Here is a 1,153,433-nt window from a genome sequence, read left to right as displayed (position 1 = left end):
AATGGAAATTCATTCTCCAGAAGATTCTGAAACTTTGAGAGAAAAAGTTCATCCCAGATTTTCTTTTCTCCAGAATGAAACATTCTTTATATACTGCAACTTAATCAGAAGTTTATTATAGTATATCCTGCAATGAGATAACAGCAAAACAAAAACTTTGCTTCATTCTAGTAGGAAATTTTGACTACTTCGATGAATTCCCACAGAGAATTGTAATATATTCAAGAAAAGATGTCAGATGTAAAAATTGCCATCAGCAAATCTTTGACCAATCTTACCACAACATGGTTTTTGGCTAGTTACTCAAAGCTGTGTATTATATATAGCAATTGTCCAAACCATACTTTTTCTTTCCTTTTTTTCCTGAGTTTTGCATATGTAATTCTGATGTAATTCAGTTCACTTCAGTTAAGTTATTCCCCACTAGATTAACCCACATACTCAAATTATATTTCTCAGTTTCCAATATAAACACGCCGCTTTGCAGCCCATACATTTCTGGGTAGTATTTAGCTGAACAAGGAATCCCACTGATGCCAATACAAGTAAAACCTACTGAAAAGGTATATGGATGGCAGAATCAAGACCTCATAAAGTTAAAGACAACTGTAGAGTTAACTAATCCCTATGCTTGCTCTCTACAGAGGTTTAGAATCCTCTTGAGCAATCCCTCTGTATTGTAATATGCAATTCATTATAAAGACTCAAAGTGGGATTATTTTCAAGCGTTTTTTTTCTTTAGCCCTAACAGGATTTGAATCTGCATTTCATTTCTCACTCATATCTTTCCTGCTTGCTTTCAGATTTCCCCATTTGTTCTCCTTCACAAATGGATCTTTGGACAAACATTTTGTATGTGGGATGGGTCGCCATGTTAAAAAGATTATCTCACCATGGAGTCCATTGGCATTTAGCAACAGCAGAACTTATATTTTTCTCAGGTTGCCTTTATCTCTTAATCATTATTAGCTGACTGAGATTTATGACATCTTCTTCATCCAGAGATAAAATCAATTAGTTGAAAAATCTTTAGCTTGTTAGCTACAGTCAAAAAACTAACTGCGAGCTTGGATGTGTATAATTGTATTTTCCAGTTCAGCGAGCATGTGCGCAGGAAAACAGCCACAATCCCCAGCAGGGAATGGTCAGCTGGTCCCAGCCTATTCAGGGCTCTTGGTGCCAGCCAGCTTTCAAAGAGGGAGGGGTGGGCCCTAAGGAGCCCAAAGGATTTTCCCGACCCTCTTGGGTAATTTACACCAATCTTAAACATGTATGTTTGTCTGAAGTCTCTTTTATCAGCATGGTAATCCCATTACTGACAAATGAAGATGTAATCACAGTTTATTCAAATCGTTTGAAAGCTTTATCCCCTTTTGAGAGAAAGGAGAAGGTACAATTGGCTGCAACTGACTTCTTAAACTCCTACTGGGACACTAGCAAAGCAAAAATGATTTCTAAAAAGCATCAGCACTTGGATATACGATGAAAAGTATAGTCTACAGGGTCCCTGAAGAAAGGAACCTTCTCTTGCTTACAGAATTTACATCATACTCAGCACTGTTGCTACTAATTTAAATCAGGGAAAGTGAGAGAATAGTGTTCTCTCCTTGGTTTGTCCTACAGCGATATTTCCTACTAATGCCATCTCTGCTTAACTCCATCAGTAGTCGTGAGGGTAGGGATGCTGGTTGAACTGTGTCTCCATCACCAGGGTAACTATCTGCTAATATGCAGTGACTCTCCCTTTTGTGAAATGCACACCAATAGCCAGAAAAGTGTGGAGAAAAAGCTAGAATAGATAACCTTGTGCATTTTCAAGGGGAAAATTAACTATCACACTCTTTCTCCATCAATCAATCAGCCTTGTTTGTAGCAAAGGGAAAGAGAAATACAGACCCAGGGAAAAGTCTTTGTGCAGAAGCAAAGCCTCGAGCACTAATGACCCCAATGAAGTCTCTAAGGTGATGAGGTGCCAGAGAGGATCCACAGGAGGACCTAGGAACCCCTTGTTAAAACTTCTTCATGTGTGGAACAACTTCCTTGTCTCGGGTATAATCCATTCATATGCTCTGATATGCTGATATAAAGGTCATAAAAATAATCTGAAAATTATATGTCCCTCTTCCTACCCCCAGATCACACCAAAGAACAGTTTTAGCAATTTTATTACTAAATGTATGCCCAGATAGCCTAAAAAGTTAAAATGGAGATAAAAATGTTTAGATGATTTTGCCTTCTGAACAAGATAACAAATCTGTAGCATTTCAAATGCCAAATATAACGCTAATTTTAAAGAGATTGTATATGATGCAAATTCCTTTATTAGGCAGATGTCTTTCACGTGGGTTTCTTGACTTCATGATGAAATTTGATCTCACTGATAAACAGAATATCACATTCTGCAGTTTTCGGTATAGGGCAGTACTGCATGAGGTGATGATTGCTTTGCATTTCCATTAGCTAATATGAATCCCTCAGGGAAACTGCTTTTGCCCTCAGAAATCATTCTTTTTATTACCACAGTTCCCCAACCTAGACTAGAATTAATTACATGAGTACATAAAAAGCAAAACATTTTTGCTTTGAAGAACATATAGTCTAAATAGACTGAAATTGGGAAGAGAGACTTGGAGCAACTTGCCATGCACTGTAGAGCAAGTTAGTTGTGTAGCTGGGAGTAGGCTTTACTTCTACAGCTCCATGGGATCATTTTCAGTTAATAAAATCCAGCACTTCCAGTGTCGTGGTACTTGTTTTGTTCTTTTTGCTGAGACTTTCCTTTTGCTGGAACAAGTTTTCTTGTGGCCACACAGTGAACCAGAATTGAGACAGAGTAGAAGTAACACAGCCAGAAAAAAGGGGGGAAAAAAAAAAAAAGGAAAAAAAAAAAGAAAAAATTATTAATTTTCAGTTGGATCAGTTCCCCACTCTGAGTCATTGTTCAGCTGTACAAACTCTCGTGCTGGCACAATGGAAGGAATGACAAAAGCATGGAACGGCCTGCCAGGGCAAGGGAAGGGCGATGCTCCACCGCGAGAACAGCAGTGTTAGCAGCAGTGCTGCCTTTCACCAGCTTCCTGCAGCCAAAATGGCGGCCTGTGTTTCCTCATGAGTTTCACCTTAGTTTCACATTGTAGTAGGGCTGCTTTTGTATCGGTAATGGCATCATCTCCTTTTGGCTCTGTGCTGCACGTGCATGAGTTCAGAAGAAAGCGTTCACCTCTGTGAGCAACATCCTCTGCTGAAGGACCTGCATCCTGCGGCTTGGAAATCCTGGCTGTAATAGAAGACTTGCAGAATCTAGGAGTAAGAAGCCTCCACAGGGAAGGTTCAGAAAAGCAACAGATATTATTCTGTTTGTAGGTAGTATCCAGAGTTGAGAGGTACCAGGAATCATTGTTCAGCTTCTGTTTTGTTTTGCTTTGTTTTGGTTGTGTTCTCTGTTTCTTTTGAGGGTGTGTGAAGTGATAAATTTCAACATGTATTTGGAATACCAAACAATGTAGATTGATTATCATATGATGAAAATACAAAGTCATTAAAACCAGCCACTTGTGCTGAAGAGATGACTTTAATCATTAATGAACTTGTTCTCTGAGAAAACTTCAGTTCATACTATCACAATGCTGCCTGTTGCTGATCATTTAGTAACGTGTCCAAGAATACTGGTAGAAATGATCTGGTAAGGAAATTTTTGTGAGTCACTAGCTACAATTTACATTATTATATTTCATGATGCACCTGAAAGAGTGATTTTTAATTTTTTTATTTTTATGTTAGAAGAATAACCTATGCTAGATGTTTCCAATTAAACACAAACATGAGCACTTCCTATCCATTTTCTGCTGGATGCATCATGTCAGACCATGTTTGGGCCCTGTGTACATTTTCCTGCTCTCAGAGCAAAAAAGGATATTTCCAAATTCTCTTTTTCAACTGGGAGTACCTTTCCAAAGCTATTGAACTCGTGGGTTGAGACACAAAGCAGAGATCTAGCAGCGAGAGGTACAGAAGAACACAGACTATGAAGAAGAAGCCGTGCCATATCACAGGAGATCCCATCACAAGCAAGTCAGACCTTTTGTGAAAGCTCTGAGAATTTTGCTGAGCTCCATTGCAGCCTTTGCAGCTGTCAAACACGAGCCTTGTGCAATATTAAGCAGCACAAATGGAAGACAGTGCACAACCGATCAGTGCATTGAGCTGTCAAACTGAATGTGAGGACATGTGCAAGAAGTAAGCAACTTGGGCTCCATTTGAGTTTTGGAGGTGGGTTCCAAAGCCCACTGCATTCTTTCAGCGGCCTTTGGGTTTACTGTGCTTGTACTTCAGCATCAGCATCATTTCTCATACTTTCAGTAGACAACTTCTTTAAGCTTTTTAGCTTGAGGAATGGTTATGTGTCCTGATCTTATAAATAGTATGGTCCATGTTACCAATCACATCATGAGCAGCTGACGCCATTGCAGGTTTATGTTGATCTAATGTGAGTGTTACAGATCCTTTCTTTTTTGTGGTGAGGCCCGTTTGACTTTGTAGTATGATGGTACTCCCCCATAAATGAATTATAGTGAGATCTAAACACCAGGAAAATCCAACCTAGAGGCAGAGTATTGACTTTGTAATATTTGTGCATTATGCTGCTAGAAAATAATAACAGATATCCACTCTTTCACTCTGCGAATCTAATGTTGGCTCCCTGATGTCTAATAATCAGCTGGTGAGTTAATACTCTCCCCAAAATACATTTTAGGAATTCAAAGTAAAGCCTTACATCTGAGTCTGTCCTTTTATCATGCACACACAAAAAATCAATACCATTCATATTCTTTAATGTTGTGCTGATCCATAATGTGGTAATCTATCATAAAGCATTTTTTATTTTTGTTTTCAAGCAGAAGATGTCTTTTCCACCACATAAAATTTTTCATTAAAATGTATGGTTTGGGAAAATATTTTGTGTGTTTTGGGCTCAAACATATATATTTTTGAAAGAGGTTCACTTTGGTGGAGAAAAGGTTCATTAAAGAGATCTATCTATTTTTTTTTTTTGCATTGATGAATGGGAAAAGGTAAGAAAAAAATTATATCCAGTATGAAAGGGTTTCCACTAAAAAAAAAGGTATATTGAAAAAAAATCCTTTTTGGTTGAAAGCACTTACTAATTTTTAAATGAAAAAATTCGTATTTGTATGCAATATATTTTCCAAAGTTAAACTCTTACAAAATTGTGTTTATTTAATATTTGTTTTGAGAAAAAAAATATGGAAGTCTGAAAATACTGAAAAGTGCCATTTCAACAGCTGTTGAGCAAAGATATGAAATGTTTTGATCATAAAAATACTTTATTTCTTTTCTAGTTAATACTATGTAATTTATATCTGAAAAGTCAAAATTAAAAAGAACAAAATTACTTATTTTTAAATTAAAGTTTTGACCTACATAAAAAACTCCTGCATTTTCTTTTATGCATTTTGTTTTAATTTGGAGGACTTTCTGGCCAGTCATGAAATGAATGTACTGAAAACCTTACGAAATAGAAATTCTAGCTTCTCCTCAATTCTAAGATTTGTCTTTTCCTGCTAACACAAAGCTCAGAGGTCTGCCAAAGCCTGCATGCCCAATCAGGCTGGGGCGGTTGTGGCATTTCAGTTTTGTAGCTGATAACATACAGGCTACAACAGCTATCGATATATCCCCATTCACTCCGCCTGTAATGACTGTATTTAGGGACCCAGACATATGGAAATTCCCTAATGCAAAAGCTCATTAATATAAGAAGTTACATGAAAGTTCAATGTTCTTCCTTTTATAAGTAATTAGCTTATCATGGCTTTAGAGAAAAAGCATATTTTTAGCTGTTGGGCCAGGCTTGAGGATAATCTCTACTGCTCTGTACAGTTATGGTTGTTATCGGGTTTATCATTGCTTAAAAAGTTCATGATGGGCATCTGATTAGATATAAAATGGTAAAGCTTATCGTAAGTGTTGAGACACATGCTGACCCTTAGGCTATGGGATAATGTGCTCTAGCTGTATATAGTAGAGTTTAGATTAATCAGATTTTGCAATTTTGGATTATCGTTCCCCCTATGATCTATGCCACAGAATAAGAAAGTGTCGTTAATGCAATGCCAATTTCCTAAGTTGATATTTTCAGTTTCTTATAATTTGTTACTTTTAAATATTTACTAGAAAACTAGAGAATCTGTAATAATCTCCAGGGTTTGTAGTAAATCTAACAGTCATACTGAGTGAAGTCCAGCATGTATCTAAATGCTTGCTTGTTCAAAACTAGAATGCAAAGGAGCCGTGTGTGCCCCATCCCCAAACCTGCAAAGCAGGGAAGAGCTCAGTTACAACTTGCTGGTTGTTTCTGTATACAAGCATCTTTTGGTTTAAGGCTCCTTGAAAGTTTTCCTTAGTCCTTTGTCTTATACCCTCCCTTGAAAATAACAGCGCATTTGCTTCTGCAATCTAGGCAGCAGAGCTAAACTAATCTAAATACGTACAAAAGCTAATAATACAGCTGTCGCTTTGCAGAAGTTTTCCAAAAGGACGTGAAACAGACTACCTGACGTGTGCTGGGGAATCAGGAATCTGCAGAGAGTGTGGGATCATTGCTGACAGTCTGACATTCCTTATTCGAGTGGGAAAACGCCAAGTCCAGTTTTTCCTTCCTGTTTCTTATGAAAGGACACATATGGCTGCTGCCGTACTACTTTTGGCCATGAGGTCCTCAAATGTTTTATAGTATTCACAACTGTGTTTGGTCGTTAGAATAAGTACTGGGATAAAAATAGGTAAAAACACATTGTTGACTGGTTGCTTTGGTGAACACACTGGGTAGTTCTCATTCTTCTGAGCAATGAATTCTACAGCAATGCTGTATTCCTAAAGACGTCTACAAAGAAAATTGTGTAGTGGTGTTTGTAAGAATATGAGTCTGTTCCAATATTCTAGCTATATTTCACTTCCTGTGTTTTATGAAACAGAGAAGAAGGGGACAGTGAAAGAATCCAGAGTGAAGTCAAAGTAACAGCTAGGGAAATGGTCTGTACAGAAGCGTTTTCAATATTATGTGTAGGATAGACCTTTTTCTAGTCAAGAGGAAAGGATGTAACTGTTGAACTATTGGAGATAAAACTATGCTATGGAATGGTATAGTCATGTCACATGCTTTGTAAGGAAAAAGAGAAAAATTTATATGATTATACTTCAGCAAGAAATCTGGAAGCTATCACGATTTAATAATGTAAAAGAAAAACTTGACACTGTGACCCAAAGGCCGGGAGTTTACATTGACCTAAGGAAAAAAATCACCCTTTCTTTCCCCGCTCCTGCAAATGCAGACATACTGATTCTCCTGGGATAAAGCCAATGGCTCCATCTTCACCTCCCTCTCTTCCCCATCTAGGCCCGTGTCATGCATTCACAGGGCAGCACCACAGCCTCTTCACTACCCCACCACTTCTTATACAAGATAAGGTTGGCTGGCCACATCTGCCAGCCAGCTGTGTCTGCCGCGTGAGATCACTGAGCAGGAGAGAAGCCACAGCATCATGTTCAAAACAGAATCCCATCCCAAAGCATTCCTCACTGCAGCACATCGCTGAGCCCTCTGCTACGTCCTTGCATCGGCTGTGACAGGTATGTCTCCTGGTACATCATCCGGTACCTCATTGGCTCATGTACCAAGATAGAAAAAATGTCAACTCTGAGTAAAATTATTAATTTTGCTAGGCTGAGGCACTAAATTCAGGACTTGGAAAGAACTGCCCAGCTTCTGGTGGACTGCAGCTTACAGTGAAGATGCTGCAGCATCTATCTTGAATAGTAGGTTGAGGAGTAGTTTGAAAAGTATAGGAGATTTTACTGGCATTTAGTGTCACGTAAACCTAATGAAGTCTTTGTAGCCTCTAAATTTTAGGTGTTTGGTGCCCAGGATGAAGTCCAGATTTCATGTACTCAGCCTGTAAGCTGCCTGTAAAGCCTCTGGGGAGAGTTAGGCAGCTCCTACTTTAGTCACCAGACTGAAGACTTGTTCCCTCTGCCATTAGTTGGCTCTGGCTGATACCTGTCACTTCGATCCAGGAGCTGCACAGCCACATCAGCATGGCACAGTGCTTGAACTATTATAGCTTCTAGACAGCATCTGGCTCAACTCCAGCCATCTCGCAGAACAGGTAAGGCAAGATCACATCTGCCTACAGCCGGTTGTGTAGCTCAACCTCCAAATGGATGGTACACTAAAGGAAAATTATGAGCTGAGGGAGAAGGGAGAAGAGGGAGATGTTATTTTCACCATTCTCTGAAGTGTAAATACTATGCCAAGTATATTAATTTTACTAAACCTAAAATTCTATGCTTGCATCGATAGAGAGGTGATTAAAGGTCCACATTTCAAAAATCAGTTCTGACATAAGAGCTTGGTTTGATTCAGAAGGCCCAGGATTCTGTTTTAGAATGTGACCAAATAAAGAAACACAAGTACCCCTCTGTTGATCTCAGCTGCAGTCAGCAAAGGATGCAAGATTAATGGGGCTGGAAATCAAGCACAAAAGGAATCCTCACCCTGGAATAATGGTTTGGGCACTCAGCAGAGATTAGGGTCCTACCTTCAGTGTCTGATGTTGTATAGCACTTGTATTCCTGGCTGAGTACTCGTACTACTAGGCTGCTATACAAGGAGAGGAGAGGAGAGCTGGGAGCGGAAACCACCTGTCCTCATCTCATTTTGTTTTAAAATGAAATGATTCTGTTGATGTCTGGTTCATCTGCTGTGAGAATATCTAAGAGATCAGGCCCTGTGTTTGCACAGAACCAGAATTTATAAATCTGGCAATCAGTGAATTTAGCAGGATGTCAAAATGAAGCAATAATTTTTTTGCATTACCACTTTATTGTTAGGCACCTCAGTCCTGATTTAGGTACCTAAGTCTTTTATCAGGCCTTTTATTTTTTTTTTTTGTTATTGTTCCAAATTAGTCAAGTGGCAGAAATTAAGTTTTTGACCAATTCATTTGGAAGACTGTGTTCATTGAAGCATTGGTGAAATTTCAAATACTGTATCCCATAAAAAGCAACAGAATCTTTTAGGCAGTGAATATTAGAAGGAAAAAGTTACTTTTATTTTTAGCTGCTTTAGGAATCATCTAATGAATAATTTCTTTCAGAGTCTTGAAAGAAGGTAAGAAGGAGGTTTGGGGTTTTGCATTTGTTACACACTATGGGTTGAATTCCTTCTTGATACTAACTGGTGTAAATCAGGAGCTGTTTCAATGAAATCGATAGTTACACAATTGTAAAATTGGTTAGTGATCACAGTCCGGCTTAGTAGACCTGTGGCATTAATCAGTTTTAAAGATCTGGTCCCTAAGTACTTAATTTCTAGGAAACAGCACAATGTGACATTACAAGGATCCTATTTAGAGACACACACTCTGCAGATCAAAGCCGGAACTACTGGAAATGCTTTCTGAAGGTATGTGTAACTATAAAATGTTTTGAGTGGCTGCCAGTATTTTGTAATCAGCGTTGTAAAGTTTTGTGATACTCTTGATGTCTGCAGATGTTATGTGGCCCGTGGCACAGAGCTGATGTTCTGAATTACCAATTATATACCTAATGGAGCCCTGAGAACTAACTCCTGCCCTCCTTTGGGTACTGGGGCAGTCTTTAAATGCTAGCAAAGAACTGATACTATAAATAAAACTCTCTCTCCATAGCGACAGGCAGTTCAGTGCTCAGCTTTCAACACTTTAAAAAGGTAATTACTGTCTTTTTTCTTTATACTTTTCTATTCTTGGTTTATAACAGCAGTAATAACCTCCTGAGTTGGGCATTTCCTGGCAATTAATGACTGACAGTGTTAAGAACACTTGGCTTTACCTCAAGCCCTCAAATCCTCCAGCCCGTCATTAACTGCCAGGAAATGCCCTTCCCCATAGTCATTATTGCTTAATTATGTAAACCTGGATTAGAAATTTAATTAGAAGACTTTAACTTTCTCTTATTCTCTCCCCCCTTTCTTCCCCCATGTCCCAAGCATCAATATTTGCCATAGTTAGTTGGCATGGCTGATGTTTACTCCAAAATAGTGCCAGTATAGCAAATGCTACAGACTCTCTGTGGAACAAGACTGATTCCCTTTTTAGCCCTTGGTTGACAGAATTTATCTGCGTACCTCCTTGTAAAGAATACATTAGATGAGGTTGAAAAGAACCTCCAGGTTCTCCAAGCGCTTTTATGTGGTGACCAAGAAGAGTTCCCATTGAGAAATGGATGACTCTCCAGTCTGATGACTGAAGGAAAGCTTGTGATGGAGGGCTCTGAATCGCTTAGCTTCCTCACTCCAACTGTACCTGCTTGAAGCAAGAGTGTTCCAGATATCACTACATTTTGTCCCATTTCTCTTAAAAGCCCAAGCGTAGAACTGCTGTAGGCAAATGCTTAAAAATAGTGGCTCTGGCCCATTTCTAACCAGACAATCCTTGAAGCTGCTATCACAGAACTGTTTCGTTTATCTGGATATGGGGCCAAGGTTTATCTAAATAATAGCTAATGCAGCATCCAAAGAAAGGTGCCAAATAAAGCTGTTTCTGCCTATTTAACATGCCATTTTGTTTATTCATTGTTCTTAAAGAAAATCTCCTGCATAGCACAGTTACTGGAATAATGAGCTCATCAAGCTACAGTCAAACAAGTTGGCTTCCAGGAAAGCGTTACCTCCGTAGCCTCTGCGCCATTGACCCGTGTGGATACTCGCAGCACATTATTATCACCATCATAAGTTTTTTATCAGTACATTAATAAAATCACCTCTCTATGCCTTCAGATTTTAGTCTTGGAAGCTTTATTTGGTCACTAAACAAAAACAACAACTAACATTTACCATTCCCTTATCTTTGAATGAACTAGTAGCCAACCCTTAAAATTCCAACTTGTGATTCTGGGAGATCTCCTGAATTATTAATTTGCTTCTGACTTCTGTGCAGGCTGTATGGCACCAGTTAATGACTTAGCGTCTCTGACACTCCATACAACTATAACTTCTCACATGCTTCATGAAGTACTTCAGTGTTAATTGTTTTAATGTACAAAGGGCATATAATTTGGATCAAAGGGCACTTTCTATGAAGTCTTATGCATTGTAGCACTGGTACAAAATATTGCTTCTTGACATATAGGTCATGTTCTAATAAACAGAGAAGCAGCAATAATGTGGACATGAAAAGTAATTATTGTGTTACTGAATCATCTCTTTAATTTGAAGTCCTTTTAAAAAAAGCACAGTATGCCTGACTGCAGTCTCCATCAATCCCCAATAAAAACAAAAGCACAAGTGTCTTTTGAAAGGTCTTCAGTTTTAAGCATTCCATTCATTTCTACTGTGTATATTGAAAGAAACAAAACCAGAATTGACACACAAATGAAAAGCTCCTAAAACCAATGCAAAATAATATTTTTTTTTAAAACCCTTTCCTCTTTTTTAAGAGTTTACAATTTTGAAATCCATATCCATTAGAAAGGTAAACTATGGATGGTAGAGCCAAAATATTAACATATGACTTTAACTGAGCTATTAAAGTATAGTATTTCTTTTTGTGTAACATATACTAACTGAGGTATGTACATTTGTCTCATAACTTTTTTTGGTGGTAATTAACTAACTAACTAAAGCTGAGGCTAGCCTGTTGTGCAGGTGGAGGAGACTTTTTCCTCTGATAAAAGAGGTAGACAAGGTAACTGGTTTCCACCTGCCTTTTTAAATGCACACTAAAAGTGAAAAAGGCAGCACAGGGTGGAGTTCCAGTCCTTTACTCACAGTGGACAAAAATGGGACAGGTACACAAAGCTGAACACGTGCTGTTTGTGATGGTCTTGGTTTTTCTTTCTCTTTGCACGCTCCCGCTTTTCTGTGTGCCTGCTCTGCACAGGTGTCAGGCTGCGCTCAAGAGGAACCCCGTGCCTTTCCACAGCATCGCGGGTGCACAAAGCCAGGGGCTCCCAACCCAGCCACTTCTGGGAAAGTAATACAGAAAAGAAAAGTGGCCTTAAGGCAGCTTTTAAGGAATTCACCTATGATCATAGTGAATTGGTTCAAGCTATATTATTATATAGAATATAATAACAGAATTAAAGAAGCATTCCCTCCTTGGCGAAGACAGGGTGAACCAGAGGGTGGAGCCAAAATTTGGAGCATGATAGACCCTCGTTCACATCTTGGCTCTGCTATTGACCTGAGGCTTCAGTTCTGTGCCTCAGTTTCCCAAATATATAATTACACTTCCTTCCTATGTGACAGTGATGTGGATATATACTGACAAAAAGCATTAAATAAACGTTGGGGTTTATCATATGAGCCTTCAAGGGAGTCAGTCCAATCTGTAGCACAGTACGGACAGTCAGTTAGTTTGATGATTCACATCAAGGATTTGAATTTAATTGCAGAAATCTCATCGACTCAGTGGAGGGAATGAGAAGGCAGAAAAAAACCCACTTGGTTTACACACTGAAAAAGTAGATCCTCCTCTGTTGAAAAGCTTCATAATCTGTAACAGCTGAAGAGCTGACACCTCAGAAATACAAGTTTAAAAAACCCCAACTGTTAACTTCATTGCAACAGTGCACATTTTGCAATTTGATAGTTTGCTAAAGCATCAACATAAAAATGTGAAGTAACACTTCCTGATATTTGCCTTCTGTATACTTTATTTTAGTTATTAAGGAAAACATAAACCCATGTACTTTAAATAGTGTATTGTGTGAAGGTTGAGTGGCTGAAAGTATTCAGTAAACAGAAGGAGACTTAACAGTTGATACTAACAGGTCATTGCCAAGCATATCAGAGTAGACAGACAAATGCAATTGCTAATGAGATTGCTGGTCTAATTTGCCACTTCAGAATGTAGAGTGAATAGTAAAGATTAGGAAAAAAAGAAAACGCTCTGAAATGTATGACAGAAAATGAAGATTTCTTGATGAATAACATTTACAGAAAAAATTAATAAATATTTAGAAATAGTTTTGTTTTCTATCGTGAAAGACTGCTTTTCTTCCTGTTCTCCCAGGACAGGTTTTGAGCTCAATGGGAGCGAAGAACTGTTGATTTAGCAAGGATTACAAGACTGATCCTCACATTATACCACAGAATTTATCCACCTCAGGAATCACTTCAGACTCTCTCTTTTTGTGAGACTCAGCGATGAATCAAAAGGCTATTAACTGCTGTAATTTATATAATCTTCTGCCTCTCTTGTGTTGCAAAAAAATGCATTCAGCTAAGACTATTTAAGCATTTCTTTGCACAGAGAAGTATTGTCAGCATAACTTATATTGCGTTAGCTGAGCCAATATTGCTCCAATTAAGTGCATTCAGGCTGTTGTGTCGATGTCCACACAGCATTACACTATGATCATTGCAGACAAGGTGTCTGAGCCTTGCTGGCATTGTTTGGACTTCATTGTGTGGTGCATAGTTTTTGTGATATCCTGTGGGATACCTCTCGGCGTCTGAAGGAGCAGTGGTTGCGGTGGCCACTTTCTGATCTGAACCCACTCGGAATGTTACTCCAAGACGTTCTTCACTTGCACGGTTGAAACACAGAGGGACACGAAATTTGTCCTTTATCTAACAGGAAAACAAGCTATTTCATCAGAAGCCCGCAGTGTTCGTGAATAGCTTTATTTCTCAATCGGTCTTTAGATTCTGATAGTTTTAGGGAGAAGATTTACAGCTGGATAAAATGAAGTAATCCATGATACGAGACTGCCTTTATGTTGTAATCTAGCTGAAAAATCAGAGGAGGAGTTTTCCTGTACAAAGCCCCTAGTATACTTTAAGGGGTAGTGCTGTCACATTTTAAATTTTTGTGCAGCCTTCATTTCTTTGATGTTTGAAGTCCTCCACTGATGGGCCCAGATGCAGCCACGATGTATGTGCAGGAGCTGGAAAGCCAGGTTTCGTAGCCTCTGCATCAAGTAACCCAGGGTACGTGTTGCCCATATGTGGAGCTAACTAGGGAGCAGTGGGGCATCTGGGACAGCTTTTTTAGCTTTACTGATAAATCGCTGCCTTGTATACCACAGAAGAAAACTGGAAAAATATTTTATGGGGTCTTATTTTAATTTTTTTAATTAAATAACACTTTGAGAAAGTTTTTCTTTGCTCTTTTTTTCACTAGATAAGACTGGAAATATTTCTGTAGTGCTTTCTGTGTGGTTTTTCATCACATTTTCATGGAAATGTTATTTGGTTTGTAGTTTTAGGTTGTTGGTTTTTTTAAAAACACCTGTGATTCTTGAAAAGCAGGTAACAGAGACATGGACTTCACAGTTTAAGCATCACCTTAAACTGCCACAAAAGATTCAGGAATAATATTGACCTCTGTGTCTCTGAAATAAAAGAAAGCTTCCTATTCATTGCCCTCCCTTTCAGCATGGAGGAAGTTTTCCGTAAAATGCGAGTGACGTAGAGAATGACCGGTACGTTGCACAAGGCCCACGCATAGGAGCCAAACTCGATGTGAGGGAGCAGCGTGCAAGCAGGGCTGCGTGTTCCGAAAGGCAGGCGGTGAGGGGTACGAGTAATGTCATGAATGGGGAAGGAGCAGGAATGAGCCAGCTGATTAAACTGATAGGAGCCAAACAGTGCCGTGGAGCCTTTGATGAGTGTCAGAGGTCATCTCCATACAGTTCCCCGAGTCCCCAGGACACACAACCTTGCTGACCTAGTCACTAGATCAGACAAGAGCGTTGAGACTTCATCAGCAAACAACAACCTAACAGATTTAGATAACTGATAGACTACTAAGCAAATGCTGTAAAAAGGAGTGAGGGAGAAGCAGCTTGTCAAGAAGGCAAAACTGGAGGAGAGAAGGAAAGAAATTGTTCAGAAAATGTCTACTTCTGTGTCTAAACAGCAGTACCGGGTTGTACGAGAAACTCAGGGTAAACATCATTGACATAAAAGTACCAAAACTCCTGCAAATTGGTGAGGTCTGTATTCATGCTAATTCTTCATCTACTAAAGAATTTATGGAATTTTAGGTATTTCTTTAGCTGTCTAGGGGGTTTCAGTATTTACATACCATTTTAAAATGAACGAGGTATCAACCTAAAATTATAGTCAGCTGCACTGTAGGCATTCTTCCACCCTTTTATCCTTATTTTGGAGGGCTGGTTTGCTTTGCGTTTCGCAGCATGGTGCAAAAGAGACAAAGTCTGCCTCCGAGCAGATGTTATGCGGAGATGCTAGCGCAGATTGCTGAAGCAGCATAACCGTATTAGGATAGCACTGTGCCAAGCTACTAAGCTCCATCTGTCATAATGGTTAGTTATTTTGAACCCAAAATAACACTGATGTGGCTACACTGTTTTTGGCATGACGCCTATGCATAGCAAAAACACTCCTTGAGACTTCAGTAACTTTGGAGTCTGTGCCTTCCCACGTGTTTGTGCAACAATCCATGAAATGTTCACCTGCTTGGACTGGTTTTGATATGACCACAATAATAAATACATCTGATCTCAAAAGCTCACTTCAGTCAAAAAGTGATAGAAAAGCAAGGACAACTTCTTATTTGTGTTTTAGGAGCCCTCTGATATATTTCACTGAAGTGTACTGTGTATAAATAAAGGTGTCAAGGGCTATGTAAGACGTCCTAGGATACTTGAGACATTCACATGAGGCTGGCAAATGACACAGGACCTGTGTGAGACCCACATCCTTCTGGAAGGGTGACCGAAGGCCAGAAAAGATGCCCTGTGTCATCCCAGATGCTATTAGGAGCCTATTTTGAGTAACCTAATCACTGGAGCAGGAAGGTTGTCTGTGTCTTCTCTTCGGTATTGTATTGCCAGCACATCTGAGAGTAGAAAATCCACTCAGGTGGCACAAGCTACTTCCCTCTCCCCTGTGAGCCGACATGCTGCAAACCAGATGTGAGCTGGAAGCCATTTAGACAGGTTTGGGTCTTGCTGAAAAGTAACGTAATGTTGAGAAGCAGGACTTATTTGCTTGGGCACAGGACTGAGCTAACACATCTAAATGGCTTCCAGAGTACAGCTGGCTCACCGGCAAGTCTAGCTGGCAATTGTTTGCACATGGCAATGTGGTCAGACCCTAAGAAGAAAAGATCGGTCCAGGCTCTGCCACACCTCGTGCGTTGCCATCAGAACCGTTCACTGAGTTCACGCGGCAGATTGTGATCACGAGCGAGCCAGGAGGAACCGGACTTGTGAAAGCTCGGCTGGAGTTCATAAGGTTCAGTAGCAGGAAAGTAGAAATTCTCATATATAAGCTGAGAATGGCTAAAACAGGCATGTGGAAAGAAAACGAATGAGATCCCTTTTACATTTGCTTTTTATAATATAAGACACTGTGTAAGAGGAGAATTTGAAAAGTGTTATAAGCGAAATTAAATCGTACAGATGAGATACAGAAGTTACTCTGCACAGTCCTTCCATTCACCACCACAGATAAAGTAATTTTTCAGAAGCTTATGTGCTATGTTTAGTTAAACAAATTTCCTTAGAGACATGATTGACTATTTTTAAGCTGAACACTCACAGTAACAATTACCTGCGTTCTCAATGTCCATGAGCCTCAATAAACAGCCCATGGATTTATGTCTTAGTGAGAACCAACCTATTAGTTTCAGCCATAAATCTCATGTGCCTTGTGTGCAAAGTGAATTTTAATAAAAATCATATAAGGAGCCAGACTTGCTAGGCAGGGTTTCACATGGCTGCCAACATTTGAAAACAATTAATAGAGACCTTTTGGGGGAGGGTAAGTAGAACCATGTCTTTAGCTCCTGTTGAAATACAGTGGATTCAGTGAACTTGCCTGAAGGACAGAATAAAGAGGGTTTTTTCTATTAGAAAAAATAAAGAAAAGAAATGGAGGCCATCACTTCTAAATAAGGGCAGAAGGAATGGAAAGGGTCATTCCTTTGAGTTTGCAATCTCATCCTCTCTGACACCCTGCTGCCAGGGAAATGGCAATAAGTATCTTAAAATTAAGCAGCAAAATAAAATAAATATACATCTGCGCTCCCTGGTCTGAAAGTAGATTCTGGCCCCTAATGAACAGAGGTAGCATATGTGTTCAGTTTGAAAACCCTCGCCTTCAGAGCTCCTTGCGCACTCCCTGTCTGAGCATACAGAACGTGTCGTGTCAAACAGAGTCCAAAAGACAAAGCTAGGAGCCACTGCTCATTTTTATTCTGCTGGCCATGTTAGTTTTATAAGCAAATAGTTCAGGCATAGAAAAATAAATATGAAAAGTTCAAAGAGAAAAGGTTAGGTCCCGAGCTTCAGATGCTTTGTACTGTCTCCACGGTGCTGCGGGTGGAAAGGTTGCTCTAAAGGGGAGGCCAGGGATTTCTGTAACACGCAAGGAGCCTCCCAGGGTCTTGGTGTTGTGTCTGGCCAGTCCATATAGGACTAGTTCAGCTGGTGTAAATTAACCCAGCTCACAGGCTATAATAGACTGCTATAATATACTGAGGAACGGATGTCTTATCACCAGGCTGGTAAAGGACCTCGGGATTGAAAGGTACCATTTATACAAAGTTTAACCAAATACAGCTGAGGGCAGGTCCGCTTCATGTCTAATACCAATAAATATGTGGGCTTGGTCCAGGGAGGGAACTCTGACAGTGATAAGGAGATAGCTACACTCTACCTGACTGCTTTTAAGAAACACGACACATGTTTTGAGTTACTGAACTGGCATATACCAGTACGCATGTATCTGTGCTGCTGCGCACATACGTTTAAATCAAGGTTGGGGTGGTTATAATAAAATTAATATTGTAATTGCAGATGGAGTCAGTCTCTTCCCTTTGGAAGAGTCTCTTCCCTTGATGGAAGAAAGTGATTGGCACTGGGTTTATGGCCAGTTTTCTTAAGCAGTCAAGGTGTGGATCTCATAATCCACTGCTGTGCACGTGTACATATTATGCTGAAAACACTGAAGCTTGAGTAAATGATTCAGGAGTAAAAAGCTTGAATCTAAACAGATTGAATTTGAGCCAGCTATACAACGTCCAAGCATGAAGAGTTAAGTCCAGCCAGCATGTCACTGCAGCTGCAGGTTTGTTCATTAGTCAGAAAGAGCCTCGAGTTTGGGTAGTCCCACTCGGAATACAGGAAGAAGGACCGAGGTGTTTTCCTCCCCGGTGAACTCTTCTGCCATACTTTCCTATTCTTTCTGGAGTGTGATGGGGTATTTGGTTAACTCTGATATTTGCAAATAGTTGCAATGAAGATGTCTTCACATCTTAAAGCAGCCTGAGGATTAATTTGACATTTATAGAAAACCAGTAGTCCTCCTTGGTGAGACAATACTAAATACTAGTTTCTGCCTTCAGGTATGGGTACAATGACCTGACTTTAGTTACTGCCAGCCTGGTATATGTAATTAAGCTCAAACTGGGCTGCAGTACTGCATATTGGTGGACATGAGGAAGACAGTGGGAGCAGAATGGTCAAAAGCACCAAGAAAGCTTGAGGAACAGAGATGAGAACTGAATCCTATTCATGTCCAGTCCAGGGTTTGCTTAGTATTGTAGCATATACTTTAAGACTACTAAAAGATTGATCAAAAAAAACAGGAGTTGTCTTTCCATCTACTTCTGTGGTCTTTTGGACTTGGGAGTCTTTCACTATCTTGCAGCAAGGCTCAGGTATAAGCTGTAGTTTCAACCTTCCTTTTCTTGTCTCTGGAGATCCTATGGAGACTGCTCAAATTACCCAAGAGGGTTGTGATAGTATATTGTTTTCTTGGACTTAACTTTGTGTAATTACACACAGGTAATCCTGGTTTCTTTCTGTTATCCCTTAATTGAGTTCTAAGATTTTTTTTCAGCTTAAAAAAATGCCACAGGCTTTTTAAGAGCTCTGAATAAAAATGCTACAAACAAAAAAAGAACCCTCCCTAGTTAATGCTATTGACTGATAATCTACCACATTTAATTGTAAAAGAAGTGTGGGGTTTTTAATTACAAAATCTCAAAGAGATCCTTCAAAACAACTATATGGATTTTCTTTTCTTTTCTTTTCTTTTCTTTTCTTTTCTTTTCTTTTCTTTTCTTTTCTTTTCTTTTCTTTTCTTTTCTTTTCTTTTCTTTTCTTTTCTTTTCTTTTCTTTTCTTTTCTTTTCTTTTCTTTTCTTTTCTTTTCTTTTCTTTTCTTTTCTTTTTTTAAATTTATTTTAAACTACCCTGGAATGCTGTATCTCTATTTTCTCACTCTCAGTCTGAGGTATGCTTTTATGACTAAAATATCAAAGCCCTAAAACAGAGGTTCATAACAGAAATTGTGATAGATCTTTAGCTGCATGGGTGGGCGCAGCTCTAGCAATTGCATCTTTAAAAGTCTTATTGACCCTATCACTGCTGTAGCAGAGGCACCTGTTAGCAGTGCCGCTGCAGTCTCTCACTGTTTCCATTATAAACCTCTCTTTTCATGAGTTCATTTCTTGGCTAATAAAAGTTTCCTCACAGCTGAAACTTGGCTGAAAGTGACTTTGCCTGGGAACAATTATTATTAATATTTTTTTAATATAAATTTCCTTTTAAAAATCTTTCTGTTATTTTTAAATTAAAAGAGAGAGAGGTTTACAGGGTTCAGATGCCTACTCCGTGCATATACAGAGGTCTGGTGGCCCTATTTACAGTGAGATGCCAGCTAGAAATTAAGGGATCTGATTGTCCTGTGAGTGACACGGCACGAAACGAGCTGAACCGCTGCCAGTCGAAGAAAGGGGTGATGACAAAGTGCAAACTGCCTGGAAGGTCTGTTGCTCCTCTCTACTTGGATGACACCGGTTCCTAGCAAGAGTGCAGAGCTTAGGCCTGGGTTTTTGGAAATAGCTATATCCAGGGACTTAAGGTTAAGTGCAGGAAGAGCACAACGGCAATAGGTTCTACCTCTCAGAAGTGAGCCATGCACACTAAAAGTCGCTAGAGGAGAGTAGCTGAAAGCAGCCTACAGAGTGAACCCTTTGCATGGGGTGCCCAGCAGGCGCACCCCTGCTTTCACTGGACGGGTAATATCAAGTAGGGCCAAGGACAAAGTGCGTCCTGCATTCTTATCACACATTACTCAGGGTTTGCTGATCTGTTTTTCCCCTGCTGTTCCCACGTATCCTTATCAGACGCTGAGTTTCCCTCTTCTCCCACCAGCACACTGATTTCCTCTCCTCCCCCGGCCGCTCAGAACTGGGTGAACGCAGCCCAGCTCCCCGGCTCCCCGGCTCCCCAGCTCCCCAGCTCCTCCGCTCCCCGGCTGTGCGTGCCGGTGACAAAGCTCTTGCACCCGGCATTTCTCATACCCTTGTTGAAGGAAGATGTGCTCTCTTCCCTTTTCAAAAAGCTGGGCAGGAGGAGGTTGTCATATTCAATTGATGACCGATGTAGAGTGTGTATTTGGGAAAACAGTATCTCCTCCCTCTCTCCCAAATAATTCTGAGCTAGAGCATATAGATGGTGCTGAAATATTTAGCAATATTGACGAGCTCTTCGTTCCAGACAGGAAGCGGTACGTAAATTAGAAGATTCATACAAATCCACAAGGGCAGGACCCCCACCAAGGAATTTTGGACAATCATACTTTGCTGAAATTAGAAAATAATCCAAATTTGAACTGAGATATGTGAAGAAAATCACTGACATTGCCTTCTCATTCTATACAGGATTTGGGTAGTAAACAGGCCTTGTGAGGACGTGAGTCAGTTTTATACTCTTCGAACAACACAAGCAAAATCTATTTTTTCTAATTAAAAGGAAAGCAAATATCAAGTGACTGAAGATCAAAGCAGCAGCCTTGCACTTTTGCAGTGGTGGGTGTAACCATTTTGTGTCTAGTATTTCAGGTTATACATTTTCTGGTACACAACTACCGGGCATGCCTTCGGCTCTGCCCCATCCTTCCGTGACGCCGGTGCATCATCAGGCGCAGCAGGAGCTCTCGCTGGGCAGGGGCCGGGGTGGGCACTTGGTTCCTCGGGTGGGAGGCGCGGAGCAGCTCACACACGGACCGTGTGCACGCTGTGGCCAGGGGTCCCTGGAGTGCCAGCGGGCATCCTGACCACTGGCCGGAGAGCTGCTCTCCATTTCTGTCTGAGGTCGGTTTGTACCACATGGAGTAGGTGGGGCTAAACTGCTCGAGTGACGGGGGAGTGCTGATTTCGGATCCCTTCCAGCCCTCGTTAAGGGTGGATATTTGAAACGAGGTCTCGGACCCAAAGCACATGTCCTCTCCTTGCCCAGCGGGAGTTATCCTACTTGCTGTTTAAGAAATAGAGAGTGAATAGCTCTCTTACAAGGCAATGAGGATGCTTTTCCAGGAACTAGGCTACCCAGCTTCCCGTCTCTCCTCAAACGTCAGGTTAAATACGTAATCTAACGCAGCGTAGCTTCCTGCGCATCTGGGCAAGGAGAGGTCTTAGAGCATGCAAGAAATCAAATTCCCCCAGCATCCCCTCACATCCGAGCTACTGACCAACAGCACTCCGACTTTCCCCTCGGTGGTGTGAAACTCGCTCGTCATTCCTTTGCTTTTCTTGCTCAGCCCTGAAATGCTGCACCTTGAGCGCAGCCATTTAGCAAAGAAGGAAACTCAGTTTTCCTGTTTTTCATCTTGGCAAGGAAGAAGGTAGGTGCCACCTGAATTTTTCATCCCATCTTCTTTCCCATCCTCCTTCTCCCTCCCCGTTCACTGTAAAATGAAAAAAAAAAAAAGAAAACCCAAGCAAACCTGGCTCCAGCACTCTGACCTCAGCTCCGATGTGCCCTCCCTAATAAGCTGCGTTTCTGCCTTGGTTTTCCCATTGCTAAAATCAAGATTATCTGTATCATAGGAGAAACTGTAGTCTACATCCAGAGGGATTTGCTGATTTTTGCTAGCTAGTGTCCTGGTCCCCATGTGTGTAAAATGTAAATCGTGTATTGTGGTTTTCTTGGAGGAAAGGGGCTGGATTCTACAGTGCTGCCTAGAAGAAGAATCAGCGTTTTATAAACTCTTTACCAAATGGGGCCTTCTTCCTCTTACCCAGACACCTCTCTGTTCCAGCGTTATGGACATGGACTTCCTCAGACGTGCCTTTGATTTACAGCCCAGTCTGTGGAAGAAGGGGAACCAGGCCCAGAGACCTCAGATTACGCTATTTTTAACCACCAACAATTAGATGTTATGCAGTTAACTAACAACGGGGTGGAAAAAAACTAAGAGGAATTGTAAATATATCCTAATAATTGTATTGCAGCATAGGATTTATAATTACTAAATGTGTGATAACTGCTTCCTAAATGCCCATGCTCTTTAAACAACCTAATTTATAATTTAAAAAGCTGACAACTCTTAAAGTGTTTTATTTTATCTTGTCTGAAATAATTGAAGAGTAAGTTATTGAAAACCTTTATTTTTCATTAGCCTTAAATTCAGCTACAATTAATGTGCCCAATTTGATTATAAACTGCACAAATTAAACAATAAAGAGCTGTCTAATGAGAAATTAATTATGAGGAACAGAAGAGGAGCTGGGCTGGATAAAAGCAATAAGTTATGGCCTATGGCAGGATGTGTCAGGTTTTAAAGGAGACAAAGGGCTTTTTCCTCAATGTGTGCCAGTGCTGATAGGGCTCATCACAGATCAGTAGATCCAGAAGCCATAACAGCACGGTAATTGAAACTGCCAAAATCAATAGTGCTGACAACCTTAATTAAATTAAATATGTCTCTGATGAGCTCAAACAGCATGGCAGCGGACCACTTGACCCTTTCTCGGAGCCCCGCTTGATAGAGTGCAGCATGCAGCATGATGGATTTCACCCCCGAGGACCGCTGGAGCCCTCGCGCTACTGTAGAAAATTGCTCCAGGAGCGATGGTCTCCCCAGCGCAACGGTGGCTTTGACTCCAAAGTGCAGCCCGGAGTTCGGCTTTTGCTTTGCCAGGAAGGCGCAGGGGCTACTTTGCTGAGCGCAGCCCGGGGAACTTTGTCATTGTGTCAGCTTTCCACCCTCCTCCCAGCAAAAATAACAGTTTTGTTTGCTAAACAGGCAAACGACTTCCATCACTGCTGGCTGGCCGGCTGGGAAGCAGTTCTGACTCTTTTTATTGCAAGCAGTGTAGCCAGGAGATCCACTTGGAATTGGGTCTGATTCAGGCTGGGGTTTAGATCCTGGTTTTTTAAAATAAAAATAGATTGGGTCGAAACACCCTAGAATTATCTGAAAGATTGTCATGGGATTATAAGAGGGAAAAAATGAGCTATAAATGGACAGGAGACAAAGAAAAATTCTTGTCGCTTAAACCACAGGGCTGGAATCTCAGTTCAGCTGTACAGTCAGCAGTTGTTTTTCTCGCTAGGAAATTGGATGAGTAAACATTTTTGCAGAATGCTGTTCTCTTGACCATGTAGTGCTGACTTCCTAAACAACATGAAATAATTGCACCTCTAAGTTTTCAAAATGTTTATGTCAGCATTAACAAACTGTTCCTTCATTATAAGCCTGTCAAAGATCAGAGGCTTAGATTATTGAAGTAGATTCCTTTCAAACGCTGAAGTTGTTGCTGTGACAACTGGGGGAGAGAAGAGATTGTTGGAGGTGGACAAACTGTGGGTTTTCCATACCAAAAGGGTTTAAATAATCCACCTCCCTGTTTAGAAAAATACCTCAATCACAGTAAACACCCTCCAGCTAAGCACAGAGGTCTCAGAAAGGTAAAACGTAACGTTGCATCGAAAACCTATGGGTTTAAATCATGCTGTTGAGCTTCGTATGTATAAATTAGGCTAATCTTAAAGAAATGTGATACAGATACTCTAATTCTGTTCCATGTATAACATTTTATGAAAGACACCCATTCAATATATTTTGGAGCATTGCTATTCTGCTAGGAGCTTGGGTAGAAATTTATGATACTGGAAAAATTATACAAAAGACGATGTCCTTGAATCACGAGCAGGCCCTCCCTCGCAGTGCGGTTTATGGCATTGCTAATTTAAATATGGTTCTGTGTCAGGCAAACTGTTTTATAGCAGCCTCTGATCCAGCCTTGAAAACTTTGTAATCCAGTGCATAGGAAAGCAGTTTACAGGGGGCGGGAGGAGAGGTTGCGTTTGGATTTCGGAAATGTCTCAGCCCAACTTTTCCTTTTTTTCCTTTTCCTTTTTTGCCTTCTCCTTCCCCTTCCCCTTCCCCTTCTGCTTCCCATTCCCCCTTCCCTTCCCCTTCCCCTTCCTTTCGCCTTTCCTTTTTTTCCTTTGAGTTAAACTAAAAATAAAAATAACCTTTTTACGCTCCAAGTGCTGCGTATTGTTTTCATTATTATTAGTGGAGAGTTATAACACTGCAGGGGTCAGGTAGATGCCAAACTCCCCATAGAGATCTATAGGGGCTGGGGCAACCTCTGTCTTTGAAAACTACCCACCTTTTAGTGACAGCACCAAATAACAACAGATTATTAGTAACAGTGTCAGCAGTAACCAATGCCTTTACCCTCACTTCTCCTCAAAGGCTTTTTTGCCTGTGATGGTGCCGTTAACGTTGCTGGGTTATGAAAGGAGAAAAGAGCTCCTAGAGCAAAAGGGACTTCCCAGAGGGTGAAATGGAGCAGAAACTTCTCACGTACAGTGCGAGAGCTGTGGCTGCAGCTCTAGAACAGCAGAGAGGAAAACAGATTTTTTCCAGTGGCTTGACAGCCGAGGGAACTGCTCACCCTCGGCAGAGAGCCAGCGTTAGGCCCAAAAGCCATTGAAGCACAAATCCTGCTTGGGTGTCTCCTTCACCTTCCATGGCAGTGTTGGTTTTTTGGCCGGCTGACTGGTTATCCGCTTGCTGCCTGAAGCACATACTGCCGGCGTCATCCAAGCCCTTAGGGCTCTCACCCTTTTCTGTCTTCTCCTTGTTTAATTTCCTTTCAGCCACCCTCTTCTCATTGCACCTGTGCCCCAGCAGATGCTTTTGCCCCACCATACTGCGTGTGAGAGCTGACCCCTTTGCTAAAGAGGGTGCAGGTGGGATGCACGCAGGCGGTGGAGTGAGGGGAAGCAAATGCAGCCAGTACAACCCCTCGTCGCCCAGCGTTGCTGCTGCTAGAAGCCCGTAGAGTTTCGCTGCCTGAAGAACAATTTACCAGGGCAGGACACTTGGATTACGCCACTTTTGGCACACCGAGATAACGCATGGGAGGAGGGAGACGAGCTGCGGTCCCGGTGGCTTTTACCTGAGTCCCTCTGCAAGGGGACAGGTTCCTGAGGCTTGGTGGAAAGAGCTGAAGGAGCATGTCCCGTGGCCCAACGCGATGTGTTCCCATTGCACTGGACACCCCATGTCGCTGAGTGATTTCAAGCACCCCTTCCCTTGGACGCGGTGAGAATCCCGGTCCTTTGGACACAGTGAGAGTATTTTAAGAGGGGAGAGCAGGCTGCTGGACATTTCTGGAAGGACTTGTGAAGTTAATTGAAAGTGTCAATGCTCAGATCAGAGAACAGTGACAATTTTGCTTTTTTCTGGAAGGTCTGAGGTGACAAAACAGGAATTTAAAAGCTTCATCCTTGAGGTTTTGTGCTTTTCATTTCTCCTTACCAGTACATCTGTAGCAAACCAAGCATTCAAAGCTCACTCTTGTTGGGAAAACAGTTTAGAATAAGTGATTCTTAATCTGCTTATTCAAGATAGAGATATGCTCTGGAGCCAAACTTTTCTGAATGTTCTGTTATTTTTGGCCACCCATACTATATCTCCCTAATCTTAAAGAACCTAAAGTATTTACTTGTTGCCAAAGAAACACTTTATGTTTAGGAGAGATCTGATTAGCTACAGGCACCTTCATCATTCAGTTTTCAACCCTCCGTTCTGTCCCGTGGCTGCTGACCTCCAAGCAACCACAGAGCATGGCCCTTGCCACCAAGGTCGGAATACATGAACCACCTACTTGAAAGCAAAAAAGTGGAGCAGCATAAAGGTTTTTAATTGAATCTCAGTTTGCTTGGTTTGCGTATTCTACTAATAATTTGGCCTTTATCTCCTGTATTGTTCTCTGTACTCTGAAGATTCTGATTAATCTCGAGTGATGTGTCTGAGCTAGTCTTGTGTCACCAGCCTTTGGAATGGGAGAGAAAACTATGATAGCAAGACAGATAGCTTGGAAGGAGCAATTTGTATAAGGAGGAGAGCCACATTGATCATGTCATAGCATTACTACCAGTAACAAGTAGAAAAGATTCTCATTTTCATAAAAAAGCCGTGGCTTGAATAGCTGTAGAGAGTAAAAGCCATGCAAAGTAGTTTCTGAGAAGTACAGTTTCAAGAAAAAAAGAAAGAAGAAAATCTCTCTAAAGGGGTGCATGGAAGATCTTTTCCATAACATATATAGGGATGGGTTTTCTGGCTGATTAAAAGAGAAGACACTGTGAGGACTGTAGATCCAGGTCATGGCACTAAAGTGAGTGAAGGTATATTGCTGCACATCCCCTTTCATAAACATCCTGGCTGCAGCTGGCCTTGCCAAAGTCACGTCATGGTCCCAAAACACTTCTCTGCCTTGACACCAGCAAAACCTGAGCAATGGCTGGCAGCCGGCGTTTCAGCTGCTGTTTACTGTGCTGATTGCCCTCACCCCATGGTGGCTGTTGCATTTCTCTTACCCATGAGCCTGCAACCTGAGTATACATGTTTTATGTCCTACTTGTGCAGGACCAAGTTCCTGAATTATTGACCTTCAAATCAGAGCTTTCTGTTTTCAGTGTTTGAACGTATTCAAGTTTTGGGTACAGCTGCATGGAAAGTGAAAACATTTGTATTGGGCCCAATCATCAAATATAATGAACCATTAACATTCCACTCCAAGCAAAATTTGGCTTGAAATACAGTTTTAGGTGCTGATGGAAAATCGTGTAGTTGGAAGGGTGATCTTGCAGTCTCACACAGCTGAAAAAGGTGCTTACCCATTGCACACATTTTATGTCATTGTAATGACATAAAATGAATCCATTTTAAATAGTCACAACTCCTTTGGACATTTCTAATATTTTGCATTTTTCTTGTGTTCCAACATTATTAAAAATTAATACCACTGGACCAGAAACCTTCAAACAATTCTAAGATTGTTGAGTGCAATACTAGGGATTGTTCATCTGAGAAGATAGTCTCTACTTAACACCTTCCTAGCTACAAATGGAGGGAGAAGTCCCTCATCATCCAAGCCACGTATGACACATACACTCCAGGGAATTTGGTGATTTTCAGATTTGGTGGGTTTTATAAAATTTCTTTCACAAACCACAGCTTTGTTACCAGCTTAATAAAGCTGGTGTCACCTTAAAGCTGTTAGCACCTCGAAATGTTTTTCAGTGCTTTCCATTTCCCACCAGAGTATGGGAGACTCTGCTTGGCTTCCTGAAAGCTTGAAAATTGCAGTAGGACAGAAAAGGTAGGATTCTGGAGTGAATTATAAAGTGAACCACTGCAAATAGTCCCCGGCCAAGGACTGGCTGCCTGCTCATCCGTAGCTTTCTGGGGAGAGGTGCGAAGAGCTGCCGAGGTTTTCAGCTTTGTGCCGGCCGCTGCAGCACCCGCTGAGCTCTGCTGAGGCAGGAGGCGAGCTGGGAGCGTTGGTCTTCTCTTATCACAACTTTGGTGTCAAACAGATGAGGGCTGCAAGAGTGGCTGTGTGCCCTGCTGGGGGTCACTGAGTCAGGACTACGATTGGACTCCTGCACTGATTCTCTAGTGAGGTAACAAAACCAACGCTGCAAAATTAAATATTTCATTAATTACATCAACAAGAATAGAATGCTCCAGTATATCATTTTGCCAGAGTGGTTTTGTTGGTTTTTTCCTGAAAAAAATCACAGTTGCTATATTTTGCTGCAGAATACCATATTTACCATATTCGTTGGTTTGTTGCATAACAATGGAACACGCTATTTTCTTTTTTTTAAAGGCAGAACTGATTTTTTTTTATATATATTTCTTACTTTCATGCTTTGAAATTGCTAAATAGAAATGGCAGGATTATTAATAGTCTTCTGTTATTGCTAAGATATCCTTTTGTTTTACTATCCCTAATTAAAGCTTATTATTGTATTTAGTTTTGTCTGCATATAGACATAGTTAAATAATGTCACTTTTGTGCTTTCATTCATCTTGATTTAAATTCTAGAAACTTTTGATGCCCTGATAGTATCTTTTGACAACACAGGAACGTAATGAACTGTGAATGCCCTGAAGCACAGACTTTCAAAATTTAGAATAACAAGAGTTCATGCTGAAGGACATTTTATTGCCTTATTATTATATTATTACGGGAAATAGTCTTAGGAGGAATGGGAATATTAAGAAATTATTGTTCATTTGAGTCATAGGTCAGATCAGAGACCTTATTGCAAATGTATAGAAATTATCTTTACAGCTCCTAGAAGGTTAGATGGAGTTCAAGGCCAAGCATTCATACAACTGAGAAAGGTCAAATTATACATATGATAATACTTGGTGACAACAAAACCAAAGGTCAAGTCTGAGGCATTATTGTGGCACATACAGAGAAAATTACCATTCAGATATCATATGGCATTCCTGCTGGCTCCGGGGCCAGATTCTCATCTTGGTTCTGCTGCTGTAAAATGAATGATCCCAGTTATGCACCTGTGCATTTAAAAGACTGATTTTTATTCTTGAATCTTTAGCTATAGTTCAATGAAGTTTCCAGTAGAGAAAGTAAACAAGTTCCCCTTGATACTCTGCCATTTCCATATTTTAAGATGTGTAGACTTCTTTTCAATAGATAAATCGGCCCCAAGAATTTCCTTTTTGTTACTGCAATATTTATGCATCCTGAATTCCTAGACAAAAAATAACCAAAGCACACCCTTGTAAAGTCTACATAATTACTGAGAAAATTATGCATTGTAAGTTACAGAAAAAATACAGATATGCTTATATACTTTTTGTTGTGCATTTTAGACAACTGATATTTTTTATATGCTGCAAACTGGTTTCTGTCTGCTATCAGAGTGAAACTTTTAAGTACACTTATTTTGAAAATATTTTAATTTAAAATTTGGTGCCTTGGATAAATGGAAGAATAAGGAAATGTTTTTTTAAAAGCATTTCTTCTTCTAAGTTGTTTGAGATCCTCTGAAAATAGCCCGCTTGGCTAACTAGTTGGAGACTTCAAGGAAGAAGTTCAGCTTTTAGACCAAACTTCCTTTTGCTGTTGTAAAAACGTAGAGTGTCAGCATAGATCAAATGAAATGGTCCTCCCCGAGCGAACAGGAGAAAAATGTTAGTGATTCAGAGTTATGCATAAAAGAAATGACCATTTGGGAGCATATTTAAACAGCAGGATAACTTGTATATTTAATACACTGTTCTTAGCAATTGGAAGTAATATAGTGATATTTCTACTGAAACAGTTAATAAAGGCCCAGAACTGCAATGCAGGAAAAAAAAATATCTGGGTATGCTGCTTCTTTTTCATCATGTTCTGTACCACAAGGTAAATGTTTAATAATAATACAATGCAAAGAAATGTTTCTGTTAAACAGAAACTGATTCCGTATTAATTATCTTGTCATTTATTCAAATGTATTTCTCATTAGACTGGGGAGAGTCTCAAGGAGACAGCTAAAGACGGAAAAATTCCATTGCAAGAAAAATGTGACATTTAACTTGGTGCCTGGTTGAATGCATACTCTTACAGTGATAATATTCTTTAAAATTGCTGCACAAAGCTATATATTCAGAATTACTTTTAAAAATAGTGTCTGCTATATACTGCATGTGAAAATGATATGGATACAGAAAAAAATGAAGCTACTGGTTTTGTTATATGTATATCTACACATATGCACATATGCAATTGATGTAAAAATCTATATGAGTCACTTGTTTTATTTTTAGTCATTGTATTAATAGTAAAATACTCTTGATCAGAAGTAGGAAGACATTTTCTAATAAGGAAAAAAATTTACAGCATTAACAAAGTTGAATTCAATATTGTGGATTGTGAGTGAACGAAAAGGTGTATCCCAGCAAATGCTATTGGATGTCATACACTAATTTCAGCCCTTGCTGTGGCTTCAGCAGGACCCATCACATAGTATGCCAGCAGACCAGTCCATCTTATTTAATATTTAGCTACAGTATCTGTTGAATTATATTACCTTCTGTTCCTTCCTCTCTGAATATTTTTCCAATCCACTACAAAGCATCGGCTGGTCCCTGTATTCTTGTGACGCTGTATAGTTATATAGAGACAATGACCATACAGACCCACTCAGCAATTCTGGCACAGGGTGCCATCAGAAACCTTACTGACGGTATTTAAATCACGAGGGATGTGTCATTCTTGGAGTAGGAGTGTGGCTTTTAAATACGATACCTTAGTGTGTCTTTGGTGAGGAAATTTGTATTATTTGAGTAAAAATAGTAAATATCACTCTGTGGAGATTCTACTCCTTAGACATGTGAAGAAAGTTTAATAAAAAAAAAAAAGAAATTGTCACAAAGTTCAAATATTTGACACCTGAAAACAGAAAATGAAATTATTTTTTCTTTCCCTATCTGACAGACTTGACAGACTTGTGTTTGTACCTTGAGTCTTTTTTAAACCCAGCTGTTGCTATCAGTAGATGGTATGGGAATCTCAGCTTTTGGCTTTTTTGAGTCCTCCTAAGAAATGAGGGAATATGATGCAAGTGCAACTTAAAGCTTCAGAGGCAGTATGTCATGATCTTTACATGAAGGAATCCTCACTGGCTGGTCTCCCTGTGCTTCAGATGGGCAACACTATGTCAGTCTGCCAATAGTTACTGTGGTCTAAATTATACCTCCAGCTTTGATTTGGTTTAGTCCAGTTTCAAATGCTGAGTCAACCTAGTGATGAGGTAATCGAGCAACTGCTCTGCATTCGTAGCGTAGTGGTACGAATGACTCAGTGCTTGACCGTCTTCTCCACCAGTCGTTGCTGAAGAAAGAGCCCAGCCAGCAGCCAGCAGCCCTGGTGCTGGTGGTGACACCGCACTTTGGTGGGCGCAAATGTCACATTCAGTTGGGTTGTGAAAGTTATTAAAGATCCCAAGGATTTTTATTTTTCCTACAGGAGCAAACCTTGAGTATGGTTATCTATTTGAATTCCCCAAATGCTCCTCAAGTTTCAACTGGATCTTTCAGCCAACTTCTCCCTCAATTCCAGGCCAAAGCAGTGCACATTGCCCCTGACTGTTACCCAATATCAGCATCCCCCTCTCTCTTAGCCTGTCTTCCAGGACAGCCCAGGAACAGGGAGCGAGGAGAACAGGGGAGCCACCCAGCGCAAAGGACGCTGCCTCCCCCCGGGGCAGAGCAGCCATTCCCTCCTAGCCACAGCCAGGCTGGCAAGTGTGATGGCACCAAGGAGCCCTTGCAGGAGACCTTTGCCTGGTGGGGCTCAGGCAGGGGTTTCCCTTTCATCGGTGGTGCTGCCTGCACCGGCCCATGCAGCCCTCGCTCCCGGTCGGCCCCGCCGCCGTGCTGGCGCAGCTGTTTGTGCAGCTGTGCGGCCGGCCAGATGGAAGAAGTGATTCTGGTTGGAAAGAAAAACATGTTGCTTTTTTGCAGTGTTTTAACTTTTTTTTTTTTTCCTCAGCCAGATCCATTCCCTGATCCGGTTGGTTAGGCAGGCAGAGAGCGCTGTGCTTGGGCGGCTGCAGGACAGGAGAGCCAACAGCCTCTGCCCTAAGCGCTTCGTACCACTGGAGATACACCTGTAGGACTGACGCTGCCATTTGATAAGCATTTATATCGACACTCAGGAAAGCAATCTGCCTCCTGGCTTCTCTTTCTTCCCCACCTGAACATTTCCAGCTCCCGCTGTTGCCCATGCATGGAGGTGCTCATCCAGCCCAGCAAGGCGAGGGGAGAAGCAGGCTGGCTAACACGTGGGGATGAAAAATACCCCTTATCCCAGGGGATCTTCCTCTGCTGGGTCAGGTTTCCTAATCCTCTTCCTGGCAGAGCTGCACAAACCCTTTCCCTGACAGCAAGGTGAGCAGCACAGGGAAGGAGAGGAAGCATTAGGTCTAAACCTAAAGTCACCAGTTTCAGAAGCAATATTGTCAGGCATCAGTTGTAAAGAATATCCTCTCCCAAATCAGCCTAGCTACTTACTTCATGGCCAGCCCAGGGTTTTTTTGTGACTGATTACACTAATCTGAAAGCCCAGGGAGCAAACTAGGCTCTGTTTGACCTTGCCCATGGCCAGGAAGCTGTGGGTGAAGTCCGTAGTTCGTTGGCAGGGAAATCAGCTGAAATCAGCTAAAATTAGTGCAGGCTTTGAAACACACTTAGATGAAATCCAAATCAAACACAGAAAGAGCCTTCCTGCTCTTCTCATATCCCAGGGAGAGCATACAAAGCTGATAGTTACAAAATCATCACGTGATACCAGACCTTACCCAATATTTAGCATTTTCTTTGTCTTTCTTAGTCTTTGAAGCCAGTGACCCAAAACCACATTTATTCCCGGGTAGGGCTGGGATGCTGGCCTGAGACGGGTAGTGATTCGGACTTTCTGGCACACTTTATGGCTAGGTATTGAAATGCCTTACAGAAACCTCGATACTCAGGAGGTATTAAGCACCTGCTACCTGAATTTTTTTTCTCTTTGGTATGGCTCAAGTCAGGTTCCCAAAATCAAAGTACCCTTGAAATCACCTCTAGATTAAGGAAAAGAAAAGGTTGGTTTTGAACAGCAAACAGCAAATCTTATATAAAAGCCCCAGAGAGAAAAAAAAAAATGAAGATTTAATGTTCTGCTCATCCTTTACCTCTGATTTACCTGTTTTTGAGACTAATACAGATCTAGTAAAGATATCTGAAAGGTCTCTCTGTCTTGCCTTAAATGAGTATTTTGAAAGGGGCTTATCCTATATCTAGCAAATTCTAATCCCTATGAGCTAAACTTTGGAAGCAAGCAAGGAATGTAGGTAGAAAGCTTTTCTCTTTCAAAGTCGAAGGGTAATAGCACGTCCTTTCTATTCCAAAGTCAGAGTGAAGACAAGTTCCTCTTGATGAAAGCACCACAGTTAATCCGTCTCAGGATTGGTGTCTCCATGTAGCACCCTGGGGAACTAGAATAAAAAGAAGTGTTTTTTGCCTGGTGAGCTGTAGAGTTACAGTGCAGGAAAATCCTTGTTGTACAGTATGCTATATTGTTTCGCTAATGTATTTTTTCTGTGCTCTGAATGAAGCGCTTATATGCAGGGAAATTGGCTTTGAGGCAGCGAATGAAATTGTAATGGTGTCAATGATCTGCCTTGCAGCAGAACAAGCGATCAGCTGATGGATCATGTTAAACCGCAGAACACTGGATCGTGCAACTGTTTCTCATGGTAGCAAACTCGTAAACATCAGGAGCTGTTATGTTAACGTCTGCGAGCCTGCTCCCAGAAAGGCAGATAATTCCAGCATATTTATTAAGGAGTCAGGCTCTGTGCCTGTTGATTAATTGTGATCATTTACTGAAGAGAGTGAGATTTTATTTTCCTCCTGATCTAGTTACATTGAAAAATGCTCCCTAACTCCCCATATTTAAGTTCATTGGATTTTTTAAAATGTTCAGGGTGGAAAAAGACAAGGTTGACTTCTTTGGTGGAAGTTGTCTGATAGTGATTTTTCTCCCTTTTTGCTGATGCGTTCTTCAAACAAGCTGCTTTTGAGGATGGGACCTGATTTATTTCTATAGTTCTGAACATGAAAACTATTTATCATAGAATCATAGAATGGTTTGGGTTGCAAGGGACCTCAGAGCTCATCTAGTTCCAACCCCCCTGCCATGGGCAGGGACACCCTCCACTAGACCAGGTTGCCCAAAGCCCCATCCAACCTGGCCTTGAACACTTCCAGGGATGGGGCATCCACAACCTCTCCGGGCACCCTGTTCCAGTGCCTCACCACCCTCACAGTGAAGAATTTCTCCCTAATATGTAATCTAAATCTACCCTCTTTTAGCTTAAACTCATTACCCCTTGTCCTATCACTACATTCTCTGAATGGTTTGGGTTGGAAGGGACCTTTAAAGATCATCTAGTCCAAACCCCCTGCCATGGGCAGGGATGTGCTACAGAGTTTTGGCTGCAGCGCCGTGAAAGGTCCTTGGTGCAAGCAGCTTGCACTGACACGCACGACAAGAGAGTTCCCGTTTCACTGATCTTATCGCTTTATTGCTCAATGTTATAATTCCTCTCAACTTCAAATGAAAGCTGACATTCTGTTGTGAGTTTTTGTTGTTTGTTACTTGTTATTGCAGAGCTGTTCAGATGTAAAGAGTGAGAGAGAGATAGTTTTAAAAGACATAACTACCACAAGATATTTGTGTGGTCAGAGGATAAACAATAGCCAGGCTGTTTCTTCCAACTTCAGAAAAACATTTTCTTTGAATACTCTTTTGCTTTCTGAAGAGTCAGCATTATACCTAAACCCAGACCGTATACAAAAAGCTCAGCACTACACAATGAACAATTTTCAGGATGAAGTTCTCGGGGACTAATGGGAGAGTACTTCATCAGTGTTCACTGTTAATCAGTTTAATCTGGCCTTGCAGCTGGTGCGATAGGGTTTCCAGTCAGCTGATGCCATGTATAATCAAACTTCATGTGAGGCTCGGACTGACGATACAAACTGATTCCTTCCAAAGCACGTGTGGCACATGAAATCCCAAATTAACGATCACCCAACTTCAACTAACCATCCTTAAATCAGTTGCCATTAAAAAGTGTTTGTCAGAGCATCAGCCCAGTATAAGCAACCCCCTGCTTTTGCACGCTGACGGCTTGTGGAAAGGCTGCTCTCTGCCTTACCACTTGATGCTTCTGGCCAGTCTTTTCTACCTTTCCTTTCTCTCTAAGAATCCCATTTGTCCAGTTCAGCTTTTCCATCAAATTGTTAGACTAGCATTCATTCTGATGGCAGGGAAAGATAAGTGGCTTAATTTGTTCTTAAAAATGGGGAATTTCCTCATGTTCTGGGCCTGTCCTAGTCAACCTGGCTCCGTCTCAGAAAAACGTGTGTTCTCTATTTTGCAAACCTCATCACATTCACCATTCAAAAGAACAGTCTGTGTGATGGCTGGTGAAATCAGCTACTCTTACGCTTTATTACTGTAATACAGCTGTTAAAGCAATTCTTTTTTTTTTTTTTCAAACCTTTCTCTATTCTCTACAGCAGAAATTTGTCTGGAAAAAAAATTTTGCTACAGCTCCATTTATAGATGCCAATGAGCTGCTGTAATATTTGATACATTTATTTTAATCACATACATTATCCTGAAGACATGTCTGTTCTTACTCTCACCTGACAATCACTTCCTATACATTTATTGTTTTAGTAACACAGTCCTTTTCATCTTCTTATGATTGTTATTCCAGACTAATTCTCAGATGGTGCAAATACATTTAGGGTGAACAGTTAATAATGTTTTAGGGTCAAGCCCCTAGTGCTTCTAATCTGAGGATCTCAAAGTGCTGGAAAAAAAGTGCACTGGTTTTGCTGAAGAAATATTCCAACTTGTTCTGTGATACTCAAGTCCAAGTATATTTGATCATCCCCCTTTTTTACTCACACAGCTTACTGAGCTTGGCAAATCATTCACAGATATGTTAGGTGAATAATTTAACTAATTGTTTAAATATTGTCAATAGTGTATCTGAAGGGAGACAATCATTTGGTTTTTATTATTTGCCTAACATTTAATACTCCCTGAAATAGGAAAATATGACTATCAGACCTTTTGAGGTCAAGTCTTTATACTTCTAGGCTCAAGTCTACTAATTTCCTTCTTTTCTCCAAGTGGGAACTGCTATGAGAACAAAAATTTGGCTTGAACTGACTTCTATATTCTGGCGTGTGTTATGAAAGCACTGTCATATTCTATTTTTATCAACTATTTTTGGTTAAAATGCAACTATTTGACTGGTAATTAGCATGCCTGTGTCTTTATAGAGTCTGAGTCTTGAAGCAATATATGAAATGTCAAGGAGGTAAAGGCAAAGGTTAAAGATGCTTGGTGTCTTTCGGTTAGAACAGGGCCAGAATAAGTTTTGTATCTTTCTGAAGAGGAGGTTGCTATTTCTTTCAGAGCAGCTGCATGATTATTTTTTTTTTCATCACAACTCTGCATGCATTAGTCTCCTACAGGGCAAATTGCTTTATTTAACATGCCACAGAAAGCTACTGCTGTTGCATCAGGGAGATGGAATGCTTCTCTTAAACTGTAATGCCAATAATTGCCTTTGGACTTCCACACAAAGAAAGTTTTGGTCTTCAAACTGTCTGCAAGGGTTTGTCTGTAATTGCTGTAATGTACAATCACTCCTAGAATGAAAAGGAAAATGACATATATTTAGAAAGTTCAGTAAGAACAGTGCAAACAAGCAACGCTATTATCCAAGCCGGTGAATGAGCCCCATGTTTCGAGGCTGAGCCTCAGAAATTGTTTTATTACACATGGTGAGCAGACACACTGTTAATATAAAAGTATAATGAAAGCAGTTGGAGTAACCACAAGAACACCCTCTGAAGCATCCATGTTTGGTTAAACATATTTGTCTGAATTCATACCAGGCAACTGGGCTGACAGATTATTTACGTCTGGATTCTTCCCCTCCCCACTGATTCGCAGCAGAATAGGTATATCCCATTTACACATGGAAAAGTTCATTGCCTTTGACCTTCAGGGCAAATAAAAGGCAAAATAGTGCTTATCTTCTAAGCCTCACCACTGCTGAAACTCTGATACCCTTTCAGGCAGATACTTTGGCCAAATCTCTTAATGTTTGTTAAGCCGCTTCATGAGTTTGACCCACTTCCCAGCACAGCCAGTCCTGGCCCTGCATTGACCCGCAAACCTGAAAACCGGCAGGTCTTCAGCTGTCTGCGTGGTCAGAACACAAAAAGCAGAGAAAGAAGTTGCTGTTCTGGATGTAAGACAATGGCGACCTAAAATACTCACTACTGCTTAACAGGATTTAATATAATTTCCTCCGAGCAGTGGGAAGTTGGCTTACTGGTCCAGCTACAGCATAAGTAGCTCCTAGCGGGTTCAACCTATGGGAGTTAAAAGCTGGGGAGGATGGAGACTTCTCTCCTGATGTTGTGTAGATGCAAGAATAAATGGAAACTCCAAAAGGACGAAGGAACAATTCACCCTTTTTTACCAAAAAACTTCACAGAGCACGAAGAGTTTTTAAAACTCTCTGCAAAATAATCTTTTGGACAGGGAAGAAAATTCTAGATGAGATGTTTACATACGACTGCTACTATTCCCTTGTCTTTTACTCACACACAAAATAATGATTTTCTTGTCATCCTATTCATTGCTAAGAAAAAAATAGCTGTGTTGTCATAAATGACAAGCTATCTTTAAATATGGAATAATTGAGTGAAGCATGTGAATTCCAAGACAGAGATCTATCATGTCTTTTCAAGAAAAAAGTGTTCTTACTATTAAAACTAAAGAAAGAGATTTAAAAAAAAAGAAGTATGTCAACATATTTCTCACAGTGTCAGGATACTTACGAGTTTTTCTGTCATGCTCCCTTCCAAACATGACTTTTTAAAATAAAATGTTTGTTTAAAAAATGGCTAACATTGCCTCAATGTATGTGTCACTCAGACTAGCTAATGAATAATTCTCCTGCTAACTGAAGTTTCATTTCTGTGTATTTTCTGGTTATGCTAAATCAAAGCACTAAAAGCAAAATATAGTCCTTAGGGATATCTAGATATAAATCCTTCTACACTGCACTTGCATCTATGAAACAATATCTTTTACTGATCCTTCTGCGGGTGTGTGATAGGGCTTTGTGTCGTAAAAAAGATTCTCAAAACTGCAATATACCATATATCTGCACCTTCATTTGGATTATTAAAGACATTACAATAATCTGTGTAAAAGAAATTCACTCTCAGTTTGAGGAGGTGCTGCCCCAGTACTTTACATAGACAAGTTACAACTTGAAATACATTTATGGAAATGCTGTAGTTCATATCTACATGCATTCTTCAAGTCGCGACATAGCTAGATCGGAAACTGCAAATCATTTTTCTGTCTTCGCTTTTTTATTTGCTTGGATTAAGCTTGCACCACTACACAGCTGTTCTACAAAAGGAAATGGAGAAAGTAATAACGATTTTGGTAGTTCAGCTCTCCCTGCTTCCCACTCTGCCATCGCCTGGTCCCCTCTCACAGCCACATCTCAGCATCCTCGTGCCCCACAGCCAGAGGAGGTCCTCATCCTCTGCCGGTGGCTACTGATAACAAGCTTGAGTGTTTGGGCAGCTGATAAGGCACGTTGTGGCTTTTGTAAATTATACCATAGGTAGCTCTGCTTGTGGTTTTGTCTTTCTAAGAGCCCGTGAGGTATGGGGTCAGATCGCAAATTGTGAAACATGTTTTCTGTTCCAGCGACCGAAAATAGCAGTATCTGTGTGATCTCTGGTAGAGGGACAGTCCTAGCCGCGTGTGTTCGGGGTTTGCTATAGAAATGACAGCACCGAAATCCAAACATGTCGTGTTCCTCAGTGGTTTGAATGGTGAAAGATGCACACAGAAATGGAAGTTATGCTGCAGGAGGAAGGGTCTAGGGTGTTGCAAAAATAATTTATGTCTTGCTCGCAAAAATTCAGAGGAGATGGAGGAATTTTAATTCAAAATTTCTCTTGGCATACAAAAAAAGATTAAAATCTGCAATTTGTTCAAACTTAAAGTTGAGTTTAGCTATTTAATTTCTCTTATATTAAAAAAGAGTGACAAGCATTAAAATAAAAAATAGTTTTGAATAGAAAAAATATTCTGATATCTTCTGAATTAGAAAGAGAAGATTTTGACTGAAAAAAAATGCAAATTTGATAGCATTTGATTTTGACTGATCCAAGTGTACATTTTTCAGTGAAAAATTCTTTCAGACAGCAGCTAGATATACTCAGAGGACTATTACCATATGTGCAGTTATTTCCAGCTCAGTTTCTTTATTAAAAAAATCCCTACAATTTACAGTTCCCTTTTCCTCTTCTCCCACGAAAGCAAACCTACAGTGCATCCATATTCATCTCCTCATTTTTTCTTTCCAAAGTTCTGCTCAGTCCATCCTAGTCCTGTCACAAACTCTCTTTGTACCTGTGTCCTCCCTTCATTCCCTCAAACCCTGCACCCCAGTTTTCTCCAAACACTTCATCCCTCCTCCTAACCACCCTGCTTCTCTGTTCAAACAGGACATTTGGGAGAGCAGAAGAACCAAAAACAGCGAGGCAGGCTTGGAAAACTTGAAATGACGTACACATACAAGCTGTTCCAAAAAGGCCAAATTTTCATTTGGTTTAAAATGAGGTAATTCTGCTGACACAATAAAATTAGCACTAATATCGAAGTTTTCCTATCACAATTCAAGCCAGCTCACACTTGAGATGTGGACTGCATGTGCATGTGTGAGAGAGAAAAAGATCATCTGGAGCAGTGAAGATTGTTGGTCTTTCTCTCTGAAATGTAGGAAAGTCTAACATTACCCGCGTGGAACACTGGCTTTAAGTTTTATCTGAAAAAAGTCACCACTCTCTCTACTGCACAAAAGTCCTACCCCCAAAAAAATAATTGTATTTTCCACGGAAGGACACTATATCAAAGCAGAACGGAAATTTCCAGGCCTCATATGTATAGCTTTAGTCCACCCTTAAAAGCAAATCTTGTTGCATCCCGACTTACAGTGCTGTGACATGAAATCAGCTGCTGGGTATAGTTATATCCATCTGCTATTTCTGCAAAACCTCTGTATCTCACATCAATTGCAATTGCCTGTATAGCTGTTTTTACTGCATCCAGTGGAAGGAAGAGACGACTTGCTCTAGACTTGGCAGCCAGAATGAGTCATGCTATAGACCTAAAAACACTTAACTAGAGCTGATACAGTGATGTAGAAAATAATTTCTTCAACTCGTGTGTTCCAAAAATACACATTTTCACTCCTGTTTGTTTGCCTCTCTTGATTTGCTAAAAATTCTTAAGTCCCTTCTTTCCTAGGATTATGCCACGAAACGTTCAGCATTTTGCAAAACTGCACCCATATTTGAAAACTGTCTTCCCATCACCCCCCCCCCCCAAATTTACACAGATCAAAGCTGATGAAAGGGTAGCAGTGGTAGTTCCACTGCTTGGTTAGGCACTCTGATCTGCTAAAATCTAGATGTGGAGCAAAGGAATCTAAAAAAAATATCCTAAAGAGTGGTTCTCAGGCAGCTCTTTTGTGTGGGGATCATATACTTGACACCATGCCTTATGTGGAATGCACATCAAATCACCTGGAGACTCCACATCAATGGTAGTTATGTGCATGCATGTACCACAAAGAGAATAGACCCTTAAACCAGTTGGGTGCATGAGACAAAAAAAAAAAAAGTCTAAAGAGTGTAAATCTAGAGGGATACATCAACTTTTTCCTTTTGATTTACCTCTCTGCTCTGCCTTATGCATTTTTTGTTGTTTTTTTAGTGTTTCAATGGATGGATTTTAAAAAAAGGACTTTCCCAGTGCAGCCAGTGCTTTATTTTATAGGGTTCTATCCTTAATCTAACACATCTGTGTTATCTCATCCAAGACTGCCCACAGGATAGAGGGACAGATTCTTAGCTCCTATGCACTCATCTCGTAGACTTCAAGGGGGTTACACTAACTGCAACAAGTCGATGACTTGCTCTTGTTTGTTGCTGAACTCTTAAGTGTTACCATATTTTTCCTCTAACTGTTACTGAAGCCCATACCAAGTGCCATTCAGATAAAATGATTTCCTCTGTGCTGAGCTGATTTTTGCTCCAGGCTGGCATTTACTGATTTCAGGGAGGTTTTTCTATCACAGTGAACAGGACAAAACCAAGCATTTTGTAGGAGTCAATGGACTCCAGTATTTAGAAAAAAGGATTTTTATACCTCAGAACTGAGTCCCAGGTTAAGGGCCATTTGCCCTTTTCAATCTAGGAATGGCAGAGATGTTACAACAGAAAATGAAATTAAATAAAACAAACAAACAAAATAGGAAACTGCCTTTTTGTATTCCAGGATGAAGTGGGTAAACTCTGAGTTTACCTTCCACTACACGCTCCAGCATGAAAGGCGCTGCCTTTCCCTGATCCTGGCTATTCTTTCAGCGATGTGAATAAGCCCAGTAGAGCTGCCCACTAAACTGAGTAAAACCTCAGTGAGGCCAAGCATGTGCTCGTGGGCTCCATGCCTTTCCTGCCGCCTTTCCACCAGCTACTATGAGACCATTCCTGGGTTTTTGCCCTCCCTGCTGCCAGGCAGCCTGGCTGTTGTGGCAGTCCATCTTAAATAGAGATTTCTGACCACATCAAGGAGCAAAATTTAACAGGACTTTCCCTGTGATGTTGGAAACCAGACTCTGCTGAGTACAGCCATCCTCTCCCCTCTGGAGGTCCCCAACTTTTCCTCCTGATCCTCCCTCCTCAGATTGGTCTCTGAGATGCAAAGACATAAGGACCACAAGCAAGGACAACCAATTCCAGATTTCACGCACCAAACCCCAGCTTTGTTTCCATCCCACACACTTGCCCTGATGCCGGGGGACAGCAGCCCATGTGTTTGCAGCACGCCACGATGGCTTTGTGCCTGGCTGGGACCAAACACCCAGCAAGGGAGGCTGTGGAGACAGAGCAAGGACATGGTTCTCTGCTGCCACAGGACATACCCCTCCAAACAAGCCGCTGGTCTCAAATGCTGGAAGAAGAGAAGCAAAAGGAAGATATGAGGCCTGCAGTAAGTGTATGTTTCCACAGAAGTGGATAAAACATGCATTGCGTGTTGCCTGGGTTTTAATCAGAATCTCTGGTGTTGCAACGTATTTAACGAGTACTGTCAACCCAGCTGGCAGGTACACTAAGCACACAGACTGCACAGACATGTTAAAGGAAGGAGGAAAAGTGATGGATAACGCAGTGCAGGTTGTGAAATAGAGCGTAATAGATTAGCTATTGATGTTAGCTTAGAGATCTACAAAGAAGAAGTCCTGTCACATATCTGCAAGCTATGGTGCATCCCATGATTTTTTTTTAGACATGCATGAGGAACAGAAGTGACTCCATATCCAAATGTGACCAACAGTTGCTTCAGGGTTCTCTCCTTCACGGCTGGTGTCAAGGGCAGAGGGAAGATCCATCCGCAGAGAACTGGAGTGCCTCTTCACCTCTCAAGCCCTGTGGAGGACTGCAGGAAGCCCTGCAAGCCTAGCTCCTTGAGTAAATCATGAGAGCACCTAAATAATTAATAAGTGCCATCTGCATGGATGCTTCTAGGAGGGTGCTCTTGTTTTGGGCAGTAGGATGACTGCTCAGTGATAGACCTGAAGTCTACTGATGTTGAGACATGGGGAGCATAAGCATGGGCTAGCAACAGGCTCAAACAGCATCACTGTATACCTTCCAAGTGAAGTTCACACTGTAAGAGCAGACCAGGTATCATGTCTGTACTTTAAGAAAGATACAATGATGTTGGAGTGAGTGTCAACAAGACCTACACAGATGGGTCTAGAGACTGAGGACAAGGGCAGACAGCTGGAGAAACAGCTCCAGGTAGTTACATGTACTCAAAGGAAGCATGAGAGAAGGTTTCATCTCCTTACAGGAGGAAAGATCATGAATCACTTAATTTAGCGGGAATAGTCACAGGGAACAACATTCAAAAGCTGAGGATGGAGAGTTACGCTGGAACTAAAACAAGCTTCTTACTGCATGAGTAACTAACTACTGAAACAATCTCTGAATTTCAATGGTGACTTCTTCATGTTTTAGTATTTCCAGCTTAAGAACAGCTACCTTTTTGGAAGCTGTCTTTTAGCCAAGCACACACTTTTTTGAACTCAATACTGTTGTAACTGGATGAAATGAAATGGCCTGTAATGTATATAGGAAGTCATATTAAGCAATCTGATGTTCCCATCAGACCTTAGATGTTATAAATGAACCCAGAAACTTCTCAAGGTGATGATAGATGTGGAGACTGCAACTCCCACAGAGAAATCCTCCATTTCAAGCAACACAACCAGAACGCTGTGATCAAGCCTGACCATTGCATGGTTTCACTGCCTTCTGCAAGATAGCATCGTCTGCAAACTGGCCTCTTATATGCAAATTAACAGCAGCCCTTGGGCCCTGGCGCTTTGCCAGCTCAACCCTCCTTTAAGCAAAATCGGGCTCCGGGTTGGAATAAGCACTTGGCTCCATATCGAAGCACTCTGTGTTTAAGGATTGCATCCTGCAGAAGGGGTTTGGTTTTGGTTTATACTGTGTTTTGCTTCAGTAATTGTATTGAGTAATTTCACCAACTCCCATAAAGATACCTAAAAAATGTCATTACAAGCTAATCTTTAAATAACACGCTGCACTTACAGTGTTGAGCCAGGGAATGTATCTCAGCTGGTTCCTACATCCTTGTGTCCGGAGAAGCCTCTGACTGATTCTACTGTTAGTTTCTTTGCTTCTCCAGTCTGCTTCAACATGTTCACAAGTTTCTTCCTCTCTCTGTAAGTGATTCATTTTAATTGAGGAAAAAGTAGGTTTTATTGCATCTTTACAATTGAGGGGGAAAAAAGGGTTAAATGGGGTAAAAAGAAGGAAATTAGTAGAAAATAGAGTCTTTCAAAAGCAGTCACTGTTTATTGTACTTAATTTGATTTTCTCAATGTCTTACCAGTTCTGCGTACAGTTTAGCAGATAATGAATTTTGTCAAGTCACTAAAGATAAGATTATTGCAGATTCTTAGAAAGGGAAAGCATAAGAATGCTTAAAATCCCCAAGGCCTATTTTATATACTCCACTCTAAGTGTTGCCGTGGATTTCAATGAGATTTACTCCCATGAAATTATCAGAAAGTTGGAAAAAGTCCTTTACAGGCATTGAGGGACAAGTCTGAAACCTGAGAGAGGGAAGGGACGGGACGGGACGGGAAGGGAAGGGAAGGGAAGAGTTTGGATCACTGCATTTTGAGCAAACAATTGGAGTAGTCTGTTGTTTTGATAGATCTCTTCTTCCACTGATTTCTATAGCTAGTCCAGATTCTTTATCTCACCTCAAGATGGCAAATGGCTTTGCTGTTGCTCTTTGAGGTCTGCACAGTTGTTTCAGCAAAAATGAATGCAGCTTCCACTGATTCTGCTGTCCTTCATCAGGTATTCCCTTGGGAAGCAGTGTGGGAAGGAGAAGCCAAGCCTGTTACCTTGTAGGTTCAAGCTGGCCCATGCAAGGACAGTGGGGAGATGTGGTACCTTTTGCTCTGTCTGGGAGAAGCAGAGCGTATGGGTTCAGACAGCTCCTTTGTGCTGGGATGTAGTTGACTCTCTGAGTCTGTCACGGCTGTTCATGAACAAAAGCAAGGGAGCTGTGGAGTAAGACCCCAAATCAACCTTCTTCTCCCTGGAAATGTTTGGCCTTGCAGTGGAGGACGCAACAAGGAAAACTGGGATTGCAGGTCTCCAGAACAGCTTTTACTGGCAGCTCCAGCATGTTGTAAACATGGGCTGGATGATGAGTATCTGGGGACTGACTGCTTTAACAAAATCCCTCTCTAGTGGATACCACCTCCAAGGTGGCCAGGGCTAACAGAGTTGAGCAGGGTTGAGAAGATGAATGCAGTGGGGCCAGGACAAGAAGGGGAATGAAGCAGAGCCAGGTCAAGAAGGGGGATGCAGCAGGGCTGAGCCAGGAATGGGGGATGCTGCAGGGCCAGGTGATGGGTAAGGATGCAGCAGAGTTGGGCCAGGAAGGGGGATCGTAGAATCATAGCATCATAGAATATCTCACATTGGAAAGGATCCATAAGTATCAAGTCCAAATCCCTTCTCCTTGCGGGACTACCTAATACTAAACTGTATGATTAAGAGCAGTGTCCAGACGCTCCTTGAACTCTGACAGCCTTGGTGCCCCAACCACTTCCCTGGGGAGCCTGTTCCAGTGGCCAACCACCCTCTCAGTGAAGAAGCTTTTCCTAATGTCCAATCTGAACTTCCCTCGATGCAGCTTCATTCCATTTCCTCGTGTCCTATGGCAGGTCACCAGAGAGAGGAGATCAGCACCTCCCCTGTGCTGCTCATCTTGAAGGAGGTGTAGACTGTGATGGGGTCACCCCTCAGCCTTCTCTTCTCCAAGCTGAACAAACCAAGTGTCCTCAGCTGCTCTTCCTAAGTCTTGTCCTCGAGGCCTTTCACCATCCTGGTCACCCTCTCTGGACACTCTAATAGTTCGAGGTCCCTTCCAACATGGTATTCTATGATTCTATGATTGATGTCCTTATGTTGAGGTGCCCAAAACTGCACACAGTACTTGAGGTGGGGCTGAAACAGCGTAGGGTGGGACAATCACCTCCCTTGACCGGCTAGCTAAGCTGTGCTTGATGCGCCCCAGGACATGGCTGGCCCTTTTGGCTGCCAGGGCACACTGTTGACTCATATTCAACTTGCCGTCAACCCAGACCCCCAGATCTCTTTCCATGGGGTTGCTTTCCAGTGTCTTGCCCCCAAATTTGTGTATAACCAGGATTACCCTGTCCCAGGGGAGAATCTGGCACTTGCTCTTGTTAAATTTCACACAGTTGGTGATTGCCCAGCTCTCTAGTCTATCCAGATCTCTTTGTAAGTCCTCTCTACCCTTAAAGGAGTCCACAGCTCCTCCTAGTTTAATATCATCAGCGAACTTACTTAATGTACATTCGATTCCTGCCTCCAGATCATTTATAAAACCATTAAAGAGCACTGGCCCTAAAATTGAGCCCTAAGGAACTCCACTGGTGACTGACCACCAGCCTGATGTAGCCCCGTTTACTAAAACTTTTTGAGCCTGACTCATCAGCCAGTTGCTCACCCAACGTATTATGGACTTGTGTAGCTGTGTGCTGGACATTTTGTCCAGAGGGATGCTATGAGAGACAGTATCAAAGACTTTGCTAAAAAAACCCCACCACATCTACTGGTTTCCTTTGGTCAACTAGTTGGGGATGCAGCAGGGCTGGCACAGTAAGAAGGTTGCTGTGGGGTTGGACCAGAAAGGGGGATTCAGTGAGCCCAGGCTGGGAAAGGGACTTCTGTGGGGCCAGGTGGGTACCAGCTCAGCAGCAGGGTCAATCTGGGTGGGCAGAGCTGGAGGAGGATGCTGCAGGGGGGATACCTGGTCGCAGGTGCATTTCATGGCCAGCTGGCAGAGAGCTCAGCTTCAGGGGACATCCTCCTGCCCCCCCACCGCCCACCCCTTCCCCACCTCGGCCAGCTGGGAGTGGGCTGGGGGCAGCTGCCGTCACCCAGCTCGGGGCTTTCAAGGCAAAAATGCTTTTTTAACTCCTCCAAGTACGATTACAGAAAAGTCTCACGGTGCCTGTTTAAACAAGTGTGTCTGAACAGGAAAATCAAACAGACAGGGAGCGACTTCAGTTTCTCCGCTTATACGATGTTTGAAATGATAAGCAAGGATATATTTTCACATAATTGGGCTGTGTCAAGGTACCGGCCGTTTGATCAGATAGGCGCGCTCTATGTAGTCTCACATCAGAGGGCTAGTAAACTACAAATTAAGGCAGGCTTTAGATTTTGTCTGCGAAGTAGACAAATAAATTGAATTTTATCCCTAAAGGTCATAATGGGAGGTGAGGATGAATACACAAAAAGGGCAGAATAATCTACCAGGATACCTGAATAAGAAAGAGTAAGGAAGCAAAATCATTGGAAAGGGCTCAATCACTGATGAAAACCCATAAGTATTGGAAAGATGCCGATTAGCATCTTTGGATCCTACAGGGAGCTTTAAGAGCCCACACTTTCATCACCCTCAGAGAGGTCTGCAGGAAGGCAGGGCTAGAGGTGCAGGGGAAATATAATGCGCCATGGGTCCATTGAAGGCTTTTGGTTTGCTTTTGTTCTGTTTGTTGTTAATTTTTCATTTTATTTGGCATTTGCCTTTGCAACAAGCTGGGTGAGGGCCAGAGAGCATTGCTCAAACCCCTCCATCCCTCCATCCCACCCCATTTGCTCTGGCATCTTGGACCTGGGGACAGTCAGCTCGCCCTTCCTCCTGCTCCCTTGTCCCCTCACCTCCCCCCCAGCCTGCCCCCAGCTGCCCCCAAAGCAGGGGGAAGCTGCCTGCCCACCCATGCCCCTGGGGAATGTCTCCCAAAGGCCTGAGGGCTGCAAACTCCCTTTCTTCTATAGGGCCACTGCCTAAGCCTATCCCTCCTGCAAACCAAAGTCTGGTCCCCCCAGCCTTGTGCTCCAGACACATTCCCAGGCTCCAGACAAAAGGGCCAGGGGGGCTCCAGGGGACCCGGCTGGCTCCCAGCCAGCCCTGCTGAAAGGGGATCACAAGAAGCCAGATTTACTCCTAAGAACAAAGTTTCCGGTGACTTTCCACGATGCTCATCGTACCCCTTGCTCCTTTTTTTCTTCTGCTTCCCTCCCGTTATTTTTCAAAATCTCAGCTGGAACAGAGGTGCTCCCTGTCACTGCCAGTGAACTTACTGCTCCCCTCGTCAGCTCTGTGTACGGTCCCGTGGCATTTCTTTTTCCATCCCTGGTTTTATACATCATCGTTATTTAGCTACTTGTGTGGGCAAGTGAGGAGGACCTGAATTTGCCTGTGAGGCTGCTGAACATGATATTTTCCCTGTAAATAAATACCGCTGGGTCAAGCAGGTGGTGATTTGGCCCCACATCCCAGCCCCAGTGATCACAATGTGGGAGTCAGGATGTGAAGTGCGCATGTGTGTGTGTGCACACGCGTGTGCAAATGTCACCTACTGCCGGGCCTTGCAGGTGCACTAGTAACTAGTGAAGGGTGGACCTCATGGGAGACCTCAGTGTGAAAGAGGTGAAATGATTTGCAAAAGGCTACCAGCAAATCTAAGGGAGATAATTCCATATGCTGCATGCACCCCTGCTCTGCCTGTTGTTGGAGCATCCTCTTTGTGTCTCTGTGTTATTAATGTGGCACCATTAGCTCATTATCTGTCCTGTTATTTTATAGAAAAAGAAACAAGTTGCTATCCTTTAGGTTGTCTCAGAAGTAAAAATCAAATCCATCCCAAGTGGGATGGACCGTTAACAGCAGGGGACAGACTGAATCTGGTGCCACCCCGAACCAGTAGACTTTGGACCTGATGGCAGGACCACATCCCGCTCTGCAGCATGGTCCACACTGCTGGCGTGGGAGGGAGGGAGGGAGGTGGGCAGCAGCCTGTGCAGCTGGTCGGGGCACCCCACACGGGCCAGCCTGGGCTCGCCCCTGCGAGGGATGCTCGGCTGCATGGAGAGTGTTGTACCTTCAAGTCAAGGATTGCAAGAAGTCTGATGCTGTTTGAAAGGCTGAAATAAGTTCTGCTTTGAGTGACAGAAAAAAGCCCAGCTGTTGAAAAGCAAAGTGACCCAACACCAATAGAGAGCCCACACTTGCTACATAAATAATGTCAAAACCACATATGCAGGGAATAACATGAAGGCAGTGCAAGGCAGACCAATGTCTAGAAATGTTATCTTTTCTGTTCCAAAAGCTAATCAGTCCAGCAGCAGGCAAGCCAGGAACATTTTAGATTATGTCTATGCTTGCGGTTGATGGAAAGTCTGAGAGGAACATAAGCTTTCTAAAAGACAAATTCAGTTCCCCTACAAAATATTTGGGATTTTTTTTCCCTCCTCCTCTGGCAGTGAAATTGTTTGGTTACATTGATTTATTAGAATGACGTAACTCCCAGTATCATATCTAGCCATCGGCTGCCACTCAGCAAAAGGATGTGGTGAGATCACATCACCAAAATAATAAGGCACTGGAGTTCCTTAGGAGGAGGTTACATATCATCAGGACAGTTTCAAATACTTGTGGATGGCTTTGATAGTTGCAGGAGTGTGATGTTGTTTTGTTTTTCTATAGACAGAGTCTGGAAGATACATGACACCAGTTTCTCTGCTGTTCTACTGCAGTTTTCTTTGCACAGGGAAATTAAAATCCTTCTATATGTATATGCATGAATATATGTTTTCCTAACTGGCAGGTTTTTGCTTAAGGCAATTGCTTTCAAACCATCTTAGCCGAGGAAGAAAAGACATATTTGCCCCAATCCTGTTCCTCATGAGTTTAGGGAGATATTTTTTAGGCCTCGGGTTTTACAGATGCAAATTAAAGGTGTGAGGAGGCAGTCTTGCCTTGGGAAGCTGTGTGATACCAGCAGAAAGGCCCAAAAAGGGGTGCTGGAAAGAGAAGACCTGCCAAGTTCAACTCCAGTGCCCGCAGGTTGAGCCGCTGTCTGCCAGCAGGGCCACGGCGCTCGGCCCTCCTCCAGCTGTGCAGCTGTAGGCAGCAGCTGGAGGAGAAACTCTTCTGCACAGACACTGCCCTGCCGCACATAGGCGTTTGCTTTCCCTTGATTTTTCCTTCCATGAACTTTTAATTTTTTTTTTCCTCAGGAGCAGATTATTATCTAGCTGAAACATATTTCCTTCTGAAAAGTGGGTTTGTTTTGTGTTTGGTGTCGTGTCCCCCCCCCGGTTTGCACAGACCTCTCTATTGGGAACAGACTTAGAACTGGACTTTTGCAGTTTGCAGAGTGTTTTCAAAATGTAGTGCCATGCGTTTCTTCTGCTCTATATGTTTTCTTACCGTCCTTTCCGTCACATATTTTCCAGCAATTTAGAGAGATGTAAGGAATAGCTTTTACACAATAGGCAAAGAAGCGGGGGGATTATTCCAATGGTCTTGCAAGTTTGGAGTATTTCATCTTCTTCAAAAGGCGAGGAAAAAAAACTGTGTCCTTGTGAGCAAATGATTAGAAGAAGACTGGGAATACAATAATTACCCCAAATGGAAACCCAGACCGCAGTCAAACAATACAGCTTTTGTAAACCGGCTCCGCCTGTAAAAAATCTAGGAAATCTCATAACTAGAGCTGGCGAAATCCTTTTCTTATGCAACGATATGTAAAAGGCTCCTGAGAAATGAGGAGTAAACATGGAAACGCTGTAAAATAGCATGATAATGAACTTGCTCTGAGCATCGGAGATCGCCTTGGCGGTACCAGCATGGATTCCTTCAACCACAAAGTATTTTCTCATGTTAAAGAATTTGGGACAAATTACATTTCGTGACATTTCACCAATAAACAAGAACGTGAAGACAAATAAACCGGGACTCGCCATAATCTACCTTGATCGTTGTGGAATTCAAGGGGACCAAAGGAATTGGGAGCGAGACAGAGTGCGGCTTTGAATGTGTGTCCTTTATGAGAGAGCGGAGTGAAGATCATTTATATCCTTCATATTTTATAGTTTTGCCTCTAGGAAAGAAAAGACCAGTGGAGTCCCGACTATCATTTACTCATAATGATCGCATTCAAACTAGTGATTCACAGTGAATCATATAATAAGGTTTCCATTTTGCGCATGGGAAGAAGAAGGAGGGGTCGTTAAACTTTGTTTAGTCCGCATTCATGCCCCCGGCCTCCTGTTTCCCTTGAACTGTCCAGTTCAAATGACTCACCCGTGGGGCGATGCTTTTTTTTTGTTTTATTTTTTCTTGTTTTATTTTTTTCTTTATTTTTCCCCACCTTCGGTTACCCCCAAGCAATAAAAATCCCTAGAAGGAAAGCTGACAGGTTAATTGTACAGTTATTCATTTTCCTACGGCAGCGTTTCATCCGAGCACGGCTCTACTTTCACGGCCTCTCGGGGCCGTGCCGTGCCGTGCCGTGCCGCTCCGGCGGTGGCTCCCGGCCCGGCGCAGCCCGGCCCGGCGCGGCTGCGGGCGGGAGAAGCAGCCCTGGACGCCGGCTTGCAGCGGCATCGGGAAAGGGGGAAAAGTTGCTTTTCGGCATTTTGGCCTAAACCCGTACCCACACCCACTGCCACTGGACACGGGGGAACAGCCAGCTCTGCGCACCCCTCCTGCGGGTTTGGGTCAGGACTAGGGGATTTCGGCACCTGAGACCCTGCTCTCCCTCTAGATGTTATTGCAGGGACCCCTCCACAAGCGGGTAGGCACATACACAAATCCGCCGGCTCGCTGGTAATGCAACCGGCAGTCGGGTGCTCTCTTTGCTCTCGGGACCTTTGCCATCTGCAAGCGTTTCGGGTAAAATCCGAAGCGAGGGCAGGGTAAAGCTTTCGGCGTTGGGAGGAGGCGGCTGGCTCGGCAGGGAGGTCTGCGCCGGGGCTGGGAGCCGCGCATCGGCCAGTGCGCCCCATCAACGACTGCTCCTGCAGACCCCCGCGAGGAATAGCCGGAATCACCCCAAAAAGCCAACGAAAGAGAGGCACCGAGCGGGCCGAGCAGAGCAAGGGTTCGGGGAGCGCAAGCATCCAGGAACTAGCAGGCGAGGAGAGGCAGGTCGGTGCTGGCGGGCAGGGGCAGAGGTGATGCCACACGGATACCGGCCCCAAATGCGCCTGGAGGAGCGGTGCTCTTCTCCAGGAGAGCCGGCACCTTTGCAAGAGCTTTAAAAAAAATACATAAAATGAAATAGGCGTGTTGTCACTGAAGGGAAACACTGCCTTAGCCATGGGGCTTTCACCAAGACAGCCAAGTTCCCTTTTGAGCAGAGCAGAGAGTCTCGAAGTCTGCTTGACATCTTGAAGCTTAAATAACCGTAAGGCATTGTTACTCCCTGGCAGCAAAGTGCCTCGTTACGCCTGATTGAGCTAATTGCTTTGAAATAGGATATATTATCTATAATTATAGAGATCTTGGAGGAGACGGTCAGCCTTTTCTTTCATCTTTTCCAAGTGCATCATAATGTCGCGATCAAATTAATTTGGACCACTTGAAATAGTGCCCTCCTTTCAGCCCGGCTCCTCCGACCCTCAAAGAGCTGGGGACGCCTCGGCGGCTGGGGTTTGGCCATCCAAATCACCACTCCTGGTAACCTCCCGAGGACCAGCCCAGGTGCCTGAAGCCTTAAAAGTAGTTTAGGTTATGTTTAATCTGGGCAGAAAGGGAAACGGGAAAATGGAGGGAGGGGGAGAAAAGAACTGAGGTCTTTTCGCATTATCCGACGCTCAGCGGAGAAGGAGCAGCGACGGGAGCAGGGAGTGTTGAGGCTTTGAGGGCTCGTAAAGCCCGCGGGACATTTTTCGCATTTGCGATAGATTTGGCTCTTTGCCCCCAGGGCTGAGCCGCTCAGAGCTAGAACAAGACTGGCTGAAGGGCGCGCAGGGAACGCGGAGGGGGCGCGGAGGGAGCGCGCAGGCGGTGCCCGGCACGGCAGAGCTGCCCCGGAGCCGCAAGTCCCCAAAGCCTCCTCCTGTCCTGCGGGGCTGACTGGTCTCCTAAGAGCTGCTGTCTCGGGGGAAATAAAATAGAAACAAGGGAAACAACACCCCTCTCCTTTCTGAGTTCTGCCTTTAAGTCAAAGATAACGTTTACAAAAGGCAGACAATGCCCTGAATTGGCTGAGCGCTGCCTCCTGTCCTCCCTCCCCATCCCCCACGCACTCCTCCCAGCCCTTGTTGTATTCCCACCGAAATAAAATGCTATGGGTAATGGCTTTGCCTAGCACATTCATTATATTGAAACGGGACTGTTTAGGATGCTAATTGCCCAATATTGTTATCTAGCACAAGTGCCTTCAGGGAAGCGCCACGGTTCCCAATAAAAACACTGGACTGGAACAAGCACCAATAAAGTCACCTATTCCCCACCGCCCTTACACTTCGGTTTTCCTTACAGCCCAAGGAGGAAAATAAGAGAGAGGCATCTAAAAACAAGTCGGAGTATCAACACGAGGGAACGGGTAGGAAAAAAAGTTCCTAAAATCCAATGATGTTTTGGTCACCCAGAGCGCAGCGAGCAAGGCGAGAAGAGTTTGGATACTAAAAATTTCCCGCTAAACAAAGAAATACATCTCGGGGCAGATTTCGTTTCGTAAATTTGGTTTCTCCATTCCTAACGAAGAACCTGTAGATTTCCTTTAGAAAGAAAGGAAAGGAAGGAGCAAGAAACGAAACAAACTTTACTGGCTTCCCGTTTTCAGCCCAAGAGCTTGCCAGCATGTGAATTAGAATCAAGTCCTTGCTATGGTACAGTGATTAAAATACCACCGAGTATGACAGAAACGTAAACACAAAGCGTTCATTGCTGGGAGATAAATAAAGAGCTAATTATCTCATTCTGTCAGCTCTCAATGAGAGCGGGATCTCGCTCTCAGTATGGGACGCACACTCATCTTCTCAAACCTCAGCGACATCCCAATGTTCAAACCGTTCTGCAAAAGAAAAGTGGGGCGAAAAAACCCAGCAGTTCTATTTTTCCTTTCATATTTCCATCAAAACAATGAGATCGAAAGCAGCCTAGGGGCTGCCTGGAGGTCTAATAAACACATCACTTTTTCTTTTGCGCGGTTGCGTTTGGAATCAGGAGAAGAAAAAAAAAAAAAAAGATCCTACCTGTAGGATCGGATGGAGGGGACACCGTGAAACACGATGCATCGATATTTGTGCGTGTTTTCTTAGTCGGGGGTGGGGTGGGGGTGCATCTTCGCGTCAGGCACCGGGCTTTGGGAAAATGTCGTGTGATTGGTAGAGCAAACTAATTTTGTCAGGCTGAATGTGCCGATGTCCCAGGGCTAAGGCGCCTTGCTCCCTTGATGCGGGTTAACGTCCTCAATAGTCCCCCTCCAGCTGAAGCCTTTGATCAGACCGCCGCTGGCGCCTAAAAACAACATCACTTGTCTGCCTATTAGAGGCACTGACTAATCGTGACAGATTGTTTATTCTCGCAATTAGCAATGCAGCCGCTTCTCCGAGCACCCCTCCACACCCCCGCCCGGCGCGGCCCGGCCCGGCCCCCCGGCCCGACGGGGCGCGGGGGAGGCTGCGGGCAGCGCGGGGGAGGCTGCGGGCAGCGCGGGGGAAGCTGCGGGCAGCGGCACCGGCAGGGCGCGGAGCCGGGCTGGGCTGGGCGGCGGCACCGGTGCTCCCCGCCTCGCAGGAGCGCTCACCAGGGCGGCACGAATCGGGAGGGGAATTGAACGTATCTATGCGAGCTATATGTCCGCGAAGAGGTCTGTGCGATGTGCGTTCACCCTAATCTATAGGAGCGCGCGGGGGTACCCTGCAAGTCGCCTACAAATCGCCTTCACCTAGAAGGGATCGTATACGAGCACGGCACACCGTGTGCCGGTAAGGTATGTACGGGTACATGCAGGACAGTACCTGCAGTAAGCACACCGCCAGCGTTCATGCTCACGCGTAAGATACGTGTGTGTGTAGCTGCGTGCAGGACAATTCATTTCAATCAGGTTCTGTTGCTTATCAGTTAATAAAATGTCTATTATATCAATTCATTTCATAATCTATACGCTCCTAATCTACCATCTTTACTGGGTCCAGTTAAAAGGAAAGGGAATTCGCTGTCCCTCCCCGTTTAGATAATTACCCTTAAATGACTGCAAGAGCCTCTTGTGTTTCGAGGAGATTAGAGCCCTGCAGCTATCAATAAACTTTTCTCAGCGAGCGGCCAATCACGTTATTAGAGAGCGGCTCCGTTTTACTGCACATCCGTCCTGGGCGCAGGGATAAGGGATCGTAAAACAAATTTACAAAACAAAATAGCCGGGACTTTAATGGTCTGGGGCTTAGAAGTTCCTTTTAACGCGAATGAACATTTCATTATCTGGAGCCACGCACACATCTATGCCATGAAACGTAGCACAATTTATGTGTGTGTATATATGTATATACGCGCAGATCTCCGCAGACACGTCGAACACACCGCAGGGCCGGCCTTCATTTAAAAAACGCAACAAAAAAACCCCCACACCAAACCCAAAACCCAAACCCACTTTTTTCATGGCGCGGCCAGGCTGTGGGAGAGGCAGGGGCTTCCTCCGAGAGGTCACACTCAGGACAGCCCCGTATTTGTTGGTTTTCCAGAAGAACACGGCTCGGGCCCGCTCCCTCGCGCCTCGCAAACAGGAACGCCGGCTTTTTTCCGACGTTAATACATTTTTTTCCACGATTTTTGAGCACCACCCCCACCCCCGACCCGTCCCCACAGCACGGCGCGGCGCAGCGCTGCGCCGGCAGCCCCGGCCTTCCTCACTCCCGCCTGCGATGCGCGCCGGGGCGCGGAGAAGGGCCGGGGGCAGGGGGGGCGCAGAGCGGGGCGCCCCGACGGCGAGCCCAGCCCAGCCCGGCCCGGTCCGGCCCGGCCCGGCCCATCCCGGCCCGCCTCCCCCCGCCCGCTCCCGGTGCCGCCGCGCCGCAGCCAATGGGGCGCCGCCGCCCCGCCCCCCGCGCGCTGGTTGGGCGGTGCCTTCCCTCGCGCCGCTTTATCAGGCGGTGCCGCCCGCCGCGGGGACTGAGCGCGCCGACGGCTGCACGCGCCCACCCCCCCGCACCGCCCCGGCCCCATGAGCCGCGGTGCCCGCTCCCGCCCGGCGCTGCGGTGGCGACGGCGGGCCGCCTCTGCATGGCCCCGGCTGTGGATATGACCACCGCGCCCACCGGGGTCCGCAGCGACGAGCCGCCCGCATCCGCCTTCAGCAAGCCCGGCGGCGGCCTCCCCGTCGCGGCGGCGATGGGCGGGGAGGAGGAGAGCGACAAGCCCAAGGTCTCCCCTTCCCTCCTGCCGTTCAGCGTGGAGGCGCTCATGGCCGATCACAGGAAGCCGGGCGGCAGGGAGGGCTCCGAGGGCGCCGTGCCCCCGCCGGGCCCCGGGGCGGCCGCCCGCGCCAGCCTCAGCCCCCGCCTGGGCGCCCTGACGGCGGAGGCGCCGGCCTCCCCGCTGCCCCTCGGCGGCCACTTCTCCGTCGGGGGGCTGGTCAAGCTGCCCGAAGACGCCCTCGTCAAGGCGGAAAGCCCCGAGAAGCAGGAGCGGAGCCCCTGGATGCAAAGCCCACGGTTCTCGCCGCCTCCCCCGAGTAAGTAGGATCTGGGAGCGGGCGGGCTGGGCCCCCCCGCCTCGCCCCTCGCAGTCTGCGCCCTTCCCGCGGGGCCGGCAGTGCGGGGGCGGCCGGGGATTTCCTCTCGCTTTCACTGAGCCCGGCCCCTCCTGGCATGTTTTTCCCTGCGGTTCGCGCTCTATGCCGAGCCACTTCGGCCTGTTGAAAATACCGCACCGGTTTAAGCGTGTGCGGAGCCGGGGCAGCGCCGGAGGATGGATGCGACGGCGAAGGAAGAGCGGCCGCGCCAGGGCGAGATCTTGTGCCAAATGTTAACCAGGGCGGGAGGGGGGGGAAAGCAACCGGGCCTGCTTGTTATCTTAACCTGGGGCTCGAAGTGGCCACGCAAAGCCTGACTCAGCCTCAGCAGTGTTTTTTTTCCGAAAGTGGCTCAATTTCGTAAGGACCCGCACAGACCGGGCTCCCAGGCGAGGCGCCTTCGGGCTTTGCGGGCTTCGGCCGCTATCTCAAGTGTTGCATCTCCAAAGTCCGAAGAGCCGCAATTACTGATGTTTTCCTGCTTTACTACGGAGAGATCTGAAATAATAAAAATAGCACCGGGAGGGCCGAGGTCGGAAAAGCCCGTTAATGCTCTCCAGTGGCTGCGCTGAGCCCGAGGCCGGACAGCTCGGGCCGCCTGCCCTCGGCCGGATCCTGGTCCCTCCCCGCCCGGGCTCCCGTGGAAAGCGGCGAGCTTGGGCTGAGGCTCTCGGGAGCTTTTGAGGTGGTCTTAGGAGACCTGAGAACAGCGCTGCTTTCTCTTTCCCTTGGAGAAAGGCAGGTTTCCCGAAAGGACTTTTGTAGAGCATCGCAGTGGTTTAATTTATTTAAATTGCAAAGTAAAAGTTGTTGTTGCGAAGTAAACCCGGGGCAGATTGAGGTTGAGGACCCTCAGAAATGTTAAGTAAGAGGAGCAGATCGGTGAAGAGCGCTAGTTTGAGGCTGAGTGTGAATTCAGAGCTCGTAATTAATTACATGCTTAATCCGGTTCCCAGGGGCCTAATGAAGAGGGTGCGAGTCTGAGAAGCCAGTCCGTTTTGTTTATTTTTTTTCCTTAATCCAATAAAAAGGACAGGACATAGATTTTTTTTTTTTTTTGGAGGGTCATTCCTTTCATTAAGTCTCTTCTGTATGAGCCGGGAGTTGTGAAGGCAGGAGGTGGAGGGTACGTGGGTATCTGACTCCAGATGCCTGCCCTTTGCTGAGTTTGTCCATGGAGTCGGAGAGGTTCTTGCTACAAAGCACTGCGAGTAACTTCGGTCCTGGGAGTCTTGAAAAACCTAATTCCTTCAGAAACCACCCACTTTATTTATTGGAACAGGAGACATCAAATTGAAGTGTATCCTGGGCAGCCATGGAGGGTTTTGGGCCACTTTACTTCGAGCAGGATCGTATTTTCCCCTTTCTCTCCACCCCAGCTGCTGTAGGGTGGGGGCTCTGCGGTGTGTGCGGGTTCGGGCACTGCTAACCGAGCTGTCTCTCTCCTTCCCCCTCTCCTCTGGCTGCTCCTCGGTGCAGGGCGGCTGAGCCCCCCAGCTTGCACCCTGCGCAAGCACAAGACGAACAGGAAGCCCCGGACACCCTTCACCACGGCACAGCTGCTGGCCCTCGAGAGGAAGTTTCGGCAGAAGCAGTACCTGTCCATCGCTGAGCGCGCAGAGTTCTCCAGCTCGCTCAGCCTCACCGAGACCCAGGTGAAGATCTGGTTCCAGAACCGCCGTGCCAAGGCCAAGCGGCTCCAGGAGGCCGAGCTGGAGAAGCTGAAGATGGCAGCCAAGCCCATGCTCCCGCCTGCTGCTTTCGGCATCTCCTTCCCGCTGGGCGGCCCGGCTGTGGCTAGCGCCTCTCTGTATGGTGCCTCCAGCCCTTTCCAGCGGGCAGGGCTGCCCGTGGCTCCTGTGGGACTGTACACAGCGCACGTGGGATACAGCATGTACCACCTCACATAGAGCTGAGCCCAGCCGAACCCAGCCTGCCGGCCAGCCGTTCCCACCAGCCCCGCACACACTCCTTCCCTGCTCCTCTGGCTCCTCACTGCGGACTTCCCCATGGGCCCTGTGGCAGAGACTTCTCCAGTCTGGTTCTGCACGGCCTCTGTGCTTCTCCCTGTGAGGCTGGCCCCCCAGTCCAGCCCCATTACACTCTCCTCAGCAGTCCAGGGAGCTGCTCTGTTCTCTGGGCAGAAACCTGAGGCATCACCCCAGCTCCTCCCTGGCACAGGGTGGTGATGGGCCAGCCCTGCCCCACTTCCCCGGGTCCGGCTGGCAGCCTGGGGAGAGCCCCCCACCGTGGGGGAAGGAACTGTGGAAGAGAAACGGCATAAAGGGGGCCAAAAGACAGGACGTTTCTCTTACTTTCTGCAAGGTGAGGTCAAGAGGCAGAAGTGTAGAGCAGCCTCTCCTGTCCCTGTGTAACAGCACCGTCTGTTACTTGTGTTTGTTCCTCCACCAGCTCCTTTGGAAGGGGCTCTGTGTACTATGTAATATACTGTATATTTGAAATTTTATTATCATTTATATTATAGCTATATTTGTTAAATAAATTAATTTTAAGCTACTGTTTGATGTGGTTTGTTTGTTCCTTGCCCTGCCAGGGGTGACAGAAGAAGAGACTAAATTTGTGTGTCAGGGGGACAGGAGAGAGGGACCAGCTGTACCAGCCGTTTTTCTTCTTCCCCAGGAGATTTCAGCCTCAGACAGCGAGGCCTCGGCTGAGTTTTCAGCTTGCTGTGTGTCCTGGAGCTGCCCCGTCCCCACGGCTGTCTGAGGTTTCTTCCTTTTTTTCCCCACCGCCCCTCGGTGGCAGCTCCCATCGCGTCCCCAGCAGCCCCGGGCTCGGCACAGCCCCGGCCAGGCTTTCCCAGCCCTAGGCAGGAGTCAAGCTGCTCCTCTCCCTGCCAGCGGCCTTTTGCCGGGAAGCTGCCGGCCGCAGCTCTCGACAGCTGCTAGAGGCTTTGGGAATGGGGTCACTTGTCCCCCCACCTCGGTGCTAAGCCTAGAAGGAGACCCAGGGCTTCGCCGCAGCTCCCTTCGGCAGCCCGCATTGCTCAGGGGAGGAGAGGAACGGGGGTTTTGGGGTGGTGGGGAGGAGAGGGGGCTGTCGCGGTTGAGGTGGTGCAGGAGAAGGGGAAAAAGCGCGCTAAATAGCGGGGCAGAGGCAGCGCTGGGGATGGAGGTGTTAGGGTACGGGGTGGTAGGGATGGAGCGTGGGGGACGGTTATGTTTGGGGACGGGTGTGGAGCCGCGGTAGGCAGCCGGCGGGACCCGCGGGACTGACGGTCGGGACCGCTCGGCGCCGTCTCCTGCCCATCCCCGTGGCTCCGGACGCCCCGCAGCCCTCAGCGGCCGGCTCCGCTGGAAACCCGTCCCGGTCGCCACGGCCCCGTGGAAACTGCCCGCGACGGCCGAAGACCCCGCGGAGGAGTGCGGCGCGCCGTCCCGCTCCGCGCAGCGCCGCGCAGCCCCGGCCGCGCCGCTCCGCCAGCACCGGCGCCGCCGCCTCGCCGCGTCCCCCCACCGGCTGCGGCCCCGAGCCCCTTCAGTGCGCCGCTCCACTCGATTTCGTTTTGCGGATCGCTCGGGTAAAGGAGAGTTTGATTTCCCCTTTATTTATTTATTTTATTTTGTGCTTTATCTTTGTGCTCAAGGAATGGGCGCTGAGAAATTGGGACTCTCTATATTTTTCTGTCTTTTTTTTTTCCCCCGCTGCTTTCATTTCCAGCAATTTAAAACGTTAAGGTTGAAGCAAAGTTAGAAGGAAAATAATTGCTGTAATGAGGCTAGGCAATCTTCTGCAGGCACTGTGGCTCCAGCGAGACTGTAGCTGGGGGCGAGGCGGGACTTTTATCATCTCCTAAATATCAATGATGCATTCAATAACGAAACAACATACCTGAACCCAGTCACTTTCTCCAGAGCTCGCTGCTTTAATCCCCCTCATCTCTCGCTCCGCTCTGGCCGCCCAGTCCTTTCTAGGCTGGGGTGCGTTTTGGGGTTTTGTGGTTGGTTTTTTTCTTTCCTTTTTTTTCCTTTTATTTTTTTTTCTTTTTGGTCTGGCTTTCTTTTCCGATCATTTCTTTTCTCTGTGCAAATGACAGTGTCTGTGATCCTGACCCCAGCGCCCAACGCCGCGCCGGACTGGGAGTGCGCGGTGCCGGCTTTTTTCCCACGTAGTGTCTGGCAGAAAAAGGCTGGAGATAAACTCAGCCTCTGCGCGATTAGACCGCGGGTTTGGGGAGAAGATCTAATCGCGCAGGAGGCCAGGTTTATCCTGTAAAGAAACCCTTAAAAAAACCGAGAGAGATTTTAAACAGCGAGAACCGCATTGGTTCCCCGTAAACCCCGCTCCCCTCCGCCGGCACCTTTGGGCGCTGCGGCGCTGGGCTCCGGGCAAGCCGGGACCCTTTCATCTCTCCGCTTTGTCTGTATTTTTTACTTTTTTTTTTTTACTTTTTTTTTTTTTTACATTATGCCAACTGGGGATGGATATTCGAAGCGCAGGATTCCTATTGAACATGTCTTTGCTTTAAGTTTTCCCCCTGACCCTTGGGCTAAAGTCCTTGGTTGCTCAATTAAACCCAGATGAGAACAATTAATAACTAAGTAATGACAATAAGTTGGGAATCACACGGATGAACGCTCCATGTGAATAGGAAAAGCTCACACAAAAGAGCAAAAAGGATTTGTCGGCTCTTTTTAAGGGGGAATTGGCTTTTCTTTTTTCTTGCCTCTGGCTTACCAGCAAATAAAACTCACTTTTGTGTCTTTGTCGCCTTAAGGATCTCAGTGGGCAGTTGGAAGTGAGAATGGCTGTTTTCCTTTCAACTTGAGGGTGCTGGCGCCACGCAGCCCCAAGGATAGAGAGTAGCCAAAGCAAAGTTTCCTAATAACTCTCCTCTCCCCCGCCACCCCTCCCCAGTCACTCCAGTACCCCCCCCCCGCCCCATGCATATCTCTACACACGCTCCTAGAGTGCCTAGGCAGACAGACGAGAGAAAGCAGAGGGGCCCCGAGCACATCCATGTACCACCACGGACTCACAGACGAGGCAACCCTCTGCCGTGGGAAAGCGATAGCGCCTTGATGCGACGCTTTCCACGGAGGGTAGAAAATAAAGCACAGGCAGTAGCCAGAGCACGGAGAAGGAGCAAACACCCGCAGAACCACTCACAAAATAAAAGGGAAGCCATTTTTCTGCTCTTATTCCAACAAACGAGGGGAACGAGCCCGTTATCCGCACAAGAAAGCAGCCTCCCCGGGCGCCTTTGCCCGGCACCAGCTCCGTGCGGGCTCGGAAACGCCGCGGCATCGCGCCCAGCTCCGGCTTCAGCCCATCCCAGCTTCGGGCTGGGGCAGAGGGGTAGGCAGCCGGTGTCTTAGCAGTTAAAGAGTAAGGAAAGGCTCTCCTTCAGTTTTAGCTCCAGAGAAGAAGGCTAACGGGAAAATCTGCTGAGTAAATCTTTGGTTAAACCGTGGATTTGTTTTATGCTCTGAATTTCTGGTGTTTTCAGAATTTCTTCCTGAATTCGCTGTTTAACTTGAAACACGAATCGGTGCCCTGTTGAATGCTTTATCTAACGTTTTCCTTAGTGCTCAAGTGAGTTAGGAGCTAAAAGCCTGTTTTCAAAAGCGAAGGCAGGCTAAATTCAGCAAGTGAGTTAGGCACAGCAGCAGCAGCCTCCTGCTGCTCAGGATTGTGCCTGAGAACACAGCCTTCAGAAATCAGAGGCAGAGCAGGGAAGCTGCCTAACTTACCCATTGTAAAGGCCAGGCGGAGGGGAGGGGGTGAGCCTGCTTCTCAGTAGTACTCGTATGCTTAAATCCAGGCTCATCATCTTGTGTGAGTCTCCTGAGTCACATCAGATCTTCTTCGTAAAGATCTGGGAAGTGAAAGGTCGGTTGAACAAACTGGCTGGACACCTTCATGGAGAAACGGGATACTACTAACTCCTGGTACTGCCTGATTTCAGGTAAATAGCTGAACTCGAGTATTTTGTATGCAAAGTGAAAATCACCAACTTATTAGGGAATCAGAGATAATTGCTCTTCATCTCTCCTAATGATACATTTGATTTTATATTAGACACAGAGGTGGCCAGAGAGTGCAAGAAAAAGCAGCTGCTTAAACAGCCTTATGGCCAGGACACTCCTCAGAGCCGTCGGGCCATTCGAATTAAATCCAGCGGAGTGGTGACTGGCAAGCAAGTTTCCCACTGCTTGGGATATAATATACTGTACCCAGTGAGCTGTTGGATGCAACGAGGTGGTTCTCTCCCTCCCTAGTTTTCCACAAAAGCAGACTGATGTGACTGAGGCACTTAACTGCAAGAGAGTTTGTGGCAGAAAGAGACACCTTCCTCCTGCCTATCACAGTGCTGGGTCCCACTATATATATATAGAATATATATATATATTCTATCCCAAGAAGTGTGTGGATTCCCGAAGTTTCCTTTCATTAGCTTTTAACTCTCTCCACACCTTGTGTGAAGCACAGTGATGTCTGTCCCTGGCCTGAGCAATCTGTTCCACAGCAGGGAGCCTAAAAATGAGGCATTGCGATAATGGGCATTGCAACACACGGCTCCTTGGGGCTGGCCCGAGGCCCCTCTGCAACACGGACCCATTGTCTGTCTAGCTCTGCGGCAGGAGAAGCTGGAAGCAGAACCAGAAGCAACAGCTCTGACTCATTTAACTATGAGAAGTAAATTGTAACATGCTGCACAAAGAGATTTGGTAGTGATTTGCTTACAACAGTAAATCGGTGGACATTAACTCCACTCCATTGTACTTCTTCATCTCGGAGATCTTTTATCCCTCCAGGCTGGATCGGGTTCCACCCTGCAGTGATTAAAGGGAGAGCAAGAGAACGAGCTACCTGGACACGGTCTCCGTTGTGTGACCAGGAATGTGCAATAAATCCACCGTGCAAAGCTGTCCTTTTCATCTCAGGAAGTTGCTACAGCTGAGGACCCCACTGCAGCACGGAGTAAAACTCCTACCTGGAGGTGGGAGGTGAGTGCCTGCAACCGGCTCACCTTAGTGCTGCTGCCTGGTGTGGTACGGAGTCCCCTCAGGCAACAACTGATTCTCATGATGGTGTGAACAACACTCTTAGCATTTCTTCTTCTGTGGAAGAGAAACAAATCTCTTTCAAAGGGTCACACAACAATCAAAGCTACTCAGTTAAACAGTACAGACTCAGGCCATGCTAGTGAGCTTTACAGCTTTTCAGAGGGACAAACCTTGGGAGAGAGTTTCGTAGGAGCAATGTTCAAAATTTTGACTGATTTTGTGTCTATGGCCCACTCCCGTTGAAGCTGGGGCAGACAACGGGGCAGTAGGGTCAGGGTGATCTGCATCAGGCAGGACTGGGATCCAGGAAGCCAGGCATAAAAAGATGCAGCCCAAACTAAATGTTCTTTCAGCCTAATTGAGCAATACTTTTGTCATTGGTGTTTTGTATCCAACACACAGCAACAGGCAGGGCGGGATGTGCACTTGATGTATGTTGGAGAAAGAGCTACTGTACAGTGACAAATACATTCAAGACCCTCTGACCACCGCTGTCGCTGCCCTGATGTAGGGGTAGAAAGAGAAAGAGCACACAGGGGAGGCAGTATTTAGAGGTTTCTTTATGACTCAGACTCCCTTCGCATGCCAGAGAGAAAGGAAGTGGCAGTGGGAAGGAAAGAGGTCTGGTAGCAAAGGATGACAAAATTATGTTAACTGGAAGACTGCAAATGGTGCAGGGAAGCTCTTGAGAACGGAGGAAAAGAGAATTATTTCCTAAAGACAAGCCGGAGGGAAAGAACAACTTTCTTTTGATGCAATGTTTTGTGTGCATTGGGCATTATTATGCAAATACCAGCTAACACAAATACAGAAGTAAGGATGGGATGCTTTAAAACTCAAGGGGTGATTGTCTTACACTGTAAATGCATTTAGACCTAAGCCAATGGACCTGTTCCCATTTAGGTCGGCAAAGGACCGTAAGACATTTTTCTGGGGCTCTGAGACCTGCCCTCACATTACACCAAGCTTGTGTGCATTAGTCCTGGGGAGCATCTGCTCCTCACACCCTATTCACTAAAAGCCATAAATGCTTTTCAAAATCTCGTAACGAGCTTTGGACTTACTGTGAAAGCCCCATCCGTGGTATACCACAAGAAGAGACAGTGGGATGTCATAGATGTTGTCAGTCTGACCAAAGATTTTTCTTCCTGTGACATTGTCAATCCTCATTTTGGGTAGGAGACTACATAAACAACGCACACTGAATATTTATAAAACATAAAACAGGGTTGCAAAATACAATACATGTGGTGTGGGACTGGAACAGACGCAGAGAGAAACAGGAGTCTGTCGTTTTCGAAACACTTTAACATTTTAAAAGAGCATTGATTGCCTTGAATGAATTGCCGCCTCTGGAGGCATCTACCTGACTATGCAGAGACTGCAGGCTACGGCACAGAGATGTTCCTGGCTGCCTCTGAGCCAGGAACCCGAACTGGAGTACCCTGTGAGACCCCCAGCAGCTGAGAGCCTGAAGCGCCAGAAGGCAGCATGATGTCTCCACAACGACGACTGTATCAGATAACAACTGTATCGATATAAATAGTAATTCAAATGCAAACTTTCTTTAGTGTTTATCACAGCTAAAAAGCTTCAGCCACATCCTTTTTATAGACAGCCTAAGTATTAACTGCGTATCCAATATCTACATTCAGAAAGCTTAGATGAGCTTTTAACTCAGTATTTTAATTTAGACATTATTCAAAGGAGGACTGGCAGCATCTTTAGTCAAAAGACTCTTCAAGAGTAATTTCTTTAAAATGTCATTATGTCTTAAATGCAGTCTTTAGCTGCATTTCTGTCAACTATAATACCTGAATTAGGATGAACTTAACAGCCGCCTTAGCTCAGAGTTCAAATGCGGATCTTTTGACAGCTCTCCATTTAATTCAAGAAGCTCAGTGCATGCATGCTAATTTTCCCTCTAAATAATTGCATCTTTCAAGTGCATATTCAAAATCAATCCAAGTCAAAAAACCTGGAAAGAAAATAGAAAGTTGTACAGGGCATATAATAAAATGAGAAAGCCAAGATGGACATGTAATCCTAAACTATTCTTACTTTCTAAAACACCAGGCTGAATTTCTTCAAATGTGAATTGTTTTCCCTTCCTCAAAGATGGCTTTAATACCATCCAAGTTTGAAGTTTCTAATGACATTTATTTCTGAGCTATGTATGTATGAGAATTTCACTTTGGATAGTTGGAGACTGTGATCTTTTTCAAGCTTGCATAATGTTTAACATGACTGAATTGATTTTCAAAACAAAGAAATGAGAAAGCATTGAAAAATGCCCAGAACAAGAATGGGCATTTCCATTCCATAAGGAATTTGTTTGGAAAAAATTATAGAGAGTTATTGGAATTAGAATCTAAGTTTATCTTCAGTTTGCTGGAAGGGAAAGTTGTATTATATGAGACAATTAACCATTGGCTTTGGGTCTGGTCTAAAGCCCAATAAAGTCAGTGGCGTCTTTCAACAGGCTAACTAACAGGCTTTGGGTCTGACTCATAAACTGTAGAGCCTCACAGAAGATAATAGTTCTACACTGCTTATGTGAGAGTTAAATATAGTCCCATGTTTGTAAGTGTGTGTATGTATTATGATAAAATTAAACCCCTGGTTAAGATTGGGTTACAGTTTCCATTTAATTCATACGCATGTGTTTGTATTTGTATGCATGTACATGTAAAGACAGACATCTGTGAATGTGTAAGCACACATACAGCTAATGTCATAGAGATGATTGAATCAAGTATATACACATGATGGTAAATATCAGCGTTTACTACAGTAGATATCACTGCTGCAATATATACACTCTGACAGATCTGAACATATACTTTCAAACCCAGCAGCATCTGTTTACATTGAACTGCAATAAAAACTGAAGGAGGCATCAGTTAGTATTAGAATTTTATCTTTTCAATGTCCAGAAACAGTTTCTGTGCCTTTGATGTAGGCTGTCAAGCCTTAGTGGAAAATTGCATCTCTCTAATTACCGCATTCAGAGCAGAGGAAAGGGTATGACTGCCTGGCAGCATTTGTCAGTGGGGACCCTGCAGGGACTTGCTTTTTGGGTACTGATAAGCAAAGTTAGCTCACATTCAAAAAACAGTAAAGCAATCCTTGCACAAAGCGGGGAAAAAAACAGAAGGGGCACTATTTTGGATGATCTAGTAGAAAGCAATACAGCTCTTCCCTGTTCCAGCTATGATTAACCCTTATTGCTACTGGCTGCTCCCTTCAGAGGGAGCTCCCTGCATCCTCCACGAGAGTTTAGCCTGAATATAAACTCAGTGGCAGCAGCACCACCGCTTACACAGGTAGGTGGATGTTCAGGCAGGTAATGAGCACTCGATGAGCCTGTGAAATAGTTGTATCATGGCTTCACATTTTGAGGCATTTAGAGGTGGTACTGCCTTATCTACTCCTCATTATCCCCGTTCCTCATTTCTCCCCTTATATGACAGAGGCCCCTCTTGGCTAAGTATCACAAAACCATTTACGGCATTTTTAAACCTGCATCAGTTGTCTGATGAGATTTAGAGCTAGACCTTGCTAACTGTTGCAGTGGCAACATGGAGGTTGCAAGGGAGGGCCAGTTAGAAAACTGGAGCAGACAGCTCTGTAAGGTGACAATGCCACCAAGAAAGGAGTGGCACTTGCCCTTTCACAAAACTTTGTTGATATGAATAGGATCTTTTATTTTAAAGTCTAATTCAAGTGCAAAATAAGGGATTGCTAAAGCTTGTTCATGTTCTTCTCCTCCTGTGTAAACAGAAAGGAAGCATTTGTATACTTTACATATTATGTATATGAACAAAAGACCCAGTCAGCAGCAGTGTGCATCCCAAACATACACGAGGAAGAAAGGTCTGTCAAAATAATTGTGTCTTTTGTAATATTCCTACCATACTGCAGTAGCATCCAGAGTAGAAGTACTTGCAGAAGATGAGCAGGATCTATGACAGCCACGCACAGCCAGAGGGGAGAGCGATCTCCAAGAATTTACTCTGGAAAAAAAATGCAAAGGAAAAATAGCCAGGTGGCATGCAGCGGAGCTGAAGGGAATGTCTTGTGGGCGATCACATCTTCCATGTAGAGACTGGCAAAGCACAGGTGGGGGGCAGGGAGATGAAGAGATAGAAACTCACCCCTAAAGATGCAGTTTAGAGTGAACAGCAGCCAGAACACTGCCAAAGACACTGGGTGCATTGTATTGTGCCTGGCAGCAGCATTTATTTCACAGGGGCAAAATAAGTGCAGGAACATAAACATTTGCAAACTGTCTACTTTACTGGCAATTCCTAAGGAGAACTTGCAGAGTGCTTAATGCTTCCACAGCCAGGCCCAGGGGCACTGAGGTATTCACACATATTTTAATAAGGAGGACAGGCCAAAATGGGAATTATCCAGATTCTCCCAGCTGCAGGGTTTCAGCATTGCGGGAGAGTAGTTGGCCACTTGGACTCTGCTTGTCCTGGAGCACAGGTAAACTACAGGTGTCTAAATCTCAGAGAACAATTCTGCACGCTCGCTGCCACCTGGAACCAGTTCGTGGTCTTGTGTTGGACTGTGCAGTTTCCTAGAGGCATAACACCACCTCCTGAAAGCCAGAAACTCAGAAACTAGGCAAGTGCGTAACTCAGTCTCAAGGAAGTGTGGAGGCGCTCAGCCTGCACTCAGTTGCTGGGAAGTGCTGAATTCAGCATCAGACAGGTCAGTCGGCAACACTCTTAAACAAATGCAGCTGGAACAGGACATAGCAGCCTAGCTCAGAGATAACAGGGTTCCCCTCCATGCTCTCCTGAAGAGTTCAAAGGCAGCGTACCCACCTCCCAGGGCAGTGTCCTCTTTCCCTGCTGAAGTCCCAAGCATTGCCCTTCTCCCCGCGGGACCCATGTCCCTCTGCAGCACATGGTACACACACAGGGGATCACAGAGAGAATAAGTGACAGCGGAAACCTGGCTCTATTTTAATGTCATGGCTAGTGGTTATCTGATACATAATGTATAAGTAATTTCAGGGTCCTGAGTATGGTACAAGAGTTTTTTTTTTAATTTAGTCTTTAGAGGTGCCTACTTGTCACTTACTGATCAGACTGAGCATCTAAGCATCTGCCTTAGATGCTCTAAAGCAGTTTGAGAGACCAAAGCAAGTGCTCTTTGGACAGCATAATGCCTACATTCAGTGTCCAAAGGTGGTAGTTCAGTGCAATCCCTCTTTTTTTTGTTTGCATATTTCCTGTGTATACTTATTGCATCTAAGAAAAAACTCAGTTAAAGAGAAACTCAGACATGAGGAGAGTTACACTGTGTTCACTTCACCTTTCCATTTCATTCTGCCTCTCCATTAATTAGCCGTGCATCTTTGAACCCATATTTGTGTTCATGCACCTATTATTGAATATACAGGTGTTAGAACATTCAGTAAGGTGTAATTGCTTTTTACTATGTATTCATTTGCCTTTTCTTCTAGATGGGAATTTGTATATGTGTTATATTTGGCTCTGGTCCTGCAAACAGTTGTGCCCATGAATAACTTTACCCACATTAGGAGCTCCACGGATCACAGCTTCTCTCTCACCCACTGAACTCTATGAAGTTACTCATGCAGTTAAATTACTCATAAGCGTATGTATTCGCTAGATCAAGGCCTCTCCAGGTAAATTTGATCTTTATAATTAATTTAAGACACCAATACATTTTTTAAATAAAGGAAGTAAATCCTTGGAAAGCGGTAATAAATTTTTTAGAGCTGCACTTATTAGTGCAATAAAATGCACCTTGGTTTATTAATTAATAACTGTTTTTTAATTTGACACTCTAAAATGAAAACAACATGGACATACTACTAAACAGTTTTATAAAATAATATATTTAATATTTAATAACTTGATAAACTGATAGGGTTTCTTTAAACAGCATAAGACCAAATTTTTAAATGCTATGTCAGCAGAAGCTGCCATTTTATGCTAGCCTGTTAGCCAACACATAAATACCTCAGGCTTTGATCCTAAAACCTTTACCAACTGGGCATAGCAGTGCCCCACAAGCCCACTAAATGTCCTGGAATGTAACAAGTGGTTGGATCAGGGCCTTAGATCTGAAGATCCACTATGCTTATAAGTGCTGGTTTAAAGTAACTTTCTATTTTCCTTTCCACTAGAATCTCCTGCACCTCTCTTTGGACAAGATAGCAGTTCAAGCACCCATAATAACCTGTGACTGATACATGATTTGTTTTCTGGAAGGTTATCCTCTCAAAAGAGGCCTGAGATTATTTTGTTCTAACTTTTACATCGTCTTCATTTTGGGCATGAAAATACAAGCCAAACATTTCTACACATCTCTAGCTATAAGAAGGAGCAGGACTGGCAAGATTCGAGCTGTGAAGCTCTTCCCTGCAGTAGGTCAAACAGTTTAGCATCCTCACAGAGGCAGATGGCGGTTTTACTGCGAACACAGCCCATCTCCAGGAGGATGGTTCCTGGTGATCGAGCCGCTCTTGACCTGAACATTTGCTCACATCTCTCCTCACTTGATCTTTGTATCTGACCCATGCCCTGTCCCGCTCCTCTCCACTTTCTTCTGTCTTGGGCATCGCACTTGGCTTGGTGGATGTGCTGGTTTGCTTTGGTTCTCCCTGGGGGATTTTACTGTCACTAGTGGCCACGGGCACTGCCTCTAAGTGCGTGTCCCCGTCTGCAGCCCAGCCATGGTGGGGTCTCCAGGGGACTCTGGCCATGGCACTTCTGCCACCCCCTCCCTGCTCAAGGTTTCTGGGTGTTTCTCTGCCTATCTGCCCTGTCTCACCATGTCCCCGTGCTGTGTCATGGGCACTAACCAAGGCTGCAGCCTTCACTGGGCTGGACCTCCTGTCCCTGGTTCGTTCCCCAGTCTTTCTCTCCAGATCTTCCTCTTCTCACAACTTTGCTCCTCTGCTGTCTGAACATGTCCCCAAGCAGGTGGCATTTACCTCTGTCAGTGGGTGCAAGGGCTGCAGTCACGCTGCAGTGCCATGAGTGCTGAAGCACCAGACTTGGCTTTCTGTCTTCTCCACCTGCTTGCCTTCAGCTTGGGGACCACGCAGTTTTACAGCATCCCTTGCTATGCCATGCCAGACCAGACGTCCCTTAGCCATTTCAGCCCCAGTAATGCCTGCTCCCACCTCAGCTCCATTTCCACTCCTGAATCCTTACAAGTACACTTCTGTCCCCAAAACACACATTCCTAGGACTAGTTTCTCTTTGCTCAGCTACGGAACTGGTTCTCCTTTGCCTCCAGTTCACTTGTGACACCGGCGTCCAACACTCTCTAACACCTGACATGGATTTCACTGGGGTCTTTTGTGAATGAAGTGGGCTCAGAAACCCTGCAGGAAAATCAGATGAAAACAAATGTTCACAGCTCTCTAGAAATTGGTGTCAGCTCCCTGATACAGAGAGTTTTACAGCTCTATAAATCAGGCTGAAAATGTAACCAGAAGCCCTGTTAGCTTTCTGTTTCTTTTAGCACATCCGTTTCTTGTAAAATTCCGATTAGAGGGACTGGTCTCTGTAGAAATCATTCACTCTGAACCCAACAGGGCTATAAATCAAAGCACTACAAATCACCACAATTTGCAGATTCTGGGTTTCATCATTTTATTGTTTTTGGAGAGGTTATGTAAATGTTTTTGGAGAATACTGATCACTGCATCCTCTGTCATATCTGGGAGGATGAAGAAAATAAAAACATTTTCTGATAATCAGGTATCTTCATTCATACAACTACTACTACTACTACTACTATGCTTTTCCTTTATGGGATGAGATCAAGAGTGCTTTCTCACATGAAGAATCTCACCAAAATCAGTGGGACTACTCCCATTGCCTGGGGCTAGAGGAACAATTATTTTCTTATGAAAGCAGCAGAAAAAGAGTAGAATTTTACAAGGGTCTCCATGAAAAAGGAAATATGTGATTCAGTGACGATTGTGCGAATACCAACATTTATGACTGTTCTGCCCCCCCCCCCCCCCAGGTTTGGCTATACAAGATGATGGTTATCTGCTCTAGCAGGCAAAGATTTCATCACCTCCCGGTATGAATGACAAGACTTTTCCCAACAAATTTTGCCCTCCCAGTGACAGTAAATTCAATCTAGGCTTGCAAACTCCAGATAACCCTGAGCTGAGTCACACCGGCCTGCTCAGCAACGCATCAGACCCTGCAGTGGCCACAGCTGTGATTCGGTAAGTGATGTGAAAGGGGAATCGCTGGAGGAGTGTTTTTAGACCAGGCTTAGTCATGCGTCAGGTTCTGTGCAACACTTTGACAGGCTCCAAACCTGTAAAGATCTGTCACTTTTACCTACCTACTTCCTGAAGTCCAGTGTCATCAGCAGACTCGTAGCTTCTTAATATAACAGATTTCTGTTCACCATCCAGTCCACCTCATTAGTCACAAAGTGCTGGGAGCTTGTGCAGATCCCAAAGATCAGGGAAAAAACAACCATACAAGGAAAAATGGCTTTGGGAGCAGACTGAAAGCATTAAATTATTTCCTTTAGATTTAGTATCACAGCCACAGTACGTTGTTTAGCAGGGAAAAATTTAATACCTATGGATTTTTAATTGTAGTAAGTTGGTATTTGAGAGCTCCAACAGGGACCAGATGCTCACTGCACAAGATGTTATACCACACAGAAGAAAAATAATGGTCCTTTCCCATGTGAGCTCATAAGTCTTTGCATTGCCTTTACCAGAACAACTGTATGTTTAAATTTCTCATTATTATATGCGGATAACATATACTGTAAGGAGAAAATTTTCAAAGGCACAGTTAAGTGTGAAGCTTCTGACTCCCCTGACCCTTAGGGAGATTCTTAATACTTATTTGCCCATGGTGCCTTTGAAAAGGACCACTCAGGCACCTATGTGGTAAGATCATATTTTTCAAAAGTTCCTTTAAATACTGGAAAATACTCTCAGAAATGGGACCTATGTTTCAAAGTCACTGGTTTTGACACACTAAACGTTTCAATCCAGCCTCGTGTTTAAACAGACCCATCTTTTTTTATTCTGTAGTCTATAAAGCCAATTAAACTAATTAGATGGAAATTGGGGAGTATTTTAAAGGCTGGTTTAAGCTCCCTCTTTGAGCAGTGTAGCTTAGTGTTACAGTAGCACACCATCTGCTGTCCAAGCAGAGTCCGACTGCAGCTAGCTCAACAGCAGAATGCAGTATCCTAGCTATAAAACCAATGTGACTTGTATTATCTTGGTAATGCTTTTACAAACCAAATTCCCTGTCAGATTTGTGAGTCTGTGTTGTATTTTCTTTAGGACAGCTGATTGAATTTGGTCTTTTTTGCCCTTATGTGGTGGGAATACATAAAATGAGGATTTCTTCATGAAGCTGATATTTTCCTTTTTCGGTAAAAATGCCGTGCAGGTACTCAGGATGTTGACAAATAAATGCTGTAAATGGAAATAAACAGTAATACTTCAAATTTTGCATTTGCAAACAAATTGTGCGGACATTACTGGTTAGTCTACTAAGACCAGCATGGCACAGCCAGCCAGGTTCAAGCTATCTATCTGCAACTACCCATTGTGGGTGATCTTCCCATCCCTGTCTAGCTCTCAGGGAGGCATCTGAGGCCTCGCTGGTGTAGCTGCCAATTACTGTTAATTATAATGAAGATTTCCCCACTGTGGTCACCTTACAATTGGAAACTGAGCTGAGACCACCCACTTATTTTGCACAGGTTCCTGAACTGATTGCCAGGTGGTAATGACTTTGGGTTACTGTCAACGTGGAGCACTTCTGAGGTGACCTCACTGTGAGAAACTCCATATTCCCTTACAGATCTCCTGCTTGTACTAAATTAGTCTCAGGCTTTGAAAGTAGATTTTCAGGCCCAGTCATACCTGTTGACAACCTATACAAAATGGTTTTTTGCTTACATTAATTCCTCTACTCCACTCTTGTGAGGCCCCACCTGGGGTACTGTGTCCAGTTCTGGGGTCCCCAGTACAAGACAGACACGGACCTTTTGGAGTGAGTCTAGAGGAGGGCCATGAAGATGATCAGCAGGCTGGAGCACCTCTCCCATGAAGAGAGGCTGAGAGAGTTGGGGCTGTTCAGCGTGGAGAAGAGAAGGCTCCAGGGAGACCTTATAGCAGTCTTCCAGTACCTAAAGGGGCCTACAGGAAAGCTGGAGAGGGACTGTTTACAGGGGCATGGAGTGATAGGACAAGGGGTAATGGGTTTAAGCTGAAGGAGGGTGGATTTAGATTACATATTAGGAAGAAATTCTTCCCTGTGAGGATGGTGAGGCACTGAAACAGGTTGCCCAGAGAAGCTGTGGATGCCCCCTCCCTGGAAGTGTTCAAGGCCAGGTTGGATGAGGCTTCGGGCAACGTGGTCTAGTGGAGGGTGTCCCTGCCCATGGCGGGGGGGGGGGTGGAACTGGATGGTCTTTGAGGTCCCTTCCAACTCAAACCATTCTATGATTCTATGATAATTGGTATGTCTGCATTTTTTCTCTCCATTACTTTCTAAAAAGAGGGAAAATACCTTTTAAATGATTTCCGTTTTCCTTTGTTTCAGAATTGTTTTTCTGCTCATGCTGCTCAAAATGCCAACACTACTGTAGAAGAAAAGTGTTGGATTATCATACTGTATCAGAAATACATTGTAGTAGAGATAACAATGCAACTGGTAAAATGCAGTTTGAGTCAGTATTGAAAAGCTACGTCCAGTAATTGAAAGAAGATATGCAGGAAAAGATTGTTGGTATCACTCTATGTAGACTAATAGGCCTCAATGGTGTCTGCAGGAGATCATATTACTTAAATTCTTCTCTTAGGGCTACATGATTAGAGCTTTGGGTTAGCTGAAGTGACAAAGTTAGGAATAAAATTGCCTTTAATTCCTCTATTAAGCCAATGAGCAATTAGTGAGTGATTTTCATGCTACTGTCTGGAGGGTCCTATATTCCTCTACTGCCTGCATAGGAAACCTGAGTTTGATGATTCAGGTGGCGGAGATGAATCTTGGTCTCAGTGTGCAGTGCACATAGCCACATCTGAGCTCCTAAGAAGCTACAGCAAATTAATATTTTGCCTGCTTTTGAGAATCATCTAGACATCTTCTATCGGTAAAACACTCTTATGGGACAAAAGGCTTGGCCAATGTCCTAACCACCTCTTCCATCTTCATGCCTGACTCTAGCAAGAGTGACACATACAATACTGGACATGGAGCAATAGTTTATCAGCACTAAGCATTGCCATTCCTAGTCTCTTCAGCTGTTCATCTGGGCAAATACATACAGGACAAATATTTTAGGCTTTCCCGTGTAATTTCTTCATATATTTAGAGCATTTATAAGAAGAGTTCAGTTAAAGAGAAAGTTGAAATTGCTCAGGAATGAAGTATACTAAAGCATGAATAAAAAGTTTAGAGGCAAGGGAGAATGGAAAACGCTGTAGACGTTTTGCTATATTTTTCTTTACAAGGACCTATTCATAAATTTGGTGTAATTAATGTCACTGAGCAATTTCCATAGTGTTTGGGGATGAGTTGAGTTAGATGAGTAATGATTGTAATGCCCAGGTATGCTTTTCAGACTGAAACAGATCCTCTTCATTCACTGCTTACTGCTGTTGAAGATGAAATTGATAAATATATTTGCCGTAAAATATGCCTTACTACTTGGGTTAAGAAGTTACAGATCATAAACCACTATTCTACTAATGACAAACAGAGCAATTCTATAAAGTAGATTAAGGTCAATTCTGTAGCACAGAGTTCAATAAAATGATTGAATTCTCATTTTTACCGTTTGCTCAATTTCACCATTAAAACCATTCTTCCCAGTACTGAAGTATGAGTAGATGGCTTTCTGCCTGATGGATTATCCTGATGTTATATCTGTGTTATATTTACAGACTTGGATGCAATGGAGCAACGCATAAGCCTTCTGTGTAAGTCATTTGCCATCTGCCTGCTGTTCCCGATCTTGAATAGAGGAGGCTTCTAGAAGATGTCCTAGAGGCTTCAAACATATCAAATGTTCCTCATCGGAGAAGAGGAAAAGTGCTTCTCTGTCTACTGTGGGTAATATGAGAAATGATGACCTTAGATTGCCCAATTTAGGTGGGATATTGGAAAAAACATGTCTAACTGTAAAAACTGAAGACAGACAGAAATAAATGACTAAGGAAACTGTACTGTCCATAATTAGAAATTCCTTAAGGATAGGCAGGCAAGCATCTATCATGAGTAGATTTTAATTTGATCCTACCTTTGAAAGGTGAGAGGAGGGTGAACTAAATGACTTTTTAAGCTCCTTTTCATTTTTGATGGTTCTGTGATTTCTGCCCCCACTCCCCCTGTAGCTGTACAGCACCCCACCCCTGCTCTGGACACGCTGCAACTGAAGGTGTGATTGCAGCTGGCAGTTCCAGGGGATCGCCATCCTCTTGCCTCCATTGCACAGCAAGAGCCATAATGGTGTGGGGGCAGCTGGAGCCCATCCCTGGTCACCTACCAACCCCCTGTGGTGTCAGACAGCCTCAACAGGCCCCAGCCACTACAGCCACATTGCTTGAAATGAGTGGAAGGAGATGGAGGACATGGTGCAGAGGCTGCCCCTTGCTCCTGCCTTTCCATGGGTCTTCCCTCCCCTGGCTCTCCCTGCCCCTCCAGGCATGAGTGTTCCAGAGGAGCATCAAGATGAAGGCTTGTCATCAAGGGAAGGCTTTACCAGTTATTTCTGTGTCATGGCTCCAACGTAGCTGTATCGCTACCATGCTAACAGTTGGTTTCTTTTGGCTTACTTTAAATGCATTTAGTTTTAGTTTTCAAAGTGACGTCAAGGCCCAATGTCAGTGTGAACATTGCCAGGGGTTTGCACGGGTTGAACTACTGCTATGGGATTTGACTCCTGTCACATCTTGTGGCCAATGGCATTTTGCAGCTATTTGCCTTTTTACTCTTGGGTCAATGGCAGCTTTGAGCACAGGGCCCTGCATTCACTGCTCAGTTCACAGAGTGTAAAACGACAGAGTCAACCCCAGAAAAAAGACCCTTCTACAACAAAATGAAATAATACAGTAAAAGATGACGTCAGATAATGGCTTAGGTTTGAGCTCCTTCCTCAGCTCCCGCTGCGTTGATCTCCCCAGCAGCAAGCCCTTGTGTCAGGTCATCATTGCCCTCCCTCTGCGCGCCCAGTCCATCGCAGGGGCTCTACCAGGGCTTGGCCAAAAGCCCCTCAGACACCTCCAGGCTCTTCTCTCCAACTCCTGGGGAGCACAAGCAGGGATAACATCCTCAGGGGTTCGCACAGGACGACTGCCTGCCTGGCATGCCTTCACCTTGCCCTGCTCTCTGCTTCCTCTCACCTCTATCCCCATGGCTTCGCTATCACATTCCCCAACCTGCAGCTTACGTTGAAGATTTAACTGGAACTTACGCAGTACATTCACTTCATATTAAGCCTCTACACAGGGATGAATTTTCTCCAGCTCAGGCGGTGAATTCAAGTGAATTCTGTCTTTCCAGTGCCAGACAGCAAGTGACTTCAATGCCATCCATCTGACCTTGGTGGTAAATCCTGCAGATGAGAGATATTAATAATATACAAAGCAGGAGTGTTCGTGGAGTTAGAGTTCAGAAGGGTGATTTTTCCTCGGTTGTCAGCATGCACACATGACCACACAGTGCCTGAGCACACAGCTAAGGCCTCCCACCTGGATTTGTTACGATCACCAAGCATATGCAAAGCTCTGAACCAACGTACTCGTTTTCTGCAGCATCCAGTATAGATTATGCGAAATATTAAAATATGTAATTTTAAATGCATGCCCTTTATTGCTTTATAACTAAGAAACCAGATTTTTTCCCACTGACTTTCCATGCAACTTTTCCCTGTTCTCATATCCCATGTGGCTCTTAAGTGCGCAAAGGCACCAGTATTAAAGTTTATAAGATATTTATATAAATCAGATGGTTGGTGGGTATTAAATTTGATTTTTCTCAATAACCCGAGGGGGAATATTAAAATATTAAAATTGTTTGAATTTTTAAAACACAAATGGGCTTTTGAATAGTTTAGGCCAAAGCCTCAACCCTTGTACGCAAATATATACTGGCTGAGGATAGAGTCCTTGAAGTTTTAATCTTGTTATTCACATCTAGCGAGACAAATGGCAGGCTTAGCAGAAAGCCTGTTTTCAAAAATCACAAACAGACTAATATGGAAAAACGAATTTGACCTTCTGTTTTCATCGTATGGTTTACTTCTTGAGAAGGGCATATATATTGTTGTAAATAACTGATGTCATAATGCAAAAATTACCGTCAAAATTGCCTCATGGGATTACCAGCTTAGGAACCATCTTCACTTTCATATTTAAATAACTTCAATGTAATTGTGAACTCTTTGAAACCTTACATGAATTTCCCATTTCAAAAAACTTTCTTCTCAGTCCCTTGATATAGTATTTTCCAGGATCATCATTTTCTCTCTTTGCCTGATCGTGTCGTGAACACAACACTTACAGTTGTGGGTTGGTACAGCTGTAGTCTCCCAGTTTTTTTTTTCATACATGAATAGCATTTGCCTTCGGGAGGACGTGTTACTGCTTCTGAGTTGTGCAAGGGTGTGTGTAGGATAGCTGGAGGAGAGGGCGCCGTGTAGGCAAAAGGAATGTTTGCTCTTTGCTTTAGGCTCTCATTAGGTCAATTCTTGTGACAGAGCTATTCCCGCAAACCCACAATTACTGCTAGGCTGAGTTTTCTGGAAAAAGGGATTTCTTTGCATACCGTTTGACCATCTTATTGCAGGACTGGTGGGTATAGGTATATGTAGGTAAGTCAAGCAAATTGCAGCAGGAATGTGCTCAGACTCTGTATCGCTATTTTTTCCATAGACGTGAAATCAACCTCTGGCCTAGATGTCTGTGCATAGAAACAGAGGTACTGCTGTGAGAAAGGAATACGGGGATCAGAAGAAACAGGAAACGATATATTGAGAAAGGTGACATTTTTGTTATAGTTGGATGTTTTAATCTTTGTGCTTCGGGCTTCATTTCATACTTCATATCACAAAATGAAAACCAAACATATTTTGAATGAAGGAAGAGAATTGAGTTCTTTGCCTTTTGAGCTGCTACTTAAATGAGTTCCTATTGTAGTTTTTAAGAACTGTATTTTAGGGAATGTAACGAATCCTTACAAGTAAACAAACACACTTTAATGATTGCAGTGTTATTCCTGATATTTATAACATCTTGGCTTTTAAGTTTTCTGCTAGAACAGCTGCAGGGCTTTTGGGGGTGATGGGTAGTTTTTAACTGAATGGCTGAAAAACTCCCAAGAAGTGATTTGTCTTTTAGACAACAGATTTTTAAAAATAACCCCAGAGCACATGAAATAAGGCTTATTGCTGTTATGATAAAAGCCACTTAAGCTACTGATAATCATTCTATGTGTATTTGCACTCCACACGTTTACATGAGAGACAGATCTAGACATGCTTCAATTACCTTTTCAGCATATTTCTGAGTACTGTTAATGCTATGAAAAATGTTATATATGTAAATTAAAAAATCCCCAACCTGTAAGTGAAAAGGGTATGTCCGTCATCATTATTGTTGGCCCTTGTCAAAAAAAGCATCTTGTTAAAGTAGATAATTGACTTTTTAAAATTAGAGGTGAAAGAAGCCTATTAGATAGTTTTGTTCACCATGACAAGCTGGGCATGCTGCCATTATATTTTATCTAGAAGGAAATGCTAATTCACTGATTCATAACAGATACCCTTTTTCAGCCTCAAATGGTGCTCTTTTCTCTTCAGTAATGCTGATGAGTTCTCATCATACGTCTACCTAGAGTACCTTTTAATCAAGATTCTGGTCTTCATGCTGATGAAAAAGGAAGATCTTGTACAGAAGTCATTTGGCTCCCAGAAGTCTGGATTTAATTTTAGGTTTAGCGACAAGCTCTCAATGTAACTCTGAAGCACTCATTGAATTTTCCTGTTCTCTATTGTCATTAATAAATATTTACTGACCTTCACTGAAGAGTCAATGGGATTAATTCAGGTATAGAGAATCTCCATGGAAGCCTTCAGAGACCTCTCTCCATTGGCTATATGGAGACTGTAAGTCTTTACTATATAAAAGCTGGTAAAACCTGCTTCTTCATCCCAAGAGGAAGATACCTACAATTTAAACCTATCTGAACATAAATAGACTCCTTTCCAACCTTATCATACTTGAATATGCTTTACCAAATAAGAAACAAAAGAATGATTTTAACCCACTTATGTCCTAAAAATTTCATTATATAAAAGTCAGCATATACTTTAGACCCAGGCAGCCAGGTTTTGATTTTGTTCACAGCGCTGTAAATCTAGATCATCTTCCCAAAGGAAGCAGAAGAGTTTGGTGACTCACAGTGTTTTTAGACACTCATATCTAGTGCCTTTAAAATATCAAAGTAGTGGGATCCGAACTGCAGTCAGAGGATGGGAGTAGTCAAGGTGGTTGTAGTTTACTTAAACATTCCTTAATGGTCAGGCATATTTAGATTATAATACTCCATGCAAGATCAGATATTTCATTTTGTAGTGAAAGAAATACTGACTTTTTTCAGTTCACAGTGCCTGAAATCATGTGCCATTAGCGAAGTACTTCTGTAGCATGAAGCTGAGGATATGTGTTGCATGCCCACAGAGTGGCTTGAAGAGTGCTTAGGAGGCAAAGTCTGCTGGGATAGCCTTGGGGAGTATGAGAGATGGAGGGAACCTGCTGTATTTTGTCCGCAATACCTACTAGGAAGAGTCCTGTCTATCGCTCACACTGTGCCTGAGAAGGCTGGTTGGCACAGCCATACCAGGGAGCATGTTAACAATTAAGTGGCATGGACAACCTGTGGTCTAGTGCTTGAGTTTACTCCCTGGCCCTGTTTTATTTAGCAGCATAGAAGCAGCTTTTCAAACAACGCTTTAGTGATGTGTCCATCTGATGAAGACAATTGTTGTGTTCTCCTGTCCTTCGCATTTATTTGTAGGCAAATTTGTAGAGTATCTCTGGTTTGGACAAGAAATAGTATGTGGAGTCCTAGAGTTCTAAGAGAGGAAATGAAGTGATCAAAATTACATCGGGTAGGATACAGCTAATATTTTGTCTCTAAAAACCTAGAAAAAGGTATTATGAAACAATGGTGTGTCTTGTGCTCACAAAGATTTCTAACTGTCATTTGTCAGAGGAGGAAATCTTATCAATAACTTCTTTACATTTGTAAAGAAACCAATATGTGGGCACCTTCTGTGACACTCTTCAGTCTGTGAAGGACATCAGACTGGTCATGACGGTTCATTCACCATCTCTCTGACAAAGAGCGTCTAATTTCAGCTGAAATTGTTCTATCTGTGTGCGCTAAAGAGCATCAGTGGATTAAGAAGTCAGTTGTACACCCATTAGGCTTCTTCAAAAACCTTATTCCTATACCAGAAAACATTAACTCAGCTTAATTCATTGTGTATTATCAAACATTAACTTATTGCCAGCTTTCCAAGATAGACAATATACTTTCATTATGAGCACTAATATAGACACAAACTATATGGACATTAATAAATATGGGGATAATTAAAGCTGTATTGATTTTTTTAATCATTTTTACTGGTGCTACCAGAATCTGCAGAGACTAATTCTGAATAAAAAAGATTCTGAATAATTTTAGGCTTTTCTGCAATTTGGGTTGTGTTAATTTTCATTTATGTCAATGTGGCTCTTGGCTGCTCTTGATTATTATATATTCAAGCTTGTCATCATCATCAGAATAAACAAGTGACCCAATTCAGCTTGGTCTTCACCTTTCACCCACGTAAAATTTCAAAAGGAGACTCATTGTTTTTGCATGTGTCGTAACCCTGTAATTATGAAGAAATTCAGTAGCAAATTACTTCCATGGCTTTTCCCCTCCATTCTCAGCAGTTGAAAGCATTCCTTCAAGAGACATTAAATAGTCTCAATTTCCCTGTTCTTCTGAGAATACCATACTAATGAAAATATACACTAAATATTTTCCTGAGAGAGGAAAACTGTTAAAGTCAGTGGAAGTAAATCATTGTCCATTATCAGTTACAATTTGACATGCATTCCTTATTGCTCCATATCTCATTAATGTTGGAAAGGTACACACTACAGAACATCTCACAACTTTGAAGAAGGTCCTGCATGCACAAAATGTGTCTAACCATCTATTGCAATAATTTTTCTAGGTTCCTTGAGCTGTCTTAGACTGCTGTCACTGTTGAAGCATGGGGAAATTGTGGGAAAAAATAATGGAAGAAATTACAGAACGTGTCAAAACAGGTCCTGTGAAATAAGTGATGTGATAAAAAGCTAGCAGCTTGCTGCCAGCCTTTATCATATTTTATCAACCTCCAGAAGAAATTAACATAAACCTAAATTTGTAGGCTAGGAAATATTGTCACTGTGTATGTCTTTTGCAATATGGCTGTTTCTGCAATATGTGTAGAAAAGGCTGTTGTCCAGCCTCTCAAACCACAACAGCTAAACCATGTAGTGGACTTATTAGCTGAGCCTCGAGTAGCTGACTTGTGAATGCATAATCAGTATGACATTTTGGAAGGCTGCTTTTATTCGCAACATATTTTCCTATGCTTGCCAGCTCTGAAGATGAAAGACAACCTGACAGTATTTTAAATGATGAGATCTTTGATCTGAAAATATATAAACCAACCTTTTTTTCCCCAACACATTTTTGGTGAATTTGTCTGAATACCATAAATTGTGTATCTAAGAAACAGGCTACAAGCAATTCCTTTGAGTTCTTGCTCTGTTAATAACAACCTATTTTTACTGACAGGATAGAAGAGAGTTAGCCAAATGCTGGAAAGCTGGGATGACAGCTGATGTTCCTCTTTTCATAAATCCATGATTTCAAGCCATTTTATTGTGGGACAGTCAGAATAATCGAGAGTCTGACATTGTCAGTCAGTTGGTTAGACCTAGAAATACTGGGCTAGAGACTTTGCATAATAAGAGAAATTGTGTAAACAATGTATTTTGCACCTTATTGAATAGAGTGTGTATCATATTTTGCTAAATGTTAGTATCACTCTATTTTCTTATTTCAGACTTTGCATACCTACAGTTTTTAGCAAAGCTAGGCTTTGTCTTAGCTAACACAGCCGAGGTTTAAGATTCTTGTTCTACTGCTGCCAAAAAGGACTGGTTTAGAGCAAGATATATTTTAAGTAATTGCTTTGTTATGAGATATAAGAATGGGATTATGGAATACAAATAACTTGGATTCATGCTGAGTTTATGTGTTACAGCCTTTTGAAAACAGCCTAATTAAACTCTCTAAAAAAAAATAACAGCAGAATTATGCGGGTTAATCTATGTTCTCGTTTCTTTCATTTCTTTGCAATTGGTTGTATTGTCTTCACATGCTCATGGGGGAAAAAGACTGTATGTTCAAGAATTCCAGCTGACCCAGTGGCATATTAAAGGCAGGTATTCTCCAGCTTCCCAAAGGTGACAATGTGTTCTTGTTGTACCACTGACTGCAGAGAGGTGCTCTGTCAGAAGGTGTGCTGTTTTGGAAAGTTGTGAGGAAAAAGAGGATGCAAGGCACCTTTCCTTCCTGAGAAATGCTGTGCATAATGCTGATGAATGAGAAAGAAACAAGTGGGAAATGGACATAAGAACCACCCCAAGGGTTTAGCATCCAGAGCTGTCTTGCTCTGTAGATCTTTCCTTGTACTTCCTGACTTTGGCTCCTGATCTTCACCATGACTCCTGATTCAATGACCACGACCCTACTTACAGTGAGGGATTTTCAATGCCTCTGTCCATGACATCTTTTTATGCAGTTTAGAACTATCATATAGATGACCATCTTTATTATATTGAAACATCATGCAGTTGTGCTCAATCCCTATGTGACCTGGAGCTCTAGAAACTGGTCCCAGCCTGCTGCAGGGAGCACTGCTGATTTGAGCTACTCCTGCATCAGCATTTTAGTAGTGAGAGAGACAGCAGCAAACCTGCACCCAGCTGGATCGTTTTCCTTCCATGTCAGGTGTCCTCACTCTTCCCCATTGAGTTGGTTTGGCTGAGCTCAGATGCATCAAATTCAAATCAGTCACGTGTAGCATTTTAGTATTATGAAGTTGCCTAATTTACTTAAGAGAAATGCTAGAATCCAAAAATACATATTTTGGCAAGGGTTAAACCTTAATCTCAAAAGCTACATGCCAATTCAAAGTGTATTTTGTGTGCAGATTTATCTGAGAGTGTCTTGGCACTGCAGGATTTTCCACTGGCGCTAAAAGAGCCACTGCATGCCAAGAAAGTAAATATCAAACAGAAATGTGCCAGTATTTCCTGCCAGTCTCACATTTTTGAAACTTTTTCCATCCTCCATGCCATTGATTTCTGATATGCTCCCAGGCTTCCTAGGGAAAAGCTTTTGAGTCTCACCCCAGGATGCTGAAAGTCTTCTAATTTGAATACTAAAAATGTTAAATGAAAAAGGACCCTTCCCCCCCTCCAACACCCCCAAGGAAAATCCCAGAATCTTCCTGTGAAACGCTGGAAGACTTCAAGGGGTTTTCAACCATCCAGAATACACAACAGATGGAAAGTGACACTGGCTCAGGATGGCAGACGTTTCTTCCAACTTTTGCACAAACAAGTTGGTAAAGCCTCTCTGCCTCTTTTCGGACTCTCTCATGCCATACACTTCTGATCGTACTTCGTTGTTGATTCCTGTGTCTCACTTTCCCACAATTGGCTTTCTATTTTTTCCTTACTCATTCCTACTCTTGGAGCTTTCTCCCTGCTCCTGCCTGCCAAGTTCGACACTTAAACTCTGTTCCTTGAAGGCTCTTTCTTTCACAAGTGGTCCCTACTCCATTGACCACTCAGTCCCATGCTTGGGCTGCATTTCTTTGTGCCTCTATTGCATTCTTTGGGGCTCAGACCAGGAGTTCTCCAGTCCTGAAAGCAGATGGCATTGATCAACCTCACTGTAACTAGATTTCTTGCAGGGCGCACCTCAGTCACAGTGGGATCTTGTTTAACAATATGCCACGTACCGGAACAGCAGTAATACAAGTATCCAGATTATACTTTTTAGCCAATTCATTGGAGGAAAACAGGAAATGGCATAACCCACAATTTACCATATTTTATAAAGTATAGACTATTTAATTTCTGTTTCTAGTTTGTTTGCTCAGCATAATAACATTTTTCACTATTGCTTATAATACTGTGTACAAAATGGCATTTCTCAGTAACCTACTTGGCTTGCCGAACCTCAGCGTTCAAATATCTGTGAGGTGGATCCAGTATCTCCTTGATTTTGGACAGGGTATAATATGGAAAAATGCAGTGAAAAATCAAAAATACTTTTGCCTTACTAATAAGTTTTTTTTTAAAAAAAGCACGTTGCTTGAGTTTGATGCTAGTATCCAATGGTTTTGCCTCTTAAAAATTATTTTGCCCGTTACAATTTTTTATGCTCTCTTGTAACCAGCAAAGGCTAAAGATGGGGCACCATGAGTTTCTGAGAGCGGCTGTGTGATGGAGGTAGTAGTAATGACTGCCACCATCGTCCCTGAAGTCCCTTCTCATCTGACATTCCTAATGCTGCAGGGAACATAATCAGAAATAACTCAGTTCTGACATGATGGAGGAAATCTCATTTAGAAGTAACTTTCATGTAAATAGAGAAGAGTTCCAGCTCCTGAGATCCTGGAGCTGGGCAATAGGAAATGTACAGCCTCCGAACCTCAGTGCAACACAGTGAGGTTGAATGGAGGCTCTGTGTGTGCGCACGTGTGTCACACAACCATGTGCACACACATTTGAATTTACTAACAGAAGGAAAGAGACAGGAAGGGTGTTGTTGAATAGGAGCTGAAGAGAATTTTTAAAATGAAAAAACCTCAACCCAAACCAAATGAAATTATATGCATAAGCCTATGTTGATACTAGGAAAATATAGTATATGCACAAACAATAAAAATCAGATTTAGGATTCCTTTTGTGTTTATGCTTTATAAATTAAAGACAACATTCTGCTCCTGGATCTGAACTGCAGATCTTGATTACACATTCTTTGCTGGGGTGAGCTCCCACCATGCCAGAGTGTTGCACACAAGGGGGGTAGTGGTGATGGTGGTGGTGGGGAAATGCCCTGCTACACGTGGGAGCAAAATGTTGCCATAAATCCAGGGCATTGCAGAGTTCTTCTCAGGTCATGACACTGCATGGTCTCAAGATGGGGTCAAGCATGGTCTGTGCATTCTTGGCGCTGAAGGCTTTGCTCACATCAGGTCTTGCTGCTTAGAGGGGTACATGGCCAGATGTCGTACTTTGGGGCTATTTGGAGATGCCAAAGTGCATCACTGGGACTCCTAAAGGGCCACAGTTCTTGGCCTCTTTGAGTGATGGCATACTGCTGGAACACTTGAAGGCTCCGTGCTCAGCAAAGTCTGTGAAAATAAGGCAATAAATAAAATGAAATGAAATGAAATGAAATGAAATAAAATAAAATAAAATAAAATAAAATAAACCCTAGTCCACTATTTTTACAAGCTGCTGGAGTGAGAAATGTGGGAAGTCTTTCCACTACAACAGTCATATCCTTTTAACCCATGCCCCTGGAAGAGGGCAAACTGAAAGAGTCCTTTTACCCCTGTGTTCCTTGATGAATTTTATTTACAATTTCACCCCAAGTGTTACCCAAGTACAAATTAGTGCTGGTGAATTCATTTTTCTTCCCTGACTGTCTCTGCTGGGGACCTCCATCATTAGAAATCAGGCATCATAAAGCTGCTCTGGTTCAAATCCTTACTGTAAAAAGTCAAAACTGCTGTAAGCTATGTTTTATATACAGCGATTGCTTAGCCTTGCCCAGAGCTGGGGCGGAGAGCCTCAGTAAAAGGCCAGGTCTCGATCATGAATATTACTTTTTTTTTAAGCTATGTAGTATGGATTAACAGCATGGAAAAAAAAAACCAACCTCCAACCATAAAAAAAAAGAACCTATATGCACTCATTGAATGAGCTGTGCAGCAAAATCCGTGGTGCAGAGAGAGAGTGTTGACATTGCAGCTTACCCACGTGAGCAAGCTCTGGAGCTGTGCTGTCAGGAAGCCCTTTTTTCTCCTGTGATGTGCTGTGTTACCACTATAGGTTTTAGAATGTAGATGAGCCCAAAAATCACAGCTAGTCTGAGCTACCTCAGCTCAGGGTTTGTAGGAACCTACCCACACTGAAAGTTAGTGCTGCTGTGTCCATGAGAAAGCCCTCGTGCAAGTCTCTTTCCTAAAGGTAGGTCAGAGGAGAAAACAAAGACAGCTTAATCCATCTCCAAGCACTGTGTGCTTTTTCCAGTGTGTGCAACAAACTGATCAGGCACAGAGCAAACTTCTCCTCAACAGGAGACTATGGTAAAGGAAAGAAGAAATGTGTTTTTAAAAACAAGTGATATTTGATATAAAAATTGCAGGAAAACAATTATGCTGGTTTATGTTCTGTTGGAATAATTCACTTGTTGCTACCCAGCCTGTTAGTATAATTGGGCACACTGCAACTTATGGAAGGTCTCTGCTGCCAACCTCTGTTCTGTAATTCATTAGCATCAAGTTGCTGCCACAACATATAACTCATTAAAATTAGAGATCTTCATAATTTTAACAGAGAAAAAAAGTCTGCATGCTTATGAACAGTAAAAGCTTTGGAAGCCTTTATTCAATGGACTGAGATGAAGGGAAGGAAGGAGATGGAAGAGCAAGGGATGGAGATGGAAAGCAAAACCCCATCTTGCCTTGTTAATGGACGTGGCTGCTGTGTGTGCACCGGTATTTTGGTCCCAGGCAGTATCTGGGTTCCAGCAATAGTGAATTCAGGCTTTGGCACTTAGAGCCTCAAATAGTCATTTACCACAGTGCCCTTGTAAATGTTTTTCACATCAGAATGGTCTCAGTGATGCAAACCGCTATAGGTAGCCCCTGCCATGGTTTTCAACATGTATCTAAGACTCAGATAGGTTAATCCTCTATTTCCAGTCAAACGATGAGGGGCAGTATCTGTCTGGGGCACTAGGTTGTGTGTTAGGATGAACCTACGAATAGCGTCATGGAAAGGGATTTTATTCGGGCAGGTGCTGAGGAAAGGATATAGTGCATGGCTGGAGCTGAGGAACGTGTCTCGTCCATGGCTCCTTTGAACATGGGGCCCCTGGCAGCCACGCTGGCCCCAGCCTTCTCACTCCATCACCCTGTGCCAATTACTGCTCATTAGCAGATTTTGGCTATGCTCTGTTCAATGCATCTGAGAAGGGAAATAGGGGGGACAGTGCACAGGGGAACCTCAGAGAGAAGCCAGTGGGGTAAGTCCCATGCTCAGCATAGGAGACTTCACAGCTCTGCTTATAGACTCTGTCTACAAGAGAGACTGACCTGGTTAAATGCAGATTTTCCCTTATTGCAGGCTTGATTTTTCTCCTTTGGGGTCTTGTAAACCTGGAAGTGCTGTTTCTGTTAAGAAATATTGAAGTCAGACACCTTCTTACCAGCACTGACTTGCTGGGAAAATTGTAGCTTGAGCTAGAAGGAAAGACCTTTTGTCAAAACCTGGAAGAAAATGAGAGGGATGCTGGCAGAATGGAGCTGCTACCTAGCAAAAAAAAAAAAAAAAAAAAAGCCATAAACTGTCAGAGTCTGGGGCCACGGGCAAACATTCTCTGCTAACACTTTCTAGCTATGTTCTTGCTATGGAATTCAAAGGGGTGATTTTAAATGGTTCCTCAACAGTTTCTAGTTAAGTATGAGCTAAGGCACTTTGCTCTCCTACTCATTAGGTTACAGTGGAAGGGTTATGAACTTGGGTGTTTGACTCCGTATTAATTGGCACTGTGAACTCTCACAGCTCTGTCCCTGGTGAGTTAGCTTCCGAATCACAGACCAGGAGGGAAAAAGACTCAGTTCAGCCACTGCTCACACTGCAAGGCTTAAATGAGCACGTCAGGAAGAAGGACCCTGTGTCTGCTGTGTGTTTTTCCTGCAGTGGTATTTTGGAGGGCTATGGGAAGTCCTGGGCATCTGAAATGCTGCTCAGCACAAAGCTCTGCAATAGGACTTCAAAAGGAGTTATTGGTACCGTAGAAGAAGCACAAATCCACTCACAAATTCACTCCAGCACAAAGCCTAGCAACCATGGAAGTGGTTTATCCTACCGGATTTGCCCTACAATGCCCATAGGTACCTCTATGTATTATTCTTTGACTCTGCTATGGTGGTGGTAAGAAACAGCTGGGATGATGGCAATATGTCAATCTGCCTGGTTTTGCTCCAGTATTTTCATGAGTAAGTAGGGAAAGATTCAGGTCTCTACTAATTTGCTCGTATATGACATTTTATGGGAGCAGCTGCTAAAGTGAGATTCTTTAGAAATCAGAAACCTCAGAAGCCTGAGAGATCAGAGGGATAATTCATATGTAATCAAGCAGCTATGGAGCCAGAAATCCATATGCAAAGCACTTTCCCTATACTGTAGCCAATGAAGAGGAGCACAAGCAGAAGGAAGATGAATGTGAGATCATGCTTATGCTAAGCCAGGTGCTGATAGGAAACAGTAAATTGCCCCTCAAATTTCCGTAGCAAAAATATAGTTTTATACTATAAATCAATTCTGTATTAAATGACACCAACTTGTGTGGTCATATGGATTATTATTAGTGTGCTTATTATCTTGTGAGTTTGTTTCTGTTTAGGTATAGTTGTATTGTGGTAGGGATAAGAGATCTAGCTTGGGATTAGGGTCCCACTGAGTAAGATGATGCATCAACAGGCAAAAAATCTGTTGTGGCTGGATACATCTGGTTAGCTGAAACAGTACTTGGCACATTATGTGCTAACAACATTGCAATTGTGTTATCTAGTCCTACTTTAAGTCCCTCAATGAGGTCAGAACATGTTGAAGTCTGTGGACACAGAGTCACAATTCCGTATGATTGAATAAAAATGGATTAAGAAATGGAACTTCATCCCAGGAGCTGCTGTAACTCAGTGGTGTTTGGTCATGTGCTGTACCCTAATGCATGTTGTCTACATTTTTTCTTTGGTTGTGTTAGTTAACACCTTCCTACAGCACGTGTTTAAATTCAAGACGATCCAAGACAAATGTATCCCATTATGCTTGAAGAGGTGAAGCAAGGCCAGTATAAATGCATAGTGTGCTATGAATTATGCTTACTCAGTAACGTGCCAATATCTGGATTTGGCTGCTATATTTGTGGCATGTTTGTAAGCCCATACTCTAACTTAAGAGACGTTGATACCTAAAACCAAATCATCATTATAATTCAATACAAAAAGGAGAAATCTAAACATCTTTAGCTGAATGGGCCCAATACGTGGAGCTACAGTGACTTGGACTCCTATGAGAAAGAAAAAAAAATGATATATCTGGTTAATTCAGCAGAAAAAAGAAACAATCTGGCACTTTGTATCACATTACACACAAAAACTAAGTCACAAAACTTCAAATAACTTTAAAATATGTGAAATGTTTTATTGTGGAAAAGACAGAACCTATTTAGATGTTTCAGGAACTTTGTGTTTGGTCTTTTTTTCAGTAAAACTTTGTTAGCCTTACCCTGTAGAAACTTGGAACCCTGTCTCTGCATAATGATCTGTTATAGAGGGCTGCAGAATGCCAGAGTGCTTCTATTTTAGTATTTAATGTAAAGACTTCTCTTCCCAGCTAGAAAAGACCTTTGATTTCCTAATGAATGTGTCAGATGATCTGAGAACTAGTGGGTGTGTTTGTAATCACTGGAGTTTACAAGTGGAACAATTCTGTTAGCCAAACTGGATGAAGGGGAGGTGAAAGACCTTCTTAATCCCCTCACACCTATTCCCACCAAGGAAAGGGAGTGAAAAACTAATTTCCTCATCTCCCCCCTGCCCAGTCCCGTGAAAAAAGATGGGGATAAAAAGGAAGAGAAAGATCAAAAGTCTCTGGAAAAGTATTAAGCACTGATGCTGAAAGCTTTTAAATACCTGGTTCTACGAGTCACACCAGAAATGCGTGACCAGGTAGGTAAGTGACCACTGAATCTAGGGTACCCTCATGAGTCATAGCTCATTTTTTCTATTCCTCATCTCATGGTATGGGGCAAACCTTCTCCCTTGGCATTTCCCTTCTGGCTTTTCCTTCCACATGTCCCATCGGTCTGCATGTCTTTTTGGTTTAAGAACTCAAAACAACAGGAAAATCTGCTCACTGTCCCTGACCACTTCCCTTTGTTCCTGTTTTGCCCTAAAATGAAGCAAATCAGTATGTTGGATTAGCTCAAATTCAGCAATATTCCAGTGAAACCTCAGCTCTGTGAGGTATCAGGTTTGCCTTTTTTTTTTTTTTTTTTTTTTTTTACATGAATTCTTCACCCTGATCTTCACTGGGTTGAAAGAGTAATAATGCCTTGTGCTGTGTCAGAGTTGGGACAACTATCTGCATCTTCCTTTTGATATTCTTGGGTATTTTTGCCTAGGTTTTCAGAAACACACAAGTACTGCTATGAAAACAGAAGTTTCTCTGCTGAGAATTTTAACAAAAATGGAACTCTCCCCACATTTTACACATAGAAGTGTATTTTTTCAACAAGCAGTGAAAAAAAGAAGTATCTTAGATGAAAATGGGAGTACTTCAGGCCACCTAGGAATAGCAATTTATTTCTTCCCTCTTACTCTCCTCTCTATGGAGGAATCCTTCTCCTTCATCATCCACCATGCACCTCAGGGCAAGCGAATGCAGTTTTGTTGTAGTGACCCCTTCTCACAGAGCATCATGATACACAAAGAGCAGAGGTTTCTTCCTGACCTGCAGAGGAGGACAGGCACAGCTTGAGACCCGATGGCAGCTCTGGGGAAGCACCGTGCCTGTCTCAGACTGAAGTCTTAGTGTTTCTGTGTATTTGGTTCTTCAATAAAAAAAGTAATTCTTTGAAAAATAGAAACCTCATTTAAAATTTTTAAATCTAAATCCTAACATTCCATCAAAAAGGTTTTGGGACAGAATATTTTTTCTGCCCTATACATTTTTGCATATGCTTGTGACTGCAAACCAGCTTTCTGCAGTGATGAACACTGAATCTGCCCTCCACCAGGATACCCACTTGAACATTTGATTTTTTTTTTTTTTCTGACAAATTAGGCCATGATAAAACTAAATGCTCTGTTTTATGCCATCTGGGATGATAAGTAACAGCTCGCTGGTATAAAGTACACCTTCCCCTTTAGAGTCAATCTAAGGCTTCTGTGCTCCTGGATGGGAAATCCTGCCTTCCTTCCAGCCATTTATTCCTGCTCTTTCCTTCGCTTTGTTTTATCAGGGGATCAGCTGGTGATTCAACTGCAGTCATCCTGGAAAGAAGGGTTCCTTTTTGATCAGAGCAGTGACTCTCCAACACAAAAACCTGTGGCATAAGGGTGAAACTTCTGCTTTGACAGTAGCACTGTCTTAGGTGAGCATTAGCAGACTGCAGTGCTGCGTGGTTAGGGTAATACAGGCAGATGATGCCTGATTGTCCTGTATGACATCAGCACTCCAGTGTTTTGCACCAGTGTGTAGTTGTAATATTGTTGAACTCCTCATTCAAACTTTCTTCCGTTGTTGAGACTCTCTCTTTCCAACCCATGTGTATTGTTTTAATAGGATGAAATAGGATTTAAGGGATTTGGATTGGTCTTCTGTGCTCACCTGACATATTTCCTGACATGTTTCCAAGCTCAGTTTTACATTACTCACTGCAGGAAAGTCTGTACACCAAGAAGTTTTAGTGTAAAACAGAGGCTTGTAAGGGGTTGTCATGAGAGAGTTCTGCAGGAACTACTGTCATTATCTGCAGCAAGGTTGAAGACCCAAGGCAGACTTTCTGTAGCAAACAAGAGATTTGTAAAAAATTCTACATTTGAAAATGGTGTGCTATGTCTGGAAATGGTGAGATGTGGCTGCTACAAAAGCTTGAAAATTGAGACACTGCTTTAAATACACTTTCAAGATTAGAAGTTCAAGGAGAGTGCACACAAGATTAGAGAACAGTGAAATACAAATCTAATTTTTACTTTTCAGATTCTGAAAGTGGTTGTAAAATATTATTTCACAAGGAAAGAAAAATCATTATAGAGCTAGAGTCTCCAGCACAACTCTGGAAAAAACAGAGGTTATGTTAAACCTGGCGGTGAGAGGAGGACTGTTTGGGTAAGGCTGATGCTCAGATACTGGGGTCAGTTCAGGAGCTTCCAGTGGAGTGGAGTTGATTACAAATCAGTGAAGATCAGAAAAGACATACCTATCCAAAGTAATTATTTCCTAGCTATGCAAAGTAATTATAATTACACCAGAGGAAAGGTCTCTGTCAAAGCAATAATAACTGGCGCTCTGTTCTGCTGCTGCCCAGCTCCACAAACCAGAGCAGAAAGTACAAATACTGTTGTCCAGTTCACTTCTCTTTGTGGGGAAAGCAGGACAGCAAGATACAGGTCCTCAATGAGAAGGGGACAGAAAACAAAACATGTGTGATGTCGTAGAATCTTAGAATAGTTTGGGTTGGAAGGGACCTTAAAGACCATCTAGTTCTAACCCCCCTGCCATGGGCAGGGACACCCTCCACTAGACCAGGTTGCCCAAAGCCCCATCCAACCTGGCCTTGAACACTTCCAGGGAGGGGGCATCCACAACCTCTCTGGGCAACCTGTTCCAGTACCTCACCACTCTAACAGTAAAGAATTTCTTTCTAACATCTAATCTAAATCGACCCTCCTTCAGCTTAAACCCATTACCCCTTGTCCTGTCACTACACTCCCTGATAAACAGTCCCTCACCATCTTTCCTGTAGGCCCCTTCAGGTAATGGAAGGCTGCAATTAGATCTCCCTGGAGCCTTCTTTTCTCCAGGCTGAACAACCCCAACTCTCTCAGCCTGTCCTCATAGGAGAGGTGCTCCAGCCCTCTGATCAGCTTCGTGGCCCTCCTCTGGACTCTCTCCAACAGCTACATGTTCACCTGGAGCAAAGTTTTAGAGCATTATAACAACAGATTTCAAGGCTGCAGAGTCGAGACTCAGGAGCACTCATATTGCTTAGATGCTTTCAAGCTTTTCTTCTGTCATGAAGAGTAGTCATACACTTTTTTTAAGGAAGGAAAGCTGAAACTCAAGAGCACATTTTTGCATCAAGGAATGATTGCGTGTCAAATCCCCAGGCCCTCAGAGCACAGGCCTGTGCGTTTTTATACATCCCCAAGGTGGCTCTGGTGTAATGTGTCCTCTGTAAGACATAGACAGATCTTCCAGGAAGCCTGGCTGAACCATCCCTGTGATGCTGCAGGAATTCCTGGCACTCTCCTGCATGCCACAAACATCTCTCTACAAAGTGGGCCTTCAGCTTAGTGGTCTTCTGAAAGCTGGAATTCTTCTTTTCTGAACTTACAAGGTCAACTGCCCTTCTGCCTTGTGCTACTTTACAGCCATTAAACAGGACATCACTGGCTAAAAGTAAATAAATACATTATAACTTAGAGAAAACACAGGTCTTAGCGGCTGCTCTGAAGTTGACTTGTTTTTTCTCCCAAGGGCCGGCTCCACCCTGGGAGCCCTCCTCTGCATCTTCCCTGCAGAAGTCTGGTGTGGGGTGTGCCCTAAAACTATATAATAAAAACATGGATTATTGCGGGCAAATTCCCTGTGAACAAACAATAATAACGGTGGAGAATTTTAACTATGCATTAGCAAAGGGAGCTATTAGCAGAATTCAGTATCTGCTAAACTATTCAAGCTGCTTCTCTGTGCTGACCTGAATACATTTCTTTCTAAGCAATTAAAATTCTGCTGTAGAAACGCTGGCTTTCAAGTACCTCACTTTACCATGATTTTTATTTGACTCACCTATGTATGTAATGTACAAATGAAACTAGAAATGAAGTCTTCATATAGCAGCCTTTGTAAAAACATTGAAAAGAAATACTACATAACATAAGTGTTAGGCATTTTCAGTTGAGGAATACTATCAGATCCATAGCTGAATGAATCTTGCAGAGAAGTTGTAATTATTTGGATTCATAATACCAGATTTGAATTTGGTTAGCCTGTTCTGCTGTTTCTTGTTGTTTGTTTTCCACTCATGTTAAGAATTTTGGTTTCCAGCAATATTGGCAGAGGTAAAAAAATCTTGAAAATTCCCATATGAATGGATGTTGCTAAGAAGATCTGCAGCAGACACATTTCCGTGGCCATGGTGAAACCTCTCTGAAGTCTCTGCTCCTGCCTACGGTATTTTAGACATCTGATCTATGAGGGGCAATTTTGCCATATGACTTGAGCAGTGTTTCTTATGCTGATGGTATTGGGTTTTTTTCCTAAGTTACTAAAAACTGACAAAGTGATACAGCAGCATTGCACCTTGTAGTTCAGCATTCCAAGCTAAGTGGTTAAGTCCCAGTGCTGTTGTTCACCAAGGTAAACCTAAAAATATGTTTTTTGAAGTTACAGAAGTCCAAAGACCAGCTAAAACCTCCCAATATTTATTGTAAAATCACAGATTAATCCTATTTTTGCTTGACTGATGAATATTGGAGTGCTTGAGGTTGACAATAGAGCCAAAGTGCTCTTTTGACCATTTTCTCTGAGAGGGATTGAAGAGGGAGTAGCTGGGGGCGCAAACTAAGCTAATAATAGTTTCGAAACGAACCATGATGTGAGCTACAATTGCATCAAAGGTTCTGCATATAGCGGCTGCTGAGGTTGGGAAACAGTTTTTTTTCTCCCTGAGGAGGAATGTTTCCCAGGGTTTCCCTGGGGCAATGTGGTTCTGTAAACCCTTGCAGATTAGGGTGGAGAGCTGGGGACAGCAGCACTGACTACCTGTCTGTCCTGTGTGGTTTGAACTTGGTCAGTGTCTGGAGCATTTCTTAGTGCTCTGTAACAACAATCACAGCAATGACAGAAATTGCTTCCTTGGTAATTCCTGAAGAATGAAAGACATTTCTGTCCTTTTCTTATGCACAGTGATATATTTTTTTTTAAATTTCTGAAGATATTCCCCTTTGTATTATTTTGATTAATGAGTGACAAATGGTGAAAACACAGTACTATGGAGATTAATAACATCGTTAATAGTTTTTAGAACCATGACACTTTTGCATTCAAAATAGTTTATTATGTTAATGTGCCATGTTATGTTTCTTTCACTGTTGCATTCAACCTTTCTTTCCTTTTATCTCTCAGTGTTTTCACAACCTGTGAATTGCCCTAAGTAAGGCTTTGATCTCGCAAAATGTGTGCAGACTATTTACCTACCATGAGGCATCCTCTTACCAGCAATAAGGCTATTATTGCATGCAGAAATACTTGCCTAAGTATTTGCTGATTAATGTTTTAGATTTGCCTTGGGGAAAGGACAGCGTCTCACTACATGTTTACAAGGTGGCCAGTGCAGTTGGATCCAGCTCCTGATTCTGTGTACTAGCGATGTATGCACAAGGTTGAACTAATAATAGTATACTGATGATAAAATATCATCACTACCCATCCACTTGGTAGATAGATATTCTGAAGTACAATTTATGAAAGGTTTTATGTAATCTTGGAATATGTGTGGTGTTTACGTGAACAATATTAAGCATTAGCATATGTCAAAAAAATAGTCAAATTTGCCATTAAAATCCAACATATAGGTTCTTCTGAGGGACGTTAGATAGGTCTAATTCATTGTGAATAAGCACCCACAGAAGGTTTTTACCACAGTTTTGCTTTCCTGGCAAATGTACAAGGTTTTCTTGGCCTCTTTTTCTAAGGTTCACCATTTCCAATGTTGATTGCTCACCTCTGACATACTGTCCCTGAACTCTAGTTCACAAGTTCCCTTATCTTTCTTTTCTCTTTCCATTGCAACTGGTGACACCCGCAGGGGAAGACCATTAGCAGCTAGAAGTCTGAGAAAGATGTGTATTTGCTTGGTGCATTTATGCTAGCTCACAGAGGAACTGATATGATATATGATGCATGTCCTTTGATAAATTATCTTTCCCACAGCTCTGAAGGAAAAAAGGTGCTCCTTCTGTTACTTCAAGCTGTGTAAGATGTATCATGTACTTTGAAGGAGGAACTATCTCTGCACATCTATGTTCTCCCCATGCATGCCATGTATGCTACAGCTTTGCTTTAGTGTAGGTAGGTTGGCGGAACAGTCAATGCAGCACATGCCAAGTGAGGATGTTATCTGTCAGCTCAGTTATAGCACACCTCTGAGAATATAAAATCAACTGGCAATAAACTTTTTCTGCATGTGGACTTCTATATTTCCACATGGGAAGTCTGTGTACATGTACTGTGTGTTACATGCATGCTGGCCACGTTGTCCTACACAGAACTACTGCGCATCTGCTACGTGGCCGATCTGCCCACGGTCGGTGGTCACCTATCCAAACAGCAAGCAACCCGATTAAAGCTACTGCTTCGACAGGGCTCGTTAACATCCAGAAATCGTGGGTGTGTAGTCAAATTCCTTCTTCTCAATCTATGCAAACATCCCCTGCTGAGTAAGGGGACACGTCAGGACATAAGGCTGTCCTGTTTCTTTGTACCCACATTAGAGATTTTGTAGGCACAGCAAAAGCAGATAATGGGGACACAACTAGTCCATATTTGGAACCAATATAAGTAATAGCAACAGCACTTTGTTGCACAGATATGCCTTCAGTTCTGTAATTAAATGGAAACCAATCAATAAATCAACCAAACATGGAGGTGCCTATGAATATGTCTAAATTTCCTAAGACACAATTTTTTTTCAGTGTTGCTGCCCTGTGAAGCGGGTTGCAGGAGGGAGGGCTAAGAATGATCCAAGACATATTTCCCTCGTGTTTATTTTGGGTGGGTGTGACTCAGAGGGCGAGCACAGGTGATGCAGCTAGTGTCTGCTCTGTCAGATCTGGATATAACCATTGTTATTTGCTTGAAAGATGGCAGTGCCTGGTCCTCCCTGTCATCAATTAGCACTCCAGTGTGCTGGCTGCTACACCAATACCAAAGAAACATTCCTTGCCTCAAGAGCTTCTCCTGCAAATAATAGCAGATAGGTGTCAGTTATCTCTCTTATGAATGAAAGCAATTCCACCCTTTGCCAGCTTCTCCCCTCGCATGTTTGCTGGAGCCGCCATGGAACTACATACACTAGATATTTTAAAAATGCTCTAAGCATGCAAAGTGGCTAAATAAATGAATTTCTTTGCAGCCAACTGATCTCAACTGCAAAAAGCCTTTTGAAAACTTTCACCAAGGCTGCAGATCAAGTGCCGCACACAGATACAGGCACCCAGTTCATCTTCTCTGGGAGCTGTGGGTGTAAGCAGCAGTTCATGGCACTTCCTGAAGAATTTCAAGGGGGAATATAACAAACAGTCCAAGTATTCATACCAAGAGCTTTGTTTTCAGTTTCACTGCAATAACAATTAGCAGCCAGTTGGCTTTTGGCCATTGAAAATTATATAGCCAACTGGCAAAAAGTATCATTTTTTCCTGGCTTTATGCTTGCAAGCTGGGTGGCATAGGAGGATTTTGTGAGTGTATATAACACTAACCTCTGCAGAATAATGCCCTAACTAGTCAAAAGTCCTTTCTTCACACAGCCAAAGGCTAATTGCCAACCAGCTTCATTGACCTTCATCAACACTGATCTTTGTTAAGCAGTGACATTTGCCAGTGCTTAGTCTTTGTCTACTTCTTTTTGTCTGTTTCCATCATGTTTACTTACTTTCTCTCTTCTAACATTTTTTGTGCCTAACACACATATGCACAAAATTCTTCCTGGCTTGAGAAAAAGGTTTCAGATAGCTACAAACCTCCAGCACCATGGCACATTGTATCAGCTGAGCGGGATCTGTTCATGCTACTCGTTGATGGGTGCTCCAGGTGATACACAGATACTCACTGGACCCCACAGGAGCCCTATGCTGACTACCTAGAGCTGAAAAGTGCCCACAGCTGGGTATTTCCACTCCCACGAATACCAGGTCCCTAGAGAAGAGGCTTCAGTTCCAGCTACCTCCTTTTGCAGTTGTACCTGTTTGCCCAGATTTCTCCACTCCTCAAGGCGAAGCTGCCTCATTAGCAAGTTGGCAGGTTTCAATCCATCGTCCTCAGTTTCAGCCTGAAAGCTGAAAACATATAACAAGCAAATAGTGGTTTACGGCATTATAATTGCAAATATTTCTGCTTTGTTTTCATCTCAAGGAGGAGAAGTTTGGAATGAAAGGAGAGCAGAGGCTTGCCAAGGCGTGAAGTTTTATGGGCTTATGTCCCAAAATTATAGGATCTAAGTCAGTCAGTTAGGAGCTACATCAGTGCTTTCAATGCTGCTTAAAACCAAATGATTTTTTAAATAGAAAATAATTGGTTTCTTTAGTAAATAACTAGCACTAGAATAGATAATATAAAAAATGCTGTAATTAACATCCCTGTAAAATGAAGAAATGACAGAAACGAAAATGGTGGGATATCCGTACCTTGGTAGAAGTGTGATCATTTGTATATGAGTCTAAAAGTGCAGTCAAAGATTTTTTAAGTCAAACACTTCAAAATGAAGAAAGTCAGGTTGCCCATGACCCTGTAATGTATTCTCAACTTTTTCTGTTTACTGAAGTATAAAGATAATAGCTCAGAACTAGTTTCAGCAGTCCCTGAGGCAGATTCAGTTGTCAGCTCCCCTGCTTTTGTCCCAATATTCTTTTTCCCTTTGAATTCCCCGGCTCACGTATTCAAGCACCGTGGGAGAATTTCAGCTGTCCCATTTTCCCCTTCTATTGAATATGGACAAAATTTTTGGAGTTTGAACCCAAAAGTATTAAGAAAAACTTTAAAATGTCCAAGTTCATTATTTCAAACCATCTTCTTATTTATAAGGTGGATTTTTGAGGCACAGCTTATGCCTTTTTAAGATGAATATCACCTTAAGCACTAGGAAAATTAGGTACTAAATCCAGAGGGTACTATGTAGGAATCAAAATAAAAGTGCTGATTTTTCACACTGATTTTTCAGTGGGGTGAGAATTTGTAACTTCCATTAACTCAGTAAGCTTATGAAGGAAGCCTGAAGTGATGTTTTCATTTTAATGCAGTACAGGTTAGTATCTTGATATAGCAAGGCGCATTAAATCTATTTAATACCGAGACTTTTTTAATACTGAGATATCAAGATAGTTAACTGGGGAGCAGTAACTTTGTGAAAATAGACCCAACATTTGCAGCAAGGGCATATACGGTAAGGTCAAGATGGGAACTCAAATCCCCTGAGGCACTAAACAAGGCTGCTTGCCGTCAATTTAAGCCAAAAATTCTCTGCTTTTGTCACCAGCCCATGAGATCAAGCTTTGCAAACTGTCAAGTCAAATCTTTCCAAACAAGCAACAGGTTAAGTTCAGAGGAACAGAAATTATCTTTATTTTAAATATCTGATAGCTTTAATAACCTCAGATTACAAGCTTGCATTCTGGGATCACTTTTCTGCAAGGGGGCAAAGTTGCAAACAATATAAATTAGAAGTGGTAAAAATATTTATTGGCAACCTAAGTTTTTAGGAGCACAATTTTATATGTCTCTGTTTGCATAGCTTCAGCATAAATGGGGTAATATTAATACCACAAGAAGGTCTGTTTACATGCTGCTCCAAGAATTTTCTTCCAGAGGAAAAAAAACCCTTGCCTTTGCCATTATTCTTTATGACCACAAATCCTGGTTAGCTTAAAATATTGTCTCTTCTTATATTTATATGATTCTATTTTTTTGATCATGGAAAGAAAAGATAATTAATTGGAACATCTGATAAAGCTGTTTATTAGGATAATTGCATTACTGTTTGTTGTCTGTAAGGGACATCCTACCTGAGCTTGCTTCGCTGTGGAGGAACAGCACTCACCACATGCTGCTGTGCTCACAGTGCACTTGTAGTGCTCCTCTCAGCAGAAAAGAGAGGGAGATGTCTCCTGTTTGGACACAAACATTTGTGTCCAGAAGCATTTGTCCCTGACTAGCTAGAAACAGCCCATGCTGCCACAAAAGAAGCTCTAAGACGAATAAAGTAATTTCTTTGGGTTTCCAGCAGCCCCAGTTCCTTCACTTACACTAAAAGTTGTATTACAACAGCAGTTGTATTCCTGTACAAGCCTTTCCATCTGCAACGGCCACCCATCCGGTGATACTTGTTCCACCACAGACACTCCCTTGCATCTTTGTCCCAGCATCCAGTTTTCTCCAGTGGAGTTCACGTCCCACGGCCTGGCAGAGCGCAGCTCTCACCGTGCCACTGCCACCTCTTACCAAATCTAACACGCAGGGGTTTCTTGCACTCAAGGCAGTTTCCAATTCCGCCTCTTCAGCAACTTCTAAGTTCAAACTAATATCGAAGCAAGGTAGAGTCATCTGCAAAACTTTTAGCGAGAGCTCTCCTTTCTGTGCAGGACCGGTATACAAAAATGTATAACAAAGCAGGGCTCCTGGGTCAGGAAACAAGGTTTTCTTCCCCGTTTCAGCGTCTGTTCAGAAGTTGAAAGGGCGGAAGAAGACAACGTAGTCGTTCTTCTATTAGGCATGACATGATCGCCTCCACGAATCTGCTACCCAGATTCCTCACATAAGGCGCTCTCTACTTAGAAAATAAAAACTCAGCAAAGTGCTGAGAACCCACTTCTCTCACTGATGCATCTGAGCAAGTTTATTGCAGAGCTAATAATTGCACACAGGCCTGCTACACTGACTTTCAAACTTCTTCCTTGCCCATTTCACAGACACTAGAAAACAAATCTTTCTTCACCATACACAATCACGCAGCCTGAAAATAAAAATGTTGAACTAAAAGAGGTTAGTACACGTTCAGGATCAAAGGTTGTGACAGACCTAGGAGAGAGACAACAGAACAACCAAGGACAGGAAGAAAAAAGTGAGGTGAATGCAGAAAGGAAGAACAGAAGCTTATGTAGCTGGAGAAAATCTGGAGTGGAGAGAATACAGTAGCAGTGCCTGACAAAAGTCATCTGAGAAAGTCTTTGGAGGAAATGTTTTTGAGATACAGAGTATATACGGTGGAGTTATATAGCTTCGCCTAGATTGCAGTATTGCACTTGTGCAGACAGAAGCAGAGAAGGAAAAGATGGGAAACCGGGGACTGCATTCTCAGAGTAGATCTGCCATGAAGTCCCAGCGAACCCCAGATCCACCACTCCTTGTCCTTAATGTCTCATGGTGAGCCAGGGAAGAAACACAAATGGCCTAGATACTTTCTTGGCTTTTAGAGTCTCTGTGTTATTGAAATAAGGAGAGGGAAAGGGACATTAGTTAAGAAACCAAAAAACTTCATCTGGCTGGAAGCTTGTAAGCGATGCTGCTTTTTGAGGAGATGAGATTTATAAATTGCCGAGGTTTCTGAGGATCTTGGGAGTAATTCAGCCTGTGGGTGGAGGGCTGATGCTTTGCTTATAGTCCTCCTTGGCTGTGTCATGGCCAAGAAGCGGGATGCTTGATTTTTCTGAGCAGTGAGGCCTGCACTGCCCAGGGTTGGGCTGATGGAAACAGGGCAACGGCACTCTCCTCCCACGTGCGGATGTCTGGGAGGGGAGGTGGTAGGAGGCTGAAGCCTCTGAACCACAGGATGATGAAAAGCCTTAAGCTACGTCTGACCCGGCTGCCCGGACCTTTGCTGGTGAGAATAGAGCCCAGATGTTCACAAAATCACGTTCTACATCTATCCTGCCATTTCTGTGTTATAATAGCCATTTAATTCACTTCAGGTTTAAGTTTTTTAGTTGTGAGATTGCACAACAAAGGGTGGCATAGGAAGGATTATATTTTTGACCAGTGAAGTTAACCTGTCATTACTCATACCTATATAAACCATGGTGTTTTCTATTGGTCACAAAAAGAGATGTATCTATGATACAGTTAATTTAGGCTTGTCTTAATGTGATCTGCATGGATTTTTCTTAGCATTTAGGAAGAAAAAGTAACCATGTTTTGCTTTGGTCAAGATAAATCAATGGCCTTGAAATTTGGAAACAATATATATTCGACCACACAAACTAATAAGGCACCAGTGTTTTAGCAGACATTATAAAACATAAAATTAGATGGAAAATTGCCTTAAGCCCCTGTAAATTAAAATTGCTCTTTTTATAGCAAAAATGAGCCTTATATAGCAACAAACAATTTTGTGATCTTCATTTAACTAGCCAATTTCATATGGCAAACAGTATTTATTCATCCTGCTCCAGTGACCTAACCAGCAATTTACAATGTGATGCCTTGCATATTTTCACAGCATTGTAAAAAAATGAGGTTCTGTAGATTTATTTGATCCCTGTTGAAAAATTATTTTTTTACCTCCTCCTAACCAGTGTAAACTGGAAATTGTTCTTAATGTAATTCTCTTGCTTACCATCCACTCATTAATCAGGAAACTAATTAGAGCCAGTTTGCTTACTCTAATTTGAAAAAGTGAAAGTAACATATGTTGACAGTTAATTTGGATTTTTTTTTGTTAACAAGCACACAAGTTTTATAATGAAATAATATTTGATACTGATACAGAAGAACATGGACTAATAAATTGCAACAGGCTGGGAAAATGCAGTATGTTAATCACTATGGGAATAATAACATAGATCATTTAGTTCTCTAGTTTTTCTGTTGATGATTTTCCATTTTAGCTATTTTTATACAGTATTACAGTGACTTGATTTGGAACTTCTCAAACACACGTCAATACAAGTTTTCAGCATTTTGCGAGTTTGTACAGGCCCAGTGCAATTTCTGAGACCGAGTTACAAGAAAAATATTATGCATCTAGGCTCCATTTCAAAAACTTCTGTTGTCTTGGCTTTTTAAAAACGTCAATACGCATAAAAGGGTGCCAGTTGACAGCCTGCAAGGCTCTCGGTTAAAGCTCGGTCTGAAGCCCACCCACATCATTTGCAGTCTTTGCTCTGAGCTGCTTCATCACGGGGGCAGATGAGTGGCAGCGGCAGCATGAGCATCCCCGGCTGAGCCACCTGTGAGCTAGAGACTGACCTTTACCCAGCTGGGTGGGAGTTTGGTTGTGGTACAGGTGTTCCAAGATGTGCAGTCTTCAGTCTAGTAAATGCAAGTGACAACACCAGCGGTGACTTCACCCAGAGAAAGCAACAATCCCTCTGGAGATCGCAAGATCTGAATTATGCACAGCGCCCTGCCGATGCCCACGTGGTTTAATTGCACCCAGGCAGAAAACATAAACCAATACAGCAGGGAAAGAAACATTTAGCTCTTCAGATTGCCTTTTAGCACAAATTCTGTGTTCCTCATAGCTCTGTTTTGAATCACTATGTTACAATGCCAAGTGGTAGAGAAAAAGCAGAGACACTCTTGAGTGCACCAGCTTCTCAGCTGCTCTAATAGTAGTTATTACCTTACCCTAAAAGGCATTGCTTATATCCTCAGACCATCATAACCGCACCACCGTGCTGTTTGTTGGTATGATTTGTTTTGAGGAAAAAAGGGTTAAAATACAAAATCTCTAAGGTCAACCCTCTATTTGGAGGAAACATTAAATTGTCTTTTCATCTTAGAAGACTATTTTTTCAATGCAGAGGTTGTTCCAGTTATTTGCACTGAAGTTACTGCTCCCTGTTGACTTTATGTGAGGAGAGATGTCCCACCCCAGATGTGGACACTGAGCTGAGCTATTGCCCTCTGTTACAACTGCTCTGTGCTCACTGCGGTGCGAGAGTAGGGTGAATGGAGGCAGGTCCTGTGGTTTGAAGTATTTCTCCAAGCTGAGCTGGCCTTTGGACTCCTGCCCATGACATGCAGGTCATGTGGAGGGGATCTCCATGGCCAGACTCACTCCTTTCTTGTGCCTAGTACTCACGCTCTCCACTCTGACACACTGCAGAAGTGATGTTAGCCATGGGCCCCACAGAAGACAGACAGACAGATGGAACAAAAGTTCACCACCTAAGTATTTTCCAAGGAACAAGGGAAGTTTTTATGAAGAAAACCATCCCATCTCCAAGAAGAATGCAAGTGCTTTAAGGTTTTGTTGTTAAATGAATGGCTGAACAGAGACATCTCAGACACTTCCACATCAGATGTGGGATGGCTAACGTATTTGTGGCAGACTCTTCTGCCTGGATTTGATGTGCAGAGTAAGAGGAATAAGGCTGTAGAGGAGTGACCTCAGGGGCTCCAGCACTGTGGGCATCACACCCAATGCTGCCTAGCAGGCAGATGGAGGGGAGTGAGAAAGCAGGAGGTACAAGAGCCACTTTTGGACTGACTTAAGCAAGAGACTGAGCTGTTCCCAAGGTAATAAGGCCATTGGGGCTCCTCCTTGAACAAAGCAGCTGAGTTGCTGCTCACATCAAGCCCTTTCAGCCCTACCCAGGAGGCCTGTGGTGAGTAACAGGCTGGGAATTGGGACAGCTCCTTAAAAATACATAACCCCATCTCATTGTGTGTTAAAAAAATGGGGCTGTACCCACCCGATGGACTAGGACCAGGCTAACACATGAGGTGGAGGTATCAATGCATTACCAAGTTAATTATGGGGTTAATTATTCAGCACAGGTACTGAATAGTGCCAGTGCATTACCACATTAAATTAGAAAGTTTACACGTCCAGCTTTCAGAAAACGCTCCTTCAACAGCAGACCTGGCAAGGTGATGTCCTGCTACGTGAGTGGTCTTGCTGTCACTACAGGTTAGGCAGGGTATCTACCAGGAGGAGAGTGAGCCAGGCACCAAGGGTCTGTTGAGAACAGTTCATGAAAATCTTTGAGGATACCTGGATTTCTTGCCACATGGTCTTGGCTAGATGATACAGGGCTTTCCCCAGCTTTCAAGATTTGGGGAAGAGAGGAAATACTATAACACAAACATTTGTATATATATGTATATATATTTTTTCACTTTCACTGATATACATAAAATTTTCCAAGTTTTAATGGAAAAATATTACAGCCTCCTTATAAAAACCTCTCAGACAAACATATAATATTATCTCTAGAATCAATAATTTTGGGTTTTATTGAAAACTACTTTATGACTAGCCAATTTTATGCAATACTTGGTGAGCTAAAACTATGCGAGACAAATTTTTATTGAAAATCCAAACTGTTTTGAGTAAAATGGAAGTTATATTTTAAAAATATGTTTTGCAAAAACTGGAAACTTGCACTTAAAATTTGTTTTAAAACAACTGAAACATTTGAGTTTATCTTTTTTATCTTTGTTGTAAAACTCTTGGATGCTATCTGGAGAAGGCCTGGAATTGGCAGAGAAATGTGGGAGGAAAAGGAAAAGACACACTTCCTAGAGAAAGGGAGGAGAAAAAAAATCTCTGAATCCAGACTGAAGACTTCATCAGATTTTTTTTTGTTTTCCCCCCTCATGGACTATTTGAACAACTTTAAATTTGACAAGCAGCCACTAGAGGTCAGCTGTGTTTTTTAATTTAACAAAATTATTGCTATGTTCCATTCCATTTTATCCTATTTTTGTGTCTTTCTAATTTTTTGAATCAAAATTAAACTCACAAATAAAATAATTGCTGGACTTTGCTTTTGAAAATAAATCCAAGAACCTACATATAATGGAAATGATAGTTAGCAGGAAAATATGGTAGTCAAATGAGGTACTTCTACAGAGGTAGTTTTCAACATTACAGTTGAAAATCTTCCTGGTGCACTGATGTAACTATGTGATCAGCTGGCAGATATTAGCATAGATCCATTCACTTCAAATAAATGACAGTAGTTCAAACTATAATATGCAATGCTAGTTTACTCACTACCAAAGACTTAAGTCTATTTGAAAGTGGTCTGAATATCTGATAAATTTTAAAATTTCACATATTTACATTCTTACTTTAATTTTGTTTTATTTCAGATTTGCTGTTTTGAATGGCCAGGGCACGTCTGAGTGTTTTAGGTCCTTCAGTTCAAATGAGATAAACTAATCCCCTTTCCTGCATTTCAAAGTCCAAGTGACTTAACTGTTCCATGTGAATCCACAAACTGCCTACAATCTCCCCCCCCTGCAAAGTCTCCCTTGCATTCAAAAAGCCTTGCGATTCTTCTCTTCCTGAGCAGGGAAATCAGGTCAGTATTGGGATGCTGGAGTGCTATCTAGGTGGTTTTCTCCATTATTGCTTCTAAAGATTTATCCTTTTAACTGTGCACTCTAAAATAATTTTGGAGTGTGTGTATGTCAGGGAAGAGGTTAGGAGTTTCTAATGAGCTAGCAGTCTTTTTAAAGAGTGGATTCACTGTCTCCTCTCTAGCTTTAAAATTTGGATTTTTACTTCAGTGCAGTACCAGATTGACCACACACTGCACAATGTAGCACTACTGTAGCTGACAGTAGATTTGTGTCAAACCCTGTAAAATAATTGTTTAATATAATGTACTTCAATCCTGAATTGTTTAGTCTTAACCACAGCAAGACAATGACTCAGCGAGGATTTAATGGCTGGCCCCCCTGGGAAAGGCATGCTAGCAGATACTGATTCATTTATATTGGACACTGCTGTGAAACATCTTGCAGACAAAACTCAGATGAATTACTGTACTTAATATGGTTTATGTCATTTATTCATTGCTCAGATGCATTACTCTGAATCTGCTCCCTGGCAGTGTTCCCGGTTAACTGGCACGGCAGTTATTAGGGTACTGAGAAACACGTGCTTTCCTGCCTGCTCCGGCCAGAGGATTACCTGCGCTTGCTGCCTTCATCCTCTGCTTTCCTACGCCGGGTGACGGATCCGTGTTTTATGATGTACCCGCTTCATTTAATGGCTCGGAGGGATAAGTGTTCAGCGGGACGAATATCTGTAACAGCACAGCAAATGAAGCAACAGCACCGTATGATCTTTCCATTTTGCATGATTCAAGCGTGGAGTGCTGTGAAGGTGGTTTTGGTCCTCTCAGCTTGACCTAGTCAGTATTTGACCGATGCCGATTTTCATTCCCTTCTGCTGTGCCAGTACGCCAGTAGCATTTGCAATTTTGCTTCAGCCTCTCTCTAACGTTTTACCACCTTTTCTACTTTCAGTTCCCATCCCTTGGCTGGGCTGGAAACCCAAATGCATGCACCATGCATGTACGCAGGCAAAGCTTGTGGCTGCCTTCAAAAGCACCCACCTGAAGAGGGCTTTCCTGAGCTGGGAATGGCGAGGAGGGTGGGAGAGCATGAGAGCGTGCTCCTGCCCTGCTCTCACCAGCTGTGCTTGGTGGCAGGGCTGGCCGGCCGATGGCCCGAGCCAGCTCCCCAGAAGAAGTGGGGCCACAGCCACTGACATGACGTTTTGGAGCAAAGCAGGCTCTCACCTGCCTTCATTCAGTGAAGCAGGACTCCGCACATTTCTTTTAACTGAAATGCCTCCAATAACCCACTTGATTTATAGTCCCTTATTTCTTACCCTGATTGAAACTACTTTATGAGGCCTCAAATGCTGTCTCAGTGACTGGGAGAGGGGAAACACCAAGAAAACAATAATGATCATGAAATGAAAAGTTCATCAGTAGGAACAATCCTGCACCACTGTTTTGAGCAAAACGTTCAATCTAAGAAGTGCAATTAAATGCATAATTGATTTTATGTCTCGAAATCATGAAGGCAGAACAAAAAGAAAAGGCGGGGGAAAGAAGGGAAAAGAAAATTAATCATTCGAGTTCCTGCCTCCTCTGTGCTCTTGTGTACAATGCTGCACCCAAAGGTGAGACACCAGACTAGATCCAAGATCCTTTAACTCTTTTATGATATTCTTTTTGTGACAAAAATTCAGGCCTGAGACTGTGGTGGTGCTTCAAGTATGTATGTAACACGCTTTCCAGCCACATCCCTGGGATTCGTACTGAGTCTTAAGAAGAAATGGGACTCTGTTCACTCCAGACATATCATAAATGGTATGGTAAAATCATATGATAAGTAGTGTGTCATTGCTATATCATCAGCAGCAGCATCACCTGATAAAAACTCATGGTCTAGGTTGTCTCTAGCCTTAGTTAGAGCATCTGATTAAAGGGATCCCAGCACAATCACGCCAGGACCACTGCAGTAAGGGTTGGAAAAGTGCATGTTGGAGGAAAAAGTAAGATATGGCTGGTCTTTTACCTGATAAATTTGCTGGGTCCTACAGCATGATCCATTGTAGCAAAAGCTTTTTCATCAACTCCTGTCTGACCTTTTCTGCAGCTTTTTTTCAAGCTTCAAGGAGCTGAGCTTTCCCATGCCAGAACTGCTTTCCACTCATACCGTCCCCTCCAGTCTCTGCTCTGACCTGCTTTCCCATTTCCATGTGACACGGCTGGGATGCAAAGTGAAGGGTATGTTGATTTACTTGCCTCCAGAACAATCACCCTGATGCTCTTCATCAAAACAGATGTTCATCCTAGACCTGCAATGTCTTTCTTCAGCTTAACTATATCTCATGGCAGAGCCAGTATTACGTAGCAGCTCATCTTTAGATGCACATTTTCAGCAGACTGATTAAGACACACTACATCTTCAAACTATTTTCCTACCCAAGTGTTGAAGCAATGCAAAGAAAAGCAGCTTGTTTCATTTCCCAGTGACCATACCAATGGCAGCTTGGATTTCTCTCAGTTCGCAGCTCTCCCTTCTTCATTCACTCATTCATTCATTCATTCTTCATTTTTGCATTTTGTTTTGTTTTGAAGAGATGGTGAGGGAAGCGTTACAAATACCTGGCACACAGAGTGTGGAGTGAGTTTTGTGGAAAAGTTCAGAGAAATTGAGGACATTGAGACAGCAGCAGTTAATAGAACAGGATCAGGCTCCACAAATTCAGTTGTTTCATAGAACTGTTTCCAAACAAAAATTACATCCTCATCATGTATTGGTACACAGTGGGAGAAAGAAGAACTTGTACCGAACAATGGCTCATGCAGTATATTTAATGGCCAAGAAAAAAGCAGGAGTCTGTATTACGACAGGTTGCAGGATAATGTCTCACTGATGATTAGTGGCTGTTACAGTAGTACAGATCAAGAGTCTGAACTCAGGTTTGAGAAATGACAGTGATCCAATTTTCTGACAGATAATTCAATTTAAGATGTCTTCATTTTTAAGTCCTGACTACTAACTTAGTTCAGTTAACATCTGGTGCTTTTCAGATTATGTATGTGGGATGAGTTGTCCAGAGGCAGCTTTATTATTCTTTTCAGTGGAATAAAGATGAGGACCTGCAACTGAATGGCTCCCTGATTACAAGCCATTTTTCTCTCTCTCTCTGAACTAGAGCACGGAAGGGCTGTTCAGACACTCTTGCTGTTGGTAACAGTCAGGCCATGCAGTCACAGAGCAGAAACCATCTCACCTGACATTAACTTTTTTACTGTGAAGGTGACCGAGCACTGGCACAGGTTGCCCAGAGAGGTTGTGGAGTCCTCAACCTTGGAGGTATTTGAAAGTCAAGGCACAGTCCTGGGCAACTGACTCTAGATGGCATTGCTTGAGCAGGGGGATTAAACACGGTGATCTCCAGAGGTTCCTTCTAATGTCAATCACTCTTTGATTCCTATCGTGTGACACAGGTGACCCACAGCAGCTCCAGTTTAATAGGAGGCCAGTGCTCCTTCAAGGAGCAGTACCCAAAGGAAGATAGTTCTGTATCCTCTCTTCTACCAGGTAACCTTCTCCACTCTTCCTAAGGAAGTTCATTTATCTCTGCAAATCAGCCTCTCATTTCATCTTCCCTAATCATATGGGGCTAGATTCATACATTGGTCCAAAGGAAAATACTTTCTTCATTAATAGTAAAAGGTACAGTATATGAAGTACACTTTAAAATGGATCTATTTTACTAAGTACTTGCTTTAGCAGGGGGGGTTGGACTAGATGATCTCCAGAGGTCCCTTCCAACCCCTACCATTCTGTGATTCTGTGATTCTTTTTACTTGTGCTGGCTATTTAAGGGGAATGATATTTAAGTGGAATGAATATTTAAGGAGAATGAATAGGGTCACAGAGTCTATTGCTACAGCAGAGATGTTTTGTATATAAACCCAGTTGCATCTGGGAGGGTATTTGGCAACCCTTCACTCCCACCACCAAACATCTGCAGTTTTACCACTAGATAGCAGCATGTAGCAATGAATGCTGCCTCCAAACATGGCTGGAAATAGCTGGGTAACTAAACGCATCGCACTCACCCAGACTCAGGGACCAGATAGGGGAGAAATGGCAGAAGGAGAAAGCAAGGAAAATAATTCCTTATTCTTTTTAAATCTCAGCTGCTTTTCTCCTGTCACAATTTTTGATTCATAAATGTTGAATTACCTGCACTTGCCGAAAAACCAAGTGCTCTCACAATCAATCCAGAAGATGAAGGTAAAACAAGGAGTCCTTTGTGCATGAGTGTGCACAGAGGTGTAGAAAGACTTTTCAGGGTACCTCGGGGCTTGCTCCAAAGGGCACAGAAGAGTTAACACTAGATACTCTTTCCTACAGCAGCTTAGTGAAGGAAAGGGTTGATGCTGGTGGTGGGAGAAATTGCAAAGGCTGCTGGTGATGGTGTTGACCCTGCAGGCTGTGGCCATTGCCACTGTCTTACACCATCACGACCTTAACAACTGCTGTGTCCCTGCTGTGTCCCTTCTCACTGTAAGGTGCCAGAGTGAATAACCCTGCTCGCTTAGGGCACACATGAGCGCACCGAGGGTATTTTTTCCCTTGCCACAATGAGATCATGATGTCTATCATACTGAGACTGCATGGATACTATAGTCCTTTACTAACAAGTATATTACTCCATTCTTTTTAATAAGATTTTAAAATACAGCTATAAGAAACATTTTCTTTTTATATCCCCTCACTTTCACGTGAAAAAGCTTTGGTGGAAAAGATGCATTTTCTATCACTTCTAGCAGGTACCGCAGGATACTCATTAGGTTTTTGGGTTCCAACTGTCTTGCCAATGTAGATTATATTGTTAATTTCTCTAAGTGTCTGAAAACTTGGCAGTGAATTTAACATTTATCTCAATGAAGACTTTGCAGACTTTTTGAAGGAGTGGACCATTGGGCTGTTCTGAGCCTGGACTTAGAATGACATCACAGCTTAACGGTCTGTATCTCTGCAAGAACGTGTCAAAGCTGTTGCTAGATGCTGTCTTAAAAGATGGCATTCACTGCCCTGACCCTGGCAAGATTTTGGCCACTCATCATGTAAAAGTCTTCCTTGTTGTTGCTTGCTGTTTGCAGGGCAAGGGAGGACAAACAAGCTGCTTCCCAAACGGCACAGGAAGGGTGCCTGGTGAGGACTCCAGGTTGCAGTAGGTGTTGCTCAGGAGTGGGCAGCAATAGATCCTCCTTGCCTGAGGGCCAGCAAAACATATGCTCTGCAAAAGGCGCCTTCTGTTCAAAGGAGGAAGGTGACAGGAGTTGGAGGGAGACGATGTAAATCTCCATAGATAGGCCAGGCTTGCTCTCTTTGTGCCACGGATAGAATCCCCCATGGTAGGGAAGCCCTGATTAACCCTCCTTTGCTTGCACAGCTCTGAGCTTACTGTCAGAGGGAGGCAGGGACAGTTCACAGTTCTTAAAGATGTCATCCCACGTTATCTGCAAACTCAAGGAGACATCTTGGTACTGCTTAGACTTCTACATTTTTACTGGGTATCAGGACCTGGGACTTGGCACCCACGTCTGTGTTGCTTATGCTTTAACCTTCATGTGAGTTGTTGTATTACTGTGTTTTCAGCCTGGTCATAGCCATTTGATCTATTTCTAGCTAAGCAAGGATGAAGCTGGGTCATCTTCTACTATTTGAAATTAGATTCAGGGGAAAAATAAATAGGAACACTTCAAATTCCTGCAGTGCCCTCAGATCTGTGCCCCTTTGACACCTCGGTCTTGCTGTGGCTTGTTGGAAGTGCTGGCTAGCATGAGGAAAAGGTAGTGGCTCACGACAGGCAAAGCAGAAGTCAGATGAGGGCTGATACTGTGACACTGGTGTATTTTTAAAAAACAGGGAATTTCATCTCTGTGTATGCAGGAAACTTGAATCATTATGGAAAAAAGATTTTGTTCTCAAAGGGAACACTATAAGAACGCCTTTCTGTTTTCTACACTAAAGTATGACTTGTAAAACAGAGGTACATCTCACCGGTGGGACTGGTGTGAATCAAAGTGGTTGCAAACTCTCTTCTGTCAGTTCGTTTCTGTAAAAGGCAGGAGAGGGATTGCAGGTCTGACGAAAAGGCGTTAAGAAGGAATGTTACTCATAGATTTTTCTATGAGGTAGATTGCCCTCCTACACCACGGAGAAAGGCCACCTGGTTGCTGCAGGCTGCGCTAACTGCGCTGACTGAGCTGTGTTCAAAATTGGGGATAAAGTGCAGGGAGAGAGACTCACCCAGTCACTCCCAGTGGTCACGCTCCTGCCTGCGGGAGAGATTAATGACAGAACTTCTGCTTAGCACGGCCAAGTTCTTGGTAACAGGAACTTATTTATTTCGCTTTATGTCCCCACATGAGATACCTCTTAGCCTCATGTAGTTCATGCCTCTCAGTTGTTGTCAATTTGGATAAATCTGAAGTGCTGTTCCAAAGGTCATTTAATATCAAAGACATAAAATATATTTGCATTCGGAGAGAGTGGGACAACTTTGTGAATTCAGGTTGCCTCTTCTCAGGAGCATCTGTCTTAGATTGCAGCTGCTACAGTGCCTCAAGGAAGAGGAATTTCCTTAATAACTGAAGCAAAACTGTTTCACTGCTTTCTGGAGAACATTCACTGCTCTCAGCCCTGTTATGGGAACACGCTAGCTCTGGGGGCAAGGATGTGTGCAGTTAGACTTTCCCCTAAACTCCTGTGCTTGAAAGCAGCAGCAAAATCCTGCAGTTTTTAATTTCTGTCTTGTTTCATGTTTCTTTCTCCTTCTCATTCCTGAATCATCCCTACGGATTACAAGGGATTTGCTGTAGCACTGCTCCTAGAGCTTGACAGAAGTACATGGTATTGATGATCCTTGCTACCTCTCCGGACAAGGCCAGGTTATCCAGCCTCCCCAGCCATGTTCTGGGGTGCAGGCAGGCTTGTAAATGCTTCTGGGCATGGTAAGAAGCGGGGAGAACTGTGCTGCAATAACTTAACCTTCATGCAGTTTGCTTCCCTTGTCCTTGTGTAGACAGCTGTGATGTTCAAACCGAGCTTTGAATATTTGGGTGGGTTTGTAGAGGGAAAGGCCTCTTGAGCCAGACTTTTTCTTCTATAGGCAAAAAGATGGACTTGGTCCCCAGCTGCCTTTGTGATCCCTGATCTTTTGGTATATAAGATAAGGCCTGAATCTACATAGTCCCAAGATGGGAGCAGTTTGTATTATCGAACGCAATGCCGTATTAACGCCTAAGGAAATCAGGGCTTGTAGGCACTGGCTCTAAAGCAACAAAAGCCGTTTTATGTCGAAGCATCTGCCACACTGAAATCAACAGGCTTTTAAGTGTCAATAGGAGCAACATCAGAGTGTTTGAGCATAAATTGATTGCTTTTGGGTCTCAAATCTCTGGAGGTCCCATCTCCTTACAACACCGTGGATGCCAATTCCTCTGAAGCAGAGGGTAAGAATTATTACCAAACATGAGAGGCTGGGTCAGATAGACTGAAAGTTAAATCCAGTATTTTAAACATTTTGTTTGAGATTTTCTAGGATTGCTAATAAACAGTAGCTATAACAGTGGCTGTTTCTTAAGAGCCGGACATTGGTGTTTAATTTGGGCCTCAAATATGTATCTGCTTTTCCAGTGACATATTATCCTCAAGCAAATTTCTAGACTTTGTTTGATGAGGTGAATTCCAGTTTTCATTACTGACAGTCTGCAGGTAGTAGACATGGTAGCAAAGCCTGCAATACTACTTTAAGCAGTTCTGTGGATTTTTTCTCTTGCTTCATTTGATGAATGAAGCTATTGAGAAGGGAAGTGAAAAACTTGGGTACACAAAACAGCAATTTGTTTGCCTGTTTACTAGTTTTCAGCTAGAATATTAATGTGAGTTCATCATAGTTCAAGTGATATGGAAGGGAGGAAATCCTTGAGAAAAATATAGTCATTGTTATTGGGGATTTGGGTGGGCTTTATGCAGGTGTGATCCCATCCACATCTCCCGCCTACTTTCAGGGACTGCATAGCTGCAAAGGTATCAAAATTCATACCTGTCCTGGCCTGGTTACTTTAGCCACTCTCTGGAAAGCATCTTTCATGGAGAAAACCATCCTCAAAACAAACAAACAAAACCACTAATGGAAGAGAAGACCAAGACTAAGAATTTCTCCTAAACAAGAGGGGTTAGATACATACAATGTTGAGGAGGCAATGCCTCAGCTACTTCAATTACAGATACTATTTCCTAGCCATTGGGACCGTTTCAAATAAGGAGTAATGGGGTTCCAAATGCAGAATTGCTGGACATTCCTATGGGGGAGGACATTTCAAAATTACAGTCACAAAAAGATTGGTTGGTTTGTTTTTTAAGAGATCTTTTCCAGTTATTATCAAAAGCTTTTAAGTCTTCTAGGCTGTACTCAACATAAAGCTCTGAAAAGCTGAACTGTGGACTGTCTGCTTCATGTAGCAGAGAGAGTAACCCTTACCCTCTCGGATGATGTTTTCTGTTCCTGTAGAGACAGGAGGGAGATGAATGGTTGGTTACTTATTCCTTGGTCTAATGGGTTTCTCACTACAACCCTGATAGGGTCAGTCTTCAGGTCTTGTTTTACTCAGAGGTCCTGTAGCCCTCAGGATCGGTCAGGGCAGGATGAAGAAGTGATAATACCTTGTCTGCCAGACTGACCTGCTGAGTGGGTGTAGCTTGAACATGTAGGGCTGGGGCATGAGAGTGCTTGAAGAGCACAAGATGTGCTGCAGAAAGAAGTTACACTATGGTTATGTCTACACCAGCTTTAGCAAACAGGCTGAGAGAGGATACATTTGCCCTAACTGCATGTAAGTAATGCATCCCCATTAGCTCGACCTCAGTCACGCCCCAATCTATTCTACCTCTCATCGAGGCTTGCTGCTTCCTCCTAAGTGCACCTTCACATCTTCTGGGCTGAAGCAGCTTGTAGCAGAGACAAGAACATGATTCCCCAGCAGCTGATGCCAATCTAAGCTGGACTCTCCTCTCCCCACCAGCTGTGTGATTTTGCCTCCTGCCCTCCCGCTACCATACAGGCAATTGTGGGGTGAGGTAGTGTGGGAAAGGAGTTGTCTGAGAATGAGCATCTTTCTGCAAAGGATGGGGTGGGTATGTCTGCCCAGGTGGAATGCAGGAGTGCAGCAGCCCCACTAGATCAGGTGAGACTGCTTTGAAAGCTCTCATTTACCTGAAATAGATGGAGGTGGTGGCTACAGAGTAGTGCTGCCTGCTTTGGCATGGAAGGAGAAGGAGTAGGATAGGAGTTGTGCATACCAATGTGTCTGTCACCTCTGGGCTGAGGAAGGTAAGGATTGTGTCTGCAGGACAGATATGTCAGGTGAGCCAGATGACTTATCTGAGAGCCTGCTCTTTCAAAGCTTAACTTACTGCATCAGTCTATAAAGCACATGATGGGGAAGGGGAAATGGCTTAAGGAGCCTGGGAGCTGGCTGCTAGCCAGGAGGAGAGCCCTTGAATGAATAAAATATGATTACATTATAGCGTCAGCTTCTTGTTAAACACTGACCAGATGGTTCTAAGTGCTGGCCTATAAACCCCTTCCCACAACAAAATCCAGTGCACATGGGATTACTTGCTTGTGAAAGGGGGGAATTTACAAGTCCTGTGGTGCTCAACTCCTGAGCTGATGGGAAACGTCGGAGGTGGGGTATTAAATCTCGGCTGTGACAGAATTTCACCTGCAGTGCTGCTACCACTAAACCACAAGTGAAACGGTGTGCTCCACCTGGTACCAGCAAGTAACCATCCACTAGTCATATTCACCTCATATACACTTCTATTTTAATTGCCCAGCATCTGCGCTATCGCCTTATTCCCCGTAGCCTGACAAGGAGTTAAATCACCTCACATTGTAAAATGAGGCAAGGCATCATGTCTGAAGTTAATATGGTATTCTTGCTTTAAGGTCTTGAGGTGGACTCACATTCCTAGGGGGGACGTACTCCATAAATGCGTCTGGAAAGCTTTTCTCAGCTGAAAGGCTGTGGATCAAACTCAGTCTGTGCTTCCTCTGGTTAAATCAGCAGCAACTGTTGGAGGGTTGCATCTGTACTGATGTTTTTAGGAGCACAATTTGCCATACTTCACAAAGTGGGGCAGTGTGGACTTGTAGCAGTGCCTCCCTCCATCTCACCTAGGAAATCCTCATTCCTGAGTCACTTATCCAACAGAACAGATACCTGAGCTTCGCAAACTAAAAAGCCAGCTGCCCATGTGAGCATCAGAGATGATGAAATGCCAAGATGATGAGAGTCTTCTACCTGAACTGATGTATCCATCCTTTCTGACAGCATTCAATCTCCCTTTGTCTCCCACAAAAAGAGGAATAAAGAAATTTTCAGTTGCTAAAGCTTCAACAAGCAGGTCTAGTGAGAAAAGAGGAAGATTCCAGAGTCGCCGCACAAGCACCTCCATTGCACACCTGTAATTTGCTTGCTGGGCACAACTCAGCAAAGATCCTTGAGGGGTGGAAAGCAAAATAATAGCTGCTTCACCTGTGTCTGCCCGCACTGCAACAAGATCAATGAGTCATTGGATTTGAAGGGAAATGAAAGGGTGGTGATTTTGTTTAAGAATGTCAGGTTTTCAGTGGTCTATGCTAATGGATAATGTGAAGGGCTGAAATCCTAATTCCAAGGGAGCAGGAGTAAGTGACCTCTTTTACTTCACTAAGGCCTAACTGTCACCCCGACATTCAAGAAAACTGGAGAATTACTTTATTGTGAAGACACTGCCTTCTTTGGATACATTTCAGATAGAGCAGCTGTGGGGTTTTCCTTGACGTTAAAGGTCTGTAATAGCACTGCTCTTCCTTGAATACTTTGCCAAACAAAGAAGCTAATGGAAAGTTTAAATCCTTCAAATTTCAAAGAATTTGCTTCATCGATTTCAAAAATAAGCTTTAAGAGGGGTGGGAGAAGTAGAAGAAGTAGTGAGAACAGAGAACTCTGGGCACCTCTGAAGATCAATTCCATAGGATGTATTCATTGAAAAGAAAAAATAAACAATCTTATGACTGAGAATGAAATAGAATTTGCCTTTTTTTTTTTTTTAATAATCTGAAGACATCTTATGAATTTGATAATGCAGAAAGGACTGGATGTTCTTTGCAAGAGCTAAGTTAAACCTCAAAACCAGGCTGGCTTGTGAATACAACTAAAACACCCTATTTCAGGTTTAATAGGATTCATTGCTTGTTTCCACATTTCTTACTGGCCTGAATCCATTTTGAGAAAATGCAGTCTGAACCTGGTGATAACAGGAGGATACAAATCTATTTTAATTAAAAATAGAATCACAATCTCCTAAAGCAAGACAATAAACTATTCTCTTGCACTGAAAACAAGCTGACCAGATTTCTGGGTGACAAATCTAGGGTATTGTGGAGCAGGTGCTGTGATGTCTTATCAGAGATTGGAGGAAGAATGTTACACTGACAAGAGAAAAAGGTTTATTATGGCTTTACATACAAGCATGCAGTAATATCTGAACACAGCATGGCTGTATGTTAAATAATTACATGTCTCTCAGATTCTAAAATCCAAGGGGGAATACTAAGAAATTCCAGTTTCCACAGACATCTATCTGAACAGTATTAGAGACATAGCTCATTTAGAAATCTACTAATATTAAGATACTTGATAAATACACCAGATAAAAATGACTATGAAAGCCACCCATGGTGTTAGGTAGTTTGGTGTGCTAGGATCGTTTTGACAATGTCTCTCAAGCCAGAATCTCTCTGGTCTTAAAACTGTGTTAACACATGTGGCCATTGCCAAGTGTGACCGTGCCCAGACCTGATTTATTAACATTGCTTTTGTATGAATTATCCTTCTTGTAACTTGAAAATGTATGTGTCTGCACAGTGAGGATGTTTCTGTGGGGAATACTCCTTTCACAAATGTACGTGGGGGGAAATAACAGGGAAAACTTGCCAATTCACGTGTTGAATGGGGGTATGTGTGTAACTGTTCATCATCCTTCCTGCCTACTTACTGCTTTCCTTCCTGATGCTGCCACAACAGAACAAGGCCGCCATGTGGTTTTGTTCTCTCCACGCTCAAAATCTGCCAACTTGCAGCCGTTCCTTGGCTATCTTCAGCAGCTGGTGGGAGTGGGAGTTCGGCTGTATCAGGGTCGTGTCTGTGTTCGCTCTGGATGCAGCGGGCATTTGCGCGTGTGCTGAAGTGCAGCTGGTGAGAAATCCCACTGAAGTCAGTCGGATGCGTGTGCTGAAAGTCCATCACACTCACAAATGCTCTTCCTTGGGACTGACCCCTGCTGATAAATGAAATATGTATTAATCCTGTTACTGCTCAATATCGGCATACAGAAGTCCTCCTTATGCCATTCCTGGAGAACTGGATGACTTCTCTGGATGACATTGTCATCATCTCTTAAACGTGGTTTCTCCTGCAGCAGTCTGTGTGAGTTGTGCTGCCCAGGGTGCTGGTGCAAAGAAGAGAAGCATGGGGGGGTGGCATGGCGAGGCATGGGAGAGCTTGCTGGTAGCTCACCAGTCTGTAGAGCGCTCTTCCCACCATCGTTGCAAGGAGGTGGAAAAAGGGGTCTGGCAAAGGAAGAGCTGGAGCCTGAAATAAACATCAGGGAAAGAGATCTAGCTTTGGAAAGAAGGGATAGTGGGAGGGAAGGTAAGGAAAAAAGAGCTGAAGAAAATGGTGACAAAGAGATGTAGAGGAAAGAACCACTGATGTGGGCTGGAAGATCATCTGGCAAGAGAGAGCGTGATAGGAATGAGACTGAAGGGAGGGTGAGACAGAAATGAAGGAGGTCTGTGTAAGATTTTTGAAGAGGGCTTCAGTTTGATGCTGCCTGAGGTGTGCTCCTTGGTGCAGGAGAAAAGAGCAGACCTTTGCCTTGAGGGACAAGTCGCAGAGAGACAGGGACTGGGTGGGACAGCAAAGCAAAATAACTTAATTCAGGGCATACAAGGAGCTGAATGACAGCTGAATATCCTGAATGCTTATGAACATGCATGTCTTACCTCTCCTCTCTGTAGGGGCAGTGGGGGATTTTAGTTCTATCAATAACACTTTGTTTTCTTGGCAGAAAAAGGATGACTAGAAAGTCAGGGAGCAGATGGAGGCTATTTTCCCCCTTGATGGTTCTGAGCTAGTAGGAGTTTGTAGCTGGATCTAAAATTAGCTCCAAGGAAGCCTGGAAGGAAAATACTGTTGTCGTGAGTTGTGTTTTCTGTGTGATTTTTTTTTTTTTTTAAGATTTCATTTATAAAACATGAGGGAAAAGACGATGCTTTATGGTACCGTGAACTGGAGTCATCACATTCTAAGAGACTAAAGAACAGAAATTTTTGCATCTGTTACTGTGAAACATTTGTTTTTGCCTACATCCATGCCAGGTGCTTGAGATAAGGAAGAAGTACCATATGGGTCTTCACAGCAACAGGGAACAGAGCTGATATATTGTGTGTGTGAGGGAGTGAAGAGGTATGGGAGGGGCGCGGGGGCGCGTTTGGAGGCAGGAGGACTGCACAGACGCATTTGCCTGGTCCAGGCAGGAGTGGATCCTCAAAGGTTCTTCAGGATCCGGCTGAGGTCCATAAGAAAGTTTCTCCACAGATCTTGCTCGCCTGAGTCTCTGTCAGGCACATGAGGAGGGCAGTGTTGGTTCCATACATGGAAGTGTCAGTAAGGGCATCTTCTCCTCTCTCCATAAACCAGGCAGAAAAGGGTTGCAGACCTGCTGCCACCAGAGCCTGGCATTTTTCTGTGCTTAATCCTGTCTTTTTGAACAGATGATTGTTGGAACTGATTTCCTTCTTTCCTAAACTTCATTTTTAGGTAAGTTCCCCCTTCCCAATCTCAGAGTTTATCCCTATTGTCCATTGCTTAGCACAAGGATACAGCTAACATAACCTGCTCTTCTTTGCTTTGTCCAGCATTTGGCACTCTGAGCTAGCCAAAAATTATGTGTATTCTCCTTTTTCTGTCAGATCAATGCATAGGCCTGCAAGTCCTGAGACATTTCCTCAAAATTGTTAAAGCAATCATTTCACAAATCAAGATGTGCAGCAAGTGAAGTCCTTAGTAATGTGTGTGATTTCATGAATTCAGTAATCAGAATAGGACTGTTTCAAGTCACTCTTTTGGAGAAGAAAAAGAAAAAAGGAAGCTTTAAGTGGCAGAACTACAGTCATTCAATAACCATCCTCTTTCCTGGAATAACATTCTCCATCTTGCCACTAGGGTGATCTCTGCAAAGCAGAATTAATCTCTTCGCAAAATCCTTATCACAAGTCAAAACCAATTAGTGGAGACAAGAGTAATAGTTTATCAGAAGACTGTTGTGGTACACAGGAATCTGTGAACTGTCCTCACTTCAGCTGTTGCAACTTAAACTTTGTCAAGTTTATCTTTAATAATTAGATTTGAAGGAACTTCAAGTTGCTCAGTTTTACATGGATCAGTTTGCTGGATTACAGGTCAGGGTTTTTTTGCAAAAAACAGCTTTTCATTGGATCTATCTAAATCAGGCTATTGCCAGGCTCATTCAGATTTCGACCAGGTCTTACTTTGGAGCTTTGAACATTGACTACACTCAAAGGAAAGAGTAACACCCCAGGCTATGTGAGGATAAGCATGATGCCCACAAAACAGCAGCTCTGAAAAGGACTGAAGCAAGAAGGTGGAGTGATGTCCTGGCTGTGACTTTTCATAGTTTGGGCTGGGCTGCTCTAGCCTCCTGTGATGCTGAATAAAGCACAGTTTGTTTTTTGTTTTCTCTGCTGTGATATGGCTTTATTTTTTCTCTGTGGTCTCTACCTCTTGGATGCCTGACTCATCGAGGTGACTGGATGTCGTGTTTATGGTTGCAGTAACACACTGTAAGTTTTGGGGGAAAATAATAATAATAAAAATATATACACATATGTATGCATGTACATATGTTCCTTCCAAAAGTTGGGCATTTATCAGCCCAATTTATCAGTAGACTGAGAAGAGTGTCTGGTGTGGGGGAGAGTAGAAGAGGGAGGGAAAGCTGTTGCACTATGTTGTACAGCATGGAGTTATCCTGTTCTTCTGGATGTGACCATTCAGATCTAGAATTTCTAATTTTCAGAAATCAAACCTGTCTCAGAAAGCTTTAAAATGGAAGTCAATCCATCCATTAGTTTTTTATTAAATATGCTGTTTAGACCACAAGTTAATTTGATAGGCACAGTGGGACTCTCATCTCTGTTGGTGATTTAGAAACTATCTGACAGAGTAACAGTTGTGGAAATGCCCTATTTCTTGCCTCACATATTTTTTAATGCTAGAACACAAAATATTCTCAAAATCTTTTTAAGCTATTTCCATTCTATTACAGTGAGTATCAATTTTATTAATGCTTTCCTTATAGTTTCTATTACTTCGACCAAATTTTTGAAACACTTATGGCCAATCTTCTTCAAGATATTTGAGTGTTTAACCTTTGGAGAGTTTGGTGCTTAGGCATACTAGACAACTTTTCTGTTCAGAATAATCTCTTGAATTCAAAGGGACTAATCAAATTATGTTGTTCATGCCTTCATATCTGCAAGGTATAGTTCAGTTGCATGATTCCTCTAATGTATTGGTCTACAAGGTACTGCTAGTACTCATAAAGGTTAATTTATGACTATGTCCTTACAAGATTTCAGTTAGTATTTATGCACTTGGAGAAATGAGACTTTTATTTCCCTAGATATAAAGAGATTCATATCCTTCAGGAGAATACCCTATGTAAGCTTGCTGTTGTTGTCATCTTACTGGAACAGCATGAACCATTGGTTTTAATACAAGGATTAAGTAAAATAAGCACAATTTACTTGGTTACATTGCCTGGGAACACATTTCCATACAAAACTGTTCTGGAAGATACAGTTAGGAGCTCACTCTGTAGTGTGCGTTTAAATTCATTCCTACTCAGCATACCATTTAAATATAGATTTAGTGATTGCCTATCTATCTGATTTGTTGAACTCAGCCCACAGTCATTAAACAAGGTGGTAACAGGTGACAACAGTTTGGTGAGCCATCAAGCCCTTGTATTCCCTATGGAGCCAGGGAATACTTCCTCATGAAAAACCTGTTCCTCTCAGTGAGGAACAAGATACAAAGTGGGCTTCAGGAGCATCAGAAGGCTTTTCGCATCTCTTCACATCATCCCACACTGTCAAGAGGTGTTGATAGTTCTACTTTTGATAAATCTCTTCTTTGCAGAGATTCAATTAGGAATTTAGTTTAAAAAGGAGACAAAAGGAAATAGCGTGTCTTCCCTAGAGGAATATTCCTATCATTGAGTGTGTGGTCACAGAACAGAAGGGAAAGGAAGCAATCAACCACGGGAAGGCAGCAAGTTCTGGAATGACTGCCAGGGTACGGCCTGTTCCATACTATCAAGTGCTACTCAGCTCTGTGCCCTTGCACAATACCTGGGTGGTTTTTGTTTGTTTTTCCTTTCTCAAGGAAGATGACTTTCCTCCAAATAAAGATATTATTCAGGTTTTCTCCCATCCCCCCTTCTATGACAGAACCAACTATTTCTGCTGTTGGAAGCTGGACTTAACAGAAAACAATTTGGAAGTGTAAAAATTAGCAAAGACCTCTTGTAAATGGAAAATCCCAGAGGACTTGTTTAAAAAGATTGTCCCTCCTTACTACTGAAACTATTCTTCTGACCAAGACTGTATTTAATCCTTCTGCCAGAGAAACTAATAATTTGGGGGGAAAAGCTGCAGGAAGGAAAACTGCACCAGTGGAGTCTGTTATATAGACTGTCTCGTAATAGAGACCTTTCCCTGCTGAGAACCAAATAAACCTTTCAGATATGTTTGGTAGAGCTGCGCTAAAAACACATCAGTGTAGCTGCAGAATCACAGAAAGGTTCAGATTTGGAGAAAGTCTAGTCCACCCCACATACTCAAAGCAGAATCAGCTAGAGCAGGTTCCTCAGGACCTCGTCCAGTTGCATTTCAAGTATCTACAAAGACAGAGACTCCTCAACCTCTCTGGGCAACCTGTTCCAGTGTCTGACCCCCTCACAGTGAGTGGGGTAAGCAGAGGGGAAGGATTGCTTCCCTTGACCTGCTGGCAGCACTCTTCCTAATGCAGCCCATGGTTACATTTTGCCACAAGAGCACGTTGCCGATTCATGTTAAATTTGGTGTCCACTAGGATCTCCAGGTCCTTTTCTGAAAAGCTGCTTTCCAGCCTCTTAGTGTATACTGGTGCCTGGGGTTACTCCTCTCTAGGTGCAGGACTTGTACAACAGGCCAAAACTGTTGGCCCCAGTATCAACCCTTGAGGTATATGACTAGTGACTGGTGTCCAACTGGACTTCATGCTGCTGATCACAATCTTTTGAACCTAGCATTTCATCCAGTTTTTGATCCATCTCTCTGTTCACTTCTCTAGCCTTTACTTCAGTTTGGGTTTGATGGTATTATGGGAAACAGTGTTGAAAGTGTTTCTGAAGTTACGATAAACAACATCCACTACTCTCCACTCATGCACCATGCTCATCATCTGGTTGTAGAAGTCTATCAGGTTAGTTAAGCATGATTCTCCCCTTCATAAGTCCATACCAACCACACCCAATCTCCTTCTTGTCCGTCATATATTTGGAAATGGATTTCAGGAGGACTTGCTCAGGGATGGAGGTGAGGTTGACCAGCCTGCAGTTTCCCAAAACCTTTTTACCCTACTCAAAGATAGGAGTGACCTTTGCGTTCTTCCAGTCCTTGGGAACCTCCCACAATCACCATGACCTTCCAAAGATAATTAAGAGTGGCCTCACAATGATATCAACCCTCAGCACTTGTGAGTGAAACCTGTCAGGCCCCATGGACTTGTGTATATCCAGATTGTTTAAATGTTCCTTACATGATCCTTGTCCACTCAGGGTAAATTTTCTTTGCTCCAGACTTTGCTACTGGTCTTTGGAGCCTGGGATTTCTGAAGGCTGATCTTATCATTAAAGATGGAAGTGAAAAAGGCAGTGAGTACCTTTGCTATGCCCTTTGTCACCAGCTTGCCCTCCCCTTTCAGCAGTGGGTCCATGCTGCTGTGGAATGCATGTCCATGTACCCGCCCTTACAGCCCCTTTCCAGATTCAACTCCAGGTGGGCTTTGGCTTGCCTAACCCTGTCCCTGCATGCTCAGACAGTGTCTCTATATTTTTCCTGTGTCTTCTGACCCCAATTCCACCTCATGGGACCTTTCTTTTTATATTTGAGTTTTGTCAGGAGCTCATTGGTCACCTATGCAGGCCTTTCGGTGCTCTTGTCTTAGCGTTGGTAAAGACATCCTCTTTGAAAAGCACAGAGCACAGGCAATGTAATTTCAGGGGGAATAGATTTACTATCTGCAACTTCCATAATATAATAGGATATTTATAAATTGCGTTTTGGGGGGTTGATTTATGGGAATTGACTGAAAGGATAAATGAACACCGTTTTTATGAGGTGCACTGTTTTCTGCACATTTGGGACGAATTTATCTCTTAGAGTTCATGCGCCTTCCAGCAAAGATAAATTAAACCTGGCAATAAACTTTTCATACTCCAGACTTACAGAGGCAAAGCTGATCCTCTTGCCTTCTTGTATTACAGCAATCTTCCTCCAATTTATCCAAAACTATCTTCAGCATCAAGTAGCATCAAAATGTGTCTGGCTATTGTTAATAATAAACCCTGAATCAGCTGTAGAGAGGCAGATTTCAAAATCAATGAAGCTAAGTGGAGTGGAGAAGAGAAAAATAGTCCATGCAGCAGCTTTCTAACTTCGCAATCTGACTTGGTGAGTAGAAGTCATAAATTTGTGAACAGATGAAAAGCAAAAATGGTGAAATGCCAAAAGTTTGATTGTGAAGCTTCTTTGAACCTATCAGCACATAATCCTTTAAGGAGGAGCCTAAGTTTACCAAAAACCCTGAGACAAACACTGTGCGTTACTGTTGCCAACTTCACTGTTTTCGCTGTAAATGTGCTGTTAAAACTTATGTAGTAGTCACACAGCTTCAAAAGTTGGTAGCTATGTTTCTGCTGGGTTTTTTTTAGTCCATCTCAATGACTCAGATGCTGAGACACAGTGTCTCTTTTCCAGATTGAAGTAGTGAACGAGGGTTACTTATTGCTTAACAGATCAACTTGCTTCAAATAGCAATAAGAAAAGGTTTTTTTATAATCTATGATCCATGCAGACTCCTTGTGTAAGTTTTGGCATGGTGCTAACTCATGTGAGAGTGTGAGTGATGGGGAAGGTGGAGGATGTTTGTGGGAGTATCTCCTGCTGCGGGTTTCCTTTTGAGTGCGGAGCCCTGTGAGAAGGTGGTCCCCACCGCAGCATCCTGCCGTGGCTGTTCAGCTGCTCTGAGACCGAGCAATAGATCTGTAGCCAGATGTCTGTGACCACGGGAGTCAGGGAAATGGCAAGTTGTAGCACAGGGTCTGGTCACTACCTGTGAGGCAGGGCCGTTGCAGTTTGGCCCGAATGAATGCAGTTGATGATTTAAGGAATCTTCTGCATTCTGACACAGTGCAGAAAGGCTGGAACTGAACCTTTGCTTTGGGGGAATGAAGAGGAATATTGTCCCTGCTCACATCGGGTAGGTTTTACAACAGATAGTAGCAGAACAAAAGCATCAGGAATGCCCAGTAAGAACAAGCAATGTAAACTGCATGGCATAAAGGTATTTTACAGCACATGACTAGGTGTGGAGCCTGGACCTAGGCTTTGAGTAATCTTTCAGCATAGCTGACATGTGGATAGTTCTGTGGGTTTTTGATTTCTTTTTCCTTTCATAGTTTTCTGTATGAGGGTTCCCCACTGAATGCATCCCACAATGCATCCAGTCCCACAGCAGTTGTACCAGGGCAGAACGTACCATTAACTGTGCTGCATATTTGTGTAATATCCTCGTATTGACTGTTCTGCATAGTTGGATAAAAGGAAATATCACTGCCTGTTAGAGCCTCCCGTTTACTAGCATCATTTGTTTGATCTGATCTGTACCCTGGGCTCTTGATAACATATCCTGACAGTCAGTAGAAATCCCACTTAAAATACTAGTGTTTGTAACACTACAGTTCACACTTTGAAAATGCAGGTTCCTTTCCCTCGTTTTTTAAGTAGAATAGTGGATGCTGATCCTGACAGGCCTCTTGTCTTTCAGTAGCTGTTCAGTGGTGTTATTGTATGAAATTTCATTTGACTGCCCAGGTAAAAGAGAGAAGAGGCGTGGGGCCTTATCATATAGTCTAGCGTGATGTCTGACTCTAAACGTGCAAAGTGTATGGACACCCTTGCATCGTACAGTCTCGGTGGTGGCTGCAGAATTGGCTTTTGAAGACATTAATAACACATCACTGTACTTTTAGGGATCCAGGTTAAACAGTTTGTTAATGTTCTGCAGGATTTCAACACTTTTTAGGAATCCACAACTGTTCTGAAATTATTGTTTGCTGCTGAATTTTGGATGATATTTCCAAAATGCAATTTGTCAAGTACATTTTGCTGTGACCATCAGGTCTTTACTTTTCAATATCATGTGTCCCATATAAGCCACTGGGAGATACATATCACAGAAAATAGACTGGCCTTTCATTGGCTTGACAAGAGCTTTACCAGGGAGGAAATATTTCTTCAAACCAGTTCTGGCATATGTAATAAGAATCCATTTTAAATTTGGACCACAAATCTAGCTTTGGTCAAAAGCTTGCCAGGCACAATGGAATAGTAATCCATTTGATTGCTGTGTAAAATGCTGGCTGACAGAAAGTACAAGAGCCACTCCTAGACTATGTGAGGACATGTGGCTAAAGGCAATGCTCAGAGTGCTGGAGAAGGAGGCTCAAAAGGCGTATGCTTATTTTTTGACACTGTCATAAATTTGCTGTCTGATCCTAGGCAAGCTGTTTATGCTACAGTGTTCATATGTAGATCCTCAAAACTGCATTTAAATAACTAAATAAGCAGTCTGATTTAGAGGCATCAATGCCTAAATTTAATAATCTCTTTCTGAGTTGTCAGAGGTATTATGAGGTGTAATTAATGTACATAAAGCACTTCATGATCTTTTCTTTACCTGTCTACATTTTTATCCAGATTTTTATGCCACACTGACGAATGATTCTAAGTTGAAAGTAATTACTGTATGTATGAAGAGATGACTGAGAAAGCCTAATAGCATAATTACCCTTATCAATAGATTTTCTTGAGAGCAACTCTTTGTTGTCCTCCTTTGAAGACAGTGATGATTAGAAATGATTTTATTTGCATAATTTCTCCTCTGAATAAGACTGTTTTGTGAGGATGTAAGTGATAAAATGCCATTACATGATACCAGAGCAAGTCTGATGCATTTGCAGTTGAAAACAGTTTTGCAGAAACTGAACCATTGTTGTTTGAACAAACAAAGGTGCAGGATGGTTTTGCTTGGCTCTTCTTCCTTTCCATCCACATTCTTTTCCCTCTGTTCAGCCAAAGTGACTGAGGGACCTTTAGGATCAGTTAAAAACTTTTGACACTGAAGATCATGGCAAAAAGGCAAGGCTTATGTCAGGTTTATCTTAAGTGGCTGGATAAGCCCATTTGTTCTCAAAAGTGCTGAGCAGTGTGTTATGGGGTGGGAGAGGGGGAAGACGTGGCTCTGACCTTCTGCCTGCTCTTTGTGGCCATGGTGGAAGTTCGCCCAGCCTGCCCCTCCTGCAGACTGTCATGCTGTGTCATTCTTCCTTTTTCCTGTATCACTTCATGACATTTTTTACCTTTGATCCAGAGGATTTCAGGGGTGGCATAGGTACCCCAGGCTGCAAGTAATTTGGCTGTGGACTTTCTTCTGGTGTCCATACAAGGCTTCTCAAAGCTCAGGCTGCAGGCTCCTAGGACTTCTCCAGCATTACACATTCAGATCCTTAATAAAAATGAGACAGCAATATTTGAAGGGAATAAAAGTGCTGAGTGAAGAAAGGTGCTACATAAATGCAACTGTCTGCTGTACCCCCAGAAATGGCTGTGGCTGAGCCCAGCTCCAAACTGCAGCAGTTGGTTGCAGGCCAGGCCCAGGCTCTACAGCCTGAATGAAAGATACTCATGACATGCTTTAGTCTAGAACTGAGTTCCTAGGTCTACTTAAAAAAAAATAATTAAAAATTATGGCTTGTTATTAAAATTTTAGAGGAGGACACTAATGCAAGCAACACACTTAACAGCAATTAAAAGACAAAACTGTTTGGGTGCATACAATGCAAATCATTCCCAGATGTATGGCTAGTGACTGCAGTTATAAACCCAGAGACAATTCCTATTCACTAGAAAAGGGAGGCTATAGGATAGCCTGAGTGTATTTGCTTCCTTGACCTGGCCTCTGTGTCCTGATCAAGGAAATTTTTTTGATAAACAGCCTGCTTTCCAAGCTCCCGTCTTCTGACTGTCAAGCTGTCATAAGAAGGCAGCAACAGCCAAGCATTTATTGGACCTCTGAGAACTCAGAGTGGAGAGAAATAACTTAAATTCTGCAACTGCAGAAAAAGCTTCCTCTGTATTAAACAGTGGAAAGCAAACAAACAAACAAAAGTTGTGATCGCCTAAGAACATTTTTTCCTCTTCCTAGGTGACTAGAAGTGCTTCTATCTGACCCTGGTTTACTAAAAGTTACATTCTTGCTTCCCTTTCTCTTTCAACAGGAATAGCACCTTTACCAGGTACTTATGGGAAAGTCATATGGAAACTCGGCAGGTTTGGGGTCTGTTCCCTGGACTGCTTCAGGGTTTGTGTTTTAATTCAATAATAATATGAAATGCATTAACAATCTGGAAAGCACAGCTCTCCTCCCAGGAGAACAACTGAACTGCTGTGCTCCAAAATCAGTCAGTTATTTGCTCAGTGTTAGGAACATTTCCAGGTACCAAAACCCGCCTGGCTGTACTTGGAAATTGTTATAACAGTTCTGTGCACAGTTTTGACCTGGGGCAGATGCCACTTTTCCAAACAAGTTTTGGATGTGTTCTGGGAGATAGTATGGACAAGAGACCATTGCCAAAAGGCATCTTGGCTGCAACCACCCTGGTTAGGAAGGCAAGTGTTCAGTAGTTAGGACATGAACTGTTTCATGTCAGAGAGTGCCAGAGAAAGGCACAAAGACATTTAATGCAGGGGTCTAAAAGGAACCTCGCATCCTCAGTTGTGCCCTGGCTCAGTTCTGGCAGGATTCGACAGCCTGGGAGCCGGGACAGTGTCCTGGGAAGGAGGAGTTGTGGATGACTTTGTAGAGTCCATATGAATTTAAAAAACATGATTCCTCATTGCATAGTCTATTTGAAACTGGCATTGAGTCCAGTAGACTTTATGTCTACCTGTACAGTAAATGAAGCAGCCATCAGTATCTGTTGCTTTTTTGTTTGTTTGTTTGTTTTCCCCCAAATGTTTTCTTCATTACAGAGTAGTGAGGCCAACTTATACTCTAACTTTCTACATTAATCTTAGAATTTAAATAAAAAAGTGTAACAATGTCTCCAGATTCTTGGAGATGATTTTTTATTTGTAATCTACTGTTGTCAGAACATTACTGATAAATCTTTCTTTCTACACTACTTCACATTGATAAAGCCTCAGCTGGATATCTATATTTAACTTTGAGCAACGTGCTTCAAAAAGGATGGGAACCAAGTGGATAGAGCTAGAAGAAATGCAACAAGAAGGGTCATGTTTTCTAGACCTCTGATCAATGAAGAAAGATTGAAAGAATTGGATTTGTTGAGTAGGGAGAGAGAAAGAGATAGAAGTCTTCAAATGTACTAATGTCTGCTGCAAAGGCAAAAAAAGAACAATCCAATCCCCATTTCTGTGCTGAACAAAGCAGGAGGCAATGGGCTTAAGTTCTGAGAGGGCAAACTGAGTACCAGGTAAAGCTTTGTAACAAAAGTGGGGTCTGGAATGGATTTATTTGAACTGCTGTGGCTTTCTAGATCAACTTTTTCTTAAATTTTTTCAGGCAAACTGCTATCAGGAATGACCTGGGATATCCAGGCTAGTCTTGGTCTCAAGGGATGCATTAGGAGGTCTTGAGCTTCTTTCTTATTCTATGACTTTGGCTTTTTTTGTTCTGTAAGGTTTGAATATTAATGAAGTAATGTCAATATATTTCAATCCATTGCAAAACATCTTTGGATAGGTCCCCCCTCCATGTCTGTTTGGCTTCAAAATACTCTTGTCTGTCTGAAGACAGACCCTGTGAACATGAAACAGGATTTCAGGGTATATATGTATTTATCTATCAAAAGATAGATATTTTAATTGGTTTTCTGTTCATTGCTATATTATTTATCTGAGGATACGCATTTACTCTACAGTGAGGAAACATAGACTATGAAAAACCTTTTGATAATGAGATCATGGCCTTTCCCTGGACATTGCTCCTGAATTTTGACTTAGCTACCAACGGCTCCCTTGCAGACTGGTTTTTTTTTTAACTCTGGCAGGCTAACAGTAAAATCGTCGGTGTCACAGGGTTCCTGGCCATACTAAGCCTAAAAGAAAAGTGTGAATCCAAAAAATTGCACAAACAAAGTTAGTGGAACTTGTCCATTATAATTTTCACTTGCATTGCCATACACTCCAAAAATGACAAGATTTTAATGTGGAAAAAAGTACTAGTTAAAGTACGGTGGTTAAATGTTTGTAGGCTAACATTATTTACAAGACCTTAGCATTGTAGCAAATTTTTGGAAAATCTCAGTCAGCACCACATTAGCTCAACCCACAGATGCCACATACATAGGGAAATGTGCAATGGAGAAATCGGCACTCATGAATCTGGTGTTCGGACAAACTAACACTCCACTCCCAAAAGTTCAGATTCCTCCCCAATGCTACTTTACTGTTTTTTCTTTGCCTTTTTTTTTTTTTTAAAAGAATTTGATAAGACCACATTTAATTTGTACCTTATTAATTAGTAGCAAGTCACATGATATCCATGGAGCATCAGTGGAACCCCATCACCTTGGATGATCTAATTATCTGCTCAAAGGCTGCCATCTTTCCTGACTTGGGGCAGTGGCCAGGGATTAGACATTTGCTAGCCCTCACCCCTAGCCTGGTTTCACCTAAAAACAGTGTAGGAGGAATTAAGTGACTAGAATGCCTACTTAAGGAAAGCCCATGTACTGATACTTGAACAAAAGAGATGGGAAAGGAGCTGGTTCTAGTAAAATCCATAATACAAAATTTGAAATTAATGTATTTGAATAATTTTGCAGAGACGGGCCCCAAGAGCTACCATTTTGACTGCCTTGGGATTCCATATGATAAAATGAGGGAGAGGCTAGCAGTCCTAGGACTGCTCTTTAGTGAGGCTTGCTGCAGACAGAGAAAAGTCTGCAAAAGGAAACCTAATCCTAGGATTGACCGCTCTTTCCAACAAACCTCCATCAACAGGCAAGAAAACAGAATGGATGCTTTGTTTTTCTACAATTCTTCCCTAATGATCGTATGAACTGAGTGCAGTTTCTTAATGATGGCTTTTAGTAATATTCTGCAATAACTAGGCAAGATGCCAATTGACAAATTACAACAAATATGTCTTTCTCAATCCCTTCACGATCTCCCTCTTGACCGGGGCCCTAATGAGCACAGGCTACTGTGTTGCAGGAATAAATACTCAGCTGCATGAATGGCTCCATGGCTCCTTATATACCTGGTATAATGGTGTGTTGGGTTTGCGTGGCAGGATTTTGGTGGCGGGGGGGCTACAGGGGTGGCTTCTGTGAGAAGCTGCTAGAAGCTCCCCCTGTGTCTGATAGAGCCAATGCCAGCCGGCTCCAAGACGGACCCGCCGCTGGCCAAGGCCAAGCCAATCAGCGCCTCTGTGATAACATATTTAAGAAGAAGAAAAACAGTTAGAGAGAGAGAGCTTTTGCAGCCAGAGAGAGGAGTGAGAAGATGTAAGAAACTCTGCAGACACCAAGGTCAGTGCAGATGGAGGGGGAGGAGGAGCTCCAGGCGCCGGAGCAGAGATCCCCCTGCAGCCCATGGTGAAGGCCATGGTGAAGCAGGCTGTCCCCCTGCAGCCCATGGAGGAAGGATAAGGGGGTGTAGAGATTCCACCTGCAGCCCGTGGAGGACCCCATGCCGGAGCAGGTGGAGGCACCTGAAGGAGGCTGCGGCCCGTGGGAAGCCCACGCTGGAGCAAGTTCCTGGCCGGACCGGTGGACCCGTGAAGAGGGGAGCCCACGCCAGGACAGGTTTGCTGGCAGGACTTGTGACCCCGTGGGGGACCCACGCTGGAGCAGTTTGCTCCTGAAGGTCTGCACCCCATGAGAGGGACTCCATGCTGGAGCAGGGGAATGATGAGAGGAGTCCTCCCCCTGAGGATGAAGAAGCGGCAGAAACACCGTGAGATGAACTGACCGTAACCCCCATTCCCCGTCCCCCTGTGCCGCTGACGGGGGGGAAGGTTGAAGCTGGGAGTGAAGTTGAGCCCGGGAAGATGGGAGGGGTGGGGGGAAGTGTTTTAAGAGTTGATTTTATTTTCTCATTCCTCTACTCTGTTTTGCCTAGTAATAAATTAGATGAATTCCCTCTCTCAGTTCAGTCTGTTTTGCTCGTGCCGATAATTAGTGAGTGATCTCTCCCTGTCCTTATCTCGACCTACAAGCATTTCGTTATACCTTTTCTCCCCTGTTTAGTGAATAAGGGGAGTGAGAGAGTGGCTCTGGTGGGTACCTGGCCTCCAGCCAGGCTCAACCCACCACAAATGGCAAATTAAAAAGTTGGTAAACTTACTGTCTTACTTAAAGGGAGAAGCGGATGATTTCTTGGCAAATTACAAGTGGATTAGATCTCTTTATCAGTGATTTTTTTCCCCTGGACAGTGACAACCTGGAAAAAGATGCTGTTCATAAAAAGGGTTCATATAATCACAAATCTCATTAAGACAGTCTGAGTGACAGCAGGTTACTGTGAACTGAAAGAGCATAACTTTGCTTTCAGCACACTTTCCATTAAAAATGACATATGAGATGTGAAGAGAGTGACAGCATAAACCACAGGGAATATACTCAGTGTAAAAGCACACCAACAACCAGACAAATCTGATTCTGGGAATAAAATATACAGCACCTGCAAATGGACGATAGGCTTTTAAAGTCCATTCAAGTATGTACAGTCCCCAAAGCATCTAGTTGCTTTTCTCAGCTTCTGCAGAAGATGTAAGAGTACAGAACTGAGCTGTTGGTAAGTAACCATGCTAAGAGTGCATTGCAGACAGCGTGTGTCCTAGATGACGGGAAGCCCATGGGAAGCCCACGCTGGAGCAAGCTCCTGGCAGGACCTGTGGACCCGTGGAGAGAGGAGCCCACACCAGAGCAGGTTTGCTGGCAGGACTTGTGACCCTGTGGGGGACCCACGCTGGAGCAGTCTGCTCCTGAAGGTCTGCACCCCGTGGGAGAGACTCACGTTGGACAAGTTCGTGAAGGACTGTCTCCTGTGGGAGAGACTCCATGCTGGAGCAGGGGAACGATGAGAGGAGTCCTCCCCCTGAGGATGAAGAAGCGGCAGAAACACCGTGTGATGAACTGACCGTAACCCCCATTCCCCGTCCCCCTGTGCCGCTGAGGGGGGAGGAGGTTGAAGCCGGGAGTGAAGTTGAGCCCGGGAAGATGGGAGGGGTGGGGGGAGGTGTTTTAAGAGTTGATTTTATTTCTCATTCCTCTACTCTGTTTGGCTTGGTAATAAATTAGATGAATTCCCTCTCTCAGTTCAGTCTGGTTTGCTCGTGATGATAATTAGTGAGTGATCTCTCCCTGTCCTTATCTCAACCCACAAGCTTTTCATTATACCTTTTCTCCCCTGTTTAGTGAATGAGGGGAGTGATAGAGCGGCTCTGGTGGGCATCTGGCCTCCAGCCAGGGTCAACCCACCACAGTCTTTTCCTTGGCCAGCGGCGGGTCCGTCTTGGAGCCGGCTGGCATTGGCTCTATCAGAAACAGGGGAAGCTTCTAGCAGCTTCTCACAGAAGTGACCCCTGTAGACCCCACCGCTACCAAAACCTTGCCATGCAAACCCAACACAGTCAGTCATGAAAAGGCTAAAGTTACTAGCTAGAGAAATACAAATAAAGTAATGATTTCTATTCTGTTTCCAATTCCAAAGACTTCTTGCAAGATATTTTGTCCTAAAGAAATTAGGCTACATTTTCCTCACAAATGTAATCAGCCTAAAGCAGGAAAAAATATATTTGGAAGGTGGTTGAAACAACGGGAACATTACAGAAGAAAACTACTGTTACGTTCATGAGTTCCTTCAAAATGGACTAGGGAAGGCTTATTTACTTCAATAAAGCAGGATAAAGAGGAGTTATGAGAAGATCCATCAGAAAACCCTCATCAAATACTCCATTTCAGAAAATATGTGTCCATGCAACAGCAAAGAAGCAGGGGCAGAAGTGCCTCAGTCACTTGCACAGACTTTACCCAAGGTCCAGTTCGAGGGACAGAGTTGCGTGAGCTTCTGCGGGAAAGGAAACGTGTCTTGCTCTGCAGTTTGCTTGCCAAGTCACAACACAAGCTTAACAACAGGCCTGTGTTTAAAACCTGTGACATCTGGAGATGGAAAAAACAGCCAAAATTTAATGACTTCTGCTGCCAGCTTCCAGGCACACGTACCGCCCAGTGCCCGGGTTAGCTCTGCAAACACCATGGCCTGTGGTGACCATACCGTGCTTTCTTGCAACGTACATCCATGGCTGGTTTTGCATAAAGGTATGAAAAGCAGGAGCTGTGATGTGGTTTTGGTACTTGTATGGAAGTGTATAGGCCTTGATGTTATCCCAGCACTACGTGCTTCTCCAGGTGGTGGCTGAGCCCCTGGTTAGAGGGAGGAAAAACTTAAATGTGGAGTCTGACAGCAAACAGATCAACTCCACTTGCATTTCTCCTTAGGTGCTCTTATTCCAGGGTATGCTTGCTGCTAGAGGAGTCTATCACCTATGTCTAGGTGATGTAGAAAAAATGGTATTGGTATCTTTGGAGTGTGTAGGATCTTGTACAGAGGTTGCTGGCTTGGAGAGGAGAATAATCCTAAAATGAAAGCTTAGCAATGATTTTTCTGATAGTAGGACTATCTGAGCTGTTGCACTTTTTTGAGTTCAGCCTGGTGCTAGATCATATTGCTGAGCATGCTACTGTCTCTACAAGATGCCCGTAGAGACACCTGAGTGGGAACCCCTGTGAGCTGCCTGTGGTAGTGCTAGCACATGAGGATTTCATCTTCAGGAGAGAAGTACCAAGTCTGACAGGTACATTCCTTGAATCTACACTTAGATTTGAAAAAATTGAAAAGAAAACCACTTGTTTGCTTTCATTCCTCTGTATCTCTCCTGAGTTCACACTTTTGTACCCTTATTCTGTGGGTCAACGGAATAGTCAAATTTTCTACAGCTATAATCAGATTAATAGTTTCTACAGAACAGGATAATTCAAAAATAAAGAACACCTCCCCTCTCCCCCCCACCCCGACACACTTTTTTCCTTTGAATTACTGTTATGCTTCACTTGTTTCCATAAGAGTTGTTACTTTGGTTTATACCTTCAGATATTCACTGGGATGACAGGATGATAGAGGAGCTGAGATTGTCACATAATCCCATGATTACAGAAGATGTGTTTTTTATAAAACATGGTGAGACCACTGACCAAGTCACCAGAGTTGGCTGTGCTGCAGATGAACAACCAGTAAATGTTGTACAGGAGAGAGAGGAACTTGCACGGAGGGAAGGAAGGGACTCTCTGGGGTAATAGCAACTACTTCCAAGAATGCAGGGAAGATTCTTTCTTTCTTGGTACCAAAGAGCTGCCAGGTGTGAAGGTCTCATGTCCTGCAGATACTGAAGGGACTTACAACTATGGAACTATTATTTGGAAATTTTATTAATCTCAGTAGCTCACTATATGGGCTGTGTCTTAGAAACACAATGATCTGTTCAAACATTTAATAGAGCCACTGCCTCACAACCTACATTCTCACAACAGAGAAGCAGTATTTTTAAAAATTCCACTAATTTCATCAAGGAAATTATTTTCAGTAAGGAAAAAAAAATCTCTCAGTAGAAACCTCCATATTGTCAAATCATGCAGACACAGCAAAGCTTGCATTGCTATGGAAACAAAGCTAAAGATGGCTTATGCTGTGAAAAACAACTTGCAAGTGACTGTGAAAAGTAAGTTTGTAAGAATGACACCTTTCGGGTTGATCTTGAAAGACATGATGTAACACAAACATCTTGAGTTAGAAGGCTATTTTTATTTAGTTTTCCACAGAGACAGGTTACTTTCACCTCTATTCTTACAAGTCTGACATCAAAAACTATCATCATACACATATAAGCTATGTAGAGAGACAACTGCCAGTACATAGTTACACTTTTCCTATCAAACACTTTAAGAAAAAAAAAATGTGGTCCCTTCCAAGCCCATCGAATAAAAAAAGAACTGCTAAGTCATGATAGAGAGTATTGATCGTAATGGATTTTCTTTATATGAGTCTAGTTATTCATAAAAGAGTAAAAAAAAAATCTAGTATCTAATGTTTAAACAAAACATACTTTATACATTTGGCTAAGCTGAAATATCATACCTTGCCAAATGAAAAAATACTTTCTAACCGTAGTTTTCCTAGCAGCTCAGTAGGTATGCAAGGCATGCAGCTCATTTCCTGCCAAGGCTGAGAAAAATGGGTAGGTCGGAGATAATATTGCTAGTGTGCTTGAAAAAGATGTTAGCTGTTAACGTTGTAGTTGACCACGTATGCATATTTTGACTCTTTGTCTTGAAAACTTCCCAGGTACAACTTTTGGGTTGACTTCATTTTAGCTCTCAGTGATGGAGGGCTCAATGGGAGGAAGAATAGGATTTTCCAGAGCGCTACAGTCATCAGTGAGGAACACCAAGTCCTGGAGAAACAAAAGAGAAGGCTAACATTTATAAGGAGGAAGGCGGAAGATAGCACAATGTTGAGAAGCTCGGGCCCTGCTCCAGTTTTGCTGAAGTCAGGGGACCAGGTGGAGACAGAGGGGGCTAAGGGCAGAGTATGGCCCTGTTGGTGCATCTTGACCTACCCTTCTGCAGTAGGAGATCATGATGGTGTACAGGCTCCGGGCCTTTTCCTTCAGCTCGCTCACTTCAAGCACTCTCTCACATCTGGGGTAGGCCACAAAATCACGGAGTTTTGCCAACACACAGTAATTCTGCAAAGCACGCAAAAGAGGTATGTGTAACCCTGCACAAACACAGATTTATGTTTCTCATCCACCACTTACAAAATTCTTACTGCCTCTGTGGGACCCTTGAATTCCTACCTCTATGTAAGTGTAATCTATGTAACCTTTAGTTAGGAAAATTCACCATCAATATTTCATAACAAAGATGTTCAGTCCAAATAAGTGCTTGGAAAAGTGCATGGACACAGTTTTGGTCTGCCAGCTTATTTCTCACATGCTTTAGGAGGCAGCAGTGCCAATACAATCAGATCTGCTCCTGTAGTAGGCGGAGTTACCTACAGAGTAGGTGCATGCTCTCACTTTTAAGAGAGCACCTGATTTAGCTGGTGAACAGATTATCAAGATCTCACAGACATGATTCCTCTGTTCCCGTACGACAGGCAATACTGTGAGCACCAGGAAATTTTTTTTTCAGAGTAATTGTTACCGCAGACTTTGCGTTATCAAAATAAAGCACAGCCAACATGAATTTCATGATGTCCTTGTGAAGCAGGTAAAGCTTTAAAGCAAGGGAAACTGAGGCACTGGCCTCACATTGCTTGGCCTGTGCCATGCAGTGAGGCACCGGCAACTCTGGAACTGGGATCTAGAGGGTCCTGACTTGCAAGAGCTGACGGTGTAGTTGCCTCTGGCAAAATGTGTCAGACATCTCTTGCTTTGTCTGATATTGTCTACCTTTTAGGTACTCAGTGGAGCACTGGGAAAAGAAACAAAATATGTCAAATATCCCAGGGCAGAACACTATGACATAAACTCTGTGTGCAGGAGGCTATTTTGTCTTTGCTGGGAGATGACTACTGCTGTCTTTTCTCAGTATCACACTTCCATATCCTCAGGCGTACTTTTTCTTTCTGGATTCAACGAGTGGCTATTTAAAATGGGAAAAGCCAGCAAGGTATTCCTGCACTTCTCTTTATTAAAGCCGCAGTGCCAGAAGCCACTCGTAATATAAAATGAAGTAGATTTATTAAGTGAGGAAAGTTTATTCTGCATTTCTTCTTTTAAATTATTATTCAAAGTTTTGTTGCACATATTTAACTTCTGAAAAGGCTCTGTCACAATCCATCAATAATGTACAAATGGTAATCACTTTGAAATATTGATTTCCTCATTTGTTAATTTTTAAAGAAATAAAATCTCAGAAGGTCCATAGGGATTTTAATAAGGATCAAAATGAGATTTTTTTTTTCTCACTCATCTCTCTAGTTAATTAAACCTCTAAAAATTCATTTCAAACCACTCTTCTGGACTACAACCTTAAGAGTTATTCTCTTTTTTCATTAGCTGCTTTTACTGCATAGCAGTAAGAAAGAAGTGTGAAAACTTACATGTATGTCCAAGTACAGCCTGGGCAGCATCTCCACACACGAGTCCTGCAGGAAAGAAGAAAAACCCGTTGCAATTTTGTTTTGAGAGAAACTTGTGTCAGAAGCAAGCAACCCACAGCGTCTTTGCAGGAGCAGTTTTTAGGTAGACTCACCACAGCTTTGGAAGTCTGTAACTCCTTAAAGGACTCCGTGATTTCTTTGCTCAGAGACAACACCCTCGAGTAGCAAGTTGGAGGGGCTGTGTTGACTAACAGGGCAGCAGAGAGCAGAGCAAACAGGCTCAGCAGCATCTTCATCATGGGGAGCTTGTCCGAAGGAGGAGGAAGGGAGGAAAAAAATCACTGTTAGCGATTAGGCAGCTACTGGTAAGCGTCAAGGAGTAACTTTGACAAGTCAGCCCCCAATTAAATAGTCTCCTGCATCAATGGAAAAAAAAAAAAAAAAAAGTCTGGGGGTGGTCCGAGCAGCAGCTTGCTGCCGTTTTAAATTTCCTGCCAACCTATGAGGCAGAGCTGCTAGTGCTTTCCTGCCCGGAGCAGGGAAAGGAGGGAATGAGGATAACAAAAACAAACACTACTGGCACTTTTCATTCCAGAAAGAAGACAATCTAGTGAGCATCTCGAGCAACAGAAATATGTGTAAGAAACAGCACGGGGTTATCAAAGGGTTGTAGGCCCTGATCCTGTATGTGCTTTGGCACATACACCTCTTTCCTGAGAACATAATGTATAGCTGAGGGACTACACAGGCTGCAGGTAGAGAGGTATCCTTCCAGGACTGGTGTCTTATGTTAGCAGTATCAATCAGACTTGCTTATCATCCTTAGCAGGTCTGAAAGGTTACTGCTATAAAGGAAGCCTCCCACGTCCAGTATCGTTTTCTCTTTTCAACCTATGCAGATGCTCACAATTTCTTAATCAAAACAATAGTGGTTGTTATGGCTGCTTCGGGAGACCTGTGTATTTACACATTTGTGGTCTCAAACAGAATGAATACCTCTCTATATGGCTGTCATAAATGTATAAAAACCATTTTGCTTTCTGAGGCTGTGTTCTTTTATTAGATGCCAGATGGAGCTGAGAAATCCAGATGCTGGGATGCAGTCGTGAGGCTGAACATATGTTGTTCTTACATGTTAATCATGCTATAAAATGGAGGGACCCTTAAATGAAGAACTGGTTATTTCACAAGTTATCCCCCCCACACACACCAACCCCGCCCCCTTCAAATTAAAATTATATTAACCAAAATAGTAAAGTATCTGATGAAGTAGTGCAATGCCCTGGCATTGCAGTAGACCAGGAGGGTTCATCTGAAGGTGGGAGAAGGGGAAATGGCTGAACACCTGTAAAAGAAAGGGGCTTCCCACCAGCCATTTTAGAGAGAAAATCAAAGTCTTGAAAACTACTTTTGGGAGAAAGGAGTATTCTATATGTTGCAGAGGACTCTGACTTAAATCCACCAAAGCGCCTGGAGGAAACAGGGAAAGACAGCTGCATACTACTGTCTTGTTATACATTTATTCACTTTCACAAAGAACGATTGGCATAAACATAAAGTTGAAGAGGAAAGGAGAGGAAAGAAAAGTTGGGAGTCCTGGTGGTGGGGAATTTAGGACTTGCCTTGGCGAATGGGCTGCTGGGTCTTATTTTCAGGAAAGAGAGTTGCCAAGGCAAGTGAAAGAAGAGGCCAGAGGAAGACAGGAAACCTGAGATGGCCCCAGGCAGCTGGACCATAGATCTAAACACAGCTGCCTAGAGCATGTCCAGGGAAAGGTTGCTACTTACTGTCAGCCTTGCCGGTAAAGAAACAGACTCTTAACCACCATCTCATTACTGTAAAGAGTAGCTGAGGGTAGGAGTGAAATATTACCCTTCTATCCCATTCTCATTTTGCAAGCTACTAAAAAGTAGTTGCTCTGCCAGAAGAGTTGCTCTGCTGTCTTCTGAACAGCATAAATGCTCTCCCAGTACAAGAAGTCAGCAATCCATCTGCTGCTAAGAATGTCTTCAAAATGAAGCATTTGGGTTTTTCTATGTTTTGGGTTTTGTTTCGTTGTTTTTTTTTTTTTTTTTTTTTAAGTGCAAGCAATATTATTTTTCTTGGTATTTTACCTATATTAAACCTACAGCGATGACTTTCAAACTGCAATTAAATCTGTGCATCATGTTCCAAAAGACAGTTAGATGTGGAAGTGCTTGTGACAAATGTGGCCTCATGGCTACTCTTTGTCTGGCATAAAACACCAGCAAAACAGATCTCCAAGTCCTGTGTCCTGGCCATGGTCAGGCAGCTGAAAGCTATTTAAAAATCTCTCTCTTTAGGATGAGATAATGTTAAAGGTGTCAACACTGATTTGGAATTACGTTATGAACAGAGCTGTACATTGGTTGCCCAGGGCCAGAGAGGCAAGCATGCAGCTTCCTATAGCCTAACACAACACCCTGACTCCCAGGTTGGGGTGCCAGCCCAGAAGCCTCACCCAGTGGTCATGTCTGAGGGAGCCTGGCATAAGCACTGAATGCCACCTGTTACAGTCACAGCCCTCAACTCCAAGAAGACATCCAGTGGAGGAAATTCCCAACACTTGCATAGCACTGAGGGCTTACGATTTTTGACCAAAAAGTGGTAGACTTGGAATTCATTTCTTCCTCAGTTTCTGAAGATGCAGTGTTGGGTTGGATGGCTGTGTTCTGAGGTAGTGACGAAGGGAACGGGAGGAAAGGACTGCCACCCGCCATTCATGCCTTTGCACTTGAAGTCTGTCTGGGTCCACACCTGCAGCCAGCATACCCATGACTCTTGTCCTGAGAGGTGAGATTTGCTTAGCCCCACACACTTATAGGGATGCTTTGCATCTGACAGGCAGGGAAATGATCCACCCATTGAGTTTCTTCTGCAGGCGACCAAGCTCTTCTTGGCCAAGACAGCAAAGCAAAGGCTGGATCCAGGCCTCACGAAAACATTTAACCAAATAAACTCTCTGCTTTGTGAAGGGGCAAAATTACTGAAGTAATTTGCTCTGAAGTTTTTGCTCAGCTGCAGTATTCCTGCTTTGTGGTTTCTCACTTTGAGTTTCCTAACTCAAGGAAAGCCACCTGTGATGGATGTCTACTCAAATAGTTAAAGAAATGAGCTGCTCTCAGAAATACTAGCAAAAAAGGATTTATTTTTTTTGGAAAAAAAAAGGAAGGACCAGAGTTTAATTTCCTCACCTAAATCTTCTCCTCCCTGGACCAGATTACATGCATAGTTGACTCTGACCCAGATGGATATTTTCCAGCATCTACTAGCTCATCAGCACTTCCGCACATCTCAGCATGCAGAATATGCAACTCAGTTCAAAAAAGACAGTCTCAGTTATTTTCTATTTGTAGCTCATCAGCAAGTTTATCCTTGAGCTGTGAATGCATTCAATTTGTGGTCCAGATATGAGGAAATAACTTCTTTTTGTCTAAGAAGCTTGCTGGTGACTTCAAGGAACTTGCTAGTGACACCAGGCACTGGGAGTCCTTTCAGTCTAAGGCACAGCTCTGAACCAGATACGCAGTTACCAAAGCCCTTGAAACTCCAGACTCTCCTTTCAGTGACTGGTTTTATCCAGTCACTTATGCAAAGCCACTTATTAATTCTGGTGTATACCCTGCCTTGGGCAGAGAAGGTCTTTAACAGGGAGACACAAGCTGTTCTTCACAAAGACTAATAGCATCTTAGAGGCAATATTAAAAACGGACATGGAAATAGTCTTTAGAGCTACAGGAGGGGAAGGGGCAAAGATCAAAATATGTCAGAGTCAAAACTCGCCTCAGGATTGCCTCTACGGAGAAGCTGCTATTTACAGCCCTTCCAGTCTGTGGGGCAATGCTCAGGCTGGCATTAGAAGGGAGCACAGCAGGAGTCAATCAGTACCACCATATCTGTGAAGCTCAGGACATGGACATCTCCACCACAGACACATCTTTACCATACTCCTCAATTCAGTGAGCATATGAGGGCTCCGAGGGCTCAGGACACACACTCTCTGAGTTTTGCATCAACTCTTGAGGCTGATGATGTCACTACAGCCCTGAGTGCTATTTATAGTGCATATATTTACCCTTTTTTAAGGAATATTCCATAGCAAAAGCAGGCACATGGGCTGAGAGAAAAATTAGAAGCCTATCATGACATAATTGTGTACATTTTTTTTTTTTTAAAATTGAGCTATGTTGTCCTTTTGCTACCAAGTTACTGAAAACTCAAACAATAATATTTTTCTAAAAGTCAAAGGACTCACTATGCAGGCAGAAATTCCTCCAATATTTGAACAGTCTACCAGGGCCTCCACCAACTTTTGACAAAAGCTCTTTCAAGTTGCTGACTTCCTAATACCAAAATCCACTTGTTTACTGAAAATGTTTATTTTAAAATAGTCAGGGGCTGCCATGAGACACCTCATGAAATGAGTTTCTGATTATATTGAAAAATAGGAAAGGAAAAGTAAAACGGCACTTTACAGAGAAAGCCCTGTGTATTGAAGACGCGATCCAAAGCCCTGTGACTCAGCTGGCTGTTGTGGCAAAGGTGCCACTTCTTGCTTCAGAGCAGAGCTAAACTGCCCTGCAAACTTCAATCTCAGCACAAAAGAGGTGTTCGCAGGCTTTTTGGAAACCCTGGCTTTTTGGTTAAGCTCTTGTCTGGTTGTCCTGTTTTTCCTCACTGTGCAACAGTGCACTTTGTTGAGCCTTTTTGTAGACACCAGCACTGAATTTTGGGATGGGGGTTGTGCAGCCTCGCACATTGCCCTTGGTCTCAGGGGTGCTGGTACAGAAGGGAAGCTGGGTACAGCAGCAATGTGCCTGCATTTGAAGCTGGGATAATCCAACGTGTCTCCTTTTCTCTGTCACGCTAGTCATAAATCTCTGCTGGTGATCTGCGTGGCTTGGCCAAGCTGTGGGCAATGCACAAGGCAGGCAGGCAGGACCTGTTGTTGTGTTGGTATCACAACACTGTGTCCCCGTGAGATATAGCAAAAGTACTCTTTGCTTGCTCAGTGGTATGGGATTCTTTTTTCTACGCTGCTGTTGTTATTTTTAAAAATTTACATATATATTGAGGAAACAGATGTTACTGCTCAAAAGCCTGTTCTTAGATAAAATGGTTATAGAAGCAGCTAAGCCATCTGAGTCAGAAAAAGCAACAAGATGTTCTGAATCTGGAGGTCTTGCCAGCATGAACCTGGCACTGGGCACTTTCCCTGCAGGAAGACATATGGAAATGGGGAGTCCTGTGGTCCAGGACAGAGACAGGACAGCCCAGCAGGGCTGGGGAACAGGAATAATTGCCTTGTGCTGCCTCGGACCAGTGACTGAATCATTGACGCTGGCTGTGCGTACCAGCCCTCTCCGTGGGCGGTGTGTCCAACCTGCCTTTGCAGTGGGGCAGGGGCTTGGGCAGCAGACTCCCGAGTCCCCTGGGGTATATGGGGCTCAGCACGATGGCAGAGCCTGGGACGGCTCAGAGATGGCCGCGCGAGCGTCTGTCGCTGCAGTGCAGACGTAGCCCGGCTTGTCTGTGTCTTGGCTGCCGTCTGTGTAATGAGGATAATGGTATTTCCCACGGACGCTGTGGGAACGCAGCCATCAACACCAGGGAGACGGGAGATTACGCGGTTTTAGCCCTGTCAGTGATACTCTTTTCAGTGACTGCAAGGCTTATTGATTCAAGTAATGCAGGATTTAGAGTCTTAAGCCTTCACTGCCTTGCTAAGAAAAAGGCAATTTTTATCTCGGAGTAACTCACAGACCTCTCTGGTGAAATAACAGCAGCGCTTTCAGTCCGGCTCCCTGGCTGGGTGTGAGCTCGGGCAGAGCTGCCTCCTTCCCTCCCGGCAGCACACAAGTGCCTTGTCTGCGCTCCGTCTGGGCTTCAAGACCACTCACGTGTGTGAGTTATCTTAAGGTAATACCATGTTTTATTAACACTGAAGTCAGGGCCTCAATAACAGTGTTTTGGAGAGAAAGCCTCATTCAGGTTTAGACCAGTGCTCAGCAGTAAAATCAAGTTATTCATGCTTTCCTGCCCTCCCCTTGCCCTCGTTCCCCCTCTCTCTCCACATACACATGCAAATGTGGCAGATACCTCCAGGTCTTATCGTTGCTGGTCAGCTTCCCACCCTTCCTAATTACACTCATGATGAAAAATGGTGTCAGCCAGCAAGGAATGTATCAGAGGTGATACAAATAAATGTATTCATCTACCAAATTTGCCCCTGATGCAAGCCCACTGGGGAATTCAAGGGCTGAGAAAACGCAAGATCTGAGCTATCCACTCTCAGAGGTTGTCCCTCCAAGGAGATGTTGTCTGTGCTGTGGTTAATCTGCAAGGAGATGAGGAAGTTAATTTTCTAGGACTGGTATTCCTGCACCTTTCAGAACCATTATGCCACTAAAAGAAAATAAATGGATGAGACTGGAAGTGCAGCTCTGGATAACAACACAGTCCAAGCCAAGCAAGAATCCAAAGAGACTTTTCTGCTGAACTACAGACCGCACAGGAGCTTTTTAGTAGCTGCTTAGCATGCTAGCAGGCTCAGTTCTCTATTTATTCTTGCCTAGAAACCTGCAAACGTCAAAGCTTATGTTGCTGTGTATATTTCTAGATACAAACACCAGTTCTTCCAGCAGGCTAGCACAACCACAAGGTGAAATAAATTCTCATCTCACCTGGCTGAGAAGGTAAAGTATGGGTCCATATAATACATTGTGTCTCCATAGTTCTACTTTCTTTTCTACACACTGCTTTTCATGTTTTATATTTAAGTGTAATGGAAGAAATCCTGCCATCGCTGAAATCAATGACACAAGTCACAGACTCCTGTGGATCCGCATTCTCACTCTAGATTAAAACTTGCATTCAGTTCATTGGCCTCAGTAGGACAAAAGCCCCGAAGGCAAAGCAAGAGTAAACCAGATGCATTATTTCTTGTTTCTCACAGAGAGCATTACCTTTCCGAGTCCTGTCTGTTGGAGACAAAACACAGGTTCAAAGCCATCTTTACCAGTGCCCTGAAACCAAACGATGTGGCAAGTATCTTGTACAGGTGTAAATACTCGTCTACGGAACAAAATTGTACAAAATAGGGTGGAATAGTTGATGACCTGCTCTACTTGGTAAAATCCAGAAATGATGAAAATAAGTGGAGTTTCATTCTGTTTAAGAAAATCAATAAACTTAATCATTGTATTTTTTTTTCTGTCAACTTACCTTGAAACAAACTGAAAATAAATATCTGAGCATCTCAGAAACTGGTGTCAATACCAGACTGTGTTTCAGATGTAATTGTCAGTTAAATCTGAATTTCGTTCTTCATTGCAACTTTTCTGTTTTAAATCCTTTTGATAAAAATAAAAAAGGAAAAAAGAATCTCCTTCTGCTTCTGAACCACATGTAATGATTTCCCAGATGACTAAGTGTCCCTACAAGTCTGGTTTTAGTTTGTATTAGTTTAAGTCAGGTGACTAAGAAAAGAATTATTTGAAGATATGTGAAATGTAGTCTGATATAGTTGATAACTCTCTATGGTGATAAGACCGTAGCTTGCAGCAGGGTCCTGTCTACACCAGGAGGTCGCGCAGCCATCCCGGCAGAGGCAGAGCAGTGGTACCCCACCTCCACCTGGCTAGCCGCAGGCAGCATTCAACAGGTAATTTTGAGAACACGTACAAGGATGAGGTGCCAAACGGGCCCCCTCCTGCCAGCATGGCTGTTCTCAGGCAGCTTCCCAGAGAGCGCCTGGCGTGCGCCGACCCGGCCCACCTTGGCATGGGGTGCCCAAGGCGGCCGGTGCCAGGGGAAGGATGGGTGTTTGTGGTCACTAGCTGGATGAAAGGCGAGTCAGATCCAAGGGTGGCCTGGGGGACTTTCTCAGCAACACCGTGTCTACTTACTCTCATGGTTTTAGACAGTTTAGTTTTACCCTTATAGTTATTCCCGAAAGGAAAGAGAAATAATGATACAAGGCAGAGACAACATTATAGCTGGGTAATGTACTGAGGAAAGCACCAAGGGATGGCACAAAGAGGAATATTTTGAGCAAAGAATCACCCCAGTTGCAGCGTTATGCCTTTCACGTGTAGAACAAGCCAAGGTCTTTAACGTCTATACTTTCAACTTTGGACCATTAAGCTAATTTCCATTAGAAGAGTAATCAAATGAACATTTATTTTCCTCTTTTCTATTTGGCTGCAACTTTTCTTGTTTTGTTTTGGTTTGTTTGTTTGTTTGCTTGATGTTTTAGAAGGGTTGTGGCTGGGGAAGTGAGAGCTTGGCTTAATTTAAAATGTAAATGCAATTCTATCAATCTTCCCTTCGGCTAATAGGCTGCCTGGGCATTTTAAGGGCATATAGTGAAAAGGAAACTGTGACTGCTAAAGAAAAGCCAGCCCCCTGCTGTTCCTGTTCATATTTATTTCACAATCAGCCCATTGAAATGGTGTGATTCACACTCTGATGCTGTCGTTGTCTAGCTGGCAAAGTCACTGGTGAATTTAAAGAAGTTTCCCAAGCTGAAAACCAGGCAAACTGCATTTGGGGCAAAAAGCAATCTTATCGGCAATGAGAGTTAGTGAGTCACTGCAGTGATCTCTCTTGGTGAGAGCTGAGGCTACCCTTGCAAATGAGAAGCTCTCTTGAAATAAGAAGCCGTCTTCAAAAAACTGTGAGAAGCGTGTTGCTTTTGAAATGTAAAGTGTCCTTCTGATATACATATACATAGAGTATACAAGAGTAAAGTCATGCTACAGTTTGCAGAGACAAATTTAAATGTTCTTTGTTAAAACATTGTTCCTCAAATAAATAGCTCCAAAAGGGTAAAAGCATGTGTGAGTGCACAAGAGGGAAAGAGGCTGCCCATTTCCCCAGTCATCGTGGGTAAATACTAAAGGAAAACCCTGTCTGTTTACCTTAAATTATCCAGAGTTAATATATTCACCGTCTACGTTATAATCAAGCAGTTTGTATGAAATAATTACTTCCTGGTAACACAAAGACACACATGGCCAAAGCATTATCTTTACTATATTAATCCCAATCTATCTTTGTGACAAGTATTACCATATACCCTTCCACTGACATAACTTAATAAACAAAAGTTTAGGAGCCAGTATCAACATAAAAGAAGATCAGAATAACCTAAAGAAATAAAGAGAGACTGGATTAATGGAAATAATTAAATCCAATAGTATTATGTGTTTGGCTACAAGTTTTTGCATAGAATTTCTACTGTAATGCGAGACCTCATTATATGGCAATGATAGAGGATGCAAAAAAATGTGCTAAGTTTATTACTACATATTTTCTCACTAATCATGGGACATTAGCCACTAGTCAGAATTGCCATGAAAAAGGCAAGTGTAATCTTAGGAAGTGTCAGAGGAGTTATAGCCAGCAGGGACAAGGAGATACTGACACTGGTGTACAAGCAGAGATCTGCTCATCTGGCATATTACATACAGTTTTGGTCACCCGTGGTCAAGGCGGATGAATTCAGGCTGCATGAGGTGCAGAAAAAACAGCGAGAATATTCAGTGAATGGGAGAGATGGGACAATGTGGGCATTTTTCCCTACTACCTCCCTTTCCTTGTCGCTTCAGTTACTTTTCCAACAGCTGGGTCCTGCTCTCCTGGCAAAGCCGGCTGCTGGCTCTGAGGCTTAGGACACTCCAGCCCCGTCGCAGCCTCCCTTATTCACAGCCTCTTTTTCCATAGCTGTCACCGGGAAGTTCTGTAATAGGGGTGGAATGGGAGGTAGTCCTGTAGACGACCTCTCTACGTATGCACATCCCAGTCACTCGAAAAGTTAGAAATCCAGGCACACAAGGACTGCAGAGCCCAGGCAAGATGGAAACTCTGCTTCTGTGCTGCCCTTTGGATCGGGCACTGCCTTAATTGCTGACCAGCAGCCATCTCTTTGACTGAGAACTGAAGCTGCAGAGGCATAGGGCAATGGTCCATGGCTTTCTAGGAGAGAGCCCACAGCTGCCTGAAATACAGGCTGAAGGCCTCGGCGTCCAGCCCAGAGAAGGATGTGGTAATGCACTGGCCAGAAAAGTACAGTAGTCCCAATAGAGCATTAAAACTGCTGCGCAAGCAGTACTACGCAGCTACGCGGCGCTCTCAGAGAGGCTGGGCTTGCTCCCGGGGAATGTGAAAGCACATGTACAGGCAGCACAGCAGCTGCCACGCTACAAAACGCGCTCAGAACATCAACCCATTTTATTCATTAATTGTACACAAACAAAAAGGTTGGCATCAACTTTGTTCATGTCAAAAAGACACAGTTTCAATTCTTCCTATTGCATAATTTAGGTACATGAGCTTCTGTAATAAAACAATGCGCCGAGCGGAGAATGATAGCATTGTCCACACCATTTTCCCTCTGACACCAAAGAGAAATGGAGCGAATAGAGTCAAAGAAACCGAACAACATTCAGGAAAGTATCAAAGTGATCAAAGCAGACTCTTTGATTCTGCTTTACACATACTTTTCAAAGAAGGGTTACGTTTCCCAACACAGTGCATCGGTTCTTGATGCCAATAAACGGGCTCTGTTTAGCTTTATACTTTGATAGGAGTAGGAACAACAAAAAAATCTTTAGTGAGATGCATTTTCTAAGCCTTGCTATCAAGGGTTGAACTTGCTAGGAAAAGGCTAAATGTATTTGTTGCTCTCTGAGGATGCTGAGTCCTCATTGAGAGAGACCCGGTGTCAGGCCCGAGTAGTGCTGCAGAGGAATTGGCATTTGCAAGCACAAGGCAAAGCTCTGAGCCGATCTTTTTGTTCATCTGTATTTAATACACCTCTTTGTTAACAGACCAGGCCTCAGGGGAAAAGAGCGACTTACAAAGCATGTGGAACATGTTTAAAGAGCGGTTTGGAAAAGGTGCCTGGTCGTGGTCCTTTTATAGCTAGAAAATATTGATTATTTTCATGAATTTATCTCCCATTCTTTTCCCAAAGAGATAGGCAAGGTTTCAAGGCTACTCATCTAAATACACTAGAATAAAATACTAGGTTTTGATGTTATAATTTGACCATTAATGATGTCAAGCATGAAGCTTTTCTTATACCCTGGCTGGATGTCCTCCATTTCTGTCTTTGTAAAATCTGATTTTCTCTCTGTGCTGCAGCAACTGTAGAGCACAAGCTGCCTCCAGGGAGGTATTTTGTTTAGCTGTGTGGACACATTCCTCCAGGAAATATTGAAGCCAAACCACACACACACATACGTACACACAGGAACTACATTAGAAGAATTCAAACCTTGAACAGAAAACAAACTAGTGCTGGGTCTGGAGTCTGAACTTCAGTGCATGTTGAATTGTGTTTTTCACGTTTTTCTTTGTTTTTACTGGCTGAGGCAGTGGACCAATATAGGCACTTTCCAAACAGAGAGCACTGCCCAAGGACAGCCCTATATCCTCTGGCCATGTCAGAGCTAAAAAAAAAAGGAAAAAAAATTGCATATCTGACACTTATTTGTTTTGCTCATGTGTGAGACAGACATGGGCAGTGGTAATTGCTATCAATAGTCGGAATTTGCTGCAATGTGAACATTCAGCATGTGACAATGGAGGAAAAACCGTGCAAGACAGGAGATGAGAGAAGACATAGATGTATGTTTACTTTTTTATGCATTCTTTTCTTTTTGCTCACTGAAGGTAAAGCTAAGGGAAAAGTCAAGCTCTATTTTCTTCTGAGATGGAACCAAGTTCTGGCACTCCCCTTGGCAGACAGTGTCCGGAATAGGACAACAGATACATTATTGTTGTATATAACAGATTAAAGCTATCGGAGTCCGACCCTTACTTAGGACCTGGCTTATGCTGTGAAATGGAACTACTAAAAGGCCAGAGCCGCTCTTAAACTGAATGACATTCTACTGCTTTCCTTTTTTTAGCTTTATTTTTTATCACATTTATTTATTTACCTATCTTCTTTATATATTGAACTTTTATTTATCGAGCTTTTATTTATTTAACTTTATTTATTTTGTGGGTTCTGACTACAGGAAGGAAAGACAACAAGGAATGGATACGGACAGCAAAGATGAGCAAAGGTGAGGCCAAACCGTGAGAGATGCCTCTGCAACCAGCCTCAGTGACAGGCTTCCCACCTCTGCTGCCCAAGCAAAGTCCATGAGGATCACAGACCCCCACGCCAGCGAGCCCAAGGACTGTCTGTCTCGGTGCTCCCTCCATTACCAACTGCCCCAAGGGGCAGCAGAGCAGAGGAAGAGCCAGAAGGTGGATGGTCCTGTCTTAACTGGACAAAGAGGCCAAGAGGTGCCAGTGTTTGATGCTGGAGTGATACAGAAAAACGGCTGCGCTCACAGATAAAAACAGCACAGGCCTTGCAATGGATTTTGCAGCTTGTTTTGCTCAAAGGCACTGGTGGGTGGGGACTAAGTTTTCATAAGTGTTTTGGGCAGTGTTGAACATACCATCATTTCTTAGCAAATGATTCTAGTAATTAGAAAGCAGATACTTAAACAAGTAGGGTAAGACTAATGTAAATGAGAGTGTTTCTTTCCCCCTCAGATTGTTCTGCTGCTTAAGCTGACATTAAACAGTAGGTGTGACAATTATATTCTTGGAAGAAATACAAGCTAATTTTGGATTAGACTGCTGATGCTTCATATAGAACTGGTGTATAAATTGCTTGAGTTTCCAGTGCAATACATGAAGGAATTTCAGCTGTGTCAGAGATCAGCATCTGATGCTGACCTCTTTTTCAAAGAAAGCACTAGTTAAAAGGAGAAGATAGTGTTCTTCTTGGGAGTAAACCCAAGGTTCACATCCAGCAAAACTCTTAAGAACATGTCAATTTAGGTATACTATTGAATTCGCAAGGAGCACTCTTCTACTTGAAACTGTGTGCACATGTGTGCCTCCCGCATACATGGTAAGAAGAAATGCCCAGAAAAAGTTGTGGACAAATACTTGCGTGCAACTGCCTAGTCAAGCAAGCTATGCTTTTGTTGACTCTATATTGTAATTTTTATTGCATAATTCAGAATCATCTTTAATAAACCATGTGGCCATTGGTCCTTCTGAAGCATAGATGCCTTAGGGAATGTAATGATTTTTTGATTTTTTTGTTTATGCATGCTTTATTTTGTTAATTCCTTTCGTCTTTTGGCTCACAGCCTCCAGCAAGGGAACGAAGCCTACTGTTAATGTAACTTACTGGACGATGTTGAAGCACAGCGTAAGAAGATACTGCATGTGATTATCTAGTATGCTGCTGAGACCTGGAGACCAATTTCCAGATGACATATGTTGTTAGCACTGCTATATGGATTACAGCTTAGGGGCCAAAGTCATAGATCAAGAATCCCACTGAGCTGGAAGCTGTGCAAACATGTGGTGAAAAGATGATCTCTGTGTCACAGGACTTTTGCTCTGCACACTTCTCTGTTTAACCTACTGCCATTTTTCTCCCAAGATTGTTTCCTTACGTCCATTAATAACAATGTATTTTCCTTGTCTGGCAATTGCGTGCCTTGCTTAGTATTTGTTTTATGCAATCAATAAATGAAAAATGTTTGTGTTAATACGGTGTATTCCTCGCTGTTGTGTCTACTGGCATCAATGAATCATTCCCATTTGAGACAGCAGATTTAGAAGGTAATCAAATTTCTCTCCTTTCCGAGACACAGTGTGTTCCTGAGCACTCTACCATTTCTGGTGTTAACCAGTCACACAGGCAGAGCACATACATCAAAAAAGTCTATATCTGGTTTGGGTGCTGCTGCTGACAGCTTCGAGGTTTTGCATACATGGGATGCTCGGGCTGGCCAGCTCTTTCTCCAACAGTTCTCATTAGAAGCACAAAAGCTACTTATGGAGCAGCATTTTATCTGGCAACACTTAGGATGAATAGCACATTCCCTGTGTCAGTCTTTCTGAACGATTTCTCCTGTTCGAGTCTAAACCTGAAAAGAAATTGTTCATTGTTATCACCCCTTTGGTACCCAGTCCAGAGAAGAGAGAGCTCTAATGGAGACTCATTTGGCATTGGACCAACAAGTCCAATGCTAGCCACTTGACATGCTTGAGAGATGTTATCTTCTCTGTGGTGGCTTCCATCTTGACAACACTGAGGACTGAAAATGAAATATTGTGAGCTGGTGCCTTGCTGAGAGTTAAGCTGCAAAGCCTGACAGCACGGGGAAGCAGGAGAGCACAGAATGAACTGAGGGTGAGCAAAGACGCTGGTAAATGACCAGCAAGTTCTGCACTGACATGAATAAAGCAAGCAAGCACTAGCTGTATGTTAAGGAAAATACATTGTCTTTTTGGCAAGGGAGTAAATGATTGCATGAAATAATACAGGAAGAAAACACAGATTCAGATGTGTTTCGAGCACGCACAACTCCACTGCTTTAGAATTTATCTATTCAGTAACTGAGCACACCACAGCTCTTTTGGTTCGGGTAGCATGTAAAGCGAAAATAAGAAAAAATGGGTTGCTCGTTTCACCATATTTTACTCTGATGTTTATGATTCTGGCCATTTTTCTTTCCTGTCTAATATTCGGTTTCAAAGGCAGCTTTTAAAGTACCTTTAGTAATTGGGTTATATTCAATGCTTCAGTAACTACACAGAGGTATCTTGGTCAATAGAGTCTACATGCCAGGATGGATATTGCTGGAGATTCAGTTTTCACTTGATCTGGGAGGTGTATTCTGACTCCTCCGGACATATTACCTTCCAAACAGCCCCTGTCATACCCTTCTTAAGAAAACCAGAAGCTTTCTGGTCTATTAATTTTCAGTGATCAACTGAAATTGCTTTGAAACAAATTAAGAAGCCTGATTACCCAGCTTTTTGAAAAAGGGGAGATTTTGAATGCTTTTGTGCTGGATTTCAAGAGGTGACGTTTTGTAGCATAACCACTAGTATGGCTGTTGTTAGTGCTCATGTAAGACCAGTATCTAAGGACCCCAGTGAAGGAGGCACTGTGTAGTTAGTGATCTGAAGAGATCAGAAGCGATAGCAAAAGAAGAGGAACAGGAAACGTGATGTGGACTGTCAGTGAGAGAGCAGGGAGCATTTATTTGCCCCCGAATTACTGCCGTGCCCATGGGCTGTGTGGATCATCAGGAGTTGGGATGGTTTGTCCCCTTGCACCTTCACTGCTGCCCCACTCTTGGGAGGTCACTCAGCTGGAAACCATCAGGACTTCTGCAAAATCCTCATTTGTGAGCACACTCGCAAATACTTTCCTTGCCTGGAATGAGCTCTCCACCAGTGAGGAAAGGTCACTGTTGGGCTCGTAGCAGGAACAGTTTATATAAACAACAAGCTTCACCACCAACATAATTTTACCTTAACATTTTCCCTTCTGTGTTTCTTATCCCCCTCTGAGGGCTGTCGGTCACTGTATTGAAGATTCCCGTAATTTCAGCAGTAAGCCACAGCAGGCTCCTTTCAATCAACAGCAGCAGCGTCACAGCAAGCAACACCAGTAACACATTTCCCTTCAAGCAAGCACACTCTGACTTCATTCAGACACACAAATGTGCTCCAAATCCCACATCACCATCTCCCAGCCCAGCAAGACAAAGGCTGCAAACTGAGTTGAAACAAAACAGATAAGCAAGTTGAAACATTTTCTTCCTGCAGAAAAATAACTCAAATATTTGCACTTTGCCTACCTGCAGGAATCTCTGTTCCTTCCCATGGTCCTGCTGCAGTGTTTCTCCTCCCCAGGCCGAGGGCCCAATCCCTTTGGTGGGAAACAACCCTCCTTTGACCTGCAGTTGAAAATTTCTCACATTTCTCGGGAGATGTGAAGGGACTCTGACTTTCGGGAGCCTCGGTACCAAATTAAACAGTTTTGAAAAGCTGTCTTCAGTGATGTTAATCAGATTTCAGCTTCAGAGCTATCAAAGCAGGAACCACGTTTTCTTCAGCTTTCTTTCTTTAATTTCCAGTTCACCATTTGCATCGCTACTTCAGCCTCGTTTTCCAGCTTGAAGGCACAATGGGGATTTTGTTATAGAAAATTTACACATAGACAGAAGAAGAGATGCCGCGGGTGGTCGTCACCACTGAACGTTGGTGTTTGCTGAGCAATGAGACCATTTGTAACTCCCTACTCGTAAATGTTTGCTGAGAAGCAGAAGAGACAACCATCTTTATGTGCACCCAAGAAAGGGTCCTATTATAAGCTGGTGCCATTTCTAGGGTTCTATTGTGATTTATAATTGTCCATCAATGTCATCATTTTCACAAATGCAGTCTAAAGCTATTTCAGTCTAAAGCTATTTTAAAACATTATCCTTAAGGGGAGATAAAAATCACAAAATTCACGTAAAAACCACACATTACATTATGTCACCAGCGGTAGAAAATACTTTCAAATATAGGGCTGCACTACTTTCTCTCCTCCATTTTTGTTTATGGAAGAGTACAGAAAGATAAAAAAGAAAGTCAGGAAAGATATGAAATAAATAGTCTTAAAGGCTGATCAGGACAACTCTGAAGGTTACAGTAGATGTGAAAAATGTTAAAATCCAGACCAAGTTGTCATCCATCTCATTTCTGTATCAGAGCAGGAGAATTGGGCACAAGTCCATTCTGTGTTGGGTGCTTTTTTCCTCCTCTGTCCTGGCTGATTCTCTTCTGAAGAATCAGAAGAATATCAGATATACAAAATGACACTTTAATAGATTTATGTTTATTTAAAAGTTTAATTACTTTTAAACTCTAAAAATAATTTTAAATGCATTTAAAATGTTAAAATTAAGATTTTTTTTAAACAAAAGCATAATTTAAATGTGAATTTAAACCTTGACAGTAGTTTTCTTCCTGAATTAAAATATGTCATCACACAGATTTCTCAAGGGAAAATAACGTTATAATATTTGAATGAAGGAGACATGGCCGAATGATGGAGAACTGCTTCCCATAATAAGAACTTATGACAGCGTCAAATCAACAGCATCTACAGGGCTGAAAATACTAGCGATGCTAGAAAACCACAGATGTGATGAGCATAACTGATTTTCCACTTCTGCACTGACTAGTCTGTGTGCAAAGAGTTCCTTCCCCTTCCTAACCAAGCATGACTATTCCAAACTGGGTGTCCAATTGTACTCTAACAAGAAAAAAATTGCTGTTGTGAATGTATGTTATCCTGCAGGTTTACCTCCGGGAGTCAGGCGCATGTCTCACAGCTGACTGGCTGCTAAGGACAGCTGACGTACACGGCTATCATCTGCTCATTGCCTGCACGTATGCACTGTGTTGAGGACTTTTAATAGGGTACCTCTCCTGCTACCTTTATACATTTTTCTGTTTGAATCGTTGCTTGAATGTACATTGAGATAAGCTGCAGTGTAATATGGAACGAAATGCTGAGGTGTCTGTACATAACAGAGACTTTTCTTCACTAACTTGCTGTTCCATAAGTTGCATTTTTTTATTATTTTGGGGTTTTTAAGAAGGAAGAAAGAAAGAACAGGTAAATTCTCCAATAAGCCTAATGATATGCTGCTCCATGTCCACGATATAATGACAGAAATTTCAGCAGGGGGCAAAAAAAGCACGAAACAGGCGCTATAGCCTCTTTAGGGGCCAGGCAGTCAGAAGCCTGCAGACGTCTTCTCTACCTATATTAGCAATTAGTTGAGTGCTGTGGGAGCGATCTGGCAATGCTGAGGTTGTCACGTCCACACTGTATGTGTTTTGGGGGGTCCACTTCAGACTAGCTCGAGTCCAATCCCGTGGTCCGACTGCCCAGTACCAGTCGGTACCTTCTAGTTTTGATTCATCCCAAAGGAATCCAGATTATGTTCTGAGACTGCTCTGTGATGCAAAGCAAAGCACAATAAATTGACTTAACTGTGAGATTTTCTTTAAAAGCTCACTGCTGTGTCAAACCAAACTAGTAATGTAGATGTAGCCAGTTCTGGGGACAAAAAAAAAAAAAAAAAAAAGCAAGCATCTGGTCACACTCCTAGGGGACATGTTTTCTCAGGGCATCTTTGTAGTAGTTTCACTCTAGGGAGATCCTAGAGCTGAAAAGATAAACATACCTTCATGGAAAGCTTTATCAATCTCATTTTTTCCTTGAACTAATGCATGATCTGGGGGCAAAGGAGCTTAATTGGTTCATGAAAATACAATTTATAGAGATTGGTGATGACTTTGGCTGTATAACAAGGTTCTGTCAGATAACTGGGCTCTTGCTTTAATTGCATATGATTCCAGTAAATGCAATAGCAATGAGCAGCAGAATGCTTTCCCATGCTTATGCGTCACCAAAGGTAAGTTACAAAGTGCCAGATACATAACTCCGGCTATTTTTCAGAAGGTGCAATTACATATCTTTAACTTTCCACAGCCATGTGGCTCTCAAGCACTATTAGGCCTCACTCACAAAGCGCATTTGAACCTATTCCTCCCACTTTGTCTCTTCTACCATCCTATTGCACTGATTATGCTCCAGTGTGCATATATTAAATGTAAGTGCAGCAAATCTCTTTATGAGATAAGGGCAAAGAGAGATGTGATTAAATCTGAAGAACAGCAAAACAAACAAAACAGAGGAAAATATACAGCTATTAGTCATCTTTCCTTGGGCTGCAGTCTTATTCTGGTATCTTTTTTCTGAAAATTATCAGAGTGTTTATTTTCTACTCTCTAAGCAATTAAGGTAGTGGAAAAAAGATAAAATTACTGATTTCAAGAACACTTACAAAAGTTTGGATTCTCATCCAATTTGTTCAGCAGACACATGGCAAGCTTCAAACTCAGTCTATTGGTTCTGTAAATAGGAACACGAATTTTGCCCCTTAGACTGCAAACTTGAACAATTCATGGACACATCTATCAAGGCTTTACTCTGGCAGGTTTTAGCAATCAGATTGAATGGCATATTCAGCAAATAATATTTTTCCTTATTTTACAGATCCAATTCATTTTGATAACCGTTCCTTCAGGTGCCACTTCTGTGAACAATTGATTTTTCTTTCTTTCATTGCTCAGCTACCTGTGTACGAAATCATCATGGCTCCTTGTACAAAGCTCAACTCTCATGGGCTTATCTTGTGACCTTCAGCAGACGATTTCAGTTTTCAAACCATGACCTTATATTTTCTTATCTCTGAGATGAGAATACATGTCTTGAGTGGTTTAGTGTTTTATGTCCAAATAAAAAAATAAAAAAGAGAAAGAGAAAGTGTAGCTATACTCCTCAGAAGACAAGAAACGAGAGCAGTAAGTCACCCTGGCACCGCTATTTAGTGTTTTGCCTTAATAGCCCAAATGTAATAGCTCTAAAAGAGCAGCCTCTTAACTATTCTGCTAAGTAGGGCTCTTCGTCACTTGAGCTACTTTATGACTTCTTGAAAGACACTCTGCAGGCTAGGAAAGATTGGGAAGTCTATAATTTTACATCAATCAATACTACTGATAAATTACCAGTCACAAGAAAGGACGTGACAAAACACAATAGGCCAAGCTATTAACAGAGAGTCCCCAGAGCTCCAGATACAGCTATATTACATGAAGAGGGGAAGAAAAAAAATCATTACGCAGTAAAGCTTATTAAACAGCTAAGATCGAGAGGAACATAAACCACACAAGGCCAATACAGGCTGCGAAAGGGAACAGCGGGACAGTTACACTCCAGGGTAATGGCTGCACCTCCGAGCAGCAAAGCACCCAGAGCAAGCTGCTCCAGGAAGCACAGATCTGGACTGACCTCCTTTGGAATATTTACTGTGGGGAGAGACAGGAGGTATGTCAGGTCACCAGCAGGACTTTTTTTGCTGGAAAAAAGCCAGTGCAGCTGCTCAGAAGACATTCTGCATTCTGGGGTTGTACATCCCTTGCCTGCTCTTGCTTGGCCCTGTTCTTCTCCAGCAGCACCTAATCCTACAGTCCTGGTGCTGGAACCAGTTTGTCTCTCTAAGGAAAGGGAAGATACTTAGATGCTTTTATTTGCCCCTTCCTTAAGTTGCAAGAACTCTACTCTGAAAAAAGTACTTTGGACACGAAAACACCTGATGGAAAGATGAAGAAGTGTGCAGTGGTCACAGATCACAAGCAGCAGGAGTGGAACATGGGAATCCCTGGTCTCAGTTTCATGCCCAAGATGAACATCGCCATGCTCAAGCACATGGTGTTGTGGTAAGTTGACCACAACGAAGTCCCACGGTCTCTGAAGCCTTTTACCATTTTGATGCCCTCGAACGGTTTAGAGAGATTCCTGTCCAACATCCCAAATCTAAGACTAAAGGCTGTGACCAAAACCTGTACAGACAGAAGACATTTTGCACATGCTTCCTATCAATGCAGCGAAGATCAATCCTTTTACCTTTTTTTTTTTTTTTCTTTTTTCCCTGGCCTCACACAGCTAATGGTTTGACTCTGCTTCCATCACAGCCATTTCACTCCAAAGTGCTGCCATTGGCCTTGACAGGACAGACATGCATAATCTTTTGGGGGCTGACACCAGGTTTCTCAAATTCCAACTGTAACCATTGGTTTTTGCTTTCTTACACGTTGGACTTCAAAACTTCAGTCACACCGCAGAAGGAACTTACAAAAAGACTTTCACAAGTTTTCCATGTTATTTGTGTGCTGAGGGAAATGCATAATGCATGCCACGTTGAATTTCACAGAAACAGGTAAAAGCTACAAAGGAACAAAATGCTCTGTATTTTGAAGTGATTTCTGCTACATACTGCAGTGAAAATTGCTAGGGTTTATCAGTCTGAGATTTACTGTAACAGTGTCAAATCACAAGATAGGCGTAATGGACCTGATCAGGCTGTGACTGAAGCCAATTGCAATAACATGACTCAGTAGTAATACGTCCAAACTGGGGCCAGCAATTCTGGAGTTGTAATCATTCCTGACCTTGGATTCCCATAACATCAGTTTCTTTTTGCTCCTTGAATACACATTGGAAGCTGATTTCCTTTCTATAGACAGTCACATTTTCTGAGGTGCTCCAGTGAGTTGGGGACTGTTTCTAGAGCCAATGCCATCGGGAATGGTGTTTGCTGTGCATATAGGCAATTTAATCTGTCTTGATTACTTGGCTGAATTCACAGTATTGTGCAGAAAAAGTATATATGAGATGTAAGACTAAAACTTAGCTAGAAGCCCAGACCCGAAGCTACTGTAATTTGGACACCGATACATTCAATGTAGTGCAGAACCGACTCTCCCCTTTTCATCAGTTTAGGGTTCTGTTCAAATAAATAGTTCTAGTTTCTCTCTAATATATTACTTACACAGGCATTGTTGTTCTTCTTGCCCTTTATGTTCAAGACCTTTTAAAAATGTTGTAGTAAAGGCTTTCTATGGTTTCCCAAGCTTAGCTGGGATGGAGCACTTTCTTTGTCTCCTGAAACAAGGCTGAGCATACAGCAGGTCTTTGAGTAAATGCCCATAGTTATGTTGCGTTCACATTGATGCAACGCAAATGAAGCAGCTGGCTGGCAGCCTTTTAAAAACATTATTGAATGCTCTGGGTCTCCCTGTAAAATGGAGGATGGGAAGACACACACTCCCAGTCTGACTGTGAGATTTGATTCTGCACAACTTGCCTATGAGTCTATTCCAGACTCCATTAACTTTTCTGATGTGAAGGCTAGAAGCCCTTTCGTCCTCACATAAATCCATGCCTGGATGACCCATACTGGGATTAGTTCAAAATCTGTTCAAAACTGCATTATGCTTTAAATTTGTGCCTTGGGGGTTGGACATAGGGCTGCTGGGGAAGGAGCAGTTGGGAGAGCACGTTGGGAAGCCAAACTAATCCACTGCCTTCCAGCAAGGTCATAACACAGGCAAAGTAAAGGAAACTTTGATCTACGTTTGTACCAAGTCTTGCACCCTGTCACTTGCATGAGTGTGCCAATTAGACCCACTGTTGCTTGTGGTAAATCTCAATAAAACTTCAGCTTTTTAACACTATCTTGATAGAACTTGAGGAGAAACAGTTTTCTTCAAATTCATGCAGGGCTGAAATAGGAGTCAGTCAATTTGCACAGGCTCTGACCTTTATTGGGAACAGCAAGTACTTATGCCTGAAGAGTGACTAGAAAACTGTCAGTGTGCGTTTCAGGTTCTTGCCTCTTGCTGCCTTCTTTAGCAAGTGCTCCCAATGCATAAGTTCCCCAAAATACAAACAAAAAAGGGCAAAGAGCATGTTCCAACAGTGAACTATGGAAAGAACAAAGTTCTTTTGTGATTTCAGCATCTTCTGCCTTTTAGCACATCTTAGTGATTTGAAGGGGATGAGGGGGAGCAGATGTGGTTTGGAAAGAAAACTTGAGCAGATTTACCACTGCCCCAACTGAAACATGGTAAATAGCCATAGTGAGCTTACTGCGGTCTGGTGCAAAGTAAAAAAATAGAAGAGGAGAGGAGAGGAGAGAGTATTTCAGTTGTAAGGTACCTACAACAATCACCTAGTCCAACTGCCTAATTGGAAATGAGTTGGTTAAAACCATGGAGCCCGTTCTCATGCCTGAACTGAGAACTTGACTCCAACTGAAGGTTTCTAACTCCTTACCCTGCTTGAACTTTCTCCTGAGAACAAGTCTGACCACACCACCAGCGAGCACCTCTTGGTGAGTTGGAAAAGCAGTAAGAATTGTGCTCTTCTCTCACTGATACTTGCTTTAAAAATGTCACTGCCTCTTGATGAACATGGTGTGCCCTACCCTTGTCTCCACAGTGGCAGGAAGAACACACAGCAGTGAACATGACTCTTCTCAGGAAAGAAGCAAATGGAAATAACCACCTCTGTGTGGGGACCCTATCAGTTTCCAAGGAGGGGACTATTTCTAACCCATCATCTTTCCTTTTAAAGTAGTCATAATCATAAAGATAAGAGATATCATTTTAATATCTTGTTTGTAACTCCTGGATAGTATTCAAACACGAACAAGTCAGTGTAAACACTCTGCAATTTACAAATATTAGCATATCAACAGGGTATGCTTTGAAATCGAGTACTGTAAGGTCACCCTGTAAGTCTCATCAGAAGCATTTTAATACAAAAGCTGTAATCACAGAATTACTGGCTTTAAACTACTGGATTCCCTAAGGGAAGTTTTATAATGCAAAGGAGTGTAATCATGTTTGATTTTCTTTATTGCTAACTCTGCATGGAAATCTGAAAAAAAATCACTATTAATCTAAGCCAGACAACATCGGCCTTAAATGAAAATGTAAAACAATGTCTTAAAATGATGTTCATGCTGATTGCAGCTTCTATTTACAGGGGGAAAAAAGCTCTATTAGATTGTCCTTTTTCCCTGCCATGTTTTCTGCATAGGCTATGCATTGTTTACCCGCTAAAAATAAAACATGTTTTTAAGGTTAGAACTTGGTTTATCTCAAGCAAAACCTGATCAGCTTTTAGGAGAACAGATAAGCATGAGAAGTTGGATTTGGTTCTGGTCTTGCAAGACTTACAAACTCTGACTACTTGTACCTTACGAATCTGTCTCACAAGAGTATTTAATTGTTCTGAAAATGCTCAGGCTTCCGAGAGCTTCGTTGATATGCGTGATGTTATGATATAGAATTTCAGACTTGTTTCTGATTTACAAAAGCAATTGGAAAAGCACAATTCCTGAAGAGTTGTTGCTAAATTTGGAGCAGATGCGGTGGAATTCAGGTTGTTCTGGGTAGCATTAAAAAAAAGATAGTGACAGAGTTTAGCATGTATTCAGGGTTGCAAAGCACAAAGGGGAGTCCAGGACCATGTGAATAAGCAGCCTATATGTTCAAAGCTCCATATTCCTCATATCTAAGACACTGGAAAACTGCCATTGGTTTCCTTGAGTCTTTGCTGGGCCTTGGGCACACATCTAGAACCTTGATGCATCCTGTTCCATTGGTCATCGTTATGAAAACAGCATTTGATTTAGCCACAGAAATGCTGATGCTGCCAGGAAGCTGGTGACTGTGGTACAAACAAATCTTTGTTCAAAGCAAAGGCACTGTAGCAATGAATACATTGTATTGTCTTCAGAACAGCAAACCCCAAAATTCTTGTCAAAGGATTTTTTTTTTGTGTATTTATATAGAAAATGGCTTTGAATGATAATGTCTGTCACTATTCAAGTGCAAGAGTTATAGAGGAATATAATGTTATCAATTAATAAATCATGAATGAATGGCTCATCAATACTTTATTAATATATATTAATTTTTCACTTCTCACATTAACACAGCATGCAGTTTGTCTTAACCTCCTAGCTATGGTGATGTTTAAACATAAGCCAGAGGTTTTCATAAACCAAGGACAAATGAATTGAAAAGCTGTGATAATCCATATAGGAGTGAGAAAGACACATCAGTCTAGTTGGACTGACTAATGAATAGAGATAACTCATTGCTCTGTACAGTCTTAGAACTGTTTTGGTTCATGGCTGGCCTTGTCATATGAAATCATGAAAGACATCTCCGAAGACTTGTTAGACTTTAGGTCTATATGGAGGGAGTCAGATGTAAAAAAGAAATAGAATAGCTCTTGGAGACAGCTTTGAGTAATTTTTTATGAATTTGTATTTTCTGCATGCAAAGCAATCCCAAACTGCTCCTGCTCATCCCATGTCTGTAATCTATGGATGTGTTTCTTGTGCATAAAATGATCAGTCTGGGAGTTTACTGGCAAATTAGTTCTTCCCATTACTTGGAAGGTCACTTTAAAATACTTTCACATGAATTAAAGCAATGACATTAACATGATGTAAGCCCTTAGCTCAGGTAGAAGCTAACTCTTATCAGCTGAAATGTGTTAAACTGTAAATGCAGTCCTCTGCTAATGGAAAAGAAATGGATTAACATAAAGCACCTTGTTGGCCAGTTAACCCAAAAGAGAACAGAAAGGCAATGATTTCTATATGTTACTGCTGTCTTCTGACTGAAGGAACATCACCTCAGCAACGTGATATTGTTTCTGCTTTTGACTGGATGACTAAATCTTTGAATGGGTGACTAATAAACAAAAGAATAACAAAGAACAAGTGATGCTTTCCAAACTAGATTTTAGATGAATAGTCATGGGTCAACATCTTGAAAGCTTCCCTATTTTGCAAATGCTTTCAGATGTAAATAGTGACAAACCAAATAATTTAAGTAAGGGATATCAGTGGGTCATACAATCTGTCCATGTCTACTTATGGAAAAATATCGCTATGTCTGAATTTATCAGCTTTCTAGGTCTGTGGGTGCTGCAAGCTCTGAGCTCTCAGCCACACAGCACAGGGTTTTACCCACTGCATTCTATTCTAATCAACCTTTCTCTGAAAGGTTAGAGCAGGATTATATTGGGTTCAAAGACAGGTGATGTAATTAAGGCAGGTAAAAATCATAGGCAAAGAGACTGAAAGTTCTCCTACTTCATGTAGAATTTGTTCTTGGGCTTTTCTAAACAGTTATACTGAAGTGGTAGATATTACAGTAGAACATTAGAGTCTTTCTGCCTGTATATATGAAAATATGTATACCCTGGCTTCAGGCTCCTATTCCTTCTACCTCTTCCCCCCTTGTAACAGTGGAGAACCCAAAAATGCAACTTCTATCTGATTTTTTTGTCTGTGTGTTCCCCTACAGGAACTGTACAGACTTTGAATTAGATACAAGAATAATGTAGAATTTTTTTTAACCTGTTTCCCTTTGGAGGAAGTTTCACAAGTGATTGTTTCTACTTCACCTTAAAAGTTGCTAACGGTAGCATTTTTGGAAGGGAGTGAGACAGCTATTTCTGTGTATAAATAGCAATAACAACTCTAGAACTCGCTACTCACTATATAGCGGGTGATTCACGTTATACCTTAACGTTTCTGGTAGTTTTCCCTAATGCACTTTTACCGTGGACTCATTTCAAGATACAGAGGCTGATATATATAGTTATATTCATCTAAATGCACACACACACACACATATATTTACTGCACATGCAGAAAGACAACCCCCAAGCTCCCCCCTCCTTCCGCCAGGGCCCCGTCCCGCCGGCAGGTGGCGGTATGGTGCCGGGCCGGCGCCCCGCCCCAGCGGCTCCGCGGGCCCAGGGCAGGCGCAGCGGGGCCCCGCTCCCAGCGCCCGGGGGGGGCGGCGGGCGGAAAAACGGGAGGCAATGTCTCTCTTTTCCTTCCTTTCTCCCTTCGTAAACTCAGTGAAGTTCGGTCAAGTGGCCGCGTCCCTCCGCGCTGCCGGAGATGAACCCCTAGTTGGGAGGCAAAAAATTAATCATCTCGACCCAAGGCAGCGCTTACCCCTCCCAGCCTCTCACCCGCCTCGGGTCCCGGGAGCCCTCAGGTGCCGGTGCCGGCCAGCTCCGCCGGGGGCCGGTCAGCTCCTCCGGGCGGCAGGAGCAGCTCCGTCACCCCCCACCAGACAGCGCCGCCGGGGCGGCGGGCAGCGCAGGGCGCGGGTGCTGGCTCCTCTACCGGGGCAGGAGCGGGGGCTCCGCGCTCCCCAGCGGAGGTCTGGGAGGAGGAAAAGCGGAGGGAGGATCCGCGAGGATCCAGGTAGATCCAGCTTTTACCGCTTACCAAAAGCCACCAGCAGCAGGACCTCCGCCTCCTCCCTCCCTCCCTCCCTCGTCCCCTCCCTCCCTTCCTCCTCCCCTAACTCCCTCCCTCCGCTGCCCCTCCGCGATTAGAGACGGGCCAAGTCCGTGCGCGCCAGCCAGCAGCGCTCTCTGCCAGGGGCAGACGGATCGCTTTCATGTCGCAGGGTGACTGCTAGCCCTGCGGAGGCTCCCCCGGCCGCGCCGGGCTGGGGTTGGGTAGGCGGCGGCGGGCGGGCGGGCAGGCAGCTGCCCCGGCGCCGGGGTGCCTGCCGGCGCGCCCCGCGGGATGCTGGCGGCGGGGGATGCGGAGCCGGCCGCGGAGTAACATGGGGGGCAGCCACTCCCACAGGGCGCCCGTCTTCGACGAGAACGAGGACGGTGAGTGCGGAGCTGTCCGAGGTACCGCGCCCGCGCGTCCCGCCCGTCGCCGTCGTGTTGCACCTCGGGGCACCCGGGGTCCCCTGCACCGGGCAGGGCTCGGCGGCGCCTGCCTCCCCTCGCTCCCTCCGGGGAGCGGTTTGGAATCGGTCCTGCAGCGGGCTGTCTGCTGTGGGGTGAGCTCCCCGGGGAAGGAGGAGGAAAAGCCCGCCTTTGTTCACACCGATTGCGTGGGTCTTTGGTGTTAGCTGAGCTCATCTGAAGTCTAGCGTACCTTCGCTTGGGGTTTAAGCACATGGCAGGTAACTTCATACACGCGTTTGTGAACGGGCATCGTTTTGAAGAAGGATGCTCGCTTTTTTGGTTTTGTTCGTAGTTGACTCTTTGCCCACTTGCCCATTTTAAATGGCGTTGTCTCTCAGTCAGTGTACTTCTTCCATCACCTTTACTTTCTGAAACTTTTTTTAGCTTGTTATATTACTCTGAGATTTTTCTCTCTGCCTAGATAAAATGTCATAAGAACGTGTATTTTGTAAAGTTTTTGGAAGGCAATGGAAAAGTTTGCTTAAAATACAGTGTTTCTTCACTATTTATGCATTTCCATGTAATTTTTACCTGTAGACCATATTTAACTGGAATTATGAGACTGCATTTCAATTGCAATCACTTTGACTTTTGAAACAAAGAGAACACTGCACTCTTCGGGAACAGATATTTCTATATTATCACTAGCAGTGGTTTTAACCTTACTTACGGGACAGATGTTGTTGCCTATCTGGACAATTGATGCTTAATTTTGAATGTATTCCTTTCCCAGTAGTTCCCAATATATTTCATTAGGAGGCGATTGTGTCTTAATAGACTATCATATTGTTTTGGCTTTCTGAGGCTCATAACAAATCAAAAACATGTATGCTCTTCCCTTTATGTTCAGGACGCATGGCGATACTTGTTTTGTTTTGGTAATAGGGAGGAAATATCTTAAATGCATGTAAGGTACTTGAAAGGGTGAATACACATTTGCTTCTATTTAAGTCACAATTATCATTCCCCATTCCTTGAGAAAGCTTGAAGAGGTATTTGATGAGGTTTGGTTTACAAGACTCCATTGTTTGTGTGGGGAATGGGACGGATTATTTACTATTTGTGTATTGTGGTTCAGTAGCTGTGATTTTCCTGTACTGATATAAAATTTCAGTCATTTGCCATAGGTCATGCTATGTAACCAAGTGAGAGAAAAAGAACACTCCCCCCACTTCCCACACCTCTCCCTCTGGTAAAATTTTGATCGTGAGCAATTAGTCTTATAACCCTTGAGGTAACTCACCAAGAAATAACCAAGAGTGAAAGCAGGGTGTTAATCTTGTCTAGACACCCTAATATAAAAAAAATAGCCATGCCTTTGCCTTTCTAAGACTTTTGATTGGGCTCTCTTGAGTTAGCAGTTTCCATGAATTATTACCACTTTTTTTTTTTTTTTTTTTTTTTTTAACCCCACGAGACAATGCTGTGGTCAGTTTTTGAACAAAATGAACAAAGTTCAATAGTAAATTACTGCAGAGAAGACTTCATGCCACTTAGCTCTTTTTCGCTCAGAAAAACATTTCTGTAATGCAGCCATTATTAATACCTAATAAAAAAATCCACACAAAGTATTTATGGATTTCTGTTAGGTAATTATTTATTCTTTGTCTGGTTTTGGTTTTTTCTGGGTTTTCCCCATTATGAATGTTCCTAACATCATCTCTTTTCTTCCTCTTACAATATTATACTTAGCACAACCATCTAGTTCAGAAGAGTCCATTGCTTTTGAAATAATAACCTATTTCCTATGCTACTTACAAATTATTATTCAGGATGGCATTTTCCAAACTTCCTAAATAATACAGGAAAATATCTCCTATTTGAAAATGTATTTTACGAGGTTTAATCCAAAATCAAGCTGTATTTCATATTCCCACTAGTAGCTACAAGAGTCACTGTTTCACTATTTTCCACAATATTGGACTCAATATGAAATTAAAAAAAAAAAAAGGCAAAAGAGAAAGTATAGCAAGAGAAAGTAGATTTGTTTCTTGAGATGGTATAATTTTGCTCAAGAAAGACAATGCTTATCAGTTCAAAGAGAACTGGAATAATAAATGAGTTGCGTATGAATATGTAGGCATAGTAGAAACTAAGCTATTTAGCGTATTGTGTGTAAAGTCACAGCTGCCTCTTACAATCAGAAAAACGAGCAGGAAAAAATATTGTCATTTTGTGTTCATACGTGTAACAAATTTTGGAAGAAGAGGTTTAAAACCATTTATTGTCACTTTGTAAATCATGGGAAAAGTTACTTATTCAGTGTACCACTTAACAAAGAAATATATGGAAACAATATGTAAAGACCACCCAGGTGCTGTCTGAGAAGCCTATAGGGTATCTGCTCTAGAGATACGACTCATACTTTCTGTCTCATGAGAATAGGTGTTGATCCATTGAGTAGACCTAAAATCTACGAGTTGTACGTAGACTCCCCATAATGCTTAGGATAATAAAGAATGATCCAGCCAGAAGGCTGGACTGCATGCTGTAAATCCCCGGTTATCACAGACAGCATAACACATCATTATCAGACACTGATCTTTTTAAAGGCCATAACACATACCATTTTAAAACTAGCTGTATTTCTTCTCTACATTCTATTTTTGTCAGAAGGATCTTCCAGAACTTCACTCTTTGAAGGGTTAGAAACATCTGTTTTCCTGATTAAATGATTCTTAACCTATTTATGAGATTTATGTTTATTTCAACTTTTTTGTTCACTTAAACAGCTCTCCACCCTGCATGATTACTCCAGTGCATTGATAGACAGCAAAAATGTGCCCTCCCTTTGTTTCGTAAGAAAACCTCTTCTAGTTTTCTCTTACTTCCACCATTTTTTCATGTCCTGTGCCCCCCGCTGGCATGCCTTTGAACTTGTCTTGGTTGCACACAGATAACCAAAATTACACACAGAATTGCAGGAGAGTTTTCACCAGGACCTTGTGCTGAAAACAGCATCTCTACTGGAAATAACTTCCCTGATACAGCCTATAACTACATACGGCCTTTTCATGGATGTATCGTGGATAGTTCAGTCACCCTGTGATGTTAGCCCACCAGTGCCCTGTTCAGTAATTTCCACTGATGAGCTCCAATCTACAGCAGAAATTTTGGTGTTCCTATGTGCATGACCTTGTGTTAGTGTGACTGAATTTTGGTCCATTTCTATTATTCATATTCTCAGAGATGGTTACTTCTTTCCTTGTGATGCTCTGATTCTCCATTTCTTTACCAATCTTTTGTATTATCATCACCCTCATCATCTCCATACCACTTATCAAGTCCACTGAATATTTTGTGTACATATTCAGCTGGATCATTTCCAGACTTTATCTTCTTTGCTGTTAACCCCCGTCAGCCTTATAATTCCTATTTCAAAGTAACATTTTTTCCTGTGTTACCCACCTTGCCTTTTGCCAGTTAATCCTTACCTTGTTCAGCTTTGCTTATACTTTCATATATATCACTTCACTGAAATTGAGAAAAAAATGAAATCTAAGCCAACTCTACTATCTACAAAATAAGTTTCACATCAAGCAAAAGTATCTAGTTACTCTTGTGCAGAAAGCTTCTGGTGAACCCATGCTGTATTTATCTCATTTTTTCTTCTTAGCCTAGGTTACAGCACAACAACAGCTAGGAAAATCCAGTGAACAGAGTTCTTTGTTTGCCCAGAGTTTATATTCTGGCTAAAGGGGCTCAATGGAAAAATATGTTTCATTTCTTGATTTTTATTGTTCTATAGGTTGGATAGACAACTAAGTCTGGTGTAGCAGCATTGCTACCTCTAATCAAAGCTAGATATTTTAATGGCATGGAACTATAATATTTTTTCAGACATTTAGAAAGCGTTTTCAAGCTAAATACTACACCGATTGTGTAGTCAATTCAGCACTCAGGTAAAAGGAAAACAGGTTAATTTTCATTAACACTGCTGAAGCAAAAGAGTGTTGACTCGCTTTACCTTGAATATTTCCTGTTCTCATAACAACTTCCTCTCCTTAATATGTGTATCCAGTACTAATATCAGGAGAGCAAAGCAGGACTTCTTTCTTTATGTTCTACTCTTCAGAAACAACAATAAGTTCACAAGAATGAAAATAGAAGGGTGATGGGAATATTCACCGTTGGTAAATGTTATCTGCAAATTCTCAGTAAATATCATAAGTGACAAATATGTTAGCGATAGCCTGGTGACTGTAAAGAGTATCTTTCATCCTGGATTTGCTTGACTGTGTTCTGTTAAAACTTCAACAATATTTAACAGATGAAAGTGAAATAGTAGAAAAGAGTCATTTAGAAGAGAGCTGACTCAGGAGGGATATTACTGCTACCAAATAGTAATAACATATTTGCCTATATTGTGGTGGAAGATACAGAGGAAAGGATAAGAAACAGAAGTTTTAGAGGCTAGAAGCTGGTCCTGTGAAGTGATATGGCCATTGAAGTTGATTATTTGGGGCTTGAAAAGTCAGTTTTGCTACAGTTACTTTTAGAAACAAGTGCACTGAACTTGTAATGATCCTTTTTTTTATTTTTTATAGTATGTGACTTTACATTTAAAGCAAATACGTATTTCCAAAGAGCCTTTCACTGAACATCCTGAAGCTGTAGAGCTTGAACACTCCTTTGCGGAGGTCAGTGTGACATGCTGTGCCTCAGTACTGTTGTCTTGTATGAGGGAAATGAGGCGTAGCAACATGCCTTGGCTTATTTCTACATGGCTGGTCCCTGATTCACCGTAGTGCTTATGGATCTACTTAACTTCACGCAAGTGCTGAAGTCCCATTGCTTTGCCTGAGTCATAAGGCTTCATTCTGCTCTAGTGTCATAACTACAGAGCTCAATAGAAACCTTATGTACTAGAGAATATAGCATCCATCCTCTGGCATTAAACTTTAAATTCTAAGTTGTAATTTAAATTGATTTCTACCCCTCTTTATTTAAGCCTTCAACTTAAATGAAGAATTTTAAGCTGGTGATTTGCAGAAAAAGTCATTATTAAATGACCAGCCGTTGAAAAGACCGTCTTGTACTAACAGCATAAAAAATAGATACAGATCCTAACAAAAAAGCCTGCAATTTATATGGTTCAGGTAGCTAAATTCAGCTAAATGGCTGAGTTTTTATATAAAGTGCAGTGGAAGCTGAAGATCTATAAAAGTGACATAGGGAAAAATGACACACAAGGGTTTCACCTGGCACCAGTTTAAAGCAATGGTTAAATGTCAAAATGAGTCAGATTCAAAATAGAGTACGCAGTGCCCAGTTATTGTCAGAGATACGATAGTGCTCATCAGCCCTCCGCCACACAGCTGTAATGGATAATGTCTGAGGCAGTCGTATAACAACTGCAAAGAGCTCGAATCACGAGTCTAATTTAAACATACTCTTTTCAAACTAATTGTTTCATGAAATATAACCCTACAGAACAATTAAATAAAGGATTTAGAATCTAAATGCCTTTTGTTAGTGAAAGTAAGAAATATAGGGTGGCAGTAGTATTTCTGCTGGATATCTGGTTTGTTCATGCAATTTCTGTGGTGGGTTATGTAGCATTTTACACTGCAAAGATGAATATTCCAATTCTCTTTTAGAACTGGATTGGGTAAGAATACCACATTGTGACTTAAAAATGCTCTAAGGCAGTTCTGTGTCAAAAAAATGGATAAAACACAGCTGTTGAAGGCATTGTTTTATGCTGGACACCAAGGTTTTATATAAATCAGATCCTGACTATTGTATATTTTTTTTTTTTGTTTTATGACCATGTAGAATTATATACAATTTTATTTTCCATTTATTGAACTTTAGACATGAAGCCATCATTATGTGTAGTGCAATACATTTCAGAAACCCTAATGCTAGTGTCTGTACAAACAGAGAATAAAATAGTGATTAGTGTTGAGCTTGCAGTTACAACATAGTATGAGACAATAGGAGAATATGGACAGAAAGAAAAGCACAGAAGAACAATACGACAATTCCAGGCAGCCACAGAGGTACCAAATGCCAAACTGCTGTCAAGAGTTTGCATGGTCTGTGGCATCAGAGGTTCAGAAGGAATGTCATGCTGTCAAGAGTTTGCATGGTCTGTGGCAAAGGAGGTTCAGAAGGAACGTCATGGCATTGCAACCACCATCAGCCATTATCTTCCTGACTCAGACCTAAAGCTTTGGTACAACATACACAAATAACGTGGACCTCTTCAGACACTGAATGATAGTTATAGGTGAAGTTTAATGTTGATCACAGATTTCCCTTTTCTGCAGGGAACTCTGAAGAAAGACAGGATGAATTTGGCACTTCCGTCTTAGATTCTTGCTCCCTGACATGAGCTGCATCTCTGTTCCCCCATTTGACTGTCCTAAAAATGTTGTGCAATATCAGATTTACCCCATGCTGTCAGGATTAGAACCAAGACTCTTTCAAGGAAGACCTAAAATGTATACCAATTTTATTATATTTTACTATCATCCACATTCAACAAAATGTCTGCCAGCAGTGGCTTAGAGATGGACCCGATGAATTTTCAAGATCCTTCCTAAATATATTTTCTACAATTCCAAGATTTAATATTCTGCTTTGGTGGAAGTATCCTTGTCAGGACCTCTGTCTTAAACAAAGGCATCATGTAAGTCTCTGCTGCTGCTTTTGTGATCTTCCAGAATTTACACAAGTGGTTGACATGACACCTACCTCTAAGAGTGTTAAGGAATTTCTTGTTATCTAGGAACTGTAGGTGCTCAGGAGAGGTAACATTTTACCCATGTTGCTATGTGTGTTATATAGTGTGCCTAGATGTCAAGATAGGCTTTTTGGGTAATTAAGTATAAATAATTCATGGATAACCAAGCATCAAGCAAGATAACCTTAGAGACTCCTATCCAACATCAGGGAAAACTCTGAATGTGAACTAAACTGTGAGAAAACAAGATTGTTGTCTAAACCTCAACACCTTTGCTTTTGCAATCACTCCTTTACAAATTGTCTCCCATCCCTGCCCGTAGCTGGCTCTCGCAGTGAAAAGGTAAGGCTCTGCTCCTTCAGCTGTGCTGCTGTGGTTTTCTGTGCCAAGAGCAGGCTTTCAGGGAGGTGGGTTCTGCAGGACTGTAGAAGCTGAATGGTGGAAGAAGCGGCACACTGGAAAAGTAAATACTTGGTTTTCCCATGGTATTCAAATGTACAGAGATATTAAACTGACTCTACTCCACAATATTGGCTGTACTTCCATTAGATTTCAAAAGATCTGTATTTCACTTCTGCTAGGGAGACCATCAGGCTGGCTGCACTCACCCCTCCCCAACCCTTTCCCATAGAACAAGGAGGAACAGCTCTATCTCCTCTCATTGGGCTCCACCGTGACATCCAACGGGTCATTGGTTGCATCTGGCATGAAAGTCCAAGAATTCCTTGGTGTGGATGTGGGTTACAAAGTCAGAAGTAATGTGGGAATATGTTTTTTTGTGAACTTTGAGTAACTTGCTGTCCAGTGAATGGAGGAAGTTCAGCCTGGAATGAAATGCTGCACCTAACTGAATTAGAAGATGACTGAGAAAATCTTTGGAAGAAAAAATAATGAGGAATTATGATCTTGCTCATAGATACTCAAAGAAAGTAGGTCCTATCCCATCAGGACTGTCTTTATACAATCTCTTCTGAATGTGAGCTTAAGAACGAAGAAGGCAGGGTTTTCTTGGCCAAGAACAAGACTCTTTTCTGGCTTCCTCATTAAACAGTAAAGCTGGGAAAGCAGAAGTAGAAACCTTCCCGATGCTAAGCCTAGTGGGTAGTGACACTTGGGACCAAGAATTGAAGGGTGGAAAAGAGGATAAGATTTTCAAATTAATTTTCAGGGTTTCACAGTATTTCAACTTAGCTGGAGTGAGCTAATGCTGAGGTGGTGGGAAAGGTGTGGAGAATAAAAAGTTGCTACTGAGATCAATCAATACAAAGCAAAATTTTCTGAGAGGGTATTCAAAATTAAAGGACAACTTCAAGCTGAGACTGGTAGTGGAGCTGCACAGTATCCTATCGTGGTAAAACACGTGAGGGGAAGGGACGAAGAGCAGGGGAATTACCCCCCAATCTTAGCAGGAGAGGCAAGGACTTTCTGGAGGGGGACGAGCAGCAGTAGTAAGCAGTGTGCACATCAGGGGACCTGATCTCTCTTGAGCACAGTTCTGCTTAATTTCATGAACTAGTGAAATCGATTGCTTTAAACTACATTACTTACTGCCTAATGTCAGCCTATGTTGAGCTGTTGCTGAATTTGCTGGTGTAGTTGTGAACATTGTATACGCGTGTATATGTAACCTTCCCTACAACAAGAAAAAGTACAAGATTATTGTTCTGCAAAGATCAAAAACTTGCACTAGCAATAAATGTTGTTTTCTTAACTAAACTGTATTCTGAATTTCCTTGGACTCAATCACAATATCGCATGAATAACAAATACATAGTGTTTACAGAAACCGAACAGGCTAATGTCTGGACTTTTTGGTTCTTCTTTGGTTAAAGAACAAAGCTGTTTTACTCTCTGGGGTTCAGTCTCTAATACATTAACCATTCTGAAGAATAACACTGGCTTTTATTTGTCTGCATTTGATCCCAGGAGACTACTTTCTGTATCACAAATGCCTGTTCATATCACACAGTATCTGCAGATGAGCGCTGATGGGACCCAAGATGCCTACGCCACCTCAGTACATGAGGAGGTTGTTAATATATTTATCAGGACCTGGAAATGATTCTCCTAATACAGTATCTCATGGAACATCCTTTGACTTTCTTTTAAACTTTTAGAAATTAACATTATACTGTATAAAATATACATCATGTGTATACAATATAACATGATACTGTACACTTCAAGTTTTTACTCTTTGTCTAATGTAGTAGATGGGCTTTTACTGTACTTCCTCTTTGCAAAGATTTTTTTTTGATACATACTGGTATTGTACCTTTATAAAACACAAATTTTGGGAGAAAAGAGGAGAGAACAAAGGCATCTGTTGCTTCACTGGTGAGTACTACCAGGCTTTCCCTTTCAGATTCCTCGCTTACCAGAATCTGACAAATGTAATAAAAGTGCAACATCTGACCTGTTTTCAGGTTGTCTTCAGGAAAATCTTACTGTTATATATTGGTCTGTTCCCTTAGGCAGTCAGCATTCATCTGAAGTGACAAAGGACTCGAAGAATAGGGATTTACTTTTGTATCACAGAAATGAGAATTTTCTTCCTTTCATTCCCAATCAAGTTATTTTCCACCCCAATAACCGGAAGACTTGTTTACACTGTAATCATCTCTCACCTCATCAGTTTGACCTCATATTTAGCTTCCTTAATATCCACATTGACTCTTATAAACTCATGTATTTTCATAAGTAAACGAAACAGTCTGGATGGAGAGGCTAGGATTTGTGAGGCAATTGGCCAGTTTTCTTTTTAACCACTGCGAATTTGAATTCTGTAAAAAATATTCCTAAAAATCTGGTGTCTCTTCTAAAATCACCACCTTGGTTCTAGAGGCTGTCAACTTGCTATGTTTTCCAGTCTGACACTATTTGTCAGGAAACCCAGCGGTACGCAACCAAGGAAAGCTTACTGGAGACGTGGCGCTTAGGGACATGGTTTAGTGGTGGCCTTGGCAGTGTTAGGTTAATGATTGGACTTGATAATCTTAAAGGTCTTTTCCAACCTTAATGATTCTATGATTTCAGTTTATTTCACTTGTATTCAGTCCATCAGGGTTCTTGCAGTTTTGCATATGATTAGTTTCTGTTATAACTAATGGCAGATTCTTTCAATCTATAATCAGTTTTTCTCATACACCCCTTTTCTATGATCTCAGGTCTTGACACAAGAGTATCAAACTCTATATTTTTATGTTTGGAAATGTTGTACCCTATTTTCTGACATGGTTATTAAGTGCAATATAGCCACATAAGTTATTTTCATTCATTCCATAATTAAGACAAAGGCATTTTCCTTTTAAATTGAAGGAACCCTTAGAAAGCATTACTAGAGTTGGTGGCAGCCTATTATACAGGTTTTTAATGCTTTAATGATAACTAAACATAGTTGATGAATCTGAAATTTATTTCTCAAATTTTATATCCCCATAAATATTTTCTTCAAAATACCATTATATAGAAGTCTGTATTTTATATTTCATTAATCCTTTTCTACCTTTTCCTATTCTGAAAATGTTTGGTTTGGATATATTAATCAAATCTAGCCTACAGTTTGTTTATCTGACTCAAATTGAAATATGAATTAGATCTGAGCTTTTTAGCCTCCTACTTCTATCTGGCAATATTTTCTTACTTTTGAGTTTATTTCCACTTTCTTTCTCATTTTCTCTCCCTCCTTCCTTCCTTCCTTCCAAAATTATTTTAATTCCAGTTCTTTGAAGTTTGGAAACTTTTAGATAAGTTCTACAGCTGATGTACTTTTCTGCCCTGTCATTTTTAGCTTGTTTTGATAGTGAATGAAATAGAGCACTGGCTTTGTCATTACATTTCTGACACTGTTCTGTGTAAGAAAGACTGTTATATTAAGTAAGATAACATACTAAGAGGCAATATAATGCAACAGACAAAAAATATTTTCCTACTTTTTCCTACTTTTGCAGTGATAAGGAAACACCTGCTGTTCCTTATTTAAGATCTAAAAATGAAAACTGAATTAATCCTTCCAGTAATTATTTCCTTATGATATTGTTCTGCCTCCCCTGCTGAGCAATGAAAACTGTTCTTAGCCACCCTGTTGAAACAGAGACGTAATATAATCACAAAATCACCATTAGCCTCCAGAGTGTCCTTCACACATTTTTGAAACTATCTTCTGCTTCCCCCTGAATTGTTTTCACGTTATGTTATGAAGGATTTTTTTAATGTCTTTGGGGGTTAGGTTTAAATAAATCTTTGTCCAAGCTGTAAAGCCTGCAAAATCTTTTGGGGCAACACCGCATCTTAGGCACTGTGATCTGCTACACAGAGCTTGAAGTCAAAGAACAAAAGCTAATCAAAAGATCCTTTCTGAGGTGTAGGACAAAGTTATTATTTTAAGTTCAGCATCACATTTGACTGTTTCAGCATATGAAAACTACAGAGATAGCTACACAATCTTTGTGCAAGGCATTGCTATAAAACAAAGTTAGCCTTTGCTGACATTGGTTTGAATATAATGGGAGGAAAAGACTGGCCAGGAGTCTTCTGCAGCTTCATGAGATTCTTCTCTGCCCAGCCTTGGCTTCTGATTTTTCAGCAACTGTATGCCAATTAGGCCATTATTTCCAACTCTTTTCCAGCCCAGTGACATATCTTTGAGGTCTTTTGCTTAAGATTTTAAGCTAAATTATTAAACTAGATTGTTTTATGGTGCAAGTAATAATAGCAGATAAAAATACCTTAGAAAGAGAAATAAATTTTTAGTGTGAAATTCTCAGCAAGAATCTCAATATTGGAAGACTTTCTTGCAAGATTTATCGACCTTCTGTTAAACAAAAATGTCACCACTAAGTGCTGTGAGATTTTGCTGGAAAAGAGCCATAGAGTAGAGAACTTTTTCCGGTGATCCAAACTTTCAGCAAGGCAATCCTTGTTCTTTTGGAGTTAGGGAGCTCTCTACTGATGAGCGGGAGAAGAGAGCAGCTAGAGAGTGGCTGCCCGGGCAGTTGCGAATGCTGGCTGGAGGCAGGACCTGCAAGTGGAGCCTGTCTGGTGGCTCGGCAAATTCCAGCTGTTCCAGGGACAGCATTTTCTCTCTGAATGGCTTTTCACAAGGCTTTTCTGAGAGTAATTAGAGGTTATGTCTGCTGTTTAGAAAAGATTAAGTAATATGTGGCAGTGAAGAAATGCCATGTTTTCAGTGGTTTCAAGCACTTACATTGAGCGCTGCTCTGACTTCAGACCTTTGGTTCTCCTAAGCCAGCAGCCATCAGACCATCTCCCAGGTGCTGGAGGTAGCATAGGCACAGATTTTAAATGCCTTAATAGAAAGTGCACCTTTCAGTGCAGTTGCTGTCCCTTACAGAGAAGATACTGCTTGTAACATTCAGTTTTCTGACTGTTTCTAGCAGGATGCAGAGAATTTTGAATGCTTCCCTGGGCATACAAGTGCTAATGAGTAACCACAGGCTCAGCTCTGAGCCTCCTAACCTTCCTCTGCTAGGTAGACCATACACATCTTTTGATCCACAGACACGCGTGAATCAATGACATCCTGGTGTTTTGAGTGATGGGATATCCTGGATGTTGCAAAGAACCTCCTGCAATGCTACATTCTAATTTGGAAAAGAAAAATACAGCCCAGCAGACCACCTGGGAAAGACTGCTGGCTACTCTCATATGCAGTATGTTTCTTCTAATCTTTAGTGATATTAAGCTGATTTCCAGTCCTTTTTCCACCTGTCTTTATTGATTAACATAACATAACATAACATAACATAACATAACATAACATAACATAACATAACATAACATAGATAGACTTGGTGGTGGGAAATAATTTTTTTTTGCTATTTTGAAGGTTTTCCATTCTGTACCGTGAAGCAACAAAGGCTGTTTAATATTATTTCATAAACAGACAGAGGAAGCTCTGATGTACCAATTTACCATTTTACTCTAGTTAAGAAAATATAATCCATATATTTTTAGAGAGCAGTTCTCTCTCCCTTTCTTTCTTTCTATATATACATAGATATTTTTATATGTACTTTACTCTCGTCAAAACAAACCCAGTGTATGTGGAACTCTAGAACTGAGTCACCGATATTCATTATTTTCATCTAACATCTATAATTAAACTTATTTGAGATTCTATTTCTGTGATTATACAGAATTGGTATAAGCACATTTAATACCACTGAATGTTTCAAGCATTAAGACTAACAAACCTTCTGCTACATGGAGCAATTTTATCCTCTGCAGTTCACTATTTGTTTGTGCTTTGCAGCTAATAACTTCTGTCATGAAGATTAGAAGTTATGTTCTTTCCATTAATATCTGTCAGCTACCGACCCTCTACATCAAATTAATCTTTTTATTATTCTTGTTGTGTGGTGATATAAGGTAAACTTTTATGAGTTAAGTTGTGGCTCAGAGTCTACTGACCTTCCGCTGCTGATGCCAACCCCCAGCCACAACCTGGGAACTGTGGCTGGTCTGAAGTCCTCCTTCTCTCCTCCGTCACCTCTGTGCCAGCTGACATGAAAGCCTAGGAATGGAGATGAGGCAGATTCAATTTGTTTTGTGAGTGCGTCTATGTTTGCTTTGCTTTAAATCTTTTATATTTCACTACTAATCTTATCAGCGGATAGATAAGGCAAAGGTCCTGATTTCTTTATTCATATTTACTGTTTTCAGCAATGCATGGTCCTATCGGCTTTGGTATAATTGCTTGTGGTGTGTAAATAAGCATACTTTTATCAGGCTGAAACTATCTTTACTTCTTCACTGGAAGGATTTCCCAGAGGTAAGTAGTGCAATGATCAGAGAATAAGTCATCAGCTCCAAGTAAAAACATTTCTACAGTTAGGTGGCCGTTGTATGTGCAAAAGTCAACCCATCTTTTTCAGTCTCAGTACCAAAACTACCAATTCCATCTTTAAATATTTATCTGTAAACCTTGAGATGAAGAAATTTGAGTTGCACTAAATTCCATAAGTTCTTTATGAACTACATATAGCTGTTACTATCAGGTCTTTTTTCTACCTTTTCTATACACCCTGAAGGAAAACAGTTACAAAAAGTGAAGTATCAAAATAGAAAGGTGTTTTAACGTTAACTAATAACTCAGGATATTGCTTTCACTGAAGTTGGAAAAAATTGATCATGTTTGATCAACAAAAATTTGGTCTTGAACACCTAGGTTAAAAAGCCTTTGGGAGACCTGCTTTTACTCCAAAATGGTAGACAAAGTGAAGTCTTTCTTATGAAATGAAATGATTCACACAGTGGAATCCTATCTAGAATAAAAAATCAGCCCCTTTTTGGCTCCAAATAACTCAAAACACCAAGCTAGGTTCAGGTCAGTCCCTCTGGAACCTCAGAGGTTTGGATTTGAGGTTCCATCCCTAAAAGAGATTTTATTTTTTTTAGGAGTATAACTTAGTTTTAAAAATTTATGAGACCTATGAGTAAGACACAACTTGAGTGCTGAAGTACATAGTGAAAGTCATCTAATTGCAGAGGATGGAAAACTATGGGTGGGCTAAAGGATGGTGTTAATGGAGGTCAGCTCTCTTAAAAGTAAGTTGTTTCTTTTATTTAAACAGTCGATGGAAATCTGGCTAGTATGAGGCATCTAGCTTCTACTGGAGTCTGATGTGCTTCTTTGTGACCAGGCAGTAAAGAAATACTTGAAATTTTCTTTTACTTGTCCGTACCGGGGCGCTGGCACTTAAATGTACTCACTATATGTGCTGCTAACTTAATTAAACTCTGCCTTTTCCCGTAATGAGAGGCAGTTTTCCTGTTTCCAGTCCCTATACTACCCTGAGCTACAGCTGTGCAACCTCACTACGTGCACTTGGAGCCCTTTGCTGTAAAGCCCTGGCTGTAACACTGTCCCCAAGCCAGGCGAGCAGAGCAGGTCAGTGACAGTAAGTGGGGTCAGCCAAGGGTCCAGAGGGTATTTGAGGGGCATAGATGTACCTACAATCTAGCTTGGCTGAGAACTGATTTGAAGTGCAGCTCAGCAAAGCATGACAGGTCCCCACCAGGCTCCTCATGGCTCTTTCTTGTTTCATATTGGCTTGAGGCAGGCCTGAGCTGCAACTGGGCTCCTGAACCCATGGGCAGCGTGGTGGTGGCGGTGGGGCAGGGGAAGCTGGTCATGGCCAGCAAGGCCAGTTAGTACCCTCAGAGCTCCGATAGATACAGGTTGCTTTTCGAGTTGATAGTTGTGACTTTTTTGATGAGGAAGAGCCATGAGACACAAATGCCTGGACATCTTCAGAAACGATGCTCAAATGTTCTTGAAATTCTTGCATTTTCAGCACTATTTTCAAATCCCAAAAGATAAACCTGGACAGACACATTTATAACCCGCAGGTTTGCCTGCTTCTTTTGAAAGTTTTTTTCCTGAGGGAACATTGCTGCTATCAGACTGATGAGCTTTAATCTCACAATGACAAATGAAAAATAAGTCTACTGCTCTGCACTTCAGGCGCACTTTTGCTGCAAGTTAGAACTGGCATCACTCATTTGAAGCCTATGGGGTTGGTTAGGTTTAAAAAGGCTAAATGTGAGGAAATCCCAGTTGAAATGCGAATCTTTCTGACCCTTTAGTGTCCTTATTTGCCTCCAGTGTTTCATTTGTAATTGTGGTTAAAAATAGAAAATATAATTCTTCCAGATCCAGTTTTGGAGACAGACGCCTCATCTCTTGGGATCTGAATTTAGAAGAAAAAGAAGAGAACAATTCCTACTTTGTCTAGGTGTTTGGGTAAAATCCTATTCACATGGCTCCCTAATGTCCCATTAACATAGCACCAAGACTCATTTTCTGAAATCCTGCTCTGCAAGAACCGTGGTCTCTGAGCCACCACTCAAGCCTAAAGCAAAGAGGTTTCTTAGCTTCCACCTGGCCTGTTTGGCATTATAGAGGCGTCCACATGGATAATATTGACTGATGCCTCACTGAGGTTTTTGTTGGTAACATCACTTAAAGAATTTTTCCTTCACCTGAGGATCACTCTGGTAAATTTTATTGTAGGAGAAAACAGTTTGGTCCACTGAAATTTGACATTTTATTCCCATAGCAACTTCCCTCAGAGTGCCTTCCAGTTCAGTTATTAATGAGGTTATTCTCATAGTAACTCAGGGAAGTGAATATTCCCACTTTTGAGCTGAAAAAGATGCTTCAGAATCTATTATGTGTTTCCTGATCTCACAGGGAAGTCTATTACAGTTGAAGTGGAATTTAAACTTTCTGTATTTTAGTAATACATTTTTTCAAGGAGTATCTTTTCTGGTGGACATACCTGTCCACCTATTTCTCCTTGCAATAGATTTCAGAGATTCTTTTTGTCAGCTCATTCATAAGTAAGCAACATCATCAATTAGAAACCCTCTTTTCTTAACAAAAGGCAGTTATGTTTTATCACTTACAAAAGGTCTTAAAGACACTTTACATTTGAGCGGGTCCTGAAAGTTTTTCTCCTTAGTTTCAATGTCAAGTTTACCCTTTGAAAGAGCCATGGGCAGGATGGAGACTCACAAAGGCTTCCCTGCTATTCACTGACTGTGATAAAGTCTAGTACATCAGTTCAATTGTTCCTTGAAGACTTTCGATGTTTCCAGTGTTGACACTAAGTTAATAGCTTTTCTGAACCAAATCTCTGTCTTGTCACAAAACAAAACTGTTTTCATAGTAACAAAAAAGGGCTCTTTAATTAAAACTTTCACTGATCTTAAAAAAAAAAAAAATTAAAAAAATTTGCTGACTTGTGAGTTTATAATAGTAAAATTTTATCAATTACTGGTTTATAATAGGATACATGGATGAGTGATTAAGATGATATCAGAAGTTCAAATTACTTTCCACTGAAATAAGTTAGTCTATGCAAAAGAAACCTTTCTACTAGAAAATAGGTCACCTGAATGCTATACGCTGACAGAATGTAGATGCAGGTAAATCCATTGCAAAGACCTTCTGTTATGGTAAACTAACCTGAAGGTTTGACACTGCCTAACTAAATCCTAATGATTTTGATGTGGCAATGAGATCAGGGTTACGGACTTAAGTCAGTCGCACGTTTATCCAATGCACCATACCTAAAAATAACCTAATAATTTCAGTTCTTCCTGTTGCATAGCTTCAGTGCCAGCCTAACTGGACAGAGAATCATGTACTTTCGTGGGGCCAGTCACAATGAATCCTGTGCACAAGAAGTGAACATCTCTACAACACTAATGTAGACCTGTTTCCAACTACCATCAAATCTTTTCGGGCCTTTAGGCTTGTGTGGTTACCCAGGCCCTGGCCATTGATGGACAGCAATGATGGCTATGTAGCAAATGTGAGATTTTTTTACAACTTATCAGTTCATCCCAAGGAATGTCTGACTTCTGATTATATTTTTGATAGCACTGAGTTATACACCAATATGTGAAATCCCTGATCGGTCATTACAGATCTTTCACAACAATCTGTGGCTCTTTGCTGCCTCTTGAAAAATAGTAGTAGATTTAACAGTGCAAATTCCTTTCACTTTTCTGTTAAACTTAAAAGGGAAAGCCCCTGTATTTTAAGTCCAATTATTTTTTTAGCTTAATGTACGGATGATTAACCAGTCATCATAACAGACTAGTGAGGTGTTGAGAAGGGTTGCTTCAAAATAATGCTGCTGAAGGATTACACTAAACTGACCGACATGATCAAGAACATCTTCGCTCATGGCCCAGCATCAGCACTCAAGTTCTTGCTCTCAGTCTATGGTACCCCATTACTATTTTCAGACTGATCAGATCAGAGCACCTCCACCTCCACGGGCATGGAAGTGGCATTAGAAGAATGTCTTGTTTGTGGTTGTCCTGCAAGGGGTCGACTCACAACAGATCTCTCTTCGTAGTCACAGTGTGAATCTCTTCCCCATTTAGAGTGTGCACTATGCTGTAGTTCTACCCCTTTCTGAACTTGTTGATGCCTTTTGGTTTAGGTGATATCCTGGGGCAGGAATTATTATAAATCAAATTGCCTTTTTGCAGTATTAGCCTCCATTCATGCCTGCCACTATAGTATTTTGTCTCTTTTTTTCTTTTTAAGTTGTCTCAGCCACTGCTATTTTAAATCTTAGGTATCTGTCAAGGGAGCTTCACCCTGGTTATTGCCTGTACCATTAGTCATTATCAGGATTTTGAAGACCTTGCATTAGCCCAAAAAAAGACAAGTAGAACATATCATCCTCTGTGCTAATTTTTGAGCTCACATCATTAATGGTGACATTAAACAGATAGTCATTCTCTCCTGTTTTATACTACACAGCCCATGAGGACATATCATCAACTTGGGCTTGTTCTCTACTAGATTGTCCAGCTGACTTTTAGCAAAGACAACACATTCCACATTCCTTGTATTTTCTGCCAAGCTCTGTCAGCTTTATTTGACCTTTTTTTTGTTTGTTTATTAATGAGAAACAATTTAAAATTCCTTAGTTTAAATTAGTAACTTTTCCTTCAAATAATAGCAGTTGTACTTTAGACTGTATTAGCTTAAATCTTTCTGGCATAGGATGTTTATTATTATTCCTACTTATTTTCAGTAGGCTGATTGGTTGCCTTCCTTAGATTGCCATCTAAGGCAAAAGACCATCTTAGCAGATAATTTTAAATTTGTCTTTACTTTTATTTACGTGCTCACTTATATTTGAGGAGAAAATGCAAGTATTAGAGTCAGTATATTTTAATGGGACAGGGATCAGAGTTTGATCTCTACTTTGGTATAAAACAAACAATTTCTGTAAAAGTAAAATACATAAACTCTGTATTAAAAAGTACTATAACTCACCTGTGAGGGTGACTATCTCATTCTACTGCCTTTGCAACTAGACTTTTAACAAAACTAACCTTGCAGGTTATCATAATGTGTCATGGTTAGCTTGATCCAATCTAAAGGTCCATATGGTTACCAAAAGGGGTGCTCCTGCTGTCCTCCTTGTTCCTGCTGTCAGCAGTGTGTCAGAGATGGTGTCCATGTGATTGCCTCATTTTCTTGTCAGGTTTTCAAAGAGAAAGTCTTTTACCTGGATCATCATGTGCTCTTGTCATTGCATCAGATGACAGGGATCATAAAGAAGGGCTAAAACTGTGTCAGTGAGGTGGTCTTAGAGATAAGTTGGTTGTGTGTGTAAGCCCTAAAGCATATAAGTTATGCTCCTGATGTTGGAAAATATCAGAATTTTCTACTTCCTCTCAGTATAAGACTATCCAAAAATAGAAATCTCTCCTGTGAAAAGCTAAAAGCAAAAAGAAAAGAAATATTTCTTGAAACATTCTGATTTCAGGAAAAAAAAAAAACAATCAGAAATGCACACACACTCTACTTGGACACAGACAAGAATACAAAAACTGTCATGAATCAATATTGAGGAATTTTTAATTTCACCTGAGATCAGTAAAGACCTTTTGATTTTGTAATTCTTTCACTTAGTTCTCTAGTGGAAGAAAGGTAAAATGGAAAGCAGGCACAAAGGAAAAATGAGAAAGACCTGAAATCTAGATAATTTACTGTTTGCTTTCATTGGAGTTGAAATCAAATTCTTAATCAAAAGATCAGAATTATCATATTGCTTTTGTATCCTTCAGACTGGCATTATTTATTTAAAAGAATATTTTTTTTTTCTCTCATCTCTTCCTATATTTGGTCAAGCAAACCATGGCAGGCAAAAACTTGCTTTTCAATTACTCCCTTTTTTCCAGCCACCTCAGAGTTTCTGTGTGTGCCTCTGAAACGGGGTAACCTGTCTGAAGATCACAGAGGCAGCACACTAAACACTCTGATTGTGAATTTTTACGGTTACATTTTGGACTATTTTTAAAGAGGCATAAAGGCAAGAAAATTGACTTTATTTTTCAATCTAATGCTCCCAAGAAGGACTGTGGGAGAGATATGCAGCCACAAGAGCTCTTCTGGTCAGTGCAGTTAACCTATGCCAGTAAACACCCATTTGTGCTCAATCCTTCAGAAAGGAATGGCTAATCTCATCAAATCAGTGTTAAAATTCTTTCAGAGCAAAGCAAGAGCCAAAACACTCCCACACCTTCCTCAGAGCAATAAACTTTAGTTTTTCCCTCGGATAACAATCACAACCACCCCTGCAGTCCCGTGAGCTTCTGGTGAAGCCCTTACTAAGGCTACCACAAGGGCAACCTTTCAGTAGACTTTCAGCAAAAACTAATGACGATGTTCTCAGATCAAAATCCTACTGCAGTTTACAGCTATAGGACTTTTTGTGCTGACTTCAATGGCTTGTTGACAAGTCTCTGCTACCTGTAAATCCCTCCCAGTGGCTCACAGAAGATGGCACACCACATCCCTCAAAGCGTCAGGATGACTTTTCTGAGTATTGTTTTCGTGATGTATCTCAAATTTCTCAGAAGTCTTGAGATCGTAGGATAGCACTCAGTAGTTTCAGTTTAAACTCTCAAAGAAAAGCTGTAATGGTTTGCCGCTTGTTCTCTTGCCCAAAGAGCAAACTTTGTTTTACAGGTTTCAGGTAGCTGCATGCTTTTTCAGACTAGATGTGTTTAATGGCAGCATGATTTTATTTTGCCTTATTAGAAATGTAAACAGCTCTGGAGAGAAAATTTCATTTAATCTTTGGTTCAAACAGATTCTTGTTTACCAAGGAGTCACAGTTTCCTTCTGAATGCAAGATGGCATCTTCATTTCTTTTACAGCTTTTACAGAATAGCATTACAAAAGGAATAATGTTCTTTTATAGAATTAAAAAGGAAGCAAAGTTTTGAGGATCAGTCCTAGCATATTTTTCTTTAGCAGCTTGGTTGTTTTCAAACTTTAGTTTTCTTTGAGATTTCAGATTTATTTCTGGTTGTGGCAACACGTGCCTGTTTCTCTAACAGTGTAAATCATTAGCTGATTCACCAAAGTCTTCTAGTTTGTTTTTAGAGGATTTTGGAAAACATTAGATTGTTGTGGTTCTTTCCAGTATTCTTTTTAACTAAGGTATTCAGAAAATTTGCCATCCATTTAGGAAAAAACCCACACTTTTAACGATACAATGTGAGGTGGATTTCACCGAATACAGTGTAGAACCCCATGATATTGGCACTGCTTTTGATGAACAAACCGTGCGTCATCTAAATATTCTGTGAATTTGATGTGTAGCCACATTGCATATGAAGCACTACCTTGTAGGAGGATTAACATAAGGAAGTAAGAATTCCTGTGATGCATCACAGCAGATGTTATTTAGCCCACTCTTTTATCTATGGTATCAGATATGTATTGATAGAATATAGAAATGAGAGGTATAAAATTATACTTTCCCAACACCGTAGTACTGAGGTTTTCTCCCCATTTCTGGCAATCCAGGGAAGAGGTTGCCTCCACTTTATCGTATTTGAAAGGTGACATAGATGGGAGATAACAAGGAACTCTTTCAATCTGGGGGTTTTTTTGTTTGGTTGGGTGGTTGAGTTTTTTGGGGTTTTGTTTGCTTGTTTTCATAACATTGTTAATTTCAATAAGATTTCATTGATTTTTGGAACAGACTTTTCCTCTGAATAACTTTTTAATGGGTAATTAGAATTTTTGCCAAATAAAATTACCATTATTTTCCTTTTAAGAAGTAAGCCTTATACTGGGAAAACAAAGCTGGTTTGGAAATTTTGAATGGAATTGAAGTTTACCTTTTCAAATTGATTTTGGGTCAGTTGAAAGCTAGACTACATTTCTGTGATATGACACTAAGGTGTTGGAATCTGATACTTGTAGTCCCTTCTGTAGATCCAAATCTTGTACCTGTTTACAACACACCAACACCTTGGAGTGAACAAGGTGTGTATCATGCAGGTGCTATGTGTCTACCTACATAATGGGAGATAGAGTCCAGCCAATGACCTCATCTCGTAGATGGACATAGTCATCATCACAAGGAAGCACAGTGTAGTACTGAACTACTGTGAAAAAACCCTCTTTGGATCGATCAAGAAGTCTGAAATGAAAGTCTTTTGATAATATATAAATGTTTCACTTTGAGGAAATTGAAGGATATCTTTCCTTTTGTAAGATGGACATTATTCTGAACTTCTTCTGGAGCTGCAGCAGGGTGGAAGATGGTTATTGTTGTAATCTGCTTATGACACTTTAAAATGGAAAAAATGGTATCAGTTCAAAATGAAATAATTCAATTGATAAAGTAGGAAAATTGCATTTTCAAATCAATAGTCATAATCTTTTTTTTTTTTTTTTTTTTTTAGCATATACTAATGTTCAAGTATCAGAACTTCCTGAGAGACAGGAATTATATTTTCCATACATTCAGTCTGAAAACATGATCAGAACAAAATGCATTTTAAAGTTCAAAGCAAAATTAACTGAATTTTAAATAAAATTTTTTTGACATACAAAGATCTTTAGTTCTTTCTAATTGTAAATAAACTCTGGATAGTTATAAAATTATTAACATAATAATTAGAAACAGTTTATATTGAAACTAAAACACTCATTAAGACTGAGACATTGTAATGCAATTTAAATGAAAAACTCCTGAATACAATGATAGCAAACACCATGCTCCATCACTAATGAGATAAAATCAGCTCTGAAACTGCTTTTTTTCTTGCCCTTCAGTTATGTAATCTTTCCAATTAGTAGGTTCCCCAATCAATTAATGTATAGGGATGGCCCATTCCACTCAGAAACCTAATGAAGCTGTACAGATTTTGTATTCTTTGCTCACCTCAAAGATATGCCTGGCTTTATCACTCCGTCAACAAAAATTCATTTCATAGTTAATTTAAACAGCATCTTTCTTCACTAGTGCACTTCCCATGAACAGAGCATGATGGAATGTGACTCCTTATGACTACCCAAACCATTTTATGCCCCTTAATCTGATTTTTAAGCACTGTTCATTTTTGTCCTGTCTATGTCCATTCCAGCTGGTGACTTTGTCATGAGTACTGAATACACATGACTGGATCTACTTGGTTACTGATGTGTTTCTGTGTGGAAGTACAGTAGCAATTTTAACAAGCTTTGAAGGCGGCTGAGACCTACTGAGGTTCTGTCAGTGCAGCCTCGTGACTTCCTCTGGAAAGGGCTGGAGAATCTGAAAAGCAGACACACATATAAACACAACTGCAGAACTAGTTGGAAAAATAGCAATGCTGGCCAGTGGGTCTCAGGTTAAACCATACAGGCCAAATCTAGAAGGCAAATTTGATTTAGTTATTACTCTGTTTTTCTGATTCACATAGAAGCAGGAAGGATTAAAACACTCTGAAACAGACCTGCAACACGTAGACAGTGCTCAGACTTAAATAAAAATCTATTTTCTTGGCTGATGGCCACATTTCCTTGTTTCTGTTTTCTGTTCAGATCAGTGAGACTGAAGCTAGATGTCTTGAAATGCTCGTTGTGTTGCAAATATGGTTTTACTGTATACCTCCTAATGTCTTAGTAGTCATGTTCTGGTTTTGGCTACAGCCAGACAGTCCAAATAAATCAGTGAGAATCTGCCAGAGAAGGACAATGTCTGGATTTTGCTCTGGATGCTTACCAAGTTCTTCCAGTTTTTTTTGAACCAAATGGCTTCTAATTTCTTTTCTATGATACAAAGCAGGTATATGCCTGTGCTTTAACCATGTTGGACTGGATCTTTGTTCTTGGAGATACAAAGCTCTTTCAGGGAATTGTTATTGAGTGTATTTGGACTAATCACATAAACATGCCATAAATATTCCTCAGGTGCAGTAAGAACAACAGATGTCAGCTCTGTGTAGAATCCACCCAATATATGTATTGCCTCTTGAGTTAGATGTAATTTACACTTGAACAAATGATGGGTTACGTGAGAATATTTTAGATTAGCACACTACAAACGAAAGGATAGAAATTTTGTGGGTTTGTGTGATGTCATAATTCAAACTTGTAATGAACTGCATCGATGTAACAGTTAATTTGGGGTTTTTTGGTTCAAATCACTGTACCACTCAAGAATGATGCGGCAGTGGTGAATGCATATAGAAGACCTCATTGTTTTAACATACATCATTATGGACATAATGCTGGTTAGTTTGTGCAAAAAAAGAATAATAGGCATTTCCACTAAAACTATCCAGCATTTTTGCAGTATTGTTGTAGAAACCCAACAGTCTGTGCTGTGCATATTTTCCCCAAAGTGTACTTTATCCTTGGGAAGCAGTGGAGCAAGAAATATTTATTTTATCTTTCACTAGAAAGTTTTATATCAAATGTTTGCTCTGTCAGTGCTCATGCAGTTGGAAAGATATGCTTGAGAAATGGTGTGGTGTGAGGTGGGAGCCAGGTTCTGCTCTCAGCTCTGTGGCAACTTGATGTGTGGGATTGGAGTCAATTTTCTGCTGATTTCTGTACCTCCACTTCCACAACGGTGTACACTTTTCAAGCTTTGAAAATTGCTTTCAGTCTTTATAGTGGTTTTATAAAGCACTATTATTTGAATTGGCTGTCACTACTCTCCGGATTACTTTTGTACATGAGCACTGAACTACTTCCCATACCTAATTTTACAGCTGCTTAGAGGCGTAGTGGTTCATGTTTCTACAGAAAGGGGCAGAAGATATTGAAGTGCTTGCCTAAGATCACCTGAGAAGGCTGGGGCAGAAGAGGGACTCCTGTGCCCAATTTGGTCACAAAACACTGTGCCATCCTTCTAGATATTCCTGATATTTTTTGAGTATTCTAATATATTTGATCAAGTACTTGGAATGGCTAGGACCACATTTTTTGACTTTTCGAGGCAAGCAGGGTGCAACCTTTCATTCAGTTTGTGAATCCCATTACCATCATCCAAGCTTTTATTAGTTCAAGATCAAACTACTGGAAAATGCTCTACATGGTGCTACTTCAAAGCCATGAAAATAATCGAAGCGAGGTATACTTGCACTTAAAGTTATTAATAGAGACTTGAAGCTGTGCAATGGAATTCATTTAAGATTTATTTGTGTGTGACTAAACTGAAAGAAACAAAATAATTTATATGCATCTATAGCTCATTACTGAAATTAACAGGCATCGGTCACTCTGATACCTAACACTCGTGGAACAGACGCCATAAATGCTGATCTATTTTCTCCCTTAGTTAGCCAAATATCCATTTTATTCCATAATCCTTCTCAGTTTTGAATTAATGGTGACTTTTTTAGGGATGAAGGTGGGAGACTATAATACTTCTTGATTTTTCCAACTTGATGAAAATCAATGAAACTGAAAGGAAACTCCCTCATACTGTTGTTAATGCTCACAGTTTCAGTCTGTGAATTTGCCTGTATGAAAAATTTGCTGAAGACAATATAAACTAATTTTGATTCTTGAAAAATGTCCATACTCTAAGACTCAAATTCAGAGCTGATATCTAAGATTTCCAAAGCATGGTGTGGTAGTAAAATGACAGAAGTACTCAAAAAGTTGAAATTTTTTTTTTTCCCCTCTTGAGTAAAGGATACCAAGAAAACTATTTTCAAAAGAGTAATAGTCATATTACTGTTACTGAAGAAAGTGTCCTTCTGCCAGCCACACCATTATCTCAGCGGGGCTTTGCGCTGGAAAAATGTTATTAGCTACAACACCAGGCTCCACAAGAGTTAGACATGTCATGTTTTAGAGGACAAGAATACAATACTTGTGATATCCTTGTTGCACAGAGGAAATGGCAGTGTCTGATCTTGATGATATTTTAAACATTGGAAATGCCAGAGGTCGTGGTGAGCTGTAATTCTTCTCAGAATAAGTGGTGAACATGTGGTGTTGAATTTTCACCGAAAGGGAGAAAAAGCACATACAGAACCTAAAAAAAAGTGTGATGAACAAAATAAGCCAAAAATTTTGAGAGTGTGAGATTAAAAACACCTGAGGAAAACACCTAAGGGGAATGACTAGACTAGTGTAGTAATAAGGTGGCAGTGAACTGAGCTTGACCGTTCACTGTTTATCAGGGCTGTGATGCTAACGGCACTTCTGCATGGCTGATCTGCTGTTGATGGGACTGTTGCTTAAAGCATCTTAGTTTGACTCAGCTAAATTTCATATTGGTCTCAACTGCAAAGATATCCCTTTTCGTATCCTTTCCTAACATACCAAGGGAGGAACTTCCCCACTTTTTAACTCTACAATGTTGTCAGTATGTTTGAATGATCAAAAGAGACCAAGTTGTCTCACCTTAGTGAATTAAGCCTTTTCGGAAGACTACAGTGGCTGCAGGCCTAGCTCATTTTAAATGTAGACTCAAGTGTGTTTACATACTTCCACAATCACTTCAAATTATCTTTCTTTTCTCCTGCACAAAACGTGTTGCAATCATTGTACCTTGATTTGCGAAAAGGCTTATGGGACAGTGAACTATAGAAAGAAAATACTCTTTTTTCTTAATGAAGATCTGAAAGTGTAACAACCCACTTTCTATTCATGTTAAACATAAAAATTGAAAAAATTTGATCAATTGACGTGGCTGTGGTTTTTAACCATTTATTTGACTTACTGATAATCCATCTTAAATTCCATAGTCTAATGTCCAATTTACAATTAAATCCAATTTTAAAAAAAAAGTTGTTCTAGTTATTCAGAGCAATAAGCACCATTAAAAGGAAGTACAGAGAAATAGAATAGAAATCATACGGACAATAAAAGATGTCCTTCTCATAGCTAAAAATAAATGCCTAATCTTAGTTTTACAAAAACAAAATAATTCGTCAAACTGTTGTATTTCAAAACCAGACAGGCTTCAGAACAGTAACATAGTCAAGTCTTATTGAAATGTGGCTTGACTGAAATTTAGATAATTACAGACTGTTTCAAGAGTTTTCCAGTTGTTTTGGGGAGCTGGTCTCAGCTGAATGACTGCAAGGTAAAGAACAAACTCAAACTAAACTTTCTTGAAGGAACATGTTTGTTAAAATGTGGTAAAATAAACAGGAAACATCAGAAGGTTTGAAAGCAGGGGAGTGACACAGACAACAGCAGCATGCTGGAGGGAAAAATTGCTGAATTTTCCTTATCAAAGAAATGAATGAGATTAACATATTGTTTTGAACCTTTTCAATGCTTTGTTGAATTCCCACTTAAACCTAAGGATCAGCTCAAAGATCCCAGTCATTAAGCTCTCAAATCCTCAGGGGCATGCGCTTGGAGGAGATGACTCGTGGGAACAAGATTTAAGTTGATGTAAGTCTGTGCGGAAGGTGGTTTTGCTACACTGACCGTCTTGTCCATGACACTAGTATTGACCAGCAGGAACTACAAGACAGTGCCCCACGGGTAAAATCTGTGGGCAGAGGCCCCAGCTACAGGTCGTTGATGGACAATCTTGTTTCTCAAACATCTGGGTAACCCTAACTCTTACATGATTCAGCACAAAATTTGTTTTCCGATTTCCAGTGTCCAAGTAGTTTATAAATCCTTTGCAAGTTTATGCATTTTCGGTTTAGTATCTGAATCCTAAACCTGCTATATTCCGACTTACCATCTTTGTTTGCTAAACACTAGACCTGCTGCTTTCAGCTCTCTCAGCTCTGGATTTGATTTGGTCTCCAGCAATTACCAGGAAGGTGGTTGCTATAGCTGCACTAATGAAAGGAGTAACCATGTTTCCTTGAAGACAATGTAAGCAACATAAATAAACAAATGCTTAAATATAAGTGGCATTAATAGTGTAAATGAGATATTACTGCAACAGGGAAAATAAGATTTTAGCCCTTTTCAGTGGCTTGCTATATATCAACCTTGCAACTTCCTACTCAATACTTAGCTTGAGCTGACACAACTTTTTTGTGAGATATTTAAAGTGTTATTAACTTTATAGGATTTTCTTCTTCATCATGATGTGAGTCACATTTTTGTTGTATTTGTTCGTGTTACCACATTTTTCCAGTGACAGTCTGTCTCCATAATTTTGCCTATTCCTGTTACGGCAATAACAGGCGCATACATGGAGGTACATGCCCAAAGCCAGGAACATAAGAAAGTTTTAATTTAAAAAAAAAATGCAGTTAAGTTGCGCTGAACTTTGTCAACTCTGGTTCACTGAGTTTAACTTTAAGCGTGATTCTTTTCTGACAAGTGACTGTAAAAACTGTATCACACATTGTCATGTTTGTGTTTCAGTGGCTCTGTATCAATTTTGTTCAGGATGTTGTTGGATTTTTTTTAAACTGCCAGACCTACCAATGAACCAGAGATTTGAAGGTCATGCTGTGTTCAGTCTCATGCAACACCAACAATAATGACATTTCTGAGAAATGAAATCTCTCACTCACCTTCAAAGCAAACCGCTTCAGTGTCTAGGGCAGACTGTGCTGTCAGATTTTCATGAAGCGGGAGTAAATCCATTCCACTGCCAAGCTAAAATGAAATCTCTCAAAACAAACTTATGCTACATCTATGAAATAGTCTTACAATATTAGCATTATGTATTGTATTAAGGTGGCAAAGTTCAGAGGGGCTGATCCTGGTAGCTCATCGTGGGACAAGCTTCCATCACTGTAACAGAATATGGGAATTATCCTGCAGAGTGATTACTGTAACAATACCATCCTTGTATTACTACATATCCGTAAGCAGATGGTGTTACTTACCTGAATTATTCAGTACTCTTTTAATAGATTTTAACCTTTCTGGAAAATACTGAGCAGTTTTTGCTAATGGCTGCATAATGCTAACTTACTCTCTTGTTACTTGGTTAGGACAGAGATGTGCTTCTCTTTGGAGATACTGGGCACCGAAGGCATTGGACCAAGATGGGTTGGTGAATAAAATTAACAGAGCATATTTTAAAGCAAACCTCCTCTTTGCTAGATATTAAATATGTTTGGTGTTTTAAGAGAAGAAGTAAATACCACATGGTAAAATGACATTAGCTGGAAACACTGTCATTGCTTTTCTTATCTGATTTCTGATTCTGATTTAGCAGTCTACAAACCGTTTTCCTTTTCTCCTCTCTTTTATTTTACAGTCAACTTTGACCACTTTCAAATATTGCGGGCTATTGGGAAAGGGAGTTTTGGAAAGGTAAGAATCAATTTATTTTTAGCAGTTGAAAGTCTAACAGAGAATTCCTTTGTGTATGTCTGGTGTGACCTGACTAGGGTAAAGGAACATAGGTTTTGTAGACTTTTTCTTCTTAAAACATCTGATCATCAGTGTGAATTGACTCTAACTATTCATTAAGTTATTTCTATTACAATACATTCAATAAAATTAATTGAGTAAAAATGATTGTAATAATTAAGTCTCCTCAGTGGGGATTAGCAGAATTTAAAAATCAGTACCCAAACCAAAAACAAACAAAAAAGTAGGAACAGACTACTTTTATAGGCAGTCGACTAGAGTGATCTTGTTCTTATATCTCCGGACTTATTTGTGTCTTCAAAATAATTGCAGTATTTTAAAGGCACTTTACATAGATTCAATACGCTTGGGACTATATAAACTGACATACACTGTAATTATGATCATTGAGTAAATGTTTGTTCAATTCAACAGGCTTTTGCTGAAACAGAGAAGATTAATGGTTTGTTTACACATGAGCAGACGACCTGTCTTTCCTATAATAAAGACTATAACAAGGTTTTAAATTTTAGTATGGGTAAATACAAGGCCACACAGTCAGAGAAAATCATATTATAAAAATATTAGAAACCGTTACTCTCAGGAATACGTTTGAAGGGGAAATATAACTTCAGTAACTGATCAAGCAATAGCTATCTAGATCTTGATTTCAATGATTCTTGAGTATATGCCAGCTGAGTGCCAGTGAGCTACTTCTGTACTTAGACATTAACAACACACGCGGGACTTTGCTGGCTTTTGGCCTTCCATGTAGAAAAATGACTTTCATTTTACAGAGGCCTGAAATACTTCTTGCAGAACAGCACGGTCCTTCACAGCATGGTCCTTATTTGGTTCAGTAGTTTCCAAGAGAAACCCTCTTTGAGGTCAATGGGAGAATATGCTGCTAGTGCAAAACAGTATTCAAGAATCCCTTAAAAATCAGGGCAGCTGGAGATCTATAATTGTTTATTATCACAATGCGCTGATGGAATATCATGTCAAACTACACAGAGGTCCAGGAGTGCAAGTTAGGTGCAGGATAAGCAGTTAAAGATATATCCAAATTATGCTGGCCATGATATCACCTGCAAATTTCACAAATATCACCTGCACCCCTCTTTCTTCAAAGCTTCCCCATTTACACCTCTACTGCCTCTGCCCTTTCAAAGGGACCCTCACCCTTCCACCTCAGGCAGGAAAATAAAACAAGCATATGTGCCTTTTGAAGGCTTGTTGGTTGATGTTTGATTCACTCTTATTCACGGCATCCACCAGGAAACTGGTGAATGTTTCTATAATACTTCTAGAAACATCTGATTTTCTTACAGATTCATATGGCTGCAGTGTTCTTGTGAACCTGCTTTGGGGATATGTGCGGGTGAGAATAGAGTTTCACAGCCCTGAGAGAACATGTTTAATGCAAGAAAGGACTCATGCATAAGTCCCCTCTAAACTTAAATCCTTATTTTGCAGCTGTCAAATGCAATAGAAGAGTCCCTGGCGTAACAGGCTTATTTTTCCCAAATGAATACAAGCTTCTGACCAATCACCTTGTGTCTCCTTCCACAGACCAGCAAAGAAAGAAACCCATTTTAAAATGACCTATTATACCACAGCCAAAAGCACAACACAGTAAATCAGTCGCCGTTTCAAGTGTCTTTCTCTGTGAGTCAGTCTTGCCTTTATCGTTCATTTCGAAGCCTTGTTGCTGGCAACTTTTCCTATTACTGACCTTCTGGAAGTACCTGGCAGCAGAAAACATCAACAAATGATGCAAAACCTCTAATCTCTATTGACTTGCTGTTTACTGCTTGGAGTCTATTGTGCTCCAGCATCCTGCAACATGTAACACCGTGTTCGGTATCACGCCTTCCTTAAACTGCCTTCTTCCTTTATGGCTGTTCTGTGGCCGTTTCTGTTTTCTGAGAGCAGTAGGATGTTTTAAGACATGCTCTACTTTTTTATTTTATTGCTGTTGCTACAATCACTCTCTTTCCCAATATTTCTTAAATTACTGTAGTTGCTACAGCAACCTCAGGCCGCTGCAGGGTACTGCTGCAGGAGGTATCTGATATGGCAGAGATTCCACGCAGCGCGGCTCGCTCTTGTGCACAGAGCTTAAGGTGATCCTCAGCACCTCACCTCCTCCATCGGTGCCGACTGCTTCAGCAGCAACACTCTGTCCCTCCCAGCTGGCTTCAGAAAGCCGCTCCCTGCCTTTTCCTTTGGCATTTTCAATTCACAGTAGCAACATTTGCTGTTGCAGGAATTCCTAGGCCATTTGGTATCAAATGCTTTGTAAGTCAAGAGCTTGTCTTTTCTGAGAAGTGGCCACCTGTTTTAAGTGACTGCCTCAGTACATGCTGTTTCTTAGGGACAATGTTAAGAGCAGGTGCAGTCTTGTACGCACTGTAGCATCTTCCCCAGAAAAAGTGAAGATGCATCGCAGCAGTTGCAAGGAGTGTAGGATGTGGGTGTGGAGAGAAGAGAAACAAGGAGCATGTTCCTGTTTCCAGAAACAACCAGGCTTGCTTCTCTCTGCTTGGAAAGGTGTCTTTTTGGAGCTCAGGTTGCTCCCTGGTCAGGACAGATGAAGATGAGCTCTGAGCCTGCGTAGGAGGGCTGCAGCCACAGCTTCTGTGTAAGTCAGTGGTTCTTTTGTTCAAGCCAAGTGACGTGTGAGCTAAGGCAGACTGGTGTGTGACCACTCACTGAATACTTGTCCCCGCTCCTGGGCACATGTATACATACCCGGTGTATGTATCTGTACATGCAGACACTGGTACAGACCTGTGAGCTGCTGCAATGGTGGCAGTGGTACCCAAGTGAGGTATGTGGCCTTGCTGGCTTCAGTGACCTTGCTTTGCTAGGTAGATGAAGGTAGCTCTTTGCTTTGGTGTCCTCACATGTAACAGGAAACATTTTATTATTTTTTAAAAGACCTTTAAGCTAGTTATGCTTGGCACGCTCCAGCTATTAGTATTTCCAAATACATTTGAAATGGGCCATGTCAGAAATTTTGTCCAAACAAGTTTTATTCATATACTAAATGTTTGCCTTCTATGTCAGTTCAGAAGTAGAAAATTTAAAATACTCAAACCCAAAATGCTGAACACTGGTCTAAGTAGTTATTTCTTTAAGCCATGTGATACCTTAGAAGTGCTCTCTCATGTTAAATCTGGCTAAATTTTTCCATTTTGTTATATGTAGAGCCATCATTCTTATTGCAAAAAATTACATATTTGAAGATCATCCAATAAGTACAAAACTGACTAGGAGTGAGAGGAAGAATTATCATTGTTCTTTACTGCAACAGTAACCATATAATTGCAAGTTTACTGCCGCAAAATAATTTGTATTCAGGTACAACAACTAGTTTTCAGGGATATTATAGTACCAATTTTCTTCAAGTTCTCTGTTCATGGGAGCAGGTATATTGAACAATCTGACCTCCTTAAATTAAATTCAAATTATGATATGAATGTACAGACTCTTTCTCCTATTTGTCTAAGATGCTGAGACACAGGACTTAGTTCTGATTAATTTGCTTGCATGAAACAGTGACTTCCTCTGCTGAAGTAATTGAAATTACACTGGTGTGAAACAGATGGGGGCCCAGAATCACGTCTGCACCGATCGAGGGTACTTTACTAAATAATATGCAAAGTATTTCAGAAAAAATATGCTGCTATCCTAAAAGCAACCGCACAACTGCAGAATATTAATATTGTTTGACAGTATAAACACCTATTTTTTAAGCTTGAGTTAATATGAAAGGAGACGAAGCAGATGCTTGAGCCCTGCTGCAGCTGTCGTGTTTGCTCAGGGGAATCTGGGAATGAATCCCCCTATTTCAAGGAAATTCCCTGGCAGTGTAAAGCCAAACTTATGACATCTATTCTCCAGCCTCTTTGTGTAAATCTTTCCAACTCTGCTTGTAGGCTGAGACTATGAGCATTAATTTTTCAGAGTAAGTGGGTGAGAACAGACAAGGTAGCAGTATTTCAGGCACGTGCTTCACAGCAGATTTGTCAATTCCCACACTGAGTGTGAAACACATAGCTGATTTCTGTCCTGTAGTCCCCTACGTCTAGGTGAGTGTCTTGTGCCTGTGCAGTGCCACAGCCCCTCCGCTGGGCTGTGATTACTCATGGCAGCTATAGCTGTCCCATCTGATCTACTCACCTGACGTAAGATGCATAAGATTATGATACAGGAGCACGGATGAAGTGTGCGCTCCAGCTGCCAGCTCTCCACCTAACAGTGACCTTGCACAGAGGAGCTTTCTCTGACTGCGGTTTGGCATCTCTCCTTTTTTATGACCTGTCATGAAACCATATCCTGTGGTAGTTTCAGACGTCTAAGTACTCATATACCAGATTCAGACCAAAATGGCTTTACTAAGAGCGCCTGCTCCCTGATGTTCTTTCCGGGCCAAACACCATGTATCCAAAGAAAATGACTGGGGATTCATATTGCCTACCTTTAAACATGCACAACACAGATGCCTGCATTCAAGCTAGTCATCTACGGTCTCTTTAGAGGGACTTTGGAAGAGAAACCACCCCCCTACAGATGGTGCCCTGGGCCTATTTAGACCCATCCCTTAGGTGGAGATGGATGTGCCTGTCCCTGTCTGCTGACTATGAAGCTGGATAGCTGTTGAGTTTGTGATAGTTATGTTTGGTTTGAAGCATCACCTATAGAGACTGCTGAAGCAGTGATATCAGTTTGAGCAGCGCACTGTCTGGGCTTTGGTAAATTATATTCACATAAAAATTGAAAGAGGATGTTTTAGTAATGTGAGCGTGACAGGCTTCCATATTGATATGTGTAAATAAGGCAATTCTGCACAGACTTCCACAATAATGAGTCATCACGGAATTTGTTTGTTGAGGTGCCAGAGCACCTGTTTGTCCCTATTTTAAAATGACTCCTTCAGAAAGAATTTAGACCATAAACAAAAAACCCCTCAAAAAACCACAATTTAAACATTTCCCATTAGGACTGCACAGATGAGGAGAGCTTGAGGGCTTTTCCTTTCTTTCCTGCAGTAGTGGAAAAGTGTCAGCCCATTCCCATCCTGCTCCAAAGAAGAGCTAACAGCCAGCAGGTAGAAATGTCAGGGAGGATCTCCACTACTATTCAGCACTGTCATAGCAATGTCAGGCGTTTTTCACAATAACGTCCATATGGATGCAGCTTGGTTTTCCTGATGTTTAGCAGGAAGTAGCTTTAATATATTCATTAAAAGCCTATTGATTTTGAAACCATGTTAAAAGATGTGCGTAGGTACACATTACTAGAAAATGTTTACTATCATTCTGCTTTAAAAGCTGTATGTGAGGCAAGCTTCTACCAACAACAGAAGGTCTGTTTCAGCTGTGCTGAACGCCCTTGCCTTTACTGGCAGGTAAGAGAACTGGGTGCCTTCTGGAGTCACAGCAGTGTTTCAAACCTGTTTACATTACATATGTAGGTGCTGTATACGATCCTAGTTCGCTGCATTGAACAAACCTGTAACTCTCAGCTGAGTAAAACCCCATTCTCTTAGCAGTCTCACTAGTCAATGGTTCAATAGGGAGGCTTTTTATGTAATGGAACAGGAGGCATCTGCGAACACCTCAGTCTTGGCCAAGTTTCAGATGAAAATCATGCTGCAGATTCATGTAAGTGAATGAACTTCTGGACAGGTTCTGAGCCAAAATCCATAAACGTTGTGCTTTATAATGTGATTCACTAAATTGGAGTGTCCACATAATCTTATACAGGATGTCAGGAATTGCCCCTGAAAATTCTGCTTATACTTTTGAAGAACCTGTGGAAGCTTGAACAATTCATTTCCATCCCTCCATTTCAGTTCAACCCCACCTGCTACCTCTTCTTCCCCCAAAAGGCCAACCCCAATTCCCCAGTATTCCACAGCCTGGGTTCTTTCCATATAACTGTGAACCTTTAGTTATCTTAAGGGCATCACCAGCATTCACACTTTCCATAACAGCCCAAAGAGGAAAATGAAACAAAACTTCGGTACTCACCATTGTGCAACATTGATGGGCTCAAGACAAAACATTACCATCCATGTTTTACTTAATTAGCAGAACATGTCCTGTTATTAGGAAAGGTAATTAGAAACTCTGCTTAATCACACCTTATCATTATAGGTTGAAAGTACTCTATTAACTCCTCTCTTTGGAGTAGATTTGAGCTCAAGGACACACTTCATGGAAATAGAGCTGCAGAGAAATAAATGTGGTTTGGTTTCACTGGCCCAGCTCCTCTTGGAGGGACTGGAAAAAGGTAGAGGAAGTAAAATATCCCGATGGCACGCTCCTGGAGCCTTCCCCCTGCATTTAAGAAATATGTGATCACACAGTAGGTCTCTCTAGGGTCCTCATCCTGGCACTGGTGGTTCATCACCAGGTCCAGAATCCAGATGACACCTTGTTAAAGTCAGAAGTTTGAGCTGTGGGAAGTTGTCTTAGTTTCTCCAGACCATTTCTGAATTTGGAGCACGCAAGTTCCTTAAAATACAACTCAGAACCACAGGATTTATTTTTGATTGCCACCATGTTGTAATCTGATCCCTGAACATTAATTTTATGTGTGTATACTATAATTTTATGTGTGTATAATATGGGAGTGTGTATGTGTGCATGTGTGCATGTGTGCATGTATATAAATAGACATATAAAATAATAGGGCCCACACCAAGTGAATCCAGAATATCTTTGAATTTAGACACTACAGAGTTGTGATATCTAAACCAGACACTTCCAGTACATAGTCTATACACATCCTGATGATGAAAAATTCTGATTGGAGCCTATTGCTGTATCAGTAATATAAATGTTACACCAAAATAATATTTTTGACTAATATTCTCTTGGCTGTGAAGACACACCAGGAGTGTCACTTACAAAGGTCCTGATCAATTAACAGGAAAAACCTTTCAGAACAGAAGTCTGTTGAGGATATAGTTATGCTCTATGTGTGTATGTAGGGCTGTTATGAAGATGAGATTTACACCAGCTTTGGGGATGAGACACAGAACAATCTTACATTTCTGTGTAGCCAGAAATCATATTTAAAATTCTGGTTCTTGGATGTGGTGCTGGTGACACTCTCCAGCTTCATTCACAAGGTACACTACCATGACGAAAAATGATCTAGGCCTTACATGGGAGTTCTCTGGACTAATATTTTCTTCTTGCATTTACAAAATTATTTGACTTTTGTCAAAAAAAGAAAACCAAATTAAAGCAAAGCAATTTACTGCCATTACAAATCATTGTAATGGTCTCTTGTGACTTCAAAAATGTGATGAATCTCTGTACGAATTCTTTTTTTCTTTTCAACAATAATTAAGAGAGCATAATTCTGATATTTAGATGAAATATTGAGCCTTGTGAACACAGGCTATGTTTATGATGCACTAATCAAGATGTGTGTATTGGCTTGCGGGAATGAGGACAACGTGCATTTTTCTAGGCAGGAGGCATTAATTTCTGTGACTAATGAAACAGCCTGCGTTCGAGCAATTGGAGTGTATTCCTCCCAGCTTTACCATGTAACTTCTGAAAGTTTCTTCTTATGCAGGAGTGGGTTGTTCTTTTGTTAGTTTGTTAATTACAATCTAGTACAAAGAATCCTGCTGTGATGCGGACTTTCTGAAGGTGTTCCTAGGTTATACTATCCAGATCTGGATTATTGAAATATCATAAAAGGTTCCTTTTTTTTCCAAAGTCACAGCTGAGTTTCCTGTCTGTAGGTGTCAAACTTTTTTTTTTTCACTTTGCTTTCAATTAGGTGTGCATTGTACAGAAGAGAGACACCAAGAAAATGTATGCCATGAAATATATGAATAAACAGAAATGCATTGAGAGAGATGAAGTTCGAAATGTTTTTCGAGAGCTGCAGATAATGCAAGGCCTGGAGCATCCCTTCCTAGTCAATCTATGGTAAGTAAACCTTTAAAATTCTATCAAGGATCTCTTGTTTTCTGCTTATTGCTGGAAGGCTGGAAAGTTGAAAAGTGGGAAAAATTTTTGCTCACCTCTTTTTTTTAAGGTATTTAGGTTTTGCAGAGGGCTTTATTTTTCATTAATATTTTAAAGATGCCATTTTGCATTGGAATATCTAAACATCACAGTCACCTTTTCACTTCTGGTTTGGTTTCTCTCCAGATTGGTACAGCAGTATGTGGAAATGTGTTGTTCTGTCCAGCTTCATCATTTCTTTTTGACAATACCTGGACTAAATGTCTGTTATAAGGCTGTGGAATATCAAACGCAGCCATTCAATTGAATTTTTTTTTAGTTGATTCAGAGAAAATTCAGAACTCAATTACATTTAAAAAGTGACTGACATGGAACAACAGAAAAGCATCTTTTTGTCACCTGGAATTCCTCTTATCTTCCCTGTGCTAGCCACTGAATTCCTTGGCCACATATGAGCGTGAGAAAATGTTGGTCAAGTAATGACTAGCTTCAGCTACACCACCAACTTAAAATATTTGCTGGCTTTTATGTAGTGATAGTAGTAATAGGATGCAGACTTCCCTGTTATCTAAAAACTACCTATATCATTTAAAAAAAAAGAGGGGACACATAAACCATTATGATGTGAAAGTTGTTCAGTTCATGAATAGCTTGATTGGCTGCAGATGGTCACAGTGCAAACAGACCTTCTGATTTGTGAGTTTTAGCTGTCTTACTAGAGGTCAATGCCTAACCTACAGTCTCACGTCCATCCTTTAGCTCACTCTTGGCCTGTAGAGGTGAAAAATTTCCTGTTGCCCACTTAGGACCTTTTATGAATTAAAAGCCAAATTATGTTCTGGCTTGAGTGAACACAGCTTTAAGATAATTGCACTCATTTATACCAGCAAAGGATGTGATCTCAAAATTCATTCAAAAAGGACCTAATCATATATATATATATATATATATATGTATATATGTCTCAAGTGCTCTCCACTTAGAATGAATGATCATACTTGAGCTAACCTAATATCCTGTTGGAGGCTTAGAGAAATATGCAAACATTGTGACTGTAAAACAAAACTTTCCCAGTATATTTTCCAAGGTTCCAGCAACCTGTACTCTGGGGATTTCTTCACCAAAGATGTGGTATCTCTGTGCTTAAGAGCCTGTGGATTTTTCTGTCATGCATTTGTCTAATCTCTTTTGAACTCATACAAACTTTTGTTCTTTAACAAAAGGTGGCAAAGATTTCACCTATGTAACTAGACACTATGCAGAAACAGTCATAGGTTAACATGATCTACAAGGTACTTCAGTAAACATAACAATGCTGAAGGACTAAAGATCAAATATTTATTGTGAAACAAAAAGTATGCTAGATTTCAATGACTGTATTATAATCAGCTAATAATTATTCTTTCTTGTTCTCTTTTTTTCATGCTAAAGATTAAACCTGAAATAAGCAATACCTTAAAATGTGTTGGGTGTGATGAGGATTTTTATTGCAAAGAATGAATTTATTCTTCTTGTGCTTCTGAGATACTGTCACAAGACCTCAAGACTAAAATGTTATACAGTATGTGTGTATGAGAAATGCAGAAAATGAAAGATGTAGTACTCTAGAATTAACGAAACATTTCACGCAAAAAGGACACCATTCAAGATGTGCCAGTGCACTAACGATGTTCTATATTCAATATCTCTAGCAATCCTTATAGCTGACCAGTCTATCTAGGATGCTTATTAGGTAGAATTACAAGATTTTTCTTTGAAGGGAAGGCACGGGGGAGCTGCCCACCCATCATATCACATAATAAATGGCAGGTCACCTCCCATGGATGGGGCCTGAAATTTATCACTGGCATTAAATCTTGTGAATCAGCTCAGCAGCCAACAGTCCTGCCTCCCTGTCACCAAGCTTAGTTTTCATGTCTATGGTATGAGACAGAAGAACATGGAATAGTCTGAAGACTTACATCCAGATCTAAAATCAGTGCCCACGTTCAGGGATAGGCTTGAGAAGACATGCAATTTGCTTGTACAACCATTCAACCCCTGCTGCCTTAGCATCTCAGTGCTTCACAGCCTGAAATGCCCATGTAGACAGCATACTTTGGTTCTCCTTAGGGCCAAAACATGAATGTGTGAAGGTATAGCTAACCTAATAGGTGAAACAGCATCCAGGAACATTCCCAGGTGCTGCTTGATGCAGCCGGACTTGCCCTTGGCACATGCCTGTGCCATCTGAGCCAGTCCCTTCCCAAACAGCTCCTGGGATAGTTCCAGAGTCACAGTGTCCTAGTGTCAATGCGGTGTGGCCACGGCCCTTCAGCAGCAAGGACTTCCTAGCAGAGGCATGAGCTGCTCCCTGCCAGCTGGCCTGAGTGCTTGGAAATGCTCCCCAGCATGTTTCATCTATGATACCCAGAGCAGCTGAGAGTAGGACCTCCTACTCTAGGGACCTCCATCCTTCCTGTTGAAGGTGGACAGCTGTGTAGTCAAACCCTGGATATATGAGACTCTACTGAGATTCAGGGACTTGGACACACACAGTTAGAACTGTAGAAAATTTTCCAAAAATAATTTCACTGACACTTAGTATTTTCACCTGAAGTATTCACCTCAAACATTACACATTCAAATATCTACTGATTCAAAGCCCTGACTCCAGAGTGAGCTACTGAACTACTAGAGTTCACCCTGGGCTAGCACAACAAAGGAAAGTCTTGGACACAAACCTCCCCAAAATTAATCTATCCTACCCCAAATAACTCATTGTTTGTACCCGGTCCATAATATGTTTCTATAATTAGCTTTGCACAATCCTAAATTATTTTGAAAGACATTCTGATATATTTCTGGAGCGTCTACAGTTGCAGACTGCAGTTGCATGTTCTAGACCTCTGAATCTTCTGTCTCAACTTTTGCCTGAATTTCAAGATGTTCTACAAGTAGTCTTCAAAAAAATGACTTCTGTTATTGAACAACAAGGGTAAAACACAAAAATCACAAGTGACCCATGAATAGTGTTCACCCGTTCTATTAACACTAAGCCATATGAAGCTCTTAAACCTATCAATTATATTTTATTTATTTAATAATTGAAACTAAGTTTTATTTTTTATTTACTACTATGAAAAAAGGAACACTGCAAGTACAAATGGAATATTCCTTAAACATATTTTATGTGTTCCCAGCAACAATCTCTTAAAATAACAGCATTTTCATTGATTGCTGGTGAATTAGCAACCTGTTTAATGTATTTTTACTTGTAGTTTAGATGCAATAATAATTTGCATCAAATACATTTACATTGTATAACTTACATTAGATGATTAGCAGGAATCCATGAGATTTCCTCTTATGAGTCAATTCCTGGCATACTAATGGAAGGAAACAGTTGAGGCTGCATTTCTTCTATAGCAATTGCAGCTAGATTTGTGTTTCATTTTTCAGAGTTAGATTTTTTTCTATTAATTTTGTTAATTGCATTGTAAATGTACAAATGGGCTGCAACAGGAGCTACTAACTCTATCTTGTTTCACAAAGTGGAATATTAATTTAACAGGGAACAGTTATGTCATGGTGTATGGGCAATAACACAGCTGCAGCTTGTGTAAATGTTGAGTTTCTTTTGAACGGGCTGTTTTGGACTAGTCTGTCTTTCTAGGCTCTATCACACTTTCTAAGGGCACATATCAGTTTTCAGAAATCCTGCCTAAGGTAAGATTTTGGTGACTAAAGCTCAGAAATCCCATCCCTAAATTTAATTGGCATCTCCCTACTTAGCTGGGGTATCAAACTTTGATTTCCCAAGGATATTCAGAAGTAATTATTCTGAGAAGGTAAGTACCAATCTGCCATCTAGAGCTCTGCTGCAGTCTCCACATCAGTAGACAGGTACTGACACTGTTCACTTAACTAAAAAAGCACTAACCCTCCTGGACAAAGTCAGAAATCCAGTTATAGGTAAGACCGAGACTAAGATGAGTAGTGGTTCACAGGTTTTCCAAAATGGTTTGTGGTGTATGTGCATTTTACATTAGATTGTCTTGGATAAAAACTGAAAACAGACTTTGGATTAGGAACTGTACTAAAGTGTGTTTGCACAAAACACTTTGTGGGCTTGTGGTTAAGCAGTCATGCAGTCTGTGATGAACTGGAGATCCATCTGCCCGTGCTAAGGGGAGCATAGAGATCATGTCTCCTGCTTTCCGGATGAGCTGACTACTTTTTTACTACACAAAACATAATGATAGTGCCAACAGCTGTGTTGATAGAAATTAACCTGTCTTATTTGCCCTTTGCAATCTCAGTGAAAAGCAATTAGTTGGCAGGACCAGTCTGGATGACACTTCAAAAGTCTTCAGAAAAAACTACATTTTCCATTGATTTGAAAGGGAAATTAAGGACTTATTTTGGTTGCATTGTCCCTTCCCCTTGATTCCCTTCCCCTCTAATCCTCAGTTATAGGAAGCAAGATTTAAGCTTAGGTAGGTAGCCTGGACCTGATCTGCTGTTCTTTTGTCTGGAAGGGATATGCACGATGAAAAAATTAAGAAATTTTATTACTAAAATACTTGCAGTTTTTTACAAAGTATCATTTTCTGTAAGAACAACTTCAGTGTTATCAGAATTTATTCTTTTGCTTTTGGACACATTAAAATCCAAAATCCATATTGAAAAGTATATTTGGAAGCAACTCCACTCATGACGACCTTTTCATTAGCTTGTGGGACTACCCCTGGCCAGAACTGCTGATTTTCAAATGTTAATCATCTGGACTATCAAGATATATAATAAAATTAATATAGTGTTAAATGTCCCAACAATTCCTTGAACCAAAAGGAATACTAACCGAGCACATTAATCTTTCCTTGAGGAATTACATCATCAAAGAGAAAAGTTGGCAACTCAAGAAAGAAACATGAAGACTGGAAAGCTCTTCAGTTATACGTGATAACTGCACAAAGACGTAATGAGATATAGGTTAGCAATCTGTCATCAGTTAAATTCTTGTAGAGAGAAAGAGAAGAGGAAAGTAGGTAAACCTTCTATAGTGGCTAATTCTGCTGGCATCCATCAGTAACCCCAGCATACGCAAGAATACAGAACAGCTGGTATAAAACAAGGGTAGCATCTCAACTCCGAAAGATCCGTATTAAAAAGCTATTTGATGCTCATGCATCTTCTCTGAGCTTTATTAAATTTAGCTTCACAATCTCATCTTATAAATCATATTATTTGAAGTATGAACTGTCTTTCATAACATCTGACACAGAAAAGAATCATTCTTCTGTAAATGCTCGTAATAGCTTGGAGGATAACAGTGTTTTTCAGGAAGGGCTTGGGGTTGATTTATAACCTTCATTTTAGAAATGAAATTGAATAAATGCTTAAAGATATGTGAGCCTTGTAGCCAGTTTTATCACCGTTAGAGGCATTTCTGATAATAGAGATTCCTTCTTAAAATGAAAAGCAGTCCTGGTTTTTATCAGACCTTTTGTACATCGTGTATTTCAAGCATAGATGAATGAGCTGTAGAAATGTCAGCTCCTAACACGGTCCCACCTTAGGACTACAACATGCCCCTCTAAGATCCAGCATTTTATCCATGTTTATCCTTCCCCAAATATCTGAGTGTCCCTTGGGCAAGATGAGTAGCGTTCCTGAAAGGATCCATATTTTAAATAGCTTTCTCACAACATGCATTAGGACTGAGCCAAGAGCCAGGTTACTCCCTATCTACCAATGTGGCTAGACTTGTCATTACATGACTTGTCTTCAAACATGAGTAGATCTGCTAGCTGCTCTGAAAATAATACAGCTTACCACAAAAGACAGAGGGGTTTTTTGCGAAAAAATAATGTATCAAAATGGTGGAACAGAAAATTATGGAAAAAATTTTGGACCATTCCTCAAAACTTTTTGAACATTGAAGTCATCTTATTTTTAATAGCCTTGCTTAAAACTGTTATATCCTTTTTAAATTGTCAGAACAATTTCAAAGGCAGCAGAGGGAGAAGGATGAAGATTTACTTTTGTCAGCTTATAGGTCATTTTCCTTGTATAGACAGAACAATATGTTTGATATATTTAACAATCCATAGAGAAGTGTTACCTGCATTCTCAGAGTGGCTCTATATTTTGATGTATTTTTCTTTCTACTCATCAGTCCTTGGAAACCGTATGTATTTCATAAGACAGATCTACAAAAGTACATTACTGCTACCACCTAGAGTAAGACTAAGTTTTAAATCCAGTGAAAACTGGAACAAGTGAAGAACGCACATTGCAGCAAAAATGCTCATGCATTTCTGAATTTACCTAAAATCCCAATCTGTCTTCAAAAGAAATGGCAGGTAAAAAAAAAAAAAAAAAAAAAGGAGAGAGAGAGAAAAGAATGCTGGAGAGAATAAATTATTTGTTCAGTCTCAAGTGTTGGATGGGTTGTTTAATGTGCACACATGCATAACTGGAAATTATCACTTCTCTGAGAAGGTGCCCTTTCTAGAATAGGCTGGGACAAACATCGCCTCGGGCTGCCCCATAGCACAGCTCTGCTTCTCAGACTGGCATCAGAAGTGTGCATGAACTAACAAACTCAGGGAAGCAAGAACACCTGGCCAAGTGTTTTACTGCTGGGTGGAGCTGAAAATAACCGGTCAAGGAGCATCAATTACCTATCAGAGGCCCAAGCACCAAGAGGAGGCAGTTCAGGTTGGTTTTAGGTGAGTTTGTTTAGTGGCTGCAGTGTTGTGTAACTTGCCTTAATATAGTAGACCTAATCTGACCTGAAAATATTTCATAGGGGGTGGAAAATTTCTTTTCTGGTATCTAATCTGACCAGCTTTCTGAGCTTTGTGAGACTCCATACTAAAGGCTGTGAGTAAAGTCCATGATCTAACAGAAAAATTACATGATATTTTTGGAAGGGAGCAGGGGAGTTGTGATGTTTCCTTTTGGGACACATGTTGGGTGTTTCCAACTAGCCTGGCTGCCTCTTCAGCACTCAGTCCTGCTGCAAAGGAAAGTCAAACTGTAATGATGTCTATTTTAATAGTATGTGGTGGATCCCCAAAAGGTCATGAAACAACAGATTCTGACAAGCATTCAGTTTTCGTGGAGAGTAACAAAGGTGCTCAATGCTCTTAGCTCCCTTTGGTTATACCTGGCTGCTAGTTTCTGGGAAGAAAGGCTATGATGTTGCCCTCTTTGGCTACCGCTATGCTAGTAAATTAAATCTAGTTATTCTTACTGGACTCTTGAACCCAATCTTCCATACTGCTAAATATTTTAGACCCATTCCTAGCCTAGCTGGGGCATGAGCACTATCCCAGAGAAGCCCCAGGCACTGCCAGATTACTCCCAGAAGGCAGCTTGCATGCCACTACCCTGGTTTTTTGATGCTGACAGTTTAATAGTCCAGGCACAGACTTTTCTGTGCCATTTGGTCTTGGAGCTGGAGAAACAGCCACTGACATGTTTATTGATACAATATATGTTTCTTAATTCTTTTGTGAATTTAGCTGAGGTCATGAACACCAGGCCATGTAATCCTGGGCCATTATAGATGTCTGTTGGGCTCTAGGATTCCTTTCCAGGCAAGAAGAGATTGTAAATCAAGGGAGCAAGATATATATAGTGTCTCACACAGAGTTTAGATGGGTGAACTCTTTTTACTATAGAGGGAGCAAAGGGTGAGTACTTTCCTCAAATAGCTAGATCAATTCATCACTGCATTAATGTAAATCTGGAATAGGTAAAAATATAGAAGTCTTATATCTAAGATTGAAAAAAAATGTCTGTTCTCCAGAGCCTTAGAAGACATAATGATGGAGGAAAGAGGGCAGGAAAAGGTGATGAGGCAGCAGGAAGGGTAGGATAATTGGAAGAAGAGAATATAGGAAAGATTTGTCTCGAGTTGTAAATATTCAGGATATTATTTCTGGCTGTGGAAATTACATTGGACTCAATACTGCCACTTGGTAACCTCTGGATGCTTGTGCTAAATGAGTGTTAGCTGTAACATCTTCACTGACTGATGAATGCATGATCCAACAGTTATTTATTTTTGTGCCGACTTCAATACCCCATAGTACTAATTGCCAGTATTGGAACACTGTCTCAAGTCTGCCTACATTGAAATTTGTTCTGGTGACTAATTGTTTCCTGTGAGAAACTGCTGTCACCTTGGAATATATATCTTTGGACTTTAATACGTTCCTCATAAAAGCAGGAATTGGCCTTTGGCATAGAATAAGTTTTGATCTTTTCTGCATTAAAAACTGCTGCAATAGATATTTCATCTCATGTATGTCTCGCAGCCTGGGACCTTTCTTAGGAGCCTGTCTTCTGCATCATTCTTACTGAGACAGAGACTTTATTTGCTGACCCATAATATACTTTTCTCACACAAAGCTTTCACTGCAAGAGGAATTTTTTTTATAAACATGAATAAATATCAAACTGCTGGGAAAAATAATCCCTTTTGTTTTAAGAATGTTCAGTTTTGGTCAAGTTCCTCTTACGAACTCACCACTATAGCCTCTTTCTGCCTTCACAGGGGGATAACTGCTACCCAGAGTAGACCCTCATGAGCCTGGGGTTAGCCTTAGCCATGTGTATTGGGTTTGTGTGGCAAGGTTTTGGTAGCAGGGGGCTACAGGGGTGGCTGCTGTGAGAAGCTGCTAGAAGCTTCCCCTGTGTCTGATAGAGCCAATGCCAGCCGGCTCCAAGATGGACCCGCCGCTGGCCAAGGCCAAGCCCATCAGTGACGGTGGTAGCCCCTCTGGGGTAACGTATTTAAGGAGGGGGACAAGTTGCTGCGCAACAGCAACTGGAGCTGGAGAGAGGAGTGAGAAGATGTGAGAGGAACAACTCTGCAGACACCAAGATCAGTGAAGAAGGAGGGGCAGGAGGTGCTCCAGGCGCCGGAGCAGAGATCCCCCTGCAGCCCGTGGAGAAGACCATGGTGAAGCAGGCTGTCCCCCTGCAGCCCATGGAGGAAGGATGAGGGGGTGTAGAGATTCCACCTGCAGCCCATGGAGGACCCCATGCCAGAGCAGGTGGATGCACCTGAAGGAGGCTGTGACCCCGTGGGAAGCCCACGCTGGAGCAAGCTCCTGGCAGGACCTGTGGTTGAGCCTGGGAAGAAGGGTAGGGATAAGGTGTTTTAAGGTTTACATTTTAAGGTTTAAGGTTACATTATTTTCTCATTATTGTACTCTGATTTGATTGGTAATAAATTAAAATAATTAAATTAATTTCCCCAAGTTGAGTCTGTTTTGCCCCTGACAGTAACTGGTGCGTGATCTCTCCCTGTCCTTATCTCGACCCAGGAGCCTTTCGTTATATTTTCTCTCCCCTGTCCAGCTGAGGAGGGCAGTGATAGAGTGGCTTTCGGGGGCACCTGGCCTCCAGCCAGGGTCAACCCACCACACCGTGTCTCAGGTCTGTGGTGTAGATAGTCACAATAAATCCTCTGCACATTTGTGGCAGGGATGAGTGTTGTTCCTTTTTGGCCAGAAACAGAGCTCCAGTGCTGTGGCAGGGGTATTCTCAGGAGAGCTTGCAGGGAAGCAGGGTATCAGTGCTCTCAGCCTAATAAGATGGGAAAGAAGAAAAGCCCTTAGACATTGCTTCAGACTCCTCAATTGCCAATTTAGGCAAGCAGTGCTTTTTTTTTTTTTCCCTTTTTTTCCTTTTTTTTTTTTTTCATTCTCTGCTTTAAAGGTTATGAATGCCAAACATGATAGCTAGAGTGTGTAATTAAACTGATAACCAAGGTCCTATAGGTAAAGTGGTTCTCATAATCAGTGACAGAGTAATGAGTTCATCATGCAAATCTACTGTTTTCAGGCAGGCATGAGCGATTCTTACCTATGCTATGGAATCTGGGACTGCAATTAGCCTGTTCTAAAAGCTCTGCTAAAGGTAGACTATAGAAGATGAAGCTCAGCACTGCATTAACAAAGCCCTACAACTGTGGCACAGCCATCAGACTGCAAAACTGTCTTGGATGTACTTGTAAAATTGTCCACAGACATCCAGGGAGTGAACGCACGGTAGGTGATCATTACAGAAGAAAAATAAGTGCTTAACACTTTCACTGCAAAACTTTGATACTGAACAGATCCTACAAATCTACACCTACTCCAATAATGTTAAAGTTATTCTTGGAGAATATTGGTGGTGTAATATGGCTTGGAAATTATTCCTAGTAGTTTACTTTAGAATATATTTGAGGTTTTAGCAATGATACTTTTAGTTGAAAACAGAGATGAAACACATAGGTGAAATCCTTTTTATTTACAGCAGGTTGATGTAATAGTCAGGGCACCAATAGTCAAAACAAAAAAACCCACCACCATGGAACAAGCAAGGAGTGTCAAAATAGTGATAATTGAAGTCTGGGTGCTTCAGGTAATATGTTAGCTCTTCAAGTCAGATCTTTCCTTTTTACTTCTGGTAGAATGCCAAGACTATTCTGCATGTTGCCATATACTGGAAGTTGGAGACTTTTTTGACCAAATGTCCAAAAGGACTGAACAGAAACCAGAAGTCTGACTATATAGATATGAGGTGTAAATAAATAAATAATAATAAAAAAATCCTAAGTGCAAAGTGATTTAAATCTTCTATTGTAACAATTCTACCAAACAGAGTGGATTTAAAATGGCAAATAGTGGGATTGAACCAAAGCAGGAAGTTCTGTAACGCATTATTGTTTTAATATGGCCTGCTTAGGGGACTCTTTGCCTTGGTTCATTAAAATTTATCAAAGCTTTTATTACTTTAAAAGTAGTCTACAGATTTTTACAACATAAATGTGCACTTAATTCCATTTTATTGAACTAAAATGATATTTATTCTACTAGTAAAGTGCAGTGAGAAGCTGATACTAAGACTTCAGAAAATGATTAATGGTATCCTGTTTCTAAATTAATGACGGTTTTGCAGTGTAAAGTTCTCATTAGAAGCAACTAACTCTCATGTTTCATAAGTACATGCCACATAAAGGAGGATTTAAGGTTCCTTTTCTACTGATGTACTTTTTACAAACTATGTCCTGACTGAGGAGAGGTCATGGGCTATGAAGATGACGATTTAAATTCCTCTGCAAAACAGTTGTGGTCAGGAGGAAAGTTACTTCTGCCTGTCAAATCCTCTGTATGTACCTAAACTAGAATTTATCCAGGATGCAGAAGGTAAATTCTTTCTTGCAAAAAGCCAGGGTGGTGGGATTGGGTCTTGATGGCAAATCAATAAGCAAAATGAACTAACAGAAGTAACTCTCCTTGACCATCTGTGGTGGGTTGACCCTGGCTGGAGGCCAGGTACCCACCAGAGCCACTCTCTCACTCCCCTCATTCACTAAACAGGGGAGAAAAGGCATAACGAAAAGCTTGCGGGTCGAGATAAGGACAGGGAGAGATCACTCACTAATTATCGTCACGAGCAAAACAGACCGAACTTAGAGAGGGAATTCATCTAATTTATTACTAGGCAAAACAGAGTAGAGGAATGAGAAAAAAACCCAAATCTTAAAACACTTCCCCCCACCCCTCCCATCTTCCCGGGCTCAACTTCACTCCTGGCTTCAACCTCCTCCCCCCTCAGCGGCACAGGGGGACGGGGAATGGGGGTTACGGTCAGTTCATCACACGGTGTTTCTGCTGCTCCTTCATCCTCAGGGGGAGGACTCCTCTCATCGTTCCCCAGCTCCAGCATGGAGTCCCTCTCACAGGGTGCAGACCTTCAGGAGCAGACTGCTCCAGCGTGGGTCCCCCACGGGGTCACAAGTCCTGCCAGCAAACCTGCCCTGGCGTGGGCTCCCCTCTTCACGGGTCCACCGGTCCGGCCAGGAACTTCCTCCAGCGTGGGCTTCCCACAGGCCACAGCCTCCTTCAGGTGCCTCCACCTGCTCCGGCGTGGGGTCCTCCACGGGCTGCAGGTGGAATCTCTACACCCCCTCATCCTTCCTCCATGGGCTGCAGGGGGACAGCCTGCTTCACCATGGTCTTCACCAGGGGCTGCAGGGGGATCTCTGCTCCGGTGCCTGGAGCACCTCCTGCCCCTCCTTCTGCACTGACCTTGGTGTCTGCAGAGTTTCTTACATCTTCTCACTCCTCTCTCTGGCTGCAAAAGCTCTCTCTCTGTTTTTTTTCTTCTTAAATATGTTATCACAGAGGCGCTGATCGGCTTGGCCTTGGCCAGTGGCGGATCCATCTTGGAGCCGGCTGGCATTGGCTCTATCAGACACAGGGGAAGCTTCTAGCAGCTTCTCACAGAAGCCACCCCTGTAGCCCCCCTGCTACCAAAACCTTGCCACACAAACCCAACACACCATCGCTTTCACAGGCTCACCAACAGGTGGGCTAGGAGAAGGATGAGAGAGAATAAGAATGCAAACAGAAGTGATAATGAGCCTGATGAGGGATGTGAACCGTGGGATGAAAGAAGGCAGCATTTTTCACTTTCAGTGGGTACAAAAACTAACCTAATCAGAAAATGTAACCAATATTGGTGCATAAGTCAGATTCTTCAAGGTCTGAACTTCCTTCACTGATATTTGAAAATAAAGAAAGCAGAAGAGGAATTCAGGTTTTGTTTCTCAGGTCTCTCCAAAGAAGAGGAGAGATGAACTATAGGCTTCTGTGCATGCTGTTCTTTCTGTAGAAGCTGAAAACTCTGCAATAATTTTAAAAAAATAACCAAAATATTTTGTTCACCTTGAACTAGAAGACTTGAAATACTCCCTTGAGCAAAATATCCTTTTTTTGAAGATAATATTTAAAATCAAAATATTCCTTCATAGAGAAAATAATTTGGTAAATGCTAAATAATCAAGTGATATGATAAAATTGGAACAGCATGTTCTAAGCTATATACATTTGAAAGGAATTTTAGGAGTTAAGCTTCATAAGGCACTAGAAAAATACGGAAATATAATTTACAAGTTAAGATATAAACATCCAAGAGGGATAAAATATGTTATGCTGGTCTCAAGTATTATCCTTATTATTATTGTTCATCACTTAGTCAATGGTGACATCTGTAGTTTTGATAGTACAGTACTTAATTCCTTAGGGAAGGGTAAGCATTGCTTCTTTCCAGTCAGGATGACCAGCTCTATATGAATGACAGGTAGTACAATTTACACCTCTTGAAACAGCTTTACTGGATGATCCAGCATTCATATGTGAACATCTGCATATTTTTACTAGACCTGGGAAGTCTGGCATAATGTCTTCCATTTGTCTTCAGCCATGGTCTGGCTGCCTGCATTTGAGTAGTCTAGCGAACTATGGGCTTAGACATGCTACCTACAGTTCTGCTATCGCTATTCTAAAAGCCTGGTGGCTTATGATGTCTAACAATCCTATGAAATAATAAAGACAAAAATCTGATTCTGATCTATATTTGGAATCATTAAATTACAGAATGAAACCAGTGAAGCATAGGGTTTTCCAGCATTTGTTCAAACAGAAAGAAGAATTTTAGCTCTACTGAAAAACTAGCACTAGTCATTAGGATACAAAGATATAGAAAGATTGATAAGGAAGTCTTTTAAAAAGTAGTGAAACATTGAAAATGACATTGTGAGCATCTAGAGTCACAGAGAGCAGCACATCTTTGGGACTAGCTGTGAGGTGGATGCCTCACGCACGTGTGTTATCAAGAAATGAGTAGCTCTTCCTCCACATCCCAAGTAAAAGGCTCTGAGATGAGCAGTTTGCCAGAGAAGCTCTGTGACCAAAAGCTATCTTGGCAGCCTGGGGCAGCTGAACAGCACAACATGATTCACTCAGGGGGAAAAAATACTACTTTTATGACTCTTTGACCCAGCTCAATGCTGAAGAAGAAATTGAACTTTTGTTGGCACTGGTCTGCCAGTGAGCTTGTATTTAATTTTCCTTTGAGCCCTTAAACAACTCCATACTGCATCTGTCTCTGTTCCTAATCAGTCATGTTAGGCTTTTTTCTGTTCAGTAGGGCCTATCACTCACTTGTGACACACAGAGAAACGCTTCCTCAGATGCAGTCTCCTGGGTTTCCTCTTCTGTTCCTCTCAGTCCCACTCTTCTCTGCCGTCGACTGGCTGGCAGTCCATTTTGTTGTATGAAGGCTGCTGATGTCTCTGGTGGACTCTTTAAAATGGTTTCTTTTATTTCCTGAATTGTGGCTGGGTAAACGAAATATTTTTTAATTAATCTCTCTTTTTTTTATTTCTATAAATAATTCAAGAGTATCTTACAACCTTTTTAATAGTGTTTTGATACACCAGCTTCAGGACGCTCCATCAATAAATATTGAGTTGCCTGTGGTTCCGTCTTTTCCTGTATATTTAGTACAACTGATGCCACATGCACATTAACTGCGTAACTAGTGGCAATGGCTGATACTCCAATTCAGATGAAATAATATCTTTAATTAGTGTTATCACAACCTTTGACAAGTATAGCCTGCTTTAATGACATCCTATATTCATTATTCTGTAACTGTTCTAATGAACAGTTTCATTTCACACTCTAGAAAGTCTTTTTTTCTTTGCTTTTATCTCTCTCACTCAGGAGACATCTGAACACTTAGCATGTCACCAAGGCTCTTGTGCTCTCCTGAGTTGTCTCTGCTCTTTCCCAGTGACAAGAGAACAATGGGACCCTTCAAATTGCTGTCCAGACTCTGCTCAGGCAGGGAACCCTGGCTGTACAACACCTTCTGCATCCTCGCAGGCACGACTGGGTTGTAAACTGTAGGACACAAGAAACTAAGGGTGTTGTCCGTAGCTTCAGAGTAGTGGAGCTGTCGAACACAACTGGGTTGGGGAGCAGGGCTGTGCACAGAAAGGGGCAGGAGTCACGGCGAGGCTCCCAGCCGGGCTGGCAGCACGGGGCAGCTGGCACTGGGGTCCCCTCGCTGCCGCGGCCAGCCGGTTCGGTGGCACATCAGCAGAAATTCATATGCTCCCTGCTTAAACACTTTTTTCCCCTGTTTAATCAATCACGTGTGAAGTGATTCAGTTTAACCTTGGGAAGATGCTTTGTTTTATTCATTCATAACTCTCAGAAGGGGAGGATGTATAGTTATACTGAAATTAAATGATAGCATCCAACAAGCATCTCCTTCACTGAGGCATGGTGTGGTTTTTTGCAGTCTAGAATCAGCGGCACAAAATCCTATAACCATCCATTGATTAACCTGGGGAAAAAAGTATTACTTTTAACCTGCTGTCTTTCCTACTTGGAGAACTTGATTAAATAATAAAAAAGAAAAGTCCCAATTAAGGTTACAGGACTTTCACCCGTGCTATCCTCTACCCTTTTCCACATTCTCCATGAATACTGAATTTTTAACTTGCAGCAGGAGCATAAAAGCATCATGCATACCATCACGCCTGCAGAGCCTTCTTCTAAGGACCAGTCTAGAAAAGTAAGATGTGGTGATTCTTACTTCTTCAAACACTGAATTTTGAGGAAAAATCAGGTCTGGAAGTAAAGTACAGAGATATCACAGTACACAGATGAATGAATGAAGGCAGGTGACAAAACAGTGTTTAATGAAGAGAGATCCTTCTTTCTCAACTATTTATTTAACATCCTCTCATCACCATCTTGATGCTTCCTCCCTCTACCAGTGCCCATACCCTGACACCTCCTCTTAAGGCAACCTGACAGGCTCTTGTGTCCAGCCCAGGTTGGTTCTTGCTCTTATGGAGAAACTGCCGGGCTGCAGAGACTAAATGAAAGGACAGTTCAAAATGGCCTTTTCTCTTTTAAAGCTACCCCTCAAAATATGTGAGCTGGGGAAAGGGAGGAGGGAGAGAGTCTCTTCTATCTATCTTGTGCTTCTGGCTTCTTTCTCTTTATAAGTTTTTATATTTTTATATGTTTGGAGGGGTTTTGTTTGGTTGGTTTTTTGTTTTTGTTGAGCAGCAATCCTTTAACGGTGCATTTGAAAAGCATGTTGAATGTGCTGCCATAATGTTACAAATAACTGCCCAATACCTCTGCTGTACAGAAGATGCATGGGACATCAATTAGGTTCCATTGTTTCTTTGGCTTTAATTTAATGTAGGTTTCCATGACAGCAAAGAGAGACAAATCAGTCAAAGCCAATAGTTAAAACTGACAATTTGCATTCTGGTCACTAGCCTTAAAAATGTGATGTAAATTTAAATAATTAGATTGTCTGAGTGTTTGGTCACATGTTATACTGCTGTCTCTTCATTTACAGCAATCTTCTGTAAAAATGTAAATTATTATGGGATGCTGATCTGCAATTCTGAACTCTTTGCTATGTACACAGTAGTCTATTCAAATCCAATAAGGTTTTTTTTCCTAACTAATGCAATAATAGTAGTAATAAAAGCAGGGTGGGAGCTGTTATGCTGTAGCCTAACTACATATTTATATGAAAGTTGTATATAGAGATGGCTGAAAGTAGTTTTAACAGAACATTTAACAGAAAATGGCGTATTTGACTAAAATCTAATTTTTCTCTTTCTTCTAAATGTCTTCTGCTAGAAAAAATCAGAATATCCAGAAACATCTTGTTTCTCTAATGTTGGCCTCAACTCTCCTGCAAATTGTAGTCTGATGCCTCTTGAATGAAACAGGGAGCAAATGCAAAGACAAGAGGAGTTTAGGCACACCTGACAATCTAGTTTACATATTTACATACATTTTTTTAGAGAAAGCTTGTTTCTTAATGTAAGAAGTGTTTAGAAAAAAACTTCTTTAAACATATGATTTATATTACTGTCCTTAATCATTAATGCTAGCCTAGGCATTTAAGATAGTTGTAGGCTTCCCCATGTAGTACTGTGAAGAGGGGAAACATGAAGTCATTGCAAATTTTCCTAAGTGCTGCCACAGGAGAAATTTGGTTTGAATACTCTCTTGCTGTCAAATGGATAGGATTTAGGTCTACAAAACATGGAACTCTTCTCCAAAATGATCAGCTGACTTTGTATGAACAGTGTCTCCCACTTTAAAATGCTATTTCTATTTTGTGTGATGAAAAGCACTAACTTTTTTTTGAAACATACACATGCAGAATATCTCCTATTTTCAGCTGTCTTTCTGGAGCATCAGGGTCTCTGAGTATATCTCCTAAAATAGCTCCAAAGGTAATTAAACACAAGGTGTTGCATCTGTGTCTTGTTAGCACAAGGCAGAGAAGTAGCTGCTTTTTCTCAGACAAATCTGAAGCAACAGAACCTTCAAAATACAAAAGTTGGGGTCAGACACCTGCAGGGCAGTTGTCATGTTTTAAGACAAACTGGGCAAAAGTGCCCAATTCAATTCTTCGGCATGTTCAGTTGAAAAATATGTAGCAGCAACTGGGGAGAGATGGCTGAACATCTCTGACTTCATAAGATGCCATTCTTGGTGGTATGCAGAAGTTGATCAGATAGTGAAAGTTGTGTGCTACACCCCTTCCCCAAACACCCCCAGCCTCACCCTGAGTCTTTCTAGAGGTAGTCTTATGGGTGTCTATGAAGGCTCAAGCAAGTTACTGCACTATGTCTGACAGAAAGCAAAACCCTCCTGCTCCTCCGAACTGGTGATGTGCTATGCATAAGAAATGGGATTTTGTATGTTATACCCCTTTCTGCATATAGGAAAGATAATGTTGCAAATGGTAGAAAACTGCATAACTTAAAACCCAAAACCACTAAACAGCACAAGGATGTATAGTCTGGAGGGGGGTTGAAGTGGCAGAAGGAGAACTTGCTTGTTTCCTTTGGGGTTTTTAAGGAAACCAAACACTGGAAACAACAGCAGTGGAAGAGAAGACAAGCTTATGAGACAAATGGTCTCACTGAAAGGTTTGATTGGGATGCACATCATAATCTTCCATTGAATAAGTAACTGGACTGGAGCGAGTGGTTGCTGTTATTACTTTCCTTTAAGGAAAAATGCTAGGCAAAAATTGATTTATTAAAATTCTGCCTTTGACAATTAAAAGGTCCACTTTGTACAAGAAAGGTTTGCTTTGGCAAACCTGTTACTTCTGTTAACGTTTTAGGAAAGCAAATCATTGGCTGCTGAAGAAAACAAGGCACTTGTAAAGCCTGGAGATGGATGTATGGATGAGGTAGCTATGTGAAAAAGAAAACTCTGAAAGTGGGTTTGATGTGTAAAGATGTGATGAGAGTAAAAAGAACCACAAATGAAAGCCCAAACTGAACCTCCTGATACAGGATGTATCGGAAAATTAGGTCATTACAAAAATGGCTGGGTTGAATAGGAGTCTGATTACAGTGGTGACAGCCTGCATTCAAAGAGAAGGAATTACAGGAGTGTTAGAGACTGGTTCATTATTTGTGGGGATACTCAAACCCCTCCCCTTTGGCTCAGTTTATTTTACAGTAATTCTGCTTCACCCTCTCTGTACTGCTGACATAATCTGAGTAAAAGGCATATTGAAAGCAAAAGTAATGACAGTGAGAATGGTAATAGGGCTTTCTGGAAATAAATAAGTCTTGGAGATGAAGGATGGATTAACTTTTTGTCTGTAAAGGGGCATGGAAAGAGTATCTGGAACCCTGTTCTGCTGGATCCAGGAAACTGATCTGACAGCAAATATGTGTAGAGGCTCTAAAAGATGTGGTAGTGTGGTGCATCTATGAAACTACTGCAGAGAGCACAAGCCCCTCTGGTCCAACCACTAACCTTCCAAAGGAGAAGAAAAGAAAAAAAAAAAAGCATGCAAAGAGGCAGAAGCTTTTGTGAAAAAGTAAATACAATTCTAGCAACTTTCAAGTCAGACAAGGTATAGCAGAGACCAGTGCTACAGGGGCCAGGGAAATGGGAGTGCCTCAAATCGCTTCAGAAGTATGCTTCTCATCTAAACTAAAGTGTTAATTTAGATACTTTTTGTGATATCTCCTGAGTACCAGTAGCTCTCAATATAAGTATTGCGCTTCAGGCTTATGCCACTTACTTAGGAGGCATTCGCAAGCACAACTGTAACACCTTGCCTAGACACTGAAATCAAGAACCTATCGTAACAAACGGAAATAGCAATGCCCTTCCAGAGAACACTCTGGTATCCAAAGGAACACCAATATGTTGCACAAAAAGTTGATACAGACTTGCATGCACAAAGCTTTACTAGCAGGGTCCGTAACTGATGCCCTACACTGATGTGTTGGGTTTGTGTGGCAAGGTTTTGGTAGCAGGGGGGCTACAGGGGTGGCTGCTGTGAGAAGCTGCCAGAAGCTTCCCCTGTGTCTGATAGAGCCAATGCCAGCCGGCTCCAAGACGGGCCCGCCGCTGGCCAAGGCCAAGCCAATCAGCGCCTCTGTGATAACATATTTAAGAAGAAGAAAAAACACTTAGAGAGAGAGCTTTTGCAGCCGGAGAGAGGAGTGGGAAGATGTAAGAAGCTCTGCAGACACCAAGGTCAGTGCAGATGGAGGGGGAGGAGGAGCTCCAGGTGCCGGAGCAGAGATCCCCCTGCAGCCCGTGGTGAAGGCCATGGTGAAGCAGGCTGTCCCCTGCAGCCCATGGAGGAAGGATGAGGGGGTGTAGCGATTCCACCTGCAGCCCGTGGAGGACCCCACGCCAGAGCAGGTGGAGGCACCTGAAGGAGGCTGCGGCCCGTGGGAAGCCCACGCTGGAGGAAGTTCCTGGCCGGACCGGTGGACCCGTGAAGAGGGGAGCCCACGCCAGGGCAGGTTTGCTGGCAGGACTTGTGACCCCGTGGGGGACCCCACGCTGGAGCGGTCTGCTCCTGAAGGTCTGCACCCCATGAGAGGGACTCCATGCTGGAGCAGGGGAACGATGAGAGGAGTCCTCCCCCTGAGGACGAAGGAGCAGCAGAAACACTGTGTGATGAACTGACCGTAACCCCCATTCCCCGTCCCCCTGTGCCGCTGAGGGGGGAGGAGGTTGAAGCCAGGAGTGAAGTCGAGCCCGGGAAGATGGGAGGGGTGGGGGGAGGTGTTTTAAGAGTTGATTTCATTTCTCATTCCTCTACTCTGTTTTGCCTAGTAATAAATTAGATGAATTCCCTCTCTAAGTTCGGTCTGGTTTGCTCGTGACGATAATTAGTGAGTGATCTCTCCCTGTCCTTATCTCGACCCACAAGTGTTTCGTTATACCTTTTCTCCCCTGTCTAGTGAATGAGGGGAGTGAGAGAGTGGCTCTGGTGGGCACCTGGCCTCCAGCCAGGGTCAACCCACCACAGTCCTTTTTTCAAAGTCATAGGAGAGAGTGGGGGTGTGGGGGTGGGAGGGGGGATGAGGAGAGTGTGAGAAGGGAAAGGATAGGAAAAATACAGAAGGGGGAAAAAAACTCAGTAGTGGCCAGCTGGGAGAAGTGGTAGGGCCCCAAACGGGAAACGTCTCTGCTCTGGTAAAGGTGCTCAACACTGTTCTCTGGGAGTTTCATAGCTTTCATCAGGACTCCCTCAAAGTCCCTGTCAGTTGTTCTTGCTTAGGACGGCGTGAGCGCCCATTGCAGCACGCTTCTTCAGGTGTGTGTGTTGTATGCTGACTGGCTGCTAAGCTCTGTACATCCATACTCTTAGTTAATATTTTGGGGTATGTAAATGACTATGGACTATGTTATCTATGGGGCTGTAAAGTTACGAACTAGAAGCTGCAAGAGCAACGTGAAGCATATGGGGTTACAGACTAAAAGCTATAGGGGCAATCCACAAACACAATGCCGCAGAATCCGGCAATGCAGCTCCGTGAAGGCAAAGGCACTTGGGTTGCTTTCCCTGGGGGTGAAGGCACTGCCACCGTGCCTTGGGGCTGTGCGAGTGAAAGGGTACAGGTGAAGAGTGGGCAACATAATTGGAAAGGAAAGGTCCTTCCTCAGTATTACAGTAGTTAAAGCACCTAAGGCACACTGTAACAAATATTATTTTGGAATCAGTCTCCAAGGACCTGGTTCAGAGCAGTGAAAAGCTTTAACTCTCATTAAGCAGTAAGCACCCTACAGTTCATACCGTAGATAACTATATCTTTGTCCTTTCAGACATCCACTACTGATTTAAATGCCATTGTGTTCAGAAAAGTCTCCTGCTAATTGCTAGTCTTAAATATCTGCATTACACTGCTTCCAACCGCTGTGTGTAAAATTATTTGATCAATATTTTATGGTGGTGGCTTCTTTAGAGGCAGAACCATTGATTCTAATAGTTTAAATCAAAGATAGAGGACTGTCATCATTCAACAACAGTAATTACCTCATCGTAATTAGAGTTAGGTACTTAGTAATAAGTAATAATGGTAGAATACAAAAATGATAACTGGAGGCTTTTATAATTAAAATTGCTAATGGTGAGTCATAAACAGCAGCTGAAAGAGAGGAAATGAAAGATGCATCTGTGTGGCACTTTCAGCAGCCAGATCTGTTTCTGCTTAAACAGGAAGCACTCAGGTTATCAGAACAATGTTTATGTTTCAGAGAAATAAATAGCCAGCTGTAGAAGGAACTGGTTACCTGTCCTTCCTCCAGTGAAGCATGTGTCTCTCTGATGAAGCTGGCTATACTTTCCTTTCAGCTGAAGGAAAAGAGAAGGATATATCTGTAATGCCAAAATTATTTATCCCTGGTGTAGATAAAAGATCGGGAGCTGGCTGTGGAGAGAATGATTTCTTACCCTTCATCTAGACTTTCCCCTGCCCTTGAATTTCCTGAGTTTCAGGAGTCCATAGGCGAGTGCTATCACATCCACTGTCAGTGCATCAGTGGCATTTGCCTTTCCTCTAGGTGTATGCTCTTTGTTGGGAACATCATATTTTTCCCCAACCTTTTGAAGAGTATTGCAGGGAAAACATACCCTAACAGTTATTTAGCCTCAGTTTCCACAACAGTACATCAAAAGTTACATATATATGCAACAAAGGTGAAAATTTCTTCCACTTCAGGAAGAGGTTCTTGAGACCCAGTGAATTTACTACTAGCAGTTTAGCAACTGTAATTTTTGTCTTGCACTTAAAGTTGTGAACAGCACAGAATTAATTTAAACATGACAGACTTTTTTTGGCTGAAGTCTCTGCTGTTTCAAGTTCTGTATAAATTTCCATAGAGAATGGGTGTGAAATGCTTTCATTCAGTTGTGACAGCACTTTTACAGCAATTAGCAACATTCATGCCTTCTTTGCGCAGAAGGAAAGGATTACAGAAGGTTAAAGGCAAGCAAATACCAGACATAGCTACTATATATTTTGGGTTTTGTTTTGTGTTCTTATTGTATGGATGAGAAGATTTTCATTAAGTCTGAGCTGTATCACCGGATTTATACCAGTGTAATTTTCTGAGTTAATAAGGCTACTCTAATTTTGCTCTTAGCTCAGAATATTCTTTCTAATCTCTTTTCGTCAAGATCAAAATCTGCAAGCATAGCTTCTCCCAGAGACAGATTTTCTACGTGTTTAAAAGCCCACTCTTTCCTTATACTTGCATTTTTCCTCCTTTTCTTTTTGGTCTCCTGGGTGTTGATTACAAAGCAATTAAAACTTCTTGCCGTGGTGGCTAAGGTTTGGCTCAGAATGACATCGGTAGCTGCCACCACCCAGCCCTTCTCTGTCTTCAGTAGGTCTTAGTTTTCAACAGACTTTTTGGCTAGGAATTAAAATTTAAAGTCATGAAAAGTACAAACCTCTCTTGTGTGCCATTACCTGGAGCAGTCTTCAGAGGAGCCTCAGGTCATCCAAGCGTGACTAGTTTGTGCTCTGGGACTGACAACTTTCTGCCTTCCTTCTTATCATCCCTTTTCTGTCCTCTCCCTGCCTCCTCATTTCTTTCCTGATCTTTATTTGTTTCTCTTTCAGCTGTTTGCTCATAGTATTCTTCCTTTTTAATAAAACATTTTTTTTTCTGCTTGTTGACATCAACTGGTCAATGAGCCTTTTGAGGTAAATGAAAGCAACACCCTCCATAATGCCCTCCATTCTTGCATCTATTTGTAATTATTAATGAAATATTTTCTAGAATACAGGAAATACGACCTCCCTTTCTCAATGTTGCAAATGTCTTGCCACCCACATATCAGCCTGTCATGCACACTTCCTAAATAATCTGACTAAAAATGTTGTATGTGGTCAATAATCAGTTCTATCACTAGCAAAGAATCTATTGAATGTAGGTACGAGGAAAAACATTTGAATATCTGAGAGATCATTATATCTATTTTTAAGGATCCATCACTGTTCTTCTGTCCTACTGGTTGTTTCAGCCTGGTAGTGTTATGGTTGACTCCAAGGTACTGTGCAGGTGCATGGACCGTTGTTTCTGACTGTCCTTGCCTTGTAGTCAACGCCCAGTCTCTGATAGCTATGTATCTCTGTGGGGTTTTTTCTGTTTGAAGCTGATTTACAGCCTCAGAGGCCTTATCCATAGAAATATTCAGTTCTAAAGCAAAGATCAGTACTATAAACAAAGCTTCACAGAAATTGATTTCTCTAATGTGGACAGGTTTTATAATGGCTGAAACTTTCTGTAGAATTTTTGCATGTAGGCCAGTGCTGTGGCTCTCTCAGGAATACTTAAATGATCATAATAGATATAAACAGGAGGGAAATAGTTTATTCTGTCACAAATGTAAGAGGAATTGTGGCCTCTAAGAGCAAAATGTAAGGATTCTTTGCTATTTAAATAGAGAACAATATCTGAAAGACCTGGTTGAGTAAAATAACCAATAAACTGACCAAATTAACTTTCTCAGATTTCCACTTTACTGATATTCCACTGTATGCATGAAGGCTTTAAGGTTGTACAAGTGTTTCTGGGAATAAAATTTGGTCCTTTGGATTATGCTGTCTGTAACACAGATTATGATAAATGCATGCAAGTTATCCAAATGTCTAAATGCTTTGCCTTTAGCAGATTCTACACAGACTTGGATTTTAAAGCTGATGCATCTTTGTCATTACATATATTTAATTCTATAGTGGGATAGGATTAAAATGTCCTCTAAAATCTTCGGGTTGGTGACTAGTTAGCAGTGAAGCCTTAGGTAATCTTTTTATGAGAAGAATTCTTTGACAAACCTTCCAATAATAAAGTGTTAGGTCAAAGTTAATTTGAATGTTGCACACTGAGATGTCATTCTTTCCTTGCATTAACACTGCACAGAGAACACAGTACTGCGTTAGAGCAGCCTAATAATACTGAGTTGCGTCCAAAGTGACAATGGTGTTCTCTGGTGATTTATTAAATTTCTGTCTCCTGAGGGCTACTGCAATGATACTCTTCATTTTCTTCTAGTAAGACCATGCTGGTTGTGGGACACTGTCATTTCTTCTCGTACGCTCAAATCAATCCCTGATTCTGAAGACTACTTTGATATGCAACTGTTTTGTTTTTTTTTTTAATGTTTATTTAGTAATTATTTCTCTAGATCTCTTGAACTCCATTGGAAATTGTAAACCACTATCACTTTAAAAAACTTGCTACAAATGTTATTACTACTGTATAATGGAACATATAACACAGTATGTAGTATTGTATATCATACAATTCTATATAATAGCATATATAGTATTCTGAAATATTATATATATTCAGAGAAGAAAACGTTTCTATTTTGAAAAGTTGTTTGATATAAGAACAAATATCTGGGTAGAACTGGATGGGTCAGGCTAATTTCTGAATGACCCTGTAAATATATAAGGACAACAAGAAGAGGAATGGGGCTATATGATTTCTTTACACTGCCTGAGTGTTATGCTTGGTTCAGGAATCCCACAGGAAAGCTTTTGTCATCAGTACTTGTGCTATACTTGTAGAGTCTGCCCTCAAAGTTTTTGTGCTGCAGATGGATATCCATAGCACGGGCAAAGTTAATTGTGTTACGCCTTTCTGAAATGTGCATTCTGGAGTAACTGGTCAAAAGATTTTTGGGATTGAGTTGTTTGCGTTCATGGTATTATGGTTATGTCAGTAGCAAGGTGTGTGGTCTATCTATGAGCTGGAATCTTGCTGGTATTCAGTCATCGAGTACTGGCCACATGGTATGTGGGTCCTTGATCTTAGAGGGGGAGTTGTTCTTCGGGTTAGCTCATTTTCTGTTTCTTCTCAGGAAAGGGCCACTATTCTGTTGAAATCTTTTAACTTTAAGAAACTGGTAGTCAAATGCCTTTTTTCTAGTGCAACAGATCTTTTTTTAGTAACGATAAAAGAACAGTATTTATGTCTCTCCATGAAATAAATTACTGATATGAATCCACTTATTTTATTTTGGCTGTAATTTTGGATCTTGAAAAAGGGATAAACTATCATTAGAAACTGTTTGTTAAACCTTCATCGAAAAACACCCACAACCCAACAAAAAATATTCTTATAAAAAACAACCCATACTCTGCTGGGAAGAGAAAGTATAGGGTACCATGTGAATGACAAAATGTGGCAGAAAAGCAAGCAGTGCATTAGCAATGCTCATGGTAGCCATTTTATATAAAAATATAATTTATTTTTACCAGATAGTGTCCGAATTTTCTCATCTTCTTTTTCCTTGAACTTATATATATTTAGTATATATTTAGTTGTCTTTGTACCAAAAAAAAAAATCAATGAGAAATAATGAAAATGAAATACAGATGTTTCATCAGTTTTTTGCTAGTTTATAATATATACAGGTTGTAAAGAACTTCAATGATTTTAAAATGTTGTACTACCAGTCATTTTAGTTGCTTCTCAAAGCACTTCACAGAATTCAGAAATGTCAACATTTTCTTCAAATTCTCAAACAAGAAAAGACTTTAACTTCTTAAGATTGCATATTAGATGAAAAGCCCATTTTTCAGAAGTGATCCTGCTCAGTTGTTCCTCAGAGCACATTTATTTCTTCTATATTTAAAATTGTATCCTGGCACCATTGATTTTAAGATTTACTTTCATCCAAGAAAACCCCAGCTTGTGTCCAAGACTGTTATGATGCAAGACGTGGTCCTGAACCAAACTAAAATGATAATGTAATCACACCCTCTACTAGGAGCTTGTTGTTCATTTGCCAGTCATTCAAATACAAAAATAAAGGACATGGGAGCGAAAGTTCCTTTATATGTATTTTAATTATAATTCTAGTTAAATGCTGTGACAGGTTTGCTTTTTGAAAATGAAAAGCTAATGACCCATATAATGAATAAATTAAATGGTTTTATTCACTTCACACATGTTTTCTTACAAAATGAATCAGAAATGGAGAAGCTTGTTTAATTGTGGAATGTCTTGTTGAAGCGGATGTTTATAAGTCTCCCAAATGTAATATTTGCTGTCAAAGATTCCACGCAAAACGTGTGCGTATTTGGCTTTCAATGGAATGAGTTGTAACTAAGCAGCCCCTTAATTAGTATTTTGTCCCATCTCTCCTCAGGCAATGTTTGTCTGGAGCTGTGTTACTGCTATGCAGGGTATGAGGGTGTCACAGTTCATTTTTTAAAGAAAGACTGAGAATGTCATATTTTCATTGGGGAGGTATGTGCCCCACAGACCACCGCTGTCCTGTAGGAGAGAGTGGTGCTTTGAAAGATGTCTGCCACTGATATTTCCTTTGTTTGACAACTGCTTTGGTAAGAGTTGAGACATTTTACTCTGATGCCAGCTTTAAAACACAGTTGGACAGTGTTACTAACTCCTACTGTTACTGTCATTTCAATTTTTTCACCTTAACTTCAGTTTTCCCAAGATTTGTGTCCTTTGGATCAGCAGCAAGAAGAGAAGGGCAAAGTGAAACCTTACAGATAACTCCATCAATGTCTGTTTAGGCTTGAAAAGTTGAGGGGTCGATCACATTGTCTCATCTTGGACCTTTAACATACGAAGACTATATAGTTACATTGTCTGATGCAATGCAGTCTGATGCACGCACTTTTTATTGCAGTGAAAGTTGGTGGGTTTCTGACTGTTGCTTGTTCATTACTCAGTTAAAGACTTAGTACATCTGATTTCAGAACTTAACATTGGTCAGATTGGTCTAAATTTCCTGAAGAAAAGCAGTCTCTGTAGTGAATTTGGAAAGTGAATTTAACTTCAGCCAGAATAACTCTCTACTGATGTTGTTTGCTGTACATGCCTAACTTCAGGGAAGAACAATTTGGCTGAAACGATCTTTACTTTTTATCTTCTCTTTATAAAATACATATTGATGTCAAAGTATCACATAATATAAACTATGGTTTCATTCCATACCTATTGAGCAGGAGGTTTTTTTGAAGTCTTCAAATCTATTAATCTTGGGTGGATAGAGAATAATGTATTAAAAATTATCTATTCTTGTTTTTTATGGCAGCCAGAAAGCAAGAATAAAGGTTTGCTCCTTTTTTGCTCTTGGTTATCTTGATCAGGTTTTTCTTTCTTTATAATAGGTCTGTATTTTTGTAAAAAAGGGTATGAACATTTTCAGGGGAGGATGATCTCCATGGTGTTCAGTTTTCACATCCTGTAGCAGAGATCTGATATCACTGATTTTGTAAGAGAGAGGGTGCTTTATAAGAAACAAAACAGAACAGGATGCTTCTAATGATTAAGGAAGTACCATAAACTTCTTGAAAGAACTTCCATTTTAATTATTTTAAACTTGTTTGTACACACTGGAGAACTTTCTGGATTCTTTCATGAATACCATCTAACAGGTGAGCCCTGTTTGTTTAAATGCTTGGAAGCTAGTAAGGTATTTCTGGCTTGTGTTGTGCAGTAGGCTAGGGGAGATAGCCCTCTGGTTATTTCTAAATCTAAGATATATGCATAGACCAAAAAGAAAATAGGGCATACATAATGAATTATGGCAACAGTATTGGAGAAAGTAAGAAGCTGGGCATCTAGGATGTTCTGTTTTCCTCTTGCACAGCTCTTTAAATAGCAATGAATCTGGGAAGTGATTGCTTATGATCAGAATTAATTGAATTCTGAGATTTAATCCCCAAGACATTGTGAGAATGCATTTGTATAGGAAGCCTGACCATTTTTATTGACTGAGGGCTTTAGGATGTAGAGAAATATTTTGTCTTGGAGACAAACTGAAATGCTTTAATGTCTTGCCCACAAAATTAAAAAATACTCTCATAAACATTATGTGGCAAGCAGGAGTACCACAAAGAGTTATTGTGTTGTGTTTTCCTGTTTGAATCTGGCCTGCAAATGTGAAAAAGTAGAATTTCAATCCTGCTTTAAATGCAGATCACAGCACAGCAATAGAGAGCAATCGCTACTGACTCTGCCTCATTTGATACACGTGTGTGTTACAGAAGGGAATAGCAATAGCAAAAGAGCAACTTTGTGCCCTGAGCAGTTGTGGGCATAAGATGCAGTCAGGGGTGGCTGTAGGTGCAGTACATATCTGCTACTGGTAACGAAGATTTAGCTCATCTAAGCCTTTCAGTCAGGAAGCCCTGGATTTTTTTCACTCTTGCATTCTTTAGGAACTTCAGAATTTCTGGTAAATTGCTAGCAGCTCTGGTTGTGTCTCAGCCTGTGTCTTTGGGGCTTCACAGAGAAATGGGGTAAGGACCAGTAAATCTATCACTGGTGAAGCCCTTGGTTGTACTGGTGTTGTCTATTCTTCTGTTGGAGACTCAAGGCTGGGGCTTCTGGAGGTCCTGGGACAGACTGGCTCTTGCTTTGGCCAAGCAGATTGCCTGGGGCTGGTGTCCCAAGGGCTGGCTGAGCCCTCCTGAGCACACAGCAGCCACTGAAAAGCAGCTCAGGTATGCAGCAGTCCTGGTGTGCCTGGCTTGGGAAAGTCCTGGTGGAGCTGGGGACTTGGCCATCTATTTAGTGAAATCAGAATGGCTCATTTCAGCACAATTTCTGACTTGGCAGCAATTGAGAAAGTGCATGGCTTTGCATGATTAGGATTTAAATAAAATGTGCAAATGACAAGCCTAGTCATGAACAGAAAACTGAGGGTTTTATCTGCCCCCTACTAATGATCCCACCTTGGTACAAACCAGGCTGCAATCTTATGTACAGCTCACACATATAGTAAAGCATGGTCTTTGTGCCAAACAGGTCAGACAAAACAGTCTCTTCAACTAGAGGCCAAGACAAGTAAAATGTTTTGCCAGTTGTATCACATGTTCTGATGGAGAAATAAAACCAAGTTTTCAAATTCCCCATCAAGCACTTGACAACTCACGTTGACAGCTTAGTTTCCATCCCTCATTTTCCTTGATCTGCCCCAAGCACCCAGAGTGTTGTCAACGCATTTGTAAGATCACCAGCCAGGACTTCGCTTTCATATTAATGCAATGTGAAGACTGCTCACATCAGTTCCAACTATATACACTGCCAGTTTTCAGCTGGTGGTGATAATAATGTTTCTTCTGTTTTCACAAAACAGATCTCTTGCTTGTAACAAGTTTATGACTAACATTATATTAACTGCTACCTTAGTATCTGTCTGTGGCTGCCCTGTTTATAGTTTCTCATTGGTCCACCTTAGTAGTCAATTTAGCCTCAGGGACTTTCCATGATGAGAGTGAAAAGCAAAGGGGATGGGCTATTTAAGAAAAAAGAAAAAATAAAAAATAAAAAATAAAAAATAAAAAATAAAAAATAAAAAATAAAAAAGAAAAAATAAAAAAAGAAAAAAAAAAAAAAAAAAAAAAAAAAAAGGAAGGGGAGGGAAAATCACTACCGCCATCTATTGACTAATGCAGTTCCAGTTCTTCATGTTCAGTTTGTTGGCTCAACGATGAGGTCTGTTACTGGCTTTCCTGAGATGCAGCCTAGTAAGGTCTTTCATAATTAGGAATCTCTGTTAGTTCAGGGGTATTCTGGTTAATCTTTGTACAGCTCAACAGATGCTAGAGTAATTGAGAGCACATGGTGTGTCTGATGGAAAGAAGGGGTCGTTTGTTCATCTTCCCAGCACTTTGTGAAGGGAATAACAGAAGTGTCCTCTGCAGAATTAAAGGGAAAAGAAATCAGTATTTTTTTTTTTTTCCTTCTAGTCGAAGGGTGTTTTGCATGCCCGCTGGACCAGGTTATCTTCTTTTCTGACTCTGAGCAAATGAGTGTTGTGGAGTCCAATCCTCTAATTCAACTTTGCACAAGCTTTTGCAGTTTTTGTTCAGAATGTCTTTGATTCAAGGGAAGACTCTCATGAGAATCCATCATTACCAGCTAAATACTGTCAGACATAGATTTGCTGGCAGCAGGGAGAGGAGGAGAAATGAGCAGCCTTAGCCCCAAGGGAGAGCTCTCCCTCCTACGAGAAGTGCTTTGGCAAAAATTCTGCTACCTCCTTATGGAGGCCATGTGCACCCCGAGCTAGAAGGGTACAATAACCCAGTTTCAGACTTGGATCTTTTCTTCCAGCATCTACTGCGGTGCTAAGGAAGAATCCTGTTTAGGGATCATTAGCAGTGTTCACCAATTACTCCGAAAACATAACACTTCATCCAGTCAACAATGAAAAAATGCAATGAACGAGAGCAAAATGTATTTGCAAATTATTTATTGAAAGCAAAGGCTCAACATTAATAAAATGGGATACTCACATGGTACCACCCCTGTCAGCAGAACATCTGTAAGCACGTTAATATGTGCTGAAGTCTGGAAAGTAACAGTTGAATGATGTCTTTTCTTATCCAGATTTTGCCACTGAAATAACATCAGCAAATGGGTTTGGTAAAAACAGACCTGTAAAATGCAGATAACTAAGGTTTTAGAAGTGTCCATGTTTCACTATATAAATTTAAAAGAAGGCTGTTGCAAAATCTTACTGTCACTGGTGTAATTTCTCTGCTGTAAAGGTAAAATATCACTGTTTCTTTTATGGGTTGCCAAATCTGGTAGTCCAATAAAGCTCAAGTCTAGATGAGTACAGCTTGAATTGTGCTTCAAGCATGGGCCAGCAGCAATGTTGCAGCCCCAGGTGCATTTAAAAGGGTGTCATTTTGTATTAACCAGACTTAAAAGAATGGCTGGGCATGGAGGGTCTTCCAGGATGATCCTGCATGCCGGGGGGATTGATGGAAAGTCGTTTGTACATGGGTGGAATATGTATGAAGCTTACAACTGTATAAGGCACCAGTACAGAAAAGGCCTTTCGGCACGGTAGTGTGGGCCTATTTCTCTTCTACAGGAAGAGCCAGCACCTGGTCTCCTAACCATTAATGTAAAACTGCTGCTGTCTGCCAGCTGCACACATGAGCCTGCATTTTGAAATGCTCCTTGTACTCAATGGACAAGAACTTCCTATCTTGCCCTTTGTTTGTATGTTAGCTCTCATAGGAAGGTCAAATATCAGAGTAACACCATGAGCAGGCAGGGCATGGTGTAGCTTTTTTGGGATTGGGTTTTTTGGTGTTTGGTGGATTTTTTTTATTTGGGTTTTGTTGGGGGTTTTTGTTTGGGTTTTGTTTTTTTTTTTTTTTGGTTGGTTGGTTTTGGGGTTTTATTTGTTTGTTTGGTTGTTTGGTTGGTTGGTTTTTTTAGAGAGAGAGGGCGATTGTTGAGCATTCATCTTTTACTCCCATATTCAGGAACAAAATCCTGTTTAAAATTTTCCACCTGTGGCTCCATGTTGGCCAAGTTGTCCTGGACCTGCTTGAAACACCAGAAGGTTGAGAGCAGACTTTGAGTAAACCTTGAGTGTCATCTTCCTCTTTTAAGCACTTAGTAGCTTACTAGGAGGATAGTCTTTTTCAAGAGATGAATCTTCTTCATCTCTCATCTTCAAGAGAACCTATAAGAGTTTTGGCATATAGAGCGTGTCTGAAAGCAGTAAAGAAAAGAACAGAAACAATTTTTTCTGAATTGAGGAGGAAATACTAGTGAGTACTTGCAGTGTGAGACCCACAGCCTCACTGCTTAAGATGTGGGATGGAAGTGCCATTTGCTGAAGATCAGCTCAAACGTGCCCTGTGTCTACCAGAGGCTTCTCAAGCTGTTTTGTGTCTTATTTATAAACTGAGATATTTGAAGTTCATTTAAACAGATAGAAAATGTCTGGTACAACAAGCTTGTGGTATTGTTCTCCCAAAAACATTTTCCTTGGGCTTCATTCTTTGTTTGGGTACATCAACCAATTGTTAGGAAATAGTTGACTTGTTTTGTGTGGCACTATCTGACTAGTTTTGACAAATAACTGAAGAATTCCCTGCTGAGATATTGTTCTCCCTCATTGCTCTCCCCTTATGTATTTTCATGTGTTGTTTTCCTCTTCAAAGTACTCTTCTAACAGATAAATTAAAGTAATCTTGCTTGCTAGGTTTTGTTTTCCAATCTTCCATAAAATTTGAAAAGCTTGTAAATTAACTTCTCTTTTCTTCTGTACTTCGATTCTGTTGCAGATTATTAGCTGCTACTTTGCCTTTCTCTTCGTGCAAAGATAACACAGCCATCCATAATTCAAAACCCAGAGTTGAGTTTGAATCACATTCCACCTCCTGCTATAATTCTCTTTCATTCCATTAAGCACATAGTCAAGTAGAAAAGTTCAGAAATAATAGTGCAACTGTCACTCTGCTACTCTAAAGTTAAGTATGAAACTCTGGGGTATATCCTTGCTTTGATTCATGTGTATATGTCCACCAAATTAAGGGCTTAGATGTTCAGATCAAAGTCAGAATACGCAGTACTTCATCATGCATTTTCCATGTCAAGTGGAAGCTGAGTTTCAGGAATTGGTGGCTAGCAAATTTGATATCTTGACTGCAAAAACTGCAATCATAAAATCAGCAACCACTTCTGTCAACAACAGTTCAGGAACATTTCTGATGCTCTTTAAGTAAAACAATAGTGCTTAGGGACATTTATTGGCTAAAATGTTTTTTGGACAAAACATTTTTTCACCAAAGGGAATAGATAGTTGAGTAGCATGAGTCTTTCAGAAGCCATTCCAAATGATCAGAGAGTTCACAGGAGAGGAAATTAAATACTGTGGAGTAAACAAGACTGAACCCTGCTGAAGTATTTGAGAAAATATGAAAGATGGTGTTTATTTTTTCCATGTGTTGTTTTTATTTATTTATCAGTTCCTGGAGCTGAGGAACTGCTGAAAATGAATTTCACATCTGGAGCACATCACTTCGTGTGTGACTATCATGTAGCTGCAAAGAGCTCAAGTATCTTAATTGAAAGTTTAAACAAAACAGAAGAAAAATAAAAGCCTGAAAAGCATGTTTGTTTATTTTTAAATGACAATATTTTTATTCAAATATCATGGCTCGGGAGCGTGTCTCTCGTTTATCAATATTGTCAGTACTCCCTGCTGCCCAAATCCTACTGTATCCACTGTAGGCTTAAGGGACAAAAATGCTGTTGATTAATTAATAAAATGAACCTCGAAAGCCTTTTAACTAAACTTTATTCCAAGAGTTAAATTCCCTGAGTAAACAGCTTACCTCTGAGAGAGTATGGGGTGAACGTGGCACCATCAGCTATCCCTTCCTAAATGTGAAAATGGGATCTTGCAATCACTTCTACCGAGGGAAAGTTCAGTTAACTGATTGCTCTCAATCTCCCCTTGCTCCCCTCCAAAAGTATGCAAAATACCTACTGGAGAGATTAGACATTTGTGTACACAATGGGTGTTTTAGATAACTGGAAATGTTTGTTCTTTCAGTTAATGGTCTACAGCTGAGCTGACTGATGGTTTGTTTCTTCGACAGACACACGGACACTCATACACCTCACCCAAAAGTTTTACATTTTGTAAAACTTTCAGATACTCTCTGTAAATCAATCATGTGAAACATGATGTATGTGCTGTCATCATGCCAAGTACTCATCTTAATTGCTTATTTGTGCTGGCTTTGGTTAATATTCCTGAGTAAACTCCTCTTTTTTGACAACACTCACTGTGTTTTCTGTGCTATGAAATCACTTACACATGGGTTGAGCGGTAAGGAATAGCACAAAGTGTTTATTCAACTAAAGGCATGTGCGAATCTTAGTTAGCCACTCAGGATTCAAAATCAACATCCCAACACCAGCACAGAATTATATCTGTAGATGCAGTAGCCCAGAAACCATTCTGGCAGAACAGCACTCACATTCCTATGAGCAGTAGCTGACAATTATCAATTCTACTGATTAAAATGTCTTGTAATTCAGTTAAAGCAGCAGCACATTGTTTCTATTATTAAGTCTAACAAATCTCCATTAGGCTTTCAAACTAATTTGTTTCCCATATCACTTTTTTCATGGGTGAATTCCAAGCATCCTGACTCTTATGTGTTGTCATTCTATTAGAAATTTGCTGTAATACGCACATGGCATTACACCACAGATTCAGATAGTCTTTCTTCAATAAGTATTAAAGCTGACGTTTTGATAATGAAATTTTCCTCCTTTTTTTTTTGAATGACCTGAAATTTCAATATCCCAATTTTCTACCAGAGTATTGAAGGAAGAACTGCACCTATGACACACTAACAAGCTGGTCCCTAATTAAAACCAGCCATTAGAGAGAAAGGCAACTCAGTTACATTCACTGAGGGAGTATTTTACATAATCAAATGATACACACCAAGACGTTGAACTGCATTTTATTCCATTTGATGTTAGAGCTGAGCTGAACTCTTATGGCAGAGCGTGCCCACTGATAGGAATTGGGAAATCCTGACCTTTTTAATATCGAGTTCCACTACTGAGGAGACGAACAGTTCTCAGCAACTTTAGGTTATCTTGTTTCAAATATGTATCGGTAGAACGGAGACATGAGTGTTACCCACATAATTCACAGAGACGCTATGAATGCAGTTAGAAGTCACTAATCAGCATTGAACTTGAGACTTATTAATTCTTTATTTCATATCAATGTGATATTCCTTCTCTTTAATGACATTCAAGACTCCCCCCTTTCCTGCATAAAGATGACTGAAGGGAGAGCTCATGTCTTTTGTTTTGAAAAACTCAGCATATTTGTGCTGTATCTCATGACTCCTGAGGTACAGGAGGGAACTACTGGACGCAGAAATAGAGGGACAAAGCAAGCAGTGGATTTACACTGGCAGCTTCTCTTCTGATATCCACAAGTCCGGTCCCACAAACCCCAGCACCCCTGACAATATTGTACGAATAAACTGCTCACACACTGTCACAGGTTGCCTCTGTGGGCAGAGACAGATGTGGACAGGCGGTCAGAGGGGATGGAGCAGGTTGCCCATGTCCCTCTTCTTGAGGACGTGCTGTTGGTAAGCTGAACTTGAACAGCTGGACTTGAACAGCAAGGGAAAAGAAGGATGCGGCTTGAGATGAAAAAATAGTTTCTGGAAGATGTTTCTGGGCAGTGCAGATAACTGTGAGGAGAGCTGGTGAGGGACGATAACTCCCATGACAAGAAATGGGTCTGCTGTTCTGGGAGAGGTGACAACAATGATGATTTAATAGACAAGATTAGTGCTAATGAATTGTGAGCACTTTGGTTTTATTTTAATCACGGGATTGATTCCCTGGGTTGGCACTATCCCTGAAACTGGGTGTTCTCAACTGGAGTGGGACTTGGCTGGACAATTCATGTATGTTAAAGTCAAGAACTAAACTAAAAGTGACCAGCAAACTCAGCTTATTAGGTATTTAATATGGCATTTTCTAAATGGTGTTTCTCACTATTTTGACTTCAGGAAATAAAGATTCAGCTAATATTAACTCTTTTCCTTTTGCTTCTTACAATGCTTCATTTTGGCACTTGCAGGAATAGCAATTGATATGACCACGAAAAAGGGAAGAAATGGTGAATGCTGGAAAGTTTTATCATCTGGAGTTCCCTGAAGTTAAAAAAAATCAGATTTTGACCCGCTGTGTCAAAATGCCAGAGACAAGAGGGCAAAAATAGACTAAAACCAATCAATGGCTTCTTGTGAATTACTGATCAAACACACAAATAAAGAAAAGATTTCTGCTGGGAATCAAACAAATAAATACCCAGTATGGTGTAATTATACATGGGCAAATTCATAAAAAGCAGAATTGGATAATTATCAGTTGTCTAAATGTATTTTGGGAACTTTCTTGTTACACAGTACAAATGCCAAAAAAAAGAAGACCAATACACTAGTAAGAAAGGTGAAATTGCTGACTGCCTAAAACACTATTTTTTCCCTCTCCCTCCCTTCTCCCCCAAATCTTAAGTCTGAATAACTAGAAAAAATAAGAAAAAGACTTGCTATAGCTGGGGAAAAAGTGCATATCTCAGAATATTTGAAAAATTCAGATGTACTTGTCAGCAGGTTTGACAAATGTGTGAGCAGACCATTAATGCAAAGAATTTGCTACACAGAATTTAGTTATGCCACTGATTTGGAAAATGGCTGGGGACCTGTAGAAAGTACAGAAAATGTAACTTTCCCAGCTGTCAAACTGTTGATCTGGAAATATTTAGGTAGAGGTGTCCATCGGCCTTTTTGTGTGCTCCCTGATGAAACCCTGGTGCTTCAAAGGGCTTCCTTCCTTTCTTTTAAATATTCATTTCATACAAAATTTATGCCATTGGCATGTAGACCAAACCTCAGTACCGCTGGTACCTTGATGGCCTCATGCTGCCATCACTTGATTGTGCCGTTTTTACCCTTTTAACATTTCACTAATTGCTGATGCTCTTCTGTTTCCTTTCCCATTCCCACTGGATCATCCTTTTGAGAACTGGTCTATATCAGCAGTGCTAATAACAAAGCAAGCTAGTTATAATAGTGGCAAAGAAAGAAACAAATCACTCATCATTCCGTATAGGTCTTTAAATAGATATTTTAAAGGTACTTTTTTTCTTCTGTAGTAATTGCTTTGATTGTTTTTATTGAGTGCTGTGAAGTTTTGTGCAGTGGGTGTGAATGCAATGCATATTTTTATAATTAATTATTTTTCTTCCGTATTGTGACAGAAGCCTTGAAGCTGTGAGATAAGGTGATTTACAGTCTGGCATTTGGAAAAATAATTGTATTAGCCCACTTTTATGCTTAATATCATTCCCTTGATGATTCATTTGAGGTGAGTTTTTATCTCATGCTCTGTCCTTATCTTTCTGAGCACACATCATCATCATCACATATGCCTCATTATAAATGTCACGTTACAGATGTGATCACTTTTGAGCTTTTTTGATTAAATAGTGATTTTCTTTCCTCATTTTATAAGTAACAAAATGCCAGTCAGTTATACTCAAGAAATAGTGGGATTCTTTTTGAAACACCTGCCTCCCAGCAGGTGAGACGACTTGCTTTAACGATTCTGGATTGGATCCGCTTTTCTCTATGAGCTAATGTAAATAGTCAAGTCACTGCTCAGTGATTAAGTCAGAGATGGTTCACAGGAAAGCAATTTGGGTGGACATGATTTGGTGCAGAGCCAAAATGGAAGGGAGATGTTTTAGTACCAAGTAGCACAGTATAAATGTCTACAATCAGAGCTCTGGTGTGAGGATCTTGGGACCTGTGTTAATGCCAGCAGGGAAAGGAAGGGAGGAGATAATTTAGACTCTGCAGGCTGGGTGTGTAAAACCAGCTGGGCATCGTCACAGCCCAGACTGGTCTCCTGCACCTTGGCAACTGGAGTCTATTTTTCAGAAGTGAAACAGGTATCACCTGGTGGTGCGAGTGCCATTCCTTGTCCCCTTCCTACGTAATAAGCTGGTGGGTAAAGCCAAGGAAATTTCAGATTGATTTCCTCATAAATATCCATTTGAAACAGACTTCCATCACAAACCAGTGCTGACTGATTGCTCCTCCACTGGGAAGCTATACTGCAAAAATCTGTGACCCGGAGACCTGCCCCTGCGCAGCAGAAGAGCGGTGCTCATCTTAAATGGGATGCTGTTGACAAAAAGCAGAGCAGCGACAGAACACCGGTGTTTGCCTTGCCCATGGTTACAAAGCCACCTCTTCCTTTCTTCCTTTTCATTTCTGTTTTGCAGAGCAGCCACACCTACCGTCTGCATTAAAATTTGCTTTCCTGAGGCGGAACCAGAAACCGGAATGGTAAGCTGACAGTCTGGGTAGGATGCGCAGGATGCTCTGCGCTCATCGTTTCCTCCTGACTACAAGGCTGTGAGGCTGCTGAATATTGTCAACATTATGGAAGAGAGGAGAGATGACAGAGAGATTTATCTCACTGGTCGTCTAATGCTCAGGGGTGTATATAGGTGACTCCATCTTTACACACAGATGGATGAACCTATAGGTATAAATAATATCCTGATTATTTAGATGCCTATTTAAAGATGTGGCCTAAGAATTACAGAAGAATGTGAGACTAAGAAAGAAATGAAGACTTTGTCCTTACCAGTCTTGTATTTAGGTTGTTACCCAGCTTCATTCTCAGAATTTCAGCTTTCTTGACTGCTTTCACTGTATTTCTGAATCTGTACTCAGGACCATAGTTAACACATGCATTCACAAAGGATGATTTCTGCAGCTATTTGCCTCTTTCTGTCAGATGACAAATTTACAGCTTCAGTCTACATATTTGTATGCTAAAAGTATCTTTCTGCTCTTATTTGCTATAGTGTGTAAATTGCCAGCAGCCTCTGCTAGAAGCTTTGGTTAATGTGTACAACAAAGCGACGTTTCTTTCCTGGTCCCAGTCCCAACCCAAAATGTTTTTCAGTCTCATACTAGCTTATTAAAGGAATATATTGTTTCCATTGTCCCATCCAATTTAGCTACAGCTGCCAGCCTTAGCACCAAGAGCCAGATCCACTGCAATTATTACTTCAAATTAAGAAAAATACAACTTAGGGAGACAGCTTATAATGATTTTCTCTTAGTGCGCAGTAAGATAAATCTGCTGTTATTGGAGCTGGGTGAAATTTTTCCAGGGGAACTGTTTTCTATGAGGAAAACCTCAATTAAAGTGAATCAAATGTTCTGAAGATACATGTCAATTAAGACAAAATTTTGTTGGAAACCTGTCCCCTTCTCGTCTTGCCTGGAGGACTGTTAGACAGCCAGAGTCTAGGCTCCTTTGCTAGTGGGTTGTGAAGAAGAAGGGGCTCCCAGGCTGGCTTTCTGCCTCCTTCCCCCGTATGCACACTGCTGGATTGCCCGAGCCAGAAGGTCCGCACCCACCTCGGTGTCTGGGCTATGTGAAGTTGTCACATCAGCAGGCTGATGCCTCTCCTGCACCCCATGGGACCAAGCTCTGTAGCAGCGTGAAAACTCGGAAGCTCGTGCTTTAAGTTTTCTTCAGGAAATATCCAAAGGAAATACTTGGGTTGCTACATCCTCAGAAACCCTTTCCCCTGCTCTGCCCTTGTATCTTGACTTAATAATAACAACAACATTTTTAAGTGACAAACCTCTTGTACTCTGGCTGTAGTAATATTTCTACCAGCTTCTGTAGTGCTTGGGTACAGGGACAAAAAGAAAGAAAAAAAGGGATACAAACCTGGGATTTCCATGCATGTTTTGAGTATCAGTGACCCAAATTTTGATCACTGTTGCTTAAATTTCCTTCCCTCTCCTATTTTGTTTATAAAAAAACAGGTTGAGGGAGGTTCAGGGTAAGATCAGGCCATACATGTGCCGAGCCAGGACAGGTCAGAAGAGGAAGCAGCACTGGATCCTGTCCTGCTGAGCCACTGGAAGAAGCAACTGTTCAGCCATTTGCTCAACAATGTAGATAGCGAAAGGCCTGTAGCTCTTCAGCTGTAGATTTGGGCATCTACAACAATTGCATCCAACTTATTCCTGGTCTCATCTTCTTGACCAATAACACAACCTATCTCTGGCAGGAGGTCTGTAGTAGAGCAGGGCATGCAGCCAAGGAAGTCTTCCTGAAAGAAAAGACACCAGTAAGTCCATTGATAGCTACTCTAAACAGTTAATATCTGCTATATTTTGTTGTATTCTTAATATATAAATAGTGACTCAAGAAGCCTTACATGTGGCTGGGAAGCAGTGCACGTGAGGAAGTATGTGTGCTTTCAGTATTACTCCTTCATATCTGCTCCTGTTTGCATCAGGAGACGACGCCTGATACGGACTCTGGGTGCAGCCCTGAAGTTAATGATCCCTCCTTAGTGCAATGTTCCTTTTGAAGGTGACGTTCTTTGCTGTCATTGGGGTCCTTCTCTTGTTCCTGACAGTTTGACATGCCCCTCCTCCCTGCACCTCCGTTAAGTTAAGCTTTGTTACCACAAATAACATCACTCTGCCATGTTAAAATTAAAAAAAGAAGAGTAAACATTGAAGGCTTGACAGGCAATTTTGCAGAATAAATTTAAATGTCTGGGGTGAGTTAGAACAATAGTAGCTGACAACTAAAGTTCCTTCTTTGCGATTGCTCTGAATCAACTTGATAAACTCAACTGTAAACTAAGAAGGCAAGAGTTATCTCAGTTTTATAACAAATCTTAACATTTATTGTGACTATAATTGGAATTGGGAAAACAAGATGCTGAATCTAAGAGTGGCAATAAAATCTCATTATTCATATTCTGAAATAAAATTCTGCCATCACAAAAATATTACTCTTTGGCGGCAGTTACAACAAATAAAGAACAGTGAATCACTGACAATAGTTCTCAGAAAATTTAAACAAGGAGAAAACAGGCAGAATTAAGTTTGTTATTGTTTTCATGTGACGGGATCATAAAAGCCCATTCCTGGGCAGACAGGCCCAAGAAGCACATCCTTTCCGACAGGTATATTTGTGCCAGCTGCCCTGCCTGGAGGACAGGGTGGGGAAGACCTAACCTGGGAGCAGCTGCCCTTCTCCCAGCTGCTCTCCTAAGACCTGGACTGCCGTAGAGCGCACTGGCTTATGCAGAGCTTTCGCTGATTCACAGCACTGAGCTTGGATAAAGTAATGCAGTAAAAGGGTTTTTTTCCTTTTGCTTTAGAGATGTAGCCTTCCCCAGGATCTGAGAGCTGTATCAAACCTCTTCTTTTTCTGCTGAGAGCATGGTAGAACGTTTCTAGCAGAGTGCTCACAGTGCTGTGCATTTCAGAGAGCAAAAGGATCCAAAAGCTCTCCTAAGAGATGATGTTCTACTCCACATGCTAAGAAAAGGAGGAGACATGAACATGTGGCACATACACAAAATACTGATGGATGCCCCTGTGGTGATGAGTGTGGCACAAGAACTGCCATGAAACAGAACATTATGAACCTTGGGGTTTGGTTATCTGACTGCTTGTATTCAAATGAATTCAGTTTAAAGCCTGCCAGCTGAGAACTAGCCATACATACATCCTAGTCTGCATCCTTACAGTGATGTGAGGCGATGCAGGTTACTTTGCGACCAGCTGAGTGTCTGATCACTACAGTATGTGTGCCAAATCAATCGTTTCTCAATATATGAGAGTAAGATGTGTTAAACAGAGGAGATTTTTGAGTAGCTTTTCTTCCTTTAGATTTCACTGATATGCTGGTATTAACTTAGTGACAGCAATATAAAAAGATTTTTTTAAAAAAGGCAGAGTAACATGTCTATGGTTATTTAATTTTACTTATTCCCATACTTATAACTGCCTCAAAGAATCTCCTTCTTACTTCAGGGTCCTTAACCTAAAGGGATCCTCATTCTTTCCATGTCTCTTTGCAGTAAATCTTGTTCTTGTTAAAGAAAAAGGTGTCATTTACCTGAAATTGAACATTAACCAAAAACTTCTTCAGAAGAGGTTGAGGAAGAAAGACAGAAAATTAGGGAATTTTCCACTATTTGCCTTTTTCCTGAATTATGCATCATAACATACTGCAATTGCAACTTGATACCTTTCCTCTCTTTTTAACGTGAATAGATGAAGGTCTGTTTTCCTGGAGCTAAATGTAAAATCAGTTAAGTGATCAGAAGCAAGATATGTACCACAGTTAAAAGAAGGAACTCAGCACTTGTGAGACCAGCTATCAGAAATGCTATCTTATTTTTGCCTTTGCTGATCGAACAAAAATGTTCACTGTCAGTCATATTTATCAACCCTTCTGTAGCAGTCAAAGTGTACGTGTGAAAGTGATGCCCTGATTATATTAGGAACTTCACAAAACAGAAAAGACAAGCTCTAGAGGACTTGAATTCTTCCCAGCTGACTTCAGACATCAGCCTTGTCCCCTCGGATTACCTCTGTAATCAACGGGGCAAAGACGGACTCTCTAGAGAGCAGTTAGCACACCTGTGATCAGGGCTGCCTACTACTACACAGCGGTCCTGAAGGAACTACATTAATGATGTGCCTGAAGGTAGTCAGGGCAAAACTAGGTGTAAGAAACTCACTTCTAGTAAGTTGTTGAGTTCTCATCCAGTTGGATTTATGAATAATATTCCAGAAAGCGACCCAAACACTCTTTATTTCTGTTTTCCAAGGTTTCTCTTAGATTTGGTGTATGGGTGAGAAACAACAGTAAAAAGAAAAGGTTGTTTCATGTGTGCTCGTGCTGCTTGGAGATCACTAGAATCACACTGCTCTCTTACATTCCTTCTAGAAGAATTGATTGTAATGAAATTTTTGTGGGGAAAAAGTTAGCTTTAAGTGGAAACTGAAAACAACTTTCTGTCCTCAGTTAAAACAACAGAGACAATAAGCTTGATTCGCTCCGCACTACATCCTACACATTACTATTCAGATTTTTGCTTCATCTTCTGGGCCTGGAAAGCTTGCAAAATAACTTGTATGCCAAATCAGAAGGTACGCCTGAAATGAGCTAGTAAAGATTTAACAGAATGAGTAGTATTTTGGTCCAACTTGTTTTGTTTATTTTAACATTTTAAAAGTGTTCACAATTAAAAAATGGGATACATCTAAATAAGAGGAGTGTCTGGTTTCACTCAATATGTTAGTAGGCATTCACATGTGACTGAAAGCATTATGCTTCAGTGCTGTAGTTTTAAATTAACTAATTTATTTACAGAAAATATGAGGAGCTGCTTGGGTGAAACCTTCTAAGTGGCTGTTTTTATTCACCAGGGATAGTATCAGAGTGGAAGAGATTCTGCGGGAAACTGGCTGGAAAGTGTTTGGGTATTTCTAACAAAAACGAAAGAAGATGAACCATACTCTGCAATAGCAGAGAGGTTTTAGTCTACAGCAAAGTCACGCAGAGGGAAGGGTGTAATTGGAGTGTAATTCCAGTGAGACAACTAGCTACAGAAGGTGTATATATGCAACATAAGTTTGACCTGCTTTTTCTAGGTCACATACAAGGAAAAATGAAGGTTTTTGTGTAGCTCAGAGAAAAAACTGGTTAATGTCTAAATAAATAAAAAAGAAAAGCACTATTTTAAGCCTCTCAACCTATGCAGAGTGCCTCATGCACGCGGATACACGTACACAATCACTGCAATGTCTAAGATTATATACGGCAAAGACTTATGCCTATTCTTAACTCCAAAATGTGTTCATTTCCTTTTCATTCAGTGAAGTTCTTCATGTGCTGAAGGTTAAATTTTTTTATGATTGAAGCTTAATAGTGAGTGCTGCAACTTTGATGTTTCTTTGCTTCATAAACCTGAAAGAAGATTCTTATAAAATTGTCTGTAAAACAGAACAGTGTTTGAAGTTAAAAATAGAGAGGGTTTGGAGATCATTTATTGTAATCTATAACAAGTCTGACTGCTGAACTTTGGATTCCACCAAAATATGAGTCCAGACTTGCAACAGACTTTTCCCAATAGCTCCTGTTGCCCAAGCAAAAACCTATCGTTAAATACTATGAAACTTGGGGTTATTTGGTCTGGTTGAAATCCTTATTTAGTAGTTAGTCCTTATGTCTATTTAGAGATGTTGGCAAATTTTTTTTTAAATCTTCCACTAAATGAAATATTGTGAACCTCAGATAATGAGGTTGTGATAAAGAGGGAAGGAAAACAGAAGAAATTCTCTGAGACAAATATCTGCTCAAAGTCTGTTCTTCACCACTCCTTTTATTGTATGTAGCCTCAGTTTAGAGAGCCAATCAGTTAGCCGCTGTAATGAAAAGATCACAGAATCGCAGAACTGTTTAGTTTGGAAGTGACCTCTTGAGTTCATCTAATCCAAACCTCCAGCTCAAGCAAAGTCACCTAAGGCAGGTTGCCCAGTTGGGATTTTAGTATCTCTCCAAATGAAGATTCCACAGCCTCTCTGGGCAACCTGTTCCAGTGTTTGACAACCCTCACAGTGAAGAAGTATTTCCTTGTGTTCAGATGGATTTCATGTGTTTTAATTTATGCTCATTGCCCCTGGTCCTGTCACTGGGCATCACTGAGAAGAGCCTGTCTCCCTCTTCTTCATTCCTACCCGTCAGGTATTTATACACATTGATGAGATTCCCCCTGATCCTTCTCTTCTCTAGGCTGAACAGTCCCAGTTCCATGTCATCTGTCACGCGCTCCTCCGGCCCATTCAGCAATGGACCTATATTTTCCCTGCTCTTCCTTTTGCTGACTTGTAGAATCCTTTCTTGTTACCTACTACATCCCTTGCCAGACTCAACTCCAGGTCAGCCTTGGACTTCCCTGCAAGATGGGATAGCAACTCTGTGTTCTTCGTGGGTCCCCTGCCCCCACTTCCACCTCTTGTACACTTCTTTTTTCTGTTTGAGTTCAGTTAGGTTCTCCTTGCTTATCCATGTGGCTTCCTACTGCCTTTGCTTGATTTTCAGCTCATCAGGATGGACCATAAGTTACAAATATGCCAAGCTTTGCAAGTTTGAGACTGAGCTGTGGACTTGCATCCCAAATTCGGCCCATGTTTCCAGTCCACTATTTCCAATAAACTTTTTCCTTGTCCACATCTTTCCTAAGAACCTACTTTTCTTGGTGAGCTGTTTCCTGTATTGGTAATGGGGCACTTGTTTGTGCGAGTAGTTTCCCCGAGTTCTTCACATATGCTGTCTGTCGCTTGCTTTAATTGGATGCATTTGAGACAAGCAGGGGACAAGAGAGACTGGTTGGCGCTATACCAATAATTACTACTGCTGTAGTGCCACGTGCATATGAAGTGATATAAATTGGCAGTGATAACACAAAATGATAATGAAGAACTTGGCGAACATTCACTAAGTACGAGTATAGCCAGTCACAGCACATCTCCAACACAGCTGAAAGGATTTTAGAGACAGCATTCAGCTGAGAATATCAGCAAATCCCAAGTGCCTTCTATATATGCTTTTATTCACTCAACCAGAATAGACCTCTCATGTAATTGTGATGTACATACTGTAAAGAAGGCTATACATAGAATGGGAGGTAGTGGAGACTTTTTTTAATTCCCTCAACAAAACATAGATGAAAGCTAAAACACTAGGAAAAAAAATTGATGAAGAATGAAGTTGACTTTGGACGCAGAGAGTAAAACTTAGTGAACTTGGTGAAAGCTGCCGTGCTTTTCGTGATAGCAGAACAATTAAAATAAGCTTTGACAATATTGTCTGCTAAAAATCCTAAACAAAAAGACTGACACTTGAGCCTATTTTGCATTCATTTGCAAGTCTTACATTATCACTGGTCTAATAATATTTGAGAAAACAGACTTTATCATGAGACTGTGCCATTAAGTCTACAAGTATACAGGCAAATGAGCCAAAAAAATAATTAATTTTCTCCTGAAAAACAAATTATCAGAAAGCACTTTTAGAGATGGACCACTTGGAAAAATGGATCATTTAATATCTGGGGAAAAAACCATAGTCAAAGTCATAGTAATTGCTAGCAGTGTGGCTGCATGGTAGTTCCTCTACTTTCAGTCATTCATAGTGCACCAAAATTTCATCCTATTGATCTGAAATTTTCTATGCCTCAAACAAATTTTTGTGAAGGTTTCAACTAATGTCACTCATTGTCTCAAAAATTACCTCCTGCAGTGATCTCCCTTGGAATAAGTTCATCCAACCTTTGTCTACAAGATTATTAAGTTTTGGAGAAGTATCATTGCTCCTGGTTTAGAGAGCAGAGCTGGGACATGATACTACTGAGATGAAGAAGGGAACTAATCCCAGTCTTCCACTACCCAAGGGCATGGTTGCGATGACATAAAAATGACAATATTTAGAGATGGGGAAAAACTCTTGACAAGGCCCTGGGCAACCTGACCTAAGTTTGAAATTAGCCCTACTTCAAGCAGGAAATTGGACTTGTTGACTTCCAGAGAGCCCTTCCACCCTAAATTATTCTACAAATCTGTTTTAATGTTCAGTGAACACCTCTCAATGACAGTGTAAAAGATGTATATCTCATGTGACTGTGGGCCGTATGCAAACCCTGGCTCTAAGCTCTTCACCTCCAGTCTGGAGGAACAGAAAACAGTCTAAACGGTAAGAACTCTTTCTAATTTAGATGACCCCTAACATTTAAACACGTTTTTTCTACCATACCATAGAAGACACTGTGATTAAGGACAAGCAAATTATCCACCATTATTACCATAACTCACATCTCAAATGACCTCATCTTCTGATAGCATATGCAAAATCAGAGGCAGATATAAAGAAGTTTCCTTTAGAGGAAGCAAAGCATTGGTTGATTAGAGCCAGATGAAGGAGTAAAAGAGAAACTGGTCTAAGGTAAACCATCTCAAATGATCAGGCCTCAAAAAACTTGAAGAGTTCAAAACAGCATTGATCAATAACCTGTAGTTTACGCATATAAAAATACATTAATGAAATTTATTTCATGAGGTGAAAGCAAAGCGCATACTAAAAAAACTAACAGCAGTTATTTGTTTTGCATTTTGCTTTTATTTACTTAGTTCATTACTGTTCTTTGCTGCCTGCCTGTTGCATGGTCGCTTAGCTCATGATAAGCTGAGCCAAATGCTGTGGCAGTGAACCCGGGAATCACGAGCAGCTGGTTTTTCAGATCAGAGAGGGTTTGTGGCTTTCTCTCCTCAGCCTCCTGGAGGGAGAAGACGACTTTTCCTCCATGGGTGGATGAATACTAAGCTGTCTCTAATTGACAAGCCTTAGCTGGTTGGGAGCTAATACTAATTATGTTGGTTATATAAATATATGCTAATAAGTCTGTAATGTCTTTTACTACCTTTGTTGAGACAGAAATTCTTGGCATCCTTCAACTTCATTTCAAGCTATTTTTTATTTAGTCATTTTTCTTAGCTGTCAACTTTGGTCACATCAGAGCTAAATAGAATTTGAGAAGGTGTTTCAAATAAGCAACAACAACTTAATTCTTTACAGAAGAGTTTTCCTGCTCTCAAAATTTCTTTTACATATTCTTGAAAGATATTTTTATATATTTATAAAGAAATAAAGGAAGGAATCATAATTTGTTCTTAACAGTATTTGGAGAAATGAGTCTTGTCTTTCTTAGTTTGGAAATAAATGTATTTCCATTTCTTTGCAAAAATAGTCTTCTATTAAATATTTTGCAAGCACAAATTGCAAATCTCAATAAGCAATGCTTATCCATTTTCCAAAAGGACAAAAGAAATCTATAGATATGTAAGCAAAAAAGACATTATGAAGGAACATTTCCAACTTTCCTTCATAATACTTGCATACTTATATTTATGAAGTGTGTAAATCTTGGGGGTTTGTCTCTTGAGGCTTGTCCGTGGCTGGCAGAACACACAAACTTGACATTACTTTGATTAGCTTGAGCATCTCATTTTATGAAATACGTAATTCAAAAATAAGTATTTGCTATTCCCAGTCACAGTGGGTACAATAGTTTTCAGCGTACCTTTTCAGCACAGGCAGGTTTGTAATGATTTGATGTACATAGGAATGAACAAAGTTGCTATTCGTGGTACCTACACTATACTATAACCTATACCTACACTAGCCTGTACTATATCTATATTATATTCCACCATACCTACACCAGGGACTTTTGGACCTATATTTTTCTTCTCTACCTAGCTGTTCAGTGTAAAGTTCTTTGGCAAATGCCAAATTATTCCAGCCTCTAAGTGATATGTTCTTTTTCAATACAGCAAGCCTTAGGTGAACCTATTGCTGCTTAACAATGGATGAAGAGTATTCTATAACATAGTTACACAAATTGGACTATCAAAAAACCAAAGCAAGGCAAGCATATCAAGAAATAGTGACACAGGGTCAGTAATTTTGCCCCCTACTTGCATAAGACCATTATGGCAGAATCTTCCTAATTGCTGGATAATGCATTACCTGTATGTGATGATGATGCAAGTTGCCTATAACCTTGTAAATTCATTGGTAATATCTTTGAATTTTAAGTACTGTACACTATGCTATATTTTAATGTCATACAGGTTTAATTTTTCTTTAGCATTCAAACCTTTCTATATGGCATAATCTATAGCATAGACATATCAATAATTTTGTTAGCTTTTAATGTATTTTCTTACCAGTTCCAAGCACAAAATTCCTTAGCTTTAGAGGCTAAGGCAGTGAATTTTTACTAATTTTGCAATTGCTTTTTCACTTTATTTCTCTGATATCTGATACATACTGCTTGTCATAAGTTACATGCAGACCACCAATTGATCTTTTTTTTTTCTTGTTCAGTTTTAGGGTTTTTTTTTTTTTTTTTTGCTTCTTTCAGGTAAATAAGTGTAACAAGACTGTGTGCTATACTTTTGCAGTACACTTTACTTTATAAAGGAAAGATAAAATGCTGATTTTCTATCCCAGCAATATATAAAGCCCTTTGTATATACTCTCTGCTTGTACAAATTACAAGCCAGTTAGATGTGGGATCCTGGTTACCTGGAACATTAATCTTAGTAAATGTTATATTATCAGCGCTTAGGTACCTGGTGGCTTCTTTACACTATGTGTCATGCAGAGAGTACAGAAGAGTTTTCTCTGCCCCCAAAAGCTTTGAGAACAAGCAGAAGAATTGGGAAGCTCCTGTAGCAGTGCTTGCATTGGAAGGGTGAGAGGGGCGTGCAGCTGGGCAGCAGCATCCCCATTTCACCCTGCCTCACCTGCAGCTGCATTTGCTGTGCCTTCTCCAGTCTTGTGAGTGTGCTGCCCTGACCATTTCACCTCCTCTTTCCTAGAGAGACTCGAATGGCATTTTCCATTATTCTTTTTCCAGAGGCAGTTTTGATGCATTCTTATTTTCTGCGAGCCTTAAGAGCTCTGCAGAAACCAGTCTTGTCTCAGTATGCTCATGATATTCACTGGGCATCTTTATTATACAAATACAGCTGCGGCACTGATTTCCTCTGTTTAGCAATGTAGCAAGATCACTCCTTCAAATTAGGAGTCATGTAGAACTATGCATAATGTAAAAACAGAGTAAGTCAGTAACTATTTTGCTGGTAAAAAATTGTTTCATTTATGTTAAAGCCAAGCAGAATCAGCTGTGGAAACATGAGGCTTCACATTGGTTTTCCAGCAGAAAGGTCTTCATTCAAAAGCTTGTCTATAAGTAAATGTCTCAGTTTTCAGCATTACTGTACCTTCCAAAAAAGGTTCCCTGACTGCTGGGATCCACAGCTTACTGGCATATTCTCCTAGGCGATAGCTGTAGCATTGGCAGTTTACTACTGCTTCTGGAAACTTTGTTGTGAGATAAAGATTCTCAGAAATCTGGAGATCCCTGGAAACATCAGCACGTGATTCCTAGCTCAGAGCTTCAAGCCCTGAGAGCCTGGTTTGGGTGAAGGGCTTCAGCATTTGAACTCCTTTGTGAAGTTTAAAGTCTACTTTTGAACAATCTTTCCTACAGAGAGGAAATTCTCATTGACGAACAGGCTTAGTGGTAACTCGGGAGCTGACTCTTCCCCAGAGAAGCCGGTACATGCACACAACACCACACAGGGGTGCTAGCACGTGTTCAGGAACCCAGACTAGCCTAACGACCAGCCTCATGCTTTGTCAGATAACAAATTCTGCTTTCACAAAAGGGGCAATGCCAAGAACCCCTGTGTCTGGGTGAGGAGGTTTCTTTGGACCTAGCTCAGACATCTCCATGAGATTGCCCTCGGGAGTCCAGACGCAGCCACAGGACTTCTCTGAAGGAGACCAGTCTGACCAGTTAAAGAGGGTCAAACCATTACCTGCCTGTTCTCTCTTAGACAAGCTGAATGGGCTTTTGCAAGCTTTCCCTGCTGGGATCTGTGTTTGAAAGGCTCCTCTAGGCTTTGCTAATCCGGGCCAACGCTGAGCAACGGGAACTGAGAAGGGCTCACAAGGGAACCCGCAAGGCACCGAGACACAAGGCCAGTTCTTCCCAAGCCCTTGGCGTTCCTTGCTTTGACTGCAAGGTTGGGAACCAATGCACTGTTACAGTTCTCTGCTTTGCACTGTTCTGGGACATCCACATCTACACTGGGAAAATCTGCAGTCACTAAGGGCTTCATGTCACTGAAAAAATTACTTCCTCCTTTTAATTCTATCGGGGAAAACTGGAAAAAGATCCTTTTTTAAATTTCTAATTAGGAGCTACCAAGATTTAATGATTTATCATATTCAGTACAGAGAAGAGGTGTTATCTGAATGTCTGAGCTGCGCATATATTCCTCTAAGTGATTACCTCAGATTTATGAAGTTTGGTTTGGGCTTAATGATGAAATTTTTGTAATGTATTTTTACTCTTAAATTAAAGTCATATATAAAATATCCGTCATGATTTCCTTTTCCCCAGGTAATACATATGAAGCAAGAACTCTGGATAGTGGGTGCCTCATCTGTCAGGATTTCAACAAAAAATTACCCTAGCTAACTAAGATGAGGGAGTGATGGGAAAAATGATCTCAATAACTCATCTGTAACTGCTTTTGTAAAGAGACAGAGATATAAATAAAAAATACAAATATGATATAAATATAAAAAATAGATATTATTAAAACAAATATACAGATATAAATATGGAAAGATATAACTTATTTAGAAAGTGCTTTGTTTAAATTTGTTTCCATGGAGGATTTTGTTCAATGGTAGTTTATCTTCCAGTCTGAAGATAATCAAAAATTCAATTTGCTGTTGCTAGGGGCATTATTATTTTATCTTAATTTGGAGAAAGCTGATTCTAATGCATTAAAATTTTTCTTCAAGCAAAAGAAAGCAAAGACTAGCTCTGTAATTAGAACAGTTTTCCTAGGACTAGTTTGTGGCACTACTTAAAAAAGAAACAAACCAAAACAAACCAAAACAAAGAAACAAAAAAAATTTACTCCAAGTCATTTACTCTTTCATTTCAAGAAGGATTAAAATTTTGTCTTTATAGTAACTTAGAATGTATTATTAGTATTCAATATCAGTCACAATGCTATAATTCATTCTGTAGGTATTTCTCAGTTACCTGGTTAACATAAAAATCCCAAACAACCTCTGATTTTACTTCAAAAACCAATCAGCCCTTTTGTATGTCATTTGCCTTTGAGCAGATAAGGAGCTTACAAAAGCAAAATTACAGCGCTTGCTCAAAAAACTAATCTCCATTGGGCTCATTTGCCACCAGCCCCTCCCCAACCTGCAGCAATATTTTCAAAGATTCATTTTTCCAGTGGCCAATATTTTGCTTGCTGTCAATTCTGATTCTTAGACAAATAAACCAAAACCGCTTATTTCTTGAAATATTGAAAAAGCAAGAATCTGAAAGGGAATACTTCATATCTTCTGCAAAGAAAGAATACTGGATTTGTATAAGGGAGAGACAGAGGACACAGCTGCTTGTGACCATGACAAATGAAACCGGTCAGGAGCTGGGATACCAGCTCCTGTGAGTCCTTAACACAGAGCAGCAGCAACAGCGCTCGGTACCCAGAAGCACAGCAGGGCTTGGAGCAACTCCTGCTCTGCAGTCAGTAGCTTAAAAATTTGTAGCTGCAGGAACTAGTTAGTGGAGTGTCCATCAGCTCCAGAGACCTTCTGCTATTTGCCACATCCAAGCTCTCCTCTAGGTTGTAGACACATAATTTCACTGGGGCGAACTCATTTGCCCCCCAGAAAAATCTCTTGGAATGGTCGTCTTTGTAGCACGTTTAATTGCACTGTGGTCTGATCCAGATAGTCAGAGAAATGCCGTCCACGCAGGTTTGACCCGACTGGTTCGACTGTGCAGGAAAAACACCATTATTCGTGGCTATATGCATATCATTAGCATAATGATGTGTCAGGTGCGATATAATTTAGAGTGGGTGAAAAAGTCTGCTGATAGACTGAACATATTCATCCACAGCATCGGTTCTTTCAAACTTGGCCTATACAGCTTATATCTTAACTACACCAGTACGCAAAAACTCTTCTGACAGGAACAGCAGAGTTACCACAGGTACGTATCAGTACAAATGAAAGAAAAATCTGGCTTGAGGTGAAAGAACAGAACATCCAAGAGGATATACAGAGCTCCACAAGAGCTGTCTCTCAGTGTGCTTCATTCTGGCTTCAATATATAAATACAACTGGCCCGTGCCCCATTCACAGGTTGTGACAGATTCAGGAAGGCTGATGAGTGCAAATATTAGCCATACTTCTGAATCTTGGCAGGTTTGGGGGTTTTTTGGGTTCAAAACATTTTGTTCTAGGAGTAGAGTCATCTCTGAAAGCCTTGTAGCTCTGTTTGTGGGGATTACACTTACCTATGTTTACCTGTGAGGCAAGGTGTAGTAGCAGGAGACCAATCATTCACTAACAGGTCTGACAGGTCCCAGGACAAAACTGATCTCTCGTGATCCCAGCCTGGATTCCCAGAGACGCCAAAGTCCCAGAAAGTCCTGGAGCAGTCAATGAGTGGCGGCTGGTTGAGTCCTGGAGGAGAGCTTTGTATATCTCCATAGTGTTCTTTGCTCCTCTCTGAATGTGTGCTCTCTGGTGACTTCCAAGCTAGATATATGTCTAGTCTGACCTAGCGTCGTTGGTCTTACATTGTTATAGAGTGTGAGAAGAAATAACATGCGGCCCTCTGCACCTGACTGTAGACATGAGTCTACGTGAGTATTATTTCCTGACATAATGAAACGGGATGGAGTACCAGCTCTTTCCAGTTCGACTTTTTGATCTCTCTTTTAAATCATTCACGCTTTGCAGATGCACTAAAAGCTTGCTTGGGAGACAACAAAGGACCACCACTCCCTACTCACAAGTACAGAAAACCAGAGTGCATCAGTAGAAACACATGTGCTTGGAGTGAAAACCCAGTTCCATCAGGTGTTATCACCTGGATGTGGACAAGATTTCACACTTATTTCTGGATTGTTCTGATGGCTCTTTTACCTGGACTAAACATTCATGGGTACACTTTGAAACACACTCATTAGTTTCTCAGAAATGGGAATAGTCATTAAACTTAAAAGCAAGTTCACAGCAGTCATTCTTTACCCTGCCTTCACCCTCTGCCTCATGGTGGCTGAATCACTGCAGAAGTGACTTGGGACATTTTCCTTCTCAAGACCAGAGGTGGATCAGAACCATTTTTACTGACATGTAATCATATGATTCTAGACAGCAGGAGAGCTCTTTAGTCCTAGACTAGACACAATATTTCACTTATACTTTCAAGTACAGATTTCATTCTGTGACTTTTCATTTTGGATTTCTTTTTTTTATATAAAAAGGAACCAGACAAAATCTACACTTTACTCAAGCAGTAACTGAAGGAAAAAATAACATGTCTCATCACATCTGCTCAATGCTACAACTAAATTAAAATAACAGTAGTGTCAGAAAAGAAAAAAAAAATCTTAAATATAACTATGTGTTTAAGCTTTCCTTTTGCAATTGCTCCAGGCTCAGTAATGCGCAACATTCAGAGTAATTTGAATATAATTGAAGCCTTCTCTTTTTTAAGGTGTGTGTTATGAAATTCTGAGTCTCTTGAGGTGAGCAGACACCATGTGCCACCTACTTTACTATTTTGCTTCAGAGATTTGACTTATCGAGAAGTAAGCTTAATGCAAATAAAATGGCTTTCCCCTCCTGGCATTTGGCAGGCATACAGAAATGCAACAGAAGAGCACAGTACCTAGAGACACTCACTTCTCAGAACTGTGTTCGGAAAGAATAGAAAGCATTTAAATTCAAAACGAACCATCTGTGACAACCCCTAAGCAGTGCCTCATTTCAGAAAGTGCAAGCCTGGGAATGGAAGTGAAACTGTACATAACTGTCAATTAAAATAATCTAATATAGATTTTTCTGCCTTTGGGGGTAGGGTGGGCACAGATTTTCTGGAAGTCCACTCTTTTTCATTTCCTTAGCATATATTTTACAGTTCAGGGAAACAGAATCACATCCGTAGCCAACATATATTACACACCTCATGGGAGAAAAGGTGACGGAAGAGGTACTATCGTTGAGGATCACCTCTCAGCAGTTCATATCCACAACTGGTGTAAGCTAATGTAACTTCACATGCAAAATACCTCTAAAACAATTTCTGAGAGAAAAGTGACTTCATATTAGACATAAGGTATTCACCATTCCCCATTTGGGAAATCTAAAATACTGTTTCTTAGACAGTTGCATTCAGAAATGAAAACCAGAGAGTTTCTGTCAGTTTATTCAGATCAGAAATAAACAGAGCAATGGCAGCATACCCAAGGTAAGTAGAAACACATGGAAATTCCTGCTTGCCCAAGCACTATATATACACTATACATTGGCTGGCTACACCTTTGGATTTACAGGATTTAAATCAGATCAGAATTTAGTCCTCAGAGTACTCAACAGGCAGTTCTGGGAAAGGGTCCAGAAGAATTCAGTCAGTAACCATGAAGACTCTGTCATTTTATAAGATATAAGTTGCAGACTGAAAAATATGTATTGTTAGGCAGTAAAATTACAGTTTTATTTCTTATTGAATTTGGAGCTACACTGCAAACTGTAGAAAATACTCAGCTAATAGAACATTTTGTATATTTACTGAATCTGGAAAATACTCCCGGGACAGCAGCTCTCAATTCTGCCAGAATATTTTCCATAGGCACTGAGCTACAGTTGTACATGTGTGAAAACCAAGTGTGTTTCAAGGCCTTCCATATTATTGCTGCTATTTAGTAAGTCATTTTGTCAACCGAATGAGTATATGGTTATTTAAAATTGTATAAACCTGAAAAGTATTTTAGATACTCTTTTATCAACGTTCAGGTGTTAATCTACGGTTAAAATAATTGAGATAGCAGTACAGCAGCTGTTCAAGCTCTGCTTGCCTTGAATACGCAGAGAATCCCACCACAAAGTCTAACTGCAAGATCGGACCACAGTGGTGAGAAATCAGTGTATGTCTTTTGAGCAAATCACGGACTTGCCATGAACAGATCTACTTACAGAGAGCTGCCCCAGAGCACGGCTGCGGCTGCGTCACCGACCCTGAGATCTCAGCTGTAACTCCTTCTTCCAGGTATTCCTTTCAAGATGAAGAAGACATGTTCATGGTGGTTGATCTCTTGCTCGGAGGCGATCTACGTTACCATTTGCAACAGAACGTCCACTTTAACGAAGGAACAGTGAAGCTGTACATTTGTGAGCTGGCGCTTTCCCTGGATTATTTGCAGAGGTACCACATCATTCACAGGTGAGTGAGTTTCATTTGAGGGATGGGCTGCTTTCTTCTGGCAGAGCAGAGGAATTTTATCACACGTCCGATTACATGGTTCTGTTTATTCAAAACGTCTGAAAAGTTTTCATTGTTTTCCAATGGTGGAATTTGGCTCTGAAAAGGTTTTTAAAGATATTTTCTTTCTGCCCTCAGCCATTCAGTAGCCTCATATCCTGGTCACACTACCCTTTTCTTGTTTTTATCTCATACTATGATGTATGGTCTTTACTATGGTCTCTAAACACTAAATACCCCTAACAGCATCCTGGCTGCTTTCAATTTATTTTCAGTTCTCCAGTGCCCCAATGTTCCTGAACACAACAATGTTGTAATCCAGTACAACAGCTTCACACAACGACATCAGGGAAAGGTCTGCAAACCAAAGGCTGAGAATAAAGAATAATTTGTTTACTTGCAGAATCTACATGAAGGTCAGAAGGAAGAAGAGAGGTGGGGAAATAAGAGAAATAGTAGAAATAAATTAGAACTGTGATAGATGGTGCATCCTTTTTGCACTTAGATTACAAGAATCTGTTGGGTTTACTGCCTTACAGCTGGCAATCATAGCATTCATATCAAAAAAGGTGTTGAGCATTAGGATCTGTTTGTTTTCCTTAAACAATTTGGCATTTAACTGAAGCAGAGGGGTAACTTCTCTTTTTAGGTTAACACAGCAACTGTGAAATTTTAAAATTATGGGCTTGAGCCTCTACTTTACTCTTTTTAGGCTAAATTCAGGATATTCTTCCCTGATCTACAGTGGTCTGAATACAAAAATAGTTTTGTGTGTTACTGAAGCTGGATGTGAGTTTCAGAGACCAAACCAAACTAAGCTGTGCCATAGATCTTTCAGTGTCCAGTATAAACAAATTCCTCCAACTATTAATTGAGAGTTTTCATCCCATCCACGTACCAGACCTGCCTCATAATTTTGCAATAAAACGAAAATCTCTGATCTGAGGTGCAGTTGTAAATGGGTGTTCTGTATTGCTGAAACAGCACAAGACAAAATTCAAGTAAACATTGCAACAGTTGTTTTGCTTACAGTTAAAACTCCCACAAATGCTGCAAACAATTTCTGAAATTTTGTATCTTTAGCACACTGTTATTATTGTAGTACATTTCCATGTATTTTGCATATGTTTTCCTTTCTCAGTGAATATTTTAAAAGTAGAGCTCAAAATTTTGGCTGACCTTTGTTTTCTATGCCTTAAGGAATGTTCTTGGTGAAAAACAAATTGATGAGCGATTTTTCTCACCCTCATTTTAATGACAAGACATTTTATGCAACTAGACTGGCAAAACATTCATGAGAGCACCCAGTTCATAATCAAAACTTGTATTTTGCTACAAGCCTGTGACTTAAAAATGTTTCACAGAAAAGCCTGTGGTGGCAGATGTCTCAAGAGAATGGAGGACTAGATTGAAGTCGCTGCGGTTGCTTATAGTTTTTTGTGACAGTGTCTGCATTGCCATGGTCCAGCAATGAAATTGGGCAAGACACTTTATTCTCTTCTGTATTACTTAATCATGACTAGTAAACACCTGATTTTACTTAATTTTCTCTTTTGCACTGGTTGTAGTATAGGGTAGCACCACTGGCTTCAACACTTGTTGACTTGCACCAAGGCAGGGGAAGGCATGGGAGTCTGGAGCTGGTTGTTGGCTCCGCTTGGGGGCAAGTTCTGGGGTTCGGTTTTTGCTTTCACTCTACACTAAAAATTTTCACAAAACCAGACATGTCAAAATACCTGTTTCTTAGCCTGTGGTGGGTCTCGCTGGCTGGTTAGCTAGGATTTCTTTAGGGTATAAAGGATCTGGTTCAGGACTCTGCTGTGTTATAGAAGAGATGTTTATTCTGAAGCTGTCAGACCTGAGATCGGAGCGTGACTCTCCCACTTCACCGCTTACTGCCCAAATCACCCAACTGTGGCTCAGGAATTTTTTGTCCCTCATCTTCGCAACAGTTACTGTAAAATCCCAAATGATGCACACGCCAGTGAACACGTTGTTTAGCCATGAGAGTCCCAGCACATTCTGCCTCCTGCCTCAATGCCACCTGGACCAGCACTCTGTGGGACTCAGCTGCCACAAACCTCTGTAGCATGGCTGGCATCAAGAGCGCAGTGCTGACTTCAATTGGCTCATGAGCTGAGCCAGCGGTGACGCACAGTTAGGAGATGTGTAGCCATTACCTTACTGTTGCAAACACACCATCTCGGTTAGAGATGAAACCAATGAGCTGTTTGGTGTTTATACCTCGTGGTAGTAGACCTCAGAATATCATTGTGACCAAGTCCTTCCAGCCGGCATTCACATGCTAACCCACAAAACTGTATTAGCTCTTTCACTTTTAAATGAGTGCATTGGCAGCAAAAAGGGAAAAAATAGTGAGTCACAGAATCATTGAGAGAGCCCCCTACTAAATTTTGTCTGCTACAAAGAAAGAATGTTGAATGATTCATCAGACTGGGTAGATGGATTTTCAAATTGCAGTATTACAAAGAGCTGAATATATGATGTGTGAGTCAGGAACTTAACTCCTCCTCAATATTTACAGATGTGTATGAAATGTGTTCAGGTTTCCATTACTATTGCATCCGGCAACACGGCAGAATGGTTTTTTTCGAGATTGACCTGCAGCCCTACAGGACTTTGCTGTAAAAGGAAGTGGTAATGAAGGGGACAGGAATTATCAGGCATGTATGAATGGATGTACAAACGTCCAGATCAGTGCTACGCCAATTCTCCTTGGAGATGCCATACAATGCTTCTGTATTTGCTGATATAGTTAGTGTTGTGTATTTTGAATGTGGCAATCATTTCAGCAATAGAAGTATTGTTTCGGCAGGGACAACTTTAACCATAAACAGTGTAAAAACCACTACTGTTCTGGTGTGTTTATGAAACTTGTAATTTTTATTAATCCCACCCATGTGTATAAATCCATATTTGTCATGCACAATCCTGCAATAGTGGATTTATTTATTATGGCACAATAATGAATGCTGCGCTGTGTGTGTCACAGCTTTATTGTAAATGTTTGCATTTACAGAGATGTTCCGTCAGAATTATAAAAACTTTAAAAAGAAAAGCTATAAGTTTCAAGTTATGATCTGAAGACTATTCTGGGCAAATTTTTCACTTACCTTACACAACAGCTAACTTACTTTTGAGATATCTCTAAATTGTTGGTCACAGGTAATGGCTACATCACAAAACCCTATTTCCCCACAGCCCTACTGTAATAATATTTTATCCACATTTCTTAAATGAAAAAAAAAAATTAAAAGTTGGATGAGCAATGTTTATTATAGACCCTCAGATCCAGTACACACAGAAAGGCTTCTGACAATTCACATGGTCTCATTCATTCTCAAACGCTGGATCAGATCTGGCATTCTGCATTAGCTGACATCGAGTTTCAAGACGGTATGACTAAACACATTCTTTCCAGCACTGCTTGTATAATACTAGTGAATAATGTGTTGGACAAAAGTTTTCCCATCAAAGGCTGAATAAACTTATTTCAGCCATGAGTAACTCAACCTCCTCCTTTCACAAATGTCGCTGTTCATACATTTCAATAAAACCACCTGCTCCCTTACCAAAGTAGGCTGCCCATTTTCATTCAGCTAGTTCTTCCAGCAGAAGCTCCAGTGTTGTCTCCACCAGGATCCTCTTGCAACTAGAGCCTTGGCTCGGAACAGCGTTGGCCCTGCGGTGCTGCGGCTGCTGCCCAAGTAACATGCTCGTGCTGATAAAATCACATTTTCTCTTTCTGAGGGGGCAAGTGTTAACTGCATTGCCCTTACAACTTTTCATCATCCTTTGGCTCCATCGGTTTTCATCTGCTCAGAAAGGAGGCTGGATGTGGCAGATGTCTGGAAAAGAAACTGCAATAACCTTCCAGCACAATTTTAGGATACTGACTAGCTGTTTGATCTGCACGCCCAGCGTTTTTTTATTTCAGTGGTTTTTTCTAATGCAAAACCATTTGTGTGTGCATGTGTACATATATAAGCATACATATAAAATTTTGGTTGAAGCACATTATGACTGGAATTGGTCTGGTTTGGTGGGTCTGTGCTGTGTGGCTACTGTGATCACTGCTGTTTTCCGTTCCTGCACGTTCTGTTTCCAACAGAGAGTAGCACCAGGAGCTATTCCAGCTCCAAACAGCTACTCAGCAGCAGTGCAGGGTGGGCAAAAGCTAATGGAAAATGGTGACAAATCGAGCATTACATTTTCCTCTGCCAGCTGATCCACTGCAGAGTAAGGGTGTCTTGCTGCTACCAGCTAGACAAAATGTTCTCTTTGTTCAGCACTGCTAGGCTGTGCTATGGTGCAGGAGATTCCTTTTTGTTCATTACCACTGAGCTTTTCAAGGGGTCCAGCAGTCTGAACACCTGAAATAAGATAATATGTCTAAATGATTAGATTCTTCTTTAAAATGGGCCTTCCCAGTCTCACTTGTGACACCATACAACAAAAGAACAAACTCTAATTTAAAATGTTCCCTTCATAACACTATCCATTTAGTATGTAAGCAGTAAATAGGTTTGGAAATTATTTGAAAATGGAGAATTTGCCCTTTGTTCTTTCTCATGGGTGTCACAGGCAGAATAGTGCCAACCTGAGATTTACAAGGACATATTAAAAGGACACAGTTCCTTACGGATTTCAGTTCATACTAGTAGTCTTTTTCTTGCTGGTAAGCATGTGCAGACGAAGAAGAAAATGTGGTAGAGTCTGAAGTAGATGAAATTTTCTTAATTTGTCTTCCCATGTCTCTTCCCATGTCTTTGTATTGTGTTCTTTAAACAAGTGCAAGCCCACATTATTTCCAAGGACAAATTGCAGGAACTGAGCAATGAGTTATGTAAGAGAAGCAAATTAGAAAACATCTCAAAACCAGCCAGAAAAGAAACACCATGCAAACAGCGCAGAAAACCTGCTGAATGCTTATGAACCAGCACTGATCAAAAAGAAAGTGATTCACAAAATCTACGCACAAAAGGTATTTAAATTTCAGTCGTGTCCTTAAAAAAAGAATTAGATATCACAAGATATGAATATGCATAGAGCAAGCTTTTCAACTTTTGAACAGAGTTCTCTACCTACAAGAACAAATTAATTTTACTTCTGTTTGGCAACAGTAAAAGAAAAAGTTATTTGATACACCAGATGATACACTGCAAATAAATGAAGTTGGTTTGGAAACATTGAGATTTCAGTATCCAGAGACTAGATTACTAATGAAGTAAAACTGTCTGTATTGGGGAAGAGACCCAGGGAACGCTCTGAGATGCATGGTGCTCCATTGGGTGCTCCAGTCCTGCCACTGGCACTGATATAATCTTTTATTGTGGACATAGTACGCTCTCCATTCATCACTCAGGTGACATACCAGAAGACACCCACCACACCCTCACTCTCTTCATATCCCATTGCTGAGGGATCCTCGTTGCAGTCAGCAGGGGATTGCTTGGTTCCTTACAGTTTCCAGTGAGTAGACAAAGATGACCCATGGCTTTTTCTTTCATCCTCCTTCTTCTCATTATTGCAAAGTTTTAAGAATGTGCTTACATGAAATATTTTGTTTAGCCAAGGAAAAGTCATCTCACAAGCCCTATCTCATTTAAAATTTAGATGTCTGGTCAACATTAGGAAAGGGAAGATCTGAACTGTAGACTGAGTTCAGCCAAATATCTTGCATTAGGTGGCAAACTTCCAGTGGCCAAAGAAAACCTAAATCGATCCCATCCTAAGTGTTTGTTTGTGCTGTACACAGCTCTAGAGAGCAAGTGTCCTTCACTAAAAAAAATAAGTTCTGTGATTGTAATTGCTTGTTTCTCTGTTTAAAAACAGACACCCAGACAAGTGTAGATATGATCTAAACACAGAGGAGTGTACAACATGCATTTAGAAGAAAAAGCTATGTATTAATTCTTACTATTTCTTCTATAATGCAACTAGAAAGAATTTCAAACAGTTTTACCTGAATTCTAATTTTTACACACAGATTTAAAGGTTTTCCTGAATCCTTTCTCACCTCACTGTCATTTAGCTGAAAGCAATGAAATAAACATGAAAAATCTTGTTTTTTCTAAAATGTTAAAATCACAATACCATCACTAGGGCATTATGGACTTATATGTGTCTGACTTGCTCCTACTAGTTGTAGCGCCACACTCCTCACTGTTGGAAAACACAGCTCTCTTGGAGCAAGATAAAGTATTTCCATAGAGGGAATCAGCACTTCATGCTGCTCATGGCTAAGTACACAGGAGCAGGAGACAGTGTAGAGAAAGAGAGACAGAGGCAAATTCAGACTCTCTGTCACATCAGGAGGTACAAGCCTTTTTGAAAATGGGCAACAAAAAGCTACTAGGGAATTGCCGTAGAGCTTGCTGCTGCAGTGAGTGTGATGGCCAGCGTCCTGGAGATGCCAGCAGGTCCAGTGATGCCTGGGATCAGCACGCTCTTTTCTGTGGGGTGTGCTCAAAGGGAACACGTGAAGCCCCTGCGGATATTACACACCAGTTTGCCAGTTCCATGCTCTGCACTTCCCACTTTCCAGTCAGTGTGGCAGGGAGTACACCGTTGGTTTGGCTTTTTTGTCTATGCCTGTCTTCCAGAGGGCTTTCTTAAAGCCCACCTTTACGTTTGTTCTGGGATTATAATGACTTTCCTACGAATTGCTTCTGGTTTCTGCAGAGTGCACCCCCATTTAAATCAGCTCCCATCACCTGTCCGTGTTGCTGGTTTTCCCCTCCTTCTGGTTTTCTTTGGTAATTCCTCGGCATTAACCTACCTTTTAGGAAGACAAGTCTTATGCAAGTGTTCTTCAGGGCACATGACATGCATTAAAATACCACACGTCCCTCATATCCACAATTTATGATCCTATTGATGGTTAATGAAATTAAATGGTTTCCTTCCTTCCATCCTCCACTCCTCAGTATTGAAATTTCGATCATGAATCATCTTCAGAGATTCAGACACCGAGGGAGATGATGCTCACAGAAATGAAGCAGAGCTCTGTATTCAAGATTATCTCAGGTCTCCATCCACAAATCTGATCTGGTTTATGCTAGTTTTCTGCTTTAGTATATTGCTAGTTTCTTTGTGGCCAATGCAGTGTGAGTGTTATCAGAAGCCTCTTTCTTTCACAGAAATTTGTTACAAATTTCTTGGTGTTGCTTTAAAGCTTCAAGTGATTTTAGTACAAGCATCTGCTCCCAACTTATGTATACTAGCAAAGACCACCATATTAATAGCATGTTGACCTTGTAATTCTAAATAATCATCATCATCATCATCATCATCAAGAGTATTAATAACCACATTTAAATAATTTTCAATAAGTAATTAAAATTATTAAATGCTCTTTCTTGAGAGGCATAACAGTATCCACAGTATTAATTGCACTGCTTGGTTTACCCTGGTTTTGTGGCTGTCCACCCCAAACCTGCCACCCCAGGGTGATGCTGCCGTCCCGACCTCCTCCTGCCAGCTGGGAGGAGAGGCTGAACAAAACTTCTCTCATCAGCAAGATCAAATTAGCAATGAAGTGAAGTCTTAATTAACAGGGGAGAGAACAAGAGCTAACCCCCTCTGATACAGTATTGATTCTTTTTTCCAAAGCTTTGGTGTTAATGCTATATTAAAAGTATTCTGATATGTTAACATCTTGGAAATTTCACAATATCATGACTGTATGCAGGCAGATTCTCTCCACTGAAGTGGCGGATTTGCATGCAATGTGCTTGAGTAATTTTTTTGTTTGTAGTCAGTGAAGAAATTTGAAATCTTTGATTAAAGTATGTAGATGGAGAGAGGGAATATGGAAAAAGACTGTAAACTTCAGGCTGAGCAAAGTATAAACCAATAGCAGCATATGGACAATTGCTTCTGTCTCCTGTTTGTGCTTTAATGGTTGCAACATTTTTTCAGCTTAGATGAGCAACACATACAAAGAGTATTCTATCATTCCCTTGGAGATTTCCTTACAACATAAGTTTTGTTTTAATATATGGCAAAACAGTAAAGACTTAAGGCAAAAAAATGCACATTTACATTATTTCCTCATGAGTGTAACAGTCTTTTATATCTCAGGAATTGAGTTAGATTGTCCATGGTGTGGCAGGAGTTTCATTAAAGGATATTGCAATTTAAGCTTCCTTCTTGCCTTAGAAATGCATTCAGCAGCTTTCAGTACAGCTTTGATATTTCAGGTGAGATGTGGTCTGCTTCGTACAATTTTTGACTTAGCAGATATACAGAGGGATGAGAAAGAGTAGTTGTAACACTGATCATCTGACAGAGCTTCATCTTTCAAAACAAATCTTCTGGTGGGCAGGGACCGCAATTAAGATATAGATTGCCATGAGATTTGTTCTGCTGAAGTTGCCTTCTCGACTTGTTTTCTCTTGCATTTATTCTCTATATCCTTTTCTGGGAGCTCCTCAGGGTGTTCCCTCGAGATTATTTTCAAACATTTCTATATCCCTCATGAACTCCTGTCCCAACTCCCCTGGATGGTTTTTACAGAGGAGATAGCAAGGCAGCTCAAAGCTTTGATGCTGTAGGACAGACAGTCCTACTGATGAGCCTCTGCTTCTCCCAACATGTGTGTGCACAGCTTGCACTTGTCCCTCAGGGAATTTCCCACTGACCCGGTGGGGATAATTGCACTTTCCTGCAGCAGAGGACTCAAGGCGAGCCTGTGACTCAGCAGTTGTGGTGCTCCTGCACATGCAGAACTGCTGTCAGCAAGGAAAGTCTTTAAAATATGGAGCCAAACCGGGACCTTGCAAGGTGGGAACAGTACTTGTTAGATGGTACACTTTTAATGAACCAAGACTTATTAAATTAGATTCTAGTGAATTTGGTCATTCTTTACACTGATGATCAAAATCGTCTTTACAGTCAGACTAACAGGAGTGAGAAATAACCTCTCTCCAGTGGCTACAAGTTTTTGTTCAGTCATTTATCTGTTCATCATGTGATACACATGAAACTTTGGTGCTGCTCTGAATGCAGAGGTGTTGCTTTCTAGTCTAATGATAAAAACAATACAAAGCTGGAGCTTCTCTTAATCTTTTTCCTTTCACAGTGACTATTCTGTGTCTAATCATGTTATATTCTCACAGTTTATTTCAGTAATATTCTCACTGAACATTTTGGACTTTTTTTTTTTTAGGTTTGGGGGTTTAATTATGAGCGCAGGTACTTTTGAAGATAAATGATATGGTAAAAGTGTTGGACCTCTTTCTGTACACAGATACTGTCTCTACTATGCTGTCAGGTTTAGTTCAGATTGTAAGCATCTTGAGGTTCAAAACATATTTTTCTCTAGCTTTATTCAGCCCTCAAACCTTGTTAGTTTTTAGTAAAAACCAGCACTGCTTAAAATCTCACTTTTCTCTGTAGTTATTATCATTCAACGTCAAATGATGTACGATGGAACTGGAATGATAAAAGACTTCATGAATGATAAAAAACACTACGAGAAAAATAGCAGTGCAGAAGGTATCAATTTCTTAACAGTGTCAGAAAAACAAACTGGTCGAACAGTCTTGCACTGAGCTCTGGATGTCTGGCCCGTGAGTTTGCAGTTTGGACCTTCAGTGAACGTGGCTGATTTTTCAACCATCTGAGCAGCTACACTTTGGAGAGGCAGTAGCAAGAAGAGAAAGAAGATAGATGGACCTGAGGCTACCAAGAAGAAAAAGGACATCATGTCCCTGCACGAAGTGTGGAGGAGATGCTCAGAGAAGCACTAGGAGGGCTGAAGAGACGGAGGAGTGCAGGGTGTGATGTGGGGTGTGAGTAAGGAAAACCTGCTGGGAAGAGGGGCAAACCCTGAAAGCCAAAACCAGGAGTGACCAGAGAGAGTGGAGAATGTGGGAGAGAGGCACCATGTAGTGGGGGGGGTGCAGTAACAGGCGAAAAAGGAGGTTGATGCCTGAATTCTCGGTCAGAGGGGTAAGGCTAACTGAAGGCTATGTATGTCTCTCTTGGTCATTGTCAGGGTCAAACAACTTTATTCACCAACTGTGAAAAACATTGCTCTGAGCTCTGCAGATAGGAATTAATACACTGACATAAAAATTAATCTCTCTCTGTATTCCTAGAAAAGGTGCTGATGTGGGGAAATGCAGTCTTAGATTTGCTATGTTGCTCTCTCAAGTTGCCACAAAAAATAAGATATGGTCTTCTTTAAAAATATCAGGTCAATAGGTCTTCTCAACGAGTGTCAGACATCTATTCTGAATGCAAGTCACAATGAACAATAATTGACCTATTGTCAATAATCAATAATAATTACTAATATAGTCACTCAGCAAGATTTGCTGAGTGGAAAACCTATTACCAGAATGCTCTATTTCTCAGCTTTTATGCTAATTAAATGTATTAGTTACCTAGAATTTTGCCTTTAAAATCTACAGAATCACAGCTTGCCTCTTAATTTGAGATGCTACAAAATTTTCCCCTGATGGTGCTCCTTCAACTCTCTTCTGCAAACCTACTCAGGCATAGAAATGCTCTACAGACAGACCCCAGTGCAGACACATGCACTTACATATGTATAGAGAGTTGAACACTAATTGAAGTATCAGCTTATTTCCCTGAGTCCCAGTGTACCTCTGCTGCTGAAAATAGGAATTATGAGCATATAGGCAAGGTTGTCCATTTCCAGACAACAGTCTTTTATCCTATCATTATTGTTTAATGTTTGCTTTTGGAAGATACAGTGTCAAAAAGGAATAGCATATGAGATCTAAAGCTGAGAAATTGAATTATTAAGCCTTAGTTGTCTAGATTTACATCAAACCACTGTATCTCTTTGGTTAATGGGAAGAATGGTGGTGGTCAGTCATCGACTGCTCTTCCCTCCTAAGAAATACATGGTCACCAGTTTCCTTACACCAGACAGGATTTTATCTCCCTAAGATGAAATGGGGCTCCAGTTGTAGAAAAGCAGCTCTGTGTGGCAGTGCCAGGTTCCCCGGATGCCACAGGCAGCTGGGCTTGTGATGGCCACCTGTCTGGAGGGGAGCGAGGAACCCCTGGGCTCCTTCTTCAGACGTCCTCTCTTAACCTCACCCAGCTAGAAAACCATACAGACACTCAGAGGATTTGATGCCACAAATGAGGAGGATGTTTTATTTGATGGCATCAATAAAATTCTTAAGTGTGCAAAATATTTTAACTACAGCACAATTTATCATGTATGAAGGATTGCATTCTTTGTGGTGTGAGATGACGTCAAACAAGACAATGAGCGCCAGAAGCGTGACTCCTGCAAGAGGCTTAAATACCTGCCTGTGCTTCTGTGATAACACATTGCAATAATTTGACTCGAGAACATCCCCAGTTGTTTTCATAATTCCACACATCAGGCAAGATGTTTCTTATGTTTTTAAAAACTTTTTCTACAGTTCACCAAGATCTAAATGCAGAAGTCTATATTTTTTTTAGTTGGCTGTCCAAGCAAGTGGATATCTAGTCAACACAGCCAATAGAATCTACAAAGGTATTCAGCTCATCCAAAGATCGACATTTAGTCATCTGAATGGCTCTTTACACTTCAATGACCGTGTTGTTTATACATCCGTCGATCACAAATGGGAGTATAGGCACCTAATTCACAACAGAACCAAATACAAGTATCTTAATCTGAGAGCTGAATCCCATCCCTATTTTCAGTTGAATAAGTAGCAAGAATAATCCTTATAATAATTGCAGTGCAAGTAATTGCTGTAGTAACAGTTACTCTGTACAGATTCTAGTTTAAACACACCTTCACCCATACTACATTCTTGTCTAGTAGTCTTAATTATGATGTTGCTCCTACAGTCTGTGGACTCCAGTAATATTACCAATGTTTCATTCCTTATCCAGGTTCATCAAGAGGAGTTGGAATACTTGGCTGTTTGCTTCCAAGCAATATGTTGTTGACATCTCTTACAATAGGGAGACTTCTTAAAAAGGTGGTGTACTGGAATGTGAGTTGTGGCTTGGGTTAAATGTATCTTGTCACATCTTATCTATCTTAAACAGCGATCTGCAGGAATATGCATATGTATTGCTCTGCGAGTTTCTTTGTAAATGATCCTTCTTAAAAGCATCTGAAGTTATTCTTAGAAGTAATTTTTTACATTCCTTCCCAGGATAGGTGAGGTTAGAGGTAGAAAATTGTCGTGAGATTTCTGTTCAAAACATTAAAGATTGGTTGGAGGAAGCAAATGCAGCATAAAGTCAGATATTTGCCCCTTGATTTTCTTTTCAGGCATAGACTTTGCACCTCCCAGCCTGGCCTACTGCAGCTCACTTTTGCATATACTAAATCTATAAAACCACCCAGAAGGGGAAGCATATGCAGGACATCAAAGCACACTTGTTTGTGGAGCATATTCAGCCTCTTCTCTGTGATATGTCCTGGTCGTGTGTATTATGGGGCCTGAGCTGGTCAATTTGAGGAATAAAGGCCCAAATACTTACACCCATGGTTCTCGTGTCATGGGCAGAAGCCGGCAGGAGACAGTGGCAGTGGTGAGGGTGATGGGGAATCTGACATTCATGCTAGCATTTGGGTTTTCAGATCAGAGTGAATAAGACAGTATTGCATGGTTGTCTTCTGCTTGCTGGTCTACTGCCCTTCTCCCCGCTACACTGTACTGCTGACGCTTGGATCAGCAGAAAACGTGCTGAATGGGAAGCTTTGCTGCGTTGAAGGGGTGACTGCGCAGGCGCTCGCTGAAAAACTGAAACCTTTGGAAGTTGCTGTCACCTTCCTTGGCCTGCACATGCAGTCCACCAAGCTGAACCATACTTTAATTACCAGACATGTTGGCTGTAATTAATTGCACTTGGGTATGGATGAAGGAAACAGTTGTTAAACAATGTGATATTATTATTATTATTATTATTATTATTATTATTGTGGATACTGCTGTTCTAACAGGTGTCTGATCAACTTTTATGTATAGAAGTTGGAAGGGCTTTTAAGGCAAATTTTAGGGATATTATACAGTAATTACACACTATGAACAGTGACTTAAGCACACTCGTGTGTTTGGAATTCTGATATTTTGCTTTTGAGTTTGTCTGATAACCTGAGCAAACTCTTGGAGATGTGATACATCAGAATGGATCTATTCTATATTTCACACAGTGGGAAAAAAAAAAAAAGGAGCAGCTATATGAATTTCAGCTGTTGCAAAACACCACACTTCTGATGCCAGCTTTTTACAACAGATAAAGCCAAAAGTGCTTATCAGTAACGTGCTCTCCTGATATATCTTTAGGTAGAGGACAAATGCCATCAATTCCTTCTCTTTTCCTTTGCACACGGATTTCTACCTGTGTAAATTGGAAGAGGGCCTACGCCTTTTACTGGAAGGAGACTAATACTCGTGCAGTTGCTGGCAGAGTACACACTGAGTACATTCTCCCCCTTATTCCTAGTCACAAGGTCTCACATGGTACCATGGAAAGAAGCATCACCATTGCAATCTATATGTTTTCCTGCTGGACCAGATAATTCTTTCCAAATGCCACACTCCAGTTAGCATCTAATGAGTCGTGTACTTCCCGTGGTTATCAGAGATGTCACCTGTTCTTGAAAGCTGATTCACATGTAGGGGTTTGACCCTTGTACGCACAGAAGGTCTCAGCAATACTTGACGCTACAACACAGAAAAGATTAGAGTCATCGGCTGTGAGATAATCAACAAATTATTGCTACGTGGTGATTCTGCATGACTCCTTCCATGTGCTCTGGAGAAGCATTTGGCTGAAGAGACTTTTTATTTGAAATGTGATGATGTTTTGGCATCATCACAGTGTTGGCAGTTGTTCAAGGTTCCTCTCAGAGCTACCCAAAAGTCCAAGGGCTGTAGTCATGTCTAGCGGTAGCTCTAGAAAGCAGTTCTAGCAAAGGAAGTGGCACATTTGTCATTACTTTGACTCCTTCGGGCAAGATGAAAACTAACCATTGGATTGCCTGCGAGTCATTTGTGCTGGTTAATGCTCACTTGGAAAAGAACCTCTGTGTCCAGAAAAGGAATCCTGGATAACATAGTCTGGCTTTGCTATGTAAAAGCTCAGTTTATATGGCCACAGTGGTACTTTCCAATCCCATTCTCTGAGACATTATGCAATGCAACACAGAGGAGAAAAAGTACAGGTTCACTTTCTCCTTTGGACAAATCTTTCTAGCTTTTATAGCATATAAGAATCTTCAGCTATTTTTCTTGCTATTGCGGTATATAATTACCTGTGTGATGAAGTCATACTGGATCTTCAGGAAGAGCAACATAATGAAATATTCTCTGTTTGATATTTTTATTTTAATTTAGCATCTGTGCAAATTCAGGAGCTGAACCTAGCCAAAGACGACTATTATCTGGCTATATATACCCGGAAATTGGAAAGGGTCAGTATAGGATTCCTGTTTTTTGAAAAGGTAATTTTCTTCAACCTGCGATAACAATATCTACTACAACTATTTCTCTAAGCTAAAATTGACGAATACAGTGTTTCCAAAGACCACTGGCCATTCAGGCAAATGTAGATATCATTACTGCCACCTATTGTTACAAGTAGAGAATTGAAGATATTTTCATATTCGTACTTTTCCAAATGGAGATATCATTGGAAAATAACAAGTTGTTCCAGTTGAGGTATTTGTAAATAAGCATGTTTTGGTGACTTCTTTGACAGCTTTATTTTCAGAGCTATATAAAATAGTCTAGTACAAATGCTAAGAAAATCCAAGATCTTCACAGACATCTGGTAAAAAGTAGTACTAAACTAAAAAGCAAACGCAGGCACTGCAATGCTCAGCATCAGAGTACCATATTTCTATATATCTAGGTACTACGATCCCAAGCCTTGAACCAGGTGTCCAGACACTCTTTAGAGGTACATAGGAAGAGGTAGGGTCTTCAGAGACCTTCATTAGTGAGAGCTTTTTCACTTGTCGTAATTATTACAGCACTTATACCTCGCATACATAGTAGAAAACGGCCTTGTTGCCACACAGGTTGCCACACAGAAGGAAAATGCTCCAAAGTGTGATAATGGGCTGAGTGATAGGATCCTGATTAATATTGCATGAATGCATGCTACCAGATAATTAGTTGGAAGTAGTTATGGATTTTTTGTTTCTGCATTAAAGCCCCAGGAGCAGGAATTGCAGAGAAAACAAAAGATTTCAAATAAAGGGGTTTTTGCATAGGAAGAACCAGGAAAACGTTTTTCAGGGTTTTTTTCCCCCAAACCTACTGACTTGTTAAGTACTTCAGGTTCATGAATAATGCATCACAGATTGTATGATAAAAAAATTACATATTTCTGCTTGGTGATAAATATATTATTTGGGATTGCACGTACAGAATCTTGTCAAAGGTGTTTCAGTTTTATGGAATGATTTTCAAATCCTGAAATCTTTACTCATTTTTTTAACACAGAATTCTGTGGAATTCTATTAATTTCTGGATTTAGAAGTTGCCTTAATGAGTACTGTGAGATTTGAACATATAATTAAAATATCATAAAACTATTAGAACACTGTGAGAAAACCAGATTACCTTTCAGGTTGTAATGTTTGTCTCTCTGAGCCTTTCTTGAAGGAAAGAGTAGATTTTTCTAAGAAAGACATCTGATATGTATCTATCCACATGCATATACTTATTTGAAAAAAACAATCTTCTCCTGGAACTCAATGATTCTGAAACTGTATCTGGTAAATCACTGCAGAACTAAAAATTTGACTCCATGCTTTATTTGGAGTCTGAAACGCAGATTTTTATTTCTTTTTTTCTGGATGTAGATGGGGCTGACTAAGTAAGTTCCACTGAACGGAACTTAGACCACTTAATATTTTAGACTTTTTGACATTTCAGACTGGAACAGGACACTGGAAGCAATGCCCTTTGACATTGCAGTCCCCGGTGTATAACAGGCTCCGGAAAGTGCAAATGGAAATGGCTGAGTTGATTGAATGAATTATTCTACCCTTTGCTTCTCAGAAGATAAATTTATGCATGGACATCCTGGCGCAAAATAGCAGTTTATTTTGCTTTCAAGCAGAATTAGTGGATCTCAGATGTGCTGGAATTTTCTTATTGCTCAAGAGAGAAATAGCTAGAAAAGATGCATTCCTTTTTATTTATTCCTATAAATAGCTCAGCAAAAGCCATGCAACAATAAATTACCCGTGTAAGTTCTCGCTGGTTGTCAGTGAATTAGCCCAAGTTTAAACACGTAAACATCAGGACCAGTACTTTAATTTTTTGTCATCTCAAGCACTTGTTTCTGCATTTTCTGTCTATGCCTATGACCAGTGGCTTTTATTAACAGACATTCTTTCCTTGTTCCTGTTTTAGTCAGACACCATGAACTGTGAAAGCCTGTTTCTGAACTTCATTATTCTGGTGGCTTGGATGTCAGATGTGGTGCCTTGTGGAAACACATCCAGATTCATACAAACAAGCATCCACAAGATGTTATGTTTTTCTTTATAGATCTCTCATAATCTAATATGACATCTTCTCAGCTAATTTCCCATTTTACTGAAGTCTGTAAATTTCAAAATTACAGTGATTCACAAGGTTGTGTCATGTCATGGCATTCATTAGGGCAGGAACAGTAGGCTCTGAAGGTCTGATTTATGAAAGGACAGTAAGTGGCAGTAATTGCTGGTGAGCTCTATGTGAGGGGTCTGTGAACTGGCAATCAGAAGTCTGGAGCAGTTAAAAGTCTTTCATTCCCATCCATCTGACAGGAAATAACAGTAAAGAACCCTGAGATTCTTACTATGATTTTGTTTTAATAGCATTGAACATTTCTTGAAACTAGGAATTACGTTTGTCAGGAACAAAAAAACTAATAAATGAGTGATGATGTGTTGATGGGAGGAAGAGAGGATGCATCAGGCTTCATTAAGGCTATTGCTCAAGCAAGCACTCTTGGTAGGTTCAGCTCTAGGCGATACATCATTTCTGTGCTCCCCCTACAGAAGCAAAAGACTTCTGACCAAATTAATCTCTTGGCTCTAGAGTGGCCAGTATATATTGACTTCTCCTTCATCTAAAACTTAACAAATTTGCCATAACACCTCACTATGTATGCACTCACTCTCTTTATAACTGCACGCCTTGGACATGTGTATTATTTGTGAATCTAAATATCAAATAGGAAGAAAATAAGGTCCCTGTCTGTGAAAATTAGATTTTGTTCACATTTCTTTCCATAATCAGAAGAAATACCTTTATAATGCATGATATGGTTCATTTCAGTGCTCTGATATAGTGATGTGTCAGGTGAAATTGAATAATCCATAGCTGAAACTTATATTTCCCAACTCATTGCCATTTTTATGGCTGCTAAGAACTGTTATACAGCTAATATTAATCTTAATGAAAATTGTCCAGAACTACTCATGCCACCTTAGTTTATTATTATGTGGTAGGTATATGTTTGTGATTTAATGTCAAGCATTGGTGTGACTAACTAAACCTAAAAAAAAAAATAATGAAAAATAAAAGGCTCTGGTCAGGTATATTCTGTAGTATATAAATGAGTTGTGAGCAAATAATTGAGAATAATTTAATGTTTGAGAGAATCAGGTACTCGGTAAACTGAGATTATTGGAATTATCCGTGCACGACTTCAGGTTGTTATCCAGAAGTTGTTGCTTTTTACTGTGCTTTTTTTTAGTGGTGGTAGTTGTCTTCTAGACTTTAACACTTGCATCTAATAGCCAATGCAGACTCCTAGTCTTCATATAGCATTCCCTATCCAAGAATACAACCAATACTCACTTTCAGTCATGACTGTTGGGACTGTTTTGACAAAGAGAAGGCAAACAGGATCGTAAAGGTCATTGTAGGTTAAAAACTAGTTAATGTGACTTTCTGTGATCTTAACACATTTTTTTTTCCCCCCAGTGAAAACAGTCTTCAAATGCCTATTTCTGCATAAGGAAAAAACTATTAATAAAAGAAATGAGCTGCATAGTTAAGAAAAAAGCCTTCAAACTCAGTATTTCAAAGTTTACCCTACACAACATACAGTTAGATTGTCAACACTAAAGAGAAAAGAGAATGAGAAAAACCTCATTAGGGTTAAACCAATGTCTACTGAAGCCAGTGTAATCTTTCCATTGACTTCACGGGCCCTTCTCTGGATCTTGCTTCTTTTGCATCCTTATGAGAATGCAAAATCCATCTAATTTAATTTCTCTGTTGGATATTTTGAAAGGATTTCTGAGAAAAAAAAACCGTTAGGATTCTGCAAAGGCATAGGCTGCCTTAACTGTAAGCCAATGAATTTTAGTGATACACGTATAAATATGGGCTCACCACATCCAGACTGAGACAAGCATATCTTGTGACCCACGAAAATTTATTGTCGGTAGGCTCTAGGCATTACCACTGCTGCTGGAGGAGGTTCGTTATGGGCTGTAGTGCTACCTGGGGTTTATAGGAAGCTACTCAGTTCCTGCTGCTGACCTGAAGGGTGGAGAAAGCCCTCTTTGCTCCCTGCAGAACTTGCCTACACATAAGGGATCATGGGGAAAATTCAGGTTGGAAGGCACCTCTGGAGGTCTCTAGTCCAACCTGCTGCTTAAAGCATGATTGGCTATGACATCAGACCAGGCTTCCCGGGGATTTATGTAGCCATGGCTTGAAAAACTCCAGGGATGGTGACTACACAAACCCTCTGGGCAGCCTGTTTCACTGTCTGTCTGTCCCCACAGTGAAAGTTTTCTTTTATATACAGTCTGAACCTCTCTTGTTTCAACTTACAGCTGTTGTTCATATGTTAGATTCTGTCTTTTGAATGAAAGTGAGTATGTGTCTTCTATCTATTCAAATAAAATAAGAGCTACTTTTAAAAATCTAAGACTTCATTTCATGAGTTTGTACAAAACTGAGTTTTCTCTTTAAGTTACCTTTAGTTAATAAAGAGTTGACACTTCAACAGTCCTCGTTCAGAGAATACCAATCATCATTAAAAAGTGGAAATACTCCTAATAAGTCATACTGGTAAAACTGCTACCAGCTGAGATGCCCATAGAAGTTACTGTGGGATTTTAGAAGCTCAAGAGAATGGAAATGTGATAATACATTAGATCCTGCTCTAAGCCAGCAAGGCAAAGAGTGAAATCTGTCAGACATAAAGTTGAAAGAGTGTACTTTGGATTTTTGCTGATACCAAATAAAGGGTTAGGGGTTATTACACATATGAATTCAGATCCATCCAGAGCTGTTATAACAGAAATATTTCCTCTGATAATATTAAAAAGCTGCTTGGACTGGCAAAGAACAGCTGTCCCTGTGTTTGGAACACATGAAATCTTTTGATGAAATAAAGAGAAAATATAGGCAAAAGGAAAAGATCACAAATTTAAACATGGCAGAAACCAAGCCTGTGGTGTTTGTATGTTTGCTGAAAAATATGAAAGCAGAATAAAACAGATGGACAATGTTAGTTTTTCAATTCTCACAGGTTTAAGGAAAGGCATAGATCTTGTGTTTGGCATTATTATTGATGTGTTTCAGAAAGGTGAAGGGAAGACAGCATCTGTACTTGCTGTAGAAGTGCTTTCCTAAATCAATTAGATTAATCTTGGCTGGAGGAACTCTAGCTGGTAGTTCTGTTATTCACACCAATGGTTAAATCTTTAAGCCTCCAAAGCATTTTTATGCAGTTATGTCTGGTAGTAATCAACTTGAGTTTAATTCTCAGTTGTATAAATAAATCCCTGTTTGCTTAGTTCACTTCAGTTTTATGAAATATGAACCTTGCTTTCATGTTCCAAAAGCAGATAGAAAAGTTCTATTGACCATCTAGATACTATTTATTATTTGATATGCCTGTCATATTGCATCTTACAGAGCTCTTCTGTTAACTAAACAACACTAATCTATTTGTTCTTTACTCTCAGGGATTTTTTTTTTTTTGTTCAGTCTTCCCCAGATCTCTTCTTTTTTTGACTGCTTTCTTTCAGATGCTATAAAATCAGGTAACCAGAAGGATTTACCTTTGTTTTAAATTATGGCATAATACCTTTTTTTTTTTCAATATTTTTCTGTAACCTACTTAGAATTAGTTGTTATCAATGTGAAGTGGTAGTCAATGAACCAGCCATTACTTTTTTTCCTTCAGAAAACTGGGCAAGCCATGGCTGACTTCACCAATCACACACCTTTCATTTCTGGGTTGATGTTTCAAGTCCAGTTGATTATCAATAGAGATCGAAAGTTACAGTGTCCTGGTCGCTAATTTGTAGCAGTATGCGTGAAACAACTTTGGAGATTGTTCTGGATTTCAAGCTTTAGAGCAAATGGCATCATCACGTTTTTTTCAGTCATCTTTTCTATGACTATTTGACCTACATAAGGGACACAAAAGTGTGACCTCTGGAAGGTTATTTATGGTCATTAATTCTCATGAGTAATTCAGATTCTCCCTTTCTGATGGATATATATAATTTGTGTCTATTCTTCATTTCATCTGGCACTGGCAATATAATCTCCTAGTCTTGCTCACTCTTACTGAGATTTCTGAGTCCTCTTCAGGTCAAGTAATCTTCATTCTTTTACCACTTCACATACCTAATAAATATGGTGTTACATCTCTCCAGTTCTGAACTGTGGAGCATTTCAATTTTACTCTCCTTTCGTGCTGAAGATAGGCTATTTATTCCTACTATTTTCTTCATAAACATTCGAGCCCCATGACAGAATTTAACATGTGGAAAGCTCTGACTAGCTTCCAACTGCAATGGACTATATCAAAGACTCACACAATTCCACATATACAGTCCTCTCCCGTGTCTCTTCAATCTTTCATGAACTTCCTTGTAGCCAAAAGGAGGGGGAGTAAGAATGATGGACTTTGAACTTGGGTAAATTATTTTTCATAGACTCACAGACTAATTCAGGCTGGCAGGGACCTCCAGAGGCCTCTAGTCTGATGTTCTGCCCAAAGCAGGGTCAGCCTTCAAATCAGACCAGGTTGCTTGGGGTTTATCCAGTCAAGTCCTGAAAATCTCCAAGGATGAAGATTGCATGACTTCTCTGCTTCTTAATTTAGAAATCTGCTTCTACCCCACTTGGTAACACCAGAAACAAACATTAATGGAAGCAGTAATTAAAACTGCAGATACTTGAACCTAAAAGTCCTTTATGATCATTACGAGCCTTTCCAGGGAGTTCAGTGGACTCTGACTGGCATATGCAGTGAACATGAGTCGAGCCACACTCATGATTTTCCTCCATGCAGAGGGAATATCTTCAAGCACTGAATGCCCACTGGGCCTAGATATTATAGAAGATACAAATAGATTATTAATAATTCTTTCCTACTTGGAAATTATATACATCACTTTCTCATTGTACTTTCATCCTTCAGGCAGCTTTAGTTTGACATTTGTAGCTAAGGCTATTGAAGAAAGCTAGAAATGGTTTCACAGGCAATATCAACAAGTGGCAATTAAAGTGTTATTTTTAATTTTTTTTCTCATTTGTCTGTATCCTTGAGTTTCTTGGGCCAGCTGTTATATTAGTTATATTATAATTAATACAATATTTAAAAAATAATAAAAATTATGCTTGGTCCTGTCACTGAGCAAAGACTTTGAAGGTTTCTCTACTCCCATTTCTGTGTTGCTCTGATTTTTCTGTGTATAAAAACAGTTGGAGTAGCACCGGTACAGACTGAGAAAGTTGTGTTTATGAAATCAGAGTCAAGGACACTGCCATAGCTCTGCTGGTCATTGCTTGGAGAATGGTTAGAGGGCAGCCCAGGGCTCTTCTGAATCCAAACTGTGAGTGAGTTTGCTCCTTGCAAAAGTCCTTCAATTTCTCTTATGACCTGGTTCAGGATACTTGGATCATGAAATGAGTATTTCAATTTATTCTCTTAGCTAGGGATATGCATAACAGGAAACCCCTGAGTTTAAAGCACTGAATTTCACACCCTGTTGTTTGAACATGCTTGCTAAGGGGAAAAATGTTTTTTGAAAAATTGATGTGTAGTCAAAGCAGAATTTCGCTTACTTAATATGTTTGAATTTAAACTGCTTAACTAAAGAGTTTTTATCTTTTAAATCCACCTTCCTACCTAAACAGTGTTTTTACTGTTTAAATGAATTTAACGAGAGTATTTATTTGAAGGAACTAGCTGTCTTTTGTATAACAGATGCCAGAAGTCCTCCATTCTGAATATACCCAGTAACGTTAATGCGATGCTCCTAGACCTAACAAGTCTGCCCTTGGCTGTGTTGAACCTCCCCGCCCCGTACCTGGCACGCAGCGGTCAGTGCAAAGGCAGAGCAGTGGCCTCGCTCCTCTGCAGTCTTTGGAGCTCTCAACGAGCTGCCTCTGGAGAGGACATCTTTTAGTGCCATGCTGTAAACTGGAGATAACCACAGAAGAGAGTGCTGCCGGAAGGCATGGTGACCCTGCGCTTTGCTTTCTCACCTGCCATGAATCGATGCATCATGCACGTCTCTGGGCATCTGATCCCAAAACAGCAGCATCTTAAGAAACTTGTTCACCTTCTGGCCTAAGTTAGCCCATGACTTTTACTTCCTGTAAAAGCAGTTTAAAATAGCCTATTTTGAGATCTGAGGCATGGCTCTGAGTCTATCAAGTCACCTCAGGAACTGAGGGGTCGGGCTGCTCTGTGCAAGGCGATGCACCCTTTTGTACCCACCCCCAGCTACAGTCCTGCCTTGAGCGAAATGAGCAAAGTCGGCAGAGCCCACGGTGGGGAAGCTCCCTTAGGTAGGAAAGGCTTTACGGTCTGTGTGCATCTGTATCAAGTATCAGCCACTGCCTGAATTAGTCACAGAAAGATAAGCACAGATCTAATTTTACCACTCAACTTTCTGAATATTGCAGATGCAACTGCATGAAGAATATATTTGATGATACATACAGTTGTCAAGTGGATTTGTCAATGTCTCTTCTGGTGGCAATAAAAATGTATAGTCTATTTAATGATGCAATTCCATGGCAGATATTCAAATTGTTTAAACTCGTCCTCTTAAAAAAAATGATAGAAAAGGCACAGTCTTGTAATGAGCAATCCCTGGGTGCTGCATTGTTATAGACATGGCAGTAGCTCATAAAGCTGAATTTCTCATTTTGATCGGTTTTATTCTCAGTGAAGTACTAATCATTGTACCATTCCAATTCTTAATTTTTATTTTCTTAAACTGAGGAAAACAGTTTTGAGTGATGTTGAATGTATCACTGATTTGAGGAAGCCTCAGACAGGCCCTAATGTGCAGACCCACAATCTTTTTACCCGCATGAGAAGTGCGGAGTCAGATTGTGCTTGTTAAAGTTTGTGAAGACAAAGTTTAAAGTGTTTAATTCAACAGTCAAAACTATGATGTGCTTATTTCCATTGAAAGTCATTGCTGTATTGGATCAACCACAAAAACTATTCAACATGAAATCACAGCTCCAACTCTTATCAGAAAACAGTTATCAAAAACCAGAGATAATTTTGTTACTAGCAAATATATTTGATATGAGCTGGATAACAGCTCTTCCGAAACCTGTCTCATCAATTCAGAGATTAAATATAACATTACATATAAAAATGTATAGAATTTCCTATGATTTCCACCAAGGAGAAGTTTTATAATATAAGCAAAGGTATTTAATCCTACAGTTCGCCTGTAACTCACAACTTCACCCATATGAAATCGGGGAAGGAGAGATTTTGATATGGTAAATGAGATGACAAGTGGCTACAGGGGAGAGGAAAGAAACAAGTCAGTTTGGCAATTTGTGGGTGCCATGGGCTCTAGGAGAGATTTCCCCTTATATTAAACATATAACTAGAACTGCTGCTGAATCAGCCAATTATAGATAGCTTGTAAGTTGTGTAGAAGAAATACAGTATTTCACATTGAAATATTGGTATAATTTTAAATTTCCATTCCAGATGGTAATTCATAGCGAGATCCTTTTCCTTACACAGACATATACACATCCTACGTTATTTCCAAATGTGCAGGGAATGATTCAAAGTAATTTCTTATTTATCCTATGTTTCCCCAGCTGCTGCTAGACAAATTGTAAACATAATCTTAGCGTACTTCACAATTTCATATGATTCTCAGGAAGGGCTAAAAAGCATGGAATTCAGAATACTGAACTGTAAGCTTCCTTCTTTTGTCAATAAAAGTGTGGAGTCTGGGTGATGATTGAGCTCATATCATGCAACCAATATACATATTATAATTGCTATTGCTATCTTTTTCCTGTATGATGTTTACTTTAGAAGTCATTCTCTACTGAGAATTAAATAATAATAATAAAAAAAAGTGTTCTGGTGTAACAAATTTTCCTTTTGCAACATTTCAATTTTTCCTTTATTCCATTTATGGACACATTGTGCAAAACCTGTTAGCAATATCTAAGTATGTATTAGTATGCATTTCAGTCAGGATAGGATTTCCTAGGAAATGTTTAAATTGGAATAATCAAGCCATCCCTTGGCTAAAAGAAATTACACAGGTGGAAGTGTTTGGAGATCATTCAACAACTCATTTTGGCAGTTACAGTGCCTTCTCTTTCGAGATAAGTGGAAAATTCAGCCCAAGGGGCAAAAGTTTTGCTCAAGGTGGACTGATGCATCTCCCGCTCTGGCAATGCCACATCAAGAACATGACTTTGAAACTGCACGAAGTACAGGTTGCCGGTGAAAAGGCAGTGCCACACAACACTGCCGCATCGCATTCACCAAGCCAAACCAGGGACCGATCCAGGCTGGCAAAGGGAAGAGATGAGTTTCCCCCAGAACAGGTCTGCACCATAAGCAATGACACTGAACCAAGAAAGAGGGTGGGAATGTCCAGCAATGATGGGGAAAAGCTGTGTCCATCCCTCCTGACAGCAGCATGAATGAAGGTCAATGGAAAATGATCCTGAAAGTGCAGCTCTCTAGGGCAATGTTGTTCCCTCGTGCCAAGAACGGCAGAGTTGACCTGATGCTTCAGCACATGGTGATCTCCATCCTCCCTTATCCCCGCTCCTTTCCCCAGCATAATACCTGCCGTTACAGACAGCCAAGCGGGGATTCGGGGGCTAAAAAGAGAGCTGCTAGACTTACCCAATTAGCATAAGATAGCTGGCAGAACTCTGCAATATGTGAGTGATCATGCATGTGAGCGTGGCAGATTAGCGGGGTCTGGCAGAAAGGGTAGATCACTGATGTTTCCAATTACATGATTTCTTGGGTCTGTCAAACGCAGAGTCCCTGAGGCAATCAAGCACCTCCTAGATGCAAATCTTCCATCTCGTTGTTCCCGCTGTTATAAAGAATAAAGTATATAATCTTGAAAACCAAATCCATGTCAATGCTAACCATATGAAAAAAACCCCCACATAAAATGGAAACCTCGAGAGCCTCTTTAGTATGCATGTTTTCTCAGGGCAGTAAAAAGATGTAGATAAAAATCATTTGCCTTTATGTATGATATGGTTTACATTGGTTTTATAATGATCTAAGTGACTTGGCCCTCATACCCAGATGGGGAAAACTTAAAAATTGCAGGTTTTCTTAGTGTATGAAATGTAATGCATTCCTTTCCTTATTTTACAGGGACATCAAACCCGACAACATACTACTGGATGAGCATGGTAAGTGAATATTGACTGCTTTCTCACAGATATCCCTAATTCACGAGATCTAAGTGACATGCTCGTGACACGCTTTATAACTTAGCCTCAGATGTTGGATTCCTACATTCCTACTTTCTCTGCAAAGTCCCTCTGCCCACCTTGTGGATTTTGTAATTTCCCCTCCTGTTGCAAAAAAATATGCTGATCTGACACTTGCGAAACCTGAAGAATAAGGAATTTAATATGAATTGAGATCACCAGGGACATCTGATAAAAAGAGCTTAATATTTTATTAACAGCATTACTGTGAATCACCATAATCCCTTTTTAGGGGCCTACCAGTAGAACAGTACCAAGCACTTATTTTCTTTTTTAGAACTTCTGAGGGGTTAAGAAATTTCACATAGCAAATTATTTTGCATTTAGGCATCTGAAATTACTTTTGTAAATTTAGGTACGGAATTTGAAATTTTGCCTCTAAGTCTGCAAAATTTTTATGACTCTACATGTAGTTCTGGCTTAAATAACATAAAAAAGACTAAACAAGATAATCAGCTTTGAACTTTCAGTACTAATTCCATGATCTCAAACAAAAAAGGTGTGGTATGAAAAAAAAATCAGCTAAGTTCTTTAAACTCAAATTGTACACATATACACTGTCTATGATGTATTTTGCTGAAACCTCATGCATCTTCTTCAACTATTCATAGGAAGAACATGAGAAAATACAGGTAAAAGAAGGCATTAACCTTGTATCAGAGCAGAAATACATACAGGAGAAAGACTAATTGGAAAAAGGAGATGTGTGTTTGCTACTGCAGGGAAGTCTTGTGCTTTGTTCACCTCAGAAATTTATTGAAAGCAGTTAATCTCTGAGAAAATATAAACTTGAAATGATGCCAACATTACTGTTATCTTTCAAAATCCATTGCAGAGCTTCTGGGTATACAAGTTAAAGTTGATTAAAGAGGTAACAGTGCGAACAGCTGGAGTTTGTCCCTGGGAATATGGAAGCCAACAAAGCTAAATAATGTTGGAGTTCTAAACTGTCTAGAACTTCAGGAATTTAATGTGTCAGACCCATAAGTGTTAATGTTCCCTAGACACTAATATCAGCAAATAAGCATGAAATAGAAATCTCTTGTCTTTAAGTCCTGGGTGAATTAAAGATGTCAAAGGAAACATGAAATGACTATGAGTGTGTTAAATCTCTGATTGACAGCCTTTGAAGTACAGTTGCCCTTATCTCTCCTTGCCCCTCATCAAGGTCAATTACTGCACAAAATCAGTCTCTTGCGAGAGCTTTCCTATGGGGGCTCAAGTATTGCAGAGAAGAGAGCAGTATGCTGCAAAATGTACGGCGTTTGGTGATTATAAGCAGTTCAGCAACAAAATTGTCTGTAGCCAGCTTGGACATTTTGGGATGGATAGCCCCTTTTCTGAAAAGCAGCAGAATACTGCTCCCTCATAGCACACCTGCAGACAAGTGGTGAAACAACCACGCTTCTCCAGACTTGCAGATAGACCTTGGTCGTCAGAAGTAATTAGCTCATGGATCCTTGGTCACAAACCTGTTATGTGGTTTGGACATGTAATTCTCTCAACGTGGGTAAGGGTCCACACACTTCAGCTCATTAAACGAGGTGACATCAGTAGGACAGGTGTTTGTACTATGCTCATCACCACCATGTTTTACATAATCTGATCTATTTTGGATGTCTGCACTATACACTAGTATCTAGTTCTCCTTGGTGACTAATGCCTAGGAAGTTTTGAGTAAAGATGTAGATATCTACCTTACAGATGTACATTTTGCAAGATGGATGCTATCCTTGAAGTTCATAAAAGCTTTAATTAAGCCGCAACATAGTAACATCATTTTCAGGGAATCATCAGATTTCACTTAACAGAAAAATGTGCTGAATATATGCACCATAAATATGCTAGGCTGTAGAGGAAGCATAACAAATTCACCTAATACGAGTCCAACCAGGTGCACAGGAAGGAATTTTATTTTAGCCTGTGGCCTCTAAGATGACACAACAGTTTCCTATATGCTTGACTTTACCCCTAGGTCTTTCTTACAGTTCATTAAACAAGCTGTGCTTACACAAAGTATTATGGAATTGGATATGCACAATATTTAGGACTGAGAGTTTGTCTCAGTGAGTTAGATTTCTTTGACCTCACTGAAGAAACCTGTTTTGGCTGAAGTCAAAGTCTTACACCATTCACATTGTCTTACATCTTCAAGCAGTTAAACTCACTGACTTTCATAACATATATGAAGATTATAGATTATAGATTATAGATATTTCTGCTCATTAAAACTAGTTTCACTACAATTTATCTGTATTGCTAGAGGGAACATAGCTCAGAAATACAGATGTAGTGAAAACAGGAGATTTTTCTTAATCCATAAAAATGATCAATCTAAATTACAAAGACAAAAAACCCACAAAAATGTATGCAACATATTCAAAATCATTCTGTCAGAGAAGCCTGAATTGTCCCATAAACTTTTCAGCAAAGCCACATCTCTGCACTCCTGAGTACAGGTTCTGATGCATCAGTGGAGATAAATGTTTGATGATCATGAGAATGGGGTAATCAGCTGCTTAAAATAATGTTCAGTCACTACCAGAAGCTGATTGCCTGTTCTGGAGACATTCTCCATCCCATAGAGGAGTCTTGTCTGAGGAGAGAAAGTAGGGAAGTTTTCAGGGTTCACTCTCTGAACTGGAATCAGACCTCTCTAAAGAAATGAAGGCAGTTCATAGAGCTCTCTTGTTAAGTTTCCCTCTTAAATTCTGCAGAAAACTCTTCCTCTTTCAACTAACACTAATCTCAAAATTCAGTAGCAGTGCTCTGTTCTGCTAACACGCATCTGAAACAGAATTATTCCAGTGATAGCTGAAGGGACTACTTGATGGTTCAGGAGAGTTATTATTATTGTCTTGTACAGAGAAAAGCATTATAGAATTCTCTTAATAACAGTATTCTGCTTCCTGTACTATTCCTTTCATTTATTAAAATAGAGCAACATAACTGAAATAGTGTTTAGAACTGAAAGCTGGCAAATCTGGTCCATGTTGTATGTTTTTTCTGAAATATCAAAGAAATTAAAGATGTCTTTAAATCTTTCCATGATCTACTGGCTATGATGTCTAAGGAGACGTGGAATGCTTAAAATGCAGAAAAACAAGCAGTAGCAAACAGATCAGTACATTGCCTTTTTTCAGAGATGATAACGTTATTTCTATAGCTATTTGGTAGCACCATTGGTTTTAACATTGATGGTTGTTCTGCAGAAATTATGGGGCTCTACTTTGGCATCTGTTTTGCATTGTGCAGAGCAACCACACCATTATCACACTCTGTTTACAGGAAGTTGGCAAGGATTTGATTTCCTCTCGGACAAGTTTTCCAGAACATCATTTCAGAAGACCCAGCAAGGTCCCTGCTTGGTTTACCGAGGAAGAACTCCCTGCCGGGTCAGACCCAAGACCTCAGCCAGTGTTCTGTCGCAGACAGTGGCAAAAGGAGACGCTATTCATGGAGAGTGCCCCTTGACACTTTTAGCCATCAAATGCTTCAGTGCTCCTTATCACCCGCAATTTTTGTATTAGGATATTAGACTATCTCTGTATATTCCCTTTGGCATCTAGATGAATCTTTGTTAATGAGTTTGTCTACTGCATCTTTGAAGCTGCTGCTGCTATTGGCCTCTACAATTTCCTGGATCAACAAGCTGTAGAAATTCACCATCCTCCATGAAAGAAAAGTGTTTTCTTTTATCTGTTTTGAAACATTCTTCTCTCAAAAAACATCCTCTACTTCTTGAATTGCAGGATTTGGTGAATAATAGCTTACAATCACAATGTTTGCAATATTCAGAAAGTCCTTCAGCACTCTCCTGTCTCAGCTGAAGAGCCTCAGCCTTTTTAATTTCTTCTTATAAGGCACTGCTCCATTCCTTTTGCCCCTCTCTGTTGCCATAGATAGTGTTATAGATACGCAGGCTTTCAGTTTCAGAGCAGAATAGCAACCATACTGGATCAGAGACCCATCTAATTGAGTTTCTTATCTCCAAGAGTTGCCAAACAGTGAATGACAGAGCAGGATATAAAACAAGGCAGGGTTTTGTGGTACTTCCCCCACGCACTCATCCAACTTCCAGCCTCAGACATTTCCTGAGCTGGATATGGTTTCCATGCATTTAATAAATTTCAGTGGTCTTTTCCATGGTCTTTTCTGGTGCTTCCTTGAGTGGAAGGAAGTTTTAGCATCCTTAACATCTTGTGGTAAAGCGTTCCTTAGCTTAAACACAGATTATGTGAAGACTCACTATCTGTTCATTTTGAAGGCGCTATTTGCACTGAATGCCTCTTAATTCTAGTCTTGGAACAGCTTCCTAGTGGTTTTCCATATTAAAATCACATACCTAATGTTTCATTCTTAGCCTTAACGGGACTAATTGTGTTTTACTAGTTTGGGGGATTTTTTCATAGAGTAGATTTTTGCATCTGTGTTAGTGATAATTTTACTCAGTAATCATTTCTCTTATGAGAAAGCAAGGCAAATTCAAATTGACTTTTGTATATGCCTCTTTATATATGATTATATTGGTTTATGATCACCAAAATTTTCCTTAAAACTCTGTTTCCTTGATCACATGAAAATCTTAGCTCTCATTTGAAAACTAACAGCAGAATTGACAAATGTAGCCAATAAGCAATCTTAGTCTTAAAAACAAAAATGGGATGAAAAAACCCATCCACAAATTCAGTATTTTGAACCCTGATGTTTACATCTGAACAACAGAACTGACAAGATCATTACTCTATAGTGATGTCTGGGAGACATAAATCTCCTCTAAAGATGTACCTGGTGTGACTGTGTTAGGGCTGGTCCTCATCATACCCACAGACAATTTTCAGGGACTGTATCTCATTTAACCCTCCAACGCTGATTAAGAAGACGAGTGTTCTGAGCATAATTCATCCACCTGAAGCTATCTACACTTTGAAAATACATTCGAAACTTTTGCATGTCTCCATGGCCATTAAACAGCCTACCCTTCTGAAATGCACAGCCTTCCTGAGCCCGTCTATCGCAGTACAGCACGGTTTCTAGCAAACTCCCTGATAACAAGTGGCAGACTGCCAAGCCATGCCAAGTTCACGTGGATACGAGCTTACGCTCTTGTACATAGTACAGATGAACCCAGAGAGATGCTTTTTAAATTGTTCATAAGGTTTGACCTTCCGAGGGCAAACCTGATCTGAATTTGCTCCACAATGTTGCTGTGTCGAGATTTTCCATCAGCTGTGATGCATGCTGACTCGGTGGCGTTAACTCCAGGCTGGTATTTCTTCTCTCTGCCCTCACATTCACCCCTGCGGCTTCAGACTCTGAGAAATTCAACGAGGTCTGAAGTCATGTGCATTTACCTCTGCTAAATGTTAGCTAGCCAGCCTCAGCCACCTTTCAGGGATTGTTTTAATTGTCATTATGGTTTGTTCTCATGTAGCTAAAAGTAAATGAGAGTCCAGACAAAGATCATTTGTTTTTTACCTCAGATACTGGGATTTCAGGCCATGTGGAAAAGTGAGGCATAAAAGCCACATAGCACGTCTGAAGTGCATGCATAAAGCTTCTCAAAGTCATACACTGTGCTATAGGTATTAACTTACAGATTTTCCCTGTTAAAGCCTTAACTGGAAGCTGACTGGAGGAACGCATTTTTTGAAACAATTTCCACTGCGATACTTTCTGCTTGCAATGTACGTGTTGGCATATGAGAAATCTGTGCAGTCTGGGATGATTTGAAAAAGCCACGCTGCAGAGAGCCAGAGGAATGTGGCCATTTGCCTTTTTTTCCCTTCGCTCTGCCATCTTATTATCATATGGGGTCATGCAGCCACGGGGATTAAGCAGTGAGCTGTTTCCCTGTGACACTTGAATTTAGTGAGGTACTGCTGAATCTGTTTTGCACTGCTCTGCTTCACAGCTCTTAAAAGCTAAACCCAAGTGGCATAGCGCAATATTGTACCTGGTACCTGAGAAGGGAGCCAGGGTGCAGGGCTCGGTTTTGGCATTTGGTTGTTCACAAAATACCCAGAAAGTGTGATCAAGTACAAAGTGTGAAGCTCAGATGAGAAAAAGTCCCCATGAACTGAAATTTTGGAAACAGTGTGAAGTAGCCAGTATCCCAGAATTTTTACTGCAGCAATAGTTACCTTTCCTCTTCCTATATGCAAGAGTTGCAGTAAAAAGATGTCTTAGATGCTGATTGGAAAGACTCCTAGAGAAAATTGGGGTCTAACTGCCTCTTGAAATATTCGCACCAGGAACAAACAATTAAAAAAAAAAAACCCCAAAATACAAGTCACTGGACTTAAAAGTGTTGAAACTGTTCAGTGGTGTGTGCAGGCAAGCAAAGTTCTGCCTCTGCATCCCTCCAGACCTCCTCCACCGGTGACAGGCACGAGGGGTTCCTTCCCCACTACCCCCTGCTCTGACTCAATCCCGGACACAGCCCCCTCCGTGCCCCCAGCTCCCACCAAGCGCTGCATGCCGTCCCTGGGGCGGCACAGCCATCCGCCTGCCTACGGGACACCTTGCGTTCCCTCCCCAGCCCATTAGCAGCCCTCTACGCACCAGGCAAAGGTTGCCTGAAGGCAGCCCATGGGCTGTGGGGTGGCCCTGTGATGGGGAAGAGCAAAGGTGGAGTTTTTCCAGCCCTGCTGCGCCCTGCCCATTGCTGCTGTATCGGCAGCAGGATGCAGAGGACCTGTGCAGAACCTATCTTCCCGATCCATCCCTTACCTTGCAGGATGGCATTTTTTAACAAAAACCATCAGCCAGTGTATGCAACATTTCACGTGTGCTATTTTGGTTTTGTTAAACGAAAAGAAATCTAATAAAATGGAGAGAAAACAATGCACTGCAGGAGAGGCAATTTTCATCGCAAATCAACTATTTGGATCAGTCTGAATGGATGTTATGCGATAGGTGTTTTGCAACAGGCTATCATGCTGGCACTCTAATAGGGAGCATCACTTACAATGCTGTCATTTAAATGACAGAACTTTATAGTTCTCTGTCAGAAAAAGAGAAAGTATTAGCCTGCCGAGATCCTTGCAGCTTTTCATTCTACGGCGCACACGGAATTGCTCAAAACTACTGCCATGAGGTGGCTGCATGTGGTTCAATTGTCTTTCTCAGGAAGCCTTCTGCCATGGTGTTTTATTATTGCAGAAATACACTGCAAACAAGCTATGGTCTGGCCACCGGGAAGGAGGAAGACCATCTTGAAACCTGATGGCAGGCTGGGCTGTGAACACTAATTCTTGTCATGGCCACCTAACACCTCCCTCCCTTTATAAACTGATAGCTTTCATCTGCTCACAGTTTTTGTCTGCTGTTTGTGTTTGTCTTCCTGGGCTGGGTGTCTTAGGAGGAAAGTGTCAAAACGTAAGCAGTTTTTTTGAGAAAACTGCAGAAAGCATGCAAACCATTTTATTGAAAACTTGTGGAGTTTTCGTTTGTTTGTTTTGTAACAAAAACATCGAGACACTCCTGTGTCTCCCATTTGGAGAAATAGCTTTAATTTTGCAAGTGGGATGTGCCTTCTTCCTTTTTCCCTTCAAAACCAGCTCAGATCTGGACAAAGCAGGGGACTGTGAGAATTTCAGCTCACACATGTGTGACTGCAGAATTCTTAGAGGTTGGCAGATACATTTCCTGTGGCCTTTGAGCAGGATCTAAGTTACGCTGTCAGAGCAGTATAATCTTTTGTTAAGACTGCAGTTCCTCAGTCGGGCACTGTGGTAACATTCAGCATCAGTCATTTGTTACACTCTTCATCTTTGGCAGCAAACGTGATAACAACCACCGTCGCTTAATAAGTGCATCATGCCTAAAGCCTGCTCCATTCTGTGGACTGAATGAGGTTGAGATCTTGATAAAAAAAAATAAAAAAAAAATCACATGAACCTGTCACTCAAGACTCTAGTTCAACACATGATGTATTAATCCTGATCTGAGTGCAGGGCTAAGCTGGGGAAAGGAGTATCTTTCCCTGTCCTCTATCCTCCACAATGTCATTGCCAGATGTAATCACAGAAAGCAAAATATCTGCATCACTCCACAATATAAAACTAGTCCTTAACTGGAAGATGTAAAACCTAACAGCAGACTTATCAAATTAAAACTCTGCAGATACATTTTCAGGCTAGATTTGCATTCAGTTTACCTGCCCACGGCAAGCCAGGATTAACAACTACTGCTTCGCTGTGGTGGAGCAATTTAACCTATGCTTGTTGTAAACCACCCCAGGAAAAGAGTAATGACAGCAGGTTTGGGCCATCCAGCCTGATTAGTTCAGTTTAAATCAGCTGCCTGGCTGGTCAGGCAGCATGTCTGCAGGTGGACTTGTGTCACTTATCTTTCATCTTGCAACTGCTGTCAAATGAGTGATCATTTGGGACCTGCTGCTGTTACATACACGCTCTTCTGCTACCATGAATCTAATTTTATAGTTATTGTATGATAAAAATACCCTTTTTCTTCTGGGCTTGCTTTTTTGCCCTGAAGGGACTCAGAAAAAGCCAGGCTGATGGCAGCCTGAAGTGGATGTGATAGCAGACAGGTGTCACGGGTACCTGAGAATGCGAGGGGTGGCTTTAGTTGGAGGTAGATTTCATACATAGCTTCACAAAATTCAGCGCTGCTCCTACATGTTACTGCTCTGAGAAGACACTTACTGTCCTTAACATTCACGGCAGGAGAAAGTTCAGGAACGACCAGCAAAAAAGGTTTAGCACTGCAAGCAGATAGTGGACGCAATCATACAGGAAAAGTATTCCATCACTTTGCTGCCAATATGATTTTTCTAGTTATGAGCAACATTCAATAGTAAGTTTCCATGAATTGCTATGAATTTCTCCAATTTAATTTCTTTTTGTTATCACGTAAATGTTAAACAAAGGAAGGAATATTTGTATGATGTGCTATTTTAACTTCTGTATTTTATTTTGTGTAATTGCAGGACACGTTCATATCACTGACTTTAACATAGCAACCATAGTGAAAGGCTCGGAAAAAGCTTCCTCTATGGCTGGCACAAAGCCCTATATGGGTAAGTTTTCAAGACCATTTAAAAAATGTAAGAAAATACATTAATGTTGACTAATGGTATATTAAAAGGAGTTTAAGTTGCAAAAGCATACAATGAATGCAATCAACTTCTTTTTTGGCAGTATATATGTGTTAGCAATGGAAAACGTTGGAGATGGAGGGATTGGTCAGGAGCTTGGTCTCCGCTTTTGGTCAGGTTCTGTTTGGTTTTGTGAAGCAAACTCAGGAGAGTCTCAACTGTGTTTCTTCCTGCAAACCCCCACAGCTAGAGACAAGAGTATATGATTACATGTGCACCACTGTGGCTATGATCTAGCAGAGAACATGTAAAGTCAGTTTAAAAGTATGTAGACACATCCTTAATTGCTTTGCTATGCTGAGTTCCTCAAAAATGTGTCTATTAGAGCCCTATGTAACTAACCCCTTAAGTGCTTGCCCTATGGCTTTAGGAGCATTTTATGCACATTAGTGATGTATTTTAAATGCATAGATAGATTGAAGGCTGGAAGAGTAAAATTCAGTTCACCTGTCTTCATGTGTCTAAATGTTAGGCATCTTGGCTAAGCTAATATTTCAAACTTCCCCTGGAGCTGAAGGACAGAAGGCATCTCCTGAAGGCCATTTGTCCTACCAAAGTTAGGCTAGCTTCCGTGACTAAGAATAGGTGTTATTTGTCCTACTTGTGGCTTCCTACACATCTGCTGGTTTAATTCTGTCTGTATATGTTATTGTCATTGCCTGTGGAGATGACTAGCTTAAGACTAAACCTATTTGGGTTCTGGGAGGCTAAGAGATATGTGTATCTCCAAGAGGCTTTCTCTAGCAGACATGGTCAGAGCACACCTAACACACATACACTGGGAAAATACTGGTAAATTACTGTATTTTGAAAATGTCATTCCAGGAACCAAAAGCCACTGTGTTACCCCACGTCTGCACATTACCATAGGAGCAAAAGCATTTGCCCAAGAAATAGGAATTAACTTATGTTTTACGCAAGATGAAGATCACATGAAGCAGACAGGCATCTGTTGGTTGCCTCTGTACCAGCTGTGAGACTGTGCCAGAGCTGTCCCAGGCACCAGAGCAGAGTTGTATTTTCAGATATGATGTGGTTTGGGCATGAATCCACTACCACTCTCCCAAATAATTCCCAGGGAGTTTGCAGGGGCTGGAGTCTATTTCCCCTGAGCAGCCTGGGCATAGCTGTCCCGTTTGGGCAGTTAATAGGGTACAACAACGTGTGTGGCCGCACTGTGCCACTTGGGCTTGTGACCAGTGCACCGACCTGGCGCTGGTTAGCCTACTCTTATAAATGTACTCAAAACAGACCAAGAAACATTTTACGTAGGCCTGACTCAAGCATTTAAGTTATGCAGAGGAATGAGGTTTTAGATGAAAACTTTCTCAGCAATTTGCATCGGTTCACTTCAGCTGAGTGTCTAGTTCAGTGTCTCTACTTAGATGAGATGGCCGAGGCTGCACAGGCATGGGATCTACATTGTCAGGAGATCAAGTCTGGGTACGGAGCTTCCTGGGTACCTGGGTGTTCGATGTTGCAGCACAGGCTCCCCGTTCGGTGGGGTGAAAGAGAGGGGAAGGGATGTTGCGACCTTACTTACACCAACAGCTTTAGTTTAAAAAGAATTTGCTTGATCGCTTTTGCCAATATGTGGTGGCTTTATTTATAAGGAAAAAAAAATCTCAGGAAAGAAAGCATTTTACCTCTACAAATACTTTGACCTTCCCCTCAGCACACACAGACAAATAGCTGTACAACTATTACAATCACAGAACTGCCCTTACATACATGGTGACTGATATGTTAAAAAGTTCCAACATTTTTGATATGGTACTTTTGCATTTCTGTGAAAAGCTTATTTCTCAGAGCTCACACATTCTGCTTAAATGGCTGCCTACAATCTTCTAGTAGCCACTGGCATTAGATGTGTAAATTCTTATTACACAGATTATTCAAAAGTACCCTTGAAGAACAGCCATTTTGCAGGAGCTCAACCAAGTTCAGAATAGACATTTTCCATATTTAATTGTGATGATGACGACAGACATAACAATAGAGTCTTTTCTGACATTTAATTTGGCAGTCAATTAAATGACTGTTTTGATGGCCTTATATTTTAAATCTTGAAGTAGTTGGACAGTTTTACATTAGAAAGCATAATTATTATGAAAGCAGAAAAAAGCTGAGTACTTGCTTAGGGGTCAGTTAGCATTTTAGCATCTGTCTGTCATAGCCTGAATGTGTGTAATGAAGAGATCGTCTGTCAGCTAATGATCAGAAGCAGATTAGTTAAAACAGCTGTACAAAAATGTATGCGACTATTCTTCAAATATTTTACTGAGAGTTAACAGGAAACATAGAGTCCTTTGGAGCATCTTTCAGACCATCTGCACACATTGGTGGACCAACACCTTCTTAGTTCATTAGTGATCTCTGTTGGTAGGCTTTTCTCACAAGAAAAAAACCCTAGCTTTTAACAACAGAAAGCACAAAAATCTTAGCAAGTGCTAAGTACAGTGATTTGATATTTTAAGGTTAAAATTATGAAAAATGGCTTAACATCATGGTAAATCACTTCTCTGACCTTAGTCTGGAGTGCCATAGACATGTGAGCCTCTTTGCCTTCCCAAGGAGCTAAATGAGCTCCTGGAGGGTTCCTGTGAGTCCAAGCTGGCCCGAGGAAGGAGGTAAACTATAGACATGGAGCAGGGGGAAGATGGGGACAGGATTTTACCTTTGCACACTAATGTACTATTGTCTTGGTTCACCTCAGGTCACGGAGGTGTTCTGTCCCCGAACCCTCCTCCCCACACATCAGGTCTTCCCCATATCCAACAATCTCACAACAAGAAGAAACAGTACAAGAAAAATTCTCTCTTTCCCTTTACAAAGAGACTACGGCACCATCCACCAGCTTACTATCTCTCCAGTGTGCCTTCCTGACCTCTTGGAAATGCAAAAATGCTGCAAAAGGCACAAGCGCAGTCTTTGCTACACAGAAAGAGTCAGAAGAGTCATCCTTGAATTTATTTGGAGCTGTAAGAAAGCAGGAAACCTTTTGGAGCTGTAAAAATCCTGTTTCAGGTGAAAAGTGATGGGTGAGGATTCTCTGTGGCACAGCTTGGGTATCAAAGCTTCAGCAAACCTCAAATATTAGGAGTCTGACAGATACGGCCAGACACTCATTGGTGCTGCTTTTTCCTCCAAGTGCATTGATTTCGCTTCCTTTCCTCTTTTAGTTTACACCTTTAATTTTGTGCAGAATCTTAGCTTTAGCGAAATGCTACAAAGACTTTCTAGTTTCAGTGCTCAAATTAAGAAAGTTTTGGGTTCGTTCCTGATAGTTATTTAAGTCTGTATGATTTCTGTCTTAAAGGCTGTATCAAAGACTTTCCATATGGCTTCACCTAAGCCATTTAGACAATGAGAGAAAGAGAAAAAACGAATTGGGGAGGTTGGCTTTATGTTTGGTAGTAAGCCTTCATTACCAGGAATTTAAACCGCACTTTAACCTCGGTGTAACAAGACAAAATCACCTTCAAGCAAGGTTCTTGCTGAGCACCAGAACCAAGGAAACTTAGTGGTTCCTGTAAGACATGCCTTACGCTATGCTGGTTTTCATGATGATGAAGGTATGAGATGTGATGAAAGCTTTTTCCCCCTCTTAGAGATTTATAAGGGTTTACTCCCGTGTGGATCCTGTTGCATTTAATCAGATATGAGGGCACTTTCCAGCCTTTCCCTTAGTAGAGATACTTATAAGATTTCTCACTTCTTCCTATGGCCAATTTAAGTAAATAAACAGAAAAATGTTATCTCTAAGGCTCCCGTTCCTGTTTGAAATCTGATTGAAATAGGCTGAGAAATTGCTAGGGAGCGATTTGCTCACATGCAGCATGACTGCATGAAACTGGTATCCAGGAAAAAAACGCAGAGAATTGATATTGTGTTGTAAAAACGCACTAGCTGTTCTGATTAAGATACCTATCTTATGATGCTAAGCATGGTGCGAATCAGCTCCTGCAGACTTTGCTTAATCCCACTTCACATTAGCCTTTTTGCCCCTAAGTCTTTCTCAGCCTGAATTTTTCCCTGCCTATTTCCCTACTTATTAAATGGTTACACAGAATGCAATGTATCTGAACGTGAATGTTGCTCCAGAAACTCTGGTAATTTCTCTGCGTTCTCCCTTCCCAGCTGATTCATTCAGACAAGTGCAATACCTGCCACACACAGGAACAAAACCAGGGAAAACGATGAATCTGAAAGGAATGAGGCCAATAGCCTGGCGAGACAAGCTACTTCCAGCTGCTTCTGCAGTTTTATTTCTCAAAGCCATTGACCTGAAATGCTGGAGCGAAATCAGCTTTTTAGTGTTCAGGGGTCTTCAGAGTTTCCGTCTTGTACAGCTCAGGCAGCTGCAGCTGTGAAATACAATGTGTGCCTTAAACTGGTTTAGGAAACTTGAGTGTGTCACCCATGCCTGATTTTTATCATTGCAAATTTACCGCTCAAACCTTCTACAGCACCTGTGATTGAGGGTTTTGTCAAAGGCTTTATTGTACGAGCAGCCCTTTGAAAGCTCATAGGTTTTTAGGCTGTCGTCCTATGCTGGCAAGCGATGCAAAACGTCCTTTGAGACCTGGCTGACTTCTGGCAGGCATGCCTTGCTGCCAGCAAACGAACACGAGCACTTGTGGGGGGAGGCCCCTCCGGTCCCCTCTGGGATGTGGACCAGGAAAGCCAGGGCAGGGCAAAGTCCCTGGCCGCAGCCTGTGCCTGCGATATTCGGCTGCGGCTCGCTCTTTCTGCAGAAGGCTATTCATTGGGCCTCTTGTGTTTAAAGAAAGTCTGCATTTGCCTGGCTGGAAGCACCTGTGTAAGTGTTTGCCATTTTCAACACTGTTGCATCTTTATGAGCAAAAACAATGTTGGTTTTCTATCGGTCCCTCGTACAGGCTGCAAGAAACATACTTGTGTCTCAGAGAATATGCTCTGAGCTGGGGACCCATTCGCAGTAATGGCCCTCTCCCCTACAACAGGTTGGTCAGCTACAAAACAAAATGTTAAATACTAAAATATATGTAGAAAACATTACAGATTTCATCTTTTTTTAAATTCCTCACTCCTGCATAATTTAGATGTGTTTGGATCCTATAGTGCATACTTTTTACTCACTGAAATATTTCCTTTTTGAATGATGGAATTTCCATACATCTGTATATTATTTGTGAGTGTTGCAAAACTTTCCATTCACAGGTTATAAATTTTGGGGGTTGGGGTTTGTTTGGGTTTTGGTTGTTTTTTTTTTTTTCCTGTTTCTGGTGGTAGGGGAGTTAGGGAGGTTAGGTAGAGGCTTTACGGTTTTCTTCAGCAGAGGCTGAAGTTATCCGAATAATGCACTGTGACTTTACTTCAAATCAAACCAATAAAATACATTTTATGATATAAATACACCTGACAAAAATCCAGGGCCCATAAAATCAGCAGTAAATTATGTGAAAAGTCTCAGCTATCCCTTCCTATCCTACAGGCTTGTTATCTCAGATTTTCACAGCTGTTTTCATAGGTTGCTGTCACAGTGAAGAATGGCTGTATGCCTGAGATTACCAGAGGAGTGTGGATTTACAGAGGTCCACTGAACTTCCAAAATGTATGAGTCGTCCATATTTATTAATTAATACCATGCGGGGGTACTACTGGAGTCAGAGGAAAGCTAGTGGATGTCCCGGTATCAACCTTACAGGTAAAGTAAAAATATCCTGTAGAGCTAAATTTGTTCCTGAGGTAGTTAGAATATAACAGGGACAAATTTGGAGTTGGGTTTTCAAAGGTGTTCAACCCTCGTCTTCCCTGACTCATAATAAACAGTGCTCTGAAATTAAATAGTGCTTTGCAGCTCGTTGCTTTTTGAGTGCAGTTAAGGCAGTGTTTAGGCTTTTAAAAATCCCACCCTTTTCCTCCCGAGGGCTTGACTGCCTACCTACGCAGTTTCACTGGCAATGTCTCTACCCGCCCTGTTGATCCCAGAGAACTATCACGACGCCAGTATGAGCCAGGAGGCTTCTCTTAGTTCTGATAAGCAAGCACCGAGCGGACGTGTGGGGCTTTGAGGTGCTGAAATAAATACTCGCCGTACCGACGGGGTTTTCAGCTTGTGCAAGGAGCACTGTGGCTGAGGGAATTCAGCACTGAGCGGCGAGTGGGTATGCGGGTTCCGGCTCTGCTCCGACATTAACAAGTAGGCACGCAAGCAGCTGAAAAACCTCAGGAGATCAGGAAGGAAGTTACTGTCTCCAGCTGCTTTTCACCTCTCAGTGCTCTCCAACCTCCTTCTACTCTTTGAGATCTTCCAGCAAAACTACTAATACAATCATTTCTTTGACTATTTCAGTCAAAAAACCCCACACTGAGTTCAAGTGGTAGGGCCTGATCCGATGCGGAGCTCTGCAGGCAGATCTGAGGGGGAAGAGACCTCCAGCGGAGGTGGCAAACAGGGCAACGAGCGGGGACGTCCAGCAGCCCAGCGGGGTGTTTCTGCCCCCCCGGGTAACTCCTGTTCTTTGCTCAAACCATGCAGCCTCCTCAGGTTTTTGCATGCATAAACTGATGCAAAGACATTTGCTAACCTGGTAGGAGCTTGTAAGGCAGGAGTACGTAATAGTCCTTCTGATGTGTCAGGTACGCAGTCTGTCCTGCGAATCCTGTTATCCAGACCTGTTAATTTCAGTATCGGGGCAGAACGGCTGCTGGCCATACACTGGGCCAATCTTCCAAAAACCTAATAGATATCTTTGGACACAATCCCTTCAACAAGTTGCTAGAAAAACTGGCACTGCAGCCGCTGTGAGCTTTTGGATGGAGTAAGGAAGGTACTTCTGCATAATTTTATACTCAGTAGTAGGAGACCATGACACATTCATTGCTGCTGGTCTTTCTTTCAATGGGGCTAGCAACCTGAGGTTCTTCTCTGAGGTTGATTCAGATGTTCAACCAGAAGGGGCTTCCTTGTGCAAATGCAACGGCAAGAGCTGCGTTCTGTTCAGTGGTTGAGTAATGCAGAGGGTTTTATGAGGACAGGACTCTGACTAAGGGCAGGAGAGGTTGAATAGCCATATGGCAAGCTAATAAGGCATTCTAAATGCAGTGTCTGTATTCAGGTAGTGGTATCTAAAATATTTACTTTGATTGAATAATTGCATTAAGTATGGGTATTAGAACTATTGAGATGTATTATGTGAAAAATGGTACAAAATCAATTATACTGCTGTAACAAGTCTAGATCTCACACTAGAAAATTGCCGGCCCAGCATGGTCAGGCTTTATGCAGCACTTTGCCTTATACAATAGAAGTTAGCAGTTGGCTAGTCTAAAGCTCTGATTCAGAAAGCTGTCCGTTATAATTTAGACCTTTTTAGCACATGAGAAAATAAATGCTAGGAGGTAAATTGATAGTTTACCAAGTCCACTTTTATATTCAGGGAGAGGGAAGTTGTTTTCTTTCATTTGTTCTTAAACCAGCTTCTCCTCTAAATAGAAGATCACTTGTCATCACTCTAGTTTGATTTCTGTTTTCTATTTAAACTGTGACCTAGAAGAATTACTGACCTCTGAATTTACTTTTCAGAGAAAAGTGAAAATTAATATTTTCTCATCACAGTGCTGAGAAAGCAGTTAATGTTTCACTGAACCATCTCAGTCCAAGGTTCTTGGAATATTACTTCAAAAATCAAATTCATTTTTTATTCAGCTTAATCTGTCATCCATTAAGCCTGATTCACAAGATGAAACTATGAATGTGTCAAGAAGTCATTCACACATTTAAAATCTGAAATGTCTAAGCTTTCAACTGTTTATTCTGTGCTAGTTAACCAAAACATTGCTTATACTGTGTGCACTGTATATATGTGTATATATCCATTTATATATATATATATATATATATATTATTTTGGTTTGGTTTTTTATTTTTTTCAAGATCAGGGACTAAGATGAGGAAGGAGAATGATACCTGACAGAGTGGTATCACGTTGAACCTTGGTTAATGACACTGAAATCTATTTTCCTATCTATGAAATCTCAAGCGTTACAGTAAAAGCCGTGCCACTGAGGTGTGTTTTGCTACACATCTGGCAGAGTGTATTGCTCTGCATCCCCTGCCGTACACCACAAACCTCTGATTCCCCTTACCGACATGCAAGGTTTCTGCTGAGATCCAAACAGACTACAGAGAGCTTTAGCTAGCCAAGTGGATGATTCATGCCAGGGTTTTCATTCCCATGATATGTTTTGGACATGTCCATCTGAACCTGATAATCCAAAAAAATTGAGGCAAAACCAGTATGGCTTTATTTTTTTATTTTATTTTCCGTTTGTTATATTAATAGTGCTGGCACAGGGCATTTTGTAGCAATTAATGAGCAGCTCTCATTGGCAACATTTAGCTATGCATGGACAATCAGCTCCTTACAGCTAATCGATCTTGCCAGACTCACTTGCAAGTTATTACTTAAATATACTGATTTGTTAGTAAGTAGTAAAGGCCACTTGAAGAAGGGTCTAGTGCGTTCATCTCACTGCACTTTCCCTCTCACCAATTTTTCAAAGTTTCAAAGCAGCCTATGGAAGTCAGCGATGCTTCAAAGTAAGTAATAGCTCAGTAGGCTTCTAATCAGCACTCGGTAGTCTCCTGGGTAGTGATCGGTAAGTACACCAGGCACTCTTTGATTAGCTTCTTGCTAAGGAAGTGAAACTTAAATCAGTTCATCAGAAAAGAAATAACGCGTTGTGTTATTTCGGATTCATATCAGAGCCACTCCAAGCTCTTCATTTTGTGATTTAGTCTGATGAATTATCTTTATGATTAAACCAGTATGCGTCATCAAAAATAGTAACAGCTATTCTTTGTGCCGACCATTCCAAGTGATAGACCTCAAATTGACTATTTTGTCATGGACAGCCCTTTCATACTCACCATTGGACACCCAATTAAAATGGCCTGAATTTCTGAGACCTGGAACACTTATAGTTTAGGTATGGAGTTAAGCAAGACCTACGAATACTCAGCAGATTTTTAGAAACCCTACTTAGAAGCATTTTATCATATGTACAAAATGCTCTTTGACAATAGGAAAAAATAGTGAAAATTGGTTTCAGTGTTATTTGCACTTACATTGATATTCTCTTTTATTTCAAGGTCAAAGATCATATTGTTAAATACTGATAATCTTCCACAAATAACGTACAGCATTACCAAGCAGTTAAGTACAATTTCAGGTTTTGTACTTAATTTTTTTCTTACAGGTCTTTAGGGCAATATGCATACGATATGAGATGCATCCTCTGCATCACTTACAAGGTAGATCATCTGACTGATTTGACAATTGCAGTGGGTAGTTATACATATGAACTGATTTGTTAGAAATTACTCTGTATTTCACAAAATTATTTGAAGCTCCAAGTATGACTAAACCCACAGAACAGGAGTATGGATAGCCCAGGAAGCCACTGCTTCTGAGATGGATGCAGACCCACTAGATCTGCTTTCCTGTTCAAATTTTATTAGTTATTCTCCAGTATGGTTTTATTTTAAAATGAAATAACCATTTATTTGCTTCCTTGGAATCTTCCTCTTTGTACAGAGACAGTCTGCAATGATATGATATTACTAGAAAGATACAGTGCAAAAGCATCAAAAGACAGAGCTCTGAGGAGGATTTATTTTATTAGTTGGAAAAAAAATATTAACTGGAAACACATATTAGGGACAGCCAAGGAATGCACTGAAGCACACTTAATGCAGTGCAAAGGTGGGTTCATTTTATGTCATTTTTCAAGGAAGCAAAGTAGATAAACAGTGAAAGCATGTAAGTATATTATTAGGGGAAAATATAGATGTAGAAAAGAAGAAAAACAATCGGAGGATTTTTAGCTTGGTGAGTTTCTGAAGTTAAATATATGCATTTACTCATTATCGTACAAGCCACAGAAACATTTCTGATTTTATTGCATGTCTTGATAAAATTAGCACAGATGTCCCAGCTGGGAATGGCATTAGTTTTGAAATGCTCTGTCTTTGCTGTTACCAAAGCCCTGCATGAAAGGTGGCGGATCATGCTTCTGCCACATGTGAAGAGTAATCCCCCAGGCGAAAAGACTGCGCTGCTTCTGAGATCCAGGCTTTCAAAAGTCCCCAGTACTTTGGGTGACAGGTTTCCCGGTGTCTGAGCAGAGGTGAAGAGCCCATGTGGTTTATGGTGACTGTGGAGAGGAAGAGGCTGTAAAGGTCCTATTGAGACTTCTGATCCCTTCATCACCCCACTCGGATGGGCTGAGTGAGAAGGTGGTTGCTTGAGCTTCATTAGCTTCGCAGGACTGTAGGGTGGTTCGTGTTAGCAGGGGCCTCAGGAGTCTCTAGTCCAACTCAAAGCAGCGTGAGCAGTGAGGCCAGCCCACGATACTGCTGTTGAAGGCACTCTATTGGGCAGCTCTAATAAAGAAGTTCTCCACCATGTCAATGTTTGTTCACAGGGAGCTGTGAGGACGTGTAAGACCTACTGATTGCATCACTTCTCCACTTGTCCTTGAATTCACTCTTGCTGCTAGACTTGCTATTACTTGATTTAGCCTCATTATTTAAAAGCTGTGTTTCCACCTTGCAAACTTCTACTGCCTTCCCTCTGACTATATGTGATAGCAAATACAGCCCTCAGCCAAAAGAATCTGCAGGATCAGAGCCAGTATTAAACCCACATGTTTTCCTGAAAATCCTTTGTTGAGTAGAAATTGCTGGAGGAAAAAAATCTGAAACTCATTCTCACATGCACTCTCTCACTTTTGTGAATGAAGTTTTGCAGCCAGGATTCTTGCATTTAGGTAGATGCATGGGGGTAAAAGATGCAAGTGTTCTTCTCATCCTAAATCTGTTATGAGAAGGGACGATGTGTGCAGAATGGGTGCACACAGCAGAGCTGTTGCCCTTGCTCCAAGCTGGCAAGCTCAGATCTTATAATCCTTTGGAAGAACCTACCCACAACAGGCTGCAGGACAGCTGTCCAAGTTGAGCCTGAGATCAAATTCAAATTTTAAAAGATTACAGACTATTTCAAGAACAAACCTAAAAAAAAAAAAATCAATGTAGAATTTTAACTTTCCTTTCAGATTTCTTATTTGCTTTTATCCTTAACAGTTTGCACTCAGAATTGGTTCTCCTAACAGACTTATTTCTTACAGCAAAACCTAATGTTATGTTCTGTATTTCACAGTTCTAGTTCTTCAGAGCTTGGCAAACCCCATCACTTGGAGGATCTGCTGTCTTTCCATAAAATCATGCTGTGTTTCTGAATGAGCAGGGAAACTACAGAAGTCTGCCGTACAGGCTGGAGGCTGTCGTTCGCACCTAATGTCTCAGCTCAGAAAGGCTTTTAGATACACTGAGCACAAGCTTAGCCTGAGATTGGTATTGAACAGCCTTGCTAAACTGGGGAAAGGTCTTTTGGCTTCATCAGTAGGGTTGAGATGTCACCCTGAGAAAAAACTTGTAGACAGGATACTGTAAATCTTATCGCACCTTCTGTCAGTCCCCCCCTCATCTTGCGAAGCGGGTGCTTACAGCCGCTTCACTGGAGCAGACTGAATGCAGAGAGGCAGTCCAGCTGGACTGCAAACAATACTGAGAAAGCAGGGGAAAAGGGGCTATCTGCCTTAAAAATCAGGAGCCTAACTGCCCATTTTCTGGTCTAAGGATGCAGTCATCACTTAAGTCAGAAAAGAGCTTCAGAACACCAGGGTCAGTGGGCAAAAGATAGCATTTTCTGCTGATCTGCTTAATGTGGGATGAGTTGACCTTGAAGCTTTTAGAACAAGCAAATAAAATAAAAGTGGATAACTCAGTCACTGAATTAGCAAAACAGCTGCCCCATTCTGGCAATGTTGTAGGTTACATCAATAAAGTACTTTCATCTCTACTTCACAGAAATCAGATAGCGATCAGTCATATTATTACAATGTTAAAGCTATAAAAGAAAGAGTTAAACCAATATTATACCCATATATCTCAGTAAAAAATTCACAAAGGCTATTTTCTGTAATGAGATACTACACATCATCTAGGCACAGTAGGCAAAACCCATAACAAATGTGGCTAAAGAAAGCAAACCTTCACTACAAGGCACCTATGGTGATATTAAAAATATGACTTTGGTGCCTGATGTGCAAGTTAGGTGCATTAATCCACTAAAGTAACACAAAAAAATCCTGTCTACCCTCTTTAGCATCTATGTGATAGACTGCACACATGTAAATTGTGCCTACACGGATCCCCAGCAGCATGCAAACAAGAACTGAAGTACATCTGAAGATATAGCATGCCAAGTGAAGCTATATGATCTGGAAGTGAGACAGAGCTGTCCCAGTGTGATGACTTTCATGGCATTGTTGATTCATTCACTGGCTCACAGCACAAGCTTACCTATGCCAGAGATCCACTGGTCAGCTATTCTCCAAACACATGTATTCTAGCAAAAATGTTTATTTGGGTGCCTGCAGTTCTCCTACCAAACCTATTTAGAGGTGGTCCTGCTGGGCAGAGAGTATAGAGACTATAGGATCACTTTCATTCATTCATTGCTTTTTATCCTACAGATTAGGGGTTTGCTGCATATAATTCATGGATGCCAAAATCCTCGATTAGGTTTGGCCCTTCAAGACTTTCTGAACTCAGGTCTGGAGTTGTAAATTGTTAGGTTGCCATCCATAATGATGCAAGGACTGCAAAAACTCCCCTGAAAGGAATGCTTTTCCTTTAATTAAAGGTGCTTCTCTAACTGCCATACATAGTCAACTCCCAAACTGCCAGTCAGAAGTTAAGTGTGACCAGATTACATTATTCCTTGCAGTATGCCCATTAGAAAGTGATGCGATGGTAATCAGGTGGTAATGTGGTACATTAGACTCAGTATCCTGGCCAGAAGAGGCTCACATGGTAATTGCAATCTAGCACGATGTTACGGTTGGTAATAGTGTTGTTTAGAAAATCCCCAGGGAAAGTGTTGTTTTCTTAAAGTATACTGAGATTCTGCTGTGAAATAATTAGAAAAGCATGACTGACTTTTCAATTCATTTCATATCCTCTCTTATTTTGTATGGTTTTCTGAAGAAACTACAGTGTCTTTCTTGCTGAAATCAGCCAACTGGATGCTTGTTTTGAAAAGATCTTTCCCTCTCCCCCCTAGGAAAATTATTTTTATGGAATTAATTGCTTTATTGACAGTGTGTTTATTTCTAGTCATGACAGAGTTTATTACAGCATACAATCAATGTCAGGATTTGTATTTAATTAGCATTTTCTATGCTGAATACCTTTAAAACTCCTTTGATTAATTCTATCCCAATGTAGAATGAGGTTTAGATTTACCATGTTCGACACCTCCATCAATCACAAAGGATCACCTTTCTTGCAAGTATTTGTCCCATAAAATATTTGCATTACCCTAAATATTCCAAGTCACACTTCAGGAATTCCCCTCCCATTACTTTGTTTTAGTCACATCACGTGAAACCGAAATGGGCCAGGTAGGAATTAACATACAAGTTATTGGCTTGTGAAAAACCCTGACCAGTGAAGGCTCCCCTGAAGCACTTAATGCAGATGATAAAATATAGGGTTTGATTTGAGAGCTGGGCATAAAGCCAACCCAGGATCAAGCTCTGGGCCATCTTCACTGCTCTCCTGCCTCCGGCTCTGCTCAGCACTAGGTGAAACACGGCGATCCTGCAGCAAAAGACGTGGTGTAACCCACAGCTCAGCATTGCCCATGTGTTTGGTCAAAATTCAATGTAGATACATTCTTAGAGACTCTTGCTTTGGTAGAGCAGCATGTGAGAGCATTGCATTTGCAAAGGGAGGAACACAGCCGGTGTTACACCATCGCTCCCCTCTACCATCTCAGCAAAGCAACCAAACACAGAAAACAGCACACCCTTTGTTGTACAAAAGCACTCGCTGACAGCAAAAACCAAGGCACTGAAAGTGCATCCTGAAAATACTGTGCTTACAAATGTATTTAATTCCAGATAATTGCATCCTCATTCATTTTTCAAATGCCAACATTAATGATCCATAGTCTAATCTTAATATAATGCTTTTTGTTTGATGTGATTTATTGTTTTAGCTCCAGAAGTATTCCAGGCCTTTATGGATGGTGGTCCAGGATACTCCTACCCTGTAGACTGGTGGTCGCTAGGAATTACGGCATATGAATTACTGAGGGGTTGGGTAAGAAAGATAGGTTTTTGTTGTTATTTAACACATTGACTGACAGAAGTCCAAAGTTAGCAGTGCCCCAGAGTGCACCCTTCATGATAAAATTTGAGTGGATGAGGCTGCAGTTCAGGTCAGGAATGCTGTCCTGGGTCCTTCCCAGCTGGAAACGCTCACAGGAAAGTTTCACCCCACTCTCAATTACTTTATGAGAGTTTCCTAAGTTCGGCTATGGAAAGGTGTAATGTTTTAATGGCTTCTCAACAATGCTGAATTGGAAACAACAATTTTTTTTTTAAAACAGAAGTTGAGTTACTTCAGGCTTTATTATATCTTTGATTGTCTTGGCTAATACCTTAACAGAGCTAATGTAATATCCTAAGACGCTTGGCCCAGCTACAGAAAATGCTTATCTGCCAGTGCACTTGTTACTTATTTAATCAATTATGTGAAAAAGCTTAATGAAAAATCTTCCTAAGCATGGTCAAATATCACAGAAGATAATGGAAAATTCTTTTCCATTTTGGTTCAAAGGATTGAAGGTAGTTGCTTGAATATTTACTGTTCCCTATGGAAAACTGTAATTTAGGTACCATTTCAGGATAATGGCATGTAGCTAAAGTTTTTATTTTTTTATTCTTAATTCCTGTTTTGGAAAGAGGACTCTATTGCACTGCAGTATGCTGTTTTAAGGGAGCAGTATATGTTTTCATATGGCACTAACACAGTACTGCTACCGTGTCCTGCTAGGCACTTTGTGATGTGACACAATCTGTCCCATAAAGATCTCACAGTTTCATATAGGATGACAGACAAAGGAAACTAGAAATAAAAAACAATTATTATTACCAATTTTAGATGGAAAACTACATTTCAGAGTGTCTGGACATTAGTACTTCTATGCAGAAGCAACATTTTTCAAAGGCCTAAAGCTTGGCCAAACTATTTTTTATTTCCATAGAAATGGCAAAAAGTCATGCTCCTGATACAAAGATCTCTCCCATGCCAAATCCGAGTCATTCCTCTCAAAGTACAGGAGTATTAAAAACCTTTTTTTTTAAAAAAAAAAAAGGCTTTGCAATTTTTCTCTACCATCATTCTCAAAAATTACTGAGTTTTTAAGCTGACATTCTTCCCAGGATGGAAAATTTAATTCTGAACAGTTAAGGTCTGGCAGTGATAAGCATAATACATTCTCAGCCCTAGTCACAGACAGTAGGTAGTACTAGCTGCACATATAAAAAATTTAAAAAAAATTCTGCTGTTTTTATATCAACCCTTTCACCAACGACTGTCTCCAAGAAAGCAGCACAATGAACAATTGTGTAAGGAAAGCTGAACTCCCAAGCCTAATCACAAGAGATACCCAGTCACTTTAATAAATGAAAAGTCATACAGAATCATAGAATGATTTGTGTTGGAATGGGCTTTAAAGATCCTCTAGTTCCAACCCCTCTGCCATGGGCAGGGACACCCTCCACTAGACCAGGTTGCTCAAAGCCCCATCCAACCTGGCCTTGACACTTCTAGGGAGGGGGCATATAGAATCCTATAGAATGATATTAGTCTGCCAAGGTCTGTACAGTCTTCTCTGAATAAGTCTATCTGGCTACAGACAAAGCAAAGCTGAGGCTGAATCAATTCTTTTTTTTTTTAAATAAAACATTGCCATCTGTGTGTGCTCCAGTCAACCAAGCCAGCTGCTTGTTTTCTCCTGAAGAGCAGCTCTTGCCCATAGAGCAAGCCAGAGGGTGGCTTGGCAGCCCGCACCTTTCTATAGACTAGGAAAAGGTGTATTTTTTCCTGAATTGTATTTCTCAATTTTTCTAGTCTAGACAAGGCCTAAACTGACAGGAACGATGACAAGAGAAGTAGTGGCAGGTTGAGGAAATTAGCTTAACCCGAGGCATGTTGCTGTCTGCAACAACTGTGAGCTCCAAAGCTCCATCTGCTGCAGCAGCCCTGTGCAGATGGCCGCAAAGAGGCAGCTTGCACGTGCAAGGCTGCAAGCTAAACCTGCAGGCAGGCAGCCTCCTCCTCCACAGTCCCACAGCACTTTGCTCAGCAGCGAGAAGAGGGCCTCATTGCCGCAGAGCAGAGGGGTGGGTGCTCGGTGCAGCCCTGGGGACAGAGGAAGATGTTGCACTGGGCAGAGCCACCCAGAGATATGACTTTCTCCAGTTGGAGCATGGTGCATGCTAGCACATGGGAAACGCAGAAGGAAAGGAGGGAAGGAGCGTTAAAAAGGAGGCGTTCTTTCAATCATTCTAAGTTGCATCCCGTCTGGGCCATTTTTTGGTTATCCCCAGTAACACTAGCATTTCTCAGTATGTTGCAGGCACATTTCTCTGCTTAGCCAGTTGCCAATAAAAGACCTAACAACCAAACCCCCAAGTTTATAAATCTTTGTATCAAACATTGGTCTTTTCCCAAAGTTCGGGAAATTAAACTGCATGATGCAAACCATGACACATGTCAATCTGTTCCTAATCCATAAACAACTGCTAAAATACTATACTAACTCTGCATACCATGCCCTCAACAGAGACAAAGCGAAGGAAAGAGGTAGTAAGCGGCATTCTTGAGCTCTGACTTTCACTGTGATGTGAATGGTTTACAGTGAACTTTGGTAAAATACCATGAACAAAAACAAGACATTTTTTTTTTCCTTGTTCACAAAATAAACCGGAAGGTGTCTGACCCTCAAGTGGACTGAAGAGCTGAAAAATATGGGAGATTTAGGTGTGAAGGGTCTCAAAACACCAAGCTTATAATGGCAATTTCCTTGAGTATTTATAGTTCAAATTAACAAAGAACAATATTAAAAATCTCTGCAAATCTCAAAAAAGATCAAGTAAGACTGCAGAATGCTAACGATCTTTAAAATAAGGTAAGTTTTTTAAGGATTTTTTCAATGAGGAAAAAGGCATGTGCAGAAACATTCTTAACAGAAAAAACATTCTTATTTTTATTCTCACTTTTTACTTCTTTCAGAGATTCATTATTCCTTAAAGTTGCTATTTTAGAGCTATGTCACTATTTCCAACAATTGGTGTATATTCTAGCTCAGTGATCACATTGGTCACATCATTATATCAAGTCTAAATCAGCAGTAGGTTACTTCTTGACAACAGACAGAATGTTAACCTTTCACTGTTAATAGCTCTTTTATAGCAACATTACCACAGGTAGGGAAAAGAATATTCAAATTATAGTTTTGAACCTGATTCAAGAAAATTATGTATTCAGAACATGCATTTAGGTCCTGTTGAATTCATATGGACATGATATAGCTAAATGACAACAGACTAACTGAATGTGAATCAAAGCAAAAAGATTTAAGCAATCCTTGGATTTATTTTTAGAATATCCCAATGCCTTGGAATGGACTTGTTTTCATACACATGTTAAAAGTTAAACATGTGTGAATCTTTTCAAAATAAGAATATTTTCTGGGCCTTTATGAAAAGTGACTAATTCACTGTCAGATTAGATAACTAACACCTAGAAATTCTTAAATTCTTAAATTATAATCTTGTACCAGTACATGCTAGCAAAAGTCAAAGGATGATTCAGTTCTTAGTGAAGGTAATGAATGTCTGCCCTTTGCTGTTGAGGATATTGGATTAGAAGGTAACTATGTTGTGTATGAATTGTGATGCATCAATTCGCACATTGCTGCTATGATGGCATTTGGCTCCAGATCACATAGCACATATTTGTCACCTGCTGCGTACAACTTAATTCACAAGCAACCCACACTCTATCCTTCTTCAAATATATCAACACAGAGTATCATTCTAAGAACTTGCTTCGCAAATACAAGTCTTCAAAAAATATGTGCACAATAATTAATAAGAATATAAATTTATATGTAGTACTTTCATTTCCGAATGCTACATTTAATAAAAGATAAATCACAGCAATCTTCATCAACAAAGCACCGTGAAGTTAGGGCTTCTCTTTGCCTATAGAAGAATTTAGGCACGAACAAACACAGGACAGCAGGTCCATATAATCCATAGGTCCGTGTAATGAGTCCATTTTAGATTTCAAAAAGGGAAAAGGAGAAGGATTGGGATTTGGAGAGTCTACTTTTTTAGTGTCGTTCTTACACAGATTTTTGTAAGCATTTTTTTACTTTATCTACTATTCGGTAAAATCTCCCTTCAGCCGCCATTTCGCCAGTTTAGATCTCAAGTACATTCTAGTACTACAAGTAAAAAATAGTGAATAATCCACATTTCACATAGAATGCCCCAGGAACAAAATTATTCAGCCATCTCATTTGAACTGATACTTCTATTCATGAGAGAAAAATTTGCAGAGGAAATGCATCTATGAGTAATTACATTCATTATGACCAGAGAAAAGCACACATGGAAAGAAGGATTAGTCTCAAAATTGTTATAAGATGTTTTGGTGGTTTTGATGTTTCCAGCATAAACAATACTCAGCTCAGGAAAATGTGATTTGTCTACACTCTTTTATCCATTCTTGCTGACTTGATATTGATTTAACTTTATCCCAGAGGCCCTATGAAATTCATTCAGCCACCCCCATTGATGAGATACTCAACATGTTCAAGATAGAAAGAGTTCACTACTCATCTGCATGGTGCAAGGGCATGATAGCACTACTGAAAAAGGTAAGAAAGCACTAACACCTTCTGTCCTCTCTTCTCTCCTCTTCCAGAAGCTCCTCCAACAATGCAGAGGTGTCAGGCAAGCACACACATTAGGTAGTCAAAATTTGAAGGATAAGCAAGCAGTGCTTATTCCTAGACTTTTCTGAGTGTGAGAGGTGCAGTATTTTCTCTTGAGAAGCTGGATTATTCTTAGGCTTAGACTCAGGTTTTTCATGGCCTCAAAGAAATAGAAATCTAATATTTTTCTTTATTTTACCACTGATTCACTAGTGACAGAAAACTGGTGATCAATAATTCCTACTCTGGATTGGAATGGCCAATGGCCCTGGCCCCATTCTCTCCAGCCCTGGTTCTCTCCCTCCCTGGAGAGGGAAGGAAGGACCACTCTGCCCTCTGAATTTCTGCCACAGTTTCCAGCCAGGGAGCTTAGAAATGAAAAGGGCTGTATCTCTCCTTGTCCCATGTTGCTATAGTTGCAACAACAAAAGTAGAGCCACTTTGCTGTAAATGTCACTAAGCTACAAGATAGGGCTCCTTCTGAATGCATCACGACCCTGGAACTCACTTTCTTCTTCAAATCCCAGTTATTTGTTTGGTTTAATTTTCTGGCCATGCTGCAAGGCTCATCTGTCTCTTTTAGGTATTTCAGACCATCAGTACTGATATTTGAGCAGGAAATGTTTGTGAGCGTGTGAATAGAGCCTTAGAGGATCAATTTCCTTTGTAGCAATGAGCAATCTATTTTTGATAGATGGAGCAATGAGGTGGTTAATTTTAATTGCTGCCAGGATGCTCAGTGTAACTATAACTTCCTATAAATTAAAGATGAAATACAGATTGTTAGGTGGTATTGAACTGTGATGTTTCGTGACACTTGGACTCTTGTGTATTTCTAAACAGATTTTTGTTGCTAATACATTTATACACTTCATGCCTGCAACAGCCATCTGGTGGCAATTAAATTATATCCTATGCATTACTACTTTTATTATTTTTTGACTGGGACCTCGCAAAGTAGTTAGAAGATTTTCTAGCCATTTCCTTGCTCAGAATTGTGTATCATACAGTTTATACATATGATACATTTACTCTTTTAAATGGCATCCAGTCCCTTTGAAAATGCCTTGTGCTTGATCACAGCTCCTCACTAAGGACCCGGAGTGCCGTCTTTCAAGCCTTGCAGACATCCAAAGCTCTCCGTACCTAGCTGATGTCAACTGGGATGCTGTTCTAGAGAAAGCTGTGACCCCCGGCTTTGTTCCTAACGTAAGTCAATATTCCAGGTGAACTGTGTTTGCAAATTCCAACTTTAATTATCACTGCTGTTTTACTTGTTTACGCTTGCATTTATTGCTCTTCAGTGATTTACTTCTCGCAGAAGCTTTATTTTGGATTCTACTTTCATTTACTCAGTCACAGCTAAGGGAAAATTTGGCCCATTTCATTAGATCACAACAAAAACTAATTAACCTTGGTTCACTATTTGTTCCCTTTCAAATTAAAAAACCCAAACATTTTCCAGACTTTGCATTTTAGCTGTTTGAGAAAATGATTGTCAAAGTTAACTCTGAGCCAGAGAATACCAAGAAGGTTGCTGCTGCTCTGAAAGGCAGGCATCTGAATAACATTTGTGAGACTTTTTAACATCCCAGTGTGCTGTTCCTTTTTCACTTAAAAAATACTGTTCCAAAAGACTGACCTATTTCCTTTGTGACAGTTTCCTACACTAAAACATTCAGATTCTGTGAGGGAAGCTGGTGGTTTCTTTTTTTACTGTGGTTCCATTTTGATAATTTGTAAGTTAAATGGATTTGATGGCCATGAATAAAAAGCAATGACTTGGTGTTAACATGCTTCTCCGCTATGTTCAGTCATATTGCACCATAATGCTTCTCCAAACAATGCATTTACAGCATACTAGGGTTTGTTTATATTGTTTTGGGTTTTTTTATGCAACTGTAAATAAAGATGAGGAAGGGGGAATAGCTAGACCCTGTCCTCATCCAGGTGCACATTAGACTTCTTGCTAAATCCAATGGGGACAAGATGCAGCCCTGCAGAAGCTGAGGGCAAGGGGGCATTGCCTGATGGAGCAAAGGCAGCCGGGTGGGTTGCCAAGACAGTGCTGGCAATGTTTGCTGTGCACCCTGGCACCTGACCAGAGCCTTTCCTGGAAGCAACATCCCGCAGAAGAAAGCTATGGGTGGGCAAGCAGGGCTTCCTCAGGGAGCTTGGAGAAAGAGCAGGAATACAGCAGGTAACTAGCAACAGGCGAAGAGAGGCAGGTCCCTCTTAGGCACTTCAGAGCAGTGCTCAGCAGGGGTGAAATTCCTTCCTTTCACATTGTAGCCCAATGGTGGTGCAAGCTGAAAACTCAAGAGGTCAATGTCACATTTACCAAACCAAGGCTAGGACTCCTTCCCTCTTACTGAACGTCCCCGCAGCTGGAATAACCGCTGTGCCATGCCAGGCCCTTCCCCTCTGCTCTTCCAGGCTGCTGCCCTAAACAAAGCACTGTGGAATAAACCTTCTCTCTGGCCTGGTGGACTGTGAGCTCCATTCTCCATGGTGGCATGGATATACAAGATGAACAGAGACTGCTTTTCCTTTTTTCCTTTTTTTTTTCCAAGTTAGAGCTGCTGTCTGAGATATCGGAGGTGTGGGCTAACTCCTTCTCAGAGAAAATTCAACAGATTATTTAGACCTCCTCTTCCTAGCTGAAAGTTTAATCCACAGCTGTCAGCATGTGGGAAACTTCACAACCCTGCTTTTTATTTTAAAAGAGGGATCCAGTTCCCCATACCCAAAGGTACAAAATACATGGGGATCCATGAGATTTCCAGACTCTGCAAAGCCCAGTCATGCCTAGGTACATGTCTTAAGACTTAAAAGAGAGAACTTCAATCTGCTTCAGTAAAGCCAGCTCCCTGTTGATGGCAAGTCTGTTGCTGTAGTTGCTGCTCCCGTGTTTTCCTGTCCCCAGACATCTCCTCAGTCTCCTTGCCCCCACTCAAGCTTGAATTCATAAGGCCATATCTGCCATCCTAACTCTGCTCCTGAGGACTGGCCTCAAGCCAGCTTTGGTGCGGGATTGTATAGCCAGCTAATGCCACGTGTGCCACCCTGTAAGCCTGCCTCCCAAGCAGTGAGGTATGGCGCTTTGGCGGTAGTAATAGGGCCTAATAAAGGGACTGCAAGTTTTCCACATCCATCTGCCTTACGCCCAGGCTACCCAGAGCTGGGGCACACCAAGCGTGTGGTCACAGGTGAGTAACCCTAACTCCTTAATTCACTGTTCTCGTAGCTGTTTGCTTCTTTCCACCTGGAGTTAGGCTGTTTTGAGGGTACCTTACTCCTGAGAGGGTATAGATAAGTTTCCTGACTTCTTAAGGATGTAATTTTAAATGTAATTTCAGAAGCAATTGTGGAACCTATGTGTCTGTTATTGCTCTGTTAGCCAAGTGGTCTGTCTCTGTGGCTGATGTTAACAATGATGAACGTGATGGAGACTGAGAAAAGAGGGAGTCCTCCTGAAATAGTCTGAACTGTCTGCCATTAAACATGCATCCAAAGACAGCTATTCTTTTCACGTTTGGATTCACCTTATTTGTGTTTTAGCAGGAATCAGTAATATGGGAGGGAAATACATAATATTGGAGGCAAAATAACATTCCATGTTTAAAAGGAAATAGGAGTAAAAAGTTATTTGTATTTACTCAGATTAATCTGAAAGTCCCATTACAAGTTCTACCAGACACTTGAGGACAGAGGCTGGTGTTGCAGGGCTTGTTCCACCTGGTCGATCAGGTGTGTTAGGATGTGAGATGGTGAGATGGTGAGAGTCAAAGCATCTTTTCTAGCACCATGCTTCTTTTTATAGTAAACTTTACTGTTTCATGAGACCAAGTTTGGCCAGGCGTTTTCCAAGATCTTTTCTCTCTGTTGAACCAGAAAAACCTTCACTGATTAACTGGGGCCACAAAACAATATATTTCTTGGGTTTTGGGCTTTGGTGAGAGGATGAATTGGGGCCAACATACACTGATCTGGGGAGAGTTTTATAACTAAAGAGTTTTATAACATTTTGACAGCTTGCCATTACTGTCAGGAGCTTGCCTACCTTCTGCAGACAAGAAGGCACGCTGGAGGCCTCTGGTAGGAAGGTCCCATCGTTTCATTTCTCCCCGGGTAGTTTGATTCCATAAACATCATTCTTGCTTAACTAGTACATGTGTTTCTTTACGGTTTAGCTAGTTTCTTTGTATTCAGCTTGGAGTCATAAATTGTTAGCAGTTTTTGCATGTTGTTAAATATTTGATAAAGGAAGCGAGAAATTATTTAAATGTAATTTGCTTTCATTTTTAAAGCTTCAGAATTAAAGTGATGTATTTTTTAAGTGCTCAAATAAATATTAAAACTGTACATGATCAAGAAAGGAACTAATATTGATCAAATGTAAAGAATTACTTATTTATGAATAAATATAAATAAGCTATAAACCTCCATTAATAAAAACCAAATAAATTTTACTAAACCTGACTGAATAGTATGCAGAAAAAGGCATCAGAGAGCTTAATATTATAGTTTGAGTACACAGACTTTGCTAGGAATAAAAATGATGGAGTGATCTCTAAATCAAATGTTTCATTGTAGGACACCGCAAGTCATACAAGTGGTTTCTGATGTGGTTTTACAGCTTAGTGCCTTTGGTTACTAAATAATATCTGACATTTATATATGACTTATCTTAGTATTTCCACCTTGACGGTGACAATGGTGTGATTGAACTCTCAGAAGCCCCAGAGGAAAACAGGCTGCTTTTAAGATCTTCCACCACACAATTCAAATTTTTTGCTTTTTTTAAAAAAAAATTTCTTTGAGAGAATGAGGAGAAGAAAGGAGCTCATGTTATTCTGATTACAGGAGTAGCAAAACACTGATCCGGTAATTAGGATGCCAAGTAGTGACTTTTTAAAAATGTATTAGGTTCAGCTGACCCGTAGATTTTCTGGCTGTACCCTAGCTTTTATCCCTAAATAGGAGAGAAACAGTTCATCCCAAAGGTTTTCATGAGATGGCTTTACTGCACTAATGAATAGAATTTTAAAAAATCTCAAGGCATAACTATGGGCCTGTAAACTTTTATGCTGAAAAGATCTGAAAGAATCAAGAACCTGAAAAGAATTAAGGAAGAATCTGAAAAGAATCAAGGAAGGAAATGACCATATAGAAATGGTGTTTCCAATCATCCTGCTTAAAAAAAGAACTTCCTGATACAACAAAGAATCTTAAGATTTGGTTCAAGCACCACAAATTAACATAAAAATGGAGAATTCAGAATATTAAATAATGTAAGTAATGGGTAAGAAAAAGCATAATAGAACCATTTTTTGGTATAAACGCTGCTACCTAAAAGAGGTCTGCTCCTTCCTTTGTTATCATGGATAGGAGCTAGGGAACTGAATCCGCCTCCAACTCTTCAGAAAAGCAGATTGTAACAAGCAAGGTCTTAGAGGTGCTCCCCGTCCCTCCTGCACTATTACAGCTGCCGTTTATGTTCTACAGCACTAACTGTCTGATGAAGACCGTGGGCCAGAGTAATCTCTCTCATTGGGGTGACATAATTGTCATCACTGTAGGAGTACATCTCTATATAACTAGGAAGAGCATCTAACTCCTTATAATTGCTTTATAATATGACTTTTATCTCACCTCCCTTATTTAAAGTTCAAACATCAGTCCAGGCCTAAAAAGACAGTTTTCATTTTACAGATGTGGTTGGGAAGCTGGATCGTTATCAATGCTATTAACACTTGCCAGGCAAGCTGAAAAACCACAATGATGCTCCAAAGAGTAACTCTGAATCCTTTTGTACCAGAAAGGAAGACTGAACTGTGATCCTACCTTTGAACTTGAAGAAATGATTTTAGAGTCCAAGCCTCTCCATAAAAAGAAAAAGCGACTTGCCAAAAACAAATCCAGAGATGGAGCTAAGGAAACCTGCCCACTGGTAAGCTGGGGACTGTGGCTGCGGTCAGTGGCATTTCATTCCCATTCTCTAATGGACAAACTCAGTTCAGTTCAGTCTTATCATCTCTGGAAACAGACTTGACCTCTATGCCTGTCATTTCATGTACAGCATAAGCCATCTCCAAAGCAAGATGAAAAGTAACCATTTATTTCAGTCAAATAATAACAGCATGTTTAAGTTGTAATCATTTTTAAGATTCTCACAGATGCTCATTTAAAGTATGAAAAAGTGTTGCCAGTTGGCAAATACGCTTCCCACACATGGACAGATATTTACAAGGAGTATTCATCCATTGCTAGTACCAAAAATGAAAAACAGGCAGTGAAAAGCTCCTTATTTATCAGTGTTTTAAAGCTGTCTCTTGAAGTTTGGGCTAATGCCTCCCATGTAGAAAGACATGTTAAAAATAATCATTTGACTTGAATTTTCATTTCTTTATGGTTTTATAAATGCTGTTGGTACTCCTAATGATACTGAATGCTCATGCAAGCTGTTCTTAGAGCTATCAGACATAAAAATCCTCAGGAATTCTTTGTGGGGAACTTCTTCCAAAAGAAAGAAAGACTGATTGTGCTATCATGGCCCACTTTCGAAGACTCTTCAGAATGCCTTTTGATAGTATTCATTCATAAGCCTTTTTGTTCAGTGTCGTTTCTGTTGTTGTGATTTTTGTCTATGATTTTCCATCTTTTTTAATCAACCTATTCATGCTGTTTTTTAAAGAACGTACACCTGCAGCAGTGCTTGGAAACCGTTAGGAAAGAATTCATCATATTCAACAGAGAGAAGTAAGTGCATTTCTTAATGCCTGTTTAGCATTCACTACTGAAATTAATTTAAGAAATATTTTTTCTCCTCCCAGTATAAGGAAAAGTGATTAACGATCAGAGCAGCAGGGGCTGAAAGGCTGGATTTCCACTGATTTCTTCCTCTTACAGTCTCTGGTGTGATGGTTTTGTAGTTCTTCCATCTCTGAAAGCAAGCAGAAGTGCTTGTGGTGAAAGTATGTTAGAGAGATAAGGTAAATGTCACTGACACTCTCCAGAGAAACTGTTAGCAATTAAGCAAAGGGAATACAATACAAGGGGCTGCTTTTTCACAACTCGAACAAAACCAAGGGAAGTGATAACTCATGAAATTTTAATGATATGAACTGAAGTGTTCTGACTTGGGAACACTATTCATACTTCACCACCATAAAAAACATTTATTTCAACATTAGTTATTTCAACAGAGCTAAATATTAAAACTATGTCAGACATGAAGCAAGTGCCTCATAGTGTAAGAGTCAGCCAGAATTCATAGAAGCACAAGTCTGAATCCCAGGGATGTAAATAATTTTCTTGTATTAATTGTATTAATGTATACAGCTCATAACAGGGGAGTTGTTTGTGTCTTTGCATTTCATCCAAGTATATTCAGTGGTTTTATTTGACCTAATTATATCTGGAAGCCTTTCTAATGGAGTTGTGAAATGTCAGAAATTAATTAAAACGTTGTGACTATCTTACTTAATGTTTACAATGCAGGTAATTACTGTCTTCTGTAATTAAAACTGGAAAGGGATTGTCAAATTTGCACAGATGACATGATGTCATGAAGGAAATTACGCCATGGATAACCCCATTTTTCCTGTTACAACCTATGGGACATGTCTATGCTCAATACTGACTGCTCACAGAAATTACAGTGAGGAGTTACAAGGAAAGGGAAGATCTGACAGATTCTTCATGTTATTCTGCACGATCTCTAGCACAAGAGAGCTCTGTTTATGTAAGAACCATATATTTATGTAAGAGCCGTAAACAAGCAAAGCCAGACCAAGTCAGCTCATAAAGGTTTTCAGAAGGGTCTTGGTGGACTTCTCTGAATCAGTTCTGGTATCAGTGAACAAGGGTCTACCTGAGCTTTAGTAAGAGTTTTATTAACCCACAAACATCAAAATGATTGAGATCATAATAACAAGATTATGAAAAGATTACATTGATAAATCAATTTAATGTGTTTCGAAAAATTTATTCATACAACTAGTTCATTTCCAGATATGACTCTCTCACCTACTCCAGAAGCATATATCAAGGAAACCCAATATACAGCAATTTTTGAAAGATAAAATAAAATACCAGATTTTGTAAAACACTTTCAAAATCCCATTGTGTGTGTTCACTAGCACTGAACAATTTCTTTTGACAGGATTTCACTGTGTTATTCTTAAATCTTTTTTAGCAGTGCATAGGAAATTTTCTTCATTTTTTTTTTCATATTGCACAACTACAGGAACAACACAAGCTATAAAGGACTGAGAGGCTGATGAGAGATCAAAGAGAAGTTTAAATGGAGTACAAGTAAAATGGAAGCAAAAGATAAAACACATGCACTTCATTCAGAACAGCATGTGTTTTGGTCATTGCTTGATTGGCTTTGACAAGGTAAAGGAAAAATATTTAGTATAGACCTAAACCAGATCCTGTATTCAATAAAGCCAGATCACAATCATTTCTTGTTTAAATTGTGTTACAGCTGAAGAAGGACAGGGAGAGACTTCTGTAATACCTTTCAAAGACAAAAACCTTAATAAAAGGGGGGAAGCAAAGGTCAAATTTTTGAAGTGCAAAGTGAATTCAAGTTAATGACAGACACAGATGTCATCGTACCGGAGAGAAGAGGCTACACGCTATACACCAGAGTAACTCATGGGTGGTTTCCTTAGACCTTTCCTCAAGGCTGTATGTACAGGCTGAGGCTGCGCTTAGGTGGATTTCCAAAGCCACATGGCCAACCAAGTTCTTAGCAACAGCTGCAGATGCTGAAAGACATGAACTGTTCCTACAAACACAATATCCAATAATATGTGATCGTATCATTAGGTGAGATGTTAGTCCCGAGCAGGGCTTTAAATTAGTCTCAGATTAATGCAGCCAGATGTCTTGATATTCCTCCACGTTCCTCTTTATAGAACAGAATTGTTTATATAGTCTCGCTATTTGAAGGTATCTGCACACTGCCTTAGATATTCATTATATTCAGGTACAAAAAAAAATCTACATTTTATTGTGATTTAAGCTGCCTGCTCAGCTTACTTCAGTGGCACAGAACACTACATAAATCCTAAGAAAGTGTGAACCAAAAAGATTAGCCCATCTTGCAAGGGAAAAGATGAGAATCCCCAAACTAAAAGGATTCTAGGAAAATTTCAGATGTTTCTAACTGAGCAGCATAAATTGATGTAGTAGTGTGTAGTTACCGTGTGGTATGAACCATCCCAGTTCCACAACATTTTGCAGTCCAATACTTGTAAAATACCTGCTATGAAAAGCAGAACCTGTTTTTATTGAATGTCTTGCCGATACTTCCAGACTGTCACTTTTTTCACTATATATCTTTCGTCCTGTAACAGATACTGCAAATCTTGAAATATGCCATATTTTTTTTTTTTTTCCAAGAAGCTGAGGAGATCATCAGGAACTCTTAGACTGCAGTTAAGAGCTGGGGGGAGGAGGTAGAGAAAAGGCTTACTAGGCTGAAAAGAATTAAAAAATAATTCAAAAGATTGAATAAAGTAACTTAATAGTGTAACTTAATGCCTGCAAAGACAGAACGTGCACGTTTTCACTTTTCTATTGCTTTCTGCAGTTAAGTATTTGTAAATTGGTATTTATTTAAGCAAGATGAGTGCATGAGGAAGATGGAGTCCATTTTAGCTAAGCCAAGCTTTCAAACGAGTAGGCTCAGTTAAAAAAGCTGATGTTTTTCCAGATAGCTTTACCGGCAGCATTCAGGTGATGTACCTTCTCAGTAAGGCTTACATCGTCCTTGAATGTAATTTATTTGTTTGGACTATAGCTTAACTATGTAGCTGATATCTATGGTTTGAACAGTTATGAGATAGGATGAAAGATTTGAAGAATTAAAAAGAAATAAGATATTCTATACAGTCAGAGAGCACAAACATACACTGCAGACTGATAGAGCAAAAGTGGTTTGTGAAAATAGGAATGACATGAAGCATCCAGAATGAAATCCCTTACACTGTAAGTAGATTTTATCTTGATTTTATTTTTGCCAGTGCTTCAGATACCAGAGTGGCTGCAGTGTGTGGTGGGTTGACCCTGGCTGGAGGCCAGAGAAAATATAACAAAATATAACAAAATGCTCATGGGTCGAGATAAGGGCAGGGAGAGATCACTCACCTGTTACTGTCAGGGGCAAAACAGACTCAACTTGGGGAAATTAATTTAATTTATAACCAATCAAATCTCAGAGTAGGATAATGAGAAATAAAACCAAATCTTAACCCCCCTTCTCCCCACCCCTCCCTTCTTCCCAGGCTCAACTTCACTCCCGATTTCTCTCTCTACTCCCCCCCACCCCAGCAGCACAGGGGGACGGGGAATGGGGGTTGTGGTCAGTTCATCACACGGTGTCTCTGCTGCTCCTTCCTCCTCCGGGGGAGGACTCCTCTCACTCTGCCCCTGCTCCAGCCTGGGGTCCCTCCCATGGCAGACAGTCCTCCACCAACTTCTCCAACGTGAGTCCTTCCCAGGGGCTGCAGTTCTTCACCAGCTGGGGGTGTACGTCATCTGTTCACATTGACATTGTCTTGCAGTACCTTTAAGAGAGGGGTACACACTCTCCTGACCCAAAGTAAAATAAAATAGGAAAGTTCTTTTACAATCCATGATTGAATGTGGTGCAGGAAATGTTTTCTATTCTTCTTAAGAGTGTCAGTAACATCCCTTACTTAGTTTTGAACACATCAAATAAAATGTGATCTAAAAGTGGTCCGTGTACTGGGTCTTAGCTGGAGAATATGATCTGAAGTTGATTTCAGGGACTTGTTTGGCTCCTTTTGCTGACTTTTTAAAATTTATTTTATTTTAAATCTATTTCTATGGATTGATGCTTTATTATATCTAGAAATGCAGCACCAAATGTTCTGCAGTATCTGAATGTTTATTCCTATAGACTATCCAGCCATTTTTTGAGAAGCTGATCCTATTTAGAAGCTGTAGGCTATATTTTCAGTTTCTTTGGGGGGGGGGGGAGATTGTAAAGATAAAGTCACACTGTTTGTTCGTAGCTTTATTAAAAAGCTGAGCAGATATTATTTTGCTATTTTTGTGCCGTTATCACTAAATGAATCTTCACGTACATCTACATCTGTTTATGAATGTTCAAAACCTGAAATAGCCAAAAATGAAGAAATAAGATTCAATATTTGCTTGTAGTGGAATCACATTTCTCACCCTTTGTGGTTCCTGAGCCTCTTCCTCTCTTTGAAAGATGTTTTTAAGATTAAAGAGGCGAGCAAACAAAGAACAGAGGAGAAAACACAGGAAATATCTATTCCCCAGGCAGAATAATCCTTCAGTTAGATGCTTCACAAACTTGTCATCAAAATGATCAGCCTGCTGATGAAAGTAAAATCACAGAGCCACATTTTACTGAGCAGAATATGTATTTCATATATACAATGTATGTGAAAATGCGTTAGAATTCTGCAGAGCTAGTTTAATAAACAGGATGGAGGGATGAACAAAATATCCATATATTTAACAATTCTAGTGGAAATGTTAAAAAACTTACCAATGATTGTGAAGTTGGAGGGGGTTTTTACTTAATACTAATGTCCTGCGACAGCATTGCTGTGATATTCAGCTGTCCAGTCTGCACCAATCTGAACAGGCTTGCCCCTTTCCTAAGCTACTGGTACACCTTAATTCTCTTAGTATTTGTTCAATGCAACCACACTAAAAAGTTCTGCCACAAATTGAAGCAGTCAGATGGTTGCTGCAAGTTTCCCTCTTTTCCTACTATAATTCCTACCATTTGACCATACCTAGCTCTTTCCTAAAAGGTACTGAACAGCTCTAGGTGTACAGACAGCTCTCTGCTCCTGAAATAAACGGCAATAGTTGAGAGAGCATCGCTGAAGCATATCGAGATGCTTAAAATCATGTTGTCTGATTTTGTCAATATCATAGGTGAAAAGCTTACTTAATATTCTCTGCATTTTTTACAAGACCACATTTATTATCTCTCTGTCTAGTTCCTTTTCTTTCCTTTCAATTGTCTTTTCAGATTCAAATCCAGAGTCCCTGAGTGCTCTCTCTCACTTCAGTTTGATTGGAATTGAATATTCATAATGATTTGCAATATACCTCATTGAATGTACTTTTTTTAATAGGTATTTTATGTCACTTAGTGTCTCTGGAGATATTTACATTATCATAATCCCTATAATATCTGAATGCTTTTTGGATGAGGCTACAGCACTTTTCTTGCCACTTCTGGTGACCTTAATTCAGTTTAAATCCATCTCTTTCTGAGCATTTCAAGTGGTTGCACTGCTTTTCACTGATCTCTTTCTTGTCCCTTTTGTAATGGATATGTCTGCTTTTGGAGATTGCTCCTGCAATCTCACCTAATTAGAAAGATGCTTTTCTGAACATGATTAAACCTCGCTTGTTTTTGGCCACTAATAACTGCTGCTTGGTCACACAAGCTCATTCACATCTGCCTTTGATTCCTGCTCATTATTACTGGCTTAAAATTACCAGTCCAAATGTGACTCTCCTTAGTGAGCCAAGGTGCCTAAAGATTTGAGCGTAGCAGGTCCAAGCTGGTTATTTTTCTGTAGGCATACCTTCAAATTAACTTTTTTTTTTTTTTTTTTTTTTTTTTAGAAAAGATTGGTCACACAAAAGCTATCGATTCAATAATGTGTTCCCTTCACAGTTTCATAGAGAAAAAAAAAAAAAAGCCACTAATGAGTATCTGGTACCTTATTTTCTAACCTTCTAGGAAAAATGGCCAAAATTTTCCCAAGCAAGTAACTGTATAATTGTAGTGGCTACACTTCACCAAATGAACATCCAACTTCAGGAACGGCAGCTCGCGTGGGGGTGCATGTATCAGACCATTCTCTGTACCGAAACGTGGTCCTGGAAGGACCTGGAAGTATCAGGGTAACAGATGCAGATCCTCAGCACTGCAGGCCAGCAATTCTTTTCCATTTACAGAAAGCTAAACATAAATACATCTCATAAAAATTAATCAATTCATAGACAGAGGAAAGAAAAATACATATTCATTTGTGCATTTGGAGAGGAACCTAAAAATGTATGATTCTGAGCACCATATAAGATTATTTTTTTAATAGGTTATGTGGGAAAAATCGTATCTATGATAAATGAAAGTTGCATAATAGGTCATGACTGTTCAGTGACCATAGGGGATTACCTTCATAATTTCTCTTCACGTCCTAAACTAGTGTAAATTCTCACTTGTTAGGAGCGTCCATAAATTAAGAATGAGTCGTGAAGACTGAACTCTTCATCTTGTTTCAGGAAAGTGTTTTGGGGCCAGTTGCTGAAGCAAGGCAGAAACAAGCCGGTAATGATATAACATGATTATTGCCAGTCATTCCGATACTTTGTGTATCTGTTGAATATATTCATAAATGAGTTGGAAAGGGAGATGAATGGTGAGGTGACAAAGTCCACTTATGATACCAGAGTAGTCAAAACTAAATCTGACTGCAAAGAGCTGCAGTAGATGATGGTAGCGATGGTTCTGACTTGCAGGGTAATAAAAAAATGGCAGCTGAAATTCAATACTGATAAATGAAAATACATTAGGAAGAAAATAATCTAAACTTTACATTTAGGACAATGGACTATAAATTAGCCTCAGTTATGAAGCAGAGATATTTTCAAAAGACTGTGGATATCACAATGCTTAGTGGACAACAAAAGGGTGTTAACATGCTTAAAATTGCAAAGAAAGCTGTAGAGAAATGATCAGGATGTTACTGTGTGTATACATACATATGGTCATATATAGACACCTGCATCTTCCATTTTGTGTGCGGTTCTGCTTCCTTATCTGCAAAAAAGATACAGAGGACTTAGAATAGTTATAAAAAAAACCAAACAGGGGTGACCAGAAGTGTGGCATGGCTTATGCTGAAGGATTTCAGAGACTTGAACTAGTTTAAACTCAGAGAAGAGGCAGTTGAAAAGACAGAAACTGGTTAAATAATCATATGTTATGAAACTTACTGAGAAGATGACTAAGCAAAGATTATTTGCTCTCTGGTAACTAAAGGTCGCAAAGTTATCAGGCTGCAGGTTTAAAAAAAAACAGACTATGCTTTTATTTTTGTGCAATTCAACACGTTGCCGGGTGGTGCTTTGGATGTTAAACATACAGAAAGATTCAGAAAAGGATTAGAGAAAATTATGGAGAAAAATCCATCAAGGTCCATGAGACGTGAGACCTCCGATGCAGCTGTTGGTTTGGGAAGTCTGGAAATGTCAGAAGAGAGAAGGACATGCCACAGCAGACATTTGTCTCCCTTTGCTTGTTCTTTGACAGTGTCCACTGGTGTTTGAGACAGGCCACTGTGAGAGGTGGCAATCTCTGTTAGATGGAATGGGTGGGTATGTGCAGTTACGCTTTCTCACGGCTTACAAGGTCTCCATCTTCATACAGAGTCTTCATAATAGCACAAGCCTTGCACAGTAAAATGTACATATATATGTATGCATATATGGAAGTACATACATACATACATACATACATCTCCTTTTTGGAAATAGGGAGAGTAAAGCAGACTTAGGGCAGTAAGAGATTTAGGCAAGATTCAGACTGTCCCTTGCTGTGTGTCAGGGGACGTCAGGCACCCAGGCCCTGGGAAGACCTCAGGGTTGTAAAACTCAGCTGGAGATAATTTTCCTGTGTCTCACCTGGGGCACAATGCGTACTCCTGTGGTGGGTGCACCTTAGAGACTTGCCCAGACAGCTCTGTGTTTGATACAGTGGCTTCTATGGATCCTTGCATTAGGCACCCACCTTCCCCGTGCCTTGTGCAGGGAGGTTTGGTGGTTAACTAAAGGCTGTGCATTACGCTGTGTGACCACAAGGGAGCTGCTGGCCAGATCTCCTTTGGGGAGGGGTCCATCCTTCAGGGAACAAAAGAGCTGCAGGGTTAAGTAGACTTCTTGCGAATCTAAGTTTTGGACTTTGGCAGAGAAATCTTGCGTGAGGAATAGGTGGAGAGAGATGAGCCAGCAGAGAGGTCAGGGCAGGCTGCGGTTCCTCCCTGCAAACTCACAGGCTGATTCCTGGCAGCCTGTTGCTGCAAGAATAGGAGAAGGGTAGGGCTGAACCAGCCTCCTCCCAGATGCTTACTCCAGTCTGAGAATGTTTATTGTCCGGTCCCAATAATCAGGCAGAGCCAGGCTGGCTTTCCACATACCTTAATTCTTAAATTATTGACTGTATGGCTCCCACGGAGCTGAGGTTTCAGTTAGAGGTGCCACATTAAGGAAATCAGTACTGCTACGCAAATAGGTTGTCACAGCTAATATTTTCCTCACTCACCTCCGAACCAGGATCCTCTTCTCAGCACCAGAGGAGAGGGATGAAAAGGAAAGAGAAGAAATGAGATGGGATTGAAAGGCCACATCTCGGTGATGGCTGGCTTTTGTTCAGTCCTGCTTTGCTGTGGCAATCTGGCACACCAGCTCACCGCCACACAGCTGTGGACACGTACATCACCATCACTGCAAAGGCAGAAGGCATTTCACCGGCACCAGGTTATTAATTGTCTTTAACTGCTCAGTCTGTTAACAAAATTGTGCTTGTTGCTGTGATCTGCTGTCTGTTAACAGGCCTCTTCACTCCAGCTCCTCTGTAAATTCTTCCTGCCCTGAGATCCAGGGTCTCAGCGGGAATGGCAGTGGTTGAGAATATGTTTCCAGTAAAGTAGATCTAACTCTAGATCTACTAGAGAATTGCCCTTCTCCCCACGTATTTCATTTGGACTTGACCCAAAGAATCACTTTACCTTGAAGCTTTTACCAGAAGAACAAAGGAAGAGAATATTTCAAAGCAACTCCTGCAATCTATCCATCTGCTGACAGCTTTACAAAAGGGTGAGCCTGCATCCTTCAGAATACACACCAAAGGCAGGCTAGGAAATTAATATCTTTCTTGAGAATGAGTTTTGGCTCACATTACTGAGAAATATCCTTATTCATGGGCAAGTCCCTGTAGTTTTTAAACTGGATTCTGGCTAGCTAGAAAGAAAATTTTCTCCCTGTGGTCACACAAAGTCTAATAACCAATTCATAACTGGGAAATTTCATAGCTGCTTTCCTGTTGCTTGTACATGTGAATCTACAAACATATCTAAATTAGAAAAACTAGTTCACATGTTAAAATGTGGCTGAACAAGACAGCTATTGTTTAGGATGTACCTGGTCTTGGATGGACAATAACCCACTTCTAAGAGACACCTAATTTACTAGTCTGAACATGGCTTTAATGTTAATCAGTTGTTTTGGTTTCCTTTTCTTAAATGGCTGCACATCATTTGCTGTTTTCATTTATTTACTTCATCTCTTCACTCTTATTTTGCTTTATCAATTCCCAGGGTAAACCTGAGATCTCAAGACATTGCAGGTCAACATGTTACAGCATCCAGTATAATCCGTCACTTGACTTCCACATACTAGTATTTCACATGTCACTCACGCCGTATGTGCACCTGAACCCATTAGGCTTGATTATAAATTGCTGGTTGATAGAAAATTATATTCACAGGCATTTACTGAGCATAATTACTCAGCAGGAACTATCAACCTGAATCAATTACCCATGGTGTAAGCATATTTCCCCAAGGATTTTTGGAAAGGGTGGGAGTAAATGTCATGAGTGTCAGTGGTACAAGAAGACATCTGTGCTACATGGGGATACTTCCTCCAAAATTTTACTTTTCACATTCAGCTCTAATAAAGCATAACTTTTAGTCTGTGCCTCAGTCATTTAAATCTAAATGGAGTTAAAACAGAGTTATTTGAACGATTACGTGGTAATCTACTGAGCTATCAAAACACATACATCACAGTGTATTAGGAAAACAGACCTGAGATTATGACTGTTTCTATCGAAGCAGTCAGTACCAACAGTACATGTTTAGGGACAAATACAGACTGAGGTAAATATTGGCTAGATGCAGAACAACTCCTACCCCAGAGGGTGTGTGCAAGATTTTCAAAGGTATCTGAAATAAATGGGAATTAGACGACAAAGTATTTTTCAAGATATAGCCCAAGTCATGCAGAAAAGCCATTGCTGGCAGACCCAGAGCCTGAATACGCTATAGGAACATCTGCATGGATGAACAGGCAATCACACCCCTGTGCTCCTCGGTGACTTCATTACCCAGCCCTTGGCAGTGTTTATCGGCGTGTGCTATGTACCAGGCTGATGGGACTATTCAATTTCTGCACGCCTGAACAGCGTGGGTGTAAATTAGCTCTAATCCAGAAGCAAATGGGCTCTGGTAAGCAGTGCAATGTGTGGTGAGCTTACACAGCTGCTAGACTGGAAGGGACTTGAATTGGAGAGGAAAGGTATCTATTTTTCTAGACATGCAACAAGATTGTATTCCTTTAAACTAATCAATTTAAAAATAATTTATTTAGTTTAAGCTCCTTTAGTAGTCAGGGAGGAGAGACTTGTATCTCCCAAGATTGATCTGTGACACATATATTAGATAACTTAGGCTGGAACTAATTATTCTATGTTAGTGCCTCTATCCTTTACAGAGAGCCTGAACCAATCTTTCCATTGTCTCTAGTTAGCTGGTATAAAATCCATCCCACAGTTGTGGTGTCAGTTCATTTCTGCAAAACTAAATGCCTAGCTGCCAGTCCAACGGGCACGGGTCATCTGTGGTCTGCTGTGGTGTCTGCCTGCTCTCTCTGAGAGTCAGGTTATCAAGGGCATCTCGTCCTGCACCAAACGCTGCTCGTGGGGCAACTGCATTTGAGCCATAGGTACCTAACCATAGGGGCAGGAGGCCAAGAACAAGCAAGTTATAAGTGTGAACAATATCAAGGAAGAGCTAAAGACTCATGTCATCCACTCTTGCTAGTGGTTTGATGAGGTTACTACTTGGACCAGGTCTCCCAAAATACATACCTGCTATCACACAAACACACAGTAGCATTACATTCCATTTAAAGCTGCTCTGTACATGTTGCTCTCTAGAGCGGAGCAGGGGGAGAAATTATCTGAGATTACAGACTCTAATTTTCAGTTTGGAGTTGCGTGACTCAGTGCTGACGTTGCTGAGTGATGTGTTGAGTCTGCTCCAGTTGTTCCTAAAGTCTGCCCTGGTCTGCCCCAAGCCTCCTCTGGTGCAGAGCAAGATTGTGCCTTCCTTGTTCACTTCAAAATGCTTAGCAAATTCATACACTCTTCAGTGATTTCTGCTTTCCTGAAAGCACTGCTGAGATCACTCTGTGCACAAGCTAAAGAAAAGAAAAGCCCAGTATTAACTCTGCCATGGTTACTGCTCCTCTGTTAGGTTTAAAGAGGTGGGGTTTTGTTTTTTGTTTTTGTTTTTTAATAAAAAAGAACATTAGCTATATAAAGCTGTCTTTTAAGATAGCTTTAATTAGCTATATAATTAGTTATTTTAATTAATTAGATCACAGTTGGGATTCTTCTGAATCCTTCTTCATTTTTCAGCTGTTTAACTCTCCTTCCATTTCTACTCCTTTTTTTCTTATCTTGCATTTTCCAACTTCATTGTTGTTTTCTGCCTATATTTTAAAGGCAGAATATAAATGATCTTCCATAGTGCTCAGTTCTTACCATGGCCCCTGGCATAATTTTTCCTCGGCCAAAATCACTCTCTGAAGCAATTCCCTTCAAGTTTCAGAGGTTAGCATAGCCCAAAGGCTGCCTGATAGGCAGCTGGAATACAACAATGGTTTGAAGATTAGAGAGCTTAGCCATAAGGACGCAAGCCAGCCTGTGCCACTTTGCTTCCAGGCATTAATCCCCGCACCATTTTACCTTTTCTCTGAATGTAACTGATGCCTAAAATATAGAAATGACATTCCCATGCAGAACTCTATTTGCTGCCTGTCATGAGAGCCCTCCTGGGTACCACTGGGGAAAGGGAGGTGGATGAATAATTTGGCAGATGTTCAGGTTACCAGGTAACTTAATCTTATGCAGGATTATTATATCAAGTAGTTCTGACATATGTTGCTATGAAATCAGAGCGCTCTTCAAATTGGGGGATTTCGCAGAATTTGGCCAGAAACTTACCTCTATTCACGGGTCCTAATCATATGCCACCCCCTCACCCTGCACCCTTTTTTCCTCGGGAAGCAAACCTGAGCATGAAAGGGCAAGGTGGGATCTGCAGCTCACACCAAAAGGATGTGGACAATCCACGAGTATCACATCAGTTCTTTTTTGTTAGTACGTTTCCTTAAGATTTATGCTGAGCAAAGGTTAGTATTTTCTTCTTTATGGGTGGTGTGTAAAATAAGCAAATTTCCTGAAGTTCTGATCAACTCATCAGCTTATTTTTGTTAACTTTTTAAAATGAAAGCAAATTTCAGGAATTTGCACTTCTTTCTGATATATATGGTGGCTATTTTGTTTTGAAAAGTAAAAATACTCTTCCCAAATACACTTATTGAGTTAAAAATAACCTGATCAGGATGCTTTGCTCACTTCTTTCTTATTTGTTATTTTACCTTTTCACTAAAAAATGTAGTTGAATGAAAATCTGGCAGATGAAAACTAGTAAGCAGAATAATGGAGGTATAAGAGAATGAGCAACACTCATTTACAATTGTAAAATACTGCCAGCTTCTTCAATTTTTATAAAAATAGAACACAGCAAGAACCAATTTATAAGAGAAACCTTTAAAAATGCAGGCAGAAAATTATTAAGTGTCCATGTATCAGACTCAATTCTTATTCCCCGCAGTGGCAACCAGATGACAAGCCAAGCTGCTTATTGTCCCAGAAATCATGCTCAGTTATCAATATTTCTACAATCAGTGCCTGCAATTGATGTTAAAATGATGGCAGGAAAATAATGGGGGAAGTTTTTAAAGTGGAGTATAAGATGCACATGCATATAACCCATTATTTTTGAAAAGATGTGTGCGCACTGCAGGACCTACATATTACTGCCAAAAAATTGCCCTGACTTTGTAATATGTGCACTTTTACTGAGGTGTGTGAACTCCTATAAGGCTTAAATAAGGGATTTTGCGAAAGATAAAGCTTTGCATGAGCTGGGGGAAGTGACTTTGTTTTTCTGGCTAAACCATGAGAGATTGTGGGTGCCATGAATGTTTTTACTCAGTGTCAAACCAAGGGCTGCTGGGTGAGCTGATCCTGAAGATGGGCAGATATGACCAACCCTGTTAGCTTTCACCTATCTACCACCTACTTACCACTGAACACTCATTACGTAGGTCAAAGAGGTAAACCAAAACACATGCCTCCTCATGATGGTTATGCAGATAGGCGAAGTTCAAGCCACCCAGCAGCTTTTCCTTTATACGTTCTATCCCACTCCAGGTTACCAATACCAAAGGTGATGCTGGACTTTGAGGTGACAGTGTGAGTCCTTTAGAGTGTTCACTGTCTAAATCCTTCTGTTCTTTCTAAGAAAAAGTTTCTCTGCATAAAACCACTCCAAAATGTGAGGAACACAGGTATATACTCTGTACTTGTTCCATAATGAGGAAAGTTGGACTCTGAAGTCAATTAAGTCTTTTTTTTTTTTTTTTACACCTTTTGACTGGAAATAAAGGACATGGGTGGGGATATAGTTTGTGTGTAACTGAGCAGGGAATCCAGTTCTGATGAGGGATACAACCAGCCACTAATTGTTTCCATTCCTTTAGAAAGCAGAATCTGGACCATTTGGTAAAACGGTGCTTAGTTATCATCAAGACAGATTAGTTGTGTTCAGGGACAGGCAGTGGTACGGTGGGAAGAGTTAAAGCATCACCACCTTGAAGAAGCAGTTGTGATGATCATGTCTGATTTGTTCACCCAGGCATTTTTTACTTGTGTTTGTATACAAATTTTGATGCATCATTATCATACTGAATAAAAATTAAAATTAAAAACAAATAGTGGGCAATAGCAGTGGGCACAAAATTGACACCCTGCCCTCAGTGCCAAGATGCCTCACTCCAGTGTTGGGTATCTACAACTAACTACTGCCTTGGCTAGACATGCTGGGTATTCCCAGCTCTGCAAGTATCCTTGTGAGATATTGCTACAGAAGGGCTCCTCATGCTTTACAGAGTCCCCCTTTACGGCATTATAACACTCTGTAGAAATTATTCTCAGTTTCACTGGAATTTTTACAACTTCAGCATATCCAGCAGTTTTAGTTATATGGCGTAACTTCCACATTTCTATTTTCTATGACTAGGATATAACAAAACAATGCCTATGTCTGTCACTTTCTGGCTGCTTCTAACTCCTTTACAAAATTTCATTGCTAGATCTTTTCTATTGAGAATGAAAAGGTTTTAGTGCAGTATTTTGAGAGAATACTATCTTTCAAAGAGTCTATATTTATGAAGTGATATGCTAAAAATATGGTATTTGGACATAAGGGTTGTTGTTTTTTCTGAAATCCCCCTTGTAACTTCTGTATCTGTGCTCCAGTAGACAAACCACAGAGCCATGCAGAGAGACATGCAGCTGAAACAGTTCCTTTCTGAGCATGGTCATTCCCCATGATAGATCAGTTATTTTTTGATCCTGATTCAGGCATGTTCATAACTAGCCTTCTAGCAAGGCCATCTGCACAAGACATCAGCACTACTTCTGTGTAGCTGCTAAATCATAGAACTGAGGTGGGTTTCTACCTACTTAACAAGCTGTCCCCCAGGATTCATGAATTTGAAAAGCTGGCATAGAGATGCCCGGTCTGTTCTGACCTCAGATCCCCTTCCTTGTGAAGAATAACTGGGATAAAGGTTCCACAGATTTATCTACTCCTCAGGGCTTTTTTCAAGGGATGTGAAAGTTTCCATTAATAGAACATTTTTCCTGCAATAAAACCACAGTTTCTAAAGCCCATCCTGTTATGCCCACCTTTTCCCCAAACCAAAAGCAAAAGCATCTGTTTTCTCCAGCAAAGTGTTTGAAATATCAATAGGCCAAGGTAAAATGCTAAATCTAGAAATGGGAAAGTAAATTCCACTGCCCACTCAGACCATTTTCTTTCCTTCACACACAGGACACCAGGTCTGCAACACTGGCAAACTCACTTGCAAATTTTCTATAATAAAAAGAGTGTCTTGTAGGACCTGGAATATCTAAGACGAGAGGTAATTCTGCCTGGCTTGAATTCTCTTTTTGTCGGTAGAAATTCTGTCCTCAGTGGTTGCTGAGTGTGTGTGCACTGGTTGAAACATCTTGCGTTTCTGAGGCTTCAGTTTCCCACTGACAGCATGGCGAGACCCGTTGGTGAGCACCTCGGCTGCACAAAGGTGTTATCGAGCACCGAGGTACTGGCTGGCCAGAACAAACAGACAAGAGTGACAGGCAGTGCAACTGCCTCCATACAGCTCTCAAACAGAGCAGCCACGTTTTGTAAACCTGACGCCACTGGTCTATATTGCTGTAGGGTTTTTTTGAACAACAATTTTTCCCTGTCCTTTGAATGCCCTTCCACTAACGAATGTCTGATTCACGATCCAGTGTTGTAAATCAATACTGCAGGAACTCTACTATAATATGAGTATCAAGACAGTAAGAATCTTAAAAACCTTTCCATAGCTCACACAGATGCTTTCTCTTTACCAGAAATAGTGATGAAACCCAAGACTTGACTGAAGGCTGTTACTTTTCTTGATGCATTCCTGTAGTGGTAGGTGCAGCCTCTTTCTTCCTCGCTGCTGGAGAGGAGGTTGTTCAATGCTCAGTGTCACGCACTCTCAATATTGCACGGATCAACGGTGAAGGGAAGGAAAACTCAGCTTATCTCTTTGTTGGTTCAGCAGAACCACTCTTAATTCCCAGTATAACTGCCTGTGAGACTACTGATGTATTTGTACAGAATTGTCATGGAATAAATGAAACAGACACTGTTCAAACTCATTTTCATCCTCTTTTCCCTGCAAGTTTGGTTTTTTTTTTTCCATATGACTATCCACTCCAATCACTTGTTCACTTTTTTCATCCGCAGCTGGCCATTTTACCATTTATTCTTAGTCAACAGCATGCAGCACAGCAACAGCTACCTGGTTCAGATCCACAACTAAGTCCCCATCAAGCCACTCATTCTCCCTGGGCCTTTATCAAGTTATCACAGCCTGTAGCTGCATCAGCTTAAAAGTAAGATAAGTCATTCACTGGAAAGCAGTTTCCTACAAATGATTTATAGCACAAGTGCCATTTTTGAACAGAATGGCCCCGACTGCATTTATTTTGCCATGATTACAGGAACCGTGTCGAGGTACCCATGCTTTTGAAAAGGTGAAGAACATCTGATGGAAAAGTGCTCCAGCTCTGGCACCAAGGAATCAATAATGCACAAACAAGGGATAAATTTCACTTCTGCAACTGTCTAACATTTTAACTGAAGAGACTGCTTGTTCACACACAGCTGCTGTGGTGAGGTTTGTGCAGGTCTTGACCTGAGCCTATTTGCAGTTTGGAGCTAGATTGAAATACAGACCAATTGCCTTATTTTATTTTTGCTGAAATTGCAGTGTTTTGGGAAGAGGCTTTAGTCTCTTAGGAAATCTGAAATTTTGACAGTCATGTTGAATCTGCAATGAAACGATTTCCATTGTTTTTCATTGAACTTATCCTACTAAGCAGCCTAAAGACAAACTTTCAATATTTTTCTTCATCTAGTGAGCAAAACTGAGCTATAAGCTCTTCCCTCATGTTCCCCAAGTTTGCTACTGGGTTTCATTAGATCCTTGTGATTTTTCACTCTGGCCTGCCATAATTGTAGCAGTCTTTTTTGCTTCGGTATTATATTTTCCATGCTAGCTTTTAGCCAGTCTTCCCTCTTTACTTTTGTATTTTTATATATTCAATAATGCATAATTATATATGCAGTATAATTACATTTTGCTTGATTATATATGCCACCATCTTTTCTTAATCATCACAGACACCAGACTCTAATTCCCCGTTTCATTCAGGCCTGTGAGGCACAGAGCAGTACTTAGAGGCACAAAGCTCTCAGCTTCCATCGTTCTCGGCAGCAGCTGCCTCAACATCTGATGTGCAACTACAAGCAAAGTCCCACGTTGCTTGGCATGTTCCTGCTCATTGCATCCTTTGCCTAATCCAGAGCAGCAAGTACAAGCCTATAACATGCTCTATCACCAATTTTTCCAGAAAAATCTCCTGCGGGCATGGGTTTGATAAGAACACAAGGTTTCATCAGTCCAGGCACGGCTTCAATGTTCTTTTTTGTTTCTATTTCTTAGCCACAACTTATCCAGCTCAGATTTATGACTAGCTGCGAACCACGTGAGATTTCTGGATAAATACAATTCCCGCTCAGCTTCAACCCTTTACATAGTCTCCACTGGTCAAGAGAGAAGTTGAGGTGCAGAAAAGGGCTGTAATTTGTCCGAGGGGGTCACAGAGGTAGAAACAGAATGAGCATCTCCTGATTCTTAGTCTAATTCCCCAGTCCCCAGCACACACTGGTAAGTAGGTGTTAGCATGCCCTTAATAGCCCCTTATAGTCTTTAACATAATTTTAATCACTGAATAAAGGGATTGATAAATTATTAATCATTTAAATAAAGTGAAATTTTTACTAAACCATCAGGTTAATAACCTATTGCTTATTTTGATAGTTTGTAAATATGGGTAGTGAATCTAGATGCAGAAACAGAAAACGTCTGAAAAGGGAATACAACGAAGCGCTGCTAAAACAGTGTATTTCTTTAGCACTTCCAAACCTCCCTAATCTAATTATGTTTCTGTAATAGTCCTGGGGAGGAGGGACAGGATAAAAGAAAATGAATGGAAATAAATCAGCAATAGAAACCACCTCTATAGAGAGTGAGAAGTTCGAGGCTGGACAGTGATATCTTTTGAACTCAACATGGGCTTCATTTCTCTCCTTTCATTTCACTGTCTTCCTTACTTGCTGCCCTTGTGCCAGTTCAAGTAGTTTGGGGGAAAAAAAAAAAAAAAAGGTGTTTTCCTGCTTTATGCTGTTGTTGAGAGACTTATTTATTTCCCCATTAATTTTAGCAGTACAGTAAATGCCTTCTTTTTAAGCATTTTATGAAACAAGTAAATATTAAACAAATTCAGGGAGAAAGCACTTGCATGTCTTAGATCAACACAATGAATCTTCAGATCTCCATAGAGCCAAAATTTGCCTCACTGCACTATTAGCAGTTTGCACAGGTTTGCAACCTGCAATTTGCAACATGAGTTTCCAAGCACTTTAGCCTTTTCTTGATGCCTACCAATACCTGAGTCTTGTAAGGGCCAGTAGCTCAGACCCTCAGGTGTTTCGAGACTTTGTCTCAACCAATTACTCTCCTGGTAGTCCCTGGATCTCTTTTGAAGCCCTTATTAAAAAAAAAAAAAAAAAAAAAAAATTTAAAAAAAGCCATCACATTTGCTGTCTTCCATTCCTTGGTGCCAAGATGGTTTCAACAGTAAGTTACGCACTCATAGAATCATAGAACCTTTAAGGTTGGAAAAGACCTCTAAGATCATCAAGTTGACCCAACACCACCATGTCTACTAAACCATGTCCTGAAGTGCCACATCTACATATTTTTTGAACACCTCCAGGGATGGTGACTCCACCACCTCTCTGGGCAGCCTGTTCCAATGCCTGACCACTCTTTCCCTGAAGAAATTCTTCCTAATATCTAATCTAAACCTCCCCTGATGTGACTTGAGACCATTTCCTCTTGTCCTTTCACTAGTCACTTGGGAGAAGAGATCAACACCCACCTCACTACAACCTCCCTTGAGGTAGTTGTAGAGAGCATTCAGCTGTGCAGAAATTATATATTTCAATTTTCTTAGAGCCCTCGGGTGAAAATCCACTGTCTTGATGCTTTGTCAACATTCATTTAACAACTGGTTCTGAAGCTGTTTGACTGGAGATGACAGACAAATTTCTCATAAAAAAAGGAATGTCCTTAAGCTTGTTTGTCATGAACATTGGTGAAGATAATTCATTGGCTTTTCAGCTAGACACTCATATTTTTTGTGCTATCCTCTCATATCTCAGTCATCCATCAGCCTGTAGACTCACCGGTAGCCGTTGTATTTCTGGTGCACTTGAAAAAAATCACCATTAGGGTAAATGTTTTTAGCAATTTGTTCCTCTAATCTGTTCTTTTTCAGTCTGCCTTATACTTCCTTATTTAATGTGCCAGTGTTTGTGCTCTTTTACACTTAACCTATTTGGACATTGTTTTCATTATTTTTACTTTAAATAGCCTCCTTTATTCCTCTGTTTAGCTATGACAGAATTTTCATGTCCTTTCATGTTCTCTTCCAAGTCTTCAGTATGGTATCTTTATGCCATCTGGAAGGTTTTTGTCCTTTTAAACTGACTCTTTACATTTCATTTTTGCATGCTTTTCCATTATTGAGTATTTTCTACATATTCAATGTTGCTGGCAAAGCATTTTTGGAGTATATCACATATACCACTTATAATCACTGTTACAAAGAGCTTCTTCCATAGTGTCTCTGGTGCCAACTCTTGGTCCCTTTTTGGGGAACACATCAACAGCTGTTTCTCATTTTGAGAAAACAGAGAAAAATTCCTCCAAAACAGCAGCTGTTCATGTGTTCAAAAAAATTGGTCTTTACCTCATGGCTTCCCCATGAATCTTTACACCCTTCTTGAAAATACTTACATTGTGTCTGTGTTTGGAGGAAAACACTGAATATCACATGAATCACAGTAAAATCACAGAAGCTGATACCAGTGTTGGACAGAACTGCTGAGAAGTTTGATGATAAAACAACTGGTAGGGACTACAGGTGCTGCTAGGGCTGTTTCTGTTCTCTACAAAATGATGTCAAAATGAGATGACTTTGCAGTCTTTAAACACCATAGGATTTTGTTGTTGTTCCTTGAAGCCACCTAGGAGGCTTTGACAACATATGAAGTAATAGCAAGAGGAATACTGAGTATACTTTCATCTCATGGGTTTTTTTCTCTCGTACTGATGGAGTTTACTGATAATTTTGTCAGGACAGCAGAAGGGAGCAGCTGCTTACTGCTGTTGTGTGCCCAGTCAACAAGTCTCGTCAGCCTTGAGCTAACCGGAGGTGTTGTCAAGCTCCAGTCTGTGCAGAGGTGCTAAAGCCAGAGCAAGCGCTCTCCTCTGCTGGCTGTTAATGATAGGCTTTAATGGGAGCAGTATTTGACCAAGACCCAACTGCACGTATTTAGGAGGAAGGAATCATCGGTATTTAGAAGAAGTGCAAGCTCAAGGGGTTAATAGAGATCAAATGGTGCAGGAATCTGTTTTATACACAGGTGTGTGTGCGGCTATCCACAGGACAGGCAACGGCTGTCATTCTGATACAGTTATCTGCCCATGATAGCGATATCAATGTTTTTAAACTTTGGCAGGTTAAGAAGACAGCAGGATCAAAGTGGACAGACTTCCAGTATGGACAGCAGAGCATCCCTTCAGAGCCACGAGAAACTCCAGGATGGACGTAACAACAATTTACTGGGACACGGCTGCACAAGAGGCTGCAGCAGTTAGTGAGCTACAGCCCCGCGCCCGCTTCCACCCTGGCAGGGTGAGGAAAGGTCCTCTCTGCGCATGCATTCATCTTCACCCCTTGGGATCCCGGGACAACTGACTCCTCCAAAAACAGGATCCCCAGCCAAGGACAAACCCATGGAGCACATTGGCTGAGACTTTCCATGTACGACCCTGCTCTTCTTTTGACTCTACCACTGGAAATATGATCATCAGCAGCAAAACACAGTTTTATAAGTAAGTGTGACTTTCCTTTTCAAAATCCTGGAAGAAAACTTGAAACAATTAATTAGGCAGCCTCTCAAAGATTGCCACTTTTCTGGGTATTTTCAAGAGACAAAGTTAAATTGGGGCCAGCTTTATCATGAAGGCTTTACATTACCCTCTCTGTCTCCATTAATTAAAATGGTCCAGTTTGGAATTTTGTTAAACTGCTGCACACAGTAGTTTCTGAACACCTGCTGTTGAGTTTATAACAGATGTATATGATGTAAATACATGAATGTAGTGTCAAATAGGCCAAACACTGAATAATTTCATTTAAACACCTGAAGCCCATTGGAAAAGTTGCAGCGTGAATGTATTCACATTGTTCTTTAACTTCATGCATTCTGCTTTGTAGTAAAAGATGTGATTCTGGCCAAGTCAAAGTTTTGCTCGTGACTATGGTGGATGCAGGATCAGATGCATTAGTAGTGTATGATAACCATGACGAAGAAAGAGCTTTTTATTATAGGCTGACTGAGCCAGAGTTGAAAAGCAGCTTAGAAGGAGAGCTAAAAATGTTAAGGATTTGCTCAGATTCATAGTTAGGTGTTATAAAATGTGAAGAAGTTATATGTGGCTTTGTTTTCATGGATCTATTCTGGATGAGAACCATCTTGAATAGAAAGAAACATACTTTATCCAAAGTATTGCTGACGTGAAAGCCTTTTTTTTTAATAGCACCCACAATTCCAAACATTTATGGTATTCTACAACTTGTACATCCACATTTTGATAATAAATGCATGCTTGTTCTGTCCTATTGTACTTTCATTTTTAAGGGTTACCATTCATAAGGAAATTTCATTTCAAGATTTTAAAACAAATAAGTTAGGGTTTTGGAAGTGAAAAACATTTTATTTGTAATAATCTATTTTTGCTGTATTGTTTCCATTTTATCTTTTACAAAACGAAGTTCTTTGTAATTGAATCTATTTTAAAATTTGGTTTCACATTATATGTAATTTTTGTCACAATTTTTTCATAAAATACAGATTTTTATCACTCCATGAAATGATATGGTTTTCCTATCAACAACAAAGCAGTTTACAAATGTAGTAAGGTAAAAATTTTACCTCTGTCACGAGCATGGTGTTGGTCTACTTGCTTAATTTGGGCATAGACTGAAAAAATCACAGAATCAATCAAAGAAGCAGACTGCCTCTGGTCATGAGAGGACAGATTTCATTGTCCCAGAATAAACTATTGTATGCCCATCCCTCCTTATAATGACCTTTTTTTTTTTTTCCGCTTCTTAATATTGGTTTTACTTGGGAAGGACCAAAGTAGATAAAATTTCGTATAATTTCTGGAAACACCTATTGTTCTGTGCCAATCAAAATGCATTATGAACTTGGATCTTGATACTGGAAAGAAATTAGAAGTTTTACTTACTTGAGTAAACCTACAGAAATTAGTGGTACTGCTCCTAAGTAAATACTTGCAGGATCCATGATGTATCAGGTAATATAGATTAGAGCCATGAAGTTTTTGGAAACAGGGACAGTAATTTATTATGATTTTCCATGTAAAATTTCCCAACTGGAAGAACATTTGGGAAAAAAAATGCAGTTGCACATTTGCTTTTTTTCCTATGATCACAGTTGTTTTGAGCAAGAACAGTTATTGTGGGTGATCTTCTACATCAACCACATAAGATGCAACTATACTAGCACCTTAAATGAGTCTGAGAAGGCGTTTTTGAAGTTAATCTCTCCACCTGACAGTCCTACTGCATTTTGGTTCATGTTGTAGCACCCAAATCAGATTCTTTCTGGATTGTACAAAACCAGAAAAGTGTTCCAAGAGAGCACTTGATGCCATCCATCCAGCCTTGGGCCTGTAGACCACAGGTTAGAGCAAATACGAAATTGAACTTCCCGAAATGTGCCTCATGTGGATGTCAGGTCTGCACCGCCGACCGCTCTGCTTTGCAGAGCCCCTCCTGTCGGGCTGCACTGCCTGCTAGCGGACACGCAGCCACCATGAAGCCTGGCGTTACAGAATGAAGAGTCCTGATCCACAGCCATTAGAGTATAAGAATTTTTCATCAATGACTGTATTAAAAAATGGGGGAGTTTCCTGCAGATAGAATTTAATTAGCAGCAGGATTCTACCAAACAATTGCAGTCTGATCCAGCTGGCTGCTGGGTGTCTTTGCCAATGCTTTACTAAGCTGTTTTTGAGAGAAGCCTGGTTATTCGATAGATGGCATCTACTTAAATGTGTTTGCACAGAGTATGCATGAATGTCAGGCTCACTCAGACACTTTAATTTCACGCTTGTTGCCACACAATTTTTCTCAAACAACTCTACTGCTTGCAAAAAAAAAAAAAAAGAAATCATGGCACCAATCGGCTTTATCCAGAGTCCATGGCACTTCTGCTGTCTGCAAGCTGAACCTAATGCTGCATATAATTATCTTTGTCTACTTATTACACAGGTCAGAGAACACCCTCAGCTATGCTGCAGAGACCCAATATACTCTTAGTCCATCTTTCCCTTCGACCAATATAGCTGCAAGGAACTGGCCGGTCATGGGAGGCCCTGACAATGGTGCAGAAGAAGAAGAAGAAGAGAAGCCAGTCTGTATAGTATGTACTTTGTAAGGACAGAACAAGTACTACAAGAGAAGCCACCCAGCCTGGGAATAAGCCTGAGAAGTCCCCTAGCATTAGACATAAGAAAAATGTACATATGTCTGCAACTGAGTGAGCCAGAGCTAGGCTCAAAAATAAAGAGGGAGAAAAGGAAAAAAAAAAAAAAAAGATGTTTTTAGGACGGGGCGTGCTTGCTCTGTCTTGATTGTCTCTTTTAGCAGATGGTTCTCCCTGTAGCTCTGCTTCCGTGGAGTATAACGTCAGTGTACACAGCTCGGATGTGGACGTGCACACTCTGCACTGATATTTAGTCAGATGAATCTTGTTTGTGATGGCACAGACAATTTGTGGAGATGCAGTCTAATCTTTATGAAAAAATGGGGACATCTCTGATCATTTCAGCAGGAGTAAGATGGAGCTGTTTAAACGGTTTCTATCCTTACGTGCAAAAGTGGTATTAGAGGGCTGAGAAATTGCACAAAACCAGACTCTTGCAAGAATACTGCCTTGCTTTCCAGCAGAAACAAGAACAGGGAAGGCAAGCTAAATAAGATGTGGAATTTATTCACAAAATACTCAGTGAGATAGAGGGGAAATACAAAGCGGGGCAGTCATAAAACCAAAAGAAACTCCTTGGGACTCATTTATTCTATACAGCTTTATTGCCTTGCAAAAGCAGCCAGTGATCTTAACTCCCAAAGTCTCATCTGGTTTCTCCAAGTCATTTCAAGGGTAAAATATTTTTTCTCATTTCTGTTCCAGGGAGGAGGGAAGGAAGTCTAACACAGCTGGAAAACCAGTTTGCTGCTACAACATTTTATTGCAATGCCACTTGCTCTGTGGTGTTACAGTTCTGATCACACATGCACATTTCCACAGCATCACTCCACGTTAAACTCTGCCAGATTTACCTTCTGTTCAGTTTGCTCCTTCTACATTGTGTATTAAATATTGGCACCGTACTGTAAATGTTTAATTACCAACTGCATAAAATACAAATGGCTCCTTTCATCTGTAATCTTGACAAAAATGATTAATGAAATATTTCCAGAAGTTTTTCCTGTAGATTTGGGGGGTGGGGGTGGGAGGGTTGGTTGTAGATCTTGGCACACGATTCAAAATGCCATCAAAGTACATAATAGAGGAAATACTAGGCACCGATCCATCCATCCGTTCCATTCATTTAGATGTTTTCTGCTTGCAGAAATATGTGATCACAATTTCAAACTGATTTTTGACAGTTTAAACTAAACCTAAATATTGGTGTATTGGGATGTACTGAGGAACTGTGGTTGGCTGAATAGGACCCGGAGCATTTTTCTGTTTTCCAGTTGGGTAACTATGCCAACACTTCTGCTATGAAAATAAGTGTCTGCCAAGACAGGAGAAGCTTAGAGATTTTGGATAGGTATATTTACAGTTTTAGTGTGAGTTGGAAAGCAAGCAGATATTCAAAGTGCATTTAATTAAAAACCCACAGGTATACTCTTGGACCTCCACTGCTCTAGCACCTGTCTCAGGAGGAGACCTGGAACAAAGCACTGTCCTGCAAATAATGCCCATTATTTCTGTATCTGGCCCAGATTTCATCTGCGGCTAAATAAGTTCATCTGTGCGGGCTCTGAATAAGAGGCGAGCGAAGGCAAGACCCCACCTGTTTGCAGCGCTGCGCTGCTCAGACTCTGCCTTCTTGTACAGCAAGAGGAACAATAACTTAGAGCTGCAGCTGGAGCCAAAGTCATCAGTCCTGCTAGGAAAAGCTGAAATTATGTTTTCCTACACAGCAGTTGCAGTTCAGTCCCTTAGCACATGCTGCCAACAGGCTCCGTGGTAAATTTTGAATGAGGAATAATGTAAAGATTTATAGATTCTTCTGGTGCCACGCAAAAACCTCCATGATAGATTGGTGTGATTTTTAAACAAGAGCTTTGCAGTTCTTCTGGAGAGCATACTAGTAGCTAAATAATTTCCTTTGCATATTGTGCTTAATCATCTTAGCTTCCATCAGAGTAGTTACTTCTGTTTATCTGTATTTTAATGATTGGATCAACTACTCTCTGGCCAGCAGGGAAAAACATTTCGATATTTTTAGCATTCATTTAGCATTGCAAATTAGCTTGCTATAATCGTGTTTGTGAGAAAACACACAGCACAATCAGGACCTTAATAATGACTGATATTAGCTATGCTCTATACATCAATGAACTGGCTCAGAGTCACAAACTCGGGGTTTGGTTTGTGTTTTTTTTGTAATTTTTAATTGGAAAGGAGGAATATAGCTAATCAATTAGAGTATTTTTTACAAAATAACCAAACAGTCCTCATGAGTCCTCCCAGAGACTCAAAATCACATAGGGCAGAAAGGTTTGTTGTTTGATGCTTGGGGTTTTAAGTCAGTTATAAACAATAAAGTAAGCATATCAAAACCTCTGTAGTTTTCAATACTCATTAAGAGAAATACGACTGAGAACAATCCTAAAGTCCAAGTCCTTCTAAAACGTATGTCCATGAATACAGAATTACGTAAAATCAGTGCCCTTTGAATGGAATTACCTGAATAGATTTAGTCAAAGAAACTTTCATGGGCAAAAATATGTTGGAACTAGTGCTCTGGAGAATTTTTTGCTTCTTACATTTTCACTGTTTTGATGTGTGCTATATTACATTCCCGGAATTTTCCCACAGTGATTATTTTGTACTTGAAAAAGCTCTCTTGCAGGAGTACTATACAATTTAATTAGTAGTTATAACTTTTCTATACAATTCTATAGTGAGGATAATATTCTCCAGTCGATGTGCTAAGATATCGAGGCAATTTCGATGTGGTTAATTAGTAATGAGAGAATACTTTAAGTCTTGAGCCCTATCATGATAAATACTATATCCACACATTAAGGTAAGTCAGACACTATTGCAAGGAATTTACAGTTTGAACTAGCTTTATAAGATATAACTTGAAGCCAGAGATAAACTGGAGAAAGCATTCAGGGAATCAGGTAATGGATGAAATCAACTTATTAAATGTAATGAGCAACCATATAATGCAGATTTATGGATTTTTTTCTGCATTCAATTATATGCAACATCTCGTTTAAGGCCATAAAATTCCCATTTATAGTTGAAAGCTCAGGCTGTATAATTTTGGAGAGCAGAGAAAGGGCTGAGGGAGTGGGGTGGAGGTAGGGCCAGCTGCAGTGACACCAGTGGCTGCCATCAGTCCCTCATCCTCTGTCCAGCTTAGGCCAACTGGAGCACAAGAGGCTGGTTTCACTGAGTGGCAGATCTCTGCAGCTGCAGAATCAAACCAAAGTGACCTGTGAAGACTTGAAATGAAAAAGTATGCAAAGAGGATGAGAGCTGTCATCAGAGCTGGCTTCCTGCTTCTGCTCCACCTCGCGAGAGCCAGCACGTTCACCAAAGTGACACGCACAGCAAAACCGGTCACCTTCAGCAGGGAAGTACTCCTTATGAAGGGTCATTCCTTGAGTTTTGATTTTCCTTCCCACCTGGAATATGTTCCCTGATGGGAGGACACCAGCAAACATAGTGCCTGTGACTTGTTTCTTCCTGATGTAACTCAGCTGCCTCCTCTCCTCTCCTCTCCTCTCCTCTCCTCTCCTCTCCTCTCCTCTCCTCTCCTCTCCTCTCCTCTCCTCTCCTCTCCTCTCCTCTCCTCTCCTCTCCTCTCCTCTCCTCTCCTCTCCTCTCCTCTCCTCTCCTCTCACCATGAACACCCATCACCATGCCTAAGCACTATAACCTTCCTAGAAGGCAGTTAGTTATTTTCTGACCAGATTATATCTATAAATCCTGCCTTTCCCACGGTCCGGCAGGGGCATTCAGTCCACCGGGCTGTGGAGCGTGAACATCCACATCCAACCACTGCAGCATAGAAATCAATCCATGCCGAACATCATTTTCACTGACAGAGATCAATCGCTGCCCTCCCAAAGTCCTGCCAAACACCACCCACAGTGATTCATGCCCACCTCCTTCTCTCACCAATGGACCCGTCAGACACAAGACCATTTTCCACCTACACTGTTACTGTTAAAATGAGTCACAAACTCCAGGAATTAAAGGACTTGGAAATGCTTAGAACCTGCTGAAAACCCACCAAATCCACCAGTCAGAGTGTTTCAGAGGGTTTTCTTGTAGCCAGCATTCCTCTCACTGCAGTACTGGGATTAGTTTTACATTTTTTAGAGGCACACATTAATACTTACCAGCTAATAAAAAAGAAAGAATATTAAATAGAATAAGACAGCCAGCAAAGAAACATATATTTTAAAGAGATTTCTAAAATATGTTTTTGCCATCTTATAGGCACAGCTATTTGAATAAGCAATGTAGCTTTTTTTTGCAAATGAGAGGCATAATCACTCAATCTGGGCAGACAAATGCCCCTAAATGTATGTAACTGATAGTGTGCTCTCATTATTATAGCAGTAACTTTTATTACCTTCTTCTCATTATTTTCTTCAAGATAAAGTCTCTGCTAAAGCTTGTAGTAATGACATTGAAACCTACAGGTCAAACTATGTGAACTATATGTAAAGAAATAATACCATTTCATATCAGTCTTAAATTTTATTCCACTTTTTCTTTTCTTCTGTTTTGAAGATGAATAGGACCACACAACTAGCCTTTTCTGGATCCTTCATTGCTTCATATTATCCTCACTTGTATTCATCTCCTCTTTAAATACACAAACATTCCCCCGGCAACACACAACACAAACACCCTCCTGTCACGGGGTTTTCAATCTTTCCACACAAATGAAGCTCTCTGGGGCTCTAAGATATCGTACTGTCCCTCTCTGGAAAAAATTCCCTGTAAACCACGATGATTGTTTACAATTGCCCCACCAGGACTGTAAGTTATTCATATGAGGCTGCATTATCTTTTTCAAAATGCATGAACTTCCTAGTATTTCATACTGTCATGTTTCATACCGCTGTAGGCTCTTGGGAAAAGGGCTTTTTAAGGAGTTTGGGATTTTTTTCCTTTTTGAGTATAGGTATGCGTTGAGCAGCTATGTAGACAACAAAGCACTGGGTTATTTTATTAGATGGTTTTAGCATATTTGTACTACAGCAATGCATATAACTCCCCGAGCTTGCTCCCTTCAATCTTGAATGTGATTTTCACCATCCACCCTGTTGTACTGTTGCCTTATATTGGTAGGACCAAGAGCCAGTATCTATACCAGGGACATATCCCTGCTTTTCTTGAAGAGCACAGAATCATAGAATCACAGAATAGTTTGGGTTGGAAGGGACCTTAAAGATCATCCAGTTCCAACCCCCCTGCCATGGGCAGGGACACCCTCCACTAGACCAGGTTGCCCAAAGCCCCATCCAACCTGATCTTGAAATATGTATACGTATGTATGAACATACATATGTATGAACAGATTAATTGACTGCATTAAAAAAAAAAAGGAGTATTTACTTTACTTGTACTAGCTGAGAATAACAAATTAAACCTTTTCTATTCAGCACACTTCAGATAAAAACTTTTCTCATTTTCCCTCAACTGTTTAAGTCAGTTCACAAATGAACATTATGACATTTAAAATGCATTATCTGCTTGTACTTTTCTTGAAGACATTTATTTCAAAACTCATTCCACAGAAATAATGCAGCCATCTCTGTGATCTTTTACACTGTGACATGCTCATTATGTGGCATATACATATTAATCTATAATTAAAAGAGTTGGCTGTGAGATATACTTCTTAGTTCATCTGCCTCATGTTCACCAAAAGCTTTGGAATTTATATCCCTTTATAAGTGACAAGTCAAAACATGGAGAGAAAACATGCATAAGGAAAACATTCGTAGCATAAAAACCGGATTTTTCCTGTCAATGGGTGGCAGAAGCCTCAATCTTCCAAGTTAAATAATGCACTTAAATGTAATGAGACATAATGCAGCCACATTTGCAAGTGTGCTCGAAAATAAAATCTTTCTTGCTTTCTCTCCAGGGATTTGAGATCTGCAGGTTTCCTGCCAGAAAAGGTAGAAATGGATTTAGAGTAGGCTGGAGAGAAGGGAGTGCTTCTAGGAGACAGAATAACACTCTGCCCAATATTAGGAATCTGATAATGTTTTGTTATTAAATCCTTTGTCTTCCCAAATAAGGGTGCTTACCTTGACATAACAAGGCAAGCGTAGGCATAAAATAAACATTTAAATACATTTGTGTTGCTCCAGCCATAGCTTGTTGTTGCCTGGATGTACTCTGTTAATAGGGAAAGTTTTTTTGTAACAACAGGCTTGCACATGGTTGGGCTTTCTCTCATGCTATCATGAGCTATTACAGACAGATAAATTTCTGTCTGTTTCCATAAGGATTTTCTGAAGCTTTTTGAACTTCCCTTCTGCACCTTTCCATTTTTGTGTACTTTCAATGCCCATGTGTCAAAGCCCCTCTTCCTCTCTCAAGAATTTCAGCTTAACTCTGAACTGAGCACCTCTGCTTCCCACCAAGTCTTATCTTCAAGTAAAATTCACTTTGTATTAGATTTAGTGACAGTAATTCTTTGTACTTCAAAGAAAGGTCTTCTTTAACCATAATGGATGCCATTTCTGCCATGGAGATATGAAATCACTTCTTTGGCAGTCCTTCCTGGACCCAGGCTTAGCTGGATCTTCTGGATCTTCTGGATCCAGAATAATGAGGTAGGTCTAATAAGGGACTTGAGGGGGGGAATATTCAAGTGCTGTAAATTTAGATGCCTGAACCATAGAGCCCAGGGAAATCCAGAACTGTGTGCCTACTCTTTTACTTCTCAGGGAAACCTCACAGGCACCTCAGGGACCCGAGCAGCTGTGTCAGACATACAGAGCTCACCAGTAAAATGTCCTAAGCACTGGGGTATGTCTAAAAGTCCTACCTCTCTTGAGGCAATGGGGCCTCATCTAGCTCAGATCTACAGCTGTCCTAGAGATAGGGTACTCCTAGACCAGCAATACCTGTGACAGTTTAACACCGAGAAAATTCATCCAGAAAATGGAAAAATTGAGTTTGAAACTTTCCGCAGCCCAGGGAGCTTAAAATATGTCCTTCAGGAGAGTGGCCAGACAGTAGAAAGAAACACATCTCTTCTTTTTCCCAGTCTAGAAGAATTTGAGATTAACATGACCATCATACTAGGCGGGAGAAAAGCTATGAAAGAAAATAAGATACCATTATATAGATGACTGTAAAGAAGAGCACAATTCATGCAGTACACTCAATATAAAACTAAAAAAACCTATAAATACATGCTGTTCAAGTTCCACATCTACGTTACTTGCTCTCAAGATCAGCTACAGGACAAAAAGTTATTGCTGTCTAATCAGTATTCATATAAAAGTGTTCAAAATGTAATTCAAGATCCTGAGAGACTGGAACGATTCTTAGCTCCATCTTTTTAAAATGAGAATGAACTCCATTTCAGTGTTAGCTTTGATGTATTTCAGGCATTTTTTTCCACATTGGTTGGAAGAAAATTATTTACTCCAAGAAATCTTAATGTCTGTATATTTTGGGTTTTGTCTTTCACTATACCATTTCTTGGATGACAAACATTTTTTTAGGGAAGTCCAACCATTTTATGAAAGCACATTTAAAAACATCTATCTCCTGGTTTTAAGACATACAAGAAATGAGGCTTGCTTTTGAATTTACACGATTTGAAACACAACTACATTGAATGATCCCTTTTGTTACATGAAGACTTTGGCATAGCGTGTGGAGTGAGAGGTGAAATGGTTTTTTAACACAAAGGGCAATTGGCAAGAGCTCCTCATTAACACTCATGCAGAATTTTATTTTGCCAAAAGAACAGAAGTGTGTACCACAGGGGAAGAGGGGGCACATAAAGCTAAGAAAATTCACTCCGTTTGCTGCAAAAACAAATTGGCAAGTCAACACAATTCAGCCAGCCCATAAGGTAGTTCATCAACAACAAAAGGTGGAGGAAAGAGAGGAATGTGCAGTGGGCCCAAAGTAACAAGCACTATGTCTCGTTCTTTTATCAAGAAATCATGTTACCTGAAAAGGTCTCTTCAATTTAAAGGATGCAATAGTAGCTACCTAATGCTATTGTAAATTCATTTCCATTGGAAGATCAAAGAAGCAACATAAAAGCACGTGTCAGCTAAAGTATTTTCTTTTACTGTCAAAGTAAAAGGTAAAAGCTGCTGGACAGAAATCTATCAAAATATTTTCTTCTGACATGTCGATGATAATTATCATGACTGATATTAACCTTGTTAAATAGCCATCAGTGTCTGCTAGAAAAGTGCAGAACAGAGTTCCTCGCCACAATCCTTCTGAAGGAAAGATGGCTAATAATGAAAAAGTCAAATCTTTTGCTTACTGCAAAACATCAACAGATGCACAGACAAACATCATTTATACTGTGAGTAGGTTTTGGTCCCTTGCCTACCACTTCATATTTTCCATAGCTTACTTCTTTGTCTAATTTTAACCACTCAGCAATTAATATTCTATCCAAATCCAGTATATGGCTCACATTGATTTGAGCTTTCTCCATTCCCTCCTTTCTGAGAATGAAGATACAGAGCTATATTTTGCTCTACTCACCTTTAAAGAAACTGCCTTCATCTCTAACACCTTTCTCACCTGCTGTCCCCACTGCACAGCTGCAAGCCGATGCAAAGAAATCATCACAGCCCAAAGTCTGGGCTTCTCTGCAAAGGCACAGCCCGAACACACATGGCACCTGAGCACAATCCCAAGTTCATGCTGTCTAATGAATGGCTTTGATTTTACCTGATTCGTTAGACAGCCTCAGCCACAAGCAGCTCTCAGGAATCCAGTTTATCCTATTTCTGTAATAGATTTTGTACCCAATCAAAACCAAGTTACCGCCAGTAGTCTGGGCAGAAGGGACGCGGGTCACAGAGTTCTTGATCCTCTCTGTGATAACGAGACCCACTAGTGTGTTACATCAAAGTCAGTAAAATGTTAAGCAACCTAAAACCAAAATGGTATACGATATCAAAACCTTATTTAGTATAGGGTTCACTCAGTGCTGCCACATTGTGTTTGTGAACCAGAAGAGCTGGACTGGTAACCATGAAGGAGAAGAAGCAAGGGGGGTGGGGTGGTGGTGGTGGTGATGAGGCAGAAGAAGAACTGAAAATGCCCGGGCAGAAAAGCTGAGTCTGGGAAAAGAGAAAGAGAAAACCAAGGAAAGTGTCTATAGTCTGAGATTACATAAGGAGATTGGGCTGGAGATTAGAGGTGGAACACAGCCAGGAGATGGGCAAGACCAGGAGTCCGGGACTGCTGCAGATCTTGGGCAGGGAGAGGCAGCACAGACGAAGGAGTCCAGGGATGAGGAAGTGAGGGAGAGGAGAAACACAAGCAGCAAGGGTGGGGATAGACCTGGGATGAAGGCTGGTCTGACAGGGCAGGACAAAGCAGGCTCATGAGGAGCAGATGGAAGAGTTGGTGTCCAGTGGGATGTATTCCCTGCCAGAGACCGGATTTCTCATTGTCCCTCTGGTGTTAGAAAATGCTGTGAATCCTCCAGCAAAGCACACCTCATCCCTCTTTAGTTCCTATGGAGAAATAAAGGGAAATGAGGGGAAATAGAGCTACTGGGAACAGAGGTCTGTACAACAGAGCCAAGGTTTCCAGACTTGCTGAGGAAACATGTAGTGCGAATGAGGTACTGTATGATTAGAACTCACCAGCTCCCAGGAAGACATTTTTCCAAAAACGCCATTTGGGGACCAGAAGGTGCATTTGTTCACTTTGAAAGAACCAAAGCAGTCTCACAGCAGGGGCTTTTGGTGCCTCCAAAACTGGAGGGCAGGAAAGCTGATGCCTACGGGCTGCCAGGACTCAGGGAGATGGTGAACAGGCTGGCAGGAAAGGCTCCCTCCAGCATTCCATGGAAACCAAGATATTCCCTCGGAACCTGCGGATTTCTGCAAATCTTCATTATCTGACAGAACATGCTGTCTTGAAAAATTTCTACAAGCTCAAAACAAAAAGGGAATCCCATTTTTTTTGGTTTCTTGACAGAGCTAGTGATGTACACACAAAAATATTATTAAGCAATGGTTATGGAAAAACAGGGAAAAGTTAGAGAATGCCAGAAAAGGAGAACTGGCACAAGAGCCAATAATAACCAGATTGAAAGTCCAAAGGCAGTTTAGCAGACTCAGTGGAAAACTGCTGATTTTCTTTAAAAAAAAAAAAAAACAAAAAAACCAACAACCAAAACCAAACAAAAAACAGCAGTATTTTTCAGAAAGGTTTTGTCTCTTCTACAAGGGATTGTTTAATGGCCAGCAATTATGGTCAGTGCTTCTATTATCCCAGTAATGAGAAAAGCAGCATCCCACATTTATCACAACAAAGATTTTTGGATCCTTGGTAGGATTTAGATGGAAGCAGGATGTGGTAAAGTCCCTTTCTGCTGTCAGCATCCTCTTTTCTCATTTGCTCATCAGCAGTGGGGCTTTAGTGAGAGTTATATCAAATGCACCCATAGAGAAAACTTTCCTCTGTCTGTGGGTAATGGCCTTTCCTTTAATCCTGGATTAGACTGTCTTCAGGCAGAGGAGAGCACCTAACAAATATTTCTCCCCACTTTATGTGAGTTCCCTGATCACTGAGTTGCTGAAAGGGAAGAACCACCTTCACCTTGGAAGAAAGGTTTTAAAAGGAAAGGTCTCACCTGCGTGGTAGAAAGTCCTGTCCTTGCCTACTTGCAGTACAGTGCTACAGACCCCGAATGAGACATGCACGTCCTGGGATCCTGAGGCCATCAGAACCTGCACGAAGTCTGTTCAAGGTATTCCTTGCTCAGGCTATGCACTGTGAATGGATTGCTTCAGATATCTCACCGGTACACGTTAGTTTGGAATACAAAAAGCAGAAAAGAAATGGAATTGCTTGTCTTTGATTCCATTTTCTGTGAAGACTGGATGTTCCCTGTTTTTCTTTGATTTGTTTAGGATCGTGCATTATTTCAACAGTCAGGATGTGATCTCAAAAAGCCCAACAGAAACCATTTACAAAAGCCAGCAATTCCCAGACTGCAAGTGCCATGGGACTTTGGTACTCTGCAACAGAAAAACATTCCAGCTCATTAAAATATACTTATGGGAAAGGGAAACCGCAGGCAAGAGCAGGGCCCTGGGTCCCTCCCAAGGCAGAAGATGTAACAACAAAACTACACTTGTGAAATCCCACATACATACTGCGTAATAAGGTACGACAGTCCTGCGTCTTGTGAAAATGAACAGTAGATAGATAGCATTTTGGAACAATTTTCCCGTGAGTAATCAGCAGCCACTTAACCATATGGTCGGGCCGTTGCTGTGCCTCCTGCTCAGGGAGAAGCGGCTGCTCAGGCAGCTCCGAGCAGGGACTAGGCACCCAGCTTTGGTCTAACGGGAAACTAGCACTGTGCTGGCTGATGCTGTCAGGCCCTCTGTAAAGCAGGAGTGGAGGTTTTTCGGTCTCAGGCTCTTTTAATCAATGGCTGGATTCAGCAGGAAGGGAAGTAAAAGAAATCCCAATTTTCTTCCTTCATGGTGATTTCATGAGGTTTAATGGATAAGTATTGATAGTCTTTTAAGATTAAATTCCTACAGTCTTGTATTTTATGCAAGCATTCAGCACCTGTCTCCCTCTAATTTTGATTCCTTTTCTGAAGAGCTATTGCAGCTTTTTGTCTTGCTTTATTATACACTTTTATCAAAGCTGAGGCATTCACACGGCAAGTAATCCACAAGGAGGAAAAATTCCTGGGCCCTGCCAGTGCCCCCGTGGACACTGAAGGTTCAAGTGCATGACCAGATAATTTTAATGCCTCATTTAGGATTTTGACTTCTACTTCAGGAGCAGGCATTAAAGATCCTTGTTTCTGAACACAATTTGGTAGCTTGTAACAAGAGCCCCATCAGCAAGCACACAAACACGTGCCTAACAGTATGCAGCAGATTTTGCACATAAATGCGTAAACAACAGGGAAAAGCTTAGGGCAGGAATAAAACCAAAAGCCTTCCTTCACCTATAGCTGCAGAAACCATCTGTTCCTTTTACACACAACCGCACTGTATGGAATGAGGTGTGCAGAGTGCCCCCATTTTACCTCTTCCAGCAGTCTGGTGGTTAGAACTCACTCTCCTGAGGCAAGAAAATATTTGTGACCAAGCCCGAGGGAGGTGTCAATCTTCCTGAGTGAATGCTATAGCAAAAGGTAAGATACATCTTCTCTTCAGGCTACGGTCTGAAATCAAAAGGTGAGATTAACCTTCATAAAGAAATTACAGCGCAGGGTCGGAGTCCCTCCTCCTCTCCCTCGTGGGCCGATGCTGGTTCCCACCAGCACACATGCTGGCTGGGCTGGAGGAGCCTCCTTCCCCAGCCTCTGCTCTTCCCCCCTGGGGAACTGGGGGGGAATGCCTCGGCAAAGCCAGGCATCTTGGGTCTGAGCGCTAATGTTTTATTCTGACATCACACTGTCACTGTAAGCCAATATTTATAACACTTTCTTAACTGTGTGCCTGATAATGAATTGTTCTAATTTCCCGAGTTGCCATGCATTCATTATCGTCCTGTGTTCAGCTGCGTTATGTGTCACTTCGAAATTCACCTGCAAAGGAACTTTTAAGCTCTTTGGAAAAAGGTTAATGACTAGGGAGTAGTTTTCTATTTTTGATATTTTGCTGGGATCAGCATTTAAGATAGCATAGATTGCTTTGTCTGAATCGCACATTTCTGCTAAGCTCAGCAAAGGAAACCAATGGAGTATTGAACTCTCAGATATTTAGGGGTTTTAGTGTACACAGGCACAACTCTCATGTCCTTCCACGTATTCTTGAGTCTGTCAGACTTGCCTAGATTATATAGTAGTTCTAGGTTTTAGTGTTTATCTAAGGTGCAAGACAAAACACTTAATGGCATCTGAAAAGTAATGATGAGAAATATTTTCTTTTCTTGTACTGTTAATGTCAATTCATTGTACTTACTATTTTTGATTCGTCTTTTTAAAATCTTACCTTTTTCATATGATCGTTTATGCTATATATCTTCATGTTTTTACAAGTTTTTTGTGGTTTTCTTCTCACACATGCTAGTTGTAGCCAACTGTTGTGGTTACATGACAGTGCTCAGAAACACTAATATGGGGATTTTGACTCTGACATAAGTTAGGCATCATTGACAATTTTCTCTCTTGAGTTACATTAGATGAAGAGAACAGCTTTGCTCCTTGACTCCTTCCAGCTCTGGTGCTGTTGACTTCTTCTCCTAGCTTATTAGGGTCAACAGGAATCTGACATACTCTACTGCTAATGTCATCTTTCAGAGAGAATTGAAATTCAGCTGTCATTGAAGAACTTTCTGTATTTACAGCAAAATAAAGTTTTACTGCTGTTTCCCACAGGACCAGTATTTCACCCTCCCTATCATAGAGACTGTGTTCTGCCCTGGCAACCTTCTCCCTGAAGTTTAAAAGCCTAGGGGGAGTTATGATATCCCCCAGGAGCATATGATCTACAGTGTCTAGCTAGAAATTGGAAATGGGCAAGGCAAGACTACTAATCTGAAGACCTGACGTATAAGGAGAAGCCAGAGCCCTTGCAGAACTCAGTTTAGGAGTACAAAGCCCTTTGATGTTTCAGGTCCAGGTAATGGTTGCCAAAGAGAAACAGGTAACATACATAGGAGAGTCTTTAACAGAGTCTCCATTTGCTCACACCACAAACATCCAGTTTAAACTCCACTTGTGAACTTGAACTGCATGTAATTTGAAATTACCCACTCCTAAAGAAATGGAAAGACTTTTTAATATTTTATCAGCAATAACATTCCTCCTTTAGCAATCCTGTGTCTAGATAATACATTCATGTTCCATAAGAGTTATGTGGAGGCGTAGATGGAGGAAATACCGATGAGTCCATTTATATTGAACATGAAACCCAAGCAGAACCAAGAGTCAATAACATCACTGGGCTAGTTTGGTCTGGGGGTGAATTCCCTCGGAGGATGTCATTATATTTTTTAGTGCTTCTTGCAGCTCCTACAAAGACTTCTTGGAATAGTAGGTGTCTAGTTATCACACTTGTTCTTCAAATTCAGCTGAATGTGCCAAATTCTAATAGTATTTACCCTTACACATGTTTTGCTGGAATTAATTCTGTATTAATATTTTATTTCCTATAAATAAAATTCACAATCTTTTTTCACTATAAACAGAGATACAAAGGTGGGGGTGAAAACCAGATAGAGAAATCTGCACCAGCCTATGCAGATATAATGCTCCTGAATTAAACCTCTTCATTTCAATTTTAAGTATATTATTGCTCGCGAAATTTCTAGAAGAATATTGGTGGGTTTAGAAATCAAACTTTCTCAGGAAATAAGTTCAATTATACTTTTTTAAAAAAAAGAATTTTCATAATTCTTAATTCTTTTTGGCAAAGAAAAACTTTGAGTTTTGTCTTTTGGGAACAAGAAAAATCAAAATGATTCAACATTCAATATTTTTTGCAGGGTATTTCAAAATTCAAGACAAAAAGTAATTGAAATAGAAGAGTATCCTATAGAATGTAAACTATGGTTAGAAAATTTTCTAACTAGCTCCACTATGTAATCTCAGTAGTTACAAAACTCCAATTCTTTTTAAATTATTGTACATATTTAGCATACTGAGATTCAATTGCTTGGTTTATTGCTTAGCAATGTTAGCAATGGTCCACAGGTTCCATAAGCACCTACTTTTTTAAAAAAATAGTCTCATTTTCTGCATTTCACTCCTTAAAGCTCTCTCTGAGCTAGGTGATTACTGTAACAACTTGGCCCCATGTTATGGCAAATTTGCCCTCAGGCTAGTCCTATTAAATTACAATTTCAGGAGCTGTGTTACACAAGAGCCTACAAAAGCATGGGGAAAAGGTCCAGTATTACATCCAATCACGAACTAAACAATTTATTTAGAGTGTGCATGGGAGTAGCTCAACAGCACTTCAAGTATTTTAGGTGTATGTTTGGTTTGGGGTTTTTTTTTTAACCTGTGAAAGAAAGCTAAAATGTAATAAAAGGAAGCTTAGAAATAGTGTTCTTATCCCCCAAAGCCTTGTCAGTTATTTATACACCAAAAGTTCATATTTGTATTGTGTTTTGTATTCTGTAAAGTATCTGCTAGAGACACCACCCACATCTGCAGCACTGTTGACCTTAGATGAATGCAGTCTCAGCCCAAGCTGACCTGTAGAGAACAGAATTGCTGTTTTCAACATATTAAGTGCTAAGGGGGGAATACCTAGAAATCTTAACAGGATGCCAACATTTGCAGTCACCTGCAAGTTTGTCACCGTTCACATTCAATCCTCTTAGAATGGCTTGCTGTTAAACACCACTCCATTTCTGCCATAACCCATTTTATGGGGACCTTAGAAGAAGAGAAGAAAAAAATTTAGCTTTTGGTTGTAGAGCAAATCAGAAAATCTTCTGATTGTTCAGCCCAGGAACTTAAGCCTCTGTGGACTAAACAGCAAAATAAGGTATGCAAGACTTATACTTAGTGGCCTTAGTAAAAGGTAAATGAGACTTACAGCTAAGAGAGGTTTGGGATTTGGGGACCTGGAAAAAGTAAAGAATGACAGAAATAAAAAATATGGACCTAGAGATTCTGTCCTTGGATCAGTGTTTTGAAATAAGCCCAAACTCATTGAATTAGCCATTTCATTAAATTAATTGAAATACTGAAATGAACTTTCTGCTGTAATAGATTTTGTAATAGTTTCATCTGAAAAATTTATTTGCTCTGTGTGCTGGTTTTGGCTGGGATAGAGTTAATTTTCTTCATGATAGCTAGTATGGGGCTGTGTTTTGGATTTGTGCTGAAAACAGTGTTGATAATAGAGAGATGTCTTTGTTATTGCTGAGCAGTGCTTCCACAGAGCCAAGGCCTTTTCTGCTTCTCACCCCACCCCACCAGCGAGTGGGCTTGGGGTGCACAAGGAGTTGGGAGGGGACACAGCCAGGACAGCTGACCCCAACTGACCAAAGGGATATTCCATACCATATGACGTCATGCTCAGCATACAAGGGGCTGGGGGAAGAGGAAGGAAGGGGGGGGATGTTCGGGGTGATGGTGTTTGTCTTCCCAAATAACCATTATGCGTGATGGAGCCCTGCTTTCCTGGAGGTGGCTGAACACCTGCCCACCCATGGGAAGTGGGGAATGAATTCCTCGTCTTGCTTTTCTTTTACCTATGAAACTGTCTTTATCTCAACCCATGAGTTTTCTCACTTTTACCCTTCCGATTCTCTCCTCCATCCTACCAGGGATGAGTGAGCAAGCGGCTGCATGTCGCTTACTTGCTGACTGGGTTTAAACCACAACACTCTGTTTGAGGCTTTTATGCAGATGATTAGTGAATTCATTTTTGCAGTTTAGTAGTAAATATCTGTAGTGGTCTGCATGATTTAATGGCCAAAGAATTCAGCATTAATTTACTATGAGATCAAAAAGGACAGAAATACACTGTATTTCAATTGTTGGCAGTTGCTATGTCTGAGTTACATAAATGCAGGGGCTAGCATCTCTCCGAGAACAGTGGTAACATTTAGGAGACCTAGCCATGCCAGACTGGCTGACAAAATGTGGTTCAAAAAGATAACTGATGATGAGACCCAAAATTCTCTAATTTGAATGAAAAGCCTGACAATGTCATTAGCGTGATCAGCAGGTTGAGGGAGGTGATTCTCACCCTCTACTCTGTTCTTGTGAGACCCCACCTGGAGCACTGCATCCAGCTCTGGGGGCCCCAGTACAAGAAGGACATGGAGCTGTTGGAGCAAGTCCAGAGGAGGCCACGAAGCTGATCAGAGGGCTGGAGCACCTCTCCTGTGAGGACAGGCTGAGAGAGTTGGGGCTGCTCAGCCTGGAGAAAAGAAGGCTCCAGGGAGACCTTATAGCAGCCTTCCAGTGCCTGAAGGGGCCTACAGGAAAGATGGCGAGGGACTGTTTATCAAGGCCATGGAGTGATAGGACAAGGGGTAACAGCCTTAAACTGAAAGAGGGTAGATTTAGATTAGATATTGGGAAGAAATTCTTTACTGTTAGAGTGGTGAGGTACTGAAACAGGTTGCCCAGAGAAGCTGTGGATGCCCCATTCCTGGAAGTGTTTAAGGCCAGGTTGGATGGGGCTTTGGGCAACCTGGTTTAGTGGAGGGTGTCCCTGCCCATGGCAGGGAGGTTGGAACTAGATGATCTTTAAGGTCTCTTCCAACCCAAACCTTTCTATGGTTCTATGATTAAGAAATCCTGAATCAGGGTCTTTATTTCACCATTAAATTTCAAGCAACGTTTGTGGTCTATCACATTGCGGAAGGCAGTAATTCTTGGTAAACACTGATTTTTTTTCGTTACAAGCATTTTTGTTCAGGATTCACTCCACCTAGATTTTAGCACAACCAACTAGTAGCTAACCAAAAATACAAAATTTTTAGTTAAAATAGTTCTGTCCTACTCTGCTACTTGTTCACACGTACATGGGTAGTATCATCTAAGCCCACAGTAACATTTAACAGCAAGAACTGCTCTTCTGAGAGTTATTATCTCTCTTTTCATCATTGCTGTTGTTGCTAGCAATTTCTGAGTATTTTTCATGACTCTTTTAGCAATATTCATTCAGAAATCCATCACCCTTGCTCATACCCCACATCATTTGCCCTCCTCTGGAACTGTATCCAATTTTTAAAAGAAATTCAGAAAAATGTCTGTGCTACTAAAAACTTTTTCCCTGAATATAAATACAGTAATGGAGTTATTAAATTGAGTGAGGAAAAAACAAAAAGAAAAAACTCCACAGAAACATTGTAGGTTATTCTAGGGGAAGATCATGATATTTTAAAAATGACATCTTATTCAGTATCCTAGAATAAATAAGTTCATTGCCCTGCAGAGAAAATAAACAAAAATAAGAGCTTTGAGAATATAGCTTGCTTTGTTTGCAAAATCAAAATAAGAGTTAAAATAAGAATGAGGGGACAGCTACTATATGACATTTCTTGGTCACATATAAAATTCAATTTTACATGGTCCGTTGCCACAGAAAACAAATTATTAGAGGATTATTTATCACTGGAGAAAACCTTTATCAAACTTAGGAGGTATAAGTGGTAGCAAAATACAGTAGCTTATCCTGCTAGACCTACTTCAAGAAAATATCAGTCTGATGTTCCCAATACTTTTAGATACCCAGAGAAAATGAAATTTTATCAATACACCTTCACCCACTTGTCTACCATTTTGGAAACTGCACTTTTTACTGATTGCAAATATTGAGCAGAAAATATGTGACAGCTGCCAAAATATTTTAATAAATCATCTTAGAGATGTAGATGAATGAGTGAATTCTGACAGGTGATAACACTAAAAAAACCCTGGAAAAATAATGGAAAAAAGAGAGAGAAAATGGTCCAGAGGTTAAAGTACTGTTATTCTGTTCTCATCTCTGCCACAGACTCCTTGTTTGACCTTTAGCAAACAGGTTTGTCATCGGTTTTCCCAGGTGCTAGACCAGACCTTGAATGCCTCAGCTCTCCCTCCATAAAAGAAAGATAATCCTTCCCTAGAAAGCAATTGTGATGATGCATTGTGCGAGGTTTGGACACTGTGGTGATAAGCACCGTACAAAAACAAGCTATGTTGAGATAAAACTTGTACTGTCAGTCACCGAACTGCTAGGAAGTATTTTTCAAAGTGACATTTTCATATTATTTATTATAAAGAAGGGAAATTTTTACTTCTCTCTTCAATTAGCATAGACAGCTATAGTGCGGTGAGCATAGTGAGCACAGACAGCTTAGAAATAAGACAGCTAAGAGAAAATGCGTAAACTCTGAGTGACGCCATGCGGTGCTAAGATCCATATTCAGACCTCTTCCTTTGGCACCCACGCGTGTGGAAGAGGAATGTGGCTCCAAGAGAGCAGCTCTAACCAGAGCTGGAGATGAAGATGGACAGACTGCAGAAAACGCTTGCTTTGAAGGGACTTGGCACGCTATTATTTATGATGTCCTGTGTCAACTCCTGTTTATACAAAACAAACAAAATGATGTGCTGCTTAACAAATAGACGTGTGGAACTCGTTGCCAAAGGATATGGTGACTGCTAAAGTTACATGGCTACAAGGGTGGAGAAAGAAATGAAAGAGAAACACACTGAAAACATAGAAAATAGATCCAAATGTCAGAGAGCTAAAATAGTTGCAAGCTGGGAAAGGATGATACCTGCTTGCCCAGTTCTTGTTTTTCCCTTGGCACTAACTTACAGTACCACTGGGGACATGGCACTGATTTCAAAAGACTTTTGGATGGACCAGTTAAAGCCTATCTTAAGGCATTTCAGAATAAACTTTCCCGGACACAGACACTTTCTTGTTGCCAAGACCTAAACCACACCTGGCTCCAAGGAGAGCATTCAGGGTGACACGCTGAGGCTTCATTAGGAGCAGCACCACCAAGGCCAGGAGCTTCAGCAGAGACCTTCCTCCCCATTAAACGGTGGTCTGCTCTTTCTCCTCTAATACAAGCAGTCCACATTTTTTAAGTCATCCTCTCCTCAGAAATAAGGACCCTTTTTTTTTTTTTTGATTAATGGGAAACTGAGCCTTTATTTTGGAACAGGTATGATTATCCAGTGAGGAAAAATTCCTTATCGCAGAGGAAAACACCATCATGTTAAATCAGAGCAACTGTACACCTCACACAATACCTCTTGAATTGTATTTCTCCAGGGTATCAGATTTACCTCAGGAGGGAGGATAACAAATATATGACCTAAAACCACTGATGGTACTTACTAAATGACTGATACTGCCATCAGCTCACAAATGGAGGAACAGCAGAGAACTACAAGGAAAAGATGTATAGCCGTCAGAAACACAAGCTCTCGCAGTTCATTGCGTGCGTATACTCATGTATTAGCAACGGCTGGACTTGGAGCTCAGCCTCTCGCCTCTGGCCAAGGCCTAGGAGCAAGGTGTGCGAAGGGCTGTGAATTCCTTGGACATTCTCCTCCGCTCTGTGTCCAGAGGAAGGACTGGAGACTATTTCATCTTTTAGAGCTAAATGCCTGTGTGATCACAAAAAATTAAACCAGTATTAAAAAAACAATGACAACTAATGTTAGAGCAGGGAGCTATGACACAGATCAGATTCACACTAAGTGGGTTTTTCCCTTCTCTTTTTTTTCCTCTGCAAGGCTCTGATGATGATGTCATTCAGGATTACCTCTTTGTGACGTCAGCTGGCAAGGACTGCTCAATTAGTTGCAATGTTTCGTAAAGCTATTAAAAAAACCCCTAAATAATTTGCCCCTTGATTTGCAAACGTTGCCAAATACAGCATCTCTCATGTCTGTCTCTGCACACGCACATTCTGAGTCTGTGAAAAGACTTGCGAAGTGTTAAATACAGCCTGCAGACCTTTCTTTCACCTTGCATTCATCCTGCATCTTCTCAAGGCAAAAACAAGCATGCGTTCCCTACCAGCTGGGGTGCACCGTGTTAATTTTGATAGAGCAAATAGATCCAGACAGACAATGCTGTAAACATGTACGAGCTCTAACCAAGGTTCAGAGGAATGAATGCAGACACCTGGGTATGAGCACCATAGCAACAACCTCCATTAAAATTTTTTAACCCTATCATAAAGATATAAAGAAGGAGGGGAAAACTGTAAAAGCATTTGAAAAGTGAAAGACAAAATGAAATTCAATTTAAAAATGCTGTTCACCTATTTCTCTTCACCTGTAGAGAGGAATTCTTCTAAATGAAAAATACATTTATTTGTCAGTCTTTTTAATGGCTTTGAAGTATTTAGCTGTCTCTTTGGGGAAAAAAGAGAGGAACTGCTCTTTGAGGCTGATTTTGCTTCCTGAAAGGCAAAATGAGAGTGGACAAAAGAATAACAGAGATGCTCAGTTCTTGTCCAGATCTGGTAAATCTCAGACTAAGGGAGCACTACATAGAGAACAGCATTCGCTGCATCTCCGGTTGTGCTGTTGCTAAAGATACCTGGGCTTTTTCTTTTTTTGCTTTTTCTTCTCTCTCTCTTTTTTTTTTTTGTTGTTCTCCTTTTTTCTTCTCCTATTTTTCCTTCTCCTTCCTGTCTTGCTTCCTTCATTCCTTTCTTCCTCTTTCCTTTCCTACCTTCTTCCCTTTCTCTTTCTTTCCTCTTTATTTCTCTTTCTCTCCTTTTTCTTTCCCTCTTTCCCTAGCAGAAATCAAAAGGAGATGGATGCTGCACCCAAGGAACAGTGCAGGGAAGGGACAGTAAGTGAAAGAGGGATGATACAGGTGGGCAGAGCCCTGGGGGTGGCCAGCACACAGGTGGTGGCAGGCACAGCCTCAGATGTCCTCTCCCTGTTTCAGTCTTCCTTGAGGATCAGACAGACGATGTGGGGATGTAGCACAGTGGGGATCCCCAAACATCCCCCAGAGATGGGCTCGCTCCTGTGAGTCCACTTACCTTCTTCACGCCACGGACCCAGGGAAGGAACTGAGACAGGGAACAACCTGTTTTCTCAATTTGTCTACAGTTAAGCCTAAATCAAACCTTGAGTTCTTCCTCATGTTGTCTTCCAGGTAACTTTGGATCTCAGTAGCAGCGGTAGGCCTTTTGTTTTGTTTTGACAAGTTCAGAGCTTTATACTGCTTGCAAAAACATTTATATAGTAAGGACTCGTACTTCGGCCAGCTTGGGTTTTAAGCCTCCATACATCTTTTGTTCCCAGTAATCCCTCGTACCTCCTTTTGGTAACGTGCCCAGCCCAGCAGTCGTGGTCTGAAATGCACCGGAAATAACTACAGTGGGTGCCTTCCCCTGTTGTTGTTGGTGAGCCCTGCCCATGGCACAGGACGAGGAATACAGCCCTGAACAGCAGTCCCAGGGGAGCAGAAAGACCCATTTTTAATCATAACACTTGAGGTTTGAGCAAAATGCTACTTTTGTGATCTTTGTGGAAACAAATCAAAATTTTCCTCAAGAAAAAGCAACCAGAATAGCTATTTTCCAATCAACTACAATCAACAGTTATGATTATAGTAATTTAAATATCATTATTTCATGCTATTAATAACAGCAGCCCTTCAGACAACACATGAAGCGACTAATCCAAGACAATGTGAGTGATAACTCTGAACCCCGTGCTTACTCCTGACTTAGTGCTTACTCTGCTAGACCAAGAAATTCATTGGTATTCCAGAATTAGCACCTGAAACAGAGCTTCAGGAGGGCTCTATCCAGACACATCTTTTTAAAGCTTTTATACTCTCTGCATGCTGATTGCAATGCTTCCTGATGAGTCTATCCATACTTGTGAATTTTTGATCTGATATTATATTTATTTAACCTCATGACATCTTGAACAGGTTTCTATTCACTGAAAAGAAAGAAACTCACATCTCATGCCTCTATCTTTCCCCACACGTGTTTCACTGAAATAGTAGTGGTAGAATTGGCTTGATGGCCCTTAATTCCACACTAACTTCTTTGCAATCACCTTTTTTTAAGTGATTAGTATCACAATGGCATGGAAACTAAAACACTTTTGAAATGCACGATATTTTCAAGGAATAACTAAAATTATGTCAGTAATAAAAACGTTGTTTTTAATGACCAGTCTGCATTACCTGAAGTGAGAGTTTCAGACCTTCATCCAAATTGTTGCATGCTCAAGAAGTACTTTTCTTACTACTTTCTCCCTCAACCGCTCTCAGAGGCCTTTGTGTCTAGGGCACTTGTGAAATAGTGTCAGCTGTTCTGCACTCCTCCTTGGGAAGGGATGGCATCACCTACTCACTCATAACCGAGGTTTGTGGGGTAAATGCTACATGATAGCACTTGCTGGAAAGACCACATTCTATTTCCTTAAACCCATTTATCCTCTGCTCCATTTTTCCCCTCTGTTAAATGGGAGTAGCAATACTTCTTTACCATATTTATTCAAAACAAATACTGGAGGAACGGAAGTAATGTGGAGTTTGTATTACTGAAACACAAAGAATTGCTTTTTAAAAGAATAAAATCACTCAAAGGAAGTGAAAGGAAGAGATGCAAATTACGCTTTGATGTACGTGCCCACAGCGTGCAGTATCAGACCGGTAATTGTCATTCCACCTGCAACTCTCTGTAGCCTGCAAGGCTGCTCGGTATTATCAGAATCCAACTGCAAAGGAGTAGTTAGAATTATTCAGTTTAACTGCGGTGGGAATCAAATGAAATTAAAATTCCCTAGTCAATGGGAGGGTATACAAGGATGAATAGAGCCGAAATGGATTTCAGGTCTAAGAATTTGTTTCCAGTTACAATACAGAAATCACACACACATATATTTATTTCTTCTGCTTACATGTTTATGCTGCAGCAAAAAGAGAAATTAAAAACACAAAACACAACGGAGCATAAACATATGAATCATCAACAGGGCTTCAAGGGGTATCATTTAGGATACATCTGTTAACATCGATGGATCTGTGCTCAAGATCTGGCTCCAAGTGAAATTTTCACAGATGTGTAATGCAACACCACTGTTTCATAAAGTACCTATGCATAGTTAGCTTGCTGGTTATTTGATTCAAGCCCCAGGAAGAACTAAGAAAAAAATCAACCCATAAAATTTCCTCTTGGGACTGATGGAAAGATATGATCAACAATTTTAATTTCTGTAACGCAATTGCACGGCACATGAGTAAGTACTTGCGTTTCAGCCCTCTGCAGCAGTTCCTGGGCACAACGGCATCATCTTCAACAACAAGAATTAGCAGATTTCTTATGTCAGCAATACAGTCGTGCACTCCCAGGCAAATATATCTCCAAGACAGCCTTTTAGGCTCTGTAGATATTAACTGTCATGAAAGGAGTCTAAAGATTTGTTGGTGTTCATTTTGATTAACACAATCTGCAGTGATAAAACCGAGGCTCTCGCCCACAGCACAGCAAGTTGCAGCTGAGCACGGCAATGTCCTGAGCAGATTGGCCTCATAATATCCTTTGGTCTCCTGTAAAGGGTCCGTACCCGGCTCCCCCCAGGGCTCAGCCCCAGTCCTTGCTCACGGAGGAGCACGAGCTGCGGGCGGACAAGCTGGCAGCAACTGCTCAATGCAGTGAGTGAATTGCTTTTGGCAAAGATGTTATTTCTCAGTGTGACAGCGCCAGAATTTAACTGTTCATCCGGAACGTTTCATTCATTCAAAACTCTTATAATGACTGTTATAAAGTGGTGGTCTGAAGCACTGCTTAACGCCACCAGCTAAAGGCAAAGGGGTTATTCTGCTTCCCCTGCCCAAGGGCCCGCAAGAAGCCAAACGCTGGGGCTGGGGACTTTGCTGCCTCACGTTTCTTCACCCACTGACGGGCGGTGGCAGTTCTAGTCCCTGAAATTAAGACATTTGAATGATTGCTCTTCAGACTTCAGAGAATTATATTAAAGATTTTAGAGAATTTCAGACTGCGTGAAGGCTACCCCCATGGCAATAACAGCATCGTAACTCAGCCTGGTTCGAGGGAATACCTCTGCTTTCCAGCTTAGCTGCCGCCGTTCCTACAGGCAGGGGAAGGCTCTCACCTTGCATCTCTGTGTGATTTCTAGGACTGTTTTTTACACATTTAACTGTCTCCTAAGGATGAAACATTAAAATGTCTTTTAAAAAAAACCCCATTCTCACCTTGTAGAGCCCTGCTGGCTCATCAGGAAGGCATTAGGGAAAAAAAAAAAAACCAAAACCAAACCCAAAACCAACCAACCACAAACTTTTTATTTAAAAAGTGCCTATAGGTCTTGATTCCTCTAGCTGGTGTGATCCGCGTCAGCCAGCTACCTCCATGTCAGCCCAGGCCCACAACCGACCACATACAATATGCCGATCTGGGAACAGCACAGAGCTGTAGAGCCTCAACTGAGCCGCTACCATCAAATTTCTAGAGGATAAATATGTTTCAGGATAAATAAGACACCAAGCGATGCAGTCCCACTGAGACCAGACCACTTTGGGACCATCAGCACATAATTACCATCAACATTTAGGTAACTGTGGAAAATAAAGGTTGAAGGCTTATGAAATGTAGGTGCCTTTAGAGTGAGACTGTAGTGGAGAAGAATTCACTGAAGATCACATTTTGGACATTGGATACTTAAATACGTACCCCATTATCAGCACTAATACAAGTCCCGAGATTGTGGATCTAGCCCTAAATGACTGGTTTAAAATGACCAACTCTTTTATCCAAGTATTTTGTAAAATGTTTTGCCTCTATTAAGAAAGAATTTATTTTCATAAATTCAAGGAAAAGGGAAAACATAAGGTTTTCAGTCATTTAAACGAATTAAGCAAAAGAGGAAAAAGGAAAGTGGAAACAAACCAGACTAAATGCTTTTATTTCCAATTTTGTTTATTGTGTTAAACAAGTTTGGTTTTGAAACAAAAGCCATTCCTTCATTAAAAATATTGACCAGCTCTAATCACATATTTGTTTGAAATTGTTCCCACGGCAACTGCAGCCAGAAGCTGAAAAGATCTTCTGGTTTTATTTGAAGGAAGACTTAAATGCTGAAAAACTCCTCTGCTTTGCCCAAGTCTACTAGTTAGTGTAATAAAATATAGTTCTTTTCCCTGCTAGCCATGATGTCTGCCATTCAGTATCTTTTCTATAAAGAGGTTTCGACACTGACAAGGAAAATGTACTTCTGGTTTGCAGAAGTCACACACAGCAACGTCCAAGAGAAGGAGAAATAGACTTTTGTCTGAATATTTTTTCCCACTTGGTAGCATTGAGTCAAATTTCCCAGTTTCTCTTCTCTACTTTCATTCAGTAACAAAGCAATAAGAGAGAGTTATTTGAAACACAACCTGCACCTCCTGTTGTAGGTGTTAGATGAACCATCCTAGGGTAGCGCCTGTACCTGTCTCTCAGTTACAGGGAAAGCCACAACATTTAGCTTTGATTAGACACCGTGACATTTAGATGGTTAAAATAAAGCAAAACAAATCGCAGCACGTACCCTGCGCACAGGGTGTGCTTTGACAGCCAGAACATGCTAGCAGGATTTTGTGCCACACTGAATTACTCTCTGGTCTGATACAACACCGAATCACAGTGTACGGGGGTTGTATTAACCAAATCCTGATGTCTCTATTCATGTAAATAGTATTATTGCATTTAAGGAACTATTCACATGCATAAAAACTGGGGGAGCCAGGAAGATGTATGGTCATTTCTGTAGGGTATTCTCCCTCCCCAAAATTTATAGAGCTTTTCTTGTCACAATTTTCTTATCACGTGTTCTTGGCATATATTATTTCCAAATGCTAGAAGTGCTCTCTTCATACGTTTCAATTAGGAAGAAAATCTCTCTCTCACACACACACACAAAGGCAGCAATACAATTATTCTCAGAATAAAGTCATTTTGTAATCTCATTTTATTCATTCCACAGTCTAGACTTGGTATCAGAAATTAACTTCACTCTTGACAGCAACATGCAAGAGGCTTTTAAAGCTCTTTGTCAGCACGCGCTGCATTAGTGTTACAGGTTCCTGCTTTGCATCAAAAGCCTACGGGAAATTTGCTGAAGCTGTGGCTTTCTGTGCCCAGTTTGGAGGAGAGGGACGGCTCACAGCCCTTCTCCCCCACTGCTGTGCTATTCAGGAGCCAAATTTCTCCACAGCTGGAGGGACTGTGTGTTAGCTGGGCAGCAGGGTAAGGGGGAACTTACGGGGTTTTTGGGTGGAACTTTTCCTGAAAGGTACGCACGGAAGAGCAGTGTGCAGTATCCCACCAAGACGGGCTCGGCCGTGGGCAGCTCAATAGCTAACTACAGAGCTACTCAGAGTTCATCAAACCATCACCTAACCATACAACTACAGGGAAGATACTAATAATAAATAATAATAAAAATAATAACAACAGTGATAATGATGTAGGTATTCACATGGGCTTGAACCAGTCAGGGAGCGTCACAATCTTTAACATATTCTCCTGGACAAAAAGGAAGGTTTAGGAAGGAAACCTGGGACAAAGCAAGGACTTGAGCCCGATCTCCCAGCTTTCAGGATAGAAATACGGCTTTTTCTCTGTTCCCTGGTGAAAGGCAGACATCAAAGAGACAAATATATTCATAAGGAAACAAGTAAATTTTTCTGTGAGAAAATAATTTCTTACACTTTTGGAAAAAAATATTGTGAAAAGAACTATTTTTAGTAATTCAATGACACTTTTAATGTGTTCCCTCTCATTTGAGAAACTCAGAGCATGGGAACATTTAATCATTATATAGGAGTTGTAAAAAAGAACATATTGTATATTGAAGATTTTGAGAATTGTTCATTAGCAGCACACATAAATGGTTTAAAATATTACAAGAAATAATATGGGGCATTTTTATTATTTTAGACAGTTTGAAGACCTAAACCTGTAGACTTTCCAAGACAGCTTCCAATTCCTGATATCTCCTCAATATTCTCCAAGACGTAAGGATGGGAAAGTAGAGATCCCTTTGAAGGGGATCACTTTTAATATCGCAAGGAGAATTCCCCAGCTTCTACAATATACAAAGAGCAATGACAAACACTCTCCTGGGTATGTAATACACATAAAGGCCAATTCGCAGATACTGTCAAGATGGTAATTTTAGAGCGATAAATTACCAGTGATCAAGAGCAAATGAATAAAAATCTGCTGGCAGACATGACTAGACTTAATTACTAGTGATGGTCGAGCCATAAGCAGAACAAAAATGTTATGGAAAAATCCAACAAACCATTATAGATTTATTTCAACTAATACAGACATTGCACATCTATCCACTCAAAATATTTTCTAATGGCCTCTCAATTTATACTCCTGAAAGTGACTTTTTTACTCCTCTGAAACACCCTGCATACAGATATTTTTGTTCAGTTAAGCAACTACAAAACCACTCACATATTGTAACAAGATGTCATTCTCAACTGCACAAATTCAAGGACTAAAGCCTCACACCAACTCTCAAACTTATCCAAGTTCTGCTCTCGGATTCTGAGTGCTATTTTGGCTCGCAATGAGACCTGCCACTTCCAGGTTTTAATTTGTTTTATTATTCGGTTATCTTCCTTCAAACAAAAGTGGTTGAAAATACATAGCCTGTTTTCTGTAGGTAGCTTCTCTGTTGTAACTGAAGAACGTGCTCCAAATAAATTGACTTTTTTCAAATATAATTCACTTTCCTGCATATATAACCAAATCTCTTGTCTCCTGCTCTCCAGAGCAATGTCTGAACCTTGGGGAAAACAAATTGCTTTCATTCAACATGGCTCTCAAGTTTCTTGATACAGCTGAGGTGGGAAGAATAAGTAGCAGTTATATATATACACCAACGGCTGCTCAAACCCAGAGATGGGCACTATCAGCTCTCATTAAATGGACCATTGATATCACAGCTTGTCTGCAACACACTGTCGTCTTTCCCAAGTGTTGAGTCTGACTTTCCCTATCTTGCTCCCTCTGAAAGATAGGAGAGCAAGTAAGACCTGAGCTGGTGGCCTTTGCCAGCCATTTTGCAGAAGAGGACTTGAGCGGAGAAGCAGAAGGCGGCAAAAGGCTGGATCTCACCTGCAGCCCTCTGCTAGGAGGATAATGTTCATCACTTGCACGATACTGCTCGGCTGGTACAACTGTTTGGATGAACTCTCATGAATAGCCTGTGACTATATAGCTTTTATAATTCAGTAAGGAAAATGAGCTTTATGCTGGTACACCCGTGTCTGTGCCAGTTACATCAGCACAGCAGCGAAACATTTCGGTGTAGGGCAGAGGGGGAACTGGGTCAGCTGAGTGAGAAGACTTGGCATCAGTTTTTCAATGCTTTGAAAATCCTGCTGTCAGACTCTGGGGAAGCGGGAGCTGTTGATGAAAGGCAGTGTAATTATTGGCACTGGGTTGTATTAAGATAACAGCATAAAAAGTTAACATTCCCCAGAAGAAATAAAGGTGTTAAAATAGCAGCTGGGTAAATACAAGATAATGACAGAAAGCAGCATGATTTCCCCAGGTTCAAATAAAGCAGATGAGGATTTTGTAGAATTGACCTTATTAAAGAGACATTGTCACTTTAAAAATTAATCCAAACCCAAAACTACTATAGCAATAACTGAAGATAAAGTTACCTATTAAATATAGCAATTAATTCCACAAAAATGTCAACCCTGTTACTTCCACTTTTACATTTTTCTGTAGTGAAGTGCCAGGTCCATACAGGTATTTTCACTTTTCTTTACAATTGATTGACTTTTTGACACAATGTCTCTAGCAGAATACCCGGTCATTCATTCTTGGTATTAATTATTCTTCATTAGGCTTAGCATGGGTATTCTACTCTATAATAATAAATATTACTGAGGACAGGGAAATGCAATGGAAACTTACTGTAGGAAATCTCAACTCACTTGTTTCATGGAAACATTTTCAGCTCAATCACTGCAGAACAATATTTTGTGTACAGAAGATATTCTTCCTAAGATGTTTTTCACCATGTGGGATCCTTTTTTACTAAAGAAGTCTTCAAAATGAAATCTTTTACATAAAGGCTTGATTTTAGAGTTAAACTAAACAATCAGGTAAGCAATGTTTCTTGTGTCCTAATCCAGTATCTGTATCTGATATGCCAAGCCAGAAATACAGAGAGAAGAATAAACAATCTTTTAAAATCCTACCCTTTCTAAAGGGAACTATGCAGGCTTCACGCTGTTATCTATGACACTGTGATTTTTGTCTCAACCTCTGTTGAGAGATGTAGCAAAGAACTTTATTACTCAAATTAATTAGACTTCAGTAAATGCAGTCATGAAGAAACTAGAGCGTACAACATGAACAACAGGATCATAGTATTAGACAGCAGAATATAATTATGCACCCCACTGTAAATAGTTGCACAGGTCCAGAATCATACAGATACTGGTTCTGTTTAAATCACTGAGGACCTTGACAATTTTAAACATTCCAGTAAGTGCCCATTTAATCTTAAATATTAAAAGGCCCAAAGTATCTTAAAATCATTTTCTTTGAGTCTTTATTTTTGTCCCCTACCAATGCTTACCTCTGCTTTGATGAACACTACGTGGTTCTTCATGAGGGATCACACCACGGGCAGAAAGCTGGGCTAATGGTAACGCCGAGGAGCTTGTCAACGGTCAGGTACAAGATGAGAAATAATAAACTTCCAGGGGAACACAACTAATTGTGGGATTAACTAGAGGGACCTTCATTTCCAGTACTTTCAATCTCAATAAAATGCCTTGTATAGCCAGGTAGAAACCAACAGGAAGAGCTGCTAAACAAGTGAGGCATTTCTTTGAAGTCCCAATTCTACAATGAGCATGACATTAGCACCCTTACCAGATACTTCTGTCCTTTTAATTTGGCTAAATCTGTCTAAAACAGGAGGTTCAGCCAGACTGTAAGGTGTCCCTTTCTGATGTTAATTTAGTGAGAGTGAAGAACAATTTGCACCATGTGGATAATGTTCAAAATCCTGAAGAATGTGGCCTTATATTACTTATTTTATTGATGACTATGAAGCCAAATGGGGTTAATTTGAATGGCTTGTCCAACAAACATTCCTTGGAAGACTTAAACTATGAAATACAGATGCTAATATCTAAGGTACACACACAGAATTGCACACACAACAGCTGGCCCTCCTACGCTCTCTGAACGACTCAAAGCTAAATGGAAGTCAGCTCTTCATGGAAGCAGGTTATTGCCTAGGTAGTACTTCTTTCATAAGGCACAAGAGATGTTAAGATCTGGACGTTTCTTTGAATCTGTATTGCATGATATGGAACTGATTCATAGAAGGGCATGACTTTCCCTGCTAGAATAGTTACAATCACTGAGCTGCTTCAAATTTGTGATGAGGTGTGTGAGAGTTAGTTACAAATCAGCTTTCTATTATTAGGCATACAGATTATCTGTTAAGGATAATAAACTGATATTGCAATCAGTCTTCAGATGTTGCATTGTATTGTTGTAACCGATTAAAGCTATTGGCCCCAGCGTCCCATCTGTGATCAGTACTGTTGTTCCCCTTTTACATTATAACAACCTAGAGTCTGGGCTGGCGAAGAAATCTTGGAAGAGACTCACATTCAAGAGAGGGGGTACTTAGCTCCTTGCAGCCCCGAGCACAGCTCAGGTTTTCCAACTGGCTTTTCCTGCATAGCGCCAAATCCCTTTCTGCAACACCTGAGCCTCCTCCTGTGCTGCCCTGACTGACCTCCAAGGTAGGACAGACCCTACCTTTACCTACCCGCACTTTGGGGATAACGTACCCGACGCATTAAAACGTAGCGACTCTCAGCTCCCGCAACCTTGATAGACTCCTCTTTCTGTGAGAGCAATGACTTCTATGAAAAGACTGAAGAACGCAATCAAAAAATAATTAGGATTATCAGGCTAATTGCTGCATACATTTTCTATTGCTAATAGCGATATGAAACACTAATTGTTGTTTACTGTGGAATGAATATTTAAACTTGTCAAGAGAAGTGGGGAAAAAACCAGTTTTTTCCACTTGGAATAGATGGAGACACATGTACATTGTAACATTTTAATTTTTATAAAGAAATTGGCATCCTATTAATACAAAGACACTGAAACTCCATACATGAAAAATTGCAAAATATATGATCACAGTACCCTCGAAACATAGCAAATACAGTTCAAAAACTCTCAAAACAGGCTTGAATATAATGAAATATTAACAAGTATACGCAATATGCGTTTCTTTTAATTTATCCTTTCCTATTACTGCTTTTAGGGTTCATATTTGCAGGCTTCTTTCTGCCAGCTAGAAAGGTTTGAAAATTATCTCTTCTTGAAATGTAGAATGTTATTCTCATCAATTTAGAGAAAACCAGAAATAAGAACTTCAAAAATACCCACCTAAAATTGTGACACTTTGCAGCACTGTAATCAAAAAAGCTTTTGAAGTTATTAATGTGTCCATTTACATTTTTCCCTTTTCTAATAAGCAAGCGCGATCATATTGCTTCGCCAAGAAAAAGACTGCAGCAGGTTGCAAATAATTAACACAATTTTGAACTGTAGCCACATTCATAATTCTACTGAAGTAAGTTTAGAAGCGACAGTGAAAAGCTAAAGTTACTCAGGGATGTAAGGCTAAGTACATACGTATATGCCGAAGATCTGGATTACCAGCTATAACAGTGCAGAAGTAATATTCAAAGCCTATTAAGAGTACACTGTTAAACAGTAAATTAGCAAGAGTAACGGAAAATCAGAGAACAGAGGACTTGTGGGTCATCCACTTCATCTCTTCATGTCACCTGCTATAATGCAGCTTATTACAAGAATATATAAATACAAGAATAGTAAATCAGTACCTGCTTTATATAATAAATAACCTTTCTATATAATTTATGAAAATACAGCTACAGTAAAATCAGTGCAAAAATGATCAAAATGTACTGAAGGAACACTGAGTCCCACCTGCCAGAATGTGCACCACAGAACACCCATATTTCATCTACTGCATCGTACACCGCCAAGAATTAAAAAACGCACAATGCACATTGCTATCTGTGCTATTCTGAAATTACAGCTATTTACAATGTCAGGTAAATGATATTAAAATAACTCAAGTGTTATTTAATGAGAAAGAATGAAGTGTGCAGTTTATTTTTCTGATTTTAAATAACAACTTCTTCTGTAATTGATGCTTTGAATGGAAGTCGCCCTCATGAGTCCATATTTGCACGAGCAGCCTTTTTGGAATTAAGAAAGTTCTTTTTCTTTTTCCTTGGAGAATTATGCAAAGAAAGAACTGGATCACTTGGCTCACGGAACAAAAACACCCTCTCCCCTGTGTCTAACAGCTCTATGGCTTCAGCAGTTGCAGTGTTCAGAGAAAGAGGTGGATCAGACTGTTCCACAGGAGGATGTGTAGGCGAACATCCAAGATGAATGAATGATGCTTTTTCCAAGAGGGCGATTTGCTGCTTCTTTATCAAGCTGCATTAATGAAAAAAATTGAATTGAAAAATGAAAACTTGGGCAAAAAAAGCTTAACTTCCTATATCATATCCTGACATAGAAGTGGTGACTTTGGAAGCTAAAGAAAGTCATATTTCAAGAGAGAATTGTATTTTCCATTCTAATCCCCAATACTTTTCATATCATTTTATGATACACAAAATTCCACAAGGAAAGGTACCTTATAATAAATAACCATAGGGAAGATAACCAATGTATATGAACAATGTGTGAATTTTGTGAATATGTACAAAAAAATCTTTTTAAGCATTTACTATTATTGTTTATTATGCATAAATATGTTCTAGGAAACAAGGACCGAACAGCAGAACACTGTCAGAAAATGCATATTTATGAACGTATTTTCTGATTTCTAATAGATAAAAGAGGAAGATTGGCAATGAAATTAAGTATGAAAAAAAAAATGATGTATGTTTCTTCCTGCTTTCTCCCTACCTGTCTTTTCTCTTGTTTAAAGAAGGGATCTTTTCCAAAGTTCTGTTTATCAGATCTTGCCTTACTTTGCTCTCCAGTGTTTGCCACAACTCTTGGTTCTTCCTGAAGGAGCAGGAAAGAAAAGAATTTCCAGCGTCAAATCCCCAAATATACACACTTTCCTCCCTTTCCTGATTTTAACTGCCAAACCCATGACAGTAATACCACGAATACAGTCAGTAAGAGCGCTCAGGGATTTTTGCTGCCCTGCCGTAAATGATTTAAATTGGGTAAGATCACACCTCAGGGCATGGTCCCGAGGACCCTTATCTGTTCCTTGATAAGTAGATGGCCACAGCATCTGCTTTTCTCCCCTCCCCACATCATGCCAGGGAGTTGGGAGAGGGGGTTCAGGAGCACCTCTGGGTGTTAGCCGTACAGCTGTTCAGCTGGTGTTAACTGGGATAAACTGGAGGGATGAAGGCTCTGGGAGACTACATGTCTCCGTGAGTAAAGAGAAAAAACAGTGGCCATTTGTGACTTTAGTAATGAACGACAAAGGGACAGGCAGCTACAAGGCTGAAACTTCCATTATTAGAAAGAAGAACCTCCTTTATATCTTTAGGAGCTATAGAAACCTGAAATCTGGTGTGCTATGAATATTATAAATAAAAAAGCTGGAAAGAAAATATTTTAATAAACTCCAATTAAAGTCAACAGAAAGAAAATTATCAGAGCAACATTTATAAATCTATAAAATAACTGTTTAATTAATAAAGTTATAAAATTATTTATCAGTTTATTATAGTTAAAATATTTCATAAAATAAGGTAGCAGTTTCAAAGTATTTTTACCCCACAAAAATATTTCAAAAGGAAACTTATGCACCTGTCATTTTTTCCTACTGCTGTCAATCTGCTTGTCCAGCAAATACATGTACCAGCAATAATCTTCTCCTGCAACGGTCTACCAGAAAATACCACACTTACCTTTTCTTACAGCTGCCAGACTCATCTGCATTACTGTCAGCAACACCATCTGAATATTTACTGATGGAATCGAGGACAGAAAGAACCTCACTTTGTGAGCTGGAGGGCAGCAACAAATTCAGGATCCTGTGCAACATCCCCATTGGTACCCTCGTCAGTTTGGCTAAATAACCTGCCAGTCGGAGCTCCTTAAGGATTAATGAGCAGAAGACAGACAGATTTAGCATTGAAAATAAATAAAAGTGTTAACAAGTTTTAATTACTATCATTAAAGAATTATTCATTATAGAAACAAAAAATATTATTGAAAATCATGTTAGTGGTGAAAGTTTTGGTGTCAAGTGGTCATAGTCCCATGTTCATTGTTTCTACCCACACTGGCCCATATATACTACAGTTGTCCATTTCTTTCTGGATACAGGCAACGTAAATGTTAACCAGTTGATCTTCACATATGTGCTTTGGGCGTGTACTCGATGCCCTTTGGTCTGAAAATTTACAATGCAACCATATTCTAGCATGTAAGGTTTAGTTAATTTGTGGATTGTACTGTTACAAAGAAATCCTTTCAAGATAGCGATGAAGTTATATAGCATTCCTTGGTCTGTAAAATTAGGGGGAAAAAATAGCCTCTGAAACCTAATGACAACATTTACATGTTGCCATGGTTGAGCACCTCTTCAGCCTCTCTTAATACCAGATTCTGTGATAAGCTCAGAGAACAGCTTGTAATATTTGTTAAGAGGTGAAGGAAACATCTGTTTTTGTTTTGGTGCTTGGGTTTTTTTTAATCCAAATGTCCTCTCTTTTTTGGTCCAAAGGTGAGTGGTAAAGGATATTCATATAGTGTTCAAATAGACTGAGTTCAAATTCAGTTGTTCCCTAGACAATCAACCAGCCCCATTTCCCACCCCCCTCCAAACACCAAAGCCCCGTTGTTATTTTCTGCTCTGCCGTCGAAACTACTGCGTCCCCAGGGCTGCTTCTGTGGATTTCTCATGCATATCAAATATGAAAAGTCTACAATATATTGAGAACTACATGGAAAGAAAAGAGTAGAGCAAATTAAAGCAAGTTAAATGCCTCAAAGGATGACAGAAAAAAGCTGTTGTAGTCTATTCAAACCATACCTGTATCTCAGGTAGCTGAAGTTAGGTAGAAGGTGCCAAATGTTCAGGATGACTCATGACAGCTGAGTCACCTCCGCTCTGCAGACCCTTCTATAAGCATTGACAGGGGATATGACTGTAAAAGCCATGTCACATAAAAACCCCACAAGGTCCCAGCATCCAAGACGACTGCTAATTTCTTTGTCCACAGTGGATTCAAAATGCCAGAGCAAATGTTTGAACTCTGCCTCTTTTTTGCATGACGAATTTTCAGAGGAGCAAATGCACCTAGGAGATCCCTGTATTAAGTGAGTCTTCTTTGAAAGAAGCCACTTGACCAAAAGGATGCTTTGTAAAGGACAATTCTTTCTGCTAAGTCTATGTAAAAACAGACAATGCAATCACCCCCAAGCAGCCCTAACCCAAGTTTAGACAGTGTATTGGGTTTGCATGGCAAGGTTTTGGTAGCAGGGGGGCTACAGGGGTGGCTGCTGTGAGAAGCTGCTAGAAGCTCCCCCTGTCTCTGATAGAGCCAATGCCAGCTGGCTCCAAGATGGACCCGCCCCTGGCCAAGGCTGAGCCCATCAGTGATGGTGGTAGCGCCTCTGGGGTAACGTAGTTAAGGAAGGGAAAAAGTTGCTGCGCAACAGCAACTGCAGCTGGAGAGAGGAGTGAGAAGCTGTGAGAGGAACAACTCCACAGACACCAAGATCAGTGCAGAAGGAGGGGCAGGAGGTGCTCCAGGCACCGGAGCAGAGATCCCCCTGCAGCCCGTGGTGAAGACCATGGTGAAGCAGGCTGTCCCCTGCAGCCCATGGAGGAAGGATGAGGGGGTGTAGAGATTCCACCTGCAGCCCATGGAGGACCCCACACCGGAGCAGATGGATGCAGCTGAAGGAGGCTGTGGCCCGTGGGAAGGCCGTGCTGGAGCAAGCTCCCGGCAGGACCTGTGGCCCCACAGAGAGAGGGGCTCATGCTGGAGCAGGTTTGCTGGCAGGACTTGTGACCTCGTGGGGGACCCACGCTGGAGCAGTTTGTTCCTGAAGGTCTGCACCCCGTGGAAGGGACCCACACTGGAGCAGTTTGTGAAGAACTGCAGCCCCTGGGAAGGACTCACGTTGGAGAAGTTGGTGGAGGACTGTCTGCCATGGGAGGGACCCCAGGCTGGAGCAGGGGCAGAGTGTGAGGGGTCCTCCCCCGGAGGAGGAAGGAGCAGCAGAGACAACGTGTGATGAACTGACCACAACCCCCATTCCCCGTCCCCCTGTGCCGCTGGCAGGGAGGGAGTAGAGAGAGAAACCGGGAGTGAAGTTGAGCCTGGGAAGAAGGGAGGGGTGGCACAAAGGTGTTTTAAGATTTGGGTTTATTACTTATTATCCTACTCTGATTTGATTGGTAATAAATTAAATTTTCCCCAAGTCAAGTCTGTTTTGCCCCTGACAGTAACTGGTGAGTGATCTCTCCCTGCCCTTACTTCGACCCAGGAGCCTTTCGTTATATTTTCTCTCCCCTGTCCAGCTGAGGAGGGCAGTGATAGAGCAGCTTTGGGGGGCACCTGGCCTCCAGCCAGGGTCAAACCACCACAGACAGCCACACGAAATAAAGAAATCAATCAACCTCCTTTTCCCATAACCATCCTCCAAGCAGAGATCTCCAAAAGGCAGGAAAACTAGCCACTCGCCAAAGCTTTCTGGGCTCTTCAGTGTTGTTACAGGTTTTCCATGGAAACCACTGAGATACTAGAATGAACAAGACAAAATCCTAAGACTTTAGGATTTTAAAGTCCTTTAACTCAGTAATTTAGATGTGGATGATTGACATATCATGACTTCAGTGCTGCTTTCCTCTGTGACAGTTTCCTCTCTAAAACGTTCTTTTCTTCACTCTGACCCTTACCTTTCTGCATCAAGTATGATTTGGACTGAGAGGCAATGCTTTTCTAACCCAGCAGAACTCACAGTTAAGTACCCCTGCAAGGTGCCACAATGCTGTCAACTATGAAAAGCAGCACAGGCGCTCACCGGTCAGGTGCATCTAGCGTATGTACAGCAAAGGGAGTGCTGGTGTGTGTGAACATGAAACAGCAGTGAGCAGCACTTTCACATGCCCACAGATACCCAGAACAGCTTGCAGAAGTGGGAAGGAGAAGTGAACGTGCATGCAAACACAGGAATGTCAACACTAGTCAGACCAAAAGCCCTCCAGCCTGGGATGAGTTTGATTCTTCCAGTATATTTTATGGTAAGGCACCATAAAAATTAGGAATTCACTTTTTTCATAACATCTAACAGATACAAATGCTACTTGTACTACCAACAGCCTCATTTGTATTCTCTGAATTTAGCCAAAATAAAAATACTAATGTATAAATTGTAGTTTACAAACAGCAGAATTGCTTTTAAGTATTTGGACTGAGCAATGTGTATTTAAACAAACAATTCAAGAATCAATGAACTCAATCCATGCTGTGTTTCAGGCTTACTGTGCTGTTTCCACATGGCAGTCTGCCTGCATCATCTGCTGTCTCTAAAATGCAACTAGTGTACCTGGAGCTATAGTTAAGAGCTTATTTCAACGTAACTTCTCAGCCAGAGGCTTATGATGCTGAACTCACTATCATTCAAGCAAATCTCTTATTGACCTACATCTGCCTCCGTAAGGACGTAAGCTGAAACACAAAATGTAGGAAAGTAAAACTTGCTTGGTTTTCCAGAGAGGCCTACATACACAGTTCTGAAAACTAGTCTAAAGGGGAAAATCCTCTTTAAAGAATAGAATGATTTAAGATACAGAGGTACAATAGCTATAGTTTCCTAATACTTGTCAATATGTGTTCTATAAATTGCAAGAAAATAGGGGGGTGAAAAAGATTTAAAATCAATTCCCATATCAGCTCACAGGATAAACGCATCCAAAAGTAGGAAGATATTACACTGTGAGCCTTAATAAATTAATAAATTACTATTCTATTAAGCACATACTTCTTTACAGTTGAATTAAGAGTGGTCAGGTTTGGAATTACAGTTGGAGTTGTTATACTACTATACTGAGAACAAAAATTTTGTTTTGTGTATCTTCAGGGTCAATATGTACAGGTTTTATAGAATTCCAATAAAGTATGTCCCAGAATATCTGAGATAAATATAAACCCCCCAATGGTATATCTAATGCATATTTACACAAATTAATTATCTTAGGGAATCTTATGAACAAAACATACAGCAGAGTCCCCCAAATATACACTGACAGTGCATCTGGTTTTTCAAGTGCAGTGAGGTGACAATGATGCTCTTAAATCTCTGCCTTCAAGATGTCAAAATCTGTAATTATCAAGGGTCATTGTTCACCTGCTAGGGCGCAAAGAGGACTGGGTACTTTGAAAATTCTGACATATTCTGTTTGCATGCATCTCTCACGTGCAAAAAAATGATTTTAACCTCTCAACTCGCAGAATACATGCTATGCTTTTCAAATGCTCTTTCACGATGTATCTGTGCCAAAGAAATTTAACAACCATCACAGGAAGACAACTAAATTGTAAACAACTCAAGCAACATTTCTACCTATGCTGTAGAAAAGCAATATCCGCTTCCCCTCAGCCAAGTGGTATGATCTTTGGGAATGCAGGACAAGGAGTGTCAGTATTTAATTATCAAACTTTCTAGGACAGAAACGAGCTACAATAACGTGCAAAACCAGCACATTCCCAGTTAGTCCTGTGCAGTCTGATGATAAATGCAATGAACACTTCCAAAGGAACGAGAACACTGTCTTTGAACCAAAATGCTAAGAAAAGAGCCAAGGTCTCTTGGGAAAGGGTTCCCCTTGAAATGATTCACAGCCAGCAGCAGCACCAGCACTGAGCCACCGCGTTTGTCCCTCTTCCCTTCCACCAAGTCCTACACAGCTGCTTCAGCACTCATCTTAACCTGCCACACACCTTGAATTCATGCCTTCATGAAAGAGGTAGATGCTGAGGCTCTGCCAGACATAACCAAGCTCAAGGGCAGCAGAAAGAGAACTCACAACATCCTTTGCAAGATAAGAACTCTTCTGCTGAGCAGCTGGTTTGTTATGTGCATCTTCTTCCTCCCCGTCTATGCCCAGGAGTATGGCAAGCTAAGAATCACAGTATGAGATTAATGCACTATTCATGCTCTCTTTTAACAGTTCCCACTTAGCGATGACTCTTTTTGCCAGCCTGTTAAATTGCTAAATAAACATTGTACCAGGTCCCAGCCATTTCTTCAATTAGTCCAAGATTGCAAGGCTACAGTGGATTTGAAAGTACTGAAATTAAACTATGAAAATGGTCTCGGTAGTGCTAATCTGGAGGAGTTGGTCTGTGCTGTTTAAAGCCTCTATATGGCCAGTATTCTGGATAAAGCATATTTTGTCAGATAAATATATAATGAACTAGCAAAAAAAAAAAGTATAAAAAGAATTTCCAAGGCTATGGTCTACCAAGACTAATGACTTAAACCATAGTAGCACAGGGAAAGATCAGCAAAGCCCAAAGGACCTTTCCAAAGCATTTTTAATTTTTCTATCTGTTCTGATGTTTATTTTCCACTAATGTTGAATGAAGTTTATTTTAGTTAAGACTTATCTTGTATTTATCATAATCAAAATGTATCTGAAGCACTGTATCCTTCAGCAAAATATTTACACAAGCTTGTTAACTCCTTATCTGTGTTACAAAGAAAAAAAAAAAGAAATGCTGAACAGGACAAAAGATAATCTTTTTTCCTAGAACAGTGTTCCGAAATCTTGAATTATTACACAAATTGCAACTACACATGAGCAAATAAAGCCTCAAATTTAATATCACCTCTGAAGAATTATAGCTATCACTGCCCATGTCACCGTTCCACAACGGAGTAACTGAAAATAGCATGTGACTGCCTCATCAGCATTACGCAGGTTATTTTAAAGGAGCATAAATGAATACATATAAAGTTTAAAGAAATAATCAGATTAAAATTCACCATCGCATGAATATTTACGTCATAAGCACCCTACAAAGGCCTGCAGCAGAAATTTTTAGCGGTGTCAGCAGGATGCTATTTCTGTGAAGTCCTAATAAAATGGTAGGAGCTCTCTGTGCAGTAGGCCACGGGGGCAGAAAACACAGCAAGAACAAACTGAAGGCTGGAACAGAATTCAGCAGCTCCTGACAGCCACATCCATTTAGAATACACCAAACTGTCGAGGCCAACATGGTGGCAAGATAGTATGAAAAAAAAGCAGTTGCAACAGGAAAACAACTCCACAAAAAACCCTCCAAAAACCCCCACATAAAGAGGAAAGCAACAACAAAAATAATAACAACCACCCCCCAAACTAAGGGAACACATAGCTTGGACTTAAAACTAGAAGGCTGGCAACGATGGTCACGACCACCTGAGCAAACACCTTCAAACGTTGCACTCTGTAAGACAGGCCAGAATGGGGTTTTGGTGTTTATATTATTATGCCCAGAGGATAGATGCTCTTGGAAAGTGTAAGATGAGGGTTGATATCCCACTCTGCCTGACTGAATCCATTAGCGCAGAGTGAGATCCTCCATTCCAGGACAGCAGGTTAGCCATCAGGCTGCCAGGCATTCAGAGGCGATGCTCTTCCAGCAAGGCTCACAGAAGGACTCTGCTTTGAATGGAGCCCGAGTGTTCCCACGAGAGGCAGAGACTGAAGTGATTATCACAGTCCTGTGAGCTGTAGGAGTCCTTGATGTAAATTCCTTTCCCAAATCAGAGTAAGGATCTGAAAACATGTGCTACCTTCCAGGTGAATGTCCTAACACAGGTATAATATAGAGGAGTTTCACTCCAATCCTTCATGAGAGCAGTTATAGATATCTAACTCAGGAGAGGATAAAGAGTTCAGAAAGCTGAGCAGAAACAAGCTGAGACACAGGAAAAGCTAAGACCCTTAGTCTAAGTGGTCCCTCCTTGGCTTGCTGCCCTCTGAAGCTCCCAGTTTATGATAGAGGTGCCCGAGAGGCAAGGTGCCTGGATGTGAAAAGCTGCAACACTGAGTCTCTTTTCTAGCTACATATCTCAACCAAGGCTTGCAGAAAAAATTTGGGGACAACAGTGATTCATTTTTAATGCCTTTTGTGACACTGACAGGCAGCCAACAGATAGCAAGTTACCTGAAGAGGTGATGCTCTTTTTGAAAACAATATGAGTAATGATACTAGAAAATTTAACTGGCAACCCTTCATCGTTTAGTTTTGTAACACTATCAATGCAAATCCTTCCTAACACCAACTAAAGCCGAAACAAAACCCTTGTCTCATTACATGAAAATCAGACTGTAAATCTGTCTGTAAACCAGAAACTCAGGCAATTTAGTTCTCTCCACGGAATGAGATGCAACAGGACAACCCCCAGAAAGGATTTGTAAGTGAACAAAAAGAAATGTAACTCAGTAAAATTCAAATGGCTAAAAATAGGTCAGAATTAACTGAAATGAATGATAATACAGGCTGCAAACACCAGAACCGGTAGCGACTATTAGCAGAACTGGGTCCAAATACATCTATAATGGTTCCCAGAAAGGCAAGAAAAGGCGATTTCCAGATACGGCTGTAATTTAAACTTGGAAGCTTTGTTCAATTTCATGCTTACCTGACTATAAAGTGCCAAAAATGCATCCATTTCTATATTTTCCAGGAGATCTTCAAGCGCTGCGCAATTCCATTGCTCATCTCTCAAGCTGAAGTGAAAGACAAAATTAACATTGAAATCTTCCCAGGCATAATGACTGTATTACAGGAAACAATATCTGAAAGTCATTCATTCAGGAAGCTTATCTTTCTGTCAGCCAAGTTGGATGAGCAGCATAACTTCTAAAATAAGCCAACTTCTCCTCCTTTCCCCCCTGAACCGCCAAGCAAACATCAGAGCAGAATCTAAGGCTATGCTCTTGCTCACGATTCAAATCTGGAATCGCTCCAAAGCGACAATGATTCAACCTGTCCCCATCCTCTTCTTTTAACTTCATCACCACACTTTATGGCAAGTTGTGGATCTTTTTGTTGCTGGAATATAATATCAAACAGTTAACTTCCTCACTACTGGTGACCACATCATGAAGCCATCCTTATGTCATCTGGGCAAAGTACAAAAATTGTTTCTTCTACTATGTTTTCAGGTAACTAAGAAGACTAATTGCAGTTTCACTGAAGGCTTCACTGATATATCTGTACAGTAGTATCCAGTGACTCTCTACTTCTGCAACAGGAGAGTTGTTAATCTACATCGAGTAGAGCTCCAGTGCTTTCAGAATTAAAACAGACCTAAGAGTGCAATAACTCCACTCAAAGCCTATCAAAGCCATCTTTAATATATCAATTGTTCCATGGAAAACTCTTTATGTAATGGAAAGCAGCCTCTCAAGATCTTACAAGAACCTTGAAATGTTGTAGGCTTTTAATACTGCGCAATACACATGGAAGTGTAATTTCTAAGTCCTGTAACCCTAATGACAGTAATACAATACTTTGCAATGTTGAAAATTATCATCCCTTTTAGCTAGGTAATCTTTTTTTTTTTGTCACTGATATATATCTTTAATTAAAAACTGGCCAGCGAAAAATTGAGCCAGTCTCTGAAGAAGAGTTTATATATCCCATCAAAAACAATTGAATGACAGGGAATTCAGTCTACAATGTGACAGTGGAGATGGAAATGCAATTTAAATTGTCTCAGCTACTTCCTGTTACCTCAGCAGATCAGGTTTCATTGAAGTCCCTACCTATCTTCTTGGGAGATACAGAAACACGATTAAAATTCTTTTCCTCCTTGCTGCTAAGGAATATCGTTATTTTTCCACCGTCCTCATCAAGAAATGGTGATTGCCATGCCACACATCACGAACTATATGTAACTAAGTTGTTATTATTTCATGTTTCTTATTTCAATATTCCCAAGACTCCTCAGTTACCCTCTAGGCCACATCACAAAAATGCACTGGTCAAAAATAGATGTATAGTCCCTCCCCAACACAGCAGAACCTTTAGCCTGCTCTTCCTCTGTGATATCGTATGGTCTATGAGGACTGCAGTGACTGAGTAAAACATGAGACCAAAGCACTTACCTTTGCTGGTGCAGATTTATAAATCGCCTACATTTATTCATGGCTTGTCTTAGCAGAACTGTCACCTGTCTGTCTGCATTCATTTCCACAGCTTCACTTGAAAGTCCCAATCCATCTGGAGTCCCCCTCTGCCTACTCATTAGATGCTGCTGCTGCTGCTGGGCTGACTCCTTATGCAACATCTCATACTCCAGCTTCCTGTCAAGTTCTTCAATCTCCTAGAGGTTGAAAACATGTAATGATAAAAAGTCATAATTTAACTTGGAAGAATAAATTTCATTTGGAGTGAAGAAAAAAAAGATGGTATCAGAAGTTCTGGTATTAGTTTATTCATTTCTCATTCTACCCAGTTACTTGCAGTCATCAGACTTTCCAATTCATTGCATGGCTCCAGTAACATGACTTGCACGCTATGAATAGCAGAACAATGCTGAAAGATATGAGTCAATTTTCATTGCGTTAAAGGTCGATGCTCTCTGAAACCTCCCACTGCAGAGGACATCCAGAAAGTACACTACCAGCATGGCTGAGATCCAAACAAAAGAATAGCGCCATTAGAATTCATCTATAAACTGCATAAAGCCACTGAAACGTCTTGAGAAACTCAGCCAGACTGGTTTTACTTATACTGAATCAACAGCTAGTAACAAGAGGTTTGAAGTTAAAAGAATAATTCACATTTAGTGTGACAAAAATTAGGGTTAAAGTACAATGCTCTTGTGTTGGGTTTTGTGTGGCAAGGTTTTGGTAGCGGGAGGGGCTACAGGGGTGGCTGCTGTGAGAAGCTGCTAGAAGCTCCCCCTGTGTCTGATAGAGCCAATGCCAGCCGGCTCCAAGACGGACCCACCGCTGGCCAAGGCTGAGCCAATCAGCGCCTCTGTGATAACATATTTAAGAAGGAAAACAAGAGTTAAAAAAAAAAAAGCTTTTGCAACCGGAGATAGGAGTGAGAAGATGTAAGAAACTCTGCAGACACCAAGGTCAGTGCAGAAGGAGGGGCAGGAGGTGCTCCAGACACCAGAGCAAAGATCCCCCTGCAGCCCGTGGTGAAAACCATGGTGAGGCAGGCTGTCCCCTGCAGCCCATGGAGGAAGGATGAGGGGGTGTAGAGATTCTACCTGCAGCCCGTGGAGGACCCCACGCTGGAGCAGGTGGAGGCACCTGAAGGAGGCTGTGGCCCGTGGGAAGCCCACGCTGGACCAAGTCCGGGCCGGACCGGTAGACCCGTGAAGAGGGGAGCCCACGCCAGGGCAGGTTTGCTGGCAGGACTTGTGACCCCGTGGGAGGGACCCCACGCTGGAGCAGTCTGCTCCTGAAGGTCTGCACCCTGTGGGAGAGACCCCACGCTGGAGCAGTCTGCTCCTGAAGGTCTGCACCCTGTGGGAGAGACTACGCTGGAGCAGTTTGTGAAGGACTGTAGCCCGTGGGAGAGACTCCATGTTGGAGCAGGGGAATGTTGAGAGGAGTCCTCCCCCTGAGGACAAAGAAGCGGCAGAGACAATGTGTGCTGAACTGACCGCAACCCCCATTCCCTGCCCCCTTGTGCCGCTGAGGGGGGGGAAGGTTGAAGCCGGGAGTGAAGTTGAGCCCGAGAAGATGGGAGGGGTGGGGGGAGGTGTTTTAAGACTTGATTGTATTTTCTCATTGCTCTACTCTGTTTTGCCTAGTAATAAATTAGATGAATCTCCTCTCTACATTCAGTCTGTTTTGCTCGTGACGATAATTAGTGAGTGATCTCCCCCTGTCCTTATCTCGACCCAAGCCTTTTGTTAGACTTCTCCTCTCCCATCCCGCTGGGGGAGGGGTGAGTGAGCGGCCGCGTGGCACCCAGCTACCGGCTGGGCCTAAACCACGACAGCTCTAAAAAAATCAAAGGGTTAAAAATGAGTCTTAAGCAGACAGGATCCCTCATGCCGAAGATCTCTCTCTGGTCAAAGAGTCAAGCTAGACATCAGAAGGATGGCTTCATATTCCAGTTTTCCAATGTCACTGCAGTCTGACCTCAACAAGCTGCTTAGCATCTCAGCGCCCTACTTCCCAATCTGTAGCTTGGAGAAAATGCTGAATTTTAATCTATTCCTCCACCTCATCAGCTGTATCCAGACTAGAAATTCACAGGAGTATGGCATGTCTAAGTATCTGCTCCCCAGTCAGCAAGATTTGACACTGGACCTTAGATCCACTCTCCTAACACCAAAACCAAACGTTAACCGGTTATCTCTAAGGGAATGAAGCAAATTCACACACAGCCAGACGTGTCTGTGCCACCAATTGGCAAAACTATCGCTGATGTCAGCATTAGGGAATCCTGTGTAATCTGATATATTTGTTTTAAAGTAACAGATGTTTAAATTTGCCAGTTAGTGTGACAAAGGAGCAGAAATAAAACATAGCAAGAGAGAAAGGTCTGATCACCAGGAGACACTCCCTGTACACCAAACCTAACAGACACTCTAAATAGTGCCCAATTTTTTTTTTTCCTTTTTCCTCCCCCAAACAGGGCTCAACTCAGCTCCTCCATATTGGCTAAAGACTCCAGTGCTAGCTACTCTAGATCTGTCTCTCCTTTAATCCTTCTTCTTCATCTGTTCAGGGACAGAGAAGCTAAAAGCAACCTCTTTGCAGAGCCCTCTTACAGTTTCTGCATAAAAGGCAAGATTAAACTATTTTTAATACTCTGTCTACACAGAACTGCCACCATTTCCTAAAGATTTAAGATAAATTTAAACAAATCAGGAAGCACATAAGCGTTCTAACTGCTGTTCTAAGAGAAACTCTGTAGAGATGACAACATTAAAATTTAACCAGGAGTTTTCACAGCAATAGCTGTCTAATGATGCCCTCTAGCAAAGAGGTTTTGCTCTTAAAAACCCATTTTGTTTGTTCTACTCCAGTGCTTTCCCAAGTCTCACTTGGATGGCTGCAAATAGCAGACGTAAAAAAAATATCCCTATGAATACAGAGCACCATAGTATTAAAAAAGGATTAGAAAACTGGCACATATCAAGTATGTAATAAATATGATGAAGGGAAGAGGCCTTTCTAAACTTTCTACTATTTGAACTGTGTGAGCGTGCTTGGAGTGAGATAGGAGAGAGAATATGTAATCTTTAAAAGCTCAATGACTGAAGCATATCGTGTGGTTATGGATATGGTTATGGATAGCATTATAACATGAACAATTTTGTAACAGCCACAACAATTTACACACCACCCCAGTCATGACTTACAATCACTTCCTAAATGTCTTCCTTGTGATCAATAAAACTTTAATATTAATTAGCCACCAAAATACTGCTCTTTCTGACTGTAGATCTCTGGATGCTACTAAAATAAAAATAAATTACAATAATAATACACAATCTTCCCTGGCTCTAACACTTTCCTTCTCTTTATTTCTTTTACTGAGTGCATTTAAGTGCACATAATTACAGAAACTAAAGGCCAGACCACTAGGAGCTGCAAACCATCACAGCTGAATCAAAGTCAAATAAACTACTGTGATTGTTGCTGTCTCCTAACAGGAATTTTTCCTTTTCACAACTTCATTACTTACAGGATTATGTGCTTCTAAAATCTGAATACATTCCAATTTTGAGAGGGTTTTTGACGTGCTCAGTTGTTCAAAGAGCAAAGCTTGTATGCTTATGATAGCGGTATACAGCTCCAACATTTTGGACTTTTTAACAGCCTTTTGAAAGGCTAAAGAAGCAATATACTCTCCAAGTTTATTTTCCAGATCGCGCAGCTGACACTCTTTCTCAAGCAGCAACTCGTGCTTAACCTAAAAAATACCAAACCACAAAAGATAACAAGATTAACAGAAAACCTTACGTGCATGCTCATGATTTTACGGCTCTGTAATTAACAAGCAAGATTAAAGCAGGAAAGAAATCAATGCCATTATCTTATAATGTAATACATTGTTTTAAAAAGAGTGCTTTTAACATTAAATTCCATAAAATTACTACAGTAAGGTCAGATATTTCAAACAGATCAGGCTTTGGTTTAGGGTAGCCATAACTTTAATATTAAATACTAACTTTAATAGGTCTATATAATTTTTAATATAAGTAAAAATTAATAATATAAATATACCTATGCTTACCTATGTGATTGGTTAAGTGAGAAGACAAAATACATCCTTCTGTTTAGCAAAAATCTAAAGTTTATAGAAAGACTGTATTTAGTTTCAAATTGGCAAGTGTCAGTTAATAGTGACCAATAAAATTCAACCTACTATTCTTTAAGCAAATAACCAAAAATCCTCTTATATAAAAAAAGTTAAACTGTAAATCAAGAGTCTACTGGTAATGGATTTAAACAAGATTAAAACCAGATTGAATGGACATCAAACAGGATTAAATAAAAATCATTTAACTCAATAACTATGTTGCTGCCAAATATCTTATGGGACATCCGCAGAAAGTATCCAAGGGTGAAAGGCAAGCACGGCATATGCAAGCACATGATCAAATGCAACGTGATTGATGAGCTCTCCAGGCTACACCACTGACATTCACAGCCAGTGATATTGCCGCTGTGACCATTTTTCTGCAGGACAATGTGGATAGCAAACAGGTGCAATCACCCTATTTAGATGCTTCCCTCTGAGCCTGTCACTCTAAGCTCCCTTTGTAGTCAGAGCAAAGGAAAAGGTACTTCTCGGTATGTTTTGTAATCTAAAAAATATGATTGCACTTATGTGTAAGCGTGGATGTCTATGTTAGACATTGATGGCTGCACATCTAACATTTGGGTAGCTGAATCCTCAAAGACAGCAAATAATTATCAGCTTGGTTATATTCTCTGTATGTTACCCACATGGGCCCAAAAGTTGGACTGCAAGAGAAAGAAAACACACAGAGAGAAAACACACACAACCATGAGAGCTGCAACTCCATTCCTTGGTGTTGGTATCAACTGTTGCCCTACACACTGGATCTAGAATAAAGCTAAGCGCAGAAACAGCCCATCTATGACACTGCCGGGTATCAGAGTACAGGGTTTTTCTCACTCCATCTCTAAATTATCTTCTGGTCCTGAATAATCTGATCTGATAGGTTTCACAACAAACAAACAAAAATGTTTTCAGAAATCAGCATTTTCAGAAGTTTCCAGTACTGTGAGTTTTAACAGCGATGCCCAAGTCACTACCACCTGCCTCTCAATAGAAAAACCAAAGCCATGAAAGGAGACATCTCAAAATTTTTTAAATAAGTTTTGCTAAAGTTTACTATGAGAACGGCACCTGAGAGCAGGTACTTACATTTGCATTCTATGGAAAAGTATTTATCTCATTAAGTTTGGCCTCTCTCAAAGAAAGGCAGAGATAAGCATCCCTATTTAACTGAGACACCTACATGGTAGGTATCTTAGCATGGTAGGCATCCTGTGGTATACATTTACATATGGAGTCTTAATCTCTCTACAGTTTTACCAGTCTATAAAATAGGAATAATAAAGACCAATAGTAGTTGCCCTGCCAGCATGAACTACAACACTTCAAAGGTCAACTGTAGACTTTAGACACTATTTGACTTCCCGTCAGCACAAGACTTGATTTTGCCCCTCAGAATATCTTTGCACAAATAAATAGATTCGGTACTCAAGACAATAAAACCTTATTAGCTTTATATTCATGCTAATCAGAATTATACATCATTGACTCAAGTCATGATTAGCTTTAAAGGAGCATTTAAGGAGATTTCCACCAAGTTTTTGATCCCTAAGATGATAAACATGTAACATGATGCCCACTAATTTTCTCTGGAAATTTTATTCATAAGAGATCTGATTGTATATTATACAAATTCTATTATCCAGTACATAGAGTTAATTTTAAAATGTGGTTTGGAACCAAATATGCTTGTAATATTCTCATGCTCATGTGATATTCTCCAAAGTCTCCATTACATCATCTGGAATGTCCTTGAACGCAAGAGATGGGTGATTACCTTCAGGAAATATTTCCTACTAATATGAATTAAGCCAATTACAAGACAAGAGTAAGAAATCATCCTACAGACACAAAGTAGAGGCAAGATTCATTTTCGTGATATTTTTAACAAACCCCCATCTTAAAAGACAGACATTGTCTCTCAACATTACTGTTAATCTAACAAATTGATCTTGAATAAAGTAGGGGTGTGACACTAAATAATAAGTAACAAATAAATATATGGTATATTTGAGTTCAGAGAAGTCAACTCAGAGATCATACTGGAAATAAGGTAACCAAAATGCTAAAAACTAAGCTGTTATTTTTAAACATGGGAGGCAGAGACCTCCAGTGAAAAGCAAAAGAGATGGCCAAAACTGGGAGTTTATGGAAAAAGAGCTGAGCTGCCTTCCAGTACTTGTTCAAAAAAAGTAGAGGGCATTTACCTCAGGACAGATCCACAAATGTCCATTGCTCATTTCTATTTTCAGTAGGGAAAAAAATATTTTTTTTATTTCTATCTTCTACATTCTTTGCAGACAGGCAAGAAAGCTATAGAAGTGAGTTTGAGGCCTTTTATTTTTTCTGTAGAATACTTTTTACTGAAAAGCAAGTAACTTCAGCATCTCCCATTTAAGCTCTCAACTGAGCAGTTCACAGGCATTTGAAGGTGCACACTGTACTCCAGCAGCACCAATCGGAAATCAAAGATAAAAACTTGCATAGAACATTCTACAAGTCATGACTTTGATATAGATTGCACAAGACAGCCAATCCCACCCTAACTCAAGGGCTTTTTTGTTTGCTTGGTTTATTTATCTTGTCAAAGCAAATTTATTTTCAAAATCCAAAGTGTTATTTCAAGATAGTCTTATGAGCCAGTGACATAAGACTAAGGCCTAGAAGCAAGACTATTCCACACCTCAGTACCAAGGCAAATATATAAAACAAAAATAATAAAAAAAAAAGTTTTTCTTCAAAAACCTGTGCACAAGAGTAATCTCTGAAATAGGACTCAAATTTTTGTTTGGAAAGGCGCAGAAAATTAGTTGTTACACTACTGAGCACTGTGGCACAAGACAATGTTCTCAAAAGCAATTAGCAATTTTCAGAGCCATATTGCCCAATTGTCCAATTTTTTAAAAGTCTCAGTTCTGAAGTTTCCATTGATTTGCCCTCATCTCTCTCTTCAGCAGTGAAAGTTGTTGCAGTCTAGGTGATTCTTAAACAGAGGATGGAATGGAAGCGAGTCCTTAAGAGTAAAACAGACAGGTTACCCAATACCAGAAGAAACAGCTTTTAAAGGAAGGCACTGAATTTATATCCGATTCAGCCAGCCACATAATACTTCGCTAACAACGGCTGCTGTCTAGCAAGGGGTTCAGGGAGATGCATCGCTACAGCAGACATCACTTTAAGGGGCAATTCATGTTAGAAATGAACCAGGTTGGACAACTAATGGCACAAGTCACCTTTCAAAACTTTGGCAACATAGATTTTCGAGTTTACTTAAAAGCAGGAAAATAAAGATGAAGGAGAATAAGCAATGTTTTTTTTCGCAAGACACTGAACGATTTATATTACGATTTTCATTACAACAGCATTTATTCAAGGAATGGGGAAAAAAAATTCAAGCAGACCTACCTGACTAGAAGTAAATAGGTCCATTTTCAAAATGACTAACACTTTAGAGTCTATGTGATGCTCCCTATTCAACACATTAGGGCAGCTTCTTAACTAGTAGAAATTATTACAACACTACTAGCTTGAATGAGTTATGACAACATAAACACACTGAGGAACTCATTCTTTCTTCCAGCTTTTATTTGCATGCATAAGACATTGCCTGCCAGAACACGCACATTTTTACAATATCTCAAAAAGGGGAAAATATATGCTTGAGGTATGATTTGTTTCATATGACATGAAATTAGTAAGTAATATCTGAAGCCTGCCTTTGTGGTTTAGGAACAGGATGTGCTACAAATCTTTAAAAATGCAGACAAAAAAATTACACAGAATTGTTTTGACAGATGTGTGCACACAGCTGAATTTAAAGTTTGCTCCTTTCTTCACATGAAGCTCAGTTTCAGACACAAGGATTTTAAATGAATTATACATATATGAAATCTGGGGATGGGTGAATGAATAATGAATAGATGAATGAGTAAATGAGTGATCACCTTTAGTGTACGTTTGAACCCATTAAAATGAATAATGAATAAAGATCGAAATGCAGTTTGACAACTCCAGTTCACTTATAAGGAGACACAAGAATGTATACATTAATTGCAGCTGAATTCAAAGTCAACAGAGATGCCACTGATGACAGGAACACTTAGACTTTTGTTAGCCACTTCAAATAACAGCAGATTTATATAATATGTTCAGTATATTCCATGAATCGTAAGATGTGTGGTCCAAACTGCAAAACTAGACACTATTTGCATATTACTAACTACCAAGCCATACATTAAGCATGCACAAATACAAGGGCTGGAGCACCTCTCCTGTGAAGACAGGCTGATAAAGTTGGGGTTGTTCAGCCTGGAGAAAAGGCGGCTCCAGGGAGACCTTACTGCGGCCTTTCAATACTTAAAGGGGGCTTATAAGATAGATGGGGACAGATTTTTAGCAGGGCCTGTTGAGATAGGACAAGGGGTAATGGTCTTAAACTAAAAGAGGGTAGATTTAGACTAGATATGAGGAAGAAATTTTTTACAGTGAGGGTGGTGAAACACTGGAACAGGTTGCCCAGAGAGGTGATAGATGTCCCATCCCTGGAAACGTTCAAGGTCAGGCTGGACGGGGCTCTGAGCAACCTGATCTAATTGAAGATGTCCCTGCATGGGGGGTGGACTAGATGACCTTTAAAGGTCCCTTCCAACCCAAACTATTCGATGATCCTATGATTCTATGGGAGTGATGTTCAGTTTTATCATTCAGCATCTATTCAACATTATATAGTAAATGACCTGCTCTTAACCAAACAAAATGTTGCATTACTCAACTGGTAGTACTGTCTACCCCCAGCCACCTGAGTTTCTTCTTGCCTTGTCAGCTCTGAAATCACAGCTCTGCAAACTAAAATACCTTTGTGAAAACTCAAAGCTTGCAAGTAGACCTGACTTCAGTGTGATGTAGAAGGTGATTTCAGTAGAAGCTGGATCAAATATTGATTACAAACTAAATCATAAACTAGTTATAAACTAAGATCTCCTGGCCGTTCTTGAAGCCTTTTAATATACCAAACAGAAGACTGTAAAATACTGCTTGACATTGTGCTATTTGACATAATACTATTAGAGCACCAAACTACTTTGGTTACGATGAATCCACTCCTGTAGGTCGTAACATTTGCTGCTGATTCCACTGCACAAAAAATTGCCAATGCTGTAAATTCACTATGATTAGTCCATTGCTTGAAAGCACTGACTTCTAAATCCCATATTTAGTTGAGATTAATTGCTAACTAGTGTTGTCTCAGTCCTAAATATAAAAGGAATAATCTGAAAATGTACTTGATTACCTGCAACCCCCAACGACATTTCTCATGCAAGCATTATTATTGGTTTTTTTAAGCCCGGCAGGGAAAATAGACTAAAGAATGTCAGTATTTTTACCACTGTGTTTCTTCTGAGATAGGTAACTGCTATTCCAGAAAGGAACAGCTACTTCCTCACACACAAGACAGCTCAAAACAGCTATGAAACACAAAAAAAGTAGATATAGTCTGCTTTTGAAGATTTTCACAGCAAGGTCAATGATAGCCTCAGGTGTTCCAAGACTAGGCTTCAAACTTCTTACCATGACCTCCCAGGACTACCTCCTGCCTACGAGTTGTTCTTCTCTGTCATGCCTGTTTTACAGTATTACAAAACACATCCCACTGCTGCTTTCCTGAGCGTTAGCTGGAAACCATCTTACAGCCTGTAGCAAGACAGAACCCACAACACCATGTGAAGTCCCCAGGAGAACAGCAGCAGTGAAGGCAGAAGAAATGCAGCAGAGCTGTGTTGCTCCGTTGTCCTTTTTCCCTGCCTTGAATTGGCTGTGCAACTTCAGATGGTTTATTTTGAGTGAGATGATAGAAGTGATCACATTAATGCAAAATTTTGAGGCATAAGATTCTAAATGAGGAACGAGGTAACAGATTGCAACAGCCAAAAGAATGAATCTCTACTTCTGTGATCAACATAAGGTTTATTGCAATACTTCTGTGTTCTAACGATTATGTGAGAACTAACGATTTTCCTTAACAATAGTTTAGCTTCCTTGTTGGGAAAAGCCCAAAGCATTTGGCTTTTTATATCTAATATGCAGCCATATAATTAGAACAACAACAGGTATGCCAGATGGTGCACATAAAACTGAAACAATGAGGCTTAGCGAAGCTAACTTTCCAATTTTAAAACAAGATTTCAACCAATATGTAAGGCAATATTCATAGAAAACAAGTATTCAGTACTTTTTGTAGCATAAGAGTTTAGCCCATACGCCATTGTATTTTCAAGTAACAGTACCAAAAAAAAAAAAAAAGTAAATTTTGGAGGTCAGGGCATTAGGTATTGAAGCCAAAAGTTTAAAGGCCTCCATTAAAGGATGAGGGCATTCTTGGACCAGAATTATTAAGTTATTAAATAGTGCCAGAACACTTGTCGCATTCTTGCCCAAGCATGTGCTCTCATTTCCAAAGACTGGGTGCTGGACAGATAAACATTTGCTTTTATCATCTGCAATCAATACTAATAATGTGTTGCTTTCACCTAAAAAATTATTTCTGAACAAACATGTTGATCCAGTATTTTTCATTCCTCAGGACGCAAGTATAAAAAGCAGAGGAAAGACGTGTAGAGTTTTGTCCAAATTGGTATTAAAATTGATACTGCAATTATTTCTGAAACTATTTTTTACCTACAAATTTTAACTACCAAAGGCACCTGCTTGTTCTCCATAGTTCTTATAGCCATGCACCACCTATGTCCAACACAATTAGCATCTAATGTTCCTCCTGATATGCAAAAGTAACATTACCCAGATTTTACAAGTGGGAAAGAGAAGAAGAGAAAGGTTAAAGAACACAAAAAAGATATCACTGAACATCTACAGAGATGGGAAAAGCCTCCAAAGTGGCACATTGGCATTGGCACCACTCATACCTTAAGGATTAACTTAAGACGGGGGCTGTGAGACTTTTAAAAGACACCCATCAGAATCAAGGCTCCCTTTCAATAAGCTATGTACAAATAAACTCAGTCCCTACCCAGAAAACCTCTGGGTCAAAGAGCCCATTTCTGGGTTTTCAGTCATGTTAGGAGAGGTCCAAGAACTAAGTCTTGCTCAACTGATGTACGCAGTGAAGCACCTTCCATGTTTTGAAAGCCTTACTAAGAAAACCACAGGATTTAGGGCAATCTTGCAATCATGTATACGCTAAGCCCCAGAACCACCGAAATTAAAAAGGGTGAGACATGAAATGAGTTCTGTAACTGAGGTGCAAAAATTAAAAGGAAGCCAAAACTACTAAGTTTGAAACACACCATCTTGACAAATGCAGTCAAAACCAGAGAGATGCATCATGCCAGTACACTTTTTTATCTGATTCTTATTCACATTGATAGAAAACTGTCATTTTTTAATTCGTAAAGATCTAAGTTTGACCTCAGCACAGAAAAAGTTTGCACTTACCTTATTAAAATTTTCATCTTTCACTGAGTCTTCATAAATTAAAATTTTGTCCTGTAAAGATTTCTTCAGGATATCTATCTTATTTCTATTCCTGGAACCTGTTTTTTTTGTTTTAGAATGCTGCTGTAAGAAAATGAGCACAAAATGCCTTATTTGAAAGAGGTATGTGAGGATGCTAACATTAAGATTATTACGTGCTATTATTGGCATATCCAACAATTAATGAAACACTTGGTAAGGATGACTTTCACTGAAATGAAGGTGCTGACTATTGATTCAGAAGATTCCTTTCAGACATTCAAAGTTGGAAATTTCGTTTTTATTTCTTTCAAGCAGAATTATATATTTGTCCTTTCCACGAAAGCTGCTGGCACATAAATTTGATTTTAAACAAGCTTTAGCAGAGATAGTGAGAGAAGATTTTAACTGATATGTTGTCTCCTCAGCACAGTTAAAAATGAACAAAGAATATTAATTTAAGAACTACATTGTTTTTAACACACAGTATATGAATCACAAATGAACCATGAGAGTATTAAGGGGCACCGTTCCATGTAATCAAATTATTCTTGACCTTTATATTTCTTTACAAGAATATCAACTAAGTATAACGTACTCTTGGGGAAATGATAACATCTGTTCAACTATAAGGCTTTGCAAAGTCATTTCCCTTCTTTAGTACTTTAGAAATTATTAAGGTTCTGAACTAGGCTAATTTCTAGTACAATTAACCCAAGTTAGTTTACGCATTTAGAAAACACAACTGAACAAAAACAAAGCCAGGGGAAGTCCTCCTTTTTTTGATGGTATTGGATACAATTCATACAGGGGACACTTTTTTCCCTCCTATTTAAGAGGAAGAAATTATTGAAAATAATTTATGATTCCATGGGTTTTACTTTTTACTGAAGGAATTAAACAACCCACACCCCTTTCCTACATGAACAAGACAGTGTAGGACATTCCCCTAAAAAACCTCCCTAAATCTTTCCTTGATTTAGTGCCAAATTTACTAATGTATAGAGGCTACCAGAGAAATCTCAGTTTGGGCTGTAAAGGACCAAACTCGTCCCTGACATTCAGAGCCAGGCTCAGCACTGCTCCAATTTTTGGCATTTAGGTTGGCTGTCCTCAGAGATGCAGCCCCTTTTGGCCACCCGTCTGCTTCTTTATATCTACGTCTTCTGTTTGGGAAAGCTGGAGGACAAGCAGGCAGCAGAAATACCAGGTGTATGCGAAGAAAATATTTACCCAACTGTTACCCAATTATCTTTAAGGTCCACTGATCCACACAGACAGGAGAGGCATGCATCACAGTCACACCTATGGAGAAGCTATGGACCTGTATCTGCAGACGAGGTCAACAACCTGCGGATACACCCATGAACCCCTTGCACATCCCCAACTGATCCCACATCATTCCCACCTGTTTATTGGTCATTGCTAAATTCTGATCGACTTTCAGCAGTTCGGTATCCCTCCGCTCCACCTCGAATACCTGAAGCAAGGTTCTTGCTCTTATTTTGGGCCAAGCCAAGCCGTTGTCCACCTGAGAGAAGCAGCAATGCAGCTCTTGCCTCATTCTAAGCAATTCCTCTTCTGATAGTGAGAGGGGTAAACTTAGAAGCTGCCTGTTAGAAAAACAAAAGCCATTTGCTGTTCAGTGACATAGGCGATTTTACAGAAAATGTGAGAGACATGCACGCAAATACTTTACATGACAGTGATCATCATTTTTTGCCTTATTCATATATCAATTAATGATTCCACACGTACAATTGAGCTGCTCAGCATGTTCAAAATATCCTCGAGGACACTTTAAATTCTGCATACAGAACTTCCTGGACTATAAAACTTCATTTTCAAGAAGAAATAGTTTTTGAATATTTAAAAAAATAAATAAATACTTTTTAACACATTTCCTATGCACAGAATCCTTCCACCTCTTCAGATGATACAAACCCTGAACCTAGAGCTGAAATCCAGATAAAAGCTTCCCATAAAGCCTTCCTGTGCTGTTTCCAAGCACTTAGCAGTCATGGCTACTCAGAGGAGAAAAAAATAAAAAAGTCTCCCTTTAATATAAACTCATGTATGTCATCCCTCCCATCACCAAGTCACAAGGGTTCCAGCTGTTCTTTGTAAAAAAGGCTTTTAGCAGTCTGAACAACAGAGAATATATTTTAGCAGTAATTTGAATCACTCAAAGTTCCCATTTTGTAGAAGGAAGGTTCTCAACATAGAAGTCTGGGGAACTGATCCACAGGTCAAGCTGAAGTTGATTTAAAAATAAAGCATGCTAAAGCCTAAATTCATCTTCCAGTTGTGACTAACCTTAGGCTACATTCATTTTCTTATCTTGTGACTGAAATACTTCCTTAAGAGTATTTAATAAAAAATAGCATAATTTTTTTGTTTGGAAGTTTTCTCTATTCCTCAAAAAATGTATTTGTATTTAAACCATGAACAGCGTATTTTTTAAAAAAGTAGTTTTCTTTTAAAATATATTATACTGTATGTTCCATTAGGACTGATGCTTTTATTCAGGATGTCACAGGCCTATACAACCTCATCATTTCACTAAAATATTTCTGACTTTAGAAATCCTTATTTCTGTTTACTGATTCAGCAAAGTATAGCTAAATCTTAAATTCAAACATTTTTAATGCATAAAGTTTCTCTCTTCAAAAAATTACTTACTTTAAGGCAGTATTACTCCGAGCAAGCATTTACACTATACTTAACCATTTGTCATACTGTCTTAGACTTTCAAAAGAAAATTCACACTATATATCCATACATACAGATATAAAGACAGAGATATAAAAGAAATGCAGCAAATAACAGTTTTGTCATGTCTGTGTTTAAAAAGGACTTTAAGCATTAATGATCTTCATATATATTTTAGACTAACTCGTGGTGTCTTTGATAAGTAACAAAAATGAAAAGCTATCATTCAAAATAATTCATTGTGAAAACTAGATAGCAGATGAGAACATAAACATGAGAGTTGGCATCTGTCATCAAAATATCAAAATTGACAGACTGTGGACTCAACATGAAGACAGTGAGAGATTTTAAGGGGCTTTTGATAGGACAGTTATGTGAATGCTGCATTTTTTGTATATATTTTCCAGTATTTTACTGGGAAAAAAATCCCAAACTGCTTACTGTTGCTGTAAATAAAGATAGCATCTAACAAATACAACAGGCAACACTGAGGGCTGGAACACAATTATCATGGAATCGTAAGTTCGAAACAGGAAAGACCTGCCAGGTCATACAATCTACTGCCCTGCTCCTGCAGGTCTGCTCTCAGATAAGACGACAAGCTAGAAAATACATTCACATGGCTTATAGAAAAGTATTTAAAATGCTGAATAAAATAGAAAGCCCTTGAAATTAGAACCAAAACAAGACACAAATGGATTTTTTTTTTCTTTAACAAAGCAAATGTAATGGGCAATGTTTCTTTTTACTTTCCTGTTATATGGTTTTACACTGTGCAGCAGGCAAAGATGTTGTCTGGACAAAACTGCCCATGCAAATCTGTTCTGCTTTAAAGAAGACATATGAAGGAAAACCCTTTACTAATGTTTTGTTGGGTTCCCCGCCCCCTTTTCCTCACCCCCCCCCTCTGTTCAATCTCTCATGCCTGGTGCATTTGCTCCAGGGCCAGAGAACCTAATACAGGTTTGTCTGTTCAGCTGCTTCCACTAAAGCTGCAATTTTGACAGCAGACTATTTTTTCATGTTCCCATGTTTCTAACAATGACTATTATTAAATAGACATTTTATAGTTAATGTAATCCTGTAAATATTCCGGCAATACAACAACTAGCCGTTTTTGTACTTGAAAGCTAAGAAGAAATGCTAACGAACAGTGCCAATCTCTCAGGGACCAAGTCTCATGCATGGAGCCCATGAGCTGTGTATTTATGGAACATGTGGAAATACTGTGGCAGAGCTTAAAACGAACCCGATGAGTAAGGTTTGACTTGTGGCTGGAAGGAATATATTGAAATTGGATGTGGGGCTAATTAGGCCTGACATACTAAATGACATTTCTAAAGTGCCGGACCTCTGAGAACAGACTGAGAATAATAATGAAAGATGTGCAAGTGAAGCCTGACACGGAATGAATGGAAGTATAAAACCACCACTCCATGGTTTTGGTTTCAAAATTGTTTCAAAGCTGGGATTTCCACTGCAGTGCTCACCCGCTGGTACCACAGGAGCTGAGCGCTTGCAAAAAATTCAATTCCCAAGTACCCAACAGAGAACTGATCATCAGGAATTACACCCAGACACGTATGAAAACTCCTAATTCATCTCTATTTGCAATAATAACTAAGAAAAGGGTGCAGAGAGATACTTGCATGAATACTGATTGTTCCCAGCTCCTTAATTTTTTTTGTTCAAAAATGCTCATTTCCAGTTCTTGGCTTAGCTTCTGCCTGGTAAGCTGAAGCAGCTCTTCAGCAGCCATGCTCTTGTCACGCTCTTCCCTTTCAAGCTGTTCGTGTTTAACAACCATCTCTTTTTTATGTTCCTCCACAGCTTCTAGCAGGAGCATCTTTGGCACATTGAGCTTGACCAGTTCTTGCACAAATACTCCACACTGAACACGTTTAAGCTCTTCAACAGCTTTCTCGGTTAGACTGAATAGAAGCTCTTTCAGCTCCTCACTGGCCTCGTTGTCAAGCTTTTCAGTAAGTTCTTCAAATTCAGTGGTGTGATCACTCAGAAGATTTTTCCAGTGGCTCAGGTAGTAAGTGATCTCCTTAGTAGTCCTGAAGGGGTCTCCAAGCGACAGCTGCTCCTTCCAATGCTCTTTCTGCTGATTCATTTGCCAAAAGAAGGAACAAGGTTAAGAGAAGGAACGTCTCAAATTCTAGCTCTTTAAGTATGTATTTTATAGTAATGAAAAATTTCATACTTTTGTTTTTCAGTGTTCTCAAAACTGCTTTTCAGTGTCCAGAGACTTATCTAGCCCTCAACATGATGGCTCTGTGTGCATGTATCAGGCCTGTGACCCCTTTGGACAGGTTAGACTAAGTAGAGGGGCTTCACAAGTTCATCCAGTTACATTACTTTCCTGCAGGTTTTTCTAATTACTGCATAATTAACACAGCACATGGTGGCACACAGCTAAAACCAATGGACACTTATTTTCATCCATGCTCTTGGCACTGTGACCCTTGCCACAAGAACTACACTTTATTTTTCAATTCATTCAATTTTTAATTCATGATAAGCCCTGTGAAAATAAATATACTGAAAATAATTACCTTTTGCAGCATTTCCCGCCTTCGCTTTGTAATGAGTTTCTGGCGAAGCTTTTGCTTTTCTTGCTTTAAATCATGATCGAATTTGTGTTTAACAGAATTAATTTCAGCCTCAGCTCGGTCCAGCAGCATTCCCAAATGACTTTCAGGTAGATGACCTGCTCTGTAATAACAGTATTTGAAGCCTGTTATCCCAAATTCTTAAGAGCAAAAGGATATTTGAGGCAACTAGTGCCATAATAAGGCTCAAAGTAGACACAGAGAAAGATCTTTGTTTCTTTAGCAGTGGTACTTGGGGGATCAAAACAAGCAAGTGGATAACAGACAGATAGTCTCAGAGACGAGTACAGAATTGAGGCAGTCTGTGAAGCTTGAGTGAAGGTGTACGAGGAAGGAACGGGAAGAAGGAAGGTAGGGAAGGCAAATACAAACCCAATTACATTCAGTTAGTAATGGAAGCTATATTCAAATGAGACATTTTAAACCTTACATATTATTAATAATATTTACATTTTTCATTTAATGCCCCTGGAATGCAATTCTAGATGTCTTTTATAACTCCTCCTCTTCATTAGAAACAATTTTCTCTTTAAAGGAAGCAATCTAATCAAGTAAAAACAATTAAAAATTATTTTAAAGATACAAAGCAATCATATCCATGAAAAGATTTATATTCAGATTTCCTATTACATTTACATAATGAGAAAAACTATAACGATCTCAAACTAATAGTGAAATACAATAATCTAACAGGGCAAATTCTCAATCTTAAGCAGACAGTGCTTTCAAATGGAAGTGTAAGACTATGGTCTGTCTCCAGTTGCTACAGTATTTAATTTCAAAGAGTAAGCAAGATCCCAACGATGCCTGCAACAGTTAGAAAAACCTCCCTTTCCACAAATTCAAACTGAATTTCAAAAATTACCTGCTATTATATTTATACCAGAAATTCCCCAATCTTTCTCAGACAACAGAAGAATAAAAGAGCATCTTAATTTGGACCAGGCTGTTGGACATCTGTGAGTTATAATTCCTCATATTAAGCACAGTGGACTTCCAAAATGTAGGGTGGAAAAGGTCAGCATGGAACTTTGAGTAGAAAGCACCAATTCCTGACCTGAACTTGGATGTTATCCAAATACCTTCTGGTTTATTTTTCAAATCCCCTTTTTTCAGAAGACATGAACATTACACACAGAGCCTGGATTCAAATGAATCCAGGGCTTCCAAGTCCCTGTTCCGACATGATAACCTGGCTCAATTCATCAACTAGAGTAGCAGCTAAATGTTGCAAGCCCTCCTCCAGAAAGGACAGAGTCTCATTATGGTTTATTAGGATTTGTTGATGCTCTATACAGCTTAATTCCAAATAAAATCCTCAATATAAAAGCTAAAAGAAATAAAACAGAAGATTAATCTTTAGCTTGTTTGCAGCCACTGCACTGTAACCATGGTGGCCAGATTCCACAATTCACACCTCTCCATCCATGCTCAAGTATTCACAAGTATCTGAGCAAGCCATGAATCACCACCCCCTACATAATGAATATGCTGGATAGAAACTCAGATCTGCTTTATCCCACAGTTATGTCAACCTGAGAGAGTCTCCTTTTGCAGAGCTTTTCCAATGTCTAACTATTGTATTTATTTAATCTTCTGCAAAGAGGATTAAAATACCTTTGAAGTAGCTTGAGAGCAATCCACCAAGCATCATTCTTGAATCTTTTGGCAAAGTAATTTTTGCCTTGAAAGCAATCACTGTTAAATTTCATGGTTATGTTAAAAAAACCAAAAAACAAACAACAGCCAACCAACCAAAAACCAGCACCAACTTTTCCACCTATATTTGGTAACTCTGTCTTGCCCCCCATTTTGATCAAACCCAAGGCAAAAGATTAGTCAATAAAAGGTAGAGGAAGTGAGACAAGATAATAACCAAGATATTATTTTTAACACCTTCACCCTGTCTTGTACTGAGGAAATAAACCAGGCTTGCTGCATCCAATTAAAATCCCTGTCCAGAGCAGTGAAAAGGGGCTGCAAAAGAAAAAGATACATGTGCTGGAACCATCCAGCAAATGAAAGATACGGGAAAAACCACGCAACATAGAATGACTGGAAGATGATATATACCCACCTATTTTAGGATGAAAAAAAAAAGGTCTACATTATTTCAGTTTCAGGTTGTTGATTTATTCAGAGATCCAATATGTCCACAGGTGGTGCAGTATTGTAAAACCTATCTGCTTATCTATTTGGAATCTACTTATTTAGAAATCCCAGATAACAAAAATAATGGGCAAAACACCTACCACCACAGAAATCTACAGGAGTTTATGTGGCTACTTACATTAATTAGTACTACAGTAATTCCTAGAAGGCTCAATCCTGGCAAGAGACCTTCACTTCTGGTTTCATATAAATACAGTATAAAAACAATTACAGTATTAGAACTGAAAGATGTCCTCTTCCCAAAGTACTCTGAACTGAAACACAAAATAAAAGGAGAGGAGACAGATAACGAGACAGGATAGACTGTATGATAAACTGCTTGGTCTCAGCATACCAGATATTTAATTACTGAAGAAATGTGCAGGCACCTGTTTAATGTCTTTGAACAAGGAGAATACTGCAGTAACAACAAGGATGTTTACACGGAGATCCTCCCAAATGCAGCGAGCACCATGGAAGGAACAGAGATGAAGCGTGTGGCCAACAGCAGCAGTACCACAGGTCACTCAGAGGCAGACCTTGACTTCTCTGTACTGAATGAAAGCCAACGAAATTAGGAGAAAACGTGAAGTAAGGGCACTAAAAGTAAAAAGTAGTAGTTTGTATCTGATGCTTCGGAGAACTATTTAAGTGATGCTGGGCCCCAGCAAAGGAAGATTGTTTTATGAAAGTGAGAGAAGGCATGGGAGCATCACTAAAACATAAAGGAGATAGATATGAAGCAGAAAAGTTGTTACCAGCCTGGATGTGCACGGAGGCTGAATCACAACACTATCTAGAAATTACACAGTGAGAACATGCAAGACAGTGCCCATGTTACTCCGCTGCAGCTACTTCAGGATTTCACCTGCTGAACTGGCATCTTGCCAGTGTCCAGATCAGAATTCAGGTAAATAATTCAGAGCAATAAATGATCTACATAGCAAAGCTCTACAAGCAGAAAAGGTTTTAAGACATTATTGAAAAACTTTATACTAATGCATTACTGCTGGAGGTATTCACTTTCAAATACCAACCAAACACCCAGCAGGACACTGTTCAGAAAACTACTTTGCTTATAACAAGGTCCAATTAAGATTATTCAGAAGAATAAGTAAGAGACCAAGACAAGATGTTTTGCTTTGAACTTATGTCAAAGATAATCAATCGCCTACTTTAAAAACGCAGTTCACAAGAAATACTTGAGGTCTTACAAAAATTTAAATTTCGGGAGAAATTTATAAAGGAGCTTGAGTTGTTCGTACCTAGCGAGTCAGCGGAACTGGCTTCAGTTTTTACGGGACTGAAGAAGGAAGGAACCTTCCTGTGAACGAGCAGATACTGACAAAAGAACGATGCAACATGACACTTTTGAACTAGAGCAGCTGTAACAAGAACCTCGTGCCTCTGTGGATAGCTGGAACAGTGCGGGATAAATACCCTCTCAAGTATCGCCCTCCTGCCCAGTTATTCTTTAAGGGAAAAGACAAAAATCCTTGCTAGACATCCCTAAAATCTATCATTACAGATTATATTTTAAAACTTGCTTTCCTGCCTTTTGGCACTGCAGTCCATGGACTTGATTTCCAAAAGGCACCAAGTACCCACAGCCAGTCCTGACAAATGGGACATTTTATTTAAATACTATCTTTAGAAAGCCCAGCTTGAAAACTGGCTGCTCCATTTAATTTAAAATGTTCACAACCCTCCCAAGAATTGGTTTGGGTTTGTTTTGCTTTTTATAACCTTTATTTCTGGCCACATAGAATCTTTTTCATGTTAATTTGAAATTGCCTTTCTATCTGATAAATTTTAAATATCCTATTAAGCTCCGTTTTTAAAAGACTTCTTCACTCATCATTTATCTGCTGGTTTATGTATCCCCAAAGCTGTTTATCTGTAGTATATCTCATCTACATCTCTCAGTTTCTCTTCTCCATATAAACAGCTCTGCATTTTAAAGTTCCATTTATAACAGTAGATTTAAGGCACACTAAAGCTGGACACAATAGATTAAGACAGACCTGTATCTATATTTAGACAAGCAGATTCAATGCTAGAGTGAAAAATAAGAGGACATTATGGATAGAAATTTAAAGTACCAGCCCATCAGACCAGACTTCTCTTGCTGCTCAAATTTTAATACTCCAATTCGTAAATATTCCCCAAATCACTTTAGAATGAAAAATTGAAGTTCAAGCCCACCTAGCACAGAATATAACTTCCTACAGGTTTATATGAAGCCATTCCAGTTTGCCTGTAGAAAAAAACCTAGCAAATAATCTGAAGTACTACATTCTGGAATTTTATAATCTCAACATCTAAAGAATGAATAACAACATAACAGTTTGGCCAACATTTCTCTGGAAGCAATTCCTGCTGCAGCAGGTGTGGGAAATTACAGGAAAACAACTAGTTCCAGTCCCAGAAAGTAAGATGGGATTGCTTCTCTACAAATGCCATCTCCAACTATAGGCACATTTCCTTTGTCCAGAATATTACGACCACTGCATTCTCTGAGAAGGAGGAGAGTGCTAGAGAATTTACTTTTTCATCTTGGTAATGACACTTGTTGGTTTTGGAAGATTTTGGTTTTTTCTGGGGACGGGGGTTTTTTTGGTACCTTTTTTGGATGAGATCCAAGAGGTCTTGGATTACTGAAACTAGATGTTTTCTGTCTGCTTTAGTTGATCTGTTTTGACTGTTAGGTGCAATAACAGGCATTAAACAATGAGTGGAACCTATTTTTCCAGCTTGAGAAGTCCCAGCTGTTCATTGCAATGAGTTGAGCCACAGATGCAGTGGTTATACAGGTGAGTTTCTCATGAAGGCTTTTCACATAACCACAAAATCTGGGAAAACATCTCAGAGTATTTTTTACAACCTGATTACAAAGAGAGGCAGGAACTAATGGAACTGACTAAACTTAGCGTAGGATTCCAATGAGGCAGCACACAGGACAATTAAAAAGAAGAGCTAGGAAAGGTTACAAATATCAGGTAAATGACTTCATCATATCAACAGATACAAACTTTCTCAGCTTTTAACAGACTTCCTGCTTCCTAATATTAAATTACTTAAGTCAACACCATGAAAGAAAAACCATAATGTAAAGACTGATGTATTTCTACAGTGCTGTCTCTTGCTGTTGACGCCAGAAGACTGGTACTACATTACCTATTTTATATTAGTTCTATTAACACATGCTCCACATGATGCCAGTGACTGACACCAATACAAATGCCTAAAATATATAAATAAAGCTGCGTGCACAGAATCACCAGCAGCAACATTAGGTTGTTTTCCCTCCCGATGACATATTCTACTATAGTGGCATTCTCCTCAGTACTTTCTCTGTATGCCAAACTAAGATATGCCACAGTCCTTTGGAAGCAGCAAGAGGTCTCTCAGTGCTCCATACTGCCATGTAATTTTAAATAGTTACGTCTCTGGTACGTCACCATTTTTATCTCTCCACCTTGACTATGACTATCCTCACATGGAATACCTGAATCAGCCTGGATCCAGTATGATATCCCAAATAAATTAGTGTGTTACAAGAGTCCAGTTCCAGGTCTACTTTTCATTTCACCTGAACTTTACTTTTTCTACATTGACTGCAACAGTTGCTAGTCAAGACCCTCCCCACTTCCATTATTTATAAATTTTGGCAACTTTCTTTAGACAATATTCATGCATTCCAGCTTGAGGCTGTACCTTCAGCTCCTCAAACACATTCAATCACAAGTGAATCAAAATTGTTCTTTCCTGTTAAATCCAGGTATTTGGGCGTAAAGAATGCAGACAAATGAACCTAACTGGTAGATGTTGCAATGAATTTTTCACATGATTGAGGACTATTGACATGAATAATGGATGTATAAAGACATGGAGACTCCTATGTGAGTCTGGTTCCCACTGAAGTCAGAATTACGAACAGGTACTATACATGTTCCCAGCAATTCATCTCTGTGCTGTACAAAGTGAACACAGACAACAAAGCCTCACCTTCATGTCTGATAGGATAGTAAGCAACAAAGCCTTTAGATGCAAAATATTTTCTTAGAATTAACTTAAAATATAACATTTTTATTAACTTTTCCTGCTCGGTAACACAGATAAAAGACGTTTGAAGACTATTCTATTGTCATTGAGATAACATAGTCAAATGGTTGCCAAAAAATTGAGATATTTACCTTTCCATCTTACTAATGAGACTTGCTATTTGGGTCGCTGCTGCATTTATAAGAGCAGAGGCTTGAGAATCCCTTAAGTGTATCTTACTTATAATATACTTTCTGTAAGCAAATCTTCTATTCAGGTAATATTTCTTGCTAGCTTGCAAAAAATCCATTAGCTCTTCAATATCTCCCTACAGGAAAGAATGTGAATGAATATATTTAATTAGATGTAATGTTAATTTCAGCTAACACCTGTGGGTTTCAAACAAGATTTGTTCATTAACAGGGCAAAGTTAAAAAGCTCTTACAAGTGAAAACAATAAGCTTATATCAACTCTAATGATGATGTCAAATTATTACTGTTATTTCAACAAGACAACATAAATAATGTGCTGAGATTTTGGCCTGAATATCTCAATGTTGCGTGTACTCTCCTGCACAGTTAGTGCACCTCCTGAGAGCCCTGAGTTAATGGGTCATTTGATCAGGTATCCACAATTAAATACACATTTAACCCTACAGGTGTTAGCAGAACTATTCCTGCTTAAAGCTATCCACAGGTGGAAAGGTCTTCTTGAACCTGAAGACAGCATGTGTTCAGTAACAGCCGTAAGTGGCACCAAGTCCTTCTTTCTTTTTTCCTTTCTTTTTGTTTTAGAATAAATTGTATGATTAAATAAAGGGTAATATTTTCAAAGGTGTCTAAATTGACTCCAAAGCCAAGGATAAGTCTTCCACATGCGTCCAGCAGAGCATGCAGAAAGTCAAGCCCACTGCACACAGGCTGGCTTAGAAGCTCCTGCTTCCAACAGTGGGGAACAGGAAGGGTTTAGGCACCTACAAACGGGTCTGGTAGAGACTGGAGTTAGGTGCACAACGGTCAATAGCTGACATTCTGATAGCATCAGATACTCAAGACAAGGTCTGATACTTAGGTGACCCCTGTCTGAGCAGCCAAAACATTGTCAAAACCTTTCACTGGCTCTATCTTCTGCTCGCAGCTCAACTGTCTTCTGCACAAGTGCTTGCTGCATCTATAGCTGACAACGGCCCATATGTGGCTTTTCTGTACTGTTTAACTGTACAAGGTTAAAATGCAACATCTGGAAAATAGGAGTCAAAACATGTAAGGCCCACTCCTAAAACTACATACACTGACAGATCTTAAGGGTCTTTTCCAACCTAAATAAGTCTATGATTCTATGCTGAGGGCCCCATTAACACCAGCAAGGGTAGACCTGGAACCTGCAGAAGTTTGCTGCATGAGCACAAATCTGGTCTCAGGCCATCCTGTGGGGAAGGGCTTAGGGGCAGAGCTGCACCAACAGAGCTTTCAGGAGCTAAGCAGAGCCACAAGATGTGCAGATATATCAAAATATTCACTGAAAAACTGGGAATTTATATTACACAGTTTCCCACTGTGTGGTGCAGAGAGGTGAGCTACCAGTCTTATATTCCCTGAGCAGTAAAGACAAGGTTTAAGCACTTGGGTGTTTTGGAAATATTACTCATGAAAACAAAAATCAACACTAAGCACACAATGTTGTGGCAAATACATCTAACTCACTGTTGTAGAAAAAGGCTGTACTCATGCATCAATACACAGTTGTGTAGATTTCTAGATGTACATAATGACAGCATTATACTTTTAAAAATTATTGCTAAGAAAATTAGTTATAAAAGTGATAATATTTATCCTGAAACATATTTCCTGAAACTTTTGAGAAAAGTTACTGTGGGTTGGTATTCTGTCATTAGGTTACGAGCGGAGTTATCATCCTATTACCTGTATTGTAGAGTAATCTTCCACTAACGTTTTCGCTGCTTCCATCTTCAGTTCTCCCTTGAAAGCAGCATTTGTTATTTGTGTAAAAAAGATATTATGGAGCTCCTTTCTCTGGGTAACTGCCAGCTGTCTATAAGCCTTTGCAAAATACTCCTCCTGCTTTACCAGAAGGAACCTCTTCAGGCGGTCCTGCTCCAGTCTGTGAAGTCTATCGAGAAGACTTCTGTATTCTACAGCAGGCTGCAGAGAACAGAGAAATAAATAAATCTTAGGTGATTTTCAGTATTCAACATATTTTAAAGTCTCAGTGCTACTAGCTTACACATATTTTACGCATACTCTGATTACTGTCATTTCGGGTTTGAATGAAGACTAATACTGAATCAGTGTACACTTTCCACGGTTTTTGTCTACCATCTGAAACGACAGGGGTTGTACAGCTGTCAATCTCTTATCCAGATAACAGTTCCAAGGCATAATGAAGTCTTCTTAGAATTTAGAGGCATTATTTAAGATAAATTATACAAACCAGCATGAAATTCAAAACAAAGACTATATATGAAATGAATTTCTTAGGATTTCAGGATTGATGAAGCCTATTAAAATTTAATAGGCTCATATAAGCCAGAAGACTGAAATAACAATAAGCATACATTTTAAAAACAACATAAAATCAAAAAAACTATTCTACTACAAATCTCTGAAAGTTCTTATTATTGGTGACCTACTTTATCTATTGGTTTCTACAAATTAGTTCAAGAGATTCGTTATAGAGTTACAGCAATGGAGTAGAATTAAATGGCAATTAATTTTAAAGCTTCTTTGCAAGAAATACTTTCTCATAGTTCTCCAGTAAGACTTATATATTCATAGTTTTAGTCTCAGATGGCATAAACTCATTATAGAATCAAAACATACATGTCCCACAGAGCAAAGAACACTTCTTATGCCAGCAGAGCTACCTAACAGTAGTTATGTTGGTCTTGTTCTAAATTTCATACTATTTATCTGGGGAGAACTGTCCTCTGCATGGAGGTCACCACACCTCACCCCTCATTCCCAAGAGACACACTGCAGACAGCAAGTAATGAATTAAAAAGGCAGGGAATATACATTCTGTGTTTTGGCTGAGAAGGGGAGGTGGTTATTGCTCCAGCTGTTTTTCACTGCCGTCTCTTGGACGTCAGTACACCCGCTGCCAGGAGCACAAGCATGGGCCATCCCTAGCAGCACATCCTTTTGGACCAGGTTCCATGGCAAGTACAAAACCAGGTCCTTTCACAGACAGGAAAGTCAACAGCAAGACATTAGTATACGATAAATTGGATTGGCCTTATGTGCTGGCTTTGGCTAGGATAGAGTTGATTTTCTTCACAGTAGCTAGTATGAGGCTGTGTTTTGGATCTGTGCTGAAAACAATGTTGATAATATAAAGATGTTTTCATTATTGTTGAGCAGTGCTTACACACTGCTGCTCACCCCACCCCACCAGTGAGTAGGCTGGGAGTGCACAAGGAGTTGGGAGGGGACACAGCCAGGACAGCTGACCTCACCTGACCAAAGGGATATTCCATACCATATGACGTCATGCTCAGCATATAAGGGGCTGGGGGAAGAGGAAGGAAGGGGGGGACACGTTTGGAGTGATGGCATTTGTCTTCCCAAGTAACCGTTACATGTGATGGAGCCCTGCTTTCCTGGAGATAGCTGAACACCTGCCTGCCCACGGGAAGCGATGAATTAATTCCTTGGTTTGCTTTGCTTGTGCATGTGGCTTTTGCTTTACTTACTAAACTGTCCTTATCTCCATCCATGATTTTTCTCACTTTTACTGTTCTGATTCTCTCCCCCATCCCACGGGGATATGTGTGGCTTAGCTGCCGGCTGGGGTTAAAACACGAAACCTTAATTTTTTGTTTGATTCCTACCATTCAGGATTTCCAGTACAAACCAGATTGAACCAACACCAATGTATTTTGTGGAAAGAAAAGCCACTTTGCTGAGAGCGTATTTAGTGTGAGTTCACATACTGACTTTCAGTCAGGCCCCTCTCTCAGCAAAAGCAGGATTTATCTCAGTGAGGTCTAGGTGTTAGATGTCTGTCTAGTCTAGGCTCCTTCTATAACCAACAGAAGGAAAAAGATTTCTCCAGAGCACAATTCAATTATTCTTAAAAAGACGTTCACAAGTATCCCTTCCTTGCTGCCGCCTCCTTTGACTTTCTAGCACCTTTAGGACGTTCATATCCCGCAGATATCTGAAAGCTCCCTAGAGTCACACTTTAAAATTCACCTGGAAATATCAAAGAAATTCAACTGCCTCACTAGCCTTGTACCATCAACTTTGTCCACGCAACAGCCTGATAAACCAAAGTTCTTCCTGAGAGTCTCAACATACTGTAGTACCTTTGATGGTTCACGCTCACCAAAAAACTTATTTTGTCAAAACTGCAATCATGAATTGTCATAAAAGTCCTTAACAAACAATTATAGGTATATGTTATGCAAATAAACTAAAAAACACGAAAAGCCTAACAAAAAACAAAACAGAAGGCCAAAAACTTAAGTAATGTCTACAAAGAGAGCACACACAAGCAAGGGATATACTGGTCTAAGGGATTATACTCCTAACATGACTTATTTTATCTCTATAATCGAACTGAAACAGACAGCTGGAAACTCAGCAGCATCACATTCGATGCCAACGTACCCACTTGTGCTCCAGAAGCCCCACTAGGAAGTAACGAACTGCACTATTTATTCCCAGCAGGTCATCCCCTTAATATCAGTTATAATGTTAGACAAGCATGAAACATTAACGTGGGTATTTAAGCATTTCTAGCTTACATAGCTGAAATACTCAAAACTTAACAGAATTCTCTCCAGTCACATGAAGTACAAAAAAACCAACCAACCAAACAAAAAAAACCAACAAAAAAAGAGGGGGGGAAGAGTGGAAGTCAGTTTTACTGTAAACAGCCAATATACTTGAAAAAAAGACATGGAAGACAGGAGCATAATTTTGTACATGGGATGTTGGACTGGTGACCTGGCCTCTATTTCCTGCTAGCGACTACCTATGAAATCCTGACTAATGACACTTATGCATTCAGACAGAGATCTTTGAATGAAAGTGACACACATAACCACTAAGCTTTTACTTAAAGAGACTCTGAACTTGTTAAAGAATCATACGCTGCCTGAAATTATTTATGTCACTACTGTCGAGATGTTGTTTCCAGGAGAAGCCCACTCCCTGCTCTGCCTAAAATATAGATTGTTCTACTTGCCTTCACTTGGTTTGGAGGAAATCGGCCTTTGGTTCAACTTATATTCTCATTTTCTCCAAAATAAGAATATAAATATAGGAGGCTTTTTACCTGGATTGCAAGGTTTATGATGCAGAGAGTTTGCTCTGCTCTGAATGTGCAAAATACTTTATACAGTGTCTGACTGGAGTTCTTAGGAACCACTGCAGTAAAATACAGTAAATAAAAATATACCACTTTGCAAGGGTTTAAGTGACTATAAAAAAATATTAGGGCAATGACAACCTTTTGTTTTCAGGTGTCACAGGTTTTCTTGAGATAAATTAATTTTCTGGTGAAGTAAAACACAGTCTCTTAATAAGAACTACCCTAATTATGACATCTGAAATTTTGAACACATTTAAATTGTACAGCTTTTCTCTTAGAATCCTGGAATGGCCTGAGTAGGAAAGGACCTTAAAGATCATCTAGTCCCAACCCCCCTGCCATGGGCAGGGACACCCTCCACTAGACCAGGTTGCCCAAAGCCCCATCCAACCTGGCCTTGAACACTTCCAGGGAGGGGGCATCCACAGCTTCTATGGGCAACCTGTTCCAGTGCCTGACCACCCTCACAGGGAAGAATTTCTTCCTAACATCTAATCTAAATCTACACTCTTTCAGTTTAAAGCTGTTACCCCGTGCCCTATCACTCCATGCCCTTGATAAACAGTCCCTCGCCATCTTTCCTGTAGGCCCCTTCAGGCACTGGAAGGCTGCTATAAGGTCTCCCTGGAGCCTTCTCTTCTCTAGGCTGAAGAGCCCCAACTCTCTCAGCCTGTCCTCACAGGAGAGGTGCTCCAGCCCTCTGATGATTTTTATGGCCCTCCTCTGGACCTGCTCCAACAGGTCCATGTCCTTCTATGTTGGGGTCCCCAGAGCTCTTTACTCTTCTAAGAGGACAACTCCACCATTCTAGTCTATAAGAGAAACCACCTATATAAAACCACATATCATGCAAAATATCTTAATTTTATACCAGACTTACCTTTTCATTTATTTTCTTCATCAGTTCTTCAGCCTCTTCATTTGCATTTCTAGCTTTTTGGTGTTGAGCCTCCATCTCCTTCCTAGTTTCCAGATTACATTCAGCTGTTAAAGCCACCATCTTCCTTTCATACTCCTCTTGGATCTCTTTCTCCATGGCAAGAAACTGCTTTTTAAAAACTGAATTCATCCTCTTTTCCACATGAGGAAAGAGGCTGTGACTTAAGACCATGTTCTTCATCATCATAGCAATCACTTCTTTACATATCTGCATTCGATATGCCTCCAGATCAGCATCTGCCCGCGTCAGGCTGGCAACCTCCAAGCTGTAGAAAGGCAATCAGGACTGTTTGAAATCACAGACTACAGGAAATTTTTATGAGAAAACAAGGATATCTAGATTCATTCAATATTGAGTAACTGAATGGCAGTCAGAGAAGTGCACGAATATCACAGCATATGAGTTTACTAACCATGATAGTTATCCTTCATTTAAAAGTATGGTGAGCCAACTTTTTCTACAGCAACTTTAATGCAGTATGTCCATTCTTGCATTTCCATTTCAGACAGAAAAAGGAAGAGCTTTTATTTAGAACTCAAAACATTCCCTCAGTTTAAAAGCAAACAGAAACCTTCCACAAAAAAACCCCAAAACTCTGTTGGGAAGCAGATAAAGTGAATATCTGAAGAGACCATAAATTTCACTGATTTTGTAAAATAGTTCTAAACTCACTGATCCATCTTCACTAACATATCACTGCTTCAGAAAGCGTTTTGATTATGTGCCAATACAAAGAAATTAAAATAGCTGGTATCTTTCTCTCATGAACATTAATAGAGTTCTAGAAAAGAGATTAAAAACAGAGGGAAATACAAGATTTTTTTACAAAATGCAATAAATGTCATGTTGCATGTATATATATTCCCATTTATTTTTAGACTTAATTGAATTGGAATGATAATTATTCTCATTCCATATAGTATGTAACTACTGTAAATTCTATAGCTTTGCATATTCTGCACTCATTTCAGGATTAAGAATTAGGTGGGTTTTGCCCCTGCATATCAATTCACATGAACACACAGCACTGTATCCTCCTCTGTGTAGATTAAGCACACCAGAATTTCTTTGTGACCTACAAAATAGACTTTTAAGAGCTTAAATCCATTCTTTTTTTCAGCTAAGCTAAATTATTAGTTCGATTTGTTCCATAGTCACATCTTAGGATAAATTTCAAATCCATAGCAAAGGTCTTGGCAAGATTTGCAAGACAGAATGATACTACATTCAGAAGGGTATATATCAAAGCATGCAAATCTATAAATACTTCACCTTTTTGTCAAACAGTCCTTCCTTATGCAAGCAAATAAGGTTTAACTAAAAGTAAATCAGTGATATATTATTACCACTGCCCCTCTGTTAAAGACAAGAGATGTATTTTTCCCATTTAGAAATCAATGTGATGGAATTAAGTTGTTTTCTTACCATGACTCAAATACTTGAAGTATTTAAGAGACATTAGCTTAAGCTATGATAATCGATCACAAAGAGGCAGATGGTTTTTTATGGTGTAGTCTCTCAAAACTTGCAAAATGTACTGGCAACGTCCATACTTGTCATGGTGATCTGCTCCAGGGCTGGCTGGTTGCAGCTGCAAAACCTCCTCCATTTCCCCCCTCTTCCTCCCATTCTGGAGCAGGAATCCCTGCTGTATGGGGCCAGATCCCTGTGCCTGAAGCATTCTTCACAGTCATCTGAAGATCCCCAAGAGCTAGTATTTTCTGTAATGCCCCAACAACAATCCAGCTTCTCTGTGCTGTGTATGGATGGACGTTGCAGGACAGCACCTGCAGGTACACAGCCTTCTGGGGTGGCATTCAGCTACACCCCCGGCAAGTCCCCCAGGGCGCTGATCTGCTCCCTCTGCTTGGGGACAGTCCTTCTCACTCCAGGACAGTGGGGCAGCCACAGAGGACAGGTGACGGCAGGATCAAGGGAACAGGATGCTGAAGGAACACAGAGAGCACTTCAACTGGGCAGCGCAGGTGTGTATTTTCTTTTAAGTCTGTTTACAAAGTGCTAGGACTTCTGCTGACATAGCCAGCTAGTACTAAGCTGTTTAGTAGGACAACTAACTTCAAACAAATAAGTGTTTCAGTTTTGTGCAAATACACTTAAATAAAAAGAAGGATCCAGAAAATGGGAGCTTTGTGCTATAACATTTCCCTAATGACTGTCAGGCAGTGGTAGGAGGCTCCCCTTTGTAGATTCACCCACTCATTATTAGCCTGTAAAATTCAAGCCACCAGACTTATTTTTCTGTTTTAATTCCTGCTTCAAGTCCAGTAGCTCTGATTTAATTGAAGCGTATCTGTCTTTTGTGAGAAACATCTCATCTTGGTTTTCAAGCATCCCCTAATAGAGAACTAAACAACACTTTAATTAATTGTTCCACTTGATAATTCCTTTAAGGCCTAAAAATGGTCACCTTATCCTCAGCTTGAATTTGATTAGTTTCAACTTCCAACTCTCTTTGTTTGCTGGAATAACAAGTTCCTTAGTCATTACTTTTCTGTTCTTCATGCGTGCACTGATAGATGGTGGTCACAGCACCTACTAGCCCTTTCTTACTGAGGTGTGAAAGACTGAATTCCTCAGCTCTCTCAGAGCTCCACCATGTTGATACACAGCTTGTAACACAACATTTATTTCTTAGCATAAATGCAGGATTTTTTTCAGCATGCTTTGAAAAAAGACTAAGCCATTCCTCACCCACCTCCTTACTTGTTATGTTTCCAGTCTTCTTCAGCAGTGATCCCAAGAATGAAAGCCAACACCAAACACCTTCACATCATTTCCTATTGTTATCTTTCCCTCAGTCTTCCCAAGGCATTTCTTCTTATTTACTGCAAGTCATTACAGCCTAGACCTGATTTCATTTTGAGCAAGATTCCCATGCTCCTTCTGGCCCACAAAGAGAACTACTGCCATATGCAGGAGGAGCAGTAGGTGTAGTTCACCTGATGCTCATGTGTCAGCAAGCGAGTGATGAGGCTGTTAAGATCTCAGGTATATTTAACCTGCAGCTCTCACCCTCCGTTTTCCTGACAGCACATCTGTGAAGAAGGCAATGAAGCACGTGAATTGTTCCACCAATCCAAGGGTAATAGCATGGAGAAAAAGTAATTACAACGCACAGTTCTCCCAGGTCGCATCCTGGAAGACAGCAGCCAGACCGTTACCTTTTTTCAGTGGCAGCTGAAGAAAGGTTACATCTGTAAAAATTTGGGATCTACCTTCGATGTGATGTGCTCTGCTTCTGGTCTGCCTCCTCCACACAGCTGCCAGAGGGAGTGAGACAAGCTCATCACATGCACCAGAAACTTTGCTTCAAGCTCATACTCCAAATGAGAGGTTGAGGGCAGCCTTAACAAGCTGCATCAATGTAGTCTTGGAATCTTAGACATCAACAGTCAGTACAAAACAAGAATCCTGTACATATAATAAACTGAATGCTTTCAGGCACAAGTCCATCAGAAGATCAATGCTTACAATCATTCAGATTAATATGCAATGTTTCGTGACACCTAGGAAAGAAATATCCTAACCTGACACTCCATGCCTCCTCAAACTGAGGTAGATTTAATAAGCTGCTTTAAATGTTCTGCACTCTGCTTGTTATAGCAATTCATGTTTTCAAAGGTCTCGCATCTCTTCCTGAGCATATTCAACATAATAGAAACATGAAAGCCAATGAAATACAGGTAGCAGATGGCAACCTATTGATGAAAAAGATCAACGCTTCTGTTGGACAAAGCATGGAGAGAAAGGATGAGGACTGCAGAAGGTAGGTGGTACAAAAGTGTGTGGGGAGGAAAGGTGAACAGACACATAGAAAATGAAACTGCAAACAGCAAGTGTAAAGAGGTTTCACTCACTTGAAGAGGAAGAGGATTTAAAGATGTATCAGAGAAGATCTGGGAGGGGAGAATCCCAGACGCCAAACACAGAGAAGTAGAGATAGTGCCTGAGCATCTGATGTCCTCCACAGACCTAATAAAAGAATACAGGAAAGCAGCTAGGGTCAGGAAAGAAACTATAGTTAATTTAAAAAGAACAAACACAACACACCACAAAAAAGGAAACCTCTCATTAACTACAAAATAATTGTGTCTTTAAGTCTTATTATTCAAATTAGAGACCCACAGAGGGAATTTCTGAACAGGAGAACTAATAGCTGCTGAATTTAACAGTCCTAAAATGAACTAATGGCTTTCTGACACATCTTTGAAACAAATTCAGAGTTTGCAAAGATAGGAGACTACTGTAACACAACTTTCTGAAGTCTAACGGGCAGAGAAACATCAAGCAAACTCCCCTTCGGCGACATTTTCTTACAAAACAGAAAACCCTGTCATTTTCAGAAGACTCATCTCTCATCTGCAAATGGTAGCCAATTAGCAGCATACATATTACAACAGCATCCAGAGGAGACTGGAGCCCTGTGGTAGAAGTTTCTGCAAAAGCATCCCTTTGTGATACACAAAGTTCTTGCAAAGCATGTAATTTAGGGCTATTTGTGGATGGTTTGTCTCCACTGTCCTGGATGCCCCACTGCACCACAGCACAGCAGCTGCCCCAGCTCCTGCTGGAGAGAGGAATGCTGCTGCAGAAGGACAGACAGACACACAACCGCCCCCAGACCGGTGGCACCCACTGTACCACCTGAGCCAGAGCAGCACGTCTCCTGTGCCCACAGGCACAGTGCCCATGGGACAGCTGCAGTGAGGAAGGGAAAAGGAGGACAAAGAAAAAGCATCATGGTCCGTGTTGCCTTGTCACACTTCAGAGAAGTGAAGATGGAGAGAGGGTCGGACAGGGAGAATCATACAGCCGAGATGTGAAACAGTATGTGCCAGTGCCGGCTTTAGTACCAGCAAGTTTAAGAAAGCCAATTCAAGTATAACGGGCATCAGAGGTCTTCAGCTGCAGATGTGGTTTGTTTCCTAAATCATCCATTTATACAGGGGTTAGCGATACAACATCAATAAGTTGGGCTGTGTTTTATTTTCTTTCTTGTTTTAGTTTTGTTTGTTGGCTGGTTTTTTGGTTTTGTTTTTAATTGCTGTGTCAATGCAGACAAACACTTCAGGGCAAGCATTTATGCAGGCTGCAGCACTGCGAGGTCCAAACCTTTACAGGAGACCAAAACTGTGCTGAAGTAGAAGCAGAGATAATGGCATGAGGTCTGAACGGCCACCAACAGCTACTGACTGCTCAAATTCTTCAGCCCTCCCATGCTGGAGCGGGGCACATTGCCTTTCCCCGGTCTCAGGCGCAGCCTTCTTGTGTTAGAGGAGGTCTGAAGATGCTCTGTGCTACACCAGTAGCTGTACTGGCCTGCAGCCAGCTGTGAACTGGGGGAGCTCATCCATCAGTCCTGTGACACTTGCACAGCTAAGCGTAAACTCAGCTCAGCTCAAACGTGAGCCTACAGAGAATGCAGGATATCTCATCAATAGATAAAATCGCTAAGAAAGGTATGTGATGATTATCTAAGGATGCTTTCACATGGATGAGTCACAGGTTAAGTTTAGCTTTCCAGAAAAAGTCAGAATGCTGACAAAACCAGAAATAGGATTCTCATGATATATAGCCAAAAAATAATTTTAAAAACCCCACAAAATTGAAAAAGATGATAAATTGAGCTGAGAGACCAGTGGCTAATCAGAAAAAAAAAAGATTCATGAAAACCTGCCAAAAGTCTAAGCACTAGACTTGGCAACAGTTTCACTATCAAATCACTTTAACTCTCCATAGCAATATGAAGAGAGTAAAGGTATTTCAATTCTTAATTTGTTTAAAAAACATTTGAAAAATCCTGCATATAAGAGACTAAGAACCTCTACTTTGATTGCAGAAAGTATGAAAACTGATAAATCAGCGGTCTTCAGCAAACCAATTCAAAAAATACAGCTAGCTACAATACAGCTGTTGCAACAGAGCTCAGAAAATGGTATTTCACTGAAAAACTACTATGGAAAAAGAGCGTAAAAAAGACTCGAGTCCTGCCTTCCAGTGAAGTCATCACGCATTTTACCATTGATTTTAAAAGCATCAACTTCAGCCTGGATAGTAACAAAAGCATAAATAAATATTATGGCTATATGCATTATGCATTAATGCCTGAGGAGCTTCCAGTTTTGCTGTGATCTACTCAGATTCTTCTGATCTACTCAGACGGGGTGAGTATTCACATGACAGAAACGGGAGGAGATATCAATCTTCTTTCAAAATAATATGGAATAAAGCATCACTAACAGCACTACTTTCAAAAGCAGACTGTTTTCTGCATGAGATAAATAGTTCTGGGTGGACAGCAGAAATGACCCATATAATTCTGAAAATGATTTCTTCATAGTTAGCCAACATCAAAGAAAAGTGCCATTTTTTAGATGAAAAAAGATATGTATTCATTAATTTCAAATTAATTGTTTTCTTCAGTTCCCCTGTCTTATGGACTCCTATAATCTATTAAGCATTTGAGTTTCTCTGATGGAAAAAAATGTATAGTTTACACATTTATTGTTAAATGCATGTGATTATTATTTATTGTTGTATTCCTGCATTATACACATTGCACTAAAACAGAGCAATGAAAATGCCCTACCTTCAAAAATTCCAAAATTTCGATCACATTTTTTAAAAGTTAGGAAATACAGAAATTAGCACCTTTTTTTTTTTTTTTGTACTAACAATGTAACTATTTCTCACCATTTTCTATGTAGGAATATTCAAGTCTAGCTGCTATGACAATGTGATCTTTTATTCTTACTTTCTATTTGAATTCAGGGTTAGAAAAGCCCTCACATTTTCTCCATAGCAAATTAAATTGAGATTTACAGCAAGAAATTTACATTTAGAAAGAAAAAGTGGACTTCTAATATGGTAGTAAATTGGTTTTGACTTTTCTGTCAAGGCGCTCTGGAGACAGTTTGATCCTGTTCTCTAGTACATTGGCCTCAATGCCCTCTACCATCAGAAAAAAATCAGCTGCAATGCATACATATTACTTAGTGATTTTACAAAATAATTGGCAGTATGAATTGCGTATCAGCGAGCAGGTATAAGTTCAGCTAAAGCTTTGCCAAACTCAAGGAAGCATAGCTGTACAAAATAAAGATGTAAAAGAAAAGTTGTACTAGTGGAAAGCCATTTAAAGAAATTAAGTTGCCTTTAACATATCTGTATCTTCTGAGACTATGAGCATGGTCAGGCTTCATCTCATTAGACACAAACCCGAACTGCTCAGCTCTCTTGATATTCTGTTCTAGACATACAGAAGAACAGACCCACAACATTTTGGAACATGATCTTCTAGTGCGCACATAAAATATTCAAATCATATAGCTGCTTCTCATTAGCATTCATTGCCAATGGGCCAATATTCAGGAATACACACAGTAAGGAATCTACTGAGAATAAAAGCCAGGCTATTTTGCTGCATAATGTACATCATGGATATGACTTATTAAGACAAAACTCACAAAATGAGTAACTAAGAAGCTTCCTTATGAATTATTAAAAGTATGTTTTGTTGTCTAGCCCATCCTCCTGACATTGCAAACTGTCTATACTCCAAAGATGTCCCTGTCCATAAATATTGAACACATGCTCCTAATGTATTTGCTAAACAATTTGGCACTGTCACTTCTAAAAGACATTAACTATTAACATAGCTTTATGTCATAAAGAGGACAAAAAAGTCCTGTGGCTCTCGCTTTTCTGAGTAATTTTCTCATTTGCGTCTGGACAAAAGAACAAGGCACTGGAATGATTCCAACCGTGTTTACTACCACAGCGCCATTTAAAAAGAATATATCAATTATGTTCGCAAACTTATACATATGCCATGTAAAGAAAATGACACATAGCTGCACCAATACATGCAGAAGAAATTACCAAAGCAACAACGAAGATGTTGTTGGTTGGCTGAAAATGTCTAAAGTATCAAAAGCTCTCTGACAAAAGCCCCTATACTTTTGCTTTCTCAAATAATAAAAAACAGGATTACGACACTAAAATTCATATTGGTATACATATGACATGAAAAAAATTGCACTCAAAATATAAGCTCAGTTCTTATCCTCGGTGTATTGCCACTCCTATGAGACAATACAAATCTCATTCCTCAGTTTCTTACAGAAAACGCAACTATTCTATTGGGTGACGCTAAATGTAATAAAACAAAATGCAACATTGTTGAAAAATTGATTGTGACCACAACTAGTAAAATTACAACATTTCATTCAAGCACAAAATCCATTCAAACTGACTGCAATTATCCATTAATAAATTACAAATGCACCATCTTTCTTTTTGCCATTATGTTTTGCAAATCACTATCCTTAAAGCAGGTAATTCAGTAAAAAGAAGGATTAGTCCATTCTGGTTTTATCCTAGATCACTGTCATAGAAGCTACTAAGGTGATGGTACGTTATTTTATCTTTGTCTTTGGAATCAGCTAAAAACCTGGATAATGAAGCACAAGATTAAAATGAAACCTTTAAGGAATAGAGATCAGAACTTAAAGGCCTGCTTTGACCCAACTTGCAGAATGATTAAGAACCAACATTAAGAGATGAGGAAGCATCCTAAGCTAAACATCATATAAAAGTGTTAATAATGACAGATAAAACAAGGGGTGTATTATGGCTACTGAAAAAGCAGAAACAATATTGCATGTATCTAATATAGGCATTAAAGTAATGCTGTAGCCTTTTTTACCAACCGGCCTGCAAGACTGGGATTCGTCTCACCTACCTCCAGATCCCTACAGCTGAGCTAACCAACCAGCCCAGGCTCCAGGCTTTAGGGTCAGTGGGGACAGCACCCATACAACTCATTTTTTAGAAGTCTATTTCAGGATGAGAAGAATCATACCCTTGAAGTGCCCTTTTTCACCCCTGAGTAAAAAAGGGAACTCAGGGCAACTTGGTGTAGGAGCTCACATTGCAGAGATCCTCACTCAGTCAGATAAACCGCACCACCAGTAAGAGAGGAGAAGAACAGGTATGTAGTAATTGAATGTATATATTCGATGAGTGACAATAAAAAGAGGGAAACAATAGGAAAAAATATGTTAAGTGCATCTGTGTGTCACCTCCTAACAGTAAGTGAACCAGAAGGTCCAGTTTAAAACTACAAGAAATGAGAAGAATTGGGATAATCTAAATAGGGATTAGGAAGCACCCATTGCTAACAGGTAGAGGCTGATTTGAGCCCTTCCCAGTAACGTCTATCACCCTTTCAATCATCCTTTGTAGCAGGAACCACTGTAACTCTGGATGCCTTTGTGGTCCATCTACCATCCTTATCCTGGAAGAAGAAAACTCAGAAGGTGAAGAAGGTTAGTGACAGTTTGCTAATGGGCATCTATTTTATTCACTGCAATGCTCTACCTCCTTAGAGGCAGAGAAAATAGAAACTGTGAGGAAAGAAGTGGAAGCAAGAGAGCATTTGTGCTAACCACGCAAGAATATTAAAAAACTTTAGTCCCTGGATACATACTTAAACCAAGAAATGAATCCTGTTTTATGGGTTTAGAAATAATCCAGTTATAAAAATAATCCTATCCAAAGTTTTGCAAGAATATTTACCTTTCTAAACCACATGTACCTGAAAATAGTCCAGCTTTTTTGTTTTTCCAAACTGGTTAGATATTCACTATCCCTGAAAAAAATTAATACTAAAGCAAGTTAAAAAAATGTTTGATCCTGTTCTCAACATTCACATAATGATTTTCAGGATAAGTCTTCTCAAAGCCCAAGTTGCTATACAGTTATAAAAGCAAGGACCAATGTGCAATTTACAGAGATCAGTATCCCAATTATCAAGGAAATGTAGGAAATAATAATGCTGTTAGTTACCCTTTAATAAAGAAAATTACTTCCATGGTCCCATAACTTTTCCTTTTCAGCTTCTACAGATTTTATAGTTGGATAATACTGCCTGTAACCTGACCTGCCAGGAGCTAACGGTAAGACTGAACAAACAAAATCCACTGTCCTCACATCAGACCTTTTTATCAAATTCAGCTGAAGAACAGATGACCTTTAACAGCGGCATGTTTCTGTCGAACAGCCCTGACTGGCCTTTCAACATCAGGAGAGCTTCTCTGCTCTGCCCAGTGATTGCTCCGACTGCGGCTCCGTGGTATCTCTCCGGCAGCACTACGAACTCCCACTCCTTAGACCATGATCCAGGCCTTTCCAAAATACGCTACTACGCAGCAACGCTGGCACCCATCGGGGCTCACTTTTCTAGGACAAAAGCCACCCTTTTGAAAGCAGAATGTCCTCAGCAATAGTAGAATACACCCTCTCAACATTTTCTTGTACACAGAAAAGTTCCCCTTAGCAAACCCGAGAGGCAAAACTAGATGTTCACTTGGACTGGAAAATTTGCATGCCTAAGGCCTACATGGAGCTGTGACTTCCACAGGTGAAGCAACATGAAATATGACCAGTTTCAGTTCCCACAGATGGCTACTTCATACACTGCAAAAACCTGTGGTAGTGCGGTCATATGTATAAACAGACGCTATGAAAAAAAAATTAAAGCGCAGATACTCAGAACATATTCAAAGGTTTGGTTGATGATTAATGTGATGTAATAGCAGTGAATTCTTACTCTTCTAAAGCCTGAAGCATGTTCGCAGATTCTTCAAAGGATAGAATATCAATGACTTGGTCGTTCATAATTATATCTTCACTAAAGAGATCACCTGAATTAAACTGAGAATGCTCCAGTTTGTGATTTTGGCTGAGTCCATGCAGTATCTCCTAAAAAAAAAAAAAAGTAAGCTTCAAATTATAAAAAAAATTTACACTGAGCGTCTGATCTAATTTTATTGCAGGTAACTCTGGGTGAGAAGGTTCCCACTTATTATCAAACTGTACAGCAGGAAAGGGTATAAAAGTACTTATCTAAAATCAAATATACTACTTTTGTTTCACATTGAACTTTTTATATATAACAGAACTGGAATACAAATGAAGAAATGAATGGAGAAGACAGAAGACTCTATATTGACTTCAGCAGGCTAGTGAAAACATTCTAGGAGGCTATCTTTCACTACAAACTTTCTAGACCAATTTTTTAAAAATTACCACAGTATACAAATTATATATTGCAAGATTACAGTATTATGAGGTGAAAAACATGAAAAATTAATCCTATGAATGATGGAAGTGACTCAGTTCACAGTTCAGTGACACTCCCTTGAGACTGAGGGCTAATAAAATTACTATATAGAAAAATCCACTACAAATATCTGAAGCTAGGACCCCACTGGCCCTTTTTTATGTTTTCAATATCACAGCTTTTTTGTAAAGAGAAACAAGGCACACCCTTTTCATTTAAAGGGACTATTTTTTTCAGGACTAAAAGAAATAAAAATTGTTGATGGAGTAATTTTGAACAGCAGCAAATAAGGCTGGAAGTGATTTGTGGGCTCCTCTGGTCTGTCCAGAGGGATGGGAGATGCACCACTGACTGAGCAGAGGGGTTCAAACCTCTGAGCACACACCTCTGAGAGGACTGCTCCAATCACTGTAATATTCTGATTGAGGTCTCTAGCTCCCTCCCATTGAAGTTGTTCCACTTTACATAAATACATAAACAATTAATAGAAGCATGGGCTGGAACTGGGGCCAACCTGATGAATATTTATCAGAGACTATTTTCTCTCACTGGCCCAGTATGTACTGAAACATTTTCTCCAAACTAGCACAGCTTGGATGAAGAACATTGAAAATGCTCCATGCCCAAACCCAACTGTTTTGCTTAATCACTCAAGAGATTAAGGCACATCCAAGGAACCAAGATTAAATTCAAATCCTTATTCCTGGTAATTAGAAATACAATTCGGACCCAAATCTGCTGTGCTCGAAGCGAGTGGTCTACTGCCTCAGCAACTGCTTATAACCCACAGACGTCCTGCCTCTTTCTTGTTTTGGGGGATGAAGAGGAGAGGAGGAGGAGTGGAATATGAAAAGAAACAAATAGCCAAAGGGCAATTTCCCTTCAGTTTGAAGCTATCATCCAGGTACTGACAGCAGTTCTTTTGATTAGTTTATCATTCTTACACTCCCCTCTAAATCTGATTGTGCTAAACATTAGAGGTTGTAGAGATTTCATTACCTGCCAATCCAATCCATCACTTGGTGGCTTTTTATTTATCTTTAAAAACTCTTTAGACTCTGTATTAGTTAGCAAGTTATATATTCAGATATGATGAATGAAAAAATTAAATAAAGTACCGTTACAGACAGTCTGACTCACCTGGTTTTTACTACAGAAACTCCATTCTAATATTTGGGTTCGGTAAACAATGAAAAGAACAGCACATGTCAATACAAGGGAAACAAAAAAAGCAATGAAGAACCCTGAAGCATGGATGGCATGGCTGTATGAAATCTGAAATGAAAAGACCATATTATTAAAACTACATTTTAAATATATATAAAGATGAGACTCCAAGATTACAACTGTAAGCAACATAGCAAATTATTTTTAACTGCCTTCACACAACTTCAGGGTTTCTCAGCATTAAGTTATAATTACTACATTTTTATTAATATTTTCAAACAAGTGCCTATTTTCCATAGGTTTTCAAGTCAGCATGGTTTGTTATGTTCATCTAGTCTAAATTCCTGTGTAACTCCAAGTAACAGAACTGCCACAGTTGAATTTTAGGTGCTGTGACTTTTGGGTGTCCTGTACTTAATAGCCTGCTTTCCAGTGTTGCCAAGCTCTCCTAAGTCTCATTGAAATCAATGGTACTTGATATAGCTCAGAGCCTCTGAAAAATCAGTCTAATGTTGGCTACCTTTAATTAATGGCCGTTTCTCAATGCAATAAAACTGAGTAATCACCATAGGGAAAAAGCGCCAATATGAGTTCAGAATAAATATGTAACCGACAGTTGACAAAACCACCCAATTCGTGTGCACCCTTGCAGTTTCTGCATGAGCCAGAGTCAAAAAAGAATAGTGGGAGCACCGGAACCGTGAGCCAGCTAACAACTTTGTAGGCCTTTCACTTTAGCTCTTAATTTAATCTTTAAATTGAATTGCATTAAAAATTAATTTTTATTTCATGCTCCATGTAGCAGAAGTTAATTCAGTGTTTGTTTAGTTCTTTGAGATCTCTGGATGAAAAACATAGCACAGCTATTAGTATAATGTTTCACCAAAAACTAATCACTCTGCTGGGGCTAGAAAGTGTAAATAATTAACATGCTGCTTGCAAACTGGGCTTGCTGGTCTCTTGGAGCAGAAACCTGAGAGCATTCCACGGAGTCAATGGTAATTCTGCATAGGAAGCAATAATCAAATGTGGTTGACGATTTGAAAAGGATTTTTTCCAGTTTAACAGCAGAATTTTATCCTTTTACTGCCTAGTTTTTCTCTCTCTGGTATGTTTTTGTACAATGAAAATCTGTCATATCTCTAACTGAAAGCAACTGCTTCATGTCAGACTTTGTTGTTTCACAGGCTCAGCTCCTCAAAGCTGCTGGAGATGCTCAGCACTCATTGATTTCAACATGATTTCAGTTGAATTAGCTGATGGTATCAGTATCAAGGAGATTATCGAGATTACTATTTGGCACTTGCACAGTTCCAAGAAGATCCAAGGTTTACTTCACGGTATTGTACATGTAGAATCAACAATTGCTCTGACTGAGAGAGGTTATGTTTGGTTTGGTTTTTTGTTGTGGTTTTCTTGGTTTTGGTTTTTTTAATGTGCTTAGTCTAAAATAGTTAAACACTTGGAGCACTTTGAGGTTCATTAAAATGTTTTCGGACTAAGTAGTTATCTGAGGAAGCCAGCCATGTGCTGAATTCCTTCCAATACCTTTCGATATCTTTTAAGTTTTAAATGGAAAAAAGAAAGAAAAGAGGAGCAACACATTAATGTCCCAGTTCCGTGTGTAATTACCAACACATTGTCTGAATTTTTTTTTTTTTCATGTAGCTTCCTACTACTTTGGCCAATTGATTCCATTACACTCCCCTGTACCGTGGCTGGCCACTAAGGACACCCAGCACATCCACATCAGCTCTCTCCTCCACTGACTCTGCACTGCGGCCCACTTCCTTGCCACAAGCTCAGTTAAAGCTGCATCAATTTGCATCAAAATATCTTCATCATGAAAGACAATTATGTAAATATTAAACAACTCCTTTCCCTAACCCAGTGTTTACTCCTTCACAGATCAAAAGGGTTTAGCCCATACCCTTGAACAGTCACAGAGCCAACAAATGTCTGTGTGTGACGTGGAAAAAATGCAATTCCTCTTAAGTTAATCTGCTATCCCCAGCTTCTCTGGTTGCACTGGGGAATCACTGAAGGGTTCTCCTCAAGCTCTGCCACACCAAGGCTCTGCCCCAGGTCCCACCGCTTTTAAGGAACAGGAGATCCTGTTGATAATAAGTATCATTAGAAAATATGCTGCTTTGGAACCATTTCATCATTTTGTCTAATTTCCAAGCACTCTGTGAAATTCAGGGATCTCTCTAGGCTTCTGGGGAAAGCAGGAATCTGGTGAGGCTATGGGTTCAGTGAAGCCGAAATGAGGCAGGTTAAGTTTTGATGGAGAAAAAGCCCTGGCTAGGGAATGAGCCTGTGCTTTCTAAGTAAAGTAAAAGACGAGACCTATGACGGGACAGTCAGTCTGCATCTGGGCAGGCAGTTCGGTCAGAGGTTAAGAGAAAAATGGACAGGGAATTATCAGTGGTTTTATACTTAAAGAAAATGGGTTCTGGACACTCTTCATGGACAGTCCATGTCATTGGGGGGCTGCAAACCCACGCAGGAGGACACAGCAGGCACCTAATAGCATCTGAAAGCATCACAGCAGATGCTTCAGGGCAGGTGCCAGAGCCCCTGCACAAGCCATGGCGTAGGACCAGCACTGCAGGCCAACCTTCAAACCACTGTCACACCAGTGAGCTTCAAAACCCATATCCTGAGCTAATTTCTTAAGACATTCTAATAGTGGGAAAAGCATTAAAGGCCCAAGCTTCTTTCAAAAACTGCTCGTGCTCCCACTGATTTGATGGATGCTGAGGGAAGCAAGCCTGGTAAAAATCAGATTAAAGTAATTATTATCATCCATCCCATGCAACGTGTTTAGATGGGAGAACTTCCTTTTGTCCTTTTCACTACAGCTTCCTGCTCAGCACCAAAATGACCCAGCCGAGGGCAGAGGCACGCAGAACTCACAGCCCCTGAAGTGCTGTGGGAAGATATCTGGCACGGACACTCAGTTGAGCAACACTCACAGTTTTTCACAACCCACAAAATTATCTTGTCACAGGCAACCAAGCACTTTCTTCCAATGGTGCAGGAGAGAAAATCCACAGGGTTTGTAAAACTTTAAAGAACAGCACAGTAGCCAAGCATGCAAGGAAACCATGTGAAAGCTGATGGGACCGACTTAGCATGGCACTGCCATGACTACGTAATTAATTCTTTCTTTTCCATCCCCAAAGTCAAATTTAGTATCCACTTAGTCACACGTGTGTTGGCTTCACCACACCCATGAACAGGTTTAAATAATGAATTTTAATAAATAAAATCTGAGATTGAGAACATTTATGACAGCTGAAGATATGGATGAAATAGAATACATCGCACCTTTTTCAACTGATCATAATTTCCTTGCACAAACTGATTTCATTCTGGAACACCTTATGTTTCGCCACAGCCCAAAGGAAACGTGAAATATGATGTGTTCCATAACTTCCAAGCTTTATTTTTCAAACATTAACAGTATTCTCCACATACCTTTACCACACATTTTAATTACAAAACCTGTTCATTTATTAAATTTAAATGCAGCTGAGCCAATTTTACCTAACCATGTAATAGTCCCCAAGAACTTGCTGAGGTCTAACCATCAAGTTCGAGTTGGAAAACCCCCCCCCACCACTATAAAGGTTTTAAGTATAGTAATAGATTGCAGGAATTTTCACAGTGGGCTGAGACCCACGTAGCTTACAGTCTGAGCTTAAACATCACCAACTGCTACAGATCAATTCACACTGAACTCTACAGAAAACCATTCATGAAGCTATTTTCCTAACCCAGTCAGCTACTGCATGGCTTATACGTTTAAGACTAGGAGTTTCAAAAATATACATTTATTGTAATTCCAAGCATAATTCTTAGCTATACAAATGTCCAATTCTTTTGAAACTTACCAGATATTTTATCCAGGAACAATGAGTTCTTTAGCTCATGTATAGTTTTATTTTATATCATGTTTAATTCTGGCTTTCATTTTAACAGAATGGGCACTTGATCTTCCATTATGAGAAAGTCAGGTCTGGACTTATATCTATTACACTAACAGAAGCTAAGAGGGCAAGAGATCCCCAGCAAAAGAGAGCAGAATCATAGAATGGTTTGGGTTGGAATACTGGAACAAGAGGCTCCTATGCCCAATCTCCAAACAGACTACTGATTTTAAAGGTGGAGAGGAACTCATGGGACAGGCCCATGGAAGGAATGAGCGGTCTAGTCCTCAGGACCTCTTCAGGCAACCCCCATCCACATGAACTTTAGATTTCAAATTATACAACCATAGCAAAAATATTCTGGGGTGAAACAAATTATTTTCTTCTGCATGAACACAAATAATCACAGTGTTCTTGCCAACCAAGCCACAACTCCTTAAACAAAAGATCCCTTCCAACACAGCAGCCTGGCAAGGTCATGAAGGGTTGGGGGAGAAAACCAAGTTTGGTGAAGAGATTACTCTAGCAATGAAACTGACGGATGCTGTGGGAAGTTCTCTAATAAAAAAAGTATCTAGAAGAATAACACTGTTTGCTGCAACCAGTGTAATTTTGAAGGTTTATTTGGCCTCTAATACCCATGTTAACTCAGATGCCAAGAACAGAAAGTCATATTGGAAGGATGCCTAGCCAAAAAACTAAAAGCAAATGTAAACTATGTCTGTCTAACTGTAGTTTTATTTCCCAGGCTCCCCACACAGCTATCTTTTGGTTTGTGTATCAGCATGATACAGAAACCTTTTCTCAACAGGTGGAGGATAACTCCACCATTTTAGAAAGGCAAAAAGCTTTCTTATGGTGGCTATGCCCAGGAGCTGATAAGCATATTCCTCATCACAGTTCTCTGTGCCTGGACAACTCTTCAAATTAAAAAACATGGCTAGAAATATAATGGAAGTTTGTAGATTTTCCATACTAAATATGGCTGCTTTAAGACAACAAAGACCCCCTATCTTGACTCCTGTTTTCTTCTTCTTAAAATCAGAGAAGGCATAACTTGTGTATGATTAATAGCCAATAGCTGAGTGATGAGATATAAGTACATCCTTAGCTCCTAGGATTTAGTTTAGATTGTCCATAAGTTTAAGCAGGAGAGTCAATATAATACCAAATCATAGAGTTTACCTTGGTCTTTTCTTCTTCAGTTATGGTGAATGATGCTGTCAATGATACAAGATGTGTTTTATTCTGAGAGAGATATAAAAATATTACATGTATTAAAAAAAGAGCAGAATCCACTGGCAAACAGCCCAGAGTGTCTAGAAAAGCTTCTCCTCAGAAGATAAGCTATACTTCTCGTTAATCTTAAAGCTGAAATAAATCTGATAGGAAAATGCAGTGTACTTAGGGGTAACACTAACAGACATGGAAGCAGCTGCTGTGGGATAGACTTCCCTTTAACCACACAGAGGCTTATTCTGGTGCTCACAGAATTGCATTTTTCTGTGCCTATAAAATCTGGTGTCGTGGTTTCAGCTGAGATAGAGCTCATTTTCTTTCTAATAGCTGGTACGGTGCTGTGTTTTGGATTTAGTATGAGAACAATGTTGATAACACATTGATGGTTTTGGTTGTTGCTAGGTAGTTGTATTGTCTACACTAAGTCAAGGACTTTTCAGCTTCCCATGCCCTGTCAGGTGCACAAGAAGCTAGGAGAGCACAGCCAGCACCGCTGACCCAGGCTGGCCAAAGGGATATTCCCTACCATACAGCATCGTGCTCCGTATATAACTGGGGAAGCTAGCTGGGAGGCAGGATCGCTGCTCGGAAACAGACTGGGCATTAGACTGTTGGGTTTCTTCCTGCATGCAGTAAGCAATTGCATTTGTGCATTACTTGTTTTATATATAGTAGTAGTATTCTCTTCCTTTGTTATCCTATTAAACTGTCTTTATCTCAACCCACAAGTTTGGGTTTTTTTCCATGCTCGCCCCCATTCCCTTGTGTGGGGAGGGTGAGAGAGCGGCTCTGTGGTGCTCAGCTACCGGCTGGGGTTAAACCATGACACTGGGTTGACTGAAAATGTGCAGAACTGGAGCCAAAGCCAGTGGATATGTCTCTACTCTTATGATTCCCTGGGTTTTGAAGTCTTGCTCTCTACCACTCTAGTATTGCCCTCATGCACATTGAACATTTCCTCTAAAACAAAGGAGATACAGCAGTTGAAAAGGAAAATACATCTGCAGGTTCTAATCACATACAATTATGAAAAACAGTGGAAAAATATCAGGCTATTTCTAAGAAATGGAAAACTTTACTTTGGAAGAAATCACTCGTCCTGCCTCCTTAGTCCTGGCTCCTACTCAAAGCTGGGCTAACTCCAGTGTCAGAACAGTTGTCTCGGAGCCTGGTGCAACTGAGTTCTCAACCATCACCAAGGATGGAGATTCCCCAGCTTCTCTGAAAAATCTCTTTTGGGGCCTCACAACTCTCATACTAAAAATGTGTCTTCCTTATGAGCAAGCAGATTTTACTTTGCTGCAATTCATTTTCTGGTTAAAAGAAATTATTTTCTAATAAAAATATGGCAAAACTTTCAATCTCTCACAAACTGCAGGAATACACACATAAGTATCTGGGACACTGTTATTTTCAGGATATACAGATAAACTGGACAAAATACAAAAACTAGAACGAAAAGCTACAGAACAACATGCAAACATCTTTCATCTGTTTAAGGAGGCCTGGGACTTCTTAACCTATGAAGAATAATGCATGTACTTGTAAAATCATGGTACAAGTCGGAGAGCCTAAGAACCTCATTTCATTACCTGCAGGCCTCATTGCTTAGGCAGACAACCACCACTTTGGAGACTTTTTTTTTTTTTTACAAAAATTGTGAAAAGCAAAATAGAATTGTAAAGAAAATACCTGTGATGAACTCCTGAAAGTTAGCTTTGCAGGCAGTGTCAAGACCCTGCCATTCCACATTTCTTTTGCATCAAGAAGAGCAGAGTAGTTGACTGCAAAGTATTGTCCATCTGTTAAAACACAGAAAACAAAACCAATTGTGTAGATTAAGCAGGTGAGGTACACCTACCAGTGCAACAGTGGCCTCTAAGTAATTGTGTCTGCATTTTCTTAAACAGAATAGTAGCTACACAGACTTGAAAACAACTCAGTACAGTTGCACATCTTTTTACACAAGACTAAGTGTGAATCTCTGAAGAGCTGAGCACCCAGACGAGCTCAGCTGCAGTTACAGATGTTTGCAAAATTTGAAAAGCAAGTCCAATATGAATAAAACATCTGAGAAGCTTTTAGGTTCCCCTTTAGACTGTGCTTCCTCACCAGCAAAAGTGCTCTCCAAGGAACCCAGCTGCAGTAAGCTCACAACACTGACTTCAAGGGAACTCAGCAGAGGAGGCAGCTGGAGCCCACCAGCATACTCCAGAGAGGAGCGATATGGATAGATTTGCTCTGTCCCAGGAAAACTTCTCAAAGCTCTCTGGGGAAGGTTTGGGACAGCACTGGACATAGCTTTCCTTTCTGACACAGCAGATGTCCCACACCCAGAGTACGCAGTTCCTGGCCACATGAGCCCAGCAACACTTTGGATCTGCTGCCTCTAGGAACTGAAGCAAATCTGGCTCAGGATCTCGAAACTGCATTAAATGATGCCTCAAACTACGAAAAAGCATCATGTTTTCACTGGTCCTAAAACTCCACATATTCTTTTTTTATTTTTATAAAATAGCCAACGTTATAACCACTAACTAGTTGGTTCTCCTCCTGCTGAAATCAAAGAGAAATCTGACTGAGATTTCAGTTGAATTTTGATTCACAGTGCACTGGAGCACTGACAAATTACTATGGCTAACATGCAGCATGACTGCATAGGCCAGTGTAGGCATAGCCTTTCTGTCCATCCCCAGTGGCAAGGCAAGGGCTGAGACCAGGACGGACATAGTAATCACTGAATATTAAACTATGCGGAAATCTGTTCCGCTGGATTTTCTTCCACTTTAGTACTCTTCATGCTGATATGTGTAACTTACATGGGCTGTGAAAGCTAGATGCAGTTCCAGATTCAGTAGTTTCAGTAACTGCTCCAACTTGGTTTACTAGATCAGCTCTGTAAGAATTTTTTCTCTTCTTTCTGAGGCATCAATCTTTCTCACGCACCTCTGTTGAGAGCCAGTAATTCCCTGACGCTTTCAAAAAACACAGCCCCATAATCAGTAGCACTGCTCAAACTGCTGTTACTAGAAATGGAGTCTGGCTATCTACATGCAATCAGACAGCAGCCCCACATCTACCTATTTCCCTTTCCTATTTGGAAATCTTTTGCCAGTTAAAGACTATCATAACCCTACGTACTTCAACCATAAACAGATCTTACTGAACACTTCTAAAGCTCCCAAAAGCAAGCTGCTAATTTTCTACGTGCTTGTGCATAGAAAAAGGGAGATAAACAAATCAAGAAAGCTAAAATTTTGTGAATGTGCAATGATCCACTTGCTACCAAAGGAACAGACTGAGTCCAAGAGTGGAACAGGTTTATCTATTACCTGCTTTGATTTTACAATTTGCTCAGTCTGAGGAGAATGGATGCTGAGAAGAGCCGCCTTATTTCTCATGAATCATCTTGCCTCCTTCCATGGCCTTTTGTAATTCCAATGTACCTCAATATCTCAGCAAGCCAATCCGCCTGCTTGGCTCAAGAAGGAAGACTCATCAGATTGATCAAAATGGCTTGTGCAGCAGCTGTTAAAAGTATCCAAAATGAAAAAAGCACTACCATTAAAGATTCTGTTTCATTCTGATGGCAGTGACTTTGTTTACAGAGTACAGGGGCTCACTTCTGTGCCTAGGAGATCAGAAGCAGTTCAAATGTGGGAGCCAAAATGTGAGTTAATAGAATTGTAAACTGCAGCATGAAACCGTTCCCAGAGTTTTTCACCTGTATTAACTGATAATCGGAGAATTTACACCACAATAAATAAATAAATAAATAAATAAATAAATGTTGTGATTTGAACAGATGCTCTTCCACATGTGCAAGCAGGGGTACTTCCCTGCAGATTTTCTTACCTGGCAAGAATCTTTTCCTGTAAATCTGTATACCATCTGTGGTCTTATTACCACTGTTTTTTTGAACATGTAGACCAGTGATATTGTCCAGGAGGATAAGATCTGTAATGTTTGTTGAGAGCAGCGTGTTGGTGTTATTAATCGCAAGCGTAATATACAGAGTTTGAGGGTCATGTTCTACATCCACCTGAAAACAGAAATATTAATGGTGCAAAATGCCTGTATGTGCATTTTCACAGCAAAATTTGTAGTCTTGATTACTAATTAAAGTTCATTATATGTGTAAACTTATTTTCTGAAGGCATTCTGAGTGACCTGAAAATAGCACTACACTCTGTTTGATCTCAAACTCCCAAGGAGATTTTAATCGGTACATCAAGCTGTTGCTTGGAGACAAAAGGATGGAAAGCCAGAAGTTGGAAATCCAGCTCACACAGAGCCAGAAGTGAAAAGAAGAATCTGAATCTCCCCATGATACCTCATACAACACAGAACTGGATCGTAACTTTATAACCAGAGTCTGGAAAATTCTTAACTTACAACATTTGTACCACGAAGACGTTTCTTGTGCAAGCTGCCCTCACTGTTAATTCATTCTCTCCATGCAGGTTTGGTCCCTGTTTTCATGGCAACCATGCTCTCCAAAGGGTGCTGGCTGCCTTGATTCACCCGTCCCATGGAAGGGCTGAGGGAGCCACGAGTAGACTTGGAGTTCGTGGCTCTGCTTCCAGTTAGTGGTGAAGTTCATAAACTAATCACCTAGCAACAGACACTCACGTGATTTTATTTATTTATTCCATTAGGCCGTTGACTCTTAATGAGTAATTATACCCTCTAAATGAAATTACTCTGAGCACAGAGTTGCTTACTGACCTCTCACCTTCCAAATTGCCTTCCCCTATAACTCACATTAAACCAGAATTGTCTAAAATTTTACAAGTCTATAATATGCTGGCCTATAGTATAGCCACGATGGTATATCAGGCTTTTAAATAAGTGTTAATTTGTTGTCATTATTAACTGACTGAAGTATGATTCAGGCTGAGCCTTTCTCTTTTTTCCTCTTCCTTTTTAGGAAATGTCTACTCTGTATCTGGACAATAGCAAATATAGATAATAAAACAGCCCCCACAGAAATGAGTTCTAAAAATATGAATTGTGATAGAGTTCAGAAATCACACCAGAGTTCATGGTAGCCACAGTTTGACATACGTGGTTATGATTTCATTGTGCACCACTGCTGTCTGCAGTTCGTACTAATTCAGTATTGAAACAGATTACAGTTTTAGGACATCTTGTGAATCAAGGAGAAGAAACGCTATATTGAAACTATTATTGCTTAGTTTGCATTTTTCTGTTCAAGTGACAATAATAAAAGAACATTTGAATAAATCTGTTTATATAACTAACTCGCCTTGGTATACTACACTAAATTTTCCAAACTCATTACAGCAAGTTCAACCCCAACTGTATTAAACAAACCTTATGGAGGAAGAAACCCAACTATTTATTGTACTAGACTCTGCAAATAATTGTCAGCACATATAAAAATAGGCTCAATCATTTGTGAGGAAAGCATTACCAATTTCATATGTTTGTATATCATGAATTATACCCCAACATTTATGATACTTAAAATCACCAAATATTAAAAATGTGATATATTTTGGGCAGATTTTCTCTCTCCTGGTTTCTGAATTGGCACGATTCAGTCAACATGCCTTTCAACCTTTCCTGTGCAGTCACAAAGGTTAGAAACTTGCTTTAAAAAGCACAAACAAAATGAAACAGGAAAAAAAGCCTCAAAGCCACATAAAAAAAAATCCAGAGTCACAAAGCGAAGACCCTGACCCAATCACCAAAACAAACACACCTTAAATATTCAAGGTTCAAACTGCATGAGTTATTAATACTGTATTATGCTTCACAGTAAGTGTGGATGGGCTTGTGCAGACAAACATGTCTGCACCAGCAAAAGAGGGAGCTGGGGAAATGGGGAAATAGAAAAACTTTTTCCTCCCTTCATTTTCCCATACCCTTCCCTTGCTCTTCTGTGAGATGAAGGCAAAAAAATGAGGATTTCAGGGTCTCTTACTCTGCTTCTGATCAGGCACAAATATATTCCTTTACATTTGGGGAGAGGGGATGTAAACAGTAATTTAGATAAACTCCTGCAATAAAACAGGCAGAACAAGTAGCATGTGTATATTCACAGGCAAGTGGGGGAATGTGGCAGCTTTAGTCCTCTCCTTCCCCTAGGCAGGAGGTTTAATGCACACTCCCACACACTGTTCATTCTCTTTCTCCAACCGGTTTTGTACTTTCTCTTCAATTCATTTAATAAAATTCTTAATTCAGTGACTAGACAAAGCAACCCTTCAGAGGTATCCCAACTGTACCGCCCATCTCCTACTGCAGTCTTCCTCAGGTGGCCAACTGGTCACGTTTGGTGCATTTCTGATTAATATTACACGTTTTACATTCTTTATTTTTGACTGGCAACGAGTTTTAAGCTGAACTGCAAAGGGGTTGAAAAAATAAGTGTTCCTTGCTGATAGCACTGAAAAAAGTAGGTTAGCTTCAAGCAGTAGGGAAGTTGTTGGGTTTCACCTCTCCTAAAAAGAACCTCCTCCATACACCGCTGCCATTGGGATCAGCAGCCACTGGATGGATATATCCTTTAAGTTGCTCTTCTAATTTGCCTGAAGATGTTTTTTCTTGAACCCAATGGCAGTTCCTGATGATGCTAAGTGCTTATTCCATTTTCTCTCTGCTGCTGAAACACACAGTGTGTGTCATCACCCCCTGCAAGTGATGTCACGTCAGGTACCTGGGAAAGTGGAGTGAAAGAACCACAGCAAGAACAAGTACATGCTAGGAGAAAAGAGAGGAGAAAGGAATTGCCATGGAAGTGAAAGGAATGTAGGATCTCTGGGAATAAATTAGAACAACTAGAAACATGAAAGGATGGGAAAAAAGAAGGATGCTTGTATCATAGATGACCTGCAATGCAAGAATGCTTAGGAGATTGAGAAATGAGACAGGTAAATGTGTTAAAAGCCAAACAGTAAAATTTCAACTCTGCTAAATTTATTTATTTCAACTCTGCTAAATATTATTGTCATTATGAAGTACTATCACAGAAATGTTCATGTCATACTATGGAATGAAGCTCTTAAAGGAGCACATTTCTGGAAACAAGGAAGGGACTGGGCCCTGGAAGCACAGCTAAAATTTAAACATCCTGGTTTCAATTAGGGTATTTCTGTGATAAGGTGTTGGAAAAATCCTGCCTCCAAGAAGTAAACATATGTCATCTCCATGCTCTGAAGAGCCACTCATGGTAGGAGGAGGAAAATGTGCAAAATTCACTTTTTTCCATTTAAAACAGCTAAAGACCACCATATGGCCAGTCTGTCTCTTAGCAGGAAAGCATCTGTTCAGATGAATTAGGATTGAAGCAAATGACATGGTAAGGAAAGGAAAATAAAATGTGAACTGTATTTGAAGGTGGAACACAATCACATACAACTGCATAGTTTTCAGTAATTTACAACTAATAGCACTGCAAAATTATTTTCTGATAATCCTAGCACCTACAACAGACTAACTTTGATCTTGTACAGGAGGATTTCACAATTTTTAATGAGCCTGTGTGAGGTCATGCTATGAAGAGCAGAAAAAACCCAACATGTAACTTGTCTCAAACTCTCTTTCTCAGAAACTCTGATATAAAAACTGGGAATCTACAGCTGAAAGAACAGAAGATTCTGTGTTACTGCTTCTTATACCTGAAATGCTCACTCTTCAGACTGATTAATTATAATACGCAGCCATTTCAATAATAACATTACAGGCAATTAGTGCCATGAGATGTGATGCATATTCATTCTTCTCTATGCAAATGACCTGCTGCAGGTCACAATGTCACCTCTTCCTACTGGTTACTGAATCCTCCCTCTACCCTCATATGCAGCATTTCAACAGCTGAATTCAGATTTGTCTTGAAGTTGGATGCGCTTTCTCTATCCAAAAGACAGGTAAGAAGAAATGTCTCTAATTATAAAAATTCAGACTTGCTTCATTCAGTTTAAAAAAACCAACCAAACAAAAAAACCCTACAAAAAACCCAACACAAAACCCAGGAAAAATAACAGTCTAGGTAAATCTATCAACCTATGCCACATAAAGTAAAAATAAAATGGAAGGTTCAAAATTTCCTTATAGTAGGGAGGTCTTTGCACCTCATAAGCATTTTACACAAGTCAAATGAAACCTTTTTTTCATTAATACTGTGCTGTAGCCGAGTCCCACTGAATATGCAGACTATGACACATTGGGTCACACATGGCTGTGTGACTGGATGCCCAAAGACAGCGGGCATCATAGGGCTCAGTGTCCCATCCTTTGAAAGGAGTCCATACTTGGCACAGGGAGTCCATACTTGACATGACTGAGCCAGGAGAGTATCTCAGAAGACTTATTGCATCCTCTAAAGAAGTTTGTCTCTATTTCTACTCAGCCTTGTGGCTGATCTCTACAGTTCACTGGGCTTTGCCCATTTATAGTTTTACAAATTCAGAGTGAGGTATTTACTTTGACCACAATCCAAAACCCCCTGAAGTCTGAGAGACGATTTCACTGACTTCCTTCAGCTTTCAATCAATATTGCAAAACTGTGCCTCTTACAGAGAGTGCGACCATCTTAACATAAAAATGGGTATTTTCCCAAATACTCAGCATGGGCACAATTCTGTTCCCACTTTTTAAAGGACATTTGGGTACAAATTTCCTATCAAATTAAAAAGAGAAGTGTAAGAAAACTTACCACAGCACATTTATCAAGCGTTATTCCAAATCCAGAAGACACTGACATACTGGACACGTCTTCGGGCTGTGGAGGAAGGGGAAAAGTCTACATAGTGTATGAAAATATTATCATTCACAAACTGCAGCACAAGTTAAATTACGTAAATAATGAACCAAGGAAAAAAAATAGAGGTATGAATTGCCTTTGAATTTAAGAGTTTTGTTATCCCAATAGTTAATCTTTTTTTCTAGTCCAAATCTGTATGAAATACTTATTCCCACAAGTAATTACTAGTATCTTAATTGACATATTCATCTTTTGGCTATCACAATTCCCTAACAAAATACACTATGCACGAAGTTCATCAAACTATACAGATGCGTTTCATTACTATGTGTCTATCAGAATTTACAGAGCAATCACTTAGCTGTATCTGTCACAATAAAAATTCTTTGGAAGTCTCTTCACTAGTTGGTGTTGCTAAAGCCATCTCAAGTGAACATAATCACCTGAGACAGAATTAGAAACGTACTAATTGGGTAGTAAACTCCCAGCAACATCCACTTTTGATACAATTGCTACAATATTTACAAATATTAAAAGTGGCAAACCATCTCTTACTGACCAGCTGGTGGTTAACAGAAGACTCTCGTTTGAACAAAATCTTCTTTGTCCATGAGGGTATCAAAGCAAACAGTGAATGGCTCCACTGATCATCTGAGGCTGCAGAAGTCAAGAGCAGGTCAGGGGCTTCACTTGCTTGAATAACCAGAGGTAACGGCATTGCTGAAATGCAACACTCTGCATTAGAGCTAAAGCTGGCTCCTGTGCGGCAGCCGCTTGGTGCACATCAACCCCGGCGTATTCCAGCCATGGACAGGGCTTGTGGTACCTCTGTGTGCACACAGCGACCAGCACACTCTCCCCCAAAGCACTAAAAACCTATACAGGCAACAGAGACACGAAGCCAGATGGGAAACAGAGATGGGACTTGCCCCGCAGAACCCAGCAGGAGTTACAACAAAACTGTTTCCTACCTAGGGAACTCACATATACCCCACAGAAAACTTCTGCTGTTCAAATGTAAAGCATCTAGTGCATGAATTACAAGGTGTTACCCTTAGAGGGACTGTTAGTATTTTCATCACAAAGAAATTTTCAGCAATGCATAAATAATTGAAGGACTCTATGTGAGTAGCCTTGGTGCTAAGGGTCAGTCTGCCAATTAACCATTAAGCATTTCAATAAATATTCAGAACAAAACCACTTCTCAGTTGAGTGAGAATCTCGATTACATTTCAGCTGAATTGCAGTGCCGTCAAATCAAACACTCCTCAATTTCGTAATTAGCGATATCAATGCTAGCTTATAATCTTATGTTTTTATGGAAGAATAGGCCATGATGTCGCACAAAATTACAAGAACAGTTTTGAAATCATAACATATCACTTTCATCTACTAAAATAAAAGCACCTATGATATATAAAAGGAGTTTGTAATAAAAATCAATAATTTAATATACTAAATTGTCAAAAAGTAAAGCTGCTGAATGAAGAGGAAAAAATGTCATGAAAATTTAAAAATTATAGTTGGCGGTGTTTAAAGACACTTTTTTCATACTTTGCATAATAGTTCTCATTTATTACTTATTTTTAAATCCTGTACTTTAATCATTACCAATGTATATTCATATGAACTTAAAAGCAAAGACTTTTGGCAAATTATATTTTTCTATAAAGTTTTCATTTTTTAAAAACCCCTATTATATGTTAATGAAATATGAAAAGCTGAAGATACTAAAAATCTCATGAATATGAGAGGCAGCATTTTTTTTAAAAGACACTGCTTTGCTGGGAGAACAATATAGAGAAATACTGTCAGTTGTAAATAGAAAAGACAAGCACAGAGCATTCAGAACTGGATCCTTAAAAGGAGGTCCTACAAAGCACCTTGAAGCATTGCTACATATGAATCACTTGAAAGATTTCTGTTAACATAATGAATGAGATGCAGTCCTGCTGCTTACAGAACCCAGGTGGATATATGCATCTTGGGGAGATTCACTGTCTTCCCATGCTGGAACAGCATGCTTTTTCTTTGGGAGTGGTTTATACTGGATAAAATTGTGGCTATACAGGCCAGGAGAAGCTAGTTGTTTACATTTTATGATTTTAATTCACTTCCCTAAGTTTTACTTACATACCTAAACCACTGTTAAACAATGCAACAGACTCGGACTAATTTAGGGACTGTAAAAATAAGGTAAATTTGAGGAGAACAGTAATATATATAATTACAATACCAAACATCTGCATATCTTTTGGGTTGGAATTTTTTCAGGGTAGTCAGGCATGGCGTGTTTCTCTTCCGAGACTAAGCAACAGCTCAAATCACTCAGGATGACACCAGCACAGAACTGTAAATGCAGTACAGACCTGCCAGCTACCGGTCTGAGCCCACCTGGCCATGGCACTCCGCAGCAGATCCAAGTATCATGCTACATCCCATCTCCAATGGCGCTAAACCTATGTTCTCACTACTGAATCAAGGCTCTTCTCAGTTTTGTATAGATATATCCAAACATTGAAAAAGACTCATTATATATCTGTAACACCTCTTAGATATTAATGCAATTGCTACCTCATTCACTCACCAGGTCTTCTTTGCATTTTCTTGCCAGACTACAGGAGATGCACTTTCCTTTACAGTAAACAGAAACCCCAGCTGAAGACATGGAGCTTCTCTGTAGAGCTTCGTAAGAGTCAGAAGTCAAAATGGCAAAATGCATGGGCTGGGTTGAGCAACTACTGCCTTGAAAGTGTTTCTAGTTTAGCAAATCATTTCCTTCTGTATTTTGGATGAGTGAGGTCAGCCAACAAGAAAGGGCTAATTGCTTCATAAAATATCTTTTGTTCTTGTGCCCTATGCAGCACATCTCCATCGGCTCACCCAACTGCACCTTTCATGTGACAGCAAATCCTGATACTCCCCTCTGGAGAGTATCAAGTCCACAGTAACCAATTTAATTAACTGATCATGTTCTTCGACTCTGAAAAAATTTCTGGATTACTAATTACACAGATGAGTCTGTTTTCAAGTTGTGCTTTGTCATCACTTACAATCCTGACATAATGTGCCCAGCTCCCAGCAGAATTCTCCAGGCACGTTATTTGGCTGCTCCACCATCAGTAATTGGAGGTTGGGGATTTTGCAGGTTCTTGACATTATGTTAAGCAGCTTCAACATTAATGATGATTACAAGGATACTTCTGCAAATTCACCTGTATCTTCCCAGCACTCAGTGGAAGGTTTTGCTTAAATAGATTCAATCAGTATGATGCATGTCCATACAGCAACATGTGCTGCTGACTTCCTCCAGATTTTTTCCTCATCCTTCCTATTCATTTTTAACAATATAGGCTGTTTTATAATACCCTGGTTTCTCTTGCCAGTAAAGCAGCACTTTTCTATCTCATTATTTTTTGGAGTATCAACTGTCAGTTAAATAAAATAACTTTTTCCTGATCCACATATATTTAACTGTCACTAGAACATTATACAGCTCAGTCCAGCTGACCTGCAAGAACATAACTGCTTTTCCACATAACTTGCTGCATACTGTTAACATCAAGACAACGTAAGTGTATTTATCAATTCACCTACTGTCTCTTTTCAGATAATGTCCTAGATGGACTGTAGATGGCTGATGATCGCTTGAAAAGCTGAATATCTGAGAAAGGATGGTACAAGCATAACACATTCTGTGATTTTCAAGTCTATTCTAGATTTCTGTTCTGAAACTGTTGGTTTATTTTTTACAAACAGATTCATCTGAGGTTGGAAAATACTAACACTTGACTCCTGAGACCTTTCACTAACAAGCATCAAGCTTTCTTCTGGATACCCTGCTGCTCAGAAGCGCGAGTGCACCATTGTCAGTGCCCCTTCAGAGGTGCATCCCAATTCTGACACACATGCTGCCATCTCCTTGTTCTTTCCACTCTCTTTTTCTTCTTACAGCTTCAATCTTTGCTATTTTTCTGGCTGTTTTCAGAAAAGCCATTATCAAAGCCGCATGGTCTTTCTTCCATTAGTTTCTAAATGGAAACTATTCCCACTCCTTTTTGAAAGGGAAACTTTGCAAAACAGGGGAACAGTTTCAGCTCAACACAGCCCGAACGGCCCCCTCTCAGCTGGGCTTGCCAGGCTGCCACTGGGCACCCCTAGACAAAAACATTTCCCAGCGAGGCACATGCAATACACTTGGGAAGGAGAGCTCCCTCATCCCAGCCCTCACTGCATTTGCTTGCTGCTCAAGGTGTAAAAATACAGAGAGGATCCGACCCAGTACAAAATGCACCTACTGCCTGGAATCTGTGACGACAGTGGGTCTGTGTTCATACGGGCTGGGGGTTGAAGGGTAGGTATCTAAGAAAAGAAACTGTCCTCTGTTTGTGGTCAGCATACTGTCCTTTGCTAAGAAGTCCATTTTGAGTAATGACAGGGAGCTTCAGTGCTGAAGCACAAGCATTTACCACTGGACTGAAGGGCCCGAGTCCTGAACATGTTAGTGACACAGGTGGACCACCGGTAGAAGGGTAGGTGTAATATTACAGCACCTTACTTGAACTTACATAGAAGTTAAGGTGAAGGTTATTCTTGGCCATGGCAATTAAATAGGATGATACAAAATTAAAACAGTCTTGCAATAGGTTTGCAGTGAAGACTCCAGTGTGTCGTTAAGGCTCCCGTACCTTTACAACGCATCCTAACCTGCCAAATTATGGTAGGAAAGTGAAGACTCTGACAAGTTTGTGAAATGTCAAGTTCAGAATTAAAAATTACCTGACACTGGGATGAAAAAACCACCCAACTTAACTAAGACAGTCATTCTAATTCTTAGCTCTCAAGGACTGCGTATTTCAAGTCCCACATCTCCAGTCTGATTTGCTTTCCCCCAGAATTTATTAGCAAAGCTTTGAATTATCTTGCTTTATTTCAGTGGGGAAGAAAAGAGTTAAATATACTTGCTTGCTATATTTTTGTTGCTGCTGTTCTGAATTATTCCCTGTCCTGAAAACCATACAGGATACAAGATCCAATTTAAAATCCTTTCAATTACACACAACAATGAACAGGCAAACGTAGTAATTTACTGTATTTCAGTTTTGAATGTTGCCATTAGCTTTTCTTGTTACAAAGTCAAAGAAACTATGGGCATCAACAAGACAAAACAAATCTACTTCCCAGGCCTGTTTTGAGAAAATCAGAACAGACTCGAACACAACTCTCAAAAATCCACTGTTTTCCCCAATCACAGGGCTATTCTGGGATCACTTTTTCTCATCCAGAAACGACTCGAAAAATCTTCCAACAGCAACCCTGAGACCAGTGTGCTGCCACAAACTGTTTCATTTCAGCACACTGCCACTTCCAATGACAAAGGTTTGTGCAGTAGTTTCCATTTCGCCGCTTTCACTGAGAAATTAAGTCTAACAGCTTGATTAAGCAAACCACTAAAACTTAGCTTTAAATATGTTAAAAATTCATGTTTATTAGAATGGGACAGTTCTCGGTTATAAAATCAAGCATACAATTCAGTGCTTGTAGCAGCCCCTCCTTTAACAGGTATATTTAGCTACTAACAAAATGGAAGAGATTCAACCACTAACAAAAAGATATCATGTGTCAAAATCCTCCAACCACCCCACTTTTTCTCTAGCACCAGAAGGTGCTAGAAAACTGCATGCATTTCCTCCATCAGTGGATGGTACATTAATAATTTGCAACCCATCAGAAAGGAACATGCGAGTAACAAAGATTATGTTGAATAAATACAGGAAAAAAACAAGGAAGCTCAGCAAATCTGAATTATTTGCTTTTGTATTTAAATTAATAAACTCATTTGTGGATCAGCCATGGCACAGGGCAAATAAATTAGAGGCATCTGACTAGATGACTGCTTCAGAGCAAATTTCTTGGCAAACACGTCATGAAATCATCTCTTGGGGAACCAGTTTCTCCCATGGGGGGTCTATTTCAGACATTGCATTGCCCATGTTAATGCACTGTATGATGATGTCACAACCTTTCAGTGCACCCATCTCCACTACACTCGGTGAGGGAGCACACTATTTATTATACCTATATAATGAAAATAAAGACCAGAGACTCAGAGAATCTAAGTGATTTATTCAAATGTATACAAAGAGTCTGTGGCAGTCAGCCCTCAGACACAGCTCCTCCAAGCTGTAAGTGACTTCTCTACGTACCCTATTTAAATCAGATCAGACAACTACCACTGGAGATGCTCGGTGTCTCTGAGATCAGCGACAAACATACTTGATACTCACTGTAAAGAGTATTAGCATCCCAGGAACGCTTCAGACCCTGTACTTCTATAAGTCTTCAACAATTTGGTCCCAAAGTATATTAGCTATTGTAACTGCAGAAGTCTTTGAAAATAGCTTCAAGAGCAGGCATTGCAACAGTGTTAGCAACTGCATACTCATTAAGTTAGCTTCTGAAAAGGAACAAGGTCTTGATCAGCTTTAAGTAATGCAGGTTTTCTACAACAATGAGAATGCGGGGCATCAGAGGGTACTCCCCTACGTCCTTATGATCAACAAGGAAAAAGGGCTCTTCCTGAAAATGATTCGAGCATGGTACAAACTAAGGTTTTCTCACAGGGGCTCCATTCTAGATGAGCTGTTTAGGGAGGCTAGAGCACTCTTATTCCTAACTTCTGAGCAAACATTCGCCCATGGCCCAGGATCAAGAGTCCCACCGATGACAGTGGGCCACCAGGGCACAGCTTCAGTCCCCTGCCCACCTGAGCACCCATGCCCTGGGAGTCCTGGGACACTCACAGCGCTGAAAAGAGAGAGAAAACTGTTACATACCTGTCATTCCCAGACATCTCATCTCTTTTTGAAGCCACAGATTGTCTTTAATAACCTAAAGTTAACACAGAAGTGAGCAATTACAAAGAAGAACCATTTTCATGAATGTCTAACATCAAACTCTTATGCTGAATTTATGCTTCACAACTAGACAGAACCTTGTTCCACAAAGCCTTGAGTTTCCCAAAATTAACTACCAGAAGAGACACGACATAACTCTAGAGATTTCCCACAGCTTGTCAAGAGGCTCTGCTGTCTCCGAGCATGGCTATGCATGCTTGGGGCTCAAACGGTACTTACACTTCATATTATCACACTGAGCCTCTGTGCAATAGTGGAGCAGAAGGGTTTGCTTTAGGTTGTTCTTATAACCTTTCTTGCCATTTTCAAAGGCAGATTTGAGAACACAGGAAAATCCAATCACTAGGAGTCAGCAGTAACGAGTCCATATTGGATGATCAAGTCCACTGACATTACGCTCATTTTTCCTTCAGAGCATGACATGGAGCCTTTCAAAGGGACCACAGGCTAAAACCTGCAGCTTATGAGGCAATCTGTGACAGCCTCCTGCCTGTACCCAGACCGCAGAGATTGCTACAGAAATCACAGCTCTAAAACGTCAGCAGAAGAAAACAGTGTTTTTAAGGATTGTTAATGCCCAGTGTTTTGATCAAGATGTAATAGTCATACAAGCAAGTTTTCATTTAATAAAAAAGCTTCCTTGCAGGAGATAATACAGAGTAAGGAATGTTGGCTGATTGATTAACAGCAATCTTCTAAGTCCACTGAGTGACGTGACCCGCACTTGCTGTTTCTGTTTGCTCCTAAGCACTGCATGTGAGTAATGTTAAGTACTGACTCATGTCAACACCACTGTTACAGAACAGCAAGTTAGGGGCAATTTTCTTCTTTGCCTGCTCGGGGAAGCCATCACTTTGATTACTGTTAGAGCTATAACTTTAGTCAACCTTGTGTGAAAATAGTTCTCACTTCAGATAGGGCACTTTCCCTCAAAATAACAGAAAATGCAAGATATCTTACAAATTTGGATGTGCCAGGAGCCCTGGGTTTTCCTGCTCTGGAAAACAAGTACAAATGGGATTGGAAGCAGCTCTTGTGGAGGAGAAAGAAAGGACAGAGAAACAAATACAGGCAGGAACATGCAGCACGCTGAGCAGCCCCGGGATGCAGCTCTGGGAGACGCCAGGCACTGAGCTCTTCACTAGTGGCTATTTCCAAATACCTCACTGTACAGCTCTCCCTGCACTCCAGAATTCTTGTACACAAACTGAGTTATGTCAAAGTTCTCTAAGGCCATTATTAACTTCTTCTCGTTCGTTAAACAATCAATATGACCCTGAATTTTGAGCAGCCAAGCATCTCACAAACACAGATAGAACAGGAAACAACAGTGGCAAACTTAAACAAAAAATTGTCTGGTCGATAGATAGATATATGTATGTATTTCCATATACGCGTATGGATATGCAACAATAGAAATCACATGCTAAAAGGGAATTAACCTTTGCCAGATATTTCTAGTGCAGTCTAGAGCCCTATCTGCACTAAGGAAGTGTGTATCGGTACACTAAATGGATGTAATGACACCAATGTAAAACACTGATGAAAATATAAAACACCATCACCATCGTCTATTATGCCAAATGTTGAAATAAATCTTGTTTATAAATATAAACCCCAAATATTACTCTTATGCATTTTATAAGCATATATGTGAATGCGAATGTTAAATGTCAATAGTTCCTTTGCGAATGAGCCTGTAACAAAAGTAGACAGTGGTCTGAGTGCATATAAAGGCATGCAGAAAATGTGGCTTGCTAGCTAACAAGCTTTAAGCCCTACTTCCTAGGAAATCAGTGTACAAATGGCTCCTGATTTCCACCGACTCCAGGCATTCATTCATCTGTGGTTTTACAACAGCTCATGCACAAAAATCTACGGTGTTCGTATGTCCATGTGCGTCAACTACAAATGACACTACAGCACTCCTTGGTTTTTTTCCTGCCTTATCTGACATTCAGTTCTCAGTAGTCTGCACTGGAAAATATAGTCTGGATATTCGGCACAATTCTTCCACTCCGCTGCAGAGTGCATCCATAATGCCCGAGGGCATCACGAGGGGCTCTGCATTGGCTACTAGTGCCAATTCCACGGGCCAGTACTTGCATCATACTTCAAAAGTAATTAATTTAATGCAGTAATATTGCCAGCAGACATTTTCCCAAGTTTTACATTAATTTATCTTTCTGGTGGAAAAATAAGCTGAGGTTTTTTGTTGTCTTTTCTTCTTGCAATACTATTTCCTGCTGATTAGTCTTTTTGCAATCACACCACAAGCTATCTTTCATGATTCCTTCCATTCACCACTGCAGTGTCTCAGGTATTCTCCACATGGGCAAAAGACACATTTTGAGACAGCTTGACAGATAAAGAATGAAAAATACAAGCTGTATCCTAAACCGCTAGTGGCATTCCCAATAGCGGGCTGACGCGAGTGGGCAAGGGTGCTGTGGCTAGATAAAAAGCCATCAAATGGCTCCGGTCAGGAAGAACAGCCAAGCGGAGCCACTGTCGGCATGCGGCACGTTGCAGCGGCCTAACCAGGCCGGCCTTTGGCAGCTTTTCGGGCCGCTGCCCCCAGCCCAAGCGCTTGGGAAGCGCCCGGAGCTCTGCCGAGCCACCGCTCCTCCAGCAAACCCCGCTCAGACAGGGCCTCTCCTTCGCCCGCCATCAGCCGCCCCGGGCCCGCGGATCCGTCCCGCTGAGGGGCTGACCCGCCACCCGCGCAGCGCCCCGCGGGCACACGGCCTTACCCCAGCCGCCGTCCCACCGCAGGTTTCCCGGGGTGGACCCGGCGCCCCTGCCCCCTCCGCGGGGCTCGGCTGGGTGCGGCCACCGGCCCGGGCGCGCCAGGCGGCCGCTCCGAGGGGCTGGGCGGGCGCGGAAGGCCCGCCGGGGAGTAGCGCCAGCAGCAGGCCGGCCAGCAGCCTCCGCATGACGATGGGCGGCCACTCCGCGGGCGCGTAGGGCTGCCCCCGAGACAGGCCGGGCCTCAGCCGCCGCATCCATCCGCCATCCGTCTCCTCCCACCGCGGCGAGGGCGGGGGGCGGAGGGACCCTGAGCAGCGGGACCTCCCCTCCCTCTCCTCTCTGTGCGGGCCGGGCCGGGCCCGATGGCTCAGGCCGGGGGCTGCCTGCGGGCAGTGGGGCTACAGTTCTGGGCTCGCTCGCTGCAGGCGCTGCCCGCCCTGCTGGCCCCCGCCGTCCTGCTGGGGTTGCTGCTGGGCGCCGCCGCCGCCGCCCTGCTCTGCCGCTGCGCGCTCGGGCCGCGCCGGCGGAGAGAGGTACGCCGGGCCGGCGGGCGGGGGGCTGGCAGCCGGCCTTCCCATCCGCCTTCTGCCGCGGGATGCTCGGGCCTGACTCGGGGTGGCCAGCTTGGAGGAGTCAGGACTAGTTTGTGAGGGGCGGTGGCCCCAGAGGGCCCGGGAGGTGCCGCCGGCTCGGCCCTGCCCGCTGCACCGGGCCACCGGGACTGCCTGAGCTGGGCCGGGAGCCCCGGGCTGGCCCCGGGGGAGCGGGGCGGGCGGCGCGGCCGGCGGCGCACTCTGCAGCGGTCACTCTGCGGGCTTGGGGTGAGCTCGGTGGTGGGTGGGGAGCCCCGTAATTCCCGACACGCCTCTGTCGGAAAGGATTTTGCTACGTTCTTCATTTACAGATTTACTGAAACAAACGGGCTGACTCAAAAAAGAGGCTGGTTTAAGTATTGTGTTGTGAATATTGCCCTGCTGGCCTCTATCTTTAACATAGGTGACCCACTAGTTGCCTTTTGCAGCCATCACTTCTTGTACGAGGCTGTGTTGTTTTGGGGGGATAATGGAAGATGTACCCAGCTTGCAGAAACTTTGTGAGATAATTGAAAGTAAATACTAATTTCCATCCTAAAACAGTAAGAACAATCCAATTTCCAAAGCATTTGACGAACTTTTCCAAATTCATTTTACAAACAGCATAAGTGGAGTATTAGTACTAACCCACTGCCGTAGCCTTGCGGTGAGGGCACACACATGCATACCCGAGAAACAGAAGAGGCAGAAAACATCTGACAGTTTGATTGGTGTGAAACTAACAGGGTTTTATGAAGCATGTGATTTTGTCAATAACCTACCTGCCTTGCTGTTTTAAGGACTGTGGTGGATGGTTCGTATCTGTGTATTACATAAAGTGTTTGTTTGGACTCCAGGATTGCAGAAGTAGCACATAGCCAAAGAACCGCTGTCAGGCAGATATATTTTCTGAGAGCTGTTACCGACCTCTGCTTCTTTCTCCCATCACATTTGGTCCCAAATTGTGCTGGATTGACTGGATGTAGCAATGGTTGGCGCTGGCACAGCTGGGAGATTCGGAGCCCTGCAGAACGTTCTGCCAGCGCGCAGTGGGGGGTCTGGTTTCGCTTGGTTTTTAACCACACCTTTTTTCAGCTGTAACAGCTCCGCTGCATGTGCGTATCTAGTAGTGTTGATCGTCATTAAACATGACATAAGAGAAAAATCCTCTTGCTCCCAACTGCTTTTAAGTACGAGGTTTGATGGAGGCACTTCAAATGCTGGATCAATGCATCCTGTGTGAGTGCAAGCCTCTCTGATTCAATTGCTCATTTTCCCTGCCTTAATAGGTGGTGTCTTTATTGTACTGCCACTACCAACTCAAATATAGCCATGTACAATTTTATCCTTTGTGTCATTTATGTCAATAGGGAATAGAAGCTGTCAGTTCTCTCTGGCCCAGATCTTCAGATGCATTTAGGTGCTTAAATGCCATTAAAATCAATGTGCTGCTGTAAAAGAGTTGTTTATTTTGAAAGCAAAATAAACTGCCCACTGGTGCATACAGAGCACGCTGCGGGGCGGGCAGGTTGTGTCCTGTGGGTCTTATTTCCCAGATGTGAACACGGCTACCTTAGGCTGTCTGTGCCGATGACTTCCACGTACTGTCTGCCCCACTGATGCTCTGGAGCAAGCATCTTGCATGTACAGCAGGTACTGAACCACCTGTATTAAAGCCCTCTGTATCCAAAGTAAAAGCAGAGATAGTTTACCAAAGTACGCCGTGTTCCTTCCGAAGCAGCTGATTTATCCTTGCACTGGGAGCAGGGCAAGTACCTGGAGTCCGTAGTGGCCGCAGGCATGGCGATAAGCCACTAGCATTTGTCACTCAGCCCCAATTAATCACTGTTCTGTAGATCTCAGCCTGCATCTGTGGGACTTGGATGCACGCAGTTAAGTGCCCCATTGGTTTGATGATCTGTGCATAGAACACACTGGGAAAGTTGTAAGAAGAAACCTTTGCCATGGTAACTTGTGACCATATATTATACTGTAATGCATTTCTATCGATAATATTCTCCTGTTAGAGTTATGACATTGCCTGGAGGCTCTTGTGAGCCTTTGAGCTGGAGCTTGTCTCACTATGGTATTCTGGTAGATTAGCTTGATGAAGTGTAATTACAGTTATACTTAGTTTTATTCAGCTTCTTAATGTTCTAAAAGGGGAGCTCGGTAGCACCTCAGTTGCATTCACAGGTAGTATTCAGGAGGAGCTGCAGCCATATCATTAGACTATGTCAAAAAGCAGTTAGTGGAATGAAAACCTGAAAAATAATTTTAAAAGTAGTCGAGGTAGGGTGGCTGCCATCTTTTCCTTCTCTAAAAAAATCCCTTGCAATGCCATGTTTGGATGCATTGACCAACATTAGTATTATTTTTTGGTCTACCTAGTGTATGGGGAAGAGTGCGTGCAGCAGGAGGGTCTGTTCCCGCACAGTCTGTGGCCATACCGGCGGCTGTCTGTGTGTGTTAGGGAAGTAAAGGCCAATGATATGGGCTGCTTTTGGGGAAGGAAGATGGTGAACATTTTGTGATGGTTATTTCTTCCTCACAGGAACTTTCCCACACATAGAACTTCATTTAGGAAGTTTTTCCTCATAGCAGGGGAACAAAAATACTGGGTGTTCTCTTCATTGCAGGCACTTATGGACTATTTTAGTTAACGTGCTTTAATTGAGAAGTTTGAACTCAGACTGTGAGCTCGACTCTATAGGCCGTAGTAAGACATTTTGAGAGCAGATGGATTGATTTGACATGTTTACAGCCTCTTACAACTTTTCAGATTAAAATTCTACTTCTGGACTGACAAATCAAATTCATAAAGTTCATTAATTTTAATTATTCCTTCCTGAATATGTAAAATTCTCATTCATTTTCAGATTGTATTTTTCTCAAATTTTCAACTAATACTGAAATAACTTTCAGGATGGCAACATGAATGTATCCAGGCTGCTGTCAAAGATGTTTCCAGTGAATCTGCATGATCTCAGTGTTACATTTTATCTGTTTTCTCTTGGAATTTCAGAAGGATGATTCCCAGAGACTTCTGGAAAGCTTCAACTCTGATGAAAAAGAGCACACACTCATGAAAAGTAAAGCAGAACCCTATACGTCAAAAGAGGAAATGGTGCTGGAGGTAAAGCTCTGCTCTTGTTGGTGAATGTCCATTTTGCTGCATGTAGCAATGAGCACATTCAGGGTCTGGTCCAAACTGTCTTAATTTTATTTGGTTTGTAATTGAGCCCTTAAAAAGTGTTCAGACAAAGTGTAAGAAGGAGAATGGGAGTTGATGGCTGCTTAAAATGCAGCCATTTCAGGTACTCGTTCCCTTTATGAATTTCATTTCTCTTGGGGGACTCTTTTTGGATATTTTAATCAAGATCCTGAGCTCTTTTTGGACAGAGGCTTCTCTGGTTTTGTCTCTACATTGTCCTTAATTTCAAAAGACTGGTGGGAAAAGTTAACACTATTGACATACGAAAAAGTTCTTAGGTACTGAAATCAGTGCTGATAGTTTATAGTGGATTCTTTCCTGGGAAAGGAGATTTATTAGAGAAACTTTGACAGTAACAGAGTTCCCTCATCAGGTGCAATCTGGAATAAATACTTCTTTTTCTAGAGCCTCCTTAGAGGCTCCAGCTCTCAGTTGGACTGAGTAGATCAATGGAGAAAGAAAGAATAAATGAAGTAAAATGAGGATTTTTGCGAACAGTGACATCTTTGATGGCTTTTTTGCATAGCAAGTTCTCCCATCAGGTACCAGCTGAAGATACAGTGCAGAGTTCAAATGACCACAAGTACTGCAACACCAGTGTGGTTAGCTGGGATTCAAGACAATTAGAGAAACAATTTGGAAAGAAAAGTAGTGGAAGGTACAAACTTAAGCCACCCTTAATCAAAATTTCAATTAACTTTTATTTGTGTGTGATGATCTCAAAATGACTTGAGAACCAGTCCTACTGTGTAGTTGTTAGATCACTGCCTTTCACCCAAAGCTGATTTGACTGCTTTTGGTGAAACTAAAGGTTTTGAGTTAAACTGCACATTAAAAAAATGTGCAGTTTAGTTAACTCATTCAGTCTGTTATACGTAAATTAAATACATACAGAAAGTGTCGGTTAAAACCAGCCAGTCTGGTGCTTCGCTTGTAACAAGAAATAGTTTCAAGACAAAGAGAAGATAGATGATATTGTAAACATTTTACTGTTGGGTTAAATCCTGACATGTAACTAATCTTCATTTCAATTTTGTGATCAGGAATGGTGACAAATCATGGTTGGTCATTTTGCTTGAATGAAGTACAGCATAACAAGTGAGCATGGATTAAATTCTCTTTTGGAGTGTAAGTCCTGTGGGAGAACTTATGCAATGGTACAACTTTATGCATATTACCAGTCCTTTTGAAATGGGATCACAGTCTTTTAAAGATGATCGTTAACAACTATATCCATTTCCCAAACACGGTAGCTTATTTAAACACATTAAGAAGTAACCTTGTTATTTGAAGGGACTTTCTCACACCTATTTGTCTAACTACTGAATTTGGTTTTGTTTTTTTTTTTAAATATTAATTTGTTCCCATTCCCAGAGGCTTTTGCTGTTGCTAGCATCAAAGTGACAGTTCATGAAGAAGCATAGATGCAGAATGCTTTTAGTTAGGTTAGGGCACTTCAGAAAAACAAGTATTTTCGTTCTGAGACCTTCCACATTGCAATAATACCATAATTACTGTATTAATAATAACTGTGTATTACTCGTGCCTGCTGAGAAGCAGAATGTGTTAGTTCTAGCACACTGCGATACAGCTTTATGGCTTTAGAGTGGACCTGCTCTGCCTCAAGCCATTGTAGAGCAATGGATTTGACGGCTTCTGTCCCTGAATGTGTACTGCAGCAGTGGGAGTGCTCAATATGAGCAAGTTTTTTACACGCTGACCCCATGCTTTTAACTTTATCAGTGAATCCAAAAAGGAATTCTGGAAATAAATGAAATGGAGATGAAAAAGTGCAATGACAAGAGTCTAATGAATGATGTAATGTGCTCGTCTCTTTCCGTCTCTAATTTTAGACTCTGTGAGTGCTTTGATACTTCCTAGAAAAATCTACATAAAGAAAATTGTGTTTTGACAGATCAGGTTCTTTCATTTCATCTGAGAAAACAAAAAAGATTAGAATAGGAAATCTCCTAAAGCTTAGCTTTAAACATTCTATCTGTTGCTTGTAGCCAACCTTTTATTAAGCCATATGTAACCTCACAAAACAAAGCTGATTATCCCATTGTTCCAGTGCATAAAGCAGTGGCTAGGAAAGAGGAGAAGCAGAAAGTCAGATTACGTGATACAGCAGATTGTATGAAAAGAATGCATTATCTATAAAAAGTTCTTTGGGAGAACGTTGGTATTTTCTTTAGATTATAGGTAAGGGTTGTACTATAAAAATTCTTCCTGGAAAAAATTACTAGTTTTGTTTAATCTATTGTTTCTTTATTTAAATTGGAAGTCAGAATTTATAGCCATGATGATATCTGTGGAGCTTATCCTTTAGTAGTTTCTATTATTAAGATAATTCCAGTCTCTCATCTGAAATCTTTAGTTGCTGCTAAAGAGGGGGGGAAAAGCAAAATGAAAATAACTTGTGAATACCCGCTATTGCCTATTTTCCCTTGCAGGAGTAAAAACATTTTGGATCAGTGGTAATGACAGAATTCTCTTTTCTGGGCTTCATACTTTGAATGAGTCTTATGAGAAGACTTCTTATGCCAAAGCAGAAACAGTCAATAAAAGTTACTTATCAATAGGAATTTCTAAGTTGTGTAACCGAAAGGGGCATGCAGTACTTACAGTGAACAACGGTCAGGTCCACTACTGTTCCCAAATGGTTTTCTGTTCTTTTCCATACAGGAAAGTGAGTCTCCTCTGAACAGTAACGTCACGGCATTTGCATTAAAGGCAAAAGTGATCTATCCCATCAACCAGAAATTTAGGGTAAGGTTTTAGATTCTACTTGTAAAAATTAATGACAATCATTCTGTGTCAGAGTAAATTGCAGAGTCAAGTACTGCCAATCTGCTTCATAGGGATCTTTGTTTATAGTCCATTGACTCAGGGCTTATTCTGTAAGGCATCAGCTGCTTTCAGCTCCCCCTGAAGCCTGCAGTGCTTTACATGGTGTCCGGTCAATTTTCACTGCAGTCAAGAGACTTTTTCTTCCCGTTAACATTAATGGAAGTTGGGTCTGTCCAAGGAGACATAAGAAAAAACCCACAAGGATCTGCCCTGCAGTAAGAAAGCATGCACTAAGCAGATAACCACCACAGAAGAATGCTTTTCCTGGCAATGCAGAAACCTGTCGGTATGATGAATCTTAATTTATGTGGAAACACTTTTGCTGTGTCTGTTGTTTAATTTTTCGCTTGAAAGCAAACACTGCAAATTGATGAGATGTTTATCTCCTTATTGTGTTGTATTAATTGACCTTGTAAATTTTCTTTGATTGTAGCCTTTGGCAGATGGCTCATCCAATCCATCTTTGCATGAGAATCCAAAGCAGGCGGCTCTGCCTAATCAGGTCATGGAGACATCTACGTCAGGCAGCCTGGGATCCCTTAGCCAGGGAGGCAAGGAGGACTGCAGTTCCTCCACAACAATACATTCCACAACAAGCGATGACAGATTTCAGGCTCGAGCCTTCCTCAAGGTGACCAGCTTCCCTGAAGTGCTAATGTGTGAGAGGTAAGCAGTAAGCCTGCCTTTGTGTTTGGTCATTTCCTAACGTGCCCCAGTGGTTTTCAGGACAATCACTAAAGGTCTGGTGTAAACCAGAGGCTGAGCTTGAACGCATACATTCACCACATAGAAAGAGTACTATCTGTTTATAACCCTAAAAAGTGCTTGAGGAGACTGAAGAAATGCATCATGTTGTATATTGAAAGTCGGTTTGGTTTTTATGCAATTCTGGGAATCAGAAGTTTGGCAAAAGCAGTCTTGTAAAAGGTACATCAGTGTTACAATAAAGAGATCCCTTTGGTTTGGCTTGTATACTCAGTTCACGCATGCAGTGGCGTGTTCAGCATTGGATGGAGTCCTCTGCACTGAACAACGTCAAGTCGCACGGCAGGTACCTTGAGAACAGCAAGGGGCATTTTAATGGGAACCACTCACGTCACATTGCGGGGAAAATGATCCTTTCTCAGAGACTCCAGTGATGAGCAGGCAGAGCTAATCAAAATGGATTATCAGCTCTGATTTTCTTTCAGCTACACAACAGTGAGGTGAATACATACATGTCTGTAGTCTCATTAGCAAGAATAAAGAAAATTGTGTTTGTGTCACTGTGGGGGCTGGGGAGGGTACTAGTAATGAAGAATATTTTCAGAATGCCCACTCTTATTATAGCTGTTTTAATTAAAAGCTTTGTTTTCCTTTTGTTGTAGTCACTCATGCTGATACTTACCTTGCTTTTTTCTAAAGGGAGCTGCAACTCCAACTTTGTTAAAGCACTATTTTGTTTTGCTTACTTTTATATAGAGGTATTTTATCTGGAAGAGAAGGCAATGTAGAAATGAAGTGACTTGACTGATGTTCTAGGAGCAATGCTTTTAGGAGAATTTAGTGATTAAATTAAACTGTTATATGGTGTTGCTCTTTTATGTGACCTTCTCTTAGATTGATATTAACACTTTTTATATCTTTGTTTTAGCTTTGATGTTAAGCTCTGCCTTTGCAGTCTTATTTTGAAAGATCTCATGCTTCTTGATACTGAACTCAGAAAAGAAAAGCATGTGGTAGGTACTCATGTTTCATTTATAGCTGTTTGTTTTGAACATCGTAGTTGAATATCAGTTTAGGAATAACAAACTATCAACTAGCTGGGAAGTAGTGTAGCAGAGTTGCATCTTTACAGTATTCTCTTTATTTTTTCTCTCTGTTCTGCATATATATGAACTTCACAAAGGAGTAGAATATAATGGAATATATTGGACTGTGAAATACAGGAAGTCAGACTGGATAATATAAAAAATTGGTTTAAAACTTTACTCCAGCACTTGAGGGTCATAAAAATAATAATAATAAAAATTAATAGATGAGTTTATGTTTTAAGTATAATGCTTGTGCATTGCAACTCCAAGGACTCCAAGTCCTTTGAATAAAATTGAAAATTCAGTTCAACTGAATCGATACCATTGTCATATGTACAATAGTCCGGATTTTGTATGACAGAGGAATTAAAGTACCCATTAAAACAATAGATACCTGACTATATCAAGTCACAGCATCCAAAGCTGACAAAGAAAAAAAAAAAAAAGAAAACAAACCAAAAATGGATATATACAATTGTTTGTGGTGACTATTTATGATCAAGTACAGCATCATTACCATTACTGAGTTTTAGCTCAATTAATATAAAGTTGGACATAAAGTATATAGCTTTCTCCTCCACTTCTTTCCCTACCTCTGTTTAAATGGATTGGTCATTTCTGAATCAATTTGTTAAATGCAGTGAGAATACTTCTGTTTTGGGATTTTCTGAACAAATTTCTACGCAATCCAACAGAGGAAGCATGAAAGTAAACCTGGAAAGCAGCTTCTCTTCTGATGGGATTTATTCCCATCTAAGTAGATGAGGAAGGGAACTTGAGATCAGATTCCAGAACGAAATTTAGCTTTGACTAGAGAAGGTTGAACTTGATCTCAAAGTTAATCATCCATTTGTAAATGCAGATAAGTTAACAACATGGTGATGTAATCACAGAAACACTGAGAAAATGAGCATTTAACCTACTCTGTGGCCCACCAGAAATTGCCACAAAAGGCAGATGACTTTGACCTTTAGCTGAAGCTCTGAATAGCTGTGTGTTTTCACTAGCAGGGAAAACAAATCAGTTTAGAGAATACTTTTTTCCTTTTCCACTCTGCTTTCTCTGATCTCAGAGTCAGTCTTTTGTAGCGTCAGGTCTAGGAAGAAGGAACATATACTCATCCTTCAGTGTTTTCCTGAATTATTTTTTCCCCCTTTTTACAGTATGTGGTATCTTGGTGTTGTGTGTTCAAAACTTGCTAAACTCCTATCCAAAACATTGGCAAGTGAGATCTAGAACAGGACTGCTTTACCATTTTCTCTTCTACTCAACTCTAATCAACTCCTCAACATACTTTCCAGATTTTGCTCAGATTAAATGTTCACTTCAATAACTGTTTGTATATGTAAATATGGTGGTGTTTATGTTTTTACATATTTAAAGTGGGCAAGTTCTGCATCATCTGTTTTCAAGTACATGACTAACAGGCAGGTGGCTGTTGAGTTTCACATATTTTTGTCTTCATGTTGGAAAATGCTGCAGCAGTTAGTAATAAAGTGAATTGCCTTCACACTGACACTCTAATCGAGGCAAGAGGAGAAGAGATTAAGCAAAATTTATCCCGGTGTACAAAAACATCTTTTTGATGACACTAGTATTACAATCTTTAAAAAAAAAAAAAGAAAAGAAAGCACACAACTGGAAAATAGGTATATTTTTTGTAAGAGAAGGTACCTAGAACTTAAGAAGGTTGCTTTTGTATTGTATATAAAAATGTTTGATACTTCATTTGGCCAACTGCAGTTGAAATCATAGTAATGAATCTTTCAGTTTAGGGATTCATTAAACTTTAGAAAAATGGGCTTTCCATTTTTAACTGATCTGCATTTTCTCCGTTAAAGGGCTGTTTCAAATGTGTCACTCTGCTTACAAGGATATATGAGATTATATCCTTGTCCTTGTTAGAACATAACACCATCTTCTAGTATCTTACTGAAACCAAAGCCAAAGAATTTTTCACAATGGAAGTACTGCAGAGTTGCTGATGATGTTTCTGTTATTTTGCTTATGATTCACTATAGTCTCACTGTTTGATTTAAATCAACAAAAGTTGTCACAAAGATGTCCTTACAATGTTGAACAAGCACTTACCCTGGGTTTTGTTTCCTTCCTTTTAAATAGATGTTTATTCAGGTTCTCAAAATATACCTTACAGACTTTTATCATAAAAAGAAGATTACCGATGATTTGTTCAAGAAGATCCTTTTAATTCAGGAAAATGTAAGTGTTTTTGTTGATTAATATTTAAGACCACAGAAAATAAGAGTTCATCCCACCAGTTGGTGCAAGCTGCCACAGCAGGCTATGTCACCTACTCCTTTTAAACAGCAGTGTCATTTGTAATCTAATTCAGAAGAAATGCAAAGAAACCCCCTTGTTAGTTGATTTTCTCCATTATCTTGTATGCATTTCCTCCTTGTTGTTGTATGAGGTGATCAGGACAGTGATGTGTCTAGTCTGTTAAGAATAAAAGTATTTTGTAGTTGAATCCATTCAAGCAAACAGAACGTGGTGAACCTTACTCACTCAGATTTAAAAATTTCTAATTATCAGGTCTTTGTCTGGTCCCATGTATCATTACTGATATTAAAATAGCAGGAAATAAAGTACCAGAAGGATAGTCAAGGCTTTTTTTTATCAAGGGGAAATATACTTATTTCCCTCTTTATCCTTCTTTCTTCCATATACTTGTGTCAAAATCCATTTTCCACTTCTGAACTAGATGACATACACTGACAGTTAATATGCATTCCAGGTGAGTCACAATGCTATTTTTAAGATTATTAGAAGGAAAAAAAAAAGCTTCACAAAACTGAACAAAATAGGACTGCTACTGGTTGCACTTTCCATTTTCCAGATTAAAGTCATAGAAAAGTCTGGGTTGAGAGCCATCTCTGGAGATCGTCTGGTCCAACCTTCTGTAGGAAGGAGGAAATAACATAAGACTATCCAGTGCCCTGCCAAGCCAAGTCTTGAATTTCTGCACTGAAGGAGACTCCCCCATTTCTCTGGGCAGCCTAGTGTAGTATTTAATTCTTCTCACAGTGATGATTTTTTTTTTTTCTTACATACAGATGGAATTTCATATATAGGCATTAAAGTCTCTTGGCTTGCAAGCTCTAGTTGTTGAGATTTATTTTGTTTGTGCAGTCTCACAATCTGTGAATGAATATCAGGAATCTCTGTAGTTGTACCTGATAATTTGTTTCAGAATGGATTTTACCTTAAAACTGCCTTAAATCCTCAGGTTTAATATTAAAGTCGATTGTATTTTCTAAATGCAAAGTGAGATTTGGTGTGTAAATCTCTTTTTCTGACGGACTTCTGGTAATGACTTCAAATTATAAGCCCAGAGGTAATACAGGTTAGGCGTGTTTCCCAATATAGCCTAACCCTCAACAAGGCTTGACAGCATTGGTGTCTTCATGCGCCTAGCTGAGCTGCTGCAAGACAAAGACTAAATCTTGTTTATTAGATGCAGTAATTGCTGGAGTAGGCCAGTTGTTTAAGTGTCAGTATGGGATTCCTAAATCCTATATTTTGGAGAGAAAGGTCTTGGAAACATGACAGCCTTTGGGTTGGGATATCACATAAGGGATGAGGCTGATTATGGATACCATGTAAAAGAGGCATTGGTAATAAGCAAAACCATTAGCACTGCAAACTACTGTACGTAATACAGCATTGGCAAGACTGAGGATTATATGATTTATCACAAACAGTGTTTTCCTCTTTTAATTCTGCATTGTAAGAAAAAATCAGGGGATTTTGATGAAATTGTTTGTGAAGCTTGTCAAAATCTGGTTACATTTCTTTAAGACACAGGGTATCAAGTTAATGCATTGACACCCAAAACTGTGTGATATTAAAAGTAAATACTTGTTATGTAAGGCATGCTTCAGCAACTGAAGCATCATCCATTTCAGTACCAAGCTACTAAGTAAAGGCAGAAGACGTATTTGTCAGTATCATTAGCTTTCAGAAAAAAACATCCTGGTTTCAAAGAACTGGAAAAAATTTAAAACCCCATATAACCATGGAGCCTGTAATTTGTCCCTTATGAGCATTACAGGTGTATTCATCTGGGTGTGCTAGCGCTCTGCAGGAAATACTGTCTGATTATCATATCTGGATACTCTCTGTGTTTTCAAACACAATGTATACACTCATAGCTGTCATTTAAGATGCACGTGCATTAAAATAAAAATATTAGTGGATAGATTCAAAGGATTATTAGTATGAAAGCTCATGGAGCACCGTTTACTAAAACTTGAATTTAGTGGAGATGGACAACAGTCTTGATTGTACTGACATACTAGCGGAAATGTTTGTATTTGTAGTGAGTGTAGTTCAGAGCTGCCATATGTACCTTCAGTTCTTCGCTTGCTGCAGGAGGTGCATTACCCAGAGACAGAACTTTCTGAACACTCTTGTTCAGCTTCCTTAGCCACGAGCCACAACTGACATACAAATTCACTCCCGAATTTAGAAATTCTGTCTGTTTTTCTCTTTAACAAATCACTTGCTTTTTTTTCCAGGATTTTGAAGAATTACAGAAACAACTTGACTCTAGACTCCGGAATACTGAGATGTCAGGAGCCCATAATTCCGAGTACCAGACTCTAGAAGACTTAGAAAGGAAAGAAAGAGAATATTCGGAGCACATAATAGATAATGTAACTTGCTAATTTTTCTCTCCTAAATTTTTATTTTAATGTTATTCTTTTGACGGGGAATGCTTTTTTTATCTTTAAGTCTTGTGTCGACTAGTCCACAGTTCGTACTTCAGATGTGCGTGAGTCCTGAAAACATTTTTACATTGCTCCAGCAAAGTATTTCCAGCTCCCTTTGGGAGCCAGTATGTTTTTTATACAAACACAGTTTTATTGCACTGGGTTCAGAGCCAAGAAATGTCCATTGCTTGTCGGATGGTAAGATTTATTTCAAGCCTAGGTATAGTCTGACTTTTAGGAATATTATCCTAGCACCTTGTTTTTGTCAGTCCTCCATAACTAAGAGAGTAGTAAGAGACTATAAAACATTTTAAAGCTGAAATAATTACTAAGAAAATAATCACCTTTTAGCATGCTTTGCACGTTTACTTTAGCAAAACATTTTGCCTTAGCAGCTCTGCACATTATAATACATTAACATGGTTTTTCTGTAAAAAAAAAGTGGTTTGATAGCAGCATTTGATTCTCAAAGTGAAGTTTGGGTTGTTTTTTTTTCCTCTCTACGGTAGTGTCACTGTGTCTTGGAGGCTAGAAAACAGGAGGTTAAGAATATTCTGCTTATTATTTTCCAGTAACTGGGTAATCTAGAAGATAGTCTTCTTCCTAGTGTTGTTTTTGAGGTTTGAGCAAATTCACTGCTGATGAAAATGAGAGACTGACTAGTCAGACTGATGGCTCTGTGAGCTGCCTGCACTGATTGATTGTGGCACTTCAGCCCTGAACTAAACAGCCCATGGTCTCAGCCTTGGGCCTTTTTCATACAGGAGTTAACATTTTTTAATGTCTGATGGTTAAGTGCTTCACTGGGCTTTTTCTCAGCTTTCTTGTGATTCTCTGTGCCTTTCACTTTATAGTGGAAGTCCCAGTAACAATGGTACAGCTGTGTCAGGTTTCTTTTGCAATTTAACTTTCCTCTTTGAAAAACTGATTGTTTAAAGTTCTTCAGAGTTAGTCACGTAAAAACTCCCTGGCAGCCTCTTTGAGCAACATGAGGCAGTTATTCACCAGCGGCAGTCATCCTTCAGTGAGTCTGTCACTCTTATGCCAGCAGATGCTTTTCATCATATTGAAAATTATTTCCCTGTACACAGATTCATATAGGTCGGGACCTTGAACTAATCTACTCTTCCCTCAGTAATATAAAGAGTTTTTTTGCCATACTCACAGATGCCATAGTCACAGTTTTTTGCAAAACTCACAGATACTTAATACAAATCTTGGCGATAGATACAATTTCTTATCTTTATGTGTACTAGTAATCCCATTGAAAACCACAGAATTCACAGATGTGCACAGTCCTAAGTGTTTGTGGGATCGGACCCTAAAACTAGAGATTATCCATATGATAATATATCTGAATGGCACAAACACCGTGCTGATGCTGCATAAAATGCTTAATTCCAGCGCAGTTAATAAAGTGCTTATGTAGCATGTTCCTGTGAAAGGCTTTAATGGTGAAAAACAGTGACGATTTTCAGTTTTCCTTTTTGTGGTGGGTTGACCCTGGCTGGGGGCCAGGTGCCCACCAGAGCCGCTCTATTACTCCCCTTGTTCACTAGACGGGAGAAAAAGTACAACGAAACGCTTGTGGGTCGAGATAAGGACGGGGAGAGATCACTCACTAATTATTGTCATGAGCAAAACAGACTGAACTTTGAGAGGAAATTCATCTGATTTATTACTAAGCCAAACAGAGTAGAGGAATGAGAAATAAAATCAAATCTTAAAACACCTCCCCCCACCCCTCCCATCTTCCCAGGCTCAACTTCACTCCTGGCTTCAACCTCCACCCCCCTCAGCAGCACAGGGGGACGGGGAATGGGGGTTACGGTCAGTTCATCTCACGGTGTTTCTGCTGCTCCTTCGTCCTCAGGGGGAGGACTCCTCTCATCGTTCCCCTGCTCCAGCATGGAGTCCCTCTCATGGGAGACAGTCCTTCACAAACTGCTCCAGCGTGGTCTCTTCCATGGGGTGCAGACCTTCAGGAGCAAACTGCTCCAGCGTGGGTCCCCCACAGGGGTCACAAGTCCTGCCAGCAAACCTGCTCTGGTGTGGGCTCCTCTCTTCACGGGGCCACAGGTCCTGACAGGAGCTTGCTGCAGCGTGGGATTCCCACAGGCCACAGCCTCCTTCACGTGCCTCCACCTGCTCCGGCATGGGGTCCTCCACGGGCTGCAGGTGGAATCTCTACACCCCCTCATCCTTCCTCCATGGGCTGCAGGGGGACAGCCTGCTTCACCATGGCCTTCACCACGGGCTGCAGGGGGATCTCTGCTCCGGCGCCTGGAGCACCTCCTGCCCCTCCTTCTGCACTGACCTTGGTGTCTGCAGGGTTTCTTACATCTTCTCACTCCTCTCTCCGGCTGTAAAAGCTCTCTCTAACTGTTTTTTTTTTTTCTTCTTAAATATGTTATCACAGAGGCACTGATTGGCTTGGCCTTGGCCAGCAGCGGGTCCGTCTTGGAGCCGGCTGGCATTGGCTCTATCAGACACTGGGGAAGCTTCTAGCAGCTTCTTGCAGAAGCCACCCCTGTAGCCCCCCCCCGCCACTACCAAAACCTTGCCATGCAAACCCAACACACTTTTTTAGCAGAACTCTTGTTTGACTGGAATGCCTGCTCCTACACCTAAAGCTGCGGTTTGTTATCTTTTTCAGTTTTCCCATTAACACTAACAACATGATAGGGCTTTATAGATGCAATATATGGAGAACTAACAACAAATTCTTAGTGAGTTATACAGAATGACTACATTTAAAAAGGTCAGGGTTGACCTACTGGTTATATGCCACCAACATGTGTGTCTTCATATAGCAAATAGGCTCCTTAGCTTTGCAAAGTGTTCGCTATAACTGATACTGAAAGCTGTCTGTAGTCTCAGTGACTTGTATCTCTGTAGACTCATATGCCTCTCACTGTAATGGAATACTAGATGATTAATGAGGGAACATGGATTGGTTTTTGATTCATATTCCACAGGTGGAAGCTTTCTGGAAGCAGACTGACAAAGCCCAGCAGGCTTTTTTGGACCAATCAAAATGCTCAAGCGCCAAAGCAGCAAAGATAACAATGGATCTGACCGAGAAGATGATTGCAGTAGAAAGCTTGTTAAGTGAATCTCAAGATTTGCAGGCAATGGTAAAGTACAAAAAGAAAGAAAAGTTGAGAGAGATTTAGTCAATCTGAACACAAAGCATGATACAAGTGTACAGGAATGATGTAGGCTGCTTACCACTGGTTGTCTCTTTCAGCTTTGTTGCAAAGAGTTCAACTTCTGTTGCAGTTTATGAAGACTTACAGGAGGGTGAACTCTCTGCACTTGAGATCTAATTCTGAAAATACCATTTAGGCAGTCATGTTAGGAAAAACATGATATTATTAATGCAGCCAGTGAGCCAGGAGCAAGAGCACCAGATCTAATGATGAAGGAAAATCATTACCCTGACTGTTAGGACATTTCTTTTTCTTCAAAGTATTTATTCCACTTTGACTGAGAAATCCTAATTTAAATTTGAGGGTGATTCTGTGTGTCCAATGACTTTAACTGGAATTGAAAACCCTTAATATCTCTTAGTGATATGGTCTTAAGAGAGGAAAAATGTGTTTATAAATGCATCAGCACTGTGTTTTATGTTGTGTTAAATCTAATGGGTCATTTATTTCCTTTGCAGAGGGCATACTGAAAGAATTACTTGGAATGTATAGATTAACAGTACAATCAGAATCTGGCCTGCTGCATTATTAATAATTTGAAGAATAAATGGATAGCTAGCTTTACTTGGCTTACTAATAAACAGATACAGTAATTATTAGCTTGTTAGTTTTGCATTGGAGCAGCTAAGTAAACTGGGCTGGCCAGGTATGAAAACAGTCTTTGCAGCTGATCACACTTGACCCATACCAGGCTACCGTACAGTAAATTCCTTCAGATGGGCAGACTTCAGATGAGATGTCTGGATACAGATACAGGACATATTCCTACCTGAAGTCACTACTGTGATGCTTGCATCTCATTGCAAAGGTCATTGTCTGTGTGTCTCTACTGACTGTAGTAGTTGTCAGTAATACTCTTTCCAACCTTGCAGCATTGTCTAAAGCAGTTGCAGTTTCACCCAGGAAATCTTGCTCCCTGCTGTAACCCTGGGCTTCTTCTCTAACAGTGCAATGAAAGCTGCTTGGCCATAGGCAATTATACTAATTCTTAGTTTAATTATTGAACTCCAGCTGACCATGTACTTGAAGGAATCCCAGCAGTATCAAAATCAGATACGTGTCCCCATTTCAAAATGAAGGCCCATACTGGTGAGTTCTATAGTATCTTTAAAAGTGGTCCAGGACTTCCATGTTGCCCTTCTGTCCATCTTTCCTGTTGAGTATTTAAGTTTGTTCTGCAAGCTTGTTGTTGTCTTTTCTTGCCTCAGTGTCTTCCTGACAGCTGCAAATAATGAAAAACACCAGTAGTTTTAGATTAGCTCTTGCAACTGAACATGTGATAAACCCACTGCTCTCCTACACCGGTCAAGGTTTTCAGAAGTATTTAAGTACATGAAGATTGTTATTCATATGGTCTTGAGAAACCTCCTTGGTTTTCTGCACAGTTTGGGAATGAATAATTCAATGAAAAGACAAATACAACCAAAGACCCATTCTTGGCTTCTAAACAGGACTTTTTAATCTTTGTTTTAGGACATTCAGGAAAGGTTATTCCACTGGGAGTTTATGGTGAAAATGATTGATTCACTGAAGTCCTATATACCAGAAGAGTGCAAGTGTAGATTAAATACTGTATCAAATATTCTGGACCATTTAACTGTAAAGAATAATCTCTCAGTCCGACAAAAGGAAGAACTTCTAACTGATCTGCACAGAGCCTTCTGGGAACAGCTGGCACATTTCAGCAATGGTGAGTACTTAGACTGGAGCTCATGACTTAACAAATATGGGTGTGAATTCTCATTATTGTATTAAATAGTAAAAAAATTAGAGCTTTGGCCTTATACCCCTCTGTTTTAAAAAGATATTGATGGATCGGCCAGGAACACTATTACTGTGAAGCGTGGATGCTTAGAGTAGAAACTTTGGCTTCAAGCCTTCTAGGTCTTGTGTCAGGCATTACTATGAATTTACTCTACAGTTAACATAATCTATACCTTCATTAATTTGAAGATTGAAGAAGAGTCACATTTGTTACAAGTATTTGTGAGATTTCTCCATTTACGGTTCACATACTCGACATTTTCGGTGATACTGACTAATGTTAGAGACAGAATATCTGTGGATGTGCAGAATACTGTCTTATGATCTCCTGCTAGCATGTGGAGCCAGAAGATACACAGAACATAGTTGTGCTATCACTCTTGTGAAAAAATAATTTTAAGGCTTATGATCTTCAGATAAACCTGTCCTTTATTATAAAATAAAAATACTGCTAAAATACTTTAAAAATGAAGTCGTCTTCCTCTTACAGCCCTTCACATTGCCTATCTGTAAAGTACGCAATTATAAGAAAGTCTAAGCTGACTGACCCACTAATTTAAGGTTCTCCCTGTGTCACTTTGCATGTTACCTGATGCCCAACATGTTGAGAAACATACCCCCAGCTTCCCTGATAGGTGCTGTACAGGCTCAGTGCTCCCCATCAGCACTCATGGAACATTATAGGACACCTTCAGCCAAAAGGAAAACAGTGAGAAGTATTTTACTCTCACACATTTTCTAGAAATATTTCTGCTACATGTGGGCATATTTAAAGAAAATTGTCCTAGCAAAATGGCATCAGGATTAGAGTTCAGTGAACTGAATAGTCAGAATGAATGTAGTCTTGTTGCAGTGTATTCTTGCTGCAGGGCTGCTCATTCACATTCAGGCTTCGTGTTGATAAATTGTCCCATATCTCATGGTCAGCAATTCACAGAATCACAGAATGGTGGAGATTGGAAGGGACCTCTGGAGGTCATCTAGTCTAGCCCTCCTGCTCCAGCAGGGTCAGTCACAGCTGGTTGTACAGGACCATATCCGGATGGTTTTTGAACATCTCCAAGGATGGAGACTCTACAACCTCCCTGGGCAACCTGTGCAAGTGCTCAGTCAGCCTCACAGTAAAAAAGTGTTTCCTGATGTTCACAGGGAACATCCCATGTTTCAATCTGTGCCCACTGCCTCTGGTCCTGTCACTGGGCACCACAGAAAAGAGCCTGGCTCCATCCTCTTTGTACCCTCCTTCCAGGTATTTATATACATTGATAAGATCCCCCTGAGCCTTCTCTTCTCCAGGCTGAACAGCCCCAGCTCTCTCAGCCTTTCCTCACAGGGACAGATGCTCCAGTCCCTTCATCATCTTTGTGGCCCTTTGTTGGACTCCCTCAGTCTGTCCGTGTCTCTTGTATTGGACCCAGCACTCCAGGTGTGGCCTCACCAGTGCTGAGTAGAGGGGAAGGCTCATCTCCCTCCATCTGCTGGCAACACTCTTAATGCAGCCCAGCATACCGTTCCCCTTCTTTGCAACAAGGGCACATTGCTGCCTCACGTCCAACCCAGTGTCCACCAGAATCCCCAGATCCTTTCCTGCCAAGCTGCTTTCCAGCTGAGTGGCCCTCAGCATGTGCTGGTACCTGGGGTTGTTCCTCCCCAGGTGCAGGACTTTGCACTTCCTATTGTTGAACTTCATGAGATTTGTGTCAGCCCATTTCTCTAGCTTGTCAAGGGCCCTATGGATGGCAGCATGACCCTCTGGGGTATCAGCCACTCCTCCCATTTTTTGTGACCTCTGCAAGCTTGCTGAGGGTGCACTCTGCCCCCATCATCCTGGTCATTAATGAAGATACTGAGCAGGATTGGACCCAGTATTGACCCCTGGGGTACACGACTCACTACAGGCTTCCAGGTGGACTTTGTGCAAGTTTTCAATCCATCTCACTGTCTGCTCATCCAGCCTCTACATCATCCCCTTCTCTATGAGGATCTAACAGGAGACTGTCAAAAACCTTGCTGAAGACAAGGTAGACAATACCGGCTGCTCTCCCCTCACCTACCAAGCCAGTCATTTCATCATAGAAGGCGATCGGAATTCTCATGCTGCAGACTTCCTCCACTTTAAAAACATCAATTAACCATGTGAATAGTTTGCTGATACTCATGAATTCATGTATACTGTGATACAGATTATTTTGTGGATGTTTGCTCCTAAAACTGGCATGCCTAGTTCATAGTCTTTGCATAGATTCAGCCACTAACATTCCTGAAGCATAAACATACATCTGTGGGTGTCTTTCCCTGTTTTTGTCAAGTTTCTCTTGTTCCAAAGCAAAAATAACTCTGTCAAAGCCTTGATTTTATGCAAAGTAGGTGTTTATAGTTATATATTGCTATGTATTACAGTTAGTACAGCCTGTGTGGAAGGGCATTATCAACCTCCTTGTTTTAGATAGAAATATGCTTAAAAAAAAAAAAAAATCTGGAGTGCAGCATTTTCACATGAGGGTCTATGTTGACCTTGCTTACGAGCTTCTAAATACGTAAGTTAAACTCTACCTATAATTCACAAGCAGAACACAAAGCCAGCAAGACTGTGCTCCTAGGAAACAAACAAGGAAGTCGTAAAGAATCAAGTAGTGTTTAAAAATAACAGTTGCTACATTTGTTCAGATGACATTTTTATTACAGGCTTTCCTGTACTTTCAGTGCATTTTCAAGTGTTTTGTCAGCGCATCATCAGCCTGTGGATAAGCACAATAAATTAGCATGGAGAATAAGTAACATGCTCGGTGCTACAGTACTGTACTCCTTTATTTCTCCACATAACAATTTCTCATAGCTGAAGCAGTTTGATGTCATGGCAGGACAGCAGCCACAGATGGCTGGTGTTTTGCATTCCCCTTTAGCTGCCTGTGTCAGGAGTGAAGTACTGGTCTGGGGCAGAGTGGGTGGAAGAAAAGAATAAAGTTCTTCCTAGGTGGACAGGCAATGAGACGTGAAGTAATGGCAGAACACCGTAAGCGCCGATTCCACTCTGCCGCACAGGGTCCAGATAGACTCATGAATTTATAAATCACTTGGAGCTGCAGGGAAGATGAAGGGGGAAGAACTCGGTCCCAAATATTTCACAGTACTAGCACAAAATTGGAGGGACCTTGACAACTTTTGCTGCAGGTTCTTGGACAAGTCACTTTGGAAATCTGGTATGGCTGCATGCCAGTTCAAGCTAATCTGAACTAGCACTGCTCTAGACGTTTTCTCCTCACCATATGTTACTGCCCCGTCCTTGCAGCAGCATTTGCATATCTGCAATTAGGTAATGAGCCATTTCTGGACCTTCCCAAAGCAGGAGGGGGAGGTTTGGGGTGCTGCAGGTGGGAGTCTGTTTCTTGAACTAACTCACTGCCTTTGCATAAAAGCAGCAGCAGCAGTGAAAGGGAGGGTGCAGGATGGTAGTGATCCAAAAACCTCAGAGATTTAAGTGCCATGTAACAACCCAAAAGTTCACATCTAAAAAGACCATCAGGGTAAGAATCAAATTTGAAATCCTGCACGGTAATTACTTGCCTGTTTCACTCTCTAACAGATTTCTGTGAGCTTATGTTGTGTGACAGTAGCAGATGCTACTTTCTCCCTGTGGAGTTGTGGTATCTAATCATGGGTGGTTTATGTTCCAGAATGTATCCAGCAAAGTAAAGATCTGATCTTGAAACGACTGGAGTGCCGTGCAGAGAAAAGAGAAGAGTTCAAACACAGACAGAAAGCTGAACAAGGGAGTCTCCTCAGTAAAACTTTTCATATTGAAGATGTTCATGATTTTCTTAAGGTGAGCACATAAAAGCTTATTTTCATTGTTCCATTAGTTTGTAAGGCCAAATATATCACAGATTTCTCCCAATTCCATAAAAATGGGATTTTTTGGTCATCCTGAGAATCATGTATAGTAGCACAGGTAGGCTAGGCTCAGACCCCCTGTTGTCTAGGCTTGCCAAAACCTCCAGTTTTGGTCTTGCCACATTGGAACAAAATGCCAAAGAGTATTAATGCTAGATTGCATATTTTGTAGAAAACATCTTTTACTGAGGTACTATGTGTTTGGTTCAATATAGGAAATCTCTGGAGGAAAGTATCTGGCCTGCATTACAGAAGAAAACAGACTGCACTCATCTAATTGCTTTTCTATGAATGAGGTTACTGAGGCTCAACAGGCTATCAAATTTCACAGAAGCAGAGGGAAAACTCATTATGATCACTGGCAGGATACCTTAGAGAAGGTTTGCAATAGATAGTTTAATATGGTATACAATGGCCAGTGTAATGTTTTCTTGGCCATATTTTCTATAGAGCTCTATTGTTGTTGTTCAGAATGTATATACGAAATCAGAGTTCTTAGCTGTAAATGCTGAGAGCTGCAAAACTTCTATAACTGCTGAGAACTACAGACCCAAGTTATTAAGAAATAAAAAAAAATCAATCCTCAGTTTTCATGAAAATAAATAATTTAAGGTTGAAGTGGTTACATCCAGCAGCATTAAACTTTTGATGGAATCTAATAACTTAGATAAATTACTGTATGAGAAGACTCAGATTCCAGCTGTAGCAAACTGTCAAAATTTATTGATCTCGACACTGCAATTTTGTACTGCAGGGCCAAGTTCTTTAATTATACTGTATGAATTGGATAATGCAGTTATTGTTCTTGTATGCAACACCTGTCTGGCAGCACCTCACTTCTAAACAAAAGGTTTTAGGCACTTTAAAACAGGAGAGTACTTTTTTTTTTTGGGCTTTTCATAACTTCAGACAAATAATTCTATCACACATTTTTGTAGCCATTGAGCACTTGTGAATGGATTTTCCTTATACACATCATTCAAAACTCTTGGACACATCCCAACTTCATTAAAGAAAGCTTAGAAATTTTGTATTAAGACCTCTCCTCTACAAAGTTAAAGCCGACAGCTTTGTGCAAGAGATGCTTTATTCTGTACACCTTAGAAGGCTAAAAAATAACACTTAGTTAACCTGTAGACTGATGATCTGCTTATGACAGACTGAGCAGGAATGGGCAACTTGCACTTCATGCTGCAGGACAGAACACAACTGAGTCTTAGTATTATGAAATGCCTGTGTGTAAATAATAAAACAAGTCAGAAATTTAAGCCTTTCTGCTGCCACAGTGGAAAAAACCTTTTGTCCCCAAACAGATGAGGTCTTGAGTCCAGAGACTCTTTGAAGAATAAGAAAAATATTTATTTGCAGCTCCCATGATTTGACTTAAATAGTCCAGTAATTATTTTAATTATTTTATGTGAACAATACCCTCAGCATTGAGGAGCTATTTTAAACCTGTTTCATGGTTCCATAGCTAGCCTAGCAGTGAAGGGCTTGGTTCTGAATCCTCACCATGAGCCCAGAGTTGTACCCATAAATGCACTTTTCTTCTCTGTCTTCCCCCGCCTCCACCTCATCAAAGGGCTCGCACAACCATGGTAGCAGCCTTGGCAGTAACTGACCTTTCTCCTGAATTTTAAGTAGTTACCAATTAAGAAGGTGGATTTTGCAATGGATTTTCTTCACATCAGTTTCTTCTGAAGACAAGTTGGATGGTAATGATTTAGTTGCTGCAGCTCTGATTTTTTTATATGACAGAATGACTTAGACAGTAAAGGTTAGAGTCCCTGTATCATTCTGTCTCCTTCATTTATGTTTCCACTGGAAAAGGAGCATTTTCATTTTGTTTGTTACTGGCAGAGAATACAGGAATGATCAAGTGAAGCACACAAGCCAAAAAATGCCAGTTACAGTAACCCAGTCTTGCTCAGCCCTACCCCCAGGTGGACATACAAGTTACAGCAATTAACTTGTAAAAATCTGTGGTAAACTACAACTTCATGATAAGTGTGAATTTAAAGTCCACCTCTACAAGAATGAGCTGTACATGAAGAGTTTATGAGCACTTTTGTGCTCTTTAGAACAGCCCTATTGACATACCTAATGAAGAAAGCCACATTTACCACCGGAATGTAAGAGAGCACTTGGCAGTTTAAATCAAAATATGGAATATTTATGTATAAGACTACTCATTAGTCTATAGAATGAGATGTTCTTTGATCATGAAATTCAGTCTTCCATTACGGCACATGAGCCTACCAACACATCACAGTCCTGGCTTGAAGAAAGAAATTGCATTCTTCTGTAATCTGTGACCAAGGACCAAATGAGGACCAAGTCATGGATCAGCTTTGTAGGCTGAGTGCTATCTGACAGTACCTTGGGACATGGTGACCAACCCCAGTGCAAAAGCTCAACAGCTTTAACTAAGGTGTCTGATGGCTATTCTGCACCTGGTAGTACTGGCTATGATGAAGTTACATTAATACACAGAAAAGCAGGTTGCAAATCAGATCATTTCATATGTTTTCCAGCATTAGGTACATATTATTTAACCCCAAATTACTGAGACTATGGAGTTTCATACTCAAGACTGGATATGCTGAACTTAAGGTGGCAAGGCAAGTTTCATTTCCCTCTGACTTATGGTTCCAGATAAACACTTAGTGCTGTGATGGTACATGGGAAGGGAAGGAGAGGATCACAAGAAGTTATCAAAACCTTTCCAGCTATTTAAATACACCTATTGTGTTTCTTTTAGGCTTACCACGAGCTGTTAGAGAAGCATCGGCAAGCACAGTGGGAACTGGAGGAGGAGGATGACTGCAAGAGCACAGAGGCTGTTGCAGATCTCTACAAGGTGCCACCTCTAGTGATATGTGTCATTTACTACAGTAATTCAGGAGATCCTCTAACCCCACTACGCAATGTCAGGCATTGGAGAATTGCGGGAGAGATCCTGGCAGCTCTAGGAAGCTAGGTTGACAAACCAGGAGATGGAGACAGGACAGTCTTCCACATTAGCTTGCCTTTTCCATTATCTTCCCAACACGTTATGTTTCCTGACCTCGTAATAGTCAGAAAATGCCTATATGGTCTGCCAAAATGTGCTGTCTGGGTGGCTGACAAAGCTGCAATAACGTTAAGAGCATACAATGTCTGGCATTACTACCAGGAGGTAGACTTCATTTACGTAGGATAATTATCTCCTCTGCACCATGGTAGGATGATACTATTCTTAGTTAACTTCACTACATCTCCAAAAATAGTTTTCTTATCTCTTTTTCTCTCAGAAAAATTGTTTTGACACTAGTTAGTTCCCTGAAATATGTTCAGATCTTTGGTGTAAGTAATATTTTTACACTTCTTTATGCTACTGATTTGGAAAATACGTAGATGCTTCATGGTTTTGCGTCATCTTTAATTATTTTCTGTCTGCGCCGAAAAAATAAGATAACGTGATCTATCTGATGAAGGCCAAAACTGTAGCCAGCATGACCTTTAATGAAGCTGGAACTAATCACTTTCAGCTCAACAGGATCCTTGTCATGATTAATTATGACCAGATCAGGGTGTTATGGAAACCTGTGTTCCCTATCACATTAGGATAAGATACCCACACAATCTTAATTAGCACTAGTCCGCATGCACTTATTCACATTCAATTGATAAAAAAAATAAAGCCACTGTATTTAGAACAAATAGTTTTGCCGTGGTTTTACATAATAGTGCAAGCAACAGGATATTTGAGAGGAACTGCTGCTTTGGAGAAAGGAAAAGTTTGCTTGGAGGGCTATGGCAGTGAATCAGAGTACATTAATTGTGCAAAGCTATTTAATTTAAGAAAAGTCAACATGTCTGCTGGTATTATTGCACACAGTCCATTCTCTGGACTTCTCCACCCCCTTCCTCAATTAACATGAAGTCTCTGGAGACCAAGCAATTTTTTTTTTATCCGGCACAGTTCCACCTCATTTGTGAAATTATGTTTCTTTCCTTTAGTGTGTACTCAGCTTTAGTGACACTAAGATCAGACTGAAAATCCTATTTCTTTCAGCACTGTTAGCTAAGTTTTCTTTTCCATTAAAGAAAAATTGGTTTGGGTGAATTGTGTTTCTAGAATTGCCAAGTTGCCAGGAGAGCTGCAGAAACTCGAACTCTGCCAATTCAGCCAGCTCTAAGCCATTATATTCCATATTACAGCTGCTCTCTTATTCCTAGGCCCAAACAAACACTGCCAGACATGAAAAACTGCAAGTACGGTGATCCAACTGGCATCTGTTGAATGAGGTTCCACAAATCTTAATTTCCACTTTTTTTTCTATAATAAAACATTTTTATTGTGACATTTAACATAATGAACAACTGCACTTTCTTCCCTTAACCCTAAATACAGATACTACAGACTGTTTTAGGAGAGCAGGCTGCTTCTGAATATACCTTTTAAGCAGCATAAGCTAGAAAGAAGAGAAAATAGAAGTGAGCAGAGCCCCACTGTAGGTAAATGAAGCTGTTCTGACTTCTGCACCTGAGGAAAGTGCAGTAGTTACACAGGTTGTCCGTTACCTGGGGCATAAAAGCTGAGGTAGATTTGCCATTAGGGGAAGGAGTTGCATCTCACAACCGCAATGCCTTTGTTTCTCTCTGCTCCACCACACCTCCAGAGAAGAAGTGCAGCTTGAACAAGGAGAAGCTTTTCCCTGGGCGGCAGGGAAACTTAGTTTCTCCAGGTTTCTGCTAGGGAGAAGCTACTGCTACCAATGAGGAAGGCAATATACCCATGGGAAGGCGACAGGGATTTGAGATACTCCACAGTGCAGTGGTGCGACTGGAGCTCAGGTAGACCTAAGCAAGCAAACATTAGACTAACCAGCTGGGTACCAGCAGCCCTCAGATGGCAATAGTCAGCACTGTACTACAAGACCTATGTCCCAGTCGAGTTTGAGCAAGCTAATTTGTAGAACCAGCTTAGTTTGGGCACACCTGCAAACACTGCAAAGCTCCATGTTGTCATTCCAGAAAGTCTGTACTCCCTGAAGCTTAACTGATGGTCATTTGACTTGCACTCATTTGGAAGGTTTGGACTCTGCTGTTTCTGTTCTACCATGAGCAAGGAAAAGGTTAAAGATTTGGTTAAACATTCTATTGTTCATTTAATCTTCATATTTCCATAAGTGCAAGCATGGGTTACTAAGTAAGTTAGAAGGCAAGAAAAGAAGTTCACCAGAAGAGAGTTCTGTTCTGTTGCTTTTTTATCATTCCAGTAGAAACAGAAGCCTAGCAATATTACTGAAAAAGCTGAGTGAAACTCTCTACAGTCACCCTGACATGCTCCACAGATATTTAGATGAATATTCCTCAGCCTGTGGTCCACAAGACATCCAAAGATAGACCGCAAGACAATTTTAAAAAGATGCATTCATACATTTGTAAACACAGTCGGAAAGAGTCGAAAGAACTAGAAGTAATTAAATATTTAAGAGTTCAGCCCAGTTTTTATTCTGTTGCAAATGAAAGTTAGCCTTGCAAAACTGCACTTAGTTACACTTTCCCACACAAAGTTAAATAGCTGTTGGATTTAAGGGAAATAAAACTGAGATGTCTTACCAGGAGGTAATTACGTAAATCCAAGAGGAGGCATAGTGTTACCTAGATCACAATTTCTCCATAACCAAGATTTAGCAATAGCATCCTATATGACCCCTCTACCAAGTAGCTCATATTCTTTGCTGGCCCAGTTTAAAGAAATACACATATTTTTTCTGGGCTGAACAATCAAATATTGTCCAGTACTCACAGGATTTAGGGTTCCAGACAAGTTCCTGCTTGTGTTCCATTGCCATCTTGACTGATCGGAAACCCCCAGAACTGGAATGAATCACACTACACTTTTCAGATTACCAGCAGCAGAACTCAAACCATGGTGGGGTTTTTTTTCCACATCCAAGCCCTCTATTTTCTGAAGTTGCTTTCATGGTCCTTGGGGCATCATCAATATTGCAATTTGTCAAATAAACACTAATATCCTAGTAAAGAACAGCCATGTTGGTTCAGATGAATGACCATTTAGAGTAATACCCAATAAGTTCATGTACTGAACAGCTCCAGCGTTAGAGAGATGCATACTATCCAGTTAGCTAGAGTTAGGTCCCGTTCTCAGGCATACCTTCAGCTAAGAGCAATTACTAGCAGCTTTCAAAGCAACTGCCTTAGGGCATACAGGTGCCTCCATCCTGTATCAACTTTCTAAACCATCCACTCCCATTTAAGTACTGTATCAAAACTTGCACTGTAGATGGCAAACCAGAATAAATCCTTAAGGAAGACAGCCAGTACAAAGTTCCCAAGGGTTGCACTCTGACAAATTCACTTGACCAAGCGTAGAAACCCAAGTGCCCAGCCATTTCCCTGAGCTCATGGTCCTTAGCTGCTATATTTGAAGGCCATTACACCTTTTTTTTTTTCAAGGGAAAAGGACCTGGCAAGGTCTTTTATGTGATAAAGGCTTATATGTGATAAAAATTGTAGGCCCTCTGTTCCTACCTTACTTGTGCGCTGGAATAACTTGGCTTATTTCCACACTTAACCTTGGTTTGTCCTAGTGTAAGCAAGCAGGGAAGCAAGCCTGACAGATTCAGTTTCATGAATAAGTAGAAAGATAACTTCAGTGCCAGAGGTGGTATTAAAATATAAGGAAAAGGTGACCAAATAGGGAACCAATGAACACCCTGGGGACAGCAGAAAAGATGTCACTTATTTGTAACTGCCACTCACTTGTGGGAGAAGATCCTTGGCTTGTTCTCACAGTGTTCTTCTAAGCCCTTCTCAAATTTCTATGCCTTTTTCATTTTTTCATTTTTTCCCCTTTTAAACAGTTTGTGGGTTCACTGAAATAGATTTATATAACCCTCTAGCACCACTGTACCCTGTTACAGTACATCAAAGAGTTATCCAAATTGGTGAATAAATATGTAAAAACGCAATGATCTGGAAGCTGACTGTGTTTGCATAGAATAATTGAGTATGTTTGTTTTGTGTGCACATGAATAAATCAATTAAAATGATTTAGCCAAGGTCAATGGAATCTGTTGATGCCTGAAGTGAATGAATGAGTTATATTTGGAGGATAGCATAGGACTTTTCAGCCATACTAGTGGATTAAAATAGTGTGCTGTAGGTGAATAGTCTGTGTCTAGGCACAGGCTCCATAACTAATTTTTGAAGTGCAAGTTGAGGAATGGGGACGAGTGATTTTGATTATCACAGTATATCATAACTGAAAGAGGAATTGTGTCAGAGGTAATTGAATAGCTCAGCCTAATATTTTCATAAACAGTCTGCAGAGTTATGCCATACACAAGGGATATTGTGTCGCAGTAACAGTTTTGTTTTGGCTTGAGCAGCTTTTCAATTGCAAGGATTTTACCATAATTTTCTTTTACATGGCAGCAAAAGCACCCCCCCCGCCCCCAATATATCCTATTCTGTTTCTCATGATCTCTTGAAAAGATTAACAGCTAGCTCCTTGCATGTCTGTCTCAAGTTTAGCATATCAGATGTTAATCAACCTTTAATCTTTTCTTTCTCTTTTTTTTTCTTTTGAACTACCTGCTTATTTCAGTAGGGAAGGGAGAAAAGAGGTTGTTGGTTAACAGTTCATTATTAAGAAAACAAACATGCAGATTGCACAAAAGGAAATCAATCAACAGCTAAAAATTACATAGTGTGTGGTAAGATAATTATTTTTCCTCAGCCATAACATCAAAAACATAAAAACACACAATTTACTGTCATTTATAATTCCCCTTTGCTGATAGAAGTTCACCAGAATGTTATTTCATTTGACTTGACAGAACATAGAAATGCACAGGAATTTAGACTAACAGACTATTTAGTCTTTAGACTATTAAGTAATGAGTATTATCAACAGGCAAGGAATAAACATTTTATGAATTGGTAAACATGAATGTGAGGTTAATGCAAAGTATTTTATTTTTTTCCTCTGTTAATACAAGGGGACGTTTATCTTTGTCAAAATAACTAGTACAGATTGTTAGAAACTTATTCTCTCGTTACATTCCTTATGTAATTTCATAATAACATGATACACAGTTAGGGGTGCTTTTCATGGAGTGGACTGCATTTTTAGGTATCCAGAGCTAACTGCTTTTCAAGGTGAATCACCACATTGTCTCAGGTAGAAATCCGTATCAAGAGACCTCCAATTCGAATGCTTGCTTTTGAAAATTTTGCCCTGTGACTTACTCCTAAAGAGTGATCTAATAGATTAAATATGTGAACTCTTACCATGTAAGCTCAGTCTAGTTCTGGGTTTGGGGACTGATTAAATTTGATCTAGTCATTTCAATCAAAGGTGATACAAGATGCCTGATATGGATAGCCTTCATTCTGAAGTTACCTTATTTCATAAGAAAATGTATTTTGCACTATATGGATTCACAATTTCTTAATAGTTAGATCTAGTAAAGGACATAATCTTATCTACAGAGGCACATTTCTAAAAAGGGAGCGCAGAAAGAGAAGATTGAAACTGCCTTCTCCATAATTCAAGAACCAGTGAGGGTGCAAAACTGGAATTTCAATGAACCTCCTTTTTAAATGCATGGAAATCAAGCTTTTTTTCACTAGCTTGTGCTAAGGATGACTTCAATGTCATTGTGTTTATTGGCGTTAGGATGCTTAATAGCAGGGTACTGGTTTCATTTTACAATTAGCATTCCAGAATTTGTCATGTGGAAGAGAGAAAGAATCATAGACTCATAGAATCATTTAGGTTGGAAAGACTCTTAAGATCGAGTCCAACCATTAACCTAGCACTACGAAGTCCACCACTAAACCGTGTCCCTAAGCACGACGTCTACACGTCTTTTAAATACCTCCAGGGATGGTGTCTCAACCACTTCCCTGGGCAGCCTGTTCCAATGATTGATAACCCTTTCAGTGAAGAAATTGTTCCTAATATCCAATCTGAACTTCCCCTGGCACAACTTGAGGCCATTTCCTTTTGTCCTATCGCTTGTGACTTGGGAGAAGAGACCGACACCCACGTGGCTACCACCTCCTTTCAGGTAGTTGTAGAGAGCGAGAAGGTCTCCCCTCAGCCTCCTTTACTCCAGGCTAAACAACCCCAGTTCCCTCAGCCACTTCTCATAATACTTGTACTGTAGACCCTTCACCGGCTTCATTGCCCTTCTTTGGTTGCGCTCCACAACCTCAGTGTCTTTCTTGTAATGAAGAGCCCAAAACTGAACATAGTACTGGAGGTGCAGCCTCACCAGTGCTGAGTACAGGGGGACAATCACTTCCCTAGTCCTGCTGGCCATACTATTCCTGATCCAAGCCAGGGTGCTGTTGGCCGCCTTGGCCACCTGGGCACACTGCTGGCTCATATTCAGCTGGCTGTTGACCAACAGCCCCAGGTCCTTTTCTGCCAGGCAGCTTTCCAGCCACTCTTCCCCAAGCCTGTAGCGTTGCCTGGGGTTGTTGTGACCCAAGTGCAGGACCTGGCACTGAGCCTTGTTGAACCTCATACAATTGGCCTTGGCCCATCGACCCAGCCTGTCCAGATCTGTCTGTAGAGCCTTCCCGCCCTCCAGCAGACCAACACTCCCACCCAACTTGTTGTCATCAGCAAACTTACTGAGGGTTCACTCCATCCCCTCATCCAGATCATTGATAAAGATATTAAAGAGAACCAGCCCCAGTACTGAGCCCTGGGGAACATCAGCTTTTCCCCATTTAGTGTGAGTTTATCATATGACGTATGTTCTAGTGACCAATGACGTCCAAGAATTTTTGGAGTATTTATGGGATGTGTGATCTGAGTATTGAATCTCTGTCCTTAGTAAGATACAGTATGGTTGGGAGATGATGCTCTTACCTCCTAAACAAGTGCCCTAGCCATTGAGCTTCTGGAGATACATGCAAGAGTGTTCTACAGCTTTGACCAGTAATTTTAATTATTTTAATGACATGCTGTTGTGTCAGAAGGTAACAAATAGCTATCATAAGTTAACAAATAGTTATATAGTTGCCTCTTGGAGATAATATATCCTAGGTAGTGGCTGGCATTTAAAATACAGTATAACCAGCCTTTCTATATATATTTTCCTGCTGCACAATTTCATTATTTGCTTTATTCTCACCTGCATGTAGAAACATTTTAATCATTTGGATTTGAGGGTGAGCATTAATATTGTTCTTTGGTTTTGTGGTGAAATCTGATAAGCTGTGTATTTCCCCTGGTTTTTGACAAAATTATATATTTATTGCCGTGTTGAAATTCAGAAGCACTCAGCGTTTTAATCTGAGCCCATTTTATTTCTGCATATACCCCGTGATATTTCTTTATGCTTGATGAATTTCTCTGGAGATTTTTTGAAAAGCTTTGAGATTGACTTCCAGGTACTACAAACAGGCTCATTCAACACTGCAATCAGCTATTCTATTAATGGAATCAATTTGAATAAATTTCATTAAGTAAAAGTCTTAAAAACAAGAGGCGGCATATCAGGAAGCTTGTAAGAACTATTTTGTAGGGGTTCTAGTCCAAAAATGAGATCCTGGAAGCAGTAGGATTTTTTTAACAGTTTTGTTTTTTTCCTGTGAAAAATAAGCTTTATAATAGGTAGTGTGACGTCCCTGTTCACAGACAGACTTTATTACTCTTTCAGATCAAGTCTATTCCTTAGACTACAAATAGTTTTGAACTATTTTGTTAGCTTGAGTTGCTTTGGTAGAATTCAATGACATCTGCTATCTTTCCTAAATGTAGAGTTACCATTTCCCTTACCAGATTTCACGAGGCCATTCCACTGCATTTTTTCAAGTGCTGCAGTAAACAGAGTAGCCACGGTGTTGTACCTGTGGTATGTCCTCTGGGTAGAGCATGCTGTCACGTTAGGGTCTGGGTTGCAAGGACTGCCTGGGGTCTGATGTCCGTGTAATTATGTGTTCAGCTTAAAGAAGCCAGTGGTTCCCTGAACACTCAAGAGAAGTTAGTATTTTGATAGTTCATCACTGATGGTGATGATGTTGTGATCCTGGACCACAGGTAATACCAGTAAGTGCAGGATTTGTGTCCTCCGCAGAGGAGAATTTCTAACAGAACTTAAAGGGAAAATGTTCAGTCCTGTTAAAATTCACCTTAGAGCACCTGACCAGGCTTCCCGTTGCTTTGTGTGTCAGTTTGCAACATAGGTGAGATGTAAAGAACATACTTAGTCCTGCTTCCCCTCCATGTATTCACCCAGCATTTTCATTTTTAAAGGGACTGTTGATGTGAAAAACTGCTCATGAAATTCCAATCCCACTTTCTTGTCCTTTCATATGCCAGCTTCAGCAGAGGACCATGAAGTATTTTGCAAACAAATAGTTAAGCACCTTTGATCTAAAGATAACTTGGCCCATCACATTAATGAGGTGATGTAGGTAAGTAATTTTGTGGGAACAGGACCTAGTCACATTTTTCCTGGGTAACTATGTACCCGCTCTGGTAGTGCCAAAGGTAAGTATACAATATAATTTGAAGCTGCAGGGAGTGCAAGCAGAACTCTATTCACTTGGTCTTTAAACAAAATGGCATGAAGACAAATAACAAAATACCTTCTTTATGTTCTGTGCAAAAGATTTCCTAGTAAATAATAATACAGAGCTGTCAGCATGCCAGGGAGATGCTATCAGTTCTGCAGCAAAATGTGTTGCAAAGTGATTTAGCTGCCATAGGTGGAACTCAGTTTGTTTAAGAATAGAGTTCCTTAACACCCTGCCTGAGAGCTTTTGAGATTGCACTAGAAATGCCACGGACTCCTCTGGACTGCTTCTGAACTATTTCAGACCCAAGAGAAAATCTTATATCCCTGAACATCCAGTAAAGGCAGGAGAATTAACTTGGCCTGAAGGACTAGTAAGGCTCAGAGAAGAGATGGTTTACAGAGATAGAGTGATCGTTCTTTAAATGTTGTATGGGATCCAGATGTTAGAAACATAGGATCTTTGAGCCGATGTTAAATCCCAGAATTTGGAGACTTGTATTTTAAAATAAAGAGCAACAGAAGAGAGAATTCAAGCAAACCATTTCGCATTAGTGTTGGCAAGCTAAGCCAGGCCCACAACTGCACAGATAATTAAGACAGTATAAATCCTACCTCTTGTTGTAACAGGAACTGGTAACTAGTAATTAAGGAGTAAAGGAGATCCATCCTTCAGCAAAGGATGTTCCTGTGTAGCAAATCCCTAATGATACCGTCACGTTCAGATGGTGAGCAATCAAAGTGCTACCAGAAATGAGATATCCAATTGTTGGGTTTTTGACTACTAATTCTCATACTTATGCTCAGTACCCAGTTTCAGAAACCTGTAGCCCAATTTACAAGAATTCAGAACAACTTTGAGATAAAATAAAGCCAATGGGCACTGGATTCTGAAAATCCTGCATGCTTTAAACAGGTAAGAGCGGAAAAAATCAAGACAGCTCATCTCGAAGGTGTAGCAAACACTTTTGATAGTGTTGTGCCTCAGTTTTATCCATAAGAGGTTACTGCAGGGAGCTCTTAAGATAAGCTATTTGTTGTTTGTGAAACAGCTCATTAATACGATGATTAGCATCCCAGAGGGATCCCAGGAGGAAAATAATAATTTAGTATTCAGTGAACAGTTTGGATATTTTACAATAAATGAGAAATACAAAATAAAGATTTTTAAGAAATCTATCCATTTAATGGGTATTGATAAACCTAAACACAGAACAGATAAAGATCCTGTGGAAACAATACATGAACCCAAAAATTATCATTATGGGGGCGCAGAACTAGATTTCACATGCAGCCGAAGTTCTGGTCATTCTTTACTTCTGAGTTCTTGACTTTGCAATTTAACATCCTCTTTTGGTTTTTTTGCTGGGTTTTTTTGGTCTTATTTTCTTTTTTCTGATACCCCATCTAGCGGCTGGAATGGGTTCTTACACAACAGAACATTATACAAGTGTGTCTCCCAGAAAAAGGCAAGTCCATTAGAAGTTTTCATGTCTATGAGCTGCAAACAAATGGTTTTGACATTTAAATAAATATCTCTGTGCTTCTATTGAGAGGTTCTAGATTCTGATCAATAAAGAGATTGTAATTAAACCTATATTTAAAAGAAGGCAACACCTAGAAGACTTGTTTTTGCAACAGGAATGCTGAAAAGAGTTTTAAAAATATTAGCTGTATTTTAAGGAAAAAAAAGAAACAGAAGTGTTTTCAAGGGGACTAACACTGATTTACAATGAAAGCAAAACCAAATAGACAATAAAGCTTTTTGGACTGGTAAGATCATGTGGAACTTGCACAAAAATAGCTCTTGATACTGCTGGAGTACTGCAGTGTCTGTATGACCTTTCCGACATGTCTTTGTTTTCTCTCTTCTGCTGGGGAAAGCTACCTGCCCTCACGCCTTCTCCTCAGGGATTATCTCAAATTGTAGCAAGTTTGCAAACGCAGCTCATATCATCACTGTGTATTTGACAGTGAAATTATTTGTTTTGAACAGACTCTTTAGCTTGGATGCCATCTGACTAAATCACCCAAACTCTTCTTGCGAGTGAAACAGCCTCAGCAATTGAAAACCACTCATATGGGACTAGTTTTAATAAAACCACCAGAAGGTGTTTGTTTTCCTGCGCTTGAACCTGTTCTGCGTCAGAAGGAATTTGAGTCATTCTGCCTTTCCAGAAGGCACTGAAGAGTGTCATACTTCAGAGCACCAACTATTAACGTGACTAGTGTCAGTTTTGTCTGACTAAATGCCGTACTGTCTCTTTTAACTCTTCCTTCTTTCTTCCCTTCATTCATTTCATATCAGCACCTTTGAAAATGTGCCTATGAGGTGGTGTGCTACACTGGATTGTTTCCACAACAGCTTTCAAAATAAATGTTTTCATAATACATTGCCGTAGCCAGTAAAACAAGATATTCTTTGTACTGTAGTTGCATGTGGGCAACAGTTAGGATTCAAGGTCTCATGTGCTCATGTCACTGTTGCATTTTAAATACCCTTGTGTGCCTTGAACCAAAACATTTAAGTTGTTCCATCTACTAAGCCTGGTCTTTCTAACTCAAGCATTAGTGGCATTGGATTTTAGCTCTAGGGGTCAGTCACTGGCCTGGTGTCTTCACTGGGACATAGTTCCCTCACTGGCATCATGGAAACATGCAGTGAAACAGCTCCAAAGGGCCGGGGGCTTCACTTTCTCACCTGTCTCACTCTGTCCTTCTTTGTCCCTCTTTAGGAGCTGTACTCTAAAGCTTCCCATGCTTTAACAAAGTTGGTGACAGAGCTGTTTCTTCAGACCCTGCCTGTTGTGACTGGCCTCTCTGTAAGAGAATGTGAGCTTCTGAAAGAGGAATGGCTGGAAAATTTGGTTCCTCAGCTGGAGAAATGGGAGACCCACCGCCAGAGACACTGGAAGCTTTTCCAGGAACAGCTATTGCAAGAAAAAAAAGTAAGAAAGACCAATATTACATTCTGGGACCCCAGGGTCTAAAATCACGGATATGGCAAAAGAAAATATCAAGATACTTATCTGTGGAGAGTACTTCGTCTATGAATACACAGCCCAGGTCCAGAGACAGTATGAGACTCAGGATGGGCGGTCTGACCTGCAGCATGGAGTGAATATATATATGCTGTGCATGTAGACTTGCATAGAGGAGTCAGAGAGTAATTACTGAACATCTGTCCACAGTGTTTGATGGCTTTGTCAGCACATAAACATTTTTTTGGCAAGGCTGCTCTCTGATGCCCTCAACTCTTGAGCATCTGAGTTCAAAAAAACCTTCATCTGGTCTGTTTGGAGAGGGTATATATGAGTACAGTTTACAGGAAAAGAGGCCTTACAATGACAAGTATTTCTTGGTCATTTTTATGTATTAATACTATAGTGTTTTTGAAACATATGATACATATTTTATATAAAACTTACTCTTTACTCTGAGAAGGTAAAGAAACACACATCCAATTTTCCTACTGTGTTTCTGCCCAGCATAGAGGGCATTGACACCAGAGGAGAAAAGCAACAAGAACAAAAAGCAAGATGTGGAGGCAGGTATCTTCATCATTAGGCTGGAACTCAAATATGCCTTCAATTTATTCATCAATGCGATGTCTCTATTAACACTACTTTGCAGACTAACACAGCTTAGTCAAAGAAAGACCTTGTGTATACAACGGTGTTCCCTTTCCCAAAAGTCAAGTGTGTGCTGCAACATATAGAATAATGGGAGCTTCTTAAATAAAAGGTTGGCGGAGTTCTTTATTGCTGGTAAAATCATACTTTTCCCTAGCCTCATTCTCCAAAATGCCTGGACAATCCAGTACATGGTTAACGAGGTACTGACTGAGTCCCTAATTATTACAGACTGCTATAGGTGTTTAACTTTTCCACCCACTCATATTTAGGGTTCTTCCATAAAACTCTGTGATTCAGGAAACTGGGCTTCCTACTAAATCTGGCAGAGTGCTTTGCTGACCAGTGGTTTTAGAACACCCATGGGAATACAAAAGTAAAAGTATTTGTTGGAAATTCTTAGCCATTTCCTTTTTTTCTTCTCTGTTTTCCTTAATATGGAGTTATACAACGTGCACCTTCCTGATCATTTTATATTTACTTTATTGTAACTCACCTGTTACCTCAATTAACATTTTTTATTTTGCCCCTTTTTATCAAGGATTAGATTCAATACCTGACTTGGCAAGCTTAAGCCTTAAGGTTGCTGTTCATTTTCACATTCACCAAGGGTTCAAAAATTGCCTGTCCTTGTATGTGAGTGACCTGAGCAGCGTGGACTAGTAGCTGCACTACAACTATGTCTCATGGTGCATGGAGACCAAAGCACCGTGGTGATATCTGCTGTCATTAAAAACCCCAGTCAGAGAAGGAGGAGGTTCTGGTGTACAACTTAGGATTAGTCAGAGTGCATGTTAGGGCACCTCTGCTCTGGTCCTTCCACTGTCCCGTTGAACCTCAGCCTTTGTTCAGGGCCAGAAGGATGTTGTTCAAGGGCTAGGAGACTCTCTGCAGAGAGGGAGATCACAAGTCTAAAGTTTTGTTCCAAAACTGCTGTTTATGCATTCCTCTGTTACTGTCATTGGGCACAGTATTGAGTGGAGAAACCAAACCCTGGGATTTTTTTCTCAAGGGGTTAAAAGGATTAGTTCATCTCCAGCACCTAGTTGCTGGATGATAGCTCTTTGGGCAGCACTGGATGATGGATTCATTGAATGTGAATCCAGATGTTCCAGTCATGCCCAAGCATAGGTTATTTAAACTAGAAAGTTGACTTTCCATCACTTTCAGTGTACCATAACACTCATAATACAAAGCAGATGGCTTCCTAGATGAAAAAAAAAAAAAGAATAAAGGTTTTGCTTACATCATTAACAGTAATTACTGAGCTATAGAGGAATTCATTTAACAATGACAGCTCTCACATTGGTCTCTGGGTCACCAGCAGTGCAGCTGGGCCTTATTGAATATAAACATTTCCTGAATGGCAGACAGAGCTGTCCAAAGGACGAGTGATTCTGTGGGATAAATTGCTAGAAGAAACAAGGGTTTCTCATAGTGGGAAAATGTGTGATTCCTCAAGATAATATTCTTTGCAGGAGCTTAAGTAGTTTTTTTAACTTAATGTGTGTGGCTTTTTGGAAGTGATTTGGACTAAACTGGAAAAAAGTCTGCTATATCACCAAAGAGAGTATGCAGGGAGGTAGCCATTCCAGCAAAGCTAGGCTGGCAGATTTTCCTGTATAAACAAGTCTGAAAATCATCAGATAACTCATGATATTATGTTCAAATGCATTTCTTGGCCCTTTCCTAGTGTAAATGCAGCAGCATGCACGTTTAAGCAATAAGCTGACACTTGCATCCTACAAAAAGGGGCACTTGGTTTCCACCTTAAGAAAAGGAGAAGAGAGATCAGACACTTGTGACAGGTGATTATGTCATTTAGGAGATCCCATAGATGTTACAGTGCTGAATATGACAGAAGATCCATAAATCAACATTCATATTGACAGGTCTTTAAATTTATCAGGCATTTTCCCGCAGGAGATATGTCTTTCATTTGCCTCTTGATAAATGTACTATACTAAGAGTTACATAGCACTGCTTTACAGCCTTGGAAAGGCTTTTCACCAGGGTATTTATGCATGCTTTTCAAAGTGGCTCAAACAGACATTTTTCCCATTTACTTGAACTGCATTTTTTTTTTGTTAGAATATCTTTGCTAGTATTTATACATATCTGGAATATGATGTTCCTTTGGAGGCACAGAATCTCTTTTACAATTGAAAAGAAAAAATCAGTTTCATATTTAACTTTTGCCTTAGACACTTGAGGATGTGAGTGAGGCAAATGAGAACAAATGAATAAAGAAAATTAATTTTGAGCATTTTCCTACATAGCCTCTACCTCATAATTTCTGTAGATGAGCTCTCCTGCCTGGGCAGAGGTTACGGGGAGCAGACTGCTGCACCAGGCTGAGGTACTTGCTTGGCATTCAGTGTGCATCACACCCCATCTACAGGCTGTTAGGGGGAAATTGCTTTCCTTCGATTTCCTGAGAATTTCTGCTAAAAATGTCAAAGTGAGAGCTGCAGAAAAAAGAGTGAGCTTGCTTGGGTCTAATGTGCTGCTGTATCTGAGGTCTAACTCAAAATATTTTATGAGTTTCATTACCTACCAAAGGCATATTCTTCGCCTTTATTGCCAGAGAGCAATTCTTAATGTTAGTAGTGCTCCAGAAGGTCTTGTAATGGACGTTGCCAGGAAGCAAAACACCGAGAAACTTACAGAGAAAAAATGGAATAAGGAGATTTCTGTCCATTCCCACATCATTGCTTGACACCCAGAAAGCTGAACCAGCATCTGCTTATTGGTTTTGACGTGGTGTGCATTTTATCCCTTTCTCTTAATTTTATACTCATTTTTTCATAGTGATTGGAATGACTCTTCAAGGAACCAGGCATTCCTCAAAGCTTTACTCCCTCATTTGTGATGTTTTTGTTGCTGATTTTACTGGTTGAATGCAGGAACTGGAGAGGCCAAGCTCTGTTCTAGCTGCTGAGTCTGTGCTGCAACGTCATTTTCTCCACTCCGTACTGACGTGTCTCCAAGCAAATAAGGCCATTCCCAAGAACAGGAAAGCTTTGAGAGGCACCTGGAGACTTGGCCCAGCTTTGGAAGGTCAGTGCAGCACAAAGCCTGACCTTTCCAACTGGCTTGATGAAATAGTTGTTTCTGCTTTGCTAATCAGCAATATGCCAGCAGCCTCAAATTAAGATTCCCAGAGGATCTTTGCCGTTGCATCTGTGCCTGAATGTGTGAGTTCTTCTAGTATTTTGGAAGTGGAAAATACCCAGCCCTCCCAGCTCATCCCAGTGAGCCGTTGAAGTGTTGCCTCCAATAAAACATGCAATATTCTGTTCTTATTCCCAGCTGATCCTTCCCTTCTTGATCATCTTCCTAATAGCATTTTTGAGACAAAACACTGGTTTAGTATTTGGTCCAAATCTCAGTCTTCCTTATTTATCATCCCATCTTAGATGCGTAATTATCCCCCTTCTTTCCTCCATGTTCTTTTAGTACTTACATGGCTGATGTACTTCTACTGTTAAGTTTCATAACTGTGCACAGGGGTATTTTCTGCTCTGTTCTCAGCTTCCCATTGGTCTCAGGGGGATGAAGAGACCTTTTATAAATTTTGCATACAGCTTACCTTAAATGCACTTGCAATGGAAAAGATGACTTTTAAAAGAAAGTCTGTGTTCACCACTACAGAACTAGACTATTTCTTCATAAAAAGAAGTAAACAAGGACTACAGTCCCTGTCGTTGTTATCTTTCTGAGTGCCTTTTGGGATAGGATATACTGCTGGCAGCAGTGTTAAGATTTAGTTTCTTGGCTGCAATATTATATCATTTATCATTCCAACTGGAATTCAGAAAACTTCTCCTGTCTTCTCTATCTTGGTGATCTACATCAGATTTAATCCACCAGCTGTTTGAGAGTAAGTGTGCAGACAGGCCCTTCAAGAGCAACTTCTCAGTGAATAACCAAGTCTCCAAAAACGATGGGAAGCCACGTCTGAGCCACAGCCGGTTTTTCATTGAAAATGAAAATACTTCTAGAAAGTTAAGGGTCATTTTAAGTCCTTATTTTAACTGCTGAAAGAGACATTAAAATACACAGTGTGATGGATCTACTAAGCGTATGCAGAGAGGTGTGAAACACTAGGAAGCCATATCCACAGAGCTGCTAAAGGGAAATACTGATACAGTTATTACTTCAAGCGAGTATTTGCCATCTGTCATGATGATACCTGGAGACCTGACAGACCTTAATTTGACACTTGCAGCATGCAATCAGAGAAGGCCCCGTGCTCGGCTGTGCTCTGTGATGTTAAGAATCACCTAGACTCAAATCAGTTGAGGTCTGGCTACACGGGTACGTCTTGTGGCTCTTTCTGAGAGAACCCTGGTGAGCTCCCCAGCGCCGTACAGACTTTCAGGCTGAGCTTCTCGTGCTCAGCTGAACTTTTTCTGTCACCTGTTGCTGACTGCCTGCCCATCCTTCCCAGCCATCCTGCTCAGGAGTATGTGTTTTGGTAAGGTTGTCTTCATGAACAGCGGTCAGTTATATGTGTTGCTGTGTATCCTACAGAGAAGGCGCTATCTAAGAAAGAAATACATTTTTATTTTAAAGTCAAAGATGATGTGGTTTCTGAAGTTCTGCATTTCCCAGGGGAGTTCATTCTGTGCTCAGAGATAAGGCCTCTCACCTGCACAGATCACTGCTTCCCAAGGAAAAGGCTATCAAATCCAGTAGGAAGGTCCAGTACCACTCCTAGTTCCTAACACTAACAATTGTGCAATTACACATCTAATTTTTTGCTAGGCATATTGATCTAGTGAAACCTTGCTGTTTGCAATAATAGAAAATTTAGTTCATCATGTTCTGAATGAGGCTAGAACATGAAGTGAAGCTGTCAGACACCCTGAGTATTATATTTAGTTTAGGGCTCTGCATACCTCTGCAGGCAACCTGCATTTATCCAACTGCCAGTGAATCCTAAAATATATTCTTCATCTCACTGTAATAGAGTTTGGGCCTTAAAACCATTTCATCGTTAGGTTAATGGTTGAAGTTGATGATCTCAAGGATCTTTTCCAACCTAAATGATTCTATGATCTTATGGTTTATTATTCATTAAATTCTGGCAATATGCTAAAGAAAATCTTAAATCCATATCTCCACAAGTTTAAAGTCTAATGGAAAATCCATCAAAACATTCAAAGATTAAATTCTTTGATCTAAGTATCACCCTGAAGGAGCTGTAAACTTGCAGTCCATAAACCTAATCATGTAATCTCCATTTCTATTAGCACTGTGTACTGTACACAAAAGTGTGATGGAAGATGGTATCTTTATTTTGTTCAGTGAAAATAAAAACTACATTCTCTACTAGTGAAAAAAAAGCAAACAAAAAGCCCACTGCAACCTGCTGATAAGAGTCGATGCAATATTTTGTGCCATATTTTTCTTTTTCTCTTGTTCTGTCACTGAAACTGGAAAACCTGTGGGAGATACAGCTGAGGGCTGATCTAAACCAGTGCAACGCCTCCCTTTCTTTTCAGTGAGCTTCGTTTAGGACTTTTATCATTGGGAAAAAAATATTCCTAAGTAGAGTAATTTTAATTCAGCATGAGTCTGTTTCTTGAAAGAGGGGGATGATTGTTTTTAGCAAAGTAACATCCAATAAACCTTTGTTTCGTAATGTGACTAGAATGACTGAAATCGGAGTGTCTTACGATTGTAATTTTTTCCCCTGCTTTTAGCTCTGGATAAAGGAGTATGCTCTGTCTGCTGTGATGCAAAAGCACCTGTCTGACACACAAGAGAAGATAATTCAAGGTGTCATAAGCAGACTAGGATGCCTCAGTGATGAGTAAGTTTGGTTTTATCAGTAAGCAATGGGGTAAAACTGTACTGCTGCATGCAGAGATAAAAATGTGTATTATGTTGTGGAAAGCAGTGTTGAGAGACTATGGGCATCTTCAGGCAGGGAGGCAGTTACTCTAGTTTTTTTTTATCTGAGTATCAAAAACAAAGTAAAAAACCCAGAGATATCATGATTCCTGGTAAGTAGAAAAAATAGAGTCTTCTGTGATTTGTCAGGTGGTGTACTTTCTGTGTATCTACACCTATGTTTGTGAGTGATTACTAGTCTTGAACCAGCCTCTCTGCACTCTGTATGTCACTTTGGAGTTGGATATTCTTCAAGGTAAGGTGTTTGGTCCAGCACCATTTGGCTCTGCCTTTGCTTTCTGCTCTTACAATACCACTGACCATCCCTTTGCATGACAGTGACTCCTCTCCTGCATTCTCTGTCTGTATTCACCAAAGAAAGTTCTAGTTTTATCTCATCTTTGTACAGTTAAACAGTTCTTTGGTAGAGATACTTCTCAAAAAACCACAGTTCTGTGAATCTGCCTTGTTTTGATTGAGATATCAAATGACTTTACTCACCATGGTCTTCACATTACCAAAGACCAAAGCATTTGAAGACTTGTTTATTTGGAATATTGGTATTATTGCCATTGCACTTATTTATTTTGGCTCTACTTTTCAGTTCAACCTTATATTTTCATGTTCTCTGACTTCAGTGTTTCCCAGGATTCAGTATCTGGAGAGCTCATAGAGCCTTACATGTACACGCAGGTTAGATACAGGCACAATGTCATCCCACATGTGCACACAGATTTCACTCACCTGGTCCAGAATCAACTTCAAAATTTGCTCTCCTGTTTAAAATTCACCACAAACTTGCTTCAGCCATGTCTGCCCTGCCAGCTAACACAAGCCTCTTCAGTGTCTCTTCAGAGCCTGCCTCCTTGTTAATCCAAGATATGCTCTCCTGCATTTTCTTGAAATAATTTTCTTGTAGTTCTGATTACATTTGCTTTTCATCTTATTTCAAGTCTCCTATTTAAAAAACTTTTATTATGTAATTATAGATGATTATTTATCTCTTCCTATTTTTATTTTAATTTAACTTCAGTGTGACAGAACTAGAAGTCAATCACAGCAATACCATTCTTTACTCCTGAGCAGCTCTTCAAGGCATGTTTTGTGCAAGAAGACATTACACAGGGTGAATAGTAACTCTTGTCACCTTTGAGCAATGACTTTGCTGAACACAGCAAAGCAGCAGCTTAGCTGATTGATTTTTAATGGTCCTTTTTACAGGTCTGTTAACTATATCCTTCAAAAACACCGACTTCTGCTGTGTTCAGTACTCACAAGGTTAAGTGTCCGAAGAGTTGGAATGGCAGCCCTGGCCTGCATGAGACTGTCCAGAAAGAAGAGCTTGCTTCAGGAACTGAGAGAGCAACATACCCTGCAGAAGGGATCCTCTCCCTGCCAAGATGAGGACCAGTGGCAGTTACAGAAGGCAGTGGTAGGTACAGTGTCCGGGTTTTTCTCCAGAGGTCTCATATGCTGTGATTTCTGGCATTAGAAGTAGCTGTAGAAGATCTCAAAAAATAAAAAAGTTGAAGTACCAAATAGAAAGGAAAATATTCTCTGTCAAAAATGCACCCACTGCTGGTGTAGGAGGTCCCTGAGTGTGCCTTTTGTAGTTTGGGCCGTCATTTTAAATTCCTCAATACTTTATCTACTAACTAGTTGTCCGTGATACATGTTATCATAGCAAGCTTATTTAGCTATTCATTTTATATGAAAATGCTAATTAAAGAAGGCATGGCAACATGTATAAAGGACTTCTACACATGTTACTGCTTCAGGGTAAAATAAATTACTACTAATTCTGCTAGGGATCATAACAGGCGCTTGAAAAGTTCTTACTTGAGCGTCAGAAGAAATACTTTCCTCCACCAGACCTAGCAAGTTCTTCTATACTGTCATCATTTTTCATTCTTTTTTCTTTCTCCTCTGTCCATGAGATGCTCAGCATCCATTCCCCTGACATCCTTCCAAATAATCTGGGTGCTGTAGGTCAAGGAGAGAAACTTTATTCCCACAGGTCACTTTCAAATCTGTCACTGTGGTTTTTAAGGTTAATCCACTAAGTGTTACTGATTATTTACTTATCAGCACTGGATATTTACCTAGAACAACACCAGATTTCAGATTTCAACCTCAGAGGACCCTCCTAGCAGGTGTCAGTGATAGCCCCTGCCTAACCCACTGCTGCTGCACATCAGGATTGAACCCATCCGACACTTTGCAGCTCTTTGCTCCATGCTGTCACTGTGTAATTAGCTGAGAGATAATATTATGCATCCCTCTAATTCTGATTTGCATAATCCAAACCCTAATTGTCCACTTGGAAGAGAAATAAGGAAATTCTATCTGCTGCCGTTTTCATATTTGATACTTCTATTGAAGTAGTTTCTGATAACTGTGAAATCTCAAAATCTCATTAACCTTCAGAAGAAATAAAATATAAAATAATAAAATACAAATGCATGTGACTGCATTCCTCTTGTTATGTGCTTTCCACTACTCCCTCTCACTGAGCTCCCACAGGGACGTTAATTGATACAATCACTGTGTTCCCTAATAAAAATGAGATGTCCCCAGGTTTTACTGTTCCTTTGGCCTCTCTCCATCACAGCCTCTTTCCAAGGCCAGCTAAAACCCATGTCACAAGGAAGTGCCTAAAAATACACGTAAAAGATCCTGGCTGCCAAAGAAGTAGGGCCTAGGTGTGGAATTGTGAAAAGTCAGAGAAAAAAGACTGTTATGAATAACCTCCGAAACTAGAACCAATGTATAAGGAGTTAAAGAAAAAGGTTAATTTACAGACACTCAACCAGAGTTTTAGACATGCCACGTTGTTTGAACTAAACTTAATTTGAGCTTATGCCAATTTTAGAGTGGTAGACAGTGTCACGTCTATCTGTTGATTTCATATAAAATGTAAAAAAACGGTAAAAAATCCTGCTTGGACATGATAACATGGCATTGGGTCTCTGAAAAAAAAAGAGAAATGGTTTAATGACATTCTGACTGTTTAAAAAAAAACATCAAAAACTTATATCTGAGCTATAAATAAAGATGTCAGAATAACCCAGCATTAATGGGGACATCATTATTTTTCACAGATGAATGTGGGCAGAGGGAGTTCTTACGCAAGCATAAGAAATGCTTGCATTTCTTATTTCCAAGAGGAAATCTAATAGGTACTGTCAAATCCTCCAGAATAATTTAATGTTATTTAGCCTTAAATGAGAATATTAATATAAGAGGGACATCAGCAACTTTTTCTCAGGTAGACCTCACAAACTGTACGAGTATTCCAGGTGCATGGCTGTATACTTGTCTTGTTCCTATGCACATTATCAAAGCATCCTCAGTTGCCCCTTACTGGACTCAGGATATTTGACCTAGATTGTTCATATATTTAATAGAAATAAGACCAAATTCAACAGTGCAGCATACAAAGATGGGAATACATCACTTGGAAATGACTAACAGGATGGGATGCACCAGTTATTGTATGTATCCTGACAGAGGCAATAGTTTTGTTGCAAAGACAACCGTGTTAAATGACTGCACATAAACTTCCACTGGAAATTAGATTGTTCTAAGTATTAAAACAGTAACATTCTGTATGGGTGTAGGACTTTCTTTTAAAGTGAAACTGACTAAGTTTGTTAATATATTTAAATGGCAGTGCTATCTTTTTGTCTGATTACCAGGAGTCCCACATTCTGGAAGAGGAGGAGAAGCTCGAGGAAGAAACGCAGCAAACCCATTTAGAATTTCACCAGCAGCTAGTCACAGAAATTAAAGAAGCTCTTCAGTTTCTCCAGCAGCACATGGAGCAGGTGATTGGGCGGACACTGCTGCAGCATGCCCGACGGGAAGCTGGAAAAAAGAGTTTAGATGATGGACAGGACTTCAAGGTATAGAAATGTTCAATACTGGTTTTCCAAACAAAATGAGTGCTACTTTGCTAAAATGGAAGGCAATTTCATTTACGCATTACCCTATGCCTAGAAGTATCAGCAGGAGACCATTATAACCTGCATTAAAACTGAAGATATCTCGCAAAGTATTTACAAACTAACACTATTTAGAAGTACAATATTTTCTAGTAACTTGCTAGAGCAGCCAAAACAGGTTTTATTAAGCCAAACCCTGGAATGTAAAAAAAAAAATGAGAGAGTTCTTGATGACAGAGAATTACAAAAATGAGGAAGAAATGGAGATGGTTATCTATTAAGGTCTTATGGTTAATTAATAGTATTTGTATATTAATAGCTTAAAATTAATTCATAGATAAATAATTAAATAAAAATAAAACTTGCTTCATAGGTTAATAAAATTGTTCCAAAGTAAATATGTGGATTTTCTGTATAATGGAAAATTGTAGTGGAGCTACGCTTACATTGATTTACTTTGCTGGCAGTCGGGTTGTCCGGTAAAATAGGCCATAGAGATTGAACAAATAGGGGAATGGCCCCTTCCCAGGTGGAGGTGAGGCACATTAGAAAGATTTTACTGTAATTTTTAATGTTTCAAAGTTCCATGGAGGAATAGAAATACCTGTTTTCCAGCGTCTTAGTCTGCCACATTTTTAAAACACAAAATTCACAATTTTGTGTGCACATGCAAAATTAGATTGAGTCTTCAGTTTTAGACAGATCAAAACACTTCAGTTTTTGACTTCGAAAATTAATAGTGACTTGTACTGTGTAATACAGGAGAGACTGGTGGAAGCTGCTGTAGAAAGTGTGTATGGGACCAGCAATAATATCAATAGACTGGTGCAAAACTACTATCAGCAGTTAGGAAAAATCACAGAGGGCTATGAGACGAAAAAGCTTCAACAATTTAAATCCTTACAAGGTATGTATGATATTGACAAATATAAGATAATTCTGGTTTTTTAACAGATAAATTAATTTTCTTATAACTGCAAAGATTGCTTTCAAAGATAACAAAAATCTGTTATTTAAAGTAAGCAGCAAAGCAAAATTAATGTGTAGGTCCATTTCCATATTTGAAGGAGAAGTGGTAGAACTGTAATTATTAATAATTACTTGAATTACAGTCATAGATGCAGGACCCTGGTGCTCAAAGTTTGGTACAGACGCACACAGAACAATGACCCAGTGTTGGAGATTGTAGTTTAACCACGAACGCGGTTCACCAAGCTAAGATCAGAGATACCACCCTAGTCACAACCACCAGCAGTTGATTTTCTGGTGCACCTCAACACAAGCAGAAAAACTTAAAAAGCAAAGAGTTGTACAAGTATTAAGTTGTACAGCCAGCGTCTACCGTAAGCATTGTTCAACTCTGCATATTAATATATGCAAAGAAAATGAATCAATTACAAATATTCATAGGGTGAGAGAGAGGGTATATGACAGGCACCTACAAGCTGAATCTTTTCTCGAGAAGGGAGGAGATTGGAATCCCCACTCCCATGTTAGAAAACACAAACATCATTAGCAGACAGTCTGCTTCCTCTGAGGCGACTGCCCTCAGCTTTGGGGCGTAGATTCATATATTCATTCCTTTTTTTGCCTCAGTGAAATGCTGTCTCTGAAGTTGAGGAAATGCAGTATAGGAGATGCCAAAAAAAGCCCAGCACGGCCATTCTGAAACACTGTGTGAGCTACCGCATTGTTTCTTAGCTGTCAACCATGACCATCTTACAGGTTGTGAAACTGTTAAAAGGTTTATGAACTGCTGGATCTCACACAAATACAGGCAGTTTCCCCTGGAATTATTTTTAATTGCTCAGTTCCTTCTGGACAGGAGAACAAAAGCAAACTATGATTATTGATGTCTTTGTAAACACCCTCCCCTCCCCTGGGTGAAGGCTGTTGGCATTTAATGAAGTTAGCAAGTTAGCAAAACAACGTCATCAGAGGCTAAGTATTTGAGACACATGGAATGGATTTTTTTCCTAAAAATAGAGTTAGCAATTTTAAATAGAAATTATTCTTTAACCACAGAAGAGAGTTTTTGAAGAGGAACAGACATGTCTTCTCAAGGCTGGGATCCAGACATGTCTTGGTAGGAAGGATTTGTGAGACCCAGGAGGAGCTAGATATGCTCACTGGTTATAAAACAGAACCAATCTGTTCTGCACTGCCCTGTTGTGAACCTCGAAGACTTTAATATTGGGAGCTGAAGTGCTACGGTTAGGTAAAATTGGGGTGGGGTGTGGCATCTGTATTTTAGGCATTGGCAGCTAGCAAGGCAGTCAGTTACTTAAATTCTCACAAAGTCCCTCTAAGGACTTCTTTTCCCCTGATTGAGCTAACTACAGAGTCTAAAAATCCCTTTAATTTGAGTTCCTTTAAGCAGGAATTAAAACTGAAGCCTGTTCCAGAATGCTCCTCTGATCGGAGCTGAGATGGATGTCAGTACACACGTGACTGTTCTGCTTCATTAGTGCTTTGATATTGCTCTCAACTGGTCTCGCAATTAGATTGCGGGACCTAGAATACCAGTCACTGGAACCACAGACAGTCTTCTGGTAACTGCTCATTTCTTCTCCTAGAGTTTGTGTGGATATATTATTGTTTCAGTGTATTGGTCTTCCATGAACTACAAGAAAGAAAATTACATGTTTAAGCAGGGCACATTTTCTTTTTAACTGAAGAAAAAGAAAATCCTGCTGCAATGTAAGCCTACAGGCATGAGGGAGGATGAGTCTATTTACGTTGGTAATAAAAGCAGGAGTGTGTTAGATTTGGGTGGCCAGAGAGAAACCCAGCTGAAATTCACAGATCAAATTAATTGCTACAGTGAAAAAATATTGCAAACCTACCTGTCCATGCTGCAGCCGGGCTGAGATTTTCAGTATCAACAGATAACTACTTCCCCTTTGTTGGTGTTTTTTACATTAGGAGTGAGCACTACTGTCTAACAAGGGACTTCAATGCTTTAGTACACGTAAGTCCTTCTTTAACCTAAGTCCAAATTTGTGATGCAGAACCCCACTCCTTTCTCATTTCAGCTGAAGTGCCCCAGAAGCACTTTAATTTCTCTCTGTGATTCTTAACAGCCTGAAGCTGTGCTCTGAGCCACAGCCAGGACACCCTAAGCCCTGCTAGCCAGCTGACTACTTTCCATCCAAGCTCAGCCAGGAGGCAGAACATCCATATTTCTTCCTTTTCAGAAGGGGCTGATCTGTTAGGTGTTCTCCAGGCATGTTTACTGCACTGAGAGTGTGATCCTCCTCACCAAATACTCTCATAACTTCTCTCTTTAGAACACAAGAAGGAAAAAACCATGTTGGCATCAGAGCCACCTACTATGTGATAGCCCTGGGGTTAGAATGGCAACACAGGAAATTTCTTATGTACTTCATTCAGTGACAGCTAAATGGGACTAAGGAGCATAATGCCGGGCTTCTCTCTCCAGTGACTGGGCTTAATGTCAGGCTAGAGGATTTTTCTTCTTTGGGCATCCTTTGGCCTAGTAAATCTGAATTTACAGTCTGTCTGGCACAGCCACAGGGAAAAAGGTGGAGAGCACCTCCTCTCTGCCAGCCCAGCCCAGCCCAGCCCAGCCCAGCCTCGAGTACAGCCAGGAACTGCTCCCCAGTGGTGCCGTTGGTAGGAGAGGTGCCTGTCAGCCTCTCCAAGTGTTCAGAAAAGGTTAGATGCTCCCCAAATGAATGTTATGTACCCTAATCTGTTACATACCCATCCATCTCCCTCCTTCTGTGTTTTATTTAAAAGCAGTGGCGCAAGGAAACCAGTCCTATCTGTCAGACATGCCCCAAGCCTTGCTGCCAGGCAGGACTTCAGGGGCAAGAGTGAGGAGCCTGGTCAGCAGATAAACGCCACGTTACTCACGGAGTATGAGCATACAAAAAAGTACCCAGAATACTTTGCCATCAAGTGAGGGGATGTCCAGTGAAGTTAGGCATTCCCAGGACTAAGTGGCCTCTAAGCAGAGGTCTTCTTTATATTGCATTTTTTGCTTAGGTATTAGAGTTCTTGCTTAAGGCATCAAGATCTTTTCATAAAATTTCTACTTTGAATTCCATGTTAATCAGTTAGCCTATGGGAGAAGTAGGAATTCAGTGACTTTACCATCCTAACTAAATGATATACAAACTATTGTCTGTGCAACAGATCACAGTGGCAGAGCAAGAGTGTGTAAGAAGTACTTGATATCCCTATGGAGCAGTGACTTTGGAAAGACTACCTAGAACAGGGATTAATTTGTGCTGTTGTAAAACATAAATTGTAAGGTTGCCACAAGTCGGAGTTTGTAATTTTGAGCAGAAGATGTTACAAAAGCATTATTTCAGCAGAAAGAAGTGAAAGGAACAGACTTAGGAAGAAACAAGAGAATGAGCTGGCATTGAAAGAAAAACAGACCAAAGGCCTCCTGAATGTGTCATCCACAGTCCATCAAAGGTAAGAGCAGGCAGCAGCACTGCTGACTCTATTTAAATGTTGTGAGTGTTTGCAGATCTACATAAATGTCTAGATGAATAAATGTCTTGGTTTTGCATCTTATATTTGTCTTTGATGGAAAAGAAATATCTGTTGCCAAATTACATCTACCCTTTGATCTCAGAGAATTACTTTTTTATTAAATAAACTTTTTGATGCTCATTAATTACAGACTGAAGAACTATACATAGACAGTTTGAAAAGAGAGAATGAAAAACAATGCCAAAACATATGCCAAATTTTAAAAGAAATTTAACATACGTGTAGGATGGAAACTGATGCTGTCTAATTCATTACGTTCCATCTTTTCTGCTTTGAACATCAAAAGTGTTTGTTAGTTTGCTGTTGAGTAAACATGTACCATAATGAAGAGAAAATGTTTGAAACATAAATAACACTCAAAATGGCAAGAAGTGAGTGCCTTGGACAATCAAGATTACTTGCACTAAATTTAGAGTGGAATCCCTGAAATGTTAATTAAATAAAAATCATATTTAATTCATTACTGATTTTATGAAACTTACGGTCCAGACAAAAAGCACTGAAATTCCAAAGGAATAAGTTGTCATAAAAAGCTGTATGACTTGGCATGCCCATGATACATTTTTGTAATCATTTTATTTCTTTACTCTTGGTTTATTATCCAGAACAACACAGCATCCGCAATTTTGACATTGTAAAGAGGTTAATTCTTTTTTTAGACATTCTGTTACTTCTAAATTGAAAGAAATCATTGCCCACTTTCTGGTTTTTGTCCTTGTTTGAATTAGTATAGAAATGGATTCATGTAAAAAAGCACTTCATAAAAGATCTGTTAGTTATTCATTGTTAAGTTTATGATTTATTCTAATATATAAATTCACTTCTAGCTGTTATCTCAGTTTTTTCTCCTATAATGTATTTTAATGTCTTAAAATAAAATACAATCATATTGGCCTTCATGCAGGCAGAAATATGGTATTCAAGAATCTAACTATTCAGTATCTAAGCTGATCTCATAACCATTTGTAATCGAACCCATTTTCTTATTGTCATTATGATTTCTTTTACAGTCAAATCCCTAGCCTGTGTAAATTAATGACAACATTTCCATTAATTTGTCTAACTCCTATTAAACTCAACACAGATTGATTTCCTTTTGCCTGTGGTGCAAGGTTATGAGTGTGAGTTCAAAAGGCAAATTTTGAAAGCTAACCTTCTGTAAGCATTGACCATTACACTAGCAACTTCATTACGTGTAGATGTCAGAAACAATTTGTGTTATCTCCTTCCCTGAGGAATGTGATGGGTGATTGACAGTGTTGCTTCAAGGTAGATGAGGCAAGAGAACAGAAGAAATACAAATTCGGCAAAGTTGCAGCCATTCAGGTTCTACTGTATTAATCTTTAACCAGCAAAATAAAACAAGCGAAGAATATAGTTGTCAGTGTTCCCAATTGCCAAGTTTTGAATTACCATGTTTCTGGCTCAGTCTCAACCTGGTAATAAAGAGCCTGAATGAAATGCCTGATTCTTAATCCCTTACCCTCACACCTGATCCTCTAACAGCTTGTCTTTTTGGCAAGCAGACAGTAAAGCTGACTTTAGAAAAGTACAGTGGTTTTGAAAGCAGAGTTCAACATTAGAGCTGAACTCCAGGTCCCAAAGTTCAGGCATGGACAACCCAAACTCCTTCTGCAATTCCTACCTCTGAAAGGAGCTTGTATTCTGTGCAGAACCAAAGCAGGTTATTAAAATAAGTAAATCTAACTGAAAAGGTGCCACAAAATTGTTTGTCTTAGGAAAAGCTGGATGGGCTGATACTGTTAATGAGTCTTTCTCTCTACAAAATCTTCAAAATACTCTCTGCCAGGATTGTATTCCTCCCTTGATCGGAACATTAGTACTTTTAAATTTCCCTTTACCAGGATGGTACTACAGCAAAAGAAGGTTTTGTCTCAGTTTGAACTGCAGCAGCAAATTCGTCTGGAGTCTCTGAAACAAAAGCTGCTGGGATTGCATCACCTAGAAACTGAGTTGGAGAATCAGCTAAAGGTAAATCAGGGTAAAACGACTCAGGGATCTGAAACAGTCCATGGCAAAACATCAGCCAGGTTGTAAGGGTCTCTTTGCTGTCCCAGTTGAAATCAGTGCTGAGATTCACCACTGTCTTCACCACTGAAGCTATGACTCACAACCCAGTAACACATGCAGACAGTTAACAATTAGAAACTATTTCCTACAAAGAGAACCGGGAACTTGGAGAAGGCATTATAGTCTCTATCTTGCTTTATGACAGTTCTGTATTGTGTCTGTTGCAAGCACAGACTCATTTTTTGGTTATTTGAACATCTCTACCTAATCAGATGGAGATTACTCAGCCTCCCTACTAGTGTGCTTGAGTTCACGGCCACGACAAGGGGGAGCAGGCCCAAACGCAGTGTAGACATGACCAGCCAGGTTTCATGTCAGATGTCCTGCTCCTCATTACACGCATGCTCTCAGCCTGTTTGTGTGGAGTGCTGTTAACAAGAAGCTAGAGTTAACTTCTCCTCGCTGAATCTCTTCAGTAAGAAACACATTGCTGATGCTAGCCATATTGTTTCCTGTGTTTCTGCAATGACATATGCCTTTTTTGTCATGCCACATGTAGACTAACATAACGCAGAATCAAGCTGTGTTGTGTTAACTGATTTCTGGTTTAACCTTGTGCAGGAAGCAGAGCGGGACTTTGTGAGTGAGTTGGCTGCACTGGCCCGAGTTCCAGTGGCAGTGAAGAAAAAGCCTTCAAAAAGGAACAAGCCAACAGGTTGGTACAACCCTGGATTGTTTTAAAAAACACATCATCCCACATATCAGTGTGTATTTTGCCATATCACACAATGGAGTTTTAGGAGAGATTTTTTTTATCAGTGCCATTTCCCTAATTGGGATATAGAAAAGTAAGGCGACCTTACCAAGGTCACTCAGCTCGCCAGTAGCAGAGCTACAAATAACTGTCACTGTTCCTCACTCCAGAGCAGTCCTTTAGCCAATAAATCGCATTGTGTCCACTGAGGTGAGGCTTTGCCTTGCTCAAACCAGAATTGTATTTCATGTCTTTAAAAAGGACTCTGTTCACCTTGATCACTAAGTCTTTGGGGAGGACAGCAGAACTGAATCACACAGTTTTGATTCTCCTGGTAGAATGGAATAATTGGCCTTCCCACGCACATGCTCAGAAGTAAAATCTTACTGAATCAGGAAATTGGAAATATTTATATGAATTTACTGCAGTTTTAACAAATTAGACTAGTTCAATATTCAAGAGATACTTAAGGACAAATTGTCAGAATAGCAGTTGTGTTCCCTGATCTGTATTTGGAGTGGAGCATGCAAATTCTCATTCTTGAGCCATGCAATTCTGCTGTCATTAGCAGAATGAAACATTTGGCATTACATTTGAAAGATGCTTAAAGGTGAGACAGGTGCCTGAACGTGAAAAAGGGAAGGGAAAAGCAGCTCGCTCCCCTGGACAATTTTGAAGTCTCTCTCCTCAGCTGGTTGTTTCCCAAGCATGCAGAGCTGTTTGTCCTGGTATGCACCATGACCCCAGGGACATATGTGGAAGCTTAGCTCAGAGCCCTAAAACTAGTGACTTTTTAACATCAGGTTGTTCTGATTCAAGTCACATAAAATTATGAAGTGACTTTTCTTCTCTTTGCTGGTAGTAAAAAGCCATTTTCAGTTACTTGCCACAAAAACATATAATACGGCTTTCAACTGTTGCACCTCATGGAAACTTACTTCAGTGTTCAGCAAGTATGGAAGTTCAGCATCTGCTCTGTGAGAACTAACCAGTAGTAAAAAGCCAATATTCTAGACTAATGTAAAGTGGAATAATTTCCTTGGAATAACAATGTATATGTGTGAAGTGTTATAGTATATTTTTTTTGCTTTAGTTTAATCAAAACCAAACAGGCTCTACTATCTGTGATTCTCTCTTTTTTTTTTTTTTTTAACCCACATGTTTGGCAATTCAGGGGAAAAAACAAACTCAAAAATAAAGGCCTTTCAGTCCCCAGAATCGGATGACAAAGATAATTTGCATGAAAATATTCAAGAGCCCCCTGGACTGACTTCTGGCTTATGCAGGTACAGTAGAGGCTTAAAAAAAAAGGGCATGTGAAAAACTATTTATAAAAAGCAGTACAAAATCTACTTCATAAACAGGTATGTTAATCAAACCCAAAATGTAACACCAACACTAGCTGACCTTCTTCCTTAATACTTTTTTCTCACATGTATTTAACATTTTTTTTCCCCATATTCTTTTTTAAATTTAGGAAAATCATCTGAGTTTGCTTGTCTATGCTGTTATGTATTTTATAAATAATTTTGATTTTAGGTAGAGAAATACTGTTTCCAAATTTCCTTTAATTAGGTTTTTTTAAAACCTGAGTCGCAGACAGCATAAATCAGCACAGACAAGTGAATCCAATGGAACTAGGCTGACATGTAGCAACCAAAATATGGTCTGTGGTATTTAGGCTTTCAACTTCCACCTTTATTTCAGGAACAAAGGCAAGCGCCAGTCTTTGGCTGATGAGAGTAGCAGCTCTAACAATTATTTTCTTGATAGATGTTTCAGTTGGCTTATGCTGGGGTGCTAACTAGAGGAGAAGAAATGGCTGCAAACCTGAAAGATGCCAGCTGATTACTACGGGCAGATCAAACCAGCCAGCTGGTCGCTGGGGCTTGATATATTGAGCAGAGAAAATCCTGTTGACAGGCAAAGCAAACAGTTGGTTCTCAGGAGCCACAGGCCTTTGGGGAAAAGTATTTATCCCCTGAGTGACCTCAGCCTGGGACTGACTTCAGGAGATGGCTCCTTTCCCTGATGGCATCAGCCCTTTTCACACACTCCTTTCCCACAGCCAACAAGGGATACGTGCGTAGGGAACAGGGACCCAACAAAGGAACGTTTATCTTTATGCAACTTTCTTTTGGCAGCCTCAACAGGGGCAGCTGAAACCAGCGAGTGCAGAAGTTATAATTGTATAGCAAGCACCTTTTTTCTCTTATCAAAATTAATTTAGTTTAAGAGAGAATTGTAGCATTTGAAAAACTCTGTCAACAATTTTGTTTTATTTTTCTTGTTAATTTCTTTCAGGGAGAGGTTACACAGTTCACATGAAGGGGAGACTGAACCGAGGAAAAACTCAAAAGATGCTAAAAAACAGAGGCAACAGGTAGTAAAAGCATCTATATGAGCTGTCTGAACACAGAGTACCAAAGCATTCTTCTGGGGAATCTCAGCAGCTATAAATACTTGCTGGGCTGCTTTACTGGGGAACAACGAAGAACATCAATAATAACCAAGAAATCTTTAGCTACAGACCAAGAATCAATTCCGACTTTCTTTAGCTGTTAATAAAACATTCCCACTTGGTTTTGGTAAGGAGGAACAAGTAAGTCTTTAATATAAGCTCTTCCAGATCGCTTGGGGAATGTGGAGGGGAGATAGTTTTAGATCAGGGATATACCTGAGCAAAGTACACTTGTAGGAGAAGAGATACACACTAGGCTGGTTGCCCAGGTCGGTGTATCTCAGTAAGGTTTTATTACAACAGTGATGCCCCATCTGCTTTTGAGCCCTAAATGTGGTAGATTGGGTCTTAATACTTTGTGATTTCTGCTTTGGACTAACAAAAATAGATAGAAATGTAAAGAATATGTAAACAGACTTCAGACGGTATTGCTGCGTCAAAAGATTACATTTGGTCTCTCTTTTGTTATATTTTAGTGCTTCCAAGGCTATGTATGCTTTTTTAAAGTTGTACAAAGATTGTTATAAATGTATTTCTCTGCATTTGTCTCGGATATCAAATTAGTATTTTTAGGAAGAATGAGACAAAAACGATTTACTGTTTTGTTGGTTTTTTTTTTAACTTCAGTTTCTACTCTCCTTCCTTAAGTACACTCTTTTGTTCCCAACATACTTTGTTCTGCTCATTACGTTTCTTATGGGAATTCTTCTTGTTATGCAAAGCAGCTAGTTCATACCGCCTGTACAGAGCACCTGTAGTGTGCAACAAATTGCCCCACTTAAGCAATCTTACAGCTTTCACGAAATGAAAATTTTCGGTCTTTTTAAAATGCACATAGGTTTTGCTAACCCGAGCGGGTCTCTGATCACCCGAGCCGGGTCTCTCCTCACCGAGCGGACCCCCCCCCGGGATGCGCTGGGACTCCTTCGGCTGGGCAGGGCTGAAACGGCTTTTTCTCTCCCTTAGAAAACGTGGAAAGGTTCAGATTATCCCAAAAGCAGGGCAGCAGTGCCCTCTCCCGGGCAGCTAGCGGGGTTTTCATCCCCTGGCTGGTGGAGGTGACGGGCAGGGAGCACCGGGAAGGAGCCGGGGGCGGTGCGGGCTCTCGGCGGGACCCCCGCGAGTCCCCGCTGCCCCGGCCGGGGCGGGCACCTCCCTGCCCGTCGTGCCTGCGCTGGAGCTTCTCCAGGCAGGCGCTTCTTCTCTTCTCCCACACAGTCACATTAGCTTCCTGGCAAAACACTCGCTGCTCCTGGCCCTGTTAGCAACTTCTCGGTCCCCTTGAGTCGTTCCATGGATTCGCTGTCGGCATGTGCAGGTTTCATGGCACTTAACGTCAACTCCCTGTCAGTGATGCAGATATTGAACAAGAAGTTTTATTAGAGCAAGAAACAAGTGTAGCAAAGGCCAAGTTAAGCCGGCAACAATTGCTCTTCAGTTAATCACCGTTCAGCTTCTGTGTTGTATTGTTTTAACCATAGTGACAGTCAGTATCTGGATCCTGATGCTGAAGATCTCCTTCCCACTTCATGTCATAGTCATTACAGCGTGATTTTTTTTTTTTTTCCTACCTCTGGCCTCTCAGTTCAGTTTAAATCCACGTGACTGCTGATTTCAAAGACAACGCAAAACAGTACTGAGTGCGAGATTTTTTTCGTGATGCTGTGAAATACTTTATCACCAGCTGAACAGGTACAAGTTTTAGCATGCAGTTCCAATTACTCTTCATGAAGAAAAGATTCTTGCCAAGAAATGTGTGAATCACTGGAGCAGGTAATTCAGAGAGGATGCAGAATATACATCCCTGGAGAGTTTCAACCCTCAGTTGGACAAGGTCCTGATCAGCCTAACTTTGAACTTGACCCTGCTTTCAGTAGGAGACTGGACACCAGGTGATACCACTTCCAACCTAAATCTGTTGATTCCGTGATTCTAATATTCCTTCCTACTGATCTGTTACTGAAATGTTTGGGGGGGGGGTGTCATCTCCCCCCACCACCCTCCTTGTACCTTCCCTGTGTTTTAAGGGATGGTAGAAATAGCTTGCAAGCCAGGGATTGTGCCTAGAGTCCCTGGGAGATAAACTGCTAAGCAGTTTTGCCAGCTGAGAGCCATCTCCAGCACAGTGCATGTCAGGGGAAAATGGAGATATCTAGGTGCCAATCACAGCGCAAAACACTTGCTTTATAATGTAAATCTGTAAAGCACTCTCTCTTTATTCAGGAAGGGCTCACAAGGAGCTTTGATCATGCTTTACAGGTAGGTATCAAAACCACTTGCTGCAGAAACTGAGGGGAAAAAATACCATGCTTTTTTTTCTCCTTTCTTTAACATCAAGGGTAACAACTATTGCGACAGCTCATGGTTGTGTTCAACCTCATTCACAGTTTTATGACAAGGGTGTAGCTCAAAGAAATTCTGCGCATGGTGTTAAGAGTTGTTGAGTGCATTATTTATAATGAAAGAATCAAAATAGCCCGTCTCAATGGTCTCTGTTGTAGAAAAATGTGGAAAGCCTTGTCATGCAGAAGTCTTGCTAAAAGGCAGCCTGGACCACGCTGAAGGGTGTGCAACTTCGAAGACTTGTACTTAGGACCTTCAGGCTGGTGCCAGCTCCTGTGCAATATGGGCAGTTTCATTCCTGACATAAACAAGCACTCCTCAGTATGTCACATATAAAGGTCCTTTGATCAAGCCTGTGCACACCATAACCCAATACCAGGGCAAGCACCAGGTTAGTGCCTTCACTCGCTCCATCATGGCCTTTACAGCAGTCTTTGGGAGCCATTCTGACATCCAGAGATCTTTATGTACAACAGCTTTTTGGTCGTGTTTCTTCCATCTGAACAAATGCATCTTCCATGTGTTCAGCAGAGACTTAGTATGCAGCTGCCCAGCCTGCCCTGTGCTGTCTGGGAACTGCTTCTGTGCTGGGAGGGCTCCCAGTCTCAGCACCCTGGCAGCTGTGGCCACTGGTGTGCTACAGAGCATGAGGAGAGGGGACAAGGGTCTGGACACTGCCAGATGAAGACTTTCAGAAAGAAGCATTACAGTCACTGATGTACTTGCAGGTTGGCTTACTTGCAATTGTGAGGAAGAAGCTGCTAAGCTTAAAGCTTTTTCAAGCATGTATGACTGTAGCTGACTATACATTTAAAAACAGCATGTACATCTATCTCACTGTGCTAGAAAATTACAGAATATGCAATTGGCTGCAGGGTGGAGAAGCAGAGGTGACGTGCTGAGACCTAACTGCTTTACCCATATCACTGCAAATACTTCATGAGTTACATGATACTCAAAAAACCAGTATCTCAAACTCTGCATTTTTACTGTATTATAAGACTCTTCCGCACAATTTAACTGCATACACCTCACTCGTCACTGAAACATACCAGGAAAGCTTGTGCAAAGTTCACCAAAATTATGGTGGAAAACTATCCTCAAAACTGTTTGTTCAGATGACTGAGATTTAATACTGGCCAGGTCTACATGGCAAGAATTAGCTGGTGCCAAGTAGACTAGCTTGACAGTGATGGCAGGGTCAAAAGGAGGCACTTTGTCATCATGCCTTAAGCTGTGCAACTCCTTGCTCCAGGAAGCCATAAATGCCAAGAATTTATGTGGGTTTAAAAGCGCCTTGGCAAATATATTCATGGCAGAAAAATCCACTGACAGCTACAGAGCACAAAGATGCTGCTACTTCTCAAGACATTACAAGGCACTGGAAATGAGGAAAACAGAGGAATACTAGCATTATATGTTTGCTCATTTCTTCTGGCCTCCCCTAAGCTTATGTTGTTGGCTACTGGAACCCAGAGAACATGGTCATCTGACCTGGTCCTGTGTGGATTTTTCGTTCTTACGGATGAAGATCAGTGTATTGCTAAGAGAAACATTTAATGGCTGGGACAGCTGTCAGTTTTGGTAGTCTTAGCATCATAATGAACAGGCTTTTCTACAAACACTAACACTCAACTGTGTAACTGCATTGCTGTGTAGTAGACAAACTCAGGCAAGACAAACTGGTCCGAACTATCACCCAGGAAACAATCCATGGATCCAGCCTTCTCTTTCATGTCACTTGATTGACAAGATAGTCCTCAGACTGGTCATAGGGAACTAATTGTAAGGGGTGTGCCAATGGCAATAGGGAAGAGCCAGGTTTACACCATTAGGACTGTATCAGGTGATAAAAGGTCATAGCCCTGCTGCAAATTTTTAGAAGTGTTGTGGTTTAGGCCCAGCCGGTAGCTGGGTGCCACGCGGCCGCTCACTCACCCCTCCCCCAGCGGGATGGGAGAGGAGAAGTCTAACAAAAGGCTTGGGTCGAGATAAGGACAGGGGGAGATCACTCGCTAATTACCGTCAGGAGCAAAACAGACTGAATGTAGAGAGGAGATTCATCTAATTTATTACTAGGCAAAACAGAGTAGAGCAATGAGAAAATACAATCAAGTCTTAAAACACCTCCCCCCACCCCTCCCATCTTCTCGGGCCCAACTTCACTCCCGGCTTCAACCTCCTCCCCCCTCAGCGGCACAAGGGGGCAGGGAATGGGGGTTGCGGTCAGTTCAGCACACATTGTCTCTGCCACTTCTTTGTCCTCAGGGGGAGGACTCCTCTCAACATTCCCCTGCTCCAACATGGAGTCTCTCCCACGGGCTACAGTCCTTCACAAACCGCTCCAGCGTAGTCTCTCCCACAGGGTGCAGACCTTCAGGAGCAGACTGCTCCAGCGTGGGGTCTCTCCCACAGGGTGCAGACCTTCAGGAGCAGACTGCTCCAGCGTTGGGTCCCTCCCACAGGGTCACACGTCCTGCCGGCAAACCTGCCCTGGCGTGGGCTCCCCTCTTCACGGGTCTACCGGTCCGGCCCGGACTTGCTCCAGCGTGGGCTTCCCACGGGCCACAGCCTCCTTCAGGTGCCTCCACCTGCTCCAGCGTGGGGTCCTCCACGGGCTGCAGGTAGAATCTCTACACCCCCTCATCCTTCCTCCATGGGCTGCAGGGGACAGCCTGCCTCACCATGGTTTTCACCACGGGCTGCAGGGGGATTTTTGCTCTGGTGTCTGGAGCACCTCCTCCCCCTCCTTCCTCACTGACCTGGGTGTCTGCAGAGTTTCTTACATCTTCTCGCTCCTCTCTCTGGTTGCAAAAACTTCCTTTAACTCCTTTGTTTTCCTTCTTAAATATGTTATCACAGAGGCGCTGATTGGCTTGGCCTTGGCCAGGGGCGGATCCATCTTGGAGCCGGCTGGCATTGGCTCCATCAGACACAGGGGAAGCTTCTAGCAGCTTCTCACAGAAGCCACCCCTGTAGCCCCTCCCGCTACCAAAACCTTGCCACACAAAACCCAACACAAGAAGCCTGACAATTCAAAACGCATGAAAGCTTCGCACTGCTTGCTTCTTGTAGTCAGATAAGAACAGCTCCCCACCCACCAGTTCACAAATTGACCATCTCCCGGCTTGGTGCTCTTACAAGGCAGCTAACTCAAGTATAGTTTCCTGTTCTGCAGGTGTATTCAGGATCACCAGCTAATCCGCATTTTATTTACTGTTTTATTTTTTTAAGGCCAGGTTAGCGATGTAGGGGTATTGCTGTGAAATAGGCCTCCAGGTGGCAAGAGAAACGCCACGTACCTGGCTTGGTTTAAATCTCCGTGAGCATGGCATAGCACGTGCCAGCTCTCTGACAGTGTGTCACAGTAACCATCCAAGTGAGGCATCCTTCCCCTCACCTGGTGACCACCCAGTGAGGTACCTGTGCTCCAAAAAAAAAAAATGCTGCTTAAATCACATCCAGGTAGTATTGCATGTCCAGAGTGGAGAGGCCCAGGCACAGGACAGGCTCCACAGGCTCCCCACAGGCTGTGCCTCAGCAGTGGCATGGGAGCAGCAGTCAGGCTGTGGGGGCTGAGGAACATGATGGGCACGCTAGCCTATTTCTCCTCAGAGAAATCGTAGCGGAGCTACATTGACCTGACAAGCACAGCCTTGTTCGCATAAAAGCACTGAACCATCAAGTGCCTCACAAACATCCACACATGCATTTATTCACAGATGCTTCACAGGGAAAATAAATGCATGTTAACAACAGTGGATCTTGACTAGCTTGTAGGCAAAGGGTTCTTTGTTTTAGGATGTTGTTTAGTGTGTAGGAAAAGTGGAATCTGTGAATCTAGTTACACAATGATCATTTCTGTCACTTCAAGCATGACAAGCCTCATCATAGATCGAGTAGAAGTTTTACTCGGAGGTGAGCAACCATCGCTACTTGCACAAATACACGCAAGATCACTCAGGAAGTTGTAACCAGCCGTTCCAAAATTTTCACAGTCACATTTGCCGCATAGTTTCAGAAAGCAGCTTTATTTCCATTGTCAGGGTTAGATTACCAGACCTGTTGCTGGCTCTGTCAACACTCATGGGTTGGAACAGGACAGTGGACATGAAGACTTGGCATTTCAGGATTGCCCTACCTGCTAGGCTCTGGGTTATTCCAGGACAGGTTGTCCTCGGGCTTCTCGGGTCTACAGGGGAAGACGTATGAGGAGAGGCTGAAGTTCCTTGGTTCAGCCTAGAGAAGAGGAGACTGAAGGGAGACCTCATCGCGGCCTACAGCTTCCTCACGAGGGGGAGCGAAGGGGCAGGCGCTGATCTCCTCCCTCTGGTGACCAGTGATAGAACCTGAGGGAACAGAATGAAGCTGCGACAGGGGAGGTTTAGGTTGGATATCAGGAACAGGTTCTTCACTGAGGGTGGTCGGGCACTGGAACAGGCTCCCCGGGGAAGTGGCCACAGCACCGAGCTTGACTGAGTTCAAGTGTCTGGAAACCCTCTCAGTCATATGCTCTGATTCGGCTGGTCCTGTGTGGAGCCAGGAGTTGGACTCAATGATCCTTATGGGTCCCTTCCAACTCAGGGTATTCTATGATTCTCTTCTAGAATTATTTTACTTTGTATAAAAAACCTGAACCACCAAGCGAGCAAGTTATTTTACTTCATATAAAATACCTGAACTACTAAGGGAGCAAGCAAGCCTAGGGACGAGGGCACCTTCCAGGCAATAGGAAGCATGAATTTGAACTCTTAGCAGAAGTGGTTGTTCATGAAAAGCTGTTTTTGTCTTATTTGGGAGCAATCAATTCAGTTCACTTCAGGCTGAACTGCAGTGTTTCTTCACTGGTTCAGATGAAAGCAAAAGGAAAAGCTGGCTATTCAGCTCTGCTGCCAGGTTTTCAGACCAAGCTGACTGGAATGGAGTTTTCCAGGGTAGCAGTTCCTTTCCCGGGCAAGCTGGAGGTGACAGCATACTGGCTTCAGAATAAGATGACAGGCTTCAGGTAGGCTGCTTTCCAAAATTTCTATGTCGCATGTGCACCTGGCGTGCACCACATGCCCTGTGCCAACACAATTTATCGCTGTGTGGAAAGGATGGACCAGTGCTAAGTGGTCAAGCATCCCAGCTAGGTAAAACCATGCTACTGGCACCAAGCTGCTACAAGACTTTTCCTGGTGCAGCTTTGTAGTGTAGACAAGGGCAAAGTGGTAGAAGGCCAAGGGGAGGCATTTTGCTGACCTGCTTAATTGCATAGCACCCCACCCTCCACTGTAGCCCACTCTTCCCGCATCTACAACACAATCAGCCAAGTAACAAGTGATAGAAAGGGTTTCTTCACGTAGTTTGTGAAAGAAAGCACTTCCTTCACTCTTATAGAGAGAGAGAGAATTCAAGTCCACTTTCCTCACCTTACCTGCAGCATGTCTTGTTCATGCCGTGCCTAAACACTGTCCCAATTCAGGCAGCAGAGGAAACCAGTATTAAGTCAAATCTAGCTTAGGTCAAACTGGAGGACAGCATACTGGTTCTGTACTACAGATGAAGATAATGGCAATCAATTACCATTTCAAGCAAATCAGATGCAGTCTTGAAGGTCTTGGGAGAAAGATAATTTAGGTCTCATTTGGCCAAAACTGAGGCAGCTGCAATGTAAATGCTAAGTATATTTTTACTGTGAGCTCTATTTAAGACAGATTATGGCATGCTATAGTATGCATATGCAGACACCTATACATTTAACACCCCTTGTGATCTAAAGTGGTTCCTTCTTTCACATGACGTCAACCTAAAAGACAATTTCTCTTGAGTTTCTCCATTCTAAATTTTCAATAATCGAGCAACAGCACTGGAAAGCAGAGGAAGACGCTTACCCATCAATTCATTTTCTTTATTTCACAAGCTTTGAATTCAGAAATTGAACCACGACTAGTAGATCTTGATACGGTAGAGTAAGTAAAAATGCATGTGATTACAAAGGAAAAACTTTGTACAAAAAACTTTAAAAATCCGACGGCAACTTGGATTATCTGTCAGTACCAAAAATCTCATGCAGAAGCAGAGCACTACTGCCCAGGTGGAGAAATCCCTGCAGGGGTGGCAATGGCATTGGTATGTATAAATTATGGCTCTGTCTAAAATGGAAACAAGAAGGACACAGACTTGGAACAGAGCGAGTGGGAACAGACAGGCGCTACAGAGACCATTTGTCATTACGTGTCCCAGTGATTTTCTGTGTCTGAGAGAAGTGCTTCTTGGGTTTATAATAAATTAAAGATGAAACAGAAGCTGCTTATCCTACTCTACTGCATACTTTCAAGATGGCCATTTTCTTCCTTCATAAGTGTTTTTGGTGGTGTTTCTCAAATACGAACATTAATCTTGGCATTGTGTCTAGTCAATCGTTGGCAACATGTTCTAAAGGGACTCACTCACAGAATGCAACTTGCATAAATAACTCAGTAACATGCATTAACTACTCTAATACAGCGAAAGGGTGCAAAGGAACCATCATTCAGTTACGAGACGAAGCTAAAACCTGTAGTCACTAAAGGGGCAATGGAAGCACCATGCTTTAAGGTGACTATGGCATGAAAGCACAATTGTGAGGCAAGTAGTTCCAAGCAAACACACCACACTATTATCACCTCTTCCTATACAAAAAAAAGAAAGACATTTCGGTTTTTATTTCCATTAGTACCAAATAAAACTGTGGGTTCAATAACACAGATATTGAAGGGAACGGACATTATTCCCATGATCCTTCATCCTTGTGTTTCTGTCCATCATCATTTTTCAGCCAAGACTGGTAATATTAGAGCGACCACCAGGAGGTGCCACGATGCGGTGGCCGGTACGGCGCGGGTTATTGTCATCTATCTGAGCTCCTGCAGCAAGAGAAAATTAGGAAACAAAGCTATGAAAAGGAAAAAACCATCAGCGGCGAGATGTTACCTGGCTAGTTCCAGCTATGTGCCCCTCACATCACCATCGGCTCATTTCTCTTGCGCCAGACTCCTGACTGAAGCCCTAAACAGACCTTCAAGGCACATTTCTGTGCCTGGCTCCAGTTGTCTTCAATGAGAAGTGTAGGCTGAAATGTTTGGGATCAGATTGATGCTCACCCTACATGGGGAATTGTTCTGCACTGACTTGAAGAGCCCATGGAGGGATGACAGCCTACATACTGGGTTCCCTTTAGGAGATCAGATCCTGACAGAAAATATTACTGTTTTAAGTAGGAAAAAAACCACAAAAACATGTATGTGCACAGTGGATTTTTCAAACCTGTCTCACTGATTTATAATACCCGTTCCCATTGAGTCCATGGGTCAACAATACAGTAAATCTGATGTTAGTGCTCATAAATCCATGAGGCAATTAGCACTGAGCTGATGTAAACTCATACCCACTTCAAACTGCTTTTAAAAATGTTGAAAGGTTAAGCTTAAGGTGACAGCAAGCTTTCTGCCAGGCTAAATATTGTCTGACCACACTCAGCTTCCTAAAGGCAATGTAAGACTACCATAGAAGCGTAGGATCATTTTAAATGCTGTCGTAGTCTCTGGTTCTGCTGAATTTCCTAAGAACAGTAAACAGTAGTGTGTGTTTGCCTGATTCGGATCAAATTCGTACCACTAGATGCCTTGGTAGTGCCCAGATCCAGCAATGGACTGCGAAACCACAGCTTCAGATGCTTATGAAAATCCCACTTACTGGTTATTATTATTAGAGGTCAAATTTCTTTCTTTTTTTTTTTTTTTTTTTTGCTTTATATAGCTTTACTTATCTGTATGTGCTCACCATGGCCCCAGGTGTCCAGGCAAAAATATACTTCAACTCACTAGAAGGGTTTTTAAAATATTTGCTCTCCTTGGGCTTTCTTCCAGAAGTTTCATTTAGTTTCTAAAGACAGGATCTGGCAGGAAGGAAAACTCCACCATCGGCTCCCACAGGGAAAAAAATCCAATGACTTTCATAACATCATAAGGAGCCACTTATTTACCAGCTGGGCTGTAGACTTTTGAAGGGTAAGGATTTGACACACTTGTAATTATCTTCAAATGACAAGAATTATTTCCATCAACCCCAAAGGATCATTCTCCAGTCTGTTTCTTATGTACTGTGGAAAATGTTTTGGGAACCAAGAGCAAAGAGGACAAGAAACACTCTAATCTGTATATGAATAGCTTCTGCACATGGTTTGCTGATCACGTACAAGGACAGTTGAGGTTTCCATGTCTAGGAGGTTCTGGCGATACAGCGAGAAGGGAATCTGAGATGCCTGAGGCACATGGGTGGCCCCAGACCCAAGTCCCATCAGCTGTATATACCACCAAGGGGCCTCACTCACATCAACCAGAGACCTCAGGTAACTGTAATGGGCCAGGTAAACAATACCGAAAGACTGCATGCAGGAAAAAAAGTTAGATTGCGAACATTTTGAATATTTGGCAATTTGTAAAATATTCCTAGGGAAAGAATGTATAAAAACATATATATACATACATATAAGAAAGTATATGCATGTATGTGTGTATATATAATCTTTTCATATTTGATTAAAAAGATAATTATAATTGAAATTTATCACCAATAGTCCATAGTCATGGCTTTAAAACATTTCTGATGAGTCAGGCTGACTTACCTGATAAGCTAAAATTGGATTGATGGAGGTTTCTGATTGGCGGGGGCTGGTTTTTGGCAGGGGAGGATTTAGTTGAGGGTGCAGGAGTTGCATATTTTGGCGTAGCTGGGATTTCATACACAGGCCCATCGTACATTCCTCTGGACACTCCTTGCAGTCCTCCCACCTAGATCAAGAGGAGAATAAAAATCCAGACGCTGAATGCTCTGATAGGGCTCCCTAGTGATACTCCTCCCTACATGCAGAGACCACTGAGCACAGAGCTATAGTCTGCATTAGCTGAAGTAAAACCACCTCTGTATTCTCATCAAAGCTACAGTCTGCTTTATATAGAAAGGAAATTATAAAGCCTCCTCCCTCCATTTATATATATGTATATATAAATTACAAGACAGAGATCCTTACTAGGCATCCTTCACAGTCAATGGGGAAAAACGGGATTAAAAAGAACAGATCTGACCTAAGATCTTTATTTTAAGTACAATCGGTCACCATCGCCTCTTCTGTGTCCATTCAGAGGCTGTTCAGCAGGGTCGGTTCAGCTGCTGACTCCCACTCTGCTTGTTGGAAGACTGATACCCACTACACTGGTGGTAGCAATTTCACTCCTACCTGTATTCTCTCTGCTTCTCCTCTTCAAATATATCATTATCTTCATTAGAAGTCATTGAAAAGTGGTGGCAATTTTTAAACTAAAATTTCAAAGTTTTCCACTTCTTGTCAGGAACTAGAAAAGCAGTTATACCCTAGACTCTGGCATGGGACCCATCTTTCATTATTTGTCAATAGAGTATCTGTCATTTGAGCTCTGATTTCAGTTTGAGGTCTCTAGATTTTATCCTTGCACAGTTCCTATAAGGAATATGAGAAAAGACGATCATAACAGCCTCACTGGCCTTAAAAATCACAGAAATCTAGGAAACAATATTTTTTTTAAAAAGTTCCAATTTTCAGGAGGAGCCTGAAGCCATTGTACTGCAGAATCCAAAGCTCATCAAAAAGACCAGAAATCTGTGGCTTACCAGATTATTGTTTCAGAGCCATTTCCCCAACAGGTTAACAGTGAAATTCAAATACCGTATAGGAAGGACACTATTCACACGGGTTTGATCCAGCTCTTAGACAAATCCATGCCTTTTCCTTGGTTTTGGTGACAGGGCCATCGGGCTCAGAAGAACCACCGTCTTGCAGGCTGAGCCAAAACGAATGCCCAGAAGGGAGCAGCTGCCGACCACAGCCATGAATCCATCTCACAGGGATCCACAAAGGCAGGAATTTATACTGCCATCCCTCTGCCAGGGATAAATTTATGCTGCTATCCTGTGCCAGTTACAGCTTTGCAGCCTTTTGTTTGACATGTTTTTCCTGTATTCCTTTGTCATGCACTGACATATGCAAGTGGTGGCTGATATGACCATCAGTGGGTTTTTCTAAAGATTTCCAATCGATAAAATTTAATAGTGGGAAGAGAAATGCGGACGTGCATCTGCTCTCCCTTCCTCTTGGCAGGCAGCAGAGGGAGCTGCAAGAGCAAAAATATCAGTCCTTTTCTTGGTCCTTTGGCAGATCTTTCCCCAAGTGTCTAAAATCAAAGGTCCTTCCCAAAATCCAGGCCACCTGCAAGATGCAGGTTACTTAGCTCAGTTACTTTTGTGCATACACCTGGTATAAGACACCACTCTGATATTTGTTTTTAAAGTGTTGCTTTCACTACTGAAATTATATTTATATAATTAATATACAATTTTATATATTATTATATCACTATATTATAGATAATTATCAGATTATCACAATTAATTTATATAGCACTCCCATGCGCTAACCCTTGAGAGGCCAGTGTGAAGAGAAGGCCCATGTCATCAAGTGGGTAATGTAAAAAAAAGTGCAATACTGATTGGTATTTTGCAAAACTTTTGCAGATGCATTTGATATTTATAGTGCCTTTTCTTGTTAGAAGAGCAGACCTCCCACAGCTTGACAGAATTTGTATAACAAACGACGAAAGGTAAAAACTATCAACCTGCTCGTAGAGTTAATTTCAGCTGCCACCCCCGCAGGCTATGATATATGTTTGGTTGAAGAAAATATGGGGTTTAGTCAATTTGTCTTGTTACCTGTCCTCACACAGTGACTTTCCTGCTCAGTGGCAAGAGGCAATTTCCAAATAACCCGACCTAGTGCCAAACCAATTGGTTTTCAACAGAGGAGCACTGCTACAATTCAAAACCAGAAGTGGCCCAGTCTTAATCTTGGTCATTTCCCAAGCTTTTTATTAAACACAAGAGAAAAGTTTTCTGAGCTGTGAATGCTGCTACTAGTTCAGCAAATGCACCAACAACAGTTCGGAGATGCCAAACATATTGAGTATCTCTGGCTTAAATGTTTTTCTTCCTGCAGCGTGGCTGTTCAGCATGCAAAGCTTAGCAACAATTTAAAATTCTGTTTTTCTTTTGGCTAACCCTCCTCCCAAAGCACCTTTATCTTTTCCCTGAATTTTAACTAAAAGTAAATTCTATCACTATTCCACCTCCCTTCAAAAGCCTGCACAGCTGGATAAAGAGCAATTATGCCCAACTGGAAATTATATGCTCTACCCACTGAAGCTCACGGTGTTAATTAAGTTACATCAGTTCATACTTGCAGAGGAACCAGTTTCTTGGTCATGTTTTGAACAAGTCATATATAGTCCATCTGAAATGGACGCATCTTAGCACAATAAGAATAAAAAAAACATGTGCCACTGTGGTTCCAAGAGTGTATGGCTATAAAGAAGATTAAAAAATATCTGGCGTTACCTTATTCCTGATTTTGATGCGCTGGTAAAGATATTCAGGGAAAGGTTTGCGAGGGATGAAGCGGCCCATTCCCTTATTTACGTGCAGATTTCCGTCTTCAAACACAATCTTCCCTTGGCTTATGACCACGAGCGGAGCACCATGGCACTCCATTCCTTCAAAGATGTTGTACTCAACAGCCTGGGGATCAACCAACATACTCACTGCAAGTTCAGTACAAGATCTCTTTCAGTTAGTAACTTACAATCTGTACTTGTAGTCACATTTCTAGACAACTGCCCTTAAGAGGCGTATAAAATTGTTTTGTCTGAAGGAAAAGCAATGCATTATGATCAGAAATGATTTAAATGAATCTCCCTGATCAGACTTCCTGGGTCATACTTTTCTTTTCCATTGCTCACTCTCCATCAGAGCTCTATCTCATTTGTTTTTGAGGACTTTCCATATTTATCCAGAGCCTCTAGAAGTGCAGTAGCCTGAATAAGAAGGAAAATTGTGACTCCGCTGCCAGATACCCAGAGGACGTGGTCCCACCATGCATGTGCTGTGATTGTGTAAGAGAATTTCAAAGGGGCCAGCACACATATTTCTGTCTGAAAAAGCCCAGAAAGGACCAGTCTAAATAGGAATGACTGTCAAAGGGCAGGTACTTATTACTTTCTTGAAAATACAGAGAGATCCCAAGACAGAGAAATAAAAAAATGACCTAAACTTACTTTTTAAATGTTTCTGAAGCTTTATGCCTTTTTAATAAAAGCCATATTACTGGATTTCCAGTAAAACATTCAGAAGAATTCCCCAATAGAAAAGACCAAAGCACCAAACAGTAAGATAACAACTTTGAAATACACAACACATAAGATAAAACCTGTCACAGTCAAAATGAAAGCAACTGTCAGTCACTCGTACTCTGCACTAAGGGCAGAGAAGTATGCAGCAAAGCTTTGGAATTAAATAGAAAATCCCAGCCGTGAAGCTGCTCAGAGCTGTATTATCAAAATATTTCATCATCTGTCATAATTTAGAATACTGTTGGTTTAGCTGTGTGATTTATAATATCAGGTGCTTTTCAGGTAAGCAAAAAAATGAGCTGGTTTTAAATTTATCATCACAGCTTTGCTACGCTCAGCTGCAGACCTGCTGATTCACACCTATTTAGAGACCTGCCACAAGCATGCAAAACATAGTGCAATTGTATATGCAGAGAGAAAAGAAATCCTTCCTGATCCCGGTGCTTCCAATGCAAGATTTCAATACTTTCATCTTCTGAAACATTAACCCACTTCAGAATAGGAGTAGGCAGTTACCCCGCTCCTCTATAGCCCATAGATTTGGTGTTCACACTAACTAGATCAACATTTGAAAAGCAACAGTGACATTCCTTTTTTCTTGCTGGTCTTCCTTTCCTCCTTACCGATTTATGGCTTTTAGCTGTTATAGTCTTCACCTTATCAGGGTCCCAAATAACCACATCAGCATCCGATCCTACAGCAATCCGGCCTTTTCTTGGATACAGATTAAAGATTTTGGCAGCATTGGTACTGGTGACAGCTACAAACTGGCTCTCGTCCATCTTACCTGTGGCCTAAAAACAATGTGACTTGAGCAAAACAAGCTTATAAAACAGCGATTTACTATTCAGAGTGCCAAACGATCAGGGACACACGGGAAGGCACGCTGTTCATACATAGGTGATGTGGCATGAAACAGAGCTTTTATCAAGCAGGATTTGATACAAGGTACATTACTTGGGAGTTTCAAATAAGTGAATGTGTTACTCCTGGCATCCCAGAGAGCAACCAATAAAACCTTACTGCAGATGACACCATCAGGATGCTCAGTCACCTAAGGCCCCTTTCTCTACACACTGATGCCTAAGTGGTTTTGTTGCTAGTCCTGGTAATTTCCATTTAAATGTTTTAATGATTTTAAAACAGACAAACTTATATGAGTATTAGAAAATTAAATAAAAGATCAAGATTCAGACTCTTTTAGAAACATTTCTTGCAAATTTAGTCCATCCTACTAGTACTATTATGAAACCTATAAATCTAAGTGATACAACCCCAGTTGTAAAGTCCTTGCCTGGAGAAATGTCACCACCAATTGAACTTTTTATACAGTCAGTGATGGCTTAATAGCAGCTGTACACACCAGCGTTTTGACTTTTCTGTAGAATATTTTGGGGTCTTCCCTGGCAATAAGCAAGAGCAACAACATTCCAAGGAAGAACAAGAGCGCCAAACTTTTTAATATTAAATAAACACTTACTTCCTGCCTGGTAAAACATGAGATTTGCAAAATATAAGCTACTCAGTGGTCTGGGACTGAATGTTACCACATGTAAATCCCCATTGCAGCCCGGGCTGCAGCTCCTTCCCTTGGCAGGAGTAACAAAAGGGAAATAGCACTGGCTGGCTGCGCTTTGCTTTGCTCCTACACGGCAGATAGCGGAAGCTGCTTCTGCGCTTGGAATCCCAATAGCAGTCCCTGAAGAAATTGGTTATTAAACACAGTCTGGGAGAAGCGCTCACGAGAGCGTTGTAAATAGTACCGCTTCCCAGTTTGCAATATGCATTTGAGTGCAGTGCAGTGTAAGGTAATGAGTGTGTGTGTGTGTATGTTAAGACGGACAATGGAGGGAGAATATCATTATATATTAGGATCCATGGAACCATAAAAAATTGCTAACTTATACCGGCACCCCACCGCAAAATATGCCAGTATGAATTACATGCAATGCTCTCCTTCAAAGCATTTTACAGTCTAGCCTCAGGCTCAGCTGCCATCCATTTGTAATTTCTCAAAAACGATGAGACACTTCCCAAATTCAAACAATCCATTCATCACATTTATATGGGGTCAGCTTCAAAACCATTAAACTGCTCCAGATCCTACATCTCTGAGAAGCATCCACTCTGACACAACTGGAAAATTCAGCGGTGGAGTCTGTGAAGCCTCAGGTCTAATAAAGCACGATGGTGTTGCACTGTCAGAAGTGAAACACAGCCCTGAGTTTATAAAACTGGACGTTTTTGAAATAAACAATTCACCCCGTAGTAGCGCTCTCTCAGGGAATTCTCAGAAATGTATTAGAAAGTCACTTAAGTACTGGCCAAGAGTCTCCTGGCTTTACATTATTCAGCCAACACTCAATTTCTTTTTAGTCCATAAAAGTAAGTAATTACTTACTACAGCCTTGTCCCAGACAACAGTCATTCTTTCCTCAATTCCATTGACCCCTTCAGGAATCATAGTGAAGTTGTCCTTTCCAACGGCTTTCTGGGCAGTGCTATACGGGCAATGTCCACTTCCCGTCACCTGCAGGTCCCCACTGTGGAGTTAACACACAGAAGGTTTAGACCAGATGGCATCAAGGTTACCTTGGTCTCAGGCTAGCTGTGAATGGACCTCTCGAGCCTACACACCGGAGGCATAAGCTGTAAATCATGTCAGCAGCCTTTACATGTTGGCTACAGATCACTGAAGAGCCACAATGGCATTGGACATCTCCACCTTCCCCCAGGAGCACCCTGAACTCCCAGATTACAAACCCCTCGGGTTTCAGGCTGCTTATCGACAGAGATCAGGCACAAGCCCACTAACCAGGACAAAGGATTATTCTAGGATTAAGGAAACGATCGGAAGCTTGTATGAAATGTCTGCCACTCTCAAGATAAATTAATTCATAACCATGCTGAAAAGTAATGGCAAATTTTACAATGAAAAGTCATGAGCATGAAGCTTTTTTCCCTGTATTTCTCCCCTCCGTATATATTTTTCTTGCAATTCTTACACAAGTATTTCTGACCTTCTACAACAGAACCATGAAAATAAAAAAAAAGGAAAGTTTTTTTATCAGGTAGTCTTCTAATTAAACAAAGAAAGGCATAGTTCAAGTCAAACATGTGCTCTGGATTTATCTAATTTAAAGGTCTTACACAGAAAAAAGCATGTAGTGAAACACAAAAAGAGCTACAAAATAATAATGCTTTTATTTAGAAGTCAGTTTTTTTCAGCCTGGAGAAAATTTTTTTGCAGAGAGAGCAGAACTGGATCACAGCTGCTTTCAGGAATAAGGAGGAAGAACATAACCAACATGCAGAATCTTGCAAAAACAGAAAGGCAAAAAAGAAGATAGGTTCTTCAATATCTACAGGAAATGTGATTATTTTTAGGTCTTGATTAAGCTTACAGGAGTCAAGCACATTCAAACACACTACAATTTCTCTTTTCTAACTCCAGAAGGGCGATGTCCCCAAAAGCCTGTCATCCTTTTCTTTGATTATCCAAGTTCCAGCTCTGAAACATGAATGATTCTGGTCCACAAATTTAGATTCCAGCAAGCTAACAAATAGCCAAGTACAGAAGAAAAAAGGGTCACACATCAGGAATTCTAATGCAATTTTCTGGGCTGCCAGCCCTAATGATCACTGACAGTCAGAGAAGAACCTTTGGCCTCTTTTCTAGTTCTTTACCATGCTCACATCCATCCGCCCAGTTTTTAGCAGAAGCCAAACCCGGGTATTTAACAGTGAAAAGGCACCTATGTTTTAGCTGTTCCTGATTATTACTGAGTGCCTGGTGTTACTCCATAGGATTAAACCAAATCCATCTGTTAAACATTCATTTATTCTAACACAATAATGAAGTCAGAAGATTGCAGCGCCATTTCTTCCTTTTTGTTGCTCTTCCGTCAGCTAAGCTTCTTGTGGTTTACCCTCTCTCTTTTCTGCACTCTGATGAATACAACCATGAGAACATGACTGTCACAGAAGGCCCTGTATCACTGCCCATTTCCTTGAGGTTATGTTGCGCTTCTTACACCATCCTATTAATTCCTACACCTGAAAGATAAAAAGGAGTTCCTTCCTCTGAACTCCATCTTCCCACTCCTCTGACATTTAATGACATGCACTGCACTCCCCAGTCTAATCAATGGAAGACTTCTGAAGCTGAAGCATGATGCTCGAGAGCTGCCCAACACCTCGTGGTTAACCACACGGGCACTGCTCCTGCTCAGATACACTCTGCTGCCAAATGGGGGATAAGCATCAGATCAACTAAAAAAACTGAGAGACAAGAAGGGATCACCATGGAAAACATCTCCAAAAGATGCAGTGGTGGGAATTAACAGCGGACATATGTGTATCTTTAAATGCCACATCAAAACCTCGTCATCTTAATTCTTCACCATGAGCAAGGCTTTCACAGCAGGTTACATCTTCCATGAAGCACCAAGATCTCACATCTCTAGTTCAGAAGAGATGGTGTATCACAGTGGCAATAATGCAGCAGTTCACCATGGAAGATGAAAGCTACCTCAGGTGCATGGCCCACAGATGAAACAAGGACCAAATCTCATGAGGCAAATCCAATCTGCAAACCCCATGAGACATGCTGGATTTTTATACAGTCAGCTTTTCAGTGAAAAATCAACACTTTCTGTGGAAAACAGCACAAGCAGTATGCTGCGTACTTTCAGAGGAAGAATGTTGGAAGGATTTTATAATGAATGTAAAATATCTGCCTCCTAATGAACAGTGCAATAGAAAAGCAAAATACAGTCTTTACCATCATCCTTGTGTAAAACTCCCCACAAATGCATGGCAGACTGATAAAATATACAGTTCTTTTTTTTAGCTTCACAGTATAGATTTAAAGTATTAAAACTGAAAGCAGGCTAAGCTGCTGTCATTTAAGATCTAGGACTTTAAGCCATTAGAAAAAAAAAAAGCCATTTTTGCATGCTTGGAGGATAACGAAAACTTCTGTGACTCCTCAGTTTGTCTTTCTTATGTTAGTGGTAAAAAAAGACATTATTTGGATTCCAGTTCTAAAAATTCTCTTGCTATTTTAGCTAATCTGTTTTGACCCACATACTATTATTTTGGGACTCTCTTCTAGAAAACATATAGCCGTGTCTGATGGAGTAAAGAGCCAAACATTTTGATACACATTCACATGTGCTGGCTAAGAGCCTTACCCTCACACAATGAGCTTCACTCTTTACAGTGCTGATAGTGATGGATCAGACCAGAAAAGTAATTTTTCTTCCTTATCCTTATTTTAAGGAACAGAAAGCTCAATTATGGAAAATCATTTCTGCCATCAGACTGTCACAACAGAACAAATTCCTGTATATCCTTACCAGAACCGCATGTAACTCAGAGCTCAACTGCGCGTTCGTCAACAGCGTTGTCCACGCAGCATCATTAGGGCAGCCGACTTAAAACCTGGGCTGGGTGGACTGCACAGCCTGACCCACCATGTTCAAGGAGAGATGTGTACATACTGCAGCAGTGGCATCGATCGATGGCGGCTTCCCATCACACGTATGTGCCCATCCACCTAAAGAGCAGCTCTGCCAAGCCTGAATTAAACATGCAGGGTCTTTATGTATGCCTGCCATACAGCCTGCCAGTTTGTCATGTGGAAAACTAACCTCAGGAGGAAGTGTTTTCTGAAGATCCATGGGTCACTTTTAGGGTTCAAATGCTACTGCTCTGTCTACAGCATTTGAAACCCTAGAAAGGGGAGGCAGCAGGTGAGATGAGTGCCACCACATGGTGCTGAATAAGGTTTTGAATGGTAAGTTGAGTTCCTCACTCCAGCACTAGCAATCTGTCCTGGTGGGACTTAAACTGTGATCCGTACCATTTCAAAGCTTAAGCTAACGTAGACCCATAGTTGGCTACAAGCAGGAAATACTTTCAGGGATGGGTTTACAGTCTGGATTGCTGGCAAGGCATTGCTGATATCTTCTTTTCTATATGAGAAAGACACTTCTCCCTCTGCTGTGTACATTCATCTCTCTAGTGACAACCCTCTGCCTACCAGCCTGAAGCCAGTCAGACCATACCCCTATCCTGTCCTCCAGTCACCAGCCCATCTCCACCTGAGTCCCTGATGGTCTCCTTTGTCCGAGGCTCCACTCTGGCCTCTTTCTCCTGCCTGACATACCTTCTCTATATGTACCACTTGTCTTTGCTGTCCTCCAGCTTGAGGACCCTGGAACCAATAAAGACACAGGCAAGTTAAAAGTAAAAACAAGGCTGCAAGAACTAAACACAAGTAAACCTCTATGATTTTGGTCCATCCCAGATGATGGCAAACTGTCAAGTCAGAAGTTTTCAATACACAGGAGCTAAACCCACTGAACTCTGCTACAAACAATTCAGTTTAGGACAGCCTAATTCTCAGAAGTGCCCACAGTTTACAGCCCCACACCAGCTTTGACAAAAACTGCACCAGGAAAGTTTTCTCAGTTCTAGGTACCTCTGCATTCAGGGACAACCCTGATTTCAGGAGCTGTGCTTGCCAGATATGACCAGGGCTTAACACTGAGTCTGTTCTCACAGATGGGGTCTATCCACCAGGCTGCTGCTTATGCTGGATAGTGAAGATGCCATCTGACCATATTTTAACAATTTGGCTGCAGAAAACAGAGAACTAGGGAGAAAGCCAGTTTGAAGTCCTGGGCTAAAGACTATCTAGCTGTATAACTGGGAATCACTTGAAAAGCAGAAAGAAAAAGAACTAATTCCTAAATAGCCAACAGTTGCCTCTCTATCATGCTAACCAGGAGCTGGAAAGTCCATGTCTGCTCACCTGACTGACTGCCTAAATATAGGGATATAACCATCCCTGGTTTTCTGTGTTCCTTCTCTGCTGTTTCGTGCATGAGACTGGTTTAAAGGAAAATGAGCTGATCCCTAGAGGCTTTGTCCCGTGTGGCTTTTGCACTTGCCTAACCATCAGCCTATAAAAAAAATGAAGGTCTTACCATGCTAAGAGCGAATTTAAGTGGTCTGGAGTGGTAGGATCAGGGCTCAGAGGTGGCGAGGTCACAAAAGCTGCAGCCTTGGCCCAGTTTTTGCTCCAGTAATGTGTCCCATCTGTCCCCAAGCTGGCAGTGATCGGCTCTCCAAAAACAAGGGGACCTTGGGGAAAACAAGGATATACAGGAACTGATTACAATCCACTCTCTCTTCAGCACATTATACTGCTTGCTGCATGCAACCATGTATAATTTACGCATTGCTACATGGCCAGCGTAGCTCCCAGAAAATTAAGCAGCCCTGGCTTTGTCTGTATGATAAAAAATTAATGAGGAGGCTCTCTGAGCTACACACGCTTTTGATCAGCATATTTACAAAGCTCCTTTTCTAATCCAGAAGGAGACAGTTCAGATCTGGTTTTCATTTGTACTGTTTTAATCACAGTCATGTTCTCTCTGTTGCTCCGATTCGGAGTGCATTTAGGTGGAGGATGGGCTCCAGCAGACAGATGCCTTTTTACTACTCCCAGGTTGGGCACAGCACCAGCAGATAACAGCATATGGTCCCCAGCACCATGCTCCAAGTCTCCAAGAATACAAATACCAAGACGATATCTTGCACTTTGGCTTTTCCATATTGCTCACGCGCTTTGTAGCACCAACCAGCAGAACAGACCTGACTCGCAAATGCAGCTGCAAAAGCGGCTGCCTCCAGGCTCCCAAGCGCCTTTTGGGTGGTTTGTAACCTGGATCCATCCATGGCCCCAGTAAGCGGTGTTGACCCGCAGATGTCCCCAGTGCACATCTGATGGGGCCAGCCTCCAGCAGCAAGGCCAGGAGCGAGCACCACGCAACTCTAACAGCAGGTTCGCTGCCCAAGCCACCCCTCAGCGGGCAATACCCTGAAATACCCCCAAAAGGCACAGAGATGAGCTAGACCCTGTTAGGAAGAAAAAAGCTCCCTCCCACAAACAGAGAGAGATACAGCAGTCTAAGGGAAAGGTAAAAGGGAAGACAGGATAAAGAAGAGTTACAACACAATCTTCAAGGGGACAGTTTGTGGGGACAATTTCTCAACTGCAAAATGTGAAAGGTCTTCCCTTCGTCTTTCCCAACCATAAATATTTAGGGTCTGTGAAGGTGTTACCATTCTTTGGTAACCTCTCCCTATATCTTGTGATTGGGGTCAAGATGTACAGGTTTTTCCACTGAGCTTCTATTCAACAACAACAACAACAAAACAAAAAAAAAATAAAACCAAGTTTGGGGGAGAAAAGAAGTCTCTCACCTTTCTTTCTGGCCAGTGCAATGATATCAGCCGCACTCTTGCTCATCACCTTGGTGATGTACACTGGGCAGTTTATTCGACTGGCAATGGTGATGGCACGGAAAACTGCTTCCGCTTCGAGCTGAGTAAAACAAAGAGGAAAAAGTTAACTGCAAAAGCAGACTGAAGAAGAAACGAACTGGAGGACTGAACCATACTTCTCACTGTTTAGCAACAACTCTTCAGGGGCTGATTCTGCTTTTTCCATGGAGAGAGAGGCAACGCTGGGAAGCAGGGAGCTAACCCAACCTCAGACACTTCGCACTGGAGTAACCACAGCCAGGCTGTGCTCACTAACGGGGTACAGCTGCCCTGGCACAAATACAGCTCCCTCACTCCCTGCACCCCAGGAAAGGTCACCTCCAAGCAGTTGATGGGGGTCCTCCTTACCTCCCTCCCACTGTTCTGCTTCGGACTTCCACCCTGCAGTTGGAAGGAGAACGAAGCAAGGGAACATTGTCCCAGCTCGGAGACAACCTCTGAGCTCTCCCTGGCAGCTTACCCTATGAGGTCTTTACATAAGGATAAGATGACAGTGAATGTAAAGTATTCTCAAACAGCAACTTCAGCACTATGGACTGAATTTAGCCCATAATCCATAAAAGCCTTTGAAGCATCACCCAGTAAGTCCCCTCCATCAGCAAGCGTAAAGGCAATCTCCTCCTGGGGAGCCATCTGGGACGTAGACACACAAAGCAGTCGTCTTCAGACCAAGGAGCAGTGTTTCCCAGGGACTTGGGAGACTCTTCTCCCCACTCCTCAGTTTTACACCTCCCTCCTGGACGGACTCACAGTATTGGCATTTTAATACCTAGAACTCCATTGTGACTGAAAATACTGACTCGACAGTACAGAAATTTCTCTCCAAGAGGTATGCTAGAAAAGTTGAGCAATTTAGCCCTTCCAAAACCACATGGCTTAATTCTTCACAGTTTTGTAAATTACTTACTAAGATGAGACTGTCACTTTAGGTTCTCCTAGGACTTTTATCACAACATTTGTTCTGGAAGCCCCAAACCCACCCAACAGAAGACCAGGGAAGGAGGCAGGACCCCTGTAACTCGGCACTGGGGCTGTGGTGGTCAGATGCACAGTTAGAAAGATGCAATATTCCTTTCTGGAAACTGCAAATGCAGATTTTCCTTAGGCTCTTCTTCTCATTAAAAGAAAACAACTCCATTCTTTTAGAATAATTTAGGTGGAAGTTAAACAGCAAAATGAAAAAGTACATAAACAGCTCAATAGAAGAATGTGACCAATTAAGCTGATTCCTTTTGCCCTGGGGAGAGGTTATATAAAAGATCTGCAAACCACAACAATCTCTTCCAGTTTAGCCTCAAATCCCCAGGGCATTGTCTCTTTAGCCTTCAAGGAAATCAGTCGCTTCCCACTACCGTCCTCCATCATCCCATTAACAGTCTGAACTGTGTACATTAAGGGACATCCACGTCTCCACCTTTTCCTTCTCATTAGAAAAACCCTTTCCAGATGCCTGAGATGATCCTTGCCAGAGCCTGGTTTTAAGAGAGTTGCATAAACTGAGCTTCCTCACAGCATCTTTCCGTTCTCACATATTTGCATTCCTACAGCCTGCATTTCTACTACAAATGTATCTGCTGGCATAAACATAGATTTATACGTGGGCATATGCATATGCATGGTATATACATACACATGCATTTTACAGGAGCCAAAACACTTTAATGAATGCAGTTACTCCAAAGCCTAACCCACAAGCTGCACTGCTGATTTTTACCCTGATAAGCCCAGTTTTTGTCATCACGAATCAAATCACAAGGGTCATACTCAAAAACACATGCACGCCCACGCCCAGGGCAACAGGAGCTGCAACACCCGAGTGTACAAGGATGCGCTCATCCCCGGACCGAGGGAATGCACCTGCTGCAGCAGCGAAAGGCTATTTCAGGCAAACAAACAGGCTGAAGGGAACTTGGACTTTTCAAGGCTTTGAATAACACTGGAAGAGGCTGTGGGAGAAATAGACTGTTGCCTTTCCCCACGCACCCGTCTATCATCTGCACATACAGAAGCCAAGCTCCAATACTACGTGCTCGACAAAGTATTTCCACGAACGACAAAATGAGTGAAGTCTCTTACCTCCTCAGGTCTGCTCAGGGCATGTCCCTCGGGGCCGGTGATTCCCATCTCCAGGATACGCTTTTGTTCCTGCAACATAGCAGATAAATGCTGACAACGGCTCCAGGATAAGGCCCTTGCAGCAGCCATCCTCTGGCAGATTAACAGCCATATTTTCTGACTGCCCCTTTTTTGTCTGTGTAAATGCAGCTGCATAAGCCTGCTGTCAAGGGAGGACGACTGAAAGCACTGGCTCTAAACTGGTCCCATGCCACCAGAGTGTCTGTTCCACGCAGCCAGCACAGATTTCAGGGTAAGATTTACCGCTGCAGTGTGATAGAGTGTATTTGCACCTCGAGCCGTTGGGCTGCACCACTGGAAATATTCTCTGCCCTTCTGAAAGTCTTATTTGACACCAAGACATCAGCCCAGGGAACAGGCTTCAATCAATATACTAAATAGGAATTATGAATATTTCCAGCCTGCAATTCTGTTTTCACTCACAAAAGTTCCTCTCTAGCTGCAATCCATGAAGCACTGTTATCTTCCGTAAACTTTTCGCATTGCTGACACTTCAGCAAATAAAGCCTTGCCTTTGGCACCCAGTTGTCTGCAACACTTTTTTTCCTACAAAGTGAATCACTAAAATTATGTTTTCACGAAAGCAAAACAGTGCCCTCCAGTTGTGAGGAGACTGTTTCCACACCAAAAAGCCCATCTTGGGACCAATGGGGGTTTGTCAGAAAAAAATTTGGGCTATCCAGCTTCGCAGCAGTGAGAGTAATTTTTAAAACTAGATTAAAAGCTTCACCTATATTTTAATTTAAGGTCAAGCAGTGGGATTGGAATGAATTTCCATTTTTGTAGAAAATGGCGGTCAACCACTTCTGATCTGAGGTTGGTCCAGGTCTGCCAGCGGAGCAGAAGTGGGACCAGAGCTGTTGATGTACCTCCGACCCTGGCCCGCCCTGCCCACAGGTCTCTAATGAGCTGAGTTCAACAAATGTAATGACTCCGTGATACAGACAAATGTCCCCTGGAGACCGGGATGAAGTTACCGAACATACTTTACTGTGTCATCTAATAAATATTTGATCCCAGGCCCCCGAGGGTGAAAAGCTCACACATTACCAACATACTCCAGCAAAACCTGAGCAAGTTAATATTCACATACACTTTTGCCTTTGCTGCGATCAATGAAGGCTGAAGAGGCATTAATAAGAATGTATTAATCTGACTCTGTAATTAAGATTATTTTGGTTAGAAAATCATAATGTTTCATAGATATCCTTAAAAACAGGTGTTCTAAATTATTAACGTAACAGCTCTAAACAGTGCCAGTTAAAGACTTCAGATAATTAAAATACAATAAAAACTAAAGTTGCAACCATATAATACAAAAAATAGCAAGACAGCAAAGAATGGAACACAAAGTAGGATAGATTTGCATCTTGAAGGCATTCATAAAATTAGATCATACAATAAAATTACCCACTGTAAGAGGATTTCATAATCCTAATAAGATAGAATATTTGTTTGATAAGATCAAATTTGGATTTTCACACAGGATAGTCCTGCAAAACCCCCCTGCAGGGAGCTTTCTGTTCACTATCCAAATAATCCTTCTAAATAAAAGCATAATGAAAGACTGATTTTATGAGACATGGCAATGGTGAAGAAATATTTTGATGTATAACATAATTTACATTTCTGTACTACTTCCCCTTTTCCTAATACTGTATGCTCATATTCCATGGCTGTATATTAAAGCTGATCAAAGAAAAATGTAACTGAAACAGATTTCTATCAGAAATGCAATTCCACGAGTCCGCCTTGATTTTAATGGGGAACATATCAAAATATCACGGGTGCCATTTGATTTGTTTCATTCTGCCATTCCTACCGTAATATTGACTTACTATGTTTCTTATTATCAATTTTCATTCTACTGCATATTTTATGTTGTATTAAAACCATAAATTACAGGTTTTGTTAGTTTTAAATCATGCTAAACTTCATGGGAAGTTTTTTCTCCTCTTGAATCCAAATAATGATTTTCACCTGGTTTCAGTGGGGGAAGGACACAACTGCACTGTATGTGCCTGCTGACTCCTCACTAGGAAGTTTTGAGGCCAGTAGTTGTTTTGGCCAAACTTGAAGGGAAAAGGGAAAGAAGGCTCTCAAAGGGGGTAAATTCTTACTAGGCAGATAAAGGACAGAATCCTATGGAGGGAAAAACAACAAAATGCGGGCGAGAGCCCTTACACACTGCCCAACCACTCAAACGTTCACTTGAGGTTCTCCCTTAACCATGAGACAAGGTGGCTTCCCTAGCCACATCTCAAAGACAACTTGGTTTTAGCTATTTAATTTCCCCGTCAGCTCTGCAGCCTAGTCCTTAGCGGATAAGCCAGCAGATAAAGAGCTCAGCAGATAAATCAGTTGGCTCACTCGGAGCCTCGCGGACCTCAGAGGGGCTCTACGCACGTACAAGGGATCAGGGGAGGGAGACACCTCTGCAACAGCCTTGAAAGATTCATCTACCACAGATGTATAGTCATAACAACACCCACTCAAATCCGCCCGTTCTGTTTTGTAGGGGAATCCTGGCCTCTGAAAGACCAGTGGGAGGTTTACTGTGGACTGCTGTCCTTGGGATACCTCTTTCGATGTGCTGTGGCACAGATCAGAGCTACTCCAGTGTGAGGACAGCACCTACGCGGGGGACCTGACCTGCAAAGACTGCACTGGGGATCTGGGACATTTTAATGGAACGTACTGAATTTGAGCCCAGTTTTCTGGTTCTGAGAGGCATCTTCAAAGATCATGGCTTACACTTTAATGCACATTTTTGAAATGTTTAGAAGATCACAGTGGTTTCTTATTCTCAAACTTCAGAGATTTATAAGAATATTCTCAAAAATAAATAGGTCTAAGAGCATTACCACCCACTCTGCTTATGCTATAACTGCAGCAAGAAGCATTAGCATAAAGTTTCCCACCTCCACTTTTTGTCCCCAAAATCTCTGAGCAAGGCTTTATGTTGTTCTGCTTCACTTGTCTCTGCCAGATTCAGAAGAGATCTTCTTGCTTCTGCCCCCCTCACCCAGTCCTCATCTGCTGCCAAGGCAAGAAGCTACCTGGATCACTGCTCCACCTCACGGATGCTCTGCCAAAGCATGCAAAAGGGTCTCCATCCTCTCATCCCAGCGGTTATCCCAGCAGTGGGTAGGACATCAGGCCCAATTACGGCACTTACCAGGTAGTTACTTTCTTCCTACCCATACCCTGACTGGAGGGTTTTACTTCTCCTCTCTCACGCCTATCTTCTCACAAAGTAAAGCAAAAATGACAGTTCACTCACCTGAGCTATCAAGTCTCCATTTTCAGCATGGACCAGGATAACAGCCCCAAGGCTTTTTAGAAAGGTAAAGGCTTCATAAAGCTGCAGGTAGTACAAAGAAGGAAACACTGCTGAATAAGGAAAACACATTACTCAACACTCAGACCTCTCTGTTCATCTAAGTTTTGGTCCTACTATGCTGGTAATTATCTAGGCGAACAGCAAATTATCTCCCTTTTCCACCCTCTGTTTTCTACACAGAGCCAGAGCTTCACTTCACTGTTGACTTACCCACCCCCTCACACACCAGCCAGCCCCAGGACGAGCCTCTGCCCTTCTGCACCAAGACAGGGTCAACAGTCCCGAGCGGGGTTGTGTCTCCCTCGGACACAGTGCTTCCCCCAGCCCCGTGCTACCTCCGCATGTCCTCCCACACAGGTCTAAGTTTAGCAAGTAGCCTCTTTTCTGGAGTTTGAGCAAATGTAAAATGGAATTATTCCTGTGGAATGGGAATAATCAATGGACTATGGACACTTTTAGTACAGCTAAAACACCTCTTTTCTGAAGTGCAGGCATTTTGCACCATCTTCTTAGAGCAGACAGTGTCAAGCTTTTACCAACATCTTTAATTCTGCAATTAAAAGTTGTAATACTTTCTATAGAGCATCCTTTTTTTTATTGCTTTCTAAGATTCAAAACCCATTCATACAGAAGGGAAACAGTTGATCCTATTGCTTTTACTGAGAATTTCTAAGCACAGATCTACTGAAATTCAGTTCCCTTTCCAAAAGGTACTCAGCCAATGTGTTCCCTGTTTAAATCAGACTTCAGTAACGTGGGAGCCCAGTTTCAAACACAGATAAATTACTGAAAACACAGTTTCTTTGGTGCCCACTTTTGCACGAGGGCACTTCAGCTAGCATTGAATGGGTCGGAACACTCAGCCTGCAACATGTGCATTTAAAGAAGGTAACGGGCATTAGTCCAGCCACACATTAAACATTTTGATATATTTCTCTTGGCAATTCTAACAGGGAGTTCAGTTTAACAGGGACTGCCTCTGAGAGAATATTTATATATTATTATGTCTAAAATTCCAATTAAAACCACATGTATTGGAGGTGTAACAACAGTTATTTAGCAGATCGAGAGCTATAGCTCTGGGAATAAGTAAGAAAGAAACATTTTCTCAACTGAATAAGCAAACATTATTATTACTAACAGATGCCATTGTCCATTTACAATGACCTGATACTTATGAATGGGAAAGCTGAAGAGTCTGGAATCTGTAATGAGCTCTGGACAAACAAGCTCATTGTTATCTCCAGCCCTAATGAGAAGAGGCCACCTCCCCCAGAAAGCAACTCCATTTAGCTGTTTGCAGCAACCGAGAAACTCTTCAAATCTCAAAACTGCCACCACCTCGAGCACTTCATCTTTTCTTCCCTCTCTGACCTAGAGTTCTTGAAAGATAACAGCAAAATAAAGTGAGGGCAAAATCCTGAGCAGCGCTGAGTGGTTGCAATGTTGACAGACACCAGAAAATCTTTGCAGAAAGTGAACGTCACACGCTTGAAGGAACACATGCAGATGTTCAACACTGCTCAGCACGGACCCTCCAGAGAGAACTCCTCCGCTGCGCATTTCCCCCAGTGCCGCTCGGGTCAGTGAGAGTGTTTCTCTGGGATTCAACTTTAGCAACTCCTCCAGTGTTGACAGGGAGATCACAGGAGAGAGGACAGATCACAGCAATGAAAAGCATTCAGAGCAATACCTGGCTGTCGGACATTTGGTAGAGATCTTTGTAGGCCATGTAGACTTGAAAAGAGTTCACACCTGTTCCAAGACAAAATTCAAACGTGTTGCCATATACGTGGATTCTTAAATTGTATTTGAACAAAAACTTCAGGGAAAATAAGTCATAAAATATGTCTGGACTAGGCTTTTCACCAGTGATTGCCAGAAATAAAGCATGGCTCCACAGGTACAGTACAGCTGCTCGGACTAGAAGCCTGAATCCCCTCTTCTCTGGGGGAATTTGCTGGACTCTGTGGATTGCCTGTGTTCAGCCCTGGAGCAACCCATCCACCACCACAAATGAGATTGTCTGTAGCCAAATCATGGACAGACAATAGTGGCTAAAGCAAGCACGTAAAGTTTGTAAAGTTTAAAAAAACTTGTGTCAAGTTTCTGTGAATCCCTGGTTTTCTTTTTAGCTTTCTTTAGCTAATCAGGAAAGCATTTCAGCTTGACCTGAAATTGTGCTTTTTAATAGATAAACTTCTCGTTAAGTTTCCCAAAGTGCTGAGAAGCTGTAGGAACTGCGTATCTAAATTTGCATACAGACTTGCATTTTCTTGACCCTACTGCCCAAAGCACCCAGCTTAGCTGATGGCAGACACTGGGAAGGAGTGGAAGCAAAGCCTGAAACCAGTTACAAGGGCAGCTCACCATACCTATCCATCCACCTTCCAAAGATGGAAGGATTTATGTTGGCAGTCATACAAAATCACAAAAGATGACAGCTCCAAATTTTAGAAATCAGTAAGAAATGCTAGTGTTGAGTGTCAGTGGCCAAGAACCAACTGTATTCAAACCACCATTTGCTATTTATTTCAAGATTCAATTATTTACACAGCTTCGTATTCTAAGGGAACGGGAATTCCAAACATCTTCTGTTCATATCTTCTGTACATATGAATTTAAATTAGTTTATAAATTTGCCTTACACTTTAGTCTACTGACAACATCCCTAGTTTGGTACAGGAACTGATGTCAGAGTTTTCTAGCTTAAAAGAAAAGTAAATTCTAACCTGTCTAAGCCAAATATGCTGCATTTCAAAACAGCTGTCATGAAAACTATGCTTCCTGGGGCAAGAGGAAAAAGGAGGAGATCTGTTCGTATTATTCACGTTGGCTACACCAAATGAATAAGGCTCTCTGATGAAGATATAACTCCTTCATGAGTCTAGAAGGCACAGACACATCCTCAGGCAGAGGGTATGGCTGTTCACACTCTCACAGAGAATTTGTTTATTCACATTTACAAGATTAAAATACCCCAGGGTACATGCAGGATAAACCCTTGACATGATCCCTGGTATTATGTCTCCCCGTTAAGGCCAGGCAGCTCAGGGAGAAGTACAAAGCGGGAGCCGGCCCCTCCTTGCTGACTTCCACGCTGAGCAAATCGAGCCTGGACCGTGGAGCCCCGTCAGCCTGGGAGCCTGTCCTTTCGTCCTATTTTCCTGTTTCTCAGGTTCCCAGAAAACATGCATGGCCTTGACTAACTGTACTTAGTATGCTCCTGCTTTAAAACTTTTAAGCTCAACTACACCTTACAGGGGCCAGTGCTTTCACCCGGGTGCCTGCAGCACCATCTCCCCTGACTGATCACATCTGCCCAACCTGTCTTGGAGGAAAGCTCTGTTTCTCTTCACAAACCCACGCAGTGTCTCAGATGTCAGCTGCGCCTGGGAGCCACCTTTCTGCGTGGGTGACCATGCAGACATGAAGCCATGAGATCCGTGTCAAGGCTGATCCAAGCCATGCTGACTGGCCTCAGCGATGGCACGGGAGTGAATCCTCTCACACACGTTGCTCTCCTTTATCCACTGGGATCTAGCCAAAGGCAATTCATTTCATCACAATCCTGCAGGAGATAAGGCAGCTTTCGCTGGGTACAGTGGTTGGAAGACATACATTGACCCAAGTAATATATATACTCTTCCTTCTTCTTTTATTGCCTTTGTATCTTCTTAGGCCCTTTTCTGACCTTGGTAAAATGAGCTTTGCTCCTACTCACATTAACGTTCTCCCTGAAGTCAATGAGAGTAGAAGGGATCCCAGCAGGGATCCGAGCCTGTCCCTCACCTTCTCCCATCTAAATGCACATCCACGCCCCCACCTACCATGTCAGATAGAAAGTGGAAGGGCACCTCACTGGCTGCCTTTAGACCTAACAGGAAAGATGGTTTGAACCATCCTGCCTTGCAAAGGGCTACCTTTACAGGATACCAAGATAAAACAACACCAACTTATACATGCAGGTATCCAAGATTAGACTCTTTACCTAATGCCTTGGTCTGGTGTCTCAATCTACTCATTGGAAAAATATGGCTTTTCAAACACCCTGGTCCATGGCCTGCTGACCTCACTGCTTAACATCTGTTACATACTACATTCGTGTTAATGTCCTGCTCACTCTCGCACCTGGAGTACTCAACAGGATCTTCTCCAAATTTCAGACAGTGCTACAGGTTTTTTTGAACAGTGACAAAGTGTAGTAGTGACAGGAACGAGCGAGGCCTCTGTCAACACATTTCAGGCTGTTGTTCCTTTGCATATGCTGGAGAAGCCCCATCCCAAATTAGTTGCCAAGTCTTTATAATCAACATTCGGCCCTTCCAAAGCCTCTGTCTCCTTAAATTAGCTTTGTATTGATTTTAAACTGATTAATTATTCAATTATACCTCAAGACAGAACACCTCAACAGCAGCTCTGCGAGCTCCCCTGTTATTCATGCCGAAATTGTATTAGGCACATGCAGCACTGAACCATGATTAACTGAGCCCTGTTACTCGGCTAACACACCCGCCAGACAATCAGCCAAGAACAAATTCAATCCAGATTCCCAGCTGATGAAAACCAGTGTCACTCCATTGACATGCAGTCTATTTGCACCAGCTGGCTCAAATGTTTCCAATTATCAGCAGATATCATCCATTAATTTGAAAGTCCCTGCCATGCTAAAATATTTCCTATTGTGCTTGTGCTTTCATACTCGCCCTTACCTTGTGGCTCCTAACACATGAGAGTAATTCACATTGACTGAGACGTACTGCAGCATCCGTGAGAACAAAGGTGACCTCCTAGTGCTATCGCCACCAAAGAGGCCACCAAAGGCCCCCTCGCACATCCCGGTTCAGGAATCAATGACCAGATTCCTGCTTCCCCTGAAGAGTGAAAGGCAGCTCAGATTTATATTGAAAATTCACATTTCTATAGTTGGAGAGAACTATTAACCTAACTGCCTGCACCAGGCTTTTAATGTAAGCCCTCAGGCAAATTTGGGATTGCTGAGCCATCTGTGATCCAGGAGCTCTGAAAATAGTATCTAATCTTTGAAACAAGGCACAGTACACTTGTCTGAGAGTACAGTCAGCTAATGCACAGCAGCATATCCATGTTAACAGTGATAGCAGGGCAACTGCACAGATTTGGCACCATCAGTGTTGACAGATGTCATCACCTTGTAAAAACCACCTATATTATAAAGACCTATGTAAGACCAGCTGCAATTTCTCTAAATTACATGTAATCTTGCTGACTGAAGGGTTTTGTTGCTCAAAAGCTGGTTATACAGCACATGTACTGCTAGCATGCTGCAATACAGGATAAATTCCCCTACGTGACTGCACCTCCACAGTATATCAGTGAACAACTGCTCTCTCAAAAATAGGATTTTGCTTTATTTTTCTACTTTGATAGTACATTTCTATATAAAGAGAATTTTTCAAATCTAAGTCATCACTAGCACAACACCTTACAAAGGATGCTGCATACACATATTACTTAAGACTTCCCAACACAAGGGTCACTATGATTTACCCATGGTAATTAAATGCCGTTTCAGAAAATATTTCCTAAAATAATATCCATGCATTTTCAAGGAAAGTATTGCATGAAAAATATTTGAAAAAAAGTATGTTTCTGGACAAAAAAAACCATGCAGAATTTTAAGGTATTAGGTCAAAATTATTATTTTCTGAAGGCTAGATTCATTGCCTACACATATGTATCTGCTGCCACCAAGATACCCTCCATATCTGAAGCGGCCACACTGAGCTAGCATGTATGGAAAAGGATTTATTAGAGGTTTTATCTGTGCTATTCTGGAGTGGATATACAGCTAGAGTCCAGACAGGGTAACCTACAGCATCTCACATGATAGCAGATCTGTTAATCGAACTGAATCAAGCCCATAAGTGTCTTAGATTCCTAAATAAGTGACCTGGTTTTTGTAAGTCCCGAAACAAAGCATCTTGTAGTAACTTCAGGGAGAGCCACTGGAGACCAAGCACTTGAGGAAATCAGGACATTTTTTCAATATTAGGTATCTAAGTTTAGCATCACTTTTTTTTCTAATAACTTGAACCTATTTTATAAATATAGGTATGTTTTATTAAAAAAATCTTGTCTTACAAGTAAATTATCCTAAGCCATTGCTGAGAAATGAGCAATAGCCTGTGGTGGCCATTTCTCAGACACGTGTCCTTCATATTTGGGCTTAATTTGAGGTAGCTAAATGGACAGATTCCAGCCTAGTTAAAATCTGAACCACTACCTTTAAATGTCTCATTGTCTCCATTCATGAAACAGAGGATCTAAGGTGACTGGGCTGATTACCCTAAATGCTGATCTCTGAGTTTTATCTTAAAATAAATCTAAATATGCAATGTCTGAGCCTATTTTCATATGTACAAACAAGCATAAAGTGATACATTTGTATCTGACAACATACACATCTTAATTTTCCATGCCTATATTGGGGTAAGCCTTCTCCCTCCATCAGCCTTGCTGCTGATTAGCACTAATGCACAAAGTTTTAGGTCCATTTTACACAGCAGCAAGTGAATATGAAAGTTCAAGGTAGTGCAGAACCTTGGGCAGCACAACCAGCACCTGTGCATTTCTGTTATTAATACTTCAAAAATGAAAATACTTCAAAATTTCACCTCCATATGATATTTCAATAAAAACAAAAAACACTACTAATTTTCACTCACTAACCTTTGTCTTGCACCAGAATTTCCAGCTCTTCTCGAATCCCGTCATACCAGCTGGTGATGTCCACATGGAGAGAGTAATCGCAGCAGGATTTGGTGTCAGCTGCCTCATGCCACTTCTCAAAGGAGGTCAGTAAACTCGATCCAGGTTCTGGAAGCACGTGGTCAACTGAAAAAGAGATTCAGTCTCTGTTACCCAGACAGCACGCACACTGTGCAGATTTCCTCAGTGCCTGGGAGTAAGTCGCCTTCCAGCATCTCGGCCAAAACAGCAGCCTTGGAGGCCATTTGCGTGCAGACCGTAACTCTGGGATGTTAGCCAGGTCCTGCTGTCTCAGGTATAGCAGACTTTGTGGACAGTCTATCCTAAAGCCAAGTCTGGCAACCTGCTTGGTGCAGCATCAACAGACACGCAGTGGGAGAGAGCCAAATGTCTCACAGTTTAGGAAACATTTGTTTTTCCCTTTAATGTTTTGTAAGAGACCCCAAGTTCTGGACTTACCTGTATGTATTGTCTGATGTGTCCACGTCTATGGATTTCACAGTAAGCGTTATTATTAACCAGAGCCTCGTAGTCACTGAATTGGCCCACGCTGCCCTACCAATACATCAGTGGGGATGTTGAATGCTTTCTCAGCAGCCATAATTGGGAAAACAGCCAATGGTCTGAACAGAGATGATGTGGAGCACAAACACTCAGCCACACTATACGGCCGATTAAGTGTGCTGCAACTATGCATCTTCACTGTCTCAAGGCTTTCTGCATCTGATGTTTACTGTTTACTCATAATGTTTACTGGCAGAAAATAAAGACATGACTACTTATGCATATACACTTATCTTTGCAGGGCTAGGTCAAAAGTAAGTATGGAAACAAAGCAAGATGGGCTTACCAGTGGCATTTGCAAACCTAACGTTGCACAGGAAGCCTCAACCGAAGAACATACCACTGAAAAAATTATTAACGAACGTAATGAACAGCAGTACATTTTGTCCTTATTGCCAGAGATCCTTTCAGCTGATACTTGCTGCTGACCATAGGTAACAAATAAGACCACTCAGCAAACAAAGCCACACGGCAATTCAGTGGGAGTAAAACCCCACCGGGAAGCTCCTCTGCACAAGGAAGCTAAGACAATTTATGTCACCTGAACAACGGCCTCACAAAGTCTAACCAAGGGCCAAGCCACTGCTAGTAGGAAAGAGAGAAATCTTGTCCTGCCATCTGGTAGACAGAAGAAGGGTCTTTAACAACTAGAAACACTTCTTTCCATCAAGGAAAATGTTTCTCTGGGACATCTCTGGTAAGGATTTCCTCAATTCCTGGGGCCAAATCCAAGTTCATAAATAAGTATCTTGTTATTTCCAAAGCCCTGAAATGTCACTAGGTGGGAACAGCAGATCTTTGCCAGATTTTCACAGAATCATAGAACCATAGAATGGTTTGGGTTGGAAGGGACCTTAAAGATCATCTAGTTCCAACCCCCCTGCCATGGGCAGGGACACCCTCCACTAGACCAGGTTGCCCAAAGCCCCATCCAACCTGGCCTTGAACACTTCCAGGGAGGGGGCCTCCACAGCTTCTCTGGGCAACTTCTTCCAGTACCTCACCACTCTAACAGTAAAGAATTTCTTTCTAACATCTAATCTAAATCGACCCTCCTTCAGCTTAAACCCATTACCCCTTGTCCTGTCACTACACTCCCTGACAAACAGTTCCTCTCCACCTTTCCTGTAGGCCCCTTCAGGTACTGGTAAGCCGCAATTAGATCTCCCTGGAGCCTTCTTTTCTCCAGGCTGAACAACCCCAGCTCTCTCAGCCTGTCCTCATAGGAGAGGTGCTCCAGCCCTCTGATCAGCTTCGCGGCCCTCCTCTGGACTCACTCCAACAGCTCCATGTCTCTCCTGTACTGGGGCCCCCAGAGCTGGACGCAGTACTCCAGGTGGGGTCTCGCAAGAGCCGAGCAGAGGGGCAGGATCACCTCCCTCGACCTGCTGGTCACGCCTCTTTTTTCTGTGTTAGATACTTACAGCACTAATTGCATTGTTTTTCAAAAATCCCAAGAGTAGATATATTAACCCTCAGTGCTTGTTCTGTATTTCAGAGGAAAATCCAAGAGAAAATTCCCCATGATGCTGTTTCTTTCTAAGGGTTGGTTCATTTTCAGGCCAGCCCTGAGTGACAATGACAAATGGATCTCCAACACAGTGCCCAGAAATTTGAAGATTCATTCCAGAAAATCTCAGAAAATCAGTATGGAGCCTCCTGTAGCTATCCCCACATGTGCTACACGAGCTTCAGCCTGGAGTGGGAAGAGTTAGTATTGCTAATACTCACTGATCATGGTGGTGCCCCCTGCTAGAGCTGCTTTTGTGCCTTGATAGAAGTCATCGACAGCAGTCATTCCTTGGTAGGGCTTCTGTAGGTAAGTGTTGACATCTATTCCCCCAGGAATAACCATCCGCCCATTAGCCTCTATGGTCTTGACTCCTCCAGGAACAATCAGGTTCTCTCCTATTTGCCTAGGCAGCAAGGAAAGCCAAAATTATTTTACTTAAGTGAAGAAGCACAGGGGGCAGAGGCTATTTGAGGCATGTAGGGGAGTGGAACCTAGGGGCCATACAGAAAGAACTGGGACCCCAAAGGAAAGGTGAAGCTTGAACACCCGCTCTGGCCGCTCTGCTCGGCACTGGCACAACGAAGCGTCCGCGAGCCTGCCTAGCTGGGCCCTGTGCTCGGGTTGCTTTGCATTGCTCCAGCAGCCAACAAAGTCATAATGCACCAGCATTAAAAAATGATTTTTTTAAACATGATTCGTATCTTTAAACAATTACAAAGATGTACAGTTAACGGTCTCTCAGGGGCTCCGGTTTTGTATATTAAATTCTTAAATGAAAACAGAAAAACATAGATCAAATATGACAGCAAGCTGGAATTGTAAATATATGGCAGAAGCACAAGGCATATCAGAAAGGAGCTATGATTACTTTGTAACAAAGTAATGCAAATTTGTCCTTAAAAAGAAATCCAAATATCATAAGATATAGAAATACATATTTACAAGACCTGAACACCGTTAATCTACCATGTCAGATATTGTTCATCCTCCTCTTAAAGTTAAACATTCTGCATAACTGTGTGGGAAAATGTTAATTAACTGTTGCAATCTTCTTCCCTTCGGTTCTTCAAAACAGGATATTTTTTTTCACTATTAAAAATATTAATCTGTACCCCATGCTGATAGGAAGCAAACTCCAGATACTTACAATCAAAATACTTTTAAGTGTTCATGGACACAACTATGAGTAAATTAACCTTTAACTTTGAAAGCCACATTACATTTTTATTGTCTACTTCACATGGTCCCAAATAGGAAAAGGTATGGGTCTGTGTGGAAGCCATATCCCTGTGTTGTTACACTGTAAAATATTTGGGCTTAGAGATAACTATAAGATAGTTTAAGTTCACTTAGCTTATCTCATATTAAAGACACACAGTCCTTGTCTTAATTTCCTTTTGTCTGGTATAAATTAACATTTATCCACAGCTAAACAAATACCCCAGACATCTGAGCTGCTGAATCTGTTTCTCCCATATTAAAATGCAACTCCCACCTACGGAGCAAAACACAGCGACTGATTAACAGCCAATCACAACAAGCTAGAACCAAAAATGAATATAACTGTTAATTAAAACCAGTGAAAAAAACAGGGATAATTATTCACATTGGAATTTGGCCAAACCACCAGAGTTAATAAATAGCCCCAAGAGGTCAAGAATTTGTTTCATATGCTATGCAAAAATGTCACCTCCAGCAGCTTGGCTCCCCCGGTGCTCCGGATTTTGGCTGGAGGGAAGCACAGCCATTCGGTTAGCAAACTCCCCGCCAGCATCCCGAGCTGGGGTCTCAGCCGCTCAGCGCTGAACAAACCCGAAAGGGCTTACTCGTGAGAGCTGATAATATCATGGCTTGAAGCCGTACAACTCCATGTCTGGCGTCTAATATTCATCAACACGTATAGCAGTGGGAGCATGTCATAACCCGTTATAGCTGCGAGGAGCGCTAATGATACCACGACAAACAGGGAATTGATGTGTTTGCAAAAGCCAGCAGCAGCCCAGCACATCCAACTGCACAAACAAGTTGCAAGAAGCTTCTCTGCTGTTAAAATCTGACTCGCGAAGGCATACCATAAGGCACTCCAACCCATGAGCACACTGAAAGCTTGTATAAAGTTAGGTAGCCCCACGGATAATAATGGTGCTGCACTAATTTTCATTAGGTGAATCCACTCCCCAGATTTAATCAGAAGAGTCCTCAACCTTTGTGCAGTGTTTGTGTGGCTAAAAAACTGAACCGGGAGAAAAAATTAGTATGACCAACCTCCTTTAAATATGTCTAAGGTGGAATTGCACTCCAAGGACTACCACACCTTACTGAAAATAACAATATTAAAGAAAACCTACACAAAAATACAAAAGCAATTCATTTTTATTTTCTTCCACAATCAGTAACTACCCGTTCCCTGTTCAAGAAAACACATATCCTAACGAAGTGAAAGAGTGCAAAGTATGTTCAGAAGTTTTTTGATGATTCATTGCTCAGTATTTTCAGTGTACAGTTGAGTTAACTTATTTGGCAATGGGTGAAGTCATCCATGCCAAAGTGACGTGGGACCAAATGGCCTTTGTGGATGATGCTGTGCTATTACTTGTCAGGAGCCTGCCTCATCTCTTGCCCTGACATCAAGATTAAGGCTGGAAGAGGGCTAATCTTCACTGGCATTCAAGGTTATTTTTATTCTGACTGACTAGAACACAGAGTAAGAGATAATGTGACATGATTCCTGAATTCCTCACTCATTAATGCTAAGTGTATGTTAATGAGTGGGGTTCAGTTACTTGTGGGTGAAAAAATAGAATAGTGCAGATAACTGTATTCTAGACACTGTACAAATGACTGAGCTGGTTTTCTGATGCACCAGCAACTAGAAAACTCAGACTCACAGAAGGTGATGCTGTCTACCCTCTTCAGTTGAACAAGCTGGTAAATTCTGTCATACACGAGCTGATTAAAGGAAACAGCAGGTTTCAGGTTAACCTGAGAAAGCTGAAAACCTTCCCCAGGACCCTGTGGAGTTATTTCTGTTGTCATCAAGCCCAGATCTCTTTCAGGCATCTGAGGCACCCCTAACTTGGCTCGTCTCCTGCCCAGCTCTGGAGACCCCATCTGCAGCCACCCACGCTGCACACAGGCACCCAGCCTGGAGGGACTCAACCCTTCCGCTTGGCAGGGACGGAGCAGAGGTCATCAAGCACCAGACCGTGACCTGCTGCTTGGCATGCAGACCAGGGCTCATTTCCTCATGTGGAAACGAGACAGGATAGATGTAAGCAAAATATATTATTTACGTACCAATGGCAATTTAAATTACTAAATATCTAAATTACTATTTAGACACCGGAGAACTGCCTCTCAGCTGCCACCCGAGTGTGCAGGGTTTAAGTTTCAGCTAGGAAAAATCCACATGCACCGCTGCTCCCTTGTACCTAGGGAGACAGTTTGAGCATTGATAGGTAGGAGAAAACATCTACCATCCTCCAAACTATAGCTAATCTTCAAACACGTTCAAGGTTATATCTACATTCCTCTCTGAAGCACAATCTTCAGGGACATAAGCCTTAAAAGACCCTACTTCCTTTCATTAGTCAGCAAGAGAAACCCAACCTTCTATTTTCCAATCAGTTTCCACTGTAGAATAAGAAAATTAACCAAGATTTTTTATATCCCAGCAAAACCAGAACACTATTGCCTATTCTGGGCTGAGTGGTTTGGTGGCAGCTCCATTCGGTGGAAAGAATTCTGTATTATCAGCAGGATCTGCAGCTGGAGAGTCAGGGCATCAACTGAAATGTGGATGCCTGAGGTTCAAGGTCCTGCTCCAAAGGATCTTGAGCAACATTTAACAACTATGCTAAATATTTAGACACAATGGGCAGTTCCAGCTGGAGAAACTAAGAGAGACCAATCACAGAAAATATAAGGCTTCCCTAGCCTGCAGAATTTGTCATCTGAACACAGTTAGGACCCAAGCCCATCTCGCACCAGGCTGCCCTCACAAAGTAGCTGCTTTTTCAGAGCAGGACTTCTTGCACAGTTTACAAAGAAAAACCTCTGGTCATCTAAATCCAGGAAACCAGGCACAACTCAGGGTGTTGAATAGTAAACTTTCCTCCTTAGGCAAAGATAAAGGCATTTTAAAAATTAAGATCTTGTCCATCTATTCATTATTAATCCTAGCTATCTCGGGCAGCTGCAATACTGTCTGGAGGTATGGATCCATGCATGGATTTCAGAGGTGCTTAGCAAGGGCCACTAAATGGCAGGGCAGCTGAAGGCTTGGCATTGCTAACCTGCCTACTGAATACCATTGCATTTCGGGAATCAAGGCCAAAAATCCACAGCGGTTTCAGACTCACAGCATCTCACGCGCTTAGTTGTTATATCAGTTCTGATGCTGCATCTGAACAAACAAAAGCAGAGAAAAACTCAACTGTCGACAACTTGGTTGATTGTTGCTATTAAAAAAATATGTGTTCATAATTTTGTGCCTTCTGTGCTTAAAATGATATGCTCCTTTTGCCGCTTCTGCAATGCAAGTAACACTACAACTGGAAAAGCGGAGTGCAGTATTAAAAAGAAAACCACGTAGTCCATACAAGCATTCAGAATTTTCTTCTGTTATAATAACCTGAATCGTGAATAATGTAAGCAGCCACAGATATGTAAAGAATCAATCTTCTAATGTGATGATATATTGTTAAGAAAAGGAGCTCTGAAAACAAGTAGGTGATAAATTATTTACCAGATAACCATAATTATGTTTCTGTGCATTAAATTGTAGCCTCTGGAGACCAAACTTGTTAGGTCACTAGTGAAAATGTTTAGCCGTCAAGAAAAAGGCTTCGATCCTTGTGTACATCAGAGCGCTTGTACACACCACATGAATTTGCAAAACCAGAGACCCCCATCTCCACTAAGCCAAGGTAGGACCAGCAGAGCTACATGAATAGACATCTCTGTTACTGTTTCCCAGGCTATCAGTAACATGTATTTCATGGTTTTTCACCTAAGGAATACTTTCCCAGTTCCTGTATTTTATATCCTGATAAACCAGTAGGAGTTCCTGTCTAATAGTGTGAAGATTTAAGATTCTACACCATTGTTAAACAAGAAAAGGGAGATTCAAGCAATGCGTAACAAGGTTGTAGGAACAAGACATGCCATGCTTCAGCATTAACCAACAGAGGAACTGAGGAGTAGGTCCCCGTTAGCACTGTGTGACATGGGGCAGTTCCTGTGCCATACAATCCTTTAGAGCTTAGCTGCATTCGCCCTGATTACATGTGGGGAAAACAGCTGTAATGAGCCCTCTGTCATACATGGACTCAAAAATATCCACTGTCCTTAGCGTTACTTCTTGAGAGCCCCTACTTGCCTTGACTATTTTAGAAGAAACTAGGATTGAACTGTTTGAAAAGCAAATACCTTCAACTTATAGTAAAGAAATGTTCTACTTATCTAATCTTAGTGAAGATAAAATGGCAGAATTTCATAATTAAACATTCCTCTGCTATGGCCCCACATCTAGAGGTAACCAAGATGCTGGCTGCAAGATTTCAGGTCAGCACCACCCAGAAATCACAGTAGTCTATGCTAACAGGCATGCAAAAAAAGTTTGATATTTTAAAAAACCAACTTTATAAGTCCATCTTCAAGGTATATGTCTGCATAGAAGGAGTGGTCATCATTGATAATTCTTCCACCTTTAATGAGTAGTCGGTCACTCTGGGGGAAAGAAAAAAGGAAGAAATGTGGGTTTGTTGAAATAAATAAACATAATAACATACTGATGATAACGAATAGGCTTACACCATATAGAAAGCCATTTAACATCAAAGCACTTACCCTACATAAGGGTCTATGCCATAGATTCGGGTGAGTCCACAGACGGTGGAAAGGAAAACCATAGTTTCACTGAGTGTTTAATTCTGACTTTTGGAACATGAGGCCTCACGGCCATCAGTCTTTTTTCCTCAAAGCAGAACTCATTGCACATGGAAACACTTGAAATCCTGCTACATCCCCTTTTTACCACCACCTTATTGTACAAAGGCCAAAATGGGAAGAGAAGGCCCCAGAATAAACTTCCCAACACTGGAATGGCCAAGCTGAGCTCACCTGGGAGACTCAGCACCCCTGGGAGAGTAACAGAGCTTGAAATGGCCAGGGACAAGGTCAGGAGAGGCTGCCGAGCTCCGTCATGCAGAAATTCCTGCCCAGGAAAGGTGCTGAAAGCAGCATCAGCTCAGCAGAGTCAACTTGGCCACTCCATCAAGGTGGCCAAGGGACACGGCCCACAGCTTGCACCTCCTCTACTGTGTTACAGACTGACTCCAGAAAACCTAGTTTCTAGTGGGCATGAAGAATGAATTGTTGTCTAATTTGTGATTGCTGCAGGACAAAGGCTGCTGGTGAGCAGGGGGCACTCTGTACTGAGGTTCCCCACGCCGTACCTCACCCACTCCATGAACGATGCCAGGAGTGCAGCCTCAAAGGTTTGGTTTACCTGAAATACCACATGAACAGCAGAGCGAGCTACTGCCTCCTGGTATTTTCTAAAGTGCCAGAAAGCAAACATTTTTTTCCCCATGAAAAAATATCAAGTCTGCTGCGGCACTGTTCACAACGATCATCTGTTTCCATTTTTCTCGATTCAAATGGTTACAGTCTGTTCTCAAAAAATCCATTTTAGAGAAAGCAAATTTTACCACTGCATATTCCTGAGAACCAATATTTAACTCTCTCATTGAAGAAGTGGTACTGGAATCACCAACACTCCACCGCCTCGCCAGAGACAGTACATAACTTCAGCGTGTAATGCTTTTGCAAAGACTTTTGCCAAGTGACTGTGAATGATGGAAAACTCTAAAGCAGTCAGAACCTTACTTTCCCATTCGTATATAAAAAGGCCATCTATTGTAAATTATTTCCTTGGCTTACTAAACAATAACTCAGAATCTTCATTTTTGTCCATGTTTTAGACTTCTCACTCCAGACCCAGTTCCTGGTTTAATTACAGGATGACTCATGCATATAAAACATGCATGTCCCAAGTTCCCAGTTTAGAAGACAACTAAATGAGTTGGTATGTTTCCTCATCTATAAAACCAGGACAATGATACAGACCTTCTAAAAATTTATTAATTAAAAAGCGCTAAGTCAGAGTTAGGGGTGTTACAACAATGTTTCTTCAATGTAACTTCTCCGTTATAAGTAGCATATTTGCTTTTCATCTCGTATTTGAACATTTTGCAGGTTCAAAGCCTCTATAGCCCTCTGTATCATTCTAGAAAAGGAAAAAGGGAGAAGCAGAAATTTTAAGGGGAGAAAGATGGGTGGAAAAGACATTTTAAATACAGCCCGTGACAAAAGAGTACGTACAAAGATTTGAGGCTTTTCTCCATGTGCTGCAGCAGTGAGATGACCTTAGGGGGGAACCAAGGCACAGAACCTCAATGAAATGTCCCCGGGACCTGCCTCAGATGTTGGTACCCTCTCGTTAAAGGATGGAGATGAATGCAAGTCCTCAGTCTGCAATTTGCCAGAGCAGGCTCCCTGTTTTCCCCCAGCCTCTCTACTATCACTTGTAATCGCAGGACTTGTGAATGGCAATAAGTCATTTTGCCACATGCTGGCAAGTTGCATCTCCTCACCATGATGATTTACTACGCCGCTGACCTGCGGAGACCACCATCTTGTGAGATCTTTTTAAGCTCATTCCATTGCTTTCCTAAACATTAATACTGTCCAATTACAAGAGGCAAGTGCTTATTGATACGGGCAAGGAACATTACCAGAGCACTGCATCTGTCACTGCTAATGAGGCAAAAAATCTGCACGCTCATCAAGATGTTTTACATTTTATTTCTTTTAAAACAGGAGAAGATGCATAATAAATAGAAACAAATGTAACAGGCCAGGAAAATAAGACAGACTAAAATAAAGCAGAAGTACAACCCCAGAAAAATAATTGGAGACATAAGGATTTTATACGGTTTTATATATAAATATACATATATAAGTGGCAAAACTAGCTATTAGAATAATCGGAAACTAAAAAGGATTCAAATGCAGTTTCAAGAAAGCACTCAATTATGCGAGTCATTCATTAAATTAAGCCTCACTTACAGTTTATAAAGGATTACTGAATGTTTAGCTACAAAGTTTCCTTCTTCAGAATTTCGGAGGGTCTAAGAAATTCTGGTGAAGAAAGAAAACTGCACTTTATGGAGTCTTTCAAGGTTTTAATTCTTGACACCTTCCTGCTCAGAAGAAAACACAAACCATTCAAAATTGTTGCAAAAGGGAGCAGGTCCTGCACCTGAGCTGGCCTGTGGCTAAGGTTGCCCCCAGCCAAGAACAGGAAGCCATGGGAGATGAGGCTGCCAAAAACCCACAAACCTTGGTGCTCCCCAGGTAGTCTGCCAAGCCAGCGGGGAGGTTGCCACAGAGCCTTGTCCAGCTTTCATCAGGACCTGATAGATACGGAGACATCTCTGGCACACATTTCCATTCCAGCAGATCAGCAAATTCAGAAGAAAAAGGGTTTTGTTGGAACTTTTCCCACCCAACTCAAGCTGTCAGCATGTCTGTAGGACACGTCACAGATTGCTACAAGCCAGGAGCACGAGCAAAGCAGGGTACCTCTGCGCAGATGGTGCTGACGGGCACAAGCGACCCAGGTGGGGTTTCAGTGCCGCGTGGACACCCCGGCAGCACGCTGTGCCCAAGCAAACAGGCGCTGCCTCCTACACCCTGCTCGGGACCCGGGGTGGCTTGTCCTTAGCCAAAGCTGCGGGGTGGCTTGTCCTTAGCCAAAGCTGCGGTACCAAACCTCTGCGTGCACCTACCCATCCAGATGTGTTTCCATGAACACGCTGGAAAAATTACACAAACCTGACCAGCAGGGAGGCGTGAGTAATGTTAACAAGCAATTTGCTATATTCTCCCTGAAATAAACTTTCATACAAACCCTTGGCCAGCATGTGAGTATTCAGCCCCCACCATAGCCTAGGCATGGGTTTCAGGGACAGGCACAGCCCTGCTTTCGGGCACACACGGGGACTATGAAGTAGGTTAGCCACCTCAGGCACGCAGCCTGGCTGTGCGTGGTCAGGGACCATTTATTATTTCCCGGGGGCCTGGTGTCAGGCAGGCTGCTTGCAGCTTTCTTACCAAGTGCCAAATGTCCAGAAAAACCAAAAACCAAAAAAATCAAGAGACCAAAGCTCTCTTCTGCCTGGACCCTGTTCCCGGCTGGAGGACAGCCACAGCGTGTAGCACCCTGGGGAAAGTGCCGGGGGGAGGAGTGACCTGCAGCTCATGAATTAACCACGCAGCGCTGGCCCATATTTCCCCTTCCCATTTGTAAATCCCTCCGGGCAGGACACCTTCTTTGCCTAGCTCTCAGATGTACCCCCAGCAACTCGGGCGACCTTCGGGCTCTCTCGCAGTACAAAACAACGTGCTCATTACTCAACTCAGGAGGTGACGAGTGTAAGCCTTTATAGGGTGGCTGCCACCTTTATATTCAGGTAACAGATGTCTCAGATGCTGGTGCCCTGCCTGCTGAGCCCTGAGGGCTCCACACCAAGCTTGCAGTGCATCGCCTGGCACAAGAAGCTGCCAGCCCAGCTCTGCCCGGTGCAAGGTGAGGAAAGCTGCCAGGACCCTCTCCTCCCTCCAGCCCGCCAAGGACAGGCAGCGGAACACAGCAAAACAGAGAGGGGGTATTATATGGAACATATAAACTGAGCAATTCATTAGGTGCCAAGATTCAAGGGGGAAAAAACCCCTGCTCTCATTGACATGGGAGGTGCGGAAAGCACCGCTGTCAGTCCGTGCCATTGCTCAGCATTCGCCGCAGGGTGTGGGAGCCGAGGGCTTTCTCCTCCACCCATCACTGCTGCAATGATGCGACCGCATCGATGCAAAGCCGTTTGCTTCCGGGCCTTGTGCCTGGCTATGACACAGCATCAGCACAGCAACGATGCTTATCTTCTGTCTCCCTGCAGCTCCATTTTACAAGCGCTCTGACACCTCCCGCCTCAGCTCGCTGCTGAGTGTGATACAGCCATTCCTATTATCCACAGCTCTTCACCTTCAAACCCAGCGCATTGCTTTCCTGGTGAGGTTTTGCTAATCGTGGTCTAGCTTCTCCCCCTTAATCTGGCAGCAAAGCCACAGAGCTTAGTCTGTGACATGATAGCAATTTTCACGGCAGCAGACGGAGATGCCACAAACTCAGCATCATTTGCTGCAGGAGGAGGGGCCGTTCACTCAGAGGCGAGGCGGTGGCTTTCGCTCCCTTACAACTATTGTTTGCATTACAGTAAGAGCAACACAGAACATCTGTAAGCTGGTGACTGGCACAATTTGTATAAATTGCCTGGTTTACTGGGTATTTTAAATCAGCTTGTCTCAGCTCTTGTGAAGCGTGTCCGTATTTTTATACACTCGCAACGGTAGAAGGCCAGCAGAGACAAGCAGCGTCTGCATCAAACTGCCGGATGATGAGCCTGAGCCCTGCTGCAGTCCCAAAATCTGCAGTCCCAAAATCTGCAGTGGGCTCTGCACAATTACAAGTGAAGTCGAATTCATTTGGTGAGTAAATCACTCAATTCTGGGTTATTTGTAAATATGATCCAAATGTTAGGATCAAATGTTAGAGCAGGAACAATGGCAAAGAAATTTAAAATTAGCCTTTTTTTCATTCACCTACTCCACTCAGAGCTAGATGTATTTAAAAATATGACACACAACAAAATTCAAATACATTTTTTACAGACGCAGTTCTCAATCTGCTTCTGGAACTACTAAGAAACACAGTAACATAAGAAATAAAACTGCCATCTTCTGACATAAGATTTACTAAGTACTATTTCAAATTGGTGCAGCATGTCAAAATAAAATGCAGCACAAGTTATAGCAAACCGCACATCTTTCTTCAGTATCAATACCCATGGTACTGCACCTGCAGGCATCTTTTAGAGAAGACCACACCTCTATCATCAAGATGGAGCTTGGAAAAAGAAAAAAAAAAAAAAAAGAATCTGCCAGAGATTTCAAGAGTGGTGTTTTCATCAAATAGCAGCACCTGTCCAGACTGTAATTCTGATATACGCTATTACATTTTTTCCTTTTCTTCCATGAAAGGCATGTCTATCTATTGCATCTCCAGCTCTAAATCAGGTAAATTATGTATTTTTAATTATTTACAGTTTGCTTTATAATTTAGCTACAATGAACTTCATATAACATACCCAACATATGAGTCTAAGCACTGCTTCATTCCTGGATTTGGACTTTTACGATTGCTGCACTGCAGCCATTGCCAACTGAAAAAGTCTTTGCAACACTCTTTGCCCCAGATTTTCCAGGCCTAAAGGAGGAAACACTCCACAGTGGTTTCACTCTTTGCGTAATTCTAAAGACTTACTAGAATACACCATTGTCCTTACATCTCCAGAGCAACAATGCCTGTATTCTCTAAAATCCAGATTAGTCAATGGCCCTGAAGATGACTAAGGATTTTATGCTAAATAGCCATTTGAAAACAGTTTAAATTCCAAATCCACCTGTATTTCCAGTTCTCTGCCTATAAACGTATGTGGTTGAAAAGACATCAGATTAAAGGCAATAGACATAAGAAGGCATTAGGCTACGTTATCGCACTTGCAGCCAAGGCATTCATCTTTACTTTTTTAGCATTTGAGAACCCTCTGTTGCTAAGGCTTTAAAAAGGCCACTGAGAGTTAGAAAATACACAGAATCCCCAATTTAGAGGGGAGGTTCGAAAGCCACAGGCTGAAGTTTGTGTTCTCCTTGATTACCCAAATCTCCACAAGACAAGAAGTTTGTCAAAGGCAAAAGTCTCACTGGCAGGCAATGGAGGGAGACACTCAGAGCTTCTCTCTGCTGCTGTGCATTCCTCCTTGCAGAGTTATTTCCCATAATATTAAAGAGATTTAAAAGATATTTCCTTTGTGGATATATTTGGTTGTCTATTGTCAGAGCTGGTCAGATTCAGACCCAGCTGTGACACAATACACTTAAATTACCTTGCTTTTAGCAAAGTACTTAGAAATAAGGAACATTTTTAAACTTAATGGCAGAAGAAGATACCTTCCCAAGAGGAAGGCTTGCTTAAAATCCTTTCATAAGGATCAAAGAGCTGTAAATGGGATTTCATGAAGTACTGTCTGCTCATAGAAGACCTGGTTTTAATTAGCACTATCCTTCCTTTTGAATTTCATGTCTAGGTTACCCTCCATAGGAAGTAATTTTTAGCTAGGGTGATCCCTGAATCAACTCAGGGAATTGCTTGTAAAACACTGTATCCTTGAGGCATCATTTCCGATAGGCCGCTAATGGAGAATCTGCTTTTAAGGTCCTTTTCTTAACAAATACGCTCCAGTATATGGCAATTCATTTAGGAAGGATTATGTTGATTGTAGTAATGCTGTATCTTGGTCTGTAGCCAATATATTCATTCATCTTTATTCATTTAAAAGATCTGATGTTCTTTTGTTTCCACTTTGGAGACCTGACTTTCTATTCAACTAGCAATTTCACTCCTTAATCACACAGTCTAAAACGGCTACTCCTACAGCTACTAACTCCTTGGGGATTTCTTCACTGTAAATGTCATCTTTGCTTTGCTTTTAGAAGGGAAGCACAACAAACATCTTACTGGTGACAATAATCACTGGCATCAGCAGGGGTTTCACCTAAGTAGGGGCCGGAGGGTTGAACCCTCCATTGTTTGTTGTTGTAGCCATCTCTTGGGTTACAAACAGGTTACATCAATTAGAGCTGATCTCAAACTCTCAGCAAGCCATTCGTAGGAAAGGTTAAACTTGGGAAAAAACAACAGCAATTTACAGCACAGCTGGCTGCAGTGTGCCACTGAACTAAAGATGAGTTTTATCTAATTTCTACTCAAAAACCTGCATCAGGTTACCGGGACACATCAGTCTTGTCACCAGTCATGGTCAAAATCCAGCTAAGGCCATAAGGAACCCCTTCTCTGACAGAGGAGGTGGATGCAAGGGAAACAGAATACCAAAAAATGTCCTTGAATATGAAGTTTGCAATGGTAATTCACGATCGACTAAATGTGGTGGGTACAGGTGCGTATTGCTTGCACCTAGACACTTTTTGCTGTTTTGTTGCCTCACGTATCTACTTTTCTTGCAAGTCATAGAAAGTTGCAACACTTGCTGCTCCACCTCCCATGGTATCTGCGCTGGTCCATGAACAACCCTTCCACAGTCTCTTAGCTGCAAGCACTGCATACTCCTTTAGCCAGCCACATGCAAGGTGGTAAGGGTGATCAGCTTTACTCAGATTTTACAGAGAGACTTTACGGAAATCAGCGGGGACGTTTATTATTCAGTAGGGACATAAGGAAGAGCTGAGGCCTTAAACCTCATCAGGACATGCACCACAGATCGAAACTTCATCTTGTGACAAGCACATCAAGAGACAAGCAAAAGTAATCCCAAAGTATCTCTGTCCCAGCGGACAAGGCGCCATCTTCACATGTTGCAAGATTAGAAACCTGCAAATTATTTTGCTGCTCATCTCTGTTCCATCTCTCTCATACTTACAAAAGCAGCAAGAAATTCATCCCAGCTAACTCTCAGTGTCTGACTGCTTCACAAGCCAGTGGGCCCTCCTTTTCCGCAAAGGAAAATGAAGCTTCTCCCCTTTACCACATGTATAAACTTGCTTATGAAAGAAATGGCAGCAAAACAGAAAGCAGACCTTGACCTCCTGTGAGGAAAGTGGTTCACTGCCAGCGGTCGCTCTCGGCACTTGTAAGAAGGAGATTCAGACTTGCTGAACAACTACCTCACCACATCAGTTGTCTTCCCAGACAGCCACTGTCCCCTTTCCAAACCTGCCCAGCTTCCAGCAATGGTGGCACCAGCTATGACACTGAAAACCCTGATGCCCTGCTGAGAGCACCAACCAACAAACTTGCTGTGGCAGTTAAAGGAATCACTGCCCCAAACCCTTCTTTTCTGTCCCTCTGCCAAAGGTTTCAATCTCCATAGAAATGTCCCCAGAAGGACCTACTCTGAATGTAATTTAAGACACTCGATGGAAGTGGCTTAAACACTGTGGCCAATTTTTCTCCTGTAGAAAAAGGAGACTTATCACAGAATCATAGAAATGGTGGTTGGAAGTCCAACTACTTCTGCTGAAGCAGCTAAAGCATCTCCAGAGCTGCCAAGTCCAGTGCAATATGCAATATGAATTCACAAATGTTCATCAATAGATAAGTAAACTGAGAGGGGCCAAGTCTCCTCAACAGCTACAGGTGGAAAAATGTAACTTTGATTATTAAAGAAATATTCAAGAGTAAGAAGGGATTCAGAAGTCCCAGACCTTGGTGTTTTAAAGCAGGACAAAAAGTGCTTCAATCAGTCCAAATCTTGCGCCAATAGCAGAATAATAATGAGAGACATTGTTCCCATGCCCAGCACTCAGTAGGCTTTTCAAACACTTTTGGCAAGTCACACACCAATCTGTAGCTTCACAATGTTAAATGAAGGTGGATGGGAAAAAGGCATGGCCAAGGGAGATACAGAATAGACCTACACCAGATGAGGACTTTGGTTCCCCATTCCAGGTACTCACCACACTTTACATCTGTAGGACACGTAGCCCTGGTGTTCAAAGTGAACTAGCTGGTGGCCGGCAGCTCTTGCACTGGCTCACACCAGAACACCTCACGTTACCCCAGCACTTTGCTTAGGCCAAACAGAAAGTTTTCCATCTTGACCCTCGTAGTTAGCTTGAGACCAAAGTCTCACGCAGCAGAAGTCCAGACAAATGCATTTTTTCCTCTCTCAAAGTATTCTGCCATGTTCAACCGAAGCCTACTTATTTCTCAGCTCTCTTCACGTCAATCAATTCAAAAGGCTACAACTAAAATTATTCTCTGTGCCCACTCCTCTGAATTTCTCCAGACTCTCCTCATTTTTCTGCATCTGCTTCTTTTTCTCATCTTGGCCAGCTCTTCTCTTTACTTGCTAAGCTCAATAGTGAGATCCTGCCTCCCTAACACCACGTTTTTGAGCTCTCTGCCTCCCCATGCCTTACAATCTGCCAACTCAGGCCCAGCACCTCGTTCCCCCATTCATATGCCAACCCTTGGACCTTTCCTAGGAATATTATTGCCTTTTCTAAGAGATTCGGGCACCATTTGCCTCTCTCATGTCCCTCCCTGCATTTGCTTAGGTGACTAACTATTCTCCCTTTGCTCAGTAGAGTTGTCTTCACACCTCCTCTTCACCGAGCTGACGCTGATTATGTTTTAATCGTTGCAATCGTTACTGGAACAAACAAGTCCTCTAACAGACATTTTACATGCCACGTGCTTTTTTTTCAAATTGTGCTATGTATATGCGATAATTTTGAGTTCTTCTGGGCTGAGGCCTAGCTTGAACGTGCCAAGTGCTACCAAGACACACAAGCCAAAATAATTTGTAACAGATCTTTCGGTGTTATCATCCCCATTGATTCCCTGTAATATGCTGCACAAGAGGAATATAATAGCGACGATAAAAGCAATGGGCGGGGGTTGAATCCTGTGAAATCTGGTCTGCATGAGAGCATGCCTGCACAACCGAAGCACAAAACATTGCCACCTCATGCGGAAAAACACCTCAGCAATGGATGTGGTGGCTGACTGTACTACACAGCCTGAGAAATATGCTCCTGCAGATGCATCCGTGGCAACCCTTACATTATGCAGAGCCTGCTCCATCCCCAGCTAACACTCCCGAACCAGGGGAGTGAGACCCCCCCAAGGACTTCAACACAGTGCAGAGGACGTGACCAAAGTGCTTAACTTTCTGGTTCAGTGCATCTCTATTTTACATCACCCAGAGACTGGTCTGGTGCTTCAAATACAGGGTCCTCTCCACAGTAGCTACAGTGAGATGGGCCCAGTTTCCCCAGTCTGACTCAGAATAGAATGGCACCTCATTCTGGAGCAGTGCTGGTGCTCAGCTAACAACTGGAAGCCTAGATGCTGTGTGGGATGCATAAAGGGCAGCAGGAGAGTCACAAACAGGATAAATTGCAAGAAGCATGAATTTTCCAGGGCTGAAATTAAAAAAAAGCAGGTGCAGATCTGGAAGATAAGAGTAGGGAGATGCTCAAAGCAAAAGGGGGCCTGTCTGCAACACAGCATCTCTGTCATCCTAGATACTTCCAGGAGAAATGGGAGAAAGGAAGGCAGGAATAAAGCTGCTTCAGAGGGAAGAGGTGAAGGGGGTGACAGTCTGAAGGGGTCAGGAGGTGAGGCATGGTCAGACGAAGCACAAGCAGGCAGTTATCCCCACGTGCACCAAGGGGAGTAACCCAGACAGAACACCACAGGGGTGTCTTCCCAAGAGTGACACCTGCACCCACACTGGTCAGAGCTGAAACCAGCCTCTGCCTCTTGCTTCACAAAGTTCCTGATGCTGCAGACCTGACCCCGGAGGGAAGTTATGGCCAGGTACTGACTGCAGAGAGTGCCTGTGGCTGGATGCTGTGGCAGGATGCTGGGTGCTGTTCTCCTTGTGCGCTCAGGACGGCTCCTGGCCCCATGCAAGGAACATGAGTTTGGTACGGGAAAATCCACAGCAAAGTATCAGTGCACAGGACACTGTCAAAAATTAGTTTCTCGCTATTCCAATGAATCCTGGAGCTGGTGTAGCTCCAAAGAAGGGGGGGGGGGGATGTTAAGCACAGTGACAAATGACATTTTTATACGATTTCATCATCGCTGTTGTTGTTGCATAACTTTACAGAACTATCACATTTCCTGAAAGCCCAGAAGGCTTGAAGCTCCAACATATTTCCTTAGTGGCAAGATGAAATACCTAATTTACCATATTGGAACGGGGCTTCAGAAGACACGCGCAGACAAATCCAGTGGGGTCTTGTGGGATAGGCAGTGTGTACAAGGTGTAACAGAGTGCCTGATTTGCTTTTGCTGGAGAAGAAGGGCCAGAAGTGTAAAACAATAAAATAAAAAAAGGCAGTCCAAGTCTGCTGCCTGCCAACTTCACTAATGTTAATTTATGCCTTTGATTTGGTCACAAAACTCAACAGTAGTGTTAATGAATATTCATTTATAGACGCTTCAACACATCCCATTTCAAAGAGAGCAGGCTGAGGTTTGGGCTTTCTTTTTCCCAGTAATCCTCTCCCCAGCACAGAGAAGGAAATTTGTGAGAAGTGACAAAATTAAAATGAACTGTTGATTCCAAGGCAAACACTCGTAATTCTAGTTTCATCTTTCTCTTCAAATCCGAGAGCAAACAACTAGCTATGGGTGGGAACCTGTTATACTCCAGCTGCAAATGGAGGTCGAGCCTCACACAAAGCACCTGACGCTCCCACAGAGGGCAGCCAGGGCCTCCCCCAGACCAGAGGTACCCTCAGTAACCCCAAGTCACACGATGCACTGAGGACGGAGGTGAAAGGAGCCATCACTCAAAGAGTCATCACAACACCCAGACTCAGCCTTGCCACCAGGCACTGCTGCCTGTTGATAATGGAAAACTGTATAAATGCAGCACTTGGGTATCATAGAACTCTGCTTTTAAAAGAAGGCTGTTCCCCTCCTGACCCAATATTTTGGCTAAAGGATTTTTTTTTCAATAACAACAAAACCTCAAGGAGCTTACAAGCCTTGTAACACTGGCTCAAATAATGCCTGGAACCACCAGGTTTGCTCAGGAAGCTGCCACACCCACCAGGCAGCCCTCTCTTCAGCTACTGAAACTTGCCCTGCTTCCCAGCATCCTGACCGTGCCAGCTTTCCTGGGAAAGCTCCATGAAACCAAGCCTCCTCTTTAAGCTCACCCTGCTCCCTCACTCATCTCTGCCCCGGGTGCCACAGCAGCAGTGACCCCATCACCCACTGATCCGGCCCCTCGAGAGGACAGCAGGCACCAGCCTGCAGACCGACACTGGCTCTGGGAAAATTTCTGTGTGACCAAACTGCTGGGGAGATTTCCCCTGAAAACCCCCTCCCCACCACCTCTGCTTGTTCTTTATCCCCAGCCCTGTCGATCTGGTGTATCTAAGAGAAACAATATACCGAACCAAAGGATCCCAGATCCTTTCTTTCTGGCATGGAAAACACGCTCTATTGTAGTCCTGCTCGGGGATAAAAGCATCTAGCGGGAGATAGGCACAGATAGGAAGAGGACGGTTCTGATTAACTCTTTGACTTCTGATCCCCACCATGTCTGATGTATTAATAGCACAGAAAGGTGTTGGTGTTGGCATCATGGCGCTCTTTGATTTTCCACGTTCCCCCCCTCCCCCCTCCCCGCTTCCCCACCTCGGATCTCTCCGCACCCCCAGCCCACCCCGGCCCAGCGCCCCCTGTCCCCTCCGGGGGGCTGCGCTGCCCCTGCCCGCTGCCGGGGGGCGGCGGCACGTTGTGCTGCGGCTCGTCCCCTCCCTCTTTTGTTCTGCCTCGCCCGGCGGCCGAGCCTCCCCGGGCCCTGCTCCTCGGGAGGGCGGCACAGCCACCCCCGGCCCCCGACCTCCGGCCCCGCCAGCGCCGGGGCAAGCCTCCCGCCGGCCCTCCCCGCCCCGCCCCGACCCACCGCCGGCGGCTGTGCGGAGGGCGAGGAAAGGGGGGGGGGGAAACCACAAACAAAACAGAATTAAAAATATAATATAAAATAAACATCTGAAATAAAATCAAACCGCTCCCAGCCCGGAGCTCCAGCAGGAGGAGGAGAGGGCACCGGCGCCCGCACCCACCCAGCGCCGGAGAAACTCAGCCACGGCCCCGCAGCCTGGCGGGGTCCCCGCCGCCATCCGCGGAGCACTGCGCGGCCGCGGCGCTCCCGCCTCACGCCCTTCCCCGCCCTGCTAACAAAGGAGCGAGGGCAGCGGCTCGCTGCGTGCCGGGATCCGCTTACCGTTATGTGGGGGATGCTCTTCTTGCCTTGGTAAGACATGTCGGCTCTCGCTAGCGCCGGGCGCACGCAACACACGCCGAGGAGCGAGCCGAGCCCGACGGAAAAATATCGGTGGTAATAAGAGGAATAAAAATTCAGAGCCCGGTCGGGTGATAGGGCGGGGCGGGGGCGACCCGGCAGAGCTGTGCAATGGAGGCAAAGTTCCCTCGCTCAGAAGGGGAAAGGGAGGCAGGCAAACCCGGCACCTTTTTTCCCGGCTGCAATAAAACAGGGACGCGGCTCCCGGGGGGTCGGCGAGCGCTGCCTCTCCCGGCGGCAGCAGCGCCCTCCCGGCTGCAGGTCGGAGCAGGATTCGCTCAGCTCAACCCAGGAAGCGTTTCCTTCCCTCCTGTCCCCCACCCCTACCCCGTCGGCCCCCCTTCCCAGCCCATCAATCCAGCCGGAGCCTCCCTCCCTCCCGCACCGGCGCTGGAAAACACCGCCCCCCCAGCTCCGCCGCCGCCCCGCTCGCACGCTGAGGTCACCGGTGGGGTCCCACGCGTGGGCTCCGGCAGGGTGGGGACCGGGAGGGGGGTAGCCCCAGGCTGTGGGTCCTACTGCGCAACACATGGCAATGGCACTGCCTGCTCTGTCCCCATGGCACTGACCCCGATGGCACTGCCCTGCTCTGTCCCCATGGCACTGCCTGCTTTTTCCACGCGTGGCACTGTCCCCATGGCACTGACCCTGATGGCACTGCCCTGCTGTGTCCCCATGGCACTGCCCAGCTCTGTACCCCAAGGCACTGCCTGCTCTGTCCCCAATAGCACTGACCCTGATGGCACTGCTTGCTGTGTCCCCACCAATGACTGACCCCAACAGCACTACCTGCTCTGCCCTCCTTGTCACTGTCCCAGTGCCACTCCCTGCTCTGCCCTGTCCCCAGGGAGGCTGTGGGTGCTGGCACAGCCCACCACAGGCAGGCCCGGCCAGGTGGATGCTGTGCCAGCAGCTGCCGAAGAGGAAAAGCGGCTGGTTCAAACCTTTCCGTCTTTTCTGACTCACAGAGTGCCGCCCTCCACCTACGGTACTTGATTAAGGCTCCATGCACAACTGCAGGAAGGGTAAAAGGCACTGCAAAGCTGCGCCCAAGTTAATCCCTCCAACGACAAGCAGCCAGGGGCTCTTGGTGCACACACCCCCCTGCGACGCATACACATATACAAGGTATTTCCTACCCAGGCCACAACCCTCATACATCTCCTCTGAAATCACCGTTTGGAGCTTGCAAAAAGCTCTGGCCGCCACTGCTCTGGGGTCATGCACATGGCTGCTGCTTACAGTGCATCTTCCTAATCCAGTGACCAAATCTTGCCTACTTTACCCCCACCCTCCTCCTCACACACATCCCCCCACACCCCAAAACCAATCCAGAGCCAGATAATTTTGGAAGCACAGTGAGATCTGGGGAGGTAGAGTGCAATGTGCTCACTACCTTGAGTTCCAGCCTGAACTAGGAAGCAGGGAAGATGGGGAGGAGGCATCAAGGATGTCCTAGAAGATGTGGGACTTCAGGGTGTGCCATGTCCTCCCACTGCCCCAGGGTACTGATGGAAAGGACATAGGTTCAGGTGAGCTGGGAAAGAGAAGACTGCACTGCAGCAGGCAGCCTCTGAAGGCGACCCTGAGGTTGTTCAGTGAAGTGGCACCATCGCAGGCACAGTGTCCCACCAAGCCCTGCCTGCTCTCTCCAGTGTCCCACCACAGCAGGCACCCACCAGGCTGCACAGGAGGCCGTGTGGCACCTGCACCCAGTCCCCAGACCAGAGAGGACCAGTGCCCCATTCATGCTCAAATTGAAGAGGGGGTGAAAAGAGTGGAAACTCTTAAGTTTAGCCTGTGGAAAGAGCAGAGCGTCAACAGCACCACCCTCCAGGCTGGGTGCTAAGGGAAAAGGTGCATATACGCACGGACATGACTGCAAGGCCGCGTTTCTTTCTAAGGGGAAATAAATGACAGCCCCGGTTCCCAGGAGAGCCAGCCTCCCGGGTCTGCCTCCAGTCTGCATGCCGCAGACAGGGTTAAGATGGAGAAGCGCAGCTGGCGGGGGCTAGCCAGCCCCACCGGCCTCACTTTTTCCTTAAATCTACAATATGAGCCCAGACTGCAGCCCCAGAGGTGGGGAACCCCCGGGCAAAGGTTTCGGCAGATCCTCCCGCCTTACGCGCTCCCTGCCGGGGAGACAATGAAGGCGCACGGGGAGCGGGGGCAGAGCCGAGGCCGGGCCGGAGCCGGGGGCTGTGCCTGGGACAGGCTCCGCGGAGTTTTCCCGGCGAGCCCAGAAGTGCGGCGGGGGCTGCTTTGTTCCGGGGGGCGGCGGGGAGGCGCCGAGGGGACCCGGGTTGCGCTCCTGCCCACCCGGCATGGGCAGCGTTCTACCGGCAAGAAGGGAAACGGAGAAAATCGCCATCACTTACAAAGGAAAACGATTTCTGGGGTCGCCCACCCCGCCCCCACTAGGCTCAGGCAAGTGAGATAGTTTAGGGGCCAGCCTGGTTCTTCCCACAGCATCACCGTGCCGGGGAGGAGGGGTCCGTGCCTCCTCGACCTTCCGTGCCGAAACTCCCCCGCGAAGGCGGCCCCCGTTCCCCCCGCGCCGGCGAGGGGGGCTCTGCGGCACGGCACGGCTCGGGTCGCCCGGCGAGTGGGGGCGGCGGCTCCCGCCCCCCAGCCCGGGGCCCCGCTCCGGCCCCGCTCACCTGCCCATTGTCCTGGCCCTGCAGCAGCTCTTTCCCCGCGGGGTATCTGATCTCCACGCCCGGGGTCTTGTCCTCCCGGTCTCCCGGGGAGCTGATGACGGAGCCGGAGACCTCGCTGATGTCGCTGGCGGTCTCGCTGTAGTTGTCCCCTCCGTCCAGCATGTCGTGCCGGCTGCCGCTCCGCGGGGTCCGGGACCCCTTCTTCCCCACGCTGTAGGCGTCGAAGTCGATGGTTTTGTTCTCGTAGGCCCCCTCCACGGAGGCGAACATCCCCCCGTATTTCTGCCGCGGTGTCTGGGCTGTTGTACCCGGCCTAGCTAGATACACAGGCAGGTCATCTTCTTTATTCCAGTTCCTCTTTCTCTCGGCCATTCTCGCTGTCCGGATCTCTCCCTCCCTCCCTCTCTCTCCTCTCTCTGCCTCCCACTTCTCTGCACCTTCTGCTACCGGGATAGGCTGCTAGTGACCATAAAAATGAATGGATGGATGCAGCAGTGGCGGAGCTGGGTTGGCTGGTGGGATCTTTCCCTTAGGGAGATGCAAACGTTAACCTCCCTCCCCCCACCCACCCCCCCGAAAAAAAAAAACAAAAAAACAAAAAAACACAAACCAGAGAGAGAGAGAGAGAGAAAGAAATAAATCCAAGCGGGATTGAAAAATAGCCGTGTTAGTAAAGAGCACGTGAAAATAAAGTACAAAGAGCGGAGAGGAGAGGGTGGCAGAGGCAGGTGATTGGAAAGCCCTTGACGAATAGGAAGAGCAGCAGCAATTCCCAGAGCAAGGACCGCAGTGCACACGCTCCCCCCGGTATAAAGAATGATCCGGGGGGCGGGAGGCAGGGGAGGCGGGAGCCCTCTACATGCACACACAGCCGGTGCAAACAGGGTCCTTCCCGGCGGGCGAGCGCGTCACCTGCTGCTACGTGGCTTCAGGGGGAAGAAAGAAAAAAAAAAAGAAAGAAGAAAGAAAGAGGAAAAAACCCAAAAATCTCCCCAGCCCCCCCGAGCGAGCCGGAGGGAGTTTCTCCCACTTTGCACACTCACAGTCTCCCCGCCTCCCTCCGCAGGAGGAGGCTGCGGCGGTGCCCGGGCGGGGGGGCCGGGCGGGGGGCGCGGCCGCGGCAGCCCGCGGTGCGGGGTTGGGGCGGGCCAGCTCCGCGCTGTCCCCCGCCGCTCGGGGTCGGTCGGGGGCCGTAGGGGGAGCAGCGGGGAGAGGAGGAGGGGTGGCGGGGTCGGGGGAGGAAGCACAACTAGCCTCAGCCCCCCGGGGCAGGGGGGCTGGCGCTGCTCTCTCCCTGCCGCAGCAGCTGGTGCCCGGAGGGGGGTGGCGGCGGCCCCGCTCCGCCCCGCCGCTCTCCCACTCCCCCCCCCTCCCGCCGCGGCGGCGCTGCGAGGGCGCCCGAACCCGCAGCGCTCCGCGCAGGCAGCAGGCACGGCGGCAGCAGCCGGCTCTGACACGGAAGTGATCGCGCCGACCGCCGCCGGCTCCGCCAGCGGGGACGGGGCGCCGGGGGAGCGGCGGCTCCGCAGATCGCGGTGTCCAGCCCGCGGAGCCCGGAGTGCCCGGCGCGCCGTCCCGCCGAGACCCCCGCGGAGCCGGAGGTGCCCGCGGTTCCCGGCGCGCCGCCCCGCGGAGCCCCGCGGAAGCCGGAGAGGCCGGCGCGCCCCCGCGGAGCTGTCCCTTCAGCACCCCGGGCGGCATCCCGGGCCGCGCAGCACCGGCCGGCTCTTGCCCGGCTTTTCTTCGGCAAACGAGAGGCAACCACGGGACCCTGAGGCGGAGGGCTTCGTTTGACTGTGAGGGATGCCAGTTCCCAAAATCAAGGAGGGTTTCTTAAAGCAGGAGGGGTGGAGAACGTGTTACCCTCAACTCTCTGCACAGCCCGCTTCAGAAAGTCCATCTTTACACCCCTACCTGTCTTATAGTGCCAGAGGATAACATCCACTGAAACCACAAGACCTTGGACACTCCTCTCCCACGCATCTGCCCATCTGAGACAAATCTGGCAGGCTTTGAATACAGCAGCAGTTACATAAGGGATATTTTCTATTGCTCTGAAATAATGTATTGGAACAAACTGATCTGAGATTGATTAAATGACTAAGCAAATTTGAAGCATTGGATCAATCACAAGACCTGTTTACTGCTCATGTACAACGTAGTTATGCCATTTGAATACAAGCCCAGCCACACAGCACTATCATCTATGGCCTTCAGGCACGGCTGGTGGTCCCAGCACGAGAATAAACACAAGTTGTAAATTGATCAGGAAAAGTGGGAAGTTAAAGACAGAGGTCCCCAGGATTTCATGAGAAGCAAGCCCAGATAACCATCTTTCTCATTAACAACTACCCCTGGACGAAAACCATGTAAAAAGCAGTGAGGTAACATACCTGAGCATCACCAAAACACATCAGAGTAAAACATCTTTCTGTTCTGTGTTTGTTACAACACAGTGGTACCTCCTGTCTTGAATACCTTGGAACACTGTTACTTGCATGAGGGGAATTAGTCAAAAGTTCACTGATCATTGGTTATTAACACACCAATTTTAGTAGTTGCAGCATCGTAACTGACATTTCTTCAGGATTCCACAGCTCCCTTAAACCGTGCTACCACATTAACACAGTAATATCATATGGAGGTTTCACTGGTGTGTGGAAAAATAAGTATTGCTCATAGGATATTGCTATGTTACTTCCTTAAATTCTTCTCTTGCATGTAGACAAGTATTGATTTCTTTTGTTCCTAATGGTAACATTGAGATCATGTTGGGGGAAAAAAAAAAGCCAATTTGTTCCTCCACAGGACACCAAACCCTGATAGTTAGTGAAATATGCAGGTGGTACAGGAAGTGCATTATGTGACCTGCATGTCTTCATAAGCATTGGAAAAAAATATTTATTTTATGAGACATTTCTTTCCAATCAAGGGATGAATTTGAACCTCCAGAAAAAAAAAAAAACCTGATGGTCCCACAGTAAGTCCAATGTGTTGTACATAGTGCGTGTGTCTGCTAAATGATTCAGAGCTGAAAAGCATCTTTGGTTTAACATCTATAAAGCCGAGAAAGATGCACTCTGTTTACACTTGAGATCTACTTAGATAACATTGTTCAGGGTTCTAGAACTGCTCAGTTTTATGAAATAACAAGGAATAATGCTATCTTCTTCAGTATTGAGCTAGCACATTCATCTTAATGCTAATACATACAAAGACCACAAGACTCAGAGAACATATCAATACTTTAGAAAACAGCATTAAACTTTCAATTTAGAAATACATATAAAATTATTTTGAGTGTCTCTTTGCTTTTAAATGGATTTTTTTTTCATATTGTAGCCCTTAGTTTATTACAAACTGTGTTCTAAGTCAAAAGATGCATACTGTTCTTCTGTTCACTAAGAGATAAAACAGCAGTTTTAGCTGCTGCAGAAGCAGACCCAGTTACAGCCTGATACCCTGTCACCCTGTGAGTTTACCTAAAAACATGTGTGCAGCTTTGGAGAAATATACTGGTTTGGTATATTCTCTTTCAGACACTGCATCTCATCCTGTCTTGACATAGCTTGATGAAAAGAGGACAGAACTTGATTGAAAGTGCATCCTCTTCCTATAGGACCTTTATTCCAAGTAGACTAGATTAGAGAGAGCAGAAAAGCTAGAGGCAAGCTTGCTTCACACAATAAAAACCTTCAACAGACCAACGAGAAAGAAATCATTTACCGGCTTGGCTTCAGTTGTAGCTGGAACTCTTCTTGCAACAGTGTGAACACCATGAGCTAGAATAGAACTTCCCTCGTGCAGGGCCTCAGAGAACATGCAGTGTACATTTTGCATCTGTTTTTGCTATTGTGCATTTTACAACAGAATCATCAGACAAAAAAAGGCATGAACAGCCCAGAGGGAGCGAGTCTGAGAGACACCCAAGTTTTCTTTCTCCCAGAGGAGTGACTCGAGTCGCTAAGTCAGCATCCCTCTCTCTGCTCTACATGACTGTTGTATCTCTGGCTGCAGTGTCCTCCCCCCAAGGTGATTTGAACTGTCTCCTGACACGTAGGAACCATGGATCCAAAAGCCCACAAGCTGGGGAAGGCTCAGCTTTCCCCACTTCCTGAGCAGTGATCTACCCCATAGCATTTTGCTCACTCATATTAATTCTGCTAAATCAGCAAAGGCTGAATGGCAGCTCCTCCACCAACAGGAGCAAGAGCTCAGACGTAACAGTTTCCTTACCCTGTTAGTAGACCAGGTGGCTCCTTCCTCAAAATGGAAACTTTCTGGGTTGTTATCCAGGGATACAGTTGTATTTAGAACTATATTTCAGAAGCTCCACCACCATTTTAGAGTTAAAAATAATTAAAATTATAAAGTTTTTAATTTAAAATATGCATACATTTAATATACAAAATTATACAAATTATACATTTAACTAACATAGAAAAATACATCTTGTTAACAAGATAAAATGTCAACATATCTTACATAATTTAAGTGAGAGTTACAAATCTGTGATAATCATCAAGTAGACTTTGTGACTTCATTACAATTCTGTATCCTCCCTAGTTACACAGAAAATTAATACATATGTACAGTTGAGATCTATGACAAATGTCTTGGAGTGGAAATATTTGCTGAAAAGTTATTCATAAGGTTTCAATGGAACAGATCAAGAGTGGCCTCTTTCATGTTATTGAAGCTTCTCACTTAGCTGAGACCAATCTGACACCCAGTTAACAGGGTGGTCATGGGTCAGAGTTTATACTTTTTGCATATATTTACAAACACCCCTCCCTCCCCAATCTAGCTGGTACATCTGGTTAATAAGTATCCCACCACAAACCCCAGCCTTTTTGTGCATTCTTTGGCACCTCTTCAAATGGATCCCAATTTGTGGCCCTAACAACTGCTCGTCAGGACTTCTGGTTCCCATCCCACTGTGGGCTGTGCAAAAGAGTTAACTAGCTGCACAGCACTAGAACTCAAAAGGCAAGATCTCTATACATTATTCATCCCAGATTTCTCATTAATACCTCAGGAGGTGGGGAAATACCTTTGTTTCAGTCAAACAAATGTGTGCAGTAAGTACTTCTTATTTAATTTACATGGTTTCTTTGTCCAAGTTCCAAACAAAAGACAGAAGCGTAATTTATAAACAAGCTATAAAAATCTGTTCCATGCTGGGGCTTGTCTTACATACTGTGAGCCATGTAATGATTTTCTTTTAACTATTTACATATTCTTTAAAACTTGCTTGCCATCACAGGGAGCAACATAGAAGACCATCACCACTCTGATTTTCAGGTCCTCTTTTTTTGTTTGTTTTGTTTTATTTTGTTTTCTAGCTCTGTACCAACGAATTGCTCTTAATTCCTAAAAGATAAAATTCACTCACGAGCTAAAAGCTTATTCAACTTTTCCCAAGATCTCCTTAGGACCATCAGGGAGTACATGCATTGCCTCATACAGGCTTTTTTGCACAGGAGTGGCTTTCACCTGTTAACTGCATTTTCCCTCTTTTTTAGAAAGGACGAAACCACAATTCAGAGAGTAGAGAAATGTAGTTGTTCAGCATCGGTTAGTGCACACTGCGCAGTAACCTCTCACATTGGAATTTACATTTGCATATTCATATTCCCATAACAAGAGTCTATGTTACACAGAGAAACAATAGTCAACAGAGATTTATACCACGGATCCCAACACCACCAAATCAAGGCAGGTCTCCACAACTACTAATCTTTCTCTTCCTCTCCTGTGTGCATAGAAAATGTTAAAGAGAGCATGATGCTTATGTATCCATCATATGTGAGCATTTCTTAAGCCAAGTAGAAGAAAGCATGAAATCTTGGTCCCAGGGAAGCCAGTGGAAGTTTGCCAGTCACTTCAGTGGTACAAACATCTCATCCAGTACTTTTAAACTTTCTCCTTTTTTTTTTCTTTTTTTTTTTTTAAGCTTTACCTGCAACTTGCAACTTTCCTACTTGTCACATAATGGTTTATGCGTGGTTCCAAATGGTAGAACTTGTTAGCTATATTTTTAATTCATATCCTATATAAGATACAGTATACTCTCTTTCCTAACATTTCTGCAGGGACAGAAATTTCTGTCCATTATCCCATGGCTACTGATTTCTAATGCAAATATGTTTGGAGCCAAAGGCACGATATATTTTAAAGGAATTCTGCTAAAGCAGGAAAGAGGTTTGAACAAGTTTCTGTAATCCTAAGGGCTGTTCCCCCTCTGCCTCCTTAAGGCACTAAAGGATTTCCAAAGGATTAGTGGCAAAACCCAGCATGCACACGTCCCTCCCTCCACCCCACAGCCATGGTAAATTCAACTAAAATCCTTCATCTGCGAGTGAGAAATACCAGTAGATTTATGAAACACAGATCAAGGTTTCCACTTTTTAAAAGGCCACAAGGACAAACATCAGCCATGCGTTAGGTGGAGGTTTATCCCGGGAACTCTGCTGTGTGTGTAAAATATTTCCTGGCAATTGTATTATTCTGAATGCAACATGATTATCACGCCAGACTCAATCATTGTACCTCCAGCATCTGTCATCCATAGTGGTGTGAAGAACAGAATTTGGGATTTAAAGGTTGCGTAAGGAGCTGTGGAAATACTGTAAGCTGTATTTTCAATATCCTGTGATGCTCTATACAGGAGAGTGCATGTTAATAAATGAACTGTCAAAGAAATCATATTTTCCACATAACACTGTGCATTTTGTCTATTTAGGATGACAGAAGAAGATTGTATTTACTTATGCAGAACTTAGCAGCATCTTAATTTTTACTGTAAGGGATTTGGTCAAAGCAATATTGTGCATATAAAGCAATCAGAACAAAGTGCCCAATTTTGCATTCTGAGAAAGTATAACACAAAACAATAATACACGTAAATCATCCCCTGGCACATTTACCATAGATAGCACATCTAAACAAGCTAACTTCTTCTTAGTAAAAGCAAGCCAAACAGACTCTGTAACAACTAGACAACACTTTTCACCATAAGGCAACTAGAAAATAACGGCTAGGCTCTCTGTCTCAGTAAGCTCACATTAAACATTTTACTGCTTTCTTACAATCATTTGAGGTAAAGTTGGGATTTTCATTCCCAATCCTCAGCCACATGAATTGTACCCACCGGTCTATCAATTTAGTTAGTAAAGAGGCTTTTCCAATACTAGTGAGACAATTTTTATATTAGGAGGTGGTAGAATTTAAAGGAGATCAATGTGGTACAAACCACCAAGAATGAAGCACGTTCTACATTCCTTATGCTAATCGTTTTAAAATGAAACCAAATGGCAGAGAGCCTAGGATGTTACAAAATGGACAGGTTCATTATCAACATTTACAATTTATGGTGGGAGATTATGCATAAATACTAGGAAAGAGGCATGATGTTTTAGTTCAAGACTTAATTCAAAAGTAAGAAGTAGGTTTTAATTGCCTGAGTGTTGTGGAAATGATGTATGTTTTCAGGTGGATAGTATGCAAATGGATAGAAACCTACACATATGTCATTGCTTTATTTTAAGAACTTGTAGTTAAGCTTCAAGTGTTACCATGCCAACGTGTCATCTTGTTACTAATCATAATCTAGAAATGTACATTACATTAATCTGATTTGGGATTTCACAGTTTATTATCCTTCTGCCTCCTTTCAAAGGATATCTGGAATTACTGGGCAGCTAAGCATTGTACAGACAGCACATTCTAGCAGTTAGCTCAACATTAAAAAAAAAAAAAAAGAAAGAAAAAAGAGGAAATACAAGTTATAAACCAGTTAGAGAGCAGTACCTACATCTGCTCCCATTCAGGTCAACACGAGTATTGCCACTGACTTCAACCGTGCTGTGTGCCTTTCGTTAGAGAAGGAATGGATGTACCAGCATGATCCCTTAAGGACAAGTCTTGTGCATTCACATCTCCCTCCCTTCACAAATGGGTACTCAGATATGAACAGTAGGGGTTATGGGTGCATAAATCTGTGTTGTACACCGTGGCTGCAAAATGTGTTTGCATCACATGCACTATTACCAATCAGTGTGCAAAAAAGCACCTATATCAGAAAAAGCATGTATGTATGCGAATACCTTATCTGAAAGTTAAATTCAGTGTGGCCTATTCATGTGGTTGAAATAATAATCAATCTAGAGCATTAGGACACAGCGCTTTGATGTTCCAAGTGCCTCTCAGTGCACATGAAGTACATTCCCAATTCCTACTTACCCTTGTAAAAATGCAGTTCTATCTCATTTCCTAAACAGTTTGTACCCTCAAGTACAACGTCCTCAGAAATACTAAACATCCTACCTCAGATCAAAGCCTCTTTCAGGAATGCTCAAAGCTGTATGAGGCTGAAGATATTACATACCCACATAAGCAGACCCATGAAGACTGAGAGCCGTACTTAACTGGATAATTTCTTTAAAATGCAAATGCTGGGATCCCAAGAAAGCAAAACAGAATGAAAACCCAAACCACACATTGGGTTAGCCCGTATGGCCAGCTTCCACTACAGGATGTGGCTAAAACGTGGCAGATGGTAACTCAGGGCAACTTCTCAGTTTTCCCATAATGAAGCAGCTGCGGTCACCACCAGGTCAAAGCACCTTTCATCATCCCCTCAGAGCAGTATTGCTTCTTCTGTGTGACTGATACAGTCTTTTCTGGAGGAGGGGGGGGGGGAAAAACAAAAGAGACACAAAACCATCAGATAAGTATCTGGATTTTCCCAATTTAAGGAATCGTTTGTTATTTATTCAAGGCCAAAATAAAGCATTTGGGAAGAAGTGTGCCTAGGTGCTTCTGCACTAACGTAACGTAATGGCAGCATTAAGAGAACGCTTTGTAGAACCTGAACTGTTCAAAACACATAAAGACATTCTCCCATGATTTACTGATTGTAAGATGAAAAGCACATCCCATACCTTTCCCTTTTTCTATGCCTTCTTGTAAACAAGTTCCTGTCATCTGTTTATGGGAATGAACGCTCCCTTCCACCTTCCCAATACCATTTCATAAACCCTTTGGCAAGGATCTGTGGAAGTAGTCTTGTGGATAAAGTTCATCCCAGGGATTACAGCCATCACAAATTCGACCTTCCAAGTGAGTCCTATTTCTAGGCCTCTTCCCAGAGCAATACTCCTCATTTGAATTCTTCCTCAGATATTAAGTTTCAAAGCCTGCAAAATGTTATATCTGGCTTTGCAATTTCCACTGAGGCTCTCATTATTGCTGTTCATAGTGATGCACTGCCTGCATACTTAACGCTAGCTAAAACTTGGCGCCTACTGGAGAAACATACATCTTAATACATCAGGAGCACAGGAAATAATAATAACATACAGAATATTAAAAAATGGTATATTGTAATTATTACTATAATAATTGATTGGTGATAATAATTAACTCTCATTACTAAAACATGTCCCTTTCACCGATATGCCACCCAAAAGAGAAGAATTAAAAACTGGGAAAGAAGAGATCCTTTATGGCTTGTACTTTAGGATGGAAAGGTTTTTCCAAGCATGAAGAACAGAACTGAAAAAAAAATTCCGCAGAGTGAGGCAGAGTAATAAAGGGGAGGCCATTATTTTTGGAGAAGCAGCTAGGTGGGATATTGTGGGACACAAAACCAATGAGGTATGCAAAAGTCAGTAAGTGAGCCAGGAGAGTGCGAGTTGGGCAGGAGCACATCTAGGAGTCCTAGCAATTAGAGGTATTTAGAGCCCTTACATACTCCCTAGTTCAGATCTCCATCTTGGAGCAGAAGGTGGGAAATGTTCAAACTTGCTTCTGATTCAAAACAACACCGGAAGCTTTCTGCAGCCTTCATAAGACATTATACGTTATCCCTGCCTCTGCTGCAGGTGGACCCAAACAAAACTGGTTTTGGAATTTCTTCTCTTTCCATGGTCTAATAGAGCTCCAGGCTGTACTGCAAAGAAGTGAAGTCCTATGCAGTTCATTCTTTGTCTCCAGGTAAAGAAAGGGAAGGCTGCTAGAGTCTCCATGGGTCATCATCTTTTTTGATTAATGTCTTTGTAGTCTAAGTGCAAACAATCAAAACAAGACCCAACAGAACACATGGCCTTTGCTGTCCACAGCTTCCAAGGATTTTTCACGACATCAGGCACTTTCCCTTTTATAATTAAGATTACAAAGAGAAATATGACTTAGCAACAGCAGAGCTGGTCTTGTATTCTGGGATGGTCTGAAATACATTCCTTTCTCTCCCCTTCCACTCATACATAGTCTCTTCTCTGTGATCCTATCACCGTGTATAGGAGCTGGGGAGGATCAGAAGGATGAGTCCTTAGGTGCTCCTAAAACTTAGCCTTCTTTTAGAAGACAGGTTGCAATTTCAGTCCTTGAATTGCTTGCACATGAGCCACCCATTGTTGCCAGCTGTCAGTTTATTGACTTGTTGAAAGGAAAAAAGTGTCTCTAAATTATCACATCTGAAAATTGGTGTGACCAGAGTAATGGAAATCTGATTCAAACTTCATTCATTCAATGACCATATATGTTTTGCACTTCAGTGACCACAGCTTTTGTTATCCAGCAATTTAAATTTAAACCAAGTTCTCCAGTTTTCCAAAGTCAGGGATAAAGAATATTTGCCAAACACATGCTGCTAGACCAGGGAGCATTTACAAACCTAAAACTCAGTATTTGAGTTACATTCCCTTCATTTTTTATCATGTTTCTTGAAATGTTAGCCATCAATTATATTTCTTTTCTTGTCTTTGTCAGACTCTTCACTTTCTCTTTCACATTACTTTCATCCTCTTTGTCTGTCCTTCCTCCTTCCTATGTGACATTATTTGTCCCTCCTTGTAGTCGCCGCTCCAAGTCTTTTTGAAACCTTGTGCTCCTTTCAGTCTTACGTCCCTGACATATTTATCCTTCATCCTTCTCTTATTCTTTTTCTTCATACCACTTATCTAACCAAGCAGCATGACAACATAAACCACTATTGAACTATTTTGTAATTACTCTGGTCAGGGAAGAAGTCTGTTTTGTGAAATGCTTGAGGAAAATAAAAAAGGTCTTTATGATGTCACTTTACCAAAGAAAAATATCGACCAGTCGTTTCCAGTGCTTAAGCACAAAGGTGCAGTTTCCAACCATGCATCACAGTGATTAAAAACCATCTGAGTCTTTATCAGTAATGGACCTAAGAGTTTCAGCGTGGGTATTTCTGGTGGTCAGAAATTTGCTGGCCTCCTGTTCTTTGTTAGGGCTAAAGCACATGCTTGAGCACCGATGCAGAGGCTGGGCTCATGTTCCTTCACATCACAAGCAAAATCAATTTCAGTCACCAACACAAAGAACTGCTAATGCAGAAGGTCATTAAACAAAACTGATGTCTTCATGACATTGGAGCCTTAAAGGGACCCTTGCAACACAAAAGTGCTAAGACTGCGCACTGGTCTCTAAGCCAGGACTGAATCATTTCCAAAGTAACAAAAATCAGCAATCCATTTTCATGCACTCACTTGATGTTCAATCTTTTACCACCTCTGTGAGCCACCACCATTTATTTGTTCTGGCTGCTCCCTGTCCTCCTCATCTACCCTTGTTCATCATGTACTCAGATCATGGGAAGGAACCTCAGAAAGTCATTTAGATCAACCTACTCAAAGCAGAGTCGGATATGAAGTCAGACCAGTTTGTGCAGGGCTTGCTTAGTCAAATATTGAAAACCTCCCAGGATGGAGAATGCACGACCTCCCTGAGCAGCCTGTCCCACTGCTGAGCTGTCCTCATGGAGAAAATGCTTTTCCTATGTCCAGTCTGCACCTCCCCTGTTTCAACTTATGCCCATTGTGCATCTCATCCTCCCACCACGCACCACTGTGAAGAGCCCAGCTCTGTCTTCTCAATGACTTCCTCACAAGTTCAGGAAGGCTGTCGTGAGGTCCCTCCAAAGCTGGCTCTTCTCCAGGGTGAATCAGTCTAGGTCCCTTGGCCTCTCCTCACAAAGTGGTCTACCACTCACTCTCCCCCACCACCATACTTCCCCCCCCCCCCCCCCCCGCCCCAAATATCTAACCTCACATTTTTAAGGAAGCTCAGAGAGCACCAGTACTGCCAGCCAAGGCCATTGCTATCCCTTGGCCAGCTCAGCTTCTACAGAGACAGACAATACAAAGAATACAATGATAGAAATGGTACTGACTGGTCTGCACAAGCTCCTCCACCTCAGCTCACTCTGGTGGAACAGAACTAGTGCTCATCAACCACACCTCTTCCTAAAGAAGGTTGTCCTATTTAACTCTTCCACTCCAATCAGGTCCCCAGAGAGCAGAGCTCTGTGTCCACTGCCAGGGTCCGTGGTCTCTGTCCCTTGCAGGTGGAAGCCTCCCTGCCCCCCTTAAGAAGGTACAGCAGTAAAAGCTTTGCAAAAAAAGTTTCAGATTGTGCATCAAAGTCAAAAAGATATGAGCCAATATAGAGACATTAAAGACAAACAACAGCAGGGCTGGAAGGAAAAAACCCAAACCGCTGCAGGACTGTACGCACATTCCTAAAATCTCTATGGCATCTTCAGAGAGTCCCTGCTGTCTGTTTTAATTAATGAATGCACACACAAGATTTTAAGCTAAACAGTTCCTTCCATTGAGAAAATAAAGATGGAAAAAGAAGGATGCTATTTTATTCTGATTCTCTGAAAGAGGACATGAAATACAGGATACCGCTGTAAAAACATATCAAAATAATGTCTGCTAACTTTCCAAGTACCTGAGGGTGGACCATCACTGTAGTTCCAACTGCTTTACTCTGGCTTCTGACTCATCTAATGCATACCGGGAACGTTTCCTCATAACGTATAACGCACAGCATCAAAGATCTCAAGTCACGAGCACACAGCGAGTGCTCTGTGCCTCAGCCCTGCTGTGCGGGGTGGGTACACCCCCCTTCCGTTGTTTTGTATCATTAGAGGTATTTAAAGGGAAGAAAGTGCAAAATCCGAGGAATTAATAAAAAGTCTTTGTATCGAACAGGGACATACGTATGTTTGCTACTGTGAACAAATATTTGAAGAAGATACTCTGCAACACCTGAAAAGAGTTTCTGCTGCAAAATGTAAAAGAATTACTCTGCTGTGTCTCTGCCTTACCAAGTGTCACATATTATCCTGTCTTTACTACCACTGAAGCGTCACTGGCTTCTACCGCTATTCTGGAGCTGCAGTAGCACAATTGAGAGAAAACGCCAGGCAGGAAGGCTTGTGCTGTTCTTCAGTATTTGATAATAAAGTTACAGATATTTCACTTGGTCTAACTAATATAATCATGAGCATCCAGTCATTTTATCATTTCTACTAATTACAGAAAATCAAAATGTGTCTGTGGTACACACACACACTTTAATAGAAAAATATCTACCATAAATTTTTTTGTGTGTGTTTTATAGTACCTTATTTTAAAATATAAACATCTTTATTTAAAAAAAATGTTGATTACCTGCAAATAGAAAATCTGGCACAAAAAAAAGCGATTACATGAAAGCAAATGTTGCAAAGCTGCATTTTGCCCTAATACACATGGCTGTTTGGTAAAGAAATGCTATATAACCAAGAGCATACTGATCTTTGCAAAAACATTTTAATTCTGTATTTGGAAAAAAAGAAAATCAAATAGCATGCAGTGTAGTCTTCTCATTCACAAATTGCTGCTTATGAAATTCGTTTCTAACTGATGGATTCACAGTGGAGTTCAAGAGGTGTGAAACTCATTAAACTCTGAATGAAGACATATGGATCCCGATTATAATGAAAGGCCAATAGAGCTTGCCTATATCTCAGAGGAAAGGAAAAGCTACACCAGTTGCATCCCAGGGGAAAAAACCCAACCAGCTAACCAACTATGGCTGTTGAAAACCACAAATAAATTATGTTATCTTCTCTTAGAAAATGAAAATGAAATCATCTTATTTTACATTTTTGTGCTTAATAAAGCTATTACATATTAAATAGTGTTACATTTATAGATCTGATTCAACATCATTGCTCTGGCTTTATGCCAGTTTCTTATGAAACTAATGCTGTAACTCTGGTAAAAGGAATTCATGCCATGATAAATGAGGTTTTGTCTTAATCATACTCTATGCAAAATACGTTAATTTCATTAACAGTTGAATATGGTCAATATACAACATACAAGCAGTGCTGATATTTAATGTTATGGAACGTTTCAGGAAATGCCACACATACACTCATTTTCACACTGTTTGGAGAAGAACAATTTAAGAGTCTTAATTAGGGTTGGGTAATCACAGTGAACAGGAATTGCAAATACAAATCTTACAAGTGTGCATGGACAGTTGAATTCACTGCCGTGCTGAGCGACATTCTGCAAGTTAAGTTCTTCTGTTAATGGCCTATCAATATATATAGAAATAACGTACTTGCTTTCAAAAAATGTCTTCTAGAATAATATCCTTGCAATCATTTGCAGCTTTGAGATGCAAATGCTTACAGAAGAATCCCGATGTCTACCCTCCTGCTCACCAAATATTCCACAACTTTGCAGGCAGGCAGCAGTAACACACACACTTATAGATCAATCACTAACCCGAAATCTTGAAAACGCAGCCAAAGCAAGCCAGCTTGCCAAGAAGCTTAGGGTGAAACACGCTGATATGAAGCAGTCCAACAATTTAAAATGACAAACTAGGAAACCTCGAAGTCTGATCACAGATTGTTGAGAACGCACAAAAAAAGGAAAAACCAGCTAGAATATCTTTTTTTTATGATAGAGTTCACTCAGTGCTAGTCCTAATTAAAGAGTGGCCCTATTCCAATTTAAAATAAGAAACAATTAAAACACCCTTGTATTCAAAGCATCTTCCACAGGACACCGTTTACTTTACTGATTGGATTTTCCTGTACAGGCATCACCCCATTTATATACCCCAGAGCTTTTACTAGCCTTGAAAATCTAACAGCACATGTTAAATATAGGGTCTTTTTTGTGCTAAGGTAAATTGAGGACATGAACTTAGTGTTATTTACATCTCTCCCATTAACGCAGTTATAATGGATTTAAAGGCTAACACAAATGAGTTAACCTCACACCACAGAGACAGTGACAGCATGAGATGTCCAAATACGATGGCAGAGCGGTACCTTCTATACAGAGAACATACTGTTTTTGAGAAACATCTCAAAACAATAATGCAACTGAAAAAAGTTGAATGAAAAAGTAAATTCCAGAAGGATTATCTTGTCAAGTCAAAAAATGGAGACAATCCCTATCATGTGTGTATTTTGCTGAGGTTAGTTAAGGAAGTGAGCATTATAAAAAAATTACCCACAGTAACAGACACTAGTAAAACCACAAGAAATACTTCACATCTGATGTACGTCACTGTGTGCTTTAGCACCATAATACGTCCAGTTACAACTGGGACATAGAGTGTTTCTTCCAGTGCTGAAAATGCAACAGCCAGGTTGATCTACAACAATCTAACAGCACACACACCCCCGCCCTGCCCTCCTGCCCAAAAAAATCCCCCCAAAAAACCAAACAAAAAAAAACCCCAACAGAAGCATATTCCACTTGGTTATTTCCAAATCTTTTGGGCTGGTGGGCCCTCTTTTCCCTTACAGTTTCTCAGAGAGGCATCCTTAACATCAAAATCTTAATGATAAGGTTCTGGTAATGTGTAATATCATTTTTACAGACCAGTTGTAGAATATCACTGGAACAGATATATTTGCAATAGGTAACAGCCATGAATCCTGTAAAAACATTTGCTGAGTTCGATTCAACCTCCTTGCAGCAAGGCATTGCAAACTGGATCAACAGACTATGGGGGGAAAGCCTGTGCCTCCGAGCAGCACCCTGCTCTGTGGGGGATGCTGGGGAAGCCAAGGAGGTGAGTACAACCATGAAACTCTGAAAGACCTGCTGGGAGAGAAGAGCACAAATTGTGAGCAGGGCAACATAAGGTCCTTGGAAGTAGAGGCCATTTGGGCCCTTCGGTCTCTGGAGCATGCTGTCTCGTTACCAGATGATCCTCCCAGGCAATCCTATTCACATTTGCATGCATAAAGGCTGCCCAGAAGACCAAGGGTTGCATTCATCTAAGCCACAGCAACCTTTGGGCCAGAGGCGCTTTGTCCTGGGGACAGCAGTGATGCCTGCAAATGTGGACCTGCCCATTGTCCTTCAGGAATTTTAATGATCTGAAAGGCACTACAAATGTCCTACAGAAAACCATTCATTTAAATTATTTGACTTAGGCGGAGTCACAGGCATTTTTTTAAAAAGTCAAGGTCATTAAGAATGGCTCACTCAATACGAGACAATATTTTATGACTCACAGGAGATTGGGAAAATCAGCAGCAACACTGCATATTTAGAGTATAATGTTTAGTCACCAAAGACACTTTCAGAGTTATTGCCTCCTCCTTAGACACATTTTTTTAATTGCCGCAACAGAGCTGCAGCAGTAACAAAGAAATATCTTCCCCTTAAATGCACAGTCATACAAGTAACTCATCAGCAGGTTTGCCTTGCTGCTGTCAGCCTAAGAAAAATGGGCAAGTGAATTCACATTGCAGCAAAGCATTTCTTATGTATCCTACTACCCCTCCAACCGTGCAGAGAAAAATGTTGTATGCACATCCAGAACAGATTAAGTAGCATCTGAGGAAAAGGATTTCTAGATGCTCTGCACCCCATAGCAAGAGGTTAGGAAGACAGGAACACACAAATATTTGAGCTTTTCTGTTTTGCTTTGTTTTCCTCACCTTTACAAAGGCCTGTTACAAGCCAGAATAACTGCAAGAGTAGGTTGGATTTTATTTTTAAAGTAGTAATCAAAGCAGTACCATTACATGCAAGCAAATCATAGGCTTTCTGTGCTTACTTCCTCACCCTGTTCCTAGATCAACCTACAGCAGATTCGTGTGTTAGCCTGCACAGCCCTGTCTGCCAGAGGCAAGGGATGCACAGCCGTGCTCGCAGGAGCACTAGGGGCTGGTACCCTTGAACACCCCACGGCAGAGCCAGACAGACCGCTCGTCACCTCCAGACCAGCAGTGCCTTTTGCTCAGAGGCAGCAATCTAAAGACTGCGGAGTTTAATAACTGTAACACGGCGTTACTGCAACATATTTGAATGCATCACCAACAGTAAAAGTCTAAGTGGCTTTATCCCAAATATAACTACTTGAAAATTACTAATAAAAGAAAAACATTCGCTATTCCCATCAGTATTTACAGAGGCAAAGCAAGTTTGCCTGGTCCAGCTTTATCCCTGTGGAGGAGGATTCAGCATACAGCATGTGACCTACATAGCAGGAAGTCAAACTTTGTTATAATCCTGTCCCCCTGAGCACTGAAAAATTTGGAAATCAGACAAGATGAACGCAGTGGCCCAGATTCTCTCTGTCACTTGGGCAGTTTTGCATTGCATCATTAGTCCTAATTCACTCTGCAGGGCCATAGTCGTGACAGTGAGCTGCAAGGCCTGTTGTGTTATCATCCTCCTGCTCTACGGCGAGAGCATGCTCACCTTCCAGGGACCCCCAGCTGCTGAAACGTCACTCTCTAGCTGTAGATTTTAAGTATAAATTACAGTAACCTTTAGGCTGCTATCACTTACACTGGAAATATCTGTATTGAATTTTAAGTACATGCTTGGGATACATGTGCCTGGACAATTCTACTGTCCACACTGTTTGGACCACTGTCTCTACTCAGACACAGACCTCAAGGTCAATCATAAAGCAAGCACGGGAAAAAGTGCAGGGTGCCAACATATATTTCATCTGCCTCTCCAGTACCATCATATTAGCCGCTATGCCAGTCAAGAGCCTTCCTAAAATAACCATGTTCTCCAATACCATTAGGACAACTGGGATTTGTAGGCCATCTGACTACAGGCAGCCTAGTGCGGTGTGAAGAGCTGCAGCTGACCTGCATCCCAGCTACAGAGATACTAGGATGGTGTAAATATCTCTTCATCCTCTCTTCTGCCTCATTGAGTCTTGCACCCATTATATCTAAAGCAAAGGATGCAGGACCTCCAGGATCAGGTGCTGACATGTTAGGGTTTCTGCATAGGATTACTAAAAGTGGTCAGAAACATTTTACATGGAACATTTGATTCTGATGAGGCTGCAGGAATCACGCCTGATTTCCTGCCAGGTCCCCTTCCCTGTTCTTCAACAGTACTCCTGGCAGGTTGACAGAGAGTGGGAGTTCGAAAGAAGTTATTGCTCCAGGATTGTCTCAGAGATTGCAGAGCTCCTAAGCTGCTGGCTGCTCTACAGATCTCATTAGGCAGGATGCCAAGAAACTCAGAGCGGAGTATCCCTCCCTCATAAACACCAAGGCTGCCAGCTCTCTGTTAGCACACCAGACAAGAAGCAAGAGTCTGGAAGTTCTGGAAATGTTCAGCTCCTTGGCATCACAGGCAGCCAGAGGATCCAGACAGATTGCCTTGAGCTGGAGACCCCAGAGCTTCTGATGCCTCCAGTTCCAGGTGTTATTAACTTGGACTAGATGATGGTTCTCAGTCCCTTCCTACTGAAAATACTCTATTCCGTTCATTAAGAATTCAAAAAACCCCTCATTTTCATTTCAAATCAGAATAAAATCAAATTAAACAAATTATCAAAATCCTCTGCAAAATGGCATGATCTTTTTCCATGCTGCACCACTTAAATAATGGGCTGTTATGGCTGGTGTACCACACATCTTGTGGTCCTGTTCCCTAAACAAAGAGATTCTACCACTTACTCAGCAGACTGAGCTTTCATCACGTTCATCACCTCCTCACCCTTCCTCTTTATCCCAGGTATTCACACCCTCCCAATTTTATTTTCAAAAGCAAGCCCTTTAGGGAATAACATGTTTTGTGGGGTTTTGCCCTTTAATCATACCTCTATAGCCACACAACTCCAGAGAAAGTAAGCAGAAGGCAACAAAATATAAAAATACACTAATTTTGTATCTTCATGTTGACTAAATTGTACAGGATTTATTTTTCTCAAACCCCTGTTACCACAAAGCTCTATATGCAGGTCAGCAGGCTTATGTAACAGTGATGCATCTGGCTCTCTGTCCCAAATAAGACAGAACATGCTGTGACTGCTACATAACCTTGTGTGCTGCTCATCAAAGGCTCACATCCATCCTTTTTTCCTATTAAAGGAGACCCACTGAAATCTCGGCCTTCAATTTTCCAATGACTTGTAATTATTACATGTTCTCAGCCTGGTGCTTACAATCAGACACACTAGATCATTTTCATGAGGGCTTTTTTTTTTTTTTTTTTTTTTTCACTAGTGCCATCCATTCAAGTGCAGTTTTGTTTCTGGAAAGAAAAGATACTGAGTTAATTAGTTTTAGTTATATCTGAATATAACTACGTTTTAAGTTCAGTTGTTAACCTGTGAGTTCACTTCATCACATATTCTTACTGATGCTTCTTGCTTTGCCTTTTCCTTTGACCTCTTCCATTTTGTCACACATCAACCAGTCACCTCTGTGAAATGATCAAGGCAATGGTCAGGGACTTCATATATGTCCACAGGACACAGCATGGAGGAGACTCTATCCAGACATGGATGTTGTAAAAATCTCTCCATTAATCTAGGTCAAGATATTGTGAAGGGAAGGGGACACAAATCAACAGCAGGTGCCCAGCTCTGATGCTGAAATGAGGTATGCATAGATTCATGTCGTGTACTCATACTTGAGAACAACAGATCTGACCTACTACAGTAGGCACCATAATGTGTTTTATTCAGCTATCAAATACATGTAGACATCTACGCAAATCCCAGTTCTAGACTGAGAAGGTAACTCTAATTTGTAACTCCAGCCTCCAGCTAGCATGGAAATGAAATCACTGATTATCTATCAATATTCTAATATGGTTAAATGCAAGGTGATGCACTAGGAAGAAGTGCATGCAGAGTGGTAGACCATGTCCAGAATAGCACCAAAGAAAGATCAGAGACTGTTCTAGCCAACAAGTCAGCATGACCAACAAGCACAAACCAGAAAGACCAAACAGGACTTGGCATGTAAACTAGCAGGGTGATTGACAGACAAGTCTTTGACATCTCTCAGTCTGAGTAGCATATGCGAAGGAGGATTTCCCTAGCCTTACTCCTGAGTTTGAGACTTTTTAGAATAAATGGTCCATTCTGTAGGTATGTCTTCACATCTTTTTTTTTTTTTTTTTTGGCATTTGATTCCATTTTTAACACAAATTAAAATATTGACACTAGGCCAGGACAATAATTCGATATCAAGTTCACCAAAACCAATGGTTTTATCTGCAGAAGTATAGCTCTAAGACTTCCTAAATTCGCATCTGTACTAACATCCAGAGCATGGCCTGTTAAGTTCATCGACAGAGCAGGCTCATCCACTGAGCAATATTATGCTCAGATAATATATGCAGTGCTATAATGAGCCCATTTAATCAACACTGTCTATTCTGAAAACAGGAAAAAAAATTCTGTATGTTTATCACACTCCACCCACTTTAAGCAATTAGTTTCAAAGACTTCCTGACTAAATTTACATAAAATACATCCTTCCATCCTACACCTTGTTAATGCATTAGACTATAATTTTATAAGTTCTTGGAGATCACCAGTGGCAGACAGGTATCAGAGATAACAGTATGTCTCAAGGACACAGTCCCAGGAATTTATGAGGGCAGCAATTTCCTCATCACCTTCATGGATTTACACGCCTGTGGAGCAAGAATGCTATTTAGAGTCAGAGATCCTGTGGGTCTGCCTGCAGAGAGAAGGCTGTGGATGCAGATAACCTCTGCATTTTTTAGGCTCTGCTTTGAGCAGGTGGATGAGAAAAGAACAGCTATCAATGGGCATAAAGCTGCAGTTGAAAGATCAGCAAGACTCACTGGAAAACCTCTGGAAGAGGGAACTTCAATCATTTGCAAGGGGAGAAGCAAGTGAAATGATCCGTCTGCATAAGATTTGAGGAGCGGGCTTCCTATGGACAAAATGTTTGGTTACTAGGGGGTTTTAAGCCAGGACTTCAGCTGGCATAACTTCATGAGCTAGCTCCATTCTAGACTGATGGCTTAAGCAGGTGGTGATGTATTTGTGGCTTTCAGTTAACAACTTTGATCTTTCAAACCCTCCTCACACAGATCTGTTCAAGAGTGTCGGAACGAGAACAGCGTATTCAGGAGACTTATAAGATTAAGCCCAAAGTACTAGGACACAACAGTTCTGTTGGCAATAAGCTACTGCAAACAGTTGCATAAGCTGAAGAAAAGCAAGAGCAATAGTTCCAAGCGTCTGCTTTTAGCATTATATTTACAGCTTTTCCCTGACTCTGCATATATTAACCAGATTGCAAACTTGTAGTGAGTGGAGGGAACAATTTGGCTATTTATAAGAAAGTTAACCTTTAGGAATGACCTTTGTTTTAACATTAAAGGGATCTGCTTCATGTTCAGAGGACAAGCATTTTCATCACTTGGAAAAAATAGAAAATAATCCATAACTATCTGTGAAGACAGCCAGAAAGATTTCAGCCTTGCACTCTGCAAGACCTTGGCTGATACAGACCGTATAAAGATGAAGTCAATGCAATCCTGAGACTGCGACGAGGCACAGACAGTGCCGGAGTGAAGCGACTCCAGACCACATGCCAGGATGGGGGAGAAAAACACTGTTAAAAAATGTTTTTCTGACATGACCACTTTTCGTTGCAGAGTATTCCCATTGGCTTTCTTCTAATCGAAACAAACACACCACACCTACCTTTGCTGAGAAGTAACCCGCCAGTATCAGCTAACAGCTGAACTCCTCAGCCATATCATTTGTCTAGTAATAAGCTGGGACCAAAAAACTAGAAACAATGGTTGGCATGACACAATTTTTCTGACCTTACTTCAGTATTTCCTTGTTTCCAGGGCAACTTACAAAACTCATGTAAGAGAATCCCTGTCGCAATTGAAAAAATAGATTTTTATTTTTAGATTTAGTTAACCCATTCATTAAGAAAAGGAAACAAAATCAAACTAATTTGAGAGCTGCAGTAATACAGCAGTAAAATAAACACAATGTTGTCATTGACTCTGTCTGTGGAAACAATTAACTGAAAGGACAAGACACTGTTGTTTACAGAGGTCCTGGGCTGGTTTACTCAGGTTACTTTGTATCTTAGCAAGCTATTTCATAAAAATATTTCAAACATATTGTGACTATACCCTCATTATGCTTTCTTTAATTTGCTCGGCTGATTCAAAATTAACTTTCTGATAAAAGATCATGGTAGCCAAAACTTGCCTTCCTTTCACCTTCAAAGACACAAAACCAGTGAAGCAACCTTTGGTTTTCTCCAGGGAGAATGTATGATGGTCCCAAATTGCATACTAATACCATGAATTATTCAAAATCACAGCAGGTAACAACAAACATTTTGTTAGGCATAATGATACAGCTTAAACATGAAAAACCATAGGAGTATAATTAACAATTACAAAGCAGAGTTCAATTAAATAGCAATTCCGCTGCTACTTATGCACTTCATTGGTGGATGGTTCATGCCACTAACCTCAGTTTTCAGCAGTGCAGAACTGTTCTAGCCCCAGGAGACACAAAGCTTCGGATATTCCCTCTTGCTCCATGACAAGCTGTCGTGGTTTAACCTGGCCGGCAGCTAAAGCAACCACACAGCCGCTGCTCGCTCCCCCCACCCAATGGATGGGGGAGAGAACCAAAAAGAGGTAAAACTTGTGGGTTGAGATAACAACAGCTTAATAGGCCAGAAAAGGAAGATAATAACAACAACAATAATAACGATAAAAGAATATACAAAAGAAGTGATGCACAACACAATTGCTCAGCACCCGCTGACCAGTGCCCAGCTAGTTCTCGAGCCATGGCCCTCCCCGGCCAACTGCCCCCAGATTATATGCTGAGCATGACGTCATATGGTATGGAATATCCCTTTGGCCAGTTTGGGTCAGCTGTCCTGGCTGTGCCCCCTCCCAGCTTCTCATGCACCTCCTGCAGATGGCTCGTGCCTCCTCGCTGGCAGGGCCTGGGGAGCTGAAAAGTCCTTGACTTAATTGTAAACACTGCTCAGCAACAACTAAACATCAGTGTGTTATCGACATTATTCTCATACTAAATCCCAAACACAGCACTGTACCAGCTACTGGGAAGAAAATTAACTCTATCCCAGTCAAAAGCAGGACAGAAGACGAACACAGAGGTCTGTATGGAGACCAACTACAACCAGTCCCACTTCAGCAAACAGGAGACAAGTCTCCAACTGCTTCCAGTTTGCTTGCTCTCATTGGGAGTATTTGGAAAGGAATTTGAGGCAGGCCATGCTCCTCTCCCTCCAGCACATTTGTCCAGTACAACCTCGCCCCAACTAACTAGGATTCACTACATTATACACCATCATCATCAATAGTTCCAGCCCTAATATCTGAATGTGAAAAATGAGGCCTGGAGTTTCAGAAACACGTCCTCTGTCATTCAGCAAAGCACAAGGGATACTTCATGGGACTAATTAGCACCTCTGCTACACTGCTGTCTGACTCAGCATAATGTAGGGTATGCTGTAATGATGTATCTGGAACAAAAGAAAAAATTCAGTTCCAACACAGGGACACAGATTATTGGAAGTGAGACTTAAAGTTTTTGTGGTCTGAATTGTTCACGCAGCAATTGCACAAAGAGATTGTTCAGAAAAGAAAGTAAAGGGAAAAATTCCACATTTCCAGGAAACTAGTGAAGATCAGTCATTCAGCAAAATAGAGATCCCTCCTTCCTCTGTCTTATAAAATGTAAATTACATCACAAAATAATATAATTTAGGAAGTCTAAGAAGTCGTCATGGCCCATGTCTCCTCAGAAAAGTGTTGCATTGTTTATGAAGAGAAAATTTAATGCAAAAAAGAAGAGAAATGAGAATATAAATACCTGCTGCAGTGCTCTTTAACGATAACAGATGACCTTCTTTTGACTGAAGGCCTCAGGTTGGAGATAATACATCTAACATATTACCAGCTATACTGCATTCATTTCCAATTTACATTTTGTATCTCCCCAGGTAATCATTATGTAGTGATACAGAAAAGACAATTCAAATCTTCCTTACACCCATAAGTCATTTTATTCTAAGTGATATGAATTAAGGGATGCTGGGAAGCTTACAGGGAAAAATAGACCTTCACTGAAAGCATGAACTAATTTTTAAATAAAATAGTTCATTCACCCTTATTTCCTTCCACCCTTCCTCACTCCTTTAGAAATAGATTTTCATGCCTTGTCTTCAGAAGATTCATCAACAGTGCTGGGATGCAACCAGTTCAACTGGCGTGCTCCTCCGACGGAGAGGATTTCACCAACTGCAGCCTCTTCCACAGCTCGTGTCTGTGCAGTCAGCTATGAGGAAGAGGATGACCGTGCTTTCTCTCCATTCAAACCTCAAGCCAGCATTTAACTAGCAGTACCAGACACCAGAGACAAAGGTCAATTATCTAAGTAATTTTTAGACAAAAAAGGTGCAAGGAGATAGTCATGGCTAATTACCCAGACATTCTGTATCCCATACCTTTGCTTGAACATACAGAGCTGCTGCCTTGAGCCTGAGAAAGGGCAATGAGCTCATAAAGAATAACACAAGGCAACTTCCAGGTATACTCACTTCAGTAACATTTCTTATGGAGGTGTTACATTTTCTTTCTTTGCTTCAAAATATGTAAAATTCTGTCTTTTGTGGAAGCAAATGGAAATACACACATTCCCCTGAAGTTCCTCCATCATTGCCCAAGGGATTTAAGCCCAGAGTTGGGCATTCAGTTACCCATCTGATTTTGGTGCCTGACTGCCTTGGGTAGATGGGCCATGCCTATCCTCTTATCACTGCAGACTACACCTCGAAACGTGCTCAGCAGCACTTTGCCTGTGGCTATCTTTTCATAAGACTAATGCACAGAAGAGACTCCCCTATATTCAATATATCCACCTAATCTCTCTTATAAGAAGAATAATAAATGTGGATACTTCTCTGATCCTGCAAATCCTTGGTTACACAAGGAACAAGCAATATGAGTAAGAGCTTTTCAGGGACAGAACTTGTTTTATCAGCAGAGACTACACATCAGTGGGAACTGTTTGGAGAATTTTTATTTCAGAGTCTAATGCTATTCAGTCTGTTCAAGTAATTACCATCTTGACACACCGAGGTGGGTGTTAGCTGCAAGGGTTAACTGCTCTACCTCTCTCCCACCTTTCTGACAGCACCAAAGAGTCTGAATTGAAACAAATACCAATGTGAGCAAATTACAAATACCCAACCATTCCCTGTGTCCCACCAAGGGGGAAGCACCTTTTCTTTCAAGTTCTCTCCTATCTAATCACATAACGAAATTATAATCAAATATTCCAATTTACTATATCAGTTCTGTGAAAGATGCAAAACCAGCAACTGCTGTCTCATTAGCTGCTCTGCAGCTGTGTGAAACAGCACAACAACCAGCTAATGCAACAGCCATCTCTAGCCCGTGACCCGGAGGACGGAGCGGGTAGAAGTTTGCGTCTGGCAATTGCATGAGACATCTTCTACCCCTTCCCTGTTCTCCAGAGGAGAGCTCATTTCACGGCCAAACTTTTTAGTTGGTTCTTGAGCAGAAACAAAACCACCTTTGTGCTGGGAAGGAGGGAAGGAAAGCAATACAAATGGAATTGCTGATGCAGAATCTTTCTTTCCCTTTTTCCCCTGCAGAAAGCTGCCAGGACAGCAGTAGCCTCTCGCAGGGAGCGGGCTGACAGTCTCAACAAAGCAAGTCACAAAACTGATCTGGCTTTTCAGGGCCAAACAAAAAGGAAAAGAGCTGGGACCCTTCTAAAGCAATGAGAGGTTTCCTTTGTAAGACTGAAGGCTGAACGAAGGCTCATGAGACACTACAACTTTAACTCTTTCTTTTATTTCACTGGTTTAGGCTCGAGTGTTATTTCACAGGCTTAGCCAGCAACTTCAATTGGTAGCACAGCTGAGCTGTGGCTACAGGAGTATTTTTAGGCTTGGTTTCCAATGGAAACGGAGCATTCATCACTACTGTGCCTCTCTGTACCTGCATTCCTGCCTTACTTTTGAACCCAGTGGCCATATTTAACTAAAACCAACTTAGGCGAAAAGCCTCAAACTTCCCACAAGTTTTCAAGAACTCAGAGGCCTGGTAAAAGAAAGCAATTCCCACAATAAACTGCCTCGCTATTGAAAAAACTACACAAGTTAGGATTTTTTTCCCCCTACAGGGTTCATGTGGGTCCTCTGCATAGCCAAATACTGCAAAGCTTCAGCCAGGGCTCAAGCCCCTGCAGTAACTGTCAGCAATCTTCAACTCGTGGGCAAATCCAATTCAGAAGTCTGCTGTTGCCTCCCACTTACAGCTTCTCATGCCTGTATCATCAGGACAAGTCCCTGTGATAGACCGGCACTAGCATTTATTGACGTCTGTTACCTAACCGCTGTGTAATCTAGGCTTTTCCCCGTAACATGAAGTTGCCTAGTCCCCACTAGCACTGGGCTGTCTGCCTCAACAACTGTATTCAGCAATGTGGACTTAGCTTCACAGAAACCACCTTTTCTTGATTTTCAAAACATCCAAACTATATCTGCTTCCCCGAGGGCCACTTCACACATGGGATCCATACCGGACTGTCTTTTGACAGTGCGATTGCAGGCTGCAACAAATGACGATCCTATACGCCATAATGCACAGGTTTCCCAGTGAACAGCACCTCTGGCGTTACTAACCCATTCCACATGAAATTGGCTTTCAGTGCCAGCCTGTCTCCTGCTCCACAAGTCAAGGGCCTAATCCACGCGGGACTAAGTGCTCACTCAATGGACCTAGGCGTTACATTAATCAGGGTGCTGGTTGCAAGCACCCCTCAATTATTTTATTTGTCTAGATAGCCAGATCCTTCACTGTCTTTATATTGGTAATGCCAGGTTACTATAGCAACCTCTGTGTGACCTGCATAATCAAGACAGCAGAGAAGAGCTGATAGCTGAATTAACGTATGCATAGCCTTGAATAGGAAACTTTAAAGAGTAAAGATTAATAATCTATGAAATTTGTATATACTCTACTCATGATGTTACATTTATCCCATTTCATTTCCTTTTCCAAATACATTTATCTTTAAAGGCTAAACCAGATTATGTGATACAATACATTAAGACAACACTATTTAAACTTGCTGTTTATTTTCTATTTTCAGTTTAGCTCACAATTCAACTACTGCATAAAGTCCAAAGACTAATGTACACTTTACAGTATGGTTGACCAATTTATTAGCGTCTTGTAGAAGCTAGAGTTCTTAAACAGATTTGCAGATTATATACATTTCCACAATATTTAAAATAAGCAAATTCAGAACTCGTAAACCAGCTTATGGACTATTAAGATCACATTCTTCTTCAATTTGCTTTTTATTTTCCTGTACTCAACCGGTTCTTTTTAAGAAGTCACCAACTTTCATTCAACTAGAAACTTGCTTGCCTGCAGTCTACTACAATTTCATAAAACATCAAAATAATATCTAAAAGTTTGCTTGACTGTTCTTCAGCAGAGAAAAGAAGACATTACTCCTGAATCCAGGGCCAGATAAATGTTGCTCACACAGCCACGATGGTGACACGAAAAAGCTGTACGTGGAGGGAGATACTGGAGAACTGAAGTAGTTTTATTTTCTTTTCTTTTGCTGGAGCATCATTAAAATACATGTACAGCTATTACAAGAATGGCAGGCAGCAAGCATAGCTGTAGTCTGCGTTTCCTTCGTTACTGTTACACAAACTGCCTGAGTGTGCACACATGATCTTAATTAGAAAAGCATGAGTAGTTCTATTTGGCTTTTAAATGTTTCAGGTCCAGGACAGGCAAGAAACTCTCATTCTGAATAATCATCCAAGCAAAAGAAACACAACAGTGGGCCTTCAAGTGAGACTTAAGTAGCATATAAGTCATATGGTGACCTTCCATGCAGTCACGAAATTCTGTCTCCACGAGACAGTAAATAAATGTTCATTGTTCTCTCTCAGGCAAGTTCCTTTTTTATTTATTGGTTTTTTATTTATGTCGTGCTAATATAATTCTTCTCTGAGCCAACTCCTTCTCCCAAAGGCAGCAGGATTACTTTTCTATTTTCAGGAAGGAGGGAAATTGAGCTTCAAAATGCAGTGCCTCAAAGCCATACGCTATAAAAAACCCCACCAATATCAGTGGAGGAACTGACAGGGATGAACTAAATCCACTGTAAGAATCTTCTATCACTGCAGTCTTGAGACAAAATGCAGAAGCTTTTTTGCCCTTGGAGTCTCATAAAGCAGGCAGCTGTGTGAGGGCTTCTTGGACTGAACAGCTCTGTCATCAGACGGACAGTTGGGATTTTTCGGGTATTGGTTGGTTGGTTAGTTGGTTGGGTTTTTAGCTTTGATTTCTTACTGTGGGTGATTTAGCTAACAGAGAGCATTTGTACCTTCTGCATGTGCCCCTTTTTTCTCATTGTTTCTATTGCAATCTGTAGACTGTATAGGAAGGATAGGTCCTCGCATGACCACTGAAAAATTTGCTTTTCTTAGTCCACAGCCATTTTCTAGTAAAAACACTAAATTCAAAGATATCCAGTTAAGACTGGGAAGGGGACAAACTGATTAAATTGGGTACATCCACCTGCTTTCCCAGTGTTGTTAGAGTTCTACTTAATTCCAATCAACTTGCATAATTGATGCCAACCCAAAAACCATCACATCATATGTCTAACTTCACACTTGTAACAGTTAGACTTAGTTCCCTTTGATATTTTAAGGCTTTTGGCTAAGATTTTTAAAGCTTTCCTGCCCTAGCCTTCCAGATATATTTAAATGGCCTGTTTTTTTAAAAATGTTGAGTGCGTCACACCATCACAGAGGTCTGAACGGTGCTTAGCTTTTCTTGGTTGCGGTTTCATGTGTCACGAGTTAATCTTCAGAAAGTCTTAGACCGCACTTTTTGCAACACTCATATCAACCACCAAGGAAAAGAAATTCTTCCTATGCTCCTACCATAACAGAAAAATGAGAAGGTATTTTTTTGGGCCTATCACCATTGCATTTCCTTGTGCCTTTGAAAATGAACATTACATTTCTCCAGCTAATATGACCTTATATCAGTTCTTATCACCTCTTTGCACCCTCCTATGTTCTAAGCCTTTTATTTTAATTGACTTCAGAAAAAGTTGCATTAGAGAGGACAGCACGCTGGCTAGCAGCTAAAATGTACCAACATAATTTCTGCAACCCTCCTTTGAATCCTAGCCCATCTCTCATCTTTTGCAGAAAAGGGTCAAATAATATCTAAAACCAACACAAAGACAAGGAAAAATATCCACAGATGTATCAAAGTTTTGCCTAAAACTTTTATAGATTATTTTTATGTTAAAAGTTTCAGTCACTTTTGTTGATAAAACTAGCCTAAAATACCTTATCTAAAATATCTGTCTAAAAACATAGCTAGTAAAAGCCCTTAGTGGTGCAAAGACTGGGGTTTTTTCCATCCCAGCAGGATTTGCATTGACAAATAGCAATGCTGACACCATCTGCACTTTAAGGGTGACTTTGTAGGTCACTCTTGCATCTAACCTAGTGTCTCAAGCACAAGAAAATTGGGTTCAGCTTCTTTCTCCTGCTCAGATTCCATGTGAAATGTTGGGAAAGTCACTCAGCCTCTCTGTGTCTTAATGGTCTCCTTGTGAAAACAAGGATGTAAGAACTACTCCAATGTTTAAACACCTGCTTAAGCCCTCAGTTTATCTATACCTTTAGTCAAGTCTCTTGTGCTATTGAAGTTCTTGAAATTTCCTTATATGCTTAAACATAGACTTAATCAGTTTTGTTGACATGGTACTGCAGTGTACGGAGTATTCCGATCTCTATGGTGATATTAAAAATATGTATTTTAAGCTCATGAACCAAGTCAATATTTTCTTTCTTAAATCCCAGGCAATCGTGTCCATTCCGCCTTTGTTAAAGAATCGATGTGGTGCTTGGCTGCACGTGTCCAAATTGAAGCCATTAATCTCTCCTGTTTGTCACGTCTAGATTAAAGCGGTTTTGCAACCAGAGATAGCATAGCATGCTCCTGATGTTGAAACAAAGCTCGCTCTCAGGAGGCTTTACTTATATGTAAAGGATAAAAATTGAATTTTTTGTGAAGATCATCACAAGCAAGAAGGAAATTTTTTGTGTATACATGCAAGCTTTGATCCTGCCTAACTGAAGTGAACTGTATTTTACTATTGACTTTAACAGGAGATATTTTATTGCAACTAAAAGCATGCAAATGAGTATTTAAAACACTGCTTACAGCAAATAACCTTTTGGTCTGAAGTTACTACAGCTTTTTCAAGATTGTATGATTATGAGAACAAAGATTATATGCTTGCAACTGTCTGAAAAGTACCTGGTTACAAAATTTATTGGTTCTAATTTTTTAGCAAATACCTGATTTTAAAGGCATTTCCTATATTGTGAAACATATTTAGGAGAAAGAAAATATATTTTTATTTAGACAATTTTTTTATATTTTGGTACCGAGCACTGAAAACAAGTTTGTTGTCATAGAGCCTGACCTACTGAGGTATTTGAAGGTAACTTTAGTGATTTACAAAAACATCTAAAACTCAGTTAAAATGTTAAATTCCCATTAATATCTTTGGCTTTGTCTAACTTAGCAAGTAATGAAGTGCAATAGGAGCAGATAGAGCAGAAAGCTGGAGATAGGGACCCAATATCCATACCATACAAGTTTTGGGTGCTTGATTTTGGAATAGCTTTAGTCTGGTCTGATGGACTGAAAGCCATCAGCAGCTGGAGAGTATTTTCCAGTCTAGATTCACTTAGAAGCAATCCATTTTGCCTACTCCACTATGTTATCTATAGCACAGCAAAGAGGGGATGAACAGGAGATTCATTTCAAAAGTGCAAACTAAACACTCAGGCCAAAGCATCCAGTCTGAATGCAAGTGAGGGATTTACACAGCGAGACATCTATCTCTCTATCTTTGTAAATTTTGCACTGCAGACATTACTCCTCATGTTACTCCTTCAGAAAATCAGTGAGGTCCAATCTGGGAAGAAGGGAAACACTAGTATATGGTGCACTGCATAAATGGAACGGTGCTACATGAATTAATATACAACTTAAGAAGACACCTTTACAAAAGGAAGTTATGTTTCCATCTGAAAAATATTCCATCTACTATAGCTAAAAGCAAAACCTACATTACAATTAATGTAAGTATATATTTATTAGCTAAAGTTTAAATAACAATTTCCATCTCTTGCTGAGCATGAAGCTCAGGAAAGCTGACAGACTGTCCCATGCGGCCCAAGAGAACTGTTACTTCACTTCTTGCATTTTTCTCTCATTGCTCACTCTGTGTCTTCCCCCAGATGAACTCTCTAAACGACAGCAAAAGAGATTGGGGCAAAGACGATCAAAAGCATGGCTTTGAGTGTCCAGCTGGGGACACGGTGCACAGAACACGAGTTCTTCACCTCCGGAGACGCCCTTCACAACCCTACTTCATAAGAATGTGCTGGGTCAATTTGTCCCCGTAACAATGTGAGTCAATCATTTCTTATAAAAACTACGAAATAAAAAAGTATTGCTCATCAGCACTCACAGAATTTTTGCTTTGACCCAAGACAACTAGTTTTTGTTATCATTAGCCTACTATTCACTTCCTCACTACAGTCCGGTACAGTATTTGCCAAGACAGTTGTCAGTTTTATCTGGCATAGGGCAAATGACATCTACACTGAAAAAAAGGGTCTTAAAGAATTTTTTAAAAAATATTAAATCTGCACCTGTTGAATAAGCTATTCAATATGACCAGAGACCTTAAAGATCTTGTGTGAAGAGTTTCAATTAAAGATTTACAAGCATTAATTAAAAATAAACCACCAAGCATGCAGAATCTACTGTATGGCAATAAACACCCTAGAATCACTGCTTTCGCATTTAGGTGGGTAAAATTATTTCACCTTGACTAGCATACAGCATAAACAAGGAAGACATCCCTCTCTCATTTGTCTGGATCAAGGTTATTGCCTTTTACGTTTTCAGATTTGCCACCAAGACTAATGTTACCTGCAATTGTGTGAAATTAACAGTTTTCCTATTTTAATTTCAAAGGTAAAAACAAAAAATCCAAAACCAACTGAGATTCTGTTTCAAATGAGTAAATTTGTGTTGCATTTCTAATCTAACAGGCTGACTAATTTCATTTTTGTAGCGATGTACAGCACAAGCTGTGCCCTCCCCTGGACACAGACAATGCAGGGACTCTAAACGTGGGAGGCATGTCCAGGAGTAATAAATCAGAGGATCTGCTCTCTGGAGAAGGGAATATTACAAAGCATGTTCATGCCTGAACATTAGTCACTCTGATCTGGGTTAAAAAAATCACCTTTAGACCTGAAAACCTATTCATACATAAAAGTTAAAATATCATATATATTCTTTTAAGATAAAGGGACCTGTAACAGCTTCCCGCTGAAGGGCTGGCTTGGTGGATTTTCCAAAGCACTACAGAGCATTTAAAAACCGATCCAATAAAAAAGCAACTATCATTATTTACTGATGTCAGCCTGTGCATGCAGGGGCACGTAACCGCAGGCATTTATTATTTCTATTTGCATTCTAGGATGTGTATAATGCAGAGTTGCTCAGGTCAGGGGGATTTCTCTGGGTAGCCAGCGCTGTGTAACACTTTCACAGAAAAGCCCAAAGTCAACCCCAGACGTCACAGCGTACAGACCAGGCATTCTCGGTGAGGAAATCTGATCTTCTCACTCTTCCTTCTTGCACTGCAGGAACCTGGCTTTTAAAGACATTTGGATTACCATGGAAGGATCTGACTAAAATCTCTTTACCAGAGACACTCTCTACCTAGCCAGTATTATTCTCCAAACTTTGAACTCCCTGTATTTCTAACCCACCAGTCTTTACATATTAATTTTCTTAAATCCTCAAAGCAAACTTTGCCATAGCTGAGAACTCTTTTATTGTGTCCTTACTAACAGTTTTTCCATGTTATGGTGAATAAAACCAGGTCCCAGTCAGGTGATGTAAGGTTGCTTTTTATCTCCCCGCTCTAGTAATCTCCTTATCAATCTGTATCAAATCCAAATACCTCAGTGTTAACCAGGGCAGGAGGTTTGATTCTTAAAACTGAAACCGAACACCCTCAGCTCTCACTTTCCTTACACTTAATCCTAGCTCCAACTCCATCTGCTGCCACTTGGAACTTGCGTTTAATGAGACACTGAAACTCTGTTCACCCAGATACATGATATCGACTCAGGAATCACAAGCAGATGCTTCAGTTTTTTAAAAAAAAAAAAAGAAAGAAAAAAGAAAAAAAAAGAAAAAAAAGTAGCACTCAAACACTTTGCATTTCTTCTGAATTACCTTAACGTAATACTGACAGGTTCTTTGGTGTAAAAGTGTCTCCTCATTAGAACATGCCTATATTTAAATTAAAGATACTTTTGCAACAAAGACAATAGCATGGTTTCGCACAGAGATGCTCTAAGGATAAACGTCGGCATTCACTTTCACATGAAAAGTACAACTGCTACCTTACAAGAGCTGGCAACAGGCCACTGTTTTTCAGAGCACAGCTGAGATTGAAATTATGAGACTTCTCTCCTACACCTGCACTGGGCACTTGTGTTCTCAGAAACCAAGCCAGAAACACCAGCAGTTTGAACACTGATTTGAAATGTACACAGAGAGCCTGAGTTTTCTAAGACATTCTGGAAAGACAAGAAATATTAATTGCAAAATAAGTTAGTTTCCTACAGCCTTTTTAGTACATACTACTCACTAGGCAACGTTTTCTGAATCGATACTAGACCAGGATAGTAAATGAGTACTTATCCTTTGACTTGAAAGGAGTTTTACCTGATTGGAGCAGCAGAGATTGCAGTACTCTGCGTGCTACAGGATATGTCTATGTAATATGGGGTACATGAAATGAGATACAGAGGAGAAATAGGATCGAGTTAACACTTAGGTTACACAGGAGTGTCAGACCACTAGTAATGCAGGTCGTCTTAAATCCTCACTATTTAAAGTCTTTATTCTCTACTTGTCATTCTTTAGAAATTTGTATTTTTGGCAAAGTACATCACAGCTTCACTGCTCTAGGTTTTAGCATCTAGACTCCTGCTGTAAAAAGCTCACAAAAGATCATAAAATTGTTTTAAAATTAAATTAGTTCTTTCATGCTAAAAATTATTACGGCTTCAACTCTGTGATCTCAATCTTTTAGGGAACTAAAAGTGTTAAATCACACTGAAAAAAAACCAGTTCTCCCTTTCCTGTGGGAAAGAATACAAGAATACCCTGGACTTTAACAATTACACTTGACATATCCTTGACCCCCTTCACAGGACCCACAAAGGAGCAATTTGTATCTGTGAGAATTTCACAAGAAATAGAAAAAAAAAGATCTTGCCTGTTGTATTTTTTAATGGCAGCTGCTAGCTCAGTGGTGTGGAGTGCTGGCAGAGCCCCCTGCAGCAGAGGTCAGGTGGAGGGGGCCAAAGGGACAAGATAAACTAATTTGTCATATGGCCATATGGTTTATGGCATTTCCGTATTCTTTTATCATACTCCTATCACCTGCACATACAGTCAATGCATAGGTAAGACGACAGAGGAAGGAATCAGTATCTACAGCGGAGAAGGTATGCCACTGAATTTCTAAGGACGGATGCAGGGCATTGACATGAAAAACAGAGTCAAAGGAGCTAACACATTCTTAGATCACAGAGAGAAACAAATAATGACAGACAATAAGACATCTGGAAAAAGGACATATAAGCAAAGCAGCATGGATGATGATTTCACAGAATTTGTTTTGAATAATATTTAGGGCGAACTGTAAGTAGCTCAGAGAAATAGACCTAATCGTGGTGTACTTAGAGTAATAACTGCAAATGGTACCATTAAAGAGCTGCCATAACAGACCCAGAAGCTGCCTTGGCATTCAGAGCCAGCAATGGCCATGGGGAAGGCTAACCAGGAGTAATGCTACCAAGAGCAAACTGACACCAGGAGTAATGCTACCAAGAGCAAACTGACACTAGTCTCACCCCACTGCTTATGAAGATTAACTTGATGCCTGCTAAGGGCTCACTGGGGAAAGAACTACAAATCCCAGGAGAAGCTAAGGTGTGTCTGAGAAAGCACATCCCATGTCATGTCCTCAGAACCAACCTCCATGTGCCAGGAGGTTCCTGAGCAACCAACTGCCTAAGAGACATTGCTGAGCCCCCAAGAGAGTTGTAGAAAAACTGTCAGGAAAATATATGTGCGATACTAAGTACTATTATCTTGTTTCACACCTTTTTCTCCAGAACACAGCATTTGGTGTTTATTCTCTTACATCACTTCTAAACAGTGAAGAAAGCATGAGAGCATTAGAGAGCAGCACACCCATATCTATCAAATTATGCAGTTCAATGGTTCCTCCACATTAAATATTGATAGAATAAATAATATCTTTCAACAAAGACTTGGGTTGCCCTGGTACTTCCTGAACTCATGGCAGACTTATGCAATTCCTCATCTGCGTAAAACTATGGCACAGAACAAAAATAGCTAAAAGGTTGACGTAAAAACCACAACTTGTTTAAAGGACTTAATATAGGACAGCTATGTGCCTTTGGTGGTCCTGAAGTCTTAGGTGGATATTAAAGGGTGATTCATGTTTCATAACATCTACTTTATCATGATTTGATTAGATGGAATCAAATGGCAAGTAGATTTTCTGTTAGACTTGGAGATGAGCAACATAAAAGCCTCTCTGACGCTAGCACAGCTGTGGCATTCACATAACTAACTAGAAATTGTCCTATTAAAGATTCCTAATGTCTGATTTCAAACCCATCCTCAGATCTGCACCCACCAGTGACTGCAGAAAGACCACCAGAGACAGTAATATACATACGTAAAAATGTTAAGTCCCAGCTAACTATATTAGGCCAAATCCTACAGTCACTACTCTTCTCCCCACATGCATATTTAGGTAACTGACTTGCTTAAGCATCTTTCAATAATTAAGCATCTTTAGCATTCAGGTAAATCGCATGCTATTTTCAAGCAAAAGCTACGTTTCCAGGCTTTCACAGGGAGCTACCGGCGAGGTCTGCCTGTGCCTGTGTTACAGAAAGCCGTAGGAACGCCTCTGGCTTGACCCAGTGTTTCCTATGTAAATGAAGCGGCACACGTTCCTGCCAGCTCCCCTCTGCTTTGGGCTGTGCAGATATATCCAAATTCTCTTTTAAGTCAGTGTCTTCATCTTCAGTCCATTTGGTTCAATTTGGGCCATTTGGATTCAATTTCAGCTCTGCATGGCAAGGTACAACTTAATCCTCAGGAAGCAACAGATTCCAAGGGGACTGCTCGAACATCAGCTCTTAGTGTAATGCTGAGCAAGGGCTTCAGCCATGAAACTACAATTTCTGCTTGCAAAAAATTCTCCTGAGTACCACAGTATAAATGCTGACCAAAAAACCCAGATACAAACACACAGTAACCATGAACAATAATAATTCTTCAACTACTGTCTTAGTATGATGAAACATAAACAATTTAAACAGCCTAAAGAGCTGCTCTTGAATGTGCAAGTATATACAGAGTTCTTTCTTAAACCACAAGTTATGGAAGTTATTGTATTATGGAAATTGCTCTTACTAAAGAAAATGGGCCTACTATTGTTTTTAATAAGGCAGGATCAAGCCCTTGATAAGAAGATGGAAACGGCATCCCTTTGAATGTTCAAAAGTAATTTCAGATAATATATGCATAAATCCAAATGACAGCATGACTAGGACTAGTGACATTACACTCATTAGGACTATGTTTAGAGAAATGGAAAGGGCAGCAAAGACATATATTTAAAATTAATTATGCATAGGAAGACGTGGAAGAATTGCAAAGAGCACATAATTTCAAACTACAGATAATAGTGGCAGAATACCCTGTGTAACTTTAATATTGCATCTATACCAAAGTAGTGTAAAGAAGACAATGTACTAAATTTATATATTGATAGCAGAAGACATTTTCACTGGTTGGTTGGAAAAGCATTCCATTTTTCTTAGGAAAAAAAGAGGCGAGTGATCCTGAATCAGTGCTGTTTAAAATGAGCACATTCCTAGACCCAGTACTGTCTCCTGCCCAGCCAGTTGTCAGGAGCTATGAGAAATGGTCACCAGTATTGTAGGGTCCCCGGAGGGAGTGAAATGGGGAAGGGCCATAACGGAACAGACAGAGGAAACATTGAACCTACTGTGAAAGTGAGGAAACTCTGATCTGTGATAGGGGAAGATGGAGCAGCATGTAGGAAAGAAGTACTCAGACTTTCATAACGAATCCAAGAGCACGTGTCCTCCATTAATAGTAATGCAAACATTCAGGCAACCAAAGGATGGATTATGAACTCTCATTTTTGTAGAAAAGTATCTCTTTCAAGCCTGCACAAGTTTTCAACAGCTATATCAATGTAAATTATTGTATCTGTTGATGAACATAGGATTCCTGCATCTCCCAGGTAATCAATCTGACAGCTTTCACAAGAACTAAATCTATTTCATACAAAGAAATCAACTTCCCATAAAAATTATGTCAGCTTTTAATACATTTATTTATATTTGGGTAAAACTTCATCTCTCAACTCTCCCTTCCTGACATAAGAAGATCCAGTGCTTAGTGCACTGCCCTTGGATGTAGACCAGACTTTGATACCCTGGCTTGCATGACCTTGGACTTAATTCTCTGTATCTCAGTAAAAGAGAAAGCTGTTGTATTTTAAAGGCATGGGGAAGGGGGAACTAGGTTTAAGAGTGTAGGGATCTTGAATGTGATCAGAGCAACCATTACATCATTCATGAAAGGCAGGTAAATAGTTGATACAAATTGGATGACTCAGCAACAGTCTACAAGCCAAGTCCTCTCTAAGTCCAAGTGTTGGACCAGAACCAATGAAGATCAAGAAATCTAGCCATCTAGTGTGAATAGGAAATATAATTAAACATGGTATTTCACCTGAAAATATAATAATTATATTAAGACCAATTTTAAATAATTGATTTTAAAACTATCCTGATGACACATATTTCTACTTAGTGGGTTGTTTTTTGGTTTTTTGTTTTTTTTTTTCTTTTTGGTAAGGCAACAGAATAGATTATGTGTCAGTGACCATTGTGCAAAAAAATGTCAGATCTGCGTTTGTCATCAGAAATGGTTATATTGATTTTATTGAGTGTTTCATGATCGATGTGCTGTATTTGAAAATTACCACTCCTAAAAATTAGCATAAAGGATCTTCTCTATCTAAATGAAACTATACAAAATAGTAGCAGAAAAATTAAATGAAACTTATTTAATGTATGTTCAGATAAAATATTAAATGTTCATTTGTATTGAACCTACCTTGTATTCTGCAATGAAAGTCATATTGCAACATCCTAATTCATCATCATCTGTCTGAACCAACCGTCAGGCTGCCTGTTTAATAATGTAGACCAAACCAACTGGCAAAGTCATCCCTGGAGAGAAAACAAAAAAAACATACAGCAGGAATACGATTTTCATTAGCTTTTCAAATCACTGACATAGCGTAAATGCAGGCACTGGAGCTTTTCTCTTTTTTAGTGAGGAAAGTCACTTTAACAGTGTCCCCAGTTCAGCACAACATTTCATCTGAGTTCTTACTATTAAGTCAATTGTTAACCCCCGGCCAACACAGCATTCAATTTACAATGCAATTTCAGTCCGTGCTTTAAAAGCTTTGGCTCAACAGGGACGTAGCTTTCTAGTATCAACACTTGCTTATCAATACTGTGAATTTCCCCCTTATTTCTATATTTTGGAGATTAGCAAAACTTTAACAGTTATTCATGTTAGTCACTATCTTCTGCATTAGCTAGGCAGTCTAATAAAATCTTCATTAAAATGCTGGATCACGTGTGGTAATTAAATGAAAGGGAACAAACTTCTGTTTAACAGACAAAATAGTGAATGAAAAGCAGCACGTGTAATAGTATAGCACACACACAAAAAAAGACATTATCTCAAAAAATAGCCGATAAATTCTCAGGGCAGGAGTATCTGAAAAAAAGACCCACTTCAACCAGAAAAGACTGGCTGTCTTAATATTCAACAGCAGAATGAGTATTTGGGCATTTGGGGGGAAAATATGTTTTGAAGATGTAAAGACTTTGACTTTCAAAGTCCATTTCAGAATGGGGAGCAACTGAAAAAGGAAGAGGAATCATGAAGATGTTCATTGTGCATACACAGCTTTAAAGGTTTGACAAGAAGAGACATTCATTCTGGTTTTACCTATTCACTTTGCCCTTGGTCTGTATTAACCTGAGACAATAATTTGTGAAGCTGAGGGTTTCCAGAGTGCAAAACACTCTGGAGTTGTACAGAGGAGAAAGAGACATGATCAATGTCAAATATTTCAAATGGAAGCACTTACCTGGAATAGAAAATAAATGGTACCCTGTTATTTCCTAACTTAGTTCACCTTCCCATTACCTATCATTGTCTGAGTTATCTTACAAGCTCTGCTAAGGAGCACAGCTTGCAATATTAGTCATACTTCCAAAAATTTTGGCTGCGCTCTGGAATTGGTCCAGTGAGTACTATCTCTTCCTTAAAAAGAAAGGAGAAACAGTGGCCGTTTACACTAAAGCCTGCAGTTTTGGAGAGGAAAGGTGTTAGAACTTTTAAAAAATGTTTCCTCTACATATGGCGTAAAATGGCGTTGGAAATTTGAGCCCAAAAGCTAACAGTAAACAAAGCTGCTGTTTGCTAGAGAGAGTCTTGTGCAAATCCTACACTCTGCAGTGCAGACTGATTCTTGGGTAAAAGTACATCTAAGTGGAGAGCGAAACCAGGAATGACAAGAGCCAGGGTGCACGAATGAAAACATTGGTAACAGGTTCATAACAAAGTGGTTCTTAATGTAATTAAGTGCTGGACCTCCTTTCCATGGTATATTGCAAATACAAAAAGTTTATGCAGGTTTGAGAGAGACTTGTCAACCTAACAGAAGAAAAATCCGTCAAGGTTCTCTGAGTGAATAGAAACCAGCTCTGCTTCAGGAAGTCCTTGAGCAGCAGCAGATGAAAGCTCTGGACAGTATCAGTCTGCTCTCTTCTCTTCCCCAAGGTACCTGCTTTCAGCTGCTGGCTCTTCTTTTTATGGATCTTCCCTTTCTGTCCACAAGCATATTTCTATCCTTCTATCCACAAGCAAGTGTCCGTTCTGTAAGCATAAGAAAAAACACAACAATTTGGCTATTTGCCTTCACTAGTTGGGTTCTAGTATATGCCTGCAGAATACATGAGGATGTAACCTTGCAAGTAAGAATAAAGCCAATTTTTAGGAAGTTATGCCTAACATAACTGCATCAATAATTGGAATGCTGTAACTTAATTGCTCAAAGGATGTTCACAGCACAATGTCAGCAGGTGTGGGGGTACCACACAGGCACAGCTTGCGCAACCCCTGCACTGCCACGACTGCAGCAGCAAAGCCCCTTTTGCCAGCGGTAGCCGCTGTTGCCTCATAACAAAAAGGTCTGAAAAAGTCTTGAAGGCATAAAATGAATTCTTAATGATGCTGCCCACTTTAATAACTCATTAAGGGTGTAGATATTAGCCAGATCAAACTGTCACACACTACCAGGATTGAAAAAGCCGTGATCTATCTGGATAAAATCTTAAAGAGCACAAAGAGAGCTCTAAGGGCTCTGGCAAAGGAAGGAAAACTCAGCTGGCTGTTTAATTTGTGTTAGCCAACCAGATATTGCTTCTGTCTCATTAAAAGCTACTTTCAGAGGAAGAGAAAAAAAAATTCACAACTGCAACCGAAGTGACACAGCAGTAAGAGACATCAGCTCTCTCCACTGAAAACGAGGTATTGTATTTGTCACAGCTAAGCTTATGAAAAGGCTGTCAGCTGAAAACACATGTTGTCGTGGGGTTTCCTCAACAGCCAGGTGAGTAAACAAAATGAATGGGAATTCCTGCCTAGACAACATCTGTTTCTTCTTTTTGACCCATTCCCTCTCCCCTCCCCAAGAAGTTCTTCAGCACCTGGGCTCTGCGCAGCCAGGCATACGTGCTTCCCAGTCCTCGATACACGACACGTTTTGCTGTCTCATTTTATTTACCACATCTGCGTCAACCCACCTGAAGATTTCTAATCCTGGTTGCATGCTCTGCAGGGACAAAGGCCTCCAGCATGGCCAGACTGAATTTCACATGAAAAATGTGTGCATTAACTGGCTCAGCCATGAGTTCTTAAAACGCTGGGGAACAGAAGAAGACTCCACATATCCCTCTTTTCTTCCTATTTTAAAGAATAACCTAATATATCATATGACATTTGCTTCTTAAAATGCACCCATAAGAAATCTAATAAAAAACTTTTTTTTCACCCTTCATAATCACTACATGAGCAACATATACATAAGGCAATCCAGAATATTTCTGGTTTTACAGTGCTTTGCTCCTTCAACAAATGCTCCATGGAAACACCAACATGGAGAAAGACAAGCAATTACAATACTTACATTAGTGTTTCTGATATGGGTCATTTAGCAGCATAAAAAGCCCTCCATCACTGTAGGAAGCTGTTTGTATCCTCACAGTGAATCACAATGTTTCTGGCTTTAACTATGCTTTACTGAAGAGTTAATTACATGCTAAAGAATTGAGAATACGTACAGATTTATAAAACGTAATCATCAGAATAGTGAATAGGGGATTCAGGTTCAAATCTTTATCCTGCCTGACACACATCTGCCTGTTTTCCTTCTAGTCCTTCTCCCTCAATGCAACTTCATCTCTTCTTCAACTAGCCTCTGCTTCTGCTCCTGGACGGATTCTTGTTTCCACCATTTCTTCCCTCACGTCTTTTTCTTCTCCCTCCTCACCTTCTTTAAAGTGAGTATGAAACAAGCACCTTTAGCCAACTCAGCCTGCTAGGCTTAAATCCTTAGTAATTTCATTGTGGCTCGTGGACTTCATGAATAATGAGACCCCATGTCACCAGAAACCTCACCAACGCTCTTTTTTATCACCTCCTGTCAACATGAGAGTTTAGGAGCAATCCTGGAGGAGACGGACAGCCAAGCCAGCCTGGAATTAAGGCTAAATCCTTTATTTCCAGCCACAAGAAATCTCAAAACTTCTCAGCAGAGAGATCTAGTTTGACTGTACCAGGAAAACCTCGTGTTTGAGGGACTGGCAGGTGAGATCTGGTGGAACTCCCCTTCCCACGCGGGAGGCGCATCAGATGCAGACTGCGAAAGAGCCAAGTGCCTTCCTACCAGCTGCCTGCGACATGGCTCTGTTCACTGGTGCAGATTGTTAAAGGTCAGAATGAGAAAAAAATGTCTTTTCTGGAAGTTAAGAAATTCTTTTGGATTGCACATCCCAAACATGAGTGTTATGGTCTGGCCTCACTTTAAGCCGACGGTGTAAGCAGTCAGAGCTTGCTGCCTCTAGTTGCTTGTGTCCAGTCTGAACATAACCAGCAAGTAGCAAGGACGATGGATAAGAAGTAGGCACTGAAATCCAAAATGCATAATTCACTGATGAAATATGTGATTGCCAAGGCAGTGAGATTCCCCAAGAAATAGACCCTAACTGAACTTCATGTGAATCTGTGTAAGCCTCCACTGAAACTGGAGTATAATCACCCGTCACAGACTTCTTTAGATCACACAAGTATTTCCAAGCTAGAGGTCTCAATTTAGAGCTGTCAAACCAAACCAAGAAAGAGAATAAACACTATCTAGAGACAACTAGTAAGAAGATGATGAAGGAGGTGTGGCCATAAAACACTAGGCACTAAGTATATCCTCTTCTTAATTTTCTTAATTTTTCACCCTTTCCATTCAGTCAGACAATATTCCGTTTCTGCAGGGATACATCAAGTGTCTGCCAAAGGAAAAAAAATTCCAAGCTTGTTGTTCATCTCAAAGAAAATAGAGTTGTCTTCTTAAACTACAACCAGCAAAGCAGCGATTCCTACTGCTCCTTCCTGCTTTTATGCACAGGGATCTTTGGAATATATTTCAGTACTTTTCAAAAGTTTTAGACACAAGCACTTCCCCAAAAAATTATGATACAGAGAACAGAATTGCTTGTCAAATAAAAGTATTAAAAGGACAAAGCGTCAGTGCCTACATGCTTATTGCGCTTAGGTACCTCATAACGTTTTGGGCAACAGGAATTCATGCTGGAATGACTTCTCAGTGCAGGGAGCAGGGTGCAGACCTCGCTGTCCAACCAGGGTATCAGAGTGGAGCAGGTCTGACGTATCCCCTCAGATACACAAGTCTTCCTGAAAGCTAACCAAAGGGCCCAGGCTGCCTCGGACAAAAAAGCACAGATAGGAAAAAACCTGCTAAAAATGCACAAGATCCAGTCGACCCAGGGCAGTGGCAGATACACAGCATTAACCGGTGTCACCTCATTGTACCAAGGAAATAGTCTCTTTGATTAGCCAAGATGATGTTATGATTATGCCCCATAATGTCCCCTCCCCGGAAGTGTTTAAGACCAGGTTGGATGAGGCCTTGGACAACGTGGTCTAGTTGAGGGTGTCCCTGCCCTCAGCAGGGGGGTTGGAACTAGATGATCTTTAAGGTCCCTTCCAACCCAAACCATTCTATGATTCTATGATTATAATGACTCTTTTAATGTTAGAATATGTTATTGTTCTAGAGAGAGAATCCTGAGATAGAGCTTGCTTAATTTATGACAGAGATTGCATGACTCGGATCCCACAATAGCAGGGAGCTACGCTTGCAGACCTGTATTCCTTCAGCATCATTGGCCCATCATCATCTTGCTTTCCGCTCCCTCAAGCAAAGTTTCTTTTGTTTTAGTAAATTAACCAGCACCTGTCTATACAGAATAATGGGGATCTTTCCCCTCCAGAAATCAATGGAGAAGGGATATTCAATCCCCATCCCAACCCACCCAGGAATTAAGACTGCTTAGAGGGTCTGAATAAAATGAGAGATGAACAACATGTTTGTTAGATGTAATAATGTATGCCCATATGGAAGGAATAGCTAAACTGTCCTTTCCCATGAAAGAAACTGAACAGATTGCCTAGAAATAGGCAGCTCCCGTTCCCTTTACTGAGGGAAGCAAATGCCATCCAGATGGAAATTATCAAATGGATCAAACAGCTACATTTTATTCCCAAATGATCTTTGTTCTACTTATCATTCATTATACCAGGAAAGCTCTTTTTCCTACAGTCAAGAGAATATTATTTATCATATGGTCATTCAAAATATTCTGTATTGAAGGTTTCTCTAATGAGGTATTGATCTTGTCACACAAAAAGGGGGAGAAGAAAAGTGTCCTTCCTGATACGACCATTCATTTAAGATCTCTAGAACCTGTTAATTCCCATTAAGCCCAACACGTGACTGACGATTACACTGTCCTTGTGGCACAGTAGTCAACTCTGCAGTCGCTTCCTGATGCCCAGGATGACAAAAAAACCCCAAACTTTTCAGCAATCCTATCGCTTGCCAGGTTTCACAAAGTTGAATGTTACCAAGTCCCAGTGAAACCACCTTGAGGTTCTTCAGCTACTTTTATTTATACTGTCTCATGGGCAAATATTTCAATTGGAAATTTGCACTGAATAAAAACAAAATTTAAAAATCACAAAGAATCCTCATCTTTGGCCCTCTATGGCTATATATAGCATGCATAATCAAATTCAATAATTTAGGGGACATTTTCAAAGACATGAGGCGTTAGTTACCAGCTAAAATGTAAAGACAATGAAAATTGGATACCTAATGCCTTCTTAAGACTTTGAAAAATCTCTGTAACATTTAATGTGGTAAAATCGTATTTGTTTAAGCATATCCTCCTCTAAATTTCTGATTAAGTTTATGGATGCTTATCTCTTATCCTTTGAGTTATATAAGCTCTGATTATATCTTTTGTTATAATATGATTTTCTTTTAGCCTGAAAACCTACAACAGCACAGGTACAGTCTTTTATGAGGACATAAAGCTGTTAACAGCTGTGGCTGAGTGACAGGATTAGATCAAGAGCATCTAATCTTACTGGGCCATGTAACACTACCTTTTATTTCACATTAATCATTGAACATAAGTTCAACTTGTGTCATAGGTCTATCAGGTGGGCCTATAAATTAGGCAATAAATTAGACGTTGACTTTTTAATGGTGTGATCATTAACAGATAACACTGAGTTTAGCTGCAGCAATCCAAAAATACCAAGGATCCCAGGGCTTCACGTGCCCGAGGCAGCAGCGCACCTCCCAGGGCCTGAGGGCCGCGCGGCTGATGTTTTATTCTCTGCGGGAGTCGGTGGATGGGTGTCAGTTTTGCGATGGCTGGGGAGGTATCAGCTTCGCTGCCAAGGGAAAACACTCCGGGTGCGCTGGCGGTGGGAGGAGTATAAACTCCCTGCCAAGGGACAGAAGGGAGTGGAGATACCTGTGCAAAGGGGTCCCAATGTCAAGCACACAGATGGAAACACAGTTTCAGCCACTGATAATCAAGGAGGAGACTGGCAAGCAGATTCAGACATTTTGTACAACACTGTGACTTGGTAATCAGTCCCAAACCAATTGTTCTGGAGCAGAAACGAGCCCCCAGTGCTAAGCTTCCAGAATATTCAGTTGAACTGCACAAAACAATATATTGCTATGACCTCTGTTCAACTGAGAGCTCAAAAGTAGTAATTCGTAGTAGGACATACATCATGACATTTCAAATAAGTCTTAAAGACAAGACAACCTCTTCTGAGGGAAAAGCTAGGCTAGGAAATAAAATATGAATGTTTTTACGTTCAAAAAGGGTCAGATTTACCCACAGCAGAAATTACTTATAATAATACAGCTAAGGTAATTGTCTTATTCATATGCCATTTGTTTATAAAAAGCTTAACTTACAATGTACCACAGTGCTGCAGAAGACAGTATGTTTATTTTGAAAGAGGAAAGAAGTATTTATTTTCATGCTAACATTTAGAATTTTTTTCCCAAGGACTAATATTAAACTGAGGCAGAGCCTTATTCTAAAAATGGTTTATTAAACGGAAAGATGTGTCTTGACAATCACATTATTGTCTCCCCAGCATCCAGTTTGCTAGTGCAAAGAGCAGCACTCATTCTTAGCAGACACATCATCTTCCGGAGGCTTGCAGGAATTTGAGCAATTGCTTTTAATTTAGAAGCAGCAGAAACTACTTCCCTCCCTTACACTCTGTAAAGCTCCCAAGGAAGCACACCAATAAGGATTTGTTTTAATATCACCTTACTTAGGACACAGAAATTAAGAAGAAGAACACAAAAGAGGTCAGAAGCCCTCTAAAGGAAACACATGTGCCTACGTGATTCCCCAGGAGAACGGCAGTGACTGCAGGTACTAATCCACTGAGGAAAACTCTCCACAGCTCAGGCTGAATCCTCGCATTTGAATACACTGGTTTATAAGTTGCTGCCCTCTCTTCTGCATTGTCCTATTTTACACTATTCAAGAGGAAGCACGCACAAGAGCACTACACAGATAAAGAACAGTGAATTCAGCTTATTTTTATGCAAAAGCTCCTGACTATTGGCACTAGACCCAGCATATTCTCAATGCCTCACTTGATGAATGCTGTCTCTGATATCCCAGGGCCTCAGGGGAACTTGTCAGGTCAACAAGGTTTCAGATCTACATACACATTTTACTTCCTATTGAATATATTTATAAACTGGTACCTAAACACCTTACAGTGAAACCAGCAGAGTTGGTGACTATAAATTAAGACAAAACTATATAGTTAATCCAAGGCATAAGTACAAAGGAAAAGTCCTCAGACAGAAGGATCGAAAAAGAGCTAGAACAACACAAAAGAGAGGTTCCTAAGTGTTAATGTCCATTACCTCTTACGAGAAGGCTAGTCCAGTGTTCACAGCAATCACCTAGGACACAGGGGGAAGACTTCAAGTCTTTGTCCTGCTAGGCACTACCAGATCATCACAACTAAGTCCTGTATGACCTTTATTTACAACTAAACTACTTTGGGAATCACCTTCCCTTTCTTCTGCAGTGTGGACTTGACATCTGAGGCAGTCCCTCTCCACTCATCTTTATAGTCAGTGAGTTGAAAAGGCACCTCCAGAGTGCAGACCATCTTGCCTATTTTAGACCTACACTGTGATGAGATGAATCCATTCCTGTAGATCAAGTGCTGATTGCTCTTCATGACTGTCAAGGGACCCTAGGAAACTAACTCAAGGAATCTCACTCACTAGAGCATGAATTAAGCTTAGTTCCTAAACACATGATAACAAACTCCCTTCCTGGGAGACAGACATCTGACAGTCACTGCTGTGAAGGTCTGAAGTGTTGATTGAACTGTAAGCAAGAAAGAGCTTAATTCTGTAGCCTAGTAAAGATGTCGTGTCACCTGAGAAGAACCAGGAAATGTTGAGTCAATTGCCTGTCCGCATGCAAAAGTGAGCGCAAATCCCAGTCTTACAGAGACATCTAAAAGTCTGGGAAAGATGCAGATGTCAGATATAAAAAGCAGTGATTTTTTCTGGCTCTTCTATGTATCGTCAGACAAAGTACTTTCTGTTCTGAACCCAATTCAGACCATCTAACACACTGGGATACTTGTCCACACCAGTTGCAGCTTTGTTTCTTAGTTTTCAAAAACCTGAAGAGGTTATTGCCTCCAATGCGCTCTCCAACACTCATGCAGGGCCAACCACCTGCTACACACCACTATTTCACCAGAAGTTGCGGAGCTCCTTCTGTGGTCATCTGCTCTTTAGTAGTTCATTCTGACAGAAATGGTTTCAGAGATTTATCACTTGAGCAGCCACACTGACAGGTTTGAGGAGATGGTAATTTCTACTTGTGGATAGGAGGCAATGGGGCCATGATGAGCTACAAGAAGTAAATTAGGGGATGAAAACCTCTGCAGCCATCATAAAAAAATACATGACCTCTACCTTCCAACTCAGACTTAGGAATTGCTCTCCATGAGACCATGTCTTTAATGTTGATAACACCAAGTGTGCTCTTAATTAAAGTTCTTTAGTTGGACCTTGGCTTCTCTATATTTCTGCGTACCAGCTTTATAGACAGTATACTTCTGCCTTGCAAAATGATGAGTTATCCAGATCATATAGAGCCATATAAAGTAGATTTGTTATTTATTTCTGCCCAGCTCATGTATATCAGAAAACCTGTGTGCTCATCCATAAATGGCTATATGTGAAAGATCCACTATCCACAAAAGATCTCTAACTGTGTATTGGGTTTGTGTGGCAAGGTTTTGGTAGCGGGGGGGCTACAGGGGTGGCTGCTGTGAGAAGCTGCTAGAAGCTTCCCCCATGTACCGCAGAGCCAATGCCAGCGGGCTCCAAGATGGACCCACCACTGGCCAAGGCCAAGCCCATCAGTGACGGTGGTAGCGCCTCTGGGTTAATGTATTTAAGGAGGGGGACAAGTTGCTGCGCAACAGCAACTGCAGCTGGAGAGAGGCATGAGAAGATGTGAGAGGAACAGCTCTGCAGACACCAAGGCCAGTAAAGAAGGAGGGGCAGGAGGTGCTCCAGGCGCCTGAGCAGAGATCCCCCTGCAGCCCGTGGTGAAGGCCATGGTGAAGCAGGCTGTCCCCCTGCAGCCCATGGAGGAAGGATGAGGGGGTGTAGAGATTCCACCTGCAGCCCATGGAGGACCCCACGCTGGAGCAGGTGAGGAGGCACCTGAAGGAGGCTGTGACCCTGTGGGAAGGCCGTGCTGGAGCAAGCTCCAGGACCTGTGGTCCCACGGAGAGAGGGGCCCATGCTGGAGCAGGTTTGCTGGCAGGACTTGTGACCTTGTGGGGAACTTACACTGGAGCAGTCTGCTCCTAAAGGTCTGCACCCCATGGAAGAGACCCACGCTGGAGCAGTTTGTGAAGAACTGCAGCCCATGGGAAGGACTCACGTTGGAGAAGTTGGTGGAGGACTGTCTCCCATGGGAGGGACCCCACATTGGAGCAGAGGAAGAGTGTGAGGAGTCCTCCCCCTGAGGAGGAAGGAGCAGCAGAGACAACGTGTGATGAACTGACCACAACCCCCATTCCCCGTCCCCCTGTGCTGCTGTGGGGGGGAGGCAGAGAAAAGTTGAGCATGGGACGAATGGAGGGGTGGGGGGAGGTGTTTTAAGATTTGGGTTTATTACTTATTATCCTACTCTGATTTGATTGGTAATAAATTAAATTAATTTCCCCAAGTCAAGTCTGTTTTGCCCCTGATAGTAACAGGTGAGTGATCTCTCCCTGTCCTTATCTCGACCCAGGAGCCTTTCGTTGTATTTTCTCTCCCCTGTCCAGCTGAGGAGGGCAGTGATAGAGCAGCTTTGGGGGGCACCTGGCCTCCAGCCAGGGTCAACCCACCACAAATTGTTCATTCAGAAGCCACGTCATCTTGCTGATCATATCCAGCACAGAAAAGGCACACAAAACTGTACAGGTGGCAGAGATGAGCAGACCCCAGCCGCTCACTACCACAGAGCAGCCACATGATGAACTGCAGTTTCTCCTACAAACCAGCTCCTCTGTGAGACAAGAACAGCCTTGTGCCCTCCAAGCAAAGCTCCCTGCGCAGTCAGTCACAAACTATTGGTACCCTCCAGCAAGGCAGCCTCATCCCTAGATTTTAAAGCCCACTCGCCAGAAGGGACTGTCTGCAGCCAGCTGGAAACAACGATGTGGCTGCGGAGAGACAGAGTCCCCAGCCCACAGATGGGAAAGCAGAGAGGCAGCACCCAGCAGATGGTGGGGGCACGGGAGGGCAACGAGAGACGGCCACGTCCTCCCTCTCTAGCTGCAGCTTTCACTAAGGGTGAGAAAGAATTGCTCCCAACTTTCAGCCTTGGACCCACGTTACAAAAATTGACAATATGTGCTCCAGGAACCTCCCACTTAAAGAAGGCTTTGCCAGACAGCCATATGCTGAGAGGCCACGGCACTTCAAAGCTTCTCGCTCTTGTCCAAATACAATTAGCACAAGTCCAACCCAAGTGAACTTCAAGGAATCCTTTACTGAAATTCCCCTTCACTTTGCTCCGTGTTCTCACACTGCGATCAAAATTGCAGTGACTAGGCAGAACAGATAACATCTCAATTTCTGAGTAATTATTGATTAAATGTTCCCAGTAACCCACCAAGTAAAGAACTCTCTCTATTCTTAGATGTTTGACCTGATTCACTAATGGCTTGAACATAAACACAGTTTCAGTGCTTACAGCTGCTCTGGATCACCAGACTGAAACCGAGCTGCTGTGGCACCCTGGTGAACCTGACCCATCATCTGTAATAAGATCCTCTAGCTCTTTTTTCCCCCCCCTTCTTTTTAAGAACTCCTTACTTCACAAGTCATCACTTTCTCTCAAGAGCTTGCCACACTACATTGAACTTTCCAAAGGCAGATAGGTTATATTGCATGAAATATGACAGTGGCTACAGTTCAAGAGATCTTTAACAAGGGTGCAAGTCAGCCTAGCTTCCACTGTGGGAGCTTGGCATTCTCCCTAGTGGTGCCTAACTCCTACCCAGTAAAGGTTCAATAGTTTATGCGTATAGAAGCAAGAAAACAAATGTACTGAGAATATTTTATATAGCCACTGATCTTTTTTGTTCCCCTCTTTCAGCAGCGAAGAGACAATGGGGAGCTAAATGGCTACAGGGCAAGTGTCCCCCATTGCTCTGGTCCCACTGTCACCTACACTTGGGCTGACAGGTGGAGTGCACAAGTGAGCTTCCTTCCCATCGAAATTAGGGTATTTGGAAAAGGGAAGACAGATCAATATATGCCTGGATTTTAACCTGCAGAGGAGTCAAGGTACAACAAGAACTTCCACTGCATAATCTCAATTTTCTCTTAACTTAAGGTTTAAATTCAATCTTTAAAATAATAATAACAACAACAACAACCCTCAGTCTTCTCATGTTCCTGCTTCTATTAGCAAATGTCAAGGGGGAGAGGAAAAAAGGAAAGAAAAAAATCTGCGGGAAGAGACTTCTCCCTATTATTTTATACTACATTCATTTATGCCAAACACCATGGAATTATATATATATATGCACATAAATATTTTATACATATTTATATGCAAATGAACACATTATTCTATGGTTCACCATTATCCTGACTGAGGATCAGTGCCACAGACTGGGGAAAGACAATATTCCTAGCTAAATGTAATAGGCCAAGGTTTCTGGAATATTCCATTTTCTGTCCTAGTCCTTCCTGTTCTCTTTATTCCCAGGAAAAAGCTATTGCAAGAAAGATGGACTAGGGTCAAAGCTACTGGCTGCCTGACCTGCTGAGAATACAGTTGTACAAACAGATGTGGGAGTTTCTTGTTTTAATCTGGCTTTAAGAGAAAGGTCTGCACTGCAGAAATTTTTCATGTATTATCTGGTTTTATTAGGTAGATTTAATATGCATATCTACAGGGCTAAATGAAAAGGCTGTTACTAAAAAAATATTAGATAGTGCTTTTACACATCAGAATTGCTACCCAAAAAATATAAACAGGAAATATTAAGGACTACAGAAAATTTAATCATGGGCAACTCATTTTTGTTCTGACTCATAAAAATATCAGTCCTGAGCATGGAACTGCGTTACTACAGGCCGAGCATCAGATGTGATCCCCAAAATTCCTATGCGCATAAAAGCTATTCATAGTACAAGAAAAGCAGTAGATGGGGAGTGCCAGGCTTCCAGAGCAACCCTTCTCCATTTTCTACGAATGTTTAATCTCCAGGAGAACCTAGAGTGGACGTAGGCATCATTTATTTTAGAGACACTGAACTTTGTCATCTTCCCCAGTTTCCAGTGTCTTCCAAGCCTTCTCCAGTGCACTGATTCTCCAAGGACACAGACCATGTTCCTTCCAGTGATTCTGACCAAAACACATCTGGTTTAGAGGTTCTTAAAGTGTAACTGGCAACTGACTTATTTTTTTGAACTTGCAGAGTGAATTCTTAGTAGTTAAGCAAGATTGCATGCACAGGTGAGTGTAGACAAAATACAGGGCAACTTATTATTTTCTTAAAATATTATAAATGCTATTTTCCTGGAAAAAAGGAGGAACAGGAGTAGTCTAATACAACAAATGCATTGACTGAAGAGAACTTTCTTCATATACACATGATCTGTCATTCTAGGTGTTCTGTTTCTTTTTATCTGAACATAAAAACCAGCATTACATTCCCTGTTTATGAGCTTTCCTATCAGAGAAGAGCAAAAGAGATAAATGATGAGTACAGGAGAAATATTAGCTTCCTTTGATTATATAAAACTGCTTGTTCAGTGTTGGAGGGAAGTGATGGATTTAAAAACAAACAAACAAACAAACAAACAACCCCTTTCACAGGAGAATGGCTATTCCTCCCAGCGGTTTTGGATTTTCAGATTCCAATCCCTCCCGCAATGGGGGTACAGCTACTCTACAGTGCATTTGTAGCCTGAGGTACACCATGAGTTTCCTTAAGTTTCTCTTTCACACGTCATGCACCATTTCAGGTTACTACTTCCATGTATTGCATTTACATTCTATTTCTAAGTAATACTTCTGTTAAAACTAGAGAGAAAAAAGATGACCTTGCTGCTAAAATGAGATATTTTGTCTTTAGTACTGTGGAGTTCAAGTCTAGAAAAAAAGAACTGGGCAAATATTGCCCAAATATGTTAATAAACACTCATTTGATGTGAACTGCTGATCCTAGCAAATGGTTTTCTGCATCTGTGCTGTCTCAAACAAGTTCTTTGTAAGTGGAAGAGCCTGAATGGGGAGCAGGCTCAGTGAAGGTCTGTTGGTAGGAAGCACGCTGTTGTCCAGCTTCCTTCCAAGTGTCCTGATCATCCAGTCAAGCACAGATAATGCCATTTGACTCAGGCAGGTCCACAGATGACAAACAGCAGATCGCAGGTGATTCAACGCAAGTCAACTGGTCAGATGTGTTTCTGTAAGCACATTGCTACTCATTACCCTCAATTTAAAAAAAAAAAACCCAACAAAAAACCAGAAACCAAAACTCACAAATAACTCACAGAATAAGGGGCAATAGTAATAATTCCATATGAGTTACTCATCAAGCTCAGACTCCCAAAGGACCTCAGCTTGGCAGGACACCAATATATGAACCATCTGGCCTGCCACTGGACATCTTGGAGCTGGTTTCTATAAATGACTCTGTTTAAAGAATTTGAAGGGGCTTGTTTGATGGTGCGATGCATCATCTAATCGTCTTGTACATCAATTAGCACATAATAATCTGACTATCACTTCTCATTTGCCCATTCAGCATTGGGAAAAAACGGACTAGGACAGGGGTTTAAAAAAGAAAACCTTTAGCTGACTCACCTTTTCTAATGCTTTTGCATGCAGTACTCCAAACAGATTGCTGTTAAATTATTACCAGTCCTCCACTGTAGTGTCTAAAATCTCACATTTTTACTTGAGAGAAATGAAAAGCAGCTGAAACAGCTGCCCTAATGACAGCTGTGCTATCTGCACATGTTTAAACAATGCTTTGTAGTAGGAAGAATGGAGGTCTTAAAAAATTAAAAAAACAAGGGGCTACAGGATTTTAACTGAAGTCTGTGACTTGTGAACCAAAGCGACAAAGTGCCAGCACAGAATCCATTTGCTTGAGGAATTGCTTGAGTCCATTTTGCTCACAGTGCTTCCATGCAGGTAATATGCTTGCAAGTGTCTGTTCCCCCATTTACACCTGTGTGTGTCTGCAGTCCTTGTTAAGGAAATTATTAATTGAAGCAGGGGGAAGAATAGGGTCAAATAACCTAACTAGCTTAAAATGAAGCCTGATAGTTTAACATGAACTGCACTTGTCTTTGATAGAAAGGGACTGGACTGAGAAAGGCTTGATTTCATGGTAAGTTACTATGGTCCCAATCACAGAGTAGCTATCTACACTAGAATAATAAAGACTTATTATCCTATTATCATGGGGTATTATTATTAATACCCTTATTATTAGCACACTTCATGCATTACAATCTGACCTCTAGCCTTAACTCCCAGGCCCTGTATTTTACTGTCATAAGGTAAAGTTCAAAAAAAGTTCTCACAAGTGCTAATTTTTAAAGCATCATTTTATCAATATAAAAGCTACCATGTCAAATATTTACAAGTGTTTTTCCACATTAAAATATCTTAACATTTGACAAGACAGCTGCTGGCTAGGTATCAAGTATATTCAGAAGCGTTGGCCAGGCACAGGGAGAAAGACACATGAAAGCAGAAGCCCAGATTCTGGAACCTCCCCGGTGTCTCCTCTCCTTAGACAGTGCTCCAAAACATTGCTCCCAGGGGCTGTTTCCCTTGGCATCTGGTGTGTCTTTTCTAAAGACATGTTGGATGAAGACCAATTCAGTTACTGCTGTAAGCAATTGCACTGCTACCTGACCGATGTTTCCCACAACAAAGTGTGAGTGCGTGCATTAATGTTTCTCCAAAACCAGCCATTCTGTTTCTGGTTTCTAAAAAGCAGCAGCAAAGTAGCGACATACTGCAAACCAACTGGGGTAATCAATGGAGGCAGAGGATGAGCACAGGAATAGTGCCTCATATCACTGTGTGTCAAAAATGCCCTTTTCTAATAATAAAGATAGCTGAAGGATTTGAATAAAGGAGGTTTTCCAAAAGTATTAACTCTTGCTTCTCTATAACGTAGGTACGGGGGTTTGGCAGCACAGGGTGCAGTCCGAGTTCTCCATCCCTCAAACGCAGCTGTTACTGCACTCATGGTGCCCCAGTGGTCACCCAAGGAAAGTGGTCGGGAACGCGTCCAGTGACACTACTCAAGTTAAATTGCAATTTGTTACTTAAAAGTAACAACTGAAGGATGCTACTTTACAGGTACTAACACCTACAGGAATACATTGAGTGCCCTGCTGTAGGTCAGTTTATTAAAAAAAAAAAAAAAAAAAAAAAATCCCAAGACACTAAAGAAACACTAACAGCAAAACTATCCCCCAATTTCTGTAGAATGGGTTTCCAGGCAGTCCACGACCCAACATTTCCTTAAAGTTCCAGAGGAACCAGCCACTCCAGCCAGACGTTCTTTCAGAACTTGCCACCACACGCTGAAGAACCAGGTTATACACAAAAGTTAAAGTGATTTAATACGTTGCTTCACAGCCTCAGTTAAAAGAAAAACCAGTCATAAACAAGTGGTGAAAAGAAAGTGGGGAGGCAGTCCTGCTACTGAAAAATCCATAGGTTTCAGTGACATCAAGTGCTCTAAGAAATTTTGATCATAAAAAGTATTGCAGCTCTGTTTCATGTAAATTTTCCACTCCTCTCAAACCAGTTGCTAGGCCATGCTAACTAGTAAAATATCTTTGTTTTAAAGAATGATTAGTACTTTTGTAACACAATGGGAAAATCACATTGCTAAGATGCTTTACCTTGTTTTATTTCTGCGGGTTTTATTCTTTCCTGTGCAGCTGATTTCTCCCCACAGGATTTCGACCTCTATTACTTGCTGACAACACGTCTGACAAATAGCTTTTTGCTGCGGTAGCTGAGGTTGAGCCATCTGTTTTTTCTCTAGAGAGCCATGCCTTATTCATAATGGCATTTTTCTGTTTCATTCCCTGGGGAATAGCACCTGCATGCTGATTTCCTATTTGACCCCAAAATACATCATCACGTTTCGACAGCCGATCCCTCCCCTTCGTGGCCCAGAAAGCGCCACGCTCTGGAGGCACCGGTGCATCCTTCATCCTTGAGGGCAGAGGCCAAGGGGCTTCCTCATGGATCATGGGCAGGTTGCAGTCAGCCTCTGGATTTGAGGTGGAGGAGACAACTGAAGGTATCTGAGGAGAAAAGAAGAAACAAAAACCCATAACCTTGGATGTCCCAGGCTACTCTGTGTGTACAGTAGGCCTGCATCATGCTCTCACTGGGATTTAATTAAAGCACACATGATATATATATTAAAAAAATATCCCTGAGTTTACAAAGATCAGGTCAATCAAAGAGCTACTTGCATTCTGCTCTCCTTAATTATTTTCTTTCATGACAATATTTTCATTGATATGTGACTGTGATAAAGAAAATGACCAGGAAACTGGATTTGAACTGTCACATATATCCCCTGGAGTAAATAATTTAATGATGTTCACATGTTATTGGAATTCTGAGGCACCATTTCATTGTATAATAGATTTCTGAACTAAAAGGAGATTTCAGTATCTTACATGATTTTTTCAAATATTAATGCCAAAAGCAGAAACTATGCTTTTACTTATTACATTTATTTTAATCCAAGATTATAATGGAAATTCGGTAGAGTAATATTTGCAACTACTCTAGCTAACTGGCTGCAGTAATTGCATACTTGAATTTTGTTTCTGTACAATTATGGAGAGGTTATGTTGTCTCAGAGAGGGTGAAATCTCCTGCGTGTTTAGTTTAGCAGCAGACTGTCACAAATGCAATTGCAATTGATCAGCTCTGTTCTTACCAGGATTCCTGCAGTTAATGGAAATTACTATAAAGAGCTTCAGGGCATAGAAATAATTGGATCACTAAAAAAAAAGAAAAAAGAATCGGATGGAAAAAAATGTAGGAGAGGATAAACATGATAACTTTTTTTTTTTTTAGAAACATCTAACAATTTTCAAAGACGGTCTTACCAGCGAGCATACCAAAAATTTTAAATTATTTTTACATGCCTCAAGCCATTCCTAAACAATGGGGAGGAAAATGTAAAATGAAAAACATTAAGCATTTATTATCCTCAGCTTATTTAAACTAACAACTAAGTTTGCATCTCTGAAAGCAATCATTCAAATATCTATATGATCTATAAAGCGACTGCCAAGAATAATAGATTTCACTAAACTAAAAATGATGGCAAAATTTTTACTGACCTGGCAATTTTTGCGACGGTTTTGTCTGAGTTCTCGATGCAAGGCTACGATCCTCTCTGAGCTTATTAATTTTGTAGGAGAACAAGCATACCCATTTGGAGCGATGCGAGAACTGTGGGTGCTCCGCACCTCTTGCTGAGAGTTTGGAGGTATTGACCCAGCCATCCCATTCACTTTGACAGACGTCTCACGATGCTCTGGCTGCCCACTGGCCTGTGAAATGTCTGTGGAAGAAGGCGGCATCTGCAAGAGAAAATACCACTTTAAGAAATTCAAGCTAGATGAAGTTTTCCAACACTGCTTATTTTGGATTAGTGGAAACCACTTGGATTAATTCATTACAATAAATGTTCGCAGAAATTAAATGTAAATAAACTACATTTACCAAAATAAGAAAAAAGATAATATACCAATTATTTTAGATGTGAAGCATTCCTGCATCTGTCTAAAAAGGTTTCCTGCATTCATCAACTCTTCCCCAAAATAAACAAACAAAAAAATCTCTAAGCTTTAACTACAGCCAAAATTTGCATCTGGATATTAAGAAAACCTAGACAAAAAGTAGAAAAAAAATCTAATTTAAAAAATTGCATAATGTTAGCTCTCCCCTTAAAGAATCTCAAAATTTCTATTGCGATTCTTTCACACATATTCTCTCACTCTACACTACACAAATTCAGGTTCGTTTACCTATGAATGCTCAAGAAAGTCAAGCTGAATAGACTTCTAAAGTGTATTAGTTCAATTACACGAACTCTTAAGCAGACCCTCCTATTCTGAATCAAAATAATATTAATTCAGTTAATCTTATTTCACCTCCAAATCAACTTTAACACCACAAAAAACATTATCCTTCTTGAATATCTTCATTGAATTGAAGCCAGATCTAGAGAGAAATGGCATTTGTTTAATTATGCACTTTTTCATAACAGCTGCAAGCAGGAAGAGAACATCTCCCTGAACATAAATGACTATCACAGGGCAGTAGCATTTTATCATTAAAATACAAATTTATTGAAGCTACAGCATGTTACATTTTTTTTCTTGTAATTGCACAGAAAAACAAATTTAAGGTTGTTAATGACAGTTTCAGCCTTTGGGGTTTTTAAAATAATTATTTATTTTTTTCCAAAATTAATACATCTAATTATGAGGTCATTAGCCCTCTTGCAAAAGCTCCAGAAATGCAAATACTATAAATATGGTTACTTAATGTAAAACACATTTTGTTTAAAATAATATATTGTTTTTCCTCTGTACATCTTTAATGAGCATTAGCTACATCACTTGTGTCCATTTAAAAAAAAAAACATAAATCCAAGGATTCTGAAATGCCATAGTGGTGTAAGATTGCTCTGAAGTGATCCCCCAAAGACTGGCATTTATTGGCAAGCTCATGCATCAAAATATAATTCTATTACGGCATGAAGAAGAATGTACGCTGTGTAAGCTGTTGCCATTGCCAAGAGAAGAAGTTTCACCGTCTTGCAGGAGTGATCACCGTGGAGCTTTTTGAGACACATGCTGCTTGCAAGGAGTTCAAGAGCAGCTCCAACACCAGAGTTAAACCATATAGGTATCAGTGGTGCTGTTCTGGCCCAAGCTGTGGAGGTGACACTGAATCCCAGCAGATGACGTGTACAAGCTAGCCAGACCTGAAGAAGCTCATCGCTCTCATCTCCTGCTGGCAAAGCAACCCTCAAAGCTCACGGGCCTCCTGAAGTACGTGTCTTATGATTCTTAAGTACACCAACAACTGGTGCTCAGCTCACAGGGTCAGGAGGGTGAGCTGTGCCTGTCTGTCTTTAGACCCGGTGTGCTGCAGGACAGACCCTTCCCCAGGATACGCTGTGTGAGAGGACATGAGTGGTAAAGACAAGGAAAGAACACTGCCTTTGATCCTATTTCACCTTCTGGTCTTGGCTCCCCACCATGACAGGAGGGAACCAATTCTGCTGATATTGGTCTTGTTAAAAGTACCAAACACAAGCATGTTCGGCCAGCTGAGACACTCCCAGGAGCAGCTGCCACCTGGCTCATTTTCTTCAGGCCAGCAAACAAGATGGAATTGAAGGACCATGCATATCAACCAACTTTGAGCACATAATTTAGATTTCTGCTCTTCCCTAAAAGACTTACTTTCTCTACACTGATTACAGGAGGAGTCTGTGACACTATCTGGATGCAGCATTTATTTAGGTAGGATGGCATTAATACCCAATCTTATCCTAGCATCACAGGCATAGACCAGTTGGAGAGTGAAAGCTATACATTTGGATGTTCCCCTATGAACACAGAAGCCAAAGGCGGCTTCAGAAGTTTCTAACCAAGGTTATAAGTGCAGTATCTCCCTAGCACTCACAAAAAAATGCTGGCTGGCTGAAAGTGGTGGAGGAGTTACAAAGGGCAGCCCTGAAATATTTTGAGGCATGAAGAGATTTGATCTAAAATTATTTGATGAGAATTTCCTCACTACAGGAAGCACAGTTAGAGGCATCCCTGGTGATAAATGACAGCCAGCAGGAGCAGAACAAGTTCTGGAAGCTCAATGACCCGTGCAAAGGCAAATCACCATCCTCCTCGTAGGCAGGAGAGCTGGTAAAGCAACCAGAAAAAACACAGCACCAAATCAAAGCTGTGACATTGGCACATTTCATTTCTAGAAAAACCACCTCCTTGCAGCATCTTTCCTTTCCTTCTATTTCCTTCAACTGTTCAACCCACAAACCCTTTTCTCTCTTGGGATTACCGAATTCTGCTGTGGCCAAAGTAGTGAAACTTAGTAGAAAGGCAGGTTAATGCAAACCCCGATGAGTGAAGCTGCTACCACACTAATGAAGTTTTCGCAGGTCTGTGCTATATTTGAAAGCTGGTATGATTCTCTCAAAAAGGTTCTTCTTCAGTGTTTCATAAGACTCTGTGCAATGCTAAAGATCACATTTTCTATAGCACTATGGATGGAGCCAGGCAAAAATCCTGCATTTTGTCTCAATACTCAGACATTAATTTCTTGTTGGGTTTTGTTTGTTTTGGTTGGGGTTTTTTTTACAGTATTGGTTCTGTTTTCCTTTGATGTTCATTGTTTTCCTCTCAAGTTTCCACAAATTACCCCACCTGGGAAGAAATGAAAGTAGTGTGATATTCCACTAAACTTGAAGAAGTGTAAACTTGCATAGTACTGCCAAGTTCTACAAAGGATTGACATTAAAACCAAAAAACATTACCTTCCCCAACATTACAAAAATAAAAGGACACTGTTGTCAGAGATAAGACTAAAATGTTTTAATTAATCTGGATATTTTAATTGCACATTTTATCTTAATCTAAATTCTAACTTTTATCAGAAAATAAAAGAAGGTTAGTTTTTAAAGCTTTTCTTTTTTTAGTCATGGCTCTTACTCTACTTGCATTTACTGTTCTAGACAAACGCACACTGTTGCCCATGTATTAGAGAAAAAAACACTGCTAAAATATCTGTATTATGTATGCAGTCAGGAAACATCTAAATCTTTGTCAACCAAACAAAATTTAACTTTAAAATGGCTCTGCTCAGCCACCACAAAATCTTGAGTTGGCTGCACAAACAGACATTTAGATAACTATTGAACAGCTTTATCAGTTATTTCACTGAAAAGGCCAGACTGCCCTTAACTGTTTTTAATCCGTATTTTATACCCTCTGGTATTTTTAATAATCTTTCTGAAGGTCAAAAATAACATATGTCTCAGCAATGTATTTTACCCTTCTTTAAAAAAATTACTAAATAACAACCATCACCTTGTCTCTTTCATCCCCTTGGAATTCCAACAGATTCAAGTCACATTTTCTCTAATGTCAGAAAAAGAAGCCTCTTCCTGTGAAAAACTTTGTCTTGAAAGGTCCCTTGGTCCTGATCAGCATTGTCCCCGAAAGGCTGAAACCCCCAAATTAAACTCCCCTCTGACAGTGGGACTCATCCGGCTGAAGCACATCTCCTCCTGGCCCGCTTCACAACCAATGGAGTCCAGCTTCTCCAGCTCTTCTCACCTTTTCTAAAGCAGATACTTAAAATGAGCAGGAAACCTCCTTGTAAGTATCTCTCTCTCTCCACTAAGTATGAAAAGAAACACCACAGATGTGATTGTCTGAAGTACAGACATCAAACATGAAATATATCTCACCCTCAGTGTTAGAAAATCTGATCTCACCAGTCATGCACAAGTCATTTTAAGGAGAGCATCACAGAATGGTATTTCAGGCCTGTTTCCTTCAAATATGATTCATGGGAAAGTAGTAAGTGGTTTCTTGCAAAGAAATGAGTAGAAATAAGAGGGGGAGGGAGGAACAAAAAAGAAAAAAAAATTGTTCTACCAAGCAGTATCTCAGAAGAAATCCCCCGATACAAAGGAGGATTAAGCTATGCTGTTCTGCACATTGATACTCTATTCTGTAAAACAAGTAATTCACTACACTGGACACATTCTTTGCCTGGAGCTTTCCATCCGTAAGGTTTAGGATGACTCCATGAAAAGCAATAAAAACCACTACCATTTATCCCTATGCTGCTTGCACAAATTCCCTCTCAGCCCTGAAAAATGAGGGCAAATAGCCACAATGGTTTTAGATCCACTATGGAAAGAATATATAAAATATATCAAGTCAAAGCCTTCCAGCCAAGACAGATTGAAGTGAATGAGTACAGCAGCATTATCCATTACAGCCATCAGTCATCTGGACAGAGGCTGTTGACATAAAACCAGGACATGTGGCCCAGTCATTTGAGGGGAAGAATTGAATGTACCCCTATTTCTCCACACACACCCCGAAAGAGACAGAAAAGGTCTCCAAAATTACTGCACAGCTGCACTGGCTGGGATGAGCTCTCGTGAAGGGCAAGTCAAGCTCTCTTGCTCCTCTGTGTGGTTCTCCAATGTATCAAAAGCAGCATGGACACAGCCTCACGTTCAAGTTAGTCAAACTGGGTAAAGCCTGTTTCTTAAATTGCAAGTAGATATCTAAATTCAGAAAAAGAGCGGAGCCTTCTCTTTCACATTTCCTATGACACATCTTCTCTTGCTTCCTATTGTTACCAACGTAAGCAAACCAGTTGTTGCAAATCCCAGTCCCAGTCCTTTTTGTTAGCTGTTTAGTGAACACGAGTGTCTAACATTGGTTGATGAATGCTGTCCTGTGTGCTTTCCACTGGGAAAGGCAGACAAACAATCGCAGCTAATGATGCCCATGATTAATCCTACAACAGCAAGAAAAGAAAGATGAAGACAAGGTCTTTCCAACTGGAAAAAAACCCCAAAACCCACAGCATTTAAAAGAAGTTGATTAAAATGAGACATGACAAAAGGCCAAAAATGGCCACATATTCTGCGTCTGACATTGGGCATGTGAATCCCATCTATGGCACCATGCTGAGTGCCACATGAACCCGCTGGAGGCAGCCCTCGTCCCTGGGATGTGTCCTCTTCAGACACACTCTTTTAATTTTCCAAACAAAAAATAAGACAAGGTTTTAATTATGTCAGTTGCCCAAATTTATTACTCCTCCACTACAAGGGGCTCCAATGGTTTCTCAGTTTAGGTCTTTTAAATGGAAAATATGTCACAAAGACTCAGAAATTAACTTCTTCATGCCTCCAAAAGTTTCAAGTCCATATTAGACATACATTGTCATTCCTGTATCTCCCCAAAAGGCTATTTTTTTAATTTTTTTTTTTTTTTCAAAATTAAGAGGTAGACACAATGAAGCTTTTCTTCAACATCCTGCACACAATTTTTGCTTTTACTACAGTGACATAGGTGTTTTCTCTGGATGAAAAAGAATTGAAATAAAACCCCTTTTGTGCAATAGTATATGTTTATTATGATAAACTGAACTAAAATTAAATTATACTAAATTACTCAGTTAAACTAAATTACAGATAAAGAGTTTCATGGTGTACAGTTTTATAAACAGAAGGGAATGACTAACCATCCATTGGGTCCTGAATGAGCAAAGAACTTTGTCTTTAAGCATGAGCAACTTGTTGATGCCCATAAGCCCTCCACTGAAGCCAGAGCTCCATAGCACTCTGCTAGGGCAGATCTATCTAATCTGCATATAATTCCAACACAGTGGAGATGGAAAAAGACTTCTTAACAGAATTTTTAAACCTATTTTCTTCTGAGAACCAGGCACAAAGTTTTGTACTGAATTTAAAAAGGTCAAACACTGAATCGAACACAGAGCCCTTTTTCCCTTCAAAGGGCTCTGGATCAGCCCTTCATACATCACTGCAAATGTTCAGTTGAAATTCATCAGTAAGCCAAAGCAGACAGGTCTGCTGCCAATGTGTAAGAGACTTCCATTTGTCACTGGCTCCAGAAATGTATAAAATCAGTTGCAAATCTTTAATTTAAGACAGAAAAAACCCAATGCATCTGTCCATTGAGTTTTCTCTAGAAGCGTTCAAATATTAGGAATGATTTAGAAGTGAAAATCTGAGGGGAAGGAAGAGAATGAGCTTTCAAGGGATTTCTATGTAAGTAAAAGCTGGGCATAGCGCTGGAACCTTAGATGTGAATTCCAGCGAGAATAAGCATGGAAACGCAAAAGATGAATCCTCAGAGATGAAAAGTCAGTTCAGTTTAACATATGTCTACAGAATTCAGTACAGGATTTTTAAAACTAAAGGAATGTATCACATTAATATGAAACAGTCTCTCATCTTTGTCAATGTAACCGTTATTTATTAAATTAGGACTAGTAACACTTGAATATTTTCTCACTGACATGTTTTCCATTGGAAAACTGATCCACAGAAACCTAAATTTTTCACGGGAACATACAGATCTGCCTTGATTGGAAGGCTTCCCGTTACATATGGAATCACTAATTACAGTACTTATCACAGACCTGAACTGTCCAAAGCTCAGTGTCATGGTGCCCAGCAAGAGTCAGTCTGTTCTCTGAAGGATCCAAAAAACTGGGCTTGAATCCCAGTGTGCCTGAGTCCAAGTGGGACCTCTGGCCACTACGGTGCTGCATACTATGGGAAGGGGTTTGTGCTCCACTTAGCATGAATAGCTAAATATCTATTGAAGCAGGGAATTGAATGTGCAAATGAACTCACTGGACAGCAGAATACAGATTCAACCTAATTCTCTCCTGTTGGAGCTGCTAAGTTTTGTGATAATTAGACACTGAGGGAGACAGTTTGAATGTGAACAGTATTTTGATATTTATTGTATTGGGAAGCTTTACCCTAATGCTCATTTATCACAGCAATGTCTGAGAAAATGTCTGAAGGCAGTGAAGTATTATCTCCCTCCTGACAGATGAGTTACTAACTACTGTCACGTAAAACATTCATTCTCAGTGTGAGCTTGGGCAAGACAGTGGTGGACCCAGACTTGACATACTCAAAGGAGACATAGCCAGACACAGAGCCCTCTCCCATCCTGCAACCACACTGCCTTTTCATCTTACATTGACAGCGTTGCCCATGATAGGATGATGGTATATGTAGATATGAAGACACATAAAACCCAAAGCATATAAAAACCTGACTTGTCAAATATAGGTAGTAGAAGGCAAGCAAAAAAAAATTATATTTATGAATCAGCAAACTCTCTTGTATATTTTCCTAATTACTACAGGTAAACTGAATGCCATTTACTTTGAAGAATCAATCTACCTTTTCCTTACCATGCAGTTAAATTATTTCTTGTCACAGAAACAAATGTGACAACTATGATCAAGTCCTCTGAGGAGCAGCTGAGGGAACTGGGGTTGCTTAGCCTGGAGAAAAGGAGGCTGAGGGGAGACCTTCTCACTCTCTACAACTACCTGAAAAGGAGGTTGTAGCCAGGTGGATGTCGGTCTCTTCTCCCAGGTAACAAGTGATAGGACAAGAGGAAACGGCCTCAAGTTGCACCAGGGGAGGTTTAGATTGGATATTTGGAAAAATTTGTTCACCGAAAGGGTTCTCAAGCACTGGAACAGGCTGCCCAGAGAAGCGGTTGAGTCACCATCCCTGGAGGTATTTAAAAGATGTGTAGATGTGGTGCTTAGGGACGTGGTTTAGTGGTGACCTTGGCAGTGTGAGGTTAACGGTTGGACTCAACGATTTTAAAGGTCTTTTCCAACCTAAATGATTCTATGATTCTGTGACTGAGTGATAGCTTGCAACACTTAATAACACTGGAAGAATAAACTTCTTCAGAGTGATACAGAATACCATTCCGTGTGTAAAAATGTAAAACAAGCAGGAAAATAATCCTGTGGATTTATTATACTATATGCCCATTGTTAGCACCTCTAGTTCTGCTGATGAAAAATATATAACAATGTAATTTAAAAATATTTTATTTTTATGTACTCATTTTGCAGTGCATTGTGTTAGCTGAAGTACAAAAACCAGTATGAATCTATGTTCCACATACTGTAGTGGTAGGCTTCCACTTTCCCAATATTTTACAAATGTGTAAGGCAACATACATTATTTTTTTCCCCTTTTAACCAGCAAGATTCTGCTTGAGTATATGTGACACAAACATTACCAAATATTGTTTGGCTATTTTTACATGCTTTGTTTAAAATAATAAGAGAGAGAAAAATGAAAGGAAAAAAAAAGAGCTTGCTTGAAGATTACTGAAGTACTACAAGGGAATTCCTGTTTCTCCAGGTTGCCAGTTTCAGATTCTTGTCCTTAAGAACGTCTTCAGGTAGGTGCTACCCCAAAAATATGAAGTATATTCCAGGCATCCAAACTTTTAATGATAATGTTGAACAGCTTCACATGTAAGGCAGAGTGTATCCCATTTGAACCACTTTCCTCTGGCCAGTGAAACAGAAGTAACTAACTCCCCTTTGAATATGAATGTCCACTGAGTTGACTCAAATCTTAAAATGATTCATTGTAGACCATTTTTTCTGATTTCTTCAGAAATCTGAGATGATGCATTGTGCAGGAAAAAAAATAGAAAATTTGTAAAAAAAAAAAGTGAAATTGAATCATATGTTTTGCATTATCCACTAAGATACTTTGTCAAAATATCAGGGAAGTGTTTTTGCATGGAGCACTGACGTACTTTGTGGTAAGCTCCAGAAGCTTTAAACCCTGACCAAAACAGCAGTCAAACAGCCAAATCCACTGACTTGTTTGAAGCAATATTTATATTAAGTGCTGAGATATATTTTATAACTATACACTGAGTCTCACTAAACACTTTAAAAAAATACAATCGCTGACTTAAAACAATAGTGGGAATGGGAGGATCCTACGAGGAAGTGCGAACACCTACCTCTTGATCACGCATTGGTGTAAAAGCGACTGCGTACTCTGCCAGGACCATGTCATTCACCAAGGCTTCCACCTCTTCATCAAATGCAGAGTCAGTGATTCCTCGCCTGTGAAACTTGTCATGCATCCTGGTAATGAGGCCGTTCCTTTCCTGGCACTTTCGGGTGAGGCAAGCCAGCTTAGCCTACGCGGCATGAACACATATACATTGACTTCACTCCATGCTGAGCCTGCAAGATTATATTTTGTATCTGATTTGTAATTTCACACATTTCGACCCAAAGCTATAGATTGCATTCCTATGTTTCTATGCCATTAGGTGCCTCTCCGCCCTGCAACAGCATTACGTGTGCACAGGTAAACTGGAAAGAGACGTTCCCATTCCAAGTGCAGGGTCACTCCTTTGACAGGCTGAAGAGTACCCATCGCAAACACGTCAGCAAGCCCTTGCCTAGAGCCCACCAGCAAACAGCTAAATCAGGGGGAGCTGCAGAAGGCAGGCACACGCGCAGGCGCCTGTCAGCAAAGGGATACATACACCTTTGTGTAGGTCCTGCGTCGGCTTTCAGGACAATACAGTACCTTCAGAGGAGCTAGCGCCAACTTCTCTTCAGACTTTCTCTTCTGAAGTTCTTTGTCCTGAAAGGTTGAAAAACATTCTGCATTAATTTATTGAAGAGTCATTTTAAAATACCGTAGCAGTTTTTTGCTATTTGTTTTAGACCTGACTTCCGATACATACACATTGCATACTTGTGTGACCCTGCATCACAAACAAGATGAAGCGGAGTAAGGAGTTGGTTGTACACGGATAGGCCCTGGCACACAAACACTGCCCTACTAGCATTAATGTCGGTCTTACATATTTCCAAATGCTTTCGGATCTTTTTAGATGGAGCCCTATATCAGTGAGGTTATTACATCACAGCAGCGTTACATCAAAGACTTGATATCCTTCATTATGCACTCATATTCCCATTGGCTCCGTGAATCTTCAAAAATACTCTTTTGGGCAAAAGTTTTCTCTTTTCTTATCTATATTATGTTGTAGAATGCAAGAAACAAAGAGGGATTTTCTGAATGCGTATACCACGTCAGGCTCTGAGAAGTAAACATCAGCAACTTTCTACTCTGGTGCGATTGATGCATGTCCTCCATCAGGAGGTGAGCCAGATGACCTAGCCTGTACCTGATGATCTAAATGTTTATTATTCATGGGAAACTTGCTTTCTGATTATGCAGAAAAAATACAGTATCCTGACAGGTAAAATCCATTTCTGGATGTATTGTTACAAAACAATACAATATTATTTGCAATAAAGTACAGATTCCTTTGCATTCATTTTGCTTGAAAATTTGTATTTCTATAAAGCCTACAGTAAATATTATGTGCATTAAAAAAAAAAGACTTGCTTTATGAGAATTCAATTATGCTGAAAGAGGTCTCATGGTCCTGAGCTGATAAATTGTGGGCTTGGGAAGGTACGTAGTAGATAGGGCAGGAGAGACATGCCTTTACTTTGCACTAGCATTGAGGGAAGGAAGAAAAAGCTGGCAATAAGTCCTGCATTGGCGACATTCAGTTCTTGATGAGGCATTGAGCAAAACATTTTGTCGATGCAACGTAACAATTAGGAGTCGCCCATTTATATGGATAGCACGTCTCACCCTTTACTCACCTACCTTCTGACATGCACCATCCATCACTACAGACACCAGACACTACAAAAAAAATTTATTTAGCACCACTATTCTGTTAAGAGGCATCCTAATCAATGCCTGAGAGAAGCCACTAACCCTCCGTACAGGACTGGTTTTAAGCAAATCACAGCACATGACTAGGCTAGGGAAAAAAAAAAACCCTAACCCAAAAAACCAAAACAAATGAAACCAACAACAACAACAACCAAACCCCCAAAAACTGTAAAACAAGCGGATTTACTGTGGAGGAAGTAGGATGAAGCTTGCACCCAGTAGAGAGAAGATCTCTTGTATTTCAGAGGAAAGACAGAGGAGAAGCATGTTCTACACATCATATCATAATATGAAGAATACTATTGAGAAAATGCCATTTATTAGTTGTTTCAGAGTATGATGGGCAATTCCAATTTGGCTCACATTGTAACTATCACCCCTTTTCAAAAACTAGTTTCCAAAGAAAACGGAAACAAATTCTAAAGGAAAAAAAGTCCTAGCAGGAATTTGTTGCCACCAAAGAGTTCAGCAGTTTTAGTCACACTGACAGCAGTAGCTTTGCCATCACGCTCTAAGGCAGAAGCTCTGCAAATGTTAATGCCTGTACCTGCTCTGGTTTGCCACGTCAAGTATAACGCACAAGTGTGAAAACTGCTCATGTCAGTATACTTGTGTATACAAATTCTCACCAGAATAACTATGTTAATTAGTAAAAATACAAACCATGCACCTAACTGAAAAATGTGTTAAAGACACTTAATGTGTAACCCTAGTAGCTGGACCAAAAAAAGTTAGAAATAACTCTATTAAAATTCTATCACTAGCTCACTGTGATTCCTAATCTGAAACAAGAGAGTCAGGAACGTTAAAAATCCTGATTATTTAAGCCAAAGATGTGGCTCTGTAAAAAATTTCAGCACCATTTCACTTGCGTTATGCTATCAGAATTATAGCAAAAACTGGCGGCAACTTTTATTATAGTCTATCATCTTTCCATAACACTGACCACCCAGGCAGTTTACATCTTTTTCTCATTTCTCTGAAGTCAGGGGCACTTTCATATGCCTGCAAACCATTTAATTATCCTCAGACTCATTCCCAGGAAAGACGACCATTTTGATTCTCTCCTTTGGGAAGAAAGAAGTAGAATCTGCCTAAGCTCACATTTGTCCACCCACTTACGCACACAGAAAAGAGCTTTATTATACCTTTTCACATAGCTGAGCCTGAAGGAGTTCCACTTCATTCTGCAAGTCGTGCAACTGATTTTGTAATGCAGCCTGGTCCCTGAGCTGGGCTTTCAAGGTCAGCACTTGCTGCTGTAATCTCTTATTGGCTATTTTATTCTCCTCTGTTTCCTGGCCATCTTTCACAGCATAAACAGGCTAGAGAGCAAATACACAGATTTTCAAATTAGATTTATAAAATAATGAAAATATTCTCAATCATGTTTTAGAGCACAAACCTTCTGCATCAGTATATGTACCTGCCTTGTACATCAAAAGAAATTAAGCTGATATAAAACATGTGACTTCAAACTTTCATAAACATATTAGCACTGATATCGTGCACTAATCTTAAAATTGTTTATAAGAAAGGAGTTCTTGATCCCCTGTGAGAGCAGGTGTAGGACTGGGATTTCACAACGCTCCTTCAAGGCAAGTATTGTATTATGATCATTTCATGTCTGGGGAAACTGGGGCACAGACAGATTAAGTGACCAACCTATGGTCACTCGGCGAGTAAGAGTAGAACTCAAATGTCCCCAGTCTCCTGCTCCAACTACTATATAATAAGCCCCCTGATTTTCCACATATATTTATCTCAGAGAGCAAATACCACTCTTACAGTTATATTTTTGTTTTAGAGGATTATTAATAAAACTAATCAGATTTTAAGTATAAATTTAAAAAAATTAAAAGAAAATATTTATTCGATTAAAATGTTGTAATAGTGGTACAGAACAACTGGAAGGACAAGCTTCTGAATGTAACTCCTCCTCCTCCCCCACTCTCCAATTTTTTTTTCAATTTCATGCACTTAGATTGGAAGGATTAGTGAGAGATTTAGAGTGACGGTCAGCATCATAAGGTCAGTTCCTAGAAGTGACACTCTCAAATTAAACATATAGATTAAGAATGAGGAAAAATCTGAGGGTGAAGAAAGTCTTGTGAGAAACATTTATGCTGTTGTGAACTTACATTAAAGATTTCTAATAACGTGTTATATAAGCAAGTCTAAAAGATTAAGCATTTCAGTGATGCAGCTAAAAATTCTAGTCAGACCTATAATATACTACGGTAAAGCCATATAACCTTCTGACAAAACACGTAGGAAGGTGGTTTGATTTTAATGGATGTTATGATTGGTACAACCAAGAAGAGCCTTGATGCACAGCAATACAGTTTAATTTTCCCTCGCTTTCTGACAGTCTTTCCAACTTTGACATCCTCGGTGACTACAACATACTGAAGGCACCGCTCCATAGAAACCAGCAAACTGAAGGGATAGATCACATCACTCTGCCTGCCACGCATCATTGCAACACAGATAAAAACACAAATATGACATTTTCATACTGTTCCTCCTAATGAAGCAAGTCCCCTACGCACAGCATTCAAGCAAGTCGCACATGCTTCGTACCAAACTTTTTGGCTCCCTCTTGTGTTAAGAGAAAAGAACAATAGCCACTGTTGGACACATCGAGATTGATTAGACCAGGGTCGCAGTGATAAAAGCCCCAGGATGAGTCATGGTATTTTCCTCATCCTCTTCTTTCCCAGACAAAAAGTACATCATTAAATAAAAAATGGAAACACTCCCTGACTGAAGATGCTTAAAAAGGTTAAAGCTCCATTGCCCAAAAGTGCCCCAAAAGCTTGAGTGTTAACTTAAACAAAACCCCGTGATACACATCTGTATATTTGCAAACAATTCGGGATTTTCTTCTTCTTACTTGAAATAGATTTCATTGTTTTAAGATGTTACCTGTCAATACATCATAACGAAATGAAAAATCTGTGCTTCATTTTCAACTGACAGTCAGAATTCAGTTGTCTAAACATCAGCACATAGCGCCGCGTAAGGTGCACAGGCTAATGTGAAATAACTGCATAGGACTTGCACGTGGCCAACTACACCCTCAGCAAGGATGCCCTAAGGCATTTAAATGGAATAAAAAGTGACATTTAGGCATCTGAACTGAGCCCAGAAAGTGGTTTTATTTTCTTCCAAAGCCATATCTATCTAACCTGTTCAAGCTAAATTTGCAAATATTATATAGGTTGTTACAAAATTACTTTTCCAGGAGGTAAAATTTGCATATTACTTTATTGCAGTTTTCCTGTCAAGGAGGACAGAAATCATTTCAGGGCTAGCTGAAAAGTCTTCATGAAAGCTGCTTACAGGAGATTATTCAATAATTAAATTCTTTCCATAAAATGCTTCATTTTGGTAGAAAACATACAAACTTTATCAAGACACAGAGCCACCTGAAAATTCAAAAAGCTTTCATTTCCAGCCAAACTAGAATTTCTGTGGTATAAATACATTCCGATGAGGCTTTCTTTCCCTCTTGTGATAGAAAGATTCCCTGGATTTTGGGGACACACTTGAGCTGCATGCATCAATTACAGACTCCAGCTGCTCACTCACAGTGGAAGTCGCTCCACAAAACGTCCCACATCACAGCTTAGTTTTGTTTTCACAAATCTAGTACTCTGGGCTGGAAAGCAAAAAGGCCAAATACTGGAAACACTGGAGACTTCTCCAACCGCTGAGTGGGAAAGGCAGAGGGGCTTGAAGGCAAACACCTTTAATTAAGGCGATCTGAAAATCCGTGCCTCAGAAAATGACTGTTTAAAGAGAGCAGGACAAGAGTCGTTCTAAAAAAAATTGAGGTGTCTATAATGTCTATTCAGTGCCCAGACTTTGGACTGTCCTGTAGACAGATGGTCTACCTTGCATAATATCTACTCACTTTCAAGTTTATAGCTCCAGTGACTCATGCTTTATATTTGCTTCAAATCTATTGCCAATAAAAATAATGAGTATCTCTGCATCCAAACCACTCCCACCAAAGGAATATGCTTTTCTCCACTCCATTTACATACATACCATTACTTTGCAGCGCTGCTTTCCAAGCATTCTGTCCCCAACTTCTTGTTTAAGATGGTCTAATTCTGAGACAACCTGTGCCAAATGAGTTTTCATTTCTTCATATCTCGTTTCAGCAAAACCAAGTTCTATGTACCATTTCTGAGCCTAGTGGGAAGAATAAAAAAGCAAAATTACTGAGTATAATTAGTCTAGCAGTGGTATCATTTCTCAACACCAGCTTACAACCATGGACTCGAGTCTAATCTCCACATCACAAGTTTTAAATTGTTGTAAATTAATTACAATAAATGGAATTATACAATTCACTATACTCATAAGAAATGAGTAAGACTCTTAAAGTAAGTCCTACAGAAAAATATCTAACTAGAACTATGAAGAAAAATAGATTAATTTTTAAATTGATTTCTAAATTTGAAGGTACCTTGAGTATTCTGAATAAAGCTAAAAAAAGCAGTGGTGAATGCACTCACAATTTCACAATTTTCTTTGAAAGCCCTCAGAGCAAACGGAAAGTAAGATTTTATCACCCTAGGGAAAAAAAAATTCTTCTTGAGAAATGTCAAAAATGAAAAATGCAAAGGAGGAAAAAAGCTTTCCATATGTTCACCTTTGTATTTCTTCTAGGATGCATTTTCTCCACTTCTACACATCAACTGTAGTTTTGGAAACCAAAACCAAAACAAACAAACAAAAACCCCAACCACAACCAAACAACCACTCTGTAGATCAGCTCATTGCCTGACAGCAAGCTCCTTCCATCATATGGGAGATCATTGCTTCTCCCTTCCGAAAGCAAAGGCTTCACATTCTTTTAAGTGAACTGAAGAAGGTGTTGTAACACACAACTTCCTTGTTACACACAAAAGGATTAGAAGGACCAAAGTTAATCAGATTTTAAAATATAAATAAAAATCAAATGATCTCTTCATGTTCATATTACAAGGTCAGAAGTCCTTACCTAACCATCCATCACTCATCCAAATCTACCCCTTCACTCCAGTTGCCTCACCCGAAATCTGGGAAGTCTTATAAAGCATCTGTCAAAGGACAATCATTTTGTACACCCACCACGTATAAAATACTACTGATTTTTACATATTCAGCACACTCGTTACTGCCAGTGGCAGGGAGTCTGAGCAATGCCTGTTATTGCATGAAACAGCCCCATAAATACCTGCTTGCCATAAAAGCAATATACATTCTGCTTAGATAAGCATGCAGTGGAGATTGTTCGGTAAAAATAGGGATGCAAAAGCTAATGTATTCGGAAAGGCACAATACTAAAATCTTCCTCGGTTGGTATTAAGTCTGCAGATTTACCTTACACAGGCACAGAACTAGCCATCCAAACATGTCTCCAGGTAAGCGGTGTTGGACTTTGTGTTTACTACATAGATGTCGAGAGAAGGGGCAGCGTGCATGCTTTGCACCATCACTGGATACAGCGAGCCCCTTTGACAGTGCCAGATTTTACATCATTTTGCCTCTCATTCAAAAACTACTTTGAATTCAGGTTTGCCATAGTCCTCAGTGCTTCTACTCCTCGGCATTGCTAGCAAGGGGGAGGGAAGCAGCCTGCCCAGCGATGGCCACAGCAGATAGTTTGTTCTGTGTGTCTTTATTAATCACTCAGCTTCTGTCAAAATGTGGTGCAGGAATGCAGCTTCACTTGAAGTTCTGGCCAACCACGAATGATAGTGTAATTCATCACTTAACTAAAAGATCAGAGAGGTGCATTTTGGTTCTGCAGATCAGAGACTTCCCTGTTTTGTAAAAGTGTTAAATCCTGGCAGAAAGAAGGACAGCCATGTAAGAAAACAAGAAAGAAAACATATTTGCTCCTCAGAATCACATCAGAGTAGATTACCTCTTTTTTTGATTTTTCTAATTCCTTTTGCTGTATTTTTAGCTCCTCTTTCGCCTTTTTGACTTGCTCTTTCATCACACTGTAGCTTTCAAACGTGCTGCCCTGGATGCACAACAGACAGATGTGACTCCTCTCACCCATACAAAATGGCACACAGGTTTTCACAGAATAATATAGGGTTTCCTGCTATCTGAATTACTAAAAACATTTGCATGAAATCAAGATATTAGAGATAAATTTTTCCCTGTTGATTATTCTCAACTGAAGTAATAATTCTGCTTTTACAAGAACATAGCAATCTCCATAGAAATTCACTGTGGTGTAAGATTAATGACTACAGAGGAAAAACATGGATGAGAAATCCACTCCAAATAAAGATCCTGTCTTTAGGCATATGTTTCATAAAAATCAAAACAGTAAAAAAATACAGATCCCATCAGAATAAAAGTTAGTAAGTGAACATGTGCATACTTTTCAATAACACATGATTGTTTCACAGCCCTCAATACTTCACCGTTATAACAGAAGTTTGTGGAAATTAATTTGCTCTACCATAAGCTTTTACTCTTGCAAGAAGATAAATAATTTAAAAATGGCCTGGAAAATGCACTCTTTAAGTATTATTTTTAACTTTGTATCTTGCTGTATCACTTTAAAATTCTCTAGTACAACATTCAGGAAAAAAACCTCTGTGGTATTTTGCTTTCTATTTAAAAGTTAAGTTTAGCACATCAGATCTCCAGGAGGTTACAACATTTTTTATATTACAAAGTTAATTTAGTTTTGTCCTCCAAATGGCATTTATTTCTCCCCCTTTCTTTAGAAGATCCTGCTTGATAACAATCCTCATTGTTACTATTTACCTCTTTTCTGGGGAAATAGTTTGAGGCGTCTACAACCAGAACTCCTTCTTCCTCAGTCTGAGTTACACTACATGCTGTTTCAACTTTCTTTGGCTTAAGACCACATTGTTGACTTTCTTCTTTTAGTTTTATTATCTTTTCCTTTGTTCCCAAACCTTTAGCTTTTCTCAGTTCTTCACAGGTGAAACCCAAAGACAACATTAATCCTTTCAATTTGGTATTTTCTAAAATAAAGTTTGCATTTGCTTTCTGAAACTCATTCAGCTGTTCTGAAGTTTCTTTCTTGATTCTGTCTATTTCTCTTTTCAGTATATGTTTTTCCTCCTGTAAATCAAAAATCGTTTGATAACAGTTGGTTTTGCACTCTTGAAGTTCTGAAACCAAGGTCCTGTATTTGTCTTGTTCACACTTTACCTCTTCCAAACATCCCAATAAAGTTTCCTTTTCACCTTCTAAAAGAGATATTCTTTGTAAATTTCCCCCTCTCTCTTGTATTAATTCATTATATTTTGCCACATAGTTCTCCTTGTCTTGTAATAATTTAGCTATTTCTTTGAAGCATCTGCCTCTCTCTTCTTTCAGGTGAGAAAGCAGCTGGAAATATCTCATTTTCCTTCCATCCAGGGATAAAATACTCCTGGGAAGTTTATTTGATGTAATTGTCAATGAGTCTTTTTCAGAATTCCTATTTTTCTCTTCAACATATGAGAGGTTCTTAGAGAAGGTTTCAACAAAAAATGTTCCTGGGCTCATGGTGTTTTCTTCTGATAAGTTATTATAACATCCACCAGCAACTTCTTTCTCATTAAGTAAGTTTTGGAATGAAACAATGTTAGCTTCATCTACCGCTAAAATGTATTGAAAATACGCATCCATCTCCTCTTCCAGTGCACACATCATCTGAGCATATCTCTCATTCTCCTGTTGTAATATACAGACTTTTTTTGAGTAATTTTCATTCTCTTGCATCAGTAGAAATAGCCTCTGAGAACACACAGCCACCACTTTTTCCAGTGCATATACTTTCACATTTCGTTCATTACCAGCTTCCAGTGGTGACAGATGACAGAAAGACTCATAAAAATTGCTCCCTGGCAGGAACAACTTGCTTAAACACACAGCACTCTCCTGCATAGGAGACAATATGTTTAGCAGACACCTCTCTTCCTCTGACCAAAAAGAATTCAGACAGTAGGCACAGTGCATGTTTTCAGCAGCTATTTTTTGACATGAGAAATTCTTCTCATATGGTTCACATAGTTTCAGGGTCTGGTCTTTCTTTTCTTTCAGGCCAATATTTCTGGAAGGGTGTGTTTGGTGAGTTGGTTTCTGAGGTTGGTCTCCTTTCTCCTCTAGTTTGGTTACATCTTCTCCATTATATACCCTATTCACATCAGAGATGCAGATTTCTGAGAGGTTTCCTTGTTCCTCCATTAGTCCAGGGCTCCTTTCAAAATGCTTCTTTAAGTCTTTAAAATCAACGGATAAATTTTGTGGGCTACCTAGGCTGCGTTTGGTTTTCATTCCTTGCTTCCCATGCCTGATCAATTCAGTTTTAAATAAAACTTTGGAACTTTCCTCAGGAACAAAGGTCACCTGTTGTGGTTGGGCTTTGTCATTCTGTATTTCTTCTCCTTTAGCTCTCCCTCTAAAGATTTTTTTGTGATACTTTCCATCATCAACAAATTTATCCAGACACTTTTTTTCACATATGCTTTTTGGCAGAATTTGCTTGTTTTCCCAATGTTTTTCCACGTTGTGTTTTTCCAGAGACGATGTGAAAATTTCAGTCACAGTGCAAGGCATCTGCCCACAAAGAAGTGCAGAAGCTTTGTCAGAAAATCCTCCTTCTGCAACAAGGCAGAGGCCATCAGAGCAAAGATTGGTATTGCCCTCACAGAAATCCAAACTCCTCACTTTCTTCACAGTGGTGACAGCTGATATGTGGTAGCTTTCAGGTTCTAACAAGGTAAGTTGAAGCTTCTTCCTCATCAAAGCTTCAACCATAGAAACAAGGAACACTTTTGCTGGTAGATTTATAGCTCGTTCCTTTGATAGAGAAAAGTTTTCTTCATCTTTGGTTTCCTTCCTGGTCTCATCATTAGTTAACTTCTCAGAGCAAGGGGGAAGCAGTCTTGCTGCACAGTAACTTGGGGTACATCGGAACGAAGTGAAACTATCTTCTAGAGTACCTGCCCTCTTTGTTCCAAGGGTGACCTGGTAATAGCAAAAGACAAATGTTTCAAACTGAAAAATATAAACCAAGATATATCATTCTATGCTGCTAATCATAATTTATTTTTCACTTTATCCATAAAATACTTGATTACAGACAGATGAGAAAAAAATATTTCCATATAAAGAGTTTTCAAATTATTTAAAGATTTGCAATGAGAGTAATGATACAAATAAGGTATAAATAAGTCAATCTTTTTCTCGGTGCACACCTGTATTCATCTTGAATAACATCTTTAGTAGCTATGATTTAAAACTATTTTTATATTCATCTTTAAATACACCAACGCTTCATTTTATCCCAAAATTCACAGACTCACGTGCACAGAGACAGCAAGAATAGCGGTAACTTTTCTTCTCACCTGCTCAATCTCAGCTAGACCAGCAACTTTTGAAAAGGCACTGGAATTGCGTTCCAAAACTGGTAGAAGTTCTTCTGGTAGCTCCTCCATCTGCTTTAGCCCATCACAGCTACATCCTGGTGTTTCTGTTATGGTAAAGCACTGGACAAGTGTAATGTCACTCCCAGATAGTTACATGAAAAACAGACCCAAAACCATCTGACCAGATGTTTTGAATAGAAAAGTATTTAAGTGAGCGTATGCTCAAAACTACCTTCTCTACCAGAAGCGTACATCACCAATAATGCAGAGATAAGCATGACATTAAACAAGAAAACAAACTTAACAAGAAAACATAAATACTAAGCTCTAAAATAAGGTATATTTGGGGTCCCCTCCCAGTCCTCAAAGCATTTGAAAATCAAAAATACATCTCATTACAGTGGGCAGATGAAAACTTACAGGTTAAACTTACAGGTTAATATTATTCAGCAGAGGTTTGCATTTGCATACACTGAAATTTGCTATAAAATTTCCATTATTTTATGTTGGAAGAATTTACCTGATACAATTTGTCAAGATCAGAACTTTCACGTTGTTTGGTCTAAAAAAGCAAATCTGACTGCTGTAGAGCACTTCCAAACACTACACTTCAGCCAGGTGATGCGAAGTATCCCCTAATTCCTCATCTCCATAGCTTCTTGAAAGTTCTAGGATTTCTTGAGAAAGCTCATACCTAAATGCTAGTATCATACTGGCAAATAGTTGTTGCTTCACCTTACCAAGCTACAGTTTCCAGATTAGGTGGTGTTTAGAAGGTCTTATACCTTCTAAATCATGCACACCACACAAATGAAGTAATCTTCACTTTTATTGCACAGAAATGAAAGCAAAAATTCCAGTTTATTTTCATACCAGACTCTTCAGCATGTAGCAGCACTACTGGAGTTTGGGTAGTTCTGCTTCTGGGTGAATCCAATACTGCTCCCCGTTTCAGATTTTGAATGCCATCCTGGATTAGGTCTCCATTCTTAATGGGAAAAGGAGGAGGAAAAGAAAAAACCCAGATTACAAATATACAGTGTTTGTGATATGAAGAACAGGCACATAAATTTCCTTTGCTATTTTACATTCAAAAGACTCATTATTTCATTATAATTGCTATTATTTCATACAGTTTTCTCATTCCAACATTTTGTCATTTTCTAGTAAATGTCTTGGTTTTACACTTCCCCCTAATGTTTCCTTCTTTACAAAGAGTTAAGGAAGAAAATCTGAGTAATAAGCATGTAATATATTAGGTCATGGATGGAACACTTTTAGAAGAGAGACTAAATGATGTGCTCATGAAGAAAGAGAAAAGAAAGTCCAATCAAGTAGGGAATGAGATGAATAGTTTAGTGCCCAGTTACAAAGACAACTGTTCCTAGTTTGGAAGAACTCAAAGTAGGATAAACATTCTGAATAAAGTTTTCTTTTCTATTGATAATTTACTTGTAAATTTCATATTCTGTTCTTGACATTTATCTTGACTCCCTGATTGAATTTGGAAAGCGTGACAATTTCTGGTATGAAGCAGACGCCCTTATTGCCTGATACACAGCACGTCACATTTCCCATGCACCACGCTCATTTTTAGTGAACAGACTCAGGTTTGATTTCTCAATAAAACACACAATTGAGGTGGTAGCCAAAACAGAAAACACAGTCACTTTTTTCTTCCTGCACTGCTCTGCATCCAATGCCAGCAGAAAACAAACTTGGTCACTCTGGGCTGAGCTGCACTTTAAAATTACATACAGATGGGAAAGGCAATGACTTCAAAGTCTTCAGTCTATAGTCAGTCAGAAGAAGCCACCTGATTTTCCACAGGATAACCAGTGAGAATAATTTTGATTTCAACCCAAGTCAGCTGCCACATTATAGTTCTCTACTACGAGATCTTTGCTAGGTGGCATGACTTAAGGGGAAACCACACTTCCAAGATTTCTTCCTTCATCTTCTCAGTAATATTGAAGCTAACGTTAATTCCTTGAAACACTCATTTTCCTTTCCTGCAAGTTTGCTTTTCTTTCTTCCCAGATATCTTTTCTGTATTGATATATGAGTTCTGTCAAAAGAAAGTTGCACAAAATGATGTAAAAGATAAAATGCTTGGATGCCAGGAACATCATATTGAAATCAAGACGTCAGCTGTCATGTGAAAGCTGTAGAAAGGTACATTGCTTCGTGCTTCATACTTTTCTTTCACCAACACCTTCAACAGACCCTTAACATTCACATCTAGAAACTATCTGACGAATCAAGACACAGCCACATGGAACCAGCTGCTTTTTCGTGCATTTTTCATTCAGGTATAGGCTGCAGTTGGAATATTGCAGACAGGATCCTGATACCAAATTTGGAAATTCATACTTCTGGTAAGATTTATGTGACTACACCCCTCCGTGAGAGGCAGTTCACCTCTACAGTACCAGAACAAAAACCCTAATTGGACCAGATATTATTGCATGAAGATGCAATAACAACTAAGGCTAGTTTTCAAGAATAACTGATGGGCTTGGCATTTGAATGACATGGTATTTACTGAGGAATCTCACACCACGTGTATTTCACAGGAGTCTGATAAGCCTGTCTTCACAAATTACTTTTTTCCTGGCTGTGAAATAGACAAATAATCCCATTCACTCTTTCACTGAAACAATATATAGAAGCAGCTTTCCAGAAAAGTAACAGCATGAAAATTTTTCTTATATTGCACACAATTTCTCATTTTTATAGCTACTGATGGAGTATGATGAGCTCAAATAGGATTTTTCTTGTAACTGTTTTGGCTTGAATACAAGATCAAGGTAATGAGATTAGGAAATTCTATTTTAATAGGTGCTAGTAAAACACAGGATGAGGAGAAAAAAGCCCTCTTCAGTTTTACTGTACAACACCAGATGTCTCCCTCCTCCTTTTATCATAGATATTGAAACTTTCCCTGCTATCTCAAGCCTTTTCTACTAGAAAAATCCAAGTGAATTAGTAGCAGTCCCAAAAGAGGAGGAAAAGACAACCAGAAACACAGAAGGTACAAGATTTGATGCTGCTGATGCTATACACAGCATTTAAGGAACACAATCTATGGTGCAAGAGACCAAAGTAAACTGGCTTAACACAAATTATAGCCTGTTCATTTATACCAAAGACTGGGTAATAGAGACTCGGTAGCCTCCTATGACAGCACAGCTGTAAATTAATACTTAGAAAAGAAATGGTTAGAAAACCTTGTGTAGAGGAAAAAATAACCTTTTATTAGGGTACAGCATAGAATGAGAGAGATTTGGTCCTGTTTCTTGAAGACTTTTTGGATTAGTCTCAGGCAATTAGTCAGTTGATATATCTTGTTTTCACACCTTCAAATAACTCAACATTTACTTTCTCCTTTTCTCAAACCACTAGTAATTCTCCACTACTTCTTCCCTGGCTCTGAAAGCCCTCACTCCTCATCTTAGCTATGCACTCCCCTCAAAGTGCACTTGGTTGTTGTATCTGTTTACAACTCAGTGCAAGTCTCCCTAGAAATATCTTAAAATACTTTCAAACCTTAGTCCTCATTCCCAAGAAAAAGTGAACTCACTAGTTGAGGTAACTGTAGCAATGGTTCCAGCTAAGTATAAAAACAAGCAGCAGCAGCAGTCAGTCCGTCCTCCTGCCACCTCAGGGTGGCTACAAAGACGCACGTGGTGAGGCATGGCTTCTGAGCTCTCCATAAAGGTCACCCACGTGCTGCCAGTTACTGCAGAATGATCTTACCACTTTCTCTCTCTCACACAAAGACAACCTCCGGGAGCTCGCTGCTTTGGGACTGCAGAGCCACTAATGGTACAAAAATGACCACGTCTGCAAAGGTGCATTCAACTGCCAGGTTAAACACTTTGTCTTTATTTCTTCCAGCTTTTACAGACAAAAGATCCTCTCTACCTTCTTCCGGTTCTGAAAGTACTCAGTCTGATTGTCCTCCTATACTAAAGGGGTTTTGTTCATGCCCATTACCTCTCGGTTAACTGCAGTTAAAATCAGGAGAGTTCTTAGGATATCGGGTCACAATCTGAACAGGGTAGTTCAGTGTGAGCCTTAGCTGATTTCACTTTATTTAACAAATCAGAATAAAAATACCCTCCACCTCAATGCATAAAGAATAAAACTTTGTTTGAGACCTCTCTGTGAAAAGAAATGTTCTTTGTCAGCAAAATTAACTGGCAGAAGCTGAATGCCATATTACAGCGTATGCAGAGCTTTCCCATGCAGTCCTGGAGAGAAGTGCTTGAAGCAAACAAGCCCTATTCAGTGTATTCAGGGCATATCACGATACTAGAGCTGCAAACCATTGAATATCTCAACTCACAATCAGTCATGAATACTGTATCCATCTTCCCTTGTTCACCATTATCCAGAAAATCTCATAGACATGATTTATTGTCAGCTATGCTTTTTTCTTCAGCATTTGGGCATGAATAACATGTGAAAACTCACCCAACCATGTGTATACTCCTCCACTGAATGGTGTTCACGAGACAGAGGTCTCGGAAGTTCTTCTGGGCTCTGCTTCTAGTACCAGCTGAGACCTTTTACCTTGGACACATCACTTAAAAACTTAAGGAAACAAGATTTGTAAGGTGCCTTCAATGTGCACCTAATAAAAAGCACTGATGCAATGAAGCTCCAACTACCGATTCCAGTGAGTGTGAGTTGGACACTGTGCAGTAGTAATGCAGCAACAGAAATAAAGGCAACAAATACAGGAAGGAAAAAGCCTCACACTTACATCTCGATTGCACGTCTAATGACAAGTGTAATCTAGTATATATAAATATACAGAAATATAAAGATAAAAGCTAATTACGAGAAGCCTTATTTTTACTTACCAGGTTAACACTGTTGTCTCTGTTCTCCAATCTTGTAAATTGGGAATATTTTTCTTTCTTTTTCGACTTCACCCTATCTTGATCTTTTAAAGCCTCATTTTCATTCAAAAGCTCTGCCACTTTTTCCTGCAGTTTGATTTCAGATAATTTCAGATTATAAATATGATGGCTAGATTCTTCCAATTTTCTTCTGAGAAAGTCTTCCATGTCCTGGGAATACTGGAGTTCAGTCTGCAGGTCCATCTGTTCTCTTCTGTTGTCCTCCTCTTTTTCCCTTAAGAACTTCAGATTTTGCTGAAATGTCTCAAGGTGGCTTTTCATGTCATGCTCCACATTTTCAATGCAAGTTTTCAATTCCATTACTTTCACATCGGAGCATCTATAGCCCTGAGTCCCACTGAATGCTGATTCCAGCTTCCGTTGGAGATACTGCACCGTTCCCTCTTCCAACTTGGATGTCAAAAGAGCAACATGGGCACTGAGATCTAGGACTTGCTTTTCCAGCCTAGATATCTCACCCCGAAGGTAATGTTCCCTTTCTCTCAGCACTGCTGTCTGTTGTGTTTGCCTTTGTTTGTAGTGCTCAAAATACACTGACTGGCTTTTTATTTCATCATCTTTTGTCTTCAGCTGCTCCTGGAGCCAATGTAATTTTTCCTTTTGCTTCTTCTTTGACTTTTCTTGGTTTTCAACCTACAATTTCAGTGAGTTGTATGGTTAACATCTTAATTCTAAATCTCTTCTGCCCTTAGCATTCTTCTTAATTTTGCAACAATTCTGCCCTTTTTTTCTGAAAACTCAGGAATTACGTAAGCAGAAATTTGTCAAAGCCAGTAAAATCCTGCATTTAGAGCAAAACTGACCTAATGTTTTGTCATTTCAGCCATCACTGAAACATCCCAGTAGGAAACACACAAACAAAACACAAACTCACCCACGTCTACTACTACATAAAATATAGGAAATTTTTAAACACTTTCTTTTGCATGTTATACAGTACATATTAAATCAAAAGAAACCTTTGAAATGGAATTAATACAACCAGGTCTGAACTATACAGTAACATATCCTTAACACTGACAGTAGCGTGGCACCGAGATGCTACAGGCAGAGCAGCTGTGGTTCTGTTACAGAAAACAGAACACGTGCTTTCCAGGGACAAAGCTTTTGCCCTTTGCCCTCCACCATACCTGCCACCTCCTTTGATGAACCCTCTGGAAAGGAGAAAGGAGCAGATGCCTTTTGAACCTGTTTGAGAAGGACTTTAGAATTTTCATTTGCACCAAAGTGTGTTTGAACAGAGACATACAGAGGTGAAAGATGTCAGTGAAAGACAGAGGAGGCTTTTATGATTTACACGCTGCCCTTGCCTTGAGCAGACAGAGCCACCAGTATCATAGTGCCGTTGTGGCAACTTTGAAGCAAGACTGAAGGCACAGAGACATTACTGTATTTCTTCAGGCACTTCTCTAGGTCAGTGTTTTTGATTTCCAGTATTTTTCTGTCTGAGTGGTTCACTAGCAAGGACAGGACAGGAGGAACACTAGGCTCAAATGTTATGGAAAGTCAGTCGGTGTGGGATAATAGTTTGCTTAACTGTTGGCAATATACGTATGTCTAAGCTTCCTAAGTCTTAAAAAATACATTTCACTTTTAATTAAAAACGCAAAGACTATTGTTTATACTCATGAGTTGTACTGCATGGTAGTAGTGTCCTGTCAGATTATTCAACTTTGAGTTCTAAAGCTGAGACAATGAAAGTGTATCTTTTGATAAACAGAATCAAAAGACATTGTTTCACTGTAGACCATCCCTGAATAATTTTCATTCCTTCTCTATTTTCATTTATCCATCCAATGAGCTGTGCAAACTAGGTAAAAATGCCCATTGCACGTGTTATCAGCCAACAGCTGACCTTTCTGATATGTAACATTTACGTGCAGAAGTACTAGCACTCGGGAGAACTGAAGACTTTCCACTGCAGAACTGACAATTTCAGACCAGACACGGTGGAGAGGGAGTTTCAAGGGCATGAAATCGTCAACGGGATGTTCTTGGCAGTGAGGGAGCAGGTGAGCTTGCCCCAGCGAAGGGCACTCTGCAGAGGAGGGCTCACACCGGCAGGGCTCTGCAGAGTGGCGGCCCACATTATCCTGCATCCCAGGAAAGAAGCAAGACCCAAACCATTCTGGGAAAGCTGGAAGAGGACACAAAGCTAAGCAGGAACCTTAAAGTGGATGCAACAGCAGGTGGGGGCCAGCTTGAAAATGTGTGACTGATTCAAGAGCCAGATGACGGGTTGAGCAGATGCATTTTGTACAGAAAGCGAGCTGTGTCAGCTGTTTTGTGCTCTTGTATCACATATGGTAGGGAACCAAAGAATACTTTATTATGGGGCTAGAAAAATAAAAGGTCTGACCTATGGAGAAGGAGCGCGCTGAGTGGGGTCTGGGGAGAAAAAAGGGACCAGTAGCATACATCCCAATGATTAAGGGCCCAAACGAGAGGAATGATGGCAGTGCTATCAAAAACATAAGAGGAATAGAAAGTGGGGCAAAAAAGATGAAAAAGTTCTTCTGATTCCTCTGGATGTATAAAAAGAGAAAGGCTGAGATGATTTATTGCTTAAAAACAGGAGAGGTCACTGGAGAGGAGATTGACTTATAAATTATTACCACAAAGAAAAGCTAAACTAGGCCATTTGAAACAATATCCTCCTCACCAAGTTGGTCAGGTCCTCCCGAATGTCTTGCAGTTTCCCTTTAACACGCACATTTGCATTTTCAACCTGGTGCAACTTCACATTTAGTTGATCAATTGTCACAAGAAGTGTTTTGTGTGACAGCTCCAGCTCTTTCATCCTGTGATAGTGAGAATTAAGATCTTTGCTAAGTAAATACCACGCAGCGTAGTTACAGATGGATAAGCAGTCATCAGCAATGCATCAATTTATTTTTCCATTTTTCTCCCAATAATAGTAACAAATTGTTGATCACTAATAATAAACACTTAATTCTTAACAAGTCTACTGGTGTTTGCACGTTACGCTGGAAATTCTCAAAACTGTTAAAGACAATGTCTATGTTCATTCTCTCTCTGCTGGCTTAATATGAAAACCATAAGCAAACACATTTACAAGATTAATGTTCACCGAAGCTTGGCACGCCACATAAAGTAACAACTTACCATAAAGACAGCCACAACACTTCGGTCTCTACATGTATCTGATCATAGGATTTTGCCAGGTTCCCGGTTAGCAAATTCAAATTTTATGATGAAGGTAAATGTTCCCCATCAAAATTAAGATTACAGGTAACCTATGAGTAACTGTGTGTTTTACCGACAGAAGGGAAAACCTTGTACTTGTAACATACCTCACAGTGGGTGAGGTATAATGCATAGCTGTATTGACTTTGTCCACAAAGCTGGATTTTGACAAAACAGGTTTGCTTTGACTGTTGCTATATAAATGGTAAAGATAATGTGGTGCGATGTGATGGGGTTCCTCTACACAGGCAGAATACCTAAAATAATCTTACAAGAGCAAGCTTCATGTTTTCCTTAATGTTTTCCTTCCCTTTTCAGCCTACACATCAAATTTTTCTCAGTGCTTTAAACAGTTGTGAATTCCAAAACTTCATTTTCTTGTTAAGGAAAGTTTTTTTCCAGTCTCTCATCACCTGTAGCAGGTACTAGAGCCTACTCTATTCTCATCTCAGAGATGCATACATTACCCTTGTGCCACTCAGGACTGCGCTGTACCGTATCTTCTTCCTTGAATTTCTTCATACAACTTTCAACAGTCTTCCACTCGGCTCCGCCACTCATTTCTATCTTCTAGCTTTGTCTTACTGCCTAGCTGCCAAAATTTCCTGCTACCTCCACCCCAGCATGACAACAAAAAATCATTCAAAAATCTCACATAAAAATGTACTTCTGAAGCAATAGGATTAAGATAGAAAACACATCATTAAGTAGTACCTATTCGTGCATCAAAGTGAACCTGACAAGGTCCTCCCCATGGCAGGCACTGCATCATCTAACACCAATATCAAAGGAAACTGGGACACATCAATCCAAAACTATGCCCTTGCTAGTTACTCTGCTTCTCTTTTTTTTTTCCCCAATAATTCTGCCTTCCACATCATTCCTTGTCTCGTCTGTCTGTTCTTCAGCCAAAAGAACGTCAGGGACAGGATTTCTTTTCTTTCTACTGGCTACCCAAGATCCCTGAAAATGGGCTTCCTATACCCCACGCAAGTCTCAGCTGGTCAATTTGCTCTCCTTGAACTGTTCACTCATACTTTCTTTGTTTTGGTTTTAAATAAAGTTCTTCCCATCTTGTCCACAAAATCTTTGTTAAAATAGGCCCATTCGTACAAAAGCTTCAATTTCAAAAAAGATTCATTATTATTTTGATGAAAAGCCCATTATTAAAACATTTCTGGCCAAATCCCTTGATGAATTAAAACAATTAAGAAATTATACCAATAATTATTTTGAATGCTATTTATATTTTCTATCGTTTTAAATATTTGGCTTTGTTTAGAATAGTGCAGTTGCTGAGTATCAAAACCTTGATCTTATTACTCTAGTCAACTACATAATTAATGCTTAATAGCACCTTTAGCTACTGGAATGATTAGCATTAACTTATTAAAGTAGATGAAGCTTTCTGAAACAAGGAACCTTTTTTGCAACACAAAATTCCATATTAACTCTTAGCTTAAAGGGATATATTTTACAAGCAGAATTTACACCTTATGAATATTTAAGAATGAAATATCCTGAGAAAGCTGTCTATTTGCAACAAGATTTTCGATCATGCTGTAAATCTGATTTAAATAATAAAAAAAATGAATATTGCATTTCTATTCTGACAGCTACACAAAACATTTATACATGCATCTTACCAGAAACCCTGAAAACACATAAAGTTCTTCACGTATCATTTGATAGCCAGTACATGGGGCAAAGAAAAGAGTACATTTGTCACATTACATTAATTTTGAATGCAAGAAACCCTTTTATTTACCTATTTCTTAGGACAGAATCTGACTCCATATAGTGCTCTAGAACACCTTTAAGTTTTCGCTCCGACTTTTCCAGCTCTTTTATTCTGAGGTTCAAATTCTCTTCTCCAGCACTGTTTACTTGTTCATCAGGTATGCTTGCATCTTCTAATTCCTGGAAAATCCAGGAAGTATCAATTTTAACATTGAAATTCAGGATATCAAATCCTTCATTACTGGGCATTTTAACACAGTAAGAAAATTCTTGTTCTCTCCCAGATGAAAGATCCATGACGAAAAAAACCCAATTAGGTTCTCAATGTACTGCAGTCCAAGCATGCGATAAGAGTCTAAGCCTCTGATGATCAAATGAACAGTCCTTCTCGATTCTGAGCGCATTGATTATTTATGAGAGTCACATTTCATTAGCCCCAAAGTAATTCAGCATGTATGAAAGGAGTTGCAGTTCACAACATGAGATCCCCATAAGAGATTCAATTAGACTAATTCATGAAGGAATTACGCATCCAAGTTTTCAAAAGAGGATAATTTTTTACTAAATAGAGGAGTTTGAATATGTTTTTCACAAAAACAATCGTACTTATTTTGGATAAATGTATGATATTTTTATTTTTTCAAGACAGAAGATTAAAAAAGAGGATATGTCCTATTCAAAAGGCCATCTATGACTATTTCAGAGAAACATTCAGTATATTTAACTGGTATTTTGGAATTCTGCATTCAATATTTTACTTAAAAGTCTACTTCATCTCTGACAGGTTATGAAACCATGCCTAAAAGGAATTTTTAAACTTGGGCTTGGGAAGACAAGCTAAGTTTGGCACTTCTGATGCTTCCTCCTGAAAACTACTGAGTACTTCAGCATAAAACCAGGAAAGCTGTTATGACCAAGATCAGAAATGAAAAACTCATTGCCTCCTTCTTCACTTACAAAGCTGGAACAGATTATTTAAAAGCCATGCCACAAAAAGTGAAAATCAGGCCCAGCATTTTGCATGGACTGAATCTAGTCAGTTAACACACTGTACCTGTTTCCAGCTCTATAATAAATAGCAATATGCAATGGATAGTAAGGCTGGAATGATATACTCAGTTTTCCAAAACTACACATCCTGCTAGCTCAGTACAGAGTAAAACCATCAAGAATGTCATGGAAAATGTCACCCAAATCAGCCAGTTTCTTTAAGAAAACTGTCCCATGTGAATTACCATGTAACAAAACACATTTAGAAAAAAAAAAAATAGAACACGAAACTGCTCATACCTTTTCTGCTTTGTAACAAGACCATCTCCTGTCTCTGCAGTGCGCTTACCATTGCAGCCACATGCTCTGACCGTCCTATGTTTGTGCTTATAGTTTCATTTCCAAAGCGGTGATGAGCAAAACTATGTTTATGAGAAAAAAGAGTGTTTCTTTGCCAAGTGAATCACACTTTCCAATTTCTGTTCCTTCATCAGCACCTGGTTTGGTTATCTCAAGCTGTGATTATCTCCAGTTATGGTCCTTCTCTTCGGAATAATACCAAAACTCTTTCTTTTGCAGGGAAGACCTAATTTTTCCACATTCTGTCATCACACTGCTAAAAGCTTTAACTAAAACATGAAAAATCTCTATTTGAAAAACCACATTCTCTAAATGTCTGTTCCTTTTGAACAACACATTGTGAGCAATACATTCTTTTGGGAATCAAGCTTGCAAACTTCTGCATGATCCTTGTTCCAATTTAAATTGTGCTTTGTACCAGGAAACAGGGTTACTCAGACCCTCACATAAGCCACAGTTTGCTGCATCTGACTGAATAAATCTTGTGGAGTGCCTCAGCTCCTTCAGCAGGTAAATGATCTCGTCTGGTGATTCTTTGTGAAGAGTCCATCTCTGGTCTTACTTCAGAGCCTAAAAATTGTCTGAGAAAAGCGGCCTCTTTTGAGGCTGATTCCTGCACCTTCAACAGTGAGCTATTCAGTTGTTATGACAAATCTTTTCCTCGGCTTTCTTTGTGCTGCCTTGATTGTTCTTTGCCTTATGTTATTTTTTTCAATCATAATTTCCACTTTGTCTGATGTATTATCGTGACCATCTTATTCCACTCTATGTTCATGTTGGAGTTCAGTGCGCCCATGGGAGCAGACTTGTCTCTCTGTAGCTTTCTATCTAGCCCTTTCAACACAAAGATGATTTTCAAGAAAATGTGAGGGAGGAGAAAGTTATCTTTTAGTATTGTGCTTTTAATATTTTCAGCTTGCCTCAATATTCCAAAAATAATTAAAATCATATATTTCTTCATAATGTCTTTCCACCTCCGAAATGATTTGCTTTTCCCTCTTTGAAAGAAAACCCTAACCTTTTTGACTTTTCTAACCATTTTCCATCTTCAAAAACTCTTTTCAACTTCCATTTTTTCAATCTGTGCTTCACCCAAAAATTTTCTTGCAGTTCAGGTGGTCGAAGTCCTTGACTGTGTTTATCTACCTCTACTGGTTGAGGTTGTGCCATTTTGCTTCCTGGTAGCTAACGTCAACATCCTTTTATTTCACCTGGGAGGATACAGTGATTTCCAAGTGTTTATTTCCATCTATTTCTCTGCTTATATCACATTCATCTTCACACCCATTTCTTCAAGCCCCTCTTTCTTCTTGAAGAGATAACTGAGCACGGTGCATCATGCATTCTCTTTTCCTGACCTCTCAGGCCACCTCAGGATCTTTCATTCTCCCAACGCTATCTTTACAGGTTATTGCCTTAATTTTCAAGAAATATTCAAAAAATCATTTCTTCCATGCAGTTCTTACCCACTTCAAAGTTTTCTTAGTTCAATCTACCATCTTGCCTTTCTCCAAAACTCATCTCTTCTCCATCTGTGGATTTCCAACTTATGAATTTAATATGAATTTTACCACTGTGGGGTTCTAAATCTCTATTTGTTTCCAACTTTGAACAGTTTGTTGTTTGGTGGTTTTTTTTTTTTTTTTCCTGTCAGCTATTTACTATAGAGAACTTATTGTCAAACACTTAGCTTTTTTAGATAGATATTAAAAAGGAGACTCTGTTTCCTGGGTGAAATGCAAACCACGTTTCTTGAAAGCATGCAGTATGGAGACAAAGATGTCAGTACTGTAAGAAAACCATTTGGTAGATAACAGTTCACATAGCAGCCAGTAATTGCACTTGTATTTTTTCCAGTGTTTGATTGGTGTGAGACTGTAAATTCTGTTTAGATTTTTTTCAGTGTTTATGATGTGCTGGTCCTTATTTGATTATCAAATCATTCCAGCTTGAAGCTATATCTTTAAAAAAAATCGCTAATTTAATTTCAAACATTTTGCAGCTTCAAGTATTATGCAAACTGTTTTATGAAAAAAAAATGCACCAATTTAAAGCTGCTCAATAAATATTTTCTGTATTTTTGCACGTGGACTCAGCTGTTCACTCCACAGGTTCTTTTAATAGCCTGTATACAAAACAAAAACAAAACCCCAAAACAAGAAAAAAATAAAAAGACTGCTGAGCTTTAGATAGACAACATTAATTTAGAAATAAGTGTTGGCATCCAGCCCTAAACCACAGACACCACGGTCTCTAAAAGTTTGATGTAAGGTTCTAAATAACAAGAACCAGAATTACTATCAGAAAACCACCTGGGTTGCCTTGAACTAATGAACAAGGTTCAGGAGTCCAACTATAGTTAAGTCTCTTAAAATAAGCTTTGCTGTGTTACATTAATCAGGAGCAGATGCAGCTGGCACGAGGAGTTAAAGGAAACTGCCCTCCACACTAGCACCACAGTATGACGTGCACTCCTAGAAAGGTGGGAGTTGAGTAGCTATATGGCTACACAGCCGTTATCCCTGTGTTATCCCCTCAAATGGCTCGTTGCCAACTATGAGTTAAACTACTTCAGTAGTTAACAGGAAGAATAGTAGGTTATATCAGCACAATGTATTTTCTGGAGACTAATTACACGTGGTGAGGTTTATTTGTTTGGTTGGTTTTGTTTTGGGTTTTTTTTTTCCAAATGGCACCCATAATACCATCAGCTATATCAGCATGGAAACCTGTAGACCAGGCCTAAACCTTGAAGTTGTAAAAATACTTTGAACTAACAGTATCTCAAAATATTGTAAATGTAATTTTAAAAAGGCTGGTGCTCTCACTAAGTTTATAGAATGTTTATAAAGTGTCTCTAAACTTGGCCAGCATCCTTTTCAAAGTATTTAAAAACAAATATGTTCATCTAGATGTTAGGATTTCAAACAAGGACTGGAGTAAAAAAGCTGGATGAAACTCCAAAGGCAATAGTTTGGTGACTTCCTTTAACGTTACTCTTTCAAATTTACACTAACCAAAATAGCATCTGTGCTTTCTGATCTCTGCAGGACAGAAAATTCAACTCAAACTGTGGTGAGGTGAATAACATACCACAAGACTTCCCCTTTCTTCAATGGCATCTCTACAAGCTTGATTTTTGACAAAATAAAGGAAATTTCAGAAGGAATACCTAAAATGCTGTAAAAATATTGCTTAATTTCAACTAATTTTCAACATCCATCTAGCAATGAAAAGAAAGCTACTGCACTTGTAACAAATCAATAATACCCTGGATTACATTCCACCCATCTGCACCTACCATCATTTTATTGCAAAATATAAAACATATCGAGCAATGCTAGTAATGGTAGACAAGAGTCAGTTCCCAAGAGCATCAACAGGAAGATGATAGCTGAGTTTACTGGGAGCTGACTAAACCCCCAAAAGAGCCCATGATAATACAGGTCTGATTTTGCAAAAGTACTTGTGATCTGGGCAGAAGAAAATACTGTTTCAAGCTTAATGCTGGGTGAATATAATAGCGTTTTTGGGGGACTTTTGTCATTGTGCTTTTTCATCATATGGTACTTCGTAGCAGTTTCAAAGGGGTTGATTAACTGCATCTCCTACTCTATGGAGATTCCATGAACATAATACACAACAGATTCCAAGAAGAAAAGACATGGAAAAATTGTAAAGATTTGTAAAGCATTGTGTTTTTCAGTTTTAAAAATACAAACAAACAACAGAACAAAACAGCAACAAAAAAAATTGTGTAAATATCCAATAGTTTTAAGCCATAGCCTAGTCCTCTAGCAGTTAGCTTGTTGAGTTACCATCCTTACTGAAAGGCAAGTGTGCAACTTGTATTGCTCCAGGGAAGAGGGCTAGGACTGATTTTCTAATTGTATCTCCTTCTTGTTCGGTGTGAAATGTGAGCACTGCCGCTGTAGCTCCTGCTATAGCTGAAGAAATTCACTCTGTCTTTTGCATTGAGCTCAAAGGATCAGGACACTGTGGAAAGGATAGTGGGAATGACGGCAGCGTCTCAAGGGAGAGACATGAAGGTTTCCTATCCTCGCCCTTTCCATGTTGCATGGGCACATGGAGGGTCAGTCACATTACAGCCTTTACATTGCCTCATAAAAGGGAAATAAAGTTATTATTTCCTAGGTTATTGCATGGATTCAAGGATCTTGAGGAAGTTAAATGAACCCTTTTTTGCATGGGTGGTGATACTTACAGGGCTTTTTAGAAAATAAAACTGAAAACCAGTGTTTGCTACCTCTCCATCCGGCACGACAGAAGGTAGAATCCTACACAAATACATCAACTTTTAAACAAAATGTACCTGCTCTGCAGTATTGAAAAGCACCCACTGCAGTCAGGGTGGTCAGTATCGCAGAATGCAAAATCATTTCTTGTTGAAAACCCAATGACCTTGTGCAGAAGTCTAGGAAAGTAACTGAAGGCATCCAAGTCAGATTTTATAGGTGACTATTTTCTGTGCGAGCAAAACCAGTATACCCTCCCCCCATGGTTTCAGGGTCTTATGAAGACAATTCTCAAAACATGGCAAAATCTAAGAGTTAAAAATTGAGTACAAAAATTATAAAGAATACCAACCACACGTCTTGGCTCAGTTGTGTCATCAAGGCCACAGAATGAATGCTAGTGAAAAAAACAAAAAAAGGAACAAAAACTATAACATAAGATCAAAAGAAAATGAGGAAAAAAGAAAAGAAAAAAGATGTAAGATATGTAATATGAAATCCAATGACATTACAGCAGTTAGTCGTACATCAGTATTAATTGAGTTTATCTGAAAGAGAGAGAGAGTATACCAATCTTACTCTAAAAAAGGGGTAACAGGGTACAAAATTCAGTGTTTGAGGGCAGCTTTACAAATGGTAACATTTGTGGATTATGTCACTTCAGCAATATTAGGCTTGGCTTTGTGACTCAGTAGAAGCAAGTACTTACAATCACACACTTGAAAACTTTCCTGAACCAAGACTTACCAAACCAAGGGCAGAAACTAAATGCATCAGTTATGAGAAAACCATGACATGTTTAAACAGCATGCATCAGTTATGAGAAAACCATGACATGTTTAAACAGCATTTGTTCCTCATGCATCAACTTGTAGAATAAAACTGAGATTTTACATTATTCTTTTGTATAGCCTTTAGAAGCAAGACAGCTTGCAGAAGAATCTATAGGGCAAAAATACCATCATCCTTATGTTCTGATTTGACAGAATTTTACATAAAAGTTAAAAATTGAATCCATTCCTAAAGGAACATAAAAAGCCATGCTCATGGCACAGTAACTATAAGCAGTGCATTGCCCTTAGCTACAACCAGCAATGAAGCTCAGCTCTAAATACTGCCCTTCCTGCTGAAGCATAAGGCTTCTCTCCACAAGAAGTCATTGTGCTCAGTATCAGCGGCATGTAGGTGTGTCAGTGCACCCGCTGACATATTAAACCTTCAGAAGAACAAAGAAGTAGATAATTCATCGATTCTCTGGCAACACAATCTTCCTTTGGGCAAATTCAGAATGGGATTTAATCCCAGGGAAAAAAAAATTAAAATGTAAAACACAGATGGAAGGAAGCCCTTGACCCACCCAGAAGTTGAAGGATAACAGAAAATGATGAAGCTTTTTTGAGGTCTCCTGCTAACGTAACGTTAAGGCAAAGAGAACGTTAATCATTTTAACTCATTACCAGCTTTCTGCTAAGCTTGTGATTAAGCTGTTTCTTTTCCAATACATTTCCCCATCCATTGCACTGATGAACCAGCACAGATAATGCTAACTTCCATTTTCAAAATTAGCAGTCTGCCTAATCCAATACCTACTCTGTAAATTGCAATGGCAATGCATTAAAGGCTTACATTTTGGCAATAGCAACATCTAGAGATTTTGATGTTCTAGAATAGGTGGATAAATACTAATATTTGCAATAATTAACATGTAGAGATATCACCCATCCCTTAAGGTTTCTCTACCTTGAGGACTTAACTGTAGCATCTCAGACATCACTGGCTGTTAGGCAGGAACAGCTTCAGGTATAGAAACGGTCCAGGGCAGAAGAGGGTAAAGGCAGCAAAAGAACCCTTTAAGGGGTGGATACTGCCTGTGTTTCTCTGCTAGTGGAAACAGGGATCACTGCCTCCCTGATGGATGCGCACAGACTAGCCCCAGCCAGGGAGTAGTAGGAGTGATGTAAAGTGAAAATTAGCACCAGCAGCAGACAGCCCAGCTCCTCACAGCTCTTTCCCTGGCTCTTCCACAAACCCAGCTGGATATCACAGTTCAAAAGGTGCAGGATGAGGTACTGCAGAGGGGACATAACTACCGTGGGAGCAAAAGGGGTCAAGGAATCTGCTGAGGGAATTGGAGTAGCTGCTAGAAGTGCAATACCCCCAGAGGGTGACACACGGAGGGCTACCACGTCCTGAGAGCAGATGAAGGGACGCTGAGATTAGTGAAGGCTGAGGAAGAAACCTTCCCACATCCAGCGCGCTGTTCCCCAAAGCCTCTCAGTTCAGCAAACTCCACTGACCTCTTCCAACTCCCAGAGTCCTCCAAAAGCCTTCCTTTTGCTCTTTTACCCCATTCTGATCCCAGAAGAAAAAAGGAAAAATGAAAAAAAAAAAAAAGGAAAAAAGGAAAGGGGGGGGGGGAAAGAAAGAGGGGGGGGGAAGAAAGAAAGGGGGGGGGAAGAAAGAAAGGGGGGGGGAAGAAAGAAAGGGGGGGGGAAGAAAGAAAGGGGGGGGGGAAGAAAGAAAGGGGGGGGGGAAGAAAGAAAGGGGGGGGGAAGAAAGAAAGGGGGGGGGAAGAAAGAAAGGGGGGGGGAAGAAAGAAAGGGGGGGGGAAGAAAGAAAGGGGGGGGGAAGAAAGAAAGGGGGGGGGAAGAAAGAAAGGGGGGGGGAAGAAAGAAAGGGGGGGGGAAGAAAGAAAGGGGGGGGGAAGAAAGAAAGGGGGGGGGAAGAAAGAAAGGGGGGGGGAAGAAAGAGGGGGGGGAAGAAAGAGGGGGGGAAGAAAGAGGGGGGGGAAGAAAGAGGGGGGGGAAGAAAGAGGGGGGGAAGAAAGAGGGGGGGAAGAAAGGGGGGGGGGAAGAAAGGGGGGGGGGAAGAAAGGGGGGGGAAGAAAGAGGGGGGGAAGAAAGAGGGGGGGGAAGAAAGAGGGGGGGGAAGAAAGAGGGGGGGGAAGAAAGAGGGGGGGGAAGAAAGAGGGGGGGGAAGAAAGAGGGGGGGGAAGAAAGAGGGGGGGGAAGAAAGAGGGGGGGGAAGAAAGAGGGGGGGGAAGAAAGAGGGGGGGGAAGAAAGAGGGGGGGGAAGAAAGAGGGGGGGAAGAAAGAGGGGGGGAAGAAAGAGGGGGGGGAAGAAAGAGGGGGGGGAAGAAAGAGGGGGGGGAAGAAAGAGGGGGGGGAAGAAAGAGGGGGGGGAAGAAAGAGGGGGGGGAAGAAAGAGGGGGGGGAAGAAAGAGGGGGGGGAAGAAAGAGGGGGGGGAAGAAAGAGGGGGGGGAAGAAAGAGGGGGGGGAAGAAAGAGGGGGGGGAAGAAAGAGGGGGGGGAAGAAAGAGGGGGGGGAAGAAAGGGGGGGGGAAGAAAGAGGGGGGGGAAGAAAGAGGGGGGGGAAGAAAGAGGGGGGGGAAGAAAGAGGGGGGGGAAGAAAGAGGGGGGGGAAGAAAGAGGGGGGGGAAGAAAGAGGGGGGGGAAGAAAGAGCCACCTCCCAATGACTGAAAACTCCACTAACTATTCCATTCAGCCCAGCACCAAGTTTAGGTAGGATGAGGTAGTCATATGTAGCAGAGAAAAGGAACCTGAGACGATGTGACTCATCTTGGGATCTAGGCACTGGTTTAGCAAAAGCAGCATAACTAAAGCACTTTGCTAGGGCTTAGAGAAAGCCCCATTGTCAGCCCATGCCCTGCAGAGCAGCCTAAACTCCACAGACCTGGGAAACACTTGAGCCCACAGTCCAGGAACCTTGTGCCATCTCTTGCTTGGGACCACAGTGCCTAAGCCTCAATCAGAGCTTCTTTAAAAGAGGAGCAAATTTGGATCCAGGATATTCATTTGGAACTTGTTTCTATCTTAAAGCAAGAAATATTTTATTTGTTTGCAGTGTTTGTCACATTCACCTCATTAACTTTGCTTTAATTTTCAGTACTTGCAAGTTTTGCAAAGCAATGTTATTCAAAGAACAGGGCTGAGCTAGCCAATTCTGTCAGAGACAAATCTTTATGTTGTTTCTTGATCAAAATCACAGCAAATCCTCCCCCTTCTAGTCCAGTGTCTTTCCAGATCCCTTGATTCCTTTCTGTACTTGATAGAAAATCCAGATAGCAAATAATTTTGAGCAGATTAGGGACAGAGCTTCATTTCATGCAGCAATGACTTGAACTCAAATTTTATCTTGTTTTAAAATAGATTTTGTGATATTAGGTTAAGTACTATTAATGTCAATGTAACAGAGAAAAATAATTTATTATGGAAAAAAAAATCCATTGGCATTTCCGAGGCATTTATTTACCTTTTCCTCAATTTCTTTGAGTTGCCTTTTTTGAAGTTCGATTTTATCTTCTAGTTCTCGAATTCGCTGGAACAGAAAAAGCAAAATAGACATTATTATATCTAATTTGAAAAGTATACAAATAAAAAAAATAAGAAATGGATTCAAATTAAGAGAACAAATGCCCATTATTAATGTAACACTTCCTTTACAGTTATATTAGGCACATCCATGGCAGGATTGCTCCACGTTTCCATGAAAACACAGCATTTTAAACAAGCTGCCTATTCAGAACATCATGTTTAGTACCGGGAAGCCTAAACATCATCACTCATTAATCATAATATTAACATGTGCACACAGTAAATTCCAAATAGCACCAAAATTCTTAGAGGTGTAACACTACTTTCTCTGCAACTGGCAGAAGTTTTTCTACTTACCTAGACAGTCAGTAGATTATACTACTGTATTTCATTTTAACACTCTATTTTCCTTTCTGATAAAAAAGTAATTATGCTTTTGGCATAGTCACACTATACCAGAAAACCAGAGCGCACGGATTTCCAGTTCATCACCAAGACACCATCCAGAGATTCAGCTCCACCCTATTACCAGAGCCACCTCCCCCCAGAGGCAGAGGGAATGTCTCCTTCAGCGCAGCTCTCCGTATCTGTAGGGATTTTCCTTATTCAGTTCCACAAGGGCTCTCCAAAAATATGACTGTTGTTGGGTCCATATATCCTATCTTATTTCTGTCCCCTTGTATCCTTTCTATAAGTTATGCCGCTGCTTTTTTTATTATTTTGAATTTTTCTGGGCTTCTACATTAAGATGATGCATTTTATTACGCTTTTAGTATATGGTACTTGTTACAGATAAAGTATGTTCATAATTTTTTTTTTTTTTTAGAGGTAGAAACCTGGAATCTCCTACTAACAGTCACTGGGAATCAAGGAGCAACTTTATACTATCAGCTTTTCTCAGGATTAACTCTCTGCCTGGCCTACAATAGCTAAGGTTATTAACAGTTTCTGAACTTTGAAAGAGAAGTTATCATCTCCTCTAATTTCTATGCCTAGGCCAGTAAGATTAATGTAGCAGCTGCTGCACCACTCCCAAATTATTATATTACTCCCAAATTGATTTGAACAATAGTGTCTCATTCAAAACAACATCCAATCATTACTTATAAACCTGTTCGATCAGCTGACATCGACAGCTGATCACTTCCATTCAATTCAAAGAGCCTAAATAGTGGGAAATGCTCCACACCCATGGTAGCCCAGGATAGCCGCAGCAAGGCAGCAGCTGATCCAGTGACCGCACTGGTTTTGAGAACCACAGAGTTTGGCTGGAAAATTGCAAATCTGACCCCAAAGATGAGGTACAGCCAACCCTGCGGTTCACCTTGCCTAGGGCATACTGCTTTCCACACAAATATTGTAGACAGGTCACAAGCAATAGTTTTGTTATTGTTGCTTAAATGACTGGTTTGAATATTATGCAGTCGGAGTAAGTCAACCAAAACCTCCACTGTATCATGCTGCATTGCTCACATTGCTCAGAGATTTCCCCAGATAATATAAAAGCACGAACCAGATGATCCTCATGTGACACAAGTGCATGCAGCTTTGCTGACAGTAACAAACGCCCCAAGCCCAGCTGTATTAATTTCACTTGACTTCTATTACATTTGAACTGGTTTATACTTCATCTACCCCCTGCTCAAGGCATGTCTGTCTCTCAAGCGATCGTCTTCATAGACTCTGTGTACCAGGAATACCACACGGGATGAGCAGCAGGCAGATGTAATCACCTCTGAGATCTCTGGCCCACCAGGTTACACTCCTGTTTCTCTCCCGCTCATTTCAGTTACGCTGATTCCTACTTACAACCGCATCCCAGATCTGAGTGACAGACTTCAATTCTCTGGGGGTCCTGCTATGCTCTGTGATAAAACTTGACCATGGTGAGATAAGAGGAGAGAAGTAATATTTTTAAATACCATTTTCACCTTCAAGATTTATCATGTGAGATTTTTTTTTTCCATATCTGCTGAGAACTCACTCCCAGAAAAAAAGAAAAACAAAAAAGCCCCCACACATCTGGTGGCTTTCTCACCTCAGGGTTTACAGCAAGTGTTCTTTCATAAAAGAACATGTTAATTAGGATAAGATGGCTTTTTTCAGATTTGGGAATTCTGTTAATTAAGTAAAAATTGAGATGTTATTATTCCCTTATGAATTTTTAATCTTTTCAAAAGATTACAGCTATTCAGCTGCTCTCTTCAGCTATTCAGAAAACCTCTAAAAAAAAGGGCTGAGGCTACTGTTTTCCAATTCTCACCCATAACCCATCATAATTGTTGAACTTTGTGAGATGACACATAGGGAATAGTTTTAAGGTGAAGAAATATACGCTTTCCTAAAAATCAGTTTAAATACAAAGACAACCTAGCAATTGAAAGGGAATATGCATAGCATTCAGTTTCCTAGCAGTGAAAATCTACAAAAAATCCTCAAAACAACTAGATGTATGTCAGTAAGGCAGATATATATATATATATGTATAGGGTGGATATAGTCTGTAGGGCAGATATTTGCATGTGTACATGTGTTTATGTAGACCTGTTCTGGACTTGCCACCTAATAAAATGCCAAAGACGGGTGACTAGCGCTTACATAGCCAGTACTCCCCTTACGTGAGTGGAAATCACAATGACAGAAGACTTAAGCTGCAAATGAGTAAGATCTTGTAAACAACTTCTTTACTACAGAAATTAAGAGTTCAAACCTAGACAGGTCAGAATTTGTTCTAAAACACCATCATGGGCTGGAATTTTCCATCAGGTATCAAAGCTTGGGGCCGGTTACACCCACTTGTTTACTTGCTTTCCCCTGGAGTACTGCAGGGAGGATTATCCAGGAGGATGAAGTGGGTGTAGCTATTCCCATCAATATCCTCTGATTGCACAGGGTCAGAACTGGAAGATAACCAGCCTAGCTCAGCTATTTATATATCCTAAAAAATCTGATTTAACTCATTTATTTCCATTTAACTGCAGAGATGGCCTTAAAAATTTATACATATATATGAAATACATTAGCAGGAAAAAAACAGATTTACATCTGCAGACAGTATTTAACACATAAAAATAATTCTTTTCCCCCACTGTACCCATCTGCATTTACAGTATTATCTTGATCATACAAAGATAACGATTTCTAAAATATGACTTTAAAAAAATACATGTAAGCTACGTGCAATAATCCTAGCTTTAACAAAAAAAGTATCTTCTAGAAGTAGCAAGAGATGTTCCTCAGTCAAAGGTTACATTAAACTACTGAGAAGGAAATTATGCTGAAATTACACATACTAATTAAGACCAAAGACAAGACTGCTTGAGATTCAGTATAAGCATTTACATCTTCATCTACTGTTCCTTTTATTTGCAAGAATTAGCAATTAAGAAGCTGCGGACTCACTCTCAGGTTTTCAACACTTGATTAGATGCTTTCAGTGAATTCTGGTTTGTTTATGTTTGCAAAAGCATAACTATGACAACAAATCACGCAGAACTATTTTATTGTTATCAAGAAATTCTACCCACTTCCATACTTCAGGGCATAAATTGATGATCATAAGTTGAGCTTTTCCTACAACGTCATATAGAGTTGTAACAGTCGTGCTATGAAAGATGCATTCAGCTCTGTCCTTGACGAGGCTCGCAGGAACCTTGCAGGGTAAATCCAACGCATTTTCAACTGCACAAAAAACTATGTGAGGAAGCAACAAAATCTACTGTATCTTGCTCTCAAAACATTGGTAAGTCTTGGTTAAGAAAACCACAGGTTGTTCTTTTGTTCTTTTTTTTTTTTTAAAAAAAAGGGAGAGATAGAAGATATGGATACAAACCCTAAAACCAGCACGGTGTTGATGTTTCCTTTAAACCCCCAGCAATGGTCACGGTCGAAGCGAGGATTAGGGACAAAGCGGAGCGGTGTTCTGCTGGGTTCTAGCAATTCCTATGTTCCTACGGTTAACAGCTGCCCCTCACTCACATGAGTGCACCTTTTCGGGGCTGAGAGGATTCAGGAGAATAACACTGTGTTGTCAAATCATGGGGCCATACAAAGGAATTACTGCGGGCCAACAGAAAGCCATAGTCAGACAAAAACAGCGCAATGAGAATGCAACTATGAAAGGGAAGAGCGCAAACGTTAGGGATGTGGATTCTTAACGCTGCCCACCTCACCCGCATTCAAAACCAACCTGCCAAAATAATGAATACTAATTTGTCATTGATCTTATTCCAACAGCAAATAAAACCTCACAAAACTTCTGGATGATGGATAGGCAGATTTGTGAATACTCCCTCTTACTGCCTTCACCCACACGGAGCTCCCCTGAGTTTTGGAGAGAGGTATGCACAAGCATCCATTTCAGTACAGCAGGCACCTACTCGATAGATAAATCATCCATCCACTAGCGATGAAGCTTGCTGCCACTTCTGAGTGAGCACTTGCGAGCGGCCAGAGAGCAGCCGGTGCTGCAGGGCCCTACTGCTGTGCCCAGTTAACAGCAGATGGCTCTGCCGGCCAAGCGACGGCTGCGACTTCAGCTCCGGCAGGAATCGGGCTCAGCCGCGAAATGCATTTGGGTTTCCAGACAGCTACAGAACAACGATGCTAGAGATGTACAACGTGTGCCTTACTTATTACTTAACTGCAATCTGAACAGACTTTTAAGTTCCATTATAAATTTTTTCTTAATAGTAATTTATACATGACATATACAAAGGTAGGTGGCACAGCTATAACCCTAGCGGACAGCCTAAAAATGCTGACAATTAGGTAGGACAGAGAACATCCAGAAAGTTAAGGCAGCTAAAGCATACATTGCCTTTGGAAGTCTATAGCACAAATACAGGCATATGACTGAAAGTCTGCTAAAGCACCCCAACACGCTACTATTTACCACATCACTGAACACAGCCGCAAAAGGGGAGTTTTCCATCAGTCATTTCCAATTGTATAAATCATATAAATCAGTGATCATATATTGCCCCTCCTCTTCAATCCAATGCTTGCAGAGCTCCCAAACACAAAGGGCTGTGAAATTGCCCAAAAGTGGGAAATTAAACATTTTTCTCAACAGAAGATTCCTAATGTGCAGAAGATTCCTCCTGAACGCTCATAACGCTCATTTCCTTTCACCTCACAATGGGAAGGCCGACTCTCTGGAAAACAGGATACACTTCTTGAAGTGCAGTTATCCACTTAAGCAATTAGATCACTTTGGTAAACTTGATGGCAAGTGTCTTTACTGTCTATCTTCCAGTATTGGTAGGGAAATTAAGAGAGTCAGCTCTTCCTTCCTGAGGTGACAGAGGTCTGAGACACCAAAATAGGACTACATAACTTTATTACTCCCAGCAGCTCTGACCTTCCTCCAGGAGGTGAGGCTCCAAGTTTACATGGAGCATGGTTGTATAAGTAGCATGCTGCCTGAGCTGGCCTATGCAGGACCAATTCAGGTGTCTCTGCACTCGCTTTTCCTGACAATCGGATAATTTTCCTAGAGAAAATGGTTGCTTGCCAAATATATCCAAACTCAGTAAAAGGCTAGATAACCCTAGATGCAAATTCATGCCTTGGACAAAGGTGCAAAAATAGGGATGATACAGTTTTAAAAACTTAATGAAAGGCAACACGTTCCTTGCAGACTATTCAAATCAGAGGCCGAGTCCAATGGAATGATTATAATGCATTCCCAGTGGAAAACCAGCTACGTACTGATTTCAAAAGGGAAACTTCTGTAATTTTTAGCATGGCCTGGCTCCTATGGCTATACTGCAACCTCAGGGAGATAAACATCTCTGGGACATCCGTGGAATACAAGTTTTGGTGAAAAGCAAGCAGCATGATGGTGGATGTGTGCCTGGAAATATTACTATACGTTCACTAATAGAGAAATTCCAATAACGCAGGCTTAGAAAACTCAGCTTGCATTATGCAACAAAGAAGGACAAATCATGAAGCTAGTAGTGGAAAATATAATATTGCACTTCCATTATTTAACATCATTGAATGGTTTAACCAAAATGAAAAAATTGCTCTACTAAAAAGAAGTTACTTGCATTCCCACACAGTACACATGAAGCGCGTGTGCCCAACTTGCATTACAATAGCAATCTATCTGTGTTAAGAACCACTTCCATTAATATAGTGTTGTAAAGGAGCGCTGAAATAAATGGAAATCCTTCCACTGAGCTCAGTGAGCCCTGGATTGCAGTCTCAGAGCTATCATTTTTCTGCTGGAGGTAATAAATCAGCCTGGTAATGATTTATCATAATTTTGAGAGTTTGCACGGGAGGAACTTCAGCATTACAAAGAAAGAATATTGATCAGAGAAATAATGAAGTGCCCTACTAGTCTAAGATGCTAGGTCCAAATTTCCCCCACCAACCAACCAACCAACATGTGTGTATTATTTCCTCATTTGTTTTAGTTTTTCTTTCATGTTACCTCAAATTCTGATGAGAAATGGACCGTCTCTACAATTAAATGGTCACTTACACACACTCTGGGGTTTTTTACCTGATCTCCCATCTACCTTTTCAGTAGCAAACACAGATTCTGAGAATTTCAGTGTGTTCTGTTTATTGGATAGTGATGTGGGCTAGATAAAGCGGACTGCTTCATCCAAGCCTTTTGTCCTCTCCAATTCATTCATGCCATTAGCCAGTCATTCACCATCCTCAAACAGCATCTTGGATGGCTTCAAATCCTCAAGGATTTTTGCCAAATGGGGAAAATGCTACCAGGAAAGGAACTTCTGTGACAAATTTCAACTGCCAGACAACAATAACGGCATCATCCTTCAAGTAGGTGTCAAGCTGCAGAATTGATGTTCTCGTTTCCTAGATAAGTGTGTAAGTAAAGACCTCGTCCGAACAAACATACTGTTTAACTGACAACAACATCAAGAAGATCAATTTATCTGACTGCAAAATATGCTCCTCGCCATGCTACTATAGTTGTGAAAACACAAGCATGTGCCTATCAGGAGGTTTAGAAATCACCTTAACAGTTCCTGTGACACACTCTTATTGGATTTACATTCATCAGCAAATCCAAGAAAACAATTTGATAATTTTAGCACAAAGCAGACAAAGAAGGATTTGCTAAGCTGCTTACAGCCTCGGCTCTGAAATGTTGGAAAGGTTCAGGTTGATGTCCATTTACAGGATATGCGCCATGGATGGAATGTATCAGACGTGAACCATGTTTTGAATCTTTGAAGCCAGCTTGTGATCAGGAAGGTACCTCATTCTACAGCAAAATTTAGCAAGGGAAATATTTTATCAATCTGACAAAGGGAAGAATCACTGGTTTTCCATATTATCATTATTTTAAGCAGCTTCTCAACACTATTAAGACACAGGTATGTAAGATCTTTAATAATGTGAACAGTATAACTATGTTATGTGTATAAATTTAAACAAAGATAAATATAAACTAACTTGCCTTTAGCTATTATTCAAATCACTGAGCTGATGGATAAAATTCCTTAATGAAAATAAATATATTATTTTCTTGATTTATTTTTTTAAAATCTAATGCATTTTAACAGCTGTTTAAAAACCTCTACTGCGTTTAAAATACAATTTGCATAGGTAATTGCCACATGCATTGGATCTGCTACTGTAAGGGGTCTGGACTCAGGAATCCAAATGTTCCCTTTAGTGCCATATTCCTAGAATGTAATTTTGCATAATGATCATAAGAAAAGAAGCAAGCACACTGTAACAGCATTACCTTAAGCTATTTTTGTTGCCATCTTGTTTTACTTTATGAATGAAAACTTTATATATAATTTCAGCCAGTTGAATATGATAATAATAGATCATTTTCGATATATCATACTGCTCTGATTCTCACCAAGGTCTTTCTTTACATAGCAGGTAAAAATTTCATTCCTTTCTGTGTTCTGCAGTCTCAACCATGATAATCCAATTAATAGTCACTGAAGTAGGAGAATTGTTCTTGTTAATCTTTGTTATGCATTTGTAGTTTCTTTAGTTGCCTGAGGAGAATGAACCCTTTAGCAGCTGCACTGATGCATTTCTCAGCATGAAAGTTAGTATGTATTCAATCGCATTGGTCTTAGTAGTAAATCAGTGAATTTTATAAATGCATTTAGGGTAAAATAATTATTTGTTGTAAGCTGAATAGACTGAATGATTATATGTACATGAAGATATGGCTTAATATTTAGTAGTAAACTTGATTTATTTTTTTTAACACTCAGAGTCTTTTAATTATGCTATAGTAAAACTACATCATACATTGATTTCTAACAGAAGAATATCAACAGTTCCTATTGCCTTTCATTAGGGAAAAACAATAATTAAAGCCACATTCACCTTATATCTACATAGAATGGCTAAGTCTATGTAAGCTCAGAAAACACATTCAGCATCTTAAAATTCACTACTTGACAGTCTAGACCTATCTGAAAAAAAAAATTTAAAAAAGCATGGTATAATATTTATTTAGCATTAAATTTGGACTATTTTACATTCCAATATTTAAATAGCATATTTTCATGTAAGTAACTATCATGATATATGCATGAATTATGCATATGAAAGCAGATTTAATCTTCACACTTTCTTTTTTAGATTTGCCTTTCCTCAGCTCTCACTGGCCTTTCCTAAGAAACACAGGGCATTCGGGATTTCAAATGGGAGGATTTCAGCATTCAAACTTCAGATTAGAGTTTTCTTGATGCTAATACTACTGTAAGGCGTGTAGTTGCTCTTAACCTGAGTACAACCTCAGTCATACCTCATTTAGGACAAAGGGGGCAGAGACCTTTCAGATATATTTTGTAGGTACTATACCAGTTCTGCTATCATCACTTATTCAGAAAAGCAGCATCACTAAGGCAGTTAGCAAGGCAGTCATGGCTTGATTTGAAGTCTAAATATACAGAAAACATACATAAGGAAAAGCATGCATGAAATAAACATGCAGAAATGACCAAAATTAACTCCCATCTGCCGTGCACGTCATCTGATGGAAATTACAGAAGTTTATTGTGATATTGTCATTATAGCAGCAATGATGCCTTGAAAGACTCAACATTCACTCCTGCGTGACAAATCAATACCACAGGTCAACTATGATTAACCTAGTCATGATGTGCTTGATGAATATAGATTACAGTTAGACAGCTATGATATCGGATGCCTTTAAGAGCAATTCATGAGTATAAAATATGCATTATCAACAGTAATCTATTGTGTGTTGAACAGCAAAGCACAGAACATTTCTCATTGGTAATTGGGAAAAAAAAAAATCACTGGTTGCCGTATGGATTCCTCATCATGTACAGTTGTATGCAAATAGCTGGGGATGAACTTTACTAGAACCTTAACACTTCAGATTTAAAATAAAAACATTAAAAACATCTTTAATTTTTCTCTCTGACACAACGCAATGGACCAAAGAGGACAAATATAAGACAACACCTCCTCATGCCTATCAATGAGGTACACTGAGCACAGCATCCTCCCTCCTTCTCTTCCTCCCCCAAGAGCCTTCCCAGTCAAACATTAAACCTTGATAATTCTCCTTGGGTGAAAAATAGATGGTCTATCAACTGTAACAGATTACATAGCAAAGGGGAGCAGAACAACTGCTGGATTTAGCCAAGCTTTACCTGAACATCAGTAGTATATCAAGTGGCAAATCGCAGGTTCCTACCTCACACTGGCAATTAATGTATTAACAAATTACAAATTTAAATTAAAGTTTTCAGAAAAAAAGCAACAAAAACCCAAATATGTATTCCAAATGGCTGAGCTAATAGGATCTTATAGATATGGTGACATATAATCTTATGGATTTGTAGACAAACTACTCTCCCAGTGTGAAAAAGTTGTCCTACCTATGAGAGAGCAGGTAGAACTCATGGAGGAATGGTATCCACCATAGCTTTGTTTGACCTTTAAGCAGTAGGAACTTGGCTCTTCAGGTCAGAAAATAAAAGGAAGGAAGAAACTTAGTGAAGGAAATTAGTTTGGTGTTTCTCGATTTCAAGCTATATTTATATTTTGACATTTCAGGATGAAAAAGAGACATCACTGTTTCTGTCTTTTCCTTGGTGTCCATGAAAAAAGGTCCTGGGGCACCACATCTGCAGTGAATCCTTCTCTATGGATTCTCCTATCTCTACAGATAGAGGTCAGTTTTGAGTTACACCTGTTTTGTCCTAAATGATTGCCCTATGCCTTTTTCTAATAAAATGTGCAAATAGAGTGGCAATTTCTGCTTTTATTACAGATGGATAATCCAACCTGGTCATAGGAGTAAATGCTATAGTTTAAAGAAAACATAGTTAAAATATTTCCAGCTATATTCCAACTATTTACGGCTGGAATTTGGATGCCTTCAGCATTCCATAGATGTATTATATTCAGGTCTAGAACTGAAGCAGTGGTCTGATTTACTCTGTAAAACTGAGCTCCATCCAAGAATATTCTCATCCAAGTTAGAATAAAACACCCCCAGTTTAGTACAGAGCTACAGTGAGACTCAGAGAAAAAAAAGTTTCACACTTTTTGATGACACAATGAACCAACACCTCTTTTCTATTTCTTCTTTCTTTCAATTTTATACAAAGATAAGACTGCTCTGGGAAATTACTAGATTACATTAATAAAATCTGTCTCTCGTATCCTTTCTGATTGGCAGCAATCATTTTTGAACTGAGTGTTTGCCAACCTGCTGTCCTTCAAGGATTTTCCAGCTTCTCTTTGTGTTTAAAATAACTTAAAATGAAATCAGAATAAATTCTATTTCTATTATAAATTTTCTTCATGTTTGAATACTGCCAACAGTGCAATTTGAATTCATCTATCCTAATTTAAAGCCTGGTTCTGATCACTTCCCACAATTTCTTACTGCAGAAGCAGCTACAGTCAAACCAACAGGAATCTATTTCGAGTTAGATCCTATTTGGTTTATATAAAGCATAATTTGACCTTTAAATATCTATTAATTTCAGGAGATAACACAATCGTAATACATTTTTAAGGCAATCTAACCATGATGTTGTGTGGATTTTTTGTGCTGGGTTTTGGGGCATTTTTTTATTTTGGGGGTGGGGGGTGTTTGGGTTTTGTTGTGGTTTGTGTGTGTGTGTTTGGCTTTTGTTGAGTTTGCTTATCTAAGATGTTGATATCACTACTTCAAAAAAAAAAACCCACCCACTTTATTGCTCCATTTGAAATATTTTTTTTTTCTAGAGATGGTTTTTATAGCTACACAAATACATTTTTCTCTCACTCTATAAACAGTTTGGCATGTTACATGTATATATAAAATTACCCTTCTTAACAGAACCTGCTAGTAATGATCCTCATATTTTCCAAAACGCACAAAAGTCATGCCACTGCACTGACTGGAGCACAAACGTTACTTTTAAATGAAGTCCTGCTAAAAATAAGCTGGACACTGATTTACAAAAGCTTATAACAACAGTGTAGCACAAGGAGACATTTCTGATGGCAATACATGCAGGAATAGCAGTTGAACTGCACATACCCTATGGCTAGAAGCAAATATCACAAGCTGCTCATGACAGATTTTTAATTAACATATTTTGCCTCCTCCAAATAGAGAGGGTGGTGTAAATCAAAGCACCTTCTCTGACTTAAAAGGACCACTGTCAATACGCTTCAGCTGAGGATCTGTCCCCCAGACCTGCATGTTGCACTCGGGGTTTAATAAAAGCGTTGTACGCCTCAGCGAGCAGATCTAATCACACGGTCTGGCTAATTTGGCTTCACAGAGGCCCGGTTTCCTCAATACACAACGTGTGCACATAAATGGTTCCATTTATACACTAATAAACAATAATAATGCGGGGCTATACATGCTCAAGATGAGCAGACCTACCAATGTAAAACAGGGCCTAATATCCTAAAATGTATTTATTTCACTGGAACGAAGTCAATACCCAGTGAACTCAGGCTTTCTATCTGGACAACGCAGCACGCATAAAGCAGCACAGGCTCACGTTTGGACAACAGTTTGCCCACTTAGGCACGCCCCTGTCCCTTTCAGGCAGTACGTTCCCCAGGAAGAACATTCACCAGGCCTGTAAAACCAGCATCTCACAAGCCAAATCCTCCAAGTCCCTGCATGAAGCAGTTCACCTGTAACGAAACCCTGCAGACCTACCTGCAGCGTTCATCACGTGCCTTGCCACTTCTGCGTCCTGCAGTATGGTCAAGGATCATTTACATGCAGAAGGAGAGAACACCTCCTTCTCCATCATCAGATCTCCTTGGACCCCCACTCTGCGTGTCTGACACAGAAACTCTGACTCAGAGGAGGTTGCAGCCAGCCTGTCAGGGTAAGCAGAGTTGTTCTTCTGAAGCCCTTGTATCAGGCAGAGCAGAAGGTAATGGAAGCAAAGAAACGAGCCTTCTGGAAGTGATCAAACTTCCAGAGAATTTGGAGTCTTTGATACATGGTTTCTGTTTCAGGGAAAGTTTCAGAGTGTTTGCAACAAGGGCATTCTGATCTAAGTCCCGCAGGCCGTACCATTCTCTGTAACCTCCACTCCAGCAGAGCAAGAAGGGCGGTGAGTACGGTAAAAGCACTGCAGGCTGTACAAATATCACCACGTCTAGGCTTCAGTTTTGCCAGAGTAAAGTGTAATGGGTGCTTGCTAATGCCACAATATGAGCAAAAGAAAAGAGGGGATTCATGTAATGTAGCATCTAGGGATGTACTGAGAGCAGCTTCATCCATACCTTAGGACTCTGCCAACACAGGTATGCTCTCACTTTTGCAGCATTTCAGCTGCTGTCATCTGCTAGAGTAGATGAAAGTAATCCTATGAGAATCAGCTCTGTGACACTACTGATCCATGCTAGGGGTTTTTGTTTGTTTGTTTTTAAGCCATATGCATTTGCATACAACTACTAGGTTATCAGTATTGACAACTGGTCCCGTAAAAACCCACAAATAAAACCTTCAAGAAGAAAACGACTGAGAGGGAAAAACTGAGTAAAGGATTTCAAATGCAATCTGTTAATCTCCCCCACCCCAGGCAAATTAACTACTATCTTTGCTTTTGGTTTTCCTGTCTACTACAAGGGGTTAAAAATAGATGACTAAGATACTTTGCTCCTTAGTAGAATTCAGTTTAACATGTCCTGCAGGGCTGTAACATTAGCATGTCTAATGAGATGGGCACAACACAAAACTCTAATGACACAGCATAAAATGGATCAGGAGACAGGTACATAAACATCCATGGCTAATGAGGCTACGTTTACGCTAGCATTTTTGTTCAGAGCGGGAGTGAAGTTTTCTTCCACACTCATATTTAACTTTATGTCATGGAGCAATCTGTGAATACATGAACTAAACTCAGCTGAAGATGTGCTCCAGATGTGCACCTAAAGTGCTCTGACTGATAGTGAGCAGTCCATGGGACCAAACAGAACATAGTCCAAATTCAACGCCTGCTATCTGGCTAGGAAATTGGACTTTTTAAGGACTGGCAAAAAAAACCCCATTCTCACTAATTGTTCAGCTACACTGATACCATTAAGCTAATAACTTCTGGCTCCATCCTTATCTACCAAATTTCATATATTTACCCTACTCTCTGACACTTTTAGCATCAGCTGGTGCCTACCTTCTCCAGCTTTCTGTACACCATCGCTGATCTGACACCCATTAAAAAAAATTCATTTCCTGATCTCAATGTTACACGTTCCAAACCAAGGGAACACAGTCAGGAGTAAGAGAAAGGAGACTTCTAGGAAGGCAGAGCTCAGCCTCAACATTGGCACCATAAGCACTTCTCATCCCTGCAGGATGACAGGAGATGAACATAACAGTGCCAGGTCAGACCATTACATCAGTTATGGTCTATATTCATCTACAAAGCAACCTGAACAGAGAGAGGCTTAAACTAAGCTAAATGCAGTCCTTGCCCCAGTAACCAGCATCTGAGATAGCACCAACACCCTGAACACATCTGCAGAGCAGAGTTTGGCATTTACAATTCCACACTTGCACAGGAAGTAGCTGGAGTAACTGGAGGGCAGTCCTCCAGACCTAAGACATCTGGCTGCATCTTCCAGAGGTTACTACAAAGAGGAACCAAAATCTTTAGGAGTAATTGTTCCTGCTGGAATAATCAACAACTTGAGACATATAGTTCTCATCTTTCCCTGAATATTTGCACAGAAAAACTAGCAATCCTACCAAATGATTCTTCAGAAAATAATTACCATACTTGCTAGGAACTTGCCTGAATTCAAGTTGTCAGTATTTGTCCTTAAGAAAGTGGCTTAGACAGACAAGGCTTTTCTGAACTAATTTACAAGTATGAAGGCTTGTAAATGGCCTCTTAAAAGACTTCCTATGACTTCCTTTTTTTTCTTTCTTTTTTTTTTTGTTATTTTTAAAAGATTTCACAAATAGCTAAGAGAAATAGAAGAGGGGAAAAATAAAAAAATCAGTTCCTGTAACTACTGCTTCTGCCTTTCCCCTTTTCTTACAACCTTCCATTCTGGCTTTTTCTAATTTAGGCCTTAAACTTGCAACAAGCTCCCCTTGGAGTGCTGTGGAAGACTGTGTGGTTGTACACACATGAAACAGATTGTGCAACAGGACCTTGTAGTGAGACAGTGACTCATTTTGTGTGTGTACCATGCCCAGCACAACCAGGTCCTAACACTGCTCCTCTCCTTGGCGTGGGGGCAATACAAAGAATAGACTAAGCGTATCTCAACGAGGTGAGGGTGAAGTGATGCTGTTGTATGGGCAGTGGCGGCAACCACGGAGGTAACACCAACAGGGGGGAGGAGAGAGAACCAGGATTACCTGCTGTGCCTGCTGCAGCAGCTCCATTCGCTCGTGCAAGATCTGGCTGTCAAACTCACGGCTCTGCCTCAGGATCTGCCGCCGCACCTTCTCCACTGCAGCTCGCAAATCCTCCCTCTGGGCTTCGGTCAGCGACTCGCTCGCCCGCCTTCCTGGATCCTGCTGCAGGGCATTATACAGCGTGGCTTCCAGCTCCTGGATTTTCTAATGCAACCCAAATCACATACAGACAGGCTGCCATTTGAATCCAGCAAGCAAACAACCCACCAACAGCTAGAGGAGAAGGCTAGCAAGCGAAGCCTTCGGCGGGAGGGAAGGACGGACACAGACAGGTAGACAGAAAGCAGCAGTTGTGAGCAGTGAGGAGCATTCCACACAGAGTGCACGTAGCCTCCCGGCACTGACTTACACCTGGGTGATGCTTCCCATTCTAGTAAATGATTGATTTCTTCTATTTAAGAAAGATTCAGATTATAGGTCTGCTCTCAATACGTGAAAAAAAAACCCCAACTCCTGATGCTGTACTTTACAAGATTAAAGCAAACTAACAGATTCCCTTCAACTGTAACTGAATTGTTAAGCCATCCTATAAAATAAAAAGCCCAGAGGGAGAACTGTGAACAACAGACATCTTACTGTCTCCCTCTCTCTGGCTCTACTGTCCTGCCATGCATTGCTCAAAGTCTACGTCACTGGCTTAGTTCCAAGTTGCCATAAGCAGTAAGAGAGGACGCTTCTATACTTGAATGCACTAATCCCTCATCAGTCTCTTGCTGTTTGTCAGATTTCTAACCAGATTCTCATGCACTGACCAAAACTGCAGTATTTTGCAGAGCAGAGCGCACAGGAGAACTTTACATTAATACAGAGAACTGTATTCCCAAGCATGAAGAAAGAAAGGAATCATGGCAGTATGTCCCTGACTACTGGGGTTAGGATCATCCTATTAAAAACCAGCATCCAGACTGACAATATTTGGTCAAGAGCATCTGACAACATCCTTTTAGCCCTCATAACACCTTTGTAAGGTAGGTAATTCTATCCATATTAGTGATGCACAAACAGCTGCACAGAGAGGTTAAATGGCTTGCCCAAGGTCACAGTGCTAGAAATAGAGCCCTTGCTTGCTTTTGTCTCTGCTATCTGCTCTGAGCACTAGACCTTGCTTCTTTTCCGAAAACATTTTCCCCATAAGAAATATTTACAATGTATAAATAATTCTTCAGGCCATTGTTTTTTGATTTTCTGAAGTCTCACTATTAACAAAGTTAATAGTCTGCAGATTTACCATTTCCTAGATAATTTGTAAGTGTTGGTTAGGCTGAGAGAAGGCAAGGTTGGAGCTTCCCTTTTGAAAACTAGGGAAGGTAAGGTTGCATAGGACAGAACAGGAAGGAATCGCATAGGAAGAACAGGCATTCCCAACTTGGGATAGGTTAGCAGCAATAATATTTACAAATGCTTAGGAAAAAGCAAAATTGGATAAGTTCTCTAGTAATTTCTGGTGTATTTTACCAGTGATAATTTTGTGCACACATAGATCAGCTCTTCCCATTCCAGATGTACTAACAAGATGTTCACACATTTTAGAATAAAAAATGCAATGCAAAAACATTACACTTCTAAACACTATAATTCATTTCCGAAGGATCCATTTAAGTAGTATTTGATTTCCTAGTGTGGCAGAAAAATAAATCCATTTTAAAAGAATCCTATTTATAATGAAAAGAAAAAAAACCCCTGTGTTTTATTAAATTTGTTCAAACATGAAAATTTAATGACTGATCTTTTCCTACCATGTATGCCTGGTCCAGAGCTTGCTTCCTGTAGTCGAGTTCTTCCTCTAAATAACCCTTCTGTTTACTGAACAGGTCCTGAGCAATAATAAAAACAAGGGAGCGTTTGTTCTTTATCCTAATTCATGAAGAACCACAAATGCCATCATTTTTATGTAAGCTTTCCACTCGAAAGCAAAGAAAATCTATAGTCAATGACCACACTCATCCTAAAGATATCTGGAATATCAAATTTGCAATATTAGCACTTAAAATAAGTGTATCGTATTAACGAGTTGCACCTATAAAGTATAGACCTCTACACCAGTGTACAAACCTGCCTTGACCTGACAGAAGTGCAGACAAAGGCTGAAAGGTGAATGGGAATGTGCATGCATGTGGTCCAATAGTCATTACATGCACAGGACAGGCCAAGGGAGGAAAGAGAGAAACACAGGTGAGGGCACTTTACTGCTTCTCTGAAAATATCCAATGGGCACCCGTAAGGAATCATGGGGAAACCACAATCTGTGTCCTCTAGCCTGTTCTTCTAGGCAGGAATCCAGAACATGCAGGGCCCTGGCTGGGTTCTGCAGCAACATTCCCTGATGCATTAGAGAAGCAGAAGTAAAAGCTCAGTTCTCAACTTGTGAAGGTAGGAAGCCAATTTGAAATGGGTAAGATGATGCCCAGAGAGGTTAAGTGACTTTAGCTGAAGAAGTTTTCAACATACCTAGGATTTACAGGGACTTTTTGCTTTTGGTTTTAAAATCAAACTCACTTTCACAGTTACATTTTTATATATATGCATATATATATACACATACACACACATATATATTTTATATATGGGATATATTTTATATATCCCAGGGTGGGATTTCAGTGGAACTCAGTATCCAGAAACATGATGTTGCAAGAAAGTTGTGGACATTTGAATGGTTGTCTAAATAGGCAAACGAGATCTGACTGGTGATAGTGCTCTTGCAAAACATGCCTTCAGAGTGTTTTGGATGATAGTATGTAGAACATAAATTAGTTACTTGATTTTATTAGCTTTTCTTTCAAGGCAGGTTTTCATGCTCAAAAGAATTAGTAGTAGTCCAGAAAGCAGAGAAGCCCTTTGATTGAATTTAATATGTTGAATAGAAAAAAGAACGATGAAAAAAAAAACCCCTCTTGCATTTCCCAACATATAGAATAAATGCCAAATAAAATACATAGGGTTCTTAAGATGATTGATTGTAGCTTTTATTAACAGTATATAAAAAAAAATCAAATGTTGCTGGTCTGGTTAATTTTATTGGATATGGGATTGCCCCAAAGTCACTTATTTGGCCAAATTTTACCTTCAGACATATATGTGGACTTCCAACATTTTTTTTGTGGTGGCTGTCTGTTTAGCACTGGCATAGAATTTGCCTAAGCATGAACCATGATGAATTCTTACTCCAAACATCTGGTTTAAAACAAATCCATTCTGATCAGCAAACTAATGCTTGGGAGCAGCTCAGAGCATAAAATAGCCACAGATGACCTCCCACTTGTTAAGAACAACTCATAATTGGCGACAGCAGCAACATACAAGACCAATACTAGATGGCTCAGATGAGTAAGTTGCTATTTGTTCTCTTTATTAAGAACTATAATATCTATTATTCAGGTTTTTTGTAAACTTGGAGTTCTTTTATTTACCTACGAATTAATATTGAAATTAGAACCAAAGTTTAGGTCAGACTTTGATTTTGAGGCTGGAAGTCAGTTACCCACATATGGGCATCTATTGCTATTATAGCCATTTTAGGGCATGCTACTTCAACTGCTGGTCCAGAAGGGCAGGGGTCTCCAGCAGGTCCTGTAGGACATTCCTCAGCCCCTTGTGCACATCTCCAGAACTCTGAAGAAGGTAATATGGCATTAGACACCATGCTAATGCAACTGAATCCCACCTTGACTACCCAGGTGGCATTATTTCCTTATGTGGATTACAGCAACAGCTACATGGCTGTTGTACAAGATGCAATACCACCGTGCACTGTGTGATGCACAGCCAAGTACAGGCCTGGTCCTTACGTGCTTACAAGTGGCTGACACCAGAGAAGTAGACTGACTTGCCTAAGACTACAGTGAGGGTCAGAGCTACCAACAGATCCCAGAATAGCAATGCAGCTGCCCTGATCATGCTGCTTCTTTAAAAGCTATTGTAAAAGCTGGCCACAAAAAGCAAGAGGGATGGAAACAAGAATAAGATCTCAAACTCTTAATATGGGTTCCAAGGACAGCTAAGCCAGTGCTCAGCCCTTCTGAAAGTGTCACGCTAGAATATTATTTCTAAACTCATTTCACAATTGAGTCAATCATTGGCGATGCAGACTCTCAGATTGCTATGCTAAACAAATAGACACAGGGCTATCCAGAGTAAGACTTGAAAACATCACAGATAATAAGTGGGAAGATAATAAACCAAGTTAGAAAGAAACTATTTTTTCCTACTTCTTGTATAAAAACAATCTAACTTTTGGGACGCTTTCCCTCTCCAACACCTTTGCATTTTTCCATAACAAGAGTTAAAAATAAAAAAAAATAAATACTAAATGTGGAAACGATCATACCTATGATAAAGTACAACCAGTATGATAGACTACACTCAACAGGGAACAGTCTGAGCACTTTTTTTTTTTTTTTTTTTTTTTGATTGTGGCCCAAATACATGCTTCTTCAGTGGCCCTGGGCAAATCACTTAACCTCCCTGTTCCCATTCGTTAAGATGAATGTAATGCTGATTACTTAGCTACCTGTAAAAGGTGTGGCAAGGATTAATCAGTGTTTGTAAAGCCATTTGAAGATGAGAAGCACAGCATGCATGGTAAACCAATAAAATCACTCATTCCAAACCTCTTTGTTCAACATATGGAAAAATAAGGTCAGTATAGCACTGAGTTTCTTATGCAAGACAAAACTGCTTTTGAGAAAACATTCTGTCTTTAAGCATGAAGACCTTGGGGCAAGAAAGGTCATCTGGAGTAAGAGGTCTTTACAACTTCTCAGGAAGCTGAATACCAGAGATTGAAGGAATATCCTTGACAATTCTACTATCATGACCCCAAGATTAAAATATGATGCTGTTGCCGGACAAATTAATACATAGAGAAAGCACAAAGACTGTTTGGTTAATATGCTCTGTAAAGTTATGCCTTCGTGTCCTAATCTGTATATATTTTGCTATTTCTGTGCTATATAGCATTGACAGTTCCATCCCACCCCAAAGAATACAAGCGATAAATTGTTATAGAAACCTCTTGCTTATTTTACCATGAAGTGATCTCTGTTAAGCAGTGAAAAGCAGCAAATCAACCTGTGATGAAGTTTATACATGTTCCCTTGAGATGAGTTTTAGATAGATGAGTTATATTGTTATTGTTCCTTACCTTTTCATTCTCCAGGTCTAACATCTTCTGTGTCAGTGCAGCCTCTGTCCCCTCTATCTGTTTTAACCACTACATGAACAGAGCAGTGTGAAGAGGAAGAAATGAAAAATGAAAAAAACCAGAGCTTTTGAAAAATCTGCAGAGTATTTTGCAAGTTTGTTACCAACACTCCCAGGCATATGCTTCCCCCTTATCTATTCACTTTGAAGTTACACATGAATAAACAGGTAGCGAAAACAGGCAGAATGGAGGACTGTAGAAACCTATCAAAGGTAAAATTACATACTCTAACAGCAAAATGCATGGATAGAAGGTTCTTGCTTAGTTACTGTCACCAGGATGATATATATATTTAGCATTTAAGTCTATTGGAATGGGTGGGAATGCTCAGTCAGTTCTGAATTGTTTTGTTTCATTTCCTTATTGGTCTACCATCAGGATCAATGACTAACTTGCAGAGCATAGTTTAGACTAATGCTTCTTTTTGTAGTGCCAGCTCCCATTAAGACCAGCTGTAGCTTTGCCACTGATAATTATCACTTTCCTCAAATGCTTCGCTTACTAATACTAGATTACTCCTATTTACTTTAATCCCTTTGGTAAGCATTACACATTGACTTTTTAAATTTAGCATTTTGGTGAGGTCATTGGGGCTCAGACTCAAAGGAATTAATGACATATCCATTTTTTCCCCCATAGATTTAGACAGAAAATCTGCAAACATAAGTTTACAAATAAGCAAAATGCGAATTCATTAGTTCATCCTTTTGGACCTTCCACTATTTAAGAGACTGGTGGATAAAAATGGAAACTTATTTTATCTACTTAGTAGGTTTAGCTTTAGCTTGAAAAAAGTGAACAGGAACACCATATGCCCCAGTGATTCTATTCTCATCATCTTTGTTTCCTTCATTTTGAAGGTGACAGACTGAAGATATTCCTAAGGAAAGCCTCACCGCTGATAAAGGATTCTGCAAGACTGTGAGCATTCTGAACCTTTGAAATCAGTAGAAATGGGAAGTCCTCGGGATCTCTCACAGCTACCCTCAATATTTGCAAATGAAGGGTTATTTGCAAAAATTAGAGGTCTAATTTTTTGAAGGTATGAATGATATGCCAAACTAAATGTTGATTCTGATCTTCCCATGTCTGTAAGCCTTCCTGGAACCAAAGGATACAGAAGAGACAACCACGTATTTAGGATTCATAATCAGCTGTAGCATCCAAAATAAGCTTCTGGAATTGTGCCAGCAGAACCCAGAAACCTTCCTTGCCTGGCAGCTTGATTTCCAAAAGATCACTTAGTGGCTGAGTATAATAGATTTGATCTAAACAAACACTGAGTGTGATTAATTAGCACATGTGAATATAACTAGCACAACATCAATGTCTGTAGTACCATTTCTCTACTGAAAGGTCCCGTTGTGAGATGATTATATGTGATAGTTTCTTGTAATTAAGGAACTATAGGAATGCATATAGGAAGCTGTTTGAACCTTATTTAGAGGGACATCTGAGGGGGTTACATTACAGTGGAGAAGGCAGTGTAGTTGCTTTAAATTTCCTTTAATCTAAATTCAGTATATGCACGCAATAGAACTTATGTTAAAACAATCATCCAAGTCTTACTTATCAGATTTTGTCTGATTTTTTTTCTGTGCTGTAAAAAATGATAGTATGACACATAGTATGGTTTTTGTTTTGTTAAGGACAACATAAGACTATTTTCTTATTCTTTGTCGTAGTAAACTTTGCCGTGGATAGTGCCTTCTGTTATGGAGAAAATCAGAGTCACTTGATTAACCTATACCTCAAATGTGTACCATGAAAAAGAGGAAAAGGTTTCATGCTTTTCAGAGTACCCTCTTGATTCAATTTGCTATCAGCTTGTACTTATCAGGTTACTGCAAGGCACTTCACTAAAATGACATAATATGGATAGAGTCCATAGACAACATGAACTATTTTCATCTCATTCTTTAAATGCAGTCTATTTACCTATAAAAGTAAAATCTCCATCTTTCCAATGGATTGTTCAATTTCTGTAATAACCAGATTATATAAGAGCACACACACAAAAAAAATAAGTTAAGGCAAACTAGGAACTGGCAGAAATTTTGTCAAAAAAAGAATAAAAAAGTGAAATGAAATTATAGAACAACTTTAGCATAAACAAATAAAGTCTTCATTGTAAGTGTATGTTTCTATTCATTTAAGGAATTATTTCAGCTGATAAAGGAAATAACTTATAAATAACAAAGTGTATCTTCTGTTTTGCACCACTCTGACACAAATTAGACAAGCTCACTAATTCCGGCGGCACTTTTTGCACAAGCACTAATTTACTTGAAGAATAATAACCCAGTTCAGTCCCTAAAGTTTGGCCAGTTATGCTCTCCATCTTAGCCTTGCTACTGGGGTTCTTCCACTTTTCTTTTTGGATGTAAAGGACTATGATCATCATCTCCTCTTTTTAATACTATAACTCAATGAAAATCATAGGGATTTAAATGCTTTTCCTCATTTTTATTTTGCTTATAGCAATTACTCACTTAAATCAATGATTATTAAATTACCTAATTTAGGTTATCTACATTAAGATATTTAGATAAGTAGATTATCAAAATTATACCAATTAAAGCAATTACTACAAAATGCTCAAATTTTAATTTTAAAGTTTGATTCTGAATTTAAAAAAATGCATCTAGGAAAGCTTTAATAGAAACCTACAAAAAGGACAAAGCTTCTTTAGAGAAAAAGGCAAGTCTTAGTTCTAAATGTCATCTTTATTCATATACAGATTATATTCGCTCTGTAATTGGAGAAGTAAAGAACTAGTCATGCAGAACTGAGTGACCTGACTGATTACCTATCATGTACAAACTACTTTTTCCACTATCTATGCCCAGTAATTTATGGAGGAAAGGACCACAGACCACTTGGAGCTTTTTCAGGCATATACAGAAATGAGCCCAAAATGGACTATGGTGGTATGACTTACAGAAGACTTAACAGCACCCTGCTCCCAGAGAGCTGAGGACATTGGCGCTTCTGAGAATGAAGTCTCTTTTGTTAAGTGGCTTTTTAATACTTTATTCTAAGGCAATATCTCCAAAACATGTTTTTATTTTTAAATTGGGTTTATTTTGTAAGTTTGATTTTACTCCAAGACATCACAATCCCAACAGTAGTGTAAGGATGAATACATGCTCCAATCCAGATGACTTTTACACAAAAGCCATGCTTCCCTGAGAAAGTTATGTGATCTCTTAGAAGATATGGTCAGTCTTTAGGCAGAAAAAAAAAAATCTTTACTGAATTCTACCTTTTCACAGAGGGAAAGGACAGTCCCAGCTTGGATTATTGCAACCTGTTCTTCATTTCTCAAATTCTAAAATACAAAAAGATACATTTTAAATTGGATTTTAACCCATCCTTCAACACAAGTGATAATTTTTAACTGTACTTTAAAGAATAAATCAGCTATAACATTTAGCATTTTATAAACATGCCCAGAAAGGATCCCATGATTGAAAGTATTAACAGCCAAACCAACGGTACTTAGTCTCTGCTCTATTTCAGTACAACACTTTTGCAACAGTTCATTATTCAATGAAAATTAAGTGGTTTCTGTTAGGGATTTTGAAATGTCTTATTTTTATAGCCAGAAAAATGCCAGTTTGCTGGACTATAGCCCTGCAGCAAGTGAATCTCCCCCCATACACTTCAGAACTAGATTTCCCATTAATGAAAACAATGCAAAGAAAGAGCAAGTACAATAAAAACCTCCACAGAACTTTCAACATGAAAAGTAAATCTTAAAACTGGTATTAGAAAGACCTCAAATCGTTAAAGCTACCTTTAAAGTGGACCCTGTTCCATGGGTGTTTGTGCCCCAGCCGCGTGACCAAGATTTTTTACAGGAGAAGAAAGGAAACCAGTTATCCTTGCCCTTTCTCCCAGCAAATCCACTCCTGGCAGAGGCATCCTTCACAGTAGCAGGTGCTACTATTATTACTCAAGAGAAAAAATTCAGGAATAACTTGGTCTGCCTTTGACTTCCTTATTTTTCTCCCCTAGCCAGTTTTATATCTTTTCTCTCTGCCTACTGCAGTGACTTGTTTTCATGCCATTCAGCCAAGATCAAATCCTATCTTCAGAAAATACACTTTTCACTAGCATCAGTTTAACTGAAAGAGTTTCTTTTAAGTTTGTAAAAGCAGTACCTAACCATTCATATTGTTTATACAAATATAGGCATGTAAAAATCACTCTTTGCATTTTCTTGAACATTATTTTCTGCTGTGGGGAAAAAAAATGCTTTAAAAGAACCATAAAACTAGAGGTATATTTGAAATTAAAAATTTGTTACCCCATTATCTCCAAGAATATCTAGCTTCTTCATAAGTTCAGAGATATTCACATCCTGAAAAAGATGGTCAACACTTATTTTTTATACTGTAGGTGAGAAACTGTTTTTATATGATATATTTTATGTACCCTTTATTCACTTCTGCATGCAAAAAGACTCAAAACGTAAATAAGCGAAACATTAATTTTGCATCACAATTACAAAAGTGTTATTGATACTTTCAGAGATGTAACCAAATGTCACTCCTGAGTACAGCTAGCAACCTGGATGTCTGTGTACGAGGGTAGAATGTTCCCATACGATTTACATTTACCATCCTGCTGATGTATGCAGACAAAAGATCAAACCCAATAAACAGGTTTAAAGGACTTGTTTTTTCCTGTTTGGAGTGGAGCATCAGGCACATCAAGCTACAGAAGTTAAAACGACAGAGAGCACGAACAAAATAATAGTAAAGAAGTTTTGTTGGGTTCGTGGTTTTTTTTTAAATTTTCTTTGTTAAACAAGAGTGGAGTTTCAAATCAGCCTTACAGTGGAAGAATATGCACGGTGGGCTGAATATGCTACTCCAAACACTATCAGCTCACAACCTGTGTGAGCAGAAAGCCACATTTCTTGGCCCCCAGACCCATAAAGCAGCAAACAGCAACCTTATTAAGGCCCAGTCATTGAAATCAAGAAAAAACACTCCTCTGATACAAAAAAAAAAAAAAAAAAAGAGAGGAATAAATTCACACAATGTCTGTATTTTATACAGTGCCAGGGATCATTCCTAGGCCCCAGAACTCTATTTTCTACTTTAAAAAGTTGTTGGAAAGGTTCATGGAACCGTTTAACTTGCACTAATCACATCCTTCAGAACTATCCCAAGTATGGTCCACAAGTTTACGTGGACCAGGGATCATTCCCATCAACAGCTTGTAGGCAGCCGTACTATTTGAAGGTAGGAAGGCTTGAGGGCATGGGCAAAGACCAGTTCATGTTAGTCCAAAATGCCTAACACAAATCCATAAAGCAAGACAGCCTTGTTAGATGCTGGCAACCTCAACTTCAGCTCATATTCAGCACTTCTTAGAGGAGGCCAGCATTTCACAGGGCTATGTCTTGGCTCACTAGTTTCATTACTCATGGTACATAACGTGCTGGTTTGCACCTATGTGTTGTGCAACTGTGTTATGTGGGTAGTCAGGATGATCAATCTTTAACATTTTTTAAAGCTAAATTAGCTATGCTTGCAAATTATATAACTACACCAGAATATATTTGCTCATGATTCTGTACCTAACGGACTCCAGTGAAGAAGGCTTAATAAGAAATGAAAGATTTCCTGAAGACCAGACAAGGATGTGGGAGAGAATCTAGAAATTAGTCCATCCTGGCTCCAAAAAAAGGATAATGTGTTGTGTTCAAGTTGGTCTATCCTGAGAAGTCCCCTCCCTCTCTTCCTTTTCTCCTCAAACATTTCAGCAGTGTCTCCAAATGTTGCATTAGCTATTAAACAGTGCACATCAATAATTTTAGAATGGTGTGGAGTTTAGTACACATTTGTGTTTGGATCGGTGTTAAAACAAAACTATTGATTATGATCAGCATTGACAATGTTGAATGGAAACTTCTTTTGCTGATCAGTTACACTAGTGAAGAATGGAATTCAGTTAAACATGCAAGTTCTTGCACCTATTGAACCAGAAATACTCATTCTAACCAAACCTGTAGGCAAGAATCAGGGTTTAACTTTTTTTCCTTTTAGACTACTCAGCTCCATAACAATATGCAGCCTACAATTTCAGTTTATTTCCACTACAGAGAGTATTATGCTTATTAAGGCATATATGAATAGAAACAAGCATTCTATAAGAGGACTTGTAAACACAATTACAAATACAAGCATAAATTACTAGCAAGTGCTGTAGAGTATAACACGCAGAGATACTCCGCTTTAGTTACTTGTCAAGAAGTTACTCTGGCCTGTTGTACAACGTGGCTGACAAAGCAAGTCTGAATTCAGTCTTAAGTGAACCAGCATGCAAATCAATTTGTATAGCTCACCTATTCAAGGAGGAACAGAAGTGAAAAAAGTAATTCTTGCTTCCTCATAGCAGAAGCAAAAGAAGTGAGATACCAATGTTTATCTTATGCTTGATCTAAAATGATAGCGTCTTACCTATTTGAATGAGTTTTTGATCAGGCACCTCGTGCTTCAAGGCCCTGGCCTAGGCAAATTACTGAAGTTTATCAATTCAAGAAACAAAATGCATAGGTGGTTCACTAAATTGGGTGTAAAATAATAGGTGAATGTCATATTTCTGACCTTAGATGAAAGCATTTAATATCAAGAACAAAGCACTGTATCAAGCCTGACAATAAATCACATCAACATCCACCTTCTTCTCTGCAATGTTTTTACAGCAGTATCCTAGACTAAATATAAGTTATCTTGATTGACCAGGCTTCATTTTTATTGATGAATTCCTGACAGACTAGCAGATCATATTCTTTTGAAACCCTTTCCCAGTTAAAACTATCTTTTCTTACCATATTTTTTTCAGATTTTCTTCCCTACAGCAAGATGGCAAACCATTTGTTTCGGTATTGGGTTGGTCATTTCAAAAAACTTCCTGGCCATCCAACTGTTACTAATGCTCTACATATACCTTAATTCCTTCCTGTTGACAGAACAGTTGAAGTGCACTTCCATTGTTTTCAGGGAAGGTGGTTATATGAAGATTAAATGCCGGCGACCTTCGTTCTCTCTCCTGAGGAAAGATTTTGTTTAAAAACAACACGTATGATTATATGTAAACATTTATTTCCCACCTTTACAAAACATACTTGTACTTTAAAAAGGCAAATTCCTATTCACATTCCAAATATATTGTATTTCCTCCTACTTTCACCGTATTTGAAGAATTTTGGCTTTAGCTAAGCACAAGAATGGCGTTAGCTTCCAACTCGTTCCATGCACACAGAGTTTCTGCAAAGTTAACCGACACTTGAGATGCAGGAAATAACTGACTGGAACACTAAAAACTCCACAGTTTTTTATGTTGGTTATAACCTTATTTAACTATTGCTTTCTTTCATGGAACAAAGAACTGTTACTTAAATTTTAATGTACTTGTGAAAATGACTGGATTGAAGGCTCTGTGCAACCAAGGCACTGGGGCTTACTCCAAATTCTCTATGGCCATGGGAACACAAGTGAGGAAAATCAGATTTCCTCTTCATATTACAAGAGCTTCAGTTTCTGACAGTATAACGAAAGAGAGCTACTGCAAATATTTTAGTTTCCATGACCATCCATGCATTGCCCAATTTCCTGAATCACAAAATGAGGTGCTTTAACCCATACGGCAAGCAGGCTGCATCCATTCACTTAAGAAAGCTACAAAGCATGTGAACTCTTGTTCATTAACTAGCTTAAACCTAATTTGAAACTACAATGTAGAGGGAAAAATCTCTGTATTCTATACATTTTCCCCCTCATAGGTTCTATTTAAAGTAATTTTTGCATTAACAATCTAATTTTGAAATGGGCTTAAATAACCTAGCTGTTGTAATCCAAAACCAGAAGCTTTATTCTTGTCCAAATTCAGTTACCATTTTAGATATTTTTAAAAAATTACTTTATTGCATTAAACTCACCTGAATTTGCTTGCATTAAATGATAAACAAATGGTTGTGTTTTCTACTCTAGCCTAATTTTAATCCAAAATAATTTAATTGCTCTCAAAAAATACTGTCATGATTACCAGAAGCATTCATGATTTTAGTAAAGCATTCACATTGTCAGATTCGTGTCTACATGCTTGCCTACTAAGGGAAAAAACTTTTCTTGCAATCACACAAAAATACTCCCATTGCTATTCTGTGAAACAAGTCCTTAGAGATTTGGCACATGACAAAACTCGACACATCACACTGAGCTATTTTTGATGTGATTCTTCCATGTGAAAAAGGCATTCATGAAGGATGTATTGAAGCACTTTTTTTTCTTTTCCTAAGAAAATGTTTTTGATCGTTTTACTTCTAAGACCACTTATAATTTCAGAAGCAGTTTCTAGTGCAACTGCCAATTCAAATGCTAAATTGTTCAGTACTTTATAGTTGCTTGGTAAAATATATATATTAGAAAGCATTTTTATTTTCCTGAACACCTACTGAAATTCTAATAACCTAAATTCAGAATTTTGAATATAATGACCTATGACATCAAAAATATATGGTTGATAAAGTAAAGGATTAAAAAAAGATTAAGATATGTCAAAGACAAAAGGCACAACGTCCACATAACAGGAAGACATGACATTTTCATCTTTATCAGAGAAGTTACACATGCCACGATTTTTGGTGAAACGTGCTGGGTGATGAAAATTATGGAGGAGTGACAATGACAGGTTTCTTGGAGAGTTCGTTCTAAATGGCATTGAGAATGCTGATGATCTTTGAAACTGAACAATGTGTTATCAGGCAATATATCTGTGCGACAACTGTGCATCACACACGAGTAGTTCAGCGTTACTAAACTTGACATGGGCCCCATTTACGAGGTGATGAGAACCATTGCTTTCTGCTGTAATCACAGGCTACATGTTCAAATTGTTATTCACAAATAACTTCACTGTTATTTCACTTATGCAAAGTTGTACTTGTGCTTCACCAGTTTAACTTTGACATTGTCAGAGGGTTGGGTTTTTTTCCTTTCTCCATTGATTGATGCCAATTATTTCCAGGCCATGACCATTTTATACCAGCAGAAAATGGATTTCAGGTAAGAGAAAATCTTTCAAAGCTCCTATCAAAATGTGTTCTTTTAAGAGAACTTTAATTCATATGAATGTTGTCAATCTTAAATCAATGCAATTAAAAGCAATTATACAGTGATGTGATGAATGTGTCAGATCTTTAGTCAGATCAATGCATGCAAGATGTGAGAAGGTGTGTTAATTTAAACAATGCCAACCAAGGCTGTAGTATACATATCAAGTGATTTTACATGCAGGAAAGGAGCAGTTATGGAAATGAAACAAATAAAAAAGGCAAAATATTGCAAAACAAAATATTTTATTAGATGAAAAACAAACTATATGCAATATATATTAGCTATATTACATCTTTATAAACATTAGTGAGCACTCTCTCCAAAACATATTAAGGCAGTGGTATCAATTTCATTATCCCAAGATACAGCATTTAAAAAATAGATACCTAAGTGATTTCCCTTAAACATGCACCAGACATCAGTAATCTTTACAGGAATTTCAGCTTGGGTTCAAACATAATTTCTGCTCCATTTGAGAGTTTGCAACAGAGAGAATCTCTTACTTCAAGCTCTAGCACTCTGAATTCTAACAGCTCATTCTGGTCTTTTGCATCTTGCATCTCGTTCTTCAGCTGATGCTCCTCTTGTTCCATTCTGTAAATCTATGAGACAAACACAACATCATAACACCAGCAATGGAAAAGATACTTTACAGAGTTATGGGCCAGGGGCTTAGACAAAACTGTTGATTTTTTCAGTTTCTCATTAGATGTTGGGCCAAGTTTTGGAGATAGAGAGGGAACATCACATCAGAAAGTATTTGAGAACTGCCAGCAGGAAACAGTCAATGATCTCTTAGAATAGTAATCTGGAAGTAGTATGAAGAGTCATATGAATATTATGTCTAATTAAGTTAAGCAATACAAGCTTTCTTTTAAAATCAAGTGAATGAAACTGGATTGCATTAACATTTGGGTAGACTGCTCTCAGTGTCTTTGGATAACTAGACATCCACTCTTTACAGTATATGAAAGACAATAATGGCGGAGAGTTTAATGCCTACTTTTCAATTTTCTAGATTTGTGCTTTGGGGCATGAACAATGACAAAATAGAAATTCAAAACTGACTTCATTACGCCAACTAATAGCTTTGGTCTACTGTCTAGTTTAACTGGGTGATCTTTTCATTTGTATGAAACTAAATAGAAGTGTAACATCTGGCATAATGTACTATAATGCTTATAATACCCATGTAAGTGTCTAAAGAAATTAAATTCAGCTGTAGCTACTTTTAGTCATGAATTTTTGGTTATCTTACTCTCATTATATTAATATTGATCTACTAATTAACAAAAATAATTCTTTTACTTCATGAGTACCAGCTAACTTTCCCACCAATATCAGTGAAAAACAATGAGGATGCTCAGCTCTGAGTATCTCAGACAGTGAATACAATAGTCTTAAATCAATCATTATTACTTAATGTCTGGAAAAACTGTAAAAAATGGAAGGCTGAAGGGAGCAGGCAATTTTATTAGTGATCAGGACAATAATAATCTTTGCGTAACTGTTTGACAAAATACAAGATTCCACATTACGCTTAATATTTTAGATTGTATTTTGTTGGACATCAGAAACATCCGCCAGCTTGGGTTCTACTGTTGGCTACACAACATGGAATTCCACAATAAAGAGCAGCTTCCATTCCCAAAGAGTTCAAAAGCATATTGGTACTTTAATCAGAGACTTTTATCCAAATTTCTGTTTCTAGAGAGAAATAATGTAAACAATTTTCATGTTGATGTTCCAGTACTTAGTACATTCATTTCCTTTTACCATTCCTTTTATGATGAAGAGCAGTAATTGTGAAAATATTCCCAGATTCTGAACACGTACCTTCTCTAGCAACTCCTGATTTGTTCTGATTAACAGCTGCTTTTCTTCCACCCATTTTGAATCCTATGAGGAAGAGGAGAATTCAAATATTAAAATTACATATAATTTTGTTACACAAGACGAGTAATCACAATAACGAGAAGATTTCAGGCATCATTGTACATTCAAGTATAAAAATGGTCACACATCAAAAAATAAAGCTTCCATAAATGTTTCAAGGATAAATGGCATTTTAAGCTACAGAGAAAATAAAAGTTCCTTTCTTTTCCTGAAGCTGAGTCTCTTGTTTCCTAATATATTCCAGCTAAGCATATACTTTAAAATCTTTACATATAGCAATTGTGGGTGAACACAGTTATATGATACTTTATGTCATTTTGAAAACATTTATTTACTTAGCTTAACTCAAAACTATTTCTTTCCATTGCAAAGAGTTGGGAACTTTCTTGCAAAATCATCCCATTTTGAGTGATGTAATGCAAATCCCAATGGAGAAAGGGAAGAAAAACATTTAATTATCCCAAATGACTGAAAATAAGCTTCAGTGGTACGCAGTTAATTGCCTTCTGCTAAGAGTGTGAGAATCAGATTAATACACAGTGTGATAAGGAATTCAAGGCTATGGAGCAAGAGAAGTGATAGAAGATATTCTATACTCCATTTGAAAACTGTATTTCCACTTGATCACTTGTTTCAAAGCTGATCTTTGCTTTTAGGTTTTTCCATAGCTTCAAAGCGCCTCATCAAATATCTCTTTAAAGATTTAAGTTCCAAAAACTCACTGCCAGAGCTGGACATTCAGATTTAATGGATTATAACAGCCAAACTCACTCTGTTCTCCCTGTATGTACATAACCTAGCTCATACTGCTCTAATAAGTTTAATAAAAGAATATCCAACACCTAATATGCCATACTAACTCCAGATCAAATTATTCTCTAGCTAAAAAGGACAACTTATTAAAAACCTAGATGTCTTCAGGAAAGCATTAAGGCTGATGATACCTTCTTTGTCAAGAAGGTATTTGCACATTGATGCTACATGAGAAATTAACAAAATCTGGATATCCCAGCCCATTAACTAGCCTTGAAATGTCAGCCAAAAAAAAAAATCTAAAACATTATGATATAATATTTACTCCAATTATAATTTTTAAAAAGTTTAAAGTTATTTTTTCTACCTACTGTCCACTACAGTTTCATATTCTACTGTTCTTTCTGCTTTTCCTACTCATATACAAGAATGTGCAACGCATTTTAACTTTCATGCAGTAAACAAGCTTTTCAGGGTTATGATGTTAAAAGTATCATACTAAGGATGACATGCTAAAATTAGTACTGAAAATGCATGAAATCTGTCAAGAATTTCTTAAATGAAAGAAATGTTGAAAATAAAATCCAATGTGTAGTTTAACATTTAACTAGCATTTTACTAAGGTCAAGGAACGAACAAAGAGCTGCACTCACAGGCTTAGGGTGGACACCCCAATGCATGTATGTGGTAATAGGCAGGTTCAACAGTTACATCAGACCTGCAGGTTCAACTACTCCAGTTCACACAAGTAGAAAAAAATGGATTAATTTGCCCTATTGATAATTAACTTTTGTGTCTTTCTTGATGCATTTAGTTCAGCTCGACTTTCTGAGTAAACCGTAACTCCCGTGGAATTGTATTCATCTACACAGCAGGTCACTGAGAGAGCTAAGCATTCAAAAAACAAAAATCCATCTGGCGTATTATATACTCCAATATTTTGAGATTTATTATTTACTACTATTAATGTTTTAGAATTTCTTCCCCTAATATTATGTTTCTTATTCACGCACCTCAATGTAAATTGCAGAAATGGATTATTAGTCCATATTACATCTAGGGGAATTCTGACAGATCGACTTGAGAGATTAACAAGAGCCACTGACACTTACTTTGAAATTACACATAAATTGTTATAAATCAAGCTTGAAATCATTTTTTAACAATAACACTCTAATCTCCTGCTCTGAATTTGACTTCAGAAAAATTGTGAAGATCTTAGCTACTTCTGTTTCCTAAGCTGTAAAGACTAAAAATTCCTGGGATAATACACAAGGATCGTTTTGATTCATCGTTTCCTTTTCAAAAGCACTACAGGAACTGGTTCCCCAAATGGACATTTCACAACTATTATTAATCATCATCACTACCATGACCATCTAAATGACAAAGTAGTAATAATTTTAAAAAAATAATCACATAGTGCACAAAGAACTCAGTTTATCATCACGACCATTTATTTTGTTGAATGTAAACACTAACAGGTCAGAACTGAGCGGGTGCTAGAGCTCCTGGGAAGACACTGTCACCACTGCTGTGGAAAGCTAATGCTCAGCGTACAAACTGGCCCACCAGAGACAATATCATATTGCTCCTTGTCACGCCCCTGTTGGCCTTCTCAGGATTACTAAGAGATACAAGGTTGAAAATGTGGTTATGAATCTCAAAGTAATAACTAATTAAATTCCGATTTCCAGGCATACCTTTTTGACATACCATTCTGGACACAAAAGTCACAGATGTCATTTCTTACATGCGTATCCATCTTCATTTATCGTATTTACATACACAGTACTTACATTTTACACTGTAATAGTCAACTATTTTGTTAATGTTTTCAATCACACAGCAATTCGCCCACAACAACTTTATCATCACCACACTAAAACGTCAGCAGTAGATCCTCAAGAGGTCTTCAATTCCATTTATTCTTCCAAAAGCTCAGTAAGCCATCATTTCTAGATTGATAACGTATTCTCTACTTTTAGTAATATTTTATTTACATGGAATTTACTAAGAAAGTTGCAGTTTGCGTGGAAGGTAGCGTAAACAATTTTTATCCTTAATTTGAATACGGTTCCAAAACCTTTGCATTTATACAGAATCTTACAGAAAGTTTTCTTACAAAGAATAAACCATAAAAATAGTAATTAACTTGGCATTATTCATAGGTTGCTTTTATTCAATACTACAGGATCATTAGTCTTTAAAATCTATGGATAGCTATATCTTATTTTATTACCATATGTTACCTACAATCTTAAAATTGTTATTTCAAACAAAGTGTAAAATGACTTCTCCCCAATTTTCTCAGTGTGTTCTAGCAGTTATGCAACTGAATATCTTTTGAATGTGCTCTCGTAACTCTTAATCAGCCTTCCTGAAGATCCTAGACATTATTAAATATGCATCAGTAGCCACATCGTCAAATCATTTACAAGATCCACGGAAGCATAAGGCCTAATTTTACTCTGTGTGATGGTATGAGAATCTGAAAGCAGTTGGGTCCTCCAAGAATTTAAGCCCAAGAGAGTAACACCACAAGTGGCTTCCAGTAACCAGACACACTCAGTGGTTCATTTCTCTAGCCAAAGCGTGTGTGGAAGTGATTTGGGTTTTGAATTTTTCTATGCTACACACCAAAAATATTCTCCAGTACAAATATAGAATACTTATTTTATTGGAATTTATAGCAAATATGTACAAAATGGAAAACAGGAGAAAGGCCTTCACCAAATGACAACGGGAACAGAATTTAAAATGCATGTACATGCCGTTATTTTGATATTATGCTTTAGTGTTAGTATTATGTGTTAGAAAATGAATCTTTAATGGCATTTTCTTAGCCTATACAGTACTTCCCTTTATTTAAGTAATGTATTGCTGGAGTAGAAATTAAGCTGCATCAGTCACACTAACACACCAGCAAGCAATGAAGATGGCAAGGGCACCACTGCATGCAAGGGAGAAAATGATGTGGTAGAGAACATTAAGAGAACCTTTTACCTGTCCTTTCTCGATTAGAGCTTTCTCCAGGTCCTCAATTTTTGCCTGACACCTGAGAAGATCAGCTTGCAGTTGTTCACGAGTCTGGGGAGAAAAAAGTATCAAAAAGTGTGTGTATAGGCATGCACATCCAGGTAGACAGGTAGCATTAATTGCACACAGAATCAAAGTAAAGACCCTTTCTACCCATTTATGGGCTTTTTCATTAAAAGAATTGCTTTTGTGTTTACATTACAAAACATTTAAAGCCATCATTTTAACAGCGTTTTTCCCTTCTAGTCAAAAAAGATGGTTTCATTGCATATTCAGTGACAAAGCTCTTCCCAGCGGAGGAAAAAAAAATTAGAAACTGAAAGAACTCTAAACAGCTATTCATAAGCTTTAGTAATTCAAGGCAATTGGGGAAAAAAGGGGCAAGAGAGAAAGAAAATTACAATAAGCACTGAAAAAGGCCTATAGGTAAACAAAATTTATTGACCCAAAATAATTTCTATATCCCATAAACAGCATACAGTCAGTCAGCTTTCCTCATTCTACATGACTATTACACTACAGTAGGTATTACCCCAAGTCCAGTGATGCCCTAAAAGAGACTGGGTCATACAAGGTCCTAAACGAAAAGGATATAAACGAAAGGATATCTCTGGAGACCTTCAGTCACTGAGGCTCCTTGAGTAAGTACTTTTCCCTCCCTATTTCAGCCACTCTTTCACCCAAGCAATTCAAAAATTCCTACAGGGATTTCCTTCTGCATCTTTGGGTCCTTCTTGTTTACCTTAAGCCTCATCTAAAAGCAACAGGAAATGTTCATCCCACCAGGACATCAGGCCCTACAAACCCAAACATGCAAAAAGCTATCTTCCGACTCACTCAAAAGATGGATTTGCGTGGATGTGACAAAAGAGACCAAAATGCCATTAGAAAGAAAGAGCAACAATTCCAAAGTGTACTAAAGGGACAATTTGCAAATGCCTGCAAAATAAAATAAAAAAGCTATTATAGAAATATTCAAACCAGGGTCTCCCTTCCCATGAAGGCAAAGGAACTATATAATAGTATCTCATAACTGTCAAATACACGGGTGCCTCTGAAAACTTACTTTAATACTAGATGTAATTATGCCCCCCGGCCCAATTCTAGCTTGAGAAGTGATCTACAAAGTTCTTATTGCTTTCCTTGGCTAAATGTCCTACTTAAAAAGAGAGTGTCAAATGTGACTAGGCTTGTGTAAGATGCTGAGAACTCTAACAAATAAAGCTATACAGCAATTATTCTGCTATTATAAGAACTGTATTTCACAGGGAAAAAAGTTAAGGTTGGGTAAGAGCCACTTCAAAGAACCTTGAAAAAAAAATTTTTAAATGATACATTCTAAAGTAAACCCTGAATCTTCTAAATTGTGGCTCTGGGGATAATATACTAACACTTTTAACTGTAAATAACTCCAGCTAATGTCAAACAGCCTACATTCTTCTGTAACTTTTATCTGGAGAGCTTTGCTTATTAACACAGAGAAGTTCTGCTCCCACAAGCATACTGTTTCTATACCTGAGAATATTCGGTAAGCGGATTTTAAAATGCCTGCCATAGAAAATGATGTGGACTAAGTAGTGCAAGTGTATGCCTAATGACCATCAGCAATCTAGCAATATGGAATATTTTGTTAATTGTTCTAAGCACTGGAACCATTAAGCCAGTGGCAGCTCCTGCCTTTGGGATAAATCGAGTTCATCCCCACCAGTAATTTTTAAACCACATTAAAATCTGTGTCTTTCTGCATTATTAGCAACAGGTTTCAGTGGCACAATACAATGAAGGCCGCATGTAGCAAGGCAGTAATATGTAATAATTCACAATATTCAACATGTTTCTCCATTTGGGGGGAGGAAGTAGGTCAAGGGATTTTTTAATGCATAAACACTGTTTAGAATCACAGTGTCATCGAGGTTGGAAGGGACCACCTGTCCAACTCGTGTGCTCTAAGCAGGGGGGCACCTAGAGCAGGTTGCTGAAGACCTTGTCCAGTGCGGTTCTGAATATCTCCAGGGATGAATACACCACCAGGGTGGGGGTGGAAGGGTAAATGAAAATAGTAGACATACTGTCTCACACCTCAAATATCTACGGTACAGAGACTGCTGTGAGGATAAAAAAAACCATTTCTTTCACAGCAAGTAAACAATCATACATGCTGACCTAGTAGGAACAAGTTAGCTATGTACTTTTTAGTGGAAGAATACTCTCAAACTGAGATTATTAAAACCAAATTTTGATTTCATATATTCAACAAAACACTTGAAGAAAAACTTCCTTTGTCAGATTTGGGTCAAATTTTTAATATACTCATAAAGTACCTAAGTACTTATAACAACCTATTCTCTGATTCATTTTAAATCCATCACGTTGCTATCCAAATTGCAGGTTCAGTTGGGATGTCATTCTCAATAACACTGTCTTACTACTGAAATCTTTAATATATTATGCATGCTGGAGTAAAGGATAATGATATCTTTGTTCTGATCACACCAGATGAATCTAAATTGTAACCTTACTGATAATATTCTCAAAACCACAGTGCTTTGCTTTTCAATCACCTACAAAGATATCTCCTGCTATTCCAAGTTTTTTCAGCTTTTTCAATGATATCAGAGTTAAAAGAAATTTCAGTTAAAACAAATTACCCTTGCTTCTCTCTCTGCATCCAGGGTTCCACCAACTTGTTCTTGAAGCAACGCATATGCTCTTTGCAAAGCTTGATACTCTCTTGTTAGCTGGCAGAACCTTAGTTCAGCTTCTTCTTTAGGTGTGCTCTTAATGAAGAGGGGAAAAATAGTTTTGTATAAATATACAGACGGGTTTCTTTATATAGACAGATGGATTCACAAATACAACAAGTAACATAACTTGTACCAAGTCTCAAAGATTAATAAAGATTTTAAAAACTAAACCAAGTGAAAACGCAAGGGTGGGTGATTTGACGATGATGCAGAAATGCAGAGATCAGTAACTGTGTCTACCTTACAATTTCAGGGCAGTATAAGTTACCATATAAGGCAGTAATGTATAGAAATGGGACGAAACTGACTGGGGACAGCTGAGAGTGAACAGTTGTATGCACCACTGGGTTCAGTAACTCCAGAGCCACAGGGGCTTCAGAAGGGGTTCCGTTCTACTGGTCATGCAGTCCATCACTCCTTCCTTACTCTTTTTCTCTGCAATGCCAGGGTTAGGGTTAGGGTAAAGCCTTTTACCAGCACAAGGACACCAACACAGAATTTGTATTTCACAAGCCATAAGACGGTTTTTTAATTATTTTTACATGTAGTACTTTTAATGTCTTAATTTTCTTTGAATTGTGAGCAACTGACATCGACACTTTCAAGGTCTTTCCTATAATGCTGAGTGCAGGAAAGGTCCTTCTCTTTAATTAATTTTTGCTCCAGGAATTTGAGCTCCAAGGAAAAGAGATTATAATATTATTAGATATTAAACTTAGAAAAATAGGAAGCTTCTTGTGACTGCGGAGTATTAGGCACAAGTTAGTGAACAGGAAAGAAAGAGGGAAAACAGCATCTAATTCATGCTTCGTTCTCAGCCCTGCAATCTTTTAAAGTAGGCCAGCTGCACTGTATATCGCAGAGCTGAGACAAAACATGTCAGTGGGTATTTACTACCTATGATCATTTAAGCCTTAATGAATTGCAAAAGCTTCTCCAAGTAGTGTAAGTACAGGAAGAAAATTCTGGTTGTATCAAAACAGTCAAATAAATTATAAGGTTGAAATGCAAACTATTGTCTAGTAACTATTGACTTTTGGCAAAGCGACATGCCTATTCATTTTCTTTTGACTAATAAGAAAGGGTTTGAGAAAAACAATTTTATATCTCAGCCCAATATCTGCCAAATCTGTCAGGCAGAATATTATCTTATTAATTCTATTTCAATGACTGTGTATGTGTTACTGGACTTGAAACAAAACAAAGCAATTCTCTGCCAAATCTTTCATAGTTCCTGTAGCAGAACAGCTGAAAAAAAAGAGTGCATTTATACTCCATATCAATTTTTATGGAACTTAAGAACAAATCAGCTACTACTTACATCTTCCAAATCTTCTTCTGGTGTTGCTGGTGTTCTGTCTGTTTTATCTGTGTTATATGAAGTTATAGATGATGTTTCTGAATCAACAGATTCTTCATCAAATCCAAAAAATGTCTCCACAACATGCCTCTGAAAAGTTAGTTTTTTCTTAGTCACTAGCAAAACGGTTGGAAAACCCCAATGACCCAGTTAGCAGCAGCCAAGGTCTTCTCTGACCATTATTTTAGTATTCAGGAAGAAAGAAGGTTCCATTGTAAACTCTTGTTCTCTTGATTAAATAATCTACTTTTTCAACATCATTTGTGTAAGAACCGCCAAGAACTGAACTGCACAAAGCACTGGTTACTTGCCAATAGAATAATGCTTTAGCAAAAGTATAAAAGCTAATTACCAAAATCATAGGGATCCTACAAGATTCACAGTAGAGGAATACAGTATCTATTCAGAAGAAAGTAACCCGGTACAATGTAACATAAAAGATGTGGAACCAAAAGGGGAAAAAATATTCCAAAGAACAATGTGGAACAAATTTCATCATTCATACTAATTTTAAAAATGAGGAAAAAAAAATACTATCTATTTTGAAAATTCCTACTTAAAAGTATAAATTGCTGCTTTCCGTTTATTTTTTTCAATACCATCATTCTGAAGTTTTTCAAAAGTTTGCTCCGATATTATGACTAACCACAAAAACTATGCTTAGGGAAAACCAGTATTTCAAGGCAAATTTAAAAAATTTTACACGATGTCATCAATTAAGTGCAGCTTACAAAAAACTAGAGAAAATGAGTAGCCAATGGAAGTGAATAGTACAGTATTCATTATGAAAAATGTGATGTTTTATACAAAACATCACAACTGCGATAATTCTTTCATCATTTTAAAAGCCTCCTTTTCATCAGTTTCCTAACATATGCTTAGAAAGCAGCAAATTTCCATAGAAAATTCTGCTGATGAGTTTTTAAATAGAAAATAAAAAATTGCTTGAACATTTAACTAGAAAAACAATTTTTCAAGTATTTTTCCTTCCAAAATAACAATAACAAAAGTTAACTGCTATTATTCAATAGAAAGCCTGAATTTTTACACCATACAAGTGTTCTAATAATCCAATACATATTCAGAGAAGCAGGAAAATTAAGGAAGGGGGAAAAAAAAAAGGGTGTTGCTGGAAAAACGGAGTCAGATTATGAAACATTGTAGACAGGGAGGCTAGTGGAGAGAGGTGGTTCCAAGAAGATGAAGAAAAATCTGTCGATCCATCTCTCTATTTTTTGGCACTGCTTGATGCTGAATCACAGATCCTGATGTCACAGTTTGTTTTGGTGGGGTTTTTTTTGGTTTTTTGTTGTTTTTTTTTTTAAATCAGAAAAACCAAACCACAGTTTGTATGTGAGAAGATAATAGCCCTGTTCATTAAAAAAGCCTGAAGGATGAAAAAATTATCATTCGCTATCAATTCAGAACATCAGACATCTTGCATCTCAGCAAAGCCAAAGGGGCTGAGTGAAATTGTGACACATCAATTTCATTCAAGATACTGAAAGGTTTTATTTTCACTATAATGCTCTATCTCACGATGAATTCCAAATATTTACCTTTCCCTGCAGTCTTCTAGACTTATCTAACTTTACACATTCTTCCAGTAGGTCTACAAAGTACTGTCCACTTTCTCACAAAGCCCCATAATGCTTGATACATTCATTTGGCTCAGCACAGCTCTCATCGACAGCCAAAATACTCTATCTTCATTTAAGTGGTCCCATAAAATCAAGCTCGTAGGTGTGACTTGGTGCCTACGTGCATGACACCGTGCACTCCATTTACACTCTGCAGCCCTGGTTACCGTGGTCCACCAGGTCACGGTCTCATCACTCAAACTAAAGCACTGCATAATTGTTTCCCAGTGCACCTAATCCCACTCAAACTACTGAAGACAGCTTCAAGGCCCTGTTCTGAATCACTTAATTGCTTCACTAAAGATGAGCCCGTCAAATAACAACTTAAAAATTTCATTCAGACTGTGTTTTTAAATTAACTGGTTCTACCAAAATCTCCTTCCCCAACCGCCACCTTTTCCAAATAGACTATGCTTATCCATATGCATACAGATAAATAAAATGCAGCACAGAAGGCAAAGAACTTCTGAATAATCTTTAGAAATAACCTTCCTTTTGCAAGCTACTAGACCATTATTTAGTGTATTCACAAGACAATAAAAGATCGCAGTTATACTACTAAAACCCTGTAAAGACATGTTACTCTCTTCTCAGTTGTTGAGGTAGCACTGTGATCCTTTCACCAGGCAGAGCTATGTCTAAAATGCTTAAGACAAACACTTCCCTGAGATAATTTAATCCTTTCCTCCAGCATTCACACGCTACATCAGTTTGTTCATCGTTCTGTCCTACTTAACAAAACAAAGGACACTGAGAACAGGTTTAAGCACTAGTCTAGAAATGAAGACTTATCCAGAAAGCTAATGTGTTCTCTCACACTCGAATTTCAAACATTTCAGACTCCTCTCCTATAAGCACAAAGGTTTACCACAAAAACTGAGGTGTAATTAGTCCTTGGGAGATGGCCCATCCAGCATTTCTCCCACACTGAATACTGGTTGCAGCCTACAATCGTCTAAACAGTAATACTGCAACTAAATATCCAGAGTTGAAAATAGGGTTAAAGAAATGGTGCTACCTTCAAGTTGTAAGGAAGACAAATTCACAATTTGGGTTGCCAGATCAACTCATCAGGAAGAACTTTCAGACTCCAAACCGATAAGCAGACACAGTTTCATGAAGATGAAGGTAGATTATATGGAGGTAAAGAAAACGATGGCAGGTAAACAAAAACCAAGAGACTTTCATGAAAACTGCATCCTCATTTTTCAGTGTGGATACTTTTTACTCAAAGATGCTGAGAGTAAACCCAAAACAAAGCAGACTCTTGTGCCAATACTTTTATTTCCTTCTCTCCTGCCCATACCAGCTTGTCTCTTGATGGGGCTCAGAACAACTAACCTGTGCTTTGGAGGAGCCTAGCCAAGGACAAGCAACTCAGAGGACTGAAGAACAGCTGACCCTGCTCATGCCTCCAGCTTCAAGGATGCTCAAAAATGACAAACGCGCTTGAGCAAAGCTCAACCAAAACCCGCAATAAAGCACAGGCTTGAGGCCTGACAAAATAAATAAGAGTCAAGTCTTGACTTAGAAAAGGCTGGTAGAAGGAACTTCTAAAACAGAGGACAAAACTCTAATTTATTATCATATATATGGCACAGAAAACACAGTACCACGAAGCTCAGCAGCAGTTTAGTTAAAACTTACAATAAGACTTATACCTACAGAGTTTTTTGCTATACCTCAAACTACAGCCGCTTTGTAGTTAACTCGGCTCAGGTATCTTCCTTTAGCCCTGCATGCACACGCCCCCGCGCACTGTTTCAAGGAGTGAAAACCAACAGTAAAACAACAGTGGGTTTGATTTTACACAAATGTTTACAGGTTTGAGAAGATACGTAAAGCAATGCCATTATTTTGACAAACGATACTAGCTGGATTTAAACATTTCACTAGTAGCAAAAGTAGGGGAAAATATTTGCATATATTAATAAATCACTTGAATATTAGATGGGAGGGAATTATGCAAGAAAATTAGTATTTCCCATCACACTAAAAAACCCCAACACTTCAAGTAGAGTTAATAATCAAAACCTATTAAATACTCCACAGACTGCCTATAATATTTAGAGTTACGAGTGAACCAATTATTTGTATTTAATGACTCCTTCCTCTTTAGAGGAGCTGTACATTTATCATTTTGTGGGGCAAATACTTCCCATAGAAACAGAGATAAGGTATTTAACCATTGTATGTTAATTGCAGATGTATGAATTGCTTCATGACATAATTACAAAATAGCTGGTTTTATTGTCGACCATCTAGTATCTGAAGCAACTACCTACAAGAAGTGATTCACAGCAAGCCCAGAACAAATTAACTGGTAAGGGAACAGCTATAGAGACAAAAAACAAAAAAAAAAAAAGGAAAAAAGATTCATGCAAAGTTTGTTGATAAACACTGTAATAAATAATAAGGCATAAATAAATACACCAATTCCAAGGGAGACTCCACATATAGCTCAAAAGCTGAATCACAATGTTTTTTGAAAAGTATATACAAACATGTACAATACTCACTGTATTTTTGTAACTATACGCTATTTTCATTCAAGTTTCATTTAAAACTTTTCTTCAAAATGGGAACATTCTCAATTAACAACTTAAAGATTCTTTTATATTGATTTGTACATTTATTACTTCTAAGTCATAACTTTATAACTGAGAAAATAGTCATGTAAATTGCTGAAAAATTCTGATTAAAATTCTAATTTCCACTGACTACTGCCACGGATTTAATAGCAAGTATTTTTCATGTGGATTTATATCAATGTTTTCACATAATTTTAAAGTAAAATTATGCATTAGGTCTTTATAACTCAAGTATTAATCCTTCTGATGAAGTATGGTGCTCAGTAAACATCAAAGTTTAGAATGTTATAAATCAATAATGACACATAGACCATATTATATGCAAATTTCAATATACCCTCATATTTTTAATGGTTTGGATTAGATCTACTTACATATAAATAATCTGATTTCTCTGCTGCTAAAGTAGTTTCCCTTTACATCTAAATATCTCATTTTCGAGTACTTAATCTAACATGATGAAAATGATCCAGGATGAATTTCCTTGTAATGCAATCAGATGAGCTAATCAGTAACTTCTTACCTTCATGTTTATATGTCATTTCTTGGCAGCCAGAAAAATACAGGCACACCAAAGCACAGAGGCAGATAAAAAAAGAAAAATATAAAACAAGAAATATGAACTCCATCACACCAGTGTGCAGGCTTTCCACTATCACAAATACAATTTATTTATTAAAAAGTTTAAATAAAGAAACAAATCCATACAGTCCTGCAGTTTCCAAAAAAAAAATCAGGCAATTACGCCTTATTTTCAAATGGATGGACTCCATCAATCACAGAATCACTGTAACTCCATTCTACGTGTCAAAAATTAAAAAAACCTCCAAAACACTGTTTCCAGAGTTTCCTGGTTGTTTCACTACCAAAATTGGAAGGGGGAAAAAAAAAAAAGAGAAAAAACACACCTGGAAAAAAGCATGTTTTAAAGAGCAAAAGAAGATTCACCCCTGCTACATATTTTTCCTAACAAGTCCATTAGCATGTTAATGTAAAAAAACCAAAACCGAAAAGAAAAAAAACAACAAAAAAAACCCAAACAAAAAACCACCCCACCTCTATCAGCTTCGGCTGCTTTGCTTCACAGAAAACTATCCTACAGTACCTGACTATCGAGTCAATATAGGACTGCCGTAAGCACCCTGCAGCCCCCGAGACTACAGAGCCCTACACCCCCGCGCTGCTCCTGTCCTCAGGGAACCCGAGCCGGTTGCCAGGGCTGTTCTATGGACTCCTATGCCCCTGCGTAATTAAAAGAGTGCTCAAAGCTACACTAGCAACAGTAACCTAGTGCACCTACAGAGCTCCAGAAATAACACAAACATCCAATTAAAACAAACAAACAAAATCTTTGGTATTTTCAAAAGCTTCTCAGCTGAACTGATGTTATTTAGACCCCATCGGACTACAAAGGCTGCTAGACTACAGCCTAACAGATCCTTCACACAAGCTGTCTTAAAGATGGAGAAAGGCATGCCATGGATTCTGTTCCAGCTAACAGGAATCACTGTCAGGAAAATACTCACGTTAGAAAAACACAGCCACTGTCTAGTGAGAGTACCTTGAAAATTAAGGAATCAGGAGTGTAAAAGTACCCGTTTAGGACAAGCTGCAACAGGAGACAAGTGAAAGTCTTCACGCTGTGCACCAAGTTCCTGCTTATTAGAACAAAAAAAGGAATCTTTCTATATCTTCTAGTCTATTATCTGACCACATTCATGAAACCTAACTCTCATCTGCTATTTCCTTTTTCACTTTGTCAAGTGAAGTGGGATACAGCTGAAAATAGATCCAACTCCAACAGCCAAACTTGGTAATTCACTGCGTTGATGCTAATTACACTATTAACAAATTTAGGAAAGCAAAGCTAAAGATTTACGTCAGTAATTTCTCCTTCTGAGTGGTTGGTTAGGACAGATACACCCATAATTTCTTCTAATATTATATAAAGGTTATCATCTGTATGATATAAAAATCTTGCATGGATCATAGATGGAAATACACTAGCACTGTACATGTCTACACACAAAACAACTCATCTTAGACTGCCTTTATAGTCCATGGGGAGAGATAAGCAATTTTAGGACAAAACTCATATGACCTGTTTAGGTATCTCCTTCCAGAGGAGAATAATCACCACTTAATGTTACCACTTTGTCCAGAGTGAGATGCCCATCTCTCACCTCCATGAATGAGCTCTACCGTTTTCATCTGGATTCCTGAGACAGGCTATAAAAACAGAGAGGATGAAGACGGTACAGTCCCAACAGCTCATCTGGATAAGCAGCCATAGATTGCCTAAATAAAAAAACCTGCTGGAAAACTGTGGGGAAACACAGCTTCCTTTGAAGATTTTGATCCTCACCGGACCACACAGGTAACCTTGAAGGAAAACAGCCTGTGTGCCAGGACTGGCTTTCTACAAGCAAGCATCAGAAGTGTTTAAACTCTAACTCAACACTGCATATACGTATGAACAGCCTACAGGTTTATACAATGACAGGTAATAGGGCACTAATAAATACATTACTGATTACTTCTTTCGTTCCTTAAGGAATTAGCTCATTTAGAAACTGTATATAGTTATATAATAACTAGTATAGTATATATAATCCCATTCACTCTGCTCTCACAACTTTCTCTCTCTTTTTCACTTGTTTTTGTTTTATAGTCCTGCTTTTCTTTTGAGGCGATAGCATCACACAGAATTTCAAATGGCCAATTTCATACGGGCACCGAAGAGCTAACGGACAGGGGATGGAATAACTAACGGGAGTTATGGCTGCTACTGATTTATTTGTTCTTTCTGGTGTATCTATCATACCACAAATAAGAAGCAAACCCTACTAACTCTGCTGCTCATATGCACATAATTCTTGACGTAATCTCTGCAGAAGTCCCCCCATTATGGTATTCCCACCGCATGAAGAATAGCACAGCCACAGTGTTTTTAATGGTATCACACACATTTTCTCCAACCCTCATGTTGTTTAGCTCTTGCTTTGGTTAATAAGGAAAAGAAGAAGAAAATACCACAAAACCAGCAGCTTGCTCAGGAGAAAACACGTAAAAGGAAAGGGTAAAGACTCTAGGTCAGATGAAGTTCTATTAACACGGAACATTTTTAAGATATAAATGAATAATTACAGAAGTTTTCAGCCTATAGAAATTAGCATCACTAGTTAAAACCTCCTAAAAAATTAAACTAGTTGTATTTCATTAGGAACTTTACAATTTAGCAAAAGATCTTACACAATTAATTTAAAATCAGATAAGGGTTAATAATTAGAGAAGACTATAAAAATTACAGCATTAGTTATATATATACATTTAATTTTATGTCCTGTTTTTAAACTTGCTCTCAGCACACAAACTTCTAGGTATACTACACCAAGAAAAAGTGCTTCAGGGTTACTGTAAATATATTTGGCATCTATCAGGCTTCCATTACATAACGGAAAGATGTATGCAAGATTTATCATTACTTCTGAATTTTTCTTTCTTCATATGTAAGAGACACATTATTATTCTAAGCATAATTTGAAGACATGACTGCTGAAACAGAGAATCCCAAAGGATAAATCTTTCAGAATACAGGTATTACAGACTGCAGAGCAATAAAGAAGCACCACCTGTAGGTCACCAAGAATATACTACGCAGAACACACTAACAAGCACCCATTTAGGACAGAATGTATCTTAAGCTACTATATAGATGATAAGCATCTCTCCACTCTTCACTTCTGCTTTTTTCTCTTATCCCACTCTCCTCCCCTCACACATTCCAGACTGCTAATGTTCAACTTCACAAAAAAACCATTATTCATCAAAATTAATTACTTTAAGCATGTGTTACAATAAATAATAAAGGTATGCTCTGAAGCAAAACTTTTCTGTTTCTACAATCTAAATTTTCCTCTTGTACTTTGCATTCGAGAGCAAAATACTTATTAGAGAAAAACAGTCAGAATCTTCTTACTATTTATATCACATACAGAAATATCATTTCAATAACATCCCTAGCATGAGCTAAAGTTTTTAATTGCGATTAAGCAGTAACTTGGTACGAGTAGTTTAAAGAGTGCATTTTCTTTAAAAGGACTGAGCATTTGTCCTTTGACATGGTAATTGTTTCACGTCCTTGTATCATTTAGACCTCAAGCTACTTGAATACTTATGCCATAATGGCTAAAAGTGTAGTTACATTGTTTATTTAAAACAAAACCCAAAAAACAACACCACTTGTGTGCAGTACAAAACTTGCAGCTCCTGAATTATCTTAAGTTAGTAATCACTCACTAGAAAAAAACAGGAGAATTATATGAAAATTTACCAAACCTTACCATGAGTTTAAGTAGAGCTCTCCTTTCAGGCCGTATTTGAAACAAGCACCGTTCACAACAAGCAAATTGCATGGAAAACCAAAAGTTTGCTCACCTTTGGTGGCTTCAGACTTTTCCTCCTCTGTTTTTTAGATCGTAATAATCGTTCCCTTTCCTAGAAGGAAAGAGAACATTTTGGTATGGGTTTCTTTTAAAATATGTATTTAGATATGTCTAGCACAAACAAATATCATTCAATTTTTCTTAATGCCTACGGTAAAGCTAACTCAAAGACAATGTCTTTTGTCCTTCTGAATAACGCCGTGTTGGTACAACATCACGCTGTACTGCGGCTTTATCCCTTTAGCAAATGAACCTTCAGCCATGTACTCTACACACTTGACAGGAAGCTGGCCAGAAAAGGCTTTGTTAAGTACTGGGCACAGATTTCTGACAGCTCTTTTGACACTTTTACCAAGAAGCTCACTACGGAAACAGACTTTGCATTCTCACTCCAGCGTTCAACCATCCTGAAGAAGCAGGTTGGTAGCCAAAAGTGAGTCCAGTCTTAGTAATGACAAATCGTTATATCAGGCATACTCTGATATACAACCATGCATATGCAGATACAGCGTTACACGTGACTTATCCTTGTAGAGTGAAAGGCTCAAATCCAAAGGCACTCTCACTTAGTCTGTGTCAACTTAGTGTCTTTTTATCTACCGTGACCTTGGAACAAGATCATAATTAACTGTATCATAATATGAGGAGGTTGTAACTGGAAAAATGCAGGGTTTATGAACATTCAAGAATACTGCCTTGAATTCCAAAGGAGAAGAGGAGAAAGAAAAGGTAAAAAATGCAAAAGAGAGGACAAGCAAAAAAACAACACAGGAAGCAGGTGATCTGTCTCCTTGCCTTTTTCCTGATTCTTTCCTAAGCTCTGCATTTTTGTTTGCAACATCTCTTTTGTTTTGTAAAAGAACGATAGCAGTTCCAAGGGCTTCTCTAGCAGTTATTGCTCGCTGCATGCTATTATTCTAGTCAGAGTTACTTGCTTTACATTCAGTTCAGAAACTGGACAAATAGGAAGCTCCCAGTGGAAATCACAATAAAAATATTCATCTTTATCAGCACATTGTTCCAAGAACAAAGTTTTGGAAAATACGAAATAATTCAGAAGAGTACAATAAATTACATAGCACCTTTAATACATGTGATTTTCAGAATAAGGAAAAGTAATGATTGTCAAGGTAGAATGCAGCAGGTATTTCAAGCTGCAGAATAAATAATAAATTTAGCTCAAGCTGAAAACACAAAGTTGAATTTTAGACAGTGTTGAAGAATAATGCTTCCTCCTCAGGTACCTCGTTAAGGCACAGTCCCTGCTTTAACCTGGGTCTCCTGCATCCCAAGTAGGCACCCAAACAGTTGGAGAAACTGGCTAGTCTTCTCACTCTGTCTTCCCTTTCCTCTCACTTCAGTGCAGAATGAACAAACACTCTGAAAATCCCCAACTCCTTCCTGTTTCTAATCTTATGTGTAAGAAGACTGCTTAATTTACCGTCTTTATAATACATCAAGCTACCAGAACAATAGTAAAGCCAATTAAAAAACACCATCTGCTGAATCACTAGCATCTTTTGCAATCGTCTGAGTTTATCTTGACAGCTTTCCTTTCAAGAACTGACCATTGCTGTGGGAGAACTCCAGTTTATATGGCTTCAACAGCACCAGATACCCTACAAACGACAATACTAATCAATTCAGACAGCCCTATTGCCTAAGACTATCATTCTTATTTCTGTGTATCATATTGGTCTCAGCTGGAGGTAAACTGATGGCTTTTGTATTAATCAGGTATGTGACATGTGGGTCATTCTTGACAGTTATGATACATTTGTATTCTGTAGACGTGTGGTTTGACCCAGAAAAAACAGCCAAAAAGCACAACGGAAGCGCAGAGTTCCACTGCATTCATATCAAAGGCAAAGCATCAATTAGTTTGTACTGCCAACCAAAGCAGTATCCTAGTTATCAATTTAACTTATTTCTGACAGTGAAAAAGTATCTGTAAACAGAAACAAAGCAAAAATGAAACCATATTTTAAAATATTTATTTATTTTACTTTCACACTAAACACAAGTAAATACTAGTTGACCAAAGTAAGGATACAATATATTTCTTCAGATTACTGGCTGAGACAGTAAAAAGACAGTCCTTTCATACCCACTTTACACTGAAATATGTGAGGTTATATCTGCCATATTCTGAGAATTTAATATCATGTCATAGTCCCTGCCTGTACAGTTGTATTTGGAAGGTAAAGCAGCATTGCTCTGCGAATCAGACCCTGCATCACAGGGTCTGAGCAACATCTACTGCTTGTAACACTGTGACACTGGAGAACGCATGCAGACATCAATCTTTGGCACTGGTTACAGAGACATCCTGTGTCAGAATCTCAGGGGAACTGCCAAGAATAGAGATAATGTTCCAGACAGAGCAACAACACAACTTTTTGTTTTATCTTTTTGGATCTTCTATTTTTATTGTTAATGTTGTATCTAATAGTTTCCTTTCTTATTTAGACAAAATTATCTTAAATTAATTTTATCAGTTTGTAGCAGTCATTAGTGCCATTTGAGATGCCCTAGAATAGTCTGCATGAGTTCCAGATGCTGCTCCAGAAAGGCAGGGGTGTCTCAGAGATGATACATCATTTCTGCCAGCACCAGAAGACTGAACCATACGTTGCACTAAATAGCACTAGACAACTCTAACACAACTCAGAAGAGTCCTGGCCAAACAGTGCAAACATCTATGAGCATCATCTTAAGTGGTCTTCACAGTCAGAGGGTAGCAGCTGTGCAATTCTGATCTTAAACTATGCTGCTCCCTTTGTTTGGATGAATCGTGTATTTCTCTCCATTTGTTATAAAGGCACCTAATGTGGCCAGCTCAGAGACGCTTAGGTGAAACGAATGCCATCCTGCACGCTCCTGTCTTTTAGGAGAACTTCTAGATGAGGGGAGTGGTTGGGTTTGCACCAGGGTCTACATCCAACACGTTTCAGTCATTAAGTTTTGAAACGTGTCCTTTCCTCCCAGTTCCTCGGTTGTTGACAGCCAATTTTGTGAGGTGGACGGACTGATGCGCTTCTTTTCACAGGCAGCTCGGAATAGGCAAATATTTTATAATACAGAGATTCATACACATTCCAAAGAAATTCGTTCACTACCTGAGAAATAACAAGAACCTTTCAATGCCAAAGAACTAGCTCTGTATCACTACAACAACTGATGTTAAAATATTGCTCTCAAATTTTAGCTTGCCTATAGATGTGTGTGCATGCACGTGTGTATACCAGTCATAAGCATTACCACTGTGAGATCATCAATAACATGCTGCTGTTCTTTGACTTGCAGTCTAAGGAATTCAATTTCTTGTTCCTCCCGTGTGCTGCTGAGATCATTCAAAGATGTGTGCCTCTTCAGTGCTGGTTGTGCAGATAACTTCTCTTTCTGCGAAAATTAAAATGAAATTAAAAAAAATAAACATAAAGAACGTTTTAACATTTCTTGCTGGAACAGGAGGAAAATTCTCATGTGTGATGTAGTAATTAAGAATTCTTTGGACTCATCAGTGCATACTCCACTACAACATAAGGACTCTTTCAAAAAAAAAAAAAAAACCCCCAACAAAAAACCCCCAACAAAAAACAAAACCAGCACCACAAAATCAAAACCAAACAAACCCCCACGCAAAACACATTCTGTACACTTCAGTGTTAATATCTCACATAAGATATTTTAAAACAGAATCAAAGAAGATAGTCTGGGACAAAATTAGCAGACAAGTGAACTCAATGATTTAACACAGTAGAGCCTTTGGCACATGCACTCAAATTCAGTTCTGACTTCTAATCATACAAGCGGCATTTATTAAAGCTGATTTTTAGTCATACAGTTTTATAGCCTCCAAACGCATTTTATCTATCGGTGATCCCTTCCCTTAATCAGCATGAATCGATACACCACAAAGCACATGCCACTCTGAATTTAGAGTATGAATATTCAGTTGCACCGTCTGAATTTAAGCCTCTGAAAAGTCTGTATTAGAGTAAAAGCCTCACAAGCATTTCCACCTCAAAAGTAACTGTGTGCAATGTGTTCTTACATCATGATGTCAGAGTTGGTTACTTACCAATTCTACATTTTCCCTTGATAGATTTTTTATTTTCTCTTCCATTCTCTGGATACATTGCAACATATCATCATTTTTTTTGCTCATCCTCTTATTTTTTTCTACCAATGGCTTCAGCTGACTTTCTGTCTCCCGAGAACGTTTCAGCTGCAAATGACAAAGGAACAAAGCTAGCTGTGCTTTAGTTTATACTTGTAGGAAAGAAGAAATACATGTGTTTTCACTTGCCTTCTTCCTTTGTTCAGCAAGTTTAGTTCTTTTGTTAAGTGGCATCTGACAAAGACTGCTGCTGAACTAAGAACTACAGGAGTCCAAAGAAATAAGAAACAGCATTTCTGTACAGTCTACAAAACCACTCGATCTACTCACTGGATTTTGCTGTTGGAAAACACTTATGATGATCCACAAAAGTGATTTCTTGATAAGCTAATCTCATGGTATATAAGCTTCTTGTGAGCAACTAGGTCTCTAAGGTAGTTGTTTTCACTATCCCTTAGTAGCAGTAAACTCTTCCTACTCTACTTTAAAAACCCTATACCTAATCTGTAATTAGAGCAATGAGAAAGTCAGCCAGAGGGCACAGATTCAATCTCAGCATTCTGCTGACATTTTCAAGCTGCTCAATTTTGTTCCTGTGGTTTTATGATGTTAGACAATTATGTGAGGCAAATTACTGCCCTTTCTTGCATTTATGTGTATTCAATATTTCAGTCTTTTTATGTCATTAATCCTTGAGCTGTTTTGTTTGTAAAAAAAATAAATAATAAAAATCTATTTTCCAATCTAAAGTTTTCCAATTTACTGAGTTTTAACTGGAAATGAGAAAAAGATAATCTTTCTCCTGAGATAATTTCACTGAGTATTTGTTTTTCTGTTTCAATCTCAGGAGAAAATTATTTTTTTCACAGTGCTTAATCATACAAGCTTACTGAGATTACTGGTTTTATGTAATATTGTCTCACAATATGACAAAACCTTCTCCATATCTTTTCCAAAATGTATTTCTTATGCCTCTAGGTCAAGTATCAAGAAGAGCACTTGACTGAGTCATACATGCCCTCCACCTAGAGGGACACTGCAGGATACATGGTGCAGTACTTCAGTATCCTTCAAGGATGTTTTGCATTACTTATGTCCACCAAAAGGATTAGGAGGCTGAATTATCTTGTCTTTACATAATGCAATCTTGAAAAAAGGCAACATGTTCTTGAGAGCATAGAGTAGAGAAAAGCAATTGTAGCAGTAAAAATGGGGGGGGGGGAAAAACCCCAAATCAACAAACACTCAACACCTAGGCAAAGTAGGGACAATGGCAAACTATACCCAGGCTAAAATACATGTTGTTCTTACCCCAAAACACTTAAATTGTTAATGAGGAATCAATTTTGTCATATGAAAGGGCTGTTTAGACTATGCAGCTATTTAAAGAGGAAAATTTTAAATAAAAAGGCACAATTGTGTTCTCAATTCATCCAATTTTAGCCTAGCATTGTTCAATTGACTTCACTAATCTAGATTCTGCCAAGATGTTGAACAAGAAAATTTCAGAAGTTATCCCTTCTGATAATCATTGAGATGTCATAACTAAATTAAGTCCTTTTATCATAAACCAAAGCCTTCATATGTCAATATAAAGAGCTAAGTCTGACAAAGCAAGAAGGAAGATGTCTATGCTTCACTTTATCTACAGGACACATGGCAAGAGTGCCCTCCCCTTCTGCCCTGACCATACACAAAGCTTTATTTTAGAATCAGATATATAGGTTGCATGAGGAAAATTTCCATCTGATTAGAAAGAAAAAAATCTTTTTTTCTGCCACTAGAAATAGGGCACTATAAGCGGACACGTGTAAAAATTCTTACTGTTAAAACTCATCTCCCACTGCAGTCAATGGGAGTTTTACAGTTAACCTCAGTGAAAGCAATTAGGTAGCAATGCAGGCTACTAAAAATCATTCTTAAAATTCTTATCATATCCTTTCTTTTGTAAGTTATCACTCTCCTAGGATAATTTCACCTACTTCAGAGATTTCCCTTGAGAAATGGCAAACTTTTCATCTCCAGCACAAGAAAGCTTTTTTAAACTCCTAGCTAGCATAAGCATGTCACAAAACCAATGTCAAATTTCAAAAAGATTAATGCAGTAATTTAAGTGTATAGATTATGCATGTTTTACACAACATCATTACACAGTGCCACAGGCAAGCTTCTCGTCAATTTGATTACAATAATCCCAAAATCAATTTATAAAGTTTTATTTTTCTGTAACAAAAGAGATTCCATCCATGTCTTTTATGGTCACAAAGTGAATTTCTATAGAAATCTCTGTTGTATATAGATACAATTGACTGAGGCCAACCAAGACTAATTTGTAAGTTATTTATAACCCTGACTTTCCAACATTAAATCTTTTACCATAAAGATGCCCTCCCAGTCACCATCTGTGTTATTACTAATTAATTTACCAGTTCATTTCTTTCATCTGCTAAGAGAGTATTTCTGTCTTCCAGCTTCCTTATTACAGCATTCAGTTCAGCGATTTTTAACTGAAATCTCCGCACATCTCGTTCATCCAAATGCTGCTCCTTTATATCAAAAATATATAGATACATAAAATTACCTTTAAGAATATTTTAATATCCATAGATATAATATCATGGTTTAGCAAGTGGATTGCGTAAATTTAGAATAGACTCTTTACATCAATGTCTGGAAAACTTATTACCTGAAACACTGAACAATAGCATCCTGTGAAAATGCTATGTGATATATTCCATGAAAAGTGTCTACTTGTGAAATGTATGTAAAGGTTTAACAATTTTTTAAAAAGCTACATAAATAATATTTCACCTGCTACCGGTTACGTCTCACCAGATTTCTTACTATCAGTTAAAAGTGAAAAAATCTAGTCCATAGGGGACGGATTAAAATCACATGGCACAGTTCATGAAGAGTACAGTGTCTATTTGCCATTAGTTAAAATAATTCCTAAACTTATGAAAATAATAGCTAAGACAATAATGAGGTTCACAGCTGAAGTTCACAAGGTAAATTTTAAAGTTCTGTATCCACATATTTTTCAACATCCTTTGAAATTCAAGAGATCTGAGGAGTTACCAAATCACCCGTGAAACAGCATAGTTCAGTGCAGGGCCATTGCCCATGAATTCGTCCTTCTACTATTTTAAAAGTAGCCAAAAAACCAATGTGAACACCCAGGCACAATTATTCCGTGTTGAACGTTTGAAGAAAACAATTTTCTTACCGGGCTTCCCATCAGTTCGGTGATATCCCCCACGCCCGCAGGAAGCTCTCTCTTAGGACTACTGTGGTATCGTTCTGCCTCCTTCACCTGGACAAGCTGCTCATCCAGAGCTTCTTTCTGAAGGAGCAGTTTCTGCGTATGGCCTGCCTGGACACCGAGGTCTTTCTCCAGAGCCAGAATCACTCTGTCTTTGCCTTTTATCTCGTCCATCTGGAAAGAAATAAAGCAAGGAGGAAGTTTCTGTAACATCTCCGAGTGTTCACTGCATGCAGATCCACAAACTTGCAAAAAACAAAGTTCTGTTTCTCTCAGAATTACACCAGCAGCCAAACTGTGGTTGCTAAAAAGAAGATTTATCTCCTGTGAAGCCTTTTCGCCTTCCCTTAAAAAAGTTTCAGCCTTCACTTGATCATGAGTTTGCTCAGCGCAGTCTCAACTCAGAAGACAAACAAAAATAGATACAGGCATACACTGAAACAGAATACATCGCTGCTGAAATCATCCGCTTCATCTGAGGATACACACTTCTATTAGCAGAGGCAAAAACCTCCCTTCACCGTGCTTCAGAGAAGAGACGCAGGACTAGTGCAAGATAAGGCAAACGCACCCTTTAAAACTCACCTGGGCTTTGTTTTAAAGCTTGAGCCAAACACATTTGCCCCATGTTGTCTCTCTCTTTATTAGTGAAAATCACACGTGGTGAATCTCTTCACAGACATTTAAAAATTAGTACTATACACACACACACTTAAAATCTTTAAACATACCTACGTATTTTATGTGCCCTTGCTATAAGATTCAAATGAGGACTAGTCTGTGCATAGAAGGAAAAAAAAGTAAATGTAGACAGAGCATTAGAATAAAGGGTAGGAAGAAATAGTTCTTAAACACCATCTATGGTTACTGAGCTGTGTTGTTCGTACATCTCGATACCAAATAAAGCATCCTGCTAGCAGTGATCTACTGCAGCTCTCATAGGATTTGTCCCTCGCAGCATCAGTGTTAAATTCACTTTGGTACCACTCCAAATGCTAGAGGAAGTGACAATCTGCAGCAGTTACTATAGAAACAGATTTCTTAACAAGAATATTAACCATTAACAATATATTTATTGTAACTGTGCTGTAGCTCCTTCAGTTTACTAAATTGTTTTCTTGGCCAATATACATCCATGGAATTTTGGAAAGAAGACTATTTTATTTTTTCAAATAAGACTATAGTAAAGTCATGAACTTGTTAAATCATATCTTTGTTGTTTATTATAGCCCTACATCCACAGAAGTCCTTTATGTCAAGTTACACACACACACAAAAAAAAAGGAAGTGCTAGAAGTAACATAGTTAAGTCTGAGTGATGTACAGGATTAACACAATCAGATTACACAATCAGATACAATTTGCTTCTTCAGGATTCTTGCCTTACTCCTTTCACAGTCCACAAAGCACGTGAAATTAGTTTGTGTACAGAAACTCCTGAGTGGCAGGAGATGGCCTGGCTGAACCAAGTCAAGTCATGATCAAAGATAAAAAGATTTGCAGTGAATAAGCTGGTCTACACTACTTTTAATTTCCAACTGGAACTGATGGATATTGGTTCTGATGGAGATTTCTTTCCTAATTTGGGAAGGTCACTGGGTCGCAATTCCTCATCCGGTAAATAGGTATAATCATAGAATTTTTAAAGTTGGAAAAGACCTCTAAGATCATCCAGTCCAACCATCAAATACATCAATAATACTTCCCAGTATGGTAATTCAGATTTGTGAGACTTTCAAGTGTGCCAAAAAGGACTCGCAGGAAAAGAATGCAGGTTTGATTAATGGAAGAATTTGCAACACGCAGGGTTTCAGAGGGACTGTTCACTGAACAGCAATGACAAAAATTAAGCAGCTGCCTCATTCACTGAATGCTATCTGTCACGAACACTGATCTGTCAGGGACCCCTTGGGAGGAAAAAATGTCGTGTAACTAAATACTGTGGACAAAGTTTCATTTTCAATTACACAGGTGTTCACACTGCAAGGCATACATTTAACGAGGAAGAACCAAGGTTACATAGGCAGTGTTGATTTTAGTTACCCAATTAGTAGCACATTTAATACTTTTCATATTCTCACAACTTAAATGGTAAATGGAATGACATAGGTGTTTAAGTTGGAAGAAAAAAGAAAGCAACAATCTCAGTCTGGACTGCTGCTTGCTGAACCGCAGCAGAACAGACCGTTTGCAACAAATATGACCAGTGAAATCAGGCCCATGCCATCCTTCACGCATGCTTCCATAGATCAAAGCACACAGGCTCACACACATCGGGAAGAAATTCCATCAGAGAGAATGGCTTCGGGGTGGGGGGTAGAGGAAAGCAGGAGAGGAGGCAGAATTCCCCTCTGCTTTTCCTGCTACTGGTTTTTTACCATAAAATCTACATGTGGTGAAACTTTCAGAAAAAGAAAACACTCCTTGTTTCAGACAAATAGAAAAAAATCTTTGAGACACTGATAATAATTGAAAAAAGCAATACAATAGCATAGGCTTGTATTTTAAGCTACAAGTAGGCACTAGAGAATCTCTTAGTCATGTAAACATATGCATGTGTGCGCGCACACAAATACACGGAGCACTGCAATAGTGCTTGGGTTTTATAAGCACAAACTAGCAGAAAGAATTTCTAAGCAACTAACTTATTACAAACTGATGAAGAGGAATAGAACTGCAGCAGTAATGCCTCTACCTTGGGTTCTGTTTCAGCAGCCTGGGACACAATACAATCCTCCTTTCCTGAAGGGGACAGTTACATCTTTGATTTCTCCAAGGTAACTGTATCAACCCAGTTAATGCCTCAATTTTCTTAAATTTACCCCAATGCCTGACCCAAAGATTTACCATCTTTCTTTAGACTTGCACACTAAAGAGCAAAATTGTTCATGTTCCCTGTCTGCTTTCTTAACAGAGAGTACTTACTCCAGAGAGGGGAAAAAAGGAAGAGGAATATTTTACAGGGATGCAACATCCCCCAGTTCCATGTGAGAGAGATGACAAGTCAAGGCACAGGCAGGCAAATAAAGAGAAGGTACAAGACTAGGAAAAGGAGATATATGGTTTAGGTATAAACTGAACATAAGCTGACGGTTAGAGAAGAGAGATCAACAACTCCCAAGACTTTATTAGAATATATAAGACTAAGCTAAGCTAGTCATAAAAGCTCACACAAAGTCTCCATGCCAGTTCTGTACTGCTGGACAACTACTCTTTTCTTGAATTCTTGCCACATTTGGTTACACAAAGGAAAAAAGGTTGGCAGCATAAAGGAAAATAGCCTTATGTAATTAGACCATGTATTACGGTCTGTATTTTAGTGGGGAGAGGAGTATCTTCCATTAGGTAAATGAAAATAAAAAGGGATTAATCTGTGATTAAAACCTGCTGCTTGCCATTTTGATCAAATATGTGTTGTGGAAACAACACTTTCATAGCCAAGATTGTCTAGGAATCCACATGGTCTAAAAGAGAAGGAATATTTTTTATTAGACCAAGTGACAAGAGTTGGAAAGGAACAAGCTTTCAGGTACAGGAGATTAAGAAGCTGTATGCTTCAAAGCTTGTCAACTTTTCCATCTATGTAAGTTTGCTTTTCCCATAAATGTTTTGGCCTTCCTCTCTCATATATATATATATGATATGCATACATATATGTTTATATATGTACATACATAAACACACACAGTTTACATACACATATATATACACTACATATACACACATTTTGAGATAGTTTTCCAATTGTCATTTATGACTACCATAGACAAGCTGAACATCATTGGCTTTTATGATATTAAGTGAAATAACAATTAGTGGTCCCCTCTAGACCTCTCAAGTTTAAAGGTTTAACTCTATATTCTATTATTACAATGTTTATTCACCAAACAGCATCCAGAATTTGTTACTTTACCATGCATAGCATCCCCTTCTTTTTCATGCTTTTTAGTGTCTGTTTTATGTCACTAGGGAGCCATCCCCAAACTACACACCACTTACATAAAGTAGTTATCTTTAATTCTGTTCTCTCCCAGGTACAATTTGATTACATCTAAAGACTCTTTTTGCCTGTCAGCTCTAAAATTGATACGCACAGGTAGACCTGAGTTCTCCTATCATGCCTTAGTCATCGCAACATTCTCCTTTCTGACCTTAAACGCAGTCCTGACTGCTCACCATCCAACGTGAATGCTGCTGCTAATGACACTTTTTTCACAAAACTCTCATCTCTGGATTCTCTAAGCTGTTTTTCTTTTTACTGCATTAAACAACAACAGCCACCCTCACTGCCAAAGATGTTCACAGCCTACCTGGAGTCCATTCATCTCATATCTAATATTAGGGTGCTATGTCCCCTCCTCAATATCAGCTTGTCGTACATGCATTTTCATGTTTTCGCCCATGCCGCTGTTCCTACTTGAACAGACACTCCACAAATATCCACTTAGTTACTTGACTGACCTCCCTAAAATTCCTCTTATATCTCTCCTTTTCCATGACACCTCTAAAATACAAAAGGAAATTAAAAAAAAAAAAAAATGTAACTACTTAACAGAAAGTACCCTGCTGAGATCACATTCCATTGTCTGGTTGCCAAACAGGATACCTAAACTAAAAAACCCCTGAGAACCTAAAGACATAGAAGCACATTAGAGAAATGCAGGAATTTCTTTACTGAAGTTGATGGAGGTATGTCAAGGCTGGCACTGAGCTGAAGCTAATAAACCTGGATGGAGCAGTTCTCACCTGATGATTCACGACTGGGTTCTGAGCAAGTAGATGCCCTTCCGCTGTGCTCCCCAACCCCTCGCGGTCCTGGGAGCACGGTGCAGGCCCTGCTGGGCCAGGTTCCTGCATCTGTGGCACAACATAGCTGGGACGAGCAACACGTGGCAACCGAAAGCTGACTGTGCTAATCTCCTACCACCGCTTTCGTGTATTCCTCCCTGTATTACTATTCATTTGAGACCTCTCACTAAGACACAAAGGGTAGAGACCATCTTTTCTTCCAACGTATTTAGCACAATGAGATCCAAATCCACGCATTGGGCTCACAGGTATTACGTTACATCAAATATATTATCCCAGAAATTCCTTCCAAGTGGCTGCTTTGGTTTCAAATTTGTTCTCAGTTTAAAACAGATTTTCCCACTTTTTTACAGCTACACAATACAACAGGGTCATGTGAACTCTTTTGCACTCTGTTTTGTATGGTTTTTAAAGCATTTTAGAATAGCCACATTTTGCAGTTAAGCATGGTAACATTCGGTACAAAAAGTCTGTGACAGGAAAGCAGTGGAGCAACATGAGGTTGGGACACATTTTCAATTACACGCTTCGAGAAGAAAAGTAGAAGAAATACCTCCGAAAGAGGATTTTAAAGAAAGTAAGATCATCCACAAGCAGCTGCGGAGGGAAATTACTGAGAAATCACCTTGGATAACATAAGTAACTCTGGGGCTCTTGGTTAAAATTACAGCTTTCTAAAGTATCATTTCTTAATTAATGGGTTTTGTGCTGTCAGATGTTAGGTGCTGAACACAGCAATTACCTGCATTATATCAATGAAGAGCTAGCATTTATAGCCTGTGTCAAAATTACAGAGTTTCCTAAGAACAGGTATCTAGCCGCCTCCTAACAGCTAAGAGAAATAAGCAGAAATAAGTGTTTTAATAATATTTATCAAACACGAAAGAGAACCAAGCTGGCCATTGGAAAAAGTATCCCCCTGCCAATTATCCCACACTTCAACAGCTACAGTGAAGGAAAGTCAGAGACCTTTGGGGGAACTTTAGCCTCTCACAAAGTTGAAAGAGAAATTCCCAGGGAATTAAAAGCTAGATCTATCAAGGCAGTGACATACTCAGTTTTCAAAGTGGAAAAAGCCAGCTGCTGCATTGCCAAGTGTAAGACCTTCCTCTTTACTCATCCTTATCAAAGTTATCTCCTAGCCAACTGCAGAACCAAATTCTACAGTGCTCTTCTCCAGAAGAAATTTAATTAATCTTTATACTAAATGCTTGACACCAAAACCAGTGATATCTTGACAGAAGGATTGCTAGTTACTAGGACAAACTAAAAGGATGCTACTCGAATACACAGTTAAAGATAGAACTAAGTGGAATTAACACCTTTTACATTTATAAAGGGACATTAAGACCTAACAACAATATCCCCTGCTGAAAGCCCACCTGGAGCGAGCAATTATAATATTCCAGCGATGTGCATAGCATTCTCTACACCAGACATGCCCACCTATTTAAATAAATGTTTGCTGCTTATTTAGGAACTTTAAGGGAAGAGGGAGAAAAGATGCCAGCCATCCAGTGGACAAGTAAGGGTCATAGACACAGGTAGATGGGACTCATTCTTAATTTCATGTGTAATTTTTCTAAACCAACAGTCGATATTTTCTTCCAATAGCTTTTCCCACTTTTTTTTTTTTTAAGTGTGTAAATCTCACAGGTAATACATATATTAAAGACTTTGGTAAATTATACAAGAAACACCATATGGACAGACAATCCAGAACTTACTGCTGAGGTTTCTCAGATCTTTCTCAAAAGCACCTTGCACTGCTGCAGCTGGCCACAACCCCTACTACTGCATCTCTCCCGTTACCTGTCACAAGTGTTCACTGTCAGAGCTATAAGGAACAAGTAGTCAAAAAGATGGAAAATGTAGAACTAAGTAATTCAAAATTGAGTTCTTTGTCCAGGTGCCACACCATATATAAATTCTTTGGGTTTTTATATCTCTTTACAAAATACAGAACAGTATTAAAAGTCAGCTTTGTGACCTACCTGCCATAATAGAGTCCTTCAAAAATACTAAGATTAAAAACAAAATGCTGAGCCTGCACTATAAAAAGCTTTCATTAGATCTGCTTGATTCAGGAAAAAACCAAGCCCCAAGTGGAATGCTGCCCTGTTAGCTCTGGAGAGGACAAGCATAAATCTTCAGAGGACTGAAAGCAAAGTATTATTTGCAGTCCTAAAATACAGGAGGTGGCGGAAGGGTCTTCGCAGGAGATTAGCTCAGCCTTGGAATGTAGTTGAAGCACGTGTCTCAAACAGATGGCAAAATCCAGAGAAGCAACCTGCAATTTGGTGTTGGCAGCTGTGTGTGAAACACACACGGGTTTAAGCGGCTGATAAGAAGCAGGCTCTCCCCAACCATGCACGACTCAAAACCTAGCTTTCCAGTCTCAAAATTCAAGATTTTGATCAGGAAACAAAACTCGTGCATATGTGCTAACTGCACAAGTGAGAAAAGTCAGGCTCCGTCCTTCTTCTCAGGGCAGCAGAGGAGCAGAGTCCCCCTGCCAACAGCCAGCTGCCCCTCTGCACCAGAGCCTTCACAGACAGGTCTCTGCCTCATCCCCACTGCTGGATGTAACCTAAAGATATGAATTTCACTGCCTTCAAATGGCAAAATCCTAGCAATGGTAATGCAGGAGAAAGTGAATGTTATCGGAAAATAGTTGCCACCACTGCAAAGGATGTAATTTTAGGTTTGGGGGGAGTGTTAAACTCTTGCTCCTACTATTTTTCTTGTTTTACTGAAAAATAATTGCTGAATCTCTTGGAAGCCAAAAGCTTTTTGTCATCTGAATTTTATACCTTAAAATTTGTTACTGTCTTCAAATTTTAACAACTTTATCATCTGTGCGGATGAGGAAATGGAATACACCATCCCCAAACTTGTGGATGATACCAAATTTGGGAGAGCTGTTACTACACTACAGGACAGGAACACCATTCAGAGAGACTACAACATGTTTGAGAAACGGGCCAAAAAACCCTCATGAAGTTTGCCTATGACAGATACAACGCCCTGCTCCTGGAAGGGTTTAAATTCCTGTAACAGACAAGGCTGGACACCAATTGAAGCTGGCAGTGCTGCAAGGAGGAAGGGGGAAAAAAAGAAAAAGGAAAGAAAAAAGGAAAAACTTTGGTGTCCTGGAGGGCAAGCTGAATATGGGTCAACGGTGAGAGCTTGCAACGATTGAAGTTAACTTGATAGTGGGCCAAATCAGGAGGAGTGTATCTGGAAGGATGGAGAAGTGATTTAGCCTTTTATTGAGCACTTGTGACACCACACCAGGAGCCACTTTTGGGCTCCCCAATACAAAGAAAGGTATTGACAAACTGGCACAAGTGCCATAAACTGGAAGGCGGCCAGCAAGACCACGATGGGGGTGCAGCATACGGCATCCAAGGAATGGGTGAGGGAGCCCGGCTCGCCCAGCCAGCCCAAGAGAAGCCTGCGGGACGCCCTAGGGCTGCAGGTACCCGTCCAGCTCGCTGAAGGGGGATGCAGGGATGAACGAGGCAGCCCATCAGTTCTTCCATAATTGTATGACACTACAGTTCACATGTGGAGTGCCAACGCTAAGTAATACACTAAGGACCTGTGGGCGGACAAACCCATTAAGAGCTGTGTAAGGTTAGAAAATACTAACTTGTGAAGGACTTGAGTTGAAATTTGGTTTTGTCATGAACTGGAACAATCCAATTGTTAATTCTGAAAAGGTGTTATTCTCAGTCTTCCAGAAGTCTTTGCTTAAATCATGAGATACAGTGTTATACACAAGCACAAAACTGAAATAATAATAATTTTAAAAAATCACATAAATGGTACATAAACTTATTTCAGCAGAGGGTTTTTTCTGTTCCTTGAGCAGCAGTTTAAGTGAAATTGCCTTGATTTTTACCTTTAAAATGTGCTTAATCTATTAATTTGAATTACATTCTGTCAGGTACTGCATTACATATATTTGGGAAATACTAAACAGAAGAAGGGTTCCACATTGGAAGGAGTTTTTAATCCATGAAACTAGATAATTTGGACTAAGGAGACTAAGGACACTTAAATAGTGCAACTATCTTCATAAACCATGGTTCATAGAAAAAATCACTCCTCGAAGCAAGTTCTTTTACTTGATTCTATTATCAGCAAAAGGATTTTTTTCCTTGCAACTATGCATTTGCAGTAATGTCACATTACTCTTTAGGCAATTTTATGAGGTTATTTGAGAATACAATTGAAATAAGCAAATTTAATTTATCTGATGTACTGTGTGCCACCTTAATCATGGATCTGATTGTGCATCTAATAAGATCAGTGGAATCTTTTACACTGATTTTGTGGTTAAGAAAACTGGGACTACTTTACATTAAAGTGAAATAAGTCTTTCAATTCATTTCAATCCAAGCTGTGTAGGGATATTTAGGAAGACCAAAAGATTTCAACAAGGTTGAATGGTATTTGTCTGTAAAACAGGTGAAAGGTTTGATGTTAAAGACATTTCCAATAGAGGAACTAATATTTACTAAAACCCTACACTACAAAATACAGAACACAAGTGTTAACTGTTTATTCCAAAGTTTAATGGGTTTAAAGTATTTTGTCTGTTAATATAAACTATAAAAAATATTCATTTTCCATCTTATTCAAGAAAATATTGTAAATTAGTAAATCAGTGATGACATAATTCAATATACTTTTAATGATTTTTTTTTTTTTTGCATATATTTTCCGAGGCAAGCACTGTAGAGTGTCCATTGCTCTTATCTCTGCAAAAGAGTATCTAGAGAAACGTGCCTGGCAAAGTAAGGGCCTTCTTAAAAACAGCGTCCAGGTAGTCCCAGAATGAATGTGACCTCTAACTAATACGATATACTTAATATTCATGCCCTCCTTTGCAGCTGTGCTGGTAACAGAATATGGCTGGTCTGTTGCCAAAACTCGCTAACAATTTGAACACGCTATTTCAGCGATTTCAGGCAAAAGAGAGAAACTTACCACTGAAAACTAACTTTAAGTCAGTTAAATGGCAAGTTTAATTGAGACCCAAGAAAAATTGGCTGAAATATACTGCTATTTTGTGTACTTTTTAATACTTAGATTAAAACATTAAACGCCCTCGTAGTACAGTTCTGCTCTTTAAGCTACTTCATAAACATAACTTAATAAGCTCAACTTCACCATTAATCAGGTCTGTATTAAATTTACCTTGTACGAGCCCAGAGTTCAGAAGGAAACCAGAGATCCTGCTTACCAGGATGCCATTAAAACAGAAGCCTGTTGACACAAAGTTATGTAGGTATGTACATGCTTGCCCTCAGGTGAACGTATGCTTCAGGGCTGTTGATACTGAAGCTCCATGAATGAAAAAGAGTACAGTTAGGATTTTGTATATTCTTTTTTCATTTTTTTTTTTTTAAACTGATCCACAACAACAGGCTTTAACATTTTTCCTTCATGCAGACTATTTTTCAGTTTGCTATTTCTGATTTTGATTTTTCTTTTTTCCTATCTGCTGAGTTTTAATGTTATTTCTGTTAAGTATCTGAATCTGTATCAACATAGTTTTCACACTACATTGATAGAATAATACAACTGTTCGGACTCAACTACTCAGAAAATATTGGCTGAAAAAATTAAGTAATAGCTGTTCTTGCTTTCTTATTCTCCAAGTTGTCTCTTTACTTTTAAGACATCTGTTTCATTTGTCTCTCCAGTTTGTTACTAGCTATTTTTACTTCCAGTTTCTTAGCTGCCAACACATTGTGCCAATGCATATATACACCAAGAATATATTTTCCTTTTTTTTTTTTCTTTTGGGGAGGGGGGGGAATCCATGTCAAAAAGCATTCTTTAAATTAATGAAAACATTTATATCACTGTTATATTAAGTCAATTACAGGAACTGACAAATTCCAATATAATTTCGTACTGCACAGAGAAAAAGTGTGTTATATGTTTTGCCAAATAGCTATTTTACTTCCCCTTATTAGGCACTAGGATCTTCCCCATTCAACCTTGTTTGTACTGAGGCTTATTGAGTATTTTTCATGGCTCAATTCAAAACAGTGAAGACAATCTCAACATTGATTAATCATATTTCTAAAATGCTGACATTTGTACAATGCAAGCATGGCTGTTTATGCACACAATGTAATTGTATCCATATAGTCATAGACAATGGATTTTGCTTTTTTCCTTCCTCACTACTTATTTTGTTGACAGGAAGCCAAAAATTGCAAGATTTTACTCAAATTAGCCATGGATATTAAAATCAATGGTAAAAATACTGATTTTATTTTTTTTTAGCTGCAGTATCTGTATGAAATACATCTGCAAAACTAACCTGTGATCTAAAATGCAAAAAACAGTCAAGTCTGACAAGACAATCAGACACTGAATTACTCAATCTGAATTTGAATTACAGTATGGCCAGCCCATTTAGGCTATTAATACCAAAGATACTGATTTCTTATTACCGCCATAAAACACAAGACACATACAAAAAAGCACATTAATTGAAGCTCAGTTACAGAACTGTGCTAATATTAATAACACAGCCTGCCACATCCTTGTCATTTCATCCCACAAGGGTAGGAACTAAACCAACCGAGTACCCCAAATCCGCAGCTGATACGGTTAATCTGAAATAGAAGGCAGCATCCCTTGCACTAATTAAAATGGGGGGAGAGAGGGGAGGGAAATATCCTGATGATCTGATTCTGTAATCATACTCCCAGCATCTAGGAACTCTGCAGTATTTTTTTTACCTCGCCCCAGATTTAAAGAGTGCCCTGTGCAATAACAGCTGCCTAAATTGCTACGAGTTCCTGGAAGAAACATTTCTCTCTCATAAAAACAGCCCATACAATTTAATGAAAAAAAATGAAATTCATTATCTGAAAGGAGTCGAGGCACTACAAGGCAACATCAGGCTCCGGATATTTTTTCCCTGCACTTCTCCCGAGGCAGGGGCAGATCTGAACTCCTCCAGTGAAAGCCCCAGAGACTGGCACCAGGCTGCCTCCGTGCTGGGAGTTATCTGCACGCTCTCCAATACACCTCTCCAGATGTACAGAGCAACGGATGCCCAGCAAGGCTCCAGTTATAACGCTGAATGAATTCTTCGTAACGCAGCAGGCTGAAAGCTTCCACTCTTGACAGACAGGAGATAGGTGGTTCCTTTACAATAGCACCCAAAGCCGCGGCGTAGCTGGGTTTACTAGGGCAATTTGGGATGACAGAATTTGGGGTGCCTCGCCTCATCGTTTCTTGGATTTCAGAAGGGTAAATTTAATTAGAAATTTTTCTCTAGAAAAAACACAGTCCACAACATGCAACCTTCTCTCCTCCTTAACACTTTTTAAAGTTACCTGTATTTTATAGTCAAGATTTTAAAATTCTACATTTATAATATGAAATAAAATATGAAAGAAACTATGCTTACAGAAACCTCACATTGCCAGTCTTTGCAGTGGTCTTTAATTAATCAAGGAAATGATACCCCTGAGACTTGATCAACCTCCAGTTTCTTTAAAGCATAAATATTAATGGCATTAAAAGCTTTCATTGTCTCAGTTGGAAAAATCACCACTACTAAACAGATATTACAAGTTTGTAGCTTGCCCTCACCATCATTTTTCTTAGGAAATACGAGGACATACCTGTGTAAACACAAACTGATAAAGTATTTTTCTTAATAAAGCTGATGTTTCGTTCTATTTAAAGTGTGTACTTTGATGCATGATAAATGTTATCCTTATTATAATTTTCAATTTTATTTGCATAGCTATTGTACTGCTAGTTTAGGCAAATTAACAATCATATATATATACACACACACACGGAAAATATGGTAGCAAACAAAAGTGTCATTTGATGAACTCTCTAAATGTATTACTGTGAACAGTCCATCTTAAATTCTTTACATTTTACAAAGCTGCATAATTTGAAATATTTGGGGCACCCGCTGCTGGGAAATATTGCCTGATTTTTGATTTTATACAGTGTAGTCTGCCATCTGTGCTGAAGTCCTAGGGTTTATGAAGCATGGAAAAAGCCTGCTGTCCTAAGCCCTAAATTTTCTGCTGCAATAGAAAAAACACAGAATTTTTTTTTTTTTTAAAGGGGGGGAGGGGGAGCATCAATGTTTAACATCGAATGACCTAGATAATGATGCAGAAGCAAAGACATTGTCTTGTTTCAGCACAATTGGTTCCTCCAATATAAATATAAAAGCTCTCTGAAAAGTTAATTTTGCCATCTCACAAAGGTGTTGTTGCATTGCCAAATGAGCAATGCCTGACTGTTTTGATCAACAGGAATTTGTGAGGAAATCTAATTGAGCAAGTGGGAAAAGGAAAGTTTACTTTGATCTGTTGAGAAAATTCATCCTGGAAAGTCTTGGTTAACCCATATTCTCTTTGGTGGGATGTGCAGCTTCGGATTGGGCTGGGCTAAACGTGAAGCCAAGGTCCATCTCTGCTGTAAGGAGGAGGCCTATTGTAGCAACCAGCACTGATGAAAGATGTCACTGCGAAAGAGTGGTTTGATATTTGCAGGCACGTACAGCAATCTACTAATGCCTGCTATCAATTGAAATAAGCGTGCATTACTTAATGAACTTACCAGCCTGCGGATCTCCCTCTCACATTCCCGCTTTATTCTATTAATCTCATCCTGATGGGACTGATAAGCCATGCGCAGGTCAGCAGCCTTCATTTTATCTGCCTGCATAATGTTGTTCAAAGCTTCTTCGAGCTGCTTTTTGCCAGATTTCAGCTCCAAGATCTCCTGTTGCAGCTTCATCCGTTCACCGTCAAACGCCTTGCGAGCCTCCTCCTTTGCTTCACTCAGCAGCGCCGTCTTCACTTTGTCAGCTGCCCCGTCCCGCAGAACATTGACTGTCGACTGCAAACGCTGGATTTCTCCATCTTTAATTTTCACCATTCTCGCTACCTCCTGCTCGTGCTGCCGGATCAGTAGCTCTCTGACACTCTGAAGTTCCTTCATTTTCTCCTCGTGGAGCTTGGCTTTCAGCTCAGAAACGTAGGCGGTGTGCTTGTGCTGCTCCTGCTCCCTTTCCTGCTTAACCTCTTGGATTTTCTCTCTCAGTTTACCCACCTGGAACATCAACATAAATATTGATTAACAAGTGCTACCACACCAAGGGAGCTTTTTCTTAAACATTATTAAAAACCTCATCCTGAACGTTCAAGAGCAAAGACTGCACACCTGACACCCCTCTCTCCAGTAAGCAACTAGAGAACCAGGGCTAGAAAAAGGCCATTTGTGTGCAGGAACATGCCATGGGGATGTGCTGTTCTCACAGGTTTAGGGAATAAAATAAAACCGAGCAGTATCCAATCCAGCTCTCTCCTTATCTCCTCCACCAACCGCCCCAGACTACTCTCATCCGTAACTGTGCTCTACAAGCAGATGGAAAACGAATGAAACAGAGAGAAAAGAGTTTGTGTTTATGGGAAAGAAATGCTAGAAGACTTTCTAGTATTTGAAGAACCATACTTCATGGATGCTCATAGTGACTTAGATTTTCACATATATTCAATTAATTTAGTCCCACAACATCCTTCTGTAGCTAAGCAGTACTATGACTGTTTTACAGATGGGATGCTCAGACAGACATAGAGTGATTTCCCTAATTTACACACATACTGTCTTTGGTATTTGAATCCCAAATTACTACACCCAAATCCACTACCTGACCTAAAGGACTTCCTGCTATCAGACGAGAAAGGATCTTGCCTTGAAGGAACAGAGACAAGAGATTCTATCAACAAAGGGGTGTTCTTATGAGTAGGAACATGGGGAAGAAAAACCCCTAAATTAAAGGGGAGAGGAAGGAGAGAGGAAGGAGAGAAAAAATACATTGATTTTGGATTTCTTAATTTCTTATCTACTTTAATGGGAAAGTCCTTATTAGATACGTCACAAGAATTGGTGTTCTGAAAAATCAAATCTGCTTAACAGGCTTCAGACAGGACACCCCAAAACTGAGGCTATTAGCAGTCCCCAGACCCATCAGAAAATATAGGCCAGTGACTCTAAGGGTTGTGGGGGGAGCAGGGGAAAGGTCTTACAGCCGATTAGAGTAATACCCAATGTGATGAAACCTCATTATAAAATGATGCTCAGAAGACTGTATAGAAAGCAATGCTTTTTCCAAGTGGGATTAGATATTAATTTAGAAGGAAAAAAAAAAAGAAGAAAAAAAAAAGAAGACTTGCTTCTCTATTATAGTATATCACAAAGGCTATAATGTATTTCATCATGCGTAATGTCAGTAACATCTTTCTACTGTCCCTATCACAGCAACTGCCAAAATACGGGCTCTACACACGTACTTCTTGTCTAAAGCAAAGTCAGAGGCAGAGATTTCAAAACCTTGTGTTTTAACCTTGAGTGGCAATACAGGCATACATACCAAACAGTGCTTCATGGTAAAAGGAGGCTACCAAGCAGCAGGATGGTAGTGGTCACTGTCACAGCACTCCTAGACTGCTTGCATCTGTGCTAGACAAAGCTGGGGTCTGTAGTATTACAGAGCATTTCATTTAGGCTAAACTAAGCCAGAAATGCAACTTGCCTCAGATTAGTGCAGAAAGGATGGGAGATCTCTATTAATATTCAGACTATCATTTTCTATGAAGGTATAATTATAATGAATTTTTTTTTTGCATTGTTCTAGATTCTACAGGGGGGAAAAAAAAGGTAAAGGATTAATTAAAAGCAATAATACTAGTTCAGAAAAGGCACAGAAACCTTCATTATTTTGTTTATTGAAAGCAGGTTGATTCTAAACAGGCACTTTGGGGGTTTTGCTTTAGGAAAAACAGGACATCTTAACTCAAAAGCCTTAGATATAACTCATCCAATGAATCTAAGATAACTTAATTTAAGAGTGCCCATTAAACGAGACCAACATGTTACTCAAACCCACAGCACTGACAGTAGGATATCCAGAGCCTGAACTTCACCTGAAGTCTTCAGACAGCAGGGACGGGAGACTTTCCCTGTGCAGAACATGTTATGATCCTGTCATTTTCAACAGTAACTTTGAGAATTCACCAACTCAAACTTACCCTAGATTTTAAAAATAAAGTAAAATAAAATGAAAACAGAGGGAGGAAAGGTATCTACATTTTCATGAAAGTAATCTTCTAGATACAATGTGGACTAAACACCAGCTGGGAGAGCACTATAATTACAGCTCTGAATCAGACACCATCAGAAGCAGATTTTATTGCACTGATACTGTTACTCTATTCCAAGATGATTCAGATGACATATCTTTATGAAGAAAGATGAATCTATTTATTTTTCTGACAAAATGGTAAGTCAGGCTATTGGAAATAAACTGCAGGACACATCCATGTGTTATTTCTTCTGGTGGGATAACACTGAGTTCCAAGTCTATAGTGGATAGCACTGATTTTCAATGCTTGCATTACTGTACCCAATTCCACAGGAAAGTTTAAGAGTCTCCTGTCCGTGCCCATAGCAGGGGGGCTGGACTAGATGATCTTTAAAGGTGTCTTCCAACCCAAACCATTCTATGATGCTATAACAAAGCTAAGCCACTTACTCACTTGTTTTGTATCACAAGTGGATGAGTTTATACATAAATTTGCAAATAAACCAACACTCATTATTTACTTAAATCTATTAGTTATTTCCTTACTGATGAGCAAATAAAATTGAAATGAAACTGAGCAATGAACCTAGTAACAATGACACAGGAAAACAAATTGTATCATGGCATATATAAACAGCTTTAATACACCTCCAGAACTATAGTAATTTAAAATTAGTCATCTTGTACATGAAACATGCAACTGAAAGACAGTTTTCAATATAACACATTAATGAATGTGACTTCCTAAAAACATTTTTAATGTACAAAAAATGGATTCTGAATTTTTGGAGGAGTACAGAGTTACATAAAATGTCATGCTTGCTCAATTTCTTTTTGTCTTTCACTGAACTGAGTGAAGGCAAAAATCTACTATATGCATTGTTGCTGTTTGTGAGAACACATACTAAACCACTCAGAGTAACTACTTATTATCATATATGATTAGTCGTTTTACTTATAAAGCTTCAGCAAGGGCAATGTAAACAAGAAGAATAAGAACCCTTCTAAAACCCCTGGATTTTTACACTGCATCTTAAATGCCTATCACTCCTCATGACCCAGTAAAAAAGATGCATCCTAATTCTCCAGGTCTTTAAAAAGTCTTTTCTTGTTATTCCATCTTCTCTGACAAGAAGCAAAGTCAGATGTGTCTGCTAGCTCTTCCCTGACAGCCATAAGCTGTCCTCCCCGCACTCCCTCCGTCCCTCTCTCTCGCACACTGTGCGGATCTGTACCCGTCTGGCTTCCAGAGCCAGTGACTGAATGAAAATAGTAGTATGGCATTTTCCCATATGCCTAAGTCTCAGTTTCAAAATGAACTTAAACTTTAAAGCAATTTGTCTTTTTTTTTTTATTTTCTGGGATTTTTTTTTTTTTGAATGAAGAAAGCTGTTCTGTTCACAGGCAGAACATGAAATTTAAGCAAGAAATGAAGCCAATAGGGAAACAAAGTCAGGCAGGATATCAGGGCACCAAGAAAACAGGTATTTCCTGCCTTTCTAAATTACATCTTGAAGAATTGGTGCACATTGATACAACACTGTTGCCAAAGCAGAAGCTAGCTTCTTGGAAAAATAATGCCAAACATCATCGCTTCTTCCCTTTATGTCTGAACAGTGTCTGGAAGAAGGATTTTCTTTAAAACAATACAATTATATTATCATAGAATATGTGCATCTGGTAGTGTTTTCTTTGACAAGGTACTTTGCACACTTGAGACAGAAATATAATAGTTCACCTTTATGAACTGGAGTCAATGACATATAATTTTAAAATTATGCATTTCTAAAAGGCAATAACCTATTAACCCATATATGTTTGAGTGCTACTGAACCACTGCCCCGATTAAAATGTTATGATAAGAACTTATTAGGGACTACCCCTTTTTTTTTCCTCTTGGATTTAAATGCAGATGTTTTTATTTGTGGCACAACAGGCAATCAATGACTGGGGGGAGCTGGAGAGCTATTCTCCACACAGCTTTTTGCCGGGAACTCAGGCAATCTGTTCCCAACTGTGAAGAAGGCAGGTTAGCAGGGGTGAGGCCAACAAGCAAAGATGCTACTGTTTACTTTAAAACCAAGTGCAGTAGCAATTTTCCTTCAAAAAGAACAAAGAATTCTGTATGCTTTGCTCTTCTAAAAATATGTGAACTATGCTCCTATTTAAGCATCCTTACAGCGTAATCTAGTGTCAACAGCATCCTCTCTACTAAAATTTCAGAGTGCACTGGATCATGCCATTAAAAATGATCCACTTGGGAAAGACTGCTGTGGACATAAGCAACCAGAGATGTTGCCATGAAAAAGGCAGTCCTAACAATAGCCCCATTTTCAGCAAAATAATAGCCAAATATTAGGGGAGAGGGAGAATATTTGTAATAGCAACCCAAGATACAAGGCACTTGTCATGATTTGCAGATATTTTATCTTCTCCAACTAACAAACTCTTGAAGTTTCTTGTTCGGTTGGGTTTGGATTTGTTTGTTTCTGTTAAGTAACGAGTTTCTTTTCCTGACAAAGTTCACTATTTGCCTACCTCTCTTCAATCGCCCTGGCCTCACTGATTACAAAACAACTTTTAACACTTCCATGATGCTTCCTGCAATGCAATTCCAAATTCAAAAGCTCAGTTACACCGTAGGTTACACGGCACAATGAAAACCACATGCTGGGAAGAAAATCTTATATCTTTTCATAATGACTTTGGAAACACTACTCTTTAAATTACACTAAAGAAATTTACCTTTTAAGTATTTGCAAGCTTCAAAGGAAAGAAAGAAGAAAGAAGAGGCACATGTTTACTGGTCTTCTATTTAAAAATATTACCGTATGTACACTAGCTTTTTAAAAAAAAAAAAACAAACCTTGAACTGTACTTGGATAACTTGTGTTTAGAGTTAGGGAATACAGAGCCATAGAATAGGTGAGGTTGGAAAGAATCTCCAGAGGTCATCTAGTCCAGTCCTGATCAAAGCAGAGTCAACCAGAGTAAGATACTCTAGACAACATCCAGTTAGATTTTTTAATATCTCCAAGGACATGGCCTTCACAATCTGCCTGAGCAACTTGTTACAGCGTTCAATCACCTTGCAATAAAAAAAAAAAACCACAAAACCCCCCCACCTTATATTTAAATGGTGTTTGTTGTATCTCAGTTTATGCCCACTGCCTCCTGTCCTTTCACTGAGCAGCAGAGTGACCGAGCCCACCTTTATTTCCCCCATTAGGTATTTATACACACTGGTAACGTCCTCCCAAGCCTTCTGTTCTCCAGCCTGAACAGTCCCAGCTCTCTCAGCCTTTCCTCATACACCAGGTGCTCCCAGCCATTCACCATTTCCATAGCCCTTCACCAGGTTTGACCCAGTCTGTCCATCTCTCACACTGGGGATCCCAGCACTGGGCCCAGAGCTCCAGATGTGGCCTCGAGCAGATGGGGAGCATCACGTCCCTCCACCTGCCGCCAAGACTCTTCCCAGTGCCGCCCAGGATACCGTCAGCTTTCCTTGCCGCAAGAGCGCATTGTTGACTCACGTTCAAATACACTTTTTCATTACTGCAAACACACGCTGAGCAGATTTGTCCACTCTAGTTTAACTCCACAGGGATTCTCCCATCACCAGAAAGGTTCCCCAATCCTTTTTTTACATTTAAAAGCAGGGTCACATAGTCTAATATGAACTGGTCTTTAAAAGAGAAAGAACATATTCAGCAGCAATTTTTTACGCTTCTCCTAAAAATCTGAATTTACCTTGCTTTTTTTTTTAAAATTAAAGCAATCTTCTAACTGCAAGTAAAAGGACAAGAAATAAAAAAAAGCTGGTAAATTATCTGTCATACCATGTGACTAAATATAGCTTCACTGAATTGCAGCAACATCTACAGCAGTATCTTGAAAAAATTCTTCTCTGCAACAGACTTGAGCAGTCTTATTTTGGAAAGTGTGTAGAAAAGAACCATTTTTAAATACAGACCTCATTTCCAGTGACATGACAAGGGACAAAATAAGCAAATCAGTAAAAGTAATAAATTATGTCTTTCAGGTATGTCCTTGTACATACAAATCCAACAGTAACCAATGCAGCTTAAGCCTGCTCCAATCACTATCATTTGAAGAATTTCAACAAAATTTAATAGGAATGCATTTTTCTGGGTCTGATGTTGAATATTCCTGAGTATCTCCCGCAAAGTGCTCTGAAACATCACTTCTCCAGGGTAACACAAGATTTCATTGCTCCATATTCAGAACCAACTCAATTTACTCTAAATTAGACAGGGAAACACTGGTATTACTCTTGAGAGTTTATGTTGAAAGAAGTGGTAATGCTTGAGGCAAGAAAGACTACAGTAGATGTGGTGCCTTGATTTTTTATTTATTCTCAAAGAAATCTGGGAAAAGCATGAGAACTTACAAAAACAAACTATAAAATCGTGAGGTAGTACAGTGGCAACTGACTTGAAGTATCTCATTCATCGTAACTCCTAGATGCATTGTGATCTCAACTCTATAAAAGTACAGTCACAAGCAGATTATGGATATTTAAAAGCCATAGCAGAACTCAGTTAACATGTAGCAATGGTGAAAGCAAAGATACTACCTTGGTATCAGGAACAGAATTGCTAACCATCTCAGTAGGAATATGCACTTTGTAATACATGCTCCAAAATATTCATAGAGCTCAGCAAAGGCACTTAGAAAGCCGATTCACATTTTCCTGACTGACTACCGAGACCATGCTCATTCATTGAGGCTCCTTGTGCTTACTGCACTAGAATGAGCTTCAGTTGGAGCGAGTCCTTCCTCCATTCATATTAAATAAGTATAATTTTTATGTTTCAGTCAACTCTGTTGCTTGATACCCAAACATTGCGTGTCTTCCAGCCAAACATTTCCACTAGCAGAGGGGCAGTATGTGAGCCCGTGTTCAGTTCATGCATTCCCTTCTGCAGGCTCTCCACAGATGGCAGCTAACCTACAATCCCAGGAGCACACGCTACACATCAATGGGCTGCCCAAGCACATCAGTCAAGTGTTCCCAAAACAAAAGGCAGTAAAAGGGAACTAAGGCAGGGCCACAACTTTTGCTTCAGCCCTTTGGTAACATAATTGAATCCAGCTGCTTGTACACCATGGGCCCAAAACACCACCAGCAAGATACCAGCAAGAACTGCAAACATATCGAGGTCGGGTCAGGTATTGCATAAGCATGGAGGGGAACAATATTACAGAAGAAATTTCTTTAAATGTTGTTTCATTTCTTATTGAGCTGGGAAAATATGTACAAAGTTTTGGATGTCTCTTGCGTAAAATTTTATTTCAGAGAAACCAGTATTTTACAGGCAGAAGCATGTTAAGACTAATTTCCATTTGTGATGTCTCTCATCAATTAGAAGGTTCTTCCTCAGATAAACCGTTACTATAGGCATATACGTGAGGGACAAAATAGTTTAGGAGAATTAAATTAAATTAATTGGCCCCACAAGAGTTTGTTACCTTTCCTAATGCAGTTTAGGTCCCACAGACCTGTCTCGCTATCAGCTTCTTACCTCTGTGCCATCTAATTTATTTAGAATTCTCTAAGCACAGTGTTTTCACTTTTCCAATAATAAGCTGTAATTTCTTTTGGTTTTGTTACTCATTTTTAAGCTACAATCTAAAGAGGAAAAATCTCTACAGCTTTAATTTACTCATTTTGTCAGTCAAGGCATCCTATGTAACTGCTGCCCAGACACAGAGCAGGCTGTTGCCCTGATGGTGGGAAATAAACTACAGGGCTCAATTCTGATTAAATGATTTAGAGCAAACACCACAGCAAAGATATGGTGAAGAGGATGAAGACGTCTTCCCCACCGTCCTCCCAGAAATGCACTCCAACATGCTGCAGAATTTACTACAGACTGCAGTGTATATTTAGTAGGATTTTAGAGCACTCTGGCTGTAATTTCCTCTTTCATATTCACCTACACATTATGCATGTGAGCCCACTCATTTCTCTGCACATGTACAATACACAGATGTGTCTCCTCTAACAACCTCAATACTCCAGAAAATAGGAGAGTCTCAAACTGGAGAAAGATGAACAGGTAACCAACCTGAAGCAACTCCTACCAGACTGCATATAGGTAAATAAGCAGACTAGTTATGGAAATTGTTCCTACAGCTGCCATGGTCTTGTAGCTACATTTTATTCTTAACTGAATCGGAGTTAAACTTGACACTATTACAGGTAAAGCATCAAACTTGGAAGCATATCAGGGCTAAACTCTTCCTAGGGGTCATGTAATATTTTTGTAGATTTTCTTTTAGAATCTTAGTTATTTAAACACTCAAAACTAATTCATTCTTCTGTTCAAGGGACAACATAACTTTATAACTAGGTGCTCTTTTAAACCCAAATAAAGATGAAAATAAAATTCATATCTGTATGCCTACATAAGAAGTGATACAGAACAATAGGAAATAAAACAAAATAACTAAAAAGAAATATTCTTGTTCAAATTTTACACCAATATAAAGAAGCTAGGCTACAACAAAGCTATGTTATATAAAATGAACACATTATCAGTGCATAGTTATTCCAGTGGTAAGTCCTTGAGCCTCCTGCTACTACAGTATCACCAAACACACACAGATAAATCCATCTCCACAGGGATTCATCTCCAGGACTGTCTTGTCCAAAGCCAAATGCACCAACAGAATAGAAATAACCTCATTGGCTTGTCCATATTGTGAACAGCTACAGAGATACAGGTTGCCCAGAGAGGTTGTGGATGCCCCCTCCCTGGAAGTGTTCAAGGCCAGGTTGGATGAGGCTTTGGGCAACCTGGTCTAGTGGAGGGTGTCCCTGCCCATGGCAGGGGGGTTGGAACTCGATGAGCTTTGAGGTCCCTTCTAACCCAAACAATTCCATGATTCTATGATTCTATGTTATATAAAAGTAAATGCTAATCTTTATAAAAATATATGTACTTCACGAATGAACAATTTCTCCTAGGTGTTCTCTTGATTACTCAAATACCTGTTGAACACGTGTGAGACAGACAAATATTGATAGACCTGTTTCATTAGCAATCGGATGCATCATTGAACGCTCAGAGCAATGGCACACAACCTCAGCAAATCAAATCCCGACACCTACACAGCTGATTTCCATTTAATTTACATTCTCCATAGGCATTTAAAGTGACATGCTTTGAATACGGTGCTGATGTTTGAAGACACTTCTTTTTAAAACATACAGTTTTCAGTGCAAAGATCAAATACAAAACTCCCTTGTTGCCTTTAAGTCATATTAAGCTAATGCAATTTGTATTGCTGTGACTGCAAATTTCAGTGACTGGATGTTCGGGGGTATTTACTTCCTTTTGCACATTATATAAAATAGCTGGCACCAATTTCAGTGCATCAGTGGTTCTTCTGATTTCACTTTGTCGCATTTTTTTTTTCTTTTAAGGCTAATGCATTTTAGTAGTGGATTACTTTGAGATTCAAGCTCTGCCAGTTTCTAGCAGTGCTACTGTTAAAAAAAATGACCACAAAATATAGACAGACAAATACCTTGCTTTTTTCTTGCTGAAATTCTATCTGGATGTTGGTTAGTTTAGTTCGTAGCTCCTCATTAGCAGCTTGCAGGGTTTCAATCTCCATGTCGGACTTCTCTCCCTTGGCACGACTTTTCTTTGACATAATTATTTTTGAAGTTTAAAATAAAATTTTTGCTCCACACTGAGCCACCAGCTAGTGCCTTCTGCTTTTAGCATTTAAGAGTCACACAGTGTTCAACAAAATCTTTCACACAAATCTCTGCCATCATGGGAGCAGTCTCTCATGTCCTGGAAGAAACAAAGTAGTGGGAACAGAGTTAGGCTACAGCATTGAGCAGAATCAAACATCAGACTTAATATCCAGTTTTAAAGCACACTGAACTTCCTTGTCATATATACTATATTGCATAGTGTAGTAGACTTTGAAAGAAATAGATCAGAAAAGAAGTTACACAATATTTCATCATCTTATCTAAACCCTATCCACTGTAATCTGATGTCCATGGAAATAAAACTCTTTCCAGTTATGATTAACATAGCATATAAACAGAAATCGTATCTTATTCAAGACCTGACTTGGTCCATGCTCAGGATTCCCAAGAGGCACAGGGACAACCATAAATTAGCTGAGTTTCAGTGGGAATAGTTTATTTCCTGTAGTAAGAAGGAAGCACTTCTCACCGTAATGTATCCGTTATAATTTATAATTGTATTTTTCATAATTATCAAGTCTCACAGCATCAAGATATATGGAAAAGGTATAACAAAACTGGAAAAACATTTTAAAATTCCTTCTTTAAAATATCATATACTGCTTATGTTCAGGGTTGATACTATTTGAAATGCTGTAATCAAAACATGATGGTATTTAACGTCATTTTCATTCCCCAGCATGCCTCTAAGCTTACAAAGTATTCAAGTATTTAAATCAGCTTTATGTAATATTCAAGGAGAATATTAGACAAAGAGCCCCAATTCCAATAATTAGGAAACCCCATGATCAGTTTGCTTCGTGAGTAGTTATAGAAGCTTAATCTGTGGCTTTTTTTCCCCTCTTTGCTCTCCTCTAAGAATAACCTGGTGCTCCACAAGAACAAATTGAGCAACAAGTGTTATCAATGCCGAATTAGTTTCAAACTCACATCCTCTGCTTGTTTCAGATATTCATATGATTTTCATCACTAAATTGCCAACAGAGCGTTTCCTACTTTAATACTGAACTACATTCCTGGAGTATTATATTTCCAAGAAAATTGCTACCAAATTGCCATAAATTGCTCTTTCCAATCTACTTCTGCCTTGGAGTTATTTTAGAAATTGTGTAAGAATGAAAGTAACATGCATTCTTTAGCACGTAGTTTCTAAAGGGTTAACAACTAATACCTCAGGTGTGTACAGACACACACCATTTGGTGAGTTCAACTCAATAGGTAAGTTTTATTCTCCTCTTTAAGGTCTGGTAAACAGAAACCAAGGAGTTAAATATCTTGCTCAGAACGACAAGCCAAATCAGATGAAGTATAAACAGAACTCAGGATCTCAAGTCTCAGTCGGTTTGAAAATATGCCCACGGAGTTCTTTCATTTGTAAAAAGCAACTGAAAAAAGACCAACTATACCAATTATTTGCTGAAGTAACTTAAGTGAAATCATTGTTTTGCTTTGTAGTATCAGATGTCTTTCCTTTCAAATTTAATAATCTATTGGTTTATGCTATGCAATAAAATTTAATCTGTTCCTTAAATTCATTATAGTGAGCATTTTTAATATATAATGTGTGAAAACCAGGAAGTTAAATTAAATTTTAATTTTATTTATGTATCAAACGTACCTTACAAAACACTGGTGCTACTGTGATTTTACACATAATTGTTGATTCAAGAAAAATAGATTAGCAATATTCCTACAGTAACTTGAAACAAAGAACTCTTCAGTGAGTAGAGGGAACTTGAGGAATTATTATTCTCAATAAAAGAATTTCGTGCTATTAATCCATGGAGATTCTATTATGCTGAAGACTAAAACTAGAGACTATTTAATCAATATATTTCATCCAAAATCCTTAACTGTATGGAAAATTTGAATTCAAAATTGGTTGCTAGTGTTATTTCCCTGGTCAATTTGTAAAGAAAATCTAAAATAACATAAATGTGCAAATCCCATCTATAATAATTCCACAATGTTTACAGTGGTGCAAGGGGAAATGAATTGTTCCTTATCTCAAAGGCTATCTAGGGTTTTCAGATACTGTCAAAGAATTATTCCTGAAATCCTTACTAAAAAAAAATTCCTGCTGCAGCCAGATTATTTATGATTTAATTTAGTAGATGATTAACTAAATTAAGGAAACCAAAACCATCCCTCACTGGCCTGACTACATGAATTTTAACCTCATTAGATCCTCTCCCACCTCCATCTCAATTACAGTTGGGAATAAAGAACATTTAAGTGATAGACATGTTTGCTTCTCCATCAGTAAAATGAGAAAGTGAGGTAACTGTGCTTGATGTGGCTATACACGACATCCAGAGAAGTGAAAAAGAGAGTGTTTTGAAATTACCATGTATATTTTGTTCAGTAACAATAATCTCTCCTGACCATACCATGTTCCCAAGATACTAGACTACTCAATATGAACATCTAAACTTACATTTATGCACTTCAGGGGATGGCCTGCCTTTGAAGTCCTGGTCATGTAAAACTCTCAATGACTGCAGAGTTCATAGTCTATCCCAGAGTCACCATCACTCAAACCCTTTAACAAATCAAGTCCTACGGTAAGGGACCAGAATAATGCTGTGGTCTGCCATTGAAAATGTGGGGGTCTAAATATAATATGCATTATTTAAAGCTGTTCAAGTTACATTTAGCACTTATATTAGCCTTAAAGAGTTCAGCACTGCTCTTTGAAGTACTCTTTAGAATTTAAAAAAAAAAAAGGGGAATCTCAAAACATTGTTCTCAATCTTTTTCCTGTAACGTGCAACAGTTAAAAATTGTACCTTTCAGGTAAAACAAAAGCTTAGACCCAGAACCTGAAGAAAACAATCGCCCTTTCTAATAGGCATTCATAAAAAAACAGCAAACCAAACAACAAAACCACCACTACAACCCAAAACAACCCATCACCCTGTGTTAGTGGACATATAGAAACATTTCCATTTTTGACTCTTCCCTAGATACATCTTCCAGCCTATCTTTTCAAAAGCAGGAACTATGGCAACACAAACCTCTCTATACACTGAGAGGCACAAAGCCCAGACACACAAGGGCTACAGCAGAAGAGCATGCATCTTGATTCCCAAACGAAAGGGTTAGAACCAGTGAGTGCCTAGATTCTCTTCTAGTTGACTACCCACATTTACTGTTTGGATAAAGGTCAGGATAAAAAAAATAAAATTAAAACTTGTAACCACACTGTGAAGAAAGAAGAAAAAAATATTCTATTCTGAAAAAATTTGAATTTACTGACTCAGAAGTTTCAATGAATAACCTATTTATTAGCTCACCATATGTCAGCTGAGAGGCAAGTTCATGAAGCCACCAGAATACAGTCCCACAATCATTCCATGACTAAAAATAGTCACTTCCTATGCTGTGAGTTCTATGCACTTATTGCAAACCTTTAAATTATTTGAATATATTTTATATTTCACAAAAAGAAAAAGGATAGGGAAGAGGAATGGATTCTAAATCACAAGTCACCTTTTCAGCAGTCTCTGGAACATATCAAATGCCTCACTGTACTTGATAGGTATAGAGGCACTTGTAATTGAAGAGTAACAACAAGAGAAATAAACTTGACTGGATTTGAGCCAACTGTTTGGGGGATTGGCATCTGAGAGATCAAAATATTTGAAATGATTAGCATATTAATACTCCATGTGTGTTAGACATTTTAGGAAATCCATTACATTTCTAAGGTACCTGGAAAACCAATCAGCTGAACAGTGTTCCAATAATAACTTCCAATTTCTCTCCTATTTGCTTTACAGATTTAAAGGATGTACTTTATCACTACCTCAATCTCTTCCCTGGTTCTAGCAAGAAAGTCCTAGAACTAAGTCATGAATTGCTATACGATGCTTCTAGATATTAAATATCAATAAAACATAACAGTAAAAAAAGAAAAATTACTGCAAAAAATGTGAAAGTAGCATCAAAGAATTTCCATTACTTAAGAGTAAGAAAAGAAGGAACTTAATAGTTTCTAGTGAAAAATAACTCAATTTAAAGAAATGCAAATCTTTAAACATGATTATGTACTGAATACACAAAAATAAGTGGAGAGCTATATGCTTAGAGAGTGAGCCTTACAGTAATAAACAGTAATCAAGAGGAAGAGTAAGCACACTCATAAACTCAAGTAATAAATATGGAAAAAACAACATCATAACAATAAAAATTTAGTAAGTGTTGTCATCCAAAATTCAGCATTCCAGTCTTGATTCAGACTTGAACAACGTTACTCAGCTTCAACATGATTTTTGGAAGGTAAAGTTGTTAATGAATCATCTCAGATGAAACACCAAGCAAAAACATAGGTACGGGGAGGGGGGGGGGGGGGGGGGGGGAGGGGGAACAAAACACAAAAACCCCAGAAAACCACTTCATCTAGAGACTTTGCCTCTGCATAAATAGCATTTTTTCATTTTACTTCAACCTTTCTCCTATAATACTGCAGAGCCTACTACTGGGCTACCCATAACCCTTATTATGCTTGTGAACATGAGATGTAAGTACGTTCTTAGTGCAACACAATTCTGAATATTGAAGAAGTTTAAAAAATAAATTTTATTACCCTAACACCTGACAATAGCAGCGGACACAGGTACAACGTCAACTTCAGAAGTAACTGCCAGTTCACCTACGCTATAGTTTAGAGCCCAGCCGTAATCAAACAGTTCCTGTATGGGAAAGACAGCGTTCATAGCTCCCAACGCTCAAGGCACATTTCTCACAAGGTTCAGATGACCTACATTTCCTGCTTCAATTCTCAGTTCTATGTAATAAAATGTGACTGAATGGATAAAAGTAAAAGCATCTCTTCAGGATGTAAAAATAATACTTTTCCCAGCCAAAAAAATATAAATACAAATTATCAGAATAATTTTTTAAGTATATTGTAGGCTAGTCACATTTTAGATACCCGCTCATTAGCTAGGTACAGAGATAGATCTATTTCTATAACAGAACAGCTTTTGAGGCTTATTTTAAATCCTATCCCACTTAGGGAACTGCAGAGTTTCCTTACAGTGGAACGCTTTTGTAAGTGCCACTTGTGATTTTTTTTTTTTGGTGGATAAAAACAAAAACATTTTTACTATTAACTAACAGCTCCACATTCATTTTTGCAGATTCACAGCCTACAGTCCTGAGCCATTCTTGCTGTAATAACAACATACCTATAGGGCCAAACTATATGGAAAGCAATCACCAGGAAGCTCTCAGTGTTTGTAACTGCTGTTTTGCAGGAAGAGCTCGTAGTAACATAATCCTGTTGAGCACAGTTGAACAGAATTAACTTCTTTCCTTTGCAGAGGTTCCAGTGTAGCATGAGTCAGGCTTTTATAACAGCTCACTCAGAAGGTTCAGTAGTAGATGATACGCTGCGGATGAGCGTAGTATTTGTAAGTCACTTAGCTCTTTTGCCAAGGATAGTAATTGCTTCCATTATTTTTTTTTCAATGGTGCCTCAGGAAGTGTGATCTGCTGAGATTCCGCGTCTCCACAGTCTTTCAGAAAATTCCCATTGCCCCAGGAATCAGCACCCATGTTTTAATATCCCATCACAAATCATTGCCTTCCAGGTCCTCACGGAGCAGTTAACAGAACTAGAGTTTGGCAAGTTTCAGAATGAATTTCACCAATGTGTTCATTTTCACTTCAGTTAACCGGTTGCGCATGTCATGTATGCATCTGTGAAAACACATGCAACTAAAATATGTTTCCAAGTCACTGCATACCATCAAAAACCCAAAAAGTATATCGAACTCATTTAAATCCTATACACACCCTCAAACATGCGTACCTACTACAGACAACCACATAACACTGAATAATTACTTTTGATTGGTACCACTGCGCACCATTGGATAGCATCCAGCACATTAATGGCCTCATTCCAGCCAAAGGACATAAGCAGCCCATCAAAAAAAAAGCCAGCTCTTAATTTACAAGAAATTATCCCAAGTTAATATGCAGTAAAAGGGAATGTTTGAGCTGAAGAGGACAAGGGAGAGGGAAGGGAAGACATCACAAATCCATTCAGTCACCAAGATAAATGTGAATTTATTATGTACACTTTTTTTTTTTTTAAATTCTGTGCTAAAGCTGTTTACAGAAGGGACAATATCTTCAATAATCCTTGCAAGCCATTTAGAACAGGAACCACAGAATAGTTACACGATGGAAAAGGATTTAAAGGAACAACAGGTCTCTGATTTTACAGATTATTTTGGAGGGCAACTGAAGGACTAGTTCAAAAAGATAAACTTCAGATGGACTATTTACTGTGACTACAGACAATTGACACTGCCATTCCACCACCAAGCAACAACAGAAATGCAGTCTTTTGGGTGTAAATATGCTAACCTCACATCTGAGACCCCTGTCTGGTATCCTAAAATTGATCATCTCCTCAAATTGCTACAACTGCTCAGGTCAAAGCTACTGGAAGAGCAGAGAACAATCAAAATAACAAATTTACGTAATGGGATGGGAACAAAAAGCAGAGGCAAATATGCACAACAAATGTGTTTGCACAACACCACAGCTTGCTTGGAGACATCTCCATAGTGCCCAGTACAGCTGCCTTACAATACCATATCACATCGCATATCCCAGCAGAAAAGTGGTGGAAAGCGTTGACCCCGGTACAGCCCCGCTAGGAGAGGCGCTGAACCAGACCCCCTTCCAACCACCGCTGCCACACACCTCCTCTGGCTCAGCTGGCCCCTTCAACACCCTACGCAGATGCACTCCGCAACTCCCTCTCTGCGCTGCACAACACTTTACTGTACCAGGAGTTACAGAAACCTTGATTTGAATGTCGTCTCAAAAAGTTATGACCTTGATACCAGGCCTTTAAAGTAAGTAAAAAATATTCATTGGTTTCAATGAGTGATCATTATTAATATTTATTATTAATATTTACCCAGTTTCATGTGTAGCACGGTTTTGTGGATTAATCATTAAAATCACCCTACTACCCATATTAAAAGACAAACTGCCACAAATAGCAGTCCTGTGACACAAATAAAATAAGACACTAGCACAAAACGGCAAAGTTCAAATGCAACTAACATAATAAAACAAAGCCCTCCCTCCACAACCTCGCAAACCCAGCTCTGTTACAGAGTTAGACCCTTTAGGGTGCTGGGTTAACCGCAGGCAGCTCTCGGCAGAGCCGTTCCTCTGAGCTCTGTGCCAACTCCTTTCTTTCGAGCGCACGCAGGAGACCTGACAAGATGCCTGCTGCCTAGCGCAACACGTGCCCAGCCTCCCACCCTTCTGATTGCGCCCGGGGCGCGATGCGGGGACGTCCCTGGGCTTTCACTGAGGGGATGCGCTCCCTTTAACGCGTAGTATTTAAGAGCAAAAATAGGTGCAGGAAGAAAGGGCAAGTTGTAACGTTTCCCAACTAGGGCTAGAGCGAGGGCAAATATAGAGACAGATTCTAATATCTTTATTCACTGACACCCCACAGATTAATCATTCTGCCAAATATAGGCTTTCGGATTATACTGGACCACTTTTATTTAGTTATTTATCTGATTTTTGCATTTTTTGTTTACCCATCATCATCATTATTTTTATTGTAAAGGGCTAGAATAGTTAAAACCTGAAATTGGAAAAAAAGAAAAATTCAGGGATGACAGCTGTGTAGAAAATGTGCAAGACAACTGACAGGCTTGGGGAGAGAGGTTCAGATTTCCAGTTCGATGACTCAAGAGAGAGATGGAATCTCAGCGAAAGAAAAACTGAGGTAGTCTAACACTTTACCAAATGCTGAATATTTACTTTATGATTTTGTAAATCAATAGGATGGACTTGAAAGGTCAAGTAGGTGTAAGAAGGAGAAAAAGCCTATCTGGATGTGAGCTAGTTACCAGCTGAACAGTGAAGCAGAGGTGGCATGATTTGATTCCACTATCTCTGATCTCAAGAATTATTGTGTGCAACGAATCACCTTTACTAAACCTGCAAGGTACCACGTATCATGCCAGCCAGCCCACATTCCCACCTTACTGCTCCATCACAGAAGAATTACACAGCCGTGTGCAGAGCAGCACAAACACATTAGTCAGCACAACAAAGAAAGTTGTAACTCTGAGCAAGTTAATGACAAAACTGCCTCACCTACCAAGGGGCAGCTCAAGGTCGACAAATCTTCTCATTAAAATCAGAACTCTTAGCCAAAATGAAGATGTTAGTCTATTCCAGTAATATAGGAAGACTGATAAAAGAACATGCTTTATTTTTTTCTAAAAATGCCATCATGCTCCACTTTTAAAGCCAAGTTCCTTGTTTCCTGAGACCAAAATAAATATATACACTACAGAGCTGGCAGTGCTGTTGCTTATATTTTGAAGAGTCATGGAATCCCCCAAAAGTCTCTACCTGCCCTCAGGAATTTACGACCTCAAACTTATATTTGATTGCTTTCTCAAGGACTCCTGCTCAACTTCAATGTTCTTTAAGTAAGACATCCCACATTCATATATAATTTCAAATCTAACTGGATAATAATTATTATTTTATGGGCAATGCACAGGCTAAGGCTTGATAGATTTTGTTTCCATCTATGGTTCCATCACAGATTCCTTGTATGACCTTGAACAAATCACTTAATCTCTCAGGAAAACAGGTATTACACTTGCTTACCTCAGAAAGATATTCTGAGGACAATATTAAGATATGCAAGACTGAATAGGTGTTATGAGAAATGAGGCTTATGAGAACCTAGCAAGAGTTTATAATTGTTAGTTGGCAGGAATCATCAAATGTAGTGTCCCACAAAACTGCAATTCCCTCACAAGGTCCGTTAACTTTCTAACAGTACTCTGATAATCGGCCAGCTAACGTTGGCATTTCAAGTACTGATATTTGAGTGAATGTTCTTTGGAGTGAAAAAGCTAAGTCACTCTGGTGACTGACTCATGCAACTGCATCACCTGGCATAATATATTTAAACCGGATATTTCAGCCGGACAACAGCTTCTTTCCTCTCTCAACTCTCTGAATTCCGTAAGGGAGCAGTGCAGCAGCTTAAAACTGCAGCCAGTAAAAGGCACAGCTAGATACTAACACAGCAAGAGCCTGGAGACAAACTTTCATGTCTTGCTCCGCTTAAATAGGACAGAGACAAGCATGACAAAGCACAAGAAAAGCGCAGAGGAGAAACTTTGCGAGCTTAAGACTTTCTTTGTGTAACAATCTTCCAATATCCACAAACTGAAAATGCTTCACTACCGTGAGAAGACTACCAATAAAACGCCTTTCTGTAACTGCCAGCAAATTTGATTCAAACCACGCCAGGCTTGTTGGAAAGGCTGTTGGCAAGTCGGCCACCAGAAGTACGAATGTGCTTTCTGAAGATGCCTAGAGTTGAATGTGGTAGCCATGAATACTTGCAGCAAATACTTTTATTCAGATACATGTATCAAAATCATAATTTTAAGGATAGCATCCCTCAGAATGTTAAGAAAAAAAGACAAATTCAGTCCTAATTCAGCTTAAAAGAGATAAACATGCAATTAGATATAAATACAAAACTCCAGAATTAATCTGACGAGCCACTATAGACTGAGCCTAACTGCTGCCCAGATTAGACTGTCCCAAGGTATTCTGAAGTTCAGAAATTAATCAATGCACACAAATATATATATGGAAATAATCTTCCTAAATTTGAAAGAATGGTTAGACACAGAACAGAGATTACTTGTACACACAATTTTGAACTTTTTAGTAAGCAAGTTGCGCATCCAGCTTATGGGGGTATCCAACTTACGGGGGCAGAGCATTGCTAGCAGTGTATCTATGTCAAACTGCTGAAGACTGTGATAGTCTGGCTGTTTGGGGCATTTAGGGAAATTAAAAAGTGATTTAATGTTCATTCTGAAGAAAATATCCTCATCCCTTTTACCCACATAACATTTTTCCTTCATTGGGAAATCAAGTTTTCATTTCAGTATGCTGTTGCAGAGAGCAGACCATGAAGACAGTACAGTGTTTTACATAAAGTTGAGGCCAAGATGTGTCACCTAAAGCTTACAGGAGCCTCTGTGGTTGAAAGAAAGATGTTTATGCTTCATTCCTTATGACCACAACCTCCTCCTTCCCATGGTGCCTGCAAAGAAGGCCTTTCTCTACAAGGTCTAAACGGTTCTGTAAATCATGGGCAAAAATCTTTATTCAAGGTGCATTATCATGTAAATAGGGTAAGTAACAACACCAACTTTGCATCCAGTTGTGTAAAAATATATTCATATTATTTCTGCTATGAACTGATCTTAGTTCTGTCCTTCTCCCCACTGCATCCCCTAGGCAGAGGGGCCTCTTTACAGGCACACCAAGTCTTAACGAAGACTCGGTGGAAAAATATGGAACTGGGTATTGCCAAAAGAACTATTCTTTCCACATCACACATCATCTCCCTAAACTTAAAGCAAAATCTTATTCAGAGATTCACCTGAAGGTTAAAGTTAGCACAGCTATGGCAGTAGCACTGAATTTTTTTTACACCTGGTGTGTAACAGCAAAGCTATACTAGCAAAACTTTGATGAGCTTTTACAAAGTTGGGGGTGGGGGAGGGAGGTGTGGGTGCAGAATGTATCCTGGGGAATACCAGAATGGAGCCTGTTTAAGAAGGCTCTAATAAAGGAAGAGAACTAATCTTCTCAATGATGTAGCCCACTTCTTATGACTAGCCTAAATAAGAGTCCTATCTGCTGTTTGTCTGTTACTCCCCAGCACCCTGGGGAGTCTGTCCCAGGGGTGTGCTATGCTACGCTACAAACACATACTGTTTATTAATTTTTAGCAGAAGAAATCTGGAAACATCAAATCATAAAGATCTTCACTAACTCTTCCCAAATGGTTTAAGGGATTAAGGATAGGAAATGAGTAGATGTTTCCTTTGAGATATGCAGGTCTTCACCTGTAAACAGCCAAGTAATGGGTTTCCTTTCACTGTCTTGACTAAAGAGTCCACTTTTAAATATTAGATTGCTTGTTGGGAGTTAATTGAAATGCCCAAATACCTTTTATCTCCCTTCTACTACCAAAGTTCTCTTTTCCTGGGTTGTAATAACATCCAGCACACCTAGAAACTGCTCTCCACCAGCAATATAACCCCCTTTCCCAGCTCCCCCCCTTCATTAACTTCAAAAATTCATTCATATATAGATCACTAAATGTAAGGCAGGTGAAATATAAAATTATTCTTGTGCAGGAAATTGTTACAACCGCACTCTCGCAAGGAGTTTAACACAAGTTGTTTTACTTGAGAAAGATGGGAAGTCAGCTTCCCACAGTTTCCTGAAAAGCACAGAAATATTAAACTGCCACTGTCGAACAGACGGAACGAAGTGCAACTGATCCCAAACGCAAAACAATATCAGGCTAAGTCTCAGAAGCACAGTAAAGTACTATAATTTTTGCACCCCTTTCTATCTCTTGTCTTGTCTGAAACAACCAGAAGGCAATAAAGTCTTTCCTCAATACGGAAATGCAAGCTCCTCAGTGAAGCAATAGAAACATCTCTGCTACACATTGGACACTTGCCATTTACGTGTCAGTATATTCCCTCACCTGGTTCCCCTTTGCATTTCTTAAAGTTAAGATTAATTTCACATAACTGAAACAGAATTTATTTCCTTCCCCAGCTTCCTCAAAATAATACCTTATGCCACCCTACAGTATTTGGTTGCAGAACTGCAGTACTGAGCTACTGAGCAACCACCTGAAATCGATTGTTATTGCCCAAGCTGATTATAATATGGAAACACATAAAGGTGCATTTTAAAATATGTTTCTGCTTAAGACTACTAGTAGTACAAAGATCCTCATAATATACTTAACATAAATATGTACAAATATAGTATGCCTGTATGTGCCCAGAATGGGTTTCCTCCAGAAAGGATAAGTTTCAGGTGCTGAGGTAATTTGCATCCTTCAAAACTATTCTCTTGGAAATCAACAGTTATACAATGCTATGCACAAAACATGCCTTTTTCCCCCCCACATATATTGCCATAATCAGACCACATTATTAAAGCTATTGAATATTCGTAACACATCATTCAGAGCTACTGAAGTTACAAGTTAATTGAACAGAAGAGCTGAGAAAAACAAACAAAAAGCCAGGAAGACATCGATAACCACGAGAGCCTATTTACCAAGAAAAAGCACCAGGTATTACAAGGACGGTCAATCCTAAAGAACTGTCAAAATTGCCAGCTTCACGGTCTCTCACTACTATTTGTTGAATGCATACCACGTAAACTATAGGTTTCTCACAGTTCATACCTTCTTTTTCCATTCCTACTCATTTATGGATAGACAAGGAGCCTCACAATAGCCTGACGATCTGTTATGCTTAATATCAGACAGCTTAATATACAAAAGATCTCTCCAAGGTGTCAAAAAAGTTTGTTTAGTTTTCTTTTTAACACTTCTTGCCGACACTCAAGACACAGACAAGTACTTCTAGATGACTAAGTGAAACATTAGCTACCTTATCTCAACACGACCATTACCAGCCACAGACTTATCTAACGGTAAAACGCGTGTGGGAATTCTGCCAGCAGCCGTACAGTGCTCAGCTACCCAAACGTACTGCCTTGTTATATCTGCAAGTAAGGGAGACTAGTCAGTCACAAGCATGTTACAGTACTTCTTTTCTGTGTTTGAAGAGTAACGGATCTGTAATCACGTGGCAGAGAACATAAGTAGCATTTGTACAGAGGATTAGTCAGCACAGATGGATTGTTCCAAGGATGTTAAGAAAAAAAATGGAAATATGCAAGTAATACCAAAGTTTATCTAAATTTAATTTACATCAATTTAGGGACAGGGAAAAATATAAATTATAGCAGATTTCATGGTCTGTCAGCAAAACAAAGAGCCATTTTAAAAAATGTGCCTGGCCCTCTACCCAACACACTGCAGCAATCCTAGTTTTTCACAGAAGCAGCCAGCCTTTCTCGAAAGCAAAGTGCCTGAACATAGCTGCCCAATGTAACAGCACCGTTCCTGCATGAATCTTTGTGTTTACACCACCATTCTGAGGAGGTAGCATGGAGACATCAGAAACAATCTAGCCAAATAAATAAGATATCGATATGCAAGAAATATGACTAATCAGATAAGACAAATAGGGACCAAGTAGGGAGGTTTTTTCCCCTGTAGCATTGAACAAATGTGCATAAGCAATCCAGAGGATGAAATCCCCCTGCTCAGATTTTTATAAGCTTTTCCTATTCCCAGATTTTCCTATTCCCAAGTAATAGGAAGTCTCCTTATGGATAATTTGCACATGAAAAAAATCACTTTCCAAAATACATTAGTAGTTGAAGACTCTCTCACATTTGGAGCATTTTGTTTTCATTATGCAGAGTCAGCTAAAATGTTCAGTCTAAATCAATTTGTTAATCTATGTTCAACTGTTTGGATGTACAGGAACAGGACAGACTAAAGCACAATGGGGCAGAAATATCTTTAAATAGCATTCCTTTGAGATTTAAAAATCAAAATGCATTCACTTTAGCAGAAAGCCAAGTTATAATATTCAACAGCTGGTTTTAGAGTTAAGTGTCATCTACTGTTATTATTAAGTAGATATGAAGATGATTACTTGAGCTACATCTATGACTGAAGCTCCTCACGCATTTACCATAAAGAGTTAAACCCAGTCAGAAGTAAATGTTGAACTGCCCTCCCAAATACAGAAGAGAATTTAGGGTCACATTAGTTTATCTGTTGCCCCCAAAACAGATTTAGTTATCATAATTATTCTGTATAGTAAAAGTTAATAGCATTAATGCATACCAAATTATTTTAGACATATTTTTTCCACTCTTTATATGTTGTTTTACAATAAGTACAATGACATTCTCTGAATCATTAAAATCAAAGATACTAATGAACCATTAGCTGTACTTGAGTGTCATGGAAGACAAGCAAATACTACCCAGAGGGGCCCTAAGGTATGTTCTGTACCCTACATTTTTTACTTTACTCTTTCCTTCTTCATAAATTTTTTTAGTAATGATCATGCACTCTACAGCCGTCATTTCCCATAGCACTTGCCTTACTTTACCCTCCCATTCAGAAATGAAAAGTAAGTGTGCACTATGCCCTATATCCAATATAACGGCAAGGTTCACAACCAGCGAAGCAGCAACAACTTCAATATGTGAACTGCAAAATATCCACTAGGAAAGGATATTTCCTGGGTTACTGCTTCTTTCCTTTTCTTTCTGCATTATGATTTTCTCACAAACTTTGATTATATTCGCAACATCTTTCTAGATAAAAATATCATTTTGATGGGCCAATGGCATTTTGCTGCAGTAAGGACAGTTACACCAGGTGGGGGTTGCCCAGTTCTCCTGTTTCTAACCCTACTAACTGCACCATCACTGCAGTTCCACTGCAGGACTACTACAAGATGAAAAAGCCAGGAATTAGGCACTGTGTTAAACTCTCATCCTTACCATACTTCTCCAACAGAGGGAAACTGCTACTTTTTCCCATATAGTAGATGGTCCTTGAAGCAACCAAAATATTGTGGTGGGGTTTTATGCATACCATATATAGCTGCCTTCTGAATACCCAGACTTGTGCATACTATAAACACATAAAAATCAACAGAAGGTTGGGAAAGTCTATCAAAGCAGCTTAGCATCCAACTGAGACCTAAAGCAATTAAAGCCGTTCTTCTTTATTAATGGTGACAGGTGTAGCTGAAGCAAGACAGTGGTCAAGTTAGCAAGCATACGATAAACATAAGACACTGAGCAACATTCTACAGTGCCAATTTTAGATGCCATAGGCAGGGGGGGAATGCCTTAAAAATAAATAATGAGTAAGAAAATATTCATATCATCAATAACTTTATTCACTGAACACAGAAAATCTCTGTGTAAAGAGAAATATACTAAAGCAAAGACCAAAAAACCCACAACTTATTACAGATTTGGTTTATTTTACTGCCTGTAAAATCTGGTTGGGTTTAAAGTCTACTTCAGTACAAAAAAAAATTCAAACTTGAAGCTTCAAATGATGTTATCAATTTATTAGAGACAATATCATATCTGTATTGTAGATTTATTCTCTTCCTACCCAAACAACATGCTGGCAATGCACAGTACCTTTCTCTTGTCCACAGGTTTCTGAGGCAGTTGTGTTCGATTTTAAGTTAAAGAGGTGAAGCCTGAGCAGCACCAGTAACTAAGTCACTAGGTATGTTTGTACTGGGACTTTCCACACCACAACTCCTAGTCCTGTTGGCACGTTCTCTTTTTCATCAGCAAGGAGGGACTTCTGAGCAATATTAGTGACATCATCTGTTAAACGAAAGAAAACAGATTTAAACCAAATCAGATTTGATTAACAGCTTTGGTGGTAGCAATACAATGAAAAAAATATTTACACAGAGTAACAAAATGAAGCAGAATAAGACATCATGCAAAGTTACAAGTGTGTCACCTTCTTTCTGTTAAGAACAAATATGCAGAGTCTAATTCACGGTCGTCTTTGCCGGATGGTCCTCGATGAAAGCTGCTAAGCTATTTGACTATTAGACCAGGTCAGTCCAGACTCTTAACTCAGCATAGCTAACACTAAATTTGTATTCCATTTCAACACAAGTTTCTTGGCTTTGGGGCCACAGGCTTAAATTGTCACGGCGGCCACCTATAAATTGTCACATACAGACTGGCCATTGCTATGGATCTTTATAAATACCAAAAATATACCAACATAAGGAAGTCATGTGTCCTGTTGAAAAAAGGACAAGAGCGAATTTCAGGAAAACCTGAATTCTATTGTTCTGCCTGTGTATAACTCGCCTGTACAGCAAAGGTAATGATATCAAGGCACAAAGCCTTGATATTGTTTCACTTCACATTTCTTGAGACTATTTCAACATATTTTGATCACAAGGGAAACAACAGAAGCATTCAAATTTTTGTTGATACACACTACATGTTTGTTGGATTGATATTTTTCCATGCACAGAAAAATCCATTTACAGAAATAAAGTTATCTTGAAGGAGATATCTTTATGGACAATAGCACTCTGAAAGCTTAATGATTAGAAGAAAGTCAAGTTCCTTAATGAGTGTCATCTACCTCAGTTTTCGTAGAGTCTCTAAACACCTACGACAGCACCTTTATTTACGCTGCGGAGTATGGAAAAGACAGTTAAGTCTCCTCAGTAATAAATCTTCTCATAGTATGCCCTTTGTGTGAAAGTGTAAGTCAGTGATTGAGTAAAAGTGATTCGGACAAGGCAAACAAATTTCAGCAGCATGTAGCGCGGCCATGGCCATACTGGGGTCTCCAAAGCAGAGGGCTGGCAGATGTGACGCAGAATCGATCAAGCTCCCTGCCTTTTGGGCAGGGGAGCTGGAACCCAGGCAGGACACCCTGTCTGAACAGCACTGAAACATGATGGATGTATCCATTACCACGTACATAGTTCAAGTCTTCATGAAAAGCTGTAGTTCACATAAAATACATCAGGCTTGCTTCCAACGGTACCAGTTCCAAAAACATAACTCCTAAATTATTTCCTTTTCTGGGAAGCATTGCACTTATTTCTTGTGGTTTGTTTAAGGTTACCGAGTCGAATCTGTTGTTAGTGGCTTAAAAACTAAATCGTCGGGCAATAATTTACCAGTTTATTTGTTCAGTAAAGACAGCCATCTAGGCAGTATTTAATGGAGAAAGAAAAAACAATCTGCATACTCATTTCCTTAAGGCCAAATTCACTGCTGTGAGAGAATACTTTTCAAGAGGATGAAAGTACAGCTAGGGCCAGATCATGGCAGGAGATCAAAGTGCTGAAACAGCTTAGTCAGCATCTTTAAGTAGCACAGAAGGTTGGAAAAGAGGAACTCTATTTATTTATGTAGTAACAAACGTCCTCAGAGAGGGAGGGAGACCAAGAGCCTCTGGGTTTTATGACGTCAGATACATCCAACTTCACTCTGTCATCATCCTTTTTGAGTTCCCTGTTCATAAATATTCCAAAATTGTTATTCTACATAAAACAACATTTTGTTGCTTTCTTCTGGCCTTCAGGAAGCAATCTGAATTCATTTGAAGAAAAGGGAAAGAGGTTTTCCCATGTTAACATGGAAATGTAGAAATATCTAGGAGAGAGCAAGAATTTACTTGTCAAAGACAAGTAAAGACAGCAATCAGATGACAAGAAAAGAGAACAATACCCACAAGACTCTAAAGAAAAAAGAAAAAACCCACAACTTCAAATTCACAACTTATCTGGATAAGTTGTCTACATTTAAAAATGTACTTAAGTTTTAGCAGATCTATTCATTCTGCAACACCAATTCTTCTAAAGGAGAAGTTCTTAGATTCTAGAAAACTTATCATTAATTTCAACAGTTGTATTTAAATTCTCTAGTAAATTTGGAAATAAGTATCTTAATATTTTTAGCCAGGAGGCTTCCCTATACAAAGAGAACAGCGTTTACAAAAGTTTTGAGAGAAGGATGAAACATAGATCTAGAACCTGCAATTTCAAGTTGCAGTAATAATAGCGTATATAATAAAAATAGTAATGTGACATCATCTACCTTCTAAAGAGGATGTTTCAGTGGCATAGCATACCAGGGAGATTAAAAAAAGAAGACTAATTGGCAATAAATCTTGCAGAAACTATGGCAAATTGGGAACATTTAATTATGCCTGTCACTAGAAGTTGTTAGAGTACTATTCGCAATGAATTACCAGCAACCACTGGAAACCTACAACCCCATAATCCTTCAGTAATCTTCCTATAGCTTCTTAAAAGATACGGTAATACAAAAATAACTTAAAATAATTGGATACTTAATTTCTCATTTCCAGTAACTGCTAAGCTAAATCTACTTCTAATGGCAGGGGGGAAAGGATAAAGAGGGGAGGCTGTTGCTGTGGAAACGTGTCTGCTAATCTACAAACAAACTGAGCATAAACCACACTTGTTCAAATTCATTGAGAACTCAAAATATATCATACACACCAAAAACTCCTCAAAGAACCCAAACTATTATAGAAATAATTTGGCACATGAGCTGATGTTTGATAAATTACTAATTTCACTCAATGTAATAAAGTCACCAACATATTCATATGCCATAGTTATGGCAGTACACGGTAAATAAAGTTCTTTATTATATAATGGCTCTCTAGACAAAAAGTTCAGTGTTATAAAAATGAAGGTTTTATTTCTGTTTACATGGCAATGACTTGTAACACTTGTCAACACTTCCCAAATAGGAAAGGTCAAAAAGTATCCAAGTAAGTTTGAGTTTTTTAATTACAAACTTAAATACATAGAACCTTTGGTGAAACTTCTGTTTCTCACACATTATTCCATCACGTCAGGTAGCGTGGTATCTTGAGAGCAACATAAATTTAAAGGTAAGAGAGCAAACACTGATACCAACCTCCACCCTTCCTTTAGATTCCCAGAATAGGCAAAGCGCTCAGCTTCTGATATTTTAGCCAGATCTGTTCATATGGGACATCTTAGTCCATTTTAACTCTTAAACAGAGTGCATTACTTACAGGTGGTTTGAAAAAAATTACTAAGGTGGAGAGATATTTTAGATTTCTTCTTGGGAAGTAGAACAGCTGAGGACAACTCTCCTGACAATTGGGGTAATGTCACGTACAGTCCATACATTCAAGGTCTGTGGACTATGGGGGGGGGGGGGGGGGAGGGGGGGGGGGGGGCGGCAGGGAGTGGAGGAGAGCCAGCATCTCAAAAGAACTCCTTTTTCCATACAAGAGAGGTACTAACCCTTCCTCCTGTCCTCACACCTCAAACAGCAACAGGCAGGGTCCAACTATAATCTTCAGAGCAGAAAAAAAAAAAATGAGATAAACAATCACATCCCTAACACACGGTAACAGCAAAGTAGTTTGCCTGAATATTTCAGGAGCCCTCCCTATATCCTTGTACAGCTGATCCACATTTTGAAGACTTTTTAGAAACAAGGCTTTTTGGTTTTAAAATGACTAAGCATAAAACATGGTAGACAGTGACAAGAATGACCAAAATAAAAGGCAGTTCCTTTGGGAATACAGTGCCGAGCACATCTGTGAGTCCTCTGCAGTAGTTGCTAGAAGTTTTGCTTGGCAAATGCTTTGTAACAGAACGTACATTACCATTGGCTTTTTGTCAGAAGTTATTCTAATCGACAGTTGGAGGAGGGAGGGAAGGGGTTCCTTTTTACCACCAGATGTTCAAGTATTAAAAAAAGCATACTTCTTTCAAAAACCCCATGACATTTTACTATAGTATGTTGTTTTCTACTCTAAAGCCTTATATCCATAATATTCATTTGATTTATAATTTTTCAGTAAGACATCTATTTGTCAGGCATACAAATTACATGCAAGAAGAATGCATCTTCCCATTCTTGCCTCCAGTCTTTGATTTCTAAGAATGCGATATTTGCTTTGGTAACAGATTCCCTGGGATTTCCAGCAGAGCAAAGAATTTATTTACACTTATATAAAAGTGGCACAGATGCAGCCCTTCATGAATGGGACTTGACATGTCGACAGCCAGAACACATCAGCAACAAACACTTGTACCCAAGATAGATACATGGCTTGCTCTCTCCTTTACCCATTCAGTCTCCACATAATACACCATATTACAACCAGAAAATATGATGCCTTCTGCTGTGGCTGCACCAAAAGCAGATAGAAAAATAGTGATATTTAAAAGGATCACCAGAAAGCAAAGACAATTTAAATGGAAGCTTCAATGCAAAACATTAGGAATGCATCATGGCCCAAGGCAGAAGCAGCACAGATCATGCCACAGAGGCACCTCCTTCCAATGGAAAGGCTTATCAGCAAGAAAATACTGTGACACGACATTTATAGACCATGCCACATATCCTCAACAACGTACACTTAGCAGAGTGTGCAACCACCATCTCCATCCTTTATATAGTGAACAAACTTAAAGAGGGCAGAATGACTTGGGGAACTTTTTCCTACTTCTTATTTTTAGTATCAACTTTGAAGTTGATATAGCAGAAATCAAAGACATGATAAGCAGCAAGTTCTTGCCTACAAATACTTCTTTGATGACTACCAGGAATACTGATGGAAGCTTTCCTGATCTGTTTTAATCCATTGTTTTTATTGCAAAATATGTCTTTGGTGGACAAAACACAAAATTTTTATTTGGATGACAGACATAAAAGTAGTCACTCACTCTCCGGCCTCCTCTACATTATAGCTTTCTGTCTTGGCATCCCCATTAGCAAGTCACTCTTTGGGATTCCTTTAAAATTCTGTCAGCAATGGTGGACTACCAAAAATAGGTCAACAACTGAAGCGTGGTTTTGTGTTGATCTATATTGCCTTACCGCAGATTAGAATGCCACAATTCCCAGATGGAGGGCTTACAAATGGCTGGTAGGCAGTGCATCATGCGACAGTGCTTTCATAGGAATTGATATCGTTCCTGCCACCTTGTTGTTTTAATTATATTGTCAATACAAAGAAAAATCTTCCTATTCTTTCTGGGGTTTTTTTGTTTTGTTGGGTTTTTTAAAGTAGGAAACAATAGGAATTCTTGAGCGGGTGTTTCAGAAGAACATGAGTATGACCTGCTTGTCATCATAAAACACACTTGGAAAATTAATTACGGTATTTACTATATTTTGTGTGACAAATATGGTGTGCAAACTGCAGGACAGTTGCTTTTGTGTGCAAAAGTAGGCAAATCTATATTCTCTATTACACATAAGCACTATGTAACAAAGATATACAAAAACTTTCTTGGTAATTGAGATGACCACGATGAAGTAGTAATTGAGTGGGGGAAGAGTCATCCATGTGAAATTATGCCCTTAAAGACTACCAATAATTAGCTAATGAAGTTATAAATGACATTCTGTATTCATTGAATATCAAGCATGTTAATGTTTTTTAAAAACAGATTCAGTAAGTTTTCAGTGAGCATGGCCAGAGACTACACAGCCTCATTCACACCAAGAACCAGTCTTTTTATACATTAAAAAAAAAAAAAAAAAAAACCCACCCTCAATATAAAGTGTTTTCCCCAACTCAGATTTCCTTGCCAGAGGCTGAGACCGATGACACCTCTCAGCCTGTTTACATAAGTTTGTGGGCTCTTTTTGTTCCCAAGTCTGTCAAAGGAGCCAACCTGCTTCCTGGAGGCTCTCCCCTGCGAGACTCCTTCTCTCACACCAAATGAGCTTCTAGATAGGTTCCATACAGCTAACAGGTTTTAGGCTTCCCAGACCTAGCAAAAACAGACTGTCCTTTTACATGTGTAACATTAATGTTTATGCTACCATAGGATGTATATAAATGCAAGAGAGACAGGAATGTCAAAGTATTATACAACCATACATACTACATCATCTACAGGAAAAAATAAAATCGGTGGGTTTAGCACTTCAGTAGGAGCAGCGTTGAGTGCATTAAGAAAATTGCTGGAATATTCTTTTCTTTATACAGTCTTAAACACCAGTGATTTTACTCAAGAACTTTTAAGAAAAAAATCAATGCGCTTCAACACACTTTCTATACAGTCTTTTCTGCCTGATAAGCAGATCCAGGGGGAGTTTTCAGCCACGCACAGGCTTCAAAAACAGTCCTACGCAACTCATTCCTTGACTTGATGCCTCTTGCTCTGCGGGCTTGGCGCTGCCCCAGTGGGGAGTTCAGCCCGCACAAAGCCTCTGGGCTCACCCCTTGAATGCGGTAAGAACGAGGGAGACGTTGTGTCATTCCTCTCGATTGGCGGTAGTTTGCTTCCAGATCAATTTCAAGCTGCTGACAATCGTTTTTTGTGCCGTGGACTGACCCAGCAATTGAAGCTATTTTGTCTTGCTCTTATACAGCTTACTCAAAGATGTAGTCTGGAAGAATGGAAGTTTACAAGGCTGTTTCTCCTCCCTACTCCCACACTCAGCATTCAGTACTGCATTATCAAAGTGACGTGAGATCACCAGTTAGACTGGCCCTCAAAGGGAATATAAGCTTACTTAGGGACTAACTCTCTTCCTTGCTACTTCAGATATTAAAGATTTTGTACTTTTAGAGCCTGAACAAGGATTCTTCATACATCTGTCACTGATTAGGCGATTACACATATCTGTATGTCCAAAGTCCTTCACACAATGGAAAAGCAAAGGTTTCAGCTTCCAAATAGAACTCCAATTTTTCCACTGGTGCTCCTCAGGGCCTAGTATTTATTAAACTTAAGTCTAATGCAATATTTATTAGGCTATTCAGGCCTTTTAGCTTCTCTCACATATGGCTTGTTTATTTGCTATTTTGCCTCAGCAGTTCATGCAGTATATAAATATGTATAACATTCATTTAGCATTTATATGGGTATGAGCAAATACATACGGGTGGCCCTGTACAGACACAACTGAATTCCTAAGTCTGAACAATTTGAAGTCTGTTTCCTGTATCTTAACCCTGAAAACCTCTTATGCAAGGCTAGAATTTACTCATTTAGCTTAATTGATATCATTTTAATTAAAAAGTAAGAAATTTTCACATCAGCATTTAGCATGAGTTTGGAAACTGCCACGTGTGACTACTGTTACAAATAATAGCATTGTCTTTAAATTCCATTGCATGCTCCTAAGAAAGTTGCACTGTGTCACAAAAGTGATACTTGCTTCATGGTATGTGTTTTTATTTTTCAGAGGTTTTGACAAAGTACTCACAAAACTTTTCTTGCAGCTCTATGGCAGTCCTTCCTTTTAAAAGCCAGATCCTTAGAGGTACCAGCAGTCTTAAAATATGCTGTTCAATAAGAGAAATTTGAAATTAGTACGTTTAAAGTTCCAACCAAAGCGAGAGCCAAGTGCTATCCCAAGGATCTTTGCCAGCTGGAAGCTGGTATCGTGTGAACAACTGGGAACGTATAAGCTTCTGCTTTACAAAGTTACAAAGATCTTGCAGAATCACGTAGTATTTCCCTTAAACTTTTCCACTAATTTCAGACAAATTCCTGGCTTTAGGGGTTGCTCTTTTTACAAACCCTTGTAACTCAATATTTTTTTTTTTGACAGCTGGGGGTGGGGGGAAGGAAGAACAGTAGCTATCTGAAACAGGTCAAAGATTTGGAAAGCTAGAATATATTCTGTCTGAGCAGGATAAAATTATCTGTCAAGAGAGGGTAGATAAGATGCCAAAGACCCACTACAGAGACAGTTCACCATAACGCTACTATCTTTTTCTAAGTCTGTGCGATGTATATTCCTAAGCACAGATGTGTATGCATATAAAAAGCCAAACCTGGTCAAATTAGAAGTAACATTAAGTTGGGTGAAATTTGATTTTTAAATTTCAGCACTAGCTTTTCTTATTCTTATTTTTGCTTTTAAAAAGACTGCCCTCTTAATAACTTTGAAACAATGTCGCAGGATCAACTAGCATATAATCTGAAATCAAGGAAGCCAAAGATAAAGTCATTCAACACCCCATCTACAAACAAGTTATCAACTCTCCATCCCAGTTCCCTCCTGTCTATCCCTAGGCACATATACCCCATCTGACTTTTTATTACCAACACACAGTGCCTATCGTAAGGCCAATAAAACATGAAACAAAACAAATCTTTTACATCAAATCCGCAGTTTCACAGAACTTCCCATCCACGAATAACTACACAGGTCATTGCTAGTAGTACTTCTTTGCAGGCAGAGTATGCCAAGGGAAGAGGTTTACTCAAGGTCACCCAATGAGTCAGCAACCAGTTGTGAAAAGGACTCAGGGCAGCCCAGCCGTATGTGCTCGGACTGCAGCTCAGCACTTAACCCCGCCTGGGACGGAAAACCCCGCTTCCTATATCTAACAGAATCAATTAGCTCTGTTAAGACACAAATTGAGCAACTTCACTAATGTTAGGTTTGTAGTAAATAGTTAGTAAATGCTTCAATTCCAACAGCAAGGTTACAAATATCTACATTTCTCAGAGCATAGCAGCTTCACGGGAGCTATGAAGGGCACAGATCCTGCGTACTCAATAAAGACTTCATAATGATCATAAAAGTGACACATGTATGTACATCCGCAAATTCTTCCCAGTGCTCTCTTCCAGATTTTGACAAAGACTTAACATTTAATAAATACCAGAATTCAGCTAGCCTATTATTCCACCTACTCATAAAAGGGATATTTTTCTGCTCAGAGACAGCATGTTAAAGTGATTCGCAGGAGGAGATGATAGAAGTTGCATTCTCCCAGAAACCTCGGCAAGTCCAATTAAACAAAGACAAGCGTAACAGTTTGAAACAGGCACTGTTTGATACAAAGACATCACTATCTTTTAGTAAAGGACTTCATGTTAGTTTTATATGAACAGAGAGCTGCTTCCAATTAAAATCATAGTAATGGGGGATGGGAGAAAAAAAAAAATCAATCCAAAGTCTCTTCAGGTACTTGCCTTTATGGAACAATTACCCAGCAATGGAGTGACATCCTTCTCCAGCCATTTCACAAAGAGCACTGTAAGGGGGTGCTGTAGAGATGCCACAATGTGTAAACATGCTGGCTGTTAAAATCTAGTTTTCTGTTAATTCTAGTCTAGTTATTTACCAAACTGAATTTTCCAGATGTCTCTACCATGAGGATTTCATGTCTGACAGCTGCACACTTCACAACTCGTCACACAGAATTTTACAACTATTACTGAAAACGCATCTACCAGTCAAAGAGAATTTAGGTATCCAGAGGTGCAAAGAGCTAGTGATACTTCTTAAAACAGGTAATCGATATATGTTAAGTGCAACTTCTTTACCACAGGATTTTCAGTCCCTAAGACTGAACGCTACAAGCCCTGTTTGAGTTACTGCTATGCCCAGAAAGAGCAAAGGCTTTGATGTTTTTGGTGGTTCTTTAATTCAACAGTAGCACCAAAGACACACCTCCCATATATAAAGAAAAGGTCTAAGACTATTAGATACTAAAACTACAAACTCAATACAGGGTTTTTGGTTTGGGGTTTTTTTGGGGGGTTTGGTGGTTTGTGGTTTTTTGGTTTGTTTTTTTTAACATACTGGATTATACTCTCCTTCTGCCTCATCTCCTCTCCCATCTTCATGTTCTACAAAGAATGAACTCTCTCTCTCTTCCCCGTTGGAGACAAATACCTCAGCACTACTTTCCATCCTCCTCATCACAATAATATCCTTTGTATGCCATGAGTACTAAATACCTTTTCTTCCAGAGAGGTTCTGGCTGATATATATCTAATTAAAGTCAGAACAAGTCTTCTTAGCTCAGCATAAGCTGGCCTTTGAAGATTGCTTCCTGTGTTTCAGGCCTGATTAAAAGACTACATGCCCAAGACCTCGTCTAACTCTGCCACCGACGTCAGCTGGATTTAACAAAAGCGAGGTGAGTGCTCCTGCCTGCAAACATTGCCTTGCCAGTATAAAGAGTCGCTGGCCTTTCCTGAGGAGTAAACATCTACAAACAAGGACTGAGGAAAATATGTTGGAACGATTTTGGTCATTAAGGAATGGAAAGGTAGAAATCCACTGAGTTATATTTTAATGCAGCTTTACCTTCATTTTTATATCATGAAGTTCAGCTACTAGCCTCCCTAGCAGGAACTGGAAATACCAGCTGTGAAAATCTGACTGTCCTAAGAATACAGCTGCCACAGCCTTCTCAGGATACGTTAGAGAAACTCACCTTGTTCCACTAAGTAAATAAATTAAAAGTAGAAACACATGTCCCAAAGCCTGGTGTCCGAAATCCTTTTTCCTTCCTCTCCACACAGATTTTTATCATATATATATATAAATTTACATACACACAGTACCACATATGCTACAGACAAAGCAGGATCCTGTCATTACACGCTGTTGAGAAAGGGCTACAGATTTGGCAGGAAAAGTCCGTTTCTGGGCTGCGTAACGCCCTGGTCTCTCAGCCCCAGTGACCCCACCAGAGCATTACGCTGCTGTTCACAAAGGTCAGGAGGAACTCGAGCTGGAACGTGCAACGTCCCAGTAACACAGCCACGCTCCATAGTGGTGACACGGGGAGCAGCCAGCCCGAGGGGCACAGGGGACATACCCCGAGCAGGGTGGGTTTTCCTGCATTTGGTGGTTCAGAGATCTGTTTATACAAATGTGCAAAATATCCACCTTTCAGGAACACGAGTGTGGGGACCAGGCACAGACACAAACCTGCTTCTAATTTTTAAATTAATATTCCTCTAACATTATGTCAGGAAACATCAAGTCGAATACCAAATACATTGTACCAAATATTTTTCATTCACAATTCAGTTAAGAGGGTTTATCTCAATAAAATTTTCTGCAATACTAATGGTGACCTGATCTGTTTTCCTGACAGAGGCAAAAATATTAATTTATTTTTCACTTTCTTTATAACACCACCTTCAATACAAAGCATAATGAGGTGGGGTTTTTTTTAAAAAAAGTGCATTGCATTACTATCTATAACTAGAATGCTGAAGAGAAATGTTCTGAGAAATTGTCTGTTTTCAGGTTTGTTCATTGTTTTTTCTTTGGTTTTCCCACATTTGATAAATCACTTGGCTTTATACTACCCTTTTATTATTGTGTATTTATATAAACACCTGCCAGTAAATAAAGTTTCAGATGAAATAGACTGCTGCTTGAGTCAGCAAAGATATTAGAAAAAGAGAACTAACATATTCATGCTACTGCAAAGTATCCATATTTATTAGGGACAATGGAACAATAAAGTCAAGGAAAGTGCAAGCATCAGCAGAAGTGCACATGTTGCTGATAAACTATATTGAAGAAGCCATGTAAAAGGGATACAGTCCTTAGACACAATTCAGCTGGCTTATATTTAGTACTTTTCTACATAGTTTATATATTTTACATATATATAAATATATATAAAATATACACATACACGCATCCAAGTTAAATTTTTTACCAACATGGCAGTTATTATGCATCTTCTCTCTAAACCAGGAAAACATAACATTTTTAACATTGTGTTATTTAGAAGTCCTTAAAGGGGTTAAAACGGATAGATGTATACTTTGAACTTGTATTTCTGGCACAGATTTCCTTTGTTAAAAGGTAAGCCTATAAAGGACTAATACTGGGGACGTTACCATTTATGTGGGAGTGAGGGCGTGAGTGCTAATTACCACCCCCTGTGCCTATCACCTAATGGGTCAGGGTGTTGGGTTTGTTCTTTTTGGTTCAGCAGGGCCCAAAGGCTTTTGAGTAAGCTGTCCACTAGGTTGTATGTATCCATTATAATTTAAAATTCAGCAGACATCACAATTCTTCATTTCCACATGTACCACCTCGAGGAAACCCGCACTGAATTTCTTCTGTCATGGTACAGCCAATATTCACCTCGAAGCTTTTTAAAATCCTTGTGGGATTCTTCACAATATTCTTTAACTATGGCAATTTATTTGCTGAAAGCATAACAGCTGTTGTAAAACAAACAATATTCAATTAAATTTTATACTGGAATGTTGCTAAGTATGAAATGTTATTGTATTTCAAATGTGACGGGTTCAAAGTTAATTAATTTCAGACCACTGAACACTTAAAACACAAAGGAGAAATTGGTTTTAAAATTTTAAAAAATAACTTGCTTAAGGTTTACTGCATACAATGTGTGTGACTTAGCCACCTAATCATAATCAATTTTTAAATACCAAGCCAAGCAGTAACATTTGGGGAGAGAATAAAATTTACCTATAAGACAACTGATAGTTATTGGTACTATTTCACCCAGAAGGTAACAGAAAGTAAGCCATTACTTTATTCCACAAGTTCCTCTGGCTGCTCTACAGCAATAGGATAAATTATCCCTTCCCTTTTTGTTTTAATGTTTATAAAATGTGACTTAGTACTGCTACAAGCAAGTCATCAGCATGTTTGCAGAGGGAGGAAAACATGACTTACACACACAGAACTAGATTCTCCTATGCACACACTACTTGTTTACTCTAGGGTCCATGAAATTTGGTAATTGTATTCAGAAATTTTAGTGCAGTCTGCTCTAATTCCAAAGGCTGGAGGCATGGAATAAAAGGGAAGCCCCCTTAAACTGCTCTTTGAAAATGTGTTCTAACCTGAAGAGCATCTCCAATCATTCTTGTTAAGAAGCAGAGTATTTAAAAAAAATGCAAGTATTATTACATCATCCCAATAAGAAATTGTTGAAATTGAGAAAATTGATGACTGAACTTTCACACCTAAGGTCCTAATTCAAGAGCAGCAGTACAGATTCTTAAAACAGAAATAGACACTTAACGAATCAATAATAAGAATATGTTGATCAGTAGGAATCCAGGTAAAGAGTTCATACATAACATTCTGTTCTTATATAGCACTAAAAATATATTTATGTAACATACTATATTTGTAGGGGTGGTGTTTTTGTTTTTAATAATTGATGGTCTCCAAAATGAGGCCAGAATTAAAACAACATGAACAACTAATGTAGTTTTGACAAACAATATGACCAGATACAAGAATTTTTATTCAACTCTGATCTTGCCTAAACTACAAAGGCAGGGTAACAAGTGAAAACACAGTTGTCCCCAACCTGGCTCCTGCTAATTACCATTTCTAGTTTACTGGATTTTAGCCTAATTAAGAAATTTAATTACAGTCCAACCCTACACCACAAATGATAACTGTATTAAGCATAGCAGCTTGCTGGCTTTGTTGTATCATTAGCGCCTCTCAGTGATTGTCAACTGCAGGACACCACTCTTGGACAAACACACTTCGGAGCCTCAGCTGCGTAGCCAAGGGAGCCATTCGGCTAAGCGAGCACTCCTCAATGCCCTTCACCTAACCCAGAAATCACTACCCATTACTCAGAGCATCACACAGATTGGTAACATTTCTTAGAGGATTTGGGTAGCTATAAACCAACAAAAACACTTAGAGGCACATAAACATGTTTTTCATTAGTTGTAACACCAGCTTTCACATTTCTTAGCTGATTGCCAGTAGGGCATAAGATGCCAGATTGGAATTCCCTTTAAAGGAAGCTGAAATAAAACCATGCATATGTTTACTTGGACTTCAGTAAAGCCTTGACACCTTTTCCCACAGTATTCTGGAGAAACTGGCTGCTCATGGCTTGAATGGGTGTACTCTTCCCTGGGTAAAGAACTGGCTGGATGGCCGAGCCCAAAGAGTTGTGGTGAATGGAGTTATATCCAGTTGGCAGCTGGTCACAAGCGGTGTTCCTCAGGGCTCAGTACTGGGGCAGGTTCTCTTTAATATCTTTGTCAATGACCTCGACGAGGGGATGGAGTGAACCCTCAGTAAGTTTGCAGATGATACCAAGTTGGGCAGGAGTGTTGATCTGCTGGAGGGCAGGAAGGCTCTACAGACAGATCTGGACAGGCTGGGTCAATGGCCTGAGGCCAACTGTATGAGGTTCAACAAGACTCAGTGCTGGGTCCTTCACTTGGGTCCCAACAACCCCAGGCAACACTACAGGCTTGAGGAAGAGTGGCTGGAAAACCACCTGGCAGAAAAGGACCTGGGGCTGTTGGTCAACAGCCGGCTAAATATGAGCCAGCAGTGTGCCCAGGTGGCCAAGAAGGCCAACAGCATCCTGGCTTGGATCAGAAATAGCGTGGCCAGCAGGACTAGGGCAGTGATCATCCCCCTGTACTCAGCTCTGGTGAGGCTGCACCTTGAGTACAGCGTTCAGTTTTGGGCCCCTCAGTGCAAGAAAGACATTGAGGTGCTGGAGCGTGTCCAAAGAAGGCAAACAAAGCTGGTGAAGGGTCTAGAGCCCAAGTCTTATGAGGAGCAGCTGAGGGAACTGGGATTGTTTAGTCTGGAGAAATGGAGGCTGAGGGGAGACCTTATCACTCTCTACAACTACCTGAAAGGAGGTTGTAGCCAGGTGGGTGTTGGTCTCTTCTTCCAAGTAAGAAGTGATAGTACCTAAAGGGGCCTACAGGAAAGCTGGAGAGGGACTGTTTACAAGGGCATGGAGTGATAGTACAAGAGGTAATGGCCTTAAGCTGAAGGAGGGTAGATTTAGATTAGATATTGGGAAGAAGTTCATTACTGTGAGGATGGTGAGGCACTGGAACAGGCTGCCCAGAGAAGCTGTGGATGCCTCCTGCCTGGAAGTGTTCAAGGCCAGGTTGGATGGGGCTTTGGGCAACCTGGTCTAGTGGAGGGTGTCCCTGCCCATGACAGGGGGGTTGGAACTAGATGATCTTTGAGGTCCCTTCTAACCCAAACCATTTTATGATTCTACGAGGAAATGGCCTCAAGTTGCACCAAGGGAGGTTTAGATTGGATATTAGGAAAGATTTCTCCACTGAAGGGTTGTCAAGCACTGGAACAGGCTGCCCAGGGAAGTGGTTGAGTCACCATCCCTGGAGGTATTTAAAAGACATGTTGATAGTGCTTAGGGATGTGGTTTAGTGATGGACTTGGCAGTGTTAGGTACTTAGTGTTAGGTATGGTTGGACTCAATGATCTTAAAGGTCTTTTCCAACTTAAATAATTTTATGATTCTATCTATATATAATGATCTATTTCACTCCAAAACTTGGTGTATTGTACATAATAAAACACTTACCTGCAAAACTTTTTCATTATTAAAAAAGAATGAGCTTGAAACACCAAAGCCTAGAATTATGTCTAGAAAACTTTACCATATGAGGTCCAAGAAGGGATTCTTATGTTACCACCCACAATTAACAAAAATACATATAATTAAGAAAATTTGATATAGACAAGTAAGAGCATAAATAAAGCAAGTACATTATCACTTGCAATATCTTAACCAGACTATCTAGAAGGTCCCAATTAGTGCATACCCAGAAATGCCTTTAGGAACTTAACAAGCTACTGTGCATCTGTCTCAAAAAGCAGACAAACTAGTGTCTAAATTATACCACATCTGCAAACAGGCAAAATACAGCTAGTATATTCAAGAATAAGCCTTACATGTGAGGTGATGCCCTTTATTACCTTCAGTCTAGAGTACTGCATCCAATTTTGTGCAGAAGTAGGCCATTTAAGGAGTCTAGATGGAAGCCACAAGAAACAGCCTAAAAGGCATTGCTGAAAAGAATTGGGATTGTTAACCTTGAAGGCAGAGAAGTGGTAAGAGCCTTTATATCTGTGAAAGGTTGTTGTCAAGAGAAAGAGGAATAAAATCCTCACTAGGTTGACTGGAAAGCAGATGATAAAGGACTAAGACTTAGGATAGATACTGTGAGGGAGAGGGAGGATCCAGTAAGGCTGGGTAACCAGAGAGATAAATAACCTAGAAAGAAGAAACCTAGAAAGATCTATCAAATCTTTCTGAGAAGTCACCTCCATCAGGCAGGCAATTAAGAAGTTGAAAAAAATATGTTATTAGTGCTTTATCTATCCATCCTACTCTTAAGAAGGACAATGGACCATGTCCAAATATATTTTTTTATTCCTTTACAGATTTTTTTTTTTTGGGGGGGGGGGGGCGGCGTTGTGGCAGATAGATAAAATTTATCTCTGCATTGCATGTCAGTTCTGTAAGAATATTTCTCAAACGTCTCTCCACTAATTCAAGGGTCACTTTAATGCCAAGCTAAGGTAATTTGATTGTTTGGAGAAGTCTCAAGGCATTTTGCAAGGGCAATGTTCACTGCACTTGCCTTATCAGTCACCATACTTGCAGCATATTTTGTGCATGCTTTAACCACAGCACTGCACAGCAGAGCTGTTCTCTTTTTAAGGACAAATCAGCCAGGGTACCAAATTCCAAATTAAACCACACATTGTATCCTCAAAGGTTTTAACAGACTGGTTTATAACTGAATGGATTTAATCACCTGTTTTCATACAAGCACAGCATCACTTAGGCTCACACATCTACCCAAGAAATAAAATCTTGGTTCTATAAAACAAGCAATTCAGAAAATATTCATTGAATTCAAAGTGTAAAGACTCTCTCAAAAACCAAACACTTCAACCAACTATAAATCCTTATTTTTCAATGGGCTATTTTTAATGATTTATTATTATAACCACATATTCATCAAGAATTACAAAGAAAATGAAAGTCATTATGTATCTCAGATTTACAAAACCACACTTTAAGGCAGAATTTAAATTTACCCCCTGAAGTGATGGTCAAATGAGCACGAAAAAGCCTCTATGTTTTCCTGTCCTTGCATCCTTTATAGTTTGATGAGCTGCAAATCAAGATGCAAACAGCATGGGCAGAGCAATGCAATTTGTTAACTCAATGCATTCTGAAAACAGCCGTATGTGGCATAGAAAACACAAAACACATGCAAATAAATGTGCTCAAAGATCCTAGCACATTTTTAAAGAACCACTGAGTAAGAATAAACAGTTCGAGGTGAGGAGATGTTTGCAGGTTTCTTCCCTTCCCATTTTTTAATTCTAGTTTTTCTGGCAGCATACCTTGCTCTGATACAAGACACCAACAGGTACTAGAACTACTGCATGCATTTTTCTTTTCCAGGATGACTCTGGCAAGACTGAGCCTTCCTAACGTGACAGGTAATCAACTCAAAGTTCATAGGTGGTGCCAAGCAGGTTGATGTTGAATACCTGTAGTGGGAAGCTGCTAAATGAAACCAACATGTTGACAACACTGACTCTGTAACAAATGCACTTTTTTTTTTTCTGAAGCCATCGCTCTTCACAGGAATATGTATTAAAAAAACACAGTTATTCCACTGAATTTAACAATGCAGTGAACATTATGTCAACATTGTTAACCTCTTTTTAGTAATTTTTGTTTGGATACCACTAGTACTGCCACGCCAAGACAGCGACAGCGTGCAGATCAAGAACACCACTCCTGGGGTAAGTGTTGGATTCGGATATTCCCTTGTCTGTATCTCAACCCGTGAGTTTTCTCTAATTTTACTCTTCTGATTTTTCTCCCCATCCCATGGGGTGGGGGGGAAGGAGTGAGCAAGCGGCTGCGTGGTGCTTAGTTGCCAGTTAGAGTTAAACCTCAAGAAGAACCCACTCTTTCCTTTAAGAACAGGTAACAGGGATCTGTTATCCCTGACCTTCTATGACATATCCCCCATGACAATTAACACAGACTGTATTTCCCTTCCTGTATTCCTTAGTAATCCACTAGACACTGGACCCTGCAGCTACTACAATTAGCCCAAAGTAACATCCACAGACCAAACAAAGATCCCTTTGTTTCACTGACTGTTTTTTCATCATTATACTTAAAAACATTCTCCTTCCATTTTAATACACTGATTTAGTCACAAAAGGGTAGGGGAGATAAGAAAATAAATAATACTATTTGTATAAACACACAGGTGGTGAACAACTATCAGTGTTTTCACACACTTCTGAAATACACCATAAACATTTTAACAAAACCAAATGTTACACATTTTCCACACCCTTATTGCTGAAAAAACCCACTCTGTCCTAGCTCTTTGGCCAGATGGGGCAGAGAGAGTTGCCCCATCCTCCATCTGAGCAGGAATCATCAAATACAAATGAAGCAGGAAAAGAAACACTTGCTCCCTCCTCCAGTGTAGCATTTGAGAGATGTTCTTCTAAACACTCTCAGATTAGCGCATACAATACAGCTCATGAACGTTTAACATTTGGGCATACTACCACATGGACACAGAGCAATGGGGAGGAGAGACCCAGGTGGAATGATCGCTCCAAATTTATCCCATCTCAGTATTCAGTTCAACACAAAAACCACCTGCCTTATCACCTCAAATCTTAAATGATGGTGGACCTACTTGCACAAGTACCAGCAGTGATTTTTCTCTATGTGCTCAAGGACAATACGGTCAGTCTTCTTTTTAAGCATCAGTTCATTACACAATAAATAATTGATCAGCATTCTACTGGCTCCTCTGCAATTATTCAAGCTTGCCAGCAGCATAACTTCTGAGAAGACAAAACAAAACCAAGACACGCACACACGACGTGTTCTAATTTAACTGGCATTGCTCCAAAAATGGCAAATATACATTGGTTGAAGACAAAACATAAATGCTGCATTTGTTCACCTAACTGCAAACTTCTGCAGTCCTGCGACAGCAGCTCTCACACAGCAAAGCACAGAACACAAACTCCTCAGCTCTTTTGTAGCGAACAGAATACTCAAGACTTCCCAAACCCAAATCCTGCAGCACCCACATCTGACTTGACATGTTGAGATACAGCATGTTTGTTTGACAGATCTGCCTTTATAAAACACATTTTAAAAGTGGATTAGGGACTTGAATATTGGTGATGCTTTCACACCACACATTTTAGCATGATAAAATAGGCACACAATATTAAGATACCATTTTAAGAACTGATTTTGTGCCTTACCTGCTTTGTACATGAAAGTGCTGAGCTGATATTAATCTCATTATGTCAGTCTATGCTTCCTGTGTATCAGTATTATTTACTGATATTAGAAGAAAATACTGAATTCCAAACAGGTGCTTGCACATTTTAATGACACAGCTTGACTATGATATATTAGTCAGGTCACCATGTTGATTTCTTTACAATCTTTTGTTACGTATTGCTCTGTTTTACAGGAATATGTTACGACCACACTCCAGTTCTGCGTGGATAAATTGATCTTTGTTAAGGAAGCCCATATTGTAAAACACTAATTAAATAACATGTTTCTCTCTATTAATATACATGAGGGAGAGATTTTGAGACACATTTGGGAGTCAGACACCCAACTAAAAAAACCCAGTTAATTAATTCAGTCTTTAAAGCTATCTCCCCATTTACAAGAAACATTATACAAGTTAAGCTCCTGATCTTGTATCAAACAAGAGTCTATCACATGCAAAATAAATTTGAGTACTTACTACTGACATTAATGCTTCCTCACTGCTCAGAGCTACGATTTTGGTCAATAAAGTGTCTGCATTTGGATATTAAAATAACTTGGATATGGAGTAGCCAGACAAATACTGTCTTGGCAGCACTTTGGTCTTCATTAGTCTCTAAATTACAGGCATCAAAAAATAAATAAATGAGCAAGCAAGCTCTGCTTCTTTCTTATGTGGAGAGAATGGTAGAGACCTGTATCATCCCTACAGAGACTGCAGCAATCAAAACTATTTTGAACTAACAGAAAAGGTTAACGGAATAGATACGTAAAAAAATAAAATGCCCGCAATTGGGCATCTGCAAAATACTCCTGAATCTGCAAGATAGTCACACATCGGTGGCAACTGTGGTACAGGCATCCAACAACCTATCAATTCCTTTATTTTATCTCTCTTGCCACTGTATTTCTAACACAAGTAAGAAGAGCCTTTTAAACTATTAATCTCAAGAAATCCAAAATCAGACTCCTACACCATCTGGTATATTGAATGAAATTCCAGCCATACCACTTGAAACATTATGGCATGACTAGAAATGCCTTAAAAAAGTAAGATCTAGCATATAAATCTTGATATTCACTTGCCAACAAATCATGGGCATATAAAGAATGGTGCTGTCAAAACAGCAAGTACGACAGTCAAATGGCACAGCTGGATTTTCATACTAAATATTTAGCTTATCTAGTAATGATTTTTTTAAAAAAATATGGAATGGATTTTAACAAATGGCACATAGCATTGTTTTCTCATAACTATAATCTCAGCTAAGGAAGCTTTCTGACCTGAAGTTGTAAGTTAAATTACAGTTTTCAAATTATAAGATAGAAATTAATTTGAAGAGAGAAATGTTCCTTAAGACATCCTAAAAATCAGAGGTCACACATTAAAGCCTGAGGGCTGTGAAATTAAGGAAATTATCCCACATCAACTTCCAGAGTAATGTTAATAAATGAAAAAGAGTGACACTCTAGGATCTGCAACACGTATCAAAAAAACCACAAATGAAACCACTAAAAAAATAAAAGGGTTTTTAAGTGCTTCAGAAAGCAAAGTACATAGAGTCCAAGGGATTCCCTTCCTTCCACTACCCTTGGCCAAATAAAACATTACATCTTCACTACAAAAAATCTAAAAAGATATGTAACAGGAATAAAAAAACCCCAAACAATACAAAGGCAATCTTAAATATTTTTTCCAGATATGAACAGCTTATAAGTCTTTGCTGTCTGTCTATAACCTGCCAGAAGTCTTATTGCATTACTTCCATTTATTTGTAAACAGAAAGGATAGAAAGAAACTACCAACATTCACTGAGAGTCATCACACAAGTAAAACCTCCTAGAAGTTCTCCATGTAACAGATGAATTCAAGTTAGGATATTATATTAAAAAAAAAAAACCAACCAACTAAACAGAAAAAAAAACCCCACCAAAAACCAACACGAAGTCATCTAGCAAAATCTGTGTAGTATCTGAGTAGCAGTCTGGTCAATCAAACTGTTGGCTCAAACATGAGTATTTAATGAACATGTGAAGAATTTTTGTTAAATATAAACCTTGGTAAACTTTACTGTAGATGGGAGAACCAGACTTCTTTCTTCTGCGTGTATTTTTCTAAATTACTCACAGATTCACCATCTGTATTGTTTATACAATACGCAACACTAGACAACAGCACAGGCTGTTTAAGAACTTAAGCATAACCATACTGGCTCAGACCAAGATCATCTAGTCTAGCATACTGTCTCTGACACTAACTGGGTACTAATCCAACAGCAGATGTCTTGGGATAAACATAAGAACAAAGCAAATGAGGGGGAAAAAAAGGCAAGAAGTACGGAACAGCTCCTGTGCAAGGAAAATTGAATGTAAAGCTCTTCAGCTTAGAAGAGAGGCAGTTTGGAGGAGGATATTCATATAATGAAGATGATGGTTAGGAATCAACTGGTCACTCTCTTCCAAAACAAAAATATAGTAGGATGCAGACTTAGAAAAAATACAGAAGAAGGTGGCTCTTCAAGAAACAGGCAGCAAAGTCATGAAAATCATTGAAAGGATCTATTGCCCTAGAAATTTATATGGCTTGAGGGTGAGAATGGACAAATTTCTGGGGAAAAATAATATCCAGTGATGGTTGCTAAATACAAAGAAACCACATTCAGCACAGGAAACCACTGAGCTGCAAACAGTTGGAAGATGGAAGCGGGAAGCGTCTCATATTCACGCCCTGCTTTTACTCTTACCTTGGCTCAGCTTACCGATGCTCAGGATGCTACTGTGTCAGCTGAAACACGGTATGACACAGTATAACTTCTCCTTAACTTTATGAAAACATAAAAATGGGTCAGCTCAAGATTACAATGAGACCTGTAGTTAAGGTTTCTTGACTGTTTCTCTGAAACATTACGGTACTGGTCATTACCTGAGATCAGGTGTAAGACTAAGGAACCGTGCTTAGAGCCAGTACTACAAGACCAGGCTTCCAGCGGTTTAGCTGCTAACATTCAGTGTTTTACTTGAGGGGGAGTGGGGTGAGGAACAAACCCAACTTCATTTACATCTTGTTTTCCATAAATCTGATTATCTTAACTACATACAAGTTATTGAATGACAGAGAAATTAGCATAAGACCATATTATGATTTTTCTTTTAGAACATCTCTTACAAATATGATTTTTACCCAGTTAAGTTTTAATGATTTTCTCTTAAAAGTGAGTACCACTTGAAAAATACTATGCCGTTATTTTCTTTCTATTGCCAAGCAAAGTCTTTATACACTTTTGTTGGATAAGAAGAGAGAATAAGCCTATTTCTAGTTTCAAAAATTAATAATGGACATTAAAGCAGTTTGGGAAGAACAGGGATGAAATAACTGCCTAAAGACTGGTTACAATATTCACCCTATATTATCATGTCAAGTTGTCATGTTGAAATGCATAGAAAAAAAGACACAAAAGAAGGAGAAAAAAAAAAGCAGTCCGACAGTAATTTATACAGCAGATTTCCTAAAGCTGTAGGAAAAACAAGTCCTTTTTGATACACCTTGGTTCTTTCACTGATACCTTGAGGGCTTTTCCTCAACATCACTGAAACTACTTCTTAATGAAGCCTTAGCAAAATTCATAACTAAGGCACTCCATGACATTTATCATGGCTGTTCACCTCTCTGAAAATTCCTAAAGGTTTAAAAATCTCATTGCCAGAGCTGATGAGAAAAAAATGAAAACAGTTAGGTGAGTACCAGTTCACATACCTCAATAATTCGAATCAGCAAAATTGCCATTGATCACATCACCCTTCATCCAAAAACACAAAGTTTTTTACATACCATTTTTATGCTACCTTATGATAAGCATGAATCCTCAAAAAGACACTCATAAAAAAGTGTGTTTATTTAAAATTGTTATACTATCATCAGCAATTTTGTTTTACAAATCACTGAAATTAATTTCCTCATCTACACATTCTTCCACATTTCAGCTGGCATCAATACACTTCAGTTTGGAAGAACTATTGACAGGTGAAGACTTGTTCTTTCATTTGGTTGCAGTAGCAAGTACATGGAACAAAGATTTATCACATGTGCACATCTCCACATACACACGCTTTAAGCCACAATACACAGCTCACAACAACACTGCTACAGTAATACATAGCTGAAATTCACATTACATATTATATTCCTACTCTAATATTAATATCAACAATATCAATAACACATAATTTAAAAAAAAATCTATAAATGTTTTTGCTTATTTTAAAGAGGAAACAACAAACTAGAAGATGTGGAAATTATATATGAATGACACATATATTCCAGAGTTTCCATTATTTCAGCAATGCTCCATGACAGATATTCAAAGTTCTATATACCTGTACCATTATCTACTGGCTGGCTAAGTTCTGTCTGTAAATACCATGCAACACCCTTAAAGCAGTGAGTATTAGCAGAAATTTTATTTCAAATAAAGTATACAAAACCAAAAAACTATTGGGCTAATGAAATGGAGTATTACATCTAGGGAAGACTGTGGTTTAGATGTTAATTATATATAGGCAGCTTTAAGGTAAAAAGAAGAAAGTCTTTGCAGAAATATTTCAAGAAGTTTTAGAAGATTATTATGTTAAAATACATTCTGCATGATACAGTGACACTACTTAAGTCTTCTGCTCCACTGTCAGATTTAATAAAAGAATGGTTAAGTGACATCCTAAAACATACTAAATGTTTTCCTTCCAAACATACTAAATTGATACCAATCACATCAAATCTATATTTAGAAACTAGTCTGTAGGTTCTATTATGTGCATGTTTGATTTTTATAAAACCCAACTCTCCATTATCAAAAGGGAAACACAGAAGTCTATGTTTAAGACGGGTAGTTCAGGCTCTTTTCATTGATATTACCTACACAAAAATACTTGTCATTTATCCAAAGAGGGAAGTACCAGTACAGTGGCACAGATCAGCCCGTATCAACCAGCTTCCTCAGTCCATGTCAACCATGCTCTAGTTTCACATCAAGAAAACTTAAAAGGGAAAAGGTCTAACGAAGCTGAATTCACCCTCGACAATGCTGAAGTTAGAAAGTGCTCTTTGCCTCACTCCAGAGCAAGGCCAGGAGGAAGTCTAGCAGCACTTTCTACTGAAAACAGCTTCATATATCTAACACCCCAACATGCAATTGCATGTGTACATGTGCTTTACAACAGGAAGGAATAAACTTAAGCATTTTAGCTACCAGTAATTTGATTTGGATTTTTTCCCCTTAAATAAAATAAAAGGAAACCTGCAGGAAATTACTGTCTCATTGCTTCAGTCCCTCTATTTCTACTGAAATCCTGAGCTTTAACAGCTTGAATCTTCCCTAGAAAAGAAATGGAGAAAAGCTCTGAAAAATTGTTGGGGGTTTTATTTTTTTATATATATATATAGATAGATATGTGCATGTGCGTGCGCGCAAAAAGACAAAAAGATTTTAAAACCTGCCCAAGATTACACAACCAGCCTGTGAAAGAACAAACTAGGACAATCCCTTTAAACCTCATCATCAACAACTGTTACTAATCTTGTTATGAAAGCCTTACTTTTGCTTGAGGAAAGGCAAGAATTTCTTAGTTGCCTCAACTTTCCTCTCCTAATACCCCATTAGACTTTACAGTAAACACTATGTAAGAGCGTAAAGGTAGAATCTTTTTCAGATGTCGGTGTGTTGAGGGTTTTTTTTTGTCAAGAGGTATCAACATGTTGTATCTCTAACTACTTTTTCATATTATGAATAAACTTATCCAATAACTATAAATTCTGTCTTCATGACCAAAGGAAAATCCTAAGGCATACCTTGGGTTGAAGTAGTATAACTGCCCCTCTAAAGTACAGAAGAGTTAGCTCACAAACCATTTTCATAGCAAAACAATCCTAAACACAGAGCACGTCTTAGACTCAGTCCATTCCATCCTCTCTAATTTATATCAATTAATTATAAAGACTTAATTTTCTTTACAGAGTAGGATTATAGGCTACTGATTACAAAACAAATTACTTGGATTTTCAACTCCCCACCTGCTGGCATATCATTAGATCATATTACTTCCTCGTAAAACAGCCTAGCTACATGTTCAATAGCATCACTGATCCTTGCTAAAATTTTTGCTTGCAGTGTTGCTTTTTAAAAAAAAAAAGAAAGTCCTAATCTATTGTTATTTGTGCACAACTTGTATTAACATTAAATAGGCCTGCAAGCAGAACAGAAATACAGAATCTCTGCTAAATTGCCACTTAAGTTTCAGATACACTGATTTACAGGACTTGTATCTCCCACTATGTAAAAGGCTCCTGAACGTGCAGTGGTGCTCGGAAGAGAACACGGGGCTGGTGAAATAGCTAAAAACAAGGAGCACAGCATGGGACAGCGGGAAGGCAAGGGAGCGAAGGTATCTACCTATTAGGAAGGTGAGGAAGGAGAAGGTCCTCCTGCGCAATCCTGTGAGATCCTGCAAGTTCATAACCAGTATTTGCAGCTACTGGTGGTCTCCAGGAAAGTCAACGCACCAGCACACATTCGCTATAGCCTATTTAAGTTACTGGTTTCACCCAGATCTGCCATAGTATTTTAAGCTTTCATCCTCATGTCCAGCAAAATTTAGAAGTATGGCTGATCTCTGTGGTTTAGTTGCAAATCAATTCAGCTGGTTGCAGAAAGAGAGTTGGGAGACTGCAATATTCCCTACAAGGCTATAGGTAGGGCATAAAATAGGTGTAGCATTGCTAAGTAACAAGGCAAGGCAACAACATCTGCCATTTTCAGAGGAGTTGTAGGCAGATAAATCTTCCCCTAAACAAGGCGAATATACACACTGCCTCTTTGGAAGAATTCAAATTACTATCTACAGTTACTGTGCAGGCATTTTCTTGTGTAGGATGTTCAGTTCAGAGCACTCGAATTGCACTACTGAAGACTAATGCAGGTCACAAGTATCTAGAAAACACCACAGTTGATGCTTTGATCACTCGCACTTCATACAGTGCGAATATAAATCGTAGTCCTAGCCTTTGGCACAAACCCCCCATGTATCTGTGGATTACACTAGAACACATATATACCTTCCCAACCCCAAATACTAAATTCCTATAGGAATTTTAAAGTTGTTACATTTAAGAATACATTATAACTTCTCTTTTCATTAGAGGCCAGTAACAAAACCTGAAACCTTTTCTCCCCCAAGTAATTTAGGTGATCTATCTCCCCTTACACACATAACATACATTTTTACCTCCTCCTCTCCTCTAACTAGCCACCAGCCCTGAAAACTAATTGTCATTCCATTTAGTGACAGAACAGAGGCAAAAAAACCCAAAACAAGCAAACAACTATTCTCTCTCTTTGTAAAATAGAAATGTGCATTTCTGTGTGCAGACATATAAATAGAAAAAAAAAAATCCCTCAATGTAGAAAACCTTATATAGAATGGACTTCTATAGAAATAAAGGAAAACAATGCATCAGTATTTCAAGCACCAGGAGATCCACCCCACACCTTGAAAAATTATTTGTTGATCATTTATTGCCAAGGATCTTACCAATGGAGCAACTAGCTTTTCTTCAACTCAAGATGTACTTGGTTTCTTGGATTTCCACAGTATTTCCAACAGGACCCCCTTTGACAAAGAAAGGGGCTTAGGGGGAACATTTTTTGTTGGTTTGCTTGGGCAGGAGGCAGACAGCTGTGGTGAACATAAGGATTTTCCTAACTGGGAAGACTGATAGCCCAAAGGCAAAGAAACCACACTAACCAACCAATCAGGTTAATTCTTTGCTTAAAAAATTGCTCAACAAGTGGTAGAACAGGTGCTGATGATTTTGGTTAATGAGATCATTTTCAACCTGCTTTTCCATTGGCAGGCTGCCCCTTGACATGGTGGGTTCCGTTTTAATTATCTTTAACTGTTTATTTAATAGTACCACCCTAAAAATCAACCCACACTTTTAAGACCTTCTCCTGTAGTGTCTTGCTTGCACAACATATCACAACTCCTCCAAAGCTCCACTTTACACCAGAAGCTAATTTGCAATTAAGATTTTTGCATTGTTGATCCTGATGGTGTAGAACACACTTGTATTTGTAGTCTTACCTATTTTTAGTTTATTGTAAGAGCTGAAAAGGGATTCTATTAAATATATTATAATACTTTGTCTAATTATTACCTTCTTTGCATTAGCTGTGTAGATTTATTCCTACTTTTCCTGTAACCATCTATACATAGAGTTCTTGAGCTATGACTGCTGTTAATGAGAAGTTGTTTTATGATTGTCTTCTGCATGTAAATCACCTCTGGTGGTAGGGATAGATAGATATCCTGTCCCCCTAATAAGTTACTGGGTTTCTAGTCACTTCTGACAGCTTCACTTTGCTTGACTCAGTATAGCATCTTCTTATCTGTTACTTTCCAACCTTCTAAAGATATTATTTCTCATTATATTAGGTCTTTCTGGGGAAACTACAGAAAATATATCTAAATATTAATGAGTACAAAGGCTTTTCTAAATCTTTTTTGGAATCTGAAAAAATCCCCATCCTGTTACTGAACACTTACATTAGCTAACCGGAGGTTACAAAAAACCCAAAAGCATCTAAGGAAAAAATAAGTTTCCGAAGGTGTGTAGATCAGCAGGCTTTCCTAATAACAGCAACAAAAGCACACTATTGTTAAGATGAATTTTTACATTATCGATGACAATTTATGGCAGAGTTAGTTATTTTCAGTAGTGTTCCAGCTTTGCTCTTGCCAAATTTTCTTTCAATTTGATTGGGTAATCAAACAGTTCATGTACAACAGCATAACTGGGAGGGCTTTTTAAGCTTCCTGTAGCTGTGAATTAATCTGATGAAATCCTGAGAAGCATCCTGGGTTATCATCAGACATGCTCTGTCCAAACAAATTAAGAGTATTACGTATAGTGGAAACAGAAATTCTCTCAGGCAAGGAGAGGTATGAGCAGTTCTGCAGTCTGGTATTTCTAGCGTGTCAAAATAAAAGGTGCACTTCACTGACCTTAGCGTTACCAACACCGTGTCCATCCAGCCTTTCTTACCCATCTCAAAAATCAACTCTGAGACCACTAGTGTAAAATTCCATCAACGCCTAAGTAGTGCAAAACCAACACACACTTCTATAGCAACCCGTTCTCGAACAGCGTACAAGTTCAGAGATGCAGAGTGGACTCCTGACGCACCCAACAACCTTCCTCCCCCAAAGAGCCTTCATCAGTACTCCAATAGGACATAATTCATACTAATGCTTTTAAAGTGCAGGAGGAGTAAAAAAGTGCGTGCTCCTGAGAAAGATCTTGACTGTAAAAAATAAAACACTTAAATGGTAAGAGGTTATAAAAGCAGAATTGCAATAGAGCATTTCTGTGAAGTGATTTTTTTCTTATCAGATGTATGCTTTAAAAAGAAATGCTTCCTAACTAAAAAAAGTTTCAGAGGGAAGTGAAAAACAGTCCTTTGACACATAAAATCATACCGGTAATTACAAAAAGTAACTGAATTCCTACAGTAAACTATATCTAAAAACCAGACACTTATTCACAAAGCTTTTTATTTTAATTTAAAATTTTCTTAGAGATACACATAATCCAGATAGGAGGAGGAGCCTATCGAAGACACTATTTTCTATTCAGGTTATGCTGCTGCCTTTGGACAGTATATACATCAGCATTTGAATAATTGCGTTGATTTCCTGGCTCCATCTAGAGCTTTAAAAGTTTTGCTATTCACTTCTACAATGGCATTTTGCCCTGTCACTAACAAAATAAGTGTCATTATAGAACTCTAATAATTCACAGGGAAATTCAGAGCAGCTGGCTTTTGCTGGGTTTTGCTGGACCTCCTTTCATCTGTGGCACTATTTAAGAAAGAGAGAGCAACCTTTCTGTGTTTCTAGAAAATATAAACTTTAGATTTGATTGTCCCATCTGCAAGGTGACTAACCAGCTCAGAAATCTGTCAGCAAAACACCATAATGATAGGCAGATGATCAGGTCGTAAAGTTATCTGAACTATTATGATACTTCAAGAACAGTATATTTGGAGAGGAAAAAAACCCTCACATTTGGAACAGGTGCTTTGCTTTGAATTATCTTTAAAACAAGAAAGGAGCACTTTCTGGCAGAGGAGTGAATTGCATTTCATTCATTTATGGAACAGCCTGAGTTTCATTCTTGGTGAACAACGGTCAGCACTATAAAACCATGAACACAAACTGAAACCCTGCTGCATCTCAGAGCACTCAGTGACTTACACGAACATGCTCTCAAATGAACAAAACATTGGTTTCCTCCTTTCATTCTGGTGATTGCTAGCTACTGTTGGAGTATACTTGAGGGACTAACACTGCACATCATAGAATCATAGAATGGTTTGGGTTGGAAGCGACCCTTAAAGGTCATCTAATCCAACCCCCCTGCAATGAGCAGGGACATCATCAACTAGATCAGAGCCCCGTCCAGCCCGACCTTCGATGTTTCCAGGGATGGGGCATCTACCACCTCTCTGGGCAACCTGATCCAGTGTTTCACCACCCTCACTGTAAAAAATGTCTTCCTTCTATATAGTCTAAATCTACCCTCTTTTAGTTTAAAACTATTACCCCTTGTATGAAACAGCTTAACAAATCTAAATGTATATTTATTAATGTTATTTATTAATGAAAACATGAAGAAAAGATTTAATTTGCCTTCTAAAGCCAACTTCTGAAATCACTATGAAATTTTTGTGTGATGAAATAGAAGTGCTACGTGACTTACTTAAAATGCTTAGTTACCACAAAATGTGCTATCCGTTGGTATATTTGCACAAAGCATCCTTCCAACTCAAGTAAGCTGCAGAACAAAATACATTCTCATTTTTCTGCTTCTTCCTTATAAACTATAGTATTCACCAGCCTTCTAATAATTCACAAGAACAGCGAGAGTATGGTGTTCTTCAGTAATTTTTAAAAATGCTAAACTATGTATCTGTTCCTAAGGCCTGAGAGCTTAGTACTCTGGCAGAATGTCATCACAGCAGAAGATACTCTCTCCTGCATGACCTTAGGTGTAGAAGGAGGGTAAAATTTACCACCACGGGATAAAGATTTATGTATGCATGACCCACAGACAAGAACTTACCCTTTGGCAAATGCTTCAAATCAAAATAACAATGTTCTAAACAGATGAATAAGTAGTGAGAAGTAACATGATTTGACCTTTCATGTCTAAATGAAGTCCTGCTACATGATAACGTGCTTTTCAATTAAAAAAAAAATTATTTTCATTCCTTCACAACAGAGTTAATGCAGCTGTGTCAAATACTTTTAAAAATCTGTCATTTATTATCCTGCAGAAAGTCTGCTTTGCTGTGCTACATTGACAGAAACAGAACAGTTTTTGTCTTCCTGACAACACAAAATATCAGGAGAGCCTTGCGTAACTAGATGTGCTAGTTTATGAGGGCTGTCCTGACTTTGTAGGGCATTCCCAGCTGCATGCGTTAACTTCCAATTTCTGCCTTGCATTCCAATGAATCCTGGAGACACTCAGTTGCCTGCACCAGACTAGGAGAGAACTGCATCACAGCATCGCTTCTACCTACCACTTGGCTGCTCCGCATGCTACCTGGCTACCAGGAGATATATTCAGGAGGAGGAAGGAGAAGAATTATTCTAACAACAGTCACTAAATAAAGCAATTTAATTTTATATTACATCAGAGTAAGATGGGAAGACTATGTAATGATACAACATTATCATGACATAGTAAAATAAAAATATTTTATTCAACTTAGGTACAATTAAAAAATATAATTTAATGTTATTTCAGTACACAAACCCTCTCAGAAGAGATTACCTATATTACATATACACAACTGAAAATGAAAATTCAGTCATCTCGTCTGCCCTCACCATCACTCCAGTGAGTTTATAATATTTGCAGAAAAGAAAGGCAATGAGAGAATGATTGTGGCAGGACAAAAGTGAAGTGAGTACAGGGCTTCAAAGCAGAAGAATATTAGAATACCAGAAACTGCTACATTTATAGGCCCAGAGAATCTATTTTAGTGTCATTTTTGGAGAGCTGGAAAGAATTACATGTACTGTTTTTTCTGCATTTCAGAAAGCTAATTCTAATTAGTTACTCAAATTACTTGGGGCAACTAGCTTTGCAGGTAAAAAGATGAGATGTTCCTAAGTAGAGAGGGAAAAAAAGCCCTTCAAAACAATCCTAAAATGGATTGTTTAATGTACACAGAGAAAATATTTGATACCGGTGCACACAGGTATTACCTGCATTAATTTGAAATTAGGTACAAAAAACCCCCACATTAATTGTTTCACTGTTCAGGACTAATAAGAAATCTTTACAACATGATAACATCAAGTCCTCTCTTAATGACAGTCAGTGTTACACTGCTTTTTCTGACTGCTGAACCCCTGGGATATGTAACTTCAGAGGCTGCAGTCCTTTGCTGAGACACCTTACCACTGGAACCAGCAGAGTACACAGATAAAGCGGTCGTGGTGGGTTCACGGCCGTAGGAGTCACCTGTCCAGCATCTGCGCTAAATTAGGTCTCATTCTTATGATGTAAGGATGCTACAGCTCTTCATATGTGCGTTTTGATGGTTTTGTTTTAGCCTCATGACATTTTAACCTGAGACAAGGCAATACCAAGTCATTTTTTTTTGCCGCAGGTGAGAACCATCACCAACTGCTGTCACATAGCAGGCTGCCTTTTTAAATATGGTTAATATGAAACACTTCATTGGGAATAATGAATTAATGAATGAATGAGGGCACTGGGTAAAGAAGCTGCCATTCCACTTTTCGCTGTTCTTTGATACTACTCATGATGTTTTCTTATAATTGTGGCTCTGCTATTCCAGTTGCTCAGTGCATTAAAATCAGCCAGAAGTAAACAAACATCTTAGGTCATCAATATTCCCAGCATTGAAGTTACTGTCATTTAAGCTACTTTCAGAGATAAATAGTAAGTATTTCCAACTCTGTCCAGAAGCTGCTATTGAGAAGGGAAAAACCAGACATGGCTTCTAAGTTTCAAGGTTATTCTGAATATCTGAGATGGTAGCACGCTGAACCGCTGGGAGCTGTACCACGTGTTAGTGGTGACTGTGTTACATCATTTTTAGTTAATGATTTTGGGCTAGATCCTTGGAAGGATTTGGCAATTGCAGCATCACGAAATGCACAATTCAGATGCCAATCACTTAAGGGAAGTAGAATATCCAGCCTTTCTTCCCTCTCTATCCAATCCAATCCTCAGCAGTAAACACAATAAGCTGTATTTCTGACACAAAGATTTCTTAAGACGGGCATCTCCACTTAACACAGCTCTAAAACCCTCTTTTGTAGTTCAATGCCCTGTGCCCTTTTCTTAAAAAATTAAGCAGGTGTCGATTTTATCTTTAGGATGCAATTGGAAGTGTTTGTAACAGCCCTTCACACAATTATAATGATTGCAATGCTTGCCCAGCAAATGAGTGATTCATTATTCTCCACTGAGTGCACCGAACTTTAGTCTAAAGATCCAGGTCCTTCCCTAAGGACCAATAAATCTTTAATTATTTTCTACAAAGTGACCTAGTTTCAACAGGGAACTGGCATCCTATAATATTTTGTATGAGAATTACTTCTGATTTGAACAAAACACTTCTACATCCACAGAAACCTTACCTCTTCCTCTGATTATATTTCTGAACAAAAATTTCAGTAATTATATTTTTTAAGGCACACAATTTACCAGTGTGTGTTATCACGACACATCTACTGACAAGGTCCCCTTTTGGGGGCACACATTACCTCAAACACTGGTGACTAGTTTAGCAATGAAAAATCTGCATTAACTTGGAAAAATGCGAAAGCTGAGCTACAGCCATACAGGAAGCTTGCTTTTAGAAACTGAGATACTTCCAGAGTAAGTAACGTTTTGAGAATTGCACCTTTAGATTTGGGCAATTCAATGTCTTTGTGAATACAGGCTTCCCCTATAGCCTCACTAGACTAGCACCTACTCATGGTCATGTAAGTGTGACCTGATGCTGTTGCTGCAGCCTGCAGGCACTCAGCTACTCCAACACTCTAACACCGATCACGGATTTGCAGAGGCATGTACTGCCTGAGCTGTGCAGAGCTCAGCACAGAAGCAGTGAAAACAATTAAACTTCAGCAAGGGCTGCTGTGAAGCATCTGTAATTAAGGCAGTTATCAACCTGGGGAAAGTGGTCACAGAATCACAGAATATCTCAAGTTGGAAGGGACCCGTAAGGACCATCAAGCCCAACTCCCTGCTCCTTGCAGGACACCACCTCATGTCATGAGGTGAGCATGAGAACATGAGGTTGTCATGAGGAACACCAGAAACGAGCAGAGGAATTGGACACAAAAGATGAGTGCTGAGGCATGTCCTGGAGAAAATATCATTTAGGGAGAAGTTTCTAGTCAGTGATATCAAGGGCAACCCCTAGAAGGGTGCACAGGGAGAGTGCTCATTCCCTCCCTGCAGCATGCCGCAATTAAGGCCATAATTTCATGAACACTTTAAGCCAATGTAAACCTTAAAAAGAAATAATTCTGTCACTACCTTGAGGCAGCACAGCTGTAGTAAGCCAAAAGAGAGAACAATCCAAGCCAAATGTGAGGCATTTTCCTTTCTTGGTATCTTTAACCTTTATCACTTTCTCTGAGCCAATTCATCTCATAATCTGAAAAATGCTGGAGCCAGCACAAAGGAGAGGTTGGCAGAGGAAAAAGCAGCTGGGCATGGCAGGGGAGTTGGAAAACCTTTTTCAATCGCAGTGTTGGCTTCCAAAACTTCTATGAAATTACGGCTTAAACCGTATCACAAGCCCACTTGAGCTTTTTCATCCACTTCTGCCTACTAAACATCTAATGAGATAGTAATGTCCCACAGTCCACCTGATTTTTTTAAATTTAAAATCACATAGTCAAACAGATGTGATAATTTTTCCTAGCTATTTATAAATGTCCATAGTGATCTAGCTGACGATATAAAATTAGACATAGATGTAAAATATGAGAAATACAATAAGTTGTACTTTACAACTTGTTGCAAACAGACCCAAGGACTGATAATGGCATGATTTTGATTTTTCATAGAGTTCCTTCCTAAAACGTAGTGGCATTTTCCACTCAACATTTTTGTTTGAAGGAAGAAATTAAGACCATTTAACCTACTCCATGTTCCAAAACACTGCTAACATTTGCATACTCCTCCCTTTTTATTTGGAGTAAATGGGTGCATTTGGCAAATAATGGATTTTCAAATCATCTAAAGTCGTACAGACAGTTTCAAGAATTCCCACTGTTATCAGACCTTAAGCCCTTTACTAGAAATGCTGCAGAGATTTCTAGAAAGAGGAGAGATTAGAGGAAGAGGAACAATCTGATTTGTTTGGGCACTGGACAATATTCTGCATACAGTCTTGGAATTTCCAATATCTGTAGGAACCTTGTAGAATAACGTAAAAGAAAACTAATGGGATATTTGAAAAAGCTATGATATGACTTAATACCATACAATAATGACTGAAATGGGCAAATGCTGGGGCTAGCTAAGATAGGCCAGGGACAAGTTGTGTCTCAGAAACAGACCTTTAAAAAATTAAACTTGGTTGATTTAATATCCTTCTGAAATGATAAACTAAAAAAGATCTTAATCAGGACACTACTATGAGATGGTTTCCTTCTCTGGAACAGTGAGCAAATGGGAAGCTCTCACTGGAGAGAACCTATGAGATACTGAACATAGTTTATGAGCAAAGTTTTAGTACTCCATAGGAAGAAGAAATTGTTTGAGTTACAAAGAGTAAAAAAAACTGCCTTGTAATAGTGCATATGTCTTCAGATACTAAGTAGAATTTCTTGTGAATTGGGTTTTTTGTAGACCTCTCTCTTGCTGGGAACTATCAGGAAAAACTTTGTGAAGCAAAGAGGTATTACAAACATAAGGCAGTAGTTGTTCCTAAAAAGTGAATATTTAGCTTTGTATATTTACTGGGAAATTTAATATATTTTCAGTCAAAGAAACATGACATCTATACAATAATTTGTATTAATTTTATATCCTGAAAATAGAAATGTTCAAAGGTAAATGGCCATTACCAAGGTCTCTCCACTTTTATTTATTCAGCCTTAAGCAGTTTCCAAAATTTTGTTCTTAAGCAAGCAACATTTATAGCAAGAAAGCTGAGAGCACTAGATGTCAGGTGCAAACTCCACCACGTAGCAAAAACACCTCGGTCTTCACAACTAAGCTAATATTTCACAGTGAAAGGATAGCTTAGTAAACAAAAAGCAAAACCAAATTATACAACAGTATCTGGGCTCCAGATATAAACACGGGGCTGACTGCTATGTTAGGAGAAGGCAAAATTATAAAGTGAAAACTATAACTCCTTATTTAAAATCCCAAAGTGTAAACCTTGAAGTTCAGCTGTTTGGAAGTTACAGCACTATGCTGTCATTCCCATCATCTGTTCTGGTTAATTCAACAAAAATGCAATCATCTGCTCAGGCCAGCCCAGATCAGATTAGTATTTCCAAGTGACTGTGTCATACACGGACACTATATTGCCATGCTCATTAAAGTGGATCTAATTCACTGTCATCCTTATGTGCATACAAAGAAAACTCTTTCATCTCATTGGATATGACTACTTCCTTATGAAAAAGATAAAAATCAGTCTTTCCTTTGTGCTCTTTCTATTTGTAGGTCTTCCTCCCCTCTTTTTTTAAAAGATTAGTATTATTGTTGTTGTTGTTGTTGTTGTAACATGGTCTGTTCTCTCCCTTTCCACATTATAAATTGCATTTTAATTTCTCTCATTCAGTCTTGTAGTTATATGACTCCACTAAAATCAATTATCAATATGGGTAACACCTATACCCAAGATTTTTAGATGTCCTCTCCTAAGCACTACACTAAGAATGAAGAATTGTGGGCCACTGGGAACCGCCATACCAGTTCAGATAGGTTCAGCCCTATCTAGCACAGTGTTCTGTCTCCAGCAGTGGCCACACGTGCCAACTCAGAGCCAGTTAAGAGCAGAGCATGTGTATACAATAGCATTTCTCCTCACTTCTGGCTCAGAGGACTTCATGAGCCTATATGGAAATTCAAAAAGTAGAAGTAATACAGAAAAGAAAAGACGTTGTCATTTTTTTTCAAGGTATCATTAAAAAGGAATAGTAGCAGAGAGAAGAGGGAATTCAGAATGATGATGGAGAAAAACACTGCACTGATGCAAACCCGTTATTCAGTAGTTCAGAAGTTACAGAACAATGACAATATGCTACAAATGTTAAGTCCATTACACATTTCAGTTGCTGCTCTTTTTGTCATCCATACTTTGAGATAAATCAAAGGTCTTTGTACATGCTGTAACACTGCTGTTTTCTTCTCCTCTGGCCTGATACCGTCACCGTGATCTGGGAATTTTCACAAAAAGAGTATCCTGCTTGGTTTCAGATGAGAGGAAAACAAATCGATATTCAGGCCGTGATGCAATCATGCCCATGGACCCAGTATATTTCCAAACATTACATAAACCAACTTCAGAAAATGAAATGGAACAACTCCTTGAGATCTTTTGAGCAGCCCTCTTTTAGAAAAAACCTAAGACAAAAGAATGTATACAAGTGCTATTTAAAGTCCCCTGGTCTTGAGAGAGGGATTAATAACTAAATAGATAAACAAAATTGATTTCACACTAATAAAGTCCTGCCAACATGTGCTTCCTCCAATACAGTAGAACTCTAATTGTGGAGTCACCACCAAGAGCAAGGCACCTATAGGAAGAGTCTGCACCAAGCATTAGAGACGGGCTGTCTCACAGCAAGGACCATTCCAAACTAGAGATACAAAGCACGATGCAAGGCACCAATGACCTGGATTTTACCTGAACATTTTCACTTTTTCTGCCTTGAAACAATTTGTATACTTGCCAAGGATATAAAAAAAAAAAATCTGGACTCATTCACTAAACATATGTGATACACAGTGGGCAAGCCAAGACTTCTAAGGCAGAAGGTACTGCCCATGACCAGTGAATCTGATGCGTTTAGTAGCCACCTAAGGCGTGCAATAGCAATTCAATGCAGTACATCTGCACATTCTTCTGCCTGGGAAATTCCAGACAGAAATACAGCTGCCCTGTCTCCGCTGGCCTTACAAACTACTCTCTTACAGCTCCTCTCCACATTTTCTAACTTCAAAATATGAAGTTTGTGAATTTGCATTCATATTACCAAGCCATGCATCACACTGCTGGCAGATCTTGTACTGTAAATAATTTAAAGCATAAATTTCATAAAGTGACTTCTGATAGAAGTTATTTTTATAGCAACACCTGCAAAATATCTTGTTAGAAAGAAGCTGAATTCCTTACAGACTATAGAGGGCACTTTGAGTTCATTCACATACTCCTAAGATAAAAATTTGTGTGAAAATAATTTTCTTACTACAGTACTTATTTCTAGAACATCTACCAAAGTATTAAACACATACCCAAATACAATAAGGGGAATATCAGTTACTGTATGAGTTGAAAAGCAATCAATTTAAAATTTAATATGGACAAAGTAGTTTATTAATAGCAATAATGATTTTTATTCCTTGGAATTTCAGAAATGCTCAGAGAATAAGCTGAAAATGGGACTGCTCATCACATAAACATGCTGTTTTGTCTACGGATAAAAAACAAAGCTCTTCTTAGAATATTGTAAGAGTTTTGTCCAGGTAAAAAAACCCCATCATCTATAACATCATCTAAGCTGGTACAGATAAAAAGCTCAGGGATAGACAGACTCAAACTAGCAAAGCCACATCTTGTTAAAGCATATGTCGCCTGTCTACAATACTTCTAACACATGCTAGAACATACTGGATGCATTATCACATTTATTGCCTTGACAACAAAGCTAGAATTAATAGTACAGGGTAGTCCTTGTTCCAAAGAACTAAAATTCAAGAGGAAGCAAAGGAAGTATTAGCTGAATTTTCAGATGCTATCTGAGAAGATGTTTTTCTGAGAAGCAGACAAAAAGCCAAGATTTTTTTAAATTTACTAGTTAACCAGGGGAATATGTGATTTTTCACAAGTCCTTCCCAAATGCTGCTCTGTGCCTGGCAAGATAATAAAAAAGGAAAATTAAGGAAATCTATATTAAATAAAAAGTGTTTGTAAAAAAAAAAAAACTAAAAAATAAAGCCTTTCCATTTTTTCAAGTTTCTTTTGTTTTTTGCCTTAGAACTGAGGTTTAAAAAAAAAGTTTAAATTTAATGGAAATAGAATGTGTCGCAATAACCAAGTCTATTTGTCCCCTACAAGTTTTAAAAGAAACATTTTCTCCAGTTCTGATCTTGGATACTATATTTAGGAAAGCTCTACTGAAAACAACGTATATCAATTTAGTACTTGAGACCAAGTGCACCTTATCATTGTTACTTAGCAAAAAAAGTATATTTTCTTATTATTGTTCCAAGATATCTCAGCTTCCTTCCACAGGAAAAACTCTGAAGTACCCTGAAAACATTTATCAGTCAAAAATTTGTCCCACATGATGTGGGGAAGACAGTGAAAAACTGCAACACTGACCAACTTACAAGAAATGTTTAAGCTAACAAGAAGCAGTTTTACTTTTGGCTTTTAATTGCGTTTCATATATTTTGGGAACTGAGCCCTTTCTTTTTACACTTCTAACGCATGACATAAGAACAACTTCATTTCTGTCTTTAGAAGATTGTCATAAAAACAGTGAGGTGTTTCTAATGGAAATACTCCAGTGAGAATTGGGTTTGTACTACATATACCAACTATGACTTCTGCAGCTCATAGTCTTTAAAATTAAGCCTTAACTTCCGTAAATAATTTTCTTTACATTAGTAAAGTGAAGAGTGTGAAATTAATTATTTTTAGGTCCTCACTAACTTGCTAATGTAAGCCCTCTGTTTACAATTGAAGAACATATAAAACCCAGAAAATTTACTGCATGCAGTGAATTAATAGAAGGACTGCTGGAGCATGTCCACAGAAGAGCAATGAAGCTGGTGAAGGGTCTAGAGCCCAAGTCTTTTGAGAAGTAGCTGAGGGAACTGGGGTTGTTTAGCCTGGAGAAAAGGAGGCTGAGGGGAGACCTTGCTCTATACAACTACCTGAAAGGAGGTTGTAGCCAGGTGGATGTTGGTCTCTTCTCCCAAGTAACAAGTGATAGGACGCGAGGAAACAGCCTCAAGTTGCACCAGGGGAGGTTTAGATTGGATATTAGGAAAAATTTCTTCACCAAAAGTGTTGTCAATCATTGGCACAGGCTGCCCAGGGAAGTGGCTGAGTCACCATCCCTGGTGGTATTCAAAGGATGTGTAGATGTGGTGCTTAGGGACGTGGTTTAGTGGTGGACTTGGCAGTGCTAGGTTAATGGTTGGACTCAATGATCTTAAAGGTCTTTTCCAACCTAAATGATTCTATGATTCTGTGACTGAGATTCCCAGCTACTCAGAGGGTTTGGGTTTTATAAAAAAAGTTTACTACTATAATTTGAATTTATAACTGGACTGCACTTGGTGGACATGGCATGACGTATCAGACTTGTACAAGCTTATCTGAGAAAAAAAAATTAACAGCCATTACAAATTATGCTCTTCACGTCTTCAGCTAAGACCTTCAGTCACACCAAACCACGCTCATTTCTAGACATGCATATGCACCTCCAGCAGACATGGCACTGATTTCATATTTGGAACTGAAGATAACTTTACCTCTGGCGTGTCCTCACATGTTCACAGATAAAAAGCAATGCTACACTAAGAAATGCAATTCATGGTATAACAGACAGAAGTTGAAGACTTCAACACTGTCAAAAGGGGTGCTGCTTACCCAACAGCTAATTGATACTGATGCCGGCAGAATGAACTTCACAGTGCCAACACCGGGCTTTTTAACCCCGGAAAGTTGAATCAAGGTACTGGCAAGAATCTTTTCAATCTAACTGCTGTGTGTAACCAGTAATATATACAGGTCCATATAAACACACATAATTATGCATATTGCCGACTATAGGCAAACTTATGTCACTTTTATTACTGCAGGTCAAGGTGAGGCCCTGAAGAGAAATTGATAAATAAAGCTATTTAAAATCTACCTGAACTCTCATGTTAGGAAAAGGGCATTTGCGGTTTTTGTGTTGTTTCGGGGTGTTTTTCAACCTTTCGAACGGAAACCAGAAGCTGATGAATAATGTGCTTATAAATAATGACACAAGTAGTTAAGCATTTATAGAGTAGTAATATAAAATAAAATAATATTCAACACCTTACTAAGGAATACTGCTTCTAGAAGTCAGTAACTCAGTTCGTAATTTTAATGAAAGTTTAGCAGTTCTCAAAAAGAGGCCGAGGGAATCTATAAATTCCTTTATCTTTAATACATTTCCTTTACTCTCTTTGTGATTGTGACATATTGCAGAATTATATATTTTAATTGGTAGATTTTTACAACCAGTGTTATCTATACTTTTGCTGAAGCACTCTTCAAGATTATATCCTTGAATAATCTTTCAAGTAACACTTTTTTTTTTAGAAAAAGAAATTCCTTTTATAACTTGATTAAAGGAAAAATTGATTAATGAAAGATATGCCGTATATATTTCAAGTTTATTCCAATTCGACTAGTTAATTAATATTTTCATTTAAAAACAACAACAACAACAAAAAAAAACCCAGAACCACACCCTAAATAAGAGCAATAAACTCACAATGAATTCCAGGAAAGATTCACCTGTGAATTTTAGTTATGTTTTCATTGTTTTGGTTTTAAGCATAGCACTGAAAAGGTGAACAAATCAGACTACTACTGTCAGTCAATACAGGGTGACTTTATGGTAGCCATGGATTGGATTTAACTACAGAACTATATTTAACCTGAGCAGATAGGGTCCCATTTATGTAATCCTGCTTTAGAAGCTTCTAATGAGTTCCTGCAGCCTAACCCAGATATGCCTGCCAGCAAGTCCTCTGCTCTCCCATGTCAACACAATAATGAGAGCACAATTTCATTGTGAAAGTTGCTGCACAGCACAAAGAACGCTCTTGTTCAAAATGTTGATCACCAATATAATCATTAATCTAAAAATAAACTTCTGCCTAATTTAAGTCGTATTTACAACACAGAAGTTTTATTTTTATTTGTATTATATTTGCTATATAGCCATAGTTACAGTGTTGCTAAGAAGAGATTCCTGAGGCAGGGGAATAAGTACTCAATGGAACTGGCTAAGTAAAGAAATTGGTAAGTTCTCTGACGCTAGAGCACTCACGGAGAGAGCAGATGCCTACGTTTACAAGTCAATGAACGCATGCAGAAACTACTGAAAGATGCTTTATATGCTCAGCGAGTTGTTATCACCGTGGCCTCTTTTTGCTTTAAAAATCTGCCACCAAGAATGCTCATCCATCTTAGAAATGTCTTCATCTTTTAGAGAGCATCCACTGAGTCGGGCTTCCCCACGGGAGAGTCCTGCACCCAGCCACCTGTCTCGCAGACACAGATGGCACTTGGGGATCAGCGGGGGCCAGGGTGAGCATCGGTCACGCGGTAACATCTGCCAACTGATCAAAAGTGGCATTAATGAAATTCTAAAAGGAGTTTAGTTCACTCCTTCGTGCTGAAAGACAGCTGTAGTGACAAAAGGTGTACGTAAAAAGCAGCACATTACGATTATAGACGGTAAAATGGAGCAGGGAAAAGGATGAAGCTTTTTGACCCAGGTCACCTACTGTAAACACCTTGCCAAATACAATCATAGTGCTGTTTGAAATCCAGCACAGCATAAAGGTAAAACAGAGATGTAAGAAACAAGGGCGTGAATAATAAAGGGCCCAACTACAAACAGAAGAAAAAATTAAGAGTTCATCGTAATGATTTGTTATTGCATCACACACTTCAGTACCTGTTGTTTCTAGATTTGGCTATATTTAAAGGGTTGTTAGCTTGAAGATCATCTCAATAAATTATCATAATACAGAAATGATATATGTATAAAAATGATTTGAATTTCAGTGACACCAGTTGCTTTCTTTACACTGTGTCTACTCATACTGTATATACGAGAAAGGCACTGAAAGTGCAGTTGAAAGAGAGGTAGTTTCAGATCATCACATTTTCTCTGGGGCACTAGGATGCCTTTCCCTGTTGCTACATCAGGTCCACAGATTTCAAGATTCAGAGAACAGCAGCTCTCCCAGGAATGGAGACAGGGCATTCCCAAAGCCAAACAAGGCCAATAGACCATAAACATAGCATCTTGGCTTCGAACGCTAATTACTTCCCTGCAAAGCTAAGGCTATCGTCCAGTGGAAAGCTCTTCCATTAATTTAGCTCTTCGCAAAGGAAACAATGAGGTGCCTCAAAGAAAAACAGTTTACATTTATTTTACTTAAATATTTTATCAAAAAAACACGATGACAGGAAAAACAAATAATGGCCTCTTTTTAGCAAAAGAAGAGACGAATACAAAGCTTATGGGAAGAAGGGAAAAGAGCAGCAGATTTGATGACTGGCAATCTGAGCCCTTAGCTTGTTTAACTATTCCACACAAATAGATCAGAGATTTTATTCTGTGATGGGAATGAGACAGAATGTGAATTATCCCTTCCACCATGTGGTGCACCTATCAATTGAGGCACTGTTTCTGCACCACAAGAATGCAATGTAAACACTTCATGTCATGAAAACTGCCTGGTATCCAAGCTTTCTGTGAAGTCTTCTGTTGCCAAGATTTTCTTGCCTTAAGCTACCATTTGAAAGTGGAAAAGCAACATGAAAAGGAAGCGGAAGATAATTCTGTTCTGCTTCCCTCCATAGTCAGCAATTAACCTGTTACTTTCAATCCTTCAAATTTAAAACAGAAAAATAACAGCTAAATATGAATGTATCTCAAAAGTTGCAATATTGCACATTGTCTCCAATCTATCAGTAATTTCGGTCTTGGCTTGGTTGTTCACGTGAAACATATTACTTTTAACGCAGCTCAGTCTAGGAGAAAGGGAGACATGAATCCTGTTCCCTACTTGGCCATTGGGATGAATTGCACAACAAGGGCCAGATGCTGAACCATCTCAGAAGCACCATTCACCTATGGCTTTGTGTATATCGTGTATTGCACAATGAGGTGAAAGATTGAGAAGGAAAATCTAAAGATAATTTTTTGTAAATGTTGCTTTGATAAACTCAAAGACTGATTTTTAGCATTCTTCCTAAGCTCAAGAAAGCTAATCTATGTGTCCAAGAAGCAAACAATACAATCAGTGGAAAACCTGGCATTAAACAGTGACTCAGCACATGGACTGAGCCTCAAACTCTGAATAAAAAATTTAGAACATATTTTAAATTTATAAGGGTGGTTACACTCACTCAAAGAGAGAAAGAAAAAAAGAGTAGTACGTAAGTTAGTAGTAAGCTAACTAAAAGGAAAATAAGAAATTAGAAAATAAGTAGCTTGCTATAAACAAGAAAGAAAAAATGGTAACTTTTCTTACTGTAAGGGCAATTCAGAAAAATTTCATTAAACAAAACCACTGTAAATTCTCTGTAAATTTGAAGTCGTCCAACACAACATGATCATAGAATCATAGAATCATAAAATAAACAGTCCCTCTCCATCTTTCCTGTAGGCCCCTTCAGGTACTGGAAGGCTGCTATAAGGTCTCCCTGGAGCCTTCTCTTCTCCAGGCTGAACAACTCTCTCAGCCTGTCTTCATAGGAGAGGTGCTCCAGCCCTCTGATCAGCTTCATGGCCCTCCTCTGGATATGGTTGGCTTTCTGGGTTGCAAGTGCACATTGCTGGCTCATGTTGAACTTCTCATCAACCAACACCCCCAAGTCCTTTTCCTCAGGGCTGCTGAGGAACACCACTTGTCACTGGTCTCCACTTGGACATTGAGCCATTGACTGCAACTCTTTGAGTGTGACCATCCAGCTACTTCCTTATCCACCGAGTGGTACATCCATCAAATCCATGTCTCTCCAACAGAGACAAGGATGGGCAACCTGGTCTAGTGGAGGGTGTCCCTGCCCATGGCAGGGGGGTTAGAACTAGATAATCTTTGAGGTCCTTTCCAACCCAAACCATTCTATGATTCTATGATGGCATGCAGGACAGTGTCTGATCTTCAAGTAGAAAGCTGATGTTCAATCCAGAAAGATAAATCCCATGTTTAGCGGCATTAAAATTTATTATAAATAAATATAAATGTTTCTTTGGCATTATATGGGTAGATTTGAATCTGATATCAACATTTAAGATTAAAATTGCATAATTTGAAGGCATATTATGAATATTAATAAAAGTGTATTACACAAATGCACATACAGATGATCTGTGCAGACTGAAATGTATATTCCATCCTACGGAGACAGATAATCTCAATGGAAGAAAAGAAGCAATTATGTAAAAAGGAAATGTAGACTGAAACAGATAACAGAAAAAGCTGAAATTCAAGTTACACAGAGGCTTATGTGCTTCATGAATAAAGGAAGAAAACTTCAATAACTGAGAAATCATGCTATGAAGGAAGAAGAGGAGGAGTATCAACTAAGTATAAAATAATATGCAGATTATTGTATGGAGACATGAAACATCTGAATATAAATTCTAGTGATCAAAACCAGAATGAGTTTAGTGATGCTAGAAAATGCAAAGCTGAGCTCCAACTTACATACAGATCAACATTATGAATATAGCATTTTCCTGCTGACTCAGTAACTCACGTAGAAGGATGACAAAAGAATTTATTCCTTTCCTGCCATGTGGATAAGCAGAAGGATAACTAAACAGCCACTAGTTTTGAGAAGTCTGCTTTCTGCATTATCAGGAATGGGATGATAGTTTTGTCTCCTTGACATACTTCCACAGTAAGCATTCCAAACACAGAAGCAGCAGATCAAACTCCTCTGACATTAAAAATGAAATAAATCTCTGTACAAAGACTATTATTCCCCACACGTATACTCAGGAACAGAAGCAGAGTCATATTCTGATCCAGCTTGCAGATTGTCTCTTTGTTAGTTGCACTGATATAGGCATCAATTCTGAAATGTATTGCACAGCTTCACCGCAGGCATACCCAAGGCAAAATCAGATACAAGTCTGGCCACACCTTGCAGGTTAAGGCCCTCACGCAACCCAATGTTATTAGAAATGCTATCTTCTTTTTCCTTGCAATGAAAAAAATTAATTGTTTACATGTTTTTGAAGACAAATGCCACAGCATTTGCTCATCTATTCCAACATTACAAAACCAGAGAAAGAAGTACAAAATTTAATTGAACTGCTTAAGTAATGAAGCTTTGATATTTAATTGATTTGCTTGAAACTGTAAATTCATAAAAACAAAACATTATTTTAACCTGACAGTCCCATTGAGACCAATATTTCTCAGTACACTGCAAGCTTGTTCTAAGCTGCTTATTAGCACCAATACTACTAACAGCATGCAGAAAAGAAATCTCAGATCTAGAGCTGGTTTTGAACCTCAGCCTGCCATGGTTATAGGTTAAAGCTTCGTTTTCACATCTGTATAGGTACCACCCAATCCAGTTTGAAGCCTAGATGATGGAACCAGGGGCTGACAGTCTTTAGTGCCACTCTACAGCTCTATAAACCAGTATTTACTGTAACTCATTTCCCGCATTCCTCTTGGCCTCAGCTGTTTATTAGTTTATGTGGAATTAAACAGCATTTAAGTCTTCAGCCACATGGTTGGCACCATTTCTCCAACATCCTGCTCGTCTAAGTCAAACAACCCTAGATACTGCAATGCAGAATATTAGCTAACCAGAGAATGACAGTATATATTGCTCCAATGGGATCTACAAGCTTTGATACATCACAGAAGGTGATGCTGGGATATCCTTTAAAAATCTCTGAAGAGATAAAAATTCCATAATGGATGGGATGATGTCTCTGTCAAGCTAGAGAGCATTTGGTCTTGTACAACTGGCTCTAATTCAAAGGAGACAGAAGTAGCACTAGAAGAGACCTTGCTGGCAAGGAGAGAAGAGCAGGAACAAACCAGGGGACCTGCAGTCAGAGAAGTGTGAGTGGGTGTGCAGGGCCATATTCCAAAGGGAACCAGTTTTGCTGTCATTGAGCCATAACATCTCGGCTGAGCATACTGAAAATATTTACCTGGAAAAAATAAAGAGGGAAAAAATCAGGAACTACTTGACTGTTTCCCTTAAAGGGGAAATTATTAAAAGTGTCTGAAGGCTTGTCCAGGAATTTCAACACATAGGTTACAAGCCATCTCTCTGCTCTTGACATTTTGTTTAACCAGCCTGTAATATAATTTTATGTGCTACCCCAGAAAAGTCACAAGACAGCAAACTCCAGCACATTACAGGTCTCTAAGTTGATATCAGGTTAAAGCCCGTATGGAGAAGAGGCCTGCAGTTTGCTTCAACAGATTCAGAGCACAATCAGGTAGACGCCCACTTCCCCAAAATTTATTTTAAGATGAAATGTTTATCATCTCTGCAACAGCGGCTTGTACAAAGAAAAAAAGTGAGACTTCTTTTTCCTCCTGGAGTGGTATATGTGCTATTTGCACAGCAAGTTACAATGAGGACAGCAATGGTCATGATCACATACCAATGGTGTTTGTAGGCAGCACCTTCAGCCAGCTAAATGCACACGACATGCAGCGTTTCCACAAAGCACGCTGGAGCCAAGCACAGTTTCACAAGCCACAGCGAAAACTAACAAGTTCTCAAAACATGAAGAAAGACAATCTGATATGTTATTTGGAGAAAGTTAAATCCTATTTGCCAAAAACAGATAAGACCTCAGCACCCAACACACAACATCTGAGGATTTTCACACTGATACTCTTGAAGAAGATTCTGTGGTCAGCTGAGACCTCTAAAAATATCAGCATTATTCTTTCCTGCTTATGTGCTCCATGCAACGTGAAAGCTGTTGGCATGCATGTTACTGATAGAGTCATTCAGAAAGACCAGTCTCAAAACCTCCTTTCTTCACTGGTACAGCAGCCAGGAGCACCAGCTGTGCAACTGACTGCAGCCGTGCACCAAACACTGGCTTTCCAACGCTGAACTGGAGTCTCACAGACCTGCAGTGAACTGATAAACCAGCACTCGCACGGCAATGGTAACCGCCTTCTTTACGGCCTTAGCCATCTCACTGGCAAGAATGAGGAAAACCTTGCATGTATACGCTATTCCCCTGCTTCAAACACACAGCCATTTCTTGGCATCCAAAATCTACCAGGTACTGCGATGCAGTGAGTACATACTGCCTGTCCTACACCCAACGTGTTATTCTATCAAGAATCTGCAACAATTACCCATACTGGCAAATGACATAGCCAGTAAATGCATTCTGACAGTTCAGCACACCGAAGTTCCCCCCATGACCCATCAACGCCTCTGAGGTTCGGAAACAAACACAGAATTGCTTGTGCATCTCCAGTGCCTTCCTCACATGCAGTCCCCTTCTGCAAAACTCCATCGAGGCCTGAGGTCTGCCACCGAATAGAACAGACTCAGAGAGTACATGGAGTTGGAAGTCAAACATGTTAGTGGATTAAGAATATTGTTCCCCAGAAAAACTGAAGCTTACTGACAAAATGCTCAGAAATAAGTTCTAGGGCAGTTCAAATGAGAAGGGCTCAGCTCATGAACTCACCTTGAACTGACAACAAAACTAAGCACAATCAACAAAGTCCTAGCGATGCAGGTTTGGATCATATGAAGCTTTGTGACATGGATATTCACAGGCAGGTTTAATGAGTCTCAGAACTACAATACAACCTGATAGGATTTATTCACGTTCTAACTCACTAATGTACTGGGTTGAGTTTTAAAGCAAGAGGCAGATCTGTGCACCTCTTCAGTCACTGAAGTTTTGGATTGTGGCCCCAAAGTCACATTTGTCTACTAAAATCTTAAGAACATATACAAGCACCCACTAACAGTCCCACTTTTCAGGGCAGGTTTCATCAGTCAGAAATACTTGTGGCATGGGCCAAGCTAAAGGCTGGAAGAAAAATCAGATTTTTAGACTTTACTGCAGATTAAAGAATGATATATCTGTATTCAAACCCTCAAAACTGTAGCAGCTCTTCCCATGCAGAGAGGTAAGGCTGTTGGTCACAGTTGCAGTAAGCGTAACTACTACTGTTAGCCTCTGCCTAGACTAGTTGTTATTTACATCCAGTGTAAGTCCAGAACACACACAAAAAAGTTGATGGGTGTACGGATGATGAATCCATGTTACACAGACTTTAGCTGAGATCAGAATCAAACCAGTCAGTACCAAGAGGTTCTTATTTTTCTATTTAAAAAACTACAACCCTTGCAAGACAGAACCCATGACACCATTTATATCACCTGTGGGGTGGGGTATATCTCAGGCAATATAAAACAGGAAAAAGAAAAAATGGTTTGTGTCATTCAAGAACTCTCAAAAATAACAGTTTCCCATTGTACAGTTTCATTACTAAATAATAGATCTAAGCCTTAATGATTCCTTCCACATGTGAAAAAAAAATGTTATAGCAGAAAACAGAATGACATGGCTTAAACTGTGCAGAACATCCATCCTCCATCACGAAAAAGCACCCAGCAAAATAAGAACACGTAGCATTTTGCCATCAACGAAGCTGCCTACATAGACACCCACTCTTTCTTATTTTCTCTGTAGCATATTCTTTTAACTCGCTCATCTCCTTCTGCATCTTTCTCACAATTATTCACTTACCTACTTCCCATACAGCTTCTTCAGACTTGTTTTCACAAGAAAACTGGCCATGGAAATAGTTATTCTCTTACAGACAGTTCAGAATACATCATCCATTTTTAATTTTTCCCTCTCCCAATATATTTATATACCAATAAAAATAATTTCCTTGAGAAACAGAGAGGTTATTCCAGGGTATCTGAAATGTGAAATAACTAGAGCAGGATAGTTATTCTGCAGATCTAAGCTTCACGCTGTGATAGATTCACGCATTTGGTCCCACCTCCCAGTAAGGAGCTGGCAATTACTGCATTCCAGTGCAGGACCATGGATTTTTTCCAGCTCCCTTACTCCACATGCCAGTTACAGTTGATTGTGGCAGCTGAACCAGTAATGCATTTTTGCATCAGATGCACGAGAGCAAATCTGCGGTATATTTTGCTTTTTCTGCAGATGAGAATTATTGTTCTTGACAATCATGATATTTAAGGCTCTGTTCTAATGACATCCACCAGGATGTTGGATTTACAGATCTAAATGTGTAAGAAATGCACAGTATTTATTATCTACAGTGATATGGAGACACCTCTAAAATTTTCAGATATTCCTCTGCTTTGTGTGAGAAAACAGCAAATAATTAGAATCCTATGTTGGTTTTGTGCTCTTTGAAGGATTAGTCTCTCTCTCTTCCTGGACAATATATATATTAAGTACACTAAGTACTCTGATTAGAGCTTAAACACTGTTTAAATCAGACACATCTCCAATACATCCCCTCATAAAGCATAATCTGGCATGATTATGAAATTATGTCATAGTGCTAGCATGCAGGAATCTTCTATTTCATGCAGTTTGTCAGATGTCCTGTCTCCACAAACATTTATCTGTATGTTAATCCTTGACATATTTTTTGGGTGCACATTTGTGAAAGCACACAAAAATTCTCTGTATTTACTGTTTTTACTCTTAGAAACCACTGCTTTGTCACCCAATAGCTACATTTCTAATAGCTAGCTAAACAGATAGACCAACTCTAGCTCAGATACATCTAACCACGTCTGTGGTCATGGTTCCCCACTGTGGTGCAGAAATAGCCATCTATCTTCTACGCTAGAAGTCATCTAGGAAAGGCTAAGGTGAAAAGATGTGAAAAAGTAGAAGAAAAAACAAAATATTTCAGGCTTTCTTACACAGTGGACAATAGTGAAAAGGAAAATCTGCAAAAAACAACATATATGCACAATATTTATTATTAACGTAACGGCAGGGTTGGTACAATTAGCTGAATGCAGGGAAGTGCTGGTTTTTACTGCAAGAGGTAGTAATAGCCCTGACTTCCTGGCTGGTAGAATGTAGAATCTGAAAATCCTGAGAAATTGTAACATATGATGGCAATCCGTTACAAACAAACAAACAAAACCCCAAAACAACCAAACCAGAAAACACTAATAATGGGATATAATGAAATGTCAGGAATAAAAGAAAAAGGCAAAAAATACTCACTCTTCAAGGTAACTCATTGCAGAGAACATAAGTTAATGCTGCTCAACAGTGAAACTGGTTTAAAAACACAAAAAGGCTCATCTAACCTTCCCAGTCAAGTATATACATCTTGAGTTCTGGAGCAGGAGATTTATCTTCGAGACTTCAACCCTTCTTACAAATGCAGCTTGAAATCGGCCAACAAATGCAAAAATTAGTCATAGGGGACTGAGAGACAGCAGAAGCATTTAAGCCTCATTTCCGTAGGAAGCCAGGCTACAGCAAATGTAATTAAAGTTTTTAGTAAGAGTTTGCCATTTTACTAAAAGACTCAGAATTACCAGAAGAGCCACTAAGTGTTGGGGCTCAGCATCCCATCCTCCCTCCCCATCCTACATGGTAGTGGCCGAAGCTTCATGCAAAAGCTAATAGGATGATTATCTTCTAGAAGGATTATGCTGCACAGAGAAGCTGAAGTCTGCCTTTGTCAGAATTAAGTCCGTCATCCTTATTGGTCAGCTGAATTATTTTATTTTGTCATAGGACAGATAGGTTTTCATTCTGATCTTTCTTAAAATGAGTAAAGCTCAAAGAATATCTATATAAGAAGCTGGGATAAAATGCACTTGCAGATCATTGGTTTTGGTTTAAGAAAAAGGGAGTCCAGGAAAGGAAATGAGAGGAAAAATGACTGAAATCTTCTTTAAGAAATAAAGGTCTGCTACACTAAATTAGCAAGAGTATAATTATAATACAGTCTATACCTAACAAGTTTAGCAATGAAAGATTAAGACACGAGCTGCTCTACGGGAAATGCCAAGGTACGACTCAAAGTAGATCAACGTAAAGTAAAAACATTGTGAAAGTGGTGCTTTACACCTTGACAGGGAAACAGCTGCGTTCTTGGGGTTTCATCTCTCATTTCTAAGCAATTTAGAGAAGTAAGACATCACAACACAGTCTCTTCATCCTGACAGGGACCGCAGTGTGTTTACATCCAGATAGTGCAGAAAGAACTACATGAAGGAGTTACTCCAACATCATAGAAGCACTTGCAGCTTAGAGACTCAAACAGAACGGGAATCACTGTCTCATAACGTAAAACCTCCACCCCAGAAACGTGTCCTGATTAGACTCAGGATACAAGTGCATCACGTTGCCACAAGTATTTATAAAAGCCGAGAACAAGCTTGTTCAGAGAAAAGTTCACAAGAAAACAAGGCTTGTACCTTTGTTTGGCAGTTCGAATGTAAGCCAGTGAGACGAATGCAAAATATTTGACACTTTCTTAGCATAAATAGAAGCATTATGGTGCAGTAAATAAACAGTTACCAGATGCTGGATACTGCTCTAGATAGAAAACAGAAAAAGAAGATGAAATCTCAGCCTCGTAATCACTGACATTTTGGAAAGTCTTATTAAAATAGGTCTACTTTAGATAAATAAGATGTTCCTCGTTCTGATCATTTAAAGAGAAAAAAGGTAATTTTGGAAGAACCCAAGGAAGATTGCAGTGGCTCCCTTATTCTCACCATACTACTACTACTACTACTAATAATAATAACAACAACAACAACAAAATACTTCAATTTCATCAACATGCCACTTGGCTCACTTCATCTTAAAATAAATAGATAATGTTAGGATTAAACTTGAGTGCCTACAGGGGGAAAAAAATCACCTCCTCACCTGCATAGCGAAGTCAAAGCAACCAGACATGCAGACAATGCCCATAATGAAGGTGGACAACCATGTTTAGCTTAGCTAAAGGGACACCAGTTATTGAGGTTACACTCAGGAAGCCATGCATTTCATCTGCAGCACATGCTGAGCATCAGTGTTAAATCAAAAGTGAAACTGGAAAATACAGCCGGGTGACACTAATGACACTTCCGTTCTGAATGGAAAGGTAACAGCTATCATCAGCACAACTAAAAACGTTCAATATTAATGTCTTGTCAAACAAACACAACTGAAATGGAGGACAACTGTCAGTTATCCGAGAGGATGAAAGTTAAGTCAAAATGGCACTGAGAAATATGAAAAATACACTTTCTGAAACAGCTTCCATTTTCTGTATTTTCAAGGTAGAGTGCTAGAGAACAGGCCAAGCACTGTGAAGGTGGACTGAACATCCAACATTTAGTAGGGAACCAGTAAGAAACACATGAACAAATACACATTGAGCTGATAATATAAATAGCTCCCCTCTTAATTTTACACTGATTAACAGAGTGCCAGCTTACAGACTAAATAAGTAGTTTTTAAAAAATATCTGCAAGAAACCAAACAAGTAATATTTACATCAAAGTTCTCTTGTCATCATCAAAACAAAACAAAGATGCTCTTCAACCATCTTGCACTAAAAGCAAAACCAAAGCAAAGCAAACCAATGTGGATGGTGCTTTTTGAGGACATAACCAATATAAAAAAGTCTATTTGCTATTTCTGAACATCTCACCATTTGATTTTTTGCTTAACTTTCAGACTTTCGCCTCTAGAACTGGTTTCTGTCAATCAAGTTATTCACCATGGTACTAGGACAGCACTAAAAAACCACGTGTGTGCGTGTGTACACGCTTATATGTTTTTATATAATGCATATTAGGCACACCTCTCTTAAAACTAGAGGACAGAAAGATAAATTAGAAATTGCCTCTCTATATCTTCCTCTTTATTGGCATATAATTTCCCATTGTGAACTGTTAACAAGATACATAGTGACTGCAAGTTCTTGTGCCTAAAAAAACCCAACATAAATAAAGTAACAGGAGAAACAACCTTTCACACTGCATTCCTCATTACATCAAGCACCTTTTCCACTCCTGTCTGACTTAAACCAACGGCTGCAGGTGGGAGCTTCCCAAATACATTCGGCTCTTCCTTTGCATTTATGCATGTGTTTGAGAGCCTATATGGTAAATGAAGAATGCGTCAAATTCAAAGGTAGCTGTGAAATGAAATGCCAGATCTACGAGCCTGGCTTTGTGCTGCGAGGAAAAGGGGAAAACCTCACCTATCGCAGCCCATAGAAGTTTCTCTAAGCTGCTGTTCTTATTAGAGGAACAAAGAGATGGAATATTGCAAGTAAGGAAGTAACCAACTTAAAGTTTTAGAGATCTCAAAGAAAGGCCTACGAAAGCATTCCATGTGCTAAAAAAAAGTTCAATGATTTATAATAATGTGCAAAGGATGGAAGTATCACTGAAAAAGAATGAGTTAAAAATGAGTTTAAACTACTAATGCAGTTCCATTTTGCCCCACTGAGAATGAATCTATACTATTTTTATTGAACTACGACAGAAATTTTCCCTATTACTGAAGTTAGGGCTGATAAAGTTATATATGTTACAAAATCTTAGCAAAAGTTCAATAGAAGTAAATTACAACATTTGTGTACAGAGGGAAGCCTTCCCAAGATGGAAAAAAGCACTTTTTTAGATCATGAACTCATGATGTTTTATTGTTACATGCGAATAACTATGAAACAATGACTATGAAACTGATTTTCCTGAATAATGCAGAGTAACGTTGGAATAAGTACCATAAATCAGCAACTGTTCTAAATATGGAACTTTTTTTAATGAAAAACAAAAGAGATGGAATGTGTTTGTGCATATCAGTACACAAAGCTGCAATTAAGGCTGCATATTGTCCCTTCAAAATGAAGCGGAATAGAGTTAATGGAAGTTGAGAGGGAAAAAAAAGTCAGGATTACAGACAAGAAAATGAGGAAGGGTTTAATGATTTATTTCCTTGATGGCAGAGCAACCTTAGTTCAAAATTAATAAATGAATAGATAAATTGAGACACAGTGATCAGGGGTACAGGTCCATATATCCTCTTAGAGGGAGGCAGCATGCAACCAACCTTGCTTCTATACAAAGAAGCAATCCAATCTCACATTCTTCATTATTTTCTGTTCCCTGACATGTATTTATGCTAGCTCCAGCTGGCCTTACACCGTCCAGAAATGTGGCCCAGGTCCATTTATTTCCTGAATATCCTTGCTACTCCTACATTCCCTATTTTCTATCATAATGTAATCAAAACATTCAACAGAAAAAATATCTATACATGAAAATAACTATAAACATTTAAATGCTGACAAATAATATTTAAAAGCAGAAACTGACAGCAGAGCTGGGATAAACTGTAATAAAAATGGTGCTGGGGACACAGATATACTAGCTATGGAAAACAAAAAGTGGGCTTGAGTGAGATGGACCTCTAAGAGAAAAATCATGACAAGGAACCTTTATTCTACCACTGCGTACTGAGATTAACATTTTAACAGAGCATATCTCTTCCAATTCAAGCCTCATTTTTACCTCAGGTTCAACCCATGGCCTCTTTTGAGGATATTTCCAAGTCTTGCGTTCCCATAACAACAATCTAAGACACTAAAGGAACATACATTTAAGTGGAGAGTGAGTGTTTCTCAGAGCATTTCCAAAAAGAAAAAGGAAAAAAAAAAGCCTTTATCTGCATGCAGGAGAACTTAAACATGCTGGGCAAATCTCTATACCAATAGCCTCTTACAGTAGTAGAATCTCAGTCCGTAGCAGACCTAACCCTCAGTGCCTCAGTGAAGGAGTCCTAGGGGTGGCCTCCTTGTAGAGCACCTCTCCAAACAGTGGCCTCTGCACCCAAAAGGAGGATCACCTCTTCTAGAAGATCCAAGATTCTTGGCCCTTCTGTTTAAAACTCCAGCGTATCTATCCATTTCATATATTAACATCCTCGCTACCTGCACCCATCCAAAAACAAAAACCCCAAACCCAAAAAGACCCCACACTACCTCAGGTGCAAGAAACAAAATCATCCCAATGGACCGAGGAAAATAAACAGAGCAGAGATTGAAAACAAATGTTCTAAGCCCTACAGAGTATCACAGCTCCTGTATTACAATCATTAACTAATTTTAGCATCATTAATAGTAAGGCATGCATATTTTTAATGCAGAACAAAAGCACCATCTCAAAATAATTAAGCTGAATTTAAAAGTCTTCATAAAAACCTTCCTGCCTAAATGCACCATGAAGTAGTGTGTCTTACGATCAGAAAACATTTATTTTCAGCACGCTTTGGAAAACCAACACAAAGCATATGCACCCCTAGCCATGTAAAACCTGAAACAGACACTGGCACCTCATGGAGATGAAACACAGCAGACCCTAATAAGCATTACAGCATCCCATTCCTGCATAAATACATACGCACATCATGCTTACCGTCAGTAAGACAAATCATGTAAGAAAAGATATTACTGCGTATCCTAAGCATAGGTCAAGGATCTTGGGGAGCAAAAGGAATCTTGAAGTGGGACTCATTTTCCTCCTCCTTACAAATTTTTCTAGGATTTCCTTGTAATAATCCTATGAATTTTTAAAATAAATAAGTAATAAAAATAAATACCATCTGTTTAAATTAACATCATTCTTCAGTATTGTTTGATTAGACAGTGTGGTGCATGGAAGTCAACAGTAATGTATGACTGATAATCTGTAAATACCTAACAAAAACAATTCTTGCTTGTTTGTTAAACCTATGTCTACTCCATCCTCTCTCTAGAGATTCCGCAAATCTGCAGTGACTTACAGGCCTAATGGCTGCTGGTAGAGAACTTTTCTCAAAATCTCACCCATTCACTAGGACAAACCAGTCTTAACGGGCAACCAATAAACAAAAATTACACTGTGTGCTGATACTCCTCTCTCATCCAACCCTCCAGAGTGATCTGTTCTGTAGTGTTGCCATAGAAAATGGAAAGGAAGCCTCCAATTAGGGAAGAGGTCACTCTTTAGCAGAGATATTATGTAAATATCAGCCAGCCAGCACCCTGCAAAAAAAAAAAAAAAAATAAAGGCCTCATCCTGCAAGCCCTCCAAGGGCAGGCCTCTGATTTGCTCTCACAAAACCCATGCCAGCAGGGCTCGGCTGGCAAGAGCAGGTCTAAACCCCCCGCGGCCTGCCCCGCCGACGCTCGGGGACGCCCGCCTGAACCCCAGGTAAAGCCCGGGAGGAGCGGAGGGCGGCGGAGCGCGGGCCGGGGGGGGCGGGATGCCCCGCACCGTTATCGCACCCTCCCGCAGGTACCGGCGGCTGGGATGGAGGGATGGGTGAGCGCGGGCAGCCCCGCGCCCCTCGGGGCTCGGAGGACTCGCACCCCCCGCAGCCGCCGGGCCGGGGCTCTCCCTTCCCCATCGCGGCCGCGCCCCGGCTCGCTGATGTCTGCGGGGGAGTTGCGGGAGGGCCGGGGCAGGCGGGGAGCCCGGCCGAGCTGCTCCCTCGGCGGGCAAGAGCCGCCTCTCCCCGCCCGGGAACAGGCAGCGCCCAGCCCCGCCAAGGACCGGCCGCCCTTCCCGGGGCTTCCTCGCCCGTCGGGTCACCGGCACGGAGGGGCGACCGGAGACGGGCACGGCCTCGCCCCGCCCCGGGCTGCACTTTTTCTCCTCTGGCACCGCGCACGATCAAAGTCTCCGAGAGCGGCGGCAGCATCCTCCATCCATCCATCCATCCATCTATCCATCCATCCATCCACCCACCCACCCCACCTCCCTCCCCCACCCCGTCCTCCGCGCCGCCACCGCATCACCCACTCGTGCCTGCCGCCGCCGCCGCCGCTACTCACCCACGCCGCGGCCGGTAACGGCGGCAGGGCCCCGCCAAGCCCTTGCCCGCTTCTTCCCCGGAGGGACCTGCTGGCGCGATGCGGACGGAGCGGCGAAGCCGGCGGCGACGCACCGCCCGGCAGCCGCACCTCGCTGCCGGCGCCGGGCTCCCTCCCCAGCTGTCACCGGCGGCCCGCCCTCGGGAGGCGGCGGCCCCGAGCCGCTCCCCGCAGCCCCGCCCCGAGCGGGGGGGGTCCCGCTGCTGCCGCCGCCGCGGCGGAGAGGGCGGCGGGCGCTGGGGCGGGGCGGGGCGGGGAGGGGAGGTCAGGTCGTGGCGCGGCGTGGGGCGCGGTGCGGCGCTCTCAGCCTCGGCGGGGTCCCCGGGGCCGCGCTCCTGCTCCGGGCAACTTCCCCCGGCGCTGGGTGAAGCGGTGTGCGCAGGAGTCGCGCCGGCTCGAGTGGGGTGTGTGCAATAGCCCCCTTACTCAGCTTGCCATAGATGGGGACCCGTGCCCATCAGGAACAGAGTGCTGAGAAGGATTTATCGATTTAATTTTTTATGTTACACCCTACCCTAGCACACAAGCATTAGACACGGAGTTGTCAGATTAACTCAACTGCTAGCGCTCGCTATCCATGCCAGACGGCTGGAAACCCTAATACCATTTAAAACCTCATTATTTTGTTAGAATGGAACAGAATAGCTGCTTGAGGCTCCCAGGCCCAGGCTTTGCTTGCAGGTTTCAAACCAGACTGCCTCTTCTGCGCTGCATACATTGGCTTTGAACGTGCCTTTACTAAAATGCTGTTTGCAAGTATATTTGTGTTGATCCGGATTCAGTGATGGACCCAGTGAATGCAGCAGAAATGTATTTTTGTTAGCTAAACGCTAAGACCTCGGGGAGTGGGAATGGTCATGATAATTAGCTCAATGTTGTGTTGATGGCTAATGCAGTATTTGTGTACATAGGCCCAGTATCAAGGAGAAAATAAGCAGGTTCACTGTTCTATTTGGTTTATGTATTGTTGCTGCTGGGGTGCTAGGTCTATACTTAGTTTAATAAGACAAGATGGATATGGAAAAATAGGTAGATTAGAAAGAACTACAAATACAGGAAACAAGCATCAGTCTTGAAACATGCTCAAAGAAGTAAGTTGAGGGGGTTCATCAGAAAGATGGCTCTGGGCTGCAACACGGAGACAGCAATTTGATAAGGGGACACTTCAGCCTCACAAATAAAACCATAACACTATTGACGTCCAAACTGAAGGCCTGAAGTCCAAATCTGAAGTGGAATGCACAGCTTAACAGTAAAGGTAATTAAACAGTCAGAACCACCTTTTGGGACCAAAAGGGATCATGCATTGCTAGGCAGTGTGAAGCAACGTTTAAACAAATCTCTTTCCAAAGGGAGGCGTTTCAAACAGGAGCTAAAGGAATTGTTGTAGCTGGAATAACCCTGAAAGTTTCTCCTCTATAGAGAAAATGCTGGGTTTGATTTTAAAATCAGGAAGAAATGGTTTATTTGTTCCATTTTCCAAGACAATTCAGGTATAAATGTTTGTGATATATGCTCTTAAAAAATGTCAACACATTTGTTAGTGGCTCTGTTCCCAGTCTGGATTAATAAGCAGCTTGTTATGCTATAGCTGCTATCTGTTCTTTATAGGAATAGGAATTTTGGGCCTTAGTTCTGGCCCTGGTCAGGGAGAGAGGAAACTGGAGCTCTTAAATAATATATGCATGGCCTTATATGAGTGTTGGGTCTTGTGCAAGGATGCAGTGTTGTGTTCTGAAGAAAGACAGGATGTTCTGTGTAGGATTTCCTTATAATGGACTGGTGCATAGGGTGGTAACATGCAAATTATCTTCTTACGTTATTAAATAATTTTTGCTTGAAAGTACTTAAAAATAAATAAGAAGGTGAAATTTATAACTTAGCTAGCACTTGGTTTCTCAGTATTTTTCATTAATAAAAATGTGTGAGCGTTTTAAAATGTACGTAAATTTGGTTTCATTTAAAATTAAGGTTGGGTGATCATCATCTTGTCTGCATAAAGTGAAAAAGTTTAGCTTCCTGTCCGACATGGCTCTATAACCTGCTGTTCGCTTCAGCTGGAGAGCAACCCTCACTTCATGAACCCTCGAGCATCCTTTTGAGAGCGTGGGGTTTGATATCCACTATTTGATATCCACTAATGACTAGAAGCTGAGGGACCCATTGCGCTGTCAGCACTGCACAGGTGTACTGTAAAGATGCTCCCATCCCCAAAGAACTACTAGTGGATATGGAATATCCAAGAGGCTGGAATATTGAGTGAAAGTAAAGATTTAAAATCTGACCTGTTTGTTGGTTTGTTTATGTCAGCGTTAGATCTTACTGGCAGAAAACAACTGGGTCCTGCAAGACTTGCCCAAGGTGATACAGGAATTCTGTGGGTCAGCCAGGAATTAATCCTGATGTCTCCCGGTAACTGTGGTGTCCCTGATAATGTGAGAGGCCTCCGAAAAACACACATGGGGTCACAGTTGTGAAGTACAGAAGATGTCTGCAAGGGAAAAGAAACGTTTTGCCCAGCCAGTGGCTGACATGTTATTACTGTTTGTTTGGCTATTGCGTTACCTGCTTTCTAAGTCTGCTTTTAGTGATTAGTAAAGCAGATTGAAATATTGAATCCGAAAAGTGCTACGTGAGACATCAGCAAGAAAATATTGGGCTGCGTACTGAATCCCTCAAAATCAAATTCTTCATTAGTTCAGGAGGAATAGAACTAAGGCTTAGAAGTAACACTTTAAAAATGCATTTAAAAGCTTTTGGTAACTTTACAGCTATGCAGTTTAGAATTAGAGGCACTTTGACTTTATTGTACTCATGCTGAAGTAACTGCATTAAGTAGAAAGCAAAATAAAACTTCAAGGACGGGCCACAATTGAAAAGTTAATCCATTTTTAATATCAATACACTCATTGTAAAGAGCTTTAAGCCTGCAGACTAGCAGAACGATATCAGAATCCTTGCTCTAAATTTGCCTTAACTTTTTAATCATAACAAAAATCCTTTGTAAACAGTGGTGGTCCTCCTGCTCAGTTAAAACTCAAGATGTGACACATTTTTAAACTTCAGCTCTGCGTAACTGTAATGCTTTAAGCTCTTACATTCTTTTATGAAAAAAAATCCTAGAGTACTTTTGAAACTGGTTTACACACAGGGGACCAGATTATCTGCTGCTGTAAATGTCAAAGGATTGCATTGATTATTTTTTATTATTGTTGTCGTTATTTTTGTTGTTACTATTATTGTTCATATTGCTGATATTATTAATATTATTATTTAGAAATCAGAAATACACATCTAAAGACAGATTTATTTATTTTTTTACACAGTATGGTTTTTTTCCCATTGAAATGCAGCCATCTGCAGGCAACTATATAATAGTGCATAGCAACACTACAACAATTATATATAACATATGGCCATATTTAAAACTTCTCATTGCTTGGCACTGATTATTATTAATGTTAATACTGCTCAGGATAGGAGAGGAAAAATCAGCTATTCTTAGGGGTGACTTCAAGTAGACTGGCAGTAATTATCCACTTTAAAGAATTTGGGTGTGATCTTTTATGGGAATTATTTTTCTAGAAAAGTTAGATTCAGGACATCTATTTCAGAAAGCCAGGGAGGTACAGAGTCATTGAAATGGAATGAGGTTTATTCTTCTAAGTTATTGCAGCATTGTGAAACTTGCAGTGGATTTTCATTTAAAACAGTAATGTTTTCATATTAATTTATAATTTTTTTAAAAAAACTATTTATTCAGATTCAAGATTGCTGCGAAGAGCTGACCTGATTTTCTGTAGTAGCTGAGATGTGTTTTGCTCAGAGCTGGCCTGCTACGCATCTGGGCTCCCGCTCCGCTTCGTGGGTGAGTCTCTGCCAAGGCTACCTTGGCCCCAGAGCAGAGGTGCTACTTACAGACCCCTGGGGAATCTGTCTTGCTGTGCAGTCATGTATAAAATTGATAGTGGCATTAACACGCACGAAACACCCATCACCTACCATGCTGTTGAATTTCAAAACAGAATTTGTATCTGCTGAACCAAAAGGGAAAGTGGTGCTGGTGTCTGCAGCTCATAAGGTGGTAGTGTAACCGGTGGGGGATGCCGTGCCGTTTGGCCAAGGGCAGAAACTGCCTACACCTGCCTACAGCCTCGTGCGCCCTGAACAAATCCTTTCTGTAACACATATTGTGTCAGAATCAAACCTTCTTTTACAAATGGTAGAAACACTGATATGACAAGTTGTGATTTATCTTCTTGGAGATGTTCTTCCCTTTCTCTCACCCTATTGACGGGTTCTGCCATAGGTGGGTGTTGGTAGAATATCCAGAAATAGCATGTTACGAACATACTAGGGAATACGTTCCATGCACAGTTATCAATAGCAGCCAAAAGAATCAGACAGCAATTAAGAGTTGAAATGTGTTCTTTTCCAAATGTAGTTTTAACAATCGTAAGTTACATTGCTGTATTGCACGGAGTAAATTGTACAATAGTCCTTTCTTTTGTGTGTGGGCATGTGGCTGTGTGGATATGTATGCACTTTTAATATTTTCTTGCACTTGTTTTTGAGAAGTCAAGTGACTTCATGTTAAAACAAAGGGCGAAACTGAAGATTTACAGAATATTAACCCATGTTTGGCTCGAGATGCTGCTACAGAAGTAAGCACTAGGCTTTGGATGGCAATTGATTTCTAGTGCTACCTGCATAGGTCTCTTTAATGCATATGTTGAGATGATTAGCTGTAATGAGGAAAGGCTAGGGATTAAAAGGGTAAAAATAACAGCCATTATACTTCTTAGAAGGAATTCTCTGAGGATATGTGCCTGTGGTTCACTCACACTTGCTTTAGTACATAATACACCGAGCTATTCAGAGCTTTGTTGGAAAAAGGCTGCTAAACATGGCTGTTAAAAACATAAAATTTTGGTGGACCCTTTTTCTCTTCATGATTCTTATTCTTTCTTTTAAAAGATGAGTTGTTTAATGGCCGCCTCAACTTTCTAAAGACAAGATCTTATTCCAATATTGTATATTGTATATATTGATAATATTATATATGTTTGGCAACTCTGAGTTGTAGCATTCCTGGAATAAAAACTATAAGTGCAAAGGAAAAAAAGAAAAGAAAACATGCTTTATTAATCATGCAATTAATATCAGAATTTAATCATATTGAAGATTGTAGTACTTCTACAGCAGTTTATGTGGTTACAAAGTAGATGTGCTTTTCTTTTATCTCTGTATTCAAAACTGCAGGCAGTCAGGACATAATACAAGGTTATGCATCATTGCAAAGGATAGCGGCTAGATGGAAATGTTCATTAAGAAATACCACAGCTTCTGTTATGCACACCGATATAAACCTCCAATCAGTATACAAAAAGGAGAAATGTTTCACTGCTGTTGTGCACATAACTGCAAGGTCTTCGTTTTGGGGCATATTGAGGGATTCCGATTCCCTTGGATGTATCTTTCTTACAGAATGAAAAAAAATTGCTGTCATAAAGTTCATATTTGTGAAGAAAGAAAGGGTGATAGGGAAATGAATAGATAGCCTGATAAATTCCTTCCCTTTTCCCTATTAAAAGAGGAGAGGATCCAAGTATTTGTATATCTTTGGAAACCGGGGTGTAATTGAACGTAGGAGATCTGCAAGGTCTGCTGTTTCGCACTAGAAAGCAGCTCCCTTTAAAGACAGGCCAGGACTTTCAGTTTTGAATGTGGCCTTTTCTTTAGAGGTAGAAACTGGGTAGGACCAGGTGCTATCCAAAGGCGAAGGTACAGGAATCACTGAGTTATACCCTGTGGAAGATGAAACAGGCACTTCATTACTCGTCCCCGTGATGCGCTAGCATGATATTTGTCAGCGAAGATACCAAAATTGCTCCTGTATTATCATATTCTTTTAAATGCTCAAAGGCAAAATAACTGAAGTTTTTCCTAGCTGTCTGTAGATTTCTGGTCGTGCAGAATTTGGATACTTTTGTACTTAATAAAAGTATATTTAATCTCTGTTAAGTGACAGGTTAATGTGCAACAAAGGAAAATAGAAATATTTCTTAAGTTTAAGAATTAATTGTATCAGATATAATTAATCTTATGGTAAGAACAAATTTTTTTTATTAATTGTCCATATAGTTCTGCTCTCCTTATACTGCTTTAAAGGCAATTTCACCTACATTCAATAAAACAGGCTACAATGAGCAGCACATTTAGACAGGATTAAGGACATTAGCTCTGTCTTTACAATGTTTGTCCTTAGGAAAAGGTACAAAATCAATTAATGTCTCAAAGTACACTGCCCAGAGTTCAGTAACAACTTGAGTAATTAAGATTGTGTAAACATAGGCTTCTGTCCACATAACATGGGTTGCTTTTATATTTTCTTATGGCCTCAGAGAAGTTTTACTGAGCTTTATCTATAAGTCTTTCCCCTCCCCCCCCGACCCCTCTTTTTTTAGATGGCTTCAGAAAAATGCCTTCCAGAACTTGGATTTTTGACAGTTATCCCAGTAGTTCGCTGTCCTGGGCACTTCAACATACTGTACTAGCAGCACAGACAGAATTGAGAAAAATAAGACTAATCAAAAGCTATTTGATATAGCAAAACAAGAATGGATATAGTTTATGCAACTGAATAATACAGAATTAGACTAGACTAGACTAGACTAGGTCAGGTGAAAGGGACCTGCAACGACCATGTAGTCCAATTGCAATATATGCTGGCGTAGATTGCCACTATCATTTTGTAGTGGAAGGGGTAATCACATTGCAAATAAAGAATAAGAAACAACATGGATGCATGTCAAACAAAATCTAATTATACTGCTAATTGCAGCCCAGTTAAAGAACAATAGTATTAAAATTTTGTGATGAGGACTCCCCTGAGATGATACTATACATAGAACAGTTTGAAAAAGGTCGAGTCAACCGTTGTCTAGCCATGGTACTATAGTAGTGGGGTAAAACAGGTGAAGTGGGAACATGATAGTAGAACGTGTATGTGGATTAGCCTAGGAGAAGATAAAAAGAAGATATAATTGAGGAAAGGGTAGTCAGTGATAGAGGTGACCGAACTGCTGAGATGCCTGAGCTCGCACTGTTTGTGAGCTGGGTAGGTGACAGCCTGCTGGGCTAATGGATGCTGCTTCTGAAGGCAGCTTGGTTACTCTCCATCCGGGCGCCCGAGGGCTGGATCTAGCCACAGTGCTTCGTAGCACGGGGTTTTCCCTCCGTGACTCTGCCTTTGGTTATGTTTCATGATTTACTTCATGTGGAGATGACAAATTTATGCTGCAGGTATTGTATGCAAATTGATTCACTCTCTGGACAGTCTTTCCAATCTCCCGAAGCCCATCTGAGGAGGTTGCAGGTAAAAACCCCAAACAGAGAGAGCACTGCTTGTCAGCACCCCAGAGCTCGGTATACAACGTTGGTTTAATCTGGTAAAGCCAGGTAAATCTGGCAAAGCACCCAGAAGGTGATCAGAATTTCTGCATCATTTCCCTATCTTATTTTTTTTATTTAGGTTGTTTGTGCAACAGCATTTGGGATTTAGCCTGCCTGTCCCCTACAGAAGCCCCTCTTGCTCGAATGGAATGAGTCAGGCACAGCGTATATAAAACGCTTTGCGGTGCCAGATGTGAGGAAGTGTAATGCAAAGTATTTCCCTGCTTCCAAAAAAAAATGGTTTCTGGCCTAAAGGGAAAATGAAATGAAACCTCCAAAGGAATTTTCAGCTCCTTGCGTACCTATCAAAGGGTACGACAGTATTGAATTATTTAGGTAACTTGCCCTCTTAGACTGTGTTCTTTTATGAATCATTTCAAGTGGCTTGGGCCCTAACCATAAAAAATCTTAGCATATTCTAAAGACTTTGAGAATGGCCCTGAGGAAAGATTAGGTGAGTTAAAAATTTATAGCCTAGAAAATTTTGTGAAACTCAAATTGCATTTTAATGCAATACTCTTTTTAGTCTTGACAGATAACTTAAAAAAAATTTTAAAAATTGCTACAGCCTTCCCTGCCCCCTCTCAGTCCACCAGAGAAGTTCAGGATGAGATTAAGGTAACTAAAAGGAGTCTAAATTAAGAATTAAATTGGTCCTTTTTTTTTTTTATCCTTTGCCTCAAGAGTTTTTCTTCTTCCCACTCTGCTATTGAAAGTTTTATCTTAAAGCCAGATGTTGCCCTGAACATGTGTAAACAGCAGATCTCTTATTGTATGAGGGCTAATTAATGCAATAATTCACATATATATGTCAACAAAAGTACAAAAAATAAAAGACAAATGTATTGCTGGCTTTTAAATTGCTAACTCTGAATATTGTCAAGCATTGTGTTAGCTAAGCAATGTTTTGAGCAAGCAAAGCATTATGCTGATCAGATATCCAAATTTGGCTCTTACTAGAATAAACAAGACTCTGGCTGATCAGTGGTCTCAGCTATGTCCAGCAGAAAAACCTTTTCAGGTTAACTTAGGGAGATTAATAGAGGTTGCAAATAATAAGGAACTATTCTAGATATCATACCTCTTAAAAGTCATATATATTGCAAAATTCAAATGCAATTGAACACATATCAAAATTCTGAAGTTTATCAAACCTTCTTTAAAAGAAGAGCGGTTCACCAAATGAATACCCTTTGTGTTAAGCTCAGAAACAATTTACATTTGAGGAATAAAGGAATGTTGATAAAGATCTCAGAGCTGGATGAAGTTTTCATAGATTATCTGAACTATCTTGTTCTCCAAGGCATTATTCCTACTACCTGGATATTCCTTAGAGACGTTTATATTGCCTCCTCTTAAAAAAAAACCCTCTGATGATAGTTTTACAGATGGTCTGCTTCAGTCTTCTTGTAAAGTTTTAACTAATGTCTAATCTGAGTCTCCTTTGCTGCAAGTTATTACTACCTGTTCTACCCACCTCAAGCACTAAAAGCATTCTCTTTGCAGAAGATTTTGCATATATCGAATTATCTTCTTTGACAAGGCTGAAAGTCTAGTTTTCCCACCTTTTTCCTACATTCCACCTAGGTTTTTGATCACTCGCTGCTCTCCTCTAGACTTTGTCCACAAGATTCGCCTATTTCCAAAGTATGGACCTGGGTTTTGAAGTGTGGCAGCTGCGGCCTCACAATCCTGAGTAGCAAAAGGATTACCTCCTGTATGCCTTACATGCCACGATGGCACTTGCCTTTATCTGAAATAGAATGACATTCCTGATTTATCATTTTTTAATCTAACGTAATCCCTAATGTACTGATACCTAGCCAGTTATTCTTCATCCTGTGTTTGCTTCCTGATCCATCCTGTTACTGACCTACCCTAGACGGTAGATTAGCTGTATAAAATGTAACATCCTGTATTTGTTCCTATTAAATTCCATCTTTTTTTTTTTTTTTTTTTTTTTTTGCAATCTATTGGAATCATTGTAATGGTAAAATAAGTGAAGAACTGTAGCAGGTTGTCTTTGAAAGTGAGGAGTCATTTTGTTTAATCTTTCCTGGATGAATTTCAGCAGAGAAGTGGATGCTACATTAGGAGAGGGAGAGAAGTAGCAGAGGATTGGTTTTGAATCTCTTCCAGTCCTGTGTTTTTGTAATCACATAGTGATTTTTTTCAGCAGTTTCCTTTGCAGTTAACAGTCAGCAGGAGACTGACTGAAGACAATCCTCAGTAGCGAGCTGTGCAAAATGTTGTATTTTCTTTGTTTTAAGCTATGTTGATAAATTCTAATTCCATTGAGGAAGCTAGGTAATCTCCTTCCATGAAAAGGACATCTGAATTCTCCATTCAATACAGAATATAATGGTATCTTCTGATTAATATATTGGGGAAAACGAGGAAAATGCAAACAGGGATCTGCACATTCTGTCATATGTTGAAAATGTGCTAGCGTTCCTTTTCTTTTTATGAAAGTCAGAATTACATGAGTGATTTGTTCATCAGGAGCATTATTTCTAGGAAATGTATCGCAGAAGTGTATCTCTTGCTATACCTGTGACTGATGCCAGTGCATTAGAGCTGCATTTTAGCAGTGGAGAGGAATAGATGGCACATGTTAAAAACCAGATAGCTGATACGACCTTGATGGGTTTTTGTAAGCATTTGCTTAAATATACATGGACCTAAGATAAAGGATATTAGGAATGCAAAGATAAGCGGTCCAATATTAAGAGAGACCACAATTATACTTGCCTTTGCAACCTACTCCTGTCCTTTTAGGCATATTTGCTGTGGTTTTTGCTATTACTTGCATCCTAATTTATTTGTCTTTGGAGTTTTTATCTTATTAAGCTCTTTGTGAGGGAATCACTGTTCTGTATAGCTGTTAGGTTTGTTTGGGGATATTTTTTTTTTTGGATGGGAGGGAGGTAAAAAAAAGCTTAAGTCAGTACTGTAGTCTTTAATGTTGAATTCTGTATTCTTAGTATGAACAATTTAAATGGGGACAGACGAAAGTACAAGTCAGTGCTTAACTAAAAACATAAGGTTAATTTTTGATGGGTTTTTGCTAGTGGTTAATATCTTACAAATTTTGTAATGTTTCATAATACCTGGGGTCTTTGTGTGTCCACAAGCTTGGATGGCCTTTTCCCCAGGTGTATCACTTTGCCTAATACAGGATAGTAACTTTCTCTAAATCTTTGCCTTATTTAACAATTCATACGGTCCTTCAGAAAGGCAGTTAAGTAGCTCTTGCAGATAGAGAAACAGAGCTATAGAAAATGGCAAATGTGAGGCCTGGGGCGAGGCAGCAATTCAGTCCTGACGGCAGCCTCTCCCAAGAAACTCGGTGCCTTCTCCTGTATGAGATGCAGTCGATGTGGCTTACTGAGCTCATTGCTCTGTCCCGCTTAAGGGCAATATGGATTTCCGGGCTGCTCTTCTTTACTGTGGTAGATTCACTTTTCACTCGCATTGTTCTCTGTTTCTATGTCTCAGCTATAAATCTGCACCATACATTCAGGTAACTGTCAGGGTTTCCTGCGTCCTTGAGGGAGCATTTCGCTCAGATCTGTATGTCTTCTGGTAACTCACCTTCTGTTCTGGAATGTAGGATTCCAACCCTAGTCAGAGTGTGGTTGTGTTCAATTTAGAGGTGTTACTTGCAACTCTTGGCAGATAAGGAGGCAACCCTGGTCCTCTCATTATGAAGAAAGAGACATTACTATAGAACAAAGCTGCTCAGAGTGGATTCTCAAGTAACTCCCTTAAGTATTGACATGGGGAACCACAAAGAGAAAACAGGGAATGAACGGTGTAGCTCTAGAAACAAAATTCCTTTATAACAGTTATGGGGGCTAGAAGTTAAACATAGCTTTTCTTTCATCCTCTGAGAGTGTTGGAGGCTGGAAAGTAAGAGAACAAAGGAGTTCTGTGTATGCATGTCTATGAAATGGACTTGCAATAGCCATGAGAGTTACCGAGCCTATGCACCTGTATTAAATGCATTTGCAGAATCCCATCATGTAAAAAATCCTTCTTATCCATGGAATCAGGATTTGCCAAAAGTCTTAAAAGTAGTCTCTCTGTAATGCTTAGTGGCAATTTTCCCCTTTCAGCAAATAATGGATCTGAATTGTCATTTAGTGGATACTAGCTTCTAGCTTTACTAAATACTTCTGGTCTTCACTATTCTATATTTGTTTCATCTAAGCAGGGGAATGAAATAATGACCTATTCTGTTGGATACATAAATGGGGGGGGGGGGGGGCAGGTTGGGGCTTTTTTTCAGCTCTCTTCATAGCGAAAGAGCACCTTATAGGAAAGCAGAACTTTACAGAACTTCTCTGATAACATTTAAGTGATTTTTTTTTTACCTTATGCAGACTAAGAAACCTAACTCGGCAGTGCATTTCATGCGATCACATACGTTATGTGATCCTGTAGATCACATCTATCATGTACAGCAAGTAGCTGGCATTTAGATCCCATTGCTTTCAGTAGAATCAATAAATATTCACTGGCTAAATTCAGGAACTGAAAACAAAAGAGTTGAGAAATTTCCAGGGGGAACCTCCTGTGTTTCAGTTTGTGCCCATTGCCTCTTGGACACCACTGAGAAGAGTCTGGGTTCTTTACATCCTTCCATCAGATATTTATATGCATTGATAAGATCCCCCTGAACCTTCTCTTCTCCAGAGTAAGCAGCTCCAGCTCTCTCAGCCTCTCCTCATACGAGAGATGCTCTGGTCCCAGCTTTGTGGCCATTCACTGGAGAGCCTAGAGTTGGACCCAGCACTCCAGAGCTGAGCAGAGGGCAATGCTCGCCTCCCTCCACCTGCTGCGAATGCTTTGTCTAGTGCAGCCCAGGATACCACTCACCTTCTTTGCCACAGTGGCACATTGCCTGCTCATGGTCATCTTGTCCACCACAGCCCCCAGGCCTTATTCTGCAAAGCTGCTTTTCTGCTGCCTGGTGCCCAGCCTGTACTGGTTAGTGTGGTTATTCCTGCCCAAGTGCAAGATTTGACTTTTCTTTGGTAACACTCGAGTTTTTCAGCTTTGCTTATTGTTACCACAATTTGTTTTAATGCTGGCATTTTTATAAATGTCTAGGTATGCTGACATGATTAATTTAAAACATACAGATGTTTTTCTGTTCAGTGTTAAAAGAACCCATGGTATTACAATACTGATTCTTCTCCATCACTGCTGGATACATATCAAATCGTCAGTGCTGGTCTTTATCTCTTCAAAGCAGAAAATTGTAACTGTATGAGTAGAAATTTAACAAAGAAATGATTAAAGGAAGGATTTTAAAAATTGACCTGCTTAAAGAAAAGAGAATTACAATGGTAATGCATGCCTTTTCTAGATTCCAGGCTTCCTAAGTGTAGATAAGTGGTTTTGCAGGTGTTTTTTACAACTTTGGAGCATAGGCTATCAAACCTGCTGTGTAACTTTCTATTCTGATGCTGAATCTATCTGGGAAAGTATAATTGGAAAGCTTTTGGACATGCGTATTAAAAACTATGTAGAAGGCAAATTATTACTTATAAAAAAATCTGCAATCATGAATCTTTTTAGCTGTAGAGAGGAATTTGTAAGTGTGAAGATGCATTTGGTGCTTTAATTCAGTATATTAGCAATAGGTTGACTAACATAGCACTCCTATTTGAGAGGGAAAGAAAACAAAGGATTAGAAGATGGATAATAATGTTGAGCAGTATGGATTAAAGAGCATCCGTAGTACAGATCTAGGGAAGCTCACGAGTTCAATAGTCAATAGCTCTTTCTGTGTCTCAGTGGCAATTTGAAGCCTTGAAATCTTTTGCCAGAACAGGAACATTCATGCACGGATCTCTGGCCTGGAGAACTTAAAACCACAAAAACCTTACTTTTTGTATTTAGCCTTTGAGGCAATTTTAAAAAGAACCTTCTGAGGATTGAGGCATTCTCTGGAAAATACTATTCAGGGGAACACATTTTTTGAGAACAAATAAATACATTAATTTGTTAGGAAATAGAGTAAAATACTTCCTCTGTCCCATTGCAGCAAGTCTAGAGAACACCCTGTGGCTGCAGAATTACTCTGCTGATGCTGTGTTTCACATGAAAATGCGGGAAATATTTCCTCCTCGCTCCTCATAGAAGACTGCTACACAAAATTGGACTGTATGGATGTCTTACTGATAGCTAGCTGGTATGCCATGGTTGTGCAGCGCCCTTTTCATTTCATGTTGTAGAACATCCTCCAGTTATGCCAACCTCGGTTCTGGCATGGGTAGTGATAGCTAAATTTAATGGCAAAAGTAGGACTGCAATGATTTATTTAACTCACAGATCAGTCTTTGCTGTTCTGAACTTCACACTTTTGCTATTGCTAGTCTTACTGCTTCTGCTTTCATGTTGATCTTGATGATTCTGTGTTTATACATTAGTCATTAATGACTGAAAAATTGAAGTCCCTTTCCTCTAACTTCTGCTAACATTATCCAGAATTCACTGTTGCTCTGAAGAAGTTACCCAGTTACCCATGTAACACTTTTAATAGAAACAAAGAACTAATAATGGGGTTTTTGCATTTACTGGGTGGACTATTTGTTTTCAAGTTTGAACTACTGTGAAAGTATCAAATTAGGAGCCAACAATTAAAGTATTATGAACTTTTTGTACTGTCTTCTGTCTCCTCAAGCTGAGCAGCTTTTATTCAGTTTTAGAAATCAACATTTTGAGCCGGAAACAGATTTAGCGGCTCTCAATGTACTTAGAATTCTTTTTAAAGACTGAAAATTCAGACATGATTCTTGTGCTCGTTCAGCATCATCTGCCAATACTGAATGATGATAAGTCATTTTTCTGTGATAAATCTTCTGTTTTATTATTACTAAAGATACAGCTACAAATCATATTTAAGATTACAAAAGCTTTTAATAACTTTTAAGACTTCTGAGAGCCTTCCTGTGAATTAATGCCAGGCTGTTCAGAATGAGGAGGAAAGAATCTTGAGGTCATTTGAAGATTTCACATATCTAACAAGCTTATGTCTGTTTAAAGTATCAGAAATCTTCTCTCAGGATGACTGGTTTTTCAAAGTCTAGTTGTTCAGGACTGTGATCTCAAATAGCATATGTCCGTCAAGGTGATTTCTTTTTCCTGCTTTCATAATTGGACCCAAGATGCAGTCTATAGTGAATCAGCTATGATTTACCTCACCAAATCTACAGTTTTCTTTCATCTGGGGCGATTAAATTGGCAAACAGTTATCAAATATTCTCCTAATCATAGGACATTGTTAACAAAAAAATTTGCAAGAAGCTGTGTTCTGAAACAATAAAACACAGACATCTTTCTTACCGCTACCTCCATCTAGGAGAGTCTACCCAGCTCCCTGCCAATTCTTCCTGCAGGCTTCTCTCTCTGGATTTCCCATCCCACCAAATATTGCTTGATCCATAGCAACTTATTTTGGTCAAGAAGCACCACTTTAGGAACAAATTCTTTACAGTGGGGGTGGTGAGGCACTGGAACAGGGTGCCCAGAGAAGCTGTGGATGCCCCATCCCTGGAAGTGTTCAAGGCCAGGTTGGATGGGGCTTTGGGCAACCTGGTCTAGTGGAGGGTGTCCCTGCCCATGGCAGGGGGGTTGGAACTCGATGAGCTTTGAGGTCCCTTCCAACCCAAACCATTCTATGATTCTATGATTTCTGAAGAAATCAAGTAATTTTAAAAATATTCATAGCTCTTTTATATGTTTGCTGCCTTTCAACCAGTTAAAAATGGCTCTATTTCTAAAATTACTCAGTTCTTTCCAACTCCCAACTGTTAAAACAGTTATTATTTGAGCCTGCGGGCTGAAATCTGCCTGTCACTTACTTGTTCACAATGTTTAGTTACAAAACTCTTGGTCTGAAATGATTGCTGAATTCTTGTTTTCTATACCCAGCCCTAACTTAAAACAGCTCAACACATAAATACAAGAAAAACTCAACACCTTGCCAAGGCCAGGCGTTCATGTAGAGCAGGATTCACAGCCAGCCACGTCACAGCGACTCCCTGCATGCACACTGCAAAGGACACAGCAGGGGTGCACTGCCGTCCTGAAAATGCCACCTCTCAGGTTCCCAAATGTTTTGCAGATGTATGACAGTTTTTATCTCTTTCCCAAAATCTTGCAATATTTTCCATCTTCCAAGGATTTTACTGCACAACATTTTGTCGTTCATTTCTAATCAAAACACAGATAAAACTGACATAGAGGGGGGAAAAAGAAATCATAAATGTCTATGGCTGTCTTAGACTCATCTAAGCCTTACCTAAGCTTTATTTAACAGAGACATTCAAGATAATTCTAGGGATAAATCAGAAATACAGTCACATCAAGAGGAAAGAAGTGCATGAAACTCAAAGAGTATAAGTGCATGGACAAAAAGGGATGACAAAAGATTCATCTTGCAAATACCCATCTACCTGGGAAAAAAGCAATCCAAGTCATACATTCTTAATAAAAATCTGAGCAAAGAGTATATTGGGTTTGTGTGGCAAGGTTTTGGTAGCGGGGGGGCTACAGGGGTGGCTGCTGTGAGAAGCTGCTAGAAGCTTCCCCCATGTACCACATGGGGCCAGCCGGCTCAAGATGGACCTGCCTCTGGCCAAGGCTGAGCCCATCAGTGACGGTGGTAGTGCCTTTGGGGTAACATACTTAAGGAAAAGGAAAAGTTGCTGCACAACAGCAACTGGAGCTGGAAACACGAGTGAGAAGATGTGAGAGGAACAACTCTGCAGACACCAAGGTCAGTGAAGAAGGAGGGGCAGGAGGTGCTCCAGGCACCGGAGCAGAGATCCCCCTGCAGCCCCTGGTGAAGGCCATGGTGAAGCAGGCTGTCCCCCTGCAGCCCATGGAGGAAGGACGAGGGGGTGTAGGGATTCCACCTGCAGCCCATGGAGGACCCCACACTGGAGCAGGTGGAGGCCCGTGGGAAGCCCGCGCTGGAGCAAGCTCCTGGCAGGACCTGTGGCCCTGTGGAGAGAGGAGCCCACGCCAGAGCAGGTTTGCTGGCGGGACTTGTGACCCCGTGGGGGACCCACGCTGGAGCAGTTTGTGAAGAACTGCAGCCCATGGGAAGGACTCACGTTGGAGAAGTTGGTGGAGGACTGTCTCCCATGGGAGGGACCCCAGGCTGGAGCAGGGGCAGAGTAAGAGGAGTCCTCCCCCGGAGGAGGAAGGAGCAGCAGAGACAACATGTGATGAACTGACCACAACCCCCATTCCCCGTCCCCCTGTGCTGCTGGGGTGGGGGGGAGTAGAGAGAGAAACCGGGAGTGAAGTTGAGCCTGGGAAGAAGGGAGGGGTGGGGGGAGGTGTTTTTAATATTTGGGTTTATTTCTCATTGCTCTACTCTGATTTGATTGGTAATAAATTAAATTAAATTTTCCCCAAGTCAAGTCTGTTTTGCCCCTGACAGTAACTGGTGAGTGATCTGTCCCTGCCCTTACTTCAACCCAGGAGCCTTTCGTTATATTTTCTCTCCCCTGTCCAGCTGAGGAGGGCAGTGATAGAGCGGCTTTGGGGGGCACCTGGCCTCCAGCCAGGGTCAACCCACTACATGGAGGTAGTTAATCTGCATTGTAGATTAACTATGTCAAAAATACAATAGAAATTTGCATCAGACAATGTGTAAAATTTCAGGCAAAAATTGCCTCAGTGTGCTACTAGTCATACTAGAGTCTGCTTGGATCCAGAAATGATGTAGACAGAGGCCTATTTCTACATGCCTGAGTGTGTTGGAAGTGGGGCGAGTAAAGTGAAGGGTCATGTTAAATATAAAGTACAAAATTTCATTAGGAAATAAGTGGGTGAGATTTTTGCAGGGAATTAGGATGAATGGGGCAAGAAATACATGCCAGAAGTTACTGAAGAAAAGTATGGGGAACATCAGCACATCTCCATGCGGTTTTTGCAGACACATCACCACTAGTGACACTCAGCTAAGGCTGCCTCCTGCTTTTTGGGCATCATGCCTGAAGAAGGATGGTGGTAAGAAAAATACTTCATTTGCATTGGAATAGGTGGCTGAATAGTGTGAAAGAAGGATAAAATCCAAGTATGTATGTAGTATTTGACTATGTCCTCTATATCTTGTAGATGCGAAATATTAATATATGTTGACATGGACATACAGAAGAGTGCAGGATAGCATGGTCTTGAGAATGCAGTTGCACAGACCTTATTTTTCTCTTGTGTTTTTTTTTTCCACTGTGAAAAGTAATTTAGAGTTCTTCATCACTTTTTCTTTCTGTTGTAGGATTTCATGTATAAATCTGTGCAGCTTTAGTGGAGAATAATTTTGTCACAAAAACAATGCTATTGTTAAAAAGGGACAGCGGCTGCTATTTATGACCTGTATTCTTTAATGGCTCTGGCATCAGGAAGGTTAAATGGACCCTGATCCAAAATGTGGCTGAAGATGTTTTTCCTACTTTTATTCGTAATTGTTTTGCATTGCAAATGGTGTTTCCAAAAAAAGCGGGGGGGGGGGGGGGGGGAGAAAAAATATTCTGTGAGTAAGCAAAGTAAGAACATTAATACAGTAATAGGTCTATGGTAATATATACTTGACTTCAATAGTTTGGGCATATTTTTGATTTATTATCACTATAAGCTCCATTTCAGTGAATTAGTTACACCATCATCAGGCATTCCTAGTGAAGCCTCTTTATGCATAGTTGAGAATGCGCCTTAGATATTTAACTGCTGTTGTACAGGAGGGTTTAAAGTTGCAGTGAGCTTGTGCAGCTGGAATTTTCCTATACTTGAATGATTCCTTCCGTTGAAACAGAATGTGTCTTAATATTACTGGATTATTCAAGGATATAGAAGGCAGTAAAGGTTTTAGTTCGGCATTAAACATTCCCTATTCAAATCATGGTTTAGACTTGTGTTGTTTAAAGTGATCTGAAAAAAAAGGAAAACCTAACTTAAATTCTCTTTCAAGAGTAACTTTTGCAGCCTTAGCTATTTCTGTTCAAAGGGTTTTCATCCAATAACCTATTATAAACACACAAAAACTAAAACTGCGTATTAAATATAATTTTTCACATTTATGGGTCCTTCATGATATACTCAGATAAAACCAGCAGTTATGTTTCATAAGCTCTTACATCAAAGACAGTAACTTGTGCAATCACCTTACATTTTCCTTAACCTGAACCAAATGCAGTATCCCTATTTCAACCAATGTTAAAAATTACTTTTCTCTGCAGTTTGAAATTCTGTATAACTACAGTAGAAAAAATAATGCCTATGTTCATATAATTTTTTCCTACAGCAGGTTTTTCTTTATGCAAAGTCGAAGTATTTGGGGGAAAAAATGAAAATGGGCAGTTTATGTGATCACACAAGTTGCAATAGGTTAAGAATTGAGAATGTACAAAAAAGGATTCTGAGCAGTTCTGGTTTCTTAGGTTACAGTGAAATGGTTTGGAAATATTTATGAAATTTTATGCATGTACACCTCTATGTGAGGGAGAAGGAAAAATTATTTCACTTGTGTAGGATTTGTGGAAATTACTAAATGATGGGTATATTGCTGGAACATAGAGTTCTGCTGACTGAAAATGTACGAAAGAACTGCTTCTCAAGTATGCAAGATGACCTCAGTTCTTAAAAACAACAGCAGGTTCTATTGTATGAGCAGAAACAGGCATTGGTTCTAAACTTGCTCTCTGTGTAAGCAAGTCTGTAGTGTTTCTCTCCACCTCCTGCATTAGGACTTTCTCCCGGACTGATCAGATGATGTCCTCTTCACTGCCCTTTTGGGCACTTATGTCTTCTCAAATATTATGATAGGGAACTCAAGAAAATAACTGAGCACATTGCAGGCTTGTGCACGACAAGACACTGAAGAGTCAGACAACTATTGTGAAACTAATTTTGAGATACCGCAACTGTTACATCTTTTGGTTTCTTCAGACATGCCCTCTTTTTCTTCCTGGAAACTTTTCTAGGAGAAATTTGAGGATTTTTCTCACAGGTCAAGGACTTTATGCATGCTGTCAGACCAGTAACTCTAACCAGGCTGTAATAAATTGGAAACCCTGAGTACGTGGAACTCGTACTGCTGGTCTAAGCAGGTGCACAGCTCTGCAGGTAGAGCACGTTCGTAACGTGTCGTACAAAGATTGCTGACCATGCGCAGAGCAGCTGAAAAGTGAGTGCACAGCAAGTCCACCTCTTCTGGCAAATGGGAGTCTTACCGTGCATGTGCGCAGGTATCTTCTCCTCCAGAAACACAGGATAGGAATATAGCAGTTGTACAGCACTTAGAGAAATACATCTAGATAAAAAGCCTAAAAAGAGCATTTAATCCGTAGCTGACGGTGTGAATTTGATCAGTCCAAATTTGAGCTAAAATTGTGAGACCTCTGTGAGGTTTATGCTCCCACTAGTAAATTAGCATTTCACACTGTCTGCTCTCCGCAGTTTCATCAAAAAGCAAATTTAAACAATTTCAGTTTCTCAGGAACTAAGTGGAAATTGTGACTTGTATTTATATTGAAATAGATGTTAAGAACCTAACAATGGATATTGCCCAGCACGCTGCAGTCTGTTCCCACTTATAAACGACTTTGCCTAAGTGCTTGTACCTCGAGAGTTCAGGAAAATAATTTTCTATCACCTTCACGTTATTATAAATCACATTTTTTTCCTTCTGATTAGTACATAACATGCATTTCTACCATCTAAAATACAGCAAATGCTTTAAAGAGTGAAGAGTGTTGTTGCCACCTGGTGGGAGCCTTGTGTGTGTAATGCTGGTTACAGACAGGATTGTGAAGATGATGAAACAGCTCAAGCTGACCAGCACCGTCCTGCGAGAATACAGACTAACTACATTTGGCATCATGAGAATAATTACATGATTGCATTTGCTATGACAAAACAGCTTTATTAAAGAGCTGCAACCTGTCCCTACACTCCTTTAAATGTCGGGTAAATTCCACTGCTTTTGATGTTAATCAACAGGATTGGAGTACTGACGTGTATAAATAAAATCTAACAAGCTTAGTGAAATAAATAGTAGAAATATTGTATGTAAAAGGTTTTGGGAACATAAGAGCCTAATGGACAAAGAACAGAGGTTTAAATCTGCATTTCAAATTGACTGAACCCTTTCTCTTGATTATTTTATGTAACTGACAATGAATAATGTGAACTTTTCAGATAATAATTCTGAAATTCTCTATTTAATAATTCTGTAACACTTCACTTTCTTTTCACATTTCTGTCGATGTGTTTATATTCAAAGCTTTGAAATAAGTGGCCGGGTTTTTAGGCAGAAAGCAGTGAGATTTGGAGATAGCAATATTGACATCGATATGATTTGAAAGTTTAATGACTAATACTACTCTAAGAAAGCTTCCTGACTAGAACACTGAAGGCCAATATATGACAGAATTTGATCTGACACGTATAGGACTAATAGCATATATTTCCTGTCAGAAATTTAATTTTCAATGTGACAGTTTTGCACATTTTTAAAACCTTAATTAAATTCTGCACAATCTCTATTACAGAATCTTTCACATTTAATGTGCCTGAAACTGAGATGTAGCAACTCAGTTTTTCAGACAGCAATTTACACGTAATGTTTTGTGGATGGAGAACAACATGTCTCTGTCTGCTGCTGCGTAGCAGATGGAATCCTGAAAAGGATGGAAAGTAGTTTATAGAAAAAATTTTGTAGTATTCTTTGCAAATTATTAACGCTTTGTATCTCAAGCCATGTGAACTTGTCTGTTTGACAAAGGAACGGTCATTTCTACTTGAGCCAGAGATTATTTCCTCCTGAAATGTGGGAAGATGCTTATAGCTTTAATTCTTTATAGTCAGGGATTGAATTAGCCAATTCCAGAGCTAAATTCCCTGTCAAATTCCAGATTTAACACTGCCAATCATCAGGAATATTCCTTGCTAACTTACTGCTCCACTTCTTTTCTCTTGCAATTTGGGACAAAGCTAAGAAGAAAATCTTTGCTTTATAGCTTCTTTTTTTTTTCCCCTCTAAATTGTTCTGCAAAAAAAAGAGGGGGGAAATGGTTACTCCAATATATTTGGGTGAAGAAAATGTATGTAATATATTAAGGCTAATTCATAACTATATTGGGGTCAGGGTTTAGAGAATCTGTACATTTTACAGCAGTCCTTCTTGAAATTCTTGCATCACTGTCTTCTGATTTGTCTCTCTCATACAAAGTCCAGTACAGGCTGTACTTCAGACAGTAAAAGCAATCTCTTGCACTTGGGAATGCTGGAAATTACCTGAGTCGTGTGTGGGCTTTTTGATCAAGAAAAATCTAAACAAAATTACACAGAAATCATGAAAGATCTTTAAATTCTTTATTTAGTATGGCTGAGGAAATGTTTTTGGTTTTATGGTTTCCTGTTCATGTTTTGCATCCTTGTTTAATCCATAAAGCAGTCTGTCATATAGTCAAACAGATGGTACACATATGTGTCCCCTTAAACAGGTAACAGTATGGATGCACACAATGTTCTACGTGCGCTACCTTGGATTGCACTAAATTTTCATTTCCTTCACACTAGAGGTCACTGTGAGCAAAAGATTATGCTCGACTTGCAAAGGCAAGAACACTAACGGATCCATTTACAGGACCAGATTTGTGGCATGCTTTCCAGTTTGAAAGGCTGATGCAAACTCATCTGTGTTAAATGTAGTGTTTGAGGGGGTACTTCTTAATGCAACCTGACTTACTTACAAACTGTAGAGTGAGTAGTTACTCCTATCAAGAAATCCTCAGTGCTTAAATATGTCCAGTTTAATTTTACACCAGATTTCATCTCTGGCAACACCAAACTGATTCAAGATAAGAGTTCCAGACTTTGTTGATACTTGTTGCTGATTTTTCTGTGAATAAACATTTGAGGTAATATTCCTTCCCTCTAGGAAAACTGCCCTGGTTTCTCTAGACTGTAGCAGAACAGAACAAGTACACCTTTGACTGAGGTGCAGCTTGAGGCATTAGAGAGCCAAGTCCCATTTAGATTGTGGATTAGCAATGAAATCAGTAGCTGTCTCAGAGCAAAGTTGTGAAAAGAACAAATCAAGAACCTTCAAGGAAGCGAAAGAGGAGCACGCTCCCCTTTACCTGCTCCAGGGAACGCCTCCAGCCCAGGACTTACCTCCCAATAGCTGCTCTGTCAGACCTTCGCAGCCTTACTTAATTATCACCTGCGTGAATATGGTTGTATCCGTGCCCACTTTTAAAATCTCTTCCTCTTTCACAGGCTATGTCCATGATTAGAAAAGACAGCTGAGAAATAAGCGGAAAACTGAACATCTGATGCCACATAAGTCACCTATAATGTAGGTATTCATGAAGAGGAAAATGCTGACCCTTTCCTCCCAGCTGAGAGAGCTAAGGGAAGAATGACAGTGTTGGGTTTTTATCTAAAGCAATGATGATGACTACTAGTTGTGTGCTGCCATCCAAAGCGTGTTTGGCATAAGGACAGTGGAATAAAGAGAGGTTAAAAGAGCAGCGGACAGGGAAAGATGCTCGCATTACCCTACATACTTTAGCGCGTAAAAACAGGTACTTACGCAAAAGCTACTCTAACCCTGAGGTGACAGAGGTGTATTTAATATGCAGATCTGGGAAGAACAGTCTTCATCACCATCTTCACAAAACTCCTCAATTTCTATTTTTACCTGCTTTTTATGCCCACTTTCTTGTGGTTTTCTTTCCCTTTCCTCCCGCTCTTGCCTTTTATTAATTGTTTCTTCCGTATGTCCATCCCAAATGGCACTAACATCGTAGTTGCTGACGACATATTGTTGATTCTCCAGATTCTGTGTCTATCGTCTTAGTATGCTTATTATGCTCTTTCTGACAGAAAATACCTGCTGCTTTAGATTTACACACTGCCTTCCAAAAAAAAAAAAAAAAAAATCTGTTTTCAGCTTGGTCCTCAGTCTAACGAAACAATAGTACCCAGCTGCTCATGAGGTACGCTGGCCCTTTTATTGCACTAATTTTATGCTGACGTAATGCTTCCATCAATTAAATTATATGGTTAAAATGGGTGTAACAGAGTAAACTATTTCAAAACCTATTATTTTGAAATAACAGCTGTTCTCTTAATTGGCAAGGTGGGGCAAAAAAAAGAGATGATCTCTGAGACAGCATTTAGTACAGGTTCTTTAGCATCACTCACATATTTTCATTTCCATAATGTACTTCCTTTCCTAACTACTGGAGATGCACATGGCATTTCTCTATGAATTTTTCAGCTCTTCTTACTCTTACAAGAGCACTACTGACAATAGTTTTGCTAGGATTAGCATATTCCAGAAACATCCAGAGTAATTACGTCAAATCTGTTTCTAAGTGTACCATAGACTAAAGAAATGGACTTTTATTCTGAGGTGTTGTGACAAACATACAGAGTTGAAGGCTATTCACTGGGATGAGTCATGCTTTATGCAGGTCTGTTTTCTTGGATGATCACTGCTTCATCTCTTCATTTTAGAAACAGTTTGATTAAGTAATTTTTCCTCTGGAATGCTGAGAAACTAGTTGTATGCCAGCAATGCTACAATTCTGATTTCATTTCAGTAATTTGATAAGTGAATCAGTTTGAATTGATTGATTAAATAGAAAAATTTTTATTTAAATGTTGCTTAGCATGATCTTGTCTTTTACTGTTACAAATTAAATTTTCTAAGAGACAGACTTTTCTTAAACACTTCAATATTACACGCATGCCTACATGCTGAAATACACATTTCATAAGAGAATGTGAAAATGTCAGTTTGTATCACATGCAGTTTAACTGAGGTGACATATGAATTGCTGAGATCATTAGATGTCCCTGTTCAAGTATATTTCTAGAACTCATTGATGATTCTATGTAAAAGCAATTCATTTCAGCCTGTATCTCAGTACTGCACCTAAGATGTTCAGGCAATCATTCCTACTACATTTTATCACATCATGAGTAAACAATGTTTACAGAAATCAGCTATAGTCAACAAACATCACTCTGTAAACTTACAAAATATTTGTAAAAGGATTATTGATTCTCTAACACAAAAAGAAACTGGCTGAACTGCAACCTTTTTTATTTTGTTCTTGTTGCAATAGATTTTTTTTAACCTGGGCTGACAGGAACTTCATGAAGTTCAAGAAGGGGAAGTGCAAAGTCCTGCACCTGGGGAGGAACAACCCCAGGAACTAATATATGTTGGGGGGCACCCAGGTGGAAAGCAGCTTGGCAGAAAAGGACCTGGGGTCTTGGTGAACATCAAGTTGAACATGAGCCAGCAATGTGCCCTTGTGGCAAGAAAAAAGGTAATGATATCCTGGGCTGCATTAGGAGTGTTGCCAGCACGTGGAGGGAGATGAGCCCTCCCCTCTACTCAGCTCTGGTGAGGCCACACCTGGAGTGCTGGGTCCAATTCTGGGCTCCCCAGTACAAGAGACACGGACAGACTGAGGGAGTCCAACAAAGGGCCACAAAGATGATGAAGGGACTGGAGCATCTGTCCCTATGAGGAAAGGCTGAGAGAGCTGGGGCTGTTCAGCCTGGAGAAGAGAAGGCTCAGGGGGATCTTATCAATGTATATACCCAGAGGGAGGGTGCAAAGAAGATGGAGCCAGGCTCTTTCCAGTCATCCCGTGAGAGGACCAGAAGCAGTGAACACAAACTGAAATACGGGAGGCTCCGTATCAGGAAAAGCTTTTTTACTGTAAGGGTGACTGAGCACCAGCACAGGCTGCCCAGAGAGGTCGTGGAGGGTCAATCCTTAGAGATACTCAAAAGCCATCTGGGCAACCAGCTGTAGGTGACCCCGCCTGAGCCGGGGGCCTGGACCAGATGACCTCCAGAGGTCCCTTCCAACCTCAACTATTCTATTGATTCCGTAAGTCACATTACATAACTGAAAGTAAAAGAGGTGTTGCGATGAGTTATTACAGTACTTCCATGTTTCTTCTCTGTAGCTGTAACAATTGGCAACTGTGATAATAGCAAATGGGAACTAATAATTTGTGATAAAGTGTAGGCCAAAGTGAAACTAGTGGAGTTGATAATGGAAACTGCCATCATGTTTGAGCTTGGTTTACTTTCAGTTATGTTATATGTATTTGTACAACACATCCGTGAGTACATAAGGTGTGTTTCATTTACTGCAAAGGTTTAGTTGGCCTTTTCTGAAGTAAGGACCTGATCGAGTTCAGCAGTGACATTAGTGTGCATCTTCAATGTAAGATCGGCCATAAGCAACCACAGAATATATTTTACATCATGTCTCACTGTTAAGCAGGTTAGTAGTCAGTGTGGCAGTTTTAACCCTGAACCGAGCTGCTCTGGAATGGCTTACGCCACATGTGACTGTGCCTTGTGTTGGAAAGGAGCGGGCACAAGCAGCAGGGGAGGCTTTATTTTACACTTCCTTTTAGTTACTTTTCCAGCTACCACCCTCATTTCCACCTGTTCCCTAAGCAAGTTACATCCGATCAGCACACCCACTAAATATCAAATCAATTGTATAGAATAATATCTTGAAGCAAATGTGAATAGCAGGGGGAGCAGATTGCAGCAGTAGTTTGTCATATCTGAGTTAAGTCATACTGTCAGTCTAAAGAAACAACTAAACAGACTAACGCAAGGCAGGCATTGTATGTTCCTGATAAAACCATATTACACTCAGATTGCAAATGATTTCTTAAAAATAACTGGGTTTTTTTCCAAATTGTATTTTAATTTGAAGTAAACAGAAACTTAACTTCATGTTTGTTGAAACTTATTTTAGGTAAAAAATTTTGTTATGACTTCCAATGCAAGGAAATAGTAAGAATTCTGGGGGCAACATTTTTGTTTGGGAATTAAAGAAAACAACATGCAATGACATCAACAAGTACGATCTAACTGACATTTTAAAAGTGAGACATACCATAGCTCCCCAAGATCTGCTGCAAACTTGGAACTTGTGAAAATCAACCTAAGAGACTAAATTACATGAATGGCTTAATCTCCTATTTGGAGTTTGTGAGGTTGTTTTGTTTCATTAGAAGCTATTCACAGCACTGTGTAGGGACCTTGACTTACTTAAAGTGGCTCAAAAATAAAAAGTAATGTATTATTTCTAAAAAAAAGTAAGTTTATTACCAATACAACAGCAACACTTGCAGATAAGTTTACAGCTCACCACCAGCCCAGCAGCTTTCCCTGTATGTGGCAGAAATGCAGGTGAACCTAGTAGTAACTTAGAGGACGGTTAGGACCAACTAGTTACTCAGTTACCACCCTTTTTCCCCTTCTCCTCACTCCTTTTGCTCCCTACGGAGGAACAAAAGAACAAGTTAAGGGCCCTACTCGAGCAGAGGGTTTTATCGGCACCTCGGACAACTCGGGCCGATGCTGTCAGGCAGGAAGCTGTCAGGCACCCGCCCCGGCACTGGGACAGTTCCGCCACTTCCAGGCCGCCCCCACCTCACGGCCCTCCAGAAGCCGCCTCACAGCGGCTGCCCCCCGGACCCTCTCCTAAGGACGGGCACCGCCCCGTTACTCTGCGCTGCCATTTTGGAGCTCTCAAGCCTGCCCCAGCCGCCTCCGCCATGACATACTCCCCTCGTCGTCCCCCCGCGGCGGACAGCCGCCCCCCGCCGTAGCGCGGGAAGAGGCCGCACACAACGCGCTGCCTCCTCCGCCCCGGCAGTGCCCCTTCCCCTACAGCAACCCGCCGGCGGCCCTACACGGCCCGCCTCCATCTCCTCCTCCTCCCACTGGCCCCGCCCGGCAGCGGCGGAGGCCTCCCTGGGGAGCGGCGGGCGATGACTGGCAGCAGCGCTGCCCCCTCAGCACAGCGCGGAGGGGAGGGGGCCGTGGCTAGTGGGCGGGCCGGAGCTGCCCCGTAGGGCTGCGGGCTCCCGGCTGGGCTCCACTTGTCGCCCAGCCGCTGCTGGAGTCGTGGAGAAACTTGTGGCTGGGAGTCCGCGCTGGTGACTTCGCCCTGCCGGGCTCGGTGAGCGTCTGGGGGACCGTGGGCAGAACGGCCCGAGCTGCCGGCTTCCCCTCTCGTCCCCCCCGCCGTGCTCCGGCTGCGCGGTGTGGCTTCCCGGCCTTCCGGAGTGGCAGCCGCCGCCCGGGCACCCTCCGGCCTCGCGGGGAACGAGGCCGAGCAAACTCCGGCTCTGCCGTCCCGTCCCGCCCGCCGGGAGCGGCTGGGCGGCGGTACTTGCAGAGTCACGGCTGGCAGCGAGGCTCGGCCGGGCGTCCCGGGGCGGCGCGGGTGGCCCCCGGCTCCTCCTGCAGCGCCGGCTGGCTTCTGAACACGCCCGGGCTCCCCGAGAGCCGTATCCTGCCTCCCGTTCCCAGGCTCTTAGAAGAGATCCTAAAATCAGATCTAAGAGCTAGCTTCTGTTCACATCTAAGCCTGCAGTAGGGAAACTTGGTGGTGTCCTTTATAGGACAAGTGCAGAGTGACTTTTGGGACGGGAATGGTATTTTTTTGCTAGCTAACTAACACCAAGGTAAGTGTTTTCCCGTTCATCGCACGGGTATTGGAGAGATGCCGTAGTTGCCCAGTTCCCCTGTGTGGAAGCGGTCCGCCCCACAAGAGCTGCAGTCTGGCTGTGCGGCGCATCCTCTGCTGCTGCCGGCTGGGCTCTGGAGCCTCAGCCTGTCTTCTCTTGCTCCCTCTTTCAAAGCACCAAGGTCAAGTTTAAAACCGGATGCAAAGTAACTTTTGTGATTGTATAATGGTTAAAAATACTCATGTTGGTTTACTGGGAAGGTATTTTAATCTCTCTTTTCCTAGGACTGTTTGAAGGTTGAACTGAACTGTGTTGGTTTATTTATAACTTGATGTAGAAACATAATACAGAAATGCATTTACTTATATCAGTAAAATGTTTTCTGGTTTAGGGAGACTTAATTTTGGTGAGCAACTTGTCTAAATTGCAAAGAATATGTTTAATGATGGTAATACAGCTGGTACTTTTAGCATCCTGGTGTGATTTTAGTGTTCTGTAAGTAGAAGTAGTTGTCGTCTGAGTTAAGTATTGTATCTTTGATTTTGGCTATACTACTTTCATCTTTACAAGGACCTCTTTAGGTCAGTACTCTGAACGTACAGAATTAAAAAATGTAGGTTGTAGCCAGACACCTTGTACAGTGTTCCTTGTGAATTGCTTAACTTTAGGAAAGTTGCTTTTAAGCAGCAAGAGTTACTCTGTGTTATACTGTGGTAGCATACACATAACTTGCTACTTCCTGTCTTCTAAAAGCTAAACTTTCAGTATGCGCTTACTGAAAGCTTACTGATTTAAGGAACTTTTGGCTATAGAACAGAGATCCTCTCATCATTTAGGAGAGGGCTTACAGTGGTAGTTAAAAGGTATTCTCTTGTAAGGAATTGTAAGACCTTTCTCTCCCTGCCTTAGTGTTGTGGGTTTTGTTGTTTATTGGGGTTTTTTTTATTTACTACTAAACTATTTTTTATAAAAAATGCTATTTATAAAGTCAACTTATTTTGGATTGTGTGTATTTCAATTGGAAATGTCTATAAAGAGCATCTTTGGTGGTATTCCTCTCCTCATTTCCAGTGGCAGAGTTCTACATCTCCTCCTCTGCCTTCCATCTCATGTTTCTCTGTTGCCTGATTAGGTGGTGGCTGTGAACCAGGCTCTTGATATGAAGTGAATTTTTCTATCATTATAGACTCGTCAATACTGTTCTGTAAAAAGTTAAGGGGCTAGTCTTTATTTCTTGCATATGTAAACAGAACATTAGATTCAAATAAGTTATTTATATGCAGTATTTACAGGGTTGATTCATTAATTTTAGTGTTTATCTGCTCGTGGAAGTCAATTCTTAGTGAGGGGAAAAGGCAGGCACTATTCTGGCACAATGCTACACGTGGTCAGTTTTATTCAACAATAGGTGCTCATGCTTGGAATTATTGAAAAAAGTGTAAATACATCTTGAAGTTGCTATCAGCCTTCTTGACCTTTTCTAGACTTTTTATTCAACTAATCATACAAATATACTCAGATTTTAAATTTTTACTCTGGTTTTATGTTGTAACCCTATTATCTGATAATTAATCATTATTTTCTTTTGCAGCTAAAATGAATTCAGATCCTGATCCCCCCTCAAGTCCCTCTCACTCCCAGCTGCATCTCGGAAGGTCCCAGCTAAATGCTGCTGCTGTGGATCATAGTGAGAACAATCAGAAATCGGGACCATCTTCAGGAGATACTGCAACTTTTTCTTCTTCAGCTCCTGGCTACTCCCATAGCAGGGAGAAAGCTGAAAAAAATGGTAAGTATGAATGCAATTTTTATGCAAAATTAACATCTGTTAAACATTGGGAGATTATTGTGTGTATATGTATTCTAAACTCTGTTTATTTTTCTACTTTTCAGTGTCTTTTAAAGTTTCTTTAATTTTTTTTAAACTGGTATTGTGAAAGAGACTTTTCTTCTGCAGCTTGCTTTGTGCATATTTTCAAGTTTTCCCATCCAATTTTTCTTATGTGTATAGAGCAACAGGAAAGAAGTTTGTTTGAAAAATTGGCAGGAAGAATTAAATGTAATTTAGCGTAATACTAAGGTTTCAGTTTAACTTATTTAGTTGGCTAGATCGCATGCTAACTATAGCTTTAATATGAATTCTAATGTGGATGAATAGATACTACTGTAATGTAGACTGAGGGAATAATAAGCTGATATATGAAACCAGAGTGAAAGAAATGAAGTTAAGATTAGCAGGCAGATAAGAAGTTGGATTAAGAATCATGATACACTTTGAAGGGCAGAATGATACTCAGTGTGAACCCATTGAGTTACAAAGATTGTGAAAACTGATAGGATGAGAGAGATGTTTCTTGCAAAAGGTAGAAAGACAAATAATCTGGCTCCTGTATTCAGCTACTGAGTTCCAATTTTAAATTCAGTTTGTAATCTAACACTTGTGCAAAAAGGTCTTGTGTTTGCAGTCTAGCAAAATTATCGCTCTTTAACTTTCTTTAAAATTGGACTTTTGATTCTGAAGGTCCTTATGTGCATGCCCTTACCTTCATAAATAGGATTCACTCTATTGAAGGTAATAAGGCTATCCAAGAGTTTAAAATTATTAAATGTGTGAATATCTACATAGCATGTATCAGATGGAGCTGAGCTCTGCACATAGCTCAGGCCAATATTGTGGCTGCATTAGCACATCTACTGTTTGCATCTAATTCAAAATTGGCTGTTGGAACCTTCTGGGTTCTTTGTTACTAAAAGGCACATTCCAGACAGAAGAATGGACCCACCTGTAAAAGAATTCAAAGATGAAGGAGAATTGACACTTCTAACATTAATTACGTGATTATTAGTTTAGGATCAGTGCAAACAGGTATGTTATCTTCCTTTCTCCATTCTCCAGTTTCTTATTATGCTTCAATGCTGAAAGAATAGCAATATTGGGAATATGGTGTGGAGTTATCTTGGGCTTTGTTATAACATGATTTGAAAGAGGAAAATACAGGTTTCTGTTGTTGGTGCCCACATTCATGCAAGATTCTGAAAATGCATATAAGCTATCAGCATAGCGGTGTTTTACACAGAGATTCTGTCAGGTATTCTCTAGCTAATTTGGAGATTTTCTTATTCTATATAAATATTGGATTTTAAAAATTATATTGAGTTTTGTCTTCTCTTTACAGGCCTGTGTATTTACTCATGATCCCTATGTAGTTTTGTATTATAGATGCTTTTGTTTGTGCCCCTGTAAAAGAGGACTTTTGAGTATTGATGTATTTCTCCATTTCAGCTGTGACTCGTTCCTGATTACTTTAAATCTCTTCCCATGAAAATCTTCTGGTGCCACTGTCATTGCCCTTTCCATCCCCATCTTTATATACGCAAGTATTTAATGTTGCAGAATGAGCTGCTCTTGCTATTGTGTCATGCTGGAGTCTCTAACAACCAAGGCTTTAGTGGATTTAGATACCAAATGTGAACATAAGATCATGTTTCTTCATCCAGTATTTTCTTCTATGTTTGTTTTAGATTCGTGTCATTTGTCATAATACTAACAGTTTCTAGAACTGAAAACTCATTTAAAAGAAAGGTGGCAGAGAATTTTTCTTCCACCCACAGCAGCATTGGTCATCAGAACTTAAGAACAGGGATTTTAGTAGGATTTCAGATAGAAGTACAAATGGAGAGAAGTACAAATTCACAGTCATCTATGTGCATATGGAAACAAATATGAAAAAGTGATGTCTCAAACAGAAAATTAGCATTTCAGCAATTTTCAAAGTATTTGAACTGACAGAGAAAGTATTCCTTGGAATCACTAAAGCCTTTACCAATAAATAACGTTCAAGTTCAGTGAAGGTTCTGGTCTCTTAGCCATGGTGGGTTGTGATCTGCTTGTATGAAAGGACATATGCACTAAAACAGATGTTCTGGGAAGGGCTGTTCCAACTTTTCTTGGAAGATTATGACGTCAGTTACTTTGAATTGTCACTATGTGTCACCATTATGATGACTGTAACTGTGAACGATGTAAAAGAGGACAGAAAAGACCAGCACATTGCTGTATAGCAATGTATCTCATAAAGATCATTAAACATGTAGAACATTCCTTTGTTGCTGACTTAAGTATCTTGCACAAAATTCTACAAACCTACATTCGTAATAAAGTAATTTAATTTTTAATAAATCAGCTATGATTTCTGTTGGAGAAGGGGAGATGTACAATGTCCATCTCAAATATTATCTTGAAAGGCAGTTTTACCTCAAGCCAATCTGCCATGTGCCCTTGTTGCAAAGAAGGGGAACGGTATCCTGGGCTGCACTAGACAAAGCATTGCCAGCAGGTGGAGGGAGGTGAGCCTTCCCCTTTGCTCAGCACTGGTGAGGCCACACCTGGAGTGCTGGGTCCAGTTCTGGGTCCCCAATACAAGAGACATGGACAGACTGAGGGAGTCCAACAAAGGGCCATAAAGATGATGGAGTGGAGTGTCTCTCCCTATGAGGAAAGGCTGAGAGAGCTGGGGCTGTTCAGCCTGGAGAAGAGAAGCTTCAAGGGGATCTTATCAAAGTATATAAATACCTGGAGGGAGGGTGCAAAGAAGATGGAGCCAGGCTTTTTCCAGTGGTGCCCAGTGACAGGATCAGAAGCAGTGGGCACAAACTGAAATTCAGGATCAGGAGGTATTTCAGGAAACATCAGGAAACACTTTTGTGTGTGTGCGCTGTACAGGGTGACCAAGCACCAGCACAGGCTGCTCAGAGAGGTTGTGGAGTCTCCATCCTTGGAGATACTCAAAAGGCACCTGGACACAGTCCTGGGCAACCAGCTGTAGGTGGCTCTGCCTGAGCAGGGGGCCTGGACCAGATGACCTCCAGAGGTCCCTTCCAACCTCAACCATTTTATTGATTCTTGAAATATTCTTGCCAACATATCTGTATTTCTGATCTGTGCTTTTTCTTCCAGTCTCTACTTACATATGCTGTGTTTAAGGCTTTATTTCCTGGAAACATCCATCTCCTACTCCTGCAGCATTTTCCGTATCTTGCAGCATAATCCAGTAAAGTAATGAATGCACTGGCTCTGACTCAGTAAACCACTTAAGCAAATGCACATCCTCAGCTGCACAGGTACTTCATTTGGATCAAACTCCTATACTATAGTTTTTTCTTAGCAATTTTTCAATCTATCTTCTGCTAATGTAGCATTAGGTAGTGGTTTTGTTGTTCCTTGTATAATTCATTTCGCAGTGGGAGGTAATAGTGCTTTGAGAATTTATTGTGCAAATCAAATCTGGATTTAATGAAAAAAACAATAGTCAATTGTTGAGCTTGAGATGATTTGTAGATACTGTTTTTGTCACTTTAAAAAAAAAAAAAAAAAAAAGGTGTCATGGTTTAGCCCTGGCCAGCAACTAAGCATGACACAGCCACTTGCTCTCTTCCCTCCTCTTACTTGGGAAGGCAAACGCCATCACTCTGAATGTCCCTCCTTCCTCTTCCCCCAGCCCCCTGTATGCTGAGCACGACGTCATATGGTATGGAATATCCCTGTGGTCAGTTGGGGTCAGCTGTCCTGGCTGTGTCCCCTCCCAACTCCTTGTGCACCCCCAGCTACTCGCTAGTGGGGTGGGGTGAGAAGCAGAAAAGCCCTTGGCTCTGTGTGAGCACTGCTCAGCAATAATGATGATATCTCTCATCAACACTGTTTTCAACACAAATCCACAACACAGCCCCATACTAGTTACTACGAAGAAAATTAACTTTATCCCAGCCAAAACCAGCACAGGAAGGTATTCTTATTTCTACTCAAAGCTGTTGCATTCTCTAAAAAACTTCTGCCTGTATAAGTTATTAGTTTTGTGTATGTGTTAGGAAAAAAAAAAAAAATTGTTACTCTTTTGTGGATGTTCCTGGACAGGAAGTTTATTAGTGAGCAAAGCGTATACACTACTGATTAGGGCTTCTGAAATTTTAAAACCATTGAGTCATCAGTATTCACGTAAGCAAATTACAGGAAGGTTGCTAGTTGCTTAAACAGAAAAGTTCTGCCGTTATTTTAGTAGTCTGTCCAAGAGGAACATGGTGGATAGCAACAAAGACCAGCAGCTGCTTGGTAACGAAGTCTGGTGAAGTTTGTTGAAACAGACTAAGACTCAAATCTCTGAAGCCGCTTTTATGCCTCGCAGGTGCACACGCCCCTAAGTTTCTGTCCTGCTGCTACATACCCCTTTTTGCAATCTGTATCTCATCCACTCTATGCATCCTCCTTCCTTCAGATACAGCCCCAAAGCAATGCAAAAAGAAATAGCTCAGGTGAGAGCTCTGGAGGTCCCAACACTGGATTCTCCAAATAGGCTTAAAGACATTCTTGCTAGTGGAACCATTTCCTCTATGTGTACACAGAGCAGAGCTAAGGAAAAAGGGCACCTTCAATATGTTCACTTAGTTACCATGTGAGTGTCTGGATATTGCTGCTAGTAATGTAATCTTTTTGGAAGAGACGTGTGAGTCTGCACTCCAGGTGAGTGGTCTGTATTGCTGAGCTAGAAAGTAGCTTTCTGTGGCCCAGCAGATGTTGCATTTTTGATTCAGATGAAAAGAAAGCAGAGTTAAAAGAAACTTCTCACAATACCATACTGATTGGATACTTGCCTGGAATGTCTGGATTCAAGTAACTGCTTAAAGTCAGCCATAATGGTAACTTGAATCAGACTGACTCTCACCCCAGGAGAATATTTATTGTGCTGCAGGTTATCTGGAGGCGTTACAAGTTCTTGTAATACCTAAGTACTTTCTAGCCTGTAAAGTGTCTGTCTTAAAAATTGACTGTCTGCCAGTCAGCAGGTAAAATAGGACATCCCAGTATTGTAGAGAAATCTAGGAGGCAGTGTGGAGGTGATAATTCTTTATGTGTGGATGAAACAGATTTTATTGGGTTTTTTTACATCATCGATGCACGTTTACTAGCCAGTAAGGTTGGAGAGGAGGAATCAGGTAAGAATTCAAAGGTGAGAGTTTGGGAAGTTTTGAGAGCATTGCAAAGCAAAGTTGCAGTGCTTGAAGAAACAGCTTTTTGGTTAGGAGCTAATTTTTGTATTGTCCATGTTTTTGCTTCTAAGGAAATATGCACAAATCTCTTGCTCTAGAATTGAGAACACATGGGGAAGGGATTTGTACTGGGAGCTTTGCAGACAGAAGTCAATTTCTTATGTCGTGTTTGTAGATGTGTGGAGTTCTGCTTGTACTTAGGAAAGTTATGAGGTTTTTTGTATCTCTTGGAAGAGAATTATTTTATAAACTGCATGACTTAGAATTTATAAATAGTACAAAAAAATTCATTAAACAGTTTACAACGCATTGTAACAATGTACAACAGTATGTCTCCAATGCATTGCTAAATGATAGCTAATGAATAGGAAACCTTCTAATTTACAAATATTTTCTGAATGTTAGCCTCTTCCACTTAAGGTTACAAAGAACCTTTGCTTCAAAGCTGTATTTTAGCACTTCTGTGTCTTCATTTTCTGGCAGTTTGCTTGTATAGACTAACTCTTGAGGTAAAGTGAAGTGTTTGTGCAAAGCTTGAAGAATTCTCAGAAAAATCGTTGATTGTTAGAAGGGGAGCATTATGCCTTGAAGTATTAATTACTTAACAATTTATCTGTCAGTTTATTAATGCCCCTTCAAACTTTACCTGTAATTACTCAGGTTCCTGGAAAGCTCATTTGTCAAGTATTGCTGTGGGGGAGAAAGGATTCTATCCAAACAGAAGTTAATGACTGTGTTTTCAGATAAAATTTTGGGACATAGTCATAGTTGGTACAGAACAACGGGAACTGACTTTTTCAGGTCTGCTGCTATTGTTGTCAGTAACATGCTGGTGTTTTTACCGTATGTGGGACTAGGATTGGACACCCATTTATTTAAGGAAAGATTCTCCATCTTTGCCTCTTTCACCATTTGAAATATATAAATGTTTTCTTCTGCTGATAACAATTTTTGCAGTCACACAATGAACCGATTAGCTCAGTCTTCCTCCATTATTTTTCAGGTGGATCGATTTCCTAATCTGTGATAGTTTATGTTAATGAAATGTTTGTTCTGGCATCATCCCAGGGTGTTAGAAGGATAGAAATGAGCAGCCGAAGGGTAGAAGGGGAAGAGCTATATTCATAGTAGTAAATCATGTAATGAAATAGGAGTGGCTCTGTAAATCATTTGGTGTTAAGGACCCAAAGTTCCTATCGTACACATTTAAAAATTTAATCTAGTGGTTGGAATACAATCTTTCAATTTAATTTACTCCAAAGGGAATCCAGTATGTGAGTTCCACTGTGCAAACGAAATTCATTAAATGGGAGCAGTTGGAAAGTGAAAAGCATATTCCTCATCTGAACCAGTTCTCTAATATAATACATCTGCATTCAGCAGCAGCAAGAACTGTTAACTTCTGGAGATATTTTGCAGTGGCTTTGAAGGAAAACATTTGGAAGTATTCATCTTCAAATAAAACTGCAACAAATCCCTGTTACGCTCCAATAATCGAGGAGAGACTAGAGGGCCCCTTGCGGCAGCAGGAGGCCCCCCTCACTGCGAAAGTTAGAAGGCGAGACTGGAAACAGCAAACTGGGAAATAAAACCTATCCTTTGTGAAGTCAGTTAATTATTAGAAGTGCTTCCTAAGCAAGGTAATAAGGCACTGTGGACATGCAAAAGAATTGGGGTGGGCTTTTTTTAAGGGCACTCTATTTTGGTGGTAAGCTAATGAACTGCTAGAGTGTCTGTGTGGTGAAGAGCCTGAACTGCGGAATTGCTGAAATTCCATTGAGCATTGTGCAGGTTGTTATGATAACTTTAGGTCTTCACCTACAAAAATATGTGGGCTTGGTCAGGTTTATGATCTCAACTCTTTCCCACATGCTTTTCTGCAGGTTGCATTTTTCTTTCTCCTTTATTTTTTGGTGGGGGGAGTAAGGGAGGGGAGGGAGGGTTAATAATGATGATTATCAACTGAGAAATGACAAAAAGCTTATTTATTTTTAACTCTCCAGTTTTGGAACATGTTAGATTTATCTCAGTGCATCCATAAAGGATTCAATCAGAGATGCCTGCATAGAAAAAGCAGCAGGGCTGTCTCATTACTTGTGTGTAAAATTATTTTAATGACTTTAAATGATCATTGTACAATAATAGCTATGCTACAAAGAAAATACCTTTTAAGAATAGTTTTCCCTCCACTTTTAAAATTTATAGTCTCTGTAATATTATCACTCTTAGTCTTCCACCTACATGCTTTTTTTTTTTTTATTTATTGCTCTCCTGACAATTTGCCGTCATTTTGTGGGGGTGCAGAAGTTGTTCCCTTTTCAATTTAATGCTATTTGATGACTTGCAATTGTGGTGTGACTAAGATTATTATCATATCTACAAATGCATTGCTGCTCCCAGAGAAAGCAGAGTTGAGTCCTAGACTTCAACACCTCTGTAAACAAATGTTATTCCCTTCTCTTCTATCCCTGTTATAACCTTTAAAAATAGAATGCCTGCAATGTATGCTAATATAAGTATTTTTCATTGTTCTTGGGACAAGTAGGACCATCTTAAAATCTAACCATGGAAGTTGAAATGCGTAGAAGAAAAACATGCAATGTACTCTTAATTGTATGAAGCCCTTAAATTGCAGTTAAAGTAAGAATCCGGGAGGCTTCTGAATGGATGAAAGAATTCAACACTCATGGATGAGCAAATAAGCCTCTAAAGTTAAAAAAAAAATTATCAAAACAATGACGTTTGTACCAAATATTTCTCCCTCTTCAGTCAGTTCCTCTGTTTGTATCATTGTAATTTATATGAACTAATCATGTTTATGACGGGATGCTTAATGCCTGCTTTTAAGTGGAATGTCAGTCTTTCCAGAAACTTTACTCCTACATAGGTGCTGCACACAATACCACTGAACTTTTGGAGCCTGTGGAAAGTGAGTAGGAGGATTTCTCTAGAGACTCAAACTGGCTCCGCTGAACACTGAAAGCTCAACAGTACAATCCAATGACACGCAAAAGCTATTAGAACCTTAATTTTTGTTACAAAATGTACAGATCAACTTTTTTAAAAGCACATTGATAATAGACAGTCTACCTGTGGATGAACAGTTTAAATCTCTTTTTTTTCTTGAAAGAAAGAAATCGGACACCTTTCACTTTGGAGATATGCTTACATGGCATCTTTTAGCAAATGAAAGGATTTTTTAATTTTGTCATTAATATGTGTAGCCATTGCTTCTAGGTGCATCTGAGATTTTAGAAAGCTTGTTTCATAGTGAAAACGAAATCTGTAATGAAAAGCTGTGCACCGTTCCCTGAAAACTTTGAATTTGTTGGATTTTAATAAACTTACCAGATTTGTCCTTAGAGAAGTAACTTTTCCTGCAAAAAACCCTGTGTAACACTGTATCAGAATTAACACCATATACTTCCAAAAAGGACTGGAGGTATTACATAGGACACAACTCCAAAAGAAATACCTTCTAGGGAGATTTTGCACAAAATATGTTCTACTATATCTGTTTTGCTTGATATCTGTGGGCAGGCATGCCCTTAAGCTTTCATTTTCCTACTTTTTCCTTGACTATTTATTGCTTGAACAAATATGCCTACATTATTTACTTTGTATGTGCATGCATTCTTGTTGCTTGCTTCATACCTAATGTTATAAAATCTTCAGATTTCAACATTGTAAAAATTTCTTCATGCTAGCAAATTGGTATTGCTGAGAATCTGCAAGAAAATTATTTTCTATAGCTAGTATATTTAATTTGTGAACTTCTTAAAGCAAATTAATTCTGGTTTCTAACATAAATTAACTGCTTCACTTTGACAGGCTTTTTTCTTTTTTTCTGAGTAGCTCCAGAAGACCAGATGATTGCAATACAGTCCTATCGTAGTTTTGAACTGAGTAGCAAGACCTCTGCTGACTTCATAAGAAGCTATAACAGCTTCTCTTTCTGAGTGTAACCCTAGCAAAGGTAAATATTGGAGGAATAGAGAACAAGACTGATGAAAGCTGAGTAGGAAACGCAATTCCCTGAGAACCGTGGTTTGAGAATCCTATTCAGTTGGCCAGAAAGATGCCAGTGCTTCAAAGCAGTCTGCAATACAGTTTTTGCAGTGGGTTGTCTTAGTGGCTGGATGCTTGTTTTCTCAAGAAGCCAAACAATAATTTTTTTAGTTAATTTTAGCTTTATTCTACAGAAGGCATTGAAATCCAGGGGACAGAGAACACATTTTGGGGCCCTTTAATGCAAACAGAGGATGAAAAAAAAAAAGTCAAAAAATGTCTGGCTTCCAGCAAGCTGATTTTCTTTGTGGGTATTTGTGGTAATAACTAAGGTGATACGCATCCTTTCTGTGCACCACCCTAACTTCCTTTGGGACAGGATTTATAGCATGGTTTTGAGCTGTTACTGGCTGTTTTGTTTTCAAGCTAATCCAGGCTGGGTTAGATAGCAACAGTTTATATTAAACTCTAGTTTCCCTGATGAAACTTGTGGCACAGAGTGCATTTATAACTCTGAACTTAGTAGAACAGTTTGACTCTATCTGCAAGTACTACTTAGACACTTTTATTATCTTAAGTATGGGATAAGCTTTACATGTTGCACTTCAGAGGCATGTTTTTGTGGAAATCTCTAGACATAAAAGATAAAATAAAAATCCAGCTTCAAGCTCATCATAACGAAAGTCATGGAAGAGGCTTATTCAAATATAGTAACTAATCCAGTATCTGTCTTCTCTCTGTCATGTCTGTCTCCACCTGCACATTTATTTGTTCCGCTTACCTTGTGGAGCACGGTGAGAGGAGTGGAGTTGAACAGTGAACATAGGTTATTCATACTAGTATGCTCTCAATGTAAAAGCAAGTAATTTTCTTTGTAATTCAGACAGTGCTTCCTTTCAGATTCAATTACAGTAAGGCCTTCTTGCTAAAGCAATAAAGTGCCTGAGGCTTCAAGTAAGTACAGCACTATGCAATGTGACAAAGATGGATTCAGACATCGGTACACTTCATGGTATATGGAGAATTTCTTCATGTGTGGGAGAAGATCTAATGTCAGAGAAGACATTCTTCCCTCCCCACTCCCTTCCCAGTGATTTAGCTGGTGGAAAAACCTGTGGATGAAAGCTTGTTCCATACTATTCATCATCAAACATGTTAATAACACGGAGCTGAGGGAAATGCTTGATATCCTGTGACTTCTTGTAAGTGCAAAACCCACTTATATTAAGTAGAGAGCTTACTGGATAAAGCTAATGAAAATACAAAATACAGGTTTTTCTTCCTTTGGATGCCATCCAGCTTTTTTCTTCACTTCTACCTGAACTAGCACTGGAGTGCTACAGTTTGTGAACTCTTTGTGAAGGATCATAGAAGTTGCTATGAGTCCGCAGTATTAATATTGGAGAACTTGAATGGTGACAGATGTTTTCAGGTTCAAGATTCTTGTTATCTTTTTCATGAGAATCCTTTACGCTATTATTTACAGCATGCCTGTTAGAACCAGGGAGCTTTTTCTAAATGCAGTGCTAGCGCTGATCTTATTTGATTTTATTCATATTTTACTGAGATGTTAAAGGTGTTCAATGGCAGCTGTTTCCTTCGCAGAATGTTGTTCTTCAGCATCTTGCAGCCTAGAGACTTCCTTTCTCAGTGGTGAGATCTTTGTATTTAATAGTGCTTTTTGGGTTTTTTTTTTTTCTTCTGCCCCTGGTTTGTCCAGTTGCTTTTTAAGCTCATGTAAATATTTGGCATTGGCCAAATAGTTTTAACCTGTTGATGCCCTTCAGTTTTTTGATTTGGTAAGACATTGAATAGTCATTCTGTTTACCTTCTCCATTTTGCAAATTCTTCCTATGTCTAGTATCATTCTCCTCAGCTTCCTCCCCAGGTTAAAAAGCCCTGATAAGTGTCTTACTAGCACTGAGCTGCTTTTTTTTATGAAGCTGTGTGTTAGAACTCCAAGGCTTTATTCTGAGTGGTAATAGCTAGTTTAGAGCTTATCACTGTGTGTACAATGATAAGGTGTCTTCTCAGTTTGCATTTACTGCATTTCATCTGGCTTTTTATCATTTAATCAGTCACGAAATCCTTTTGCAGATTTTGTTTGGGTTTGGTTTTGATTGGGTATTTTCACAGAAATCACTTCTGAGTATTTTTTTGGTCTGAATAACACAGAACCATCAACAGACTGTCACCTCCATGTTAGCCCCTTTTGTTTTTCATTCACACCTAAATACATTGAATAATATAGACCTTATTGTATATCCCTGTGTGTCTAAACTGATAATTTTTCCCCTGGGAGGATGAGCTGTGTATTTCTATTCTTTGTATTTTATTTCTTAATCTCTTACTTATCCATGTAACAGCCTACATTCTAATTTGCCGAGAGCACTTGTGTGAGAAGCCTTACTCGCCAACTTTGGAGATGGAAGTACGAGCTGGATCTGCCTGTCCTCCTACCTTTTCACTCCTTCAGGGACGTCTTGTGTCAAGGCGTTTTACACAAGATCTTCTGATTTTACCCAGTATATTTTTTTTTATTTTCTTTGCCCCTCCATAGACTTAGGGGGTTTTGGGGGGGTTTTGTTGGTTTTTTTTCTTTTACATATTTGCCTTGTGTGGATATCAGATTTAATGGTCTCTGTTATCGTAGATCTCTGGTAGTGTGCTTGCTGCTTTCCATTTCTCAGTTGTAAGTGAGAGGCTACACACTGCCATATATAGTTCAATAGAACACTTGGATAAACAATTAAGAGAAACTACAGTCTTAAACACAATTAAAAGAAATCATAGCCTCTTTGTTTAAGTTTGAGATTCCTGCACAGGAGCTTTTCAATGGTATTCCCTGGCAGGGGGAAAAGAAAACAACGAAACAACCAAAAATCTTTTAGTATATCTTTTACTGCAGCTTTCTCTTTTTTTTTTTTTTCCTAATATTCAGTGGCCCTTGAATTGTCTGTAGGCCCTATAGTCTACCTGCTAACTTGCTGCTCCTTGTGTGCTTGAAAAAGGCATTAAAAGGTAGTAACAGGTTCTACATTGAGCTGTTCTCCCGACCTTTTTCTCTTGATCCATCATGGTATATATTTTAAATTTGTTGTTGTTTTTCTATTTTTCTTTGTTTTGGCATGACCCTAGCTTTACTATGATGCATTCTTATTTCTAAAAACTTCCCCCCCCCCCTTTTTTTTTCAATCTGGCTTTGGTTTTAAATACAACTATAGCAATTTTTTTGCTTCTGACACTCCTGTCTGGGTACTAAATCTAACTTGCTGTTAGAAGAGCAGCTCGCTAACCTCTTGAGCTAGGTTATGTGCATTGCTCAATTAGAAGCAAAAATTGTTTTCTGTCTTTTGGTTTCTCTGACTAGTTACCTTATGAAGTTATTTATTAAATGTATCTGAAATCTGATCATGATATCATTATTGAATGTGATACTTTTTGGGAGGTAGTGGAGGTCATTATTGCTGCTTTCTGGCCTTTTTGCTGCTCTGCTCTTTCTCAGCGTGTCTTAGTTGTGTTTAGTCAAACAAAACATCAAGGAAACTGCATTTAAAATCATATATTTAAAAAAAACCCAACCAAACCTAGAATTTGCAAGATCATTTGGGAGATTGATTAGTTATCGTTGCTTGGCTGACTTTGCTGGGCCATCTTGATAGCAATTTTCATCTGCAGCAACCAGCAAATCTTCTCATGAAAGGGTAAAAATGTTTCTTTACTTATCTAGGTGCGTATTCAGTGAGCTTGGAAGAGTGTTACCGCTGGCTCGGACCAAATGTAAAAGATATATTGTGCATACACTTGACTTCCTGACTGTTTTCAGTCTCTTCAGGAACACTTGCAGTACTAATGAAATGGGAAGACCAATGCAGAAATCTTGTTTTGTATCTTGTCATCTCAAATCCTTTATTCTCCCCGACACGTGGTTTTTTTCCTCCTCCTGCACATCCCTGTCACTTTTTTTTCTGAGCCCAAATGAATGGTTGTAGTTGTGATCATATAAAGTGTGTATGCCATACAGGTTTCCTTCATACACTTAGTGTGGGTGTTGCTTAATGTATTAATCTTTTGTTCGGTTGAGTTTCCATGTAGCTTTAATATTCACTTGTAAAACCTGTAATTTCTTTTAAACTTATATATTTCGGATGAATACTTTGTCTTCAATATTGCTTCCTGTCTGAGAAACTGCTTTCAGTTTTTCTTTTATCCTGTTCTCATCAGGTTTCACTGTTCAAGGCACTTGGAAGTGCTCGGTTTGTGTTTGTGTAAAAAATTATTTATTGTGCATGATAACATAACTGTTTTGTGGCTGACCTCTAATTAAACTGTGTGAACCTTAGGCTTAAAAGGCATGAGAGATTGTGATCCTTTAAAATACCAGTTTTTGGCTTTGGTATTCTTTGATAATGGTCTTTCTCCTTTTTTTTTTTTTTTATCTGGAGAATTCAGGTGCTGTAGCTGTGACCCAAGAAGAGCTGTGTGCACCTGAGCAGGGGGTGATGATAGCAGGCAAGGTGCTAACACTCCCTTGTTCTGGGTAAATCTGCTCTGCTGAGAGCTTTAATGTGTTTGTGTTGGTAAGAAAGTAAATCAACAAACACTTTTATTTTTCAGTATGCACTCTATTGACTCTTTCTGCATGAAATAACTTTAATAACTTTAATGGAGGGGGTTTGTTTGTTTGTTTGTTTTGGGTTTTTTTTTTTTTTTTTTTTTTTTTTTTTTTTTTAAGGAAGGCAGTGATTCCTAGCAGTTAGAAGAGCACTTGAAAATTGAGGTTGTTTCGTGTGGCGGTTGGGGTGTGTGTGATCCACTCTGCGTCTATACATAAAACAAAGTCTTTCCTTATGTGTAAGGATTATTATTTATGTGCCTTTAAATATTTTAGAATTCATGAATGAAAATGTCACACAGTGTCTTCTTAAATGCTATTTTTTTGAAACAATGTTTGTCTAAAGTGTGTACAAAACATTTTGCTAAGTGTGTCATCAGGCACTTTGCAATGAGTCAACCTAACTACAGTGACGCACGCATGATGTGTTTCAGCTGTGTATGTGAAGGATATTAGAAAGATTGGGAATCTATTGCATCCGTCAGTGATTTATGCTAGAATACTGGGAAGGAAACTTTATGACAACCACAGCGTACTCTGTGTGTAAAAATGTTACGCGTTGTAAAGATTTCTTACCTAGATTGTACAAGTCCATTCTTCAAAGCCTTGTATGAATGTTGAAGAGTTTGTTAGGTTTTAATCCTTCATGTAGACCAAAGATGAGGCTTATACTTGTTAATTAGTCAATGATGGCATCTCTCTTTTGTGACTTAAAAATTTTAAGCACTGATATCTTGCAGTCTCACTTGGACTAAACCCTACTATGGATTAACTGCCTTTTTGTCAATTTCATTACTAAATTTCAGAGGTAAGGACTAACAGTCGCATCCTAAGGTGGTTTTGCATAATATTCTTTTAAAAACCGAAATGTTTTCTTTTGCAACATTCCCTATTTCTGGTCAAAACTTGACAGAAGCATTAAAAATACCTGCCTATGCTGAACTGAATGCTGAATTTCCATTTAAGCCTATAGTAACAAAGCTGGAATCTTACATTACTTTGCACATTGTCTACATAAAGTATGAAGTTTCAGAAAGTAAATAGTAGTCTTTAGTTTTTATTAACCTGTCTACAACCTGCCTATATAAACAGCTGTGTTTAGGCTTCTGTATTCTGAGTATTTGTCTGGAGTTGTAAAACATACTTTTTAATAGTAAACAGAAATGACTCTACTGCGATTTTGAAAGCATCTTTGAAGTCTATCAGCTCATAATATATACAGCATTAGCTTACTCTTGCAAATGCTGTATATGACTGTGAAATGCCTTTATCAATTTCATTGTATTGAGTCTCTTTTGATAAGGGCTTTAATAAAACAGGTTTTAAACAACAGCTTTAACCTGTTAAATGCAAAGCCTGCATTTCAAAAGTGGATATTTCTGTAGCCCTTGAGAGGTTTAAATGTTTTCTATAGTATGAAGACATAAACACAGCAAACTCAGAAATGCATCTGCTTCATCCTTTGCAGATCACAAATCTTTTTTTTATTTCCCACTTTTTTTTTAAAGTGGAACTGAGAAAATTAAAGGATACCATATCATTTCATATCTTTAAGCTTAAGATTTAATCACACAGAATAATAATAATAAACGAATAAAATTTTGTTAATAATGTCATTGTTCCAGTACCCACTGAATAATTGATGTTGAGTGAAGTACAGTTGACTACTAGAAGTCGAAGGTTGTCTCTGTGAAGGTAGAATTAACTAAATTGGGAACTGACTCACAGAGTAGCCTGATGATGAGCTAAGGTTTACATGGTCTTGGTGGCAGGGTAGGAACTACAGCCAAATACAAAGTACTAACTACCCTTCCATGTCCCTGTCCTGTCTTGTTTCCTATATGAATGTTACGTGCCAGCTAAAACTTGTGTGCTTTCACTTGCCTGCTTTCATTTGAATGACTGCAGTGCTTGCGAACCTTGAATAACTGATAGACTTCATTGGCTTACATAAATGCCTCTGACACACAACAGCTAGTGAAGTCTATTTTAATTGTCATAAAAGATACATGAAGTATTGCAAGATGAATGTTCCTCTCTTCTGGAAATTTTTATATTCAAGACAGAGTAAAATTTGACATTAAATAGACATGAGTTTTTAGCAAATCTGGAAAATAAAAGCTTCTGCTGACAGAATTTCCATTGCAGTACTTTTATGTGGGAGGAATACGCATCAAGACATTTTTTGACTTAAAAACACGCTGGAGAACAAGAATGAGAAGTTATAGATCACCACTTTTTATGGTATTTTTATGGTGAGTGTGTTTACTCTTGCATAGTATTCGTTTCAGCATTGAGCTGAATTGAAGGAAAGTGTGTGTTGTCCATCCTTGTTCCAAAACACACTTTGACTGTGTTTTGGACTTTTTACCTTCAGAGACTGACCTAAATACTTTCTCATAAAGTAAATTGATATGGCAGCCACAAAACTTGAGTCGTTCATGCTTTATCCTCTTGCTTATCCTTTAAGCAAAGAAAACGTATTGCCAGTTATGGGAACACTATGATACTAAGCTATTCTAAACTTGATCTCCAAAACACACCACAACCTGTTCTTCCGTTGTTGCCCTACAACTACAGAACCAACCCACAGACATAATTTTAATTAACTATCTTTTATTTATATTTAAAGGTCACATGTGAGAATACATAGAAGTGATAACCAGGCAGGAGGGATTGGGCAGTAGGTTGAAAATAGCAGCAGGAAGGGTTCCTTTCCCCCGGCAGTCAGCTCTGTTAGAACAAACACTTCAACAAGTTTGCCTGCAGTACCAGCATATTTTATTTTCTTTTCTCAGTTAAGGTGGTAGTTGGAACACAAGGCTGCACATTCTTAATTTTGCTTTTTTCTTTTTACCAACTTTGCAAAGCGTTATTTACATGTTAATCTGCAATGTAGTTACAATAATGTTAAGTATATTCTGTTGTTGAAGAAGCAAAATGGGAATGCTTTACAACTTTCTATTGTAATGTTTTTATCTAACAGACATTATCTGAGCAAGAGACAGAAGGGGCAGAGCCATGCCATGTTCCTGTGCGTGGCAATGGAGCAGGAGAAAGGAAGCCGCTTTGCCTGTATAAACTGCCAGAGAACCGCTCTTCTTACAAGGGCTTATATCAGTTTACCAAACTGCTTTCTGTAGTTTGCTTTTTGTGTGTGTGTAAATGCCACTGAATTATCAAACACCAACTTCTGAATGGTGCCTCCTGTATTCGTTTGTCTGGAGTATCACCAAAATATTTGTGGTGGTCTCTTCTCAACACATAGAAAACCCTGAACAGAAAAAAATCTATAGCCAAGACTGTTGCTGCAGCAATTTTGATGCAAAGTAAGTTAATGAATGTGAAAGCACAGGAAGAAACAGAAAAGTACTGCCTTGCCCAATGCTTTTCATTTGGGTGGGGTAGATGGATGAATATTATGTTTCTTTCAAACAATATGCTCCTTCCTGTAACTTCTTGTTTATTGTAAGCAGAGAGCCCCTGAGTGATGTCTGTTGGTGTGAGTGGTGCCATCTGGAAAACAGACTTCTGACTTGTTTAGAGTTCAATCCTGTTGGTTATATATCAGAGCAAGGAGATTAAGTGGTTAATTTTGCTTGGATGCAGTTTGCCTATTTTACAATAATATTTTTACAGCTTTCTGAAAAGACCGAGTACTAAATGAAAATTATTTTTCATTATGTGCCTTGTTTAGCCAGACAACACGTTATAATCTGGCATTAGTATTTTTCCAACTGGAGCTTGGCAGACAAAACTGGCATGGAGAAGTAGAAAACTTACTTCATGGTTTTCTCTTGTTAAAATACATCCATTTTAATGAAGGTGTTGACTTGTAGACTGTTCTTGTTTGGTAATAGTCCCAGTACCAGCAATGTTGAAGAATGTAACTAGCCCTGTTCGTCAGGAAATTATTTGGAATCCGGTTTATTTCTTCTTTATTCCCACCTCTGGGAAAAGAGCTGATACAGAACGGCACCTCAGCTAGCGGGGCTGTGTACCCGCTTCTTGCGTTATTGCTGCCCAAATTAGGGAGAGGCTGAAATCTGCAACTTTGAGCGGATGCCAGAAAGCTTCTCGCAGCCAGTTTCCTATGTTTGGAAGCTGCTTCCTAACCGTACTTTCTCTTGCTGTCTGTGCCCTCAGTACATAGCTACTGAGTGTCACGGTGTGTTCGGTGACCTTCTGGGGTGGTGTGGTTCGTTCAGGTGGAGTTTTGGCAATTAATGTTGAGTTTGGATCGACAAGTTTAGGTTGGCTAGTAAAGCTGTTATTCTGAATCAGCGATCTGTTGTCCTTTCTTACACTTACCTAACCTAAAGCGTACAAGTTGTATTGATATTTTTTTCTTTAAAATTCTTCTAAGCTAATTTATGAGACGTCATCTCATAAAAAGTAGCAGTTGTGGCCTTTGTCAGCTTTTCCATTAAACTTATTCTTCATTCATCAAGTAACACATGGCATGATGTTGTTTACAAATGCTGGATGTCAGATAAAGCTCTCAAGATTTTTTTTTTAAATGATTGACTGGTGGAGCAATATGATGCTTTTAAAGGAAAAAATTATTTAAGTCTGTATGTGTACAGTAGATAGAAAAGGAGAAAAATATGAGGTGCAAATGCAGAGCTGGACACAAAATAGGTTTATAATGGTGTAATCATTGTTTCTGTGTACTCTAGAGGCGGAGGAGCTGAGCTTTCAAATATACTGGACATGTTTTAAAGGCTGGTTAATTTTTCAAAATTCTTTAAAAGAATAGTCATAGTACAAAAGCTGATCCATACTGCATGTTTTACATATGCTCATATTTATCGTAATGAATATTCTTCTGTTGAGAAATGAGTCCTTTGGAAGTAAACGAGAAACTGTAAACTGTGTGTGTCATCCTGTGGCAGGTACCAGATAACAAGTAATGGTAAATATGCTGAAGTACAACACTGAGATGGAGCGTAAATATTGTAATGAGTTGGTTTCCACTGTTCTTGCAAAACACTTGTATTGGATTTCTTTAGATATAATCCTTTAATTCTTTAACCACATATAGCAATGATTTATAAAATACTTCCAAATTTTGCTAGTAACCAATTTTCTTTATCAATTAATTTATAGAGGGCATGAAGGAAGAACCTGAAGGACTCTTTGAGGAACTGCTGGAGAGGGCCAAAGCTGGAGAACCAAAAGCACAAACTGAGGTAATCTTATATGCTGTTTGTCCAGTCTTGTTTGCTCTTAATTCCAAAAATAGCACTGACTGCTGTAGAACTATTATCTCTTCACTAGTTGAACTGTATCTGTTTTGATCTTAAACTGTTCAAAGAAAGGTGATACCAGATGGTTTCTCCGCCTTGAAAAATGCTGCTTGCTTGGGAGAGTTACTGGTTTCAGGTCCAACTCTTGAGTAAGCCTTTAGGAGGCATATGAATATGGGGGGGGGGGTAGGCTGAGAGCATGGAGAAGGTACAGAATTGCTTTTGCTTCTCTTTAAAAGCATGTGCCAAAGAGTTACTTGTTGAGATGTGCAGATAGGGACTATTAAAGGCTGTTGGTTCAGCACTGCACTATATACAAAGATAGCAGGACTCTTAGGCTGGACTCCATGGAAGAAACTGCCATTGAGGTGCTTTAGCAGGAACAAAGGTTGGTTCATGTTTTGCTCTTACACCATTTCTCCACCTTTTAGAAAAGAAGCCCCTCCTTGTTTATGGAAATCAGCTATGTTTAGTTGAGTAATGGCAGATATAATTGAATTAATAATGACAGTTCTGTCCCTGCAAGTGTTAACATTTTAGGGATGTCCCTTTGGTTTTAGAAAAAATGTACCATTTTTCCACTGCATTCCATTGTCTGGTGTATTGGTCCAGTATAAATAGCTTAAAATTGTTTAGAAGAGTTTTAATTTGTGTTTAATTTGGTTGGTGTTTTACTTAAGCGTTCTTTCTCAGCTTCAGCTTTGATGGCAAAAGGGAGTAGTTACAGTCTCCAACATGCTCATTGATGGTTTGGTTTTCTCCCCGAGGAGCACTACTGTTCTTTTTGCAAATAAAAATAAAAGGTGAGGGTGGGAAAGAAATCCTTTTAAAGCTGGTAAAAAATATGACAATGCTAGGCTCAGTCCCCACTCCATCTGAACTTATTTGAGGGGCAGGCTGTCCTTGGAGTTGTAACGCGAGACAGTAACAAATTCCTCACCTTTGAAACAGCCGGTGGCTTTGCAGAGGATGAAGCTTTAGGCTTGAGAGGATAGCTTCTGTAAAATCCACGTTTTGGCTCTATTCCTCCACACAAAAGAAAGCAAACACTATAAATATTCTTTCAGCATATAACTTCCAGTTGAATAAAAAAATAGCCTGTGATGTGTGCATATGTTTGTACATAAATAATATTTTTTTATCCTTCTCAATTCATTCCACCTTCACTCCCTTCCTTTACCTCTTTAACTGTGTGCACTTTCTATTCCCACACAGTAATAGGATTCTTGTTGTAAAGAGATGCAGCCTACAATTTTGCTCCAGTATTCACTCAGGATGAATTCACTGCCTGAAAAGGAACCCCAAACACAGTTGTTTCTTTTCTTTGCAATCAAATTTCTTATGACTTCTGGAGAGGGAATTAACTTTGGTTTTAAAACTAAAAAAAAAAAAGTTTGTTCTCTGTTGTTGACTATGTCCCTTTAGCATCAGTTAGAAAAATCTATTTTCTTACCTTTGTAGGAGTACAAATGAGAAGCTGAGGCAGCACTGTTGTGCTGTTTGCTAATAGTTACGAAGTCAAACACAAGAAATCATTTGGTTCACTGGCTTGTAGTTATTACTATGAGTTTATTCAAAAATAACCCTACAATGACTATGGAAATAAATGCACTCTGAGCAGCTGTCAACCTGTATTACCGTAGCTTTATGTAGTTTCTTTATTGAGAAATAACTGTACAGCAATTATGTAAATGAGACACCCACAGCTGGAATTCTGTAATGGAGAAAAGGCAGCTCTGTGTCTTTAACGGGAGGATCTCTGCAAGGGGACAGCTTCAGATAACTGCCTCGGTTGGCAAAGCCCACAGGTGAGAGCAAGCTTTGGAGAAGTACAGTATGAAGATCTGTGTTAAGCTGTTACCAGCTATGACTTCATTACACAGTTTTAGCTCATGGGGAAAGAGAGAATCCCTGATTGATTAAGTAACAAATCTGAGGTTAACATCTTTTCCCATCAATTCTTCCTCCTTTGATTGCTGTGGGCCAGAGCTTTGCAGCCATCTTCAGGTGGTTCCATGTAGGAGCTTCGCTATGACAGTGAAAGGTGGGTGTCGCACCAGGCTTGTTCAGACAGAGCTGGTAGACCTTCCAGTGTATTACGTGGAAAGCCTTGATGTTTGTTGTGGGACTTGGTGGTGGGGTTTTTTGCTACCAAAACTTTTAATACACACAAAAAAGCTTGTAATTTTATAATCAAAATAAAGGAAAAATATTTTCTGGTTGCTCACATTCTGGAGGTATTCTCTGTGGGTGATTTTTGGAGGGCATAGATGATTAAATCTTAATGCTGAACTTCAAAAAAGAAAAAAAAAAAAACACTAACACACCCAAAAAAACCCCACAAAACAACAAAATAAACAAACCCCAAACAATACAAAAAAACCCCACAGGCAAGCCAAAAAACACTTCTATTGTAAAACAAGTGTTACACTATTGTTTTGCTTGTGCAATAGCCTTGTGCAGTATGACTGTTTCCAAAATCTGCTAGGTTATGTTGCAATACAAGTTTCTATGTCCAAGAGATCCTTATAAACTTAAAAGAGCTGCATCATTAAGTGCTACTACTCTTGAAGATTTGTTAAAAATCTCAATGGCTATAAATATAAACATACTCAAGAAACAGCTGTTCTTGTCAGAGAATGTTATTGACCATTTAACATTTTCAAACAATTTCTTTCTGAAATAAATAGCTGGAGGTACATCTGCAGTTGTCTGATAAATTACCAGACAATTGCATTATTAAGGCTGAAATATTTAAATTCCACCCCCCCATCTCACATACTCTCATCTTCTTCTGCCAGCGTATCTGTGCACTGCTCAATGAACTCTGGCTTAACTTCATAATCATTATTTAGTGCTGGCTTTTGTATTACTTAGTCCAATTTTTTATTATTTCTGTGTGGTCTTGGATCGCTTCGCTGTATGTGCTATGGGTTTAATCACTCTGATGTCTATCCAGTAACTGTCTATGTAGAAGCTGTTGGAGCACCCACTTAGATGTATGAATCCACTTGCAAAGCTGGAGGCCTAACCTTTAATGGGAGAAAAAGATGTATTTTTTTAATGAGATCAGAGTGTTTAGTCTGCATGGGAATAACGCGAATTGTTAATCTTTCAAGGGTATTTTTTCAGTTACCTTTACAGGTAATACCAAAGACAAAGTTTTGGAGAAACAGTCAAACAGAGTTTTTGCAGCAGATAATACTGTGGACTTACGGAACTATACTCTTAAGGTTTTGCATTAATTACCACTAGAATGTAACTGAAGTAACAGTAGGGAGAGAGGGATTGCAGTGAGCCAGGCAAAACCATTTCCCAGATTTTCCATGTGTGTGGAATATCCAGTACTTTTGGCTACTTTCTGCCATTTAACGTTTTGTTGCCTTGTGGTATGATAAGCAAAAGTGTTTCATGCTATTGCATGAATATATTTACCAGTTTATTACCATGTATTTAAATTTTGTAGGAGGAAGAAAAAAGGTGGTGTGTTTTTCTTACCTGTAAAACAACAATATCATTAATTGCCCCATAATTTCTGTAATCCTAAATAGTTGGATTTTTACAGACTACATCACTTAAATTGATTGATGCTTAAGCAGTATTAGTTTCATTCTGTTCACTAATTAATCATGAGTCTGTGCTGACCTTCAGTGGCTAAAGTGCTCTGAGTCAGGGATTTCACTGCTGAAGCCTCCTTCTGTGTCAAGGCCCTTTGTCAGTAACTTCATCTGAATTTCTGAATGTCATGGGCACCTGGTTATTACACTTAATTTTTTTGGTTTAAAAATAAAGCTAACAGTGTTGTCTGACCATTGTTATAGGAGGAAAATAATCCAAGAAAAACCACTTTCTATACTACTTTTAATACCAGGTGATTTACCTAATCCTGATAGATGCTCAAAGACCAACGGCAACTAATTCATTGACCTGGCCGAACATGTTGCAATTCTTTCTCGCTTCCAGATCTGGAAAGTGATCTTGCTCTGCAGAAGATTGACTTACAGCTATGTTCTTTAGTGCTAGGAGCAAATGTTTTGACCTTTTCTTCAGAGAGAATTTATTCTAGCTGAGTTCCAGGGAGAGGGAGGAGAAGAGAGAGTATATTGCAGTTATTGAAGGAATCCTGTTCCGCACTTATTCTAGGTGGGGAAACACTTCTTAAGATTAGCAGAAGAGGAGGATGAAGAACTTAACAATTGTAGTGCAGTTGACTGGTTCATCCTTGCTGCTAAGCAAGGCCGAAGAGAAGCTGTCAAACTGTTGCGTAGATGCCTGGCAGACAGAAGAGGTATGGGCTCTCTGAGACTTTTTGCTTGCGTTTCCTAATTTACCTGAAATAATACTATATTCATTTTAACACTGAAAAGGGGGGTTAAAATATGATGGGAATACTCATGGCAAAAATTATGTCAGTAGTTGCTGACATGTTCAAATAGGTAATTTAAAATGCAATAATTACTGATACTGCTCATAAAAGCATTTATATTAATTATTTGCTTGAATTCCTTCATGGAATTCATGCTCGTTCTTCCCCTCCCCACCTTTCATTGAAGCTTCTTTTCTTTGACCGTGAAGGTCATATATAACCACACACCACCTACATATCTGCTGTTGTTTCATTCTTTCGCCCCTCTCCAACCTCTCTCCTAATTGGTCTTCTTCACTGTCTTCTCCCACTTTGATTCACATCTTCCTTCGTGCTACTTCCCACGCTTGGAATGGTCTCCTCTCATCTGCCAACTATCTGAACTCTGATTTAAAGGAGAAAAAAAACACAAAAACCAAAACCCCAAAGTAAAAACCTTCATTTAAATAATTGCTGCCTCTTACATGTCATCTCTATGTATCCGCACCACCTCTTGTCTGAACTGCTGTACTTCAAAAGTTGAAGCAAGACATAAGGATAATGCATGTCTTGTACAGTTTAAACTTAAGCAATGTGATTAGATTTTGATAAGCAATGGGCACAGAAAGGCATTTGAGTAACTTAGATGGTCAAGATGTGAATGAAACTTGAGAAGTTTCAGATTAAACTGAGAAAAATAAATTGTGGGGAAATCTGTCATTTCTGCATGGGTGTGGGATAATAGTATCTAATGTATTTTTCTTTTCTTGAGGCATCACTTCTGAAAATGAGCAAGAAGTGAAAAAATTATCTTCTGAGACTGACTTGGAGAGAGCTGTGAGGAAAGCTGCCTTAGTCATGTATTGGAAATTAAACCCAAAAAAGAAGAAGCAATTAGCAGTTTCTGAACTACTGGAAAATGTTGGGCAAGTTGACAGTGAAGGTTTGTTTGTGAACTGATTTTTGGTATTGATAAAATACAAACTTAGAGGCAGAATACAGCTAGAAACCTAAAGGGCTTTATAAACAATCAGGCATAAGATAAAAGTAGATGTATGATCTACTTAAGGAAAAGTAACGGCGTTAATGACTCTAACTCTCTTTTAATAACTGTGCTCTCTGGAGCAATAAAGGTAGCTCATAAAAGCCTGCCAAATCTTGCTGTAGCTTGTGATTCAGTTAAGCGCTCTTACAAGTAAGCAAATATTAAAAATATCTTCATTTGACACTCACTGTCCTTGGAAAATAAATCTTTTATGGCTTTGCTGTGTTTGATTTTTTTTTTGTTAATTTTTATTTTTTTCTTAACAATCATCCTGATATCTTACTAGATATTTCAATTACAAACTCAGTCTTCAAGACATTTGGCTTACTCTGCTGTTAAGACAGTATAGGTTAGCTATACCAATGCTGTTCCCTTTTCTAGTGTAGTAATTGGAATATCGAAAGCTATATAGCCCCTCGTTACCTGTTTATATGTGTGTCTCTTCCTGACTTTGAGGAAATACCATTCTCCAGATATTGCAGCTTGAGGAACATTCCAGTTACTGTTTGATCATTTTAATTGACTGCTTTGACTTTCCATAAACTTTGTCATTGAACCAGATGGTGAGAAGCAACCTGGCCCGGTCCCAAAGTCGGTGCAGAAGCAGAGAAGAATGCTGGAGCGATTAGTGAGCAGTGAATGTGAGTGTGTGCTGCTTCTTTCAATCGTTGACTGTGATTTTAGTTTCTATTTTGTTTTGCTAAGCAATTTTGTGCTGCCAGAGTAAGAATGTGTAGCAAGTTTGGATTGCTATAAACTGATCGTGTCAATTTATTACGTGTGCAAGGTAAATAATCGCTCTGCATGTGAACTTACAGAAGACATCACCGTTACAGTCAACTTGTCAGTGATTAGTATACTAAGGGGAGTTTGCATGTCACTTGTTATTTTTATATTCTTGCCCTTTCAGCACTTACAGGTCTATTCAGCAAAAGAAATTTTGCATTTTCAATAATTTTTTTAGTTCTAAGCTGTAGTAAGCGTTCTGATTACAATAAGGTAATTAATTATGCAACCATTTAATGCACACAGTTCTCTCATTCTGTTTGCCTTGCTTCTGTTTGCCATTCACTTGTAATTAATGTTTGTCTTTTCCTATTTGTTCAAGAATTGATGTAGGAAAGATGCACAAAGATATTCCTTTCATAACTGAGAGGCAGCTTAGTTCATGTAGTGAGGAGAATTAAACCACTCAACACACACAGGGTCAGACATGTAGACCAAATCTGTGAATTTTGTAAGGTTGGACTTGAAATAAAGTTCTCCCTAGCCCTGCATACCTAAGAAATGCTGCAATGCTGATGGGCCTTTAGGAGGAAAATCAAGTTGTTAAATTAAGAAAATTCATTATAAACAATGCAGTGTGTGTAGTTTTTCCAAGAACATTATCAAACACAAGGTTTGATTACTCATTGCTGAGAAAATCTCATTTTCTTCAAATGCAGTAGGTCATATGAAATAGTTCTTGAAGAGCACTTTTAAATGTCGCAAAGCCTGCTACTTACTAATGCATCTATAGTTGAGAATACATGTGACTAAAGCATTATATGAGGATTAGTGAGCCATATCTGTGGGTTTGCAGGCTTAAACTTCTTGAAAGATTAGATTTACATTTCATTAGGCCATTTTGGCCTTTACCTTCAAGGATTGTGTTCGTTATGCAGGTGGCTTCTGAAAATAACATTGCTAAGAAGAGTGGAATGTTTCAGTTTTACGTTAACTTTCACAGAAGTAAAAGAGACGAGGGACACGTGCCTGTGTTTATGAGTGAGGGAGTAGGTGACAGGAGAAATAGTATTTTGGAGACCAAGCTTCTGGTCCTATCAAAACTTTTGTGAGAGTAGGTCGGCTGTTCTTGTGGCTTGTTTGCCGCTTTGGGAAAGTTAGAAATAGTCCTTCAAGGATAGGGCTGTTGTGTTTCATTGTCCGGTCATCGTAGTGTAACACAGACGTGTCTGGGTTCATTGGAGCTATGTTGCAGTGATGCTTAGTGGACGACACTCGTGTTCTTTCAATCCCTTAGTTGAACTGGCACATCCTGATAGAGCGTGAGTGCAAAGTCACTTTGTTCTGGATTCTTCAGTAATTCAAAGAGTGTCAGAAAAGGAACTGGTAATTTTTTTTATATATATATATATATATATATTTTTTTTTTTTAAGGCTTAAATGGCAGATAAAATAACAGGAGAGTAAATGAACCTACATGTAAGCGTAGGCAGAAATTGATGTGCATATTTTTCTTTTTCTACGGTGGATGGGGGAGGCAGGGGAATTTGTCATAACTAAATTGAAGAAAAAATCTATGAATAATAAAGTAGAATCTACAACATAAGCTTTTTATATCAATTTAAGAGACACTTGGGTGACAAAATCTAATAACATTTAAAAAGGAAAAGTTTTCATCAAACACTTAAAGTAGGAGTTAAGCTGTTACCTCTTCTCTAGAGAGCTTTTATCTTTTCATGGATGAACAAGACAGCTGTTACTCTCCAGCATTTACTTCTCTGATCCACTGAGTTTCTCCATTTATCTTGCCAACAGGAGATTCTTCCTTCAGTTTTAATACATTGACAATACTTGGAAGATAATTTTTAAGCCAGATACGTGTTTGCAGATATGTGATCTGGGGTACCCTTAATGGAGGCATAAGCAGAAGATTAGAGCTGACACTGTCAATGGACAGTTGTTGCATGCCTGAGAGTATACATGTTATTACATTTGATAGGCCATCTATACATAGTAAGTTAATAACTCCTGCCCTCTCAGGATGTCCCATGGTCCTGTAAAAGTGTCATGAAGGAATTTTTGTCAGGTTCTAACCATGTCTGCTTGCTGATTCCACATCAAAAAAACTATCTTACCACTCTATATTTTGTCCCAACAGGATAACTTTAGATGACGCATTTGGTATTAGGCTTGATGTAAACCCCACCAAAGACAGCTAGGGAGTCTCACCAATTTCTTTGTGCAAGTGATGTCACTCTACAGTCTGTGAATGATAAGAATAGTTAGCAAAAAAAATAAATTCTTTCGTGTTTCTTGGGAGGCATTCCAGATGGTCTTTTGTGGGACAAACGAGTTCATGCAGTGTGGGGGGGAAAAAAAAAAAAAGAAAAGCGCAAGCAAAAGGCAACATCCATGTTGTGAGATTAAAGATGGATTGTAAGCTGCTGTTTTTCTATTGAACTCTTTTAACACCCCTCTTTCTGTAGCAGGTATCTTGACACAAATACTTAATTTTGTTCAGTATCTACAGTGTTTTCAATACTAAATACTGATATATTTATATACAACTTGCTACATTTATACATTTTTGTAAAATGAAAAACTTAATAGGCTCAAACCCACTAATATTGTGATTTTAAGTTTAGTGAAGCAGTTCAGTTTTCTGTCTCTCTAAGATTTTAAACCAGTACTAAGCAGGCCAGCTTTCATATCTTTGTATCAGCTGACTAGCTAAACTTACTGTGTAGGAGGTGTGTTACAGATTTTTGTCATTCAAAAGTCTTTCATATCTACAGCAATGTCATTTGCTTTAGTATATGGAAAAAAGTTGCTGTTAATTATCCTCCTTTACAAACGACATCAAGCTTGTCTGCCATAGAAACTAGCTAATCCATGCTAATGTAAGGAACTGGCTATGAAAAGAGTTTGAAGGCATGTATAAATCATCCTTTGTCTTGCCGCATCCCTGGAGTTTTCGGAAGTAACCTCTTGCCTCCCTTCTACTCACAGGAGTGGATAAGGATCTTCCAGGGCAGAGTGATGAATGTGGTCTTGGTGTACAGCTGAGCAAAGTATATTTTGTTGCTGGCTATTTGTTTTAGATCATACTTGATATAGTTTGGGGGAGGCCCTGTGTATAGCCATATAGCATATTAAATTAGTACACTATACATAATCTATACTTAGTCTTGTAGATAGGAATAATTGGGCATTTCCCATAATTACACGTCTGTAACTTCTGAACTCAGAAAAATGACCATTAATGCCAAATCAGAAGTCAGTTTTTCAGTTAATAATGTACAGATAATTTGTTACTATTCCTGTAGAGTTCTTTCTTTTCAATGTGGCTGTTAAAGATTTCTTTCAAGAAGTTACCAAAGATACAACAGCTTATGACATAAAACTGCGTGACCTAATCCAGTAGTCTTTTTTTCCCTTGGAATACTTGCACAGAAGCTACATCCACTCACTCTGTTCTCCTGCTTACGGGTATAATAAACTTACCTACTGGTCTGACAAGATTTAGAGTAGTCACATATTGCTGGCACAAGCAGCTTGTTTTCAGCACAGATCTCAGAACAAGTTGCGAGGTAAGCCTGTGTTATTGGTAGTTCAGTTTTTGAAGCCCAGAGCGGATCCTCTTTAATACGAGGAAAGAAAATTAATATTCCAACTCATAATCAGTACAGTGTTGTAGTGATACTATTTACTCAAAGTCTTCATTTTATCTTTTAGCTAAAAAATTTATTGCTTTGGATGACTTTGTTGAAATTACCAAGAAGTACGCGAAGGGAATCATCCCATCTAACCTGATCATGCAGGAAGAGGAAGATGATGAATTGGCAGGAAAGACTCCTGAAGAGTTACCCCTGCGACTGAAGGTAAAAAGGCAATACCAAACAGGTTGTGTTGAAGGGCTTTTAACTTGCGCGTTTCGGACAAGACAGAGGTGACTTGCACTTGGCTCTCAAAGCTGACAATTAGTCTGTATAGGTCAGTACAAGAATTGTTGCTATAATTTCTTTTTGGACTTGACTTCATATATATGAAACTGTAAACACATATGTATGAGTCATATATTTAAGAAAAAGGGATAATGGTTTTCCCTGGAAGAGGGCAATCTACCTTCATTACATCTCAGTGAAGATTTAAATGTCTATAGCGGCCATATTTTTATTATAGATGTTATTATATGCTTCATATCTTTATTTAAACAGGAGCAAGCAGGTGGGAAAAATTATCCGTAGCCTTGAGGTGTGAAAAGGCTCTGTTACGAAGGAATTCAAGAACTTGCTGTTAGTGGTTTTCTATACTGACATTTCTCTAGGTAGTGAAAGGAGAAGGGAAAATTAAGGTGCATGTATTCAATCATGTTTCTAGCTGCTGACGTGAGAGGGTTTTTTTGTAGTTGTTGTCATTTTGTTGTTTATTATCATATGGTAGGGGTGAGGAAAAAAAAAGGGGGAGGAGTGAGGTATCTCTTTCCAATCTTTTGAATAACTAATATTCTGAAAGAGATGATTTACAAAGAAGAACAGGTATACCTTCGCTAATAAATAAGCTTATGGCCAAGTCATTGTGTGTGTTGCCCTAGTTTATCACAACACGTAGATCTTTGCTGCAGCGTTCTTGGCCTTTCCCTTGAACTAATTAATATAAAAGCGTAAGTTCTGGGAAAACATAAAAACTATCTTTTATGGGGGAAGGAGGATTGTTTGCAGCATCTAAAGTGCAGATGCAATATTTGAATATATGTTTGAAAAATCCTGTACCTTTTTATTGATGCTGTGTAAAGTGTGTGGTTGGTGATAGGGAGAGGATTGGATTCCTCTGTCTGGTGACTGTGTTGGAAAATGCCACATAAGATAGGTAGAATTTTAAGATCCTGTACACTTACTGTTGTGGAGTTAAAAGAATCCCTAAACATGTAGTAATTATAGTTAAAGATATTTCTGCTGCTTACAAACCAGATTTTGACAGCTGCATCCCTCAATGCTTAGGAAGAATTGTTTTAAAGATAAACCACAGCTGTAAAGACTTCCTGTAAGTGTCTATGAATCATATGCACTGCTTCCCGTAGTGTATATGCATATCAGAATATATAGTGTAATCCTTGCAGAACAGTGGCAGAGTTAAGTGCTTTAAAGCTACAGTACTCGCAGCTCAAGTAATGACTTAAGATACTACAGGACTGCAGCCATGTAGTTTATCTTCAGTATGAAATTACAGCAGAATATTTGACTAGGAAGCCATTTAATTATATGTGTCAAAGGTAATGAAATACATCTTTCCCGAAATCAAAATCGCCTCTGAGCTTCATCTGACTGCATTAATCAAAATAGAGCTAATAATCTCAAACAAAGTAATCTCATTTTATTGGCAACATTTGCCTGAAATATAAATCTTTTCATGTCAGCTGAGGTTAGACAACTGACTGCTACTGTTTCAGCTAAGAATATCTGTGATGTAAAGATACGAAACTGCCCATAAATAAAATGCTTCTTTCTCTCTTTCCAGGTTATAAAATATCCGCTTCATGCCATTATGGAAATTAAAGAATACCTTATAGATATTGCATCAAAGGCAGGAATGCATTGGTTGTCTACCATTGTTCCAACACACCATATCAATGCTCTCATCTTTTTCTTCATCATCAGTAATCTGACAATTGATTTTTTTGCCTTTATTATTCCATTAGTCATATTCTATTTGTCCTTCATTTCTATGGTGATTTGCACACTGAAGGTGTTTCAGGACAGTAAGGCTTGGGAAAACTTCCGCGCTTTGACTGACTTACTGCTTCGTTTTGAACCAAACCTAGATGTTGAGCAAGCCGAGGTAAACTTTGGATGGAATCACTTAGAGCCATACATTTATTTTTTACTCTCGGTATTCTTTGTGATTTTTTCCTTCCCTATAGCAAGCAAAGACTGTATACCATGCTCAGAGTTAGCTACCGTCTCGGTTTTCTTCACAGTGACAAGTTACATGAGTTTAAGCACATGTGCAGAACCTTACACACGAAGAGCATTAATGACTGAGATAGCAGCAGGTTGCTTATCCCTATTGCAGGTATTACCTGGGAATTTTGGTTACCTGAAATTCTTAGGCAAAACCTTCTTTACTGTTCCTGTAGGCCACTTCTTTGTGATAAATGTAAGCATCCCGTGCTTTCTGTTTTTGTACTTGTTCTATCTTTTCTTTAGAATGGCACAACTACGGAATTTTAAAGGCACCTACTGCTACCTGGTCCCATATCTGGTCTGCTTCATGTGGTGTGAACTCTCTGTGGTCATTCTGCGGGAGTCCTCTGGCATTGGGCTCGTTCGTGCATCCATCGGTTATTTTCTGTTTCTCTTTGCGCTCCCAGTGCTAGGCGTAGGCATCGCACTGATGTGTCTTATCCATTTCATCAAGTGGTTTGTGTCTCTGGAGCTCATGAAAATTGTAGTGACTCTGGTTTTGTGTGCTGTTCCCTTGGTCTTCCGATGGTGGACGAAAGTTAACTTCTCTGTAGTTGAAATGGTTAAATCCCTCACTCGAAGCTCAATTGTGAAACTCATTCTGGTGTGGATTACAGCTGTAGTGTTGTTCTGTTGGTTCTATGTGTATCGGTCAGAGGGGATGAAAGTTTACAACTCGACCTTGACGTGGAATCAGTATGCTTTCCTCTGCGGACCCCGATCGTGGAAGGAGACTAACATGGCACGTACTCAGATTTTGTGTAGTCACCTGGAAGGACACAGAGTGACATGGACTGGGCGGTTCAAATACGTGCGCGTGACAGAAATCGACAATAGTGCAGAATCTGCAATAAATATGCTTCCACTTTTTATTGGCGACTGGATGAGATGCTTGTATGGTGAAACCTACCCTCTTTGTGACCCCAAAAATGTTACACTGGAGGAGGAAGAATTGTGTCGTCTCAAGTATTTGACAAAGCATAACTGCCACATGAAAATGTTTGATCGGTACAAATTTGAAATAACTGTGGGCATGCCTTTCAGTAGCAAAAATGGAACCAAGTCTATAGAGGAGGATGATATAACCAAAGATATTGTGCTGAAGGCAAGCAACGAGTTTAAAAAAGTGTTGTTGAACTTGAGGCAAGGAAGTATAATTGAATTCAGCACAATTCTGGAGGGTCGCCTTGGCAGTAAATGGCCTGTCTTTGAACTGAAAGCAATCACTTGCTTGAATTGCATGTCTAAACTCTTACCTGCAGGGAGGCATGTGAAAATAGAGCATGACTGGAGGAGCACAGTGCATAAAGCAATTAAATTCGCTTTTGATTTTTTCTTCTTCCCATTCCTGTCAGCTGCATAATGAGCTCTCATGTTGGTTCAGTGCTATCTTCAGTGTACGCTGCATTTACACCACCAAAAGTTTGGCTTCTTACAAGGCAAAGGAAAAAAAAAACCAAACACTTTGCTGTAGCAGTGCTCAAAATGTATGCTAATGTGGAGTAGTGGTTGAGTTTTGTACACACTGTATCCTGGCTTTAAACGCCGTATGACTGAAGTAATATATACTAGTTTAATATTATAAATGAATGCAGGGCATTGCTGCTGACTAATTGCATGGAGACTCTTTTGTCCAAAATGGATATATATTTGCTTGTGGTACGACACTAGATGTGTTCACTTGCTCAATGTTAAAAGCACTTTACTCTTTAAATATTCACAGTGTGCCCATTTGTATTTTCACAGGTATGATTTAGAATAGGTAGCTGACAACAGCTTACGTTGCATTATATTGCTTGTATTTATTTGGTGTTTCCTAGAAAAAAAGTGATCTTATAGTCATTACCTGGTGGTGATATCTGCATACAGAACACAGTTTCACTATTTGTCCAGAAGACAGTTACTTTAACTTTTTTTTTAAAGGGCACGCCATTTCACACCCCAGCAAGGTTGTAAAAAGTCCTCAAGCTTCCAGTTTGCATTAAATATTCTGTACAAAATGCACTATTTGTTCCGATTGGTTATGATGGCTACATACATGACACTAAGGTATAACCCATGCTGGTGTGTGAAGGACAAACACTAGAGAGTAAGACTGGTATTGAGATGGTACCAGTAACGGAGAAGCCAAAGCAACTGAAAATACTACTTAAAAGTCTGCCGTGGAAACAGAAATAGAATGTTTGTATAATGATTTGTGTTGCGCAAATAAACATAAAATACAAACTTGAATTAAATGGGTGCAACATTTGTTCCTTGTGCTTTGACGTTGTGAGCAGTTGTTTATGTTGTGCTGATAACAGTTTTCACTGACAAATACAATTTAGAATGTTTCAAATAATCTGGTCTGAGATACTTGAAGTTGTACTTCACGTTATTTGAAGCTGTCAGTAAAATCTGAGTGTGCCAGGTGAAGTTTTTGTTGCAGTAAGCCAAGCCTGACATTGCAGAGCAGAAGCCTCCACCATCCAATGCCACGTAGCCACGTAGTTGTGTTTGAGCCCATCAGAAAATCTACGAAGTCATGTCTTCTGTGTGTTTCTGGTTTTGAAAACTGACATCCCTCTCTCTTCTCTTCCCCATGTGGAAACAATGATATAAGGTGGCAGGTAAATGCAAATTTCGACATAGTTTCGTTTACCTGCTCTCATTTTGGCTGGAAATAAGCCAAACTTAGCCCTTTCTGCTCTCTTTCTTAAAACACCTGTAGGCTTTTTAAATATCTAAACATTCTTCCTGGCTCTGATATGTAAGCACAAAAGATGTGGATTTTTTTTCACTTTTTTTTCCCCTTATATACACATAATTGTGAAACTTCTATTCATATGTTTGTCAGAAGAAAAAAGGCAACAGTCTTGGTATTCAGAACTAATGTTAAAAATTCTTCTGGTTTTAGCTTTCACTCTTTGTAAGGATGTCAATTTACTGACTTACTGTGGTGCACTCTGAAGAAGTTATTACACAGCCTGAAAAGGACAAAATTGTCTGAAGTCAGATGTGGGAAGTCTTGCAAGAAGAGGGAGGAGAGTATTATTTTGTTGATTTCTTTGGAAAAAAATGCTTTTTAAGAAGAGACAAAAGGGTTCCCGTCTGTAACATCATACTGTTCGGAAGTTTAACTCCAACAACTCTGAGACTTCCTAGTTCAGCCTTTTCTGAGGGAATTATTAGGGGATATTGGCATATAACTTACTACATTTGCAAACTTAGAATTATTAGCTAAAACTCTAGGTCCTTGGAGGGTGGGAGCTCCCACAAGGGTATTGGTACTGATATTAGTCGGACTCCAAGTCATCCAGTTCCTATTTATGCACTTATGTGAAAAACAACCCCTGAATTAGCTAGATCTGGGGAAATTCACGTGCCTTGTAGTGACAGGTTGATGGGGACAGCTGAATTTGTCAGCTGCTGCTTTCCAACAGCAGTGGAAAGTTTTGAGCAGTAGCACATCGCAGGTCATTTCCCATAGGTTTTCAGCTCTTCTGGGTGTCTGAAAGGGAAAGAGGAGGTAAATTTTACTTCAAGACCTTTAAGTAATGCCCTTTAATGCTAGTTCTCAAGTGTTACTTCTTGATGCTTTTATATTTTTATGGAAAAGGAGGCAGCGTTAACGGTAACATGATGGATAGGTACTCCATTTTCTCGTCGGTCTAGTGTTGAGTATTCTGAAACCTTTAGCAAATAAATCTTTTCTTTCTAAATGGTATCTTAGCTGACAAGCACAAAATCACCAGTACTTAATAAGCAATTGCAATTCCAGGCAAGGGGTTTTTGCAATGGGTGCTTCTGTCTACTTCACCTCTTGCAAGCAAACAGAGCACAAACCAGCTTTGTTCCAGCTCTGTATTACAAATCAGTCTGTCTTCTAGGTTGGAAAGGAGAGACAGAATGTGGCAAGTGCTGTTAATTATTCAATTAATCCTACATTTATTATTTTCTTATTCAGTTTTGAAGACATGATGAGTTATAAACAGTTCCAAAGATAGGTGCCCTTTCTTTAGGCTGATAATTCAATCTTTTGAATTAGTATTAATTAACTGAAGAGGAGGAGGAGGATATTACATGGCTATTGACACATCTAAATTAGATTCAGATGTTCTTCTGTAAGCTCAGCTTTAGCATTTAGAATATACAGAATATAGAGTAAATATTCATTATTTGAATTTCATCCTCAAAGTAGCATGAAAAAGTACTACTTGTTCTCCAAACTGGTACATTCTTCTGTAAGCACAAAAAACAACAAAACATACAGAAATTCTGAATAATTTAAGAGCCCACTCTGTAATGACTAACAGCCTCTTGCGGTAGGCAGCAGTGCAAAGAGTTTATACTTTGCATTTTGCCCAGTCCTTCTAGAGAAGGAGATCAGTAGAGCTGTAGGAATTACACGTGGGTTTATTTCCTAGAACTAACTGATCGTAACTGCTATAAAATAGCTATTACTAATTGTAAATTTGCTTGTAACTTTTTTTGTAATACAGGGTAATAAGAATGTTACTAGTGGGGTAGCACAGTGCTTTCTTACGTTCCTGCACAGCCAGCGAACTTGAGCCTTTGACATAAAATAACACGCCGCTTCCAGAGCACACCCATGTCTGCCTGCCTTTTGGCTTCTCTCTTTCCACTGAAAAAGGCAAAACAAGTTTCAAGATTAAGAAAGTAATCACAATACTTTTGAAATCCATTGCAGCCTTTCAGGGTAAGGGTCAGTAACAAATGAAGGAGGTTAAAAGAGGCTGTGCTCTGATCTCAGCTTCGTCGTTGCAATTGTTTGAACGGCAGATAGATATGAAGGAAAACCAGCTACTCAATCACTAAATTAGAAATAAATTTGGGCGGAACTCACCAACTTGTAAAGAGACTAGCAACTTCCTGCGTAGATGCAAATGTTACTTAAATGCAAATAGGATGCCTAGAAACCAAACAACCAAATCACATTACTGTTTATATGCATTAATTAAGATGGTTCATTTGTTTTCATATTATTACTCAAAAGATTTAATTAGCCTTTATTCTGGAAAAAAAAAATCATTAGCATCCTGCAACTTCCTCTTATAAATTATAGCCTGATGTGGAAAAGATGAGAGTCATCTTTGCATTAAGGAGGGATGTTCAGCACTGAGAAAACCTGCATTTTCATCACTTCTAATGAACTTCAGGTTTTGAAGCAGAATGGGAGCATAGAAACGCTGCTTGCAACCTTCCTTTACAAAATACTTTACAGGAGTATAGAAGGAAATACGCAGGATATATATCTTCCTATTGACAGCTACAGGAAACAGCTTCTGTAAGATTGCAGCTTCACAATACTCATTTCAGCATTTTCATTTGACAAAAAATTTCATTTAAGTTCATGCAATAAGTGATGTGTTTTACTGTACATTCTGATTTGAGTACTGAGTTACTTGGGTGTTTCCTCTGAGGAGCTGCAACTGCTGCTGATGAAACCAAGGATCTTTGCCATCCTGCTGAAGCAGTGTGTGTATCTGTGTGTATACAATCACGCTTCCCAAAATACAATAGAAACAAAAGAGCAGAAGGTTAGGGATAATCAGCTTTTTAGCCAAAGCCAAGAAGCAGTTACCTGCCCAGCTCACGGGGAATATCTGTGTATATAGATATACAGTGAGTGCATACATTGTTTTTGCACCACAGCCATGTAAACATGTCCCTAGAGCTTTCCTGCCAAAGCAGCACATCCTCGGGACTAGATGTTAGGTGTCCCTCCCCGACCTTTGCCTTTTAGCTCCAACTCCACTCTGCCTGTTTCCCAGATGACCTGTGGGTGGGATGTGAATTCCCCCTTAACTGTCTCACTTTTTGCAACAAGGGAAATAAAGCAGTGAAATTCTGATGTCTTCCAGTATGTTCCCACTACTCCTCCTGCAGAACATGGAGGGTTTTCCTACAGTTGTCTCCAGACAGTAGGCCACTATCTTCAAACTCACCAAAAAATGAAGCTACACTGCTAGGGCAATGACAATCACAGAATGGTAGGGGTTGGAAGGGACCTCTGGAGATCATCTAGTCCAACCCCCCTGCTAAAGCAGGATCACCTAGAGCAGGTCACACAGGATCATGTCCAGGTGGGTTTTGAATATCTCCAGAGAAGGAGACTCCACAACCTCCCTGGGCAGCCTGTGCCAGTGCTCGGTCACCCTCACACTGAAGAAGTTTTTCCTCATGTTCAGATGGAACTTCCCGTGCTCCAGTTTGTGCCTGTTGCCCCTTGTCCTGTCATTGGGCACCACTAAAAAGAGTCTGGCCCCATCCTCTTGACATCCACCCTTTAGATATTTAGAAGTGTTGATGAGATCCTCTCTCAGTCTTCTCTTCTCCAGGCTAAACAGACCCAGCTCTCTCAGCCTTGCCTCATACGAGAAATGCTTCAGTCCCCTCATCATCCTTGTGGCCCTCTGCTGGACTCCTTCCAGTAGTTCCCTGTCTTTCTTGAACTGGGGAGCCCAGAACTGGACACAGAACTCCAGATGTGGCCTCACCAGGGCAGAGTAGAGGGGTAGGATAACCTCCCTCAACCTGCTGGCCCCTTTCCTCTTAATGCATCCCAGAATATACTAATAATTCCAGTATGACTATGTACTAATAATTCAAGTATGACTTGACAGCCCAGACATTAACAGCCTAACCTAGGTTGATAGGTGTAGTCCTGGAGACGGGTGGCACTACCTGCTTGAAGGTGCTTCGCTTCACTCTAGGTGCAGCAGAAATGTCCCCTGTGGTGGATCTGGCAGGATCATCTGCCCCAACACATTTACAGTCTGCTGCATCCTCCTCCCTTCTGCAGCTCCTGTTGCAAAGAGGAAAGAGAAGGCTCCACCCAAAGGTTTGGGACTGCTCCAGTGCAATGGGGGATGGATTTACCAGGGAAGCTGCCTTCAATCAGTTTTGAACTTTCCCACCTGCCCAGTAAAAATTGGGCCAGGTCACATGCAGGGATGCCTACTCCAGTGCCACGGCACGCTGATGTCTCTGCTGCTCTGGGTCCAGCACTCATAGGAGCTCTCTGCTGGGAGATGGTACGTGTGGGTGGGATTGCTGCTGTGGAGGTCAAGTCTCAGCACTGGAAAGGCACCTTGTACAGCCACGGGGAGGTGACAGCAGCTCCTGCCCTGCACAGCAAAGTGCTTCAACGGTGCTGGGTTGTTCAGGGGGATCCCTAACTCCCAGAGGAGGTGCCAGGCTGCACTGCAGCTCCTGGAGGGCTTTGATCCTCTTGCCCCCATGTGCAGAAGGGGGCAGGTAGCGTGGGCCGTTCCTGCTCCCAGGAGGTGCAGGGGGCTTGCACCTGGCAAAATGCTTCTGTTGCAACTTTTGTTCTAGTCACACCGTTTGCCTTAAGGTGCCGGTATCTTCCTGTTACTCTCTAGATACTGTGCATCAGGTAGGGGTTTTTTGGGGGCCATTTGGAGAGGAAACTCTCAGATGGCTTGAGTTTCCCCAACACAGCCCGTCTGGTTCTACAGACTGTATAGATGGAGTTAGGATGTTCTGCAGTGGCTGAAATTAGACAGCGAGAGTACGCCTCTCAGTACGCACCTTTATTGCTTGAGTAGCATGAATGGTGCAGATTTGTGAAACAGAAGCCTCACGCCTCCAAAGCCTTTTAGTCCGTGCGCAACACAAGTTTGGGAGCCAGCAAGAATGTGGCTGAAAAACAAACAAACATTTGGCAATAGGAGAAATATCATACCAAAGCAGAGACAATGATGCAGAGGGCTGCTCTTGGGATGCTCCTGGTTGACACAGTGACTTGTGACACTAATGTCATGTAATGGTTTTTTGCAGCTTTTAGGTGCATCCGCTGCTCACAAGGTCAGGCTGCAAAGTCCACTTGGTCAGGAAGGGAATTTAGATGATTACACTCCATGAAGAATAACTTGAAGTAGATTTGTACATAACTAGGTGTGTGGGTATATGGTGGTCAGAATGTTGTCACCAGTATTAGTGGGAAGTGGCGTTTTTAACCTTTGTGATGATGTAATTCACCTATTTCTAGCATTTATGTTTCAGCACGAGCTTGCACATCTGTTGCTGTTCCACGGATAAATACAAGGCATCCCCTACCTCTAGACTGGTGCCATCTCAGCTGGCGTGAGGCTCACAGCACCAAAGCCAGGAAGAAAAGCTTTTGTGTAAGGACTGGCAGTTTGCCCCAAATGGAGACTTAGATCACGCTGTGAGCGCTCGCTGCACAGACCCTGGACTCCTGGGGGTGCACCCGCTCTTCTGCTACGAAACACTTCCCTTGCACCCGCCGTAGCGCTGTCCAAGGCACAGGGCGGCCACGCCACAGCTCATGCCATGGCTGGTGCATTTCCAGTTGAGTTCCTGCGGTGCTGCCAGCGCATCATTTTATTCCCACTTTTATATTTCTCTTAACCCTGTTCCCAAATCTTACAATTGCATGTCAGTCAACATTTTAGAAAAACAAATTAAGTTTCAAGGGAACGTGCTCTTTATAGGCTAAAAACTAACCTTGACCTAAAAATAGCTTCATTTTATACCCTAGTTTGTAGCTTCCTTTTGGTTGGCATTTCATTTGTTATGAGGCTGGATTAGTCAGTGTTAGTGACATCTGCATTGGCTTTATGGAGACGTCAGTGAATGATGTACAAAGGTAATTAACAATTCACATTTCCACTCTTAGTTATTGGCAGAGATTTGGTTCTCATCTGCAGCCTGATGTAGGATGCCAAAGGCATCGCAGTACAAGCCATCACCCAACTGTTAATGAGTTATAATTCTTCGATATGTTCTTTAAAAAGTCAGAAAATGCATTCCTAGGGAGCCCGGCTAATCTTGGCCTCACGTAGGGGTACCGCCTCGCAATTATATCTGGGTCAGTAACCTCCCGAGAGAGAACATTTGTGTCCGGAGCTTGTTTGCTTTATCGAGTCCGTACTTCTTGCAAGGGAATGGTACTTTGGGGAGGGTAAACACGTCACCTGGGTGGTTTGCCTTTCGTGCCATCAGATGGCACTCCAGGTTCACGCTGCGTTTTCTCTCCCTCTGCTGCCGTCTGCAGAGGGCACCGCCAAGGAACAAAAGAATCAGGTTCTGGTTTTACTCCATTTCGGAGAGGAAATGCAGTTAGAAAAAAATCTTTTATGAAAAATAGATAACCATTTGTCGACCCAGTTCCCCACCAGTTACAAACAACGTCACACAAATAACTAGCAACGTCATCGTTGCAGAGTGTATCTGCAAGATGATGAAAATGAAGAAAAAAAAAAAAAATCCCTATTTTTTCCTTGTGATAAAATACTATGTAATGACAAACTAACAGTCTGTGAAACAGCACATGGCAAACTTGTGAAACGTGCAGTCTGGCTGCTTTGCAGCTCAGCAGCTTTTTGAGATGGCTCCTGTCTCTACGATCTTTGGACATAAATCTGACAGTGTTGATCTGCATCGGTTGCCGCTGTTGTACTGTCAGTGGTGACAACGCGCAGTCCTGATGTCCCTTCTGGTGGAAACTCTGTTTTCTCCTGTGTCTTCATGTGTTAGATGAAAAAAAAAGTAATAATCAGAGCTTAAACCTTTTATTAATTTTCTGTTACCTGAACAATAAGAAAGAGAGCAAAATCTGTGGCAGAGTTTAATTAAAACGTAGGTAGAAGACACACTTCTTTTAAGGGAAGTGCCAGCTCCAGCTCTTGCTTGACATCTCCACGCACTATAAATTAATACACAGATTTGAAGAAAACAGAAAAGTTGTGTCAAGAGCATGCATCAGGTAAAGGCCAATAGGAGAAACCCTGAAAGACTGAATTTTCATCTTTTACAAATCAAATAAAGAGATGACAGCAGGTTGTTACAGAGGTTTTGTTCTATTTTTGAAGCTGGCAGGATTTTTCTGCAATAATAGCAAGTTTGGCATCAGAAAGGACCTTGCAAATGTTGCTGTTAACCACAGGAGATGGCAGCGCTTGACAGCAGGGGCTGTGTCACGCTAAATTAGAAAGAGCTTGAACCAAGAATATCTCAGAAATCAATGTGTGTTGATCTCAGTGTCTTTATCTGAAATAATTTCTCCACTCTAAAGAGTGAGGCATTTCAACAAAGCATCCTTTCTGTAGTTCCCTCGCCTGTTCCTCCCTCCCTATTCAGCGCTGGTGACAGCAGAGATGTTTCCACGACAACAAGCCATGCCGTTGCCTCAGGTGACAAACTATAACTTCAATAAATAATCACTGAAAATAGCTTCAAACAATTAATTAGGTAATGGAAATGTTATTTTAATAGGGCTTAGATGCTTTGGAAGTAGTCTACAGACGGAATTCTGATCAAGAATCTGTCTACAATGGCAGCTGAAGCTACCATCTGAAGGTCAGGATGGCTGTCCATGACTGAATACTCTGAGAGCCCTCTCTGTAAAAATAATTCAACTTCAAAACATATTCAATCAAAAGGATGCAATACAAAGCAAGTTTATTTTCTTTTGGTGCTAAATTTTGTTCAAAGCACATACTGGCAGGAAATATGTTCAGGGACTTTACCAACTTCATCACCAAACGCAGTCCATGGCGAGCATGCTGTTTGTGCGTCTGCCCCAGCGTGAGAGACAGATGATGAGCCTACAAATGGTTTTGCAATAAATGGATTTTTTCAGTCTTCTCTTTAAAGAAGATGCTTTCCTAGAGTTATAAATGGATGATTCATAAATCTCTCTTAATGCTGTTTCTAGTAACAGTTCAATTGATCTTTAATCGTTGTTTAAAAAGTGAATCTCCATGGGAGTGTTTCGATCCTACGGCCTGAAGTTTCTCTAGCCCAGGGCAGCTCTTCTGTCTTGCAGCTTAGAGGCAACATAATCTTTAAGCACAGATGAGCACATGCATGTTGCCTTATTTCACAGTTCTCCTACAGCCTGAGCACTCTTTGGGCCTGATAGTTGTCCTGGCAAAATCTCTTTTTTGCTTTAATTCTGCTTTAATTAGTATATTAAGTTCCTCCAAAATGGTGCATGGCTTATGGTTATGGGTTAAGACCCACCTTTCTGTGCAAAAAAATTTCAACCTGTGGCTGAGGGACTCTGCACTGCTTCTACTGGGTGTTCCTCTCAAGCAGCTCCCTTTTGGGGCGTTCTGGCCTTCCTTTTCAGAAAATAAAGATGCCCCTTTGCACTACGCTGCAGTTCATCCCGCTGTTGCAGTGTGCCACGGCACGACGTGGATCAGGTACTTGAGACTAAGGTAAAATACAATATAATGCGCACTAAAATCTGGTGAGCCTTCTTTTACAGAGCGTTTTTGAGGCAGAAAAATGACAATTTATCTAAACTAAGTTTTGCAGGAGCCCTGTTGGTTTTGTTACAACTTTGTCAGGTCAGGGATGAAATCCAGGTTTGCTGCGGGCATGGCAAGAAAAATCTCACAAGAGCTGTTGTTTGGGGTGTTCACGTAAGGCAGAGAGAGGCCTGGCTCTGGTCTGTCGTCTGGCCGAAATCTGTGGAAGAAGAGAACTGAGGAAAGGTGAATCTGAGGTCTGATAATTAAGGTAACCATGGAAGGGAAAAGATTGCATTTCTAATTTGTACAAATCAGGGAGTAGATGCTGCACCCTAGCATCTCGTGTAGGGCAATCACAGCCCTGTGCCTATTCCACTCTGAGTTTTCAGTATGGCACTTCTCTATTTCCCCTTGGAAACACTGGAAGATCTTGGTTCGGCTCCTATAGGGATGAGACCAATACACAAAGCCTCGGGTTTTTCTCGGCAAAAAGACGCCTTTTCTCCGCTTCCCTTCCTGCAAGAGAGCAAACGATGTAGGTATGGGCCATAACAGCACCCGACTCGTGTATGTTGGGAAGGGAAAAGGTTCACACAAAGGGGTTGTTTTGGCAGGTGGATGTGCACGAGGCGGCCGCGTCCCTCCCGGTGAATCTCTGGAAGGGCTTTGTGTCTCATACACGACAGTTGCCTCTTTGTGGGGGATTTTTTTTTAACTGAAGGTTTAAACGGTTAAACTGCTTTCTTAATGCATCGGTGGTTGCTAAGATACAATCCCTCCGATTCTGTAAATCTTCCACTTGAAATGTAGCGTATTGGCAAATGGGGCTTTCCCCTCTGAGAGCTCGGGAGCCAGGGAGATGAGGGGGCACTCACCGTTACGCCGATGAGAAACTGCTCTGCAGCCTGCAGAGGTTGCTGTGGTTGGTCCGGCGGTGGGACTCAACGGGATTTTAGTGGCTTCTGGCCACTGGATGTGGCCCAAGGAGGAGGCTCACAGGAGAATGAGGAGTCAGAGGATGAGGTGGAAAGAAAGGCAACGCAGGGAGAACAGGCAGGCAGGCGGCACGGGGGAAGAGTCGGGGGACAAGACTGGGGATGGACTGTGCAGAGGGACCACGGGGAATCTTTCTGTCCCCCACTTTAGGTAGCTCCAGGCTGCAGTTGTCCTTCCCGAGCAAGAACCGCCTCCTCTGCTCTTTTATAAGGAAGGGTGGATCTCAGGCGAGTCTGGGTTTGGGGCTGTTTGACAGAACAGGCTTTCCTTGGGGATAAGCCGTGCAAGGAGAGCTTTCTGGCAGCTCCACAAAGGGATTAGGAAATACCAGATTTAAAAGTAGCACTGGATTCCTCGACGTTCATTAGCAATATTACAATAGCAGCCCAAAATAGCCAAACTTTTTAAAAAGAAGCATAGCTGAGCCCTACTTGTTCACAAAATCTGTGGAGGATGGTGCTATGAAATAGTGCAGCTTATCTCTTATTTTATACTAAAGCAAGTCTTTAGCTGCTAAGGTAGCAGAGAGTATTTTTAACATGTTGACAGAGTGCAATTGATGCAGCAACATCTATCTGGGTTTGCAGATCAATAGCTGTGAGAAACAGAGAGTGCAGCTGTTCGTCTCAGAGAGGTGTTAGCAGAGATGTCAGAGGATGATAATCGAACCACCTCTTCCACGAGACAATCCGAGATGTGCATAAACGTACTGTGAGCATCGCCTCTTGTATTGCAAACAGATCGCAATGCCAGTATCTCTCCTAGCCGAGGGAAACCTCTGCTTCCTTCTGCATCTTCCCACCAAAGTGAGAAGGAGCCTGGTCCAGGGCACCTAGCAGAGCTGTTGGGGTGGTCAAGCTTCGCCAAGAAGACGTGAGAGTGAGAGCGAGAGCCTGCGGGGCTGGGACATTGGCACAAGCTATTGACAGAGGGGCTTCACTCCAGTATCCTGCTTGGGCAGCATCTATTTTATAGGTAGAGCATGGAACAATACCAACCTCTTTGCTCCCAATCTGACACCCTATTTCCAGGGTCAATTCCTTATTATTTATCATTTACACTGAATTTTTCCCCAGAGTTTTTCCTCCTGTTGGAGAAATGATGATGAAGCCACAGAAGATGGTGATGGGGGTTTCTGGAGTTCTCTGAGCTAAGTACTCTTCTCCCTGGAGCACAGTCACGTTATTACCAATTGAAGAATTTGGTCCTGTGTTTAAAGTTAATCTGCTGGGGAATCTGCTGAGATATCTTGGCCCAGGCTGCTGCTGAGACATGCACACACTACTAGTGTGACTAGCGGTAGTTTTAAAACAAGGACCGGTTCTCCAGAAAACCACCCTGCATCCTTTGATAGAGTCACTGCTGTAGGTTTTATTCTTTCTAGTGCCCGTGTTATAAAAAGAATATACAGCATCACCATGATAATTAACATAATTGTTTAATGGCATTGCTGGTTTAAGGATCTTGTCCCGCTCACTGACTGTCGCCACTCAGCAAATGGCAAGAAAGGGACCAGGTGTACCTTGCCTGGCTGATCCGTACCCATGGCAGCTTTTATAGCGGAGGGAACCGAGGAATTTGCTCCGTCAGGTGCTTCACATGAAATGCTTTGCATCACGGGCCAGATTTAGGATCTCTAACTGCCTGAAGAGTTGTGCTCAATAAAAGTGTGATCCTCATCCAACTTCAGAGAGCAGGAACAAACAAAATCACTTCTAAGAAAAGCTTTACTCATGGTGCACTCTGAAAGCAAACCTTTCCAGTACGCATGGCGAACTGTCCTGCACAGAATATCCAGACCCTTTCATGGCTTCACAAAACCAAACAAACATACCCTGTTCCAAGCATCTTATAAAATCAGACCCAAGTTTTTGAATCTCACCCACTCCAGTAATCCTGTTGCCCTCTGAGGTTCTGTCACATGAGCAAGATAAGTAAATTCATGCTCTAATTTTAGACTTAATGCAATTTGCCGATAAGACTGCAAATGGAAAAAGATTACTATTGGGAGTGGGAGCATTATTGGTGATAATAATGTTTCTGAAAATTGGACATAGAAGGCAAACAATCCTTACACTTGCCCTCTCATCAGAGATTAATAACCACAAACTTGGAAGGCTCCAAAGGACTTAACTCTGCCTGAGAGCAAGACTTGCTGGCTGCAAAGAGGAGAAGCCTGTGCCAATATCCCCCCAAACCATAAAGGGTTAAATTGCTGTATGCAGCTACTAAGTATGCGTGTGAAATTTTCAAAAACATGAGAGTTAGCCGTCTGGCTCCTGCTCCTACCGGGTGTTTAGGGATGAAAAGGGAAACTAGAAAGGTAAATAGTGTACTGCTTGATGTGTTGATTTTTCAGCTGAGATTTCTCTCTTCGGTGCCTGGTCATGTTTGTCCACCTAAATGAGTGGGATTGACTGTGTTTTCCCAAAAACGGGGGGTGGGGGGGGGAAATTAGCATGTAAGCTCTGGGAGAGCTGTGCAAAGCAACACACTGCCTAAGCTAACAGCTGAGGCAAATTTATTCTGGTCTGCATCCAGCAAAAGGACTTAGCCTTTCAGCGTCTAACTCGTGTGTGCTGATGGCCGGGCGGTTTCTCCCACCCCGGGGCTCTGCGTAGAACGCGCGGGCAGGGTGAGCTGCCTTAGGCTGAGGTTCAAAAGAAGAGCCCAAGATCTGGGGCAAGCGTCACGATGACCAGGGAGGGTCAGGCATCAGATGGTCTGGGAAGGGAATGCTTTTCTAGCTTCAAGCGTGTGTGCCAAGCCAGCAGGGGGTTTTTCTTCTTTTTTTTTAGTTTTCCCCTGGGGTAGAGGGAGATAGAGCCGTGTGGGGAAAGAGGGATGCTGCTCTGCTGGTACCCCTCTGGTTTGTCACCTGGGACAATGCCTGTCTCATCTGGGAGGCCAGACCTGGACACATTCCAGACATGCCCTCACGGTCCGCCGCGCTGGAAGGTCTCCAACCTGGCCAGTGATGACACTAATGCCGTTCTTTACCCTGTGATTGCGTGTGTCCCTTCACATTGTGCATGTCTTTTGTTCCATCTGTAGGAGACTGAGACTCAAATCTCCTAAAGTCTATCTTGGGCTATGAGCAGAGGAAAAAGCCAGTCCAAGGTGCGCACCAGAAGCGTATCTCCAGCTCTGCTGTAACTGTCGGCATCACGCTAACCCCACCAGTCAGTCCCATTCACGACACTGTGTTCGCTTCTCGACCTGCCACAACGCTTGAAGGTCACGTAGCAGCTTGTCCTCTGAGTCCCGATCCCTGTGACTCTTCCTCCTTTGTAAAAGAAGCTAAACAACTCTCTCATGTCGAGCTTAAAAATAAGCTGTGCCTTGAAGTCATCTATTTATGCCTTTTTGGTTGTAGTTTTATTGAAAAAGCTGGTATTAACATATTTATATTTTTATTCAACAACAGTTAGCTAATTTGTGCAACACAAAGAATGCAGCCATGAACAACAGCTTTCAAAACAATCAGATTTACCAACTTTACCATCACTTACTCTACACCACTGAAAGCTCAAACTAAAAAGAGAAAGTAAGTTGGAAACGTTCACAATGACGATGTTAACTTTCCATACATTCAAGAAACCAGAAAACCCATCTGTAGCAGTGATGTCAAAGACAGGAATGGAATACTGGTCTTTGAAAGGTTTCTATTTATTTCCTCTATAATCGCTTCATGGTATTTTGGTTGGGTATTTCATTAGTTTTATAAAGCTCCAAAGATATATTTCTTTAATTTTAACATGTTCTTTTTGGTACCCAAAGCTGTAACAGAGTAAGGTACTTCAAATTAAAAACCAAAAAATGCTGTATTAAGATCTGCTTTATAATAAGTTATCTATAGAATCTTACTTGAGAATGTTAAAAGCTAAATATGTGTTTTACAGTACTTCTAGCTGTAAATGCCAATATGAGCTGATAGCATTTTTTTTTTTTTTGAGCTGCAAAGGTTAATGGAGGAGGCCAAAAGTCAAAGAAATTGTATGACACTCTTGAAGCAGTAGTTTGGCATTAACAAGTCTTCTATACAATTTACCACATTCTTAAACCTTTTTACAAGGAAAAAAAAAAAAAGCAATTTTGTTAAATCTCATTAGAATAAATATATACATATACTGTCCATGCCTGCTACAGCATACAGTATTTTATAAACAAACATTCCTCATTCCCTTTAAAATTAACCTACACATTTCATACCTTATGTGTTTAGTGTGGCTGGAAACTGATGCACATGCGTTTGTGCTTCTACACACAAAATATACAGCACTGATCTAGAAAACTTCAAACATATAGATTTCATGTGTTGCATTAAGATGTCTTATAAAAGCTGTAGGTTTTTTTTTTAAATTGTCGTAAGCAGATTTTCACCTACCCTTTCCCCCAAACCAAAATATAAAAGCATGCAGCATCCTTTGTCAGTACATTCTCCACCTACCAAGAAATCAGTGCATCATGGCTTAAAGACTTATTTTTTTCTGAGGAGTTTTAATATGGGCAGATTAACAGGTCATCTGAGTCGTGCTCTTTTATTCATGGTTTGAGGAGAAATCCTTTGGGATATTAATTTTTCTGCCAGAGCTCTTAGGGATGCAGCAGAACTTTCTCTTCCTGGATTAAGCGGACTCCCTGCCCACTGCACCGTTCCCATGCAATTCCTGCATGCGCTACACCAATTGCGTGTACTTTCCTTTTCCAATTACATCACTGCTCATTTTAAAACAGAGATCTAACAAAATTTATGTGGAAGAAGGTTTTGTTTGATTTGGAGTTTTTGATTTTTCCTATTTCTCCAGGAATAACTTTGTCTCCCAGCAGTGGACTCATCTGAAAGCGTTAGAATTCACCGAGCAGAGCTGCATCTCGCAGTACCGTTCTTGTTACAGGTACAGATACCCTGGCATCGCCTGTACTCCCCAAAGGCCAGGATTAAAATAACCATGCTGCAATCAACAAACCAGGGACTTGCTGAAGTGTCTAGCAATGATGTAACTTTGTTCCCACTGAAGTCGATCATTGCCTTCAATGACAGCACTTCTAGCCAAGGTTTCCAGAACTCCAACCCCCAAACGGCGGGACGGGTTTGTGTGTTACCTGCCAGGCTGTGTCTGACCAGCCAGTCCCTCTGGAGGGGCAATACCAAGTTTTTTAATAGTCCCCCATGTGATGAAGATACTGGTTATTGTTTTAAACAGAGCAACGAGATCTGTGGCAAATAAACTTCTTAAAATAAGCTGGCTGAGTAACTACACCAGTCTGTCACTTGGTCACTTGGGAAGTTGAAGCACAAATTAACGTGAATAAATAAATAAGAGGGTGTTGTAATGGAGGGAATGGGACGGGTGAGACAGGGCAGCTTGTCACCAGCAGGGATTCTGCTTCCAGTTACAATTGTCATGAGGCCCCTCCAACGTGCCACGTGCTCTAAGGGGATGTGGCTATCCATTCACTCAAACAGGCTAGCCTTAGTTGAAAGACAGGAAAACGTTACAGAAAAAAAAAGGAATAATCAAGAGATTGAGGCAAAAAGCTCTAACAATGTGGTAAATGCTGTGGACTGCAAAAGCAGGCAGTGCACCACAACAGCATGGTCCTGTGAACCACGGAGACCCTCAAAAGGACTGACGGGAGTTGAGGAGCCTCAGCCCTCCTCAGGAACGCTCCCAAAGTGAATAAATACCCCTGTTTGTTTAAAGGAACCGATACAGACCACAGTACTGGATTTGCAGTCGTGCCTTTTACTCATACAGTTGCAGTGATGGAAAATAGTTGGCTTGCCACCAATAATGATACAGGCTGAGGGATGAAAGGATGCAACCTACAAATCCCACCACAGAAGCCACAATTTTTGTTAAGATCACATCCTTCTACAACTCTCAAGAGGCTGGTTTGTAAATATAGAGGGATATTGATAAATCTAGTGCATTTCTGAGTTCACTTTATCCTGAAATATGTACAGATTGTTTGTCGCTGCTATAGCAATGATGTTCTCAGTTGGGTGCCACGCTGTGTGCAAGATCTTCTTAGTAAAGTCCAAACTGTCAACGCTGATGTCATCTTTCCTCCGTTTGCCTCCAACGCAGACTCTCCGGGGCTTAAGAATAGCTCGTGGTTTACTGCTCTCTCGGGATGCCTCCAAGGTAACATCCCGCTTGGTATTTCGGTCAAACATTCGAAAAAAGTTGTTATATGCGCCTGTCATTATCACACTGGAGAAAGAGAGACAGAGAAAGAAAGAGAGAGAGAACAAAGAAAAAATTACACAGCGGCTTGTGGGATGTCTGCTAACATCACTGGATCAGGACAGTTGAGCTTTAACCTTAGGATTAGACATCTGGTTTCAGCTGGGAAAGAATATAAAACAGGATTTTTCCCAGTATTCCCCAGAGTGAATAGTTTTCTTCTACCGATGTCTTCCCTTTCCCTATCAGAATATTCAATGAAAATTACAGTTACCCCAAAACTGGCATGCTGAAGCATACACAAAAGTGACATCATGAGATTGACTTCACAAAACAATAAAAGTAATACATTTTAATAAGTCACTTTTAATTACCTTCCAGCTTTTTATGAGCTCTCAAGGGTCATATATTTCAGGCTTTTTTCTTTCTGCAGAGCCTTACCTTTTCTGACAGGTGAGATTTACCATGATTCCAGAAAAGTCTTTTAAAAAAAGTAATTCCAAGTATTTCAAACCTTGTGATACAATAGCAACATTTACTATTTAATTATATATTTCAACGAGTATTTTGAAGAAAGATGCTTTGAAAGGTTCTGAAAAATCACTTTGAGTTTGCACAAGTACATTTCTTTCCAGAATAAACCCTTTTCCCTTCTGAAGCCATAGACCTTGCAAGTCTAGACACCATTAAAATTTGTATCTACAATACTTCTTAGAAATAAACACATTGATAATAAACAGGACTCTGACTTCTCTTGTATGAAGTCTGAATGAAGCTTCAAGTCAGGATATATTTCTGGGTCTGGGAGAAAGGGACAGAAAACATACCTTGATCTGTATAAAAATTACCCCATTAATCAGCTTGTAGTTTGAAATAATGGATTGCCAGTTGCTTCATTCCCCCAGTCCCTGGGGGAGGATATTTTGTCACTAACTTTAATGAATTCAGGATTTCATCCATGGCCCTCAGGTTATTGGATTAGCATAATCATGGGTTTCAGAACCTTGTTCGAAAGCTCATCCCATGTGAACTTTTTCCACATCCGAAGCCAGGGCCATATTCCACTCTCCTGTCTCAGCCCCAAATAGGGTGGTTTTTTCCGAATTTCCATTCTGGAAGGGGAATCCTCCCCCAGCGGTCAGGTCTGCACAGGAAAAGCCGTACAGTTCTATGACTCAGGCAATCAGGAACTATTTGCCTTTCTAGTACAGCCCAACAGAGCGTGTTTCACGTGCTTCGCATGTAATAACCTCCATCTCCAGTGACAGTTACATTGCCTGAGCACTTTGCTGCTGTTTCCCACTTGGGGGGGACCTGTGTTGAGCAGCAGGAGACCATGGCGTATGCAGCCGTGGGAGAACTCAAAGGCACAAGCTATACTCTCCACCATACAGACGCTCACTAGCTGATTAGATTAGGTGCTCCTGGATTCGGGAGCTGCCTTACACTACGTGCACAGCCTCCAGCCAGCATTGCCTTGATCTCATTTGGGGCCATTAGGAGCTACTGTAATACAAATGAATAATATACTGAAAAAAGCACAAATGGGAGCTGTGCAGCTAACGGCTTTTGCGCTGCAGCTACTGACTCGCAGCAGCTCCGTTCGCTTGAGAGCCACTGTAGGGTAACTAGAGCGGGTGAGCTGGATTATACGCTGTGAATCACTGTCAGCTCCATCCTGCTTCCGTGTTTGCTGATGGCATACTGGAGTTTGATGACAGCTGATTCCACACTGAGCTTTTTGCAGCTCCTGAAGCGCTAAAGGAAACTGCTGCAAATCAGATAGGTGTAGCACGGAGACACAGCATGCACTGCCCTCACCAATAGCTCGCCCACAGCCTTCTCCCTGTCGAGAGGCTGCTTTCCTGAGGTCTGCAGGCAGCACACCGCTGGCTGCACCGCTGCTCTGCTGCTGAGTTTGGGGATGGGCAACAGAGGCACTTGTCCACCCGCAGCTGCGGCCAGCCCTGGCAGGGAGCTGCCTCGCTGCTCGGGAGAAGGCAGAAGCAGGAACTGCCCATGGGGTGACTGCAGTGAGGTTTTCTTTATCTTCCCCACCACAAAGACCTGGCACAATCCTGCTTAGTAAGGCACAAGTTAACAATCTCTCAAGCTAAAAAAAAAAAAAAAAAGAAAAAAAAAAGAAAAAAAGAAAAAAAAAGAAAAAAAGAAAAAAAGAAAAAAAGAAAAAAAGAAAAAAAAAGAAAAAAAAGAAAAAAAAAAAAAAGATTCACTGTGACAGCTTGATAAAATGTATCCCAGAAGCTGTAGAAAGCCTATTGATCAAGATTAGTGCCCATTTCAAAAACTGAATCAACAGCAGTAAATCTAATGTTTCACTCCTTCCAAATCCCCATGTCTTGTCATTACGGCTCCCACTGTAATGGTTATTCACAACATGAAAAAGTCGAGGTTATTTCATATCTCAGTGCTAACATACGCAATTTGTAATGCAAACAGCCCAGCGCAGTATTGTCGTTTTAGTTCCCCCAGGCAAAAATTTGAAACATAACGCTGGGGCACCCTGTGCCATGGTTCCCCAGGGAATGAGGAGCATCCCTCCAGATGAAGGCAGGAACTGTAATGGGAGCGGTTTTCATGCAGGCAGAGTACCAGCATACCAACGGCACAGAGAGGTGTTTGTCAAGAATCTTATTTTAGGAGGTTTTGCTTGCAGTAAAACTGCCTTTACAGTCCATTTGCTTTTTAATTTCTTGAACTCTCACATATTTTTAAAGTCTGCTTTCTTCGGTTGGATTTACTGCAGTTATTTTTTTTAACATATGTAGATGACTACTTCTCATGCTGGCCCTGTTTTTCTGCAGTTTAATGGCTCAGTAAAAAATAGCATTATGTAAATGAGAAAGTGCCCATTCTTGTTCAAGGTCACAAACACAGATGGATTATAACCTTACCTGCTGCTTAAAATAACAATAAAAGAGAGTGAGAACTAGATGCAGGCCTGCAATTTATTCCTGTTCAGAAAAATATAATGTACAATAATGGAATGTATGCGATAAGGAGAATTTTTTATATATATATATATATATATAAAAATAAAAATTGTAGCTGAGTATAGGAAGAGCCTGTTCTGTATTTCCAGACTCTTTGCTCTGCACAGCAGTGTTACGACGATTGCTTGCACAAAACCCTTGCAAGTGAGGCTGGTTTAAGAAACCAAACGAAGCCCCTCACCCAAAACACCCCAAACTAATTCATAGGCCCAGAAAAGCTCTGCCTAACCCCCTTTAATGTTACTTAGAAAGCAGGTTGACAAGTTGTGCTACGCATGGTCAGAGGTACTGTCATCTCCGCCACGCAGGGGTAGTTAGGACGCAGAACACACTCCAGTGCGCCCTGAGGAGCAGCGTGCTGATAGCTCAGGCTCGAGCAAAGCTCCTGATTGAGCGTACCCACCTCAAACCACCATAGATATATGCAGTATGATTAAAAAAAAAATAATTTTTTAAAAAGCAAAAAAGCAAAAAAACAGGAAAAACCCCCACTGGCAGCGACATGGCTACCACTGTCTATATTTCATGTATCAGCATCGAGCCAGTGCTCTGGAAGGAAGAGGCAACACTCCCTATCTGCAGGGTCCCAAATGCGTTAGCACAGCCCCACGCTAACCCTCCCGCCCTGCCCCACGAGGGGAACACATTTTCCTCACCGCATGGTGCTGCTCTGCAGAGCACACGGAGTACTCTGTGCTCCCTCCTTTACAGCTGCTCCAAGGTCTCCCTGGTCTGAGGGTTTCTGACAATTCTTCAGGTATGTGTGTTTTGAGTGACAACACTAAATGCTACTAATTCATCCAGCCTGCACTGGCACTGGGGCATTCCTGCTTATCAGTGACACAATCTGAGGCATCTCACTGCCAAACTTCAAGTCCTCACGTGCGGCCCAAAGTCTTGGCCTTTTTTTTTTTTTAAACAAGCAGGACAAATGTATTCCTACAGAAGGGAAAAGGGGAAGGAGAAACCCCCAGTACAGTCCAATCCTACTTTTATTTTACTGACTTTTCTTCTTACTCCCTGCCTAGTTGTCATTCTGTTCTCTTTTTCTCTTTCTTCCCCTAAAATCTTGACGCTGTTTTTTACCACACTTTTCAGCTAGATTTTCCCTTCCCTCCCCCTCTTTTTCCTCTCCTCTTTTTCCATTTCCCTCTACCCTGCTCTAAAATTTTTAACAAACCTCCTGTCAGTGAAGTGTCCTCCCTAGCTTCATCCTCTGTTCCCTGCTCTGTCTTGTCTCTTTTGCTTCACTCATTTCCCCTTCACGGTTCCTTATTTTTTCCTCTCACCTCTTCATTTGCCTTGTGGAGGTCTCACTGCTCACCTTTTCTTTGCCATCTCCCACTACCTCCAGTCTTGCTTACTCTCACAGACAACTTGCTCAGCCCTTGAGGGCTTTGGGCTTCCATCCTCGTCTTTTCCTTTGGGCTGAACATGACAACCAGTAGTTATAGCACTGATATTTAATTCAGGGCCATAGTTTTATGGTCTACAGCACCACTCTAACAACTACTGATGGCTTCAGCATCCTGAATCATCTTAATAAATTAAAACATCTGGCTCTCAATATTTTGGTTTTGGTAATGACTCTTTGTTAAATGAAATGCTTCAGTACATGGCTTCCCTCTCTAAAGTTCTGCTTCTGTTGGAAGGTCAACACGTTCCCTACTTCACCAACCTCAAGGGCATCTGAATAGGATTTCATCATTTGTACTAACTGCAATGAGATCTCCCACAATATTTTTTAGGCACTGAGATTTCATCAAAAATGTCAGTCACTAAGACTTGGCCTGTCTCTGTCTTTCTCATATCTGTTATTCCCATACTTTGTTCAGATTTCTTTATCATAAGCCAAGCTCTTAAATGTCATCCACGCTGCTGCCATCCTTGCACATGCCACTTTATCAAAACTGCTCCATTCAGCTGCCTTCCTGGACGTCAGGGTTTGCCCTCAAGCTCTGGGGACATCAGCTGGAATTAAGGCTTGCTTAAAAACCAAACCATACTTGCTTCACATTGTTTTGTTCTGGGTTTGTTGGGTTGTTTGTTTGTTTTTTGTTTCTTAAAGCCTCTTTTATAATAATTTTTGGGCTAGCTCTGGCCCAGATTAGTCTTCCTAGATGCATAGAAATTTTTTTACACCTGCAGATTTCTATTGTCCGGAGAAATTCAGCTCATGTCACAGTTCCCCTTCTGCACTGTTGCTCAAGAGACCATGGAAGTCATGGGATGGTGTGACAGGACTAAGGCTGGGCAGAGCTACAAGGACCAGCACACCCCAGGCTTAAGGATGATAGAATCCAGGCAGGTATGAAGGGAGGAGACTCAGAGAGCAGATTCCACCAGATCCTGCCTCCAGACTTGTAAATCTCTGCAAAGGAGTCCCTCAAGGCACCCAGCATGAAAAGGGACCATTTCTTTGACCTGAAACTGTCTCCCCAATTATATTTTGAGCCCCTACATTGGCAAGATTTCACTACCATGAGTACCAGTGCAGAACAGCACATCTGCAGTCTCCTGGGACTGACACACAAGGTCCAGCAGATCTGGTTTCGTGACAAGCTGACCTTATGAGAAGAAAGGATTCGTTCCAGGAAAACTCTTCAAAAACATTTTTCATAAGAATGAAAAATGAGATTTGTTACAACACAGGGAAAGGAGGAAGCACTGTTGCCAGCAGTGGGTGCCTGCTGGCATACTGGGGAGTTTTCCTTTATGCTGCATTGTGTGAAGCAACTGACTCCCCATCACAAAGAAGGAACTTCTTTAAACCTCTTGGGGTGTATGCTGATGGAAAAGCTTGAGACACCAGGTTCAGGGTTGTGGCACTCCAGTACAGCTGGCTGGGATACGACTGGGAATTTTAATAGGGGATCCCCAAGTCCTTCCAAGCTAATATTTGACATGCCCAGCCTTGAGAACAAAATGATGTCTTCTCACTCTCCAGCATGGAGCGTGCTGCCAGACAGGAATAGACTGTTAACACCTCATCCACTGGGACCTGCCAATTCCGCCTGATTAGAGTGAAGGCTGATGGATATTCAGTGGGATGAATGACAGTTCAGAAGGAAAGGACTGACTGAACAGTTGTATGTGACTTCACTCATCTGCTTACAGCGTATCACTTATCATGATGGTGTTCAGAAGTCTCCCTGGAAGGGTTCTCAGACACCCATTCATTTGAAATCTTGAAAAAAAAAAGAATAGTAATTAAGGTATTCACTTACTACCACACAGAAATACTATGTTATTTTTTGCTTTTACTGGCTTCTTTAACTCACAAACAGCTGCAGTAATGCTAATTTTTGAGATAAAACTTAAATATCAAAATAAGTTTGTTTGACAGTGGGAAGAAAACAGTGTCTTGAGGGTCATTATTAAAAGACTTGACTTTGGAAGTGAATGGAAGAACTAAATTATCGGTGTATAAATAGAGCTCCCATATTCTACGTAGTCACGTAATGAGGTATATACAATAAAGATGGCATGATTTTAGTGTAATATACTGGTCTACAGATAATATGTGCTCATCTGGTTGAATTAGCGTAAGACCCCTGCTTGACTCCCTCCCCTGACCACTGTTGTTGCCAAAGTACATAGTGATTAATGTGCCCTTCAGCAAATGAGATTGGCTCTGTCTGATCGTATTAGTTCCTGTTCATTGGAGTAACTGAGCATCAATCACGTTCTAATCAGAGCTCACGTACATTGATTTTTTTTGTAAACAGCCCCACCATCAGGTTCTATCGCAGCCTAGATTAACTCCTTAGTAATGACAAAAATTAATAACAAGTATTTTCACCTAAATAATAAACATGATTTCATTTTTAACTGAACTATCTTGTCACCTTAAATTGTCATTGCAGCTTTAAAGTCTGCAAAAGATAAAAATGTTTAGAACTGCAGTTATTAATGTTATATATACACATTAATAATATAAACACTGTACTGCAGCATCTCTTAAGAGTACCATTGTTAATAGGCATTGCTTATCTTCAGCAGCAGTCCTTTTTTTAAAAAAAAAACCCACATAACAAAAGGATCAAATTAAGTGATCTTACTATTCAAATGAACTGTTATTTAAGAGTTACTGGTACCCAAATATAATTTAAATTATGGTCCACCAAAAAAAAAAAAAATCCTTGTATTGTGTAGCAAAGCAGTACAATACTTGTCATACACAGAAGCAAGAAGCTCAGAAGACTGAATGTTCATCAAAAGATGAACATGAATGCTGATACATTTGACTCTTAAATGAAACAACTAAATTCAAGAGAACCCTTATCTTTTGTCAAATGGTGCCAGCTATTCTACTCCACAGTTTCTTACAATCAAGAGCAGCGTATTGTGTTTAGTGACAGATTTGGTAATTGTGCACAACTAACAACGCCCCAGTGTCTGGGCAGTACAGTAAATGAAGCTCTCACAATCTAATGTTCCCACTTAATAATTACTCATTGCATTGATCTGTCTGATCTTTCAAGTAGGAATGAAAATATTACACTCACTTTAAATCTTGATATTGAATAATATTTCTATTATTATCAGGCAACTATCCAGAGAGTGGTCTTAACGCACTAATGAGGATGGCAGCACTTCATTTGGCTACAGGAGAAAGACTCTGGGACTGGGAACGTGTGTCTGTCCATCCTGTACAATTCCCATCAAGGATAAGCAAAATGGTTTTTGAAAGGACATGAAAAGCCCTGAATCTTTGTCAAAGTTTCACAACATCTAAATTATTTAATTGCACTGTTCTGTGTCAGATTTAGGCAGGGATCAGCACTGTCCATATTTCCAAGAAATGCTTTAATTTTGCTATTTCTAGTAAGACCAAACTCAAGCAGTAACCAGTCTACTGAGACAACCCTCTGCTAAAACATCCATTCATGCATGGGTTTGGGAGGTTCAGAGAAAAGCCCCAAAACCTGGATCTTCCCCTAAAACTTCTGTGGGTCATTCCCACTTTCTTACCATATCAAAGCCACTTCCGCAACAGCTGGTGCCCAAGTTGCAGTCATAGCAATCTGGGAAGGATTTTTCCCAGTGTGGTCCACCTATGTAATTTTAAATGGCCAGCAGTTTCTATCACAAGGGATACTCAATGCTGAGTTAATCCTTGTCAGAAAACATGCAGACAACAGAGATAATGGAAATATACAGTATCGTTTTCATAATAAACAACACAAGGTAAAAATTTTATTTCTTACTAAAGACAGAATCTCTCCATTGGGCAGGTACAAGAACTGAGCAAAGAAAAGTAGTCCAAAGAGAAGATGCCCCTTGCACAGTGTACGTCATTACACTTCATCTGCATCTGTGGAACACATAACTGGAAGACACCTTGTTCTGCAATTCCAAGTTCAGTTGCTTCTCATTTTAACCAATGTCCCATTTAATTGCTTTCCAAAATCTCCCAAGCACCATCATGAAAAGAGTTGGGCTTCTTACATCTCCACTACTCAGGATGGGAAGACTGCTAGACATTGTCACTGTCTGAACAGGTATGAACTACCTCTAATTTCCAGGCTATAATTACCTGTTGCCACTCAATACCTATTTGCTGTTGTGTCATTATCATTCACATTGATCTTAGCTAGATCCTCTTCCTCCCTATGTATACCTTCTTGGTATACTTAAAAGAAGCAAGTACAATCTTGGCTTCTCTTTCGCTAAGCTGATCAAAACCAAACTCCTGCCCTTTCCTCTCCTTAGAGCAGCTGTCCATTTGCCCAAGGTGTTCATCCACCTTGGAGATGAGGGACAAGAAGTGTGTAACTGCAGTCCAAAGGTCTTTGAGTAAGACCCTAACATAATGTCACCACTACTCCTTTCTCTGCTGGATATCCCAGTCTTGCCCATTCAAGGATCGTATTTGCCTTTTTCACAGCTGCCCCACACTGTGTTTCATTGTCCTTGCCCAGTCCAGGGGGGCAGGCCTGCTTCAAATACAATGAGACGGACCGTTTTTCCCAAATGAGAGGCTGTGAGCTGAAGGCACAGTTCCAGGCTCTCAGCAAGTGCCAAACTTTTGCCTCTTGGCTCCCAGCTCTGCTGAGCCAGAAGTCACTGTGTGCCATTCAAAACTGGCTCCTCTGCGCTTTCACATGCATTTTGTAGACTGCTAATCCCTTCCACAGTCACCTAGTGTACACATGTCCCTGTGAGTTGTTTCCAACTGATAAGATGAAGGTTTGTGTTTTAACTAAAATCCTCACCTTGCATTATACTCTTAGATTTCATCCACTTTTATTATCCCAGTCCTCTCGGCTGCACAGTTCTTTCTGTACAATATTCCTACTTCTGAAGTACTGCCACCATTTGCTAACATTACAGCATTAGCACATTGCATCCTCGCTTGCACTCTTTGACTTGTTGTGCCAGTATTTCACATGAAAATATTCAACAACATATTACATCCCAGACAAAAACCAGGACAGAGGGAAAGGGACTGCTCTGATGGAGGTAGGTACCACAAGGAACTGTCATTTGGCAGCAGTTTGCAGAGAATCAGTAGGTGCCTGTGACTGTCTTTCCTTGCTCCCTGTTTCCAGTAAATGAACTGGATTTATGAGGCAGCTCAGATGTAAACACAGGATCACACAAGCCTCTTTAGTGTGTTGGTGGGGCTGTGCAAACTGGCAGCATTCTTTGTAACTTTTGCAGCCTCCTTATGATTTTGGGGAAAATGGACAGAATTTGAAGGTTTTTTTTCCCCTAAGGCATGAGCCAAGATTAACAAGGTATACATCACATCTAATGAGGTCAGAGACACAATTGCACCAATATCCAAACACCTTGTATCAACCTGAACACTGATATGTGAAGATGTAAATTGATGTGGAATATAACCATGCGTAAAACTTTACTTTCAGATTGTTCTCCATCATATGGGAGCTCATTTGCTAAATGAAGACAGTGATGGACATAAGGATGGATTACCTGTCTGATCCATTCCATGCACATTCAAACTTGTCAAAGATGCAGTCATTTTCATAGAGGGAACATAACTTGCTCCTAAGGTAATCATGGACCTGTTTCAAAGAAAATAACTGTTGTTATTCTTGAAATAAAACAAAATATAAAACTCCACAATCAGTGCCCCACTTTCTGCTTTATCTCCCACGTTCACTTTCAAAATATGCTGCACAGATTGCTAGCTTTGTAGAAGATACTGTGTTTAAACTCTAAAAAAGCTATCTGTACTTTTCCACAGCCCAATTAACCAGGTGCTACAGAATTATTGTTGCAGGAAGGCATGAAGCATACCTCCCTCAGCAGGCTGTAGACCACCCCTCTCCAACATATTTGTTTCCTGCTTGGGTGATTTTCTCAGTGCTAGCCTAATTCCCAAAGACATTTCACCAGATGATACCCTAGATGTGCTAATTAATGTGCAAGAAATCTAATTTAAATAGTAACAAAAACATCATATTCCAAGATAAGTGGACTCTCACTTGTGGTGGCAGAAAGAATTTGGCTCTACTAAAGAACCTGTAGTGTATTACATAAATTTGGGAAAGATATTTCAGAAGCCAAATACAGTACAAGGTTGCAGTTGCACAGGCTGCAAATTAGAACACTCATTTAGCCCAACAATATCTCCTATTTGGCTGAGGCTTAAAAACAACATTGTAAATTCTCACTTACATATTTGAAAAGGGGGACTAAGCAGCAGAAGACCTCTCCTCTGGTCCACACATCTCTGCTGAACAAGGGTTATCATAAAGAGATAGATCTCATGCAAACTATTTCAATCCTTTGCTGAATTTGATTAGTTTTCCTTCTGGATGATTGGTTTCATTCCTCAAGGAAATAATGAGCTAGAAAATCCCTGCGTAGACAAATTTACTAATGCACTTTCACTCTTGATGTTTTCTTCTAGTTGTAGAAACCATAAAACAAAGACGTGCAGATGGCCTCTCAAGCACACGTACCAATCCAATAGCCAAGGGGCATAACTTAGCTTTGGCATACAGAGGTACTGGTTCTTGCAAGTCCAGGTAGACTGTTCCTGGTCACGGATGCTCAGCATCCTCCTCCGGCTTGAGGGTATAAACGTTTCTTCAAGCAAGATAACTTCTATCAAGACTAGACAAGGGACAATGACTTTTCACTTATGTTTTTTTTAAACTAACCCATTGTCAATAGCCAAATTGTACAGTATCTTAAGAATACTTGTAATGTAAGGTTATTAAGGATTATAAATTTTAGTCATGGATCAATTTTCATTAATAGATGAGTGAACACTGAACTGTATATCAACAAATAATGTCCTATACAGCAAATAACAGGCGAATGGTAGATGCAGATAAAACATTTCACAATTAAATGCATTTACCCTCATGGTGAGTAATAGGTCAGAACACTTTCAGTACTGATGCAGTTTCTTGCACCCTCTGTAATTAAAGCCTTTTATTTTCTCTTTACTTAAAGCCTTTTTGTGTTAGCAGTGTAATTTGTTACAGAACTGGAGGTCTTTATCATCTTTGTGAGCTTACAACACTTGGAAGAAATAGAAAGGTTAGGAAGGCAGGAGAAGGAAGTAGATTGCATTTGCCTCATTGACTGTCATTTCTAGGTCTTCCTCTTGTTACCGTTTCCAGCAGCCATCTGTCATGACCACTGTCATGTATACACCCTTGGCAAAGTGTGTCCAACTCCACAGCTTGGAGCTGTGCCTTTCTATCAGCTCTGTCAAAAAGCATTTTGAAGTTTCTCTCTCAGATTTCTTAATGATCTCTTCAAGGTCTCAGCTCTTCCTCTTGACTGTCTGCAAACTTGCACTACTGCCTTGGACAACCAGGTTGCTCTTCACATGGACCCTGTGATTACTACATTTGACCACATTCAGACCCTCAGAATGACCATGAAAAACTAACTGGAAGAAACAGTTAATTTTTACCTTGTTTGCATATTCATCTGCCACTACCAGCTGAGGGTAAAAATCAGATTTGCTTTGTCTGTACATATTGTTCTTACCACATATGAATAGTGCTTGAAACCCAACCAAATTCATTCCTAATTACCATAGGTAGTCTCCTTTTCTTCATTGCACTGGTTTTGGTCAGACCTTCATGAAACTATCTAATCATTCTGTGCTCCAAACTAACACAGCACCGTGACTACACGGGGAGCTACTTCACTGGGTCTGAATGGACATGATCAGGAAGTGACACATTAGTCCAAACCCCTGTGGAACAGACCAAAAGTGGATCAGGTTATTATCAGCTATGAACGTGTTCACCTCAGGTCACTGTTGGCATGGTTCTGCTGGGGTAATTCACCTGGGCAGCATCAAGAGTATCCTGTTAGGCAGGGCTGCCTTGCAACTTTCTAGCACTGGCCATTCCACTCTATTGCTTTTTTTCTTTTATGCGAAGCATAAACAGGAGAAAATCATGTTGAATCAGTGAGCAGACAACATGTTTCAGCAAGGCTGCTCTATGTAATAGCATTCTTCTAGCCACAGCATTGATAAGGAAAAGAACTTGCATGAGGAATTCAATTTTTTTTGTGATGCTAAAATTGTAACCTGATAATGAAGCAGTACAGTTATAGACTTTGCTCTTTCTTACAACCCTGTGGGAAAATCTCCCGTTGTGGCCCTCTTCATGAGTCTCTCAGCTAGACAATATCTAAGAGGCTACCATGCAGTGGATCATCTTTCAATCTTATAATTAATATCTTTTAATCTTTTAATGACGTACATGTCATCATTGTCATGTGGATACATAACTGAAAATGTTAGGTTTATTTGTTGCCTTTGGGTGATATACCACAAAAAAAAACTTTTTGAGAGATTTCCAAGTTTATACATGAGATTTATGTATGTGAGAGATACCTCTAAGACAAATTATTTAAAAGAGTAATTTAAACCACTTTTCCCTAAGAACAGAACTCTCTACGCTCTGCAGTTGAAAAACATGAAAGGTTGCCCAGAGCAGTTGGACTGTATGAATCCTATGCAGCCCTGTGCTGTTGGCTTCCTAAGGCCCCTGAGTTCTCCAGATTCTCCTCTAGTCCGCTGCACCGCTCAGCACTGCATCAGTATACTCTTTACAAGGCACTGCCTAAGTATTTGAAAATGAAATGCAATCCATAGGTTAAAGCAACGCAGCAAGAACACTGCTGTATTCACAGTGTTGTTGTGGGTTTTGGTGTTTTTTTTTCAATAAGCTTCTGATTGCAATAAGTACTGAAAATTTTACATTATAGTCATTTTCCACATCTTAGCGTGGAGAAATATAACTTTTTAATTGGCTCCACTGTTGGGTGTCAGCCTGATTTACAGGTGGCCAGCTTGTTTCACAGCTACCTACATGAGGAGATAAAAGCAGATGTCAAAGTCAAGACAAACAGGTTGGCTTGACCAGCTATTCCTCTCCAGGGACAAGGCTGCCTACTCCATTAGCATAAGTGCAAAATAATATATTACCTAAGTTCCTAAAATCTATGATATGCTTCTGTTATATAAAACACAGTCTCGCCTGTACCCTCCCACTTGATTTTCACAGCATATCAACATTTCTAACACATTTAGCATTACAAGTACTGCCATTTTCAGAGCAAAACCAATTCTGTAGTTTTAAAGGTATACAGGCTCAGACTTTCCAATGCTAACAAGAGACGCAATGAAGAGTACCCACCAAAATGTAACGCGTGCGTTGGAAAACACCGGGGCCCACTTTGTCTACTAAACACTAACTAATAAACACCTTCAATGTTATTGATGTCAAATTTTGGTTGTTTTGACAAGTCACACTACCAAACTCTCATTAAATGTTATTTTAAAACCAATCTTAATGATAGTTACTGTGAACTCCTGTACCCACCTGCCATTATACAGACACAGAAAACAAGGGATTGTTCCAGCAGTGTCACAGGACTGTCTCTACATAAGCAGTACGAGCCAGATGAATGACATTTTTCCTACTTTGCATACTCTTCTGTAGTACCTTAACAGTTTGTCCTCATTGCGTTCTCATAACAAGCAGTTTCTGTGTCATAGACATATTTTCCTTCTTCAAGGCAGACACAAAAAATGTAAGCTCAGCCCTCTATTGCCAAACAGAACAGATGTCAGAGTACAAACTCAGCGCTGGCTGGAGCCACTGGCATTTTGTCTGGATAATATCGCAATGAATTTAAGCAACCAGATGTGTCTGTCTGGCACTCACAAACTGCTGTGTCAGTGGTGATGTTGAAGTTTAAAACCGATCATTTCTAGAACTTGGCACAAGGGAGAAATGCATAGATAGAGTTTTAAAAAAAAAGTTTTGAAATTACAAAGGTGTAAACTCTCAGCAGTCCCAGTGGGAGCAGAATGCTAAGCAACTCACTAAATCCTTTCCTCCGTCTCTTTTAAATGTTAATAGCGAAATACACCATTTGAAAACAGATGCCAAAGTGAAGAGATTATTTCCCTTGTTAGAAGCATGTTTCTTTCAAGAGCCCTATCTGCAGTGAGTGTTACCCTGAGTCCCCAGGTGTTACACTTCCTTACTGATGCTGAAATTGCCCTTTTGCTACTACAAGGACGCCACTTTTAGGTTTTTAAACCACCTTGATTAGCAGCTGTCTTAGCTAGCCGCTTCTCAGACCAAGCAATGAGACGTTTAGGAAACTTTGAACAGAGATGCTTTTATATTGTTGCGTTTCGAGATGTAGGAGATACCTACCTGGTATGTTTCTACGGGCTTTGTTTCCATGTTCAGATCCCAAACCTTGACAGTGAGGTAATCTCTTGTTAGCATGTATCTACCACTGTGACTGAATTTGACATCTGACACTGAAGAGATGATTTCTGAAAAAAATGATCTGTTACTGGGGTCTTCTGGTTCTTCATAAACTGTTCAAAGAAAAAGAAGAGAGAAATTAGAATTCTATTAAAAAATGCTTTGTAGCACGATGTGTACTGTGCATTTCTTGTGAAGCAATGTAGTTCAATGTACCAATGAACATGCTAAAGAATTAATTATATGCCCAGCACTTAATTTATTCTCTTATCTTTATATAAAAATGCAAACTGTAAGCTTTAAATATCACAATAATTAACCTTATAGCTATGGGCCCAGAACATCACTTTGGGAAATTACTTAAATACACCAGTTAGTTGACTACAGCTACCTATAGCAAGGCAGTTCATCTATGATCATCCTTTCTGGGGTCCCCACCTCCTATTTCCTGACATAACCAAAATTCAGGCATCCGTGTCACATGAAAGGTGTACATGTGGTCTCACAATGATCCTGGCATCCGCAGGAAGGGTGGTTACTGAAAGCCTGCCCTGGTTGCCAGAACTAGCTGGCCAGTCTGCAGGCTACTCACTGGTCATGTCTGGTACACGCCGGTTAGCTGATCTGTGTGCTGCACGATCCAACAAGGCAGGGGATCATGAAATATTGCTTACCATACCTCCATGCAGGGAAATCTAGTTCTTGCAGATACAGGTCATCCCTGTTCAACTGTATTAATAATGATACTGGATGACTCACACTGAATTGCAGGAACTTGAAACAACTGGTTTGAGTGGGCTCCACTTCATCTGTTACAAGTCCACTACTCACCAAGGTCTCTTCGTCCTTCCCCAAAAAGCCTGCACTAACTCCAGCCCTGCCTACAGGTGCTTAGAGCAGCTCTGTCGCCTTTCTGTAGGCATCTGAGGCCCTGCGATCCAAATGACCTCATATAGTGAACTTTAGTAGAAAATCAGGCTTTCAAGGTCTTTCAGTTCTCAGCAAAATCAGTAGGGTTTTGGCACCTATATCAAGAATATTCTTTGAAAATCGGCAATTTGGTGAGTGTCATTTTCAAGTTTCAAAAGCCGGTGAAGAAAAGCCAGGTAATGAGACATGAAAACATGCTGAAAGTAGAACAACTTTTTGCTGTCAGTCAAAACAGAGGGTTTTGTGTAGTCCACTGGAACATTTCTCTCACGATTAATCTTTCTATGACTATGATTCAGACTGTTGAAAGCAACAAGGTTACAGTTTCCATCAGGTGAAATAACATTCCGCTGAAAGTTAAGGGTGAGTACGTGGGCAAAGTATGTGGGGTAATGCAAAAAATTACGGGCAATTTTCTTTGGGGGTGGGCAGTGGAATGCAGCCAGGCGTACACATGAGAATAAGGTCTATATTTGAACATGTTCCACACTTCTAAATGGTAATGAACTACTTCAAAAAAGGGGAAAAAAACTTTTCTTTTCAGACAGACTGTAAACGAGCAACTTTAAATAGCTCTTTCAAAATTTGCCTAGACATTCTGCAAAGCAGGTATTTGGTAATTATCCTGTCAGATTTTCAATAGAAGTCTGATGAGCACAAAGAAATTATCATTTCTCATACCTCTTCCCTTTAATCTGTCCAAACTATGTACTTGGTTGGCAGGAATTTCATCCTCCTGATTATGATGTGAAGTTGCTATTAAAACCAGGGAAGAAAAAGAAAAAAAAAACAACAAAAACAAAACCCACAAAAAACCCCACACTAACTGAACTACACCTTCATTTATAGCTGAGAGATATTTTCTTGGCTCTGTGTGTCTCATCCAACCCCCAATGATTAGAAGAGGAGTAATATTTGTACATGGATACCCTGTATTTTGTTAATTAATGAGATTAAACCATTTCAACCCTTATCTGCACTGTTTATTGCTTTTCTATCCTTACCACAGTAAGTATTAGAAAGACTTAGATTAATTAACTGCAGAAACCAATGCAGGCATGAAAGCCTCGTATCACTACAGAAAGACAGATAGCTGTAGAAATTTTAGTAGCAGCAGAAATTTTAGTAGCGGCAATTCTTTGCAGCTAGTTCCCATAGTCAGCATAACCAAGCCAGGAAAATTGTTACAGGAAATTAAGTAGCAGCCCCCAGTGTTACAGAGAAAACGTAGCAACTAGCAGCACATGCCTGAGCAACCAGAACAAGGCATTGGCCTCAGGAAATGAAGGTGAGAGATTGTGTCCTTGAGTCTTTGCTATTTCTGGGTTAGCATCAACATACGGTTATGCATACACTGCAAAAAAGCATAGTCTTCATTCGGTCTGGCGAATATGAGTTGAGTAATTGGAGACAGGGCAACAGTGACAGGCATGTGACTTGGACTTCAGGTGAGCAATTCAAATTCAACCCTGGCCTCTTCAAGCTGACAGGAGAAAACACAGAGCTAGCCTGCCGCTTCCACAATCAGGTTTGCCAGCCTGCACTGGAAACATGTTTTCTGTCCATCACGGTTTAGATGTACCTTTTGGAGGCTGCTGTTATGCCGGGGGCAATCAGCCCCCAAAACAAGAGACTTCAAATCTAGCTTACTTTTCTATATATAACTCCTTAATAACTAACTTTTGCAATAAAAAAGGGTATTTAACTTTTATTAGTATTGTTCTCACTAACCTTCACAGTGCTAATGATAAGAAAGACACAAAGCTACCAGTCTAGTTGCAACCTAATGAACACAGCAATCACAAATGGTGTGGCGTGCTGAGCCTTCACGTGACACTGCTCAGACTGTAGTATGACCTTGATGACAGGACTGCGGAATAGAGAAATATCATGGGATTACAGAGGGAAGCTGAGCATATCTCTGAGTAAAGCCAGTGTTGGAGAAGAGTCTTCAAGGCACACACCATTCCTGCCCCTTAGTCCTCTGACAGATACATGGGTAAGCTGGGAAGTCTGCTTAGGGAAATAAAAATGTTCAATCCCTTTCTTCATGACTTCCTGCTCACAAGTTAAAAACCAGGGTAGCTTTTCACAGAAGTAAGTCCAGACTTTGGAGAGAAGGATGTGTTGGGTGGAGGAGATTTGCCAGAGCACTGTTTTCCTGAATCCTGAAGAAAATTTGCAGCATAAAAATATGCTGCTTCTCAAAAAGAACTGCCATCTGCTGAAAAACCAACTTTCATCTCTTGTAAAAAAAATTCTTAGTGTTCCTTGAATTTCTCCGATCTAATGTAGACATGGAGATTCTTCTTAGAATCAGTAGATAGAAAAGGTATCTCTAAGGTGTGCATTTATCATGCAGAAATATATGCAGATGTCTAAAGTTTAAAAAAAAAAAAAAAAAAAAAAGGCAGGAACAGCCAGAGTGGGTGGGAAGGTCCATCTCATTCAGCTTCCCTCCCAGACACTGGCCAAAAGAAAGCAGACGCCTTGGGCAGTCTCAAAGAAGAGTGCGGGGGACAGGCACTGCCCACTAACACCCCCGTGGCTCTCATCAAGCCAGTGATTTGCACCCTGGGTGTCATAGGTGCTGCCACTGCAACTTCCCATTTATTTTAATACGGGCCTGATTCCACAAACTTGAAAGCTACACGTTTTGGACAAGACACTAGAACTAATGGCTGACAAAAATTAGGGCTACGCATGTGAATGTAACCTGTCTTACACATCTTGTTTCTTAGTTTTACATTAATTGCCAAAACCATCTGATTATGTGTAGACTGGAATGTCTCATTCCACTCAACACACACCACACGAACTGCAAGGGCCACGAGGTGTGAGTACGTGCTTTGCAATCCCACTGTAACGGTCTGGAGAGAGACCTGGCAATCACTGGTGCTGCCTTCCTCTTCAGCTTCACCAGCTGCCTTATGCTGCTGTACAATATTCCAGTTTCCCAAACAGGCAATTGTGAAAGAGGGATATCAAATAGCTAGGAACACAGGAAAGTGATAAATCAAACAGCACTACTGTGCTCACTCCACAGAAAACCAGTGAGTAGACTGCAGACTTTAGGAGTCAACCAACCATTATCCCAACAGCAGCCAAAAATAACTCAGCCTCAGAAAACATAAAACGCTATGTTCTCATAAAAAGTTTTTCTCTTTGTTTGTCCCATTTCCAGACATACACATTTTTCATGGAGTCATTGGTATTCTCCAGACTCCAGTACCACTGAAAATTAATATTTTGTTTGCTAGGCAGAGCTTTATTCATTGCAGGGTATAAATTCTGGCATATGTGAACTTTAAAAAATAATAATAATGCTAAAAATGGCTCATATGGTGGGTGCAGTGTCACAATCCAATATAGCATACAAAATCCTGTATTACTCCCAAAATCATCGCAACAAGGAGTATGCATGATTCTCTACATTATGCTACAGGACGTTGGGTAATGCCGAGGCTGAATTTTCAACATTCCTTCCACTTCTCCTTTTCCTCTTACCTCCACTCTTTTGCCTTGATGAAATAAAAACACAAGCACACACAGCACTGCTGCAAGGCAGATGGTTCCAAAATACAAATATGAAAAATGTTTTTAAAAACAAAAAGAAGAATAATCTATTTAAAGGGAAAGCAACAACAGCATCTGAGATAATATGGAGCAGGGGTTAGAAAAGCTATCTATCTAATATAATGAAAGTTTGTAATTCATATAGTTACTCCATTTTCAACCTGAATTTAAAGCATATAATAGAATGATGGGATAAAAGAAATGTCAACTGTATTCAGTTAAACAAATCTTTCATTGCTTTTAAAAGAGAGAAACATAGACTATAAGCTTTGGCAAAATTTTGTTATCGTGGCCTGAGCACTTGATGGTAACTGCAAGGGGTTACTGTGAAATATCAGTAAACAAAACAAAGAGAAAAAGAGAAGTAGCAAGGGAGAAGACCCTTGATGATAATGCTATGTAATCCTTAAGGCATAAAGATAGGAACCTTGAAAATTTCTGTTACTGCCGAGCAAAAGCAGAACTACAGATAAAACCCACTTTTTGCTATTACAGAGCCAAGTATAAAAAGAAAAGCAAAGATGAATCAGACTTACATATATTGCAGAACATGTGATTATCTGAGGGGGAACAAAAACAAAACCAGGGAAAACTTGAAGATGAAAGCTTACCAGCTCCACAGATTTGGTAAGAAATTCCATCATGCATAGGAAGAATTATAAGCAGCCTTAAAAAGTCATACCCTATAGCAGAAAAACAAAGCTTCTTCTGAAGCTATTTTCTTTCTACTTACGAACAAATAATAACTTATTAAAGTTGTGGGGTTTTTTAGAGCATACTCTTAATAGTTTGCGTCCTGCCCTGAAAACTTCTGTTTTTACAGCATTTAAGTGCTCAGTGGGCTTTACGTTTCATAAACACAGCAAACAGATGCGGTCCTAGGCCAAACAATTTATCATCTAAATTAAGTCTCTCTCTCATTTCAGATCCCAAATGAAAATGGCTGCAGTACCTAATTAAAATGTACTGGAAAATGGTACTTTGAAATGTATGGAATTTCTTGACAGACTAGCCACAGCAACTTGCAAAAGGAACAAGAACCAATGTGCTCTCCTCATAGCTGATAAATAAACACTTTAAAACATTCTTTTTTTTCTGGAATACATGGTTATACTAATTAAATGTTTCTCACAAAACATGATCCTGAGCTAAAATTCTTACAAATTATTTAACTATACCCTAATATGTTCAGATGGCAAACTAGCACCGTTCTCCAGGACAGCTGTGATTTACTCCAAAATATGTATTTCATAAAGTTTAGTATAAAAAACCTAAGTTAAATTTCACTGAATTTATATGAAAATACTAATCACATTCATTTTTTAAGTCCATGACATTTTTTACTATCCTTCAACACAGAAAGCATTTTGGGTTTTTTGGTGCCATTTAATTCAAGATGTGCTCACATCTTGAGCTGCACGTAGTTCTGATTTTACCTCTAATGTGGTAGAGGTCTCAAGAAGACACAAAAATGGGCAGTAACAATGACCAGAAGTATGAAATCACTTCCACGCAGGGAACGACTAAATAGACTGGGACTCCTCAGCCTAGGAAAGACTGAGGGGTTTGTAATTTAGAGTGGCATGGAAAGGATGAATAGGGAACGACAGTTCACTTTGCACACTGTCTCTTCCAATCAACAAGTAGGGGTCACTAAGTGAGAATAGGAAAGGGTAAGTAGAGAGCAGATGGTTCTTCATAATATGCCTAATTAAGCTACTAAAGACTTTACTGAAAGATATTGTGAATGGTAAAAATTATACACAGGTTCAAAAGCAACTGCACAAATTCAAGGGAAAAAAAACCCCCAAACATCCATCGTTAAATGCAATAAGCTCACTCTCACTAAGTCCCTGAGCCCCAAGTTTCCAACTGCAAATTGCAGAGGCCAAAGATTATACACTTGCTCTGTTCTTGCGTTTTCTGTTGCTGATGATCCTGCCCACTATCAGAACCAGAATCCAGGGCTAGAAGGACCTCTGGTCTGCCCAGGTATAGTCATTATTATGCGCTATTTAAAATCTACTTTAGGATTTCATATGAAAGAGTTCCCGAGCTCATTCTAAGTGAATAAAGGCCAATTGCAACGCTCCCTTTGAAATTCATGGTCCCTTTATGCCTTTCAGCTTCATTGTTTGTGATAATAGTTTGATTTACCATTATTATTTACTCTACCTTTCACTGTCTCTGAATGTTTTATTGTTTTGTATTAAGCCAATCCACTCATACATTCACCTCCTTCAGAAACTCTCTTTCAAGATCAGGATGTTCTGCTAATGTGACAATCTTGCCTTCCTGTTCTACACTGATTAATATGGTTATGTGTGGGGGGAATTTGTAAGTCCACCTTCATAAGTAATCTGAAATATAATTATTTTATAAGACATAAACAACTAACTACAATTATTTCACATTTTATTTTACCATAGACTATAGTTGCTTATCCTGTTTTAAAATGAAAAAGCAGTAGCTTTTTATATTTTAATTTTCTATTTGTTTTTATATTTCAGAGGGCACCTCTTCACGCCCTGATCACTGACACATCATTTTCCTTCTTTGAGTAAAAGCGAGTTTCTGAAGCTACTTCCACACCACAAAACTGAAATTCCACCTACCGTAAAGCATTCCTTTATCCAATGACCCAATATTAAAACCAGGCTTCTCGTCAATACCTCTAGAGAGTATGGCTTTTAAAAGTGGAGCCTCAAATCAATATTTAAGAATCTGTTTTACCATCTGCAGTGAGTTGCTGCAGCTTGTCGCAAACCACAAGGGATAGTGCTTTAGTGCTGAAAGGCGAAGCCAGATCAATAGCTAAAGATCAGTGGGTGGGAGCTTCACTACAGAGTTGCTTGTATTAATGCAACTTTGCCAGCGAGTTTGTTAATAAAGAGAAATGGTGCCAAAGAGAGCAAGGCAGTGAAAAAACACAAAGCTAATCTGGAAGATCAAGCCTCTTTAAACCTCGGTCTCACAAAGACTTATGTGCATGTTTAATGCCACGTGTTGTGAGCAATCCCATGGAGTTAATGGGACATAAAACTACTACTCCTCTACAGCCAAATTCATGCGTAAGTCTTTCCGATCTTGATATATATAAGGTTAGTGATAAGCGGGTGTTTTTTCCCCCCAGTGAAACAGGATCTTGAAAGAATAATGTTGGTTTCATGAGACACTGAAAAGCACTATTTGTTGCTATTAAAAAATTTCAGCAAACAAGACAGGAATTTTAATAGACCGAATAATTAAAGCAATCTTACAGCAATTATTTGCTTTATCTGTGTGTGGTTGGGGGAGAGGGGTTAATGAAACACCTCTTCAGTCATAAATCATTTACCATTGCTTCAGGCTTTTATCTTTCCTCTTCCTATTTGATAGCCAGAAGTAGATAAATCAGTTTTTTTCTTCCTCTGATTTAATTTTAACATATCTTCCGCAACTGGAGGAAATACTATATAGACTTAATTGCATTTCTGTAGAAACACTTTCGAGTTTTCATTAGCCATGTTTTAAATGTCTTTATTATACATTCATCCAAACGTAGCAGAATGGAAGCTTTGGAGCCCATGCTAAAGGCAATCTTCTACCAAATTTCAGCGGGATTCCTGCAGAAGGAAAGATCCCTTCCAGGATCTAGTTTAGCATGCATGAAATTGTAGTAACAGATCTTTAGTGACAGTCATAATTACAAAATTATCAGGATACAAGCACATTTTTTCATTGGGGATATAAAATCAGCACTGAATATATGCCTTTGTAGTGCATGCTCATAAAATAAATCCAGAATTAGGATAAGGAGAACAAGTCTCTATTAAAGGATGAAGTCAAATCATTACGGAAGCTCAGATAAGTTTCACTGCTGTCACATGAAACCTTGCAGATGTTGCCTGAAGTGGACATTACTTTGACAGTGGCCTCTCAACGCACAAAGGAAGAATGTCAGCTGTCTCTCAGACGATAACCTGACATGAGACCAGATGCAGAAATAAAAGGCCTATTTTAAATGTAAAGCTTACATAAAAGAAAAACAAGTTGTCTCTTTTTCAGTCATACAATAAGCATCATTCATTTGGAAAGGTCAATATTAATTAGAAAAATCCAGCAGGGATATTGTGTCACAGGCTTTTTTGTGCATCTGGTTGTTCTCTGCTGCAAATGAAAGATAATCCATATTCAGTTAGAGGTCCGAAACCTGTCTTGTCTCTGAAATTGCAACCTCCTTTAAATGACTGGTAAATATAATTAATTTAATTTTTAAAATTCAACATGTTTAAGTATTATCTTTGATTTATGTTTTGACTGCTTCCACAGTTCTGAATTCTTAAGTTTAAAATCAAAGGTAATCTCAAAAATCCCATCAGATAACGAAACTGAGTTACATGCCAGACTGACAGGATAGTGGTATTTATCCTCATGGAAGGGCTGGCATTTCTTTCATGCCTAGATTTCAAATAACAATGTGGAACAGGACTCTCGAGGAAAAAAGATACCAGCACCATCTTTGGGTGGCATCTTTGGGTCACAAACCGAACCCCAAATTCACTCTGCATTGCTCCAAAGACCATTTTATATTTTTAAGACATTGATTATCCATCCCACGGAACTGGGCAGGCACCAACTGAGATGCTCTGCCCCTTCCAGGGAGAGTCCAGAGAAGATGGATGTTAGGATTGCCTGTCAGCTACAAATGCTACAAATGCTTCTTCACTCAAAGGGAGGGGGGCTCTAAATGGCTTATTGTAGACCCAGATGTCAGAAGCTTGTGACGTCTATATGGAGGATGGAAAGCATGAACTAATGGTGACAGAGGCTAACTGCATTACGCAACCCCAAAGTTTGTATTTTAAAGAGCACCAAGGCACACAAAGCAATAAACGTGAAACTGCAGCTCCTCCTTCCTTGAAGTATTTTGTTGTAAATTTTGCACATGGGTAATGGATAATTAGAAATAGGGGTTCAGTCTACAAATACGTATTAGTAAATGCACACTAAAAAAGGCCTTAAAGCAACATAGAGCATTTAAATAGATTACATCTGAAGTAAGCAATGACTTTAAGATATTAGAGCTCTTACACGGAATATCAATAGGAGCTATACTCTTGAGTGATTATACAGTTTCTATTTACCACTTAATTCTGAATTTAATAATTCTGATGAACTACTGAAAAAGCTCTTAATTTTTTTCCAACTTCACACGTTCAAGCTCAGTTTTCTTTAGCTGACTGCTTTATTAGATGTTTTGTTGAAACAGCCATATGTACCTATCTAGCCTACAAGCTGTTTGGAAGAATGATATTATCTCCATGCACATTTATAAGGAGCTCTGAACATAATATTAGCAAGAAAAGATCAAAACCAAATTAGCAACTATTTGTTAATTTGTTAACAGTTGCATATTATACTGCTATAAGTATTCTTTAGTCAGAACACACTTACTGCAGCAGGATCCTTGTGCTTGTCTTCCTTGTTACCTGAATCCCTTGCATGAGAATTTATGGAATTTGGGACTGGGGGTTAGTTCTTTTATTTCTTGGATGTTCCCAGCTAACTGCCCTAACAATGATAGTTTTGCAGCTGTTAGCTTCCCTTGTTTCACTGCTCTCAGAGATTTCCCATTACTGCCTCTTTCTACACTGCATTGCCATGTATGTTGCCTGAATAACACCACAAAGACACCTTTGGGCGTTTTGCCATGTACACTATTTAGATTAAAGCTTCCATATTATTTAAATTAATTCCCTATTTCCTGCTCCTTGAATCTGACTTTCCTATCTGTTTTAAATCTTTACCTATAACCCTGCGGACTGCAAGAACACCTTCTTCCTTACTCCCATCCCTCTAATATTCTAAATAAGCAGGGACATTCATCTCTTTTTTACCTCCTCTCCAGAGTATTTTGATGGAATTGTCTCCCACTACTTGCAAAGCCTGATAATATCACGGAATGGTTTTATGTATGTATCCCCCCTATGGTTATAGATTGGGCTTTCCTGGATATCCATTTATAATAGCCACATATGTTTTGCTTCTGATTGCTCGCCCAGCATTGCATGATCTATTAAAGAGGTGTTATAAGAAGCAGTTTCAGGTAGTCTATTACAGAAACAACACACTTTATCACACCTTATCAGTATCTCAATGACTACTTAAAAACTCAGCTACTGACCTGATATTCTTTCAATGCCTTATGGATAGATTTGGTGGTCTGAGATCATTTTTTCAGGGGAGCGAGGTCCCCATTACAACTCATCACAGAAATTGGCAGCTTGCTAATAAATCTCAGCATAGGCACCAAGGATGAGCAGATATGGAAGAAGTCTCCTGTGTCTTCCATGTCAGAGCCATGAAAGATTTATAAGGGAAACCTTGTAGTGTTGCTGTCACTAATGCCAAACAGAGAGATTTTGCCACTGAGTTTAGCAAACCAGAAGTCTCCAACAACACTATAATTTATTAACATCCTGTGTCAGGGACTTCCACTACAGGTATTAGTATGTAATTTATTTATCCAGTACTGCACAGTAATTATTCATGGCATTCATTAGACTTGTTCAAATGGAAGGGCCCTTCTCCCAAAAGCAGCAACTGACTTTAGCCCAGCTATAGAGATTTGGATAACAAAGGGTCTGAAAAAGGAATAAACCCAAAAGTTCACAACACATGTTCAGCACCCAGGTATTTTTTATAAGTTTTAAATCTGAAATACAGCACATAGTGATACTAGACTGAATTAAGAAAGTAGGGTTGCATGGCAGAACATGAGGGTGTACAATGACTAGTAAAGTCACTGTGGCTGGTTTGGTTGAGAAGTGACGTCAGCTATGGGGAAAGGTAGAAAGGTGAGCTGAGCTAGGAGAGAAGGGTACTGATCACGCGTATGCACCACGTGTAAAGCAACTGTAAAAAGGAATCAGATGCATAATGAAGGTACTAGAGAGACAATTGTGCAAATATTTAATTTCTTAGACTGATTAGTTTTTATGATATATCCTTTTAGGTTGCTATGGGCTTTATATAATTAGTTTTGCTTGTCTCAGAGCTATACTCAAACCACTCCAATCAACACTACATGAGCCTACTCCTTTTAATGCTTTGGGAGGTCTACCACTGCTGTATCAATTTTGTATCGTACATGTGTGTGGAGACACACTCAGCTTCTCAATGAGCGTGACTTGAGTTCAGCGCAGCAATGCTACATTAAATGGCTATTTTCTAACTCATAGAGCTGGAAAATGGGGTTTAATCAATGACCATTAGACCTTGCCCTCCCTTCTGGCATAAAATGCCTTCTTTCATCCAGGGTTACCGTATTGTTGTTTTAATAAGTTATGATTGGCATTTGGCACTGAGTTACAGGGGCACGGAGGCCTTATTAGCAGGAAGAAATGAAAGTATTATGGAACAAAACAATTAAGTGGGACAGGATAGCTAACAAAGGTAAAACACTTCTCTGCTTAGGAATTTGTCATGGAAGGTTATTTTCTGTAACTGGAGATGACATCTTAAGAGGTTCTCAGCATATGCACTTCTTGCAGCCAAAAGGCCTAGTCATAGGCTTTTTACTACATTTACTTCAGTTAAAAAAAAAGCTTGTGGCTAAATCTGTGCATCACTTACATCTCACTGAAATCTTCAAATGTTTTCTTCCCCCCCCTCCTGCCCCTACTAATAAAATCCGCCTCTCTCAGAAGGTTCAAGTAGGAACTGACTGACATAAAACCTCTGCTCCCGGCACTAAGACAATTTCTCCTGAATTTCCTTCCCAATGTTTCAACATTGTAAAAGAAACTGAAGACTCAGTTCTGTGAGATGCAAGTGGCCTGGAAGCCCCAGCCCTGAAGGTGGCTAAAGTTGAGCCACCATAGTTCATTCATTAGGTTCTCAGCTCCTCACAGGAACCAGCCACACAACACAATGCCTTTGTCTGGCAGTTTTCAGTCTCAGAAGATCCGGAATAAACAGGTGGTTTGCACAAGGCAAAGTGCCTAGGCTTGCCAGATTACAGGTGGGAAGAATCATATTCTGTTTTATATAGACTATAAAGAGCTGACAGCAAGACATTATGAACATGCATTTTTCTTCATCCTTTTCTTCAAGAACAAAGCCCCACATTTTAACATTTTGCTTCCTTGTTCTACATAAAATCACTTTAGGACAGATGACACCTTCTATATCAACACAGTATCTTTTTTTTCCCCAGTATTACTTATTGCATTATTTCCTCTGTATCTGTACAGACACATTATTGAAAAAATACATATAGGGAATGCTGGGCCAAATTTTTAGGAAGATCCCCAACATTTTTTAAATCCAGAAAATGGATTCAAAGTTTTGAAGGCAGTTTGCTGCAGTATTCAGAACAGGAGCTGTGTATTCAAAACAGTATGCTCATCTACTCAAATACTCCCACCCATCACCCCAATATTTCCTTTGTTAAGAATCATCTGTTTTGCTAGACAGTTGTGGATTCTTCACTGACCCCCGCAATAAAAACCACAAGGGTGACCAGTCACAGACATGACTTATCAAATTCATAGGTAACGATGAGAAAATTTTCTTCCTTTTGAAGTTTTCTTTTCAACTGTGCCTGGAACTGAGAAGCTAAAACACTAGGGTATGCACACATTTACATGCTGTCCATGAATAATAAGACATCTGAGGCTCAATGAAGCAAGGACTTACGCTTGGAATGTTTGTCACAGAGAGCTGATGCCCTCATGTCACAGAGTCTCAGGGATCCTTTGCTGCTGCTGTAGACAAAGAGATTGCAGTGATGGGGATGAAACTCAGAGGCTGTAATCACTTCCGTCAGGTCCTCCATATTGGCTGGCTTTATATCTACAATGTCTGAATGGAAGTTTCATTAAGGAAAATGCAGTTGTTTGCAGGTAAACCATGACTCTTACTGCCTTCTTGAAGGAAGTGTGATTATCTAAATGCCCATACATTTAATGCTTTCATTTGTTTGGCAGTAGGGTGTTTTTAAATTTCCATACCTGCCCCATCTACACCAAACTCAAAGAGCCACTAGTCAACAACGGTTTTACAGCAGATACCATTAGTAGGTCAACATTTGTTCATGCTGTGCAAAGACATCAAAGAAAACAGTATCCCAGGGGATTTGGAATTCTCACCTTCATTAAAACTCTAGAGAGCAGGTAGCTGTATCTCTTGTAGTTGCCATTGAAATCACTGCTCTATCCCAGATAATACTGCTTTATAGGGAACAATGTACAGCTCAAATCTGCTCACTCAAGTAAAGGCTCACTGGCTTTTATGATCGTGCAACTTAAACTAAAAAATACACATAGCTTATGTTAAAAGCCTCAAACAACAAATGTATTCTTTTGCAATGGCAAATGTGGCAAACAGAAAAGCATTTATGCAAATAATTTTGTGTGCATACATACTCAGATAATTTCCTTTAAAAAAAATGTGCACAGTATGAGTTTGCTATTTGAATACTTGCGAAAGAATTATTTGAAATGGCTTTCTTGGTTTTTTATGTAAACGATGCTCACTACTGAAATCAATACGTTATTCTGTGACTGAGAACTGAACATCTAAATCATTTAAGTGTACATATGTGGAACAAAACCACATCAAAGATCTAGTTTCCCAAGCACAAACCTGTCAGTTTGATCACCAAATATTATCAACATTAGGTATAGCTCACATAGAGCCTCTCCAACACTTATACATCCACTCATACATATTACCTGCGTTGGTGAGCTTAAAAACCCGACCAGATTACCATGTATTTGGAGGAAAAGGCCAGCCTGAGGAAGATTCTACCTGGACTTGTACAAAGCATTACACACTGTCCTGCACAGCATCCTTGTCTCTAAATTGGAGAGACACGGATTCAATGGATGGACCACTTGGTGGAATTGGCTGGATGATCACACTCAAAGAGTTGTCGTCAACGGCTCAATGTCCAAGTAGAGACCAGTGATGAGTGGTGTTCCTCAGGGTCGGTATTGGGACCAGCACTGTTTAACATCTTTGTTGGTGACATGGACAGTGGGATCGAGTGCACCTTTAGCAAGTTTGCCAACAGCACCACGCTGTGTGGTGTGGTTGACACGCTGGAGGAAAAGGGTGCCATCCAGAGGGACTTGAACAGGCTTGAGAGGTGGGGCTGTGCAAACCGCATGAAGTTCAACAAGGCCAAGTGCAAGGTCCTGCACATGGGTCGGGGAAATCCCAAGCACAACTACAGGCTGAGAAGAGAATGGATTGAGAGTAGCCCTGAGGAGGACTTGGGGGTGTTGGTGGACGAGAAGCTCAACATGAGCCGGCAACATCTGCCTGCAGCCCAGAAAGCCAACCATATCCTGGGCTGCATCAAAAGAGGGGGGACCAGCAGGTCAAGGGAGGTGATCCTGCCCCTCTGCTCCACTCTTGTGAGACCCCACCTGCAGTACTGCACCCAGCTCTGGGGGCCCCAGTACAAGAAAGACATGGAGCTGTTGGAGCGAGTCCAGAGGAGGGTCACGAAGCTGATCAGAGGGCTGGAGTACCTCTCCTATGAGGACAGGCTGAGAGAGCTGGGGTTGTTCAGCCTGGAAAAGAGAAGGCTCCAGGGAGATCTAATTGCAGCCTTCTAGTACCTAAAGGGGGCCTACAAGAAAGCTGGAGAGGGACTGGTTACAAGGGCATGGAGTGATAGGACAAGGGGTAATGGCTTTAAACTGAAAAAGGGTAGATTTAGATTACTTATTAGGGAGAAATTCTTCCCTGTGAGGGTGGTGAGGCACTGGAACAGGTTGCCCAGAGCAGCTGTGGAGGCCCCCTCCCTGGAAGTGTTCAAGGCCAGGTTGGATGGGGCTTTGGGCAACCTGGTCTAGTGGAAGGTGTCCCTGCCCAGGGCAGGGGGGTTGGAACTAGGTGATCTTTAAGATCCCTCCCAAACCAAACCATTCTATGATGCTTATAAAGAAAAGAATGAAAGAAAGAGTCCCACGAGAGTGGACTCCCTGAAAGCAGTAGGTGCAGAAACATAAAATGAAAGAAAGATATATATGTAAAGCAGTACTTTTAAATAAGATTGTACATTTTCACATAGCCCTCAGCAATCCATTGCAGTTAAGCCATCCAAATGTTAACAAATCCTTCAAACAAGAAGAAGAAGAGGAGTAACATTACCCTATTTTACTGATGAGGCTGTGCAAGAGGCAATAAAGGATTTGCATAAGATCATATGGGAAATGCATGACAGAACAAACTGAGATCTACTGAGTCTCAGCTCAGTGCCCTAACCACAAATCATCTCAGTGCCTGGATTCCCCAAACATAAAATTTGAATCAGCTGACATTCAAAATTTAAACATCTCAGAGGATAAGATAAATGAGAAAATCTGTTTTACTGATGGCAAGAGAAATCGCGTATCATGATACTAAGCCTGTTTCTGTTCCCACTGTGCCCACTTCCCAAATGGAAGACCTTTAATTGATTTCTATGGGAATGGGGTACAGCCTATCACCACCTTTACACTGTATACTTTGATCTTTCCCAAAAATGCAGATCTGGGACACTACAGTGAAATTAAATTTAATACAAAAGATTCAGAGATAATTATCTTGATGACTTTGCATAGACAAATACATCACACTGATTTTTATTTTTTTTTACACCAAGTGGTTTGAAAAGGAAAATATCAGCAAAACTATTAATATCTTGTGACATTTAATAACAAGTGGGAATGAATTAATATTGCATTTCAACTACATTCCCACTTACTTGCACTATCACATTTGCATCCATCTCCAAGAATCCATCATGATTAATATTATTGCAATGAATGTTAAAATGTAGCAACATTGATTTACCCCTTTTATAGAGCATCACTAAATATTCTTGAAAATCAACAAGAAAAAATAACCTTTATCCAGTTATTTGTATTTGGTGAATCTGTCTGAAGAAATATCTGTAAGTAAAAGCAATTGCTTTCAGTGATTGAATTGCTTTCAGGAGTTCAGAGAAATTATAGTAACTCAATACAATAATTTCACCTCTCAGCAGAGAGATGAATAATTGCTGAGTGATGAGAAAGATATAAAATATAAATAGAGTATGTGAAACAGTCATGGTAAGTATCATTTTTCTGGATGCTGAAGACAGTATTGATGAATTTCCCTTCATTGCATGAAATGAATAACCCTATGCTGAATAATGAAATTAAATATTCCATTCTCCTGCCAGAAAAGCAGAAAATACTTGAAACAGACTGCATTTCCAGATGTGATCTAAATCTCCTCTGAGAAAGAACCTCATTGCCTACTGAGGATCATAGAGAAAATGCACCATGGAAAATTCATCGTTACGTTAGATTTAGAAAAAATAAAACAATAACACTTGCATTGAAGTAAACATTCAAGGGAATAGAGAGTTGCAGAAGAGACCTAGCCCAAATGCATTTGTAATAATAGAAGGAAAAACAGCCTTTGCTTTGACAGCTACAGAACCCACTGTATCAAAAGAAGAACATGTCACACAAAAGAACATTTTCCTCCTCTCATGATTTTTGCCATCTATTTGAAAACAATCAAGTACAGCTTGACATGTGATGTGTGGGAACTGTATTTAAACTAGCATGACATGGTAAGGGCAAGCATCTCCCATGAGAAATTTTGCATTTCTGTTTTTCCATCTTCCCTTTGTGTCTTTTTCTTCCTTTTAAGCACAAAGTCGCATGGCAGGAAAACATAAAAAAAAATTGAAACAGACAGTGTTCTTCAGAAACAGGCCTGTTGGTGAACTTGAAGAGCTCAAAGAAGAGGGAATCTGGCAGAAACTGATTAAACGAAAATTCCATTGCTAAAGGGCAAAGTATTCTAATGGCACAAACCTGTAGAGTCACCTCTTACACTATCATCTTCCCTTGCAATCATATCTCATGGAGGGATGCCTTGAGTGGGGCATGGTCCCTCTCCCCCAGTTCACTCACGTCTGAAAAACCAGTCACATCTGATTCCTGTTGTACCACATGTAACGTGGTTCATTTTCAGAGTGTGGACAAAACTAGTAGGACCAAAGCTATGTAAGATAGAAAGACCAAAGCATTCACCATTGGCAGCGCACTAGGATATAATTCTGTTGTCCTAAAAAAGCTGGTGTGCCTGTGCCTGAACAGGGCAGGAATTTCCCTTAAGAAAATGAAAAAGATCTTTACACTGCTTTGACTCCCACATATGCTTGCCAAATATGAAGAATTTTGGTCCCTGGTAGATACTTGCACTAAAGGGAAGGTGAACTGGACCTTTGCCCATGATGGGCTGGAATGCATTGGCAGTCTTTTAACTCATTAATATTAAAACAAGGAACAGAAAATATCTTCTTGCCCGCAAAAAATAAAACAGGTCTGTCCCTCCTAACCCAACTGTTTGTCATCTTATATACCGAGTCTCCCCTCCATTGCTTGGCTCAGTAAAATGGGACAAAGCTACAAAGAGGCCAACAGATTTTCTAGATGCTCTCCACAGCAAAAGGGAAAGGAAAGGTCTAGTATGCTTGGAGACCACAATGGTGAGAGATGATGTTTTTACAGTTGGGTTAGTAGAGCTACAAGACCAGGAGTTAATTTTGGGAAAGGCAACAAACATACTCTAAGGCAATGTAACATTTAACTTTGGCTAAGAGTGTCTATGTTGCTTTCCCCCAATTATTCAAGAACAGAGGTATAACATATGAGAGCGAGCAGGCAGGACAGGGCCTGACTGAGGGGGGAAAGGAGGCTTTAGGGAAAGAGGGAGGGGAGCAAGAGAAGCAAAACAGTGGGAGAGAAAGGAGGAAAGAGCATAAGGAAAGGCACGATTAACAATCTGCAATGATGCGCAGTGTGAGGGATGAGATCTGAGTACACGATTCCGTTATATGGCATGGTTAGTTCTAATCCAGTATTTTGTGCTGCTGTTGTGCAGCTGATATTAAAATGAGGATAACAGGAGGAAGAAGATTTGTTCCACTGCCTCTGGGCCACTGATCTAACAGAAATCTCCTCTGGGAGAAGTCACTCCATAAAGTTCCTTTTAGTGCAGGTTACAAAGATGACCCTCACCTTGATCCAAAATTCACATTAATCAGACTTCTCCTCTTGATCAGCAAGAATATAAATGAGTACGCCTGCTTTATGCTCATGCCAAAACACGTATAACGAGAATGTAGAAAATACACAGGGTTCCTGCTGAGCAAAAAAGGTTCCAGAATGAGTTTCCTTGTCTGATAATGGAAACATAGCTGTCTCCTCAAAACAGATTAAATTCCCTTTGAAGTGAACAGTATGCATAAAGAAATAGCTGCTTCATCTTCCTGAAACCATCAAGGAATTCTACAAGAAACTGAATTTTGTAGAAAACAAAGTTGCAACTCACAAGCTGTAGCATGGAAAGGACTGAATCTTATATCATTATTTTGGAATAATTTTTATAGGACTTGTGGGTTCAGTGCAAGAAGGAAATAATTTGTGTTAGTCAGATAAAGGCTACAGAAAAAAATTAATTGCCCCCCGCCTTTATCCAACCGCAATGGAGGAGAGAGGCTTTCTTTAGAAAGCCAGAGAGAATTTTCCATAGTAAGTTCACAAGAATATAAAAATTCTCATCTTTCTTATTTCAATATACGCTGATGTGACACTTCATTTTTACCCCTGTGTGGGACTTAGGTTTTTGCAATTTTTAAGCACTTTCAAAAAATAAACTTCAGCATAACATCTCTTTCCAAACCTGGCTGTTCCTGGCGTTTTCCACAGAGGTTTGTTCCAGCTCCTAATTTTGCCTGCATCTCACAGCTACATTCCAGCCTAGTCCTAGAAAGATTCACTGACTAGTAGTTGAAATCAATAGCAATTCATAGAAGCTGCCAGGGCTTCAGTTTAGGGTAATTGATTACTGTGGTCCTGCTGAGGCTCTGCACTTTTAATATAAGCATTTCTCTGAGTGGTTTCCTCTGTTAGTCATTCAGTGCACATTATTTTCATTACAAGGAGGGAACTGCAATGCCTACAAAGCAAGCTCTACCAGTTTTACACTTCCTACATGGTGGTTACATCATTTCTATATCATGAGCCAGTTGAGGGAATTCATTCCAAATGGCTACAGTTTTCATGCAGGTTGTGTACATCAGGGGAGGAGGGAAGAATCAGGCCTCAGTAGGCTTGATAATATCATGATGTGATTACATCAATATTCTATGAAAGAAAGAAGCAAGCCCTAACTTTTAAATAACATTCACTTACTCCTTTCTTCTCATTTCTTCAAGATATGTTTTCACTGTTGAATGACAATTCTACAATAGGCATGTCATGACAGTAAGGACACCATTGGATAGGGCCCAACTTCTGAATCTCTGTCTTTCAGACCTGTTGCCCAAGAGTCAAGGGTTTCTGGAATGGATTGTCAATAGGTTAATAGATTTGGCCTTTTCTTCAAATTCCAGTGTTTTACCTTAGGCAGAGACATGACCCAGTATTTATATTCTAAGTACGGCTATTAGCCACAGCGTCAATGCTTTTTATCACACAGCATTCACCCGCTGCTCCACTAAAAGCCTGTACTCTATGGCTTTTATTAAAAGCCCAGAGAGTTGCAATTACATTGTCCGTACCGTTTGACTCTTCTGAACCACAAAAGCAGAAACCACTTCATAAGCGTGTGCTCCTTCAAGCTGTCTTGGACCTAGTATCTGCTAATGCAAGGTATTGATCCATACTTCAAAATTACTTAGTAGTACAATGTCAGCCCAATTTCATTTTTAACTCCATCATCTGTACAACAATGATTCTTCAGACATCATCCTGGAGTTGGGAACTCTGGCAACAGACTCACGCCGGTGGTGATTTGCTGAAAATATCAATTTAAATGTCTTGAATTTGACTGGCAATAAAACATCTCCATCAAAGGTATTTAGATGTTGCCACTATGATTGTAGAAAGGCTTCTGACAGCTTTTTTTTCTGTATTTTTCCTCATATCAGGATTATGAGATAGAGAAAGAGTAAAAACTGCTATGGGCCTTTTAGCTTTATGTGGAAGGCCAAGTCATAGACAATTACGTTAGGCGCTGTGCAAACACAAAGTAAAGTGATTGCTCATAATATAAACGACAAGTACAAAGTGCATACAAAGAGATTAAGTAGCACTAACATAGTTTTGTAGACTTCTGAGATTTCTTAATTCAAGGATTACAGCCTAAAAAAAAAAGTAATCTGAAAAAGAGATGTTAGTGGAAGAAGAAAAGACATAGTCATAGCTAAGAGGCTGCAGTAGCAATAAGCTTTCCAGCTACTCAGCTAGAACTAGCTGCAAAAGAGAATTCAGCTGTGTTATGTAAATAGGAGGTACAAAAACTAAGCTACTGTTGAGATCTAGCTCACCCAGAGATAAGACAATATAATTCATTCTCCTGTCTTATTGCTAATACACATTTATACAGTGTGGATAATAAGGGGGTCTGTGTGCTGGAGTGGTGCTCCTTGGGCAATGGCCTCACATTTATGCTCAGCGTACCACTGTTGGTACAAGAGGGCCTGTGCTTCATCACAATCTACTATCTAAAGCTTCAGCCAGATTCGTGACTAATTTAGCTTTCCATTTCTGTTTTCTAATACCATAAAACTTAACAAAACATAAGGAGGAAAGAGATGAATGTTCAGACCCTTTAAATGTGTTTAGGAACCAAGATGTCACTGGTTTAACTGGTAGCTGATAGCAACCAGAGTCCCTCAGGACTAAGGGACCAACAAGATTTGTTCAAGGTCGAACAGAAAGCCAGGGATGGAACTTAAATACCAAACTTCTGAACTAAAGCTGCAACTCCTGGACTTTCCATCTCAAGTTTCATTCAAAAATGGAGATAATTGGCAAGAAATTAAAAGTAGTATTAGGAAACATTTTCCGTTCATTAAGTTCAAAGCAGAGTCAGTACTGTGTCAATGTTTTAGTGATAATGAAACTGAGACATGAACTGGCAAAGATTTGGCAAAGGTCAGCTTAAGGTCCAGCAAGAACAATAGTTCTGGATTCTGACTTAGTGGTCTCTCCCCTCTCTACCCACAGTACTCCAGGCATGTGAGTAGTCACTCAGTTCTTTGCTTGGTTGGTTAGTTAGTTTTGAGAGGTTCTTTTGTTATTACATTTGTCTTTTGGATTTTTTTTCCCCAGAACACAGACCAGTCTAAAGACTCAGTCTGAATTTGAGAGATCTCATTCTGATCTTTGTAACATCAGAATTACTTTGCATTCCTATTATCTCAGTAGAATAAAACCAGAAAGCAGCAAGAAAGCCCAAAGTCTCCCTTATGCAAATATTACTTGAAAAAAGAATCAACATATTTTAAAGGTACTTAGTTAAATTTTAGGACATTGCTTTTACTGCCATACATTCAAGTAAACATTATAGACTTTGCTGTATGCAAGTTAAAGAAAAACAAATCTAATATATAAGAGAAACTGCCTATGGAGTAGCTGCAACGTTGGAATAAACATCGAAAGCAGAGAATTGTAGAATAGCACTGCTAGGAAAGAGAGTAATTAAAATGGTGCAAGTCACGTCCAAACTTTCTCATAGACAGGCCTGTTCATATACATTGTAAACATACATTTACTTAGAGAATAATGAATTTAGAAGTAGATACTGAAAAATTTTAATTTATCTAAGAACTGAATTTTTGGCTTGTTTTTTAGAACAGAACACCCGCATTTTCATCTGTAGTCAGTCACATGCCTGCTTTAGCAACAACCATATGCACATTCAAATTTTCAAGAGCAAAGAAATCATTATCTGCATATACACAGCTGAGAGCAAAATTAAGTGGATGAGTCAACAGAGAAAGACCTGTCTTCATAAATGCACATCTGCATTTTTCTGTGTACAGCACTTAATCACTGAAAGGCTGCAAAGTCATATTTAGTTGATATATTTGCATATTTATTATGATTTCTCTGAAACTATTGTGGGATGCTTAATGTTACATTTGGAACATAACAAATACCAGAAGAGCCTCAGGTACATAAAAATTATTAAGGGAAGAGACCTATTAAGTCACCTAGCTCAGCTTCTCTTAGGCGGTACTTTTCTGTGTAGCGATGGTTCCAAGAAAAGACTGCAACTTCTACGTAATAAGACTAGGACAAATTCTAAACTAAAGCAATATCATCTTATCATTCATAAACCTGCTTTCCTGGAATCAAAAAGAGAACTGAGAGGGATCTACTTGGTTTGTCCAAGATCCCTCTCAAAAGAGAACTGAGAGGGATCTACTTGGTTTGTCGAATCTAGTCCCTGGTAGTACGGAGAAATACAACATATAACTTCCTAAACTCCATCTTAAAAGCTGCCAGGGATTGTTTCCCACATAACTTACAGGAAAGAAGAGATAATTATTTTTTTTTTAAATTAATAACCTATGCACTAACAGGTTATACCATCAAGAAATTTGTTCCTGATAATTATTAAAATCCCATTCAGTTGAGGAAGATCTGCCTGTTAAAAGGCAGGAGGATACAGACTCTTTAGAGCATTTTGGTGGGGATTTTTCTTTCCCTACATGCAATTTATTCTTTCATATACCTTGCAGAAAACCGCAATACAGCAGTATTTGTACCCCAGTAGAGCAGAATAATTCCATATTTTAATTGAAGTTACAATTCAAGTCACAGAGGACTCATTTTTGCAAAATTTAGCTAGCCAAAAGTGGTTTCTAGAGCATAATACTCTCTCCTTCCCTGCATGTTTGTTATGGAAGTCGCTAAATAAAACTATCTTCAAAAATATCCAGATACTTCTGAAAAATAGATACTTTAAAAATACTAATAAAGGCTTCCATTCAGAATTTACAGTGATATTTCTGCCTGCAGCTAACTTTTCACTGCCAAGAAGTCCCTGAACATGAGCAATGTGAAAATGAAAATGAACATGAGCAATGTGAAAATGAAAATGAGGAACAGATTCAGTTCTCATGAGAAACTCCATAGTGAAACTTTTCCAAATCATCTATAGTAAATTATATAAGACATCTGATTAAAACCTTTTGGCAGGACTTATTATCTAGTTGCTTAATTTATGTGAAAGGGTTTACAAAAATGCTCATCAGCTTGGTCTCTGGGTACTGCAGAAGAATAGGGATTTCAGGAGTTTGAAACACCAAGATCATTCTCCAAGGCAAAGGGAGAGGTTTGATATTCACAAAAGGCTGTATGCCTTCATGTGCTTTCGGAACGCTGATTCCAGCCAAGTCACATAGCTTGCAGTCAGTTTGAAAACAGTCAAAATAGACTTGTTCTTAACTCTGGTGTTGTAACTTTGTTAAAGTTAATATTTCCTTTAGTTACAGGGCATTTTTATTCCAAAGGCCCTAAAAGTGACCTCCCTTAACTACCGCAATTTCACACGCAATGGCACTACTAAAGTGCAGTCCTCGCCAGTGTGTGTTACGACAACAGAAAAGAGAGAAATGTCTGCATTAATGAGAAGTAACCTAGCTGCTTCCATAGAAAGAAAAGCTTCCACAGTCTCAGGTTTTAAAGACTCAAAACACAGAGGAGTACAGACTGCAAGCTTTACAATACCTGAGATGACCATGTGAGCATTTTTCTGACATCGCCATTCTTGCATGGAATACTCTTCAAGCTAAAAGATTTTAGCCAATGAGCAAAGCAAGTTATATTTTCTTCTTCTTTCTGTTAGTACTCTGCAAAAGATTGTGCTTTGCAAGGTTAATTTCAAGTCTAAACTCACATGGGAATGAGAATAATTAGACTCATTTAAGAGAATTCTCCCCTCTGGCAGAGCTGATTAAATTATTTATAAATTATCTTTTCATATAATTGTACCTAGAACTGTGTAAATGGTTTTTTTGTCTAACTTTCAATAAATTCATAATACATGTTTTTCAAGTTGGATACACCACCTGCACCTGTGACAATAGAGAATGGCTCATTTTTAAAATGCTTCAATGAGAAATTAATCCAGAGGGAAACAGAAGCATGCAATTTAAAAGCTTCCACAATGACACCATACTGATTAAAACTCATCAACTGAAGAAATAAAATTAGTGAGACAATAAATCTTGGGCTGAATCCTGTTACCCATTTCCACAGGAATAACTTCCTTGACTGCAGCCACATTACACTAAAATATGAGTGCTACTTAACTGAGTATCAGCTCCGTGATGTGAGCCCTTCTCTGTTATTTAATATTCCTTGCTATAGTTCCCAAGTCCTTCTTTGCTAAAGATCTCCAATTCTGGATAAAACCTGAAAATTCTAATGGAATAAACCACTATGGTGAAAAAGGAAATCTGGTTGGTGACGCTAACACTCATTTCAGCTCTACTAAGTGCTTTTTCTCTCTTTGATAGCAATAAATTTGAGAAATCTTGAGATAATGATACTTTAAAGGACATACCTCCTACAAAATAGTAACTTCTTTGCTACAACCAGAAGAATAACAGTCCCAATTAAATTGGAAAGCAATTGACTCTATGGAGATCTGTGAAAAGATATCTTTGCACCTATTGTAAAATTCTAAGTATCTTCTATAATTGCATTGCCTAGATCACTCTACAAACACATGAATACAGTGAAATCCCAGTGCTGTTCTTTAATGTACTATTAAAGAGTTCTGAAATGGCTTTTATGGGCTCAGGATTTCACACTATTCTTTATCATGTGCTGCGACTCCAGTCAATTTTCTTTTTCCTTTTTGCAATTCACTATAGAGTTTTAAAAACCAAGAGGATTTTAATGCCTCTGGCTATGTTTTTCCTTACCTTTGCAGCAACTAAATAATGGGTATGGGTCTCTATTTGGGGACAACTGTGTTAGAAAAGACAGAGGGTTAAATAAAGAAATCCATTAAAAGGATAACATAATCACATACTTATTCATTCAAGTTGTGCATGGACAGGAGTGATAAGTAAGAAAATTAGGTATTCTGATTAACAAATTAATATTTTTATTAAACAATAAATCTGCAGTGCAGTAATTATCCCAAGGCAATAGCTATGCTCAAATCACCTTAAATTAACTTCTCTAAAAGCAACTCCAGAAAAAAGGAAGAGACTGGTCTTTGCCAAGAATGCAAAGGCCTCAGCTATAATTAGTTTTTCATAGCCAGGCTCAACTCTTCCAATTTATTTATTTTTGGAGTATGGCTAGATAAGGACTATTTTCCTAACACTATCCCATGCCCTGAAGACACTGCTAGCTGACACTCCAGCCATGCATCGTTTGCTTTTGCTGCAATGGACAGTTCAGCTGTCTGGCAGGAGGGTCTCAGCCAGTGATTCAATGCTACAATGCTGTTGAACTAGCTCCGATATCTCTCCTTCAGCTATCAAACTTGCTCTGTCATCCAGTTCTCTCTGACTGGCTGATAGTCAAATTCCTGAGATAGGAGTCAATTTAAGGTGGTGAGAATAGCTAAAAAGCAGTCATTTCTGACAAGGATCATAAAGTATCCTCTGGCAAGAAACAAAACCAAACCGAAGTATTGAAAGACCACTTTTTCAAATTTATTCATGGTTTTCAGAGCTCCCTAAATCTGGACTTAAAGCCTCCTAAAAGATGCTGAGATTTCTCAATTTGATGATTTGAAAACAAATCATCCTTACGGTCCTTACAGCCTCTACTCACACAGACTTACTGACTATAATTATTACCTTTTATTTGAATTACAGCAGTTAGTTATAAAAACTGCAATTTGCGCAAGATAACATATAAATGCATGACTGTTCCTGCTCAAAACTGTACTCAATTAAGATATTCTGCAACAGATGATGACCACATCAGAAATAATGTGTCCAAACTGAACATAGTTTTACCTCAACAGAAGCAGAAGAGCCAATTCCATGCTTGTTGTAGAAGCTGTATCTATGTTAGCATCTACAAGACAGAGTCATTTAGGTGATCCTAGAAATGCGGTTCCCTCTTGGCACTTTGCACTAGGGACATACAGAATTTTTCTTACAAATGAGTCTGTTGAGAATTCATGAAAGGCTCTGTTTACTATCGGGATTCTATACAGTTCAGAGAAGATGACAACTTACAGTTACACATACTTACCTATTTAATAGGGTTTTTTCCTCAATTGACACTAAAAACATTTACTGTGTGATTTTAATAAAAGAATCCCTACTGCATTCTTCCTAACAGGCAACAAAAACATACATCAAGGACCTCCCCAGCTACCACATTTCTAAAATCCTTATTCTGGTGGTCACATGAGATATTTTGTTTAAAGCTTCAAATTCCTTACTTAATGCCATGTTTGACTATTGTGGTTACAAAGAACAGGTGCCTGATGCATTGTTTAATTACACCCCCACGGAGCCAGTGTGGTCTCCAGTCTAGCAGTTGGAGAATTTTTTCCTCCTTTTATATTCTTCTTAATTATTATTTACCTAGTACTACATATCCAATTAGTGTGGACCCCTACAGAATCTAAAACAGTTTAAAGTAAAATCAGACTTTACTTGAATATTGATATCTAGTAATAATGCTTAACAGCTCCATTAAAATGATGATTGGGTTTTATTCTGTTAAGAGCTGTCTTTCTCCAGTTGAATTCCTTTTACAGTGCATACACAATTTTGATATTGGAACTCTGCCTAGCTTTGCTTGTACACATAGGTAAGGTGTGGTACATAGTTAATGTTTTAACATAAAGTGGTTACCATACTTTGTTCAATCCATCACAGCTCGAGGTTTAACGTTGCAAACATCATATAAAGTAAATGCAAATTGATGCATAAAAAAAAAAATACAAAAGTGGCCAAAACGCATTTCACTACACCTTTTTTGTCTCCAAAAATACTGATTAAATTTACTTTAACTCTTAGGTCAGCTAACAAAGATTCAGTCACCCTCCCTGGATCTCCTAGGATGATGCACGAACTTTCGATATTTGGAAATTCATGCTATTCTAAACCCATCTGACTACAAATCTGTGCCTTGATTTCCACTGGGGTTTATTTCAGATACCATTATTTGTGAACTTCTCGGCACAATGAGGAAGACCTCTTCCCAAAAACTAAAGAAAACATAAAGTGATTTTTACTTTCATGTGACGAAGGATTTATTTCTGAATAAGACCACCAAGAGGAAAATAAAAGGAGAGTATCAAAATTTGTGTGGGCCAGCACTTTAGACAAGAAATAATGTGTATGTACTTTACCTTGACAGCAGCAAAACCTCCTTCTTTCCTCCTCAGTAACTACTGTAGTCAGATCAAATAGTATAGTCATACTTGCTTTTCCAGGTCCACAATATTAATTAAAAAAGCCCAAAAATACTGTATGGAAGAGTCCAACTCAGGTAACCATTTATAAACTTGATCTATTTGTTAAGCTTTATGGGAAAAGCATGAAAACTCTGGTCAAATATGAAAGACATCTCAGGCCTCACTACAAAACAGAACTTTATCCTCTAGTTTTCTGAGGCATCTGAAAAAGACAATAGGAATTCCTTATATAAATTAATACAAAGAATCTTTGTAGTAATGAGGGATTATTTCTCAGAATTTCAAGAATTCTCTTAAGTACCCTTCAGAACCATCATATGTATACAGGAACGCACTTTCTTGAGGTCTCAGCAGCAGCACTTTATAAGCTTTATGCTGGAGCTTGGTCCTATTTCTGAGCCTCAGTATATGACCTATGATCTGTTGCCACTCATACGTACAGTGCTTTGCTGACACAGAAATATTCAGCATTAGGAATAAGAACTCTGTAAGAATTACAGTACCTGCTGCCAATGTATTAATTACATCTTAGCAAAACTAAATACTGAACTACACCAGTGTAACTGATCCTCAAATTACTGGGTGATTTTGTGTCTAGAGTTGCACAGGTAATTTCAAAATTATTTTAATGCACAAATACTCTAAGTTGAAAGATCTCAAACCCAGAAGTTAATGGGCAAAGTCAATGGAAACTGCCATTTTGCAGAGCTTTGAAAATCAGATCACTTAAAACCAACCTGAAATTAATCGCTAATCATTGCTAAACATATAACCATGGATTTCCATCTAGTACAGTCGTTTTTCTAATGAAAAGCTTTTCCATTGCTTCAGAAAAGAGTAACGTAAAAGGAAAACTCTTGGGAGAGATAAGCAGTTGGCTTAGGTACTACAACCCTTACCTAAATTTATCAGCGAATGACTAAATGCTAAGCACTGGCAATGTAAAGATTCATTTCAGTGGACCTTTTGCAAGATTAGACTTGTCATACATTTTTGTACAAACACTATATTATTTTTCTCTGTCCATTAATGCAAGTGATCCCTAGCAAAAAACCTCTGTTGGTGCTCAGTGAAATTCCATCCCACTGCATCCTGGCAGTTAACAGACCTCTATGGAGCAAAGATACACTGACCTACATTTTTCCAAAAAGAAACAATTTTCCTGCCATTTCTTCATCTCTGTCACCTTTTTTACAGGATTTCTCTCTCCTGAACAGTTTGCCACTTTATCTAATGGGGAATTAGAGTATGGATGGAAGTAACGGAAAGGGGGATCTCACCAGGTAACATTCCCATTCTGGGCTGAAATTCCAGCGAACCTATTTGGCTCTAACAGTCTTTGTTTAATTGAGTATGAAGCGAGGCCAAGACTGCCTAACCTCAAAATTTTAGTACAATTATTTAAAAAAAAAATTATTGCAAAGTATTTAATCGTGTTCAAGCCAAGCACTTCAGTAATACCGAGGACAAAAGATTTCTATCATGACCAGTTTACAATGTAATTAACAGCAGATGAGAAATGGCATTGCAGCAAAGAACCTAACAGATAAGTATTGATACTTAGTGTGAATTTTGTGTATTCACAAGTTTCATGCAATAGAATTTCTTTTTTATTATTATTATTTTTTATCTTTTTTCCTCTACATACTGTTCTTCCCCACAGCTTTGAAAGATAGGGCACTGGAGCCCTTAGTCAGCATTTCTACTAGTCTACCTCAATTAAAGCACAGTTCAACATTTATCAAAATGCACAGAAAACATCCAGCTGACAGTACTCAGATGTGAGTTACGTGTCAAAATCTTTATTTTTACTACTGTTAACTCCTTCTTTTACTAGAAGGCCAGTATTCCCTTGCTGAAAGATGTGGAGACTAAAGAGTGCGTTACATCAATCCAGAATCTAATCAGCTTGTTGAAAATAGCTTTTTTCCCCCTCAGTTGTTCATGTAGGAGTGTTTTAATTAGAAAAGCAAAGCAACCATTTCTCAGTAGTTACACTTTAAAAGAGCTTGCCAAACCACAACAATAGGGTACATAGTACCTCTGCAATCCTCTAGTTCTAACTTACAGACCCGATTTTAGCTTTGCAGACATCTTCATTCTCCTTTAAAGGAGACAGAGACAATGTGTATGGGAGAAGGAGAGATTCTGGGAAGTAAAGAATAAAAGAACAACACAAATTTGAGTAAAAGCTACTCCAATGTTGCTAGCAGCAACTCAACTAGAATATGACTTCATAGTATAATATATATCTTTTAAATGCCTGATACAGAGTGGCAGAATCTTTCTTGACAGACTAGGAAATACTAAAATGTATTACGCAGAGCTCTCAAAAGAAGAGCAATAATGTCTGCCAGCTCCCCAAACAGAAAGCGTGTGCTTGAGGAAAACAGGCTGCAGGTAGGGGTGGCAGCGCGTTCTCACGCAGTTAAGGCATTTTTTTGAGAGTGCAGAAAATGCATCCTTGTGCACAGTCATCCTGGCTGAGGAATTTTTATAGAAACAAGCTTATCTCACTCAAGGGCATTAACTTGCCAGCTTACAGCTCCACAAATGCCAAGAGAATACTGCAGATTTGCTTTCAGTTTAGCATCCAAATGCATAGCACTGTGGCAGGTAACAGGAATTTTTTAAGGCTAGCTATCTTCCCCAGCCTGAGGGCTGCTCCCAGAGCACTATATATGCCCTATATATGCACTATATTCGGGTGCATAATGGGCTGTCCATCAATGTACCATGTTATTTTGGTTTTTCTATTTCTTCTCTTTTTTTGTTGTTGTTTACTTCTTAAGTAAATTGATTTCCCCAAGATACAGTGCCTAACGATCTGACTATCCATGATATGCTTCAAATACTGGAATACATTAGACTGTAAGAAGGCCCTATGGTGATTTGCTAATTAGCTTAACCCTTTTGGGACACGAAAGAAGGAATTTTTTATTAAAACAGGATAACCCTGGACTATATTGATCTGACTGAGAAATCAGTATTTTAGTCAAGATGAGTCTCAAGATGAGTACATGCTGGAAACGGTGATGTTGTTTCCATAGCAATGCCACGACAGCCTCTAGAGTGAAATAGTGTGCTACCAGGAAATGAAGGGAGTTCAAGTGCTATGAGCTACACAGTTCTGTGAGCAATCCAAATACATTCTCATAAAGAATATTTAGTACAGCTAGATAGTCCAAAGATTGCTGCTGACGTGAAGTAAGCCTTATCAGTATGCTTCCAGCAGTCCTGTTTTCTCATTCACTACACCCAAGATGACTTATCTAAAGGTTTAAGCTATGGGCCACGCTGCTAAGCCATTTCAGACCAAACATTAACAAATAATGCAACCTTTACCTCTCTTCTTTTCCAGTGAAGAATATCATCTATAATTAAGGACACTGACTCTTGTTCTCCATAACACAACCAAACAGATTAAATCTTTTAGGGAAGAAAAGCCTCATATGTGCAGTTATTTACCAGCTGACCTTCTCTCTTCCTTTTCTCTCACCTCCTCCTCTCCCCTTGCCTCCTCCTGCCCAAACGATACTGAGCAAATCTGCTTGCAAGTGGGAAGCAATGTATACAAGTCTTGCATATTCCTCATGAAAATTTACCGAGCCACAGCAGAAAACTCACTTGTCTGCTTTTTATTCCAGTTAACGTTTATGCTAATAGAAAAGCAAAGCAGAAAACCACTAATTGTATTTTATTTGCCTAAGGCTTTACCTAAGGCAAATATTCTGGTCAAATTCTGCAAAGCTGATTTAAAATACTTTCCCAAAGGAGACAGAAAGAGAATTAACTTAAGAGCTGCATTGCTTGGTCTTTTCATTTTCAAAGAAATGAACAATTCTCAGTGATTTGTAAAACTGCTAAAATAATGGTTATAACCCAACTGTTCTCAAATAAAATTCTACAAGACAAAGTACTTCACTTGAAAAACACCCTAGCATATCGCTGCTAATTTCCCATGCAATTTGTAAAGATGTTCAAATATGAGCTGAACACCCAGAAACTCTACCACTGTATTTGTTGTTTGTGTCATTGTCACAACCAGCCTCTTGAGTAAATGATTGCAGTTCATTATATGTAGCAGTGCTGCCTCTGAGGGAAAGTAGAAAGACAAATACACATCACTGCCAGATCCCTTATTAACAAATACCACTTCAAACCAAAATGTTTTCTATTTATTGTTTTAAACATGTATTTCGAGGAATCAAACCTTGCGTGTAAAATAGCAAGATGCTTCATTTCCATTTTGCATCTAGTAAAAAGATGCGAAGCAAGCATTTTTAAAACTGCCTGAGCCTCCTCCTGCCTGTCCCCCTAAGCGTGTTGCAGAAGGCACCAAGCCCCGCAACGTTCATTTATAATTTAAACTGTGTGCATGGCAGAATTTTTTCATCTTAATACATCTTAGTCCTAATTGCAACCGGCACACCCAATGTTTTTACCAGAAGTTTCATGTAACTGGGTTTTCTGTAGGACAGAAATGCAGTTTCTTTATGGCACAGATGTTGAAATCTAGTGGAAAACATGCCCTTGCAATTCTACAAGGACTTAAAGGGCTCTATATGGACAAAAAGATACCTGTGGAAAGACTGATGCAAGTTTAACTTACTAATCCCCTTCTTCCAGTTATTGTGGTCTCCCAGTTAATTCCCCAATATGAGCAATATTCTGTAATTATCTCACCTTCTTTTGGAACACCTATCTCAACTTTGCTGTTTATCGAAGAGTTAAGTAAAAGTAATCTGCCTCGTGATCCGGAATTGACAACTGAGTACAGATACAGCTTATATTGCCTGAAACAAAAGTGGATACAGCCTATTTAACTCTGTCTACTCTCATGAATATGTACTGGTATCCAGCCACAAAAGTCAACCTGCTGCCACCATGGCCAGCATAGCAAGAACAGTTTGCCCCCAGCATTGATCATCCCTTCACCTAATGTTCTCTCCTATCACTGCCTAAACTCTCTCCTCACAGTCCTCCGAGATGTTCATTCACTTGTATCCAAAAGCAGCAGCAATATCTGTATCCCAAACCAGGATAGAAATCCATTTATCCCAAAGTCATCCACATAAGTGTCCCAAAGCCACTGTCTCAGATACAGGAAAAGATTCCTATCCTAAAACTCAGAAACACATTCTCAATTTCCCCCTCATCATCACTCTTAGAACACACTCAGAAACTGAGCATGCTACTATAAATTGTACCATGTTTTAAGAGTTAAATCGATGATACAATCACAAACTCTAAACCACTTTTTGTCAGTAAATATTCAACGCTTGAAACAGAGTTCACACAGCTGTCACCAAATATAGCAGCTGAACATACAGAAGTAGGAACTATAACGTCCTAAACAGTTACTCAATCTCAAATAATTTTGCTATCCATGTTGTTCCATCAAGACATATGGAAGTAGTTATGATAGTAAGACTACGTCTGGTTTTCAGCTCTTTTCTAGTATATTGCTAGAATTTGAAACATTACTGGAGGCCAAGTGCTTCTGAAGCTTGCATACAAGTGTTTTCATACAAAGGGCAAAGGAAATGTTGTTAACCAGGTCTATGAAATTTATAGTTTTCATAAGCAATTTCTTTAAATTTTCTGCCTCAATTTCCTCATCCACAAAATAGTAGACAAATTCATCTATCTACCAGCCTCAATCTTTTGTAAGGATAAATTGATCAACATATATAAAGGATGTGAAGATAAAAAGGTCTGCATAAATGCTAAGAAATATTTTACACTACCATATTCACAATACTTTTGTTCTGATTGTATCAAAACTCCCATAGTAAGCCTTTTCTTTTCAAGGATTTACACACATTTGGGATTTAAAAATTCATTTGAGGCTGATATTTCTGTCGATAATCAGCATGGCAAATGACTTAATAAAAACTCGTGTTGTTCTCACGAACTATAATAACAATTTCTTTTTTTAAAAGTTGTCAGAAACATTTCTTTTGTCAATCCATAGTTTATAAACCAGCTTTTAACACAATAAAAGGGACTGCCAAAAGCAAAGACTTATCTTGCATAAGTATTCTGGAATGTGATCTGGTTATCATACAGAGACTGTTGTGCTTGGTCTCCCTCACTGCTCGTCTAAAGATGAGGAGGATACACAGTAGAGGAGAGCACACAGTAGCCACATACAAAAGTGTCCAGGACAGACACAAGGCTGTAGGGTGAAGCTACAGTGAGGAGGATACCATGAGGAGCCACCCTGCTACTCCATATAGGTGTGCTGGCAAACAATTTTCCCACTCTCTTCTCTCTTACTAAACGATATCAAAGGCAGACATAGCTGCGCTTTGAAGAGCCACATATAGGTTGGTCGTATATACAGTCTTATTAAAGAGGGCACCATTTGGCTTGCTTAATCTAGGCAGGTGAAAGACAGAAAAAGAATATGAGTTCAGAAACAAATTGAGGAGATATTCCCAATAATCCCCAGGGTAAAGGCATCTGTCATTTGATCCTGCAAAGGCAGCTTTTAAAGTACATTAAGAGTTGTTTGATTTAATGAAAATGTTTCCTGTGACATTAACAAAGCATGGATTAAGGTCCACAGATGATCTGGCCTGTGAATGAAGAAATATAAACAATCACCAGAGACAGGGACAACACCCTGTCACATCAGTGCTTTCTTTTAGGATTTTGCCCCCAGCAGGGCATATTCACTTTGACATCTAGTAGTCCTTTGTACAAATCCACAGAGGAATATTCCTCTAACTCCCTTTGAACTACTCAAAAGGAAATCACCAAAGGAACACAACATTCTGAGCTGGCCCCATAACCTATTTCACTTATTACTGGTCTGTATGTTCTGCAAAACACAGAGAATCATTTTTCTTGGCTACATTTCCTTTTGCTCCTCCTCCAAGTCGCCCTGTTGCAGTGCAAGGGGCAGCCACACAGATGACTGGAATGATCCCACAGCACAGCTTTCAGGATGATGCCAGCACTGGATACCACAATGACTGCATTAATCACAGACAACTCAGAGGAAGCAGCTGAGCCTTACCCCCAGACTGTGCATATCTTGGGCGTTAGGGGTCTGGGACGCACGGTGATGGAGAACAGGGAGCACGGTCAGGGTAAGGACTGACCTTTCAGCAAAACAAGATGGAGTAGCTCAGCGTGAAATGTCTTCAGGAAATAACAGTATAGAGTATTCTAGTCAGGTGGACAGTTACCATTCAGCTGGCACCAGTTTCCTATTTACTTGTCGCTAACCAACCACAAGATTGTTATTTTTCACATAAAATTCCCTGATTTTTGTAACCTCTTTGCTGTCTCTTCTGATAACCAAGCATTCTCTGTTACAAATACAGCAAGGATTATGGTAAGTAAAGGTATATTTTAAAATCTGCAGAAAAATATTTTAAAACAGCTCTCTTAAGCCCCACTAATACTATCAACACTGCACAACAAACCACAATAAAGGATACTGAAGCTCCTATCTGTGATTGCTAAATGCCAGAGGTTAATCCTGAGATCATCCGCTGACATGTACGTCTCACAGTCACTGTTGACAGATATTGAATTGACATGGTAGGTGTGACCATTAGCAAAGATTCTCCGGGGAGTGACTTCTACCATCAAATCCATAGGTTTCAATACAGGCACCTGCCAAAAAACCAAAACACAAACCAGATTTTAAGTAATTATTTGCTGGGATGATGAGAGTTTCAATGGAGAGAGCATTCAAAGACATTGACATTATAAAACTTTTCAACAGTGTAGGCAAACTGAATTTCCCTATGGACAAATTCCTGGTCAAGGCCATCCCTGCCAAGGAGGAAGGGAGAGACAGGAGAGCCATGGAGAGCCAGGCAGAGTGATGGAAAGCCTGGACTGTGGGAAGGGGGCACAGCCAGCTGCCACACAACAGCCCAGTCCAACATATGCAGGAGGCTCGGGCTTTAACAAGCAGTGAAGTTCTAGTATTTTGCTTTTGCTAAAGAGTTTGCTGTTAGTTGTAAACCACTTGCAGTATTTCATAGAATCATAGAATGGTTTGGGTTGAAAAGGACCTCAAAGATCATCGAGTTCCAACCCTCCTGCCACAGGGAGGGACACCCTTCACTAGACCAGGTTGCCCAAAGCCTCATCCAACCTGGCCTTGAACACTTCCAGGAATGGGGCATCCACAGCTTCTCTGGGCAACCTGTTTCTTTTTCTACTTGCTCTCTTTCAAAAAAGTCAGTGGTGAAAAAGGTTATAATCTCAGCAAAACACAATAAATGAAGTCTTGGAAAACAAAGCCAATGTATGTATTGACATACCGTACATACACAAATACTCCTGAAAAGCCAAGACCACAGACTATCACTCATGATTGTGCCCTCATTATTTCCCTGTGTGTCACTTCAATGTCATGCTTCAATAACTAGACACTGTCAATTTATTCCCTATTGGTAAAGCATTAAACACTGTAAGGCTGTGGTCCACGATTGGGACTATTCAATGTTGTTGAACATGCATCAGAAACAATCTATCACACATCAATCCACAAGATAGTTTAAAGCAGAACACAGAGAAGTTAAAGCTTTGAGTTTAGCTTGCCACTAAAGGAACAAAACAATGGTTTGCTCAGCCTTTGAATTCTCAGACTATAAGCAATCTGGAATGGTTTTGTTTGCCTAATCATACAGAATAGATAAATATTCCATTAACATAGTCATCTTTACACTTTGGAAGCTTTTTTCACAATAGAAAATATTGGCTTGTTTTGGAGGTGGGGGTTGTTTGTTTTTAATAATAAAGAAATACTAGCATTTATACAACATAGCCTTCCAGCTCCAACCTTTAGCCACTTCCTTTGCCAAAACATCTGGAGTGAATTCAGCCATTAAAAATTGAGAGCAAAAATCTATTACATTATCATACACACTTATATGAGTTCCATGACTGCATCTGTTCAGCAATGCAGAGCCTCACGTTCACTGGAGCACAGACTACTGCAAATCCCACTCTTCAGATAGGAGACAATTCTTTTATAGTACTTAAGTAAAGATGAGACTGAAATTTGATCACCAGGCTAAAGAATCCTGTGTGAAAGCACATTAAGTCGCACTAAGAGAATTTTATCAGGAAGAATAAAACTGGCATAAACTCTCTAAAAGTATTTGTGTTGGCCACTGTATCATAAAGCATTTGTAATTTGAAAATGTGTGACAGATTCAAGACTGTTATCAGTCAGCTAAAACTTCAATGAGAATGATCACATATATGCTTAGAATTAGGTACATATTTAAATCTTTTACTGAGTTAGCGCCCATGACTACCTTTGTCGTACAGAAACAACTGGATTTTGGACAAAGACAGCAGCTTACCTGCAGTGATGTTACTGTAGAAAGATCTTTAAGTTTTCCTTCTTCATCTTTTAAGTTGTACCCCTCTGGTCTCTTATCTCTTTCAGTAATTTTCCATAACTTGATTGTTTTATCTTTAAAAGAAAAGACAAACAACTGTCATCACAGGAATTCTGAATGTGGTTACTCACCTCTCGCAATGTATTCCTTAAAGGAGTTTCTACACCTTGGTTTAGACAAGTCCCTTGAAACAGTGTGGGTCACTTAATTTTGGACATCCAGAAAATGTTGCCAACAGAAAAAAAAAACTCATTGAAGGTATGGGATGTAGTCTAACTGAGTCAGAGGTTCCTAGCAGCTGACAGCTCATGGACAGTGTGTAAAGCACACACTGCTCTCGTATCCAACTTGGCAGTTTGCAGGTGGAACAGACCAAAACCACTCACTGCTCACTGCTGAAGCTCAGTTTGATTTTGCAAGGAAATAATCTTTACAATAACGCCAGTTTGCTCGGTTACTTATAAACAGGACAAGAAGAGCATGGAGTAGACAGACAGACCAATGATACCTGCTTGGCCCATTGTGGGAAAGAGCAGTGGTGTACTGGTGTTATATCAGGAGCTCCAGCAAATGAAAGACTATGTGAAAAATGAGACATTTCTCCCTCCTGAGAGAAATCAGCTAAGAAATAGCCGAGAACAAAACTGAGAGAATTGTGTTGTAAGGGTAAGAGAGAGAAGTGGAGAGAAAAATATATTAATTTTACGTGGAATGGAATTAAATCTAAATTCTCCCTTTTCCATGAGGGGTGAAGCATATGATGATAGAATAAAGATACCTCTCATTTAGCAAAGAGCCTCTGAAGCCAAGAAATAGAAGTTTTAAACATTTCAAATGGAGTTTGTCCTTGGTTTTGTCGTAGCTGAAGCTGCAGATTTCCCTAACGTTGATCATCCACTCCCACTCTGGTCGTATACCCAACCAGCCAACCCCAACATTCCCCAGGCTGAAAAATCAATGCCAACTCTTCTCCTGCAAAAAAATCTGTTCCCAAGCTTCTAAGGGTTGTTTCACTCATCTGTTCATAGAGCACCCAAAGCCCTTCCAAAGCTTCTCCACTTCAGCTGCCACCACAGCTTTCATTAAGCTCAGTTCCTGCATCATTTTTGATTTTGTCCCACTTTCTTCCTTTATCCTTCTTTTCCCAAGTACATGGCAAAGCATAATTCTTTCCCCAGTGTGGCTGATCGAAATACTTCTTTCAAACACTAGTACAAATCATTTTAAAGGCAGGATATATGAATCCATGAATTGCTTTGCATTTCTATAGCAACTTCAACTTTGTCCTTTTTTTGTTTCAAAATCAATCCCTCCGCTACTCTGAGTGTTTTTACTATTATGTGTCTCCTAATGATATTGATATGCTAATTTTCAAGCAACAAAAATATTACAATTGATCAATCTACAGAACAAGAGGTTAGTTCAATCGGCAACTAAAAAGCACCATTTAAATATTCAATACGTTTCATTTGTATTGGTCATGTTAATTAATTACTAAAAATACATATAGACTATGTCATGCACTTGGGATTTTTATGACTTGTAAATAGTGTATTCCTGCTTGTCTATTCTAAAATCTAAAAATACAACAATTGTAAAAGAAATTATAAGAAAAAACACAATTTTCCATTGTTGGACCTGACTGCTTTGATAAACCTATCCCTTTCCTGAGTGAATACTGTTTTATTGGTGGTTAAGGGTATCACATCTGTTGGTTTTCTTCCTCTTTCACCTGTCTCTGGACTTTAAAAACTCCCTAGAAATTCTAAGCATGCTTGTATTTCACAAAATGTAAAAACATCTCTGTGAGGTTCAGTATTCATTCAGTCTCAAGGGTGTTGTGAAGTTTAAATTAATTAATGTCTGGTAAGCAGTCTGAAATCCTCAGATGAAAGGATCTGTATGGGCCAAATTCTGATCTACCCGATGTAGCTGACATCAAAAGTGGCCCAAATATATTCTGGTACAAAAGATACCAATGAATCCTAATAATTTATTATTATACTACAAAATCAGTTCAGTTTACAGCGCACACCAGAAATTTGCTAACTGCAGGCATTGCAAATCCACAGTGGGATTCAAAAGCCTTGGTGGTTTCCTTCTGTCTCCATTAATTAAGACGCTGCGATCAAAGCTTAGCTGATGACTTGTTGGTAACGTATGAACTGGAAAGGAACCGAGATCCCCTCTGAGAGGGGTGACCTGTGAAGGAACAGCCTCAGACAAAAGTCCTCCTTAGAAGGACAGAAACAGATTTGGGCAGGCACACATCTGTCAAGTCTCATATATTGAGGGTGAGATTTAGACGGACTCTCCCCCCATGTTCCCTAACAAGTTCCTTCCAGCAAATTCAATAGGCACTGAGCACCTGTGCCTGCAGAAAGAAGGACGCTGTTTCACCGTTCTCATTTTTCTGACCAAAACTGTGCTTTAGACTCTAAACTATCAGAGAGCAAAATATCAAAAATTGCATTAAAATATCAGGCTCAGAAATTAGTAAATATAAACCAGTAGTCAAATTGTTTCTACAGCCTGCCCAATATAAGCATGCATGACAGGTAATGCTTTCATTCTCTACAAGTTAGGGAAAATACTATTATCCCTTTTTATAGGCATGGAATTGATATACATTGTCAATGACTTCTCATAAGTAATCTGTGAGGACAGTGAGGAATTCAACATGGGCCTTCTGTATCCTAAAGTTGAAGATAGTTTTAAGAGTACATCAAGAGGTGGATCCTCAGACTTCAACCCTGCTGTGCCAGGAAGCTAGGAATCCTCCTTGGCACACAAAAACATTTTGTAATTCAAAGCCAAAATCCAAAGGCTATGCCAGTGGCACCACTTCTGTTCTCCTCACCATAAAGAGGTCTGCTAGGATGCTCCAAAATTAAGACGGGGAAAACAGAGCAACACTAAGACTGATTATTTCTTCCTTTCTCCCCTCTCATATGAATATCAACCAGAAAACTGATATAATGGTCTATCATGCCAACAGTAAAAACAGCCTATCTGAGAACTCGGCTGTATTCCTCAGTGTTTCAAAAAAAAAAAAGAAAAAAAAATTAAAAGGAAAAGGGAGAGGTTTCCTATTAATAGTCTGCTTTTGTACCATGCACGTGGAAGAAGCTGTTCTTAGTTCAAGTTATCTGAAGTAGAAGGGATATTTTGACCTAGGGAGAACTGCAGAAGTAAACTCCCAAACTTCATAATTAGCTGACTAATCATTAAATTAGCACAAATACACCTAGCTATAACAGATATGTTTCATTTCAAATATTGCAACAGTGCCCCCCAAAAAGTCAAAAGACAACTTTAAGGAAAACAGACTATGAAACATAAAATAATTTGCTATCTACTGTGAATTAATGTAGATATTATTTATTGCTATAAATTTTAACTAGAAGTAATCACTTTGCCCTAAAGCATCAATTCCCAAAGGTGAGATTACACTGTTTTTCTATCAGCAATTCCCATTTATGCTCAAACTTCTACATGAAAAATTCTTTTCTGATTAGAACGAGACCCAGCATTTAAAATTGGATATTTTTGTCTCATGCATCACCAGTAGTAATAAAGGTTGTGGGTGTCCAAATGTTTCCTAAATGACGCCTGTGCATGCTAGGCTCCTTTCAGTTTCTTCCTCCTATATGACATCTGTATATGCCCTCTTAGCAATAATATTGCATTTTTTTAATCAATAGGCCTTAAACATATTAGAAAGATGAGTCAGTATCAATATCCTATTATTATTCCTACTGCCTTCCAAAGATTTGTGTAACTCTTTAGAACTTAAATAAACCATTCTGATGATAATGAATGAAAAGAAATTCATCTCTTCCACCTACATTCATTTACACATCTACAAAGAATAAAAGTTATGACAAATACAGCAGACGAAATTCTAAATCCCCAGTGAAACACAGCTGCTGAGTAAGGTGATGCCTTTGTCACAAAATTTATTTCAGAATAGCACTGCACGTTAATAGCAAAAAAGGATAGCTCTCTAAATGCCTATGGACAGTCAATAAGAAAAACCTTCTGACTATGAATAAAATACATAAATACAGATATCAGAGTCAGTATGACCGTCTTGGTAAACTCTGAAAGAGGAAATTACTAAAACTATAGATTAAAATGAAAAAATACATGCAGTCAGCACTAAAATGCACAAGAGCAAAATGCTGATACGTCCTACATACTCTCATCTATCTTACCATTTGTTGATAAAAGTGAGTGAGCTGCATTTTGCTGTGGTAACCACTTGATCTTGTTTATTTTTTCTTCTATCTCCAAGCTCTTCAAATAATCAAATTCAGGTTCATGGCTCTGGAAAGTGCTGTAAACATTGTACTCCCCCTGATTGTAAGGCTCATTTTTACTCTACGGGGAATAAGAACAACAAAAATATGTGGTTTATGGTGGCAATATATCTCCATTTCTTAGGAAAGGTGTATAAGCAGCCTTATAAATATAAAAATATTGAAAGTGTAATTTAATTTCTCATTTAAAATATGATATTGACAGATTTGTTTCTACAGGAATTAAATTTCCTGTAAGTATTGAAACAACATTTAATAAAAGGCAGAATTTTTGAAGAAATGTCAACTATGAGGAAAGCTTTCTACAAGAGATATTGCAGATGGACTGAATTTAAAAGTGAAACATAAAGGTATCACAGCAAAGGCATTGTTTTGGATGGAATGGTTCCATCAAACAGGCAAAAGCTATTAAAACAATGTAGAAGTAAAACAAAAACAACCTTCTTTTTTCTTAGCTTAGAATTTTGGAGCCTGGAAGAAGTTTTGTTTGGGACAGCAAACTTCTCAGTAAAAGATCCTTACCCTCTTTCGCTTCCTCTCCAAAGAAGTGACATTCTGTTTTACTGAATCTTGAAATTATAAACAGGGGTTTTTTTAGTTAGATTTAATTAAAGTATTAAAAATAAAGCCAGGTTTTAGCAAGCTATGACGGACTACATTTGGTAACTCACATACCTCAGGTTCCCTTTGGAATATAACAACCCGACCCCCCTTGTCACCAGTAGCCAGCAGTTCTCCAGTGTGGTTGAACTCAACTGTAGAAATAATATCAGCTGGAGGGAAAAAGAAAAAAAAAGGCAAATTTTAGACTGCTACTACAACACAAAGCCATTAGAAATATCAAATCTCCACAAAAAAATGCAACAAATGAGGGATTTGAAGGAATACAGATGAATTTAACAGCAAGTCACTAATGCAAACAGGCTGCATGCCATTACAATCTGAGGTTGCTACACAATGAAACAAGTGCAAACATAACGAGGCAAATTTGTGTTTCCAGCACATCTGTAGTTTGGGAGTGGAGGAGATCTCTGGAGAGGTTATGCTTCAAGAAGAGCCATCTCAGGCTGCTACAAAGCTTTTTTCAGTACTGGAGATAGTAACAGCATTGGCCTCCTGCTATTTCCTCTAGCAAGGACCAACATAACATCTCAGTCCTGTGTCATGTATTATTTATTCTTCACCCTTTATGAGGGCTTTAATACAACCCCCTAGCACTAGTTTTCTCAAATATTTGTTTGAGCCAAGAGTGCAAAAGCAAAGTACATGTAGCCTGTTCTACCACAGAGGAATGAAGGCAAAACCAGAACTGCTCACTGTGCAATGCTGGCAAGAGTCCATTCAAATAATCATTTTCGGTAAATCATTTCAGCACCATAAAAATGTGTCATTAGAAGATAAAAAGATCCCACACTCTTCTTTTTCTAGTTTTCAACAATTCCCTTTCCCTAAGCAATTGCACCAGCTTAAACAAGAAACCTCATCAAAACGTGAGGCCACTCTTGAGTACAAATTACTATACATCAAGATGAGAAAGGAGAAAGAGACTGTAGGAGCAAAAGACCTGGTTCTTCTGCTTGTGCGACAGTAAATGCTAGACTCATAATCCACAGTTAATCCTACACTATTAGCATAATTTAAATTAAAATGCCTAGTGCAATAGTAAATTAAGAAGCCATCATATATACAATCACAGACAAATGCAGGGTATTACTCAGAGATTGCACGTATGAATCCTCTATAATGATCAGTATTCACTCATCAGAAGCATGGGCCAGATTTTTAGAAATGTCAGTAGTCAGCAGCTCCCCTTTAGGCATAAAAAGCTGTGGTTTTCAAACACGTTCATCATCCATCAGTTTATACTGAGAACAATGAGGCGACAGTGGGCTAAGCTCTTTTGAAAACCTAGCCCCAAATGAGTTCACTAAAATTCAAAGGAATTGAAATAACAAGTGGATGTACCATTTACTTGATACATTTTATGAATTGAAAACATCTGTTCCTATTATTCATTTAATAAACTAGCAGTTGAGTGTTAGAAAGCTTCTATTGCCAGTAGCTGTCATCAGCAACACAGTCATCCAAAAGCCAGATTCTTACTGCAAGGTTATAAAAAAATTCACCATCTAAAAAAGCAAAACTTTACCCTAATCAGTGAAAAAAAAATCTATTTTTTTTAAGAAATCTTCACCATCAAATTGTTCTCCTGTCTAAAAAACCCAACAAAACCAAATAAACAAACTTTTCTCCTTTTTTCCTCCACACACTACATATACAAGGGAGGAAGGAGGAATCATGAAGCATGTATGTAATTCTGGTTTTGCTGAAAAAAATATATGGATGTGTAGACTTGAGAAAAATGAAACATAATGACTTACCATATTTTGGGCCTGAACCCAAAGCTTCTCAAAGTTAATAGCATTTAATTTTTATGTGGACTTCCACAGACTGTATTTTATAGGTAATAACCCCCCAAACCCTAGTCTTATTAGAGTACAGGAGGAGTAGAGACTCTGCTTATGGTTGGTGATGTTCTGGGACTTAGTATGGCTTGAGTTTGATCAAAAAAATTGCCTTTTTATTTTTTTTTAGTCTAAAAATCTAATCATATTTTCTGGCATGTAAAGTTCATTTGTAGTGCTTCCAGTGGAAGAATATTTCTTGGCTATTTTGTTCTTATGGTGCAAAATTCATACTGAGAGTAGGTGTGGGCTCCTGTTTATAAAAATGCTACCTGCATGATTTTACTAATTTAAAGCTGTATCTTAGCCCAAACAAATCTCATACTGACAATCCTGTTAGAATGGAGACTCTTATCTTAAGCGTGCAACGGGGGAGGGGAGGAACATAGTATCTATTAAAATACATATTTGTGTGTGTATGTGTGCAGCGTGCACAGGTGTAAGGTACATGTGATTTTCCCAACATGCCACAAAATAATTAGCTAAAATACCTGTGTGCAAAAGGAAAGACAGACATTTGAACTTGTATATGTGAATATAGGCAGGCACTGGGAGAATGAAGAACCACCCTCTGTAGGAGAAGATCAGGTTTGAGAATATCTAAGGAACCTGAAGATGCACAAGTCCATTGCATCTGATGAGATGCATCCACGGGTACTGAGGGAACTGGTGGCTGAAGTGGCCAAGCCACTCTTCATTGTATTTGAGAAGTTGTGGCAGCCTGGTGAAGTTCCCACTGACTGGAAAAGGGGAAACATAACCCCTATTTTTAAGAAGGGAAAAAAGGAAGATCTGGGGAACTACATACCAGTCAGTCTCACCTCTGTGCCTGGCAAGATTATGGAGCAGATCCTCCTGGAAACTATGCTCAGGCACATGGAAAATAAGGAGGTCATTGGTGACAGCCAACATGGCTTCACTAAGGGCAAATGGTGCCTGACAAATTTGGTGGCCTTCTACAATGGGGTTACAGCATTGGTGGACAAGGGAAGAGTAACTGATGTCATCTACCTGGACTTGTGCAAAGCATTTGACACTGTCCCGCACAACATCCTTGTCTCTAATTTGGAGAGACATGCATTTGATGGATGGGCCACTCGGTGGATAAGGAATTGGCTGGATGGTCGCACTTAAAGAGTTGCTGTCAACTGCTCAATGTCCAAGTGGAGAATGGTGACGAGTGGTGTTCCTCAGGGTTGGTATTGGGACCAGCACTGTTTAACATCTTTGTTGGTGACATGGAAAGTGGAATCGAGTGCACCCTCATCAAGTTTGCCGTTAACACCAAGCTGTGTGATGCAGTGGACACGCTGGAGGGAAGGGATGCCATCCAGAGGGACCTTGACAGGCTTAAGAGGTGGGCGCATGCGAACCGCATGAAGTTCAACAAGGCCAAGTGCAAGGTCCTGCATGTGGGTCGGGACAATCCCAAGCACAACTATACGTTGGGCGGAGAATGGATTGAGAGCAGCCCTGAGGAGAAGGACTTGGGGGTGTTGGTTGACGAAAAGCTCAACATGAGCCGGCAGTGTGCGCTTGCAGCCCAGAAAGCCAACCGTGTCCTGGGCTGCATCAAAAGAATAGTGGACCACCGAGTCGAGGGAGGTGATTCCCCCCCTCCTACTCTGCTCTTGTGAGACCTCACCTGGAGTACTGTGTTCAGCTCTGGGGGCCCCAGTACAAGAAAGACATGGAGCTGTTGGCATAAGTCCTTCCAGTACCTAAAGGAGGCCTACAAGAAAGCTGGAGAGGGACTGTTTTACAAGGACATGGAGTGATAGGACAAGGGGTAATGGCTTTAAACTGAAAAAGGGTAGATTTAGATTACATATTAGGGAGAAATTCTTCACTGTGAGGGTGGTGAGGCACTGGAACAGGTTGCCCAGAGAAGCTGTGGTTGCCCCCTCCCTGGAAGTGTTCAAGGCCAGGTTGGATGGGGCTTTGGGCAACCTGGTATAGTGGAGGGTGTCCCTGCCCATGGCAGGAGGGTTGGAACTAGATGATCTTCGAGGTCCTTTCCAACCCAAACCATTCTATGATTCTATGAATACACTTGCTATTGGCGTGGAATACTTCCACAACAGCATGGAATACTCTTCTCTATGGTCACAATGGTCACAAAATGTTATATTGCACTTTACAGCCAATGCCCACTAAAGTCCACAGGAGCATTTGCACAGACTTCAATAGTAACTGAATGGGCAGGGTTATAATAAAACAGCTCTGCATTTTGTTATTATGTTGCATTTGTCATTAAAATATTGTGTGTAGTTAACTGATTATTGTTTAAAGAAAAGCAGCTCAAATATTAAGTATCTGTGGGCAGCATGTAATGATGTGGTTCTGAGGCAAAATTCTCTCCCCTTCTCAAGGTGTTTCTTCCAAATGCATCCCTCCTTTCTATTAGAAAAACTAATTCTGAAGTGAAAACTACCTATCATTTTTAAATTAACTTGTTCTGAAAAAGAGCAGATCCAATATTCCGATGTTAGAGGCTATACAGTTTGTTGGTAAAAAATTACCCTTGAATTGGAAAATCACTTTTATTGATCCTGTAAATAACAGCTGAAAACAACAGCCAAGAAAAAAAATAATCTTATCCAGCATATCCATTCAGCAGGCAAATATTAGTCATGCTGTTTTTATAAAAAAGATTAGTCAGGCTAGCTCTTCCTAAGACAGAGGAGGTAGGAACAGAATCAATCAACAAAGCTCTTCATACCCTTCTGCAGAACATTCCCCTACATATTTATCAATGCTGTAGCAACATCAGCCGCTACAGTCCCATCCTGCAGATTCATCCACTGGAGAAACGGGCCCTGAGCATACAGAGCAATTAACCAGATTTCACCCTCTCCAGGACATACAAATGCTCCACAACGGAAGAGCTGATGAATTTGCATGTACAGTAAGCCTTTGGCAAGGGATGGCAGAGATGAAAGACTCCTTCCAGCCTTCTGCACTACACCTTCCGTATCTCTGCTAGCAGTGCCAAGCTTTGCACTAACGATTAGGATTATCAGGGACAGAGATAATTTACCTATTAAGGGTAACCTCAATGCCAACGGGCAAATGTTTCCGATCAGACTGCAAATCCCAACTTTTATCCAATATTAATCTTCCTACTCCATTTTTAAATTCCCCATTTTATCCCTGCAGAAATGTACGTAAACTTGGATTTAAAGTCATGATGCTCAACATTTTCACTCAGTTAAAAAAGCACAAGTTGGACACTCAAAATACAGACGCTGACTGAGAAAAGCAAACCAAAAACCTTCAACAGAGGAAAATACTCCAGGGTGGCATACACCTGCGCATCTGTTCCACATCCTGCCACAGCACATTATTCCAGCAGGTACTATGCATTACAGACTTCATTTCCCAGACTAATTTTACATATTCACAGGAAGACATCACATTACAGCTTAAACTGACAGGAAGTTTTTCCTGATCCATTCTGAAGTATTTCATTCCCTGACTCCTAGTCACCTCTACCCTTTTGTATCTCCTCAACCAATGCCTCTGCAGCTTCACAATTTATACTCTTTAAGTGTACTTAATGGCTATATTGTACCCAACAGCTGCTGCTTAGCTAGATATATTCAGCTTTTCTAATAGATCTAAGTCTATCAATGTACATCTGTGCACATCAAGATATCTCTAGCTGATTGTACCGCTCTTCCCTCAACTTCATGACTATTGTTCCAGCACGGACGCAAGCAAACAGACCCTCCAGCAGCCCTCCCTCAGGCTCAGGGTGGGGTGGGGTGAAACAAAGGTTGGTACACGTAGCCCAAATTAATTCTGGCCTTTATTTCACACCATCACGTACTTTTCAAAGTTCACTTTCTAGCCTCTTACAGGTTTACTTTAAGGGTTTTTAATAGATTATTACTATATAACACAAACAGGTCCAAATACCTTTACAATAATTAGAAAAGTCTTACCTATATAATAAATCTTTGCATGATTTTGGGGCACTCTAGCATAATTGCATGCCATTTTCCACCCACTATGCACAGTGAAGCAAAGTCTGAACATACTTACTCATCTTCATACAGAAGAAACCTCAAGCAACTTTAAGAAAAGTTCAAATACAATTTTCTGTATGTTACTTTTACTAATAATTTCTACCTTTCTGGGGCCTTTCATTCAACGTTACTTTAGTACTTTATTTTGCTTCAGAAGATCAAGAAAGCAAAGAAAATTTCAAAACTATTTCACCTAGCACAGAAATGCAGTTTTTTTGGACAGCAGTAGCAAGTTTTGAGGGCAAACAACATCACACAATGGTACAGGGAAAAGAAGATCAGAGACTATAATATTGTCTTGGTTTGCAGTATAATCCTGATAGAGAATTAAAGGATTTCGAATGGGCCAGAACACCGGAATTAACATTAGTAATTTTCTAAAAGACAAAACAAAAAAACCCCAAAACAACCAACTGTGAAATCCTTCCAGCCAGAACAGGTCAGAACTTCTTTCTATCCTATCCACAATCAGCATGGCAAGACTGTCGGCCTGAGCTGACTGAATCAGCATCTAGGTCAGGTTTTTGTTGTGCATGTTCCCAGTGGCTAGCAGGCAATCTTGTAGCCTCCGTTATTTCAACCAAGTTCTGACCTGGCCTAACCTTGGCTTGTGAAATCCAATAAGATCACAGCACAATCTGGCATGGCTGCAAGCAATGTTCAGTCATACTGATACAGAAGTCCCTGAGGAACATAATCTGGAAGAAACAACAAAGCAGCTTGCAACAAAGAGAGCTATAAAACAAAAGGACAAATGGTAGATTAAAGAGCAGCAGTATTACAGTATCTCGTGTGAAGGGAAGGCCGTTACAGTCAGCTGTGTTGTCAGAATTTAGTTCAGACTTGCACCAAAAAAAAATGGGAAAGAAAAAATGGATGGAAAGAAGAAGCCTGCTACCTTTTTTTAAGCTGAAGTTTCAAAGGTTTCCTTAAGCAGCTAGAAAACAAGGTATGCAAAACCTCAAAGGTATGAGGGTCAGATGAATCCTTCCTTTCTGAAATAGCTGGCAGAGAGATCCTTGGCAACAGCAAAATTTCCTACTCGAAGCAGCAGACTCTGTAACACGCATTCATTCTGGTTCAGAGCAGTGTTATTCGCCATCTTGGGTCCAGGGATTGCATGACACCAGAAACCACCGCTCAAAATTCAAGTAAACACAACGCAAAATCTCACACATCACACTGTCAAACTTGGCTGGGTCAGAAACTTAACACTAAAAGCCAACACACCAAAAAGCCAACTCCTCTCTACTGGTGAACAAGACATTTTGTTGACCTACACACAAACTTAAGAGAGCATAAAAGAGCACACAGAAATGTCACAGCAGAAGATAAGAACAAAGTTTGAAATGAAGGATCCATCTGCCCTTTTGCCCCTGGGATTATCTGTCACCCTGGCAAATCTTTCGCTTTGCTTTTTTTCCTCATTTACTATGGCTTTAAAAGGACTCTGTGCTGCAAAACAGTGTTTGCTCCATGTCAGATGTATGGGCAACGCAAAACAAAACAGGAAGCTGATTTTGGCCAAAGCAAACTTTGAAGATAGATGCTAATAGTGCAAGTCCTTCAAGGATCAGAGAAACAAGGTGATCAATCAATAATGGAATGAAATCCAGAGAAGTATGTCTACTATGCTTCATGTAGTTGTTTTCCTAACTGACACCTTGCCTGGCTTCATTGCTAGCAAGGACAAATATATCAAGGGAAAAATCCAAACAGCCCCATTTAATCCTGTCCAGCAAGAACAATGGAGTTTATCAGGCTAAATATCACCTTTCTTCCTGAGTATAACAATCTCTGCCTGATCTGAAATCCAAAACCGCAGGGTTGAATGCTGAACCACTCTGAAAAGGCTGCTTGAAACAAGAATGCTTCACCTGGGGATGGTAGTAAATAATAGTAAAAAAAAAAAAAAAAAGAAAAAATCAAAGTAACAAATTTCCTAAACTCAAATCCTGGCAAGCAATGAGCAAATCTTTCCCTTTTTTCCATCTTTAATCTCTAACATTTGGATTTTAGAAATGCTACATGCACACACCTCGGTGACCTGCATCAGCCCTGGCTGATCATGAGACCATCACGATACGGCTGAGTTTCACAGGTCCATGCATCCTTATATCCTCAGGGACCAAGGAAAGCACCTTCCCATTCAGAGCATTTGAATGTAGGTTCGGTGCTCACTCAACGAGAGAATTTGCTTGAAACAGAAGCTAAAAACAAAATCCAAAATTTGTACCCCCTCTGTGAGCACCTATGACCACTGTGATTTACTGTTTCTAGCCTTGAGCTTTAATAGAGTTGGGATTTTTCTGCAATATGTATTTATTTTAAGAGCTTAGCAAATATTTTCAACAGCTTTTTAATCACATGCTAATTTCTAGCTGTATTTCTCAAATTAGAAAATCAGGAAATGTCACCCAATTACTGGAGCACAGTCAATGTGAAAAAAAAAAAAATTTGCCTACAGGACAAATATGTAAAATGGATTATCTGAGTTCTGTGCTCTGTGCTAAAAACACTTCATAGTGAATACAAGTCATGGAATCATAGAATGGTTTGGGTTGGAAGGGACCTCAAAGATCATCTGTCCCTGGGCAGGGACACCCTCCACTAGACCAGGTTGCCCAAGTCACTGAGATTCAGTTTTTCATAAAGTGACCCCCACCACTTTTACTGCTAATTTAAAAGCTCAGAGCCCTTATTTCAGAGGTTCTGGCACCGAGATCCCTCCTGCAGAGTACAAGGCCTCCAGGAAAAGAGGTCAAAGAGACTTGACCTTCTGCCCACTGAGGTACATGGAAAGTTTCCCGCTACTTTGGGAGTAAATAAGGTCAAGGAACATTTGTCAGATGTGGCATAGCTGAAAATTAGGACACATTTCTCAAAATTTTGGCTACGGTTTACACGCACTTCAGTTTCTGCATGTTCAAGGTGACCTGCTTAGATCAGCAAGACATTGCAAAACTTCAGTTAGTCCTGCAGAATGCCTAATTAGCGTTACTATTATCCTTGCCGAAGTCACTAAGTGCACTGCTTTGTGCCTTCATAATCTGAAATACTCAGTGGACTGATAAAAAAAGCTTGCTACAATTCCTTTTAATACCTATTTAGGTGCTCCCAGATAGCCGTACTGCATCTCCTGCAGAAACCAGCAGGCTCTGAGTGCTGTGAGACTGGCAGATCCCCCGGGACACGGTCAGGCAAGGCAGGGGCTGAGGTACCTCAGTTGCTGGGGATGTCCAAAGCAGCTAAGCCTGGGAGGCACTGATCCCTCCATCCTGCTCAACCTGAACAAACTGGAAAACTCACTAGAAAGCCTCTCACCTTCGGTGATTCTAAGCCGTTTGGTTACACCGCTCATAGCTACTCTTACAAATAATACTTAAAAGAAAGAAAACGCTGCAGGTCAATCTCTATTTTACTATAAAGATATGTACAGAAAGCTTCTAAACTTCACATCTCCTAAAAGCTTCTTCACAGCTTACACTGTGTAACACACGCTAGTCATTTACTCTTCTGAGATTTCAGGGGAAAGAAAGAAAGAAAAAAAAAAGAAAAAAATGCAGCCAGACATTTCTTTCTTTCTTTCTTTTTCTTTCTTTCTGTGTTTGCTGTCAGATAAGGCAGTCATCTAAGGATTCAGCAACAGGCTTGAAACACTCTATAAACAGCGCAATTAGGAAACATGCCAGTTTTACCTCCTCTTACCAACCAACACTGAAGGGCAAAAAGGAAAAAAAAATTGCATTGGGCATCACATTATGTATTTACAATTTCCAGAGCAGGGTTTAAACTGGTACTCACAGAAGGAAGCCTGCCTGAGCTGGGAGCTTCTGCTCAGCTCCATGTTACTTCCCACCGAGGAGCTGCACAGCCTGGCTGCCAGCAACAGACAGATTAGAAATGGTGCTGCCAAGTGGTAAAAACGCTAGGCAACCGGGTTTTATTGAGAGCACGGAAAGACGTTGAACCTCACCCCTCATTTTGGAGCAAATAAATGCCAAAAATGGAAAGTGTACAAATTATTAAACTATACTAATTTTACTTTCACTGTCAGAAGTGATTGTGCTTGTGCAGAATAATGGCAATGATCTACAGCGAGTAAACATCAAGATTTGCTAAAAGGCTATTATAAAACAAGGACAAAAATACCCATCCATATTTAGAATTTTAAAGGAAAATCATTAATTTAAAATATATCAAAGACTAATGAAAAGTCATCCAAAATTTAAAATACAATCCTGAATAACCAGATTCAATATGGATGTTATTTCCAATGAATTACATACAAACTTCAATAGAATTTCACTGCCAGCTGGTTCTGAATTTTTTTTTTTTTTTTTTATTTCCCCCTCCCTTAACTAAGCAATTAATTCCAGAAGCAAAGCACTCAGTAATTCTGTCACAGCGGTTCTCATGTTCAAAGTGCTTTCCTGGCATTAAACTCCCCAGCAACCCAAGGAAGTCAGTAAGGAAATGTTAGCATTCCCATTTTACACAAAGGAAGAAAATGAAACAGATCCTCCAGAGTTTTTATCCAAGATCAGAGAAGCAGTTTTGATTATACACAAACTAAGGAACAGATAATCCAGGCTGTGGCTCCGCAAAACATTTCTATTTAATAAAGCTCTTAATCACTTGTCTAGAGACTTAAATGTTCCTGCATTCAGTTCAAATGAGCATGCATGTTGTTAGATGAATATACTGATGGAGCCCTAACAAACAAAGACTCACAATACCATGCACCAAGGAAGAAAAAGCCCCAGTGAGCAGGCTTTGGGGTGAAGCAGGGGAGATATAATCTTAAAAATCACGAAGGGCTGGAGCTAGGAGCTGGGCTAGAGCCAGAGTCTTTAAGCACAGAGTGAGGGCAAGGAAAGCAGAGACGCAACAGCCATGCTGGTGCTAGTAAATGAAGGAGAGCTCCAGGACGTTCTTGGGCTTTGCAGTACTCTGATTCATACTGTTAAATTGCTAAGAGTGGACCTTGACAGGCTTTTGGCTGTGATAAATTGCTCTCCCCCAAACACCACTTTGGTGTGGCTCAGGGGTTATCACAAGCCGGGGACATTTCTCAATGGGTAGCACACACGAAGTCATCACCTTCGCTGGCACCAGCCCCTCTGTGCCAGCTGCTCCCCGTGCTCCCAAACATTGAGTTTACTCAGGCAGACGTACTTAGCGACTGCAACTCAGGAAATGGTGTTGCACATAGACCAGTAACACTCACACTCTGCCCCGTCAAATGATATTAGGGTTTTCTGTTACAACTGGCATAGGCTGGGGTTTCCCAGAGTACAAGGAGCTCTGGAGCCTATAGAACCAGCACAGGGAAAACAAACCATATTTGTTTTTCTCAGTCTTAATGCACGAGGGTAGATGGCAGAGTTTAAAGCTACTGATCGGACACTTTGACTACAGGATCCAAATAAGCTATATCCAAATACCATGAGGAACATACAGCGCTAACTTATACATCACCAGACATCTCCTCTGTGGCTCCCAGCAGTGGACCAGCAAGTTAAGGTCATACGCAGGGCTCGTTGGCTGTCAGCGGAGCTCCATGCCAAGCCCTGTAGATATTCATCTAACATTAGCATCTGTTTGCTTGGCAGGCTCCAAAGGCAATTCAGCTGACAACTCTGAATTTGCCTCTGGGTCTGTCACAAGATCATATAACTGTGGGACTTCTGGGAGTGCCTAATACTTCTTTGATGAAGATCACACACCACCATATACTAGACCCATTCTAAGCATCCTTTGAAATCAGTGTTTGTGACCTTTCAGAATTATCCAGGTAGTGTGACTCCCTTAAGCATATAAGCTAAAGCCAGGCTCAAAGATCACGCAATTATTTCTTGCTTGCATCAAGATCTTTTCAGCAAGTTGATATAATGATCCCAAGACCAGAAGAAAAATCATATTTTTTGGTGTTAACATCGGTTGCTGCTACTGATAGAACATCAAAGGCTGCTCCTAAGCTGGTCTAAAAATGAACAGGACAGTTCTGTATCAGCTTCACTGTCAACCCTACTGCTTGAGTGTGGGAATAATATAAAAATTTGGCAGTGGCTTACACAACTTTAGATTGGTCTAAAAGCTCATCTCATAAGACTGAGTTCACGAAAGGCCAAAGTCTTTATATATATCCATATATATGTATCCAGCTAAATAAATGTGAGGAAAGATGGGATTACCCATGTGCTTAAAATGAAGACCATGCTAAATCACCCTATTATGTCAGGAACTAGAGGAACTCCTGGCCCTGAAAGATTGAATTCTAGACAGTTGGAGTGTTCAAAACTCAATGATAAATTTGCCCTCAAATTTAAATGCATCATATTTCTATACTTACTCATTAAAAAAAATTACTTAAAGAACAGAAGACATTAAAAATCAATGCACCTTTCCCCAGTCTGTGTCTGATAAAGAAACTTCAAACACATTTAACAGCCTCAGGAAATAAACATTCCTGTTTTGGGATATTCCCAGAGGACATCAATCACATAACAGGACTAGATCAGCATATATTACAAATGCTACGGACAATGTCTAAAACGGCAACTATTTGCCAGTCAGGCAATTTCAGATTTTTTTTTCCTCCTCTGAGGAATGTAGCAGCATGCAGGTAAACCAGTAAATACATAAAAGAGCCTTGAAAGCTCTTTCCAGTCTAATAATACAATATTGCAAGTGGGAACTCAGACCATTCCCACTGTGTTCACAACTGGAGAAGATGGACTTCAAAGCTTCAAGCCTATCATGTTTTAACACTGAGCGCAAGCATTCCTCCTTCATCAAAAGGTTAAATGCAAAATATAGCTTCTGCCAGCATACTGCTAAAGCTGAAAAATTAAAACCAAAATAGTCTGGAAAAACAAATATCAGTAGGTCAGATTTCTGTCTCCTCTACACAGACAGACCTAGAGGAATTTTCTTTGGAGCCTCCCCAGATCAGGGGGGCTTCAAAGCATATGGTGATGGCTCACGAATCTGCAGGCAGCTCCCCAAGGCCATGCCTCCTGGAACCATATAGTTTGAGAGCTGCTAATTTGCAGTCCACACAGATAACATGTAGGCATGTAAGCCCTTGAAAGAAGCGCAAGGCTTCCAACCCCCTCCCAATATCCTTGAAGCTGTGCCTTACAATCATCGCCGGTTTTTAAAACACAGTCCCACAGTAATTATTGCTGTGCTCTCGAAGCAGAGCGGCCTTTGCTGCAGTACAGCAGTTTTGAGGCATGAGGCCAAGTGAAGCCTCAAGTCTATTTTAATCCCGCTATAATTATAAATGATGGATATGTAGTTGAGATGCTTCTGAATTTTTGTTTGCCTGACGGTGTATTTATGCATTGCAGAAGAGCACTGCAGAGGAGTATCTGAGCTAGTACTGCCTGAATTGGCATCAGAGCCAGTATAACAACCTTAGCGCAACGCTGTGCCCGAGACATCGCTGCTGTCAGGACACACTGCCACGTTCCGAGCTAACTACGAAACATACCTTTTCACCATCCTCCATTAAGCAATGTTGACATATCCATTAAATACAGAATGAAAAGAAAAGGTGTTGACATGTTTCTCCAAGGCAAAGCAGTAGAGAAACACGCTGGTTAGTTGTTCAAAGGACCGTGATAAGGGGAAAGTTTTACCCTAGTCAGAACCGCAGAGTAGATGCTGGAAAATTTGCCAAAGGCTGGTTGAGTGGAGAGAGACATCGCGTTCCCCAGGCCTGGCACCAGCTTGATGTTGCCACCAGACCCAGCACTGCAGCGAAGGGGAGAGCTGCAGACCCAGACACCATTTCTGAACCTTGGAAGAAATTGGCTCACTGCAACAACATTTTTATCTCACGTTGTTATCCCTAAGTGATGCAATACTTATCAGAAAAGTAGCAAATAAACTCTTTCTACTTCAGAAAGCAGCACATCAATGCACTTTCCTAGGAATATCACCTCAGATCAAATACCCGATGGTTTTAGTTTAATAGCCTCATATGAGCTTACACAATTTGCAGCTAGTTCATGTGAGAAAGAGTTTTGCTTCTATACATGCTTTGCACTAACTGGAGGGTCCAGTGTGAAGCAATTATCATATTAAATATACTGTTAGTACTAAGTATACTTTCCACTGAAAGCGTTAAGGAGGAGTTCTGTAATTATTTGCTCTACAGGCCTTCTCCAAATCACAGCTGTTGTGTACTGGTTTCTTCCCAAACAGAGAAATTTTGTAGAAACAAAATTATGTGCTCAGGATGCTGTCATTCAGAGAGGATCAAAATCAGTCTCCTAAATCTTAGTCTGGTGCCTTAGAATATATGTCAGCTTAAGAAATTATTGTCTGTTAGCTGTTCTTGAACCTCCTCAATTTCAGAGTAAAATGTGGACTTTTGCATTATTGGAGTATCATTCAAATTGGAATCAACAAGAAATTGTGTAAGCAATGCATCATGACAAATTTTGGATGTGCTACCTGAATATTCAGACAAGGCATTCACCACATGTAAGGGAGAAATATAAATTTCACCTTAAAAAAATCTAAATCATCATAAGTCCTGCCTCAGAGTCTTATCACAAAGGGAGCCAGCTCTTATTCTGGTCTTCCATGCATAGAATGGATGCCTGAAGAAAGCAGCCAGGGCCTGCAAATTCTTTACCTCTGTCTCTTTTCTGAAGTCCTGTAAGATCTCAGATTATTTAAGGCAAAAAGAGCTTGCAGAAAGCCATGAGGAAGTAAAGGGACACTACTTTGGGGCGAACTAACCTACCAGAGGAAGGTACAGTTTTGGAGGCACAATCCAACCCTCAATAAGGACCTTGGGATTTGACCTGTACTCAAGTACACTCACACAGGGAAGCTGAAACAGGAGGTAAAGGTTCTTTTCTCAGTGATTTTGCATGGATTTTTGAGCTCCTATCTATAGAAGAAATTCTTTTATCCGCCCACTTTCATCTGACTGTTGATTGTTCCAAGTATACCCTGGGAAACTGTCTGCCATAAACATCGAACCATCAAGGAGTCACTAAAATGTTCCTTCTTCAGAAAATAGACAAATGAGAATTGTTATCATAAAGGCCCTATTATGAGGAAAGAAATTTATTGTTGCACTAGTGTTTCTCCTGATGACGTGAGATCAAGAGTCTTTCAAAAGATGTCAGAGTAGCACCTGGCCAGTTGGAGCTAAAAGTATACTGATAGCTTCAGAAAGTGAGCATCAAACCATATAAAAATCAGTATTTTTGATAAAGCAAAGTAAGAAACTATGAACCAACCAGAAAAATCTCATGGTTTTCATCTGTTTTTTGAGTAACTGACAAGATTTATGAGCCAGCTGGTAAAATAATGAAGGAAAGAGGCCAGTAAAACTATACAAAGCTGAGAGAAACTGCCTTGTACTAATTAGAAACAACGTGCAGTCTGATGACACTTTATAGACTTCAATTACCATACTCTGCAGGAAGGAGCTTTCAAACATCTGTATGATGATTATTTTCCACTGGGATGTCATTTACAGTGCAAAGTATTAAAAACAGGGCCAAAAAATCAATTATAATCTTTGTAAATGAGCATATTCTTGATCTAAGGGATTTGAACTTGTGTGTGGAAATTAGCCTTACAAGGAGAGACAGAAACTGATCTGACAATGAAATGGGGAGCACACCCCCCACACACACAATATTTGATTTGCACAAAATTAAACTTAAGGATCATTAAAATAATAATTTGTATATCAAGTGCAAGAAGAAAAGAATATTATTACAAGTCAAGCCTAACAAAGTAATGATTAACCACATGCGAGGTTCAAGCAGTGGCTTGCTTCATTTAAATTTTTAGGTGAATACCCAGAAATACTGTCCGTTGACCAGGATTACTTAGATGAGTAAAGATATGTACACACTAGGCAGGAATACAATATCAGATCTTTTATTGTCTAAATTGTCCTAACAGTTATTTTCATATTTACATAGAAAAACACAAACATGCAAAACTAACAGAGAGTAGGAAGCAACCAACGGCCAACAGGAATGTTATTGCAGCTGGTCACTATTTAATACCCTAGTGCAGAGGATTAAGGATTTTACCCTGCAATCAAAGGAAACCAAAATAATGTGGAAAAACATAAATTACCAGAGAAAAATATAAATATACAAATATAAAATTTACCACTAGGAAAAAAAAAAACCAAACACAAACCCAATCAAACAAACAGAAAATGTTGTTTGAACAGATTGAAGGTTTTCTTTTCTCATTTCCTGATTTTCAGACATGTCTTATCTCAGAGAATATGCTTAGAAGGTATGTGAAAGCAATGCTGAGTTTTATACAAGAGCAAATGGGAACAGCAATGGTCAGCTGCAGCAAACGGCTAGAAAATTTGCCAGTCATTGCATCAGAATCCTTAATCACGGTACAAAATCTGGCAGTGTTAACCTGACTTTGCAAATCACCGATATGACTAAGCACAAGTATTTTGGACAGACAGTAAGATGAATACAACTTTTTCTCTTGGAGGCAAAACTTATTCGCCTTTGTAAGGGTAGATTAATGACATACCAATATACTGCTGTACTTTAAGAATATTTTAAAGCATGAACTCAGGTAGAGTGCAGACACTTGCTGGCTGAGTAATGCCAAAAGCATGCTATTCCTGTGCTTTAAAGGTTGTCTCCTAGTAATTAAGGAGGTACTAACCTAAGGTATTCGGTTTGACCTTTAAAGCCCCAAGCAATCTGGAAATCTAGCAGAGAGACCAGGCTTTCGGTGCACTTTCCCCTCTCTTTCTTCTCTCCTTTTGCTTTTATAGTAATGATTAGAGAGAAGCTGTCAGTCCCCCTCTGACATTCTGTCATTTGGTCAGACAGGACCTGGACCTATTAAACTCCCATTCAAACTACACAGTTCATTTCTCCTGGTGGGTACCTGGGGAGAAAACTATGAGGATATCCTGGAAGAGTTGAAGCTACCACTCGGTTTTGTAGTGAGCTACTACACAGATAAGCAATTTTAACAGGACAGTGGGATTTTTATGGTTAAGAAAAGGAATGCAGTCCAGAACACAGGACAAGATCCCAGCTAGCTCTGCATGGTCAAAGATGGAGGAGGATGCTTTCACAATCCCTGGCCTCTTCGTTGCCATGGAACATCATGGCTATCACTGGTGTTCTGGAAAAAGGAACTGCACAACATCTTTAATATCATGTACTCCACAGCATTAAAATAAAGTCTGAATTTCACATGAAAATTCAAGATAACTAGGTTAATGCAGGATGTCTGCAGCAGAATTTCAGCAGCACAGCAGTCTCCGAAGCTATTTTGAGCAGTAGCAACCACTTACTTAAGTGGAATCAGCGAGTGGCCACATTCCCTATTGTTGGGAATAACAAAGCCGGAACACCTCTAACAGGCTACCTAGGGATCACTACAGCTAAATGCAGCTTTGTTATCAAAAAAAGAAAAGGATTTTTTTCAGCCTGACAGCACCATAAAAACTCTTGTTCGTACTGAATGACACGTGAATGGCGATTGGCGTTTATAATTTTCTGCTGGTTAAAGACTCATTCTTGCTCCCGTTCAACTAAATGAGGCAAAACTGCCATTGATTTCAATCAGATTGTCAGTAGACCTTAAAGATACTAACCATCAGCACTTATTAATATGGAATTATCAGCGGAAAACATATTGACTAGTTAATCTAAATACTTCATCTTCATTCATCAAAACACTTACTCCAAATGAACGAAGACAGAAAACTGAATCCAGACCAAAGGTCATGCTGAACTTACAAATTGCAATGACTGCTGATCCACATTACCACCAGCACCAGCAGAATGCGTATTGCACCCAAGCAAACCAACGGACATAATATTAAACAGCAAACACACAGCACATCCCCCCCCCCAGTTTCCCAGCAGTTTAAATTCTGCCTCAGTCAGAAACATCCTCCACCTTTTCACATACAACATGAAAAATCCATAAAAATAATTTCATAAAACTGGCTACTTAATTCCTGAAGGCCTTTAAAAGTAAAAGCCAAAATCAACTTGTGACTATAAATGCTACAACTCTCATAAAAATCTCTTAAACTCCATTAGTATTATTTTTAACTTCAGAGAAATAATTAATGTCCTATAAAGGAGAAAGAGAGTGGTAAAAATTCGGAATTTAATTATATGAATGGTATTCTATATACACTTAATTGCATAGCAGTAACACAACCACTTTCATTACTCTTTATAGCTTCAGATGCCCATTAGCACAATCCCCGAGGTTCCTTATGAATAATTAGATTAGGAAAGGGGGACTCTCTGATGAAACGCAATAGGATGTGAAGCTTATGAAACAGCACATCTTGAATCCAGATGCTGACATGACAACATCATGAAGAGCTAATTTGCACATCCAAATTAATACCATCATGATGATAATATAAAAGAAAGATATGCATATAAAACGAGCTACAGAAAATAATGTCAAAAAGAATTGAGGTACTTATATTACAAAAATACATCTTTTTGACATTTTAACCCAGTTGGAAAGGTGTAAATAGAGTAAATGTCATATTCATGAGCATAGAACTACTTAAGCAGACTTACTAGAATTTAATCCGCTGTTTGGCAACACATGGGCAAGCTGTTTAATAAATAGTTATACACAGCAAACATGTGCAGCACTCACATAAACAGGTGAATAAATTTCATTACATTTTAATAAACATCTGTTTCCATTGGAGAGACTGAATGTTTTCGTGTTGTTTGGTGCGTCTTAGGTATATTCCACCCACAAAATCGGCTGTGATGTATTATTTGAAGGGGCACAAAAGACACAAACAAATGGGGTTTAAACAATATTTTAGAGTCAGATATTTCTGCAGCTGTCATGAGTTGTCTGTCTGCATATTTACATATCTGAATAGTTAAGAAATTTCTCCCTCAAATCCACTTAACAGAAAATAATGGGATCTCCATAGAAAGGGAAATAGTTTTCTTCCATTTCTGTGGTTCTCCTTCACATAAAGTTTAAAATACAAATATACGTGCTACAAGGCAGACTCTACCATTTGCTACTCAGACACAAACATAAAAGTCATCTGTTCCTCTCTCCAGATTTTACGGCATGTAACGTACCTGTGTCCCGTTTGCCCTGTGCAATTGGAACATGTTCTGTCAATGCGGAGCACGAGTCTAAATGATTTTCAACTTTTAAAAAATCAAAATTGGGGAACTCTTTAGAATAACGAAACATTGTATGTGAACTCACAAGAAATGATAATACTGCTGAAAAGGATATGGCAGAAACAGAAGAAGGATAAAAGTGAATAGATGGGACAAAAGCAAGAGGCATAATACTGGAGGCATAACATTAAAGACATGATAAAGCAACAATTTGTACAAATGCAATCATCTGTAATTTTCTTACAATATAAGAGTAAGGAAAACCTCATTAAATGAAAAAAACCCATCATACTTAAAGCTAGTAATAACAACGTTCCACACTAAGCATTTAGGAATCTACTACAAAATATCACTGAGACAAGGAGATCAATAGGATTCAAGCGAGATGTATGCAGTTATGCACTTATCCACCGTTAGCACTAATTATGACAAAAGTTTACCAACTGGGACAGAAAGATGTATTTAAAAAACAACAACAATAACAACAACAACACCCAAAACAATTCCATATCCTCACAACAATAATCTCATCATTGTGGAAAAGAAAACATTTTCCTGGACAAATGATATAGACTTAGATGGAAGTGGGATGCTAACGGGGGAAGAACAGCAAACCTTTCCACTTTGTATTTGGGTAGTTATGATGAAGCATGCATTACTTTTGTACATAATGTTACACCTACTACCTGAACAACAAGAATTGCAGGGTGCTTCATTATTCATTCTAACAAAACACTTCCTTTTCAAAGAAGTTTAAAGCACCAGCTTCTTCATTACCACATCCCAACAGTCTTTGCTTACTGAGATTGATCCAGCACTGTTTAAATCACTAGGAGTTCCTTCCAGGGACTTCAAGGGAAACAATATCAGGACCAAAGTCTACGAGTAGAATACGTTAACAAAACCAAAAATCAAATAACCAGCAAGACACACAGGCAACATGCAGTGAGGAAACATATGTGAGGCATAAGTGAAAGCTTTTATTGGTATATGAAAGCATTTTCATGAGCTTTTGCCACTGTAACCCTCATGCTTCCTGTACTTCTCTGCCTTTTTTTTGTCACCCCTTGCTGTGCACTGTCTAAGCTGTAAGATTCTGGTGGCATGTTCATTTTAATCACCTATAAGGCATCATACGCTCTTGTGGCACTGAAATGAATAAATAACACAAAGGCTTTTATTTTGAGAAGACACAACTAACTGCTCTTTGTCATGATGTATGTTTTACTGACCCAAATAAAATACAGCCTCAATTCAATGTAGTCCTTCACTTAAAAAGCCAAATATTAAGAAAAAAAAATATTTTAAAAGCTCCTACGCGTCATCCAAAATAGTCAATAATCTCCCAATGCATAAATTCACAAAACACCATGCCTAAACCCAGCACTATCATGCTAGTTTTTCCTGCTCAGTCTGCCTGCCATGCAGACTGCGCTTTGCAGCAGCACTGAGACCCCATTTCTGGACTTAAATGGTGCCAATGGATGACATTTTAGGTCCCTTATTCCCTCATCTGCTTTCCTATAATTCTTCATTATCTGCCCCAAAACATGGTACTTCTGAAACACTGTCAGATGATTTAGGATGGTTTTGACAGATAATGGTTTCTGAAGTTACATCAGCCTAGGTCTGTGCAATAATTTATATACCAGTAAGATCTAACTTAAGGTCATGTATAATTTCACACATGTTTTATTGCTAACTTTTCCTGTGGAATGGTCTGCCATGAAACGTATTATATAATACTAGAACTTGCTAAAATCAGGAGATATATGCAATCTATCAAAAACCTAACACAGATACTAAGTTAGGACGTCATCTCGAAACAAAACACTATAATTTCTGGTATGAGAAAATTTAGGCAGGTAGTTTCTGTGAAATATTTTAATATTACTTTATTAGATACCAAAAAATACAATAGGCAACAAAGGGTAAAACAGTTCTGGAGCAGGCCCTAAGCTTTTCAGTATTTTCAGAGTACAGCCAGAGGAGTGATGGCAGAAGATCACTACCACTCTGGGACCTGCCATTGTTTGGCAGAGCTGGGATACCACATGGTGTGGATGTAACATGTCTTCTCTTTGTATAGTAGTTCTAAACATAAACCTTTTGAAGATATTTAAAGATGTTAATAGGACAACAAGAGGACAACAGAAGGTTGGTTTTACTGCTACCTCTGTTACATCTCAGCTGTATTCTCTTCTTACATCAGTCTAGCAACATTTATGCAAATTTGTTTGTTTTAAATAATGGCCTTAAGCTGAAGGAGGGTAGATTTAGATTAGATATTCTTCCCTGTGAGGGTGGTGAGGCACTGGAACAGGTTGCCCAGAGAAGCTGTGGATGCCCCATCCCTGGAAGTGTTCAAGGCCAGGTTGGATGGGGCTTTGGGCAACCTGGTCTAGTGGAGGGTGTCCCTGCCCGCAGCAGGGGCGCTGGAACTAGATGAGCTTTAAAGTCCCTTCCAACCCATTCTACGATAAAGAAATAATGCACAGATAAGATTTGCAATAAAGCTCATCATTCATTCCTCCTCACTAGTCTCTTTATTACCCTCATTAATATTGCCTTTCTGTCTACAGACCTGTGCCTTCAACTGCTTCCTCATCTTTAATTTCTCTCACCTGAATAGGCCTGTGGGACTTATCACAAGGGTAATATTAAATATGTTCACATGACTTTCCAGGATCTTTATGTATGCATCTAGCCTCTGACTTGCAGAGATCATAACTAGAGCTTTAACACTCCTTCTCTGGGCATCAACTAAATGCATACCGAAAGAGATGCAAATTTGCCTGCACTGGTGATAACGCTTCAGTCTATTTAAGTGCATTCATACTTCTTGGTAGCAGAAGTTGTTATTCAAATAAACTCTTTGGAATCTATACAGTTAAATTTTCACTGAAGCCCCTGTATCTTCACAGTCACCTAGATTTTATAGTTGCCTAAACACCATGCACGTTAAAGAGAGAAGTGTCGTAAAGACTGCACCTTTAGGTTGTCATAATATTCTGCCATGAAATAAAAATGAATTAACTTTAAATAAAAAACAGCCCAAACAAAAGATGAACTACTAGCAACGGGGAAAGATAATTATTGTTTGCCATCTGTTTAAAGCAAAAAAAAAAAAAAAACCAAACCCCAAAAAACCCAAAAAAACCCCCAAAAAATCTGTACAAGAAGAGCTATCACAAGTCTTCAGCTAGATGTGGAATTTGAGAAAAAAAAAGTGTCAGTTGATGAATTACAAGCTTAATTACATCTGGGATAAGACATTTTAGAACCCAAAGGAAAAATGATTTGCTGAATGTCAGTATGCTCAGATGCCCACCAGCGAGCAGTCCCTCCTCTATTCCAGGGTTTCAGTGAAGACAACATACATGTCAACCACAGTAGAAGAAACACAAACTAATGAAACTGTGTGTAAGCTGTAATTACACTGTCTCAGTGAATGGCACTTGGGGTATTGTGAACAGATTGTACATGTTAATTCACACAGGGCTTAATGAAGCATTCCCTGTTCTACAAACTTCACCTCTTGATTTAATTAACCTTCATACCTATACATGCACCACCTACCAATCATAAATGCTGGAAAACCCTTCAATAAACTAGAATGCTTTCAAGCTACATTTAAGAAGTAACAGAGGTTCAGTTTATGTTCAGTTTGGCAGCTCAAAAGTGAACTGCAAGCAAGTTACAAGGTTCTTAGATGATAAAAACTCACATGGCAATCTTGGCCTGAAATCAGCTCTCCCAAACATAAGACCTAGTCCCTTAAAATGAAATCGCAACAACGCAGAATCAATTCATTCACAACAATAAAAACTTTCTAAGGTTTTACTAGAAAAGAAATGAACATTAAAATAATCTAGGAGGCTCTACCTTACAGAAGACTTTTAGATATTAATATATGCTCTGTTTGGCAGATCAAAATAGAGGGCTAACTCACATCTTAGGTTTGTAGGCACAGCTTTGCACAATACAAATATTTAAATACATCAAATTATATAATTTTCACCATTTCTTAAAAATGTAAAGGACACTCTCAGATGTAAAAATCATCATCTTGGAGACCATAGCGGTGACTCTTTTACTAGTTTAGGACTGAGCAGGCTGTTTACACACAGCCTGCATCTTCTTGGTTCCAGTACTGCACCAGAGGCTGCACTTCCCAGTCTTGCAGTTATGATCAGCTTTAGAACCCGGATCACTTGAATTCTCTGCTCTAGTTATTTATGGCAAAATACTGGGGCACTGCAAATAAATGGTGTTCTCCTGCTGACTTCAAAGAGTGAAACACGCACCAAACACAACCACTGATACCATAATTTCCTCCCATATGAGTATGAATTCCTGCTCCGACTCCAGCAGTCAAGGACAGATATCTAGAAGTGCAAAGGGAGGCTCTGTCTACTCTTCTCTTCTGGTGGGAACAAACTGAAGAGGCAGGGGAACAGCAAAGCCTCATTTCACAGTTTTCTGCTGTACTTCGAAGGAACGAAGAAAAAGAATTGCCTCTCAGAAAGGCACCTCAATGGCACAGGAGCTACCAGGGCTGCTCCTGGCAGGCAAGGCTCAGCTGAATTTACTTCAGAAAGATTTAGTAGCTGTGTAAATGATAAAGCAAAATTAACAGACTTTCTGTGCTTCCCTTCCCCCTGATAAAAGTTTACATGAAGTACTTAATATTTTACTTCATTAAAAAATCAAGTTAAAATTACTTAATGCACAAATTAGAAAAAACATTCAGTACTGATTTAGAGAATACAGGCTGCACTGGAGAAATATTAGTAAATTCTTCACAACAACAAAGAGCAAGTGAAAGCTGCAGAGATAATTTATGTGAATCTCCAAAGTCATTTTAATAGTATCTCTCATAAAAAAATTAATCTGCAAAAGTTAGCAAGCATGACACAGAGGAGGAGAATCAGTGGACTGGATAGAAGTTGGCTGAGGGATAAAAGGGAAAGTTTGCCAGCCACAGAAAATGAGGACTCTGTTTGCATTTTAAAATTGAACTGTCTGCTTTTTCATCCAGTGCTAAAGACTTACATTACAAGCAAAAAGAAGTAGAAAGACCTCCCTGAAAGCCTATGAAGCAACATGGATTGTTACTTCAAAAAGAACAAAACCAAACCCACATACAATAAAGCAGAAAAATATCAACAAAAAGCAACATTTATGGTTACATTCTGTCATTCCAGAAGAGAGATTTCAAGGAGGGGGCAGAAACCTGTGTAATAGAGGCCATAAAGCAGGATTTCAAATTAACTCAGAATTCAGCCAACCTTGACAACTTAAACAGAAGGTACCAAATCTGTCCTTTTCCTTCACTGGAGCTATGCTATTCAGTTCACATGAGAATCTCGACCTATGTCAATGTCATTTTGGCATAAAGGATAATAATAATTGTATTTATGATATAGGCCTCCAAGGCAGCATGCAAGATCACTCAAGCAAGTTAAACTATGCTGTAATACATGAAAATATCAAATATATTAAAATATATTTTAAACCTGTACTTACTATTTTTCACTCCAGCAGAAAATTTGCGGCCACCGTAAAGCAATATAGCATTTTGTCTTATGCCACTATATTGATGCAACCAAATGAACAAGTGTGTTTCTCATTAATGGAACAAGAGGAGTAGCTAAGCACACTTGCTTACCTCCCCATGCTGCTGCTAATTACTCAAGGGCCAGCCTTCACCCTTGTTATTCTCTCCCTGACTCTCAGCTCTTGGGGCCCAGCTGCCTAGCAGTAATACGAACCTCAAGATTCAGAAAGATTGCTTTCTGATACAGAAAGAAATATCGTGGTGCCACCAGGTGCCACACTCCAGTGAGACCAAGGACACAGAGCAGGATGAATGACAGTGCAATTGGTGCTGAACGGCTGGGGGAGCATTTGGTACGGGATACGCTTAGAGCCTGCTGTGGTGGTATCACAGATCCTATCAGCAGATTGTTCATCACTACCCAAGGTGGTGGCTCAGTTGACAGCAGAGACTCTGAAGGCCCCAATCCAGCTTTGCCTCTCACCTGGTAGAAAGGGAAATTGGAACCAGTGCCTTCAAACTCCTCTGGGCTAAGTCTGAAACCAAATCCTCTCAGTTCCCAAGTTGCCTCAACATGGGCAGTGAACAGAAAACGGCTCCCCCTCCTCTTGCCATTTTCTCCCCCTCTTCCACAGCATTACTGAAGAAGGTGGCCACTCACAAGGCAGCTCCACACAGAGCTCAGTACAAGCTCAGGGAATTAGCTAAGAATCTGAACGCATCGACAGCTCAGGACCCTCCACAGATTCAGTCAGAGTTTGTGTCCTCCTCAACCAGAATTGTCAGAATTGAGCGACATTAAGCCAAGGCACTTCTGACTTGCATACTTAAGCACCTGGGGATCTTGTGTTTCAAAACAGAAACAGCAACATAATTTTTTTTTTTTTTTTTTAGAAACCTCTACAGGCCATGTAGAACTTGAGAACAGGCATTCCCATTCTCTGAGATTTAGACAACTAATACAGACCTGTTAACTGTGTCTGTGCCGAAGAGGACTGAAAAGCGATAGTTATCCAGGACTTTGCAATCCTGGAAGCCACAGAGCAGAAGCTGACCTTTTGGGGATGTGTCCTTGCGCTCTTCCATCCTCCTTGCACAACTGACTCACGAACTCCCCTCACTGTACTTCACATTGCGTGAAGGTTGCTGCTACCTAACTGAGAAGGCAAGGCTGCTGCTACTACCTTACACACTGAGACTCTTCACCAGATGTTCACAACTTTTGAAGGGCAGTACGAGCAGGTAAGCTGCCACGGCACCTGGCTGGGTGGCAGAGTTTGCCACAGGATCCTTCACTGCTGTAGTCCGTACACTATCTCTTACAACTGTGAATAGTCCTGGAGGACCTAAAAATAATCAAGGAAATGGTCAAACGTGGTGATAAGTGTTCTTGTTCAAACTGTTATTTTCAACATTGAGAAGGTAGCTATAGCTTTTATAAACATCAACATGAAGATACAGATTCCTTAGGGCGATCACTTCATCAAGAGTCTGAAGTTCATGTCTTTTCTGGAACAGTGAAAGAGTAATACACAGAGTATAATCCAGGATTTATAAGAATTTTGAGATATTTAAGCTCATGGCAATTTTAACACTCTCAGATTCCGATAACCTCAAATAAAGGAAACCTCTCTGGAGCTATCCTGGGCAGCACATTGGGTTCCTTGGTGTAAAGGCAGGGTAAGTGATAACAGCCAGGACAGCAGCCTCTTATTTCTTGCAAAACAAAACTCTAGATGAACAACGTGCCATAGAAAACACCATGCTCTTCTGGGTTTATAATCAGACCCCTTTTTAAAGTCCAAAGCTGTAAACTAATTTATGGCCCCAGATCACTTGTATTTCCTATTATGACAAAACATAACGCCAATGCAGCTGATACCTGGCTTCACAGTAAGGGCCTTTCACAGCCCTAACTAAAAAGCCTTTTTCCACCATTACTGGTAGTATAGATTCAATAGTTACACCTACATTCCCCCTTCTTGCTGTTGTTGACAACAATCACAGCTGGTAGTAACAACAAGTGTTTTGTTTTTCCTGGGATTCTGAAAAATTAGGGGTCAGTGAACCAAAGAGTCCTCCATTTGCTCACGTACCATAAAAAAACCCCGTGGTCTGCCGAGGCCAAATCGGTATCCTATGCATTGCTTCGGAGTGCAACTGATTGGAGACATTTTTACTCTGGTCTGCAATTTGACAATAGAGTGCAGAGCAGAATAAAGCAATAGACTTGGAAAAGCTATTTATAGTGCATATGCCCCAAGGAGATACAGATAATAACTAATTCATTTCACATCACACATTTGAATGCAATATGAAAACTTCCTAGTTTCTTATCAGCACAGGAGAAAAGACCCCACTGTGGGTTTCTCTAAAATAATTAAGGATTCTTTACCAAAACATTTTAATCAAACTAAGTCTCCACAGCAGTCTTTTCTCTCCCTGCCTTATATCTGTTTCCTTAAGAGGTCCATGCCCATTAAAGTTTTGATAAAAGCGTTTCACAACATAGCAGTTTCCCCAAGCTATTAAAAATGATGCTCATTTTCCTAGATAACACATTTATTTATCAAATAGCTTTCTATGAGCTGGATTAAAATCCAATATATTATTGGCCATATCAACAGGAAACAAATGGAACAATCTGCTAAAAAATTCAGTGAGCAATGCAACTGTAATATCTGCATATGAGGAGATTTTAGGTTGATTTCGTTTTTTGTTGTAGGGAAACCAGATCAGCTAAGTATTATTCCATGGACTAGATAGCTGAATATTTTATTACAAATTATTAAGAATTAAACAACAGATAAGAAAGAAAGATAAGGATTTGTAGTACTCAAGAGACATCAATAACCACATTGAGCTTCCCTTCTGCTGCAACTGCAGCAGAAACAAAGCAGCGAGCAGACACGCCGCTCAGTACAATGATCAGCCTTCTAATTTCTCCACACCCACAATTTTTGTTTTCTTTTCCTCTTCTTCCACATGCTGACACCAGGTGTTATAACAGCTTGACTTCAATGAGAGCGTCCTAAGAACAGTGTGGGTTCAGCAAATACTGGTGCCAGAGCTGCACCATAAATAAACCGGTAGGGGATGCTGCAAGGAGCCCCAGCTGGTACTCCACAGGAGCTACTACTCTCATGGGACTCTGCTAGCTCTAACAGAAAAATAAGGATCCTTGTGAACAAAAAAATCCACCCCAAAACCCCAACAAAACTCACCAACACCACAGACTATCCTATAGCTCAAAGACTTGGCAGACAATGACCCGCTATTTAACCTGGGCCTTCTGTTACTTTATAATTAAAAGGCAAGGGGTTTTTTAACAGGTTTTAGACTGAAATTGTAATTAATTGCTATATGAAACAATGTAAATTAACTCCACCAATTTGTAATCCAGTGCCCCTAGGGCCCCTAGTTTTCACTGAATAGCATGACAACATCCTAATTTTACTTTTACCACAGCAGAAGCAGCCTGAAAATTATTTAAAACACACATTAAACATAAACCGTAACTAGATTTTGTGAGCCTACACAGTCATTTATTTATGTTATAGGTTCAGTGAAAATGCTAGGAAACAACAGGGAAGAACACATACATCTTAGTGATTTAAACCTAATTGCCTTTCCATTTAGCAGTCTGGTATCAAAAGTAGTCACCTTATAGATGCAATGCTTGTTTCCAAATTTATCAGTCATAAAGTTTAATGGGTAAAACCTGGAAAAACAGTCTAAATCCCTAATTAAATTTAACAGAAAGAATGCAGATCTCCTTCAATAACCCTTAAGGCCTTTTAGCAGTTTTTCCCCTTTAGCAGAATATTCTGATAGCATTAGGAAGTACTGCTCAGTGACGGCTGAACATCCATTTCCAGAATCAGACCTTTTTCAGCCTGTAAAAGGATACACTATTTTGTGTGTGTGCTTTCGTTGATTTTATTTAGGAAACGGAGAGGAGTCAATCTAAGATTTACTTATTTTTAGGTTGGGGGAGAGCTTCTGGGTTGTATTTTTTTGTTTTGTTTTCACTTTTGCTGTTTGTTCATGTCATTATATTTGCTGTATTACATTTGTCAACCATGTGCTTTAGTCTACAGCATTGTATTAATCAGAAAAGAAATATGTCCCCATTGCAGAGCAATCGAGCGACAATATAAAAAAGACTAAGTTTATTAAAGCAAGCTATCTAAATTATACTGGCCAAAAGCAGATAGCAAAGTTGCAAAGTGTAGTTATAGGAGGGCTTAAAAATAACTACTAAATAAACTAGCATCAGCTGCTTACTTTTTCAAATTTCAGTCTGAGCTAGACTATGTCCAGACTACAGGCTACACAAGAACGCTGAAAGACTCTACACAACTTCTGAAGACAGCAATCAGCTTAGCTGTTCAGATCTGTAAATATATTAAGGGTACAACATCAGCTATTGAAAGTGATCGCCACTTTTTAATTTTTGCTCACACAGTATTTAAAACTTTGAAGAGCATATGTGCTACCTAGTCGTTATATTAACTCTTTAATCACGACTTCTCCCATCTGCTGAGTGGCAGATGACTGTTTTTAAGCTTATATTTAAACTAATCTTCATTAATTGCTGCCCCAATGTAAACTCGCTAATGGCTTCGTTACACAAATAGGTAAAGAAAAATACTGAAATGAAATAACTAATACTAGTATTGAATGTAAGCTTTTCTATGTTTTCACCAAAGGTCAGAATTATCTATTTTTTAAACTTTTATAACAAAGGAACAGCGCATAAATATGGAAGTTGCCAGAAATCTAAGTTTGTTAGTTATTAAGCTGGTACATTTTAATGGCAAAAAACATAGCACTGCATGATCAAAGCCACATGACAGCACATCAGGTTTTTGGAATCTTTGACTACGCAGTATGAGACTGCTCATGTTAGCACCATCTCCGTAATACAGAAAAGTGAAAATATCTTTCGAAAGGGCAAGAAGAGAAGGCTCAGAAGTTATCTCCTCCTGAAGTGTATTTATAACCACTGCCCTGTGAGGGAATACGGTTACCGATCATCCTGTCTCCCGATGATGTACCAATACAGGATCCTGATGTGCCAGTACATCAACTTGTCAGAAGCAGCTAGAGCAGCATTAAATAGCAGCGCAGCCAGCAAGTGTTCAATGGCATTACAGTGCTGAGCGTACATAACAGTTCCTATCGGTATGCTGCTGCTGAAGAACCGTGACTTCAGCGGCTAACCACATTTGTTCTGTTTCTAGATGGGAATGCAGTGAGATAAAATGAACCACTACAAAAGCAAACGCCATGCAACACTGTATTATATTCAGTCCTCGTACAGAACAGGGCAGAATAACAACAGTCTCACTGGTGTGAGGAACTGAAGCCTCATTTGGAAACCCTCTGTTGTGTCAAATTCATGTTCTTCCCATGAATTTCAATGAGATTTAAAGATCTGCTTAGATCTGGTTTTCTGCCTTATCTCCCACCATGTTTCCCACTCTGCACCATTTCATCAACACAGCAAATCCATTAGGTCCGTTGGTTGCAGAGACCTCTGACTATACGGACTGCTGTTTCCAAATGGATCAGATTTACCTTTTGTATTAAATCCATGTCTCTATTAATAAACTGCTTTATCTCCAGAGTCCCTTTTAATAGTTGAAAATCCAAATTACTTTTTCTCTCCTTACGTTGTAAGGTCTCTCTGTCTTAGTGTGTGCTTATTACATTAGCACAACCAGTCCTCTCCAAAACCAACTTAGAGATTTCTTCCACTAAACTCTTCAAATCTGCATTCTCTCCAACTCACCTCCAATGATATTTGTCCTCAGCCCTTTGTGCTGAACAGCTGGAGCTAATGAGATGATCCATATATCATCATGCTCTAACTCAAGCTAGTAGCTAGCTGCAGCATCTTGAGTTTTATTAAAAATGTTTAGTTATATATGAAGATCTTTCAAATAAATGGAGAACTTTTGGGTCAAGGTCTCAAAAACAATATTAGAAGAAACTCTAAATTCTGTAATTAGTGACTATTAAATCCCTTTCATTTATTAGCTGGATTTTAAAACCATCCTCAGCATTTTACTACCGTTACAGTGCTATCTATACAAACAGAAATCTGTCATCCCACAACAGCCCTAGTCTTGCTGCAGTGTGTGGTTAAGGAGAGCCTGAGCCATCCTCTCTTGCCCTTTATCAGGGGCTGGAGGATAGCCCGTCCACATCCAGCACGTCCACAGCCAGCATTAAACTCCAGAGCCTTACACCAACGCCTATGGTTAGCTTCAATTTCCTTTGCCAGCTCCCAGATATTTCCTATGTGGCATCCACTGTTTTCTCTTGTAGTAGAAGGAAACTCTCTCAAGGCCTTTTCTGTTCAGAAATTATTTTGTTAGCAGTCAGAATGTTCCTAAGGATTGTAAATAGAGGAGCATGATACTTTATAACCTGAAACCATCATTAAATAACATCAGAACGTCCTAAAACAGAGCAAATGAATTTACCTCACCCAAGCGCTTTGACCTGCCAAATGCTGAACAGATAGATATACGACAGATATAAAGACTTATCACAAAACACTGGCGGTGGACAAGGAAAGAAAGCATTTGACACAGACCACTACAGGCCAGCTGAATGTCATCATAGATACTATCACAACCCAGCAAACACAGATGTACTCATCTTCCTGTTCCACTAATGATACACACAGAAAATTACCAATTAGCTGTGTGCCAAAGGTGTGACCTGTTGCTGTCAATTGAAAAGATAGACATATTCTTCAATTATTTGCTGTATTGTACTAATTAAGCAGGAGAATTATGGAAACCTTTCATTAACCTCTCAGCTAGTACATATTTTTTAAAAGAATTATATTCAAAAGGAGAACCATCTGTAGACCAACTCTGCAAGGCTGAACACCAGCAGCATTCATTCTTTAAATCTAATATTCTTTTGCCAGACAACAGAAAATAGATTTTATGTAGCAACATCAAAGCTATATGCAACTCACAAATTGCATGACCTACAGACTTCTTTATTGTGGTCAGCTGATGATTTAGGCTACGGTTGGTACAGGATCTCCCTTAGCAAGACCTGGCATTCACAAGGGGCCAAATGTGCCAGCCAATCTGAGCTTGCAACCATCCATTCCAGACCCCAGATACTTTCCCAACTACTTTGTGCACTAGGGAGATGCCACTGGAAGGTTTTGTATCCGGGCACAAAACCAAAATAAGGATAAAGCTCAACATTTGAAGGTGGAGGCAGCGAACAGCCAGAGCCCAACATGGAGAATGAAGGAACCAAGATGACACACGCAGGAAGCATTCCTCCCCATCTTTGGCCAAAAGAAAAGACAGCTCTGAAGTCTTCCAAATCAATATCTAAACCACGTAAAAATCAAAATTTTAATAGCTTCTGTGCAATTGGATTAATATTCAACCAATGTCATGCTCATATAAGACAATTTAAAAAAATGCTTAATCAGTCTTAATTTTCAGATGTCATGGATGATCCAAGCAGAGCAATATATTCTATTGGATATCAAAGTCTTTTAAAATGTGAACCAACACCACCACTCTAAAACCACCTTGAAACTGGTAACATTCTGTGTTATCCCCCCTATAGTTCAGATGAGACACAGGTAGGAGACAGAAGATTTTCCCATCTAAAACAAAAGCAAAGAGAAGTTCTGACCTCAGAAAGCAGGCCAGTTGGCACTGAGATTGCTTGCTCATTCCAACAGCTAGCTGAGATATCAAAGCAGATATAAAGAAACCTAATTATTAACTATGATTTAGAATAGTACTTTATTGATCTATTTTTTCTTTTGATGATACAGCTGTTATTTTACAGTCAAAAATCTATGCTTTGTTAGAACATAGGCTGTTTTCATTTTATGACTGCTGAGCATACAAAGTAAATGGAAAATGTATGTCAAAAAGGAAGGGGAATTTTGGTTTAGGTTTTCTTTTTTCTTTTCCACGGGTAGTAAAACCAAATACAGTTGTGCTGCCAACAGTCCCACTGTCCACCTGAAGCAGATAGACACTTCAGGTACAAACTTGCCACTGAAGGCAAGTCTGTAAATCTCAGGAGAGGCTGTTTCCCACCAAGCTGCAGACTCATAAGGAGCTGGCAACATCAAATGCCAGAGCCAGGCCAGAAGTCTCTTTCAATTAATTTTTTTTTGAGAGTGCTGATGAAAAGATAGTCCACAACAACGGGGACAAACCGTACTGTCACAACTACCCAAAAAGCAACAAAATCAAGAGTCAAATGAGATCAAAAATGGTTAGTATACATGACTGTACCTTGGTCTATCATTTGGAAGATATAATTTATCAGTGCAAGCAGTGCAGCTTGTCTACTATATTTAGGGCTAAACCCAGATGGATTCAGTCAAGGAAATCTGAGGATTCTAGATGCCACCAGAGTCGCCTTGCGCACAAGCTTCCTTATAGCTTTCCCTAAAAAACAAAGAAATTCAAGACAAAAAAATGGTGAAAACTTTCCTCATCTAAGGATAATTTTTAAAGCAGGAACAAAACTGTTGACCCTGTAAGCAAGCAAGCACCTTGTTCTCCCAATCACTTTCATTAGCAGAAAAATACTTCCTCAGTGGACATTCCCAGACTTACAGAAGTGTAAGTCACAAGCTGCAGCCCAGATCTTTCTAGCTCCTATATTCACTTCCATCTGTGTAATTAGCTGAGACTCAAGAGAGTTTCCTCTCTCATACTCCTAATCCCAAAGAACTAGGTACTATTTTTAGAATTACCAGGGACGTGCTGATAAGTCAGTCCTGATCTAAGCCATTGAAATAATTAAAGTACCTTGAAAATTCCTTAGTGTGAAACCCATTGTACAGCTGCTGAAGGGATTCAACTCAGATTAGTCAGTTTACCCTCCATCAAGAACAGTTCAACAGAACGCTTGTTGAAGCAGGGTTTTAAGAAGCATTAACTGCTTCAGTTAATAAAATTTAAAATGGAGCCCAGAAAATCAATCTAGAGGATCTAGAGAACAGGTGTTCTGTCCCTTTTAAGGGGAGTATTTTCCTAACAAAAAATGAAAAAGTGATAAGGAAAAAAAACCCAACCACACAAGCATAAAATAAAATGCTCTATTTCAGAGAAATAAAATGTATTTCTGTCATCAGAACATAAGGAGAGGAAGTTACGGAACCCATTTTATACAATGATTGGAATTCAAAGCAGAGCAGCCCAAACTATCAACTCCTCATCCCAGGTCTGTATAGCATCAAAGAGAAAAACATCACGGATCCATGTGGAAATATACTCTCCATTTTAATTTGTATCTTTCACTTTTCTTCAAAAGCCTTTCTTTTCTAGAAGATACATTGGAAAGCAAATACATACAGGTACTGAATAGGAAAAAAAATCTATTATACATGCCAGGATCATTTCAATGCTTATTTACCCATGCTTATATTTAAACTCACAGAGCTTCGAAATTCAGAAAGATTAAGTGCTGTATCAAAGCAGTCCTTTTTATGAAGGCCTTTGTCATTATGTGAATCTAGTCCAGACAGCAGCAATCCATTCAAGTTAGTTACTCAGGTGTGTATCTGCATGCATTCTACTCATGAGAGAGTTTTCTCTCTACTTATATTTGCACCACTAAAAGCAGTACTTTTAATAAACGGTGAATGTGAACCAAGCCCACAGTATTCTTTTGGTGGAAATGAGGCAAGTCCTCTGGGTATGTAGACCATCCTATCTCTATCACAATTTCGAAAAGCAGTGGAGCTAAGATACTTACACCAGCAGTGGTGCATATCACTACTTGCAAAGATTCATTATAAGCAGCTAAGAACTATCAGTATATGTATACGACACGTGAAAGGTAAATAAAGTGACATGTAACAAGCCATGTCTTTGAACAACAGATCCGTGCAGAGAGTATTTTTTTTTGTATAACCAAATTTAAATACACTTCCCATCTCTTACATTACACTTTCCTTAAAAAGGCAGAGCTCTACTAAATGAAAACCCATCCCTTATGACTTGCCTTACAAGCTGGGTGGCAAGTAGACATGGGCAATTATTAGTCAAGGGCAGTTTCTCAGTGAAGTCATATAGGAATATACATGTACTTTAGGTGTGACCCCAAAAACTACTAAAATTACTATCTTGTACAGATGTTCTTGCAAAAGTATTAAAATGCAAATATGCATAAAGTGCTCTCTATACATTTCAGAAGCAAGCCACCAAAAAGCTATGTCCAACAAGAACAACTCTCATTCTTTGCTCTCCCTCTTGTACTTACAAATTTATTTCTAAATGAAGATAAGAACCAATATAAAATAACCCACATTTATTACAGTGCAAAGCTATCCGCCATACTCTGATTATTATAATGCCATAATGACTGCTGGTCACGCGTGCATTTCTTGTAACTTAGTATATAGCGTTTAGCGTATATAGTCAAAGAACACTAATAAACAATAAAAAGCTCATCTGGAAACATCACAAGATAAAACATCAGTGAACTGTGCCATTAAAATCACATTTGTAAGAAGAGGATATGCTTAAAAACTCTTACCTCCTGGATGTGTGGGGTTTTATGTTCTCAGACATCCAGTGGCAACTAACAAATGTGAAACACCACATACATTAAATTTGACCATCCAAAACCATAAACTCTAAAAAAATCTCTTGATCTATCCAGATTTTTCTAGGGTTTTCATTTCACTGAAAAACTTGGGAGTTTGTCCCATGAGTATGTGCTTACAGCATAGATTTGACATAAATAAAAATTAATAATTGACCTAAAAAGACTTTAGCCTGTTTAACTAAACAGTCAATGGGGAGCTCTCCATGTTCCACTTATTAGGATGCAGTAATCCCAGTGCAATAAATTAAGACTTACTACTTACTATGAATAAGGAAGAGTTTTACTCTTCCTTTTAGTTTGCTGTGACAAGTCTTTTTTGCTCTGGGTTGGGGTTTTTTTGGTTGTTCTTGTTTGTTTGTTTGTCGTACTATCTCAGAAGGTGGATTTTTCATGCTGTTTGATGAGCTGATGCACATCGTTCTCTTGATTTCTTGCAAAGACATGTACCACATGCTTAGAAACCCATACTTCCTGAACATCACTGCTGACGGCTTTACTATTCTGGTGGCATGTACACAACATGCAGAGGTTTACCTGAATGTCCAGTGACAATGAGGAATCCAAACACTGAAATGGCACTATTACAGAGCTGGAAAAGTTCATGCTCTCCACCAGCATCATTTAAAGCCTCTCCAAGATTCAGCTTCATCATTTAGTCAAACCCTTGATAACTAGGAGGTGGTTTTGTTCATAGTCAGTGAGAGCAGAGATAGCAGTATTTGCTGCCAGCATTTTAGTCCACAGTGGGACATTATTACCTGCATACAGAAAAAGAAGGGCTACCACATAAGGCTCTGGGAAAGAAAATGAAAGGTCTCATGACACTTCTGGGAGTAATAAAGAAAGGCTTCTTCAGTAGATCCTGCTCTCCGCTGGGAAAGGATTGTGCCACTGTATTGTACAGAGCACACAGACAAAACACATTCCTACAGTAAATCTTTACTTTTTTTTTGTCTAGTTATTTACAAACTCAAATATGTGGTTTCACATAATTATTGTTATCAATTGCACTGCCTAGATTGTGATAGCCTTTCAAGTATGTAGCACGGTCTTTTACAAGTGTGATTTCTAGTGATTTCTAAATTGAAATTTAAAAGTTTTATTTGTGGTATAGCCATGAGTTCTGAAAGAAGTCGTTTTGTACAAAAGCAGCAGTATCTTTTCTTTGTCCTGCTGATACATTTGCAGAGAGGGTGGGGAGGAGAACAACTTTGCCTTCAAGCAGACAAGAGCTTCTTAAAGCTGAAGACCTGTAAAAGTCCATCCTCCCTTTTTGGATAGTTCATCTATCAGAATATACCTCGCTCTAAATGTCTTGTCTTTCTTTTATCTTTGGATCACTGCAGCTACATATCAGCACTATTATGATTTTAAAGTCCTTCTACATTACCTAGCAGTCTTCCAGAATTTTCTGATTAGCCAAACAGCAACACTAAAATTGAGAAGACAAGTGGCAAAGTCTGGTAATCCACTAGCAAATAATATCCTGCCAGTGGATTACAACAAAAAGCCAAAAAGAAATGGCCACAGAATAAAAATATCTGTTCATTTTTTTGCTGGAAACTACTGATGCCTTTAAGGGTGATAAAACAACATAGAGAAATTAGTCCAGTGATTCAATTTTTATTATCATCCTGAAAAAGTACTACTGCTATCACCACCATTGCTAGCATTTAGTTACACATTAGAATATATACCATAAACACAGACTATGATAAATATTATCTTGAAACTGAAATTCTGCTGTTCTCCCAACCTTGGATTTTCAAGCCAACAATAGCTGCTTTTTTGATTACAGTTCTAGCCTGTGTGACCAATTTCTTATTCTGGGCTGAACCATCACAAAAGCAAGCCAATTGGTTTAAGGAAAAAAAAATAGCTGAATACCATAGCAACTGGCTCACAGCCTTGCTAACATGCAGGAAGGATATTTTGCTTGAACAAGAGCTACAAGTGAAAACACCAGGCCAAAAGCAGGTCTGGTATAACATCAACAACGCAACACAACCATGAAAGTTGCTTAACCCCTCCCCAGTCTCTTCCCCATAATACCTTTTGGGCAGCAGCAATCTTCAGGTTCCTATTAAATTACAGTACAGTGAACAAGAAAAAATGTGTGCTATGGTATTGATTCTGCATATATATCTAGACACTGCAGACTCTGCCAAAACAAACAGAATACAATTTTCAAAAATCAAGTCCTGGAAGTGGAACAATAATAGAGCTTCATCTTTAGTTTTAATTAATAATCATATCACTCCATCACTAAAAGGATTAAAAGTTTCCAAAGAAGCATCTCCAAATGCTCCAAAAGCTGAAGGAGGGTCCATTTAGATTAGATGTTAGGAAGAAATTCTTTACTGTTAGAGTGGTGAGGCACTGGAACAGGTTGCCCAAAGAGGTTGTGGATGCCCCATCCCTGGAAGTGTTCAAGGCCAGGTTGGATGGGGCTTTGGGCAATGTGGTCTAGTGGAGGGTGTCCCTGCCCATGGCAGGGGGTTGGAACTAGATGATCTTTAAGGTCCCTTCCAACCCAAATCATTCTATGATTCTGTGATTCTAAATATACTTTACCTTGTCCAAGTTAGTAACTACTTTTAGGAACACGTCAAAGTAGCCAAGATCTTGATAATAAATCAATGACAATACCTTCTAAGAATTGCATTGGGTCTATAAGGAATACACTGGAAGCAGCATACTGCTCTGGAATAACAGTAAGAGTCTGTGTTGGGTTTCCGTGCCAAGGTTTTGGTGGCAGGGAGGGGCTGCAGGGGTGGCTGCTGTGAGAAGAGACCAGGACCTGCCCCATGTTGGACAGAACCACAATGGAGCAGATATCCACCTGCATCTCCAAGGAGGAAATGCCCTGAAAGAAACCACAGTCCATGGAGAGCCCACACTGGAGCGGGCTCCTGGCAAGAGCTGTGGCCCATGGAGAGGAGCCTGCACAGGAGCAGGTTTTCTGCCAAGAACTGTGGCTTGTGGGGGACCCGCGCTGGAGCAGCATGCTCCTGATGTACTGTACCCTGTGGAAAGGATCCATCCTGGAGCAGCTCTTGAAGAACTGCAGCCCATAAGAAGGACCCACGAAAAAATTTGTGAAAGACTGTATCCCCTCAGTGGGACCCCATGCTGGAGTAGGAGAGAGCAGGAGGAGAAGGAGCAGCAGAGATGAAGTGTTACAGACTGACCGTAACCCTCATTCCCCATCCCCCTGCACTGCTTACAGGTGGCAGAAAAGTCAAGAAGGAAGGAGTGAAGTTGAGTCTGGGAAGAAAGGGGGTGATGGGAAAGTGGTTTTAGTTTGGTGTTTTTTTGTCACTAACCTACTATATTTTTAATTAGCAATAAATTAATCTTTCTGAAGTCAAGTCTGTTTTGCCTGTGACAGTAAGTAATGAGTGATGTCCCTCTCCTTATCCTTTCATCTTTATTTCTCCCTCTGCCCTGCTGAGGAAGGGGAGTGAGAGCAGCTTGCTGGGCACCTGCCAGCCAGCCAGGGTCACCCCACCACAGAGTTCTTTCCTTTGAGGAAATGCAGAAATCTCTCCTAGGCAACTGAAGCTATGAAGTCTTTGCTTTGAAGTAGATGTGCCCATCTGTTCTAGGTCAGCTATAATAGGTTTTCAGTGCGTTGCACAGTGAAGAACTACAGTCCTGTCTCTTCTGCACCATGTTTGGGTGGCTTGTACTCTGGAGACTCTATTCGACTGCATAATAAGGACCTTCACTGAGTTTGGCTTTATAGGCCAGGAGAAAAGTCAGGTCTGTTCTTCTTTGTGCATTATTTAAGAGGTATTCAAAACCTGTTATAAAGTAACACCTGCAGTACAGCTACCTAAACTGCTTTTTTTATTAGGGCTAATTTTTAAACCAAAGAAACCCAAGTTGAATATATAACTCCACAGTATCAAATTAATTTACTTTATAAGTATCATTCCTCAGCTTTTACTGGCATTAAGGAGTGCTACAAGCCACCCATACCTATCAAAATCCAAACACTTTTTTGCAGTTAAAATGAGAGGAAGAGCCTTACTTCGGGTTCCTGAACCTGGAAATAGTGGCCTGATTTTCTATTAATGAAATAATAAACTACGGGGTAATATTTCTGTTATTTTTTTTTAATCTGATAAGAAATGGCCACAACATTCTTAAGGTGTTTTGACCCTCAAACTCATGCAGTCTTATAGGGAGTTTATGGTCCCAGGAAACTCAGAGACCACAGACCTTGAATTAACAAAACATACTTTGTTTTCTGGTGGTGATTTCATCGTACTGGTAAATTGTTTGACATGTTCTACTTATGTTGCTGAAAATGGGCACATTTCTGTTTTGTCTCAGGTCTCCGATATATGATAATTCAGACATCAAATCAGCCTAATTGTAACCATACATTTGTGCTTGACATGTACATATCTTGATGTATTTATAATACCTAGGGTGTATACAGACTTCATTATACACCATTGAGAACTATGGACCCATCTCAAGAAAGTATGCATGTCCTTTATCATCAAAAAAGATATTTGCTTTATTTTAAAGTCACATTTTTATTTAAATCACATTCTATAAAACAGTGCAAAATTCCCTAGTTTGGCTCCATAAACAACATATACTTGTCATTTGTGGTATCTCAAGTAGAAGCAAGACAAAGAGAATCCAAGAAATTCAGCAAACCTACATTCAAAGTTTTAGTTGTCCTTGATTTTAAAACACAGGAGTTTCCAACACTTCCCTTACTCATCAGATAGGAATGCTTGATGGGCTGATCGTAACAGAGAGCTAGTTCTTGCCCATTTCTCATACTTTCAGAATGGGAGGGTTTTTTCAGTTTGTTTTGATATATCTTTGTTTTGTTTTTAAAGGATGAAGCAAGGAATTTTTTTTTTTTTTTTTTTACTTGAGCTGCTATCCAGCAATTCACACAGAGAGAACATCACCATTTTTCTGAAAAATGTGAAACAGTACTCTGTGGTTAGCATTGCTTATGCAAGCACACTTGGTCCAAAAAGCACCATACCTATATGCACGCTGGAGATACTGACACGCTGCTGTAAATATGGCCCTATCACATACATGATCAGATTTTGTTCTCATACCAGTAATTCTATTCAACTTATGTCATTGACAATTTATTCTATTTCCCAAAAATAGTAAATTTGCTCTGATGAGCTGAAGATCTTAATTCAGAATCCAAAAAGAAACAGAGCAAGACAAGCCAGAAATATGGTTACCCATTCTGCATACTTAAACACACACACACTCATTCTTGCCTATATGAATTAGAAAAATGTAGATCAAGGAGAGTAACTTATAACAACAAAGGTCAGACTCAAGGAGGGCTGGGATACAAAATTGTCTTTGACCTCAGCTCTGAAAGAATTTTTCCATGCTCAGAGCGGCATGAAAGAAATGACAAAGATGCAGTACCGCAGCAAAGATTCAGTGACTGAAGGACACAACGGTAAGGCAAGAAAACTAGTGCTTGAGACAGGTTACGAAATGAAAAAGTAACCTAATCTGTAACAGTCATAATGATGGCTCCAGGTGTTTCAAAAACTTGGAGAGAAGGCAACACATGCTTAGAAAGTCAGAGAATGCTGCTACTCTATTACCCTTCATTTACGTAGCAGAAAGGCATTACTTGAGCATAAATACTTATATTGCTCTTGTCATAAAATTTAATATGATAAAATAACTATTGCATGGACAGTTTTATCAGGAATTTTAAAAGTAACTTGAACCACCAGCGGTTTTTGTCTTTAAAAAGTAAACTATTTAAGGATACATATCTGCATGTTAGTCCAACTGATGAATGTCTGGAAGTAACTCACTAATGAGAGGGAAACTCAGTAGTAAGACAGCAGAAACTGTACATAGTACTGCTGATACTGATAGGTCCTAGGAAAAGTATTACAAAAGTATTAAACACAAAAGGGGGCATCTTAGCACTAACGCAGTATGTTCAGACAAAAACCAATCTGCCTGGTTACAATCCAGTTACAGGAAAACATCTAAATCATCAAAAAGACATGCAGTACACCAAGTCTTTGTTATTACAAAGTTTTAATGTAGAATCTCATTCTTTCCCAGAATATTTAGACTTCTGAGTTCAAAAGGGAGCTGACCTAAGCAGTTCAAGGTGTTCTGCAAACTCTCAGAAGAAGCTGTGTTAAACCAGGAATTTAAACCAGATGGATCTACTCAAAAACTCTAAGGTCCTCTGCATTATACACAAAGAACAGCATCCCTGTAGAAGTATGTAATATTACCTTCTTGAGAAGCTGTTCACCCTATTATGAAGATGACAAACCACAGCAATGAAGGTAGCTAATTTGCCCAAGGATACCTGTAGAATTAGTAGCTAAGTAAAAACAAGAATTCTTTATTTTAGGTCAATAAAAATTCTCCATCTACCCATGGGTCACTAGTATAGCAGACAGAGCCAGTACCATTTCAAGCCTTTTTCTGCAGTCCAGTTAAAAAAATACAAACAAAATACTGTGTGCAATATAGTTACTCGGCAGGTGAGAGACAGAAAAAAAAGAAACAAAGACAGACAGAAAAGGCTACATGCCTTTACTTTTATTATAAGTATTTAGGGTTTGCATCATCATTGGGACATCTCACACTAAGTAACAACATTTAGAACGTGCAGTGTCTACGTGTGCCACTTCCTCTAGGAGACAGTTGTTTTAAAAAAATTTTTATTCATTGCTTGTAAAATGACATAATACAATCAATGAACTGTAGACATCTTTATCCAATTTGCTTTTTTTGTGGCTTCCGAGGTCCATTGTCATAAGGGCTTCCTGTAACCAGCCATCTGGGATGAAAGCAAAAATAAGTCATAGGCATCCTTACCTCCAAGTCCATCTCCAGAATCAACCTCATAGATGCTCTCCCCTTCCATGTTGTCCTTAGGGCACAGCAGAAAGCAAGATCTTCCTCAAGTGATTTGCTCAGGCTCCAGAAGGAAGCTGAATCCACCCACTCTGCAGCCAGCAGGTGATACCTTTCAAAGAAAAACATAAAACCAAAGCCATTGATCCTCTTCTGCTATACAACAGAAAGGCCATTTAATTTTGCCCTTTAGCCCCCAACTTTTCAAAACTGTGTCAGCTAGTTTCACAACCAATATCTCAGCTCCTTAGATCAATACAGTCTTTTCGGTGGGTACCTGAGCTCCTTTTTACTTGCAAATTCAACCGCCACAAACCCTCCAACCCATATAAAGAGATTCTGTCAGCCCAAACTCCAGGACTATATTGAGGGCGAAAGCCTCAGCACAGAGCCATACTTATTCCTATGGCCTGACAGGACTAGGAATGGGCAATATGGAGCAATACACTACCCATCTACAGGATTGGCTTTTCTCTGGCACGCTGTGGGTACTGTGAAACCAAATTTACATTCAGGTTGCAAACAGCAACACAGATCACGTGGTTTTGCTTTCTTAAGACTACCCTTAGGGTCACTTCAAGTTTAGTAGAGAGAGCATCTCAGTTTAGCAACGGACTTGATTTGCAGACGAGTGTAAAGAAGAAAAGTGTAAAGATGGGTGTGGACAAAAGAACAAACCCATCTCTTGGCTTATTTAAGAGAAAGATAATAAGGGAGCAAAAATCTCTTTTCCCTAAACTGAGCCTGAATAGCTATTTGTTTTTCTACCACTCTGCTCCAGTATAACTAGTTTTTACTACCTCCTCCTCTTTTTGAATAAAAGATAAATCACTCTCAATTAATTAAAAAAACCAACTACTAATGAGTCAGGAAACATTCACGCATCAGTGCCTCTGAGAGGCAAAAAAAAAAAAAGACAAAAAGCAATCAGAATAGCATGGAGTTACTACAGTAGTTTTGCAGCAAGTAGAGAACTGTCATGTATCAGGTTCTTACGATCCAGACAGCAAAGCAAGGATGAGCTCCACCACTCATCCCCCTGTGTAAGACTGCCAATCTGATTATTTTTAAAACAAAGGAAAACAGAAACAAAAAGCCATCCAAAAAGACCACAGAGGCTTCTCTCTGCCACAAATGAATTCAGACAGGCCAAAAACATAAAACATGGTGAGAGAAGGATGATCAAGTACATGAATGATGTGATATACAAAACATAGTTCAGGTACCATTAGTAACTTAGAGTTAGTCATGGAGCAATGTATTGGCTGTCTCCTTGCCAGTTTCAAATGAGTAAATAACAAATACATTTTATCTGCAAGTCTGTGGCCTTCTCTTTTGCTTTTCCATGTCATCAGGATTGCATTCAAATTGTCCCATGCCAATGCATTTTAATGAGAGGGTGGGAAAGGGAAAAAAGTTCTGTATTAACATGAACTGCTCTGTATGTTTTGTTCAACTCCCTTCTTCAACTTTCTATCAACAAGAAAGCAATAAAACAAATCTGTATTCAGACACCAAGCAAAAGAAAAATCAATAGTTCAAGTACTATGTCATTTTGTTGATAAAAAGAAGGGCATACCTAGAAGCTTCATACCAGATGACCTCTATTTCTTCAACTTCTTCAAGCATCTTTTTCAGCATCTGCATGCTTTTGTCGATTTTCCGCTGGTTGAGCCAGTGTAGGTGTATGCCATGTAACAAAGCATGCATGGCACTGCAAAACACTGAGCAGACTTTCCACGGAGTGAAAATTGTAGTATAGCCATCTTACACTGCTGATGTCTCTTCTTAAATTCACATCAGTGATTCAAGGTGTTCTTCTAAATCAGCATTCATGTTTTTCAGAAGGTACGCTACTGCAATTTGCAAAAGACTGAAGACTGAGAAAGGACCCATGATAATGCTGATTTGTAGCGATGAAGTATCCATTGCAAAAAATTTAGTTTGGTAAGAAAAAAAATCCATACATTTTATTTTAAAAATATGAAAATACTTACCAAATTAATAACTGGAACACAACAGTTATAGTATCAAGCTCTGGCTGCATATTCACACCTGAAATATGTATGTTCCAAATGCTGATTTAGGATACTCACAAGAACACTAACAATCTTAGTTCTTGTTTATAAAATCAAATGCCATCAAGCAATGAGTATTTAGATTCCCATGATCAAAAAAGCTCTACTGTAGATGTCACAGGCTTTAGTACTATTTTTACTGGACAAATGGGTCAGATGGGCAAATAACCATCATTTGAGAAAGTCAACCACAGCCTTTCAAATGAAAGGACTTTTCTTGCAAGTTTCCTTTTGGAAAGGTCGTCTTATATTCTCATTGCCAGGCCTGTGTTCTAGGATGATCCCAACAGTCCTCCTGCACGGCAATACAGAATCCATCTTTGTATAAACTAACTGCTGACCAAATGGCATTGTGCAATGTCTAAAAACTAAATACTGCATTTTTATTCAGGCTTTATGCCTACATATCTGGAGAAAAAATAACCTGTGCCCAGCATAAATACCTCCTTCTACATCTACTTGGACACAGGCGTTACACAACTTAATGTGTTCGTCCATGTATAAACAAAAATGTGTGTCCTTACGAAAAATCCCATAAGGTATCTCATTTTGCCTTATAGCAATGAATCAAACGAAGTCTGTGTGCCTTTATCAAAACCTGTAAGCGTAGAAAGTAGTCCAGTTCAAGACATTCAATGCATAAGGGTTGATTACTAAAATTAGATACCAGTATTGTGAAATACTAGCATTTCAGTGCAAGGTTAGTGAGACATTAAGTGAAATCAAAATCTTTGTTGCCTAGTTAGAAAATTACTATTATTATTCTTATGGAAAATTGAGATTAAAAGAAGAGAAACAGAAGAAAACCTGATTTTAAGTCATTTATTATTTTATATATGTACCTTCTGAAACAAATTAATTGTTCTTTGTTACATGCTTGCTGTCTTTTCCCACTTGGCATCCATACAAATGTTGCTTTTAATAGCATTTCATTCAGAGTTGAACCTTGGGGGGGGGGGAGGGGTTGGTGGCAGATACAAAACCCCCTATCGTTCTGTTCCCTGGCTATGAAAACTTGTTAATTAAAAATTGAAAGCAAAGTGATGCAGCAGTACTGAAATCTAAAGCTGCTCAAATGTAATCACAGCCATGGGGTAACCGCAGAGGTGGAATGCTTAGTGCAGAACTGCCTCACGCTTGGCTGTGTTGGCTCTGAGTTTACCCCTTCTACTACAGAGAGAAAACACTGAAACATTTAAAGTCAGCCTTATCACAAAGGAAAAATTCTGCAGCAGAGAAGCAGATTAGAATGAGGTATGACTAATGAGGTATGACTAAAGCTATTTTAAAACAGATCGGATGCACTAATGAGTTTGATACTTTTTACATTATAGAGCCTTCAAAACCTGCAGTACCAGGACTCCTTTGGTCACATAATTTCATTTTTTGGCAGCCTTTTCTTCTTGCTCATCCAAATCCTTTCCCTTGCTAATACCATACCGTAGGTCCCATTTTCCACCATCACACCAGAGAGTAAAGCCACCTGGGACCAAACCATCATTTGGTGCTGGCATCTGGTCATTGATGAAAATGCTATCATGAGGAAAAAAACCAAAAAACACAATGAATATGTTTTCTTAAATTTCATAATCTGAAGTCTTTGTCAGTTATTGGGAAAGTTGTTTCTGGTGCAGAGGGAACAGCACATGAAGGAGGCTTGGGAAGAGTCTCAGCAAGACAAGTTTTTCACGACTTCTGCGTGGGTGTAGTTTGCAGAACATTCCACATCAGAGCAAGGCAGCGGGTGGCAGGAAGATGAAGTCAAGAATGCATAACTAGACACTACTTGAATGATTTCTTTTTTTTTTTTCCCCCCTCGGAGCGGTTAAAGAAGCCTCACTGCTGTTTTAACACATGCCAAGGAGTTATATTCCCAAGGAGGTGCGCGGACAGGAGAGCGATAGATGAATCCCTGTTATTAGTTGCCTTCTTCAGAGCAGTGCCTGACCCCAAGTGCTGTACAGTGGGGTGCACAGAAGCCACATATGCTATCCCTGTACTTGCCGTGCAATCCCACAAACTGGAAGAATCCCCAGCCACAGATACGGTGATCTCTGACCTTTTTGATGTGCCTGAGTCCAAGAAAGCCCAATCAAATGTAAATGACACTGGTATCTTGATCTTTCTGAAAGGATCTGGTTAGTCCTCTTGCTGCAGATACTGGATTTTGGGAATTAATCCCACTAACGTAACAGAATACTACCACTGGAGCATACGTAAATTATGATAACAACATTTGAAAAAGCACAAATTGTGTCACAAAAATCAAAGTATGATAAGAATATTTATATTTAAACCTTTAAACCTTCAGGGAACTTTACAAGTTTAATTCTCCAATTAAAGTCAGAAAGATCATAGAGTTTGCTAGATTTCGCATCAAGTGCTGAGATTAAGAAACATGCCATAATTAAAATGCAAAGGGATAACCAAAGTCACCACAGCAGCACACTTCTCTGGTAACTCAAAGACCCCAGCAGTCCCAAATACATGTTTTGGGGGTGCACTTTTTACAAACAGCATTTTCCACAACAGATTCCTACATAAGCCCAAACTTCCAGGCTGCAGCTAGAGAGACCTTCTCCAGATGTCCACTGCCGACTCCTGTCCATAAATCTCAGAGGGTCTTTTCAGGTAGTTTATACAAGAGATTGTTCCCTTCACCTCCCTCCATTCTTTTCTCTCTTTGGAGCACTCTGCAGAGGGCCCAAATGGCAAGACTGCTTCCCTCTCCCTGCTCAGCAGCCTGTTCTGTTTGTTGGAAACACTATTTTCTAATGTTTTGCACCGGGTGTCACTGGAGAATGGTTCCATGTGGAGAACATACTGGCCATGAGAATTAGGTGACTGCAGAGACTGACTTTGCAGCTTTTAGGAAAGCATCTGATGTTAAGGAGAATCCAAAAGTAGAAGGATACCAGATTTCTAACATTATTATGTTCTTATACCAATCTCGTCACAGGAGCAGAATAAAATTGATCGGTAATTCTTCCATCTAGTTTCCCTGTTTTGGGGGAAGGCAGGCCGGGGCGGGGGGGAGGGTGGAAGAAAAGATAAAATCTGAAAGTCTGTACTGCTACATCAATATAGAGGATGACGATGCCAGATCTACTTCTGAAAAGATTCTGTTCCTCAAAGGTTACTGTCAGGTGGATCTACAATGAATTATCAGTGATACAGCTGTACTAGTCCTGTGGCTCTGCAGGCAGCCAACCTCACACAAGGAGTCCTGCTCAACTAGCTCTTTTTGCTTTGTCTTCATTTTCCTCATTTGTCACAGGAATTTATTCAAAGTTAATTAATCAGTCCAAGATTCTTCATACATATTTAAGTGTTTTTCAAAAAAGAAATCTACATTTTGGAAATGGGTGGAAATCTTGTATTCAGTCAGGCATAACCATGCTTGAGTTAGTCCTGCAGTAATACTCTAACAAGAAGCCTTCTTGACTACCAGACTTGATAACCATAATTCCTTCCTAACAAGGCTTTCAGTGAGACTGTTTTATTATTCAGAGAAAGTCTGAGTTGAATAGATTCACCTCATTTCACCACAAAGCTGCACTTTTTTTTTTTTTTGAGGTATGTCCATATGGAAATCTTAAGGAAGTCAAAAGGAAGTTCATTATGGACACAGACATTTGAAACACTGACAAAATCCTCAGTTTTCAATACCTCAAAATAAGCTCCAACTCAAGATTTTGCAAAATAAGACCAAGCACTAACAAAATGGCTCGCTGGGAACAGCCACAAAAGGAGATCCATGTGTTCTAACCCTACAAAATACAGTTCAGGGAGGGGATAAGAATCAGTACCAACAGATGAATTTCATAACTTCATTCCTCCAAAACATCCATCTGAATTGGAAAGAGGAGGGATTTCTATGTCTGAGGTAATTCTTTTCTGCACATATTTTTTTTCTTAACAAAGTTTGTATTTTCAAATAACTCCATACCTGTTTTACCTGCCAAACTTTTTTACCGCGCTCATCACACACAGCACTTTGTTTTCCAATTGTTTTTCTCTACATACATGTTGTGACCACTACAAAGAAAGCTATTTCATGCACTGGTGTGCAACAAGGTTGGCAATTCAGCCTCTATTTTAGTATAACAGAATACCCCAAAACATTTGACACACTAGTCTCTTCCGTGCGGGCCAGTGCCATGAGGTACAGTGTGAACTGTGCACTACAAACCAAGAATTCCCATCGAGCAAACACAATGCTCTCTGTTAGCTTAGAAAAATAATTCTGCAATTTGGTTCCTCTGCTAATGGCAGAAACAGTAACTCTGATGCGTGCAGGACAGTAGAGGCCAAGCTAATATTTGCAAAGTCACCTGATGATGTTGATTATGATCTAAAAACATACACTACATATTACGGTTTCTGCTCTAGGCATAGCAATTCAAAAATGGAGGGCAGGGGCAGGGTATTATATCAGAAATATTTTCTTTAAAGATGTGTCCGAGAAGCCAATTTCTGTAACTTAAAATTTATTATATAGTTATTAGGAATCTATGTATTGCTGCAAAGATTCATCAGAGAGTTATACATCTTTGACATTTACACAAATTGATCGCTGCGCACAGTGCAGTTCTGCTATCATTACCAACACAAAGCACACCTTAAAAAAGAACAAAACAAAAGCCTGCAACACACAAAGAACACCTTAAAAACACCCCCAAAATATACCTCAATTTTAGTGAATTTTCAGTTTACAGTCTAAATATTCCTTCAGTTTAACAAGATGTTGTGTTTCACATTAAAGACGAAGCTAAGAAAATAGTGGATTTTTCTGTTTCTAATAGGACTGTCTATAGAGAGAAGCTATATTCCCTTTTGAAACCCACATTCTTATTGTAATTAGGAATGACTCTAGGAGCATATAGCAAAACCAAGGAAATAATCAACATATTGATCAAAACATGATTTGCCAAAATCTGGTTAAAAAAAATACGGAAGACAAAGTAATAACAAAAAAAAAAAAAAGAACAAGTGAAATAAAGAAAAACCTTTAGTACTAGCACGGTTTTACTTAGAAGCTTGCAGTGTAAAAACAATTTGCTTTCCTTAGGTTTTAGCTAAAAACCTAAATCAAGCATGCAATACATACTTAAAGTATTTTCTCATTTGCTTTAACATTAATTTTCAAGACAATGTTGAAAAGCTGAATTTATGCCCAGCTGTAGTTTTTATAACCAACCAAGAGAAATTTAGTTTGTATGCTAGAGCAACTGTGGAAATCAATTCTTAATCTATGACCTTGCTTACCACAGCTTGAAGCCTTGCAATAAATAAATGCCTTGAGCCACAAATAAGAAACATTTGGTGAATCAAAGAGACAAATAACACAAATCTATATGTGTGTATATAGCATTAGAAAGGTCATATAAAATACAATATTGGATCTTTTCTTGCTCTAATGTAATAATGTTTGAAAGGCAGGACACAGTAATTGGCTGCATTAATGCCCAGGTTGTGAACAGTCACGAGTACCTATTTTCTTTTCAAATGACAATGTTCATCCTTTTAGAGGACTTCTGGTAGCCTGTTTTTTCACTATGGACAATGCTACAATGCTTAGAAATACAGAATCTCTGAAAAATACCTATTTTCTTTGTCCTAGCATATGCAAAGACTTTCTTTAATGCACATTTAAGCTTCCTTGTGAAATTGCTCAGTGTTCCATCACTAACAGCAGGAAAAAAATGCCAGAGTTCATGTGTTAACCTGCACTTAGTCACAACTACCCTTCTTTCTAAACTGAATCTCTCAAATCCTCACCTTATATGTTATTACTTGTTATAGGAGTAAAAGCTAAAAGAAAAAAGCACCTATAGTAACATCTCATTACTAATATTTTACTATTAATATTCACAGAACATTCTTGTAAACAAACCTGTACCTCTTTAAAAACACACCATCCATTCCTGATGTATTTGATTGACTGTAGATTTGAAAGTCAAGTAGTACAAAATACCCTTGTTCAGCTAATTTCCCTCTCTCAGTTGTCTCCTTCCTGTTACGCTGGAATTCAGATGTGACTGTGACTGACACTCCTTTTTAGATTAGCATGGGATTATTAGTTTGCACAGCAGGTGACCAAAGTAACTGATGGGAAGATTTCCCTTACTTTAACCCTAAATAAAGGATGTAATCTAATATGAAATGAAAGAATTTGGAGATTGATAATTACCCTTGAATTGGAATTTTACATAGAAACCAAATCACTTTCTTTAAATATAATGAAAGTTTTAGTCAAAGTAGATCATTAGGTCCTTTCCAATGTTACATTTTCACAAGATTCTGTAACACGCTGTGATCAGTTCCCAATCAGTGAAAGTTTTGCCATTAATATAAATAGAAAAGATCGAGAACCCATTTGAAATGCCCTTTTCAGTTCTTAATAAATATCACAGCTGCAGCATCCAAAGGAACATTTTTGTACTCTTGTGGCTTTCAGGCATTAATGTCAGGTGCCAATACTCCATGTACAGGATGGAGAAAGACATTGTACCTCCTGGTATGGGACAGAATTTGGAACAATTCTCAGAATACCTGACCAAGCGGTCAGTGTAGCAGCTAACTATGTGTACACAATTTGAAAAGACAACATACACTTCCCTTATTGTAACATCAAGTTATTTGTTTGGGTTTTTTTACATTATATGATGCTTTTCACTGAAAGGACATTGATCAGAAGAGCAGCTTAACCCATTTTTGTTTTCTTTGTAGCGTCCGCAGTAATTGCAAACCAGCTACTGAAAAACAGGGGGAAACATTTGTGGTTTACAGTTTGTGGAACAGGCTAAAGTATGGTAAAAGTACAAGGTTGAAGGAGCCAGCGATAGGTCATAATCCATTTAATCTATTTTCAACTATTTTTAACTTCTTCCTTACTGGAAGGCTTTAAATAAGTAATAAGCCACTTATTTTGGAACCAGAATTGTCATCTCATTTAGGGAGGGAAGATTAACTACCAATGGTTCACAAGCATTATGCTTCTTGGGAGCAACCAGTCTTGGACAGCAGCACTGATAAAACTAAGAATGACATCAGAGGAAAAGCTAGATTTATCCTGAAATGACTTGGCTCATCCTACTTAGTTCTACTTATGAGCAGAGGTGTACCCAACTAATCTCCAAAAAACAACTCAGGTGACTTCTGAACTTCTCCAGGGAAACATCGCCTTTCGTCCTCAATGTATGGATTTATTCCAGACTAGGTAACTTTTGTGGAAATGATGCCAAGTACTTACTGGCCAGAACTGATGTCTGGAAATAGAGGAGAAACTATCTCATTCCAGATGCACACAATGTTTTCATACTGAAAAATAAGCTGTGCTTGAGCCCACCCCAGAACAGACTAACCTTACCGCAGCAGCTAAAGCAGAGCAGGAGGAAGTTTGATTTCACACATGGTTTTCCATAGCTCAAGAGCAGGAATTTTAGCTTTGGCGATGACGTGCATTTTACACCTAGCTGGAAAGAACAACTCACATTCCAAACCAAAGCCCCTCAGGTAATAGCAGTATTTTACAGGTATAAAAGCATATACGGTTCCCAAATTTCCAAAGATTTTGCGAATGGCATTTACCAGGCCTCTCCGCAGCTGTTTGTGGGAACGGGCAGGTATTAGGACGGCAGTTGCTAATATATATGTGGGGAAACCCGCAGAGCAAGCCTTCCTGAGGGGCGCTCACCTGCACCACGTGGAGTAGCCCTTGCTAACTTGGAGCCCCTCTCCTCAGTACTAAGCATCAGTTAATACTGACTCCCTACCCAACTCCACCTGCTATGTCCTCGCTGGCATTTTAAATTAGTTTTCGTGTTATGGTCTTAAAAACGGTTTGTTCTAACTGCAGGAGAGTTGCTTGCTGTATTAATTTGGGTTAGAGAAACCTACTTCCCCACCAACAAAACAACAAATTTACATTACAATGTGGGCTGATTATAACCAATGCCCCTTACAAAACAATCTAATATTCAATATTTGTGAAACAAAGCAATATATTCACTGATGGATTTGTATCAGCATAAATGACTAATTACTTTAATCAGGAAGCTCAAAAGATAATGAACTTGATTTATTATAAATACAGGGGCTTGCCCTCTTATAAAAATGACTTGCTCTTCAGTTCAAGACACATATTGATTTATGGCACTACTTGTAATTCTCTTTTTTTTTATTTTAACATTTAATAATGGGTGAAAAATGAATTAAAAATAAACCACAGCAAGACATGTTCCCAATATAATTGCATTCAATTCCACAGCAATACTCATATATTATCTATATCCTAATATTTCACTAATAGTAAAGATATAAAACTATTTTGAAAAACATGCAGAGAGTAAAAAATGAATTTGGCCAAGATTACAGAAAGACTGAATATTCATGCCTTTCTCATACATAGTTGTTCATTATTTAGTAATACTTGACATCTGTTGCTGAGATCAGCTGAACACAGTTCAAACCTGGTTTAGCTAGGAAAAACTGAGAGTCATAAAAAAATCTCTGAAGATAGATTATGAATCAATTATGGCTTAAGATCCCATCAGAGAGAGAGAGAAAGACTAACTCTGCCTGGAATCTGGTAGTGGACAAGCAAGTATCTTAACATCTTTGCTGCAACGCCACTTTGGAACCAGACACTTTGCTCTCTCCTGACCCCTGCACCACCGGACACTCCGTTACCTCACCTAAGGGCCGTTTACAGCCAGACAGAGCACTTAAGGCACATCAGTTCCCCATGATGAGGCTTAGAGATTTATTGCACTACATTCAAACTACACATTATGGTTACAAATTTTTACAGTGCGTATCTTTTAAATAAACACAAAACACATCCACGTCTAATCTACTTACACTAAGATTAAATTGCTCGGGACTCTCTCATCCACTTGTTTGGACAGACTCGTAGGACAAGATGATTCCCACTTTCTGCATATTTATGTTGCAGATTTTTGAGGAACCCTCAGGTGCATTTCTATACATTTTGCTGCATGGGTGAAGGGGGGACCAGCATGTCAGAGATCAGAAGAAACATTTTTTGTAGTTTGCTGGTATCAGCAAAGTTCTTTAGCTTATCTTAGGTTTTTGGGGTAATCGCTGGAGCCTCAGGGTGTCCAAGGAGACTGTCACACAACTGCATAAGTACAGTTGCTCAGTCAGTTATTACAGTGTTAATGATTATTATTGCACCAATTTTTGCAGGAAATAGTAATTAAGGGTAATGTGAGAATATTTTCAACGTGAATAATGTTTTCAGAGACAGGAAGATCTGCTTGATCTAACTTTGACTCTGAGCACAGCTAAAACAAACCCTGTTCCTCAGGGCACTGCAACAAATGGCTTATCATCAAATAAAGACACTTGGCAGTCAGGTTCATATTACAGCCGCTTCTTGTGCTGACCAGCACAGTCACCATGACCTCATGTTCCCCCTGCTTTAATATATCCTCACATTGTCGCTTGTCTCATACTTAACACTAGCATTCCTCTGGGCAGAAACCACCTCCTCCTTGTGTGTTTACAGAACCAGCTGTGCCTAGTGACTCTTAGCACTACCACAGTATAAATAACGAGGAAGATATGCATCTGATCATGACTTATGGCAGAGAGTTGAACAACATAGTCAATTTAATCTCTGCATTATTAAAGTCAATGGAAATTTTTATTCTTGAGGCTGGGGTTTTTCCTATTGTATTGTCATGGTTGGTATCTTCTCGGTACAAATCTTCTTTCACGTAAAAAACTTTTTTTTCAGTCACCCATCAATTCTGATACCTTGCAATTATTACCACAACCACAGCAAACGGGAGCGAGATTAGTATTTTCACCGGCACTTTTGTCAGATAATCTCTTTCTATCAAGCATTTCTTCCAAGCCCTGTGACGTACAGAAATTCCCAGAATTCAGATTACTGCGGTTTGGAATTTATCCATCAAAAGATTACTAAAAGACAGCTGCTTTTGTCCATGAGGGGCACACATGAGACCGACCTCTGTGGTATTCTATAACCACTCGCTGATGACCAGACACCAAACCCCACTTCTGCATAGCTGCAGAAAACCAGCATGCTACTATTGTAATTAGAAAAGAGATCAGAAAGTATGGGATGCCTACCAATACAACACAGGCTTCTAAGACATTTAATCAGATTGATAGCTTGGCTAGCTCTCTGATAGCTTGTGAGAAATTTGGGAGATCTTCAAAAGTCTTTGAAATCCGATGTCATGCTACCACTCGTGGATGTCTGAAATGGCATACATTATTTTGAAGGACTGCTGATTAAGACTGTTTATTTTCTTTGCTGGATTTTTAACTCCCATGACTGGTTTCATACTTAAATCCCTTTCAAATAAAGGTGCCCTCATTCTGTGAAGTGAACCATCTGAACTTCTACTTTTTTTTTTTTAATCCACAGTATTAGAGGTCAGGCAGATGCAAGTGTTCAGGGGAGGATTTGGAACAAACTAAAAAAGAATGAGAAATATAAATTCAAACAGAATCTGACATAAAGAGAGGGATTCTCATCCACAAAATGAAATTCCACTATTTTACACAAAAAACCATTAATTATTAAATAGATATTTGTTGGTTATATCTGGGTTATATTTATAACTATTATGGCACTGAGAGTAGTGCTACAGAGCAGCATTTACTGGCATCATGAAAATTATTCCATCCTGCAAAACTCTCTTAATTGAGTTTATGTTTCAGAAGGAATATTTGTTTTGAACAGAAATTTTATGTTAAAGCTTAAATTTTAAAAGGTACCTCTGTTGTTTCACAGAAGCACTAAGACTGGAAGCTCACTCTTCATAGAATCATAGAATGGTTTGGGTTGGAAGGGACCTTAAAGACCATCTAGTTCCAACCCCCTTGCCATGGGCAGGGACACCCTCCACTAGACCACATTGCCCAAAGCCCCATCCAACCTGGCCTTGAACACTTCCAGGGAGGGGGCATCCACAGCTTCTCTGGGCAACCTGTTCCAGTGCCTCACCACCCTCACAGTAATGAATTTCTTTCTAACATCTAATCTAAATCGACCCTCCTTCAGCTTGAACCCATTACCCCTTGTCCTGTCACTACACTCCCTGACAAACAGTCCCTCACCATCTTTCCTGTAGGCCCCCTTCAGAAACTGGTAAGCCACAATTAGATCTCCCTGGAGCTGCCTTTTCTCCAGGCTGAACAACCCCAACTCTCTCAGCCTGTCCTCATAGGGGAGGTGCTCCAGCCCTCTGATCACGCTCTTCCAGGCATATATTTTTTAACAATCATTTAATTTCATATTTTGTTATGTTTGACAACTCTCATGGGGAGCTAAACACTCTCCTCTGGAGTAACTGTGATTACTGAGAAAAAAATATGAAATAACTTTGAAAATGATAGATCAGGTTCACTGGCAGCCTGGTTCTGCTGAGCTCAGCAAGAAGCAAAGGCTGCCCAATATCTGTATTGGTGCAGTCGCTCCTAGAGGCTATTCTAACCTGGCACTTGCTGGCAAAAGTCCCTAAAGAGCCATCTGCCAGTCAGAACAGTGGGGGGAAAAAAATCATTCATGTGCACACTCAGGTACTGCCAAGTCCTTCCCAATTCTCAAAAACTTCAGATAGTAGAAGCTACCACAAGGAAGATTTAAGACTTTCGTATGCCAACTCTACCTGCTGTGGAATTCTTAATATAGAAGCACTTCACCTGAAGAGACAAAGAGAGTCTCCATAAAAAGAGGGAGAGGAGAAAAATGAACAGATAAAAGAATTTATCTTTTATATTCAGAATATTATGATTATGGTCACAGAACCATGGTCAACGTTACCAAGCACTGCAGGTTAACTACACAAAAGACCTAAAAGATAGGTCTACAAAAGGCTTATTGGGAAGGCCAGTGTGTGTGTGTGGTGCATCAAATATACACAACAGATGTGTGCACACTAAGCTTGTACCTTCAAAATTGCTGCTACAAGTCTATTTATTTAACTTCTTACCACAGAAACCCATAACAATCCTAAAGCATTCAAAATAGGAAACACATGGCAGAGCAGCCTATGTTTCAATAGCAGAACATGCTGTTTCCTCAATCAGAATTGAAAGAGGCAGATCAAAGACAAAACATTTAAAAATAAATGCAAGACCTTATTCTAACTTGAGGAAAGCAAAAAAATGCATATATTGCAAATACATAGATATATATCTTTTACATGTATATACATATATATATTGCAAAGTTAGAGCTTCAGTGGCTTAGCCTGTCCTGTTATGTGTACCCATTCCCACCCTCTCAATTTTGTTTTTCTGTAAAATGCACCCTTTGAAGGCATCAGCTTGTACAGAAGGGCAACAGCTGTTCTGTTCGGGGTCAGAGCAGATGCAATACATACCGCCAGAGTTGTCTGTATATGATGCTTTCTCAAGAATACTCATAAGGCTTTTTTTTTTGTTTTCTCTTTCATTCCTTTGCTATTTCTGCTGAAAGCACAGCTGTGCATGCTCCTGGGATGATTAGGATTTTCTGCCTCTATGGCACTGACCAAGGAGTAAGGTAATCCTAAATAAGCACACCCTACAGTTTTACTATTATAGTCTCATCTTCCTTCCCCTTCCCAATATTCATCTCTGTCTCCATCCCACTATTCATCGCATATTTTAAGTGACATCTAACATTTAGATTATACTCAGTCTTAGACACAGCCCATGGAAATCTTTGCTTAGCTGAAATTAGTAATACTGACTTCAGTGAAGTTTGGTTTCATACCACAATGCTCTCTGCTTTCTAGCACAGCACTGGATCTTCTTAAAAAGTGAGTAGCAACAGTGGTTTTTCCCTATCACCAAATGCTTAGTATAGATTTTAGGTTTACTTGGCTCATAAAAAGAAAGAAAAAGACATACTTTGCTGTCTAGATGAAGCACAGCGTAACTGGTCACATACTTTGTGTAGATGATGCAAAACAAGATCTCCTGTTCTACAAGAAAAACTCTAACCTGAACTGTAAGGCCCAGTCAGGTGAGAAATAGATCTGCTCACTGGCATTGTTTATAAATCTTTCCACGGTGAGAGAGGTTTTGGTTTTCTTTTACAGTGGCTTGGGTTTTGTTGATACCAATCCCTCCTCCAATCCCATTTCCAGGCAGTTCTACAGCTAGCTGCCTGAAACAGTGTTCAGCTGTTTCTTTTGCACATTGATGCTACAAAATTGATCGTGTAAACAGAGAAGACTTTTTCTGTATTTAACATAAAAACAGTAACATTTTATTCATTCACATCCTGTTCCTGTGAAAAGAAGTCAATGGCTGGGGTCAATGCGTGGAACAGATCTCTACAACACAGCCTCATCTATAAGGAGAATTTCAGCACACAGGCCCTGTATTACCAAGCTAACAGCAGAAACAAAATAGTATAAATATTAAGGAGGAAAAATACCATCATGAAGGAAACTAGAAAGTAATCATCCCTATCAGTGTGAAATCAGCACCGTGGATTGAAAAATTTTATTACTTGCACAACTCAATTTGTCTTACAGCTTCTTTTTTCTTGTGTTCCACAGAAGCTTTCAGCTCAAAGCCAGCAGGAGATCTGCTCTGAACTTGTGTCAGATTCCTCTATGAGCTGTAAGAAAACATACACTTGCACCACCCACAGCAACAGAGATTATTCCAAACAGGAAATCCCTATACATTTACTATGAGGTTCAAAGGTAGAGGTACCAAGTTCACAGTACGCTTGGCACGGTCGCTGCACTGTCAGCTGTATAACTAGGACAGGTGAAGTACACCATAACACCACTTTTCTTCCGCACAATCATTTAGCTGAAGGGACATTTTAGGGGGAGGAAGGAAGAAGAAAAAAAAAGCAGCAGCTTTGGCATTAACCTAGCAGCAGCCTCCCCACAGGGCCCCCAAAGTGTCCCCCTCCAGTGTCCTCTGCCCCATCAGACACAGCACAAGCCATCAGCCACTAGGCAGGACTGGGGCAGGAGACCACCTTGAAGTAATTTCTCCCAAACAGACCTTCGAACTATTCCCAGCTATTCAGAACCGGGCAACCAAGCCTCAGTTTAAAACAAGCAAGCAAACTAAACCAACCCAAAGAAACCCCACAACCAAAAAATCCTTTACAATTAAACTTTCCACTCATATGAACTGCTTTGAATGTTTTTTCATAGTTCTGGAGGTTGTAGAATACTGTCCCATCATGCTCCCCCTGACATAAATTGGCAGCCTTCACTCCAGCACTCCTACAAAATTAAGCAAGCTAGCACTGAGACTCCTTCTTCACAAAATTACTATGTTGGTGTAGATACCACTAATAAAAATATCTTGGAGTTTTTAAAAAAAACACAACCACCCTGTTATCCAGAATCAATGTTTTCATTCATAATTTCTCTCTACTGCTGCCATCCAAGAGAACAAACAGGACCTTGCTCTCGCAGCCTGATCACAAATTGCCAGAATACATTATATCTTTCTCTCCCACCTAATTAGAAAAATAAGTTGGTTTTTTTTTTTCTTTTGACAACCCACAGAGCAATATAAATGTCACTATGACATTCAGCATTCCACACACATATCCACACATAGGATCTGGTAGACAAAGTTACAGCAAACTGTCTTAAATTCCAGCCATCTTTGCCCTAAGATTCCAGCTAACATCTCAAAATGTTTTCACATGGAAGTTCAGATTAATTTCCTTGGAATTTAATCACTCTTTTTTTCATTACAGATACATTTTAGTCAATCCCTTAATTTTTATTAAAGTGCTTATTAAGATGCATCTGTCCTTTAAAAAAATTTAAGTTTTCTTTTTCCTGAAGCACATTCTGAAGTATTTCAAAAAAGAACACATTTCCTAATTTGCCTCACCTCCCTAGAAGAGCCTAAAGTATTTGATCAAGCAAAAGAGTGTGTACAAAAATCCACAGCTTCCTGGCACAACAGCCATTAAAGTGCAGGAGAAATTCTCTATCAACTCCAAATACAGAGTAGATGAGCCTAAGAAAGAAACTGCAAACAGTATTTAAGAGCAAACAAACCTTCCCTTTGCCTCAAAATCTGACAATTCTAGGGTCTCAGTATTTATTCTGTTAACCTTTAATTTGCTGTACTTGTATACTGAAGTAGAAAAAAAAAATCTACTGAAAATTTAGATTCTACCAACCTCGATACTCTTGAGCTGTTAGCTCTCACTAGTCTTCCTAGGAATAGAAGAATGACAAAACCAAAAAAGCTTAACATAGGGTTTTGTGGGTGATCTGATAGTTCGCCTTTTATGAAAATTCAACTCATTTGTGAGCTAGGTTTTTATGGAATGCAGAGGATGACAGGGACCTGTATTGTATTTCTGATGATGGTAATCAGATGGCATTCTCATAGGGCCCCTGAAGGAAGATTTACATTCTGTATCACCTTTTCATTTTTGTCTGCATATCTCGTCCTGTGTTTGCAGTATTTTCTCTGTTAAACTGTTTTCAACATCTGAGTTCAAATACTCTGCTACAAGATTAAAGGTGACACTCTTAAAAGCAATTTCAGCAGGCCTCAATTTCCCAGGCGCACAAAAGAAAATAATTAAGTGGGTGAAATTGTTATTTGGGATTTGGTGGACTATTTGCTTGTTTGTTCCTTGCACGGAGACTGCTATAAATATTTATTTCCTTATTATCTCCATTACAGGAGTATCCAAAGTATCAGGCAGGGTTGGGTTTCTGTGGGCAAACAGAAAAATGCATTTCCTGCCCTGTAAGAGTTCACAGCAGCAGCAATGATCCTGCAATGAGTTCCATGTGTGGCAACACTTGAACCTTTACAGAGGCAATAGTAACACTGCAGACTACTAGGAACTAAATAAATATATAACCAAACATTTTCATATACACTGTTATACAGCTGTTGATTGATAATGATATCCTGGTCACTAATGAACTCGCCTGGACTAAACCTGCCAACCTAGAGATGAATGGAGGGTAAAAACTTAGTCATTCATGAAACCTGGAGAGACAGGTGAGAAATTCCTTCCTATGATCACAATACTACTAAACGGTAACATGTTAGGAGCCTATGATAACTACCTGGTGAATCTCTGAAACAGTTGCACCGCCTGGTATCTGAGAAATGAGTTTTAATTTCTGATAACTTTGATACTTTGGTCTCCTTTTTACTTATGGATGCCAGTGACAAAGTTTTGATTAGAAGGAATTTCCTTCTGCTGCATCTCAATCATTTATTTTTAGAAGTCTGATGCTGACATAGGAAACATTTCTAAACATGCATCAAATAAACACTTCTTTTTGAACACTCTAACATTACAAAGTTCCTTCCAGATCATCACACGTGGCTCTGATGTACTCCGCCCTAGCTGCCAAACCTGCTAGGGAAATGCTTTTCAAGAGATACCTCCAGCAGATTGGGAATAAGCAAACTCCCTTCTGGATCACCTACATATAAATGTAGATCTATATTATCTTCACAGATAGACAAAAAAGAAACAAATAACATTTTAGCATGGTGATTTCCCAATTATGACCATGCATGGTCCACACATTATTCAATGTGAACCTAGAGTTGCTTATTCCTTGATTGCAGCTTCTGCCTCTGACACTTGACCTAAAATTCTGGATTTGTCCCTTAAACTCATTTTTCTCAACAACCACTAGATAACAGCAGAGTTTGTGAATTGAGCCTGAAGGCTCAAACCAACTCACTGTAATTCAGGAAAGATATTTCTATACCCTCTCCAAGGACTAGTTTAACCTTCCTCTGCTCCCAGTCTTTGGACATAACCAGCGAAGCTATACAATCACTAGAATATAACTGGAGGTAAAGAAAGGGTGATAAAAACCAAACTCTTAAGATAGGGATCTATAACTATGAACCTGGTCACACGAGAAAGGTTTCAGCATAGTGGAATCAACAGAATTACTTACACAAGTTAGAACTCCAGGATCGAGGTTATGAGGATTATCCTGCTCTGGGTAATACCTTGTTTTACAAGTACACTCCTTTCGATCATCATTATTCAATGTAAATATGTAGAAAAATCAGACTCTGTATTAATTAGAATTCACAGAAAGCATACGCAGAGACAGAGAGATGACTGCAGTATGAATAAAATACAGCATGAAAAAAATGGTCTCTTTGACCATTCTTTTGCGTTTGTACTCTATGGCTTTGCCAGCAACAGTAAGAGATTAGCAATGTGCACTGCATTCAAAAGAGGTGAAAAATCAAATCCACATCACTTACTGGCACCATACAGACATTAAGTAAGGTGACTTATTAGCAAATGTGCCCAACACTATACCACCTAATGCCATGTATTGTCATGACAAGGATGCTCAAACTGTTCTTCACTTAAAATGAATTTCTGGATCAGTCCCAAATCACTTCCCAACTGGACTCTTTCACTCATTTTAATTATGAGCCAAATCCTGTACCCCTTGTTACCCTGACAAAATAGAAGTCAGGAACTGTTTTAGCTATATATGCAATGAATACTGTTTCATATCCTTTGACATAAAAAAGGCAAGAAAACCTTTCACGAAGTCTATTTTGGTTAGGAAAATTAACTCTTCTTATTGTAGATCTTCTGAAAACAGTCAGGAATAATGCTAACTTTATACAATTATGGAACTGTATTATGTTCTCTTGTTATCATACCTGTTTACAAACAGCCATAGGAGCAGAGTTAAACAGATTTATGGGCCTCAACTACAAATGACAATCAAGTTGTTGCAAATCCATCACACAGCATCTGAAGCTCCAAAAGTAATTCACCATGATCTAACAGCCTTGCTAAGCCTTTGTTTCCATTTTCTCAATTGCATTTCTATATTTAGTAGATGTAAATTTGGCTGAAACCATAATTCTCCTCACTGTATTGGAAGTACACAGCACTTAAATCCAGGAATGTATATGAGAATTCCTTTGCCAAACTTGTGAGCACTCATTATTTTTGTTCTGAAAACTCGCATCAGTCATATTAATTCCTCTCACATAATTTATCACATATCTTCTCGTTTAGATGACAACTATCTATTGTAACCACAATACATACCCATTACTTTCATACAGTGTAGAATGTTGCATGTCTAACTTTAGATAGGCAGATTTCATTAATTGTAAAATAATCTAAAAAAGAACATTAGTTTACCAGCTTAATTGGTGTTAATATCTAAATTACATAGTAATTATGAAAAGGGAAAATGTTAAGATATGGCTTTACAACTGAAACCTAATAGTTCATTTAGATACTGGAAACCAACATTCGCTTTCTTATCAGTTTTTGGTGCATTTCAAAGCATGCCTCCTGGTCTAGTGCTCTAAAGCTCCTCTTGCACACACGGCTGCCACCAGTAACTGCTTTTCTGTATCACACTTAAACCAGACTGCATTCAGTTATTCGCATGCTACTTCGTAGACGTGTACATAAAGCATTGACAAAGTCTCTGAAAACAAAACAGTGCAAAAAAGAAAAAATGCAAAGGTGCCATCCAGCCACAAAGAAATATCGAAATGTGACAGCGGTCAAGCAGAATAACGCAGTCTCAATGAATCCAGCCCACGCCGCTTTACGATACATAAAGTGATTATCTCTTAAAGACCGGTGGTTCATTCAAGACAAGGGGGCAGTCTCCATCCAACAGCCTGTCCTGCAAGAACCACTGCCTGGCAGCAATAACTGCATGGACAGAGACTCTTCCACCCACTCACCTCCAGAAGTGATCTCTTCAGAACTGGGTTGAGGAACATTGGCAGGACAATGTGGGGAAGCTTGCATTGCTGCCGCCCTTGCTATACCTGTCCTGTGGAGAAATAGAGGACTTAATTTCCAGGGCTGTCAGTCAGCACCTTCCACATTACAAGTGAAGGAAAAAGAAATGAATTTGACAATGCCTGCTTCAAGTGAGTACACTTTGGGGTGTGGTGAAGAACCCCCATTTTCTACTGAAGTATTTGGGTTATTTTCACATCTTCTGTGGAGCTCCATTTGTCTGCCCGGCCAGCAAGCTGGATTCTTTGGTTCATGAGTTGATGATGCTCTTGCCAGTTACCTATACAGCAAGCTGGGATACGGCCATTGAGAATCAACTTAACCAGACAGCCTAAATAAAATAAATAAGGAAATCATATTTAAATTAATCTCTCGACTCTGACATGAACAAGTAGTTGCCATTGGGTAACTCTCTCCCTCCTACCTCCCTTTCAAAGTGGCAAGTTTCTTAGTCTGCTTTTGATACATTTCCTTTCCAGAAACCATTACCATATGAATTACCTAACAGAGAAGCAGTTCTTTTGCTTCTCCTGTCCCACCCATTCCACAGAGGCATTTTATTTTACTTCCACATTAATCTAAACAGGGTTACCACAAGAATCAATCCTAACAAAGACAACTTTTAAAGGAAAAAAGGAAACTTTCCACTATCTTCAGGGTTTCCAGCTAAGATGACAGTTTTCAGCCACCAGTTTTTAGCGTGACACATACAAATGATTTGTATATACCAAAGTGCAGTCCATTAGAGAGAGAGAGAGACACAAAAAAAACTCTATCTGAAATCCATGAATAAATCATTCTTTTGAGTGCAGTGATGAATGCAATGTTTTACAATTTAAAAAACAATTCTCTAAAGCCTTAGGAAAACAAGCGTGTTTGCTTCCAAGAGTGATCTCTGTGTATCTTTCGGGAGTACCATGATGTTTTTTCTTGGAGGAAATGTCAAGTTTAGACACGGAGAACTGGAAGCTAATGGCCAACCATTTTATTCTAGTAGGAGTAGGCACTGAATACTGATGTTCACAGGCAGGAACAATTTTCAATAATGAATTGGAAACGTATCAGCCTTCATTGCATTTGATTAACTTTGGTCAACAGCAATGTTAATCTTGTAAGTGAACTGAGAGACAAGACAAAGCTTGTGCATGTGAGGTTTATATAAAACTGAGAACTGCTGAAAAGCATGGAAAGCAAGCCAAGAAAATGATTATTATAAAAATATGCCAGAGGAACATTATCAGGGAAAAAAACAACAAACAAAACAAACCCAACTTTTATTGTCTCAATCACTTAAGCTCAATCTTTCAGCTAGGTGTGTGCTGAAGAGTAAATGTAGGGGTAAATAGAATTGTTCACTTCTTATTTGGGGCAAAACAGACTTAGGCATCATTCACTTCCTGAACAAAGATGCCAAACAGGGCATTTTCTTAATTTTTATTTTTATGTTTTTATTTGCCACTGTATACTGCTTTTCTTTCCCCAAAATTCCCAGTTTCCAACATAATAACCACTTCAAAGCAACAAACCAGTTTACCTCTGAATATCTACTACTTTGGTCTATGATTATAGCTGTCCATGATGGGCTATGATTATAAACAGACTTTGGCCAAGATATTTGGATGAGGTATCTCCAAGAGAAATAACAACAATTGGTCACATATACAATACCATATTTAATAAACCCCGTATTTAAATATAAAGATACAGCAGGTTGGCTCAAAGAAATAGGACAATGATTAATTCTGTCCTGAGCACTACAGAAAGTTAACAGAACATCTAAGACAGTGATTATTCTAAGCACTAACGTGAATTTTAATAAATCTGCTCCTTTTCTTTATGTGACAAGTACTAGGAGTATCAGAAAGAAACCGAATTATTATACAGCCCTGATGACCTTAGGTTTTACATACTGCCTAAACCCCTCTCAGAGGTACCAAAAAGTTGCCCCCAAAATACCATGATACATAGATAATTTAGATATTACAGTAACAATGTACACATATCACTGATACTTTTCAGAGAGAGAAAAGAACTCAAACACTTTGATAGTTTCTAATAATCCTTGAAAGGACTGGCATTAATGGAGACAGGTTTCATCCAAAACCACAACCAATAATGCATTTAACCTCTCTCAAATGCAAACAGTTAAAAGCTACAATGGGGAGGGGGAGAGAAAAGAAAAAGCTACAACTGAAAGCAAAAGCTGAAACAGTCACAGTGTGGATTTTTGTTTGTTTGCTTTAGTAATCTACAAAAACATCAAATGCCAAGTATTTCACGCTTCAAGGGTAACCTACTTTTGTTTCAAAAACAAGCACCTTATGCATTAAATTCTTCAAAGAGCCTTGCCTTTGCTTCCATCTTCCTGATTGTTTCCCTACAAGCTCACTATTGTTCTTAAACCGCCCCCCCCCATAGTCTGTGTTCACCTATGTATCCCAAGCACTTCAAGAGGAACTTTGAACATCGAAGATATTGCTGAAAGGTAGGATCACTTTCACTGTCTGGGGAGTAGTTCATGGAATAAAAAAAGAAAACAATTTTGCCACAGGAGAAAGATATACATTCCAGAGATTAGCCCAATTCAAACAGAAAGCTTTCCATGACAGAAAGCATATGCTATTTTTAAGATGAACTCACATCCTGCCACCATATCCACGCTAGAATATCCCCTCTTCTTCCTTGTTTAAATATTCCATAGAATCTATTGTGTACTAAGGACTACAATATGGCTCCTGGACTTAGTTCTCAGATCCACCAGAAGTTTTCTTGTGAGTCCTATGGAAATCACTAGTTTTTCCACAGTTCATTTTCCCTTTGAGAAATTAAGAAAACCTACCTTTCAGTCTCCACGACTGGAAAAAGTAGTGGCGAGAAGCCCATTGCGTGGACCTTTAGATGAACGAATCCATGCTTCTAGGGCTGCAGCAGTGGATTCCTCATCTCCATTCTTCACCCAGTGACAACATTCAGGTGGTACTTGAAAATAACCTTTCCTGTTTCTTGCATGTGTGCAAGGACAGTACCACTGTGGATTGTGGTCCCACCTGGATCTCCCCAGCCAACATATAGCTGGTGAAGAAAAATGAGGCTGACAATTTGTACCTACAGCTGAATCATGTTGGTCATCGCTGCTAGGGAGCCCATACTTATGTTCCAGCATCCAGAAGTGATGTTGCTAGTACCTGAACTTTAATGGATACTCTCCACAGAAAAAGTAATAATGACAGTTTCAATATACTATATGCTATGGCTTTGCTAAGACCTTTTTTTTTTTTTTTTTTTTTTTACACAAGCTAAAAAGAATATTGATTTCTTTCAAGTCCACTGCATACTAAATGCAATTCCTACTGTTGCTATTTGGGGTATTAGATAAAAATGCCATCTTTCTGACTAAGAAAAGAATCAACGAGTCTTTCATGAAGCAGAAATGTTTACGGCTCTTTGTTACATTTCAAACAATCTTGTCAGCTAGAGGTAGCCAAAAACTTGCACTGATTCATAAAAAAACATACAGAAAATTGACTTTGGTGTCATCCAAACTTAGTGTGTATTCACTGTGCACTGTGGAGTGCAATACATAGCCAATCTAAAAAACATCCATAGCAATACAACTAACAATACAAACTCAGTGCTTCATCTCTCAGTTACACACTAAGGGAAGACAAGAAATGACTGTAAAGCAACAAAAACCTGACATCTGTGAGAATCTAGATGGACCCTGAGAAGTGCAAAACTCTGCACTTGGGGCAGAAGAGTTCCCCACATCTGGCTGAAAAGCAATTGGCAATGTAGCAGCCCAGCTGGACAGGATCTGGGGTCATCCTGGATGCTAGGCTGAACAGGAGCCAACAGCGGGCTCACATCAGCAAACCACAGCTGGGCTAACACTAGGAAGAATGTGGCCGGCAGAAAAAGGGAAATCGCACTCTGCATCACTGATGAGGCTACACTTCCAACACTGCTTCTAATCCCTCCGCTGCTGAAGTGGAGAAATCGGTCAAAATTGAGCTAAGTCCTAAGCTCCTACCAAGTGCAACATTTGCAGAGACTGAGGGAGCTGGGCTTGTTTAACTGAAGAGAAGGCTAAGGGCAATTTAATAGCGGTTTACAACTACTTGACAGGGATTACAGGGACAATGGAGCCAAACATTTCTTGGTAGTGGTGCATGATGTTGTAAGGTCAAAAGCAACTGAGTGGCACCTTGAGGGGTTCAGACTGGCTACTTAGAACAGCTTTTTCTCTAGGAGGGTAGTGCAGAACTGGAAAGGTTATCCAAAGAGGCTGTGGCAACTCTGTCCTTGGAGGTTTTCAAGACTCGGCTATACAAATCCACAGCTGACTTGATCTATAGTTTTGGCAACATCGTGCTTCCAGTGGGACATTGGACTACAGACTTGCAGACACCCTGTCCCACATACTCCATTTCTATACTTCTACAAAACGCCAGAGTGTAAGACACAAAACTCTCTGGTGTTCTGTAGAACAAAATCCTTTTGCTCCAATGCAGTGTGAGATTCTACAGCAACACAGTTAAGCAAACAAAGCACAAAGACATAACATTTGCACCAAGGAGTGTGCATCAAACATACAGAGCTAGAAAAGGTGCCTGAACTCTTCACTACAGGTTACTGAATTTGACCACAAGAGATTGATACACTCCCACAGGTGACTGAACCAGGTTATGATAAAGTTAACACAATTTTTAAGACTGATTAATTGAAGAAGAGCAATGAAGCTGGTGAAGGGTCTAGAGAACAAGTCCTGTGAGGAACAGCTGAGGGAACTGGAGTTGTTTAGCCTGGAGAAAAGGAGGCTGAGGGGAGACCTTGCTCTCTACAACTACCTGAAAAGGAGGTTGTAGCCAGGTGGGTGTCGGTCTCTTTTCCCAAGTAACAAGTGATAGGACAAGAGGAAACGGCCTCAAGTTGCACCAGGGGAGGTTTAGATTGGATATTAGGAAAAATTTCTTCACTGAAGGGTTATCAAACACTGGAAACAGGCTGCCCAGGAAGTGGTTGAGTCACCATCCCTGGAGGTATTTAAAAGACATGTAGATGTAGTGCTTAGGGACATGGTTTAGTAGTGGACTTGGCAGTGCTAGGTTTACGGTTGGACTTGATGATCTTAAAGGTCTTTTGCAACCTACATGATTCTGTGATTCTAAGTGACAACTACTGCATTTGGCACACAATTTTTCATCCCAACAATGCAACTGTGCTAATTCTTCAGCCATAGTCTGTTCCTTGATAGTGGGTTAATCTTTGAGGTAATGCCTCAACCAAAGCACTCTGGAATGTTCCTAACAGTAATCATTGACTACAGGGAGACTCCTCATCAGCTTCAGATTAAGTATTTACCTAAATGTTCTGCACATAGCTCAAAAAAGCCACTGTGTCATTATGATACCACCACAATATGAACTGTAGGAAGCTGTAAAAGCATAATTTAGGGGTACAATATGAGCCTAACAAATAAGCACAAACTCAAAAGTACCCAAAGGGGCAAATCAAGGGGAAGAATTACTGTTTTTGTTAAGACATGTACTTTTTTTATAGTTCTGGTAGAGGCAACCCTTAAAAATATCTGTAACAAAGAAATTTATGTAAGGGCTGAAACTATTTTACTGACATTCATGAAATATCCTGTAATTTTTTTCAGAGAGATTTAATTATACCTTTTGTGCTACTCATCCATTGAAAGATCTTCTGGTTAGCATTAATTTGAATTCTGTTGCAACATAAATTAATACAACTTAGACACGTTTATCAGCCCTTTAAATAACAAACTGATAATGTGTCCAGGCAGTATATTCTTGAAAAGAAGAAAAAGACACGCAATTAAAACCTGAACTACAATTACTTTGCATTTCAGAAAGTTAAAAAATAGCCTGAGGCAACATTACCTCAAAGAGAAAATCTGGACAGTAGCTTTGCTCCAAGAAAAGACATAAGAGTATTTAAAAGAAAATATGCAACAAGAGTAAATCATATAGAAGAAGCAGGCAAAAAAGGTCAAAGAAAAAGAAATGGGTTTGTACCCATGTGTTATTATAATTTTGAATACATTACGCTCCTAAGGAAACTTGCAAAGACAGTATTATGGTCACAGTATTCAACAGGATAATTTTAATAGTAGCCTAAATTTAACAAATTATATTATGCATGAGAATGTCCACGTAGATTTCCTAACCCATTATGCAAACAAAATAAAATTATAATTCTAACTGGTCATAGTAAGTACACAAATTCTATTCTTTTGGCTAAAGAATAAATTTTTCATAGGCTAAACATACAGTTTGCTGGTGAACAGGAATGCAATAAACCCTAAGGAAATTAACTAACACCTTTAACAAATACACATAGTTCTAGCTCCCAGAATTTTTTTCATGTGAAACTGGAGAATGTATTTACGTTTCCTCACCATATGTAGAAAAATCTAAGCTTTGTAGAATCTAAGATTTCTGAATACAGTGAAGTTAGGCCAAATTTCCACATTTACCTATTTTTGTCCTAAAGAACAAAACCAGTAATGGTACTGGATCTCTGAAGATTCAGCACACTGAGATTCCCAGAAAGGTTTTTGGTAAGCTGTTACTTTATCCATTCTTGCACCAAGGCAGATAAACTCTTCAAAAAAAACTTTTGCAATATCAGGGGTTATATACTACATCTCCAAAATGTATATAATGTAGTACTGAAGATAAAAGTAATAAAGGTTACTGTACAAAGTAATTAGAAAAAACAGGTGTAGAAATTAAAATCCGGACTCTCAAATCACAAACAAAATTCGTGGTTTGTATATACAGACATGTATTTTTATGGACTTACAATATGTACATAGAATACAGCTGTACAAAGCCATGCACCCTGATCCAATCCCACTGGAGCCAGTGGCAGGTTTTTAAACAGACTTCATGTGTGTCATCACAACTACATAAACCTATAACAACCTATCAGGATTTTAAAGAAATTGTTGCTGTTTGATGGAAACGCAGATTTTGGTGTCCTAACAAAAATAAGTACTGCATTTCAGATTTTTAAAAATCTACCAGAGTATAACAAATAAAACTTAATTAAAAAAACCCAACAACTTCATACAACTTCCATTATTTCCAGTCACTTCCAGCTCTATAGTGGAGTGGTAAACTTAAAGGTAACACTACTAGTCTGCCAGGCCTCCTTCCAAAGTCAGAAATTCCTTTTCAGTTAGAACGGTGTAGAAGTACGGACTCTTGAAATCTCAAAATGACCCTTCCCTGGCACCTGAGGGTCATATACAGATTAATCAATCACTCCAAGTCCGAGATGATTTTGAGCCACATCTGCGTCCTTTAATGACAGTAAAAGAATGGTACTGAGTAGCAATTCCAGGTCTTGGACTACACGAAATTCAATGAATATAAGAACAGAGCACAGAAAGAACTTGGCACGGAGCGCCAAATGAGTTATGGTTTTGGCTGGTTTTCCATTTTCTTCGATAAAGATTTCTGGAGCTTGAATAGTAGCAAGTTCTGCAGATAAAAGCCAAGTATCACTACAATCAAGTCAAGCAGCAAATGGAAAAAGAAAAATTGTAGTCAAGGAAGGAATGACTATATTTCCATCTCCTTATTTCTCTCCCCAGCACTGCTTGGATCTACATATTCCTCACTTCTCCAAAGTCTGAGCAGACAATACTACTTCCAAAGAGAGACATGTTGAGAATGTAAAGCTTTGGGGCCCTGCTTGAACAGAGATGGAACAGTTGCCTTCTGGCAGGAATTAAAGCTGGTATGGAAATTTCACAAAAGGAATTAAAAGATGGTCTGGAAAGTGGCCAAAAGGACATCAAAGGGACTTTAGCAGCATGAAGACACATACCAGAAGCACATGAAAGAGGATTTCAAGGCAGACCGTTAGGTTTAAGAAAGTATCTGTTGCCTAGGTAGAAGGCTGTGTGAACCAGGGGAAAATGTAAGTTATTCTTGTCAAACACTTAGTCCCAAAATATCCATACTCTCTTGTATAATTTCCAGTGTTGACTACATGTCAGACATCTAGAACACATGTATTTTAGATTCAGCCCAAATTTTGAACTATAAGAACTGATCAGCATATCCTTCTTCCTCTTCGTCAAGTGTGGTATGTTGCTGGATCTGAGATTCAGATTCTGGAAAACACCAGCTATCTGTGAGTTAAAACATATTATACACAGAGAAACTATTGCTCATGTCTTACATCACATCTATTGTGGTAAATATATGATATAGGCATGAGTATTTATGATGGTAAACTGAGACTTACCAAAAACATTGGTATGATGAAATTCACCTCAGCTAGAAACAGTGACAGCAAAAATAAATTTGGGAAGATTATATAGGGTATAGGCAGACCTAGGTAGCTTTAAATTAGCTGAAGACCCTAGTAGGCTTGGTTGCTGCTAATAGACCAACCGCAGCAGCACGGATCTCATTATTTAACCCTGCTGGTTTGTAACTTCATTAAAGACTTAACCTTTAGAAGTAGTAGTAAGGGTAAAAAATGTGATTGTTATGTTTCCAGTGTTGTCACGTAAAGGGCTGGTAGCAGCAGCAATTCAGGGTTGCATTGAGAGGCTGGTGTACTCACCACCACCATGATACATTGCAAGTGGGAAAAGGAGTAGCAAATGGAGCACAGACAGAATCCACATGCTTATTCACGTATTTCCTGGACATCCAAAGCATTTCTGTTTTAATATTGACTTCTGCATTTAGTTTGTCTGCAATGTCAAAAGTCTGTCCTCTCTGAAACAGAAGCTAACAAAACTTTCGAAATAATTTCTTCTTTCTTTTTATCAGAATATACAGAGGGGGAGGCCAGAACATGTCTTCACTGAGACTCTCTCACGGAACTGCAGGAATAAGCTGGCCTCAGAACAAACAGATATTTAACAGAAACACAACATCAAAAGTGGAAAGTTTTTAAAGCAGCTAGCTTCAAAAGAAATGGACCATCCATGGATATGATCTGGGTAGCCCTGAGGATTCCGAATTGGATAAAAGCTTCATGGAACTGTTGGGTTATTGCTTTTAAGACTTGTTAGGATGAAAGGTGCTTTGCCTCATCTCTATTTCTACTCCATGTGCTACTATTGCACTCTTTTAATAAACTCTGTTCATCTTTCCATCAGCAAAAGCAGTTTTTTAAAAATAAAATGAAAACACTTCCAGAAAAATCTTCCTGTGCTCCAGCAGAAGGTTTCTCACAGAACAAGGAACAGAAAAAACGACACTCTACACAAATGCATGAGAACCACCACTGACAAGCTAAAGCACAAAACTACCCCGAATTTCTTGCCGAGGATGAACAAACCAGTGGAGTCACTATTCTTAGATGAAACAACTGTGCTCAAGTTTGCTAGAAATGTGTTGCACCTCTTCTAGCGGCAGGTTCCACCCACAATGGCAGGTCCTTGTTAAAATGTTTAGGTATCTCTTCTTGTTGCATGTAGTCAAATCTCATCTAGCTACCTTTCATTTATTTTAGATGCAGATATTAGCACTGTTTAACTAATAGATCTTGCCTTGCAAACTCCTACAGAGTTTCACTTATACAATAAAACCGCAAATTCTGGAGTCACAATTTCTGGACTGCATTGCAAAACTGCAAAAGCACTTCCATTGCTCAGTTTTGAAAATTTACTCTGAGAAGTTCCTTTATTCCTCCTCAGGCTCAATTATTTGGATTCTATTATCGTGATAGAGCATATATTTTAGGCATCCTCAGTTAACAACTTGTTAATTCAAATACTGACCCCATTAACCTATGATACAGATCTTTCAAAGAATGTAAAACTGCAGAACTAGTATGCTCTCCTAAGTTATTCTAAATCTGTCAAGCTGCACAATGAAACAACATTTTAGAAATGGCAGCCAACAGATGAATACATTAGAAAAATCAGATTTAAAGCCATTCAAAATGGTTAGTGGTAGCTTCAAAGTTAAAAGCATTTTTAACATAGAAATTTACATTTTAAATCTTGGCAAAATTCCGATAAGGTTTTCTATTTAGTCTTAAAATTTCAAAAGTATTTAGAGTTACGGGATGCATTACTGTCTTGGACAATGAAGATCCACGAATGTATACGCTCATATGCACAAATAAATTTATGAATGGAGATTTCTGGGACATTAAGAGCTTAGAAAAAGAAAACTCTGCCAAAGTGGATATTTTTTAAAGAAAACTAAAGAAAATTGCTAACAATAATATGCCAACCATAACAACTGAATTCAGTCATTGAAGTGTAAAATAAAGGAATAGCATCCTGTGCTAACCTCAATATAACTACAACTATCAAATCTCATCTGTAATAACCAGGCTGATGTTTGCTCTGTGGAGTCCGAATCGCTAATTCCTCCAATTTACACCAACTCCTTGGCTTTCAGGAACAAAAATCGTTTTCTGTCTAAATATACTTACACTTAACAATCAGAAATGAATCCCTCTGCAAACAATTCTCCACATTGGCAATCATCTTTGTTAGTAATTATTTATGGTGTAGAAGCATCAAAGCTTTCTGCTTTCAGATTTAACACTACTACTACTGCTACCATTTCCCAGGTACATCCAGAAAAACTGTCAAACATTTTTCCAATATACTTATAGCTCGTATTTCCCCCTGTCCTTTTACTGTGCATAAATATTACAAAAGCCTTTTAAAAAGGTCATTTTGAAGAAGCATTACAGTAAGCATTACATTACAATGTAAGCTTTTACAACGCTGACCGAAACATTAACACTGCTTCTGGTGCACATTTAACCATTTGCATGGAGCTGCGACGGGATCCTGAGGACAGACGGCAACTTTGCACCTGCAGAAGTCAGCACTGCTCACAGCAACCTGTGCTCTCAGGAGCAGGCAGGTGTGGGGTTTCACTCACTGCTAGCAAGGGACATATAGCAGGGGACAGAAAGCAGGACAAGTTCGCTGGCATTTGCTGAAGAAGCTGGACTCTTAGGTTGGTGGGCTAATTTTTTTGATCTGGTCTCCTCTCTGCTGACATTCCACCTGTGATGGGACAGGCTCCAACAGCAGCAGGGAAGGAAGGGTGGGCAGCCCCAGCTACAGCCTCCACTGGAGAATGGACTACTTGCTGCCACTAACTGCATCCACAAGAAGTTTCAAGCCAAACCCCAAATTTAAAAAAACTTGAAATTAATTTGAAGGTATGAAAAAGTAAAAGAAACATTCTCAGTATTTCAACCTAACCGAAAAACTGGGAAAGATCAACACAACAAACAGCTGCCTGTTTATACTTCATGCAACTCATACTCTGCAGTAATTTCAGCAGGATGGTTCAAAGTTTAAGCAACTAAAAACCTTCACTTGGACACAGTGTAACTTCTTGCAGGTAGTCAATCTTAAATTTTTAATATAATTGGTCGATTTGCAATGTCATTAGTGCTAACAGATCCAACGTATTTGTTTTTCATTTAGCACCTTTGTAACATTTACACAGTGTCACAAAAAGCCTCTACTCTATATGACCCATTTTCCTGAATTGCAAGCGGAAGCACAGAAATGTTGGATTTAACAATTAAGTACATACCTAAACCTGGAAGATAAAATCCATGTTCAAGTAATCCATTTTTCAGAAGACTGTAACTCACCACCACCACTGGGGAACCAGAACCACCGGACACTGCTTCTCATACCTATGGTATAAGGAAAGCTTCACTCCAGTCACAGACCAAGTCTCACTGCCCTGTTCAGCAAACACTGGCACACATCGACCAAAATAGTCCATGAATCATATGGGACTTGAAAGACACACAGTGCCCTACATACAAGCCCTTACTGTCCCATCTCCCATCGCTGAAACTTCTACATAGCCAGACTAATACTTCTAGATTCACATTTCAAGCATAGCAACTGGCAGGAATACAGACACACCACAAAACATATATTAGCCTGTCATCCACAAGACTTCTGTGAGTGTAACATATATACAAAAGCATGAACGCACACAACATGCAGAAAATCAAATTCACATTGCACCCAAGCAATGAGAAGCACCACCATCCATATGACCATTCCTTGACTCTTAGCATCAGGTGTTCTAGGAATTTCCTTAAGACATGCAATAATTCACAGCTGCCTATTTCAAAGACACTGCATATGTGAATTCTGCTTTGAGCTTCACTACTGATTAAAGAGAACGTACTTGACCTAAATCTTCCATTCAAAAGAAGACTACGGAATACACATCTGACTTTATCTTGCAGTGGTTATTCCCATATCACAGATCTGCATGCAGAAATGAAAAATATCAAATCAAGCAGGGTGTCAGAATTAACATGTAGCATGACAAGAGTCTTGTGTGCTACCTTAGCAGCCAATTTTGCCCTGCATTTACCAGGCCACTGTGCCTATTTGTTGAATTTTACTAATTAATTATTATTAATGAATTTATTAGTTGAATTTTCCTTTTTATCATATTGCAATGTAGAAATAAAGACATTCCATCAGAAATTATTTATAAAATAATGACAGACAGAGCCTGATTTACAGCTATAAATTTGAAAACCCTGGTAAGATTTATTAAAGACCTTGTGCCAAGTTCTATCATAAATTGAAACCTCTCAAAGTTAATAGAACATGAGGCTGCACTGACTGGATAAAATTTTAGAAATAAATTATTGAAAACTGGTGACCAGCTCACTGTTTGAGAACTATTTTTATTTTATTTGAAATACTCATTTAAAATCTTAGATCAGGAAAAAATAATATGGATCCATTAAAAACAAAGAGAAGGAAATAAGCAATCACTTATTTTTAATTGAATGCTGTTGATCTTTATTTTTTACTAGAAACTGGCCGGACAGGCAGAGCATGCTATGGCTGTGTTTAATGCAATCAGTATTATCACAGGGCAGCATTAACCTCAGAATTTATGCAAATGGTGTTATTTTGCACAGTCATTGACTGCTTGCAACGCCTAGGTCACATGAATAACAAAAGCACTACACATGGGAAGAATTAAGGTGACAATTAATTAAGTTCTATTCAGACTTGAGTTGAACTGGAACTGGAGGATAATAAACCAACTCTCAGTCCTTTACTTTCTTCTGCAGTCTGTTCCTAAGTAAAACACTCACAAATGTGTTATATTACACACAGATGTTTCCATCATCATCTTTTCATTTTTAAACAGATGAATCAGTAAATAAGAAAGGAAAAGCACTGCTATATCTAACAATATGGATCCCAAACCCCCGTCATATTAATAATTCACAAGAGTCACTGAACTGCATGACGTGTTGTGCTGAAAGATTTTATTACAAATTGTGTCTCTTAATGTACATTTTTATTACTTGTATTTGCACTGGCAAAATACAGTCTGCTCTCATTTGCATTTAAGCAATAAAAATAGCAGGTACAATAGTTTTTCAGCAAGGAAGCACACCTGAGAAAAGGAACTCTCTCTATATAAGGCTGCTTTACCTTGTTTTTTGTTCTCGGTAAAGAATTGGGAAACTTTTACCAGGAACCGGTAATTTAGACCACATTCATCACTAAAGGCAAACTTAGCATTACCCTAAGAACTACAGAAATAGTCGATCAAGAAAGTGCCTCAATATGTCTAGAAGTGCATTTAAAACCCTATCTTGTTTAAAAAAAAAAATCTCCATAATAACTTCCTCTAATTTTCTGAGACAATTACCTACTCCAGCATCCTTTTCCTGGTCAAAACAACTACACTGATATTAGCCAGCAAATAAATACCTTGCCTTCTCTTAGCATATACTCCTCTATACAAAGCCTTCCTATGGTGGATGAAACACACTGTGGAAAGAAAGTCTCAAAGATCCCGAAACTAGTAATGATGTAGTAACACAACATAAGCAGTAATGATTGATGGCCTTTTTATGGCTGTAATAAAAGATATTCCGTTCTTTTTTCTATTATAAAATATTCAGTGTTATTGTATCGTGTTTCACATTTTAAACTGATGTAAGAACCACATCTATTATTCTCTAAACTCACCATTTAAATATATGATACATTGCTGAAATGTCTGAGGTCTACATAGAAAACAAAATATATTGCAAAGTACAGTTTTCTTTCCATAATGATGCATATGCTAAATAAACTGCTCCTGCAGTGAACGATGACACTGACTCTGCCTGCGCAGTGTTGTTTAGTTTTACATTATTCAATGCTTTTGAATTGTCAGATTCAATTAGAAAGAAATCTGGCACAGAGAGAGAGCTTGCATACATCACATTTTATACCTGTATTTTATCTTACAGATACACCGTACTGTTGACCTCCTGAACTTCCATTTTTAAGGTTTATATGTAGCTAAATCTATTACATGCAGTAGTTATATAGTTAAATTACTATAAACATTTCTATTTATAATGTTTCTAGTCCATATTTATCTATAGATCATAATATATGTATGAATAAATGGCATGTAGGCTAAATTGCTGAAACTAACTGATCTTTCTGTGCCACTCAGACACTGCTGGCACCTGAGAAAAGCCCCAGATTGGCACAACCAGGTTCTTTTGCAGCTCTGCATACTCACTGTCATGGAAGCAGCTTGGCTTGTTTATCATGTAGCTAATATTCTAGATGTTCTTTTCTTCTGCTAATACATCTTATTCACTTCTCCAGGACCTCTAACACTATACAGCAACTATATATAGTTATTATTCAGTTATGGAGTGAGAGATCATCTGTTGACTGTATGAGTGCAAAGAGAGCCAAGGTTGCCATCGGTCCCTGAGGACAACCCACCAAAACCAGCACTCCAGCATTAGAGATTTATGCCTTTGCAAATGGGGAAGATTGCAACCCAGTTTAGTCACGTTTGGTAACATCTTACAGGGTACATGTGAATAATTGTCATGTGGAGGCATGACACTATTCGGAGATCCAAACCCAGTTAACTCCATGCCTTTTAAGCATGTCTCGCAGCTCAGAGTGGCTTGAAGAGCTCTCTTAGAAGAATCTAACAGCCAGTCGTTAAACTAACCCCTTCCTTGAAGAGGCAGGTCTTTTGAGAAGGCAGTAGCAAGTTAACACTAACATGTCCCTGCTCTCTGGAAAGCTGGGAACAGCAAATTAAGAAAGACCAAAGTGCCAGTCTAGGGTCAGAACTGTCCTAATCCTACTCCTAATTATTTCTTCAGAAAGCAGATTTGGCAAGTAAAATAGAAGTGATGATATTATGGATGCCTAACAGATATGGAATGTCTGTGCAGTACGTTCAATGTGTAGCTGGTATTGTATAGTGACAAATCTTGCTGATGGTGTGATTTGCTTTGGCTAAATCTATATTGCGTATTCCAGGCTTGCCTGAATAAATTGCTGCCTCATGTTACCCATACTGGATGTTGCCTTAAATGTCTGTGCTATGCAGATCCAAGCTTTGGGTAGCATCAACATTTGATTTTCCTGCATGCTGAACCACGTATCCAGCTGCAGGCTTGAGCAAACAGTTCAGGCTTCAGTGCAAGCCAGTGACAGCTGTGCTCTAGCCCTGCCTCCATGGCTTCTCCCAACTAAGCTGCATGAATAAAGATTACAAAGTCAGCAACATCACTTGGATAGAATAAACCTTATTAATCCAAATCTTCAAGGCTACCCACAACATTCATTTGAAAAGCACTGTGAATGAAAGAAGAACCAAATCCATGCACAAAAAGACATAACTATATCCTGTTTAACAAGGGGCAAAGCTATGCTTTAACAGGGTTTACCTCTGTTCATACTTGACTTGAGGAAAAACATAAATAACACAAGTGACTAGAATAAGAATGAGCCATAATTTCTAGGGTCATTCTAAAACTGTTTCTGAATGAGTTTTCTAAAAAGATAAAAATCATCACTATTCACAACATAAATCCTGAATTGCTGGAGATTCAGAGAGGAAAACTTACCTCTTGTACTTTTCTTAATAAGCTTATTTCTGAGAATGGCTGGTCACAAGTGAACAGACTGGACGGATGGTGAGCCTGAGCCAGTAAAGCAGTACCTGGTTCGCTATATTCATCCAATACTCTCAGGTACTCAGCTATTATTCAAATTGTATTTGAGATGTTTACAAAAGACAAGTTCATAAATAAATTTCTTCTTGGCAGATGAAAATGATAAATTCCCTTAACTTTGATTAATGAGGATCAGAGATACTAATTTCCTTAGTTAAGAGGGGGAAAAAGCCCCCAAAATCTGCAGAGGATTTTCCTTTAAAATCATTAGGAAAAACCCTATCTTTTTTCATCCTCTATAATAAACGTTTCACATGGTTATGATTCAATATGTTTTACACTACACTGGTAATTCTCATTATTCTTCAAATATCACATTTGAGGAGGTTAATACACCATTAACATGATTAACTTTTTAATAGAAGTTAAGCCGCATGGAACCAATCTGCACTGTTTGGCTCTATAAATGACTAGATAGTGAAGGTCAGCTTCTGCCCCACCGCACCTGTGCGACTTCACTGGCTTCACTTGAATTTGCAGGCCTAGACCAAGGGAGTAACCTGTCTGTCTCTAGAAACTGAGAATATAAGGAACGTTTTATGTCTTCCCAAAACAGGAAGAATGCATAAAAAGGCAGGGATGAATCGATACACTACACATGTCTGCATACAACCCGCAGAAAGCCTTTGCCACCAGAGAAGCATTTCTCCAGACAAATGAGGGTTCATGGATATGAATCACATCCTTTAACACAGTTTGGTATGGATAGTGAATTTTGTTCATTATTTCTCTGTCAATCATTAAGTATGTAAAATACAGGGTAGCTGAATTAACAGTGCAGTTGCTCAAAGGAGCAGCACCGTCGTTTCCCACAACATTTTGCCCCTGCCAGGAATACAGCAACCGTATCACACAATTCACTGTTCTGAATCAGATCCTGTGTGGCTGATTCCAGGTTCTGAGACAGCAAAGCACATCAGCAGTCCTGTCAGTTTTACGATTAAGCACAGGTAATGTCAAGGGACCTCTGGGACTGAAGGACATTCCCTGAGCCCAAAAGCACACAAGTCTTTTCCCTCCTTTATCCCTTCCCCCAACTCCCTGTCCCCAATTTTGTTGCCATCTCCCCTAACAGACTTTGCCCATGAAGGCTCAATGTTTCTCTCGTCCAGCCCATCTTCTTCCCCATGTTACACTGTGTCTCTCCTCTCTTCTCTGTTCTTCTAAAGGTGTTGTGGAAATAATACATTTTACTGACACCACACCTCCTGGGCAGCTGGTTCCCACAGCTGGGGTGAAAAAGGCAATAAAGATAAAACACAGCTCAGCAATGAATCACAAGCCTGAACTGATCCCAGAGGTCATCTAGTCCATCCCTCTGCCCCACGGGAGGCTCAGCTATCCCCATGTCATTTCTTACAGACATGCTTTGAAAAACTACAATGATAGGAACTACACAAGCTCCCTAGGCAATATATCCCAGTGTTTCACCGCTTTCGCATAAAAAAGTTCAATCTTTCCTCACAGGTCACATTTTCTAGGCCTCAGGTCTTCCTCTTCTCTTCCTTTACAAGTCTCATCAGGTCTTTTCTGCTTTCCCCACAAAAACAACTCAAATTAAAGCAGTTTCCTTGAAAAAACACTTTTGAAAGTGATCATTGAAAAACTTACTGTATATCGCTGCTGGAATTAACTTGCTTTTTTCCATTGTGCAACTGTAACATACTTTTAAGACTTATATTCAAGTCCTGCTTGTTTCAACTCCGTTGGTTTTATTGCAGATATGCAATCTAACAGGAGAAACAAGTCTAGGTAGTCACTGTTGTCATATCTGCGTCTAACACCTATTACCAGAGACGGTATAATGTAACAGTAAAACATGAACCATCAAATCAAGGGATTTTTGAGATTTAAAAAAACAATTCAATTTTCCGTAGTCAAGGTAAAGTCACGTTTGATACAGATAACCCCAACATTACAAAATAATGACCTATCAAAGAGATGAAATTGAACTTTGCTCAAACAAGCAGGCAAGTTTTGTTAGGAACACACTTGGTCCAGTAGTGAGATCAGAGCAAATCAGATTTGGCTTACAGTTTTCCTATACCCAGTAAATTCATATGTCACCCAATTTTAATTCTTCTTTTTTAAATCACGGAAGAAGTTAAAGAGGAAGAGCATTAAAGCAATACTATATAGTTAACCCACAACTTGATTATTGTTGGCTTTACTTTGCTCAGGGAATAGAGAGGAAGAAAGTGCATGTAAAGGTCAGAAATACCTCCTTTTGTAAATGAATTTAGTCTGCTACATGGAGCAGCAAGGACAGAGGACACCCCTTACCAAGATTTTAAAATTCTGAAAACAGAAGAAAAAAATTAAAGTTATTCACAGATAACAACAAATCAGTAACTTCTCCAGTACACTGGATACAATATAAAGTACTTCTTTGTTTTAAATAGTGGATTACAAAAGCCAAAGACCTCAAAAGAAATAATTGAGTTTCACCACAACAAAATTATTTTCCAGTATAACAAAGCAATGCATTACTGCCTGCAACAGTGTTTCTATATGTATGTTACTATCATACACATATCATAGGACCAAATGCAAAGACTGTGAAAGCACTTCAAGCCTTTACAGACAAGAGTTAAAGGTTGTTTCATGGAGCCAAATCTTCAAACAAAATTAAAAAAAACCAAACCACCACACACACACACAAAAAGAACAAAACAGAACAAACAAAGCACATTTTAAGCATCAGTTTAACTTACATCTTCATTATGCATTTTAAACAAATTATATCAATGAGAAATTAAAGTTTGTTGTGGTCCTCTTTGAGCTGAAGGTGTCCCTGGAAAAATTTCAGATAAATGCACTCTCTCATGTTTTTCATGATCTTTTAAATGGTGTGGCAATGTCAAATACAACAGATGTGAAGAATTTTATTACAGCTGACCAACTGAGCATTCCCAAGAAACACTACACAGTCAGAGCTGAAGACCTAACACTTTGTTACTGAAGGTTTCCCATACTTCTTCTACCTCAAAATCAGATGCCAACATATTTCATCATGACTTCTGATCACAGGGAAAATATATTGCAGGCCAACATTGATATTCAAGGTATATTTTGACCCATTTCAGACAAGCCACTCCGTGTGCAATCACAGAAGAACATCCAGTCCTTCTGATCCAAATATCAAGTGAAGATAAAAGATAAGAAAATCTAAAACTTGCCTCAGCAGTGTCCCCAAAAATACTAAAAATCTCCATCTAATTTTTAAAATACCCGTAACACACAAAAGAGAAAAATATTGATTTGCAAAATCCACAAGGGATTATTTTCCTCAGATTACAAAACTGACAGACTTGAAAGTCTAAATTTTAACATAGCTGCACATGCCCATTAAATATACATCTGAATCTCAACATGTAAGAAGTAGACTGCAGTAATTATCGTGTGCATTTTGCAGAATCTAAAGTATAATTTTATAAATTTAAGACAAATTTTTCTTCAGTGACTACACCTCAAAACATAAATCATTAAGATAAAAAGAATTAACCAAAAATTCAAAACAAAATAAAAAATGCACCAAAACATGAACCAGTATGCAAAGAATGTCCTAGAGGCAAGATTAGCAAACAATTACACTGGCTGGTGGTAACAGTGACAGTACACAGGATTTTTCATTTTTCTTCTGAAAAATCTGCTTTGTGTTCCCAGTATGGCGAAATCATCCTGCCGTTTTCTACATTCTAAAAAAATGCAAATCATCAGTAATCAAGAGAGCATCAGCTGATCACATTTCAGGATGCAGCATGGGAGTATTAAGTGACCGAGCATTGATCAAGTGACGACAGAATCTGGAGACTGAGTCTCAAGTAGTATTGGTTGACCCTGATGTTAAGTATGGTCATATTATATAAGCCTACACTGAAGTACTGTTTCTGCTGCTGGAAAGTGCTGCTAAAACTCTGCACACACAAATATATTTGCAAAGTCAAGCACCTAGAAATACGTTTCTCCTGTTTGATCACCAATCTTAAATTGTCCTGCTGTTAAACCAACTTTCTGGCAAGGAAATATGGATCAGTACCTGCCTCAACCATTTCACTGGTCTCAAGGAAAATTCTCTCAGCATTTAATGTGTGTCACCTGTAGGAAAATTCCTTTTTATGTAATAAGCTACCAGCCATTGAACGATTTAAAATGAAGGCACCTTTTCTTTTCTTGTGTACCTTGCACATACACAGAAGATGGAAAGAAGGCAGCAGTATTTCAAAAGATTATGCTTACGTATCCCTTCTAAATGTATACGGTTCTCTAGGGAACAATCAACTCGGCAATGTCTATGATGCTCAAGCTATAATTACCAAAATGAGATGTATAACCTTTATTACACCAGCAAACAGTTAACTTTACAGATTATTTCTCTTACTTTAGTGCTCTAAAATCTTTCATCTTTAAGTAATCAACTGCTACCAATCTTCCACATTGCAGCTACTGTGCATTCAATGCCAGGTGCTGCACACCTCACTAGCACAAACTCAGCACAATGCAAGACCTTCTTTAGCCCGTATAGTTTCATATACTGCCGTAGCATAACAGAATACCTTTGGGATTTAGCAAATTCAAACAGATTCTGTTGCTACATCACACAGAAAAACGCCTTGAAAGTCTTCCTGTTTAAAAAAAAAAAAAGAAAAGAAAAAAAGGAACAGCCTACATCTCCAAATATAACAGTGCATTCCTGGCATAGAATATGCAATGCAAGAAGAGAATAATGACAGCATTTATGTTACCTTCAGTCACATAGTTGTGGTCTCGAAGAAAGCTGTGGTTAATTTTTCGTGTGTCCGTGTCCTCGCCCATTTACAGCAGGATTACTCAGCATGCCTATCCGCAGTGGACTGATAGCATCAGCAGAGGTCGTCACAAGAGCACCATCCATGCTGCCACTGCCTAGCAGAGGCGGAGAACACACTGGGCTACTGAGCACAGCATAATGAGAGCTAGTGATGCAGCACAGATTTGGGGGGGTGGGGGGTGGCAAATAACGATCGGGGGAAAAAAAAAAAAGGAAGAAACAAAAAAGAAAGAAAAAGAAGTAAGGGGAGAGAGACGGAGGGAGAAACGGCTCCAATAAATTATGAATGCCGAAAGCCGGTAGGGAGCTTGCGTGAAGGGAATACAGGCACTTCTCCCGCAGTTAAAGAATAACCCAATTGTTTAGTCAGATACTCCTTAAACAAGTGCCCACGCAGAGTCTCCTCCAAGTGCCTGCTGCTGGGGATCTTGCTGGATGCTGTAAAGTGGCAATCAGCGTACTGCAGCAAAACCCGCCCGGAGAAGGGCTCTGATTGCTGTTGCTGCTACTGCTGTCATATGCCTGTGCTGCATCAGAGCAGGCCCCTCCCAGTCAGCCGCTCGCTGCCCAACCGCACCAGATCTGCATGTAGTAAAGTGAAAAATGAGACTGCAGGTAATTATTTTAGCTCTTCTGCTGCTAAGATGGGCAGGGAAAAAAATTAAGGGAGGGGATGAGGAGAAAAAAACTTCAAGCTGTTTAAATGGGTTTGCATTGACACATACTGCACACTAACATGCGGCCACAATTTTGTGCTAGTCGATACTGTCACACGTAGCAAAAGCAACAGTCGTTCAATGTCAGCCTGTATAAATATTACTGAAATTGCCAAATATCTGCCTATGCAAGCGGAATCGTTAGAGGCAAGGCAACCATTTGGAAAAAGTAAGGTAAAATAACTGGCATTTATCTTTTCTTCCCAGTTTTGTAGATAAAAGACCAATTACAAAGTATGAAAAAAATGACGGCCAGAAAACAATCTGTGTGACTTCCCTGGATAGGAAAGGAAAGCTGGACAAAGGGAATGCTTGCAGGTCATGGGCTTTTCTTAGGTCTGCTACTTTCATTCACTGCATTTTCCCATCGCCTTGGAAAAGCAACATCAGAATCCGTATACTCAGAAATAGGAAAACAAGTAGAAGAGGAAAATTACTCACGTTATAAAATAAAGCTTGTTCTTTAGTCCGAGTGTTTAATGGCTTATTACAGCAAAAATCTTTCAACTGACCAGACAAGCAGTTTCCTTAAGCTTTCAGTATGTGCTCATGAAACCATGAACCATTTGCTGCAGAAGGCACGTATTCTGAAAAGGTACAAGCACCACTGAAGTTTAGGAATCTGAACAGAAAACAAATGGCTGTGTACCAAAACCACCACTACAGCGGAAGAGGGCATACACAATCACAAAACCAATTTAGAGGAGAGAGGGGCAGTCTGGTGGTTTAGGCCCTGTACTTGAACATAAAAAATACAACGCATTTGTCAGCATTACTACAGCATTTTGTGTAATCCTGCATGAATCTCGCACAGTTTTTTGGTTTTGGTTCTTTTTAATGAAGCTAGGACATATGGTTCTTGAAGGTAAATTCAAGAATTAGGAAGAAATTATTTACTGTCTCATTGAGGTACTGGAACAGGTTGCCCAGAGAGGTTGTGGAGGCCCCCTCCCTGGAAGTGTTCAAGGCCAGGTTGGATGGGGCTTTGGGCAACCTGGTCTAGTGGAGGGCGTCCCTGCCCATGGCAGGGGGGTTGGAACTAGATGGTCTTTAAGGTCCCTTCCAACCCAAACCATTCTAGGATTCTATTTATACACAGCTTTTGTAGGTGACAGTACTAGAAATGCAATTTCTGCATTGAGAGCATCAGTCAACGCTGTGGTGGTACCGGCAGCTCTCCAGTGTCTGCCCATTCCCCTTCAGTCATTTGCTGCCTTTGCCCATGCTTGTTCATGTACCAAATCCTTTCAACCTCAGGATATCCTGTCTGCTTACACACACCCCCCCCATCCACTTTTCAAGGCTGTGCACAAAACCAGTTCTCTTTCTCAGTGTAGAGGGTAAGCATCAGCAGCAACACCAAACAAACCAGGACCTGCTGCCTCACCATCAGCAACATTTTCCTTATGGATATGCACAGCCTGGCACATAGCTGAAGTGTTAGGTACAAAGTGGTATCCCATAACAAGGATCCAGTCCTGCCAGCAGCTTTGGATGGACCATGCTGAAGCGTATTATTCTGAGCTTTCTACCTGTTTATTGGAAGCAGGTACAGCATAAATACTGATGACAATACTAGCTACAGTTCAGAAAGTAAATACGAGAACCCGTAAATGTAATGAATGAGAAGATATACCTAGAATTTGATTGAAATGAGGAAGGCGGCCTTGCAAATACCCATATTTATTTTGTACAAAATAACCCTAATCTATGTGATAGAGCTGGTTTATTTTGCCCTTCCATGCCACATTATTTTATCATCTTGGATTTGTTCTTCAAAAGACAAAAGGGTCTGTGAGCAATACACACTGCACGTGAAATCCCAACTCCGCTGAAGTCAGCAGCAAAGAGTGCAACAGCAAGTTTATACTTAACTATTTAATGCCATGGTTAGACCAATCTGGGTCAAGAAGGAACTTCCCTTCAGCATCTGTGCAGGAGACAGTCAAACTGTCTGGTCTTAGAAAAATAACCTAGATGTTTCTGTTAGGAACCTAAGCTCCCTATACACTCAGTGTAGCTTTTGGAGGGCAGTTAAGAGCATTTGAATCAGAAACCCCTCTCTTTCTTCATTTTGCATATTGGATGCTTAAGTTTCTCAGTCAGGTACCCAAGTTAGAGATGCAGCATTAGAGAGTATGGCCTCCTCCTTGGAGGCAACACTGAGCAGCTTCCTCCCATTGGTATGATGACTGCTGAAATGGGAAGAAATGTTACCTTGCAGGGCATTTGATCCCCAAAATCAAGCAACACAATTGAGTAAAAATGCATAGGAATAATTTATAGCTACAAATACACAGAAAATGAACATGCGTTCTCTCCTTTCCAACAAAAAGAATTATATAGAAAAATTATCATTGAAAATAAATAGATAATAAATTATGTGAATGATGTGTAAAGTCTCAAAAAAGCCACACTGACGGTCTGAAAAAACACTGCAAATCATTTTCTTTGTAAATACCTCTAAATTTCTGTGACCACGGTGTCTGCAATTTCTACAGTGCCTGAGAGAACATTCCTGCCCTTCCAACATAAGCTCACCAATCATTGTTCCTTATTTGTCCTCAATCAGTTGAAACGTCATGATTTCTACGGTCTATGATTTTGAGCTTCCTCCTCTTATTTGTTAGGTGCAATTTAAGCGTTAAAAGTGTTTTCATTTTTTCTAGGAGACAAGTGGACTTTTTTTTTGTGAAGTCAAAATAACAGCTCCCATCCAGAGATAATTTTCTCCTCTCACCACTGGAATTAGAGACGTTCATAGACAACTTCCTTAGGCATCACATCTGGGTCAGATCATGCCTACCTTGTTCTTCCCACTTTTAAGTTAAAAAAAATCTCATAAGGAGAAATGGAATGAGGAGGAAGCCTTTAACAAAAACACCAGACAATATTCCCTGTGTGCATGCAAATGCATTCCCCAAGACTATGAGCCAAATCCTTACTGTGTGGCAAATATTAGTAGTCCACTGACTTAAGTAGGTCAGTTCACATGAGAAAGATTAGCAAAATTCTGCTCTAAATTTGTAGTGCAATGCAAATTTGTGAAACAACTTTTGCAGATAACTAGCTGTGCCATTTTAAAATGCTACTTGTTATCAATCCCACTGACAACCTACATAATTCGATCTGGTCAAATATCCAGGGAGAGGGTGGGGGGGAAAGGAACCTTTGATCAAAACTACATTAGTTATTTGTACTTTCACGGTAGCTCACAGTCCTACCTATAAAACAACCCACTAATTGAGCTGAATACTGTACAAACATGGGGGGGGGGGGGAGGTGTGTGGAGAAAAGAAGTGCCCTATCCTGAAGAATTTCAAGCAAACTATAAAATGGAAGAGCAACATACAGATCAGCAGAGACATTTAAGTAAACAGTGAGTCAGTAATGAGGATGGAATCCTGTTTTTCAGCTTTCTTCAAAAGAAGGTCATTAGAGACTTTGTGGAGAACAGCAATAAACAAGAACTGGATTCAAGAGGTTGAAAAATAACTGCATAACAAGAATAGAGTGAGCTTAGAGGTAAAAGGAGCAAGACTGGCTAGCAGTTCAAGAGCTTTTTCTTTTTTTTCCTTCTCCACAAAGACGGAGGAGACTAAGCGTATTAAGATGCATTCTAAAGAGTAAGATGTTCAGTGAAAGTGGAGAATAAAAGACAAGAAGGAAAATAAAAGACAAGGCAGGCATGACAGATGCCAGTACAGACTGCAGGTGTCAGTAAGAAAATAGAAGAGTTAGAAGGAGCACAGCAAACAAAAACTGCATCTGTGCCAGGAGGAGAAAAACTTGATAGGTTAGGGAGAGAAAATAATATGAGGAGAGGAAGAAACCTGTGTTTCACTTTGTCAGAGTTTTAGGGAGAAGGACTGGAGAAAGGGGAAGGTAGGGACAGAAAAAAGGAAGGAACCAGAAATTGAATCAGGAGGCAGCCAGTACCCTGAGGAAGGAATCAAAATTAGCAAAGACACAAATGGGACTGAGGACTTGGTAACAGTGGAGCCTACCAGTGGTAAGCAATTGAAGAAGATGAGAACAAATCTTTGGCTGTTGATCACTTTTGCTCACTGTATTTCCATCAGGAAGCTCTGCAACATGGGAGAGGGAAGAATTAGGTGTTAGAAGGCAATTGGTCTGGAGGGTTCCTGCATGATCTTATTTCTAACACCCGTTGAATGCACGGCCATCCCGTTTTGCTCCTGCAGAACATTTTTGTTCTTCTCTTAAACACATTCTCACAAAGAGCTGCTATTTAGCTTTGTTAGACATTTACATCAGAGAACAGCCTTTAATAATTTAAACTCTCAGTTATCTGAAACAGAGCATCATCAGGTACTCCAAGTCTCCATTTTACTACTCCCAAATTCATCACTCAGTCTGAATTAGAACAACTAAACTTGAAAGAAATAGTGGTTGAATACTTAAATATTTTCTTTGTCTAACAAAACTTTTCATATACAGATCATTCTGTACTTCATTTAGTAAAACACAATGGCTTTAAATGAAATGGAACTGAATTTTGAATTGGCACAGAACTTCAAATTAATTATTTTTTAAGAACAAGAGATTTAAAGCGCTGTGATGTTAAAAATCCTTAGAAGTTACACTAATTGCACCAAAAGCAGACTATCTTAAAATAGTACCTTAAATTAATGTTAGTATAGCCACTGGAGGTTTTTAAGCACTTCAACAGAATTTGCTTCTAACTATATCCTAACATCTGCAAACCGTGTGAAACAGGGCGAACTTTCCCTTCTCATCTTCAAATAGAATAAGGTAACACATACAATTAGTCAGCTACAGAAAAATATAACAAAATATTTAGCTAACACTTTACAGTTAGATTTCATTGCCATTGAATTTGCTCACCAAAAGAGAATATTTATGAGCCAGATGCTCCCTCTCTCTTCATACATATCTACTTTATGTACAGAGATGTAAAAAGCTTAGCTACTGATTTCTCCAGTTAGGCCATTGGCAAACTAGCTTTGCTGTTTATTTATTTATTCATAATGTCCAGAAAAATAAGATTATATAGCACAGTCATATTCCTGCTCAGAAATACTGGACTTCATCAGCTGCCTTTCCTTTAAAAGGATACAGCAACAAGGAATTAGAATGTGATAAAAAGCTACTCCCCTACTCTTCCTCCAGCCCTACTACGCATGACAGAGAAGGGACTCAGAACTCCAAGCCAGGGATAAGATAGCAAATCCACTCCCTTGGGTTTGAGTAGTTTTACTTCTATTTAAGAATGCTAACTTTAAAATAGTGTTTTCCTCTGCTATCTAGTCCTCTCTTAGTACTTCCATCCAGAATAAACATTTAGTTTGGATCATACCCTCCCCTAAATTTGAGACTAGATCTACATTGCCAATTGCAGCAGATACCCGGGCTAACTTTAAACAAGTTAGATCTTAGAAACAGTCCGGCCCTGATGGCAGAGACCTCAGCATGAACTGAATGCCTTGGAGGGAAGTTTACCCGCATGTGATTAAAGTAGCAATGGTACAAACATCTTTCCACCACTTATTTTGAAGACATTCAAGTGCATCTCACGACATGATGCCTACTTGCAAAGGAGTTAATCCAATAGCTTTGTGATAGTAATGAACGTATCATAAATGACTCTGATAAGAGCTTGCAATAAAAATCTGTATTCCCATACATTTCTAATAGTCCTCCTTACATTTGTCTAATAGCCAAATATAAGATAATATACAGCACTACCATTCAATTCCATTTTTGATTTTGACATCTAAAAAAAGATACTGCCAAAAGTTAACATAAAAAGTAAAAAGAAAAATATCAATCATAGCTCTCAAGAAAAGTAAATAATTTTGTCTTATTCTAACACTTCAACAGAAATTGTTGCTCAACTGTCCCATTTATAGCATGTAATTTATATTTCAATACACAGTCTTCAGTTACTGTATATTTAATATTAAAAATGATTATGTAGCCCAACAATTTTGAAAAAAATAATGGCTGCTATCACAACTGGAAAATATTCTATTATTCACAAAAGGGAAGTTTCTTCAACACACTACCTTTTGCTGTGTTAAACCTAAAAATAACACCTCCCCAGAAGAAATAATTTATTTTTAGCCTACATACATACTCTAGACACAGAATAAAAGTAATGCCTCCCAGCACCTGGCGATTTTAGAAAGCAAGCAATTAAAAATTATCATCAAGTAATTTAAATTACAGAAGCCGACTTCCTTCAACATATTTCACCCTATCTGTTCCGGTGAACATTGTTGCATAAGGATCCTTAGCAGAGTCAATGCCACTTTAAGGTCTGCAGAAAGCCAGAGCACAGGATGAACTGAATCCACACAACGCTCCTAGTTTTTCACACAGAAACCAGCAGTTTTCTTCTTTTTTTGTGGTGTGTTGGTGATAGCGGTGGAGCTCACCAATATGGAAAGAGCTCTGGGCCTAATTAATGATCTTTTCCAAAACTGAGAGAATGCAGCCAGGATATTTGGACATAATGTTTCCTGCAAGAAGTCCCCCTGGGGCAGAATAGATGCCTTGAGCTATGACACCCCTGTGCCCCAAGGGTGCCCGCCTGTGATACAAGCTCCTCTCTCGGGCCACTGTATCACCTTGGCTGGGAAGCAGTAAGTTTCCCCATCCTACCACAGCAGCTCTGTATGCCACAGCACTCTCCTAGCTCCATAACAGCACATTAACCCGCAGTCTGGCAGCCCTATGCTGGGCACTCCTTTCATGTGTTTCCCTCGGAGAAAGGAAGAAATTGAAAAGAGAAACAGTTGCTGGCTTGAGTCTGGTCAGATCAAGCCGGCAGTCAGAGTTGGAGATAGCAGGCAGAAGTTGTAGTAGCATCTGGCAACAGGGAAAAGTGTTGCAGGGCTCCCATGAGCTCATAACCTTGGATGGCACTGAAACACTGTATTAGAGACAGCAACTGCATTTTTTCCTCAGCCTTTAGTGGTTTAAAATCACATCTAAACCAAATCCTGCAATCTATCAGCTAATGAGTGCAAGGAACCACTTAACAAGAGTGTGAAGAGATTCCAGTCAACATGAATGGAGCAAGTTCTGCACACTCAAGGGGCGAGTTGTCATTTGGCAAATTTCAGAACACAGTAACAGATTCCAGCAGGATCTAGATTTAGCTAGAGAGATGGAAAGCAAGGTTGCAAAATGACAGGGGAAGGAAAAGTAGAAAGAACAGGCAAATTTCCAAAAGGAGAAGCCAGTTTTCCCAGAATTTACTAATTTGGAGATTAAGCCCATTCAGTGACTTCATCAGGAATGGGAAGAGCTGTCCAAGGGAAAGAGCACAGAATGGGGAATCAAAGACCAAGCACTAATTCTGGCTGTGAGGCATTTTCCTTCCTTGTGCTTCTTTTTCACTCTTCCGCTGTCTTGCCTATTTAAACCAAAAATTACATGGGCTTAAACTTCTCTACTGCAGTCATCAACTGGAGGCTGATGCAGGGCCCCCAAGCAATGCCTATACTTATGAGACACTGTTCCCAAGCTAATAAAGCTCATCTGTTCCCAAAATAAGCTTCTGTGTCCTCTAAAACACAAGGCAGATTATTTATTCCACAGCAAATAGCATCACAGAAAAAGACAATGTAGAAGCTACAGCCTTCTAGAAGAAGGATTTGGGATGAGTCCTGAATAGAAAACCTGTCACTTGACAGGGCCTGTCACTGCCAAGCAATCCAGGCACACTGATGGGCAAACAAGGAGGAAGGCAGGGTTGGAGACAAGCATTGAAACAAATGCTTCCAGTTTAGACTTTACTTACAACAAAGGTTACTCTGCTCCCAACAGTTTCTCAAACTGAAATACAAATATACATATACATATATTTGAAATGAGAAATAATATGTTGGGGTTGGTATTATTGCATTACATGCTGAAGAAAACATACTATTCATTTTGCAAAATTAGGTTAGTTTTATAAATATACAGATGTTAATTACCTTAAATACTTACAGTATCACTGCATGCTGCCTCATATCTAGCCTACGAGGCAGCACATACCTTGTCATCACTGCCTGGTTGTGTATGGGACACTTTCTCTCTAAAGTGATACTCGTGATAGCATCCTCTCTCTGAATTACCCTACAATATCAGCAACTCACTGCCATGTTCTACTGTTGTACAAGGGAGAAAAACTTTTGAAATATATGCCTCTGCATGCAAGCCTATAAAATGGTGATTCATGCAGTTTATTCAAACTAACATTGTTATTATATCCTTTTACACACAAAAAAGCAGGAAATCTATCTATGCTACTAAAAAACTATGAACCTGCAAAGCAGCAATAGGTCCTAAGAAGGATAGCTAAAATCCTGCTGGTAATCACAAAGGGAAGATGTTTCAGCAGCTGATCATGATGAACAGATCGCAGGCACCAGAGCACACGGCACTAGAGGTTGCTGATGGGCACTGTCACAACAGTGGAGCCTCAGGAGCTGAACTGCATGCAGCCTCACTGGCACTTCACCCAGCACGCTGTCAGAAATGGTTTCCAGACAAGACCTATCACTCCATAGCCAGGCGGGGCAGCAATTACAAAACTAACTTCAAACCCTAAGACAAAACGACCCACATCCCAATTAACTCTGTAGATGTCAGGCTCTGGAGTGGGACGTGAAGCTAACAGACAGAAAGCCTGAAAAGAGACAAACAGAGAACCTACAAATATGCACCCGGTGTGAAAGAATTATAAAATTGTCACTTGGAGGCAATGGACAATCCAAAGAAATGCTGCTATAAAACACAACAGAAAGTGGCCTAAAAAAGGGATTTTAGAGCAGGGATACAGGCACTGACAGAACTCCCTTAGACTTTGAAGACATGCTGGTGTGCATATTTGTGCAAGAAAGGAATTAGGAAGAGAGGGAGGGAATCAAGTGAGAACAATATTCGAACTCATGCTAATGGTCCCAAACATCCTTCCTCAACAGCAGTGGACTGAAACACAGATTTAAGCAGTATCCTGATGCAGCACCTATGTGGTAAGGCTACTACACAGTCAAAACACTGCAAAAGGAAGAAAAAACTGTTCTAAAACAGCTTCCAAAAATCAGCATTCTGAAAGGATTAAGCTGTGAAGATACAGAAATCCTGGAGAGATGGAGCTTGAACAATTGCGACAGAAAAAAGTCAAGAGAAAAGACATCAAAGCAGGTACAGAGACAAAACTTTCTGCACAAGATGGAGAGAGGAAACAGAAGAAATTCTTTCAAATAGTATGACCTGTCATAAAAAAATCAGAAGCTGCCTGAGAATTTGTAACACCTCTAAAACATTTTTGAGAATTAAGCAAATAATTAAAAACCAAATCAAATTAGCAGATTGTATTTGCTTTCACATTAAAAAGCAAACCACAGCCACTCTTCCTAACATTTTGCTAATTCAGAACCCAAAATATTTCAGGAAATAATAATTCAGGAACACTTGCTGCACATGGCAAGTCTATTAAACAAAATCAACATACAGGATCATTTATTACTGGCTTTGCATTCTACACACAATCATACAAAGATGACAGCTTTGAAGGGAACTTAGCTCAAAAGACTATGCTTTTCACAAGACTGCTGAGAAACGACTGACATATGACAGGACATTCATCCTGACTCCCTCCTTCCACCAATGTGTTTGCTTAATTCAGACAGGCAGAGTGCAAACAGTTTTTTCTCCAGCATCACCTTACACCACAAAGAGTGGTTCCGTATTTCTCTGTTCGACAGTAACTAAGGAGACATGCGAATCCAGCAATTTGGGAGCACGTGCAGACCCCAGCCATCGTGGACCACTGAGAAGGAACTGCTGCAGAACAAAAAAGCTGTTCTAGAAAATGATACAGTGCTAAATTTGTTCTTGTACATAAAATTTACTGCAATAATGTTGGTACAGCCTCAGGGAGAGGAAATCTCTCAAAAAAAATTACAAATGTGTCAATATAAACAATGATTTTGCTGTTAGCCTTTCTTCCAGATCATCCAAATATTTAAATTACTGTAGCATCTGAAGTACAGTAAAAAATGCTGCACCTGCTGTAAGATCTGCAATCTCTGAAATAATACCCACTTGGTAAAACAAAAGCTAAAAATAAATTCCAGCTATTAAAAAAGAAAAAAAACCCACCACCTAACAAAACAAACACATAAGCATTCAACAGTGTGAGAAAAAAAGTAATTTGTAAGCAGAATGTAAAAAGAAAGATAGTACTGAATGAAAATGAAAGTTTGCAAGACATACTAAACCCCAAATTTTGAGGTGTATGAAACCCCGTACTACATTGCAGTAAACAACAAAGGCACCTAAATGTTGTGTTCCACTCCTGGCCACCCTCATACCAACAGGAGAAATCAAAATTCAGAAAAAAAGAACAAATCACAGAGGCAATTTGGCATTGGAAACAGAGAATTACCAGGTAAACAATGACTAAAAATACTCCTCATAGGAATAAGTTGAAAGGAATGGAAGCACAAACATCAAAAAGAATAATTTTTATTGTGGTTCAAGACATAGTAAGTGCAAATTAAATAAAAGGAAAGCATGTTGCTTATTATGAACTATACTTAACAAGGGAGAGTATAAGTTATTAATTGATTTTGCAACCTAATAAAGGACTAAGCACTTACTAATTAAGTGTTGCAATGAAAACAGCCCCAAGGAGTATCTGGAAATGCGGGATGAAGTGCTCAGCCTGTCCAGTGCGGAAACTGCCAGCTTCGGGGCGGGGGGGAACTCCCTATAATCAGCACGCTGAAACACTGAACACAAAGACATGTAGGTTCCATTCTGGAGTTTGGAAGTCTCAAATAAGATCACAAAGGAGACATGATTGCTGATCTAGAGCCTGAATATGAATATAGTCCTAATAGTTGGTGCCACTTAATATTCCCTGAAAAAAACGTGCTACATTCTTACCTTATTATATAATAGCATGCTGATAACTCATACAGGAAATGCAATATAATTTCATTTTAGTTCAAGCAAAATAAAATATGGGTATGGACATTTACCATACCACCTGCTGAAGTTGCAGCAGGTGTCAACAAAAAATGTAGTATTTGCGGAATCAGAAATGATCCTAACTAAAAAGAACACAAATCTGTGTCTTACTGATTGAGATGCTCACCATAGCAAGGAAAATTTGGGGCTTTTTGAGGCCAACTTGAGGTCAATTCAAGTTTTTGCACTTGCAGTTACTTTATGCACATAAGAGAAACAGATCCAAACAGGATCTGGAACCACAGCTACATGTAACCGTGTGTAAGAGGAAACGTAACTTGGCAAAGGAGGGAGCAGGAGCCCTCACCCAACGCAGGCCAAAAGGCCCCAGCATAACTTGCTGTTGGAAAAGATCTGCTAAGCAGAACCAAGCCCTAGCATGTCACTAACCACGTTAACAAAAAAAGAAGAGGAGGGGTGGCTGCTTAATGGTACAAATTTTGCTAAACTCTGCAAAATTATATTTAACCTTACTTACAGCTAGACAGGGACTAATGCAGTAGCTGAGCAAGCATAAATGCTAGGCCTTAAAATATCTATAGTCTGTAACAGAATGAACTAATTTCAACTAATGAACCGCTGAGCCAGCGCAATGAAAAGACCAGAGCATGGGAAAAGTAATGCGATAATGGTATGCTTAAGACAATTATAAATCAAAGAAAAGGGAGTGTTGTCTCTAAGCCTCAAGGAACAATTCCCCGGGGAGGGGTGAGGAAGATCATCTACAAGACACCATACCTAAGGGCACAGTGACCAGTGATCTGAGAACTGGAACAGGAGCAGTAAAACGAGAAGTGAGCAGTCTGGGAAACCAGGGAAGTTAGTTGTGGATCGTGGCAGTTTTGACGGGATAAAGGAAAACTCAAAAGTCATCAAGGTTGGTGCAGCAGAAGAGGATCAACACTGCAGACCCCAGCAGCAGAAAACTGTTGTAGAGGCAAGTACTTCTCTGAACAACCTTGATGACCCGGAGGGATATCCTTCTATCCCCCATGCCATGAGTGTGGGCTGTAAGGGCCGAGAGAGTGGTGTTGTGTACCTTAGGGGGAGTAAAAGTGTCTACCATAACCACAGAATTACATATGCTAGTGACTGTAGGCTGTTCCTCAGATCTACTGTAATTTATGTAATCTCTTTAGTTATAAAATTCCTCCATCAACACATCCACTGCCATTCTTAGCTCATCATTATCTACCTCACTGTCTGATTGCTGACACTGCCTGCCATCCTTCATTGTTCTGATTATCCCATAGCTGAGTACCACTGATTCTTAGCTATCATTGCTTGGCTTTGTCCATAAATACTGCCAACCTGTATAAACTGTTAAAAATCCCATCTACCTCCTTGCATAACTTGTCTTCCTTGCCAGATATTACTGTTGCACACTCCCCCCATAGAAGCTAACCCACGTTAACACAGTGTGAAAAACATAACAAAAAGAAAATACAGTTGCATTTTTTGTTGGGCTAAATGTACGCATGCAAGAAATACTCTAAGTCTGGCTTGAGCTTCCAGAATAATTCCCTACTTAGTTTCAGAAACTCAGTGGAGCAATGGGAACAATCTAGTAAAGTTTAGCCATTTCCACAAATGCCAGTGAGCTTGATTACATATATTTCTATTTATCACATTTGTATTTAAGCATATACCTAAGCCCTGCTTAAGATCTAATCATAAATCTCATCCTTACATCAGTTAAGCACTTTTTAAAATTTTAAACACATGCAATTAGATTATAAAAATTTTCTTCAAAATAAAATGTGGCATTTGCGTAGTTCTATTTAAAGAAATTTAATCTAAAGACTTACTTGGTAACACACTTAGAACTGTAAACTTCTATGACTCTTTGGAAAGTAATTAAGACCACCTTCTTGTTATTCAATTTATCTATAACAAACTGGGAAGATTTATCTTTTATTTGTGACAATGTAACTGATAGATGCAAGCATTTCAAGCTCACCAGAAAGCGCATGAATAAACCAGTAATTTAATGCAATATCATTTCAGAGAAAGCACAGTAAACTATCTATCTATGTGTACTGGTAAGTAAAATAGAAACACAAAAGCCAGCCAAGCTTTCAGGTTAAATGAAGTTCTTCAGTAATGCTGTGGCTAACCAAATCCCTTTCTAAAGGCACACCATTCACTACCTACTTGCTTATGGTGACGGAGAAGCTGAGAACACAGAGGTTTGATCTCTACTTCATACTTATAAAATAACACTTATGAGCTGCAGTCTCATTGGTCTCTTTTTAGCTGTGCTGAAGTGGGGTTTGAGCCTGGAGGCTGCGGGGAGAAGGGCTCTTGCAATCCCAAGGAGGCAGAGCCCCTCGCTCCTTAGCAACAGCTACACTGCCCAGAACTGGGGTCTGGAAGCCAACACACCAGATTTTTGCCAGGCCACCCCCCTCATTTTGCATAGCAGCCACATCCAGCCTCTGTATTGCACTAAAACAACTATTTTTAACTGTAGAGATTTTTGATAATAAAACCGTTTTCAGTTTATTGTGTTCTAGTCAAGGCTTCCCCAGAAAGCTTTTTTCCCCCCTTCTTGTCACACTACACCAAAAGCACTTGATAAAAGGTTTAATGCTCCAAAGTCCCAAATCTGTCATTTTTATTTACTGAGTGCCCTCTAAGCTCAACTCCTTCACCCTCACTTTGGCAGCATGACCCTTGACCACAGGGCACACACTGTAACAAGGATTTACTAAGACTTCACTTTACTGCAAGTGATTTCCTATAGCCAAGACTCCTAAATCTCAAACTTCTGAAAGGCTACCAATTTTTTTGACAGAAATAGCCTTTTTTGCATGAAACAATGTTTACTACAATGATTCTGTATTCTGAGCAAAGAAATCTTTCCGTTTCGTCATTTTGAAATTCAGCATTTTGTTGAAACAAATTGGTTTTCGGATTGAAGAGTACAAGTACTAATATTGGATTTCCATATTTTGCCACGTTACATAAATTTTCCAAAATGGAAATAGTCCAGAATGAAATGGAAAGACATGTTTAGTCAGGGTGAAAATGTTAATCATGCTTTAGAGAGTACAGAAATTCATATAAGATGGCCACCCAGTATCAATCCTTCCATCTTTGAGGTGACAGTAACCCGAAAGTGGAAGAAGCCAGCAAAGTCCCATACCTGTTGCTGGCAAAAATCCCTGTGAATAAGCCCACACGCAGCTTCCATCGCCAGGAACAAGGAACCACATACAACCAGAAAACACAGTTTGGGAGCAATAAAGCTAATTAAAGAGGCAAAATCACCCCAGCCCTTGGAAATAACTGCTGTTATCACCATTGTAAATATATCAAAAAGAACCAATACAGACATAGGACTGTAGAAACAATGCAGCTAATGGAAAATTTGTTAGTTGAAGCTAGGAAAAACTTACATAGTGTTATTTAGCAGCATGGTATTTCTGTAGCACTGCCAGACTTCTAGCCCATTGTTGGGAAAGTGCAATCAGAACTAGTATATACACCATACCTCACATTTTATGGATAGCTCATTAAAATTTCATATTTACATTTGACAGTCTTATTTTTGAGATCTGACCATACCAGCAATTTCTACTGCTTGAATTACTGTAAGTCTGTGAGGTCATTAAGGCTTTATGATGACATAATTCCAACACACATGTGAACTCATGAAATAATGATGGCATTCAGTTGCAACCAAAATCAAGTGAAGGAAAGACTATATAACACCCAAGAGGAAAAATGTTTTGAGAAGCAGTATTTGTCCTTGAAACACAATGGAGAGCACACATGGGAAAATTTGATATTTTCAAGTTAAGGGATGATCTTTGATTCCTTCTGCTCTTGGGAACTTACCTTACATTTCCACATCACCAGCCTCCAAGGCCAGCACTTTGCAGCGGTGGTGGAGGGTACATTACCCAGCTCTTCAACAAAAAATGGGTTTCTGCCAAATTAAAGAGGGTGAACTGGAAAGCTCCCAGTTACTCACTGGCATAGCTGGAATTTGCCCATTAACTCTGAGATCATGAAGTTCAAGAAGGGGAAGTACAAAGTCCTGCACCTGGGGAGGAACAACCCCAGGCACTAATATATGTTGGGGGGTATCCAACTGGAAAGCAGCTTGGCAGAAAAGGATCTAGGGGTCCCAGTGGACACCAGATTGAATGTGAGGCAGGAATGTGCCGTTGTAAAGAAGGGGAACGGTATCCTGGGCTGCACTAGACAAAGCATTGCCAGCAGGTGGAGGGAGGTGAGCCTTCCCCTTTGCTCAGCACTGGTGAGGCCACACCTGGAGTGCTGGGTCCAGTTCTGGGCTCCCCAGTACAAGAGACATGGACAGACTGAGGGAGTCCAACAAAGTGCCATAAAGATGATGGAGTGGAGTGTCTCTCCCTATGAGGAAAGGCTGAGAGAGCTGGGGCTGTTCAGCCTGGAGAAGAGAAGGCTCGGGGGACCTTACCAATGTATATAAATACTTGGAGGGAGGGTGCAAAGAAGATGGAGCCAAGCTCTTTCCAGTGGTGCCCAGTGACAGGACCAGAGGCAGTGGGCACAAACAGAAACACAGGAGGTTCCCTCTAAGCATCAGGACATACTTTTTCACTGCGAGAGTGACCAAGCACTGGCACAGGCTGCCCAGAGAGGTCATGGAGTCTCCATCCTTGGAGATATTCAAAAGCCACCTGGATACAGTCTTGGATAACCAGCTCTAGGTGACCCTGCTTGAGCAGGGGTGACCAGATGACCTCCAGAGGTCCCTTCCAACCTCAACCACTCTGTGATTCTGTAAGATCACCTTGTTACAGGCAAAGTTCAAGAATAAAAGAACAGGTAAACATATGGTTGCAGTATTTGACACAGTAACAAAGGAATAAAAAGAGAACAAAAGAAATGCAATTCTGCATTACATTTAACAATCACATTCCCCTTCAGTCATTTCAACACCACACAAGATTTGTGAAGATGGTGAATTTGTCTCAACCTCCATGCTGCAGCTGAGTTATCCTACAGCCTGTCTGCGTGGGTAAGCATCAGCACAGTTGTGTCTTGTAAGACAGCTCTGGCCATCATAGGTGGCAGGGCTGTTTCAGAGCTTTCAGATCACCCAGCATTGAGGACATCTGGGGATGTCACATGAGCTACCAGAGGTGAAGAGTCACTCTCCTTCCTTCTCTTGCTCAGCTTTGGGTGTCCCTGAACTAGAATATTCCTTCAGCTTCAAGATCATTGTGCTTGTTTCTCTCTTACAATAAAAGTCTTCAAGAGTTTTAATGGTAAAGTCACTATCACGAGAAATACTAGTTGTAACAGTGATTCTTCTAAATTCTGTTGCTGCCACTAATGGTAGAGTTTCTGCCATTAACAAGAGTCTACCTCCTACTTCATTTTATGGTAAATAGCCGATACTATTGCATTGCCTGCATCCTGTTTGGAAAAAAGAAAATCCAATTAGAATGGATTCACCACAAGCTAGACTTCGACCCCTAGTTTTGGACTTTGCCTGCCTTTTGTTTGTTTGTGAAGCACAGCAACTGTTTACATACAACATAAATTGAACCCATGGCATGTGAAATCTGGACTCTGCAGACTCTGTAGGTAACCTAGGGTTATAGGTTAAAAAACATTGACATCATGACAAATTGCTGTAATTTGAGGAATAATCTGAAATCCTGCTGGGACACAATTGAGTCTGTGAGCCTAGTTGTTAATGATAATAAAAGCTGACACAGTAAAAATGATAACATTAAAGAGAACACCCAGTAATATAAGTACCTCCAACATATGACATTGACAATCCAGTTAAGGGGGCTGGTAAAAATCTCATAGGCAAGTTACTTAATGCTCCATTTCCAGTTACAGAAAGCTCCAGTCATTTGTGGAAATGCAACCACTAAGTGCTTTTGTCTTTTCTTGCTTACAGGCTGTCTGTTTGTCATAATTTTAAAAACATGCAGTTTTCATAATATCTTCAGTAATGCAAGGTCATAATTACACTTTCTGATTAGTTTGTATCTATGTACCAATAGATAAAAACTGTATTTTTAATGTAGTACACCCATGATACCTTCCTCTGTGTCTTTGACATATCATAAACCAGCTGGCAACATAAAATATAAATTGGCTAGCTATGAGAACAGATGAATCATTAATTACTTACTCTGTAACAAAATAAGAGACCAATTTTACAGTATCAAATGGCATATGTAGCTGCTAATTTTAAATTCTATTTTTAAAAAAAAACCCAAACCCAATGAGCATTATTTAAAACACTAATATATATTTCTATTTTAAAATATTAATATTTCTCAGAATTTAAAAACATGGTTACTGAATTTTGCTCTAGCTTTACTTCTTTATTTTTATTCTTCAACAATACCTAGATATTATGGATTAATGCATACCATTATAAGCATCGTAAGATTTTTATTCACTCTTCATACTGAATTTTATCTTTCACAGGCCTCACACTTCAGATCATTATTCTCAGCTTTGCAGGATCAGGGGATAATGTCTTCTCACAAATAAAATTTACAAGACAAGTAAACCATATGCTGCTAATGTTAAAAATCACATAAATGCCGAAACTAAAGCTAACAGGATTCCGACATCTCTTCCTTCTGATAGCACAGTCAACAGGGGAGTGGGGAGTTTTCCATCAAAAATTGGCTGTAACATTAAAAAAAAAAAAGAAAGAATACAACAAGGGAATAGGTAGATCAGCAAAACCTAAGAAACCACTTGTATTTGTTTTAGAAGTGCAGGAGGACTCCAGTCCATCCTTTGGACTGGATGCTGTGATAAAGTCTAAAACAGTAACACCACTGGCACTTGGCTTGCTTCCAAACCTTTTCCAGCTTAATCCTTAAAATGAGCACTCAAAATTGAAGATTGCAGGGTTAAAAAATGCTATGTCTTTATTCCTAATTAGCAGCCAACTGCTACTGCTACCCTTTCTTATCATACAGAAAATGAATGCAATTGATCTGCCTTTGAATGGCAAATTGCATTTGCAATTATTGCCAGGGGTTTTTACATCACTGAAAGCTGTGCATGGGGATCCAAAGCTGCACACTCAGCTTGTTATCTTCATGCAGTGGATTCTGAAGGTAACAACTGTTAGAATGTGTATAGTGCTACTTCATACTGATAGAAAATGGATAAAAAGCTGGGTGCAGAACGTTGCAAAAATTTGCTGTAAAAAGTAGGACAAATCACTCATCAACTCTGTATAATTATGATTGCTCAGTTGTGGAACAGTTTTAAAATGCATTTCTATTAGAATATTTTATTCTTACTGAAAATTAAAATCAAGTAAAATGATTCACCTTTTTTTGACAAACCAAATAATTAGGGCTATTTCCTGTACACTAGAGTGTTTTGAGCAAGTTCAGTTTTCGTTGTAATTAACTGTGTGTTCGATTACAATGCACAACACTTGACTGTAGAAATTTTTCTGACAGTCTTGTTAGATAGAAAAAATTCCTCTTGGAACATTACTTCAAAATTTGAACTTGGAACTTTTAAACTGTTTCATCTGGGCTCCTTTAGTAGCTTTATGAAGAGTCTGCAGAACTTGACAGCAGCCTACCGGGCAGCACAGAGATCAGTCACAGCACTTTGGGTGAAGAAATGACCAAATCAATCAAGTTATCCTGGGGACCTAGGGCTTTTGATGAAGTTCTTACAACTGTTTCTTCGATGTGCTTCACACCAGTGAAGGGCTTCATGCTGTTTTTCCTTATCAGCTATGATGTGGTTAAATTATGTGCCCTGAATGAAAACCTAATTTGCACCTATTTTTGCTTGGGCAGTACTTCCCCTTTCTGTTCTGTGGATGGGCTCTTGGAAGCTATTTCCTTTGATAACACTCCTATCTCAATTAAAAAAAAATCCTACTGAGGAAATTGATTGGCCTGGCCCTGATGCCTGCTTTGGCAGGTGTCAGCGAGAAGCTGCTGGATATGATGGGGAGTAGAGGAAAGACAAGATCTTATGAGAAATTATCTGAGGAGAATAAGATAAATAGCTTCTGAAAATAAGGTAGTAGAAATTTCAGAACATCTTTGATAAATAGTAATATAAAACTTTAGATACCTACACATTGTGTAACATAGAAGCGTGTCAGAAGACACTGGACATACTGACAGGCTCCACACTATGGACTGATGCCATTCCTTATTTCACAAGGACCTTCACCAGTTTCACAAAGGACTCCCTCTTGAAGCAGGCTGATTTTATAGGAACTTTTTCATGGATCAGATTATGCAAGATTGGGGCCCTTCTTGCTTTGTTCTTGTACAAACAAGCATCTGCTTTGGCACACTCGGCACTAACCCCACATTTCTAAAATTCAAGTGTTTTGCTGGGCACATCCCCAGCCATTGAAGAGAACCAAAGATGGAATAAAACTGCAAGAGTGACATAGCTTCTTATTTTGACAGCATTGTTTTGAAAATTCGTATACATTATAAGACGTAAGATTTGTAATTTTAGTCCCCCTAAAAACAACAAACAAAAACTACAACAAACTCTGAAACAAAAACTATGCGCAATTCAACTACACTACACATGTTAAAGGAGAATATCCAGTACATAAATGGAAGAACTTTTACCAAGATCTTTTAAGCACCAAATCATAATTTATGATGAAAGACAGAAAATAAATTCTAGTAGAGCCGCACTGTTTTTCTACAGAAACTAATGACAAGTCTGAAAAATTATGCTAAAAATAGACAACACAAATGTGCAATTGAAGGTCCCATAAGTACCTTTCTATATTTGCCATTAAGACAATTGGCCATCTAAAGTAGCAGCTGATCTTTACTACACAGATTCTCTCAAATCTGTTTCCAGATATTAGTGATTAGAGAAAAATCTATATTGAAGAAAATAGGTAATAATTTAACTAATATAAATATATAATAATATAAAATATATTAATAAAGAAAAATAACAAAATAAAATAATTTAAAAGCTTTTTTAAAAGTTGCAGAAGGAACAGTTGAATGTATCTAATATTTTCCAAAGAAGATTTAGAATAAATAAGCAATGGAAACCTGACTCTTTCTTAATAAGAGTACTTAGATATTCCAGTGTTCACTGCCAAGGTGAAGAACACAAAATAAATTTAGATTTTATAACCAACTCAATAACATATCTGAACCTGGATTTACAGTTCCCAGTGGGAACTTAAAGAATGAAAAAGAAGTCAGAGCAAACCATGACATGGCTTTTTCATGACATGCCTGCACAGCTATAAAATGTTAACAGCTAAACAGAAGAAATGAAAAGTTATTTTCCCTTCTTAATGCAAGCACCACAGTTTAAGTAAGTGGCTGCCTCTAGGTTTCAAAGTGAGTCTAAGGACTTAGAGCCTAGGGGCCAGGCTCTGCAGTTATTAACCCCAGGAATGCCTTTTGCATGAAAAATACTTAAAGGACAAAAGATGCAGAAGCTAATAATAAAGATATAGCACCTTTAATAAACTTAGTCCATTTAATATACAAAATTATATCTCTAAAGGTGTCAACTCTTGTTCAAAATCAGCTATGCTTTTGGAAGGTTATGGAGAAATCATTTGAACAGCACCATCAATATTAAAAACTACACGGAATACTATCTTAAAGTCACATTTAAGCTAGGTATATAAACTTGCACATATTATGTAATTGGACATTACCTAATAATGTAGAAAAATCTGAGATCTTTACTGTATGCACAGATTTGGGTGTTGGCTTTTATGTCTCATCAACTAAATAACAGCTAGTAAAATGACTTGGAAATGCAGAGGTTTTAGGGACAAATTAGGAAGAACAGATCCTCAATTAACTGTCATGACTTTAAAAATATTTTTACGCAATTTGTGAACTGGCAATGCAGTTACGGGTGAATTTCTCACTTTCATATCATATTAATGAGGCTTTTGTCTCTCATTTTTAAAAATATGCTGAACTTCAAGTAAACTTTAGTCGGGATTTCAGGACATGACCCATTTTGAAGATGCACCTTACTTTATACTGAAGATGTATATTATCTAACACAATACAAATAGGTCAGGGCTTCTGTTCTAGTTCTTTTTGTTACAGCTAAAATCAGTACAGACTAAAATTAATACACAGCAGATAAAGAAAATAGAAGTTATTACCATAGCAATACTCAAGAGATACAATCAGGTCACAAAAACTGGGGGAAAAGAAAGCAGAAGCATCACTTCAAAAATCAACAGGCACTATGAAAGGATGAGTTTAGCAACTGCGAAAACAATTGTGCATTAAAGAAATGACCACTGTATAAGGAATGGAAAAGGTGTTCAACAAACACGTTTGAAACTACAAAATCAGTAATCCATATCGCCATAGTATTACTGAAGTACAAGGTGATATACCAGCAAGCCTCTGACTTCTAAGCAGAAAATCATTTAAGCAGAAAATCAATAACTTTTATTAATAAAACTTCAGTAACAGAAAGGTAAGGAGCTGCCAAGATCAATTTAAATCTATAAGCCAAAGCAGTTTATACTTAAGCCCACAAAGGTAACTCCAATACCATTTCCTTCTAGAGTTACAATATGCTCGATAAGGCACAAAGAAGTATTTTTCATCATATATCTGATACAGCACAAATTAAAGTTTAGCCACAATTCTCAATTTTCTTGTAATCACAACTAATGGTCGAATAAAATCCAAAATATTGTGAAACTGATTATCAATTGCAAGTCAAAATTAATGTCCCTTTTATTGGTATCATGTAGAAACCTAGCGTGTGGATGGTGATAGCCATGGGATGTCCTTTGTGTTCTTGATGGAAACAAAGGATCCTCTGGCTTCTAGTGCCGGTCCCTTTTACCCTCTCGCTTCCTTCCTAGCTTACTCAGTTCTGGACACACCCCCTTTGTTTTAATTGCCAATATATCAAATGTATAAATTAACATAAAAATTCCTTAGTTCTAGTTTCATTTAAAAAACATGCAAAAAGAAGAAAAGACCTATATCACCGTTTGCATATAACCAAACTGTGCCAATTCTTTAATAACCTTCTCTTCCTGTATGTGACATTCTCATTCCACAGTCATCTTCTGTTTGTGTCATTCAGAAAATCAGCCCTGAGGGACAAGGATACAATATTTGTATGCTTTGCAGCAATATTTATACCATTCTCTTACATAACACTACTGTGGTATGACAAAGTTTTCAGCTCTGTAAAGGACAAAGTCAACAAGATGCACATTTAGAATTTACTCTTCATTTGCAGCAGTTTCTTTTTTTAAACTGCTCTTATTCCCTTTACTAAAATGAGTTTGAATATGTTTGAGCATGAAGAAGAGTGAAAATCCAACAGTTGCAGGGATTATTTGGATCTGCAAATAAGACCATAAAATCAGCCATATGTGCTCAAAGACCCCTGTATCTCAGCATCCTGTTGGGTACAGCAGCCTCAGGAGGAATATAAAGAACAGGGGCAGCATACAGAGTCCTCTCCTGGGCTCCAGCAATTTGTAGGTCAGGGACTACCTCACGTACATCTTTTGGATTTCAGTCAGTCTCTCCTAGATCTCTCTTCCATAAATGTATCCGATCCTTCTTCCATGAATATATCTGATTGTTCTTGAGCATATGAAAACTATTGATGTCCTGCCCTGTGGCAAGAAGGTCCACAAAGTGTTCTCTGTCAGGGCATTTTTAACAGTGTATAGGGATACTTATGCATGAGCAATTTTAGCCCAACTTATATACATTTGAATCAGAAAAGAGAAAATTGGTGGGGGGGAGGGTGTTGCATTCTTTGAAATGAAATGCTTTTTAAGTAGAGTATCTCAGAGCTTAATGTAGTGCTTTTTAAACGCAAGATCAGTTAGGGCTTTAAGTCTGAACATTAGCATATTGCAACTTTCGGTAAGAAATGGCAATATTTGGAACACCTGCTGGCTCTTAACAAGAGCAGCTTGCCTCACACAGAAATGTGATATGATCAGCAGTACATCTCTATCATGTCTGGGGACCAGACAAAGACAGTCTTTTGTCCTACTCCAGTTAAAGCAGGCTGGTTCCCAAGCACATTGCTGTGGACTAGCACCTTTCAGATCAGCCAGATTCACGTTCACAGTGCATAGTACTTGGCTTGTAACTCCTCTGGACTACATACGGTGCCTCTGAGACACAATGTTTGTTGTTTTGTTGGGGTTTTTTATTCGGTTCAAAGTGCTTGGAATGCTGAATAAGCTGTGTTGCACCACAGCAGAACTAGAGCATGACACCAAAGACACGTGGATGGAAGTAGGTCAGGCTAGGGCATACGATGATGCAAGTACTGCTGGGACAGTGCACAGTCAACTTAGCATGGTCAACATCTGTACTGCCTTCAATATGCTATACTGCTTGCTGTGCCTGTGTTTTCTCTTAGAGGGAACTACTTCGGAAGGAAGTGCAGGAGCTAAATTATCACATCAAGTGAGCAAAGCGTGGGGTCAAGGCAAACTGGCACCATGGAGAAACTGTTGCTTTGTCTACACTGCTAAGCTAAAGAGTCAAGAGTATAGGTCTTGGTGCTGGCATTCAACTTCTGCACCATCAAGCTGTTACTACAGGTCCCAGAATGGTTTTTTATCTTTGCCAGCTAGTGCTCTCCTACACAGTGCCTGGAAATGCTTCAGAGGTAGCATGGACCAGGGACCACGCCAGTGGGTAGTTCAGACGTACCACCCAACTTTGCTCTGGAGAGTAAAAGCCTTTAGCTGTATGGATGCAAATCTTTATGTTTCTTGGCTTTAAGCTAAAGCAGAAATCCTGGTCCTTTTTATTTACTAGTACTGTCTCTTAATCACAGCTCCAGCTGCATTCTTAGCTCAGCATGACCTAGGAACTCAAGGCAAGATCATACCCCTTCCTATACCTACCTTCCTTTCACTGAAGCAAGGTCAAAGCATACCCATATATTGATAATAGTTTTTAATTAAAAATAAAGAAACAAGAGCCCTATTATCCAATTACAGCATAAATAATATCAGCATTAGCATTTATCAAAAACAATCATATCAGGAGTCGTAATAAAAGATATAGAAAAGTAATGATAAAAACAGACAAACCAAAAAAGTGCACACTACGGAAACTGCCAAAGTATTTCAAGAAGGCCTAAATGCATTAAAAAGAACAGGCTCAATATCCTGAAACAAACTTCACACTAGATACTACCTCCTGGATCTTAACTGAGTTGGTGCAATGTATCAAAGTAATAGACAAAATTTATTGGGTGATTAATCTTTGACAGTATATTACATTAAGAAACTTTCCTCTAATATACTGGGGAAATGCAAGAGCATTTTCAATTATTGTGTTTTAACACATACCAATTAAAAACACCGCCAACAAGAAACCTCTTCTTCCAACAGAGGAATTACCTGTTGTGACATCTGAAACCAAATTCTAAATAGTTTCAGAAAACAACCAGCAAATTCAAAGTCCAAAAATGTAGGCTTATAAAACTTTAGATTAGAAAAACTTGGTAAGAAGTATCTCCACTCTGAAAACCTATTGTGTTGCACTATGTTTTATTTTGAATTAATTTTAAAAGGTGAAAAATTACAAAGGACACAGGAATCCAAGTAAAAAATTAAAACAGCTATAAAACAAAGATGAGTAGCACAAGGTATTCATAAAGGAATATCAAAACATTCACCTCTAGATGTTGACCTGAGTCCATTGCAAATCAACAGTATTTGAGAGATACCAACTTTTCTGTAAACAGCGTAAAATGAATTCACAAACTCAGTTCAGCTGTTGACCGAACCACCTTGCACATCACAGACAAACATCAAAAGAGTGGGCATCTCTTAACTCATCAACAACAGAAAAGCCAAAGACTGAAAGGGTAAGCAGACTGAGTAGGCATGTAAACTGTACAGACCTCCAGAGACATATCCATATATTCATAGCGACTGAGGGATGCTATACTGTTTTAATTCATTGCCTCTCGTTGAAAAGGTTTAATGGGATCATGATGAAGATGCATTCACCCAGCTCTGTTCTCCCAGTTCAGATACTTCCATTTGTTTCTCAAAACCATGTTATTCTGTATTTCTTCACATTACAATAATTAGTCTTCCAGCGCACGGTTTTAGTGCTCACTTTTATGCTTGTTTACTTCTCTTGCACCATCAGGTGGGGAGTCTGGAACTGGTGATCAAACAACACACTTGTTAAAGCTTGTCATTAATCCTAACAACGAAATTCTTTAATGACTATCAGAAAACAGGACACCTGGTATTGAAAATCATGACCGTCACAGCTATTAATGCAAATGGAATGATATACAAGTCTTCAGAGTCACTTCAGAGCTAGGTCTGTAGTTTCACAGCTCTTTGCAGAAATTTGCTGTAATTTACAAAACAATCACAGGGGGTGAGGGGTCGAGGTGTCCACAAAAGCTTTGGATTGCCATTATTAAGTCTTCTGATTCATAGAATGGTTTGGGTTGAAAGAGACCTTTCAAGATCATCTAGTCCCAACCCCCCTGCCACAGGCAGGGACACCCTCCACTAGACCACGTTGCCCAAAGCCTCATCCAACCTGGCCATGAACACTTCCAGGGAGGGGGCATCCACAGCTTCTCTGGGCAACCCGTTAAATGTAACCTGTTGTCAGGTTACACTGGGGACAAGATGTTTTCCAGAATTATTTCCTCCACTGTAGCCCACAGGTTGAAATAGGTAGAATGGCAACAGATAGTTGCCATCTCGTGCAGGAAACCTTAATTGAAGTGCGCTATCTATTCAATATAGAAAAATCTTGGTCAAAATGGCAGTGAACAAGGCAGGAAGATATGTGCCACTTATTTAACACGATGAAAATCCCCTCTGCTAGTACAGAAGTGGGACAAAATCAATAGCTATACAAGAAGTTCCCAGAGCTCTGTTTTGCTTTGCAGCGTGAGATGACAGACTACTACCTTTGCCTTAAGTTCTTTTTTTATGATGATATCTGCAAAACTGCATTTCACTGAAGTTGTTTTATATACAGATACCACATTTGAAAATGTTTCTATTTTAACCATTTATTAAAAGTGGAGTTCATTAACAAATACTTCCCTGAAATTTTTCCTTTTTCTGTACCAGGTACTGTGGAGACATTTACTATCCCCTCTGTAATGTTTTACACCACTATGGTACTGATCTCTACAAGAGGAAGAGCTGTGGGAAGTTGCAAGAGGAAAGATAAGGGCAAGAGAAAAAAGACGACTCACAAAGAAAGATGATGGGGATGTAAAGGACCTAAATAACAAACTATAAAAAAAAAATCATAAAATCTCACACAGATAAAGAAAAATTAATATACATTTGACCCAAAGCAAACACTGCAGCTTGACTCTATGAGTATAAAAATGTCACAATTGGAATGAATCACTTCTCAATTTGACTCCAGGAGGCTGAAGCTGAAGTTGAGTATGTTTATTTAAAAATTAGTAACAAAAACAATAATAAATGGATTTTATATTTTAAACTGTTTCTGCAGAAAACCTTCAATTTCCTTTAACGTTCCCTGTCCATGTCCTCTGCAAAGAACATGCCAAACACATGCCTCCTGCTTCAGTTTGTCTGCAGGTGCTGGTAAAAGAAATACAGAGTAAGAAATTGTTTCAGTACTCTTCAGCCTTGACTCACCATTAGACACTGATGTTTTAGTGCACAGGCTGCACCATCAACATTTATTTCCAATCAGGATTCTCAGCTCTTCAGGTTCAGCCTTGTCTTTCACAATCTCCCTATTTACCTCCTCTCCCACTAGCACAACTTGTTATGGCTGATAGCATAATTTGCTATGCTAATGCTTACTGTAAAAGCAGTAAACATGGCTTCTCTCCAAAATAGCAAGAAGGAAGATTATAAAGTCATAATTCCTGATCTTCTCATAAAATAACTGTCCAAGCATTCTGTTCTCCATCTGCTCTGTGCTTATCAATCTGTGATACACCACCTCATAGCAAGGACTCACACTGTGAGGGAGGTGCCATGTCAGATGAAAACAGAAAGACAGACTTCCTACCTGTGCAGGGTAATAAGACTGGAACAGTGTTGCTAATGGTTTTGTAAACGTCTTCAAAGAGGGACAACTGCATTTTAACTAAGACGATAAAAATTAGTATGTAATTTCAGTTACCTAAAATAACTTCGGAATATTTAAGTAAGAGCTGTAAGCTTAACCTAAATTACATTAGACTATTTAGTTTTTCTGACTAAATCTCCACTCAACACTATAGCTGAAGCCAGATCCTATCATACTAGCTCTCACTATTTTATATTGCTCCCAGCTTCCAAACATGGTGAATACCAACATTTTTGTTTTAAAAAGATTTTTGTGACTCAGTACATCTCACATTGCCTTGGTTAAATTCTTCATGCTTCTGTTTCAGCTAGCACAGTAAAGACATAGCTGCTGTTTGTTCCATTACACAGGCTGAAGCCCTGCAGTCTGGGCTTTTGTTTTATAATCACCAAGACAGGATAATGAGATGACAGATTTACAGATTTCATCATAAATATTAGGAAAATACTTTAATTCACACTTTTCAAAGCTAAATAGGCCATAAAAAATAAAGACCCCAGTTAGTCCCCATTTCCTCTCTAGAACCTTCTAATTAATTTTCCATAATAAAAGGAAGGTTAAAGATAGGGTAATTGGCAAAAACTTTACTGCTGAAAGACAGAGTGGTCTCTTATGCCCCCAGAAAACACACCTTGCATGACCTCTTTTCAAGCACAAAGAAGAGATCTATGAACAACTCCCGGTGATTTCATTTTAATTGAAGCTCTCTATGCAATATTGCCCCACTCATCTTGATTTTGTGTGTGTAAGCTTCTGAAAAAGCCAAGCTTTCTCATATGCAATACAGTAGCCATTCAGCATTCCTCTGAGCTTTGAATTCAGTATTTTCAGTCAGCTCAGTCGCAGCAGTGCGACATGTATTATGTTTTTCCAGAAATTCAAAACTAACCTCTCAGACCAAAAAAAAAAAAAAAAAGAAAAAAAAAGTCTAATTACAGCTTTAAAAATCTTGAACAAAAGGATTCTGGAAACTACCTGGACTAAACATATCTAGTATCTGTAACCAGCATACACACCTGAAAAGCATCCATTTCAGGAGACTCCAAAAGGCAGTCAGACACTGGAAATTGTGGCTATTCCATATCCATTTAGTGCTGTTTCTACTTAGCACAGTTATTCTTTTGATTCTATAAAGATCAATGGAAGAAAGGTACAGACTGATGAGTTTCAGTGATTCTGAGATTCATAAGCAAGTCCCTGAGTGACTTGGCCTGACCTCCTGAACATGCCATGAAATTTCTAGCTGAGTAAACTAGATTGGGCAGGGCAGCAAGCTAACATGTCCCTTCAGCTTCCGGTGCCTCTGCATTGCTCTGGGTAGACAGACCTCTTACAAGAATAAATGTAACGAGTTGATTTTCCATCGGCCAGTTACATGAAGAGACAAACCATCCATCACCCACTTCCCAATTACAAAACACCATTTTTTTTTTGCTGTTGTTGTTTTGCAATTAAAATTATCATAGATTAGCTATGTTTGCACCCATTTCTATCATCTCTGCATCAATGTAGTCATCCAGTTCTACTGGAGCTACTTGATAAGGATTCCCTCTTTTTTCTTATTTTATGCCCTATGATCACATTTAGCTCCATTGTCCAAAACTCTTCCTCATGAACATTTATTTAAAGATTTTTTCCTTTTTTTTTTTTTTTTTTGGTCTTTTTAAGGAACTGTGACTGGTCCTATCATATTTAGTCATGCTACTTCTTGAAGCCAAATCCATGTCTGCTAAAATATCTCCTCACATTTTTAATTATTTAAGGTCCTGTGTCAACTTCTATTATCCAGAAATTGTGCAAACCACTTCGTTTTATTTTTACAGAAACAAATAAAAAAATCAGTTACTGAAAAATATTATTTTGCTATCTTCATTCTCAAGATCACGAAGCTATTAGTTGGCAGTCCTGTAAGTATTATGAGTTTGTTTATTGCCTTCCAAGTAGTTTCAAAAAGCTTTTCATACAGACAATAACAGATTATGCAAGCAATCTTCAACAGAAGTGAAGAATTCATGTTATTTTCCCATCTGTGAGGGAAAAGGCTTCAAGCAGATAAGGATAATTTGAATGTAGTCTTATTGGTACAGGTTTTCTAGTCTTCGTAACAGTGCAGGTTGAATCTACATGTTGCCAAGAAATCAAGTAAGTTTACTGGATTGTGCATTGTTATAAAATATTTAAAGCAGCCGCCAGGCTGAACAGGAAAACAGCTTTAGATCTCAACCCAAATGCCATCCTTGAATTCTAAAATCAGCACTGTCTTACACAAAGGTGGTTCTGAAAGGCTACAAGAGGCTTCTAGGACACTGCTGAGCACCCCATGGAGTAAGGTAAAAGCAGAAACACCTGAAATCTATCCTGTGGAATGGTGACTTTTAGCATTTGTACTTTACTAGTGGCTAGAGATTCCTGTGATAGACCAGAGCCTTATGTGCCAGGCACCACACAGAAGTAAATCCTCCAGAAATTTATCTTCTAAACTAATTAAAATTATATTCCAGCCCAGTCACTATTACTGAATAAAGCTTAAAATGCAAATAGGGCTTTCTACCTCTGATAGAGAAACAGGTAGTATCTGCAGGCTACAGCCCAGCAGCTCCAACTTGTAGCAACCCTAAAAGAAAACTAGTCATTTCACAGAAAACACAGCCAGATGATAATCGTAACTGGAAAACAGACAGTAAGAGCTTGAGACAAGCTCCACATGCCAAACTCAGAAAAGGAAATCAGGTAGAAGATGTGTACAGATAATAAATTGGTCTCCATTATGCAGAAGATCAGATTAGTGGCATACTCTACTCACAACACAACGCTCTGCAGACACAAACAAACTAGTTTATATACTACAAGCAGTACAGAGCAGTGCTCAGCCTGCTTGAAACAGCACAACTGAGGAAAAGGAAAAACCCAAAGCAGGCTAAAAGCACTGCTCAGGAACTCAGAGAGAAAAATCAGGAAGGCCAGAGCTCACTTAAAGACAGACCTAGGGAGGGACATTTTGGGTAACAACTAGGGAAGCCATGGGTATGACAGCTGTAAAAGGAAGTTCAGAGAATATGTGGGTGACAGACAGGAGAAGAGCACCCAGTGACAGACAAGAGAAAGACTCAATGTCTTTTTCATCCTGATCTTTACAGGAGGAGCTTCTGCACATACCAGAATATTTCATGTGGGAGGCTAGACTAATGTGAATATCCCTTCAAATTACCACCATTTCTGTGACTAAGCCAGCAAGTCAAATAACCAAAGATACTGCAAATTGAAGTACAATAAAGGATCTATCCTATAATCACAGTGCACTTCTCTAGTCTTTCTTATACTGACTCTCCGTACTTGAAGCTAGATACACCCTTTAAAGAAATATTCTTGGGGGATTTGAAACACGGAATTTATTTGCTCCAATTATAGTTGTGTATGAGTATGAGCAAGCCATTTTCAAACACAATTCTGAGTTTGTTATTCTCCACGATTACAATCAAAGATACACAGACTGCCTCATCAATCAAGGCAAGACTGAAGAAATATGTTGCCAGTAGACTTTAACTGCTCATATGCACTGATAATTTTATCTTGTTGGATTGCTTAGTGCCTGTAGCACTGCTGTAAAGGACAGGCAAGCAAGCAAGCAAGAGCCACAGCCAGAAAGAATGGGGGAAATGAGGGGGAAAGCACTGTTCCTCTAATCTACAGAGGTCATCATCTATCCTCACCACCAAAACATCTGAAACACCTCCCTCCAGTGTGTTTCTAGATTCTCTGTCATGTCAGGCGATGTTTGCTCTCTTACTCTCTCCCCTGGGTATGCAATGTTTCAGGAGAAAACGTTTTTAACACTTACATGGTTGTCTGTGACTGGAAAACAGAAGCATTCTTTATGCAAGGAAAGATGAGCAAAAACATTTTAAGAAGAAAAGGGGCTTTTACTGTGTTTAGAGGGAATAATTTTGCCTTTTTTTTCTCACTGAGAAATCATAAAACATTCTCATGCTACAGAAAACACAGAACATGAGATGATTATCTAAAATGATCTTTTTAACTTCCCACAGTTGCCAAGATCCAATTATATTCTTGAACTTGTTGCTTTTAAGATAATGTAATTCAAAAATATCACATGTATAAGAACTTATCTACAATATACTTACTTGTGTTTGTTCTCACCTAGCCTGAACCCTGGAAGAGGCCTCATCCCTTCCCCCAAAATAGTCCTGAAACAGTTGTTTCACACCATCTTGAAGGGAATGGCAAGCACCACAGCTGATAACACTGTTCCTTTAGCTTGACAGTTACTTTCTAAAATTAACCTTTCATATTTAGTTACTTAATCTTCCTACAGTCCAATTATGAAGCCTTTTCTTATTGAGCACAGTATTAACTTATAAATATTAATGAAATCATAAGCCTTGTCTACTGAGCATGGTATTGACCTGGTATTCTCCTTATTATCATTTAAGTCTATATAAAGAAAATTAGAATTCTCAATTTCACAGACAAAATCCTGCAAAAAATCCTCTACCTTTTTTATAAATTGGAGAACATAGGAACAAGAAAATAAGTAATACTGGGTTATATTAGGAAAAATTCCTTCACTGAAAGGGTTGTAAAGTACTGGAACAGGCTGCCCAGGGAAGTGGTTGAGTCACCATCCTTGGAAGTATTTAAAAGACGTGTAGAGGTGGTGCTTAGGGACACGGTCTAGTGGTGGACTTGGCAGTGTTAGGTTTATGGTTGGACTTGATGATCTTAAGGGTCCTTTCTAACCTAAATTATTCTTTTTTTTACCTTCAAGGCAAGATATATCATCTGCTATAGCTCAGAATCAAATTCTATAAAGAAGGAACTTTTCTGGAGATAAAACTTGGATCCATTTGGATTTAGACTTTGAATTGGTATTTCCCACTCAGCAACTGTTTTAAGTTACTAAGTTGGATAATGTTTTTAACACTGTAATAGTTATTGCTACATTTTCAGTTTCTTAAAAGAACATTTGTATTTAAAATGTCACATCGGATTAAATGAATAAAAGCCAACAAACATCATTATTTCTGTGAGGAAATCAAACAAACATGGACAATAGTGAAAACATCTGCTTCCAAATAGTCAAACTAACTCAATACTCAGAATAAAAATGAGATTTCTGCTCCCGTGAACATTATATAAACTCTGAGGCAGCTGTCAATAACACTCCCATAGAAACCTACATCCAAATCTGGTTAAAACTGGACCTTTTCCCCCTCAAAGCAACACAAAAAGCAACTGACCCTCTACCCTCTGTGATCCACAAACCAAGTCTTTGTTGCAAAACCTGTTGCTAGTGAGCCTCAGCATTCAGCAGGCAGACAGACCCTTAAGGTCCCAAGCTCCTCTGGACTTTACAACACTGTAAACTGCCGAGGCTTATTGTGGAATGATGAAAATCACACCCTACAAGCACACCAAAATAACAGGAACTTCTGATGGTTTAGTACTAAGGGATAGAATTTTTAAGGGCTTTTGGACTTTTTTTTAACTTCGGTGCCAAAAAGATTGAGATAGGTCTTTCAGGTGCTTTAAAAAAACCAAAACAAAACAAAACCCCTCATTGGCTTTAAACCCCAAAGCAATCACAAAAGAGCAAAAATCACCAAAAACGTAGCTTTTAAGAACACAACCATGGCTGCAGCAAAATATAGTTCTGATCAAAGCACAGATATAGATGAGAGCTAAAATGAGAATACAAAAGTCTCTTCCTTTCAGACTCCATCCTAATCCAGCTCCCTACTATGGCAACACAGCTTTAGAGTACCTGAGTAACAACTACAAGGTCTGATTCATACGACACCGCAGAAAAAGCTGATGCAGAAACCTTCTAATGCGGTACCTCAGTTTAGAGTCCCTAGGTAGAAGAAGGCTTCATAACCCCACAGATCTGATCAGGAACGCAATTCAGATCGAGGGAGAAACTGTGGCGTATTTTCAACAAGCTTCATGTTTCTCATCCATTGAATTATCCTTCACAGGTATTGATGCTTAAAAGCCACAAGGCTTTCAGTGCAGTGAAACAGAAGGGTCAATCAAACAAAGTGGCTGGCCAAGAAGCAGCCAAGGGCTCCACAGTCACGGAAGGGAACAGAAACAGTTATCATTCCAAAGAATTGAAGCACAGCTACACAAAGCTATGCAAAATAAAAGGATTTTTTCCATGGTTAATTAGAAAACATCTAGCACTCCAGCAATGTGTCCTTAATAAACACTCACAAAGGGCCAGGATATGAAGGGACTTTGTTGTGTGCACAGACTGGGACAGAAAAGCACAGGGAAGATCACAGTTAGATCATCCCCCTCATCAACAGGGCAGCTGATGGTGCCAGCTTCCCCCAGCCCCATGAAACAGAAGGAACACAGCATTTTCAGCCAGCAAAGCTGATTTTATGGTGTTATACTGCAAGAGAATCCCAGACAGAATTTTATCAGCAGTGAAGTTCTTCCTGGGGCTACCGACTCACAGGCACAGCATAAAAATATATTCTAAAGGTATTCAGAGTGCAGTGCCAATCCTCGGAAATCAATTACAGTTCCTCCCTTCACTGATAAAGTGATACACAGTCATTACCTCATTGGGCATAAAGTGTACTTATATAGGGCATCACTCATCAATAAATTGCTCGTGTTACCTGTTTGATTACTAGAAGCCACGGGAAATGCTAGGGCCCTCTCCCTCCTTCCTAGCTCTAAATTCTAGCTCATCTTTCAAAAGCAATCATGACAATATTTCATTCTGATTACATAAGGAGTTCCTACAGACTGAAGAATTAATGATTATATTTAAATGACATACAGTTGAACAGCGCAGTACCAAATAACCAAATTATTACTTCAGTAGCATGTTTGCTAGTGAATTAGATTTTATTTATAGCTCCCAGCCCTTCTTTGACTATTAACAGAATTATAACCTTACTGCCACCAGCTGCCAAACTAAACCAGGTATCTCTCTAGTGTCCAATATGCCAGGCCATGACACTGCATCTTTGGGATAATGAATTGTTTCTTTCCTCTGACTTTAGCAAAAAAAATATAGTTTGCCATAATTTTTTCTAAGCCTATTCTTTTTTTGTTCAAACACACAGAAGGATTTTATCTCTACCACGAAGAGTTACTGATAGTTCCTCTAAAAGCTTGAATGTGCTACCAAAAAATGCAGTATCTATAAGAGAGGAGGACACAGCTAGAAAGTGAGTTTTCATATGTCATTTACAACAAATATCACTTGAGACAAATTAAATATTAAACAGAAAATTAATAACAATATTTTAATACATAAGTCATCTAAATAAAGCAGTAATTACTTACCATATGTGGTGCATATAGATTATCTCATTTGCCTTCATAAATAGCTTTTAGGGAAAATCAATTTGCAGGGTCACCATCTAAGTCTGGAAACAAAAAAGCCTAGCCAAAACACCAAAATCTTTGCTCTTTATGTAAGAAATGACCAACACAACCATTTGCTAATGCTAAATAGCAAGCGCTCCACCCATCTAAACTTATCCATGACTTAGTGGAGAATAACTTAAACTTCCCTTAATATCTATGAGGTCAATTCTTCAACAGGTACAGATTCAACTCAGGGAACAAAGGTCTTGAGAATTCAGTGAAGCCATGCCCTTGGACTAGAGATCTGCATGTAAGCCAGCGTTTTACATTTTTATTTAATACTTATTCTGAGAGACTCACAGCTTCAACTTGACAATTGAACTAGGCATTCCAGAGACATCTGAAGACATGTACCATGATCCCTTTGGAGAAGGTTTAAGTTAATTTTAAACTAGTTTAAAAGCTAGCTTTAGAAATAAAATTAGAGCTTCAGAAAAAAGCAGAGAGGCCTCATATATTGTATCAAAACATTTACCACAAGTCTAAATCCTGCACTATTTAAATAGACATTTGAATACTTAGCCAAATGGAAAGCACTCAAATTATGAGCTACAGCTGTAAAAGTAACAGCTGCTCTACTTATTCTTCCTTGAGGATCTAGTTAGATTAACACATATATAACATTTATGATTTATTCATTGATTTCTGAGTAGAAACATAAAGTAGCTAGACTGAACTATAAAAAACAGGTTAGTATAATTTCTCCTTTTAACACACTTAAGAAATAGCCATATGAACCCTCTCAGCTTGTATAAGGCTTTTTTTTTTCATTTTATAACAGCTAATTTATGCATGATTCAGTTATCACAGCACTGATAGATTAGGCCAGGAAAACACTGTTAACACCACTTAAAGAACATCTCAATTCTCGGCTTCTAAAATTCAAATACAGAACTGTAAGCTCTAAATACAAGCTGACCCAACAGTTACACAAACATGACAGGAAGCTTTGGGCTTCTCAAAGCACACATCCTGTAAGTTGTCGATTAAAAAAAATAAATAATTTAGGAGTCTGATGATTAATACCTAATGCACTGAAGTGGTTACTATGAGGAAAATATCACAGTTCTCCCATAATGCCCTATTGGCCCAATATGGGCAAGCCTGAAATCACCATGTGCCTTTAATATCAGCTAGACTAGTAAGACTTTGATAAATGCTGACAGATGTTACATTCATGTGGCATTTCTCAAATTTTTATACTAATGTGTAGAATTGGAACCAGAGGTGACAGGCTTCTGTAGCAGAGATGAGACTGGAAAAGGTATTTTCCATGAAATAAAAACCTCTCCATACTTCAGTAAGTTGCTCTAAGGCAAGTGCAAAGGGCTTCAGTGCACAGCAATTAAATCTCTCTTTCATTTAATTTCTGAAGTTCATTTGGTAAGGAAATAAATAAATAAATAAATACATGAGTACTCTGGAAGCACTCTGTTGTCAGGCTGTGGGCAAACGCCTAACAAAAAGGAGTTTTATGACTTTTCTGGCAAAGACACCATGATGTCGACTGATAATCAGAGATATCTGGCAGAGGCACCAAGGTGGTTTGCGCTTTTCTTGGATGATGATTTGCCACTCCGTGTTCCATTGCTTGAGATCAGACAGAATTTCCAAATAAACACGTATTATCTACAGCCTAGGTTATTTTACAAATTGGCCTCAAGCATATTCTGAAATCACATTAAATTTTCCCACAGTTTTCAACATGAAGCTATGTAGTACATATGTTCCAAATTTCAAAACAATCCCTATGGAAGTAAACATCATTTTTTTATTAGGTTTTACTACAATATTTCAAAGAAACTTCACGGTCACAACACAGTTGTTTGAGTTGCATATGTAACTTTTTAAGCACGTAATAAAAGAGCAATGGGAAGAGTAGGTAATCATAATGCAAGTTAGGCTGTGTCCACAAAGATGTGGTGTACAATATGTAGAAACAGAGTGTGGCACATGGGGACTGTCCATCACTAGTTACACACTCTACTGGTTGGCATTAGAGCAAAAGAAAGTTTTAAGAATAGATTTTAAAATACTGTGGTATCCTTAATTGATGAGGAAGCATAGAACTGGATTTTTCCTTTTATGGATGAAAACTGTTCATTCAAATAAAAGACCACTCAATGTGAGCAACAGTGCATAGAATCATAGAATGGTTTGGGTTGGAAGGGACCTTAAAGATCATCTAGTTCCAACCCCCTGCAGAGGCACCCTCCACTAGACCAGCTGTTGAATCAGGCTCAGTTAAGCATCCAGGATGTACAATTATACTGAACAGACGTACATAGAATAAAAAAGGATAAAAGCAAAGAGAAATATCATAAACCATCTTAATACACTAAAAAATATGTCTATACACATAGGTATTTGAAAGTAAATGAGCCAAATCCTGTCATTTTCACTCAAGCAAATTCCCAATAAAGCCAACAACAGTTTGCTCATTAAGATCCTTAGTTATAAAACTTATAACTTACAGGATGGAGGACTGCTGTTCCCCACACAGGCCTCCTCATAAAATTAAGATCCCTATTTCTTGCTGAAAGTAGGATGAATAATGTAGTTTGGGGCCTAAAATTTGTCTTCATAGAAAAATTATTATTCTCTAGCTCTATCAAAAATTATTCATTTAATGCTGAAATCACTGGGTAGAAATCCACAGTTTGTGTTATGAAACAAGCCAGATTAAATTGTTAAAATCTCCTCCCTTTTCTGATTTCAGCGTCTCCCTGAAAGCTTGGTGCTGTGACATCAAAGCAACAAGTGACAACTTTCACCAACAGAAGCTTTCATAAATGAAATCATGAAAGAAAAAACAGAATAATTATTTCAAATATTAACTATTTTTAAATGATCTTAGTATTAGAGATCAGATAGATCAAATGCATACCAACTGTCATCAAAATAGTCCAGCTATAGCCTCCAATTTAGCAAAGGTCACTCACTGCACGTTGCATGTCAGCAACACTTTACACAGAGGAACTAGAGTAACCGGTATTTCCTAAAGGTGTACTTTCTCTAGCACAGAATGGCAACAGCATACTGTGTGGGGTTTGTTTTTAATTTTCCTGAAAGTTACTGAACACTTCCCTTCAATAGCAAGTTACTATCAAGTTCATGCTGTTTTTTAAACTTGTGTAATAAAAACATTAACTTTCAAGTAGTGACAATTTGCAATTACATTGAGCACAATGTTTCCAACACTTTAATTTTATACACATCTCTCCTAGGTAGTATAACAATGTTTTGCTAATTTGTATATATGAAATCTAAATTACGCAAAAACAAAACTGCAAAAATCTGTATCTACTCTGCTCATACTCTACATTTGATCTACAAGTATAGAGTATTTTCTAAGCTTTACCCGTAAATATCCCTACAGAAAAACTGCAATCAATGCAGTAAAATACTGCATGTCTAGTCAAGCAACAAATGGTATAACTAAGAGAAAAAAAATAAAACAGAGAGTACAATTAAATATATATTCTGCGGCACATTTATCCACAGAAGATTACTATACTACATAAAAGAACTGAAAAAACCAACAAAAAAGCATTTTACAAATTAATGTAAGACTTCAATAATACCTACAGATAGAATTATAAGTATTGCTATAAAGATTGCAAGCCAAGAGGAACTATTTTGGGTTTTATATGAAAACAAACATACAGATCTACAAAAGGGCTGGGGGTTTTGTTTACATCTTCACTTGCCTGATCCCTGATGATTCTGTCAGGCGTTTCAGTAGCAAGGCAAGGCACAGTGAGCACACCAAATAAGGCCTAAAGGACTCTTCAAGCTAGACACGGCTACAGTTTTCCCTAAAGAATAAAGAGTTCACATTCCTCCTCCTAAAAGCATAAATGACAAACACTTTCTCTTATGCTGTGCAAAAACAAGAAAAGCTGAAAGCACATGCCACTTGTGTTTAAACAAACAAAAAACGTACAGGCACAGAGGTACACAGTATATATAGAAAAAAGCTGTAAAATAAGGGTTGTGTTATTTCTTTAAAAAAATAACTGATTTTAAAAAAATCCATTAAAGGTTGTCCCTCATATTTAAAACACAATGATAGTGAAAGCAGACAATTGGCCTTGAAATCCAGTGTGCTCAGAAATGTTTGGAGACTTAAGCCCTGAGCCTTACATAAAATCTAGTATGTATATTTATACAGCATCATGCTGAGAGAGAAGTTTTAAATAATGTCAGAGTAGTGCTCATTAAAGTTACGATTAGACCAGATTTCCCTGCACATGATGCCATCAGGATTTTGAAGCTTACTGAGCAGCTGGAGGTGACCAGGGCAGTGGGTTGGCACAGCTGCTTTTTACCTCTGCAGGTCTGTGCACACAAAGCCCACCTCAACTGGGCACAGCTATCATTGTCTGACAAGAACTAAACTATATCTCTAGCTGGATCCAAAGACTGACAGGATTTCACAGAGCTGGACAAAATTTTGTATGGGTGCTGCCTGCATTGCATTTATTATATTTAGTTTTAATCATCCTATCTGCCTGCAAAGAAATCATGTCTTCGAGAAAAGTTTAAATATTTTTATAGTCAGTTAAAATGTATAATTGCAGCCTTAGGTCAGCAGTTTCCATTTTCTGTACCTACCACAAGACCATTGAAACTGTACTTCCACAGGACTTAGAATAAAGAAACTATGTTGACTATTGAGTAGAACGGTCACTATGATGGACTCAAGAAAAGATAACATCCTCTACATGCCAACACGGGAAAAAAGAAGTGGCTGCAGGCACGGTTCTAACCATAGCAAATACAGAATGAAAAAAAAAGAAGAATAAGAAAAAAATAAAGCATAAGATTCTAAACAAATATTTATGTAATTCAGAAAAAAACATGCCTTGAGGAATACAAACATCTAACAACATGTAAGAACAAAAACCAAATGCACTATCAAAATATATTTGTAGAAGATCAAACTCTTTGCTACTCAAGATACAGTAAAAATGACATTTTAATTATCTGTGTATATCTACAGCACTAGAATAATAATCAGTTTAAATCCTGCACATCTGTTGCTGTATTTTCACAGTATTTGAAGGACACAGAGCTTAAACCTTACCACATACTCACCTCCTACCAGTTTGATTTTCCTTCTATACATGACATATTGTTACTTTGCTAAAAGCCAAATCACTGCACCTGATCTGGGAAAATCAAGCAGAGAAAATCTCCCATTAGCTGACGAGCTGCATCAGAACAGGCTGGCTAAGGGACCTGGTGGGCCAGCCTAACAACATAGTTTGGTAAGAGCAAGCACGTCCCACACTGCAGAGCTGGTTGCGCTGTATTACACTTCTGTCGCCCCAGCTCTTTCTATCAGCACATCTAATAATTAAATACATGACATGCCTGTCACGTTATAAGTCATCTGAGCAGTAGCAATCAGAATTCCCATTTGAATAACGTAAATCATCATAATGCAACCTGAGTCCCCTCTCTACAATCAGCAGCACAAACAGCCATTCCATACTGCTCAGATGTTGACCTCTGAGACTTCAGGCAGTGCTGACTGGCCACTGACAAGTCTGAAAATATGATATGACAGACTCAACCATAAAAATACAACAAATAACCCTTCTGATTTTATCACTTGTCATCTACTACATGTATTTAAAAAAAAAAAAAATCCTAAGCAAATCTCCTCTGGGAAGATTTGAAAAGTTGAGATTTAACAGGCATTTCAGTATTTTCAGAAAGAAGAGGTATCTACGTTCTATATCCCTAAATCCCACCTCAAAGAGGGGAACAAAGACAGCAGCTACTACTTCATGGTTTCAAGCAATACTTTACAACTGTTCCCTATAGAAAAACAGCTATTGTCTCACCAGCAAGAATCGCAATGAAAAGCCAGATTTCTGCTCCTACTGAAGTCTGTGAAAGTTCTACTGTAGCATTCCGTAGGTTCTAAATTGACTCTTATTAGGATTGAATTCATTTTTGAAAGATTAGCAAAGTAACTATGCATTTTTAAAAAATTAATTATAATCAGCCACAGACAATTACAATAGAACCTTGTGACTTCGTAATAATGACAGAGATACTCAAGATTTATTGAATTTTGCAAATTAGCAATCAGTGAAAAAACACAATAGGAAAGCAACAGCAATTTAATAACTTTATTTTAAATTGTTTATGCCATTTCATAATGTATTAGTCAATGTGTTATGTTTTATCTTACTTTTCAGATCCTTGACTCGCTTTCCTATTTGTATTAAGGATTCACCATTGCGGAATGGAGATACTCTGTTGTAAAGGAAAGTATGCCAACCTCCTGAACCCAGTAATAAGGTTTTTATTTGTCATCTAAATCCAAAGATTCATCTCCCTTCAGTTCCATTTTGCATTCAACTAGAAATGAGTCCAAAGTCTCAAGACTGGAACAGAAGCTCAACTTTCACAAATGGAGACTAAGTTCAAATTTTCTAAACTTTAAATATTATTAGTCTACTGTAAAACATGCTTCCTGAATTTGACTGTATTTTCCACAATTATTGCTATAAGTTTAATGCTACATAAAATTATGACATAACATTATTATATCTGAAATAGACCTATGAAAACCATATCCCTTTCATTTACTTTTGTCTTTTATAGCAATTTGTATTTATTCAAAACCTCCAGTACCTTTCATTTTTATTTTCTATGTTCACACAGTTGTTTTTCTGTATTTGTACGGACCTTCCAAGTGGCTAAAGGTAATTGGGAAAAAAAGTTAAGATGATAAACCAATACTTTTTCAACGAGCAAGAAGCTACAAGGGAAGATATTGTAACTATTTCAACTTATTTCTTTAATATACTCTTTTTCATGCTAAAAGTTTCTGTAAAGCAAACCACTTTCATAAAACATGATTTTTTATTTATTTATGTGAAGTCTCTCTCTCTCTCCCTTATACACACAATTCTTAAGTCATTTGCCAGCAGTGCAAATGCAAACAACCTGAAACTAAGAAACGCCAGAATGTACATACCTCCATGACTAGTACATGCTGGGATCATCTGAAACTTTTTACCTTACTTTAGTCAACACACACAACGGATATCGCTCACAATGTCATAGCTGCAGTTGTCTTGTTTTCTCCACACTATTCAGTATGTGGCCCAATCCCTTACATATTTTATATTGTTTATACCCTTCTGTACAGACAGATTTCCACTGACTTTAGTTGTAAAAGTGTCTACTCGGCAATTCAGCATCCCAACCTAGATACCCAAAAAAGTAAAAACACATGATTACACATTTAAAAGTGTGCTGCTTCTCACCTCACACAGAAACCTCACTAGAGGCACAGTGATAGATTCCAGCTCTCCAAAATGCTGACAACATGTCTTCCGATTTTTGCAATAGATCAGACAGGGCTTCTATAGAACAGCCTTCTTCATTTCGCTACTCTGATTCATCTGCTCAACAGGGTGAAAATTAAAACAGCACTCATCATATAATTATTATACTACAATGCATACACATAGGGCATTTAAATTAGGCTGCACAGGCAATTGCACGCTTGATATGGCAATTGTGAAGTGTTCTTCAAAAAGTATTCAAAAGGTATAAGATTTCCAAGTTCTTAAAAAAGCAAACACATTCCATCAGATGACTGGAAACTTAATACCTTCACAGATCACCTGCAACTTTGAAATCATAAGGTCTCCTGGAAAATTCCCTGTCTCTTGAACCAAGGAGGTCACTGTTAGCTATACAAACTTATCAGTCTGTGCTTTTAATGAAGAGCTGGTCCACAAGCACCTTACCAAAGTACATACTTGAGAACTGCTTCACTTCTGATGCTAGCAATGATGCCATGCAGACTTCTGGCATCAGAATTGAAGAAGTACTCAAATAAGCTGTGTTGCACTCTAGACTCTGCAGGAGACTGATCTCCGAGTCTCTCCTCCCCTTTTCATAATGCCCCTTTCTGTGCTTTCACCCCATGCCCAGTCTCTGTTCAGGCAGCTCCAGCACATAACCATGACTATCAGGTACTACAAGTCTCCTCCACACAGAATTTTGAGTTCCTTTCAGAAAAGGAAAAAATAAAAAATAAAATAAAATTTAAAAAAAAAAATCTATCTACCTACCTCTAGCAACACTTAAACAAGATTATTTGAAGTGTTATTTTTCAGAGGTTTATAAATTGGTCAAAGCAGAGTGGGTAATCACGGGGTAGTGAAAGACAGTCCTGAATATAGTCAAATTGATTATATTCACCTCATCAAATTGAAGTTCCTGCTTCAAAGCATGCAAGTACTAGAGCTTTTCGAAGGAAAGGCTGATAGAATTCTTTCTTTTTTTAATGGGCAAAAAGATACCAGACATTATCTTGTGAGTCTTATGCTCAAAGCCAAGTAGATAGTTTTTCTGTGAAAAATCAGCCTGAGGCAAACCCAGAAAAAAAAATTATTATTGTTAGCCTCAATGGTTAGAGGCTGGTCAAAATCAGAAACTAGAAACATGATCCTGCAAAAGGAAGTGTACTGCCAGCTTCGATAAGAGAGCACTACCAGCTCCTCAACAAAACTTCTATCAGAGTTAACAAATATAATTCAAACATCTTTGTGGTAATTTTGACTGGATGACAGAATAAATGATTGCAGACAGATGTAAAATACTCTAAATTCTAAAAAATTAAACTGAAAAATTGCAAGACTTCATTCTTTCCAGCTAATTGCAATTGACAAAAATACATATATTCAAATGAAGAGAAATAACAAAAATCCCTAACAGATGGGACATTGTATTCTACATACCAACCCTTCATCTACTAATGGCAACTAACAACTTCAAGTCAAATCGTATCTCACACCTAATGGCCCATGACGCAAGCAGATGGTTTTAATCCCACCAAGGAAGATTTTCTTCTCTACTGAGAACTGTGAGGTGACACAGCCATCCACTTTCATCAAAGTCCTACATTCCATTAGGAAATCCACGTCTCTGGGGCCATATGCGCACAGAAGAAGATACATGCTTGAGGAAAAATACATGCTTTAGTAGAGTTACACCAACTTTCTCCTGTGATGGCAGTACGGTTGAAACCATGACCCTCCTCACAATATCAGGAACTTTTGCCACTGCACAGAAAGCAGTTCCCCACTCAGCTATTCTCTCCCATAGGATCCCCATCACCTTGAAACAAAATGAGGTTGCCAAGATCACCAGCAATCCCTGGCAGTATCAGCTGTGCATTTCACTTCCCCAGGCCTAAAAGCAGAGCGATTAATTGATTAAAATAACAGTGTATTGTTGCATCAAATCATCCAGCAACACTGTTATTACAAGCTGTCATTACAACCTTGTCGTTACAGGTTGATTAACTTGTAATGAAACATGAATGTAAACTTACTGTTTTCTAGACCCTGTATCTATCTATGTATTACTACTTACCAGCAATAGCTCAATTTCAAGTGGAATGTTTCCTGTTTCCCAGTTACCTCTAGTCATCCCAATGCAGTTCTTAGTTTCCACTTAGTTTCTCTTATTTATTTCAGTTCAAATACTAACACCACAACTGCTAGGTGTAAGAGGATAAACAAAATAAAACACCCTTGTAACTATTCACACTTTAGGAAAGCCCAAAATATTAGCTAGATACTCTGGAGCAAGAAATGTCATCAGTGTGCCGATGCAAGCTTATAACCACAACACAGTTCTTATGCAAAACCTATATCCTAGGTATTCACTTTATTGAAGGGGGTCTTGTTTCAGCAGTACATACAGTCTTAGGAATCATTTTTTGCCTGGGATTCCACTCAAATTCCAGCACTCTGCCTGCCCCCTGAAGAATTCCCATCATTCACAATTCCCAGTCCCCTTCCTCATTTCGTAGAATTCAGGAAGAGTAAAGTCCCTGTGGAAAGACTAGACCAACTCTTGATTAGATGGTAGCCAGAATTTAACTAATCTTTCTGTGCTTATCTATTAACAAATTGTTGAGCCACTGGGAATATTTTGTTTTAATTTTCAGATGGAATTCAAACTTCAGTTTACAAGTTCTTACACAAGGAAACCTGCATTTCATATAAACTAACAACTTTATTTTAAACACATGTACAAGAATATGCGTGCAGCTCCTAACTCGCTTTTGAACAAAATGAAACAGAACAATAAAAGCTTTGGGAAGGCAGCGGGGCTGCAGAGTGAATTCCCCTAACCCTGGCTTTGAGGTAGGCTGTGACGGTCCCTATAGGACTCTGCCTAGCAGAGATAACAGGCACTGTCAAAACAGGTTTCCTTGAGCAGATTGCCTAACTATCTGGGAAGGGCAGGATCCAAAGATTTCCCAAGGAGAACATTTTCACATCCAATCAGTCTTTCAGCTCTGCCCAAACTGTCCATAAAAGGGCTCATACTGCAAGCTAAGATGTGACGGAGGGCTGAGAAAAATCAGTCTGGTAGAAACTAGATGAACTCCAAATTACATTTTTTGTAGTTTACTGAAGAGAAACTCTTATCATTAACCCTCCTTATCCTGTGTCACTTCCTTTTTTTCTTTTTTTTTTTTTTTTGGTCTGGTGAGATACAGTTACATTGTGATTTTTTTTTCAAATAAATTATGAGGTATTAGCATATGCCTCAGTCAAAGGGATTTTTTTTTTTTAAATAATCATGAATGCTCAATCCAGCCTACAGATACAATAATCACCCATGGGAATGGGACTTAATATACCAATCTTCAAACATCATAGTCCCTCTCTCCACTGGCTCGATCTGAAAGGTTAAGAAACATATCACAGTTATTTCAGCCAACCAACTTCTGGAAATCCTGTAAATATTATTTATAAAACATTTTCTGTGCCAAGTAAGTACCATAGTTGAAATATTTACATATTTCTAATTTCAAAACAAGGACACTCCCACCTCTTCACTAACTGTGATAATAATGAAACATGTCTAACATGACCAAATCAAGGAATTGGCAGACTTAGCTGACAAAGAAACCGAAAGAATCCTAATAGATATGGAAAAGAAATATATTCCATATGCTTTGGGATATTTTATAATGGAACCTTAAGCTATGGATGTGGTTGAATAACAAGACGTATGACTACATGTGGATAAATATCTGGTTTATTTATTCTTGGTAGGCAAATGAATAGAACTCATTAGCTGCAGTTCAGGAATAGGGCTAAACAAAGAGAAAAAATAGAATCAGATAAGGAAGCAGGCCAGATTATATTTCACATTCAATATTACTCACTTAGAAATAAAGGAAAACCCAACAAAAAGTCAGAGATAATAATATAATCTCTTGTTTGTACATAACAAGAAAGCAAAAAGATACACTAATCCAACCGGCCTCTTTTCCTCACTTTTTCATTACTGCACTGTTTCAATGAAATACAAATAATGATAATAATAGATATAAAATGTGAATCTAAATACCTCTGAAAATTAAAATTTATGGTTCTCCTAGCAACTGTATCTCACACACTTGCATATATGCAGTATTCTGCATGGTAGTCGGTGTGGGCTTTTGTGCTTTCACAGCAATGAGGTTGAATTATGGTTGCTGTGGGAACTATATCTTTGAATTTCTTGACTTGTGCTATCATCTGAGCTCAAATGTTACATTAACATAGGTAAGCATTTGCTGGTTTTTTCCACAAAAAGGAAAAAGGAACCTACATAGATGGTTACATATTTAACTATTCTTACCAAAGAAACAACACACAGCTTCATGTCTGGAGAAGTACCAAGCTCTAATTATTCTCACGCTGCATACATGAGAAGTAAAGAGCCCCATAAAACCTGTAAGTCAAATGGGGCAGGGTACCTATAGAAAGATTAATATGCAATGATGTCATTAAAAGTTTGGGGTTTGCAATCTTCCTTTATTTGTTCCACGTTTTATCCACAGGGTTTCAGTACATGCTTTCTTTCACATTTGATGAAAGGATATATATATACACATTCATCAGATGCTTTGCAGCTTCTTTGTAAATGAGTGTGCTTTGCAAGTGTGACAGGGCTGTTGAAGTCAGTATTGCCTAGCTCCAGTCAGCACAGGCACTGTTCTAGGTACTTCAGGAACACCCAGTAAAAGGAAGCGATTTCTGCCATAATAGTATTGAGGACTGACATTTGACATGTAATATAGGTCACAAGCTGCTACAGAGATTCACCTCCACATGAGAGACAGCCAGCCCTTTACTGCTACTAGGGACGTTCTTTAGCAGGGGTGATTTGTTTCATGGTAGAATCAAGAGGCTCAAACTTTGAGATCAGTTTCCTTGACTCAAAATATTCTTTTTCTATTTCCGCACTAGTACATTTTATGTTCTGACATCATCATCAAAAAGGGAGTCAAGTCCTTTAACAAACCTCTGTGTACTCCTGGAATTGTCACTGAACAATTATGCCTCTAAAATCATCAGATTAGAAATCAGAAATACCAAGTCACTATTGCAGTATTTTTAAATTGAAATAAACTGCATTGCACGGCTGCTACTCTCAGAAAAGTCAACATAGGTATTACATTTTAAGTAAGATTTTTAATTATGATGGAGGAGCACAAGAGAAGAGGAAATCAAAAAGCAACATAAAGTCACAAAGTTCCTGAGGCATGGTGGCACCTTTCTGAAGTAACATCAATGCACAGCTACATTCTCAATGCACTTGGCACACCTGCAAAGTCTCCTTAGCTTCCACTTAGGAAAGGTGGATGTTCCACTAGGGAAAGTGTTCTGAGGGAGCGCTTTCCTGGTTTCTAATAGAGGAGACAGCATGCACTGAGAGTAACAGCTTGCCAAGCTTAAGAAATAAAACAAAAACAAAACAAAACAAAAAAAATCTGTTCACATGAAAAACCTCAAGGGAAACAACCCACCACATTTTGAATTTTTCAAATTGTAATGCATGAAATTATTCTTAAAATGTGAGCTCATTCTTATTTTAAATTGATTTTATCTACTTTGCATATCATTATGAAGGACTTCAAGTTAGGGCTTCTTGCAAATAAACAAAATCTGAAGCACGGGCTATTTCCAGAATAAACATTCAATTTCAAAGCAGAGTTTATAATGCTAACACAAGAGCTTACCAGAGAACCTTCAAAAATAACTTCTCTGATGGACAAAACCAGGTATCATCAGAAAATAGTCTGTATTAAAAATTTCAAAGATCATGCAGGTTACTCAATAAGACAGATCTAACAAGAAGCATTAAGTCTTGCAAGAATAACACTTCTACCTTGCATCTTTGAGTCTAATCATAACACAGGAGTTTATTCTGGGTATAAAGAGAAGGAATATTAATATAATTCCTATCTCCCAAAGAAACTGTGGGTTATTTTCATTTCAGGATTCCAAAAAGACTCTACTAAATATGGTAATTCGTTATGGCAGTTGTTTCAAATGGAAAGGCACATCACTAACAATGTAACTGTGCTAAGTAGTTTTACAACTCCCTTTTGAATGACACATGCCCTCTCTATGAATACAATGTCAAATCAATGGCCTCTGTTAGTGTCTAGACATAATTGTCTCTGGATTGAATACCGCATCTTTAACTGCAATACCAAAATGGTTCCAACTAAAATAATGAAACTGTCTCTTGCATCTTACTTTTGAATATTTGGTAAAAATTACATAATACAATAGGTGGAGAAAGATTTATGAGGTTAACGTTTTGCATATTCCTGCAATCAGCCCAACTGTCAACTCTATTAGCTGTGACATGAGCCTCTATAAAACATACTTGTAAATAAACATATCCAAAACATCTGGGGAACGTATGCATTCTGAAAAGAAATTGTATTTAATGGAAGACTTAAAAACATACAAATAGGTCATCAGTTTTAAAAACATACAAATATTTTAAAATATTATATATTTGAACTATAATAGCCATGCATCACACATGTGCAAAATATTATGCATATAAAACAAATAGTATTTCTTTATGTAGTTATTCTGAAACCTCCTGGAGGAAGAAAAAAGTCAAACACATGTACATTGATCTAATTTAACTTTCTTTGATTTTTATACAAATCTGGCATGAACGTAAGGAAAAAGTCTGTGTGTGTACATTTGTGTGCATGTAAAAAATACATAAAGAATTTTCAAAAGTATTTTAGAAAATAACTCAAAATAAGCCACAGAGTTCTTCATGTTGGTACGTTTAACTTCTGGAATGTTGTACACAATTTCTTAATGTAATGTCTACATGCTCTAACAGAGCAGTTTGCATATGTAACCTGAAGGCCACATGACAATACCACATATAGGCATGAATGGAATCCTGTGGTACTCTCACTGAAAGCAGTCGTATTTAGAGATTTACTAATTGGAAATCTGAAGTCAACAGCAAGATACTACCACATGCAGAAGGATTCAATGTCGATAACAAATGAAATGCTTCATTCTCACCCTTCAGAGGCACTGCAAGGACTTTTACTACCTTGTATTTATCTCCAGAAAAAGAAGGCTCCATTGACACCTCAAAATTCGCATGAAATGTTTAAGGGTGATCACCCACAAAGAAATAAGCAGCATAGTTCTGTATTCACTCTTCTTGATGAAAAACAAAGACATGCTTCATAATACTAAGAGCATCCTCCTTAGCTTTTAATGATAAAAAACAGGGAACGTATCATTCAATTGGAAAAAGACTCACCTGTTTCTCAGCACTAGAGTTACCTTAGGAAACAAAGTCACATCACTGCATCAGTTCTTAACCCAACATGCCCAACAATGAGCCTGGAGGTAGGATGGCTTTGACAAGATGTATGATCATAGCAGGTAGCAATCTAGAGTTCCACCAACCAACGAATACCAGAACCTAGCTACATCACGCCCTTTAAAATATGCCCAGAGAAGTCTGGTCTCCTTCCTGACCATCAGTGCAAGTTTTAATAAGTACGTGTTATAATGTCTTTTCCTTGTACCTCATGGTCCTTTACTTTTATAGCCCATAAATGGACTTACTGGGAGAAACAGAAGAAACAGCCCTTACACAGAAAAAAATACTACAATGACCCAAAAGCCACCTTCATCTCAGATGGAATTGCACTGAGGAAGGCCAGCCACCACAAAGTTCTTCCTGCATGCTACTGAAAACGGCTATCAACATCCATGACATGCTAGTCAGAAACACGTATGTTTAAATAGAAGGGACTGCAATCATTATATCAACCAAAGGTTTTTGGGCATTATACAAGCACAATGTTTGAAGACAAACACTGAACTGATACCAAAACCTGAAGGAAATCAAAGGACTAAGCCTCTAAGGATGTCCTTAAAAATGAAAATATTATGAACTGAGTGACCAAAAAGGCATCACATGAAATCTCTGGATCCAGTCTTAAAAAAAAAAAAAAAAGCAACCAAACAAAAAAAACCCCAAAAAACCACACCAACAAAAAATCCAACCAAACAAAAAAAAAAAAGGAAAAAAAGAGAGGGTTTAAAAAAGACTTGTTAAGTTCAAAACTGCTAGAAATTTATGAGGTAGCTCCCTCTTCTGGATCACCAAACAATGACAATTCAACTTAAATGGCAAGATGCTGAATTTGGCTAGTAAATAACACCTTTCACTATTTTGGGGTTTTGTCATATACCATTAGGTGATCACACAAAGACTTATAAGGATGCAAGCTACTGACCATTATTTTGAATAAGTAGTTTATATCTGAGTAGCATACTCGGAGAGAAAGGTGGTTGAAACCCCTGACTAGCTTGATATCATTTTGGAATTTTTTCATCAGACAGTGCAAACATGCAAAAGAAAAGATATTGACTTCTGCTTTAAATCTCTCTGCATTTTACTGAAAAATACATTTTACTGAAAAGAACTGATAAATAAGAATATTAAAAACAGGTCACTTTCCCACCTGTATGGCCTGCTATATGGCTTCTGAATTCATATTTGCAGAAGTTAAGCTTCTGGGTTGTAATTCTTGAAACAGAAGAATCTTATCTTCTTGGAATTTATTTCAGCTTTGACAAGTTCATATAGAAAAAAACTGCACAGTAGGAAAAGCTTCTCTGCACATCAGCTATTCAGACATTCTTTAAGACAGCTCAGGCAATTTCTGCACACATTTATAAACTGGAATTGGAAAGATCAGAAAATGGGTACTCTCTACCCCTATATAAAACTCAGCTCCATAAAGGAACCCTGGCTTTCTGACTTGACCTATAATGGAAGAGGAGGATTTGTGAAGATCTGGTGATTTTTCTGCCTCTCAGCTGGAACCACAGGCAATTCTATACTCTTTAAATTGTCCATCACCATTCAAGCTGAATGACAATGTTTGACTTAAATACAAAAATTAGTCTAAATTGCAAATGTGGCCCCAATGAAAATCACTGTTTACTTCATCAGTGTTATTATTTATTACAAAATCATTACATTAATTAAATTATTGCATATTTAATGAGACAGAGGGAGCATAAAAGATGTCCCTGTTAAATTCTGGACTAGATAACTTGAAAGCATGATTTTTGACTTGCTAATACCCACATAATCAGGCACACAACAGTGTGATTTCATCTTTCATGATATGTATACCAAGTGCATTTTAAAGGATACCGCCAACTGAAACACCCAAGGAAATTCTGATCATTCAAGCATGATAAAACCAAAATTGCCAGGAGTTATTTGGATGGAACTGAAAGGATCATATAAAATGGTAAGCCTTGTAGACCTGGAAATAGTAAGAGACAGAGGGAAAACAGCTAAGATTTGCTGTGCAGGCACCTGCTGCAAATGGCAGACTTCCAGTGACACAGAGGGGAGACCCCTTTGCCAGACTCTGGAACAGTCAATGGACTAAGACCCCCCACAATCCCCTTAGCAGAGAGAAGAGTTACAGAAGACAATGGCAAAAGAAAACCAAAGCTGAGGAAAACAACAGAAACTAGAAAACCTGACTGAGTATGTAAGTAAAGACATTAAAAAGGGGCAGACTGGAAGGAAAGTAAAAGGATCAATGGGAGATTAGAGAGTAAAAAGGCAATTGGCTGAAGACCACATTCCGGAAACTGAGATGATGAAGGCCACAACTTGTGGCATCAAAGAGCCAGAGCTAAACAAGCACAGCATGTTAAAGGGAGTGAGTGGAGTCCCTGAAAAGGGCAGGAAAATCGGAAAATCTGGTTTGAAAAAAAAAGCTGAATCTGTTTTTCAAGCTTCATCCAAACAGCAACACCACTTTTCAGGTTATTGAAAAGGAACTAACATCTTTAGTCAGATATTTACAAAACAAAATAATTAACAAAGTATTTGGTTTATGGTCAATCGACACTTAATGACTCTTTAGGAGAAAACACACTCTAGCACCCATATTAAGTTCCAATAGAAACTCTATGAAAGCAAGGATTTTATAAATCATCACAATTAAATCACCTTAACGTACTTGATTTATTCGTTAAAAATCAAACTAACTCTTAATCACAACACAAAATTAGGAAGAAACAAATGAGAAATTTAAATAAGCCAATCACCTTTTCATTTTCATAAGTACATATACTTTCCAGTATTTTATTGTCATTCAAGAAGTCTTTTTTTATAGTAATCTACAAAAATATTTTAATGAAAGATTTATACATGCCATGTATAAATGAAGACTCCATAAATAATAGATCAAAATATCAGTAAATGGACTATTATTGTAGATAGGTATCACTAGAAGTAAAGCTATCATATGAATAAATATAATTTCAGTATACCTTAATCCTTCCTCTTTGTCGATCATGCTGAACTTTTCATATTGAAACTTAACATCAGATTGTGCAGCAACAAATACAAGTATAATCAAATACCCATATTTTCTTGTAAAGAGTCATTTACTGGGTCTGGTCTCACACAGCCACATAAAATGTCATAATGGGAGCAAAGTACGACGATAAGACTTTCCCTGCGCTGCAGCAGCCCCCAGCCATCAGTGATAGTTAACCAACCAAACACCAACATAAGTGACTGTAAAATAAAGAGGGATGAAATACAAGGAGTTGCTGAATGTATAAACAGGGATGTATGAAGTAGGATTGAAATAATAGTATCATCCACATACATGACATCAGAGTGTATATTAGGGTGCACACGAGCCCTGTGAGGGACCCTGCAGTGCTGTATGCTAGCTAGTAGTGTCCTAAATGTACGCTGGGGTGAGACAAGGGATATACCAGTCCCTTCTAAGCACCTTGGTTTCCTTTGAAGAAACCCAGAATTGTGAGGTGCAGAAGAGACACAGCTCACTTCGCTAAATCTCCAAATTGGACAACTGGGAACCCAGAACTGTAAAGCATACCCCTCCAAATAAGGCCTCTCGGAAACACAACATCCATTCGTGGTGATCATACTTGAAAAGAAATGTTGGCAAACTGTGAAGTGTTAAGAAAAAGAGCTGCTATCGTGCCTTTTTATAAGAGACCAAGGAAAAATCAATTGTTTGGTTCAGCCAAAAAAACGACTGAGATGCAAAAGCATCCACAGATGGAGCCTTCCTATTTAATTAGACCTTACTAATGAAGGCATGACTCACAAAGACATTACTTCAGTTGTAAGCTTGTGCAATCACATTGCTTTCCATGGAACTCATGTAATAATGGAAAAGATAGTATTGAACCAAATCCAGACTTACTGTCTTTGATTGAAAACTACAGTAAACAAAAAGCTATTGGAGGTAAACCTGACAGTGATTACAAGTCTTCTAGTTCCTTCAAATGGTACATTATTCAAACATACCTTTACAACAAAATAGTTTATAATCCATCTTATCTTCTCAATAAATGTCTCTTCAAATTACTCGGAAATAGAATGTTAGAGCAGCGTAAGGTAAGTAACAGGAAAGTTCACATGACAATTCACAAGGCACTAATGTTCACAGGGCTTTCAGCCACACAAGAGCATAAAGTTACAAAATGGATGAAAAGAAAATTTAGACTGTAAATCAATTTCAAGCCTCTGATGCTGATCAGCTAACTTTAAGAGTAAAAACTAAAAATATTATCTTTGACTCAATCTTTTCATTAACCATGTAATCACTACTGAATGTAATGCTATCTAGAATAACATAATGCCAGCTTAGAATTTACAGCATCAAATATTTCAAACATGCTTTAACTTACACAAAGTTTACAAGAATTTAATGTGATTTGGAACTTAAAGCAAAGGGTCTGGAATAAGCAGTCCTGTTAACCATCCACTAGATAGTCTGGGCAAACGGTAAAAGATTTGACTTTTCAGAATTTGCAAGTACTAACTGCTTAATAGCTGACATTCAGCTTCTATAGAAATATAGAAATTAAGGATGTGATTTTATTTTGCTAGCCTGTAAATGGATACTCTAATGCTGTTCTTCATACAGCTTTTGTGAGGCTGCACTTAATGCAAGCAAAGTGCTTTGAGATCTTTAGCATGAATAAAATATATTTTGCACTTAGATGTTAATTATAGAAGTAGCAATATTTGAAATAGGGTTTTGTTTCAAGGCAGCAAGACTAAATCAAACATGATTATCTTGGCTTTGATTGTGATGTTTTACTTACCATGCTCTATTTTTCCTTGCATTTGAAATATGCAATTTTACTTTTCTGTTATGTAAATGAATGTTTTTCATCTAACACATCTATTTTTGGAAAAAGAATAATTTTCTTTCCTAGTCTAAGACAGAAATGGTGCAGAACAGAATTCTGAAGTCTAACTGACAGAGTACCGCGAGGCCATTGCATGCATTCAATAGCAAAAGCAGCAAGATGTGCCCAGAGTACTTGAACTTCAAATATGAGTATGTAAATGTTTATCTGTACAGATATATATCTAGATAAACACACAATAATATTTAATATAGATCAATTAGTCCTTATGTCCATTGGTTAGGTGGTCCTAACCAATGCAGCTGCAATCACAGTTGTAGCCTTTCTGAAAAGTAAAAAGAACTGTGATAAAGATAGAAAAAAAAATCTGTATTGGAAGTCATAGGAACAATCCATTTTAAGCTGAGAAATCTCTTTGGCTCTATGTAATTTAAGTTATTTTAATAGAGGCAAACTTCAGCAAAGGAAAAGGTTTGGACTTTATCCAAACCACTGGCATGCAAAAGAGGTCAAGCCACCTGCCGTAGTGGTCCTTTCTTTGAAATGTTGTTTTTCACTTCTGCAAAGCATGCTGATTATATTGCTGTACGTGTTCCTAGATATCAGTGGTATTTAACAGACAACATGTATTCTGGAAAATGTATATCATATTTATATAGAACCCTATTAACATAAGCAGGGTTTACTACCTGCAGATGACTTTGACTCTATTGCTTATGTGACCAAATTACACTGCTTCAGCCTGTTTCCTGTTCTCTGAATATCACATATTCCCATGCTGAGTAAAGAAGAGAAAACACGTAAGATTTCCTTTAAGTCATGGAGTAAAATTGGGCAACCATAAATTGCCAGTGTTAAAGAGAACTGAAGTCAGAGTTAGCAAACTAATTTTTAAAATTGTGTCATGTGACAAAAGATTACCAAAAAAAAAAAAGGAATAAAACACCCTTTGAGAAGAAAACATCATAGTCTCAAAACAGTGCTGCAACACTGGTATTTACCCAGAAAAACAAGGTTAAGAAGCGTATTCTACTCATTCAAAGATTTAAATGAAAGTAAATGCCAACCTAAAGCTTGTTTTCAACATTCTATGATGCCTAAGAAATGCTGCCACTCACTCATTACACTCCCTCACACGGATGTAATTTCCACCCCCACCTATCGTCATCACATCTGGTTTGGTATGCAGTTTCACAAAAAAAAAAAAAGATTAATTTAGGCACAAAAATCACAACTTATTTTGAGAAATGTTTTAGTATGCAAGTGTATATAATTAAACACACTATTAAGTATACCTTGAAATATAAACCACCAAGGAATAATTGGGGGGGAAAAATTAAACTTACTCCAAAGCCTTGATCAAGTTGTAGCTTATTATTAGTACACTGGGGTTTAAATCACTTCTCACAACAGCAAAACATAAGACGTAACACAAAACTTCACATCCCACAGAATCACAGATAATAAAGCTAATCTATCTACCTGCCCCAAGGCAAGCTTTATCTCTTCAACCCATGTTTGTGAAACAAACCTTAAATATCTCAAGTGAATGAGATTTCATTGTCTACCTACCCCATATATTCTAGTGCTTCACTCTTGAAAAGCTTTCCTTAATGTCTGACCTGAAGACAACCTATTACAGCGCGTCACGTTCCTCAGCACTGGAAAGTTTTTCAGTTCAGCTGAACTTGTGATGCATTTTAAGCCCTAGCAAACAGTAAATGCCTACCACCAACAGACCAAAACATCGAGATTAGGTCTTAGCTCCACTTAACTCACTGAAAACAGACACTGAAATATGCTCACAGACACTGCACACTATGCATCTGGCATACTGGAAAATATAGGTTGACATCTAAGTTTAAATGCTCTGCGTGTTCAAAATTACACATGGTTCAGAGGGGAGACTTTCTTGCCCTTGCACCCAAAGGCTGTTCCTTTTCTGATCACAGAACATTCAAAAATAAAACTTTCCAGGTTACCTCTCTCTTCAAAGTTAAGTGGGACACCAAAAAAAAAAACAAACCAGAAAACTTTCCAGCAGGTACTACACAGCCTCCCTCACACCAGTAGACACTGATGCCAAGGCCGATAGGACCGACGCCACCTAGGCCGCTAGTTGCAAAACCCGACTTCTCCAAAAAAACCCAAACCAAAACTAGCCGAGACACTTACACGAGGCCCGACACACACATACCATCGGCAGCCACCCCCTGCCAGCCCACCTCCCTCTTGCGCTGGGCCCACACAGCATTTTCGCTGCCCCACAAGGCCCAGGCAGCTGCCGCGTTCAGCCTCGCTCGCTCTCCCACCACCAGCGAGCCATGTTTCTCCACACGCTGGCAGCCAGGGCAGCAGTGGTCAACGGAACACGTCTCACCTCGGCACCCCTGTACTCACCTTCAGAGACCTCAAACTCGGCTGCTCCATTGAGCTGGTAGAGGCACCAGTCAACCGCACTCTCGCCTGGGGGGGCGCCAACTGGGCAGGGAGGAAAGGCACAGTCAGTCGGGGGTCCTAGGGCCGGCCGCGGGGAGAGGACTGAGGAAGGGAGAAGGGGAAGAGGGCGGCAGAGGAGAGAGGTAGAGCCGGAGGAGTGGGGAGGAGAGATGGAGGAGACAGAGGAGGGAACGGAGGGATGAGAGGGGACCGGGGAGGGCCGAGGGAAGGGAGAGCGTTTCCAGATACCCTGCTTGTGGGACATGTGTGTAGCCCTCCGAAAGGCGCCCAGTGCTCTGAACTGTTATTTGCTTGCTCCCAGCGCCGGTAGCTCAGGGCGCCTCCTCCTTCTCCCAGCGGAGCGGGCGGCGCAGGCAGCCGGCGCTGCCTCGGGGCGCTCAGGGAGCCGGGGGAGGGAGGACGGGAAGGAGGGAAGGCTCCGCCCGGAGCTCCCGGCGGAGGCGGCGCAGCCTCGCCAGGACCCGCCGCGCCCGGCACCGCCGGCCCTGCCGCGGCCCCAACAGGTGTGAACGGGCGCGGGGCGGCCCCAGCACCGCGGCGGAGGGCCGGGGACTGCCGGCGGGGCGGGCGGGGCTGGGCGGCCGCTCTGCCTGAGGCGAGCCCCAGCCGCGGCGGCGGCGGGATGCGACACCACAGCCTGGCCTTCCTCCAGCCTCCCGCCGCGGACCGGAGTTGAGGCTCCTTTCTGCTGGGGCTTCAACTTCAGTCATGAACTCCCTGTCGGGTGCCGCCGGCTGGGCTGTGTCCCTCCACAGTGCCTCAGCCATGCGCGTCTGCCGTGCGGCCAGCCTGGAGTCCACAGGTGCGTATCCCGAGCTGCACCAGGAGCCTGGGGACACAACCCCCGGGGAAGACCACACACCAGGACCTCGCCAGTGTCACCCATGCTAGCGTCCATACGGCCTCTCCTGGCTCGCCACATCAAGAACCGGCAGCTGCACTTTCCTCATGACATTCACCTCAGTTCTGTTACCATCCCTAGGCAATGTAGGCTATCATACCATAAAGGCTGCAAATACCATGTAAACTGTCAGGCTTTATATATGCTGACATCACTGCAAGGCTATAAAGTGGTTTTCATCTGGTCTGTGGACCCCTGTGGATCTGCAAACTGTCTGTACAGCATCCATGAGAGGTAAGTAAGAAAGCAAACCTGTCATCAAGTAAGCTTAAGTGCCCTGTGTAGTGACCTTTGCCTCCGCTGGAAAATGTTTAGGGGCATGGCAAACTTTAAAATGCTGAAACAGTCAGCTAGAGAGAACTTATGTTAATAAATGCCTTTATTCTTACAGACATCCACCCCAAAAACACCACAGGAGGGAAATGCAAAGGTATGATAATTGTTCTGTTCACCAGGTGGCTTTCTTGGTATTTAATTTAACATGATTGTGACTGCTTAGCTTATAGCTGGCAGCATCCTGCCTACATCTTCTGTCTCTTTGAGGTGACAGTGTCAGAGGCCCACGTATAGCACAGCTCATGTCAAAGAGAGCAAACACACTTTGTATGGGCAAATGAGAAAAGATTAAGAAATAATACAGGAAGACTATAATCAAGCCATACTAAGAGATTGGGAGCCAACAAGAGGATAAAGTAGGCAGCCATCATGGCACAGTTACACTGGCTCCTCCATCTAGCTTTTTGCTATTTGTGAAACAGTATGTAAATGATGGGAAAGCATTATTTTTGGCATAAATTCTATTTATTATACCTACATTCATCTCTTTTTGCAGCAAGTGAAGACCCTCCTGACGCCTTTAGGTTTGTAAACTGTGAGCAGTTTGATTCAATTTTTCCTAATAAAAGAATTCTGTTCAAATATTTATATTCTTCTCTACTGCAACCAAGATAGTGTCACACTGTGGCCTTTGTGAAAGAATAAGGAGGACAATTACACTTTCTGAAGAAAATAGGTTTAAAACGGGAGTAACATTCTGCAAACATTCTCAGTTACTTTTAGAAACAAAGCAAAACGCCAACACTTAAGCTTTCCTAGGAACTTCACCTAAATTACAAAGACCATAATGCCTTCTGAGGAAAAAGAATACCAGTTCATTTAGACAGCATGTGTGTGTGTATATCCCTAAGCCATGTGTTTGCTGGATGTGCACTACCTTTCTTGGAACTGAAAAGGTTTAGGCTGATGATTTGGGGGAAAAAAAGGGTATCCTAGAGCTGTATTAAAAGTGAAGCTTCATCCAGCTGCCTACAGTGATACTAACTCCCCCTACAAATTACCTACAGACCTTGATTGCTCTTCGTAACAAGGTATTATCATAAATAAAATTAACCTTAGCATTCCACTGTTAGCCTCTTCTTTTTGGAGAAAACTCTAGTCTACTGTATAAATTCGCGAACAAGGGCCCTGTTCTGGGAGAATCCATTCATACAACATTTAATTTTTATGAAATGTATGCTGTTCAATTTAGTATTACTGACTTACATATCATTTTTCATTCTGGACTTCAAATATCTACGAACTTTATATGTTAAAAAATCCACCCAGTTTGACATGTAATGCAGCATGCTTTTTTTTTTTTCTTTCTAAAATGAGGGGATAGATGCAAATCACATTTACAGTGTGTGATTGATCTGTTTCTACAGGTATCTTGAATATTGAGATGGTTTCATTTGCACCCAGGCACCAGCTAGTCCAGTATGAATTCATCTTTTACTTTTATCAGTGTAAGTCTATAGATGGACACTCTTAAGCTATTTGTGATTGTTTTCTTCAGAGAGATGACTGGTTTAATTAGATTTGGAAACTAGTAATGCTAAATTAATGGCAAACTTGAAGGTGGGAGCAGGTACCACCTTCATTTCATGTTCTTTACTTTTGCACTGTTGAAAATGAACTAAAAGTTTGGTATGACATTTTTTGTCATTTCAGGATTGTAACATTGTTAAAAGCGCATAATTTACTGAAACTAGAACTTAAGCAACGTAGTCAAATTACAGTTCTGCATATTTTAAAGAGTCAAAGTTTTAAAAAAATACTTTATTTTGGCTTTTAATATCACAATGATAGATTGGGCAGAAACTGGTGCAACTGCAGACAAAACTTCAGAGGAGATTGTTTGGGCTACATTACCTTATAAGATTTTTTAATTATTGGTTGGATTTTTTTCCTTTCTGATAGTATTTTATGCAGAGACAAGAGTCTACCTTTTCAGTTCTCAGCACAGGGTCCACCTCTTGCTAGCAATGATAAGTCATAAAACCAATTTAAATGGGATCAGAAGGTCAACTGCCTAAAATAAAATTTAGTCTTGCTAGAACTTCAAAGATGCAGACAATAATCTGTAATGAACTATTATACCCTGAAATAAAGAACTTGCATTCAATTCAAAAGAATTGCCTCAAAAAAACCCATAGGGATTTATAGTCATCCAAGATGCAGAACTCAACATCTCCCTGAACAATCAAGTTTTATAAGAAAACCAGCCCCAGAGTTATCAACAAGAGCCACCAGGACCTCGTCAGCCTGTGGTTTAACTGGCTCTTGCACCCTGCTCTAGGGATCTCACATACCTGCAGAGCAGCTCGGGGCTAAGCCAAAGGCACCCCTTGTGCCCCAGAATCCTCTCATTTAAAGGAAAACTGCTGTAGCTTTTAAAACAAAACAAAACAAAACAAAACAAAACAACCACCACCACAAAGCATCTTCCCTTGACAGCCGAGCCGCGGCATGCAGGCCCTGCTTCTCCGCCCCGGGCCGCTGTGCCGGGAGGCGGTGCCGGGCCGGCGGGACGCGGAAGTGCGGCGGGCAACCCGCGGAGCCGCCATGCGATCCCCGCTCCTCCTCCTGCTCCTCGGCCTCCTCCCGCGGGCCGACGGCCGGGGGGAGCTGCGGGCCTTCGTGGTCGCCCACAGCCACATGGACGTCGGCTGGGTTTACACGGTGCAGGTGGGGCCCCCTGCGGAGCGACGCTGGCCGGGGTGGATAACGGCGCGGCCGCCTTCCCTCCTGGGACGGCCTGGCGGCGGCCGGGGTAGGGGCGGGCTGGTCGGCTGATGGGGCCGGGCCTCTCCGCTGCCCCAGCTCAGCTCCTTGTGTGCCTTCACGCTTGCAAAACTACCCGGAGTCGTGTAAGGCTGGCTGCGGGGGGGGTCTGCCTGCTCCTGTCCTGACACCTACCCACCTGCAGAGAAACGCCTAAATCCTTGTAAGGTGTATCTCCTGCCCTGGAGTGTGCTCCAGCACCCGGTATTTCGGGATCCCAACGCTCGTTTGGAAGAGGCGTGATTAGCTTAGGAGCTGTGCCCGTGGATTTTGAGTTTGCCTGTGCCTGTGTTCAGCAGGATGCTCCTGGGGAATTTTTTTTTTTTTTTTCAAAGGAAAATCTGCAGTCTGTTTGGTGCTTAGATTATGTGGCAGATTTTCTTGGTCTTTTTGTTTATCTTGTTCCTAAGCCAAAACTCCAGGAAAACTTTCTGTCTTAGGAGAGCAGGATCCCAGGTCCTCAATGGCTGGGGTGGGGTTGGAGCCTTTAGTGCCATGGAAGTGTAGCAGCAAAGTAATTTTTGCTAAATAAATGAGATGTAGAGCAAAATAAGTCAGGTGGGGTGTTAATACCTTTAAGATATGTTAGTCAAAATCCTGAATTCTTCTTTAATGTGAATTTCTTTTAATTAATAACAAATTTCTTTTGTTTATGTGAAAGATGCTGTGGTTACTTCACTTGCTAGAGTGATACGGCATCACATGTTTAAGAGTAACTGTAATAAAAAAGAGCTAATGGCTCACTAAGGAGTGTCTGCTGTGCACGTGTTTTGTCTTTCCCTTTTAGGAAAGATTAGTGAATTTCTTTAATACTTAAAACTCCTGCTCAGAAGTTGCATAAGAGAACACAAAACTAATTTTCACTTTGGGTCAGTTAGTGGTCAAAGATGTCCAAAAGAAATTACACACTTTTTTTTTTTTTTTTTTTTTTTTTGAGAAGATGCAATTGCTTGAAGCCTCAGTTCATCTGCTATTGAGTCACAAGCATCAGTAAGTCCTGTAGTCAAAAACCATAGAGGTTACCGGTGGATCCTTTCAGATGTTTCTGTAGTAAAGGGTAACTCTCGGTGGGATACTATTGTGATCCCCATCTATTCTACATTTTTGATTTGCTTATTTGTTAAGTTTCCCTCATGACTGACAACATGCTGTATTTTCAGTGTTTCATTTCTCCATTTATAATTATTTATAATTATTATTTATACTGGATCACTGCTTATTGTTTCAGAGTATTTCATCAGCTGATAGAGGATTTGAATTGGAAAGAAAATTCTTGTTGTTGCTTGCAAGTATCTTGGTTTGGAGAATAATTATTTTCAATAATTATATATAATAATAACCCAGATGACTGGATTTTATGAACTTTGTAGGATTGGGTAGTATCTTAATCCTTAGTTCCAGCATAGTTTGAGTTGGAATAAAGACTGGCTTGCCTTAATCTTCAAAATACCTCAAGAAAATATTTTCAGTAAGTTACCACACAGAATATTTTAGTATTGTATTAAATTTGAAAAGTCCTTGTTCATCTCTTAATATCTAGTGTACTTCACTTAACTATTAAGAACTAAAATTGAACCTGATGTTGTAATCATTGTACATATACTTGAATTTTAAGATGTATTGTTTGTAGCCAATTGCCAGTGAAAAATGAAAATTCCTTAGCAATCATTTGAGTGTGTCACTGTTGAGTATTAGTAAAATGTAAAAGCTATTGCCTTAGTTAAAATTTCACATTGTATAAAGCATGTAATCATAATCTTGATTTTTTAAAAAACCTTAAGAACTGATTGAGAAATCACGTAACAGGTAATTATTTAGATAAGCACTACAGTATTTTAAGCCACTCACACTACACTCAAATGTTTTCCCTATTCTAATGGGGAAAAGTTAGCATTTTTACAAAGATAGTTGGATTTCAGTTGTGGAAAGCAAGGGGTTAGGAAAAGTTCATTTCTGATTTGGAACACATCATCCCCTTCTTATTTCAAAATGTGGTTCTTGTATAGGAAACTTGCCTAAATTAAAACTATGGATTCATATTTTACATATCATACCCATTAGTTTTTAGGTGGGTGAGAGATCTATATGTCAATCACTTCAAGATGTATGTATACGTATTGTGGTATGTGTTCTTAAGCAAGTATCTGTAGTTTAAGTAGAAAAGTGTTTTGGTTAGTGTTAAAGTAACTGTGCTGTAACACGCAGATAACTTTGTTACAAGAAAACCCAGACATTGCAGGAAATTCTAGGATCTCTGCTGTTGCCTTTAGACATTGTATATCACTTCAAAATTAAGTAAAGGGTAGAAGACTAGATCTCGTCAGCAGAAGTTATGCTGGCAAGGATAAACGTACATGAAGTATGTTCATATGCACAACTTTAAAGTTAACGTGATATTGTTCATTCAATAGCATAGGATAGGATATAACCATGTGATAGATTATTTGATGGGTACAACTGTTGTGTTTCCATTTCAATAAAATCCATAGGCTTCATTCTAGAATACAAGTTGCTTTAGGAATGACATAGAATAGATGCACAGATTCTGGATGATTCTGTGTCAACAGCCAAACTCATTCTAAGAGTCCTTTGCCAGTTTGGTTTTACTTTATCCTAAAACATCAAGCAGAGTGGAGTTATTTTTCATGCCTGAAACTTCTAGGGCCATAATAGTTTGATTTACATTACATGTATCGCCGTACTACCGGCAGCGCACCCCTGCAGCACAGTCATACTCACTCTGAAGAAACAATTCTGATAATTCAGGCCATCAAAAGAAGAGCAGAAATGGAAAAATAAAGTGTGTATGTGGGTTTTTAAACTATGTTGGTGCAAAGTCTTATCATTTATGGCATTGTTGATTTAAGGTAAGCAGTGAGGGACAGGACGAGCTGTTCCCAATACATCAAAAAGAAAGCTTGTATTGGTGTCTGCAGATCTTGGGGGAAATTACACCATAATCTAGTCAGGTTTCCAGTCAGAGGATGTATTTTGGAGCAGAAGGGCCCACAGGCTGTACATAATCACAGATAACTTGGCCTTTCTGAATGTACAAAGGAAGTGTGCAACAAATGTGAAGTTTTTGATATCTCCTTTCTCAAATCTAATGAGTATTCAAAACAGCCCATTTAATATAGGCAAAAGAGAGTTTATTTTCTACTTTTTTTTTTTTTTGCAGGAAAGTATGCATGCTTACGCAGCAAATGTCTACACATCAGTTGTAGAAGAGCTAATGAAAGGAAAGCAGCGCAAATTTATTGCTGTGGAGCAGGAATTCTTTCGACTCTGGTGGGATGCAGTAGCCACAGATACGCACAAGCAGCAGGTAAGTTGTACTGGAGTCATACTTCCTGCTAACAAAGAATCCACGCTCTTTTCCGGGGGGCAAGGAGGGGCAAAGTACTTCACCATTTGCTTTTTACCCAGGTCTTGTGTAAGCTATCTCTGAATCTGGTGGTACTTATGAAAGGACCTTAACTCTAAAGGCAGTTGCAAGAGGTTAAAACCCCAGCTATAGATTAGAGCGGTAGGAGGTAATAACCTTTGCACTGAAGGCCCTTCACACTTTACAGTTCTTGTTTCATCAGTGACTTTCTTATTTGTGGGCATGCTAGTATAAGGTGTGGGTGATTCTGAAAGAGGCTGCACCAATATCTGTTAAACATTTGAAGCTTATAAACTACTGCCTAATGCTGCTCACAAGAAGGAACGATTTTCTTTCCAGTTAAGTACTACTCAAAAACCTGCCATGTGTAAACAAGGATAACGCAACAAAGAGGTGACTGTAGATTCAACAGCAAAGCTGTTTCTTGGGTTTGTTTATTCGTAAGTTGTGATCCCTTTCAATCTTTAGAGCTTTAATTTGAGGATTGTTTTTTCCCTAGTAAAGACATTGTGAAGTTTTATTTGTCATTTTTTCTTTCCTCTGGCATGAAACAAACATGCTGATACCAGACTGGGCTGACAGCCTAGCAGCTGGTCATGTGTTGCATTGCAGTGCAAGATGTTTAAGTTTTGAACCCTAAAACCAGAGGTTATACAAGTGCAGCTTCCCCTATGTGCTCACTCAGAACTCCATGGTCTCTCTAGTTACCAGGGTCCAGCCAACAGCAGCATATTACTTGCAGTACTTTATGTTTCAGTTTGTTTAAAATACTAGATGTTTAAAATGTCATGTAAAAATAGATGCCTTTTCTCTTTTTTTTTTTTTTTTTTTAAATCTAGTCCCTTCACTAAATTCTGGATTTTCTGTAATGTTTAGTATTTAAATAATAGCTTACAACCTGTGTGCAGCTGACCTTTGTATGAGAAGTTTTGCTGTGTATAGGCAGTTCACTGTTTTTGTGTGCGCACTCTGCCCATACTTGTCTGTTGCAGGACAGTTTTCTTGTCTGTTTTTAATTAGAAAACTGTACTGTAAGTCTGGGGTGGGAGAATTAAAAAAATAGGATAGGAACTGCTTTGTGCAGATGCAGAAGGGTACTCTAACTTCCTAAGGTAAGTTGATCTTATTTCAAGTATGTTATGCTGCTGCAACCCAAATATAAAGACCCATGTTTTTAGTATCTATTCTAGTTACAATGTGGAATCCAGAAAAGTATATGTGTATCACATTTGACCTCAGTAGTGCAAAACTAGTGCCTGTGATTCAGCCTTTAATTTCCTAGCCTGATTACTGATAATTGTTACTTTTACACATTTTTAGTTAGTTCTCTAGTTATTCTACAGGTGCTTCTCTGAAAATTAAAATTATTAAAACCAAATTCCTCATAAACCTGTGTGTCAAACATTTTATCTCTAATTTAAGAGCTATGATGCTTGGTCATAAGTGGGATGTTTTTAACATTAGCAAGTTGTAAATATTGGGCCTTGAAATTAGGTCACTCTAGTCACTGTCCTGCTTTTTCCACTTGAACTCTAGCATTAATGATTTTCTGTAGTACAGGCTCTCTGGTTTTAATTTTGCCTTTTTTTTGTCTTAATTTAGTATTTTGCTTGGAATACAGGATTAATTCTAATTTCTTTTGGAATGTCTGCTTTGGATTGGATCGGTGTCATTAAAACCTTGTAAAAGGTACAGCCTGGGTACTGAAGCTGCATTTATAATTCAGACAAGAGAATATATAGGAGTGAAATGTATTGCAGCAGTATTCAGCCAGATATGAATCTCTTAGTTCTCATTGCATGTTATTTCCACAGTATTTTCTTGTGTGAACCGTTCCTATTGCCTTACCCTGGGTGATTTAACAAGAAGAAAAAAGATGTGTAGCCACTTCCATCTGGTTTGTAGGGGTGAGATGATGTAAGGATAGTAGTAGTTGTCCCAAGGACCACAGATATGTTCTACTACCATAGCACCGTGCTGCTTGTAGTACCGCTGTGTTAGTTGTCTCAATTCCTCCTTCCTTTTGCCCTGTTATGGTCAGCAAAAGTGCTTGTCATTAGAAATATTGTTTTCTTTTTTTTTTCCCCCTAGGATTGGGTGTTATTTAAATGAATTATTTTTCTTGTATTTTCAGCCTCTCAGAGGTTCCACAAAACTTATATTAAAAAAAAAATGTTTCCATGGCCCAAAGTTTGGAGCAGAGGTATCTTTTTTTGGACATCCATCCAAATGGGGAATAATAGCCGCAGATGCTTTTCATGTAGGTCAGGACCAGTTCTGTGCTGACACCAGATACCAGTTATCTGGTCTCCCAGCATGCTAATCAGTCACCACAGTCAGCTGGAACTAATTTATGAATGCTGAGCCCTGAAGCATTTTCACAACATTGTGAATGACTGAAATGATTGTAATCAAAATTGACAATCTGGCGTTGTATCTCAGCAGACACAGGGGCATTCAGTGAAGGTTCCTGGGGAAATAAACATAATAGCTCTGGAATTGGCATCCTACCAGACAGAATTAAAAAAAAAAAGTGTGGAGATTAAAATACATACTTATATAAACTTTCATTGTCAGAAGTTTGAGGTATCTTTGAAGATTTAGGTAGTGAAGTAACTATATTGAAAACAGAGGACTTCCTAACAGTTCTAGAAAGGGACACAGACTATTACTGCCTCCCTCCAAACATCACCCTCCTCTTCATCCAGCACATTTGCTGAAAGTTGGACTTTCCAGCATACTTCTAGTGGCTGAAATTAAAAATAAACAAACAAAACAAAAACCTCCAAACAAACGAACAAAAATTAACAAAAAAAAAACCCAGAAAAATCTTGAACAGTTGAACAGGTTGTAATATACTGACAGTTTTAAACTAGGAAAAAGAGATGAGAAATGAAGGTTAACAGTGAGTTTATCACGCAAGCAAACCTGCTACATGTGGAATAACTATTTCTTAATAAAGCATTCTGTCTCTCACAAGCTGAGCAACCTATCCATGCTTTGAGGGCAAGGTGGATGCATAGAGAGTAGAAGGGCTGTGGCCGCAGCGTGATGGCACGCTCTGCCTCCCTCCTGCATTCCACAGATGTCAGTCTCCAAACTGTTACAGAAGTAGCAGACTACAGGGAACCCTGGGTGCTTGCATATTGCACTCTCATCCAGCCACTCAGTGCCTTCCCTAAGCCAAGACAGATGCAGCAGGAGAAAGACTTTGGGAGAAGCACTAGTGTCTTCTGTTTTAATCTTCCAGCTCTGGTTGCCTTGAGGCAGGATCCTAGGCTGCTGCCAGTGCTGTGTATGGGGACAAGTCTGATGTTTAGATAGTATAAAGGTACAGTAACAGCCTTGTTGAACTTCATGTGGTTCACATCGGCCCACCTCTCAAGCCTGTCAAGGTCCATCCCTTCCCTCCAGTGTGTTGACCACACCACACAGCTTGGTGTCATCAGCAAACTTGCTGAGGGTGCACTCGATCCCATTGTCCATGTCACCAACAAAGATGTTAAACAGTGCTGGTCCCAATACCAACCCTGAGGAACACCACTCGTCACTGGTCTGCACTTGGACATTGAGCCGTTGACAGCAACTCTTTAAGTGCAACCATCCAGCCAATTCCTTATCCACCGAGTGGCCCATCCATCAAATGCATGTCTCTCCAAATTAGAGACAAGGATGTTGTGCGGGACAGTGTCAAATGCTTTGCACAAGTCCAGGTAGATGACATCAGTTACTCTTCCCTTGTCCACCAATGCTGTAACCCCATTGTAGAAGGCCACCAAATTTGGCAGGTACCATTTGCCCTTAGTGAAGCCATGTTGGCTGTCACCAATGACCTCCTTATTTTCCATGTGCCTGAGCATAGTTTCCAGGAGGATCTGCTCCATAATCTTGCCAGGCACAGAGGTGAGACTGACTGGTATGTAGTTCCCCAGATCTTCCTTTTTTCCCTTCTTAAAAATAGGGGTTATGTTTCCCCTTTTCCAGTCAGTGGGAACTTCACCAGGCTGCCACAACTTCTCAAATACAATGAAGAGTGGCTTGGCCACTTCAGCCACCAGTTCCCTCAGTACCCGTGGATGCATCTCATCAGATGCAATGGACTTGTGCATCTTCAGGTTCCTTAGATATTCTCAAACCTGATCTTCTCCTACAGAGGGTGGTTCTTCATTCTCCCAGTCCCTGCCTTTGCCTTCTGCGACTTGGGTGGTGTGGCTTGAGCACTTGCTGGTGAAGACTGAGTCAAAGAAGTCATTGAGTACTTCAGCCTTCTCCGTATCCCGAGTAACCAGGTCTCCCGTTTCCTTCTGAAAAGGGTCCACATTTTCCCTAGTCTTTGTTTTATCACTGGTAAACAGTTGGTAAACTTTCTTTTATCGCAGGTAATGTGCTATGATCTGAAATTAATTTGCAGCCTTTTTGGATAAGGCTGAAATGATGTTTATGTTCTGTGTCTTAATTTCAATATCATAGGTCCATCAGTTGCTTCAGGAGGGACGATTGGAATTTGTCATTGGAGGGCAAGTGATGCATGATGAAGCTGTGACACTAATTGATGATCAAATTTTACAGTTGACGGGTATGCATTTTTTCATTTTTCATTGTTGTGACCTTGGGGGTTTTGTTTTTTTCATTTCTCCACCCCAAGATTGCTATTATTTTATTACTCTTTAAGAACTGATTAAAGCATCTCTTATTTTTTACTTGCTGGTGGATTAGCTGTAGAAAAATCTTTGCTTTAAAAATAAAACCAAACACAACAGTTCTGCGGAAAACAGAAGGGTTACTGAAAACTGGCTTGCAGTTTAATCCATGTCAATTATAAACTCCTTTGGAGCAGAGGCCGTGTGTATGTGTGAAGATAGTTGTGATGAAATTGTATCGTGTAGGCAAAGTCTTCTGCAGAATGTGGGCCGTAGAGTGTCACTGAGGTAATCTGAACTTAGTCTAAAGACTTGCTTGATGAAGAAACCCATTTGTAATCATGAACAGCGCCCTTTGTTAGAAATAGGTGCCTGTTTCCAAGAGATGCACTATTTCCATTTTAATCTTCTAGCTTCTACTTACAGACATTTGTATGTTACACCTCTCCATCTGATGGTTTAAAGAGTCTTTTAGTATTTGGGTTTATCTCCATCTGGTTCATGAAAAAAGAAACAGGATAAGTCATGCCACCGCTGTGCTGTAGAGGCCTATAGTATGCCACGAGGGAGCAGCATGCTTTTTGGGGGGTGGGAGGAGATGTATTAGCACCAGCTGTTTGTCATGGCTGGTATAAACCCTGCCAGTTTCAGGGCTACACTCTGGGCAGCTTTCTGCATGGAAGAGTAAAGGGGCAGAAAACACTTCTATCATTTGCTGAATCTGACCGCGCAGCACCACTGGCCTTGTCCCTTGCTTGTCGGTATTTATCAGGAGTGCAGGGATAGCAGCTGCCTTTGCATCTCAGTGAGTCACCACATCACACTCTGGCCAAGAGGAGGAGAGAAGATGAACTTTTTTTTTCTCCTGATCTGTCTCCTGTGTTTAAAAGTTGTTATATGGGCTTAGTACACCAAACCCAGGACTTCTCCAAAGAAAATACTAATATTGACTGAAGAGTCCTTCTGTTAAATGCAAATACTGCTTTTTCTTTCATTGGCGTTAGCTGCAAAAAACATTATTTCTAATTTAATATTTCATTCTGTGTATAAACATAATTAGTTTTTTAAAAAGAAAATTCAAGTTTGGTAATTTATTCAGCAGGAACAAAAATATTAATATATTTTAAAATCCCCATTTATTTTTCCTGAAAGCACTCTACTCACATACAACCAAAAAAACATATCCTTGCATTGTGTGTGGAGTTCATCTTGAGAAGACAAAGCCAGTGCAGATATTTGGAGTCTATATTTCATGTCCTCTCCTGTCTGTCCAGCCACCTGTGTTTTGGAAGAGCCTAGCAAACTCTGCCTAAATGTGCTTCAATCAGAAGAGTTAAAATAAACATATTGTTTGTGAATGTTTTCACTAGACAAGACCTTAACCATGGGAAAGATGAAGGGAAAAGAGAATGCCTTGCAACCTCAGTTATTCAAACATGATATTAAAATTTGGAGTAGAGTTAGTCCAAAACAGGGAAGATATGGTTGTATTTTCAAATAGTTCTGAGCACAATTGCAGAACTATGAAATTAAGATCTGCAAACTTTTTTTTTCTTTTTCTATGATGAGAATCCTAGTGTATATATACCAGAGTTCTGAATGAAATCTACTGCTTTTAGCTGTTATTTTATTTTCATCTAAATGGTTTGTTTGAGTTTATTCTGTTGTCTGGTCTTTCTGGTTTGGGGGTTTCTTTTTTTGAAACTCATTTCAATACAAAATTAATAACATTGGTTGTAAATAGCATTGTGTATCAAGATGGCTATTAACCATTGGCTTTTTCCTTTTTATACAATTGAGGATCATATTCATATTAGTTTTGTTTACTGGATGGCTTCCCTGTCCCTTTGTCATTGATACGAGACTGAAATTTTCTGAGAATGGGTCATATGATTTGAGCAAACACAAACTAAACCCCAGCTTGTTTTCATGCAGACTCCAACCTGGCTGTTGGCCTTAACCTACTCTGTATTTAAGTACTTTTTCCCAGGCCTGTCTCTAATCATAATTCCTTTTTCTTATTCATCTTTTGTGATGTTGATGAGTTATACTTGGCATAGCAAAATAAATATTTTCAGTGTGAAACTTTCTGCTGTGAATCATTAAATTCCTGAAACTTTAAATGCTTTGGTAAACAGTAACAAAGAGCTGTCCTTTAAGTGCTTATCTGCAATACTATATGCCTATTTAATTTATAAAATGAACTTTTAAATGTGTTCCTAACATAAAAAAAATTTTGCTTTGCAGAAGGCCATGGATTTTTGTATGAAACTTTTGCAGTCAGGCCTCAGTTTTCTTGGCACGTTGATCCTTTTGGAGCTTCAGCTACAACACCAACTCTCTTTGCTCTGGCTGGTTTTAATGCTCATCTTATTTCTCGAATTGACTATGATCTGAAGGCGGACATGCAGAAAAACAAGGTAAAAATACCCTTGGGAATGGAACCCATTGCCAGTCTCTACTTACAGTCATCTAAACCACGACATTAAGATAAGCATCTGTCTGATCTGTGCAAGAAAATATAGGTATTTCTTCTCTAAAAGTGACATTCTGATTGCATATGGTAGTGGTGAAATATATTGAATTTGTGTAATATGGTCAAGTAATGTCTTCGTGACATCTTGGTCAAGGATATAGTCTAGCCTGAAGAAGACAGAAAATGTAGGCAGTTGGGCAAGGCATAAGTTGGCATTGAATTAGGAGTGTTGGAAATGGAGGCATCTCAAATGGGTTTCAGCTTCCCCTGAGAAAATCTTAGATAGGTGTTTTATATAGACTGTTTTAAAATGTAGTGTGTATGTTTGGGCACAGTGCTTGGGCACATACTTGGAACATTTATTTGTGCCTATAAAAGTGATAATACTAGATCAGTTAGGGTAGCAGCTAATAATTTTTTTGCTTAATTCAGTTTTTGTTTCATGTTCTGCACAGTACATGTTTTTCTTTTCATATCACAATGTTGGATCCTGATCTGTCATCTAAATTATGTGAAAATAAGGGGCTTTCACTAGTATGAGCTGGGCATTAGGCAGTTTTTTATGAATCTTGAGTGAAATTCAAGTGTCTCTGAAGAAGACAACAGAATTCCTGTTGAATTTGGCCAAGCCAGGACTTGCCACCTTATGTTTACAGTGAATTGTGATACTTCCTTTCTGCTGAAATCTTTTATGAGTTTTTGACAGTCTCTTCCCATCTAATTTTTTTTTTTCCCCCTGGCACTTTACAGTCTGGAGGCTTCCAAAACTGTAAAAATTCTGTTCCAGTTGATTAAACATTGATTCCCACTGACTATAGTGCAATCCAGACTACATCTGGGTCTTTTCTAGCACAGAGGTGTTCGGCTTCTGTTTCTGTTTCACTTCCGCTGAAACAAGTGAGATGTAATGCCTGTGATGAGCTAGGCTTACACCTGGGTTTTAGCAGTATGCTTGCAGTGTTCCACCTCCTCTCCTTCTCCATCAATTTGAATAGAAAGAGGCAACGCTATAGCTTCCTATATATAGTATGTGACCTTGCTTGGGGTGCCGTTGGCTGGTCTTAAGTAAAAGCACTTGAAGTATTATAAATGGTGGAAAGGAAGATGGACACTCCGAAGTCTTAAGTTGTTAATGATGGTATTTCTGTGCTTGTCATCAAGGGTAATAGTTTCTTACCTCTTTTGTTTTCCAGAACCTTCAGTTTGTATGGCAGGGCTCTCCTTCCTTATCTGAAAGACAGGAGATCTTCACCCATGTTATGGATCAGTACAGCTACTGTACCCCATCACATATACCTTTTTCAAACAGGTCTGAAGATTTCCAGATTGGACAGAAATAGTGATCACTTCTGAGAGTTTACATTGTTGGAATTTAAGCATTTTCTTTGACTGTTTTCTTTCAACAGTATTCTACTGCTTTCTCCTGACCTGCAGTGGGTCAAGGAGAAATCTAGACTCTGTAGATCTGAGTCAGGATTATTAAGCATCCACAGCTACCCACCATAATACATGAAGTTTGCTCAGTACCCAACAACTAAATGCTCAAAAATGACACCTACTACTGACAGGCATTAAAAATACTTCAAAATATTGACAGTCTTTAATGTTTTCTAGCACCAGGAGACTTGGAACACAGGTACTGCTTTCATGTACATATATGCACCATGTCAGTCCTTATCAAAATAATATAGAATAAAAATGCAAAACACATCAACTGCTGTAAACAGAAAATGTCCAAAACAGGACTGGAATTCTGTTTCTCTGCCTGGAAAGTTAAGATTTAAAAACTCCAGGAAAGTCAATATGGACTTGGCCATTGCTAATTGATTTTCTGTGGGAGATTTTCAGCTTTATATTGGGCTGAGATGGTGTATATTATCTGTGTATAAACTAAAGTGACTAAATATTTCCATTTACTTTGTGAAAAAAATCTGAGAGCTTTTGAAAACTTTATTTTGCTCACTAGCTTATCCAGCAAAATACTCTTTGTAAACAAAGTCTACTTGGGGGAACATCCTCATTGTTACAAAGCTTGCCGTTTTGTCCTATGATTGCTTTGTTCTATGCCAGTAAGCAGCAGGGACTTGGAAAGTTGCACAGTGTGAAAAGAAAACTGGACAACCTTCCCCCTATCTCCACCCTCAAATAAACACTAAAACCCAAATATTTGTAATGGATATAAACTGGAGGGGGTTTGGGGAGTTGGTTTGGTTTTTTGTGTTTGTTTTTTTTCTGCTTATTCCCTATGCATCTGCATTTTATCCCAGCACTTTTTGAACTGTTTTTCCCAGTTGAATAAATCCTGTTTATAGCCTATGGCTTTCTCCTTAGATCAGGATTTTATTGGAATGGAATTGCAGCTTTCCCAGATCCACCAAAAGATGGTGTTTATCCAAACATGAGCCTCCCTGTTACAGATACTAATATCCATCTGTATGCACAAACCATGGTGGCAAACATTAAGGAGAGAGCAGCCTGGTTCCAAACAAGCGATGTTTTGTGGCCATGGGTAAGTGTGCGATCAGCATTTGCTTTAGAAGTGGCAGGTACACCTACAGTATGGACAGTAGGTCAATGGTATTTTGCTACAGTACGTACTACAAAAATGCAGGTACAAACCACATGTCTGTAAAGTGTTTTCCTAATAAGTGGGGTACAAATGTCTGATTAGTAATGATTTTTTAAAAACTAGAAATTCCTTGTACAGTCTGCCAGCTGTCTACCAAGTCTTCCACCCTACTTTATATAGAAAGAAAGGTGACATAATTGTGAAGATAACCTGTTGTGAAACTATATATTGCAATATTGCTTCCTTTTTTCTCTCCTTGCTTTGTCTATTTAACTGATCTTTTTAGATAACTGCTTAGCACAACATAACTCTGTGTTAACAAAAATTATAGCATTACAAAAAAATGAATTACACATTAGGTAGACAAGGTCTTTTTTAACTGATGTGTAATCATTTTCTTATACAGTCTTTGTGTTTTAGTTAGAAACATAAGTATATCCCAGCTTGATCATCCAAACACTTTTTTCAGCAATATGCCATGTTAATTGTCCTGCATGTACACAAAGCATTGATATGCTCTTGCTATTAAGTCCTTGGAAAAGAATAACTTTTCCTAAACTGAATGTACAGTCTGTTTTTGAATTTTGAGGAAAGCTCTAGGTCTCCTAATTACAGTTAAAGGGTGATGTATGTTCTTAAGATGGCTGTTTCACTGCAATATCTGTTATTGCAGAGAATATTTTCTGAGTGATGCAGCTTTGAGTCACTGATTTGTTTTTCTCCTGTGTTTGTGGCACTTGTTTACATTAAATTTATTGGGTTTTTTAGAGGGTGAGAAGTGGGATAAAATACTCTGTAGTAGTGCTATAGTGTAAGTTATGGTGGAATGGCGAGGAAGGAGTTTATAATAGTACAAACAAATTCCAAACATCTAGATTCAAACCTGCAGTTTTGCAGTAATGAAGAAAATGTCAGTCTCTGACTTCCTGATTTGTGTGCTTTTGATAATGAGCTTTAAACAAAGTGATAAAAGTTTGTTAATCATTCATGCTGCTATGTAAAGAAGTAGAGAGAAATAGATACATGGATACCTCTATAGCTAAGCTTAGCTATTTTTTCATGGTTACAAATAGTTTGGAGTACTTGGATTTATTTTTTTTTTCCTTCAGTTAAAAAATCAGGAAATACACACCTTCCCATTTAAGGTCAGACCTCACATCTAGACTATTGGCAGTTTTGTGGTGAGTTATATGGACAAACAAGTGTTTGTTCATGATCTGAAGCACCTAGTTGTGCAGTGTGAAGCACTGTGGGGCAGTGTAAAAGTTCAAACCTGCCTCTCTACAGGCCATAGCAGCAGATGTAGGAGGGGGGAAGGAATTGTCTTAAGGGCTGGAGCTGATCCTTAAGATGTTCTTTGGCCTGTGTGATTGAATTAACTGTACAGTAATACATAGTGTTCCTGTACAAAGTTTTGTTCAGACAGTGAGTGGATGTGATGACTAACTACCACAGGTTCTCCTGAATATCCTTGTTCTACAGAGCTACAGTGCTCCCCAGCTATGTTTTGTGTCAGTGTGAGGAGAGTCTACCAGCCCAGCACATCCCGTTCTGTGGTGTGAAGTGTCTACTTTTTAAAAGGAAGTCTTCTTGGATCATGGATTGAAAGTAGTGCTCTGTAAATATGAAGTAGTTTTGACTGGTAAACATATTGCTTCTCCACAAATTTAACATTAGGAAGTCTGGTTTGCACTGACTGATGCACTTTTCAGTATTTGGTTTGATATGTTTTAGTAGCTCATTCCAGTTTGAAATTGTTTTCCAGTTTCTGCTATATATGTGCAGAAGATCTCTGGGTATTTGAGAAGAACTTTTCTGTTTTGGAAGTAGAATTTCCACTTTCTGATCAGTGACTTAGCCTGTTAAGTCTGAGGGACAAGCATGTGCACTAGGATTCATAAAGGGTGTGATGGTGACCTTACTTGAAACACCTAGTAAATTGGGTGTTTCCCACTCATATCTGGAAAGAGAGGGGAGAGTAAGCACCTCTGAGTTCAGTTGAACTCATCAGGTTCAACTCATGAGTTGAATGGGTTCAGCTCATCAGGTTAAACTCCTTGAGCTCATGAGGTAAAGGTTGGAGTAGAAGATGGGATTGCAAGGAAAATAGAGCCTTCAATAGAAGGCAGAAGTTGTGCAAGCATGCTCAAAAAAGAGGCTTTAATACACAGTGTATCACCTCTCTTAACTATTTGGATGAGCATCAGAAGTGCTATAGTCTACTGTCATGATAAGGCATCAGCAACACATTGTGCGACATTTGTACTACAGGGATCTCTGTCCAGATTGTTTTGTTTCACATCATGTCCTCAGCACTTCCTAAAGCTGTGAGCATTCTTAAGAACAGAGAATAAGAACTTCCTTATTTTCTAAGTGGGAGAAATGCCACGTGAAAAGAAACAAAGGTCATCTTTCCAGGAATGTATGCATGCATTTTTCCAATTGCTACCACAGAATTTCATGTTCTTGCACAATATGGTGTGTCAATACGCTTCTCCCTATCTGTAATGCTGGTGGGTTATCAGCTGATCTGTGCCAGTAACCCTACCCTTTCCTGAAATTTTGTAACAAACAACTTTCAGGTGGGCAGTCAAGATCAAAAGAAATACCACTTTGACATAGACTAGTGTTAAAAAAGATCCTTCTAAATTACGTGACCCAAAGTCATTTCACTGTTCTGTTTTTGCAATTTCAGGGCTGTGACAAACAGTTCTTTAATGCATCTGTTCAGTACTCCAACATGGACCTGTTGTTGGATTATATTAACGAGCATTCTGATCAGTTTGGAGTGACTGTCCAGTATGCCACTGTTGGTGATTACTTCCAAGCAGTTTATAGCAAAAATCTTACATGGGAAATTCGGGACTCTCAGGACTTTCTTCCATATTCAACAGGTAATTAAGTTCATAACTGCATAATGTCTGCCTCAAATGTATGCATTTAAAACTTTCATAAAGGGAAATTGAGAAAATGAGAAATAAAGTAAAAGGGAAAACACCATCTCCTTATAACATTTATTCACACTACCAAGTGTCATCAAATAAACAAGTTGATCCCGACTTAGTGGTATAAGAAAGATGGTAGAGCAGTGGTTGGAATATTTCTTTGGAACCATTGGAAGCAATGAGTGAAGGAAGAGACCTTGAAAGAAAGAGTATAGAAATAGGCAAACTTGGCAAGAAATCAAACTTGAGGTTTTTGTTTTGCTGTCTTTGAATAGAGTGCAAAGCAAAGCCAAGCACAAGGTATATTCGTGTGTAATGTCATCCAAATTTTTGTAATGACCTGAAGAAATGTATAGATACTGCACTAATAGGCTCTGTTACAGTGAAAGCAATGAGATAAACCTGTACGCCTAGGTCACCTGGCTGAAATTCAGTAAGATATTTCAGTGGATGGATGAAGGAAAAAAAGACTGCAAGTATGTAACACACTGCGAACTGGTTAGCAGACAGCAGTGATAGCAAAGGTACTTCCCAGAGGTGTACCAGCACAACTAATACAAGAAGTCTCTCATGACATTGGAGGGGTCCTGTCTGAACTCTCGAAAGGTGAGATCCTAGGGCTCATTCTGCTTCAAATACAGATTTTTGACTATTTGTTTCATGTTTGGATATTAAACTTGTAATTCATTCTTTTCTCTGCCTCCCACACATTAGCATGCACAAATAACCTGTAGTCTCCTAGGTATTCTGCAGTATTAGATGTGCATGTTACACCTCTTCTCCTCTTCCCCAAAAATGAGATGTAGTAAGGACAGTGCTCCAGGATCCAGGGAACTGAAAGGAAGCTGATAAACTGAAAGACACCCAGAAACAGATGGATGCATGGCCAAATAGAGCCATATCCCATTGTTACTGGTTAAAAGAACTGGATTATGCATAAATTAGAGTAGAGATGGGAAATGTGACATGGAGTAATCTATGAATGTCTGAAGGAGAAGCAAGGCAGGTGACCAAGGCAATCTGAAAGCTCTTAGGTGCTTCTTTGTTAGGACAATGGAATAGGAGTAGTCAAATTGAAACAGTTGGTGCTGAGGATTTGATGTCCATGTTCTATGTAATTCCAGGAAAGTTGGATATAATCTGGTCATGTGGACTGAATGCCCATTAATGCTTATTACATACCATCAGGAATCTAGTTTGTAAGCTCCAAAACCGATCTTATATATAAAACAGAGCATACTAGGTAAGGATGACTGGTAGACTCACTTGAAAAGCATGTTCCTGGTCCAAACAAAACACTAATGTAGATGAATCCATAAAGTCTCTTGTAGCTCTAGGAGAAAGTCTTGTCTTTTTCATTAAAGCAAGCAGTTTTAAATTCTGGGGAAAAGAAAATTGTGTTACAACTAAAATCTCAAAAAGTAAAAACACCACCTGTATTTCTGAAATTTCATAGTACGATGTGACACAAATTCATTGCAGCTGCTTGTTGCTTGCTTGCTTCTTACTTGCTGCACTACCTTGGCTTTTCAAGCAGAGTTGAAAAGTACTGGGCACATATGAAAGAAGGCATGCCATACCCAACATCCCTTTAATTCTTTTCCCCAGTAAATTTACCCTTTTAGGCCTCATATCAAAGTATGCGGAGAGAAGACACAGCTAAATTCTCAGTTTCTAAACTCATTCATTTGTTTCATTGCCTGGATTATCATTAAAATATTATTGGCATCATTAAAATACCTTTCTATATAATTGTAGCTACCACTACTTCATCGCATTTTTTGGCATTGTGGATGTATATTTCAGACTATTACAACCCAAATATAGCTTATCTTCCAATATTCTGTAATGTGTCTGTTAACTTTTAAATGAATAAAAATAACTATTGCTTCCTATGAATCATTGCATGGACTGATCCCTTACTCACTCACCTCCCTCTAGGGATCATGTCATATCTAACAACTTGCTGATAAATGCACTGCCAGTTTCAAGTGCTAATATCTTTTTACATCTGGGCTTTTACCTCTATCTTTTGGCATAATTTACAGGCAGTAGTTGATTGCCATTAGCTTGCATAATAGCAGCACCTTCAATGTTCCAGGTGGGTGCCCACACATAGATGCAATTTCTTCCCCAAACGACTTACTGTGCCTTGCAATTGCAGTATAGATTTGAGTGCACTTTCTCCCACATACTGTTTTGCTTCTTGATGATTAATCCTCTCTTATTCTTTCTATGCCTTTTTTTATGAGTCACTTATTGGGCTCAGTGTCACTTCTGACATATGCCTTGGAAACTCAAGTTTTAAGTCCCAGAAAAGTATTTCCTTTTTTTACTCTACATTCATTGTACTGTGCTAGTGTGCATATGTGACTCTTGTGCTTGTAACCTTGAAAACTGAAATGGAATTAATTCTACTTGAACTTCTAGCATTTTTTAGGCCAAAAAGAATTTGTCCTGGACCTGGAGGTTTTGAGCAAAAGATCCCATTTTGTAATTGTTGCCTTTGATCCTAGGCTGATAGCAGATTGTAATGGTTGCATATATGCATTTCATAAAGCACTTTCTGCAACTTCTTTCTGGAAAAACTATTTATCAGTGGTATATTTAATAAAAAAAATCCCCCCAAAAACATAAGCCCCCCCACTAAGCAGAGCTTTGGAGGTTTTAAAAACAAATACTTGCTTTCCTAGTTTACTCCATAGGATACTGGAAGAGATTAGCACAAATATTGAAATACTTTCCACTGACCACTTGAGGGCATCTTTTGATGTAGTTTGAAGTGGTGCAGTAGTTTGGAGTCATGTTATCACACCACTGTTTCTACTCCATTTTGAGGAAATGAAATTTAAGATAAATCCCTTTGACTAAAAGGGAGGAATATAGAGAGCTTGTATCAAGCAGTAACCAAGGATTATAATCCACTTTCTTTATTGATGAGTAATAAAATATGCCTCAGTGAAATTCATACAGTTGCTTTGTGCAGATCCACAAAGACGACATTTCTGCAAACACAGGTTAATTTAGTTGATAATGGCTTTCTATCAACATGTTACCAGGCCTGTAGGAAAGATTGTAGCTCTCCGAAGTGCACGTTTATGGCTGTGTTTCATTGTAGGGCTGATGACTATTTCATCTGACGACTGATGTGTAAACCCACAGCAGGTTTCATGTAAGAAACTGTACAATCGTCGTTTAATAAGTAACAAGTGATAACTGAAATGGTATTTTGACATGTATTGGATCTGTTCAACTCTTAACAGAGCCATTTCAAACATGGACTGGATTTTATACTTCTCGGAGCACGTTAAAAGGAATCGCAAGGAGAGCAAGTTCGCTGCTTTATGCTGGAGAGTCCTTTTTCACACAGTATGTCCGGAAACACCCAGCAAGTTCTATTTGCAAATGTAGAGCCTTAAAGCAACTACAGAGCCTTAGATGGGCAGTTTCAGAGGTAAAGATTGATTTATTTTTGAAAATGTTTATTGCCCAAAGGCAAAGCTTTGCTTAAGCATTTCAACTGGAGTGTCTCGAGGTTGCTTTTTTGTTTTTAGAAATAATTTTCCCCTTTAGCAAGTCATAAGTAAAAGTAAAACAATTTTTCAAAAAAATGTCTTGAAGCATGACTTCAGCCCCTTAGCTATGCATTCAAGACATGGTTAATGGCAAATGTTTTCTTCAGCCTGTTGAAGAGTATGTGGTTTCAAACTTTGCACATGAAATTCCTTTTCTTAATGTTAGTTTTATTATTTGCAAAATGTTTTTTAAAAATAAAATTAACAAAGCTAACCAACTCAAAACTACTGATAACCTCAACTTCTGCAAGTTAGAACAGGAAGGACAGATTTGCTTCTTCAAAGTTCAGCAGCTAAGTGATCAGCCTCGTACCATTAACCATTTACAGGCCTCACTGTTTGTTTTTATTACCAGCAATAAATATTTTGTCAGAGAAGTTATTGATCAGAACTTAGTAGGAAATGAAAAACCTGTCTTGTTATGGCATTTTTGCTGCATTCTTGGTTTTGGTAACTTGTATTTTTTTTCCTCAAAGCATGTAACTTTAATAATATCTAAATATCAAAAGATGAATATGTACAGAGGGAAATCCGTGTGCATCTTGTCTTTGACCATTTCATTCTATATATAGTGATTTGGAATAGGCAAAATGTGAATCTGTGAATATAGCTGTAATACCTTATTATTTTAAGTTGTGTCTGAAGGTTAGTGGACCATGTTAATACAAATGCAAACCTGAAGTTGTCATCCTGTTGCATTGTGACCTTTCAAACTACTCTTACATGTAAGGTCCAGCACCATGATGGTATAACAGGCACAGAGTCTCCCAAGGTGAAGGACATGTACGTGAATAACTTGATGTATGGAATGTTCAACGTGAAGAAGCTAATGGCTTCCATAATCTTTGACATGATCAATGCGAAGAAGAACGGAGAGGTCTATTCGTCTATTTACAATAAAGACTCAGGAATACCAGGTACTTTTTAACACAGCTTTTCCAATTTTCAGGCTAACTTATGAAAGCCAGCATGTTTTCTTCCAAAACAATCAACATACTACGTACCACCTAAGTTCTGTGAAACATGGCTGGAAAATCCTGTTTGCCTTATGAGACCTGCTGGACTTGAGGCAAACTCAGATGAATTTATGAGCTCTCAGATCTCAAGCATCTGAAACCAGGACCTCTAAACTGATGTTAGGGAGAGCCCTGCCCCAGTGCATATATTAGACCTGGCTCCCAGATTCAGACCTCAACTACTTAACGGAGGAAGAGGTGCTGATCAGAGCGATTACTAAATTAACCTTACTGTGCAACATAAGATTATTCCATAAGAAACACAGTCACAGTTAAGAAGTGTTTTTGCTATAGTGTACTGCCAGCTGGTGTAAAAAAAGTAAAGGAAATTGTAAGTAGTCTGTTCTTGAGACTGTACATTCCCTTTTATCTTTACTTTGGAAACTTTTTAAACTGTCAAATGCAAATAGTGCCATGGGCTACACAACAGACTGATTTGGTTTTTTACAGGGTTTTTTTTTAGATTAGGCTTCTCATTTGGTCTTCTGTGTAATTCTGATAAAGTTAATACTGCATGACAATGAGTTGTGGTAAGCTGCTTATTTTCACTAAATGCATTTACATTCAACTCAGGTGTCATTTTCTGAATACACAATCTCTTTTTATTGGGTAAAAAATATAAGAATAAAGCAGAACAGGTTTTTATGAAGTACTATAACATGTTTTCCTTTTTTCAATCATGAAGTTTTACTGTGGGGTTTTATGTTAAAATTTTGTAAGATGGTTGTGCCTAGACAGATCTATCAAATACTTTTTAATATCACATTTTAAAAATACATAGTTTTAGTGACTGATAGCTTGCTTTGTCTGCACAAAGGTGTTACAGATGTTGACCAATATGTTGTTGTCTATAATCCACTGTCATGGAACGTCACCACCTTTGTCAAGGTTTCTGTCAGCCACTTGGCAATGAGTGTATATGATGAACTGGGACATTCTGTACCAGCACAGGTACTTCAACTTTGTTTCTTTCTGCTGCTTTTCTTTCACTTGTCAGTTTTCACTGACTTGATCCTGCCTCCTCTCAAAGTGTGGTAATATATAGTATTACAGTGAAAACAAGTATTAGTTCAAACTGGGATTTTCCTAGTCCTCCTTCAAGTGATTTTTTTTTTGTTTTGGGTTTTTTTTAATACTTGCCTATTCTCGCAACTAGAATTTTTTTGTCTTAATGTCCAAAAGGGCTTCCTGTTCTTCTAGTGTGTTTGGTTTGTCCTTTGCATGCCTGCTGTGTGTGACCTGGCACTTCTTATCTGGCTTTTCTTACTATAAAAACACTATAAAGCCTTTTTGGTTGACACCCTGCCCTACAATTGACAGTCCTGTTTGTACAATTGACACATTGCCTGGAGGAGGAGAAGAGATTTAAGAAATGTAGGTCTTATTTACAAGCCCAAAAGAAACTGGGGACAGTCAGCTGCCATATGACATATCATTCTGTTGTAGCCAAGCTTCAAGACAAGGCCAACTGTTCCCCAGGAGAGAAGCAAGTGGCCTCAAGTGAAAGCTAGCACTAGCCTTTCTCAGGAGCATCTGCTGTAGAGAGTGCGTCATCATCAATGGCTTGATACACCTGTAGGAATGCTTCCTGCACATAAGGCCTGAAGAGGCATGACACAATTCCAGATGCTCCCCTCTGTCCCCAATATGACAGGTAGCTCAGCAAGTTCTGCCAGTTGAACAGAGTTTCTATTATCTGTGGCTTATGACTATCACTGTGGATCATGGCACATTGTAGTTGGGTAGTGATACACAATAGCTGTCTCCTGTTCCTGCATATATACATGACGATGGCTTAAGATGCTACTGCCTTTATCTGGAAGCCTTCAGCCTTTTGGGTTAGCACATGGTCACACTTACTTGTCAGCCACTTACCTCCCAGAAGGTAATCTGAATTACTTTAGCCTTGTAAGACACAAGGAGGAGACTGACATGTATTTAAAGCATTTATTTTCAGATTTAGGATGCCTTGAAGTGAAGTTGTCATTTTGTCTCATTGAGGCACTGGAACAGGTTGCCCAGAGAAGTTGTGGCTGCCCCCTCCCTGGAAGTGTTTAAGGCCAGGTTGGATGGGGCTTTGGGCAACCTGGTCTAGTGGAGGGTGTCCCTGCCCATGGCAGGGGGTTGGAACTGGATGATCTCGAAGGTCCCTTCCAACCCAAACCATTCCATGATTCTATGATTTTAAAAAGACAACGTTTTCTGTTCCAGAGTTGGTCTGTACTTCTTTTGCTAGAAGTTACCCATATATGCATGTGGATAGTCACTTGAGGCCAAATGAAGTTTCTTTACCAGTAATGAGACAGCAGTTTGGGGTCTTTTTATTCCAGTATGTACTGTTCAAAAGTACATTCATATCACACACTCCTTCCTTTTGAGAGAACGAAACCCTTAGCTCAGAACCCTGATGTGAGTATCTGGCTGAGAGGAACTGAGGCTTGGCAAGTCCTCTGCCACCTTCTGCACTGCATGTGTGGGTTGTATAGTGAAAGGACAGAATGGGATTAGGCCCTTTTGCTACCACTAAAGTGAGGAGATCTGCATTGTGATTAACTGGACATAAGCCAATCCACAGTGGGAAGGTACAGACACCTTGCTTGAATTTCTGGTTAGTCATAACTAACTTCTTTGTCCATGTAATCTCTACAGTATTTCTCTCGTACTATTTTCTTGCCCTAAACCAAAAGTAGTACTAAATTAAATAACATTAATGGGCAGGATACATGTAATTGAAAGATGATTAAAAACTGTTGTTTAAGGTATTTTGATATCAAGTAACACTGGTGTTCTGTGTATAGTTCAAAAGTATGACACGTTCTTCTTTGTGTCTCTTCGTCTGCCTTGCTTAAGGTGAGGGCACGTCTGGGTGCTTCCTCCTCTTGTCACGAGTTTTCTCATACTTGTACTGGTCACCTCCCTTATGTTTCGGTCTCTTTTCTGTCATTTGACTGATTAGTTTAATTTGTGATTATTTCTGCTCATATAGACATTTTGCAGTGTGATCTTAAATCAAGATCACCAGTTCCATGTTCACATTAAAATAAGATCTCATTTTGTAATTTTCTTAGTGACCCTCTTTTCTTCACTAGAAAGGCTAAGCTTAATCCAAGTTCACCAAACTCCCAACTAAAAGTGGCACGGATCTACATTATAATTGAGAATTCTAAGAATGGCATGTTTAGAGACTTATTTTTAAAGTAGTAAATTTTTGTAATTTAGGGCTTACAACACATGAAGGCAGTTGCCTTGCTAATTAATCTTCTGTAATGGACCATTGCTGTCTATATTAACATACAGGTTCAAAGCTCAGCGGAGTCCCATTCTACCTATGATCTGAATATTTTAGTTGAAATAAGTGGTCTGAGCTACAGAAAATACAATGTTAAACCTTTGAATGGTAAGCAGTCTGCATTTATTGGGAGATCAGTCAAGTACAAGCGAAAAGATGTAACTCGTGCAGATCAACATAGTCGACAGTTGCTTCCTGTGGTTAACAACTGCTACCAGGTCTTGTTTGACCAAAACACAAATCTAATGCACAGCATTACAGAGAGGTGAGATTACCTGCTTGTTTTTAATAATGTTTCAGATTCTGTAAAAAAACTCTTTGTAATGTGCCTTAATTCTGAGACTTGACTAACAAAATGTTCCTTACATTCTTTGCAATTCTTTTTTATCTCCAGTTCACGTGTCCTCCTTTCTACAGGAAACATCAACACTAGCATAGGTGTGATTCCAATACTATTTCTGTAATGTTGTTGCCCTGCTTAACCGTGCAATTGGTCTAAGATGACATATTACAGTATAAACTAGTAGATCAGCAGAATCTCATTGTACTTTACAACTAAAGAGGGTTATGAATGTGTGTTTGTATTAAAAATAAATAAGTAAGCATATACACTATGACTACACAATAAGCCTTAAGTGATAAAGCAAGAGCTTTCTTTTACTAATCAGTAGTGTTTTACAAGTCCTGTATCACTCTTTCTATGGTAGAAAACTACAAAACTTTTTGAAAGGAAACATTTAACTAAGGAAATTCTATTTAATCAGGCAGACAAAATGGAAGAACAATCAAGATCAAGGTGAGAATTGGGGTTTGTAGATTGTCTTTCTCAGCTGATGCAAATGAGCCCAATTCCTTCAGCTTCAGTGGAGCTGTGCTGCTTTTTACCTGCTCAGGATTCAGATTGTCAGCTATATACTGATGGAAGATTTGACCCCTTTGACATTGGCCTAGTTAAAATCAGCTTTAAAAGTATAATGGGCCTTAACTAAGAGAGCCCTGGAGTAAGTACTTTCTCAAAGTGCCTTAGGATCCTAACTGTTTCCAGATTCCACAAGGAGTATAATAAGGAAAAACAAAAATTTTAATTCAAATGTGAACAAAAATCTAAATTCAAATTCCAGTTTTCTCTATCCTGTTCTGGTAGGCAGCAAGAGCTGGAATTCAGCATGAAGGAGAAATAGGATATTCACTTTCTTCACAACCCTTCAGGCAAGCCCAGAATGCTTAAGTTTCAGCAAGTTTGCTTTGGGGTAATGGGAAAGAACAAGGTATGAGGTCAGAATGGGAGGAAAGGTTGAAAAAAATTGGGATCTTCAGCTGTGAAGCCTTGTAAAGTTTAGCTGCAACAGTTAGAACTTTTAGGTCCTGCCCCTGCACTGGAAATGCCCCGTAACAGGAATAGTAGAAAATATGTTTTGCTCCTCAGTCATTACAATTTGTAGGTCACTGTATTAACACTAGCTAAAATGGTTGGCAGTTTAAATTTATATGCCAGATGAAGTTATTTTTCCTATTTTGCCAACAAGGCTCCAAAAGAGGAGGAGAACAGGTAGCTGAGGTCAATAGCATCTCAAATTGCCTTCATATGATTTTCCAAAGACTGTAATACACAGTCATGAAACTGTAAGCTTCAGGGGAGAAAGGAGGAGACAAAGTAGGTACCAAGCGAGTGTAAATTTTGCTATCCTGTTTTCATTATATTCATTACCAGTATTAAATATTGAAAGCTGCATCATGATGATTTGCCTAGCTACAAAGTCAGTTAAATGAACCTGATTATTCATTAATATGGTGCGAGGTACCTCGTTTTTCTGCAATGGGTAGGTTTTGATCTTGTAGCAACTTTCACATCAAAATAATGTAGATGTTTCTGTCTTAAGATGTTTCTGTTTTACGAAAGTATAAAATGACATAGAACCTCCATTTATTTACACACTGACAGATGTCTTAACGGGAAGCACTTTAATTCTCTGCTGTCCTCGTTTCCTAAATCTTATAAAATCGCTTATCCACAGTGAGGAAACAGGGTTTTTTTCTTACATTTCCAGCCTCATTCCTGTTGCAGTTCAGGTTTGCATCTGTTATGTACAAAATGTGTTTGTAAGTAATATAATTTTTCCTTTTCTGTGGATTCACAGGGAGACTAATCAGACTGTCCAGTTGACCCAGGAATTCCTTGAGTACCATGTGAACGGGGACGTGATGAAAGGACCCATTTCAGATAACTACTTATTTGCCCCAAATGCTTCAGCTATTCCAGTATCAAAAGCAGTGGGATTGGAAGTGGTTTCTGGAAACTTGATGACAGAGATACGGCAGTATTTCTACAGGTACAACACCATTACAGCTTCACTTCACTGGAATGTTTCATTCTCTGTGGATATGTATGAGATTAATTTTGTATAGTTACTCCTAAACAGTAAGCTCTGTGTACTGTTAGGATTTAGACAAAAGAACTAGCATGCATCTGCTAAATGTAGCACTGAGGAAGCACCTCCTTTAAATAGCACATATTGCTGCAGGGAGGGAGGTGATGATTGTTCAAAGATATCTTCTGTGTTCATTTTGTAGTGCAGCTTCTGTTGGGATCCTGGTTCCATACAATTCAGTGAAAATTGCAGCTAACCTCTTCTTATATGGGTGGAATTTGGACTTAATGGTCCATTTTTATAACTGTGAATATCTTTCTTACAAGCAAATTAGAGAAAGGAGAAAGGTCACTCTGACCCCTGATGAACTAGCTACTTTCTGTGTTAAAATTAGATCGGTCTATAACTCCTTCACCCTCTTTTAAATCTGGTTATTTGATCGAAGCCTTTTGCTTTACATGGCATTGTACAAAGATTGTAGTTGAGAAGGACCTTTGGAAAACAATGGAATTCTTGCATCAAAATTAATGTTGCCCAGATTGAAAAAATACATGTATTCTGTAGAATGCAAATGTGTTGCTTAGGGAGTCATAATTATTTTAAAATTTGTTGTTAATTTTGAGAAAAACAGAGCCTCTCTAATCGAATGAAGAGTCTTGCAACAATAAAGAAAATCATAGGATATCACTTCAGCTGAATATCTGCACATTTCAAAATTAAATTGAAATTAAAAATAATTGTACATGTACGTGAAGTATATAGAAAACAGGCAAGAAAGTTGTCTATGTGTAGGATGACATCATGAATGAATTGCAAGTCTTGACATAACCAGTCAAGTGTTCCACTTTATAAATTCTGCGTATCTTCTTATTTTTATAGTAATGTTACTTCTCAGGATTACATATATGCAGTGTATACCAGAATGTACACGGTACCAGAAGGCTATGATGGGAAGTTGCTTTGCCATAGGATAGAGCAAGAATACAGTGTTGGGCCTTTGGAATTAAATCGTGAAGCAGTTCTAAGAACAAGCACAAATTTGAACACCGGGCAGCTACTCTACACTGACAGCAATGGATATCAGATTCAGAAAAGACCATTCAAGGCATACGTGAATAACACAGTGGCTCGGGTAGGCACAAAGGTGTAATCCAAAGTCAGTCATGTCTTATCTTCATTCTCCATTACTGTTACGTAGGTTAATATTATCACTGCATGATTTACTGTGTGTTTTCAGAACTATTATCCTATGGTCCAGACTGCCTACATTGAAGATGATACCACAAGGCTGATGCTGCTTGCAGAAAGAGCTCACGGTGTCTCAAGTCAAGGAAATGGACAAGTGGAGGTAACATATAAAGTTTTTTTTTTTTCTAGGAGAGCATAATTTCATGGCTGCTGATAATATAAGTAAAGCATGATGGCTGATTGCTGTTGTGACATTTACCTTCCCAATACAGGTGATGCTTCACAGGAGACTATGGAACAACCTTCAGTGGGACCTGAATTACAATCTCACTTTGAATGACTCTTCAGTGGTTCGCCCTGTGATTTGGCTTATATTAGGAGCCAAGGCTGTCACCAATATTTTGTATCGGACAAGTGGACTGGCATTAGAACACAGGCCAGTAGTAATGTTTGGAGCATTATCAGGTGCGTCATTCAACCTCCTGTGCTATCTTTAGAATCTGAATGGTTTATTTACGTTGCTGTGATTTATGCTGTTAAGTTTGTAAACGCAGACTTCAAGCCTCCTGTGTGGCAAAGTTAGTATACAGTGAGTTAGGAAGCAGATTTAGAGCCTGCTAATTACTTTGCGTTAATTTCAAACATGGATGTTGTCCAAGTGTGTGAAATATTTCTCTTGTTATATAATTATCTCTACTTTCATAGGAGAATAAATTTTCAGGGATCTAATGAGAACAACATGTCCACACAGGGAATTAGTGCAAAGTAGGTAGTGCACCATATATCAGCTTCCTGGATGCCGAGTCTTAATGACCATTTTTGAGTCATTCTTTTAAAAATATTTGTTTGACTTATTAACTAAAACTGAAGCCTGGTAGTGGAATAGCAACTTGAAGCTGCAGTGAAATTTGCTTTACGGAAATCTCTAATACACTTCTCCAACAGTTAAAATCATGCTGCTTTCTGCTTTGTACCTCAGAAGGCCTTGGAGGAGAAAGCATAGCATCTGCTTTGCATCTGCCTTGGCAGAAAAAGCAAAAATCTCTTTACCCTTCCACAGTACCCTAGCCAGGCTTGCATGTGTGATGGATGTTTGATGTTTTCTTTGTTTCACTTTGCATGGAGGAGATAAACCAAAGCTACCTGGACAACTTCAGCAGAATTCAGTCCACAGTTCACCTGTAACTGTCCCACTTAATCTTCATCTCCAGACTCTGAGCATTCCCGGGTGGAAATACAGCTCTATTCATGCAGAGCAGGTCCGCAGCATCCGCAGGGGTAGGCGCCTTCAAAAGAGTGGCTAGATGTTACGCTTAAAGAAGCTGGCTAGCTTTCTTTCTATCTTCTGTGGCTAGTACTTTTATTTATTCAAAGTATTGAATTCCTCTATCAAGAAAGTTAATTGTACTGTATGATTTCTCTATTCAAATAGTAAAATATTTCTCCTGCATGTGTTTGTCATGCCTGTTTAGTGTCATTCCTGTCAACAGTGGGAGCTGGGTATTTTTTGATGTTAGTCCTCTTGCTAATTTTAAAAAATGGGAATTAAGTTCAAATTATGAGAGTGTAAAGTTTAAAAAAAAAAGTTTAAAAGTTGGTTTTATTTTTAAAGGAAGAAAATATTTGCATTTTGTTTTCTCTTAAAGGTAAACAGAAGCAAGGTGATGCAGACTTCACTCGTGTCCTGCTAAGAATTAGGCACTTGTATGAAGTTGGAGAGGATCCTGTGCTGTCTCGACCTGTGACTGTAAATCTGAAGGTAAATCTAATCCTTCAAAAGAGAATACCACTTGAGGTGGTTTTGTTCCAGAGAGAACTGGTTTGGACCAAAACATCCCATGTGCTAGAGACTCCACAAAAGATTGATACAAAAATACTAGTATAACTTTAACCTCAGAGGGAACCAGGTCTTATTTTTACTCAGCTTTGCAACACAGGAGCCGTTACTTCAGCTGAAGTTGCCATAGGCACAGCAGGAAGGTCTGCATAAGTATTGGTAAGACTGATTCTGTTGAGCTTTTGGTTGTATAACACTTCCTGCAGCACCTTAACCAGTGCAGAGAATGGGATTCTGTTTTGCTGTTTCTTTAGTTACTGCAAGTTGTACCTATAGTTAGTGAAATGTGGATAGGATTAAAGGAAACAAATATATTTTTCCTCTGTAGTTTATTTCTGCGAGTTGCTGAAACTTTGGTTACTTCTGTCATGTACTGTGTATTTTCAGTTTCTTGTTTATTTGATCTTTCCTATAGAATTAGATTATTTTATAATACATGACAGGGGTTTATTATTTTAAAATACGAAATTTTGATTGTGATGACAGAAACATGGGGAACAAGGTATAGAATTCTCCATTTTGTTTAAAAAAGTGCAGTGTGAGTTTCAGCTCTGGAATGGAGATACTAGTAGGCTCCGAACTTTGCCACAAGACACAGGAAGCTCTCAGCACCTTGGCTTCTTAGTTTGGAGCCCGGTGAATGTGTAGTTGCCCTTGTGTTGCATGACCTAGCAGATTTTTAAAGTCTCTACTTCTCTGCTTAACAGGTCAATGCTAGAGATGAAAATTCTACTCTGGTCTACCTGTGTACTAGACCAGTGAGTGTGATGCTATTGTCAATAACCTGTGGTTTGATTCCTTGTCTCTTCTTTACTCACAGTCTTTGCTAAAGGGATTAGGATCAGTGATGGTAGTGGAGGAGCGATCACTCACAGGCACCTGGGATGTAAACACTTTGAAGCGGTGGAAATGGAAGACTGCACAATATCCAAGCAAAGGTAAGTGGAATAAGGTGTTTGGTGTCTGTATTGTTGTTGACTGTTGAAGCTTGATGAATAGTCTAATTAAAAATATAAAAAATATTTGCAAGATTAAAAATGTATTTTGTTCTGTATGACAGACCTAGTATCTGTAACAACCTGCAAGTAGTAGCATTTAGCAGAGATTCCCTGCAAGTATTAGACTGCTGTATTTCTCTGATGGCTTGTTTTGCCTAGAAGTGTTAAAAAGCTTGAAATCTTTCTGTAGTTATCTTTGTCCAGATAGAAGTGGCTACTTTATGAAGTCACACTTGTGACACAGACTAATTTTGTTAGATGCTGATGAGTTGTGTTAATCTAAGCTTAAGCCTGTGCTGCAGAAAAACAGCTGCAGTTAAAAATCCCCACTGTAATCAGCTTAAAGGACCGTGTGGATATGGTTCAAGTTAGGGCTGACACTCAAGTCAAATGCTGTGGGTGACCTCATTTCATTTCTCATTTCTGTTAGTTGCTTGAACATTGTCCTTACTGTCACTTCCATCCATGTATGTGCCTTGTAAAAAGCTTGCAGAGGTTTTAGGCTGGACTAGGTGAGAGTTTAGAGCTCTACTCAACCTGCAGCTAGGAACTTGCTTCCTGTTTACTCATGATGAAGAAAAGGTGCGTGACTGGGGAGTTGTTTCACGTTTTCTGTGTGAGTCAGTGTGTGAAAAGAAGATGAGGAGTTGTATATTTTCATGTTCTGAATGGGTGCATCTTAAGCTCCATGCTACTTAGAGATTTAAGAGGGAGAGTCTGCTCAAATACCAGCTTTTAAGGAAGGGATGAGTTAAAACTTTTGAGATAGAATAATATGTACATTTCAGTAAAGCTTCTTCTTTAATAAATTACCAACGGTTTTGTGTTTTACAGGATTCTCCAATGGCACAGACACCTCAGAAAACTGTATAGTAACTGTTCACCCAAAGGAAATAAGGACTTTCTTTGTATACTTTCAAGGTCAATAAAGTTTGACATTGTATTTCAGGAGTGAATATGTAAAATCTTCCAAATTTTATTTCAAGATACGAGTGATGATCTTGAGAAACATTCTACTGCTGTTAATGAAAGAAACTCTAAATTTAATTAAATTGTTGGCCTGAGTTGTTGGGTATTTTTGTTGGTTAATTATTTACAACTCTCTTTTTCTGAAATGTGTTCAATTGAAAAATGACCTTGGTGTTGCAGTGCAAGCATATTGAACATTTTTGTGCTTGCAGTGGGTGGTTTTAAAGTGATTGCTTCTACGAGGCTTCACTGTTGAGCACTGACAAAGTCATATTAGTGCTACAGTCTTGAATTGTCCTTCTAATTAGTGATCTCAAGAGTCTTCTCTTAAGGTTTTTATTGTCAGAGGAGATGACTTCCAAATCACAGAATAGTGATTTGCCAAATGATGTTCTGTTTCTACATGCAAGGAGGTATGCCTGTCATGTGCTTCAGCTATTTTGTCTTTTGGGCCTTTGCGCTAAATTCACTTAAATTGTGTCTCTTAAGGTTCAGAACTGATTGGCTGTGCTTCACAGTATCTTGGTCCTGGTTGTTCAGGCTTATGTTCTGGGTAAACTGGAGCTAGTCTGTCGACAGAAGGTGTATTGCTACATGGCCAGTAACTAACTCATCACGTAACCCAAAGCAGGAACACCATTCTTATGACACCACAAACTTTCATTCTCAGGCTCAAAGAATGTGCACAGTGGTAGCAGGAAATGTTTCATTAGCATCAAGTTGTAGTTAGTTATGGAGAACTGTGTTTAGGGTTAAACTGGCAGTGAGGTGCAAATTCTAAGCAGATCTGATTGAGCAGCTGAAGGAAACTTGGACAGCATCTAGCTTTTCTAATAGCTCATATGTATTTATCTTCAAAAGAAAAATGACATTTTTCTATTTTTCTTCTTAGCTCTAATCAATGTGGAGCTGTAGAATCTGATTCTGTTCATGTCCCATTGGGCAGCTCTACTTATTTTACTTATTCACCATGAAAATGCACATAGCTGAGATGAGAATCAAGTCAGTCACTTCACTGCAGTGGTAATGATGAATTATGCTTGTTGCAACACTGTATTTCTGACCAGTGGAATGTAAAAATGAAAGAGGAAAAAATATAGGTTTAAAAGAGGAAAATAGGTGCCTTTTCAGTCAATTAATAACTCCAGACCTAGAATCATGTAAAAATGACATTTTACTGTGGTAATTATTCTGATTTGCTTCGGCTGTTCAGCAATAATTTCCTCCATGTGGAGACACTGTTCAAGAACAAAGGAAATGGAGTGAAAAGAGCTCTCCCATAATAGCTATTGTGAAATAGTTATGCTGGAAGAGCTGCACTGGTGGTCAATTTTTCCGTGTAGACAGCCTGTGTATACTAACTGGTTGCGTCTCATTAAAATCACTGCAGAAGCTGCCTTGTTCAGTTATTGGATGAAGAAAGGTTGTTTCATATTTTCCATTGGTTATTTTTCATACTTGGCTATAAATATTTAGTGGTATGCCAATCTAACCTGCCCTGCTGCAATGAAAGCTATTTTCCTGCAACATTAAGCCCGTAGGGAAAGCATAAAGCCCTGTAACTAGGCTGCAATAAAGCATGATGGCAGCTATTTTTCGTTTTGTTTTGTGTATGTATTTGGAAAATGAAATGTGTTCAGCTAAGGCATTTTCCTTGCTTGTATGTCTTTTCTCATTCCCTGCTTGGTTATGCCATGTAGTATAATGGGTATACTGTGTAAGTTACACAGTGGTATGATTACAATTCATATTTTTGTGACTGAAGAGGCATTCACTAATACATGTGCTGGTAACAGCCAGTTATGCTGATGGATTATAAAAATTGAACTGTATCTTCACTTCTTCTGGAGACTTGGGTGGAGAGGAGTCAACTGAAATTCAACAAGGGCAAGTGTAGGGTCCTGCACCTGGGGCGGAATAACCCAAGCATCAGTATAGGTTAGGGGTTGACCTGCTGGGAAGCTGTTCTGCAGAGAAGGACCTGGGAGTCCCGGTGGACAAGTTTTCCATGAGCCAGCAGTGTGCCCTCGTGGTCAAGAAGGCCAATGGTATCCTGGGGTGCATTAAGAAGAACGTGGCCAGCAGGTCGAGGGAGGTTATCCTCCCCCTCTACTCTGCCCTGGTGAGGCCACATCTGGAGTTCTGTGTGCAGTTCTGGGCTCCCCAGTTCAAGAAAGACAGGGAACTAATGGAGAGAGCCCAGTGGAGGGCTACAAAGATGATTAACGGACTGGAGCATCTCTCATATGAGGCAAGGCTGAGAGAGCTGGGTCTCTTTAGCCTGGAGAAGACTGACAGAAGATCTCATCAATGCTTATAAATATCTAAAGGGCAGGTGTCAAGAGGATGGGGCCAGACTCGTTTCAGTGGTGCCCAGCGACAGGACAAGGGGCAATGGGCACAAACTGGAACACAGGAAGTTCCATCTGAACATGAGGAAAAACTTCACTGTGAGGGTGACCAAGTGCTGGCACAGGCTGCCCAGGGAGGCTGTGGAGTCTTCTCCTCTGAAGATATTCAAAACCCACCTGGATGCAATTCTGTGCAACGTGCTCTAGGTGATCCTGCTCTAGCAAGGGGGTTGGACTAGATGATCTCCAGAGGTCCCTTCCAACCCCTACTGTTCTGTGATTCTGTGGGCAATTGTATGGTCAATCCTGGTGAAGCTGTACAGGATCCTACAGCTGCTAACTCTGGGCATTGCTTTCCCAGATGTCAGGCTGATATGTTTCTAGTGGTAATGATGAATTATGCTTGTTGCAACACTGTATTTGTGTTAGAACAAAACCTACAAAAACCTTCTGTATGCAGGATACTGTAAACAGGGATACCTCATTACCAGCTGATTTATCTGTTGGGGAGGTTTCTACTTCAATTTGTGGAGACTTTCTGACTTAAAAGAAAAAAAAAACCAAGCACAACCCCCCCCACCAGAATATTTTATCTGGAGTTATTTCAGTGCAATTGGCCATCAGGGAATAATTTGCTGGAGTCAAATCTTGTATTGCACTGGAGGCATCCAAGACTGTGGTCTGTAAAAAGTGTGGCATTCCTGCTAGAAGATGTTTTTGCATATTTTATATTTTCTTTTTCCTGAGAAATCTCAGCCCAAGCAAATGGGAGCCTGCAGGCATTGAAATCTCTGTAGAGGGACCCGTTTAGTAATCATCCTTTTTCTTCCCTCACATGTATCAAGACAGTGAGGAGAAATATTGCAGTGCTACATCAAGACTTGATAGAAATCGGGCCACTCTGTACTTAAATACTACATCAGATAGGACACACAAAAGAAAAGAGGGTGGATGTAATGTTGAAAGCAGAGGAAAAAAAATCACCCATGAATGCAGTATGTGCTATGGTAAATGAGCTTTGTTTTTAATTTTGATTGGAGTTAAGGATATAGCAGTTACAGAGTGGAAGAGCTGGAGGGGATAGCAGAGCACTTGGGTGCTGGGGAAGGAGAGGATCTGACAAGCAGTCAGAGTGTCCTGGTTTCAGCGGGGATAGAGTTAATTTTCTTCACAGTGGCTAGTATGGGGCTGTGTTTTGTATTTGTGCTGAAAACAGTGTCAATAATACAGAGATGTTTTTGTTACATTGAGACATTTTTGTTATTGTTGAGCAGTGCTTACACAGAGCCAAGGCCTTTTCTGCTTCTCACCCCACCCCACCAGTGACCACAGGGATGTTCCATACCGTGTGACGTCATGATCAGCGTATAAGGGGCTGGGGGAAAAGGAAGGATGAGGGCAGTGGGATTTGGAGTGATGGTGTTTGTCTTCCCAAGAAACCATTACACATGACGGAGCCCTGCTTTCCTGGAGCTGGCTGAACACCTGCCTGCCCATGGGAAGTGGGGAATGAATTCCTTGTCTTGCTTTGCTTGTGTGTGTGGCTTTTGCTTTACCTATGAAACTGTCTTTATCTCAGCCCATGAGTATTCTCACTTCCACTCTTCCAATTCTCTCCCCCATCCCACTGGAGTGGAGTGAGTGAGCGGCTGCGTGGGGCTGAGCTGCTGGCTGGGATAAAACCATGACACAGTGTGAAACTAGTATAAGAAGATATGCAGAATCTTCTGATTTTGTTCACAGCTCCTGACTACCGGCCCTTCAAGATGCTGCTGTTCTGGGTCTTGTGGGACATCAGTTTATTTTGCCTTTTATTTTATTATATTTGTGTCATCATTCTATGTAATTTTGAGGAGCAGAAGCTTGAATGTCCTCAAGAGCTGGTGGAGTTGTATTTGTATCCAGGGACAAAGAGTGGCTTTCAGTAAACCCTGTTTTACCATCTCCTTTTCCAGTGCCCATGGCCATTTTTTTGTGTCTTCTCTGTTGGCTCTAGGCTCTGCTGATTGTAGCATTGCTCAGCATCTGATAAGGCGTGGGTAGCAAAAACGTGAGCCTCAGTTACAAAATGGAAAGGAAACCTCTTCCAACCATTGGCTGCTCACGGCTTGGACAGGCATACGCTTTGCTGGGTAAAAAACTGGGCCCAAAGAGTTGTGGTGAATGGAGTTACATCCAGTTGGCAGCTGGTCACAAGTGGTGTTCCTCAGGGCTCAGTACTGGGGCAGGTTGTCTTTAATATCTTTGTCAATGACCTTGACGAGGGGATGGAGTGAACCCTCAGTAAGTTTGCAGATGATACCAAGTTGAGTGGGAGTGTTGATCTGCTGGAGGGCAGGAAGGCTCTACAGACAGATCTGGACAGGCTGGGTCAATGGGCCGAGGCCAATTGTATGAGGTTCAACAAGGCTCAGTGCCAGGTCCTGCACTTGGGTCACAACAGCCCCAGGCAATGCTACAGGCTTGAGGAAGAGTGGCTGGAAAGCTGCCCAGCAGAAAAGGACCTGGGGCTGTTGGTCAATAGTTGACTGAATATGAGCCAGCAGTGTGCCCAGGTGGCCAAGAAGGCCAACAGCATCCTGGCTTGGATCAGAAATAGCGTGGCCAGCAGGACTAGGGCAGTGATCATCCCTCTGTACTCAGCAGTGGTGAGGCTGCACCTTGAGTACAGTGTTCAGTTTTGGGCCCCTCACTACAAGAAAGACATTGAGGTGCTGGAATGTGTCCAAAGAAGGGCAACGAAGCTGGTGAAGGGTCTGGAGCACAAGCGTTATGAGGAGCAGCTGAGGGAACTGGGGTTGTTTAGTCTGGAGAAAAGGAGGGTTGTTATATTCCATTTTCCTTCCCATTGCCCTGTTTATCTCAAATACTTCCAGTTACATCCACATTGCTGAAAGGTACATATTAGTTATTCAGACTCACAAGAGAAATCATTTTTTGTTAGGGTTTGGGGTGGGTTTTTTTGCTTTCTAGGAGAAGCTCATTCATAACCTTTATTTTACATTAAGCCAGGTGCAAACCTAAATTAAAGTTAAAGAAAATAGTTCCTTTCCTCTTTCATGCCAGCATTTATCTTGTTTGAGAAAGTCCTGCTGATAATATATTGATGCCAGTACCCTCACCAATTTTTTTTCTATTGTGTAAGAACTACATAGCTGCTCTTTTGAAAGGAAATTTCTGCAGATCGCTTCTTTAATCACTAGATCAGGTAAAAGAATCACTTGCACTCTTAAAAATAATTTGCAAATTAATTGTGGTATCCACAATTAGTATGTTTGGTTTGTTTTGTCAGTCCACTTGTGCTGTGGAACTGGTTTTCCTACTGAAATGTAATTTATTATTCACATTATTTATTATTTATTGGAAAATAAATTGGGCTTGTTTTTTCTGTGCTGATAAATAAGTGTGCTAAGAAGAGTCCTAGAGTCAATATCTAATTCAGGTTTTGTTTGAGTCATAGCCAGGTAAAAATAATAATGTGTATGTATCACACAGAACACATAGAACGCCACTGACTGTCATGAGAAGCTGTGAGGTCTGTTACACTGACGTCACGCACTGAATAAAAAGCCCAGGTGATGCTTTCCAACTTGTGTTTGAGTCAGAAGAGGAGAAGATTCACGAGTTAAGCACAACAAAAGTAAAATTTCCATTTTCACCAGAACTTTCTTTTGGCACGCACGCAACTTTTTAAAGTGTTTGTCATGATTTGAAGAAGATCTTGAAAAGGCAAATGTGGATTCAAACTTTTTAAAAAAGAGTCTGATAACATGTTGTTAACTTAGTACTTCAGAATTTTATTTCAAGTCTGAAAATTTTTATAAAAATAAATATAAATGGGTTTTGCTCCACCTTTTTATTCCAATGCAGTAGAATTACAAGATCATTTGACTACCTGGAGTTTCATGCATACTCTCGTCAATGCTGCTGTAGATTAATATACTTTCCCATGGAGAAAAGTTCTGGGAAGATGGATTTGCGATAAGCATCCGGAAGAGACTGGCCCTAACTATCATTGCCTCTCCAAGAGCAGAGTGTCTCTATGCTGAGCAGCTGCTCTGTGATCATCTCCAGCACACAGGTGAGTAACGTTACACATCTACAGAATCCAAATTCGTTGATGCAGTTTCCAAGATTAACTAAGATTAAGTTAAAGAAAGAACAGAAAACTTCAAAGGATCTTTCTGTTGTAGATGCTTTCCTGACCCACATAGTTGTTTTGTGTGATGCACTTATCCTGGCAGCGAAGCTGGCTTAATAAAGTTTCTCACCATATTTTTCCACCCACTTAGTAATACTGTGATGAGAGTTTGTGGGGTTGTGTTGTAAAGCAGTACGATAAAGTAACCCGGGCTAAAAATAAACCTGTTTCCCAACCCCTTTTTCTGTGTGCTAGTTCATTCCATCTCTGACAGTAGATGCTTTGGATTAGAACCAAAGCATCTTTCAGAGTAAATATAAGCTGCTATCAGCACTATTGAAAAAGCTTCACTTTTAGTCTCTAGACAAAATGTTCTGCATGCTGGAGCTGCCAGCTGCATAACCCAATGCTAAATGCACAAATGTAGATATTTAAATACAAGAGAAACTAGGTTTTCCTTGAATTTAGACATGCATACTTTATTTATTCTACATCTTTGATCAACAGTACCAAAGATAACATGAATGACAATGCTAATAGAATTATTTCACATAATTAAATAATATCCTTAAGTATAAATTATTTGCTTTAATATATCCTTTCATTCACTTGAATTTAAAGGTATTTATTGCGTCCTCACTAGCTCTAAAAGATGACAACTAAGTCAGCTGGGTAGCACCAGAAATGGGGATAGCCTGCAGCACTTTGTGACATTTATCTTTGCTCTCGTCTTGGTTTTAATTTTATTTGGCAATCTAAATGACACTGGAAACTACTTCTGTAAGGTAGATACTGAGAAGCAGCTGAGCTGATGCATCATGCTTTTGCTGCTGACAAAAGGAATGGAGCAGTGCTGTAGGCTTTAAATGTGGCCGCGTCTTCATTACAAATTGCAGTGCAGCTGTTCTGGACACCTGCCCAGTGCTGTTAAAACCTGGTGTTAGTTGTAGGAAATGTTGTGGTTGGCAGGTTCTTATCCAGTTCTTAATTTAAATGATTCACATTTCCAACATGTTCGGTTCGATTTTTTAACTTCTGCAAGTTTGATGTTACCCAACCGAACATGCTTGCAGGACAATTTGGTCTGGCCTGGTGCCTTTGCATTTGAAACATCTGTCGAGGGAGTAAGACTGGGTAAGTTGAGAAAATGGAAGCAGTGTTTTGTCTTCCACTCCTCTGGCCAGGCAATGTAAGGGATTTTGGGCTGCAGCCAAAAATCAGTACTGGAGAACATTAAGCAGCGTACAGTTATCTATATTTGTAGAATTTTTTTTTAATAATTGAAGGCAAAGAAGTTTCAACATGGCCCTTAACCTGAGGATGTAACTGTAGCTCATTTTATTTAACCCATGCTTATAATCTTCCTGAACCAAGCCTTAGTTAGTATACATGACGCTGGTATTGCATTAATGCCACTGTACCCACAGAGGTAATGGTGAGACACATTGCATACACAGCGCAGTGTCCTGGGTGGTTTCCCACCGATGTTGCGGGATGTTGGTGCCACTGCGAGTGTGGTCTTCAAACTCAGCCTCCCTCCATTGCTCGGCCCAATGGAGCTATGCTACTGTTAAGGCAAAAGTAGGAAAGTACTTTTCACGGGAGGGAAGAATTTAGGCAAGATTTCAGCAAGATGACAATGAAATGTGTGATAAGGAAAGACAGGAGTAATACCTGGCATCAGTGTAACCTAGGTACAGTCGTTGTCTCTTTGGCTTTGCATAAGATTCCTCAGGTTGGCTGGCAGAGGCCGCTGACAAGCAGGTACACAATAGCTAAAGAGGTCTCATCTTCATAAAACGCCTTTAAATGAAGGATTGCAGAGGTGTGATGGCAAACGTTCATGTGATGCCACTGTAAGTATGGAAAAGCAGTTCTTTATGTCATAACAGAAGAGAGGCTAATCTAGTGTTGAAAGGTAACCAGTTAGGACACAGTCTAAAATTTAAAGAAGAAATATTCTGATTTCAGACAGGATGGCTGGGCTTTAAACCAGAAGCATCTATGATGGCAGTTTCAAAGAGCGTAGGGAAAATTTGGGTTGCATTTCAATTTCTATCGTCTTCACCACACGAGGGAAGAGGAAGTTAATCTACGAATCTGACATGCTTTCATTTGTTGTTTTACTGATCTTTGACAAAGACACCTTGATGCATGTGCTAATAATCCTCCGTGATGATCATTATTTCACTTAAACTTCTTTTAACAATGTGTTTTGGCTCCTTAGGTAAGTGCTGTTTATTTTCTTTGCTTTGTTTATAGTCACCTGTAATTCTTGAGCTCGATTTAAAAAAACTTCTCACAGTATATCCACCCTAAATGGACTTGTGTGAGAGACAAGGAGAATGTTAACTATATTTTCATAATGCTGAAATCAGAATTAAAACGTGCGGGGAATCAAAAAGCATTTTCACAAAGAGATTGTTGTAGAAAAACTGTAGAGGAACAAATTGTACATTTCGACACCCCAAATGACGCCAGCTTAATACAAGCAGCTTTTTTCTTAGACCTTCAGAATTGAATATTTGTGACAAACACTGAATGTAGAATTTTAAAATGTTAAGGAGGTTTTGTTCTAGATCACGTAGGTACTGAAATACAAAGCAGATAAGGTTTCCCGTTTCTTATTCAACACAAATCGCACTGGATAACACTGAAGGTGTTCAGTATAAATTAAAAAATGGAATGAAAGAGAGGGAGAGATTAAGAGATTAAACAAGGGCAAAAGGATTTTTTCAGTGATTTTTTCTGAAAGACAGTAAAGTCACAAGATGGAAATGTAGCACAGCCTATAGCACAACTGTATTTTAAATGACAAACCAAATGAACGGAAAAACTGAAATTAGTGATCAGTTCTTTGACACTCGACAGCTTCTAAATTGTTATGTACACACTACATCAATTCCTTCCTTTATTTTTTCTGCTGTTCATATTACCTCTATACTGTCCATATTGTTCCCTGCAAGTTGTTGAGTGCTGCATTATGGAAAAAATAGAGGTGCCTAACTCCTTTAGATATGATGAATAATATGTGGCTTTTTCTAAGGGCAAAGGAAAAAAGTTTGTTTGCATAATTCTGATAAAAGTTATCAGATGCTATTTTTAGGACCAGATAGGGACAAAATCATCCTATTACTTATACAATAGTGTGAAATGTGCCCGCGTTACAAACAGGATAAAATCTGGAAGAAAATCATGCTGTTTACTCTCATTATGAGTAGTTCTTCATTTTAGTAGTACAAATGCTAGAAAAAAGGAAATGATAATTCTTCATGCAGCGTAGGAAACTAATGGTCTCAGCAGTAAACTACTCATGGTCTCATGCTATAAACTACTTGTTGTTAGCAAAAACTTAATGAAAGAAGTTTAAACAAAACTAAAGAACCCACCTCAAAACCGTTGTACTTTTGTCACTAATTAGAAGCGGTGCAGGACAAGAACTCCTACATGGTGACAAAAAGGATTTTTTCTTTCATCTTGATGAGTCTTTCGCTGTTCACTGATGAATCATTCTGAATGACTCCTTTTGGTCATTCTTTATCTGGCAGATGAAGTGTTTAATATGCTTCAGATTCAACCTCTATTATAAAAGCTTTTTGTTGAAAATAAAAAATAAGTATATCGGTGAATACACAGAAAAATCTTCATTTATTGCACAATGATGGAGGGCTTTAACACACCAGATTAAAAGTTTCCTTTAGCCAGAAAGCAATTGCCGTTGTTCAAGGGAGAACTGGGTAGTAACTAACCTTAAAAATAAATCCTATAATGATTTTACAGTATTAACATTAATTTAAATACCGTGATCATAGACATTACAGCTGTAATGTCATCTCTTTGCTGCTTTAACTTTTAAATCTATGTGTATTTCTCCACTAGCTACAGATCCCAATAAGATAACAGTCAGCCAAAGTCCAACGGAAATACACATATCAATTGGAGACTGCGCTGAAATCGCCTGTATTTGGGAAAAACCTGTTGTGAGGTATAGGCTAAGCTGGTATCTTGTTAATGAAGAGAACATCACCAAAACTATATCATCAAAACTTTTCTACGTATCCAACGTCACCCATGAAAGCAAGGATGTGCTAGTGATAAAATCTGCCAATGTAAATGACACTGGATTTTACTACTGTGAGATCATTATTGAAATACCTTTCTGTAAGAAAATACGTGGAAATGGGACAACAGTGACTGTTGAAGGTAGAGGTAAGCTGGCAAGAACATATGCATGCCATTTAGCTTGTCATCATAAAGATTCTTCAGTTTGAACTATTTTATACATTTCCTCCCTCTCCCACATCCCTCCCTCAATGCTGTGGATCTCGGGATGAATGAGACCAACACAGCGAGGACCTGAAGGGCTCTTAATGACAATTGACTTAAGCTCTCTGCCTTAATACCCCAGTGTAGTGTTTGTTTTCTTCTATAAGGGTTTGCTGATAGGAATCATGAGTTCAGGGTTACAAAAAAGCTACGCATCAGCTGTGTGTTGCACAAAAGGTCCAAACACAATTCCTTCTCAGACGGGATTTGGTAGGCGAGATGTGAGACAGCGATGAATCTGCCTTGTGGTAAGGAGTGGCTGAAACATGGTTATGCCGTTCAGTAATATTTTATTAACTGTTTAACCATTTTAGCTTTTTATTACAAGTTCTTAATAAAAAGTGGGAGATAAATCAATACGGAAGATAGAGCAGTATGGGCACTATATTCATACGGATTTGTGTCCATAAAATTGTTGTGACAAAATGTTTTATATAGGCTATGTCTCCTTATTTTTTTATAGTCATATGCTAACTTTTACAGGGGAGCCGTTTAAGGTCCCAATTCTGATTTAAGCACTGAAAAGAATTAATACAATGAGTATTCAAACACAATTAAATTTTTCAGCAATAGGAGTGAGGTACCTTAAATTACAGAAAGAATGCGACATACCTAGAAAACAATTTACCTCACTTCTGTTGCACAGCTGTCTCAAGATACTATGCATCATTTCTTGAAGCTGCTGATCTCCACCTCTCTCTTTCTACCTCTCTACGGTAGAGAATGACTAGGGGACCAGCTCTGACTAGACCTTTAACATTAGCAAACATCACTTGTATATCGACTGGTCAAGTCATGGGAAGTGACCTTTCTGTTCTTCCAAAACAGCCCACTTTTGGAAACTATTTTATACTATTGGCCAACTGGTAGTCCAAAGGGAGGCACAAAAATTATCAAAGATTTACTAAACATCAGTGGCAGAGAATGAATGAAGTAGCGTTCAAAATGGTGGGAAATGAATGTAAAAGGCTGTTAAAGAGTTAAAATAACTCATTTTAGGAGCTCTTACTTGGTCAAGCAGTAATAGCCTTAAAGTACGAGCAGAAAAGACTCACATTAGACACTGGGCGGGGGGGAATCGTCAAACTGCAGGAGCTATAGGAGGGATTGATGTTACTGTTCATCAGGCATGCATCCCTCAGGAATGGCAAAGTACAGATGACCTTGCACTTGGGTGGGGGGATGGACTGATTCACTCCTGAAGTCACTTTTAATTTTTAATTTAATTTTTTTTTTGCTATGGTGTTGTATTGTATCTTTCAATAGTACATAACTTTACTTAAAATACATAATTGCAGCAGCTCACTCATTTCAAGAGAGAGATTTGGCAATATGGACGATCATTCCTTTCTTAGCAGCAGTGGGAATCTTGTATCTTTGCTACAAAAAGAAACAGCACTCAAAACCTTCTGGTGAGTGACAGTATTTCCATTAACTCATACTCTCTAAGTTAGATGTTTGTTTTGAGATGGCTGCACAGGTGCACTTAAGAGGCATCACTAACATGAATTTCAATGTATAACTTTTTCTCACTGGGTCCTGATCTGCTGGGGACACCTCAAACTGAGAGGAGGGATCAGAGGCGCAGCTTGTAGTTCAAGTGAGCGTTCTTGCAGCCTCTTGTCTCCATTATTTATCTTTCCAGGGAGAGCGATCACTTTGATGATCTTGACCTGGCTAGGGCATTGAAGGATATCAATTCTGATAATTTTGTAGCAGACTGAAAAAGTGAGGAGCCACAGCTTAGCCCTGCATCATAATCTTACTCCTGGTAGTGACACCTGGATGTGACATCTGAAAGACCCAGCCTTGGGGACATTGTTCTGAGCTATGGTTTTTAAGCTGTGAATTTTTAAAACTCGTTATTAATTTTTGGGTTTTTGCAAAATCCTGAAATGAAGGATGGAAGAAGTCACAAGAGAAAACAGTGAATGGTGAGGGTACAGGACCCTTAGAAATGTAGGCCATCTGCGGGCAGTGGGTACAGATCAGTGACATACAACCTAAGGCAGCCTCTGAAGTAGCTGTAGCATGAGTATTATGGTTGCAGTGTGACGCTTAGTCAGCTTGTGAGCTGTCGGGATATAGGTGGAATATTTATGACTTGAGATGCAATTCAATTTGCAGATTAAAAAAGCAGGGGGAGGGGATTTAGACAAGTGAAGTCCCTAAGCTTATATTTTGGTCACTAGAGTTGGCAGGGGCAACTGTATGAACTTGACCCGTTGTGGGTGTCTACTTAAGGGTGAGCTGATCAGTTCTCTTGATCAGTTTTCATGGCACAAGCTCCACTGATCTGCTCTCCATCACATAAGGGGTGTCCAGAAACCTCAAGGCAGTTGATTTCATCTGCAAGCTGAATACCACTCTAGCGTTGGTCATCAAGACTGGCCACACAAGGGCTCTGCACTCTTAATTTCAGAGCTTCGTAGAGCTCTGGTAGAGCACCGGTGTCACTCTGGAAATGGGCAGTAAGCAAGCAGTGACTGTAACTTGGTTTTTGCTAAGGTTCTGCACAACTTCCTGCACCAGCGGGAAGGCATCAGGAGGACCAGATGCTTGAAGTTGCAGAACTTTGTGGGAGAGATGAATCCAACAGCAAAGCAGCTGAGGAAAACTCATCGTGTAATTCTGTTGAATGGGTAAGTAAGTGGTTTATAAAAAGACTCTTGCTATGAGAGAAGGACTTTCAAAATGAGGCACTGGGGAGTGCACTGAACAGAAAGCACACAAGAAAGCTGCTGTTCCTAGAATGACATCTTACTACACATGAAAAAGATTTAAAGCAAAAAAAATAAAAGTTTTTATGCAAGAGACAGCAATCAGAAATAAGAAAAGAGAAATTTCTGTAGTAGGAAAGTATTGGATTCTGTTGTCATATGACAGTCTAAAATTGCCTGGAGAAGAGGGCAGCAAAAAGTGGAGAATATCAATATAGAGACTGAGTGAAAGAAGTGTAGAAGTAGTAAAAAATGGCAGTAAAGCCCCTTTGCGTATAATTGTATACTGAGCTCAAGAGGCTTGGACCAGCTTCAGCTTGTGGGGCCATTAGATCAGGCAGCACTTGCTGAGAGCAGGTAGCAGATTTCAGGCGAGCTCCTTTTTCCAGGCAGTTATTCATCTTTTAATTACATTAAAGCACAAAGCAGGCACGGCAAAGAAGCCCTAATTTAACTCTTGCATAGGCAGGCACAACTTTCATTACAATCATCTGGAAGACTTGGACAAGCCACACAGAGGTGATGTAAAATGTTACAACCGCAGTTATTGAGCTTACAGATTTCTGAATTCTCCTGTTAGAGAACCTGGCTTCAGTCTTGATTTGGCCATATCGGTATTGAAATCATGGCGAGAGAGAATATCAGGATGCAGGTAGTAAAACAGTAATATCTATCATTTATTGTGCAATAGTCATCATTCTGAAAAAAGAAAATGTATAGCTGAGAAAACTCATTCCCACATAATATGTAGATTCCCACTGAAGTTAAGAGACTTTCTTTTACAGGAGATATCATAGTAGAAAGTTTAAAAAATACAGGGCGTGAGATGGTCTGGTCATAGTAATAAAATATTCTAATTACTAGCTATAAATAGATAACTCTTCTACTTGTTAATATTTAATGAAGACATAATAAAACAAGGTTGAGAATGCGAAAGCGAGCATCAGAGATGGTGCAGAGTGAAGAGTTCATTAGTAGCCATTAACCACTCAGGGTTTGTGTAGACAAGAAGACTCATCCAGAGGATGTGTGAACACAACTGTAAGAGGCCTTTTGCTGTTGCTTTATAATTTAGCAGCTGTTAGCCGCAGTGACGTGTCATGATATAGGTCTGGTGTTTTCTTGCATGTAACAGACCTTTTTGCTATTTTAATGAAAGCAGAAAGAGTGATTTCATAGTGGTATCATTTTCAATGTTAAAGCATAATTGAATCTTATAAATCATTCAAGAGATCCAGTAGATTAGTAAAGCCACTACATACGATGTGCATCGACACTATATTTCAAACAAATTAAGCCAGTAGTGATGAGCAAATATTACGGTGTCTCTGGAGCTGCACTCATTGCCTTTCAATTGTGTTGCAGAACATGATCAGTGTGATTTTTTTTTTTTCTGTTTGTGCAAAAGTAAGTCTCTAAAAAGTTCACACTAGTTTTTTACATTGCTTATACTTTTCTGTTTAAGCGTGGAAATTTGCTGTACATTCTGGGTAGGTTTGGGCACCATTTCCAGAACAGCAAACGTGAAGGTTCTGTACGCCTCTGTAGGGCTATTTAGAGTCTCCAATTTATGTCATCTTTTTTTCCAATTCTTGGGGTTGTGAAGGCAGCAGTCTGGTATTGCAGAACTTGAACCAAGGCACGGATTTTATTCTCACCTGTATCACATGCCGTAACACGCTGAGCAATTAGGTTAGGTGACAACACATAGCTCCAAGTATCTAAGTTAGCTTAACCTGAGAGTGAACATCCCCGTGACAAAGCTGGCCGCTGTAGTTGTGCTTTTACTGTGTAGCACTTGCCTCTGTCTCTCTGGAGACTCATCCTGTCTTTCCTGAGCTGAGACACTCCGGGGGTGTTTCCCAGGCAGTTCTGCCAGCTGCAGGGGAATTTGGCCCTTGAGGAAATTCTTGGAGCTGTTGATGACTTTTTTCATTGCTAAGTTCTGCAGGTTCCAGCCCCAATCTAAGCACTGCTGTAGCATTAATGCAAACTTCCAGCTCATGGAACCACACAGAAAGCACACTCCGGGGGGGCTCTGGTTGTGCAAAAATGCACAGAAGCATGATGCAGATCAGTTGGCCGTACCTACCACGCTTCCTGTTTGACATTCGGCCAGCAGGTACTTCTCTCTGTTCTGAACATCGTTTAGAACCTCATTTACGCTGGAACCTGACAACTTTGGTATTCTAAATAAGTACTTTGCAAGCCTGCTATCTAATTAACAAAGGTAATTGAATCCAAACATAGGAAGACTTTGCCTTTCAATGTTACTACTGAGACACTCTTTCCCTCTGAAATGATAACTCCCGTTATTATGGCCCGTGTTTTTCTCTGTTCCCTCAGGCTGTGCTAGATGCTGTGTCTTGGGTAAAAGTTCATTTTAAATAGACTTTATAGGTAAACATTGTTTTGACTGGAGTTTTCTTTGCTTTTTAAGGCTGTTTCTACACTTTATGAACCCTGTGATTATTTTTACAATGAATCAAGAGGAAAAGATGACAAATCCACTTGACTCTTGTATCCAACGCAGCAGATGAGCAAATCCCACAAACTAGGGCAGCTGAAAAAGCCTAGAACAAGAGTGAGACAAGGATCCGCCATCTACTTTGACTTTCAGAACTAAAAGGACAATGTCATAAACAAATAACTATGAAACTGAAAACAATATGAAAACAAATTTGCTGCTGAAGGATGGATTAAATGAGTTTCCTGTCAGAAGTATGTCAGTGGGACAGTACACAAGAAAAAAGGCTGGTTCCAAGCAGTCTCTGAATGTTTTGTCACTAACAAAACACTGTAAGGAGTCTGTGAATTTGGAGGGTATGTCATTTTAGAAGACTGTCTTCAACTCTTACCCTGTGTCCAGAAATAACAAAGGATGTATTATCATACTTGGAAAAATCTTCTGGATTGAACATTCTCCAACAAAAACATTACTTTGGGCAGCCCATGTATAAATAGCGGAAGATACAGAAAAAATGCACATGGTGGTAATCATTTGACCGAATAGACAGCAGTGCACGTAGGACGGAGTCTGATCTCTGCAACTGTTATCCGTGCTGACCATGTCATAGCAAGAGTGGTATGTCAGAAAGGATTACATTCCTGTGGAAAGGGACTGTTAGTGTTAATTGATGCACACAGTATGAAAAGTCTTCCAGAGAAGGTAGTCACCTACACACAATGAAATACTAGGTTTAAATGAAGCTATATATAATATTATTATGTATAATTATTGTCTAACTGGAGGGATGTGTGCTTGGAGGAGATGGGAGTGTTAACACTTGTTCCACTTTTGCCAGTTCTAAAACTTTAAATAAATCACTGAAGAAATAAATCAAAACTGAAAATGTAAGTAAAACCTGGCTTCCAAGGTCTGAACAGAGGTAAAGAGTATTGACAGCAAAGCTAATGGCAGTTGTCCAAGGACTGCTGAATACTAAGAGCAGATACCTGAAATGTGAATGTATTTATGCACCAGAGTTATTTCATCCTCTGTTTTTTCAGAGCTTAAAAGCTTTTGCTCCAGCAAAGCAGGGAGAAACGACTTCACTGCTTAAGAAGTGTGTTACGGCTTGTACCCGGGCAGTGCCATAGATGCAGACTAAAGCACAGCAATTTAAGAGCAAGGCTGGCACAATGTGTTCTAAAGCCTCATATGTGTTCTGCTGTGCTTTTCATGTCTCATCAATGTACTTGGCTTAATCATAGCCCTACAAACGAGGCTCCCTCTCTGTTTCTGTCACACTCATGATGCTGGTTTGGAGAGCTAGTATAGTCAACTTGAGACTACAGCCCTGAACCAGTGCACAATCATCCAAGGAGTTGCAGCTTAATTAACCTACCTAGCACTTAGGCTGGTTATTTTAGCAACCGGGTACAGATTATTTCAGTCTGACTTGAACCACACTTTCTTTCCAAGCCCTGGGTTGGGGCTCTTTCTTCTCATAGTACCTGTGGAAGAAGAGTATGCAGCAGGTATTCGTGGCTCCATTACACCAAGGATTCTCGGTAGCAGGCAGGATGATGAGGAGCCCCAACCAGCAAAATAGTCGTGTTTGTGTGTGATGCTATGACTAATGTTCTTGCGCCTTGTCCTGTTTTCAGCTAGGATAAAGTTAATTTTCTTCCAAGTAGCTGGTATAATGCTGTGGTTTGATTTCATATGAGAATAATGTTGATAACACACTGATGTTTCAGTTGTTGCTAAGTAGTGCTTACACTAAGTCAAGGGGTTTTCAGCTCCTCGTGCCCTGCCAGGGAGAAGGCTGGAGGTGCACAAGAAGTTGGAAGGAGGCACAGCCAGGATAGCTGACCCAAGCTGGCCAAAGGGCTGGCCAAAGGGATGTTCCATACCAAATGATGTCACGCTCAGCATGTAAAGTGGGGAGAGTTGGCCGGGGGGGTCGGTGATTGCTGCTCAGTGACTGACTGGGCATCGGTTGGCGGGTGGTGAGCAGTCGTCTTTCATTTGCATCACTTGTTTTTCTTGGGTTTTATTTCTCTCTCTTTTTGTTATTATCCTTTTCATTACAATTTTTTTTTTAATTAGCAGCAGCAGTAGTATTAGTAGTTCAATTATTAAATTGTTCTTATCTCAACCCACGAGTTTTCTTACTTTCATTCCCACTGGGGTGGGAGGGTGGAGTGAGTGAGTGGCTGGCTGGTACTTAGTTGCCGGCTAGGTTAAACCACAGTCCTGATAACGGTGCTGTCAGAACAGCGATGACGTTAACTTGGTTGACTAAAATTTGTTTGAAATCTGTTTTTATCTAAAGTGGTTTCTCTGTGCTGCTGACATCAAGAACCACTGCAAAACTGCCACTATTCACAAAAACTCAACAGCTACAGCCCAGGCTTAAACTGACTTAAGGGCATCTTCATTCGACTAGTTAAGGACACTCTCAGTTTAAAACCACTCCTCCATTAGGCAGGTGCAACTCTGGATATAGACTAAATCTATAGAGAAAGTCCGATCTATGCAAACAGGAAGGGTTTTGTTTGAATTGTAATTCTTGCCTAGTTTCTAGCATCGCTTGGGAAATAAAAGTGGAAATCAATATTTTATCTGAGCTAAAAATATTTTTACCTGCTTCTCTATTAAAGATTGTGGTCTTCAAATAGATCCCAAATTTAAGTAAAAATACCACCCCAGGGGAAATTGAAGTGTGTCATGGGGTCCACAGGGTCCATGTTTCCACTAACGTAAAGAGGATGCTATGTTGGTTCTATTCTGCCTTGATGAACCCAAACACAATTTTGTGCGCTGCATCTATTTCACCATCAGATTCCAAATCAAGATATATTGCTTTATCCTCTATAAATAACAGCAAAAATAAACCAGAGAGTAAATCTATAAGAAGATTAGAATTTATTTTTGCCATCATGCTTGTCTTGGGTAGTTACAACAAGGATGGCTGTAAAGGGTTTTTATCATTATTTCTTTTAACAAGTGGTCTTGTCTCAGTATTTTGTAAACAGGAAACCACAAATACAATTGACAAACGAATACGCAGATCAAAAGAGAGTTAACCAATTTCTCTGACTAAGAGAAAGGACAGCTGATAATGTATAAATGCTTTTCATTTTCTACAAAATATGAAATACTGAGATGGGAGGAAACATTTTGATGAGCTACTACATTCTAGTAACAAGGCTTTGGCTAGGTTGCTGTGGTCTGGTGCTGGCGCTGGTGGATTTTGTTGGTCGATAGGATGTGGCAACAATTAACTCCTTGTCCTTTTCTCCAGAGCAGAGCCAGCTGGCAGGACCCAGCAACATCTTATGCAGCCAGAGCTGCTCCTATCAAAGTTACTTCATAACTTTGTCTTGGGAAATATTCAACTCCACAGAGGCAGAGGAGTATAAAAAGAGTAAGGCAGAGAGGGAATTAGTGTTTAGCATCATTAGCGGACTACAGACAGACAGAGGTTAGAGACAGAACTAAACAACATCAGAGTTCAAAATAATAACAAGGAATTGGGTCTGTCAGGTACATCTGCTTGGAATTGCTCCATGTTCTGTTACCCGCTGATGGGCTTGTCTTGTCCAAAAGCTGCATACGGGCTCCATGAGCCAGGAATGCTGTGTCTGTACATCGTCTGGCATCACAGGATTGCAGTCCACGGTCGGTGCTTCTGAAGCTGCTGTGGAAATAAATCATGAAAGCAAGTAATGGGTGTTGCTCCTTTTTTTACTTCAAGCTTTTAATTCTGAAAGAGGAAAACCAAGATAAACATCTCTACTGAAAACAGCAGGAAAAGGTCAGGTATTAAGGTGACACACGCTCCAAAAATACCAGTGGGCTGATTGGGTTTGCTCAGATAGAATAATTCTCCTTTCTCAGTCTAGCAGCTGTACGATATTAAACATGATTTGTCCTTTTAAGTTTCTTTTTAAATACAGACTAAGCTTAACCTAAAGACTCTAGGTGTCATCTAAACACGGACTGCTATTGAGCAAGAGAGGAAATGGAAAGAGTAGCTACCATTTCATTCAAGCTCTGCAGGGAAAAAATGAGCTGATAGTCTCTGGGTAGAAAGAAAAACAACTGGTTTCTCACCTCGCCTTCAGACCTGTGGTGCGGTAGCAAACTTTTGTGAGCGGTGGGCCTGGGTGCTGAGCATGAGAACCTCAGACACAGGCCGGTTCCAAGACACCATAACCACCAGTTGTCACACCAATGGCTACTCTATTAAATACACCCAGTAGGTAGTCCATCTAGATAGATTTAAACACATTTAAAAGATAAATTGTGGCCAAAGTAATGCAACTCCTATATTTATATGCATGACCACATTTCCTGAACACAGTCAAGCACCCTCTGGCTTTAGGTAAGGGTCCGTTCATGGGTGGGATCCCCCCTCCAAGTCAAGGACTCTCCCAGTTTTGTGAGGTCCGTTTCTTATTTCCCTGTTTGTTGAAGGTCGTCTCTTTTTTTGATAAGCGAAACCTGAAGTTAAATTGTCTGTTACAGAAGCATGCTCTGGTTCCCATTTCCCACCCTGCCTCACGGTATTTCTGAGCTCGGCGTGCTCATTTGCTGCCCCGTCAACAATGACAGAACGACGTTGGTGTTTGCCTTCTAAAAAAGCCCTGTTTGTTTTTATCAGTTGCGCTACGCCCCATGATTACTTTCTGGAAACCAAAAGCAGCCAGGTCTGTGAAAAATGTGTGCCTGGGGAACTGCCACTCGATCAAATTGCTTTGTAAATCTTCCTGACAGTGTATGTGGATGTCACCTCACCTTACACGCAGTTCTGTGATAGCAGGTCAGCCCTTCTTGTTTCTTCAATGTACACATAAATTATTATTTTAAAATGCAAAAAAAAAAAAATTTTATGGGAGATGCAAAGGTTTTTTCTTGATGTGCTGCCTGCATGGACACTTGAAAGAGGCAACTTTCTCTTAGGGATTCCTTTCCTCTAACAAAATGTTTTTGTACAATAGAGGAAAAAGAGCATTGCTTCGTTCACAAGACCTTAACATGGCTAAAATATTCCTTCGTGCATACAAAAGTCTTTTGAAAGCTTTCTTGGAATTCGCTCAGTCATTCCTGTGTGTCTTTACCTCTCTCTAACAAGTAGAAACTTCCTTTAAAAAGTTCACTCAGTCTGTTTTAAAGTTTACAAAACATCCATCCTCTCTCACAGCTCATTTCCTGTTCTTTCTCTTTTTTCTTTTTTCTTCTTTTTCTTCTTTTTTCTTTTTTCTTTTTTCTTTTTTCTTTTTTCTTCTTTTTTTCTTATTTTTTCTTATTTGTCTTGTTTGTCTTTTTTTTTCCTGTTCCTTCTGACCATGCCATAGAACAACTTTTTACGATGGTTACCACAGGTCAGCATGACGGCCCTATGTCTGAGTAGGATTTTATGAGCATTAAGGCAGAGCAAGTGACAATTGGGCTGCCTGTGTGAGACCGGCTGAGGAATTGTGGTACATGACTAAAGCACGTGAGTGAACAATATTCGGTTCCCTTTAGGGTGTGACCTCTCTTTCTGTCATTACAATAAAAACCAAAAGTAGTCTTGGAAGCCTTAATATCATGACCCTTAAAAACTGAACTATAAAAAACCCCTGTAAAGAATAGCATCCAGGAAATTATTCAATCAAGGATTGAAAACTAGACAGAAGTATTTACACTGTAAATATTAATTTATTGGCTGTAATATATTCATTGATTTTACATCTAATATGGCTCTGTCTAGTGCACTAATAAATGTGTTTGAGTAGAGTCAATATACAATGATGAAAGTATGTTTCCCGTGGTGCAGCTTTGCCAGACGACAGCGTTATCACCCCGACTCTCACCCAGCCAGTTAGCTGACCTTCGTCTTCCCCACCTTACCTGCCTTTAAACTTCACTTAAACAGTACGTGAGCTTATTAATTGCATTTGTGAAATACCTTTTAAGGATATTTTGAGAAGTAAATTAGAATAAAATAATGAAAACTTCTGTAATTTACAGAACCTATACAGTCTCACCGAACATCACGCTGTGCTTGTGCGAACTCCTCTGCTGTCTGTGCCTCGTCAGCGCCTGTTTAGTCTGATCTTTCTAACTGTGTTCAGCAAAACAACGTAGTAATTTCATCAGTTAATCACCAGACATAAATAAATTTACCATGCATTGCGGAAATGAAATGACCTTTAAAACCTGTTAACCAGACTTAGGGCAAGTTTTCAGAAGCAGTGCAAAGGAAAACCTTGCTCCTCAGTAAATAAAGTGTGTTGATACTCTTAAGTTCAACAAACAGTCCAGCACACTGGAAAATTTGAGGAGTTTGATAATTTTGTCTCAGTGTGGAACATGCAATGCTTGTTTATGTTATCCTCTTGCTAAGAGAAAAATAAAATGCTTTTCATACTGCTGCCAAGATACAACTAAAGTAAAACAGCGAATTCGTCATTTCAGGTTGTGTTTTCTTCCTCCTGTGCTTCTTCCGTTCAGATACATAACAGATTTGTGGAAATTGTCAAAAAGTCTTTCTCATGTAATTTCCTGCACCTCTTGGAATAAGCTTTAAGGGATGATAAGCTCTAACAGAACTTTAACATTTCAGCTATCCCGTTTCAGCTGGCTGTGACACAAATGGCTCTTTAGAGTACAGCTGATAAATGTATTTATTCAGACTTTTCCAAAACAGACACTGCTGCAAAGAGCATAGGATAAAATTTATTCTCTAAGAGAAAATCAGCACAAGGTCACACAAATCCCATGTAAGCCTGAACATCTTGCCAAGTGCCATGAAATTTGAGTATATCTGAATGTTTTTTGAAAATTATGTGACAGTCCACATTTGTATCACATAAATAATTTAAACTTTTGGCCCGAGTTAGGAACAGCAAAACCTAATTCTGTATAAAGCCTCAGTAAATACTCATCCAAGTTGTTGCCTATACCACTCTTCATAGAAAGAAATCTGAAAGAAGCAAATAATGGATATTGTTTACATTAAAATAATAATATAAAATTTAAACAAGCCCACAGAAAATGGCTTATCTCACCGGCGAGCTGGACAGATGGGTTGGCATCAAAACGCTGCTTGCTCTCCTGTGTGTGCCTCCTGTTTGTAGTCTGGTTTGGTTTTGCAAACAGTTGTAATAGTCTGTGCCTTGTGCACAGAACTGCTACTTTTAATGACAAAGTGTAAGAAAATATTTAAACGATAGAAAAAGTGTGAATTGAAAAGTTTGAGCAGTACTGATGTGTGTACGCATGCATGAACTCAAATATGACACAAAGAAAAAAAAAGCCAATCAGGCAGTGCTACCATGGTGACCTTTCAGTTTTGCAGAAATTCAAGCCCTGTGGTCTATTTTGTGTTTTAGCAGTTTTGGAGCTGTCTTCTCAAAAATTGTGTGTCGCCTTTCTTTGCAGAGGAAAATGGGTCAAGAATGAGGACACCTTTTCTGCCAGGTTACGTGGCAAAGGTGTGGACATACTGACGTATCCTGCTGACTGAAGCTGATGATCTTCCCCTCTGCCTTTTTGGGGCATTTTTTTTCCTTCTTCTGTATAACTAACACTGATGTTCATGATTCAAGGTCATGAGAATGCGTGAAGCGGATGTTTTATTTTGCTGGGTTTTCCTTTAGAGGGAGGAACTGATTTTTCTTTAATGGTCATGTTTAATATTTGTGTTATACATGTCAGAAAAGGACAAAGAAAAGCTTCTGGCACTTAACACGCCAGCGACTGCTGGTGTGGGTGTATGCAAACACCAGATGATGTTCATAGCTAACGAGGGCCAGTTGTTTGGTCTCTTCTTGTTCCTTCTTCTGAAGCAGGTTTCAACATGTACTTTAATATAAAAGCTTCAAACTTTACGGAAAAGCCTTAACCACTTAATGCAAATCAGTTGCAACTATGTCATGAGGTTGAAATTGCAGGAACAAATAGTTCTCAGGAACTGTTTGAATAAAGCATCCAGCATGAGACGTTGCCATGATTTTCTGGGAAATGCAAAATCCCTTTAAGAATTTAAGGTGGAAAATTGTGGAGTTTTTTGTTTTAGAAAGGTACTGGATTTCCATGTACTTGTGATGTGTAGTCTTGCTCTGTGATGTTACGGGACAGATTTTGCCTGGGGAACAGGTGGCTATAGATGTCTAGGAGAAAGGAATTTAATTTTTTATATTTTTCTTAATTAAAAAATGGTTTTTGCTAACTTCTCTATACCATAACTTGAGTGGAAACTTACCTTCAAGCATGCAGAGGTATGTCCAAAGACATCCAAATCCAGGTTTAATTTTGGGAATCCATAGTCAGGGTCTTCTACAGAGAACACTGCATGCTGAGGTCCGGCAGCATTACTCATGCATGATGCCTTAGTTTTGATAGGTTCCCCCAAATCATTTGCTCAGAGGGTGTCCACTCTGCAGACTCTAGTGTAGACGTAACTTGCCTTAAAGGAGCTCCCCCAGATCTAGCATAGCCACCTGGGGTTCGATGGAGGCCGAGTTACCCTGCCGCTTGGCCAGAGACGTTAACTTGTTCAAAGCTCAGCGTAGCTGTAGCTGGTCAGCTTCCATCACCTGAGCTAACATGTATCGCTCAGCTCCCAGCGCAGGTCATCAAGCAGCTCTGTGGTGTGTGGATGTGGGTCCAGTGCATTTGGTGGTTTAATGATGGGGGACCACGGTTTTCAGGTGAATCACAAAGTTCATCAGAAGCCACAGAAGACCACAGGACTTCAAAGTGAACTTTCTTTTCAGTAGAGTTCATTTTATTGCAACGTTTGATGCTGCATAGGGTCAATTACAAGTTATTTCACTGCAGATCAAGATGGATGTTGATACTGGTTGTTTGCTCAAGTATCATATTTATTCCTTCAGATATCCCCAACTGAGCTACTTCTTTGTGGAGCAGCTCTGCAAGACCCCCTTTACTGGCCCTGGAGAGATGCTGCTTCATCAGACCTGTTTCAGACCTCCAGTATGGGCTGAGTGCAAGCCCAGGGGGACTAAGTTAGTGGTCTGCGTGGCAGACCTCTACTTTTGATCCAGTGAATCCCACCCCCAGTGCGTGCTAGTGAGCCATCTGGTCTGCAACAAGGTCCTCTG

At 40.1% G+C, this 1,153,433-nt stretch overlaps 13 protein-coding genes across 48 annotated transcripts; 6 read left to right on the top strand and 7 right to left on the bottom strand.

Moving 5' to 3' along the window:
• Positions 1-55,392: 55,392 nt before the first annotated feature.
• Positions 55,393-58,042, top strand: MSX1 (msh homeobox 1). Its single transcript, XM_054824475.1, has 2 exons — positions 55,393-55,937; positions 57,477-58,042. Exons 1-2 carry the CDS (start codon positions 55,487-55,489, stop codon positions 57,905-57,907), a joined length of 882 nt encoding a protein of 293 aa, XP_054680450.1. The 5' UTR covers positions 55,393-55,486; the 3' UTR covers positions 57,908-58,042.
• Positions 58,043-137,012: 78,970 nt separating this feature from the next.
• CYTL1 (cytokine like 1) lies at positions 137,013-139,322 on the bottom strand. The gene is made up of 4 exons (XM_054823747.1): positions 139,101-139,322; positions 138,949-138,993; positions 137,459-137,587; positions 137,013-137,293 (listed from the first exon to the last, which is right to left on the bottom strand). The coding sequence occupies exons 1-4, from the start codon at positions 139,245-139,247 to the stop codon at positions 137,210-137,212; spliced, it is 405 nt and encodes a 134-aa protein (XP_054679722.1). The 5' UTR covers positions 139,248-139,322; the 3' UTR covers positions 137,013-137,209.
• Positions 139,323-165,816: 26,494 nt separating this feature from the next.
• Positions 165,817-339,740, top strand: STK32B (serine/threonine kinase 32B). The gene is made up of 12 exons (XM_054823749.1): positions 165,817-165,925; positions 194,696-194,751; positions 202,603-202,754; positions 257,895-258,068; positions 283,743-283,780; positions 292,818-292,907; positions 307,100-307,203; positions 311,720-311,836; positions 312,977-313,102; positions 317,715-317,846; positions 318,591-318,655; positions 339,319-339,740. The coding sequence occupies exons 1-12, from the start codon at positions 165,850-165,852 to the stop codon at positions 339,455-339,457; spliced, it is 1,269 nt and encodes a 422-aa protein (XP_054679724.1). The 5' UTR covers positions 165,817-165,849; the 3' UTR covers positions 339,458-339,740.
• Positions 339,741-373,964: 34,224 nt separating this feature from the next.
• On the bottom strand, positions 373,965-451,715 carry EVC2 (EvC ciliary complex subunit 2). Of its 6 annotated transcripts, none has more exons than XM_054823736.1 (22): positions 451,380-451,714; positions 448,546-448,600; positions 442,269-442,429; positions 441,662-441,727; positions 436,834-437,020; positions 434,671-434,780; positions 432,925-432,987; positions 427,778-427,912; positions 426,125-426,276; positions 415,432-415,756; positions 411,137-411,376; positions 409,366-409,541; positions 402,962-403,121; positions 402,046-402,510; positions 399,097-399,297; positions 397,671-397,793; positions 389,598-389,825; positions 386,042-386,259; positions 384,571-384,658; positions 376,830-377,017; positions 375,862-375,963; positions 373,965-375,384 (listed from the first exon to the last, which is right to left on the bottom strand). In XM_054823736.1, the coding sequence occupies exons 1-22, from the start codon at positions 451,629-451,631 to the stop codon at positions 375,111-375,113; spliced, it is 3,969 nt and encodes a 1,322-aa protein (XP_054679711.1). In that variant the 5' UTR covers positions 451,632-451,714; the 3' UTR covers positions 373,965-375,110. The 6 variants fall into 6 exon arrangements, with proteins under 6 accessions (XP_054679711.1, XP_054679714.1, XP_054679712.1 ...); XM_054823739.1 differs by having other exon boundaries at positions 397,671-397,790; XM_054823737.1 differs by having other exon boundaries at positions 402,046-402,507.
• On the top strand, positions 451,632-508,753 carry EVC (EvC ciliary complex subunit 1). Of its 4 annotated transcripts, none has more exons than XM_054823744.1 (21): positions 451,633-451,910; positions 454,975-455,085; positions 457,849-457,932; positions 458,447-458,679; positions 459,647-459,731; positions 461,928-462,026; positions 464,345-464,482; positions 467,518-467,676; positions 469,225-469,441; positions 473,190-473,338; positions 476,168-476,266; positions 487,694-487,906; positions 494,302-494,411; positions 495,713-495,923; positions 498,190-498,396; positions 499,198-499,342; positions 502,779-502,884; positions 504,831-504,957; positions 505,618-505,711; positions 506,925-507,036; positions 508,055-508,753. In XM_054823744.1, the coding sequence occupies exons 1-21, from the start codon at positions 451,740-451,742 to the stop codon at positions 508,152-508,154; spliced, it is 2,970 nt and encodes a 989-aa protein (XP_054679719.1). In that variant the 5' UTR covers positions 451,633-451,739; the 3' UTR covers positions 508,155-508,753. The 4 variants fall into 4 exon arrangements, with proteins under 4 accessions (XP_054679720.1, XP_054679719.1, XP_054679718.1 ...); XM_054823743.1 differs by having other exon boundaries at positions 502,776-502,884; XM_054823746.1 differs by lacking the exon at positions 451,633-451,910 and adding an exon at positions 453,500-453,602 and having other exon boundaries at positions 502,776-502,884.
• Positions 508,754-516,423: 7,670 nt separating this feature from the next.
• On the bottom strand, positions 516,424-568,151 carry CRMP1 (collapsin response mediator protein 1). 2 transcript variants are annotated; one of them, XM_054825099.1, is made up of 14 exons: positions 567,146-568,151; positions 551,096-551,184; positions 545,673-545,857; positions 543,339-543,503; positions 538,321-538,382; positions 536,568-536,648; positions 533,225-533,293; positions 531,068-531,188; positions 529,786-529,942; positions 525,192-525,333; positions 523,414-523,584; positions 522,000-522,179; positions 519,202-519,367; positions 516,424-517,441 (listed from the first exon to the last, which is right to left on the bottom strand). In XM_054825099.1, the coding sequence occupies exons 1-14, from the start codon at positions 567,515-567,517 to the stop codon at positions 517,350-517,352; spliced, it is 2,052 nt and encodes a 683-aa protein (XP_054681074.1). In that variant the 5' UTR covers positions 567,518-568,151; the 3' UTR covers positions 516,424-517,349. The 2 variants fall into 2 exon arrangements, with proteins under 2 accessions (XP_054681074.1, XP_054681075.1); XM_054825100.1 differs by lacking the exon at positions 567,146-568,151 and adding an exon at positions 564,408-564,810.
• A 3,484-nt stretch (positions 568,152-571,635) lies between these two features.
• C4H4orf50 (chromosome 4 C4orf50 homolog) lies at positions 571,636-655,991 on the bottom strand. Of its 4 annotated transcripts, XM_054825236.1 has the most exons (17): positions 655,859-655,991; positions 654,597-654,748; positions 652,284-652,422; positions 649,562-650,254; positions 645,564-645,678; positions 644,670-644,794; positions 642,073-644,289; positions 641,210-641,311; positions 639,340-639,486; positions 636,432-636,608; positions 634,111-634,167; positions 633,530-633,712; positions 624,254-624,496; positions 622,784-623,194; positions 607,454-607,545; positions 605,701-605,816; positions 571,636-575,829 (listed from the first exon to the last, which is right to left on the bottom strand). In XM_054825236.1, the coding sequence occupies exons 2-14, from the start codon at positions 654,623-654,625 to the stop codon at positions 622,805-622,807; spliced, it is 4,617 nt and encodes a 1,538-aa protein (XP_054681211.1). In that variant the 5' UTR covers positions 654,626-654,748; positions 655,859-655,991; the 3' UTR covers positions 571,636-575,829; positions 605,701-605,816; positions 607,454-607,545; positions 622,784-622,804. The 4 variants fall into 4 exon arrangements, with proteins under 4 accessions (XP_054681211.1, XP_054681209.1, XP_054681210.1 ...); XM_054825234.1 differs by lacking the exon at positions 655,859-655,991 and having other exon boundaries at positions 654,597-655,107; XM_054825235.1 differs by lacking the exons at positions 607,454-607,545; positions 655,859-655,991 and having other exon boundaries at positions 654,597-655,107.
• A 1,926-nt stretch (positions 655,992-657,917) lies between these two features.
• JAKMIP1 (janus kinase and microtubule interacting protein 1) lies at positions 657,918-815,842 on the bottom strand. 11 transcript variants are annotated; one of them, XM_054825246.1, is made up of 23 exons: positions 815,687-815,842; positions 758,487-758,681; positions 743,123-743,397; positions 733,036-733,530; positions 719,563-719,772; positions 718,763-718,882; positions 716,298-716,444; positions 715,475-715,615; positions 712,206-712,265; positions 703,499-703,627; positions 702,082-702,210; positions 699,401-699,484; positions 695,582-695,644; positions 694,249-694,347; positions 691,578-691,679; positions 688,924-688,977; positions 687,877-687,942; positions 684,552-684,620; positions 681,145-681,222; positions 679,349-679,552; positions 664,448-664,513; positions 660,527-660,571; positions 657,918-658,043 (listed from the first exon to the last, which is right to left on the bottom strand). In XM_054825246.1, the coding sequence occupies exons 3-23, from the start codon at positions 743,249-743,251 to the stop codon at positions 658,011-658,013; spliced, it is 2,523 nt and encodes an 840-aa protein (XP_054681221.1). In that variant the 5' UTR covers positions 743,252-743,397; positions 758,487-758,681; positions 815,687-815,842; the 3' UTR covers positions 657,918-658,010. The 11 variants fall into 11 exon arrangements, 6 of the variants coding, with proteins under 6 accessions (XP_054681221.1, XP_054681220.1, XP_054681219.1 ...); XR_008577083.1 differs by lacking the exons at positions 758,487-758,681; positions 815,687-815,842 and adding exons at positions 660,252-660,365; positions 755,641-755,831 and having other exon boundaries at positions 658,018-658,043; XR_008577081.1 differs by lacking the exons at positions 758,487-758,681; positions 815,687-815,842 and adding exons at positions 660,252-660,353; positions 755,641-755,831 and having other exon boundaries at positions 658,023-658,043.
• LOC129206293 (uncharacterized) lies at positions 707,990-708,900 on the bottom strand. The gene has a single exon (XM_054825249.1). It carries the CDS (start codon positions 708,395-708,397, stop codon positions 708,200-708,202), a length of 198 nt encoding a protein of 65 aa, XP_054681224.1. The 5' UTR covers positions 708,398-708,900; the 3' UTR covers positions 707,990-708,199.
• On the top strand, positions 814,964-878,962 carry WFS1 (wolframin ER transmembrane glycoprotein). Of its 4 annotated transcripts, none has more exons than XM_054825241.1 (8): positions 814,964-815,063; positions 845,330-845,527; positions 864,512-864,594; positions 868,795-868,939; positions 869,769-869,939; positions 870,602-870,682; positions 874,503-874,648; positions 876,285-878,962. In XM_054825241.1, the coding sequence occupies exons 2-8, from the start codon at positions 845,335-845,337 to the stop codon at positions 878,091-878,093; spliced, it is 2,628 nt and encodes an 875-aa protein (XP_054681216.1). In that variant the 5' UTR covers positions 814,964-815,063; positions 845,330-845,334; the 3' UTR covers positions 878,094-878,962. The 4 variants fall into 4 exon arrangements, with proteins under 4 accessions (XP_054681216.1, XP_054681213.1, XP_054681214.1 ...); XM_054825238.1 differs by lacking the exon at positions 814,964-815,063 and adding an exon at positions 842,922-843,227; XM_054825239.1 differs by lacking the exon at positions 814,964-815,063 and adding an exon at positions 843,341-843,735.
• Positions 878,963-892,333: 13,371 nt separating this feature from the next.
• Positions 892,334-1,093,443, bottom strand: PPP2R2C (protein phosphatase 2 regulatory subunit Bgamma). 7 transcript variants are annotated; one of them, XM_054824004.1, is made up of 10 exons: positions 1,093,300-1,093,443; positions 1,093,012-1,093,092; positions 952,046-952,143; positions 951,266-951,431; positions 947,010-947,122; positions 945,123-945,300; positions 923,113-923,277; positions 909,868-910,037; positions 905,129-905,220; positions 892,334-895,199 (listed from the first exon to the last, which is right to left on the bottom strand). In XM_054824004.1, exons 1-10 carry the CDS (start codon positions 1,093,313-1,093,315, stop codon positions 894,908-894,910), a joined length of 1,371 nt encoding a protein of 456 aa, XP_054679979.1. In that variant the 5' UTR covers positions 1,093,316-1,093,443; the 3' UTR covers positions 892,334-894,907. The 7 variants fall into 7 exon arrangements, with proteins under 7 accessions (XP_054679979.1, XP_054679981.1, XP_054679985.1 ...); XM_054824006.1 differs by lacking the exons at positions 1,093,012-1,093,092; positions 1,093,300-1,093,443 and adding exons at positions 1,014,923-1,015,014; positions 1,035,752-1,036,353; XM_054824010.1 differs by lacking the exons at positions 1,093,012-1,093,092; positions 1,093,300-1,093,443 and adding exons at positions 1,014,923-1,015,009; positions 1,035,752-1,036,353.
• Positions 1,093,444-1,096,825: 3,382 nt separating this feature from the next.
• On the top strand, positions 1,096,826-1,128,425 carry MAN2B2 (mannosidase alpha class 2B member 2). Of its 4 annotated transcripts, none has more exons than XM_054824002.1 (19): positions 1,096,826-1,096,978; positions 1,100,253-1,100,399; positions 1,104,930-1,105,035; positions 1,107,347-1,107,519; positions 1,108,769-1,108,884; positions 1,109,907-1,110,084; positions 1,112,840-1,113,038; positions 1,116,353-1,116,543; positions 1,117,395-1,117,581; positions 1,118,498-1,118,631; positions 1,120,978-1,121,234; positions 1,123,108-1,123,299; positions 1,124,218-1,124,470; positions 1,124,576-1,124,686; positions 1,124,799-1,124,991; positions 1,125,655-1,125,804; positions 1,126,173-1,126,285; positions 1,127,184-1,127,301; positions 1,128,196-1,128,425. In XM_054824002.1, the coding sequence occupies exons 1-19, from the start codon at positions 1,096,856-1,096,858 to the stop codon at positions 1,128,288-1,128,290; spliced, it is 3,036 nt and encodes a 1,011-aa protein (XP_054679977.1). In that variant the 5' UTR covers positions 1,096,826-1,096,855; the 3' UTR covers positions 1,128,291-1,128,425. The 4 variants fall into 4 exon arrangements, 3 of the variants coding, with proteins under 3 accessions (XP_054679977.1, XP_054679976.1, XP_054679978.1); XM_054824001.1 differs by having other exon boundaries at positions 1,125,652-1,125,804; XM_054824003.1 differs by lacking the exon at positions 1,096,826-1,096,978 and adding an exon at positions 1,098,026-1,098,064 and having other exon boundaries at positions 1,125,652-1,125,804.
• Positions 1,128,426-1,136,961: 8,536 nt separating this feature from the next.
• On the top strand, positions 1,136,962-1,146,390 carry LOC129205950 (uncharacterized). Of its 2 annotated transcripts, XM_054824459.1 has the most exons (5): positions 1,136,962-1,137,049; positions 1,138,702-1,139,031; positions 1,140,447-1,140,560; positions 1,141,657-1,141,790; positions 1,144,309-1,146,384. In XM_054824459.1, exons 1-5 carry the CDS (start codon positions 1,136,998-1,137,000, stop codon positions 1,144,381-1,144,383), a joined length of 705 nt encoding a protein of 234 aa, XP_054680434.1. In that variant the 5' UTR covers positions 1,136,962-1,136,997; the 3' UTR covers positions 1,144,384-1,146,384. The 2 variants fall into 2 exon arrangements, with proteins under 2 accessions (XP_054680434.1, XP_054680435.1); XM_054824460.1 differs by lacking the exon at positions 1,140,447-1,140,560 and having other exon boundaries at positions 1,144,309-1,146,390.
• The last annotated feature ends 7,043 nt before the right edge of the window (positions 1,146,391-1,153,433 follow it).

The sequence above is a fragment of the Grus americana genome, chromosome 4 (assembly GCF_028858705.1).
Source record: "Grus americana isolate bGruAme1 chromosome 4, bGruAme1.mat, whole genome shotgun sequence".
Lineage (NCBI taxonomy): Eukaryota > Metazoa > Chordata > Aves > Gruiformes > Gruidae > Grus > Grus americana.
Note: the sequence above shows the minus strand (reverse complement) of the source record. Positions and strands in the feature narration are given on the sequence as shown.

What these genes read in the sequence shown, in the direction of transcription:
- MAN2B2 (XM_054824001.1), top strand. Translation starts at nt 1,096,856, where the DNA reads ATGCGATCCCCGCTCCTCCTCCTGCTCCTCGGCCTCCTCCCGCGGGCC. An exon ending in GCTGGGTTTACACGGTGCAG is followed by an intron (nt 1,096,979 to 1,100,252) that starts GTGGGGCCCCCT and finishes TTTTTTTTGCAG; the next exon opens with GAAAGTATGCATGCTTACGC. An exon ending in TGCACAATATCCAAGCAAAG is followed by an intron (nt 1,127,302 to 1,128,195) that starts GTAAGTGGAATA and finishes TGTGTTTTACAG; the next exon opens with GATTCTCCAATGGCACAGAC.
- STK32B (XM_054823749.1), top strand. Translation starts at nt 165,850, where the DNA reads ATGCGGAGCCGGCCGCGGAGTAACATGGGGGGCAGCCACTCCCACAGG. An exon ending in CATACTACTGGATGAGCATG is followed by an intron (nt 283,781 to 292,817) that starts GTAAGTGAATAT and finishes GTGTAATTGCAG; the next exon opens with GACACGTTCATATCACTGAC. An exon ending in CTAAGGAAACCTGCCCACTG is followed by an intron (nt 317,847 to 318,590) that starts GTAAGCTGGGGA and finishes TGTTTTTTAAAG; the next exon opens with AACGTACACCTGCAGCAGTG.
- WFS1 (XM_054825241.1), top strand. Translation starts at nt 845,335, where the DNA reads ATGAATTCAGATCCTGATCCCCCCTCAAGTCCCTCTCACTCCCAGCTG. An exon ending in AACCAAAAGCACAAACTGAG is followed by an intron (nt 864,595 to 868,794) that starts GTAATCTTATAT and finishes CACTTATTCTAG; the next exon opens with GTGGGGAAACACTTCTTAAG. An exon ending in AGTTACCCCTGCGACTGAAG is followed by an intron (nt 874,649 to 876,284) that starts GTAAAAAGGCAA and finishes CTCTCTTTCCAG; the next exon opens with GTTATAAAATATCCGCTTCA.
- MSX1 (XM_054824475.1), top strand. Translation starts at nt 55,487, where the DNA reads ATGGCCCCGGCTGTGGATATGACCACCGCGCCCACCGGGGTCCGCAGC. An exon ending in GTTCTCGCCGCCTCCCCCGA is followed by an intron (nt 55,938 to 57,476) that starts GTAAGTAGGATC and finishes TCCTCGGTGCAG; the next exon opens with GGCGGCTGAGCCCCCCAGCT.
- PPP2R2C (XM_054824010.1), bottom strand. Translation starts at nt 1,035,821, where the DNA reads ATGGGCGAGGACACGGACACACGAAAAATTAACCACAGCTTTCTTCGA. An exon ending in TGAAGAGATCACTTCTGGAG is followed by an intron (nt 952,144 to 1,014,922) that starts GTGAGTGGGTGG and finishes TTTTCCCTCCAG; the next exon opens with CTGATATTATTTCTACAGTT. An exon ending in CTACAGTAACATCACTGCAG is followed by an intron (nt 945,301 to 947,009) that starts GTAAGCTGCTGT and finishes GTTTTTTGGCAG; the next exon opens with GTGCCTGTATTGAAACCTAT.
- C4H4orf50 (XM_054825234.1), bottom strand. Translation starts at nt 654,865, where the DNA reads ATGGATCTTTCATCTGGGAGAGAACAAGAATTTTCTTACTGTGTTAAA. An exon ending in GGGAGGACCTGACCAACTTG is followed by an intron (nt 650,255 to 652,283) that starts GTGAGGAGGATA and finishes CTGAAATTGTAG; the next exon opens with GTTGAAAACCAAGAAAAGTC. An exon ending in TAGAAAAATCAAAAAAAGAG is followed by an intron (nt 639,487 to 641,209) that starts GTAATCTACTCT and finishes TCTTCCCACTAG; the next exon opens with GCTCAGAAATGGTACATAGA.
- CRMP1 (XM_054825099.1), bottom strand. Translation starts at nt 567,517, where the DNA reads ATGGCCGAGAGAAAGAGGAACTGGAATAAAGAAGATGACCTGCCTGTG. An exon ending in AATTCTGGTGCAAGACAAAG is followed by an intron (nt 538,383 to 543,338) that starts GTTAGTGAGTGA and finishes GTCTTGGAACAG; the next exon opens with GTGTGAACTCTTTTCAAGTC. An exon ending in ATGGAGACTTGATAGCTCAG is followed by an intron (nt 533,294 to 536,567) that starts GTGAGTGAACTG and finishes GCTATGTTGCAG; the next exon opens with GAACAAAAGCGTATCCTGGA.
- JAKMIP1 (XM_054825244.1), bottom strand. Translation starts at nt 743,251, where the DNA reads ATGTCAAAGAAAAGTCGTGCCAAGGGAGAGAAGTCCGACATGGAGATT. An exon ending in ATATTCTTGGAGATAATGGG is followed by an intron (nt 687,943 to 688,923) that starts GTAACAAATTTT and finishes TTTGTATTTTAG; the next exon opens with AATTTGAGAAATGAAGAACA. An exon ending in CTCTGGACCAGGCATACATG is followed by an intron (nt 679,553 to 681,144) that starts GTAGGAAAAGAT and finishes GGGTTGCATTAG; the next exon opens with AAAATCCAGGAGCTGGAAGC.
- EVC (XM_054823743.1), top strand. Translation starts at nt 451,740, where the DNA reads ATGGCTCAGGCCGGGGGCTGCCTGCGGGCAGTGGGGCTACAGTTCTGG. An exon ending in CCATCAACCAGAAATTTAGG is followed by an intron (nt 457,933 to 458,446) that starts GTAAGGTTTTAG and finishes CTTTGATTGTAG; the next exon opens with CCTTTGGCAGATGGCTCATC. An exon ending in AGTTGGAGAATCAGCTAAAG is followed by an intron (nt 504,958 to 505,617) that starts GTAAATCAGGGT and finishes AACCTTGTGCAG; the next exon opens with GAAGCAGAGCGGGACTTTGT.
- LOC129206293 (XM_054825249.1), bottom strand. Translation starts at nt 708,397, where the DNA reads ATGGAGTTCATATTTCTTGTTTTATATTTTTCTTTTTTTATCTGCCTC.
- LOC129205950 (XM_054824459.1), top strand. Translation starts at nt 1,136,998, where the DNA reads ATGATCATTATTTCACTTAAACTTCTTTTAACAATGTGTTTTGGCTCC. An exon ending in AATGTGTTTTGGCTCCTTAG is followed by an intron (nt 1,137,050 to 1,138,701) that starts GTAAGTGCTGTT and finishes TTTCTCCACTAG; the next exon opens with CTACAGATCCCAATAAGATA. An exon ending in AGTGACTGTTGAAGGTAGAG is followed by an intron (nt 1,139,032 to 1,140,446) that starts GTAAGCTGGCAA and finishes ACATAATTGCAG; the next exon opens with CAGCTCACTCATTTCAAGAG.
- EVC2 (XM_054823736.1), bottom strand. Translation starts at nt 451,631, where the DNA reads ATGCGGCGGCTGAGGCCCGGCCTGTCTCGGGGGCAGCCCTACGCGCCC. An exon ending in CTCATTAGTAAGATGGAAAG is followed by an intron (nt 403,122 to 409,365) that starts GTAAATATCTCA and finishes CTGTTATTACAG; the next exon opens with AGCAGGTCATCTACCTGAAA. An exon ending in TTTTGGCACTTTATAGTCAG is followed by an intron (nt 377,018 to 384,570) that starts GTAAGCATGAAA and finishes TTAATCCTTAAG; the next exon opens with GAGCTCCGACTGGCAGGTTA.
- CYTL1 (XM_054823747.1), bottom strand. Translation starts at nt 139,247, where the DNA reads ATGATGAAGATGCTGCTGAGCCTGTTTGCTCTGCTCTCTGCTGCCCTG. An exon ending in TACAGACTTCCAAAGCTGTG is followed by an intron (nt 138,994 to 139,100) that starts GTGAGTCTACCT and finishes TCTTTCCTGCAG; the next exon opens with GACTCGTGTGTGGAGATGCT. An exon ending in GGCTGTACTTGGACATACAT is followed by an intron (nt 137,588 to 138,948) that starts GTAAGTTTTCAC and finishes CGTGCTTTGCAG; the next exon opens with AATTACTGTGTGTTGGCAAA.